The 1,153,433-nt window shown below is 44.2% G+C and overlaps 1 protein-coding gene across 2 annotated transcripts; it reads left to right on the forward strand.

The window, feature by feature from the left end:
- Positions 1-124,079: 124,079 nt before the first annotated feature.
- On the forward strand, positions 124,080-940,137 carry CPNE2 (copine 2). Of its 2 annotated transcripts, none has more exons than XM_085639480.1 (16): positions 124,080-124,382; positions 357,048-357,244; positions 485,200-485,379; positions 550,625-550,699; positions 560,224-560,295; positions 602,952-603,035; positions 615,725-615,814; positions 637,558-637,656; positions 672,289-672,375; positions 701,547-701,606; positions 709,527-709,660; positions 765,340-765,394; positions 773,400-773,451; positions 828,143-828,276; positions 863,602-863,838; positions 939,487-940,137. In XM_085639480.1, the coding sequence occupies exons 2-16, from the start codon at positions 357,077-357,079 to the stop codon at positions 939,592-939,594; spliced, it is 1,635 nt and encodes a 544-aa protein (XP_085495606.1). In that variant the 5' UTR covers positions 124,080-124,382; positions 357,048-357,076; the 3' UTR covers positions 939,595-940,137. The 2 variants fall into 2 exon arrangements, with proteins under 2 accessions (XP_085495606.1, XP_085495605.1); XM_085639479.1 differs by lacking the exon at positions 124,080-124,382 and adding an exon at positions 294,846-294,957.
- The last annotated feature ends 213,296 nt before the right edge of the window (positions 940,138-1,153,433 follow it).

Here is a 1,153,433-nt window from a genome sequence, read left to right on the forward strand (position 1 = left end):
CTTATGTAAGTGGGCACGCTACACTAACCCAGACAACCCTTATGGTGATCTTAGTGGTCTTAGACAACCTTAGAAAGCTCTCAAAGTGGTAGCTGTGGAGAGCAGCTTTCAGGCGTAGTCCAAAGGAGTGTAAAGCAGCTTGTTTTACCAGAGCATAATCTTCTTGATATAGATTAAGTGAAAAATAACCACACAGTGTATTTATAAAAATATGCATTTATTATAAGACACTTCTACCCGGAGATATACACATTGCACATAATACTTTGCATAGAAAACAGGTAAGGAGCACAAATACACAGTGGTCGCCAGGGGAAGACCAAACCAAATACTAAAAGAGTGGTATGCGAACCACAACGCAAGTGAAGACTATACCCAAAAGACGTAGAATTGTTGGGGACCCAAGGAACCACCCAAGGTAAGTACCCAGGAATTCCACGGAGGACGTGTGCAGAGTGGGAGCACGACCGAGTGCTGAATTCCAGTCAATGGATAAGTTGTGGTTGCAATTTTAAAGAAGAAGGACCCTTCCCAGTGGTCCTCGAGGAAACCCTTTGGATGACAGAAGCTTGGAGAGCCACCCCAACTGTGGATACTATCGAAACCAGGATACCTACACCAGAGAAGCCAGGTGCATAGGTGTGAAGTGGTGTCGAAAACTGACGTCTAACTACATAGAGGACTTCAGGAAGATGCCACTGCTCGAGAAGGTGAAAGTGCCGGTGGAACCTAATGGTGGATTCAGGTATAGAAGTACCTGCAAGCAGAGGGGACAGAGTATTCTATGCCACTCAGGAGTGACCAAGAGGCACGGAAGACGAGTGCCAACCGATGTCGGGTGTTGCAGTAGAGCTGGCGCTAACCTTGGAGCTGCAGATGTGTGTATCAGTCAACGCTGTCGAAGACCAGGAGCCATTCACGAGCTGTCCCACGTCGGATGTCGAGAGTTGATGGGTTGGTGTCCAACAAGCTTTGGCAACTGCAACCAACGTGGAAAGCGATTATGGAGCAGAGTCGGGACCAACAAGGTCCAGGTGACTCACCACCAACAGGGAAGTCAGAGTAGGCCCTGAGCAAGCAGGGGAACACACTACAATCAAAGAAGAACCTCAACAGGACCCACAGGCTGGAGGCACTGGAGTCGCAAGAGGACCTTGAGCAGCTCACCAAAGATGCAGGCCCATGATGCAAGTGATGCAGTGAGGACGAAGAGGAGAGGCTTGAGGTGGGGGTTACTTGGAACCCAAAGATCTTGGATGAAGGAAACCAACAAGACTTTGCAACAGCAAGTTGACACAGTGCACTGGGTTCAGTTCCTGCTGCTCCAAAAAAGGATACCCGTTTTAAATTAGGTGAGAGGACAGGGCAAGCCTCGAGGGATATGAAAAACCACCACTTGTGTTGCTGAGCCTTTCAAAATATGTGGGAGCCCAGGTTCAGCAGACATGTCAGCTTTGTTGCGGTGCCTGCAGATGGAGGCAAGTGACTCCTTCACTTCAAGGGAGATTCCTTTAGGTGTCTTGGATGTTCACAGGCCTTGGAAGGTTCCTGTATAGAGCACGGGTACAGACATTGCAGAAGACTTGCAGGAGGATGAGACCAGGAGCAGCAGGAGTCATCCCAGTTGCAGTCTCTAGGTCCAGAGCAAGGTCCAGCGAAGTCCAGAGTGCCCAGATGGTCAAAGATGAAGTGGTGTCTTGATATGAATCTTATCCATGCTGAATCTAGAGACCCACACTCAGGTAAGCCCTTAAGTACTAGGGTTAGGACGATTCAAGGCTCCCTCCCAGAGGAGGGGGCAGACAGTGGGGAGGATACTCTCATGTCCTTTGTCCACTTTGGTGCCAGAGTGAGAGCCAATGGCTCCCTGAACTGGTTTGAACTGAACTATGCAAGGAGGGCACCCTGTCTGGGTGGTGGTCACACCTTCCTGTGACAGGATATCTATTGTTCTGCCTTCTCCTGCTCGAGCTTTGCTCAGCGGCAGGAGGGCAGAATCGTGTCTCTGGTTGGCAGCAGCCATTTTGTGCTGTCCGGGTCTAGAAGACTGGTACCGGGAACACTGAGGGCCTCCCGGAGGAGTTTTACAGTGCATGGAATCATACCTCCCACACCATCTAATTCCAACATGTTTGATACCAAAGATGACAGGGTTTGTTACAGCAAGTTTAGAGTTAGCCATGGTGTAATGATGTATGGCCACGCTATATATCATAACGGCTGATGCTGATACACTTACAACCTGGGAGAATGGACTCTGAAGGTTGTAGGGGGTGTCCTGCTCATGAAGGGGCACCCTCACACTTAGAACTGAGCACCCTGCTTTCAGAATTGAAAGGCAAGCTTTAGGGGTGACTTATAGGTTTTAAGCGCAGTGACCATAGATATAGGGAAACCTATATCTATTGTAAGTGGTGCTAGCACCAGCTTACACAGGCTGCAATGGCAGGCCTGTTGTCACCGTTTGCGTGGTATCCCATGGGTTGCATAATACATGCTTCAGCCCATGGGGGACCCTTAGTGTACCTATACCCTGGGTGCCTCAGTACCATATACTAGGGACTTATAAGGATACACCAGTAGCCAATCTGGGGTGTACCTAAGTACTCACCATAACCAATTTATGGGAGAAAGCACAGAGACTGGGGTCCTGATTAGCAGGATCCCAGTCAGACTAGTCAGAAACAACATAACACCAGGCAAAAAGTGGGGGTTACCATAAAAGCAGATCCTACTTTCCTGCAGCTATTATCGAAAAAACCTCAGCAGTTAACTCTGCCAAACACCCCTCACTCTCCAAGCCCACAATGCCTCGCTACTTAAGCAGCTGTGCTGCTTCAGTTTCACTGCCTATGTAGCCAAAATGCACGATAAGGGGACAAATCTGGTTTCCTTGTTGCATGGTTGATGTGTCAAGACACCCACATTGGGCCAATCCTGGAGATCACCTCATCCCCTGACACCACCATATATGCACAACCCAAAATCCTTGAAGCATTCTGCACTTACAACTGCTCAGTATATTCTGCACCCTCTCACCTACAAGTTGGCAAAGTTGAGCCACTCCTCGCTCTGCCTTCTCTTCCATACATTCCAGCGATCCTCCAACGATTGACTTAGACAAGCAAATTGCCTTCCCTGAGGTCAAACAAGCTATCCAAAATTTGGCGGGCAATAAAACTTCAAGCCTTGATGGTCTCCCCCTGAAGTATTACAGAGACCACACTACACAACTGGCGCCCGGACGTGTTGATATATTCAACAAGGCAATGAAAACGGGGATATTGCCTCTTTCCCTGAGGGAATTCCTCCTAGTACCCATACTGAAACCAGATAGAGACCCAACCTGCCTTGCATCTTACAGGCTGATTGCCGTACTGAGCACAGACTATAAGATCTTGGGAAGATCCTGGCTGAGAGGTACACTCAGATATTACCAAACTTAGTACACCCCGACCAAAACTGTGTTGTCCCATGGAACAGTATATTTCAAAACATATGGCACTTGTTTCACATAATTGGCCAGGCCTCCACATGACACCCCCACGTGACCTGCCTCATACTAGTCTTGGAGAAGGCCTTTGACACTCTGGACTGGGATTATCTCTTTCGGGTGTTGACTGCCATAGGTATAGATGATCATATTCATAGGTATACAAAATTACTCTTTGCAGATCCCACTTCCAAAGTTCTCCTGGGCAGAGTAATCTCTCTGCCGTTCCCAGTGGGGAGAGATCCCAGGCAAGGATGCCCTCTCTCACCTCTGCTCCTTGTTGTGGCCATGTAAACACTCACCACCAGACTTCGCCAGGAAGGAGAGGCCTGGGGGATACCATTAGATGGATTAACACATGCAGTGTCCCTATATGTGGATGACTTACTTCTCTACATCCATGACAGCTGCTCAGATCTCGCCCACTACATGCTATGTTGCAGTAGTTTGTGCAAGCTACTGGTCTTCCAGTCAATTGGGTTCAACTATACCTTTTCCTGCGAGGTGCGTTGACTCGATGCCCTGTTACCGTGGAGGTGCGACATAGTCCGATATCTTGGGAACAGGCTGTATCACTCCCAAGAAGACCTCTTCGGTGGCAATCTAAGGAGGGTCCTCACTGCCCTAAAATCACAGGTGCAATTTTGGAAGACCCTACCCCTACCCACGAGAGGGAAAATAGCCTTATCTAAAATTATAACTCCTACGTCTTCTTTACTATGTTGTCAACTTACCTGTTATCACCCCCAGAGCTTTTTTCGTGAAATAGATATGATGCTGAGAGAACTCATCTGTGGTACCAAGCGCTACCGTATTGCACCACGTAAATTGCAAATCGCAGTGGCCAGGGGGGGAACTTGGCGCCCCCTCATTTGAGGCCTACTTCCTTACGGCTCTACTCCAATGGGTCTTGCGCTTATTGACTGAGTGCTATACGGGAGAAACTAGTAATGGATCTGGTTTCCTGTCCCTATCCACTCTCCAGGGCTTGCTCCTACCTCATACAGTCCCTCTAGCCCCAATCACTTCAGGCGATTATCGCCTGCAAGTGTCTAAAAAGAGCCTACTACCTTACATGCCACATCCCACCCTACGAGCCTGCATTCCCCTTTCGGGGCCTGCCATGCATCTCAGACTCCTACTCCATGGCTGACCTCAAACAGTGGCACAACTGCTCTCTGTCCACAGTGGACAGCCTATATGCAGAAGGACACTGTAGTAAGCTTTCTCTCTATATAGTGGGCCAAAATGAGGTACACTGTTTGGGGAGTCCAGGCAACCCTTATTGGTTTACAGAAGCAAAATTCTAACACTAAATGCTCTCATTTGTGGTGATGTGGGCAAGCAGTTTGGGATTATCAGAGGGTAGTGCTAAGCATTTGTTGTACTCACACAGCCAATAAATGTGAAACACACTCAAAGAATAAATCTGAGAACTAATTTAGAAAAATAACTTGCATTTTTATATACATTTTGATACCAAGATCTTCGTAAGCAAATAAGTACTTTTTAAAATATCGACTTTCATGGATAAGTAAACTGTTCACTTAAATGTGTCTTTATGCGTAATTCTTTCCTATGGGAGAAAAAGGCATATACGGTATACAGGTACTTGCAGTAGGTTTCTGGGGTCCCCTTCAGGACCTAAGGTGGGGGGGGAGGAGTAAGGTCCAAATTACTACCAGCAGTCAGAGGTTCCATGCCCTGGGGCAACTGGATGCTGGTCAGGTTGGTAGTCTTACACGCTACACCAAAAGAGGGGGGGGGGGGCACCTACAAACAGGCTACTGAGGGGTAGTTGGGGACAAGTCTGGGAGCTCCTGATGGACAGCTCAGTTCAAAGAATCTTTGGAGCAGGGCAGACAGTCAGTTCATGATAACCCGCGCTGGGGCACTCGGGTGTAGTAGCCTAAAGGCTACTCACCTTTAGGGTAACTGCACCACCTGTATGACCACATCCTGGGGGAAGTGGGCATAACCGTGTCCCAGTAAACCTAATTCCACCAAAAACCAAGATGTTGGAATTCAAGTTTTTGTGTTCAGATCAGGTAGCCCACCTTAGGGTTGGAAGTGGCCTGATGGTGAACACATCTCCTGACTAGGTAATTTTACCACGTGTCCAGTGCTAAAAGGGCCTCGGGCAGAGAGTGGCATTTCCCTGTTTGGAGGAAGCCTGGCTCACATATCAAAGGTGGCAGAAGCATTTGAAGCCTCCGGCCTTGATATAATGATTATTAGCCATCCTGCTTAGAGGAGGTGACAACACATCTAGCCAGAGCAGTGAAGTACCGGGTTTTTAGAACCCAGCGGTGCAGGGGAACACACCCTAAGACTTCGGATTCTTCCTGTTTCAGACCCACAGAAACACAGAGTCTTCTAGGTGAAATCAAAGAACGTATTTATTGGCTGCAGACCAATCACAGGTATCCGAGAAGTACAACACGATGTATGTTCTCAGAAGACTGCTCCCGAACCAAAAACAAGTCTTTACTTATATACACAAAACTACGCTTGGGGGCAATACCGCCCCTATTTTACAAGTGGTCATTCACATATTTTAGTTTCAAAGAAACAGCAGAGCCATAATGACAATCCCACATTTCAGTTCATTAAGCATACAGTCATTTTACCCAGCAAGGCTCAGAACCCTCATCAGATAACAGCGGACCCCAATAAAACGGGCACCTCCTGCTCGTAAAACAAGTCATAAAGTAGGAAACAGAGTCAGGTGTGAAATAGCTTAGTCAGAGATCGTGTGCGAACAAGGACTTTATGATGGGTCGAGCCCTGATGCTAATCACATTAGGCCGCGAGAAAAGGAACTGGCCGGACAGGATTGACCTCGGGCAGCGGAGTCAGTTTGCACAGGTCAGAGAGAAGTCAAAGAAGGTGTACGTGTCCTTTTAGGCCTAGGCAGGGCCTTAGTGCGCAGCCTATGTGAGGGCAACCACAAAATGGCTACTATTCTAAAATGGAACCCAAAGGGTTCAATATGTGGCATCGTATGCACGGTGAATTCATCAGTGAAACATGACGAGAACACTCATACATACCGCGTTACTCATTTGCGGTTCGTTCATACCAAAATTGGCATGGTGGGACCATGCCACCTACACGGTTCCAAATTTGACAGTACCACAGACCCTCCTTTTGCCCTTACATAGGCAAGAACTATACTAATCTGAGTCCAAGTCTATGTTCTTAAAGTCATGGCGATGTTGCTGTAGCATCATCCTATTGCTTAGCTCGTCCCTTGATACAGGTTTCCTTACACATGATGTAACACAGAGGCTACACATTACAGGGGCACACTGTATGCATAAACAAAACAGGAAAAGAATGGCTAAGATCATCCCAATGACTATTAGAATCTTCCATCCCCAAGCTGATATCAGTCCCCCAACCACCCCATCATTGACCAATCTCCTTTATCCACGTGAATGGATTCGGAAATCTTATGTAGTTTGGAAATGGCCTGGTAGACTGTCGGAGCGTTATCTGGTATGAAAATACAACAGCTCGATTGGATAACCTTGCATACCCCACCACGGTCTGCAAGTATGACATCTAGAACCATACGGTTCTGCAACGTCATGAGGCGATCCGCTTGGAGCTCAGCTGTCAAGTTACCAAGGGCACCGGCCGTTACATTAACAGTGGATTCAACTACACGAGTCAGTTGTCTCCGGTTCCGACTATTGACCATTGGTCCCCAAAACGGCAGGAAACCCAGGAAAAAGTCTCCCGCTTCCTGACCGGCAGTATCTTCCTTACTAACAACGCCTCTCACAACTCTGGTCTTGTGATAATTAGAGGCAGCAGTAAATGTCGGCGGTAGTAAATTTGCAACATAACACGTGCCCGAGAAATCAGGGGGCAACCATGTATATGCTCGATCACTACAGACAAAGTATGTACCCTTGGCAGCTAAAAACGCAGGGGAAAACTGGGATGGAAAGGTGTACGTTTCAGTACAGTTACTCTTCCCTAGTTGAGCTCTTGGATTTTTACCATTGCCTTGTAAACAAAGGCGACCCATGTGTGGTACAACCCAAATTGGAGATGAACTTTTGCGCTGTTTTTCGCCAAACTAATGCTATACCCCGTCGCGTTCCAACCCACATAAGCTCGCAACTCATCCTTGGGAATAGATGTATATGCATCGATATCTCTACTCTTATCTGCAACTCCTCTCATCAAGGCTTTATTGTTCGAGTTAAGTCTAGTGGAACGCGGTGGTCGCTGGGAGTAGGTTTCAAGCGCAAAAAGAAACATGGTCTGGAATGCCCATGGTGAACTATTATAGCTAAACGTCAGTACTAGATATGGGATACCCTTATTAATGGTGTGTGGCATCAAACCACACACCCAGCAGTTTGTTGTATTCATAACCAGTTGGTGCTGGTGTAGGAGTTGAATGAACGAATTGTTTACAAATTCAGCACGTCTAGCTTGTTCGTGTTCTGGCAGAGGATGGAAAGAGTGCCGCAAAACAGTAGGAAGAGGTGTGGGCTGCAGTGGGTGCAAATGACACTTGGAAAGACAACAATACACAACCTACAGAAAACATCATTATGCTAGATAGCACAAACAGACATAATACTACAAAACATTTGCTATTCATTATTTTACATATTCTGCTCTTGAAATTTATTTCCTCGGTGGGCCTCTCCATCCTGAAAAACTCCATCCTCTAATCGTGCTGCTCGCGGCGGATGAGTATCTTCTGCTAAGGAGTACACCTGTCAGTTCAGGGAACGCCCTAGACCAACCAGAACCGTAGACCTAACGTCTTTGGCTTGTACCCCAAAGTCTTGGCACCGCGACCCTGCAGCTGAACCCGGATGGTGGTTCGTAAAACAAAAAGGCAAAAAGTTTTTCAGAGGAGAGAGCTGCACTTTTGAAAATATCAAAGAAAAATAATTTTTATTTGTCCATAGTTCTTGGCCTCAAATTATAGCGACTTCTGCCAGGTACTGTCTGGTCCTGAAACAAAAGTTCAGGCTCTGTGGTGTCCAATCGGATTAATGGCGATGTAGCTTCTTGCAAAATATCGTCACTTTCTTGTTCTGAAGTTGCGCCTCTTACGCGTGCATCACTTAATGGTACAAAACGAGGTACAGTGTCTGTTTCAGAATCAGCGATACCCTCCTGGACCCACTGGTCATATGGTAGGGGCAAAGGGATCCGTTTGCAGTGGGTGCCGTGAATCCAATTCTTTTTCCCTTTCACTCGAACCACTGATCTTGTTGATAGCAGGACTAGGTGGGGGCCGATCCAACGGGGCTCATCATTTTTCGTACGTTGAAAATTCTTAATTAGCACCCATGTTCCAGGATTAATAGGGTGTCCTGGAGCTTCAGAGGCCTGGGGCAGAGTATCGTGAACCTGTTGGTGTAAGACACGCAATTTAGCCGTCAATTCATACAGATAATCAAGCAGTACTGGATGTTCGATTTCACTAAATTTTGTCGGTCTTGGCACTCCCCATACATTGGCCGGACGGCCAAACACAATTTCATACGGACTAAGTCCCACTCGTGAATGCACAGTCATTCTTGTTGACAGGAGTGCTAAGGGCAGAGCGTCAGGCCATTTAAGACTGGAGCTCGCCTGAATTTTGGCAAACTTAAGTTTCAAAGTGCCATTGTAGCACTCTACTAATCCAGCTGATTGGGGGTGATTTGCAGCGTGGAACTTCTGCTTAATGCCTAATCCCTCACACACATCCTTCATCACTCTACCTACAAATTCACTCCCGTTATCACTCCATACCATCCTCGGCATTCCGAACCTAGGGAAAAATTCTTTGACAAGGGCTTTAGCTGTGGATAAGGCCGTATTGTCTTTTAGGGGATATGCTTCTATCCATCTTGAAAAAGCGCAAACAACAACCAGTACATATTTCAAATTGTTGCATCTTTCCATGTGGATGAAGTCTAGTTGCAGAACTTCAAATGGATATGATGGAGGCGCAAAATGACCAGGTGGAGTTGGGGTTCCCCTACCAGGATTGTATTTCAGACATACCATGCAATTTTTGACCACATTCTCCGCACACTTAGGGATTCCAGCATTCTGCCATACTGGAGCCAACAACTTACAAATCCCTTTCACACAGATGTGTGCCATTCCATGCGCCATCGTAACCACTGGAAGCACATATGCATCAGGTAACAACCATCGCCGGTGTTCTGACAAATCAATCCAACAACCGTTTTCATCTAATTTACCCTTACTCTCTTTCCACATACTCAATTCTTTCTCTGTGGCTTCAGCTTGAAGGGACTTCACACTCTCTATCGTGTCTTCACACATTCCAACATCACCAACCCATCTTGCAGGGCCTGCAACATACATTCGAGTTGTCACATCTTTTGCTGTTTCTTTCGCGGTTTCGTCAGCAAATGCATTACCACGCCCAACATCATCGGTAACCACCTTGTGTGCGCTGCATTTCATAATCGCGACTTGTCATGGTAAGGTCAGTGACTCAAGGAGATCATTCACTAACTGACCATTCTGAATCTTAGCTCCATGCGAGGTCAGGAAACCACGTTCTTTCCACAAACGCCCAAAACTATGGGCCACACCAAAAGCATACTGACTGTCAGTATATATGTTCACTTTCATTCCTTTCGACAACACGCATGCTCTTGTAAGTGCAATTAATTCTGCTGCTTGGGCTGAATTATGTGGTACGCGTGCAGTTTCAACAATCGTGTGCAGAGTCGTGACAGCATATGCGGCAGTCGTATCACCATTCGGAAGCTTGAAGCACGAACCATCCACCCATAAAGTACCATCACATTCAACCAGGGGAGTATCTTTAAAATCCACTCTCCCTTTTGTTTCTTCTTCTGTTCTGAACAGACAATCCTGCTGTTCAACCTCATCTGTGTCTGCTGAAATTGGCAATAATGTGGCTGGATTCAGCGTGTTGCACCTTTTTATGTGCACATGGTTTGCTAACAGTGTCAATTCATACCCTGACAATCGAGCATTAGTTAAATGCTGTGTCTTGGTCCTGTTTAACAATGTGTCCACCGCATGGGGAACCATTACAATCAATGTGTTATTCATCACTAGTCCAGCAGACTGTCGAATAGACACAGCTGCTGCCACTGTGGCTCTTAAACAACTTGGCAATGCCCTCGCTACAGGGTCCAAATTCGACGAAAAATACGCGCATGGACGCGGTCTGTCTCCAAAAGGCTGTGTTAGCACTGACAATGCGCAACCGTCCTTTTCATAAACATACAAGGTAAAAGGCTTACTATAGTCGGGGGTACCCAACACAGGAGCTGAACATAATGCCTTGCGTAATTCCCAAAAACTTTTCTGACACTCTTCAGACCATGGGACAAGATTCGGTATATCTTTATATGTTAATGCTAGCAATGGTTTTGCCAGCAAAGAAAAACTCGGGATCCAGTGCCTACAGTATGAAGTAATGCCCAAGAAGGCACGCACTTCTCTCTTTGTCCTTGGCACGCTTAATTGTGCAATGGCTTGGATTCTTTCTGGGGTCAGCTTCCTTCCCTCCTTCGATAAGAGATGACCTAAATAGGTCACTTCTTGTCGACAATATTGCAGTTTAGAGAGAGACACTTTGTGATGAAAGGCAGACAAATGACGCAACAATGATGATGTAGCTCCTTTACAAATCTCCTCAGTATCCGCGGCGATTAGTAAATCGTCAACATACTGGATAAGGGTAGCACCGTTAGGTAAAACAAGGGCATCAAGCTGCGCTTTTAAAGCTTGACTGTATATTGATGGACTTTCACAGTAGCCCTGTGGAGCGTGTTTAAAACGGAAGCTTCGACCTCCTAAACAAAAGCCAAAAATATCCCTGCTTTCCTCTGCAATCGGGATACTAAAGAAAGCATTCTTTAAATCAATCACTGAGAACCAAGCAGCGGAAGCTGGGATCATAGTCAACAAGGCAGTTATATCAGGGACCACTGGAAACTGTGGCACAACTACCTTATTGACCTCTCTAAGATCGATCACAAATCTGTAAACAGGTGGCTGAGAAGGGTCAGTACGTTTTAAAACTGGCAGAACTGGACTATTGCAAACGTTGCCTCTTGTCTCTTCAATTACATCCTTCTCAATTAAATCATAGATAATTGCTAACAACGCTTTTTCACCTTCCTTAGAGATCTTGTACTGGGGAATGCGGGGCAATTTAACATTGGCTCTCAAAGTGACAACATACGGCGGTATTTCCAAAAGGCCCACATCATTAGGGCCAGTGGCCCAAAGGGCATCAGTAAGAGACGACAATTCAGCTGGCAGTTTATTCTTTGACAAATACATGGGAGAAATCACTTCCTTATCCAGCGTAAGTTGTACTCCCGAGGGGGAACAATATAATGTCGCATGTAATCTCTTTAACAGATCCAATCCTAACAGGTTTTCACCACATCCTGTCGTTAGGATAAGGGGTGCTTTCAGCTCACAAGGTCCAACAGAAAGGGCCATAGGACTTGAGATCGGGTTCCTAACCGGGGCGCCAGAAAAACCTACTGAAACATTCATTTCGCCAGACAAAGGCGCGCCAGGGAGTTTTGAGCGCATAATAGAACTCTTTGCAGCACCAGTGTCCAGCAGAAAGGGCTCTGTTACACCCGCTGTAGTCACCTTAACATATGGTCCGCTCTGATCCACTGGCACTGAAACAACTCCCTCTCTCTGTCTATGGCTGTCCTAGTATTCATTACCTTCCGTTTTATCATCTTCTACATAATAGTCATTATTATAGTACTGAGCTGTCTTGCCAGTTGCATTGGCTTGCTGATCAAAACTATTCATCGTATTTTGGGGCGGAAGAGGACGCGCGTTCTGGGGAACATTTCCACGCCCTCTACCTCTTGGGGTTTGCTGGCCACCTCTACCTCTTGAGCCATAAGCATTATTCGTGCGCTGCAACAATCTAAGGCAATTATTTTTAAAATGACCTTCCTCCTTGCAATATGAACACTGATTGGGACCTACAGGGACACGTGGTTGATAATACCCATACATTTGCTCATTATTCTGAAATTGTTGGGGTTGCTGATAGATACCCTGGGTTTGCCTATAATTATTCTGACCTCCACGTGGCGGATAAGCCTGCTGTAAAAGTACCTTTGTTTTCAACTCTTTCGTTTTCTTGTCTGTTCTATCCTTCTCATCTTTATCCCTATTCTCGTAATACTGTGCAGTAGCCAGTATTTGCGCTGAAGAGGAAACGGCCCAAGAACTCTCCGAATCTTTTAATTTTTTACACAACTCCGGAAGCAAATTATGCACAAATTTATCAACAAATAACCGTTGGCCACCTTCTGTACTTATGTCCTGACCACTGTGGTCGATAAATGTTTCTTCAAATCTGGTGAAGAAATCAGACACTGTTTCATCTTTCTTCTGTTTGCATGCGGATAATTTATCCCAATTTACACGTATTGCGGGCATTAAAGTTTTCATATAATTAATTATTCTACCAGGGAGTTCTGCTACCGCGGGCTCAGGCTTGGCACCACCAACCTGTCTATTGTCTGCATTAATGACATTAGCCCATGTGTCACCTAGTTCTGCATTACGAATCAATCCCCACAAAGGCTGTGGAACAACATTTCCGAACAACATATCTATGTCAGCCAGGTTCATGACACACGATTCTGCAGTCTGCGATAACTCCTTATAATATCCTGCAGGGTTCTTACGGGGGTCAGGTAGAGTCTGTTTAAGCGCTAAAACTTCAGATCGTTTCCAGGGAACATGTACCCAAACACGCTGAAAATGTGGCAGAACAGGTGGATTAGCCTGTGGATCACCAGGTCTCCAGACTGGAGGAACCTCACGCATCGGGTATTGTCACGCCTTTACCTGTTTCCCTTCAGGGAATTCCTGTTCAAACAACGGCTGCTGACAATCCCCAGTCCTGAAAGACAGCAGTGTCGCTACTGCTTTCTCAACATCAGAACCCACAATCGTACCTTTTCCAAATTCAAATCGCACTTGACACAACTCTTGCGGACTGGAGTCTAAATCATTATCTTCCAATTCCTCACATAGGATTTCACACATTTTCTCAAAAACGTATCTCTGTTGTGGTGCTTCCCACTGATGAAAAACATTAACAACAGATTCTACATCATATCTAGAAGGATAAACAATCCATCTACGTGCCATGCGGTCCAGTTCTTCTTTCTCTCTTGAACCAGGTATTTGACTACGTAACTGCTTACGTTGTGGACCAGGGGTCGTAGTAGACGACCCAAAGAGGGGTGATATAAGACTAGTGACTGCACTAGCTACAGTGGCGTAGCTAGAGCTTGTGGCGCCCGGGGCTATCCCTCAGATTGCCGCCCCCCCCCCCCGGGGGGGGGGGGGCATGCACTTCAAATAGGTCCGAGAGACACGTAGTATCGCCGCTAATAGTTACCTTGATCATGCAAGTTACATGCACATACATGACACGGTCCAAGGCTACACAGTTGAATACACCGGTGACTGGCAGTACAAAAGAGAACACACAGACTGCATGATCTATTTGGGGACTCAGAAAAACCGCATGTGACATCCATCAGAGAGCTGCGTGAACAATTACCGGGTAATCCCCTCAACACAATGCAAACATGCACATACAGGACACTGTTCATGTAACCTTCATCTACAGCTGACATTAAATGACCATACATCATGGTCCCCCCCATTAAAGCAGTGGGGACCTGCACAAACGTGATGTGCTCTGTGGACCCAAAACCAACTTAACAGTGTCGAAGCCTGTGATACTTTATCTTTCAAAAACAGCAAATTAATTATTCACAGGGAATGACTCACTGTGTGCCCTTAAAACTAAACGCAGCACAAAGGGGTCAGTCAGCTCCACCTTGCCAACACAGACCGGATACAAAGCCCACTCTGGTGGCCCAAAGGCAACAACCAGGGGTCGCTCCCTGTCATTACTTCCAAGCAGCAGCAACCAACTCCCTGGGAATGAAAAGACATGTGCTCTTGGTACCCAAAACCAGCTTGTAATAGTGCATCTCTCCTTCACAGCAGCCTCAGCACACACATGGTGCACAGCCTGCCTGGGGGCCCAAAGCTAAAATACAGGGAGGGGCGACACATTATGATCACAATCCTTAAACACAGTTGTGGGGGCCATGGGAACTTGTTCAACTCTATCCAAGACCCGGGACAAACTGTTCCGGCGCTGCGGCACTCCTTGAATATTCAGAAGAAACAAGAAAAATAGGACCAGTAAAACTCACTCTTTTCCAAATCTCTTTCTAAATATTATCACTTTCCATGTAATGTTCCTTTGATGGGAAGAGGAGGTTTCTGAGGTGGGAGTATCAGGCAAGTGATACTACTCAGGCTCCATCTGTTTGAGCCTTCATGAAGGATCCCTCTTCATTACTACCTCCACCTGACCCCGGACTCTGCAACGCACTCCCTTACAGGCTCCCTCTGTGCGAGCCTTCAGGGAGAATCCCTCTTCATTACTACCTCCACCTGACCCCGGACTCGGCAACGCTCTCCCAACCAGGCTTGATTATCCACTTCTCCTCTTTCCAGTGCACCTTATCTCACAGCTGACCTTGGGCCCCAGCCCCATATCAGGCACCATCGGGCTCCACTTTGCTTTTTCCCGGTAAAAACATTAGTAAAATCACCTTCAAACTTAAAACATTGAATATAGCAGTAAATATAATTAGCATGCACTTTAAAGTATGTTCCACAGTAGCCCTTATGACCCAACTGCTAATTAAATAAACAACAAGCATTTACAATGCAATGGTCTCGGCAATATTATAGGTAGAGCTATTGGTATTGCTCATTATTTTTTTATCATTTTTGTATCCCTAAATAAATGGCATTGTCATTTCTATTGGCATTAGCTTTTTTTGCATATGTGATACCTATTGCATTAGCATATAGAGAGTGAGGTAGTGAGATAGAGAGAGTGAGGTTTTGAAATAGAGAATGAGGTAGTGAGAGAGAGTGAGGTAGATTGAGAGTGAGGTAGTGAGATAGAGAGTGAGGTAGATAGAGAGTGAGGTAGTTAGATAGAGAGAGTGAGGTAGTGAAAGAGTGAGGTAGTGAGGGAGAGGGATGTTGTGAGGTAGTGATATATAAGCATAGAGTGATGTTGTGATGTAGTGAGATAGAGAGAGAGGTAGTGAAAGAGAGAGTGAAAGTGAGTTAGTGAGATAGAAAGAGTGAGGTAGTGAGATAGAGAGTGATTGAGGTAGTGAGTGAGAGAGAGTGAAGTTGTGAGCTAGAGAGTGAGGTAGTGATGTTTTGAGAGGGAGAAGTTGTGAGATAGTGAGGTAGTGAGAGAGTGGAGTAGTGAGGTAGAGAGAGTTATGTAGTGAGAGAGAGTGAGGTAGTGAAACAGTGATGTAGTGAGGGAGAGTGATGTTGTGAGGTAGTGAGATGTAAGCAGAGTGGTACTGTTCCTATTTGGTATGTACGTATAATAACCTTGAAATCTGTGCACGTTAAAAGCGCTGTTAAAATTAAATAAATCTCTGTGAAAAGTGCACGGAAATAAACAACATATTACAAATACAGGCTAGCCTGCCATTACTCAGCATTATGGCAGTGGGTGGAGGGGGGGGGGGTGCTGTGCAATGAATTGGCGCTAACATTAATGGCGGCAGCACAATCAAAATATAAAGTCTACGTAAGGCGCTAAATTTAAAGTCTTCATACTGTTCCTGTTTGGTATGTACGTATAATAACCTAGAAATATGTGCACGTTATAAGCGCTGTTAAAATTAAATAAATCTCTGTGAAAAGTGCACGCAAATAAACAACGACGAAATGCACTTGCACATATTTTATAGAATGTGTTAGTATTTAATGAAGGTGTGCATTCTGGTTTATTTAGAGTGCATTGTAAGGTATATGTAAAACCACGCATTAAACAGTAAACGGTACCGGGGCAACATTCCTTGGGGGGCGAAAGGCATTATAAAAGAACTGCCCCGGTCTTGGCAAGGCTCGCGCCAGACCTAGTGAGGTTTAGTAAACATGGTGTATATATAATATGTGTCGGGTAAGAGTTTACAAAGACAGCCATGTTCTTCTCAAACATAACCCACGCTAATGAAACACATTACAAATAAAACAAGCGCCCAATTGCCCGAAACTCCGAGATATGTTAACACATTTGTAATTTCCAACTTCGAATGAGTACCGTAAAAACACGTGTCATATACAAGTGCTCCGTCTGTCTATCCAAATGCGCCCTGAGCTGCAGAACGCACTAACGTAACACCGTGAAAAGGAAAGTCCATCAGGCATAGTGTTAGATCAGAGCGGAAGAGACAGTCCTGAAGCTTGCAAAAGGCAGCTCCCCTATTCGAGACAATACTGCGCTTTCCTTTTCATCCCAAACTATGCTGGAGAGCAACAGACAACAAATCACAAATTAGGAAACATCACCATTTATTCTATTCAAAGAACACTCAAAACACAGAAAAATGTCGGGGGATTTCACACTTAAGAAGAAACATGTTTGATGCTTATGAACGTCACGTTCTCCCAACACCCCTGACGCAACCGTTTCTGGAATGCCGTGCTCCGGGAGGATGAACACACAGTGACAGCAACCGGTCAGCAGACGGCCCGGCACCCTCTGCCCCCACGCACACTCCCCGCTCGCGCCTCTTTGGGGCCGGGTCAGAGCGTGGCAGAGGTGGGTAGCTATGGCCCGCAACGAGGATGGCACTGAGATGGTCTCACACAGGGGCTGGTTCAACAGACAGCGCGCGCACGTACACGCGCACACTGCTGGGATTCGTGGACACTGCGGTGTGTGCACCCTGCATAAACTACGCACACAGACTCTAGGATATTAAATGACTGCATTTTAATGTGTATTAAAAAATGCGCAACGTAGGACGCAAAAGGGTTACGGAGTCTTTGTCGTTCAAGATTCTGGAAGTTATTTTTTTACATATTTGGGAGTGAGATAGATCAGGAGGGGGGGGGCTTTTCACGTTCACAAAGTATTTACCATCCGCCCCCCTCACTACGGACATGCGAAATGCGTGTGCCCGGCGCAGAGATCGCTCTTTTTAGGCACCCAAGAAAGGTGCCCTGCATTTGAATACGGAGGCACTTTCCCCAGTCAAACTCCACACAAATACCCGTCAATAGAAAACACCCTTAACTACAAAAGAAAACCGAGTTTATTTCAATTGAACACACAATAAGAAGCACACCGCTGCCTTTCTCCGAGGCGAAGCAGAAATGCCTCGGAGAAACGCAGCGGCGGTTTAGGATTCGGGGCGTGTTTCTTTTTCTCTCCTCTTGCCATTGGCAGGAGGAGAGAAAAACACGCCCAAAAAGGGCGTGGCTAAAAAGTGGAAAGAACAGCACGGAACACGCCCCCGAATCTGAAAAAGACGGAGCCTATTTGGAGGGAAGGCTCTCTCCTCCAATGGCTGGCCTCCGTTTAGGAAGCCAGCCAATGGAGGAGAGCTAAAAAGAGAGGCGGCCTAAATAGCCACTCTAAGAAACATTAAATCTCCGGACTTCCGGTTCTGCCTTCGGCAGACCGGATGGTCCCTCGACCTAAAAATAGAAAGGCCATGACAGGGCCGGCTTTAGCGCTGATGCGAAAGTCTTTTTTGGCGCCACACTAATAACCTCTTTCTCCGTAAATACCTTTACTACCACCTTCCAACAGTGCCCCTCATCCCTCCATGGCCCCCCTAGTGACCTCCTCCTCAGATTGCCTCACTGCCTCACGCCACAAGTGCCCCTCATCTCCCCATAGCCCCTCCCCCTCATGACCTCCTCCTTGGACTCCCTCACTGCCACCATCCACCAGTGCCCCTTATCTCTCTGAAATAATGAAGGTTGTAAAATAAAATAGAACACGAAAGAAAAACGGGCCCCAGTAAGGCCTGTTAATCCACAGGAACGGAAAGATAACCCAATACCAAAACAATAAATAAGAGCAAAAAAAAAATTAATTACTGGCGCCAGCGCAGAGAGGAGAGAATCAGGTGAGCAAAAGAACTAAATATGCACAACAAGAGAACCTGCCTACAGGGTCCTACCTGACTTCAAATAAATCAAATTGTGTGCAGCAAGGGAAACGACGGAAACAACAAAAAGGCAGATTGCACAAATATAATTGTCTCACCCGATACCAACGCCATACAAGGGACTCCGGCGCTGTTCAGGAACCTGCGGCCGCACAGGGATCTCCCACTCAATTCAGGAACCTCCGGCCACACAGGAACCCAGACACGATTCAGGAACCTCCAAAAAGCAAGGGCAAGTATGCCGATGCAGATTAGTGTCTTCAGTTTCCTCACAGAACTCCAATGCACAGGACCCTGCTGCCCAGGACTCCGACGCGACCCAGGCAAAACGTCGATCAACCCTCACGAGAGTGCGTAGCGGTGAAGCGCACCGCTACGCTCCCATAGCGAGGGCCCGGCCAAAATGTAGCGTCAACGTCATGGTGCGGATTGCAATGCAGCAACAGGCGCTGACGCACTGGCGCACTCAGCACTACAACCAGGTAGGTGAGGTGCGCGCAGTGCGCAGCGCGCTGCTTGCACAGTACACTCTTCAAAACTGGGCCGCCCGGCCGCGCGCGCCGTTGCGGCCGCGGCGGACTTTATAATTTATTTTGTGACACACTGTGTCCCTAAATAAATTATAAAAGCCGCCGCAGCCACAACGGGCCACCAGTGCCGAGCGGCCGCCCTAAATATAGTGCCGCCTGGGGCGGTCCGCCCCCACCGCCCCCCCCTAGCTACGCGCCTGCCTAGCTATTCGTTGTCGTGCAGAAGGAGAAGTTGAGGCAAGAACCAGGGGAAAACAGAGGGAAGAAAAACGGGTGTAGATACAGATACAGGAGTAGTAACAGGTAGGGCACCAAGGGAGGCAGCTGATGTGCTAGGTAAAGTCGCAGGGAGCGCAGAAGTGGTAGGTAGCAAAATCGGCGTCCCTTGGGAAGGCTGTGCTACCGGGACAGGAGCCAGCTGAGGAGGAGCTGGCGGCTGCGGGAAAGCTTGCGGTGCATTAGCTGGAGGCTGTACATTTACGGGTTGCGGAGGCGCTGTAGCATTTTGCGCATACGGGGGTGGCGAACTTAGCAAATGCGACATTAGGGGGTCTTTCTCTTTTTCTTTTGACTCATCTTGTTGAAGGGGTGGCAAAACTGGGTAACATTTATCAATGACTAGTTTGCGTTGCCTGTGCAACTGCTCATTCATTCGGTCCTCTTCATTATCCTTAAACTGCAAAGCTGCTTGCATTATCGACATACCTCTCTCTCTTTTATTCTTCTTGCTAATTTAATTTCTTTTTGTTTGGCTTCCTTTCGCCATAGGCGGAAAGAATCAAACATCGCCGGCCGGGCTTTCTTCTTGAACAATTTAACTTCTAAATTATCTAGGATCTCTGTGTCGAAACTACCATTTTGGGGCCATTTTAAAACACCATCCTTCCTGGTGTATCGGATCCATACTTCATGATACGTAATGGGGCCCACGCCATGTTTCACATAAAGCTCATAAGTTGGAGTTCCAATTGGAGGAACCGGACACGAATCCTCTAATCGGGAATCCCTTTTACAACCTAAACAAAACAAATTTCCAAATATACTAGAACCAGGCATCTTCGCTCACTAGTCTAGTTTCAAACTTCAAAGGATTATCGAATACGATAGTCTCGTGAATACACGAGTCCTCTGGCTTTGGCACTTGCAAGACCCAAATCAAAGCGATCCCGAAGGATACCAAAATCCCGAAGGATACCAAACAAACTGGGAGACGCTCCACTTATACTTAACTGAGGTATCGATGACTTCACCAGAAGACTCTCTCAATTGTTTCGATCTACCAAATCGTCAAGGGTCCAAAACAGGGCGATTAATCAGGGCAGCAGTCCTTCGTAGCCGTCGGGACGCGGAGAACCTCGCAGAAAAGACTTTCGGACCACGTCGACATGCAGGGGTCGATGAAGTGGCGGCCTTCCTCCAGAATTTCCACACGAAGCTCCTCACGAACCTCTGGCTTGGACCGGTACCACTGAAATCGCCCCGAGTTGGACGCCAACTGAAGTACCGGGTTTTTAGAACCCAGCGGTGCAGGGGAACACACCCTAAGACTTCGGATTCTTCCTGTTTCAGACCCACAGAAACACAGAGTCTTCTAGGTGAAATCAAAGAACGTATTTATTGGCTGCAGACCAATCACAGGTATCCGAGAAGTACAACACGATGTATGTTCTCAGGAGACTGCTCCCGAACCAAAAACAAGTCTTTACTTATATACACAAAACTACGCTTAGGGGCAATACCGCCCCTATTTTACAAGTGGTCATTCACATATTTTAGTTTCAAAGAAACAGCAGAGCCATAATGACAATCCCACATTTCAGTTCATTAAGCATACAGTCATTTTACCCAGCAAGGCTCAGAACCCTCATCAGATAACAGCGGACCCCAATAAAACGGGCACCTCCTGCTCGTAAAACAAGTCATAAAGTAGGAAACAGAGTCAGGTGTGAAATAGCTTAGTCAGAGATCGTGTGCGAACAAGGACTTTATGATGGGTCGAGCCCTGATGCTAATCACATTAGGCCGCGAGAAAAGGAACTGGCCGGACAGGATTGACCTCGGGCAGTGGAGTCAGTTTGCACAGGTCAGAGAGAAGTCAAAGAAGGTGTACGTGTCCTTTTAGGCCTAGGCAGGGCCTTAGTGCGCAGCCTATGTGAGGGTAACCACAAAATGGCTACTATTCTAAAATGGAACCCAAAGGGTTCAATATGTGGCATCGTATGCACGGTGAATTCATCAGTGAAACATGACGAAAACACTCATACATACCGCGTTACTCATTTGCGGTTCGTTCATACCAAAATTGGCATGGTGGGACCATGCCACCTACACGGTTCCGAATTTGACAGTACCACAGCAGGCATTGTTTCTGCCCTCAGAGAGCATGGGCTCTCACCTGCAGGAGGTCAGAAACCTGTCTGTGGTGGCAGGCTGGTCTACACCAGTCCACCAGCACACTTGAGGTTGGTATGTTTTCAGAGGGTACCTTTAACATACACTCTTGGTGCATATATTAATAAATACATCACTGGAATCAGTATGGGTTATTATTACGAGATGTTTGATACCAAACATCTTTGGTTTCAGTGAAGCCATCATGTAGCTGGGAACTCGTAATCACCAAATCACGGTACATATACTCAAGATGGCTTCCCTGTTCACTGGCAATGTCCAAGAGTCGACTTGGACACCACAGGGGCATATCTGCTTATGTGGATATGTCGTCACATGTAATATAATGTACCCTGCCTTAGGGCTGTAGGGCCTGCTGTAGGGGTGGCTTACAGATATTATTTGCAGTGTCTGCAGGCATGGCTCACAGGAGGTGTGCCATGTTGCACCACCACTTTTGTCTGCACCATGTCACGTAGCCTGCGATGGCAGTTAGCAATAGCGTGGCGGGGGTCCCTCAGGGCGGCACAATACCTGCTGCAGCCTTTAGGTGTCCTGTTTAGCATCAATGCCCTAGATACCAAGGGTACCATTTACTAGGGAGTTTTACAGGGGGAGCTAAAGGTATTGTCAATTGGAGGAACAATTGTACAATTTTAGAGAAAGAGATCTGGCTCTGGGGACCTGGATAGCAGGAACCCAATGCACTTCTGTTGAAACTACATTATTTACCAGGCAAAAAGTGGGGGTGACCATGTCAGTCTGTCAAGAAACTTTATACAGTTGATTTGACCATCAAAGTATAATGGGTACAGGATAGTAGATTAACCAACACTTACAATAATTACTGATGTTACTATATACAATATTAGCTGACAATTAATACATCTTCATAAGAAGGTTAAAAATAGATAAAACATTGAGAGTTTAAAAAGAGAAATTTTAACTTGTCGATAAAAAACATACAGTAGCAATGAACAATTATTAAAAACATGTAACTAATGTCTAATAGGCGCAGTTACCTTGGTTCATCTAAGTAACTCCTTTAAGTTGAGTCGACTAAGCTTACAAATATCATAATAAAACAAAGCTTCGTATTGATAAAGTTAAGCGCAAAGATGAGCTCCAAACAGTGTTCTCAGACATAAAACATCAGAGTGGAAGATGGAGAAGAAAAGTGCTAGTGCTTATAACACAGGGATATCACTGTACATACTTGTTATTTAGCTAGTAAAAATGCAGCTTACAGTGTTTTACCCTAATAAAGGGGAAACAAATGCGCAAATAAATAGGGCATATATACATAATAAAAAGTCTGCTTCGTTTCCATAGCATCTCAAACCCGTAGTACAATTTGTGAATATTTACTTTCGAGACCACAGCCAAGATAACAAAACTACAGATACAAGTGCTAATGGTGTAACTTGCTCTAACTATATCTGTAAACTAAAAGGGCAGGGTGAAGTTAGAGAGCTACAGTAAGTAGTTTAGGCATTCTTCAGTCTAAGTCTTCTTATAAACCACATTTTCCCCAGAAATGTGGCCACTGCACAAACTAACAGTGGCCTAGAGTCTGTTTTTAGAATACGCAGCGCCTCTTGATGGCATCAGGTGCCCATCAGCCTACAGACGGGGGCTAACCACTTGAGCCTCGGGGATTTGTACTGTGGGCATGCAAAGAAACGTGGTTAATCGTCTCATGAGCTCCTGAGCAGTGGGGGCAGCAACGTAGTGCTTCGTCAGATCCCCGCTGCCAGTCTGCTGTAAATTAATTCAGTGGGAGAGTACCAAATCTGAACTGTATGTATAGCTTTCTATCATTTGGGATGGTGATTACCTCTATATACTGCTCATACGTGCTAAATAGCTTGAATTCAAGAAATTCTGTTGTAAGGCGGACACCTGCTAGTGATGCATTTCTCTGGTCTACCCAATTCCAATAGCAGGTCTTGATGCAGTCACTACTAGGTAGCAAACTAATATCAGACTCAGCCCACAGATTCCCCAGACCAACCGCAGAGAGGGATTTTTGAATGTTACCAAACCACCCAATTTTTTTGTTGAGTGGTCTAGACTACAAACTTCTTCAAGGGCAGCCACATAGTGGATACGCTTAGGTGCTTTTTCCAGATGTAACCAAAAAAGAATGGGGCATAATCTGGCTTTGTCCACTATTGTGGATCTACCCATGTTGTGTCTAAGAGGGAGCAGTGGAGAACTCTGCAGGAGGGAGCAAAGGGACCTCATGAATTTATTTTCAGTGCGAAGACCCTCAAGGTTATCAAAGCCCCACAATTCAGCTTCGTAAAGAGCAGAGTTTACCACTTTCTGATCATAGATTTGGAGTAATGCAGCTATCGGCCTAGTTTGTGAAGCCCTGTGTTCCTTCAGTAATGCCCCTGTAGTTTTTCTGTGCTGGAGGGACCGTTTCAAGATGTGATGTTTTCAGGACATATTCTCCTCAAGCGTTACGCCCAAGTAATCAAAAGTGTCCACTCTCTCTAGGGGCGTCCCATTCAGCAATAGTTTGGACGTGAATGATTTATGTGGATTTAACTGCATGAGCTTGGTTTTTGAGCAGTTCATCTCGAATCCTCTCGATTTACAGAAGGACATAAAGCGATCAAGCTGCAATTGAAGGCCACTGGGGGTTTTGAGACCAGGAGGGTATCGTCCGCAAACAGTAAGGTTGTAATTTTCACTCCTCCCAATTTGGGGGCCTCCGCGTGAACCTCAGCTAGGTACTTCACCACTCCATTTATGAACAGTGAAAAAAGATTGGGCGCTAGGACGCAACCCTGCCGTGCCCCTCATGTCCAAAAGGGGCACTTTACTACAGATACCTTCTCTCCTTAGATCAAATCATAACTGACAATGGTTTCCCCAGGGGCCAGTACTTGACATACCAACAGCTCCGAACCCTCTGGTCTACACATGATGAAGAACCACAAACTCACTTGGTGTTCTACACCCTATTACATATGGGAACAGGTCACCACTTGATAACTTGCTTTAAAAAGCCTTCAAAGACCACACAGGGTTATCTCTGGTGGACCTATGGGGTAAATGGGAGGATGACTTTGGGCGGGTCCTCCATGATACAGAATGGACCATGGCCCTCAAATTCCCCAGAGGGTGTCCCGCAATGCGTGCTTGAACAGTGTACAATTTCTCCACAGACCTTACATGACACCTGAATAACTCAATTGTTTTTTTCACGCTGCTCTACTTGGCTGCCCCCTTGCCACACAACATCCGTGAACCTCTGCCATTTGATATGGTCCTGTTCAACCCTCTCTACCTGCTGGCATTAGATTCAGGCCACTCTCCATGAGGTCACAGAGGTCTCTGACATTTCCATTTCCACATGGAAGACCATAGCCCTGGGTATATTTATATGCAATAAATGCATGGATATGAGGGCACATTTCACCAGTCGTGCTTTTCCTGGCCAAGCAAACCCTTACTCCCCCAGTTTACGCTGAGACCCCCTCGACATACACAGGCCATAGCTTACTTTCTAGTCAGTCATTGCACAGCCACTGTACCTCTTATAGCTGTCCCAATTCCTCATAAATGCTGTTGTTTTCGAATACTTGAATGCATGTACACTCCTGCTGCCAATGGCCTACTCCATGTTATTGCCTGTCATGTGAGGACCTTGATGCAGATGTTTTTGTTAAAAAGCTCATTAAAAACTGTTTTATAAAAGCATACCGACCTTACTCGACCCCCATCCCACCAAAGCAAAGAAAACATGGGGAAAATGCCTACAATTTCACTAGCACACCACTAAACTGAAACCATGTATGAAGCAGCTCTAGCAATATATATGTTGTTGGTGTTGAAACATTTTAATTATAGTTATGATATTGTTTGCTTGTTTGTGATATCAGGACTAAGTAAAAATAATATTCACCTTAGCACTTGGAGCGTTGGTGGATTTTTTTGGGAATAACTGATTACATTGCTTAATGGAAAAATATTCTGCGCATTTGAAATATAGGAATAATCACAGCTGTTGACCTAGACTTATGCAATGAATATCTCATATACATTAGAAGTGCTCCACTTTTTTTGTTTTACTCAACTAAACAATTTCTGACCAAAACCTCTATCCCTTGTAGCATGTCTATGTTATTATACAAGACATCCAACCACAAGGAAAACAGACTGACCCTATCTCAAGAAGAAGAGTCTTGCAGTAATATGACGGCTATCTATGAAGCAGGTAGCTGAAGTCAGTGCGTGTCGGCGTTCCAGTGCCAGAGTTCGGAGGTAAGGTGTTTCACAATGAGTTACAATGATAGTTAGTTGCATCTGATTGTAAGGCACCCTCACACTCAGCCCTGGCTCCGGGACCCCAAATGGCACCAGCTATATATAACAAGCATTTGCAATGCAATTGGTCTCGCCTTTGGGACCTTATATGTATTTAGCTATGCAGCACATAAGCCTGGGTGCTGAAACATCTACTGTTCTTTAACATGGAGGGAAAGTAAGCACCAAACTGTGTGACATGCCAGGTATGGGAACACATGGAGAGAAATATTGCCTTTCAGCGGGAAATGGTATAGTCCAAAGCTCTGCTTTAATATTAAAGCAGGGCCTTCGGTGGTCATATCACTGAAAATACAAGACTTGAAAAAAATATTATTGTCTATGGGTGCTTGTGGAAGATAATTTCTATGTACTGGAATCTAGAGAATGCTAAAATGAGTCCGGTATTTGACTGACCTCTGCTGGTCGTTTTCTATCAAGACAGTTCAATAGAGGCAGTTGCCAGAAAAATAAAAAGTCCCTCAGCAGAAAGCAATTCTGATATTTTACTGACCTCTGCTGGTTGTTTTCTATCAAGACAGTTAAATAGAGGCAGTTGAACAGAAAAAAGTCCCTGAGCGGAAGCAGACAAGTCCTAGGGCTGATCTCCACAGCCCACAAAGTACATATAAGTATATACTAAAGTGTATATATACTAAAGTATGTACAAGAGGTCTCGAATGCTCAACCTAAAAAGGACTAAAACCTATACAAAAGAAACCATATCTATCTAAAAATATAGTGTAATACAATCAAGAATGCCATAATGATGTCCATGAAATAAAGAAAATCCTTGCCAGAATTGTATTTAACTCTGATCTTTGTGTTATAAACACTATGAGAAATGGCCTTTTTTGTGTGATCAATACCATTTTTTGCTGAATTATATCTCTTACTTTTAGACTCTGCTCATTGCGGCACTCCTGTACAGTGCTCAGTAGATGTGCTCTGACCACTAAAACATGTAGGCATTTGCTAATCCCTGATTGGCATACTTAACCATTATATTGCCATAGTATATGTTGTAGAAACTACACCCATGGTATGGAAAGTCAAATGTCACCTGTGCCGGCAGCAATTATTGTGGCATCCACTAATGTGACAAGGAGAACATGGCTTCAGGCCTACTATTGTAGCCAGACTGCTGCACTTTAAATGTGTAGCCCAATTTTTCCAAATAACCCTTTTGACGGGGGGAAACCTTCCCTTTTAAATATTATTAACTTACCCATATGTAGGCCTTGTAGCCCGCAAGGTAAAGTACATAGAATTAAAAAATGGTGCATGTAGAAATTTAATGTAACAATGTCCCTGCAGTGAGAACCCCCGAAAAGCCATTTTCACTGTGGAAGGCCCTGTCTGCCGTATGGGAAAACTAGAGTACAAATTAAATATTGTGCATTTATTTTATGAATAAAATAAGAATAAAATAGAATCTCTGACACTTGGAAAACATGCCACATTTTTTGTTTCAAATTATTCTCTATAGTTTTGAAACTGTAACAAGTACAAATTGTGTACTTATATTTAGTAATGCTCTTAGATTCTCATTTTACATATATCCCTTAATTGAATTATTCTGGTTATATATTTCAGAGATGAGTTTCGTCCAACTAAGTAGTACATGATCAGCTGTTTCTTGGTCTTTACCACATAATCTACATAGCCGTCCCTCCCCAGATATTTCATTCTAGCCACCCACACAATCAAGCCCGCCCTAAGGACAGAGCAGCCTTACCCCAACCTTTTTATTATAAACAAGAAGAGAGTCTGACACACACTCTTCTTGTTCAGATCAGGCGACCAGGCACTATAAATGTGCTAAATGAGTAGGCACCTGGCTGTCGACATTTGATGAGAGATGATCGGGCGTTCCTTGTGGTGCTCCTGAGACGATGACCCGACGTTCCTGGGAGGCCATTTTGATCCAGTGCCAGCGCCTAGACGATCGGACCTTCCTGCATTGGCGGATCGGATCCTCCTGCATCGGTGGTGCCTCCGGTGGTGATCCCTGCATCAGCGACGCTCGTGGCTTCCTCCCAGCAGCAGAGAAGGCCTGAGGACTGACCCCCATGATCCCTGCCAAGCAGCCAGCCAGCAAGTCGACCTGGTAAGCGCCATTTTCTATCCTTTGTGATAGATGGGCCCTGCTTCCCTGCGTTACTTACCTTTTATGCCAATTGTTGCTTGATTGCTTGCTTAAACGTGCGCTGCTTGATTTTATAATCTGATTACAATATATTATTGATGCGCTCTGACTGATTGATTTTACATTAAGATTGCATATTATCCTTTATGTACTCTGCTTGATTAATTAATTTTTTACTGAGATTCATCATATATGCGCCCGCTTGATTGATTTTACATTCAGATTGCATTTTATCCCTTATGTACTCTGCTTGATTAATTAATTTTGTACTGAGATTCATCATATATGCGCTCTGCTTGATTGATTTTACATTCAGATTGCATTTTATCATTTATGCGCTCTGCTTGATTGATTTACATCCAGATTGCAATTTATCATCTATGCGCTCTGCTTGATTGATTTTTATTCGGAGTGTATTTCATCATTTATGCGCTCTGTTTGACTAATTTTGCACTGAGATTCATCATTTACGCACCCTGCTTGATTGCTTGATTCTTTTGCGCTCCGATTTTCGGGGGGAGACTCGCGCTTCGCTCCGCCCTCTCTCCCACTCCTCTGGGGTGATGGGCCTGCACCTCCCTGGCTTGACCGGGACCAGGCTGCGCACCGCAGTGGAAAGGGACTGAGAGTCCATACCCTGTGCGGCTGAACCCCAAAGCTCGGCCCTCGCCCTCTGGCTCGCCCGGCCTCCCAAGGTGCTCCACTGCACCCCCACCAAGCAGCACCAACCATGGAGTCAGACGCCACGGCTCAATCCATCAACACCGAAGAAGACGACATGGAATGGAAGACCAAGGCAAAGAGAGGACGTGAGTCGTGCCCGAACTCACCAGAAAAGGCAGCAAAGCTTCCCCGCGCACCCCCCGCAAACAACATGATTCCAACCTCAAACCGCTACCTGGTTCTCCAAAGTACCCAGGACAATGACGCCCATTCCCAGGACAACACGGCATCTGAACCCGGGACCTCTTCAGGTCCCACAAAGCGACTACGGATCCCTCCCATCATCCTGTAGAACTTGGCCACCCACAAGGACCTCGTGGAGCTACTAGAGGAACACTGCACCGCCCCCTTCACAATCAAGCCCCGGCAGGACCACGCCAAGATCATGCTCACCACACCGGAGGACTACAGGAGCGTGACCACCATGCTCACAGAACAGAAAATGGAGTACCACACCTTTTCACTGACCGCTGCAATAGCTCAGCGCTTTGTAATACGCGGGCTCCCAGCAAACGCATCCCTTGGGCACATCACTCAGGACTTATCGGAACTTGGACTTCCAGTCAAAAATATAACGCAGATCATCTCTCCAGCGGACAAGAACAAGAAGTTTCCCCTCTTTGTGGTAACCCTGTCGGCAAGCCAGGATGGGAAGCCAGCAGACCTCTCAGCAGTCACACGGCTCTGCAGTTGCACCGTCACCACAGAAGCACCTAGAGGAAAACGAGGACCGGTCATGTGCTACAACTGCCAGCGCTTGGGGCACACCTCTGCTTTCTGCCACCAGAAGCCAAAGTGCATACGCTGTGGAGGCGAGCACACCTCTAACCAATGCACTAGGAACCGTGAAACCGAACCAGCAATATGTGCTAACTGCACAGGACCCCACCCAGCAAGCTATCGCGACTGTCCCTACCTGCAGAAGGCAAAGAAGGATGGACCATGCAAACCACCCCAACCACAAAAGACTTACCCACACTCAACTGCAACTGACCAGGGACAAAGGAAGAATTACAAACCGCATTGGCACACAGGATCCCAACTGGCAATCCAACCAACAGCCAAAGCGACGCGCATGTGGATGGAAGAACATACGCAGAAGTAACAGGACCCAAACAGGACAGCCCACCACCAACACCAACAACACCACCACCACCACCACCAACTGCCCCAGCACCATCCTGTGAAATAGGCTCAGCCATCAACTGGCAGGAACTCATCACGAAGATTGCGAAAACAGTCGCAGACATGAACATCCACCCTTTGGTGACAATGGTGGCGAATCTCATCGCCGGACTTTTCCACGGTGAAGAAAACACCCGCAATGACAGCACAATCTAAAGGAAACTCCCTCTTCTTGATGTGGAATGCTAACAGCATTCAGAAGAAAACTGCAGAACTCCTGCACCTGATGGAAACTATGGATGTGAGTATAGCGCTTATCTCCGAGACCCATCTCCAAGGAAGCCAGAAGCTCAACTTAGCAAACCACAGGGTGTACCTCACAGATCGCACCACCGGAGCCAAGGGCGGAGGAACAGCTGTGATTGTCAGCACAAAAGTGAAGCACCACGAGATCTCACTACCACCAGTGGGGAGTGTTGAAGCAACTGGCATACAGATCCAGACATCTGCAGGCCCCCTACGGCTGATTGCCGCCTACTCACCCCCAGGCAAGCTAAGCCCAAAGGACTTGGATGCTTTATTGGACCCCCGCATCCCAACATTAATTGGCGGAGACCTAAATGCCAAGCACCAGTGCTGGAACTCTCGCGTGGCAAACAGCAAAGGACACGCTCTACTTGCCCACTCAAAGAAGGAGGACTTTGTAGTGGCTGGCCCAACTCAACCAACACACTATTCAGGCTCTGCACTGCATAAACCGGACGTCCTGGACATCGTCGTCATGAAGAATCTCTCCCAGTCTATGGAGCTGGAAACCTTAACTGCACTGACGTCCGACCACAACCCAGTTGGCGACGTGCTTGAAGACCAGCAACAGGGCACCAGATACAACTACAAGAAGGCAGACTGGAGCCTATACAAGAGAAGCCTGGAGGAGACACTGGCCCCTGGCCCCCTTCGCTGCATTGAAGACATTGACCAGGCGGTTCACCACTTCACAGCTGCAGTCCACACTGCCATCGAGTGCAGCGTTCCCGAGCAGAAACTCCAACTCTGCTCTATCTACGACCTCCTGAAGGGCATCAAGCAGTCGATTGCTGACAAGAACAGATCCTGGAGAGAGTGGCAAAGGAATCGCACCCCGACCTGCTGAAGAAATACAACGAGCTGACAAGACAGCTGAAGATGCAAATAAGCCAGCACAGAGGTGAAAAGTGGGAAGCAGCTACGGCTAACTTAAAGGACTCGGACAACTCTCTCTGGAGAATGACCCGACGCTTGACTGGGAAGAAGGAATCAAACCCACCGATACAAGGGAAGACTCACCTGGCATGCAGCAACAGGGACAAGGCTGAGGTCTTTGATGACACGTTGGAGGCATCCTTCAGGCCTAACCAGGCAAGCAAACTGGCAGCAGAAGTTAAGCAAGAGGTCGCTAAGCACCACCGGGAGCACACACCAGAACCCGAAGCTGCAAACATTGAGGAATGCTCCACAGGCAAGTTATCGGCCCTGGTAAAGACACTAAAAAACGGCAAGGCACCAGGAAAGGACAGAATAGTCAACCAAGCCATCAAGATGCTCCCAGATGCTGCAGTGGATCACCTTGCTGAGATATTCAACGCCTGTATGCAGCACCAGTATTTCCCTAATGCCTGGGACACCTGGCTGTCTGAGCTGCACGTTTTTGGGCTAAGGATTTCACAGCCCTGTGGATGTGACCTCTTCAGACTAGAAAAGCACCTTGCGGTCCTCCTCTTCATGATGAGGGGGGGCCTCACTTATAGACTTGGGCCTGGGTGCTTCACTTTTAACCACTGAAGTGCCCAGGGCCGAGTGCCCATCTGTGACGATCGTCACAGAGTGGGGTGTGGTAAGCAACACTCACTGATCCCATCCCGCTCTATAACAAGAGAGACTGCTACCACCTCCTCATTTGCTGACCCAAGGTCAGCCAGTGGGAGAAGGCGGTTATTTCGACCCTCCAAGAAACTCTGAGGCTTTCCTCCAGCCACCCAAGATCACTGATGCCGACCGATATGTTTTTTTTTTTTTTTTTTTAAACCTTTGGTGCATGCATGAATTTGTGTATTTATGAATGTATGTGTACAGATAAACAGCCAGATGTACTCTTTCTATCGGAAACCTGGCTTACTGAAAATTCATTCCTGAGATTCTTAGTTCGATCCCGATAGACTACTTATTAGTCAGACAGGACCGCATCGCCCATAAGGACAGAGGATTGCGATCATTTTTAAACAATCTATCGGCTGTACCATGCAACATGCTGGTATTGTAGATTGTCAAGCAGTCTTTTTCACCTTAACTATCTCCAGTAATATTACCGTGGCAGGATTTTTAATTTATCGTCCACCTGAACCAGCCGCAAATGTTATTTCCTCACTATCAGACATCCTGCCCTCCTACCCGTTGCGCTACTACGACCTTATAGTTATTAAGAGATCTTAATTTACACTTTGGCAACAAAAGCTGTTGTCCTGCCTCCAACTTCATCGAGGGTTTAGAGATCCTCCAGATTTTGCCACGAGCCACTTCTCCCACCCATATCCTAGGCCATACGCTAGATCCTATTTTCTCCAATTCCACTGATAGTTTTAGACTCTATACCTGTCATTAGGTCTCACATTTCCAACTGGCTAGTCCCATCTCAGCTCCCAAGGAGGGGTGAAATGTAAAATCAGGAAATGGGTATAGGTCAACTCCAAGGCCTTCATTGATGCACTTATGAAGGAGGTATCTCAACCTAAAAACTACATTGAGTCAATCAACCAGCATTTTGAAGACTGGATCACAGGGGCCCTTAATAGGATTGCACTGCTGACAGAACACCGCACGACCCACTCCAAACCATCCCCAGAATGGTTCAATGAGGAACTATCACTACGGAAAACATCCTGTAAATGTCTAGAGCGCGTATGGCATAAAAATTTCAGTGCCAATAGCAAAGCCAATTACTCTTTGGCCCTGAGGGAATACCATAAGCTTATCCGCACTACGCAAAGACAATCTTATGCGCATAAGATTGAGTCTTCGTCTAACTCCTCAAAAAAACTTTTCTCAATTGTTAAAGCTGCATCATATTTGGAACGTGCATCCGCTCACATAGTGCCATCCTTAGAGAGCTGTAACCTTATTTCCTGTTTCTTCTCTGACAAAGTCGCTAAAATCTACAACACATTTCCTGAGACAGCAAGGGATTTCCGGTCCCAATGGGCCTGGTTTGATGTTCCAGCCCAGAACCTTCACCTCCCCCTCCTTAGATGAACTTCATGTGCTTCTCATCAAGAAAAATCTGGATCCCTCTCTGATCAGCTCCCACCCAGAATTCTGGTTCAGGGAACAGAGACTATTATGCCTATGCTGAGCAATCGAATCAACATCCCTTTTACAACAGGCATATTACCTCCTTATTGGAAGCACGCCATTGTAAAGCTGCTCCTTAAAAAAAATCACAAGATCTGTCCCCATCAGAAAATGTTAAGCTAATATCGCTCCTTCCCTCTTTTAAAATTGCCGAGAAACATGCCAATGCCCAACTGACAAGCTTCATGGAGTCTAATAATGTACTCCATGAAACACAATCAGGTTTCCAGCCCAGTACAGCACAGAATCAGCCTTATTACTGGCCTCCAAATCTCTTAGATTCTGTGCTGACCAAGGTTCAACAGCCACACTGATAATGCTGGACCTTAGCGCAGCATTCAATACTGTATCCCATGGACTTCGGTTCGACTAGGGAATTATGGTATCAGGTGCCTAGCCCTGATGTGGCTGGCCTCCTTCCTCCAGAATCACATTTTTCAAGTAGTGCAAACCTCTTTCTCCTCGGCAGTAGTGCCTCTCCCACAGGGGGTGCCTCAGGGCTCAATGTTGAGCCCTAATCTGTCCAATCTTTACAGGCACCCCCTCGCTGATCTCATCGAGCGACACAATGTCTCCATGGTTGTCTTATGCCGATCGATGACACGCAGCTGATTGTCACTCTCTCCCAGGAGGAGGGGGTGCTGCACTCCACTTCAGATCCTGCTTGGTGGAACTCTTAGAATGGATGAACAGGAGTTGCCTCAAGTTGAACGCAAATAAAACAGAGGTGCTCATTGTTGGAAAACAACCCTCTGTCTGGTCATCGGCTTGGTGGCCAAAGGAACTCAGTCCTAATTTAGTCCCGGAGCCCAAAGTAAAACATTTGTGTATCCTGTTCTATGCCAATCTTACTTTTGAGAGCCAAATATCCTGTTTGGCTGGGAAGTGTTTTGCCATTTTCAAGACTCTGGCCAAAATCATTGACCTTCTCCCCATATCTGCCAGGAAAACAGTAGTTCAGGTTCTCGTTATGTCCAAACTGGACTATTGTAACATACTTTACATCGGAGCCACACATGGCAGGTTACAAAAGCTGCGGAGAGTGCAAAATATGGCAGCACACCTACTGCTTAAGTTCCCAAGGCATGTGCCCAGCCCTGGAAAATCTACATTGGCTGCCATTGAGCAAAATACCCATGTCCTTCTGCCACAGAATTTTTAAAAGCAAAGGCCCTCGGTATCTCCTCCCGCTGGTTAAACCCTACCAACCCAATAGAAGACTCAGATCGATGAACGCCGTACTGGCAACAGTTCCCGTCATAAAAATATCCCGCTTGGAAGGGTGCTCCTCTGGTTTTTCGGCTTCGAAGCTGTGGAACACCCTGCCCCTTTACCTGAGACAAGAACCTCTTGAAACAATCTTCATTAAGAAACTTAAAACGTGGTTGTTTAGGATAACCTAACTCATCAACCTCCTTTCTGGCTGGTCACTTTCGGCTAAGTTTTTCCTTTTTTAAAGAAGCAGATAAATTCCCTTCGGTAACCCAAAAAAATAATTCTTCAACCAGTCATCTCAAATATACCACTAACCATTCATGTCACTCATACAAAAAACCCATACACATATATTTGCAATGCCACAAGACAACCACTGACTAATAATGGAATGCCACCTATATTTAATTTAAAAAATGTTGGAACTATTAAAAATGTGCTCATTACGCAGAATTCATAAATCTTCATATTGTATAAAACACATATATCATTATACAATTTTATGTATTACATAGACAGCATATCAATTAATCAAGAGGGAGATGCAAACATTCATCAAGTATCGATAACAAATATCATATCACATATATAAATCCTACAAATAGTGCATACAGTATATCCACATATTAAAAACAATTAAAAGTGCATAGTCTAAAAGAAAGATAAAATAAAAATAGAAGAGAGAGAGAGACAGACAGCAATAATGACAGTACACTTATTAGTGGTTCGTGAACTAATCCAGGTAAAACAAACACTCAAATGCCAGACATGTATGCAGTCCAAGTGTTTTTATCACAATGACTGGCCGGTACACTGGATTAAGTTTATCCCAAGCGTCGACGCGTTTCGGAGGTGTTCATGGAGTAATGGCCACCTTTATCAAGACAAATATAATGTGCCTCTCCTTTTAGAATCCTCAAACAAATACCTATGTATAAGTAAACAGTCATTACTAGCTAGACACATAGTACTAAAGTTATCAGTTCCTTTATTTCTCTCAGTATTAGGAACTTCCACAATGAAGACACATAAAGATAACGTGTATTATCACATCACCAAAGCAGTGTGTTGTGGCACTAAGAAATATGAATGGTGCAGACACCAAATCACCAAATTGTGATCGCTCTCATACATATTTGCCTGTTCTTGACACCTCTAATAGCCATTGTGTTCCCCACACTGTTCAATTTTAACCGGCCCAATTCTACCTCAAGCCCAGTTTTTCCATTTGCCAATTTTTTCTCTTCCTTTTTCTGACCTCTGAATCTGGATAGGGCAATCCTAGCATGGGAAGGCTCCGTCGGGAGTAACCATTGCACATTAAGAAACTTTTGACCAAACATATAGTGTGTGTGCTGTGAATGGGTGTGTGCGTGTGTACATGCTTGTGAATGTATGTGTTTGAGTGACTGTGCATGTAGATGGGTGAGTGTGAGCATGTATGTGTGCACATGTGTGGAGTAGTCTCACCACTCCCACCTGTTCAAACTGCCAGCCGCCACAGGAAGAGGAAGTTAGTTAAATGTTAACAACATTAATATCCTTCTGAAATCACACAGATAGAACACGGTAAACCTCTAGGGTACAGAAAACTCAGAAACGGCCTATGTTGCGTTCTGTGATTATATATATTTAGACAAGACAAGTGTCTTGAACTAACAGAAGAGAATATTAGGGTTGAATAAAGTTAAGATCTGTAGAGTAAATCCAGTGGGAGAATTTCAGGCCTCTCAGAAACAGCGGTTCAATTGAAAAGACTGGAAGGTCTGGAGCACCAGTCTGTGGAAGCTGAAGTGGGGGAATGAAAGGAGGGCCTTCCATGGCAGACTCTGAGCCAAGCCCATTGGAGCAGCACCTGCAATGTGTGCTGCATCATTTCAATGGAAGGTCACAGGCATTCTGTGTGGTCCTTTTGTGTTTCTGTGTAGATCCCCACTGCCATTCAGTTTCTGATGATCTTACTTCTGCAAGTTTCCTTGTTGTTCCTAGTCTGGTGACCTGATGCTGCTGAGCTTAAGATGGTCTCCCAGTACATCCTAGTATTGACAACAACTGTGGTCTCTGGAACATCCAGCAAGATTGCTGCAGAAAAAACAGACCTGTGAGGGTAGTTCTGATAGTATTGTAGAGAGACTATATAATACTTTCCTACCATATTTTCTTTATCTATGTATCTACTCTTAACATATCCACTTACTAAAGAACGATAGCGAGGGACTTCTACCTTGATGCATGTATAGGCGTGTATACAGTGTCTTTCTCTCTTTCCCTTCTCTAAAACCCATTTTTCCTCAGAAAGAGCACGGTTCATTAGTCTCCTTGCAGAGGAGGACTGAGGATAATCTCTGGATTATCAGTGGAGATTCTGTCATCACATTTCCCAATGATTCAGGGTCTTGACAATGACCAATAATTAATTTAAGTTTGGAGTATGTGCTTAATGTGAGCCTACGAGATGATGACATTTTTAAGGATGTTGTCAGAAATTAGTATATTACTTTAAAAGAGGGGCCGACCTCCTACCATCTTAACCTCTTCAGTGCCCATGACGAGATAGTCTCGTCATGGAGCACGGTTTGCGCTGTGCCCATGACGAGACTATCTCGTCATGAACCCCACCCACTAGTGCAACGCCCGGCACAGGAGGAGGAAAGGGCGTGGCACTGAAGGGGTTAATAAACAGAATCTGGTTAGGCCAAAACGCAGGTATTAGATCATCCTTTCTCAAGCCCTTGTAGCTATGGCACAAGCAGCTGGCAATCCCTGGAGCATTTAGTGTCAATTTCAAGAAGCACCAACACATTTAGTGTCAAGAAATCAATACAGTGCAATACAATTTCTAACCCAATTTATAATGAGTAAAACTACACTGAAATTATTGAAATTAGAAATACATATTTCTAAAGGTATAAGGCAAAAAGCACCTAGAAAAAGTAAAGTTCCATTGAAAAAAGACAGTTCACACTGAAAAGTTAGCATTGCACGATTTCAGGCTGATCGCCATGCAGCGGAGACTGGATACACCAAGTGGGTCGGCTCAGTCAAAGTTGTAAAAGAAAATCTGCTCACATGTTAAGTCTGAAAGGGTTTATCAACACAAGAAAAATTAATACTATGTGAGTCCCAGATTCTGAGTCCCAGATTCAGTCAGGCAGTGTGTCTCCCAGCAAACTGCTTTGGAGTATGCTTGACAAGTAAAGGCAATACATTTATAGAAGAGTACGCTCACGTTTGCAATGATAGAGTCAAAGGGAACATACAGATATGTATACTGAGACCATGAGAAGGAAGAAGACAACCTTTGGGTTGCGTAAACATTATGTAAACATTTCGGCTAAGCGAGCTAATCAACACTTTCTTGTCTTAGGAGTCAAGATGTTAAAAAAACAGACTTCAAACATCAAAGATGGGAATTTCCTTTAGACGTTTGTTATTTAAGGAAAAAGTATAATCCACAATCACTCCCTCTTGTACTATTTCATTTGCATAATTCTCAGGACATTTTGATAGATACATCATTAGATTGTCAATCCAAATTGTTGTTATTCAATTATTTTGAGGGCTTAGATGGGGATATACCTTTTCCTTTAGCTACTCTAGTCAAAGGCAAATACATACTCAGACAGAGATGTAGATTAATACTAGTGCAACAAAGATGATTCACTCCCCAACCTCCAAAAAGATTTTTCAACCATGACAAAACACTGTAAAATGCAAATCCATCATGATCTATTGTATGTAATCCCTTAACACTTTTAGGTATTTGTTCAAAGCGTACATGTATGCTTAAACACACTGGATGGACGACAGAGACCCCACTGGATCCCCACGGACTTCCTGATCTCGCTCCTAGAGATTGCCATGCAGAAAAATTATTTTGTTTTCAATAAACAATTCTTTTTCCAATGCAAGGGTGTGGTGATGGGAGCTACTTATGCGCCGAGCCTGGCCAATATCTTCATGGATCACTATGAGGAGGAACACTTGTACTGCAATGAGAATCCTTACCTGAATCAGATCACAGTTTGGAAACGCTACATCGATGATGTTATAATGGTGTGGACAGGCGATGTAGATGAGCTGAATGATTTCCATGTCTGGCTCAATGCAAGATCCAAGGACATCCAATTTACAATGACCAGTAACAATTGCTCAATTGATTTTTTGGATCTCACATTTCGGGTGGAAGAAGGTCTACTATACTGTGACCTATACCGAAAACCAATGGAAAGGAATACACTTCTGATGTACAACTCTCACCATCCCCGCAACCTGAGGGACAACCTGCCTTATGGGCAGTTCCTCCGAATTAGAAGGAATTGCACCAGGCGCGTGGATTTCTTCAAAGAAGCGGATACCCTCGTGAGCCGCTTGAGTACGAGAGGTTATCCAAAAGGATTGCTCAAGCGAGCGAAGAAACGAGCTTGGTACTGTCCACGCGACCAACTTCTGGAAGTCAAGACCAAAGACACCAAATCTGATAACATCGTCTGTGTTACAACTTTTCACACCAGGAGCAATGACATCAAAAAGATTGTCAAGAAATATTGGAACCTAGTGGCAAGTGAACTCATGACGAAACAGGAACCTATCTTTGCCTTCAAGAGAGGCAAGAACATCAAGAATACTGTTGTGAGAGCATTTTTAGAACCACCTAAGCAACCAGACCTAAGGAGCTATTTTGGACTACCATCACTAAGTGGACACCATAAATGCGGACAGTGCAAAGCCTGTGATTTTTGTCAAGAAGGAACGACCTTTACGTATAATAATAAAACGTACAAACAACCACACTTCACAAATTGCAATAGTTCCCATGTAATCTATGCCATCCTCTGCCCCTGCGATCTGATATATGTGGGGCAAACCATCCAGAAGGCAAAAGCGAGAATCCTCCAACATATGAGTAGGATAAGGTGTCAAGTACAGGGGGCACCCTTGGTCGACCATTTCTTGACATACAACCATTCCCCAGACAGCATAAGATGGCTGATCATCGAGAAGATCTGTCCCGACCCAAGGGGAGGCGCAATCTCTGGGGTCCTGAACTACAAGGAATGTAGATGGATTCATTCGCTCAACTCAATCCAGAATGGGTTGAACGAAATTGAAGGGACTACTAGACAAATGGGGCAACTCTGACTGCTCTATGCCCCTACCTGGTCTAGTACTCGCATACCTGACATAGAGATAGGTGAGCTATCCCTCTCTTAAAAACTTCTAACACTGAGTCCGTTGAACTATTCTACATATTAGACTGGGACTCATATGAGACCAGAGCCATCCCTGACTTACACACTTGCCTGAGAGTTCCATTGAACTGGGTAGTCCCAGGTTAGTGATTTGCCCCCAGTAATTAACTGCTCAAACTTTACACGTCTTACACTGTGATTACTTACTTTCTGATGCATATGTGTGATCTTTGTCCAAATTGCTCATACTTCCTTATTTTCTAATTGATGTGTCTATGAAGTCTATGCACGTTCGTGTTTGTTGCGCATCTGTGTAAAATGTTCAAGTGATGTGCATTTTTAGTTTAATTAATAATGTGTTTTCCTTGGAGACCAACTGTTGATTTGTTCTTATTTATGATCTTCTTAGCTCTACAACCATAGTTTTCAAAATGACATTCAACATCCCATGATATCACAGTGGACTGCCCATACGGTGACTTTGTGATTTGATTCGGTGATGCATATCCGTTATCTATTGAAATTCCGAATGGATATATCAGTGAACTCGATGCACTTTCTCCAAGTGATGTGCTATATAAATCATGACAATGGGTTTCCTTTATTGAATTCTCCATATTACACGCAATCATGACAACGTTTTCTTTGATTGAGTTCTCCATATTACACTCGTGATCCCATGATATCAAGGGGGATTGCCTACGTGCTGTTTTTTACACAGAGACTCAATGGAGTACGTCATTCGTGGTCTTTCCTATGGCCTTTCCTGTACTATCCTCCAGTTACAACACACCTGACTAATCAGGTCTCTCAGCACCCCGGCATGACATAGCACGTCATGCGTTGCCTAGCAACCTACCTAAAGACGCCACGTTACGCACACGCGCCTTTACACTTTAAAATTGCAATCGGCATACCGGTCTCAGCCACGGACGAGACAGGACGTGTGCTGTTGCCGCCGTTGTTGGTCCCCCGGTTTTTGTAAAAGGTGAGCGTTCACGTATGGAAAATTATATCCCGAGTCGTTGTGTTTTTACGCAAGGAGCTAATTCTCCCTTCACCCTGTTTCTATATAGAAACGCGCATTTGTTGCGCTCCACCGCACAGGAGACTTGAGGTCCTTCGGTCCATCCTCCTGGTTAATTAATGCCTTAGACAACCGTGGTCGATTGATTCCCTTGGGGTAAGTCATCATTAAGCTGAATTTTCGGCTCTTACTCCACGCTATTAGCCTCTCTGGTCCCTAAAATGCTTTATTTCATTAATAGGGTCCCCTGGTTGATTAATCCTAAATTGAATGTTGTAGCTGCACGAATTGTCGAAGACATACACTCCCTTGATCTCTACTGGGCTTTTTAGGTGAGTCTTCCGCCGTCCATACAATAACTAGCCACACAGCAGATTTGAGCCACACACCTGACCGATACCCTTACTACTCCATAGGCTGTCCCGCTTTTCCTTGTCCTGATGAAGACCCGCATTGACTAATACAGTAATGCCCCTTGGGTTGAAACGTCGACACTTTCCCCGGACCAGTTGAAAGACCCTGTGTCAAGACCTATTCATTTAAGCCACAGAGCTATTCAAACATCGTTGTCTTCCTGGCCTTCCAAAAGAAACGACTTCTCTGTGAAATTCACTTTGTACATATTGTGCACCTTCACTACTGCACTGAGCACTATATTCACCTTGTCACAAAATTGTAATGCATTTTATGTTATGTTTTGACAGCCTCATGAATCAATGGTGGTATTCATAAATGCCGTAATTTATAAAACTTCTGAATACCCTCTATGGTGTCCCTAGGTGTGTCATTTATATGTGGTTTTTTGATAAATTACTTGTTCCTATGAGTAAACCAATGACTGGTTTAAAGGCTTTAAAGGAATTAGCTTTACCCGACAGAATCAATTGTTCATATTATAAACAGACTCTTGGGCTAACATTACAACATTCTGTACCTATGATAGCACAAACTCCATCTTTGAAGCTAGGACAAAATTAGGAGCCATTCTATTTTGTTAAACTGTAGTTCAATGGCCCACAAACTGGTCAGAGATCAAAACCAAGACAAATATGGTTGACTTGGCCACCTCCTCTAATACTTTGGCAACTCTGTGTATATTATAAATGGATAGTTCTACTCTGCAACTTGAGGTGAAGATGGTAAGGAATTAGTCAGTCTCTGAAATGTCTCTTGGTTGTCTCTTCAGGGGACCCTTGAATGTTGTGTTATAAAATGTCTAATTGAGAGCCCAACATAAGTGAGATGGCATGATCCATACCAGTCCTTACGCAACCACGCTGATGCTCTGTTACTACAGGTGTAATAAGTTCCAGGTCTTTCAGCAGTCGGCTACATTTCAGCAGAGCTTCAGAAGGACAGATTGTTTGTGTCCAAATAATTTGGGTATACACAGGCAAAACAACCAGTGCAATCTGCTTGCGTAAGGTTAATTTCCATTCAGTGTAGCCCACGAAGACACTGCTGTGTCTAACGTCACAAACCATTCCTCAGGCAGCAGAAGCCAGGTGAAGAGCACAGGGCAGAATCTGTTGCTCAAGCAAGGGCACACTTTGAATAACAAGTGAAAAGCAGGTAATTCAGCTTTTGCGTTCGGGTATGAAGTGTCCTTCAACATGCATATTGTAATATTTCGGGATCATGAGCCATCCTTGATTGCAATCTATGGCTAATGCATAAAGAAAGATTCAAATTGTATTTGTACAATTCCGAAATGTGCAGGAAAGTATTTTTTGTAAAGGAAATGCTAATCCTGAAGGTGGGCAACAGGCTCAGTATGGCTAATTGCTGCATGCAGATCTGAAGGCCGCATTTCATCTAGTCCAAAGACCAAAGTTATGGGAGTGCCCCATGCATATGGGAGTATCTGTGGCATTACTTGCTATAGTAACCAGACTTCACAAAGATACCTACACCCAAGTTTGATGAAGACGGGAGGATGAGCTGACAGAATGCTTTCATATCTATAGAGGTGTCCACCTGGGGTGATTAGCAGCGCTATATCAGTCCTGTGTGATTGATTGATACTCTGTTCTCTTTATTTATTAATGACATGAACATTACTTTACTGTGTTGCCCCCATGGTTTTCCCAAACTGAATGACATCTCAATTTCAAGTCTCCTCTTTGTTGACAAAACCATGTTAAATTCACACACTCTGATGGGCCTCCAGAATTTGCTTAATACATTCCACAACTCCTGTGACTCCTACGACCTAGATATGAATACATTAAAAACAAAGCACATGGTACTAAATCAACAGAAGACTTTTAGGTGTTGGGGGAACTTTCATGGACAACCTGGAGATTAGGGTGGAGAATAGTTTATCATGGAAGCCCTAAATCACCACGGGCAGAGACATATTTATTTATTTATAGAGGCACAGCAATCCCACCAGCGCACAAAGCTTCTTTTTCTAAACATTTGTCCACTATTCTAGAGATATACAGAGCAAAGGCCCAAATAACCACCCTGTACGGTATAGGAATTTGGGGGCACGTAAAGACACACACATTGACTTTAAGAGAGAATTATTTTGTTAGATTATTGGCCAACCTACCTCTAAGCACGCCCCTGTTGCCACTATGTTTGGATCTGGGCATAAAGAAAATCGAACTCATGGCTATTCTCTCACCCTTGTTATTCTAGGCTAGATTGTTGGCAACCCTCCAGCCCTCCAGTTATAGAAGAGGCCTCCAGGAGATTCTAATGTTGGACCCAACTGGTTCCCCACCTTGACTTATCTTTGTGAAGTTTTGATTGGCAACCTGGGTCTGTAAAGTATGTGGTTGGATCCATCCCACATAACTATGGCCTGTAAACTTAAACGGAAGGATCAATTAATTTTGGAACCTCATTGTGGCTTCTAACCAAAGGAATGGCCTCAAGGGAAGCTTATTGGTTCTATTCCTGGAAGATAAATCACTACCGGCTTTTTCATACCATATTTCGAAGAGATTGCTTATCTTAATGAAGTACAGCTGGAGACACTAGATGAAGGGCAATAAGTGATACAGGATGGCCTATTACCATTCCATAAGAACTCATCTTAGTTTATTAGCTGGGAGTGTCTCAACATCCCCAGAAGACTCAGTATAGTATGTGGCTTAAAACCTTAAGCTTCACACAGTCCTTTGGCTACAGAGGAAGTAAAATGAGTTCCTTTGTTACTTCTGATCTGCAAGGGAATTCCAAACATTGGGATAAAATCTCAGAATAGCTGCTTCTTAGCATCACTAATAGCATCACCTTGGGCACAGGGATAGAATGGAAGCATTCCAGAGAACATCCACCGTAGGACTAGAACATAGACATACGTACAGCATTGTGGGGTTTGCATGAACTATTTACACATGCATAAAAGAGTGCCCATGTGGGCAGATGGGCAGAAGAAGTGGTCATGGCACCTTTACTGGAATTGATGGTTTGACCCGTCGCACAAGTGTTACAATGGAAGGGAAGTAGAGGGCAAACTACTGGGTACCCGTGGCATGAATTGTGCCGTGTCTGTCAACATGGTCCAATCTTTAGACTAAATGTGGGAGCTCCCAAAGCAATCACTACCTTGCATATTCCACCACACCCCTTTAGACCAACTTTTGCAGTCATATTTTAGCCATACATTCTTTTCAGTGCCTCGGGCACTCTCAGTAGTTCGGTAATATACCTTAATGTAAGAATAAGGGGCTCAAAAACATGGAACACATGTAAATTATCTTCAGACTCAGGATATAAAGGAACCTTTTTAATAGTTTGATCAGTAAAGGCATTTTGGGCACCTCATCCTAACTGGTTTGATGTGCAGCACATTTAATGTCTGCAACTTTGAAGGTAACTGAAATTCATCTTGCAATATTTACATAAGACCTATTTTTTGACAGGGTGTTCCGCATAGGTAAAGAACCCTTATTGTATCCAGAGGCACCCAAAATAGTAGGCTACCTTGAAAGCATACTTGGAATCAGTAAAAATGGTTACAAGGTTCTGTGCAGCTATCAATCAATCAATAAGCATGATTTATAAAGCATGGCCAATCATCCATGAGGGTATCATAGTGCTGTGGGTCTTACTGCTTCAGGTGGGTTCAGTTGAACAGCCAGGTCTTGAGTGCCTTCCAGAATTATAGGAGAGAGGTGGAGGTTCAGAGGTGCAGGGGGAGGTCGTTCCAGGATTTAGCCACACGGTAGGAGAAGGAAAGTCCTCCACTGTTGCTTCAGCAGATGTGGGGGGTATGCGCGAGGCAGAGCGCTGGTGTCTGGACAGTTGGTGGAAGTTCAGGTGGTGGTTGATGTAGGTTGGCTCTTGGATGTGCACGGCTTTGTAGGTGCGGATCAGCATCTTGAATTGACATCTCTCCTGTTTGGGAAGCCAGTGGAGTTTCTTGAGGTGCACGGTGATGTAGGTCCATTTTGGGAGGTCGAGAACGAGTAGGGCTGTGGAGTTCTGTAAGGTTTGCGGTCTCTTCAGGAGGTTAACATTGATTGCTGCATAGAGTACTTTGCCATAGTCCAGGAAACAATGATGGGTGAGGGCTATCAGTTTGGCTACTTAAGCCGTGAGCACATGACATAAATATTAACTTAACCTCATATATAATGTAGGCATAACCAGCTACCAGAGATCCTTTATGCTTTCTGAGACATGAACCATCAACATAATATACAATTTGGTAGTGGTGCATCAATAAGATCAATGCAAGGTTTCGTCAACTGGGTGGTAATAATAATAGATAATTGCATTTCTCAGACGCACTGTGGGGAAAAGAAAAGCTGGGTTTAACTGAGGATATTGTAAGAACATATGAGAAGCAGATAACCATATTTCGACAATCTACACATGGAAATTTACCGAGTTTCAGTGGTCAATATGGGTGAAGCCACAGCATGAGGTACAATAGTAGTGAGCAGTGATCCCAATACAATGTTTTTAGATGCTTTAACTAGATGGGAACACCAACAAAAACAAGGTGGTGGATGGAATGCTTGAATTAATCTCACCCACTGGCAATCAATCAAGGCAACACGCCAATCCATCATTTTTCACCCACTATGCAAAGTCCATCTTATTTAAATCAGTACTGACCCTGCTCCTGAGTGGACATGCTGCCCCAAACTGCCAGGCGAGGTCCCCCTCCGGAAGGGATCACATGCAACTGCAGACTGGTTTTGCCCTACATGTGGCTCATCGGTAGTGTGTAGCATACATCCTATAGTGCATTGAGCCCAGGACCTGCACTTAGGGCATCAAATACAACAACAGCAAGGTGATGGATTGAATGTTTGAATTAATCTCAGTTATGGCAATCGCTCGGGGTCACACATCAGTCCATTGTTTTCACCCAAAATGCCAGTTTGGATGAAGACCTGCCTTATGCAAATCAGTACCAACCCTTCTCCTCATGTACTGTAATGCGGCTCAAGTGATTGACAGTGGGTGAGATTAATTTGAGTATTCCATCCATCACCTTGTTGTTGTTGGAGGCAACTAGCTGGGAAGAAGCAGGCCAGCATTAAGGTATGGAGGCAACTCCACTGTTATGACATCAAAAGCAGAAGAGTAAAAGTAATTGGTTTATTTTTATCTCCATGAACTTGTACAAATACTCCAAAAACAAATGTGGCCCTATTATGGTAATCAAACATGAAGCGGTTGGCATAACCAAGCAATCCTAAAGCAGGTGTAGAGAACAATGCTTGTTTTAAAGACACAAATGCTTTCTGTGCCCCTTTAGATCAAAGCAAAGATTCAGGGGCTTCTTTCTAAGTGAAATCTTTCAATTGTTTGACAATGTTATTGTACTCCAAAACCAACTGCCTCAATATTCCCCATCCCCAAAAGAGTATGTACCTGAAGAGATGGAAATGGGTCTGAGTAGCTTATGCATGGCTTCAATGTGATCAGCAGACAGATGTCTCTCTCCCGCCAAAATGTGTGTACAAACACAATTGTAGATCTTCTTTACATTCTTTGGGGCATATTTACTAGTGTTTCACGCAATGCAAGGCAGCAAGCAAAGTTGCTGCGCGGTGTTGCGTGAAAGGGATAGAACTTGCTGCAAGGGTGCCTGTGTTTTGGCCAAGATTGATTTTGTGCAGGAAGGGAGTCCTTTGTCACAAAACAATCCTTAGAGGCAATTTCCTCTTTCTATGTGTCCTGCAGAATGCAGCACACGTGGAGTGAGTAAATAACGAGGAGAAATACAAATATTTCTCCTCGTTAAGCCTCTCTGTGGTAGGTGCACCATTTTGCTTCAATCCCAGGTTTACTGCCTTTCATAAATTTGGAATTGCATCACATTCCTTGGGTGGATGCATGGGAATAATCATGCTCCACCCATTGAATGCCTACCACAATGAAATGTAACATAACGTAGCACAAGCTGCTGCATTGCATTTCTCTGCAAAGTCCTGCCAGGTGGCGCAAATAGCCCCTTGCATAGCTTTATAAGTTATAGTAAAGCCTTTGCATTGCAAGTACAACACAAGGGCTTAGTAATCTGGATGTTTATGTCCCTTTTTTGATATTTCAGTCAATGGGTAAGGAGAATCAACCTTGTATTATTTCAATGAGCTATATACAACCAAGAAAGCATTAAGATATTGAATCATTGTGATCCTTCTAGGGTGCTGGGCTGTCCAGATTTTGCTTGTATGCCTGTGACAAGTAGCTAGGTGACTGATGAACCTTGAGGTAATGAAGACCACGTTAGTTGGCCCCAGAAAATGAGAACACTAAAATAAATGTACTATTAGGATGTATTCTAGGCATCAGGTCTCTCTCCATCTAGGGCTTCTGTGAGGTACAGTCCAGAGGGGTCACTTGGACCTTGTAGGAGTCATGTGTCTTTCTGCTTTTTTTGTCCTGGGTTGGCAAACAAGATACCAACCACTTGATCCCTGGAGAGCAGTTTCAGTCCCTAGGTGCTAGTAGGATGCCTTGAGTCGTATAGCTTCTAGCAGGGTCTTCTTCTTCAGGTGTAGTTTGCCCAGGAATGTTATGATGAGGTGGTGATGAGGTGTCAGTCCTATCCTGTGCACTAGTCAATGATTAGAGGTTTCTTCCTTCCCAACCCTGTTTACGGTCTCATCTCATACCCACCTCCTTTTGAAGCATGTCTTCATTTTACGGTTAAATTTCCAGGAGCCCTAAATCTAAGATAACAACACACTACTTCCACCAAAAGGGTATCTGGGTCTCCCACCTGTCAGGGTCCAAGCTGGTTCTTGGTCCTGCTAGGATTGATGCTTGATGTTGGCATATCCAACTCAAAAAAAGGAGTGTCAAGGCTACCCTTTGTTCTGTCAACTGCTACTGACCACTGCTAGTTGGTCGGTAGTTGATAACTCCTCTCCCTTCCTAGGTCTAGAGGCCAAGCCATTGCTCCTTGGACAACAGGGTCATTAACTTTAGCCAAGAATGTGCATTGAGTCTCTGGAGCTGAGATCATTGGTCAACCTGATTCTAAACCAGTTTTGGCTCAGGCAGCATGAAGCACATAATTATAAAATTACTTTTATAATACAGTAATTAAAATCAGATTTTTCTATTAAATTAGATTTTAAAACTAAGTGGAAAATAAATGTGAATCATTTTGCTAGCATTTTCCAGGTACAGATAGGGGTTAGGTGTTTTATTTTCACTTAGGCCTGTTGCTAGAAAAAGAAGCCTAAACCTATAAAATGCAAACAGCTTTTTGGCCTTCAATCACTTTGAGGTAACACTACTTCAAATAGGAGTGGTGCCCAATTGAACACTCCCCATTACTTACCTGCATTGAGAAAGGCATGACTGCTGAAACGTGTCTGTGTGGTAACTTTAACAAAATTGTGGAGAAATGAGATTTCTGGAGCCTTGCTTGGTGGTGCTTGATTCACATGGATGATCCCGAGTTGTGTCGGAGCCCACACCGAATTGGGAACAGGCGTTTGTGGTCATATTGTATCCAAGCTGCTGGCGCTGGAATCCGACATGCCCTCTCATTCAGGTGCACCGCGGCTGCTGTTGTCATGGGAGGATTGTATGAAGGTACACACTGCGGAGCCCCCCCAGCAGTGATGACCTGGTCGGCATGTGTGCCTAGTGTGAGTAAGCTGGGCAATTCAGAGGTCCGATCTGTATTTTGTTGCTGCTATTGGGGAGAGAGGAGAGCAGTATTTTACCGCATAACGGGACACTCACATTTTAGAATCCACATCACCAGACACAGACTCTGCACCAGCTGGAATGACAAGATGCACCCGCTGGCATGAGTCAGGGCTTTATTATGAGTTTAGGGGGAGGTCACTGTACCAACATCTATGGACATAGCATCGCAAATTTCCAGTAAGGGGCCTGCCATGATGAGGGGTATTTGGAGTGGAGAGGGCAACAATTGTTTACGGCCAAACATCAATGGAGGGCTGTGTAAACAGTGACTTTGTGTGCAATCCGTGCTAGAATTAACATCAATCATAGAAATAATTGGAGTATTTCAAACGGCATGCAGGAATATTATATACAAATGTATTGGTATGCAGACAATTGATGTACACAAAGTCTAACGATTTGTAATTTTGCATTCAGAGAGACAACAACAGTCCTCTCTCTAAGGCCCTGAAAATCTTCCAATGAGAACCATGCCCTGGACAATTAAGCTAACTTGTTACTTACCTGCATTCAGAAAGACATAGCTGCCGAAACGCGTCTGCGTGGTAACTTAATAATGGAGAAATTAGACATCTGGAGCCTTGCTTGGTGGTGTTGGATTCACGCAGATGATCTCGAACTTTGTCGGAGCCCGCACCGAATTGGGAGCAGGCGTTTGTGGATATATATATATATATATGTGTGTGCGTGTGCATATATATATATATATATATATATATATATATATATATATATATATATATATCCTAAGTACTGCGCTTATACTGCGCGTATCTTCTTAGTCAGAAAACGGATATGGGCCCAACTTTGGTGCAAAATTAATTTCTTTTCGTGCAAGAGGTCGCCATGACGCGTTTGAGCCCTTCCCACGGGCCTTGATCACATGACACAGTACAGCATTGCACATTGGTTTAAATAGTGAAACGTGGACGTAATCATTGGTGCTAGAGGCATACAAGACCAGTCAATATGGAAGACAGACTTTTCTAAAAACTACGAGTCTTTTTTCCTTTTGTTTCTTCGTCAAAACAGGCTTAACTCGGCTATGTAATATATACATACAAAAACCCCGGATTTTAAGAAAGACAATAAAATCTTTCAAAATAATTCAGTTCGAGGCCATGCAAAATAGATTAAATGCATATACATCTCCACAAATAATCACATGTGCATAAAAGGTTATTAGATTGTGCAAAATTGTGCAAAAATGTGCTAAAGTGAAATAAAGTTTGTTCAAAATATCATCAAACGGCAATGCCAACAAGGAGATTTTTCTGGCATTGTAGCGCCATAGGTGTCTGTATAAATACATAGATCACTGCTGTCATTGTTTGTGAGCGCTAGTAAAGGTGTAGGTTACTGGAGCCCCAGTAAGCCTATGGTTGATCATAATAGGCTCAACATTAAAATTAAGTACAAGTACAGGACATTGCAATGGTCCACATTTCAAGATAGTTGTAGAACGCAAGTCAAAGACTGATAGGATATCGGTTTAAATACCAGAAGTCCTAATGGAAGAGCATGTGAGATAATAATATTGTTGAAGGTCAGTTCCAAATGGTGGAAATAAGATTTTCCCCTTTGCTATCTATGGACAAACCCTGATCCTTACACACATAAATAGCAGAATACATAGGTAATAAATATTAAATGAGCAATGCAATACAATCCATAATAGATCAAATCTGCTTAAATATTCATATATGTAACCAATAAATATGTATATAAAAAACATCACTGAAATATCCATAATCAATAAATATAGTTATAAAATCCACAAATCATAAAATCTCATAAATATTGCTCTAAAGGAAGATCTAAAATTCCTATATGAAAGGTCACAGTATGAATGTGGTCAAATAAACTGGAAATCATTCTACAGGCATGTAAAAAGATCCTCTGTTACATTTAAACCGAAAGGTTGTTTTGTGTTTAGTTCTATGATTTGTCTAGTTTCCAGTTGGCGTAGTTTCTCTTCTCTTTTTCCGCCTCTCCTGCTAGCAGGGATTGAGTCAATTACAAAGTATTTTCGATCTTTACTTTTGGAATCACGTTTGGCTTTAAAATGTCGCGCCACCGGATATGTGTTGTCTTGATTGTTGATTGTCCTCAAATGTTGCTAAATTCTCTTGTGCACTTGGAGCTTAGTGCTCTCTACGTAGCATAGATTGCATGGGCATGACAACAGATATACCGCAAACTCGGTTTTGCATGTAAGCAATTTGCCAATTTTGTGTTTTTTCTGATCAAAGGGAGTAAGGTACGTAGTTTTATTCTCACCCAGTTGGCAGGCTTTCACGATTTGCAGTTAAAAAAAACGGTATGGGTTTGCAGCCAACTAGTAGACTCAATGACTCCAGGACTAGTTTTAACTAAGTCGTCTCTCATGGATCGCCCTCTGCTGTAAGTTATTGACGGCCTTTTGGGTAATCTGGGATCTATTATGGGGTCACTAAGAACTAAAGGCCAATTTTGAGATATTATTGTTTCGATCTTTTTACGTTGTTGACTATATTGGATTACAATTCAGTCAGTTTTATCACTGTTAATTTCCGCTTCAATTCCTGTGGTGTTGGTCCTATATTTTGTCTCATAAAGTAGCTCAACCCTACTTTTACGCATAGATTTATTGATGGCATTATCTATGATCAATTCAGAGTGCCCCCTTTCCTTGAACCTCTGTTTGCTATCGGTCTGGGCTATCAACAAATCCTTTTCCTTACTGTGAATCCGCCTAAGCATTTCACCATAGGGAATACTAGTTACCAAGTGTTTTACATGAGAGCTACTCGCATGGAGCATCGAGTTTCCAGCGGTTTCCTTGCAATGGAGTTTTGTTTCAATTCTATTGTTATCGACATAGACCTTTGTATCAAGGAAACTCACTGTGGATGCGCTGATGCTGGCAGTAAAATGCAAATTCAGATCATTTACATTAATTGCTTGTACAAACTCCTGAACTTTATCTGTACTACCATCCCATATGATGAATAAGTCATGAATAAAGCGCAGCCATAACTTGACATTGGTCGTCATGGCTCCCTGGTGTTCAGTCATGAGGACCAGCTCCTCCCACCAACCCATGTGTAAACATGCGTAGTTGGGGAAGAAGCTGGCCCCCATCGCAACACCTCTGAGTTGTCTATAATGTAGGTTATTGAACATAAAAATATTGTTCTTTAGACAGAAATCAACCATTTCAATAAGTATCTTTTTGTGGTCACTCATTTTGCCCATTATTTTGTCCAAAAAGTAATCAAGTGCTCTTAATCCATCAGCATGTTGGATACTCGTATAGAGTGAGCTGACATCAAGAGCGATGAGTAGAGACTTGGTTTCCATGTGAAATCCTTGATTTTTCGTAGGAAGTCGCTTGGGTCGCTCACATATGACAGAAGGGCATTGACTAGACTCTGTAAGAAAAAATCTACTAATTGGGATGTATGTTCTAGACATCCATTCCTTGCAGATATAATGGGTCTCCCAGGTGGACTTTCAAAGTCCTTATGAAACTTGGGCAGAAAATAAATAGTGGGTATCACTGGGTGATTGTTTTTCAGGAATATGAATTCTTGCCCTGTAATCAAATTATTCGATTTCCATGTTGACAATTTCTTGTAAAAGATTGTATACATTGTTTTAAGTTCAGATCCACTACATCTCGTGTAGCAGGTTCTGTCATTTAACTGTCTATAGGCTTCCTTCGTGTACTTGTCTTTGGCCATCAGTACAATGTTCCCACCTTTGTCACGAATTACAATTTTGTTGTTTTCCCTGAGTTTTGACATCAAGGCAATATAATCTGATTTTTCTTTGTTATATTTGGGTTTACCTCTGTATGTTTTAATGTTTAGATCCTTAAGTTGATCTGTCACCTGGTCATGAAATAAATCAATCGAGTCTCGTAACATGACCGGATTGAAAGTGGACTTTGGTTTGAATTGGGTTAAAGGATGTTTTACTTGTATCTGCAAAATACTATGTTCTGTGGGTGGTTCACCTGCTTGTTCTTGAGGGTGGGCAGACAGTTCGTTGTGATGCTGATTGTATTCCATTTGTGGGTCCCATAGTTCCTGCATCTCATTTAGAAATGATTCCTCTGATTGTATGACTTCTGCGGGATTCGATGCTCTTGTTCCCGCTGCCATGGGTAGATCTTGTTTCTTAGTGTTCCGGTTAAGTAAATGATATTTCTTTAGTTTACGAGTGCTTTCGAATATATCCAGTCTTGTTTTCACATAGTTAAAATTGTTTGTAGGGCAGTAAGTTAAACCCAGACTGAGTATTCATATATCATTGTCACTTAGTTCCATATCTGATAGGTTCACAATCGTTTTGTTGGTAACTGTTGACACATTCATTTGCCCCTCCTCCATCCTCCTCTTTTTTTGCGATTTGTTTCTGTTTCGGTTTGCCTTCCGTCGTTGCTTTCGTTTCCATTTCTTGTTTGCCCATAGTTGGTTTTGTGCGTGCGGGGACGGAGCGTTAGCCGTCTGTCCTCGCATAAAAAAGATAACTCTTCATCTAGTGTACGTTTTGGCCTGCCATGATTAGAAGCTGATTCCTACTCAGAATCGCTATCTGGAACTGAACTCAAGTCGGACTGTGATGTGCTTGAAGATACCCCATCCGTTTTTTTGACATATGGTTTGGCAAGTCCTCATTTTTTGTCTTTGCTTAATCTTAACGCTTCATATTTCTTGGAGAAGGTGAAGATATGTCCCACCTCATAATCTGTTTTGTCACGAAAAAATTTGTAGGTTTTCCGCTCCTTAATCTTTTCTTCTTCTTTTTTGAGCCTCAATAGCATTTCTTGACGTAATTTTTGTTTCTCCTCGGCTTGTTACATTGCGTCAATGTCCTCATTGATCTTAGCTATTTCTTCCAGTAGAGCAGTGCGGTCAATGTCTGCGTATTTAATCACGATTTGCATCAACTGTTTAGACGAACCTAAATTACATTCCGCCCTGTCCCGCATCATGGGTTAGGCATCTCATAACTTGGTGCTAGAAGTATCCTTAGACCGCGTGGCACTCTGTCCACGACCAGGTACATTTGTAGGAAGCGTGATTCCCACCATTTACTTTGCTCCGAACAGCTTTTCTTTTCCAATAGTTTGAATTTGTCTCTCTATATATATATACACACACACATACATATATTATCTACTTGCGGTTGCCAGTAGATAGTTATAGTTAGGACCTATTTTCCATAGGAAAAGTGTTTTTTGTTGTCCCAATAACTTTATTGCCGGTTGACGAATCTTCGCGAACTTTTCAAAACTTGTGGGGCGCTCCGGTCAGCTCCTATCTTGAAAGTTTCGGGGAGATTCGGGACGCAAGGGCCAAGAAAAAAGGGGGGTCCCAAAACGTGTTTTCCCAATGTTATTTCCCATGGGAAACTTGAGACACGACTACATCCCGAACTGCTGAACGGAATTACACCAAATTTGGCAACACGGTAGCCCTTGGTACAGAAAGAGACCTTTTTTTTAAAATGGTGTAAATCCGTTCAGTAAATGCTGAGAAAATCAAAAAATAAAAGTTTCGATATCTAAGGCCGCGGTGGATCCGCGCAGCCTGCCGATCACGAGCTGCATTCTAATTGGCTGTCAACACTTCAAACCAGGAAGTGTTGGCACCCATCTTGTGCCTCGGTAGAACCGAGGCAATAGAAAAGAGAAAAAGAAACGCGCAAAACAAGAAAAGGGGGCAGGGTAGAAACACCCTGATCCCCTAGGCCCACTCAGGGCCCAAAAAAGCCTAAATTTTTTTTAAAATCAAACAAATTCGCGCTGGGTGCGCGAATCCGTACAAAAGGGGGTGGTGATGGGCGGAGCATCAGAACCAATCAAACAATCACACCCAGTCAACACATCTGGGTTTGATCCATCACCGTTCTTTAGCCCACTCTGCCACCCCAGTTCAGACATGGTCATATGCAAATCAGTCTGACCCTGTGCCTCATGGGAACAGTCCAGCCCTAACTGCCAAGCCATGCCTTCCCTGGACCGGAAACAAGCTTCCTAGGACCGGTTTCTGGCATTTCAGCCGTCTTCAGCCAGGCTTGCTTGAATCCAGTGGCAAAGTGAGCAAGGGACTCACGTCTGAGCATACACTGCCAACTTATGTCGAACAAAGCGGTACAAAAGGGGGTGGTGATGGACAGAGCATCAGAACCAATCAAACACTCATTCCCAGTCAACAGATCTGGGTTTGATCCATCACCGTTCTTTAGCGCACTCTGCCACCCCAGTTCAGACATGGCCATATGCAAATCAGTCTGACCCTGTGCCTCATGGGAACAGTCCAGCCCGAACTGCCAAGCCGTGCCTTCCCTGGACCGGAAACAAGCTTCCTAGGACCGGTTTCTGGCATCTTTATCCGGCAGAGAAATTTTTTTAAAAAATGAAGCGCGGCCTCCCGCGCTTCGTTTAATTGAAGCCCCCGGGTGGGCCAGGTCCCGCGGGCAGTTAAAGAATGTGTGGCGGGGCCCCAATCCCCCCAAACTGCCCCAGAAACTGCCACCCCTGGGGCTTTTCAAAAATATTTGCGGGGGTCCCACACCCCCCCCAAGCCCCGGGGACCGTCACCCCCGGGGTTTTTATTTATTCATTCTCGGGGGCACACGGCCCCCCAACACACCCCAGGGACCCCCACCTCCCCGGGGCACTAATATTTAAATGTGGGGGTCAGTAACGGACCCCTGAGCCCTGGGGACCACCACCCCCCGGGGCTTTGTCAATGTTGGGAGGGGGGTCGCGTGGCCCCCCTCTTGGAGCCAGTGATGGCCCTGGGGACTGCCACCCCCCAGGGCTGGCTCCTGCTGTGTCCTGGGGTGCCCACCCCCGGGACACTGCTGTTTGCTATGGCAGGGCGGGACTCCCGCGGCTCCCGCCCTGTCATAGCAAATTGTGGTTTGGATTTTGGAATAGAGAGCAGGAAACCTGCTCTCTCTTCCAAAATCCAAACCACATTGCTTTTCCACATCGGGAGCTGCATGTCAGCAGCTCCCCATGTGGAAAAGCAATGCCGGCTCCCGCAGGACGTGGGGAGCCGTCAGTGACAGTGGGGGAATTGGGGCTCCCCGCATGGTCAGTGCGGAGTGTGGCTCAATGGTTAGAGCGGCAGACCCTGAAGCAGAGTTCTGGCCAGGGACCAGGGTTCGATTCCCGCCTCGGCGGGGCTCAGGCTCAATTTCCTCGGACCTGTCTATTCTCGCCTCTGTGCCTATTCTAATCACGGGCCCCATGCTGCAACTCTGGGCAATAGCTTGCTTAGCCTCCACACCGGCCCCAACAGCGCTAAGGATGCCTGGCTTCACCCTGGGGGTGCCCAGGAGTGGACACTTCACAGGGAAAGCCAGGAGGGGTTCCACAGCGGTATGAGTATCAGCGCCAGGAAACCGCAAAAGGCGACACCGCAAGGTGGCCGTCTGGTGACAGTGTGCTCTATAAGTACCTTGACATTTACATGGTCCCCAACGAGAGGCCAGGCCCCGGGGGATGGGGTCCTCGGGCCATAAATGGCCTGAAGAGGGGGGCCACACAGCCCCCCTCCAAATAATAATTTTAAAAAAACACTGACCATGCCCCGCGGGATGGGGTCCCCGGGGCCCCCTTCCATTTAAAAAAAATAAAATAAAATAGGGGTGAGTCCCTGGGGGATGGGGGGCCCACACAGCCCCCCTTATTAAAAAAGAAAAAAAGAAATTTACACGGGATGGTGCCGGAGACCCCACCCCCTCTAGCAACACTCTGCAAACGTGCCCTGTGGCGCGTTTTAAGTTGGGGAATTAATTCCCCTTCAATACTGGGGGTCCCCGGGGGCCAACTAGCCCACCAGATACCTCCAGTAAGTGCCACAGGGCTGCAGTGCAGAGTGGTGGTCCAGGCCACGCCCCTTTTTACACCTCTCTGCAATGCAGCTCTGTGGCGCTTACTGGAGGTACCTGGTGTGGGCTAGTTGGACCCCAGGGACCCTCAGGATTCAAGGGGACTTTATCCCCCAACTTAAAACGCACCACGGGATGCGTTTGCACAGTGGTGAAGGGAGGGGGCGGGGCCTGAGGTGACATGTGTGCAAACACGCCCTGTGGCACGTTTTAAGTTGGGGGATTAAGTCCCCTTGAATCCTGAGGGTCTCCGAGGTCCAACAAGCCCACCAGGTACCTCCAGTAAGCGCCACAGAGCTGCGTTGCAGAGAGGTGTAAAAAGGGGCGTGACCTCTGAACACCTCTCTGCAAGGCAGCTCCCTGGCGCATACCGGAGGTACCTGGTGGACTAGTTGGACCCCAGGGACCCACAGGATTCAAGTGAAATTAATCCCCCAACTTAAAACGCACCACGGGGCGCATTTGCACAGTGGTAAAGGGAGGGGCGGGGCCTGAGGTGACGTGTACAAACACGCCCTGTGGCGCGTTTTAAGTTGGAGAATAAATTCCTCTTCAATCCTCAGGGTCCCTGGGGGCCAACTAGCCCACTAGGTACCTCCAGTAAGCGCCACTGTGCTGCGTTGCAGAGAGGTGGCCCAGGCCACACCCTGTTTACACCTCTCTGCAATGCAGCTCAGTGGCGCTTACTGGAGGTACCTGGTGGGCTAGTTGGACCCCCGGGACCCTGAAGAGTCAAGTGGACTTAATCCACCAACTTACAACGCGCCAGGGGGCGTGTTTGCAGAGTGGTGGAGAAAGGGGGCATGGCCTTTGTCTACCTCTTACCAATCCCACTGCGTGGGGCTTACTGGAGGTCAAAGGTAGGCTAGTTGGCCCCTAAAGGACCCCCAGCAGTGAATGGAACTTCAATCCACATCCAAGAGCGTGCCAGGGAGTGCGTTTTTGTAGAGTGGTGGGCAAAGTGGGCATGGCCTGGTACGAGTACTTAACAATGCTGCTGTGTGGGACTGACTGGAGGTAATAGTTTGGGAAGGATGTCCTTGGGGGCAAACTACCCCTCTTGTTATCTACAGTAAGTCCCACACAGTGGGTTTGCTAAGACGTCTTCGGAGGCCATGGCCCCCTTTCTCTACCACTCTACAAACGTGTCTCGTGGCAGACTACGGGATGGGGGATGAAGTCCAATTTAGTCCTGAGGGAGTTTGGGGGCCGAAAATCCCTCCTGGTACCTCCTGTAAGTCCTATGTAGCGGAATTCCTGAGTGTTGGTTGGACGCCCAGCACCCTTTCTCCACCACTCTGTAAACGCGACCACTAGTTAAATTAGCCCATTTCTGCTCCTCTGACTTAGAGGTAATTGTAATCCCCCTGCCCTATTATGTACTAGGGGCTTACAGAGGAGGTCATGCTAATCACAGGGGTACCCCAATGCATAGTGTTCCCTAGTGTATGTAGGTGTTTTCACTGTATTCTAAGTGTCTTTTAGCATAGAGCATAGAGTCAGTTACCACCAGTACCCGTCAGAAAAAGTTGTGGGCACAGGATGATTTTGCAACAAGGCCTCTTTCTGCTCCTCTGTTGGTTCTTTCTGCACGTCTTACTTCTTCCTCCACTTTTCTTCGTCTTTGTGGACTTCTGTTGCTTCTTTTTGCATTTCCTTTGCTTCTTTCTGTGCATTCTTTCTTCTTTCTTCACATTTTTTCATCCTTCTTCACATGTCCTACCTCTGTAGGCCTAATTAGAAATTAGCATTTAAAAAACCTTTGAAATTCACTGAAAAAACCATAGGTTTCAGGGGCGTTATAGTTAGTTGGACATTTCACTCGTACAAAACCATTGAAATTCCCCCGTTATAGTTAGTTCAGCTAACTATAACTCCCGCGCCCGCAATGCACTGCTGATGACGTCACATATTACATCACTCATGACATGGTCAGTGACATCACTCATGACATCACTGATGACATCTCAAATGACATCACTCATGACATCACTGATGACATCATCCAGTGAATGTGTGTTTTTCAGAAAATTAAATATGTTTTATATATGTATATCTCAAGGTCGATGGAAGAATAAATGGGTATATAAGTGTCTAAATGGATGATTTGTTTTTGAAAAATTGATTGTGTAACTGACTGATTAAGTGTATCATAGTGAATACATGGCTTAGTGAGTAATGTTTAAATATGTAAATATCTGTATCAGTCTCTCACTTTGTGAATAAGTGGCTGCATGGGTTGGTGAGTAGATACATGGGTGTCTATATAGGTTATTAGTTGTTTTTTTGAGTATCAGTCTGAGTGTCTGCATGGTTCGGTGCGGGGTATTACATAGTGCATAGGTGCATGAATGAGTGACTCACTGTTTGTATGTGTTGAAGACAGCATGTGTGCAGGACTGTATGGGTGGATGAGTGTGTGTATGGGTGTGTTAGTGAGTGAATGACTGTCTCAATAGTGTCTTTATGAGTAACTACATATGTTTTAAACTAGTATATGTGACTATTGGTGTATATAAGTGAGTATATGTGAGAGTGAGAGATTGAAAGAGTTCCTGTATGAATAAGTATGTGTTTCTATAAGTGATTGTTTAAAAGACTAAGTATGTGTAAGTTTCTGTAGAAGTAAGTGTGGTGGTGTGTGTATAACTGTATATGCAAGTAAATGTATGTTTGATTCTTTATTAGCATGCGTGACTAATGTGTGTGAGTAACTCTATGGATGAGTGGCATTGTGTAACAGGATGTATAGGTGTATGAGTACATATGATGAGTGAGTACATGTATGAGTGACTGTATAGGACTGTTGGTGAATGAGTGGATGTGTATGTGGATCTTAGAATTACTGAAGAGGTTGTTGTAACTGGTATTGGTATGTCCATTGTTTTGAAAATTTTAGTCTCTATTTTTGAATGTGTGTATCAAAGGTTATATTAGGGTGAGAGGAGGTCTGCCACTCTATCACAAGGATGATGTCATCAGTGATGTCATCAGTAATGTCATTTGACATGTCATCAGTGATGTCATGAGTGATGTCACTGACCAGATCATGAGTGATGTAATATGTGACGTCATCAGCAGTGCATTGCGGGTGCACGAGTTATAGTTAGCTGAACTAACTATAACGGGGGAATTTCAATGGTTTTGTACAAGTGAAAAGTCCAGCTAACTATAACACCCCTGAAACCTATGGTTTTTTCAGTGAATTTCTGAGGTTTTTTAATGCTAATTCCTAACTATAACGTGCCTGAAACCTATGGTTTTTTCTGTGAATTTCAAAGGTTTTTTAAATGCTAATTTCTAACTATGCCTACAGAGATAGGACATGTGAAGAAAGAAGAATAAATGCACAGAAAGAAAAAAAAGAAGTGCAGAAAGAAGCAACAGAAGTCCTCAAAGACGAAGAAAAGTGCAGAAAGAAGGATAACGTGCAGATAGAACAAAAAAAAGAGCAGAAAGAAGCCGTGTTGCAAAATCATCCTGTACCCTCAACTTTTTCAGACAGATACTGGTGGTAACTGAGTCTGACTAACCAGTCCTAGAGCCAGTGCTATGTTAAAAGACACTTAGAATACAGTGAAAATACCTACATACACTAGGGAACATTATGCGTTGGGGTTCCCCTGTGATTAGCATGACCTCCTCTGTAAGCCCCTAGTATATAATAGGGCAGGGGGATTAAAACTACCTCTTAAAACAGGCCACAGGGCGTTTTTGCACACGTTAACTCAGGCCCCGTCCCCTCCCTTCACCACTGTGTAAACACGCCCTGTGTCCGTTTTTAGTTGGGAGATTAAGTTCATTTGAATCATGAGGGTCCCTAGGGTCGAACTAGCCCACTAGGTACCTCCAGTAAGTGCCACAGAGCTGCGTTGCAGAGAGGTGTAAAAAGTGGCACGGCCTGGACCACCTCTCTGCAATGCAGCTCAGTGGCGCTTACTAGAAGCACTTGGTGGGCTAGTTAGCCCCCAGGGGCCCTCAGTATTGAAGGGAAATGATATCCCCAATTTAAAACGTGCCATAGTGCGTGTTTGCACACGTCACCTCAGGCCCCGTCCCCTCCCTTCACCACTGTGTAAACGTGCCCTGTGGCTGTTCTAAGTTGAAAGATTAAGTCCCCTTGAATCCTAAGGGTCCCTAGGGTCAAACTAGACCACTAGGTACCTCCAGTAAGCGCCACAGAGCTGCGTTGCAGAGAGGTGTAAAAAGGGGCTTGGCCTCAGAACACCTGTCTGCAGCGCAGCTCCCTGGTGCATACTGGAGATGCCTGTTGGGCTAGTTGGCCCTCATGGACCCTCAGTATTGAAGAGGAATTAATTCCCCAACTTACAACTCGCCAGGGGGCGCGTTTGCAGAATGCTGCAAGGAGGGGGCGTGGTCTCCGGCACGATGCCAGTCTTTTATTTATTTTAATTTTTTAAGAAGGGGGGCTGTGTGGTTCCCCTTCTTATTCTAATTTATTGGCCCTGATGACCCCATCCCCCAGGGCCTGTCTCCTAATTATATTTTTTTGACCCCAATCCCCAGGGCCGGCCCCTGTTTTTTATTATTTTTAAAAAATATATATTTATAGACACACCTAGGACATGCTGGACAAACCGTACGTACCTATTACCATGACGATTTGCGTGATATTCATTAAAAGGCGACTATGCATACAATGAATCCACGTGGAATGTATTTACACCACTAGTGAAGCTCTGACATGTCTGATGCCCTACCGTGCCTAATCCCGGTAGACACCCTTGTCGTTTATTTATACAAATATGGGTAGCTATTGACGGGCACATTTAATACACATGCACACCAAGCCATTCAAAGGGGATTCGACAAAAATTCGACCAAAACTATGCAAGGAACCCCCCTCACGGTTAATAAAACACACATCCACTGCCGGATGTGTAATACTTTTTATTTTACTCTGTGAAAAGGGGACGAACATCACTTGAGAGTCACAGCGCGCTCCTGGCAGAGCCCAATGCTGTGTTACACCCACCATTGCCTGCTGAGTGCCACACACCTCTGTGTTGTATTCCACCAGCTAGTGCATATGCTATGACACTCTCTAGCCCATGTGCACTGTAACACCACCCCGTGAATATGTCATGCCACACTTGTCTTCGCACGGGTTATATTGCCCCATCTAACGTGCCTTCCTCGATGCCTATGTTATAACGCACAGTGCTATGCCATACATATTACAATCTGGGATCCATATCTTTGTCACAGTGCATATGCAATGTTACACTCCCCAGCACATATTTTATATTACAACTTTAGAGACTAGTTAGGTTACACAACACTGCCCTGTGCATATTACACTCCAAGGCGCATATCGCATAGCACGCACTAGTGCCTGTGCTATCTCGCGCTCTCCAATGAATCTGTCATTGCGCACAATGTATTGCATATTATATTTCACGCCCGGTTCATCTTATATCACACTTTTTGGTGCATAGTTTATACCATACACTATATCTAGTTTTCATTTTCAATCGTGCTCTCAGGACTATGTTCTATATAACACTGTGTTCACCTACCCTTTTCACGGGCATTACATTTTGCGATAGGGGGTGGAGGGTCAGGGGGGGTTTCTGCCAAGTGAGCCCGGAGTCACAGTCACAAACGTCCTCTTCTTCCTGAATAAAAGTGAGATTATGCTGCATACTTGTTCATATTTTAAGTAGTTCGCACAGACACACGTTTTAAAAACAATAAAGTTCCTAATACCCGCCTTCTCTGAACAGTTAGCTTGCTGCCCCATCCCCCTCCTCCCTATCCTCTGTTGTGTGAATCCATGGACTAGCCTCCTCCCTCCTGCCATGCATGGTCTGATGTGCTGCCACTGCCCTCAATTTAGTATGATGTACCAGTCCACTCCTCCTGCCCTCCATTGCCCAATTCTATGCCCCATCATTGACCTCCTGCTTAAACTCTGTGCTTAGCTTGCTGCCCCTATTCTCCTTCCCCCTGCCCTCCGATGTCTTTGTGTATGCCCCTGCTCCATCCTTTTTGCCCACCATGTTCCATGGACCTGCCACTCCTATCTACTCTGAGTGTTCTGTTGAGCTGCCACTCCCCTCCCACCTGCCTAGCATTGTCAGATGACTGTAACCTGTCCCTGCCACCTCCACCCTGCCTGTCCACATGCCATGCCCCTATCCTCTTCCTCCTGTCCTACATGGTCCATTGTACTGCCACACCCTTCTGCCCTCCCTGGTCTGTTGTGCTGCAACTGCTCCTCCTGCCTGCCCCGTGCGGTCTGTTATGAGGCCCCTTTCCCTGAACTTTCTTGTCTGTGCACAGGTCCTGACCCTCCCTTCTATCCTCCATCGTCCTTTGTGCATGCCCCGCACCCTCCTTCTTGCCCATCATAGCCATTGTGCTGCCACTAACACTCCCACTTGCCATGCATGGTCTTCTGTGCTGCCATGGCCCCTCCCACCTTCCCTGTGTGGTCAGTTAGCTGCCCCTGACCCCCTCCCACCTTCCCTCCATGGTCTGTGTGTATTCCATCACAGTCTCACTGTTGGTCTTCATGGTGTGTCTTGCTTCTAGTGCCCAGCCTGCCTGACCTCCATGGCTATCTTGCTGCTCCTGCCCTGCCCCCTTGCCCCCAGCCCACTGTTTACATGTGCAGACCCCTACTCCCTCCCTATTGGCTTGTCTGTTCCATTGTAATGCCCCTGATCCGTCCCTCCTGCCCTTTATGGTCTGTTATGCTGCAGCTTTCTCTCCTGTCTGTCCATTATGGTCAGCTAGCTACCATTGCCTCTTGCCCCTCTGTTCTCTGTTGTCCATGTGCATGGTCCTGTCCCCTCCCTCTTGCTTTCTATGGATTGTTGTGCTGCACTCCCGTCCCGCATGCCCTGTGTAGTGTATTGTGCTGCTGCAAACCCTGATGCCTGCCCTGCAGGGTCAGTTTGGTGCACCTCTCCATGTCCCGCCTGTCCTCTGTTATCCAAGTCCATGTCCCTACCCCATTTCCTTCCATGATCCAATGTACCATACTTGCGAACATTTTGAACTTGGTAAGAGGGAGATTTTGAAAAAAAACTGGGGTATTGATTTTCCCCTTTGAGTTACATTGAAAAAGAGGAGATTGTAGACAGGAGACAGATCAAATAAAGCCCATTTGAGCTTAAAAACATTGGACGTTTCCTGGCTGAATCGGGTCTGTTGGCATGTATGGTTGTACTACCATTGCCTCTTCCTTCTGCCCACAATGGTCTATTACATTGCCACAGCCTCTCTTGCAAGTCCTGTATTGTTGGTTTGTTGCCCCTGTCCCCCTTTCCACTGCCCTCCATAGTCTGCTGTGCTGCCACGGCCCTTCCTGCCTGCTCAGTGTGGTTAAATTGTTGCCTTTGCACCCTCCTACCTGCCTTCAATTTTCAGAGTCCGTGCCCCTGGCCTCTGCCTCTCAACAGTATCCTAATGAACAACTAGATTGCTAACATTCTATATTTATTACAAAAGTGTGGAACACCTGACGTCATCTTGATGTAATCAAAACTGTAATACCTAGAGCATTTCCTTTAGAAATTACATATATGAGAGCGTCTTATTGGCATCAAAATTATGGTTAGTGCTCTAAAAGACTAAAATAAGGACATATTTTCTGAGTTTTCAAATAGCGACAAAGCACTTTTAAATTATTTGTTATCTTTATGTTTTTTTATCCAGTTGACCACTTGATTAAATGTTGCACGTAGGGGAGAGGATGTGGTGTTACTTCCAGAACTGCAGACTTAGCAACTGGGGAACCAGGTTGGAGTTTCTGCTTCAGCTCGACATTCTGTGATTCTGGTCAAATCACTTAGTCTCCCCATGTCTACAACCAAAATGAATTTGTTCTTGTGTGATGTAACCAATGCTCATGTAAAGCACTCCAATACCTGACAAGTCTGCACTATATAACACTGCAAAAACACAAAATAATAAGTGTTTTGCACACTTCTGTCATTGGGCTATATTTGGGCTACATCTGGGTGATTTTGGGCTACATTTGGGCTCTTTTGTCTCCGGTGGCCATTTTGGGAGATTTATTTGTTATGAAGTTTCCTAATTTCCTCATGTACTGCAGTCTCCTCAGTAGGAAATGCTTTCAGTTTTTTACTTTGATTCCATCATGAAGGTATTCAGATATGTCACACATTTGCCATAAATTCTGAATGTTAGCACTCTAGTTGCTCATTAGATCACTGTAGTAAAACTACTGTTCACCATGGAAGTCTGCTCCTGGTATTAAAAGTGCATGTTTCAGTCTGCATATCAGAATTTTTTAATGAAATAGAAGAGGATTTGAGAAGTCACTCAAAATGTGCCCTCATTTTCTTTCTTCAGCATTAATCATATTTCTATGGCAAAATGAACCCCCTCATTGTGTTCCTTTTTAAATTAAATGTTTTAAGTGTTACCAGTTTAGTCCAATCAAGATGGCTTCAGGTGTGCCATACGTTTGTCATAATGAAGACAGTAAGCGCTCTAGTTGTTTTTAAGAACACTCTGGGACATTCTGTCATTGGGCTATACTTGGGCTACATCTGGGTGATATTTGGGCTACATTTGGGCTCTTTTGTCTCTGGTGGCCATCTTGGGAGACTTATTTGTTATGAAGTTTCCTAATTTCCTCATTTACTGCAGTCTCCTCAGTAGGAAATACTTTCAGTTTTTTACTTTGATTCCATCAAGAAGGCATTCAGATGTGTCACACATTTGCCATAAATTCAGAATGTTAGCACTCTTTTTGCTCATTAGATCACTGTAGTAAAGCTACTGCTCACCAGGGAAAACTGCTGCTGGTATTGAAAGTGCATGTTTCAGTCTGCATGTCAGAATTGTTTAATGAAATAGAAGAGGATTTGAGAAGTCACTCAAAATGTGCCCTAATTTTTCTTTCTGCAGCACTAATCATACTTTTTATGGAAAAATGAACCCCCTCATTTTGTTCCTTTTTAAATTAAATGTTTTAAGAGTTACCACTTTAATCCAAGCAAGATGGCTTCAGGTGTGCCATACGTTTATCATAAGTAGGACTGTTAGCGCTCTAGTTGTTCTTTGGAACACTCTGGGAAGCTGCAGTAGAACACAAAGGAATCAACTGACAGTCTCTGCCCTTGTTGGATGTTCATGTTTTACTGAGAATGTCAGACTTCATTCTCACATGACTGAGAAAGATAATGTGAATTTACAGAAAATAAGCTCTCAGTTTAGCTTATAGATCACCTTCCAAACCTCTGTGGGAAAAGCATGAGAACATATTTTTTTCTCAATCATGATATCCCAGCAGAAGGCTTTTTCACATGGTGAAATCACCTTAGAACATACCACAATTCCTAAAATGAGTATGGTACCATCAACAAATGATTTATAATGTAACTAAAGTCTTAAAACCTTCTATTAACTGTAATGCTTTTTAATGAGGTGCTATCATGTATATTGGTCCCAAGATGGCTGCCAACACTTCTTGGATGAAGTGCTGACAGCCAATCAGATCTCAGGATGAGATGTGTGGTTAGGCTCCGCTCACATATATATATGATTTTACTTTTGATTTTCTCAGGAACTACTGAACAGATTGACACCAGACCTGCAAAAGGCACTTCCCTGACCTGAGGACTACCTCTCTGCCAAATTTCAAGTAATTCTGTTCAGCCGTTCGGGCTGTACCTTCGACTAAAGGGCCTATGGAAAAATGCATGGGCAAAACGCGTTTTGGGACCCCCCTTTTTTCTCGGTCCCCGCTTGACGAATCACCCCGAGACTTTCAGGGTAGGAGCGGAGCGGAGCGCCCCACCTATTTTGAAAATTTTGCGAGGATTCGTCAACCGGCGCCAAAGTTATTCCAAATAGAATGTTGCGGATTTCCTATGGAAACACGGTCCTAACTATAACTATCTACTGGCGACCGCCAGTAGATAATAATAACTTGATATTAGTAGTAGAAGTGTACTCAATGTGTTTCCTCATACATATATAGTCCTTGGGGAATATGCTCCCATATAATTTACCTGATAGTAATATATATATAAAAATCAATATAACACATAATAGCAAGGAAATAACAAAATCAATGGTTTTGTACAAGTGAAAAGTCCAGCTAACTATAACACCCCTGAAACCTATGGTTTTTCCAGTGAATTTCTGAGGTTTTTTAAATGCTAATTCCTAACTATAACGTGCCTGAAACCTATGGTTTTTTCTGTGAATTAAAGATATGTTTGAATTTCTTAATTGGAGGTGGTGCAGTATAAGTTAGCTAGTTCTGCCTTAATATGTAAATCAGAGTCACATATACAGTCCTTTCCATTAGGTTAAGTGTTAATACACTAGAGTAGGTTACTTAAACATCCCTATAAAAGCAATATGTCGTAGTTCTGTTATTGCAATCCTATGTAGGATGAGATATGGATTTTTGGTGTAGGCAGTGACCATGGGTTTTTCTGTTAGTTCTTTGATTATTCATTGTGTCTTATCCTCAACATAAGGTGTCAAATGTGTCAACTATACTTATGCAAATGTCCTTTGCCTTCAGATTTGTATTCATTTTGATAATTTGATGGTATAGATGTCTGTGCTAGTCTTTGCGTGTTTCTTAAATGTCACGTGATTTTTTCAGTGTTTTCTTGTTTTAGTGTCTCCTTTTAATTGTGTATAAGTTTGATATTTATCAGTCTATTGAATATCTATGTTTATATATGTCCTTTGTGTGTTGTCTACAATCCTGAGGAAGTTCGAAAATATTTCTTTTTTCGTGAAGGAAACACTCTGGCTGGACATTCTTGATGTATAAATATATGTTTCAAGAAAGAAAATAAAGGATCACACTGGATTCTAAAATAAGACATTGCCTTAAATCTTATTGGAAAGAAGTATATAAACACTCCTATGGTGCAGCATTCCATCCAAAGTATCAACATATCCAATTTGATTTATCTATAGCAAATCATTGGTGTTACTTATTTATCTGAAACAGCTAACAACCTTTGACAAAGCCAATTGTATTGACAGGTCTTAGGTGTATGCCAGTTGTTGTGGTATATACCTGGATGCAATTACTTCTCAGAGAGAAACCCAAATACCTGTCAGGTGACTCACTATGGGAATCACAAACATTTAGTTTGCCTATTCCCTTTTAGAGAGCACCCACTTCTTTGATCCCACTTAAAGACCTGTCTGCACATAGTTCTATGTGACTGATTGCAGCCAGCAGCTGTGGGTGCCTCCCTAAGCCTGGTCAGAACATTTTCTTTCAAAGTTGCTGCAGTATGCAGTGCAAGACACTGGGCAGGCACATAAATTAAAGGGCATGTTGTTGTGCTGTACAATTTGCACATTACAGTAAATGTTAAACATATTAATGCAGTAACACATTGTCGGAATGGCTTTTTAAGCACGAGTGACAATGTAAGGGCACACCATGTTAAAAGTGCAGACAACCGTTTTTGGTTCATAGGGTTTAAATTAATAATCCCAAGTGTTCCATTTGTGGTAGTGTGATGAAGCAGCGCAGGCTTATCATAATTTTAGACACCAAGATCATTGGAATCAGTTAAGTACTTTTGGAGATATGAATTTGTCCAGTAATAGAAAATATCTGAATAACGGTTTTGAGGTATGAGCCTCGAACGTAAAAATGTTATCCTATGGGAGAAACATAGACTGCATAGATACACTTGTGTGGGTGCCGGACCATTTGCCGCAACCATGGCATTTCCATGAAATTCCCCCGTTATAGTTAGTTCAGCTAACTATAACTCGCGCGCCCGCAATGCACTGCTGATGACGTCACATATTACATCACTCATGACATGGTCAGTGACATCACTCATGACATCACTGATGACATCACTCATGACATCATCCAGTGAATGTGTGTTTTTCAGAAAATTAAATATGTTTTATATATGTATATCTCAAGGTCGATGGAAGAATAAATGGGTATATAAGTGTCTAAATGGATGATTTGTTTTTGAAAAATTGATTGTGTAACTGACTGATTAAGTGTATCATAGTGAATACATGGCTTAGTGAGTAATGTTTAAATATGTAAATATCTGTATCAGTCTCTCACTTTGTGAATAAGTGGCTGCATGGGTTGGTGAGTAGCTACATGGGTGTCTATATAGGTTATTAGTTGTTTTTTTGAGTATCAGTCTGAGTGTCTGCATGGTTCGGTGCGGGGTATTACGTAGTGCATAGGTGCATGAATGAGTGACTCACTGTATGTGTTGAAGACAGCATGTGTGCAGGACTGTATGGGTGGATGAGTGTGTGTATGGATGTGTTAGTGAGTGAATGACTGTCTCAATAGTGTCTTTATGAGTAACTACATATGTTTTAAACTAGTATATGTGACTATTGGTGTATATAAGTGAGTATATGTGAGAGTGAGAGATTGAAAGAGTTCCTGTATGAATAAGTATGTGTTTCTATAAGTGATTGTTTAAAAGACTAAGTATGTGTAAGTTTCTGTAGAAGTAAGTGTGGTGGTGTGTGTATAACTGTATATGCAAGTAAATGTATGTTTGATTCTTTATTAGCATGCGTGACTATGTGTGTGAGTAACTCTATGGATGAGTGGCATTGTGTAACAGGATGTATAGGTGTATGAGTACATATGATGAGTGAGTACATGTATGAGTGACTGTATAGGACTGTTGGTGAATGAGTGGATGTGTATGTGGATCTTAGAATTACTGAAGAGGTTGTTGTAACTGGTATTGGTATGTCCATTGTTGTGAAAATTTTAGTCTCTATTTTTGAATGTGTGTATCAAAGGTTATATTAGGGTGAGAGGAGGTCTGCCACTCTATCACAAGGATGATGTCATCAGTGATGTCATCAGTGATGTCATTTGAGATGTCATCAGTGATGTCATGAGTGATGTCACTGACCAGATCATGAGTGATGTAATATGTGACGTCATCAGCAGTGCATTGCGGGTGCGCGAGTTATAGTTAGCTGAACTAACTATAACGGGGGAATTTCAATGGTTTTGTACAAGTGAAAAGTCCAGCTAACTATAACACCCCTGAAACCTATGGTTTTTTCAGTGAATTTCTGAGGTTTGTTAATGCTAATTCCTAACTATAACGTGCCTGAAACCTATGTTTTTTGCTGTGAATTTCAAAGGTTTTTTAAATGCTAATTTCTAACTATGCCTACAGAGATAGGACATGTGAAGAAAGAAGAATAAATGCACAGAAAGAAAAAAAAGAAGTGCAGAAAGAAGCAACAGAAGTCCTCAAAGACGAAGAAAAAAGCAGGAAGAAGGATAACGTGCAGATAGAACAAAAAGAAGAGCAGAAAGAAGCCGTGTTGCAAAATCATCCTGTACCCTCAACTTTTTCAGACAGATACTGGTGGTAACTGAGTCTGACTAACCAGTCCTAGAGCCAGTGCTATGTTAAAAGACACTTAGAATACAGTGAAAACACCTACATACACTAGGGAACATTATGCGTTGGGGTCCCCCTGTGATTAGCATGACCTCCTCTGTAAGCCCCTAGTATATAATAGGGCAGGGGGATTAAAACTACCTCTTAAAACAGGCCACAGGGCGTTTTTGCACACGTTAACTCAGGCCCCGTCCCCTCCCTTCACCACTGTGTAAACACGCCCTGTGTCCGTTTTTAGTTGGGAGATTAAGTTCATTTGAATCATGAGGGTCCCTAGGGTCCAACTAGCCCACTAGGTACCTCCAGTAAGTGCCACAGAGCTGCGTTGCAGAGAGGTGTAAAAAGTGGCACGGCCTGGACCACCTCTCTGCAATGCAGCTCAGTGGCGCTTACTAGAAGCACTTGGTGGGCTAGTTAACCCCCAGGGGCCCTCAATATTGAAGGGAAATGATATCCCCAATTTAAAACGTGCCATAGTGCGTGTTTGCACACGTCACCTCAGGCCCCGTCCCCTCCCTTCACCACTGTGTAAACGTGCCCTGTGGCTGTTCTAAGTTGAAAGATTAAGTCCCCTTGAATCCTAAGGGTCCCTAGGGTCAAACTAGACCACTAGGTACCTCCAGTAAGCGCCACAGAGCTGCGTTGCAGAGAGGTGTAAAAAGGGGCTTGGCCTCAGAACACCTGTCTGCAGCGCAGCTCCCTGGTGCATACTGGAGATGCCTGTTGGGCTAGTTGGCCCTCATGGACCCTCAGTATTGAAGAGGAATTAATTCCCCAACTTACAACTCGCCAGGGGGTGCGTTTGCAGAGTGCTGCAAGGAGGGGGCGTGGTCTCCGGCACGATGCCAGTCTTTTATTTATTTTAATTTTTTAAGAAGGGGGGCTGTGTCGTTCCCCTTCTTATTCTAATTTATTGGCCCTGATGACCCCATCCCCCAGGGCCTGTCTCCTAATTATATTTTTTTGACCCCAATCCCCAGGGCCGGCCCCTGTTTTTTATTATTTTTAAAAAATATATATTTATAGACACACCTAGGACATGCTGGACAAACCGTACGTACCTATTACCATGACGATTTGCGTGATATTCATTAAAAGGCGACTATGCATACAATGAATCTACGTGGAATGTATTTACACCACTAGTGAAGCTCTGACATGTCTGATGCCCTACCGTGCCTAATCCCGGTAGACACCCTTGTCGTTTATTTATACAAATATGGGTAGCTATTGACGGGCACATTTAATACACATGCACACCAAGCCATTCAAAGGGGATTCGACAAAAATTCGACCAAAACTATGCAAGGAACCCCCCTCACGGTTAATAAAACACACATCCACTGCCGGATGTGTAATACTTTTTATTTTACTCTGTGAAAAGGGGACGAACATCACTTGAGAGTCACAGCGCGCTCCTGGCAGAGCCCAATGCTGTGTTACACCCACCATTGCCTGCTGAGTGCCACACACCTCTGTGTTGTATTCCACCAGCTAGGGCATATGCTATGACACTCTCTAGCCCATGTGCACTGTAACACCACCCCGTGAATATGTCATGCCACACTTGTCTTCGCACGGGTTATATTGCCCCATCTAACGTGCCTTCCTCGATGCCTATGTTATAACGCACAGTGCTATGCCATACATATTACAATCTGGGATCCATATCTTTGTCACAGTGCATATGCAATGTTACACTCCCCAGCACATATTTTATATTACAACTTTAGAGACTAGTTAGGTTATACAACACTGCCCTGTGCATATTACACTCCAAGGCGCATATCGCATAGCACGCGCTAGTGCCTGTGCTATCTCGCGCTCTCCAATGAATCTGTCATTGCGCACAATGTATTGCATATTATATTTCACGCCCGGTTCATCTTATATCACACTTTTTGGTGCATAGTTTATACCATACACTATATCTAGTTTTCATTTTCAATCGTGCTCTCAGGACTATGTTCTATATAACACTGTGTTCACCTACCCTTTTCACGGGCATTACATTTTGCGATAGGGGGTGGAGGGTCAGGGGGGGTTTCTGCCAAGTGAGCCCGGAGTCACAGTCACAAACGTCCTCTTCTTCCTGAATAAAAGTGAGATTATGCTGCATACTTGTTCATATTTTAAGTAGTTCGCACAGACACATGTTTTAAAAACAATAAAGTTCCTAATACCCGCCTTCTCTGAACAGTTAGCTTGCTGCCCCATCCCCCTCCTCCCTATCCTCTGTGGTGTGAATCCATGGACTAGCCTCCTCCCTCCTGCCATGCATGGTCTGATGTGCTGCCACTGCCCTCAATTTAGTGTGATGTACCAGTTCACTCCTCCTGCCCTCCATTGCCCAATTCTATGCCCCATCATTGACCTCCTGCTTAAACTCTGTGCTTAGCTTGCTGCCCCTATTCTCCTTCCCCCTGCCCTCCGATGTCTTTGTGTATGCCCCTGCTCCATCTTTTTTGCCCACCATGTTCCATGGACCTGCCACTCCTATCTACTCTGAGTGTTCTGTTGAGCTGCCACTCCCCTCCCACCTGCCTAGCATTGTCAGATGACTGTAACCTGTCCCTGCCACCTCCACCCTGCCTGTCCACATGCCATGCCCCTATCCTCTTCCTCCTGTCCTACATGGTCCATTGTACTGCCACACCCTTCTGCCCTCCCTGGTCTGTTGTGCTGCAACTGCTCCTCCTGCCTGCCCCGTGCGGTCTGTTGTGAGGTCCCTTTCCCTGAACTTTCTTGCCTGTGCACAGGTCCTGACCCTCCCTTCTATCCTCCATCGTCCTTTGTGCATGCCCGCACCCTCCTTCTTGCCCATCATAGCCATTGTGCTGCCACTAACACTCCCACTTGCCATGCATGGTCTTCTGTGCTGCCATGGCCCCTCCCACCTTCCCTGTGTGGTCAGTTAGCTGCCCCTGACCCCCTCCCACCTTCCCTCCATGGTCTGTGTGTATTCCATCACAGTCTCACTGTTGCTCTTCATGGTGTGTCTTGCTTCTAGTGCCCATCCTGCCTGACCTCCATGGCTATCTTGCTGCTCCTGCCCTGCCCCCTTGCCCCCAGCCCTCTGTTTACATGTGCAGACCCCTACTCCCTCCCTCCTGGCTTGTCTGTTCCATTGTAATGCCCCTGATCCGTCCCTCCTGCCCTTTATGGTCTGTTATGCTGCAGCTTTCTCTCCTGTCTGTCCATTGTGGTCAGCTAGCTACCATTGCCTCTTGCCCCTCTGTTCTCTGTTGTCCATGTGCATGGTCCTGTCCCCTCCCTCTTGCTTTCTATGGATTGTTGTGCTGCACTCCCGTCCCGCATGCCCTGTGTAGTGTATTGTGCTGCTGCAAACCCTGATGCCTGCCCTGCAGGGTCAGTTTGGTGCACCTCTCCATGTCCCTCCTGTCCTCTGTTATCCAAGTCCATGTCCCTACCCCATTTCCTTCCATGATCCAATGTACCATACTTGCGAACATTTTGAACTTGGTAAGAGGGAGATTTTGAAAAAAAACTGGGGTATTGATTTTCCCCTTTGAGTTACATTGAAAAAGAGGAGATTGTAGACAGGAGACAGATCAAATAAAGCCCATTTGAGCTTAAAAACATTGGACGTTTCCTGGCTGAATCGGATCTGTTGGCATGTATGGTTGTACTACCATTGCCTCTTCCTTCTGCTCACAATGGTCTATTACATTGCCACAGCCTCTCTTGCAAGTCCTGTATTGTTGGTTTGTTGCCCCTGCCCCCCTTTCCACTGCCCTCCATAGTCTGTTGTGCTGCCACGGCCCTTCCTGCCTGCTTAGTGTGGTTAAATTGTTGCCTTTGCACCCTCCTACCTGCCTTCAATTGTCAGAGTCCGTGCCCCTGGCCTCTGCCTCTCAACAGTATCCTAATGAACAACTAGATTGCTAACATTCTATATTTATTACAAAAGTGTGGAACACCTGACGTCATCTTGATGTAATCAAAACTGTAATACCTAGAGCATTTCCTTTAGAAATTACATATATGAGAGCGTCTTATTGGCATCAAAATTATGGTTAGTGCTCTAAAAGACTAAAATAAGGACATATTTTCTGAGTTTTCAAATAGCGACAAAGCACTTTTAAATTATTTGTTATCTTTATGTTTTTTTATCCAGTTGACCACTTGATTAAATGTTGCACTTAGGGGAGAGGATGTGGTGTTACTTCCAGAACTCCAGACTTTGCAACTGGGGAACCAGGTTGGAGTTTCTGCTTCAGCTCGACATTCTGTGATTCTGGTCAAATCACTTAGTCTCCCCATGTCTACAACCAAAATGAATTTGTTCTTGTGTGATGTAACCAATGCTCATGTAAAGCACTCCAATACCTGACAAGTCTGCACTATATAACACTGCAAAAACACAAAATAATAAGTGTTTTGCACACTTCTGTCATTGGGCTATATTTGGGCTACATCTGGGTGATTTTGGGCTACATTTGGGCTCTTTTGTCTCCGGTGGCCATCTTGGGAGATTTATTTGTTATGAAGTTTCCTAATTTCCTCATGTACTGCAGTCTCCTCAGTAGGAAATGCTTTCAGTTTTTTACTTTGATTCCATCATGAAGGTATTCAGATTTGTCACACATTTGCCATAAATTCTGAATGTTAGCACTCTAGTTGCTCATTAGATCACTGTAGTAAAACTACTGTTCACCATGGAAGTCTGCTCCTGGTATTAAAAGTGCATGTTTCAGTCTGCATATCAGAATTTTTTAATGAAATAGAAGAGGATTTGAGAAGTCACTCGAAATGTGCCCTAATTTTTCTTTCTGCAGCACTAATCATACTTTTTATGGAAAAATGAACCCCCTCATTTCGTTCCTTTTTAAATTAAATGTTTTAAGAGTTACCACTTTAATCCAAGCAAGATGGCTTCAGGTGTGCCATACGTTTATCATAAGTAGGACTGTTAGCGCTCTAGTTGTTCTTTGGAACACTCTGGGAAGCTGCAGTAGAACACAAAGGAATCAACTGACAGTCTCTGCCCTTGTTGGATGTACATGTTTTACTGAGAATGTCAGACTTCATTCTCACATGACTGAGAAAGATAATGTGAATTTACAGAAAATAAGCTCTCAGTTTAGCTTATAGATCACCTTCCAAACCTCTGTGGGAAAAGCATGAGAAAATATTTTTCTCTCAATCATGATATCCCAGCAGAAGGCTTTTTCACATGGTGAAATCACCTTAGAACATACCACAATTCCTAAAATGAGTATGGTACCATCAACAAATGATTTATAATGTAACTAAAGTCTTAAAACCTTCTATTAACTGCAATGCTTTTTAATGAGGTGCTATCATGTATATTGGTCCCAAGATGGCTGCCAACACTTCTTGGATGAAGTGCTGACAGCCAATCAGATCTCAGGATGAGATGTGTGGTTAGGCTCCGCCCACATATATATATGATTTTACTTTTGATTTTCTCAGGAACCACTGAACAGATTGACACCAGACCTGCAAAAGGCACTTCCCTGACCTGAGGACTACCTCTCTGCCAAATTTCAAGTAATTCTGTTGAGCCGTTCGGGCTGTACCTTCGACTAAAGGTCCTATGGAAAAATGCATGGGGAAAACGCGTTTTGGGACCCCCCTTTTTTCTCGGTCCCCGCTTGACGAATCACCCCGAGACTTTCAGGGTAGGAGCGGAGCGGAGCGCCCCACCTATTTTGAAAATTTTGCGAGGATTCGTCAACCGGCGCCAAAGTTATTCCAAATAGAATGTTGCGGATTTCCTATGGAAACACGGTCCTAACTATAACTATCTACTGGCGACCGCCAGTAGTAATATATATATATATATATATATATATATATATATACACACACTATATTTACCTACTGGTGCTTGCTAGTAGGTAGTTCTAGTTAGGTCCTGGTTACCGCAGGAAAAGCATTTTTTGACTTGCCTATAACTTTGGCGTCATTTGACCAATCTTCATGAACTGTCAAAGTAGGTTCTGTGTGTCATGGAAAGTTTGGAGGTTATCTGTGCAGTGCGGACCTAGAAATAGGGGCGCGAAATAAGGGTGCTTTTGTATGTTAATTACCATAGGAAAGCATTGTCACACCTACAGCCCGAACCGCTGGACGGCATTATACCAAATTTGGCAGAAAGGTAGCTGTTGTCACACAGATTGAGCTTTTTGTTATTTGCTGCAAATCAATTCTGTAATTTTACAAAAAGTTACATTGAAAATTATGGTGATATCTCTGGCCGCAGATATTTCACAACGTTTCCGTAATTAATTGCGAATGCGCATGCCAATGGGAATGCTCGGATTGGCTGGACGCAACGTGAACAAAAAAATGTGGCTGACATTTTATTGAGCGGGAATGGTTCCCAGGCTGCAAATTTGTGTGAAAGCTAACATAAGGGGTCAAGGTGGAGGTACTCTGACCCCATGTTTGAGAAATAGGAGTGTTAGTGACACAAGTTATGTGTCCAAAATTAATTTTTCTTGACTCAGCACGCTATTTGCTACAATGCCATTACCGCCAGTGCAGGCCCTGTGTACCATTGCAGGAACATCGCGACTACCAACATCATCATGAATATTGGTGGAAAAATATATATGTTTGTACACACTCACTGGTCACTGTCACAGACTCATGTACGCTTATACACCTATTCAAATACTGACTTTCACACTTATACATACAGTCACATACCTACTCAGATACCCATTCAAGTACTCATGCACCCACTTGCAGAATCACTCAGAGTGATGCATCCATGTACAGACCTACTGAGAGACTCTTACACCCACTCACAGACCCACCTGGGCACTTATGAACCCTGTCACAGATCCACTCATATACTCATGCTCCCACTTACAGACTCAATTGGAGAGTCACTCACCCATGTACAAACCCACTCAGGGACTTATGCACTCTCTTACAGACCCACTCACACACTCATGTATGTACTCGCAGATCCACTGAGACACTCACACACCCTCAGTCAGACTCACTGAGGCACTCATACATCCACTCAGACATTCATACACTCACTCACACACCCATACAGTTACTCACAGACCCTCTCAGAGATTTATGCAGTGAGTCACTCACTGATATAGTCAGAGACTGATACTCACCCACTCAAAGGCTCATGCATCTACTCACAGACCCACACAGATACTTGTCTTCCCAGTAACAGACCCACTCAGAGACTCATGCATGCACCGTTCACTCACCCACTCAGAGACACTTATGCACTCACTCACAGACCCATTGAGATACTCATACACCCACTCACAGATCCACTCTGACACTCATACACCCAATCACAGACCCACTCAGACACTCATACACCCATACAGTCACTCACACACAAACTCTCAGCCTCACTCAAAGACTTATGCACCCATTCACTTATGTACTCAGACTCACACACCCACTCACAGACTCACACACTTACTTATAGAACCACTCAGACATTCCAGCTGCCAGTCATAGATCCACTGAGACACTCATGAACTCATTCACAGACTCACTCAGACGCTCATGCAGCCACTCACTCAGACACCCACTTAGACACTCATGTATCCACTCACAGATCCAGTCAGACAGTCATATACTTACTTACAAATGCACAAAGGCACTAATGCTCCTACTCACAGATCAAATGAGAGACTTATGCAACCAATCACAGACCCATTGTGACACTGATACACCCACTCATAGATGCACTGAGGCAGTCATGCAGTTAGTTACAGAAGCATTGATAGACTTATGCGCCTTCCCATATATCCACTCAACTACTTATACAGTGAATGAGAGACTTATTGATCCAGTGATGCATGCAGTCATAGATGACACTGAAAGAGTTATATACTGTATTACAGAGTTATACACTGTATTCTAGAAATATTAAGGCAGTTCTACATGGTATTATACAGTCAGTTATGGTTTAAATATTTTTATTTAAATGTATCTAAGAAATAGAAGTACATCGCTTGTGCAGTCTCATTGTTGTACATGTTGCATTTGTCCGTCTAGATACTGAGCGTCGCAGCGCTCCCCACGTGGGTTTCAATAAGTAACAGAAACTAGAAATAAGTCCCCAACCCTCTCCCCCCAGTACTCATAGAAAAGAAGTAGTGCATACCTGTTGTATATGGAAGTGTTTATACCCTGTACTTTTGCCTATGCTTGGCTCTGAGTCTGTTCGGTGAGGTAGAGGGTACGCAGATATTTAGGGCATGTGAGCTCTCTAAATTCGGTGGAAAGGAGGTCAAGAAAGGCACGCCATATCTCTTGGAAAGAGGTCTCGGAAGTGGTGAGGGTAGCAGATATCTTCTCCATCCCCAGAATGTGCCAGAGTCTTTGTAGCCAGCCTAAGTGTGTAGGGGTGGTGGGAGACCCCCACTGAATGCGAATGTTCTGGAGCGCTGCCCCCAGTGCTAGTCCCATCTGTCTTCCTTTACGTGATTTGAGTGGGTAGGTTAGTAGAATGGGCAAGCCCAGGACCCTCTATGTGGGGAACCGGGGTATCTGAGTGTCAAAATGTATGTCTATTTCATGTTGGATTCGGGCCCAATACGTTGTAAGGATCTGACAGTCCCAGAGTAGGTGTAGAAGAATGCCTGCTGACCCACAACCCTGCCAGCAATCTGGACTTTGCTCTGGGTTACCCTTATTAAGGTGCAATGGGGTCAGGTACCAGTAAGTGACGATTTTGGTGGCTGTGTCTATACTAGGTGTGTTCCGGGCTGTGTGTCGTGCCCGTATAAATCTCGCCCCATTATTTTCTAGTCAACTCTCTCACGATTTCTTGTGCTAATCGTCTTTGGCTGGGTGTGAGTTGTGTGGGGGTAGGCTGATTCAATAGTGTATACCATGGGTACTCGCAGACATTTCCCCAGGGGCCACAAAGTACTGTCTGTGGCTTCCCGAGGGCCGCACCAATGCCAGCAGGGGAGGGCCAAGGTGTTGAAGGGTGGGCGTAGGGGGACGCAAAGCAGATGCACAATAAAATAAGTTGTCTAGAAAACATTATTTGCTACTTTACCTTAGTTTAGTTAACCTGCAAGTAAAGTATGCAGGTTTCACAGCTTCCTGAATGTTCCTGATCTGTCAGCCCAGTGCTGCTGTTCACCAGGGGGCCGCAATTAAAGGTCAGGAGGGCTGCATGCTGCCCCGGTCCGTACTTTTAGTATCCTTGATGTATACAGTTCGGAGATCAGTCGTTTGTCTGTGGTTTTAGTAACTAGCCACTTTTCATATTGTGTGTGCTTCCTACCCACCATGTGAGAGTTAAATGAGTGGAACAGCCAGTGTCATACTTAGAGATTGTATTGTATTGTAATTGCATTTATATAGCGCTTACTACCCCTGGCGAGGCGTCAAAGCGCTTTTTCGTTGAGTAGCACGCTACTCCGGGACCCATAGAAGATTTGTTTTGAATTAGTATAGTGAAACATGCAAGTAAATTTTAAGTGGTGGATAGGTTAGTCAGTTATTTGGATTCGGAAGGATAGCAGAAGGATAGAAGAGGAAAAAAAGGTTTGTATTTATATAGCGCTTGTTACCCCTGATGGGGTATTGAAGCACGCTACTACAGAAACCCATAAAGGATTAGTGCTGAATTAGTATGGTGAAATATGAAAGTAATTTGAGTGGTGGATATTAGTCAGTTATTTGGAGTGAGAAGAGTAGCAGAGGGATAAAAGGGAAGAAAGGTTTGCTTTCATGTAGCACCTGTTACCCCTGATGGGTGTTAAAGCGCTTTTATGGCGAGTAGGACGCTACTCCGGAACCCATAAAGGATTAGTGTTGAAAATTATTATAGTGAAGTATGAAGTAATTTGAGTGGTGGATATGTTATTCAGTTATTTGGATAGAGAAGGGTAGGTTGCGGGATAGAAGAGGGAAAGAGGTTTGTATTTATATAGCACTTGCTACCCCTTGATGGGGTTTTGAAGCGCTTTATTGACGAGTAGCACGCTACTTTGGAACCCATAAGGATTACTGTTGAATTAGTGTGGCGAAACATGAAAGTAATTTGAGTGGTGGATATGTTAGTCAGTTATTTGGATTGAGAAGGGTTGGGGAGGGGTAGAAAAGGGAAAAGGTTTGCATTTATATAGTGCTGGTAACCCTAATGGGGTGTTGGAATGCTTCATTGGCGAGTAGCATGCTACTCTGGAACCCATAAAGGATTAGTGGTGAATTAGTATAGTGGAAAATGGAAATTGAGAAGTGAACATGTTAGTCTGTTATTTTGATTGAAAAGGTTAGTGGAGGGACATAACAGTGAGAATTCTTTTTTTGAGGTCATAGCAGTAGGAGGAGGCTTTTGGATGAGTAAAACGGGTTTTTGAGGGGGAGAGTCAGAGGGGAGAGTTTATAAAGCTTTGTTTTGGGGGATCGGTATAGTAAAATGAGGTGTCAGATGATGCAAGGAGGGGTAGAGTAGGAGAGAGTCTAGAAAGGGTTATTTTTGGGATCATAGTAGTGGTATGGGGTTTGGGATAAATGAGAGAGTGGATGTAGAGGATATATAGATAGATGTATAGTGTGAGAGATAGGGTAGTACATTGGAAAGAGTAGTAGAAAGAAGTTTGAGATGAGTCAGAAGGGGTGGCCAGAGGATATATTGAGAGAAGTATAGGTTGAGAAATAGGGTAGTGCATTTGAAATGCTAAATTAGAAGAAAGTGATAAATATATAGATCCATAAGTACATTGAAAGTATATAGAAGGAGCTAAGTATATATAGATTAAAGATATTGCTAGAGGTACAGGATGAGAAATAGGGTAGTGCATTGGATATGCTTTTTCAGGAGAAAGGTAACAAACAAACAAGTAAATGGAAGGTACATAGATGCACAATGGAAGTAAGTACATGTAGACCAAAGATGATTTTTATTTATTTACAACAACATAATTATTCCACATGTTTATACGAAGCAATACACAAAGATCGGTACATATCTATAGTGAAAATAACTGCTTATATACAGAGGAATATGCTGTAAATTTCTGTTTGCGTATGGTGCTTATGTGGGGAAGAGCCAATTCTTGAGTAGTTTTCTGAAGATAAGGTGATTGTCGGTGGATCTTATGTTGGGGGGTAAAGAGTTCCATAGTTTGGCTGCTTGAACAGAGAAGAATGTGCCACCCATGGTTATGTTCTTGTATCTTGGGATTTTGAGGCGAGATGCCCCTTTAGAGCGTAGGTTCCTTTGTTGAATGTGTTTGGTGATTTTATTCCTGATGAAGAGTGGTCCCATTCCATGTATTGCTTTGTGGGTGATACAAAGCAGCTTGAATGTGGATCTTCTGGCAACCGGTAACCAATGCAGGGCTTTCAAGGCAGATGAGATGTGGTCTCGCGGTTTGATATTCAAGAGTAGTCTGGCAACCGAGTTCTGAATCCATTGTAGTCTTTTCATGGTCGTTAAAGGTGATCCGTGGTAGAGGCTATTGGCGTAATTGAGTTTGGGCAGAACAAGGGAGATGGGTGCTTGGACCTTATGTGGAAATCCCAAATGAGAGAAAATTTGTCGCAGCGTTTTTATAGTGACAAAGCTTGATCTTGCTAGTTTGTCCACTTGGGCATTCATCGACAGCTTGGAGTCCATGGTCATTCCGAGGTTTCTTACTTCCTTCGATACTTTAGGTGGTGATCCCAGTTCATCAGGCCAGGCGGCAAGCGGGTCTTAATGTTTCCAATCGCCACACGTGAGTATTTCCGTTTTTGAAGCATTCAATTTGAGATGGCTCCAAGTCATCCACTGATCCGCGGCTCTGAGACAACTGAAAATTGAGGATTTTTCTATGTCTTTGGGGCATTCCAGTTGAAGGAGTATTTGCGTGTTATAGCACGTGAGGTGTAATGACTTCATGTAGATGTTGAAAAGCATGGGGAGATGATAGAACCTTGAGGGGCCCCTGCTTTTGTGGAGCATGGTTTGGACGAGAAAGGTGGAGTTTGGATGACATTAGTTCTGTTTTGAAGGTAGGACGCGATCCAGTCTAGAGCAGTTCCCTCTATGCCGGCTTCATAGAGTCTTTGTTTCAGAGTGTCATGGTCAACTGTGTCAAAGGCAGCCGAGAGGTCCAAGAGGAGTAGTGCAGCAACCCCACTGCGGTCAACTGTATTCTTCAGGTCATCCCAGATGGCAAGGAGGGCAGATTCAGTGCCTCTTCCCGGACGGAATCATGTTTGGAAGTCTGAGAGTATGTCATTCTCTTCTATGAATTGTGACATCTGGGCGAACTCTGCTCTTTCTATCAGTTTGCCCAGGAAAGGTCCATTTATAATGGGTTTGTAGTTGTCAGGGTTCAGCGGGTCCAAGTTTGTTTTCTTCAGTAAAGGGTGTATGTGTGATTTTTTGAGTTCTTCTGGAAATATTCCGGTAGTTAAGGAATCGTTGATGAATCTTCTTACTGGAGTGGCAGCAGAGGTTGTTGAAAGAATTGTCTTGAAAGTTTGTGGTGTACAGGGGTCAGAAGGGCTGCGGGCAGGCCTGCTTGTTTTGACCTGGTCTATAAATTCATTGTGTGAGATGTGTTGGAAGGAACGGAGAGGCTGGATTAGAGTATTCTTGGATTGTTGTTTTGTACAGGGATTAGTGCTGCTGCTTTGTTCCTGTTTTAAGTCTGAGTCCAATGTGTCCGACAGCGTAGCCTCTCATTCTTGGGTAGATTATATTGTTGACATAGTTGTGGGAAGGGGATGATACCGTCTTCGTCAAACATGTGACCCGAAGTGTGGCATGGTGTATGATGCAAGGCCTCTAATGCTCCCCATTGTGTGCCTGGGATGAAATCTACGTTCTCGAACAGAGGTGTCATAGGGGAGGGGAATAAAGTGAGCCCTACCCTGGAAGCCACAAAGTCCCAAACCTCCATGATTGTCCTTCTGATGGGGGACCCCTGGAGGCTCTGCGGTCTGTCAGTACATTTGAGGAAAAGTAACTTCCAAAGTGGGAGTTTAGCAATCGTTCGGTACTGAAAAAGCCAGTGTTTTTCAGATTCATCTCGGTTCCACTCCACTAGGATCCAATCTAATCACATTTGCATCGTTTGGAAGTACTGCTGCAAATTTGGAATCCCAAGTCCCCCTTTCCGGGGGCTCAGGTAACTCAGTTCTCTGCTCAGCCGTGGTCGAGCTCCTTGCCAAACAAATTGGTGAAATTCTTTCTGTAGTGTAGTGAGCATCCCTCTGGGGGAGTTACCAGCAATGTCTGAAAGAGGTAAAGGATCTTTGGTAATAGAGTCATTTTGAGGGCCACAATGCTGCCTAATAATGAGAGTTGGTGTAATTTCCAGATATTTAGGTAGTTTGTAATTTGGCGAAGTACATTGTTGTAGTTTAATGTGGCGGCTAGTGGGATTGAGGGAGCGAGCTGAATCCACAAATAGGGTAGTGACTCTGTAGCCCCACCGGTCTGAGAAACGTTTTTTGTGTACCTATAGGCGGTCTTGAAAATTAGACGATGTGAGGGCCTGGGATTTGCCGACATTAATGCGAAACCTAGAAGCTAGACCAAACATGGACACCTCTTCAATAAAAACCAGTAGGGACACCTCTTAATTTGTCAGTGAGGCCAGGACATCGTCCACGTAACGGCGGACAGTATGGCTCTCCCCGCCAATGGGGACACTGGTAATCTGTGGGTTGTCCGTGATCCGTTGAGCCAGAGGCTCCATGTACAGGGTGAATAGAAGGGGTGATAGAGGGCACCCCTGTCTGGTTCCCTTGCCAATCGGGACGGAGGGAGACGAGACACCGTTCACCCTGACTGTAGCTATGGGGATATTATAACAGCTCGCCACCCACGCTCTTAATTGGTCAACTATACCAAAGTGTGAAATGGTCTGCTCCATGTATCGCCAATGTACTTGATCGAAAGCTTTCACCACATCGACTGTTAAGAGGAGGGCCTCTGTGTCTGAGTGGTGTGCCTTGTCAATCAAATGTAGGATGCATTTCGTATTATCGCTACTCTGTTTTGGATGAACCCTGCTTGGTATGGGTCGATAACGCCCAGCATCAGGGACCCAGTTGCATTGCTCAAATACTTATAAAGAGCTTAATGTCCACATTTAATAGTGAAAATGGGAGATAAGAGCTGTATAGCTGCATGTCCTTCCGTGGTTTCGGGATGACTATGGCCAGCATATTGGAGGGGATCGAGCCTGGGTCTATAAATGAGTTGAACAGTCTGACTAGAATAGGGGCCAGAAGCGGGCAGAATGTTTTGTAGAAGCTTGCTCAGTACCCGTCTGGCCCCGGGGCCTCGAAGGACTTGAGGCGCAAGATTGCAGAAATGACCTCTTCAATCCTGATGGGGGAGTCTAGGGATTCTGCCTGCGTGGTAGTTAAACAAGAGGTATTTGCCCCGTGTAAGTATGCCACGCAGGACTGGTCATCCAATTCTTGTCCCGTGTATAGTTCTGCATAGAAGTCTCGCAATTCCTTTGCTATATGATCGTCATCTACCAATTCCTGACCACCTTGGGTCCTGAGGCCGCGTACTTTCGTCTGCTGCCTGTGAGCTCTAAATTTGTTAGTCAGCAGTCGCCCTGATTTGTTTCCCCCAATATAGAATAAGTGTTTCAGTCCGAGAGCAGTGTATTCTGCCCTATCCATGTCAAAGCCCGCTAATTGTCCCTGTGCTGCTCGTAGTTGGCACCAAACCCTGGGGGCCCCGGTATGGCCCTGTACACGTTCGAGTTCTTTGACCGTGTAGGTCTCTTTTTTTCTTTGGGGGTCTTATTCTCTGCCGCTGATATTGCTATGAGTTCAACTCTTATCCCTGTTTTCAAAGTCTCCGACACTGTGGAAATGGATATATCAGGGGCGTCGTTAAAATCTAGATACGTTTGTATAGCTGTTGTGATCTGGTGTGTAACTGTAGGTCGTTGAAATAGGGTCTCCTTAAGCCTCCAGTTCCTACCGCGTCATCCGTGGGGGGAAGGTTTAGAGTAAGAGTTACTGCATCATGGTCTGACAGTGCCGCCGGTTCTATCTCTGTCTCCCAGGATATTGTGTATGTCCCTAGTCCCCAGCATATTATCAAGTCTTGCATATGATTTATGTGTGTGGGAGTAATAGGTATATTGGGTAGATTGTGGATGGGCCTCCCTCCAAAGGTCAATTAACCCATTTTCGGACAACCACCTCCCCTCCCCCCGACTGGGTAAAGTGGCTGACTGATCTGTCTTTGTTAATATTGGACACGAGGTTCAAATCTCTCCCCAGAAGTGTCAGACGTGACTGTGTGTCCATCGCTTCTGTGACTGCCTCTTGAAGAAATGGTTCCTGCCCCGTGTTAGGAGCGTATAGGGAGCCCACCATAAAGGATTTACCCCCTATATGTACTGTATGTGCCAGAAGACTACCCTTCACCTCTGCTAATTTAGGACCACCCTCACCTCTGAATGTCCTAGCAAAGAGAATTGCTACACCCACTTTCTTGGAGGTAGTGGAGGACAAAAACTGATGGGGAAAAGCTTGTGATCTGAACGGCTGTGCCAATCCCCACTCAGGAGGTGAGTCTCTTGTAAAAAGCATATGTCTGCCTTTGAATTTTTGCTGTAGGAGAGTATTGCTCGCCTCTTAATAGAATTGTTGAGACCCTTCACATTGAGCGACAAAACCTTAACTGTGTGTGCTGCCATGTTCAGCCTATGCGAGGGTATCGTTCTGAGACCATCTATACCATGTATCTCGTGTCTTCCATGGTGTCCCTCTCCCTGACCACCCACTTAGTTGCATTTGCTCTTTTCACCGTCACCCTCTGAGATGAGTACTGGTCTCTCAATTATTAAAGAAAATGACCAAAACCTATAACATAGATCAAACAAGTAAAGTTCAGGTTCAGTAGAACAAGTCCAAAGGTACCTAGGGATAAAAGTAGTTGGGTGCAACTTGTGGCCGAAGCCTTCCCCCGTATGCCCGCCGCCATCCGAGCCCAAGATAGAAGTTCTATATCCACTCAGGGAGCTCACTCTTTGTCTGCCTCTTGCCCTTCACCGGACAGCGACTCCAGAACAGCCAGGCGTTCCAGTGCTATTGTAACGGGATCTGGCTTCATGCCTTTTGCAGGTGAACATCTTCTTCTCTGGCTATGGCGCCTATTCTGCAGGGCCCCAAACTCTCCCCTCTTCACGCTCTTTACTAAGGACTCTTCAATGCCCAGGATGCGGCAGGTTTCTGAGATAGATCTCAGCTGGTGCAGTTTTTCCACCAGTGAAAGATAAGGCAAAAGGGGGGGGGCCCATGAATATGCGATGCCCAGGTTCTATAAATGGGACGTGGCCGGTAACTCCCTCCTTTTCTTCAAGATTTACTACAGAAAGGAAAAACGGGTCTTTCACCGTTTATAAGTGAGAACTGAGATATGGTGCAGCTTTGTTGTAAGAGAAGGTGCCATAATATTAAAAGGTAACTAATAAATAACGTTTTGTGTTTTGCTTTGGACTATTGAAGTAAGTACATGAACTTAAATAGCTAGATTAAAAACTGTAACATAACATAAAAACTGTTTTTGTATTATGTGTAAGTCAGAAGTAAAGTAATTGGTACATTGGCTAGAGTAAAAATGTAAATATACTTATTTGTTTTTACAGAACAATATATACATAACTACAGAGAGGTAGAATGCCTAAAAAATTTCTGAGGGAAAAGCAACAGAAGCAACTACAGTATCTCTGCAGAACTGACACAAAAAAGTGGAAAAGGCAGAAAAAGTGGTGTAAGAAAAAACAGCTACTGGTAAGAGGAAAAAGTTATTTCTTAAAAATATATCTGGACACATGCAAAGATTTGACTATAATGTAAATAAAAAACAAACTATAAGAAACAATAAGAGTGGACAAAATCTATATTACAAAAACAGGAAAGAATGTAAAAAAAGATGGACACACCTTAACCAGAAGACAGAAGCAGTTTAAGGAAATCAGAGCTGAGATGTTTCGAAGTAAAGTGGTTGTAAATGTTTTGAGAAATATGAAGAAATATAGAAGAAGGACAGAGTCACTGAAACAGAAAGAACAAGTTGAGGGACTTGCTAATAAGGCCTTTATTTTGAAGAGGATGCTTTTCAATTTGATTATAAATAGAATGAAGACTCTTGACAAAATAGTGTTGCACATGAGAAGACAAAACCAGAAGAAAGGATTAGTGAATCGAAGTAACTTTTATACCATTTTCAGTGGATAATGGATATATACTTCTACTACAGAGTCTTCCTTTAATGATTACAACTATCTCCAGGAGAACACATTAGTTCATGCTATTGAAGAAAGAGGACGATGTTATGAAATGAAGAATGGCACTCCTATAGCAAAAGAGTTGATGGTATCTACAAAAGTATAACAAGTTACTACAGAAGAGGTACAGGGAAGTCATAATCAGGCCCTGTATACAAATGGTATTGTAGTAGTGTTTGTAGTATTTGACAGCAATCCATTGATACATTAAGGAAATTTCTACATATCTTTCAGAGGTGAAATTTAAAACACAAAATAAGTACTATACAAGATTGAATTCTTGCAAGGTTAGAACGCATACACATTTGGAGGGACACTCAGTACCTTGGTTATCAAATATAGTGTGTCAAAGCACCTTTCATCATTTCAGGATATGACCTGTACACCTCTCAACAATGTGAAGTTTAGTTAGGAGGTTGTACTATCTGAAAAATCCCGCTTTATGTTTAGAAGAATTTAATAGAGCACTTTTTTATGGTATTGTGGCAGAGGTAGAAAAGGGTTGTGATGATGTGCAGTTTCATTTCTTTTGTCCAGGACAGGACTTTACAGGAGGAGTTGCATAACAGGACACAGGTATTATAGTGATAGCTTTGAAGAGATTACAAAATTTAACACAGTGTGCTCTGAAAAACCAGAGTATGTTTGTATATGTTGTCGACACACTCACTACAAGATTGAAACACAGACTGTTGACTGGTTTGTAAAAAGTGAAAAAGTAAATAATGATAACTGGAAAAAGTTTGGTGTGTACTTATTTGTGAAGGAACACTTTGTCTTCCCAACACAGTAAGTTATATGTATGTACTGTTACAATAAATTAGAGGAAAATAAAATGCCAGCTAGAGCTGTGCATAACAAGTCAATACTGCTTCCTATTCCAGAACCACATCAAGGTTTTAAATGTTTATGAGTCAATTCTGATCCAAAGTATTCATCCATTTCAGACCATAGTCTGTATGGCGCCAAAGATAGGCAAGTTCACACCAATATAGCTGCAGAAAGGTCTAAAAGGTAGAGTACTGTACTAGATCAGTAGTGTTTTCTCAAAATGTTCAGCAGGATGCTCAAGACTTTTTAGTGGTAATGCTAGGAATATTAGAGGAAGAGGATGTGAATATCAATTAATTATTTGGTTTAAGTTATAAATGGAACAATAATTGTGAATTCAACTGTAGCACTAAAATAATTTCAGAGCAATTCTTCTATTTGACGTTACAAGATTGTAAAGCTGTGGCACTTGAAAATTTACCCAAAAATGCCCATGTGCATTTGTGTTGAAATGCATATTATTTATGAATTTCTGAGACATTATTTGGCCTATCAGGGGTATTGTCTACAGCATGTCGATAGAAATGAAAGACTGTTTTAACTAAAGGAATTTAATTTAATAAACATTACAGATCTACATTCTGTAACTACAGATAAAAACTAAACAGAGGTACTATAATACCAGCAGCCTTAAGTTGCATCTAAGAATTCTCTTTTCCACTTCACCATTGTATTTTCTTTTGGTTGCCTAATGTTCAAATTGAAATCCTAATTAATTTTTCTTTGTTTATATTTTTTTCACAGTGCTTGAACTGTTGCAATAAATGAAGAATAAAAAATTAATAACTATGGTTTGTCACATAGTGGAAAATTAGATCCACAGACTGCTTCCCAGCTGTTACGATGGTGTCACACTCCATGCAGAAGGTAGCAAGCGGTGGAGGTAGAAAGAGCCAAAAAAGGTAAAAACCAGCACAATTTTCTAAATCAGTTTAGGACAATTCCTACAAGAAACTTAACAGTACCTGGAAAGTTTGTGAAGCGAGAAATGGGTGTATAGTTCCTTTCACAAATCAAACTGTGCAAACAAATGAAATGTCTTTGTTTAGTAGCTATGTTGTATTCACGAGTTCCAATGTTGAAAGTTATTTTTTTTAAACTCTTGCTTTGTTAAAATAAAGATAAACCCATATGTTACTAAACAGCTTGATTCAAACTTTGTGTACAATTTGTCTATATATCTGTTTATACTTTGTTGTGAAGAAGGAAAATTAATTTTTGATGCTGTTTTTTTGACATGAAACAAAGGGGAAAGATATATTAATATCTTACTAAAAAGATAGACTCAAGCTTTATGAAAAATATGCTTATATATATATATGTTTTACACTTTGGGAAAAACACGCGGTATTCGCTGTGTTTCCTCAGCAATCACGACGTTGTCGTAAAAATTTAAAATATCTTGACATAAGATGATAATATACTTTTTAAATGAATAGATGACAAACACACCAACAATAAGTGGTGCACCATGCAGATGTAACGTTCAATATCTAATTATAGGAAAAAAATACAGGGACGCTATAGTTATGAAATAGAATTTAAAAAGTTAGAAATCTACGGAAAAAAACAAAAGGTTAGAGGGACGTCATAGTTAGGAATTAGCATTAAAAAAACTGACAAATTCACTGAAAAAACAAAGGTTATAGGAACGTTATAGGTAGGCTAAAATCTCACTCGTATAAAACCAGAGAAATTCAGTAGTTCTAGTTAGCTGAGCTAACTATAACTCGCTACCTTACACTGCTTATGACCTCACATATTACATCACTCGTGATATGGTCAGTGACATCACTGATGACATCTGAAATGACATCACTGATGGCATCATCCAGTGATTGAGAGTGTTTTCTAAATCTTACTGAGTGTTTAGCATATATACTAATGTAACTCACTGTGAAAGTGATGTATAGAAGAGTGACTGGGTATACAAGAGACTGCATACATGAGATAGTGGATGTGTGAGTTTTTGTATAGGTGAGCGGGTGGGTGTGTCAGTGCGTGTATGAGTGAGTGGCTGTGTATCTATACAGTTGACTAGGTTGGTGTATCAGTGGTAGTAAATGGTGAATGAAATGGTGCATGAGTTGCTGAATAGATATTTGAGCAGATACATAAGTGTCTGTATGGGTGAGTGGCTGGGTACATGAGTGGCTGTCTCATTGCATTAATGGGTGTGTGAGTGGGTGTATGCATGTGTGTATTTGTGAGCGAATGTGTGTTTGAGTGGTTGTACGTGTGAGTAAGTATGAGAGAGGTTGTATGGTAAAGTATGTGATTCTCTCAGTCACTGTATAGGTGAGTAAGTGTGTGTATTAGTATATGTAACTGAGTGGCTGTGTGAGAAATTGTATGGGTGGGTTGCTGGCTGTGTGATTGACTGTTTGGGTGAGTGAGTAAGTGTGTGAGTAGGTATATGATTAACTAATTTACTGTTTCTGGATCCGTAGTGGTGTATGAGTGGATGTATAAGAGTGTCTATGTAATAATATAATGTTTATCTCGGGCATAACCCATAAAACATATCAAAGATAAAACGGCAGAAACACCCATAAGTACATTAATAAGTTGTGCAATATACAGTACATCATAGTTCAATTACCATACTATAAAAACATTCTAAAAAGGGATCTACAGACATTGAAGTACCTGCTTAAAATTTTTGGCAAAGCATAACAATCGGTTTAGGTGCAATTTAGCGATTACTATAAATTGCTATAAGATGCTAAGGTGGAGATCCAGCTGCTATCCATAATAATCGAACCGCTTATTATTAGCTGCAGGCCTTAGATCGAGCAATACCTATCAGTCTCTGTTATAAGAGCATATCCTCTTGTGCAACTAATGATCAGGGGAAAATTCATATAATTACATAAGGTGACTTGTGCAAATAGCAATCTAAAAAGAATCATATAAAGTGTATCCTGCTAAGGCGTGTTCTATCAATTTATCTATCATGTTTTGAGATTAGCTAGGGCCTTCTACCTTTGTATCCAGGCACTATACAAGTACCGGGAGACCGCGTAGGCTAAAAGTTCTCTAGTATCACTCTTAAAAAAGTCTTGCGACCTCCCAGTAGTGCCTTACTCCCATAAGTTTAAATGCAGCTAACAACAATTATTTTCACGCATTCCTATATGAAGGGCAAAAAAAACATGACTGGGTCTCTGATTCCTCTACATCGGGACAATTTGGACAGGAATCGGAGTGAGGGGGTGTGTTAGTGCATTTTTAAGTGTGTGTTCTCAAAGAGAGTAGCTTGCATCTATATTGCACATATAAACATTTAGACTGGAATGGGTGCATTCTATCCATGTATGGTTTGAACCTTGGTGCACACTTGCGGTTCAAAAACTTGCCTGTTATGCTGTTGGTCTGGTGAGCTTCCCATGTTTCCAATAGGACTGCCTCCCAATATAACTGTTTTACTCTTGGTGCGTCTCCTATGACAATTATTTCAGGAGAGGTGCATAGCTCACTCATGCCTATTCTATATGATGTTTCTTTAATATTCTTCAGCCATGGAGTTCTCTGGTCTCTATCGAGAGCTAGCAGATCTTTTACACAGTGCCTGTATGTTGCCAGTTTGTGAGTGGACCATAATCTAACCCAATATAACAGGGGTTTTAGTAAAACAATTAGGTGAATAGGGTTAGGTCTAATCAATCAATCAATCAAAAAGCTTTATTTCGATAAAAAGATTATCATAAAAGCATATACATACGAACATTAAAAAAGTAACAATTCATTGGAATGGAGAAATTTACAACAAATCACAATGATAGCTTGATGATTAGATTGGATGAACTCCATAAAAGAATATTAAAATATTTAAAAAAGTGATTAAAAAGACAGTTAAAAAGGAGAGAAAAATACCTTTTAACTCTTAACAAATGGAGCTGGTGAGTTTACTTCTAATGATCCAAGACCAACCCAAGAATTTAGCCACCGCACAGACTAGCACCAGGGTTGTGTCTGAACGTAAAATACGTAAGGCAATACGATAGTTGGAGACACCCAGGAGACGGCAAACAGGGCCTAGCCATCTTTTTCTAGGGTTGGCGTACGCTGGACATTCAAACATAATATGGGCTATGGTTTCAACTTTCTCTGCACATATCGGGCAAGAGTCAATGGTCTGGTAGGGGGGCTTCCATTTATTAGTAAATTCACGGGTTGGAAGGATCTCAAGTCTGAACTGGAGATACAGAGACCTATCCCTAGGTTTTAGTACAAACTCTAAATAGGACTCAAAGCTAACAGACTGTTTGTGGGAATAGAAAGCTTCGGTTAGCCTGCCTAGATTGGGGCTGGTGAGATCCTGATTGTCAATCCAAGCCCAATAGGCTCTTTTTAGGTCCTCCTTGCGCACAGGGGCTCCATGATCCCAGGCTTCGTTCAATCCAAGCTGGATAAAGGATTTTTTAATGTTGCGGAGCCAACTTATTTTGAGGGAGCCTGGAATATTCATGATTTCTCTTAGGCCTTCAGTGTACTTGGCTAGCTCCGGGGTGCGCCATAGGCGGGCCCAGAATAGCAGGGGGCGTAGCCTTGCAATATCTTTGATCGAGCGCCTACCCAAATCGCTAAAGAGCGGTTTCAGAGGGGTACCCCTCGGCATTGAGAGTAATTCTCTCAGGAATTTATTCTCACACAAAGTAATTTCATCAATGTTGTCAAAACCCCATAGCTCAGCTCCATATAGGGCTGAACCCACAGCTTTGGCCTGATAAATCACTAATGCAGGAGTGATTGGCTTGCTCCTGGAGGAGCGATGTTCTTTTGCAATCACCCCCGTGGCTCGCTTGTGATTCAGCAGCATTTTGTTAATGTGGGGTCTCCAGCTTAGTGTGTCAGTAATTCTGATGCCTAAATAGTCAAATAATTTGACATGTTCAAGGGGGATTCCATCAGACGTGATAAGTACGCTGGGGGATTTGTGTGATTTAAAAGAGAGGAGCTTGGTTTTAGATGTATTAATAGCCAGGCCTCTCAGTGAGCAAAACAGATGAAATCTATCTAAGAGCTTCTGTAACCCTGCTGGCGTCTTAGAGATCAGCAGGGTATCGTCTGCAAAGAGGAGAGTGGGAACTTTATCCCCCGCCAAGGCAGGAGCATCAGCTTGGACGTCTAACAAAAATTTCACCACTCCATTCACGAAAAGTGAAAAGAGGGTGGGCGCCAATACACAGCCCTGGCGGACTCCTCTGTTAACTGGGATCTTTTCAGTTCTCTGGGCCTGGGATCCCCATCGCACCCTGGCGAAATTACCCTCATGGAGCCGGACCAAAAGATCAAGAACAGGAGACGGAATACCCAGCTCTTGGAGGACAGACCATAGACGAACACGAGGGACCAGGTCAAAGGCCGACTTAAGATCTATAAAGGCTAGATGGAGATTGCCCCTGCCAATCAAGACAAACTTCCAGTATAACAATAGCAGCCTAAAGACCTGGTCAATCGTGCTCGTGCATGGTCTGAACCCGGCCTGGAAGTGAGACAAAATACCATTCTCAGTGACCCAAGATAGAATACGCTCCAGTAGGACCCTGCCAACCACCTTCTGGCCAACGTCAATAAGACTTATTGGTCGGTAGTTGGCAGGGTCCTCCCTGGAGCCCTTCTTAAATATTGGTATAACCTCTGCGCTCTTCCAAGACTCAGGGATAGGTAGCCCCTTGAGAAGAGCATTGAGTAAAAGAGTGAAGTACACAGCCCAGGATTTGGGATTAGCTCGGAACAAATCACCGGGCAGGCCATCGGGACCTGCAGCTTTAGCTGGGACCAATCTATTAATAGCAGACATGACTTCAGACTCTGTGAAAGGGTCAAAATTGGCCAGAGTAAGGTCCCCTGGAATAGTAGAGGGGAGAACACTGGGGCCTTGGACAGCGGCGTCTGAGTAGAGATTCGAAAAATGGGTGAACCATTCATGATTTGTAATATGATTGGGAATTACATTAGGATCTGAACCTCTCGAGTATCTGCATAGGTTCCAGAAAGTAGTTCCGTCCCTAGCTAAACTAGCGTTTTTCAAGGCCAACCAGTGAGATTCCTCCCAAACGCACTTTGCATTGGTTACAGCCTTCTTATATACAGACCTAGCGTTTTTAATTGAAGGACAATCCTTAGATTTAATGGCAGTTGCTAGCTCTTTCCTACTAGCTCTGCACTCGGAGTTGAACCAAGAACCTGGTGATTTATATTTTTTTTTGGTGTTGTTAGTGGAAGAAGATAAAAAAAAAAGACCCAATTAGCTCAGTAGTGGCTGCATGTAGAGATGCGACCTTGGTGATTTCGTTTGAATCTACACAAGCTTGCCTAAGTTCTGCAGTTTTTTATTTATGGATGTGAGTTTTTTTTCGTCCATTGCAATTTTAGGCCATTTAAGAAATCTTTTACAATTAGATGGAATGACATCTCTAGTGAGCAGTGTGGGACGATGGTCAAGTGTTGAGTGGTCTGAGGTCCATAAATTCTTTATAGTAAGGCACAGGGGGTTGTGGTCACTGTCGGTGGTAGGAACGATGACCAGGTCCACTGTGTAATGCCAGAGTCTACGATCAATTAAAATATAATCGATTCGGGATGGGCTAGATGTTCTGTTAAAGGTGGATGCTGCACGAAGATCAGAAGGAAGTCGACCATTAGCAGCTCTCAGCCCATATTCTAGCGCCAAGGCATTCAGTTGGATTATCACCGGTGACCATCTCTTTACTGGGGGAGCAGTGAGAGAGGGTATACCCCACCTGGCGTCATCCTCTTCAACCTCCAGAATGTCTTCGGAGGCAAGGGGTTCATATGTACAGTTCAAATCTCCAGCGACCAGTAAAAGTGAGTTGGGAGGACAAGAGGAAAACTCCTCACCCAAGGTGGTGAGGATGGGAGACTTGGTTCCTCCTTGGGTGCCCCTGTTGTAGACGTTGAAGAGCTCGATAGTGGGCCCCCCGTTCAGCCCGCTCAGAGTTATATGTAGCACATCCGGAGAAGGGCTATGTACATGACGGACTCTACAAGAGAGGGCAATGTTTATCCATATTGTGAGGCCTCCAGAAGGGCGTCCACGACCGGAAGACACTGCAGGGACGCAGTGGCAAGTGTAACCGGATTTATGCAGAGGTATGAGACTCCAGGTCTCTTGGAATATACAAAGATCAAAAGTAGCAATAAAATTATTCCAGTCAGGTAGAGGGAGTTTAGCTTTCAAACCAGCAATGTTCCATGAAATAATTTTTAAAATTGTGTTTGGGACTGTGGATAAGGAGGTAGCCAAATCCGGAAAATGTGTGATTGGAGCTATCGATTGTGGCCTAACTTCCCCCCGGGCCCCACAGGAGTTATCGGAAGAATGTATTTGGGGGGACAGTCTACGATTAGGGGTCAAGATAGCATGGGGCACTTTGCTTGGAATTATTGATATGGTTAGCGCCGTTGTTAGTCAGTCAATTTGCCCCAAGGTCGATATGCCTTCGATATGTTGAAGTGGCAGCCTACCCCTCCTCCCTACGGGGACATTGGACGGTGGAAGAAAATGTCTAAATTGGATGGAAGATGAGTCCGGGGAGGAGGTTCTGTATTCAAGAGCATTAAGGTCGTCTGCTAAGCTGTGGTTGGCTAGGATCAGCTCAATTGTGTCCGTGTGAGAGTGAGGAGAACTGAGTCTACGGGCCCTTAATAAGTCGTCTCTTATAAGAGATCGACAGCCTCTGACATGACGGATCCAGTGAATCACCTTGTTTTTTAGAGATTCTTCACTCTCATAACCATCAGTCATGGGGACACCCACCATGTAAACAGTGGGCTGTGAGTTGACTCTGGGTCTTTGCGCTATGGGAGATAGAAGAAGCTGGGCGGGGGCTGAGGATTTTTGAGGGGGAAAAGGCTGATTAGTCGCAGCGCGGGAATGTGAAGTTGACTTAGTCTTCGTATTAAAATTAGAATGATTAGTCCCCACACTAGTGGATAGTGAGGAATTTGGTCTAGTTTGTGGAAAAGAAGATAACGAGTGAGGTGGTATATGTGTACTGGGATCAGTGGTTTTTATAGAAGGAGGTATTGATGAGTGTGGGTGGCAAGCAGTGTTAGGCAGAATAGGTGGTAGATGCGGCAGTTGCGTAGAAGGGCTTTTGGCCAGTAATAGTAGTTCATTAACTAGCGCTTTTAATTCGCTGATTTCATCCTTCAAGGTTTCCATAATTGGGCCTGATAATGGAACAATTTCTTCTAGTAGTTCTTGGCGTGGCCTAATCCCTTCAGATGGAAACCCCGGTCCAGAGGCTTGATCACTACATAATTTGGGTGCTATGGATACATCGGGGGTAGCAACAATACCAGAAGACTCAACCACATCATTATCAATATCACTTAATAACTCAAAACGGTTTGAACAAACAATAACAATGGGGTCAAGAGGGACCAAATTTGTGACGGGGACACAAGGGCTTACTGGTTCGGATAATAGCACAGAGTTAACACTACAACTCTGCATAGCGTCCTGTGATCTTATTAGTGATGGACTTTGAGCGTTTTTTTTATTGCTGAACATTTGTGGGATAGTAAAAGAACATGGGGGATGGTTCGATGGTGGGGCTATGGGCGTAACAGCTAAGTCTGATTCTAGAATAGTAGTACATTCGTCAACTAAAGTGTCGATACGCTCTAACGTAGTAGCTGGCGTATGTTTTTTATTAGACTTTCTGGCCTTATTCCGTTTGGCCGTACTACCAACAAGACTAGCGGGACCCCCACTCATGTCCGACATTTTCCTTTTGCCCATCGTAGCCTTTGTATCGCCACACAATGAATATCTAGAAAATACAGGAGTATCTGGGTGTCAGACACAGGACAAAAAGCCCCTCAGTATTTACACAGTACCTTAAGAGGGGGTCAGCGGAGAAGATGTTTGATACAGCATCCACCACAGGTCCTAGATGTTGGAGATATGGCCCGACCCGGCCTCCTCTGGCCACAGACGGCCCGCCCTTTGCCCGGGCTTAGCCCGGCACAACCCGCGCGCGATCCCGCGACGCGGGGCCTGTCGATGTTTTATGGCGCCTCCGGGCGCGATGACAGCGATATGGGGAGCAGGGCAGGCTGGGAGGTGTAGTTTCCTTCCTCGCTGCGGCCGCTCGATGTCTGGTTGCGGCGGCGGGAAGGAGGGAGGGAGAAGACTGATGGCCTAATCCCAATGGGGTAACAGGTGAACTTGAGGGTAGTTTAAAAAGTGCCTTAATAAACTTATTTTCTATTTTAGTTAAAATCTCTGCTGTAGCATAGACCCAAATCTCTGCTCCATATATTGCTGATGCTACCGCTGAGGCTCTGTATATGTTGATAACCGGGGATACAGCTCATCCCGATGCAGCCTTGTATCTCCTCACTATTGCAGATGCTTTCTGATCAAGAGTATCGAACAGAAGGTTCTGAGAGGCAACGTAAACATATAATCAGAGTATATACAGTGCAAATGCCAAACACAGACACTTTGAACGAGAGGAGGTAGATTTCTGATCCTTTATTTTGAATATTTAGGCAAAAAGCAAATACAGCCAATGCGTTTCACCCATGGCGGGCTTCTTCAGGGATTCCAAAGCAGAGAAATGCTCCTACGAAAATACAAGTCCTATTTTTGTAACAGTTGCACAAGCAGACTGGCAGCTCTCTGTGTATATTTAGGAAAAGTCCTTAGTGTGAGCCAATCCTGATAAGAGCAAACTTTATTGTTTATTTCATCCTTGAGTGTTAAGCGTCGCAAGAGCGCTACAAAAGTGCAAATTTTCAAGTGAAGTCTGTTCTGGCCGACGTACGGCCTAAACAGCATTAGAAAAATGTGGAACCGTCCTCCACATCTCAATGTACACACATTATGTCTAAGGGCATTACGGCACGGCAGGGTCAGTTCGAAGCATGCATCAGGGTGACATATTTCCAGGTTATCACCTTGAAGGGGAGGACCTGGTCAAGTGTGCTGATCTTTGTTCTGAAACCTGCTTGAGAGTCTTTCAGGATGTTGTTCTGTTGTATCCATTCATTCAGTTTGTACAGAACCTGCCTGCAGAAGATTTTTGTGAATTATCTAGCAAGCTTAGGGGTCTATAATTTGAGAGGTTAGTTCTTTCACCTTTTTTATGGATGGGTATGATGACAGCACCAGGCCATGGTGGTGGAATTGGGTTGCCTTTCAAATGCTATTAGATAGAGCATTCAAGTAGTGGCACCAAATGTCTGGTTGGGAAAGAAAAAGGTCACCCGAAATGCGATCCATCCCTGGTGCCTTTCCTTTTTACACTTGTTTTATAGCTTTATATGTTTCGGATAGGGTAAAAGTAAAGTATGCTGCAGATGAAAGTAATTCAGTATTCTCATTTGATATTTGGTGGCCACTAGCTCCATTTGAAGGGGGACTCTCTGAGTTGTTGTGTCACTGTGTACAGTCATATAAACCACTAAAGTGAGCAACACAAGTGTCAGGTTTTATCACTGGGTCTAGGATGTTGAGGTTATAGGGGTTAATTGTTATTAGTTTCCAGAAGCTTTTGTGGTGACCCTTCTCTAAGGTTTCTGCGATTAATAGCCATTGGTCCTCTTCCCATTCTCTTCTAGCTTTGAGTAGAAGGGTTTTGTAATCGCACCTGGACTTTATGATTTCTGGCCTAGAGTGCTTTTTAATGGCTCGCAACATATAGGTTTTTCCTAGTCCGCAATATTTATTGTACCAGGATGGCATTTTTCTTTTAGGAGCTCTTTTCCTCTGTTTCCTCATGAAGCACAGCCTTAGTGCATCCATGAGCTCACAGTGTACAGTGACAAAATTAATATTGTGAACATTGGTTGGATCAATCTGGGACAGTTTGAGCACAAAAAGGTTGTATATGAGTATCATTTTATTTGCATCCATCAGCAGATCTGCTCACTTAACATTTCTAAGATTATTTGTGGTGGCAATTAAGGATGTGGTGACAACCATTTCCAGTTTTACATCACTAAAAGGGATCGTAGAAAAAGATACACTTAGTGCCTGATGATTGCTATCTGATCTAGGGATGACTTGCACATCATATAAGTCTGGCCATCAGTCATTGTCCACTAGTATATAGTGAATTCTTGATGTGCTAAGTCCTCTTTTAAAGGTGGGACGACGCGGACAATCAGATTTGGTGTTACTGTTTGCAATTTTCAGGCCGTGATCAGTAATGAGTTCAACAATTTGAGCGCCCACTTTTGATATTTGTGTTATTTTCTTATATTCTCGTAGGGGGGACAGTTCCGGGTATCTGCACCCAGCGGATAGAGATATGCTAGTGTTAATGTCTCCCGCTACAATTTTTAGGGCTTTCTGATTTGACTGTCCCAAGACGCCATCAATCCTGCTTACTATGGTGGATTGGGCATTTGAAGGTATTAACCTGATATATATTTTTAACTTGCAGGGCAAGTAGGTCTCTAGAATTAGAAGGGATCATTTTAACCACTGGAAACAAATCCAGTCTTAGCCATAGCCTCCTGATGGGCGCCCAGCCGGAGAGGGAACTGCATCGCTAAAAGCGATGAAACCAGGGCAAAGTGTTGGTTTAGTGGCCCATGTTTCTTGGAGAAGTATAATGTGATGGGGGGGCGCTAGGTGGTGCACAAGCAAGATGGCCGCACTGGTGTGAGCCTCCTGCAGCTCGGCGCAATTATCCGCTCATTTATCCTGCCCAGATGGACCCAACCACACAATAACTAATGTTCCGAGGTGACTGTAACCCCATGCACTCACGCTATGAGTTTGGGGCATACTGCAAGCTCCATTCAGCCGTTATCCTCACAACCTGCTGCCACCGCTGAGAGGGCCTGTTCTGCCCGGAGCTGCCACTGGGCAAGGTGCGTCATGGGAGCACCGAGGCGCCCACAAGGTGACTGGGCTCTGCCTGGAGCGGCCCGTATTTTCGGCGCCTGAGATAGTGGGGTGAGGGCGCTGTATCTTGCCTCAGGTGTGGACTGCTAAATACGCCTCTTTGCTTTCTGGACGGGGCCGGGGCTCTCCTCCTGCTCCACGGCGCGAGGCGCGCCACAACTGACTCCGATCCCCGGGTGGCGGGCCTACCACAAGCAACACTGCATAAACTAGGGGTGAGCGGAATTTGCGTAGTCGCGCTACGCAAAGCTCCGCGAATCGGTAAAAAATCTCTGCGAGCGCGCAAATGTTCCGCGAACACGCGGAATTGCTTGTTCTGCCCGTTCGCTATGCTTTTTTCCTGTTCTCGAACGCTGTTCGCGTGCTCGGGGGGGAAATATCTTGCAAACGCGCGAACACGCATTTTGACAGCGCGAACAAGCCAAAAATTCTGCGAGCGGAACGGAATTTACTGCTCAGGCCTAGCATAAATCTGCCTCCTTTGCTCAGCACGCCGCGGCTGTGCTGCTGCCGCAGCGCCTACTCGCGCCTGCGGCTTGTGGTGCGGCAGAAGTTCCTGTTGAACTGGCGGGTATGAGGCCTCGGAGGCCCCACCTACCTGCTGCACGGGATCCACGACGGCCATTGCCCTGCACCTCCTGGATACGAGTGATACTGCCGTGCGGCGCTATGGATGGAAATTCCCCTACAGAATAAGCGACGTCCACGCTGTACTTCAGGGCTTTCATCCTGGGCCATAAATAATCGCTTGCTGCACTACTGTGCGGAGTACCATGACATTGCCCCCGAAGTGAGAGTGCTCCTTACCCACATCAGCCTCTAGCAAAGAACCCAACGTGGACACGACGGCCCTGACTGTAAGGCCTATTCCTTCATCAGGCTAGTTGTCAGGCATTGTCCCTCTACTGCTCCTTGCGGCGCCACCTCCCTGGGCCAGTTCATAGCTGCGTGGCCCGTGTGGCCTCCCACCTGGACGCTGCTGGTGGTCTGTGACTGAAGCCTGCCGTGGCACTCGTGGGTGCGGCCGGTGCATCGCTGGCGCCTTGGGGGTGGCGTATACGTGGGGGACTGGCCCACACGAAGATAACGGCGGTCCTGACATTCTCTATTGCGGACAAAATGGATGCCATGACCACGCAAATGGATGCCATTGTGCACAAACTAGATGGCCATGAAGAGCGCATTAAAGAAACTGAGCGCCGTATCTCTGATGCTGAGGACGCCATGTCCCATATCCAGACAAATGTGGAAGAAATGGACAAACTTCTGAAGATCATTGCGGCGAAAAATAAAGACATTGAAGCTAGAAGCAGACGTAACAACATACGCGCCCTTGGCATCCCGGAAAGTACCAACACTGGGAAGATGGAAGAGTATGTACAAAGACTGTTGCTGGCAACGATTGGTGCTGAATCCCTCTATTCCCAATTCATTGTCAAACGTATGCATTGGTCGCTGGGTCCCCGACCGCCGCCGGAGAGCACGCCAAGACCCATCATTGCTCGGCTCCTGCATTATCGGGACTGAGATGTTACCCTTCGGACGGCCCGAGTAAAACGACAGCTTAACTTTGAGGGCAATGTCTTCACCATTTACCCAGATTTCACGGCGGCTGTGCAGGAGGAGAGACGCAAGTTCCTACCCGCTAAACAGAGGCTACGTCAGGCCCAAATAGACTATGCGCTATTATATCCAGCCCAGCTGAGAATCACTCATCAAGGCAAGCAGATCTTCTTCACGAAACCACTACAAGTGGATGACTTCTTGAAACGCCTCAAACTCCAGAATACAACCTCTGCCTCACCGTACGCCTCATCCAGACCGGCATCGTCGACCACAGAGTAATTTGTCACCTGCGGCATGCAGAGATCATTCCCAGCGATGTCTGAGTCACCGCGATGACACGACGTCGCGGGCACGCTGAACTGTACATCATCCAGAGTGGTACGTTTGTCACTGTACACCAGAGAAGTAATAAACTGGGTCTATGAGACAATTAGCACCGAGCATCCTCAGCTCTCTCAGAGGTTGTCGATACCACCACTCTTTGAGGGCGAGGAGTGAACGTGCATGACCCTAGGAGATCCCCTGCGAGGGTGCTCCCCTTTGAACTTTGCTGCAAAGTTGTGCGCAGCTTGTTTTTGAAGCACTTGAGTGTTTGGGTGGGGAGGTATTTCTGGTATGTTTGGGATGCTTCAGTGGGTGGGGGAAGGGTGTTCTTTTTTGAGTTTCTTGATATATACATGACACAGCATGACAGACAGAAATGTGGAGTGGTGTGATACAGACATTCGCTACCTGGGGATCCACATCTCCGGAGACAGGGAGGTCACGCCTCAACTATGGCACCACTCTGCACCGCATTACAGGGTGCGTCACTCGATGGATCTCCCTGACGCTTTCCCTGGCAGGGTGAACCTCCTTAATTAAAATGGTAGTGCTCCCGCAACTACTGTACCTATTACTCAACATCCCGTACCATCCTGGACGACCTTTTTTAAATTCACTGTGGTCAGAAATGATCAGGCTAGTATGGGGGGGGGGCAGGCAGCCTCGTCTGCAATGGAATATACTCACCAAGCCCTATGCACAGGGAGGATTTTACATTACAAATTTTGAGCTTTATTATACATGCGCACAGGCCCATTATGCTTATTATTGGTTCCACCCCCCAGGTACATGCCTCAGGTCGCGGTAAAGCAGTGGCTGGCAGATCCCATACCTTTAGATGGCGTGCTTTGCGCCACCACTCATCCGAGGGATAAAGCGCCCACCACGATTACATGCACGATAGATGCCTGGAATCGCATTCTGACGATTCTACAGCACCCCATGCTGTACTCACCGATGCTTGCCCTTTCATACCACCCCCACATGCAACTGCTCAAAGAGAAGGGGTTTCTTAATCTCCTCGAGCGGACCAAAATTGCAACATGGGGGGATCTTTACCACAACGGGACGTTTAGGTCATCAGATCAAATATTCCATGAGATCCAACCCTCTCCTCTGGATATATTTGTTTACACACGGCTCTGTCAAGGTGTGAGCTCTATCACCCCGGAGTTCCCTCAGGAACCCCTCATTCTCACCCCCTTACACCTGATGCTGCAGGCCACCTCCCCGGAGCACCTGGTTTCCACACTTTATCATACCCTACACACTTAGCAGGAGGAGTCTCATTGCCCCTCCTGTGCACGCTGGAACTCAGAGTTAGGTTACGAACTGACGGATGAACACTGGACATACTGTTGTCTACAAACAGAGCAAATATCTGCCAGCAGCAGACTGCGTAGAACGCATTTAAAAATGTACAATGCTTGTACTACACTCCAGTCAAAATGTATAAATATAAATTAAAAGACTCAGATCGCTGCGATAGATGCGGCACCTCAGGCGCTGACTTCCTTCATTTGGCCTGGGAATGTCCGAGGGTGAGCGATTACTGGGGACAGGTCTTTGATGCCATGGACCAGATGACACAATCTCCTTAGAGCACACTCCACTGACAGCTTTGTTAGGCTACACCAAGCTCATCCCCAAACCATACTGCCGATACCTCGGTACTGCTCTGCTGCTGGCTAAACGCCGTGTGGGTAGAGGACGAGCGCCCAAGTTTAAAGAATGGCTCAATGACTTAATATATTGTCAAGAGCAATTGACTAACTATGCAGAAACACTCCCCCGGGCATCGTGACCTAGACATTTTGGACCCTCTCCAAAATTACCTTTTAGTGCACCCACAAGATGCCCGGACCGACACTCCAGAAATAGAGGTGACATAGGGATGTTTACGTAAGAGAGTATGTGGGATGTGTGCAGGGCATGTGTCGGACTGCCTACTTCACTTCGCCTCCTTTCATGACATGCCTAGTGATATGCACTGTATAATGCACCAATATTGTGATGTTGATATCAGACACTGTCGTACTGATAGTTTCTTCAACTCATGTGGGGTCAATGCCAAGATCAATGTCAATCTGTGCTGTAAGGACTGCCTTGTTGTAATGTGCGCAGAAAGAGGACAAAGATATCGTCATGGGCTGGACTACTGCCTCCTCGTACTATGCATTGCTTTCGAGAGAAAAATACATTATCTCTATTCCTAAGTACTATGTCTGTCACTACATGCTTATGTGCTTATGCTAGTAATGTATTGTTTCACTGATTAAATCAATAAAATCAGTAAAAAAAAAAAAAAAGTATAATATGATGAGTCATTAAACATTCCCCACCCAGGATCAGGGAGTTTAGACTTGATCCCCGCTACATTCCAAGATGGCAATTTTAAGCAATCACCCTCTGTCTTCCCTAAGATTCTCATGATGGGCTAAATGGATTCTCCCTGTGGTGTCATGTGTTGCCCTATATCATTTCCAATATCAGCTCCCTTATACCTTGCAGTACAACTTGTAGCAGCAGATACGTGGAACTGGATCCCTTCAGCTACTGGAGGTTGAGATATTGAGGTTTTAATGGAGGGTTCAGGCTGCCAGTAGTGAATCAATCGATGTCTGAGGTGTTAGGGGGACTTGGACGTTTCCTAAAGTTGCATTGCCTTGTACATAAGAGCAGGTTTTGATGCCTTTTGACCGGTATGTCCAATGTAAAACAGGAGGGTTTTAATTTTAGACTTATTTGAATATCAATGTCTGGTCTGAAACGCAGTTCAAGTGAAATTAGGCCGTCTGCATCCCAAAACGTCACTCCTATGTGGTCCCACTGTTGGTTTCCAGCTGTGAACCTTTTGACGTTGGTTATATCCTTCCTTATAATGGATCGACATGCCCTTTTGTGGTGTATCCAGTGGGTCACCTTGTTTACTAACCCCTCATATGTTTCCGTGTAGGACCTCTGGATCTTGGGGACATTGACCATGTAAAGGTCAAAATGTTGACTGTTACTATTAGCGGGAATTGCCTTGTTCTTGTCACCTATGTGAGTTTTACTAGTGAACATACTATGAGATTTGGAGCTCAGATCTACCTTTACCGGTTTGTCAGGTTTTACATGCAACATATCGCTCAGGGGGGAACAATCTCGCCTAGGTATATTATCAGCAAACACGGTTTCACCTCTGCTATGGCTTTGAGAGTGAGTGGTCATGGTTTTACATTGCTGAACATGCAAATTATATGTCCCTTTGTTAGTCATATTTTGTGCAGTTCGCGTAATATCACTGCCTCCCCAGTGTTTTATTGGGCCCGGAGCCAGAGTAGGTAGTCTATCCGGTTTTTCAACTAACAGCTTTGTCATCCTTTCCATATTCTCCTTTAGGGATTTGATATCGTCCCTTAAGACATTTCGTTGATCAACCAGACCCGCAGTGATCTGGGGGTGAGTGTGTCGCCAAAGTATCCTCCCCCCTGGTTGGATGAGAGGGGTCAGTTACTGTGTTCTCCTGGTTATCCAATAAAGTGTATTTGTTTGAGCAATCCACATTAATAACAAAACGATCTTCGTTGTTGCTAGCAAGTTCTACTGGTTGCTGGATGGAATGTTGTTCACTGCATGGGCTCTGGCTGTTAGGGATTTTAGCTAAAGTGGGCCCAGGTGGAATCTCAAAGTAGGAGGTTATGCTTTTAAATCTTTTGGAGCGGTTACCCGTTGCACCTTTTTCCTTCCCCTGGCGATTTGACCCATTTGGCCTTGACTTGGGAGCTAGCAGTCCCTCAACCTCCTCTATAAGCTAGTCAATTTCAATCAAAGTGAAATTTTCTGCAGCAAGTCGTGGAATTTTTCTTGAGCTGTCTGGGCCCACACTTTTGTCAAACGCCTTTCTCTTTCCCATAATTTGTGGGATGTAATAGCCGTTTTGTTTAAAGGGGCAGGACACTACCACAGTTATTCCCAAAAGTTCCCAACAGTACGAGTAGTGCAGTACTTACGAATAGATGTTGGGCCCAAAAAACCAATGGGGGTGGCCCTGCCCTGCATCTTCCTGACGCTGACCCATGTCGGACGGGCCTGCCCTTGGCCCGGGCTTCCCCCGTGCGCATCCCGTGCTGTGGGACCCGCGATGGTAATTTATGTGCCTCCAGGCGCGGCAGAATGGCTTTGGTCCTGCGGAGGATTGTGGGCTTTGGAGTCCTTTCCCTTCTCCCCTCTGCAGCGGCAGGCACACAAAGTAGCAAAGTGCCGGTTTCAGGTGTCTATGTCTCTATAACTGGATATGTGACTAGCTGTATTGGTAAGTGAGTAGGTGCATGAGTGGTTGTATATGTGAGTTAGTGGCTCTGTTAGTGGCTGTATGGATCAGTTGATGTATTACTGGCTGTATGGATAAGTGACAAGATGTGTGTGTTTTTGTATGGATACCTTGAATGAGTTTGTTAATGATTGTGTGGCAGTGAGTGTATGATATGTTTTAGGAGGGTGTAAATGGGTGTGTCTTTGTTTCTCTGAATGATGTCATCAGTAATGTCATTTCAGATGTCATCAGTGATGTCATTTCAAATTTCATCAGTGAAGTCACTGACCATCTCATGAGTGATGTAGTATGTGAGGTCATAAGCAGCGCATTAAGGGGACGCGAGTTATAGTTAGCTGGCTCTGCGGTCGCTATTAGGAAGGGAATGCCCCTGCCTAATAGTGAGTCGAAAAACACTATTTTGCAACTCACAAAATAGTGTAAGTACATGGCCCAGAATAAAATTGCATGCGCAAACGGGTCGCAAACCCATTTGCGCATGCAATTTTACGTAGTACATCTGGCGCATATTTACCTGGGCTGACTATAACTTGCACCCCGCAATGCACTGCTTATGACCTCACATATTACATCACTCATGGCATGGTCAGTGACATCATTGATAACATCCCAAATGACATCATCAAGTGAGTGTAAGTGTTTTCTAAGAGTTTACAAGTTTTAAACATATATACTAACCTACTAAACAATTTAGATTAGAATAGTAGGTGTACTAGTAATGAGTGATAAGATTTCTAACATATGTGATTTGAGTAGCTGTGTGACTGCATTTATCAGTGTGTGAGTGGGTGTTTGAATGCCTGTATGGGTATGTGAGTTGGTGTATGAATGGGTTTCAGAGTATCTGTGTATGTGTGTGAGTGGTTGTATGAGTAGGTTTGTAAGTGGTTGTTTGTGTGTGTGGTTGTATGAGTTATTTTGCAAGTGGTTGTGGGGACGTGAGCGGTTGAATGGGTTTGTAAGTAGGTGTGTGAGTGGTGGCATGGGTGTGTGGTAGGTGTGTGAATAGCTCTATGGATGTGAGAGTGGGTGAGTGAGTTGTGGGGGTGAGTGGGAGAGTACGTGTATGGTTGTGTGAATAATTGTCCAAGTGTATGAGTGGTTGTGTGGGTGAGTGCATGCATCTGTGAGTAGTTGTATGGGTTTGTATGTGGCTGTGTGAGTGGTTTTATGGGTGTGTAATTGGGTGTTTAAGTGATTGTGTAGGTGATTAAGTTGGTATCTCAGTGCCTGTATGGATGAGTGAGTGGATAACTCAGTGTCTGTATGGGTGAGTGACTGTGTAAGTGGCTGTATGACTGGGTGTGAGTGTTTGTGTGGACATATGAGTGGGTGTATGAGAGGCTGCTGAGGGGTGTGACGATGTCATCAGTGAGATCACTGATCATGTCATGAGTGATGTAATATGTGAAAGGTTAAGCAGTGCATTGGGGGCATGAGTAATAGTTAGCTCAGGCAACTATTGCTACCGGATTTTTATAGTTTTGTACAAGTGAATTCTGAGCCTAACTATAATGTCCCTGTAGCCTTTGTTTTTACAGTAAATTTCTACGGTTGTTTTTTAATTCGTTTTCCTAACTATAACGTCCATGTAACCTTTGTTTTTTTTCAGTGAATTTCTACGTTTTATTTTAATTCGATTCCCTAATTTTAACTTTTCTGTAACCTTTGGTTTCTCCAGTGCATTTCTAAGTTGTTTTTATCGTATTTCCCAGCTTATCTTTTTCTTTAAAATTCTATTTCCTAACTATAACATCCCTGCAACATTTGTTTTTTTAGTGAATTTCTAGGGTTTTTTAGTGTGGTTATGATGTGTATATACTTATCTTTGTTTTTTTACTTTTTGGGAGTCATGGACCCGTCATGGGGGAGTTGTGACTCCATTGTGATTTTGGCAGAACTGAAACTGATATATAGGCACTTTAAAAGTTTTCTTTAAGGTAAATGGTTTACTAATAAAGTAATGAAACTACTATTATTGTATAGAAAAACATTTTAAATGTCATTTTAATAAAAAAAAAATTGAGTCGTGAAGTTGTGGCAACGTGAGCGCGACGGCATCGCAAATCCCATGTGACACAGAAAGAAATGGATTTGATGGGTTAAACACCTTTCTATCATTAATACAGGAAGGTCCGTCCACTTTTCTTTATCTTTAGGGTGCATGTGTGTTTTTTCACACCTTTGCATTCTTTCAAAGAATTGCATTTTGGGGGCTTTGGCTGATAAAGATGGCCTCTGCTGCTCCTCAGACTCCAAAGGACCATGACAACTCTTCCTAGAAAGATGAGCCTGTGAGACCAAAGAAAGCATTGTGTGTAAGTTTTTCTCCATTCCACCTGGAGAAAAAAAGGTGAATACAGGGAAAGTGATTTGCACGATCTGCAATAAGATTCTCTCTAGAGGGTCTGAAAAGAAGTACTCCTGTGGTCCCAGTAGTATGATGAAGCACCTAAGAACAATCCATTCCACACACCTTGCAAGAGCAGAGACAGAGAGAGAGACCAGCCAGCAAGCAATATTTTCTGTAGACGGTGCACAACCAGGCCCCTCATCTGCTCCTACACTTTCATCAGATCCTTTAGCCAGCATTCCAGAGTTTGCAGGTGTTGGACAGTTTTGTCTAAAGTGTAAGGCAATATTGAGTATGGGGGAGCAGTCTATCCCAACTCTAGGTGGCAGCACAAACACTCAAAATTGTTAGAAAATACAATAACTATTTTTGAGAAATTAAAAAGAATGGATCTTGTTAGGGCCACCAATTCTGGTTTAAGAAAAAATAATTATATGTTTTATGCATGTTTGTAACAGTGTTAATATATCTTGTGATGTGTGTCGGTGGGTGAGTTAGTGTATAGGTGATTGACTGGGTTTGTGAGTAATTGTATGGGTGAATAAGTTTGTGTGTGAGTGGCTGTATGTGTGAGTTGTGCATGGGTGGGTGAGTGTGTATGCAAGTAGCTGTATGGGTGAGTGAGTGGGTGTGTGGGTGCCTGTATGGGTGAGTGAGTAGATGTGTAGGTGGTTGTATGGGAGTGTGGGTGCTTCTGTGAGTGTCTATATGGGTGAGTGAATGCTTTTGTGAGTATGAGTTGGTGTGAGTGTCTGTATAGCTGTTTGACTGGATGTGAGAGTTGCTCCATGGGTGAGTGAGTGAGTGTGTATGTGAGGGGCTGTATGGGTGAGTGAGAGCATGTACTAATAGAATATGATATAGGTGAGTGGGCGTGTCAATGGCTATATGGGTGAGTGAGCAAATGTGTGAATGGTATATGGGTGAGTGGGTGGGTACATAAGTGGTGTGTAGGTGAGTGAGTGGATGTGTGAGTATCTGAGTGAGAGGCTGCATGAGTAGAGTATGAGTAGAGTATGATTGAGTGACAGGGTGTGTCAGTGGCTCTATGGGTGAGTGAGTGTATGAGTGGTGTATGGGCGAGTGAATGAGTGGTGTATGGGTGAATAAGTAGGTGCATACATGCCTCTGTATGGATGATTGAGTGGGTATATGACTGGCTGTATAAATCAATCAATCAGGTGTCTTGTAAAGCACAACTACTCACCTGTAAAAGGCTAAAGGTGCTGGGGGGCACTGATCCATTGAAGGCGCTATGGTTTAGTTGAAGACCGAGGCCTTGAGGTCCTTCCTGAATTGATGCAGTGATGGTGCTTGCCTGATGTGGAGAGTCAGGGTGCTCCACATTTTTGCTGAGAGGTAAGAGAAGGATCTACCTCTGGCCCTGGTCTTGTGGATCCATGGGACAGTGACCAGGGCCAGTTGTGTGGAGCAGAGGTCTCTTATGAGTGCATGGAATGCGAGGCAGTGGTTAAGGTACACAGGTCCCCTACAAAACCTAGGGCTTTGTAGGTGTGTGTGAGGTGCTTGAAGGTGATTCTTTTGCTGACTGGGAGCCAGTGGAGGTCTCTCAGGTGGCCAGTGATGTGGCTGTGACAAGATATGTTGAGGATGAATCTGGTGGAGGTGAAGTGATTAATTGGGTGTGTCAGTGCCTGTATGGGTAAGTGAGTCCCTGTGTATGTGCCTATATGAGTGTGTGAATGAGTGTGTGAGTGGTTGTATGGGCAAGTGAGTGCCTGTATGGGTGAATGAGTGTGTGTGTGAGTAGCTGTATGTGTGAGGGAGTGGGTGTGCCAGTGCCTGTATGGGCGAGTGAGTAAAATATGAGTGCCTAGTGGGTGTGTAGTAAATATATGGCTGAGGGAGTGAGTGTATGAGTAGTCTATGGGTGAGTCAAATAGTGAATGAGTGACTAATGGGTGATTGAGTGTATGCATGAGTGCAGGTACAGTTTATTGAGTGGGGACATGACTAGTTGTATGAGTGAGTGGTTGGGTGTGTGAGTGGCTGTATGGGTGTGTAAATGCCTTTATGGGTGGGTACGTGGGTGTGTCAGTGTCTGGATGGGTGAGTGAGTGACTGGATGTCAGAGTGGCTGAATCGGTGTGTGAGTAGGTGTTCCAGTAGCTGTATAGGTGGGTGTGTGGGTGACTGTATGGGTGAGTGAGGGGTGTCTGATTGGGTGTATAGGTGAGTGAGTGAGTGAGTGTGTGAAAGGGTGTGTAAGTGCTGTGTGAGTGGCAGTATGGGTGAGTGAGGGAGGAGAGGAGTGGTTGAATGGCTGAGGTAGTTGGTGTGTGATTACATATATGGGTGTGCGAGTGACTGTATAGGTGTATTAGTAGGTGTATGAGTGTACCATATGCATACCAGAAGAACTTGCAACACCACTGCAACCTATGTGCTGAGCTAAAATTGGGACAAGCGGGGGGTTTATAAAAAACAGCCCAGTGGAAGTGGTTTAACGCCAGAGTCAAAGGCATGGGGCTGGAGGGGACCTCTCAAGACATTTTGCGCAATTTCAGGGTATCTAACACTGACTACCATGCAATCTCCTGTGAAGGATTTTCGGGACGGCCCTATCCAAGAGACCCTGCGGGCCATCAGTATATTCCTGTGATCTGCAACATTGAAGTATATTTACCTAGTCAGTGAGATACCTTATTAATCAATTGGCCGGTGGTTTCCTGGTTATGAGTGACCCGGCCTGGAACCCCAGCCAAAACTACAGTTTAAGTGCAACAGGCCGGGGGGAGATTGATCACCGGTAACAAGGGACCACTAACAACAGGACAAGAAGGATGAACAACAGCGGTGCAAGTATGTGCCGGAGGGCTCTGGCTCACCGCAGCCAATTCATTAATAGGTCCAAGTGGGTCGTGGCTCCAAAGATGAGCATTCTGAATTATTTAGGCAGAGGGCCTAGAGCTACTATTATGTAATTGTTTGCTCCTTGAATTGTCGGTAAGGACTAGCAGTGCTGTTTTATGCACCTCCAGGCACATAGCAAGTGAGGCAGGCAAGCGGGCTGCATGGAGGAGTGTGGGGGCTGAAGTACTTGCCCCTAAGTTGTCGGGTCCCGTGCAGAGGGACTAGCGGTGCTGTTTTATGCGCCTCCGGGCGCTTAGCAAGTGAGGCAGGCAAGCGGGCTGCATGGAGGAGTCTGGGGGCTGAGGTCATTGTCACTCCTTCGAGCATCGTCAAGGCTTTGTCCACGGGGACAGTCTACCAGCCACCGCTACTCCAGCAGCAAAGGAGAAGGCCCACAGTGTATCAAAAATAACATCGGACAGAAACTGCGCCAAGACCTCCATCTGTGCCAAGATAGGAGTGGGATTCCCCTGATCCTGAAGACAGTCAAACAACTTCTCAAAATCCTTGATACGGTCCTGAGAGGCATAGGCGGAATAAGTGCTAGTCCGAATCTCAAAATGAGATGCAGTGTAGGAACGTTTCAAGGCTGTTCAACCGGATCAGAAACGGAAGCATCCTCAGAAGATAAAGAAGAAGAAGAAGCCATCGAGAACAAAATAGAATTTACTTTAGGAACCTGAGGAAACTGGACATCACACTCAGCCAAGCGATTTCTCTTGCACAGAAAGTGAGAAATCCCCTGCTTGTCGACCTCAAGCCATTCTTTAACCAGAATATCCTTGATGACATCATGCGAGGGCAAGTCATCCACAACCGAGGTACTATACTGGGAATAAACTGCAGCATCCAGTAAAGATTTAGGATCAAATTCCAGGAGCTCACGAATATGGGCCAATATGTCCAAAAAGACTTTACCCTGGATTTGTTTCCCTTTTGGGGAATTATTCAAGTCCTCATCCCCATTGGACGTGGAGGCCCTCTACACGAACATTCCCCAGACAGAGACACTTAGGGTAGTAGAAGAACTCCTCCTAAAAGAAGAATGGATATCTAACACCCCAGTGTCCTTCATTATGGAATGCGCCACCCTAGCTATGTGTGAGAACTTCTTTCAGTTTCAAGATCAATTCTTTCACCAGACCCAAGGAACTTCTATGGGGAGTACATTTGCGCCGAGCCTGGCCTGTCTTTATGTAGCGGAATTCGAACGCCTCCACATGACAGATAACAACACCTACGTCAACAACATCATCTTGTGGAAACGTTACATAGACGATATCCTTATCCTATGGAAAGGTGACAGTAATACATGCAATAATTTCTTCGCATGGGTTAACTCTTTGGATCCATATCTGAAATTCACCCGGTCCACTTCCTCCACTGAAATCCATTTTCTCGACCTCGCCATCACTCTACGGGATGGCTCTCTTTCTACTCATACATATAAAAAACCGACGGACCAAAATAGTTTACTCCTCTATGGGAGTCATCATCCAAAAGCCTTGAGGGACAACTTGCCCTCCGGGCAGTTTCTGCGCCTTCGCAGGAACTGCGAGAAGACCACTGACTATAAGAAGGAAGCAACCGCCCTAAGCAACAATCTTAGAGCACGGAACTACCCACAAACTATCATTAAAAGATCTAATAAAAGAGCACTCAACAATCGAGAGGCTCTTCTAGAACCTAAAGAAAAAAATACGGAAGAATTAATGACGTGTGTGACCACTTACACATCAGAATCAAACAAGGTGCAGAGAATTATCAGTAAAAACTGGAAGATTCTCACCACGGGAAAATTATCTTTACCTAAACCTAGGTTTGCTAACAAACGCACGCGCAACCTACGTGATATTCTGGTGCACACTCGCCCAAAGACTACCAAGATGATCACACTGGGGACCCTGTGGGATACCACACCAGTAAGAGAACACTACCCATGTGGTCAATGTGGCGTGTGTGACCTCACGAAGGCGACTAAAGAACTTACCCTAGATGCAAGCAAAGTCTGGATCCAAAAGAGCCATACGAACTTTAATTCTAGAAATTGTGTTTACCTCATTACGTGTCCATGCAACCTAAGATATATTGGGATGACTGCACGCCCTGTCAAAATGAGAATCATAGAACACCGCAGCAACATACGGTGCGGCAGATCGACTACAAAAATGAGCACACACTATCTCTCGCACCCACATGGGCCTAAGAAACTGCACTGGACAGTGGTCGAGAGTAATACCACCTGGTCCAGCCAAAATCTTTTTGAAACAGAACAAAGATGGATTTTCCGTCTGTCCACACAACAGAGGGGCCTAAACGATGGCATCCCGTGGACAGAACTAACTTAATATTAATATTGCAGAGTCTGGACCATAGACACTAATATAACTCTAGTTCTTGCTTTCATGAACCTTGCACCCTGACTCAGATCCCAGACACACACCTAGAATTACCAATCCACCTGCAGTCCCTGTGTACTGATCAACGGGTACACTAGTGACCGCCCAGCTGTTTCTATCCTCACTGATCCTGTATACATTATACTCCCCATTGAGTCCCATATATACTACACTCATCAATAGATTTTGTTACAATTATCGACAGACACTGTCTGTCCTGTACGTTTGCAATGGGTTTACTAGATTACACCCTTTTGTAGGATCCCTTATATTTAGCACCATATATAATCTGCACAGTCCTTTTTTATCTAATAAATTAATATAGATTTTGTTAGAATTATCGACAGACACAGTCTGCCCAGAGCGTTTGCAATGGGCTTACTATGTTACACCCTTTTGTAGGATCCCACATATTTAGCATCATATATAATCTGGACGCTGCTGTTTTAATCTAATAAATCACGGCACTTAATAATGATCGCCACCCAGACCCCTCGTTGAGTCCTTCGAGGAGTCAGGCAAATCCTATTGAGACAAGATGGCGCCCCCCATGTGAAATATCACGCGGCGTGCGGCGGCACTTCCTGGTTAAAAGTGCTACGGCACCGCCAATGCGTTAATATTCAGGTGAGGAGGAGACACCTTGGAACTTCGGCAAGCCCGCACCCACACTAGGGTAAGTTCTCTTCGCACCATTACAGCACCGGCTCATTACCTTCTCTCTGAGCCGTGCTGATAACCGGGATCGCATCACACTTGGTGGTATTAATGTGCATGGTGGCAGCGACCTCCCGTAACCGGGTGGATCACTCCTTACTCATACGGGACTATCTTAACAGTACTTTGATATAATACACAGCTTTTTACATGGTGCGAACACCGTATTTCTATCTGTGTGTCTAGCGTCGTCTCGTAACCGGGACCATTCACATTTTGTGAATTAGGAGCTGACCCAGCCTTGTGGGTCCCTCATTTCCCCTCTTACTTAGGGCATATTCGATGTCTGCAGTTGCACACAGTTCGGTACTTGACCCAGCGAGCTCTCCTCTATGACCGCTTGGTCACACACTAATCCCGCGCAGGTCTACACTGTTATGGATAACGGCCGCCATTTGTTACATACTTCTTTGTGTACTAACCGAGGTTGTCACCATAGCACTCATTATCAAAGCGATCCTTTAGTCGCACCTCCCCAGACTCCCATTTGACGTTTAATCATTTGGATGTATGACCCTACATGCCGCCTCGAATTTACGTGTGCGTTCACGTCGCTGTCTGGTGAATCACAACACCTAATATAACCATGACTAGCACGAATGACTGTTGATTGTGCTTACACTTGTACCTTTCCTTTAACTCCTTCTTTATTTAGTGGGCCCGTTCCAGAGGTCGGGCCGCTTTTCCTTCACCTATGAAGCCTCCTGTCCTACTCTTCTGACGTAAGACCTTATTGTGATATCCCCCCGAGTGATCATCTTTCCCCCATCGGGCAGGGGTGATACCTCTGGTCTAAGAGGACATTTTACTTTTTACTTATTCCTTCTGCGCTAGTTCATGTACGTTTTTAATTATTCTTACTAATTATCTCCTTAATTCTGTTGAGACTCTAGACTAGGGACCTAGTGTTCCAAGCTCAGGCATCATGCCCGTTTCTTAAATGTTTGGATAGATTACCTCCTCCAGCGGTTGATGGTACGTTCTTGTTTGTTCTCTCTATTTTTGTCTCCATCTATTTAGGCGGAGACTTTCTACAAGATCCTGAATTAGGGACTTGTTTACATTTGGTGTAGATCTTCTCTTTTTTTCCCCCCTACCTAGGTTAATACACATATAGATCTACCCTTGGTCCTGAAGAAGTGTCGCATAATCTTGGAGCAATGAAGACACGAAACATGTTGACCCCAGTCAACTAAAGGCTACCCAGATACCTTGAAACATTGCAGTAGCCCCACTGATTTTACCTAGTCCCAGCCCCGACATCTAAATTAAAGAATTCATAGGGCCAGTGCCTATTTTAATCACTCTTTGAATTATTACACAAATTAGGAGTCACTGACTTTTTACTCACACACATCCTTCACATACAGCGTTCTCAGATCAGAAGATCTCCGCTAAAGATGCCTCCAGGCCCGTTGGACATTGCACCGCCGGTCCGACGAGGAGCGCCCAATGATGAAGCATGACACCCTAACAGGTGTGTGAGGGCATTAAGATCTGAAATACAGATCCCCCCCCCCCCCCCCCCGAGACCAAAAAACAGCAGGCAGATAGTGATTTTTATCACCTCGGCCAAAAGAGAGGAACTGTCTCCTTCTAATCAGGCTCAATCAGCACAGCCTGAACAGCAGAATTAATCAAATCCTGCAAGTCCGAACTGGAAATCTGCAACAGGTCATCCTCCTACAGGTCCTGCTAATTTTCTGTTTGGAAATAGATTTGGCTGCCACCAGGTCCGACTCCTCATCTCCCATGACACTAAACAGGAACCTACAGACAAAGAGGAAGGGTCCGGCAACTCCCAAAAATAACGTCTACAAGCAACCAAGTCTCAAAACCCATGAGACTTGAATTGCCAAAAGACAGCCATGCCGAATCCCCCACAGCCACATACAAACAAGACATGGCCGCAGGAGCCAGTTGCTGCTGGAAGCCCTCAGCACCGGAACGGCCTGCCCACCGACAGCAGAGAAAGCTCCCCGCCCCAGCCAAGCACATTTGCGGGCAGCGTGTCGGGAGCAGAGCAGGGACGCGACTCACCGGGACACTGGTAAGGCCAGCCTGGCATAGCAGTCATAAAAATGCAAAATAAAGCAACAAACACTCTCTGTGTCATAGCTCCACTACGGAGGAACAAAACCTAGCGCTCAGACAGCTCGTCCGTCAGTCAGGGAAAAAAAAGAGGCATGGCAATGGGTGGGAGAGGTTTATGTAGTGAACACGAAAGAAATACTAGTGTTGAGAATAGCCTCTCAGGAGGCAGGATTGCCTCACTTGTGTAAACCTGGGACAAGGAGGACATATGAGGGGTAATGTCTAGCCTGTACCAGGTGTGGTGCTGGATATATTGCTGTTACGCGGCTACAGGGCCTGCGGTGTCGTACAGGCAGGGGAAATGAACACACTGCACGCTTAGCATCGTGCCGGAAGTAAATCCCGAGCGGGCTCTCCCCATTTATTAATCCCGGCAGGCCACGCCTGGCCTGCAGATGACGTGTGTGTGTGAGTGTTTCCGGCGCGGAGCCAGAAACACAAGAGCGCTGACCGCTACATCCCTTCTCAACTCAGTCTTCTTGAACAATGAGCTTAAAACACTTTTTGAGAACAAACGTCCTGACTCTGTATTTCTGAACAATCAACTTACAACAGTTTCTAGAGCAATCGAATATAGTTCGGGATACTTGTGTGTAGTCTTATGGCACCAGCCTCTTTACTGTCAGCACACAAAGTCTCGGAGCCGTTGGCTCGGGCATGGATTGGGTAGCAGACTGTACCTCTGGAAAGGACCTCCTTGGTGTGTATCCTCAGGTAGAGCTTTGGCTGGAGACAGGTGAGGGAGCAGCAGGGTGGTGGTGTCGGGCTCCCCTGGGCTGTCCTCACTCGCTGGTTCTCTATCTGTGGCCTCCTGGGCTGAGGCTGTCGGGATGTCTGTTTGGCCACCAGCTGACTCACTCGAGGTGTCCGTGGGAACTTCTTTGAACCAGGAGATATTTCTAGAGACTTCTTCACTTCCCTTCCTGGCCGTTACCATGGTCTCGTTGTTAGCAACTACTGTCCATGTGCAGGGCTCATAGGTCATCCTGAATTTTCCCCCTGGCCGGCGATCTCTGAGGATAACAGTTGCGCCTGGCCGGAGAGTCCGTGGTACTGTGCAGCGTCGAATACTATCTTGTATGTTTCGTCGTTCTCGCCGGTCTTGTACTTCTTGCACTTCCAGCGGGGAAGGTGTCCACCCTGCGCAGGTGGGGATGAGGTCTCTCCTTGTGTCTTGTAGCATTAGTGACCAGGGGCTTCGCTGCGTGGTGCAGTGTGGGGTACTCCTGTACTCTCTTAGAAACTCGTGGAGCCGCTTCTCCGGGTCGGCCTGCTCTAGTACAGCTATGCAGAACATCTTGTTCAGAATTCGCATAAATCTCTCGACATCACCATTTGCCTGTGGCCATTGGGGTGTGACACGCCGGTGGTGTATTCCTCGCTGTTTCTGAAAAGCAGCGAACTCCGACCCTTGAAATGGTGGTCCATTGTTGCTTCGGATTTCGTGAGGAAAACCGAACATGGCGAATACTTTCTCCAGGACGGGGCTCACGTGTGTGAACATGGTTGACGTCACTGGTTCCACAACTGGGTGCTTCGAGAATGCATCGACGATCACCAAGGTATGCTTCCCTCCGGGGAAGCTCCTTAAGTCAACGCTCACCTTGGACCACGGGGTCGTGCATGCCTCTTTGGTGATTACAGGGGTTGGTCTTTCCGGGGTACTGGTCAGTTGACAGGATGAGCAGCGACGGAATAGATCTTCCCCCATTTGTTCTAGTTCCAGGAACCAAACTTTTTCCCTCATTCGTGCCTTCATTTTCATCACTCCTTGGTGGCCTCCGTGAGCTAATTGGGTGGCACGGTGCTTCAACGTTTGAGGTATGACCAAACATGATCCCCTTAGCAGTATTCCGTCACTGGTGGCGCTGAGCTCATTCCTTATACGCCATTTTTTTGTCAGGCCGTCTCTGTCTTCTGTGCTCCAGGTGTTTACGTGTCGCAGGTAGCCTGCCCATGATCCTTCTTGGACAGCTTGGAGGGTCCTGGTGTACACTGCATGGGCGGTGGCAGCTTCTTTGATATCCTCGAGGGTCATGGCCCGCTGCTGCGGATATCATGTGAACATACTGTTCAACGTCATCTTCATCTTCCTGTCTCTCCTGTGGTACCGGGTGCCGAGACAGGAAATCCGCAGGATTCTTTGCACCAGGCTGGTACACCAGCTCCAGCTCGTAGGACTGTAGCTGCACGGCCCATTGTTCGATTCGGGGGGTGGGTGAGGAGCAGTTCCTTTGAAGAGAGGCACGAGGTGCTGATGGTCGGTGACCACCATGAAGGGTTGTCCGGTTAGGTATAGATAGAAATGGTTGCAGGCCCACTTTATAGCAAGTGCTTCCCGCTCGATTAGGGCGTATCTTGTTTCCGTGGGGGTGAGTGATTTGCTGGCGAATGATAGTGTTGCCCATCTACCTGGTTCTTGTGCCAGTACTGCTCCTAGCCCTACTGGGCTGGCGTCGACAAGCAGCTCGGTTCGCTTAGTTGGGTCAAAGTACGCGAGCGTGGCTTTTTCTAAGAGTGCGTCCTTTATCCCTTGGAAAGCTTCTTCCTCTCTCTCTCCCCGCTGCCACTTGGCGTCTGTTCTGGTTAGGGTTCTGAGCGGTTCAGCACGGGTTGCAAGTCCTGGGATGAATCTCCTGCAGTATATCGTCATCCCCAGGAAGCTTCTTACTTCTGTGGATGCCGTTGGGGCGGGGGCGTTCTTGATGGCATGCGACTTTCTGGGATCGACTTGGATGCCGTCTTGATTAAACACGTACCCAAAGAATTCGAGGGATGGCTGGTAGAACTGGCACTTATCTTTGTTGAGTGATGCTCCATGCTCACTCAGGCGTTTCAGTGTGCTTCTGAGGTGTTTGTGGTGGTCGGTTGCAGTCGCTGAGTGGATTAGTATGTCGTCGCTGACATTTAGCACCACCGGTAGGCCTGACAACAGTTCAACAGTTGTTTTATTGCGCTCTGGAATACCTCTACTGCCTAGGATATTCCAAAGTTCAGACGTTTGTACCTTCTTCGTCCCAGGTGGGTGCTAAATGTCATGACGTAGCGACTTCGGATAACTGTAGTTGATGGTATCCTGCGTTTAAGTCGATTTTAGAGAACCACTTCGACCCGTTGACGTCTGCGATGATGTCGTCCATCGCTGGCGTGATGTGCCGCTCCCTTTTGATGGCTTTGTTTGGCAGTCGCATGTCAATGAAGAGCCGTATTGCCTCAGGCTGCTTTTGTTTCTCTGCGATGACCATCGGTGACACCCAGGGCATTGGACCAGAAACTTTTTCAATTACGCCTTGCTTTTCCAACGTTTCCAATTCCTTCTCCACCCGCAGTCTCAGGTGAAATGGCACTATTCTGTGGTGTAGGGCAACTGGAGTGACTGTCTTGTCAATGTGAAGTCTGATGGGGTCACACTTGATGGAGCCGAGACCTCGGAAGAGTTCTGGAAACTGGTCGAGCAGCTCTTCTACTTGGTGGGTCTAGACACGCCTGGTGAAAGAGACTAGACCCAGATCTTCGGCTGTGTGGCTGCTCAGCAGCATGTCCGCTTCTCTGTCAATTACATGGATGGTCCCAGTGACTTCTTGGTCATCGGCTTTGATGGGGACCGATATCTTTCCCTTTAATGGCAAAGGGGTATCAGCTCCGTATGAGTATATCCTGGTCCGTGATGGGGTGACAGCTGGGCAGGGTCGCAGACGCCTGTATTGTTGGAGGCCCATTACATTTACTGACGCTCCCGTGTCGATGACCGCTTTAACTTCAGTGCCTGCAATCTGGACGGTGCAGGTAGGTTGTGGACATCGACGTTGTTTAAGTTCTTTCGCAAAAGATACGAGGTATACTTCCCCTTTCGTCCTCCTCTGGAGACGAGTCGACTGGACCTTGGTATTTGGGACCGGTTCGTGGTGTCGTGGCTGTGGCTAGGGACAGTTGTCGTACTGCCTGTGATGGTGGTTTTTGGCTTCTAGTGTCGCGGCCTCCGGACCGCCGTCGACACACGGTGGCATAGGGATTCGGGATCCCACTGTTGGTGCAAATCTTTCCTTGCGCCGGAAATCTTTGGCGGCATGTGGTTCATAACTGCAGTAACCTCACCGCGACCTGGGTGCATCAGGTTTTGCCCTTTGGTTGTGTCGGTGCGCGGTCTTGTTCTGAGCGCATCTGCCCGCTCTGTCTTGATCGTGTCACTATGTCCTTGAGGCTTGGAGAGAGCTTGGTCCATTTCATTGGCCCTGCCTGCAGACAGGTCGTGGGAACTCGCTGGTATGAAGATGTCCTCCAGCGCGATTTTCGGTTGGCGGAGAATGAGTCTGTGTAGTGTCTTGTCCCTGCACCCTGGAATGAGCTGCGCCCGGATTTCCTTCGGTTGATCGTCTTCAGTGCACGTGCTTGCGAGCTCGCATAAGCGTGCATAAAAGGTGTCCATTGACTCCCCTTCTCTTTGGCGGGCCTGGCAAAGTTTGAAACGTTGAGTTGGGGGTCGAAATGAGCGTCCAAAGCGCCGACTGCCGCGCCATAGTCTGTTGTTGCCCCAGTGTTCGGTAGGTGCTTGAAAAGTTTAAAAATCTCATCACCTGCGTAATGGAGGAGGAGGAGGGACCGTTTCACTGCCTCATCGGTTTCTCTGGTGGCAATGAAGTAATTGTTAAGCGTTCAATCCATATTTTCCATCCGGGGGACGCAGTGGCAGGGTCCTCCAATTCACTGAACGGTGGCAGCACCCCTGAGGCTGCATGTTGGAACGGGACATAACTGGGGTGGGTGCTGGAGCATCATCCCCCATGGCGTTCCCAGGCAGGTAGGGCACAGTACCCAAAGCTGGAGGCGTAGCTGGCAGGGGTAGAGGGGTGTGGGTGGCCTTAGGCTGTTGCTGGCGGGCACCTGGCATGCAGAAAGCAAGTAGAAATAGGAGGTCTGACGGCAGTGTGGAGCACAGGACTTTGCCCCTCCCCCGTGGTGATGTGGCACGTGTTGGGCCCTCGGAGTAGAGGCAAGTTACAGTTGCAGGTGAGGAGGCAGCTACGTGTGGTCACATCAGGGCCGGTGATGTCAGCGAGATAGCGCAGGAGCAATGTAGACGGCGGGTGGGGTGGCAGTAGCGTGGGTCACACACACCTGTGTGATGATGCGGGGCACAAACGCTGGTCTTTGCACTGTGCGCGAAGTCACCATGCTGCAGCGCGTACTCACTTGCAGTCAGATAGCGAGCGCGGCTCTCAGCGCCGTGTGGAGCCGCGGGACACAGTGTGGCCGTGTTGGGCGAAGCAGTAATGAGGGCGAGGATCGCGGCCCCCACCCTCGTCGCCAGTGTGGTGCTAGATATATTGCCGTTACGCGCAGTGCTTTAAATGGGAAAAATAAGTGCAGGTAATCATTAGAATAGAGGCGTGGCAAGTGGGCGGGTGAAGAGCAATATATGATCGTGCCTAATGACTTCTGTAGCAGTTGCAGCACATGTCAAAACACACGAGAAATGCGTTCATGGCACTAGAACTTAACCCATTACACATAATTACATGCTCCTCCGAAGCAGAGCGGAATCTGCCCTGGAGGAGAAACCTAACCTGCGTGGATCAAGGTACCTGTACTCTCCCTGGCTACAGAGAAGTGCTGGTACTGAGTGCAGAAAAAATCGGAAGTGCCGGTACTCCGTACCGGTGAGTACCGGCCCATTTAAAGCACTGGTTATGCGGCTACAGGGCCTGCGGTGTCGCACAGGCAGGGGAAATAAACACACTGCACGCTTAGCATCGGTGCCGGAAGTAACCCCCGAGTGGACTCTCCCCATTTATTAATCCCCGCAGGCCACGTCTGGCCTGTGGATGACGTGAGTGTGTGTGAGTGAGTGTTTCTGGCGCGGAGCCAGAAACACAAGAGCGCTGACCGCTACACCAGGAATTGGTGTGGCGCAGCAGCCAGGGCAGCTGACTCCGGATCCGGAGGCTCACAGTTCAATCCCTAGCGCTGGTGGCACATCAGCCCAGCACCATGTGACTCTGGGCAATAGCTCGCTTAATCTTCCTGAGGGCCCCCAGCGCCTTGACACCAGACATGTCACGATCAGTCACGCTTACAGAATGACTTTTTGGCTGGATGGGTAACTTGCTATGTTCTAGACAGTCACTCTTAACGAGTAATGCCAAGGCTGCCTGGGGGGCCACGAAGGGGACCCTCCAACAGGACGGCCACCTTAGTGCCACAGGAAGGCACACTAGTCGGCACACTAGTGCCCCAGGTCTAGGGACCAGGGGGTCAGTCGGCCACATCACTTACGGCCGTGGTGGGGGAGGTCAAGGGTACAAATACCTTCCCCCGCCCACAGTGTAGCCTCTTGTCTGCTGCCCGTCTCGCTGTTTCCCGCCCTACCGCTTACCCTGTAGACGGCCAGAGGGTGGTAAAGGGAGGGGAAGAATCTAACTTATTGTTTTGTGTTGCAGGAGGAGTTGCAGGGCGAGCCAGAGTCTGCAAGGTACAGAAGGGTACTACATGCAGCAGCACATTAAGGGTGCTAAGCCAAGGATACCCAGGGATGTCTTAGCGGGTCCCCTGGAAGTACGACGGCGCCCCGTTAGTCCTACAGACGGTTGTGGGCTGGAGCACCCAGGGGCAGCCTGGAACGCTCCGCCCCCCCTTCTGTGGGGCGTGAGTAAGGACGTGGACTGGCGGTCCACTGATGGGAGGGGTGTCCCCTCCCAAAATTGGTACCACCGATTGGCGACGGTCATGGTGTAATTTGGCTCATCAGGCGGGCAGGCGGCATAGGGGCTGGCCTGCCCTCGGATCGCCCGTGAGATAACCCACCATGTTGGCATATTTGTTATGCAAATAAACCTGCAGCAATTTTCTCCACTAACAAGGTGTTGTGTGGTTTATTTATGTACGTTTCTGTATGAGAAATGAGGTTGCCGATATTGGCACTATGAATGTTGGCTGGTTTTGTAGGCCAGGCATGTCACAGTCCTTCCCAATGCGCTTGGCGTGTTGTTCACAGAGCCCCTCTGACAGGTGATCATTACCTGTATGTCACATGTCAGGATCAGCCACGCTCCGAGATATCCGCGTGCTTGTGTCGTCAGTAACACTGCCAGAGGCATGTTCGCTGGCTGCTCCAATGTGCTCGGTATGTCTTGGTCACAGACTTGGAGGATTGCTGGTCCAATGACCTTTGCATGCTAGGGCCATGCCGGCGCCGACGGCTCAAAGACACCGGGCTCCACATCTGCCCCGCCGTGAGGCACCCAAAGGCGAACTCGGCACACCGCTTGCGCCCCTGACGTTTGGCTGAACCGTTTCATACCGAACCGCTCTCCGCCCGTCCCAGCAGCTCCGCGAGACGCGGCCCCCGTTTCCACTCCCATCCGGACGGGGGAGGAGGAGCCGAGCCCCGTCCTGCCCCCGGAGCCTGGCACACTGTGCATCTGAGGAAGCGGAGGCGCAGCACAGCCTGGGAGCCGCGCCCGCTCCCCGCACTGCCTGGGGCATGAGCCGGAGGTGCGAGGACTGAAGACACCCTGCAGGAGGAAGCACCGGCAGGAAGGAGCACAAGGCGCCCTGCGCCGCGCAAAGCCCGCGCATCACTGACAGCTCAGCGGACTCCCGGCAGGCTGAGTACAGCGGACTCCCGCGCAGGCTGTGAGTACGGACAGCTCTCGGGGCAGGAGGAAGGAGCGCAGAGGGCAATACAAGGCACACCCAATCAAGAGGTAGGACTCGGAGAGGAGGCGCGTAGTCACTTTGCTGTTTACAAAGTGCCCCGTGGGTTTGAGGTTCCTGCACCCTCCCAATCAGTTGAAAACACATTGAATGTTAGCTGTCAGCGTTCCAACTTAGCGAAAGCGCATGTTTATTTTTATTGACGAGGATACCGGGGCACGTAGTGTCACTTCCACCCTGACATCCAGGGAGGAGGAGTGACAATCCCGCATCTGACACGGCGCAGTCACTCATGAGGACGTACGGAATCTCTGTACCCGCATGGTGGGTGAAGGAGATGCCATGTGCTTGGCAGTACAGAGTTTGAGAGGAGCAGTGTCGATATTTTCACCAGCTGTCGTCTTCGGCTGTGTTTGAACCCGCAGCAGCCAGCGACACGCACCGGGTCTTGTTTACATGCCATGTGTCCAGGGGGCGTGGGCGGGACGGAACCGGTAGACAGTGGGCTGGGAGTCGCGCAGTGTGTAGCGCTGTCATGGTTGCCGTAGAGAGTTTGTCTTTGGTGTGTAGCTCCTCCGAGACACGACGCAGCTCGTTGTTAATGGCGAACAAGGGCTGAAGTTAGTTGCTTGGTAATAGCAAGAAATGTCTTACTTGGTCTATTTCCTGTACTCGCATATTTGTCCTCTATACAAGAAACAGCCCAGAAAATATAGGATTACTTGTTTTTCACCAATGTGGCACCTTAAAATATTATTTATTTGAAAGTTTATATGCTCTGCCACTGCAACGGGGATGGTGTTCCGTTATTTGCGCTAATTTAAAGCGGCCAACTGCGTGAAGCTGTGAGCAAGTAACTGTTGCCTTGAAATGTATCAGCCAGGTTGGATGGTGGGAGCGGGAGGGGTTACGATGTTTGCAATGAAGTCAACTTCCCCCATGACACAAGTGAAGTTTAGCCAGTCGGATGTTTTTATTAATCCTACGACGTTAAGCATGCTGGGACTTGCAGTTTCATGCCCCAGCAGCTGCTTGATTGCCTATTTAACCCATCGGGCATTTCCCCGGGGGCTGGAGTCATTCGAAACAGTTTTAGGAACTAAGGCTCAAACCTGCTGCTGTGCGTTAATAAAAATCACTCTCCACCTCCTCGGGGTTTATTGCAACAGGCACCGTAGAGACATTGGTGAGGGGCGGTTTGTTGGGGTAGAGAGGGAGAAAAATACAAATAAAAGCAGCCGGGCTTGCTTGAACATTTTTGACAGGGCTGCTTCTGATTCCCAGCCCTGCCCTGGTTCCCAATTATTGGTCCGAGGGCCTACCTTTCCCAGAATACTTAGCGCAGTTGGCTGAAACATCAGGACTGGAAGCCACCCTCGTGACATGGCGCCAGTTGACACATCTGGACGGGGTACGCGTGTGCTGATTCCACGCACATTTGGAACTGTGAAAGGAAAACACACGGACCGCGCCTAATGTATACTCGGCACTGTTGACATGCGAGGGATCAGCTGTCCTCCGAGTCCCCAGTCACGCCCCTCCCTCCGCCCTGCCTCAGGAGGCTGCCACTTTCCTGTTCGTGCGGCAGGGTCGGGTCGCGCCCGCTCTCCGCGCCTCTTATATCCCCTGCAGTCCACGGTGACCCCGCACGTATGTTCCACACCTAAGCCCCCTTGAATAGCCTTGGGGGCGGCGACAGTGAGCAAAAAAAAAACCAAGCAGGCGGGAATTGAGGGATTGAGTTTTGGGTTTGCCACCTGTCATGGCCCCAACATTTTGGAAACCTGGCCCCCATTCGTGTCATGCTATTTCCTCCCACTCACCTCAGTGGCTTGTAAACGTTCTTCGTGAGATGCGCGTCGTTTTCCTCAAAATATCTCTAATTATCGTCCATGGAAAATTGGCTGCGCAACTGGGAAGGGAGTAACTGAGACATTTTATCACAAATGTTTGTGCTCGGAGGCCTGGGTTTTTTTTTTTAATCCTTTAAATCCCGATTTGTGGAGCGCTCTGACACCTTCGGGTAAAGTCCGCGCTATATAAAAACGCATTAAATAAAATAAAAAATAAATAAAAATCCGTGTTCGCGAGATGAATGCTTGTCTTTGATTGTGTGAAATCCTCCTTAGTGTATTTCTGTTCTTTTTGAGGCTGGTCAGTCATATATCTCAAAACCACAATATGAATCTGATTTCCCTACACCTTACGCTTTAATAAGAGTGAATATGTTATTTACACCCCACCACCCAGAATGCAAATTTTTGTTTCTTTATAAGTCATCGAAACCCTGTAACTTAAATCGATAAAAGCGAAGTCTCGTATTACGTGAACACACTTACTAAATAATTCAAACATCGATCACAGGATGGCTTGCAAGCATTTAGTAAAACTTTACAGAGAGCACGTCATTCCTTCACAATAATTTAAGGAATAAAAAAACCTAACCTGTAAGGCAGTGATTTCCAAGCCACATTTGAATAAATAATGCTTTGAATCTTAACTACACTTCTTGCAGCATTCAACAGCCCCTGGTGATGCCAGCCCGAGGCCTGGGCAGGCAGGGCGGGACTGTATATTTATTCATTCTCCCCCAGACAAGTGCGCTCACCTCTCCCACAATCCCGGGTCTTGTGTGGAGGGTGGGAGTGCCGGCCGCTGCTCGAGGCCTTGGCAGTCCCAGCCCCACCTCACCCTCGGCCCAGGTCGTGTACTGAAAGGCTGCATTGTGCCGCAGCTCTAACACGTGCTTCCAGTCAATAGACCGTCAGTCGCGGGTCCATGTGGCATGTTGTGTTCAGGGCTCCTGGTGCATGCTGTCAGTGGCGGGCTCTCTGCAGCCGTCCCCGCTGCTGTGTGTGTTCAGTGGGGATAATATCTTTCTACCAATAGAAAGTCATGTCTCTCCAATTCTCCCTCCCTCTAGCCATGCTAGCTCAGGACCATAGCTATACACAATATATCAGATTGGACAACCGAGTGTAGTAACCAGCTAAGCTGACTATATAATAAGATATATACAGGGCACAAGTCCTAAAAAAAGAAGTGGGGGGACGCTGTCACCGGAAGTGACGAGAAGTGGGGGGACGCTGTCACCGGAAGTGACGCCACAACAGGAATCTCATGGGTATTCATATGCCTTTAGATGAAAGGTGGTCTGCACCCTACCTCGCGGAGGCTGCGTTTAATCCCCCCGCAGTGGGAGTGTCTCTCAGATGTCAGGCCCAATACTTCTTCGTGTAGCTGCTCGTTCGAGCTCTGCAGTATGTCAGGAGATCTTGCCGTTTGTGGAACGGCTTCCTTGGTGACAGTTTGCTTTCGCGACTGGCGAAAACAAATCGTCCGGCATTACATTGTTGGTCATGTTTGTGCTGTTCTTGGCAACGGGCCCGCAATGATGCCAAAGAGTGAAGTCCAGCTTTTGGGCAGGGGGGACGGCATCCACCCGTTAAAACCTGGTAAAATAAGTGGGGGGATGCCGTCCACCCGCGTGGTACCCCGACTCGAGCCCTGGATATATATTGTGTTTGCTTTGTTCGCCCTAAGTTGGCAGGGTATGCCCAGACGCTGGCCCCTTGCTCACTTTGCCACTGGATTCAAGCTAGCCTGGCTGATGAGGGGTGTTACCTTGAAACCGGTCCCAGGATGCTTGTTTCCGGTCCAGGGAAGACCTGGCTTGGCAGTTTGGGCTGGACTGTTCAAATGAGGCACAGGGTCAAGACTGATTTGCATATAGCTGGGTCTGAACTGGGGTGGCGAAGTGAGCTTGAGAACGATGATGGATTTAACCCAGATCTTTGACTGGGGGGTGAGTGTCTGAAAAGTTTCAGTGCTCCGTCCATCATCTCCTTGTGTTTGCTATATAATAAGATATACCATAAAAGGATCTGCAGGGCAGTTCAAAGGTCCCTGTGTACTGAAAACCATAAAATTGCACGTCCGTCTCTCACACTTCATTGTCCAACACACTGCTCCATGCTGTGTCCATAACACAATATCTACACTTCGGTGGTCATCACGCACAACACGGAAACCTAGTCCACATAGGATCAAAACAAAGACAGCATCCGTCCAACCACATATCCTACATGGTGTTTATGTTACACATGCATGCCAGCGCTTTAGTGCCCCACATAGGGGTAGTAAGCGCTAAATGAATGCTGCAGTACAATACCAAAAAAGAATCATTTCCTTTTTTTCTTTTTTTTAATCAGGTTAAATGATGCTTTTGTCCATATATAGTGTCCATATTTTTGTCATGGCCTCTCCTGTTAACATCAGAGTGCCACATTCATGGTGGTGTTATCAGTGCTTGAAATGGAAAAATAAAAGTGCAGGTACTCTGTACCAGAGTACCTGCTTGTTTCTGAGAAGTGCCATTACTCTCCAAGTAAAAGTATTACATTTCTATCGAGACATGCTGGTACTCTCCCTCTCAAAATAAAGTGCCGATACTCTGTACCGGAGAGTACTGGCCCATTTAAAGCACTGTGTATTATAAGAGGTCCATGTATAGCCAAACTTCAGTTGTTACAGATTCACTAAACGAGATCAGAAGCGTGGTCTGTTGTGGGTGTTGTTTTAATGAACAAAGGTATCATCTTGTGTACTAGCCTTAAACCCAACTTTTGGCACAAAAGTAAAGTGTTGTAGGAAATAAGTGCTATGACCAGGATTACACAGTTTGGTCAAGTGAGGAGTCTGTGACCTGAACTAACATTGGCAGGTCTTGAAATCTACAATATCCCCAGCTAATCTGTGTCCTTGTAAACCTGCAGGGGAAGATCCAGGCATTTGGACATCAGAAAATGAGGGGCCTTACGACTACCGAAATACTAAGGCCAGTTGCACTAACGTGTGTGTCTTTGGTAGACAAGCCAAAGTGCCATATTTAGACCTAGATGTGACAGACACTGGCAGCCCCACAACTGTCAATTTCCTTTTAAAGGAAGAGAGTGTTACAGAGTCAGCCTAACCAGATGAAACACCAAGTCCTGGGTTCGCTACAGCAGTTAGTGACATGCGCAGTGCTGGGTTTATGTAGTCTCACCTGGGCTGCTGTGGACCCTGCACTGGAGCGCTGTCGCAGCAGGCAAGTAAAGAAACGGACACAGCGCTTGAGGTTCTAGAGTAGGAAGGAAGGAGTGGATTTAGGTGTTGTTTCAACTTAGAAAGATTGACAATGTTCTTTGACGCCACGGCGACAAACACTTCGAACTAACTTACCATATGCTTACCGACAGACTATTGGAGAACTTCCCATAACATGTTTAATGACTGTTTTTATCAACTTCCTCAAGCTTAACCATCTTATTGAGTAGTACTTTGCCAACCAAGAATACTATACTTTACAATTTCTACATTCCCACTCATTATTTTTTCGCCACATGCCTTACTGGCATACAGTAGAGTTGAAAAAGTTAAACTGATGAAACACGTGTCCACTGTTTTAATACACCCATGGCTTTCTTCGGTACCTCATGGCGGTACTTTGATACTGCTGGTCTTCTATTAACCCCTTCAGCACGGCGCGGATTACCGCACTGTGCTGAACGGTTCGTGCGCGGGCGGGGCCGTGACGGAGCGGTTCCGTCATCCGCACAGCGCGACCGATACGCATGACGGAACCGCTCCGTCACACGCATCGAAGGGGTTAAAAGGAACCAAATATATACGGTTTAGTTGATACTCTTGTGAATAGAATACTATTGTACTACAACCTATGTGAATACCACGTAGGACAAAGCTTTCTACTACTGCAATAAATAGGACCTCTGGGTCTACCATATAATCTTTGACTCCTCAACTGTTTACTCTTCATTTCTATTGATTATTGATACTTCTTTGGTGTGCTTCAGACAGTCTTTCAGTATTCTGGGTTAAGTAATCCGCTTCACTCAGGTTGCACCCTTCTGATAGCCTAGAGCTGTTTGACGAAGCACCTACCTACTTCTCTATCTGTATTACTAAATGGTTCTATTCACTTAATTAGGACCACATTTTTTTAGGGGTGTTCAATTAATCATATCCACTGCTAACATTGTAAAGTTGATATATTGTGTGGAAACCTGTACTCCCTGTAAGAGCTAGACACTGACAGTCCTTACTTAATATATTTGTGTTGTTTAAACGTGCCTCATATACGGGTGTAGGAAAGTGGAGTATTATTCAGTGATGCTGGTTAGGTTCCACTATGTAATACTCTCAAAACAGGCCCTTTGATTTACCACTAATACATCCCTAGCTCAGTCCTGGTTGTGTGACACAGAGTCGTCAGGCTTTACTAGAGTAAGATGTGTTAAGGATTTCATAGTACCAACATGGGCGATACGTAACTGACACAACTCGAAAGAAATCCGACACCAATTTATAAAAATGAAGCAGATTTTTATATAAATTTAGACACCAAAAGAAAGAAAATCAGATCAGTATAATTGGAGATATAGATTTTAGAATGAAAAATAAATCTGTGTAGATCAATACTGCAGAACTTTAGCTTTGCGGACAATGGTAAAAAGAACGAGTGACAATCTGTCACTTGCAGGTCGAGTTGCATGGAACCCACTGGGGGGGAGGGGGGTATAAGGTGATGTGGGTCCCAGGACTAGGCCACAACAGTTGGTTGAATTTTATCTGGCTCGTAGGGCCCAGGTGCAGAGTTGCTCTGGCTGTCCCTGGTGTTAAAGCGGGAACCACGGGGTGCTGGCTTTACTGCTTAGATGGTACTGGTGAGGTAATGGATTCAAAAAGTCGACAACGGGGCACTGAGGTGGTCAGTTGAAGGTGCTGTGAAGTTCCCTCGTGGTGCAGCTCAAATGAAGGATGTAATGTTGCCGGACCGGCCATCAACAAGCCTTGGCAGTGATGAGATCAGCGACACATTGTTTAGATGTCCAGAGGTGGGGGGCGGGGGGGAAGTAGCCACTTGAAACTTGCTACAGGCTAGGACTACATTTCCCACTGGACCACCTACTTTTGGGCAATTCCTCTGAGGGCCCGATGGCCAGCGATTTTAGGTCTCGCCTGAGCCAGCGCATGTGCTGCTCTGGAGAGACATTTAGTAAGCTGCTTCTCGAAGTGCTACCAATGTGGCCACCAGCTTGCGGTCACGCGCACAAGCGCGCGCGGCACGCTCCGCCTCTAACTGCTGCGCGCGCATCCCTCGCGTGCTTTGCACAGAGCACGCGATCACTTTCGCTTTCACTGCGGGCGCGATCACTTTCGCTTTCACGGCCGCGCGGCGTTACTTTTATGGCTGCGCGTCCAATGCTTGTTATGTGAAGAATTCCAGTTAATGTAGCATCGCTTTAACCCCCGTACAACCTCCTACACTCTCAAGTAGCTCGCTCCGCCGCTCCCATTTCATGTATAATTCCTCAAGTGACATCGTTTGAGTCAGCAGCCTGACTCAGGGATGCGGCTCAAGAGCAAGAAATCAATGTATTTATCGGGTTAGCGCAGCTTCATAAGTATTAGCAAATGGAAGAGAAGATGTAAACACTACGCGAAGATACCGCATGACTAAAGTGACTGTTTATCTCTTGCGCGTATACATTTCCCACAAATGTTTCCCCGTGGTGTTGGAGCTCGAACACCATCTTTTTGTTCACTAAATCGCGTTTGAACCAGGTTGCTTGTCTGTTCTTCATTTGTTAACATTTGGCGAGCCAGACATTTCCATATGTTTTGTACCGTGGATTCCTTGTAGCATATTTAGCAATTACATGGCCAATTAAGTGCCTAAGTATCTATGCCTCTTACCACAGACACCAGAACCTTGCCTTTTACTTCAGACAGCAGAGCCACGCTACTTGCAACTGACAGCAGAGCTATCCAATGCCTACCACAGAGACGAGAGCCACGCCTCTTACAACACACAGCAGAGCCACGCATCTTCCCACACACAGCAAAGAAACCCCATTCCGGGGAGCTTTATACCTGGCTCAGTGCTTTCACTGTGACCATTGGGGAGACCTGTAATCTACATGCAGGGCCGGCCTTTAGCATGGGCGAGCTGGGCCCAGGGCGCCACTATTCTGAGGGGCGCACGGAGCTGTAATGCCAACAGCAGCACCACTGAGGTCTTGCTCCAGCCTTGTTGGTGTCCCTGCGTGCTTTCTGTCTGATAATCATGTGCCTGTAAGTAGTTTTAGTCCTTCATTGTCATATGGTGGGGATGTTTTTAACACCCCTCCCCTCCCTTCCTTGCCCTCCCTTCATCCTCTGACCCCTGCTGACACACATCAACGAGGCAGCTAAGCTACGGGTGATTTATGGGCGCTGGGGGAGGTCCGGGAATGTTTGCAGTCAGGGTCCAGTCACTGCTCATCCACGTACTAACCAGTGAACACAAAAGGGACCCCCTGCTGCCTTATTTAATATCTTAGTATCAACAAGGGCGTCAAATGTCTCTCCGCCCAGGGCGCCATCTTAACAAAGGCCGGCTCTGTCTACATGCATTGTTGAGAAATACTTAGCAGTTCATAGGAATTGGGAACCCATATAATTTCGCACAGAAAAGAAAACAGAAAATGTAGGAAAACATCCACCCCGTGCGCGCTGGTTGTCGAGTGTGCGTGGATTATCAGAATTACAATGGCGGGAAGGAGGGGTGGAGGGGGGTTGTTGTTGCCAGTACAAACTGTGCTTTCATTTCCTCATCACTTCTCAGTATAACGAGTGTCTCTGCCACGCTTTCCGTGCTGCCTTCTCCTGTCCGTGTGACTCTGCTGGGATTGGCACCGGGCCGGCTTCTACCTGCATCGCCAGTATCTAATGTCCGAGCAGGAACACAAACTTCAGTGCAGAGAAGCAGTAAATACAAGAAGGGAACATGTTAAAATGTTTTCTAGATATACCTCAACGATCCATGAATGATAATTAAAGTTAACAAAACCAGGAAGAGCATGGGAAAAATGAATGCAGGCGGTTCTATGCAACGCTATATTAAAGTATCATGTCCGGGTCATTATCATTGCAGGATCTTTAAACATGAACACAAGGGCAGTAGTGTATGTTGGCAAAGGTAGCAACCCCAACAACACCAGGGGCGGCTGCTCCACACACCCCTCTCCGGTGTCCCCTCTGGTGTGTCTCCTATTGCCAAGCCCTGCAGTGCTACTTCGATAACAAACATTGGCATAGCCAATAGGTCTCGCCTTTGAGGCATTATAAGTATTTAACCATGCAACAGTTAATGTTGTTGCACCAAGGATATTGTGCTACATAACTAAATACTTATAAGGTCCCAAAAGCGAGACCTATTGGCTATGCCAATGCTTGTTTGGTTCTGGGACTTAGCATTTACCTGCAGACACTGGGGGACTAGTGTCACCAGTCAAGGGAGTCTGAAGGTGCATTTGGCTCTCAAATGGGTGCATCTGTCTGGGGGAACCAGTCTTTGGTCCGTGACTAAATGCAGTCATGCTGGTGGAGGGTGGCTGCCACAGATGCAGAGTATCACACCTTTTTTATCTGCATGTTCTGTAGTCACAGATTCGGGTCTCTTCTTTGTCCTCTGTTGCAATTCTGGTGCCAAGGGTGCCCCTTAAATCTTAGATTTATGGGTGTTAGAGGTGAGAGTGCAAGTAGCCAATGGGCTACTAGCCCCAGAAGCTAATCTGCCCCGAGGGGACCACATCAGGGGGTCTTTGTCACATTTGCTACCCAGAACCCCTCTATTTTGCCACTTTTAAAAATGCCAGAAACCTTTTTTGGCTTTACAGACCAGACGGCCCTCCTTAGGGGTGTGGCTAGCCTTCTGTGGGTGTACACCTCCTGATCATTTTCCCACCTGCCCATGTGCAAATGTACTTAGGGCAGGGGGACTTCTGTGTCCTGCACCAGGAGGCAGGCTGGATGCATATCCGAGGCGGTGAAAGGTTTGAAGCTCACTGCCTTGATGTGCCACTTCACATGCCATCCTGTCAGGGAAATGAGTTGTCACCTCCTTCCCGACCAGGCCTTTGTTTCTGACTCCTGGGAGAGTTCACACCTCCTAGCAGGAGATTAGATTCTTGTCTTAGCAGCAGCAGCTGTTGGCTGGCAGCCACTGTAGGAAAGGGCCTCTTTTGACATGGTTAGCCCCCACATTTTGCCTGATGTAATTTTAAACTGAAGTGCACTGGGTCCCTGCTAACCAGGTTCCCAATGCCAGAACTATTTACCAAAAACTGTACCACGATTGGCACCTCTTAAGTTACCTCTGTATGTCCCTAATAAATGGTACTCCTGGTACCTAGGGCATGGGTACTGAAGAGAGTCCTCTGTGGCTGCAGCACTGGTTGTGCCACCCCAGAGACCCCTCATCAAGGCTGTACAATCTGCCATTGCAGGCTGTGTTTCTTGGTGCAGAGAAATCCAAAGAGTCGGCATGGCACACTGCCCTATGTGCCATGCCTCCCATACACTGCATGGGATATAGGTAAGTCACCCCTACTGCAGGTCTTTTAGCCCTAAGACAGGGTGCACTATATCATACTTGTGGGCATATCAGCATAAGCAGACATGCCCCTGCAATGTCCAGTCCATTCTGAGATGTTGTAAGTCCATATGAAAGCCATAAAGAGTACATGGGCTGGGTACTTGTCAACAAAAGTTTCCTAGCTCCATGATGGCTTCACTGATTTCAAAGGTGTTTGGTATCAAACATCTTGTCTTAATAAATACTCACTGATGCCAGTGTTAGATTGATTAATAAATCCACAGAAGAGCCTTTAGAGGGTCCCCATAAAACTTACCAAGCACTGGTGTGGCGCCTGACTTGGTTTCACCAGTCTGCCTCTACCAGACATGTTCCTGACCTCATGGGGTGAGAGTCAGTGCTCTCAGAGGACATAGACTGTACCTGCTGTGGGCGGAAGTGCTTCACACCTGCTCCAGGACAGGATGGCCTTCCTCAGGGGAAAGCTTTAAAGGCAATTCTGCCTTTGAAATCCAACCCAGGAACCTCCAGATAGTAGGGGAGACCAGGCCCCCTTTCCTAATCCACTTTTGGTGGGAAGAAAGGTGGGAAAATGAGTTATAATAGGAGACGGGTCTCCACTTAGCCTACACCACCCCTAAGGTAGAGCATGCGAGGTGCACCCCTTTCCTAAAATTCCACCATCTTGGAATGGTGGGAAAATCTCCTATCACAGCTAGGTTAGTGCCTCTTCACACAGGAAGTGGCCACTAGAGGGTGTGGACACCCTAAAGATAAGTAGCCCATTGGCTACTACCTGTCTCCCCTTGTAGCACCCCTAAATTCAGTATTTATGTGACACCCCGAGACATGAACATCATATTTGACGGACAAGACAACCGGACAAAGAAGACCCGCTGCTTGAGAACTGAAGCCCTGTTGCAGAAGAAAAAGGTGCCAAACCCTGCCTGCTGCTCCCAGGAATAGGCAATCGCTGCTGCTGTGTTAACCTGAAAGGACTCCAAGAATGCCGGAGCACCTTCAGCCTTCAAGAAATAACTGTGAAGCTCCCTTGGAGTGAAGGTATCACTGCCCTGCACACCACAGGCACCAATCCAGTGAATTCTGGTTTGTCGATGTGCAGCACCAAAGTGGGAAAAGGTACAAGTGCTCCAGAGGGTCAGAGCAGTCTCGCCACCAGGTTTTTGAAACACCAGGACCTACCAGAGCCACGACGTACCAATACCCGGGGTACCGAACTTACAACGAGAAGAGTCCACTCCGGACTACCGAAGCACCAGAAGCAATCACTCTTTGAGGAACGTCGAGGCACCTGAGACCCACTTCCTGAGTGGCCCAGCTGTCCCAAGATTGCCTCTCTAAGTTGACTGCTCCTGACTGCAAGGACCTCAAGACACACAACGCCTGACTGACTTGTTCGCTCTGCACGGGGCCCCAACACCAACCAACCAGCCCTGCTCCCCAGCCCCTTGTGACCTCCTTCCTCTGAGGAGACCCACCGGACTTAACTGTAAGTCTCTCTGTGTAGTGCTTTTGCAAGTGCCCGCCTTCATCTTTGCGCACCAGCTTACAAGACTTCAGCTCCTCTGCTCCTGGCTGATCTGGTACGCTCTCGAACTTCTCCTGCTGAAACTTTGGACCTGGTCCCGGCATCGACCTAAAACGAGAAGGTGAACTTCGTGAAACATTGCCTGAATTTCTATGTATTTTTCTGCTTTTCCTCCATTGTTTCCTGTGGTGTGTAATTGCGCATAAAAGTGATATATTTTTCGAACTTTGTAAAATCGTATCTCCAATTGTACTTACGTAAAACTGTGATTAAGGTCTTAACATTTTTATAAAAATCTATATTTTTTTTACAAATTGGTCTCAGATTTATTTTTGTGTGTGTTTATTTTATTACCTCTGAGTACAACAAATGATTAACACTACCCTCTGATAAGCCTAACTGCTCGCCCACACTACCACAAAAACAGAGTTAGTATTATCTACTTTTACCTCTACCTGCCTTTTGGGGATTTCTCACATTCATAGTGTACTTCATTTTAGTACACTGTACAGAGAGGCGGTTTCTTACAGCCACAGAACAGGAAAGGCTGGGGCAACAAGGTGGGCAACCTCCAAGGTAGCCACCTGGGTGCATGACTCATCGACTCTGACATGAGAATCATGTTAGGAATGATAAGGCAGTTGTTTGATACCAAACACGACTTATTTCAGTGGTACCATTATGGAGCTTTCAACCTCGGGGGTGCCTGGGTGCCTGCCCACATTAACCTATGGCCTGCTGATCACTTATAATAACCCTTCAAGGAAAGAGGCTACCATAGGGGCATATAAGCTTGCACTTATATGTCCACACTTTTAATATATTCCACCCTTTCGTGCTCCTGGGATCAGGAGGATTACCTTAGGGGTGACTGCCATATATTAAATAAAGCAGTGAAATCAATTCCCCCTTTGAAAAATTGTCGTCATAAAAATCGATCAGTCTGTCACTCTACACACACATCCTCATGTAACTCACTCAAAAAGAGATCCTCCAATCAAACTAGTACCAGAACAATATGGAAACCCTTGCAAATTTGATAAGGTTTTTCAGAAAGACAATCCATTATTTTTTGTTTAAAAAGACTGTAAATTCAAGCAATCCCAAAGTGCAGACCAGTATATCAATTAAACATTTGTATACAGTGAAATATTAAAAACGGCGCAAAACCAATCACATAAATATTTTAAAACAGAAGTAGAGAAAGGGTAAAACACATAAGACACTAAACGTTAGTCTATTTTGTTAATACCACCCTCCTAAGCACATTATCCTCGATACATGATATACTCCAATGTTAATATCTATTTTATCAAGAAATTGCAACAAAATTGGTAAGGTTAAAAGCGTTGACACGTTTCAGTGAGTTTCCACTTAAAGCCACTTTCCTCAGGACAATAGCAATAACTCTCCCACAATATACGACACAAAATGTATAAAACCAGGCAATATTGCTTCCCCTTCTTACTCAGGGCCTGTTTTGCATTAATTGCAGGTCCCTAGCTTGCATTTAATCTAAGTAGTTGGGGTGTGTTTGAGACCCACTTCCTCTTGCACACCTTCATGTCATGGAGCAGGCTTCACTAATATGTAGACTATTATTTGAAATGTTGTGTCTTGCAATGGAACAGATCAAACATGGCTGTTCCGCACATCTTTGTTTCTGTCACCATTAGAAGTATTACTTCCTTCGTATTGTATCAACCCATGTATTTATATTTTAGAGGTTTTCTGAAATTTCCAGTTTTAGGCTTCTAGTCTGCTGCGTAACCACCAGGGGTGACAAAATGCACACTGACGGCTATGCGACAAATATACCGAAGAAGACGAGAAGCCTAAAACTGCAGTCAGCTGGACAATTTTTCAAAGGGGGAATTGATTTCACTGTTATATATCGGTGCCCTGCTCCGTGTGTGGGGGCCTTCTCTCTCATTATATGATATATTAAAAATAATACATTGACCTTGCCACAAATGGTGAGGTTAAAGTCGAGTTTGAGCAGTTTGCACTGCTCGAGCAGTCGTGCAATTTCAGGACTGCCGTCATCTGTTTACTTGGGTTACTCAGGGTGGCACAATCAGTGCTTCAGGCCCTAGTGACCCCCTTTTACTCACCTGCCTTGGGAACTCCTCGTGCCATTTAAGAGGGGCATAAAAGGGTGTTAAATTCCCTGCCAATTGCGGTTACTTATCCATATGGATCAGTTTTAGCGAGCGAGCACCTGCACTGGGGCCTGGTTAGCAGGATCCAGTGCACTTTCAGAGTCATAACTGTCCGCCTTAGGCCCAAAAGTGTGGGGGGGGTTACATCCAACACGTGCACTTTCCCACAACAGGCTAGCATAGGGAAGTATGGCAAAATACGGAGTTAACCAGTGCTTATTTGTGTTAAGTTGTTTAATGCAGGCACCTATATAGCACTGTACCACCACTTTGGGCGGTTGTTTAGTATATAGTCACGGATGAGTATGGTTCAGGACCGGAGCGAGCTAGAAGTAGGGACCACCAATCCTTCTTGAATTAGATGATGTAGGAACTACTATCCCACACTGGACTGAAAATGCTTTGGGATAAAAGGGAGAGGTTTGAAATGTGGAAGGAGGAAGAAAAGAAGAGAACATAAATTGATGGCCTCAGTGTAGCCAACTGGCCGCAGGTTGTAAGGGAATATGTATTCACTCATGATATATAGGCTAATCATATGTCTTGTACAGTGACCTATAAGTATATATATGTGTATGTATATATATATATATATACACACATATATAGTAAATTCCCAAGCCTCAGCTTGATTATGGCATTCCTGAGACATGGGACCAGTTGACACCCCTCCGTCTACTAGTGTGAAATAGTTTCTGAATACTACTCAAGTGGCCGGTTCCTAATGGGCAAACCCCTCGTCTGCCCCACCCACCTCATCTTTGACCTTTGCATCTGAGATATTTAGCAATTTCATATATTCATATTTTGTTTTGCAAGGTGCTCGTGTGACTAGAGGAAGCCGCAGAGCGCTGGTGAAGCAGGTATTAGAGATAGGAAGATATGTGACCGAATCAGGGCACAAATTCTTGTTGAAAGAGGGTTTTAATCACGTTTTACAGAATAAAAGAAAGTTGATTTTCTGGCAGAGATGAGATGGGGGAGCTTGCTGGAGGGTGGAGCCTAGATGGTGCATTCGTCTCCCTCCAAACGCGTTCAGTTTTGACGTTGTTGTTGAGAGACCATGTTGTGAGTCCGACCTTAGGCTTCTGTTTGGGAGGTGTAGTTGAGACATTTGGTTGAGGTGGGGCTTTGTGACCAAGCAAAGGGTTTTGATTTAAGTCATTGTTTGACAGACAGCCTGTGGAGGGTGAAAGTTGTTGCTTAAGAAGCGCTAACTCCCTGCTATTGAAACCACAGAAGTTTGTCAAAAGAAAGCTCCTAACCTCTACTTCTCGCGTCTAAGACTATGAAATGCACAGTCTCCTGAAATCAGGTCAAAGCCCTCTCCTACCCAGGGCCGGCTTTAGTGTTGGTGGCGCCCTGTGCGCATTGTTTGTTGGCGCCCCCAATAACCATCTCTGTTATGGATTTCCACTACCACCCTTTAACAATGCCCCTCAAGTCTCCGTAACAACTCTCTCTTAGATACGTTTAATTCGATTTATAGCTCCGTTGCCACTCGTACTAGTGTAGGGTGTCAGAGCACTTTACATCACACGCACTACACAGAGACAATCAATCATAGGTGTGTAGATTAGTGTATAGGAAATGTTACATAAACCAGGACTACAAGGTACAGGTGTCATGCCATCCATCTGGTAGACAGTGTAGTTTAACATTGCTTGGTCTGGAGAAGCACAAACTCTGAATTTAAAACTGAACCCCATGGTTGGGGGTTCTTTTTAATAATCAGAGTTGATTTCTATCCAAATGAACCCGTTTTTCCAACATTAGGATAATGACAGACGGGATAAAATCATAACGCTCTAATCTATGCCTTACAGTTTGTATGCAGCTCTTTGGTGACAGTTAATAGCTCACTGTTTAATGTTAGGATTATAATTTATAAACTAAGCCACAAAAGGATCTCTCCTGGAATAAAAACAGTCACCCTCTGACCTATTTGTATTATATGCGCTTTGTGATCTGCATGGTGCATGTTCTTTGCAGCAGGCATATTAACCCTCTGCGCTACCTTTCCATAAGTTAAAACCTCTAAAAGACAAACCTCCGATCTCTCTCTAAGAAGCACATTAATCACCGCAGTTATCTTGATGTTTATGCTTTTGCCTGTACATTTCTGGAGGACAGGGATGCGGCAGCAGGTGCTTTCAAAACCACACAATACTTCCAAATACCCGACCCCACTCAAAGTCAGCACCCTAGAGCCGGCCCTGCTACTACCTCCTTCAAAAATAGAAGTAAATATGCTTCTCTTGAATAGATTCCTTCTTTGTTAGCCCTGAAGCCACTCAGCTTGACTATGTACTGGTGGGCGCCTCTGGATCCTTAATCAGCCAGACTGAATGTGTTATTGTTTCACTACTGATTCTTGCCTGTTCCTTACTGCTTTTCTCCCTGTGTGTATAACTTGTTTGCTATTTGTACAGCGCCCTGGTAGCCTAAGGGGTCATTGTCGCGCTATTAAAAACTCCGCAATTGAAATAAATAAAATACTCTTTAAGTCAGCAGTGACACGGTAAGAGCCCTTCGGGGTGTAGATGAGGCGAGCCACAACGTGTTTAAACTCTTTTTAATTTGGTCAAGGGTTTGGCTGTCAGGGCGATGTAGTTTCCATTACAATGATGGTGGAGGCGACAACAGCTATAGTGCGGGAGGTTCACTCTTACATTTTTAGTCGCAGTTTGAGGCCTCAGTAAGCTGACTTCCAAACTCCTCGCACCGGGAAGACGTTTTTTTTCTACCCCGGCAGCGAGCCACAGAAGTTCCTGCCAACCTCTTGGCACGCGCGCTCTATTTTAGACTTTAGTCACAGCCTCCTTGTTCGAAGGAAGAAACTAAATATTCTGATATTTTTAAACCCAATAGCCTGAGGCACTCGGGGATGTGAAAGAGCTCGCTGGGCCTGTCCTGACGAAAGCTGTAAACACCAGACTCATCCGAGCGCCAATCTGCGTCACGCCGCTTCCCGCCAGAGTTGACAATCTGACCTCACGCCACGCCTGCTTGGATTTTCTTTCATTTCTAGCAGAATGGGCAGAGTACCGGTACACGGTGGACGTCGAGGAAATGGAACCGGTACCAACCTGCTTTTTATGGTTTAGCCCACACTGGCACGTGATCCACTTACGAAACACGCTCCTGATAACTGTAAAGAGGGGCATCCATAAATCGAGCTAGAATGCACTTCAATTGGAACTCAATCGATTACAGCTATATACGATATCGTTTATGGCGACCACAGGGTGTCTTTGATAAACTTAGGGGAGAGGATGAGGTCCGTCGGCTTAAACTGCCGACTTTGGTGCCGGAAACCCAGAGGCGTAGCTAGAGCTTGTGGCACCCGGGGCTATCCCTCAGATTGCCGCCCCCGGGGGGGGGGGGGGGGGGGGGGTTGCTGGGGAAAAAGGACGGCAATCACTTGAAAGAGGACCGAGAGACACGTAGTATCGCCGCTAATAGTTACCTTGATCATGCAAGTTACATGCACATACATGACACGGTCCAAGGCTAGACAGTTGAATACACCGGTGACTGGCAGTACAAAAGAGAACACACAGACTGCATGATCTATCTGGGGACTCAGAAAAACCGCATGTGACATCGATCAGAGAGCTGCGTGAATAATTACCTGGTAATCCCCTCAGCACAATGCAAACATGCACATACATGACACTGTTCAGGGATCCATAATCTACAGCTGACATTAAATGACCATTCATCATGGTCCCCCCATTAAAGCAGTGCACTTTGTGATCTGCATGGTACATGTTCTTTGCAGCAGGCACATTAACCCTCTGTGCTACCTTTCCAGGAGTCAACCCTTCCACTAGACAAAACTTGGATCTCTCTCTAGGAAGAACATTAATCACCAAAGTTATCATGACATTTTTATTGTTTCTGAAAATTGCTGGAGGCCAGGAAGGTGGCAGCAAGTTTTTTTAAAACCATAATATACTTGCAAACACTACGCACCCACCCGGAATAGGTTCCCAGTGCAGTCACACCGTTTGCACCGCCCTAACATGCTCAAGGTTCATGTGACCTCAGTGACAGAGTCACAGTGACTGGATCACTGTTGCTCTGGGATGTGCTGCTTCGTAGGCCTGCCCGCAAGACTGGAGATGAACTTCAGTGTGGATTGTGTTGGACAGGCCTTCAAGGTTAACTCACAATTGACACCACTAGGGTACACCTGCTTGTGCTAAGACATCAAGCCTTCTAAGGTCTACTGGGGCCTTGTAAGGTCTAGCATGGGAATGTGCTCCCTCAGTAGAGTGGTCTGGTGGACTGGTCATGAAGGCTGAACCCAGTTCCCCAGTTCCAAATGCGACAGCTCTGGCCATAGTGCCACATCCTCCCCCCCACTGAACACCATACTGCCCCACTGAGAGAAACTCTCACTGCCTTCAGCTACAACCTAATTGTGCCCGCTATAAACACTTGGATGTGGCTCAATTCAAATTATGCACTTGATAAGAGTAATATGCTGCCTAAAAAAAAAAAGTAAAAGCAAACACTCATCGGGAATGCAGGATTAAGTAAAGCATGTGAAATGTAAGCAGAAACAACATGGTTACCTTAATGATCTCTCACTCACTATTCAGAAATCAGCGAGTGGTTTTACCTGAAAAGTTAAGGACATGACTACAGGGACCTGAATGGAACCGTTTCAATGTCCATTGCTTATATCCTTAATAAACGTAAGCAGTATGGTTTAAAAAGACCACATCCATAAACAGAGCCATGGTACGCATTTTGTTTTCCAATCCACCCATCAACAAGGTATTGCAGTACCTCCAGGAATGGCGCCCTTCCCCACCTGGGGACAACAATGCTGTTCAAAGAAAGACCAGAAAACAAAAGTAGCGCTTCACTGCAAAGTCTGTAAAGTGAGGCTGATGTGTTTGGGTGTGAATAAAAACCAATCTGGCCACTTTGCAACCACTCTGTCTTGCTTTATTTAGTTATGTATTTATTTTTCATATTTAAAACCTTTTTCTCCATCCCGCTGCACTTTGGAATAGAAAAAAGTCAGAAAAAGGGCATTTCCTGCAAGAGTGTTTTTCTTTTTTGGATCCATTTCACAAGGAAGCAACTAAATGAAAGAAGGAAAGAGGTTGTGAACCGTTTCTTCAAGTCACGGTTTTTAGTAAGTGAGGAGCAAGACAGAAAGAGAGGGAATAATAGGAAGAGAGGGGGGGACAGCTGCCAGCACAAAAAAGAAGAGGATATTGTCCGAGTCCTATTCCTTCTCTGCCCGTCCACGAAAGCAAGCCGAGCCTTATCTGAATGCCTTTGTCCGCCCCCAACATAGTGCCGTCTGGGGCGGACCGCCCCCACCGCCACCCCCTAGCTACGCCACTGCGGAAACCAGAGTTCGAGCCTCGAGGTCGCTTCCACATCCTGTGATTCTGGGCAAATCACTTAATCTCCCCGTGCCTGAATGTGTAATGTAAATACGCTGCTCATGTAAAGCGCTCCAATACCTTCGGGTCGAGTTCGCGCTATATAAAAAAAAAAATTACAAAAAAACGTTGTTATTTTAAGAAAACAAAACAGATGTGCTTTTAGCCTAGGTATGATGAAATAGCTTCCGTGTTTAATAAGGATGAATGCAATGTTGTGAAATAGCATTCGATCCGTTAACGTAGTCATATGATTTCAAAGGTTGAAAGCCTGTAAATTTCCAAAGTTTCCTCTGGTGCTTTTTTTGCTGCGTCAGAGGTGCAATGCAAGCAGTAGTGACCCAAGATGGGGAAAACGACCCGGGATGAGACACCAGTGTGTCTCTCTCTCTCTCCGGGACAGAGGTATCAGGGTTTTACCGTTTGCGAACGGTAAAAAGCCTTTTGGGATGAATCAACCCAAAAGGCATTCGCAAAATCGGTTATCGCGATTACCTATGTTGCAAATTTAGTTAGGGAATCGCAATTTGCGATTCCCTAAATGCAATGCAAGAAGCATTCTCAGAATGTGACTTTGCATTAAGGAATTGCAAATTACCACCAACTTCAAGTTGGTGGCAATTTGCAAATTTTTACAAATATACACAAAATTGAATTTTTCTAAGTGCCATGTGGCGCATACACATGGGCATGTGTGTGCGCCACATGTGCACACTTACCTTTTTTGGGGGTGCATCAGGGGGGCCTTATGTCCCCCTGGCACCCTTGCATTTGCATTCGCAATTTGTGATTATCTATTTGGTAATCAATATTGCGAATACCTTCCCATTAATTTATATGAGCCTCTAGGCTCTAATAGCGAATCGCAATTTCCAATTCGCTAATAACGAATGTTAAGGATTCACAAAAAAAATTGCAAATCCTACATCCATTGCATTTTGCGATTCTAAAATAGTGAATCGGTAAAATTCGTTATTTAAGAACCTCAAAAGCAATTCTTGATACATCTGGCCCTCAATCTCCCCTCCTGCTGCTCGCTGTGTGCCACTGTTCGTCTCACATTGGACAGGAATTCATACATCAGTGAATGCGTCATCATATGCAGCAGTAAGCCTGATGGCCATCATATTAGACTTCCCGTGGACCTCTGCCCTTTCACTCTCCCCGCACACCCAGATGTTCACAGATAAACATTCTGTTCAACAGAAAAAATATAAACTTTCTACATGCTACGGTTTAACTGTTTAACCATGACCACGATGACATCACTGGCACTCCATGCGTGTTTGTCAAGTAAGTGTTTTAACAGCATATCAGCAAACATGTTAAGGCAGTGGTCTTCAAACTGGGGGGCGGCCCCCCTAGGGGGGCCTTAAGTGATCCCGGGGGGGGGGGGGGGGCACCAGGCTCTGACCAAAAGAAGCATTGTGCTTTGTCTTAAGCTGACAAAAAGGAGCGGCATAAAAACGTTTAAAGACCACTGTGTTAATGTTATAGCCCCGAGGTACACTGTAAAATATGAAAAAAGTTACTTAGGGAGCATTCCAGCCAATAAATTTCACAAAAGTTTACCCCGATTACTGTAAACATGTAGAAAAAATCACAACGGTTAGTGGAACATTTAATGGTTATATGTTAAGTGGGTACTTTCATAGGCACGGTAGACACCTGCAGGCTCCCCTTCTGCCATATTGGAACATTGAGGACAGAAAAAAGGGTACGGTAAATCAACAGGTGCCCTCTGTGGGCCATAAAGAGGTTCCTAGCTATGGTAAATGATAACAGAGCGTGACTTCACAGGCATATAGCATTTTCCTCTTTGCAGCAAGTGTAAGAAAACTCACCAAAATTATGGAGATAGCAAACCATCTGAGGACACTGGGCTTTTGAAGTGAGCGAACAAAATCCCTCGTTTTGAGTCCTTTGGAAATTATCTATTTTACAAGTTCTAAATGCAAGTTTGTTTTGAATATATATTTTCCAGTAATTTTAGTGAAGATAAACCAGCATAAAAAGCTGCTGACTTTGGTATATTTTTTAAAGTGGATGGGGCACCTGGTACAGATATTGCAGCCACAACATGATTCTCTTTACAAATGTGGTTATTCCCTCTCTGCAAGATACACAAGTTCCCCAGAAACATACATTTTGCAACAGTTGCACTTATCTGCCCATCAGAGACGTTTGCGTGCACAACAAACATACAGTGTGTCCTATGGAAACACTGAATGGACAAGAGAGATGGTCTTGAGCTGCAAGAGAAACAGTGGACAAATAAACAAGGAGCTACAACAGAAGGAATGCCGCTTTGGAAGTTGATCAAGAAGAAGACACCCTCCTCCAGAAAATTCCGTACCCAATATCTCAAGAGCCGTGTTGTCCATCATCGATGGCGCCAGTATGAAATACTGTGACAAATCACAAATACTGTGACTTTGTCTATATTCAGAATGCACATCAGGAATACTGTGCGTGGGCTAATGAAGCTGCTCAGAAAGTCTGTCAGGAAAGACAGCAAATTCTACTAAGAGTATTAATGGCATCACTGTGAGTGCAATAACGCCCCAGAATAAAGTGCTGTGTCTAAAATGGCCAGACACTATGACAGTGTGTATTACCCCCACATCAGTCTTGAATTTGAGTCAGTAGTTGCAGGTGTGGCACACCGGCACTCATTTTTGGGGACAGGCCCTTATTTTTCCTTATTCAACTTTGACCCAGAGAAAGAGAAAGAAACCACACAATAGGAAAGGAAAGAGAAACATGGAACACTGTGATAAAGGAAGAAAGCTAGGGCCTGCAAGAGCGAGATAAAGGGGCAGGGAGTGACTGGTGGTGGGGTTAGGAAGGCCTGAGGTGGATTCAAGACTACACAGCCTTGATATTTTAAGCAAAACTTTGAGCCGTGGCACATATTATTTTACAAAATAAGCATTGTGCAACTTTATAAGATCAAGAACATTATTCGTTTATAAGGTGCTAGGGAAATGTTCCCCTATTACTGTACATTGGGAATCATGACTTTCTACTATGCAAGAAACCCCGTTCATATATTTGTCTTGAGAATCATGACCGTTGAGAGTGCATAAAATTGATGCCCGTGTATTTATTGTCCTAGATGGACCTTTGGCTTAAATATATTTTTCTTTTAGATTTAGAAAGTGGTTTCCATCACTTTTATGATAATTCTGACCATGGAAAATTACTTTATTCTTCTCGGTGAACATTTGTAAGCCCAGGATATTTTCAGATCTTCCCCACACTGGAGGAGGGCGGCAAAGAGGTTAATTCAGGAGCATTGAAGAACCAGTGGCCATTCCTGTGTGGCAAGAAAATGATAGACATTTAGTAATAACTTGCTTATTTTAAAGAGCATTTAGTCCTGTAACTGTCTAAAAATTCCAAGTCCATCAAGCATAACATTTGGGAGGATGTGGTCCTGAAAAACATTAAATGTGTTACTAGAGAACACAGTGGGGGAGATATCTGCGAGTTGCAAATGAGCAGCCCTTTGAAGCGTCTATAGAAAAAAGTAGTTGGGAGAGATGATTTCCAATCAGGAGGCTGCATCACTTCATACAGATACCGCTCATCTTGCCTACATACTCCATATTAGCCAATCTGGACACCCTTCAACATGCCATATTTAATTTGCCTTGAGACAGGAGGAAGGCCTCAGACAACTTAAATTCTCTATTTTTAAGACACCAGCAATTGTCTCTAGGCTATTTCTGACCTGCACCGCCCACCTTAACACACTCCTTCCAATTTCAGAAACACAGCAAACTGCTATCTTCTGTACCTTCGAGGACCACAGTTTCTCCAAAAATCTGAGGATAGACCTATAGGTCAGGTTCTTCCAGGTCTGCAGCTCACCCTCCAATCTTATTGCTGTTCCCATTGCACTTTTCGGGAGGCCTATCAGTTTTTTCAAACATTTGCTTTCACACCTCTCCCGGCATCCCTCCATACTTGGGGTCAATACCTCGCCTCGTAAAGACATTGAGTGCGGACCATTGTATTGTAAGCTGTTAAAAAAGGAGGGACCAGGATGGACCACCAAAGGAATTCCTAAATGGACTAGGCCCCCTCTAGCTGCAGATGCGCACATCTCAACCAGTTCTGTATGTAGGGCCCAGCTCAGCTTTTTTTGTAAACGTCATACCTAAATATTTGTATGAAGATACCTCCTCCATCGTCCTATTACCCAAGAGCCATTTAAATAGCTAGGAGTTTTTCCCAAAAGGTATTATTTTTTCCAAATTCACCTTTAATTTATTCACCTGACAATAACGGTTAAAACTATTCAGTTTCCTCTGTAGGCCTACTTGAGTCAAGTCTAAAATTGCCAGAACATCAACATAAAGGAGGCATGGCACATGTCTACTCCCTATTTTCGTCAAGAACTGGGAAGCTGCCAACACTCCCGGAAGATCTGCTAAAAACAAGGAAAACAACATGTGGGCCAAGACGAGCCCTGCCTTAGCCCATTTCCGAGAGGCATTCTTTCTGAAAGGGCACCTTCCAATTCGAACTCCATTTGGGCCCAATTCTGACAATAAAGCGCCTGCAAGATTACCAGTAAACTTGGGGGGGGGGGGATATCCTGCTGTAAATTATCCCATAATATGCTACAATCTACCAAATCAAAAGGCAAACTAAAATCAACAAAATCACATAACAAGGTCCCTGCTGTTTCCTTCGCCTTTTGCCTTAGGGCCAGTTGCGGCTCGTTGAGCAGTGGAAAATAAAATGATAATAACAAGAAGTTATCTTTTTTTTTTTTGCCGGACTCCATCCAGGTTGGGCGGGGTGGGGTTGGGCTCTCCGCCGTCAGAGGGAGCAGGAGTGATTTGCACTCCCTCCCTAAGTGAGTATGACTGCTTGGACGGCCCTCTGGGTCCGGCCATACAGTCATGCGCACTTGGCATATTCTCCACTGGGCAGAACATGCCCAGCCTCCCAGGTACTGCCTGAACAGCCAAACAGGCCACTCAGACCAATCATGAAACTGCTATTGCAGCGTTGTGATTGGCTAAGGAAGTCCGGGAGCCTGGGTGCTTCCTGGTGCTGGCGAGGACGGAGGAAAAACCTGCGAAGAAGGAGGTACGTTTTTTTTTTCGTTCATCCCTCCCGCCCCCACACCCCAGTTCTGAGGCAGCCGCTACTGCCCGGGGTCCACTAACTGAAGCAAGGATCAATTCTAGAATGCCCAAGCTTGAAACCCCCTTGTTTAATTGGGACAATTTCATTGCACTCAATCCAGTTATTTAGAGAAGTGAGAATAACCTTGGAGTACAATTTTGCCCCAACATCTAACAAGCTTATTAAGCGATAGTAGCCTGGTGCATCCTACTCCCCTTTTATATGAATCTGCTTAATTATTGCACCCTTACAACTACATGGGAATACCCGTCTTAGTTATATCTATACATACTTTTCTTAGTTATAACTATAAATACTTTTAGAGTAAATCATTGGTTCGAAAATGTGTCCTACTCAGCATTCTAATGGGAAATCCTCATAGCTCCCCTTTAGGAGGGGCCATCCACAGAAGATATATCTGGTGGACCTTTGGGGGCTATTGTTTTTGCTGTGGGCTGCATGACTTGAAAGCAGCATCATATTCCCACCTTGTTAGCTGTAGAAAACCTTCAAATTATACACGACTTGACTGCAAATTATGCATTCAAGACAAGAGAAGCTTGTTAACACTTTCTTGAAGTTCCCTTAAAAGACTTTTTTTGTGATTTGTGCTCTAATACAAAAAAAATACCATGTGATCATATTTAGGTGGTACTTAAAAGCATAAATATTGGACGGTCCAAATATTCTACTAATGAAGATAATAGAATTTGCTCTGCTCTAAAATGTATACTTTTTCATGTATTCACTACATCTGCTGGTGTTGTAATCAGTGTAATTTAATGAAATTTGTTCAGGAAGAATTGTGGAGAGGAGTGGCAGATGAGACATTGAGGGTTGGCCAACTGTGATGTTTTATCAAGGCTGATATTTAAAGGGAAGATGCTGATTTTGTTTTGGGGGAACTTTCTTATACCGATTAAACCACTCAGGCCTACTGGACGTTCGTGAAAGTTTAGAAGTGCGATGAGCATGGAAAGCCCATTGCCAATTTTTGAGTACCCATGCGAACACAACTTTTACCATCATTATCCGTCAGAAAAGGTCGCTGCTAACATGTATTTAGAGTGGTGAGGTGGCAAAATATGGGTGGTGATAAAATAATAAAAACAAAATGGCACTTACCTTTCTGACTTTCCCCACGATATTCTCCTTGCTCTGGTGTTTTTTCACCTTGACTCTCCGGACCCAGGACACTGCACTACCCAATCCTGGCGCTGTTCTTATGCTGTTAACCAGCATGAGAGAAGCCTCAGAATTGGAGGGAGTGGCCTCTCTCAGCGCTCTTAAGAACACTGGAGGACTGCACTTTCTCTAACCCAGTTGTGTAAGACAGCTAGGTTAGAGAAGTTTAAAATGCACGTCTAGCTTGCCGTCGCAAAATGGCCGGCCTAACGGACATGCACATTTTAAACATAAGTGCACAGCTCCCTCCTGCCACTCAGCAGCAATTGCCCCACCCCGTCCTGACACTCAGTTCAGGCTGGATTGCTGAAAAATAAAATGGTAATAAAGAAACGTTACCATTTTATTTTTTTGCTGCTCTGGGGCATTTTTTTAGTGGGGCGACGCTCCTTCCCTCTCATGGAGGAGACACTCCTGGCCTGAAAAAGCATTATCCCCTGATTATCCGCTTTGCCAGTTGTGGGATCACCCCCAGTAAATCACATTTCACATGTGAAAAACGTTTTGAGAAAATAATACCATATACTAAGTAATGCATTTTGAATAAAGAGGTTTATTATGAATGAAAACAGTCGATATTTAGCCAGGTTTTCAGTATAGCTGAATGACCAAAACATGCCTAATTCAAGAAATGTAAGCCAATCAATTTTCTAGATGCACTTAATAGCACGATTTCTATATTTTCTCATTTGCTCCGTTTTCACCCCCTTTGTATGTATTAGGTGAAATAGTTGGCTCTGATGTGTATAAATTAACTTTCCCTCGTAGTATGATTAAATTACAATAAAACAAACTATTGTTTCCCGAGACACATCTACGATGTATAATTTATTAAATGATTTATTTTAGCTAAACTAATGTTCCGGATTGGTTCTTATACTATTAATTAAACATTCTGAGGAGTGTGACCCAAAAAGAAAGCTACCCTGGACAGTCACAAGGGTAGAGCAGCCGGGACACACTGTCCCATAGTCTGCACTTGTACCTGTTATAGCATCTATCTGGAGTAATTAAACAAGCGTTGGCAAAGCCAATGGGTCTCACTTATGCAAGAGCTATTAGTTTTGACAATGTGTTTTCGCCATGTTGTACACCAGTGTGGCTGCTGTTCAGCATAGCTAAGTGAGTGGCATGGAGTGGCGTAGAGTGCAGTGGCAGAGAGAGTCGTGTATTGGAGTGGCATAGTGTGGAGGCGCGTAGAGTGGCTTACACTGGAGTGGCATAGAGTGGACTAGTGTAGAGTGCATTGGCATAGTGTTGCAGAGTGCAGTGGCGTAGAGTGTACAATCAAGTGGCATAGAGCACAGAGGCGTAGAGGGGTGCAGAGTAAAGTGCAGTGGTGTAGAGTTCAGTGGCAGAGAGTGCACTGTTGCAGAGTAGAGTGTCAGACTTCAGTGGTGTAGACAGCAGTGGCATAGAGTTACATTGATGCAGAGTAGAGTGCATTGGCATAGACTGCAGTGGTTAAAGAGTAAAGTGACATACAGTGCAATTGTATAGAGTGGAGTGGCACAGAGTGGAGTGGTGCAGAGTGCAGTGGCGTAGAGTAGATTGTTTCAGAGTCGAGTGAAGTGGTGTAGTGTGGAATGGTGCAGAGTAGAGTGCAGTTGAGTAGAGTGGCATAGAGTATAAAGGTGAAGAGTAAAGTGGTGTACAGTGGATTGGCATAGAGTGCAGGGGCATAGAGTTGAGTGTTACAGAGTAAAGCACATTGGTGCAGAGTGTATTGGTATAGAGTGCAGTAGCGCAGAGTGGCATAGAGTAGAGTGGAATTGTGCAGAGTAGATTGTGTGGCCTAGACTGGAGTGACGAAGAGTGCAGTGGTGTAGAGTGGCGAAGAGTGGAATGGTGCAGAGTGCAGTGGCATGGAGTGGTGCAGAGTAGAGTGCAGTGGTGTGGAGTGATGCAGAGTACAATGGGATGGCATAAAGTGGAGAATTCACGGTGTCGTAGCACACTGCCATTACAGATTTTCAATTGAAATGATCATTACATGTGCACAGACATACAGTTTTACTAATAAAACTACACAGTGCACTGCTGAAAATGTGTGGAAATTGCATCACGTAGTGTAATGATTTGTTTTGATCATATTAAAGAATTTGTTTTCAACAAACTTCACAAATAACAAAAAATGTGCTTCATTTGTGTTCCTAATTTAGATATTTTCTGAAATACTTACACAGTTCATTTAAATGTCCTGTGCTAGAAAACAACTCTTTCCTACAAACCAGTACCTAGCAAGATTGTCACATAAATCCTCTCACTTTGAAGTCAGAAAAAGAAAAGTAAAGAAGCGCCATCAGAAGTCAGAGCCTGACATTTGACCCCGGTCTTTGAATGCACTGCAAATGTGACAAGATCAGAATAAGATTTGCAGCCCTGTTTACAGAAAGGTTTGGGAGAAGGAAGGTACAAATTCGAGCTGGCCAGCCTTAAACAAATAAAGCCAGCAATTGGAAAGCAAGAAAACGTGAGTTACAAACCATACGCCAATGGCAAGCAAGGGGCAGAATGCAGTCCTAGGTCAACTTTCTGCATGTCCCCAAGATGTCTTTAGCAAACCAGACAGCTGCGCTGTCTGATAGGCTGCGACCTACAAACACATGCCTGACCAGTTCCTTCTCTGGGGCATTTAACGCAGACACACCCCTAGGTGGCGCCAAACACAGTGTTTTAAATTAAGCAAGCCTATTTGTTTGCTAAATTATGAGCTGCTACTCCAATGGGAAACCAAAAAAGACCCCGGCAAAACTTTTGGCGCCCTTTTGCATTACCTTCGGACATAGCTGCAGCTGCCAAAAGAGATGCTGAGATGAGTGACCAGCCTTGCAAGCCCTCGAGCTCGTGTGTTATTACTGCTGACTGGATGTTTGAAGTCCCTCTAATTACAAGCAGCACGTGGTTGCCCAGCAACGAAATAATAATCCCAGAGTTCAAAGATCTAGAGTGTCCTGATGCGCAGATTAGGTGCTCACTCTTCCATGCATCTCACACTGAAGGTGCTATGGACCAGGCACGAGACCCGCCACTGCTCTGTTATTGTATGTGACGTAGCATGTTGGTTTTGGTGTCCTTGGCCCGAATTCTCACACGCGCCATCTGCCATTTGCTTTGAATCATTCAGCTGACATCCGTCAAGCTGAACTGAGGTAAATTATGCGGCTTCCCAACTCCACCCAATAAGGGCCAAGTTATTACCTTCCTCTCCAAATATGGGCCCTCTGGCGCAGAGGGCGTAAGGTGCACGATGTCTTACACGCCACCCCCTCCCTGCGTTTATCCGTGCTCCGTTCATGGGTAAAAAGCATGAATCATGCTTGCATAGTATGAATCCGAATGCCTTTTTACATCTCCTATTCAGCCGAATCACACGCTTGCCATGGCAACCCCTGCATCGCATTGTGCATGTTCTGCCGCCGAGATAAAGAGTACGTGCGCGCCGAAGGAAAACAGGCGCACGCACACTTTACGCCTTCCACGCGCTCTTGGGGATAAGCAGCAAAATTACTTTGAATGGCAATTTTTTGATAGCTTTTTGTCTGCAGTCTCTTAAGATGCCTTCCCTTAAAACATGCGCGGACGCGTATTTATTTGAGAAAGGAGGGGGTGAAAAAAACCTTAAACTGTGTTCCATTCACCTGTTTCCAATCTGGAATCATAAAGAAGAAACTCCGAGGAAACGATTTCCGCATTTTTCCAAGAAGTGCATCATCGTTTTGCAGTGAAATTTCTCTCGTGATTTGCATATGACTCGAGCTGTGCTTTTCTTTACTTCGTTCTAACGGTAGATAAAACCCCGGGTGCGCGAGATGCATCTGCCCAATCAAACCCACGTTTGCTTCTCTTCGCTTCCTTTACAGATGGCTTGAGGCGTGCCCAAACCATCTGATGTTCAAAGGCCTCTTTAGTACTCACCCCTTGTTTCCGCTGCCTGCAGTAAAGGGAAAGTGCCCTGACTGTACACAGTGAGGCCAGACTCCCTCCTGGGTTCACGCCTGATGCTCTTGTAAAGGTGCTGGGACGGGGCATGCGGCCTACCACTCTGGAGCTATATAATAAGGGACACGACCACACTTGACTATGCTCCGGACCTGGTCACGTGCGACCTTGGCCCATTTATTTTATACCCTCGGACCGAGCCCGGTCACGAGGGGTGCGTGCATACGCTCGTACGCGTAGAGGCCGGGTGGCCCTCTACATCCCTCCAAATCTTTAGCTGACAAGAGTCCAGCGAAGAACGGAGCAGAGGGGAAGAGAGAGAGAGAAAGAGAGAGAGATTCTGATGTCCAAAGTTCTCATGGTGCCGCCGGCCCGTGCTTCGCGGGCGTCCCCACCGTACCCTCCACTTGACAGGCATAGTCCTTCAGCTTTTGACGGGGGACAGGATTTGGTCTTAGCTGGTACTGTTGACTTCGGGACACTGGCTCCTGGTGGGTTGGTGAGGCGCCGCTGGGAGGCCCGGCCTGGCCAGACTCTTCCTCGGTTACATCGTGGATGGGGCTCCCTGGAGCTCTGCGTTGGCCCCTGGACTCTGGACACTCTCCTCCTGGCTGCCGGGAAGATTGGGCACCTCATCTTCCTCCTCGGGGTCGCTCGGCACCCTCTGCTGCTTGCCTTGTGCCACCCTAAACCACGACACATTCCTCACGACTGTGTGTCGCCCCCCTGGGCTGTGATCATTGTTCCGTTTACCTGGGTGACGACCCATTCTTCCGGCTCATAGGGTGTGCGGAACTTCCAGCCGGGGTGCCTATCTTTCAGAATCACTCTAGACCCCACCTGGATGTTCGGGACTCTGGCCCCTCGGCGTAGGGTGGCCTTGTCGTTGGTGCCTTAGCTGTGTTCGTATTGGGTCGAAGTCCGGCGGCGCCCAGTTGGTCGCTTCAGTGATGAGGTCTCGCGGATGCCGCTTCAGAAGGAGGGTAGCCGGAGCGCACCCGGTCGTTGCATGCGGCGTCTGCCGGTATGCAAACAGGAACTGATGGAGGCAGGTTTCAGGGTCTTGGTGTCGGTCCAACCCTATGCGCATCGCCCTATTGAGGGTTCTCATGAATCGCTCAACTTCCCCGTTGGCCTGGGGCCATTGAGGTGTGATTCTTCGGTGTTTGACCGCCCTCCGCTGTAGGAAGTCCTGAAACACCTGCTCTTGGAATTCGGGCCGTTGTCTGATTTTATCTCCTCCGGTAGCTCAAAATTGCGAATATCTTCTCAAGAGCCAGTTGTACCTGCGTGAACGCAGTGGATGACACTAGTTTGACCACTGGGAATTTTGTGCATGAGTCTATGACGACCATCGTGTGTCGCCCGTCTGGAAAGCTGCCGAAATCGATGATCACCTTGGTCCAGGGCGTGTTACATGGCTCCTCCATAATTATAGGTGCGGGAATCGGGTCCGCTCCAGTTATGGCACACGAGTGGCAGGTTCGCACCTCCTCTTCGACCAACCGGTCCATGCTTGGGAACCATACTTTGGACCTGAGCCTCGCCTTCGTTTTCCTGGCTCCCTGGTGACCCTGATGGGCTATGGACACGAGACGTCTCTGAATGCTCTGTGGGACCACGATGTTCTGTCCCCGAAGCACCAGGCCTGATTCTCCAGTGCTGAGCTTGTGACGCCCTTTCCATAGCTGCCTCCTAGCGTTTTGCTCTTCTTCGATGAGGCTGGCCACTCAGTCCAGAAACCTGTGCCAGCGCCCTGTGGCGAGAGCGTCTTTGACCCGCTGCAGCGTGGCGTCCAGCTCCGTGGCTTCACACAGATCCTCCTTGGTGATTGCCAATGGGCAAGCATCATCTTCGATCATCTGTACGAACGCTTCCGTCCTCAGACTGTCGTCCGAAGGTGTTCCCACCTCCCCTTGCGACGGTTGCCTTGATAGGAAATCCGCTGGGTTGTTGACCCCCGGGCGCAAAACCAGTTGGAATGAGTATGCTTTCAGCTGGACCGCCCACTGCTCGATCCTGGGTGGTGCCAACCTGTTTGACCCGCTGAATAGCGGCAGTAGAGGCTTGTGGTCGGTTACTACTCTGAATGGATGACCAAACAGATACAGGTGAAAGTGCTGACAAGCCCAACGGATAGCCAGGGCCTCGCGCTCAATCTGCGCATATCGTGTGTCTGTTGGTGACAACGCCCGACTGGCGTACGGTACTGGTGCGTAGACTCCCTGCCGTGCTTCTTGCAGAAGTACCCTGCCAAGCCCCACCGGGCTGGCGTCTACAACTAGCTCTGTGTTCCGTCCAGGATGGAAATATGCCATTGTTGTTTGGTCCAACAGCGCCTTCTTGACCCCTTGAAATGCGTCTTCCTCTCGTGGTGTCCATGCCCATGGTGTCCCGGTCTTCGTTAGCTGCCTAAGGGACTCCGACAGCGTGGCGAGATTCGGGAGGAAACGGCCGCAGTATGTTGCCATGCCAAGGAAACTTCTAATCACCGTTGGATTCTGCGGCACTGGAGAATTCCGGATTGCCGCAGCCTTTCGAGGGTCCACTCTGAGCCCATCCCTGAAGAACACGTACCCGAAGAAGTCGATGGAGCTTTGGTAGAATGCACACTTCTTCCGATGTAGAGTTAGGCCACAGTCCACCAATCGGTGTAGGGTCGCTCTTAGCCTGGCGTGGTGTTCTTCGAGGCTTTTGGAGTATATTAGAATATCGTCGCTCAGGTTGATCACTCCGACGAGGCCAGACAGGGTTTCTTGGATCACGTTCTGAAAAACCTCTGCCGCGGACGACACCCCAAAGCTGAGCCTGGTATACCTCCTCAACCCTACGTGCGTTGAGAAGGTGGTGATATACCTGCTCTCTGGAGCTAACTCTAGCTGGTGGTATCCCGAGTTAAGGTCTAGTTTAGAAAACCACTGGGCTCCGTTTAAATCCGCAACGATGTCGTCCATCGTCGGGGTCACGTGCCGCTCCCTTCTGATGGCTTGGTTGGGGAGCCGCATATCCACACACAAACAAATGGTGCCTGGTTGTTTGGGCTTAGGTGCCACCACCAGGGGTGGCACCCACGGCGTGGGACCCGATACTTTCTCTATGACTCCCATGTCTTCCAGGGTCTGCAGCTCTTGCTCCACCAGCGGGTGGATGTGCAGCGGTATCCGTCGGTGTCGGAGTGCTCTCGGCTGGACACTACCATCGATATGTAGTTTCACCTGGAAGTTCTTGAGCTTGCCTCGCCCTGTGAAGAGTTGAGGGAATTCTTTCATGATGTCCTCCGTGTGGTTTTCGTGCACCTGTCTCGCAAAGAACACCAGCTCCAGATCCTCTGCCGTATGGCATCCTATTAGCGTGCCTGTTCCACCTTCCGTGACATGGAATGTCGCTGTCAGCATGTGGGCCTCGCTTGATACTTCTACCTCGATCATACCCCTCAGTGGGAGCGGCTCCGTGCCCCCGTACATGAAGATCCTGGTTCTGCTTGGGACGTGTGTTGGCTTGGGCTGCAGCCGGTCAAACTGGTAGGAGTCCATGACATTCACGGACGCTCCGGTGTCTATCAGGGCCTGTATGGGAGATCCATTGACACAGACTTGGCACATAGGAGGTGGTCGTCTTTTCTTGCCTGCACGTCCAGTGAATGAAATGACGAATGCGTCATCATCGTCCTCATAGTATGCTGCGTCCACGGCCATGTCTGGTGCTAATCCGCACACCCGGACCTCCAGTGTGAGGTGCTTCAGACGTGCTCTTCCTCCTCGCCCACGACACACGCTGGCATAGTGGTTAGCTTTCCCGCACTTTGCACATGCCTGCCCTCTAGCGGGGCATCTTTCCTGGTCCCCGTGGTCGAAACCGCAGTATCCGCACCTGCTGCTGGGCCTTGGTCCTGTACCTCGTCATTGGGCTCCTCCTGGGCGTCTTTGGATGGCTTCCACTACCTCTTCCTTTATCCGCACTGGCTTGGGTGTCGCTGCCCCTGACGTGTTTCGCAGTCTCACCGTCTCCATTTCCTCCGCACGTTTGTCAGAGAGCTCGTGCAATCGGGCTAGGATCAAAATCTCGTCTAGGGAGATGCCTGGCTGACGCAGGATGAGGCACCGAATGGATACCGCCTTGAATCCGGCGATCAACTGCGCCCTGATTTCGTCATTGTGGTCTATGCCCGTGCAGGTGGCCGCCAGCTTTCTGAGCCTTGCATAGTACATGTCCATTGTTTCCGTATCCCCTTGACAAGCCTGTCGCAGTTTGAACCGTTCGTAATCCGGGTTCATTTGGGGATCAAAGTACTTGTTCAATGGGGCAATGGCGGCGTCATAATCGTCATCCGGTCCGGTGTTGGGTGGCTACTCAAACAGCTCGTAGAGCTCATCGCCTCCAAAGTGCATGAGGAGAGATCGCTTCACCTTATCGTCGTGCTCTCGAGTCCCCGTGAAACAGTGGTTGAGGCGGCCCACCCATCGCTTCCATCTTGGCGCCTCAGTGGCCGGGTCGGCCAACTGTCTGAATGGCGGTAGGGACGTCACGGAGGCATGTGAGTGAGGGGCCATTGGGGTTGGAGCCGGGGCCGCTTGGTCATCAGCCATGTCGTCGCGCTGTGTACCGCTGACCGATGAGGTCTGGTGATGTGGATCACTGCCAGACGAACACCAGCGCTCACAGAAGGCCTCCTTAGGATGTTGCGCAAATGCTGACCCTTTATCCTTCCCAGGTGATACCTCTATGGACCAGGTATGTGAGGTGGCGAAATGTCCCCTCTTTTGTTTTCCTTTTTTTTTCGGGCCATGGACGGCCTGCACCCACCAATGGGGATAAGCACCCCTATTGCCAGGGAGCAGGGCACACACTTCAGAGCTGGGCCCGCTTCAGCACCCAAAATCCTTCACTCCAGCAGGAATCCCCCTGCATCCACATTTATTTGTGCTGTGTTCTGCACCACCGCGTGTGCACACACTTTCTGGGGCGAGATGACACCTCCCGTAAGGCCTACGCACTGGGCCATTGCCGCTTGCCGATGCGCGTGCGCGCAACCTCACCGCCTGATTCGCCTTCGGGCAGGGAACCACGCTGCTCCTCTTCCGCGTGCACTCTCTCTGGAGTCGCGCTGCACAGCGGGGGCCGCTGGCACACGCTGGGGGTGGCTCCGCAGTGGAACAGGAATGGCCACGCCACTCGACACGCACTGCCTGCAGGGGGTGCGCGCGCATTCTCCGAACGCCGGCAGTGAAGTGGGACACAGTCGCCAGTGTAAAGGTGCTGGGACGGGGCATGCGGCCTACCACTCTGGAGCTATATAATAAGGGACACGACCGCACTTGACTATGCTCCGGCCACCAGGGGTGCGTGCATACGCTCATACGCGTAGAGGCCGGGTGGCCCTCTACAGCTCTGCCAGAGGTACAATAAGGGAGCCATGGTTTGTAACACAAGCAAAGAAATTGGCGTGGGGATGCGGGCCTGTGTTACCAGTAGGAGCTGAACATTGACAATCCACCTGTTGGAACTATGCAAGTGTTGTGCTGTTACTTGTTATCTGTAGGCAAGGAACTTCTAAACCTGATAACCTTGTAATTTTGTGGAAAGATCTGTGTGTTTCAAAATCAGACTAGAACTTGTCAGAAATAACTGTTCATGATCCTAATCCAGCAAGAAGGGTGTTGTGATGGTGCAAAAAAGGAGAATATCTCCCAGCTACTGACATTGCACGCTCCCGCAAGGAACATTTTATTCACCTTAAAGACCACAACCTACTGGCATCTGAGGCTATGGAACCAACTTCAGAATGCGACTGTGACAAGCACACACTGAAGAGGGCGGTGCTCTCAGAAACCCAATCTGCCAACAGTTATTCCACACCTCTGTGTCCAGTTCGACCTCAGGAATGACTGTCCTTGCTCTACTTGCAAAATGTTCTTTGCCGTTATTCAAAAAAGGCTTCCATTGAGTAGATCGGATGCTAAAGAAATTGCTTTCGACGTAACCCGCGAAAAGCCTCCTCTTGGGTTACTTTTGCTTCAGACTTTCTTCTATAACCCAAGGTATCTTTTTTCACTGAGCTCCATTCCTACTTTTTCAATTGCCTTTTCCTTGTTTTTCGCTCTAAACATTTAGGCAATTCAAGTTATCATAATCTACTCATATCATGCAGACCCTTATTGAGACCTCAAACTTTTCATCTCCCAGGTTGATGATAACATGTTCATTCCTGCTTCCAACCAGCACTAATTGGCAGAGTCGAACCTTAGCTCTGCCTGATCATGCGCCAATTGTACGCCAGTGGGGCTTTGACCTTCGTCTGGCTGCAAAAACAGCTGAACTAGGACTTTTTTCCTTCACAATACATCTTTTTTGGGTGCGTGTAACTCACCACAAAAAACATAATATTTGTATAATCATATTAATGGTATAGTTATATCTGCAAACTGTAGGGTTCTATCTTCAACTCATAAAGTTCTGCCTATGATTATTCTGGTACGGGCAAAAAGCCTAATCCTACTTCGGCCCTCATTTAGAAATACACAGACTTACCATGGGTTTGCAGTTGTGGTAGTCAGTGCCTCAGCCATACTCTACTATTAATCCGTGCAGACATTTTCCCCTGTTGTGTTTTGCTACTTGCAAGGTAGGAGCCGCTTTGAATGAAAATTGACGTGACGGCAGGTCCACCAGACCATGCATGGAAGATCTGTTTTTACTGATGCTATTCCTGAAAATGGAACTCTGAAGTGTTAATGCGGCCTGCATGGAGAACAGGGAAGTGCGCATGACTGTTTTAGGCGGCCCAAGAGGGACAACCAAACCACCGTTGCACACAGGCAGGAGTGTTCTTCCACTCCTCCCCTGCTCTGCCTTCCCATCCCGCCCCCTCATGCACGCTGCCGCAGCAGGAGGACAGAATAAGGTGATAATAACATTACGTTATGAGTTATAGAGTTCTGCCTCTGAGGCTTAAGGATGACCTGGTAGTTGCAGAGTTTCATGGCTGAACCTTGGAGTTCTATCACCCAGTCATGACACTTTCTCGAAGACACAAATAGTTTGTTGAAATGGTGTAGAGTTCTATTATTATTGTTATTTCTAATATAGAGTTCTGCAAAACCTTTTTTAGTGAAGCATGCCTGATGGTAACATTTTGACTGTACTTAGTTTTAAGAAATGTTTGTGTGCCTGTTACTACTACAGAGTCATCAGAACATGATTACTCCACTTAAATTGAGCAAACAGATGTTCACAGTATGTTGTCTACACGAAAATATATTGGTGCTAACTTTGAATCAATCTTGGGTCTAAAGTATGTGTACTTTTTGCGTGGCTTTCTGTATGCAGAGGAGCTTTCCAAAATACCCATACTGATTGATGTTTTATTAACTCTTAATTTACATCCTGGAATAAATCTGTGTTTTACTGAAAGGATACTAAAAGTAATACTCTTTGGTATTAATAAAAATGTGAAGGCCTCATTACGAGGTCTATGGTTTTGGGGATTTTAAGGCCATCCTCACTTCTCCAACCCTCCTCTCGCCAGCAGAGTTAAGAATTCCAGGGGGTACCAGTAACTTTAGGAGGCGGGGACGCACAGTTACCTGCCCTTACTGGTCCCATTGGAATTATATACCCGTTCCTAATCAGAGCCTAATTGTATTATTTATTATTTCCTTGTATCTGTTTCAAGGCATTTCTAAGGCATTCTGTATAATTTTTCCACAGTAGTCATAAACAAACAGAAATTTTGCATGGATCACTCTGTATTTAGTTGCAACACTGTCACGTTCTTGTATTCAATCATTTTTTTTTTACACCCAGTAGAAAAGAGAGGGGAGAGGATTTGGCCTAACGGCTAGGGCGCTCAACCTTTGACCTGGGGATCTGGGTTCGAGTCTCGGTAATGACGCTGAACATCCTGTGATTCTGGGCAAATCACTTAATCTCCCCGTGCCTAACAAAAAATGAATGTGTGTCCTTCTGTAACGTAACTGGTGCTATGTAAAGCGCTCTGATTGGATTCGGGTCAAGTTCGCGCTATATAAAACTCGGCAAAAAAAAAAAAAAGGTCGATTGAGTTAAATGGTCCATATATACAATCAGAAAAAAGCTAATTTAGGTTCAATTTGCCATTGGTTTTTATAATTCTTATGTGGCAAATCTTGGACCACATCAGCCAATGGGGGCGTTAGTAGGCAAATTGGTGGAAATTATTCTAGCTCTATCTCTACATCAGCGTACATTTAGGACTGGAAGCATATTATGCAGACCTGTGCTTGGCACTCCCGTTACCACCGGTTACTCGCTGGTGTGAACAGTGACCCAAAACTGGTCATGAGGGTATAAAAGGTGAAAAAACATTGCTTTATCCTCGATTGTTAAATTCAGGTGAAATAACACTTTAAGCACACAGCGCAAAAATAATGCGCATCTGTCTAATTTTTCACCCACTTGGGCGCTAAATGAGCCAGCAAATTTATGTTTTCTGGCACCGTGCAGGAAACAGCATTTCCAACACAAGTGATTTGAATGGAAGCAAAAGAGCCACACATTTGTTTCTCTCAGCAGTGTGCTAAGGCACCTCTTTGTTATTCTTTTGTGTTGCACAAGTTGCATCTTGCATCCTCGTTTTAAAGGCCAATAACAGGCAGAATGTGGGAACTGTGGTAGAGTAAATGGGGATAAAATTGGAAAAAATATTCTGGTGTGTTTATGGAACGGCTCCAAATGCTTAAACTGAAAAGGAAATTCAAGCACACCATGTTTCTTATATCAAAAAGGGCGTTGATTTAGTTCTGAGACAATTCCTGGCACAGTGGGTTTAAATTCACCCAAGGGCGGGATTTGGTACAATGCTGACCGGGCCTTCTTGTGAAAGAGGAAAAACACAGCAGTTATTAGTAAGAACATTAATTGCACGGAGAAAACCCACAACAGGAAATAAAGTTGAAATGCCACCACGAAACGTATTTTTTCCCTATATTTTTGTTGTAGCGTATTTTTTTACATTTAATTTGCAAACACCATGCTTCTGTTGATAATATTTATTTGAAATTACATTCTTTACAATTTTTTTTTAATGGTATGTGATCTAATGTTTCAATTTTTAGGCTGTGGACTCCAGCTTCATTCTAATTGCATGCTATATTATAAAAGCGGAATGTTGTGGGAGAATACACGGACATCTTAAAGATTTTGGTGGCGCTGGACCAAATGTATTTTGGGGGTCCCTTTTCCCAACAGCTTTGAATTTATGATCCAATTTCAGCTCTTTCATGCTCACTTTGGCCAGGTCATGGACAGTGGGCAGTTATCCAAACTCTAAATATGTTTATGTCTAATATTCAGGGATAGTGACTTGTGTTTTCAATATTGTAACACAGCTGCAGCTCATTAATATTACTGCCAGTAATCTCTGTTACACCCTCCCATTTCTCATATGTGAGGTCCTGTTTTGATCAAAAATAATTTTTTTATGGATGTTGCATGAAACACAACATTTCTTTGCAAAATGTCTATAATAGACATCCCCCACACTAAAAAATAAATATAGGAAATTGGTATTTGAAACAATCTGTTTAAGAATTATTCAAGGTCATCAGGGCGAGACTCTTGCAGAACATAGCTGGATCTATCAGGGCCCCCCCCTCTGAAAGGATGGGACCTGGGCCAGAGCCCACTTTGCCCATGCCTTAAAACATCTTTGGAAGAATCTTACATGCACACCCGCAGCTTGTTCCTTTCCTCATCAAGCTTGAACACAGACTCCGCAGGGAAGCCAGATTACTCCTCGCATTTCAGTTCCATTACTCAGACATCAGGGTATGTCTGTCCAAGGTTCATTTAAATTAATGTAACATTTTAGATTGAGGCATGTCTGCTGGTAGTTCGTTCACCTATTCACGACTGTTAACTGTCAAAATATATTTGAAATGTTATTCCGGAAACTGCCCTCTCTTCACACTTCTATTCGCATAGTGTTACCATGTATTCCAAAAGAATTTTACCACTGACAAAAATGTATAAAAGAAACTGAAGGGGCATGGCTTGGGGGCATGAAGATAGCGGTTGCACTCTAGGAGTGCTCCGGATCCCTCTGTCAATCGCCACCATCAGCCACTGTACCTTGCCGTTTCAGCACAGTACTGATGAACACCAGAGTTTCGGGCAGGTGATATTTGAAGCCCGAGACGAGGTTGGAGAGGCCCGCAGCTCGGGCCGGGCCAGAAAGCAACATAGCGGCGTGGGTCCCTGCTTCATCGCTCGACAGGCTTTGCGGCCCCGGTGGCTCCGCAGGCACTGACATCTTACCTGAGTGCCGCAGGAGGTGTGGTGATAGGACCTGAAGGGTAGTGTGACCCTGAGTGAGGAGCAGAGGTGGGCACTGGCCTGGTAGGGCTGGCAGACGGAGGAGACAGTGCTGCAACCATGGGGCTCGGCCCCTTCCTTTACCTGCTACCTCATGCATGGGGACAGCCCTCGCTGGGACTGTGGCAGACACGTGGTGACTAGAGCTGGATCCTGGGGGCCCTGTGAACTGACCCCTGGGAATCAGCCCCGCGCTATGGCCCTGAGACTTGTCCGGACAACTCTGATTCCCACCCAGACCGCCATGCCAGTGTGTGGCTTCCCCAAGAGGCGTGCCAGGGGGTGGGGGGGCAACCCTGTGAAGCATGTCATCTGATGTGCCCCATTGGAGGGGTGGCGCCGGGGCCTTGAGTGGCTGCTGTGGCCTGGAGGCTCTGAGCAAGTGGCGACCTCGAGTGGTGCATTGATTAAACGAGGACAGGCGGAGCAGCTTGTCTGCTGGCTGGTGCGGGTAGGCCGCGGAGCCTTAGGTCTGCCTGGAGCTTGCTCTCCTTGTGACTGACATGACTTGGGGGTAGCCCTGAGAGACCTGGATCTTGACCTGGACACCTCCCTGGGTGCCGGTTCACCCGGTGGTGGTTGAGCGGGCCTCACCCCGAAGCTGCGCCCTGCTCCTCATTTGGGGGGGGACGATGAGGACATCTGAAGCTGTGCACGCCCTGGGATCGAACCTTTGAGCCCTCCAGGAGGTGGCAGGATTGCTGGCCCACCTGCCTTTTTATCAGGACCGACCGACGCCTCGAAGGCCATGCCTGGCAATCCAGTTTGACACCCCACTTGAACCACTTTGTGTTTGCTGAAGCATTGCTACGTGCCTCCTCCTCATCATGTATTGGCTCGAGCTCTCTCCATCTTCGGCGGTGAGGGGTGGCATCCTTAGACTCTCTAACTCCGCTTCACACATACTTAGAACTTGAAGTGCCTGCTGTGGCACAGTGTGTTAACTTTTCTCATACCTCCTATATCAAGGCGACTAGGGTAAAGTGTTTCTGCAGAGGTGACCTCTGCCCTACCTGCTTTTGCCACCCTCTTCGCTACTTAAGTCCTGTCGACACCCAGGGTGGGCCCCCTGCTTGACTGCTCATGCTGCTGGGGCTCCCGGTATGCGATCCAGGCCCTTCACTACCATTGCTACACCTCCATTAGGAGCGATGGGGAAAGACAAGGCCTCTAAACCATCTACCTCCCTACCACGTATTTGCCATCCTGCTGGAATGGCGAAAGGAGAAGCGCCAGAAAAGACCCACATACCATCCGACAGTCTAGACAAAATATTCCAAGCCATCTAATCCTCCCAAGCTGTGATGGAGACAAAAATAGAGGAGGTGCGAGTAGATGTCGCTCTCCTCCGCCAGGACCTTCGCAACACTACAGGCCGCCTCACTGAGGCTGAGGGGCATATCTTTACAGTGGAAGATGAAGTGGTGGATCTTAAAACTAAAGTGGCCCGTCTCCTTACCTGTACGAATGAGCTTCATAATCGTGCAGAAGATGGCAAGAATCGCTCCAGGCGCAACAACTTGCACTTTGTTGGAATCCCGGAAGACACACAGGGATCTTAACCCGCCACCTTCCTTGAAGAGTGGCTCAAATCCTGGATTCCGCAAGACAAACTTTCACCCTGATTTGCGATAGAACAAGCACACCTTTCACTTGCTCCCAGGCCTCCTCCAGGGGCACAGACATATTGTGTGACAAGAATATTTGAATACTTTGAGTGGTTCAGCATAAAGAAACCCTCTCATCAACGTTCAAATAAGCTAACATAAAATTGTAATGATGTTAAGAAACAATTGTTTGAGACAAAGTGTATGACATGCTTAAGGTTCTGTCTTATGAATTTGCAAAAGTAATCTCTTCTGTATAGATCCAGCATTTTTAGATGAGACATCTTGCTACTATTCCTGTTTTTTTCGCATATCTAAGTTGGTTTACTTTTGGTTTCTAGTCTGTCAGTTGCATGAGTACAGTTGTTGAATGACTGAGAGTTGTTTTTGAGGTGTGAGTGATCTTTAATGAATGGTGAGGGGTGAGAGAGAAAGAAAAACAGAAAAAAGTAGAAATGAAATATATGTGTGATTTTATGTATATTGTTTCACAAATAATTAATAATTTATTTTTGATTTGACACCTAAATGAATATCTAAGAAATTGACACAATGCATACAGAGATGTGAGGTGTATTATTTGAATTCTGAGAGAAGCCAGAGCACACTTTGACATCCTGTATCTAAACTCTAAAGTTCTAATTTTTCCATGCTATACCCAAGAGGTCCAGACCAGGTGGCCCTCAATATGAATCAGTCAAACAGAAAATAAGAGCGCTCCAACTGACCTACATGCTTCTTTTCCCAGCGCGGTTCAAAGTCATCCATGAAGGTAAATCCTATTTTTTCGAGACCCCAGAGTCTGCCTGGGAATGGCTTACAGAGGAAAAGCAACTGCACTGTCCATCTTGCTCTTCGCCCACATCTACTGGACGGACCTCAGTCCGCAATCTGCAGCTGACTCGACACCGTAGGAGAGTCCACACCAAATCTTGAACTAACTGGTGCAATAACATAATTGTATCCCTCTCTCTGAGCCCGGGATCTACAACTCCTCCGACGGTGCTCAGATCCAATTCACCTTCAACTGACAAGGAGGACTCCTGAGCACCAGTCTGAGTGGAGGAGCGGCTGAGTCAGACTCCTTTGCCTATTTGACCACTACATGCTTGGCCCAGACTGTTGGTGCTTAGTTACTCCGCACTTGTTATGACTTTCATGCATGCCTGTGCAGACCCAGGTGTAGTGGTACTCTGATCCTACCTACTAGAGAGGTCCATCCCCCCATGCATAATTGAGTTTGATTTGGGGTATTTGTTAGGGGGTGACAGATGCTTCTAAGGGGAAGTATGGGGTGGGGGTTGTTGGCAGGGGGGTAAGTTTGTGGTTAAGATGCATGCACTATACTTCATTTCTAGCTCTTTTTGTGTTTTTATTTTTCCTTCCTTACACTGTCACATTCGCCCGGCACTTATGCTTGGCAGCAGGCCTTCCCTATCTATATCCCTCTCAGTGGGAGTCCTTATCCAAGGGTCCGCCAGGAGTCCTATGACCTCTTTCTCCTGATTCTACTGGCATCACACACCCCGCCATGACTCCCTATAGTATCATGTCCTGGAATGTTAAAGGTCTCTTAGGCAAAATCAAGTGCTCCACAGTATTGCGCTATGCCCAACGTCTTGCCCCTTCTGTCCTGATGTTGCAGGAAACTCACCTCTTGGGTACGAAATGTCCATTCCTAACTAGGATGGGCTATGACAGGGTACATCATGCTGGGTTCTCCAGGGGCTATCGGGGTGTTGCAATCCTCTTACATCATGACTTACCCCTGGTGGTGGCACAGACATTGACCGACTCTCAAGGTCGATATATTGCTCTCACTGGTTCGATCAAAGGATGCCCTTTGAACCTGCTAAGTATTTATGCACCCCAGTGGCATTGAATGCTTTCCTGACATTGCTTCTTGAGGTAGTGGCACAGCTCCCTCCCGGTCCTACACTCATTGGAGGCGACTTTAAGGCAGTAACCGACCCCTCTATGGATTCTACCGGCCCAGCTTTGGATGTGTGCTGCTCTAGGGCCAGATCCCTACAAAAATGGGTGAGAGCTTTGGGCCTACACGATATCTGGCGGTTCTGGAATCCCAGGCAACACCAATACTTGCCCACATCAGCGTATCACACACATGCTCATATTGACTTGCTCTTCATGCCCACCCCAGATGTGCCCTAAGTATTTAATGTTCAGATTCTCCCATGTGGGATCTCAGACTACGCTCTGATTCTACCTCGTATCAGTGGGACTGGCACTGCTTGCTGCCCTGTGTGGCCCCTTAATGCCTGCCATTTATAAAATGAAACCAACCGAAGGCCTGGCTTGGCAGTTCGGGCTGGACTGTTCCCATGAGACACTGATTTGCATATAGCTTGGTCTGAACTGAGGTGGTGAAGTGAGCTAAAGAATGATGATGGATTCAAACCATATCTGTGACGGGGGGTGAGTATCTGAAAGGTTTCAGTGCTCCGTTCATCATCCTCTTGTGTTCGCTTTGTTCACCCTAATTTGGCAAGGTATGCCCAGACGTGGGTCCCTTGCTCACTTTGCCACTGGATTCAAGGTAGCCTGGCTGATGAAGGGTGTTACCCAGAAACCGGTCCCAGGATGCTTGCTTCCGATTCACGGAAGACCTGGCTTGGCTGGACTGTTCCCATGAGGCACAGGGTCAAGACTGATTTGCATATAGCTGGGTCTGAACTGTGGTGGTGAAGTGAGCTAAAGAATGATGATGGATTCAAACCAGATCTGTGACTGGGGGTGAGTGTCTGAAAAGTTTCAGTGCTCCGTCCATCATCCTCTTGTGTTTGCCATGCTTCCAGAAGAGGCATTGCACAAGGGGGTAACACAGGCCCCCGTAGCCCCCGCGGTGCGGGGGGGGCCAAGCTCGAGGGGGCCTCCTCAGAAGAGTACTCTGGACAGAGAGCTCCTGATTGTGCCCGGAGGGGGCCCCCCACCGTACCTTGCAGGGGGGCCCCCTCAATTTTCGTTACGCCACTGGCATTGCATGAGCACTGAAATCAATCACATGGCTTTACACTAGGAACTAAGCACCACTCATTTCTGGTTTTGAATGCTTTTTAGTTGGCATTTACAAGGCGGTGGTGTGGTGGCTGTGGTGGCTGTGGTACTGAGGTATACATTTGTTCACCGAGAATCAAATTCACTGGTTATAAATCCTTCAGGCTTTACCCTCAGTTCTATCAGATGTAATATTCAGCTCCAGTTGGCAATTCCATTTTTATCCAGAAAGGTGATCATATCCAATCCTAATGCGATACTTTGGCGCACCTACTCGAAATGCATAATACTCAGTCAGAACAACCTTTGGCAAAGCTAATAGGCTTGGTTTTAGTAGGTTGTGTTCACACAACATACAGATCCATTCCGCTACAACCACCTATTTTCCTGAACTTCATCAGACCTGCAGGCATCCAGTCACACAGATCAGCATACATATGTTCTCTTACATTAGAGTGATTTGTATAGTGGGTGCCTGTCATTAGATTGTCATTGCTGCCTTTTTGGAGTTCTAGTACCTTCAAACCACGGTCTTGAGGATTGCGTCGTATTCCGCAGTTTGATTTGTTATTATCTGAGCTGACTCATCAGTAGTGTAAGTATGGGTCGCGTGCTGTTTCAGTGTGCAAGATTCAATCGTATGTTTAATAATGTGTAGTAGTGATTGATACGAGTGGCTGGAGGTCTTTGCAGTTTGGATAAGCGGCGTCTGAGCAGGTCATTCTGCTCTTGCGTGGAGGGGGGTATGTGCATCACGGAGCTAGAAGTATGGTGTCCTCTCGAGGACCCATAGTATTCCTCCACCAGGAAACTGTGGGCGTTGGGTTTGGTGTGTTGTAAAATTGTATGCAGTTTTGTGAAAAGTGAGATGCTGTTCTGAGATTCAAACTTAGTGGATTCTCTGATCCTTGATGAATGCAATTGCAGTTATCTGTTCTGGATCTTCTGTGTGGTGTTGTGTTTGATTCTGAGCGACTTGTGCTGTTGTAGTTATGGTGATATTCAACTTTTTGGCATATCAGTGCTGTGCTGCAAGTACATATGTTGTTCAGTCAAGTGCATTCTATGTGTGTGTGTGTGTGTGTGTGTGTGTGTGTGTTTCTTTATTAATATGGTTTGAACATGTGTGAGCTCTGTGGTACCAGCTATTTGGGATATCAGAGTTGTGTTTTGGATGTATTTAGGGGTTTTCCTTCTAATACAATCTGTTGGGTGTAGTGTGTTTCTAAATGTATGCGGCTGTGAGCAGAGTGATATCCAACTATGTGTCATTTCAGTGTATCGTTGATGTATGTGCAGTTTTCTGTCTAATATTCTTCATGGATGTTGTATGTGTTGATTTTAAGGTTAGTGCTGTTGTGAGCTCGGTGAAACGTAACCATGTGGAGTATCTGAGTTTTGTGGATGTGTGTTTGTGTCTAGAGGTTTGTGTAAATAAACCTTTGATTGTTTTGGTGCCTTGAGACCCTCACGGGTATGTAGTGCGCTTTATAAATGCTAGGATTGATTGGTGCAAAAGCAGTCCACGTTGGTGAGCCTCTCTGAATCCAGGACCGGTTTGAGAGAGTGAGTTAGGGATAATCCAGGTGTAAATAAAAGAGAGCAACGAAAAACCATTTTGCTCCATCCAACAAACATGAACATGTTGAAATGCTGAGATAAGGAACACAGATTATTCATCTCTAGAAACGGCAACTTCCCAGCAGGCCCAAGGGCCACAACCTGACCTGTGTATTTTATGCTACATCAAGTTGAAACTCGAGATTTTAAGAGGCAGAAGAGAACGGCATCAAAAATGTATAGATCCTGGTATCTAGCAAGGCCACCAGATGGTCAGTATCGATGACACGGGGTGCTGTGCACCATGTTTATTGAAGTCGGCCTCTTTCAACCGCATCCTCATTTAATTTGGATGATTTTTTTTATATTTCCTTTTTGAGAAAGACATAAGCTGTCATGTTTAGGTCTCAGCTACAGAGAGTTTAACTGTCCGTTTGCCGGACCTTTGTTTTCAAGCCATTACATACATACATACATACATACAGAACGCCGAGATTCGAGCATACTCACTCATACTGCCTAAGGAAGGAATGGTGCACTACTGGTAATGGAGCGGTGATCTCTGGACTCCGGAGACATTTCTGGAATAAGATATTTGAATAGCTCCACCGCATATGGGATAAAGGACGCCTGATGATATAGAGTGACAAATGACTGAGAGGATTTCACCATTGATTTTTCACACAATGACTACGCTCCACGCTGTTACTTGAAGCATAAAAGGGCATTTTATTAGGACAAGGTTGCAATCATTTAGACTTTATTAACAGTACATCAATGCAAGAAATATACGTTCCCATCCCATACCCACGCATTCTCCATTCTGCCTTCTCAAAACCATCTCACTTGTTTGACTCTTCCCCATTCCCTCAATACCTCCTTCCTCTCCCCATTCTCACCTTCACTTGCCCTCCAAGCATCCTCTGTTGACTTTGCCTTCATTGCTCATTGCCTTCCGCGCCCCACTATCAGTCACCTGTGTACCGTTCTCCCCCCCCCCCCCGAGGGGTGGATCCGTCCGTATTTGACTCCCCACCCCTCCAAAGTACCGTAACGCCTCTGCTCCGCAACCTGCCCTAAACTGGCACTCTCAGACCCAAAAAACCACCCCTAGCCCGTCGCTGAAAACCTGTAGGGTGGGTGGGTGGACAAGCTTTCTAAAATCTCCCGGTGGTGCTCAGGTGTCGGGAAGAGGCTGGATCTTCCTCTCCTGACACCTTATATACCCTCCCAATCCCACCCCTTCCTTTAACCCCTTTAGTCCCAACCCCACCTTGTCCTTCCGCTATTGCGCGAATACCCCGGGGGAAGACTGGTCTGCGACCTTCACTTCCCCCGGGGGCCGCAATCCGGGATGGAACTTTAGCCGACATTAAGAAACTGATACTGTTTGAACTTTACAGCCCTGAGGAAGTCATGGGGCGCGCCCCATAAACAATGAAACACGTGTTGGCTTTGAGGCTAAAAGGAAATAAGTGACCGACAGGCCGAATGTTTAAAGAAAACTTTGAAATATTGAATGTGATTTTGAACATATGTTTGTGGACTATAAACACTTGACATAGCATGTGTTTGAGGCTAGAACGTGATATATACATAGTGGGCTTAGGATCAGCCCCCTGCTCATGATTGAATGGTTTTTTTTTCTATCTCCTGTCGATGGGTTTCCTCTCTGTGCTTGTGTTGTCCCACTCAGGAGCATTTCGGCCCTACAGTGTTTTCATTTGTTGATCTTCACTTTCTTTTTCTGATTCTATATACCTCCTCCTAGTGAACCACCTCCTTTTCCCCACTCTACCCAGTGTCCTCTTGCCCTTCATCACCCTCTTTTGAACCTCAGACCCTCCCTATTTTTTGTAAACTTGCCACAATATCAGCGAGCAGCCATCTTAAAATGGTTTATTGGTCATTTTAAGATGGCCTTTGGTATATGCAGAGATGTACTTTGGGTATCTTTCCATTTTGTTGTCTGTTTTTGCACATCCCATATATAGACCGCTGCTATGGGTGTGCATGCATCCACAGAGCAAACTTTGAACAGGATTAATGAAAATGAAATTAAATCCTTTTAAAGATGGTTGAGCATCCACAGTGACCATCTTTCAAAGGGATTTGTAGAAGTACAAAACATTTTTTTTAAAACTTCCGTAGATGGCCACCATGGATGTACGCACATCTGTGGCGCCAATTTTTAAAAGCACATTATTTCTATAAGACCTTATCAAAGATAGGTGATGTGGTTTTTCACACATTCATGATAGCCACATACCACAAAACAAACGGCATTAGCAAAGTGAAAAAGTTTCATGGTCGAGACCTAGCGGCTTTTGCGGAACATAATGACCCGTTTAGGTCTCGCCTACGCAACGCGCATGCGTTGTGTAGGTGGACCTTTAGCCGTCGTACAGCTCTTTTTCGAAGCACATACTTGTGCTTGTGGCGGCATACAGCTTGTGGGAGTGTGCAGCGGTGCGCCACAAGCACGAGTATGTGCTTTGAAAGAGAGCAGACTGCTCTCTCCAGCGCACGCGCACGACTCGCGGGTGCACCCCTCGCCTCTCTCTCCCGCTGCAGCACGAGGCGCGCGCACTTGTTCTCATTTGCAATGTTTACCTCATTCGCGGTACTTCACAACACATATTTATTGTGAACAACTTTGAAAAGTACCACTGAGTAATAGTCTCTATTTCAGGGAGGAAGGGAAGTGCCACAGTCCCTTCCAATGTTTCATCCAGCTTGTAGTATTTAAAGCTTTGTGAAATATTTATGAGAAAATTATTTAGGGGTTGGGGGTGTCTGGCCAAAGGTGATCCCAATGAATACGTCAGAAGAGCACAGTTTTAAGGGCAAAAACACCTCTTCTATATGTGCATGAAACAGATACCGTGCGGGCCGTTTCTCCCCTTCAAAAATACAATGCAGCACGCATCATATGTACATTTAATTAGTCAACTTACAAAATTTACCGCAAATATTACTACCTCTGATTGGCGTTAACACAAATGTGATGCCTCAATTTAATGTCGGATGATTGTTCGAAAACACACACACCACTTTCTGACATGCTGGATTTAATTACAACTCCACAAGTGAAAGAAACGTCAGTGAAGCATTCAGAAGAACCAAGGGCTCTTACCTTTCAGGCGTGAGCTGTCCAGAGTCCACGCGGAGGGAGATTCTTCAATGCGACCTGGCGCGACATTGGTTATTTAAAGCAGGAAGGAGGGCGACTTCTTTGGTGCATAACCCTAAACCCGTACCGCATACCTCAGACGACCTGCCTCCCTCAGGCTGTGCTGATCAGGGATCCAGAGCGAGCTAACAGGGAAAGCATCCCTCTGTCCTCATTTTAGCAAAGTAAACAAAATTAAAAAACAAAACGTGCAAACGTTTAAAACGACCTTTAGATTCATACATGTCTTGTGACCAGATTTGCTCCTGAGGGTACCAGGCGACACTCTGTACTGGACAGCCAACACCAAGGAAGGACTTGAGCAGCCCCAGAGGCTAACAAGCATTGGCAAAGCCTACATGTCCGGCTTTGAGAAGCTGGTACGGTGGGTATTTTCTTTATTTTAAATTCTGCTTATTGAGAGAACTTGCAACAAAAATAAAAAGGAAGAAAAATGCTGCCGCTTATAACAATTTTATATAAAAAAAAATTATAATGGTATACCCTCATTATTAACAAACCTCAAAATTGACAAACCAGCCTGACGAAACCATGGTAAAACAAGCATTGGCATAGCCAATAGGTCTCGCCAACGGGGCCTTATAAGTATTTAATCATGCAGCACAATATCCATGGTGCAACATCAACTGTTACATGGCTAAACACTTATAATGTCCCAAAGGCGAGACCTATTGGCTATGCCAATGCTTGTTAGGTAGAGCCTGGGCAGTGCATGGACTGCTCTGCAAGGCTGCTGTATTCAGGTAGGGACTTGAAGCTCCACCCACTCTCCGGCCATATTTTTCATTGGCTTGTGTCATTGTCCACTGTAAACTGTGGCTGTTCATTAGTCAATAGGCTAAGTAGTCCCTCCTTAGTACCACCTTGTCTCATTTTGTAACCTCCCAAGGTGACACCCCCTCTACTCAGTAGGCTTTGATTACAGCCTCCCAGCACTATTTTCTCAAATAACTTTGTTCTGCCTGCTTTTGCAGTCAGTACACACTCTCTCCTAACGGTTTTTTTTTTTTTTTTATAGCACATGCGTCAAATGCATTTGCAATGCAATAGGCCTTGCATTTGCGAGAGGTTAAGTTATTGCCATTGTAAAAGACAATGCCTTTTATTTATCTGTTTTAAAAACAACACATACATAAAAGGCATTGTCATTTACAATGCCAATAGCTCAAACTCTCGTAAATGCGAGACCCATTGCATTGCAAATGCTTGTTGAATTCCAGGTCCTGAGTCCAGCAGATAAGAAATGTTTTCAGGGCTTTGAAATGAAAGAGGAGATGGCACTCAATGGAGAAATACTTTGCTAGGTATTTTCCTTGTGGTTTCAATTAGTACAGGGGCGCCTACCATTGGCCTCTTGGAGAGCTGTTTGGAGACTGAAAAACAGCAATTACCAGTTAACCGTTTAAATGGTTGTATGTTATTTTATCGTGTGCCACTGCATAGCACTGTCTTGGATGAAGATCCCCAGTACTCCCTTTATAAGTATGGCTCGATAGCACACCTGTTCACTAGAATTGTTATACTTTCTTCAAAATATATGTTGAGTGGGCTTTGGCTCCACCCTCAAGAAATTGCTCTCTCACATCTTGCTATTGGCTGTTTGGCCTATCACTCCACCTTATAAGAATTGCTCCCATTGGATTGCATAAGGGACTATTTGGCATCTAAAAACTACCATTCACAGACCCACTTTTTGTCGCGTTCAGTTCTTAATCTCGTACATGAATGGTTTACAGAAAGCAATCCTTTCATATTATTTTTTTTCTCAACATTGACATTGCCAATAGGGCTAGTTTAATGTGAGGAACAGCCTACATGCATGCAAAGCATGCTAGCAGCATTTATGAATGACTATGTTTACATGCATTGGCACTTTAAAGGCAGACCATTTGGATTGCCAATGCTTGTTTGCAATGTAATTCCCCTTAGCCCATTTTTAGATCAATAGCTACAGCCCATAGCCATTTTATTCTTGCTTTCCTTTGACAATGTAATGTCGCTCGAGGTAGTGGAAGTGATGTCGTGGTCAGGTGATGTAGCGGGTGTATATCGTTTAAATTCTCCTTCGCAAGAACTCAAATTCCTTTTAGAATTTGCTGCCTTATGAACTATTACTGCACCAAAATACGAGATAATTGAACGAGCAGTGTGCACCATGGCAACCCTTGAATTGCACTGGAGAAACCTGCCCTCTCCTCACCCCCACTTGTGCAAAGCATCAGTAAATGAAGACATTGAGCCACGTCCGCCCTTTGTGTCTTCAGTTTCACGTGACAGTAAAGGGCCCTCTCTTATAATTGCATGGCATGTTTGAGTCAGATCTCATTTTTGATTTGATATTTGTACCATATTGTGATGTGATGAGAAAAGGAGCATGACATATGCTCAGGTATTGTATGTATCGCATCAGTCAGAATTCCATGCAATTAGCCACCGCGCCGCTCTTTCCGACTCAAATTATTCAAAAACGCCAAATCATTTAAAATTCTATTTCATTCTTTGCTTAGAGCACGTGCTGCTTCTAATTTGACTCCGGTGGTTGGTAGGTTTTTCACGTTTCCAGCCTAATGGAAAATAGAGAGCCGACTGTTCATCTCAGCTGTATTTTTTATTGGTGCTATAATTTAAAAAACATGTAATTGAAAGGGGTTTAAGCCACTCCCTCTGGAACAAGGCGAAAGGTTAGCATGAGGTATAGCAGGCTATATCAGGCATTACTACTGGGCTCTGTTCCGTATTACCAAAAAGGCAAAGTAGGCACAGCACTATGGGCCACTCCTTTTAGGGGCGCCGTGACAACGGATCAAAATAATATTGATTTGAATTTTAAAGAAAATTACAATCCAGCTTTCTTATATTATTTCCAATACATGGAAACAAATTAAAGCAGCTCAAAGAAACGAAAACTTTACATTAATGACTCCATAAATGGTTGTTAAAATTAAAAACGTATTAGAAGATAAATTGCGAGGGGGGGGCGAAATTTCGACTGCCTAGGGACCGCCACAGGGTTTTATCGGGCATTGACTGAAAAACCATTATTCTGGGGTGAAATATTTATTAGTTGTGGTAAATAATCACAACTGCATGTGATGTTTGTATGTCCTGCCCTAAATTCTACATTTATGGAAATATGGCAATCATTTTCCCACTGTAAATTTAAATGGGTATGATGTGGAGCAATTTATTTTGGAAATATTTTGTGGGGGAATGCGGTGTTTGCGATCCAACTTATTATACAGATTTGTGTATGTTTACTGGAAAATGAATAAATAAAGATTAAAAAAAAAAAACTTATTATACAGATAAGTGGGCAAAGAGGAGTTTTGTGCATTGATTGGAATTTAGCCCTACATTCAAAATCGGGGTCTAGATGCTTGAGTAGAATTACAGTAATCTTCTAATGATCTACTGGTAAAGCCATTTGAAATATTAAGTGATATGAATTACTAAGAAAGCCGCTCAACTAGATCACTCTGCACTAGGAAATCCTGGTACGACCGGCATAGGTAAATTTTTCACTCCAACCCCCTGTTTTATAATTTCTAAACCGCACCATCCCTAATCCCTTTTCTCATCTCGGACTACCTTTGAGCCTTCTCTGACTGACTAGTCTGAGATGTTTATGGCTTCGGTTATCCTGCCACATGGCCCTGGTTTGGGCCTGCAAGGGACTATTGATGCCTCAATCATTTTGGATGGAGGGGCCCTCACTCCACCTAGGGATTTTCTTTTGTCCATGATATAATGTCCGGCCTTTGCCCTTTCGTCATTCCTCCTGAACAAAGTGGTGCTGGTCCTCATGGGATCCGATGATCCACTTCCATATGCCCATCTCTAACTCTGCATGTGGACATGGAGCTTTGGGCTGAAGGGTGCGAGTTCGGTCTCATCCACGAGCAGTGTTGCTGAGTCGTTGTTTCACATTTGATTTCTCTGAATGGGATACTGGTCATGATGTGCCCATTCCAACCATTTATGCTCTTCCACCTCTTCACGCTAGTCACCTGAGCTGGATGCGCCCATGCACCCTCATCCTTGGTAGGTCCAAGGTCATCGTAGTGTGTTACTATGGCCGGTAAATTCACCATTTCTGGTTGTCTTATCATGTTTCTCTCTTGTATCCGGAGGGAGGGAGAATGATGACAATGGCAGAATGGTCGCACCATCAACAATGGGGCTTATGGACCAACTGAAGATGCCTTTGCTGGTGAGAGGGTAGGACTGCTGCACACCTCACAGTGAGGGATATGGTAGAGGAGGGCACTGGTTAAGTGGAAGCCCTTTTCATGGGGCAAGGTCTTGAGGTCTGTGGATCAATAGTCCAGTTTTTTTAGTTAGAAGGTGACTAGATAAAAGAGAGCCATGGAACGGGTTTATGTTGAGCTCAGGATAATTTGGGACCAGAGGGTGTAGGATCACTTTTAACAATGTCCATGATGGAGTTGTGGAAGAATGTAGCACTGAGATGTGAGGAGATTAACCTCACTCCAGATGCAGAATAGTCATGGTACGCACGTGGGTAGATGTAATGAGGGAGGTATGTGGGAAGGAACTTCATCATGGATATTGTGGTAGAGTGAGACTGCTATTTGCGGTCGGTCGCATGATCAAACCATAATGGTGGGACACAGAGAGGAATGGTGGAAGCGCAAGAGACAGTGGATAGCTATAAAGAGGCCAGTGGATGGGTGGCATGGGCAATACCATGGCAGTTTCAAGATTGAGCACCAAATGGCCTGAGTGGAGGAAATAGACGACAGAAATACATTGATGAATGTTGATGCAAGCAAGGGTAACTGTGAGAGAGAAGCCTCCGTGGCCATCTTCCTGAAAACATAACTCACCTGGAGCATGAACACTAGGAGAAGGAGACTAGAGGCACACCGATAGCCACAGCACCATGTAGCAACAGAAAAGAGAGGAGCCTGGAGCTAACTAGGCTTTGACATGGCTCTGGCCATGCATCCTCCCAAATGCATGCCAACCTGGGTTAGTCGGCTTGTGAGGGACCCTGGGTACATGGCAAGAGGAAAGAGTAAGCAGTAGGCAGGGTCATGGAAGAGTAGAAGCAGCAGGGACAGCTGGGTGTCAGCATTCAAAATATATGGCAGCATAAAGGAAGGGAGAACCAGTGCGCCTCTAGAGCAAAGCGGTAACCCACGGTAAACCTGGACTCTGGTAGCTGGAAGGAGAGAGAGGCATTGGGGCCCAGGCACAGAGGACAAGATTCACTGAGAATCTGCCCCCTTATTGTAAGAGGGAGGACACATTACTGCTTCCTCAAATGCAAGGGTGGGAGGGGGATTGGAACAGCAAGCGGTTGTCAGGTGGGCGAGGGGGACAACAGCTCTCCATAGGGGCATTCAGGACGTTCAAGTACATCACAGTCACAGCAGGGGAATCAAATAGGAAATCCTCAGGAATCCCATATAAGGAAGACCTAGAGTAGGAGTAAGCCGTGCTGAGATCTCAAAGATGACTGGCCCCTACCTGCCAAAACAAAAGATGGCTGTCACAGGGTACCAGTGCTAGATCACATGTGGTTGTGTCCTGATTTCAAACTAAATTATATTATTCAAGTGTGTCTCCATGTCCCTATTTTATACGACATGCATGTGGATATCCCATTTCAATGGTTTATCCATCTCCATATCCACTCTAGTATCAGTTTTCCACTTTAGTGGACCTGGTCCTGGGCTCACTGTTTCTAGGTGTTTGCAGCCACATTATAGCCTTATAGCCCACCGTAGCGGGCTATACCGGCTATTAAAGGCCCGCTGCATCATTAAAGGCCCGAGCCGAAGGCAAGGGACTTTAAAAAAGCAGCGGGACTTTAATAGCTGGTTTAGCCCTGCTACGAAGGGCTATAAGGCTATTAGAACATTCTGCCACAAGAGGGCAGAATGTTCCAACAAATAAAACAAAGCTTCAGGGAGCGCAAGGGGATTGAAATCCCCTCAGGCTCCCTGAAGCCTTTGTTCACAGCCAGAGCTGTGAACAAAGAAGCATTGGAATGTTGGAGCTCCGGGCTTATATCAGCCATTATAAGCCCGGAGCACTCCATTGTTTTCAATGGAGCTTCCAACATTCGAATGTTCTAATATAACATTAATGTGCCCATGTCAGTACTTGCACCTTCAGATCACACTCATTTAGGGGCTACGGCCGTGCCATACAAGCAGCCATTGGTCGTGCACTTGGGCTGTTGTCGCAAGCCTTCTCAAGGCACCCTGATATGTAACACCAGCGGAGACCATCACCTGTTTCCGTGCCATTGAAGCAGTGGAGTTTTACTGGGTGCCTGCAGTGAAGACTCTATCCATCTGCCCTTTCCCCATTTAAAATCACCTGTAGGTTATGAGTTTGCTCAACAGTAATATTTGACATCCTTGAATTAAGCGTAATATATACATGTGCCCTTTCCTCGTGTGTAAGGGTCATTTCTACTGCAGGAGGTACCATGCCAAGTCACTTTCCCATCCTCTTGCTTCAGAGCCTTGAGGTGAGGCTCAGTCACTACACATTAATTCAGCCCCAGGGTGGGGAATCCCACACAAATGCCTCTAAAGGGATTTCTCATCACCCCTGTCCTTTGTAATCCACCCCTACCCAGGTTGCTTAATCTCCATTGGCCATGCATCCCTCTCGAGGATGGCAAGCAGGATCTTCTTTCCCGCCAAACCCCGCAACAACATTTCAATTTTCCCTTAATCGATATCGAATTTTCCTTGTGCCTTACTTTTGACTACTGCCATTGATTTCTTTTTAATTTTTTCCCCTCCATTTGTTTTATAGATTGACTAATCAGCACTTTTCTTTTACTTATTTTACATTAAGATCTTGGTAGATTAATATGACTTTGATAACATTCATTAGGTGTTGCGTATAGTCAGGCAAAGACACGATCATCAGAAATGTTACCGCTTTTCTGTAAAAAGGGTTCACTGTAAGACCTCAATGACACATCTAACCTCAACCAAACACAACACTTTTGAAACTGTCAAAGGATTTTCTGAAACTGAATTTTTCTCCATTGAATCCTTTGCCCCTGCATCCTTAAAGCAATACAAGACCTAGAGGGCCGAGCCTCCTCTCATAGAGCGGCACGCCGAAGGCACAAGGGATAAGCCGGCAGGCCAGCAGGCATTGAGTCTAAGATTATGGGTTGTCAGAGGACACACTGTAAGCTTGACAGGGAAATCACAGGAAGCAGGAGAGGGAACGCAATCAGAGCCGTGTCATATCAAGGAGTAAGAGAGAAGCCATTAGCAAGCAGGCGCTTGACTTGTATTTGTTCTTTAACCTAAGTGGGGGTACGGGTGAATCACTTAGAAAGACCTGTAAGCAGGACAATTTGTGGAGGAGCCAGGGAGTTTCAGATGAATGCTTCTGAAGCTTGCCAATGCAAAAGCTCTGAATGTCCCCGAAGCATTTCACAGATTTGATGCAATTCTTCTGTTAGTTATGCTCCCCCTACAATCTCAGAAGCATATCACTCATTTGACATGATTCTTCTGTGCGTCAATTATGCTCTTCTTTTATTATTATTATTATTATTATTATTATTATTATTATTATTATTGTCAGTGCTTTAAGTGGGATGAAAAAGGTGAGGGGACTCAAAAGGGGTGTGGCCTAATAGAGGGTAAGACAACCCTACACAAGTTCATAAACCGTTTTTTCACAAAACCATAACTGAAAACAGTAAGAAAGAATACATTTAAGTTTAAAAAGAAACATTGTTCTGTGCCATTACAAATAGTAAGCCCGAAAAGGACATTTTTGGGAAAAATACTGGTATTTTTAAACAGCTGTCTCACTTTCTGGACTAGTTACCACAGAACTTCCAATTTCTACTGCATACAAAGGCCTAACAGATATCGTTTGGGTTGCTTGAATTTATCAACGAACTGAGCAGAAATTCTAACTTTGCGTTTGAAAATATTGTCAGAAATATGTCGCCCTATACCTACCGTACTGATTTTGTTTTGTCCAGAAGTTGCGAAATGTGAAAAAACAGTCATACTGGATGAAGTGGTCAAAACTCGACAAGCAGCAATGACAATATGTCTACAGGGTTCAGGGTTCAGCCAGAGGAAGGAGAGCATAGTGAGAAGCTAGGTATGCTTATGTATGTGTGCAGACAAAGTCACTTAACCCCTTCGATGAGCATGACGGAGCGGTTCCATCATGCGCATCGGTTGCGCTGTGCGTATGACGGAAACCGCTCCGTCATGGCCCCGCCCGCGCAATAGAACCTTCAGCACAGCGCGGTAATCCACGCCGCGCTGAAGGAGTTAAGCAGGACGTTAGAGCAAAGTATATGACACAGTCAGGGTGCCATGAACGAGAATTAAAACAAAAATCCAATCAACAGAACTTTCAGTCTGTTGCAGCGAACTTTGCATCCTAGCACTGCAGAGAAGAAACACAGCGGGCCACACTCTTCTGGAACCAGAGTTGGGTGAAGGTCCTTCTCTATTCTAGGTCCATTAACATGGAACAAGCTCCCATTCGAGTTGCAGTCAATTGACGCAATTTCATTGTTCAGGAAAAAATTGAAAACATGGCTCTTTAAACAGGAATAGTTGGCTTTTTTGCACTCTGTATTTGTGGCCTGTGTGCAGCGTGCCAGGACATTCCTTGGAGTAACCGTGAGCTATACAAGTCATTTTTTAAATTCATTTATCCATTCAGGAAGGGTTTTAAAAGAATACCTTATTCTCCGTTTTAAGACCTCTCCTTTACACTCATCATCTGAAAATGTGCTGATGATTGGCGCATCCCAGCTTCCTCTTGCTGGACAGGGCTGCTGTGTATGATGATAATGCTCATTTGCCACTGGATTCAAGCAAGCCTGGCTGAAGACGGCTGAAATGCCAGAAACCGGTCCTAGGAAGCTTGTTTCCGGTCCAGAGAAGGCATTGCTTGGCAGTTCGGGCTGGACTGTTCCCATGAGGCACAGGGTCAGACTGATTTGCATATGGCCATGTCTGAACTGGGGTGGCAGAGTGGGCAAAAGAACGGTGATGGATTAAACCTAGATCAGTTGACTGGGGGTGAGTGCTTGCAATGTTCAACACTCCGTCCATCATTTCCTTTGGTTTTTGCTATGATGATAATGCTCCATTAAGATCTTTAAATGAAACCCTTGGAAAAGAAGTACTTTTGAATTTTTAAGGCTTGGAAAATATGCAGAAGCTGTTAATACTGGGCAGCAGAAGCCCACATGGCAACTCTATCCCCTGAGGTCCGCCCACCTTGCCCCCCTGTGGATTCCGCGGCGCGTCCATTCAGATCACTATCAGGTGATTATAACTTCTAATTAGCTGCTGATTGTGGCAGCAGACATAACAATGCAAACTCTCTGATTTTACATCAGACGCCAGGAATGGGGGATACAGCTACCGAGGCCAGATTTTTTTCACGCTGAGGGTGAAGGCAAAAATAGACAGCCCAATGGGGACTTGTCTCAGGACCTGGTTTTTAAAACTGCCAGTGCTGAGCACCAGCATGACCCGACCCACTTAAAGTCCTGATTATTGGTAAGTTATTAAAAAGTTTGATTGCCTGAAAGGTGTCTTGGCACTGAGACGTAACAGTACGGCTGCCCTCCTTGGCAGGAATTACAGAGAGAACAGCCACGTTTTAAACAACTATTGAAACTTACAGAGATACACAATCTTTCACAAAGAAACGGGCAGGCTGTGCAGGGCCGGAATGGCTGTAGCGGGCACTGGACATTTCCCCGGTGGGCCAGAGGGATGAGGGACGGTTTTGTGGTTGTGGGGGCCACTTTTCTTACAGGGGTGCGGTTTTGCATCCTGTAAGAAAAGCGGGAGCTGTGCTTCGTGCTTATACACCCCACTCCCAGGGCCGGTCGAGCAGCAACCTACCAGGGCCGGTTGGTGATCCCAGTCGGGCCCGGAGGCTGTGCCATAAGTGCATAGCTTGAACTGAGAAGCTCCTTTGAGGAGGTCTGAATTTTCCTTGTATTAAAAGGCTGGCTTCTGCTGAAAGCAGAAGATGGCCAGGACAGTACTTACTAAACTCATTACTCAAGTAGACAGTACCTGTCTTGTGAAAGGCTCTGTACAATACAGAGAGTTTGAAAAGAATCCTTTCAGCCAATGGTAACCTGTGCAGTGTTCTTAACGCAGAGGAGGCTAATGAAATTTGCAGAAGTGATAGGGTCAAACGGGCTGCAGCATTCTGTATATGGGAAATGTATTTGATCAAAGAATATGAAGCGCACAGAAACAAAGAGTAACCTTAGTCTAACCGACGAGGTATGGTAGATTGAACAATCAAAGGTCTATTTTCAGCCGGGATCAGAGGTAGTGGCTTCCAAACGACTTTGAGCAATGATAAACAGGAAGAGGCTGACCTGTTCACGTGAGGGGTAAGAGATAGATCACTATCAAAAAAGAACCCAAGGTTCCTGACCTCTGAGGCACCTGCTTGTGTAAAGTTGGTATGGGAGGCCATACGTTTACCGACAGTGCCTAAGGGATCTTATTAGCTGCTCAGCAGAGAACCTCTGTTTTATCCTCATTGAATTTAATAGGATTTAGAGTCTATGAGTTAGCTATTATGCGCATGCATTGATAGGAACTGTTATACGGTGCGGGCATCTGAAGATCCACAGATATTACAAGTTGGGTATCGTCTGCATAGTTTATAAAGGCTTCCACCTAATGGCAAAGTAACTGGGCCAATGGCCTAAAGTAGAGTTTAAATAAAGTGGGACTCAACGCAGGCTCATGGGGCATCCTCTGTTTCATGCATCGGAATTCGGAGTGTTACAGTGGAAGATGATGCGCTTGGGCTCTATTGTCCAAATAGGACAAACACAATCTCAGAACTTTACCCTGTATGCAGATTTCAGCTAGCCTTGAGGTTAATATCTCATGGGAGGCCGTATCAAATGCAGTTGCCAAATCTAATACCTGGGCCACAAAGTTCCACTTGATGTCTGCCATCCTCCTGACCAATGCTTTCTCCATACCATGCATTGAGCAGAAACCCTACTAGGCTGGATCAAGAAGCTAATTATTCTCCAGATATCCAGCTAAAATAAAGTTCACATTCGTTTCTAAGATTTTAATGTGAAAAACAAGCAGTAAAATAGGCCAACAATTACTGAGAATATTAGAATCAGCTGTCTGCTTTTTCAATAGTGGCATCGCACATGCTTTCTTTTAGCCACATGCAACTAGCCCTGAAAACAAGGTGGCTTTGTAGATGTGGCAAAGAACTTCCAATGGTATACAAACAAAGGCATGCCACATTTTAGGCAGCATCACATAATTGGGAGAACCCTATGTGATAGATAGCGCCAATTCAGACAACCTCAAGTCGGAGATCAGACCAAAGTCTCCCAAAGTAACTGCCCAGCTCCTTCCCCACTGATGACTGAAAGGTAGTCATCCCCCACAGCCAGATCGTACTGGCTAGAATTCTGGGGAAAGGTCTTCCACTCCGGTCACTGAAAATGACAGATCTAACATCATATTAGTGATTGTATTCTCAAAGTAAATCACCAAGAGAGTTTGAGATTGACTTGTTGGAAACGTGACACTAAACGTTGCTAGAGAATGAACAATAGCAAACATTTATTAGTTGGATTTGAAGAGGAGAGATTCTCATTTGAATACTAACTGGCTTTAGGGGCCCCAAAAAGCTTTTCACAGGACCCACAGCTCTGTTAAGTTTCTCCTTGGCCTAAAGAGCATAAGTAGATCTCTAGGGCTTCTCCACGTTTTGGATTCAATCTTAGCTCTTCTTAACTCCTTGTTATATCAAGTTGCAGACAGCCGATTCCATGAACGCATTAACTTCACTGGCAATAACGTGTCCACTGCAGTAGCCATCCATTGAGTGCAACTTACCACTATAGTGTCTATAGACATATCCGCGGTAAAGCGAGAAAGAAACACCTTTAGCATCCATCCGCCCCCATGGGCCTTTTAAGATGGGAGGCTGTTTCACAGTGCCTCTATGCCTTCTGAGGGCACCCACCCTGATGTCAAAATGGATCAGAAAGTGATTGAACCAAGCCTGAGGTAAAATAAAACTTTTTCAACTAAGTCGCCGTGACCACATGTCAAAACCAGAGTGTGGCTAGCACTTTAAGTGGGGCCATTAACATATTGGATTAGTCCGATAGCCTCCAATGATAAATAAAATCCACTGCCGGAGAGTTCTTAGCCAACTATACCCATAAATTAAAATGACCTAAAACCTTAAGGGTAGAGTGGAACAACGCCAGAGGTGGCAGAAACTCTAAAAAGGCATCTGTAAAACGCATGGTCAGAAGTAAAGCAAAGCAGCCTCGTTAAAGAATAAGATCCAGAGAGCTGTGTCTGCCCAAAATGTCAGCCTCCGTGAAGCCTTGGAGATCTAATACCTTAAGGCTGAAACTCACCTTGAAGAGGATTGCTAGTCCCCTTCCACAACCAACCGTCCACGGGAGACGAATGGCCTTACACCCAACCGGACACTCAGCCCGTCGATCAAAATTCAAGTCTGCCATTTCCAACATTCCGTAATGAATAGCAGATCCAGCTTCTCAAATCACAAAATTTCATGAATTTCTGGCACGTGCTTAGGCAGGGACCGGGCATTAATCATATCACACTGCAAATTTGAATATGACCCAACTGAGTGGTTTGAATTATAAAAACCTAATTGGCCCATAGACTGCTGTTCTCTTGTCTCGACCCCCTGTGCAAATGGAGCCACACTAGGCACCGGTTTACTACCCCCACAAACTGCACTGCTCAAAGAGAAGACTCATCTCCCTTCAACCCAACTAGCAAGAAATTGCATCCCACCTCCCTCCTAGAGACTAGCAATTCCTTTGAGGACCTGAGAGGATGCTTGGAGGGTGAGCGCCGGTATGAGTGTTTTCCCAGTGCTTCTTGGGTGCCAAAACTGGCAGCATGGTTGGCACTGTGCACGACCGGTTTGCAGATGGGGGCAGACATGTTTACCTGTGACGTAGCATGCCTTAAAAAGGTGAGGTTTTGCCTGCGCGCGGGTGCTAGCAGGTTCACCAAAATGGCGGAATAGAACCAGTGCCAAATAGAAAAAATGGCAGGACCAGGAAGCAAAATACCAGTATAAACACTCAATAAAAAACAATCTCAAAAACCCCCGGAACAATTGTCACCCTTATTTCTCCCAATGCTGCACAGTTAACAAATATAGACCCAAGAACAACATAAACTTTAATAGTAGAGCACAAACTGTATGTCCAGCCCTGGGACTATTTGCCTCTCTTCCTCGAGCGCAATTAACTGGAAATAGGCCAGGCTCTTACTCAAACACACAGAAGCAATAGACTTGAAAAAAATAAAAATATCATGTTAGAATAATCCACATCTACTTACCCAACACCCAAATCGCATATCTGCAAGCAAGCACAGATCCTACAAATGACCACATATTTAATACTTCTTACCAGATTCAGCAACTCTTAGTCCTGCAGGGACTCCTATCTTGCTAATCATTTTTTGTACTGTATATGACTTCACCCGCCCAAATATAGTTATCTAATTATACTCTCTCTTGACACTACATAGGCCCTTCTAGAATTAAAAAATAACCTACTTCGTTGGCCATATCTCTTCCAGTTAGAGCTGAAATAAAGGAAACTATGGCCTCAGCAAAGGGTGAAACGCCTCAAACTCTTTGCTACGAACAATGAAGTAAAAAAGTCCAACTCCTTCCCCACCGCTGACTACAGGAGTATTGCGTTTAATGGAAACTTTACCAAAAGGCCAGCAGAGGTATATAACACAGTAAACACAAAGTTGCCCCACCACTTTTTAGATCAGGGACATACAGGGTAAGTCCAAAAGGGCTGCACAATTTAAGGATATGCAATTTAAAAATGGACATAAATTTATCTAGATGGAATTCATTATTGTGATTTTAATTGAGCACAGTTCTCTACTAATGTGGGGGTGGCAGCTTCAATCAAATCTAGACTTAGCTACACTCCTCCTACTCCAAAACCTTACCTGTCCCCAAAAGGAATTCTTCCTGAATAAAGTCAGCCCGTCCAATACAATTTGAGAGAGTCTCCTGTGAAGACCCCATATTGGTGAAACCCCGAAACCGGTCATAGGATGCTTGTTTCCAGTCCAGGGAGGACCTGGCTTGGCAGTTCGGGCTGGACTGTTCCCATGAGGCACAGGGTCAAGACTGATTTGCATATGGCTGGGTTCAAACTGGAATGGCATGGTGAGCAAAAAACGATGGATTTAGGCCCGGATCTCTGTACTGGGGTGAATGTATGACATTGTTCTGCATTCTGTCCATCAATTGTTGTTTTTGCTACTGTGAAGACCCCACCAGGCACAGATCTATAACTGGGAAAAGAATACATTTTGAATGCATGAAACAATTTAAGAGAATACACGTTTTTTTTTTAACTTGTTTTTATTTTGGGACATGTATAGCAGCAACATACAGTACGATCAAATGCAAGAAATACATGGTGCATAGTGGGTGATAAATTAAGTTATAGTGCTTGGGGTAAATACCCGTCATGGCATAGAGTGCAACCAAAACCGCTAAAAAGGCTGCACATCCCTCCAATCAGGTATACAAGAACATATATTAATCAAATGGGACTTAACTGTTAAAAACTAGGCAGCAATTGACAGAGCAGTGCGTAACATATATTCCCCACTAACATAGATTGACTTAATAATACATCTATGTCTATCCTGTGCCTCCCCCTGGAAGGAACTATAATGTACTCGGTAACAAGATGACAGGGCCAAGTCCTAAGACGCCCCTCACAGAGTGTGACTAGGCAGCGTCCTAGATGTACAGAGGTTATCACTGCTCCCAGCAAATTGTTTCAATAACCCATGCCTGCCCTGCTGAGGTCAGTTAGGCATCTCAGCCCCTCAAAGCCATTTGCTTGTGCTGGCTGATGGAGTCTGAGTAGTGGGGGTACCTGTAATCACCTCTAGTTTGTGAGTCAGGGAACCCCGTCTGTGGGAGAACATCTGCGTCCCCACCTGTCTGCTCAATAGTCTGCAGCTTCTCCAGCAGTATTTCCTATGTGTCCAGGTGTTGGTCAGTATTCCCGTCTGTGCAAACTATGTGTAGGCATCTCTCTTCTGTTACTCCCCGTTCGTGCATGTCTGCCTTCCATTTGGATAGTCTAGGAGGGCCAGCTTGGGTCCAATGGATTGTAAAGCGGCGCTTAGCCAACGCCATTTCCAAGATTGCAAATTTATATTGCATCTTGGTCTTAGCCTTGGGGACCGGTAGAACCCCAAGGAGACTATGCTTAATCATTGCCTCGATATGAAGTCCTGTGGTGTCCCGAAGTGTCTTTAACACCCTGTAGGATTGGAATAAGGGCTCGACTCCACAGCGGGGGCACCCCGAACGAGCAAAATGTTGACACAACGGTTGGCTTTAAGTGCCCCGTATAAGTGAGAAATCAGTCCCCTAAAGGAGCCTGGGTCAAGGATCACCAACAAGGTGTGAGACTCCACTGGCTCCATTTGGAAGGAGGTCCAGAGTTCACGCGCAGTGTGCAAAAAAATTTGATATTGCAAAAAATGTCCCGCTGAGACGCTGAAGCACTCCTGTGCGTCGACAAAAGAAAGAAATGTTCAGTTGAGGTGTAAGTCTCCCGCCGTGAGGCACCCACCTTCAAACCACTCTGCCGAGTCCATCACGGACTGAATATGGCGAAGCTGGGCAGCCATTGCAATGGCAGCGTTTGTGCATATAGCACCTTCCACAGCACTAGGGTGACCGCACGCTCTCAAGCCCACGCGACCCGGCGAACTATGAAAGGATATCACAGGGGAATCCTGGATCCGATCTTGAGACATCCTGGGAGACTAGTCTTCCCGTCCCCAATCCGCCAGGAGGTCCAACTTAAGAATCTCTAGCTTTACCCTACTATGTTTCCCAGCCCACACCAGAGAGATAAGGAGACTGTTCAGGGTCTCAAAGGCAGACCTAGGAGTTACGCAGAAAGAATTCTGAAGGACATTCAGGCAGCGTGGCAGCAGGACCATCTGGGCCAAGGCTACACAACACATGGTAGATAGGGGAAGGCGATTCCAGAAACCGATAGAGGACTGCAAACCCATAAGGACTGCTCCCATATTCAATGTGTTCTGCGCGTCGGCTGAATGTGCCACTTGAATTCCTAGGTACCAGAAATGATTGCATTCTCATCGAAGCTCCATTGGGGGGAGGTCAGTTACTTCTTTACCAACCAATGCAGTGAGCGAGAACATGACCGATTTCTGATAATTAATCTTCAGTCCTGACACCGCTCCAAATCCCGATAGGACATCCAGAAGAACTGGTAATGGCTTTTCTGGATGAGTTATATAAAGCAAGGCATCATCAGCGTATAGGGATACGACATGAACCCGGACGTTCACCACGACTCCCCAGCGAGCCATGTCCTGTCGCAGTCAAAATGCCAAGGGTTCCATCGCTAGGGCGAACAAGAGGCCCTGCCTCGTGCCCTGCTGGATAGGGATGATTTCAGAATCACACACCATTTCGGACCCTACTATTTGTTAGGTTCTTATGTGTACCATGACATGGCATGAAACCGCATTGGTCTGTGTGGATCAGATGGGTTACTACTCTACCCAGACGCAGTGCCAATACTTTAGCCTGCATCTTAGTGTCGACACCCAGTATTGATAAAGGCCGTTAGGAGCCTGGTATACACGGGTCTTTACCCGGTTTGAGGAGCATCACAATTTGGGCCTCTCTCATCGAAGGTGGTAGACATCCCACTTGCCTGGCCTCTCATAGGGTTTCCAATAGGTGAGGAAGCTGGAGGTCTGGGTAAGTCTGGAAATACTCCACCGGCAGACCATTAGGGCCAGGAGATTTGCAGCGAGCCATGTTAGTCACTGCTTCTTTCAGGTCTTCCAAGCAAATTACTTCGTTGAGACCTTCGCATTGACCCTCCGTGAAGCTGGTAAGTGCCAGGTCATCTAAAAAAACCTCCAATACATCCGGGACCACTCCCAACTCTTCTCTGTAAACCAACGATAGGTGAGCGTGCATGAGAGAAATTAATACCATGCTGTGTAGACACGTGGCTACCATCCGCCTGCTGGAGCATAAGATTGATCGGTGGGCGCTCATGCTGAAGAAGCCGTGCCAATAAATGACCTGGTTTGTCCATCCGGTGGAGCAGTTGGCGATATTTGCGCCGGATCAGGCAGTCCAGTCTATCCCATATTTTCCAATCCTATTGGGCTCTGCTTCCTGCAAATTAGCCAGGATATCCTCCACCATAGATAAGTCCCTCTCAAATTGTCTTCTCAGCCCACCAACCATGGAGCAGCATTCCCCATGTGTCACCACCTTTAGAGCTTCCTATTCAGTCCCTCTGCCTGTAGCGGATTCCGATTTGTCATCAAAGTAGGCCCTAGTCACCTCTCTCAGTTCCCACCTCAATCTTCCAACCTTTAGGGCTTCTGCCCGCAATCGCCAGAGAGGTACCCTATGGGAAAGGAATACACTCATGATTTGGCAGCCAATTGCCTTAAATTAGGGTAGATGCAATATCGAGCCCAGGGCTAACATGGAACAATCTCCCCCAACCTAATTTTGCTAAAACGTACTAGCGAACGTTGAATTTTCACCTGTGCCACCCAGCTCCCAAGGACAGTTTCTGGGAAATCCTGACGAGCACACCACACCAATATTGCCAAATTATCTATGTTACCAGGAATTTCATAAATATTCAGTACCTCATGTTTTGAGTAGTGGTGGGCAGAATGTTTTGTTCTTCCCGCAGAATTGGCGCAGTTCTGGTCTCTCCGCGTTACACTTTAATGCGGATCTGTGGCCAAATTCCGCCAATCACTGTGTGGTGGAATTTTTCTACTGCGAGGCTCCAGAAAATGCTAGTGAGTTTTGGCATCCCCAGCGTGATTTTCTAATGCAGGTGGTCTGGAGTTCCACCCACCCCTAGTTTTGAGGCATAAAACCAATCAGGGAAATCATTTCACTTACTGTCTTTTACTAATGCACAATAACAAGCAACTCTCACACACATACTTTACTATAAAAAATATCTACACTGCAAATCAGTACCTTTGGTGGTAGTTGAATTTTAACTAGAATTTTGCACAGGGCAACTATTCCATCTGACAGAAAAGGGTATACGTAAAATAGAATTGCTTACGCTACGCCTTTTTGTGCCACTAATTTCCGATTACTCCTCCCATGTTATTCATCAGTCAGAACTGACTACTTAAGATAACGGAATGTAAGTTGGGAAGCTTCAAAACGATCGTAAAAAAGGAAGTTTTAAAACTGTGGAAAACTAAAATGGAGGATGTTTTCTTTGGTAGTCTTTGGTAAAAGCGAGTCTTGCGGAGTAATGTATACCCTGCTGTAAACTACGAATGCAAACAGGGCCGGCTTTAGTGTTGGTGGCGCCCTGTGCGCATTGTTTGTTGGCGCCCCCCAATAACCATCTCTGTTACGGATTTCCTCACTACCACCCTTTAACAATGCCCCTCAAGTCTCCATAACCACCCTTTCTCAGATAAGTTTAATTCGATTTATAGCGCCGCTGCCACTCATACTAGTGTAGGGTGTCAGAGCACTTTACATCTCACACACTACACAGAGACAATCAATCATATGTGTGTAGATTAGTGTATAGGAAATGTTACATAAAACAAGGTACAGGGTTCACGCCATCCATTCTGTTAGACAGTATAGTTTAGCATTGCTTGGTCTGGAGAAGCACAAACTCTGAATTTAAAACTGAACACCATGGTTGGAGGTTCTTTTTAATAATCAGAATTGATTTCTATCCAAATGAACCCGTTTTTCCAACATTAGGATAATGAAAGACGGGATAAAATCATAACGCTCTAATCTATGCCTTGCAGTTTTTATGCAGCTCTTTGGTGACAGTTCATAGCCCACTGTTTAATGTTAGGATTATAATTTATAAAGTAAGTTACAAAATGATCTCTCCTGGAATAAAAACAGTAACCCACTGACCTATTTGTATTATATGCGCTTTGTGATCTGCATGGTGCATGTTCTTTGCAGCAGGCACATTAACCCTCCGCGCTACCTTTCCATGGGTCAAAACCTCTAAAAGACAAACCTCCGATCTCTCTCTAGGAAGCACATTAATCACCGCAGTTATCTTGACATTTATGTTTTTGCATGTACATTTCTGGAGGACAGGAATGCGGCAGCAGGTGCTTTCAAAACCACACAATACTTCCAAATACAGCGCTCTGGTAGCCTTAAGGGTCATGGTCGCGCTATTTAAAACTCCGCAATTGAAATAAATAAAATACATTTTAAGTCAGCAGTGACACGGTAAGAGCCCTTCGGGGTGTAGATGAGGCGAGCCACAACGTGTGTAAGCTCTTTTTTAATTTGGTCAAGGGTTTTTCTGTCAGGCCCATGTAGTCTCCATTACAATGATGGTAGAGGCGACAACAGCCATAGTGCGGGAGGTTCACTCTTACATTTTTAGTCGCAGTTTGAGGCCTCAGTAAGCTGACTTCCAAACTCGTCGCACCGGGAATACCTTTTTTTTTCTACCCCGGCAGCGAGCCACAGAAGTCCCTGCCAACCTCTTGGCACGAGTGCTCTATTTTAGGCTTTAGTCACAGCCTCCTTGTTCGAAGGAAGAAACTAAATATTCTGATATTTTTAAACCCCACCCGAAGTCAGCGCCCGGTGCGGTTCTACCATTCGCACCGCCCTGAATGCAAAACCATCCCAGCACGAATATAATTTGCCCCAGGTATCAAGTACGTTTTTGACACCCAAATTATGCGTCTGTTAAAAAACGCAGTTCTGCAATTTTCCATGTCATTTTCAAATTGTTAAAATGTAAAATGTAAATTTGATACTTGTATAGCGCACTACTCACCCGCAAGGGTCTCAAGGCGCTTGCACGAATACCGCTGTGGAACCCATCCTGGCTTTCCCTGTGAGGCGTCCACTCCTGGGCACCCCCAAGGTGGAGGCCAGGCATCCTTAGCGTTATGGGGCTGTTGTGGAGATTAAGCAAGCTATTGCCCAGAGTTGCAGAGTGGGACTCCATGATTGGAATAGGCACCGAGGCGAGAATTATCAGGTCCGTGGAATTTTTGAGCCCAAGACCCGCCGAGGCAGGGAATTGAACCCTGGTCCCGGGCTAGATCTCTGCATTTTGGCATTTTGTGTGGGCAGCGCCAGTGTCAAATGGGAGTCGGCACAATTTGGCTCAGTGTGTAGCTGGCTCTACTGTTGAGGGACTCACAAATGCGGTTTGCACTTGTTTTAGCCTTATCGTCTGTTATTTAAGTTAATACTCATTGACAATGGCCAGTTAGTCTGGCTTTGGCAAACGTCCACCTGTTTTTGCCAACATACACATTATAAAAAAGGGTTGGGAAAAAAAATAGAAAAATCTGTGCCTCTGCAGCCCATGCGCCCCAGCCTTGACACTGAAATGCCCTATGCTTCAGATGTATCAATGTGAAATAGACAAACTGTCTTCACCCACAGTGCAAGGCTGAAGTGGAGGAAATGGACTGACCCTATGCCCCTTGTTGAATGCTCTGTTGAGCAACACGTGAATGGCACTGGAACAGACCAGTGAATGAAGAGGGAAACCGACAGTGCCTGCATCGATTTGTATGAGCTTTTTGGGAAAACGTGGCCGGTGAAACATCTTAAGTGCTCTCTAGGTCAGACCTAAAAATAGAAAGCACTTGAGAATATTGAGGACAATATTATATATATATATATATATATATATATTACCTACTGGCGGTCGCCAGTAGGTAGTTATAGTTAGGACCACGTTTCCATAGGAAAACCTCAACATTCTATTTTGAATAACTTTGGCGCCGGTCGACGAATCCTCGCGAATTTCTCAAAATAGGTGGGGCGCTACGCTCCGCTCCTACCCTGAAAGTCTCGGGGGGGATCCGTCAAGCGGGGGCTGAGATAAAAGGGGGTCCCAAAACGCGTTTTTCCCATGCATTTTTCCATAGGACCTTTAGAACGAGCTACAGCCCGAACGGCTGAACAGAATTACTCAAAATTTGGCAGAGAGGTAGTCCCTAGGTCAAGGAAGTGCCTTTTGTAGGTTTGGTGTAAATCTGTTCAGTAGATTCTGAGAAAATAGCCTTTAAATCAATATATATATCTGAGCCCGCTTACGGTACGCTTACCGTACGCTTACGGTAAGCGTACGGTGGCGTGCGCGAGCGCGATTCTGATTGGCTCTTAGATCTTAGTAAACATTCGAATCGGCCGAAACCAGGAAGCGGCGGCCGCCATTTTGTGTATTTCACTCTGAAAAAAAAGAGTGAAAACAAGGAAAGGGGGCAATGAGGAGAGTTACAGACCCCCTAACATTTGTAAGGGGGTCAAAGAAGGACAGAAAAGTACAAAAAAAACATTTATTGATTTTAAAAAAAATCACGGGGTACGCGTACGGTAAGCTTACGGTAAGCGTACGGTAGAAAAAAAAAAAAAAAAATGAAAATCAGATTTAAGTGTTTAGATATTAGGGGGCTCTAAAAAGAGCCGTTGTGTTTATGAAATGATTTTTTAGTGGTACCTACAAGTAAGTACCGATGCAGAGTCTAAGGTTCAAGAGGAAGACTCTGTTCCCTTCATCATTGAAGTGCACACCATCTCCTCTATAAATGTCTTGCATGTCATAACGCAAGTTGTTGTGGTAAATGGCACCCATACCATAGTCACGGAGGAAAGCAGAAACAGATTTGTTGACGTGCTTTCTTGCTTTGTCATCGCACCGCGTGCCCACCGTGCGTGCACGGCACTAACTGCGTAAAGTGCGCGCACGGAACGAACTGCGTTAAGTGGGCGCGCACGCCACGAATGGCGTAAAGTAACTTAGCATTTAAAAAACCGTACAAATTCACTGAAAAAACCATAGGTTTCACACACGTTATAGTTAGGAATTAGCATTTAAAAAACCTTGCAAATTCACTGAAAAAACCATAGGTTTCACACATGTTATAGTTAGCGGAAATTTTACTGATAAAAAACCAATGAAATTCCCCCGTTATAGTTAGTGCAGGCAACTATAACTCACGCGACCGCAATCTTCTGCTGATGACATATGTGTCTTTATGAAAAAAAAATATTTGTAATATATGTATAGCTAAAAATGTATGGAAGAAGACATGGGCAAATAAGTGTCTAAATACAGTATTAGCATCAGCAGAGGATTGCGGTCGCGTGAGTTATAGTTGCCTGCACTAACTATAACGGGGGAATTTCATTGGTTTTTTATCAGTAAAATTTCCGCTAACTATAACATGTGTGAAACCTATGGTTTTTTCAGTGAATATATATATATATATATATATATTCACTGAAAAAACCATAGGTTTCACACATGTTATAGTTAGCTGGACATTTCACTCGTAAAAAAACAATGAAATTCCCCCGTTATAGTTAGCGCAGGCAACTATAACTCACGCGACCGCAATCCTCTGCTGATGACGTCCGATATTACATCACTGTATTTAGACACTTATTTACCCATGTCTTCTTCCATTAATCTTTAGCTATACATATATTATAAATATTTATTTTTCATAAAGACACATATGTCATCAGTGATGTAATATCTGACGTCATCAGCAGAGGATTGCGGTCGCGTGAGTTATAGTTGCCTGCACTAACTATAACGGGGGAATTTCATTGGTTTTTTACGAGTGAAATGTCCAGCTAACTATAACATGTGTGAAACCTATGGTTTTTTAAGTGAATTTGCAAGGTTTTTTAAATGCTAATTCGTAACTATAACGTGTGTGAAACCTATGGTTTTTTCAGTGAATTTGTACGGTTTTTTAAATGCTAAAAGTTATGTATTTATAATTTTTTTTTTTCTTCAGGTTTTTCACCGTGCGCGCACCGTGCGCACGCTGTGGGCGCTCGGTGCGCTTCGCGCACCCACGGTTCGCAGTGCGTGCCGTGCGCGTGCCGTGCGCGTGCCGTGCATGCACCTTGCGATTTAAAAACAAAAAAAAAATTTGTTTTTTTCTCCTTTGGGGGTCCTTCTGTGACCCCCTGACCAAGGCTAGGGGGTCAGGAACTGTCCACTCTGCCCCCTTTTCACGTACTCCACCTTTGTTTTTCACCCCCTCAGACTGCGAGAGACAAAATGGTGGCCGACACTTCCTGGTTTCGACCGATTCGAATGTTTACCGACATCTAACAACCAATCAGAATTACGCTCGCGCACGGCAGGGTGCGCGCACGGTGCGCGTGTATAGATATTGATATGCTTTTAAATGCTATTTTCACAGGAAATACTGAACAGATTTACACCAGACCTGCAAAAGGCTACCCCTTAACCTTATGGCTACCTCTCTGCCAAATTTCATGTAATTCTGTTCAGCCGTTCGGGCTGTAGCTGCGACTAAAGGTCCTATAGAAAAATGCATGGGGAAAACGCGTTTTGGGACCCCCCCTTTTTCTCGGCCCCCGCTTGACGAATCACCCCGAGACTTTCAGGGTAGGAGCTGAACGGAGCGCCCCATTTGTTTTGAAAAATTCGCGAGGATTCGGCAACCGGCGACAAAGTTATTCTAAATAGAATTTTCAGATTTCCTGTGGAAACTAGGTTGTAACTATAACTATCTACTGGCGACCGCCAGTAGATTAGATATATATATATATATATATATATATATATATATATATATATATATATATATCTTCAAGACAAACTTCGGCATAGTTACCACCAACGTATCCACAGCACAGAGAGCCCACAGCAATTTCTTAAAGGTATTTTATTTATTTTTTCTCCACACCAAGTGCAAAAAAGGACGGTCGACGTGTTTCGGCAGATGCCTTCGATATATATATATATATATATACATCTCCTAGAAAAGGTAAAATATTTCTAAACTCCTAATGAGGAGAAGGAGTGGGGCATAGATTAACGTGTTCCTCTAAAACCTCTCAAATACCAATCTTGCCTTCTTCGTACATTTTATCTCACACCGAATAATACCCTGAAATTATTCGAACATATTTCTAGTGTGCGAGGAGACATTAACACCACTCCCAGACGTGTTACTAGATAACAGCTCCTCACCTGCCGTGAGAAATAAACTGAGTAGACTAGGAGAGCCTGAAAAAAGAGGTGGGCATGAAGTGCAACATGTAAATACTAAACACAAAAATGGCAGCACATAACAGGATGATCATTTTTTGTAGATGAATGCTGAGGCTAGTACATTCTATTATAACGTTTTTAAAAACTACCAATGCAATAAAATAGTTTGACTATGTAATATAATTCTTTGACCTGCCTGCATATGGCCTCATTACAAGCTGGCCCTTGGAATGCTGTGGTAATGCAGAGCCTAGTATTACCATTACTGGATGGTATTACCACCCAATTTACCATTCATTAGAAGTATTCTGCCTGGAATAGTGAATAACATGGTTTCAATATTATTGGCTCATTTACCATATGGTTTTACCTATATTCAGGGCCCTTTTGTACTCACAATTTCCACATGATCTGAGCCAGTGGAATTTGGAACTGGAAAAGTAAGTGGTAATGCTTATGCAGTGACACTTCATGCAGTAGTATCATCTGGTTATACCACCCCTGCCGACACTTAACATTGTGCAGAATGGCATTACCTCTAAACAGGAGCGGCCCTCAACATTTCGAGCAAGTGAAGCACTGAGGCTAAGCTGGCATAGTGCATACACAGTCAAAAACCTTTTTGAAGAGGTTGGCCAGTGTGTGCCTATCTAGAGCATAGTTACTTTGGCTGTGCTGTTTCAGAAAACCCTGGCCAATTATGCGGCAGCTCCTCTTCAATACCTGAGAAACGAAAGAACCGACATGAACAGCAGATCCCCAAGTGACAGCAGCGGAAGGATGCTGATGTGGAATATAACATAAATGGAACATTGCACTTGCGTCCTTATATGAAAGAGGGAAGCTTGCGTTGTTACTTCCAATGAGTGAACCTGTTCTGTGAGGAAGCAAAGCTTGCACTGTTTCTGTCCGATCCTTCCCTGTCATGTAATGGTAAAAGCTTGTGCTGCTCCTGCCCCAGCTATAGCTGTCCTTTGAAGGTGGGAAGCTTGCACTGTTTCTGTCCAAGGTCTACCTGTTCCAAGATAAAGGGGGGCTACTTTACTATTACCCACTGTTATGAAAAAACAAAGGATATATTGAATGTACTTAAATAGCATGTCCTATGAACCATGGACTCTTTCACAATATTTGATACTTACATTCGGAGAAAGGCTCCTGATGCTGTAGGGGCAATTTTCGAGCACCGAAACATGTTGACAGAAAAGGGTGCATCGTTAGGACCTGTTTTTATTCTTATAGTAAGGAGACACCAGCAAAACCATTTTACCTCACCCACACACAATTTTAATCTATGTCTGATAAAGGGAAAACATAAATGTTGACTTAAGAAACCTAAAGTGGTGATCCCTGCACCAGCAGGTTATTAATTAATCTGCTCCACAACCCAAAGCAGGGAACCCATGAATTTGAAACTGTACAACCCGTGAACCGTAGTAGTGCTTTTTTGTGCTAGATGTTGAACGCACTCATGATGCTTACCGCTCTAGTTAAGTGAGGGTTATCATCCTATATGAAAGTATTTTAATTCCATAAGTTGTTTCACTGTTTCTTGGAAGAGTTTTGTATTTTCGCTGTTTACAGAGAGAGTACAACAGTCCTTTAACTTCTCTTTTCTTGCTCTTTAGTTTGTTTGCTACCTGTGTTGTTCATGTCCTGTATGTGTGGGAGAACCATGAGTTGTTACTTCTGCTACTGCCAGATATCCTTTTCCTATCCTTGGTGTTACTGGTGGTTGCACTGCTGCTGTCTTTGCTGTACCTTTACTGTGCTTTGAAGGTTCATATAAAACTTTCCAATACACAAAAGACAAAACGGTCTGCACTGTTAATGCTGGTTTTAATGCATGATATGAAAGAGTGAATACTCACAAAATATTTGAGAAGTGTACTTTTGAGTTTATGTATACAACAAGCAGTTTTGAAATGAAGTAGATGGCTGTAAATGTTAAAAACCTAGCTAACGTGGCAACACTTTCAGCCAATTCTAGGATTTTATCCACCCGCACTTTGCATGCTGGGGTTTGGAACCCATAACAAAACTATTAAAAGCAACACGAGCCCCACAATGCAAAATGCTGCTGACTGAAAAGCCAGGAATGGCTGATGGTATCATATGTGGTAGTGCAATTGGCAGACTTGTGAAATGGAAAATAAAAATTAGGTCTTGACCTTCTGCCTTGTAGGCAGTATCGGGTTAAAAAGCCCATTGGGTGAGAGGGCAGAGACAGTCTTTAAAAATGCAAATGTGAGCATCTCACTTCTAACAGGCTAACATTAACATGCCTTGGTAAACCAGCATGCTAATGACAACTTTATTTTCCATAATAATGTGGGCAACAGAGGTTGGTCACGGCTCAGGAGAAAGGGAAGGAAAACCAACGGTGGCTTCCCTCTTCGAGAGCACGCCCTCGGCCGAGGGGTTGGTGTGTTTTAGGCGGAGTTCTTACAGCCCTGCTGTGATGCATACTGCTTTGAACAAGTGCAGTCTCTGAATACCACAACTGCATTTTCTCATGAGGCCTACTATTGCTCTTCCTGCCAGAAAGCCTGCGCATTATAAGCCCTAACGTAGATAGTGTACCACTTTGACCACTATTGGCTTGGTCTGTGCCTGCAGTGAAGAGACCTGAGGTGATGGAAAAGCTCCAGGTCAGAAAAGGCACTTCTGTAAGCAAAAGCAATAAGTGAGGTCCATGGATCAACATGACATTCTCACCCAGATGATACAGTCATCTCAGGCAAAGTTCTTGAGCTGATCTTTCTCACATTGAAGCTATTTGTACTAAGGATTGTCCAGAGAATCTCCTTTCCCATATACGTTAATTGATTTTTAGTGGCTACTCCAGGATACATCCGTCTTTCTCCAAAGACGCAAACCCAAAATGAGTTTCTTCTGAACCCACTCTTCAGCTTGGCTCTCTAGGAGTTTCAGGGACACCGTCCCCTTCCTTATTGGCCCACAGTCCCCTGCTTCCTCATTGCCCAGCTGTGTTCTGAACACCTATCTTTTTGCCCCTTTTCTTAACTGCCTAGCTTTCCTGTCCTCGGGCTAAAAACGACACTGGGCACGGGAGCTCTTTCATAGAACTTCTTTATTCTCCCTCCTCTACATCCCAACTAACCCCTCCCTTTCCGCTTCCTCCATAGCCCTTACTTTTCCTGCCTGCCCTGTCTGTGGATCAGGGTCAGGCATAACGACATGACACCTCCCCCTTTGTATTTTAAGTGTTCACTGTATTTCAGAGTTCTTCAATGAGTCGAACAGGTCTTCAAATTGTTCTTCGTGGTCGGCTGACTTGTATCTGGTCAGGCGAGCTTCTTTCTCTCGCGTTGCCGATTTCCAGCGCTCATCTATACTCCTGGTCACTGTTTCCTTCTTGAATTGACGAGTCTGTGTTCCAGTCAGGCTCTCGCACTCGGGTATAGGCAGAAGAGTTGCACCTTTTGAAGTGTGATATGTTTCTGGTCGTCCGCTTGCCTCCAGATTCGGCTGTAACCATGGTCCCTTTCCTTCCTGTCACCTGCAGGGGGTGAGCAAGGTAGCGGCTGTCCACTTTGGTTCTCCTGTCCTGTTTCACCAGCACCCAATCTCCCTCACGGATGTCGGATGTCTTTGCGTGTCTGCGGTGATCAGCATACTCTTTCATTTTTGATTTCTTGGTGTGATCAAATTCTACTAGAGTGTCATGGTGTGTGGTTATGTAAAATGTAAATGTAAAATGTAAATGTGGGTGTACTTGTAAAGCGCACTGTGACTCCATGGAGTATCCTGGCGCTGAAGACCGCTGGGGAACCCGTCCTGGTTTTCCCTGTGAGATGGTCCCTTTCTGGGTATCTCCAGGGTGAAACCCGGCATCCCTGGCGTCTGTGGGGGGCCGTTGGAGAGATGAGGCAAGCTTAATGCCCAGAGTTGCCGAGTGTGTTCCTGGTTAGAGTAGGTACCGAGGTGAGAATTATCGAGTCCGTTTTGACCCTGGTCCACGACCCTGCCGCGTCGGGAATTGAACCCTGGTCCCAGGCCGATTCTCTGCTTACGGGTCAGCCGCCTCTAACCAGTGAGCCACACCTCTCCACCTGACTCGGGATTGTGTGACAGCATCCTTAGTCGGGAGCCTGGTGCGTGGGGTTCGCCCGAGCATTAGAGTGGCGGGACATTGGTTTGTAGTGCTGTATGGCGTGGTCCAGTAGGCTTGCAGCACTTCAGTTAGTGCCGGTTGAATGTCACGACGAGCCAGTTCAGCTTGTTGTATGGTCTTTTTGATTATTCCCATAAAGCTTTCCACCATCCCGTTAGCCTGGGGCCACAGGGGGGTGATTTTCCGATGTTTGAAGTTCAGGTGTTTTGCAAACTCTTGTCCGTTGAACGGCGGTCCGTTGTCTGTCTTTACCGCCGTAGGGATTCCCCATGCTGCAAACGCTTCCTCGATGACAGGTATGACAGCAGTCGCTTTGGTGGAGGAAATTTGATGAACGATGGGAAAACGTGAGTACTCGTCCATGATGATAATTATGTAGATCTCCGACTTCAGCGGGCCGAAGAAATCGACAACTACTTGTTGCCATACACTGTCCGGGAGGTCCGACATCTGCAGTGGGGCGGGTGGTTCATCTCATCCCACTAATTGACAGGATGGGCAGTCTTGGAGTGTGGCTTCCACCATCTGGTCAAGGGACGGGAACCTGACGCGTTCTCGCAGTGCTTTCTTCGTGGCCACCACTCCTCTGTGTCCTTCGTGTGCCAGGTTGACGGTTCCTTGTCGTAATTTCTGAGGGATCACAATTCTTCGGTCTGTTAGCAACAGCCCGTCGGCACTGATGGAAAGTTCATCTTGGACGTGTTTGAACGCCACAAGTTCTTGAGTGTTGACAGCGTCACTCATGTTTGTGTTTTCTAAGTGTCTCCAATAGTTGGTGCGGATTCGGTGCATGATGTTTTGGATCGTGGCATCTTGGGCAGACGCTTCACGGATGGCTTCTAGCGGGACCGCTGGTGGGCAGGCTTGGTCAATGACGAAGTGGAGGTATACTTCCACCACCGAGTGTCGCACTTGCGTCCAGGTTTGTGGATGCCGCGACATATAGTCTGCTGTGTTTTCCGCCTTCCCTGGTTTGTGGATAATGGTATAGGTGTAGTCTTCTAGGCGAATTCCCCACCGTTCAATCCGCGGGGGCATCTTGACCCGCGGGTTACCAAAGATGATTGTTAGCGCCTGGTGATCAGTGATGAGCGTTAAGTGTTTTCCGTATATGAAGAGATGAAAGTGCTCACACGCCCACACAACTGCCAGACTCTCTTTTTTCGGTTGTGAGTAGGCCTTTTCCGTGTCGGTAAGGCTGCGACTGGCATATGCAACGATGTGGCGTTGGTCGGCTTCGTCATCATATTGTACCTGAATTGCTCCTAGCCCCACTGGGCTGGCGTCCACAGTGATTTCGGTCTTCCGTTTGGTGTTGAAGTAGGCTAAATTGATGGCAGTGCTCACCGCATCTTTGATCTTGCTGAATGCTTGTTCACATTTTGCTGACCTTTGGAAATGTTGCCCTTGACGTGTCAGTTCTCTTAACGGGTAACTGATGGTGGCATAGTCTTTGATGTAACGGGCGCAGTAGCTGGCCATCCCTAGGACTGAATGGAGTTCACTGACATCACGCGGCTGTGGAGTGCCAAAGAGTGCAGATACTTTCTCAGGGTCAGGTTTCATGCCGTCCTTTGAGAAGATGTGGCCGTAGAATTTGAGTGTTGATTTGTGGAACTCACATTTGTCTTGGTTGAGTGTGAGGTTTGCGTTGAGCAAAGCTTGACATACCCGGTCAAGTGCTTTGTCGCGCTCTTTCCGAGTCTCCCCAAACACCAGGATGTCATTGCTGTAGTTAAATGCGTTCGGGATGTTTTGAATCACATGCCGGAAGGCCTCCTGAAAAATCTCAGCCGCCGATGAAATTCCGAAATTGAGACGTTTGTATCTGAAGAGGTCTTGGTGAGTGGTGAATGTGGTAATGTATCTCAATTTCTCATGCAATTCTAGTTGGTGGTATCCTTTGTTGAGATCCAGTTTTGAGAAGACTGTCACTCCGTTTAGGCGCGTGATTATTTTGCTGATGTGGTGTCCTGAGTGCCGCTCTCTCTCGATAGCCGTGTTCGGGGCTCGCATGTCCACATACAGGCGTACGTTGTTTTCTTGACCTCTCTTGGGCACAACCACGACAGGCGACACCCATGGAGTGGGTCCCGTTGATCGCTCTATGATGTCCGCTCTCAGCAGGTCTTGTAATTCATCATCTACTGCCTGTTGCAAGTGGAATGGCACTTTTCTGTGATGTTGCGCTATTGGTGTTATTTGTTCGTTGATATGTAACTTGACTTTGAAGTGAGTTAGTTTCCCTAGCCCACTGATTAGTTTCGGGAATTTGTTGACAATGTACGACGAGTCATCCACCTTGTATAGGATTTCAACTAGCTTCAGACGTTCTGCCGTTGGCAGGCTGAGGAGGCAATCTGCTGCTTCGGGGCCTTCAATTACATGAATGTGTGCTTGGATGTGTCGGTCCTTGTATGTTAGAGTAGTGCGGAATTGTCCTAGACATGGCAGTGGTTCTTTGGACATCCACGTGTAAACTCGAACTGCCGCTGGTTCCAGTCTCGGTTTGGGATTCATGCTCTGATATTCTATGGCGCAAATGTAGTTGAGCGATGCGCCAGTGTCTAGTACAAATTAGAGTGGCTTCCTATTTGAATGTTTAGTCGCGGGTACTTCTTTAATCTATCTGGGTCCGCCACCATACACACGTATTCATCACTGTCTTGTGATATGGGAGTGAGGGAAGATGACTCTCTGGGTGTCAACCGCTGGGGTCTGTATGAGCTGACTGATTGGGCGCTTGACCTTGATGAGCTGGTGGAGTGGTCTCTCCGTCCCTGTACAGCTCTCGCGTGGTGACGGGATCCTATGTTCTGTTTGGTCTGTTTCATCTCCGAGCGGCGGGTTTGGCAAACAGCTTCAAAGTGATTTTCTCCTTCGCATCGGTGACATTGTTGACCCATTGCCGGGCACAGGGCCGCATGGGGGTAATCTTGGCCGCACCGATAGCACTTCGGTGATTTTCTCCAGGGTTGGCTATTTCGGATCCCGCTGCAAGGAGATTTCGCACAAGGTGTTCTTGTGAGTCTTCCAGATTTGTGGCGGTCAGGGCGATGCCTCGAGTCGGTGTGAGATTGTACTCGAAGAGCTTGTTCTCTTTTCTCAGCTTTGCTGGCCTCCATCTTTTTTGCGTGCTCTTCGGCTTGGTCATTGATGCGGGTGAGTTCTTCTATCTCCTCAAGAGTGTAGTGCTTTTATAGTAGTCGACGATGCAGTGACTCCGATTGGCATCCCTTGATGATGCGCAGACAAAACGCGTCTTCAATGCTGAACTTGTCGAATTCACAGTATCAGGCTAGGCGCCTGATGCGGGCGATGAAGTCACTCATGGATTCATCCTTCTCTTGGGATGCAAGATTGAACGTGTAGCGCTCATAGTCTAGGTTCCGTTTGTGGAGAAACTTCCTATCTAGGGCTTCTTTCCCATCTTCGTAGGATGCGGTATTGGCGGCGGGTAGTTCCTTAATGATTTGTCCAATGTCTTTCCCCACTAGGATTCGTAGGGCTATGAGTTTTTGATTGGGGTCACGAGCTTGCGACCCTGTCATGAAGTCTTCAAAGACTTCATTCCAGCTTTTCCATTTGGGCCCCATGCTGTTCCCAGATGTCAGCGTTAGAGGCTCGGTAGGGCGTAAGAAGGGTACCCCCATGAGCACTGGTCCTAGTTGCGGGGCATTTTGTGTGGACCCAGTCGCTGCTGGCTGCGTGGAATCGGCCTCCAAGGACATGGTGAGTGAAAAGCGTGACTCGGGTAGACTGTGGGGGCTTCAGAACCACAATTTGTGAGCGCTGGGATCTTTTCTCTATGAGTCGCCTGAGTCCAAGATGGCCACCGTGGTGAGGTCTGGGGTTAGGCCAATGCACGGTGCCTGACTTTAAGATGGCCGCCGGAGGGACGTGATGCCTCACCCTCACTAGGGTAATTAAACTTTTACTTCACCAGGGTAGTTATTTAATCTGGCTTACCCTGGTATTCATGTGTTGGGCATCAGTAGGATCGCGGGCCGCTTCAGCGAGTCGGCCCGATGCTCGCGCCCTTCTCTCGCTGCCGGAATGCTCCGCAGCGCGTTCTCAGTCGTGCACTCCTTCTAAGCCTCAGTGGTCGCGGGGAACAGGTGCGGTGGGTCAGCAGATCCCACCCTCGTCGCCAGTTTCCTGTCCTCGGGCTAAAAACTACACTGGGCACGGGAGCTCTTTCATAGAACTTATTTATTCTCCCTCCTCTACATCACAACTAACCCCTCCTTTCCCGCTTCCTCCCTAGCACTTCCTTTTCCCTTTTCCTGCCTGCCCTGTCTGTGGATCAGGGTCAGCCATAACGACATGACACTAGCCGTACTTCCATCGTCCCACCAATACCTTTCCTCCTTCTTTCTATCTCCAAGGACTGGGAAGTGCTCTGAAGTGGCCAAAAGAAAAGATGCTATTGAGGTGATACAAAAACATATATAAAGGTACCAGAGTATACAGTGCAAACCATATGTTACACTGGAATTATATGGCAGTAGAGAGCTGAATAATGTGGCAGAGTTGAGTAACTGGTGCTACAAGAAAAAGCAAATGACTTCACTTTATCCATCACATTTTGTGGAAGTATTATTGGCCATTCTGTTTCTCAGTGATACTAAGGAGATACCAATGATTTGTGCAACATAACGAAAAAAAATAAGGAGTACACATTAATCCGGTCCTAATGAAAATGCTATGTGCCAACAAATAACATTTTATCTTGCATTTTATCATTATAGACCCTTCTTACTCCCACGGTAAAGTTGTTTGTGTAAAACATTCAATGTTGCACTTATCAGAAAAGAAACTTACAAGAGCAGATAAGTAAGTTGCATTTTAGAGTTGCTCTACAGTTTGGTTGTACTCTGTGTCTGGACTATGTGTGTCTAAAAGCAGTCCTTTCCATTACAAAAACAACACTTCCAAACACATAATATGTGAATATAAGTTCATTTGTTTGGGTCAATGTCTCGTGAATACAAGGCCTCACACTTACCAGCGGGAGGTATAATGGCTCGGATTGATCTGTACAATGAATACCCACTGCCTCTAAGTATCTTCTTCCTTGAGAACAATCTTGAGGGAAATTAATTTGCACAAATTATGAAGCAAAACATGTTAAAAGAAAAAATCATTATTCCCACTTTGTCAATTACAATTAAGTAGGTCTGGATTTCTATTATGTGGCTAACAAAAGTCCATCCATAGAGGCATCAATACTGTCTGGGCAAAGAACTAATTTAATTACTCGCAGTTAAGAGCTCAATATATCAAGAAGCAACTGAACTTTCAACCCTTAACTTCAGAATATCTGCCACTCCAGCACCTGTGGAACATCTCTTTACTATCTTTGGACCTGTTTGTGCTAGATGTGCAGTAAATCCATAATCACTAGGCCTGGGTGTGAAATTCTGCTCCGCTCATGGAGTTTGCAGAGCTTTTTCCCGCTCTGCATAGTGTGCAGAGTTCAAAAAAACTCTGCGGAGCTGAGTTTTGTCCTCGCTCGAGCGAGGAAAATCTTACTCCAGACCACCTCCTGGCAGGATATCTCAATGCGAGCTGAAGCGGATGGTCGCTACCACTCATGTAGAGAAACCTTCTGCTCGCGTTAAGGTAGCTGCTGCTTGAGTAGAACATCTACTCAAGTGACAGAAAAAAGCAGCGCCATTTTGGGCTGCATGTGGTGTCATTCGCACCGATTTTACAGCACGGTATGAAAACCCAGCGCTAAAAATTAACGAAAACAGCATGACATATTGCACTCCTCTGCTTGCGGATCTCCGCGTAGCACCGCAGTGTTTTTTGGTCACTTCACAGAGTTCCGTGTAGCGGAACTCCTCGCACCCCACCCAGGCTTATTAATTACACAGAAAGGTCACTGCTGCACAATCACACTTTTTCAAACGCCGTGGTTATAACATACAGAGGTTTATATCTGTATGATTTCTGGAACTCCCAATGAAACTCTATTAGCTTGTGTAGGATCTGGTTTACTAGTAGCTGGCAATCAAGCTTCCTAGCTGGCCTTTACTCAAAAGGTAGGATTTATATATGTGATATAATATTTGTTTTTATACTGGATTGATTTTTGCATCTCCCTCTTGATTAATTTATATGCTCTCTATGTAATACATACAATTGTATAATGATATATGTGTTCTACATAATATGATTTAGGAATTCTGTATAATGAACGTATTTTTAATGGTTTTTAATAAAATATAGGTGGCATTCCATTATTAGTCAGTGGTTGTCTTGTGGCATTGCAAATATAGGTATATGTTTTTTTTTGTATGATTGACATGAATGGTTTGTGGTATATTGGAGATTATTGGTTAATGAATTATTTTATTTGGTTACCGAAGGGAATTTATCTTCTTCTTTGGCCGTACTCAAAAGGTACTTACAGGAAGCTTTGCAGTGTCCAAAGTTCCATAAAATCATCTGCACTGAAACTACAACAAGAGATGAAGTTTGAATATTTCAATGTTTCAAGTCAAATACGTGTTATTTAATTAAAAGAAATGAAATCTTCTGCTGGTTTGAAGTCCAATGTATGACTGATTCCATTATAGTGTGAGGAAGTTGCCTCAGGTCATATTTTACTAGTGCTGATTCAGCCATTAAGTCAAAAAAAGCTATACTTGATGTGTTCACTCATGTCTGATGAATTCATTATCTCAGAAAGGCAAACTGGTTTATTTGTGTATCCTTGCTAGCATAGTAATTTAAATCGTTTTGTACTTTACTATGATACAATTGAAACTGAATATGACATCATTTTAAAAACTCTTCTTTCTTTAGAAATGTCTGTTTTTAGACTCTTTGAACAGTCAGTAAATGTACATTTAGTGGTGTGGATCCTGTAGACCTCCAGGAAGTAAAAAATAACAAAGGTTCTTTCGGAATACTCATTCCTTGGTAATAATCACTCGAGGCCTCATTAACGGTATGCCCGCACAAATTAATTATAAAAAGGAAGAAAGTAAGAATTCACAGAACTGAGCTTGGATAATGTGGTCTATTTATAACCCTGCCCTTGAAATGCTCTGTCTCTTCACCCAGTAATTCATTCTGCCAATGAGTTGTTATAAATTGTCATTTTTCCAGAATCACACCTCCCGTGCACTGCACCTATGTTGTTGTTGATTTATTTTACAAATCACTGCGCGTGTGTACTGTGCTGCCTCACACATGTGTTGGGCACTCTTTGTTTTTTATGTTGGTATTCTCAAATTCTTTGATATTTGGATGTCCTTTTGAGTGTGGGTTCCTTCTTTGTTCTACAATTCATTTGCGGGTTTCTACACTTGACGATGCATACAATTATGAATGCATGTTATGAGTATCCCTTAGGCACCACTGTTATATCTTACTGCATTAACTACCCAGGTTCTAAGGATTGCCCCAGGCAGAGTTGGAGGCAACTGGCATATTTTCTGTTAATAAGGACTTGCATGATCATGGGAATGACCACTCCATGTCTCCGGCCATGCCATCTTAGTGACAGAACAGTGCCAGCTGGTAAGGTGCCATTGTTTACTGTTGTTTACTATAGTTTTATCCTAAATTTGTAAGTAAATGGAGCATCTTTGGCGGTGCCAAGCTTTGGAATATTCTCCCTTCATCTCTAATTCATACGTCCACACCCTCTAATTTCCAATGCAAACTTAAGTGGCATCTGCTGAATCTATCTGCTGTGTTTTAAGAACTGATGGTTCTTCCCAGAAGTGTTATACTGTCTTATTTTTTTCTTGTTTTCATCGTGTTCTCCTTTATCTTATTTTATCCTGTATTGTAGTTTGAGGCCTGGCACCTTGAAGCCTAGGTTTTGTTTGGGTATATTTACAAGATATAAAAATAAATAGCACTGCAATTTGTCCTGGGGGTGAGGTGGGCCTCTGTCATTTAAAGATACTAAATACACCTTGAGATTACGAAATATTGATTACTGGGTTGTGTTTCTAATTGACCAAATACATATGACTGCTTTCATTTACTTGACAGTCTCCATCACACGTACTCACACCTATGCTCTCAATTCCAGCTTGACAGTACAGAGTTTGGCCTTTGTCAGTTTATGGAAAGGCAGCGATGCATTATGGGCATTATGGGCTAGTGGAAGTCTAGGGAAGGTGCAGGAACAAACATGGCGGATTGCTCTAGGACCAATCAGACATTCACTGGCAGTCATCCCTTGGCAATAAGTCATCAAAGTATCTGGCAGAGAGAGAAATGCAGAATACCTGTGGACATATCCGTTGCACTGCTTTGGAAAACGCGGATACCCTTCGTACCATTGGTGCGATTGCTTTTCAATGGGGACAACTAGGTCATTTGTGCTGACGCACTCCATTCTTTCACAATAACATGCTCGTTTTCAGTCCTGCACAGGATGAAGTAACATAACAGATCATTTATCCCAGTGGAGTCACAAGTAAAAATGACAGAAACTTTTGACGTTGACGATAGCGCAAATAAAGGCATCACGTAACTCGAAAAAGAAAACTAGAAGTGCAAACTTCATAGCATCAAATCACTTGTAAATCTAAATCTGATCAGTTTGCTTTATTTACCAGGTAGATGTTTTAAGGGTGCTTCTTCAGTATGCTGCCAATGATATGCCGTTGACTAAGCTTGCATATGCTCCGGGTACTGCCATCATGTAACAGACACTCACATTCAGAACATGCCCAATTATAGGTTCAAATACGAAGCCCAACCACCACATGGATTAGCACAACTTTAAATGTCAGGCAAAGCCTCAAATGCCAAAATATTCACAGACTCAAATGCCCTTGTAGAGCCTTAAATATGTTCAGTTTCAGACCTCTAGACAGAACCATCAAAACAGACCTCCTGTGGCTGAGCCCAGACTTAAGTGCACTGGCACAGTTTCACTTGCCAGGAGCAACTCCATCACTTCTTCCACACCTCAAAATGCTCACTCGTGGCCTTGTCCGTGTAGAGGCATGGCCGCAAATGCTCACTCAACTTGTTGCATCTCTTTTTAAAGCCCATTTTCTTGAATCTCAAAGTGGATTCTTAGATAAATGCAAAATGAATGTGAACTATACACACTATTGTCTTGTAAGGAACTATTTCTAGATTCACAATTTCCTGTAATGGAATTTGGAGTAAACCAGAAACTCGAGACCTGAATGCTGCAGCAAGTAAATGTGGCATGTTACAAGAATTGTGTACATGTACACTTGTTTCTGTCAGTACAGCATTATGTTCTACACAATTTGTTTTATTCAGAGATGTAGCAAGGACAATGTTTATACAATGATCTTCCTGTGCTTTCATGCAGTACAACATTGTTAATTCATTGGTGAATAACATTTTGAGTGGGATCTGCTAAAGGTGCTGTTTTCTTTCGTAGAAATTCTATGGTTTACGTAGAAGAGTAGGATTCCCTTGTATTGTTGGACGGATTCTGCTCTTAGAACAGAACTTTGCTTCGGACCATAGAACATTAGTATGTAGGGACTGAGTCACAATACAACCTCAGTATCTATGAGCCAGAGTTCGACTAGCTATAATGCCTCACTTGCCCTCCTATCCTTACCAGAGAAACGAGTAAATTGGCACCCCAGAACACAACCCTCTTGACCCTCTCTGGGATCGTAGAAACAGGACACACCCTTTCACTCGTACTTGTCCACAATAAAATAAGCAGGAGACACAAAGGAAGTTTAGAGTATTTATTTAAATTATTGTGCTCTGAAATGCAGAATACATGCCACAATTTGAAAATAAATTCATACTAAAAATACGGTTAGCATGGTTAATAATACATAGACCATAAAAGCCCTGTCATTTTATAGGGCAGAGGAACTTAAGCCCCCCCTCTCTTGCTACTGAAGCTAAATGATTATATATCAAAGATCTCTGGGATTACTGGCTGACCCCGTACCTTAGCATTCACAGATGGATGTTCTACATCTCACCTGATACTGTGCTTTGGTCTCAGATCTCTCGTTCCGGTGTGTGTGTTTGGCTCATGTGCTGATTTATATGATAGGACATGTGTGCAAATAAACAACAGCTGCATTCTTGTGTAAAGTCTCGGTGCTAGTGCCTGACCAGAAAGAATAACAAGGGACATTATTGTTTGACCTTGTCTTTGGTGTTCGGAATAAATCCCAGGAAAAGACCAGAGCGCAAAAACATATGTAGGTTCCGTGTGAAAGTACGTGGCACAAAAGCAAACAAGCATGTTTATAGTAACATGTGCAAAGGAAAATGCGGCATACAGCTTGCACGGTTAGGCTAACATAGGGAGAACTACAATGGGAATGCAGGAAACACACAATGGTCGCAGGGTGTTAAAATGTGACAATAGCTACATAATAATGCCATAAATGGTATTCATAATGTATTTTCAAATGCATTATATGTAAAAAAAAATATTGCCTTTTTTGCCACATAATTTCGCCAACTTCACAATTTGGTCCTCCATTTCCACATTATACCAGTGGCCCTGGATAGATCTCAGTGAGCAGCTCTGATCCCTCTGCTCTACGTCACTGTGTACCTTTATATTTTTTTTGAGGTTTGATGGGTGCCTGCTGGTGGACTGGTCTGTGCTGATAGAGGTGTCACTGTCTCTTTTGAATCCATGCATCCCAACTTTATCAATGGTGCTCCATTTTCAGGCCACAAATAAAAAATCAGCAATATGTCAGAGAGAAAAAAGCGAACACGTACACCTACATGAAGTCTGCACACAGTTATTTGGCAAATTAAACACAGTGCATTATTGCTTTGCAAAGCGGCAGCACGCCCTCCCTAGCGGTGAGCATCTAATGCGGACCCCTTTTCTGTGTAAGACTTTGATAAGCTTTCTAGGTACATTGCTTCGAGTTCATGTGACATAAACCTGTAATTTAAAGATTAACAGCTGCTCAACTTTCTCATGCGAAGACAGAAAAAGGACTTAGAAGTACTCATTTTTAGGTCTCGCCTGACCCAGCGCATGTGCTGGTCTGGCGAGACTTATTGAGAGGGCTCCAAAAAGTGCTACCTGGCCAGCCTAGAGCTACGGTGCATGAGCGCAGGCGCGCGCGCCGTGCTTTTCCGCGATTTCTTTCACTTTCGCGGCCGCTTTGATCGCGATCACTTTCGCGGCCACACGCCGCTTGGCATAGCCAATAGGTCTCGCTTTTGGGACCTTATAAGTATTTAGTTATGCAACTGTTGCATGGCTAAACACTTATAAGGTCCCAAAGCCGAGACCTATTGGCTAGGCCAATGCTTGTTGAATCCTGCTTCGAATGCTAAACATGAGAACGAGGCTAAAGAAGTCAGAAGTTAGAAAGCAGAGCAGGCCCATGTGTGTACCCTGGGCACAAGGTGAAAAGAAGTTAATAAATAGCCATAGCGTTGGCTATTATGTGGTTTTAAAGCAATTTTTTGTTTAATGTCAAAAATCCAACACAAACCATACAAGGTGACACTGGCAGCTGAATGACCAAGAAATATCATTTTATTTTATAATTAAGATTGTTTTATTTGATTCTCTTTCTCCCTAATCACTTTCTACAGGCTCTTCCCTCCTCCATCTTTGCTTTACTCATCCCAGACCTCACCTTACTACTAAGATCTCCCGATTAGCACTTCTGGTTGTCTTCCCTCTTCTATCCCTCCATTACTGTATTCAACTAACAAACTCACATGTCCTCCACTCAGATTAACTTGTGCCTCCTTATACAAATAGGAACACTATACTCATATTTCCCTATACTAGTCCACCCCTAATCCTTTTGGGTTGCAGAGTATTGTGCAACTCACTGGAAGGCGCTTCAACGCCTCGTCAGGGGTAGTAAGCGCTATAGAAATACAATAACAATGTACCACAACCACCGCCAAAAGCATCCTTCAGACCACTGTACAGAGCATGCCAAGTCAAATGTTGAAATGCAGATCAAAGTAACTTGAATCACATTGTGTGTTTGGCTATAGTTAATTTAAATACTCAGTAAGATGGCCAACTATGAATTCCCTTCATATATATATGAACTGCTTTGTGTCTGGAGACATGCATTCTGCACACAAGGCAGACTAAAGGCAGGATTGCCTAAGTTTTCTCAAGAGCCTTCCGCCTGCACTGTCAACAAGCATTGGCATAGCCAATAGGTCTCGCCTTTGGGACCTTATAAGTGTTAAGCAATGCAACAGTTGCATAACTAAATACTTGTAAGGTCCCAAAAGCGAGACCTATTGCCTATGCCAAGCGGCCGTGTGGCCGCGATCGCGATCAAACATCAAAGCGGCCCTGCGGCTGCGAAAGTGAAAGTAATCGTGGTCAAGCGCGGCGCGCGCCCGCGCACATGCACTGTAGCTCTAGGCTGGCCTGGTAGCACTTTTTGGAGCCCTCTCAATAAGTCTCGCCAGACCAGCGCATGCGCTGGGCCAGGCGAGACCTAAAAACCAGGGTTGCTTAATATTAAGGCTGCTTAGCCTGGCTGTCACCTCATGCCTCTTTCTTCTACCACCCTTTTTATCTCTCTCTCTTGTGGGTACTTTTTCATCTCTTCTTTTGTTTTCCTCGTCCTCCTTCTCTCTCCCATTTTCACCATACTTCTCTGGAGCCTGATAATGAAAAATAAGCCCTAATCCTCAAAAATGAGTGCCAGTGACCACCACCTACAACCGCACCACAAATAGCAGCGTGACGCCTGATGTACAAGCCAATCATCCCACAATCACAGATGACAGAACAGAGGACATGTTTCTGCCAGCAGCCTTCATGAATCCAACTCTAAAACAAATGCGACCCGAAATTAGTGTGAGAACTGAAAAAGAACATGCTGCTCAGATATTTCTGTACACATGCTCAAAATGGCTTCTACTTCTGAAAAGCAGCAAATGTAACATTTACAGTGTGATTGATTCTGTGGTTTCAAAATGGAAGCTCATGGCCGTGGCAGATACTTATCTGGCTAATGGCAACGTAAGGTCAAGCACGTCACCTTCTCATTTCAGTACTGCCTTCTAGTAATTATTCGTGGTCGATAAACCTCATAACAAGCATTAATTACCCTGGTTCTCGTACAGATTACTTTATGAGTGAAAAGATCATGACTTTAACCACGCCCAGGTACGTGTCAAAGCAAAACATGAAAATTGATCTTTTAAATTTTACCTACATTTTTTTATTTTTTATTTGAACACATCTGCTTGGTATCATTGTGTAGCGGGCTAGAAATTGTATTGAATTGTAAGGTAGCAAACTGTTATTGTAGTTACTGCATAAACCTTTCATTAGTCCTTTCAGCTGGTTTACTTTTAATTATGTACTCGAGAGAGGAGTTAGGTTTATCACCCCCGTTTCAAAGCCTGACATTGGGGCACCTGAATCTAAGGATACCTTAGTGAATTGACTCTTCTACTTGGTGTTATCAAGCAAGTTACTATATACGGATAAGGACTGATACGGTTTCTTCACTTATTTGCAACAGTCTATTCCAGTGGGAAATTATATTTTAAGACTTACCACTATTGATGATTACAGAGATTATTGATGCACTAATCGATTTGAATACATGTGAACTTGGCCTTTTTGCTGTGGAGATTTCTCATTGATTTGACATTTCATCTCCGTCACTATTTACTTATCGCTGGAATTACGACCAGTCAGCGATTGGCCTTGAGGAAGTCATAGTACTTATCAAGTACGGACGAAACGCGTGTTGGCTGTTTTGGAAAATGGATATGGGTTTGGAAACCAATAAAAAGAACATTTGATATTGAAGCTTTGACGACCTTTCATCCTATCCGGTGGAACTGTGAAATATCTCACTTTCTTTTAGGACTTTTGTATATCTTGTACTTACTTAGCAACCAACATTGGTCCTTATTTTAGGACATTGTTTATTGAGCATGGGAGTGCGTCAATAGCTGGCTTTCTGTTTGCAACTATATTGACAAGTTGATTCGTCAACTTGCTATTGGCACTTTTGGGTAGTGAGTGCCTACAGCTGTCTCAGCACCCCGCTATACTCATAGAAATTGTATTTTTGATACGCCATTTGATTGAACCTGTACGACATATGTTCGTTGTTTTTGATGTGCGTTTTTTCCCCAATTTGGGAACACTACTACCTTTATTTGTTATTACACCTTAGTGAATTGGGCCCTTATACTTCAGGTCTAAGCTTTGACTTCAGGTCTGAGTTTACCCTTGTGAATTGGACCCTTATAATTCAGGTCTAAACTTTGACTTCAGGTCTGAGTTTACCCTTGTGAATTGGACCCTCATAATTCAGGTCTAAACTTTGACTTCAGGTCTGAGTTTACCCTTGTGAATTGGGCCCTTATAATTCATGTCTAAACTTTGATTTCAGGTCTGAGTTTACCCTTGTGAATTGGGCCCTTATAATTCATGTCTAAACTTTGACTTCAGGTCTGAGTTTACCCTTGTGAATTGGGCTCTTATAATTCAGGTCTAAACTTTGACTTCAGGTCTGAGTTTACCCTTGTAAAATGGGCCCTTATAATTCAGGTCTAAACTTTGACTTCAGGTCTGAGTTTACCCTTGTGAAATGGGCCCTTATAATTCATGTCTAAATTTTGACTTCAGGTCTGAGTTTACCCTTGTGAATTGGACCCTTCTACTTCAGGTCTAAACTTTGACTTCAGGTCTGAGTTTACCCTTGTGAAATGGGCCCTTATAATTCAGGTCTAAACTTTGATTTCAGGTCTGAGTTTACCCTTGTGAATTGGACCCTTCTACTTCAGGTGTAAACTTTGACTTCAGGTCTGAGTTTACCCTTCTGAAATGGGCCCTTATAATTCACTTCTAAACTTTGACTTCAGGTCTGAGTTTACCCTTGTGAAATGGGCCCTTATAATTCAGGTCTAAACTTTGACTTCAGGTCTGAGTTTACCCTTGTGAAATGGGCCCTTATAATTCAGGTCTAAACTTAGACTTGTGGTCTAAGCTTACCATTGGGAATTGGGTCCTGAATCAGCTACAATGCTCAGGACTTTCTTTGTGCTGGTGGTTACAGATTGTGATCACCGACACACATTGTGTGGGGACTGGGGCTTATTTTGTTTCATCAGATGACTCCGAGCAAGAGAGAGAGGCAGAAAAAGGGGAACGAAGGAGGAAGAGAAGGAGAGGAACACTGTAACAAAGTGAGGAAACACAGATGAAAAAACTTGCAAGGGTGCAATAAACAGAAAGTGTAGGCTGGTGGAAGAAAGAGCATGCGGTGGAATCAAGACCAGGCAGACTTAACATTTGGAAACCCCAGCATTCTGCAGTAATAGATGGAGGCTTCTAGGAAAAACTTTGGTGCCTTGCATTTTCTTTCCACAAACTAAATACTGTTAACCAAGGCTGGACTGGGACAGATTATAGGCCGAGGCAGCAAACGTGGTCACCCATTATGGAATCAGATGGGAAAAAATGTGGCTCAGGGCAGTTTTGCACTTATTCGGACACAATGTATAGGTGTTTTACATGGTATGGGAGACTGCATGCATTTGTGTTTGCTGCGCACGTTTAGGGTAATTTCAGGGAAATCAACAGTAAAAACTATCCCAGCAATCAGCCCAAAAAAATACGCACACGGCTCTGGTAGACCAGCCCATCAGGCACTGTCAATTCGCCCTACAGGCCAGTTTGACCCTGCTGTTCACTCCACCAAATCAGGGTTTCAGAAAGCAGTACATTTGGATTCAAACCAACAAGACTGCAATATGCATGGCTGAACTATCAAACAGGATATAAAGTGGATCACCAGCAAGAAATGTCTAGGTTGTCTTTTGACGTCCCTGGTTGTGTACATTTGCGATGTTTTTAGACAAGCTAGATTGCCTACTGTATACATTTGTATACATAGTGTTTCACACCAGGTTAAACCCTGATCTATGCCCGCCTTATATTTTTGTGTATTCGGTTCCTGGCCATGCCACAGGAAGTTGAGTATTGGCACCATTCGGAAGCAGCTCTTTTTTATTAGTACAATGCTCTCTTTGTCTGTCATTATGTTATGATGAGGATGCTGTGGGCCAAGCTGTGCCGCCTGTCTCAGATCTTGCCCTTGTGCAGCAAATGAAACTGTGTTTTTAAGCTGGTGGTTTGACAGAGCTGAAGGCTCCGGCTGTGCAGACAGCAGTTGTCGTCAGTAATTGGCTGGGAGGGTGCCCTTGATCTATGCAATGCGCCTTTGCTGAGCTGTCGGTTGGTTGGACCTCCAACGAACCTTGCAGACGTGTACCTTAGAAATGCATCTTTCTGGGGTTGTGAAGGTTGCTCCACCTTAATGAGGTCAGATTTGAGAAATGTTTTCCCATGTCGGCGTAGTCTTGAATTTTGTCCTTTGATCCCCTGTTTACTAAATGAAATGGTTGTGATTGTGATTTGGGAAGACCTCAAATAAATTCATTTTGTAACTGGCTCAGTTTAAAATATAAAATCAGTACAGTGAGCAGAAAAAAAACAAGTAAAACCATTTATAAAATGTTATTTTTAAAACATAAGGTTCGCAGTGGTGTCTGGGAAATACTTTGTCCCTTCTCAGATGCTCAAAGCAGCTGATCAAGAGTTGATGAACCAATTACATTAAGTTGATCATTCAGTGTTCCTGAGTTATAATTCCTCAAATGTCCTACATGGATAAGGAGAGACCTCACCCCAGAGACAATCTACTCTCCCACTTACTGTAAAATAATTGTATTTTACTCCTCCATCATTTCCTCAAGTACCATGAATCCTGTCCTGTGAATTAACTATTTCCGTCTAGTTGACAACTTTCATACACATGAGCCTGTGGATAACGAGACAGGGCTGTAGGGAATGTCCCAAGTATTGATCGATGTGAATTAATGGAAAATCGAAAACTGAGAGATGACATTGAAGGAAAACAAATTATGAAAAAGCAATTTTGAGGATAGACAATTTTAAGGATATACAAAAACAAATTGGAAATTAAGAGAATCGTTTTAAAGGAAAGATAATTTTAAGGAAAAATACATAATTACATTCAATTTGGGTGGAGGGTAGGGATAGTGAGTTTTTTTTAGTTCAATAATGTTTAGGGACGAAGAGGGTTTTTTAGGGGTCAGGGATGGGTGGAGTTCATGTGTAGAAAGAGGTTTTCAAACTTCAGGGATGGGTGGAGTTTAGGGGTGGTGAAGGTTTCATAGTGATCAGGAATGGGTGGAGTTTAGGGGGATGAAGGGTTTTTATGGTGCGTTGATGAGTGGAATTTATGGGTGGTGAGTGTTGGGCTTCAGGAATAGGTGGCGTTTTCAGGGTCTGGGATGGATTGTGTTTGGGGTGGATAGAAGTTTTAGGGTTCAGGGATGATGAGTGAAGTTTAGGGGTGATGATTGTTCAAAGGGCTCAGGGATAGGTGAAGTTTAGTCATAGAAAGGGGTTTTAGCGTTAAAGAATTTGTGAAATTTGGGAATAGTGAGAGGTTTATAGCATGTAGAGATGGATGTAAGTTAGTGATAGAGCTTTTAGGGTTTGTGGGTGGGTGAAGTTTAGGGTCGGGATAGGTGTAGTTTAGCCATGATGAGGTGTTTTTAGGGTTCAGGAATGGGTGGAGTTTAGCATAGAAAAGACATTAAGGGCTCAGTCTTGGTTGGAGTTTCAGAGGCAAGGAAAGTTTAGGCGTAGTGTGGTGTTTTAGGGGCCAAAGAACGATGGTGTTTAAACGTTGTGAGGGGAATAGAGATGGATGGTGTTTAGCGGTGGTGAAGGGGTCAGCTAATTTTAAAATTATCTGAAATAATTGTTTGATAGTGTAAAAGATATAAATCTAAAGTAATGTCCCCTGAAATAAAGCAATGAAATATCTCTGGTAAGACTATTTCAGAAAGTAAGATCTTTAACCATTTCATTTAAGTCTTTAAAAAGAAAAAGCATGCAAAAGCCAATTTTGAAAAGAAAAAATGTCTATGAATTGGTTGCTATGAAATTGTAAATGTCATTCATCCTGCAAATTTCCATTAACAGTTTAGGTGTAGTGATTTCTTAGTAATGTTACTTCATTAAATTGCTTTTCTATTAAACCACACGCAACCCAGATTTACAGATAATATTCATTATTCCTCTTTAATTTTTGCTTCTTATAATCTCATAATGATGGCATTACAATTCTCTGCAGTTGTATCATAGATTATTGTCCACTTTACTAATATTTATTGCTCTGATGTTATATCATGTGTTTCCTAGATATACCTTCCCAGGCGCTATTCTCGCTAACCACCTACCCACATTACGCCCGTATTGTGTAAAACTGTCAATACCTGTCTATCAATGTAATCACCTCCTATCATTGTTGCCTCATGCATTGTAGCATGTGAGTAACTGGCTGCTTTTATGAGTGTCTTCTATATGTATTGTTGCCTCTACAGACAGCGCCAGGATACCCGTAGGGTGACAGTTCGCTCTTTATAAGAATGCAATACAATACAATACAATACATTGCATTTCCGTGTTGTTGTATCCCAATCTATTAGTTGTGTGACCAATAGACCACGTATTCTAATCGTCCTGATCTCGTCCTCTGTATTGAAGTGGTAGCCGTATTATTAAAACCAAAACGCTTATAAATAGTGATGTTATTGTTCTGGAATAAATTTAGTTATCTATCCTGGAGCAGGATTATTGTGTTAATCTTTGTATCCTGAAATCCGTTTTTATTAATTATCCTGCATAATAATAGGCCCAATCACACATTTTAAGACCTTTGCATCCCATATTCTTCCTTTCATGATATATCTCTTCCTATGTTTGCATTTAGTTAAAGTACTCTTGAGTTGATCCTTTCAACCTCTGTAATATGAAGGTCGAATAATGGCCTTTAAAACAGTTAACTGAATTCTCAAGTTGATCATTTGTATCGGTGCTAATGAGTACATTGCATGTCGCACCAAGCTCTACATTCACACAGTATCGTATTCACTGTTATTAAACACTAGGTCTTAGATTGTTCTCTTAACCTCCCCAATGCATCAAAGCTACCATGTTTTTTCTGTTTTCATTGTTAGACTGGACATAGAAAACATTTAATTTCTATTTTGCAAATTGTAATTCATCTTGGTGGGTTGTATGGCATTAGGTTTGAGACTCCAAAAGTACTCCCTCTGTGATAGTCTTTGTTCCCAATCTCCCCCTTTGTGTTGAACCTTTTACTGTCTCGAGTATCTGGAAACAAATCTGGTTTAGGTTTGCTGATTCGGGGTCCGGTGTAACAAAACCAGTGCTTCCAGGTTCTCAGTACATATATTCTAAAAATTGAACTATGGCTGTATGAGTGTTTTTGTCCGGCACACTGCTACACTGGCACTTTATAAGTTAAGTGCATTTGATGGAAGTCATATGCTGTCTTAATTTATTGGTTTTTCCAGTAGCAACATTGTCTAAATGTAGTCAATATTAACTCCCTAGAGAAGTTACCATGAACTTGAAGAAGTGTGTTGGATCTATCTCACCTATATATGCATCGAACCTCGATTCATTAGCACTGGAGACTGACGTCAGTGGAGGAAAAGTATGTTTTTACTGGGTTTCTTGTAGATTTCATGTGCCAAAGGTCCCTCAAAGCCAATAGATGGCTTTGGAGAATCTGCAACCATATAGTGTCTCCCTAACTGACTTGTTATCCTAAGACCTATTACGAACCCTAAACGTGATTGAGATGGTATGCTGGCGACAGATGCAAGTGAAGTTTTGCCCTTCATGACAACTCCTAAAAAGCAATAAACAAGTGTCTAGAACTTGTAGTGCTATCACAATTTAAAACAAAAATTACTATTTGAATCTATAAGCTCTGTAAAACACCTTTATTTAGTCAGGGTACATTTTCTTGATTCAATTGAAATGAGAACTTTCACAATGCAAAATATTCTTATGCTCTAACAACCAACTTCCACCTTTCTGAAGCTACATGTCTCAGATCATACCTCGCGACAGAAAATGGTATAAAGCAAATGCAGTAACCACAGCTTTTGTGCTCTGCTGCCCCAGAGTCATGCCTCATACAGATAAAAGATAATTTAGCAGATTATCTCTGAGATAGTACAGACTAAAATCCTCCCCTCAAGAAGTATGGTATTGGATAGATGGAAATTTCCCAGTTCTCCATCGCTTTCAAGCTCCGCCAAATAACCACTGCCACATACCCAATACAGAGACACATAAGCTCTTTTAAGAACATGCACCCATGATTTGGAAGGCTGTCAGCAACTATGAGACACAGCCAAAGACTGACTTGAGTTACAGCTTGCGAAGGATTGAAACACCTACGCTTGAAGACACAAACACTACAATTCTATTGCTTGCCAAGAGAGAAACACAAGGTAAAGCCTAAGTTGCCAGTCAGAGACATACACCAGAGAGTTCACTGCTCCCCTGCAGGCCAGAATAGATGAAATAGAAATATGATAGAAATTGCTTTCCTGGATGTGCGTGCGTCCAGTGTAACATCATTGCACCACTGTGTACATGGAAGCGCAAGTCCTTCCCATTAAAGAACAAGCATTTGCAATGCAATAGGTCTTGCAGTTACGCAAGTTTAAGCTATTGGCATTGTAAATGACAATACTTTTTATTTATGTTTTTAAAACAAAAACAAAAATAAAAGGCATTGTTATTTGCAATGTCAATAGCTCAAACTCGCGTAACTGCGAGACCTATTGCATGGCAAATGCTTGTTTCTCCTGTGGTTAACCCCGGTACTTCTTGCTCCCTTCACATGCTCAGTAGCATCTGAAGACACAGACACCATTTTACTTGGGCCCGCTCCACTTGCAACAATAAATAATTATTTTGCAAGTGCATTACTTTCTTCTGAGGCCTGGGATTTCAAGCATAGTGCTAGGGGCAAGCCAGTGGTCGCATCACATGATCACATGTAAGATGAACTGACACAATCTACCAGCATCTATAGCCCCTAAACAAGTTGTGCGACCATTAACAGCTTCAGAAAAACAAACCCTGAATGTCAGCACAGCCTGCACTAGGAGTACAGAAACTGAAAACACCAGTGCTACTTCTGGCAAGTGTACAGAAAAAAAGAGAGTCAGACTGGAAATGCAAGCATAGTGACAGTGGCAGCACTACCCACACAGGTGCACAGAATGTGTGGTTGCATTAGCCCCACCCGTACAGATGAACTTAAACAGTGTGGGTACTGAAACCTCTCCTAACCTATTTGTACAGACAGTAGAAGAAATGCATGCACAGGGGGTACCAAGGTGAGATAGGAGTAGTGTGGCCTGCGGTAACAATGTTGCGACATGCATCTGCCATACAGAAGCAATGCCACAGCAGCAGCTCTGAGTAGGGAGGTCAATGGTAAAAACAAAACAAAAAAAACAGTTCAACAGCGGCAATACTTTCTACAAACAGCGTGGAAATACGTGACGGTAGTATTCTACACAAGATGTTAGGACAGTGTATGACAAGAATAATCCCTGTAAAATGGTCCCTTAAAGTATTAAAAGTAGCTCCTGCACCTGACACGCATTAACATGGTGGTGGTGTAGCAAGGGTGCCAGAGATTCTAATTCAATTAACCAAATGGGGTTCCCCACCCCCTTGCTTGGTTTTAAAATACAGTCATACTTGGGGTATAATGCCCGTAGGCCCTGGTGGCACTGCACCTGCTGCACTATTGATCCCTATACCTTCCATTGTGATAGCATTACTCCTTCCTGTTCCAGGTGTACAGGAGTATTGTGATCACATCCTCTATTAGACGACGGAGCTGCTTTGCAGTTTATTACAGCTCAGACAGCTCCATTCAGTGCGCGCTCCATAGAAAGTACTTAGGTGGATTAGTCTATGTGAGAGAAATTTAAAGGGTATGATGTATATTTTAAATGGAAAGAATATAAGTCTTCATTTTTCTATGCTATTCCTTTAAGTGCCTTTGATGTATGAGTTAGGCGTTCGCTTCTGATTTGGGTGTGATTTTCAGGTCACTGCCAGGTCCTGGTAGTGTCAACTCGACCTCTCATCCTTCAGAGGTCGAAGGAGCACTTTTTAGGTCTCGGCTAGTGAAGGCTGCGCTTGCGCAGTCTCGCTCGCGAGATTTAATGACTTGGAGTAGTGGGGCTTTAACCCGCCCCTCTTCTCTCCTCTCCTCCATTGGCTGGCCTCTGAAATGCTGGTCAGCCATTGGAGAAGAGGTTTGTCTCTCCAAACAAGCCCCGTCCTTTTTCGGGGGCGTGTTTTTTCGATTCTTTCTCTCCTCTGGAATGTAAACATTCCAGCCAATGGCAAGAGGAGAGAAAGCAAAACACGCCCCCGATTCCGAAAACGCCGCTGCGTTTCTCCGAGGCATTTCTGCTTGGCCTCGGAGAAAGGCGGCGTTGTTCGATGACTGCTTGGAAATATGCTTTTTACAAAACGCTGCAAGTACTGAGGTACCAAAGATTCTCTGTTGCAGCAAGGCACTGAGTGGAGGTAAAAGGAGTTTGATGTAAATATACATGCATCAGCAGCGGAGGTGCAATACGTGTACTTGCTGATGGTGCAGTGTTGTGGATATATGTAATTAGTTGTCGATATTCCCTCTCGCCATGCCAGCCTATAACCCTCTAAATGCCCCCTGGTTCTTACTTGGTAAACTTCTCTGAGCCCGCACCAGGTCCTCAGGAGGTGCCCGCACCCCCCCCCCCCCCCCCCCCCAGCCGGTCGGCGTACCACCTCCGCAGCGTGGACACGGTCAGGTTCCACACGAAGCGGCTGCCGTTGAAGAGCAGGTCCTCCACGCAGCACATGAAGGCTGAAGCCATGGGTCCGGCGGCCCCCTCCTCAGAGCCGCGCCACGCGCCTGTGCCTCCGCCGAGGGCTCATGCCGCACTCCGCGCTCCCATAATTAGAATGAGGGTCAGAAGCTCCATTGACATGAATTGGTTAAAAATAATAGCATGCTGTAGAGATATATATAACCTTAAAACAAATTGTCTTTCCAGGGTACTGCTGCTCTCCTTATTTGCTAACCTTTGTCAACATGCAGCATGCTTCCTCCGCCCTGAACGGACTTTCCCTTCGACCTACCTCCCAGTGGTATTTTTCATTGGAGCCTTCGATTCTTGTAAATAGATAGCGTAAGCGTGTATCTCAAACAGAAACTGAAACTTCTCTATCAAGGGGAAACATCACTGCCAAAGTTCAGAGCTTGTGAAAAAGCGACTGGTGAAATCACTTGCTAGTTAATGTTCGGCACGAACACAACAGCATTCATGGACGAAGTTGTCAGATTGTGTTCTTAAAGGCGTAGAAATGAGCACTGAACAGGAGAAGAGCTATGACCCGGAAGACAGCGCCTTGGAATATGTTCTTGGAGTACCAGACAGTATCACAGGTAAATGCGGGAGAGAACGGGGTTGTTGAGCAGGGCCGGGCTGGCTTGCCCGGGCATCGGGCGTTTCCTGTAGCAAAAGTGCTTCACAGTTAACCTTCCCCACAACCCTCCAGCTGGTCCGACATAATTGCCAGGCCTACTTTGGGGTCCCTGTTGTTGAGTATCCTACCCAGGGCTTTAAGTGGGATAAAAAAAATGTGTGGGGGGTGGGGGGAGGGGGCGGTGTTGCGCGGGGTCTATACGACTTGTATTTTGCTGTCTCTTTTGTCATTGCATCCAGGCATAATGATACAACAAGTAACATGATACCTACAACAAGTTAGGACTATTGGCTTTGTCAATCGTTGTTAGTTGCATAAGATAAATTAGCAGTAACTGTGGCTTGTATATAATATTGAAAAAGCATCCACTTGAAGCTCTAGTGACACCACGACAATGTTACTGCTCCTGAGTTTCAAAAAGAGACAACAATATAATCATGCAGTGACTGAACTCGACAGATCAAGAAAAATCTCCCAAATTATATATAACAGTCGGTAGACGCATGCCTCTACAGTGTTCTCTTATATTTTGAAACCAGAATTGGTCAAGTTCGTATACTTTCAAAGTTCCCTTTTCAAACAATCATTTTCAACGCCAAGTCTGGCCCTGGCACGGTAGTGCGATTTTTGTTTAGTATTAATAACATTTGACACTTCGGGCAGCAGTTTCAGCAGAGAGGACAAAGAAGGAATGGGCAAGGAATCCAAATACTAATCATGCATATTAGTCTGGGCCACTGGCATTTTGCGATGCTGCAGCGTTTTCCTCATAATTATGGATTTGCCAAACTTCCCAAATAATGCTTGCATAATAAATCTCGCTTTTGAGAGTGATTAAGCTATTGACATTGTAAATAACAATGCCGTTTCTTTAAATGTTTAAAAAACAAAAACATAAACAAAAATAATGTCATGAGCAATGCCAATAGCTCTAACTTTAACAATGCCGAGACCGTTGCATTGTAAATGCTTGTTATACAGTGCTAGGAATGGCAAAACCAAGCAGTATATTAATAGAGGTTGGTGTTTGTAAACAGAATAAAGTGACTGAAGGTGAGGATGTGCTTTCTACTGAGTTCCACGATAGCTCATCTGTGGTTTTTGAGTCTTGTTTACCGCTCTCATTTACGGGATATAGTCAATGTCGAACGAAGTAGAAACAAAAAGTGAAAACGCGCGATGTGCGCACTGTGTAACGCCAGCCTCCGGGGACAGGAGATGTGCACGCGTACGGAGTGCACATCTCCTGTCCGTATGCGTGCACATCTCCTGTCCGCGCATGCCATCTCCTGTCTCCCTTTGGCACAGAAAGTGGCAACAATAGATCTCGCAAAGGCGCGCAGCGCTGCGTCGCTAGGCGAGACCTAAAAACTAGAACACATTGTAAAAACAGATTTTACTTCCAAATTCACCCAGAAGTAGATAGACTGTGCTAGAACACTTGACAAAAATGTTGTAAAAGAGGGCCTTGCTTACCGTTCTGAACCTGAAGTAAGGAAATAAGCATCCATTGCATGAAAGTTAGTTATACAGGCTAAATAGTCTGTTGGACATCCTCAAAAGTACATTTGTTTTTTTTACCTGGATTTTTGGAAAGGAAAAGAAAACACTAAAGACAATAACCTGCTCTACATAGAAGTTTTTTTGTCACCATAGGGTTAAATATGTGAGATGGCTGCAATATCACCGTTTACGGGGAAAAAAATACATTGGAAGACATTAAAGTGGCAAAGATATCGATTCATATAGTTTGAAATTAGGCTTATGTAGGACCTAAGCAGTGAAGGGCTCACCTCACAAAGGCATATTTGCCTATTAATTTTCGTGTTATTATTAAAGAATTGTTTTAGAGCATACCCAAAACGGGCTTCCCAGTGCTAGCAGGAATCGTTAGAATGGAAATAGGCTGTTTATGCTATTTGGAAAAAGGCTGTTTGTGCAAAGAGGTGGGTCTTTAAATGCTTCTTGAAACTTAGCAGATTGCCGTTGGTTCTGAGGTAGGTAGGAAGGGAATTCCAGAGCTTAGATACTAGGTATGCAAATGACCGACCTCTACTTCTAGCTCTTTTAATTCTGGGGATAGCCAGGAGGGAGAGATTGTTGGATCTTAGCTCTTTCGCTGTGGTATATGGGATGATAAAATGGCTAAGGATGTGTGGACTGTGGCTATAGCTTACCTTGTGCGCAATGCACAGGGCTTTGAATTCAATTATTTTGCTCACAGGCTGCCAATGTAGTTTATCTAGAGCTGCGCATACAGATTGTTTTTGGTAGGCCCAGCAATGCTCAGGCTGAAGCATTTTGAAAAACTTGCAGCTTCCTGATGATGTAAGCGGGGCTACCTAGGTAAAGAGAGATGCCACAATCTAGGTGAGAAAGTACGAGGCCTTGTACCACTATCTTCCACATTTCCATAGAGAGACTTTTAAGGGTCTTTCTGAGGGCTCTCAGGAGGCCAAAGCAGGTGCCTGCAATTTTGTTCGCCTGGGAGGCCATGGTAAGATCTTTATTCTCTAAGATTCCAAGGCTCTTTATTTCTGGTTTGGAGAGAGGGGCATTCACCCAAACATCGGGGTCAAGCCAAAGGAGGTGATCCCAGAGCAAAGGCTTGTTCCCAATTGCCATGACCTCTGTTTATCCCCATTTAGCTTCAGACAGCTGTCTGCTATCCAATTACTCACCTGTTCCGGACGAATGGACAGTTTCTCAGATGCTAGATTGATATTAGGTGACAGGTAGACAAAGATCTGAGAGCCGTCCGCATATGACACCATGGTGAAACCTGAAGTGCAGATGATGTCTGGTAAAGAGCGGACGTACACATTGAATAGAGTAGGGCTCAAAGATGAGCCCTGCAGTACTCCACATTTGAGCTAATGTATCTCCTTCAAACAGGGCTCTTCCCTGACTTGGAAGCTTCTATTGTCAAGGAACGAGGTCAGCCATTTTAACGCCCTTCCTGTCATGTCTACCTCCTCTAGTCTATGTCAAAGGATTAGTTGGGAAACTGTTTAAAAGCTGCACTCAAATCAAGAAGAATGAGCTTAGCTGACTCACCCTGGTCTAGTATCTTCTTAAGATCTTCTGTGGCCAGTAGGAGAGCCTTCTCTCTACTGCACCCAGTTTGCATCTGGTGCAGGAGATTGTTAGTTTCACAAAGTCGGTCAAGTGACTGTTTACCAGTTTTTCTACAATCTTGCTGACACCTGGGAGCAATGTAATAGGTCTATAATTTTCAGCCTGCTCAGGGTTTAGACAGGGTCTTTTCAGCAGATGACTAATAATCACATGCTTCCAGGGGTCTGGGACTTGTCCACTTTCCAGTGATAGTTTGTAGATAACTGTCAATGCTGAGATATCAGCATCTCCCCCTGTCAACAAAATTTCTATGTGGGCCAGATCCAAAGGAGAGCCAGAATTGACTGTACTCACTGCTGCCATGATATTGGTATTACTCAATTGCGGGAAGGTCGAAAGTTACATTGGAGCCTAATATGTTCATAACTGCCTAGTAGCCGCCACCCAGGAATCCCCCTTGTGAGTTTCCAGAGCATGTGAAGAGCATCCCGCTGCCCCCAGATATAAAACAAGCGAATGCTTCAGAATCCTGTTTTGGTAACAGTAAAGTGGGTCACAAGATCTCAGCTGGAGACCTTTAATCTTGCATCCGCGAAGGTGGCCTAGAGGCACTTAGGTACCACCAGCATAGCTAACAACCCTTAAGCCCTGAGTACAGAGGAACATTTCTAAGGAATAACCTTTGGTTTGTAGGCCTTCCCACTCTACCTCCAACCCACCAGATGAAGACAATGGAGCATCAAAGCATGCAGTACTGGAGGTGGAAGAGGCAGTGGATTTCAATCTGGAAAGAATAGGGTCCCCTGACCTATGGACACAGACATGGAAACCAAGGGTGCTACAGATGAAAGGGATTGACAAGAGCTACACCCACTTTCTTTTGTATCTTTCCTCCATCTGTTCATTTCCATCCTACACATTTGCCAGTCTTTAATGGAAGAGAAATGTCGGTTCTTGCCCAACACTCACTGCTGGTAATCCATATTGTGGAAGAGAGAGACCAGTCAAACAGTGCTTAATTTGTAAAATATTAAGTGCCAGGGCTCTCACCAGGAGACCACTGCAGCTTGCACCACCTAACACCTGTGTCATCACTGCCAAAACAACTACTAACCATCTCTCTCGCATGTAAATGCGACAGTTCAGATTTTTCCAGGTCTCCAAAGCTAAAGGAATGGCTGGGGAGGCAGGTATTAGCAATTTTAATGTATGTTGTATTCCTAAACTACCGTTGTTCTGCTCATCTCTAAATTAGATGAGCAGCGCCACCATGTTGTGGACTGTTCTGAGTATGGTGTTGACAATTAGGTGCCGGTGCCGAGCACCGGAAACCAATTAAGTGTCGGTGCTTAGCACTGGACAGCCCCAGCTCAAATTAAGTACTGCAGTCAAACAAGGGAAGGCCTTGGGCTATCACAGAAACACCAGGCCATCTTCAGGCCTACTTTTCGCCCCTGCATTTTCCAGAACATGAAACTGCTTTTCTAGTTAATACTGACTTAACAAGATAAAATAGTTTAAACTAAGGAAAAAAAAACTCCAACTCTACTAATAATGGACTGTTAACCGGATTCCTCCAGTATTTGATGAGGATTTATGAGACTGCCGTTAAAAGAATGAGGAGTAAAGCAATTATTCCAGATTAAATCAATTGGGTTAAAAAGATGAAACACGGTTCTTAATGGGCATGTAGTTTGGTTCTGGGAGTGAAGGATGGCCTAACTGAAGAAGAAGATTGTGAAGAAGATGGAGGAAGTGGTTATAACCTACATAGATCCTTTCTGTAAATATGTTATCAGTAATAAATTAAGGATGTTTGCTAATCCGATGGTAACAGCTGCTTAACAAGAGAGGAACTACCCAGCTGGATAAGAAGAATCAATAGTGAAAGGGTTTGTGGAGTAAATGTAAAAACTACCTAAAATATAAATACCCACCACGTTTTGTAAAAGAAAGCAGAAACATCATGCAGGATTTCGTGATTTGTTCCATTTCTTAATATGTTAAGAAAAAGGGTTATTAAAAGTAAAATGATTTTAGGTTAATTGTTGTAAATGCTGATATTCTAACCTGTTTTTACTGTGTGGGCTAAAGATTGATTTTCCGAATAACTAATGATTACAATACATTTTAAATTCGTGAGGGGCTGGAAATATTACAAAATTGAGTTTGAATTGGAGATCTTTCACAGAAGTTATTTTTCTTTCAAATGTTGTTCTTATGTAGAGTGGCATCATTTCGCCTAAGTAATAGGGTTAGGTAATGTCATCCTCTGTTCCACAGCATAAAGGAAGTGAAAACAGAAAGCAGGCAAACTTTGACCCCAACAGGATTTTTTTAAAACAACCTTCACTAAAATCTTAACTCTAATTGATAACAAACATAAACAACCAGCTACTAAACTGCAACAAGTAGCATTACTTTGCAAAGATCAGAATTCAGATTTGTTAAATAAAAGTGGCACAAACATAGTTCACTGGGGTTCCAAGCCACAATATAGAGGTTGCAACTGCTAATCTTGTCTTACCTGAAAAGTCTACCCCTAAATGACGTTTACACATATTTTTAAGAAAAAAATTTGATGGTTTTTAGAAATAACTATTTTTATGTAAATTGAGAAGATGAGCCTTTTGAGAGGTTCCAGGCAACTGCAAGATGTCTTATAAACATTATCCTAGTATGTTTTAGTATCTGTCCATTTCTCTATGTATGGTTTAGCCCTGCAGAAAATTGCACACCCACCTGCCTTCCTACACAATCGCTGAAAGCAGGCGTTGGTGGAACCTATGGGAATAATTGTGGTTCCCTTGATTCCACATCTTTGTTCTTACCCTGAGGCGGCAATCCTGCTCCTGTATCTCGGTCAGGCTTGAACAAGACAAGCACCCTTTATCTCGTGACTGTCACCTGGACAGGACTTCTGGGGCACTCCTGTCTGTGTAATGGTTTGAGCCAGACATGGCCACGTTTCTTCTGTCCTTTGCATGTCTTGGTGGATGGGCAGAACCTTGACTTATGCCAGCCCGACTACGGTCCTTACTAGTTCATGTATGGGTGGGTATTTGATAGAAGCTCCCTAGATGGGATTCATCAGAATAGCTTCCTCCCCAGCCCTTTGTACTGGAGTAGAACCCGTTAACGTGGTAAGACGGGTGGATGGTCTACCTTGAAACAGTATTTGGCTAATCCAGCTCTTACACGTGTAAGTGACACCCCCAATGTCTCATTCTTGGTTTCACATCCACATAAAAACTCTGGTTGGTTACTTCTGTGTCCATAGAAAACAGCATTCATGAGTGATGCCAAGGGAATAGTCTATAAATGCACTAGGGGCATCTTGCCATTGAACCCGCAAGAAAAAAACTGGATGAGTAGTGTCCTCCCAGAGCACCCAGCTCAGCTAGCCAAGGACTCTTCAGGGTACGTAAAAGGGTACGTAAAAGGCTATGTCAGTGGAAAGGAGATTCCTCGTGATGTCCCTTGGATGTAGAATGCCTTACAATCTGAGATAAAGCAATAAACATACTTTACTGAGCTTCAGGGAAGAGATGACATCTTTCATCCTTGTGGCCTTTTCAACACCCTGTTTCTTACGGGCTTACTCAGGTCCTTGGCGTAATGAAATTTGAGCGGGCCCCCCTGCAAAGTGCAAAGAGGGGGCCCCTAACCCCCTCTGATCAAGTTAGATGCTCTCGGGCCACGGGGCCCGCCGCTGGTGCACAGTGCCAGAGGGTGCCCCCTGGAGCTCGGGCCAACCTCACCAGGGGCGCTAATGGTACTCCATTTACTCAGGTACTTCGCATGTATGAGAGGGATTTTTGATAACAGATCATGACATGTAGAGAGAATCGAATTTGTAGAGCACATCACCTAAATAAATCCATGAATCCATTATTTATTTAACCAATGCTTGAGATAATGCAGAATATGATTTTGTCTCTATATGCAGAAGACCTCATTGTAACTGACTGATTTTCCCCCTTCCTGAAAAGCTGAAATGTTGCCCAGGTTATCTCAATACACTTGCTTCCTTTGCCTGCACTTCCCTGTGTAAGGTCTCAATTTACCCTTATCTTCTTCTAGATTTAATTTCGATTTTATATACATAACCTATATCCTCTTGTGCATTCATAAATGATTACATCTATAAGCCAACAGACATGTTTTTTTCTTGCTTTCTTAATCAACCCATTACTAACACCTCTGTCAATAGTTGTATATCTTTAATTGATCAGTACTAATAATCTTCAGTGCGGTTGTTATACCTGTAATCAAATAGTATCAGTATTTCTCATCATGGTCGACATACTTTTACTGTGGCGGTTGGCTACATTAATTAATGGTGTGGCACTCACCATAAATACTGCCGGCCGCTGGGCACTCCAAACCGATGATCCTCTCCCTGCTCTGATCCTGAGGGTGATGAGGAGCAGGAAGGAAAGGGAAGGACTTCCCTCCTTGTGCAACATGAATCCAACCAATCCTAGAGCTGCAGAACAGCTCCAGGATTGGTTGGAGCAGGCTCAACCCAGCGCTCATTTTGAGCCTGGGGGCCTGTGCCTGCAATCCCTCGGCTGTTTTACAGCACTAGAATTGCTGACTTTGAAGTGCGCATGTCAGATTGGCCGGCTGTAGGCAGCAGGCCAATCTGACATGCATACTGAGCACCTACAACGCCATCCTGCAAGAATCTGCTCCGCCCTCACCATCCATCTGTTCTGGCAGGTGGCACACAGAATAATAAAATGGTAATAACTATTTTATTATTCTGTGTTTACCGCTGAACTCGCAGCAAGTAGGGCAACGCTCTTCTGCCCATGAAGAGAAACCGCCCCTGTACTTTTATGGAAAAGTGCACTACTTGTGCACATGTCTGCTTTGCTTTTAATGGGATAGCAGAAGTACTTCTCAGCAGGAGTGTTATACTATAGTGGCACTTCCACAGCATAGTTTTGCAGAGATACTTTTTGTTAGACCTGGAGGTCCCTAATTGGCTGAGGTAGGTACCTTAGGCCAAATAGGGACCCTTGCTTCTAAGTCAGGGAAAGGAAGGACACCTCAGATAGCCCCTGCTCACCCCCTCGGTAGCTTGGCACGAGCAACCAGGCTTATCTCCAAGGCAAATGTGTAAAGTATTTGTAACCACGCTCACAGCAACCCAATGATGACACCACAAATGGACTCGACACGAGTTTCATAAAAAAACAAGTATATGTTTATATAAAAAGATATACGATGAGACTACACGATAAAAATCCAACATATGCGTATTTGTAATAATTCACCTTGCTGGTTATGAGGCCAGCAAGCCCTTGTAGGTTCTTGCAGTATTAATGAGCAATTCTAAACGATCCAATGCAGTCCTAATGCAATGCTATGCAGTTCGTAATGCAAGAATCAGGCACTTCGTAATGTAACAGTAATGCAGTTCATTATGGAACAATCAGGCAGTTCGTAATGCCAAAATAATGCAATTCGGAATGCAACAATCAGGCAGTTCGTTATGTAAGCATAATACAATGCGTAATGCAACAATCAGGTAGTCCATTATGCAGAAATAATGTAATGCGTAATGCAACAATCAGGCAGTTCGTAATACCAAAATTATGTAATGCCTAGTGCAACAATCAGGTAGTTCCTTATGCCAAAATAATGCAATGCGTAATGCAACAATCAGATAGTTCGTTATGCAGATATAATGCAATGGGTAATGCAACCATCGGCAGTTCATAATACCAAAATGATGTACTCCGGTACCGATCACGTTACTAGGTCTCTATGCCACTCCTGCTGACTCGCGGTATTCTATTACTAAAGTATGCCCCCAACACGGGTATGGTGTAAAACAAAATGTAGCTCCACATTCCGGCCCCAGTACTGTCACTCCTCGGCAAGTACGGGCCCCAATACGGACTTCAGTGGAGGCCGCTCTGCGAGAATGGGAAAAGCCACAAGCATTTCTCTCCGAGCCCGCCCCAGGCGTCGACACACGCATGCTCGCTGAGCATTACCTGGGGGTGCTACCGCGCTCTCCTCTCCTCACGACTTGGACCTCCGTTGCAGCTTTGTTGATTTTGGGTGGTGGAACTCTGGCTGCCCCCCCCGACACGGGGATGGTTTGAGGTCCCTCCTTGGCAAAGACGGGCTCAGACCGGCGGCACAGCTCCTCCGGGGCAGCCGGTCCGGGCCAATGGCAATGACGAAGATCTCAGGCTGCAACAGGGCACACGCACACAGCATCGCTGGGACTCAGTTGAGCTCTGGGGGTGCACGGTCACAAGGCACTCTTCCCGAAGGTCTCAGGCTGCACAAAGCACACGCACCGAGCGACGCTGAGACTCCCTTGAGTTCCAGGTGCACACGATCACAGGGCAATCCTCACGAAGGTCTCCGGCTGCACAAAGCACACACACACACAGTGTCGCTGAGTCTCACTTGGACTCCTGGTGCCCAAGATCACAGGGCAATTCTTACAAAGGTCTCAGGCTGCAAAAAGCACACGCACACAGCGTTGCTGAGACACACTTGGATTCCGGGTGCACATGATCACAGGGCAATCCTCACGAAGGGTCAAGACATTTCCCCCGGGTCAAGACATTTCCCAGAGCCTATCACATTCAAATCCAGACAGTCAATCCACAACCAGGCAGAGACACACAGAAATGCTAAAACACCAAAACAGCCACTTCTAAAAGAGTGGTTTCTAAACACACAATGCAAAAACCACCTTCACAAAAAGATGCGTTATTACATTGTGAGTTTAGGCACACTAAACTTCACCTCTCCATCTTAAGCCTATGGGAAGATAGGCTGGAAACATATTACACAGCCTCCCCATTCTGTCCTATGGGCATGATCACCTTTCAACAGTGAAAAACGAAATGGAGAGTATTTCACTGTCAGGACATGGTACACACCTTAGTACATGTCCTACCTTTCACATACACTGCACCCTGCCCAGGGGAATACCCTAGACCTACCATAGGGGTGTCTGGTGTGCATAAAAAGGGAAGGGTAAGGCCTGGCAAGTGGGTGCACTTGTCAGGACAACATGGCAGTTTAACAAACCGCGCGCAGGCACTGCAGTGGCAGGCCTAAGTTCTCTCTTTAGGGCTAATTGTGTGGGTGGCACAATTAGTGCTGCAGGCCCACTAGTAGCATTTGCATTACCAGCCCTGCAGTGGCGTAGCTAGTGGGGGGCGGTGGGGGCGGTCCGCCCCAGGCGGCACTATTCTGGGGGCGGACAAAGGCATTCAGATAAGGCTCGGCTTGCTTTCGTGGACGGGCAGTGAAGGAATAGGACTCGGGCAATGTCCTCTTCTTTTTTGCACTGGCAGCTGTCCCCCCACCCCCTCTCTTCCTATTATTCCCTCTCTTTCTGTCTTGCTCCTCACTAACTGAAAACCGTAACTTGAAGAAACGGTTCACAACCTCTTTCCTTCTTTCATTTAGTTGCTTCCCTGTGAAATGGATCCAAAAAAGAAAAACACTCTTGCGGGAAATGCCCTTTTTCTGACATTTTTCTATTCCAAAGTGCAGTGGGATGGAGTGAAATAGAAGGTTTTAAATATTAAAAATAAATACATAACTAAAAACAGCAAGACAGAGTGGTTGCAAAGTGGCCAGATTGTTTTTATTCACACCCAAACACATCAGCCTCACTTTACAGACTTTGCAGTGAAGCGCTACTTTCGTTTTCTCGTCTTTCTTTGAACAGCATTGTTGTCCCCAGGTGGGGAAGTGCACCATTCCTGGATGTATTGCAATACCTTGTTGATGGGTGGATTGGAAAACAAAATGCGTACCATGGCTCTATTTATGGATGTTGTCTTTTTAAACCATACTGCTTACGTTTATTAAGGATATAAGCAATGGACATTGAAACGGTTCCCTTCAGGGCCCTGTAGTCATGTCCTTAACTTTTCAGGTAAAACCACTCGCTGATTTCTGAATAGTGAGTGAGAGATCGTTAAGGTAACCATGTTGTTTCTGCTTACATTTCACATGCTTTACTTAATCTTGCATTCCCTATGAGTGTTTGCTTTTACTTTTTTTTTTTAGGCAGCATATTACTCTTATCAAGTGCATAATTTGAATTGAGCCACATCCAAGTGTTTATAGCGGGCACAATTAGGTTGTAGCTGAAGGCAGTGAGAGTTTCTCTCAGTGGGGCAGTATGGTGTTCAGTGGGGGAGAGGATGTGGCGCTATGGCCAGAGCTGTCGAATTTGGAACTGGGGAACTGGGTTCAGCCTTCAGGACCAGTCCACCAGACCACTCTACTGAGGGAGCATATTCCCATGCTAGACCTTACACGGCCCCACTAGACCTTAGAAGGCTTGATTTCTTAGCACAAGCAAGTGTACCCTAGTGGTGTCAATTGTGAGTTAACCTTGAAGGCCTGTCCACCACAATCTACACTGAAGTTCATCTCCAGTCTTGCGGACAGGCCTACGAAGCAGCACACCCTAGAGCAACAGTGATCCAGTCACTGTGACTCTGTCACTGAGGTCACATGAACCTTGAGCAGGGTAGGGCGGTGCGAACGGTGTGACCGCACTGGGTACCTATTTCGGGTGGGTACGTAGTGTTTGCAAGTATATTATGGTTTAAAAAAAACTTGCTGCCTCCTTCCTGGCCTCCAGCAATTTTTAGAAACATAAAAATGTCATGATAACTTCGGTGATTAATGTTCTTCCTAGAGAGAGATCCGAGTTTTGTCTAGTGGAAGGGTTGACTCCTGGAAAGGTAGCACAGAGGGTTAATGTGCCTGCTGTAAAGAACATGTACCATGCAGATCACAAAGTGCACTGCTTTAATGGGGGAACCATGATGAATGGTCATTTAATGTCAGCTGTAGATGATGGATCCCTGAACAGTGTCATGTATGTGCATATTTGCATTGTGCTGAGGGGATTACCAGGTAATTGTTCACACAGCTCTCTGATGGATGTCACATGCGGTTTTTCTGAGTCCCCAGATAGATCATGCAATCTGTGTGTTCTCTTTTGTACTGCCAGTCACTGGTGTATTCAACTGTGTAGCCTTGTACCGTGTCATGTATGTGCATGTAACTTGCATGATCGAGGTGACTATTAGCGGTGATACTACGTGTCTCTCGGTCCTCTTTCAAGTGCTTGCCGTCCTTTTTGTCCTCATTTCAGAACTGGAGGATTGTCACATTATATTCAACAAAGTCATAGTTGTTGCTTATGCAACTAAAACCCATTGACAAAGCCAATAGTTTTGGCTTGCTGTAGGTGTAATATTACTTATTGTATTATATATCTGGATGCAATGACAGAAGCAGCAAAATACCAGTCGGCGGCACCCTATGCTAACCACAGGTTTTTCGCTTAAGTGTTTTAAGCCAAGCCCTTAATTACATTGACAACGTTTTTCATCCCACTTAAAGCCCTGACTGTAGGGTTAAGCCTAGCTCTGTCCTGATCACATCTGCTTCATCTATTGCTGCTTCTGAGTTAGATCTGTGCTCACACTGATCACTACTCTTTGATAAACCAGCCTCATAGTTAAGTCTATCCCCGCTGTCTGATGCTACATGTTGTTTCTTTTGTGGATACAGAAGTGCAGTATAGTTTCTTCTGTTCTTGACAGCTACCATTGGACTCAACACCTCGTTTGGATATGAAGAGGGGCTGCACAGCTGCATTTGCTTGTACCAGCAACTTTTTCATGGTTTGATGCACCCGCAGTTACAAATGTGAGAAGTATATGATATTAATGCCTTGGTGGATTCTTATTACAGGCTTTACTTTAGGTGTCATGTTTGCTTACCCTTAAAATAAAGAAGCATTGCTATTTGCAAGTTCACTGCCTCCAGAGTAGACTACATTCTCATACAAAACCCACAGCCAGTTCTTTAAATGGGCCGGTACGGAGTATCTGTACTTTTTTATTTTGAGAGCGAGAGTACCTGCACTTCTCAAGAAAAACTGAATACTTTTACTGGGAGAGTACTGGCACTTCTCAGAAACAAGCAGTTACTCTGTTGGAGAGTATCTGCAGTTCTATTGTTCCCTTTCAAGCACTGACCCACCCTCTGTACTGGCTACCAGGATTGGTTGGTAGTGTGGTGTTTACTACCTACCATGCCACTTACAAACACTTCTTTTTTTGTATTCTACTTTACATAAATAACTCTGAAATCTAGACCTGCACTTCTCTTAAGTTACACCTCAGAGAGAGAGTGACAGTACTATAGGGAAAAGATATCGGAAGGAGATGAAAACAAGGAGAATGTAGCTAGAGAGAGAAGAGACTGAGAAGTAGGAAGAAGAAATGAGAGATGGTGCTTTGCAAATAAAGAAAGCAGGCAGTAGAATTGCGAAGACACAGTGGGTAAACAAGAGAAAGCAGAGGGGAATATTTACTGACACATTTAGAGAACACACAGAGAGGCAACACTAAAGAATGCATAGAATACACAGTAAGTGATTCAGTCCAGATTTTTCATTGATATATAGTATATTTTTTTAATGTCGCAAGGTGATCATGCACAGCAGCAGCAATACAGCCAACGCGTTTTGCCCGCACAGGGCTTCCTCAGGGCAATAATAGAAATAGTCCAATCTTGCTCAGATCGCTGACGTACCACGATCACTACTTGATTCACTTCGCAATAGTACGGCAATCCTTCTTCAATCCCCAATGTTACATAAGAAAGATTCTTCAATGTATCCCACACTTGAAGTGAGCGTTTCACAAAAACTTAAAATATATATAATCCTCAAATAGTATTTAAAATCCAGATTTAAATCTCTCTCAGGTTCACTACGATAGGTGAAACTCCAAAGCATTCAAAGTTACTTCATCATTGGCCCCCGTAAGACGCCGAGTCCCTCAACCCGCCGCCGGCCTTCAAATATGTAGCGGAAAGGAATATTTACTGAAAGGGAGTGCTAGACAGACAGGATGAAGAAGGACAAATCAAAGCATGAGGGAAGAGAGTAGGGAAAAAAGGTAGAGAATGAAGAGAGAGTAAATAGAACTGGTGAGAGAGAGAGGAACGGGAATAGAGACAGATGTCTGGGAAAACAGAGAGTGGTAAGTGGATCAAAGTGGGAAAGAGCCAGAGGGGATAGAGAATATGAGATAGGGAGATGAACGAGAAAGAGGGAGCATTAAGGAGCAAAATGAGAGTGGCGTAGAAAGGTGAAAAATTTAGCACTTGTTTTATAATTATGTCTCAATCTAGCACCAAAAATCTCACAGCAAAGTGGATGTTAAAGCCCTGTTATGGATTGACCAACATTACTTGCACCACATTGCTTTCTGACAAATATCTTAATAATGGCACTCCACCCCTTCTTGATATTTGTTACTAAATGCTTTGAGTGCTGTGTATGTTTGAATTATTTTCCACAGGCATACTTCAAATGGCCAAGTCCCTATTCCTGTCAATTTTATTTGAAGAAATACCTTAGTTGTAATTCTTTAATTATTGATTGTTTTTGATCTCCTAGGAAACACCTCCATTATAACTTATTTTGTCGTTTAGACGATTAGTTGTATTTCTAGCCTCAAAATGTTTTCTGAATAATTTGCAGTATGGAGGCGTGGATCGCTGGTGAGGGCCGCTTATCACAGTGCACTTTTGATCACATTGTTTCAGTGTGAAGGGTGTTACATGGCTCTCGGATCCTAAATAGCGGATTTGTGAACACGCTGAACGTGTTGAATTTATGTAGTGTGTGTTTATTAATGAGTTTTTGGGTTGTAAGGAGAAATCATGTTGGCATACTTAATGATTAATTTTAATCATTTGGGAAATTCATTGCGTCAGGCCCATTCAATGATCTTAGCTAGCAATAAGCAAAATGACCATGGTGTGCCCCGCTTATGAAGGTGAGCAGAATCCAATTAATGTATACGTCCTTGGTTGTGAATGAAAAAGTACAAACTAAACTCTGTTACAGTCAGAATATATATTGTAATCTCTGATGGCAGAAGCTGAATTGTAGTAGTGTATGACCAGTGGCGGCCGCCACAATAAAGTGGGGGTGGGTGTGTGGAGGTGGCATGGGATGGAGGGGGTTTTAATATTAAAAATTAAATAAATAAACACTTACCTGGAGCTGCTGCCTGCCTCTCCCATCGCGCCTTGTACTTCATGGTTCCAGCAAGCACTGGAGCCGCGTCATCGACTCCCTGCAATCGCTGCACTGCTCTCATATAATGAGAGCAGCATGGGGATTCGCCTGAGCGAGCTGGAAAAACGCTCCACTCAGACCAGGGAGTTTGTGGGTTTTTTTTAATGCAGCCGGGCTGAAGAAATCTAAGGGCGCATGTGTGTTTTGGTCGGCCTGAGATTGCCGGCCAAACACATATGCACACTTAGGGAGTGCACATAGCACTCCTCAACCCCCACGTCCCGCCCCTCCCTATGCAAGTTGGCTCAGAGCCGGCAAATGAAAAATAAAACAATGACATTGTTTTATTTTTCATTTGCTGGCTCTGAGCCAGGCAGTAGGGCGATGCTCCTGCGCCATTGCGTAGGAGCCACCGCTGTGTATGCCCCAATTAATAATAGTGAATTCAATCACTGTATCCCTGATCAATGCTATGTAGTGCTAATAATTGGAACTAATGACTGTGTGCCCATTTAATAATCTTTAGTGGTCAGCATTGCAGTTAGTTTGCTATATGCCCATCTCATGATTTATAGCATTCAGCACTGGTATTGATTACAGTTTGACAGCCATCCCCTCCTCACTAACCACCTTATAGTGGTGGCCCCAGCCTGTACCCTTCTAATCTTCTTCCTCTCCTCTCTCTCATACCCATTATAGTTGACCGCCAATGTCACTCTCCTTTCGATCCCTTCTTTGATATCACCATACACACCCACCATGTGCACACTGCTATTCTACCCACTCACCATCAAGCCAAAACAGAAGAAAGTGCCCCTGCCCCAACAAGTCTGATCTATCCATCTCATCTCCCAAGCCCATGACTTCCAACATCACAAATATCCTCCCCTTACCTTATTGTGTTGATGAGTGATACATGAAAGGGAGCATTCTTGCCGATCGACCACTCACACGCATCCCCTCACCTACATCACATTGTGTAAAACCTGGGCACCATGTAATTGCAGAGCTACAGCCTCCCGGGGGCAGCCGGTATGCATTGGCGGAAGGAGCATAGGCCCACCAATCATGTGAGGAGATAAGAAGAAGCATCTTGCACGAATTGCTGGCTGCTTGGGAATGAGCCAGGATTCGGTGGGTTTGGGGGTTCATTTGCGCATGCCTGAGTGAGGTTTCCTTCTTACCCAAATGGAAAAGGCCAGTGCACTTATGTAAATGGTAAGGTATGACCAGTCTGCAGTGCCAATAGAAATACACACCCTTGCGGTGCTTAGCACTTAGGCGCAGTACTGCACAGCGCTGTAGCAGTGTGTAAGAGCCAGTGGCAGGTCTAGTTGACAGAGTCCGAGTGCGTTGTGTTGCTATGCTGTGACTGGTGGTAGGCAATGAGGTTTGAAAGGGTGGGGGCGGGGCAACATTATTTCTGGCCTTCCTCAGTGCAGTCCATGTGCAGGCAGCATCTGCTGGCTACCTGATTTAATTCGGATGAGTATCTGGTTGTGTGGCAGGTGACTGCCTGTTCTGTGGTACCACTGCCTGCCAGGTTCTGCTTTTTGACCAGTGAACACAAGGATCCAGTTCCTTGTGCAAGTAGCACACCCAGCCCAGATTGTGTTTTTCTTTTCAAACTGGGCTTGTAGTGCTGATTTTCTAATGGCATAAATGGGACTACAAATGTCCCAATGAAAAGCTAAAACACCTGGACTGCATGAGCTACTCACCCGTGGAGCTGGTAAACTTCAAAGCTGCCTCTTTACCCGGGTCACCGTCAGGAACTCCTGCTTCAATCAGGAGGTGTAGGATTCATCTCCTGCTCCTCTTGCCCGAGTGCTCCATCCCAGAACTGAATATGGCACAAGGCAGGCAGTGAGGGGGTCATGGTGACAGACCTCAGGGTAGCCTTGGTCAGAGTGGCCACCAGGGCAACAAGTTCCCTCTAACTGCACCAGTAATGTGGACGGGACCACCCACAGCCCCGTTATTGGCATGAAGACTCTGTGCAAATGGCAGGAGTGGTAGTGGAGACAGGAGTGGCAAGAGAGGATCTCCAAGTGTGCTTGTGACCTGCCCAACCTGTCTTCCAGCATCTGTTTAGAGTCAGATGATTCACTGGGGCCCATTGCTACACCCGGGCAACTCAGACATGGGCCTGTGCTATACAGATGTCACTTTGGACAGCTGACTTTCAGCACAACCACTAAAAGCATTTCATCCATCACTTTTTGTATGCTTCATGCAATGCCCTACGTTTGACTGGTAGGCCCACACTGTGCCACTGGAACCATGCTATACCCAACTGATGAGCCCTAATAAGGGAGGGTATTGGGTTGCTTGTGTTGCATTTTAGGCAGTACCTGGACTTGCAGTTCGGCTGGACTGTTCTTATTGGAGCAGGGTCTTGACTGATTTTCATATGGCTGGGTCCAACTGAGGTGGCATGGTGAGCAAGATAATGATGGGCTGGGGCGGAACCTGAGAAACTACCAGTGGCTGAGATTAAGTCAAGTATTCCATGCATCACTTTTTTGCATACTTCAGTGTGACGGCCTAAGTGGGACAGGTATGCCTAGACTTGAGTCTTGTGCACACTGTGCCTCTGCAATGAGGCTATACCTGACTGATGAGCCATAATAATGATAAACCCGTCCTTGAGTTTCTTGTGCTGTGGTTCAGAGAGGACATGACCAATTGGGGTAGCCACATTTCCTCCTGCCTGTCTTGTTAGAGAAAAGCTGTCTAGGACAGACATAATAGAAAGCTGGGCAGATATGTTCCTCCGAATCATCCTGGACAGAGATTGGACTAGTCTGAGCAGATTTAACCACCGTGGGCAGAGAGATAGCCAGTGTGATCAGATATAAAAGCGGCATGGGCAGAGGCAGAGCCACCAGAGGTACAACCAGTCTAGACACATTTATTCCCACACATACCATTATGGGCATGCATATGTGTTCAATTCAGGGATATTTAAAACAGAACCCTTTCTGTCACTTGGACAGCATAGTTAGCATTTGACCTTCATCATCACAGAGAACTGTTGATGATAAATAAATGCACTTGAAGGTAAAGTCTGGTTTTAACACTAGAGGGTGACTTGTCACCTAGACACACAGAACATCAGGCTGGTCAGTGAAGAGGACTAGCGGACTTAACCCTACTTCTGTCAGAAGCTGCCACACTGGCAAGAAATGTGATAGAAAACCTCTCTTTCTCAAAAAAATATAGAGATACAGGATAACCAGATCCTATCTGTTCTAAACATATCTTGTCGGTCTGAGTGTGGCACTGTGGCCTCCCCAGTCGAGCATCATAAACGCAACAGGCTCCTGATTAAGACCATGGTTGGAAACGTGCTTCACATAAGTGCAAGCTACTTGTTCTGCCAGTCACTGTTCTCCAACCCAATCTGGCAAATAAAATGAGAGTTCCTACACCACGCTCACCCGCTCCATGGCCTTCTGCTGACAATGCTAATATGTGCCAGGCAAGAAGATTTATTTGGTGTATTAATATTAACAACTTTCATTAAACCAGAAATTCCTGTTATCCTGTGCATGGAACAATTTGCCACCAATAAATTATTCCAGCAGACAACCATCAGAATACACACCAATGCGGAGGAGACATGAATCCCATCATCATGCTAGAATACGTCCCATCACTAAGCACCAACATGTCACATTGGGGTCCTCGTTTATGTTGTCGTGAGGCAGAATGTACACAACAATTGTGCTAGGACATAGTTGATCTGTGTGCTGTGTATCCCATCCTGTCATTACTGAGCTATAAGATGACCACTTGGTGCCCCGTGACAACCAATCACTGCGCTGCATGTTGTATTATTTATTTCAAATCCCATTTCCACCCTACTGGATGCCATTGTGCTCCTCGTGCTAACCTTTGATGTGTTTTGGATAGAAGGCTATTCCGGTCAGAGAGGTGTGTGCCTTCCTTGGTCATTTGTTTATATACCCGATGGCCAGGGGAGGCCTAATCTGGGATTCTTATTGGTGATAAGCCCAAAAAGCATTGTTTAAACCCAGTGTTTTCAAAAACATTACTTGTAGGTTGAGAGCGCATGTTCCGTACTCCTTTATCAGGTCAGACTCACTTGTATTTTCAACGCAGTCTCAGGCCCCCACTTTTAGAGCCCACCAACTACCACTGTCCCTTCTACACCGATCATGTGTCGCCTTTTGAATTTCATAAATATTAGAGTTCCAGAGTTTGCCTGTGAATTTGCAATGGTCATACAATCCCAGGAGTGATCTCGGAATACATTCGGGAAGGTCCTATACCCTATCGCAAATGGATTTCTGCATGCCTAATTATACAAGTTTTAAATCACACATGCCACAATAACTTGAATCCAAGGAGATACACTTTTGTTTTCTTTTTTTCCTCCTCTTAGATATTACTTCACCACATGGAGAAACCTCCACCAATTTGTGGGGTGTTTCCTTCCCATTCCCACGAACTACAAGATTAAATCATCAATCATTTCTTGAGTGGAAATGGACCAAGAATATGTATGTAAATGCCTTCAAATATTTGAGTTTGTGGGTGTGTACACATTTTTCAGGACATCACTTAACTAGAATGCCTATAATCTCTGCTGAAAGGAGGAGATGTAGTCCCACGTGATATTACACCACACTAGGTTAATATAATATGAGAATACATTGATTTTTGAGTGTAAATGCACATTTTATGACTTGCAACCACCGTTTAATTTGTGCGTGAATCACTGGTTGAAACGGACCGGTACTGTCCGGTACTCAGTACTTGCACTCCTTTGAGAGAGAGAGAGAAAGAGAGAGAGAGAGAGAGAGAGAGAGTGTGTACCGGCACTTCTCAGCATGCTGCTATACATATAATAGGAGAGTACATGCACTTCTCAGAAGCAAAGAGGAACTCTAAGAAGTGGGTACCTGCACTTCTGGCATTCCATTTAAAACACTGGTGTGAATAGACTTGTGTATCGGGCCCAGGGCATTTTTCGCTGTGCCCTAAAGACAGTCTCGCCAGCCTCACGTTTTCCAAGAAATCATAATATAAATGTATGCTTACATAAAGGGGCTTTCAGCCAGCTATCTTCATCCCTTGATATGTTCAGGGGGTCATTCACATTTTGCTCCCTCCCATCACGGCATACATGGTGAGGCAATGAATCAGCCCTCTTCATCAATTGGGTGTCATGGACTGTGGCCGACAGCGGTTTAAAATAGCACAAACTCGACCCGAAGGTATTGGAGCGCTTTACATGAGCACCAGTTATGTTACACAAGGACACGTTCATTTTGTGGTAGGGACCAGGAGATTCTGTAATTTGTCCAGAATCACAGGATGTTGAGGTGACGCCAAGGCTCGAACTTGGTTCCCCAATTCCAAAGTCGGCAGCTCTGACCGTTGGGCCACATCCTTTCGCTCCATGGCTTTGTGTACATGAGCTATTGGGTCACACCTATATTTTTGTATTTCTGTCAATCATTCCCTGTTTTACAATGCCTGCAAAAAAACAACCAAAAAAAAAAACTTGCACGTCTGCCAAGGCCAGACATATTTTCTTTGTCATTGTGACATTTGTGAGCCAAAATGTCATTGTGTCTAGGAGAGGCCATGTAATCACACACATTACAACAACAACAATTCGAATAAAACGCAAACACATTTTGCAAAGTAAAATCTAATGTTCAATGATGTTTTTTATGTTTTTCTCGGGAATACTATCTGTGGCGCCTAGAAAACCTGAAAGGAAATGTAATGCCAAGAAGTATCCTTCTTTAATTTGAATTCACATTCTATAATATATGCAATGTTGCGCAACTGCCTTGTTCTTAGAAACACTCCCAGTAACAGACGGGCTCTTGCTGAACGTGTTCGAATGCTTCGAAGTCCTGCATAATCCATGCACCCGCAGAACACGTGTCTTCGCGTCTCGTGAGGCAACACCGGAAATACACGACGGCGCCCATGAATATTTTGTGAAATTTCGCACAATTTATTCGTCTTGAGGAGATAAAAAATCAATCAGCACCGCGCACTCCCTGTTCGTTGCCACGCGCTGGAGGCAGCGAGGGGCAGCGCCTGGAGGCATGTCTGTTTGCAGGCAGCGCAACAAGTGCGTTCCCTGTCACTCCGCGTGCCTCATGAATTAATGCCGCGCGCTTCTGTTCGAGAAGCTTGAAAGAATTGTGTTCATTATTTTTTAAACGCCAACTGGATGCTTCGTATGGAAAGGTGTAAAGTGCTGTGGAGAGTCAGTGGCCTGCTTCCTTCTTGGGGAGATGCAACGTTTCTGTTTTTTTTTCTTCAAATAGCTCCTTAGTCACGTTTAAAAAAACATTAACGGTATCAGCGTTTCCGCTTTCAGACTGTTTTCAACAGTGGCTATTCTGCACGAACTGACGTAGCTAGTCACATTCTAGGACTGCTAGCGACATGCTGCTAGTGTGAAATACTGTGACTGCTAGTGACATACTAAGATTACTCTTAACTTACTGCTAGGCATATGCTATTGATTTGCAGCAACTAGTGACATAGCGCCTGAGTCAGATTGTAACTGCTAGTGAAATACAGTGACTGCTAGTGACATATTGCACCAGCTAATGACATCTTAAGTGTGCGCTTCACGTACTCAGGGCCGGACTGGCCATAGCGCGCACCGGGCGTTTCCCCGGTAGGCCGCTAAGGTGGGGGCCGGTTTTGGGCCCCTGGGGGGCCGGTTTTGGTACAGGGGGTCGGCAGTAGCGGCCCCATGTAACAAAATCGGCCGTAACCGGCCCTCGCAAACTGCTCGGCGGCACTCCCCCTCACCCCAGGGGGGGCCAAGCTGAGCAGTTTGCCAGGGCCGGTTTCTGCTCCCAGTCCGGCCCTGCACGTACTGCTAGACATATGCTATTGACATGCTTCAATAACTAGTGGCATATCGCAAGAGACCGGCTGTAACTGCTAGTGACATGCTGCTGGTGAAATACTGTGACTGCTAATGACATATTGCACCCGATAATGGCATTCTAAGGTTGCTCTTGATGTCCTGCTAGAGACATATGCAATTGTCATGCTTCATTAATTGGTGGTTTACCACAAGAGACTGTCTGTAACTGCTAGTGACATGCTGCTGGTGAAATACTGTGACTGCTACTGGCATGTTCCACCAGCTAATGACATTCTAAGGTTGCGCTTAACGTACTGCTAGAGACATATGCTGTTGACGTGCTGCAACAACTAGTGACATACCGCAAGAGACAGATTGTTACTCTTAGTGACATGCTGCTGGTGTGAAATACTGTGAGTGCTAGTGACACGCTGCACGGCTTAATGACATACCTAGATTACTCTTAACGGACTGTCAGACATATGCTATTGGCTTGCTGCAACAACTAGTGACATACCGCAAGAGACAGATTGTTACTGCTAGTGACATGCTGCTGGTGTGAAATACTGTGAGTGCTAGTGACACGCTGCACGGCTTAATGACATACCTAGATTACTCTTAACGGACTGTCAGACATATGCTATTGGCTTGCCGCAACAACTAGTGACATAGCACCAGAGGCAGACTGTAGCTGCTATTGACATGCTGCTAATGAAATATCGGTGGCGGCTCCTCGGCGGAGGAGCGTCGCCCCACTGCTTTCAGCAGTGTTAGTAAATGAAAAATAAAATAATAATAACTTGTTATTATAATTGTTTTTGTTTCTGCTGCTGTGTCTTTGCGGCGCAGTTCTACTCTGCTTTCAGAGCAGGGGTGAGGAGTGATGGGCACTCTGTACATGTGCAGTGACTGTTTGGCTCTCGGTGCACAGTCATGCGCACTTTGCATGTTCTCCACCTGTTAGACCTGGCACCATTGGCGTGGGTCTCCCTTCCATTTTTTCGCTGTTGCCGCCTGTGTTTTTGCTATGTTTTGCTGGTCCAGATGCTTTGGGCACTTTGCAGCTGCTGTTCAGTGCCAAAGTGCAAGTGCTCCCTGTTGTAAATTGCTGTAATGGATTAGTGGCTCCATGATTGGCTTATTTGATATACTTGTCAGATCCTAGTACAGTGCACCATGAGTGCCCAGGGCCTGTAAATCAATTGCCGCTGGTGGGCTTGCAGCACTGATTGTGCCACCCACAAAAGCAGCTTGTAAAATATGGCTCAGGCCTGCCGTTGCAGAGCCTGTCGACTTGGCAAGTGCTCCCACTTGCCAGTCCCTAAACCCTTCATTTTCTACATGTTAGTCCCTCCTAAGGTAGGCAGGGTGCATTGTATGTGAAAGGTAGGACATGCCCTGGTGTGTGTGGCATGTCCTGATAGTGAATTACAGCCAATTTTGTTTTTTAGGTCTCGCCCAGCATTGCAGCGCATGCGATGCTCGCTCGGCGAGACCTAAAGTGTGAGAGGAGATTTCAGAAGGGGACTTGAAGCCCCGGCCATCATTTTCATTGGGTCATGTCAGCGTTTATGATAAACGCTAGCTTCCCATTGAAAAGGATGCTTTTGGGCCACTGCCCTTTCTCCCTTTTGGACGGCCCATCCGGACTGGGTCGTCTGCTTGACGGCTGTCGTGAACTACTTTCTTATCTTTAGGGGGGGGGGGGGCATCTGTTTCTAATTAGCATGGCCTTAGCGCGGCCATGCTAATTAGGAACAGATGGCTCCCGCTTGTTGTCATTCTGGCTGCGAAGCGCGATCACAGTCCGTTGTCCATGCATTTTCGCACCCCCCTCCCTCCGCCCGCACTCCATTGTACGTGGATTTTTGCACCCCCCTCACCCCCGCCTGCACTCCACTGCCGGAACTCATTCAAAAAGGAGCTTGGCATCGTGGTGTTAACTGACCTGTCTTCTTGCCCAATAGCTTATATTTTAAACAATTAAAAATAATGTTCGCTTTTGGAAAAATAGATCTGCTGCTTCACTATTGAACTACTATCTCAAAACAGTTTTCGTAGTGAAGCCTTTGAATGTCAACCAGCTCCGTGAGGAAAAAAAACACCAGAAACAAAGTTTGAGATTTTAATGTGCAGAACGTTGAACACAAGATGGGATTTATTCAGCTGGGTGGCTCCCTCTAGTGTCATACATAAAAAATAACACAATGGGCATCTCAAACCAAATTATTCCTTTGAGTTGAAACAATAGATGTTACCGTGTGCGTGTCATCGGGAATTGTTTTAACATGCTGAGAAGATATAGGTGGAGTCTGGCTGCAGAGTTTTTAACACGCATAAATCTGCAGCAAGCGCTAAACCTACTCCAATATCTCAGCAGAGGCCAATCCTAAAAATATATTTTTCAAATTTATTGCATGTTCTCTGACACAAACAATTTATTAGGAGCCTGCCTATGCCAGTGGGGTAGGTCATAGCACTGGGGGTGGGGTAGATAGGCCCGCACTCGTATTTTACCGCAAGCTCCTTTTCAAAGGCGGACACTGGACGATAAACTCGGCGCTGTTGCTCATTATTTGTTAACGAGGCCCGAGCCCCCGTAATAAACAAATCACATCTGGCTCTCATCCCAGCGTGACCATTCTTATTTTACATGCATTTTTGCACACCCTTCCCCCGCCCGCACTCCGTTGTACATGGATTTTTGCACTCCCCTGCCTCCCCCCGCCCGCACTCGTCTGCCAGAGCGCATTCAAAAAGGAGCTTGGCATCGTGGTGTTAACTGACCTGTCTTCTTGCCCAACAGCTTTTACTTTTAACAATTAAAAATAATGTTGTTCGCGTTTGGAAAAATAGATTTGCAGCTTCACTATTGAACTACTATCTCAAAACGGTTTTCGTAGTAAGGCCTTTGAATGTCAACCAGCTCCGTGAGGAAAAAACACCAGAAACAAAGTTTGCAATTTTAATGTGCAGAACATTGAACACAAGATGGGATTTATTTGCTGGGTGGCTCCCTCTAGTGTCATACATAAAAAATAACACGATGCGCATCTCAAACCAAATTATGCCTTTGAGTTGAAACAATAGATGTTACCATGTGCGTGTCATCGGGTATCGTTTTAACATGCTGAGAAGATATAGGTGGAATCTGGCTGCAGAGTTTTCAACACGCAAAAATCTGCAGCAAGCGCTAAACCTACTCCGCATCTCAAACCAAATTATGCCTTTGAGTTGAAACAATAGATGTTACCGTGTGCGCGTCATCGGGAATCGTTTTAACATGCTGAGAAGATATAGGTGGAATCTGGCTGCAGAGTTTTCAACACGCAAAAATCTGCAGCAAGCGCTAAACCTACTCCGATATCTCAGCAGAGGCCAATCCTAAAAATATCTTTTTCAATTTTATTGCATGTTCTCTGACAAACAATTTATTGGGAGCCTGCCCATGCCAGTGGGGTGGGGCAGACTGCTGGGGGTGGGGGAAATAGTCCCGCACTCGTATTTTACCGTAAGCGCCTTTTCAAAGGCAGACACTGGACGATAAACGCGGCACTGTTACTCATTATTTCTTAACGAGGCCCGAGCCCCCCGTAAAAAACAAACCACATCTGGCTCTCATCCCAGCGTGTCCATTCTTATTTTATATAAATGTCTTTTTTATGTATTTCTTTCCATGTTCTGTCGACCACATGTCATGGGCTGCGTGCCAGCCAGCGCTCTCTTGGTTTCCCACGCACTTATTATTACATTACAGACACTTTCACTGGTACTAATAAGAGAACAACTGCATTCTGCACCATTCTTTTGGCTTGCAAAATTACTCAAAGCATTTTACAACAGCGCGGCAACAGGCGAAACAAACTGATAAACTTTGCAAAAAATACATCATGTGGATATGCGTTGGTAAATATGTTACGCATTTAATACATTTTTAGCAAAGAAAACTTGGAATGGAGAGAGGGAGGACGACTGGAAAGGGAAAGAAGTGGTGGAGGGAAAGACCGGAAGGGGATAGGAGGTGAAAGGAGGAGCGGTGAGATAACGATGAAAGAGAGATAGGTGAGAGGAGGAGAAGGTCCGGAAATGGAGAGGGGAAGGGGGTCATAGTAAACAAGCATTTGCAATGCAATAGGTCTCGCATTTGCAACAGTTTGAGGTCTTGGCATTGTAAATTACAATGCCTTTAATTTATGTGTTGGATTTTAAAACATAAATAAAAGGAATTATCATTTACAATGCCAATAACTTAAACTCTCGCAAATGCGAAACCTGTTGCATTGCAAATGCTTGTCACTATTGCAAGGCTACCTGTTCCCATAGGCCAGAATGGGCAGTTTGATTATAACATCTTATAATCCTAACTGACCCAGTGAACAAGGTAGAAAAAAGAGTTTAGTATGCCTGAACTCAGAATGTTAAAATACATCTTTTAGTGTGGGTGATTTTTACATTCTGCGTGTGAAAATACCACTTTTAGAAAGAAGGTATTTGCTTGCCTAACCATCCAGTATGCCTCTGCTAGGTTTGTGTGTTACATGTTTGGTTTGTGAGTGACAGGGGGCTGGAGAGGGCTTTGGCTCCAGCAGTCTGATGAGTCAGGGCTGGGCTGAATAGGACCTGGGTTGAATAGAGAATAGGGGGAGGAGATCTCCTTTCACTTGCCTGAGCCTACATTGAATAGAGTAGGGGGATAGATTTATTTTCATCTACATGGGCCAGGTCTGCTTCCAACAATGCTGTCTCCACCTCCTGCCAGGAAGCTACACCAGGGCGGACAGAACTGGTTTGGGCTGGGTGCAGACACTCTCTGCCTTCAGAGAACAAATAAATTGTGTGTATAAAAAGAGGGGCCCAGACCCCAGAAATTTAGATCACTTCTGGGAATCAAGACAAACCTTTGCCAAGGCTAGAAACCAAGGAAGCTGAAGGAGGAGACTGCCCCTGTGCTGGTTACTGTTTAGGGTTGGCCTGTAGTGGTTACTTATTGCCAAGGAAAGGAGAAAAGGAACTTTGTGTGTACTTTATCCTCTTGAGGAAGATCTCCAAAGGCTTGAAGTTGAGCTTGCCACCTGTTCTGAAGTCTCAGGGACACAAAGACTTCACCACCAGCTCCCCTTAATTTCCTTGTTGGGAAATCTACTTGCAGAGAGGTGCCTGCTGTTGTTTTGGGACCTCTAGAGACTGCATGTCGCTGGGAGCTGGAAGCGCGACGCAACGAAGAAAAAGCGTGTCGTCGCCGCAGCTGTTGCCATCGCAGCGCCGGAGAAGTGTGCCGCCGCCGCAGAGGTTGCCGTCGCATCACCGTAGAACCACGTCGAGGGCCTGTCATGGCTCAAGAAACCATTGATTGTGCCGCACGGCCTTCAGGTGTGCACGCCTTATATCCAAGTTGTCGCATCAAAGACACCATCTTGTTGCATCGCCCCGGATTGTCGCATCACATTGAGGCACCATCTTGTTGCATCGTAACCGGGTTACAGTAAGAAACAGACGCATCCCCTCCTCTCCGGTAAGTAACAGACGCATCGCCTCCCCGAGAGCAAGGAACCGACGCATCGCCTTCTCTGTGCCCCTTTTGTTTATATTGCGTTACGCATCCAAGGTGCTTTGACAGTAAAGTGTTGCATTTACCATCTACATTGAACTAAGCTATTTCTCCCATTTGAAAGTCATATTTTTTAATACTGTATTGTGGATTTTGTCATTTGGTCTTGTGTTAAATCTAGATAAAGATTACTTATTTTTCTTAACTGGTGTGGTGTCCATCTGTAGTGGTTTCACTGTATAAGTTATTGTGTTCACAAATGCTTTACACCCTGCCTCTGAGATAAGCCTGCTTGCTCGTGCCAAGCTACCACGGGGTGAGCAGGGGTTATTTTAGGAGTGTAACCCTCTTACCCTGACTAGAAGCAAGGGCCCCTACTTGGTCAAAGGTACCTACCTCTGCCAACTACAGACCCCCATTTCTAACGCCACCCAAGCTGCATAACAGCCTGGGTGGAGAACATGCCCAGGCTCCCATTCCCTGGCTGAGCGCCGAACTACGGTGCTCAGACCAATCAGAACACTGCATTGCAGCATTGTGATTGGTCAGGGTAGTGTGGGTGCTTCCTTTTCCTGCCCAGCGAGGGGCGACGCGGAGAGTTGATGGAGGAGAGACAAGACACAGCAGGGAGGTTTTATTTTTATTTTCTTTACCCCCACCCGCCCCGCCACCCACAATTCATGCCAGCCGCCACTGAAAATACTGTGACTGCAGGTGACATAATTCACCAGCTAATGACATCCTAAGGTTGCGCTTAACATCCTGCTAGGGACTTGTGAAAGAGATGCAGTGCTTAATTTGAGCCACTGGTTTCCGTTGCTCGGCGCCGACACTTAATTGTCAACACCAGCACTTCTGGCAGTCTGCCACATGGTGGCAGCTGTTTGTCTAATTTAGAGATGAGCACAACAACAGTTGTTTAGCTATTCAATATACGTTAAAAATGAGTAATACCTGCTTCCCAAGGCATTCTTCTAGTTTTGGATGGCCTAGAATAGTAGGATTGAAACCCTTGTAGGGGTGTAAGGTTAGTAGTTGTGTTGGTAGTGTCTCTGGCAGTGCTGGCATGAGGGCAAGCTGCAGTGGCCTTCTAACGAGGGCCCTGGCACTTATTTTGTAACAAATTAACCACTGAAGAGATGATCAAGTCATGCTCAGATTGCTGGGCAGTATCCTGATGGACTTTTCTGGGGCAGAAATGCACTCCTGTTTTATGTGATTTGTAAAGTGAATTCATTTAACCCAATGTTTCTCCTAGTCAGGGCTATATTTCCAGATAGTGCAGCTCAGAAACACTGAGAGAGATGTGCCTGTTTCTTCTTCTGAGCTGCTCAGTCTGAAAATAAAACAGTAACGCAGAGAAATATCTGGTTGAAACATATTCACTTTCAGCACCGCTGGCGCATGAAGCATGCGCTGGGCTCTGTGCTGCACCAGCAAATGCCACCATGGCCCAGCCCCTTATTTCCTGATGGGAAAGTGTGTAGAATGGCTCCAAAGTCTGAGAGTTGTGCAGTAGATTACATTTTTTTCCAGTAGGTTCTGCAGGATATCAGGTGGAGGAGAGTCCTGATTCACCAAGGCCCTCTGACATTCACATTCTTAATTCGTTATCCAACACTTTGACTTGTATTTCACACAACGCTTTAATGAATGATTATTTGTGTTTACATATCACAGAAATGGCCAAAATGGCTACTGAGTGTCATTCCTTTGCAATAAGATTGCAGACCTGCAGATTCTGGTGCTGTCTGCACCAGTGGCGTAACGAAAGTTCAAGGGCCCCCCCTGCAATATACACGTAGGGCCCCCCTCCGGATTTATTCCGGAGCGCACAGGCAGAAGTACTGTGCTGAGGGGGCCGGGTCCCCTGCAGCCTGGGGGCCCCCCCGCATCGCGGGGGGCAATGCGGGGGCCTGTGTTACACCCCTGGTCTGCACCAGGGCTTTAAGTGGGCCAGGTCCTGCCGGTGCTCATCACCGGAAGTTCGATGAAGCAGGCGGGTCTCTCTCTATCGGGCTCTCCATTTTTGCCCTCAGGGTGAAAAATAAATCTTAACGCTGTATTATCATCACCCTTCATTGCCTCTGAGGCAACGTCAAAGAGACTCGCAATAGTGCTTTCACAGTCTCATCATTTCAGAACTGAAGCCTTTTCAATATTCTATACAACGAAGCCATAGTTGTTGCTGATTTATCTTACACAATAAATAACCATTGGCAAAGCCAGCAGCCCTGGCTTATTGTAGCTGTAATGTTACTTGTTGCATCAGTATTATATACCTGTGTGCAATGACAGAAGTAGCAAAATACCAGCTGGGCAGCACACCATGCTCAGCACCGATTTTTAGCTTCCGTATTTTTAAGCCACGCCCTTAATTACACCGGCCACGCCCCTTTGTGAGACCCCTTCGTTTGTTCATCCCACTTAAAGCTCTGGTGTGTACACAAATCAAATCAAACAAATTTATAAAGCGCATGGCTGCACTAGCTAGTGCGTCCCAGCGCTGCGACAAGGACAAGAACCCGGAAATAGACAGCGAGGAAAGAAAACAGCACAGGGACAGAGAGGTCAAACAGAGTAGTCAGATGGGAAGAGCCACATTTTGAGCTTTTTCCGAAAAGCAGGTGTCAGAGCTCTGATATAGCCCCATTCATATCTCCAAGCAGACACAATTCTGCATTTTCTGGCACTGTTCGCTCTATATACGTCTGTCTTTGAGGTAGTATTGCGCACCTTCTAAATAAATGCAACTAATACGTTTTTATGCAAGGTTCGTGTGCGCTCATCTATTATGAAAACCTACCGAACAAGCCTCCTAAATGTGCCTTCATAACTGCATTCAGAATAAGACTGAATGCTGACTGACTTCACCCAAGCAACCATTCCTGCATATTTTAAAGAAAAATGCCGCTGTTATCAAACAGAATTAAGGAATTGTGCGTGGCCCTTCTTCATTGTCAAGCTGCACACATATGTGCGACTGACTCACGTTCTTCAAGGCGGTGACGATGCAGAACTCCAGGTGCAAACAAAGGGGGCCTTCAACATTTTTTATCACAAAGATTAGTTTGTGGTGGTTTAGAGGCCGTTTTAATTTACTGACAGATTTACAAAGACATCATTCACCAATTTCTGAATGGCGGGGTCTGTTCGGTAATCCCCCCTGTGTTTTTCCCTTCACTGAGCACACAACTTGAATTGTGTAAGTGTTTATTCAGTGCAACATTGATGTTCCATCCATTCTCCACAGTGCATGTGAATAGGCGCTGTTGAGCACGAGGGCTACTGGCCAAATAACCTCACAGCCCAGTGCACGAGACGCCAGCAACTTGTTTGGAGCCCGCGATAAACACAGGACAGGGGCTCCTATTTGATTGACAATTAATGCACCTTTGTTTCAGGATTGGTGTTAAATTACCACTGCTTTGCAACTCTATCAGCTGTGCTTTTTGCATTTCTTCCGAAATTTCGAAGTGCTGTCACAGAATTTGGCAATTTTACGTTATTTTACATGTTGTAGTGTGCGTCATTCGTGGCCCCTGGAAAATAGGTCGTGAAGCCCCTCGCGCACGTTTAGAGGCATTGAAGCTTTGGAGATAACTAACATGCCTCTGTTTCACCGTTGTTTCACCAGCAGGCAGAATATACGACTGACTTACACACCTGCTGATGGATGACATTTGTGCATGGCTTGTTGGTGATGAGTTTGAGTTATAGGAGGGCCAACTCAGCCCTTCATCCTTCAGAGTTTGATAAATTGGGCACTTTTAATGTGGGCAACGGTACCTCTTGTTATTGCAAATTTAGAAACGTCAATAATGCAGTATTAAGTGCCTTTACGCGGCAGATCAAATACTTTAACATCTACCAAGCCCGTGTGGTATTAATGCGGTGTCCTTTCTCCGTTCTTAGCTGCTCTTGCTAGAAGAGTAGGAAATGTAATCATTTTGAAAATGCATTTTAAGAAATTGTGCTGCCCATTCTTCTTGCATAGTTTACAAGAATGTTACCTTACTGGAAAGGCTTTAACGTGAATGAAGTTTTAAATTCCACATCCATAAGCAATTGCTGACATCTTGCGGCCTGCTGACAATGCACAATTAGCAGCATACATTCCTGAGGTAACAATGCCGAAAACAGCATAAATGCTTTGACATTTGATGTATTGGAGGAGAGAGGGGGCAGTTTTTCCACAGGCAAGGAGAAAGCAGCCATGGCCTAACACGTGGGTACTCGCTAACATTTAACCAGGGACCAAACATTTGGTCTGTGGTGTGTTCAAGGGCTGCTTTGAGGCCAGCATCGTGTCGGTTTGGGGGCGTGTTGGGGAGTAAGGTGGATGTAGGGGAAGCGAAGCATGTACATTTAGTGACTAAAATGCACAATGTGAAACCAAAAAATGTAGGATCAATCCTGGCTTTCCCAGTTGACCAAATTGTGTGATTCTAGGCAATTTTTCAATTTGACTTTACAAATTTTTCATCGTTATCGCATATAAGTGGACCTTTAAATACCTGACTTTAGGATGTGCACAGTGCAAAACCTTCTCCTGCGTTTGATTTAATAAACTATAATGTTGTTCATGTGTAATAGGAACCCAGGGCACCCACAGGGTGACTTACCTCTTAATTCACTATTGCCATTCGTGTCAGGGTGGGGGAAAGCATGAATGTTTCTAAATTCATGTTTGAAAACTATCACTTAAAAAATACATCTCAATGCACTAATATAATTTGATGTTCTAATATGAAACGGTTCTGCATGTAAAGGAATACACTTTTTCAATTTTAAAGAAACTTTATCATATTTTTGCACTTTTGCTGCAAGATGTCTTTAAAAATATAGGTGTTCCTAAAGTTAAACAGTGAGGACACCCTTGGTACTTCTTTTCTAAACTTTAATTATTCTTTAAATAAATGCTTGCATGTTTATTTAACCTCTTTTTAATGTTAGTGCCCACTCCATAAACAGCAGCTTGGTTCTGCTCTTGACCAGGGGCTCCCGGGCCATCCTTTGAGTATCCCTTGTCTGACAACATCGGCAGGCAGATCTCGTTGGTAGATAGACACTAGCAAGTCATTAGGTCGAGCCTGTAACAGCGCGCATGCGCTGTTCTGGCAAAGACTTTATGTAAGGGCTTTCAGAAAGCTCACCTCACGCTCGCACGCGCTCATGCGTGTGCTTTTGCTTTTGTCCCAGGCTATTGGCCTTTGCATGCGTCTTTTTAACAAAGACAGCACGCAATTGGCCAAAGGCTCTTTTTGTCCCACCTTTTATTCCCCATGTTCACGCCCATGGCCAAATGCTTGCAGTTACGCGCCGAAGCAGCAAATGTTTCCAATTATCGTGCCCAGATGCGGGCGCGTTAATTAGAAACATATGCTGCTGCTCGCAACCGCGCGCGCACACCAGCAGCTCCTGCATCTCTTTTCGGCCCTCACTGTATGGCCTGGTGCTTGCTCTCGTTTTTCTATACTGTCACTATCTCTCTATGTTCCTACGTCAACATTCTCCTTTAACTCTGTATTGCCATGCTCCTCTTTCTCCTCTCCCAACCACTCCTCTCTCTACTTTTTTTCTCTCTCCACTTGTCACCCCTCTCTTTCTACTGTCTAGCTGCCTCTTTAACCTGACTGTTCTCCCTCACTTTCGTTTTTTTCTCTCTGCCTTCTTCCCCCTCCCTCCCGCTGTTTCCTTCGCCCCTGTCTCTCTCACCCCTCTCTCTTGCGCGCTCTTTCTTCAGCGCTCTGTCTCCTTCCTCCTATCTCTATCTCTCTCTGTAACTTCTCCCTTCCTCTCCCTCTGTCTTCCCTTGCTTTTCCTCTCCCTTCTCTCTCCCTTCTCTCTCGCTGCTGAACCCCCCTCTCCTTGGTCTCTTGACGAGGCGCCGTCTCCCTGCCTCTCTTTCCCTCCTGCCTGTCTCGTCTGCAGCCCGGCTGTCTTTCGCACAGGTAAGGCACTGAGAGAGCTGGCCGCCCAGATGCACACTGCAACCTGTGCAGTGCAGCCCGTGCAGTGCAACCCGTGCCAGCCCCTGCAGTGCAGCCCGTGCCAGCCCCTGCAGTGCAGCCCATGCCAGCCCCTGCAGTGCAGCCCGTACCAGCCCCTGCAGTGCGCGCACGCTCCGCATCTCCGGGCGTCAGAGGAGGAGCTGCCAGACAGACTCTGCCTCCCCCTGCCAGGGCTCGCGCCTCATGGCCCAGGATATTCTGTGAAGAAAGAGACATCTGTAGGTGAAATTTGAAGTGGTTTAAGCCTGCGCTGTATACGTGAAGGCTGAACCTATATGAGTCTGGCGTGTACCGGGGCCTCTGGAAGGGTAGGGTGCCCTGGCGATGTGTACAGAGCTGCTTGTTCAGCATGGGGCCCTTCTATAGGTGTAGCCTGAGACTGCGGAAAGGATGGACAGACATCTCTATGCCCAACTCTGCCCCCATAGAATTGAAGTCTACACTGGAGCTATGTTTACATTCATATGTACAATTGTAGCCTACCATACTCGCTGTTTACCTGGTAATTATCCTAAAAGCCTTCTGGACCCCACACACCAGTCCTATGTGGAGGCTCCTGGTGTTGTAGCATGGGAGCTGGGACACGGTTTATTGCATAATGTGATGACCTGAGAAGGATCAGGTGACACTAGACCATTTAGTTTTATTGTTTTAAGCTTGCTTGCACGTGAAATCATTTGGTTGACATTGTTATATGTACAGGTTAATTTACAATTCATATTCATTGTGTCATAATTGTATTAATTGTTTTATTAATTAATATTTAATTCTCGTTTATTTTTACTGACATGATTATTTGTTGCACGCATCGTTTAAAACATGATGTAGTTACGCTTTTCTAATATTTATGTTGCAATATGTATAATGTATCCGAAATGTTTTGTTTATTTTAATCACATATGGGGGACAAATCATGTGTTTTTAGATTGGCTACCCAGCACCTTTTAAAAGCACACGTTAAAGAACAGTAAATGTTAAGCACCCAGGATAATGTGCTGCATGGCTAAATACAGGTCCCAAAGGCGAAACCTATTGGCTATGCCAATGCTTGTTTGTTTAGTCAACTAGGGGAGGGTCTAAAACAAACAGCATGGCAGCAGCAGCGTGAAACTTCTATTGGCTGACCAGCCCTGGCATGGTACTGCTTTTTAGGCAAATCTGCACACGCGTAGAAGAAAAATGCCATTTCTATCAGTGAAAATAGCCAATCGCTTAAACAGGCTGACCCACTGCCCCATGCTGCATGCTAAAGGCGGTAGAGAGAAAAAGTTATTGACACTTGAACAGACCAGTGGATGAAGAGGGCTGACCAAACGTCCTTGTATGTATTGCTATTTGTACATTATTTATTAAGAAGTCTTTTTGAAAACCTCGAAGCTAGCCAGAAAGCTGTCTCCAGGCCAGACCTAAAAATGTCTTACGTATTTGTGCAGGTCCTGGGCAAAACATTTACAAACAGATCCTAAAACATTTAGATTCAGTACTTAAATGTTGCTTGGTGTTGTCTGTTTCTAAGAAAGCAATGCATAGCCAAATAAGGACTTTATAGCTGCACTAGTAGTTGCCTCGTGGGCACGATCAGGAAAATATTAGGCACACTGCCGCACTCCTTAGTCATGCGGAAGTAAACCCTGAAGACTTTGGAGACCAGCTCTTTTCCTCTCTGTCCAGGAATTAGCCTGCAGAAGTGATCATTAGAGATGCGCCACTGTCCTCCCTGCCTCATGTAACCATCCAATTCTGAGCTGATGCTGAACATGTGCCTGCCCTGTTACAAGTGGAGTTATTTTTGCTCTGTCTGCAGATATATATTGCGGCTTGTAGGTACCGTTTGTAGGTTTTTATTATTAAGGTTTGATTGGGTGTGAACAAGGTGAGTTCAGTCTTGAGAGCGTTCTACAGATTTGTAGTAAGTTGATGAAAGGCAACATACCAATGATATAGGCAGATGCACATGTTATTTATTCCCTTGCTGCTTCTAGGCTCTGTGATGGTATTTCCTATTTATTCAACTCATAAAAATTTAGAGAATCACTCCCATTTACCTGCTGTTTGGTGTTTGTGTATGAAGGTGGTATTTGTGTAGCGTACATGGTCAAAGCATGTACGCAGTCAACAAGCAATGTGCGAGGCTGCTGGTTTGTGGACTATTACTGCATCATGATCAGGAATTATGCGGCAGGAGAGGGCCAAATTATGTGACGGGGTTGACTAAATTATGAAGCATGAAAAGGCTAATTATGCAGCATAATGCCATAGTGTTGCTTCTTTATTTTATCATTTTTAAACTTGGTAACACTCTCTGGGCATTGGTTGCACCTCATTAGTACCATTTAACATCCAAATATAGCAATAAGCAACAGAAAGGTGTGCAGTTTAGCATTGCAAGGGGCTTTTCACTGGGCGGCAACACATTATTGCATTTTTTGCAACTTTTGAACCGTTTGAGCTAGAAACATTTTTGTTGTTGAAATCTGTAGATTATGTGGCAGGTGATGGATTATGTGGCAAATGCAGCAAATATATAATTATGAAAAAATCGTCACGGCTGCACAGTCGCATCATTCCAGTGGCCCTGATCATGATGTAGTGTTGCTTGAAGAAGTGCATCATCAAGTCTTTCCTAAATTGGAGCAGGTTTGGGGTGGTTCTGATGGATACAGGGATCTTGTTCCAGGTCCCGAGTTCATAAAAGGAAAAGATCCATAGCCTTGTATTTATGTTTTTACACTTCTTTGTCTCCAGTCTGATGGTGTCTTGGCTGTAGGTGTGCTGAGAGCTGCCGGAGATGGTGAGCTTATCAGCCAGATAGGTTGGGGTGCAGGTCATGATGGCTTCGTAAGGGATGCAGCTTTTAAAAAGACAAAATAGGGGGTGGGGCTGCAAGGGATGCCGGTAGAGTTTCATCACAAAGTGGGGTCTCACTGTCTCAGAAACATATCAAAGATAACTTGCCTGACATCTTTGGAAGCTCCATGCATATATGTTAACCCAGAAATGCTGCTCATGTATTATCTTTACATGGCGCCTCCACTGTTCCTAATTCCAATCAATTTTTCTCAGGGTCTATGTGTTCACTACAGTATAGAACGGGCATATACATCAATGTTTAAGATAAGATGCAGAGGGTGCTTTGCCATATATACTAACTTTCCTATTGACTGTAAGATATTATTCTGTTTATTGAGCCTTAACTGGCAACTACATTTACACTGCTCAACTACTCTGCTTCAACAAATATTTTATCTCTCTCTCGCTCTCATTCTGGGAGTGAATTTTTTTTTTTAATGACTTCCCTTCTAATTTATTTACTTCTCATGTTTCATACTTCTTTTAGGCTTGCCTTGTTTTCTAGCACTTCTTGTCCCCATTTTCCTTCACCTAGTTTGTGTTTTTTTATTTTTATTTTCTCCACTTGGGGTTAAAGCCCCCTGCTCTCCTTTTCATTTTCCCCTTCCCTCCTTTCAGCCTTTACTTTTTCAGCCTATTCCCCTGGGTTTTAGATGCTTTTTTTTCTTTTTTCCCCCCTGTTTTTGTTACCAGGTAAAACCTGCATGCTCCTCCAGTTTCCTATTTTTTCTCTGCTATTTTCTGTTTTTCTGGTCCTTTCCTACCTTATTTTTTGCAATTTTTTGACAATCTTGGTGTTGAATTTATGACAATTGCAATTTTATTCAAGGAAGTAAAATATTTAAAGTACAACCTTGGGATGTAAAAATGTGATTATTTGAAGTTTAACCCAAAGTTTAGCTCACATGTGATCCCGTTTATGTAGAAACTTCATTAACACGTTACTGACAACTTGTATTGAGTGTATTGCTGCACGTATAACTTCTTCTGCTATTAGTCACCACCATGGTTTGGCGAGAAATGACTACCTGACTTTAACTGAACATCTTCTGTGCCACTGCAGCCACTACAAGGGAACCGGTAATAATTTCACTACTTAAACCCCGGTCTAACCCACTAGAAAAAGCATCATCTGGGCCATTGTCCATGCTCAGCTATAACCATAAAATTCAGAGTAAGATCCTAGCAAAGTACATATATCCACTGTTGCTGATACTGATCCAAACAGTTCAAAGCAGACCTCCACTAGCGGGTAGGATCTACCTGCACTTTTCTTTTAAGCCTATCACTTGGGGACACAACAGGTGGCCTAACAACTAGAGCGGTGAATCTCAAATCTGGGGAACCCGGTTTGAGTCTCAGCAGGGGCGCTCAATATCCTGTGATTCTGGGCAAATCACTTCATCTCCCCATGCCTAACAAAATGAATGTGTCCCTCTGTAACACAGCTGGTGCTCATGTAAAACGCTCTGATACCTTTGAGACGAGTTCGCACTATATACCTACATTGATCTAACAGCCGGGAATCCCCAAAAAGACCATCATAAGCCCTCAAATAATTCAGTGGGTAGTAGCTTGCACCTATAACTTCTGGATCGGTGCCAGAAGGGGCCCGAGGATGAGGCATGCCAGCTATTAGGTGGGGGAGGGCCTTCGTCCTGAAACTATTAGGTACCTTTACACATTGTATACCATCCTACAAATGATAGGAGGTCAGTTCTGTTGTGATTGAATGGCTCTCAAATCCCCAAGAATGCTTTATAGCTAAACACCAGGTTCTATGGACCCGAGCAGGAATAGTAACAATAGGTAATTGGTCTATCACATGGATATTAAAGACAGCGGAGCAGCTGACAAGAGTTAGCTGTTATACCAAAGTCATATTCCTACTGCATAGAGCACTGGTCAAGGTAATAAAGAGAGTCAAAATGGGTGAGGAAGAATCACAAATACATGAGCTGTTCCAAACAATACTTAAATACAGAGGCAGCAGACATTTAGTTACTTAGCTTTCTTAAACCACTCATTCAGTTATTGAAAGAAGTAAAGTAGTGACACAAAAGAGAATCAGACTTAGGGAAGGAGCTAAGTGATAAAAGGATGGAAAGAATATGAGAATACACCCAAAGTTATCTAGAAATTCTACATTCAAATGCATCCAATTTAACTATCCACACACAACTTAATCCCAAAAGCTAAATCAAATCCACATGGACTCATACGTGTTGTGCCCTGGAGGCGGTCATCAGAACGCTGACTTCCACCGCATGGTATAGAATTATCTCACCATGAACAGCTAAGACTCTTGAACATGCTCTAGAAAGCAACACCTTACTTACCACCAAACAGTTCTTACTCCGCTTGAGCACCCCAAGCACCAAAAAGCCGGGAAGAGATCCCTGAATTTAGCAATATTAATAGCCAAGTAGCAATAGCAAAATCCTGGCACTCACCAACCACTCCCTAACTTAATCACTGTCAAAGGGAAATCAAAAATTGATCAGTCAAGAGAAACAATTCACTAGAAAGCATAGAAAAAAGAAGTCTTACAAAAACACTTAGCACATCTGTGGCATGAAATACAAAAAGTGTTGAAACTACACCCTTACGAACAGTCAGCGATACACCAACTCTGAATATCTAATTGATCTAAATCGAGCATAGAAAAAGAATGGTGCAGGCAATGTATAAACATAAGCAAAAGTACTGTAAATATAACCCCAAGCCTGAACCAATAAATGTATATAGTGAAATTAACAGAACGTGCATGGACAGCAATCCAAACTCCACAGTTCCCTCCAATTGATATAAAATGTTTAGAGCCCAGCCATAGACCATGAACACACACACCATACACACATTTTCAATATATGTATCCCATGCTAATTGCACAGTTATATCATTGCGTTCAATGACTGGAATCTGATATGATTAACTGACAAACGTTTATGCAGTATACAGTAAAGCTAGAGCCTACAATAACAACTCAATTAAGCCATCCTGAAGTAGGAACTGAATTAAGCCCCACTCAACAGTCAATATCCATGTATAAATTCTAATTTAACATGTACATGCTCACTTAGCATAATATTGCTGTAAAGAGATTGGAATCTCTGTGCTACATTGTGCAAAATAAATTAAACCGAGTTTATGAAAAATAATTGTGACTGCAGTAACTCTTTTCTGTGAATGTATCTTACAAGCAGACTCCACTAATCTTCCTTCACTTGTCTTTTCCAAGGGATGTTCTTCTGAAGTTCTTAGAAGCACATGGAAATTATATTGCTCTGTTTCATCAATGCTGCTAAATGGTGTTATCCCAGCACTTTTCCTGATGCCCTACTTGCCTTGGGGTCCACCTCTCATTCAGCAGCATCTCTACTGAGGAGAGATCCCTGAAAAAATATTTCCATCCTCAGGAACCTAAGACATCCCTCATAATATGCCCTAGAGAGGTCTCAAATGATTTTCAAGCAACAATTCACCCCAGGGGCTACGTTCATGAATCCTGTGATGAGGGTTACCTTTATGAAACCTGTGATGAGGGTTACCTTTATGAAACCTGTGATGAGGGTTACCTTCATGAATCCTGTGATGAGAAGGGGTGTAACACAGGCCCCCGCAGCCCCACGGTGCGGGGGGCCCCAAGCTCCAGGGGGCCCCCTCAGCACTGCACTCTGGCCATAGAGCTCCTGATTGAGCCTGGAGGAGCCCCTCTTCGTACTGTGCAGGGAGGCCCCCTCCATTTTCGTTGCGCCAGTGATGATGAGGGTTACCTTCATGAATCCTGTGATGAGGGTTACCTTCATGAATCCTTTTGATGAGGGTTAGCTTCATGAATCCTTTGATGAGGGTTAGCTTCATGAATCCTTTGATGAGGGTTAGCTTGATGAATCCTGTGATGAGGGTTACCTTCATGAATCCTTTTGATGAGTGTTAGCTTCATGAATCCTTTGATGAGGGTTAGCTTGATGAATCCCGTGATGAGGGTTACCTTCATGAATCCTTTTGATGAGGGTTAGCTTCATGAATCCTTTGATGAGGGTTAGCTTGATGAATCCTGTGATGAGGGTTACCTTCATGAATCCTTTTGACGAGGGTTAGCTTCATGAATCCTTTGATGAGGGTTAGCTTGATGAATCCTGTGATGAGGGTTACCTTCATGAATCCTTTTGATGAGGGTTAGCTTCATGAATCCTTTGATGAGGGTTAGCTTGATGAATCCTGTGATGAGGGTTACCTTCATGAATCCTGTTGATGAGGGTTAGCTTCATGAATCCTTTGATGAGGGTTAGCTTGATGAATCCTGTGATGAGGGTTACCTTCATGAATCCTTTTGATGATGGCTTCCTTCATGAATCCTTTTGATGAGGGTTAGCTTCATGAATCCTTTGATGAGGGTTAGCTTCATGAATCCTGTGATGAGGGTTAGCTTCATGAATTCATGAATCCTGTGATGAGGGTTGCCTTCATATAACTGCTGCTCTGAACCTCCACTCCTATAAACAACTCATCACTGTTATCTCTTTAGTCTCTTCCCCTGAACTCTCAAACATTCTCATCACCACAGCACTAGCTCCAGCATTCCAATAATGACCGGTGCTTCATCTCTGGCTAGCACTGAAACATTGTGCAGAACAGCACACACGTAAACCTCTGTATGCTGAGAAATACACACTGGAAAACCCCGAGGAATGCAACTCTTATTCAGTAGAAAAAAACACTCATTTGAAAGCTGCCTTTGTGTTTTGTAACTAAGTGAGTGGAGGGCGACCTGGCTACATATCCCTCTGATGCTCCTTGTTTAAAAGTTGAAAGCTGCCTAAACCAAATAACCCATAAACACTAAGGCTCTCATTATGAGTTTGGGACTTCTGAGTGAAAGGACTCCTGACTCTTGATGGTATCCCTGCACCAACATCCACTGATTGAAGCTTTCCCCACAGAATGAGGAATAACAGCACCAACTCAGATATACATTGTCCCTCACTGTCAGTGTTTGCCTATTCTGGGATAAAAACAATTTACATTTTCCACCTGCTTTAAGGAGGAAGCAAATGTCTGCAGGAGGGTCGGCTGAGGGTGCGAGGGGTGGGAGTTCCAGGAAATATATTGCTTGGCTGGGGGGAGCAATGTCTACTCCTCCCCATGCTTCCGCAGAGGTCGTGTGGGGGCTGGACTGTGCTGTGCCCCAAAGTCTTGCAACATCTAACAGGTCCGGGGTCTCCAGGCCCAAAACGATCAGTCCTGGAGTTTACAGACCCAATAAGTTCGGCCCGACAATGCTGCAATTGCGAGTATCAGAATTTCTCCCAGAATAATTGCTCCTTTTAAATTTTGTCACTCATATTGAGGGACTACTTGCATATCAGCACTATCCCAGCAAGAGCAAGTACCACTTCATGGTCACTAGAATTGTCGACTTCGTGACAGTGGCATAGTAAGAGGGTGATGCGAGGGGCGGTCCGCCCTTGGACGCACAAGTTTTGGGGGTGGCTGTCTCCCCCCAGCTCTTACTTGACCGTCTTGGGGTGGCAATTGCCCCCCCCCCCCTTCATTGCAGCCATCGTGGGGCGCCAACAATCCGAGGAATCCGCCAGCAACCCCCTGCTCTGCAATACGGCCGTAGTGAGGCGACAAACGCAGGGATCACCCTGGGCGGTCTAAGGTCTAGCTACGTCACTGCTTCATGAGCACCACGTATATGCTGAAAAACTTTAGCTTAGCTATAGATGACATGCCAAAAAGATATGCAAGTTATTTGGTGATGAGTTTTTAGGTCAGGACAATTCTAAGCAGCCACTGATCTAAGAGTAGTGAAAACAATCTATAATGTCCACTGGCTTCCTTCTTTTATGACAACAATATCCTGCACTCCCAGCCTTGTTACTTCAAATAGCCTCCACATCATCCAACAGGGTTGAAGATGAACTTTCATAAAATATCAAACTCATCAAAACGTAAACGAGTCGCACCACATTGGCATACCTATCATCTGGAGAACCCTAAATAAACCACAACAAGTCCTGTTAAACTCCAGCCTGTGGTTGAAATAATGGAACATTCTGCACAACAACTCAGACACACCCATACTAAAGGCAGACAGCGATCAAATAAAAGCTGTAACAGCTTATGGTTCCCTGCTGCATCAGACTAAAAATCTCAAATTCACCCCTCCCCATGCTGGGGTGATAGCAAAATGTCTACTTGTGTAGGGTGTGTAGACACCGCCTACATGTCCTTATTCATCATTATGCCCGTATGACATTAATATTTGACATCCAAAGTAGGTGCAAGGCTAAAACCCTCCTCTATGATAAGAAAGGGACATCACAGATTTACTGCAATAACTTATTACAGCTGACTTCCATCATTTTCTAGTGTAAAAACCAGTGCAGTGCTAAAAGTACTTCCTTGCACATACAAATGTCACTGAAAAATTTCAGCTCAGTCTAGTTCAATCAACTTTGTTCGGTTTTAACACAAAACCATAAAGTATTACACAATTAACAACATCAGCATCATTCAAAGACATGGTCCTCAACATCATGGGAACATACCACAACGCCATGAAATAAGTTAAGTGCAAAATATATCGGTTGGAGACCCTGAAAAGGGGCTTTGACACATCACATACCCTATACATATTCTCATTATGATACAAAAATAGACAGACTGATGCAATTAATAAAAAAACTTAAGTTAAAATACATACGAATTCCATGTAAAAAATTTCAAATGAAATCTAAAAATCTTAACTAAAATATAAAACTTCTAAACTAGCAGATTCTAGACGAATTATAAAGGGGAGAAAGCCCCTGATGCACTTGAACACACATGGTTAAATACACTATCGACAGCCTACAGCATAAACAAACCTAGCATAAAAGTGTTTATATCCACTAACACTTACATAAAAACAACAACTAATACTGTGCGCAACCCTCTGTCGCTTTCTACATCTAACTGCCGCTTTGAGGAAAGAGCATACTCTATGACAGACGTCAGAACTGCCAAGTATCTGCAAATTAATGTATGCATCTCTACATCTTCAAAGCTTTGACCTCTTTAAAATTGGCTTAAAGTAGAGTAGTGATAAGGGTCTATAAAATCTACAAAAGAACACAAAGTGCTACAAAACCTAGGCAGACAACTCATCACATAGACAGGCCGCCTCGGAAGTGGCCAAGGACCTACAGGCCTCTGAGAAACACAAGAGTCGCCATACTGTGCCGGCCCTAAAGCGCAGGAGAAGAGGTCTCGCCCATCGTGTAAGCTCGAATGTAAGGTAGCGGCAGTCTTCATATAAGTGCCAAGCATGATACATTCTCTAACAGAGTTCTTCCTAGGTTCGCAGTCTAATCTCTGAGAGTAACTAAGTTCTTGATGGTGAGCTTTAACCACTAGCTTATCCGCCTGTGTAAGGTGGCAGGAGCGGAAAACATATAGTGTAACCTTAGTTTGCTAATGCACTTAGAGACATAACCCAACCACAGAATTGCCAAGCCTTTGTCTAACTTGAGGCAGTCTAAGATAGTGGGGGTATATTTACAAGGAAACGTCGGAGCACGGAGCTGCACCAATATTGGCAGCGCAGCGCTCCGAGATTTCCAAAACGCAGGGATGAGCCGTATTTACAACAATTTAACACACCCCTGTGTTTTCCCCAGCGCCGGCGCTACAATTTGCTGCCTAGCGCCAATGCTAGGTGCCTGCGTTGCAAGGAATGATTGTTTATGTGCAGGAAGGGGCACCTTCCTGCACATAAACAATCATTAATGGTGTTTTGCTCTTTCTACGTGTGCTACAGAATGCAGCGCACTCTCCTTGTTGCTCCATTCTAATGCCTGCTATTGCATGGAGTTAGGTTTTGGTGCTGCCTCAGATTTACACATCCTTGTAAATCTGGAGCAGCGTCAAAATGCAATGGGTGTTGCAGTGAAACACCCACAGCAATACCCATTGCACGCCCCTTTCACGCAAAGTGATACGTGTAAAGGGCCCCTATTTACAAGTAAATATGGAGAAGGTCATAGTGCCACCAGACCATCGCTAAAAATGACGTTCTGGTGGCACTAACCCCTTAAATATAACCCTATATTTCCTGTGAGACTGGCCACTATGCAGGCCCAGACAATCACCCAAAGCATAACTGGGGCCAGCTTTGCTTTGTCCGTAATATATGGCAAGCTGAGCTCAGAATGAGTAACAATGTGGTTGGGAGAGTGAGAAGTTGTTTGCATATACGATTTTCCTCAATCTGTAAAGGGGAAGTATTACAATAACCTCAAACCCCAGCACCATATAAGGCTGCAGGGGCACATTGAGAATGATATATTTTCGTAAAAGGGGAAATAGTCCCAATACCTACAGGCTGCGTGAGAAAAAATATTGCGCTCGCAGTCCTAATAAGCTTCATGCATGAGTGGTTCACCCGAGTCTGCCGAGACTCCACCGAGTCATACACCACTCCAAAATATGTGAAAGTACTCACACTGGTCAGAGAAGGATAACTGACCAACATAGAGGAGATCTTTATCCTTATTGGGACGCAAGATCTAAAGTGGGGCTTCTCAAAATTAGTCATCAAAACTAGGTAACCCCTACAAATCACAGACTTCTCTACCAAAATGCAAAGCGACATCAGGGTCTATGCTATAAGAACAGCGTCATCAGGATACAATAAACTGGATGGAATGCTTCAGCTGCCCTGAGAACATTACTAGTGACACTACTCAAATGGGAGCTTAAGTTGTTGATATAAATGATAAACAATAAGGGTGCCAGGATGCATCCTTGGGAAGAGTGTCCGAGATTTCGCCTGCTGAGGCATATCTCACATTAAATATAATTCGAACTAGGGGGTTTAGACAATAGGAGTGAGTATCAGCCTCCACATCACTACTCCAGAAATTGATATTCACACAAGGTAATATGACGCTGGTTCCATCAAAACCAAACTTATCCTTAACCCCTTCGGCGCGGCGCGGATTACCGCGCCGTGCTGAAGGTTCGTTGCGCGGGCGGGCCTTGACGGAGCGGTTCCGTCATACGCACAGCTCGACCGTGTGGAAATATGGATTTTCCTGATCAGTTATGTCCCCTATCTTGGACCCCAACGGTTCTATGTGCATGTTACAAATACATGTATGTTCCCTCCCGTTCCAGTTCTGAAGACGCAAACACATGTGCGTCCACCGTCAACATGTCCTCTGTCAGATCTGCCATGAATGGGCTGGATATTCGATTCCTAAGTATGAAAGGCCACCGACTTTATATGGCTCAGTTACTCCATTTTTACAGTTCAGGCGAGTAGGCCCGATTCTGTCATCAAGCCTTTCCCTGCTCTCTGCCTCTGACAGCTTCAGCTTGAGCTCGCATCTGTATCCATGAATTTTGTCCTACTCCCTGTGCGGCTAACGGTGCCTGCCTCGGCCAGTTTTGCCTGCCTGCCAAGAAGCTGTATTTCACCTTCGAATTATCTACTTTGCTCCTCAGCCGATGCATTCCTGTCTAGTAGTTTAGGTAAACATTTCCTTTAGCTACCGAGCAGAGGGCCCGGCTTCTCTGTCCTCATGCAAGTAATTCATAGCCCTGTTACCATGGAAGGTTTCTGCCCCTTGCATCTTATATAGACACTTAGACGCTTGTGCACGCACTCACAGTCAGTATAGAATAGATTTTGTCCGAGAGCCCTTCCCTTGTGGATAACATAGTTCTTTAAACATAGGATGTTAGATATGATTTGGGATTAGGTTGACTTGACCCCCCAGACTTTTTGTCTCCACATGTAGAGCTAAATGTCAAGTCCCCTTCACCCTCTAGTTGCGCGTCAATCACACGTCATGCTGCTGCGCGCGCATCTCTGCCAAGTATTTCTGCTGACATTGCGAAATCATCTCCAGGTATCCACCCACACATGACAAATTACCCATTATCATCAAGTGGACGCCCACATGGACGCCCACCTTCACGCCTACTTACACGCCCACATGCTCTTATCTCATTCTCTCTTGCTCTTTTGCTTACGTACAATTGAGAAATGTATATATACTGTACTCTGTGAATAATGTTTTGAGAATATTGAGAATACTTTTCAGCCCCGTCCAGATCCTTTTTGGTGATGGAAATATTCTCCCTTTGACTCGAGTTATTGGAATAAAGCCCTTTATGAATCTGATACCACAGACTCAGCCTCTTGCTTTATGCATGATCTTATTGATATCTGAAAAATTATGACAGCGTGATATTTTATTTACCACATAATGGCGCCCGAATAGGGACATTTGCATATGAGATGTCATTTGGCCAGCTTATGAGCTAACACTATGAGGTTTGTACATTAATTTGAGGGATTTCTCGCCGTTTCACATACGCTGTGTATCTCCTATAATTTTGCTTACGCCCAGTAGCTACACACAGGGATTAATAGTATTGACAAGACACAGGGTGTGATAGTGTTTGACAGCAGTGAAATCTGTTTCAGATTTCCTCCTGTCAAAAAGGGGGGGAAGGAGGAGAATATTGGCTTTCTGCTGGCCCCTGAGGAGGTTCGCTTCCCGCTAGCCCCTTAAGAAATTAAGCCCCTTAGAAATTAGCCCCCTTAGAAATTAAGTCAAGGAAATAGGTATGGTGCTTTCCCCTTTTTCTCATGTTTTATTGTGATCTTTCAGGGGAATTAGTTGTGGGCACCGGAATGTATTCAATTGATTTCTGGTTTTTCACAGCCCAAGACACAAAAAGACTAAAGTCCTCAAGAACACACTGTGGCATTTGAAGAATTAAAGAGAGCTTTATGTCAAGCACCAGTTTTAGCAAACCCTGATTACAACAAATCGTTTATGCTTTTTGTGACAGAGCGGGATGGAACAGCACTATCTGTCCTAACACAAGATCATGCAGGAAAACACGAGCCCTGTGCTTATTTTTCTAGTACATTAGACCCAGTAGCACAGGCTTTGCCTGCGTGCCTAAAATCAGTTGCAGCAACGGCCTTAGCCATAAGACAAAGTGACTCGATAGTGCTGGGCCACCCTCTGACAGTACAAGTACCACACGCAGTAGAGGTTCTCTTGAACCGGACACAAACACAACACCTGACTGTAGCTAGACTGACAGATTATGAGCTGACGTTATTTCAACCACACATAGAGATCAGACGATGCAACATACTGAATCCCGCTACCCCTTTGCCCTCCAGTACAGAAAGCGTTTCACCACATGACTATGTTGAAGTAATACATACCGTGACTAAACCAAGACAAGACTTGACAGATGTTGCACTCCCAGACCCCGACCTAACACTATAAGTTGACGGCTCATGCATGAGGACAGGGGCGGGAGAATTAGTGGCAGCATATGCAGTGACTACTGATACTGTAATAATAGAGACTAAAAGAATAGACATATTGTCAGCACAAGCAGCAGAGCTCATCGCCCTGACACAAGCGTGCATAAGAGCTAAGCACCTGAGAGTAAACATTTACACCGATTCTGTGGAGAGAAAGAGGTTTCTTGACCTCTCATGGGGCCAAGATACAGCATGGCCCCCATATTCAAGCCCTTCTGGAAGCGATACATTCACTAACAGCCATAGCTATTCTAAAATGTAAAGCACATACTAGAGCCACAGATCCCATTTCCCAAGGCAATGATCTGGCAGACCGAACTGCTAAACAGACAGCTCAGACCCCACTAGACATGACAAAGTTACAGATACTATCACTGTCCAAAGCCATGACAGTTAGGGATCCTTCCAGGGATGTACAAGACATACAGACACATGCTACTATGGACGAATTAAAGAAATGGTCGGAACAAGGAGGGGTACTGACTGATCAGGGTTGGATGAATAAGGGCAAATCCACATAGTTTCTTCCTGATTCGATGGTACAAGTGATTATAAATACCGCACATAGTCCTGCACACTTAGGAGAGAAAGCAATGATAGATAGCTTACAGAATATATGGTTCAACAAGCACCTGCGTGCAGCAGCGAAACAAAAGGTCAGAACATGTATGATCTGTTGCCAATTCAATGCAGGTAAAGGCATTCCGATGGAACAAGGTGGATTCCATCCACCTGACCACCCTTTTGAAGTGCTCCAAATGGATTATATCCAAATAAACAGATGTAGAGGTTACAAATATGTCCTGGTACTAATGAAGCAGGTGTCCCTTCTGTTAGGGTATACCTGGAAATTCCATTGTGTGCGACATCCTGAAGCAGCAGGCCTTGTAGAAAGACATAATCGGACATTAAAATTTGCGCAGACAAAGGTATAGATTGGATGGTAGCCCTGCCGGTTGCCCTCTTTTACATGCGAATAGTAGCTCATTCTAGAACAGGCTTATCTCCCTATGAAGTGGTCTTTGGTAGACCACCAAATATGTGGGCACTACAATGCCTAAAAGATTACTTATGTTGACAGTAACATGCTGACAGATTACCTGGCTTCCTTGATGTCTGCACTACTCTCTTGTTGTTCGCAGGTTGCTGCCGCTTTCCCTGACAACACCCAGGTCAAAGAATACTCCATCGCTCCTGGATGGAAGGCGCCAAAGTCAGTGCTCTGGACCACGGGGACGGCCGTTAAAGTCAAAAGGCGGAAAGGATGATTGCACCTTCACCACTCTTTTACAAAGGAAAAAGACTTTAAACTTGGATTTTGGATTTTGAACACCATTTTCTAGAGGAGACTCCCCAGCAGTTTCCACAAAGCTAAACTTAGATCTAAAAAAAGGTCAGAACTCGTTTGATCAATTAAGTCCACTAGGTGGTGAAGCGGTTGAACATGTATTCTGGCTTGCATAAGATCTTGGACAATAATATTGATAAAAAAGAGCAAGATGTGCATCACGATAATATGTATCAGCTTAATACTACATGCTATTTTTCCTCCTATTGCCTCACTTTTACACTCCTCCACTAATGATACCATAAAGCACACATTTAGTGATCTGCCATCCTATGAGCTATCAAATCGACTTGCCTTACGCAACAATACCTTTATTCAGATGCTGCACCATTCATATCAGACTAGCAATGCTACAGACTGCTGGGTCTGTGGCCGACTCCCCCCCCCTATCAGAACTATAAGGGAGTTTTGCCCCTCTTTCTCTATCCGTTCACACACAATGGCTCCTGTGGAGCATGGTTTAGTTTGATTAATTCCCTAGATTCGAATTCCGCAGTTTATCAAGACAACTGGGTATGGGGAAACCTGAACTTAGTTTTGCTTAAAGTCTGCTACCCTAACAAGGAGGGACTTCCCAAAAGAACAGGAACTGATCTAAGAAATGAAGTATATGGATTAGGTAATTTTACACTTAACCTCATGATCCTGAACGTTGAATGTGAAGCTACACCAATCTTGCCCGCCATGTCCGTATTCCCAGTAAAAGGGGAATTATGTATAAGAGAGAATGGCTCCATACACATGGGCCATAGTAAATGCACCACTGTAATAAAATTCAGTGATCAAGGCAAGTCTACATTTAGAGCTTCTCGTCATTCCTACTTTATATGTGGCCAGACCGCATATATACGCTTACCTCTAGATTGGGATGGTACCTGTTACATAGCATTCCTCCTACCACCTGTTTTCCTAGCTCCTCCTGATTATCATAGAAATATTCATTTAGTACACAATAGACAGCAGAGAGATCTCCCAATTGTCGATTACACTGAAGCAGCATGGGAAAAATACACAGATTTCGATAAAGGTTTCTTTCCCTATATAGGTACAGTTACCAATAGTAAGCTGATACGTAGATTAACCAGAACCCTTGAAGCAGTAGTGAACGAAACTATTTCCGCCTTAGGCAATTTAACAGAAGAGCAGTCTGCTATGCGGATTGTTGTGCTTCAAAATAGTCTTGTCCTTGACGTTATCCTGGCCGATAGGGGCGGAGCTTGTAGGGTCATCAAATCAAGCTGTTGCATTTTTCATATCAGAAAATTCGCCATCTGTATATAAAGCCATAACTCGCCTTCATAAGATTGTAAGCCAGATACACCAGAATCCAGGCACCTGGACTTGGTCCGGTTGGTTTTGGAGTGTATTATCTACCTTTGGATGGAGGGTCCTATCCTTCCTAGGTATTGGCCTTCTCATACTATTCAGTTGCTGCTTATGCCTGCAATGTGGACCAGCGATTTGTGGTCTGTGTGCCACATCGTGTATTCCACATCAAGGTTCTCACTCAAGATCCCGGAAGAAGAAAGAAGAAGAAATGATGCTCCATGAACAAATCGATGGATTAATGAAGATTGATGTTTCTTGATGGGCAAGTAGGGGACAAGGAGGGAATGTGGAAATATGGATTTTCCTGATCAGTTATGTCCCCTATCTTGGACCCCAACGGTTCTATGTGCATGTTACAAATACATGTATGTTCCCTCCCGTTCCAGTTCTGAAGACGCAAACACATGTGCGTCCACCGTCAACATGTCCTCTGTCAGATCCGCCATGAATGGGCTGGATATTCGATTCCTAAGTATGAAAGGCCACCGACTTTATATGGCTCAGTTACTCCATTTTTACAGTTCAGGCGAGTAGGCCCGATTCTGTCATCAAGCCTTTCCCTGCTCTCTGCCTCTGACAGCTTCAGCTTGAGCTCGCATCTGTATCCATGAACTTTGTCCTACTCCCTGTGCGGCTAACGGTGCCTGCCTCGGCCAGTTTTGCCTGCCTGCCAAGAAGCTGTATTTCACCTTCGAATTATCTACTTTGCTCCTCAGCCGATGCATTCCTGTCTAGTAGTTTAGGTAAACATTTCCTTTAGCTACCGAGCAGAGGGCCCGGCTTCTCTGTCCTCATGCAAGTAATTCATAGCCCTGTTACCATGGAAGGTTTCTGCCCCTTGCATCTTATATAGACACTTAGACGCTTGTGCACGCACTCACAGTCAGTATAGAATAGATTTTGTCCGAGAGCCCTTCCCTTGTGGATAACATAGTTCTTTAAACATAGGATGTTAGATATGATTTGGGATTAGGTTGACTTGACCCCCCAGACTTTTTGTCTCCACATGTAGAGCTAAATGTCAAGTCCCCTTCACCCTCTAGTTGCGCGTCAATCACACGTCATGCTGCTGCGCGCGCATCTCTGCCAAGTATTTCTGCTGACATTGCGAAATCATCTCCAGGTATCCACCCACACATGACAAATTACCCATTATCATCAAGTGGACGCCCACATGGACGCCCACCTTCACGCCTACTTACACGCCCACATGCTCTTATCTCATTCTCTCTTGCTCTTTTGCTTACGTACAATTGAGAAATGTATATATACTGTACTCTGTGAATAATGTTTTGAGAATATTGAGAATACTTTTCAGCCCCGTCCAGATCCTTTTTGGTGATGGAAATATTCTCCCTTTGACTCGAGTTATTGGAATAAAGCCCTTTATGAATCTGATACCACAGACTCAGCCTCTTGCTTTATGCATGATCTTATTGATATCTGAAAAATTATGACAGCGTGATATTTTATTTACCACAACCGATGCGCATGACGGAACCGCTCCGTCATGCGCATCGAAAGGGTTAAACAAAAGAGAAAGAAGGAACAGAAGGAAAGGTGGGGGAGTCCTTCTTTCTCTTTTGTTTAAGGATAAGTTTGGTTTTGATGGAACCAGCGTCATATTACCTTGTGTGAATATCATGCATATCTCACATTGACAGCTACATTATCATGCAGGATGTACAAGAAGTTCACTAAGTCCGGCTCAACCCCCAAATCCAACAGCATCAACCAAAGCTTGGTCCTGTTAACATGGTCAAATGCTATGGCAAAATCTATAAAGGCCAGGTACAGTGGGCAGTGTTTAGCGATGGTATTTGCCAATCAACAAGTGCAAATTCAAACCCTGTTCCACTGTACCCATCCATATATGAAAACCATATTGGTATGGACACAGGACCTTTTTCTGATTGGTCCATGATGTTAAGCAATTCAAAACCACCTTCCCCACAACCTTAACAGTGCTGTCAATTAATGAGATTGGGGGATAACATTTTGGCGATTTGTGATCTCCTTTTTTGAATATAGAGGCGATTATCGAACAGAACAGGACCAAGGGCATGGTATCTTTGCACGCAGGGAGTTATTCAATGCATTAGTTAACAGTGGACCCCACAGGTCGATATTACATTTAATAAGATCCATTGGAAGACCATCGGTCCCAGGGGCCTTACCAATTGGGCTCCCCCTTGTAGCTTCTACAACTTTCGGTCGATTGATGGTCAGTAAAGGTGCATTACTTAGCTTCTCCCGTAAGTTGTCGCCCAGGCCTTTATATTCTGCTAAAGGATAGATGGAAATAAAGTGCTTAACCCACTCCGAGTCGGAGACATTACAAAGTAGGAGGGAGTTAGCTGAGGCACCCATTTCCCTGAATTTATAGACTGTATCCCAAAACACTTTGCCACTGACACAGAAATTTCAAGGCATTCCCAATCTTTCTTGTTCAGGGCCTCTTTCAAGCCTTCAATATATTACGGTTTGACAACCTGGCCTCACAGACTTCAGTAGGGTTCCTGGGGGTTGCTGATAGGGCATTCCTTAGACAGCGATTGGTGGTTAAGCAATGACTGTCAAACCAGCGAGGTCAAACATGGGGGTCGAATGGGCCACAACAAATGATTTTGAATGCATAAGCACAGATGTCCATAGTAGGCTAAGAGCTCGTGCCTGCGGGCATCCACCAAACACCCTTGGAATCTTTGTTGATGCTCCTTTTAAAGAAGACCTAGGGTGACAGAAGAATCTTCACAGAGCCAGGCAATTCTTAGGTCATCGTTCGAATGATTAGGGGCCGGTATGGATAAGGCAGGCATTTTAGTCTTATGTACAGGCATAATTGTCTTCTGCAATTAAAACTTTATGGTCCCCCCCCACTTTGTCTCCATTATAAAGCCATGAGTAAGCCATTGCAAAAAGCTCATAGTAACAAAAATATAATCAATAACTGAGGCCCACCCCATCCCTCTAAAGGAGGACGCGTGGGAACCATCACCCATAAACAGATGCACGAGATCAATAAGGTCGTGCGCTGCTAAATAATTACCTGATTCACTCCCTCGGCCCGCTGAAAGACCCACATTTCCTTGGCTCTCTATATCACCTGTTAACTGGGCTTTAAAGTCCCCACAGAGAAGTAGATTTGGTTGTTGCGAGCCCATTCCCCACCCCCACCTCAACCCCGCCCGCCCGCACACCTCCCCACTGGCTGATTCAGATTAATTAAAAAAGAAAACAAGTGCACAAAATAAACACATTCAGAATTATCAAAATCATTATCATAAAAGTTCACCACATAAAAGTAAAAGGAGCTCTCATTGTCTTCGATAAACAGAGCTTGAACGTCGAGCTGCCCGTGTCCAGCCCCCTTACAGCAACAATGAGATTGAAATGCACCTATATAGAGAGTCCACCCCTTAGCTCTTCCTCATCAGGAGGGAGTTGAGGGGCAAGAATAACAGGCACAACCACATTTTAAGGAGGTTTTTGACCACGTTTCCTGCAATGCGATAACATTATATGTAGCAATGAGACTGCACCAATCAGGATCAATGATCCTATCCGTGAGGCCTGCAATATTCCAGCTCAACAAGGAAAAATCAGATGGTCCTATCAACCTGTACTTGGTGGCCCCTCCTCAGCCCCATGCAGTGTTCCTCCATATTTCCAGTGAGAGTGCACACGTCGGTGTCCTCGGGAAGTCAGTCAATGTCTGACAAAACATCAAAGCAATTTGCCGTGGGTACATATAACTGATCGGTTACACACGTGTGGGGTTGGGTAACTGAATCAGTGACTTTGCAACTTATGATTCAACAGTCGTGGCCTTGAGTCTACTTCGACTGTGGGCTGAGGAAAAGAGAGGCCGTTCGATCTGTGTCAAGGAAGGGGCGGGACAAGGTTTGTAAAAGTAACCCAGAGGATTTAAGATTATGCCGCCACTAACAGTAGCTCTGCTCAAGGTCCCAACCAACAGACTTTGCACCAGGTGGAGAGACCTGAAAGTTACAATAAAAAAAACACCCTTAAAATCAGCTGGGCCAGAACCAACCCAACCAACCCTACTGGTTAATAAGATGTCATCCGCGAGGAAAAAAGGAAAACACCTATTACAACCGAGCTAGTCTAATACTCAACTAGTTCCTCATGAGACTCCTCCGGTTCTCTGTGTAATGGAGAAACTCCAGCAAGTATCACCATGCAAGAACAAGTGGCAGGAGAGAGATTAATAACAGACTTGCTGACCACGTTTCGAACGCTCATAGCATGTGTGAGATAGCCGGCATCCGTGGAATTAGGTACATCCTCTTTCTGAGTGAATGATTGCGGACCATGAGTAAGAGAAAAAGCCAGTCCAGGCATCAGAAAGGCGGGATTCCCACAGCCAATGCTGCAGGATATCCCCCTAGCTTCTTTAGCTGTAATAGCGCTGGGCGGGTTGGGCTGACCATCCATTGAGTGATGAGTGTTCCAGGCGCCCACATAGGAGGCCGAAGGAATTAAGTTGCTGTGAAAGAGCCACTTTTTGGGACTCAATAGTTTCCAGGCGCTTGGCAAGGGGGTAAAGTTCAGCTTGTAAAAATGTCTCACATTTCATGATGCAATCCTCCATATCCCATCTCAGCTGTCGTAGACATTGTAATACATTCCTGGTTCGCAGCTAGGCTAGTTTGACTGACAACCTCTTTGGTTTTAATCCAGGTGCCCCATCTAGCCCTCTTTAAAGAACAGCCTGCTGAGGGCTGGCAATGTCAGACGTGGCCTCAGTATTCACACCTGTGCCACGGCTATCTGTGGTATTGGCAGGAGAGCCTAAGGGCAAGCGATTGGCTGATGTGGCTGTAACAGACCTGCACTCACAGAGAGCCTTTGCTCAGTCAAGTCAGTTTCTGTGCTTATAACCCCCACAGCCCTTTCTAACATTCAATCAATGGATGTACATTTTACTGGAGGAGTGAAAACTGTTATGGCACCAGTGATCTTCCTTTTGCTGATGATGAACTCAACTGGGGCAACAATGTACAGCCGCTTCCAAGGCAGAAGAAAAAACAAAGCTACCTTTAGGTAGGAAAACGAAGAGGGAAGGCCCAGCTCAGCCTCCTCCAGGCTATGACGGCTGCAGATGGACCTACTCTTGGCCAGGTCTTTGCCCAGGCACGTGCCAGGCACGTCCTGCTCTGCAGGATGTCCACACATTATCAGCGCATGCTGGCCCCTCCTCTCGGACTGCTGTGGGGCGTAGACCCAACCCAGTGGGAAACAAAATTGTCAGGTAAGTCAGTGCGGGCAGGGAATAGAACGTGAGCGACCCACTCTGCGAGATGAACGCGTGCTTAGTGTGTGCTGGCCCCTCCTCACCTCATGGGCTGCTGGGGGACGTAGTCCCATCCCAGTAGGGAAATGAAATGGCAGGTATGTCAGTGCAGGGAGGGAACAGGAACTTGCAGCCACCCACTCTGCTGGATGCCCATGCACTTATCAGTGCATGCTGGCCCCTCATTGCCTCAGGGGCTGCTGGAGACCATAGTTACAGGGCATGCCAGGTAAGTCAATGCGGGCATGGAACAGACATTTTGCAGTGCCCCGCTCTGCAAAGGCCCCATGCTTATCAGTGATTGCTGGCCCACGCCTCACCTTAGGTGGGAAACGAAATGCTAGGTAAGTCAGTGCGGGCAGGGAACAGGAACCTGCATCTTTTTCATGTAAACATTTTTCCTTTGACAATTTACAACCATCAACGTATATGTAACCATGTTTATAAACTGTGTTAAAAAAACACAACTTTAAGTATATGTTTTTTTTCTCGAAATACATTTGTTGAATACTTACTGAACTTTTCAAGGTATCATTCTTGGTATCCCAAGGAAAACATCTATGGGCTGAGATATTCTTTAAGTGCCTTAATCACTCGAAAAATATGTGTTGGGGCAGAAAACCACAAGCACTGAGTATTAGGATGTGTCTTAATAAGATTATGTTATAGTGAGGAAAAATAATATTTAATATTTAACTACAGATAGACCAAAAGGGTTTGTGGCAGTGTGAGATTCTTAATCTACTAGATAACCAACAACTCTGATCTCTCATTCCACATTAGACTACTAGCCCAGCATACCTGCCACTCATCATACTTTTCGGTCTGACTGGTAAATGAGGTGTTTTATGTAAATGCATAAGGTGGGGGAGGGAGTGCTGACTGATAAACTGTAAGTTGAACTTTGTACTTTAGTACTGGCTCATTCCGTGTATGGGAGTCAAGAACACTTTAGGGTTTGTGCCATGGTCGTAGATTGTCTGTATGATAGGATAGCATCTATATGGTACTTCATGCCATTATTGTAGGATGAACTTTGACCGTGATTGTGTAACTGCAAGTCCTTATGTGGTTGGTAGAATGCGGATTTAGAAAGTGCCTTAGAGCTAAGCATTGGTTGTAGAGTATGAGGTTCAGAGACCTGAACAGAGTGACAATTGAAATCTTATGGAACTGGTCACTTAAGTTATTCCACACTTTTTCTAAGCTCAATTTGAGTAACCAGCTCTTAACATACCTCAGCCAAGGACTTACACCATCTTTATCCAGCGTTTTGACCTCTAACTCAGGCTTTTAAATGGGGAATCTGATATCCCCCCCCCCTCCAGATTGTAGCCTAAAAGATGCGAGTATTTAATGCCGCAATATGTGATGTGTTCTTTAATCCTAAATCAAGCCACATGGGGACAAGTGGTGTACTCTGTGGCATTGATAATATAGCTCTCATGCATTTATTTTCTGTTTTTCCCAGTCCTTTTGTTTAGTCTGTCCCCCACAGTTTTGCACCATAAAAGCAGCTCCAAGGCCCCTAGTGTGACATATTTCTAGCGCAGGGGTGATCGGGCGGTGGATCGAGTGAATCATTTTATGATTGCAGTCTCCACATGCTGGAGGGTCATTTGGTACTTTAGAACCAGAGCAGACCATCATACGTTATTTGATGGCTTTACTCCTAGATAATCAAATTCCTTGACCTGTTCTCGGTTCCATGAACCAATCTTAATTTTCCCTCTAAAGGACATATGGGGACGAAAAGTCATACATTTTGTCTAGAGTCCATTTATTTCTAAGCCAAATAGCTTGCACGCCTTTGTGAACTGGTTTAGAATGTTTTGTAGGTCCATAGGGATTTTTGAAATAAGCAGTGTATCATCTGCAAATAAAAGAGCTGTAATTTGCTGACCTGCCAGTTTGGGGGAATCACCATTACAATCAAACAGCATGCTTATAAGCCCATGATGTAAACCATGTAGGGGCTAGTATGCAGTCTTGACGAACCCCACAGTAGACTGCAATACATTCAGTTAGTTTCCCTTCTCCACCCCATCTTACTTGGGCATAGTTCCCATTGAGCAGACGAGTTACTAAGTTTAACAGCTCCATGGGCATTCCCATTCCTTTTAATGCAGTCCACAGTTTTTCCCTGGGTATCAGGTCAAAAGCTGATTTGAGGTCCACAAACACTACATATAGGTTCCCCTTATTGATTAGAACCTATTTCCATAAACCAGTAAAAAATGAAACACCTGGTCAATGGTACTCGTATAAGCCCTAAAGTCTGCTTGTACGTGTGATAAAATCTGTTCCTCCTCCATCCACACCTGTATTTTTGACAGTACCTGTTTGCAAAAAAAATCTGTGCTGTCTATTAAGCTAATGGGTCTCTAATTGGCTGGGTCCCCTTCATCCCCCTTTTTAGGTCTCGCCTACGCCGCGCGCAAGCGCTGCTAGGAGGGACCTCTTGGCATCGTTCAGGACTTTTGTTCAAACTCATGCATGTTTTGCACTGTTCTCTATTGCCACTCATGCACATATGACGTTTCCCTTGCGGGAGCGAGCAGCGGCACCATCTGTTTGCAATTATCGTGCCTTGCTGCTTGCTCCTGCAAGGTAAAGGCTGTCCATGGACTTCTTCCGGCCGTGCTCCACTTAAATTCCTTTCAGGGTGGGACGCTGCTACGTCATCCTTCTGATCGCACTCATCTTTGACACCGCCGGGCTGGTGTTGCTGCTTGTTTCTTGTGTTGCTTCTTCACCCTCCTACCCTTCCCTTCACAGTACTGCTGCCCCCTTACTCCAGTCGTCGTTGCTGCCTGTACCACTACCTCCTCCTCGCATCTGCTTTCCTGTCCCGCACAATTATAGCGCAAACTTGAACCAAGGGCAATATAGCGCTTCACACGGAAATCGGCTCCCCTTACAAAACTGTTTTTAAGCGCAGTGTAGTTGAGCAGTTTGCACGGAATCACAAGATGCTGCACCTGAGCCAAGATTCTAACCTAGTTACCCAGTTCTACACATCCGCAGCCCTAGCCGCAACGGGTGTGAAAAAAGGATATTTGTCATAAGAAGAAGCACTCCTTGAGCTGTGAATACGTAGTGCTTTCACCTGATATTGTTCGATTACATTAGGCCATTTACAGTGTTCTGCTGTTTGCTTTCCCTCTACCCCCTCCTGAGTGTGCAATGCACTCTTCCTAAAGTAAATGCTTCTGAGGTAATTTCCATCCATCCAAGTCCCGTCGCTCTTTGGAAAGCTCTCATCCCATCTTTAGTCGCAGCTGTTGTCCCTTACTGTGGTCCCAGTCAGGGGTGATGAGAGATGGTTCTCACTGGCACAGACCATTCTCAGAACTTCCAGGGAAGGTTTGTAGCAGCCTCCATTGTCAAAGTCTCTGTGTGTTTGTGCCCCTAGCTCACCCTCAATATTCTCACTCCACCTCAGCCTCCCCGGCGTGCTGAATCCAGATGCCAAAAGGCAGCATGAATAAAAATACATAAACATAAATGTAATAAAACCTCGTCCTTCAAGTTCTTTTTTTTTTTTTGAAAATTTTATTGAACAATAAATCGGTTACAAGCATGGGCCTACAACCACCAGGGCCGGCCGCTAGAATCAGAAAGGATCATACATTTGTTAAGGCAGTAGTCGACTCCTGGGGCCCAGCCCCGTACATGGCTCCGGATAGTCCTAGGGAAGCAGGATACATAGGTTTAACATAAATAACAACTAAAAACAAAAGGCGAGGCATAAGGGCAAAAAGTGTGGGTCAGGCTACATCTGGGGAACTCTACTTCAGACGTCCAAATGGCTATCAAGGGGAAGGAGTACTGATAGGTCGGGGGGGGTCACGGGAGAGGAAGGTCTACACTCGGTTATTCCAAAAGTCGCAAGGAACCGTCAAGGGTCAGGGGGACAAGGCAACATCGGTGTCCATTAGGGGGGGAGTACAGATACCCCCACGATACGCGTTCCATTGCCCCCAGATTCTACCCCATGCCCCCGGTTTACCACGAGCCACATACACAGTCTTCTCCCTGAACATGCACCAGTCCATGTTCTCCTTCCATACGGACACGGTGGGAGGCCGCTTGGAACCCCAAAGCTGCGCTATATCTCTCTTGGCAATCATGTTCCCCAGGGCCGCCCACCGAGTCTGAGCCGCGTTATAATCATTGGGCTCCCATACATTCAGGACACAGCGACGCACCTCCGGCAGCAGCGCAACTCCGGTGACTTGTCCCATGACCACATGGACCCGACGCCAGTATTCCGCCACCTCGCGGCACTCCCAAAGGATATGGAGAAAGGTGGCACAGAGCCCACATCCCCGCTTACAGAGCCCATCTTCAGAAAATCCCATTGAGACCAGACGGGGACCCGTCACATACACCCGGTGGAGAATCTTTAGTTGGACCAGGCGGAGACGGGCTGGAATGGCTACTTCCTTGGGGGACGACAGTGCGGACTGCCAGTCCTCGTCGTCTAATTCCACCCCATCCCCCGTCCACGTCTCCCGAAGGCGCACCAAGAGGTCAGCCCGATTATTAATAAGTTTTTTATAAATTAAAGAGATAGTGCTGTCGGGGACATGACCATCGAGTATGCGGTCCTCGAGGGGCGAAGAGGCAGGGATCTTGGTCCCCTCCCCAAAGACAGAGAGCAGGGCATGCCGAACCTGGGCGTATCGGAAGAACTCTCTTTCCGTGAGTTCGTATTCGCTCTGGAGCGCCGCGAAGGTCTTAACCGCGCCCTTCATCCATAAGTCTCCCACTCTACTAATACCAATCGTGTCCCAACGGTCAAACCCTTTCATTGTCCAGAGGCTTCCCAGTCGGTCGGAGGCAAATAAAGGAGTAGCACATGTTAGTCGCTCACTCCAGCCCATGGCTACATTGGCCGCCTTCCAGAGCCGTACCGCAATCTTAGTAGGGCCCGTCAGGGTCCGTCCAGCCGAGCGGGAGTAAAGCGCCCTGTTATAATTCCCGCCGGGAAGCAAGAATTTATCCATCTCATACGCCGGATTCAAGCCAGGCGCATACGTGGCATGGTTAATGGCCGACAGCTGTGAGGCCCAATAATACCTGCGAATGTCGGGAAGCGCGATGCCCCCGTCGTACCAGGGGAGAGTAAGCTTGGCCAGGGCGATACGCGCCCGTCCGTCCCACACCAGTCTCCTCTGCAGGCTCTCCACCTACCGAAAGTAGGCCACTGGAATGACATCGAAGGAGTTCTGAAGTGCATAGAGGAATCTGGGAAGGGACATCATTTTAAACAGTGCTGCCCGACCCAGCGGGGACAAGGGCAGCCTACACCACCGAGCCGTGTCTTCCCTCAAACGCCGAAGTGGAAGCAGGAGATTTTGCTCATAGCGAGCCACCGGGTCCAACGAGACGTATATCCCCAGGTATTTAAAGCCGGACAGAGATAATTGGATCGGAAGCCGAGGCGGCAAGAGAGGAGGGCCACCGGAGATAGGATAGACACAGGATTTAGACCAGTTAATCGTTAGACCCGAATTTCTCCCATAGGAAGTCAGAACATCAAAGAGAACGTTAAGCGACTGCCGCGGCGAGGTAAGATACAGGAGAATATCGTCCGCATATAGCGAGACCCGATCCTCAAAGCCCGGGGCCCACCGGATCCCCCTGATCGAGGGCTCCCAGCGGAGGCAAGCAGCGAGTGGCTCAAGGGCGAGAGCAAAGAGCAGAGGGGACAACGGGCACCCCTGCCTCGTACCCCTACCGAGAGCGAAGGGCCGAGAGACCCGCCCATTAACCACCACCTGAGCCATGGGTCCCGTGTAGAGAAGCTTCACCCAGCCAAGAAATCCCTCCCCAAAGCCGAATTTGGTCAAGACCGCCCAGAGGAATGGCCACTCGATGGTGTCGAAGGCCATCGTGGCGTCTAAAGAAACCAGCACGGCCGGTTCGGAGAGGTACTCCGCCCTGGCGAGGGCGCCGTGAAGACGCCGCAAGTTAAGGGCGGTGTTGCGATGCGGGATGAAGCCGCATTGATCAGGATGAATCAGATCGCAGATGACGCTCAACAAACGATTGGCAAGGACTTTAGCCAGGATTTTAGGCTCTGCGTTTAGCAGTGAGATAGGCCTGTAGGAGGCACAGCGGTCTCGCGGCTTACCTTCCTTGGGGATCACGACTATCGTGGCCAGTCGCTGGTCGGCGGGAAGGGAACCTGCCTCAAGGGACTCCTGAAACATACGACGGAGGAAGGGCGCGAGTTTATCCGGGCGCAACTTATATAATTCGATAGGTAGACCGTTGGGACCCATAGCCTTGCCCGAGCGAAGGGATCGAATCGCGGTTGCTATTTCATCTACCGACAAGGGGGCGTCCAGCTGCTCACGGTCCTCGACGGACAGGCCGGGCAAAGCAATATCCCTCAGTAGAAGGCAAGAGTCTTCCTCGTCCCTATCAGTCACCGGGGAGTACACGGCCCGGAGGTGGTCGGCGAAACATTCCACAATCTCACCAGGCTCAGTCACACACACTCCATCCGAGACACGCAGCTCCGGGACCACACGATTCACCCTCTCCTTCTTGTCCAGCCACGCAATCAACTTTCCCGCCTTGTCCCCGGCATCATACAATCGACCCTGCTGCTCCCTATACATCGTTTTGGCAGCGTCAGTGACAAGAGACCTGTATTCAAACTGTTTCAAACTGAGGGCATGGAGCCCGTCCGGAGTGACACCCGCCTCCAAGGCCGACTCCAGCCCCGAGATGTCAGTCTCCAGCTTCACCACTGCCTCACTCTTGAGCTTCTTAGCCACCACTATCTGGGAGAGGGCGTGTCCGCGGATTACGGTTTTAAAGGCTTCCCACAGGGACATTGCGGACGACACCGACCCCTCGTTTTCAAGGAAGTATTGGTCCATAGCCTTAACCAGGCTGTCGCGAGTCGTAGGGTCTCGCAGGTACCACGGGTTAATGGGAGCGATCCGCCCTGCAGACCGCGACCCGGTGTCAAAGAGCAGCCACAGCGGGGAATGATCGGAGATACCCCTCGCCAGGTGCCTGACCTCTCGAATTCGACCAGTCTGCGCCGCGGGCATAAGGAAATAGTCTAACCTAGAAAGACTCCCATGCGCCCCAGAGTGAAAGGTGTACTGACATTGGGTCGGATGCATTAATCGCCAACTATCCACCAGGCCGAAGGTCTCCAACAGCCCACCTAGCCATGTCTGGGCAGCGGGGAGGGCCCTGGGTGGGTGACGATCCAGGTCACCCGAAACCACCGAATTAAAGTCCCCGCCCATAAGCAAAAGACTGTCCGGAAGTTCAAGCAGCATTCGACCCAAGTCCGCGAAGGTGGAGTTCTGGAGGCCCTGGGGGACGTAAACTGAGACCAGGGCAAGGGGATGCCCCTCCCACCTCCCAGTCAGACACACATAGCGCCCTCTATCATCTGAGACTACCCTGGTGATCTCCAACGGAAGTGAGGATCGCAGGAGAATGCCCACCCCCCTGGAACCAGTTGTGAAACCAGAGTGAGCCACGAGGCGGTATCCCCCCCTGTTCATTGCATGACAGACATTACCAACCAGATGCGTCTCCTGGGGAAACACCACATCAGGAGTCAGACGACGCAAATACTGCAGTACTACACCCCGTTTGATACGGTCCCCCAACCCATTGACGTTCCATGACATCAGCCTCAACCCGTCCCCCCCCATCCCTTCCAATAGATCAAAGGTCCCCCATCAAGTAGCACAGTTCCCGAAGTTGGACAAAAATCAATACCTCGCCCTGCAAACAAAAAACACACAGCAAAACAACCCCTCCTTCCCCCCAACCCCCCCCAAATCCAACTCCCCCCACCCTGCACCCCTGCGGGCCAAAAAACCCCCCCAACTTGCAGTGTGCCTGTCGCCCAACTAACCCCATTCTACGAAAAGACCCCGGAGGAGGAAAGGGACCCGTCCCCGCCCGCTCCCCACACAGGTCCTAGCAAGACAAAATGAACCAAAGAAGTGCAACCCAGCTGAACAGTGTAAAATAGCAAAATCAAGGACCAAAAGTCACTCCAAAGGGGACCCGTCACCTTCGGCGCCTGCAGAGGGCCCGGGACGGCCAACTCTGTCCGGCAGCGAGTCCAGCCAGTCACTCACGGCCACAGGAGAGTCAAAAAAGGCAGTCCGATCCTCATGTTCCACGCGGAGTTTTGCAGGGTAGAGCATAGAGTACTTTAGGCCCAGTTCACGGAGACGACGCTTCACCCCCTGGAATCCCATCCGCTGTTTCTGGACCAGTTGGGTAAAGTCCGGGTAAAAGTTAATGGATGAGTTCTCATAGCGAACCGGGCCATGGACACGTGAGGCCTGCAGAATCGCATCCCGGTCTCTGTAGTAAAACAGTTTGGCCACGATAGGCCTCGGGGGGGCCCCCGGCCGTGGCCGACCGCCCGGAACTCGATGGGCCCGCTCCACGGCAAAGAACTTACTTAGGCCAGCAGGGGTCAACTGTTGGAGGATGAGTTCCTCGACCAGGAGGTCAACCGGGCGGTTGTCGGAGGACTCCGGTACGCCTATGACACGGATGTTGTTGCGTCGGGCCCGTCCCTCGAAGTCCTCCAGCCGCCGGGCCATCTGATCGTTGACCACCTTGATGTCACCAAGCGCGGCCTGCAGGCCCGACACATCCGCACCAAGGGTGGAGGTCCGCGCATCGAGAGCCTGAACCCTCTCGTTTGTTTTGGAGAGATCCGCCCGAATTAGGGTGACATCAATTGCCACCGTGTCGATTTTACGGGCCAGGGCCTCATATTGCGTGGCGATGGTTTCCCTGATGCCATCAATGGCGCCCATGATGTCCTGTAGGGAAAGCTCCGGAGAGACGGACGTGCCACCACCGGCGGCGTCCGGGGGGGGACCGGCCGCTCCAGGGGAACCTCTGCCCTGAGTGTAGCGGTCCATGTTGTTGGTCTGGACCGATCCCCCGCAGAGGGAGGCCTTAGTCTTACGCCCCTCGGGGCCCCCCTTGCCCCCCATGTAGTCACGGACACCGAGGGGGACCGCCGCTCAAGAGTAGCAGAGGCACCGGCACCGGAGACTAGCGCCTCACCAGAGACCACAATATGGCGGTGCGGGGGGACCCAAGGCGATAGGCACTCTAGTGGCAGGTGGAGACAAAGCCTCGTGCAGAGGCCAAGGAAACACCCCGCCACCTCAAGCGCGTCCGCCGGCCAGCCCCCTGAAGTCCGAAAGTGAAACCGAAAGTGGTCGAGCGGCCCCTGGCACCGCGCTGCAGCCGCTGTTGTTCAATTACGACACGGCTCCACGGTTCACCTTCGCCCCGGGCACCTCCGTCGGGTGGGTCCCAAAAGTTCGAACAACGATAACTCAGGATTCCCAGGTCCGATTCAATTTCTGAAAAGAGATACGTGCTCAGCCGGTCTTCATCTCCCAGATTCCATAAACCACGTCAGGATATTCTCAGGATAAATTCCGAGGAGCAGCAAGGGTCCGGGGAGCCCTGTGCTCACGCGACCATCTTGGATGCGCGCTAGGCTCCTGTCCTTCAAGTTCTTGATCATTTTCTTTAGCAGTTGTTAATTTAATCAAACTTAATTTAAACTGCATTGTAACCACAATTAGGTAAAATGTTTTTACTAAAGTTACTCTCCAATAGCATTCATTAGTAAGCAAAAATGCAGCAAAAACATGTAGTGTTCTGAATTTTCCAAGTTCAAAGACCAACTCCTTCTTCCGAAGTCAGTAAAGTGAGTCCTATTAAATTGACTGACGATGATATTGGTTAGTCACGGTGTTTAGGAGAGGCAGAAGTGCTATTTATTTATATACTTATTATTAAAACGTACATTTATGTGGCTGTCACCAGGTAGCCCTGATTGCTAGGTCTCAATTAAGAGAGGGCTGAACAGCAGCTGCGCTGCTTTACAACAGGGCCAAAAGACATTGGCAAAGCCAAGAGCTCTTGCATAAGCGAGACGAATTGGCTTTGCCAATGCTTGTTTTATATTTGGGGATAATTTCCACACGTTTCCATGTGTTTGGAATTTCGCCCCCCCCCCCCCTCGCTATGATATTTGTGATCCTGTTAATATGTAGCCCTAAACAATAGGTTTTGAGCTATGTAAATCTCCTGGGATTTTATCCAATCCTAGTGCCTTCCCCTTTTTAGGTCTTGCCTACGCAGCGCGCATGCGTTGGGAATGAGGGGGACCTCATGTAATCGATTCCGTTTTTGCCCTAAAAACGTGCACACGTTGCATTGCTTCAAATGGCAACGCGTGCACGTTTGCGATTCCCTTGCGGGAGCGAGTAGCACCATATGATAGCAAATATCACGCTCGCTCCCGCAAGGGAAACGCTGCACGTCCCTGCTCTCGGCCAGCACTCCCCCCACTTGTTTTTTTTGTATTGGAGACTCCAGCAGGCCTCCTCGGGTTTCAGGTTCGTCCACTTTAGATGATTAATTTCACATTCTCCTTTCGAACCATTCTTTCACATTCTCCTTTTGAACCATTCAATTGCGAGCTATGAACAATCTTTCAAGCGTTTTTACACGCAAGTATGTCAAGCAATTCCGCTGCAGAGGGTGAGACGCATCAATTTGTTGCATAATTTTGAGAAATGTTTATGGTGTATAAAGTATGTTTACTACAACATATATTTCGATGGGAGACAACGTGTCTGTTATTGTTGAACAACATTGAGAGATGTTTGTCTTTGAGAAAGTCAAGTTCAATGTGACGATTTTTGGAACCTTTACATTTGTTGTTTAGGCTAAAAAAGGTGTGGCGCGAGCAGACTTGGATGTCAGTTAGGTGTAGCAGGTGCTGCCCCCTCCTTGTTCTTTGCTACCAAGTGTCACTGCCTGTGCTACGCCTGGTGTGGGGGGTAGCGAGGACGCCTCAGAAACATTTAGCGGATTTACAATCCCCTTTTCTTTATAAAGTACACGTCTATTGCCCTTTCTCCAGCCATTCTGCTAAATAGAAAGAGACTTTTGAGAGGCTGAAGGTGGGGAAAGAGGACAAACATGTGACGTCATCGACAAAGGGTGCGCGAGGACCGATGTCCCTTCTGCTAGTCATGGCATTATGGAGAGGACAGGGCGCATGTCAGGCTTAAAGTCACAATTTATACAATACCAACACAATCTAGCTCTCTGCCCGGATAGCAGCCCAAATACAGCAACGCTTTATTAGGATGGCTGGGGACACACGTTTAGCACAGTCTCCCACCTCCCACACCAGTCAAAGCCCTCACGAGAGATACATCATACCCGAGTAACATTTCCTCTGTGGCTGATCCGTGAACTGGCACAGTTGGTGGCTCCCCTGACACTATTGCTTCACGCTTGCAGCACACCTTACCTTCCAGGGCGATTTGGCTCACAACACAGACCGGGCAGACCCGCCCCCCAAAATAGAAACGGTTAATTCGATAGACGCCAGGCGCACCTGCAGATAACACAGGTCTGCACCTAGGGGGCATGCTTTCTCTACACCCGCACGCCTGGAGCCTCTGGGGGATCTCTGGGGCCGAATCAAGAGTGACGTTGAGGTAACACCATCCTCTGCAGTGGATCTGATATCTGAATGGTTGCATACATATTCAGGGCACAAGTCCTAAACAAGCATTGGCATGGCCAATAGTTCTCGCCTTTGGGACCTTATAAGTGTTTAGCCATGCAACAGTAAATGTTATTGCAGTAAGGATACTGTGCTGCATAACTAAATACTTATAAGGTCCCAAAGGAGAGACCTATTGGCTGTGCTAATGCTTGTTGATACTTGTGATTGCTGCAAGGGCTCCATGGTGAATGTGACTGGGATCATACTATCCTGTGCCCAAGCTATGTTTGAGTTGTCCCTTCTACTTGCTTGCGAAAAGCTTTTGGTTTGCACTGAATATAAGTTGTTAAAATTTTGCTTCCAACTATATGACTGTATATGGAAATCATCTTCATTTAAGAGAAGAGGTCAAAAGGACCAACTCTTTGTTTTTTTGTGAGGCCGCCCTGGCCAATCCTCGCCAGTATTCCTCCTTCCAACTTCTCTTGGCTTGTATCTGTGTTTTTTGTATAGCTGTCACCCTTCAACTAAGACTATCCCGACCTTTTACTGCAGATACTAAGTATGCGTTGACTAATTTGCAGTCTTTATTAAACCATTCTGCCTCTTTGTGTCTAACAGTTTTTATCTTATATGTTCGGTAAAAGATACTCCTGATTAAAATAATTAGTTATACAGTTGTGCAAGAATATCCCTATTCATTTGGACCGGAAGCCACTTTCGTCTTCTAGCGTCATTTGTTGTTATAATTGGCAGAACCATTGTACACAAAATTCGTTTACTCGGTATGTACAGATTATTTTTCAGGTCAAAGATCAAAGCATTGTGATCGCTGTCATTTCTGTCAATGACCACCATACCATGCAGATCTGGTGACGAGTTTAGATGAATTAGAATGTGATCCATCCTACGTTTAGCATTTGCCCATTTTAAAGCTATATTTTTCCCCTTTATCTGATTTGGTATATACAGTCATGCACATATTGTCGATTGTGCGGAGGGAGCATAATGAAAGAGAGGTGAAACTTTAAAAAAAAATTATGGTGCCCCTCCCTCAAGTAATGGTCAGAAATAGCATATCATAATCGTTACCTTTGCATATATGGATTAGTCCATGGTGTTTATCCATGTGCATTTGTTATAACAAGTGATATGTAACCAACACCAGGATGCAACAGGGTAAATGTATGCAGCACGGTTAAATCATACTTAAGAACTATTATGGCTATTAAGATAGTTGTATCCCTATTTTAAGTAATTTTTATATATCAACGGGCCAGTAAAAAGTGTCTCTATCATGTCACTTTTGATAAATTGCGGTGATAAATTCGAATTTGACCTTTGCACTGTAGTAATAAATCTGTGATTGTGTTAGTGCAGTCGCTCTAAATATCATGTGTTATTGGGCCACATTTATTGTCCCGAACATGGCTCATATATATTTTGCACAGTTGTAGGTAAAACATTTGGATCACATATGTAAATTTATATGATATCCTTAAATATTTAATTTGTGAACTTGAGGTAAATTCTGGACTTGAATCAGGTGGTCTTTCGATGTATTTGCCTCAGTGCTCTAAGTCTGTAAGAATATTTCATTATCAGACGTTGTGCTTCATAAGATGTGCAAATAGTAGACGTATTTAACGCTACAGTAGCTATCAGGCAAATTTTTACCTTTGACATATAATTAGTCTAAGAAAAAAAAAAGTTGTGTTGACACATGCAGTAATTACCCGCTAAGAGTTATGAAGAGTTTCCATTTAGTAGATTTTGGTCTCTTCTAATTACATGTGTGGTCGGGTCTCCTGTCTGTTTTCCATGATGTCAGGCGCAGTATTTAAAGCCACCTTCTGCTCATCACACGCAAAAGGAAGGTGTTGCTCGAAGGTAGAGCAGCCTGCTGCCTGCAGATCTTAGATATTACTTCTTTTTGTCACCGACCTGTAACTTGACGAACAGCAAAGATGTGCTCCATTTTTGGCATGCAGAAGTCCATAGAAATCGAGGGTGAGTACTGAGCGCGCCAAAATTCCAAGTTTCAGCTTTGAAGAATTTTTTGAATTAATTATTAATAACCAAATGGGATGGCTGCATGTATCTGTAGTGAAGGTAGGTGAAGTGTACTCCCTTACTTTCTTAGTTGGTGATCAAATGCATGTTTGAAACATAAAATAAGAGTGAGTTTTTGTCTACTTATAAAATACGGTAAATATTCATCCAGTCGTAAGTAAGTGGTGTTCCAAGTCACAAACATTTTCTTTAATCAAAAAGTTAGCTCTGTTAAAGGTGATTTGTTTTTTGTGGAATTTATTGTGAGACGTCTTTCTTCTTTGTTCTAAGATGCTATGTCTCAGTTTGACGTATTGTGCAATGCAGTGTTACACTTTCCATGTTCTCCAATGCCGACTTGCAGCTTATATGTCCTGCGGCGAAGGTGCTCTTCGTTATTGGAAGGGATGCACTGGAGACCGATGGACAAGCACTCTGTTTACATCACAAGGCACAAAATCCACGTTTAGATGGACTTGCTGATTTGAAGGTGTTTCCTCAGTACCATAAATGGAGGTTCTAGACGCAAAGTGTAGTATTACCAACTATAGCATACAATATATGAGCACTTAGGGCCATACCTAAAGTTTGGCAGATGGGATACTCTGCCAAAACGTGCCGTAGGCTATAATGTACTTGTAATACGAAGAAGGGATATCCACCACTCTTGTGATGGAGTATTCTGTACCCAAACTCTAAATAATGCGCTTTATGGATCACTAACTAAATTGGAAAAAATACTAACTAGCACATTGGATTGGCAATACTTCAGCAATATATATCTTCTGAAATACTTTCATGCCGTTTTCAGTATAACTCTTCTAGAGACGGTATACTTCTTTAATCAACATGTCATAGTTTAGAAACTGATATGTGCATTTTTGTTGTTGTAGTACAACTGATGTAAATTGAAAGAGTCAAACCCAACTAACCACAGGGTGAAGAATCTAATTTGGAGTGTGAACGACATTTTTGACAATAATTTTAGAGTCAGACATTTTTTAAATAAATGTGATGTTAAACATGAAACAGAATATTGCAACACAGAAGTTTGATCCGTGATGTTGGCATCATAGCTCTGATTCACTTAACCGAAGTCTAAAGCTTGGTCTTTGCAGTGCACGGTGATTCATGCTGGGACATGCGGTAATTCGTAACAGCTCTGTGTGCCCAATTGTGGAAGGTTTTCAAGACAGGACAGCAATCCAAACCAATCACTGGATAAGGCAAAAAAGGACACAATTTGTGAATTCTTATAGATTTTTTATTTTCATTTATGTTTTATGAAGCTGTGTGGCTGTTTGCAGACCAGCTGCAAACAGGTTTAGCCACTTTTCTCAGACAACATTGTAATACAAAATCCCTTGCTTCTTCTCCTGTTTGCTCATGATAGAATGGCTTGGGTATCTATTTCACTTTGTTGGTCCTGACTGAATGGCCTTGCTCCCTTTTCTTGTGTTTGTTTTACTTCTAGAGCATTTAGATTTCACTTTTGTTGTGATTGGTGGAGTGTATCCTTCCCCTGCTGACGCCAGGGACCTATTTATTTCTGTTTTCATTCATCATATTTGATTTAACTCTCCATGAGAGTGCATGTTTTGCTCCTTTCTCTCTCGCTATCCCTCTCTCTTTCTCCTCCCCTACCCCATCCTCCACGATGGAGCATTTGCCTGCATTCTTTCTCCCACTCCCTCACCCCTGTCTCTCCCTCCCCATTTTTCCATCCTTCTGATACCAAGCACTGCTGTTACACAGTGTTGTGCTTTCTTCTTGTTCCCTCACCCATCCCCCGCCTTTCTCACCCTTGCCCCACCACCCTCTCACTCTTACTCCGCCTTTCTCCTGCTGCTTGTTCCTACTGACTTTACTAATGCTGGATGCTCTTAAAATTGTACCGGCATTTGCAAAGCCTTTAGTGGTGGCCAGCCATCGTGGGAAGTGCTTTTTCATTGTTTTAAGATCGGTTGACGTGTTGTGTAACACAATGTGATGCAAAATGGTGTGGCACAATGTGGTGGCCGTCTTGGAAGTATACAAATTTACGCCCAAGATTGCAGAATGTTATCTTTTAAAAAGTCTGCCATATTGTATGTACACAACATGAAGACCTTCTTAGAACTACAGAAATTCCACTTCAAAGATGCTTGGCCACCTCTCTTGGCTTTGCCAATATTGGCTCTATTCAACAAGTATTGGCAAAGCCAATAACGGCAAACATCAATAAGCATGACCTATTTTCTTTGCCGGTGCTTGTTTTATTTATTACTCGAATTGTAAGCTCAAGCAATGTCTAATTCGTAGTTGCAGGTGTTGACCACCTGCCTTTATTTTTGAGAACCATCACAAATGTTTCCTTATCAGACATTGACCCAGAGCAAAGGAGAGAAAGGAGGAACATAAAATAGGACCCCAGTGACATGGAGCGAAATAGATCTTGGGAAAAGCTACATGCAAGAATGAATTCATGTGACAGGGAGTGTAGAGTGGCGAAAAAAGAGGACTGAGGTGCAATCATGTCTGGCTAGGCATCTTCAATGTATGGCAAACATGACATTCAGCTGTGTCTGAGTGATGGCTACTCTTGAGTTGATACTAAAGTTTTGAAAAGTGGCACGCATAGTCACTAGATTATTGAGTTCTCACATGTTTGCCATGTAGGGAGAGCACAGAGACGTGTCCATGGCTGTGGCACAGACAGAATAATTGATATGCTTAATATGTGATTTACTAGTTCCAGCGACAATCACAAGGAAGTTCCTCACTCAAGATGGAAACTATGCACATGTGAGATAAACTTGTAGAAGGCTGTAGAACGTCTTCTTGATGTCTTAAAGTGCAGGATTTGCGGTGTAGCGTAAAGCCTATTGCGATAGAACGTCTGACCTTCTGACCGCCCTTCCTTGAAAACTGAACCCCCTCTTTCTCAACTATCACAACCATCTCCTGGTCTGTTGCCTTAGTGAAATTCATGTTATAAATGGTCTGGTAAGGTCTACTGACACTGCAGAATTGAGTGACGCAAAGAAGTTTCACAGGAAACACTGAAAAATGTGCAGGAAATTTTGCATGCAAGGTTGCCGTCTACTACAAGAAAGCTCCATATGGAGTTGTTAATTCAAAACAAATATGTGCACCCTTCCTACCGGCAAAACATCAGATATCATTATTCAGGGTCTGCAAACATTGTACATATTCTGTGACGGACGCGGCCCACAGATGTGCTGGCAAGATGGAGAGCAGAGCTCGAGAAAGTTATTGTATCTGTGGCTTAGAGGCATGGAAAGGAAGCCTTTTATGGGTGGTTTGGCAGTCCACCCATGATCCGCTAATTTCAAGCTTGAGCTACAGATATGTTATTTTCACAAAAAGTTATCTATGGTACAGCCCTTTGGGTTGGAGAGAATTTTCACAAAACCTACAAAATCTCTTTATTAGACGTTGCATGCATTTTAGATTTCTGGAATGGACACATTCATTCACCTTACAAGGATATACTCCACATCAAAATTTTGCCCTTCCTACAGAGGAAAAAGACCTATTTCTCATCTTCAAGCAGAACCACAGAGATGCAAAGCAAGATGACATGTCACATTCTATGAAATCTAATATTCAATTGGTCAAGGGGCTAGTCGTGTAGCCATAAAATATCAGATTCAGACCAGTAAGTGTCACACACACACTCACTGAAATATCAAGTGTGACTAAGAATGCGGTGGTGGTGCAGTAGAGTGTAAAGATTATGTTAGGATGGATAGCCCCCAAAAGTCAGGAAAGTACAAATGTATGGGCTTCCATGATCCTCTCCATTGAAATAAAGAGAATTCAGATATAGGTGCTAAACCCAGAGAGGTACTTTAGTACCAAACCTCCAGAGGAGCTGGTGGTGTTCCACCTTCATAATCACTTTGAATGGTCTAGGCCAGCGTTTCCCAAACTGTGGGCCGCGGACCCCCAGGGGTCCGTGACACATTCCCAGGGGGTCCGCGAACTGGAGTGCCTTCGAGTCAGCTATTTTTAAATATTACGAAGCATTTAAGCATACAAGCACTGTGAATGACAGCGCAGGGGCGGCAGGACCAAAAAAAAATCGGGCCAATCACCATTTCAGCTTAGGCCGGGGAAGCTGAAGGGTGATTGGCTTATTTTTTCATAGACGCGCACGCTCCCACGGCAGTGCGTCTTCCCTCGCGTCTGCAGCCAGCCCAGGAGCATTTTGCCGCCCATGCCCTGTCTCCGCTTCGCCTCGCTAAATACCTGCATTCCGGCACCTCGGACCACTACTAGAGCACGTGAGTGTTTATTTCTTTATTATTAATTTTAAAAATGTTACATTTACACCTGTTGGGCAAGGCCAGGGGAATTAGGTTGTCGTGTGTAGGCCGGGTGTACCAGTCGCGCAACACCCATTGTACTCCCGTTGTGTGTGTCGGCCCTTAGCTCGGAATGAGACTTCACCCGAGCACTTCAGAGGTATTTAAAAGCCCATTTGCACGTTATTGTGGCCTTACTGTTTCACCCCTTCTAAGAGCCCCGCAGCTGCGCAGGGCTCTTAGAAGGGGCGAAACAGTAAGGCATCAATAACGTGCAAATGGGCTTTTAAATACCTCTGAAGTGCTCGGGTGAAGTCTCATTCCGGGCTGAGGGCCGGCACACACAACGGGAGTACAATGGGTGTTGCGCGACATTTATGTGAGGCCTGGTAATTGCCGGCGGAAAGAAACGCTGCAGTAGGTGCTTCTAATCTAAAAAGCATAAAAAACTTTCAAACACGGACCCAGGAAGCCAGCGGCCGGTGGGCTTTAGGGCGGTGCGACCGGTGCCACCGCACCGGCCGCTGGCTTCCTGGGTCCGTGTTTGAAAGTTTATTATGCTTTTTAGATTAGAAGCACCTGCTGCAGCGTTTCTTTCCGCCGGCAATTACCAGGCCTCACATAAATGTCAAGATAACTCCTGTGATTAATTATCTTCCTGGAGAGAGATCAGCATTTTGTGTAGTTGAGGTTTTGACTTCTGTGAAGTTAGTGCAGAGGGTTAATATGCCTGCTGCAAAGAACGTGTGCCAAGTGATTACAGAGTGCGTATGTACAGATCAGCAGGTTACTGCTTTCAAAAGAAACCTCCTTTTATTACTTGCAATTTATAACTTTAAGAAGCATGGAGCGCCAGGGCCGGCTTTAGGGCGGTGCCACCGGTGCCACCTTTCTGGGGGCGCCGTGCTTGAACGTTTATTACGCTTTTGAAGCACCTGCTGCAGCGTTTCTTTCCCCCGGCAATTACCAGGCTCACATAAAATGTCACAATAACTCCTGTGATTAATTATCGTCCGAGACAGATCAGCATTTTGCATAGTTGAGGTTTTGACTTATGTGAAGTTAGTGCAGAGGGTTAATATGCCTTCTGCAAAGAACGTGTACCAAGTGATTACAGAGTGCGTATGTACAGATCAGCAGGTTACTGCTTTCAAAAGAAACCTCCTTTTGTTACTTGCAATTTATAACTTAAATTCCTAATATAGAATAGTGAGCTATTGACTTTCATCCCAGAACTGCATACACACTGCAAAGAATACATTATTAGAAAATTGATTAATGTTGCAAAAAGGATTAATTTGGCAGAAATCGATTCTTATTATTAAAGAGAACTCCCAACTATGCAGTTTCTTTTTCGACTCTGAGTTTGGGCTTCTCCACACCAAGTACTCTTAAACTATACTGCCTACCAGTATGGATGACATGTGACTCCTACACTTTTAGTCTTTTGGCTTATGTAACATTTCCTATACACTGATTTACACACGTATGATTGATTGTCTCTGCGTAATGTGTGTGTGATGCAAAGTGCTCGAACACCCTGCACTGGTATGAGTGGCGCTATATAACTAATTCAATGCATCTGAGAGAGTGTGGTTATGGAGACTTCGTCACTGTTAAAGGGTGCTAGTGAGAGACTCCCTGGTGGAGGTGGTCATTGGGGGGGCGCCAACAAACATTGTCGCACAGGGCGCCACCAGCACTAAAGCCGGCCTGTTTTAATTTTTTGACATTTAAATTGTAAAAATTGCTTGGGGGTCCCCGGACTCCAGTAGTGATTCAGTGGGGGTCCTCAGGAGTCAAGAGTTTGGGAACCACTGGTCTAGGCTAACCTCAGAGTTCACTGCAAGTGAGACATCCATGGAGAATTGGGAATTTGAGCTAGGAGGCACAGTATAGGAACTTCTTGAAGCCAGTGCACTGGTGTATCCTCCAAAAACAAATTCATAGTCTGCATTGGTTAGCAAATAAAACAAGAGTATGTCCAAGTCACAGGTTAGAATGCTGAACTGCAGGTATAGAAACTGTCACCTAGAGGAAAGATTCCTCCTGAAGCAGACTCATCAACACAAACAAAAACTAACAGGTCCCCCCATAGCCCAGCTTCCTTCAGCATAGAATGAGATCATTATTACTCTATTGTTGATCATTTCTGACTTTTCATTTCATCCATTTTTTATTTGATTCTCACAGACCTTTTCTACTCTTGAATCACAGTCGGATGCAGTCACTGCCCCTATTTAGTGAACTAGTGTGGTGAAAATGGACCATTGCTAAAGGCATCTGTGGAAATGTGACACATGCACAGCAGTGATGTGGCTACACAACACAAGTTCAGCAAACATAACGCAAAGCGACATTTGAGTTTGGATCCCCCTGTGCGTATCATGGTCCATGAGCTGAAACCTATGTCCCACTTTATCACACAGATCCACCAAGCGCAGAGAAAGGCTGTTGATAAGGTTCATGCTAGGTGCACCTAGATAGTAAATGCAGCCCATGGACAACCTTCACACTACATATTTAGTAGACCAACGTGACATGCCCTATGGCCATAATCTTCTTCATGGCCATCTATAGTGTGATAGACTCAGTCATCTGCAAATTTTCTCAGTCATTGCTTGTTGTATTAAGCATGACCTGTGGCTTATGGCCATAGTCAATACTTTGTGAACCCATTAAGTAAGCAAAGCCACACCCTGCAGCAGAAATCCATATTTACAATACAGTATCACCACAGTTCACATCTATTATGATTGTCATATATGAAAGAAATGGATGAAGATGTAGAAAGACTTGCTTAGCCAATGGCATGCCTTTAAAGACATTAGAAAATACAAATAATTGTGAAAACTAGAAACCATTTTTTTTAAAAATTGTATTAATGAAGATTGCAAATATGTCACCCATTATTACATACCCAACATTACTCCTGCACTCACTTTCTCTACCGTATATAAAGTAGGGAGGTTGGACGCAAATTATTATTTACACCTATGGTTCAAAATCTAACTAAGAATAATAACTTGAACTGTTGATACACTATACTGATAATGAATTATTCGATCGTGCCATTTGTGCCAAACATGTCATTACATTTTGCTCACAAGTCCATTTTGTCCAGTTTTATCATTGGTCATTATTTTTCAGCGTCATTGATTACTTCTCAGATAAAGTCCATCGAGACTTGTCAAATGTGTTTTATATGCACTTTTTCAGTTCTACGGAATGTTCAGGCCATATGGAAGGCATGTTCCTGGCACAATAGGCTATATGAAATTAGATATTCTTCTGCTTCTTTTCAATGAAAAGTGGAGGGCATTGATGCTGCTGCTAGAGAAATGTATTACTCTCATATTCTCTATAAGTAACACCTGGTTTTTCCATATTACACCTTTGACTCCTCACGCTTGGGTGAAAATCTTACTCATGGTGCAGTAAACCAGACTCACCTATTATATGTTGCATAAACTTACGTTCGGGGGTGGATAAGCTTCCTATCCGATATCATCCATGTCCATCATGATAAGCTTTTTGAACTATTATGACTAGAGCAGAGATGCTTTCAGGATCTAGAAAGATGTTCATTTATCAGGCTTCAGTTGCAGGGCGTACATTCATTTCACACTGTAGAACAAATCACCCTGAGATTCGCAGTGTTGAAAATAGTCACACCCACCTCAGTGAGTTGCATTCAAATCCAGAGGCAGCTTATATTCTCTTATAACTTGTAGAGTAGGCCAAAACTAGGGATCGGCTATATATTCCGCTCCATCAGGGTGGGCGGAGTTTTAGCCACTGCAGGTTACTCTTGTAACGCGGAGTTCCGGCAAATTCCACCAACCGCCATGTGGCGGAGTTTTTTCTAAAAAGCGGCTCGTGAACGGTAAGTTGAAAAGCATGAGTGAGATTTCGCATCCCCTTGTGTGATTTTCAGCTGCTAGGAGGGCACCCAGCGTGATTTCTCCAATGTGGGCGGTCGCGAGAGGTTACGACCGTTTGCATTTAGAAAGCTGCTGCTTGAGTAGAAAATCTACTCAAGCGGCAGCAAAATCAACTCAAGAAGCTGCGCTCTCTGGTGAGCCGAGTGGTGTCATTCGTGCTGATTTTTCAGCACAGAACAAACTGCTGGTGCTAAATCACAGCGCAAGCAGCACAACAAGGATATTTCTGCCTATTCGTGGAATTCCATGGAATCTCAAAGTTTTTTTTGTAACTTTGGAATTTTGTGGGGTTAAACTCTGTGAATTCTGCCCAGACTTAGCCAAAACTTTGCATCCTAATAATCTACTCCTCAACTCTAGTGTCCTTTTGATCCCAGGTTTGGCTCCTGCAGTCCAACAAAGGTCCCTCTGACAAGATATCCACCTCCAACTCTATGTTGCATTATTTTATGCAGATTTGTAGAGTGCACTATCACTCGGGCGGGTATCTTGGAACTGAGCAGGTGTGCATCTAGGAACTCCTAGGGCCTAGTGGGACTACTTGAAAAGCCAGGTCTTCAGCTTCTTGCTGAATTGAAGAAGTGAGAAGGAGACTCTTATGTGTGGCGCAGCGGCCAGGACTCTGGAGCTCAGGGCTCACGGTTTGATCCCCAGGCAGCAGCTCAGCTCAGCACCATGTGACTCTGGGCAATAGCTCACTTAATCTCCCCGACAGTCCTCAGCACCTTGAGACCCTTAGGGGTGAGTAGTTCCCGCTTTACAAATACCGGATATAGATTTAGATTTATATGTGTAGTGGCAGGTTGTTCCACGCCTTAGGAGTGGTGTAGGAGAAGACGTGACCACCAGATCTGTTATTTTTGTATGAATGGGATTTGTGCAAGTATTAGTCCAGATGAGTGGAGGTGTCTGGGCAGTTTGTGAAAGCAGATGCAATTGTTGGTATGCTGGGCCAGTGTTCTATAGTGCCCTGAAAGTGTGGGTGAGGCGTTTGAATTGTAGTCGTTTGTGAATTGGAGATCCTTCAGGTGTGATGTGATGTGAGTGCGGTATGGGACGTTGAGAGTGATCTTGGCCACCGAGATCTGCAGCCTTCTGATGAGTGTTTTGTTGATCCTGGCATAGAGGGTATTCCCGTATTCCAGCTTTCATCTGACCAGGGTGTGCGGGCGGTTTTCCAGGAGCAATTTGAAAATCTTCCTCAGCACTTTCAGGGTATGGAAGCATGAGGCAGTGACGGCATTGATTTGGAAGGTCATGTTGAGTTTTTTTTAGAGTGTTGATCATTCTCAGGCATCTCCTACATAATCAGTCAAGACTTAGCCAACCCAAACATTTGTCAAGTAGGAATGGAAACAGTGTCTGTAAGCTGGGATTCCAATAACTTAATAAGACGTCAGTCTGTTCTGAATGCAAGGCAAATGTTTTCTCTCCTAAGGATCCCAGAATTCGGCTAAATTCATCTAAGTGACATGCATCGAACGTTGGGGTTAGTTGCCTTTTTTAGGTATAGCTTTCAGCATTTAGTAAGGCTCTTTCAATCTACATATGTGTTCCTAATGCTTTCTTGTGGGTGTAGCTTTTAGCAATCAATACGAATAATGTGTCCTAGGGATCTGCACCACCTGCTGGAAAAATGAATCCTCTTAGTCGAGACTCCTAGGAATTAAGCTAGACTAACCAGCAACAACATCTTGGATTGGCACTGGGTGGATTCCATGTTCCCAGGTGGGCCCCAGGATTCAGTAAAATCGAACCAGCCTTGTAATCTAAAACTAATGGTGGGGGAGCACACCTTCTCAAGTGGAATTCCCAAAGTTAGGCGAGACTCGCCCACCCTCAGCTCTGTGCTGAAATCTTAATTGCTCCTTCTTATGTCTGCTCCTAGGATTGAGCAAGATACAGATTAGCGATCTGGGCCAAACACTAGTTGGATCCTCCTTCTAAAGTGGGGTTCACAGGATTCAAGAAAAACTCACTCAGCCTAGTAATCAGGGCTCATGCTGGAGGATGCATCTTCTCATGTGTGGCTCCTAGAGTGACCCAATCAAGGGATGTGCATGAATGATGGGGGTATGCTTCCTCTGACACAGGACTACTGGAACTGGGATCGCCATCAAACGCATGGAGAATTGTCCTTCTAAGATTCTGTTCCAATAATTTATGATGACACCCCCCCCCCCCCCATTCAAGGGATCTATAGCCAAAGATGGAGGAAAGGCTTGCTTGAAAGTGTGCCCACCACAATTTAGAGCTACCTACCACAAGAAATCATACATACACCCAAAAATCCTCACCATTGCCTCATATAATCTGTCTGGCACTTCCCTGCTGTAGCATTGATACCTATCTGCATTTTTTTATTTAAAGGCTTTTTTATATGGATGCATTGTATTGTTTACAGTGGTTTTCTTAAGTGGGGCCATTAAATGGCTGTATGAGTGCACTGATCGTGATATTCGGAGGTTGGGAGTTTGGTAGAACCTGTCTGCTGGTACACCTTGCACTTCACAGCAATATATTTATTCTTGCATGAAAACCTGATTTTTTTTCACAGCACCAGGCACAGTTGTCTCTGAGCACAATGGAGGCATCTGTTAGTGCCCCAAGCAGCTTGGCAGACATATATTATAATCTCTGTTCCAAGTGGCCTGGCAGCCAATCGCCCACTCGGCGCAAATAGAAATGTCACTTTGACTTTCTCACTGAGTCAAAATGCCCAACATCTCTCCAATGTTCATAACTCTATTTGCTTTAAGCATGGTTTTACATTATGTCTTAATTTTATGCAAGTTAGGAATCTGTGTGTTTAAATTATTCGTCGGTGCTTTCCAATCTCAACATGTTTTCTTCGAGTTGATTAACTTGTGCACACACATTGATGCAAATGTAAATTGATAATTTCAGGGTTTTTTTTTTAATCATGCAAAGATGCAACCTGATTGCAATGTGCATGTATAGGAGGGTTTTGATGCATAAATGCGCATTTATTCCCTACTCCCCTAGCAGCTATGTTTACTTTACTGGATGATTCGGAATGAATTATTTCTTTGCTGTTCTTTCTGATTATATCCATAATCTTTTGATCCACCAGCCAATCTGTTATGCACACATAATCATACACAAATCAATAAATATTCCTGCAAATTGGGCCCGGTGGGAACTTGAACTTTTACGCTTTTCATTTACGTATGTATAAATACACCTGAGAAATATTAGAATCAGAAATCACCATGACCACGGTAGCAGGCATGGTGCCTGTCAGGGTTGGTTTTATATGACCTTCGGCTTGTGGTTTGTCGTTATGCTATGGTAGCTTTGTCGACATGGCCCATGATAGACAGGGCCATTGACACTGTCTGTGTTTTTTGATGAAGGTCAAAGGATGTTACTAAAAAAATATATATTTTTATTCCCCTTTGTTTGTCTCATGGAAGAATATGGCGGGACACCATTAAACACTTTCCTATGAGACAGGATAGTAGCACCTCTCTGGTCCCTCTCACACATCACTAAAACCACTCCCCAAATATGTTCCTAGCAATTATAATACTCCTCCCACAAAGCATTCCTGCATGGTGTGACTTGTAACCATTAGATAATATGCTTAGGTGCTTCACAATGGGATATGAAGGACTATGTGGCTGCAAATGCAATACAAATACAATGCAGTCCCTGGAGCTGCCCCCCCGCAATGACGGAGGAGCGTCTCCCTACTGGCTCAGAGCCAGCAGCAAATTTTTAAGCTGCTGGCTCTACCAGCATGTACAGGGAGGGGCAGGCCCGAGGCATGAAGAGGAGTAGGAGGAGTGCTAGGTGACTCCCTAAGTGCCGACCAAAGCTCACATGCGCACTTAGGTTTCTCCAGCCCGGCTGTGTTGAGCAGCCCGGCTGGAGAAACCACACAGACTCCCCGGTCTGAGCAGGGCGTTTTTCTAGCCTGCTCAGGCCAATCCCCACGCGCTGCCCTGCAGCGTGGTGATTGGACAGGGAGTCTGTGACGTAGTCACAGTGTGTCTTGCTGGGAAAAGGAAGTCCCAGCACCTTAGGCACGAGCTTAGGTGGACGGCAGCAGGTAAATATTACTTTTAGGAAAAAAATATTATTTCAAACACTCCCCCGTGCCCCCTCATGCTCTCCCCAAGCTCCCCGTCCCCCACGCCCCCTCCCCTGCCTCGCCTCTCTTTGTATATGGCGGCCGCCACTGTGTAGTCCACGTTTCTGTAGCCACAGTGATGTGTTTCATAGTTTTCTTTCTAATATGGCAAGTGTTGGCATGCAGGTGAAAGGGACAGCCTCATATTGGGGGCTATATTTTTGAGCCACAGGCCTTGGTCCCTGGGCTCCCATAATCCAAAGGGTGTATCTTGCTGCACTTGGTTTCCACTGTACTTGTGATTGTACAGATTACTGTCTTTACTATTTTGCCTCATTTGGTAATAAAAAGTAGCAATCCTTTTGGTGTTTGCATACAAAAATATGGTGTCAGGACAACAATATTTTACATGGGAATAATAAGAAATGCACAAGTTTAATTCTAACAAAAATTCAGGCTCTCGGATATATAAACTTATTTGCTAACATCTTTCCCTCACCTTCATGGCAATTGGATGATATTCAAATGAAAACGATGATTTTATTAACAACAGATTTAAAGTTATTCACAATCAGGGGTGGGTGGAACTTGTGGAGTTTCGTTCAGCGGAATTCCGTGGAGTTGATTAAAAACTCAGCAAGATTCCACGGAGTTCGGCGAAGGAGCAGAAAATATGCATTAAGGGTTCCACTGTCAAGCTCGTTTGTTCGCAGAAAATATGCATGTTATGTTTCTTGCGCTGCAATTTAGCACCGGCAGGGCGAAAAATCAGTGCAAACTGCACCATGTGTTGCACAAGAGTGCTCGGCCATTCGAGTAGATTTTGCTGCCACTTGAGTGAAAAATCTACTTGAGCTTCAGGAAATCTACTCGAGAACAGCCCTCTGACTGCAACCGCCTGCATTAGAAAATCACACCAAATCTCGCTCGCCAACTCACAATTCTGGAGCCTCGTGGAAAAACAATTCCACCACAAAGCGATTGGCCAAGTTTAGCCAGAAGTCACTAAATTCTGTCAATTCCACAGGTGAAATGAAACTTCATGCCCGCCCCTTATCAAAACATCCTCTAAAGTAAATTTCAGAAAGGTTAGGCTCAAGTCAATGCCCTGTGTACCTCCTGCTTTCACATCCTACGTTATATAGAGGAATGTAACCTGGCAAGTGCTGATTGTAATTGGCCGTGGAAGAGAAACAAGTGATAAGGATGTCATGAGAGACTGTGTCAAATGCCCCAGAAAGGGGATTAGGGTGCCAGAGCCTCCCTGATCCAAAATGGTTGTAATGGCACTCCACCTTCATCATGTCTAATCACAGAAGAAATAGCATGTGTCATACATTTCAGATTGCATGCAGTTACTCTTTGAAGCTAATGGAGACAAAGCAATTTGCCAAGAAAGGTAAGAAGGATTAGAACCGAGGTCTCCAGTTTACAAAGTCGGCAGCCACTTTGCTACTCTATCACCTCCAAAGCTCAGAACAGCATTCGTTCATTTTCCATTCTCCCTTTGTTACTAAATTAGGGCTCCACATTTATGGAAATTAGTGCTGAACCAAACTGATACTCATAAAATAACAAGATAAGTCTGACACTCTTCTAACTTGTAAGACCCTTCTCATTAATACGCATCGTGAGTCTCCAGGCACGGCTAGCAAGAGGTCTCTGTCTGAACAAACTTACTCGCACAGAAGAAGATTCTAAGGACAAAATTAAGTGTGAAGGGAGCATTTGAGTGAATCCTTTGGAAAGTACACAGCACACCTAACACAGCTCTGTTATGCCACAATAGAACTCAACTCTAAAATAATCTTCTGCAGAAAGTTTTAGACTGAACTCTGTACAAGCAAACATCACAATGCAGACTTGTCATATCTTTAGATAGTAAAATGATTCACCAAACATCACTTACCACAAAAAAACACGCATGAACTTTCAACACAACATGTTAGACAGAACTATGTACCACAAACAACACAGCACAGAATGCCCCATAGTTGGGTGTTGATGTACTCATAATGCCAGTAGATCATCATCAAAAATACTTTATTCTGGCTATTCGCCCATAAAAGTACATTAAAAAACCAATACATTTAATTTAAACCTCAAAAGACATTAAATAATGTTGCCATGTCTTATCATAAAAGTCCATCAATAGTCTAAAATTGGCATGCAGATAAAAAGTCAGTTACAAAATGAAGACATCATATATTATGCCCCTGGAATCAGAAACCGCAATTAAAATACAAAATAAAACATCATCATTCATACACATAAGGGTTAGGAGGCTAGGGTGAAGAGTGAACAAGGTGGGAGAGCTAACCCTACTATTCATTCTAACACCTTGCTTGTAATACACCAGCTCCAATGAAGATACTTAGATACCGCTCAAACAACAGTCTGAGATTAACCTGCTCGAAGGAGACGTAGGGCAGCCTCGAGTTGGCGGCAACCTAATTGCTTGATCAAAGGGATAACCCATCTTTTCTTGGACTGGATGTAGCCCGGAAAAATAAGAAAAAGTGCACTAGTGAGCCTTCTCACTGTTGACAAATTGGGCATACAGTACTTGTTGGATTTGAATAATTCCATATTGCTAGTATGTGCATTAATGGTAAAGTACCATAAAGAAATTTTAGGATAAGCGCCCTTGCAGATAATGGATTAATAAAATCACAAAAGGATTCATATTGGCTGTTGGGTTTAAAATCTAAAAAGAGGGACATAAGTGACCCCTCAGCCACGTTCTGGAATTTGGTATGGTAAACCTAATCCCAGTATGCATCCTTAAGTGTAGACTAAGCTAAATGAATTGTGGAAGCTGAGGACGGCCAGTGCTCCCCTAAACCTATTTGTGTTAACAACTTTTGGACAAAAAGTAGCCACTTTATTTTTGCATATCTATCCAAATAAACCACCTCCCCCATTAACTTCCCCATTAACTTCCAACGCAGCATAATAACCAAAACACCTTACAAACCTCTGTAATGTTACAGATATGCCTTTTGGATATCAACAGCCTACAACGGTAAACAACGTTTATAACGAAACTTTTTGTACGCAGGGAATCACAACGCGGTCGTTACAACGACCACGTTGTGATTCCGCATACCATTACTCCGGAAGTCGGAAGAGCGACTTGCGGAGGGGGGGGAGTTGTTGGATTTAAAATCCAACACCTTCCCTACTGTCCGCACAGACTGGAGTTGTAATAGTAAATTATACTATTCCAACATCCAGCGCCCCCCCTCCGCAAGTCGTTGTTCCGACTTGCGGAGTAATGGTATGCGGAATCACAACGCGGTCGTTGTTACGACCGCGTTGTGATACCCTGCGGACAAAAAGACAGCGGGATAAGGAGGCATATTCACCTACAACAGTCGTTGTAGATGTTTTAAAGGTCTCAAATATTATCCATGCTAAACCTGCCTTATTGTTCTTGCAAAGAGCCGCTGAAACGCGAACCTTATTCGCTGTTATAAGTTTCCTCAAAATTGCTTTTAAATTGAGAAACACAAGGGAATGATGAAGGGTGGGTTAGGGAGGTACGGGAAATATTATTATAATACGGGGTCTCGTATCACTGTTGCTCACAGGTTTTTATCTTTTACAAAAACCTAACTTTTTTTTTTATTGGGATAAACTTTCTCTTTGTCTACTTCTTAACAATTGTGACGTTGCTCAGAATGTTCTTTTTGTGATTACATATTATGATTATTATGTATTTTCATGATGGTTTTTAACCTTCGAAGCAAATAAATGAACTGAACTGAACACCTACAACAGTCTTCACCCATAACTGACCATAAACATCCATACAACAGAACGCAACTAAACATAACTCTTAACACTCATTCAGCAATTCCAGATGAACCAGCAGATGTATATCATGGCTCCAAAGCATCAACCGATACATGTAGATAATTCACAAGCATATGCAATCCTACCAAACAAGGGGCAATGCAAATAATGCAATTAGCACATATCCACCTCGGATAGACATCCTGCACACTCAAAAAACCCACAAAACATCTAATTATTAACAAACAATTTCAGATTTTGCCTGTCTGCGTACTACTTCCTACAATTCACAGATGATCCAGACTTCTTTCTACGATTACATTCTTTGAAGCAAGATGAGAATTTACCATACATGATATCCTCTCTGAGGCCATAGTGATGGAAGAATGCATACTTCACACATGAATATAGCATAACATAAAATATCATCATGACATGTGCATTACCCACCAATCCTTCTGGAGATCGGGGCCGTTGATCAATCATTCCTTGATCACCCCCTACCATCCAAAAAAAGAACTCTGCTCATCGAAAGCCTTTTTAACTGCCGTTCCACAGATACGAAGAGTCAGAGCAGGTGGTCGCAGTTTTTCCTACAATGCATCTAAGATGTGGAACTCTCTCCCTGAGGAAATATGAATTTTTGTGATCAGTTATGTCCCCTATCTTAGACCCCAACGGCTCCATGTATATGCTATAAGTACATGTATGTTCCCTCCAGTTCCAGTTATGAAGACGCAAACACATGTGCGTCCACCGTCAACATGTCCTCTTTCAGATCCGCCATGAATGGGCCGGATATTCCATTCCTAAGTATGAAAGGCCACCGACTTTATATGGTTCATTTACTCCATTTTGCAGTTCAGGCGAGTAGGCCCTGAATTCTGCCATCAAGTCTTTTCCTGCTCTCTACCTCTGACAGCTCCAGTCTGAGCTCGCATCTGTGTCCATGAACTTTGTCCTATTCCCTGCGCGGCTAACGGTGCCTGACTCGGCCTGTCTGCCTGCCAAAAACTGTATTTCACCTTCAAGATTATCTGCTCCGCTCCTCATCCAATGCATTCCTGTCTAGCAGTTTAGGTAAACATCCTTCCAGCTACCGAGCACAGGGCCCGGCTTCTCTGTCCTCATGCTGTTACCATGGAAGATTCCTGCCCCCTCGCATCTCATGCAGACATTTAGACGCTTGTACACGCACTAACAGTCAGTATAGAATAGATCTCGTCTGAGAGACCTTTCCTTTTGGATAACACAGTTCTTTAAACATGGGATGTTAGATATGATTTGGGATTAGGTTGACTTGACCCCCCAGACTTCTGTCTCCACATGTAGAGCTAAATGTCAAGTCCCCTTCACCCTCTAGTTGCACGTCAATCACACGTCATGCGGCTGCGCGCGCATCTCTGCCAATTATTTCTGCTGACATTGCAGGATTCTCTTATGGATCCACCCATTTGTGACATCATGTATAATGACGTTTTTAGTTACGCCCAAATGTCCGCCTTTTTTATTACGTATGTATATTCTTATCTGTTTCATCAACTGTTACGCCTCCTGCATCTGTCTTAATGTAATTCTTTTCCGTATAAATATGATTACCTGTCAATAATGTATTGCCTTCCCTTCCTGAACCCCCGTGGTGATGGAATATGATGCCTGCAGTTCGAACTGTAATTCCTTTGTAGAGGAATAAAGCCCTTTCAGAACCTCTAATACCACGGATTCTGCCTCTTATTTTACTGAGTTATTCTTACTAGATTTACCGCATCAAAAATAGTATAGGTAATTAAAATATTTACCACATTAATTGGCACCCGAACAGGGACACTTTCTCATCTCACGCGCCGGAGGTGCGTTGCAGGCCCGGTCTCCTGCCACAGCTGGACGGACAACAACGCTTACCCGCAGGATTTCCTGTATCTCCCTCCTGCCAAGCGGGGGTGACTGAGGCTGCGATCAACACCCAGACGAGGCGGTGAGAAGTGCGAAGTATCCCGACCAGAGCCTAGCTGAGAGAGCAAGATCCGAGGTATACAGAGGCCCACCAGGTTCCGAAGTTCCGCGTCGAGTCGAGTCCAGTCCGGTCCAGTCCAGTTCAGTTCCGAGGCCTTCCGTTCCGAGCTACCCGGTGAGTACCATTGCCGGGGAGGCATTTACACGTGCACATAGTCGGTGCCGGTCAAGACGGGTTTGGGTACACAAATCCGGTCTGCACTGTTTCAGCAGTGTATCTGTACTGTTTAGCAGTATATCTAGTACGTCTAGTATATAATTCTGTATCATCTAGTGTTAGTATTATGCTAGTAACTAGTTTCCTATAGCCATTATCATTGTGCATTAAATGTTAAATGTTAAATGTTTTAATACGTTCTACATATTGTGGTGTGAATGACTGTTCATTATTGTGTTTATAGTATTAAGTGTGTTCAAGACTAAGTAACCAGATCTCAAAATGCCGCTCTTTTCGAAATTAAGACAGATCAAAACTAGAAAAGGGGTACTCGAAGAAGCTGTTCCCATTCCTCCTAGGGACACTCCAGGGTACTTCATGTATCATAAACATGGCCTAGACGCCGTACTATTTCTTGATTTATGGGTGGACTACACCAAGGAATTACCAGAAAATCAGAGGTGGCCCGCAGCTGGGACCTGGGATGCAGATTGCATCATGAGAGTAGAAGAAGAATTGTGGAAAAAGAAAGCCAGACAGTCACAGAAAGATGCCATTGAATTATGGCGTAAAGAATCATATAGACGTACAGAAAAAGCACTCAGACAGGAAGAAAAAAGTAAGGAGAATTCAAATAAAGCCCGAGAAAATATATTAATGGAGGAAGGTACCCGAATAAAATCAGAACAAGTAGATAGACAAAGAAATACCCTTATGAACGGTATGTATCCTCTTTTGGCCGAAGGGTTACCTAAGGCTACCCCAGAAATACCTAAAGACTTGCCGCCTCCATTGCTCCCTATAAAAGCACATCCAAAAGGGCATCCCAAAACCGCAAAAGATGTTTTCCTTTCCTCCTATTTAGATGACGTAGCTCCCGAGTATGTTAATACCGCACCACACAGACCGCTTGCCGATGATGTTCAACGCCAAGATCATCCGACTGTAGTCCCGCAACAACAAACTCCTACGCCCATTTCCGCAGGTCCGTCCGTTTCTACCGTTTTTCCCGCATCTACAATTTCTATTTTACATCCAACAAATCCTTTCCTGGCCTGCACCTCAGATGGTGCTACAGGAGGTACGACAGACATGTTTGCCACACCGCCACGAAATAAACAGACCCTTAGAGATTTAGCACTCCAACGTACGCCCCAACTAGCAACACCCGACCTGTTTAAAGAGCATCTTGTGGATTGTAGATATGATCCAGTGCCAGGTAAGCAGGATAGACTGCTACTGTCATCACTACGTATACGACGAGCTACATTGTATTTAATGACGATACCAGGAATGGTTGAACACCTAGACAAAATATATCACTTTGTCCAAACAGGGCGAGGCCCTGAATGTATTAACGAAGCTATGGAATACCAGAAAGTGGATGTACAAAGACAACTACTACGATTTTTTATAAACTGTGTGATCAGGAATCAAGACAGGCCCGGGGCAGATCACGATACCATGGAACAACTGGCCAAATGGGGTCAGAACATATCGGGAGAGAAACATGATAGACATGCGTGTATAGTAGCTATGTGCCGAAAGATCCGCAAGGAAGTAGAGCGAATACATAAAGAAAGACGAGAAACAGACAGAATTGAATCGGAGGGAGAGGAGGAGCGAGAATCAGAAATAGCCGCAGGACAATTAGAAACGATGGCTTATGTAGGTAGAGGAAGACCTCATAATAATAACAGATGCTTTAATGACCCAATACGTCCGACACGCCCAGAATGTAATAGAAATTTCCAAACCCCTATAATAAATATAAGGTCTCCTGAACACCTATTTCAAGCTGCTGATAATTTACTCCGAGAACGAAGGGGGTATCATATGCTCGATTCTATGGACGAACAAGAATTAGCCAGGTCAGCAGTCCTATGGGCTGACAGCCCCGGAAAATACAGTGATGATGCACTAGCACACACGTTTTTGAACCTTACCCCAGACGAACAGCGTTTAGCTGGTATATACATGATTCAACAACTCCTTTTATTATATAAAAGCCAACACTCCGATCCTGGTCCCTTACCTGACATATTGACTGAATTACTCACGAACAGATGGAGAGGTTCAGGTACTGATTTAATTAAAGAAATTCTCGAATTCAGAAACCAGTATATTGTTTTTGTATTCCCAGAACATGTCTCACTTCCCATCAAGGGAAGAACGACGTATTACATGGACAGACAGAATCCCTTACGCGAAGTACACCCTATCAAACTTGATGATGACAATTTCCAACGCGTGTTTGTGTACACGCCTATATCTAAAATTGAATTATTAGAAATGAAGAAAGTAGTACCTAGCCATGACAAAGACCCAGCGGGTTTCCACCGTGAGATCAAAGACATGTTACTCATGGGAGAATATACCTACCCCGACATTATGAAAATATTGAAAGTGTTAATGCCTGCTGGCATTTACGAAAAGCTCAAAGAAAAAGATTGGGAGGTGGGAGACCAAAAGATAGATTGGACAGCATTGGAAACAGAAGAGAAGGCCCGAGCTCCAGGTTCAGGGCTTGGAGACAAGACTAAAGCACTACCAGGATTACTAGTGCAGGTACTGCCACGTTTATTAAGTACGAAAAAGGAAGACTGGGGTGCAATCTCGGCCTGTAAACAAAAGCAAGATGAAGACACTAGTGATTTCTATTCTCGATTTGAAAAATGTTTTGGTATAAAAAGTGGCATAAAAGCAAGTAGCGAGTCATATCCACATCTGTTTGTGACAAAATTAGTTGAAAATTCACTGCCCCAAGTTAAGAATAGAATACTAAAATTCGAGAGTACCTGGCAAGGTAACACCCCGTCACAAATGTTACAAATGTTGCAATATCACCACAATAGAATTAGAGAGGAACAAGAACATGAACAAAGACGTATGAAAGACACGAAAATGAAAATGCTTGTGGCACAGTCAGTTCCAGCTGACGGTCATAAAAAGGGTGATACCACAGGTCCTGCAAAAGGGACATGCAACTATTGTAAACAACCAGGTCATTACATACACGATTGTGCAGTCTTGAAACATAATATCGCCACAGGTAGAACCCAGGAAAGACCACGTCCACCTAGACAGGATCAGAACCAACAACAAATCCCTCAGCATGCACAGTCTATGCCAGCCCCACAATCTATGCCAGCTCCACCACAGATCGTAGTTACAACACAGCAGCAGCCTATTGCTGCCGCACAAGCAACAACGCAACAGATGTATCAGTATGCACAAACAGATTATCCCGATTATCAACGATACACATGAAACAGCCTAGAGAGGGAAGTTGGCTTACCCCTTATCGAGGTTCCTGTAGATCAAGAGGGACCTTATGTACATAGTGAACTATTAGGCCAAGACAGAAAGTTTTTACTTGATACAGGGGCAAGCAGAACAACAATACGACGCAGTGAAGTTCCAGGGGCACCCCTCTCAGGCTCACAGAATATTTCCCTTGGATTCTCAGGAAAGCCTATCATTAATGAAGTATCACAACCCCTTCCACTCACGGTTGGTCCATTGACACGAACTACAGATCTATTGCTTACTAAATCATGTCCAGAAAACCTGTTAGGTATAAAAACTTTGAAGGCTTTAGGAGCTATAATATGTTGTTCTCCGGAAGGAGTAAGATTATTTTTACGTGACTTTAAAGGTCACTACGTGTCCAGAGACATGGATCACCGACTACAGAATTTACCTACACATTTATGGGCACAAGGCCCCACTGATGTTGGTTGCATGAACATTACACCCTATCGAGTCGCATTAAAAGCAGGAGTGGTACTACCACGAATGCGACAATACAAATTACCACCAGATGCTGTAGTGGCTTTACTGCAAATCATTGACGAGCTCATTGCACAAGGAGTGGTTGTGAAAACCGACTCAAATGTATGTAATTCCCCGATAATTCCGATTCTCAAAAGAACGGATCCAAAAGCTCCGCCAGTATATCGATTAGTTATTGATCTGCGCGAATTAAATAAATGCATTGTACCACAATATCCCGTGGTCCCAGATATCTCTTCATTATTGACAGCTATCGATTCAGGAGCAACGTTCTTTACTGTAATTGACCTCAAGAATGCTTTCTTTAGCGTTCCAATTGATCCGGAAAGCCAATATTTATTCGGATTCAGTTTAAATGGACGAAGCTTTAAATTCACACGCGCACCTCAAGGATTTACAGAAAGCCCCAGCATCTATAGCCAAGCACTCAAACGAGAACTTGACAGTATCCACATGCCAGTCAACACTGCCCTGCTTCAATATGTCGATGATCTGCTGATCACCGCTCGAAGCGAGCCTGAATGTGAAAAAGCATCACTGACGGTTTTACAGTTTCTGGCCGAAAAGGGGCACAAGGTGTCCCCTTCTAAGCTGCAATTTTGTGTCCAGCAAGTTGTTTATCTTGGGCACTCGCTGTCCAAGGAGGGAAGACAGCTTACACCCGATCGCATCCAGTTAATAGCTAACATGCCACCACCCAAGACACAAAAGGAGGTGCGGGCTTTTATAGGCCTCACTTCATACTGTAGACAGTGGATCCCTCAATACGCATTTCTAGCAAAACCGCTCATTCAGTTGACAACACAGGAGGCAGCCACACCGACTGTCCTCCCTTGGACTCAAGAACATACACAAGCCTTTGAAAGCTTAAAGAAAGCTTTATGTCAAGCACCTGTTTTAGCAACACCATGTTATAGCAAACGTTTTACACTTTTTGTTACAGAACGCGAAGGTACTGCTTTGTCAGTACTCACTCAGGAACAAGCAGGATCACACAAACCATGTGCTTATTTTTCCAGTACATTAGATCCCGTAGCTCAGGCTCTGCCTGCGTGCCTGAAATCAGTGGCAGCGACAGCTTTAGCAATCAGACAAAGCGATGCCATAGTGTTAGGACATCCATTGACAGTACAAGTACCACATGCAGTAGAGGTTCTTTTGAACCGAACGCAAACACAACACTTGACTATAGCAAGACTTACTGGTTACGAATTGACATTGTTTCAGCCACACATAGAAATCAGACGTTGTAATACATTGAATCCTGCCACACTTTTGCCAGTAAACGGAACAGACCCACTAGCACATGATTGTATTGAAGTCATTACTATAACGACGAAACCCAGACAAGACTTGACAGACGTTCCATTGTTAGAACCAGACCTGACGTTGTATGTAGATGGTTCATGCATGAGAACAAGTACAGGAGAGTTAGTGGCCGCATATGCAGTCACAACAGACACTGAAGTCATTGAAACAAATTGTATTAACACTTTGTCAGCTCAAGCAGCAGAGCTCACCGCTCTGACACAAGCCTGTATTCAAGCCACAAATAAGAAAGTCAACATATACACAGATTCACGTTATGCATTCGGAGTTGTACATGACTTCGGCGTGCTGTGGCGAGAGAGAGGTTATTTAACTTCTCACGGTGCCCACATTCAGCACGGACCCCTCATTCATGCTCTATTAGATGCAATCCATCTACCCACTGCAATATCGATTATGAAATGCAAAGCCCATACGAAAGTTACCGATATCATTTCTCAGGGTAATGACCTAGCTGACAGAACAGCTAAACAAACTGCTCAAACCCACACAACTGACGTGACAAAGACAATAGTTCCAACACCAACACATTGCATGACAGTTAAGGATCCCGCTCTTGATGTAATTGACATACAGACACATGCTACACCAGATGAAATAAAGAAATGGACTGAATTAGGAGGGATCCAAACGGATCAAGGATGGATGACGAAGGAAAAATCTATATGGTTTCTTCCTGACTCTATGGTTCAAGTCATCATTAACACAATACATAGTCCAGCGCACCTAGGAGAAAAAGCTATGCTAGACAGCATTCAACACATTTGGTTCAACAAACATTTGCGAGCAGCAGCTAAACAAAAAGTTCGTACCTGTATGATATGTTGTCAGTTTAACCCAGGTAAAAGCATTCCCGTAGAACAGGGTGGATTTCAGCCACCTGATCACCCTTTTGAAGTCCTCCAGATGGATTATATCCAGATGGAACGATGTCGAGGATTCAAATATGTTCTCGTAGTTGTTTGTGCTCTTTCCCGTTGGACAGAAGCCTACCCGGTCTCAGATTACACTGCCCCGACTACTGCCAAACAGTTAGTTCGAGAATTCTTCCCACGGTATGGTTTACCACGTGTTGTCTACTCAGATAACGGCCAGCCGTTCTCATCCGAACTGATGAAACACGTTTCACTTTTGTTAAGTTACCAATGGAAATTCCACTGTGTCCGACACCCCGAGGCAGCAGGTCTCGTGGAACGTCATAATCAAACTCTGAAAATTAGATTGTCTAAAATATGTAGAGAGAAAGGTGTCGATTGGGTAGTAGCCTTACCAGTTGCACTCTTTTACATGAGAATGGTAGCACATTCTCGAACAGGGCTATCCCCGTATGAGGTGATCTTTGGTAGACCACCAAATATGTGGGGGACGCCTATACCTCGCAAAATAACTGATGTTGACTGTAATATGCTGACAGATTACCTGGCTTCCTTGATGTCTGCACTACAATCTTGTCGTTCACATGTAGCTGCAGCTTTTCCCGATAACACTGAGGTGAAGCCCCATGACGTGGTTCCAGGGGATCTTGTGCGAGTGAGGAATTTCGACCGGAAGACCCAGCTGGAGCCTAGGTGGCAAGCACCTAAACTCGTTCTGCTAACTACAAGGACAGCCGTGAAGATCGAGGGACGTAAAGGGTGGTTACACTCGAGTCATATCAAGAAATTTTATGGACTACCGCCCGATGTAAACACTCAACCTTGCATTCCTTCACAGACTGATTCGAAGCTCCCCTTGGTTGAACCTACTGAAACTGAACTGTATAAACTGAAATTAAGGTCTAGCAAGTCAGACAATTTGATTGTTTAAGTCCTCTCCAAGGTGAATCGGTTGAATCCGTCTCTGACATGTATCCTCTAGACCTGAATAGAGAAAGAAATCGACAGATGCAGCTTAAAAAGCATGCGTATTGTAAATCACTGCGTAGTCATTGCACAGTAACATTATTAATTTTGTTTTTCTTAAGTCTTCTGATTATTGCTGCAAGTGTACTGTTGCACATATATTACCCTATTTCTAAACGTGCTTACAATGTTACTGCTGAACATTCTTTTAGCGAATTACCTCCGCATGAATTGTCCTATAGATTTGCGCTGCGCAATAACACTTTCATTAGTATGTTACATCATTCCCATCAGACCAGCAACGCTACCAATTGTTGGATATGTGGCCGACTCCCTCCCTATCAGAACTATAAGGGAGTTCTGCCTCTCTTTCCGTATCCGTTTACACACAATGGCTCCTGTGGAGCATGGTTTAGTTTGATTAATTCCTTAGATTCAAATTCAGTAATTTATCAAGACAATTGGGTATGGGGAAACCTGAACCTAGTTTTACTTAAAGTCTGCTACCCTAACAAGGAGGGACTTCCCAAAAGAACAGGAACTGATCTAGAAAATGAAGTATATGGATTAGGTAATTTTACGCTTAACCTCATGATCCTGAATGTTGAATCCGAAGCTACACCAGTCTTGCCCGCTATGTCAGTATTTCCAGTTAAAGGTGAATTATGCGTAAGAAAGAATGGTTCGATACATATGGGCCATAGTAAATGCACCACTGTAATAGAATTCAGTGATCAAGGCAAGTCTACATTTAGAGCTTCCCGTCATTCCTACTTCGTATGTGGTCAGACTGCATATATACGTTTGCCTCTCGATTGGGATGGTACCTGTTACATCGCATTCCTTTTGCCACCCGTTTTCTTAGCCCCTCCTGATTATCACAGAAATACCCATTTAGTACACAATAGAGAACGGAGAGATCTCCCAATTGTCGATTACACTGAAACGGCATGGGAAAAATATACAGATTTCAATAAAGGTTTCTTTCCCTATATAGGTACAGTCGCCAATAGTAAGCTGATACGTAGATTAACTAGAACCCTTGAAGCAGTAGTAAATGAAACTACTTCCGCCTTAGGCAACTTAACAGAGGAGCAGTCTGCGATGCGGATTGTTGTTCTTCAAAATCGTCTTGTCCTTGACGTCATCCTGGCCGATAGGGGCGGAGCTTGTAGGGTCATCGGATCAAGTTGCTGCGTATTCATCCCAGAAAACTCGCCATCTGTATATAAAGCCATAACTCGTCTCCACAAGATTGTAAGCCAGATACACCAGAATCCAGGCACCTGGACTTGGTCCGGTTGGTTCTGGAGCGTGTTGTCAGCCTGGGGATGGAGGACCCTATCCTTCCTAGGTATTGGCTTTCTCATACTATTCAGTTGCTGCTTATGTCTACAATGTGGGCCAGCGATTTGTGGTCTGTGTGCCACATCGTGTATTCCACATCCAAGTTTTCGCTCAAGATCCCGGAAGAAGAAAGAAGAACAAATGATGCTATATGAACAGATTGATGGATTGATGAAGATCGATATCTCCTGAGGGTCCGTAGGGGACAAGGAGGGAATGAGGAAATATGAATTTTTGTGATCAGTTATGTCCCCTATCTTAGACCCCAACGGCTCCATGTATATGCTATAAGTACATGTATGTTCCCTCCAGTTCCAGTTATGAAGACGCAAACACATGTGCGTCCACCGTCAACATGTCCTCTTTCAGATCCGCCATGAATGGGCCGGATATTCCATTCCTAAGTATGAAAGGCCACCGACTTTATATGGTTCATTTACTCCATTTTGCAGTTCAGGCGAGTAGGCCCTGAATTCTGCCATCAAGTCTTTTCCTGCTCTCTACCTCTGACAGCTCCAGTCTGAGCTCGCATCTGTGTCCATGAACTTTGTCCTATTCCCTGCGCAGCTAACGGTGCCTGACTCGGCCTGTCTGCCTGCCAAAAACTGTATTTCACCTTCAAGATTATCTGCTCCGCTCCTCATCCAATGCATTCCTGTCTAGCAGTTTAGGTAAACATCCTTCCAGCTACCGAGCACAGGGCCCGGCTTCTCTGTCCTCATGCTGTTACCATGGAAGATTCCTGCCCCCTCGCATCTCATGCAGACATTTAGACGCTTGTACACGCACTAACAGTCAGTATAGAATAGATCTCGTCTGAGAGACCTTTCCTTTTGGATAACACAGTTCTTTAAACATGGGATGTTAGATATGATTTGGGATTAGGTTGACTTGACCCCCCAGACTTCTGTCTCCACATGTAGAGCTAAATGTCAAGTCCCCTTCACCCTCTAGTTGCACGTCAATCACACGTCATGCGGCTGCGCGCGCATCTCTGCCAATTATTTCTGCTGACATTGCAGGATTCTCTTATGGATCCACCCATTTGTGACATCATGTATAATGACGTTTTTAGTTACGCCCAAATGTCCGCCTTTTTTATTACGTATGTATATTCTTATCTGTTTCATCAACTGTTACGCCTCCTGCATCTGTCTTAATGTAATTCTTTTCCGTATAAATATGATTACCTGTCAATAATGTATTGCCTTCCCTTCCTGAACCCCCGTGGTGATGGAATATGATGCCTGCAGTTCGAACTGTAATTCCTTTGTAGAGGAATAAAGCCCTTTCAGAACCTCTAATACCACGGATTCTGCCTCTTATTTTACTGAGTTATTCTTACTAGATTTACCGCATCAAAAATAGTATAGGTAATTAAAATATTTACCACATCCCCCTCCACCTAAGATCTAACCCGAACCTGCTCACCTTTCGTAACCAACAACTGAAAACCTTTCTTTTCAACCAGAAAAATATCTAAATAAAATCATCCACCAGCGATCCACCCCAGCAGAAGTTCCTCTATCCATCAGCGCCTGGATGCCTCAGGGTAACTGTCCGCGCTTTATAAAACTCCTTTCCATTCCATTTCCATTCCATTCCATTCCACATCATTTTTTACGTGTCTTTTCCATTGCAGACGATGACCAACCTCATGCAAGTCACTGCAAACTAAGCGGCAAAATAGTAGCCCAACCAGAAAATTGAGGAAATCAAAAACATTTGAAAACTCAATTTATATAAGGTTTTGAGTTCATGTATGTGCCTCGAAATGCTTTCTTTAGAGATAGATGGACGTGGTCCCTGCACTTACTCGGATCTGAATATTGGGTGCTTTTTCTTGATTTGGAACAAACTGTTCAATGGAAAATGTGAGAAGTCGGCCTGGTATATGCTGTCCACTAGTTCTAGTGGGCACCTTGCACCAGTCCAAACAACCCTTATTGATGATTAGGTTTAAGACAACCTTTATTGAAAGCTATCCTAGTGGTAGCTATGGAGAGCAGCCTTCAGGCTGTCTCGAAGGAATGTAAAGCAGCTTGGTTTATCAGATTATAACCTCCTGAATGACCAAATGAAAGGAGAACCCCACAAGGTATATATGAAATATATGTATTTATTTCTAAGCACTCCATACTAACCTCCTTTTCAGATTAGAGAGCAGGGCACCAATCATACAGTTATTAAACAACAGTATATAGCACAATATACAATGGGCCCCAGGGTGAGACCAAGCCATATATTAAGAAAGTGGTATAACAACCACGACTTGACTAGACAGTGCCTAGAGCACGTAGAATCACTGGGACCCCAAGGAACCACCCAAGGTAGTGACACAGGGGACCCACGGGGGACGTGTGCAGTGTGAGAACACAGCCGCAAGCCCCGTACAATTCAATGGCAAAGTCGCAGTTGGAATTTTAAAGAATAGGGACACTTAGGAGAGGACTTTGAGTAAACCCTTTAAGACTTAGAGGGTTCTAGGGCCAGCACCCATGGGAGCACCGGAGTACTTGTGTTACCTCACCCAGGGAAGCCAGGTGCGTAGGTGTCGGGAATCGTCATAGTTTTCAATGGTGTTGTGCTGCAAAGTGCTGCTGCCGTGGAAAGGAGAAGTGTCTGGTGTGATCCAAGCCTGGATCGAAGTTGTGAAGAACCTGAAAGCAGAGGGGACAGAGTCTGGGTAACTAGACAGTGACCAGGGGCACGATAGATGAATGCCCACTGATGTCAGGTGTTTCAGTTGGGAAGAGGTGAAGCTTGACTCCACTGCCACGGGGACCAGGAGGTGTCGACGATGACCACAGTCCGCAGGCGAGCTGTCCCACGAAGGGTATCTGGGGGGTTGGTGTCCGGATTGGAGACCAACAAGCCTTGGCAATGGCAACCCATGCGGTGAGAGAAAATGGCTACGGTGTAGACCAGCAAGGTAGTATGGACTCCACAAGGGATGGAGAATCAGGGCATGCCTGGAGCAACCAGGAAAGCCTGTTGAAAGTTAAAGTACCCTTCTCAGGGTCCCACAAGTCAACGGACTAGGGATCGTGAAGGGACCTCGAGAGGAATCACTCAATACCAGCCCACGGGTCACTCAAGGAGTGTAGGCCAGTAATCTTCAGTAGAATCACTGCTCGGGGTCTGGACTAGAAGTAGCCCAAAGCACAGCCTTAGGGGTCGCCAAAAAGCATATGCTTCTGCAAATGGTCGCGGTGTCCAGGGGTTCGGGTTGCACGGTCCCCACGAGGGCTTTGGATCTCAGGTTTGCTGAGAGCGCGAATCGGCCTCAGGGAAGCTTGAAAACCCACATCCTGTGTTGCAAAAACTTTGGAGTCCTTCAGGAGATGCATAGTTGCCAACCGGACAGTTGCGTCTTTGGTGTCTGCCTTGCAGGGGACTAACTCCTTTACTCCAAGGGAGAGTCTACGTCATCCAACGTCGTGTAGATAGTAGAAGTTCTGGGATTCTGTAGCAGAGTTTCATCCAGGTAAATCTAAAGTCCTGTAGTCAGGGGCTCCTACTTTATACCCAAGGAAGGGCTGGGACAAACTCTGGGGACCCACCTATGGGAGGGTCAGGACAGAGGGGTGGCTACACCCATATCCTTTGTACAGTTTTGCACCAGAGCAGGGGCTAGTAGCCCCTGCAACCGGTTTGAGCTGGACTATGCACAAGGACACCAAATGTGCCCCCAGTGTAGACTTCAAGGCCCTCTTGGAGTGCACCCACCCAGCCCCAATACACTAAAGCCTGTCTTGGAGGTGGTCACACCTTCCTGTGACAGGAAACCTATTGTCCAGGCCTTCCCTGACGGAGTTTCATCCAGCAGTAGGAGGGCAGACTCGTGTCTGTGGCTGGCAGCATCCATTTTGTGATGCCAGGGATTGCAAAGCTGGTACCGGGTATACCGATGCTGTCATATTTCTCCCTCTAGTAGGGCGGAATCATACCTCTCACATCAGTTACTGGTGTGGAGGTATGATTCCAAGGTGTTTGACACCAAACACAACATGTTTCCGTGCAGCCAATCCAAAGTTAGCGTTTACCGCGAGGTTATAATGCAGTTAAGAGTATATGGTTTGGCTGCATCACAAACAACCCAGGAATAAAGGTTCCTAAGGCTGCATAGGGGCAGTGCTCATGCATGGGCACCCTCTCACATAAAACCCAGCACCCTGCCTTCAGGATTGGTAAGGCCTGCCATAGGGGTGACTGATAGGTTTATATGTGCAGTGATATGGAGAGATATAGTGAACCTATATCTCAGTAAGGGGTGCATACACCACCTTACACAGGCTGCTCTAGCAGTCCTGTTGTGTCATTTTGGAAGGCTTCCCAGGTGTGGCATAATACCTGCTGCAGCCCCTGGTAGGTCTCTGTGGTACCTATGCCCTGGGTACATAGTATATCATATACTAGGGACTTATAAGGGTACCCCAGAATCCAATCTGGAGTGTACCTAAAGTACATGCAATCATTTTAGAGATGAAGCAGCTAGACTGGAGCCCTGGTTACCAGGGGCCTAGCCAGACTGAAGTGGAAAAACAGTGAAACATCAGCAAATAAGAAGCAGATCCTACTCTCCTACAGAACGAGTGACCTTTTATGCAATAACAGACGTCATTGACCACACCTCCCAACTCCCATGCAATAATCAGGCGTTGACTGGGATACAAAATAGGCCCAGGCACCAAAATAGAAGTGGGCCCCATTAGCAAAGCGGATAGCTGAATAGTGGTATTACTAGGGAAACCAACAGTAAGAACCAGCGCACCTAGAAATAAAACCGGCCCCCAACTGCTACAAAACCTGCCCACACCCTGATCCGTGAGACCAGCCCATCAGGCCCTGCCCGATTGCCCGACAGGCCAGTCCAACCCTGGCAGTCACCAATCTTCTGTGTTTCACTTGCATCTATAGGAGGAGGGGTAGTGTGCTTTGAGTTCTTATTGGTCACGGACTGCTGCTGGCAAAATGAAAGTAACACATGGGGTCACTTGACGAGTGTGCAGATGGAAGCAGGAAGTCGATAGTGGGAACACCCTTTACGTTACACTAGGTGCCTCGTCATCGACCGTGGTGCCAAATGGTGTTGTTAATACAACAGAGTTGTAAACACATTGTAAAATACGTTTTGTCATTTAGCCTCTTATATTATTATGTTGGTAGAAAACAATGCCCTAAAATAAGAATTACAAGAAAATCCGCTATAAATCAACACGTTTTTGCAGGATCCGGTTTCTCTGCTGGTTTTCTGTTGCGCAATGCAATTTTCGGCCTCCGATCTCCGTGATTCGGTTGTTCTAATTACATAACAAACTTTCTGAAAATTCATGCAGGTACCTGGAAATGCACTCTTCAAATCATTGTTAATCATCTGAAAATATTCCTCGAGTTCTGAAAAAAATCTCACATATATCAAAATATTATTTATGTATTTCTTTTTACAATTATCAGTTGTGTAATCATTTTTGTAGATGGCGGTCCCTTCAGATAATGCAGTATTGTTATGACAGCAATCCTGTTTATTTTGTATACATTAGTTTCAGTTCAAGGTCGCCTTTTCCTGTACTCCGAGCCAATTACAGTTGTTATTACAACAAATACACCCAGGCTCTCATTACGGGTAACCTCGGTAATTAGTCAGTTACTGCACATGTCACAATTAATCATGCTGCTTGCAGTAAAGGCCTATAAGTCACCTCTTTTTGCAATTCTTTAATATGATATGCAAAAGATACACATTTATAGCCTACAACGTGATTATCGTGAAATGTGTGAAAACGTTGGCACTTTAGCAAGTGTATTGTAAAGTACTCGGAGGTGTAGATTGAACAGTCATGCTATTGGACAGGTGTTTGGTTATGGCCAACAGAAATGTCATTTTTTTTTGTCCCAGATTGCTAAATCGTATGTGTCAATGGGTGCACTTGGATGTATGACGTTACAACGCATACTTTTACAACGCATGCACTTACAACGCAATTTTTACATCGCAACATCCACTACAACGCATTCCATTACATCGCATGACACTACAACGCATTTTAAACAACTACCTTTACAACGCATTCCATTACATCGCATACTACCTTTACAACGCATACCATTACAACGCATACTGTTACATTGCATTTAAGGTAAGTATTGGATAGTGTAGGGGTTAAAAATTACTATTCTAACTCCAATGGTATGCATTGTAATGGTATGCGTTGTAATGCCTGCGTTGTTGTGACATGCGATGTAGTGTCATGCGTTGTAATGGTATGCGTTGTAATGGTATGCGTTGTAGTGTCATGCATTGTAAAGGATGTTCCGTTGTAATGCCTGCGTTGTAAGTGTAGTGTGATGTAATAGTTGCGTTGTAAAGGTTGTTTCCCGGTGCACTTTCTATGCTGGTGTATGCTAAAATGAGATTACTACTTCAGCAGCATGTTTTTTTCTAAACTGTGTTGATATTACTGTCTTCATATGCTATACAAATGCCAGTACACTATTAGAATATTGCCCTTATGTTATAATGACTCCAAAGATCGTTTTTAACTTAATGCTTATTGTAACTTGTAGTGCAGTCTCGTTATAAGGTATTTCTAATTGAAATAGGCTTCTATAATCAGGTTTGTAATAAATGAATGAAGTCACATCCGGTTTAAAAGAGGCATAGTTTCACATATGCATTTGTGCACACTACACGTGCTACATGGTACCATGCGAGTGGGCCAATACAAGGATGTTTGCGTGTTGGGTGGTCCTTCCACAGCTGGTACACTGGTCTCTATGTTGCTTACTCCGCTGCTGTGCCAGCCCACAAATCATACCTCTCCTTATAGGTGCAATATTAGCCCCCGCAGCCTCTGCGATGCGACGGGGCCACCTTTGACACTGGGCATGGGCAGTGAGCAGGGACAGCTTTAGGGGGCCGCACTGGGAACTGACCTGTGGAGAATCCAAGGAGGGGTCATGGGTGTGCGGGCGCCAAAAATGATTGTCGCACTGAGCGCCACCAGCACTAAAGCTCGCCCTGGCGGTGAGCCCCTGGCTTGAGGGCTCCTGAATGGGTCTGGGGGTGACGCCTCCATGTACTTTGCAGGGTGGGGGGCAGGACTCAAGTTTAGTTGAGAGCTTCTGAATGGGTCTGGGGGTGACGCCTCCATGTACTTTGCAGGGGGGGGGGGGCAGGACTCAAGTTTAGTTGAGAGCTCCTGAATGGGTCTGGGCTGACGCCTCCATGTACTTTGCGGGGGGGGGGGCAGGACTCAAGTTTAGTTGAGAGCTCCTGAATGGGTCTGGGCTGACGCCTCCATGTACTTTGCGGGGGGGGGGGGCAGGACTCAAGTTTAGTTACGCCACTGGTGGGCCTGAGAGCAATGGCTGACACTGGCCAGCTGGCGTCAGCTGTATCTTGGATTTCCTTCTGCCTTGGCTATTCATTTTTCTTTTCGAGGTACATCGAAGCTGCAACCTGTGCTTCCCTGCTTTACAGCTCAAAGCAGATTTCAGGTCTGTCTGTGCCTCAGTTTAACTCTGCCACACACATCTTTTCCTACTGCTCTTTGTTTTTTCGTTGGTGCCCATGCTGGGCACCGCTATTAACAGTGAGCCATGAACTTACCCGTTTGCAATTTACTCTCCAGGAAAACTGATTTTATTGACGTCAGACCTTACGCGAGTACAGCGGATGTATGACGTTACAACGCACACTTTTACAACGCATGCACTTACAACGCATTTTTACAACGCATAATCCATTACAACGCATGACATTACAACGCATGACACTACAACGCATTTTTAAAAAATACCTTTACAACGCATTACCATTACAACGCATACTACCTTTACAACGCATACCATTACAACGCATAATATTAAATTACATTTAAGGTAAGTATTAGATAGTATAGGGGTAAAAATTACTATTCTAACTCCAGGGGGTGCAACAGTAGGGTAAGTGTTGGATAGTGTAGGGGTAAAAATTACTATTCTAACTCCAGGGGGTGCAACAGTAGGGTAAGTGTCGGATAGTGTAGGGGTAAAAATTACTATTCTAACTCCAGGGGGTGCAACAGTAGGGTAAGTGTTGGATAGTGTAGGGGTAAAAATTACTATTCTAACTCCAGGGGGTGCAACAGTAGGGTAAGTGTTGGATAGTATAGGGGTAAAAATTACTATTCTAACTCCAGGGGGTGCAACAGTAGGGTAAGTGTTGGATAGTATAGGGGTAAAAATTACTATTCTAACTCCAGGGGGTGCATCAGTAGGGTAAGTGTTGGATAGTATAGGGGTAAAAATTACTATTCTAACTCCAGGGGGTGCAACAGTAGGGTAAGTGTTGGATAGTGTAGGGGTAAAAATTACTATTCTAACTCCAGGGGGTGCAACAGTAGGGTAAGTGTTGGATAGTATAGGGGTAAAAATTACTATTCTAACTCCAGGGGGTGCAACAGTAGGGTAAGTGTTGGATAGTATAGGGGTAAAAATTACTATTCTAACTCCAGGGGGTGCAACAGTAGGGTAAGTGTTGGATAGTATAGGGGTAAAAATTACTATTCTAACTCCAGGGGGTGCAACAGTAGGGTAAGTGTTGGATAGTATAGGGGTAAAAATTACTATTCTAACTCCAGGGGGTGCATCAGTAGGGTAAGTGTTGGATAGTATAGGGGTAAAAATTACTATTCTAACTCCAGGGGGTGCATCAGTAGGGTAAGTGTTGGATAGTATAGGGGTAAAAATTACTATTCTAACTCCAGGGGGTGCATCAGTAGGGTAAGTGTTGGATAGTATAGGGGTAAAAATTACTATTCTAACTCCAGGGGGTGCATCAGTAGGGTAAGTGTTGGATAGTATAGTGTAATATTATGCGTTGTAATGGTATGCGTTGTAATGGTAGTATGCGTTGTAATGGAATGCGTTGTAAAGGTAGTTTTTAAAAATGCGTTGTAGTGTCATGCGTTGTAATATCATGCGTTGTAATGGATTATGCGTTGTAAAAAATGCGTTGTAATGGTAGTGCGTTGTAAAAGTTGCGTTGTAAAGGTTGTTCCCCGAGTACAGCAGATGTGGGCAGATCTATGAGCACTGGGCTGTTTCCTGAACACCAAGAGCCGAGATTTCTGCGGGCCATGAACGAGAGCCCACGGCTTGCCTGCGGTGTGACTGACTCCCTATTGACCTGTGGATCGAAAATACTAGATCTACAATGAAACCCACCCAGCAGGCTGTGCTGTGAGGCAGTAACACACTGTTCCTGCACTGACTGTCGCTGACCCAGACTGGCATATTGTCAACAACAATGCATACAAACTGGCACAGAAAACACACATCTGGCACATATTTGTACAGCTGATTTCGGACTGGCATATTATCAACAACAATGCATACAAACTGGCACAGAAAACACACATCTGGCACATATTTGTACAGCTGATTTCTCAAAAACCACTGAACCGATGCACACCAAACCAAACCAAACCAAGCCACTTTTTAAAGTAAAGTTCTAGGTTCATGTCGGGTTGATTAAGGCTGTTCAGTGTTTTGCATGGTAGAGAGCAAAGATTCCTTTGGGGAGTTAAAATGTGAGACTTTGCCCTTTGACCCCCTCTTTGATTCCCCAACCCCTTACTATATAGCAATGAACATTGGCATCCCAAACAGGATAAACGTTTCTTGGAACATTTATAAGCAAAACAAAAACATTGTTTCAGCTGGAAACTTTTTTTGATTGTGAAATATGAGGCCACTGATACAGCTAAAGCTCTCTAGGCCAGACACAAAGACACCGATAGTACATGTATTAAATAAACTGTTTTAATTGGCAGGGGTTCCTTGTAGATTTTCTTTGTCATTTTTGGTTTTCCCAGACATACTTTGCCTACACGATCCCAGAGCGCAAATCAGCAATGCAAAGAGTTAATTCTTTTCTGGGGCAGTACCCATTCATTATCTGTCTGAGAGGGACTGTGGAGTTATGTGAAAGTCAGAACTACAGCAACAAGGCATGAACATGCAAGTTTAGAGCCGCTCACTGCTGAGCAAACTCCAAGGGAGATATAGCAGCAAAAGTAAACAGCTATGCATTGACTGAGAAAGCTGCATAGATGTGAGCAGACATGTTCAGACACCCATGCACAGAGAGCCTTGCACAACCGTCAAGCTAGCTGGTTTATGAAGGCAAAGATAACCACAGCAATAATGTGCACTAACTGTGGCTGATCTATACACAGAGATGTTTTAAGGCAAAGACAAGGTGGGCAACTGCCCAGGGCACCTCACCTTTCACGGGCCCCCAATAAAGGATGGGGACAGTCAGAAAACTCTCTCTCTCTCTCTCCTCTGCCTCATTATCTATAGCACCCTCTCTCCTTCTATATGTCTATGTCTTGCTTTGACTCTGTCCTTCTCTGCCTCAACACTTTATATTTCTATCTACCTATTTTCTGCTACATCCCCTATCTCTCACTCCGACATCTCTCAACCTACCTTGCCCACCCCTATTTATCTCTCTACCTTCCTCTAACTTATGATTAGCTTCCTCTTTTGATCTTACCTCTCTTTTTGGCTCTTTGTCAATGTCACCATTTTCTACTTAATATCTTTCTCTACCTCTCTATCTTGATCTATGGCATCTCTCTCTACCTCACAAACCACTGTGACTAAACCATCACACTTCTGTCTACCTCACCTCTCTGTCTATCACTAACTACCTTTATATCACCTACCTCTACCTCCCAATACCTATCTTGCTCTGCCTCCCCTATCTTTCTGGTTCCTGCCTCTCTCCCTTCTTCACATCACTTTCTTTTACCTCTCCATTTCCTTACCTCTCTCCTATCTCTCCATCTTTTAAGCCTACCCCTTTGTCTATTCTAATTACCTCAGTTTGGTCTACCTGTCTTTCAATACACCCTGGGCTCTTTCACTTCTTTCACCTGTCTCTCATGACATCACCTCTCTCTCAGCCACTCTCTGTACTCACGTCTGCTTCACAACTCGTTACTTTCACTCTTTTCCACCTCTGACTACATCACCATGCTCTGTGTGTCTCGCTAATCTTTCCATCTCACTATTTTACAATACTTTATCTACTTAACCTCTCTCTCAGGCTCATCTCTCTTTATCTCACCTCTGTCTGTCTCTTGATTTCTCATTACCTCACCACACTTTAGCACTCACAACTGTAGTGTTGTGAGTTAGAGATAGCGGGACCCCTCTGGTAACCGACGGACTCCGTAGAAGAGTGACGTAAGTGATTAGGCGTGGTCAAGAAAATTCATGATGATGTACAGGCATTTAACAGTTACACTCTGAAGAAAAAGAGGTGTAATACTGAGCTTCGTGTGGGGCGTGATCATCTATATGTACCCGGGTAGGGGAAGACGCTGCAACAACCAACTCTTCTTAAATTTTTTCTCTTCTTTTTTGCCTACCTCACATCTTTCTCAGTGCCTTATCACTCTATTCCCCACTTCTCTCCAACTACCTAATCTCTCAATGTGCCTCAGCGTTCATTCACTAACTCGCTCCCCGCTTCTCATTTCTGTTTACTAATTCTTTGTTTAATACCTCACCTGCCTATCTCTACATGTTTCTGCCTCTCTCGAACATACCCCTTGGTATCGGCCTCCTCTGCTTATCACTACATTTCCTTCGCCATGTCACTAGCTCTCACTACCTCACTCTAAAACCATACCAACTTTTCTACCTATCTTTGCCTACGTATATCCAGGGCCGGACTGGCCGTAGCAGACACCGGGCATTTTCCCAGTGGGCTGCCAGGGTGGGGGCTGGTTTTGGATCCCTCAGGGGCCATTTTTGTTACCGGGGCCGGCAATACTGGCCCCCTGTAATAAAATCTCCCGAAACCAGCCCTAACAAACAAATCAGCTCCCCATCCCCCCCCCCCCTCCTCCGGGAGGGCCGGCCGAACAGTTTGCCAGGTCCGGTTTCGTTTCCCAGTCCGGCCCTGCGTATGTCTACCTTTCTTTCCGTTTATATCTGGGTTCTTTCTTTACCTTAAGTCTCTTCCTGCCTTACCTATCCAATACCTCATCTCTATTTGTACCTCTACTTCCCTTCTCCCACTATTGTATCTCACTTATATACCTTTCTCTTTACCTCTCTGTGCTTCTCCAGTCCCCTTTTATTTCTGTTACTAATCGGAGACAGAGGAAGCTAGCCTGCCAAAGAATTGAACACGTAGAAAAAAAGAAGAGGGACAAGGCGTATGAAGCGAATCAAAGTGGATTGTGATATTCCTTCATGCACTGCTTTGATTTTCCCTTTTGCAGTGATAATGTTTGTATTAGAAGGGGGGTTATTTGTGAATAAGGATATCTGCCAATTAGAGCCATAAATTCAATTGCTGTTATACAGCGGTGCAGTAGGCATCCACTGAGTCACCTTTAGCATGTCATTCCTACAATGGAAGGATCATGATGGTTAGACACTGATTTCCACGTAAAATAAAGTTGCAGCAAGACAAAGCAAATCTAGATCTAAGTGCAAACATAAATTACTTTATCAGTGGCTGAGTGGTGGACATGTACAGCTTAATCTTTTGGGTGTTTTTCCATCTTCACATTTCTAAGCATTTAACTTAAAATTCAAAATTATTTGATACACAATGACGGCTTGAAGTAGCTGCAAATGGCTGCTAAACATAGTTGTTCAGAACAGGGGTCCACTGCATACACGTGCATTCAGTGGTACGTCCATAAAAGCAAATGGGGGCAGGCAGCGACAACACTGCAAACAATCACTGACACACAGAGTCAACCCCAGACAACAGATGGTGAGTCTTAAAAAACACACGACAGACATTCACAAACACCTGCAAAGTGCAAGGCCTACCACCCACAGATAGGAAAGTGATGAGTCATACACACATGCGGAAACATTTACACTTAGATTCAGACAATTTTATGCATATTGGCAACCATGCTCAGACAGACACCTGTGACCAGATAGATATATACTTCTCCAGATAGTAACCCAATCAGGTGTATTGTATGGTTGTTGTGTTTTAATGTTACCGGCATTTGAAGAGCTCAGTCCTCCCATGTGCCTTGTCTCGTTATGTCTCAAACACTATTGACACAGTAGATAAAATACACATGCAGCAATTCACTGAATATATCAAATTGCTACAGATAGCTTCAACAGTACAAACAGCCAGTTGACTGCAAAAATATCATATCTTGAAATGAACAGTGAAACACGTGCACCTCCACGTGCAAAGAGCCATGCAGCCAATCACAGATAGTAATGGGAACATGCTGTATATATTATACGATCTGCAACCTGTCCGTGATATGGCCATCTGGCATTTATGTTCTTCAATTGGCAGCTTCAGGATTTAGTAAATAACCAGCAGCAAAGCCAAGGTCTGCTATTGTGTAACACCAGAGCTTCACGATAAAGCTAAAAACCAACTGCACAGCCAAGGTCTGCTACTTTGTACCTCCTCAGCTTCATGATAAAGCTGACAACCAGCTGCACATCCAAGGTCTGCTACTTTGTAACACCAGAGCTTCATGATAAAGCTAACAACCAGCGCACAGCCAAGGCCTGCTACTTTGTAACACCAGAGCTTCATGATAAAGCTGACAACCAGCCACACAGCCAAGGCCTGCTACTTTGTACCACCTTAGCTTCATGATAGAGTTAACAACCAACTGCACAGCCAAGGTCTGCTACTTTGTAACACCAGAGCTTCATGCTAAAGCTACCAACCAGCCGCACAGCCAAGGCCTGCTACTTTGTAACACCAGAGGTTCATGATAAAGCTAACAACCAGCCGCACAGCCAAGGCCTGCTACTTTGTACCACCTCAGCTTCATGATAAAGCTAACAACCAGCCGCACAGCCAAGGCCTGCTACTTTGTAACACCTCAGCTTCATGATAAAGCTAACAACCAGCTGCACAGCCAAGGTCTGCTACTTTGTAACACCAGAGGTTCATGATAAAGCTAACAACCAGCCGTACAGCCAAGGCCTGCTACTTTGTACCACCTCAGCTTCATGATAGAGTTAACAACCAACTGCACAGCCAAGGCCTGCTACTTTGTAACACCAGAGGTTCATGATAAAGCTAACAACCAGCTGCACAGCCAAGGTCTGCTACTTTGTAACACCAGAGGTTCATGATAAAGCTAACAACCAGCCGCACAGCCAAGGCCTGCTACTTTGTACCACCTCAGCTTCATGATAAAGCTAACAACCAGCCGCACAGCCAAGGCCTGCTACTTTGTACCACCTCAGCTTCATGATAAAGCTAACAACCAGCTGCACAGCCAAGGTCTGCTACTTTGTAACACCAGAGGTTCATGATAAAGCTAACAACCAGCTGCACAGCCAAGGTCTGCTACTTTGTAACACCAGAGGTTCATGATAAAGCTAACAACCAGCCGCACAGCCAAGGCCTGCTACTTTGTACCACCTCAGCTTCATGATAAAGCTAACAACCAGCCGCACAGCCAAGGCCTGCTACTTTGTACCACCTCAGCTTCATGATAAAGCTAACAACCAGCCGCACAGCCAAGGCCTGCTACTTTGTTACACCAGAGCTTCATGATAAAGCTGACAACCAGCCACACAGCCAAGGCCTGCTACTTTGTACCACCTTAGCTTCATGATAGAGTTAACAACCAGCCGCACAGCCAAGGCCTGCTACTTTGTAACACCAGAGGTTCATGATAAAGCTAACAACCAGCTGCACAGCCAAGGTCTGCTACTTTGTAACACCAGAGGTTCATGATAAAGCTAACAACCTGCTGCATAGCCAAGGTCTGCTACTTTGTAACACCAGAGGTTCATGATAAAGCTAACAATCAGCCGCACAGCCAAGGCCTGCTACTTTGTACCACCTCAGCTTCATGATAGAGTTAACAACCAACTGCACAGCCAAGGTCTGCTACTTTGTAACACCAGAGCTTCATGATAAAGCTGACAACCAGCCACACAGCCAAGGCCTGCTACTTTTACCACCTTAGCTTCATGATAGAGTTAACAACCAGCCGCACAGCCAAGGCCTGCTACTTTGTAACACCAGAGGTTCATGATAAAGCTAACAACCAGCTGCACAGCCAAGGTCTGCTACTTTGTAACACCAGAGGTTCATGATAAAGCTAACAACCTGCTGCATAGCCAAGGTCTGCTACTTTGTAACACCAGAGGTTCATGATAAAGCTAACAATCAGCCGCACAGCCAAGGCCTGCTACTTTGTACCACCTCAGCTTCATAATAGAGTTAACAATCAACTGCACAACCAAGGTCTGCTACTTTGTAACACCAGAGCTTCATGATAAAGCTAACAACCAGCCGCACAGCCAAGGCCTGCTACTTTGTACCACCTCAGCTTTATGATAGGGTTAACCACCAACTGCACAGCCAAGGTCTGCTACTTTGTTGCCCCAGAGCTTCATGATATAGCTAACAACCAGCCACACAGCCAAGGCCTGCTACTTTGTACCACCTCAGCTTCATGATAGGGTTAACCACCAACTGCACAGCCAAGGTCTGCTACTTTGTTGCCCCAGAGCTTCATGATATAGCTAACAACCAGCCGCACAGCCAAGGCCTGCTACTTTGTACCACCTCAGCTTCATGATAGGGTTAACAACCAACTGCACAGCCAAGGTCTGCTACTTTGTAACATCAGAGCTTCAAGATAAAGCTAACAACCAGCCGCACAGCCAAGGTCTGCTACTTTGTAACACCAGAGGTTCATGATAAAGCTAACAACCAGCCACACAGCCAAGGCCTGCTACTTTGTACCACCTCAGCTTCATGATAGAGTTAACAACCAATTGCACAGCCAAGGTCTGCTACTTTGTAACACCAGAGCTTCATGATAAAGCTAACAACCAGCCGCACAGCCAAGGCCTGCTACTTTGTACCACCTCAGCTTCATGATAGGGTTAACCACCAACTGCACAGCCAAGGTCTGCTACTTTGTTGCCCCAGAGCTTCATGATATAGCTAACAGCCTGCTTCGCAGCCAAGTTTTGCTACTTTGTAGCACCAGAGCTTCAAGATAGTTAACAACCAGTTGGACAGCGACACTTTTTATTACCAGAGTTTCCTAACATAGTAAATAACCAGCTGCTAAAACCAAGGTCTGCTACATTTTGGCACCAGAGATTTATCCTATAGTAAATAACCAGTGCATATTCAAGATCGCCTACACTGTGGCACCAGAACTAAACACTATTGCACATCAACCAGGTTTGGTCAGTATTAGGGTGTCTTTCCCTTCCATTCAGAGTGCCTCAATCCCAGATCTCCACTGTCCCCCTTTTGTCCCTGCGGCACTAGGTCACAATAGGAAAGCAGGTCATTTTATTGCAATTGATGGTTTCTGTCAGGGTAATCAAAAAGTGGTAATGTACCAATTTTAAGTGATTCTCCCATTAGCAATTAAAGAATTCTCTTTAACTGTACCTATTTAATCAAGATTGTGCTGGTAACAGAGTTACTGGCCACATCAGGCTTACAAGTCTCACAGGAATGCGACGGGTTTGGAGTTTCCCACCAAGGTTCACATAAGCAGGTGAAGTGCCTGGGTAATGAACTGAGCAACAACATACAGTATTCCTGCATGTTGTCCCCCACGTATTCACCATGATGAGTATTCTCTCAGTGTTATTGATGTCTGAGGTATGAATGCTTCCGTTTTGTGACCCACATTTAACAAACCCATTTATATCACAGTACCAGTGTCTAATTTCTAAAACAATAAGTGCTAGGACTCAAAGATTTACTCAGATGCCCCTGGCTGGCTATCCTGAATGTCGACATGCCAAATACAAAGATTGCATAAACTTGATTCCACCTAATGCCTTTTTTAATCCATTACCAGACAATCCCTGCCTCATTAATTCTCTCTTGTAGGTTCATTTTCATCCCTGCTTACTTCCATTGTTGGTGTTTCTGTCTTTCCTCTCCTTTCCCCCTTAAGTTTTTTTCTTTCTTTTGCTGTAGTTCAAAGTCTGATGAGGAAATATAAGTGCTGGTCCTCAAAAATAAGTGCCGGTTGGCCCCATTTGCAACCACTGGCTCAAATTAAGCACTGCATCGTGCGCACAAGTGGGGTGTACAGACTGCGGATGCGATTGTGGCTCATGAATAACAAAAGGAGTGCAAGTAAAGGTGCCAGAGGGAAAGATGTGACAGCAGTAACCCTGGGCGTAGTTCACGTAGGAACGCTACGCGTAGCTACGCGAAGTGCACATCGCACTACGCGAGATACGCGTAGCACTACGCGAACTGCGTAGTGCGCTGTTCGCGATGATTGCACAGTGCTGGATACTTGTCTGCGCTGTGCAATCATTGAAAACGGCATCTTGCACAGTGCGAGCTGTCGTTTTCTGCCGCTCGAGTAGATTTTTACTCGGCCGGCAGCTTTCTCAACGCGGACTAGTAGTTTCTCATCGCGAGCGGTGGTGAGCATACGCGACAACTCGCAATGAGAAACCTGACCTCCCCGAGTTGAGAATCTCGCCGGGAGGATTATTTTCCAGGCTCGCGATCGGCAACTTAATGTTGCTGATCACGAACGAGGAAAAAGTCTTGCCGGGATGTCATTTTGCTCGCTTGCGGTCGCTAACTTGACGTTGAGGACCGCGAGCGAGCAAAAAATGCCAACTATGCTATGCGCTTTTGCACTGTGCTACATGCAATTCGCGTAGCGCGAAGTAGCACAAACTACGCAAACTTCGCGAGCGTAGCGTAGTTGTCTGCCCAGGGTTAGACAGCAGAAAAATAGAAAATTGACAGCAGAGGTGTGCAGAGTAAGAAGCTGCAGTAAACTAACTGCAGATATTTGGTTTGATAGATAAGAAGGTGAAGAAAGATTGCTGTAATGGAGGAAAGAGACATTTGAACTTGTTTGTGTAGATAGTGCAAATGTTATATGTGGTGTTGGATAAGAGAAAGCTAAAACTGAGATGAACTACACTCATAAAACGTGTATTAAAACAGGAAGAAGTTGCCTCAAAGTTGAATCTTCCCTGCCAACATGCAGGACACAACTGAGCAGCAAGGGGCAGGGAAAGTGGGAGAGCAACACAAGCCAATATACCATTTGGACTAGAACTTTGGTTTAGAAGGTGGACCTTGGGATCAAAAGGATTACCGTGATGAAGAGGGTAAAATGCTGCAGGGGCGAAACTAAGCATAACTAGCATCACTAATGGTCATGCCCAAAAACGGACTTCTTGGAGCAATTGCAGGTAATATTACCATTTTATTTTCCCATAGTCATTAAAATGGGCAAACATTCCTATCAACACAGTTAAGTCCTGTGTGGAGCATCATCTTGGCTAGTACAACAAACTTGGCATATTCATGTTTGTTTTGTTTTGATAGCATTGCAAAGTTGTCTATCAAGAAACTTCCCAAGATGGCGGCCAGCTTAGAAGTGGAAAACGAGGACAGTATCTGTCAGGGGGTTGACTGAGCCCGCTCTTAGAACCATCCAAGTCTCAGATGAGAGGTCAATCAAATGCTGAATATGAGAAGAGGATTTCATCTGCAAGATTCACAAAGAAGGGATTTGGTCCATATGGGCTACTGAAGGAAATATGCCAGTACATCTTGGATAGGCACAAGTGTGTAAAGCAAAGTATTGGAGTTACTGAAGAAGATAAATAAGATTTAAGATGATAATAAGAGGCAAATGTGGTAGCAGAATAAAAATGGGAGCAGGAGAAAAGAAGACACACTTGACTTACTGTGACTCACTACTTCATGATCAAAACAATCCATCCATATACAATACAATTCATCCGCATTCACTTGCTTTGTCATCTGGGTCGCCGTAGAAAGTTTGGAAAGTAATAAAGCTGTTGTACTATTCTGCTCATTATGCAGTGGTCCATAAAAATGCATTGGAGGTTGGAGGACTAAGGATTGTCTTCAAAAATAAGAAAGGTGATTGGCAGCAGCAATGTCATCTTTGTCATATACACAACTAAGGGCCATATGCATCAAGCATTTTTTGCCTTTGCAAACGTTTCCGAATGCAAAAAAATGCTTTTCTGATGCAGCAAACCCTATTTTGCAATTCTGGGTTTGCGATTCGCTATTAGGAAGGGGCATATTTAGGGCGTCCCTTCCTAATATCGAATTGCATTGGTATGCATGAATGTTTTGCAACCAAAATTCGGTCGCAAAACATTGGCATTTTACCACCTACTTCTAGTAGGCGGTAACCAATTCGCAAATGGGAAGGGGTCCCCAAGGAACCCCTTCCCCTTAGTGAATGTCTGTAAATGGATTTTCTAAGAGTAGGCAGTGCTCCCATGGACCACTGCCTGCTCTTAGAAAATGAAAGGAAAAGTTTTCATTTTCTCTTTTGTAAAGCATCCCGTTTTACTTTACAAAAAAAAAAAGAGATTGCTTTATTTAAAAGCACTCGCGGACATGGTGGTCTGCAGGCCACCATCCGCGTGATTATTGCGATTCCTAAGGGGTCGCCATGGTTGGGGACGGTTTGGGGGCCCTGGGTGGCCATTTTTGTTAGGGGGGCTGGCAATATCAGCCCCCTGTAACAAAATCAGACGAAACTGCCCCTAGCAAATAGTTTGCCCATACCACACCCTTCACCCCCCCCCCCCCCCCCCCCCCACCACCACCACCAGGGGCTACCGAGCGGTTTGCAATGGCCAGTTTTGTGTCCCAGACCAGCCCTGTATTCATCCACATAATTCTTTCTTTACTCCAGATTAGTGTAGAGTGGCATGTAGCTTCACCGTCACTTCAGAGTGATGGGAGTCACACAGGGATGCCATACTAATGACAGATTGTTTGTTTCATAAGTGCTGATTGACAGCAATAGTTTCTATCGTCAAATTGTAATATTTACATGACATTGAAGTCACTTCGGTTGCATGATAACAATTTCTTTGCTAATATTTTGGCATTGGCCACTGCATGCACCTTTGTCCAAATAGGGACCCTTGTTTCTAGTCAGGCTACGCCCTTAGACACCCCTGCTCATTTCCATGGTAGCTTGGCACGATCAGACATATTTATCTCTGAACAGTGTGTAAAGCATTTGTGCACACATACAGTAACAAAGTGAAAACACTATACATGAATACCACACCAGTTTAGGAAAATAGAAAATCTTTATCTAAACCAAGAAAGATCAAAACGACAAAAATCCACCATAAATATGTCAAGATATCAAAAATTGGTAATTCACAAAAATAAAGCTTGTGGCAACAAATAGCTCGACCTCAAGCTATTCCAAAGTCGTGACTGATGAAAATCCCAAAGTACAGTGCTATGCGCAGGCCGGGCACGGAGTTTCACGGGTACGGACAGTACCTTGGCAAACAATAAAAACAAATATGGTGCACTGTATCGGGAGGTGATGTGTCATTGGCACCGTTCAGCTTCCGTTCCTTACGACCACAGGGGAGGGAAGGCGTCGGCTCCTTACTGTTGTCAGGGAGGTGAGGCGTTGGTTCCTTACCATTGCCGGAAAGTTGGCATCGGGATGTCGGCGAGGCGTTGGCTCCTTACGATGGTGCGGGGTCGATGGATTTGGGATGTCACCCACGTCAAGTATCTTCTCCACAATGATGAAGCACCAGCATCAGTGAGGTCAGAGCTGCAGTGCAAGTTGGGGCAGTGCGTTGTTGAGCGTCACGAGCGGTGCTCTCAGCTCTGGTGCTGGCCGCAACCTCGGTGACGGAGTCAGAGTCGATACTGCATGGCATCAGCAGGCATCAAGGCTGTGGTGCAAGTCAGGCAGTGCGTCGTGCACTTCACACACAAACCGTGCCCATAGCTTTGTTGCAGGTCGCGGCGTTGCCTGGCAGCGTAGGTGTTGCTTTTTCTCTCGGTAGCAGCTGAAACTGCAGTTCCAGGTGCAGGAGGACAGAGTAAACAAAGTCTTTGTGTCCCTGAGACTTCAGAACAGGAGGCAAGCTTTACACCAAGCCCTTGGAGATCTTCTTCAAGCAGGATACACAACACAGTTCAGTCTTTGTCCTCTCCTTGGCAGAAGCAGCCACTGCAGGCCAACCCAGCAAAGCATCCAAACTGCAATAGGGCAGTACTCTTCCTTACAGCTTCTCCATCTCTTCTCCTTGGCAGAGGTTCCTCTTAAGTCCAGAAGTATTCTAAAGTTCTGGGGTCTGGACCCCAATATATATACCACATTTTCCATTGTTTTCTTGTGGCAAAAAGTCTCTTAGCTAGGTCCAAACCAGTTCTGTCCTCTTTGGACGGGGCCTATTCAGGTGCAAGGAAATCTCCTTCCACTACTCTAAATGCAACCTAGGTCTAACACTGGCCCTTTAAGATGTGGCCCAAATCGTTAAAAAAAAAAGTGCAAGTGTTTAAGTTTTTCTTAGGTGTCATAGACTGGTAATGCTGAAAGCCATGGTTGCTGAATACCAAGGCCGCCGTGATTCCACCTCATGCATCTTTCTCCCACCACTGTACTTCCTGTCTCTTCATCTCACTCTTGCAGGCTCTTTGTTATCCCCTTTGTTATTATTTTTCCTATTTTCTCCCTTTTGTGCCTTTCTCGCCTTTGCTCTAAATCCCAACAAGAATATGAAAATTACATCTGTGTCCCAAAAAGTGCCAGTTCCAAACACTGGCAACTTCTGCCACAAATTAAGTACCGCCTTAAGATGAAATGAAAATATAATAGCATACTGCAGTGCTGCTTGTAGTATCTTTTGTTGGCATAGCTAGAGACACTCCAATGCTCTAGCTAAAGATATACCTAAGGCAGTTCCCCAAGGGCCTTGTGTTGCAAGAGATCTAATACAACAGATCAATATTTGCTGACTTTTCCAGATGGCCCCTTTCTTCTCTCAGTCTTATATGTGTCCAGTAAAGGGTTGTTTGGTTATCTTTACTGCTAAATATCAGAGAGGATTTACGCTGATTTATTTTGCTGTTTATCAAATCCTACCATTTGAGAATCTTTCCCAATGAATTTAAACCCATCCCCCCATGAGTACATCTGATGTTTACACTGTATATTTGTTTTTCCTTTTTGCCTTTAAAACTTTAGTAAACAACAACCTCTATTCTTCCCCTTAGAAAAGCAAAACTTTGATCACATAGGGGGGTATATGTAGATGTAGAATTTACTATTTATCATAATTGTCCTAAAATTGAATGCACATGTAGTAGAAATAAAGGACGAGTCAGGATTTACTTGTTGCCCACAAGCCAGAGGTGCAGGTTTCTATAGTGCATGGTGTGGTGAGCGACCTCTGCCTGAAAACAATAGAGGCCGCTAAGCCCGCAGCAGTCCGTACCGAAACCTGAAGTTAAATATGCATTGCCTGTGCTGGTAGAGTGTGGCTCCAATTGTTACATGAAAAGAACAACGTAGGAGGAGGCTAGGGCACTAAACTTGGCTGGAAAAGAGTTAAGGGGGTGTTATCAGCACTTCCACAATTTCATTCAGGTAGGTTCATTGGGGGTGTCAAGGGTGATGGAGTCAAGAGGCACAAAAGTAGTCCCTATGTAGTCTAGTGTTCAAATATCACTGACTGGTAGATTCTATATATACCATCCATCAACTGGGTGTGGTGCATTTAGTAACTGACGGCAAGACTGAGTGAGTGACTGAACTGAGATGTCTTATTGGGTTTGTCAGCGCAGCATCACTGAGTCTGGTTTTAAATCCCTGCTGCAGTGCTCACTTTCTGGGAGTGCGGGGTCTATGTGAACAGATTTGCTCTCTTCTTTTGTGGCAGGTAGTATCATTGAATTGTGCCAGTCTCCGTGTCGCAATATTCCTCTGTCACTGTGCTCTCTTACTTTGGAGTTCTGTGTAGGATACATCACCAAAGTGACATGCCATGCATCTCTGTTTATCCAAATTCCAAGCTCGCTCACATGCTGGTCCCAATCCATCTCTGCTTCGAACTGGCCTTCTGTAGCTGGTACATGGTGGCACATGCAGTAAGCCAAGTGGTGCCATATACGCACGCAGCCTGATGACATCCTATCTCAGGTATGGAAATCTCATTTACATTGAATGCTACGACTGATCAACAAACATTGTTGAAGGCATAATCAAGGACCTATTTGACGGGCTCCCTGGTGACGAGGGGTTCTTGCCGGGAGCAGATCTTCCTAAGATTGAAGCCGAGGAGGCTGAAGCCCTTGGTAGGGACATTGAGGAGGGTGAAGTGTGCAGCGCTATAAAGCACATGGCTAGGAACAAAACGCCGGGCACAGATGGGCTACCAGTGGAATTTTACGCGGCCTATGCCAATGTTCTGGTTCCCTGCCTGGTGGCACTGTATAATAGAGGCGTCATGAGGGCGTCCTCCCTGCTACCACGCGCAAAGCCATCATAGTCCCCCTTTTTAAACCAGGAAAACCCACCTGGGATCGCTCCTCGTACAGGCCCCTCGCGATGCTTAACCTGGACTATAAGATCTTAAGTCGGGTACTGGCTAGTCGTCTGATGCCCCATCTGACGGCGCTGGTTCACAGGGATCAAGACGGATTTATACCATCGTGGAATACAGCAATGAATGTTCGCAGACTCATGCGTACCTTGAGATCCGACACCTATGATAAAGAGAAGGCGTGCATTTTTGCGTTCGATATTGAAAAGGCCTTCGATAGCCTGGAGTAGCCATACCTTTTTAACGTTTTGCAGGAATTTCGATTAGGAGAGCGCTTTATACGGTGGACGCGCTGTTGTACAGTGCTTCCACTGCCAGAGTCAGGACAGGGGGCTTGATCTCTGCTGCCTGTGAGGTTGCCTGGGGGGTGAGACAAGGGTGCCCGTTATCCCCCCTACTGTTTGCCCTGGATTGAGGCCTACGAGGCAGGGATTCTGGTGGGTGGTCCAGGAGATCTGGTCGACTCCTTGAGTATTTTAATGGTTAGCGGCATGCTTGGGGGAGTGGATGGGATGGAGGGGCATTGTTCGGGAGTTTTAAGGACTGGGAGAGTGGGATGAGTATTGGGAGTTTCTTATTTGAATCTACATTATTGGACTGTAACATATCTGGAGACGACTCGAGCTGTATGCTGGATTACCTATGGGAAGGTGGCGAGAATTGACGAGGTACTTCTGGAGATCCCTTGAAGAAATTCTTGGCTTGCTGCCAGCTCTGGGACGATCGCAAGAATATTAATGTATATAATAGTAATACATGTCCATTCCCAGCTATTTTCCTATGATGCCCATGGGGGTGTTCGTATGGCTTTTTCGGAAAACCAATAAAAATTTGTTTAAAAAAAATCAAGGATTTATTTGACCCAAATAAAATCCTGTCTGTCATAACTAGTACTACAAGTAGGGAAGCTGACATTCTGGCTGAAACTGGCCCTTGTGTGGTATGTCAGAGGTTCTCTAAGGCATAATCTAGAGTGTGAGTCACACAAATGTGGTATTAGCTGGCACAGCAGGGTCAAACTTTATCTGTGCTAAAAATGACAACATGTTCTACATGACTGAGAACCCAAGTGGTGTAATAGAAAATCTGAGTGGAATAACTGAATCATGGCAGACAAAACTGCAATAATTTGGGGCATAGTGAACACCCTGGCTGAAATTCATGGCATCCTGAGTGGTATTGGTGAGATCAATGGCGGCGTCACTGAACTCTGATACATATTTATATGTAGTGTGATACACAGCTGTATGTCGAAATGCTAACAATTAGTTTTCATTTCAGAAGAATAAAAGGCTACTTCCCATCTTTAAGACCACGCCACCCCAGTTTGAACCCAGCCATATGCAAATCAGTCTTGATCCTGCCCCTCATGGGAACAGTCCAGCCCAACTGCCAAGCAAGGCTCAGAAACAAGCATCCTGGGACCGGTTTCAGGGCATCAACCCTCATTAGTCAGGCTAGCTTGAATCCAGTGGCGCAGTGAGCACGGACCCACGTCTGGGCATACCCTTCCCGCTTAGGGCGACAAAAGGAACAGATGATGGAATGCTAAGCAGTGCAAACATTCACCTCTAGTTACAAGGATCTGGATTTAATCCATCATTCTTTTGCTCCCCACGCCATCCCAGTTTGGACCCAGCCATATGCAAATCAGTCTTGACCCTGCCCCTCATGGGAACAGCCCAGCCCATATGGCTGGTTCTGAACTGGAATGCCATGGGGAGCAAATAACTATGGATTTAGGCCCAGATCTCTGTACTGGGGTGAATGTTTGACATTGTGCAGCATTCTGTCCATCAGTTTTTCTTTTTGCATTTGTCACCCAGAGTGGGACGAGTATGCCCAAATGTGGGTCCCATGCTCTCGATGCCACTGGAGTCAAGCTTGCCTGGCTGATGAGGGTTGATGCTCTGAAACCGATCCCAGGATGCTTTTTTCCAATCCAGGGAGGACCTGGCCTGGCAGTTCGGGTTGGACTGTTCCCATGGTAGAACAGGGTCAAGACTGATTTGCAAAAGGCTGGGTCTGAACTGGAATGGCATGGGGAGCAATAAAAAAATGGATTTAGGCCCAGATTTCTGTACTGGGGTGAATGTTTGACATTGTGCAGCATTCTGTCCATAAATTGTTCTTTTTGGTTTTAGTTGTCCACACATGCTGGAAGGTGGATACAGCCTTTGCCAATTTCTGAGAAGAAGAACTTTCACTGGGAACAGTTGAGTTTCCTCCAACAAGTCATATCTTATAACCCTTCAATTAGAGGCATGTTTAGTTCTTTTTTTTTAAAAGTGATACAATGGTGATTCCCCACAGAATTGGATATTCAATTAAAATGTAAAAAGTGACATACATACGTAATTGCCAATAATCCGGTAGATAAAGCAGTTAATGAAATGAGTGCCTTGCTGAAAACAAGCACGACAAGCTTTAATTAATTAAATAAGCTCATTCCTTTTCATATGAGTAGGACTATGAAATGATATAATAGGGTATCAAATCACCCAATCATTTTAAATATTTTATAACTTTTAGAATAAGAGGATGAGTCTTTGTCTTGTTGTAGAAGACATAATGCTTCTCTTTAAAATATATTGATTATATTGAGATATTACTGGAGTGAATAGACAGGACAGACTGGCGGACAGAATTTTGAAGGGTCATAATATTGTGACCAGAATATCAATGGACAAAATATTGAAGAGTTACGTGCACAGAGTAAGGTATGGATTTCTGGATTTACTATTCTTAACCCCACATCTATGTACCTTAAAGATATATATATCATGAAGGAACGTACATGTGGCGATGAGTGTCGGAAATCTATACAAATTTCCCTTATCATATTTTGTCCCTCTATATTCTGGTCTCGATAGTGTGACCCTGGGATATTCTGTTTTAAACAATCCCGATCCACACTGGCAACGCATGTACGTTTTAGAAATGTATGAGAAAACCATTTAGACTGTGAACTTTTAAGGTCTTGCTCGTTCAGAAGATTTAGAGTCTGGCAATTTGTTATTGATGTAATAAATGCTGTAATTGGCCTCTGTTTTGATTTGTGCAAGTGTTCTTCCATGTTTCAACCCAAACTCTTAGTTTATTCACCGATAGGGCATTTTTCAACCATATGTACAAGAAATCCAGAATCCACTCCTTGAGATAATCTCCATCAGGGCCCTTCAACATTTGTCGTTCGAGGCTCCGTTTCCTGTAATGAATTGGCTAGCTGTTTATCCTTCAAGATGGATTAGTTGTTCCTCTACATTTAGGTCTGTTTCATGAATGCTTATTGCCCATCAGTAATGCAGCACGGGCAGGCAAAATTTGCCGACAAACGTTTGGACATCAACATTTAACTCGTTGAATAATTAATTCAGTGCAGCGGATTGTGTTCAACATTCGGTGGGAGCTTGAGAATTAGGTTCTAGAGAAGAGGTGTCTAAGTAGCAGGCTTTATTCATCACTATCTCTCATCGTCCTAATTTAAGTCGAAGTGTCCACTCGTTTTTTAGTCCTTCTTAGATGTGCTTGGATGGCTTTCCAGTGAGTATTGGTGACTCGGTACCATGGGTGTTATCATTTCATCTGTAGATGCTTAGTTAACCTGGGCTCACACCATCTTGTTTTTGTAATAGGCCATTTGTCTTTGGGCAATGGCTCATTGCATTGTAGGAATAGATACAGATGGCTGTTATTACTATCTCTGAACAGAGGGCACAATGCATCCTGGTTTCATCGAGTAACAGATTATCTGATTCCAACCTCGGTAGTGATTAGCGGGAGAGCATTCAAACTTCCCTACATGTCTGCCCACCTACTTTGGAGGGTTAAAAAGGACAGGAAGTTCTTAATATTGTCTCTGAATGAAAAGGAAGGATTAACCACTTAGAAAAACAAAAATGTGATGGGTGGATGCTTGAATTGATCTTGGCCACTAGTGATTACTCATGCCACATTCCAGTTCATAATTTGTAGCAACAGCCTAATCTGAACTGCAAGGGCAAGTCCTCTCTAGACAGAAATGCAAGCAATCCTCGACCAGTTTTGTTCTCGATGAACCTCCTCAGTGAGGTTCCGTTCAAGTCCTAAGGTATAGTGCAAATTGGACCCAGACTAGGGCATCCCTTTCATCTCCACTGATTTCAGTCCAGCAACAAGTGTTTGAAGACGAGCAGTGGTGGCTCCTCCACAATGGCGGAGGAGCGTCGCCCCACTGGATCTGAGCCAGCAAGTGAAAAATAAAGCAAAATCTTAGTATTGTTTCATTTTTCATTTACTGGCTCTGAACCAGTTTGTGCAGTGTGGGGTGGGGCCGGGGCATTGGAGGGGGGGGGGGGAGAGGAGTGCTGTGTGCATTTTTAAGTGCGCATGTGTGTTTGGCCTGCCGTCTCAAGCCGGCCAAACACACATGCCCACTTAGGTTTCTCCAGCCTGACTGTATTGAAGAGCCGGGCTGAAGAAACCCCACAGACTCCCTGTCCTGAGAGGAACGTCTTTTCAGCCCACTCAGGCCAATCCCCGCACTGCTCTCATACTAGAGCAGTGCGGGGATTGGATGAGAGTCGTGATGCTTTTGCAGGGACTCCTGGGGCAGGAACTGCAGCCGAGGAGCACAAGGCAGCCGGGTGCACCAGGTAATGTTTATTATTATTATTAACCACCCAGCCACGCGCTTCTGCTGCGAGCTTCCTGCTGGCCCCCTCGTCCCCCCCCCGCACACCCTCCACCCGCCTCACCAGTATTTTTTAGTGTCGCCCGCCACTGAAGGCAAGAAATACTGGACTAAAGCACTTGTGTATGTCTTCAGAAACATGGATTCCAGCATGAAATTCCCCAGAAACTTGTAATGGTTAATAATGGTTAATAATTTGCACCCCGAGTTTAATGTTGCCCACATCATCAATTATTCTGAGATTACGGAGTCTTTTTTCAGTCCACTCATAATGGGCCTGAAAATGTTTTAAATTCCACAGTCCATCAAGCCTATGTTAGGTCATTTACTTGAAAACCACCAATAATGGTCGATTATGGATGAAAAAATATATTCTCCACAATGGTCGGATAAAATAGTTTATATTATTTTACGTTTTCATGTTATTAACAAGTTTTCCTGTTCAAAAACGTGTGCAAAGGCCAAGGTAATAGAAGTACAACGCTTTAAAACATCAAGCTACTAAGTAAAACATCACAGTTAACATGCCTTAAATGCTTTTCAAAGCCTAAAGCTTCAGCAAAACATTCATCAAGGTATTGTGTAGACTGTCATACCTATTGTGGAAATGTCAGCAAAAGTATTTTGAAAGGATACTTTTAAGAATTCAATGTATTGTATGCACTCAGCCCAAACAGCAATGGCCACTCCCTCAGGAATTCACCATTCCTGGAAGCCTAGAGATGCTCTCTGTAGGAGTCTTGAAGCATTGTGGGAGCAGGGAATTAAAGGATTGTGGGGCTGGATGCAAACATATTCACACTGTCATCCAGTCTCCTTTCCCAATCTCCCACATCCAAGGCTCCTGTTTTGACTATATTTTTTAATATTCCTTTTCCCAAATACCCATGAGTTAGCTTTGTGTTTCGCTTAGCTTTTACTTTTTCTGATTATTTGTTACTTTCTTTATTTGTATCTAAGTGACTTTTACCAGAAATACCAGGAAGTTGCACCGGTGTAATGCACTAAACTAAAAGTAAAGCGTAACAGCCAGTTCATGTCTAGGGCTCTGGCAAAAGATTGCTGACTTGCTATACCATTTGTAAAGGGGCAAGAATATTATGTTCCTTATTTAGAGTGTGTTGTCAGTGCATTAGTTCATGAACATGCGATGAAAGTAATAATTACTCTAATTAATGTTTATAAAAGTAGTGTCGTAGTGTTTCTCGGTGTATCATTACTTCACCGGAGCAAAAGTCTATTTAGGATCATGCTGAGTCGCTTTGCCGTGAGCAGGCCTCGACACGGGCAACTCTTGGTAGCTGGAGAAGAACCTCAGCTGTCTCCCATTGGCAGTGCTTAATTTGGAGAAAAAAAATACCCTTAGTGCCCAAAGCTTTTCTTAGGAGCCCACCATCGGTGCTGTAGAGAATGTATCTACGTATATATTACCTACCCAAAAGGTAGCGGAGCGCTGTGCATGGTCAAAGGCAAGCTTAAAGTCGGTGAGTTATATGAGAATGCAGGCACAAACAATTCCCCATCCTCAAAATAGAGTGCAGGGCTCACCACTTCAAACCCCAGCATACCTTGAGCCCTGCATTGCTGAGTCCTTGCCCACAAGACTGGGTCGCCCAAAAAGAGCCGGGCTAGCATCATAAACACTGCCCTTTTCCCTTCCTAATGCAGTTTTTTTTAAAACCTTTAAAAACGCAAACCTTGTGACAGATGAGTGCAAACATAGAAATCAAAAAGTGTGCCCGAACTCTGGTGTATCCCACACAACGCTTTATTTTCTAAAATGTGGAACTGCCTTCCCTCAGATGTTGAGTTGCTCCTGAAATCAGTCTCTTTGTTAGGTCAGGGGCGGTGGCTTAACAAAACTTGAGGGGGCCCTCTGCAAAGAACATAGAGGGGCCCCCGTCTGACTCACTCAGGAGCTCTCAGGCCAGGGTACTAAGCTGAGGGTCCCCCCTGGAGCTCGCCCCGCACTGTGGAGGCTGCAGGGGCCATTGTCACGCCACTGGTCAGGGGAAGCTAGTGATATTAACATACAAATAGCACCCTGCCTTTCCTTAACGTTGTTGTTTTTTTGTTTTTGTAGAAAGACAGCTTGTGTCAGATTGCTTTAGCATGTGACTGGTGTATGCACTTACCACAGTGTACTATTTAGAACCGGACTAGGCAGTGCTTAATTTGAGCCGATGGTTTCCAGTGCTCTGCACCAGCACTTAATTGGCAAAACCAGTGCTTGTGACGGTCTGCCACAAGGTGGCACTGTCTGTCTAATTTAAACATGAGCCCAACAACAGTTAATTATTAATTCAATATACTTTAAATAGGACTATTACCTGCCGCCCAAGCCATTCTTATAGATTTGGGTCCCAGTAATAGTCTGAACTGCCACACTTGCTGGCGTGTGATGGTTAGTATTTGTGTAGTTACTATCATTGACAGCAGTGGCAGGGGCAACGCGTGGGGTTGCTGCAGTGGCCTCCTGGCGAGAGCCCTGCCACTTATGTTTTTTACAAACTAAGCACTGGGACTAGGAACACTACACTTTGGTGTTAAGTGTAATAGAGAAGAAGCCATCAATCCAGTGGCTAATTTGCATAAAGTGTAACCAGAAAACCTGGTTTAAAATCTCTGCTTTCAATTTTAACTAGCTAGTGTGATCTTAGGCATATCACTTTACTTCACTGTGGCTCATTTTATTTGATTGTTATATTTCGGGGCACTTTGGAGTATTTCAGTTTAGGATAGGCCCTATGCAGAACTCTCTACTGTACATGGATTAATAGATTACAGTGTTAACACATCCATATCAACAATACTAATCCTATGTAAGGGGCACAACGGCAGACTTGTCTTTTGGCTCACTCTGGGAATAAACCAATTGTGGCCATGGGGAGGGGGGTCCACGAATGTTTCTCAGTTCACGTTCAGAAACTTTCACTTTTAATAAACATCGATCAATGCAGCGATATAATCGAATGTACCAAAGTGAAACACGTCCAAATGTTACAGTAACATATTTTATTGATATTTAAAGCCATTGTCATATTGCACAACATGTTTTGCCTCATTTACATACTAAATATTGACATTAATGCTTTTGGTTGAGGTATCGTTTGCTACAAATTTCCTAAAATGTCTGACATGTATGGAATTGTATTAATCCTCACATTTAAACGAAGTTATGGTGTGTTAAACATTGATGTATACGCCAATCGGGTACAGATGAGCAGCATGATCTGTTGTTATTTTGAAAACTTTAAAAAAAAAAAAGAAAAAATGTAAGCACTACAATTATATAGCTGGAGAATTTGGGGGTGACCCTATTTTGATTGCCAAAACTCTTCAAATGCTGTTACTGAGAGTAATTTATGATTTTGAAGTATAGCCAATGGTTAATTTGTGAAAAAACAAGTGCCCGGGCCCTCATCGTGCCACTGCAGCTTGCATCCCCCATTGCCCCTTCCAGTGCTGCCACTGACAGTACCCACATGACTACTAGCAATCACACTCTACAAATCTGATAATTCTCACTATTCCAGGCCCCCGAAGCTGTTAAAATGGCTTGGGCAGAAGCTATTGGCCATTTATAATGTATATTGAAGGAATAAACAGCTGTTTTAGTGCTCATCTCTAAGTTAATCAAAGAGCACCAGAGGTGTCGACAACTAAGTGCCGGTGCTGAGCACCGGAAACCACCGGCTCAAATTAAGCACCGAGTATAGCTGAGGAATTGCCTATTATTCTGAATATGCAGGGAAAAGCTTAGGTTTTCATGCTGTGTTTTTCATGCTGTGTCTAATCATCCAACAATGGAGGCCACATCATGAGTTTCAAGTCCTTTGTCTAACTACGAAGCATCTTTATTGGTCAGATGTCCATTAACGTGTGCTCTGCTCCTAGTATCCCGATTCTCTCTGGTGGGCCAGATTCACTATAATTTCCTCCTATCACAATGGGTGAAAGAGTTTCTGAAAACTTCTCACCCAGCACCCACTGCTTTAGACTAAATGTATGCTAATGTCCTCTGATGATGATAAAGAACCTCTTTCTGCAGCGCTGCTATATGGCGGCTCCTACCCGTGCTTAATTTGAGCCTGTGGTTCCCAGTGGGGGGCACTGGCAGTTATTTTTGGAGACCAGAACTTCTTTTTCTCAATAGATATTTATTTTCTTAGTGCAAGAGATAGAAACACATACAGATCGGAAAGACAGAACAAGAGAAAGAAGGCACAACAATCACAAAGGGAGAACTCAGGAACCTACAAAAGTAAGATAAAGGACAGGCTGGTAGTGGATGAAAGAGACCTGGGCTGGATTTAAGACCACCAGCCTTGATATTCCGTGCACCAAATGTTAATTGAACTGGCCGCAGACTTCTGATCAGGGCTTCGGGCTCCGGCACTCTTTCTTTTACAATTTAAGCACTAGCTCCTACCTTTTACTTCCTGTAATCTGCCAGCTCTTTCTTGAACAGGAAGTTAAACGTGTGTCCTTATGTGACTGATTAGTTGAGAAATATCTAAAATCAATGGTTCATGAATTTGACCACTGTTCTCAGACTCTAGTTGAGAAATATCTACAACCAATGGTTCATGAATTAGACCACTGTTCTCAGAGTCTAATTGAGAAATATCTAACACCAATGGTTCATGAATTAGACCACTGTTCTCAGAATAGCTGGGGAAAATATTCACTGATTAACATATTGGAAAATATGACCAGCTCAAACAAAAACCTTGAAAGGAACAATAGCCACAAATGTTTCAAAGAAGTTTACTTCGGCATCCATATTCTCAATTCATAAAGTGACTTGGGCACCCAATTTGAATTTAGGTGCACACATGGCTTTACAAGTACAAATTCACCTTTAATATTTATAACACGTGAATTAACACGCCAACATGATTCACTCAAAGTTTGTGTTACATTAGAGTATAATATTTTGCAGAGCAAATTGTAAATCTACTCCAAACGTAGATGTAATCCCATAGAAGGAGATTCCCACATTTGTTTGTGGATGGGCTCCAAGATTCTAGTGACTTAGTAAAATAAGTGCAAATGTGTGTTGCTTGGTAAAGATGATCAAGCAGTAATTTTCAGTCACTTACACAAGGAACAACTAGAACTCCTTTCATCTCGAAACAGATCGAACATTTATTGCCAATCTAATACCCTGTTGATCAGACCGAGTTTTCAGCAGGCCAGAATAATGGCCGGGAATGCTCGCTTGCAAGACAAAGTTGTGCTCACAGAGAGACTTCCACTGCAGTCATTAATGAGATTGTAGATCATGCACATAAGGGACTCACCCAGCGCCTTGAGACCCTCACGGGTATGTAGTGCGCTTTACAAATGCTATGATTGATTGATTGAATGTTGAGCTTAGATGACAAAATACTCTTGTCAGAGAACCAGTGGTGCCATTGGTAATCTAGCCTGACTTGAGGTTCTAAAAATCTTTGACCTGTTTATCAGTTTCTGCAGGAATTTGTGCTTCAAATTCATCAAAACTGTTGAGGGTTCAACTGTCTTAAAACTTCAGAAGAAATGTGGACAGTTTATGGATAATACTTGACAATCCAAACAAGTGATTAACATAGAATAGACAGAAGAACTCCATACCCACATAGCCTTTCTCACTTTCGCCCTTCTCTGCCCATTCCACAACCCCTATCCCATTTCTTTTTATTGTTTCCTATTCCCATTGCCTTGCAGTTAAACATAACGTGTATTTGGAAAGTGCACGTTCACCCAAGGGTATCTTGGCACTCAATAACAGATGTTTATTGCTGCCCAACTCAGTGGTACTCATTTTATCGACCTATGAAGGATGAAACGCTGATTGGACGCTGGAATTTGAACCTGTGACCATGAGGTCAAACACAGGCCCCTACAGTGGACGCATTGGTCCACTAAGCCATCAGACCTGACCAGACCAGTTGTCTTTTTCTCTTTCCTCTTATGCTTCCCTTTGCAGTCAATAAACTCAATTCACTCCTTCCTTTTTTCCTCTTTTCTCATTCTAGTCTTCCTCTTCTTAAGCCTCATGTTAGTTTTTATAGTCGGGTGTTCGCCCATTTTCCTCCCGCCTCCTTTACACCCCATTGCAATTCCGCCCTGCTTCTCCCTATGTTTTACTCACGCTTTTGGGGACGTTTTCAATACCCCTCCCCTTTAATTCCCACCTACTCTTACGTTTCTCCTCACTTTACCTTTTGCTTCCTTATCTTTTCTATTCTGCCTGTCTCCTTCAGACTTCCTGTTCCAGACTTATTTATTAAGGTCAGACTCAAAATGAAAAACATACTTCCATGACGCCAAACTCTCTTAATATTCTGTTTACCTCTTCCTGCATTTTCTTTTTTATTTTTGTAATTTCTATTCACCAATTTGGATTTCCCTCAAACTGACTTTTATGTTTGGATTTGCCAATTTGAGCTGTATGAAAAACATATATGATATACGTGGGTTACAAATCTGTACAATCAATCTTGGATGTTCTTTGAAGCACGTTAAAATAAATGTGAACATCTCAGATGGTGGTGCCTCTGAGCAGATATATATTTACTTAGGAATATCTTTGAGGTGATATAATGCATGGAAATCAAGCACTGGCTTATGAATGCGGGAATCATGTGAGATTTCCAATAGTCCACAGAAGATGCATGCACACATATTTAACCTAAATGGAAATTATTGACATAGGTGGTAATCACATTGAGAATCTGGCATAGCTTCAACCTACCCTTGTGATACAATACTGAGCACCTCTGCTGTCGTCAATACTAAGCTTTAGTGAGAGGAATCAAAATGGATGTTGGTGAAAAGCGACTCAGATTTTATTAAAATGCTCTTTGCGGTTACACAGATTCTCTCAAGCAAGTTGTTGCTAGGGAATTTGAGCACATAAATACTTGGCTTCAATTTATGTCAGAATTTTCTGATTCAAACATAAAGAGAAATAAAACCCATTTCTGGTGTAGGCACCTTCAGACCCATGAAGAACTTACAATTTAATCCAATTTTGCCTAGTTTTTTTGCCTGGTGCAAACATTACATGAGTGACCAGTGGTCCTTCATTAAGTTCACAGTAGGAGAGGATCCGTACTGTGCCGCTTCACAAAACAACGGAACAGGAGGAGGTGATTCATTAGCCCATCTGTGAGCTCTGCAGTTTTTGGCTGTTGACTTAAAATCTACTGGATTAGTCATATTTTAAGATCTCAATTAACGAATTAAAACATATTTTATGTTGCTACATGGTGTCTAGGAGTAAATGAAATTTGTTGCAAGGGCTGTAATATCTTCTTATTTCTAGTACGCTTAATGTATTCTCATTCTCCATCCCACAGAGTGTTTTGAGCTGCTGCTTGCTGATTCGATGGCCTACACGCTAAGTCCAAAGTCGCCGGGGCCAGCCGGGCCCCAGGAATGTGTCTGCAGGGTGGAACTCTCCGTTTCCTGTCAAAACCTTTTGGATCGGGATGTGGCATCCAAATCAGACCCCTTTTGTGTCTTATTTCTGGAAATTAATGAAAAGATGTGCGAGGTAAGTGGGCGAGGATCCTTTGCTCTTGCTTAGCGATGCGCTTGGATGTTTTTTATACTATCATGGGAAAGCGATGTTACATGCATTACAATTCTTCTTCCCTCACAAGTTAATATTTACTGTATGTATAATCATTGTGGGACAGAAAAAAATAGGAAACTGCCTCATGAATCCAAGTTTGAGACAAAGTGTTAAAAGAATTCCGCGTATTGCTATGTGGTATTATTAAAACTCGTAGAAAGTATTGCCATTAGGTTACCTACAAAAAAATGAAATAATTGTTCAGAAAAAATGATCTGTTTTCGATCTTTTCTAGTGGATTGTTTTTAATTCTCCAGATGTGTTATTTGGTGGTTTGCCCTACAACAACATAATGGGTCCCACCGAGATTTCCTAAGAGGAGGCAGAGAGCAGCTATGTTATCCTGTGATAGTGGATTTGTAGAGCACAGCGAATCACCCGTGTGGGTGTGGGTGTGGGTGTGGGTGGCACTATTGATTTATGAATTTGTGAGAAGATTTCTCAAATGAGAAGGGTCCACAATTTTACATCTCATATTATTAGTAGTGCTTAATGTACTACAGTTAACAAAGGAACACTGCTGAGGGTACCTACTTATTTTCAAAGATTGAATACTAATGCCTTCTTTATCAAAAACACATTTAGTACATAAAGCCCACTGACTCAGTTTGTGCCTGAAAAACCAGTGCAAACACACACAACAGCACCTTGGTGAAAGGCAGATTAGTTCTTTGAAGCAAACAGTCAGCCTCAGTTTGAAAGGGAGGCAGGGATACCCCCACAGGCCATTGCAGTGATTGGCTGCACCTACCTGCAGGGAACGTGAGACCCCCATTACGTCCTTGCGGGGCATACAGGTTGTGCACTGCCTCTGTGTTAGGCAGAGTCAGTCTGCCTCCTGAGCCTCTTTGCCATTGTGCCCCCATCTGTGATATGGAGTGCGTGCAAAGGGTTCCCTCATTTGCCTGTGGTCATAGCTTCATGCAAATGAGGTGAATCCCTCACCCCCCCCCCCCCCCCCCATGATTATGCTGTAGTATCATTTGCACTGGCTTGATAGGTTTTACTGAAAGGACTGCACAACCGTTTGTGGCCCGATCTGTAATACCAAAATGCCCCATAAGAGCAATAACAATGGGAGGTCATGCCCCTTGCACCCCAGGCACACTCTGTAACATGACCTCAGGTATGAAATGTTGGTTGTGTGTGAACAGTGCCACATTAGATTCCGCAGTACGACGTTGGCCCCTAATTCAAGAGATTATGAAATAGAGTAGTCTTGATACTTGGACCTGGGCTTATACTACCCTAACTGGGACCATTTTTTGCCATTAGACTTTGACCCTATACCAAGAAGAGAAATGGAGAAAGGAGAACGGAGAAAGATGTAGCAAACTAAGGTAGAAAGCAGGGATGGGAATGATGCTGCAAAGGTAAAGTAAAGAGACATCAAGCATTGGGCGGTAGAAGAATGAGGGATGAGTTGGAATAGGGATCAGGCAGTGATGATGTTCACAACCATGGCGATTGGCAGTGCCTGTGGAAGGCTTTTAAGAAATCTTTGGGCCCCTACACACTTGCTGTTTTTAATTTTTTTAAAAACCAAAGTACCTGCAGTGAGTAACTCACGTTCATTCATAAGTAGAAACCTCTAAACTGAGCTGTCGGCTTCTGGGGTATTTGCTGCTTCTCATCAACTTGTCTACCCACTAGATTTAACTTCTGGTGGTTTTATAGTTCGACACCTCCTTACCACCATTTGCTTTTCTACTTTTATTTATTTTTGAGTTTTATAGAGCACGAACTTGACCCGTTAGGGTATCCGAGCGCTTTACAGGAATCGGCATCAGTATACAAGGACTTGGGGAGGGGGGGCTGGGAACAAAGGGAGAAAAAAAAGGGGACAAAGTAACAGTTACATTTACAGTTCAACAGGGAAAAAAAGGGTTCAAAGTCAATGGTGGGAAGCCCAGAGGAGCCGGGAGGATAGCGCCTGTGCACTCCTGGGGATGCATAGCAAGGAGATGGGGCAAGATCTCATCTCTGGGTGAGATGACAGGCAGAGTTTAGGCGAGGAATTTGCCCATTAGGAAGGCTTTGGCATCTTTTTTTAAGCAAGCCAGTGACGGGATTATTCTGATGGCGGACGGGAGTGAGTTCCATATTCTTGGTGCGGCTCCAGAGAAGGTCCGGCTGTAAGTTTTCTTTTTCCTAAAACGTGCAGGTTGGAGCAGGAGGTCTCTGGAGGACCATGAGTTCCTGGTCCCTCTGGATAGCACGAGTTTCCGGGCAAGATATGCAGGGGAATTTGTGTATAATGCCTTGTGCGTGATGCATGCCATTTTGAGTTTGATTCTGACCTGTAGAGGAAGCCAGTTCAGTGCTTTCAAATGTGGTGAGATATGGTCGAACTTCCTTGAGCCTGTTAGAAGCCTGGCGGCCGCGTTGAGGCAAGCTTTTAAAGGTGCCAGCGAGATCTTGGGTAAACCCGAGAGGGTAGAGCAGCCATATTCCAGTCTTGAGATGACTAATATCTAGTCTGAAGAAGTATTCCCCTTTTTGGCACCTGTGCAAATACTCATACAAACTCATACAACGAATACACTCAATCAATCACCAGAACAAGACACCAAAGTTTGAACCCTAGTAACAAGATATTTTAAAAAAACTCTATTTTATTAAAATTGTTTGACACAAAACATTATTAAACAAATACAAAATTAAAAATAGTGAGACAGTTACATAACAGTACACAGAACTAATGACATTGTGCCTGTCGTGCAATAAGCAAACAAAAGAGATCACAAATAAAAAAGATCACAGTTAACAAACAGTTCAAAGCATGGGGAGAACACAAGAAAGAAAAAATGATTTCTAATCCAGAATACAAAGGAAAACACTAGACCCAAATCAACTGTTCTTTGCAGTATTGATACTGCTAGCTAATTTCATCGAGAACAGATGTCACTCCAGTCTACAGTCTGCCTTTTGGACTTGCGTCGACGCGTTTCGGTGGAGTACTATAATTATAAGACCACCTTCTTCAGGACAAATTATTCAATCTCCCACGATATAGATAATCTTAAAAAAAATTTTTAGAACATCCAAGAGGTCCGTATTGGTAGACTTCTTGCCATCTAACTAAAGGGCGAAAAACGCTGAATTCAGCGGGAACGTAAAGGAACAGGCCTTTTGGTCTGCCTTCCTGCCTTTTAGAATTAGTTACGATCGGGTTGCGAGGGTATATGCGCCGATCATTATGTTCAACAGGAGTGTTGTAACATCTTTAGGATAAAAACTGGTCCTGTATTATTACTGAGGTCCCTTTGCGATGATCCTCGATGCAATTAGATAATCTTGATGGCGCTTTGTTTTTAAAAATTCTAGGATTTCCTGTTCAACGCGCATGGATACCTCTACGTCATCCCGGGAGCAGCGTGTGTCCCGGGATGACGTAGAGGTATCCATGCGCGTTGAACAGGAAATCCTAGAATTTTTAAAAACAAAGCGCCATCAAGATTATCTAATTGCATCGAGGATCATCGCAAAGGGACCTCAGTAATAATACAGGACCAGTTTTTATCCTAAAGATGTTACAACACTCCTGTTGAACATAATGATCGGCGCATATACCCTCGCAACCCGATCGTAACTAATTCTAAAAGGCAGGAAGGCAGACCAAAAGGCCTGTTCCTTTACGTTCCCGCTGAATTCAGCGTTTTTCGCCCTTTAGTTAGATGGCAAGAAGTCTACCAATACGGACCTCTTGGATGTTCTAAAAAATTTTTTTAAGATTATCTATATCGTGGGAGATTGAATAATTTGTCCTGAAGAAGGTGGTCTTATAATTATAGTACTCCACCGAAACGCGTCGACGCAAGTCCAAAAGGCAGACTGTAGACTGGAGTGACATCTGTTCTCGATGAAATTAGCTAGCAGTATCAATACTGCGGAGAACAGTTGATTTGGGTCTAGTGTTTTCCTTTGTATTCTGGATTAGAAATCATTTTTTCTTTCTTGTGTTCTCCCCATGCTTTGAACTGTTTGTTAACTGTGATCTTTTTTATTTGTGATCTCTTTTGTTTGCTTATTGCACGACAGGCACAATGTCATTAGTTCTGTGTACTGTTATGTAACTGTCTCACTATTTTTAATTTTGTATTTGTTTAATAATGTTTTGTGTCAAACAATTTTAATAAAATAGAGTTTTTTTAAAATATCTTGTTACTAGGGTGCAAACTTTGGTGTCTTGTTCTGGTGATTGATTGAGTGTATTCGTTGTATGAGTTTGTATGAGTATTTGCACAGGTGCCAAAAAGGGGAATACTTCTTCAGACTATTGTCTCTTGGCGCTCTACCCCTTTTTGTGGAATAGAGCCCCTCTCTCTTATTTTACACCATGACTAATATCTACACAGCCATTTTCACATCGGGAGTGTCAAGGAAGGGTTTTAGTTTCCTTAGATAGCTCAGGTGGAATCTGGCTGATTTAGCCATCGAGTTGATGTGGTCCCGCATGTTCAAGTTGTCGTCCAGGGTTATTCCGAGGAATTTGGCCGAGTCCACAATGGTTGGAGGGCAGTTTAAGGCTGTGATGGCCTTGATCCACATCTGAAGCTCAGGGTTGGCGTTGGGTGGGGATATTAGAAGAAATTCTGTCTTCTTTGCGTTGAGTTTGAGTTGCTTGGATGAGAGCCATTGGACAGTCAGTTTCAAGGCTTCATTCATGGAGAGAATCTCCTCGATAGAGGAGATCTTGATTTAAATCTGGGTGTCGTCTGCGTACATATGGTAAGAGATGTTTGCGGAGTGTAGTACTTCGGCAAGCGGTTCTAGGTAAAGGTTGAAGAGGGTGGGCGACAGGGTTGAACCTTGGGGGACGACAACCGTGACTGGGGAACGGGCAGACAGATTGCCATTAATCAGGAATCTCTGCGATCGGTTGTGGAGGACGGACCTAAACCCTTCCAGGACAGAGCCACCAATCCCCATCCTGAGTTTGAGGCGTTTGAGAAGTTTCTCATGGCTGACTGTGTCGAAGGCTGAGGATAGATCTAGGAGAATTTAGGAGACAAGTTTTGTCTTGGTCCACGGCTTGGAGGGCATCATCCACAATGTGGAGAATGGTGGTGTCCGTGCTGTGTTCGGGTCTGAATCCGGATTGGAAGTCATCTAGAAGGTGGAAATTGGTGATGTGTTGGCTCAACTGCTGTTGCACACACTTCTCCAGCACTTTATCTAAGAGTGGGATGTTGGAGATGGGTCTAAAGTTGTCAGGGGAGGCAGGATCCAGCGACGGTTTATTTAGGATGGGGAGGACTTGGCCGGCTTTCAGCGAATCGGGTATGGATCCCTGGAGAATGGAGGCGTTTATTATTGAAGTCCAGCTAGGAATGATAGACTGGGTGGCTGCAGCTAGGCAATTAGCGGGGAGTGGGTCATTGAAGTGGTTGTTCGGGTTTAAGGTGGAAAGGATTTCTGAGACGGTGTGTTCGTCATAGCTTTTGAAGTCAGTCCAGTGTGCTTGGTTCTTGGGAGAAGCCTGTGGAGGCAGCGCGGAGGGGTAAAGGCAGATCCGGAAGGGGTTGAGAGCAAATGGGAGATCTGAGTTTGTTTCCTAAGGCTGTGATTTTGTCAGAGAAAAAGGAGGAGAACTTCTCAGAGGATATTAGTGATTTGGGGGTTTCTTTTGATGTTTTGGCCAGCTTGTTCGATTGGTGTTTGACCAGTTCAAATAGCTTACGGGGTCTGTTCTTGGCGTTCCCCAGTTCAGATCTTTTTTTGAATTGAGGATGTTTCTGTTGTAGGTATTTATGGCCTGGCAGAGAAGTTTTAGATGTGCGGCAGAGGGGTGCTGTCTCCAGATTCTTTCTGACTGCCAAAGCGATCTCCTCTCATTGTTAAGGGACCCATTGAACCAGGGGTTTCTGTCTTTGGTTTGGATTCTTTTTAATTTTTAGCGGAGCGAGGTCATCAAGAATGTTAGTTATAGATACAGAGTAATGATCATTAAGGTCACAGACCGATGTGATGTGTGGGGGGGGGGGCAGGTCAGACTTGCATCAAGCTACCAGTTCGCTGGGATCCAAGTTCTTGGTGTCTCTAACCCAGCGTTTGGGAATCACCTGTTGCGGTGCTCTGGACGTCCGGGTGTCGGGTAGTAGGAAGTTGATAGCGTGGTGGTCGGACCAGTCACAGGGGTCAATAGCGATAAGTTTGATTGTTGGTTCCTTAGCAATGATCCAGTCTAAGGTGTAGCCTTTCGAGTGTGTGGGGAGTGAGCAGACTTGGGTTAGGGCCTGTGCGGCTAGGAAATCTTTGATAGCGTTGACATGAGGATCCTTGGGGTCGTTCCAGTGCAGGTTGAAATCACCAGGGAAAATGTCATTGGAGTTAGCGGAGACTTTGGTTGTGATGAGTTCCATTAGGTGTTCTGTAAAGGCGTCATTATTGCCTGGGGGGTGGTAAAGGATGTGCAGATTGAACAGTTGAGCGGAGTTGTTGCATACGGAGAGTGCTAGGTATTCACAGGAATCTATGTAATCGGTCAGGAGTACTGTGACATGGCGGTAGGAGCGATAAATGCAGGCAATGCCTCCTCTTTTTTTGCTAGATTGCCTATTCAGTCTTGCAATTTTGTAATTGGGAGGGACTAGGAGGTCCAGGCATGGAGATGAGGATTCATTAAGCCACGATTCAGTCAGGATTGCTAAATCCAGGTTTTGGCTCAGTGTGAGATATGCGGTATCGGCGGCATGTTTAACTGCAGAGCGGCAGTTGATTAGGAGGCCAGATAATGGAGGGTCGAGGAGAGCGGCGTGTGATGGGGCAGACAGCAGTACAGGCGCAAGGTTGCTATCAATCACACTTCTGTTGCGGCGGGTAGCTGACCTGTTGGGGTTGATTGCGACCGTGCATATGGCATGTTCGACCTCCACGACTGGTGGGTTAGGGGCTGTTGGGGCCGGGTTATATGAGGGAATTTCCTCAACAGTAGGGTCTGGCGGAGGAGGGGTGGCAAGGGTGGAGTTGTAGGAAAGGAGGAGGGCTAGAGTATCCTCCTCGGAGATGTGGCATGGTTGCTTGCGAGGGCGAAGGTGTCTTGAAGTTAGCGCTAGGGGGGTGAGAAAATATTGTACCAAAGTTGCACATTCTCAGCCTGGGCCTGTCAAGGAGAGTATCCCATCAATGTGCCATTTTTGGTGGGTTTCATGCAGTGGTCTGAGAGCACCATGATCCAACAATAGAAAAATAAAGTAAAGAAGAGAAAATGATAAAATTGTATAAAGGTACAACCAATGAATAAAAGCAGTGTGTGCACCATCATGCATAATTAAAAATAGTTTGAGCCTGGGGTTTATCTCAAAGTTGTGACATGGTAATTTTACATTAACCTCACTCAAATCCCTATGGCATGAGTGTCATGGCCACTTGATTAATGGATGAGCTCAACAAGTGGAGACCTAATTGTTCCAGCAAAATCCATTTTGCTCTTTAGCATTGACAAAAAGAGGATATTTCCATATATTTGACTTCAAAGAATGCCACAGCAAGGTACAGAAGTGTGGTATCCTCTTGTGTGGAATTATATGCACATGGTATTCTACCCAGCTCCTTATGTTCTGAGAATTTTGAGAAGGGGATTCTAGAGGAGTTTGCTGGTGGAGCCTGAAGGAGATGGATGGGGTGATGTCTTCCACTTCTATGCAGGATTGTGTAATTAACCAATCCACATCTGAGACCAATTTTTGGTAATTGAACCCCTGAGAGAGATTACTTTTCGTAAGTTTTAAAAGTAAAGTTTATTAAGTAGGAAAAAAGGAAATAACAAACAGCAGCTTCATAATATGATAAAGTACTGAAAACATTTTAACGATAATAAGATAGCACAGGAAAATATATGCAATTATATGTAGAAAGCAGCATAAGGAGGGAGGGAGAAAGAAAATAGGGCAAAAACAAAAGTACTTATCGTGTAATGAAATTAGCATAAGGTTAAACAGTAGTGATATTACAAAAGTCATAGAGTACATATTATCAGGGAAACAAAAAAGCAAAACATATTACTATTAGAATGGAAGCTCTAATAAGAAAAATAATGTATTCAAGGAGGTTTAAATACTTCATCAGTTAAGGGCTGATGTATGAAAGTCTTTAATACTGAGGAATCTAGAAAAATGGTTACTGGAGACCAGAGAGAATTTCCTTTAATAGTTAAAGACATTGGGACAGTATACGCTCTATCTAATCTATTATTATAACAAACACCATGCCACCATGTTTGAAAGTAAACATGTAGAACATTGTTCCAATTTTTAGTAATCTGTTGAAATGCGACAGCAATTAATAAGTCTACAATTTGTATATTAAAAGTACAATGCCAATCATCAGAAAGACTACCTCAAAATAAATTAGTTAAGGAGAATGGTATAGGTGTATGGAAAACAGAGTTAATCTGTTTCCACACTTGTAACCAAAATTGATAAAAAATAATATGTTTAATATCAGAAATTGATTCAGAACAAGACCAGCAAGACGATGGAGTGGCGCGATCAAACTTGTGTAAAGAAGCAGGAGTGATTAGAAGGCGGTTATAAATAAAGAGTGTTTGAGTTGTATTGGCAGCACGTGATGTCTTGCAAATTTTAAGCCATAATTTGTTCCACAAGGGAATAGGAAAGGAGTTGTGAAGATCCGCTACCTATTGTAATTCTGGGGTTGGTTTTTGTTGATCAGCCGGGGAGAGGTAAGGTGGGTATATATATGAGAAGCAGTAGTGGCAGTTAGCAGTAATGTTGGTATAGGCGAAAGAGGAAGAGGGGAAACGGATCAAGTGAAAGGTATCTGTTAGAAATATAAGAGATCAGTGACTGATATGAATGAGGAAAGTGTAAAATGGATTGAGCCTGCGAAAAAGAGGTCGATGAGTGGTTATGTATCAATTGATGAGTCCATAATAGACTTTTATCTCTCCAGACTTTCCTAAAAAAATATATATATATTTTTTTAGACTTTTATATTGTGCAAACTCAACCCGAAGATATCAGAGAGACTAACATGAGCACCAATTGCGTTACTGATGGACACGTTCATTTTGTTAGGCACGGGGAGAATAAGTGATTTGTCCAGAATCACAGAATTATCAGTGTCCCTGATGAGACTCGAACCTGGTTCCCCAGCTTCGAAGTTGGCCGCTCTAGCTGCTGGGCAACATCCTCTCCCCTATATTAATTAATTATTGAATGTATTATACCAGATCAAGGATTGAAGGAATTGATCTAGATGTGAAAGAGAAGAAATATAAAATGGGCACAATATTCTGCAAGCATTTTTGAGAATAGGAATAGACATGCAATAAGGGCTTTGAGAAAAGGATAACACTTCTGCAAATGAGGAGAGAGATTACTTTTAGCCAGATTTCATTTGGGAGGTATTAGGAATCATCTCAGCTTTCCACTGGGACAATTTGAGTCCTCTTCTATCATTATGTGCCCTTGCAATGAATCGTCCCCACAGACATTGTTGCATTTTATCTTTTTTTGTAAATTCTAGAAAACTTTTACTCACCTTTTCCTAATTCCCTGTTCTTAACAAGTGTAGGTTTCATTGATGAAAACCTGCACTTTGTTTTATAGCTATTGCGTAACTCTATAGTTTAGTATTCTATAGGATGTTTTTAAAGACAGCAGTGTGTTACCATACATTAATGCTTTTTTAAGTTGTAAAGGATTTATTAACCCAGTTGAGCCAATTCTTTTTTGCATCTGCCTTCTATCGTCATAGTGGCCTTCTGTGGATATTGCCGATATTTGCACTTTAATCTTTACAGATGTTGTGCAAGTGTATCATATGCAGTCTAGATATTGTACATTTGACTTTTAATACTTTATTTTATATATTTTTCTTCTTTGAACTTTTAAAGGGATAATGATGGTACTATTTGCTGCTATACTTTTATTATTATTTTTAAATGATCAAATAAAGTATAAATTGATTGAAGTCTTTCACTCACTAATGGTGCTACTGCAATTTCACGTGTTTGACATATCACCCTAATGAGCAGGCACGGTGGTTCAATGAATTAAGCACTTGCCGCTTTCATCTTTGTGACATCAAGTAACAAGTTTTAACTCTGCAAGAGTCCACTGAACCTTTAATCTGAGGACAAGACGAGTACCATTCAGTTTAGTAACAAATGAAAAATGGAAAATTTGCAGTAGTGAGAAATGCATACAAAAATTTTCATTTTTGACTTAGTAGGACAAAATCAGGATGTACTACTGAAAATCGACCCCAGAATACTGTTGTTCAAGAATATCGAAGACAGAAAATTGAGAGACAAAATACTGAAAGGGAAGTACATATGCATAGCTTGAAGATATATGTACCACGTAGATACATATATGTTGCGTTAGGTATAGAAAATCAAGACTTACTTATGCGTCAATATTTTGATTTGATATTTTGTCCTCCATATCATGTCGCATCTATACTATTAAGTCAGTACTCAGGGTGCACACCCACAATCGGTACTCAGTCTGACATCAGTTGAGATAATTTCAATGATTTTTTTTATACTTTCAATGATTCCATCTTTATTTTCATGAGCAGCGCATGATGGAATTAAGGTTGCAGAATTACTTGGACTGAGGAGTCCCTGTTGTTTTGCACTGCAGCACAAATTTTGAGTTTTTCAAAGAATTTCTGGGATTTGTGATGATGCTTTGTGACAAATTGTAGTTACAAATGTTCAAGAACACACCCCTATAATCCATGGATGGTGCAGGACAAGGAGTTTCTTCAATTACAATATTTTCTCTCTTGATAAATGATAACTAAAAAATGTGCAGTGTTCATTTTTACCAGCCCACTCCAGTGGAAAGTCTGTAATATACAGATTTCCATTAATATGCCAGGGGATGTTTGTGTATCTTCAAACAATGGAAATCTATGCAAATCCTAGGAAGAAATCTGTGATGCCTAGATTTTTTTACTTTTTTACTAAAGATTTGCCTACTACTGGTTACCTTGCTAGATGAACATGGACTGTCTAGTGGACTTGTTTGGTTAATATGGACTTCGGCCATGCACCTATGAGCCAAGAGATTCTCATTAAGTGGATTTGTAGCCAAAATATGAAATGGGGATGTGACCCATGTTTGCTGTCCATTTGTAAAAATGCAGTGCTATGGGTGCTCAAGTGCTAGAAAAATTTACTTTTGACACCTACGCTTGCGAAAAGGTGTGTTGGGCAAAACTGCATCGGAACGGCATCTTAATTTTCAGGTTTGCTCCAAATTTCCATGTTTAAACTATATGCTCTAGAGTATTTTGTATGAGCATTGTGATCACTTAATCAGGTATTTCTATTACTTTAACGTTAATGTTTCCCTGCACCTGTATATCAGAACGTACACTGATATATGTTATAATCAAATGTGGTTGCTGTTTTTATATTAACCCGCTGAGCCCTTTAACATCAGAATACATGCTAAATTTCATGTTTCTAGTAGGCTTTAAGCCATTTTATTTTAGGTTGTACATTTGCACATTTCCTGCATCTCTTAGTAAAGCATAGCCTTGTTTTCTTAGGGCCAGATTTATTTCTTGGGGGGCAGCCTGTTGTTCCGCCAGCGTGAGGGAGTAAATTACTCGATCAGCCTGGTGGAGGGACAGCCCGCCAGATTTGTGAATGACTGCCAAGCTGACGGTCATTTATAAAGCCTTGCCAGAAACCGCTGTAGCAGCAGTTCCTGTCAATCATTTTGATATTTGGTACAAAGCTCTGTCAGTAATGTAAATACGGTGCTCATGTAAAGCGCTCCAATACCTTCGGGCCGAGTTCGCGCTATATAAATATGCAAAAAAAAACCAGAAAAACAAGAGTTTTCTTTTTTATTTTCATAAAGAAAATCCCAGAATCTGATTTTCTTTTTGAAAATAAAAGACAATGCTCCCCTAGTGGCAGCCTGGTTTAAAAGGCAGGGGTCATCTGACGTTACATAATTATGCCACCTGAGATCAGTCAAAACGTGTCAAAAAGCGAGCGTGTTGCCTTTTTGTACTAAAGAATAAACGTTGGGAGTTTCCTGAAATTGGGCTCAGTGCTTTCTATTGTCTGTGTTAAATTACTTGGCTGCTCGGTCCCCATCTAGGGTCGGAGGCTCCCATTTCTAAGGTTGCTCGTAAACAAGGAGCTTCGCTCTCCGAAACCACATAGAGAACCGTCCTTGCACCATTAAAGTACGCTTGAAATAGGATTTGGGCCGCAGTGTGTTTGTTCTAGAAGAACTATTAACACGAGTTTGTGGATGTTTGGGGGCAGGCTACCCCGCCGCAGAACACCGTCACCAATAGGCTTCGGATCCAGCGATATTAGAGTGGTGAAAAAATATATATATATTTATATGTATGTATATGTATATATATATATATATGTATATATATATATGTATATGTGTATATATATATATATGTGTGTGTATATATATATATATATATATGTATATATATGTGTGTATATATATTATCTACTGGCGGTCGCCAGTAGATAGTTATAGTTAGGACCCTGTTTCCATAGGAAATCCGCAACATTCTATTTGGAATAACTTTGGCGCCGGTCGACGAATCCTCGCGAAATTTTCAAAATAGGTGGGGCGCTACGCTCCGCTCCTACCCTGAAAGTTTCGGGGGGATTCGTCAAGCGGGGGCTGAGAAAAAAGGGGGGTCCCAAAACGCGTTTTTCCCATGCATTTTTCCATAGGACCTTTAGACACAGCTACAGCCCGAACGGCTGAACAGAGTTACTTGAAATTTGGCAGAGAGGTAGTCCTCAGGTCAAGGAAGTGCCTTTTGTAGGTTTGGTGTAAATCTGTTAAGTAGATCCTGAGAAAATAGCATTTAAATCAATATATATATCTGAGCCAGCTTACGGTGCGCTTACCGTGCGCTTACGGTAAGCTTACCGTACGCGTACGGTGCCGTGCGCGAGCGCGATTCTGATTGGCTGTTAGATCTAAGTAAACATTCGAATCGGTCGAAACCAGGAAGCGGCGGCCGCCATTTTCTCTCTCGCACTCTGAGTGGGGCAGCAAAAACAAAGGCAAAAAACATCTAAAGGGGCAGTGTATTCAGTTCCTAACCACCTAGCATTGATGTTGGTGTCCCCAAAGAACCCCCAATGCCAAAAAGTCAATTTTTTTTTTCGAAAATTCGCCGATTACGCTTACCGTACGCGTACGGTAAAAATTAATTAAAAAAAAAAAACTATCCACATTATCCCCACCCCGTGTGCAAACGGTGCCCGTAGGGCACCTTTTGCGCATAGCATATCTTGCATCCGAAATTATGAAAGATTACCTTTCCCAACGAAGCGCATAATATGTCCTCCATGTGCGCACAGTGCGCGAAGCGCATCGTGCGTACATGGCCCATCCCGCGTAACGTGGGCACGCGGTGCGCGCAGCGCACCGCGTGACCACCGTGCGTGCACGGCACTAACTGCGTAAAGTGGGCGCGTGGTGCGCAAAGCGCACCGCGTGCTCACTGTGCGCGCACGGTACGATCTGCGTTAACTGGGCGCGCACGCCACGAATGGCGTAAAGTAACTTAGCATTTAAAAAACCGTACAAATTCACTGAAAAAACCATAGGTTTCACACACGTTATAGTTAGGAATTAGCATTTAAAAAACCTTGCAAATTCACTGAAAAAACCATAGGTTTCACACATGTTATAGTTAGCTGGACATTTTACTGATAAAAAACCAATGAAATTCCCCCGTTATAGTTAGTGCAGGCAACTATAACTCACGCGACCGCAATCCTCTGCTAATGACATATGTGTCTTTATGAAAAAAAAATATTTGTAATATATGTATAGCTAAAATTTAATGGAAGAAGACATGGGCAAATAAGTGTCTAAATACAGTATTAGCATCAGCAGAGGATTGTGGTCGCGTGAGTTATAGTTGCCTGCACTAACTATAACGGGGGAATTTCATTGGTTTTTTATCAGTAAAATGTCCAGCTAACTATAACATGTGTGAAACCTATGGTTTTTTCAGTGAATATATATATATGTGTGTATATATATATATATATGTGTATATGTATATATATATATATATATATATACATACATATACATACACACTTCTGTAGCACTACAAAATTCAGTTTGTGAATTGGGCCCGCTCCCTCTTATCCTCTCATTTGCTGTCTTTCTCTTGTCCGCTTTCTGATTTTTTTTTCCCCATCTCTTATTGCCCTCAATCACTCACACTTTGCTGACCAGTCTATTTTCCCTTTTCCTGCTTCTTCACTTTTCATTTCTCTTATTCAATCCCTTACATTTTGCCTTTCATGTTGTCTCCCTCTCCATTCTTGCCTCTTCCTCATGGGCTCTCTCTATAGCTTCTGTTGCAAATCTTTGGGACCGCCGCATGGCAAAATGAGAACCCTCCAAGGCCCTACTCCCTTTTTCACCACAGCTGCATTAATCCATTTTACTTTCTCACTCCTTTACCGTTTGTCTCTCAAGGTTTCTCTCTTCTCTCACCCTGTACCATTGTCTCCCCATCTGTGACTAAGTCTCCCTTTTTCTTGTTTTTCTGTCCCTCTACCTTCCCTCTCCTGTAACGGTTGCAAATAACTTTATGCGGGTCCCTCAGGTTCAGACGTGCAGTCAGTTCACTTGTTCTAACCTCCTTTAACGAAGTGGCCAGAAAAGTCTCAAGTCCTCTAGAGCTTCTGCAAGCATTACAGTCTTTCTGTTCCCACCACAAGTGGAGGCCCTTATTACCTTCATTTCTGTTCTGAAGTGGTCGGGGGGGTAAGGTTAGGCACAGCCCATTTCGCCAGCATGCCTCGTTGCCTCCCCTCAGAACCAGATTTGTCAGACAAATGCAGTATGGAGAGTCATGTTGTAGCTGTCACAGTGTCTTGAGCAGATGTGGCCCCCCACTGGCTGTATACAGACCGGTCCAATGGCAAAGTAGTTGAGCTCCCACTGGGCCAATCAGGCAGAGAATGCATTCCTGGCAGTTGCAATCTCCCAAAGCTGACCTGCTCTGCCGTGGTGGTAAAGCGGCTACAAGTAAGCTGTGACACGACTGAATATTCAGTAGTGGCCTATGCAGGTAAGAGCTTTGGGTCGGGTTGGGTGGGATTCGACAGACGACCACGAGGGAAAATTAAATGAATAATTGCCTACCTGCACGGGCCGCTACTGTGAATATCTAATGCATGGCACCCAGTATACAACATAAAGGCCAGGGCTGGACTGGGAACCAAAACCGGCCCTGGCAAAGTGCTCGGCCGGCCCCCCTCCCCTGCCCCCCCCCCCCCCAGGGTTTGGGGGTGCCGCCGAGCTCTTTGCCAGGGCCGGTTTTCGTCCGATCCGATTTTATTACCGGGCCGATTTAAGCGGCCCTGTAACTAGAACGGCCCCCAGGGCCCCAACACCGGCCCCCACCCGTGTGGCGCACCGGGGGATTGCCCGGTGCCCGCTATGGCCAGTCCGGCCCTGATAAAGGCCCCACAGTAAACTCACGCTCCACCTTCAATGTACAGCAATATGAGTCCCTTCCTTCTTCACCATCTCAAACTTAAACCGCTTTGTAGCCTGTTTGTTTTAGGGGCATGAAGCGCTACAAAGATGTCACAGTTTATAAAGTTGACCTGACAAAGACTGACTAGACTGTGTTTAGAACACCTTCCTCTTCACATTTCTAGGCGCGAAAGAAAAGGTGTGTGGGAGGCTGAAATTCGGCTCCGAGAAGCCGAGCCTGAACACCACTTTCATACCCACTGGAAGCAAAGAGCTTTCTTTCTCAGCTAGGAAGCCGCACAATACATCCCGCCAGCACGAACGCTTATCGGCGCAGTCGGGCTAATTATCATGTATTTGGACTAAAGTGAATTCATGACTAAGTGCCTGAAATAGCGACCTTTAAATGTATGCAGCTCTAGAGGGGCCCGGCTCTGCGTGCCTTCTTTTTCCTTTCAGAAAGAGGGGCCGTGGTTACGTCAAAATAATATATACCAACCTTTACATTTCTGAAATGAATATTTGTGGGAGCTGGGCCTGTATTTTTCTGGGCGACGCAATTTATATTCTAATGACTTAATGGATCTGTTCTCAAGGTTTCCATGTGAAAGACTGTGCATTGTAAGATTCCATGACGGGGCTCTGAAATGTCATGTGGATCGTTTTATTAGAGCAAATTAATTGACAAAGAAGTCTTTACAAAATTGTCCTTGAGAAGTTTTTGAGTAAACTCTGCTCGGATTCTGACAAGCTCAGGGCATTGTGGGAGCTTTTCAGTTCTGGCTTAAAGACAGATTTAGACGTTTGCCAGACTCTTGTAATTGAAAGAATCATAAATAAAAATGCATGGATGTACTTAGAGGATCTTTGGTTCATCTCTCTCTGTCCACCGCTCTGTCCATCTGCTATTTACAATGTTTTGGCCAACCACAGCTTTGGGCTTTGGCCAATAGGTCAGTCGCTGTGAGAAGTTGGCCTGGCAGATGCTGTCTCCTAGTTATATGGGACACCTTGCACCAGTCCAATTCGACTCTTATTGATGATAGGTTTAAGACAACCTTTATTGAAAGCTATCCTAGTGGTAGCTGTGGAGAGCAGCCTTCAGGCTAAGTCTTGAAGGAGTGTTAAGCTTATTGTTTTACCATAGATAACCTCTTGAATGACCAAATGAAAGAGTAGCCCACACAGGTATATATATATATAAAATATATGTATTTATTCTAAACAGAATCCCACAAGTCTCTTTATGAGGCTGAGGCAAAGTTACAATTCAAACAAGCATTGATAGATACAATAAATAGCACTGGAATCATAGGGCCCCAGGGGGGGGCCAAACCATATATTAAAAAAGTGGTATAAGAACCACGACAGTTCTACAGACAATGCCTAGGGCATTTAGGATCGCTGGCCCCTTAAGAATTCACCCCAGGTTATGAGGAAGGGGACCCACGGGAGGCGCGTGCAGTGGAAATAGCTGCTATCGGGATCTCCATTAAAGCCTATGGAGAATGTCGCGGTTTGATTTAAACAGATTAAAGTCACTTCTAGCAGGAGTACAAAGTTAAAACTTTAGAGTTAAGCTTTTGAGGAGCCCACTACCACGAGAGTACCGAGGTACCACTGTTACCTGCCCCAGGGAAGCCGGGTGCATAGGTCGTTTTCGATGTCGGGACGCGGGCTGATTTTCAATGGGAAAATGTACAAAACTGCTGCTAGCCAAAAGCGTTGATGATGCCGTGAAGATTGAAGTTGTAGATCTTGTAGAGAAGAACCTGAAATCAGAGGGGACAGAGTCTGGGTCACGGCACAGTGACCAGGGAGCTCAAAGCAAAGAGCCCTTCAATGTCGGGTGCTTCAAGTGGAAAGAGGTGTAGCTTGGATCTGCAGCCACGGGCTCCGAGAGGCTTCAAGGAAGGCCAGCTTCGGGAGGGCGACTGTGTCACGTCAGATGAGGGTCGCTGCAGTGTTAGTGTCTGGATTGGATCCACTAAGCCTTGGCAACCGCAACCCATGCAAGATAAACAAATCAGCTACTGGTGCAAACCTACGAGGTCTGTGAGAAGTCTCCTTTGGAGAGACTGTAGAGCAGGCCTGGAGCAACCAGGTGAACTCTTAAATGTGGAGATTGTCCTCCGCTCGGGCCCACAAGTCGAGAGACAAGGGACCGCGGAAGGCAGCAAAATGGAGTGCGTAAAAGGGAGCCCACGGGCCACCGGAGGGGGCTAGGGTGCTAATCTTTGGCACAAATGCTGCTTGGTGGTTGGCTCAAAAAGGGGCCAAAGCACAACTTCCCCACTGGTCAGGGTCGTGTGCTATGCAAGAGGTGGCCGGTGTCCTGGGGTATTGGGAATCTCAGCACCCACGCGGTCCACAGTGCTCAGACTTGCTGTGCACGCTCACTGGCCTCTGGGATGCTCAGGAAACCCACCTCGAGGTTGCTGGAAGTCGTCAAAGTCCATAGGAGCAGCGATGTTCCAACTGGGTCACTTGCAGTGTTTCAGGTGCCTGCCAAGCAGGGGGGTAACTCCTTTACCCCAAGGGAGATTTCTTCAGTCAGCTGGGCAGCAGCTCATCGAAGGTCAAGTCTGTGATGTCCAAGATTAATCTGAGGCTCTGGGGCCACGTTATTCACCTTTATCCCCAAGATTAGGGGAGTCTCCAGAGTAGTGTCCACCAATGAGAGGTGAGGTGGGAAAGGGTGGCTAAACCCTCTCCCCTTTGTGTGTTTCCCGCCTGGGCGATGGGAAGGATGCCCCTGAACCGGTTCCAGGCGGTGTATGCAGAATGTAGGCGCTGTAGCTGCCTACGTGCAACTCTGAAAGGACATTTGGTGCACCCACCCTGTTCCAATCCACACATCCTGTCTGGGGAGATGCTAGCACCTCCCTGCCACAGGAGCCCTATTGTCCAGCTGGCGAGGCTGGGATTTTCCCCAGTAACAGCCAGCCAGAGTCGTGTGGGTGGCGGGTAGTAGCCATTTTGTACTACGTGTGCACTTTTAAATTGGTGTCTGAATTCTGCCGCTTTTCCCATATCGCCCCTCTAGCAAGGGGGAATCGTGCCCCCATGCCCATGGCTGGACTGGGGGTATGATTCCTACATGTTTGACACCAAACATGATATGGTTCTGTGTAGCCATTCTCAAGTTATCACGCTATTGCGATAGACTTATAATGCGGTTAAGAGTATATGGTATGGCTACACTACAAACAACCCAGCAATGATTTTACGAGGGTTGCAGAGAGGCCCTACTCAGGTAGGGGTCCCCCCTCACACATACCTCAGCACCCTGCCTTGTAGGATTAGCAAGGCCTGCTATAGGGGTGACCTATGAGAGTATATGTGTTGTAATGGGGTGGGATACAGGGTACCTATATCCCTGTAAGGGGTGCTAGCACCACCTTACCCAGACTACAGTAGTGGTCTGATGGTGTCAGTTTGTATGGCTGTCCCAGGGTGGCACAATAAGTGCTGCAGGATCCCAGCCAGACTAGTCAAAAAACACTCAAATACCAGGCAAAAAGTTGGGGGCAACCATTAGTAAGATTCCACCTTCCTACAGTCGCCTCCATCCATTGGCCCACTTATAGGACTGCTGTTCAAGACTGATGGGCTAATTACTTTACCAATGTTTTTGTCTTTCCATTTTGTATTATTTTTTGTCATACTTGTGTGTTTAAATTATCTCCTCTGGTTGCAATAATGCCAAACCAATGCTGCCTTATCCTTTTTCTAATGAGAATCACATTTTCCTATGATGTGCATTAAAATAAAAAGGGTTTCATACCTGTACTAAGCACACTCGCCTGTTAGCAAGCACCCATGCTGTTCTATCACACCTATATGCAAAGCCTGATTAATTTTAATCTAAACATTTTATGACATTTACATGGTCGCCACATTTAGGGAGTGGCATGTATTCTTTGTTCCCCTCTTTTTATTTTTGTGGCATATACTTGGAGTAAAAAACAAAAAATGGACCATCGCACCAGTTTCTCAAGCCCAGACAAAAGATATTGACTTTGCGAGCCGTAGTTTTAGGCTAAGCTATTTGATCTACCAATATTTCACATCACAGAAGCGTTTTTAAGCCGTCCTTAAGTAAACTTTTCTTGGATTCTGATAAGCTTACGTCATTGGGAGAGCTCTTTGGTGTGGCCCAAAAACAGCTTTAGATGTTTCGCCAGACTGATATAATAAAAAAAAAATCCTAAATATAAAAATCCATACATATACTTAAAGATGTTAGGGCAGCGGGTCATTCCATTCCAGCCAGCTGCTCGCTTGCACTGTGGAAGAGGTGTGGCACAGCGGCCAGGGTGCCTGACTCCTGACTACAGGGTTCACGGTTCGAGGTGTGGCGCAGCGGCCAGGGTGCCTGACTCAGGACTACGGGGTTCACGGTTCGATCCCGGCACCGGCGGCAGGTTAGCCCAGCACCATGTGACTCTGGGCAATAGCTCGCTTAATCTTCCCCACGCCCCCCAGCGCCGGGACACCACTTCAGAGGTAGCTGTGCGCTTTACAAATACTGGTATTTCATATTTCACTGTGTGTGGCAATATTTTACCTCAGCACATGTGTACATCCAGGTAAAAGGACTGCGTTTTAGTGGTATGGCTGCTGGGCTAATAGTTAACTTTGCAAATGTTTTTTTCTGCCCATTCTTTATCATTTTCAATGTCATCCTGGTGTATTTTAACTCTATCTTCAGGTTACATTCATTCAAAACCAATGCTGCCTTTTCATTGTGCTAATAAGAGTACTATCATCCTGTGATGTGCACTAAAACTAAAAAGGGTTTCCACACGTGTTCTAAGGACACTCACCTGTTAGGAAGCAAGCACACTGTTATATCACTGCACTGGAATTGCATTTATATGGCGATTACTAACCCTGAGAGGCCTAGAAGTTCTTTACAACTATATGCAATGCCTAATTAATTTTAATCTTAACATTTTTTACGGCATGTACATGCTCGTCACATTTAGTGGGCCGCATGTTTTTCTTTTTTCCTTTTTATTTCATATGCTTGACGTAAAAAAAAAAAAAGATAATTAACCATCGCACCAGTTTGCCAAGCTCCGGCCAAACCTATTGGCTTTGCCAACGCTTGTTTTAGGCCAAGCTATTTGATCAAGCAGTTTCCACGTCACATAAGGGGTTTTAAGCCGTTCTTTGGTAAAGCCTGTTTAGATTGTGATAAACTCAGGGCATATTGATAGATTAGAAGGATATTTTTCTGCTCAGGGCTCTGAATCAAAGCGCTGTTCTCCCTTGAATAGTACCAAAAAAGCGGTGTAAAATGCTCAGTCAACGCGCCCCACTGGCTGATTTCTGCCGCGTTAAGCCTGTGGTTTATCAGTTTTTTTTTCTATCAGCAGTTGTTGCTGTGATGCTAGAAACACCGCGCTTGGTGTGTAAACGCATAAGGCCAGGAGTTGTGCATGCTCCATTTTTGCAATGCAGGCAGGGGTTTAGATTGCATTGGTGCAGCAGGTGCAGTGGCACCGGGGACCATGGGCCTGAGGGGCCACTGAACCCTGATTATTGCTGTACTTCACAGTTTAAACAGCAGGGACCCATTACTGTCTTTGCAGTAGGGCCTTTGGCACAATGGCCGCTCCACTTAATGTAGGGAAAGGTAGTGAAGAGGCCCAGTGTGATATAAATGCGCATCATTTTTGGTGCACTAAATTGAATGAGGCAGACTAGACGGTAAGACTGAATTAAAACCGACAAATTGACCTTTTGCAGTTGCTGGAAGGCAAGTCTTGTTAAATGCGATTCCTGGTCCCTTCACTAAGTAAGTTAGCTTTGCTAGTGTTTTATTCTAAATGTATAGAGGAGGGGCATTGAGGTTTTGTTTGTGCCTGAAAATGTTTTTAAAGTTAAAAATGTAGGCCCTGATTACAACTGTAAATTCCCATCTCTCTGAAACCTTTGTTTGCCCGGGGATCGGAATTATAGGTTGTGCAACAAAGACCGAATCCTCACATTTATTCCCCAGGTAAATTTATTAGGTCGTAAATTACCCTTGAGTTCCAATACATTCCAGAATTTGGTGGGGAACCTACTAATACGGCATTAAATCCCAATTTCCATGGTGAAAATTCAGTATTGAAGGTATTTACCATATCCGGTAAATATCTCACCCCAAAATGTTGGTATTTACCATGTTCAATGAATACTTCATCCCCATCAGAGTCACTCGAAATTGGGGCCTAAATAATTAGTGTTATCCTACACCTTATGTGCCTTTTTTATGTCATCATAAAAATCTTGACAATGGCGCCATGCCAGAAATATGCGTTCAGATACCTTGTATTCTTATTCATATTCTTATTCTTGTTCTCCTTCTCGTTCTTATTCTCATTTTCATTCTTGTTTTCCTTCTTGTTCTTGCTCTCCTTCTTATTCTTATTTTCATTCCCGTTCTTGTTTCCCTTCTTGTTCTTGCTCTCCTTCCTATTCTTATTCTGTCTTGTATCGCGTAGAGTCTGGATCAGAATGACCTAGTTGGATGTTTGGGAGCTCCATCCGCACAGTTTCAAAGTTTCCATCACAGACAAGCGTCTTTGAGTCGTCCTTTGGTGACATGTTTCGGTATTGTGTTCTGGTCCTTCTCCGGGTTGGATGACCTAGCCCTAGTCAAACAGTTATGGATGTGTGAGTGTGTGCATTTAATTTTGGGGTCAGAAAGGTGTGGTCAGAGGGTCGATCATAACTGTTTCTTACTTGAGGGACACTTTGCCTTTCTCATCATAAGTAAGATGGTGACACCGTTGGAGCCTCCTACAGTGGGATATGTGTTAGAAAATGAGGCAGTATCTGGGAGGCCTGCTCAAATAACATGTCGCATTTGTCCTTCACTGGAAACCAACCCTAGTGTAGCGCCTGAATCTGAGAGGGTAGCGTTGCAGAGCAGTCTAAGGCTTACTCAAGGGAGGTGGTGTGGGCTAGTAATCGCCATTACAGGTGCGCAGAAATAACACTCAATAATTGATTGTCCAGTCTGTACTTTGCTTTATAAAAGTAAGAGTACATTTATTAAACACACACACTACTTAATACTATGCCCCAATTTACAAATATACATAAACTGTTGGAATTCCTTTGTGACATTGCATGACATCTCCACCCCTCCCGCAGGGTGGGTGGGGTCTAGTACCACCGCTCCCATGTATGCACATCATCTTGCCCCCTAATGCAGTGGCTTGACACAAGCTGGAGCGAGGGCCTTGCCAACTGGCACCATCCCAGTGGCGACCCACCCCATCATCTCAACAAGCATTAAAAATAGGTACACCTGCCCTGGGGACACATAACCCTGACTGAGCATTGGATACTGACCATACAGTATACACCTCGACATCTTAGTAGCTAACAATCTGGGGTGTTCCTCCCCTAACGCAGTAGCAAGTATACATGTTTGGGCATCACTTCAAATGAGGTACTCATCATAGTTGATAACAGTTGTAGTGTATTGCAATCACAGTCTCTAAAAGGCATCACAGGTAAACTCACAGGATTACGCAAATACAACCAAACACCCTAGCAGGAATGTCCAGCAACATAACCCCATTTGGTTTATGACATCACCTTACACAGGTACTTCACATAACACATGGGACTTTCAGTCCCTCTAAAAGAAATAACATTAGTAAATGCATTTCTGGTGCAATTACACCTCTTCACCTCCAGGGGATACCCTTTTCCAGACATCCCCAACTCAGCCCTTCACACCGTGGCGCAGTCCTTAAGGCACCCCCAGCTGGAGAACAAAAGTTCCAGCCACAGGATGCTGATGGCGCATGGCTGAGCCCTTGAGGGGGGTTATTTCTTGCCAGTCCCAAGAGACTTGGGCGGGAGACTTTCATCTTCATGCTGGGGGAGAGTGCGCTGCTCCTGCAGCTCCCCCTGCACCTTTGTAGGCTGTCAGCGGTGACCCCGTCCTCCTGGGGCCACCACAAGTAGAGAAAAGGCTGTTTCCATGCAGGCCTGTTTAGGCTCTGCAGTGCATTATGGGGTGCTTCTCTCCTCCATCGCTGCATATTATAGTAGCGGCTCCCACGCTGCTCCGGGGAGAGTCACGCTGCCCAGCTGGCGGCCTCATGCCGTGTCCTCATACCGTTGTGGGGGGGGGAGCGGTCCCACCCAGACCCCCAGTTCCAGGTGAGCCTTATGCAGCTCGGGGAGCCCATCCCCGGCTACTCCTCTCCTCTTCCATCTGCCTGGGGTCCCAGTCCCACCCAGGTACCCTGCATGGCCTTATCGTTGGAGGTTCTGGTCCCACCTGGACCCTCAGGTGAGTCCTGCAGCTTGAGGAGCCCAACCCCAGCTGGCTCCCGGTCCGGCCCGCACCCTCATGTTCAGCCGCGGGAGCCAGCGCTGCTCTTCTGGTCTATCAGCTCCGGCGGGCAGACCCAAGGCTTTCCACAGCCTGGTAGGTCTTCGGGGGAGTGCGACGGCACTCCCCCCGCCTTCCCGCTGCCGAGGGGGATTGTGGCTGCACTCCCTCCGCCTCCACCATCACTTTGGGGCCTGGAGATGGGGTCCTTGGCCCCTGGACCTTTTATTACAGGGAGCATGACGGTGCTCCCCGACTTCTCTTAGAACGGCGGGGGGACGTGCCACAACACGCCCCCCCGCCACTACACCGGCGCCATCGGGGCCTGGAGTTGGGATCCCGGGACAATCAGATCTTCACAGAGAGTGCGATGGCGCTCCCCGACTTCCTCTTCTGCGGGGGCCTTGGTAGGCTCCTGTTACCCCCTGGGCATCTTCCCAGGAAGTGTGACGGCGCTCCCCGATTTTCTGTTCGTTGGGGGCCAGGGTGGGCTCCTGGCACCCCGCTGGGGCATTTTTCATGGGGAGCGTGACGACGCTCCCCGACTTAACTTCTTGTGGGGGCAGCCCCAGGGACCTGACCCACCCCGGGGGCATATGTGAGACGCGGCAGAGCCCCACGTGCTTCGTCGTCAGTCCAGTTAGAGGTCAAAGGTTGCCTACCTTCTGGGGGGCATATCTCAGCCCCCAGGGGACCGATCTTCGCGATTCTGGCCTCTTCTTGCTCCTGGCAGCACACCCCAGCCACTGGGAGCTCTTTCCTTCGCCCTCCTGGTCTCACGGAGGGTGAATTCAGCAGGGTGCTGTCTTCACTGGCTCCCTGCGCCAGACTTACGCCTGGCTCTCCTCCTGGGCCTTTCTTCTCCCTGCGCAGAGGCCCAGGCTTCTGTGCACTGGTCCTGGTCCTGGACTCTCCTCCTGGCACAATTCAGGATCTTGGGACAGTCAGGGGGTTCTTACTTCCAACCGCCCATGACGCCAGGCTCCAGCACCAGTCTTCCTCAGCAGATCACACACCAGAGAGAGCTCCTCTTCCTGTGCAAACTCTTTTAATGAATTGGGGAGGGGGCTGGCAGGAAGTCTCTGTTTGCCCTATCACACAGCGACACATCACTTCTCTGCCGCTGCTCCCTCCTTCCTGCCCAGGCCTCTGGGTTTGTTCAAAATGGAGTCATCCAGGGGTCTCATGCCACATGGTCTCTGAGAGCCTATTCCCCCCCCACTGCCTTCTCTCTGAGCAGCCTGTTTCCTGGCACCAGGTGACAGCTGCTGATGTATGAACCTGTAGCTCCACCCATCTTCTCTTCTTGGAGTGGAGGTCTTCGCCCTTGGAATGCTTGTTGTGCAGGGTTGGGCCTCTAAGGCTACAGCTTGGAGAGAAAGGTCATTAATTCAGCCTGGCAGGGTCAGCCCCAGCCAGGCCCTGGTTATGAGCTGACTCAGAGAAATATGACATTTCTGGATGACCCAAAAGCGGTACAAATATGACTTTGGACCCTGCAGAATACTTCTTCTCACATAAGTTACAGTGGACTTTAGTGCATTTCTGGAATTTGTAGGCCCTAGGAAAGTAAAACTAGCCCATGTGCTCCCCATCCTCATAGGAGAATAATGGAATAAAAACAGTAAAGCACACTGACTTTCCCTCAAATGTTTCTTCTCATTGTAGAAAGCCTATTCCATGCCACCACCCAGTTCTACATAAGTCATGCCACATCATTCAATTTGTAGCTGCTCCTGGGCTGCACATGCTAGGAATCTCCCCAGCACAGCCCTTACACCTGTGCACATGCATGTACATACATGTCTGCATGTAACCAGCCCAGTGCCCCTTACTCTAGCTGCAGCAGGGGGACACCGGTAAAATCCCCATGCAGTCCCTTTCATCATGAGTTCACTGTGGGTGAGTCCCAACTTATGAGGCTCTCCCACAGTAAAAGCTCAACAAATAGGTGTTCAAAAAGCGAAAAATCTGGGCGGCTCAGATGGTCAGAACCACCTTCTAACAACAGGGTAATGAGAAGGATTGTCACCTGGAAGGCACAACATGCAATATGTTGAATGCAGGACATCTGCCTCCTGGTATAATAACGTGCCAATTAATTAAGCTCCGTTAACTCGCAAACGGAAATTTTGTCTCTCTATGAAGTGAACGGAAGCCTTTTTTTAAAACAGATGGTCATATTTCCATCACTCCGAGTGCCAAGCGTTTATCAAGAAATGCAAGAACTCTTCAGAAATAAAAGCGTGAGTTTTTGGGAGTGATCTGGAAGACAACAGCTTGAGCATGATTGTTGCTGGGTGTTGATGCCGAAGGCTGGACTCGCACAACCCACTGCTTTTTAGGAAGGCATCTTTTCTATCGCCTACCTACCCATGGCCTTACACAGGTCTTACGGGAAGGGTGGCTGCCACAATTCAGACCTTTGTATACAGCAAGGTGGCCAGACTTAGGGCTCAATCATGAAATTTAGGAAGTTACTGTACAGGTGGACAGGATCTATAAGATCCCTCACACATTTAACACATCTCTACTCACCGTACACAACCAAACCTTCATGCACACTCACTGTATCAATGGAAATCCCATAACCATGCAGAAAGGGCACATAGATTAAGAAAGAGCTTCTTTGCTATAATAATTGTTGAAAGAGCTATACCAATACTGACAACATAACATTCTCTATGAATCACAGCCATTTTGCAGTATGTCACCAAGTACCATGAGGTTCAAAGACATTTTCTAAAGGTACCTGGGAAGAGATTAAGAAAAGTGGTTGCCTAGGTCTGTGTGCCTATTTCCCAAATGTTTCTTTTCTGTGGATAAGTGTGTGCTGTACTGGGAATTCAGAAGTAAGTCACATCCCTGCCACTTGTAAGACCCAACTACTCACAGAAAGGCTTTGTGAACCTCGTTTTAGCAGAGCAAGTGGACTCATTGTTCACAACCTAAAGCAGGATTTCACCATCTAAACCAGTGAGAATAACACTGTCTGTCTGTGATTCTGTCTAACTAACAGTTATCAAGGTTTAAGCTCCTGACCAATCAGGCATCAGGTTGTTTTGAAGTTATTCAAAGATGGTGTTGCAGTGTTGAGATGTGCAGTGGGAGTGTAGCTTAGCACAACACTTCCCAATGAGTCTTTGTCTTCAATCCATGGTAATGGAGCAGATAGATTGCTGGAAGGACTCACAGGATCCTGGATGTAGGCAGGTCTATATTTTGGAAGTCAAATTGGAGTCAAAAGTGATGATCTGCATAAAGATATTCGCTATTGTCAGAAACAAGACCTATTGCAGGGTTTCTGATTTACTGGACAAGATACTGGACAGATTATGTCAATTTTGAGCTGGGGTCATGATTCAAAGGATTTTGTCGTGAATTATGTTTGTAGTACTCCAGACTGAACACTGAATTCCTGAAGCAAGTATGTGTGTGTGTGTTGTTTGCATGGAGCAAACCTAGCTAAAAGGCAGCCGAACACTGTACATTGTCAAAGGCCAGGGTGTGTTCTATGAGTGAGTTGAAAGGGAGAAGGATTCTGGGAGTTGAAGTGTACTGTGATTGCATTATGATGTATTGTTCTTTGAAGTATAAGACAGGAGTGAGGCAAGGCTACTATAGACCTAGTCCTGGAATTCAGAAATAAGCCAGGAGTACTACAAGAGTAAGTCACAAAATCTGATTGCAATTTTTAGTCAGTCAGGCCATGTACCCTCCTCTCTGAAGACATTCATTGCAGCCTAGGTATTTGTCAATGCCACTTGGGAGTATCACATCAGGACTCTTACTCTGTATGCCACTTATTAATGTTTATCCAGTTGCATCAAGGCATGGTTTGCAAGTTGTCTTTCTGCAAACCACTCAGTGCCCATGCCCTAGCAAATGACAGGACAGGTATGACACATGCTGTAAACGTGATTGATTTTGAGTTGTATTGTTCTATCTCACATCAACACAATCCCCTTTACTCAAATGGGGTTATCTTATGATTTAAATCTTTATTTTTTAAATATTGGTGTTAAGTTAATACCTCCAGGGCTCAATATTTGCTCATTTAATCGAATAGATCCACTAATATTAAATATTTTTAGACCCGGTTAAGTAGAGATGATTGATAGTGTTCAGCTAGATATCCTTTAAAAGCTGATTAACAAATTTCAGTCCATATTAATCCATTTTTTTTATAGATATTCTGAACATTTGTGGCAGGTCTTCATAGTTCAGCCTTGGGACATTAAATTGCGCAACTCTGTAACAAGAACAAACTCACCAGTGTAGTCTGCACAAATTGCATATGGTGTAACTTAACATTTTCAAAACGTGCTTCACTTGGGGGGGACAAGCTAGTGAATTTGAAATGCTCCCATATTTTCTGTTGCATAACAGTGGCTACCAGCGTTTGCGCAGTATTAGGAATGAGATACAGATTAGGGATATGCCTGGTACAAATGTCCACCTTGGCCAGTTGATGACTAGCTTTTGAATAAGTATTAAGAGAATACCCACACAATACTAGGTTTTTATTTATTTAAAAAGATTTTGTCCTCATTTACCTCAGGGCCAAAACTCCCCTATATTCTGGTGCCACACTCTGTTACGGGCGGATGAGATTGCCCAAGAGGTAATTGACTTTCTTCAAATTACACCGAAACACTTACCAAAGTGTCAAAGACCAAAGCAACAATGGGTGTTATCATCGGACTGTTATCTTTGTGCCATACTAAAGTGTAACAAGAAACCTGTGGGGAGATGGTCTTGCAGATTTCCTGGCAAGCTAGACACTGTCATCTATCTCATCAAAGGGTCTCACGTCCTATGCCTCTTTGCCGTTGCATCTAAAGAGTCTACTTTAGAGGTATATATCATTGAGTCAAGCCATTTCATACAAGTTGGGTGAACCCAAGACAAACTCTTCCTGAAAATGTCTCTCTGTGACAAGAGAACAATATAAAATAGCAACCTACTCTTGAGCTTACTCAACTTCACAGAACCTTCTGTTACCCCAAAAATAATAAGACAGTGTTTTACCTTCACTTTTTTTGCAAAATGCTCGCCATAACCTTACCCACACTTACCCAGAACTGCTGAGCCTTAATGCATTCGGTAAACATATGTATGTCGTCCGCCTTCTCAAGTCTGCATTTCATGCATTTGGATGTGCCCTCTTTTCCCTTCTTCAAAATCCTGTAAGGTGTCTAATATGTTGTGTGAAGGGAAAAGAGATGATTTCTCCTTAAACAAGAAGGTTTTTCAGTGCTGTATAATGTGTGCATCAATACTTGCCATTGATCCTTTAACTGCCTCCTCAGCAAGTTTCCTCCCCAGTGTGCTACTACCTATTCAAAATCACTATCTTCTCTCTCCCCAATGTGCAGTACCACACTGAGACTTACTTTTTCCATGAGGTTTTCGGTGTCAAAAGTTCTTCCAATTTGTTAATTGTCTCAACCTCATTGTTCATACTTTCGAATTAGCATTTGACTTGTGGTAAAAGGGGATAGGAGCACACTGCCATCACGTCTCAGCGTCATTACCTCCAGGCATCTTGGTCGATGTAGTTCAAAGTTTTTCACTCAGTACAAAGTTCAGATAATAATTGGCTTAATGCCATGTTTTTGTTGCGTATCCCTAGACACGTGTTTCTGGATTCCTCCGTCATCAGTAGGGAAAGAGTTCGTAGGTTGCTGGACATGCTGCCGCTTAATTTTCACAGGCATAATTCCACTCAGGGCAAGCAGGCGCTCCCAAGCTCGTCAGCTCAGGCGGCTCGAGGGACGCTGAGACGTGATGGCAGTGTGCTCCTATCCCCTTTTACAAGCATTTGACTTGTATATACTTGAACCTTGAGATGTTCTGGTTCATAGTCAGAGATATACCATCTTGTATCAGTTGACCCAAATTTGTATACCTGACATTTTAATAGGTAGAGCCCACTTATTCCTGGCTCACTCTGGGGTGCACGGGGAGTCCCAAATAGGTGTTGATTTACTGTAATATGGGAATCTTGTATTCTTCCTAATTTGCGCCCACAGCATGGCCATTGACTGGAGCACTTTTAACCTAACTTTCTTGTGGTATGTTACAACTCTAAACTTATACAAATGTGGTTTTCCTGCCTCTAACATCTTTAAGCATACCTTTTAACAGTTGATCAATCTCTGAGCTGTCTGGACTATTGAGAAGCATTCTGAATTTTTTACCTGAAAAGCCTAAGCATAATATTGCATATCCGGTAATGTTAGACCCCCCTTATCATGCCTTCTGTGGAGCTTTTTCCAAGAAATCTATTCTCCCTTTGCAGCCCATATAAACCTGCTGATGTCTCCTTGTAATCTCTCTAGCCAAAGGTATTGTGTTTAAGAGGAACATGAATTTAGGCAAAATTACCATCTTAATTAAGTTAATTCTGCCAAAAACAGTCAGCTGGTGGTGAAACCAGCCCTCTATCAATTTGTTCACTTCAGCCGGCGTTTTTTCAAAATTTACCTCCGGAATCTTTTTCGGATCCTCTGTGATTTTTAGACCAAGGTATTTCATCTCTTTCCAGATTAATTTGTTGCCCCAACAGATTCCAAATAATTATCTTCATTTTTGTGGTATTAACTGAATACCCTGAGACCTTTCCACAGTCGGTTGTCAACTGATCTATGACTGGAAGAGCAGTAGGTAAGTATGGGGTATAGATCATAAGATCGTCCGCATACAGGGAGACTTTTTCCCCCACCCATTGCAGATGTAAGGGGCAATACTAATCTCCTGCCTGAGCTTACATGCCAGAGAAATATAAATTAAGCAGGCGTGGAGAGAGTGGGAACCCTTGCTTCGTGCCCTTTGATATATGAAAGGCAGTGGTCAAGTTTCCATCAACTAATATTCTGGCAGAGAGGGTCTTGGTATATCAGCTGAACTGCTCTACAGAAATTCTCACCCAGATTACACTGTTTTAAAATCATTTGCAAATGTATCCAATTGATCTTATCAAAAGCTTTTGTCACATCCAAAATCAACTCTGCCAGTGGGACCTGAAACGTAGTGGCTAGATCGATCGAGCCAATAACGGCATAAGTTAGTTTAGGCAAAAACTTCCCTTTAAAAAAACCTTTCTGATCCTCACGCAGCAGACTTCCTATTACTTTATTCAGCCACCTCGCTAGGACTTTAGCAAAGATTTTATAATCGCTACTCAAAAGCGATGATTCAGTGTGGTGGATTTTTTCCCTGTTTGGGGATTAAAGTACACGTAGCTTCATTCTAAGAAGGTGAAGTGAACTTCCTTTTTCAAAAATATCTTGAATAAATTCATCATTACCGGCAAAACGACATAATCCGGAGCGTTATAAATTTCCACCGGGAAACCATCTGGGCCTGCCGCTTTTCCTTTTTTACTCTACATGATTGCATTTCTAACTTGGCTTTGAGTGATGTCACTATTCAGGGTCACACTAGCGTCCTCACTGAGTTTACCTCAGTAATTCAAGACCCGCCCATTCTGAGAAGTTCTCCTTGTTTCTTGATCCTCCGTGCACAGATCTTCCTAATAAACTTGTAAAAGCTGCTTAAATATCCTCACTGTTGGCCAGACTTGAGCCTGAAGTGCCATATTTTATTTCTATAATAGTATTTCTGTCTTCCTCTGTTCTGATTTTCCAAGCCAGTAGCTTCCCACAGTTTTCCCTATATTCAAAATAAGCTGTCTTACTTGCTTCCCACCTTTTCCTTACTCTGGTTTCCAGCACTAGAGGGAGTTTTTCTTTCAATTGTGAACACTTAGTCTCCAGTGCTCATTTCTCAATACTTCATGCGGGTTGTGCTAGGAGTTGTTCTTATACCAACTTTATTTCATATGATCTCTTCTTTGTGTTTTCTTTTCATAAAGTGAGCTACACTAGAGATCTTCCCCCTCAAAAAAGCTTTAAATGCATCCCATACAACAATTAAGGGGGCAGCGCCAACATTAAATTCAAAGAACTCCTCTACTTCTACTTGTAGATCTTTCATCATCTCTTCGTCTTAAAGTAAAGTGCAAGCTAAAATCCCTCTCTTCAAATTAGATCTAAAGATGGGTTTAAATGCTAGTATTATTGCGGAGTGATCTGATAAATATGCCACCACATCTCTGATTTCAGGAATCTGGTCCATTGAAAAGAGGTCTGTCCTTGAATGGTGCAAATATTTCTTGTTGCAAAAAGTATAATCTTGTCCTGTTCCGACCATTTTTCTCCACAAACTGCATAGCCCTAACTGGTCGATCATATTTTTTTTTTGTATGCTTGTATTTTGCAGGAGACTATAGATCTGTTTTTAGCTGGTCTATCAAGTTTGTTATTTGTTAAAATATTAAAATAAAAAGCCAATGTAATTGGAAAAGGAAAATCTACCAAGCTTAAAAAAATCCCTTTTAAAGGCACAAATCATCTGCATTAGGGCCGTAATAACCCACTAATGCATAATTGTAATCATATACCTGGAAATTCCTAATTACCCATCTTCCCTGTTTATCCATGATACTGTCCTTAATACATTAGCTTGATTCTTTACCAGGACCACCAACCCTTTAGTGCAAAAACTGTGATCTTTACATACCATCTGTTTAATCCATTTTTGCATCATAAATAATTCCAGACGCTCCTGTTTATTCAAATGGGTTTCTTGCAGAATAATTATTTGTGCCTGTGAGTCTCTTACATATTGCAGTTTCCTTTCTTGCCTTCTTTTTGTGTGCAACCTGCTTACATTGCACGTAAGCATTCATATTGGCACAGTTTTAGATCCATCCCCCAATCCCATACTCAATCTTTCTAAAAGTGTTAACCATGTAATGCGGAGTACTGCCTAAGGTTCTTGAGGATTTTTTATATTTTTCTCCTTTCCCCATCCAGTGTGCTCCCCCATTTCCCTGAAACTCACCCATCCCTTCCTTTAAAGAACCCTCCCAAACATCCTCATCGACTTTACGTCCCATGAATGGGCACCTGGCTGAATGCACCCAATACTAAACTAGAAAAAAGTAACCAATGTCTTGGGCGGTATCCCCTATTTCCAGCACAGCCTTATCACCAAAAGCTGATCCAGGGCGGCCAGACTGCTGCGGAACCCCTGGGGACTGCCTGGAGGCTCTGCGGTCCGAGATGAAGATCGGGAGAGCCTTGTCGGAACCTTGGAGCGTGGCGGTGGAGCTGCACAAATTGGCGGCTGCCATTCTCGGAGTGCTGAGAGCCCGCGACTGATGGGACGCCATCCCGTTGTGGCCTGATGACCGCGGGGGAGCCCACCCCCACCTCTCGACCCCCGCGTGTGTGGTGAACGGGTCGCGGGTTCCCGCAGAATAGAGCGGGGAGCCAGGGAACACCGGGGAGAGCCCCCGCAACGCAGGAGGACATTGCCTGGTCAGCTAGTGAGGCAGGATAACGTGCATGACGGCCAATAGTGCCGGGGAGCGGCGGGAGCCATCTGGCCCCGGACTACCGGGCTGCGAACAGAGTTTGGAAGCGCTCTGGGGATTTGCCTGATGTGCCTGACCCTGTCATGGCGGCCGGCACAGTGCCAATCCAGAGAGCTTACGAGGGGGTCTTCGAGGCACTGCCCCCCGGTGGATCGATCCACCTTGATGCTCCAGAGATGTGCCCAAGTACCCCAGCAACCATCTGAAGAGGCACAGGCTGTGATGTGTGACCTGGGTCTAGCTGTGGGGATCTTTGATGTGATCGTGGGCACCATCCTGATCATCAAGGGGATGAGGAATGCTTTCTGATGCCGCTGACCAACGTTTCTGTCCTTCTGAGAAGGTCCCTACCCTCGGCCCATATCCCGATTTAACGACTAACCACCCTGGGGTGCTCGCTGCGCATTGTTCTACTCACTTGCCCTCACTACCTCTGAGTTACGGTTGCGGCTGGAGGGGGAGTGACACTCTCGCCCCCTTTTAAAACACGCGAACACGGGCTTGTCCTCTTGCCGCACCACTGTATAGCTCACACCCCCTTGGCATTTCAAGTTATTGAGATTATGGGGGACTGACTGATTTATTTCATACATCAAGGACACAATCCCCGTGCCTGACCTCAAGATGGCCGCCTCATTGGTTCGCTCCATAATGCTCTACTACTCCTGGACATTATAACTGGCCTACGACCTTGATCTTCATCACAGTCCTCTCCTGACCTTGATCCTGCTCAGCCTTCTGGACTTTTACTTTGGGATCTTTCACGTGACCGTGGAGACTTAGCTATTTGACCAATGCCCGGTGGAGCTACCTGATAGCTAAAGAGGAGTTGGGCTGCAGACTCCCCCTCAGCCGTCACCTACCCAGCCGGACTTTGGGAAGACTTTCCTTAGTCCCTCCGTCGTACCCCCCTCCCACCCCTACACCCCTCCCCCTCTATGCTCCTTTCTTTTCGTCTTCTTTAATGTTTTTCCGTGGAGACTTAGCTATTTGGCTGATGCCCGGTGGAGCTACCTCATAGCTTATTGAGGCGCTGGGCTATGGACTTCCCCCTTGGCCCTCACCTACCCAGCTGGTCCTTAGACAGACGTTCCCTTCGTTTCTCCGACATATCACCCCTACTCCTTTTCTCTACTCCCTTACCTTTCTTCACTCCATGAACCTCGTCCTCTATGCTACTTAATTGTTTTCATTGGTATATTATGTAATTTGTAACAGATGTAATTTTTGCAACTTTGTGGAACCTTATGTAAAGCGCTCTGATACCTTAAGGTCTAGCCAGTGCTATATAAAACTCTTTAAATAAATAAATAAATAAATAAAAGCTTTTATCAAAGTTACAACAAAAGTTTTAAGATCGTCCCCTTCTGCCCCCTCTGGGATATTGAACATTCTCTTTTTATTTCTTCTAGAGTTATTTTCAAGTATCTCAAGCTTTTCCTGACACTCCCACTCACTACCTCTCAATGAGAGAATCTCCTCCTTGTTTAACTCCACCAAATCCTCCAGTTCCTTCACTGTTTCCCCTAGCACTTGGATCCTGACCGCCAAAGTCTAGTTTCTTCTTAAGATTTTCACATGTCCCTTGCATTTCCCGTTGATTTGTCTCCGAGATGGCAAATCTACTTTTTATTTCTGCTGACAAGGATAATATCATTTATTCAAATGAAATATTGTGGAGTACCCTGGAAGCGTTTTTCCCGAAGCCCTTGCCAGTTCAAAATTTTAAACCAAATCACCATGAAGCACTTCTGCAGCCACAAGGGATGACTGGGGCTGACCTTCACAGGTTACTGCCATTGCTAAGCTCTCTTTCTCCTCATTCATCACCTCCAAAGGAGGTCCTTCTTTTGCCATCTCTTGAAAAATAGAAAAGATATCCTATTTTATCATTTTTTACGGTGTCATGAGACTGAATTCTGGCGAGAGCTCTGACTCTGTGTCGGGCTGTCTGAGGAAGCACCTTAAACAAATTCTTAAAGAAGGAGTCATTTTTAATCTTTGCTGGCTGCCTATTGACTCTTTATTTTTCTGACCCTGGTATTTCTTGTGGGATAGATATTACAGTTATCAGTTTTTAAAGCTGAGCCAGAAGCGCTCTCACCAGCTGGATATATCTTATGTTTTGGACTTGACCCCTTCCTTCAGAGCGCCTCTCAACAAATGCGTATCCACTTATCTGGGGGATTCGTAGCAAGTTTAAGAAAGACTTGAAGTTTGGCAGACTTAGCTTCAGATCCCTTGGGGGGGGGGGGGGGGCTGCTTTCTTACCCCAACCGCGTAGGTCTCGCAATGCCCAGGTATCCGTAGTGGAAGGTTTTTGTCTAGCGGTTATTAGAGCTTTGAACTCCTATTTCTTTGCACTCCTACCTAGTGCTCTTGCTTCAGGACTTGTTCTGCTGCTGCCTCCTTTCCCCCAGAAGAGAATCCTTGCTGCAGCCCCGTGGACACTTCTCAGCTCCAGCGCGGCCCTCGTCCAACACCCAGCGGTGAGTTTGGCGGCTCTCTGGGCCCGCTGTGGTTCATGCTAAAGGGGGGTAACTGAATGCCCAAAAGAAAATTTTTGTTAAGTGCCGCCAATTTGATCACGTAAAAAACTCTTTTTGCTTTTGTAGGTGTCATGGGATGGAAAACAGGTGCTCAAATGACCTCCTGATTAGCTGGTCATCATGTTTTTCCACTACCCTATTCAATTGACAATACTCAGGTATGTGGAAAAATGATTTCACCGCCCTGTGGTGGCCATGCATTACAATATGAGACACAGTTGAAAGAACCACCAAACTAAAAGTATGGTGATGAGTGTGGATCCATGAATCTGTTATTCATAGACTTTCACATGAAGGAGGAATTTACTTGCTTCTGTGTTTAGTTGAAGATTTACTCAAGTGTCACATCTTCCCTGACTAGTCCACTCACAATATGCATGTTTCATGTATAGAAAAAGGGCCTGGACATTTCATGATGGGCATTTCTGCCCCATATATTTAATGAAAGCAGGTGTAAAAGCCAGGGAGCGACTGGTCAAGGACAGTGGGAATTCCGAAACAGTTAACTTTAAGGGCCTCCCGCATTACAAAAGAAATGGTCTTATATTGCCCATCTTCTCATAAGCTGCAACTGTGCTATAGAATATGTGATGATGAGAAAAAGAAAGTGAACCCTCTCAGTAGTCTGAGTTTCTAGATATTAAACCATATCTGACTTCCATCTAGACCTCATTAAGTCCCAATAATAGATTGATATTAATCTCGTGTCATAAATAACTCAAAACATTCCTCTTTGACATTCAAAAAGCAGCCTTAATTCAGTACCTTTGTACCAAATAAAAGTGCACCCCGTGATTCAGTAGAATAGTCAAAGCCCTTTATCAGCGATAACTTGAAGTAATTGTTCCCTGTAAGAGTGTATCGGTCTCTCACAATGCCTGGGAAGAAATCTGGCATGCTCCTCCTTACGAAACTTCTCTAAAGTCAGTTGCTGTTTGAGGGCATTCCTTTACGTTTTGCCACAACATCTCAGTGGTTGAAGTCTGGCTTCTGACTTGCTCATTCCAAACATCTCATTATTTTCTTTCCTTTTCAGACCTTCAATTGCAGATTTGCTTATGTGTTTGGGATCTTGGCCTGTTGAAGGATGATTTTTGACTAAGCTTTAGTTGTTGGACAGATTGTCTCATATTTGCCTCCAAAATGGTTTGTTGTAGAAAGGAGTTCACAGTGGACTCAATGACTATGATGCATCCAGGGCCTGGGCCTGTAAAGCAGGTCCAAATCATCACGCGCCCCCACTACCATGCTTGACTGTTGGTATGGGATTCTTGTGGTAATATGCAGTGTATGGTTTTCACCAAACATATCTTTGTGCATTACTGAGTAACAGCTCAATATTGTCTCGTATGCCTAGAAGACTCTGTTCCAGAGATGCTGTGGTTAATGCAGGAGCGCTTTTGCGGACATTAGCCATGAAGCCATGTTCTTTTTGGGGAGAAGGGGATTTCTCCTGTCTAGTTGTTCAATCTTTTCTTCATTGTAAATTTATGAAATTTTCCTAATAGCTGAATTATGAACTGTAGCATTTTGGGGCGATTTTCTTACATTGCACCTGGTTACCATCGGATGGGATCTGATGGTAATAGCATTTCCTTAATGCCCATTACGCATTTAGGAAATGCTATGTACATGGGGTTGGGAAATTGCAAATAGGAAATCCCTAATTGCGATTTCCTATTTTGGGAATCGCAAAATACAATTTCTACTTGGTAGAAATCACATTCTGTGACAGCATGTCCCCTTTTGTACATATGGAAAGCCAATTTAGCCTGTCTTAATGGGTCAAAAATGCGATTTGGTCCGTTAAGAAATGCTAAATGGCTTCGTACATATGGACCTTACTCTTTTCAACGGGTAGCACTGGGCCTTTAGTTGGTGGCTTAAGAGTTGCTGTGTGATGTCTCTACAGTAGGTGGGGGGCTAGCATTAGTGGTTCCACTTGGACGTTTTTTAGTGCTCATCTCATCCAGTATCCTGGTGAGGGTTTTTTTTATGACTTGGTGTCTGCAGGTCATCCTTAAGGAGCCCTGCAAACCCTCCACATCATGCCCCACCACCGCAATGCTGCAGTGTTCTGGAGCAGCTTCAGTGTCCAAAGGCCTTGACAGGTAAGTTCCTGTACTGTAACTTTCTCCTAGAATAACATTCCCACTGAGAGCTAGATCTTTTCATTTCATATCCCTCTCCACACGGAGGCCCATATTTTCCTCCAGACCCCACTAGCTTCACTTTCTCATGCTTGGGTCTAGGTCCTTCTCTTTTCTTCCCTGACATTTGCTCCCAAAGTCCTCTTAGCCTTAACATAATCCACTCCTTCACATTAAGCTACCATTCTTCCTCCTGTGAAACTTTTCTCCTAATCAGTGTCTTCAGTAGCTCAGTCCATCCTGAATACGTGGAATTCACTTATAGTGATGGAAATAAAAAAAGGGTCTGCTATTGGGTAGACTTTTGTGGCCAGCACCTTCCTCTGTAGAGTGTCTACCGTCCCCCAAGTCATTACAGGCACTGTTCCTTTCCTGAACTTTTGTATAATAGCCTAATGCATTTTGGGTGTTGTAGTCTTGTTTTGTTTCCATTGAAGTAATTAGACAAGCACACCTGAAAACAACGTTTTGTAGGTGAAAAGTTCAGGACTGGAGACAGTGCCCGTAATGACCTTGAGGGATGTGGCCACTCTAGAGAAGAAGGTGCTGGTACTTAAAATAAGGGGGCTTACTTGCATCTTTGGATCCTTCGTCATCAATAAGAGGGGCTCTTCTTCCAAGCAGATTCTCCCAGAGTAGCAAGACTTTTCTCTAGCATCAAATAAATGATTTTATCTGTTTGTAGTTCTAAAGTTTTCAGTTCTAGGGAAGGGTGATATGATGACACATCTGATGCAAGTATCTGGAACTGGAGCCAATTAGCTTCCATGTATGCGTACCATAGAAAGCCCGTGAGCTTTTAAGCTAACTCAGAGATATGACTGGTGCTTGATATGTGACATCCGAGGAAGAAAAGATGCTTGCTTCTAGTAGCGACCAGTGGCGTAACAATAGCATCCGCAGCCCCCGTGGTGCAGGTGGGATCTGAGTTCCAGAGGGCCCACTCTGACACTGTGCACGGGTGACTTTTGAGAGCTCCAGACTGGGTCCGAGGGTGGGGGGCTCCCTCTATGTACTTTGCAGGGGGACACCCTTGAGTTTTGTAACACCACTGCCTGGGACTCTCTTACATGTGAGACCATAGACATACGCCTTGTGTTGCCTTAATGTACCACCAGTGATGTGCTTATATTGGCATGGTGTTCAATCTAGCATGCTCATCATACCCTGTAGGATAATTTGCAGGATTACTAAAGACTTATCGCAAACAATACATCAATATTGAGTTTAGAATCCTAAAATGAATCACACACTGCAGCTTGACTGATCACCTGTGTTTCAGCTTAAAGCAGCAGAAAACGTGTGATGCATTGAAAACATGCACACATATGTAGGACCTAAATGAATGCCACCCCCTTGCCAGTGCTGTTTCATGAACCAAGTGAAAACAACCCAGCAGTCTAGTGTCTGCAGGCACTTCTATTCATTGCTCACCATGCTGATTGTATTCATTGTATCTAGAAGTTCGAAAGGCTGTTGTGATACCACACACTGTTGTTAGTGCAGAGTAAGTGGCTATAGAAGTTGGAAAGGCTGCTGTGGTACCACACACTGTTGTTAGTGCAGAGTAAGTGGCTATAGAAGTTGGAAAGGCTGCTGTGGTACCACACACTGTTGTTAGTGCAGAGTAAGTGGTTATAGAAGTTGGAAATGCTGCTGTGGTACCACACACTGTTGTTAGTGCAGAGTAAGTGGCTATAGAAGTTGGAAAGGCTGCTGTGGTACCACACACTGTTGTTAGTGCAGAGTAAGTGGCTATAGAAGTTGGAAAGGCTGCTGTGGTACCACACACTGTTGTTAGTGCAGAGTAAGTGGCTATAGAAGTTGGAAAGGCTGCTGTGGTACCACACACTGTTGTTAGTGCAGAGTCAGTGGCCCCAGAGCTGCGGGTGGAAGAAGGATGGAAACATTCACTTGGCGGCAGTGCTTTGAATTATATCAATCTAACTGAAGATGCATTTATGCTGGAAGTCACAAGCCAAAGCATAATAATCGGTTGCACAAAGCATTGAGGTTTGACATGTTCCAAGTCACCTATTTTCTCGATAGCCATATAGGTGCATTAGACTGAGGCAGATGCAGTGCTTAATTTGAGCTAGTGGTTTCCGGTGCTCGACATCGGCAGTTAATTGTCAATGCCAGCACCTATGGCAGTCTACCACATGGTGGCAGCTTTTGTCTAATTAAGAGATGAGCACAACAACAGTTGGTTATCTATTCAATTTACATTAAAATTACTAATAGCTGCTTCCCAAGCCATTGTAGTAGTTTTGGGTCGCCTATAATAGTCTGAATTGAAACACTTGTAGGAGTGTAAAGTTAGTAGTTGTGTTGGTAGTGTCACTGGCAGCACTAGCATGGGGAAAAGCTGCAGTGGCCTTCTGATGAGGGCCCTGGCACTTATTTTGTTACAAATTAAGCACTGGACAGATGTGATTGTAGCAACATAAAAACATAGATTTGTTGGCAATTCTCTAATTTTGATTACTATGAACCCACAAAATGCAGGTGCAAGTTGGATATCCATTACTTCGCCACAACATGTGGGGCACAGATTAGACAGTGCACAATTCGCACCGATTACAGTCTGTGTTTCTTGTACTGGGCAATCCTGTGCAATCTGTACAGTTATATGTCGTGAATACCACAGGCGGAATATATATAATCTGCCTTTGATATTCAGTTCTACAAACTTTGTGCATGGGCCCATCAATTACAACATTGTCATAGCTGACAAGCTTTCTGTTTGCTTCTGTGCGACATTTCCATGTTTTCAGTATGACAGTGTGTAACATTTCAGTGCCTTTTTGTGCCTCTTTATAATAGGTTGAACAGAGCAGTGATGCCCTATTACTTACCGGTCATCTTCATTACTCCGGGTCCCGTTGTCCTCGTCCCATTCATTGACAAAGTGGAAATAACCAACTCCAGATAGAAAAAAAGACAAGAGGAATGCTGGGACCCTAAAACTGCCCCTCCCACCGGGAGTACATAAGCACTACTTACCCAGCATGCCGCCTGAACAACCAAGCCCACACAGGAAGGCTGGCCGCCCGGGAGGGAGGGAGAGGCGTATGAATGGGACGAGGACAATGGCACCCGGAGAAATGAAGATTACCGGTGCGTAATAGAGCATTATCCCCAGGTCCCTTATGTCCTCGTCTCATACATTAACAAAGTGGAGAATACCAAAGCAGAAAACCCGGCCTTCCGAACCCCCAAGCGCACCCAGGAAACCACACCAAACGCTGCGACCCAATGGAGCACAGAAAGAGGGAACCGCAGGAAGCTACCGGCCCGCAACCCAACACAGGACAGCAGGGACACAATCAAGGACCGGACCAAGAAAAAGCAGAAGGCCAGAGCCACAACAAGGAGGCCGCCAACCAGAAAAAACGGATACAGAGCAACCAGACCCAAAACCCAAAGGACACGACCAAGGGAACCCACCAGACAGTCCAGAACCACCAGGAAGGCACACGGGACCCGGCAGCCGCACAGACACCGAGCAAACCCCGGGCGCACCGGAGAAGGCCAAGAAAGAAGCCAAGGCCGGACAACAGGGAGCAGGCACAAGCACCCCGCCAACAAAGAAGGAGCCACAGCGAGAGCCCAGGAACAGACCAGGAGCCAGACCCCAACCAAACAGTACAAAACCCCAGAGCAGCAGGGGCATAGGCGGCCAACCCCAAAGACCACAGGCCAGAGAAGCTCCCAAAAAGACCCAGCAGACAGCCGTCCAAACAACAGAGAGGCCAGCAAAGACCGGAAACCAACAACAGGGAACCAAACAGGTACAGCAAGGGTGGGGACAGGGCCAACGGCCACAACCCCAAAACCCCCAACTCCAAAGGGAAGGAAAAAAACAAGGCAGGGTGCAAGCCCAGGGCAACCAGGAATCTCCGACAGACCCCAAACCAGGAACCAACCAGGCACGAACCCGCTGAACCACAGAGGGCAGACAAGAACAGGCGCGAACAGGACGGAGGAGAGGAACCAAAGCCAGAAGCCAAAGGACCACACAGGCCCCAACGACCAGGCCCAGCACGCAGCAAGGACAGGCGCAGCGGAAATGCCCAAGGGCACACAGCACCCTGACCAGAACCCCACCAGGCCTGATCCCAGCCAACGCCAGAGAGGAGACAATAAACAGCCAAAACCAGGGCAACAAACGCAAAAGGAACCAGGAAGCCAGGACCTGAGCCAAGCAACCCGCCGACGCAGGAGGACCCCCAGGCCCAACCAGCCCCCGGAAGGAGCCCACGCAATGCACGGGCCGAAGCAATGTGCAGGGAGGCCGACAGAGACCCCCAGGACACCAACTCCGGACCACACAGAATGCCAGAAAAAACAAACAGAGGCAACAGCCAAAGCAGAAACCGGAGGAAGCAGAGAAGCCAGAGGCCCAAGCAGCACCATACTCCGGACAACCAGCAGCCAGGAGAACACACACCCAGATCGGCAAGACAACCCCACCCAACCCCACCCTGACAGGGGAGGGGGGGCCCGCCCAAAGGGCACCCCACACCAGGTGCAGAATCCGGGGGAGCCCACAGGGAAGACAGGAGTGAGCCAGGACCCCAACACCAGGAAAGGGACCGGGGACGCCAGACCAACACACCCAGAGCCAGCACAGAAGCCCAGGACAGCCAGCCAAAACCCAGGAGGCACAGCTGGAGGCCAAACTGAATCAGCCCCCAGCCGGCAGACCAGGAGGAACCAGAGACAACCCAGGGCACGACAACCCAGAAGGAAAGCGAAGGACACGAACCCAGCACCATCAATGTGCGCCGAACGACGAGGCCGAGGCAACGCACCAAGCAGCACAAGCTCGAACGAGGCCAGACGCAGCCCAGGGGCAAACTGGAGGAGTGCCGGGGCAACAGAAGAAACCGGAGCCTAACACCAGCCCAACAAACCAAACCCGGAACAAAAACAGTGGGCAGGACTAGGCCCAGGAGGGCACACAAGGGCACGGCAGAAAATACCCTGGGAAAAGAAAAGACCAACCCACAGCCAACAGACAGGCCGAGAGGGGACCAGGGTACCAAGGCCCCCAACAGATAACCAGAGGCGGACACCCAGGCGTACCGCCCAACAACCGAAAGGAAGACCATACAGCAGGAACGGGCCCCAAGAAAACGGGGACCGAACACTAGCGCTAGCCGCGAAACAAGAGGGCACAGCCACCAGGCATAAGCACCCAGCAGAAGGGGACGCAGCAGGAGCAGCCACAGACCGGGCAGCACAGCCGGCGGAACCAGCAGACAGGCGAAGCCCGACCCAAGGAGAAGGCAGTGGTCACCGAAGCAAGACCCAGCCAACAAACGCAAGTACGGGAACAGCAGAGGGCCCAGAATGCCAGGACGAACCAGGGCAACCCCCGAGAAGCAAGCGGAGCGCAACAGAAGAGGAACACAAGGGCAAGGTCAAAGAACCCCCAGAAGCCAGGAGCCGCTCAACGCAAAAGACAGCAGCTCCCAGCCCGGAAGAGACAATCAGCCGGACACTGCGCCAGCCAGCAACCGCATGAAACAGCCCAAAGGCGGAGGGGACACACACCAGGCCTCACAAAGCCAACGCCAGGATGGAAGAAAAGAGCCCCGTACACGCAGGGGGGCCCAGGGCACAAACCCCGGCACCCCCAGGCCACACAGGGCCCAAGAACAGGAGCACACAGGCCAGAGCAGCAGGAGGGGACAAAAGAAAGGAACGCCAGGCCCCCCCACCCCCCAAGAGGAGACTAACCAAGCTAAGGCATGCCCAGCGAGCACAGACCCACAACCCGACAGGGACTGACAGCGGAACGAACCCTGGACCAAGGCAACAGGGCCGCCACACCCGACGACCAGGCCTGGCTCCACCAGAGCACAAACAGGAGGGCCGAAGCCGAGGGACCGAGGAGCAGGGCACCAGACCAGAAACACGCGACACACAGCGAAGCATGAGAAACAGCGCCAGAAGAAAATGAGCCCCAGCAAACCCACAGAGAGCATGAACCCTCAGGGTGGCACGGCCACAGGCCAATGGGAGAGCACAGCAGAATAACAGCTGAGAATGGCACCGGAAGTGGGGGAGGGAGAAAGACAGGCCCCACGCCAGCCGCAGGCAACCCACACCCCAGAAGGAACACGTAGCAGCAGCGTAACCCCACCAGCAGCTGGCAGCAGGAAACCAGGACAGCTGAGAGAGCAGAACAGGGCATCCAGCAACCCCCGGCTCAGGAAGCCTACAGCAGCAGGCAGTCCCAGACAGACACCCATCCAGGAACTAACCAGGCCCGACCCGGCGTAGCAACTGAAAACAAACGAGATCAGGAGAATACAGGGAGACACGGTACCAGAAGAGCTGCGGAGGGCATTATGCTTGTAACAGCGCACCGATACTGCATGTTTGTCACAGGAAACAATGCGGTAGCAATGGGGCTCTGTGCCTCAGACCCCCTGGCCAGGGGGAGTCACGTCCACGAGTGACCCACACAACCAGACCAAGGAGGCGGAACAGCCCCGGCCAACGGCCGGGCCAGACCGAGAGGCGTAGCGGACCAGCCGGGTAATAGAGTTTCCAAGTTGTTTGTGTTATACCACTGTAGCACAAAAGATTGAACTCAATACACAGACCTGGGTAAGAATTGAAGCCTGAGTCTGCCTTGCATCGAACACATGACAATCAGATATAGAGCTGCAGAACACCACATATCAGCAGCTAGCGGTCTTCTGGCTTCACCGAACCCGAGAGGACAGCAGCACTAGGGAGGAAGCAGTGCACCGTGCCACCAGACAAACGACAGGACCCGAAGGCGGGCAAGGAAGGGGAAAAAAGACCGCTACGGGGTACTCACCTGGAGCTGGGGCCGAGACACCACCAGGAAAACGGCCCCCCTCCAACAGCCAGCCCAAGTGATCCAACTCGGCGGTCCCATCAAAGCTGGAAACTCCTGGAGACCAGCAAACACGGCATGTCCTCCACCCGCCCTGGCTTCAGGAAGACGCGCACGTGACCCGGAAGCAACCGTGAGGCGAGCCGCAAAGGGCCGGCCGGCAACTGACAAAAGCGTAACCGCACTGACTGAAGAGAGATACGCTCTTCCGTTAAACGAGCAGCTTTCACCAACAGACTCTTCAGACTGTGGATGCCAGGGCACTCTCTGCACCACCCCCAGAACACCCGAGGAGAGGTGCGAAGCGCCACGGGGGGCAGAGCCAGCCACGAACAGTCCTGCAACCCAGCAAGCCCGGCAGACCAGGAAACCCCCTCCCACACAGCCAGGCAGCTGGGCAGGGGGATGAGAGAAGAAACGCCACTCTCACCCAGCAGGAGCAGCACCAGCACATCCACATCCATTCTGTCGACATACAGAAAAAAAGAACAGGCGTGATGCTGGGTAAGTATTGCTTATGTACTCCCGGTGGGAGGGGCAGCATTAGGGTCCCAGCATTCCTCTTATCTTTTTTTCTGTTGGGAGATGGTTTTCTCCACTTTGTCAATGAATGGGACGAGGGCATAAGGACCTGGGGTTAATGAGATGCATTTCAGAAATTACATCCTCATCTGCAATAATGGGGTCTGAAAATGACTGTAAAACTCTGGCACAGTTCCTGGAGTTATTATACTAGGTCAGTTAACAATGTCAAGTTTCAAACATGACAGCCCTCTTACAATCTGGACATTTTGAGCCCGTTCATTATAAAGGCAAGAGTCAGGAGCTAAGTGAGAGTGTATGAGCAGCTTGCTTTTGGCTAAAAAGAAGCAATGGTCAAACGTTTCGCGTAGACCATAGCCCTAGATCAACAGCCCCTAACCCCTCACAAACTGTGCATTATTTATAAACTAGTATTCCAAAGGAAAGATGGACCCAATCCTCCTACCAAAGGAATTTCAAATATGTTTTCTTATTCTATTTAATTAACTGTTTTTGGCAATCCGTTGGATGTGTAAACTGCAGTGTATCATACTCCAGTGAAGGCATGACCTGTATGACTCACTTGTACCATGAAAGGTTGAAACATTCTTTGATGATGGCTGCTACCTGTGCTGGCATGTTGAGTCATGACAAGGCAGGAGACCTGCTGCCTGACATATTTTCCAAAATGAACCCCATCATTTGTGACAAGTCCTGCCACTTATGTTGTTTTTGGCCCAACTTCATGTTGCATTCTGGGACTTGTATTTATTTTTAATTATGTGAATTATTGAATAAATAGCCAGAAGCTGTTGAAGATGTCATATATGACAACCTACTCTATGAGGGAAATGTTTCTTTAAGGACAAGCAGAATTTGGGAGAAGGACAGAAGTAGCCGTGTTACAAATTAAAATTGAACTGCTTTTAAATATCAGAAAAGGCACTGCTAAGTTTTGTAGCGAAAATAGAAGCAGACACAAATGTGAGCCCTCTTCATGCCTCATCCAAAAACCATGAGAAGACTGACTCAAGATCAAGACATCACCATGGCTCTGAGAAGCCCCCTGACTTCACCCAGGACAAGGACCACGTCCCATACCTCACCCCTGACCTGCGCAAATCACTTCTATTTCTGAACTGGACCTCAATAACAACTCTGCAAATGCACCTCAGTCTGGACCTGAAATAAGCCAAATATTCTAGTACTGAGAGTAATAGATTCACAGTAACATAGTACTAGCAAACACAGCAAGATGATGGAAAAGTGCTGAAACTCTTCAAACGCTCACCCCCGGTCAAGAGATCAGGATTAAATCCATTGTTCTTTTCCTCACCATGCCACCCCAGTTTGGACCCAGCCATTTGCAAATCAGTCTTGACCCTGCTTCCCATGGAAATAGTCCAACTCAAACTGCTAAGCCAAGTCTGCCCTGGACCAGAAACAGGCATCCTGGGACTAGTTAAGGGTATCACCCCTCATCAGTCACGCCAGCTTGAATCCAGTGCTGCAGCACACAAGAGACCCAGGTCGGGGCATGCTCTTCCCACTTAGGGCAAAAAATGCTGCAGCAACAAATGATGGACAAAATGCTGCACAAATCAAACATTTACCCACTGTCAAGAGATCTGTGTTAAATCCATCACTCTTTTGCTCACTATGCTGTCCCAGTTTGGACCCAGCCATATGCAAATCAGTATTGACCCTGTGCCTCATGGGAACAGTCCAGTTTTGTACTGGAAACCCTCCAAACTTTGCAAACACAAGGAGATGATGGACAGAGAGGTGAAACTTTGCAGACACTCCGCTCCAGTCACAGATCTGGGTATAATCCATCATCATTCTTTAGCTGGCTTCACCACTCCAGTTCAGATACAGTCATGTGAAAAACAGTCTTGACCCTGTGCCTCATGGGAACGGTCCAGCCTGAACTGTCAAGCCATGTCCTCCCTGGACTGGAAATAAGCATCCTGGGACCGGTTTCAAGGTAACACCCCTCATCAGCCAGGCTAGCTTGAATCCAGTGGCAAAGTGAGCAAGGAACCCACGTCGGGCATACCCTGCCATCTTAGGGCGAACACAGCAAACAGAAGGAGATGATGGACGGACCGCTGAAACTTTTCAGACACTCACCCCCAATCACAGATCTCCTAACTTTGCCAGTGTTGTTCAATCCCTATCCACAACATCCCCCGGTTCATGTACAGAGGCATCCTCTTGTATCTCCAGGACACCATGGCCCCAATCTGCAACCCCCCCTGTTACTTCAGTAGGCCATTGTGTCAGTGCTCCCCAGTTCAGACATCAATTTCCTTTGTATTCCTGTAAATGGACTCACTCACTGCTCCGCATCTCCCTAACTATTCAGCTACTGAGACCTGCTTTCACCTTTGACAGTGCACTGTGCACCTGAATCGTGCCTCTCAGAGCAGAGCCCTATTTACTGTTCTTCCCCTGACGTTGCATTGCGAACTTCGAACCAGAGCTCGCCAGACAGTGCTAGGAGTAGCAGAGGACAAGCCAGGGTCAGCAAATGCTACCCTGGCGACCTCTAATTGCCATCCTTGCATAGCACACTTGTGCTGCCTTTACGCGACCTATGCTGTATATGGAAGGGACAGGTTTCCAGGAAGAGAGCACAGGCCCATTCGTGCCAGAGTTGCACGATATACACAGGACCTCGCCTGTTGACTGTAAGCAGCATAGACTGCTACAAACAGTCTACTTTATTTAATTCCCTCAACTGATCTTGATTGGCCTGGCGGGTGCCTCACGTTTGCGTAGTCATTTTCAGTTCTTAACTTGCGGGAATGCGGAGCTATTACTAAAAGGCGTTAGACTAACGTGGCATGCGTAGGACTGGGCAGAGCTGCATTCAGTGCAATTTGCTCCCATGATCTGTTTTCAGGGTTCCCTGTTGCCAACTGTGAGAACAGCCTCGAAATGTCGGGTCCAACTTGCGGCCCCAGTCGTCATCAGGCCTTATGTGTTCCTTTAGATGCATCAGTCACTCAAGGCCCAAAAAGGTTCTATCGTTTCTTGTGGGTCCTAAGAGGAGTGTATAATTTCCTTTGTTTTCGAATAGGGGTGTACCATTTTATTTTGCCCTGAGAGTTTTACATCATCTCTTTTGGAAACTGAGAGGGTTATTTGATTTCTTTAGGGTTCTGAGAGGGTTGCTTCACTTCTTTTGGACCCCGAGGCGACGGTATCATTTCTTTTGTGTCCTGACAGGACTGTATCATTTTATTTGGGCCCTGAGAAGGTTGCACCCTTTCCTTTGGCTCCTGGGAGATCTGTATCATTTATTTTGGGCCCTGGCTGTGCCTTTGCTAGTAATGATGTTCAGGTCTTGTCAGTTGTTTCACTTGTTGAATCTAAAATGGGTCAACTATGCCTCTGTTAAATTTTACCATATCTTATTTTACTCCATATTCTTATGGGAACTGTGGATGTTTTGGCAATTATAAAAATAATTTGGATTATTTTGTAACTCAGTCACTTATGTTCAAGGATAAGGTATGTGTTTCCTCTGTTCATGAATAGACAAACTCCCTCTACACAGACATAAACCTGCTTCTGTCAGACTGCTGGGCTCTGTTGAAGCACACCCTTCCTCTGAAACCACAACCTTCAATGAAGTGCTTGTGCCTTTCAACGACCTCTGGCCTCATAATGTTCAGCTTGAGAGTGAGGGCACCGGTGGTTTCTGTCTGATCCTTCCCCCCTCTCTTGGAGCACTGCGAGTTTCCGTTTGTGCAAATTAAGAATGAACCAATCCAAGATGGCTGCACTGATAAACAGTTAGTCCACCACACACATCCCTTCGTTTTCACACGCCGGCTGTTCCTGTTAAGAGTTAGTGCTGTTTCTTGAATTGTGATTTATGCAGTGACATGTATTCTTGCAATACCGCGACGGGTTTTTCTCTATTCTTTAAGCTGCATAACATTTGCCCTGGATGACAAGTCGATGCTGAACAAAGATTGCTTCTGAACCCCTAACACAGTTGCACGCCTCATCAAGGGCCTTAGCAAATGTGACAACATCAACCACACCCCCAATGGAACTTCACTGGCTCCCCTTGCAGCCCACACTACCTTGTATATGGGGTGCATCATATACAAAGCCACCATGATCGTCTTAGCTGCCAATCTAGCTAACAAGCTCACCATCTTAGGTGGCTCTTGACACACCTGCGGCCAGAACCTTTTCAAATTGGAGACAAAGAAATGCAAGAAAGAAAAAAAACAAGGCTACAGGTACTTTTCCATCTATGCACACAAGAACTGGAACAATATCCTTTTCTCCATCAGGCCACCAATACCCTTCTTCCATTTTGGAAAGAGTTGATGACACACCTATTTAAATAACACTGTGATATGATATAGTGAATAGCCCACTTACCCTCTCACAGCCCATCCCCCCCCCCCCCCCCTTCTGAGATTCACTCTCGGAAGGGCCAGACCAGAAGCACAAATAAGCCCTGGCAAACACGGCCATAATGCAGGAGGCTGGATCTAAACTCGGCCCAGTGGTGTAACAATAGCCCCCACAGCCCCCGAGGTGTCACTGTGCATGGACATTACGATGCTGGCCTGAGAGCTCCTGACTGGGTCCGGAGTGTGGGGGAACCCACCTTCGTGTACTTTGCAAGGGAGCCCCCCAAGTTTCGTTACGCCATTGAGTGGCCAAGGAGGGCATTGTTGAGTCATAAAAGCCCGACCCACACTGAAAGCATTCACTGAGCCTGCAGCTACCAGGGAATGCCAGGGTGGTACAATGGCCAGTCCGGCCCTCTGATGGCATCTCTACCGTCTGCCCTGCACGGCACTCCGCTGGCCTTCATATAGGTTTGCACGCTACAACTAACACATGCACACATACATACCGAGTTCCTAGAATGCGAAATGGCTTCAGACCTAGTATTAATAGATAAAAATAGCAACGCATTGAAAAGGAACAAAACAGATGTGAGAGAGGCTCGTGCTATTAAAGGATGCAAGAACTATGGCTAAAGATAAGACCTACCGAAGAATCCTCAAGCTGCAATCAGACCAAAATGTAAGGAATGACCTTCATCCTTAACAGGCAGGATGTGTGGCTCAGCTCCTAGAGATGATGAGTTTGGAACGGGGAGCCAGGTTCGTATCTTGGCCTTGGCTCAACATCTTGTGATTCCTTTTTTTTAAATGTTTTTTTTAAATTTTTTTAGATTTTTGTTGTTACATCTTGTGATTCCGAGAAAATCATTTCAACTTCTTGTGCCTGAAAAAGATATAATCTGCGCTATATAAAACTGCAAAAAATAAATACTTATGCACTGTAGGCAGTGATATTTTTTATTTAGCTGTTAAAGTGAGTATGCATTCATTTAAGAACAATGCAAAGCGCTATATCACATGAAGGTTCGCGGTCATACTGGCCCCTACTACAGATTAAACCACTCGAGCAGGGAAGCATTGAGTTAAACCAGTGCTAGGTCTTGTGGCCAAAGTTTATTTTTAAATTCATAAAGTCGGAAAGTTACAGAGGATATTCTTTGTCAGAGACTAGCACCACACAGCTCCCTTCATTATGTTTTCCAAAGGGAAAGAACAGGGGCGTAGCTTGGTCAGTAACATTAGGGGGCTGTGAGCGTCAGGTTTTCCGACAAGCATGCTGGCATAACATTTATAAAAGGTTTATGGGGAAGCAGTGCAGAAGGGCAGTTTAAGAGGCGGTGGAAAAGGGGCAGAGTGCAGATTGTAAGGGGCACTTAACCTCTTGAGTGCCCATGACGAGATGGTCTCGTCATGGGCCGCGGTTGCGCTGTGCCCATGACGAGACTATCTCGTCATGAGCCCCGCCCGCTAATGAAACGCCCGGCACAGGGCGTGGAAAGGGCGGGGCACTCTAGGGGTTAAAACATAAAGGGGCATATTTACAAGCCCCTATTCTCACCACAACGTCACTTTTCACAACATTGTGGTGGCTATACACTGCATGAAAGGGGAGGGCAATCGATGTTGTGGTGGGCGCTCCACCACAACACCCATTGATTTTGACCTGCCCCCTATTTGCAAGGGTGGCGTAAATATGGGGCACCGCCAAAATTACGACCAGGGAAAACCTGGTCTTAACCTGGCAAAACGAAGAGAAATGTTTAATTTCGCCTCGTTTTTGCTGTTTCTTGCGTTGTGCAGCACACATGGAAACAGCAAAACACCATTGATTGTGTATGTGCAAGAAGGTGTCCCTTCTTGCACATGAACAATTATTTTTAAAAGTGACGTTTTGCAACTTCTATGTGTGCTGCATTAAGCAACACACATAGAAGTTACAAAAAAGCCATTTGAAGATTGTTTATGTGCAGGGAGGTACACCTTCCTGCACATAAACAATCTTCCCCTGCAGCGCAGACAGCCTTGCACTATGGTGCAAGGGTGCCTGCGTTGGCACTAGGCAACTACATTTAGCACCAGAGCAGGGGAAAACAGAGGGCTGCGCCATATTGTTGTAATTATGCTGCAGTCCTGCGTTTCAGAAGTGGCGGATCGTGGCATTAAGCAAGGAAGGCAAACACTGCACTCCGTCACTTCTATTGTAAATATGCCCCAATAGTTTGTAAAATAACCAAAAACGTTTGAGATGTTTAAAACATAGACGAGAGACAGTGTGTGTTTGCTTTTTTTGTATATAATCCCAGATAAAATCCGAGAGACTTCTCATCATACCCGCTCAATACACCTGTACCTAACTATTTACTGGCGAAAAGATTTATTGGGGGGAGGGTGTAGCACCCCAAACACTCCCCATGAAGCTACAACCCTAGAAAAGAAACCTTTCAGCTGTCACTTTGTTAGCAAAACAGCACAGATCTCTGCAATAAATACCAACCGAAGCATGCTGAAGCTATCTGAACGCAGCACTTAAAAACTAGTTTGTGTGGTTTGGAACTTATTTCTCTGCAGTTATATTAGAGAGGCACAATAAAAAGGTGGTTCTAATCTTCTCATCAGTGTCATTATTAGTGCAAGCTGTGGAATGGAATTTGCTTCAAGATAGCCAGAGTTGTCTCTAAATGTATTGATACAGTTGTTCCTAACCTATCTTAACAATAGAATTCATATAATTCCCCTATACATAATGTTTCCTTTCTGTACTTCATTTTCATCATTCATCCAAGACAGAACTTCCTTCTTCTATTAAAGGTTAGGAACTCTCCTCCACTGGAAATGTTCTAATGTGCTTGATTACTAGTTGGGATGATTGTAAGCTGGATGGAAATGGCGCTCACTAAATGCAGTAAGTATTTCGTAGCTCAAATTGTTACTGTAGGTGCCCAGGGAGGAGGTAATCATCCAACACCTCACCATTCAGATCAGCAGATCCGTGCAAATTTTAAATCAAGTCCTGGCACACATTTGTAATCATTAAAACATGTCAATAACATACGTTTCCAAGCAAATACATAAAGAAGAATGAGTAATTTAATGATTTTTCTTGTTGAGACTCCAGCCAACACGTATTTCGTCGTTCGGGACAAGACACCCGCAACTTCCTCAGGGCTGGAAAACATACATAAAAGCAGAGTGTAAGCCCAAACATTCGGGCATCAATAATACAGTCAGGATCACGGTTCAAATTCTTTCGAGTGGTATATTTCACCCTCACAATATACTTATAATAATGAAACTAGAATTCATTTGGTATATATGTACAAATAGTCAATCTAATGGAGACGTTTGTCAGTACAGTGATTGGAAAGCTTTTCCACAAAACTTTTAAATCAAATATGCACTTCATGCCTGATGCTAATATTTGCATTTAGGTGCAAACTGCTCCACCTTTCTAAATAGGATTTTATCATATTCTTGCAGATATTTGCTAAAATAACTTTCTTCGTGGAACACATGCAACTTGCCCATCCGTACTTAGGCTGGGACGGAATTATAACCAGTCAGAAGCTATGTTCTTTACATTATGGTTGGTATCTACATGGATGAAATCTTAACAGGACACACACTATATACATTTCTATTTTATTTTTAGGCACACAAGACCTTTTCATTGACCTAAAGGTAGGCATGGATTCTACGAGCAAGCTGACCCCTATAAAATATGCATATGGGATATCACTGGCATGGTGGTTATGAATTGCATGAATACTCCTACCCATCCCCCTACCTATCATGGGTCCACCCCCTCTGTCCCTAGGGTGGACATCAATATTGTTTGGCTTGGTACGTTAGACACCATCTATTGACTAACACAGGAACATGATGTTTGGAAATGTTCTTGACACAGGATGTAATGATTCCACTGTCCTATATTGGATGCAGTTGCACTTTCTTTAGGGATATATGAGGTGATTTGAGGAGCACAGTTGGGTCCACTTACAACTCACATAACTATGACTGTATTATTGATGCCCGAATGTTTGGGCTTTTATGTATGTTTTCCAGCACTGAGGAAGTCGCGGGTGTCTTGTCCCGGACGACGAAACACGTGTTGGCTGGAGTCTCAACAAGAAAAATCATTAAATTACTCATTCATCTTTATGTATTTGCTTGGAAACTTATGTTATTGACATGTTTTAATGATTACAAATGTGTGCCGGGGCTTGATTTAAAATGTTCCAATGTGCCTCCATCAGTCGTGAGAAAGTCCCTGGGGCGTGGCCTGCTGGGGCAGCATGGCGGAAGCGTCTTAACATCACTCCGCCATCTATCCCCTTAATTCGGCACATTTCTCCAGCATCGCCGCAGTTTGTTGTCACAGGGCTGTGCCGGATGACCCTGTGAAGCCCCCGGAGGCTTGCTGAGGTGAAAGTAGTGCCGCACCAGCGAGTTTGCAGCCATTGAGGTGGAGTGATGGCGAGCGGGCGGAGGGTTGCAGGCGAAATCGACCAGGCGGGGCGCTTGCAACTGCGCCCCGGCTGGATGTGGTTCGCAGAACCAGACTCCTGTGAACGCTTTTTTCCAGCGGGACGGTGGAAATCATCTCGGAAGCAGAGGATCTGGTCCCCAGGATGCCGGAGGTGACAAGAGGTGTCGACCGCGTGGCTCCTGGGAATGCCACTGGAGTTGGAGACTATCGGGACGGCCTGGTCCAGCAGCTTGAGAAGCAGTGGTCACGGTGGACGGGGGAAGACAGCGAGTTGTAGGAGCCCCGCTGGCCTATGACAGGCCAGGAGAGATAGAGGAAGGAGCCTGGCCGTGACCCACTGTGGAAGGTGATCAGGGACACTTCGAGGAGCAACGCCCGGCTGTGCAGGTACTGGCCGTTTTGGAACACCCAGCCGGCGGTGGAGAGAGGTGAGGAGTGGTGGCGCTGGCCAGGCGCGAGGACAGGTATCTAGCTGATGTAGGGTGTGGTCACTGTGGAGGATACAGCCGCATACAGGCCTGCCGTGCCGGGGTGCAGGAGTGACGAACGCAGGGCTGGAGAGGTGGTGTAGTGCCTGGTGCCCCTACGATTGCAGGGAAGAGATCGGTCAACACTGGTGGCTGCTGAGGCAGTGTGCGATGGGAAGCAGCACAAGGCCCATGTGCGAGCCCTGGTGAAGAGCGAGCCTTTGGTGGGCCAGGAGGCCCAGAGAGCAGCGCAGAGGCCTCTTGATGCGGGGTGCTATCGGCGCTCGCCCCATGTGCAGCAGAGGGACTACGCTGCATGATTAACGGTATACGGAGGCCTGGGGCTTACATATGCGATGCCGGGGAACACCAGCCTATTACCGAGGTGTTTGGCCCATGCACGCGGCCAGCCAGAAGGACGAGGAATCTATGCCACGGGTAGGTCGCTGGTCACGCCTCTGTAGGCTGCGCCCCCACGCATTGCACGCCCGGGTTGATTCACACACTCGAGGTGGTGCACTGACCTGCTACTCTTGTTGATTTGAGGCCCTGGTCGAAATTTGGGCAAGGCCGGGTGGAAGGAGAAGTATGGTGCGCACCAGAGGTGCTGGGTCGAGGGCCTCCTCGCAAGCTGCAGGCACAAGTGAAGCGGGTCGTCCGCAACAGGTGGAGGAGCTGAAGGCCCCGGATGAGTGCCTAGCGCTATCCTGAACGCGATTGAGTGCTCTCGCGCATCAATGGAAGCTAAGCTGGATAAAGTGGCCCTGGATCTCAACTTGCTGCACGCTGATCACCAGAACTTAAAAGACCGGGTCACTGCTGTGGAACAGGAGGTAGCTGAAGTGAAGCCAGCCACAGAATTTCAAGAAAAGCAACAAAATGCTCACGAGGTCAGGATCAGAAACCTTGAGGAGCAGATGGAGGATGCGGAAGGCCACTCCCGGAGAAACAATGTCCCACTGATTGGGCAGCCGGATGGAGCGGAAGGACAAGGTGCGGTTACCTTCCTGGAGCTATGGCTCAAGACCATCTTGCCAAATACGGAGTTCTCCCTGTTCTTTACCATAGAAAGGGCGCCTTGTGTCCCGGGCAGGAAGCCGGCTCCGTGTGACAGAGCACGACTGCTCATCTTTAAAATGCTACATTTCAGGCATTGTGATGTGAACTTCCATGAGACAAGGAAGCTGGACGAAGTCAAATTTGACAATGCTAAGGTGCTGTTTTTTCCGGACTACACAATGAAAGTCCAGCACCAGCAGGATTCCTTCCTGCCTTTTAAGCGACAGCTCCGACAGCTAAATATCTCTTACTCACTGCTGTTCCCAGCTAGACTCCGTGTAGTCTTTGATGGGAAGTCTTGGTTCTTTGACACACCCAAGAATGCTTGGGATTGGCTTGAGACGTCGGGTCAGTACTCTGGCCCACGGCCTACGAGCACATCAGCTGCATGGCCTTGGGAAGCAGGCGGAAACGCGTCTCGATGACGGCGACCTGGAAGGCAATTCCTTGGCTTATTGGCAGCACCTGGCCCAGACCAGATTCGAAGGGAGCGACAGGCAGTGTTCCGCATCATGGAACAGATGGCAGATGCGGCGGAGCCGGAGGACAAAGCTAACACTTCCTTTCATTCCTCAGGGGATGGGGGCTCCTTAGTGGCGGACTCATCAGACAAGCTCTCACTAAGAATGGCAGACGTTACGCCTCAGACGGTGGATGGTATCGCATGAAAGAGACTAAGCTGGGCACTCATTATAAGTATTGCTACTTGAATTGCTGTGGGTGATATAACTGCATAATGTTAATTGCAAAAGATACGTTTGGATAAGGGATGGTGCCATCCTGCAGGTATGCTGTATACTCCTATCTTAAACGACATAACGTGCATATAGCACTTTTGCAGGAGACACATTTAAATGAGGTAGAGACTGCCAAGTTTCAACGCAGATGGAGGGGTAACATATACACCACGGATTACTCTCTATTTGCTAGAGGGACCTTCATTTGGATACGTCCTTGGACTCCTTTTGCAATGGATGAGGTCCTTACTTACAGGGAGGGCAGAAATGTACTCATAAAAGTCAGATTGGATGGACGACACATACTGTTGGGGAACGTGTATGCCCCGAATGTGGATCAGGGTCAGTTCTTCAGTAAGCTGTCCCCCGTAATGAGGAAATGGTGCGAGGTCCCTTAGTTACTGTGTGGGGACTTTAATAGCGTCCTACACACGGGGTAGATAGATCCTTCCCCCCACTTCGAGGTAAGGCCGCCCCAACTAACTCTACGGTGCTGAATAGTTGGGCAGATGGAGGGGGTCTAGTTGACGTCTGGAGACATCGTAATCCTGGGGCAAGGGTGTACTCCTTCTTTTCAGTACCCCATAACCTGCATGTTCGTCTGGATAGGTTTTTTGGATCCCCCTCCCTACTTCCTTACATTTCAAGCTCGGAGTATTGGGATTATACGTACTCCAGCCACAACCTGCACTGTGTCACGCTGGCCTGGGAGGGTGACATTCCTGGAGGTCCCTACCTGGAGGCTGCAGCTGGCAATGCTTGAGGACTCAGTGTTCCGGGAGGCGGTTGGAGAGGCTATAGGGGAATACGTTGCGCTTAACTCAGAGACTACATCATCTTTGTTAGTGGAATGGTCAGCCATTAAGGTCACTTTGTGAGGGAAGTGTTTGGGACTGGGCTGTGGGCTGCGAAAGCAGATAGCATCAGATCTACTCGGCATAGAAAGACAGCTGCTGATCTTAGAGTCCAGAGCAGTTGAACATGCTGAGGAAATGACCTCCCCGTTAGAAGTGCGCAAGAAGCATGCAGAACTGTTACACCAACAACGCTGTCTCAACTTTGCGGCACATTAAGCGTCCACGCACACTAAGGCAGACCAGTTGAGGCCTCTTCTGGCCTGGTTAATCAAACAAGAGCAGTCGGTTGGGCCCATTACTGCGCTTCGGTTTCAGGGTGGGAGACTCAAACTCACACAGCTATAAATACACTGTGAGTTGTCCACGCATTTTACACAACTATACAGGTCTGCCCGGAAGATCCCTGAGGTGGTGATACAGGAGTTCCTAGATAGACTTCCTTTCCCGGCCCTAAATCTGGAGCAGCGGATGGAGCTGGACATCCTGCACACGCTAGACAAAGTTAGAGGTACGATGAGGGCCCCACCATCTGGAAAAGTTCCAGGACCCGATGGATTTCCCCATGAATTTTACAAGTTATATGCTGACCCCTTAAGCCCGCAATTACTTAAAGTATATACGGGTGCGTCTGGGATCTCTGTTCTCTGACCCATATTGATGGAAAAGTGAACCCGCCAGGGTGCCTCCTCTCCCCATTGATTTTTTCACTGGTTATAGAACCTCTAGCGTTGGCGCTATAGAACTCTGCACCGTAATGGGGGATACAGCTCTGGAATGGCTTACACGCAGTCTCGCTTTATGCGGACGACATTCTACTATATGGCAAAGATCTCCAGATGGTCCCATAAGTTACCCCTGACACGCTGAGATCCTTTGCTTCATTGTCTGGGCTGGGTGTGCACTGGGGTAAATCTTGTTTATTCCCCTTTACCTCTAGAATGGAGGATCCTCGTTGGGAAGTGGATGGGACGGTAGTGCATTGGCAACTGGTGGCGTTCAGATACTGGGGCATACGTATTTATCATAACCACCGTGCTCTCATGGATGGCAACATCACTAAGGCAGTTACAGTGCTCAAAACCTAAATCAAATTCTGGAAGATGCTTAACCTCTTGGTTTTCGGTAGGGTGGAGTTAATAAAAATGGTCATGCTGCCATGTGGTTTTTATTATTTTTCTAATCTCCCGCTTTACCTGCCTGCGTCGTCCTTTCATTCCCTGGAGGTAGTCATAAGAGATTTTATTTGGAATAACACACAGTGCAGGGTAGCACTGACAAAGTTGTATCTACCACGATCGCAGGGAGGGCTGGCTTTTCTCAACTTAGTGCACTATTTCCTGGCATCTCAGATAGAACGGGTGTCAAAATGGGTGGAGCAACTACACTTGTCAGACTCGGCGGAACGTAACCCTCCATACTCCCTGGACAGGACCCTCTTCTTATTCCATCCCTGTAATAGATTGCACGAATCGCTTCCAGTATTGGTTCAGATGGCACTGAAATGTTTCCCCAGGGCACTGTGCCTTACCAGGCATGTCACACCACACCGTATGCGCCCTGTATGCCTTTGCTAGGCATTCCGACAGCGAGAGGACGAGTCCAGGGTACGGACCTTACAGACTGGGCGAGGGCAGGCCTAACTACACTGGGGGACTTGTATGGAGAGGGCGCACTGCAGCCGTTCCTCACCATCACGGAGGAGGACGGAGTTCCCCGGGTCAATTCTTGAATCATGCCTCCTAGACAGCCATAATGCGGCGCTGGTGGGGTAACATTGCGCAGGATCCCCCAACACATCTCCTTATGCAATATGTGCACGTAATGGGCATGGGCATCATCTAGAGAAGTGGTTCACGGAGTCGATCCGAGAACACACCTTGGTGGACTTAACGCCGCTGCGAGCTAAACGGGAGGCGGACCGGGAGAGGCCATACTCAGAGAAGGAGTGGCCCTTCGTCTTGGAGAGCCCCAGGCATAGCCCTAGAAATGCACGTTTTAGACTGATTCAATTTTACATGGTTCACAGGGCATAACTATTCCCAGACAAGATAAGTAGGTATTTTCATAGGCTAGATGCATGCTGTCCTCGCTGCAAATTGTTAGATGCGGATCTGTTACATATGCTCTGGTTCTGCCCTGATTTGCACTCGTACTGGGACGGGGTGATTCGTGCGCTGGTGGCTAGTACTGATAGGGAGGTGCCACGGACAGGGGAGGCATGTATTTTTGGAGTATTCCCAAGAAGCACAAAGCATCCTCTAGGCTTTTGGATCTGCTCCTAGTTGTGAACAAACGGCTTATCGCCCCCCGGTGGATAGCGGAAGAACCCCCTCCGATGAAGGCATGGTTTCATTCAATGTTAAATTGGGTTAAGGCCAAGGCGGTCTCCTTAGTAAGGGACGAGTTGTGCACGCTTCAAGGGATGTTGACGCCGGATGAACCTCCAGACATTCATATCACTGATAAGTATTGTTTAATACATGTGTCGTAATGTGGCCCATACTGTGAGCTGGACAGTAAGGTGCGTTCCATGCACCCCAAACTGCCATTTATTATTTCTGAGTAGTCAAAATATGCAAATGTACGATTGCAGCAATGATACTTTCCTGTAGTGATTGAGGTCCATGTTATTACCTACCTCTATGAGGATCCTGCTTCCTTCCTCTACCCCTCCCTCTGGTTGTGTTATTGCGTTAGATGTTATCAATACGATTGTTTGATTGACTTAACCGATTGATGTGTCATGGCAGAGTGAAGCCATATGAGCTGTATATATGCAATTAATATGTACACGTAAAGGATATTTATACTGTATCGTAACATGAATAGACCGCCACCCCGAAGGATTATTAATTTTAAGTGAAAGATGGGGTATGCCATTTGTTGCTAACCAGGTAGAATTGATGACAGTTACATCTTCATGCTACTGTGAGGCTAATTTACGCACTCTACCGCGCAGATTGCCTACTGGTTCCATATGGTTATATAAATGATTGTCAAATGCTTTATTTCATGAACAAAACGTTTAATAAACAGATCAAACAAAAAAATCAGTCTTGAGAAAATCCATGAAGACTCACTTTTTCCTATTAAAAAAATAATGCTTTAATTGACCCATTGCAATAGATCCTAGGAGTAGTGATCTTGTAATATATATGTAATCAAGATGCCCTTCTATACTGTAGAATGGGATGTTGGAGAGGCATGATATTTCACGGTGAAATATTATTTCCCTCCTGCAGTGAGCTTACTCTATATAAATATCAGGGTTATTGCACTCCTGTTGACAGGCGCCCTGATTATGAGTGGGTCTGCGCAAGGGCAATCCCCTATTTTTTAGCAGTTGCAATTTGGATTTATGCTGTATGTAGATGGACACAGTACTTTAACCTCAACCATCATTAAAATTAACATGGAAATTAGTATAGTGTGTGCCGTAACATGCAAATATTGGTGTACTAAGCACCAAAATCCTCATGTTCTTCCCCCAAACTTGGAATAGGTACTATTTATCATTCCTGATAAATTCAAAACTCCAGGGAGCCGATTTCATCTGGTACAATAATAGCATTTACTCCGCGGACACACTCATAATCAGGGCCATAGTCTGGTACTTAATCAAGCCACATCCGAAATTTTAGGCTTGATCTGGAGATTTGTGGGACCAGTAAATCCTCAACATTTTGGAGGGAAGTCAAAATGCAGAGTAGGGACCATCAACAAATTTCCTCCGAACGCATCCCTATTCAGTCCATATATCGCATTCTGCATTTAGAACGCCCTTCAGAATGTGAAGGATTCTCCTGTAACACTGAACTCTAATTCAGGCCCTTGATCTGTATGATGTTTTGATGTTTTTTATGACTAAATCAAGACTGACAGTACATCTGTACTGCTTGTTCTTAACATAAGATTGATCCTTGGTCCTTCGGCTAATTTGAATGGATCTTTGCACATTTTTTCCTATGAAATTGCGTCTGCAGTGCATTGTCCACGTACACTAATTCTGGGGTTAGTGCATGAGCTCCAGGCTTCAAAGCTCTGTCACAGAGTAATAATTATTACACCATGTTGCAAAGCTGTGCTGTTGAATGCAGTCCATCATAGAGTTAGCACTATAGGCCGGGATTACGAGTACCCCAGATTATTCTTTGTTATGCCTTCACCCCCGGAATCATAATTACCAGGGACTATGGTAATTCTGGGGGGGAGAAAACTAGCAGAGAATGCAAGATTTTGTAGGATAATCAAAGTTGCCATGCCAAGTTTTCCTCCAATCATTCCCATTGGAATGTGGGCTGCTATTTACACCGGATTTAGATCTTGGTGGCACTCCCGTCGTCCCTCCGTGGTGGAGGTTACAAGTACTACGTCAAACTGATGGAGTCACGCCTATGTATTTAGATGTGGGCTGGCTCAACAGCCGCCCGCATTAACAGATTGTTTACTGTCGCGTAAGCGGCGCACCTCCTTCAACGTGGCAGACTCCTCTGCTGGCTAACAGTACTCTGTCGTCATCAGGCCAGCGGGTTTGGGCTCAGCCTATTTAGATTTCCCAGTTGTGCCGGTCTTGTCCTAGTTAAAAAAAAAAAAACACAAATGCCAGTACTGATATTTTTTCTCACAATCATTCACCACTGAGATCAAACACACGTTATAACCATCAGAAATGTATTCATTGTTTTCTTTTTCTTTTACTCTTCGAAACCTTTTTCTTAAGAGTATTTTCTACACTCCATTCACGTAAACAAGTTGTACAAACGTATCACTACACAGAGAAAACATCAATAGTATATACAAGAAAAGAAAAAATCACATATTGACATAAAATTACAAAAGATTAACAAAAACAACCCCAATTTTGCATGCAGCGCGATTCAAAGAGCCTAGGTTCTGTAGTTTCAGGTTATTTACAACAAAGCTCATGGAGCTTCCATCATTTAATAACCCGCCAGAGAAGTGACGGTGGGACCAGTTCCGCCAAGATCTAAATCTGGCCCTAAAACTTGTAATTCCAATAGGCCCAGTTACTATTGTTACTATATGTGCTTTCATTGTAAATTGGCACACAACTAGTTTTTTGCACCTGTGCTTGGAGTTCATGATACGACCTTTGACAGTGATATTTAACTTTTTGGAATTCCGGCACCCTATTCAGAGGATTCTATACCCAAATAAATTGCCTGACATACTCTAAAAAGTCGGATATAAAATGTCAGTTTCATCGGTTTCTCATGAAGAAGAACAATCAGTTTTCACTTAGGTGTGCCCTAGGTCAGACAACCAGGGCCGGACTGGCCATAGGGGGCACCGGGCTTTTCCCCGGTAGGCCGCTAGGGTGGGGGCCGGTTTTGGGCAACTAGGAGGCCATTTTTGTTACCGGCGAAATCGGCCAAAACCGTCCCTCGCAAACTGCTCGGCTGCACTCCCCCTCACCCCAGGGGGGGCAGCTGAGCAGTTTGCCAGGGCCGGTTTCTGTTCCCAGTCCGGCCCTGCAGACAACCTTAAATACGCTTTTTTTATCCTTTACCGTGAGGACCGTACCATCCAGGAGGAGTAAGATCGAAGTAGGTCTTATTCTGTTAAGGAACATCTGCCCCCAATTTCCATAATGTTGACACTTTCTCCCCCCCCCCCCCTTTCTCCCTTGGGTGTAGTTATGTGGGCATATACAGAATTGCTTTCAATGTACAACTGAGGGTACTTCTGACAAATCTACTAGCACGGGCATGGCCCAAAATATTATGTGACAATGGAGGACCAAATTATGTAGCAGGGTGGATTTAATTATGGAATAAGAAATGTTAAGTCATGGGGCATAATGTTGCCCATTATGTAGCAGTTTTGCTTTGCTATTTTGACATTTTAGCACACAATACTGTGAGGGAAGACATGTCAATTCCTTAGTACAATTTTAATTCACAATTGAAAAGTGACCGGTTAACATTTTCAAAGAATCTGCCACATTGTGGAGTGATGTGTGGTGAATTTTAAGTAACTTTTGGATTGTGTGAGCTGAAAACAACTTTTTTTTTTTTAATTTGCAAATGCTGATTTTCCAGTTGTTAATGTAGGAAAGGGCACATTCTATTGAAGACACAGGGGTGAGTTTTATGCTATTTTTCTTGCTGTTTAATTTTATATAGAAGCCAGTTAGTCAAAAGAAGATAATAAAATAAGCACCGTAAACTACACTACCCATAACTCCGTGCAGAGAAACCCACCAATGTAAGTCACTCAGCTGAACAATTGGTAATTAATATATAGACCCACCAAACGTCCAGTACTTACTCCTTCTTGATGCTGGTGTCAGTTAACTGGCTGCACTGTAGACATAAATAGCAGGAAAGGTTGTATAATATGAGTCTCCGGTCGTGTCAAAATTGTAATAAATATTTTGTGTAAGTGAGGTAAAGCCATCATTATTCATAAAACACCATAGACACAGGGTCACATCATTCAGTGGCTTTGAGCATACTGCCCTCCCTGCAGTTAGCGAAGAATAATCGAGGAGCTAGCAAGATCTATTCTTCTCCCAGTAGCTCGTTTGTTAGTAAAATATGATTTCTTACTGAAAGTTGGACTGTTGGCTTTTGTCACACTTTGTAATATGTTACTTTTTGTTCTATCCATCTCACGTACGGATGTGTCACTGAGGTACACAGAAAGTTTGAACATTTCCCATAGATATAAAAGCTTTGCATATCAATGTAGGTTTGAAAAAGGCATTTTCTCCTAATGTGGTGCCTGTGCACTCCAGCCAGAAACATTTTCTGCACAACTCTTAGCTTAATTAAGATAACTTCAGTTCCACATCTAATTTAGCAATATTTCCTGAATCTATATACGGATAGGCACATGTATTGCATTTGAAAAAAATAACGAGTCATATAAGTACCTACCCAGATAAAATGAAATGTGAGAGCAGGTGAATATAAAGACCTGCATTTTCAGTATCACTTGCACACATTGTTCCTAGGTCAGTTGTTTTACTATAAATGTAATTGACTGAGAGTGAGATGTGCATCTTCGCCTGATCAAAAAATGCAAGGTCAATTTAAAGTGAAAATTATTTTTCACAGCAGATCAGTCATACATCACAGTTTTACTAGTGCACAGACAGTGGCGTAGCTAGACACTAAGCTGCCCATGGCGGTCCCTGCGGCGGCCGCCCCATGACGGCTGCAGGTAAGAGCGGGGGGTGCGGCCCCCAAAGCTCATGCCGGCCGGGGTGGACCACCCCACCCACCCCCCCTTGGTACGCCACTGCGCACAGAGGCGCACATAGGTCCACATCTGTAAGACTATGCCACAATATACCTGTATCTGTGGTACTATTTATGTCTCTCTAAGTATCTTTGAGAATAGGACTGTGTGTGGGGTAGGTATGTGTTCGTTTCCGTGTTCAAATGCATTTTCACAATTTCCTGGAACTTTTCGAGTAGGTGATGTGTGGAACTGTATGTGGGTACATGTGCATGACTGTGTATGCATGTGTGTACTTCACACTGTTACTACCTGTAGGTGTTCAGGCTTTCTGTGTTTGTGGGTCTCTCTGTATACAGTAAGTGATCTCTCGTGGATTTCGTTGTACTTTTGTTACATTCCAACCTCCTGCCTTATATACGAATGCGCCACATTTTCCTTATAGGAATTGGATCAACAATAAAATGTAAACCCAAGCGCATGTGTTAAACCACCCTCCAACTTCCTCTTAACCTCATTAACGCAGGTATTTTTGCACTGCTCAACTAAAAGACTGCACAATGCACTTTAAGAACAACACCTAAACACACGCGTTCTTTATTTTTTCATTTTTTTCTTCTCTCTTTGATACATTTTCATGACAGTGCCCCCTGAGATCACTTTGTAGGTTTTGAAAGATGAACTATCAAACATACCTATTGCTTGAAATGTACACAGAGTGAGATTTGGGTCTGACCCATCAATCCATTGGCTTACTTTGACCAGCCTCTTTCAGCCATTGGCTTATTACTTTGTCAATAATGTTTTTCCTCAGCCCAATGGAGCATTTATGTATCAATGGTATTGACTTATTTGGGTGTATCCTTAGCCTCTATTGGTGTTGTATTAATATAACAATTCTTCTGTGCGACTCATTAAAAAGTGGTACTTTCTTATTTGTCTTAAAAGGAACCCAGAGTATCTCAGACTTGTTCATTCCATCTCTCAGGCGCTGTGCCACTATAGGTATTGGAGAGCTCAGTGAGCAAAATCCTGTCCTTTCTTCTTCGGCTGCTGTGCCCAGTGCTGCGGTATTAAGACTCTTTTTGATTACCTTTGTTAAGAAGACAACTGTTTCTTGCATCTAGTACGCTTTGCTTCTAAGGTCTCGATGTACTTGACTACGCCTGGTTAATCTCCGCCTTAGAGCACTTAGCTTGAACTTGACTGTTGCTTTGTACTTTTTAACGCCAGGTTGATCTCTGCTTGACAGCACTTGTAATTGCAACATTATCACTCTGTACTATGTATAGCTCTATGTTACGTAGTAGCGTGGTACCTTTATGTATGGCTTGACAAGTAGAATCTATGTAAATGCAAGTGTTTTTAACGGCTTCATAGTGGCTGCAACTGCCCTTTGACTCTGTGGGAGGGCAGGCCGGATAAACAGATGGGGAGGCTGGATATATTTCTTAATGGTGGTACTTTTATTTGGTCTCTCAAGTTCACAACCCAGTTATACGGGACTCCTCGGTGCAACTCGGTTCTTCCTCTTCTTTCCAGCTGCCTTGTTTCTTCTTCCCACTGTCTCCTGGTTGGGTGTTTTCCCTGGGGGTCGGGATGGATTTCCACACAGACTCCACATGCATTAAACGTTGAATCGGTACTACGACAACACAACACATGGCACGCACAAGCAATTTACTTGGACTTTTGCAAACTCTCTGAGATAGCATCGTCAATCTTCGGGTTACTTATCCCCTTTCTCATCACCATTTGTAGCATCTTCCCATGCAAGGTACCCGCCAATGACTTTGGCACACATGGAGCTTAGTAATACATGTCTTTATTAAACTGCGTGTAACTGCAAATTTAACATTCTAATGCAGCCTTCCCTGCAATACACTCTATTCATTACGTCATAGCTCTATGAAGTTCATCAGAAGCCAAAGGGTTCCGTCATCGTTAACTCACAAGACACTACACCATGAGCATAGTCTCTAAACATATTAAAAAGCACACAAATATGCTAGGGGTCTGAAGGGACTTAGAGCCATTCAGTGGTAATTATGTGTGGAGGTGCCAGTATGAATGGCTCGGTCTTGCCATTTAAAGGGCGAAAACCCCAACCCACCCTGAGATGATATGCCCTGGCTCCCATCAGACCACAAGCATCTTTGTGTGTGTGTTTTATTACACCACAAAACATCTTACCACCTTACTATAAGACATTCATAGCAGGCATCAATTTCTCAGTACAAGCCGTCAAGCTCGGCAACTCACTACCAACCAGGTTTTGAAGCATTCACAAGCATTTATATTTCAGAGAGAAAACATGGCTATTACCAAGATAACATCATCCCATTACACTCGGATACAAAACCAGCATAATCATAGCTCCTTCAAGTATAATGTACAATTTACAGTCCATAGATGTGGAACAGCTCACCAGCACAACACTCTAAGGTAACTTAGGAATGGCTGACCTATGTCCAGTCTGGTTATTATATAGCAAAGTCAATTCATATATACCCATCCCGGCTCTCTGTACTACTTATGCAATAACACTGTAGTTGGGCAGTTGATTGTAGTTCAAATAGGCTGCATACAACGCCATAATACATCTTCATCCTCTTATGCTCACACACGATAGAACCCCTGCAGACTATGTCTATGATCCAGATTGTAACAGTCCACAGCAATAAATCACTCATCACCAACTGAACAGGCATGCAACAACTGAAGAGATCTGCCACATACTACTGGCCAATCGAGGACTCTAAATCAGTCTGCTACTATGGGTCACAACTAGCTTCATACTATAGCTGCTTCATGATATCTCACAATGACAGTCAGAAGTGCAACGATAGTAGCAATGAGCCAGATGTACAAGGCATTTTTCTGGTTGCAATAGACCCAATTTGCAGAATTGGGGCCATTTGTGGCCGAATAAATGCTTTCTTAAATGTACAAAATGCTAAATGTAATTCAGTAACTTATTACCAAATCGCATTTTTCTTTTGTGATTCCGTATTTGAAAGGGGGTGTTTAGAGTGTGCCTTCCAAATACGGAACCAGTACGGTATGTACTACTGTTTTGCGCCCGAATTCCGGTCAAAAACAGTAATACTTTACCACCAGTTTTAAACTGGTGGTAACCCTTTTGCAAAGGAGAAGGGAACCCTTGGGGACCCCTTCCCTTTTGAGAATATTAAATAAATATTTTTTAAGAGTAGGCAGTGATCCCACGGACTACTGCCTGCTCTTAAAAAATGTAACTGCAAGGTTTCATTTTTTCTTTTTAAACGCATCCCATTTTCCTTTAAGGAAAACAAGCTGCATTAAAAGAATTGCTTTATTTAAAAGCAATCACAGACATGGTGGTCTGCTGACCCTAGCAGACCACCATCACTGTGATGGCTGCAATTCCTAATGGGTCGCAAATTGCAACACACCTCATTAATATGCATGAGGTAGGTGTATTTGCGAACCACTGGGAATCACAAATGAAACTCTAAAGATTTCCATACATTAGGAATACTGATTTTCTAATTGCGATTCGGAGAGAATCGCAATTAGGAAACCAGTATTCCTAATGTTTGTACATCTGGCCCATGGTTCATTACAGTAGATCTCCCCAGCAGATCTCCCTCTCACCTGTGCCTGCTAAAGACCATAAACATTAAACTAAAAATCTGTAGCATCCTACATGACATCATATTTTCCCCTTATTAGGATCTGTTTAGACATAAAGATGAACACAGATTTTGCCATTTCAAACGCCTGCTTACTTCCCTGCTGTTTGATGAAGAAGCAAGTTCAATCTAAAAACTTATTTAAATTGTGTCCTTCAACACTGTCATTTCAATATGATTGTAGTCTTGCACAGTGACCATGTCATAATTTATTTTCCTGCTTTGGCTTTGCTGTATCTGAAGCTAACTTTGATGCCCTTTGGTGTGTGATCAGTTTAGATGCAATGTAGCTGGAATGGCATCCATGTGCAACTGTGGATTCATTTCAAGTCTGAAGTCCTGCGAACAAGAAAAAGTACCTGAATTTGACTTTGCTTATATAGAACTGATTGTGGGGTTAATTTAAAATGCTAACAAACATTAAAACTAATATTCATATTGACAATAATACTCATATTGTTCTCTAATACTCCGTAAAACTGCCACTCGGAAGTTTGTTATAATTATAATAAACAATCTTTATTCGGCATTGAACATAGCCATAAAAGATACAATAAATTAAAAATAATAAAAAATCTATTAAACTTATATCATCATAATAAAAATCCCAAATGTCCCAATCGTGTCTATAATTTCTTGGTCTTAGTATTGCTCTAAAAAAATTCATAGCAACAAACAGTATATAGGCATATAAAATATCCTGTGGCATAAGCACGGCCATAAAACATGACCAACACTGCCACACGGAAGTTTGTTATATAGCGTGATCTTCTTAACGGCCAATGCACATTGAGGTTTCTTCAACCATCTGGTGGAAGCTCCATAATTCTAGGCCCTGTACAAACAGCCACCACAGCATTACATGTAATCTTTAAGCTGGTCAGTGGGTATGACCTCCCAAACACTGTGGTTAAGACTTTATAATCTGATCATTACCTAAATTTAGCTTGGACGAGTTTAGTAGAAGAGTTCCACATAGAGGGGCCAATTTGTACTATCTGCGAAGGCTAATTCCTTGGTTTGGGGCCAGTTTGTTTGTTTTTTACTCTTCCTCCAACACTACATTGCTTGTTTCTGTGCATGCTTTGGAGTGTATTCTGTCCATTTGCAACACCTTTGTATGTTCTGATGTTGGCTTCTTGTCCTTGGATAGTGAAAATCCCATTGCAACCCAGGCTCATCGGTAGTTCCTGAGTGGCCGGAAGCAAGATATTGGAATGTTCACAGTTGTAGCAACAACACTTTGTATGCATATATAAGCAGTTAAATTATTATTATTATTATAGAAACATGACCCTCTATCTCCGTCAAGGGTGCTAGCCAACTGTCCCTCAAACACATTAGTAATTTTTCAGATGATAAAGGCAATTAACTACTTAAACCTTAATCCAGCCATTCAAACACATAGCTGCTCCTATTGGAAAAATCATTGAAATCCACAGCCTCACTGTTAAGAGCTTAAGACATTCCTTGATATGTTAAACAAGAGTATGAAATGGCTGTTGGATCATATACTAATTACCTAAAGACCACCATCATTCTAGGGATTTAACTATTCCAGTAAGTAAATGCATGTCCTGTCTGAAGGGCATTCACAAGTCCATGTGCTAAGTAATGACACTGTAGATTAATTAGTAGTAATCCATGAAAAAGACTTATCATAATATTGCTGTTTGCTTGATCACTTGTATGAAAACCACTTAGATCTTTCACATTGCATTCGCCAATGTCATTTGGTTTTTTTTCTACTGCATTTCAGTGGAGTGCTAAGGGAGTGGGGTAAGAGTGTAGGTGAATGGTGATCATTTGACAGCATTGTAGCCCACTGCCAAGGGCACTTCCAGTGGTTAAAGGCCCTCTCACAATTTATAGGTCCATGCTTCATGCAAACACTTGTAACAAGGCATAAGAGCTCTAAAGCTATTAGAACCTTCCACTCACTGATGGTAAAAGTTCTCGATTCAAGCAGGGAGAAATAGAAAGACAGACATTGGAATGTTGGAGCAGGTTCATAGCTGTATTACTGTACCTCTGCCACTCCATTGCTTTCAAATTAGCTCTAAGTATTCAAGATTTCCTATAAGGAATCCAAGGATAAAAGAAGGTCTAAAAGGAGTCCTCTGGCTGGTGCTTGTCAAGGTATTCGTAGTAAATACTGTGGAAGACTTGAAAGGCAAACGTTGCATATTTGCAGATCACATAGAGCTAGAATATGGGAACACATCTCCCCAAGGAATTTAAAAAGTAAGGCGTGATTTCAAAATTTGCTCGACTGGTCTGATCATATCCCACTGAGGTTCTAAGATGCCACGAGAAGAGTCGTACAGTTAGGGGGTACAAACCAATGGATCCATTTCCTGAATAAAGGCGCGGCTTCAAAGGTCACGAAACTGGAGATGAATTATGTGCTAGCCTTTTACCACGGGTGGAAACCATCATGGTATGGATATTCCCAATAAGCCACGTATTACCGCTGATATGTCAAGGCCAGGAGCCTGCACATTCACATACACAGGGGCACCTGCAAATACACACCTCATGGGTCAGGCAGATATTTACTCATATGCAGAAAGAAGCACACAGACACATATATGCATGTACACACACAGACACACACACAAAGTCACACAGACTTTTTAAACTTCTTAAACTTATTTTCTGCTGGTCTGCAGTGGCCTATGGCCAGCCGAAACACCTGTTTGCTCTAGGATAGACAGTGAAAGAGGATGGAGTGCAAACAGCAGGAGGACCACTGGCGCAACAAAACTTGATGGGGCCCCTCTGCAAGGTACGTGAGCATTCCGTCCATCATTTGTTTGTTGTAACGCTTTTCGCCCTAAGTGGGATGGGTATTCCCAGACGTGGGACCCGTGCTCACTACGCCACTGGAGTCAAGCTATCCTGGCTGATGACGGCTGATAGCCAGAAACCGGTCCTAGGATGCTTGATTCCGGTCCAGGGAAGACATGGCTTGGCAGTTCGGGCTGGACTGTTCCCATGAGGCACAGGGTCAAGACTGATTTGTATATGGCCATGTCTAAACTGGGGTGGTGTAGTGGGCAAAAGAACGATGGATTTAACCCAGATCTCTTGACTGGGGGAGAATGTATGCATTGTCAGCATTCCGTCCATCATTTGTTTGTTGTAACGCTTTTCGCCCTAAGTGGGATGGGTATTCCCAGACGTGGGACCCGTGCTCACTACGCCACTGGAGTCAAGCTATCCTGGCTGATGACGGCTGATAGCCAGAAACCGGTCCTAGGATGCTTGATTCCGGTCCAGGGAAGACATGGCTTGGCAGTTCGGGCTGGACTGTTCCCATGAGGCACAGGGTCAAGACTGATTTGTATATGGCCATGTCTAAACTGGGGTGGTGTAGTGGGCAAAAGAACGATGGATTTAACCCAGATCTCTTGACTGGGGGAGAATGTATGCATTGTCAGCATTCCGTCCATCATTTGTATGTTGTAACGCTTTTCGCCCTAAGTGGGATGGGTATTCCCAGACGTGGGACCCGTGCTCACTACGCCACTGGAGTCAAGCTATCCTGGCTGATGACGGCTGATAGCCAGAAACCGGTCCTAGGATGCTTGATTCCGGTCCAGGGAAGACATGGCTTGGCAGTTCGGGCTGGACTGTTCCCATGAGGCACAGGGTCAAGACTGATTTGTATATGGCCATGTCTAAACTGGGGTGGTGTAGTGGGCAAAAGAACGATGGATTTAACCCAGATCTCTTGACTGGGGGAGAATGTATGCATTGTCAGCATTCCGTCCATCATTTGTTTGTTGTAACGCTTTTCGCCCTAAGTGGGATGGGTATTCCCAGACGTGGGACCCGTGCTCACTACGCCACTGGAGTCAAGCTATCCTGGCTGATGACGGCTGATAGCCAGAAACCGGTCCTAGGATGCTTGATTCCGGTCCAGGGAAGACATGGCTTGGCAGTTCGGGCTGGACTGTTCCCATGAGGCACAGGGTCAAGACTGATTTGTATATGGCCATGTCTAAACTGGGGTGGTGTAGTGGGCAAAAGAACGATGGATTTAACCCAGATCTCTTGACTGGGGGAGAATGTATGCATTGTCAGCATTCCGTCCATCATTTGTTTGTTGTAACGCTTTTCGCCCTAAGTGGGATGGGTACTCCCAGACGTGGGACCCGTGCTCACTACGCCACTGGAGTCAAGCTATCCTGGCTGATGACGGCTGATAGCCAGAAACCGGTCCTAGGATGCTTGATTCCGGTCCAGGGAAGACATGGCTTGGCAGTTCGGGCTGGACTGTTCCCATGAGGCACAGGGTCAAGACTGATTTGTATATGGCCATGTCTAAACTGGGGTGGTGTAGTGGGCAAAAGAACGATGGATTTAACCCAGATCTCTTGACTGGGGGAGAATGTATGCATTGTCAGCATTCCGTCCATCATTTGTTTGTTGTAACGCTTTTCGCCCTAAGTGGGATGGGTATTCCCAGACGTGGGACCCGTGCTCACTACGCCACTGGAGTCAAGCTATCCTGGCTGATGACGGCTGATAGCCAGAAACCGGTCCTAGGATGCTTGATTCCGGTCCAGGGAAGACATGGCTTGGCAGTTCGGGCTGGACTGTTCCCATGAGGCACAGGGTCAAGACTGATTTGTATATGGCCATGTCTAAACTGGGGTGGTGTAGTGGGCAAAAGAACGATGGATTTAACCCAGATCTCTTGACTGGGGGAGAATGTATGCATTGTCAGCATTCCGTCCATCATTTGTTTGTTGTAACGCTTTTCGCCCTAAGTGGGATGGGTATTCCCAGACGTGGGACCCGTGCTCACTACGCCACTGGAGTCAAGCTATCCTGGCTGATGACGGCTGATAGCCAGAAACCGGTCCTAGGATGCTTGATTCCGGTCCAGGGAAGACATGGCTTGGCAGTTCGGGCTGGACTGTTCCCATGAGGCACAGGGTCAAGACTGATTTGTATATGGCCATGTCTAAACTGGGGTGGTGTAGTGGGCAAAAGAACGATGGATTTAACCCAGATCTCTTGACTGGGGGAGAATGTATGCATTGTCAGCATTCCGTCCATCATTTGTTTGTTGTAACGCTTTTCGCCCTAAGTGGGATGGGTATTCCCAGACGTGGGACCCGTGCTCACTACGCCACTGGAGTCAAGCTATCCTGGCTGATGACGGCTGATAGCCAGAAACCGGTCCTAGGATGCTTGATTCCGGTCCAGGGAAGACATGGCTTGGCAGTTCGGGCTGGACTGTTCCCATGAGGCACAGGGTCAAGACTGATTTGTATATGGCCATGTCTAAACTGGGGTGGTGTAGTGGGCAAAAGAACGATGGATTTAACCCAGATCTCTTGACTGGGGGAGAATGTATGCATTGTCAGCATTCCGTCCATCATTTGTTTGTTGTAACGCTTTTCGCCCTAAGTGGGATGGGTATTCCCAGACGTGGGACCCGTGCTCACTACGCCACTGGAGTCAAGCTATCCTGGCTGATGACGGCTGATAGCCAGAAACCGGTCCTAGGATGCTTGATTCCGGTCCAGGGAAGACATGGCTTGGCAGTTTGGGCTGGACTGTTCCCATGAGGCACAGGGTCAAGACTGATTTGTATATGGCCATGTCTAAACTGGGGTGGTGTAGTGGGCAAAAGAACGATGGATTTAACCCAGATCTCTTGACTGGGGGAGAATGTATGCATTGTCAGCATTCCGTCCATCATTTGTTTGTTGTAACACTTGTAACAAGGCATAAGAGCTCTAAAGCTATTAGAACCTTCCACTCACTGATGGTAAAAGTTCTCGATTCAAGCAGGGAGAAATAGAAAGACAGACATTGGAATGTTGGAGCAGGTTCATAGCTGTATTACTGTACCTCTGCCACTCCATTGCTTTCAAATTAGCTCTAAGTATTCAAGATTTCCTATAAGGAATCCAAGGATAAAAGAAGGTCTAAAAGGAGTCCTCTGGCTGGTGCTTGTCAAGGTATTCGTAGTAAATACTGTGGAAGACTTGAAAGGCAAACGTTGCATATTTGCAGATCACATAGAGCTAGAATATGGGAACACATCTCCCCAAGGAATTTAAAAAGTAAGGCGTGATTTCAAAATTTGCTCGACTGGTCTGATCATATCCCACTGAGGTTCTAAGATGCCACGAGAAGAGTCGTACAGTTAGGGGGTACAAACCAATGGATCCATTTCCTGAATAAAGGCGCGGCTTCAAAGGTCACGAAACTGGAGATGAATTATGTGCTAGCCTTTTACCACGGGTGGAAACCATCATGGTATGGATATTCCCAATAAGCCACGTATTACCGCTGATATGTCAAGGCCAGGAGCCTGCACATTCACATACACAGGGGCACCTGCAAATACACACCTCATGGGTCAGGCAGATATTTACTCATATGCAGAAAGAAGCACACAGACACATCTATGCATGTACACACACAGACACACACACAAAGTCACACAGACTTTTTAAACTTCTTAAACTTATTTTCTGCTGGTCTGCAGTGGCCTATGGCCAGCCGAAACACCTGTTTGCTCTAGGATAGACAGTGAAAGAGGATGGAGTGCAAACAGCAGGAGGACCACTGGCGCAACAAAACTTGATGGGGCCCCTCTGCAAGGTACGTGAAGGGGCCCCCTCTGGACATGATCAGGAGCTCTACAGCCAGAGTATTGTGCTGAGGGGCACCCTGGAGCTTGCCCCGCCCGCACCACAGGGGCTGTGGAGGCCTGTGTTACACCACTGGGGTGGACGGGTGATAGGTGCTGGGCCTCTGGCACACAGGATAGGGTCCCATATAGGTTGAGTCCGGGAATTCATTGTCTGCAAACTGTGGACTTGGGTAATGATTCTTGGGATGTACCGGGCATCTCAAACTTGCAGTATTGATGCAATATAAATGACCAGTAACCTACCAGCCCTCTGAGCATGGAACAGATTATGTTGCGCTATCAAGGGGATGCACACCAGCAGATGCAGCTCTCCTCCTTGTGGGCATTGCTTAGGAGGCCAGTGAGAGCCACTCATTCAGCCTCTGTGCACCAACTATTGTTACAGTGTTGAACGTAAAGATGCACGTCACTGTAAAAATAATGCAATTTAGCAGTTGCTCTGCGTATTGCAAGCATGGAAGGTCCGGTGTCGTAAAATAAGTCCTAGTGTTCATCAGCAACCACCAACTTAAACTAAGCACTGTGACCCAGAAAGCGATGAAATACCCCAACCCCGGCACTAAGATCTCCCCATCAAGTGAAGGTGAGCATTACCTGGGGCTGGCCTCATGTCCTGGTGTGCGGCTTCCCATGTGGCAATGTTTACTTACCTGATTGTGTCTGTAATCCTTGGCACACCCCATCCTCATTTGGTGTGATGGCGCTCCACCACACCGCCAGCCTCTTTGGCCAAAGAAATGGAGTAAGTTACCCCAAGGCGTACTCCATGTTCCCACTGACCTTGTCTGGCTGTGCAGTGATCCAGCACCTTGGTGGTCCAATTGCTAAGAGGATTCAGAGCTCATCGACTGCACCACACGGCCTTATGTGTGCCGCAGTCCTTTCGGGACCCTCACTGCTTTTACACCAAGGGTCACAGCCACCCTGATCCCCAATAACAGCATGAGGACTTCTGAAAGTGCCCCGAGAGGCTGTCCCAGTTTTATTGACCTTTAGCCGGCGCTTCATTGTAATTGTGGGGATTATTTTAAATTGTATCTAGAGTCAAACTTCACACCACATCTTAAGAGTTAATCCTTGGTATTTTGACCAAGATGCCCGAAAAAGCCAAAGAGGTTTGGAGGCCCAGCTTTCCATCATGGACCCAGTGCCCAGCATCCAACAGGGAATGCATGCCCCTTTGATCCTGCTGGATGGTTCCCCACGACTGCACGGATCAAAGAAAAGGGCCTTTTCAGAATGATAAATAGATATTTTCCAGGATAAAAAGGCAGTATAGAATAGTACCTAGGGGACACATTTAAAAGTATAACAATGTGTGTGCAGGATACCGTAAATATATGGACTTTCCTGAAAGTGGTTAATGGAATGCAAAAGATGGATGGTTTTTGCTCTCTCATTATCTGATGTGTGTGTGGAAAGCAAGGCACAAGAGCAGTACTTTCCAGGGAAACCCGAGAAGCGGTACTCTGTAAATTGGCGGGTATAATAACAGATGGAGAGTAAGAGGTGCAACACTTATCTGTAGAAGACAGGAACCGTTTTGGAGTATTTATATTTTTTTAACCTCTATTGCCTGATCATTCTTTTTATTGTTCATAAGCTATGTATAATTCCTTGCCCAGTTTTAGGATTAGCTGGTCGCACAATCAAGGACACAGCTCAGACTGTCAGGGTTCGCCAATTTTAAAAAAAATAAAATTGTTTTTAAATGTTTAGCACGAAGTTCGCCCTATTGCTGTAGCCCGCCTAAAAGCAAAGAGTTATGGGCTATCCTAATGTTCACATTATTGCACTTTTAAATCATATATCTTAAAATGGTTTGATTGTTGTCTTTTATCTTCTGTGCTTTTATGGCTTATAGCTGAAATAAAGTTATTGATTGATTGATTGATTGATTGATTGATTGATTGATTGATTGCAAAAGGCAACATATTTATCAGGAGACTAAGTCATTTGGTTACTTTTCCCTGCAGTAAAGGAGAATCAGGAGTACGATGTAGAATCGGGGTCGGACTCGCCGTAGTGGCACCGGGCATTTCCCCGGTGGGCCGGAGGGGTGGGGGCCCGTTTTGTGGCCGGAGAAGGCCGCTTTCCTTACAGGGTGTCGGTTTGCATCAGTACTGCAAAATCGGCCCTCTGGAAGAAATGCGGGAGCAGTGCTAACACCCCCCTCCCCTCCCGAGGGCCGGTGGAGGAGCAACCTGCCAGGGCTGGTTGCTGTGCCCAGTTCGGCCCTGTGTAGAATTCTAGTTTAGTGAGAACAAAGTATAGTCTTCAATTGAAACTGGAGCTTATTTTCAGATCACTACCCATGCAGCTTGCTGTAACCTTCCCATATGAGGGAGAGGTGACGTCAGACAAGCAGGACAACTTTGATTGACTTTCATGATTGCAAAAATACGTCAACTGCTAAAAAAAACCTGCGTCATTATCCATAGCGACAGGTATCCCTCTTTATAACCCTGAATTTAATTTTAGATCACGCCAATGTTTCGTCAAAGAGATTTGCCTTCGACTTTTGTAAAAAAAAAAATTTTTAAAAATGCACTCGCCTGGACTTGATTTCCCATTTCCTGCCATTAGCACAATCAAAGAAAAACAATTGCATCATTCATGCAGTTCATTTTAAGGAGCAATTTGTTGAAGCAGACCAAATGCCGTTGTAAACAATATGCAGTTTTCATTATCACCCTTCACCATGGTGTTGCAAGTGATAATTGATGCAGTCATCAAAAAGAGAAATATAACACCTTTGGTGGTAAACAGCAACAATTTGATGAGAACACTTAATTTACTGAAAAACATGTAACGAGAAAATAGGCGCTAAATACCAGATGTAAGAATGTTGTAAAACATTTTTTCTAACAAAAAACCTGATAATAACCCGATACTGAAAATGTAGAGGTTGCCGTGGCCAGTGATGAAGTGATAGAATTCACATGATTTCTACAATTGAGGTCAACAAGGTACCCAACATGTTGTCATAGGTGTATGTGGCCAGGCGCCCTGAGACTACCCTTCGGTGTTAAGGACAATAATATCAAAGTTTTGTGTTGCACATCCACAGTTCAGGTTAGAAATGAACAAAAAGTCTTATCATATATAAGTTTTAATTTTCTTCCTTAACAAAGATGTTTCTTCATTGTAATCTATTCTTCATATCGATATCAATACGTGTTTCGCTCTAAAACTATAAAGGAATCTTGTATGGTAGAATGTGGTTTGAAACTGTTTCAACCAATGTAGCATTCATCAACTGCTTATCTCTCCCTCCACTCTGAAGTCAAAGGATTGATTTGTGTACACTCACTATTGTATTAGAGAGATTTGATGACAAGAGATTTAAATAGAAGTTACATTTTCAGACTTGTGGATGACATCTATGGCGTAAACATTAGTGGTGGTAATACGGTGGAAGCTCATAAGGTGTAATGCTTCCTGTACTTAGGCTAGATGAGATCAACCATAATAGGGGACACCGTAGACTGAAGAGGGTACTTTAGTACTCATCTCTTTCTAACAGCAGAGTGAACAGAAATTCAAAGATACTTGAGCTGCAGCATCCTTGATTTCTGTTCCATCTAGTGTTAGACTAAAGCACCCTCTCCAGTCTTGTTTATTACAATTAAACAAAAAATTGTGTGCTCCAGAAAAAAAGAAGCCATGTCTAGAATCAACCTAGCATGCTGATTAAAGGAGGCAGATGTGTTGCCTAAAAAGATTTCAAATCTTCCAATCTATTCAAATATCTAGCTGAAACATGCAATGATACAGCATTTAATGTAACTAATAAACAATCCTCATTGCTTGGTATACCCTCAGTGCACCTAAACATTATATATTCTTACTGTTGTTCTTGTCATTTTGGCATTTATGTAGTACACAATCAGACATTAGTTTGGGAATAAAGCACTTTCGGTAATCCAGAGATGTGTTGTGGTATTTTGCAGCGGGTACCAGTATACTTTCAGAGTGGTGGAGCGTAAACCAGAGCCCAAACAATCCAACATGAGTGAGCAAAGCGCGTTCCTCTCCGCCTTGAATGGAATTTTAGTTTGGGTCTATCCTAGAGAACCGTTAAAAAAAAAATAGGCAAAAATAGCGCAATTACTTCACAATTTTCAAATCAATTGAGCCGCGTCCTTCACAGAAGATTGATAAGGAAACTGATGAAATGTTTCAATCCTTTAATGTGGTGTCACGCAAATCCAACCTACTCCATTATTGTATGGGCATTCAACTCACCAGATGTTTTTTGAAAAAGAGAGCAAGCCATGCATTTTTCTTCATTCCTGTAAAAATTGTTAAGAAAATGTATTTTATAGGCGTTTGAAATCCTGGCCATGAAAAATTTACATTGCCTCCTATCATTTATCAAAATGTTAAAAACCTCGTTCTTCACTTCTCCGTTGCACTTTTTCATTTTCCCGTCCTGGCCCTAAATACTCTGTTATGTAAAATGATTGAACCGCCTTCCAGCCAAGGATATTTTACCAGTGTCTTCTCCTCAAGGTTTAGCACTTTCTTGAGAAATTGGAGGATTTCCTATTAGCACATTACACTAGATCGGAGCTTAGACAGAGCTACTTCTCTAATCACAGTGGCATTACCGATTATAGATATATATAGCTATAGATATATATTAACAGTAATAAGTTAGACACAGCTGGAGGGCTGATAATGCCTTAAAAATCTGTTGATGGAGATGATGAAGTGCCTTCACGCGAGTCATATAATATCAGCCTTGGCAGCAAAAGCCACAATCCAGCATTAATTATAAATCAATATCGGATTTTAAAAATATTTTGGAACTACACATATTTTTTATGCAAATTCTACTTTTCATATTCTGAATATTTTCTTAATCCACTTAAGTGCAAGTTTTTCGATTGCATTAAACCAACACAGTTTAAGTCAAACGTCAGTTTGCTATTATCTGGAAATAAACAAATTTTGCCTTCAAATTCTATCCTTTCATTGAAATTAACAATAAAAACTTTCCTCAAATTACTAGCTTGTCATTTTATGACAATTGTCTGTTTTAAGCATCAAATGCTATATTTTCATTTTCTAAAAATCCCATATTTTCGTCTCCAAATATCAATTTTTGATCCGTAGGGAACTTGTAAGGTTGCTCCATCAGTACCAGCTTGTGATTTACCGCAGCTACTCACATGTTTTACTGGCTTATATAGGTGGATACTGCCTCATGAGTCCATGAATGCCAGAAACTGCTGGGGATACCCGCCACTGGCCAGAGACGAATGGCAGATGTCAGGAAAACCCGGCTGTCCGGCTGTTTGGTGAAGTCTCTGGATGTTTAATGATAGGGAGTTGGGGGGGGGGGGGGGGGGGGGGGCGAAATGTTCCCTCACAGGAGAATTCAAACAATGATAATCTGAAGAAAAAGTGATCAGATTATTGGCTTTTGAATGTAACAAATGCTGCACAACTCCATAAGGACTTGCTACATAATATGCAAGGGTCAACTAAATGATGCCGAAGGGCCAAAGAATGTGAAAGGGCACCCGAAAACTCCCGCATTTATGATAATTGAGTGTATGATTTTGAAGCAGCAGTTTTAGGCGGTGTTAAGAGTGCAAGGGACGGAATAAAAAATATGAACATAGATTGCAAAGAAAGGGGGGGGAGGACATTTTAGGGGGAATGATGCTACTGTGCATTCTTTTTTAAGAAAAGAATGCAAAAGCCTAGCCTTTTCGAAAGGTGACCAGATGCATGGTGTCTGGGTGACAGGGAAATCAAGGGCGCTCAGCCCCACATTTTACATGTTTCAGAAAAAGCAGCAAGTGGTTTCCTTTTACACCCCTCAGAAATGCTCAATTGAAGGTTCAAGATTAGTTTAAGTGCGAGAGGACCAAGCTTAAGAGGCTGAGCAGTAGAAAATAAAAAGTCAAGGTGGGAAAATGGCACAGATTGTAAGAGATCTTACCTGTTATCTGCTCACAGGTGGGTGCTTTCTGGAGCTTCATTCATGTGCACCCATGGTTTCTCAATGGGCGCCAGTTACTATGGAGGATTCATGAAATCTGGTTGAACGTCTCTGGTACATTGCATTGTTCTGTGCACCAAGAATTCATCATGGGTTGCAGAAAGAGGTGAAAAGTATTTAGCAGTTATGACACCCGTTAATTTAAACACAGACCCGGACAACAGGCATGATCTCCTCCTCCCTCAGCCCTGCCCTACACAGCACCTGGATACCTCCTGGGTGATTAGCCATGCTCCACAAATTCACATATTATAACATAACAGACAACCATAAGAGAACCAAAGTAGCCCTTTATGACATATGGAGATCATACCTCTAGTCCGGATGCAAGTCCTGTACAGCTAGAGCTGCTTTGCGGGTGCAAGTGCTTGCTCTCCTATTTCAGTATTTTTGCTGTTGTGCACGGCTGCTCCTCCACTCCATATGGACCGGCTCAGTATATAGGCGTGAAAGAACAGGATAGACTATGCTGGATGGTCGACCCCTTGCAATCATATAGTAGTACACTGTATGACTGTTTAGTGACCATTGGCTATGTTTCAGCTACAGTCGGAGGTCCCAGAATTATTACCGGGTTCTTGTTTCTGACCCGCTAAGAATTGAAGTAATTAAAAAGCTGTATTTCAGAATTTTTTTGCCACATGGTATTTCAAGTGCTGCTGGTGGGCACAATACAAATATTGAACTGTGGACTGCATTCCTCAAAAAGTGCATGTACACTGACTCACCAATAATAAAGGGTGTCTTTAGCACGTTTCTATGAAAGCATTGCATGTTTAAAAAAGGATAAATGTTTAGGTAGATAAAGGCAATTTAGAATAAACTCCTACTCTATGTTAATTTCTTAAATGTATAGTAGTTTAAAGCCTATACTGCTAAGGACAAACCAGCTTTGTTTCAGTATCATTCCATTTTTCACTGTAATATTTTTATTTATGTAAAAGTGTATACTGTGAAATGTAATCGAGATGTTTCCACAATTAGAGTAACTGAAATCTAAGATTGTATTAAAAACAATAAGGCAAGCATAAAATGAAAATCCCTTTATTAATGTAATCTTCTAGTTTCGATAACAAGAGGAAAAAATAAAACTCACAATAATACCACTGGTGACACCCATAAAAGTCCCCCCTTTTGTTGTGATCATTAGCTAGGAAGAATCGCCCCCAGTAATATCCAGATAAGGAAGATTAGTCCAATTTAAAGCTAAAGATAGAAACAACCAGGACTGATGAAAAGGCCAACAAATATGAGGAACCTAGATTGAACGAAAAGATAAACATAAGGAGGTTGTAGACCATTGCAGAAAATAAGCAAGTAAAACAGACATATGCAATAAGCAATAGCCAAAAGTACATTGTTGCATGACACAAAAAGTCAATTTTCTGGACTTCCCTATGGGAAGGTTGAGAGGGATCGTATAATCGCCTCCTTGTCTTTAATAAAATCTTATATTTGATTTACACAACTGCTAAGAAACTCCCCATTATGAGACAAGGTAAAGAAGTGGTACAATATGATTTTTTTTTTTTAAACTTGTTTTTATTTCGGGGATTACATATAGCAGCATATACAGTACGATCACATACAGAATATATACGGTGCATAGATCAAGTTGCAGGCGTGGGACAAATACTTGCCGTGACATGGAATGCAACTGAGATGCTAAATGAGCTGCATATCTCTATTAAGGTGAACAAGTAACAGTGATACAATGATCAAATAAAAACATAAGCATTAAAAACTTGGCAGCGATTGACATACATTCTCTAACAGCATAGATTGACATAGTCCTACATCTATGTCCATCCCATCTCCCCCTCTGAATGGGTGTATAATGTACTCAGTAACAAGTTGTCATGGCCCTGCCCCCAACGCACCTCCCGTAGAGCGTGGTTAGGCGGTCACCCAAGTTACAAAGGTGATCACTGCACCGTCAAATTACAACTATAAACATTGTCTTCCCTCTGAGACCAGTCACGCGCCCCCGCCACCCAAACCCAACCATCCAGGTCAGCTGGTGGTGTCAGGGCAGCCAGGGCGCCCGGCAGCACCCACAGCCCATGAGTCAGAGGTCTCAGTCCCTGGGAGAGTATCAGTGTCTTCCTCTGCCTTCCATAGAGCCTGCAGCTTCTCTAGCAGCATCCCCCATGTCTCTAAGTCTCAGTCAGCATTCCCATCTGTGCAAAATAAGTGCAGACGTTGTTCATCCGCTACTCCCCATTAACAAATCTGCTGTACATTTGGGCAGTCTAAGAGGCACGGGCTGCGTCCAATGAATCGCAATGTGGCGCTTAGCAGGCATCAGCCATAACTTCGCAAATTTTTATATTGTATTCTGGCCCTGTCCTTGGGGACTAGCAGAACTCTAAGGAGACAGTGCTTGATTGTTGCCTCGACCTGAAGGCTGTAGTCTCTCGAAGTGGCTCCAACACTCCCGACCAGTAGGGTTGGAGTTGAGGGCAGTCCCACGTCATATGGGTGAATGTTGCTGATTCAACTCCGCAATGGGGGCACCCCGAGGAGCACATCGCATTGAACTGTGCTAATCTTTAGGGGGCCTTGTATGTGCAGTGTAGGTAATGAAATTGTATAAGTTTGAAACGAGCATTGCTGGCCACCTCTCAGACCCGCACGAATGCTTGCTTCCATTCACCCTCAGTGAGGGGTATCGACAGGTCCGTAGTCCACCTATCTCAAACGCAGGAAACGTCGACACAACGATCAGCCTTAAGTCTTCTGTATAAGCGAGAAATCAAGCCCCTGAAGGAGGCTGGATCGAGAATCGGCAACAAGGTGTGATACTCCATAGACTTCTTGGGGAAGGAGGTCCAGAACTCATGTGCTGTGCGTGAGATTTTTGCATATTGCAAAAAATGTCCCACCAGGACTCTTAAACATTCCCGTGCATCGACAAAGGAGAGGAAGGTTCCATTAAGATATAGGTCACCTGCCGTAAGGCCCCCCCCCCCCGAACCACCCTGTCAAGTCCATGACGGACCGTATATGACAAAAACTGTGTAACCATTGCAATGGCAGCGCTCATGTATTGGTGCTTTCCGCGACACCAACGTGACCGCACGTTCCCAAGCCCCTGCGACCTGACAAACTACAAAGGGATAATTCAGGGGGATCCGAGATCCCATTATGAGACTCCCTGGTAGACCACCATAGCGCCGCACATTGAGGGAGAGCAACAAGATAATAAAGATGTAGGTCTGGGAGGCCCAACCCCCGATCCATATCTAACTTCAAAATCTCAAATTTTATTCTGCTGCGCTTTCCAGCCCATACCAACGATAGCAGGAGACTGTTAAGAGTCTCAAAGACACATCTTGGAATAACGCAGAAGGAATTACTGCATTACATTCATATAGCGTGGTAGGAGCACCATCCGGGCCAAGGCCACACGACCCATGATAGATTGAGGAAGGTGATTCCAGAAACTAATAGATGACTGCAAACCTGTAAGGACTGCTCTCATATTCAATGTGTATTGCATTTCTGGTGAATGTGTCACTTGAATTCCTAGATAATGGAAATGATCTCATTCCCATCGAAACTCTGTCGGGCAAGGTCAGTCACCTCAGCACTGACTAGTGCAGCGAGTAGGATTAGAACCAACATGATTATTGACCTTCAGTTACCATACTGCACCAAATCACAATAGGATTTCCAGAAGAACAGGCAATGCCTCCTCTGGGCGAGTTATATAAAGCAAGGCATCATACGCGTATAGAGATACGACATGAACCCGGAAGCCCACCATGACGCCCCAACGAGCCATATACCATCACAATCGGAATGTCAAGGGTTCCATCTCAAGAGTGAATAAGAGTGGGGACAACAAGCAGCCCTGCCTCGTGTTCTGAATATGCAAGTTGAAGGTCTTTCCAGGACTTTGTTAGCCATGTGATCTGCTGGTGTGAGGTTGAAAGTCTTGAAGATGACTATACTGCAAATTTGGAACCCCTTTCTAGCTAATAAATGTTCTATTTCTGGTAATATTTCAGATTTTTCTTCTAGTTAAGAACTACAATAAGTGAATTACTTCTGTTTTCATTTCCTTATTAATTCATTACCATCATTATTTATATTCATGCTGTTGATGTTATCATTAGGCCTGTTGATGCTGTAGCCACGAACACTGTTATTTGAATTAGGACTTACTGTTCACCTATTTGAAATTGTTGAGTTAGTGGGAATATCCTGACTTGAAATAATATATTTGTATGATCTTATCGCTACTATCTTCCAACTATCTATAATACATGGTTTACTACATACTGTATACTATCTTTATCATCTTCTCCCTAGACCACCTTTCCTATTTCTTCCTTTCCAGGTTTTATGAGTACCTCAACTATTGTATCTTTTGATATCTGTATTATCCTTTTTATATTTAAAAATCTGAGAAGGTAACATTTCATAGTAATTTATTGTGTGGCCATAATTTGATTTGTTTATACTCCCTTTTTTATGTATTGTTTATAAACTGACATGTACTTCTCCATAAACATATACCAAAAAAAAAAAAAAAAGAAGATGACTATACTGGACCAGTCTACACCTCTGAAGGTATTCTGTAACCACAAGACAGCACAGAAAGCTTTGGGTACCATAGTGCCTCATGCGGAGTGGGCCCCAAAGGAAGTCCTATTGTTCCCAGCAGAGGATATCACTTCCCAAATCCAGCAAAACCATGGATGGACAAGGGACTAGGTTGTGAGGTTTCCGGGAGAAGTTTGTGAGCTGTTCATGTTAATGCATCCTAATAGGAGGAGACTTAGTAAAGTATTCCTTAAGACAAGTGACAATACACAAGGCAGAAAATAGGAGTACAGCATCTAACTTGAGGCCGTCTTAGTCAGTTCTGAGATGTAAAACATTTGCTCCTTAATAACCTTCTTCAAGACATCATGCTGAGTGAAAGAAAAGAATTAGGGAAAGCCCTGGATGGAAAGTCAAGGACCAGGGAAATAGCCAATGTCAAAACGTATAGGGGAAGAGGTGGTATCTTTACATTATTAGAACATATTATAAGAATCCTTCGCAATAGAAAAGGACTTCCATAGTGGTAGGTGTGCAGCGACCATTAAAAGATACATGTTGATTGTTCTGTAAGACACATCTTTAGCAAAAATGTCTGAGAGGCAGTTCATAAGAGACAGAGGATAAGCTATACAATACACCAGCATGGACACACTGACACAGCACACATAAAGGTATGTCTTGTTTCTGGAGTTGAGTACTTGTCAGCTAAGCCTCAAACTAGGCCCCAAAAGAATTGGCTATTGCGAGGATTCCAGGGATCCCCTCAAAGGCTGGATGCTGCCCATCTTGATGCACTGATTGATCCCCTACAGATTGGGTGGCTGAAGACGTATGGCCGCTTTAAGTGGCTATCCCTTTTTCATTCTCAGGAAATACAAACTTTAAAAACCTCTCTGTAGCTGGGTGAGTATCATGGCACATTTCTGAGACCACCAATTCCACAAGAGTATTGTCTACTAGGAAAAGCAATACATTCCAAGAGAATTTGATTGGATTACTGATTTTTTTAGTTTAACAGATGGCCCAATAAAACATAAGCTGTTGGTATTCACTAGAGCACATGTTAAGCCAAATGCTCTTTTTTGTACCAGGTCAACCATAAATGTTTTTATTGCCGTCTTTTTTACTTTAAGAGCTGACCCCTGAAAATTATGACATATGAAATCAAACAACCTGCGTGTCTTATGCAATATTACCAGTTATCCTAATCGAACGGGATCCAGATGAGATGGCGTGCATTAATGCCAAATAGTTTTGGGATTACTTATTTTTCCTGTTAACGTAGATACATTGATTTCCTACTCGAAGTTACATCTAAATATAAAGTAAGTCATGTTGGTTGATTGAGCTCTATGATACACTTGCTGTATACTGAGTCAGCTCAGGATTCAAGGAAATGGCCCCTTAAATCACCAAGAGGCCAAAACCAAAAAGGTGGGGTTTCTTTCAGTTTCTCCTTTTCTGATGGATTTGACCCATAGAACCTCATGTTCTCCACAATAATTTATGCTAAAAATACAAGCCTTTATATAACCAGAAAATGATAGGCTTATTGATTACACACCCAAACTAGACAGGTACCTACAAACGCACATATTTTTCAGACTTTAAAACGAGCTGGAATCCATCCACTCCATGAATTAATTCTTATCCCACATTTCAAAGTTACTGAGATCAACTTAGTGTGTATGATAGGTTCTGATAAAAAACAGTCACAAGAGTCTTGACAGTCTTAGTTCTACTAGTTAGGCCCAATTACTTTTATATAGTCGATCACCATATCCTACTCAAAAGGCTTTACGGTAGGCTCTACAATATTTCTGGAGTCAGGAACTCGGTCTTGAAATGTCTCTATATTTTCTAGCTTATACTAGATTCACACTCCTAGGCTAGTCTAATTTCAAACAAAAAGATCACCTGTGATCTATGCAGGGCACTGTCTGTCTAACTTATTTTGATTGCTAAACAATCAATGGTTGGGTTCAAGAAGAATGATGGGAACTAACACAACTAACAAGTGTCTTGATACAATTATACTTTCTCTGAACCAGTGCACCATTGATCTAAATGTTTGCTAAATTGTCAGGCCCTAAAGCAGAAAATACATGATCAAAATCATATCAAAAGCTGTGTTTTCTGAAACCATAGTCAAGATTTGACCATCTACTCTAGTCAAATGGCTTCTCAGCACGAACCTTCAACTGCTACACAAGAACAGGATTTGTTCTTATCCAGACTAAATCCAGATATCACTTCTCGGTTTTTATATCCATTTCGTCCTTTAATAAATAGATTTTGTAATTGAAAAATATATTTCCAATGGGGAAATGGAAGAGGGTTATGAATCCATGTTCAATTCTGAAGAGAAATGGGATGGAGTGTAAAGACTCTCACATGCATTCTCTTCTTATGAAACATATTTCTACTCACATTATGATTGTTTTTTGTAGATATAATACTGGTGGCAAAGAGCCTGTGCATTGTCTACAGCTATCTCATCAAATGCCCCCTCACTTCCAGCCTGGCTTCAGGTCGGCTGAACTGTAACATATCTGCAATATCAAGCAATATACACTTCAGTCTAAGTCCTGTTAAGAAAAGAGTGGTTGGTAGGGAACGGTAAGAAACATGCATAGGAAGATATCAAAAATGATTCTCAAATGCAAAGATATTGTGGACTGTCCTTCACAGGGGTATGGAGACCAGGGTCTCTTTTGAACTAGCCAGATGCTGCTAAACTCAAAAGTACCATCTTAGTAAGGTTCTTATTATGTAGGTTAGGCAATGTTGTCAGAGAAGAAATGGGGTCCAGGAATCATAACCTGTGATTGATTTAGAACCTTTGAATATCTGTCCACTGCATTTGATCCCAATCTTCAAAAGACCAAGAATGTCAGAGATTTCAGAGAAGTTTTCTTGAGGACCAAAGATGGGAAGAAAATTTTTGGAAGGTTTACTATTGTCTGCAAATTCTTTCTGCAGTTTATAAATAAGCCATGGCCAAGGACTTAATGCAAATGTCAACCAAAGCTTGCTGTTTTTTCTTCTTTCTGTCGGGTGTGGATAGTGCATGATGCATCTTGAAAATAAGGAAAATTTAAAAGTAAGATACATGTTAGTATTTTATGCTTAGAAAAGTTAACTTCCCTCCTCAGCCTATGAGTAGCAGTATGAAGATGTTAAACATGAGAAGAAAGTGTGGGTCTTTGTGAATACCACAAGACTGGGTCAGAGAGGGATTGGGCAATTGTCGGTTGTTATCCCCTGTACCATTTGAAGCAGTGGCCTGAATCGGCCTGTTGCCAGTGCGATGTAATCTAGAAGATTGCTGTGCATAATGCTGGCAAATGTGAATTGTTCAGTGGTCATTCATACAGTTTTAAAGCTCTCACTTTGGCAAAAAATAAATCTGAAATGGCTAGAAGAACTGTTTCTGTCAGATGGCCTAATTGAACTCTGGCTTGGCAGTTCGGGCTGGACTTTTCCCATGAGGCATAGGGTCAAGACTGATTTGCATATGGCCAGGTCTACACTGGGGTGGCTTGGTGAGCAAAAGAATGATGGATTTAACCCAGATCTCTTGACTGGGGGTGAATGTTTTGATTTGTTCTGTATACCGTCCATCAATTGTGTGTCTTTTAATTGAACTCTGCAGCATCGTCAAAGGTGTGATACATTTCCAGGAAATGTTCGAGGTAAAAGAAATGACTTTTCCTAGTATTTTGGATATTTATGTTCGAAGTGCAGATGGTGAGAGGCTGATGAGATGGGCAACTGGGAAGGATAGGATTTCTGCACATTCTCCGGACAATGATTAAGAGACTATGTTCTCTGGAACTTGGTATGGTTACAGCCTTTTCTGTGAGGAATTTGGCCTGTTCATCAAATACTGGGGCAGCTGGAACGGCAACAATATCACGGAGCTGCTGACTTTTGTTTGTAACACAACTTGTCCAAGAAGAAATTATTTAGGCTAACATATAGTTCATGAGATACTTAAGGAGCAGATTTGACACTGTCAAGGCAGAGGAATTTGTCCACAGAAACAAGGAGTTTGCTTGGTTTGTTTATAACATGTCATACTCTAGAAGTCTTTCAACTTGCCATTTCAACTATACTTGACCTTAAGTCAATTCTGTGAACTCAGTTAGGGAAGAAGGTCCCCCAAATATTTGCAGTACATTTACAACTAAAAGTTTTGAAGTGCAGGCAGCTTTATGCTACCTGGTGGTCGATTCACAAATCTTTTTGTGCTCCTATTTGGAACTTAGGTGATTAAAAAGGCCATCCACCCATACAAAGCCCTGGTTACTTATTGAAAGGATCAGAAAGGATCAGGAACAGAAGGTATTTGTTCCCACAGATGGAACTTGCTGTATTTTGTGTGTATTTTACTTTCAAAGGCTCCAGAGAAAGTCATTCTCAGCCCCTTTACTACTCAAGTATAAGTTTGCAAATAGTGAACAAGACACTTGTGATATTTTGGCAATAGACATTATAATGAACTGGGCATAAGTACATCTTGTTATACATAGGGCCTCCAGATAGCAAATTACAAAGGTATGAAGCACCATATAAAGACAAGTTATTATTATTATATTGCCTATAGTGTCTGAGATTTTTCTACTGCACAGAAGATGCTGCATTTGAAACTTGGATATTGTTAGAATATGTGACTTTTTAGAACTATGACAAGATAAATACTTTATTTTTGGAAATTGTTTTATAAATGTCACTGAACAGTGCCTAGGACACTGTGGTAATGTTTTTGTTGAATGCAACTATAAATTGCCAGGAGCTTCATTTTAGGAGGTGGATCTTTTGGAAGGTATTTGTGGTTAGTTGCCTTTTGCAAATGTCAGGCCAACGGGAAGCTGGCTTTTTGTAATAACTCTGCACAAATTTTACATCTTTGTAAGCCACTGAATTTATGCCATTTTCACATTTCTTTATTTTCGGAATTATTTTCTTAAAAAATGCTGAAAATATGTAGAATGAACTGAATATCCTACAGACATATAAAGTCTTGTTTATTAAACAAAGTCAAACGCAAATAGTCAACATGGAGGGCTCCCATGTAAAGTGAATGCTATAAGAAATACAGCAAAACAACAAAGCCATTCATAGTGCCACCAGAAGAGGGGTGTATGTGTGTGTGTGCCCCTAAGTTACAGGTGTCTATCTATGGGACCCCTATAATTTAGATTTCTTCATTTGTAATATGAACAAACCTTATGGGTATCCGATTTAATATAGTTCAATAAAGCCATTTAGAGATGGATGACATTTACAAACCACTCTGCCTTCAGCTTTCTTTCTTTATCGTTTAATCAAACAGTCTGCTCAAATGGTTTTACTGCCTGGTTCAATCTACCTTGCATTGTAAACTCTTTATACTGCAATAAAAATCACAAACAGAAACACACATAAATCAGTAAATGTGAAGCTAACAGTGGTATGCTGCCAGCTAAAGACATTATCCTGGATTGTATTTGTATGTATTGTTTAGAGGCCCATTTAGTTATCTTGCCAGACTTAAGTAAATTCAAAAATTAGATTATAATACCTCATCTTCATAGGAAAGTGGTTTTGGGGTAACCCTATTTTACTAGTTGTGCTTTTGTATATAAAAGTTGGCGCAGCCTACTGATTCCAGACATACAGTTTGGGATTAGGACAGCCCCCATTAGCTATTACCTATCTTGGAAATGCTAAAGGTCCTTAGTGGGAGTCGCCACTGGAGATCAGGCCCAAATCTGTGGCTGGAAGGGAGAAGTGGGTGGCCCAGGCAGTGGCAGCTCCTCCATTAAGGCGGAGGAGCGTCACCCCGCTGCTCTTTCAGCAGTGCACACAGGAAAAATAAAATGATAATAAAACAAGCTTATTATCATTCTATTTTTCTTTGCTGTCACTAAGCCGAGTGTTGGGGGTGGGGCCATCCTGGAAGAGAGTCAGCAACAGGAAGGAGGAATGGTGGGCACGAAGTGCGCATGTGGCTTTGTCCGGCTGACCCAGTCCGGCCAAACTGACATATTCACTTTGCCTTTCTCCATCCCAAACTGCGTTGTACAGATGGGTGGAAAAGAGACACAGGCTTCCTGTCCCTGTCTGAGCTTCAAACCAAGCTGCTCAAACCAATCCTGGTGCTGCTCTCATGCTGGTAACTGCATTACCAGCATGAGAGCAGCATCTGGATTAGCCATGGGGTGTCTGGGAGCCAATGCATTGGCTGCTGGAAGTCGACAGGAGCAGACGACCAGAAGACCACTGAGGCAGCAGCCAGCAGGTAAGTAATATTTTATTTTATCAATTTTCTCCCCGTGCTGCCCCCTGCTCTGCCCTCCCCCCACCAGTTTGCCTTCACAGTAGCTGCCACTGGGCCCAGGGACACAAGATACAACCTATTCCAGATGCAGGACTGGGCAAAGACAGCCGCTCCTCGAGCCTAAAGTAATGAACCTGCTAGAAAAACTGCTTCCACCCCCAAGAACTCAGCTACAAAAAGTAAATGGCCATCCAGTATGCCTGATTGACTGAAGCTGAATGAAACATGGCTACCATAATAGGATGGCCACCTGATGTGCCTGACTGACTGAAAGAAAATGAAGCACGGCTACCAGAAGTGGATGGCCACTTGGTATACTGTTGTGTAGTTCCTATATACCCTACACAGGATCTGCACATTTGGATAACATAAACTGTGGGAATGGTGGCAGGCTGATTCCATTCACCCCCACCGGATACGTTAGCCTGTCTGTATCAGCTAGCTCACAGCGCCACTATAATCCCCTCTTACCAAGGAGAGAATAGATTCTGGCAACCTCAGAACATGACAACCCTGATCCCTCAGGATCGTGGAAACAATGTACTACTTTTCGCTCAGTCACTCGTGCTCACTTAGTTTGTCTCAGAGAGATACACAGAATAAACAGGCTGGGCGTTTTCAATAAGAATTTATTGAACAATGTTTATTCTGGTGTAGAAGAGATGAGCTGCAACAACCGTTAGATAGTATAAGATATAGATGATTAACCTCTTCAGTGCCCCGCCCTTTCCCCGCCCTGTGCCGGGCCTTTCATTAGCGGGCGGGGTTCATGACGAGATAGTCTCGTCATGGGCACAGCGCAACCGCGCTCCATGACGAGACTATCTCGTCATGGGCACTGAAGGGGTTAACAGTACTATGAAAATGAATGGGTAGTATAGTTCAAACATCTTACTAAAATCAGGAATACATTTAAGTATATAAAACACATGATAATGAAATGTGCGTACTCCTACAATGCCTCCCTAACTAGATGTACCTAAATGTACCTAGCATCTGTGTAGGTGCAATGCTAAGAATCCCTCTAGGATCTAGCCAACCCCATTACCTGAGAATGAGAAAATATGGGACCCCATCCTGGTCCCGAGTTGGACACCCCTCGAGGGATGTTAGACCACTGCGAGCTGGAGCCTCTGCATGCAGGAGCCTTAGCGTCTCTGGTCAGTGTGTCAGCCGGGAAGTCTCTGTCTCTTCTGTCCTTCTAAGCAAGATGTGAACGTATATATACCCAAAGGTCTCCCCAGGGGTCCTACCTTGCTGTGTTACTGTGTCGGCCTAAAGGATGACGTCAGGCCTGACCTTTATACAGAGATATTATAGAGGAGATGTTAGTCCTGCTGTGCTTCCAAGAAGCCTCGTGCATAATGTATGAGATTCGAACTAGGGAAAACCCGTGTTCTGACTGCAGTGTCGTATCTTGGTAAAAGGTCAGTCCCTAAGAACTGTTATGTATGTAATGTAGGGAAGAATATAGGTGAAAGGTTGCAATGTTACCTGTGCCTATATTGGGTACCTATATGGAATATAACAATACCTGACTGACCAAATATGATTGAATCACACCTACGGAAGCTGGCCTCCCAGTATGGCTGATTGACTGAAGATGAATGGGTGTGACTTCTAAAAGCCAACAGTATGCCTCATTGTTTGAGAGTAAATGAAGCACATCTACCTGAAGTGTTTGGCCACAGGGTACGACTGCTTATCCGTAATGAGGTAATCCTGTGTTAGTCAATAAAAGAGATAGGCCTTAGAACAGTGAAAAATGGCTTTACGAGTTTTTCTCTCCCAGGAAAGGTAAAACTTAAGTACACATGTCCTACTTTTTAAACACAATGCATCTTGCCCTAGTGCCCTTAAGGGCCTACCTTAAGGGTAACTTATAAGTATTAAGATGGAAATTGTAATTAAATCTGCACTACAGGCTAAAGTGGCAGGTCTGAGACATGTTTTAAAGGGAAACTTTAGTGGGTGGCACATGCAGTGCTGCAGGCCCGCTAGTAGCTTTTAATTTACAGGCCCTGGGTACTTCTAGTACCATTTATTAGGGTTTTACAAGTAAATTTAATCTGCCAATTTTACCATGTTTTAGGGAGAGAGCACAAGCACTTTACCGCTGGTTAGCAGGGGGAAAGTGCATAGAGTTCTAGAGCCAACAAAAACGGGTTTAGCACCAGATGGCAAAAAATCTGGTCGAGAGTCTGCAAAAAGTGCCAGGTCAAACATGAATTCTTTATTATAGACTGTATCAATCAACTAATATAATGTTCCTGATGGACAAAGAAGCAGCTGTATAGAACACAATGAGGCCAATTCATGAAGGTACTTACGTGTAGTAAAGCTACAAGTGTGGAGTCTCCACACTCGGGCGGAATCTCCGCACTGAGAACTGCGGTGCGAAGATTCGCCCCGAGTGCTGTGATTCTGCCCCATGTGCGGTGATTCTGCCCCGTGTGCGGTGATTCTGCCCCGTGTGTGGTGATTCTGCCCCGTGTGTGAAGACTCCACTCTCACATCTTTACTACACATAAGCACCTTTGTGAATCGGGCCCAATGAGAGCAACCCCACCCTTTGCAAAGTATTCTCTTATACTTCTCTGAGCAAAGGTACAGACTGTAGTGAGATGCAAGTAACCAGTCTCTTCCATATAAACGAGACAGGAATTGGCTTTGAGCTTCCTTGTGAGTGGTAGTGAATGCTGTGACTGAGGCCGCATGGGGCAGCAAACCCTCATCCCAGTATTCCCATTTGTCACTTTTTGGCACTGTGGGGTCATAATGCCACAAAGTGAGGTAAATTAAAAACTGGACCCCCAAATACTACACTTTACACTGGTTAGTGCCTTCGCCTGGTAGTCCGTGTCATTCCATGCTTTTAAATCCCAAAGGATTTGTTCATTCCTTTGCTCATTACATTTTAAGTCGCAAGAGGGAAGAAATGTCCTTTTAATTCCCCCTTTCCCTTACGCCTTTCAGGGCTGACAGTGTGTCTCGCGCTTCATAATGGCATTTGCAATTCGCAGTGCTCTTCTTTGTAACCAGGGCCGGACTGGCCATAGCAGGCACCGGGCAATCCCCCGGTGCGCCGCCCGGGTGGGGGCCGGTTTTGGCCCCCTGGGGGCCGTTTTTGCAGCATAGCTGCAAAATCGTCCCTGTAACAAAATTGGCCGAAAACCTGCCCTGGCAAAGAGCTCGGCCGCACCCCCAACCCCTGTGGGGGGGTAGGTGGGGCCGACCGAGCACTTTGCCAGGGCCGGTTTTGGTTCCCAGTCCGGCCCTGTTTGTAACGCGAATTAGGAGAGTGCATTACCAAAGTCAACTCTGTGAGCGCAAAGTTGTTTGGAGCATCGGGCGCAAGATGCATCGGGCGCAAAACCTCCTAATTAGCTCTTAGAAAAAGTGCGCGGTGGCAAAGCCTGAGCCCTTGTTTTAATGAACTTTCTGAATTCATCACCTGATAGTCATGAACAAAACTGTTTGCCACGCGCGTGAGTGAGTAGCCATTCTTAAAATCCGAGATTTTCTTGAGATCTTTAATATTTTAACCTTAAAATAACAAACTAGCGGACATTTAATGCTTGGAATAACGATATATTAGCATTAAAGGCAATAGGGTCAAATGCATAAAATAATATCTCAGGTCTCTGAGGGATTACCAGTACTAGTTCACCTCTTCCCATATTTCCAAATGTTCCTATCCTGCTGTGGTTTTCGCTGTCGTGCTGTCTTCTTAGTGAAGGGCTAGTTTCGGTGTGTTTGTTGATTTGATATTTTAACATTGTGTAGTATGGTTTTTAGTCCTGTTGCAGGTATGCTCTTATGCGTCGATGTCTTCAGCTGTCAGAGGTATTAAAGTTCTTATCTTTCAATGGTGTATTTTTATTGAATAATATATTTGTATATTGTGTATTTGGATTTAATGCAATAAATCTTTAGCTCATTTCACTATCTAAGACTGGAACATATCTTCTGTATTTTTCTGAGTTCATCGTAGCAATTGGTAATTCCTTTAAGGTGTACGCACTTTGGGGCATATTTACAAGGACGGCGATAAATAAACGCAAAGCCCACTTAGCGCTTTTCTATTTATCGCCATCTATCGCTGGATTATATCGCCCTGTTAGCGCGTTATTTACAACCCGTTTTCCCCAGAGCGATATAATTACCAGCGATAGCGGAGAAATGGCCGTTTTGCAGGGAACATCGCTGGAAAACCAGCGATGTTCCCTGCAAAACGGCGATAACCTTGCTGATATGACCCTTTGGTCGTATCAGCACAATCCACCCCCATATTAGGTATGCTTAAATCTGCATTTTAGCGGACGTTAGTTTTCGGTGAAAACAGCGGTTTTTGCACCAAACTAACATCTGCTAAAATACGTTGGCAGCCTGGTAAATATCGCGATGTGAACATCAGCGATATTTACAAGGTTGTACCGCACAGTGACGCCCACTTTGCATCTCATTAGAGATGCACAGGGAGGCGTCAGGTAAAAGGGTGCTAACATGCGCTAATGTATGTTAGCACCCTCTTGTTAATAGGGCGATGGCTTTAAAAGCCAAAAAAGCGGAGATAAAGCCCTTGTAAATATGCCCCTTTATGCTTCTAGACCACTTTAAACTGGACCTGTTAAATTTGCTATATTTTGTGCTATTGCGCCAATTCACTTTTTTTTTCAAATAAATGGATTTGTAAAAGCCTTACACCGTTACTAAGACCTTGACAAGACTATAAATTAAATGCATAGATTCTGTACGGAAGAAAGCTTATGTATTCTTCAGATACCATCAGTTTTCGAGTTGCCAGGTGCTTTAACTAGCAGTTGCATCAAACGGTACCTGACCTGCAGGTATCTCGTGCTTCTGGCCTTTTCACTGGGCTAGTGTGCTGACTGAAGACGAAGAGGAACTTGCATTGGATTTCCGGTCTTGCAAGAAAATTTGCTTCACACAATAATTCTACTTTCTTGCACCCATTGAGCTTAAAAAAGCTCTGCAATCCAATAACATCACTATAGGTCTAGGTTTTTTACTCATCTGTCATGAAAGTGACCAGAATTTATGATTTTTTGCTGCCTGTGAGTGGCACGGATTGTTTATGGTTCACAGAAAAGACAAACGGATTGTGTCATGAATGATGCTGCCTGGGCGGACTAGGAAATAGTTGGTCTTTTAATTTTGGGGACATGTAGATGATGATTTCCATGCTTATGGTCAAAAGGTACACCACACTGTGCCCAGTTTCACATTTTCCCTCTGCACTATAACAAGTCCAGTGGTCGCCAAGCTGTAGATTGGACCAACCTGGACACAGAGCTGTTACTGATCTTAATGGAGCTTTGAGTGACTTATGACCAAGGTCGGATTGGTAACGCGGGCACTCGGGCAATGCCCGAGGGGCCGGTGTCCAGTTCCAGCTGAGGGCTGCTTTTTTGAGCAGTCTGGGGGCCGATTTGGGTGGTTTATGCGTTGTTTGATGCCACCAGGGGCCCAGTGGGTGCCTGAGTGGCCTCTCTGGAGGCAGATGGGCATCCATTACCTCCCTTTTATCAACAGGCAGAGGTGCCACTCCCTTTCTCTCTCTGAGCCGGCCAACTAATGTATGCATTTTGAGCGGGGGCAGGGGGCCTGAGCAGAAGTGGCCTCACTTGTTTTTAGGTGTGTTTCCCCAGTGTAAACTAATCCGTGCATTCTCCCCCCCCCCCCCCTTTTTTTAAAATAAAATTTCACAGAAGCAGTGATGAGTGGAAAGACAATATGCAAATGTGGGCCACTTTTTTTTGCGTGCCCGGGCAGAATTTTAATCCCAATCCAACCCTGTTTATGACCAGTGCCTTGAGACCCTCACGGGTGAGTAGTGCGCTTTAAAAGCCCCTCATTGATTGATTAATGACGTTCATGCTTCCTTATCAGGTGTAAGAAGCCCCCCCCGGCAGGACATTTCCTGTGTTCAGGATTCTCCCATCACCACAAGTCAATGGAATGAAAACTCTGAAAGGGGCCACTGAAGTTGCCCTTTGGGGCCATGAATGTTTCAGAACCCTACACAAACTACTGGCCACACTCCCTTATACTGGCCCTTGCAAGACAATTGTAGACGTGGGATAACTAAACAACTCTTTTTTAAGTAAAACATGCCATACTGCCACAAAAGGTGCAGATGTACATATATCATAAGGTATTTGAGTGTCGAGCACCACCATAGCCTTTAACTGCACAGGTAGAAGCCTTATACCCACTGGAAAGTATTCTGCCCCAAAGCAGAATGGATAGGAAGAGAAGCACCAAGCTTAACTAAAGCTACCTGGGGACAAATTACACAATTAGCGCATTTCCTTTGTTTGCGCCAGGCACACCTTTAAAAAGGTGCATCCGGCAAAAACAATTAAATGGGCCCTATTATGATAAATGTGCTGCCCCAAGGGCAACCATGAACTTGCCTGTCCCCAAGGCAGCGCATTCAGGTGAAAAACAGAGCGGCTGCTTTACAGCCGCTCCATGTTTTCTCAGTGCAGGCGGAAATCTGCCTGCACTTTGAAGGGAGATTAGAGATTCCCTTGCAGGTGGGTGCAGTCAGTAACTGCACCCGTCTGCAAGGGGGTGTCTGGGGGGTCCATGTGACCCCCTTTCCCCCTGCCAGAAGCTGCCCTTAGGGGACTCACTGACAGTGCGCCACATAACAGCTTCTTTGCCTCTACGCCCATGTCTGTAATGTGGCACGAGTGCAGAGGCAAAGGGATTCCCTCATTTGCTTTTGGGCACGCCCCCGTGCAAATGAGGGAACGCTCCCTGCAGATAGCGCTGGCGCTTTATGTGCGCCGGCACTATTGGCATTACAGAAGGGGACGCACACGTGTCTGCAGCCCCTTCTGTAATACCAAATTGCCCCAATGGGAGCACAAAGTGAGCCCAAACACCTGTTGCGCCCTCGGGGCACTTTCTTTAATACGGCCCCTGGTATGTTCTGATGAACATTACTGATTAAATGCTCTCTCTTAAGTGAATCCTGCAACTCTAGTAAAAAAAAAAACCGTGGGGCCTCATACAAATGCATATCCTTACCATGTGCACATGATGACTGAAGTTGGTGCTACAACTTCAGAGTGGTGGAATTTCTCAAAGTACGATGGCAAGTAGAAATAACTGAAACAAGAGACTTCATGTGGCAATAAACATATTGGCAGTACACCAATAAAGCATTCAAGCAGGTGTGTGATTAATAGATTTCTGACATTATGAAGAGATGGACATTGTGTCTGTCACCATTGCATGGCCCGATTTCCCAATAACTTGGAGAAGTGTGGCATCCCTTTGAGATTGCTAGTTTGAGCCGGCAATGGGCATTGTGTGGAAATTATGAGACGAGGGCTAGCTAGGATGATCTTGGCTTATAAAATCCCAGTGATTGCCAGTGAATTAGATTTTTGCAAGCATTACATCTACAGTCTGTTATGTTTCAATGTGATGCCCTCATTACGACTGGTACGCTCAGATTTGTGGTGATTTTGTCATATCCAAGATGCACCTCACCGATGAGTCCAACATGGATGAAACCTGTCTCTGATTTCATGTGTTCTCATTTCAAGAGGTCATGTATTGACTGTTTGGGCTGCACTACTCCATTAGGAACAGGACCAATGATGATTTGCAAATAGTTGATCCCTGCTTGGAGTGTCACAGTGTGCAAAAACTATGGATACGTGGCCCAAGAAATGGCCAGGGGCTTAGACATTTGCATGCAATTCACCCCTTGCCTTTTTTTATTTGTGTGATGTCATAAGTGAGATGAGCATACCCAGAGACGGTCCCATGCTTGCTGTACAAAGGAAAAAGTTCAAAGATCAAAGCTCTACCTCAATGATGAGGCCCATCAAAGCTGAAAACAGTTTGGGCCTGCATGTGTCATTTATTCACTGTTGACGTGGGATGGCAGTTTGGGGTGGACTCTTCCTATTGGAGCAGAACCAACGCTGATTTCCAAATGCTAATCTGTCTGGAGTGGCACAGCGGGCAAAATAATGAAGGACTGGAGTGCAGCCCGAGCAATTGTCAGTTGCTTAAACTTTAGTAAGCATTCTTTCATATTTCGTGGTTCAGTGTGCCCTCCTAACTTAACGAGTATTCCCAGATGTGGGTCCTGTTCTCATTATGCCACAGGATTTCAGCTGCACCCCACAGATGAGGTATGGCAAGATCCAAACCGTTCTCAGGATGCTTGGGTTCACATTCAGAGGAAGCATGGAAAGCAGTTTGGGCTAAACTGTTCCTGTTGGAGCAGAGCCAAGACTGGTTTACTCATGGTTGATCACTGTTTGGTGTAGCAGAGTGGCCAAAAAATGGCAGACTGGAAAGCTGCCCAGAGAAGTTGAAAGTGGCTTGACCTTCACACGCATTGCACTAATCACCTTTCATGTCCCTTATAAAACCCTAGACCTGTCTATGACCCTATTGTTCCATGTGCCCTCCCCAGACCCTTTACAAGGCTCTGAAAGGTGCCCCTTTCTGAAAGAGATTTACAGAAGGAAACTACACAAGTCATACATGGACTCAGTCATACAGAATAAATGCCCGTTCACCCAGTAGGCGCACAAAATGGTGGTTTTGACCCATGGCACAGACTAAGCCCTGCTTATCATTATCATAACGCAGACTCCGCAGAAGCGTTTCTGTCCTGTGACTGGGACACAAGGTTCATTGCAGGATATCAAGTAGGTGGATGGCACCAGAGTAAATGTTCAGCCCTGCCAAGTGCCACGCATCTGCTGTTAGACTAAGGCATAATAATGAAATTAATATACTTCTTTTTATTGAAATAAAGGCATGAACAATGAAGGTATCACAATACATGTTCACTGGCAATACTATTACATTATATATGCAACTGAAGGCATAGCGATCACAAACAATACTTTCCGGCCCCATGGAGAAATAATGAAATTATTGCGTCACCGCAAGATCTCATAGTTGTTGATAGGACCGGATTCTTGTTTACCTGCTTCTCTCCAAGAATCCTCTCAGGTCACCAGGATCTTTTTATCTGCTAAATAGTGTAGAGGGGAGGAAATCTAATTATTAAAACATAATCGCCAAAGTTAGATCTCATTTGGAAAGGACCGCTGACTCCGAATCTACAATTTGTAGGATTTTATTACAACTAAAAATAACTGCACATACAAACACCTTAGCACAAGGTGTAAAAGATAAATGGGCACTAACACAAATGCAAGTCTACGTAAGAGTCTCATACGACTCGGAACAACAAGAATGACAAGCTCAAGAAGCATAAGAAATGCAATGGTCAATCCAATATCTATATTAGGAATCATTAGCATAAAAGAAATTCAGTTAGTCTTTCCCTACTCTATCTCTAAGGTGACATCCCTACTTAGCATTTCCCTTCCCAGGCAAGAGAATAAAAGGTGTCAGAAGTGAAGAGTTCCTAAGAAGTATATTCACATAGTCAGAGCTCGTTCTAAGATACTCTTTCTAGCTTCCCGTCTAAATCTCAACTGCTCAACCCACGAGGCACTATCCCTAATACAAAATCCCAAAAATGTAGAACACGCCCTTCGGCACACCTCTTCAGCCAGGTCTTCTTCCAGTATTTTTCCAACTAAACTTATCTCGCACACAACGACGGTTAGCTTGACCTTTGGTCCCAGGAACCTTCTCCGCTGAAAGTATCACCCTCACATTCCAACGTACTCCCCTGTTGGCTTCTCATAGCATCCCAACTCCTAAAACAAAGAACTAGTCTCACTAACTAGCTAAATGTCCTTGCACCTGCAACAGAAACATGGGAACGAAAACTTTTTTTCCTCTCTAAGATTTTCTTCGTCCTACAATCCAAAGCCTTTACCAAGGGAATTAATTTTCGGCCTACAACATTTAGCTAACATAAGAAAATGAACAGGCCTTTCTCTGTAAACGTATATGCGATCAGGCCCTTACACTGTTAAACACAATACTAAATCGCACTTTAAACATTAGTTCATTATTCTTATATATGTGAATAAGCAACTTGCACGTGTAACTTTAACATGGCACGGGTTTAGCCTAATACATTGCATTACATAAAGTAATCATTATGCCTATACTAAAATACATTCACGATAATCTGCAGTGTCACTCTTCACGAATTCATTATTACATTTCTAATCAGCCCTATGTTAAGCGATTCTAGAAATACATTTCTATGGCACTCTTAACCTATATCGATTAATATGCTGGTGCTGACTAACGTTGAATATGATGCACCCCTACAAATTTCAGAATAACAGGGCCTCTATCATTGTCACACAATTTTCTAAAACTGACAGTGTTAAGAAATTCGACTTTCGACGCGGTCCCTAGGCTCGAACTTTAGTTTCACTCAACCCAGTTCCATGTTGTTGGCAGAACTGAAAAACAAACCAATCGGGAGCTTTGTTAAATCACTGCAATGATCGTCCAATTAGGCCCCGGTCGGCTGAGGCCCCTGGAAGCACGCAGGTGGCTGATTAGTGGGTTACGGAAGAGCAGCGCCTCTCTCATGCTATGGGGCTGACTGGGGTCCGCTGCTAGACACCGCCTGCAGCAGGCATGCCCATGCCTCCTCTTAGCACTCGCGTGCCTGCCTGTTTTCCCCTCAGACACTATGAAGTGTGCAGTCCATTGGAGTCCAACCGTCACGCGGCCTACAGCTGTGCAGACGAGCAGAGAATGCATTTCAGCCGGACGCCTTTCCGCTGCCGTACGTCTGCTCTGATGAGGAGCCTCGCGCTGCAGCCGAGTCAAAACACCTGAAATATGTGGCATTAGCCGCCATCGAGCTCGGCGGTGGCGAGTACAGCAGGGTAGGGTCAATGCGCATGCTGCAGCAGCCTGAAATAGAGAGAGGTCAGGCATTTATATTTTTCTTGACACAATCTGCAGAAATCCTTCTAAACTTTTGTGGGCTTTTTCCGCAATACTGAACATATGTTCTTGTTTGGGTATATGAAATGTGCTTGTTAAGAGGCCATGAAGTGAACTCATAACACACTAGATGTTATAACAAGGGAACACCTTTCAATGCGAATACATTTATAATGCATAAATTAATGTAAATCATTCCATACAGTGACAATCTACATAAATGTGCAGAGGCGATAAAATATTTCATAAAGCGCCAAGTCTCAAACACAGAAGTTAAAATTGAGAGTGAGATACAAAAGTTAAAATACACTTTCAAAGAAGGGTGCAGGAGTTATTCACACACCCCAGGGCATTGCAGAGTCCTCACGTTTTTGATCGGCTCTTATTCAACATGTAGTCAAATTGCAGTTCAGTTAAAAAAACATAATTCGCCATTCTCAGCGACTGCTTTCTGTTGCATTCATAGGTGCTAAGTGGCTAAGCCTTCATGCAGGTTTTTTGTCTTTTTTTACATAGGTGCTAAGTGGCTAAGCCTTCATGCAGGTTTTTTGTCTTTTTTTACTGAGGTACGTTGAATTCTAGGACCTGCGTTTTTACTTTTAAATCTGTAAATGAACACAGATGAAAAGGCAGGGCTTGCTGGATGTGTAACACTGACACGGTGACCGCAGTTACCTGTGTTCTGCCAGAATGGAATTTTAGGTTAGTTGATGCTGCTCAAAAGATTGCTTCCTGGCAGATTTTTTTTGTGTGACATCGCACAATAAATCACCAACCACCACTTACTTGTTAGCAAAAAAGGCCACTTTATTAAGACAGGTGCCAAATCATAATTTTTGCAATGCAATAACTTTCCACAGTTTGTCCACAAATCACCCCAAACCTAACCCCCAATGTAAAAACCCTACCCCTAAACAGAATCCCGACCCCTGTGTGCATTTTCCCTTACTTCTCATTTCCTGATCACGTGACTGCTCCCCCCCCTCCCCCGTTGGAGGATAGGCTAACCCGCTCAAGGCTGCCCACCCCCCCAGCAAAAATCCGCCTACCCAGGACACTATACAGCCGTAAAAACAAAACACAAGAAAACCTGTCTTAGCGTGGCAAAAGGAAAAAGAACGTCGATGTAATGACAACACCAGGAAAAACTGGTGAAGAAAACAATGCTAAATAAACCAGAGGGTGGGTGGGTGGGACAAAAAGAGTAAACCAGCCCCTCCTCCCCGCTCCCGAGGGCCCAGTGATTTTCCCGCCCCTGCCTCCCCCTACTTATTACCTTCGGCGCGCCTCGCGCCCCTAATCAGCACTCTACCCTGGCACCTGGGTGGCCGCTCCATTGTGCGAAGCCACCCAGGGGGAGACCTGGCTCGCGCCCTGCACCCCCTGGGTCCCCCCTCGCACAATAAATCACCAACCACCACTTACTTGTTAGCAAAAAAGGCCACTTTATTAAGACAGGTGCCAAATCATAATTTTTGCAATGCAATAACTTTCCACAGTTTGTCCACAAATCACCCCAAACCTAACCCCCAATGTAAAAACCCTACCCCTAAACAGAATCCCGACCCCTGTGTGCATTTTCCCTTACTTCTCATTTCCTGATCACGTGACTGCTCCCCCCCCTCCCCCGTTGGAGGATAGGCTAACCCGCTCAAGGCTGCCCACCCCCCCAGCAAAAATCCGCCATCCAGGAAAACCCACAGAGTTTTCCTGCCCCACCCCGCAACTTAGTGGTCGTGCACAAAACCTTTTCAAGCGCACCATATTTGTTCCTTCCAAATTTTTGCAATCAAATCCCGCAACTCCAGCAGGTAATATGCTTGCCCCATAGTAGATAAATGTACCCCATCCTCCCGAAACATATACCCTTCCGTGCATTTAATGTTGGGGTGAGCTAGGACCTGCACCCCATGACCCTCACAAAAATGTCTCATAGTACGATTAACCTTTCTTCTCGCTTTTTCCATTGCTGCATGATGCCGTGCACCTCTCCAGTGCAACCTCGTAATGAACTCCGTCCAGATCAACTGAGTGCTCTCCCAGGTAGCCCGGAGGACTGCCAAATCATGTTTCATCAACTTTATTAATGACAGCCCTGACAAATCAACGAGGTCATTTTCCCCCAAAGGAAGAATGAGCAAATGTGGCGGTCCCCTTCCAGAGCACATCGTGGCCAGCATCGGAAACAAACCCCCCCAACGCATTCCCCCTTTTCCTTTCCATACCACCTCGTGGTTGGCACTGCACAGTCCAAGGGAACGCCCACACATCTGCTGTTCGGCATAGATTGCAGCCCATTTAACGAAGGAGTGTCCTACTATCCATGTCGATTTTTTCAAACTTACGGGCCCCGGAGCCAGACCTAGACAGAAAAACAATGATTAACCAAAGAAAACGAGAAGCTATGCAGAGACTTTCCGCACATATTTCTCACAACATTTGGACTTCCACCTCCCAATACGGCGTATGTCTGCCCAGGACCACCCCAACCTGGCCGCCTCTGTAGCCGCCCCGATCCGAAAAGAGTGTGTCCCAAAACAGAACGGGTTTTCCCCTAAAAGAAGAAGTACCTTTCTCATGACCGCTAGCAACTGAGCCACCAAAATAGGCTGCCCTGAGGCGTGGCAAAACACAAGCCCCATGGTCAAACCACTAGAAGTCTTGAAAGTTTCCCATTCCCCTACCGGGCAGCACAACCCATCCTCACTTCTGTGTAAGAAAACCCATTTACCCCTGCCCAGCTGATCCGTCTTTGACATTCTCAACCACAGGCTCAACCTGTGCCCCTCAATAAATACCTCATCATTGCGGATACCTGTCCTATTACGCAGCCCAAGCAGTTCAGAAGCTCTGAAAGCCCCAAAAAACAACCATAAGAAACATAATCTAAACAGCCTGCACTCAGACTCATCGTAACATACCAAAGGTAACTGCCGCAGCATTCCTTGCAGCAAATCATAAGTTATTGCCCTGCGTAACTGTTTTGTCCCCGCCTGCACCCTGCTTAAGCCTTTGAGGACCCTTTTCACCAAAACCCCCTGAACCAAATCCCTCCCCCACCACAATTGCCCGTAAAAAGAAACCCCCGCCAACTTGCCGGAAATGGTAGTATGCGAGAGGCCTTTGTCAATCAAGTGTAACACAAAACCTAGCACCAACTGAGCATCGGTCCAACTCCCCCTATTCTCAGCACACAGTTTACCATAGTGCAAGAACTCTCTCCACGCCTGCTGATAACTCCGTCGTGTAGAAACCGCTATGGAGTTTTCCACAAAAGCGGCAAGTCTCAATCCCCCCACTCCCAGACACACTGTGGGATTGGCGTCTTGTTGTGTTCCGCCCCAGGAGCCAGCCTGCGAAATCTCGCCCACTGTAAACGAGACAGAGAGTCTGCTATACTGTTATGCACACCCGGGATATGACGCGCCTTAAACACAACATTGAGCTGTAAACATTTGAGCATAAAAGCGCGCAGCAAGCGTAAAACTCTCAAATCCCTGGCTTTCTGCTGGTTAATCAACTGAACCACCGTTAAATTGTCAACGTGGAAAAGCACTGAACGATTCTGAAACTCATCGCCCCAGACATATAGAGCAACCAAAAGTGGGAAAAACTCAAGAAAAGCAATACTGCGCCCTTGTGACATCCAATGCCGTGGCCAACTCTCAGCGCACCAGCGGCCCTCCCAAAATACGCCAAATCCATGCGCCCCAGAGGCATCCGAGTAGATCTGCACTTGCCAAATCATGTCTTCATCCGCAAAAAACAAAGACACCCCATTAAACTCTGCTAGAAATGTCAACCATATAGCCAGATCAGCCCTCGTAGCCGCTGAAATACGCACTCTGTGGTGAGGAAGAAAAGCCCCAGACATAGCCATGCCCAACCTCCTGCAAAATGTCCTCCCAGCCCGGACCACCCTGCATGCAAAGTTGAGATAACCCAACAGCTTCTGCACCTTCCTGAGCTCCAACTTGCGCTCGTCAATCACAGATGACAAAAATGCAGAGATTTCTTGAACTTTCTCCGCTGGTAACCTTGCTACCATTGCAATGGTGTCTATTTCAATACCCAGAAAAACCATCGTCGTGTTGGGACCCTCTGTCTTATCCGGGGCCAATGGCACACCCAGCTCCTGCGCCAGCGTCTGAAAAGCCCGCAGAGCTCCCTGGCACTGACCTGTACCCTTAACTCCAATGAAAAGAAAATCATCCAAATAGTGACAAATGAGGGCATGGCCAGTAACCTGAGTGAATCGCCACTGCAGAAATGAGCTGAAAAGCTCAAAGAGGGCACAAGAGATAGAGCAGCCCATAGGAAGCATTCGATCTACATAAAAGGCTCCCTGCATCTGCATCCCCAACAATTCAAAATCAGAAGGATGAATGGGTAACAGCCTAAAAGCAGACTGGATATCACTCTTGGCCAATTGCGCCTCCCTCCCTGCCGATCTAACCAAACGCAAGGCATCATCCACCGAAGCGTATGACACACAGGCATCGTCGGGCGAGATGAAATCATTAATGGAGGAGCCCTCAGGCCATGACAGGTGGTGTATCATACGGAATTCCCCCGCTTTCTTTTTAGGGACCACCCCCAGTGGAGATACAATCAAATTGGGCATTGGACAGTTGGAAAAAGGACCAACAACTCTTCCGGCGTCTACTTCACCCTGCAACTTCCGCTGAACCACCTGTGGCAACTCCTTAGCTGACTTCAGATTATCAGACCACCTACCCAGTCTAGGCCCCTGGTAACCTATCTTGAAACCGTCCTTGAAACCCCAAAAAAGCCTACTAGCGGCCTCAACATCAGGATACTCCTGCAACCATTGCCCCAGAACCTCCACCTTAACCGGAGTAGGACCCCTTTCCTGCAAACTGGACAGCATTGCCCCTTCCCCTCTGTCCCCTCCCCAGGTCACTGAACCTCTGGCCGGCGAAGCATTGCGTGAGGGGATGCCTTCCACCGCACTGGGAACATTCATGTTTATAGCGGCAAAACTGCCTATTGCAGAAACCCCTGTTGAAATTCCAACAGGCTCCAAAAATAGGGGTCTGACCTCTGCCTCCAAACCCCGCCCCAGGCTGGGCGGGACGAGCGGGAAAGGGCCGATAGGATATAGGTAAACCACTAGCCGTGTGTGTAGTAGCAGGCGGCTGAGAAGACGCCATCCATTGAAGCCACAGTTCGGAATCCACATCACCCCAAGGTCTGTCCTGAGACACACTTAGACGGGCTCTAAACTCCTCGTCATAAGACAGCCACGCAAAACCCCCAAAGTAACTCTGAGCCTTCCGAATAATATCCATGTATTTGAAAATCGCTACCGCCCTATCTGGGTATTTTTCACAATATACACTGGCATATATCAGGAAAGCAGACGACCAGTTCTCAATATTCTTAGGCACCCTGGGACGCCTCGCCAGCTCCCACTCCTCCTCCTTGGAGCCCTCCTTTGCCTGAATATCACGGTGCAACAGTTTAAAAACATCCACAAACTCATGTCTCCAAATCCTGTTCTTTGTCTTATCAGATAGATGTGAGCCCAACGGCATGGCAATCCCCATGTACGGCAATTTCTTGTGGATATTTTTATCTTCCTCCACTACCTCCGGGACCCCTTTTCCTTGCTCCGGAAGAGGCTGAGACCCAGGGACGGGGGCAACCCCCCCCTGCCCCACACCCAAGGAGGAACCTTGCTGCGCAGGCACTGTCTTGTCTCCCAAAGTATCTCCCCCAGTACCAATAGACCTGGTCGCTTTTGGTGGTTGACCCCCTTGTTGCCAAACCGACCACCACCCCGTAGTACCTGAAGGCAAAGGAGCTGGTCGAAGAGTGTTGACGGGCCACGCTGCTTGCTTGCGACTGGTATCTTCCAGAGCCTGGTCCGTTGCATTGTCCGCACTAGACGTCTGCAAAAAACTAAGCACATTTGGTTGCCCCACAAAACCCCTCTGCCCCTTCACCGCTTTCCCCACTTTTTTCCCCCCGGCACCATCCCCATCTCTCACTTCCCCATCCTCCAATTCCTCATTGTCCACTTCCATATTTCCCAATGTCTCCAACACACCCGAAGGCGCCCCACTGTTCCCCATCTTGCCCAAAAAGCTCCCACTCCCCGCACCTAAATGCCACTGTGCATCCGTGTGAGCCAAAGGGTGACCCAACTGAGAAAGGAGATCCGCTCCAGATCGCCCTCCTGTAGTAGGCCCCCCAGACAGAGCCGCAGTGTGCTCCATCCGTCTGGAACGCTGGCCGGCCGCAAGCCGTGTGGCTAAAACCGGTATATCTTCCTGGAAGCCGCTCACACCCTGTGGTTCCTGTGCGCCCTCAGCAAACTCCCCATTTCCCAACAACCCACTCCTACCAACTCCCGGGGCACCCCCCCTGCCCACCCAGACCCACTGGCCCACCTGAGAATCCGGTACCCTGGGTGTGGTACCCCCTGACAAAGGAAGAACGCCTGGCTGGAGCCCAGACCCCCCGACAGATCCCCTCTCCGTAGTCTGGCCGCTGAAATCAACCGGCGAAGCCAGGGGGCATGCGCCCAATAATGCGGGCGATCGGACCGGCAACTGCTGACCATCCACCCCTCCATGTGTACTCCTCAGCCTCAGCGCGCCTACTCCATCTTGGCCTGCCCTCGTGCCCACCATACCCGAGGCTCCCTCCACACTTTGCAGGGACCATATCCCTGATGTCCCCCCAGAGGGGCCCTCAGAGTGGAGGTCCATATTCACCAACACAGGCATGGCAGGTGCCGGGCTCAACAGAAAATTCTGCCCATTTAGCTGCACCAATTGCGTGCTGCACTGCCATCCCGCACTCTCAGACCCAGCCAGCGGTGGGGTAACTTGCTCCTGCACAGGCCCGGGGGACTCCAGCCCAATACGACTCTTCGCCCTTCGTCCGCGTGTAGCGCGCCTAGGCAGCCCGCCGGCCCTGCCCCCAGCGCTCCTCCCACGAAGCCCGGTCGATGCCAGGGACCTCCCCCGCCTTCCTCGCACTGTAGCGCGCCTCCCAGCCATAGTAAAACAGGCAGGCGCACGTACCTGGGACAACGCGGACACCTCATCGGAAGGGCCAGCCTGCGCCTCCTCCCCTTCAACACGGGCCGGTTCCAGACCCACCTCCAGACCATGCGGGACCTCCATAGCTGCTGCCTGCCCCGGGGATAAACAGGCCGCCACCGCCTTCGCGACCCCGCTGCTGGCCTTCCGCGGCGCCCGTGTCAGGCCCACCCACGCCTGGCCAGCGACTCCCGGCTTCAGCAGGTCGCTTCTGCCTGCCTCGCAGAGCACCCGGACCGCTTCCCGCACCGCCTCCTGTGACGTCATGCTGCCTAGGTAGGCCTACGGAATGCTACTCTGGACAAAAAGAGTAAACCAGCCCCTCCTCCCCGCTCCCGAGGGCCCAGTGATTTTCCCGCCCCTGCCTCCCCCTACTTATTACCTTCGGCGCGCCTCGCGCCCCTAATCAGCACTCTACCCTGGCACCTGGGTGGCCGCTCCATTGTGCGAAGCCACCCAGGGGGAGACCTGGCTCGCGCCCTGCACCCCCTGGGTCCCCCCTTTGCCCTCTTACTTCCCTAGAAGGGCCAGCATATATGTAGTTGCAGCATCCTTATGCCTTATGTGTAGACAGTCACAGAGCAGCCTTCAGCGCGGAATGTGGTGTGCACATTGAAATAAGCAGTACATACCTCTGGACGCAGCCCTGATCATGTCCTATTATCCTCAAGTGTTCAGTTGTGAGCAATAACACCAAATGCCCAAGGAATTGAGGTTACAGGGACGTTTTCCTTATAGGAACAGAGTTGAGTTAGTTCCTGGGGAAAACGTGAGCCATTACTTTTCTGGGGGATTAGGAACAGGCAGAGATGATTCAGAGGGCGGAGGCGGGTGCTGGAGATGAGGATGTACCCAAGCTGGAAGTGAGGAGTACTGAAGGGTGTCTAAGTGGAGTGGTTAAAAATGACTGTGTGAGTTGGAGCAATGGGTACCCGAGAGGTAGTGAACGGGGTAATGTTTGCATGGGAGGCGTGTAAGCCAGAGTTCCAGAGGGAGTGGTGGACCGCAGTACCTGAGATAATGCAGGCCATGTGATAGACAGTAGTGGAGAATACCGCATGAATATGGACAGTTCCTTACGGAACGGGTGAAGAATAGGAACATAACATTATATCTGTATTTGTAAAGCACACATTCACCCAGAAGGGAACTCCCTCCCCACCCACCTCCGACTGACCCAAGACCTTCTCACCTTCAGGAGACACCTCAAGACCTGGCTGTTCGAGCAGTAGAGAGCACCACACCCTCAGCGCCTTGAAACCCTTGCGGGTGAGTAGTGCGCTCTATAAATGTACTGATTGATTGATTGATTGAAGGGTATCTTGGTGCTCAATAAAATATGTTTATTGTTACCCAACTCAAAGGTTCTCATTGTATCGACCTCAGAAGGATGAAAGACTGAGTGGACCATGACCTCAGACATAGGCCCGTACAGTGGATGCATTAGTCCACTAAGCCACCAGACCCATCTGGTACCATGGGAGATGTAAGATATTTGAGGGTGGTGGTGAATGCATGAAGAGTAAACCTTATTGAGGCAGAAGACCGAGACCCTGCATGAAAAGGATGGTGCCATAGGGGGTTGACAAATAGTGTGGAGGGATGGAGGCGAGCGACTACCTCAGAGATGCAGGAATACCTGGGGAAAATGAAAGCAAAGTTGTGATAGATGGGGCTGTCCGAGATTACCCGGATGGCGAAAAATAGAGAAGTCAGTCAGTCAAAAAGTCTTTATTCGGTTTAGTGCAAACCATAAAAGCATACTGCAATAAATACATATTAAAAACAGAGATTTCATTAATAACATAATACCAACATTAAAAAGGGTACAGTTCATTTCTTCAGAGTACGAATTACCACAGTTAAAAAACTTGCAATATTAAAGGTTTCCCAAACATTATTTAAAAGCTGTAGGTACAAAAAAGCAGGTCTCACTTGGACAAAGCCTTTATCTTTTAAAATTGGGATTAAGAAACGTTTCCTGATGTCAATAAAGTGCTCACAAAAGAAAAAAAGGTGTATAATGTCCTGGGGGGAGAAATTATCACAGGAACAAGGGCCAGGGTCTAGCACCCTTTTCCAATCTGTCTTAGCTCCGATCAAGGAGTATAGTTGATTCAACCTAAATCTGGTTAAAAGAAAACGATGATTTGGGTTTGTTACATATCCCAGATAAGGTTCCATGAGAGGTGTTGTTTTACAGAGCTGGTGGCTCCTAACGGAACCCTTAACCAGCTCCTTCTCTTCCCTTGCCAAAGAGGATATGCAACTATAACTTTCTTTGCACCAGTTGATGTCGCCTTTTACCAAAGTCTCGGGAGAAAGATACAGCTCTGGTCTCCCGAGATTTTTGGCCAGGGTCCGAATGTATTTCAACCAAGGTATATACGAGCCATAATCGAGCGAGAGACAATCTCTCAGAATGGTGTGGTTCAGGTGTAAATCCGGGTTGAGCCAGATACTAATCCATTTCAGGATCGGGGCCAGGGCAATGCTGTCTTCAAGGTAACCAATTCCTAGTTCCTGGTGGACGATATAATTAGCCGTGCAAATTGGTACTGAGAGGAGATTTTTTAAAAATCTATCCTCGACAGTCTGAATGCTTTTAGCATTTTTAATGCCCCAAACCTCAGCTCCGTACAAGGCTATGGAGAGACACTTAGCCTTGTAAACTTCGATAAGAGCCTTCAGTGGTCTGGCTCCCAGTTTTCTTGCAAAGCCCAGGACTCCTACTGTAGCTCTTGAAAACACAATCTTTTTTGCCTGTATCTGGGTTACCCCGGAGTCTCGATCATCAAAGAGGACGCCCAGATAAGGAAAAGAAGAGACTCTCGATAATTGATGGCCCCCGCAAGAAAAAGTTTTGGATTTGGCAGATTTAGGGCCAATGACCATGACATGAGATTTGACAAAATTAACAGATAAGTCCAAATCCTTCATAAAATCAGCGAAAGAATTTAACAGAAGCTGAAGGCCCACTCCCGTTCTGGCGATTAAGGCAGCATCGTCAGCATATAAAAGGGCAGGGACTGAATATTTCCCCGCATGGGGGATATCTTTACATGAGGCGACAAGGGTAGTGTCCAGATCATTTATATATAAGGTAAAAAGGAGAGGTGCCAAAATGCACCCCTGCCTAACCCCATAAGATATGGGTATATCTTTGGTACAGTTTCCCTTTTGGTCATAACGAACTGTGGCTATTAACTCTCTGTGTAGGTCCGCTAAAAAATAAACAATCTCTTTATCAACACCAAGATCTAGGAGCATAGGCCATAGTTTTGATCTATTAACACGGTCAAAGGCCGAGGACAGGTCCATAAAGGCAACCAATAAGGTTCCTTTTTTGGCCACCGTGTATTTACCAATTAAGAGTTGTAAGTTTAAACATTGGTCTATGGTACCCATCCCTTTCCTAAATCCATACTGGACCATAGAGAGTTTTCCAGATTCCTCTAGCCAACCATTTAGTTGGGCAAGAACAACTCTCCCCAGGACTTTCACTGAGGAGTCTATAAGAGAAATTGGTCGATAGCAGCTTGGGTCGCCTCTATCCCCATTTTTAAAAATAGGGACGATCACCGATTTCGCCCATGTTGATGGGAGGCCCTTTTGACATGCATTTATGAAAACATTAAAAAGAATTTTAGACCAGAGTTTAATATCTGATTTAAAAAGGTCAGCCGGGACTCCATCGGGTCCCGGGGCCTTATTACTTGTCATTTGTAAAATGGCATTTGTCACCTCTATTTCTGTGAAGGTCAACGTGTAATTATCAGAATTAAATAAGGGCCCCGCCCTTAAACCATCTCCATCATAAACCTGTTTAAAATGAGCATACCAGGCATCCTCTTGGATGCCGCATTCAAGCTCAGTGTTACTTTTACCATTAAAAAAAGGTTTATTTATAATAGACCAAAATTTCGCACTATTATTAATGACATCAGTGGACAGTAAATCATTCCATGCGTTTTCCCTGATTTCAGTTTTACGTTTCTTCTGAGCCAGTTTGTAGGCCTTCCTACAAATGGCGATTTCCGCTCTGTCCGGTGGAACCGCTTTAAGAGCTGACATAAGCTTCCGTTGGGAGAATGAGCAGCTGTGATCAAACCATTTCTCCCCAACTTTGGGATTATCCTTACATACTTTTTTAAGATCACTGTTCACCTGACAGCAGATTTTTTGATAAGCTGTCAACACTGCATCACTACAGATCCCATCTTGTGAACACAGAAGTAATTCGTCCCCAACCATCTCCCACAGATTTTTGGTGAAGTCTTCTGGGACCAACTGACACCATTTCAGGCGTCGCATTTGGTCTGTCGGCCTTATGTCCAGTAAACTGACAGTCGGTTTATCCGCTATTCCTTTTTTAAGATCATCAATAAGAGTTAACTGGACAGGATTATGGTCGCTAAAAGTAGACCAATTAACCTTATAATGACTTACGTTACCAACTAAATTTGATGTAACAAAAATGTAGTCAATGGTGGAACCTATTCCGCTTCCTTTAAAAGTCGGGGTGTCATTTATATCATTTGCGGGATAAACTAAATGATTCCCAACTAGAAGCTCGTCTAAAAGAATCCCCTGTGGTGTATGTTCAAAATGGGAGTTACCTTGATCTTGTGGACCTAAACTGTCCCATATAAAACAATCTTTAAAACATAGATGAACATTAAAATCGCCAAGCACAATAACCGAATACGGATTTTTACAAAGTTCATTATACATTTGTAAAAAATCAGATAGACTGCGTAAGTGTTCATTAGGCATATTCTGAATAAACGAATTATAAAAATTTACTATAAGCCAGATCCCATTTTGGTTGGAATTAATTTCGACTGCTAAACAGTAAGGTGAACCCGTTTCTTCTTTGCTATATTTGCCATCAATAGTTAATGCAATAAGGGTCAAAAGACCGCGTTTAGCCCTTCCCCTATTTGAGGCAACCGCTGGTGACCAAAAGGCACAAAAACCATCAAGTAGAAAGGTGTTTTCAGTGTCCCAAGTTTCTTGCAGGCCAATGATTTCATGACCTAATAGAGTGTCCCTCCAGATAGGGTCATGCAGTTTGTTATTTAATCCAGCTATGTTCCAACTAAGGACGCTTGTGCCAAGGGGCGTTTGTGGGATACTGACAGTTGCATCCACTCTTTCATCACTGACAGTCCCCAATGCAGGCATGACATTTTGTGTGTCCTCTCCACGTATGGTTGATACAGAACCACCTGGTGCCATGACCTCATCCTCCACAACGGGCAAGTTCTTCATGCTAAGTCTTATAGTGCCCCCATAATGCAGTCAATCATTAGAGTCTAAGTTACTCAGGGCCTGAAAGCGATTTGAAACGACAAGACCCTGAGGAAACTGGCTTTCAGGATGACTTACTCTGGGCTCCCTTAGAACACTGTGGGGTAGTATTTTCTGTTATTTATAGAAATGGCCCAATGAATGAAGGGTGATACCCACACCAGTGTAAGGAAGCAAGGTGGCTTTTGATAGGATGTTGTGCACTATATGGGGATTACTAAAATTTATTATTACACAATCCCCCTTTATAGTCTTGCGTGATCGCCCAACCCAGGAAACTCTTCTCGCGGTTAAAATCAGATGAGATAAATGTACTGGAAAGCCAAAATTCCTATTTAGCCACGATACTGATTTATTTTTAAGAGATTCATGGGTTTCAAAGGAGGAATTCTGGGCAACATCCTTCAAAGGAGGAACATTTTTTAACACAATGACAAAAGGGGCACAGTCAGGGGGGAGATCTGGTTTTACACCTCCCAGGTGTGTACTTAATATTGCATCATTTTTGCTTAGGCAACTGCCAGAGGGAAAGGTAATCTTCTCATTTACTGATGGAACAGTCACCGGTGGGGCTGTGCTATTTAGAGTATCCTTTGAGTGCTTCATGATATCAACAGAGACTGGTAGGCCCTCCGCGGCTTTGGTCGGGTTTTCAGAAGAAATGGTCTTATTTGCCAAGAGATTACGTAGACCTTCAATCTCGACAGATAGTTCGCCAATTTTGGTAACTAGGGGTTCAACAATTTTCAAGATTTTAGACTCTACGAGGCCTAACAGGGATTCAAGTTGATCAGAATCTAACTTAGCCATAGGATGATTAATAGTGGCTGTATCCTTAGTGGCCTGAGTAGTTGGCACAGAGCCCGTCTTCTTATGATTGCTTCGTGTGGGACCCTGTTTAAGATGAGTCCGTTTACGGGATCTTAACATTCTCTGGGATGGCCGTTCCGGAGAGTCTTCTACAGTCTCATTAACGTCAGTTGTTAAATCTCTATTAACATCAAGTAGATCCCGATCACTAGGAATGTGATCATCCAAAGGTGTTAAATCATTTTTTCCATTTTCACAATTTGTGACATGGGGTGAAGTAGAGAGTACAATGTCTATATCATTCAACAAAGGACCAGCAGGCAAAGAATTTGAACCATGACCTAGTGATTTACGTCTATCACTGTTGATTTTGGTGACAACTTTAACTAGGTAGTTATCCAACGTTGAGATAGGCGCTGATTTACCTCCTGCTATCACTTTAGCCATGTTTTATTATGCCCCTGAGAGGGCCTAAAACTCCAATTAAACTTTCACAAATGCGGCGACGCCAACATGTGTCAATATACCTAATGAAACTTATTAACCACTCAATTAAAAACAATCCAAAGTCTTACGGTTTAGTGGAGGGGCCCGTCCCGGCCTCAATCGGTCCTCTGAGGGCCACAGAGGGCCCGCCCTTTGCCCGGGCTTAGCCCGGCGTCCGCCCGCGCGCGTCCCGCGACGCGGAGGGAGCACCAGTGTTTTAAGCGCCTCCGGGCGCGTTCTTCGGCGTCAGGAGCCGCTGGGGCACCTGGGAGCGGTAGTTTTCCCCGCTCTGTGGCCGCGCGGTGAGGCGGCGGCGGCGAGAGGAGCCCAGGCAAACAACGGCGAGACTCCAGGTGAGGTTGAGGGGACACCGACAACACCTCACGGTCCCCTCGTTCGATTTTCCGGCTTCCCCGCTCCACCGAGGGAGCACCAGTGTTTTAAGCGCCTCCGGGCGCGTTCTTCGGCGTCAGGAGCCGCTGGGGCACCTGGGAGCGGTAGTTTTCCCCGCTCTGTGGCCGCGCGGTGAGGCGGCGGCGAGAGGAGCCCAGGCAAACAACGGCGAGACTCCAGGTGAGGTTGAGGGGACACCGACAACACCTCACGGTCCCCTCGTTCGATTTTCCGGCTTCCCCGCTCCACCGAGGGAGCACCAGTGTTTTAAGCGCCTCCGGGCGCGTTCTTCGGCGTCAGGAGCCGCTGGGGCACCTGGGAGCGGTAGTTTTCCCCGCTCTGTGGCCGCGCGGTGAGGCGACGGCGAGAGGAGCCCAGGCAAACAACGGCGAGACTCCAGGTGAGGTTGAGGGGACACCGCCAACACCTCACGGTCCCCTCGTTCGATTTTCCGGCTTCCCCGCTCCACCGAGGGAGCACCAGTGTTTTAAGCGCCTCCGGGCGCGTTCTTCGGCGTCAGGAGCCGCTGGGGCACCTGGGAGCGGTAGTTTTCCCCGCTCTGTGGCCGCGCGGTGAGGCGGCGGCGAGAGGAGCCCAGGCAAACAACGGCGAGACTCCAGGTGAGGTTGAGGGGACACCGACAACACCTCACGGTCCCCTCGTTCGATTTTCCGGCTTCCCATGAGGATGTACCCAAGCTGGAAGTGAGGAGTACTGAAGGGTGTCTAAGTGGAGTGGTTAAAAATGACTGTGTGAGTTGGAGCAATGGGTACCCGAGAGGTAGTGAACGGGGTAATGTTTGCATGGGAGGCGTGTAAGCCAGAGTTCCAGAGGGAGTGGTGGACCGCAGTACCTGAGAGAATGCAGGCCATGTGATAGACAGTAGTGGAGAATACCGCATGAATATGGACAGTTCCTTACGGAACGGGTGAAGAATAGGAACATAACATTATATCTGTATTTGTAAAGCACACATTCACCCAGAAGGGAACTCCCTCCCCACCCACCTCCGACTGACCCAAGACCTTCTCACCTTCAGGAGACACCTCAAGACCTGGCTGTTCGAGCAGTAGAGAGCACCACACCCTCAGCGCCTTGAAACCCTTGCGGGTGAGTAGTGCGCTCTATAAATGTACTGATTGATTGATTGATTGAAGGGTATCTTGGTGCTCAATAAAATATGTTTATTGTTACCCAACTCAAAGGTTCTCATTGTATCGACCTCAGAAGGATGAAAGACTGAGTGGACCATGAGCTCAGACATAGGCCCGTACAGTGGATGCATTAGTCCACTAAGCCACCAGACCCATCTGGTACCATGGGAGATGTAAGATATTTGAGGGTGGTGGTGAATGCATGAAGAGTAAACCTTATTGAGGCAGAAGACCGAGACCCTGCATGAAAAGGATGGTGCCATAGGGGGTTGACAAATAGTGTGGAGGGATGGAGGCGAGCGACTACCTCAGAGATGCAGGAATACCTGGGGAAAATGAAAGCAAAGTTGTGGGAGACGGGGCTGTCCGAGATTACCCGGATGGCGAAAAATAGAGAAGTCATGAGGGATGGGTAAGGAAAAAAGTACCTGAGTTCATGCAGTGGACAGAGAGTGCCTCAGGATGATGGACGAGAGTGCAGCGATGGATACGAGAATGGGGAGATTACTTGGCAATCCAGCACACAGAGATTACATCAGTAGGATTGGAGAAGAGAGCATCTGAGTGGGGATGTAGAGCAGCGTATATAAAGTGATGGGAGGAGAGATTGCTGGAAAATGTGGTGGACAGAGATTACTTGAGCATGGATGTAGAAAGAGTGGAGTGCACAAAGAGCAGGCAAGAGGAAAGTGCAGGAGAGGTGTGATGGACCGAGAGAACCTGACTGATAAAGGAGAGATGTATGTAGTGTGACAGGATTCCATGAAGACGGAAGAATTTGTTGTGAACATAAATATTTGCACTGATAGAGCACTTACGGCCTGGTTTAGATATTGGCAGATGGGTTACTCTGTCACAATGGTGGTGGATATCCCGTCCAGGGCAGGACTGGGAACACAAACCAGCCCTGGCAATTGAACTGGACCAGCCTTTGGGGTTAGCTAGTGAGAAGCACCAGCTCGGGGGTGGAGGGGTGGTAGTGTGAAGCACTGCTGCCGCTTTTTTTACGGGGGGTGATATTGCAGCACTACTGCAAAAGCGTCCTCCACTGCTCCAAAACTGGCTCCCACCCTTCCAGCCCACCGGGAAAACGCCCAGTGCCCACTATTGCCAGTCCGGCCCTAATCCCGTCCGCTGAAATATAAATCCCATAGGATATAATGTGATTTATATTTCGGTGGACGGGATATCTGTCACCCGTCCACCAAGATCAAAATCTGGCCCTTGTTTATGTAAAAACTGTTGAATATCTACAGTCCGCCCTAAACCATAGGCTCTATGTGTTTTTTAACTCAGTTCATGATAGTGTCACTCAAGTTGTCACACATAAGATATGGAAATCTCACTCACAACCACACTAGAAGCATAGGAGTGTCACACATAAGCAGATTGGAAACTTGACAGCCCTTCATGTTGGCTGATCAGCAACTTATGCAGTATTTTAGATGCACTATTTCTAACATCTCTATTGCTGTACTTTTACCTTAGGTTGTTGAAGTGCTTGGAATTTTCAATATTTTCCTTTGTAAAGTTCTTTGACACCCTTTGGTCGTGGTCATAATACAGAGAGCATCTAAATGGAATGGCAGGTTCTTGAACACATAATTTCCTCAATATTTGCATGCCTTTTGTGAACAAGGCTGTGGCTCAGAAACATTGTGAGATAGCTTGTGTTGTGCTTCTACAATTCTCACAATACTTTGGTCAAAAATGCTTATTTATTTAACTGAATTATAATAATGAATGTACTGCAAACGACAATTATTAAAACAATGTGTATTTCCCTGTATGTTGTTGCAGCGTGTATGACCTCAGATTACTTCCCAATGTTCGCCAGTTGTGGTTTCTATTTTTAGACCTAATAATGTTCTCAGCGATCACAGCACCCTTAATAAATTAGCCTTTCTGCAGCGAAGACTGAACCTCAATGAGTCGTGTATACTGCACGAGACGGTTCAGCAAGGGGAGAAATAATATTATCTGTAGCAGAGAAGGAAGGACAAGACTGGTAGATCCGAGGCTCATGCACCAAATTTTAGGACTAATATTAACAACAGTAATTCACCCCAATAAATTAATTTTGAAATGAATAACAAGCACACCAGATCACTGAAAGTTAAATTTTTCTAGTGCTTGTTGTTTTTGCGAGGACCTGTTGCTCATGGGTACTAGGAAGCAAAAAGAACAAATGATGAACGGAATGCTGAACAAATAAAACTTTAACTCCAGGTCCTAGATCTGGGTTTAATCCATCATTTTGTTTTTTTAAAGCCACCCCAGTTTGAATCAAGCCATATGCAAATCAGTCTTGACCCTGCTCCCCATGGATATAGTCCAGCCTGGACTGCTAGGCCAGGCCAGGTCTTCCCTGGACCGGAAAACAAGCATCCTGGGACTTGTTTTGGGGTATCAGCCAGGCTAGCTTGAGTCCAGTGGCAGAGTGAGCATGGAACCCACATCTGGGCATACCCTTCCCCCTTAGGAAGACAAAAGCAAAAAGAACAAATGATGGACGGAATGCTGAGCAAATCAAACATTCACCCCCAGTCACAGATCTGGGTTTAATCCATCGTTTTTGTGCTCACCACACAACCCCAGTTTGGACCCAGCCATTTGCAAATCAGCCTTGACCCTGCTCTCCATGGGAACAGTCCAGCCCGAACTGCCAGGCAGTGGTCATAATGCAGAGAGCATCTATATGCATTACAGGTTCTTGAACACATAATTTCCTCAATATTTCCGTGCCTTTTCAGATAAAGGCTGTGGCTCAGAAACATTATAAGACAGCTTGGTCCAAGCTTCTACAATTTTAACAATAGTTTGCGCAAAAATGCTTATTTATTTATCTGGATTTAAGTAATGAATGTCATGCAAATAACAATTATTATTATTTTTTTTGTATTTCCCTGTATGTTGCTGCAGCGTCTATGACCTCAGATTACTTCCCAATGTTCACCAGTTGTGGTTTCTATTTTTAGACCTTATAATGTTCTCAGCGATCACAGCGCCCTTAATAAATTAGTCTTTCTGCAGCGAAGACTGAACCTCAATGAGTCGTGTATACTGCACGAGACGGTTCAGCAAGGAGAGGAATAATAATATCCGTAGCAGAGAAGGAAGAACAAGACTGGTAGATCCGAGGCTCATGCAAAACGTTTTAGGGCTAATATTAACAGTAATTGACCGCAATATTGTTGGTGAAATGACTAACAAACCCACCAGATTACTGAAAGTTACATTTGTCTAGTGCTTGTTGAACCATGTGAAGATCTGTTGCTCATGGGTACTAGGAATGCATTAGTGCTTCCAAATCAATTAAATAAAAACCCTTAAATGATTTAATGAAATTTAATTAGCACGGCTGAGGCATAGACTGGAAGAGAGCTCGATGTGTGATCTACCAAGGTGGAGAAAAATCTACCAACCCAGCAGAGGAACCTCTACTTTTATCAAATAAGAAGACACTAGGGCTAGAGTAAGTGCACATGGTTTTTGACCAGGCAGCTGTCTCGTCGCCCTACTCTTACCAACTATTTAAAAACAATTCACAAAGTGGGGTTTTGACTCAATTTAGAGGAGCAGTTCCATCTCACCTTGTGCTGTTGGCTGTTGGATGTATCACCACTCCTCTTCAGTGCATGCATTGATTTTCCTTTTTCTTTTAGTAAGGCTGGAATACCTTTCTCTTTTTCTTGTTCTCTTCTTCTTTCTCTCTCTTTCTTCTTATCCTTTTCTTTCCTTTATCTCCTCTTCTTTCTCTCTTCCTTATTTCTTTTTTCTTGTGGGTCTTTTTATTTATCCTTTCAATGATCAATTATTCTTACTTACATGTAATACAAATGAAATGACATTATTAGGTTCTTATCTATCTGTTTTTATTAGGGTTTATCCATTATATATATTATTGCTCATATTTATTCTTTTTAATAATTATTTATTATTCAATATGTTTTTTTTAATGTATTACATGTTGTAATACCTTAATTATTTATACTCTCTCTGTTAAATTAATTTAAAAAAAATTAACCAAAAAAAGTACCCTGAATCATCACACATTAAATTCTTAATGTCATACATTTATCGTGTACAGATAATAATCTTTGTTTTGTTTTTCAACACAAAAAACTTTTTTATTGTTTTAGTCATAGCTCACAATTTGCCTACTGGAACAGCCCTTATAAACCACCATTGAAAAGTAAATGATGGGTCTAGCTATAAGATGCAAATGCTGGGATGCAAAATGCTGTTTGCAGTCTTTCGCACATCAATGCCAGGCCTGTTGTTTGCTTTGCCAATGCATTTTTGACATGTGGCTGTTTATAACTGAGTTCAATTACTTTCTTGTTTTGTATACCCACTTATACAATGGGGGACTCTAAAATTGTATTGTTAAATGCACGTGATGGTCTGAAAACCTTATTCTGTGCATTATTAATGTATTTTGGTGTGATCAGGTAATAGGGTGCAAAAACACTTGAAAATGTTTTTGCACCTAGGTTTATCGATTTATTATGCTCGATCTGGAGATATAACTGGTATATTCAATTCAATATTGTCAAAAAGTACATCTGCTTCAAAAGAATCTAAAATATTAGCAGTCAAAGTAATTAATTTGCAAGTTATACTACTGCATTGAACCTGATAGACTGGCATGATTTACCCATATTAGCAAATAATCAGTCACTTCCGAATTTAACGTTTATTACTGGAATGTATGTTCAATATTGTCTGATGTTCTCAACTGTAGATCGATTTTCCAGCAATCATTTACCTCAGAAGTTTGAACTATTAATAATGTGTATGTGACTGAGGATGCACCATTATTGAATGATCTGCATTCTGAAAAATTAAGTGGGATTTCTACCATATGGGTACAGTCTTTTGAGGCTTTTTTTAAATTAGAGTATCATATTTTTGTAGAAATGGAGCAAACTCATCCATGACTACCACTCTCTAGATAATTAGTTAAGATAGTGAATAATTTCTCAAATGAACTTTCTGTTAACGTTCAAAAGCATACTCCTAACATCATTAACTCAAAGACATTTTTAATCCTTGGTTTGATTTGTTAGGGAGGGATAGGCTGAGGAAATTAAGAGCTTGAATTCACAGGGCTACCCTGTAAGGTTCGAAAATTCAGTTATTTGCTTCCAAAGAAATCAACAGAACAATTCCATATATAAAAAAAAAGTGTGTGCTTTTAAAGTAGCGAATCGTGTTGGATACTAGTCACAACAAATCTTTTGGAGTTTTCATGAGCAGGGGCCATGGCAAGATAAAAGTATCCTCATCTTATAAAATTGTAAATGATATTTGGGTTCATTACAATACTGGCCTTGATAAAATTAAAGTCAGTGGGACTCCATCTGATTAAATTATTTTGCAGCATCAGCTCAATGCTCCATCTATAGTGCTCATTTTAGATATAATTAGAGACACTAAGTACTCATTCTCACAAGCCTAGACAAATTACAATATCTGTAAAGTGGCCAGCTAAAAATCCACACCGTCATATCTTTCCACAAGACACATGAACCTTGAAACAACAAACATGTCCCTTGCTGGGTGCCTAGCCCTAGATAAGGACATGGTAGAATTTGAGAGGTCTGAGGAATCATTATCTGTGGATGCGTTAGAGATCAATGCCATCTTTTCCCAAATATGAACCACAATACTTGGGGTAGAAACCATGTGGGAGATGACTAAATATTTATCCCAAACCACATGGGCAAACTTGGAGATCTGTTGTCACACAAGCTTACAATACTTTTCATTTGTGATATTTGCGGTACAATCAGAGTGTGTCAGTAGCAAAGTCTCACAGTGGAACAGTGTTACTGCTGATTTCTACAAGCGTTTGACCCTCACAGGCTAAACATTCATAAGGATTACAAGGTGAGGGGAGTCAATCAATCAATCAATGTGTGTTTCTCCACAGACATAAGACTACAGGAATAAGACTATTTACTGTACCAAACTCTGATTTATTAGAATAGTTTTTTTTTCAAAGTCCGTAAAACATATGTTTTATTAGACAATATTGTGAGCTATGAGGTGACTTGTCTGAGCCCATCAAAAAGGGACAGCCCTTCAAATTCCTTTACGCAGGTGAGCATTGTCCCCTGGACATGGTGCAAATGGAGCTGGTATTGAAACATTCCATAGGGCTTATCCCAGGCGAGCCCTCATAATCACCTAGACATACAAAGTTGGGTATCAAAGAACCCTTTCAATGCATGATCTTTATCAAAGTGAGTATCCCAGAGACTAGGGGGCAAGCCTTAACTGCTAGTCAAAGCTGAATGTGATTATTCATGACCAGCTTTTAGGAGTTTAGCTTTTGCAATCAATGGACAAAACGGATTCTGCTGATTTACATAAACACCCATATGAAAATTCTTACCAATAGCCAACTTTCTCATTCTGTAGAGTTATTCAGAAGATGAGGCAGGAATGTACACTCTCTCTTCTCCACCCCTCTCAGGGAAATAATGCCAAGCAAGAATCATGCATGCTGCCAACAAGCTAGCCTAATCATATAGCACAACATTTTTACATCAGCATTAATTAGGATACATCAAAAGTGTTCCCTCTGAAAGCATATACCTCTCAGACAAATAATGACCTCCTGGTCCAGATGGCTTCTGGAAATGGTATGCTTTAGTGGAAATTAAAACATTAAAAATGCCCATTCACTTCTTCAGCATTTTAGGTTTTTATTTAACAATTTGTAATGATTTTAATTAGCTATACAATACATTTTGAGTTGATTTGATTTAAACATACACTGCACAACATTTTCAAAATTCCAGTGAAAACCCAACTATGCACTGAATGAAGACGGGCGAGATTGTACTAAAGGTTTGGACGATTGCATACGTTGCACTCCACAGACATAAGCTGCACTATTAGTAGTTTCTCTACTGACATAAGAGTGATAACTTCCTTTAAACCAACATTAATGCTGTCTGTGTGGTCTACTTCTAGATCACCTGAGATGAATTAATGTGATTGTCATAAAGTAAAAATATCCAAAGATTAAATTCCTTTCTAAATTGTAGCTATTGTTTCCTAACATAGTACTCTATATAAATGGAAAAAATAATAAAGCAATCTGATTCTGTTCAGGGGGTATAATGAACCTCCTTATCTCAGTGCAGAAAGTGCAAACCCTCTCTCCTCTTCATATATACTTGTCAAATAAGTGTTTCTAGAAACTTTCTATGTGTACTGCATGTACATTTTTTTTATTTAGACCATAGTTTCTATTTAATAATTTTTAACAACAGTAGAAACTAGTCACTTCCCACTGGAGCCTATATAGTTTCCTTAAAAATGTACCTTGAATATGCACACCAAATGAGTGTTCGGAAATTTCACTACATACAATAGGTTCTCCAAATAAAGTGAATAGTACTGTCCAGTCCAATTGTGAATGTGTCTTACAAATGTAAGCATTTATTGGAATGAAACAGTACTCGTTAGTGATAAAACTTAAATTTCACATTCTTGTTCAGCATTATATAAAAAAACAAAGTCCTCTACGGATGCAATTTTTTGTTAAAGGTGACTTCGATTTAACATACTGGAGGATCCTTATTGTTCATTTAATTTAAAAATATGATGTTGTATTCAAAATCAAAGGAAGTGAACCACAAATAGATCAAAATCAAGCTGTTTTATGAACTTCTGCTGCTCATTATTGTTTTATCAGTGCAGTATTATGTAACATTTCTATTTATTGTAGTAGGTCACATTGTCAAATACTTTAGAAATCTAGCATAGAGTTACTTTGAATTCCATACTGTTCCTTTCCTATCAGCACTATATTTAAATCCACCAATGACTATCTGATTGCCAAATATTTGCTTTAAATTGGCTCTTGAGAATTAAAAAAATACTTTAATTGACACTTGACAAATCATTTACTACTCCATTCAATTCTTTATTCATGATTTAAAACTCAAAAGAGTGCCACAAAATATCAAAACAATACAATGCATACGATACAATAACAATACATCTTAAAAGATAGGAGACTAGATACTGAACTTAAGAGAACATTACTCTGTAAAAGAATCTAAGGAGGTTTTCCACCCGACATAGCAGGAGAAATTCTGTGCAAATTACTCCGTAGTGAGCAGCCAAAGGAGTTCCCTCCCCAGACATCACAGCAATCCTAAATCCATATTAAAATAGTTACATTAAACATTTAACGATTTTGTGACTAAAAATCAGTTCAGCGAAACCTGAAATAGTAAGCGTATATGCAAATTACTCCATAATACACTTCAAAGAAGTTCTCCCCGTGATATAGCAGCAGACATTATGTGCAAATTACTCTATAGTGAGCAAGCAAAGACGTTCCCTCCCCCCAGCATAGCAACACACCTAGATACAAATTAAAATAAATACTTGAATCCTTTAAAAAATTGAAATTGTTTTGTACAAATAGCTTCATTCTTTTGGTGGGAAAGGAATTCTTGTGCCACCTCTACTTAATTGACATTGTTCTGTAAAAAGGCGACGTCACAGAGATAATAGTGCAGGACAAACAAAAGAAACATGGTTAAGATACTGGAACTCCAGGTCACACATGTTGTCTTTCCCTGAGAACAAATTTGTCATTTAACAAAAGCAGATTCATTCAAAATAATGTCATAAAACGACAAGGACCACAGTCCAAATTCCAGGCCAGGTACTTCTGAACTATTTTCGGGCGGCTAGGTAAGGTTATTACCTCCAACCTTTCTTCATCGCACATTACATGAGATCTCTTAGGTAACTGATAATGCTACCGGTACCTTTTAATTGTTTTTTTAATTCTAAGGGAGAGAGAGAGAGGTCACAACATCTTCCTGTACATCAGAATAACTCAGCACCAATGTAAAATCTTGAGAGAAAGAGTATTTGCCCAGGTTTGAGACAAATCTTTCATAATTCATGAAGCCCCTCATGAAATCCTTTTCACTGTTCTTCTGCTGATAGAACCACTGAATCACATTGGCTAATCCTTGCACATGTCAGACCAAATCACAACCTAATTGCTAGGGTGAAGTGCATAGAATGTGCCCTTCCGTTTTCTCTAGAAAGTCCCATTTTATCACATTGATAGATTCTATAGCATATAATGGAGTTGGTGGGACTTTCACCTTGAAAACGGATAGCAACTGTACAAAATGCCTTCGTCCCATTGTGTTATAAAAGGCATGTAACCCATTTGCTTGCGAGGACGCCTTAGCAGAACAATATTCTATATGGACTTAATCCAATGTATTTACCAGTTACAACTTTCCCTAAAAGAGATACGATTTACGATCTCCAGTTTCTCTGGACCTATACTCCAAACATAGTTACTGAGCTTTCCAAACTTTCTGCTTTTTAAAATCAATATCTTGCTGTTTGAAATATTGATCTTCAAATAGTGTACGGCTGTATATTGTTGGAGGGTCACCAACCTATTATTCAAGCCCTTGGGTGTTACATCCAAAATTGCGACCTCATCTGCACATATCAGATAGGGAAAGAGACGGCCACCTATCTTCAGAGCATCACCCTTATTAGCTGCAAACAATTGGAGAGATCTGAGAAATACAAAGAGAAAAGCAATGGGGCCAGCAGACACCCTTCTTTCAGCCCAAATCATATACTAAAACATACATATTTTCGATGTTCATGGTAGTCAGTCAAAATGAATTTGTTATAATTCCATTTGGTCTTCTGTAGAACTATTTGAAACACCTGTAAAGAGCTTTTAAATTGTTCTAGAAAATTAACATTTAAATATAAAAAGTGTCAATTTTTAATATTTAAAAAAATATTACTTTATACTCAAGTTTAGAAATTGTGCCCAGAAAATGTCTACCCACGCAATTACATAATGTATTCATTAAAAGCATTCTATTTTTATCTTACAGGTTGACAGGACAGAAACAACCGTTAATAATCTGAACCCTGTATTTGCCAAGAAATTCATCATCAATTACCACTTTGAAGAAGTACAGAAACTAAAATTTGCAATGTTTGATCAGGATAAGTCAAGTACACAGTTATATGAGCATGATTTTCTTGGGGAGTACTGTTGTACACTTGGATCGGTGAGTTTTTGTCTGAAATTTTAAAATACATAAAGTGCTGTAATTGTGTAAATGTTGCTATTGGCAAAAACTTGAATTTTAATAAAATATGTAGGTATCTAATGCTTACTGAGTGACAATAATATTTTTCTGATGCTATTTTGGAAAATTAGCAAAACTGAATGTCTGCTTGAAATGTATGTCGGATACTGATACCGCTAATGACATTTATTGTGTTTCTAACTAGTCTGTTTAAAATAGATACCTTGTTTCAGGCTCCATTCTCCACTTCCTCTCTTCAAAATGAGTGATCATCAGAAGATAGTACATTTTGATGGCCTTAATGGCCTTCTAATAGTAAAACTATTACTGGAGCTACATATATAACTACTATTGCTATTAATACTACACCTGGCATCACCACTTCATACGCTAATACTAGTACCGCAAAAGCAATTTTATGTACTTCTACTGTTATTACTACTATTGTCCTACTGCTAATGATGCTTCTGCTGTATGCACGTCTACTGCGACAAGTAGTGTTTAAAGTCCTACTAGCATCATTACTAACACAATATTACTGCTGTCTAGTGCTTCAAAAACTACTATTAATACAAATACTACTACAATGGTCACTGCTACTTCTAAAAGTAAAATCTAAGAACACTTTTCAACTGACGAACACCCCCTCTTGCACCCATTCTTCTTCTTTTTGTTTTACTCCTGATCCGGTTGTCTTAGCTCCTAGCAGTAATAGTCTCATTAGTCTCCTTGACGCATATATATTAGTTGTTTTGGGAGATAGGTCCTTGCCCTAAATACCTGAAATCTAAAGTTATTGTAGCAGGTCACTCCTATTATATAACAATATGACTGGAAAACTTTAAGACTGTATCCTCCTTCAAGCATTTGTGATTCCCCTTTAATAGGACGTTCATAAAGATTAATTGAATGAAAATTCACCACACATTCACCCTGTGGGTGTTAAGTCGTAATGTCAAATAGTAAAGTTATAGGCGATGCACTAATTAACTGTAGAAGAAACAAAGTTATTGGTGCCAAATGAGAATTTGGGGAAAATGTGGAGTGTGGTGTCCTACAAGTAAGTGAGAATAATTTTCCAAATAGATATGCCCCTTCCTATTAATATAAAGCATAGCTAATGGAGCTTGGTTTGGTCCCAAACATTGACTTAGCCTCGCTTTTTATTGGATCAATTAGTGGACCAACCCACTGCAGAGAATTGTTGTACAATAGCCTTCAAATTTATAATGACTTGTGCCAAGTGTAAAAGATTACATTACTGGAATACATAAGTAAGAACATACTTGAACTGAGGCAGAATGCCTCTTGGGAGGAACCAACATTGATGAAGAAGAAGCCAACATCTGTAGAAATTAGAAATCATTTCTCCACAAGTAACTGATGGAGTGAATCAGACATCGAGTGAAATGCAAACTCAATTACATATTTAGAGAAAGGAAATTCCTGGGAAAGAAGCCTTGCTGAATATGAATACATAAGTGTCTTCTTTGTGGTCTTTGTGAAGTTTCATTATAATGTGTTGCCCATTAGAGACCAAGGCGGCTGCCTTTGCAATGCAAGATATAGGTAAATAGTGCGTTACTTATAGTTTATTTGTCCTGGTATTAGGCGAGGGAAAGGGTAACATACAATTGTATGGATCAACACTAAACCTGGGGATTGCTTCTGAAAATCCAAGACTTTTTTTGTTCATATCCCTTTATTGACATTTCTAACACAGTTAACACCCCATAAATGAAAGTGATAATTGGGCAGACGGAAGCCTGTACCCGCTACCCTTAATCATATAATAGGCTTGACAGCAATACCAGCATGGAAAAAGAAAACTTCACAAGTAAAATTTCATAGCAGTGGGTGTTTTCACGTCATTTAAAGACAATGTGGTGCATACATTTTTTTATTTTGAATTTCCTCCTGTATGTGCATTTCTCTCATGCCATATGTGATCCTGTTCAAACTAAGGCGGCATGTTGTCAGATGGGTACATCAGTTTAATAAATGCTTGGTCCCTATCCAGGAAAACATGAATCGTCTGTGATTGTTGCACCACACACTCGGTCCTAATACACTTAATGAAGTCTAACTTCAAACATTTCAAAGAGGGCACTGGAGAAAGCCTCCAAGTAATGCAAAGTGCCTTCCTAAAATAATGAGCTTCGTCAACTCTTTTCCCTTTTCTTTTTGTGAATGTCCCAAGTGGCAATCCATGATAGACATTGTTATCTAAAAAAATATAGAATTATAGATGGGTAACAGTGAGTTACAGGGATGTTTTTCACCGAGGGGTTCTGAGTGACATCAAATGAACAATGAAACTGAAGCTTGAGTAGTCTGTGATGTCACTCATAACTCTGAGGTGAAAAACATCCCTTTAATTTACTTTTTACCCATCTATAGGTTTGTTATGTAGGGCCCCCAGAATCGCCTGCCTCTGATTTCAGCTGCCTCACAGGGACAGAGGAATAATTGCAGACTCATGCATAACCTTGGCTCTCCTCCCTGACCCAAATGTAAATAAAAAACCATATACCTGCTCCCGGCTACCCTCCTTGACCACTCGATTCATCGTACCTCCACCACTCCTGAAGCTGTGGTCACAGCAAGTGCTGCTCTGACAGGCTCTCATGGAGCTGAGCCAGAGCAGCCTGGAACTCTTTTATTAAGTAACAACAGTGGTTGACAAGTTCTGCATCCCCTTGTTGATGCATCATAGCAGTGAATGCCTGGATTCTGGATTTAGAATCCAGTCATTCACACGAATGACTCTCTATAGGAGCCATGCATAACATAAATATAAATCACAGTAACTATTCACCTAAATAAAGGGGAGCATGGCATTATGGATTGGAGAGATTTTATTAAACCTCAGTCCCTTATTGGAGAATAGATAATACATTCTTGTTATCAGCCAAATACTCAAAACTGTTCCAAGGCCTTGTACTACAGATGTATTCAAGAGTGCAGCAAGAGAATGGGCATAGACGACACTGTGGAACTGCAGTGCCATTTTTGTTATAAATCAGAACATTAGAGCTGGCAACAAAGTCAGATGTCAATATCAAACAATTTAGTGCATGGGTAAAATAAACAGTGAGGGACTGATTCACAAATACACTGCACTGACTTACTCTGGAAATACACCTGAAGTTCACTTCTAAATCAGGAGTACTACAATAGTAAGTTCACACCTGCCCCCAGCAAAATCTTTGTGAATCAAACCCCAAACCCTTTTCATCAGTAGTATTTCTGCTCTGATTTTGATTAAAAAAAATAGTTCCCAGCGGTTAATATAAGCCAGTGTTTTTGGGTACTCGGCACCAGCACTTATTTTTAAAAGCCACCACTTATTTATGAGTGTATTCTACATGGAGGTGTGCTCAACTTCATTTTTTTGGCAAAATGAAACCCTTGTTTACTTGTAATGGTTAATACGTAATTCTGTCATTGCCATTTGACAGCAGTGGCGTGTGCTGTGGGCGGTGCAGGCTGCAGTGGAATACCTCGGGCCCTGGCACTTAATTTTTATTTAAATAAAGCACTGATCGTTCCCCTTTGTAGATGAAGACTGTAACAGTATGCTACAATTAATTGCAGTTTTGATTTTACAGCATTGCTGTTAAATACTTTTGTTTTGTCCAGAGACGGTTGCTGAGAAATGAAAGTGGTGGGAGGAATATTTTGACTCACTGATCTGCACTGATAGAAACCAGCGGTGCCCTTAGGATCAGTGCCAAGTGTCTCATCATGGCTCATTTTTAGCTGTATTTACAATGGGCCATGATTGAAAGCTTTGGGGTTGAGACTGAAGGCCGTGCGAGTTTCTCAGAGTGCCTGTGATGAAGCCAGATTCTTATCTACCATACCATCAGCAAGAATCCTCTCGGGTCGCCAGGATCTTTTTATCTGCTAAATGGTGTAGACTGTAGAGGGGAGGAAATCAAATTTCGACACATAATCAATCAAATTAAATTTAAACTCTAAAAGGACCACGGACTCTGAATCTCAAATTTTTAGGGGTTTATTACAAAGCCAAGAATAACTGAACATACAAGCACCTCAGCACAAGGTTAAGAAAATAAATGGGCACTAATACAAAAAATATCCTATGCAGGAGTCTCATCCGACTCAGAATAAGAAGAATAGTCAGCTCCAGTAACATCAGGCAAGCAATAATCACTCCAATTCTACACTAGAAGTCATTAACCTAAAAAGAAAATCAGTTAGTCTATTCCTACTCTATCACTAAGGTAACATCCCTACTTAGCATTTTCCCTCCCAGGCAAGAGAGTAAAAGGTGTCAGAAGTGAAGACTTCCTTAGAAGTACACTCACTCAGAGCTCGTTCTAAGATGCTCCTTCTAGCTCCCCATCTAAACCTCAACTACTCAACCCACGGGGCACTGTCCCTAATTCATAATCCCAAAAACGTAGAACACGCCCTCCGGCACACCTCTTCAGCCAGGTCTTCTTCCAGTACTTTTCCAGTGAAACTTGTATCCCATTCAACGACTGTTTACTCGTTTTTGGGTCCCAGGCACCTTCTCCGCCGAAAGTATCATCCCCACATTCCAGTATACTCCCATATTGGCTTCTCGTACCATCCTAACTTCTAGAACAAAGGGTTAGTCTCTCTAACGAGCTAAATGTCCTTGCACCAGCAACAGAAACATGGGAACGAGAAACTTTCCACTTCTCTGAGATTTTCTAACGTCCTGAAGCCCAAAGCCTTACCAAGGGAAATCATTTTCGGCCTACAATATTTAGCTAACATAAGAAATGAACAAGCCTTTCTCTTTAAACGTATATGCAATCAGGCCTTTACACAAATTAAACCCACACTTCTAAAATCACACTATAAGCATTAACTTCATTACTCGTCATGTATAAATAAGCAAACTACATGGTGCACGTTTAAACCTAATGCATCCCATTACACGAAAACCAACCATTAGGCATTGACTACATGAATACATTTGCAGTTAATTACAACATTGCTCTTCATGAAAGGCATGGTTACATTTCTAATCACTCTATTATAAACAGATTTGAGTAATACATTTCTAAGTCACACATTAGTATGAGTCCTTTAACATATGTGGGTGATGGCTAACGACGATTATGGTGCACCCCTACAGTCTTCAGAACAACATGGCGCTCTATCACCTGTCAGTGAGTCAAAATGATCTTTTAAGAAATGTATTTACCCACTGCTTCGGTGTTCTCCGTCACGGCAGTCTGAGTACGTGACTCCAAAGGCAAGCTCCCAGAGTCCACTCCCCTAACCAATCCTTTCATGCTATGTTAAGCAGCATGAGAGAAGCACCATGATTGGTTGGAGTGGGCTGGCTTGGCGCTCCCTCAGGCACTGGGGAGGGGGGGGGGGTCTGTGACTGCTCTCCACCCAGCTGTTTAAGACAGCTCAGGTTGGAGATCTTTAAAGTGTGATATCCGGCTTGTCGTCGCAAGACAGCCGGCCAAAGTGATATGCACTCTCTACACTGAAGGGCACACCGCTTCTCCTCTCTACTGCCTTTCAGCAAGCATTTGTCCCTACCATCAGACTCAACTTGGTTTCCAGCATGAAAAATAAGATGGTAATGAATTCATTTTATTACCATTTTAGTTTTCACTTTTGCTGCACTCGCAGTAGTGGGGCAATCGCTTGTCCGCCCTCATGGAGGAGCAGCCACTGTGTCATTGAAAGCTGCTTTTCAAAGTATTTTTCAGTAGAAAGAATAGTTTTGTAAAACCTAACCCTAGCTCGGTGTCCTCTTCCACTGATCTGTAAAAGATTAACCTGTGATGTTCTTGATCGTGTGAAGACTCAGCTCTCGTTCACTCCCTGCAAAGTAAATATATGAAGTTGAATCATGGCTCCCCCTACTTAGTGGCCACTGTCTTCTCAGCTCCTAGGTGGATGCTATTAAGCCTTATTCCGGCTGTCGGTAAACAGCGCATGCTTGACAGTTCCTCTGGTGCTTTGGGCGGTTCCTAAGAAAATTTACAGTGGCCAATTTCCCCCGCTGCATGCCTATGGGTTGCGTCTGGCGGTAGAGCATCCCCCCACTGCCTCAGCAGCATAAAATCATGTGAAATAAAGTGATAATAAAGCAGATTTATTATCCTATTATTTTCATGACAGGATCTGAGCAGTGTCTTCGGGCGGGGCCAAGGCAAGCAGGGAGGGCAGTGATAGTTGTGGGCACTGCAAGTGCGCATGACGGTGTGTCCGGCTGTATTAGGATGCCCATTCCGTCATCCACACTTAGATGTCTCCAGGCTGGTGCATGCAGAGAAGATGGCACAGCTCCCAGCCCGCACCGCCCAATCCCGACGCTGCTCAATCTGGGTGATTGTATTACCAGCATTAGAGCAGCGTCTGGATTGGTGCAAGGGAGTCTGCGATCAGGTAAAGAGCTACGAGCACTGAGGTGGTGAAGTGACAGGTAAGTTTTTATTTAAATGTATTTAATAATGTCCACCACGTTTCCCTCCTGGCAGCCGCCACTGGCCTATATGCTACAGAATGGACTCTTGAGATTGATAGCCATGGCTTCTGTGTGCAGCATATGCATGAGAATTAGGAGTGGGTGAAATCCAAATGCAGATGGTGAAATTATGGAATTTCTTGGACTTGGTCTGCTGCTCTGTGGGCAGTAAAAAAAAAGACTGTGAGGGTCTGGGCAATGTATTTGCCCTTGTACTAATTTTATTGAGTAAATTCATTGCCCGGCTCCTCAAGGTGCACTTCAAAGCAACTTGCTGAGCAGAGATTTTTGTGTGCAGAACCTCACGACAGTCACCACTTTCCAGATCCCTTGTTGGAGAAGTTCCTTTGAAGAGCACTTTCAGAGGCGGCAATTGTAATTAAATGAATGTGGCTATTGATTGCTTACAATGGCTGGTCCCTGACTGAGCTGGGAGGTTCAAGGACTCCTCGTTTCTTGCATTCTGAAATCCACTGACGGAGGAATTCTTGTTTTGCAGTGCGTTTTTCATGCATTCGTCACTTTGTCCAATCCTCGAGCAGGCAGATGAAGAAATAACGAAACTGCCCACAGTTCCACAACTGCATTTTGTTCATGGGAGGAATATCATTTCCCCCATCTTATTTAGAGCTTTGCCAGGACTGCCTGTAGTCAGTGAATATCGTCTACTGCTCCTCTGTCACGCCACTGCGGACCAACTCAATAGGTGCTAAGACCTAGGACTGCCCCTAACCTTAACCCTAATGACTGGCGTGAGATCCTATGTGATAGCAAACATAACCCAACATACCTTACAATCAGAACTTCTGACAACCCTTCTTGGTTACGTCAGAGGTTCCACACCTCACTGCAATGGTTGTTATATTGGCGAAATATAGAGAAGTTGTGAATTGGGGGTGGGTGAGAGTCCGGACTGTCACTGCTTGGCTGTGCGACATGGCGATCTTTAAAGACCGGGTTGAAACCTACCCTCTGATGCAACCGCATATATCTCGACCGCAAGATATATGGGGACTGTACCAAGCGGATCTCCTTTGCAACACGACCGACGACCCTTTGCACTCGTCACAAGAACGGTCTGATTAGGGCCCCCGCTCCATAATGTCTACTTGTGATTTAGACGTATCTAGCTCATTGCCAGGAGTGCCTGGATACAGTGAATATCGTCTACTGCTCCTCTGTCACACCACTGTGGACCCTCTCAATAGGTGCTAAGACCTAGGACAAGATAAGGGCACAGGCCCGGCTCCAGGAATTTTTATTTGGGTGGGCCACTGCGGGCTCGATTTGTCGCATATATGTCTAGGCAGGCCTGCTTCAGGGCCCTCCTTTATCTCTTCTTAGTCTTACAAGGCCCAGTAAAACTCACTCTTTTCCAGATCTCTTTCTAAATATTATCACTCTCAAAAAGTGTTTTTTCCATGTAATGTTCCTTTGATGGAAAGAGGAGGTTTCTGAGGTGGGAGTATCAGGCAAGTGACACTTCTCGGGCTCCCTCTGTGCGAGCCTTCAGGGAGAATCCCTCTTCATTACTACCTCCACCTGACCCCGTACTCTGCAACGCACTCCCTTACAGGCTTGATTATCCACTACTCTCCAGTGCACCTTCTCACAGCTGACCTTGGGCCCCAGCCCCATATCAGGCACCATCGGGCTCCACTTTAATTTTTCCCAGTAAAAACATTAGTAAAATCCCCTTCAAACTTAAAACATTGAATATAGCAGTAAATATAATTAGCACGCACTTTAAAGTATGCTGCACAGTAGCCGTTATGACCCGACTGCTAATTAAAGGAACAAAAACAGAAAGGCCATGACAAGGCCGGCTTCAGCACTGATGCGAAAGTCTTTTTTGGCGACTCACCAATAACCTCTTTCTCCATAAATACCTTTACTACCACCTTCCAACAGTGCCCCTCATCCCTCCATGGCCCCCCCCTATTGACCTCCTCCTCGGATTCCCTCACTGCCACACGCCACAAGTGCCCCTCATCTCCCATAGACCCTCTCCCTCATGACCTCCTCCTCGGATTCCCTCGCTGCCACCCTCCACCAGTGCCCCTCATCTCTCTGTAGCCCCTCCCCCTCATGACCGCCTCCTCAGACTCCCTAACTACCACTCTCCACCAGTGCCCCTCATCTCTCCCTAGCTCCCCCCTCCACTACATGACCTCTTCCTCATTGCCACCCTCCAACAGTGCCCCTCATCGCTCCATAGCCCCTCCCACTACCTCCTCCTTGGATTCCCTCACTGCCACCCTCCAACAGTGCCCCTCATCTTTACGTAGTCCCTCTCTCATATGCATTTCATTTGTTATATAGCGCTACTCATATCAGTGTAGTGTGTGTCAGTACTTTACACCACGCACACATTATACAGAGACAATGAATCATACAAGTATGTAAATCAGTCTACAGGAAATGTCACATAAGCCAATGAGGATTACAAGGTGTAGGAATGACATGTCATCCATACTGGTGGGCAGTATATTTTAAGGGGGTTTGATCTGGGGAAACACAACCTTAGGATTTAAAGAGTATTCCATGGGGGTCAGCTTTACTGATAAAAATGTATATCTGTCCAAACATACTCATTTTAGCAACATTAGAATAATGAAAGACTGGGGAAGTTCTAACTATATCATTCATGTTTGTATGCAGCTCTTTGACAGTTCATTGGTCACTGTCCTATGTTAGGATTGTAACTTCTGAACTGCAAGTAACACAAGGATCCCTGTGACAAAGGCAGTAACCCACTGAGCTATCCACATACAATACAGTTTATCTGCATTTAAAAACTACTAACAAACAAATGATTGCTCTCCAGCAGGATCATTAATCACCAGCGTTATCGGGGCATTTTGTATTGTCTTATTGTTGTCCTGCATAGCCATGATAATGATAAAAACTGTTTAAATGACGCACACACGAAGTATGTGTCCTGCTGGGCCTGTGCAGATTTTAAAAAGAAAAACAAATAGTAACACATTCTCTTACCTACTCCACTAGTCAAACTTTGTGTCACAGCCTGATGTGATAAGCAGCTGCAGGGGGCAGGAAAGGTGAACAGGAATAAACAAACTTCTTTTCTCCTGCGCTGCATAGAAAAAGAAATATCCACGCAGCAGAACAGTAGGCAAAGGTTACCATTGTCAAAGAAAGGATTTTGCCTTTCGCCATGTGGAGATGAAAGGGTGAAAAAATAAACAAAGCCTCGTTAACATGTGAATGGTCTTATAAAGGCCTGTGAAATACTCGGGTGTGCTGCGATAATCTCTAAAACTGTCTGTGTGTGCGCGCCCGGGAAGCTGTCTCTGGTTGAAGCACTTTGAGCCCAATGGTGTTGCGCGCCTGCCTTCAAGCCCTCACTGCAAGGGCGAAGGCTCCTGTTTGGGTGGGCGAGGCTCATGACCGGGCCTGTAAGGGCACAACATTGTTTATTTACAACACCAAACACATGCTGACCACACTGCAATTAATCAACACTCCTGGAACGCCATGCACTTTTCAAGTTTTGTATTAATGTACCTTTCATGAAGTTTTTTATGGAAACTGTAATGAATTGTTCTTCTAATCTGTGTGTTTAATGCATTTCGTTTTATTTGCATTTGAATGTATTGGATTTTGAATTGTAAAGTGCTTACTGAACCACATTGGCCATGCTTGCTTTAGATCACATTCTATAAATACCTCCTCTGGGCTTCATGTTTATCATATGGACTGTATCACCAGATGCCTTGCCTGCTCTCACTCTCTAGAATCGGTTCCCAGCACGTTGATCATTCCACGTGGTGGAATTGACATAAGGGAAGAACGATGCGCTTATGTTATCTGCAGTCCATGCTATCAATCTACGAGTCATTTTTTCCCTATATCTCAGACATCCTTTTATCCCAGACTGCCAGGGATTAGTGCCTATATATCCACTTCTATGTTTTTAAGATATACACATGTTTAAGCTTGTTTGACTGTGAATAGGGCACAACAGGTTTTTTACGTAGGACTTTCAAACAGTAGAAGTCGCCACTATTGCATCTTTGAGACTGGAAGACTTAGTACATCTCGTTTTCTCAGTGCACGTAGAACTATCAAAACATTCTTGTCAAAAAATGGGTGCATCTTTCTACCGAATGATTGAAAATCCATACCTCAATTACCTTGGCAAGTAATTTTCATGAGGCCGGGCAGTAACGGTTGATAATCATTTAAGGTTGCTTATGCTATTTTGTGCATAATATGCATCACCATTTATGGATCTGAAGTGTCTTATTGCCAGCCGCGGCTCATACAGGTAAGAGCGGTGGGGCCAGGTGGGGGGGGGGGGGGGGGTTTCGACAGATGGCAACGAGGGAAAATTAAATAAATAATTAATTTTCCCTCACCGTCGTCTGTCAAAATGCACCCTTAACCCGGCCCCACCGCTCTTACCTGTACAAGCCGCGGCTGCTTATTGTTTGCAATGCTTCCTACAGCCCCTCTGGATCTAGACTACTATGATAAAAATAGTTGCTAACTTGTCGCATGGCCCACAGTGATGTGTAAAGGTCAAAGCTAGTTTGAGGCGTACTTTGCTTGCAGAATCTTTAAATGCCAGAAACAATTCAAATCAATAGTGCAACTTTGTGCACGGTGCACAGATAAAAACTAAATGCGTATATGAACATTTGTTTTGACGTATTTAATTTCTAATTGCTGTATACAAAGCAGTATTGTTCCAACAGGAAATCTTTGTACCACTGTATCTTACCATGCAAAACACGTTTTCCGTTACAAAGTTATTCCAATCCCGATGTTGGGAGTACTTGTAGGAAACTGAGTTACTGGTTGATGGGGGTGAAACCCTACTCAAGCAACAACCAAAATTTTGTTAGGGATAAGTCTCAAGCAAACCCTATTTTAACCTGTGCTTAACCCTCTGGTAGCTTGGCACAGAGCAGTCAAGCTTAACTTAGAGGCAATTTGTAAAGTAATTTTTGCAACACTTCAAGCAGTAATGAAGTGAAAACTCAAAACAAAAAAATTCCCACATCAATTTAGAAAAATAGAGTAAAATTTAATAAATTATTTGAGACCAAAATAAAAAAATATCAATCATTAGAACCGGAGATATGCAGTTTCAAAGATTTAAGTAAAAATAGTGTGTAGAAGCACAAAGCGCATACTGAGGTTATCTCTTTGCGTCAGACTGGGACAATGTCACAAGTTCAGGCTGACCGTGATAGAGCGAGGCCAGAAATAGGGACCAAGTTAGGCCCGCTGAACAAAGTACCTTAAATCCCTATTGCAGAGCATTATAAGATCCCGCGTGGAGGATGTGTCATGCAGCGGCAGTTCCAATGAGCTGCGGGCTGCAGTGCGAGGTCCTAAGTCGAGTATGTGTCATGCAGCAACAATTTCCGGGGGCTGTGGGGCTGCGATGTTAGTTCCTGCATTGAGAATGCATCGTACAGCTATGGTTCAGAGATGTGGGGCTGCAAATGTGAGGTCCTGCATCAAGGAGCATCACACAGCAGCGGTTCCGAAGAGCTGCGGGGTACTACATTGGGATGTGTAACGCAATAGCGGTTCCGATGCAGAGCTGCGTGCGAGGTTCACTAAACGTTTCTTCACCATGCTTCACGCTCTCCTGATTGAGTTGCTATGGGCAAATGAACCTGCATGGATTGTCTGTTGGTCCTCCCATATGATCGCTGGGCTTTGAGATTCCAGACCTCAAAATTTATTATGTCTTTTCACTTTGCTATGTTTTGGTACTGCTCCGATGCACGTATTCCCTACCTTGTTCTGAAGCTGGCTCAGACCAATGGGATTCCATTGACCTCACTTCTGCCATTAGGCCTACTCAGGTCACAGAAGGAGATTTACACCTTTGCTGCCACTTGCTGGCCTGGAGAGCTCTGTGTTGCAAGATCCATGTGTCCTGTTGATACTCTCCACCCCTCAAACTGCTTTCCAATCCCGTCCTGGAGCTTGGGACACTTATACCTACTGCTTGTTGGAATACTGCTGTACACAAACCGGTACCCTGTCCTTGAGCTACTGGCACAAATTATTACACTACAAATTCCTAAACCGGGCTTACGTCACTCTGTGAAAGTAACATAGAATTGACACCCCCCCCAACAGTTGCTGTTGCTGTAGACTGGATGACACTTTATTCCTTCACTTTGCTTTGGAATGCCCCTAACCTTAATGACTGGTGTGAGATCCTATGTTATAGCACACATAACCCAACATACCTTACAATCAGAACCGCTGACAACCCTTCTTGGTTACGTCAGAGGTTCAGTCGGGGTTCGACGCCTCACTTCAATGGCTATTCTACAGGCGAAATATAGAGAAGTTGTGATTTGGGGGTGGGTGAGAGTCCTGACTGTCACTGCTTGGCTGTGCGGCATGGCGATCTTTAATGACCGGGTTGAAACCTACCCTCTGATGCAACAGGCCGCAATATATATGGGGACTGTACCAAGCCGATCTCCTTTGCAACACAACCGACGACCCTTTGCACCCGTCACAAGAACGGCCTGATTAGGGCCCCCGCTCCATAATGTCTACTTGTGATTTAGACGTATCCAGCTCATTGCTCCCCTTCACACTGCTGCAGTCCCCTTGATCATGGTGTCTGCTGTTTTTGTTTTCTACCTTGCACTGTTTATGTACGCGGCAACCATTCCTGATGCGTATTTATGGCCAGTATTTACTGTGTTGCACTGGCGTGTCTACCGTTTTATAGAAATTGGGATTTCCTCCTACATGACCATGGCTATTGGTGTGTTTGTTATAAAATCATACATGTTAATGAAAAAAAATAGATTTTCAATTCCTACGCATATGGATACAAATAGATATCGTGTCTTAAATCAGTTTTTCTCCTTGAATTTTAGCATTACAGAAGTAGGCATAGACCATTTGTAATTGATGCATCTACTTTCTGATATCATACACGAGTAGTTACCCTATCAACAAACAGTTTTCAAAGAACAGCCATGTCTTATGCAGTTTGTTGAGCGCTCCAGTCACAGGAAGGGCCCCTGCTCCACAATGTAGACTTGTATGTTAAAGACCTGTCCAGCTTATTGATCTCCTTCACAATTCTGAAGTCTCCTTGATCATCTTGCAGGCTGTTTTCCTTTTCTGCCATTTACTTATATACGCGGCTCCATTCCTTATGCATATTTATGACCAGTATTTACTGTGCTTTAATGATATGTCTGCTATTTGGAAGAAATGGAGATTTCCTCCTACATCACCATGTCTATTGTTGTGTTTGTTATAAAGCATAAATGCTAATAAAAAAATATTCTATATTCATAGGCATATGGATACAATCTACCCTATCTTCCATTAGTTGTTCATCTTGAATTTTAGCATTACAGAAGAAGGCTTAGAACTTTTTGTAGTTAATGCCATCTACTTCCTGAGATCATACGAGAGTAGTTACCTTGTCATAAACCAACTGTCAAAGAATACCCTTATCTTATCCAGTTTATTAAGCACGTCAACCCGCTAAGCATACATTTTCTCTTTTTTATATGAGTAGCCCAATTTATCCTTTCATTCATTGATGGAAGGAGGTTCAGCTGATTGCCAATTAATTGTAATAACTTACCTTGCGAAAAGAAAAGCAATAAACCAGGCCCATCTTGCCCACTTTGAGGGTAACCCTATGTGCCTTGTACACCCGATTAAAATCTCCAATGCATCTAGTTAATGTGCAAATGCCTGCTAACTCCTTTTCCCAATAATCTTGTAGGGCTTTACAAATCCATAATATCTGCATCCATATACCCTCTTCCTGCAACTTGGGGAGGTAAGTGGGATATCTGGATTTCTTTTATTTAATAACGCCAGTGTGAAATATTCCTGCTATTGAACAAATAATTGCATACATGTTAAATTGGCTTCTCGCCATGCAGTAAAATTAAAGTGTGTCTAACTTCTTCCCTGTCTTGCAATTGAATCTAGACGGCAGCTTCGCTTTTCCACTTTTTAAATATTTGCTTATATATGGCAATTGTTGGAGTCTTTTTGTTAGTATATATAAACGAGACCTAATAAATAACTTTCTGCAAAAAAGCTTGTTTTCGAAAGATGTGCTCAACCGTAACCCTAGATCTTTCTAGCTCTGGTTTGTCTAGGCTATTTAAAGCACTAAACGTTTGATTAAGTGTGAATTTATACCACCCTCCATGTCTTGGTATTTTCTGCTGCATGAGATCTCAGGACACCAGATTACCATTGACAACCAAATAGCCCAATTTCGCCAGTCCTACTAGCACTGGGGCTCTCCTTTTGTCATTCACTGGAGCATGAAATCAACTGGCGTCTGTGCATGCACACTGGGTACTAACGAAAATTAAAGTAGTATTGTACGGTGCATACTTTGGGCGCTCAAGGTCCGATATCACACCAATTTGGAGTTACAAACTGGTTGCATTTTGGTTGAAGGGATAACTAAATTGACCTAAAATTTGATGGATTAAATAATGACCAAACACGGTCTACCCTTGTTTATACTACCAAGGGATAAGCGTTTAAAAACAAATGAGCATGATAATAATAACGCAGATTTGGCACTTTAAAGCTCTTGTCCTCCCTCCCCCTTTCTCCTAGCCCAAATGAAATGTCTCCCTTGTAATTTGCGGTGAATGTTATTGGAAAAAAAGAAAAGAGCTCATAGGGCCTCTATCTCTTTAACGACAATCCAGGGGCCACCTTTGGAAGTGCAGCAAATTGAAAAGCAACTAATGGAAGTGTATTAATTTTAGTCATTTTGGGTCTGACAATTATCGAGATGAACAAATAGCCCCAACTCCTTAAGAGTATCCGAATTTTGGTAATTAGTGGATACAAATGTAACCTATATAAGTAATTTACCCCTTTCGGAAACCAAATTCCCAGATATTTCTTGGGGGGTTTATTACATGTGGCAGCTAGATTGATAGGGAGAGCCCCTGGAGGAGAACTAAATACTAAAAGCTCAGTTTTTGATTTATTAACTTTATATACTCCTGATTTAAAAAATGTGTTTATTATTTGAAACTACACCTCTATTGAGTGGGTCTTAGAGAATGTATATACCAAAGGTCGTCTGCAAAAAGTTTGTTTCGGCACACCTGGAGGTATTGTCTCAATCTCCGCGGAAGCTCTAATAGCTATTGGCAGTGGCTCAATATAGAGAGCAAAATGTAGGGATTACAAAGAGCACCCTTGTCTAAAACCACAAGAGATTCAAAAAATGTTTGTGCTTTTTACAATAATTATAATTGAAGCATTTGCTTCTGTGTAAAGTTATCTTAGGATGTTTATTCACTTGCTCTGAAGCCCTACTTTTTCTAATATCGCAAACAGGATGGACCATCGAACCACAGCTAAAGCTTTTTCGGCATCTAAGAAAATAAAGGCCACTGGGAATTTCTTAGCCGATACATAGTCAATAGTTTCCTGTATTTGACATGCTCAATGCCATCAGTAGTCATGTTCTGAGAGGCAGAGGTATGCTTCCATGCTTGAAGGCTTCTGGGATAATACCTTGCATGATAGATGACTTTAGTATTTCTGTGATGTTATGAACTAAAGTGGTCATCCAGGGGGGGAGGAGCCAAGATGGCGACCGGAGCAGACGCTTGAGCGCCCGGCTCCGTCGGTCCGTGGCCTCGGACTACTATCCTGCTGCCCATCCTCGCCGATTTTCGAGGTGCAACGTGTGCGAAGACGCGCTGACCGCGCTGCCGCTTTCCCGGAGTCTCAGCCCGCCCGGATGCCCGAGTTCTGGGTGCTTTTGTCCTCTGCACTGAAACCCTGCGCCATTACGGCCTTTGCTGGCCCCCTGGAAGCTCCGCAGTTACCGGACCAGCTAGCGCTAGCCTGAGCCCCGCGGTCCCGATCTCACCTCGCACCACGGATCGTTGCCGGATGAGCCCGGAGAGGGACGGCCGGACACCTTCTGCACCCTGTGCCGGACGGGCTGGAGCTGTGGGGTGGGCCCCGGTGCGGCGGGTCCCCTGCCCCGCTCTGAGGACCGCGCTGTGGGAGGCTGCTGCCCCCTTCACCTATTGCCTAGCCAGCGGCGAAGGGAACCTGCGAGAAGAGAAGCGACTGTCGGCCTTTCCCGTTGCGGCGTAGACCTGAGGGGTATTGACTCCTTGCCACGACCCCCCCCCCCCCCTGGCCATTGCAACGTATAGCGGCAAAACATGGCGTTGAGTGCCTGCTTGCGGCTGGGGGGCGATACTCCGGTCTCGCCCGCTGCCCACTTCGCCCTCCCTCTTCCGGACACCAGCTCCACGGTGCCGTCCCGGATTGCTGCCGATGTGGGGGCCCAGCCTCCGCTGACATGCGGCTCCGTTCTGGCTGCCCTGCGGGACTTCCAACTACAGATGTGCGCTGTCCTGCAGGCGCTGAGTGAGCGGTTTGACCCCATACTGTCGGCCGCGGGTCGTGAGCGCACTGTGTGTCATCTACAGGGCGTGGGTCTCCCGGTGCTTCTGTCCGCTTGCGGGGACGCAACGGCGGTGTGTGACTGTGCTACACTGGTGCCTTCACCTGGCGCTCCCGGCGCCCAGGGTACACCGCTCTACACCTCAACTGCGGATACTTTGTCCCCCTGGTCATGGCTGCCTGCTTCATTGTTGCCTGCCTCACCGCGTCCGCTGGACTATCCTGTTGAGCGATACCTAACGGCTTCGGGGAACCGTCCGCGGTGGCCCACTGCTTACTTTTTGTGGAACTCCTGTACCTTACTTGCCAGGTTTGGATTTTATGTGGTGCAAAGAGGGACCTTAATCGATGGGCGGCGGCCATTTCGTGATCCTACTTCACCATCCTTTCACAAGCGGCCATCTTGTCTTTGTCTGCTCGGGACACGGGGCCTTCATGCAGGGGCTGGTTTAATCCCAAGCCCGCGATCGGGCCAGGGCTAGACTGACTTCTATTGCCATGGTTTATGGACGGGCTGGCCTGGGATTGGAACTGTATGTATGTTTTGCGCGCACTCGTCGCGACTTGTATCCCTTCGCTTACACTGTGGTGCCATGGTATCTTCGCATGCCGTTTTTTGGCGTAGTGGGCTCTCAGTGTGTGGGGGCCATGATTGGCTGATGGTTTGGGGCGCTCTGGTGTCCCGTGGGCTCCTCCCCACCTTCTTTTCTGTTTTCTTACCTTCTTTACTCTATTCCTACTTTCTCTCTTCTCTATATTTCGGGTTCATTGGGCGACAGGCACTATGCTGGGGGTGGGGTAGGCCGTAGCCTCCGCATTGGTGTAGGGTGGGGGGGTAATACTCTGTTCTTAATTAGTTCTATGGGCCTTTTTTCTTTTATGTCTCTGCGCTCTACTTTCTTCGATTCGGGGTCCGGGTGTGGGGTGGATCGAGTGGGGGCGGCTCCGGAGGGGTGCGTACTTGCTCTTGTGACTATCCTGTTATATTTCTGCACCGCCTCACTGTTTGAGTTTTTACTTCAATTGTTGTTCTTGCTGATGTTGCTGCTCTCCCGTGTGGTGAAGCTATTTTGCGGACTCGAATCTCCTTTGTTCCTATCCTTCATTGACTTTTTCCTTTGATAAAATTATCTAAAAAACTTAAAATTAACCTTCACTTCTCCTTCCCCGGGTGTCAAAGATAGCTCCAGTATGTGACCCATAACTCGTTGTTACTCCTGACTGTTGACGCGCGGGGGATGTAATGTGGGTATCAGTGCTTCATTGTATCGTGGCCGGCCTGACGGTTGTAGGCCCGTATTTGTTCTTTTAAGATGCACGAATAAAGGTTTTTTAAAAAAAAAAAAAGAAGTGGTCATCCAGATGTAGCTGTCTGACGAGAACCCATGTCATCAGACAACACACAGTATATAACACACACATTCACATACACATACACATATAGGAATAAACATAGGAGCTTTTAGACAATCCCTTTCAGGGAGTGGCTGCATCTTTTAAGTTGCTTTTGGCATTGGCTGACAAGGTTGACCATCAGCGTTGGCATAAGCACACAGCATTTCATGGATAGACCGGCTTTCACCTGCTAAATATGCAACCTATTGGCTTTTCAAGTGCTTGTTAGAGCATGCTGTTATACAAGGGGCAGATTCAAGAGTGGATATTTTGATTTTCTCTGAGGCTTAGATGACTTGATGTGAGATGATCAATGGAGAGAATCTGGGCTATCTGAAGGATTAATATGGCTATAGGTATTTGTCTCAGGAATCCTGAAAGATAGCTTGAATGTTTTCATTCTTAGCACCTGATTTAGAGTGTGGCCGATTTGTTACTCTGCCAAAATGTGATGGATTTCCTGTCTGCCTTATTTCAAGTGCATTACATCAGGTGGACATGATATTAGTAATGTTTGTGATGGAGTGTCTGTCCACCAAAAGTTAATTCAGGTCCTAAGTCTCAAAGTAGTTGAAGAAGTTTTTGCATTACACTGGCGAACCTGGTAATGCAAAGTTTGGTGGAATAAGGTTTTGGTGATTTTACATAAGATAGTTAAGTGCTTTCTGGTTTGGTTGGACCTGTGAGATGCTCGCTGCTTTATATGCCTTTCTATTTCCGCGTTCTACCCGGTGATATCCATGCATACATTTTTTATTAGAGTTTGTTACTTGGATGGATGGTATTTTTCCATTGGAATCCCAGTGTGCATCCCCATCCGTTTAGGTTGTGCTATTCCAGGTTTAATTTATGGTTTCCTTTGTGAACAGGTTTAAGTTTCTTAACCTTATCAGGCCAGTGCATCTAAGGCGTTGCTGATGCTGGAAACACTGATTTCACCAGATGCTCTGTGCCTGAGTAAGACTGAAGGAGATACTGTTTGCACTAAAACACATGGAGCATACAATGCAAGATTTTCTTAAGTGTGTGTGTGGATAAGAATCATCGATGTAGGGCTTTTGAGTCTATGGTGGTTATTGGAGCACGGTGTGAGGAATGTAATTAAAGAGTGATCCATCCATGATGAAGTTTGAAGTATCAACCCTAAGCCACCCTTGCCATTGTTGAAGACAAGATCAAGTGAATAGCTGATTTTATAAGTTAAAACCTTAAGGTTTTGGTTGAACACTATACTATTCACATTATTATTACCTCTAAAGATTGATGTTTTTTCCTTTGTCTATACTATCGGGTGTTTGAAGGAAGAATAGGATGCCTGAAGGAGAATTTGGCAGTGTTTTTGAAAATTTCACCTACAGAGTCTGTGGTGTGGGCCACGCTCTCTCAGATTTTTGTGCATCCTGTCAAGCTTGCACTAACCTGATAATCCTGATCCAACAGGAGTGGTGTTAATCTCTGTGTGAGAAGTTGGCCTGGTATATGCTGTCCACTAGTTATAGTGAGCCCCTTGCACCAGTCCAAACAACCCCTTATTGATGATAGGTTAAAGACAACCTTTATTGAAAGCTATCCTAGGGGTAGCTATGAAGAGCAGCCTTCAGGCTAAGTCTTGAAGGAATGTAAAGCAGCTTGTTTTACCAGTCTATAATCTCTTGACTGACCAAATGAAAAGAGATCCACACCAGGTGTATATATAAAATATATGTATTTATTCTAAAACACACCCCCCTAGTCTCTTTATAAGGCTAGAAGTCGAAGTACACAAGTTATAAGTCAAATATTCACAGTAAATAGCACAGTTTACGATAGGCCCCAGGGGAGGACCAAACCATATACTAAAATAGTGGTATAAGAACCACGACTTGACTAGACACAAGGCTTAGAGCCTGTAGAATCGCTGGGCCCCTTTGGAACCACCCAAGGTAGTGACACAGGGGACTCACGGGGGATGTGTGCAGTGTGGGAATACAGCCATAAGCGCTGTTAGCTTCTATCGGGAAAGTCGCGGTTGGGAATTTAAAGTTTAAGGACACTTAGGAAAGGACTAGATCCAAACCCTCTTGGACTTAGACAGTTCTAGGGTCAACACCCATGGGAGCACTGGAGTACTCGAGTTACCTCACCAAGGGAAACCAGGTGCATAGGTGTCAAATGGTGTCGGGTTGCGTCGTCGTGTTCAATGGAAGCTGGCGAAGAAGTGCTGCTGCCGGAAAGATGCGAAGTGTCCGAAGAGATCCAAGCCTGGATTGAAGATGAGAAGAACCTGAAAGCAGAGGGGACAGAGTCTGGGTCACTTGCCAGTGACCAGGGGCACAATGGACGAATGCCCACCGATGTTGGGTGTTTCAGGTGAAGCAGGTGAAGCTTGACTCTTAAGCCACGAGGACCAGGAGGCATCGAGGATGACCAGGAGCTGGATTTGCGCTGTCCCACAAAGGATGTCAAGTGCTGCAGTGCCGGTGCCCGGATTAGACACAACAAGCCTTGGCAACAGCAACCCATGCAGAAAGAGAAGAAAGGCTTCGGTGCGGACCAGCAAGGTCCAAGGGACTCCACCAGTGAGGAAGAGTGAGGGCACATCTGGAGAAACCAGGGAAGCCCAAGGAAAGTCAAAGTTACCTTCACAGGGACCCAGCAGTCGACGGACCAGGGATAGCGAAGGGACCTCGAGAGGAATCACAAAATGGCGGCCCACGGATCACTCAGAGTGAGTAGGCTGACAACCTTCAGGGGATTCTCCCCTCAGGGTCTGGGCTACTAGTAACCCAATGCACAGCCTCAAGGGACGTCGAGAAGCTGCTGCACTTGCAAATGTGCACGGTGTCCATGGGTTCCGGTTCCACAGTACCCACGAGGGCTACGTGTCTCAGCTTTGCTGGGGACTCGGTTAGGCCTCTGGGAAGTCTGGAAATCTACCTCTGGTGTTGCAAAGTCTTCGGAGTCCGGCGGGAGCTTCGGAGATGCAGACTGGACAGATGCTTCTTTGGTGCCTGCCAAGCAGGAGAGTAACTCCTTTACCCCAAGGGAGAGTCTTCAGTCATCTGGCATTGAACAGATCGTCGAACGTCCAGGATTCAGTTTCAGAGTTTCGTCCAGGAATATCTAAAGTTCTGGTTACAGAGGTTCCTTCTTTATACCCAAGGAAGGGGCTGGACTAACTCAGGGGACCCATCTATGGGAGGGTTTGGAAAGAGGGGTGGCTACACCCTTTCCTTTGTCCAGTGTCGCGGCAGAGCCCCTGGGACCAGTTTGAACTGGACTATGCACAAGGACACCAAATGTGCCCCCAGTGCAGACTTCAAAGCACTCTTGGAGTGCTCCCACCCAGCCTCAATACACTAAAGCCTGTCTGGGAGGTGGTTACACCTCCCTGTGACAGGAAACCTATTGTCCAGGCCTCCCCTGCCAGAGTTTCGGTCAGCAGCAGGAGGCCAGACTCGTGTCTGAGGCTGCAGCATCCATTTTGTGATGCCAGGGCTCTTTTAAGCTGGTACCGGGTATACCGGTGCTGTCATGTCTCTCCCTCTAGAAGGGTGGGATCATACTCCCACACCAGTTACTGGTGTGGGGGTATGATTCTAAGGTGTTTGACACCAAACACAACATGTTTCCGTGCAGCCATCCCAAAGTTACCATTTACCATTTAGTTATAATGCACTTAAGAGTATGTGGTCAGGCTGCGCTACTGACAACCCTGGAGGATAGATTCCGAAGGCTGCAGAGGCCCTTAGCTCATGCCTGGGCACCCTCTAACATATAACCAAGCACCCTGCCTTCAGGATTGATAAGGTCTGCCATAGGGGTGACTGATAGGATTCTATGTGCAGTGATAGGATGAGATATAGTGAACCTATATCTCAGTAAGGGGTGCATGCACCACCTCACTCAGGCTGCAGTAGCAGTCCTGTGGTGTCATTTTGGAAGGCTTCCCAGGGGTGGCATAATACATGCTTCAGCCCCTGGTAGGCCTCTGGGGTACCTATGCCCTAAGTACATAGTATACCATATACTAGGGACTCACAAGGGTACCCCAACATCCAATCTGGAGTGTACCTAAAGCACTGGGAATCAATTTTAGAGAGGAAGCAGCTAGGCTGGGGACCTGAATAGCAGGTTCCCAGCCAAACTAAGTCAAAAACCATCAAAACACCAGATAAAAATGGGGGCAACCATGTAGTCAGATTCCACCTTCCTACACTCTGCAATTCCCTGACAAACATACAAAGGATAGTACGCTGGTCAGCAGAAGACCCATGCAAAGGGGAGTGGCACAAGAGGGAGAACCAGTGACACTGGATGTCCTCAATCTGCCTATTCTAAAGATAAGCTCAGCCTGCATTGCAGAATCCTCGATATCTAAAGCAAGAGATAACTCCTGTAGTATGTTGTAATTTTTATTTCAATTCCTGTTTCCTAACATAACATGATATACCGTGTGACAATCTCTGTATATCCGACTTTATAGTGGGTTGACTTTCTGCCACTGATATACAAATTGAATCTCTGTGAGAGATGCAAAAAGTGACATGAACTACAATAAACATTTCTAAATATATAACTACCTTCAGTGATTTGTAAATTAAGCCTGTAATCTGATCTGTATGATTCACAATGCACAATGTAACAATTACAACACCTGTAACATAATGAGTGCACTTTAGTATTGTACCTTGCCCCTGACAATAAACAATCACTTCCACATCACTGGCAACACCTAAATACCGTCTGTGGCTCGTAAAGAAATACAAAAAAAAGTATTTGAAGTTTGAGAATTTTTCATGTTTTATTGATGAAAGAAGTAATGCAAATTTAGAAGTCATAATCCATGACAGGATGACTCCAGTAATAGTGTGCAAAAAGCAAAGTCTAATTTCTTGATCTGAAGTAGCTCTCATAATACTTATTTTTATTCAATGGTTATTGATAATTCGACACAATAAAGAGATTCTACCACTTTTCAATATATCCTTCCTTGTGTTGAAAATCTATAATGAAGGTAGAGGGGAGATTGTGTTTGACATAGATACAGGAATTGTATCTATGTTATCAATACGGCCTCTGTATCATCATTGAACACAAATGAAAAACTAATACCATTGCGCATTGATACAGGAAGCGTGGCACACCTTTTTAAATTAATATGCACGATATGGGTGGTCATTTAGTTTTGAGTAACAATCTAGTGTTTAGATTTTAGCGCATCAGGTAGCGTGCAGGAAGTGTGTCTTTTTCCAAGAACAAGAACAGCACACTCACAACGGCCATTTTTGTAGTAAGCAGCGCTCTAGCTATGACTACAGCGCTCCAGTACTACCTCTAAATAATTGCGGTATGTCCATCGAGGTACTTATTAATGACATCAATGCTTTGCACCAATTCTCTGATTTAGCCAATCAGCCCTCTGTCCAGGAGCTATTTTAGTTATAATCAGACAATTAGTGTGCTAATGCGGTTTTACAGGAAGTGAACTATTTACAAGACCGAGAGCAGCACAATACGGGCGGCCATTTTGAGACTCTGACATTCAGCGGTTAATCTCCAGTTTAGCGGGCTTTCAGTTTACAGGCAATACAAATAGAAGCTCTGAACGTTCAGTCAACGTTCCACGGAGCCACGCAAAGCTATTTACATGCGAGTGTGCAGCCTTGATGATTGTTTGACTACAGGCGCCCTCCCCTTCCGTGACAGCTCATGAAGCCCTAAAGCCTCTCAGATAGTGTATGTCTCACCCATAATCGCATGGACAATCACGTAAGAATGAAGAGTAAAATGAGCATAAAATGCCTTTAAAAATATTAGGCATGTTTTGTGTGTGTTTTGTACATATAAATGTGTGTGTGTTTTAATATGTTTTTAAGAGAGTCGCAACAACGTGAAAGGTGACATGAAACTACCATTGCAAACAACAATGATCCTCAAATAGTTAGGATAATGATTAGATAAATATAGTTCAGAATCGATACTATATTCTGGAAGTCCAGCCGGACAACCGATTTAATTTTGCAATAAAAAAATATATGCTCACATATAGGAACAAAGTACTTGTGGGACACAGTCCTGTATCTGATTAGAACAATAACATTACAAAACAAACAAAGGCATTTCAGGCAAGACAAAAGGAGCTTTTTACATTATCCAATGTTGTAAGCTTTTTTAAAAACAGCTAATGCACTTTTTTAACACAATGGATTAACGTGCATGCTATTTGGTCACTCGGTTCACCGTAACCTATGGACCTGGCTGGATCGTGTGCATTGTCACACCGCCTCTACAACTCGAAGCATCGTTTGGACCATTTACTTTTGGATAACCCATCCTTCTATCTAGTGTACCTTGACTTTACCTGGCGAACATTGTTGCCCTCGGCTTCGGCCGGATCGTGCATTCGCCTTCTAGCTCACACTAGTGAACCTTCACTGCACCTGATTACCGTTGTTGCCCTCGTCACTGGACGGCTCGAGTATTCTCTCGACTCCAGGCAATTTCGTTTACAATCAGTCGACCCCTTCTAAAATAGCATGCACGTTAATCCATTGTGTTAAAAAAGTTATTGGTCTAATCGGATACAGGACTGTGTCCCACAAGTACTTTGTTCTTATATGTTCCTATATGTGTGCATATATTTTTTTATTGCAAAATTAAATTGGTTGTCCGGCTGGACTTCCAGAATATAGTATCGATTCTGAACTATATTTATCTAATCATTATCCTAACTATTTGAGGATCATTGTTGTTTGTACTGAACTATCACCCAAGGTCCTCAACTACCTCTTTGGGTTCCCTTGTCCCTTATAAATATGAAACTACCATTGGGCAGCACAGCATCCACTTTAGAAGTATAAGTGTGGTGTGACTTGATCACATTGAGAAAAATATATCACAGTGGTATTTACTGCCAACTACCTCTTTCCATATGATGGTGATATGTTTAAAATAATGCATTACTGTATCATTTTTTTCAAATTTTTACAGGTCATAAAAATACCAAATAGGTATGAATTTTTTGCATGCTTTGTGGCTGAACAAAATTAGGCACATATATTACATATAAATAATATGTGAGTGAAGTAGGGATCACGCACGGTCCTGAAGAGAAAGCCAGGGGGATGGCTTTTGAAACATGTTGACCAAGTAGGAGGCAACTCATAATAGTAGACCCCCTACGATTCCCCAAGTTTTTTAATGTTTCCAGCTAGGGAAGTGAATAAAGTTTATTTTTTCCACTAGCCAGGCAACTTTTAACATTGCACCACGAATTTTTCCTGGCCCTACCACTCCTACTTCTGCACTACACATATCCTTTTTCACTTTATCAAGTGCTCCCACATCTCTGTAGGTTGTAGCACGCACCGCCCCGTTGAGGGACGGGAAGACCCCCATGATGAAGCATGACACTAAGGGATTCTTAATGTGTGAGGGGTATTTAAAAACACAAAGTGTTTCCCATGACAATGTCTTGGGTCAAACACAATCTCCCACCACCTTCATTATAGATTTTCAACACAAGGAAGGATATATTGAAAAGTGGTAGAATCTCTTTGTTTAATTAAAGTTTGTACAGGAGGATGATTTTACTCTTATGCCTCTCCACTCCCCCTCTTTGATTTGTTTTGCTTAATTCCACACAATAGCACTATCCGCTCCAATCGCTCCCAATAAGGGCATAGCTGTAGCAACTAAGTGTCTTGATTGTCTATCAAAGGGCACACTCGGAAGCATGAGGAACTTATACTCCAAGATCGTTTGCCACCATTGCAAGTCCAGTGACACTCTTGGACATGTAGTATATCTTCACTCTGCTTATGTGTTTCATGTAGTGTAAACATTTTCTGCACCCCCCCCCCCCCCCGACGTACTCTGCAATGAAAGACTCAAACATCTAGATGGTTTGGTGGTGCATTTCTCCGTTACTGCACAGTACATACAGGTGAGCACTGGCCTCAGTTCATGACAGTAGCAATTAAAACACTGTGGTGCCACTCTTAGTAAACCAGGTCACTGCAGCACCCTGCATATGCCAAACTTGAGCTTAATTTGTGTCTTTTGTGTGTCTTACTCTTGAATATGCATTTTATCAGACCTATCATGAAGGGTGCCAGGATACGTTTTTTCCAGATGCTTTTGTTATGAGATTCCAATCTTAACCTTCTTTGGGTTGTTCATTTTATTGTTCTGCATGGGTTTGAGAAAGGCGATACTCTGGCTATGGTGGATATTGAATGATACACTATGTTGATGTGTTCTTGAGATTTGCTGGCCTTTTGAGATTACCAATGAGCTAGTCTAAGTAATAAAAGGGACAAGTTGTTAAAATACAGGTATTTCAAACCTTATAAAAACATTTCTTTGGAGGCCACCTAAAACTATTAATTTTGCATTTTCTTTTATGCTGCTTGCATAAAATGATATGGACTGAAGAGCCTAACTAGCCATTCCCTACCACATCAATGTTATTGTGAGAAATTGGGTTGTTGATTGAGGGGGGTGAAGCCCTACTCGAGCAACAGCCACAAACTTCGTCAGGGTGAAACACCAAAAGTCACTAAATTAACCTGTGCTTAACCCTCTGATAGCTTGGCACAAACTACTGCTGCATAAATGTAAAATGTGATAAATTATTTGACACCAAATAGACAAAATCCATCCAGTAGAACTGGAGATATGCAATTTCAAAGATTTAGGTAAGTATTACTCCCAAAAGCTCAAAGCACCACTTTGCGGTTACCTGGTCTTGCTAGACCGGTTGGAAGTCACAAGTTCAGGCCGACCGCGATGGAGTGTGAGTTGGATACAGGGACAAGATTAGTCCAGGTGAAGAAGTTACCTTCTCAAAGTCCAACGTGAAGAGCCCAGTCATGGTGAAGGAGGCCGTGAGGAGCAGGAAGAGATCCGCTGCTGGTCATTGCTGTAGCTCGAAGAGCAGGCCAAGCTTTGGACGGTTGTCACTGTAGCGAGAATATCCTGTCGGGTGTTGCGGACATTCGTTGCTGGAGCTTCGCATTGGCGATCACTGTGGACTGTCAATGCTGTAGCACAAAGTGCAGATCTCACTGGCGGTCACTTTAGTGTGTAAAGTCAGGCTTACCAGAGCTTCACGTTAGCGGGCGGTGAGATCTTGGTGTGAACGGGCACGGTCGTGAAGAGCCGGAAACTTGAGGATTCCTCCCTTTCTTCCAGGAGGAGCTTAACTGGGGAGGCACCTCTTGGAGATGAGGAACTCACTCCAACCGAGGACAGCAGGGCTCAGACAGACTTAGTTACAGGTCCAGGAAGGTCCAGTGCAGCAGGTCAGCTGGGCAGTTGAAGGGGGACCTGTGGAACTTATGTCCCTGTAGCTCAGAACAGGGGGGTTAGTCAGCTGGTGCTTGGAGTCCCTCCGCCTGGTATGCAGGGAGCAGGTCCAGTCTTTCTTCTCATGCAGCAGGGCAGACCTCAAGCAGCAGGGCAGTCCTTCTTATGTAGTATATACAGGAATACACAAAGGCCAACTACACCTACTCATTTGACCCAGGATACAAGCTGCAGCTATCAAATGGTCAGGAGAAGAAAATACCAACTTTCTAAAAGTAAAAAATGCACAATTGATGGACAGAATGCAGAACAAATCAAAACATTCACCCCCAGTTAAGAGATCTGGGTTAATCCATCATACTTTTGCTCACAAATGAGCAAGAGACCCATGTCTGTGCATACCCTGCCAACTTAGGGCATAGAAAGCAAACACAAGGAGATGATGGATGAAGAACTGAAACATTTCAGACACTCACCCCAGTCACAGAACTGGGTTGAATCCATCATCGTTCTTTGGCTCACTTCGCCACCCCAGTTCAGACCCAGCCATATGCAAATCATTCTTGACCGTCTTCCTCATGGGAACAGTCTAGCCTGAACTGCCAAGCCAGGTCTTCTCTGGACCGGAAACAAGCATCCTGGACCGATTTTTGGGTAACCCCTCATTAGCCAGGCTATCTTGAATCCAGTGGCAAAGTGAGCAAGGGACCCAAAAAGTGACTAATTCTGAACATAAAAATCTTCACCTTTCCCACCAATAGTCAACGGCTTCACCAGTACTTCATCCAATGGCTATCCACTGTCATGGAACCCTCCTAAGCTGCTGTTGTGGCCTGGGATTGTTGCTATGCCTCCTCTCCATAGTTCTCAGTTCCCTGCTGGAGGGAGGGAGGGAGGGAGGAAGGGAAGGAGGTAAAGAGAGAGAGAGAGAGATAAGTGCCTGGTTTGTGTGAATGTCAGTTGGAGAGAGTGGGCTGAGGAGCTAGGATGCTGCTCCTGGTGGGGCATTTAACTTTAACCTGTAACTTAAAATATAACTTCTACCATAAATCTACATTTTAATATCTACATGACTGGCTACCTGACTACAGGCGTACAAAGGAGTTATTTGTATTTACAACACTGGTGATCAGAGAACACATCTGCACGAAAAAGGAGTTCAAGAGGAAGTCTACCGCAAAAACAAAAAAAGAGATTTAAGCCTTAAGAAGAAGACGCATGAAGAAGAAAAGTGAAATGCCCTTGAAGCCCCACCAGTTTCTGCAGTCATCAGAAACTTTGGGCGTTTGATGTGCTTGAATGAAAAATGTATGCTGATTCAGTGTGGCTTTGGTGCCAACAATAGTGCATTCGGTGTATACAGTATCTCATCGTTTTGCCATACATGCCAGTGGGGAATGTAACCAACAGCCCTGATGATCAAGGAATGCAGCAAGAGATCCAAGCGAACCAGCAGCGCTGACCATTAAGTAAGGCAAGGGATGCAGCAAGCGAACTGGCAGTGAGTGCAACCAGCAACTTTAGGGCTGATGTGAAGCTTGATTGGTGTATGTTTTGATCAGGTAGCTGGCAGCGAGTACCTTCTGTTTTCATGTGTAAGGACTTCAGGTATTTGCATGCCAAAAAAGTGCGGGTTTTGAAGGAGTTAAATGGTGTGTAACGGTTATGTGGTTGGCATTTTTGTTTAAAAACATATCGTTACTGTAATGTGAGCCACGTAGGAGGCCTTGCGTGCATGCTGTGAATTCCTGGTTTATGATTCCTAAGCTTGAGTTGCAGGTGTGTGCGGCAAGGCGATATGACAATTGAAACCAACATGAGATGCCATACAGCAGGCCTCAAGTTTATCGAATGAGCTGCGCCATAGACATACCACCTGAGCGCCACCTATCCACGACGTATTGTGCGTCGTAAAAAGCCTGTGCACGGTATCCTAGCAACTTCAGGAAGATTGGTTGCAGAATAGTTGTGGCGGGAAGGCTGGAACGTGCACACTTTGCGTTGGTTCTGGCAAGTCTTTTACTATGGTGCAGCACGTCATGTCCACTGAAGGCATTGTGTCAGCACCAGGAGGTGTGTGCATGCCTTTTCACTTGAGTGAGCACTGAGCAGCACCTACCGGAGGCATCGGGAGGGGTTCAGGAGGCATCCAGCCTGTGGCTGGAGCTGCACTGCCTGGCAAAGCAATGTTTAATAGCTTAATGCGTCTAGGGTGTCTATAATGCATGTAAGAGAATATTTTGGCATTTGCCTGATTTCAGTTCCCTCACAAGGTACGTGGGGTAAAGTGCCAATTCCTAGCTGTGTTGCAAGTCAGAATGGATACAGTTTACCACAGCCAGTCATTCAAGTGAAGCAATGACAACATAGTGATATACGCCAGTGGCTTTCATTGAGGGGTCTTCGTTGACTTCAGCTCCACTATTCTATTGACTTGCGCACTCCTATTCATTTGAACTGTGCAGGTTGGTTTTACAAGCGTAGCTCTATGAGGATGTTCAGTTGAGATATCGCTCACCGGGGTGGATGACTGTCATGTCATTCTATTTATATTGGTGCAATTCTGATTAATGTCTGTGGCTGGAATAATGCTGTGTGAGTGTATAGTGCATCTAGTCCTGTTGTGTATTCAGAAGGGGGGTGTTGATGGTGAGCCTGTTTATGAGGGTGTCTGTAAGTATTAGTGTGTGCAGTAGATGGTACGAGCAGCTGCCATGTATTTTGTAGTGGGTGCAGTAGAGGGTATGAGCAGTCCCTTGTCCTGCCATGCATTTTTAAGTGGATGCAGTGGTGGGCATGAGAAGTCTGTGGTCCTGCCATGCGTTTTTAAGTGGATGCAGTAGAGGGCGTGAGAAGTCCGTGGTCCTGCCATGCGTTTTTAAGTGAATGCAGTAGAGGGCGTGAGAAGTCCGTGGTCCTGCCATGCGTTTTTAAGTGAATGCAGTAGAGGGCATGAGAAGTCCGTGGTCCTGCCATGCATTTTTAAGCGGATGCAGTAGAGGGCGTGAGAAGTCCGTGGTCCTGCCATGCGTTTTTAAGTGAATGCAGTAGAGGGCGTGAGAAGTCCGTGGTCCTGCCATGCGTTTTTAAGTGAATGCAGTAGAGGGCGTGAGAAGTCCGTGGTCCTGCCATGCATTTTTAAGCGGATGCAGTAGAGGGCGTGAGAAGTCCGTGGTCCTGCCATGCGTTTTTAAGAGGGCGTGAGAAGTCTCTGGTCCTGCAATGCGTTTTTAAGCGGATGCAGTAGAGGGCGTGAGAAGTCCGTGGTCCTGCCATGCGTTTTTAATTGAATGCAGTAGAGGGCGTGAGAAGTCCGTGGTCCTGCCATGCGTTTTGAAGTGGATGAAGTTGAGGGAATAAGAGGTTCCCCGCTCTGCTGATGTTAGGAAGGTCCTTCCTAAGGGGCTAATGATGTAGCGGTATGTGTGTTACACCATACTGTTGTGTGACCTTCCTAAGGGGTTATGGATGTAGGGGCATGTGTATTATCCCAAATGTAGTGAGTGTCTTTCTTAAGGGATTATGGATGTAGGGGGCATGCGTGTTACACCCCATTGTTATATGTTCTTCCTAAGGGGTTAAGAATGTACTGTGGGTGGTAGGTGTTGCCCTGAGCTGATTATGAACATTGGAACCCTGCAGATAGTTACCTGCTCTCCCTGCTTGTCCTGTGGTTGCTGCTGGCACTCATTTCTCCCGCCGCCGCTTTGCTGACTACGCGGCCGCCGAGAGGAGAAAAACTTCAGCCCCCAGAATCCCCAGCCCCAGGAGCAGGTGACGCTAATCACGCGCCCGGAGGTCCCATAAAAACAAGCACACCTCCGGGGGAGCGGGTGTTGCCCTGAGCTGATTATGAACATTGGAACCCTGCAGATAGTTACCTGCTCTCCCTGCTTGTCCTGTGGTTGCTGCTGGCTCTCATTTCTCCCGCCGCCGCTTTGCTGACTACGCGGCCGCCGAGAGGAGAAAAACTTCAGCCCCCAGAATCCCCAGCCCCAGGAGCAGGTGACGCTAATCACGCGCCCGGAGGTCCCATAAAAACAAGCACACCTCCGGGGGAGCGGGTGTTGCCCTGAGCTGATTATGAACATTGGAACCCTGCAGATAGTTACCTGCTCTCCCTGCTTGTCCTGTGGTTGCTGCTGGCTCTCATTTCTCCCGCCGCCGCTTTGCTGACTACGCGGCCGCCGAGAGGAGAAAAACTTCAGCCCCCAGAATCCCCAGCCCCAGGAGCAGGTGACGCTAATCACGCGCCCGGAGGTCCCATAAAAACAAGCACACCTCCGGGGGAGCGGGTGTTGCCCTGAGCTGATTATGAACATTGGAACCCTGCAGATAGTTACCTGCTCTCCCTGCTTGTCCTGTGGTTGCTGCTGGCTCTCATTTCTCTCGCCGCCGCTTTGCTGACTACGCGGCCGCCGAGAGGAGAAAAACTTCAGCCCCCAGAATCCCCAGCCCCAGGAGCAGGTGACGCTAATCACGCGCCCGGAGGTCCCATAAAAACAAGCACACCTCCGGGGGAGCGGGTGTTGCCCTGAGCTGATTATGAACATTGGAACCCTGCAGATAGTTACCTGCTCTCCCTGCTTGTCCTGTGGTTGCTGCTGGCTCTCATTTCTCCCGCCGCCGCTTTGCTGACTACGCGGCCGCTGAGAGGAGAAAAACTTCAGCCCCCAGAATCCCCAGCCCCAGGAGCAAGTGACGCTAATCACGCGCCCGGAGGTCCCATAAAAACAAGCACACCTCCGGGGGAGCGGGTGTTGCCCTGAGCTGATTATGAACATTGGAACCCTGCAGATAGTTACCTGCTCTCGCTGCTTGTCCTGTGGTTGCTGCTGGCTCTCATTTCTCCCGCCGCCGCTTTGCTGACTACGCGGCCGCCGAGAGGAGAAAAACTTCAGCCCCCAGAATCCCCAGCCCCAGGAGCAGGTGACGCTAATCACGCGCCCGGAGGTCCCATAAAAACAAGCACACCTCCCGCGTCGCGGGACGCGCGCGGGCGGACGCCGGGCTAAGCCCGGGCAAAGGGCGGGCCCTCTGTGGCCCTCAGTGGCCGAGGTTGGCCGGGCAGGGCTCTGTCATTTCCATATTGCTGCTCACAGCATGTACATTCCCTACAGCTATTGAAGGCGATAAAACGGTGAGGGTGATACAACTATACCACTATTGACTGGTCGCAGATATAAACATTGACAGTTGATTCTTAGTATATCATTGGTTTATTTATTGTGTATTAGTTTTTGCTTTTATCCTTTTACTTGATATAAAATGACAGCCAAAAAACTACGCTCTGGAAGAGTCTTAGGGGGGAGATCATGTATTAAAACTAGGTCCAACCCCCTGAGGAATAATTTTGAACATAGTCTACAATTGAAGGGACAGATGCAGTTGTTTAAACTATGGGAAAAACCAGAGAATAAATATATGGAAGTTCCAGTCATTACCGATAATGACTCAATAACTACGACGGAACCGCAGATAGAAGCAGCCTTCGACACTAACTCTAGGTCAGCTACGGAAAAAGTTTCTCCCACCTTACTCTTGACTAAAGATGTAGACATCCTAGCACATCCTCCCAAAGGAGATAATTCAGTCTTACTGAAGGCAGATTTGAAAGGTTTTCAGTATAATACTCCTAAGGTTACAGAAGAGAAGGTGGAGGATATAAAAGAAATCTCTATTCCGTCTAGTATTGATCTAGAATTGTGTGGTCGCTATATGGGTGAGAGGGTTGTGAAACAGCCTGATCCTTGTATTTCCCTAAACGGAGCAACGCCTTCAGGATTACGGCTATATAGTAGCACCCCCTCTATGACATCTAATGATATTTTTTCACTGCAGAGCGATCTGAAATCTCCTCAACTTAACCTATCAGGTATCTGCTCTCTTACTGCACCTGAATATATAAAAAATGAAAAACCAATTTCTGATTCTCTGATAGCACTTGAGCATCTGCTGACCTCCATATTAGGTTTATTGAATAAATTTGTGGGGAGCACTGACTGTATTATGGATTCAGTTACTGAAATATTGAAAGTATTAATTGCCAAAAATGCTGTGAACAGGTCTATTTTTCCTATCGAACCTACTGTTCAGAACGTTATTGATAGTAACACTGCATTAAGAAAAAATGTATCTGCGGGGTTGGTATTAAAAGTAGATATTCATGAGCCCACAACCTCTACTTTACCAATCTCTGCATCTTTGAGGAAGGAATTAGAACCGATTTTGAAGGAAGAACAATCGGCAGAGGTTAACCCAACCGCTGGAAGCGAATTTTTTCCTATTTTTATTCAGGATAAAAAAGAACCTGAAGGTATTGTGGTGACTACTGGGACAGTAAGAGAAAAAAACAGAAAGATTAAAGGGAAAAATAGGAAACCTGTTCGCAAATATAAGAAGAAAAGACAGAGGAAAATTATCTTTCAAGAGCAAGTAAATACAGAAGTAACTGATGTTATAGAAACTCTAGATAGTTTAATACAGGAGACTTCATCTATTGAGGTTGTTGGTGGCCTCACCGATCCTCTAGCTGAAGGCCCCCCCGGTGTCAGCGCCTTGGAAGGAGGACCCCTTTGTTCTGAGGCTGGTGGGATAGAACCTCTTGAACTAAAGGATGAAGTTATAAGTAATAGACCTATTGAAAAAATAGCACTTAATCCATCGGCATCTACTTTTTGGCCTTTAGCGCATGTGACCACTAATTCATCTACTGTAACACTAAAAACTCCCAACCCATGTGTGGATACTTTGTCATTGGATTTTCTCCCCTTATTTGATTTAGACCTTAATATGAACAGATCATGGTTGCTGAATTCCTTCAAGGACATTGAATGTTTAAAACTTATTTTGTCAAGCGACATTGATTTGGTTTCAATAATGGGGTTTGAAAATGGTCCGCGCGTAAGGGTAAAATTCTGTTCAAAAATAATTGCTAATCTTGTCCTCCAACAAGCGGAATCATTTCAACGTAGAGGGATTGATGTGCTGCCCTTTATTAATAATGGAAATCATATGTTCTTTAGAAAAGGAGCTTCTGAGCTGGGACTTGGGCAAGAAGACCCAACTATTCAAAATAAAGATCTAAAGATACGGGTTTCTAGAGGAAAGCGTATGGTCTCTCAGGTACCTTCTCCCCCTGAAAATCTTCTTATTTCCATGACAGAAGATAATCAACACTGGAATTGGCTTCCTGGAGTTTTATCCAGTAACACATCGAACAACTTAAGACCGCTTCTACATCTTTAACAGTCAATTAAAAATCATATCCTGGAATGCTGCAGGATTACATAACTGTCCTCAGAAGTTTGATTATCTGTTCTCTCTGAATGCAGATGTGCTATGTATTCAGGAAACATGGTGCAAAGATTCTCTTTATGGGGGGAAAAATTATTTTGTATTTGAGGCCTCTGCCACACCCTCAAAAAAAGGGCACGCGAAAGGAGGAATAGCCTGTTTTTTATCAAACTCATTACAATGGCAATTTTCCCATTATAAGGACACTAGTAATCTTTTTCAATCAATTACTATTAATAATTTAGTGTCCACAGGTAGACGGTCCTCTCTTGTAATTCTTAATGCATATATCCCACCTGAAGAGATTTTTAATACCGTTCTGAAACGAATGTTTTCTTATGTTAAACAACTACTGGAGCTCGATCACCCCCCATATATATTACTTATGGGTGACCTAAATAGTAAAGTGTCCACTTCGAGTATAGACTTGTTTAGAAATAAATTTAAGGAAGAAGCATACAATATACCCCAAGCAATCTTTCCTAGTAAAATGAAAACTAACAAAAGAGGAAAGATATTACTCGAAGAACTTAGCTATGTAGAGGGGTTAATTGTAAATGGTAGGATGCCCTCTGACACTCCGGCTAAGTTTACACATAATTCCTTTAGGGGTGAATCTATCTTGGACTATGTAATTACGGATTATGATTCATTTTCTTATGTTCAGGACATTGTGATCTCTCAATCTTGTTTGAGCGATCATAATGTGATTAATATAACAGTTTCATTACAAACCCCAGATACTGAATCATGGTCTATAATTAATAAAGGTGTTTCTATTCATTGCAAGTCTGGAAGTTGTTTCTGGGACCCTTCCACTATGAAAGACGTACAAGATATTCTTGCCCAAACCTTACTTGATCTAGATGATTGGCAGGGTAGGGAATTTTCATGTTTTGAAACTCTTAAGGAAACCCTTACCATGAGAGCTAGGAAATTAAGTAAACCGAAAAAGCCATATCTCCCGCCTAGTTTATTATTACCCATAAATAAGGAAATAAATAAACTCGTAAGGCAACAGTTCATTAATAGAACTAAGGAAAATGAGTATAAGATAGCCTTATTAAGAAGAAGGCGAGCTAGACTTAGAATCAAATTAAAAAGAGAAAAAGAAGATTCTCTCTGGATCAGGTTAAGAGAGGCATCGCCTTTAATAAATCTAGAGAATTCTGGACCCTAATAGGGAAAGGATGTGGGGTAAGAACTTCCCCTATCCCTATCTCTATTGCCAAAAATGTCTGGATATCATTTATATCCAGTTTGTATGCTTCTAATAATGTAGAGGGGGATAGTTGGGATTTAGGCCTAAATAGTCAGTCTATTATAGAGCTCCCATCTGAGAAAACGATCGCTTCGGTGATAAAGAGTATGAGTGCGTCCGGAGCTATGGGCCCGGATGAGCTGCCCATGTCTATAATAAAACAAGACGTTACATCCTGGAGTAGGATTCTCCTTCCAGTATTCCGTGCGTGCTTTTTACTGAGATTAGTCCCTAATTCGTGGAGGGGAAGTATATTAATCCCGATATTCAAAAAAGGAGAGCGGGATAGCCCTGGGAACTATCGTTTAATTGCTCTTTTAGATTTGATAGGGAAAACTTTTGCAAAATGTCTATTGATTTTAATCTCCGAATGGATGGAAGCGAATGACATCCTACCTTTGGAACAAACTGGATTTCGTAAAGAGCATGGTACACTTGATAACTTAACAGCATTACAGGTGATTGTTGATAAATATGTACGTGTTCGCGGTGGTGGAATATATGCGGCATTCATTGATTTCTCCACAGCGTTTGATAAGGTCGACCGACCAACCCTGTGGAGAAAACTCGCTATTTTAGGGATGCCGTTATATTTGCTCGAACTTGTAAAAGCCCTCCACTCGAACACGTGGTGTAAGGTATTACAAGGTGGAGAAAGAGGTTTGTCTCAATCTATTCCCTCACCTAATGGGCTAAAACAAGGGTGCATATTGGCCCCTATATTGTTTTCTCTCTATACGGCAGACCTCCCATCTTCCATTTCAGTGTGCGGTGGGATAGCCCCGATAATTGGAGGATCTCCTGTATCAATTCTAATGTATGCAGATGATATCCTCATATTAGATTTAACTCCGAAGCGCTTGTCTAACCGCTTATGTGCATTAAATCAATTTGCAGAAGCAAATTTCATGAAGATTAATGCTTCGAAAAGTAAAATCATGTGTATTTTTGGAAAGAACAAATGTAGGTCTGTAAATTATGGATGGACCATAGGCGGACATAAGTTAGAGGTGGTAAAAACCTACACCTTTTTGGGTAAAATAATATTAGCAAACTTAAGTGAGAAACCCCATACAGATCATAACTCGCGTAAAGCATTAGCCCATGGTATGGGATTATGCTCCTTGTACAAGGCTACAGGGAAGAGACACCTTACACTATTTATGGAGGTATTTAGGGCAAAGATCCCTGCAACTTTATTGTATGGGTTAGAATTAGTAGAGTTAAAACACTGGGGATTTTTACATAGAACGGAAGGAAAGATATTAAGAAGAATTACTTCCATTAATACAGCTTGTTCTGTATCCTCATGTGGATTGGAGTTCGGACTCAGAAGTTGTTGGGTACAGGGGCTGATAGCTCTGGTAAGGTGGGTAGCTTGTATAGCTAGAGGTAAAAAGGATTCCTTACGGGAAGCCATAAAAAATGAGCTTCTGGGCAATTTCAATGAGTTTTCCCTGTTAGTAAAAAACTTTAGAGAAGCAGTAATTCTGTTAGAGCTGGATGTAAGTACTCTGTTCCTACTTACTCCCTCCGAACTAAAATCTAAATTAAAAAGTGCATCTTGGGAGCTCAGTTATAAATTGGATATGATTGCCCAACAAGGAAAATCGGAAAGGCAACTTCTTTTAAACACATACACATTAAAGCTGCCACAACAATACCTCACATGGAATATCCCCCACAGTGTCCGTAGGTTATGGTACCTGTTAAGACAAGATTTGCTTCCACTAAATCCACTTTTAGCTAAATGGTATGGTGCATCTCCTATATGTAATCTTTGTCATAATGCTGTACAGGATCGTAATCACGTTCTGTTTATCTGTCCTGTTTTACGCCCATTGCGTTACAAATGGTTGAAACCTATCTGTTTACAACTAGGAATTTTAAATGTAAACACATTTTTTCATGCACTTTACTGTCCTCCAAATGAAATGTTCTGTTTTAAAGTTTTTAACTTTTTTAAAGGTTTTTTAAATATTTATTGAATGAAATATAGAGAAGTATCTGTCAACTGTCAGACCAGTGTATATGATGTATCTTCTTCTCATCTGATTGTCTGTGATTTTATTGTAAGTATTGTTGTATAACTGTGTTTTTATTTTATGTGGCCCTCTTTGAGAGCCAAAACATAATAAACTTAAATCTTGTAAATCTTGGGTGGTAGGGGTAAATTGGAAGTACCTGTTGAAGATTTATGAGTCTAATTTTCATAGACCAGGTTGTTTTCTTTTGTCCCTCTGATTTGATGTTTAATGAGTTCGAATGTTTATGGGGCTGGTTGATTGTTTATTTATATTTTCAATTGTTGCTCTAAGGGGAGGAGATGTGGTGTGTGTGTGTGTGGTGTGTAATGTGTGGTGTTTGGTGGGCTGAGTGGCAAGGATGCTTCTACTGGTGGGCGATTTACCTATAACCTGTATCTTAAGATATAACTTCTACAATAAATCCACATTTTATAATCTACATGACTGACTACCTGCGTACAAAGGAGATGTGTGTTTTCACAACAGCTGCCGTGCCCCAGTTTCTTACAATATTCATTAGGCAGGGCACAATTTGTGATCCCAAAGTGATCGCAATTACCGGAATGGTGGCCGGAAAGGGACATGATGGCAGTCCAAAATTCAACACCTTTTTTAACAAACGAAAGCATCAATGATCCTTAAGGGAAACGGTGCTGTGTTATCTTAAAAAGTTTTAAGTTTCGGAAAACTTCGTAGGAAGCACACAGTGGTCCCCTAGAGCACTGCCTGCTCCCCGTACCTGAGGCTGTCAACACAATTGCCAATAGGGAAGGGGGTCCCATTGTGATTTTTTTACCTTTGCAAATCATTTGCCACTACCATTCGGGTCAATATCTCATGAATGCAATTTCAAATGTGGTCATAACCCATTGATTCATATGTTTCTGAATCAGAAATAGGAGGGGGATGCCCCTTTCACACCCCTTTCTATTTGTGGTTTGGAAAGGTTCGCAAATGCCCTTTTACAAGTTGGAAATGTTTTTCTGACTAGTAAAAGGTCTTTTGTATGTAAATAAAATGCCCTTTTGCAGTTTGCCATTTATTTTTGTGAATCGCAAAGTTTGTGATCGCAAAATGGCTTTGTACATCAGGTCTACAGTGCTGTACATTTTTACAGCACAGACTGTGCCTATGTTTTTGTATCTTACTATGAAATTGAATACTCATGTTTTGAGAGACATGCCTGGGAAAAATAATAAACGTTGGCCTTGTTGAGAAGGAACGTACTGCTCTTGAAGAAGAAAATAATGGAGAATGAACTATTACAGGCCTATATTATTTTCAGCAAGCTAGTTGAGAAATAGAATTTGATGGGAAGATTAAAACGAGCAAGCATTAGCTCTACACATGCTAGAGATTGAGACTCGAAGTCCCTCATTTGGGTGATCGAACAAGTGCCTAGTGATAGATTTATAAAGCATTCAAAACACTCTGCTAGGTAAAAGCATTAACATAAATGCTATACTTGTCGGATGATTTGCAGAAAGACTTGTATGAGACATTTTACAAAAAAGGCAGCCTCCAGCCTCCTCCCCTTCAGGAGTTTCAGCTTTTAAGGCCTGTAAATTCAAATGGGCCCAGTACATTTCATTTTTCCACCCAAAATGTTTCTGCTGAAAGCACACTAAATCTCAGCGTGAACTCTGCAGGAGCTCAGATCCTTGCATGTTATACCCAGAAATGTGTAATCACCATTATTTCCTCACCCCCGAAATTGCCAAGGCCTCTTGTAATGGTAATTCCTAGGTGGGGGTTAGAGAAATAGAAAGGATTTTAACAGGCCACTTGTAAAGAGAAGGGTTTAGTATAGAAACCCAGGAAGTACTGCCTAGATGGTAAACAGTAAGGCTACTATTGAACCCCTTCGATGCGCATGATGGAGCGGTTCCGTCATGCGCATCGGTTGCGCTGTGCGGATGACGGAACCGCTCCTTCATGGCCCCGCCCGCGCACGAACCCTTCAGCACAGCGCGGTAATCCGCGCCACGCTGAAGGGGTTAACAAATAGAGAGTGAGGGTTAGTGGGATACTCCCAGTCCCCCTGGGATATCAATCTGAACCAAACAAAGGAGTAACCCCGTAGGTAAAGGATACCAACGAGAAGGTACCTATGGGAGAGAAGGAAGAACTTCCTTTTCTAAAAAGACCCCTCACTCACCAACCTAGTTGGTGACGTGCTTCATCATTGGGGTCCCACCCGAGTAGCTGAATGCCACCCGGGTGTGTTTCAACACCTGATTACAGATGAGCAGGATTATTCACAGTGGTGGTGTAAGTGAGTGAGATTAAAAATTGTCGTTATTTAACTCCCTAAAAGTTTAATATAGAGCAATAAGACAATGGTTAAAAACATAAGTGGGACACCAAATTAGGTTAAATTGACCTGCCGTGTCTACATCTAAAATAGTGATCGTGGTGGTCTACATGTTTCAACCTGTGCGTGATATTACCAGGTTTTCATCAGAACCTCATATGATGACCCGAGCGGTATGCACACACTAAGGTGCACCCTACTCTGGGTCATTCGCAATCCGCACCGTGTACTTACAGTGTGGCAACCTTCCAGCCTGCTGTGAAAGGAACATTTAGAAACTATCTTTAGTTGTTCCCCATGGACACCGTAGGGAAGGGCGCTGGCTCTAGTCACACTTACGCCAAACCATGCCGCCCGCAATTAAACTTGGACCTTCGTACTACACGGCCCCTTTAGTGGGAGGGGAGGGGAGAGAAGGGGTCCTTATGGAAAAGGTGGAGAATAACTTGAATTGTAAGATCTTAAGCTGGAATATAGCAGGGCTTAGAACAAAAAGTGTGGAACCCAGATGGATTAATTTCCTTAAAACCCATGATATAGTGGGATTACAAGAGACGTGGGATAGAGAAGAACATTTCTGGTTGGATGCCTATAAATCATATTTTGAGCATGGCCGCAGGGAGAGCAAAGGGGGGACTTTTAATTTTAATATCTTTAAAATTGTTGGGAAAACACTGCACTGTGAATACAGGCTCTACCAATTGTTTAGCTGTAGACATCAACAACGTCAATTCTATGAAACTGTTAATTGTAAATTTCTATAATTCACCTGAGATTAAATCCCCAAATGAGCATTTATGTATTTTAAAAGGTTGTTTAAATGATTATAGACTTGAGCAAACCACCTCTTATTCCATTATTATTTTGGGAGATGTCAATGTTCATTTGTGTATGAAGGATTGCCATGTTGTAGATTATCTAGGCTCAGAAGATTCCCTTAATTGTCACTTTGAGCACAGCCTTCAAGGAGAATGCCTGGAGGACCTCCTGGCTGTAACTGATCTATGCCAGCCCAATACTAATTTTGTGGGGAGGAGGATCCCTACTTTTAAGGCAAGAGGGCAGGAATCTACAATTGATTATATTTTTATCTCTCCGGTATTACTTTCTCAAGTGATCAGTTATGGTGCCCAATGGTCCGTATATACTGATCATAATCCTGTTACTCTTGAGTTAAGCAGGGTAATCGGCCTTAAAGAGAGCCAGGGACAACATCCCACCTGTATATGTGTAAAGACCACAGATCAAGGACGAAGGGTAAAATGGACTTGTGTAATTCCAGAGCTTTTCCTTCAAGATTTAATGCATAAAGCTGGAAAGAGTTTTAACATATGTCTTAGTCCTGCAAATGAGGGAGTAGAGGTTTTATTGGCATTTGAAGAGATTTGTGCGCAGGTGGTGTCTGGTTTAACAACTCCTAGTAGAAGCTATACTAAAGTGGGTAAGAAATGGTTTGATACGGATTGGTCGAAAGCTAACCAAAAGCTTATTTCTGCCATGAAGCAGGTCCCAAGAGATCGAGTTCTTATAACCCAACTTAGGCAGTTCTATAAATGTACGATCAATCACCGGAAACAGGAAATCAAAGATGAGGCCTGGAACGACCTGCTTTCGGTTGAGGTTCATAGGGATAGTGCTAGAATTTGGGCTATAGTTAATAAACCTTTTTTTACAGGACTAAATAATACGCCCTTAGAATGTAATATTACGGAGGATCAGTGGTACTCCCATTTTAATACTATTTATGGAATATCTCAGGTCGGGAGGAGCCCTCCTGATCTCCCGAGTCGAAATTGGGGCAACACTTCATTGAATTTTACAGAAACTGAAGTGGAGAAGGCTATCACTCAAACGACTAGTAATAAGGCCCCTGGTCCTGATTGTGTTCCGGTTGATTTATATAAACAAACACTGCATCTCTGGGCAGAAATTATAACCAAACTGTTAAAGGCAGCCAATACGCAGGGATTTCCATCATCTTGGTCTCTCTCTACCATTATTCCAGTTTTTAAAAATGGGCAGAGATGTGATCCTGGGTGTTATAGACCTATCTCCCTGATTGATTCTGTGGTTAAGGTTTTAGGTAGTCATTTTAAATAAACTTTCTGATTGGTTGGACAATATTGGAATTTTATCTGATTGTCAATATGGTTTTAGAAAAGGTAGAATCACTATAGATCAGTGTCTAAACTTGCACCTTTTGGCTGAGAAATACACAGTGGCAAAACAAGGTACGTTACAGCTGGCCTTCATGGATCTTTCCTCAGCCTTTGATCTGGTAAATAGATCAAAGTTATGGACAATGTTGATATATATGGGGATGGACCATTGCTAAGTCTATTTCACAGCAGATCTTCATAAGGATCTTTATGCTAGGGTTAGAGTTACCCAAGATGGTAAATGCACTAAGCACTTTAAACTTAATAAAGGTGTATGGCAGGGGTGTATTTTAGCCCCTTTGCTTTTTACATTGTATATAAATAATTTAAATACCTCCCTTAGCACTGCCACTTTAGATATTCCACGTATAGGAGACAGGGTTATTCCTGCTCTCCAATACGCTGATGATGCGGTTCTTTTGGCCTACACTGCAGCTGGTTTTCAGAGATTTTTGGATTCATTTGAGTCCTTTATGCAATCTTTGGACCTTATTGTTAATAAAACCAAATCACACACAATGATAAGGGGGCAAAAGCCGAAAAGATTCAAATCCTTTTTTTGTGAAGGGGCTGAGTTGTCAAGGGTTTCCTGTTTCTCTTACTTGGGAGTTTTAGTCAATGAGAGAAAGAGTTTACACCAGTGAGTGTTGTTGATTGTTCTAATCAGGACTGGATCAAGACCTTTCCTGCTGTTTTCAGGAGTGAGTTGGGTTGTCTGAAAAAGTATGTACATCGTATTTTAGTAAAGAAAAATGTTATACCAAAAGTTGCGAAAGTGAGAAATGTCCCTCTCCTAGTGAGAGACAGCATGAAATGTGTGTTGGACAAACTTTTAGAGAAAGGCATTATTCAAGAAGTTGAAGCAAGTGAATGGGTTTCTCCGGTCGTTATGGCTCGAAAGGCTAATGGGGAGGCCCGGCTATGTGTGGACTTGAGGGAGCTTAATAGGGCGGTGATTGTAGATCACTATCCCTTGCCTAACATCACTGAAATGTTGTCCTCTCTTGAAGGAGCAAGATACTTCTCTTCGCTGGATTTAACCTCGGCTTACCACCAGGTTAAACTTCATGCTTCTTCCCAGTACCTCACTACTTTCGTGACTCCCTTTGGGACCTTTAAATATGTCAGGATGCCTTTTGGACTTGTTTCGGCGGCCTCTGTCTTTCAGAGAGTCATGGAAGGTATACTGAGGGGTTTCGAAGGGGTTAAGGTGTATCAGGATGATGTTCTTATTTTTGGGGCAGACCTTAATCAACATGATTTAAGATTGAGGCGTGTGCTTGGTCTTTTACAGGAATCTGGACTTACGCTTCGGGCTGAGAAGTGTAAATTCAAAGTTGAGGAAATAGAATATCTTGGTCATTTGGTTTCAGCGACTGGTATCAGACCAAAAAATGCTTTGGTCAAATCCATTCTTGACTTGCGTTCTCCATCAAACAAAGAAGAATTAGTAAAATTTTTGGGGATGGCAGAATACTATCATAAGTTTATTCGGAACTTTGCTACAAAAACTGAAGCTTCGAGGTGTCTTTTGAAGAAGGGTTGCGCATTTGTCTGGTCGCAAGGTTGTGAAGAAGAATTTGTTGGCATAAAAAGGGATCTTAGTAATGCCCCGTCTCTCAGTAGTTTTGATCCGACAAAAATTTCCTATATTATGACTGATGCAAGTTCAACTGGGCTGGGGGCTGTACTATTACAGAATGTTGATGGGGAAGAAAAGACAATCTTGTTTATCTCCAGACCTTTGAGGGGTGCAGAAAGTCATTATTCTGTTGTGGAGAAAGAGGCTCTTGGTGTATTCTGGGCTATTCGTAAGCTAAGGAAGTTTTTGTGGGGCAAGGAATTCAGGGTTATGTCTGATCACAAGCCTCTGAAAGAAATTTTTACTAGGAAGGGCATTGACTTTGTCTCTCATCTGATTCGTAAATGGGTGGTAGCTCTTCAGGAATTTGAGTTTGATGTTTCCTATTTGCCTGGTGCAAATAATGTTGTTGCTGATTGTCTTTTGAGACTTGGGTCAGTTAGTGATGATGATGTTGATGGTGTAGAGTGGTTTGGTGGTGAGTGTTTTGAGGAAGAGGTTAATGTGTGTTTGATTACTGAAGGAATAATCTCTGAGAGTGAGTGGAGGCAATGTCTTGTGGGTGATGAGGTTTTGCAGAGGGTCATCACCATGGTGAAAAATGGTTGGTGTGAAAAGAAAGATTGTAGCGAGGAACTGAAAGGTTTTTGGAATGTGAAAGAAGAATTGGCTCTGGTAGAGGGACTTTTGTTACGTGGAAGCAAGCTTGTTCCTGCTACCTTACTAAGAAGTAAATTGGTCGATAATGCTCATGCGTCTCATATGGGTATTGCTAAGACCAAAGAAAGAATTAGGGAAGCTTACTGGTGGCCAGCGATGGATGTTTTTGTGGAAAGGATTGTACGAGATTGTGTAAAATGTGCGGATTGTGACAAATTGCTTAAATGCAGAACGCAACCCATGGTTGTCAGAGAGCAAGCTGTCAGTCCTTGGTCAGACATCTCGATAGACATCTTAGGACCAGTAAGGTTTAGTTCTCAAGATAAATATGTCATTGTCTGCATGGATCTCTTTTCTCGGTGGCCAGTGATCAAGGTGGTCAGTTCGGTTGAGGCAGGTGTTGTAATTGAATTCTTAGATGAGATTTTTGAAAGTGAGGGATTTCCACAAACGATGCTGTCTGACAATGGTGTACAATTTACATCAGGAATGATGCAAGAGTTTTTGGCTTCAAGAGGAATTAAGCATAAGAGGTCTGCTTTATATCACCCTCAATGCAATGGCGTGGTAGAGAGATTTATCAAAGTATTGAAGGAATCTATGCAACAAGCAAGGTCAGCTGGTGAAAATTGGGAGATTGCTTTAAGGAAAAAGGTCAGGGAGTATAGGTTCACTCCTCATTCTTCCACTGGGGTGGCTCCTTTTCGTTTGTTTAAGGGTAGGATGGCAAACACCGAAGCTGTCCCATGGTGGGTGTGTGATAAAAGATCCTTGGTGTGTGATAATGTGGGAAGCACAGATGGTTGGAGAGAAAGAGAGAAAAGAAAAATGGATGAACGGAAAGTTCGGTATGATGAGAGAAGAGCTGTGAAGAGTACTGTTGTTGGTCTTGGTGATTGGGTTAAGGTCAAATCTCCTAGGAGAACAGGAGGTATCTCCAAGTTCAGCAAGCCTTTCCAGGTCATCAAGGTGTTTAAGAATGCAATTAAAACAAGTGATCACAAAATTTGGAACCTGAGTAGGATTGCGAAACTTCATCCTGGCACCTCTTTTGATAGTACTATTGTGCCCCCAACACAGTCTGGTTCTAATGAAAGATCAACCAGACCTGTTCGTGTGAAACGTGTTCCTCTGAGATTACAAGATTGTCTTCCTTTGTGATGTTATGGCCTTGCTGTTTTTGTTTTGTTTTTTATCGTAGTTTTCTTTATTTTGTTTTCTCTGCTATGGTTTCGAATCTTTAATTTGTGAAAGGGGGAGGTGATGTGGTGTTCTTAGCAAATCTACTGATGTCCTTGCAGTAGTGGGTTCTGGAATCTTGATTGATTAGAATGTGGGCTACTGAGCTTTGTTTTGAACTTGTGTCAGTTGCCTTGAACTTACTGCTGGATGGGGTCTCTATGTGTACTCTCTCCTGAATAAATCCTCATTTAACACCTACGCCTGTCTATGGCTTCTTCATGAGAGAGGAGTTACTTCCACAAGAGGCTCCTGGAATCCCCAATTAAGGGCGAAAAACACGCAATGTCTAGGTCCATAGCTGCTATACAAGGTTTTGTATCTCGAATAGGTGCGAAGCCCCTTGAAGCTCTGCTCAAAATCTATAGATCAAAAAGTATTGCTATAGCAAGGTATGGGTCTGCAATTTGGGGATATAAATCAGTAGTAGAACTTAAGCAAGTTGAAAATAAATGTATGAGATATCTACTGGCGGTTCCTCAATCTACCCCTACCTATGCTATTCATCAAGAGTTGAGTAGTGGTTTTGTCGAAGACCTAATTGGGTTGGGTCCTGTGGTTTGTTGGCTCAAGACATGGATTAATACAGAACTGACACTGAACAGAGACATTTTCAGGGACTGTGTAGTGCTGGACAATGTAAGTAAAATACAATGGATAAAATATGTCAAGTCAGTGTTAGGTAAATTGGGACAACCTGAACTTTTTTCCTCCCCAGAAAATATAGTGAAGGAGGACCTGGTATGGGTGAAAGTACAATTTTTTAACATAAGATCTGCGGAGAGAGAGGCGCTGGAGATTGTGAAACCTACAGTGAAAGCTCATTTCATGTTAAAAACAGTCCCATGTATAGAATTGTACCGGACAATTGTTACAAAGCATTTCACCAATTTCTTTTAACCAGGTTTCGTTTTAATCTTATTCACTGTCTTGTAGCAGATTTACAAGGGTGCAGTAGGGTAAATGACTTAGGCCCCTGTACATGTGACAATTTTTCAACACAGGACACCATATATTTTATTATGTTTTGCGAGCATTTTAGCTCCATGAGGAGAAAGTTTTTAAGTCCTATTTTAAAGGGGAGGGGTTTTGTGCAAGTTAGACCTGCATTATTATATTTGCAGTTGTTAAATAAGCCCTGGGAGATTTTTAATGTGGTGAATTTCTTGATTGCAGCAGTTAGACATGGGAAGAAAGGGTGCTTGAAACTTTAAAATGTTGTTTGATTTTATATATTGATTTTTTTTTTGTTGAAACATTTTTTATTGTTTTCCAACACAACAAGGCAACAATCAACTCACCATCCCCACCCGTCCAGGAAATACCACACATGTATCAGCATCCCCGACTCTCCTGAAGACGGCTCAACCTTCCCACCCGGTCCCCTACCCCCCCTCCCCCTGTCAGTGTGCTCCCGTCTCCTACCCCGTTCCCTCTTTCGACGTGCCCCCCCCTCCCTGGTCAATAAAATACAGGAGCCCAGCCTCTCCCTAAACCAACAGAACCTTCCAGCTAGCCCAGCCAAAAGTGTAGGTGGTCAGAGCCCACTGTCTCGCCTCTTCTACTCCCTGCTCCCCACTACCTCCTGCCCGTCAGACCCGCTCTCCTCAGCCCCAGCCTCGGACATCAACCCCTGAAGTTCTACCATCAACGCTTCCCATGCCCGGGCCGTCGCCAGCGCCTTTTCGTCATCTCTCCGGAGGGCCAGTTGCACCCGGGGCGTGCCCTCGGCCCCCGCCCAACGCGCCAACACCGATCTCCAGCGCAGGAAGTTAGGTCCCCCCCGGGATTTCCAGTGCAGAGTCAGTTCCCTCTTGGCCATTATCAACCCCAGATCATAAAATTTGCTAGTAACCTTCGTGCGGCGAGTGTGGGGGAACCAAAGCAACAAACAGGTCCCCATATCCGGGGCAATGGAGCGATCAGTTACCTGGTTCAAGCAATCCACCACTGCTTCCCAGTAGTCACCCAACTGCGTACAGGACCAAAACATGTGTCGAAAGTCCGCACCGTCCACCCCGCACCGCGGACACTGAGATTGCGCTCCCCCGAAATATCGCAGTATCTTGGCCGGCGTCAGGTATGCCCTGTGTAACGTAAAAAACTGGACTAACTGGAACCGGGCATTCCTCGTTCCCTTCCAGGCCCTCCGCACCAGCGTGGACCATGTGGACTCAGGGATCTCTTTTCCAAGGTCCGCTTCCCACTTTTCCCTCAGAGCGCCCAGAGGGAGGAGTCTCTCCGTCGACAGCCGACGATAGAGGCAAGTGATGGCCTTAGCCGTCCCCGCCGCCATCACTACATATTGGCAACCCGCGGCAGTCGGCGGTTCCGAAAGTCCCATGTTCCAATGCCTCTGGAGGCTCGCCACCAGGGCCGCATGAAGCAGGAAGTCTCCCCGCGGGAGCCCATAAGAGTCCTGCAAGTCCTGGAAAGGTAGCAGTACTCCCTCTCTAAATAAGTCCCCCACCATCTGTACCCCCAGTTCCTCCCAGACCGCTAACCCCGACCAATCTCCCCCATGCGGGAACGCCGTGCACATCCCCAGGGGGATCTCCGGGGCATAGGGGTGGACTATGGCGGCCCTCCTCTGGCATCTGTTCCAGCATAACCGGAGGGTACGTTCCTCCAAGGTGAGCTGGGCGAGGTCTAATCTCTGGTGGAGGACTATAAAGGCCAGCACATGGCGCGGTATTAGTCTGCCCTGAGGGCCTTCCGGGCCCCTGTACTCCCTGGCCACCGCCTGCGTGAGCCATTGGAGCTGGGCCGCCAAGTAGTACCACTCAAAATCCGGTGCCGCCAAGCCCCCCTCTGCCCTTGGCCACCGCAAGGTGGTCAGCGCCACTCGACGCCTTCCCGAGCCCCAAATGAAGCCCGTGGCTAATACCCGCAGCCTCGCGAAAAACGACGCCGGGATCCATATAGGAAGGGTGCGAAAATAGTAAAGAAGCCGTGGCAGCGCCACCATTTTCAGCAGCGCCACCCTCCCAGCACACGAGAGTGGGAGCGTACTCCAAAACCCCATGCTACCCCGTAGACCTCGAAGTGCCCTACCAACATTCCCCTCCAGCAAATCAGTCTGGGTATGGTAAATGTTAACCCCCAGATAACGGAGACAACTGCTTTCCCATCGGATATGGCCCAACGCCTGCGGGGGCCGTCCTCCCTGCGACAACGGGAACAAACACGTCTTACCCCAGTTGACCTTAAGCCCAGACAGCCAACCAAACTCCTCCAAGAGGGCAACCGCTCCTTCCAGCGCTCTCTCCACATCCGCCAAGAACATCAGCAGATCATCTGCATATAGGGAGATATAGTGCGTATCCTCCCGCAGGGAAACTCCCACATAAGCACCCCCTCGTCAGGCATGAGCCGCCAACGGTTCGATGGCCAGAGCAAACAACAGGGGGGAGAGGGAACACCCCTGCCTTGTCCCCCTCCGTACACGGTAGGAGGCCGATATGGTGGCCCCCGTCTTCACTCGGGCCGTAGCATCGCTATAAAGCAACGTGGTCCAGCGTACGAAGTCCTCCCCCAAGCCGAACTCCCGCAGCACTCGGTATAAATAAGGTCATTCCACACTATCGAAGGCCTTTTCTATGTCGACCGACAGCGTGCAGGCCTCCGGGAAGACTTCCCGGTCCATTTCCATCACTCGCAACAACCGTCGCACAGAAGTGGCCGTGCTGCGTCGAGGAATAAAGCCCGCCTGATCCGGGTGGATTAAGGCGGTCATATGACTCAAAAGGCGCGACGCCAGTATCTTACTCAATATTTTATAGTCCACCGTCAACATGGAGAGCGGCCGATACGCCGTGCGCGCGTCGGCCTCCCCTCCGGGCTTTAATAAGGGTATCACAATCGCCTCTCGAGCAGAGGCGGGCAAGCACCCATGCCGCCAGGCCTCGCTGTATAGGACCTGCAGCTGCGGCGCTAACAGATCCGGAAACGCCGCAAAGAACTCGACAGACAACCCATCCGCCCCCGGGGTTTTCCGACGGGCCATGTGCCTAATCGCCGCACGAATCTCGCCCAGCGATATGGCACCACCGAGATCTTTCCCAATCTCCGGGTCCAGTCGAGGAAGGCGGGCCTCCAGTAAGAAGCCCGCTAGGCCTTCAGGCTCCCCCTCCATAGTGCTATCGTACAGCCCAGCGTAATATCTGGCAAACCGCTGATTTATCCCCTTCTGGGAATAAACCGGGGCACCCCCCGCTTCAACCAGGGAAAGCATCGGTTCCCCCCGGGCCGCCGGGTTCGCCAACCACGCCAGAAGGGATCCCACCTTATCCCGTTCCGCGTGCGCTCGCATTAAATAGCTTTTATGGTCGAAACAGCGGAGCTTCTCCACCTGCACCGCCACACCCTCACGTGCCTCGGCAACAGCAGCCAACTCACCGTTCCCCGCCTGATGCGCCCGTTCAGCCGCCCGCAGCAGGGCCTCCGCCCCATCAACCTCCTTCAATAAAGTCTTCCGTACTCCGGCTGTGGACGATATACAAACCCCCGAACAACCGCCTTAAACGCGTCCCATTCCGTCGCCCGGCTTACCGTCGTACCCGAGTTCCGCTCAAAATATTGTTTTATGCAGTCACTAACCTCAGCCCGGAAGACCGGGTCCTCCAGAAGCAGGGGGTTAAGACGTCACGTGGGAATAACTTGCCGCTGCCTGGACCACTGCAGCACCCCCATACAGGGGTTATGCTCCGAGAGAGTTTTAGCTAGATATTCACTATGCCGCATCAGCGATTGTACGTCCGGGGAACACAGTATACCATCCAATCGGACATACAGCTCATGAGGGGCAGAATAGAAGGAGTAATCCCTGTCCAGCGGGTGATGAGTTCGCCAAGTGTCTACCAGACCCCAAGTAGCCTGCCAGCTACGTCGACTATTGGCCACCCGACGCACCACCGACTGCGCCAGGGGTGGGTGGGACCTATCCAGCTCCACATCAGTCACCGAGTTAAAATCCCCCCCCAACACCACCGGCCCCGTCAGATACGCCGCCAACTGCCCCGACAGCCTGGAGAAGAACGCAGCCTGGTCCATATTAGGGGCATATACACTGCACATGCTCAAGTCCCTCCCGTCCAGCCGCCCCTGCACTGCCACAAACCTGCCCTCTGGGTCCACCAACGTCATCAAGGGTTGAAAAGGGACACCTGCTCTCACCCAGATCAGAGCCCCCCGGGCAAACCTCGAGAAGGTGGTATAGTACAATTGACCCCGCCAGCGCCTCTGCAATGCCTTCCCCTCCTCTCTGTCTAAGTGGGTCTCTTGAAGGGTGATTTTATATATTGATATAACTGTTTTTATTGCCTGATCAATGATTTATAAGACACTTTTTATCGGTATTTTTTATTGTTAGTATTTGGCATATTCTACTGAACCCAAAATGTACTTAAATGATTTTATGTATTCTTTGTATGATAATTGTTGTTTGTGGTGTACTTTTATGGCTTTTGTTAGCCGAATAAAGTGGTTTGACTGACTGACTAGAGCCAGCGCCCTTCCCTACGGTGTCCAAGGGGAACGACTAAAACTAGTTTCTAATTCTTCCTTTCACAGAAGGCTGGAAGGTTGCCACACTGTAAGTACAAGGTGCGGATTGCAAATGTCCCAGAGTAGGGTGCACCTTAGCGTGTGCATACCGCTCGGGTCATCATATGAGGTCCTGATGAAAACCTGGTAATATCACGCACAGGTTGAAACATGTAGACCACCACGATCACTATTTTAGATGTAGACACCGCAGGTCAATTTAACCTAATTTGGTGTCCCACTTATGTTTTTGTCTTATTGCTCCATATTAAACTTTTAGGGAGTTAAATGAAGACAATTTTTAATCTCACTCACTTACACCACCACTGTGAATATTTCTGCTCCACTGTAATCAGCTGTTAAAACACATCCGGGTGGCATTCGGCTACTCGGGTGGGACCTCAATCATGAAGCATGTCACCAACTAGGTTGGTGAGTGAGGGGTCTTTTTAGAAAAGGAAGTTCTTCCTTCTCTCCCATAGGTACCTTCTCGTCTCGTTGATATCCTTTATCTACGGGGTTACTCCTTTGTTTGTTTCAGATAAATAGTAAGGCTATAAATAAAAGCTGATGGAGGAGTGCAGGTGGCATCCAGGTGCTTATTTCAGAAAAGGAAGCGTGTTAAGGACTGTGTTGAGAATGAAGTTCATACATTGTGAGCGATGCAAATAAGGTGGATTGTTAATGCTGCTCCCATTGTGTACACCAAATGTATTTCTGAAGTGTATGGTCTCTGTAAAAATGCCATATTGTACAGTAGAAACAGGTTGAAGTGGGTGTGTATTTGGACAGAAATGTCAGGATGTACATACAAAGTAATGCAGTTGTGTTGGGTCTGTCCAGTGGCGTAGCTAGGGGGGGGTGGTGGGGGCGGTCCGCCCCAGGCGGCACTATTTTGGGGGGGACAAAGGCATTCCGATAAGGCTCGGCTTGCTTTCGTGGACGTTCGGGGACGGGCAGAGAAGGAATAGGACTCGGGCAATGTCCTCTTCTTTTTATGTGCTGGCAGCTGTCCCCCCCTCTCTTCCTATTATTCCCTCTCTTTCTGTCTCGCTCCTCACTTACTAAAAACCGTAACTTGAAGAAACGGTTCACAACTTCACTTTCCTTCTTTCATTTAGTTGCTTCCCTGTGAAATGGATCCAAAAAAGAAAAACACTCTTGCGGGAAATGCCCTTTTTCGGACATTTTTCTATTCCAAAGTGCAGCGGGATGGAGAGAAATAGAAGGTTTTAAATATGAAAAATAAATACATAACTAAATAAAGCAAGACGGAGTGGTTGCAAAGTGGCCTGATTGGCGTTATTCACATCCAAACACATCAGCGTCACTTTACAGACTTTGCAGTGAAGCGCTACTTTTGTTTTCTCGTCTTTCTTTGAAAAGCATTGTTGTCCCCAGGTGGGGAAGTGCACCATTCCTGGAGGTACTGCAATACCTGGTTGATGGATGGATTGGAAAACAAAATGTGTACCATGGCTCTGTTTATGGATGTGGTCTTTTTAAACCATACTGCTTACGTTTATTAAGGATATAAGCAATGGACATTGAAACTGTTCCCTTCAGGGCACTGTAGTCATGTCCTAAACTTTTCAGGTAAAACCACTCGCTGATTTCTGAATAGTGAGTGAGAGATCATTAAGGTAACCATGTTGTTTCTGCTTACATTTCACATGCTTTACTTAATCTTGCATTCCCTATGAGTGTTTGCTTTTACTTTTTTTTTTTTAGGCAGCATATTACTCTTATCAAGTGCATAATTTGAATTGAGCCACATCCAAGTGTTTATAGCGGACACAATTAGGTTGTAGCTGAAGGCAGTGAGAGTTTCTCTCAGTGGGGCAGTATGGTGTTCAGTGGGGGGGAGGATGTGGCACTATGGCCAGAGCTGTCGCATTTGGAACTGGGTTCAGCCTTCATGACCAGTCCACCAGATCACTCTACTGAGGGAGCACATTCCCATGCTAGACCTTACAAGGCCCCACTAGACCTTAGAAGGCTTGATGTCTTAGCACAAGCAGGTGTACCCTAGTGGTGTCAATTGTGGGTTAACCTTAAAGGCCTGTCCACCACAATCCATACTGAAGTTCATCTCCAGTCATGTGGGCAGGCCTACGAAGCAGCACACCCTAGAGCAACAGTGATCCAGTCACTGTGACTCTGTCACTGAGGTCACATGAACCTTGGGCAGGTTAGGGCGGTGCAAACAGTGTGACCGCACTGGGTACCTATTTCGGGTGGGTGCGTAGTGTTTGCAAGTATATTATGGTTTAAAAAAACTTGCTGCCACCTTCCTGGCCTCCAGCAATTTTCAGAAACAATAAAAATGTCATGATAACTTCAGTGATTAATGTTCTTCCTAGAGAGAGATCGGAGTTTTGTCTAGTGGAAGGGTTGACTCCTGGAAAGGTAGCACAGAGGGATAATGTGCCTGCTGCAAAGTAACATGTTACTTGCATGATCGAGGTAACTATTAGCGGCGATACTACGTGTCTCTCGGTCCTCTTTCAAGTGCTTGCTGTCCTTTTTCCCCAGCAACCCCCCCCCCCCCCCCCCCCCCCCCCGGGCGGCAATCTGAGGGATAGCCCCGGGTGCCACAAGCTCTAGCTACGCCTCTGATGTTCTTCCTAGAGAGAGATCGGAGTTTTGTCTAGTGGAAGGGTTGACTCCTGGAAAGGTAGCACAGAGGGTCAATGCGCCTGCTGCTAAGAACATGTACCATGCAGATCACAAAGTGCACTGCTTTAATGGGGGGACCATGATGAATGGTCATTTAATGTCAGCTGTAGATGATGGATCCCTGAACAGTGTCATGTATGTGCATGTTTGCATTGTGCTGAGGGGATTACCAGGTAATTGTTCACGCAGCTCTCTGATGGATGTCGCATGCGGTTTTTCTGAGTCCCCATATAGATCATGCAGTCTGTGTGTTCTCTTTTGTACTGCCAGTCACCGGTGTATTCAACTGTGTAGCCTTGGACCGTGTCATGTATGTGCATGTAACTTGCATGATCGAGGTAACTATTAGCGGCGATACTATGTGTCTCTCGGTCCTCTTTCAAGTGCTTGCCGTCCTTTTTCCCCAGCAACCCCCCCCCCCCCTCCCCCCGGGGCGGCAATCTGAGGGATAGCCCCGGGTGCCACAAGCTCTAGCTACGCCTCTGATGTTCTTCCTAGAGAGAGATCGGAGTTTTGTCTAGTGGAAGGGTTGACTCCTGGAAAGGTAGCACGGAGGGTTAATGTGCCTGCTGCAAAGAACATGTACCATGCATATCACAAAGTGCACTGTTTTAATGGGGGGACCATGATGAATGGTCATTTAATGTCAGCTGTAGATGATGGATCCCTGAACAGTGTCATGTATGTGCATGTTTGCATTGTGCTTAGGGGATTACCAGGTAATTGTTCACGCAGCTCTCTGATGGATGTCACATGCGTTTTTTCTGAGTCCCCATATAGATCATGCAGTCTGTGTGTTCACTTTTGTACTGCCAGTCACCGGTGTATTCAACTGTGTAGCCTCGGACCGTGTCATGTATGTGCATGTAACTTGCATGACGAGGTAACTATTAGCGGCGATACTATGTGTCTCTCGGTCCTCTTTCATGTGCTTGCCGTCCTTTTTCCCCAGCAACCCCCCCACCCAGGGGCGTCAATCTGAGGGATAGCCCCGGGTGCCACAAGCTCTAGCTACGCCTCTGTGTCTGTCAATAGAGGTGTCTGGTGTAGATAAAATGAGATATGGAATAGAATGTTACTGATCTTTTTCACTGGTTCTCCCTCAATGGTATATTCTATTGATTTAAAACCTGCATTGGATTATTCCTCGTTTGCTTTAAATACCCTTCTACCAGTCACTATCATTCAGTGGTGGCTCCTCCGTTAAAGCAGAGGAACGTCGCCCCACTGCTTTTCAGCAGTGTGATAAAAGGAAACATAAAATGATGATAATTTGTTGTTATTCTCATTTTATTTTTTCCTTCTGCGGCAGCTTTGCAGGGCAGGGCTGCTCCGCTGTCAGAGAAGGGGGAGGGATGGTGGGCACTTTGTAAGTACGCATGAATGCTTGACCAGCAGTCTTAGGCCGGTCAAACCGTCAGGCGCACCTTGCATGTTCCCCACCCAGGCTGCATTACAGCTTGGGTGAAGAACATGCCCAGGCTTCCAGTCCCCACGGCACTCAGACCAATCACAATGCTGCATTGCAGTGTTATTATTGGCTTAGGGGAGCTTGGGTGCTTCCTAGGTTCTCTGTTCCAGTGCCTGGAGAGACAACGGTGGAGAGATGCGGCAAGACGTGGTGAGGAGGTAAGTTAATTTTTTTTTCTTTACCCTCTTCCCTCCCCCCCCCCCCCCCCTTTTCCAGGCCTCTGCCCTGCCACCCCAGATCTGTACCAGCCGCCACTGGTATCATTGGCAATTTAAGACCACTTCATATAAAACAAGTGTAGCCCTTCTCTTTCATTATGCCCAAACTTCCTATTTTCCTTAAAATAGCTCACATGCTGGATGATCAGGATTATTTTAGATTCCTTTCGAAAGGCGTGTCAACAAATCAGGCATAGTTCACAATGAGACATGGTGAAAGGACGGGTTGTCTCAAAGTCTACAAAATATATCAATCCAAGGGAACTGGTTTATACCTTTTCTTTATCAGCTCTGGATCTTCCACAGACGCTTCTGCCATACTGAACGAACCTGTAAGAAGCACAGACCGAAGGGTGCAGCATAATGAGACCCGCACTATCCATAATAGCAAATACTCAGTTCAGGCACCAAAGAAGTTATGGACGAGGAGTGTCTGTAGATTGTTTAGAAAGGCCATGAGTTTGGGTGAGTGCAGCGCATTAATTTAGTGTGTCCTAAATTGTTGCTGCATTCCCTAAAAAGGACTATCTTGAAGGATCATCTTGATTTTAATTCAATTTAGGCATTTCCAATTTAGGAGCCTGATTTTGAGGTGGATAGCAACTGAAAATCCTAAGAATTTTGGAAAAGTATGAAATCTAGAGGAGAACCTACCAGTACAGTTTCCCTCGCTATTGTGACAATAAGGTTGAGGAGATTCCACTGATGGGGTTGTCTCTAGATTTAGCACTTGCTTGACATCTCAGAGCATATTCTATTTAAAACTCTATTATGATTAGGATGACTGGTTACTTTCCCCACTAGAGGGACCTGTGTTGTACAGTATATGTCACGCATGGGGTCTTGTGGATATGCACAGCTCTCTATGTGATGCACGATAATTTTAAGTTTACTCTGGTTTACAGGGCAAGTGAATGAAATTCCCTGAGGATTGGGGGTAACATCATCTAATTTCTGATAGAATGATAGGCTGAGAGTCATGTCCCTTTTAGAGCAGCCAAGATGAACTGAGGTAGGACTTAATTTCCATAATCAATGTAACTGTATGTTGAGCTTTTGGGGCTGATTAGGAGAGTAAATGCTTGTTTGTTTTTTTGTTTTTTATCAGGTGTTGTTGCAGCTTGCAATTTCCATAATTTGCGTGAAATGGCTATTCATTTTTAGGTGAGTTTACAGGATGCTTTATAAGGAAGAGAAACGTCCTAGATCCTGAGCTGTGATTTGGATGCATTTCGTGTTAGGAGTAAGTGTTCTGTTTTGTTGGAGTTGAGCAGAAGAATCTGCTGGGACATCTGCAATTGGTTGTTTGGAAGACAGAATGCTTCAGTAGCTGAAGTTAAGAAGAGATTGTATGGATGCATAGTGGTAGGTAGTGATACAAAAGTTCTCCACTAGGATTCTCAGGAGTTCTATGTAAAACTGGAGAGTATAGGATTTAGGACCGATCACAAGACAATGTTGCATGAAATTCTTTTAAGTTATAAATTAGTGTACCCTAGCCTGACAAATTGGTCCAACTAGCATAATCCTTCTTTTTAAAGGCTATGCATGATCTCAGAGTCTATACTAGTCTTTCATAATCAATTGTATTGAAAACCACAGTGAATCCAGGATGGGAAGTTGACATATTCAGGTATTTATTTTGTGAAAGGCTTCACTTTTAGTCTTCATTGTGATTTTTAAAATTGTATCTGGTTGAAAACTTGATTGAAAGAGGGTGGCAATGTTCTCTTTTATATATGTGTGTTGATGGTGACACATTTCTCAATGGCTTCCCCTTTAAAAGTCTTTGAGTTAGAAGTTGGTTAATATGTCAAGTTTTGGCTTTTTGATGATGGTGAATAGGTTCCCTCAGCTCATGTGGAGAAGTCACTAAAGGAGTTCTGTAATGGGAAAGAGTTTACTGTGTTGTGCTAGGCATTTCTCAGAAGTTTGAAGGAGGACTGGGAAATAGTACCTAAAGTTGCTATTGTGTTTGAGGCTTCTTATGATTTTTCTTTAGTCGTTTTTGGAGCTGGGTGAGAATTTTGACTAATCACTCGTAAATTAAGGTGATAGGAATAATGTCTTGGTTTTATGGTGTGTTGATCCTGGATCTTTGGGGAAGAAGTTGATGAATTGGTTGCATTTGCTAGTGATGTAAATGAATTAACCAATTCATTAACTTAGTTTAGGTGTGTAATATTGGTCTTTGAGATTATGAATGTGGGCATTTGTCAACTGTCTTGAGTAAAGCAGACCCATGTGGATTTGTTAAGAGACACCAACAATGTATTAAAATATTTTTAAAAAATAGCAAATATAGAACAATTTATGCTTTTGTAAGCAATGTTTGATATACTGAGTCTAGTTGGTGTCCTTTGAATTTAAGCGGTGTAGAGTGGAGGTTTCACCTTATCTCTGGTTAATTTCCCTCTCTTATTGAACATTTATCTAGATGCCTAACACAGGGCAACACACTGGTAGCAGATCATGGAAGAGGCAAAGGACTTTAGATTGTGCATTATATGGATGCAAGATATCCAAACTGCTCCCTTCTCTTTGACGATGAGAGTATTAGATAATGGTGAATAGTGCTCTCGTCAATGCTTTCTTAAATGTATTCTCTCCCAATTGTGGAAAAAGAAGTACTCGCCTACTTTAATGTATTACTTATATTTGTCTGTGCATGAGATCCTACTGAGCAGTGATCATGTTTTTTTTAAAGAACAGAATTATGAATAGATCATTGCTCTAGAGAGAGAAGCACCCATAGATTAATATTAAAATCCCCATACAGTTAATTGGAAGAGGGTGGTTTGAATCTGCCAAACTAACTTAAATGCGGCTACTTTGCCACATTGAGAAACTATTCACATTAACATTTTTGAGTAAATTGGGTACCTCCCTTAGATTTGAGGAAAAAATGAGTTAAGAATAAATGTAAAGTTATTTATATATATATATATACATATATATATTCCCATTCGATAGTCCTTCTCTCAGACCACAAAAAATATTATATATATGTATATATATATCTCCTACTGGCGGCCGCCAGAAGGTTGTTATAGTTAGAACCTAGTTTCCATAGGTAAAGCGTTTTTTGTTTAGCCAATAACTTTGGTGCCGTTTGATGAATCTTAGCGAAATTTTCAAAAAAAGATGGCCCACACCGTCAGCTCCTGTTTTGAAAGTTTCTGGGTGATTCGTCAAGCGGTGCCGAGAAAAAAGGGGGTCTCAAAATGCGTTTTCCCCATGTTAATTTCCATAGGAACTTTAGACAATGCTACAGGCCGAACTGCTGAACGGAATTATACCAAATTTGGCAAAAAGGTAGGTCTTGGTTCAGAAAGAGCCCTTTTTTTAAATGATGTAAATCCATTCAGTAGTTGCTGAGCAATTTAAAAAATAAAAATATCGATATCTGAGCACCGAGGAGGAGTCGCGACGCCTCCCGGGCACGAGCTTCACTCTGATTGGATGCCAACACTCCAAACCAGGAAGTGTTGGCAGCCATCTTGTGACTCAGTAACCGAGTCACAAGAAAACAGTAAAATAAAAGGTGAAAAACAAGAAAAGGGGGCAGGGTACAAACACCCTGACCCCATAGGCCTCCTCAGGGGGTCCCACAAGGACCCCCAGGGCCCAAGAAAGATATATATATATATTTTTTAAACTGCAGAATTCGCGCTGGGTGTGCGAATCCTGCCGAGAAAATTTTTAAAAAACGAACCGCGGGCTCCTGCACTTCGTTATTGATAAGCCCCTGCGGGGGCCAGGTCCCGGGGGCCATCCCAAAGTATATAGTGGGGGCCTGAGAGGGCCCCCACAGCCCCAAGGACCGCCACCTCCCCGGGGCTTCATTGATGATTTCCCGGGGTACACGCAGCCCCCCCCCCCCCACAGCCCCGGGGACCACCATCTCCCTGGGGCTCTCATTTTTATGAATTAAAATGTGTGTGGGGGTCTTGAGGCCCCCCACATGCTTCGGGGCCACTACCTCCCGGGGCTTTGCCAATTACACATGGGGGGCACTCGGCTCTGTTTTCTTTTATAAACATGTGTTGGGGGGCTCGTGTCCCCCCACACGCCCCAGGGACCATCACCTCCCCGGGGCACTAAATATTCAAATCAGGGGTCCGTTACGGACCCCCAGCCCCAGAGACCACCACCTCCCCGGGGCTTTAGAAATAAAGGGAGGGGGGCCACGCGGCCCCCCTCCTGGAGCCCTTGATAGCCCTGGGGGCCGTCTCCTGAAATGTCCCGGGGCGCCCACCCCCGGGACATTGCTGTTTGCTATTGCAGGACGGGAGCCGTGCGGGTCCCGCCCTGCAATAGCAAACTCTGCTTCAGTTTTTGGATGTGAGAGCAGCATCCCCAATGCAGAGGGCCGGCCCCAGGGGATGGGGTCCCCAGGGACAGAAGTGGCCCAGGAGGGGGGCCACGCAGCCCCCCTCCCCTTTATTATTTTTTTTTTAAATGGCCGGGCCCCAGGGGATGGGGTCCCTGGGGCCAATGGTGGCCTGAGGAGGGGGGCCACGTGGACCCCTCTATAATTAAAAATGAAGGATGGCCAAGCCCCGGGGGATGGGGTCCCTGGGGCCAGAAGTGGCCTAGGGAAGGGGGGGCCACATGGCCCCCCTCCCGTAGTTAAATACAAAAAATGGAAGGCCAGGCCCCGGGAAGGGGTCACCGAGGCCAAAAGTGGCCCAGGGTAGGGGGGCCACACGGCCCCCCTCCCATATAACATAAGGTCCTCTTGTGTCCTGAGGACCTCAGAACACAAGAGGACCTCATCACTCCACCAGCAGTGCGCCAAGAGGCGTGATTGCAAAGTGGTGTAAAAGGGGCGTGACCTCGAACCACCTCTCTACAATCCAGCTCTGTGGCACGTGCTGGGGGTACCTGGTGGGCTAGTTGGCCCCCAGGGACCCTCAGTATTCAAGGGGACTTAATCCCCCAACTTACAACGCGCCAGGGGGTGCGTTTGCAGAGTGGTGGAGAAAGGGGGCGTGGCCTGTGTCCACCTTTCAGCAATCCCACTGTGTGGGGCTTACTGGAGGTAAGAGGTAGGCTAGTTGGTCCCTAAAGGGCCCCCAGCAGCGAAGGGGACTTCAATCCCCATCCAAGAGCACGCCAGGGAGCGCGTTTGCAGAGTGGTGGGCAAAGGGGGTGTGGCCTGTTACGGGAAGTTAGCAATCCTGCTGTGTGGGACTTACTGGAGGTAGTAGGAGAGGTAGTTGGCCCCCAAGCTTGTTGCTGTTGGGGCCAACTACCCCTCTTGTTCCCTGTAGTAAGTCCCACACAGTAGGATTGCTCAGACGTCTAAGGAGGACATGCCCCCCTTTCTCCACCACTCTGCAAGCACGCCCCCTGGCAGACCACGGGATGGGGGATGAAGTCCAATTTACTCCTGAGGAGCTTTGGGTGCCAAGAAGCCCTCTTGGTCCCTCCTCTAAGTCCTATGCAGCGGAATTCCTGCAAACGTGACTACTACTTAAAGAAGCATCTTTCTGCACCTCTGACTCAGAGGTAGTTTTAATCCCCCTGCCATATTATGTACTAGGGCCTTACAGAGGAGGTCATGCCAATCACAGGGGTACCCCAACGCATAGTGTTCCCTAGTGTATGTAGGTGTTTTCACTGTATTCTAAGTGTCTTTTAGCATACCACTGGCTCTAGGCCTGGTTAGTCAGAGTCAGTTACCACCAGTACCCATCAGCAAAAAGTTGGGGGCACAGGATGACTTTGCAACAAGGCCTCTTTCTGCTCCTCTGTTGGTTCTTTGTGCACATCTCTTGCTTCTTTCTGCACCTTTCTTCGTCTTTCTGGACTTTTGTTGCCTCTTTCTGCATTTCTTTTAATTCTTTCTGCGCCTCTCTTCTTCTTTCTGCACATGTCCTACCACTGTAGGCACAGTTAGAAATTAGCATTTAAAAAACCTTAGAAATTCACTGAAAAAATTACTATCCAAGTCACTAACCATGTCATGAATGATGTAATATGTGACGTCATCAGCAGTGCATTGCGGGGGCGCGAGTTATAGTTAGCTGAACTAACTATAACTGCCAAATTTCTCTGGTTTTGTACGAGTGAAATGTCCAACTAACTATAACGTCCCTGAAACCTGTGGTTTTTTAAGTGAATATACATCTATATCTATATATATAGATAATGACAGAGCAATGGCAGCAACTATACAAATAAGGCATATTATCCATATTTACAGTTGGTTAAAAAGTCTGTTTGGGTCAAAATTAGTAAGTGTTTCAAAACCTTTAGGTAAGCAAGGCGAGCTCAGTGGATTAAGGCAGACTTGAAATCAGGTACTGTGGGGGTCCCTTACAAATCAGAGAGGTCCTTCCATGTGGCGTGTTCAGAATGGAATGATGATGTGAAATGAGATGGAAAACATAAAATGTGGTATGGTATCTTTGGAGAGGTAAAGAGGAGATGTGGTGTGGACTGCCTAAAGAATAGAATAAGGAAGTTGTACTGATGCCTATTTTTGACAGACACATGATGGTTATGGCATGTGATTGAGAAAGTTAACATGTGGCAAGCTAATGATATGTTCTGTGGGCCTTGGGGAGTTATGCGGTAAATTCATCAAGAGGCCTATCACAGTTGTGCCATGTTTGTACATTTGTGTTCCAAATTAAAGCCATGCCTTATATAAGAAATACTTTAGAGTGTCCAGTTTTGAATGTGCAGTGCTTGTCGTTCTCTGTAGTGGCTTACATTAGTGGTTCTTAACCTGTGGTCCGAGGGTCTCGGGGGTGTGTGGGGGGGGGGGTGGTGTCCGCAACTGTTTTACAGTATGAAACAATATGAAAATGAATAAATTATATACTAATAAAGAAGCAAAACTAAAGATTTTGAATCATTTTCCATATTGACTGTGAATTTAGCAAAATATTTCAGTATGTGAGTACTTGTTTTGGTGTATACTTTTTTTGTATTAGTATTGCATTTTATTTAGACTTAAAAAAAGTTTTACATCAAATATAGCACAACACATAAAAATGTACAGTCACCAAATAAAAACATCAATAAATATACAAATACACAGATAACACTCGAGAACATACGAGCGATAATAGCTTTTCTCATGGTTCCAATCTAAAGTGCAAAAAGATTTACAGATTCCATTAAAAATCAAATAATGTCTAATTAAAAAGCTAAAGTCTAGCAGCAATATCACGGGTAGTAACACTTGGATCCTATTGACGGTTATTCTAGTGCATCAAATTGACATACTTTGCAATTTTCTAAATGAAAACTCTAATAAGCAAAAATGGTGTAAATTGCACATTCTGTCCATGTAGAATTCAAAATTAGGAGTGAATTTGTGAGTCACAAAGTACCCTGTTAAGCTCCCATCTTTTTGATCGTGCCAGATGCGAACCATGACATTTTCCCAATGTGCTTTTTTTCAGTTTCTTAGTAGCTCCTTTGGCAATTTCAGCTGGGGAATTCCATAAATCCCCCATGTTGAAAGTTTCGCACTGTTTCTTAACATATTGTAACCATGGGGTAGGTGCTGTCTATCACTGAAAATGAGCTCTGCTAAAGATTCCCTGTAAAGAGTCAACCCTGGGGTTGACCAAATCCGCACCCATTACATCAGTGGTTTTAGGGAGACCGACTGAATACTTTCTTTTCCATTTATGTGAATTGGTTTGTGGTTCAAATCATACAAAATTTCTTGGGTCTCGTGTCCCCAATTTGGAACATTGACTCAGTGGGGGGCCCTGGATTCCAGTAATGATTCAGTGGAAGTCCACGGAATTCAAAAGGTTAAGATGACGTGAAGCTCTATATAGAACACAATAAATAAGTCAATAACCCCTGTGCATGGCCTAGTCGTAAGAAGCCATCTAAGGTTGCCTTACCCTAGAACAAGGGTTGGCTTTTTTTCAGATGTTGTATCAAGAATTAAATCTTACATTTTTTTTTAACATTACACTGCGTCATTGTGGTTCCTTACAAAGGGACTATCAGGCACATGCATCAAGAAAAGCTTTTGCGAGTCCTTAATTGCGAATATTAAGGAATCGCAAATAAGGACTCGCAAAAGCCTATGCATGTAGGAATCGCTATTAAAATAGCGATTCCTTAACATTCATTAATTGCGACTCACAAATTGCGAGTCGCAATTAATGAATGGCTTCCCATTCATTCCTATGGGCCTCCAGGCCCATAGGAATGCATTGGAGATTGCAGGAGCAATTTGCGAGTACCAGTAGGTACTCGCAAATTGCTCCCGCAATTTCTAGGGTGCAAGGGTGTCAGAATGACACCCTATTGCACCCATGTATTTGAACTCTGCACACATGTTGCATACACACATGCTCTAAGGGCATGTGTGTGCGCAACATGAAACTTAGAAAAATGCAAATAAGTGCATTTTTCTAAGTTTTAGCAAATTACCATGAAGTCCAGCTTCATGGTAATTTGCTCCCGCTAGTAGCGAAATCGTTATTTTTTAAACTTTAATGCATTGCATTTAAGGAATCTCAATTAGGGATTCCTTAAATGCAATCGCTATTTAAGGAATCGCTATTTTGAGATTCCTTAAATTGCGATTTTTGCATTTGGGATGATGCATCCCAAATGCAAAAATACCGGTCGCAAAGAGGCAGATTCTGAGAATCTGCCCGTTTGCGACCGGTTTTGGGGTTGATGCATGTGCCTGTACGAACCTTAACGGAGTGCTAACACGTTATCAAATGAGGAAATTTGCAGTAGCAAAAGAATCACATGGCCTGTTCACTAATTTGCGATTTCTGCAGTGGCGGACACATTCATACAATTTCAGTAAAGGCACTGCAGCAAGTGGATTTTGCTGCATGGGAGGATTAGTGTGTGTTTTTTGCAGCTATGTTCGTGTAACAGACAGGCACAGGTTGAGATTGAATCTACATGCTCTCTCGTCTGCATTTTGATTGCCACGAAAATGCTTAATTGTTGGCAAGGTTGCAAGCTAATATAAATAGTAACCTGAATGTTCAGTCTCTATCCAGAATTGGTGGTACGTTTTTGTTGTTAAAATTTTTTTTAAAAGAAAGAAAAAATTTGTTAATTTTCAACAGTTATTTTGGCAAGGGATAAGGTGTTTACATTTTTTCACATGCTGTTAAGAAAGAAATCTGCTTTTTGCTATTTTCCAGATTGTTTCAAGCAAGAAGATAATGCGACCCCTTATTTTAGGAAATGGCAAGCCAGCAGGAAAGGGAACAATTCAGGTAAGGTCGTTCTTTTCCTTTTCGATATATATATATATTTTTTTTTTCAAAATATGTCACTTTTCAGCGCTAATTGAACATCAAACTGAGATAAATGGCTGATTAGGCTGCCGATTATCAGCATTTTGTTTGTAGTTAAAGGACAGAGAACTAACATAGCAACAGGTTACTTAGCAACAGTAACCCTGTCTCAACGCAGACCCCTCCTCTACAGAAAACATATTGTCAGAACATTCAGGCACATGAAAAGGCTTTTAGTTAAAGTACAATTTACTGCCATAAAAATGCTGAATGTTGTCATTCATAAGAGCTTCCCAGAAGATGACAGAAGAAACCTGGGGGCTGCTGGGGCGGTGTGGGAGTAGCGTTCTTATGTGCGTCTATATGTGAGTGTGTTAGTGTCTCCCTGTGTGTGTGTGTGTTTTTTATTTTTGTGTATGTGCCCTCACACACTAGTATCTGAAAATGTGTGTGCATTTGTGTATACCAGATATGAGCATTTGTAAAGCACGTATACACCGAAATACATCATTGCGCTAGGACGACCAGACAGTTTCTCCAATTGTCATTCTTTGGTAGAAAAGGTAGGTTTTGAGAAGATTTTTTTAAAGGCGGAGTGATTTTTAGTTAACCGGGTGTAAATGGCAAGGGATTCCTAAGTTAAGGGACAAGGGACAATAATGAACCCTTCCAATGCAAGAACGCCTGGAGGTACGAAGAACCTAGGAGATGATGTATTCATGAAGCGGACAAGCGTGGAGATTGTGGACCAATCAGTCTCTCAGTGAAGAAACTCCCATAGATAGAAACAATGGGGAACCAGGAAGTCCCCTAAATTTGTTACGCTTAGCTGCCGGTAGAATTTAAGCTGCCTACGTCGAACTAAAATTCTCATCTCCAAAGACTGTGGACTAGCCGAACAATGAGATTTTAGATTTTTCAGACTTTGTCCAAAAATGTGCAACTTTAGTCTGGGCAATCAGAGCAAGCAAGTCATCAGATTTGTGTGTTTGTGGTATGTGCATGTTCAGGCATGCAAGTGTGTGTCCATGGCTGGCTAGGCTTCCGTCTGGGCCTAATCTGACCAATAATTTCACAGACTGCAGAAACTACAACTTTTAGGCAAATAAACTGGTTGCTAGTGAATGTAAATATCAGCTTTTAAGATTCTGTGCATGAAGAACAAGGGTCTCCATCCCAATCTACTGCCCAGCTCCTGCTGCATGTATGAGAAGCGATCATATATTACCTACTGTAAATAAACACCAGTTATGGAGTCAAAAAAAATGGCTTTATGGAAATAATGGAGGTGTTTCTTCGCACTCTCCGTGCTTACCACCATGTAACTTGGCCCTCAAACTTTAAAGCCTAAAAAAACAGAAAGGCCCACCTACTCCTTGCTTAGACCCTTGCTTTAACTGAAATTAGAAAGAAGTGAGAAGGAGAGGAAGAGATAAAGAGAAAGCAGACATGACAAAGATGGTAAACCTACCATTCCAAAGGGTTCCAGTTGGTTTATCTTTGAGACATGCAATGTATATTGTTACTAACTGGATTGTGCCTCAAACTATTAGAAAGAAGGCAATGCCTTCCTATAATAAAGCTCCTGGTTTCTCCAGCAATTCGAAACAATCATACAGGGCAGTATGCCAGTGTAATACTAAATTACAAATATCCTGTTGAAAAGTCTAAGTAGGTACATGTCACTGAAGTACCTACGTTTCTTGAAAGTAGTGATGCAGAAAGGTTTATAAGCTTGGAGGCGCTTTGTGAAAAGTTTGACTAAACTAGAACATGTGAGTGAGTGAGAGAGAAATGGAGAAAGTTTCAGAGAGAAGGAGAGAAAGAGATAGAAAAGGTGGACAAAAGACTGGAAAAATACAATGAATTTAGGCACAAGGTAGCTTATGGGTAACTGGCCTGGCTTTGATTAATTGATGAAGGGCTCCACCCCAAGAAGTAGTACTTTAATTACAAGCCATAGCACAATGGTAGCCCTAAATGTTCAGAGGTTCCCTGAACAAAATATTCTGAAGGCTGTCCCCTGGCCCCATATCTTTATGGTAAGAAATTGAGACGCTAAGGCATGGCAGCGTTGGAGGAAAAGGGGCCTCTGGAATAATTTCATGGGTACCTTTTGCTTAGCCCATAAACCAACATTAAATTGGCCCCCTCATCTGGCCCTCACTCCCCTGAATCATCTCTCTGAGATCCAAAGCATCATTGGAGTAGCAAGGGTGGTCCATGCTCTAATGCTATCCAGGGGAAAAGATAGCCCCACTTAATTTTTGAGTAGTAAAGCAGACAAAATTGGTGCACGGTGGACCTCTCCGGACCCTCACCTTCTCTCTGAGGCCCGGACCAGTCTGTCTCCTTTGCCTGTTCCCCTCATCGCTTTGGCCAGTACATGAAGGCCTTAAGGAACATCGATGCACCAATGGTGCCTTGGGCCTAGTGTTAGCCAGAGAAAAATGGCCCATATGTGTCTTTTACGTAGCAGGACAGAAAACACGGGGGTGCTTTGGGCCCCTTCCTATGCCTGGAACACGGTGCCACTGAACATGAAGAACAAACGATAGCCACAGCCCTAGCTGTTTCATCTGCATTTTGTGAAAAAAAAACATTAAAAAAACAACCCAAATCTCCCACTCTTCGCCGGCTCTCTGTGGCTGGCACGTGCCGTCTCCCCTTCCTCTTTCACCCATGTCTCTGATCCTGTGAAAGAATAATGGCCCAATTCTCCCAGACTTAGGGGTGCCAACCTTCTTTTACTGAATGAAAGACAATCGCTTCTCCAGCCTCATCTCCCATCGTGGCAACTGCCCTTAACATATGTAAAGGAAGAAAGTCTAGAAACAGAGCTGTCTTCAGGGCTGTGCAACTGGAGCAGCTGTACCTGGTATCGCTGCATTTTGAAATATTTATGAAGTTAAAGGCACCGGATACAGAGTTCCTTGTGTGCCCAGCAATTTTTAGGCAGTGATTAAACTGTCCAGATGACTCTGGTGGTTAATGAATCTGCTGGTGAGATTTGAGTTTTGTCTAGTGGCAGTTTTGACTCATCATAAAGTGGCTTAGAGAGTTAATGTGCCTGCTGCAAAGCACGCGCAACATGGAGATCGCAGAATTGTGTTCTAGATATTTGCAGTTCCTAAATTACATTCTTCTGATATAGTAAAGTGAGCTATTAACTAGGATTAAAGTGCTGCATGCAACTTGCAAGGCATAGGTTTTGAACCTTATTTTTTTCCTCAGTTTCTTGTCATCCTAAGCTTTATTAAAAAGTTTCACTTCATTAGTGCCACTATAGCACCCAAATACAGCAATACGCAACTAAAATGTGACCAAGTAACCTTTGCGAATAGCTTTCCACTGCATTGCAATATATGTTGCTGTTTTCCGTTTGAGCTAGAAACAAAATATTCTTTGTCAATATCTGCACCTTTTGCAGCACATGATGGATTAGATGACAAATGTGGCAAACCCATATTAATGCAAAAATGTATAATTCAATTGGCCCTGCCTAAAATATAACGCATGATGGGTATAGCACCTTCTGGGTTCAATGTACTATGAATTTCAAAATAGATAATTAAAATGTTTACCTATGGAGCACCCATCTGAATTCAAAGCTATTATTTTTCAATTATTAAGTACCTGCAATGCGATAATGTGAACCCTGGTAGCGCTCTGTTAGGCAACATTTAATATTTTTAATCAAAGATTCTTCAATTTTGTAGGCTTAAACAGTCTAAAGTGAATGTTTTTGCTCACAAGCCCCTATGAGCCTGTTCACTAAGTTGTTTAAACTCAGACTTACAACAAGTAAAAGCAGTAATGAACAGAAATATGTATTATGCATGATTCAGAGAGCCTAAAAGATGTGTACTATAGGCCCACCTGTGAAACTTCCATTTGAATAGGGAGACCACTTTTATGCAAGTTAGACACACACACATACAAGTGTAGATTTCAGTTTTAAAAAGTGAGCGCACTCTTGGATGGGACAGGGAAACAAATGCTTATTTCTTTACTTCCCACAAATTGGAACGACATTTGGTGCTCAAAAAGCATGTAGGAATGCACCTCTTAGCCTAAGCTACTGTTAAGATCTAGTTGCCTGCTATGGATAATCCTTTCCTATTATTGCTCCATCTATATTCAGGTAAGACAATTATGGAGTGAAGTGAACTAGCTAGTTAGTAAGTAACTAACTGCTACTGCAAGTAATCGTGTATCCAGGTTGTTGTAGACAATATAAGTCATGGCAAGATCCTCCCTAATGGACAAGATAATTAGAGAGGTATAACTGCCTATAACTAAGCGGTATCATACACTCCTACAAGCAGATAAACAGGCTGCCTAAAAACTAAAGTCAGCAGCGCAAAGTAAAAGTAAAACACAAAAAACTATTTCAAGCAAAAAATTTCGATGAAATATAATAATTTACCCTTTATTTATTTTTTTACTAACAAACCCATCCTCTCTACCCACAACAGGCCCACCCATCTCCCCAAACAAATTGACTCAACCACCAATGTCCAAAAATGTCCAATGAATACAAAACAGAGTCTCCACTTCCTCTCCCACCCTCTCCATCCACAACTAGTCCCTCCCACCCAAATTGTTTTTTTATTAAAAGGACGAGAAGAGGGCATTGTCCATTTGGGTCCGAAGCTGGTCCAGGTTCTTCTCCATCCGGACGAGCCAGCTCTCCACAGTGTCCAGCCGTTGCAGGACTCCTCGTAATATGACCCAAGGTCTTGAAAATATACCCAACATTATGCAATATTGTTTTCTAGTATTAAGCTGGTGCCCTACCATTAAGGAGGTTTTTAGAAGAAAATTGAATCTTTACTCAAGGAATGGTGCATTTGAAATATGTAAAATCTTATCAGATAATTTAGGATAAACACTGCTTGAAGAAAGTAGGATACTTCCTTTTTAGTTCTCGTGGAATTAGGTGAAAGTAAATCTGTATAAAGTTCTGAAAAACAAATTAGAAATTTCCCGTTGATGGTATACAAATTAATTTGAAACACAACTTTCTATTGTTTCATTTACATTTCATTCAAGTTTCTAAACACGAGTGCAAGCTGCTTTTAATGCTGTTTATACATTTGCACCAGAAAAGCTGTGTAAGGTACATTTGGGTTTCACCTGTTTTGCTGATAAGATGAAAAAGCTCATCTTGGTCCCAATATTGTATTTCTAGAACTTGCTGGTTCTATATCAGACATACATTTTCTTTGCAGTGTTCTGCTGCAATGTGTAGGCCCTGAATCAGAAAGGCAAGAATACATGATTTCAGGGAGTGTTAGCGCAACATTGAGTGCACAGTTCCTACCTTGATAAATGTCTACTTAGGGTTTCAAGTCTGATTTAGCTATCCGTTCTGGAATACATATTTATCTTTATACATCTGATTATGTTTGTGTCTTTGGGGTAAGGTAATTAGTCTAATGAAAGAGTTACAGATGCATAATCTGATGAATTCCTAGCACTGATGAGGCACTCTCCAGTATCTTGAGTCATTTTACCTATTCCTAACTGCATTGCATGCTTCTACCTGGGGAAATAACCTTTACAACGCAGTCATTACATCGCACTACATTTACAACGCAGTCATTACATCCAACATCCTTTACAATGCATGTCACTACAGCGCAGCCATTACATTCCATGTCACTACAACGCAGGACACTACAACGCATGTCACTACAATGCAGGCATTACATCGCATGTCATTACAACGCATACCATTGCAACTCATAGTACCCCTACACTATCCAACACTTACCCTACTGTTGCACCCCCCAGAGTTAGAATAGTAATTGTTACCCCTACACTATCCAACACTTACCCTACTGTTGCACCCCCGGGAGTTAGAATAGTAATTTTTACCCCTACACTATCCAACACTTACCCTACTGTTGCACCCCCGGGAGTTAGAATAGTAATTTTTACCCCTACACTATCCAACACTTACCCTACTGTTACACCCACTGGAGTTAGAATAGTAATTTTTACCCCTACACTATCCAACACTTACCTTAAATGCAATGCAATGGTATGTGTTGTAAAGGTATAAAGCGATGTAATGGAATGCGTTTTAAATGTAGTTTTAAAAAAATTGTTGTAATGGCATGTGATGTAAATGTATGCGTTGTAAAGGATGTTGCGATGTAAAAACGCTGTTGTAAAAGCATGCGTTGTAAATGTATGCGTTGTAACGTCATACATTCTTCTACCTGTGATCTATAGGGTTGCTTGCATTCTCTTCTGGGGGTGGCCTCTCTTGACAGTCCATTGTTCCCATGAACAGCAGTGTCAATATTAATTTGCATAGGTTGGGCTTCTGTCTTCAGTAGCGCAGTGGGCAAAAACGATGGGCTGAAATGACTGACAGTGGTTTAGGCTACTTGCAAGCATTCCTCCCATTCTCTCTAGCCTTGGTTATGCCAATAAGCACAGTTTAACACATCATTTTCCCCTTATAGTCTCCAGTCTTTTTAGAAACTCCTGCTCTGTCTTAGACCCTTGTAACTTCTAACACATGGGACTGATTACATCAGCTCTTTGTCACCCATTCCTGCCCCTCTAGTTGCAAAAGTATAAAAAGTAACTTGAATATCCTTCAATTGCCAGTTTTTCATAACACGGTAGAGACAATGGTATCCCATTGGCCTCTAGTGCTGTATTAATGCAGCTTCAAGCATCCCTGCTAGCTTCTTGCCTCCCCCACTCGAATCATGGATGTCATTTAGGGGTCAACAGGGGTCACAGCTGCAACCCCTGTCCTGCCCCTGTAAATCCCAGGCACTGCATTTGCGACCGCTGGTCTCAGAGGCAGCAAAATCAGGGAACTTTATGGACATTGGTTGGGTCCAATCTCTTTGCCATTTGTCAAATTGTTGTTTTATTACACTAACAGTGAGTAACAATATAATATTCACTATTAGTGTAATATAAATTGGAGTACAATTAGCTGGACTATGACCCTCCTTTGCAGCAAAGGTAAGTAAGAAATGTATTTAAATGTGTTTGTGTGCAGGTGAGAGTGTGTTTATGTGAGAGAGAGTCTGTGTATGTGTAAGCATGTGTGTGAGTGAATGTAGAGGTCAAATGGCATGTGATATCATTTCGGCTACTCCAGGCCTTTTGGTGAATAACATTCATGATCCGAATTTCAAGAAGAACACTTCCCGTCTCACTCCAAGGTGCCAAATGCTACCACTCTGTTCAACTTTGTTGAGCCAAGACATCACTGTGACACTTAGGAGAAGAGGCGGCATGCGTGAAACTCCACCGCTAGTGCCTATGTACATTTATATGCCTGGACAAACCAACTCTTGTAAACAGCTTTACTTCCTTTAGTGCTGTGTTAGTTTGGTCTGAGTTTCCAAGCTGCAAATGTTTTCATATAAAAATTGTGTTTTCTATTAAATACATGTCATATTTCAGCATCATTATATTGATGGAGCGGAGCGGTTACCAGCTAGAGAATACACACAATTCACATACTCTCCTGGGCCCATAAACATTCATACAATTGCTAGTAAGCTCCGCCCGGATCAATTTAGTGTGATGATACCTACAAGGTATATTTACCTTACCAATTCTTACCAACCCTTCGTCCATATATAATTTCTCCTGATCAATGGATCTAGTTGTTAGCAGTATAGGTGTAATACCATTCAACTATATACTTTAAATAACCACTGACTCAAGAGAGTTTTAAATGTTTATATAGTAAATTTCATGTGAACCAAAGAATGCAAAGTACAGTTTGAACACAGTTTTCTTTAAGGAAGGAAAATCAAATTAAGTCAGAGATTTCAAACTAAGTTATAATAATTACAGTATCTGAAAAAGGAGAAAAAACAGAGGGAGCAGTACAATGACATACTACCCAGAATTATATTTACCTAGAATGGTGTGGAAACCAACCCCTTGGCCTAGGAGAAGGACTGGGTCCCCTGGGACAGGTCAGAAAAACCAAAGGATTCAGGACAGGATAGGTGACCACTTCTAGATCCGACGCCTGCGTCGCACCCCTCTCTAAAACTCTCTTCCTCCTCGATCATCTTCTAGCTCTTTACCTACTTCCCTCCTCGGTTTTTCCCCTATGTTTTTCTGATTTAGCTTTGGTTCTAAGTTCTGTAGTTCGGTTCTTCTTAGGATCTGCTCAATTCTCAAACAGCATCTCGGTCTCTCAGCATCTCTGCAGCATGAGCTCCAACTAACTAACTAAACTACTTCAATTATACTCTTCTAATGGTAACCACCACCCCTAAATGTTTCAAGTTCATGAAACGCTTAATTCTGATTGGACGAGCAAGGGGAGATGATCATCACACCATGCTAAGTTTTAATATTTTTCTAAAGCTTATTGTGTAATGTTCCCACCCCTTAATTTACTTTACCAAGCTTTATTTCCCACCCGTATTCACATCTTAATCAATACATTGTATATAATTTGGTTCACAGGACATCATGCTGTTTCCCAGGACATGTTGTGGTTTTCTTTTGGGTGGCATTCAAGGCTTTGCATCGCAGTTCCTGGTTTGTCGTTACTGCGCATGTGAACTAGTCACATGATACACAAGCTTCAGTCCCTCTTGGAGGCCCAAATATGAACTAATAGAGAGGTCTAAGAAAAGAATATTAAAATCAAAAATAAATGGTTTCACTGTACACCACCTATCTCTATTCTACTCCCATTTACTTCTAATAATCTTTCGCATTAGCATTTTAGTAAACTTACATGGTTTAGTTTCAGCAAAGTATGCGCACTATCATGTGGGTTTCAAGCGGCCATTTTAAGAGCAACTGCGCAGCTGCAAAGATTTCCCTCCAAGCGATAGTACGTCATACTACGCAGATGCAGTAGACGCATGCGCAATGCAGAATTCCGCGTTTAGCAGCCATTTTAGAGACACATGGGTTACTTGTTAGTAATACACATAGGCAAGCTTCCCCTAGATTCAAATGTATGAATTCTGGTGAAGATTAGCACTAACAAACACAATTATTACGGAGTTATGAGTTATTTGAGGGAATTGTTCTGAGCAAATCTCCTTTTATACGAGTCCTTGCTCCATCAATATCCCTTGTTTAATTCCCTACACAAATTTGTCAGGGTTGTGCACTGCCTCCAGGTCTGTACAGTCAATTTATAATTACATTAGCACACAGCATATTTTTCAGGGAAGCTACAAGAGGTGATTCAGCATAGATTGTTTCTTTTATTCACTCAGGATTTGTGGTGTGAACTAAGCTACGAAACTTGAAATATCACCTGTGCAATACCTTTAGATATGTTTAGAATGTAGACAAATCAAAACCTTGTCAACGCCCTGTTCGAGGTAGGCACATTTGATGTAAAATATACTACACGCAGGGCTGCTGTAGTGCTATCAAATTGCATTATTTGATTCAGTTTTCTGTCCTAGTCATCTGCTATGAAACTTCATTACGTTGGTGACATTAAATTGTTTGGGTTCTCGTTTTTTCCCCTTCAGATAACCGCGCAGGAGCTGTCTGATAACAGAGTAATAACCCTAAGCATGGCTGGTCGAAAACTGGATAAAAAGGTCAGTTGTCACTTTATTGTCTGCACGCCAGTGAGTGGTTCTGAGAATGAGTGTCTTGTCGCTGTTCCTTTAACAACAGGCAGAACGTTCTGCTTCAGGGACCCCATGGCCCTGATTACGAGGAGGTCGGACTGGGGTGAGGTATTTACCGTCACCCTGAGGTATGTTCTTAGTAAGGTAAATGCCTCCTATTCCAGGTTTTGCATTTGGAAATGAGGTAATAGGTGTTAAATTTGTATTTAAAGCACCATATTCTGCATGTTTTACCTTTTTTCTTTGCCTTTTCCGATATAAAGAATAGGAATAACGTGCTGAAATGTGTCAGGTAACCCAATGTGGAGAGGTGGATAATGATCACATAGAACCCAGGCCTAAACGGACGACATTGCTTTTTGATCGATTATTGAAAAATAAAAATAATGTAAGGTAGTGTTCAACTCCATAAGACTGAAGTTTAGGAAGGGAAAAATGCCCAAATTCCAAAGCAATTGGTCTCCTCCCATCACTTCTATAGACATCACGTTGATTCTATAAAAAAAATCCAATCAGAGAAGTACAGGAAGAGTGGGCTTTGGGAACTTCAGCCATTGACTTCCAAGTGTTTTTCATACTTTCCAATTGTAGGTGGGCTGTCCATCAAGTCCATGGCATTTGGTGGAAGGTTACATTTCCCTATGTGTGACGGTGCCTCAAGTATCAGGGCTTGAGTCAGGGTACACGCAGGTACACGGCGTCCCCCTCACTCTTTTCACAGGGTGGATGCCGTCCCACCGCCAAGAAGCTGGGCCCCCCAGAAATATGCTGAACGTGTCCCGGTGTAATTTTCAGATACCGGGACACGTTCAGCACGTGACGTCATGAGGTCATTTGCATATTGCCAGTCCCCCCACTTCTTTTTATAGGACTTGTGCCCTGCAAGTAGTTCTTTGGCTGGACCGCAGCTGTGACATGACGTAGCCTGCAATTGAGAGTCAAAACAGTCCAGGATTGTATCCTTTGGAGGCTCCTATAATAACAAAAAATGCATCTAGATCTCCTGGTCGACTATAAACTAACAATAAATTCAATGAAGGCTCACCAGAAACGTCTTCATCTGTGTAAGACGTGCATCTGTTAGAAGATCATTTTGTTTCCTATGTACATAAAACAAAAACTAATTAAACTGTGAATACTAGATAAACAGATCAAAACTTACTTCCATATCTGAGTATCGTTATAGCGTTAGAGACAAATTAATTGAATAAGAATTAAATAAACATTACCGTAATGGACATAAAGAAGACCACATTTAAAGGCGCCATATTTGTTTACAAGTGCATGAAATCAATCTGTCCCCCTGAGAGTGCAGAAAAAGGTCAGTCAATATAAGAGTCCATTTTGTTATTTTTAACAAGAGCAAGCAACTATTCCTGTGCGACTTCAGTCTCTGTCAGCCTTTGAATAGACTCCTCAGAAATATGCTTGGACAAGTATACTGTTGTAATTGAAAGCCAGTTTGCGTTCTTCTCAGTATTTTGTTTTGCTGACAAGACAAAATTGATTTATGTTTTTTTTTATTAGGACCTGGATGCTGATGATTCAGCCTCCCTTAAAGACACAGTGCCAGTCACCTTTGTGTATTCATTTGTTATCCTCGTCGCCAGTGTTGTAGTACGATATTCCGAAATAAATATTGCACACAGATGAAGGGGAATACGTTTTTAATTCCTGACACAACCTCAAGTCGTGTCAAATGACCAGCGTAACTGTCAAACAGAACATTCCATATTGGCATATTCCTTAATAACGGAGGGCTGGCCAACAAGGCACAAGCCAACAAAACCATAGCTGGAAAATAAAAACTTAACCAATATAGAGGATACATTTTATGGAGAGGGACAGAAACTAATAAATAGAAGAAATAATATTAATAAGATACAACAACTTGGCTGTCATGATAACGTGTGGCTGGATTTTCAACATTTCTGTTCAGAAAATAAAGAGGTGGGCACACATATGTTTTCTGAAAATGCAATGAAAAAATTGCTCTTTATCAAAAGTATGTGCTTTTCTATATGTTGATCTGTATGACTTTGCAGTTCACCACTTGCAATGCCTTTTCATAACATTGTTTTGAGGGCACAACTTTGATCTTCTTAAGCGGTCTGTTCAGGAGAGGGGGCCATCTTCCACATTGCTGTGACCTAAGATGTTGTTTCACTATTCGATTTTCTTTCTAGTACAGTTGGTGGCAACACACACAAAGTTGCCCAGCTATTACCAAACTAACTGTCTCAAACAAAAGCCCAGACATAATGGCTTTATCAATACTTGCATTATCCTTCTTCAGCAAAATGCTCCACAGAGAGCGTGCATGCTGCTTTCATCTTGGTTGGTTTTCCTGTATGATGTATTTCTTCACTGTGACATGAAAATAATGTGAGCAGCGGGTGCAAGCTTGGTAATTAGTTGTGCAACATGTTTTAAAGGGTGCCTACATAGGAAGACTGCAGTGCATGTAACATGGGAACAGAATATTTTATAATGTAATTCAATAGGAAAGCGAGTTTTGGAGTCAGTTTTAAACTTACAAAAGACGTTTTCAAGTACAGAGATTTGCCATTTTGTGTCCCTTTTTTTGGAATTGTCTTCCCTTGAACAACATAGCCATTTACTGCATTGCTTTATTTATTCAGGGCAATATATATCGTGAAAGATTTGAAAAGTAAGTGCATGGTTATAGTGTGTGTGTGGGTGTGTGTGTACGTGCACTCCCACCCATCTGCCCATCCGCCTGTCCATCTGTCTGACCAAAAGAACCAACCCTTTCCTTGTCCAGTCCTTACATTAATGGAGAGGTGTGTGCCCCTTTGAATCAAGACACCTTGTTAACTCTGTACCAAAATAATTTTAATCCATCCTCATTTTAGGCACTCTCCTTCACCTGGATAGACTTTTATTGTGTGCCCTCCCCACAATTTTGAGACCTTTTCCTGATAGGTCACTGCTCTTTGTTCAGCCAGAGAACTTTTCAAAACAGTCAGTGCTCTATCAAAATTTGGTGAAAGCAAACAATTTACCCCAATACAGATTTCTGTGAAAAACTAGCAAGTTTTTTTCTACAGCAAATTAAAAAAGGTCTACACCGAGTTCTCTAGCTGTCAAGCTGGGGACAGCCCTGACGAGTGGAGGCGTCTTGGTCAAGGCGAGGTTACTATACTATGTTCAATCACTTAACACCCGAACGAGTGGAGAGACTTATTTTGTTAACCAAATCTGGATCTCCACTGAACCCCTTTCCAGCTTTGGTCCTTCATATGGTCCCCAATATTATTGCAGGCCATTTAGCACCACTCCTAAATAATATTCTGGACGCAGGATCCTTTCCAAATATTTGGAAAAAATCTCTAGTACGGCCCATCTTGAAAAAACCCTCGCACAACCCCATGGAGGTCAACAATTATCGGCCAATCTCTGGTCTGCCGTTACCATCCAAAATTCTTGAAAAAGCTCTCAATAAAGACCTGCTTAATTTCTTAGAATCTAATGACAAAATGAACCCTGCACAACATGGATTTCGGCCCTTACACAGTACAGTGTCGGCACTTGTTGCCGCCACTGAGGAGATCCACATCTAATAAGACGGAGGAGGGAAGGCAATAGTGATTTTGCTAAACCTCTCAGCTGCATTCGATACTGTTAATCATCAAATACTCATCCAGTGTCTATCAGTAATAGGGATCACAGGCGAAGCCTCAAATATACTAAGATCTTTCCTAGCAAACAGAGAACAAACCATAGTGATGGGAGAACACAAATCACATCTCTACGCCCTGCCATGCGGGGTGTCCCATTTATCCTCGCTATCCCCAACTTTGTTCAATATCTATGTTACCCCATTGGCCAAACTTATTCGCTCTCATGGTTTTACTGCCATCTGTTATGCAGACGGCACACAAATAGTGGTGTTTCTATCATCAAAGCCAGATGACGTGGCAGTAAAATTTAACAACTGTATGGTTCACATCATCATATGGATGCGGGACAATTGTCTAAATTTGAATACCGATAAAACTGAGGTGGTACTATTCAGTAAGGATACATCTTTCTGAAACACATCTTGGTGGCCAGAAGTAGCCGGGCTCTGTCCATCTCCAGTAAAAAAAAGGTAAACAAGCATTGGCATAGCCAATAGGTCTCGCCTTTGGGACCTTATAAGTGTTTAGTTATCCAGCACTATATCCTTGGTGCAACAACATCAAGTGTTGCATGACTAAACACTTATAAAGTCCCAAAGGCGAGACCTATTGGCTATGCCAATGCTTGTTTTGAGTGAGTGGCTCGTGCAGGTATGCCACTGTGAGGTAGAGATGCTGCGAGTGCTGTTACAGGAGCCCCTGTGACATTGCACCTCTTCAAAATGTATCTTGGGTCTGTTGTAATATTTCTAGCCCCTATTCCTGTCTTCTCGCACCAAATGCATCCTTAAATGTCCCATGTACAGCCGGGGTTGACACTCCTATTACCCCTGCCCTCCAGTGACACTTTATCTGTCATGGGTGGTGGTGGTGGACGTGGTGGTGGTGGACGTGGTGGTGGTGGATGTGGTGGTGGTGGACGTTGTGGTGGTGGACGTTGTGGTGGATGTGGTGGTGGTGGACGTTGTGGTGGATGTGGTGGTGGTGGTGGACGTGGGGGTGGTGGACGTGGTGGTGGACATGGTGGTGGTGGATGTGACGGTGGATGTGGTGGTGGTGGTGGACGTGTTGGTGGTGGTGGATGTGGTGGTGGTGGACGTGGTGGTGGTGGACGTGGTGGTGGTGGACGTGGTGGATGTGGTGGACGTGGCGGTGGACGGGGTGGTGGTGGTGGATGTGGTGGTGGTGCAGGATGTGGTGGTGGTGGATTACGTGGTGGTGGACGTGATGGTGGTGGAGGACGTGGTGTTGGACATGATGGTGGTGGACGGGATGGTGGTGGTGGACATGGTGGTAGTGGTGGACGTGGTGGTGGTGGTCGTGGTGGTGGTGGTCGTGGTGGTCATGGTCGTGGTGGTGTGGCGGTGGTGGCCATGGTGGTGGTGGATGTGGTGGTGATGGTGGATGTGGTGGTGGTGATCGTGGTGGTGGTGGACGTGGTGGAGGTGGTGGTGGTGGATGTGGTGGTGGTGGTGGACGTGGTGGTGGTGGACGTGGTGGTGGACGTGATGGTGGTGGTGGACATGGTGGTGGTGGACGACTATTGGGTAGGAAGGTGCTGGCAGAATGCAGTAGCAGAGGAGGATCTCGAAGGGGGCACATGGGCGAGCAGAAAGAGGCCGAATATTAGAAACAAAAAACGGCGAGTAGATAGAACACGAAACAGATTTAACGGGGTAGTCCCTTCTTAAAGCGCATGTGAATGTTCCTTAGCACCCCGTTTTTAGCAAACCGGGGGACCATGGGGCGATTAATTGATTAATCACGCATGATGATCGTCTGTACAGCCCAGTACTGCATGTAAAATGTAAAGCGCAATGCTCCGTTAATAAAAAAACACGTCGTGCCTGCAGTGAGAGTGTCTCACAAAGAAAAGAAACAAGCAGTCTCTGCATGGTAACAGGGACCAGACACGCACAGCGTTTATTTTTGCTTAAACGCGTGCATGTTTTGCATTGGGTTGTTTTGCCAGTCGTGCACGTTTGGCGTTTACCTTACGGGAGCGAGCAGCGGCTGGGCAATAATTGCTAACAGATGGCGCCACTGCTAGCTCCTGCAAGGCAAAAGGCCAAACGTGCACGAGTTGCAATACAAACCAATGCAAAACGTGCACGGTTTAAGCAAAAGTCCTGAGCGATAGCAAGAGGTCCCCTCCTAAGCAGCGTTTGCGCACTGCGTAGGCGAGACCTAAATATCTAGGTGTTACTCTAGATGACCAGCTGTCCTTATCGGACCAGGTCAATTGCATTACATTGTCCTGCTTTTACACGCTGAAGATCTTAAGAAAAATCTTACTGTTCTTTCCTATGGACCTTACGGAAAACAGTAATTGTTGCTTTGGTGTTATCAAAAGTCGATTATTGTAAACCCCTCTATTTGGGTATAAACAAGATGACCTTAGGCAAGCTTCAATAACTGCAAAGTGTGGCAGCATGATTTATGCTTAAGATCCCCATATTCAGCCTGGTATCCCAAAGTATTCAAGATCTGTACTGGCTTCTGGTCCTAGCAAGGGTCCATGTCAAGTCCTTGTGCATTGTTCACAAGACACTTTACAGGTTCGGAACTGCCAATTTTAGCAATCATACCAGATGGCACATCCCACAACGCAATATTAGGTCATCGACTGCCTCCCTATTGGTCATTCCTAGGGTGAAGACCGTAAAATGGGGTGGCAGAAGTTTTTCACTTGGCCGCTAAACTCTGGAATACTCTGCCTTGCCTTTTACTCTGAAAAGCCAAGCCAACTGACAGTTGTTTAGGAAATCGCAAAAAAATGGTTGTTTGCATCCAAGCCATAGCCTCTGCCTAGTCCCCCTAACTAAGATTTAACGACAGTTTTAGCGCTAAGACACCTCGGCATACATGCGCTTTACAAGTAGGTTTTGCCTTTCAGAGGGGATGGGAGGTTTTGCTGCTTGTTTCCCCTCTGCATTTAGAGAGTCTCAATATAGCCTTATAGCCCGCCGTAGTGGGCTATACCGGCTATTAAAGGCCCGCTGCAGTTAAAGGCCCGAGCCGAAGGCGAGGGACTTTAACAAAAGCAGCGGGACTTTAATAGCGGTATAGCCCTGCTACGAAGGGCTATAAGGCTATTAGAACATTCTGCCACTAGAGGGCAGAATGTTCTAACAAATTAAACAAAGGCTTTTCGAAGCTCGAGGGGATTTAAATCCCCTCGAACTTCGAGAGGCTTTTGTAAAACATTGGAATGTTGCTCTGCGGGCCTTTACCGGCCCGTAGAAGCATGGAGCACTCCATTGTCTACAATGGAGTGCTCCACATTCCAATGTTCTAATCATACTTACATCTCTTGGATGTAGTTAGGGCAGCAAGATTCTGGGTCATTCACTCCAGCTTATTTCTCCACAATGAGAATTTATGTGGCAACTCTGAGATCATCAGGCATGAATTAAAGTCATCAATGGCCACCTGAGGTCTAAATAGGAGCCGAGAACATTACCACTCTGCCTTAAGAGAGGGTGGTCGGTACAGTGCAGGGTAGGTCCACGATGGGCTGTCGGCTACAAGAGCTGAGAGTGTAAATACACCAGTGGCCAACATACATGAGGCTGCGGCTTCGGTCAGTCCTTTCTGATTTTACAGCATAATAAAGTCTGAATGTGGGTGGGGGGTATGAATTTCTATACAATTGAGATCTCAGTGCTGCAGCTTTAAACAGTTGGTCCATCTCCCCAGTGTACATTTTGTTTATGTATCTCTATATGCAGCCAAAGGTCCAGTGTGTTTACATTTCCTATTGTAATGTTTGAGATAAAGACATGCAGTTAGGAGAACAGCTTAATTTATGTAGAGTCTGCGAGGAGGAGAATGTTGATGAGGCAATGCTTGAATTGCTTACCCATAATATTCAGCACACTGAATCTTACTTGTCCCTGTACATTCACCCTGTGATCCCCACATATTGGGGCATCAGCTTTGACCCCTGAAAGTGCTTGCTAAGGTTTGTAGAGGGATTTGGGTGTAGGACCAATAATAGGCCAGCTGAGGAAAAAGAATGCTCTGGAATGGTGATTAGGGAAATCACTTATGTGTTATAGAGAGTGAGCTACCAGTTGCCATGCTTAGGAGGTGGCACACCTAATTTATGTGTGGATTTGGGTGAAAAAGGGGGAATTTTTGTTAATGAAAATAACCAGTAAGTAACCAGAAAAGAGCTCCCAACAGAAAATGGAGCACAGGAGAAGGGCATTTCCCAGAAACAGTCAAAGGAAGGAAGGTGATGAAATTGTGAGAGACTTCTATGAGAGGATCTCAAATGAATTTCTACACAATGTTTTTGAAGCATAATGGAGCCCTACTAGGAGCAGCCTTTCATGTCTTTTCATCACATTCTTTCGGGTAACAGAAGTAGTGTCACATTACCTTTAACCAAGATGACATCACGGAAAGTGGCATCACATGAACCTTGACTCTTCTCAAGTCAATAGCTCCTTACAGTTCATATTTTCCAGATATTCCTTTCGTATAAAGCTGCAGCATGTTCATAAACAGTGAATTACAACACACAGACAGCTACTAATAAAGAAAATACACTGTTTAAATGAAAGGGGCAGCTAAACAGAATAATTATTTTGCAAAATTCTACCACTCAAGGGTTGCCAAATGTAAGTAAACTTAAGTCCACACAAGAGCACAGTCTGAAAGTTTCAAGAACCCTCAGGTTCCATAATCAAGTTGGAATAGGATTATTGCCTGTACACATTTTTCCGGTTCAGAAAATGTTGTAACTTCCACCCTTAAAAGTAAAAAAAAAAAAAGAATTTCCACAATTATTTTCTAAGGAGCTGGTTGGTATTCTTCCTAATGACTGAAGCTGAAAGACACAGTTGGGATTGTCCTGGGTTTCTGGTACATCAGAGTTGAACGTATTTGTTTTCTTTTAAGTTTTTATTGGGTTTTTCGATGGTATAGTAGCATTACAAATTATAGCCATATGCATCAAAGTACAATACATAGGAAATTCCTCAGCAGTCCAAAAGCATAACCGGTTATTCAGGTCTATGCATTAAACATCAGGCAGTGACGAGAAGCGGATCTAGAAGCTTTAGGTTACCCCTGTGATAAGTGATGCATTATTTTATCCCACTCTTAAGCGAAACTAAACTGTTAACTTGGAGCAACACAGGGAGAGGCAGCGGGGGGGGGGTGATTCTAGTACTATGATGGTAGTAGGCAGCGCAGGTCTAGGTGCAGGAATTTGCATTATGGTACCCATGGATGTAAGACAGTACTGAGAATGATGGGGGCCTTGGAGGGCAGTGCTCATGGGGGGGTGGGTGTAAGTCAATTCCGCTGGGAAGAGTGTCCACTTAGATACAATGAATGGGCGCCATGAATGCAGGGGACGCAGAATCTTTGCCAGTTGCTTGTTGAAAGTGTATCAGCAAGATGGTCCACTGTGGGGAGATGGGGCATCGGCGCACCCAAAGTACCTCTTCATATCAAAGTGCTTCCTCCTCTGCAGCCCCCCATTTGTGCACTGTCCCCGACCATGCCTCCATTGGGAGGCCCACTGGTGGTCGCCAGTGCATTGTGATTGCTTGCTTGGCTAAAAGTAGAGCCAGGTCTGAAAAGCACCTAGCTAGCTGGCTTCCCAAGTGTATATGCCCGAGAGTCCTGTGACCTCCTGGAGCATAGCGTGGATGGTGCCCCAGTAATGTTGTAGGGCAGAGCAGGACAAAAGCATGTGTAAAGGTGTTGCATTAGGTGTTTGACATTGGGGGCAAGCAAAGTGTGACTCCGGGAAGCGACGATGGAGCTGCGCTGGTGTTAGATAAGCTTGGTTCAGGATGAAGAACTATATGTTTTTGAAACATGAGTTTCGGGAGACCTTCTTTGGGAATTCCAAGGCTTTTTTCCATTCTTTATCATGAAGCACCCTCCTGAACTCCTCCGCCCATTTTTGGCGAAGTGTTTCGAGTATGGTAGCCAACAATTCCAGTATGGCTTTGTACAGCCATGTGATGAGATGGTGGCCGGGTCCCATGATGAGCATGGCCTGAAGCACTGGGGGTGTCATTGGGTCATCTTCGGACAGGTCCCAGAGACACTGACAGGAGTATATAAGTTGCCTGTGAAGGAGGAACTGCCCTAGAGGGAGCCCGCTCTCCTCAGCTAGTTACGCAAAGGGGAGAAGCTGACCCTCTGAGAATAGGGTTTCCACCTCAAGAAGCGAGTGACTGATCCAAGCATGTAATTTCCCAGCTGTGTAATAGCCCCGGCCTCGAGGCAAGCCGACCAGGGGCAATAGGGGTATATAGCGGAGTATTCCGGGAGAGACGATGCATCCTAGCCATACTAGCCTTCGCTATCACCACTTGTATGGGTTAGGTTGGGACGGGCCCTCTGTAGAAGCACACTCCGAATTGCCGGCAGGGGCCTGGTCTCCAAGCAAGCCTCCCCGAGATAGCGCCCAGCTATCCAGCGGGACAGCCATTGGAGCTGCGCAGCCAGGAAGTATGCCTCAAAGAATGAAACCCCAAGGCCTCCCTGGTCCATCGGTAGCTGCATCTTGGTCAAGGCAACTCGCTAATGTCCAGTCCCCCAAATGAGTGAACAGAGAAGGGCAACTATTTCTTTAGGGAAAGAGTGAGGTGGGATAACTGGGAGATTTGCGAAGTAATATAGGAGATGGGGCTGAATTACCATTTTCACCAGGACTATCATGCCAATGGGGGCTAGGGGAAGTGTCCTCCAGTAGCTGACTTGGGAACATATGCCCATCAGAGCCGTGCAATGGTGGACCTCATAAAGATAGCCAAGATTATGATACAGGAGGACTCCCAGAGAGTGGGGTGCTTGTGCATGCCATACAGGGCATGAGTCCTCAATGCACCCCTTTTGCGATGGGTGGTCGGGGCTGAGAGGGTAAACAGCAGATTTCATCCAGTTCACTCACAGCCCAGAAGCTGCGGCAAAGTCTGCAAGCATGACACGGAGGGGGGTCGAGGTCAGCCATTATGTCCCTTAAGTAAAGGAGCAGGTCACCTGCATATAGGAACACACTATGTGTCCTGCCCGCTAAAGGAATGCCCCATCCCAGCCCCCCCCAATAAGCGTGTGACTAAGGTCTCTATAAACAGCAAAAAATAGTAGGGGGGAGAGTTGGCATCCCTACCGCGTACCTCGACCTATCAGGAAGAGAGTCAAGATGTGATGACCCAAACGGATCCGGGAGGTGGGGTTTAAGTACAGTAGCTTTGTGTACGTTAGGAGTTTGTCTCACCTGCATGCGGGGGAGTACTGCAAATAGGTATGGCCAGGTCAGGGTGTCAAATGGCTTCTCCAAGTCAAGGATGAGACAGGCAACGTGAGGAGATCAACCCCTCTCCTGGACATGCAAGAAGCAGTGGATGTTTTGGGAAGTGCTTCGGCTAGGAACAAAGCTGTTCTAATGTGGGTGCATGAGCTTCGGGAGGACTTGGGCATATTGGTTGGCTAGTATTTTGCTTAGAATTTTGTAATCGGCCCCAAGTATAGCAATTGGCCTATAGAAGGCTAACTGGGTGGGATCCCTGTCTGGTTTTGGAATGAGATCAAAAGAGACTCGCCATCCGGGGTAGGGTGAGGTCAGCTAGGAACTTATCTGTTGATACCGTCTGATGGCCCAGCCATGCCCAGTAGATGGCAGATTAACCCCTTCGCTGCGGCGGGAATTCCGCCGCAGCGCTGGGGGGTGCGGGGGGGGGGCAGCGCGGTGGCGCTGTGCTCATGACGGAGCCACTCCGTCATGAGCCACGGTTGAGCTGTGCTCATGACGGAGCGGTTCCGTCATGACTCCGCCTAGTTGCGTTGTCCCCCCGCACAGGCGGGGAAACTGCGCCGCGTGGGCGGAGCGGCCGCCAACGGTCGTGGCATGACGGAACCGCTCCGTCATGAGCACACGGCAACCGTGGCTCATGACGGAGCGGTTCCGTCATGAGCCGGGAAGGGGTTAATAGTTGTAAGGCTTGCAAGATGTCAGTCTGGGTACGGACCCAGTCACCTCTATGATGGGGTGGGACTCTGAGTCTTGTTGGAAGAGCCAAGCAAGAGTGTGCCAGGACTATCACCCTCTCTGTGAACCCTGGCTCCATGGGCCTTAAAGTTGTAGCGCCCCGGTTCTCAAGAAGGGCCACATAGGTGGTCTTTGCCTCTGCCAAACGGGACGCAAGTGTCGGGTTAGCGTCAGCCGCCTTGCTGAGGGTAGCCAAGTTACACTCAACTGCCTTTAAGTCTCATTTGAGAGTTCTGAGAATCCCCGCTATCTGTTGAATGCAGGTCCCTCTAGCCACGACTTTAAAGGGATCCCATTCCAGCATCCTGGTAGACACTGTGTTTTGATTATCAGAAAAGTAACAGCGGATGCTGGTCTCTTGCTCCTTGTGGCACACCTGATCTTCAAGGAAATCATGTGGCAGCCGCCAGGTGGGTGTACGGGATACAGAGGTCCTCCACTTAAGGGTCATGGTGTGAGTGTCATGGTCGGATATTACCCGACCTAAATAATCTGTGTGGTGGATCAAGGGTAAAATTGGGGATGAGCAGAGAAAGCGATCAAAGAGGAGACAGAGTGGGATGGAATGGAAAGAATATAGTTTGGATGTGCGGTGTCGGGACCTCCAAGCATCCCTAAGTGTCCAGTGGTGGACCCAGGGGCCAAAGCACTCCATCTGCGTGTAAGACAAGGAGTGTGGAAGGATTGGGTGGGACCTGGCCAGGGACATGTCAAGAAAGCAATTGTAATCCCCTTAATATCCATAAGAATGGTGTATAGTCGGCCAGCATGCATAAGAGGGTTTCCCAGAATTTACCCTGTTCGGTGTTTAGTGTATAGATGCTACCTAGACATACCGTCTGCTGCCCAGGTCCCTCTCAAGGAGGGCTTACCGACCGTCTTTGTCGACCAACCTGTGAGTTTCCTGGAATAGGACCCCGGGGCAGTTCCACACCATAGCCCCTCGCCCATAAGTCGAACAGGCAGTGGCACAAAGAATCCCTCTCCACCGCTTACGCAGGTGGTCCACTTCCCCCGCGGTGTGAATCCTGCCGAAAAAACTATTTGCGCCTTCTGGCGCTTGATATAGGAGTAGACAGCATAGCATTTTCGAGCAGTGTGCATGCCTTGGATGTTGAGAGTGAGAAAGCGGGTGTCAGCGGGTGAGGCCATGACGAGGTGCTAGTAGTTTATGGAAGACGCGTAAGGATACCCCTCCCCAGTGCCAGTGCACCCGACCCCGTAGCCTGGTGTCACCCGCCTGCCATGGTGTTGAGGTTGGAGGGATGAGAAGAGTAAGAAAAACCTGGAATAACTGGGGAATGGGATATTCCCAATACAGGGGCATACCTCAACCGGCGATGCGCCCAAACAGAACGTGTGGAGCATAATCTAGTGTATAGTGGGGGGTGAGCTAAACGTGTGCCCTAGACAGAGAAGGAGAATTGGCCATTAATGACCAAGGAGAACAGTTGCCGATGGATTAGGGGATGCACAAATGCAGTGTTGCATCACATGCAATCTTCAGTGCCGGTGGGGCATCACAAGTCAACTTGATGAGGGTATCTGCCGTCTGTGGAGTCACTGCAAGGGGTGTAGGCGAGTCGGCCCATGGCTTTGAAGGCAGGCCCTAAATTCGCTGCAGCCTGTAGGGCTTGCCAGCGGTCCACAATAATTTGCTCCGGATTGGGGGAACTGTTCAAAGACACTCAGGGTGAAGGCTTTGTGCGTGATTGAGTCCACCTCCTGCATTGGCGCCTGTTCCGGAGTGCTCGATCACTGTGGGCATGGTCGGCATCTGACATCCCAGGTTCTTTCAAGTGTTGGTCAGTCCAGTCCTACGACTCAGCAGAGTCAGTGAAAAAGAGAGTGGTGACTTCTGAGATTATCTTAAGGCATGTTGGGAACAGCAATGAATATTGTACTCCCCGTTGGTGAAGGCGGATTTTCACCTCCCAAAAAGATGAACGCTGGCGCTGCACGGCGCAGTATTAGTCCGGAAATAGCATGATATGCTTATCCTCGAACTGCAGGGTCATGCCTGCAGCACGAAGCACCGAACCCCTGTCCTTCAAGTGAAGGAGTTTCAGCAGCATGGGACGAGAGGGGGGATCCCAGAAGCGGGCACCATGCCGGGACCTGGTGTGCCCTTTTAAGGGAATAAAAGGGTGAGGTCTGAGGTTGGGTGAATGTTTTGAATCAAGATTCTAGGTATGCAATGGGGTCTCCAAGTCATCCGCTCTACTCACCAACTGTGTTTCACGGCCTTGAAGGTCACAGGTTGCGGCCTGGTGGTCCTTCATAAGTGGTTGTAGGGCAGAAAGGGTTTTTTCACCATCTGCAACTTTATCACTGAGTTCGCGATGGCTGTCCCGGAGAAAATTAAGGTCGGAGGCTAGGGCTCCAAACCTGTCCCACAGGTGACCCTAGATTGTTCTATTGCTGTCAGCACTTTGGGCAGTTTGTCGAATGTGGTGAGGGTCTGCTCTCCCTCCTCCCCTCCCCGCAGGGTGCCATGAGCTGTGGAATCTTGCTGCATGGGGCGGTGTTTGGGCCTCAGAGGCTGAACGCAATCTGTCCATGGCGTGGGACATCGAAGCAGCCCTGTCTGAGGGTACTGAGGGGGATGCTTGTGTCGATGCAGGTGTTCGTCGCACCCCAGGTATCTGCTGTGTCGGGCAGTGGCTGCCATGGATGAATCTGCGTGCCCTGAGTGTAGTGGTGTGCCACCTGGCGTCGGGATGATTGGGGACGCAGTATGGTGCAGAAGCTGACCAGGCAGCAGGAGAGTCACATCTAGGGAGCACAGAAGATGCAGGGTCAGAGCCAGCAACACTATCCAGGCCCACACGATGTGCGGGTGCCAATTTGTTCCGCTATGAGGGCGGGAAGATACAGCCTCTCAAAGTCCCCCAATGGCTACACAGGATGACAGCACACCAGGACCTGGAAGTCCCTCTGCCGCAACCGGACTGTGGGGGCAGACCATGGTCTCCCCCCTCCTCAGGCCGACCACTCTCGTTGTGAAGGGCCCCCACTCCACATAGTTCAGGTCAGGAAGAGCGCTGGGTGAAGGTGGGTAGTCAAAGGACCCCAGCCCCCCCCCCTGGCAGCACCACCACACTTCGATTATGACACAGACTCGAGGTCCTGGTGTCATGAATGCACACCTCCAGAGCTCCAGCAGGTGCCCCAACTCCACGGGGCCCCGCCGCCCTGGTCCAATCGGGCAGAGTCAGGGAGAGTGCTGGTTGAAGGTAGGGGGCCGGAGGACCCAGTCCCCTGGTGGCGCATGAAGGGCCACCCTCAGCACTCCAGGCGGTGCCCCACTGCACGGAACCCCAGGTCGAGCAGGCAGAATTAGGGGGGAGAGGCAAGGAGATGCAGGGCCTCAACCCCGTGGCTGTAGTCCCCCCGCGCTTTTATTAGGGTGCCAATAAGGGGTCAAGCACCACAGAGGGCTTGGGCCCAACAAGCAAGGCCTGGGAGAGTGCTGGGAGTGGACAGGGAAATGCAGGGCCCCAGCCCTCTGGCGGTGACCCCTCCACCGCACCTCGATTACGGCATCGACTCAGGGGCCATGTGGAGGGCCCAAGCTTCCAACCCTTCGCACCACAGCACTCCTCACCTGTCGCAGTGTAATAATTAATGTCCTGCAACTGTGCCCTCAAAGGCTGGTGGCCCAGTAGTCACCTTTGTTGCAGGCCCTGCTGGCAGCGCTGGAAACAGGATAAGCAAGCACTGGATCCCACAGCATCACGGCGCCCCCAGGGACCACCTCTGAGACAGCTCCTCATGTTGTGTGGTGTCTCCAGAGCCCGCAGGACACCGGCCCAGCAATAAGGGAGGCCCCGGGCAGAAGGGCACAAGGGAGAGGCCAGGAGCTCCGAGGAATCTGCCCCAGCAGCCAAGCACAGCCCAAGCATCGTTGGGGTGCCGAAGCAAGAGCTGGGGGTAGGAACCAAGCCATCAGCCCTATCCAGGAGCCGACAGCGTGACACCACCAAGGCAGCGCCTCTCTGCTCTGGAACTATGGGGCAGGCATTGCGGAGCTGATCACGGCCACCAGGCCAGGTCCCAAGTCACGCCACAGAGTCCTCCCCTCCCTCCAGACATGGCTTCTGGAGGGCCAGCTCTGACAGATGCAGAACCCCCCCCACACAATGTCATACAGGGCCCCCACTGGAGGGTCAGGATAGTTTCTTTCCCCTGGGGAGAAGCGCTCCACGTTCACGCATGTTGCAGGTGATCATGTGGCGCCAGAATGCCTATCTCCCGCAGTGCTCAGAGGCTGGGTTAAGGGTGTCAGCAGGAAAAAGCAGCCGGTTATGTGATGCTCCCTGTAGTGTCGTAGTGCCCCCGTAGTGTACCACCGGCTACGATGGATGCCGATGGTCTGGCTCGATCCGGGAGCTCTAGGGAGCCACATCAGCCATCTTGGCCGACTCAGCCACGCCCCCATCAGAGTTCAACTTATTAAGGAAAATAATGTTACATCATAGCACTAATAATGATAAAGCAAAACATTTAATCAAGAATGATTGCACATGAGCTTACCAATCAAACATTATTGGACTCAGGGATAATCGGTGAGAAACAGCATGATGTGATGTTTCAAAACTAAATTGGAAAGGTGGACTATATACTGCCTAAGATATTCCTGAGGTGAAAGAAGCAAGTCACTTCAGAGCACTGCCTTCATTCCACTCTCTAGTAGGCAATGCAGGAAGATGGAATAAGAAACAGTGTTGAGGGAACAGAAAGGTCAAATAAAAGAACTCTGCTTCCCAAAGCTGCCAATAGTACCACCTCAGCACTTTGGCATAAATGACAGTAAACCCGATTTGCTTCCTTACTCATGTTTTATATGAAGCCATTTGCTAGGGAAAAATTGTAGTAACTAAATCAGGGATGTGGCTACTTTGCAATATTTTGTGTCATGGGGGCAAACGATGGGTACGTACATGAGGGTCCTGATGCAACCACCCATGGGTTTTGATGCAAATTCCTAACTACTAATAGTGATAGACAGTGATTTGTGGCAGCAAATATGTAGTTTCAAGCATAAAGTGAAGAATTGTTTAAATGTCTCCAAACGTTTCAAACTTTGAAAGTGTGTAGCATTTTACAGCCCACCTACAAAATGGCAAAAGTTGTAAAGTATGTCAAAGCATAATACTATGTACCAGAATGACATCACTATCATGCAAGGGTGCCTAAAGCGTGTGAGGGCTAGCAGAGAGAGCAAGTGGCATATCTTAGTAGACATTGCACATTCCTGCTCTCTCCCTTGCACTCTATATTTATTTACTTTAGTTGCTGTGCTGCACTGTGTGGCTTCTTAGTATATTTGCCCTCAGCTTCGCTATGGTTTTTAACCACTTTTTCCATGGTACTAAATTGTCAGTGAACCATAAAGCATGAGGGTGCAATGGTATCATGAGCATATGTTTTCCAAGTTAAACACTGCTTTGTTTACAGTTTCCTCATTTGTGAAATTGGGGTGTTTGAAATTAATAATTCAACAACATTTGGCTTGATTGACTAGTTAGATCAGGATGCATGATGGTCTCTGCAGATTGCATTTGATCACCTATGCACCATCCTCAGGATATGTAGTTTGGTCCAACTCTTTGCTGCTATGTTTTAGTACACATGGTGAGTCCTAGGTTCTCAGTGACAGTGTACTGTATGTTAACAGCACAATGGAAGAAGCCAGCAATAAATACAAAATAAACTAAAAGAGCCCTTTAGTTGATTGCAGTATAATGTATTCAAAGCAATTGATAACTTTCAGGCAATAGTGATGCAGCGGTAATTTCACGGTAATTTCTGAATGCAAAACCTCATTACCTCCAATTAACCGCTGTAAAGGTACTGGACCCTTGCCACTGTATATTACCTTCAGGAGACTTTACATAAACATGAAAAGTCAAAAATGCATTTAATATTTAAGCCAATAAAGAGAGTTGTGAGTATTTTAAAGGGTTTTATTTTCTTAGTTAAAAGTGAAGTTTTTTCTGACCCTTTATTCATTAGTCAAATATCAATCAGGTTACAGAATTTGGAAATAAAAAAAATTGCATTAATACAGAACATATTACAGTCTGCATAAAAGCATCACATGTAGAAAAGAAAATGTGGCGCAAAATGTCAGTCAAAACTCTTAAAGAGTTTCTAAGAAAAAGTGAGTCTTGCACGGCTAATCAATAATTAATAGTTGGCAAAAATCTCCCATAAAGAGAAATAAATGCATAAGACAAATAAATCTTTTTCAAAACGAATTAATTCTATCTGTAACTCTCTGCACTGGTCTGATCAATCTGCCTGTCTGTGCTTAGGAGCAAGACAGCCCGCCCTTCACAAGTCCACAGAGAAATGTGATCTACCTTGCCAAAAATATGACGTGCAAGGACTTCTCCGAAAAAGAAATATGAGCAAGAATCCCCACCTCTCCTCGGACGCAATCACCTCCCAGGCTGCAGCAATCTCCTCCCAGGCTGCACCCGCGACGTTTCTCGTACCTAACCCATGTGATGTCTGATCTCATCTGCCTCTTCTCTTCTCCTCCCTCTCAGACTAAGGCCCAAGGCTTAAAGAGAAGGCAGCATGCCCCCTAAGAGGTCATTATTTATACTCTAATTCTTGGCTGACTACACTAATAATTTTTGCAGTTTTCAGTAAAGCTTGCACTGATTGGCTACCATAGATGACAAGAGGGTCTCACCATCCTGTTCTCATTGCAAATCCGGTTTTAACAAAAGAAGCGTTAATGATAAATATAATCATATATTTCAGCAACATTTACTAGGAAAAATGTTTCAGTCCAGTTTCCTGCATCCTGTGACATCGCACGCAGGATAAGCACATTCCACAAACACTGGTACATTGGCAGAATAGCAAGAATTTACAGTTCACAGTGGCCTTGAACTAGGTCTTCACCCGAGGCAAGATGGTATAATCTGTGCATGCTCTCAAATTCAGCACCATTCTCAGCCTTGCTGGATTCACAGGCAGCCATTTTATCTTAGGCCCAAAAATAAAACAAACACAAAAACAGTATTCATTTTTGAAATAGAAACCATTCTGTTTACCACCCCCATACTAATACCTTGTATTATTTTTCCTAGCAAAAGCTATTAGTTTAAAGCAGCTTTTCCATTATTTGTGCACAACATGCAAAAAAATGTTCAATGTACAACATAGCATAAAACGTGCACTAGTGCAAATTTCAAAGCGCACACAGTTAATACACACTCATAGCAACATGCTCTAATGTTTTAGATGGCTTTTCATGCTAAAAAGCTTTAGCCCCGCGTGTAGTGTTTGGTGCATGGTTAATTAACACACATTATAAGATGTGTTATGAACTGAATATATTTGTCTAAATATGCAACAACGCCAAAGTCTCTTAAGACAGGAATAGGGAGAGTAGATTACAAGGAAAATGAGCTGGGAAGAGAGAACACATTCAATAATTATTTTCACAGCTAAAGAGGCCACTAAAATCACGAGTTTTCTCTACACTGCAAAAACACATGTTAATTCAGCACAAGCATTTCAGGCTGAAAGCCTTGACCAGGTCTCATCTCATGTCTTTCATTTTGAATGCACCAAAGTGCACCTTATAAAAAGCATGTGACTAGGCCTCATTTCATAATCTCATGTGCCATGTGTTTTCCACTTGCACCAAAATCTGCCACTTAAAAAGAATACATTTGACCAGGCCTTATGTCATGTTTTCATTTTGCTTGCGCCAAATCTGCGTCATTTTAAATGCAATCTGTCTGAAGCACAAAAATAAAGCAATGCCTAATCTTGATGAAATCTAGCTCTATTAATCCTCCCTTTTGATGGTATCAAATCATACTTCAAATGATTTATAAATCATCACATTTATTTAATTTCACTAGTGACATTTTTATTGCAAAAGCTGAGCATATAACAATTTTACTTCTATTTCTAAGGCAAACACAAATCTTGTCTGTAATCAGATCATATATAGCCAAGCTCAAGTTTAGTGCAGAGTTCAGTAAGTAGCTTCTTTGAACTGTTAGTCTTTGCTAAAATAAGTAACTAAAATAATAAAAGGAAAATTCAACAGAACAGTTCTCTTTTCTATTTTCTTTTCCTCTTTTTCTTTCATCATTCAAAGATTATTTTTCTGTTCAGCTCTTGACAATTCTCAGTTATTGTTTCAGCCTTTCTTTTTCGCTTTGTCACCAGCTTGCCTTCAGGGTGGTTCAAAGAGTGTGGCATTCTGTACTTTTCCCATGCAATTTGACCACTCAGGTGCTGAGAAACTCTGACAGAGCACCATCAATTCCTTGCATTTTTCCAATCCAAGCCTTTCACTTTTATTTTCACTTTGATCAGATTCAGATGTTTCAGCTATGGGTGCAAATGATTTTTCAAGGGACCACTGCAAACGTTTTGTATTCCCTTTCAGCCAGCTTTTTCCTACCTCCACTCGTAGGCCCACAGCACTAATTTCTTCTTCAGAGGCTGAATGTGACTTTCACCCTTTGGACACCACTTTCATCTGAGTCAGTTTCCACTTTTTGCTTTTCCAGTGTCACCTCAGTTTTCTCTAGTGCTGCTTCAGACTCTGTGTGTTCCCTTACAGCTTGACTGACCCTCTTCTGTCGACTTTTGACCACTGCTGGCATATCTTCTTGAAGAGGAGCTGTTTTATCAGGGGGACACAGGACCATACGTGTGTGAGAGGCATGCACCCAATTTGGAAGGCCACCACATTTCACAACAGTCTTTGCCAGGATCCTTTGGAACAGGCCTTTCCATTTCACAGCATCTCTCAGATCAAAGTTTTGGCACCATTTATTATGTAGATCTTGTGTAGCAGCTGCAGTCTGGTGAGAAGCTGCACGCTCCACATCAGTCAGACCTTCACAGCAATGGCTAGTCTTTTCATCTGTGTTTTTCACAAGTGCATTTGCATGTCCATTTTCAAGCCACTTTGGTGATGCTGAAACACAGTCTTTTGCAAAGTGTAACTCTGTACTGTCTTTGTGTTGCTTTATTATGCTTGAAACTTCAGGCAGATAGCTACAATCCAATCCTTGTTCAATCTGTGGTTCTGCACACATCATCTTTGAGACCTCATTATGATCTGATTTCAGAGAAACTGGCAATCTATACCTGGGCATCAGTTTTTGCAATAACAAATTTGCCACTATGCAGTTGTCATTTTTCTCTAAAACAATTCTGATACAACCCTGATGTTCTGCTTCTAAAACATTTTCTTGAGCCTCTTTTAATTCACCTGTGAAGATTCCATTGAATGTATATGCTAACAGAACACAATTTTGTGCAACTGAATTAGCATTTCTCTCTCCCATGACAACAGTGACTCCCATTTGAGCAGCTATACTGCATGTTATGGTAAGGGCAATCAATTTCGAATTTTGGGCTGAGGTAACTACTGAAAGCCATGAAGCCTTGACAACATAATGTATAGGAAGCACCGCATGTGCTGCCCCTAATGTGTCATTATTATCTTTCAAAGATAGGCCATCTACAAAATGGTTGGGCTGAATCAGACGTTCATCCTTAAGGTCTGATATTGGCTTTATGCATATTTTCATGACATCTAGACACTCGTATTCAGTTTCATTGATGTTGGGGTCAAAGGTCATTGAGAAATACATCACAGACCTTTGAACACATTCATGTTTTTGAACAGGCACTGAGAGAGCGCATCCCTCCCTCTCACTGCAAATTGGTGTATTTTCTTTTAAATAAACTTTCATTCTTAGTGCTGGGGCGCGACACTTTTTCTCTTTCAACTCTAGGAATGCTTTTGTGCAATTGTTGTCCAATGGAAGCTGATCAGACACATCCTTGTGTGTCAGCTTCAGTAAAGGCTTATCTACTAGGGAAAGGTTTGGTAACCACTCACTATAGCAAACGACCATTCCATGCAACTGATGCTGTTCATTAATACATGTCATCTGATTCTAATTTGAATAAGACATGCTCTGCACATTTTATTAATCTGACAACTTTCTCTGTGAACTCCCTTATTTCTGTGTTTATTATTTCTTTCAAATCAGAAGGTAATTTTTCAACTGTCTTTTCTGAAAACAATGCTACAGCTGTCTCTTGTTGGGCCATTTTAAAATGTATATCCTCATCAGGAATCTGAGAATCAACATTATCTGGTGTACAGTAATCTGTGCTGTTTAATTTGCAAAACAATTGTTTTCCTGCCAAGCCTAAGTCACAAAAAACAAATTGGTGACTTTCTTCAAATGGGCCTATTTTAGGTGCAAATTCTTCTACAACTGGGTTTGTAATTTCTTTGTTTAAAACTCCAACTAAGTCTCGACCTTCCACTGCTTTCACAGTGGACTTGGTAAATTCTAAATTTTTAGGGTTAAAACTCTCATTTTCAAATACAGCAACCTGTTGAACTGGGTTCTGATTTTGTTTCTGGAAATAATTCACATTTGCTCTGGACAACTTATTTAAATTAATTTTAGTATTTTCCATATATTGTGGGACCATTTGGGCTTGAAAAACTCCTGCCATTGGTACCTGTTTCTGAACTGACATTTGCATTTGCTTGGCTGACACATCTTACACCTGCATTTCTCTCTGTATTTGCACATTTCCAACTACTGCATCAAGTTTAAATTTAAATTTCTTCTTCCAATGCTCACATCTGTTATAAAGATGGCAAAAGAATACTATTTCCAGCAGTACAACATCCATACCCGAATTTGCACCAAGCAAAACACCTTTACTCCCATCCTGTATTCTTTTAATCTGTACCCAATCAACATCCTTTGCTGGCACTCTGCCCTTCAGGAAAGTAATCACTGCTACGTTTTTCTCCATAACAACAGAAAATGATGGTGCATTCATGCAAACCCTTTTCATTGTCTCCTCACCTGGCCATTGCACAACAACTTTAAATTCAAACCACAATTCAGTCTGCATGGCAATGTCAAAGAACATTTGCAAATTAATGCATAACTCCTTTAAAATTTCAACAAATCCATCAATTTGTGGGTACCACAGCATAAGTTTGTCTCTCAATTGTGGGAATGTGTTCAGAAATGCTTCAAGTTCACCTTTGTTCAATGGCACATGCACTTCTCCCACCTTTTCTCTCAATGAGTAAGCAAAAGCTTCTCCCTCATTCTGCTTATTATTTACCTCAACTAGATCTGGTGGTTTATTTTTCTTATCCAGTTTCCTTGCTAGGTCTGGTGGTTTCTTTTTCTTCTCATGTTTTCTTGCCCACTTGTCTCCTAATTTCTCAAACCCATTGCATTAAAAAATATATTTCATTTCTGCAATGTGCAATTGTATTCCTGAAGAACACATTGTCTCATTTACCTCATCATTCAAATGTACCCTAAAACTTTTCTGAAATTGAAAGCTTCCTGAAACATCAATTTCATATTTTTGAGCCAAATCAGCCAGTATATCATGTGTAGTTACTGCACTTGCAGCTGTTTCATTACTCAAGGAAATTAATTCTCTTTCCCGACACTGGTTCCCATTTTCATGATTTAAACAGCAGGGACTGTTAATTTCTTCATGTTCAAATGTTACATTTAAAACATTCAGCTGTCTCTCTTTTTCAGGGTCTGGGTTAATTTGTTCCCCCATGCTCTCTATCTTTTTAATCTCTGCTGCTTCCTCAAAGCAGGTTTGAAAAATCCCATCTCCAAATATATTCATTTTATCCTGCACTGTGGGTGTTGTAAATACAATTTTCCCCCACCTTCCAGTGCTTGGACTGTCTGCGGTAATTTCTGTTCAATAATCTGTGAATTCTGAGTTTCTGAAATAAATCCTGACATAATAATCACTCCTTCTGCAGCTCTTTGAAGCTTTTGAGCAGGGACCTTATTAATTGGGACAGTCACAATTTTTCTAGGCACAGCCTGTGCATCTGCAGTTTGTGATAGCTGGACTGAATCAGTCACATTTGAAGCAGTAACACCTGGAGGTATCCCTGTCAGTGCTGAATCAACAGGTAGTGGGTCAATCTGAAATGTCTACACAGTTCCCTCAATCTGTGTTTCTCTCAGTTCAACAGAAGCAGTAGCCACTGTAGTACCTACTGGTACACTATTTTCAGTATTTTTAATGGGAACCACATAAAGTGGCGGACACTCAGTTAACAATGCATCCATTATTTCATCCCCTGAATCATTATTTATTTGAAGCTTTTTATCATCATTAATTCCCTTCTCCTGCATCTGGTGCTTTACCTTTTTATTCTCACTTGCTTTGTCTCTTGCTGTCTTTTCTCACATGCTTAAGGCCTCAAATTGTGCAGATCTAGATGGTGTCTTTATTTCACATAACACTTACCTACATTTATCAATAACTTGCAATTCAAAAGTACCATCTTTTGGAAACCTCAAAGGACCCTCTTTTTCGGTAATCTTGCACCATTGGTGAACCCACATATATGAATTTTGTCCCAAACTGGTAGACATAAAATGCACAGGTGTTCCTTCAGGAGCATCACCAATTAAAAACACATTTTTCACTTTCCTCCCAACAGTTTCTTTAAACCTTCAAACATTTTCATTTCTTCAATAGTTCAATACAATTTCTTTTCCTCAATGCTGTCATTTTCAATTTTAGTCAGTTTTACTCCTACCACTGACCCTCCACAAAATCTTATTGAAATATTTTTCTGAGTTTTCTTAATCAAAATTCTGTTAATAACAACATAAAAACATTGGCTACTCTGTCTGTTGCACTAAACAAAGGATAGATTTCTTTTCACTGCGAGTAACACATTCCGCTTACCCTTCACAAAGTAAGGACTTCCGTTTACTCTTCAAACACTAAGAGTAAATCCCTTCCGCTTACCCTTCACTCAAGCTCAGAAGAACCTGCTACTACTTTGGTGTTACCCTTTCTAGGTGATATAACACCAAAGTTTCACCAGCGAACTGTTTGCTATCAATCACTCTCACTTTTACACAGAAAATAGTCCCTAATTCAACACTGCCAGCCCTGCATAGCTTCTCAGTGTTATTCCAACAGACGAGTAACCTCAGAGCAGTGTGGCTTCCAGTTACCACCCACTATTCCTTCCCGGGATTCCACAGGTGTACATACCTGTTTTTCCAGACAACATAGAACAAGACACTAACCTACTTAACATGAAGAGTTAAAACATATAATCAATAACCAATAAATTCTGTCCTATGAAATTACCAATATAATCAAATAAACCATCAATTCAAAATGAGCAACATTTTCATCAACAGTCAACACCCTTACTATTTTCAACACTTCAAAAATACATCCTAGCACTTTAACAACATTTCACAACCCTATTGATACTCACACCACTCAACCAAACGCCTTCTTGCATCACCTTCCAGTACTGCTTTGCCAGTCTTCCGGTTCTGAGCATTGGAATCAGGAATCAGATCTTGGACATTTATCTAACTTGGGCAATTATTTTACTTCCCTCCTAATGATCCATTAGTTGAATAGTTGATGGTTATATCAATAATCCTTAATCACCAAACTAATCAATAATGACCATCCTCTTGCTACCAGAAACTGATGCAGCAGTAATTTCATGGTAATTTCTGAATGCAAAACCTCATTACTTCCAGTTAACCGCTGTAAAGGTACTGGACCCTTGCTACTGTATATTACCTTCAGGAGACTTTACATAAACATGAAAAATCTAAAATGCATGTAATATTTAAGCCAATAAAGAGAGTTGTGAGTATTTTAAAGGGTTTTATTTTCTTAGTTAAAAGTTAAGTTTTTTCTTACCCTTTATTCATTAGTCAAATATCAATCAGGTTACAGAGTTTGGAAATAAAAAAACATAGCATTAATACAGAACATATTAAAGTCTGCATAAAAGCTTCTCATGTAGAAAAGAAAATGTTTATCGCAAAATGTCATTCAAAACTCTTAAAGAGTTTCTAAGAAAGAGTGAGTCTTGCAAGGCTAATCAATAATTAATAGTTAGCAAAAATCTCCCATAAAGAGTAATAAATACATAGGACAAATAAATATTTTTCAAAACTAATTAATTCTATCTGTTGCTCTCTCTGCCCTAGTCTGATCAATCTGCCAGTCTGTGCTTAGGAGCAAGACAGCCCGCCCTTCACAAGTCCAAAGAGGAATGTGATCTACCTTGCCAAAAATATGACGTGCAAGGACTTCTCTGATAAAAGATATGAGCAAGAACCACCACCTCTCCTCGGACGCAATCTCCTCCCAGGCTGCAGCAATCTCCTCCCAGGCTGCACCGTGACGTTTCTCGTACCTAACCCATGTGATGTCTGATCTCATCTGCCTCTTCTCCTCTCTTCCCTCTCAGACTAAGGCCCAAGGCTTAAAGAGAAGGCACCACGCCCCCTAAGAGGTCCTTATTTATACTCTAATTCTTGGCTGACTACACTAATAATTGTTGCAGTTTTCAGTAAAGCTTGCACTGATTGGCTACCATAGATGACATGAGGGTCTCACCATCCTGTTCTCATTGCAAATCCGGTTTTAACAAAAGAAGCGTTAATGATAAATATAATCATATATTTCAGCAACATTTACTAGGAAAAATGTTTTAGTCCAGTTTCCTGCATCCTGTGACATCGCACGCAGGATAAGCACATTCCACAAACACTGGTACATTGGCAGAATAGCAAGAATTTACAGTTCACAGTGGCCTTGAACTAGGTCTTCACCCGAGGCAAGATGGTATAATCTGTGCATGCTCTCAAATTCAGCACCATTCTCAGCCTTGCTGGATTCACAGGCAGCCATTTTATCTTAGGCCCAAAAATAAAACAAACACAAAAACAGTATTAATTTTCGAAATAGAACCCATTCTGTTTACCACCCCCATACTAATACCTTGTATTATTTTTCCTAGCAAAAGCTATTAGTTGAAAGCAGTTTTTCTATTATTTGTGCACAACATGCAAAAAAATGTTCAATGTACAACATAGCATAAAACATGCACTAGTGCAAATTTCAAGGCGCACACAGTTAATACACACTCATAGCAACATGCTCTAATGTTTTAGATGCCTTTTCATGCAAAAAAGCTTTAGCCCCGTGTGTAGTGTTTGGTGCATGGTTAATTAACACACATAATAAGATGTTTTTTTGTTTTTCCTTTTTTTTTTGCTGAGCAGAGCAGAGAACAAAAATAACATAGCATAGGTCATCAGGAGAAAAACACCCGAAAGAAACATCAACCGTCATACATCCGAGTTTGACACAAATACACAATATATACATTAACAGCTGAATCCCTAAAAACACATTATAAGATGTGTTATGAACTGAATATATTTGTCTAAATATGCAACTGTAGCGTTTCCACAGGAAGGCGAGGGACACTAGGGCGGGTTAAAGTGGGTTTTATTTTGTATAACACACATCTCCTCCTTGTAGCCAGTATGTAAGGGTAAACCACCAATGCAGTCGATACACCTCCTCTTGGTTCTCCCGTCGTCTGGGGCTTCCTCCTCTTGTCTTTACCAGGTCATCTCCCTCCGCTCTTCTCCAAGGAGCAGGCTGACAGCGATGTTGGCTCGGGGACCCCAAAAAAGGAAGATAAAAATACGGGGTAAGTGCTACTGCTACGTCGTGCTTGTGAATGGGAAGGGGGTGAAGGAAAAACCCAGACAAAACCAGTGACACACTTCTACTGAAAGGGAGTGATGGTGTCGAGTTTGGGGAATTCTCCACACCGGACAAAAAGAAAAACAACAAGGTGGCTGGTGCCTCTATCCTTAAGGCTTCTCCCGCCTCCCTACCCAGCCTGCAAATCGTGCTCGAACCTGGGTTAGCCACGCTCCTCCGAGAGCGTGGCTAGGCGAAGCGTGTTCCCGTTGGCCTCCTGGCTCTCCAGTCGGCTCTCAGTCGTCCTCTGCTCCTTTTGGGCTCGATGTACTCTCCACGCTCCTCCACTCCTCTCCTCGGTTCGATGTTCCTTCCGCACTCCTCCGCTCTCCGCCTTGCTCTCCACTCTTCGTTTCACCTCGCATACTTCGCTCCTCTCTTCCTCCGGTGATGACACACATGGTCTTCCGGGTCTTGTCCTTTCTTGTTGGTCCGGAGTTTGTGACGTCATTCCAGGGGGCGGAGTCCTCGACTACAGAATCCCAGTTAAAGGGACCAGCGCTCATTTCAGTGGTATCTACTGGGCTTGGATCAACCCAGTCATCCTGTCGTGGGAAAAGAAGAGGTGTGGTAACGTCCTGTACCTCCCACCAGTCATTTGTGTGACCCCTTCATCCCCTGAGGTCACCCGCCCCGTGACAGCAACAAAGCCAAAGTCTCTTAAGGCAGGAATAGGGAGTGTAGATTACAAGAAAAATGAGCTGGGAAGAGAGAACACATTCAATAATTATTTTCACAGCTAAAGAGGCCAGTAAAATCACAAGTTTTCTCTACACTGCAAAAACACATGTTAATTCAGCACAAGCATTTCAGACTGAAAGCACTGACCAGGCCTCATTTCATGTCTTTCATTTTGAATGCGCCAAAGTGCACCTTTTAAAAAGCATTTGACTAGGCTTCATTTCATAATCTCATGTGCCATGTGTTTTCCACTTGGACCAAAATCTACCACTTAAAAAGAATACATTTGACCAGGCCTTATGTCCTGTTTTCATTTTGCTTGCGCCAAATCTGCGTCATTTTAAATGCAGTCTGTCTGAAGCACAAAAATAAAGCAATGCCTAATCTTGATGAAATCTAGCTCTTGCAATAGCAGAAGAAACAGAAACACCCATTAAAGTAGTTTGGTGGACTGCTTACTCTCTAGTGATGCCAGGTTTGGTGGACTAATGCGTCCACTGTAGGGGCTGTGTTTGACGTCATGGTCACAGGTTCAAATCCCGGAGGGTCCACTCGGTCTTTCATCATTCTGAGGTCGATAAAACGAGTACCTTTGAGTTGGGTAATAATAAACATCTGTTATTCAGTGTCAAGATGCCCTTCTGGGTGGACGTGCACTTTACAAAAACACGTTATTGTTAATATGTAGCAAAATTTCTCCTTTTCACAGTGCTGAGGTTACTTCCTCCTTCTCTCCACTGTGGTTTAGGTGCTGTACTAGTGCTAACTCTGCGAAGAAACAGATGCAAACCGATCTCTCCTCATTTCATTCTTGTCTGATTGACTCTGTGGGTGTGTAATAGGAGGTGGTGTCTCACTCTCCACAATGAGCCGGTGCTTAGTTGCCCTGAGTCATTTGGAAACCCTGAGTATTAATAAATTGTGCATCTATATATCAGAAATGGGGTGCATGGAATAGCTGTAATTACAGTTTTATTAACTTAATGCCTCCACTTTGCCAGACTTAAAACCCTGATGCAGGTTATAATAGTTAGTTCACTAAAATCCAGAGGTGCAAACGCATCCCGATTAGAGCATAAAGTACACTGTGCTGGTAGAATACATCATTTTCCAAATCAATTATTTTGAATGAGCATTGTTTTGTTAACTCTAACCAGACAAATGAAACTTCAGGCAGAGAACTCTGCTGGGTTTTGCTTGTTATTACATTCTTCGTTCTCCACTTCTTCTGTAAACCCTTTAGCAGTATCACCACCACAAAATTCAGTTATAGATTACTATTCATTGCTCTTGACTTGCGACTAAGGGCCTGGTTTAGAGTTTGTTGGACAAGTTACAGAGTCACAAACGTAACAGAAATCCTGCTCACCTTATTGCCAGTATATTGTATCCTATGGCACTTGCAACAAGCATTGGAAATGCAATAGGTCTCGCATTTGCTTAAGTTAGAACTATTGGCGTTGTAAATGGCGTTGTAAATGACAATATCTTTTATCCATGTGTTATGGAGTGTATGTGGCATGCAGTGAAGTTCCCGGTTTCAGATTTACTTGTAGAGCTGTGCATTGTTTGAAATAATAGTTCTTTTTGCAGAGTTCTTTATTGGTCCTTCAAACAAAACTGTGTTACTGTCTCACTGCCCCAAACCGGGCTGCTGGTCTGTGGGTCTCAGGCTTCCAGCGATTCTTAGCTAATCTGTTTAATACTTGCTTACACTGCCAAGATGTGGCAGGATTTTTTTTAAGCCCCTAGCAAGTTTATTTTTATATGTAAAAAGGAACAGACTATAAAACATGAAAAAACTGAAGTGGGTACTTTAAATAGGCAGGTATTGGAGCCTGCACGCCTTTAATCTGACATTACCAGTACTCCTCAGCAGGGCTGCAGTACATTTACCTGGCAAGTACCGGCCCGGCACTATGCTTCTAGATGTCCACGTTCAGTAGCGGCATACGCCTTACTCCTTGGACCCTTCTACGACTGGCCTACCGCGTCGGGGCCCTACCTAGCACCCCGAGGTACTCCCTACTCCAGGCACTGCCACAAACCACTTCTGGAAACCGATTCACAAGGAAGGGGTTTAATGGCTAAATTGGCCACGAAACCAGCAGAATTGAGCCTAATGAGGGTGAGTGCACTTAACAAAAAATAATAAAAGTCCTGCCTCTTTACGCAATCAGAATGAGAGAGACGTCTGTAACAGCGCCAAGAGGCATTTACATGGTGAATGGGGCGCAATAATAATCATCATCATAATAAGAATGTGTGATTTTGGGCAGATGACCAGGCCTCATTTCATGTCTTTCATTTTGAATGCACCAAAGTGCACCTTTTAAAAAGCATTTGACTAGGCTTCATTTCATAATCTCATGTGCCATGTGTTTTCCACTTGGACCAAAATCTACCACTTAAAAAGAATACATTTGACCAGGCCTTATGTCCTGTTTTCATTTTGCTTGCGCCAAATCTGCGTCATTTTAAATGCAGTCTGTCTGAAGCACAAAAATAAAGCAATGCCTAATCTTGATGAAATCTAGCTCTTGCAATAGCAGAAGAAACAGAAACACCCATTAAAGTAGTTTGGTGGACTGCTTACTCTCTAGTGATGCCAGGTTTGGTGGACTAATGCGTCCACTGTAGGGGCTGTGTTTGGCGTCATGGTCACAGGTTCAAATCCCGGAGGGTCCACTCGGTCTTTCATCATTCAGAGGTCGATAAAACGAGTACCATTGAGTTGGGTAATAATAAACATCTGTTATTCAGTGTCAAGATGCCCTTCTGGGTGGACGTGCACTTTACAAAAACACGTTATTGTTAATATGTAGCAAAATTTCTCCTTTTCACAGTGCTGAGGTTACTTCCTCCTTCTCTCCATTGTGGTTTAGGTGCTGTACTAGTGCTAACTCTGCGAAGAAACAGATGCAAACCGATCTCTCCTCATTTCATTCTTGTCTGATTGACTCTGTGGGTGTGTAATAGGAGGTGGTGTCTCACTCTCCACAATGAGCCGGTGCTTAGTTGCCCTGAGTCCTTTGGAAACCCTGAGTATTAATAAATTGTGCATCTATATATCAGAAATGGGGTGCATGGAATAGCTGTAATTACAGTTTTTTTAACTTAATGCCTCCACTTTGCTAGACCTAAAACCCTGATGCAGGTTATAATAGTTAGTTCACTAATAGCCAGAGGTGCAAACGCATCCCGATTAGAGCATAAAGTACACTGTGCTGATAGAATACATCATTTTCCAAACCAATTATTTTGAATGAGCATTGTTTTGTTAACCTTAACCAGACAAATGAAACTTCAGGCAGAGAACTCTGCTGGGTTCTGCTTGTTATTACATTCTTCGTTCTCCACTACTTCTGTAAACCCTTTAGCAGTGTCACCACCACAAAATTCAGTTATAGATTACTATTCATTGCTCTTGACTTGCGACTAAGGGCCCAGTTTAGAGTTTGTTGGACAAGTTACACAGTCACAAACGTGACAGAAATCCTGCTCACCTTATTGCCAGTATATTGTATCCTATGGCACTTGCAAAAAGCATTGGAAATGCTATAGATCTCGCATTTGCTTAAGTTAGAACTATTGGCGTTGTAAATGGCGTTGTAAATGACAATATCTTTTATCCATGTGTTATGGAGTGTATGTGGCATGCAGTGAAGTTCCCGGTTTCAGATTTACTTGTAGAGCTGTGCATTGTTTGAAATAATAGTTCTTTTTGCAGAGTTCTTTATTGGTCCTTCCAACAAAACTGTGTTACTGTCTCACTGCCCCAAACCGGGCTGCTGGTCTGCGGGTCTCAGGCTTCCAGCGATTCTTAGCTAATCTGTTTAATACTTGCTTACACTACCAAGATGTGGCAGGATTCTTTTTAAGCCCCTAGCAAGTTTATTCTTATATATAAAAAGGAACAGACTATAAAACATGAAAAAACTGAAGTGGGTACTTTAAATAGGCAGGTATTGGAGCCTGCACGCCTTTAATCTGACATTACCAGTACTCCTCAGCAGGGCTGCAGTACATTTACCTGGCAAGTACCGGCCCGGCACTATGCTTCTAGATGTCCACGTTCAGTAGCGGCATACGCCTTACTCCTTGGACCCTTCTACGACTGGCCTACCGCGTCAGGCCCCTTCCTAGCACCCCGAGGTACTCCCTACTCCAGGCACTGCCACAAACCACTTCTGGAAACCGATTCACAGGGAAGGGGTTTAATGGCTAAATTGGCCACGAAACCAGCAGAATTGAGCCTAATGAGGGTGAGTGCACTTAACAAAAAATAATAAAAGTCCTGCCTCTTTACGCAATCAGAATGAGGGAGACGTCTGTAACAGCGCCAAGAGGCATTTACATGGTGAATGGGGCGCAATAATAATCATCATCATACTAAGAATGTGTGATTTTGGGCAGATGTCTCACCCTAGACATGGGCGCTCTTAGAACCCTCACTGGTATATGGGCACTTTACATAAATTATGCATTCACGCACTTCTCCATCCATGCACTAGCGCCTTATCAATGATTCCTTTTGCTTCACTGCACACCATACCTGCAGCGCAAAGTCACATAAAAAGCACTACTCAAGCCCTCGCACACACATCGATCCAAGCAAGCCCTCGGGATAGTGTGCTAGCCAACCGCAAATGCGCTTACAGCACCTCGTCAGAGTGTGCAGCAATAGTTTAATGACAATACAACACACATTTGTAACAGTAACGAAACAGGCTAGTAATGCATAACAATTAAACTTCTAAATATTAAATCTCTGAAATTCATAGGCCATGTGCACTAGTTGAGGGGTGCAATTAACATGATCTTTAAAAATCAGGTACACGCCCCCCAGTGGCCGGCAGAATTTACATTCGGTCGTTTGAAGCTCAAAGGGGGTCTCCGCTTCAGACACTTTAATTTTTTGGGGTCTTTGCTAAAGTTACAATAATGGCTAATTTCAGCTCCTCGGAGGCTACATTAGCCAGAGAGTGCCCAGGCCTGTTTGGAGGGGTTGGGGACGTGATCACATAAAGCCCCACGAGCAGACCGGCCCTCGAGTCCTGTAAACAAGCCCCTCACTTTAAATAACCCAGCACTTATGGTCTGACGCGTTAACACCACACGCCTGCCAGCTCACACAAAAACAGAGCACCGCTTTGAACTCTCCGAGAGGGGGGTCTGTCACTTTGAGGGTGCTTACTGCCATGTCCACCATCCCTCCTGCATCCCCCCCAAAAAAAACTCCCAGAGAAAAACTCCACCAAATGATCACACATTGTGTATGACCACCTTCCCTCTGGGACACTTCCTTCCTTTCCCTGAAATCTTTCTGGGAAAATAAACAGCATCCTGCCATCTGACCAAGAATGTGCAAACCAGCCCACACCCCCTAGTGTTAGCCTCCACTCCTTTCCCCTGTGAGGCCCTTACGGGAAGCCCCGCTTCCTTAGCCACTCGTATGACGCCCCCAACCCCCTCCATCCTTCTACCTGCAGGAGACCATCACATGACCACACTTCCGTATCCTCTCGTAGGAGCCCCCGAATATTCGTGCAAAGAGCGCCTCGTTAATGAGGCCTGATTTAAGAATCCGACCCCCTCCTTCAAAGAAACTCCTTCAGGAGGGAACTCCTAAGAGTGCTTAGGAAGAACTGTACCTACACGGTTCAAACACAGGACATCCCAACTACCTTTTTTGTAAGCAGCGCAGCGCGACGCTCGTGGCGCGGTGCTTACTAAAAGCACATAATATTGAAAAAATTGACGTTGGCAAGCCGCGCCAGAGAAATGAAAGGCACGGCAGCCATTCTTGAAGATAAAGGTGCTAATACGAGAAAAAACTGCTTAGCGGCTAATAAAGAGACACCGTGTCACGTCGCGAGTAAAAGATCCAGTCGGGTGGGCGGGGCAACAAGGAGACGGGGCGGTAACAAGGAGGGACTAAAAAGCCTCACTCACAATCAAAAACCAGCGTTTACCATAAACAATGACGCAAGCCAATGAAAAGAAGGGGGGGAGCCTTCATGCCACTTCTGAAATGTTATCGATTACAAGAAGCATCGCAGAGCGAGTAACGCATGCGCGCTGCGATGCTAGGTGAGACCTAAAAAAGCAGACGGGATATATCACACTGTGCTGGAGTAACCCATGTGGCCCTGAGTTGGCATTAATATGTACCTCATACCTTTAGATCTTTAGTCACCAGGGTTTTGGTCAGCATCAATTGCTCAACATGATCTGGTTTCTTTTACATTTTTCAGTTAGGACCGGTATGACCACTTTTAAAGAGTATGCTACTTCAGGGATTTTTTAATATTGTCCTTTTTTTCCCAGTGGCAACACGCCCTCTCACCATCTCATAAAAAATACTTGGCGTTGTCACTTTCTTGATAAAGCCGAAAACTACAGGGTAACTCCTTTACCTCAATGAGGCAGACTATTGTCAATCTTAGCCAATCACATGAAATATAATTTGTATCTGGATTCTGTCTTTAATGAGTAAGTGAGGGTGGGTCACTGAAATACACCTGCGGTTTCAGATACTTGAGGCATTTCTCAGCAAGCCTTAGAGAAGCACTGGCTAACTCAAAATTATAAGTTGCCTCAGAACTGTCTATCAGGTTTGCCTGCAATATAGTGATGTGCTCTTGACACCGCCCGCTTGATTCTACATCTGAGCTCTGTTGTCAAACTCCATCTCTCAACAATCAGCAACTTGAACAGCTCAGTGTCTCCTAAAGGCCTCACATCAACATTCTGTTGTTACGTATGGCTTTCACTGAGAGCTGCTAGCATGAGTACCCAATTCTAAATCTAGTTTTCATTGCAATGATGGAGAAACAGTGGGAAATGGATGTTGTTTCCCATTGTTGCTACCCCACAAAGGAATAACTCTGACAGGACTCTCAAATAGTGCAACACTGCCACTCTAGTCAGATGGAAAACAGAGAACACAGCTCTGGGTGGGGAGCGAAGGCACAAAGGATGGTGGAGGTAGGTAGCAGGTGGCTTCCCCTATTATTCTACTGCCCCTGCATAGCAGCTGAATCCAGGGACAGATGGTTTTGAGGGCCATACACCCCATAACATGATAGTTTGGTAAAAAGTGTATAACAGGAATGTTTTTCCCTTCTGGTTCAGTGACATCATAGACAACTTCTGTTTTACTCTCATTGTTGGATTACTGTCACAAGCATCATATGCACAAGTGTGGAGTTCAGAGGGCTGGAAATTGTAGTTTTCTCAGAGTGCAGCACCACTCCACTAGCGACAATTCTTCCTGAGATGCTACCTGGCTTTAGTTGCCAAGTTCTCCCCATAGCAACATTGGGTCTATCCACCACCCAAGGATATCCCCATTGCCATTTTGACTCAGACTGTTTAGGGTACACAGTTATTGAAGCAGCTAATGATACTGCCAGTACCCCTCATGATCCGGGTAATGGTTAGGTACTGGGGACTTATGACAGCAGCATATTGTTAAGTCTAATCCTCAAAAGACAGAAGGCCACATTAAGAGTTCATTGGCAGCAACAATCCTCAGATTTCTGGAGGACATTCTATATACAGAAATTAATCCAACTTCTTATTTTCCTCCTCTGTGAAATCGTACAGTGGAGGAGATTCAGCTGTGGGATTTCACTCCATATTTACAATATTCCTCAGAAATTGGAGAATTTTAGTTACCATCATGCTCAAAATCAGGCTCTCACTTCCATCTGTTATCCATCACAGACTCCTCAGGACTAGTTCAATAATTTTAAAGCGGTTGGTCATTGATGATATTATTGCAACTTTGGTGCACCTGTCAAATCACTGGCTTTTATTTTGGGCTTCCTCTTAAACTTATGACCTCATGCTATGAGTCTTTTGTTATCTTGTAACTTTCAGCTTCATTTGTTATGGAAATATGTTTTCCATCTTGACTGAGTATCTTGTGAACAGGCATGGACACTTGGAACTGTGTGGTAGTTGGGATATACAAGTTCTCTCCTAAATGTGGCATTGCATTTTTTGGTAATGCTACTGGGACCTGCTGGACAAAAGGAATCGCAATGGCCATGTCAAACACTCAATCTTTTGGCTTTTTATTTCAGCCACACCTTAGTTTAAGGAGTGGCTGCAACCCAATATGGCAATTTTCTTCTAGTGATTCTTCAGCTTTTCCATGATTTTCATACTTTTTACCTCCATTTACTTCATGGATTGTGTCTAGTGGCTGATTTACCAACATGGTCTCCTGGGTTTGAATCCTGATTTTGTTCTTCACTGCAATCATGTGATTCTAGGGAAATAAATTAATCTCCCTGTACCCCAAATTGTAAAATTTGTGAAATGTAATACTTTATTGTGTGAACTTTAAATTGTCATTCAAATCTGTTACATTCCCACATATTGTACACAGTATTATTTAGTCGCCTACCCCAAAATATAAACAATATATACATCATTATTCTTTGTACTTCCTTATTTCTTCTTCTTTTGACGTTTATATTTTTGTGAAACATACAGGTGCCATTGTTGTAGTATGTATTGTATGAACATGATCAATAAAAGGACCATTCTTGTCCTACGCTGAATCAAAAGGCCACGACCCAGGTTAATTCTGACTTCAGTGTCTCTAACCAACTGACAATCCCCGATCCAGTGGCTGTCTGTACACTTTCAAAGCCTTCACACCTCCTGCATTAAGAGTTTTCTTTTATACTAAACCTGTCATCCTCACTGGAGTCCCGTGCATACTGAGGAACATGTTCAATTGATGTAGGTAGAGCTGCTTCTATGGGCATAGCTTATTTTAAGTTCCCAATAGAGCTCCCAACCACAGACATCTACAAATCTAATTCTTTCTACCAACTATGTATATTCTTAAATGCCTCACTAAAATAATTCTGAGATTTATTTATGCACTATTAAAGTTCTGTTAACCTTCTGATCTTGTGACAAAAGAGTTTGAAGCAGCCGCCCTGCTTCTAAGGAAGACAACACTTTTTCCCCCTCTTGACTTCGAAGGATTACTGTCAATAATCTACTGTCAGTACCATTCTTACATTTAATAAGGTAAGGAAATGTCTAGGGAGGATCATAATACATGATAATGGGGCACATGGATAAAGCATAAAAGCCATGGCCTGTGGAGGATGGTGCAGTATTGTGATCATGTATTGTACATCTCATGATACCTAGTAGGGACATTTTATTTCTCACTGAGTCATGGATCACCGACTCCTCTTCCCCAGATATCTACCTTGCCACCCCGCCAGGGTATGACATAAAGTGCATCAATCGGGCTGGGGGCAAATCGGGAGGCGGCTTAGCCGTCATCCTTAAATCCCATCTTCATTTAACCACTACCAAACTAACTAACATCGGGATAATTGAAGCTATGTACTTCTCTGTCTCTGACTCCGCGGCAGCAATACTGGCTGGTACTCTGGTTTACAACCCCCCAGCTGCCGCCTCCCTGTCACTTACTGCACTTACTCACCTGCTGGCTGATCTCTCCCTCAAACACCAACACTTTCTAGTGCTAGGTGATTTTAATCTCCACGTAGACAATCCTCTCTGCGTGAAAGCCAACAATCTGTTGGAAATCATGAAAAGTTTGAATCTTATACAATTAGTCACTGGCCCCACTCATGTGGCTGGTCACACTCTGGATCTTATCTTTGCCAACTTCTCGACTATCACAGTCCTCCCCCCCATCCCCCTCACCTGGTCTGACCACTATCTTATCCCCTTTATCCTTGCTTTGGGCTTGAAACCTGCCCCTACGGTCCCCAGGAAAGAGCTGGGAAGAAAGTGGCACAGGGTCTCCTGTGCCACTTTGGACCCAGTATTCCACTTCCAGGCGGAACATCTCTCCACTGACATTGATGGAAATGTTTCTAGGCTTAACACCGCCCTACTCCAAGCTATTGACGCCATTGCCCCCCAAAAAATCATTTCCTCCGCTCGATCCTGCCCATCCGCCCCTTGGTTCTCCACTTCCCTCCGTGAGGAAAAAAGCAGATGCAAGGCACTGGAACGTAAGTGGAGACAGAACTACGACCCTGAAGCCAAACTTACCTATAAATCTGCTCTGAAAAAATTCCTCAAACTAAAAAAAACTACTATGAGAGATCATTTCTCTCTTCAAATTGCAAATGCCAAAAACTCGTCTAAAATCCTTTTCACCATTGTCAAAGACTTCATTAACCCCCCGCTAGGGCCACACAGAACTCTGCTAGTCAGGCCCTATGCGATGGACTCTCTGACTATTTCCTCGATAAAATAAACAACCTTTGTATCTCTTTCCCTAATGGGCTATTTTCCCTGCCTCCCCTCACTAGGTCCACAGTTTCCTCGTCCCTACTATCCTTCAATAAACTTACCATGGACACTGCTATTAGGCTACTCACCCACTGCAAATCTGGTGCCCCCTCCGACCCGGTCCCTGCTAAACTTATGGGCGAGCTAGCTCCTTCACTAGCCACCTCCTTCCTATCCATCTGGAATGCCTCCCTCCACTATGGCTTTTTCCCAACCACTTGGAAGGAGGCTTTGGTGATTCCCATCCTTAAAAAGTCAGATGCCGACCCTACTATTTTTGCCAACTACCGCCCCATTTCCCTTCTCCCCAAACCCGCTAAAGTCCTGGAAAAAGCTGTGCAGCTGCAACTTACGGAGTACTTGGAGAACAACTCTTTGCTACACGACTCACAATCCGGATTTCGAGCGGGATTCAGCACAGAGACGGCTCTGTTGGAGGTGTCGGAGACGGTCCGGGAGTGCGTGGACAGGGGCGAGGAGGCCATGCTTGTCCTCCTCGACCTGTCCGCTGCTTTTGATACGGTCTCCCACCCCATCCTCCTTGACCGACTCAAACAGATAGGCATTGGCGGCACTGCCATCAGCTGGATCGAGTCTTTCCTTACAGGTAGAAGTCAGAGGGTCTTGCTGAGGCCGTTCAAATCTGAGGATAAACCCTTGTCATGTGGTGTGCCACAGGGCTCTGCCCTCAGCCCTCTTTTTTTCAACGTCTATCTTTCCCCACTGGCCGATGTTGTGGAGTCCTGTGGAGTCAGGGTGGTCTCTTATGCTGATGATACTCAGCTGATGTTTTCTTTCAGAGACCACTCGGACTCCACGTTCGCCAACTTCCGCCAGTGTCTCGACAGCATCAGTGTCTGGATGACTAACAACCATCTAAGGCTTAATGCAGACAAGACAGAGGTGCTGTTTTTTAACCAGAAAAATCCCATCCCTTCCTCACGGTGGTGGCCCACGGCACTTGATCCCGCTCCCTCCCCCGTTCACTCTGCCCGCAACCTGGGATTTCAGTTCGACGACTCTCTCTCATGCAAAACTCAGGTTAATAAAGTTACATCTGCCTGCTTCCTGAAGCTGCGCATGATTAAAAAGATACTTCCCTATCTCCCCCTGGACTCCCGCCGAACAGTAACCCATGCTCTCATTACGTCTCACCTAGACTTCGCCAATAGCCTTTATGCTGGTGCCCCTCAATATCTGATCGACCGGCTTCAGATTGTCCAGAACGCGGCTGCCAGACTGATTGGAAATATCCCCTACCGTCAGTCAGTCACCGTCTATCGTACAAAGCTTCACTGGCTTCCCGTTGCCAGCCGCATCCAGTTCAAGATCCTTACCCTTGCTTACCGAGCTGTCAATGACCTCGGACCCAATTACTTGAAAAAACGAGTGTCAATATCTCACTCCATCAGATCCTTGAGATCCAACGACCTCCGCCTTCTGATCTCTCCCCGTTTTAGACTCACCAGAATGGGCGGCAGAGGGTTCAGTGTTATCTCTGCCAAATTGTGGAACGCTCTTCCTATCGATCTTAGATTCTGCCCTTCTGAATCCATCTTTCGGGCTAGACTCAAAACCTGGCTATTTTCTGGACTCTGATACTCACATTGCTGACTTCCTCCCTCTTTTTCTCCCCCTGAGGCTCAGGTTCTAGCGCCGGGACACCCCTTCGGGGGTAGCTGCGCGCTCTACAAACTACATAAATAAATAAATAAATAAATAAATAGTAGGTGCCATGATGAACAGGAGAGACAGAGCATAGTAAATAGTAAAACAAAATCTGGCAAAACGCAAGTCCATTCTTTCAGTGGCTGCAGAGGGAAACGTTGATGGCTTTTTTCTCCAATCTGAGTGTGTGGCAAATCTTTAAGAAAACATTCTTATATAGTATTTGAGTGGTTGACAATATTCTCCAAAAAAGGTACTATTTATCTAGGCCATAGGTACTATTTGTCTAGGCCATATAAAGTGGTTTCTCTTACTTTCTTGGCTCATCGTAGCAGGTGGTAATTTTGTGAGATGGTCTACTGGTACCAAAGTGCTTGTTGAAAGGAACACAGTCAAAGACGTCCTTGAGAGGGGTAATTGGGCCCATGCCTCCAACTTCCGTAGATTCTACCCTAGGTCTGTAGCTCCAACGACTGTTACTGTGAGTTGTGATTAAGTTGTGACTTTAAAACCAGGTTTTTGCAGATGTCTTCAAAAAGAAATTGTTTAGAGAGGCAATGAAATGAAAACCATAATTTTACTAATGACACCAAGACACAGCCAACCCAATTTATATTATAGGATTGTCTTTTTTACTGCTATTCGTTTCTGATATCTTGTGTCTGTGTTTTCTGTTTTAGTGTTAGTAATCTGTCATAACAAAGATGTGGCCATCAAGAGTTGAGGCTTGATGGACTGGCTTTGCTTTCGCAGAAGCAGACTTAAAATGTGTAGATAACAGGAAGCTCAAGTTAGCCAATCTGCGAGCAGTAACATGTCAGGATCCTGCCATCCTGCCATTGGGTGGTGATACTTGAGGACCTTCTCCAAGCCTGCTTTCATCATGGATACTAGTATGAAACCTGTGCTGAACTTCAGTGTTCAAATCCTCTTGTAAATCAGATCCACTCCAGATTCCATCTCCTAATGCATTTTTGTTCTGCTTACTGGTTGCCTTCTGGAACTTCTGTGCACTCATTCAGACAGTGACCAGGAGGAGGCACTTCGAATGCTTTCACCTGCACTTGGCTGCAACTTGCTTACCCCTGTTCTGAATTCCAGCCACCCTGTGTGACTGAGGTGAGAGGAGGGGTTTATGCCTGGCTTCTGCATTCAGAACCTGTGCTTTAACTGCTGTTGTTGGTAGCTCCTGATTTCTTGTCCAGTTGCCTGCACTGCTGAATTCTTGAACCGTTGAGAGGAATTCATGATTCCTGCTTTTTGCTATGTCCTGCTTTCCTGTAGCTGCCTTGAACTGCATTGTGCTTATGTGTTTCCCTTGTTTCTCAGTCTCACCTTCCTTTCTAGCCTGATATCATGATATCTGTTGTTTTCCTTGTTGGGCTTCTGACCACTTATTCGTTGAGTTGGCAGTGGTTCCCTATATTTTTCTTGTTCTGAATTTATGTTCTGTCCTTCTTCTGAATTCCTGTGTTTGTACTAAGTGCCACCAGGGCATACCTTGTTCCAGGGCATTTTGGGCACATCTTCAAGTTCCTTGCTCTGAATCCTAGTTCCAGTTTCCGCGTACTAACAGGGCATTACTTGAACCAGTTGGGTACAGCCTGCCCTTGATGTCTGTCTTACTGTTCTTGATTTCTGAAGTGCTGTTCATAATTTCTTGTCTTGTTTTTCCTCTTGTCTGATTGCTGTCTTGTCTGCCCTGTATTCTGGTTATTCTTTCCACTCTGGTTTTGTGTTCCACTCTGAATTCAGTCCACTGTCTGTTGCAGTCCATATCCACGTATAGTGTGACCTCTGGCTTGGTCTCCGTTCTGATAAGGTAAGGGAAAGACATCTCTTGTTGTGCCCTGTTCCTTTGGAGTCTTACACGTCTTAGTGTTGTTGTTAGTCTCAATTCACCTTGCACTGAGTATAACAGTCTCTATACAGCAGGCCCGACTATGACTTTGCTGTATGATTGTTGTTAAGAGCAATCTGCTGGTGTCAGTCCTAAGACTTCCCTAAGCTGCCAAGGGGACTATTGTTCATACAGCAGTACGTCCCTTATTTTGCTCATACTTGTTCTTCTCTATCTCTTATCCTGTGTTGTTTAGTGGCCTCGGTTCTACTTTGAGTAGCTTGGTATTACCTTGCCTTGTCTCTTTGCAAAGTGTTACCTCTGGAATCACTCCTCCCTGCTTTTGCTCTCTGACAGAACGATGATGATACTTACGTTGGTGACTTTCAGATCTGTGGGATATGCATTTGAAAGTCAATGCACATTATTCTGCATGTAGGTATCATTAACACAATTAACTGGCAAATGCAAGACCTTTGTTAGAAGGAGATGCTTTTCTTCCTTCATCTATCTCAGAGTTGTGTTGCGAACTTTTGTAACTCCCTCATGAATAGCTTTACAAGTAATTGAAAACAAATTTGTACATGAAACAGTTTCTTCATAATGTTGCTATTGTAAATGTGCTTGGAAATCAGTCCATAATGAAAAATATATATTTAATGATAGGTTCTTCAAAAATGGGTGAAGCACCATCAAATGAATGCCTTCTGACTGTGCCTGTTCCGTAAACCTGCCTATAACGAGTGAAAGATTGGTGACTTCAAGACCTGCATGACAACGTGATATTTATAGTAATTCTTACCATTCTATTTTGTGTATGTATTTACAGGATCTGTTTGGAAAGTCAGATCCATTTTTGGAGTTCTACAAACAGGGGGATGATGGCAAATGGATGCTAGTACACAGAACAGAGGTATGGATTTTACATATAGCTCTTGTGATCTTCAAAAAATGAATTTATGACCATTATTGAAAGAAACATTATTTGCTAGAACTGTACAAGTCAAATAAAGCAAATAGCCTTGAACAAGATACGTACCTTTCTATATAGTGTACGTATGTTAAAACAACATTATAGACCAGAGGTCCAAACCACAATTCTGGATACATCGGTAAGGAACAATCTACTCCTCAAAGATGAGAGTGCAGATTTCCAGGACACTAATGGGAATTTGCCTAGCCTATGTGCCGGTAAATTCTGATTCTATTCAGGACTCGGAGGCGAGGATTATGCCTTCTTTCTCCGCTTTATTTCTTACAGCAGCCATATAAACAACAACAAAACCACATTTCCCATGAACACTTGGGAAAGGTAAAGAAAGTCTATCAACATGAGTCCTTCTTCTCTGACGGCACTCCAGCCAGCCCTGATAGTCCTTCCACAGTGTTTCCTCATCCTCTTTCTTTGCGCAATGCACTTTGTGTCGGATTTTCACGCATCTTGCTTGGAACCATAATTTCCTGCAAAAGAGGCAGTGTCAGAGGCTGAACTGGAAAACAGTGCCACATAGCACTAGGCCACAACAACTGTAACCAGCATCTAACAATTCAGCAATACATATAATCCCCATGAATAGACTACTTACAGCAATTCATTGGGAGGGATAATCCTCGCCTCCGAGTCCTTAATAGAATCTGAACTTACCGGCACCTAGGCTAGGCAAATTCCCATTCTATGGCAGGACCGGAGGCTTAGGATTATGCCAGTTCAAAGCTCGTCGACAACTAGTCTCGCCACCTCCACTACCGGCTTGAAATAGAACCTCTTAAAGGTAGAATCTGAGGACCAGTCGGCCGCACGCATCAGATCTTCCAACCGTGCCCCTAGGGCAAAAGCTTTAGACGCCATTGCACCCCTTGCTGAATGAGCACCAAACTGCTTCGTATGTATACCAGCCTCCTGCATCACCCAACGCACTCATCTGGCGATAGTCGGGGAAGAAACCGCCTTGTACGGCTTGCATAGCGCAATGAGCAGCTGTCTTTCGCCCGGAGGGCGAGACTCATCAGTCATTTCTTCGTAAGCACGGAGGCACTGAACCACACACAGCTTCAGGGAGTCAGGAAAAGCTGGGTATGAAATCACCCTTGTGTTAGACTTCGTCCTTCTGCTCACTGTGAAGGATACACCTTCAGGCAGGAAAAACTCTGGCAGAAATGTCCAAGGCCCTGACGTCTGAGACCCGTCTGCAAGACACTAAACACAACAACATCGCCAACTTGGCTGTTACCTACTTACAGGAGAGGAACCTATTCGGCTGCCAAGAGAGGAACAGGTTTAAGACTCTGTTCACGTCCCAGAGGACAGAATATCGCGGTTCTGGGGGAAGCGAGAGACGTATTCCCCTAAGGAGATGGCACACCAAGGGGTGTTCACCGATAGGGGAGCCCTGCACTATCACATGTCCTGCCGAGATCGTGGATCGGAAGGTGTTAATGGACCAATAGGCCAGCCCGTCCTCTGCCAAACTCGCCAAAAAGTAAAGACATGGACTTCATCTGCCCCCACGGGATCGACACACCGTCGCAAACACCAACGACGCCATTGGTCCAGGCTGATTTGTACCTCCTTGCTGTGCTATCCGCCCATGCCTTGGAGAGCAAGTCCTCAGCCTTTCCCGAAAGACCTGGGAGCGTCCAACGACGCCTGGGATCCTCCAGGCCATTAGTCTCAACGTTCCGTCTTGGACTAGACGATGAGGAACGAGATCTGGATTGAGAAGAATGTGAGGCAAGTGGGGGAGTTGGATTGGAAAATCCCAGGAAAGTTCCAGTAGAACCGGAAACCACACTTGAGATCTCCAAAGCGGGGTGATCAACACCACCTCCGCTTGTTGGCGACGCAGGAGCACCGAGACCCTTGTGATCATAGAGACTGGGGGAAAGGCATAGCCCTGTTCCCCCTGCCAGTTCTGGAGGAATGCATCCGGTGCCTCCGCTAGAGGATCCGGCCGCCAACTGAAAAATCTCGGTAGCTGATGATCTAGCCTCGACGCAATCAGTTCCACCGAGAACGGGCCCCATATCCCTGACAGGCGGGGAAAGATCTGGGGGTCCAGCTTCCACACACTGGCATCCAGAAGATGGCGGGAGTGCCAATCGGCCACCTCGTTCTCCCACCCCGGCGAGTACTCTGCCGTAACCGGAATCTGGTTGTCGAGGCAAAAATGGCAGAAATCCCTGGCTAGGTTGGCCAACATCCTGGACCTGGTCATACCAAGGTGATTGATGTAACGGACCACTGAAACGTCCATCCTGAGTAGGACACACAGCTGCACTCTGTCCTTTGTCCTGCACTGCACCACGAAGGAGCTCGCCAGTAACTCCAAGCAGTTGATGTGTAACGACTGTTCTTGAGTGGACCAGGCGCCACCTGTGGAAAACTCCCCGCAGCGGGCCCCCCACCCCAAGCGGCTGGCGTCGGACTCCATAACAATATCTGGGGCGGACCCGAAAATCGCACTGCCGTTCCAGGCTTCCATGTGCGTGAGCCACCACCTCATTTTGTCCCGTACTTCATCCGATTGGGGAATCAATTGAGAATATGTCAGCTCCTGTTTGAGATGATAGGCCTTCAGGCGCCGCATGGCCCAGTAATGCAAGGGACTGGGAAAAATCACCTGAATGGAAAAAGCGAGCAATCCCACCAGGCGCACCAGCTGGCGCAAAGAGATTTGACTCCTCGCCAAAGTCTGACGTAACTTGTGTCTGATCTTTACCATCTTCCTGGCGGGACGACTCAGAGTGGACGCTACCGAGTTGATGTTGAAACCCAAAAATGTTGCACACTGGACGGGAACCAGCAGGGACTTCTTTTCGTTGATAACGAAACCCCGACCCTGAAGGAGGTTGACTGCGGTCTGTAACTGGGCTGACAACCTCCGGGGACACTGGTCCAAAAACATGTTGTCCAAGTAGACGATAATTCGCACTCCCCTCGCCCTGAGGAACTCCACCACCGGCCGAAGGACTTTCGTGAAGCACCGTGGCGCGGAGGATAGTCCGAAAGGGAGCGTGGCGAATTCGTAAACCTAACCTTCCCACCTGAACTGCAAAAAACGGCGATGAGGGGGAAATATGGGCACCGTCAGGTATGCGTCCTTCAGGTCCAGCCTGACCAACCAATTGTTCGGTCTCAAGACGTCCCGGAGGAGGTGAATGCCCTCCATCTTGAAGTGGCTGTACACCAGCCACTCGTTGAACTCCTTCAAGTTGATAACCGGGTGCCTGTCACCGTCGACCTTGTCGACCAAGAAAAGATTGCTGACAAAACCTCCTGGATGCTCGTCTGAATAACAAATTGCTCTTTTTTGGAGGAGGGTGCAAACCTCCTCGCGCACCAACTTTGTGTCGCGCTGCAAAAAGGAAATCGGGCGGGGGCGATGATGCTGACAAGGACAAGGACGGCCATGGAACTCCAGCTGGAAACCCTGGACCGTCTGCAGCACTTACGCATCGCTGGTGAGGGAAACTCAAGCTGGGAAGAACTGCGCCAAGCACCCCCCACCTGCAAGCTCGCCGAAGGCAGCACACTCACCTCTACCAGCACCTTGTTGCTGCCCTCTCTGGTGGCCACGGCCATGGAACTTCTGGGCTCTCGTTGGGTAGAAGTAATTAAACCGGGCGTTGTCCTGGACTTGACCACGGCCAGAGCCTCACCCCCGGTCGGAACTGTTGAAGCGACCGAACGAGTGGCTCCTGCCTCGTCCGGCCCTGTTGAAACCAGAGGGGCGAACACCTTTCGGATGTTGGCTTGCGCCCTGTCAAGGGAGGTGAAAGTAGCGACAAACTTCCCCAACTCCTTAACGAAGGGATCACCGAACAACCCCCCCTGGGCCACTGCTCCAGCCTTGGAAGAGGCGAGGTCCCCCAGCTTGGGGACCACCTTTATCAGGAGTGACCTTCTTCTCTCTGTGGAAAGTGCGCAGTACGCATTTCCAATGAAGACTATTGCGCGCTGCGCCCAATTGGACAGAACCTCTGGGGATATCACGTCCCCCGACACCTTGGCCTCCTCAGCTATGTCTAAGATCTTCGTGACTGGTCCTACTGCATCGAGCAGCTTGTCCTGACAGGCGTGCCAGGAACGGTCTGTGCCCTTTTTCGGGTCTCTAACGAATTTGGCCAGAAATTTTGACATTTTCTGGTCTATCTAGAGCGACCTTTCCATCCAGAGTAGGGCGGGGACACTCCGCCCGAAGGCGGCTGCGGGCATCCTTATCCATGGGCTTACGTAGGCGTGCCGCCACATATTGTGCCACCTTATCCCCGGGAACCCACTCTGAGAACCTCAGGTGGACAATATCATCCGGGTCCAGCATGTCCGAAGTCCCTGATGGGGCGGGGGCTGGGGCCCAGGACCTAGAGGAGCATGCTTCCTCGTTCGTATCTGGGGAATCTCCGCCATCAAGGGTGACCGGAGTTATTGGCCTGGGAGACGGAGGGGGCCCCCTGTAGGGGCTGGCGGGTTGGGATGAGAAGGAGTCTGAGCCACAAACGCGTTCTTAAAACGCGCAAAGGCCTCCGCATCAACCCCCTCAATGCAAGGCTTTTTGCTAGGGGGAGGAGAGGAAGTAGGAACCGGGGGGCGCGGCTGGGGTAGACGGAATGAGGGCTGCTAACTTTGCGTATGCCTCCTCCATTCGCGCTGTCAAACGTTGCTCCACGGGCCCCATGGCCTGATCTACAGCCCTGTAGATAGAATCGTCCACCGCCTGGTAAAAATCATCCTCCCAGGGGAGGTAGCCCAGTGGTTCCTCCTCCTGGTAGTGGTCTTGCTTCCCCTAAATGCTGAGTTACAGTAGGCTGCGCAGGGTCCAGAAGCGCCACGCAGCCTGTGTGCAGCAGCACAAGGTATAAATATATGGCCCTGACTAGGCACAGGTTTGGGGCTGAGAGGGAGCCCAGACAAATGTGGGTGGCCAAAGGTGCACAATGAACGGGCAGAGCCCTAGGGACACACCAGCCCTGCCTTATCCTAGGGCAAGCCACCCAGGACAGTGTCCCTGCGCTCCACAACACACAGTGCCAATTACGACCCCACAGTGTGTTAAGGGATTAAACACTACTGACCCCAGATGGCGTTCAGGGTGAAATAAAGGTATAATTACGGACCCCGAAGGGCGTAAAACCGTGTGGCAGGGGAGAGGCAACCTCGAGCGAGCAGCGCCAGCCAGAAAACTCCGATTTTTCGTGCTTCTAACTCGCGCTGCCCACAGAGAGGAAAGTCCGCCCCCTGGCGGCTGGAGGACCACACTGCACCAACTACTGGGCACAAAATCGTGTCAGGTACGCCCGCAGCGTCCCGCGATATACAGGGAATCTGTAAACCATAAAAATCACCTGCAACAATCAAGCGTTAATTAGGCATCACAGAAAATACACTCCCCAAACCCAAGGAGATAAAGAAAAAGCGACTTAACTTGCTGCTGAGCAGCCAAGAAAGAGGATGAGGAAACACAGTGGAAGGACTATCAGGGCTGGCTGGAGTGCCGTCAGAGAAGAAGGACTCATGTTGATAGACTTTCTTTTCCTTTCCCAAGTGTTCATGGGAAATGTGGTTTTGTTGTTGTTTATAACACTGCTGTAAGAAATAAAGCGGAGAAAGAAAGCATAGAAAAAAGGCCTAATCCGAAGCCTCCAGTCCTGCCATAGAATCCCAACCATGAGAGTCATGGTGGCAGTGTCTTTACTAGCCAGACAGTTTTAGCGTACCTCTCATGAGCACTAAATCCGGGCCTCCGCATGCACTTTAATAGTCATTTGCGACGTGTGGGTGGTGGGACAAATGCCTTTTTGCAGATTGGGTCAATAGGCTTTCTACCCACTTGGGCCAGGGAGGGTTTACTTCTACACCTAAGGCATACAGCAAGTGAAATATTTAGGGAATATTTAAATCCGTATGCTAATTTTAAGATATATATCAAATTCTCTACAGGAACCTTTATGGCCCACATCAGCATTCATGTACCATGTTTCACGATATAAGAATGTGATCTATGCATTTCTTTAATTTTGCCGCCTGCATAATTTCAGTATTGGGTCAAGAGGCACACAGGGGACGAGAACTAGGGAAGAGTGCAGAGCCCGTTGCAACCCTATGTGAATAAAGCATAAGCCTGCTTCTACACTAGCCACAACGTTAGGTTCACTACCATTATGAACATCAGTTAGTGGCCACCATAAATAATAACTGAAACCCCTCTCTCGCCATGTGGTCCCCCCTGACACTACCCTTGCTATCACTAGTATCAGGACCACTAATTCAGAAACCGAAAGTAAACAGGGTTCTGATAGGCCTGTTTAATGTCTGTAGTTTCCACTCTTGCCCTTTTCTTGCCCCTGAGGCGCAAATAGAAGGGAGTTGAGAAGTAAGACTGGGAATGGTGATTAGCCATGTGATGTCACCAGTAGTCAAAAGGAGTATTATATCATGTCTGCTACTTTGAATTTTTCGGTGAACCCACCTGCACAATTAGCATGTACGCATTTTGTGATTGACCAACTGATGAGCACAAAAATCTATTTGCACAAACTCAGCACACATTTTATTGTGTTCATTTAACCTTTTTGAATGTGTCCACGAACACAGTGCAATTATGTTTTTTAATCTACACCCCCCATATTGTTATTAACAATGGTAGCATACAGCAGCCGAATGTAGAGGCATTGACTATGAGACTCTAAATGTTATTGGCAGAGGCAAAAACAGAGATAGAAGCTAACTGCAAATTACCCTAGTCCTATATTCCTCTATGTTCCACTACTTTGAGTTTACGATAAGCCAACCATCCAGCTCCTCCAACACACTAGCCATACTGTACTGTTGATATTTAACCCCTGTAGACTATTTGTGACATGGAAATTTAAATGGCAAAAATACAGAGTTTAATATTCCTGACCATCTGTTTTGAGCCTCATTCCGGAAGTTATTTAGATTTGGAAGTTATTTAGATTTGGATTTAGGGATAAACATTATAACATGTTCATGATTTTCTACCTACTCATATGTTTTGCAACACTTCTATGACATGTGCTCAAATACCAGCTCAATAATACTCATGTACCTAATCTTACCTGATCCTCTAGCCATTCGTGATTGTTGTTTAGAAAATTAAGACTTTTGACAAAATAGTTTAGACATATGATTGTAATGTTGTTCCTCTTTCCTGAATCTCTTCCCTTTTAAATTCTGCTTGGGAATGAAAGATGCTAAAGTAATTGTAAACAGCATATTGTTCATATCTAATGACTCTGCCCATTTTAAAGCAAAAGTCACTTGTTAAAAGTTTCATATCCATTTAGTTTTGCCACATCCAAGCCATGCTGATAGACAAGATTTTTTAAAATGCATAATCCCTGAGAGTCTAAGCCAGTTAAAACAGAGTAGTGACTAAACACATTTAAAAATACTTCTACCACAGCATCAATGTTAAGAGAGAGAATTTTCATAAACTTTGTGTGAATGGTCATGTAGGAAAAACGTTTTTACAGGCATTTACTATGGTTTCTGTTGGGTGAGCTAGATATTAGTATAATTTGTGTGGAAGCCCATAACCCCAATGTAATGTTTTGAAGCTGTGCTTTTGAGAACTACACATAGCATGGAAACTGTGGACCTTGCAAGCTCTAGAAAATAAAATTTTACATTTAAATAATACTCGGACATTGTTTAAAGTCGTTTTAAATACCAAGCACAAAAAACTAATACAATGATTATTTCAATAGTTTCTGCAATAAAACATCAGTATATTATTGGCCTTCTACTAAATTTTCAAAATTAAGCAATACAGGATCTTCATTTACTAACAAATACAATTATATGCACAACAAACAACATATAATATACAGATAACTGAATGATTCTAAACTCTATATGCCATAACAACAGCATACAATATTTTTTCTCTCAAAGAGACAGAATACTCTTCAAAGGCCTCCCTTCAAAATAACTGACAAAATACTACAACCGTTCAGTAGTATACTTCCATAAGAAGATGCTGTGATTGATTAAACCATTCTATGTGTCTCCATTGAACAGTTAAATGTGTTATGCTCTAATCTTCGATTGAATATATGAACACTCTTAGCAATTAATGTTTTCCTTGCACATTCAGGATGGTCAACATTTGCACGTGGAGACAATGAATGACAATGCAAAATATGGGAATGTAATCCTGCAGTTTTACCTAATTGGGCAATGTTTGTTATGCAAATTCTAGTTATGAAAACTCCCCCTTCACATTATTTCTGGCCATAGTACAGTGTATTCTTATTACTTGTATCTCTTGATTTCAGTTTATGATGGGATACATTGTTAATAGTTCCTATAAACTCCAATTGGGTTTTGATTCATACAGAATTTCATGAGTCTAGCTTCTAAATATTTGTGGGAGTTATATTGCCACCCAATTCCACTCTTGCTCCAAAATATTTGGGATCCAATCCAAATGTGTAGACAAGAAAGAATGTAAATCTTAAATGGCATTAGAAAAAGAGAACGAGGTCCTATTTTCTGGTTTTGAGTTTTGTTCTTGTTTTATGATCAATTTAACAACTTCCCCTGACAATAATTAAGTTTCTAATGTTAGATGACACAAATATGGCTCCATCTTATTTAATGCATCGAAATAAGAGCTTCACTTCTTTGGCATGACAGCAGTTGTATCTAAGAAACTTCTCTTGTCATTAGTCTTTTTTTACAATAATATGCCATTGGCCAAACAGTTAAAAAATGCCTGGGCTGAATATTTGCAGAGTCTCTGACTTTGACGCCTAAAAGTAATCTGATAATAAAAAAATGGTCTTTGTTCATCTCCCATGACCAAAGCATGTAATTGAAATGCTCTCTAATTGTCTCCAAATCTTAGTAGTAGATACATTTGTTAATTGATAACTCAATTATGCCAATAGTTTATATTTTGGGACACAAAAAGAAAACATGGGTACACTCTAAGGAGTCTAGGACACTAGTGTTAGATTGGTTAATTGGCTTTGAAAAAGAGATAGTAGGTTAAAGGCTACATTGGTTCTGATTAGATGTGATAGTATTGTTTGAGTTCATTTTCAAAAAGAATGCAGTGCATTACAGTAAGACATGTTCAAGATGAGATCAAGACCAACAGAACCTCTAGATCAGCAGTTCTTAACCTGTAGTCCAGAGACCCCTGGTGGTCCACAACCCAGCGGTCTGTGCCTGCTTAGCAAGTTAGATAATTTTAATAGAATAATAGTGTATGTAATAAAGAAACAAAATTGAAAATGTTAAAACCTTCTGTAAATGTGAAGGAATCTTAAATTGGAGGCTGAAATTTAAGTTGACATCCTCATTTTGATTTATGGTAGCAGTTCAAGTGCATCGAACAGAATATAGGGCCTGATTACTAATTTGGCGGATGGGATACTCCGTCACAAACGTGACGGATATCAAATCCGCGTATTACAAGTTCCATAGGATACAATACGGTGGACAAGATATTCATCACATTTGCGACAGAGTAACCCTGCCCACCAAACTCATAATCAGGCCCTTAGTATGGACAATGTTTGGCCTCAACTGAATTTATTTTTGTGTATTGTTGTGGAGTTCAAATCAACACTATAGCTTTTGCCAGGGTCCCCAGTGAGGATCCCTGTATTCTGGTAAAGTAGGGGTCCAAAGAAGCCAAAAGGTTAGCAACCACTGATCTAGATGTCTTCTGTCTCAGAACAGCACCTCAATAAGCAAAAGCAATTCAAGTTATCCATGTGAGTAGTCATTGCCTTTTAGATATAGATACCAGTCTCTGGAATAAACTGTATGTGGCCAGTTCCCCTACCCAAAGTCAGATCACTTATAAATGTTCACATGTTCAAAAGTGCCCACACTGTAGGGCTGATTTACAAAAGTGGAATAACGTATGTCAATTGTAGATTACATCATCATTAGTCCCTATCCTAAGCCTCACACTACAGTTAATCTAAACAGGCAATACTGTGAGCCATAACATAAGAATGTATTCAGTTTGAAATGTAGGTTAATGCTATTAACAAAAGAGACTAAGAAACACACATGTCAGTGGCATAAGATGAAAAGAGGTGTACCATATGCCAAGAGTAACTTTCACCAATGGCAAAATTAATGAATTGAACTTGAAAATGATAAACACAACTAAGGGCCTGATTACGATGTAGATCGGAAAGGCTCAGAATGGCAGTCAGAATTTCCTAACCCGTATCGAAACCCATGTTTCCGACTGACTAGGAAACATTTCCGACCGACCGATTATGATAGAAGGTAACCGTTCGGTCTTTCTGACTTGGTTCTGACCGGCATTTGGAAACTCTGAGTCGGTTGGAGCTGAATCGTACAGGTCTATGAGCCGCCTTTCCGACCGACGTATTACAATGCCGGATTCGGGCAGCCTTTCCGAATCGGTCTGTCCGACGCAAAACAACTGTTGGAAACTGACTTTGGGGACCCGTAGCAGGCCCGCCTTTCACGTGGAGTCCTCTGGTTGGGGCTCGTGGGGGTACCCATTGGGTACCTGCGACAGGGTGCAAGGTTTTCCGGAACCACCCCTTTTTAGTTTGAGCCTGGGCAGCGCATGCGCTGCTGCGAGGCATGCAGTATTGGAGTATGGCTTTGAAGCCCTGCCCACTCTCCGCCCATATTTTTTATTGCCATGTGTCATTGTCCTTCATAAAAGCTGGCATCAAAGTGGTTATTAGTCCCTTCTTGGTACCACCTTGTCTGCATTTGTTACCACCCATAATGACTGGACCTTTTACTGGTGTTACATGGTCTGCTTTAAAGGTTGGTGAGCACTATTTTATTTAATGTTTTTCCCCTATTTCACCCACTACCTCGCAGCAGCCCTGCACTTTTATTTTAATTTTTACTAATGGCGGTCCGCTTTAACTTAAGCGGGCACGTTTTTAAATATATCTATTTTAGCAGCTCAGTCCGCATTTAGCAGCTGTGCTTATTTATTTATTTTGTTAACTAGTGCCCATGTGGTGCTTTCACATTTATGGAGGCCGCGCCCCTTTCTTTACACAATCCGCGTCTAAAGAAAGGTACGCAGCTGACATTAAAGTGAAAGCGCAGCATAGACGCTTTTACCCAAAAAAACATCTGTTGTCAAGTTGACAAAAAAGATGCTTTTTTGGGGGGGTCAAAACCCCCATGCCGTGGTTTTACTTTAATGTAGCGTACGCCCATTTCTTTAGCCAAGGGTTGTGTAAAGAAAGGGGCGCGGCCTCTATAAATGTGAAAGCGCTGCATTAGCGCTTGTAAAAACAAATATTTGCAATGCAATAAGTCTACCATTTGCAAGAGTTTTCGGTATTGCATTGCCAATAGCTTAACCTCTCGTTAATGCAAGACCTATTGCATTGCAAATGGTTGTTTCAATGGGAGCCTGTGTTGTCAGTCGGAACACAGCCTTCCATTAAAGTCAATGGAACCCCGACCGAACGTTGTTCGGAAACATTGTAATCGGTCGGACTTGCCGAACCCGAGTCGGTTGGAACCGATTCCGACAAGGAGACAGTCGGAATGCATTCCAACCGACATCGTAATGAGCCCCTAAATATTTTTCTCTGACCCTGAAATATTGTACACAACACACCTTCTTCCACCCACCCTGAGAAAATAGGGTTGATTGCAGTTCCATTAAATGTAGTCAGACACACATACTCCACCAATTTGCACTTTTAACTAAGCAGTGGCTATTAAGTTAATAGCTTGGTGGTGTGTTTTCATATGCAAACAATACCAACCATCTGTTGCCATTACATAGCAACAACTGCACCCAACACCGCTCTTAAACAGTGGGGATGGACATTTGAAGAATTTCACTGTGACAGACCACTACATTGTTGCACCTCATTTGTCCCTAAGAAAGCAGTTTCACTAAAATTGAGCTTCATATCTTATGCATGCACATAGTGCATAGTGTGTGCACTCATGAGTATTTTATGTATGCTTGTGTAAGATGTGTGCTCGTGACAGATATTTCTGACTGTTACATTTGCACGCCTGTGTATGTTGCATAAGGAATTACTTTATTGATATTAGAATCCCAGAATGTAATTGCTTGATATTGTTTTTGAGCTATATGTTCATGTATCACTGCTGTTTTAAGTGGCGGTGCATATGTATTGCTAGATTTGAATAGTAAGCATGATTGAAAGTTTGATGGAGAATGTTTTTTGGACTTGAATGTAGTCCCTGATTGTGGAACTGACTGTAACATTTCTGTTGCATGACTCACAAGTCATGTGTTGTATGTATTGATATTTTCATTTCTTTGACCTGAGTATTTTATAGGGAATTATTTTGTTTTATATGGAATTAGGATCATTTTCGAGACATTTCAAACAATCATGCAATATTTTATGAATTGCAAAAAATAGAGGAACAGGAGTAGGTTAGGTTCATTACAGACATAAGACTCATAAGTCTGGAGTTCTTCTAAGTAATTCAGTCCCTGTGAGTCTTGTAGGCAACCACAATAACCGTGCTAAGTGGCAGCCCAGCCCTATGGCGTTCTATATATTTTGTTCCTTACTTTAGAACCGAGGCTAAATGTATTTATTGTGTGATCTTTCTTTCCTCAGGTAATCAAATATACACTAGATCCAGTCTGGAAACCGTTCACTGTGCCATTAGTGTCCCTGTGTGATGGAGACATAGACAAAGTTATAAAGGTAATGTTACATGGTTGGGCTCTTCAACAAGAATCAGTGATGTTGTACTGGTTATGATATCTACTATATAATTTATTGCAAAAATGTAATGTTGGACCTTTACACCAAAGTACATTTAATCATGGCACTGACTTTCTTGCATTAGAGTTATAAAAATAAAATACATCCACTTCTTTATATCAGTGCATACATTTTGTCCCTATTTTGTGTTATACAACCAACCCCCTCTTTAGGGAACATGACAGGTATGGAAACTAGAACATGGATAAAGAGTAATCACAGGTCACATGTATGTTTTCCTTGATCATTTGCCAAAATGCTGTACCACGGCGGTTCACACATTGAGTATTCATGTTTTCAAACTAGAAAACAGAATTAAAAATGTGTCCTTTTTCCAGGATCTTTTAGAATGGATAGTTGCCACTGGTAAAATTATGCAAATGGCGATCAGGCCTCTACTTACTGCCATTCAGAAAAGGGACTCCAAAATACTGAATAGGGTGCGAGTGCAGAAGAGTAGGAAATCACATAACTGTAAAGAACGATACTACACAGTTGACAACTGTGCAACATGAGACATGCAGGGGAAGTTCATGAGTGACAGACGGAGGTTCTACTTCATAGAATGATGGTTAATTCATGGGCCTGGCTTCCAGCATGACCAAGGAGGGTGATCAGTAACAGGTTTTCCAAAAGCTCTTGATAGACAAAGGAAAAATGTGTGAGAGTGGGACAAAATACTTGTGGTATTTGCCACTGCTGTCACTGTCTCTGTGTAAGGGTCTAGAATATTGGAATCTTGGCACCGCCGGGTTCTAGAAAGGACTGCTTCCAGAATGTTGAACTCTGAGGTGACAGTTGGATCATGCTGTGGCCTAGATGTACAGAATAAAGCTTCTTCTCTCATACTTACCAGAGTTCATCCTTTGTGTGGAACCTACCTGCCTTTGGACACTGGTGATGAGGATGGGAGATGTAGAATACACCTCAACACTCTCTGAAGGAAGAAGATTTTGTGGTGGTCATCAAGAAGACATCCGATGGAGGAGGAGCCTAGCGCTTGACCAAGATGGCCGCGTGAGCTCTGAGCTCCCGAGACCCTCGCGCCCTCCGTCGACTATCCTGTCTCTAATCCTGTCTGCATGCATGGCATCGTGTAGATGACTTGTCAGGGAGGCGATTGATGCTACCCGAGGTCGGATCGCCCACCGGGAACCGGAGTTATGCATGGCGGAAGATTGCGGCCTATCTCCGAGGGATGCCAGGGGCTGGAGTTGGCAGGATGCCCGACCTCTAGTTGAACAACAGCGGCCAGGCGAGGTGTGAACTGTCGGATGGAGGTCCCCGTCCTTTCACTTTCACTTTCTCTCCCTTTGTCTGCCCTGCCCCTGGAGAGCCCTTGGTGGCTTTATTTTCCTTTGGACGCTCTACATGCTACTCTGGCGGCCCACTGCAGACCTGATCACTCCTGATTCCTCTTGCTGAGAGAGGGCCGTCTTATCGGAACCGAACTGCTTGGTGCCAACCATGTCGGGCAAAGCAGAGGTGGATCGGCTGAAGCCTAAGTCAACCAGGCGGGGAGCCTATTCTCAAGCTAATAATATGGACCGCTATGCTCTGCAGAAGGGGTCACCGAGTGGGTCGAGCCAGTCGCCGGATACCCAGAAGGAGGTCTCGCCCCTGGCCCCGGAGCTCTCGCTGCAGGATGTCATGGGGGCGATCGAGGGGATGCAGACCTCGATTGGGAGACAATTTGATGCCCTGGCGCATAAAGTGGATACCATCTTGGTGGACGTTAACCTGATCCGTGCAGATTTGGGCAAAACCAACGAACGGGTTAAAACCCTGGACCTCAAGACCACGGGCCTCGCTGATGAGGTTTCGGAACTGCAGACCGAGGTTCGTAAGCTGAGGACCGAGAGTGATCTCGCCGCTCGTCGGCTGGAGGACTTTGAGAGCCGGGCCAGGCGCAACAACGTGCGCGTTATCGGGGTCCCGGAGTCCTCGGATGAGGCTTCGGTTGACCTGCTCGTGGAGGATTTGTTGCTTAACCACCTGCAGCCTAAGGGTCTTGGGAAGTTCTTCGCGGTTGAAAGGGCCCACAGAGTGCCGGGTGGGAAGCCCAGGGTGGGAGCCCCGCCGAGGCCGATCGTCGCCCGGCTCTTTCATTTTCGAGATCGGGACGCTATCCTGCAAGCATCGAGGGTAACGGGCCCGGTCCCCTTCCAGAACGCGTCGGTGAATTTCTATCCTGATTTCACCCAGCAGGTGCAGAGGCAGAGACAGGGCTTTCTGGGGGTGAAGAGGCGCCTTCGGGAGAGGGATCTGAAGTATGCCATGCTCTTCCCTGCCAGATTACGTGTGGTGTACGAAGACCGGACATTCTTTTTTGAGTCTCCCGCCATGGCCGATGAATGGCTGGACGCTTTGCCCCGACGACGGACGGGAGAGGACACTGCCGCGGATGGGGACAGTGGCCGGGATGGGCAAGGGTGATGTTTTCAGAGCTGGTCTGACTCGATTTGACTTTATCTAATGACTTGAATAGAGTGCAGTAAATGCGGAGGGTTGCGGGAGGACGAGGGGAGCTCTTTCCTCCCTTAGGGTACTTTTTGTAGATTTGGGTTTGGTAGGGCGACAGGCACACTGCAAGTTGGGGGGGCTTTGTAAGCTGCAGCAGGGGTGCAGGGTGGGGGGGATGGTTGGGACTTTGGGTTTGTTGTTGGGGGGTTTGTTTCTGCAAGGCGTAATGATCATTCTCGGGATTGTTCCATGGTGGCTCTTCGGGTGGGGGGTGGGCCTCTTTGTGTTTGGGGATGGGGGGTAGAGGTTTCAGTGTTATTAGCTGGAATGTTAATGGTCTGGGAGATCGCATTAAGCGCGGGATAGTTTTGCAACACTTGAAACGGTCAATGCCAGATGTTGCCCTACTGCAGGAGACACACCTCATAGGTAATACGTGTTATGCTCTTAATAGGAAGGGTTATAAATTCATAGCTCATTCGGGATTTTCCTCCGGGTCCAGGGGTGTGGGCATCCTAGTCAGGGCCTCGCTACCATTTGAGGTAGACTCCACAATTGTTGACGATAGGGGGAGGTTTGTGGCGGTGGCGGGGAGGTGGGAAGGTAGAACTTTGGTTTTGGTTTCGGTTTATGTCCCTCCGGCCCTGCAGGCCTCCACGTTTACAGATCTGGGTAGGGCCTTGCTGGATCTCCCGGGAGGTATGCTAGTGGTGGGGGGGGATTTCAATGCTGTCGGCTCTGGGCTGCTGGATAGGTACCCGCCCAGAGACACTGGGGGGGCTCAGAAGTGGCTCCCAGACTTACTAGACACACTCGGCCTGATAGATTGCTGGAGGCTCCGGCACCCTACACAGCGTCAATACACCTTCCACACCGGGGCGCATGGTAGCCTCTCTAGGATTGACTACCTGCTCACTTTGGCTGCGCACGCCCCACTGGTGTCTGAGGTCAGGCACATGGCGGGTGGCATATCGGACCATTCGCCAGTGTGGGTCAGGCTGGACATAAGCCGCGAGGGAGGGGGAAGGGTGGCTCCTATTAACCCCTGGTACTTTCGAGATTCTAAGATGCGCAGCGCACTGGTGAAGACAGTGGATAATTTCTTCAAGGACAATCATGGGTCCGTGGACTCGGCTGTGTCGTTGTGGGAAGCATTTAAGACCGTGCTGCGAGGGGAGGCCCTCTCACTTGTAGTGGCGGCCAAGCGGCGGAGAGATGGCGAGGTTATGCAAGTGGAGGAGGAGATCGGGGCTTTGGAGGGAGCGTTAGAGGAGGAGGTAACAGCGGCCTCACTGCATGAGCTGAGCTTGAAGCAAGCCGAGTATAAGGACCTTGTGACAAATGCCGCTAAGACCCTCAGTAGGGAACAGCAGGGCCGCCTGTATGATGTTGGTGACAAGGCCGGGAAGCTCCTAGCTTGGCTGGATAAAAAAGAAAGGGTTAATAGAGTAGTGCCGGAGTTGACGGGAGAGGGGGGAGAGGTGATTGTGGAACCTGAGGGGATTGTACAGTCTTTCTCGGACTATTTCTGTAAGGTTTATGCCTCAGTGTCGGATAGGCCGCCCGAGGACTCGCGTGACCTCTTGAGGGATATCGCTCTGCCCTGTCTCTCTGATGTAGATAGAGATGATCTTGATGGAGACATAACGGTCGTTGAGGTGGCGGGAGCTATTCGCGCGCTGAACCCGGGCAAGGCCTCGGGCCCGAATGGCTTGCCGATTGACCTGTATAAGCTGTTCCCGGATAGGGTAGCCCCTCACCTGCGCGCCATGTTCGTGGAGGCGCGGGGGAGTGGGACCCTCCCGTTGGACCAGAGGCTGGCGACAATTGTTGTGATACACAAAGATGGTAAACCCCGAGATAAGTGTGCCTCATATAGGCCCATCTCACTCCTCAACGCCGAGCCGAAGATTCTGGCTAAAATCCTGGCGGGCCGATTGGTCAGGGTACTTGGAGACTTGATTCACCCGGATCAATCCGGTTTTATTCCGCATCGCAACACCGCGTTAAACCTTCGGCGCCTTCATGGTGTGATCGCCAGGGCTGGCACGCTGCGAGAACCGGCTATTGTGGCGTCTCTTGATGCCACGATGGCCTTTGATACGGTGGAATGGGAGTATTTGTGGGCTGTGCTAGCCAAGTTCGGCTTTGGCCCTGGTTTTGTGAGTTGGGTGAGGTTGCTGTATGAGAGACCCCTTGCGAGTGTGGTGGTAAATGGCCGAGCATCGACTCCGTTCCGGCTTGGGAGGGGGACTCGGCAGGGCTGCCCCCTGTCGCCTCTGCTGTTCGCCCTTGCCCTTGAACCGCTGGCGGCGTGGATACGATGGCATCCGGACATACGTGGCCTTCGCTGGTCGCCCGAACACGAGGATCGCATTTCGCTATATGCTGACGACATCCTGTTGTATCTTGCCTCGCCCAAGAATTCATTCATAGTGGTTTGTGACGTTCTTACATCTTTCGGTAGGAACTCGGGTCTCGTCATCAACTGGAGTAAATCGTATTTATACGTCCTTAGTGGTGAGGTTCCACCGGTCCCGCGAACTTGTTCGATCCAGATTGCTCAGCAGGGCTTCATGTATCTAGGGATCTTTATCTCCATGGACCCCGCTTTGCGGTATGAGAGAAACCTGCTCCCCCCCCCTGGCGCGCCTGCGGCGGGAGGTTGAGGGCTGGCGGAGGTTGCCGCTCTCCCTCGTCGGGCGCGCTGCCTTGTTCAAAATGATGTCCCTTCCCCGGTTCCTCTACGCATTGCAGAATACTCTGGATTGGGTGCCGGCCAGGTACTTTCGGGAGGTCGAAAGCCTCCAACGAACGTTGTTGTGGGATGGGCGGCCGCGGATAGCGATTGCTAAATTGACGCTTCCATGGTATGACGGGGGTATCGCTCTTCCAGACATCCGACGCTATTACTGGGCCACCCAGTTGTCCGCGATTAACCATGGTCTTTATGGCCCGGCTATCAGCCCTGGTTATGCCATGGACAGATGGTTGCTGCGTGGTGGGAACTATCTTAGGGCATTGTATTCGCGGTCCCTCGACTCGTCCCTCACGGGGCCCACTGGGGTGGCGGTGCGTGTATGGAAGATGGCGACTGACTCTCTGGGCTGGAAGGATAGGCTCACCCTAGCTACCCCGTTGTTTGAATCTGAAAGGTTGGGTAGGCTCTGGCGTACGAAAGGGTTTGATAAATGGGACTTGATCGGCATCTCCAGGGTTGGAGATGTGCTGATTAAGGGGAGGGTGAAGTCCTTTGAAGAGTTGCAGAAAGAGTATGAGTTGGGGGCATCCGAGTTTTTCCGATATGCTCAGGTGCGTCATGCCCTGCGGTCAGTCCTTGTGGAGGGTGAGAGGGTGCCTGAGTCCTCTCCTTTGGAGGACCGGATCCTTGATGGCCATATGCCAGAGAGCACGATCTCGCTCATCTACAAGAAACTGATAAATGTTCGGGCTGATATGCTTCTGGGGCTGCGGGACCAGTGGACCAGGGACGGACTCGAGTTGGATGATGAGGACTGGCAGTCTGCTGTTTCCTCTCCTAAGGAGGTTGCGATCCCGTCGCGTCTGAGGCTGGTGCAGCTCAAGATGCATCGAGTGTATGTGACGGGGCCGCGACTGGTTCATATGGGATTCTCTGAGGAAGGCCTATGCAGGAGGGGATGAGGTATGGTGGGTACTTTCCTCCATATCATTTGGGAATGTGGTGTCATCACGGAATTTTGGAGGCGAGTCCATGCGGTGATGGGGGAGGTGACGGGCATTGCTATGCAGCCGGAAGCGCGGTGTTGTCTCCTGAATGTCTGGGGGCCCACTGATCATGATGAGGCGCAAACCCAGTGGGTGACTCTGGGTAACATGGTTGCTAAGAGGGACATCGCGCGCTTGTGGGGTTCCACGGGCCCCCCACGTTAACCGCGTGGAAAGAAAATATGGACTGGAGCATGCTCAGGGAGAAGACAGTCTATTGCGCTAGAGGCCGCCCTCGGAAGTGGCATGCCATCTGGGGGAGGTGGAATCAATACAGGGGGGGGAATATGTCTTGCCCCTGATCTGGATCCCCCCGAGGAACAGCTTTCTTCTTGATCTTCTTTCCAGCTTAGTATGCAGATGTGATGGTTAATTGACTTCTTGGGCCTCTGCGTTCCCCCCGTTTTCCTCTTTTCACAGTACTGTAACTGTTAGACGATTGGGGTCCGGCTCCCCCCTGAGGGGCTAACACCGTGGGTATTCAGTGTTGTTGCCTTGCTGGGGTTTGTTGTGTGTTTGTAATTATTTAAAAATGGAACCTTTTCACTGCTCCTTCAATGCACTGTGGACGCTTCTTTGTCCTCTCCTACTGAAGCTGCCGAACCTCCGGGTTGTCGGCTGAATAGCTGTGTCCAGATTCTTGAAGAAATAAAGGTTTTATAAAAAAAAAAAAAGAAAAAAAAAAAAAAAAGAAGACATCCGATCATCCCAGAGAGGGTAGCTTTTCCTGGAGGGATCTTTGGCGTGACTAAAGTTGTGGGTACTGCTCGCTATGCGAGGTGGAAAAACTGCAGCATCTCAGTTGTCTGAGGTAGCCCTTGCCAGGCTCCCCATCAAGCACTCCAGCTCGTGGTGGGATGAAGTGTTACCTGCTCCCTGGTCTGAAGATTGGAACATAGTGGCGCAATCTGTGCACTTTGTTGCTACTCCCCGTTCTGAAGATTGGCATATTGTGGCAAGATCTGGGCACTGAACGGGCAGAGCGAACCTCAATAATCTTCAGCATGTGAAGTAGTACCGACCACCTTGTTATGACGTGAGCCAGTGCATGAATACTCGAGGCGTGATAGCACTGTGAGGAGCGGTGTGTCAGATTCGCTTTAGGTGTTGCAGGGAGAATTTTCAAAAGACCCGGGGCATTGGTGAGTTGCTTCTGGGAGCACTGGTTGCTGACATCTCCCCCAAGCGAGATCCGATGTGTCGGTGAGTCACTGCAGGGAGTGCCTTTTGCCGACATTTATCTATGAGTGGATGCTTAAACAATCGAAGCATCACAGCAATGTGTATTGCAAAATATGGAACTGCTCACATGACTTGCGGTGAATGGCAGCTGACCAGGCGAGTATCAACGGGAGAGTGTGCTGCAGCTGAGAGCATAGAACAAACTACAAATAACCGCAACACGATATACTGTGAATGATTTCAGGCAATTAAGTCATGCGAGAGTGCTGCAGCTGAGAGCGGTGAGCCCGCACCAAACTTTCCACCACACGCTGTACTGTTTTAGTCTACGCTGAACTTTGGGTATAGGGAAAAGAAAATAACTACATTTCTTATCATTAGCCTGGGGTCAGAACCTGGTATTGCTCTGACTCGAGCTGGCAGGAAGTTCTGGTTTTTCTCCCTCACTGCATCATCGCCGGAATACACAACTCCTCGTTTTATTTGCAAGTGAAGTTAAACAGCACCATTTAAGGTTCTCTTTGAACATCATAGTTGATAAATGCAGCCTCAGTAAGAACAGAAGGAATACTTATGTATTGTGACTGACTTGCATTTCACTTGTCTGCATAGTGCATGGTGTCAACGATACATGTAGGACTTACCAATACTGCACAGAATTGTTTATATCACATGGTGTAACTATAGAGATCCATCGATTCAAAGTATCTCAAGGTTATTGTGTAATTTGTGTTTTTAAGTGTAATCTCAGTGCCATATTGTAAAAAGAACAAAATGCAGTGTCACTCCCCCACCATTCTTTTTAGAATCCCCCGGTGAACCACCAGTAAGATGGTGAAAAGGGTAAAAAGTATTTCAGAACTATTCCATAGTACGTGGGCCAAATTTAGATCTGGAGACGAATATAGCATTACTTCTACACTGCCTAGGAGTGAAGGTACAAGGAATTTTAGAACATCTACCTGATCTAAGTGTTTATGAAGCCAGGGGATTAAATTAATATGAAATATGCATACAAAAGTTGGATAATAACTTGCTACCTAGGATCAGTACATTTATGGAGCATTACCACTTTGAAAAAGTATCACAAAAAGAGGGTGAAACAACAGAGGAGTAGGTGTTTCAGTCATGTAAGTTGGCATCCACCTGTAAATTTGGAGCAATGCGTGACAAACGCATCAGAGATCAATTTTAATTGAATTGTAACATTGAGAGAGTACTCAAAGAGCTCTGGCTGAAAGATGACCCTCCTTTGAATGATATTTTGATTTTGGCAAAACAAGTGGAACACATGATGAAGTGTGTACGAGAGAATAAACAATCCACAGACTGTAAGGAGAGTATGAGACTAGTGAGGGATGAGAAAAGTGATGTGCAGGTAGCAAAAGGTACATCTGCAACAAAAGAGAAAAATATTGTAAGCATGTTCAAAGGCTAATGTTACAGGTGTGGGAAGATAGGATATATAAGGGACAGCAAAGACTGTCCTGCTTTGAGAGCAGTATTCAATAATTATGGAAGGAAAGGACATTTCATGGTATGTTGAAGAGGTGGGAACACTACTAAAAACTTAACAAAAGAAATGAATATGAAATATGCATAAAGGGTTGGATAATCACTTGCTACCTAGGATCAGTATATTTATGGAGCATTACCACTTTGGAAAATGATCACAAAAAGAGAGTGAAACAGCAGAGGAGTATGTGTTTGAGTCATGCCTGAGGTGTGTGAGGAGATAATGTTGCAGATGACTGATGAGGGTTCAAGTAACCCCAAAGACCTGATAAGAATTGAAGGTCAGGAAGTGGAGGTCATGTTTGATTTATGTTCAAGGTTAACGATAATTTTTGAAGAGGTCTTCCATAAAGTGTTCCACGAAAGTAAGAAGTTAAGCAAAATGGATATATGCCCGGGAGGGTATGGTGGGCAACCCATAAAAATGAAGGGAATTTTCTTTGAAAGTGTTGAAAATAAAGACCGAGATACTGTCTGCAAGGTATATGTTTCTTATAAAGGGAACAAACTTTTGGGTGGCCCGCACAAAAAGGCTAGCGGTTTAATTTAATCCCAATGCTGATCCATGAATATTAGTACAAAAGGTTACAAAGAATGGGAATTAAATGTCCACCTTTGAAAAAGAATATCCTGAGGTGTTCACAGATAAACTAGGCTACCTCAAACAATATGTTCACAAAATAAAACTAAAAAAGAAAGCTATTCCAGTGTCTGCTAGTGTAGGCGATCTTCTTTTGAGCATGCATGAGGCAGTGAGGGAGGAATTGGAAACATTGAGCAGTTTGGGCGTGATAGAGCCTGTTGAAGCAACGGAATGGTTGGCACCAATTGTGGTCACTAGAAAGGCTAGCGGGAAGATTCATATTTTTGTGGACCTTAGAACTCTCAACAAAGAGGTGGTGGTTGACAAGTTCCCATTACCTAATATATCGTAGATGGTTACAAAGGAGGCAGGAGCCCACATTTTCTCAACATTGGACTTAACATGCTTGGACTAAGTATATCACCAAATCCACTTAAACCCTGATTCCTAAGAACTCACTTCGTTTATCACACCGATGGGGGTGTATAAATTTAAATGTATGCCGTTCTGCCTTGAATTGGCTATATCGGTTATTCAGAGGGCGATGTCCTCCATACTTTCGGGAATCCCTTGGGGATTCTGTTATCAAGGAGATGTGTTGATAGTTAGGGACACACAATTGCAACATGATGAGAGGATTAGGCAGGTGTTACATATATTCAAGGATGGAAGCTGATGCAGTCTTAAATAGAGTACGAGAGCTATTGGTTCGAGGTTCAGATAACGAAGGAAAAGATGAGGAGCGGTAAGATATTTTTGGGTGGTCAAAGAACAATTATCGAAGTAGGATGGATTCTTGTTTAGGGTACCAAGTTAATTCCTCCAGAAACTCTTAGGAGAAAGCTGATTGACATTGCTCATTAAGGCCGTCTCAGTATCACTAAAACCAAACAAAGATTAAGACTAGATTTCTGGAGCCCAGGGCGTGCTAGTAGATAGAGCAGTAAGGAACCGTGGGCCATGTTCTACCAGCAACAAAGTACAAACATTACACACTCCACCCATGGATTGTCGCCCCCTTCCAGAAGGTCCTTGGTAGGATGTAGCAATAGATATTATTGGGACGTCCATGGAGAGGCATTCCCCTTACAAGGAGTTGGCCTGATGGCAAGGGCAGTCAACCTCAAATCTGGTGAACCGGGTTCAAGTCTGGGCAAGGACGTGCAACATCCTGTGATTCTGGGCAAATCACTTAATCTCCCCGTGCCTATCAAAAATGAATGTGTCCTCATGTAACGCAACTGATGCTCGTGTAAATCACTCTGATACCCAATACCTTCAGGTCAAGTTTGCGCTATATAAAATTCCATGAAAGAAAAGAAAATATAGTATTAGTTTACTTCTACTTGAGATGGCCTCAAATTAAATTTTTCTCAGACTTCAGTACCATGTCTGTCATAAAGTTTTTTATACTTTAGGGACTGCCAAACATCATTTAGTCAGACAATGGGGTCCGGTTTTGCTCCAATTAAATGAAGAATTATTTTAATGTAATAGAATTGCACACAAACTGTGTGTCCTGTATCATCCAGAAACCAATGGAGTAGGGGAAAGGTTTAATAAAACACTTAAAGAAGGTATCCAGCTGGCAAGATCAAATGGGTTGTGCTGGAAGGAAGCGGTATTAAAATGGTTAGAAGAGGATTGTCTATCCCCCCATCAGTCCACTAATATCACTCCTTTTGAGCTGTTGAAGGGAAGAAAATCAAATTCAAGACTAGTACCTGGATGGATGAAGTGGCAAAAAGGTTGGGTGAAGGTTGATGCTAGTCAACAGTGGAGGGTGAAAATGTTAGAATTACAAGCAGCCCGCAAGGAAAGATTTGATAAATTGCAGAGGACAAATTTGATAGCTCTCAAAGTAGGTGATTGGGTAAGAGTTAAATCCCCACTGGCAACACAAAATGGTCAAAATTTACTGAACCAATGAAAATCACTTAGGTCTTTCGAAGTGCTGTCAAGACACTGGATGGAAGGATGTGGAACTCGAGGAGAGTAGAGAGACATGTCTGATCTAGTCAAAATAATGGAAAACGAGAGAAGAGCGAAAGAGCAATAACGAAAAGTGAACATATAGGTTGAAAGCCCGAGCTATACAATGGTAAGAATACCAATGTCAGCATCAGATCCAGTGGACGTATGATGTTTCTTATTAGTTTCTTAAAAGATTACTTAGTCAGTGCTACTAGCCCTTGACGTTGCAAAGCTTCTTACAAAAATCTAATTTTGTGTTGTGGATTGTGGCTATTAAATTATCTCAGTCTGTTCTATATAATATTGTATATATCGTGTGAAATTATGTATATGATATACTGTGTGTACCATCATTATACCGTCTTCAGTGTTCATGTCTGTTTAGGCCTCAACATATAAAGGTATTCCAGGATAATTCTGTTTTTCATCTTTTGGGATTTGCATATGCGAATATTCTCATTTAAAAAAAATCAAAAATGGGGAGGTGTGGGATATTTGCCACTGCTGTCAGGGTCTCTGTGAAGGGGACTAAAACATTGGAATCTTGACACAGCCAGTTTCTAGAATCCCCTGAAGGGCAGTTTTCATCAGGCTGCCCACTCGCCATCTCATTTCCTTTTCCAACCACGGTAGATAGCTGGACGCAACCTCTCTGAGCGGATTGCTTATGCATAATACAATGTTTTATTCCACCAGAATCTGATTTTAACACCTACGTACGTAGCACGTGCAGCAATCACAAGTCAGCTAAACCAAAGGGGTTTCCCGCGCTCCTAAACTTGGGGAGCTGAACCCCCAGACATATTGAGCCTGGGCAGCCCTTAAACCTCTGTCTTAAGTAATTAAAATGCGCGTGTAAAAACATGTTAAACACACATTCTTTGTTGCCATGGTAATGTGCTTTGTTATTTGATTCCCCCACCTGTTCCTCATGCCTTCGTTTCCTCATTCGTCATTTTTTGGCTTCCACAGTATGCTTTTTGCTATTCTTTGTTCTCGAATTCTGAATTGTTTTTGCTACAATTGCTGTTATTTCCCGCTGTGAAAGCGTTTTTGGTAAAACCAAGGTAGACAGAAGCTGGTGTTGTAAAAATATATCAGCTGCAATGAAATCGCAGATTCGCTCCTTCCTATTAGACTGCACAGCCGCACTCATTGTAATGTGTTTCCCTTAATTAAAATCTAATCCTCCATAAAGATCAGAACATATAAAGGGTAGCATTATCAGTAAAATCTCACTAGTGTTAGATATTGTTTCTTTTATAAAGCAGTTTTATAAAAAACCAACCTAACGTGAATTTAGGGTGAAACATTAACGGCACTTATTGATAGCATTGAACAATTTACATGATATATTGTTTTCTTGTTTCTAGTAAATTTAAGAGTCATTAAAATGCTGAAAAACAGTTTACACGATTGTTTCCTTTGATGGTGACTGGCATTGTGGAATCTGAAATATAAGTAAAGTTATTGCAACATAATAGAAAGGACCAGACATATTGCAAAATGTGCTATGCTGAAATGTCTGTGTCTACGTGAGCGTCTTCCCTGTCACGTATTATTCTTGATCATACCTTGTGTTACAAAATCTGTGTCTCTGAAGCGAATGGAAAAGTACAATCATTTTGTGCACTGCTTTTCATGTCAACTTAGCAGGGCCTAAAAGCTTACAGCATTTGGTATCATACAAGAAAGATGGCTTCTACAGCATGATTCCTCTAGTGACCTTCAGCATAGAAACATCGATTTGACTGGTAGCACTTGAACTTTGCATACCCAGATCTATGTGCAATTGTTGATTGAGCACATCCCTTATTAACAAAGATCAAGTTGGATGTCAACCCACGCAGGACCAGTCCTACATTTCGAGCAGATGTTCGACTGTAATGGGATTCACAAAGGATCCAAGGAGTACTGTTCTCCTGCCGCTCACTCGTTTCCAGGAATACTCACGTGTGATGAATTGGGTTATTTCAACCGATCTCAAGGTGGATGTATCTTTCTCCCTCTACAGGGAAATTATTTTTCCCATGGGGAAACCACTTCCTGAACACCTTAATGAAATATGGAGTGCTCCCTAGAAACATGCTTGCTCTTGGCCTTGGCAGGAGAACATTTACATTTTCTTTATTCCAGGTTTGTGGTTATTCGCCGGCTCTTGTAGTTCTATCCGCTTACGAATGTACATATCCCTGTCCATATCCTTAAGTACACAAATGCAGAAATTCCATGAGACTGGCAGAATTTCTTCATTCACAAATGGTATTTGCTTAGGTAAATTTACATCAACCTTAGCTTTTCTTTACACAGAATATATGAGATCAAGGCTCTACTTCCAAGCCCACAAAATAATTAAAATAACTAGAATGACTGCAAAATCACTTTTATTATAAAGAGATCTTCAAATATTCGTAAATCAACTAAATACAATTCAATCAAATCATTCTGTATACAAAAAGCCTCCCACCAACACAATCCTAACCAAGAACCAGTTTAATTCATACATTAAAAACAAGGCCCCTGTTGATGATGGTGACAATCTTGTGGTGTTGATTTAAACTGTTCTATTTAATCATTTAAGCATTTCTGATTAGAGTGGATGTGTATTTAAGAAATCCCAAAACATATATATCAAATAATACTAGTCTTTTACCCTTTGCTTTTTTCTGGAAATTATGAGAATTGTAACTTGTAATCTGAAATCTTCCAATGACATGTTTGCTAATTCATTACCTTGTTGTGCTACCTTTAGAGCCAGAGAACCCATTTCACAAAGTTTTTTGCCCTCCTAAGTGACACTCTGGCAAGCACATAACATAATTTATGAGTGCAACTTTACTTTATTGAGTCGAGAAGCCTCAATTTGTAACCGTAAACTCTTTACTCAGTAATGTTAAGTGTTGCTGGTTCCATGCACGTACACCTGCAAAGGTAACATCCGCAAACTCCCAATTTTGTCCTTATCTTACAAACCTTTTACAGATGACTTCAACCCGGAGGCCATTTGACCATTTACTCCTATGAAGGGCTGAAGTAAGTCTGTTTTGAGGCAAGAGGAGTGTACACCTCAATAATTGACATGAAGTACATGTACGAGTTACTCCATGGGGGGGGGGGAATTCCTGTGGAGAAACAAAAAAAATCACTGCAAATGCCTTTTGCCAAGCTTACTCGTTCACCCACTGTACAAGCAGGGTGCAAACACACCCATTGACCCACACCTTTGATCTGAGCAAACTTTGTACATTTAATTATTACGTGTCCATGTTCTTTTATTGAAGTTTAATATTCTGCGTACCTCAATAACTAAACGGCAATGTTTTAATAACATTGAACATGCTGAGAAGTCATTAAATCGCGCCAAAATGTGAAATCCAAAATCTAACAAACAACGAGCCTGCCAACCTTGTTTAAAAGTCCCACAGTGTCATCTTGTGGGTCTTCCTTGTCTCTAAATCTGTATTCTCCATTGTACAGTTTATTGTCTCTTACCCTTTTGCTCACAGTGCCTTCTCTTGACACATCTGCAACCTCTCTTTTGCAAAGTTGGCCGTTTATTTGAAAACGCTAACAAAGTCATGGCTTTGTGTGCCAGATTACTACAGTGACATTCTGGGCCGGACTGGGATCCCAAAGCAGCCCTGGCAATTTCGTCGGACCAGCCCCCGCATTTACACCCATTGGGCTGGCGACCGTTTAATTGCAGCCGCACCGGAGTACTTCACAGGTCTTCAAAAGACCATTTACTTGTGAATGCGGCTTTTGTTGTCTTTTCACCCCCTCTTAGAGCCACTCTGCCTATGGCTGAAAGAATTAACCCCCTCCCCCCCCCCCGAAATCTTTTTGCATCCCCCCCCCCGTAATTTGGCTCTAGTTGCCCGCATGCTGGGGGCCGATATTGCAGCACTGCTGCAATACCGGCCCCCAGTAACAAAACAGGCCCCCAACCTTCCAGCCTCCCAGGGAAATGCCCAATGCCCCGCTACGGCCAGTCTGGCCCAGGTGACATTCTCCATTTATTGGAAACGTCACGTGGTCCAGGTTATCTAGGTGAGACCATGGTCACGCACAAGCCTGTTGTCAGGGATCTTTTTCATTCTTACCGGCCTGCCTGCCATCCTGGATGAATGCATGTTAATACACATGCCCAAGGAATTTAAACTCGGAAAGGTACTCCTTGAACCTCAAAGTCAAAGTGTCCGTGCATTACTTAGGAGCGAAGTAAAATGTTCATAGCTGTTCAATAGGTTTATTATCTGTGGTGTCAGAGTGCATGCAATTCCAAATGTCCCGGTGCAACAGGTACTACAGGTGAAGGCTAAACACAAAAAGTGAACAATCATGCAATAAAATTCAGAAATTTCATAGCAAACTTAAAAAGTACCAAACAGCCTTGATGTTGCTCAAGCACAACGTAGCAGCAGTTAGAATCACAGTTGTATTTCTGTCCTTAAACAAGATGGCTGACAAAGGATTAATGCGTGTTATTAAGGGCAAATATTGGCAAAAAGCCATGCTTTGTCATGGGGTTTGCAAAACGTCATTAATGCGGAAGCCTCCTGGCCCTCCTCAATCTAAAAAAGAATTGGCTAACAGCAGAAGTATTTTTTGGTCTCTAAAAACAAACATTGCCATAGTAGTCCCTGGCACTTTGTGTGCAGATGTACTTACTCCTTGTAAAAGAAAATAAATGCTATAACTCACAGAGAAAGTTAGCCAATGCCTGAAATGGGTTGATAAATTGCCCCAAGCTGTATGCTGTAAAGGACAGAAGAAAAAATTGAATAACACAAAAAAGACCAATGGATGAAGAGAGGTTGAAATAGGTTTTCATAATGTGCATTATAGTGAACTGAGAAGCAAAAAACAGGTCTACAGACTGCTGATGTGGGTCTTCAGAACCTTTTCAAGCTTGAGAGAGAAAAAAAAGCTTTCACTGGTTAAATGTTTATATAGCTTTGCAACTGAAAATAGTACTTTTTTTTAAGTCCATCCATTTATGCACTGAAATCATTTTGTGCAAAGCAGTAGACCTAGAAACGACTTCACTTTGTGTTGGTAAAACACCATAGTCGGCACTCATGATGAGGAGAGTGCTTGACTGTCATGGAGCCTTGCAACGGAAGAAGAACATGGTTGTTAACATTGTGGCATCTGCAAACGAGAAACTTTGCAAGAAAGAGAAAAAAAAATAACATTCTGGGAATTGTTCAAACATCCCCATGGGAGAAAATAATTGTGGCAATGTGAATGAAGTTATTCTGCCGCCTTTTATCCCACAGGGAATCACAACGCGGTCGTTACAACGGCCGCGTTGTAAATCTGCATACCATTACTCTGCAAGTCAGAACGACGACTTGCGGAGGGGTGGGCGCTGGATGTTGGAATAGTATAATTTACTATTCCAACTCCAGTCTGTGCGGACACTAGGGAAGGTGTTGGATTTTAAATCCAACATCCCCCCCCCCTCGCCCCCCTCCGCAAGTCGTTGTTCCGACTTGCGGAGTAATGGTATGCGGAGTCACAACGCGGTTGTTGTAACTCCCTGTGTTTTAAAAGTTTCGGGGTAAACATTGTTTACCATTGAGCAGGGAACGCACTGGTCTTTACTTTCACTTTTTTACACTTCAACTAAGAAAATGCATATCGCAGCAAACTGATAACAAGCATTACTGATAGTTTGAGGTATTGACGTTGCAAATAATAATGCAATGCCAGTGCTCATATTTTCAGTAATGCAAGACCCTAGTGCATTGCAAATGCTTGTGTAGTGAGCCTGGAACCAGTATGGTATGTCTCAGTGCAGTACCACAAGCTGCTCCTAGAGGTCCCTAGTGAGCAAGTCACGAGCACTGCATGTCTGGGTGCAGTACCGCAAGCTGCTCCTAGAAGTCCCTAGTGAGCAAGGCACCAGCACTGCATGTCTACAAAGAATTTAATAACACATCTTTTAGTAAAGATGATTTATAAATTGTGTTTGAAAATGCCACTTTCAGGCCTTTTCTTGATTAACTATTCTGTGTGCCTGTGCCTGTGCCTGTTTGTGGATTGACTGTGTGGGATTGGAGTAACAGGGGATGGGGATATGTATGCACTATAGACAGCCACGGGGGGGGGGCGAGTTGAGGTGTGCCTGGCCCTTCCCGGATGACTCAGGGCTGAGCATAATAGACCTTGGTTGCAGTAAGAGTAGTGGCAGGAGTTTTCCTTTCACCTGAATAGGGCTTGTCTCCCTTGAATAATGCTGTCTACACCCTCTGTGGTCATACTGCACCAATGAGGTCAGAACTGGTTTGGACTGGGCTCAAAGACCCTGGCACAAAGAAGAACAGACAAAACGGGGTATATGTAGTGGACCTTAAAACTCAGAATGTTAGATCACTTCTGGGCTCAAGAGGGACCTTTGCCAAGGAGAAGAGCTGGAGAACTGTGAAGAAGAGTACTGCCCCTTTGCTGTGTGCTGTGTGGGGTTGGCCTGCAGTTGCAGCGTCTGCCAAGGAAAGGGCAAAGACTGCAACTTTGCTGAGAAACCTGCTTGAAGAAGAATCTCCAAAGGCTTGTGTGTGCTGGCCTCCTGTTCTGAAGTCTGAGGGGCACAAAGACTTCACCACCAGCTCCCCTGAACTATACTGCTGAGAGTTCTGACCTGCCTGGAGGTGCCTGTTCCAGTTTTGGGCCTCTGGAAGTTGTTCCTGCTGTTGTGAGCTGGAAGAAACCTAATAGGAGCAAGAAAACCCATCCCAGACGCCATCAACGACGCCGCCGCCGCGACATGCACTGAGGCCAGGGGCACTGCTAGTGAAGTGCACAGGGCACCGCCCAGCCAGCACCACAGCTCCGACACCGTTTGACACCTGCCAATGCCTGCAGTTATCAGCCATCCTGATGCCAGCACTCGCAACAACTCTGTGACCACGAGTGTCTGCATCCAATTATCGCAGTGCTGATAACCACCAAGGGTGACTCCACGACTCGCCGCCTTCGCATTGTCTCACCGGAACCGACGCCTCACCACCAACCAACTGACATCTCCTGTCCTGGATTCGACACGTCACCTCCTCGGAGACACGATGCCTCGCCTCCACCTTGGCAGCCAGGAAGCCAGCCTTGACCTCTGCATCGATGCCTCACCTCCATGACGCCGTGCATCGTCATACACTTCATTTTCCAAGGTACTGTTTGTTTGGGTGTCTGTGTGACTCCGTGTCTGATGCCGCGCACCTCGTGGTCGGTGCCGTACATTGGATTTATTGGTGTCACAACGTCCTAATAGCCCCAGGTGGAGCTATTTTTTTTCTACAAGCTTTCTTTTGGAAATACCTGTTTTTAACCCCTTGAGTGCCCCGCCCTTTCCCCGCCCTGTGCCGGCCCTTTCATTAGCGGGCGGGGTTCATGACGAGATAGTCTCGTCATGGGCACAGCGCAACCGCGGCCCATGACGAGACCATCTCGTCATGGGCACTCAAGAGGTTAAGTACTATTTTACTACACGTACGTTGGATTTTTGTTGTTTTGGTATTGTTGAGTTTAGATAAAGATACCATAGTTTTCTAAACTGGTGTGGTGTCCGTTTGTGGTGTTTTCACTATATTACTGTGTGTTTTGAGTACAAATACTTTGAACATTGCCTTTGGGATAAGCCTCTCTGCTTGTGCCAAGCTACCAAGGAGGCGAGCAGGGGTTATCTAAAGTGTGTATCCCCTTACCCTGACTAGAAGCAAGGGTCCCTACTTGGAGTAAGGCTCCTACCTCTGCCAATTAGAGACCCCCATTTCTAACATTTTCAAACACCACCTAAGTTATTAAACATCCAAAAAATGCCATTCCTATGGTGTTCGAAATGAAGTCAAAACTACAGTTGTGACTATGACTCTGGATATATGTATGCTTTTATATACCTATCTGGGTAATATACATGCATAATTGTTATGTTACACTACAGATTCAGCAACAGCCACTCTGCAGTATTGAAAAAAATGACTGAAATTTGGCAGTCGCTTGGGGATTCAGAACAATATAAGCATTGTGGAAATGTTATCAAATCTTTTGTTCATCCATTACAATGAGAGTGAAAAAAAAATGTTCCTCCTCCAATCTCTAATTAAAAAATCTGCCTGCAACTGTAGAAAAAAAACGCTGAGCGTGATTATAAACTTGGCATGAAACTAGAACTTTACGCTTTTTTATTTTGTTTAAACCCATTCAGCATTTTTTTAGAGATATTTGTCAGGAATTGCTCCACGGGTTCATCAGCTAGGGAATGCTTGTATATCTTGTGCATTAATTCAGACATGTATTAGAGTTGATAGTCCTGGGGTTTTCTATGGTCAGAGGCTTTACAAACATAACATTTAGAAAAAGAAGTCCCATTTAATGAGGGAATATTTTCTCCTGTCTCCGGACCCTGGGACTGTCAGCAACTGAAACTTTAGGTGGCGATTACAAGTTGCCAGAAATCAAAGCCTGCATCTTGGAATTAAGTGTCGGGACTATGGGGGCAGACAGTATGTGGGAGTACCCAGAGGAGACATACTGTCCCCCAAAATGAAAAAGCACTATTTATGATGAGGGGTTATACATGGTTCAAGGTTCACAAATTATTTTAAATTCTCATTTTATATTAGAAATGCTGAAATAAATAATAAAAAAAAGACTATTCACAGTACAACTGTGCAAGTTCAACCACCGTGAGCAGTATGAAGAGAGAGAAAGTTAGCCTAGGTGGCACAAAAGCATTAGTATAATCCCAGGGGCATCTTAAGGATTTATGGGGCCCTGGGCCAAACGTATTTTGGGGGCCCCTGTTCGGAACAGCTTTGAATTTATGATCCAGTTTCAGCTCCTCTATACCCTCTTTGGCCAGGACACGGACAGTGCACACTCGTCCAAATTCTGAATGTATTTGCATCTAATATTCAGGGATAGTGATGTGTGTTTTCAATATTGTAACACACAAGCAGCTCACTAAGGTTACTGCAAGTAATCTCTGTGACACCCTCACATTTCTCATATGTGAGGTCCTGTTTTGATCTAAAATAACTTTTTTTATGGATGTTGCATGAAACATAAACACAATGTTTCTCTGCAAAATGTTTGTAATAGGCTCTCACACATAACCCACCTTAGAAATAAATTTAAGGAAAACGGTATTTATAAAAATATGATTAAGAAATTATTCATTGCCATCAGGGCGAGACTCTGTGCAGAACAGAGGTGGCTCTATCAGGGGATACCCTGAAAGGCTGGGGCCCTGACCTAGAGCCCACGTTGCCCATGCCTTAAAACGTCTATGTTTAATGCATGCTGCAGTTTGGGGAAGCAGCCAGCTACCTTTTCTGCTCCACACACACAGAAGTAAAGTGGACAGTGCAGCAAATAATTAATGGTTGATGAAATGTTCACCTTTTTAATGCAAACTATTCAGACATCAATGCTTGATGGGCAAAAGAAATTGCATTTGTTGTTTTATTGGCTGTAGCATAGCCAAGTAAGTGCCTCAAGACCTATACCACCAATTGAAGCACCTGTAAAGTGGCGGTGTCAGTAACTTTCTGCTGACCCTGTTATTTTATCATAAGGTGGAGCGTTATAGCAGCGGTGTCAAAGACTAGGGGTATGTGATTGTCTTCAATATGCGCTGCATGCGGGTGGGCAGATTTTGGGACATGTTGTTAAAGTTGGCGGTCCTAATGACTAGCACTACACTATTAGGAAAAATATGGGATCCACCCTTTTTTACCAGAATCCACCTAGTCTGACAATGTATTTCATAGGTGCTCTTGTGAGACAGAGTCTTGTGAGCAGCCGCTGTTGCAAAAAAGATGCATCCTTGAAACTTAATATGGAGAGTGGGTTTAAGGTGCCCATTAGTACGGAAACTTAAAAGCAAGCATGAATCATGAAAGTACTTGGAAAAAACACGGAGATTGCAAGGTGTGTGTTAACTTAAACAATTCTGATTGTTTACTCATAGTATTTATCTACTACCTTCCTATGTTGACATGTGGCTTTGAGACTGTAGGTCCCCTGGTTTGCCTTTGTTTTTGCTCTTTGTGGATTTAACTAAATGAACAATAGCTTTATTTCTTTGAAGATGGATGTACAGAAGTTCTCTAAATTTTTAGATAACCAATGTTTCTCAATAAAAAAATCCCTAGTGTTCTCACACAGGGAGTCTAATTTTGTTTTGTTGAATAAACCTCATGTTCTTTCCTTTCAGGTTCAATGTTATGATTATGATAATGACGGAGGACATGACTTCATCGGGGAGTTCCAGACATGTGTACTTAAGCTGTGTGAAGCACAAGATAGTAGATCAGTAAGTCTCTTCATAAAGTTAACAACACAGAGTAATTATAACACAATTGAAATATAAGCTTATGTCCATTTTTTGTTACTCAGCAACAGATGTGCATGCCTTCAACGCCAGCTGTAGTGTCATGTACATTTGAATATATTTATGATTTGCGTAACATGATAATGAATAACCTTGGAAAGCCTAATAATAATTCATAGGGATAGTGGTTGCAATATTGAAGGAATAAGCTTTGTTAATAACAAGCCAATAATCAGAATGAAATCCCAGTTGCTTGACATGTCGGAGGGTTGGTATAATGATAGGCTGATCAATTGAGATAAGGTATTCCTCCATATGAATAAATTCCTGATGAAAGATAAGGTATTCCTTCTTATGAATACACCGACCTTCGATAGAACTGGCCAGGCAACGATAATTGATTATATTTTAATAAATGTTGAAATTTGGAATAAGGTTGCGAAGTTTTCTGTCCTCCCCCGTGATGAAAGTGACCACAATCCATTGGTCGTAACCCTAGATAGCCATGTAGTGGAAGTAGGGCAAGACCTGGAATATCCGCTACTAGACAATTTGATAGTGGTTGAAAGAGGGAGAAGAATACGCTGGGGCTCAATAATCCAAGCTCCAGAAGTAATGGTGGATATGTATACTAGCATTATTCCCTTGTTAGAAAAAGCAAGTCTTGTCTCTGGAAGCAGTGCTAGTTTAGAATCCAATGAAGATCTAGGCAAAATCCACCTTGATATGGTTGCATGCCTGGCGGATTTTTTTTATAGCAGTAAGCCCAATAAGAGTAACCATCGCAGAGATAAAAAACCCTGGTACAATAGGTCATGCAGGGATGCGAAGAGAGCCCTGTTGTCAAGCCTGAGGGGTGGGGGGGGGGGGGGGTATGCAAATAAGGGAAGCAAGGGTGTTTTAAAAAAAAAATCCCTTTAGCTGCAAATCTGAATGGGAAATGGAAGGATGGCAGGCTACTAAGAATGCCATGGACGTTAAAGACACAAGAGCTTTCTGGAATTTAGTCCATAGCGGGAAAATAGAGGGTAGGTCTACCCTCGAGCCTAATATTGCTGAGAAAGCCTGGCGTCTTTATTTTAAAGATTTATATTCAAGCACCTATAATGGACCTAGTGAGAGTGGGATATCGGCTTGTTGTCGTACCTTTGATTCCCTTGGGGATATACCTACCTCATGTACCTTGGCTGAGGTATTATCTGCCTTAGCCAAAATACTGCCAAACAAAGCTCCTGGGCTGGATAGAATCCCCGAGGACCTGTATAGAAATGAACAGACTGTTTGGGCCCCATACCTCCAGACATTATTTAATGCCATTCTTTATGGCATGTCACCCCCCCTACGTGGGCTGTGGCAGAGATCATTCCTATTTATAAAAAAGGGTCTCCCATAAAACCGGCAAATTACGGGCCAATCAGCCTTATCGATGTAACCCAAAAGATTTTTGCCAGAGTCTTACTGGGAAGACTCCAGGAATGGATGGAAGACCATAATATTTTAACTCCTTTACAGGCAGGCTTCAGGTGTAAAACATCTACTATAGATCAGTTGTTTAGGCTTCAATTGATCTATTGGAAGCATATCATTTTGGAGGGTGGTAGTCTGTACCTTACGTTCGTGGATCTCAAATCGGCGTTTGACATGGTGGATCGTGATCAGCTGTGGGGAATCTTGCTGGATATGGGAGTACCACCATATCTCTGCCACCAGTTTAAACGCCTCCACGAGGGAACATTCGCTAGGGTGAGGTTCGGCAGGAATGGGAAATTAACGGCTCCTTTCCCTGTAGGAAAGGGGGTGAGGCAGGGTTGTGTGCTTGCACCAACCCTTTTCTCACTCTTTCTCAACGGGCTAATAGGAGACCTTCTTGCCGTTAAGGACATTGACTCCCCAAAACTAGCCAACCGCAAATTTCCTGCCCTAATGTTTGCGGACGACACCCTGCTCCTCTCGAAATCACCAATGCGGATGCAGCGTGTATTAGAGGAATTTAGTCGGTTTTGTAAAAGGAGGAATTTGGTAGTAAATATTAAGAAAACAAAATATATGGTCTTTCACGCTGACTCCACAAACTGTCCGCACCCAGGAATGGATGATGGACCTTTGGAAAGGGTTCCTATCTTCGATTATTTGGGCCTCACACTAAATGACAAAATGGGGTGGGGACCCCAAATTAAGAAAGCTAATTTAAAGCTAACTCAGGCAGTCCGGGGGATTTTAAAGGTTTACAAGAGATGCGCCCTAAAGATTAAAAGCCCGCCTGTAGAAATCTACAAGGTTCAAGCTAGGGGGGCAACTATGTATGGGGCCGAACTTTGGGGACATAACTTAGTTAATGCCCTCACTATAACAGAAAATAATTTTATGAGACAAATTCTGTGTTTGCCCAAAAGTACTCCTTTAACGCCACTAAGGATGGATTTGGGCATCCTTCCTATTGCAGACCTAAGTGCTTCACGCCCACTGCTTTATTGGCGACGGCTGTGGAGTACGCCAGAGTTAGGACATTATAGAGAGGAATTAAAGGCTGTAATGTCCACTGTGGGGGCGGGTAGTATCCCGTGGTTCTCCTTTATCAGAGACTCATTCCGTGCGATAGGAAGGGAGGACCTATGGCCGGCACCAGAGGAGTCATGCCCAGCTATATCAAAAAAATCCTTGGTTTGTGTACTGAAGAAGTATAAACTGTCACACATTTTACAGACCGCTAACTGTTCTAGTTTAACCTATGGGTTCCTGGACGTAAAACAGCAATATAAATTGGAGCAGGTGTTGTATTTTTTTCAACCGCCAACAGCAAAAAACAGTTTTTGCAATTTAGATATGGGACGCTGCCGCTCCATGCACTTCCCAACAAATGGGCAGGCGCTACCACCACCCACCTTTGCCCAGGGTGCCTAGTAGAGGAGGAAACTGTAATTCATGTGTTGTTCTTCTGCTTGGCATATAAGTGGGCAAGGTTAAAGTGGGTTACTCAACTGTGTAGGAACCTAGGTATTAGAAATTATAAGGAATCCTACAGGGTTTTAAAATCTGATACCAACCCGGTTTTTGTTTTTGCAATTTCTAAGTTCCTCTTTGCAATGTGGTGTAAGCGAAGGTATCTATTGAAAAACCGCTTTGAGAATTAGTAATACCCGCTCCCCCTTGTCAACTATTGTGACCTTAGTTTTGGCAAAAACCTAGCCTGTAAGCGTAGGTATTTTATCAAACAACTGATACGAGATCTATTAAGACGTGTTTTTAATTGGCTGCTACTGTGATTTAGGTTTTATATAAAAACATAGGCTGTGAATTTCCTTTTAACTTATTTAGTTTAATTTATATTTTTAATGATTGGTTTGCACTGACTATATTTCCCATAGTGATGATCATTATTTTATTCCCCTGTTTCCCAATGAGTGATTATTACTGCTATCTATGCTTGTACTATTTTATAATAAGTGGTTCTTATGACATTGTATTCTTTCTTGATATTAATTTTAAGTGGTTGTGTATATGTATGTACTTTTATGGCCGCAATAGCCGAAATAAAGTTTCATGAATGAATGAATGAATGAATACATTCCTGATGAAATTGATCATCATCAAGCTTGATTTGTAGATATTTGTAAAGTTGTAAGATAGCCAAGACAAGTTACAGACAAATGACCCTATGAGTACTAAATGAAAACATGATATTTAAAAGAAAGTTGAGAATGAATTATGAAGAATGTATACATTTATTGTTAGAAAATAAATTACTATTGGGCTTTCGGCAATGTCAACCCACAGGAACATATGCCTTGATCTTCTATGGTGGGATAACTAAGCAGGTTATTTTGCTGCTGGATTCTTATAACCACAGACTCCTCACCTTTAGAATATTCCCCAGGTACTCAGTGTGGGCTTCGTTGCTCCCTCTGAGGTAACAGAGCGGGAATAAGCGGCGCCCCTCTGTGCCACCTTAGGTTATTTTATTTTTTTGCGCCTTTGAATGTGGATCAAGAGCGCCACTCCCACTTTTGTTGATCTTTCAACGACTCCCTAAACAAAATCTAGTGTGCAAGGAAACCATGCCTCCTCTTAAAACTACAGGCTTTAAACCATGTTGTGACTGCAGAAAATAGACGTTGGTTCCAGACCTGCAGGAGGTGTTTCTTTGGTGTTTGGACTCGGGGCACTACTCTAACTCGTGCAATGAGTGTGCCCTCATGGACCCAAAGCCGACCCAGGACCTTGAAGTGACACTGTACATCGCTAAACATAGGAAGAAGTCCGGGGCTTCATGTAAGTCCTGTTCTTGCTCCAAGTCGAGGGCAGAGACTGACTCTTGTGGCCTTTCCTGTGAGAAGTGTTCTTTGCAGTCTAATACCTTCCATAAGTTGAAGTCCAAGCAGAAAAATAAGAAAGCGAGGCGGGACTCAACCTCATGCTGCCACTCTCTATCAAAAGAGAAGTCATGAGGGTGTAAGGTGCCAATCGATCTTGTCCCCAATCTTGAGTAGAGGAATTGATCCTGCAGTTGATCCTGATGTGGTCAAGGTCGTAAGGAGGCCTCACTCCAACCCTTTGACACTCTTTCAGTACCCTCTGGCATGCATTTAGGCCACAAGGATTCACATGATCCATCAATTGAATTGCTGCAGGCGAATCCATCCTTGGTGCCATCTAAAACACTTGGATCCATCACAGGTTCAGCACCGACTCCAGAGCAGATTTCCACCCTGGCTCTGAGATCCACATTGATCCTTCTTTCATCGATGCTGGTCCTAATGCCAGAGAAGAATAAACTACCAACTCTGATGTCCAATCAAGAACTGCTGTTGACTCGACCCTGACCTAGGTCACGCACTCAATTCAGTCCAGACCACCTGCCTGCCTTACAACCCTAGTCTGAACGTTTGCTTCCACTATCGCAGAGATGCCCTCAGATACACCATTGCCGTTTTGGTTCCAACTCTGGCCAGAGCTGGCTACTATTCATCAGTGATGATGAAGGGCTGGGATTGATTTACTCCACCATTATGAAGATGGCAGTCTTTAAAGGATGCTACAGGTAGCAAGTGGGCTTGATACTTTCCCTGATACAGTATTGGATTCACTTGTCTGGCCCCTAATGGAAGAGAGTGTATTTTATGCTGTGGTATATTGACGAGCGTCTAAGGTCCTGGACTGTTAGACCTGTCATCCTTGGTGTCTTCTTCCCCCAAACATTTTGCCTTTTCCTTCCTGTTTTCTGCATTTAAATGTTTGCTGGCATTAGGACTCTGTGCATGTTACCACTGCTAACAAGTGCTAAAATGCTTTCTCCCTAAACATGGTACAATTGGCTTACACCTGACTGCCATATTTAATTTACTCATAAGTCCCTAGTATATTATACTGCATATACCCAGGGACTGTAAATTAAATGCTTCTAGTGGGCCTGCAGCACTCATTTTGCCACCGACAGAAAGTGCACTTTAAAACATGTCTCAGGCCTGCCAATGCAGCCTGCGTACAGTTTTAAGCTACCAATTCGACCTGGCAAAATAAACCTTTTGCCAGGTCTAATCCTTCTTTTTTAATACATGTAGGTCTCATCTAAGGTAGGATCTAAACAGCCCATAAGGTAGGGTGTATTGTATTAAAAAAGTAGGACATGTGTTTTTAAGTTTTACATGTCCTGGTAGTGAAAAACTTCTAAATTCATTTTTCAATACTGTAACACTTATCTCTCTCTTTGGATAACGTTGAGTTATCATATTGCATCTAATAAGTGTTAACGTTTGATTAAGAACAGTTAGTAGTGTCAAATTTGGACTCATTTGAATTTTAATATAAATTACTCATTAATGATAAAGTTGGATTTTAAGTCACAATTCTGAAAATACCACTTTTAGAAAGCTGGTATTTTCTTTTCTCAACCATCTTGTGCCTGCTGCCTGTTTCTTGGGTCACATGACTTTGAATAGCCAGGCAGTTGGCCTTTGTGTATTCCTTGCAGACAGTTAGACAAAGGGATACTAGGTGTTGGCAGAATTGGCCATCATGCCAGAATGGTGGAGGTGGAGCTGTGCCCTGCCCCACTGACATTTCAAAGGACTGCCTGCAGCACACTCACAGATGATCCTGACACTAGTCCTTGTCACCTCAAACTTCTTAAAGCCTTGGCAGGGGATAGGAAAAACTTTCCAGAACCAGATGTGGGAGTAGCCAGGATATCACCCCCACTTCAAAGACTGCAGCCAGGTGTAAATATGCTATGTCCTCATCTACCTCGTAAGTCCAATCCTGGACCGGTGGAAGACTTCAGAAGCACTGCCCTACTACTACCAGAGGACTGCCCTGTGGCCGGAGGCCTGCCTTGTTCTTTAGAGGACTGTTCTACTACTTGAAGCCTGCCTTGCTACTTGAAGGTAGGAGAATCATCTCATTGAGCCGAGGACTATCAGAGTGACTCCAATGGCTAGTTGGCTTCCTACAGGGACATCACAGCTCTAAGAGACCTCAACCCCTGCACCTGGACTCTGCCTGGAGTGAGATTTAACCCTCTGCGGTGCCCCCCAGGTCCTAGACCCTTTGAAGTGGTGTTAGAAGTGCTGCACCTGCCTAACCCTAAAAGTTGGGATTTTGATGAAATTCTGGGAAAAAGTGCCAGACAACTGTCAGAAGACTAGGACCTTCTTTTCAGACGATCTGCCCAAAGTGCATCACCGGTCTGCCTGCCTTTGCAGTAGCTCCCGGTACGTTCTTCTGCACAGCAGCAAACCCTCTTCAGCGGGACCTCCGAGTGACGGTATCCGACCTCCTGGAGTCCTCTTCAGCTATGGCTTGCAGCTTCATCCCAATGGAGGTTTTTGATTTCCCCAAAAAGTTGTCCAAAGGTAACAATCTAGAGTAGGCTCGAGGGCGACAGGCTTCCTATTGGTGACGACCCACTTCTCAGCCTGGAAATCCATCTTCTCCTACTCTGAGCCTTTTCCCACCATTATTAATCGCTTCACCAAGACTTGCCTCCTCAGACACGGCCTGCTGCCTTGCCCTGCTGAACTCTACCTTCTCCTGGACTATTGCCTCGAACGTTTTAAGTCCGAAGGTAAACCGAGGCCAGGCGTAATCCACCTAATGTATCCGACCAATGTTTCATTGCAGTTGCCCCTAATTTGAGACTTTGCCCCCAGTGTTGCGGAACCAGATACCCTTGGTTGGTGCTTTGATCTTTTAGGTGCTAGATTTAACCAACAACTTTAAAAATGTACAATTCTGGTACTACTGAAAGGACTTAATTTGTTTTGGTGTTATTTCATTTATTAAAATGTTCTCTATTCTTCTACATTGGTTTGGTATTTTTCTAGTGTTGTGGTTTCACTTTATTACTGTTTGTGTACTACATAAATACTCAACACAGTACTTCTAAGTTAAGTCTGACTGCTTTTATACCAAGCTACCAGAGGGTTAAGCAGAGGTTAATTCAGTGATGTTTGTTATTCAACCTCACAAGGATTGTAGTTGTTTCTTAAGAAGGGTTTTCATCCCCCTCAAACAAAAACCAAATGTATTATATGGACCTACAACTGCCTTCACTTAAAGTCCAGACAAATGTCTTTACAGATGGTTTGCAAACAGGGCCAGCCTAATCTGAGCCCTTGGTTTGGTTCAATGAATCCCTTTCTGACACCTTAATGGGCCTTTGGGCCGAGCCCTGTTCTCGTCCACTTGCCCTCTCTACACCTTCCTGCCTCTCCTACACTGAGTTCTGAAGATCAGGAACAATCGTTCCCAAACCATCCTAGTAGCTCAAACATGCACAATCTACACCTCCGTGCATAGAGATTGAGAAGCAGAAGTTGATTGCGTTTGATTTACCACCTGAGGTTGTAGATGTTGTTTTTGCTGCCAGGCTTCTGCCTACAAAGTCCATTTATGCCGGGCACAAAGACAAATTTGTTGACAAGTGTGAAGTTCACAAGACAGATCCTTCATAAGCCAAATGTTGGATGTTTTTTGCTCATTTTGTGTTTGCCCCAGCAAGGCCTTTCAGTGGTCACTATTAAAGGTTATTTGTCAGCCCTACCTTTTTTCATTTGCCGGACCAACTGTCATTATTTAAATTACTTGTGATGCAGTTTAATAAAAGTTTAACACACGTGTTCTCTCCCAAACCTTTTGTGATGCCACAGTGGAACCTTAAATTGGTCTTGACATTTCTCATGTGTACTCCTATTGAGCTGATGTGTAGTTGCTTGTTGCATCTTCTGATCTTGAGGACTGTCTTCCTCATTGCGATCACTTCAACATGTCATGGGACCTCCAGGCTGTACCCATACAACTGCCCTACACCACTCTTTCTTCAGATAAACTGGTGTGAGAACTCAAGTGACGTCTTGCCGAAAGTCATGACTCCTTTCCACATTGAAGTGTACAAAAATGATGGATGGAATGCTTGAATTAATTTAATGGCTCATCAGTCGGGAATAGCTTGGTTCCAGTGGCACAGTGTGCACTGGATCAACATCTGGGCATATCATATCAGTCCCACTTATGGCATCACACTGAAGTATAAAAAATGTGATGGATAGAATGTTCGGCGTAATCTCAGCCACTGGTAATTACTGGGGCTGCATGCCAATCCTTTTTTATTTTGCACATCATGCCACTTCACTTTAGGCCATGTCATATGCAAATCAGCCATTCCACATTAGGCAATCTTTAAAAAACACTCTCTAGGCTTTTACATCAGTCACACCAAAGCCCACCGGATGAATGATGGTCTTATTGCAGGGTCCTCTGGGGGGAGGAAAGGAAATGCTGTGAAGAAAAGGACTCTGTTGAGTTTGATTGTCCTCTTCATTATGATCTGCTACACTCTGGACAAAAAGCAGCTTCTGGAAGGTCTGAGAGAGTTTCTTTCACCAGGGCTAAGGATGCCACTAGTGTGTTGGCACACGGAGTGCTTGCCTCAACATCTCTCAGGCCGGTACATGGGCGCTGGTGCACATGTTCACAAAGCACTGCTGCTTTGACAACCAGTGGTGATGGGATGCACATTTCGCCCATTCAGTCCTGCTAAACATTTTTGTCTGACCTCACTCCACAGATTCTCCACCTTCAGGTGGTACTGGTTTGATATCTATTCTGTGAATCTGTGCGCAGGAGGCTCCATCAGAAAAACAAATTTCCTCATTCTTATGCCACCTGTGGAATGATCTTTTTTTACAATCTGAAAAAAGGTCCCAAATTAGCGATCTGCACACTGGTGCCAACAATTGTTTTGTGCTCCGCATCTGAGGGTGCGTAAAATGTCTTGCTAGAAATTACGCTGGCATACAGGGGTGCGGCTTGTATAGGTTTTTGCTCCGCCGTTCCTGGGGTTGAGCAAAGCACACGTGGAGCCACAGGATGCCTGCAGGAGCACGGCAGTTAAAAGTTTCCACATTTAGTCTAGCACATTGGGAATGTTCTAAAGGTGCGGAATCTGCGGTTAGAGTATCCACCAGAAAGAGTCTCATTAGAGGTAAGTAATTTGATCTTTTTGCACACTAACTACTTTGCAACCCCACCTGCAATTTTTCACTACAACTAATGAGCTAATCTGTTTTATACAAAGGCATGTATACAAGAAATTGCTGAAACTCCTGCATCATTCATGTTTGAGGCAGCATAACTCCATCACTGAATTAGCACTCATTTAATGCTGTCATTTTATTTTGAGAGCAGCCTGCTCCTTAAATTGATTGCTTTCCCATATAAAAGTTCAGTGAATGGCTCTAGGGACAGTAAGCAGTGGTTTCAAGGACCACTCTCTGCTCCCCATACCAGCAATAACCATCACAAGAGAGAGGGAGAATATCCCTTGAGAATAGCTTCCACTTTGCAAATTTCTGACCCACCTTCAGTAGCTGGTAATAGATCAGTGGTTTGTGAACACAATTGCGGTCTCGCAGTACTGATACATTGCATAGCGGAACACAAAATGGACGGAGACCCCCATTACACTCCAGCTTTGCTTTTCAGTGTGGGTTTGCCAAATGCACTTCTTTAGTCAGAAAAACATTTCTGATTCACAATGTGCCCTTCGTACATTACAACCGTGTTGTGGTTGTAAAGCGTGTTATTGCGCACAGCGCAAGCTTTCAGAGAGCAAAATTGAGTCAAAAGAGTTTATTGAAAACTGAATTGTAATTAGGGGGTAGAAGCTTTTAATAATACACCCCAATTTCTTCTTGAAAGAAAACCTCCTTGTGTAGTAGTTAAAAACAGATATTTAAATGAATTGTGAAAGAAATGTTTTATGGATTATTTCCTTTACTGCCTGGTGTGAAATGACTGGATCATGAAATACAAAAGTGAGATTACGCTGAGCAATAAAAAATGGAAAGTGAGAATAATAGGTAAGAATTGTTTGGTCTACGGGGGGGGGGGTTGATTTCTGCTATGCCTTCGTCTTCAAATAACTAGCCATGAGATCACCCACAATTTAAATTTGATGAACATTATTTTAATATTTATTGAATAGGTACCACGTGAGCCATCATTCTTAGGATTATTTGAATTAAATCAGCCAAGCATCAAACAACCATGAGCACTTTTGCTGGAAAAACATAGATTTGATTGAAATGTCGCCATGTTTTCTAACTCTTATTGCTGAATAGAATAGATATTTTTTTAATTCAATTATATCCTGGTGTCAATTTTTTTCTGGATAGCAGAATCCTATCCACTCGCGCGATGGCGGCCTTGCAGAAGATGTACTGGATATGACTGTGTCTCGTGACATGCCACATGACCCATAACTTAGTTGATATTGTGTATAGCTGATGTAATCAATATGACGGTGTGCGTGACATCCTCCCATGTTACCCTTAGATTAGTTCTGGGGTCTCCAACCCTTTTTAGAGTTACTTATGATCTATGAAAAATAACCACAACTACTAATCCTAGTAATGTTGTAAAACAACATCAGACAAGTTGACATTAGTGGCAACCACTTGCAAGATTACTAGCAGTAATCACCTCAGTTCATCGGGCATGGTTGCAAGCAGTAATCTATAGAAGACTTTGTTAATGTGGAATGCCGCTTGGTGAGTAATACATAACAGCCATAGCAGAATGTCCCCAAAACAAAAGTAATATTCTTAGTAATGTCTCCGAAGCGCCTCATGATTTAATACTAAAAAAAACAACTTTAAATAGATTTTTTAAATTCTGTCATTTTTTCTTCAAACAGCAGCTAATGAGTTTAGAAAAATACACATATTCTCGTGTTTCATTTGGGTCTACATATATTAAATCAGCAAACCAATACCTTCTAATTTAGTAGGCTGGGCTGCGCACAAGAGGGCTCCTTACAGGTGGTTTGAGAGCTGCCAGCAGCTCACAAGATACTCTTTTGAGAAGACCGGCTTAGTTACTATAGTGCATATCTCATTTGCATCTGGCATTTCTTGTTACCCTTTTTTTTATATACAGTTTAACTTTTCAGGTGTAGAGTTTGTGCTAGCCAGTGACCATGTGCCATGGCAGTAACAACTTTGCTTCGATTAGTCTACAACTCATGTCTCTTGTGGCTTGTAGCCAGGGCCGGCTTTAGCACTGGTGGCGCCCGCTGGGACAATCATTTTTGACACCCTCACGCCCGCCTTCTCAGATTCTCTCCCTACCACCGGGCAAAAGTGCCCCATATCTTTCAAATCATAATTTATCGCTAACCCCTACACAGGTTGGCGCCCAGTGCGGCTGCACCAGTCGCACTGCCCTAAAGCCGGACCTGCTTGTGGCCAATATCAGCTTGCATCAGACTTGTTTAGAAATCTCTCTCTCTCTCTCTCTCTCTCTCTCTCTCTCTCTCTCTCTCTCTCTCTCTCTCTCTCTTACCAATAAACAGCTGAACCTGCTTTTCATGCCACCAGCCCTCTCTGTTTTTCCCCGTACAATATTTGTTTTTCCCTTGAAAAAGATCAACCGCATTGGATAGCTCAGAATAGCATTTAAATAAAGCCCTACGTGTCTTAAAAATGAGCTAGAACTCCAAAGTCATTTAGTACGGCCTCCCAGACCCATCAGATCACCGCATCCCAGGACCGAGCGGCCTCTTGAAATGTCAGGAACACATACATTTCCCGGGGAATCTCAACAGGAAACAGAAAATGGAAGGGAGAAAATAAAAACGACTTAAAACCGATTGGCTTTTCGTAACGAGTTGTTTCGTTGAGAAAGACAGCTGTAACTGAGTATGTCAAATGACGAAAAACATGTTTCAAAATATTTAAGTACAATTTTATTTCTGTAGACGTTTGGTCTAGAGCTACAATGTCTCCTCATGGACGCATCTTGGCACATCTAGACCTTTTGATAACAACGTGATGAGGCTTGGGTAATCAGGCATATAGGAACCATGGCGCCCCGCCCCCTCCCCCGGAGTTATAAATGTGTCTATTTACATTACTGACCATCTCAGCCATAATCCATCTAATGACACAGTTAGAAAAGTTGTAAACGGAAGCATGCGTTCTCTTATGTCCCTTAACAGTGACAGTGAAATGTCATTTTAGGAAAATCAAACCCATATACACATCTATCACACAACAAATGAAAACATGATGCAAACAGTAAAACAAGCCACCTGATTGGTTCTGACAAAACGAGTGATACAATCTGTATTAATTTAAAGAAATAAAGAAAAAAACATCGAAAGAGAGACATAAGTTTATGCTTTGAGGCTACAGGAAATGGATGCAAGGAATAAGGAACAGGAGAAAACAGATATGAAGAAAGGGGATGCGAAAGGGATGTGGCGAGTGCGGAAAAATGCAACGAGCTAAGTAGAGAGTAAACTAGGTAGACAGGTGATAGACAACCGAGAGGCAGAACAAGCAGGTGGAAAAGAAAACCCGCAAGATAGTGATGGAGAAGGCGAAATAGAAACAAGGACAGATAATGAGAAAATGCCAGAGATATACAAATACAGAGTGTGACAGTATTGACTGCGAGGCACATAGGCTAGCAGATCAAACCGACTGACATGAAATAGAAGGATCATTTTTAATAGCAAGGGCACATTTATAATCACTGCCCAGCGCCTCGCTGTAGCCCGTTAGCGGCTGCGATTTTGCTCTTTTTAGATGTAGACCCTCAATAATGGGAAGTAGCTGGGGTTCAGGGCCCCTTTCTTTGGCAGCAAGAAGATGCCAGGCACATCTCAGATGATTACTGGGAGATGTGTGCAACCCCTTCATCTCCCTGTAATTGCATGACCTATTTGTGGCGGTATTGACCAGCAGAATGGGCGGCAAGCCAATTACTGCATTTTTGACGTTGCGCGCAGTTATCGCTCAGATAGTAACAAGGCCTTATTTGGAGCTTAAAACAGCACAAAATTCTGTTAAATGAAAAAAACTTCGTAATTGGGGTGTGCCAAGTATGCTGTATTATTATTTAACAGAATTTTAGTTTAATGCATGGTAGATTTAGTTTTCATTTGAGATAAAAACATTTTTTTAGTGTTGTGTTGGTTGCGTGTATGCTTATGCGACGCCTCAAATGACTTCAGAGGTCTTTGTCTAGCGTGAATGTGACCAAACCTCCCACAACCGCTCATTTGTACACTATCGGTGGCTAAAGTAAAACATAATCCCACAGGAATCATCTGCTAGGGAATAAGAGCAAAAGAGAAGAAAGGCGAAATCAATGAAAGGTCGGCCATCTTTGGTGAGGGAAAATGTCTCCATCTACTAATGATTAAAAGACCAGCGAACCGTTTGTTCACAAGGAACTTATGACCATTCCATCCTGGGTTATCTGCGTTATGTTGCTAGGTTATTTTCTATTATGCAATAATGAAACTGTCCCTAAGAGGGATTTCATGTTATACTGTTCTTATGCAATCTCCTCTAATGCAGTTACGAAACTGTTCCTATGTGAAACTTCAGGTTAAACTGTTCTTCTGTAAGCTGCATTATATAAAGCAGACACATATTTGTTCACGATCTATAAAACTGCAGATAGAAAAATTGAAAGACTGAGCGAGACCAATGACCTTAAATTGCATACTCTTAGACTAATACACTATTGTATTAAAGGATGCATAAACATTCTGTGAAACAACATTTCTGTAGAGTATCTTGTGTTTTGTGTCATCTGATGCAAAAACACCCTTATTGGTTGAGCTTTTGCACCTGTCTAATTCATGGGAGTGAAATAATGGAGGCTAACGTGCAAATGGCGTTTGGATCCATTTTTCAGGATATTGCCCTTGTATACTAGTTCTGTGAGCAATTACCTTCAGCTAGGATCTGATGTTATGCAGAAATACAGGAATGAGTGCAATTTGGGCTTATGCCCTAGTGTGTGCAGTTGTTCTAACAGGCACAAATACCCTTTGTGCTCCTGTTTGGTACTCTTACTATGGCCTATACATGTTACAAGAAAATACCAATAGCAGAAGCCATATTTAGACACACAATCATTTTGGGAGAAACTTGAATTCAGTTTTATATGTATATTTTCCAATTTTTCTTTCAGAAATGTACTTTGTACGACTGTATATATTTGAAGTGACTAGTCAGCATAGTCAGCCCTTTTCTTGAAAGATGATATATGCTACAATAAAATGCTACAATAATACATGGGCAAAGCTTTCCATTTATTTTGAAGACTGAGTTGCATAATACCGAATGAATGTGGAATATATATTCTAATATGTGGGGAGACATGTTGCACAGCAGTGTAGGCACTCTTTGGCTTAGGCAAAACACCTGAAGCATTATTTGAATTTCCTGACACATTCACCACTCCTGTGATACTAATGCCTGATTTACCACCATGGCTATAATTTAAGAGCAAAGCAATGCCAGGATGTATTGCAAAGAACAATACAACTCAACATGACCTAAAGTGGCCAACGCTGCAGTCCCAAAGAAAGAGACACAAAGAGCACTGAGTATTAAACTGCTGGGTATGTTGGATTTTTTGTTTTAGAAACAGATTGTCTGGCTACTCTGCTGGTTGAGAGGCTAGGAGTGCCTATATATTACAAGAAACAGGGCAGCATTAGAAATTTAATTAAGTATGGTGCCTAAAAAATATGCTCCTATTATCACTCCTCTTTCTTCCCCCACAATTAACTTCCTGTCTCTTTATCTCACTCTTACAGGTTATTTTTCATCCCTGCTTCGTACTTTTGTTACTGTTTCCTAGCTTTTTGTTCTTCCTTCCAGCTCCTTTTCTGACTTTTTTGAAAGTGTATCAGGCTAGCAGAAGGATCAAAAGGTGTAATGAATTATCAGGAGTTAAGGAAGAAAGCACTTAACAGAAGCCTTTGGGCCCCCAGATAGGCATGTGGACTCTGAATTCCTTGTGGAACTATCACTTTTCAGGATGGAATCCTAGCGGAAAGGTAGAGTTTCTCTCCCTGTCTATGCGAACAAGCGGAGAGGAACGATGTCCGGCCAAGTGAATGAGTTCATTGAGCCAGGCGCAAGAGGATGTCAACATAAGACACGCCATCAATTTAAAGTCCTTAAAGAGCACTCGAACCATTGCATAGAACAGGACAGATTGTTACCGAACTCTACCCACACGTGCCCAGGTGTCTTAGAGGTCGCAGATCTGAAGCAACAGTAATGCAGTTTAATCACTACACAAAGCACCCTTGTATGAAGCATACATTTTCTTTAGTGGCAGCTTCTAATGAAGGAATCAGTTGATGGACATAGTACTCCACTCAAATTTACAAATCAACTCTCAACTTCACCTTCCCATACTGTTGAGTTCACATGACAGGAGCAGATTCAAGCTTAGGAATACCCGAGTGTGCCATGTTTCTCCTGCCACTCCCCCGTCTCAATGCACTTTGACTGCAGTGAACCCCTGACATTTGTTGTTCAACTTTCTCCACTGCATATGGCTGCCCTACTTTGCATGGCACACACTTGGTGTGGTCCATGCTTTAGGGAAACTGACATATAAGTGGATCATTCAATATTCACTAGGAAAGGAGGTGGGAGATGACTAGGATCTTGGCCAAAAGAAATAGATACAATGAATGTAATGAAAAGGTTGACCTTACAACAGCTTCGATGGTATTTGTTTTCAAAAAGGCTAACCACAAAGGTTCCACTGTGGAAGTGCATTGCAGGTGCACACCTTAGAGGTGGAAGCAGAAGCTGCAACCAATAGAAGAGCACTCTTCCTCATGACATTTGCTTGTGAAAACAGGTATGCAAATTTTGAACAATGATTGGATTTTTATGGGAAGCCCAATTTGCAAACATGATATAAATCACACCCTGAATGTAAATCTGACCTGTTAAATCGGAAAGCTAACAACTTAAAACAAATTCACGTTGGTGATGTCAAATTTGGACAAATTTTTTCATTTGTGGGTTTCAAACTATTTCATGGTGTAAAAGTTTCTCTTACTGATTTATATGCACCCGAATTATGCCAAATGTTACTTCCCCGTAGTCTGTTAGCAAATAGTTGAAAATCATTACTGACAATATAAGGAGTGAAGTTGTTCCCTACTGCCAGAGCTCCTCGCATTGTAGATATCTAGATGAGCCATTAAAGCAAGGATGTAAAATCTAGAAGTGTGTCTTACAAGTAACCTTTTCAGTGGGCGAATGCTGCTTAAGAATATTTTGCGGTAGTTCTGACTGACATGATGAAACAGACAAATACATCTCCAAAGGGCAGAACCTCACCCTTGAGTTTAAATGGGTAGTGAAATTGTTTTCAAGCCATAATTGGCTTGAAAAATATAGGTGCCTGTGTGTGGAGCAACAAAGATGTTTTGCATGTCCAGATCGGTGTGTGTCACATCATCACCGACAAGCAACGGTTAGTGGTGCTTTGGAAATGGTGTTAAATGTGGCATATGGCAGTGGTACCTGAATCATCGGTGGCTCATTCTTTTGGCACTATTTTCTATTTTGTAAATCCAGAGAGGGCCTATGAGGACATTGTGCAGAACAAAGCAATACATCTCCTTGTGTAACGCTTGGAGTCTGCCAGCCCTAGAGATGTGACTGCAGTCGATACAAGCATTGGCAATACCAATAGGTCTTGCCTATAAATGAAAGTGCCTCCTCAGTCATTGATGGGTTTAGGTGCTCAGTTAACCATCACACATATACCCTGTGACTCATCCTTGCACCCCATGCATCCATTTATCCACCCACTAACTCACCCTTGCATTCACCCACTTACACAAGCACAATAAAATACACATGCAAACTTCAAAAACATATGAAAGATATATTAAACGGGTAGAAGTAGAAAAAAGTATCCACAATGCCGCCTAAACTTATATTTGCAATAATAATTACAGTTAAACCAAGAAGTGGAAGTCGTCTTGTAAAGATATTGTACATAGTATATCATTGTTTTAGTTCCAACTTGGTCATCACGCTTAGAACCAACTTGTTAGCCATCTTGGTATGGTAAAACGATGATACACTACAGTTCCCAGGTTTAGATACAGTGGCTATGCAGGGTGCATTGCACTGCAGATGACATGAGAAGCAAGCTGTTAGCACTGTCTGGGGAGCAGAACAATGTACTAAACATTTGAAATAAAAAGAGTGGGGGGAAAGCAATCAAAGATGACCTATAAAAGGAAAAAAATGAAAAGCTAAGACTGGCCCACCAGCATTGACACTAAGGCATAATCATTTTTATGCAGATGGGCACGTCTGATCAGACAAATGCTGTCTCCTAAAAGTTCAAAAACCCAATGGCTGAAGTAATTTCACACATTGTCCAAACGTGTAAATGACACTCCTACTGACCATGGCAGAAGTGGGCTGACCCAAAGCCTCCCTATATATGTACATGTATATACATTTATTACCTACTGGCGGTCGCCAGTAGGTAGTTATAGTTAGGACCACGTTTCCATAGGAAATCCGCAACATTCTATTTTGAATAACTTTTGCGCCGGTCGACGAATCCTCGCGAATTTTTCAAAATAGGTGGGGCGCTACGCTCCGCTCCTACCCTGAAAGTCTCGGGGGGATTCGTCAAGTGGGGGCTGAGATAAAAGGGGGGTCCCAAAACGCATTTTTCCCATGCATTTTTCCATAGGACCTTTAGACACAGCTACAGCCCGAACGGCTGAACAGAATTACTTGAAATTTGGCAGAGAGGTAGTCCTCAGGTCAAGGAAGTGCCTTTTGTAGGTTTGGTGTAAATCTGTTCAGTAGATTCTGAGAAAATAGCCTTTAAATCAATATATATATCTGAGCCAGCTTACGGTGCGCTTACGGTGCGCTTACCGTACGCGTACTGTGACGTGCGCGAGCGCGATTCTGATTGGCTCTTAGATCTTAGTAAACATTCGAATCGGCCGAAACCAGGAAGCGGCGGCCGCCATTTTCTCTCTCGCACTGAGAGTGTGGATTAAAATACAAAGCACAAAAACCTGTAAAGGGGCTGTTTGGACAGCTCCAAAGCACCTAGCCATGTTGAGGGAGTCCCCAAAGATCCCCCGAAGCCAAAAACTAAATTTATTTTTTTTCGCTAATTTCGCCGATTACGCTTACCGTACGCGTACGGTAAAAAAAGATTCCCAAAAAAAAATTATCCACACTCTCCCCAACCCGTGTGCAAATGGTGCCCGAAGGGCACCATTTGTGCATGACTTTATAACAGGTGTGAAAAATTAAAATATTACCTTTCAAAACGAAGTGCATCATATGTCCTCCATGTGCGCACGGTGCGCGAAGCGCATCGTGCGTACATGGCCCATCTAGCGTAACGTGGGCACGCGTAGCGCACCGCGTGCCCACCGTGCGTGTACGGCACTAACTGCGTAAAGTGGGTGCGCGGTGTGCGAAGCGCACCGCGTGCTCATTGTGCGCGCACGGTGCGCGAAGCGCACCGTGCGCGCACGGAACGAACTGCGTTAAGTGGGCGCGCACGCCATGAATGGCGTAAAGTAACTTAGCATTTAAAAAAACGTACAAATTCACTGAAAAAACCATAGGTTTCACACACGTTATAGTTAGGAATTAGCATTTAAAAAACCTTGCAAATTCACTGAAAAAACCATAGGTTTCACACATGTTATAGTTAGCGGAAATTTTACTGATAAAAAACCAATGAAATTCCCCCGTTATAGTTAGTGCAGGCAACTATAACTCACGCGACCGCAATCTTCTGCTGATGACATATGTGTCTTTATGAAAAAAAAATATTTGTAATATATGTATAGCTAAAAATTTATGGAAGAAGACATGGGCAAATAAGTGTCTAAATACAGTATTAGCATCAGCAGAGGATTGCGGTCGCGTGAGTTATAGTTGCCTGCACTAACTATAACGGGGGAATTTCATTGGTTTTTTATCAGTAAAATTTCCGCTAACTATAACATGTGTGAAACCTATGGTTTTTTCAGTGAATATATATATGTATGTATGTATTTTTCATAAATTATTTTACTTACATGATACTGGCAACTAAGACTGTTAGGCCTACCTAAGAAACTCTAGCAGTAATTATTGCAGTGAACATCTTCCCACAAGGCAACCATCGGTATTCCATATGAAAATAACAAATATGTACTAAATTAGGGTTGATGAACCAATGTAAAATCCCTGCTAAGAAATCCTGACAAAGAGGGATATAGTACACTAATCTGTAAATTTCAATGTAAGTAAGTCATACCTACTGACTGTCATAACTTTTAATAATAAACAGATCAAACCTTTTGAATCCGACATAACTTTTCCCAATGAATTAATAAGACCAATAGCTTTTACCATTGGCTTGATACAAAAACCAATACAGGCCTACTGAAGTGCACATAAGCGGGCAACCATTGTGCACACAGTTAAAGGAATTGCAAATATGTACAAAACTGCAGTTGGCAAAACAATATACAACTTCTCTCAAAAGGGCCTAGCAAGGATTTTCACAGTGTAGATCTTCTATCCCGCCGGTTTGTCACCAATATCAAAACTGTTACCTAGTATGATAATCTGTGATAGTCTGTGTAAGAAAATACCTTTCCTCAGTCGGTAATAGAAAGTAACACCAGTCCACCCTTGAATGCATATTGACTTTAACATATGCTTTTCACAATAAATCTGTCAGGCCTAGAGGCTTCATCCTAATTTTTCACAACTAACAAATCAGACAAAGTCTTGATCATTGGCTTGGCACCTTAACCAACTCAGTTCTGCTGTACTCAGCATAAACCTTACCACTAGGCAAAAAAGTACATTACTGTAACTCTTTTTCATACAATGTCTACCCAGGCAAATGCTGTACCCAAGTGAACCAGCATGTGGTCAGAGCCACAGAGCCATTTTCAGTAGTATTGCTGAAAGCTCTTTTCTGTTGATCACACAAGGTCTGTGGGCAGCTGCGTGTCAAACTACACATACAAATGTGGAAATATGCCCCTCTCCCCCTCACTTTACCACAGAGAAAAGAAACCAAACCATATTATTATTATTAGGAAAGTTTATAAAGCGCCTGGTTACGCAAAAGCGTGTCCCCGCGCTACACTTGCAAGAACTCAGAACAGAGGAGAGGAGGGGTTCAGTTACATTGAAAAGAGGTGAGTTTTTAGGTTCTTGCGGAAACTGGATTCCGAGGGGTCAAGGCGGAGATTAAGAGGCAGAGCATTCCAGCATTTAGCTGCCAGGTGGCGGAAAGAGCGTCCACCCATACGGGCCTTTCTGATTCTAGGGACCACCAATAGACCTCTGTGAGAGGAACGCAAAGCACGCGAGGGTACGTGCTTGGTGGCTAGGTTCTGCAGCGGTACCGGCGCTTTCCGCGCAAGAATGCGATGACATGTACAGAGGGCCTTGAATTCCACTCTGCGTCTTACAGGTAGCCAGTGAAGGCTATGAAGAGCCGCTTTGGAGTCTGATCTTTTGGGCAGTTTTAAAATGAGGCGGGCTGCCGCATTCTGTAATACTTGGAGGCGTTTTACTGCCTTACAGGTGGCACCTAGATAAAGTAGGTTGCCATAGTCCAGGCGTGATGTCACAAGGGCATGTACCAGCGTTTTCCGGGCGGACATGGGGAGGAGGGCAAGGACCCTGTGTAAGATTTTTTAAGACGCTGAAGCAGACACCCGCTACCCAAATCTTACATTTGAGCGTGAAGGTCCCAAGCAATGCTTTACCTTCACAATAGGTGTTCTGCCCTAGGTCAGAGCCAATTGCACCAAACTTCAATTCAGGTAGAAAACACTCAGGGGCCTCCAGTTTCAGTCTATACCGGTGTGATACATTGTACCATTGTTCAGCTCTTTAGACAACTGTCATCAAATGTTTTTTTTATACTTGCAACTACTTATGGGAGTATGACAATGTCTGTCACTTGCCAACAGTATTGATCTTATCATGAATGTGGAGATTTGTGTATAGATGCAATGCTATCAGGCCTCCTGAACAGAAAGGCCAGAACATTCTGCTTAAAGTCACCCTTATCATCATTGGTCTTTAGTAGTCTCTGATTGCCACTCCCGAACAGGGTGAATTCTCACTTAAAGACCCTCTGCCTAAACTGCAGAGTTCTACTTCATAAGGTGCTAGATTGTTTGACTAGGTTGTTGTACCAATACCTGCTGCCTATTGTCATTATCCTCAACATGCTACCTTCTAACTGGCTTAGCAAAAAATAGTTTGTCTGAGAATGTCTTATATTCACTTGTCAACCATTTGGAACTCAGTCCCTACTCATCTTAGATTTGAAGTAAACTTTCTGAATCTACAAATGTCTGCTGGAATATCTGTTAGAGAATGTCTATGGCACACCTTAAACATTCTGATACACCATTATGATCACACCATTATGATCAGAACCTCCCTCAATTGAAGTTGAAACACCCATAAGGGTCATGATTAGTGTTACAGAATAACCAGCAATAAATAAATACAAAATCCCCTACTACTGCTGAGATATTGCCTGGTGACAATCCTTTGTGCCTCCTAAGGAAATTTTGCTGTTAATTGATATATGTCGATATGGGGTGAAATGAGTAATTTCAATAAAATAATATGTCTTAATTTTATATGCAGCAGGCACCATGTGACATGGATCTCAATGCTGGAAAATCTTCAGAATAGTACTGGCTTCTTTAATGACCTCATGCTCAGATGTCGCGTAGCTTGCGAAGTTTGCGTTACTTCGCACTACGCAAATTGCACGTAGCACAGTGCAAACGCGTAGCGTAGTGCAGTGGTCATTTTTTGCTTGCTCGCGGTCCTCAACGTCAAGTCGGTGACCGCGAGCAAGCAAAATGACATAACGGCGAGACTTTTTCCTCGTTCGCGATCAGCAACATCAAGTTGCCGATCGCAAGCCTGGAAAATAAACCTCCCGGGGATATTCTCAATGCGGGGAGGTCAGGTTTCTCATTGCGAGTGGTCACGTATCCTCACGACCGCTCACGATGAGAAACTACCAGTCCGCGTTGAGAAAGCTGCCGCTCGAGTAAAAATCTACTTGAGCGGCAGAAAACTACAGCTCGCACTGTGCAAGATGCCGTTTTCAATGATTGCACAGTGCCGGATGCTTGTCCGCACTGTGCAATCATTGAAAACGGCATCTTGCACAGTGCGCAGGGTACTACGCAGTTCGCGACGTGCTACGCACAGCTCACGTAGTGCGAAGTGCACTTTGCGTAGCTACGCGTAGCGCTACTTCGCGAACTATGCCTAGGGTTACTGAACAAAAGTTATTGATGCTTGTACAATAAAAACATTAATACAGAGGCCCCTTAGTGTTTACAAACATGTATGTGTCCTTCTGACGTGTGTGAGATAGTGTTCCTACTTGCCTCTGCATAAGAGCATGATTTTATAATGAGTTTAATGCTTTATAAACACACCCCATGACATAGATTATAGTATGTTAAATGCTCCTTTCTATAACAGAATAAAAAAATTGATTGTGTCAATGACACACCAATGCTTTGTTTGGTGCCTTTTTGATTTGGTGCCATAATAATCTTTTGGCTGCACGAGTCGCCTTCACACTGGAACTGTAAATTTGTGTGCTGATAAAAATGGGAATAGGTTTAATAACAAGAAAAACTCATCAATAATTCCAAATTCTTATGACCATCTATGAATATTAACAATTGAGAAATGTAGAGAAATTGTAATGTTATGCTATGCGGATATTTTTAAAGGGCGTAGCTACCCGAAGGCTTCCTAGCACTAAAAGTCACAGTGTGCAGTTGTTCCTGTCTTAGAGACATATCACAGGTAATGTCATTGGGGGTAGAGACATGTTATGAGCTGTTTTCTTAAACAAGTCTCATTGTGCTGGCTTCTTAGTTCGACGGGCATAATTGTATGCATTTAGTCTAATAGTGGGATGGAGAGCATAGAAAAATATGACTGTAGTTACGACTGTGTTCATATTAGTCTGAAGTCTTATAGTATGTACTTTCTTTTTAAATAAAAATAACTCCAAATGAATCCAGTGTGGGCACGTATTCTTTCAAACCCAATACTTACATAATTTTGTAAATTTAATATTGAATGTGTGGTAGGGTCTAAAAATCTGTACTCTTACTTTGTACATCTCTCTCACGGATGTATGTGATTACTTTGCATACCAATACCACACGTGCCATTACAACGCGGGTATTACTACGCGATGTCAATGACAACGACATGCCATTACATTGCAAAATTTTACCACGTCTATGCTTTTACCACGCATGCCATTACAACGCAAAGGCATGCGTGGTAAAGCTATACTCGTGGTTAAAGTTTGCAAGGTAAGTGACTCTACCCTACCCCTGCACAACCCTCCCCCGACCCACAGTCCTCTGCCTACAATAACACTACACTACCCTGCACGACCCCCCAACACTACCCTAAAACACTACACTACACAAACACTACAACACTGGCCTAAAACCTAAAACACTACAACACTATCCTAAACCCAAAAACACTACACATACACTACAACACTACCCTAAACAGTACACTACACAAAAACTACAACACTACCCTACACCCTAAATCACTACACTACACAAACACTACAACACTACCCTAAACCCTAAATCACTACACTACACAAACACTACAACACTACCATAAAACACTACACAAACACTACAACACTTAACCTAAACCCTAAAACACTACACTACTCAATTCAATTCAATTCAGCGTTATTCGGTACAAATTAATGTCTGTTGGACAGGCCTCACAGACGGCTCGCGCCCTCCCCGCTCGACAAGGCCAGGACTCCGGGCCACCTGGCATAACCCCGCGACCAGCACCTGTACCCTGTCCCCCGACGGACCCTCTGCCCTCGGACCCCTACTCATCACGGGGTCCAGCCCCACCGGCTTTCCCGGCCGGGTCAAGCCGCCATCTTGGACCCTGTACCACGCGGCCGCCTGGCCTCCCCTCGACCCTAACCCCGGGCCTGGCCGGCCCCGACATCCCGGCACCACTATCCACCCAGGAGGTGAGCGGACCACTTGGCAGGTCAATGGGAGACCGAAGTGTCAAGGGCTCTCCCCCGCCAGGTGCCGATCGCTCCCAGCTCCCCCGGGCACTGGCTCCACCCCCTGCTGGGTGTCTGGACACCTTCATCCCGGACCCTCCGACCTCCAAGTGCGAGGGTCCGGACATCAAAGGGCACCAGCCCTATAACTGAGGCAGCTCCGGAGCAGGAAGGCAGTTGTATCCTGGAGTCGAGAGACACCGAGTGAACTCAACCCTGACGGTCTACTGGCGCTGCCGTAGCCCGCTCTTGTGAACCATCGTCCTGCCTGCTGGCGCTGCCGCGGCCTTCTGCAACCTTCATCTTCCTGGGACCTGCTGGCGCTGCCGCGGCCCGTTGTACCGACCATCCTCACCGGGACCTGCTGGCGCTGCCGCGGCCCTCTGCAACCTTCATCTTCCTGGGACCTGCTGGCGCTGCCGCGGCCCGTTGTAACGACCATCCTCACCGGGACCTGCTGGCGCTGCCGCGGACCGTTCATCTTCCAGGGACCTGCTGGCGCTGCCGCGGCCCGTTGTATCGACCATCCGCACCGGGACCTGCTGGCGCTGCCGCGGCCCATACCACCTAACCACCAAGCTCGAGGATTGTGAGCTCATCACCATCTCATCCGAATTACCTGATTGGTAAATAGACTGTCCCGCTACCCCCTTCCCTACCTTACGAGACTCTAATCGAGGGGACCCCTGAGTCCAGACCTCCTTGTACCATTTTACCGTACCTTAAATAAGTGCCTATAAAGATCACTGAACCTTATCCGTGTGTGATATCTGTCTGTGGGGGGGAAGTTACTTGTCTGTACGATCGCTGGAGACGGCTCTCCCCGGAGACCTCTCCTCCTGACCCCGGCCGACCCTCCCGGTCCATCTACCTTTTCTAACAATGTCCATAAAAGCATACACAATCACAATCACAAATACAAAATATGAACAACTTATAGCAGACTTAATCACACATCACTAAACACTATGATTAGTTAAAACAATAATTTACACCTTTAAAATTACATGACGACGTCTAAAAACACATACCTTTCCTCAAATTGATGCATTTGTTTAAAAAAGTAGCAGTATAAAAACAAATGTCAGCAGATTGTAAATTAAAAATCAATTTCATTGCGTGCTCAACCGTACGTGTACCGTATTTAACAAACATGGGTTTAAGCAAGACAATACGGAAATTAGAGTACAGCTTGCAGAATAATATAAAGTGCATTGTGCTCTGCTTGGAAATCCCGTCACATCTACAAGGACCTACGGGGTATTTTCTCATTACTGGATGGGCCACCAGATGATGCACTGTTCCAAATCTCAATCTGGTCAGCACAAATTTATGTGTCGGCCTGGTGACAAGGGTTAAATAGACAGGAAATCCATCCATGGACAAATATCTGTTATAAAACATAACAGTGGACAAAGTACCAGCAATAACTGTTCTTTTCCTCCCAACAAAAGCTAGAAAGACCCTTTTTAACTCGACCTTGGGGATCAATAAAACAGCGTTCGGATCAGTTACAATATTCAGGTTAAAAATATCCGAAAAACACATAATAATGTATTTAATCCAGGGTATTGCTATAGCTTTATCTAAACGCATACAATCCTGGATAATAGACCTAGTAAAGGACTTTTCCTCATTCAGCCAAATAGACCGCCAAACCATCAGAGGTCTAAGTGACAAAAGGTCGGATAGATAGTTCACAGTTAATTCTTGGTGACATAACGCATTAGAGGCCGAAGTGGGTAAACACAAAACTTTTTTAAGTAAAGAATTCTGTTCCAGTTGCAATTCATGTACGCAACTGTAACCCCAGATTCCTGCCCCATATAATGCAATTGAAACACATCTAGCCTGATAAATTTTTGTCATATCTCTGGTCCTGCGATCCCCAATTTTCTGGGCAAATCTAAAAATTCCATGTGCATTTCTAGCCATTTTATTGCGTATATTATTAAATTCATGTGTCCACTTTTTATCATCAGAAAAAGTTATACCCAAATAACAGAATTTGTCCACCTGCTGTACTTTTAACTTGTCAATAAAAAACCCTTTCGCTACATGTTTAAATTTCTTTGGGCCACAGATCATAGTATACGTTTTGCTTTTGTTAATAACTAGTTTTTTGTCGTCGATAAAGGAAGCAAAACTATCCATTAATCGTTGTAACCCTATCGGAGTTCTTGACAACAATACAGCATCGTCGGCGTATAGTAACACCGGTACTGGGACACCGTTAATCATGGGAGCATCTGCGGGTACTTCTTTTAAAATTGCATCAATACTATTTATAAATAAAATAAATAAAAGAGGAGCTAAAACACAACCCTGCCTTATACCTCGTTTTACACTAAAGTTCCGGGTACATTCTCCCTTCCTACCAAAACGTACACATGTTTTTAATCTCTCATACATCCTGGCAAGAAAATAAATTATGCCCTTTGGCGCCCCTATTTTCAACAGGGTCGACCACAAAATAGAGTGGTCGACCATGTCGAAAGCGCTGCTTAAATCAGCAAAGCACATATATATATGGCCAGATTTGGCTTCACTATATTTCCCGATCAATAATTCTAAATTAATGCATTGATCGAGCGTACCCCTACCTTTCCTAAAACCATATTGGCTATCTGCCAAAATACAATCTTGTTCTACCCATTCCTCCAATCTAACCAGCATAATCCTACTCATAACTTTTACCGAAGCATCCAATAATGAAACTGGTCGGTAATTTTTTGCATCGGACCTGGATCCTTTCTTATATATTGGTACAATTATAGACTCCTCCCACGTTGACGGAGGGTCTGTACAAACCGCGGCGTTAAAAACAACAGCCAACAAAGGACCCCATACTTCTGGCGCATCCTTATATACATCACTTGGAACCCCATCCGGTCCTTGGGCCTTTCCTCCCTTGCTTGCCCTAATCCCCATTTCCACTTCTTCCACAGTAATATCGAGTGGTATAATAGGCCAGCTGTCTGACCCGACATTACTAGTTTTATCTGAATCGAAAATACTTGAGAAATGGGTAATCCAGCCTTCGCAGGAGACATTTGCTGTTAACTCAGGTATATTTGTCTCCTTAAGGAATGGGGAGTTGACTGTTGCCCAAAATAATACAGAATTAGAGAGTTCTGCCGCTTGGTTAAGAGAGTCCCATGCCTGAAGCTGTAGAACCGTCTTCCTTGCTTTAATTGCATTTTTGAATTCTAGCCTCAGAGTAGTTACTAATTTTTTATCCCTAGGTCTTGTTGCTAGGCCCTGTTTAAGATCGGTCAGGGCAGCAGAACAGGTTTTGTCAAACCAGACAAAGCCAGGTTTTTTACCACCACTGCTACCACTTGTGAACTTTGCGTTAATGGCATTGTTGATTCCTATAAAACTAGATAAGACCCGCTCATGATCTAATCTATTTTCTAAAATAAAAACAATGTCTGCTAAATTCTTCATAATAATAGATTCAGTCAGTTCTAATGCTTTTGCACCTATCCACCTCAGCCTTACCCCATTAGCCCGGTGCGCTTCGATATTTCCAACCGTGGTCCCTATCTCTCTATCATTCTCCTCCCACAAAGTCATGGGCACAATAATACAATTGTGATCACTAGTGTCCATTATTTCCATTTCCAGTGGGGCAAAACAATCGGCAATACTAGAGGATACCAACACATGATCAATTACAGACTTGGAGCGCCAATTCCTAAATGTGGGGATAGGTGAACCATTACTATCCCTGCAGCAATCCAAAATTTCCAGGTCAAGGCACCCCATTAATGTATTCACATTTTCCCCATACATATCATGACCAAAGTGTGGGACCTCCCATCCGGCATTATTTGTAACCCCACAGGCCTTTGTGGATAATAATTCACATAATGAGGCATTGAAATCCCCACACCAGATAATATCAAATACTACATTGGAGTCCAAACTTAGGTTATCAATAGCATTAGCCAATTCGGTTATGATGCTTGTACAATAAAAACATTAATACAGAGGCCCCTTAGTGTTTACAAACATGTATGTGTCCTTCTGACGTGTGTGAGATAGTGTTCCTACTTGCCTCTGCATAAGAGCATGATTTTATAATGAGTTTAATGCTTTATAAACACACCCCATGACATAGATTATAGTATGTTAAATGCTCCTTTCTATAACAGAATAAAAAAATTGATTGTGTCGATGACACACCAATGCTTTGTTTGGTGCCTTTTTGATTTGGTGCCATAATAATCTTTTGGCTGCACGAGTCGCCTTCACACTGGAACTGTAAATTTGTGTGCTGATAAAAATGGGAATAGGTTTAATAACAAGAAAAACTCATCAATAATTCCAAATTCTTATGACCATCTATGAATATTAACAATTGAGAAATGTAGAGAAATTGTAATGTTATGCTATGCGGATATTTTTAAAGGGCGTAGCTACCCGAAGGCTTCCTAGCACTAAAAGTCACAGTGTGCAGTTGTTCCTGTCTTAGAGACATATCACAGGTAATGTAATTGGGGGTAGAGACATGTTATGAGCTGTTTTCTGAAACAAGTCTCATTGTGCTGGCTTCTTAGTTCGACGGGCATAATTGTATGCATTTAGTCTAATAGTGGGATGGAGAGCATAGAAAAATATGACTGTAGTTACGACTGTGTTCATATTAGTCTGAAGTCTTATAGTATGTACTTTCTTTTTAAATAAAAATAACTCCAAATGAATCCAGTGTGGGCACGTATTCTTTCAAACCCAATACTTACATAATTTTGTAAATTTAATATTGAATGTGTGGTAGGGTCTAAAAATCTGTACTCTTACTTTGTACATCTCTCTCACGGATGTATGTGATTACTTTGCATACCAATACCACACGTGCCATTACAACGCGGGTATTACTACGCGATGTCAATGACAACGACATGCCATTACATTGCAAAATTTTACCACGTCTATGCTTTTACCACGCATGCCATTACAACGCAAAGGCATGCGTGGTAAAGCTATACTCGTGGTTAAAGTTTGCAAGGTAAGTGACTCTACCCTACCCCTGCACAACCCTCCCCCGACCCACAGTCCTCTGCCTACAATAACACTACACTACCCTGCACGACCCCCCAACACTACCCTAAAACACTACACTACACAAACACTACAACACTGGCCTAAAACCTAAAACACTACAACACTATCCTAAACCCAAAAACACTACACATACACTACAACACTACCCTAAACAGTACACTACACAAAAACTACAACACTACCCTACACCCTAAATCACTACACTACACAAACACTACAACACTACCCTAAACCCTAAATCACTACACTACACAAACACTACAACACTACCATAAAACACTACACAAACACTACAACACTAACCTAAACCCTAAAACACTACACTACTCAAACACTACAACACTACCCTAAGCCCTAAACACTACACAAACACTACAACACTACCCTAAACCCAAAAACACTACACATACACTACCCTAAACACTAAAACAGTACACTACACAAAAACTACAACACTACCCTAAACCCCTACACTACACTACACAAACACTACAACACTACCCTAAAACACTACTCTACACAAACACTACAGCACTACCCTAAACCCGAAAACACTACACAAACACTACAACAGTACCCTAAACCCTAAAACACTACACTACACAAACACTACAACACTAACCTAAACCCTAAAACACTACACTACACAAACACTACAACAGTACCCTAAACCCTAAAACACTACACTACACAAACACTACACTAAAACCAAAAACACTACACTACACAAACACTACGACACTACCCTAAACCCTAAAACACTACACAAACAAACACTACCCTAAACCACTACACAAACACTACAACACTACCCTAAACCACTACACAAACTCTACAGCACTACCCTAAACCACTACCCAAAACCCTAAAACACTACGACAGTACAACACTACCCTAAACCACTACCCACACTACTCCCACCCCTACACTACCCCTAACCCTTAAACACTACCCCTAACACGACCCCCTTCACTACCCAAACACCACTACACTACCCTATGCCCTAAAACACTACGACACTACAACACTACCCTAAACCACTACTCCCACCCCTACACTACACCTAACCCTAAAACACTACCCCTAGCACGACCCCCTACACTACCCAAACACCACTACACGACCCTAAACCCTAAAACACTACGACACTACAACACTACCCTAAACCACTACCGACACTACTCCCACCCCAAGCACAATCACCCTTACCTCTCTTTCCTCGTGGTATCTCTCCAGCGTCGACGTCTCTGCTCCCGGTTCCTGCTTCCTCCTTCATGTTGAGGGGCAGTGCACTACACTACACAAACACTACAGCACTACCCTAAACCACTACCCACACTACTCCCACTCCAACACTACCCTAAACCCTAAAACACTACGACACTACAACACTACTCTAAACCACTGCCCACACTACTCCCACCCCTACACTACCCCTAACCCTAAAACACTACCCCTAACACGACCCCCTACACTACCCAAACACCACTACACTACCCTATACCCTAAAACACTACGACACTACCCTAAACCACTACCCACACTACTCCCACCCCTTCACTACACCTAACCCTAAAACACTACCCCTAGCACGACCCCCTACACTACCCAAACACCACTACACTACCCCAAACCCTATAACACTATGACACTACTACACTACCCTAAACCACTACCCACACTACTCCCACCCCAAGCACAATCACCCTTACCTCTCTTTCCCCGTGGTTCCTCTCCAGCGTCGACGTCTCTGCTCCCGGTTCCTGCTTCCTGCTTCACGTCGAGAGGCAGTGCACGTCGTTGTGAGGAAACGGAAGATCCTCTGTTTCCTCACAACGAGGTGGATCGGCATTACATCGCATGCGTTGTAACAGCGCATGCGATGTAAAAACACGCGTAGTAATGGCTACGTGTTGTTACATCGAATGCGTTGTTACGCTTGCGATGTAATGGCATTGCGGGGAAACAGCCGCGTTGTAATGGCTGTTTCCCCTCTCTCACTATAGCTTCTATGCTTCCTCTATTCTTTGGTAAGCCTAACTTTTGGAGAGTTATAAAAAAGTAAAAAAGTATGCATTAATTATACACAAATACTATTGAATGGCATATATGGGCATAGTATTACTTTTCTTTACAAAATTATCTCAAATATTTCATAAGAAAAAAGCTTACCCTATACAACACTAGTGTTCCTTATAAATACTATAAGAAGAAAGGGAATAGATTTAAGGAGGAAGGAATTGTGAGGGAATGCACATTAAAGAAAGACTTACTTGTGAGTACTTGCCAGGGTGTTTTTCCATCGCACTTCACAATTACAAAACAATTTGCCTAATTTTTGCTTTTTTAACAGTTGACGTGTTCTGAAATATGTGTACAGTTAATTTACAGGAATTTAAAACTTGTTGTTTGTTACAAAAATTACATCCTACAGCCTTTCCTTTCATACTCCCTGTACCCCAGGCAAGATTGTCACATAATTCGCTTTAAAAACTCCGTTCACTTTGTAGTCGGAGAAAGAAAGGTAAACACCAATCCCCATGATAAAAGAATAAGCCGAAATTTGTCAGAAGACATAATCTGACATTTGGCCTCTGTCTTTGAAGCACAGCAAATGTGACAAGATAATTACAAAACAAAATGTAAAGACATCTTTATGTAATGCTCTTTCTCAACCCATCAGAAATAGGCTAGCGACCCACCAGTGAGTCGCAACCCAGAGTTTAGGAGACACTGATATAAAGTCATTTAAGTGATCCTCAAGGAGCTACTTCATAATATTAAAGGATACTTAGTGCATGTTTTGCAAAGATTTAGACTATGTAAAGAATATGAATCTTTACATAAGAGGAAATTGCAGTTACACAGAATACAATAGTTGGAATAGGGGGTGGACTTCATATAAATAATTGTATGTCCAATGCCTGAAAAAATTTGTACTGAGTTATGATGGCGATTAGAGTTAAAATTCAGGAGCTTATACATCAAATTCCAAACAGTAACTGCCACCTACCTCCGGCATAAAATCCTTCCGTCCTCCCCAAATTATGAAGCTATGTCTTCTGACACAGCTTATTAGCCACAGCAGCTTCCAGAATCAGGAGCCCGGTGTTCAACCACCTTCGATCGCTGACTTCAAGTTGACTTTCCTTCCCATCCTCCATGAGGAAAATTTTGTGCAATATTCAGACAATTGTTGCAAACCGCACTCTTACTGGCTTGGTCTACTGTATTATATTTGCATTTTAGAAATGGTTTCAATAAAGTCTACTATACGTTAGTTATTACTAACTGAACTGAAACCAATAGATTCAATTGAATGAAAATGTTTTAGGAGGCATCAAAAAATGAACAATGTTCAAGATACAATTACTTTTGAGTCAGCATACATAGATTTATTAAGTCATAGTTTACATGTAGGTCATATTCTCCACATATTGTAGAAATGCAAAGAATCAATAACAATTCAATAAACATGATCTTCTCTTCCAATGTTGGTACGACGACTCATGTTGTATTTCTTCAATATAATTACAATTCTTCAAAACAGGTACATCCACCATGTGGTTTGCGGCCAGTGCGACTTTCTCCAGCCTGCAGCGATAAAAAATAAACAAACAAAGTGATCGTGTGGCTAATTAAATGACATGATAAAATCGCAAACACACAATATACGTACAACACAAGTTCCGATAGTTCTGAAACTGTACTACTCATTCAGAAGCAAAACAAGAGAAACTTGATTAGTCAAATGCCAAAAAAAATGTTTGCAATACTGTCCATTAAGTAGAACACATTGAACAACTAGTGTCAATCAACAACAAATCATCCACATCACAAGACAATAGTCAGTCAACAATATTCCAACAGTAGTTTATACAAGACAATTGTTCTTGCATTGTGATACAGCTTAAATAAGTAGAATAAGAGAAAAGAGAAAACATGATTTAAAAAGAAAATTTCAATGTGGAAACTACCCAGTTTTAATGGGTCATTTGATTAGCAAAGTAATTTATGGTAATAACCTCAGATTTTGCACTGTTGCTTCTTTTGGACAGAAGATGTGATAGTAATTATTACATACTATGATACATACTATAATACTATTTACTTTACCTTATGCGCTTATGATTCATATGGGAATATCTTAAAGATGCATCAAGGTTTAACATTTAGCCCCGTTTGTAGTTACGAGCTGCATTTATTGTATGAAAGAATGGTGTAGGTACCCATATGTTGCAGTCTGGCTTCCATACATCATTATAAGTAATGACATGGATACATTTTTTAACTGACTGTCTCACTGAAAGAGAGAAAACAATTTTTAGGAGGCACTTGGAGGTGACTAGTAGTCTTCACACAATTCACTGAGAATTGATTAGCAAGTGTGTGTTTATTTGAGAACATTCAGGCACCTCTAGGTCGAATGTGCCCTAAAAGTATGCCACAACCTTTCATCCTGATTAGAGAGTTTACTCTGAATTGAACATTTTAAAACCTGAAAGAGAGGGCAGGTCCTTAAAAGAGATTGCAATGATCTATTGTTTTAAAAGCTGTAGGGGAAGAATATGTCCCACATTTCATAGAGCTATTTATTTTAAACACTATTGGAAAGGCCAGGGTCTCATGAGGCACTGCAGCATTTGGAAAAGAAACCTATCATTCAATTCTATATTCCTAGTAGAAAAACTACTCATCTTATTATGTATACTCCAGAGCAGCTGTGTTGTGCAGAGTGACACAGCTCCTTTCCCCTTATTTAAGAACACCTCTTAAATGATTTAGCAGTACACAAATAGAACTCTCCAGCACCAGTTCCTTGCTTCTCTATGGGTATATAGTAACATTAGTCTTTCTGTTATTTCTATATTCAAGCCTCTCTTATGTGTTTATATTTATTCCTGCTGGGTAGTGCATTTTAAGATGTGTGGAGTGTAATCCCTGTAGGGGTAGAAAGCCTCTCATGGGGCTGGGTGTCCTTTGTGGAGTATATAAAACAAGTCAAGCCATCTGATATAAATATAACAGAAAGGCTTCGTTTTCAAGTAGGATGACTGACTTATATTGTAAATGTTCTTTTCACAGGTAGAGGTGGAATGCATAAATCCCAAAAAACAGAAGAAGAAAAGGAATTATAAAAATTCGGGGATTATCATAGTGAAATCGTGTAGGGTAAGTTACAGTTCTCCATGCTGTTGCAATACTATCCGTAGAAGACTAGAAATGCATTTTAAACTATATCCTAAACTTTTAACTAGTCTGTGCTAAAGATTTTGTGATGTAGGGGGTGGTCCTACTTGTTCCAAGGACAAAATAAATATGAAAACTTGTTTTTCACTTGACCCCAAACAATATGTCCTGTGCATCGGGCTACAGGAATTCCACACCCCTGTAAGTAATGTAATCTGTGTGTCTAGTAATTGTTGCTAACCTTGCTGCTGTATTGAGGGCTGCCTAGATCAGAGCCAGGTAAGATTTTTGTGTACCAATGAGCATAGCAATACCATAGTCTAGTCTGGATAGTACCAAGGTTTGCGCTACAATTTTTTTAAATCTGGTTGAGGGATATACCCTCGCGACTAAATTGGATGAGAGCACTACATGTGGTTGCGTTGATATGGGTTTTCATGTTCAGGTTTCTCTCAAGGGTGATTCCTAAGGATTTAGTGGACGAATGACTACTGGTTTGCAGTTGAGGGCATCCAGGTGGTTTAGCCATTCTTGTATTTTCTGGGATCTGTGTGTGTGGGAGAGATGAAGAGGAATTCCATCTTAGAAAGTTCATAAAAAAATTTGAAGGGCTAGCCAGGTTTGTACCTTAGCCAGAACATTATTTAGATGCCTGATGTCATCTAAGGGGGATATTTGTAAGTATAGCTGCATGTCTTTTGCGTACTTGTGGTATGCCATATTAGAGTGATGGGGAGTGTTAGTGGTCCAATGTACGAGTTGAAGAGTAAGGGGAGAGGGTGGAGCCTTGGGAACCTCTAGCCCACTAATGCTGGGTTTGATGTACTTAGCTTATAGACTAATAAGGGCTCTGATCATTTTCTTGATCTGATGCTTGGATTTGGATAAACTAGGTTACTGTAAGATGACCAACTTGTGTTCAGAGTTCTCTCATATATTTTTCTTATCTTTGTTGCTCATGACTTTTAACTACAATATTCTCTTTGCGACACAAGAACATTCCCTTAGGTAATCTTCATCAATTTACTTCTTCCTCTGTGGGTACCACAGATTAAGTTGTGATCTTGAAATGGTAGAGGGAAAAAATAAATCACGTCTTCATTCAAACTTTAAACTCTAAAGAGTATAGAAATATTGCTTAATAGAAGAATTCATCTGGGGCTGAATTAGAACACATTTTTGACCGACGCTAATTCATGTCCTTGCTGGAAAGTTTTTTTTTATTTATTTTTTTAATAATTTTTTTTTATTGTGGTTTTGGTTATTCAGGATCTCAAAAACAGTGCACTTACAACAGAATCACAGTACAGTAGTATCTTCCGAAGTGACAGTACGGCAATCCGTTCATTGACAAATAATTTCAGGAAAAGAAGAAAGAATCATCGTTAGGACCAAGACAGTCCTGTCAAGGATGAATACAATAACATTGAAATCTGCGTTATTACACCCAGTACTGCAATCAACTTCGAGCAAATAGTGCACTAAAAAACTGAAAAAGGAAAAAAAAAACAAGACTAAACATTAAATTCCTATCCTAACTCCCCTGGGTCACGAACATAAGGTCTGTCCCATTTCCTCCATGTGTCAGTAATCATCCTTGCTGGAAAGTTAAGGCAGTACTTGAACCAAACACCATTCACCACTTTATTATTTAAATAGGTCTTTGGATGAGGTAATGTGTGACAGGAAAGTTTGTGCACTCTTGTTGTGTTGTATTATGTTTTGTAGTGTGTAGTGTTATGTTGTTTTTTGTGCAGTTGCGTTTTTGTACTCTATTATTGCAATTTGATATTGTTTGGTTGTACTGTGGTTGTGTTGTATTCTGTTTTCACTGTTTTGTTGTGAAGTGCTCTTTTATGTTTTAATTGTGTTATTATGGTGCATTGCTATGATGTTATGTTATGTTCCTTACTTTAGATATGTCAAGAAATGCAGCTATATTTTCAGCCAAAAGCAGCCCATGCCTGGAAAGTTCCCGTGAAAGGGAACCGTTTACCACTGTCTACGCTGATAAATTAGCGATGCTCTTGCACTTCAGCTGCATAAGACCCCAGTAAACCCAAACCTGTGTCAGAGATTGGGTCTTAATTTAGCTCTCCCTGTGCTCACTTTCTATGATCCGGCACCTGATCTCCATATCAGTCTAATGCTCAAACTATTTAAATTTGTGTAGTTCTGTTCTTTAGCCGTAATCTGCCTGTATCTTCTAACATCAGACACTGAACTAGCCAAAGAACTAAGACAGAAACTAAAATAGTGTCACAATGCATCAAAAGTGATACAAAGAAGCAGAGAAGCAAACAAAAACAGGCATGCTCTGCTTGAACCTGTTATAGACCTTTAAAAAACTACAATTACGTTTATCACTACTTTTTCAACCTTTCAAAAATAGCATGTCTGGCTCCTGCAGCAACCTCTTACAACTCTGTCTACCTCACTTACTGGAGGATGTTCTGCTTAACCGTCTGCATACACTCCAGCACTAGTTTTCTACTAGTAAACTTCCTCAAACATTCTGATCCCTATATTCCACAGTTTTGTTTTGATCACTTTCGAAGGGGGAGACACAGTGATTATTCAATCTCTCTGAATTTTCAATTTTTGTAGTCTAAATACTGCTCAGAAATTACTGAACACATTCCCTCAGGTCACTTCATACTGATAAGAATTCTTCAGAAAAAGAGTGTCCATACCTTTCCATGCTACTCCGCTAGTAAATTGTATTGCAAATAACCATCCAGGAAGCAAGATGTTGACGATGAGCTCCGACAACTCTTTATTATAAACACAACATGTGTTATGGTAGCACACTCCTTCAACTGCATGCTTCTCTGTGGTTTCACACATGCACGCAGTACTGATTTTCGAGCCTGGCAAAGAAATCCTATTTCCTTAAAAGTATCACTTGAGGCGAGTTTTTTTTCAATGTTGCTGGCATTTTTTTAAAGCATTCGGCTTTATTTCCTTCGTGAGGAGACCTCCCGTACCCCCCCCCCCCCCCCCCTGGTTTACTCTTTCCCTGTCCAGGCTTCCATGTGGTTTCATGTGTTCCTCTACTGTCCCATTTCTTTGACTGTTCCAAGGACTCATGTCTAGCCTTGCTGGAATCCATCTATTGCCATTTTAAAATCACCATTCTTCCTGTCCCTCGAACCTTCGTGCTGTCCTGTCTCTTCCTAGCCTGTCTCCTGCATCTCGCTGTACTGCCAAAAATGTTTCTTAGAATTTCTTCTTATAATACTTTTTTTTTCTCCAACGGTGTCTCCATGTTGGTTTTAATTTCCACCAAGAAGAGCTTTGCTTGCACTTATTACTTTTTTATTTACAAACAGTTCATTTTTGTTTGGCACATGACGTCACATAAGCGTATGCAAACTTATCTCATTAGTTAGTTAATTATACTTTTTACAGTGAGGTGAGTGAGGAAGCTGCCCCTGCACTTGCCTAACTGCTCATCTACCTGTAAGATGGTGCCAGTGCCTCTCTACCCCACCACCCCCCATTCCTGCAGATGCTGCCTCTGTCTTCTTTTTCGATACTTAGAACAGGAAGAATACTTAAAAAAATGAATGTCAAAACATTTACTGTAGAAATAATAGAATTAAAGGAATTAATATTCTAATTCCTCCTTATAAGAAGCAGGCGGTGTTATTTATCGGACCGATAAAAACTGATAGCTACACTAGGTGATCAGTATTTATCCGGCCTGATGAATAACAGCTATCAATAGTTTTCCCCTTAAAACATAAACATGTCCATTTATTGATATTTATATTTATCAGGCCTTTTTCCCCCAGTAGATTTCAGCAGGTTAGACCTGCCAAAATTCACATGCAGAGAATTGCGTAGAATGTGGTGATTTCCGCTAAAGGTTGTGATTCTGATCCTGGTGCAAAACTCTGTGTGCACGCAGAACTGAAAAAAAGTGACTCTGTGTAGTAAGGAGGTCCACACAGGTACGATGTAATTAAAGATGATTTATTCAAGCAGGTAACATGTAGAATAGTTCCAGTATAACAGGTAGTTGAGTTGTGAAGAAGAGCCCCCACCAGGAGCAGCCTTCCTGCTGCTCAGCCCATGCCCAACTGTGACTTCACCTCTCTGTGTCCCAACATTCTGAGGCACATAATGACTCCAACATTCTATTGAACACACAGCACAAACACTGGCTGAGCAGGAGGTGTAAATGACATAACAATAACAAATGCAGGATACTACATATCCCCTTTCCTTACTACAGAAGCACAAGTCCTATATATGAACAAAATGTAACAAGAGTAAGCAAAGCACAGAATGCATAGGAGGAACAACGGTGTGACAGAATAAATGCCAAGGAAAAGAGCAAGCAAGGCAGAGCGAAGAGATAGATGGGAGAAGACAAGGAGGAGGCAAAGTATAAGTATACAAATGGTGTAAGTATACAAATAGAAATAACCCATCCTCTACAACAATGAAATAGAAAGAAGGAGACAGTGAAACGCAGAAGAAACCAGAAGAAGAGAGAGACATAGACACACCAAAGACTACCCCTACGCACACCCACTGGCCAGGCAGGCAAGCAAGGAAGGAAGGACAAGGCACGACCTGAACAAGGAAGAACGAGAAGAACACTGCAGAAAGGGAAAGACTGAAGACCAAAGAATAATAACAGCGAAATGTGTATGGTCCAGATTCGAAAGATGAAAAGGAAGTGACATCAAGAGGAAATCTGAACATGTGAGAAAACAGAGAAGAAGAAGCAAAGTAAATACAAACAGTATCACTAATCCTCCCCCATTTTCAAATAGACAAATCAAATAAGATGTAATACATAGCGCAGCGTGTTCAAAACGACAATGTAACATAAAAAAATAAAATAGCGAGAAAATAACAGCCAATGGGACTGAAACCCATGACCGTTCTCTGCCCCTAGGCAAAAGGGTGAGGAGCACTGTGAATGGGACTGAGACCCATGACATAGTTGCCCGTGTAGGGACAACCCCATGTAGAGGTAAAATGCAGTGCAAAGTGGAAATGGGACTAGAATCCATAAGACGCACCCTGTGTGAGGGTGGCGATGTAAATGGGACTGTAACCCATGCAACGGTGCCCTGTGTAAGGGTGAAAACCGTATGTAGCGCATGGAGGCAAGTGTATGTGAGGAAATAAGACTAGTACCCATTCCCATGAAACGTAGCCCATAAGTGAAAATGGGAAAGAGACCCATAGGGCGATACCCTGTGTGAGGGAGGAAACTGTAATAAGCCCAACCCTTTGGCTAGTATGTAAAAGGAACTGTACCCAACTGGGTCTGACACCCAAGAACGTGTAAAAAGGACTAAAACCCAAAGCCCTGGGGGGGCATGGCTTGCTGCCAACGGGAATGGCCGCGCAGTAGCGAAGCTCTGCAGCGCCACTCCCGAATTATCCTGACTATCCGAGCCCCGAGGTCCCGACCCTTGCTTTGAGCTGTCCCTGGTGGTTCCGGAGCTCCCGCTGACCGGGTAGCGAAGTTTGGGACCGATCGGAGGTGGGGCCGCGACCCGGCTCCATTCCCCGGTGGCTGGTCGGCTGCCGGACGGACGAAAGGTGCTGCCCTGTCGGGCACAACGGCTACGGGAGGCTGCGGCCATCCAGAGAGGAGCGGGCTGAGGCGAGGCGCCTCTAGCGACACGGAGGCTGGTTCTGCAGGACCCTCTGGTCTTCCCGGCCCATCAGATGCCCCAGCGGTGACAAGGGCTGCAAGGCAACATAATTACGGGAGGAGGCAGCGGAGCTCTGGGCCTGGTGGTGTGGCCGGTGCACAATCCGTGATTACGCGCCCCGACGGAGGGGGAGACGGAGGTGATACTGTAGTGCTGGTTCGCCTGCTCCGAGAGGTGGAGGCAGGAGGCTTGGTGACCCCAATTCCCGAGAGCTGACGCTCACCAGACGGGGAGAAGCGCAGCCCGGACGGACACAGGATCACGCGGGGCCGTGGTGGCGGCCTAGTTTACCCGGGGAGAGGCGACTTGAGGCGCGGCGCCTCCAGCGGGATGCAAGCTGGTTCTCCGAGATCCTGAGGCCTCCCCTGCACCTCAGGGAATTTGAAAGTGACACGGCGTGATTTGCGGCGCACCCGCAGCGCAGAAGCTACGGAGCTCCGGTCTGGGTGGCCTGGCCGCCTCGCTGTCGGTAGGGGTTGCGCCCAAGCGTTGGAGTGAGAGGAGAGTGGCGGTGGGAGTGATCGGCCGCTTGCAGAGGTGGAAGAGAGGGGCTCGGTGCCTGCATTGCTGCCGAGGTGTGCGCTGGGGCATGCGGACGGGCGCTCCGCCGGCCCGGACCTGAAACTTTAGTGGGGAAAGCTGGGCCACGGTGTTGTGGAGATTCGCCCGGGGGGTTGGGTGTCCCCCTAAGGCGCTGAAGACGACGGTGTTGGCGCGTTCTCCGTGCTTCCCACTGAGTGGGGGGACGATCCTCCTACTCCCCGGCCCCGGTAGCCTGCTCGGGGTGAAAGGATAACACCCGACAGGGGTGAGAGCAATTGATGGAGGCCCGCCGCCTACACAGACCTACCTGAAAGTGGTGTGAGGGACCGGACAGGGGACCCGCGATTTCCCGCTTCTGCGGGGAAGTGGGCCTCGGCCGCTGGTAGTGCCCGGACGACAACTGGCCGACGGAGCTGAAGTGCAGCCTTGCTGGGTAGCTGGACCCGGAGGCCGCTTGACGAACTACGAAGCCAGATCTCCCAGAGTGGGGGCTCCCGGCTGGAGGGCGACAATCCTGCTGAGGTGACGCAAGGGCGGGGACGAAAGAGGCCGGCCTTAGCAGCGTTCCAGTGCAGGATCTCGGAGCCGAGTGGGGTGCCCCGGCGACTGGGGTACAGCCTGCGGAAACCGACAGGCCGGGTGGAGTTCTCCACCGCAGGCGGCGGGGATTAGCAGCTGCGCCTTATTGCTGGGGAGTGCCCACCGAAAGGTGATCATGCCATCCGGGAGGCACAACAAAACTGCGACGCAGACCAAACTAGAGAAATTCGCATGGCACCAACAACCGGGCGGCGATCGGGCTGGGACGCCGGCCCCGGACGGTAAGATTGACCCGACAAACAAAGACCTCCTCGACGCCATTACCACCGTCAAGGCGTCCCTTGAACATCGGATCGACACTGTCGCCACCGATGTGGGTCTGATTCGTGAGGATGTGAGAAAGATCGCCGACCAGGTGGGGGCAGTGGAAAATGTCACCAAAGAACTGTCAAATGACACCGGCCTCCTCAAACGAGAGGTCGCGGACCTGCGCGCCTCTCATGAGGTACTTGCCCGGCAGCTGGACGACTATGAAGGCAGGATGCGCCAGAATAACGTTTGAATTATTGGTGTTCCGGAGCGGGTGGAGGGCCAAGCAGTGGACCTCTTTGTCGAAGACTTGGTCCTCACTCACCTACAGCCTAGGGGACTCTCCAAGTGTTTTTCCATTGAAAGAGCCCATCGGGTGCCGGGGAGTCGCCCTAGGCCAGGGGCCCCTCCTAGACCAATTCTTGCCCGTGTGTTTAATTTCCGTGACCGAGACATTATTCTTCAAACGGCGAGGGCGGCTCCACCCATCACTATGGAGAACAGCAAAATTACGTTCTTTCCGGACTTTACCCTAAAAGTCCAGAAACAAAGACGAAGCTTCCAGGAGGTAAAAAAAGCCCTTTGTGACCAAGACGTCAAGTACGCAATGATGTTCCCTGCCAAGCTGCGTGTGGAGGCCAATGGCAAATCGTGGTTCTTCATGCGCCCGGAGGATGCCTGGGACTGGCTGGAAGGTTGGCGCACTGTAGACAAACGGAAGAAAAAGGGACCTTCGGCGGCGGATGTGGCCGATGACTGGCGCCAGCAGAGTCGCTCTCCTTCACGTTCAGACTCTGGGGCCCCTGGCCCTGCAGGGGAACACTAACTCTGGACGCTGGTAAGAAGGTATATGATCTATCATGGCTGCACTGAAATTCCCCTGTAGATGTCAGGAGGCGGACTATTTCCTGATGGTGATACTATGTCATGTATAGATGGGACTTATGAGGGGAGTGAGTTGAACCCTTTGTTACGGTGTCAACAGGGCCCTTCATTGTAGGCATCTGGGGCGCGAGAGCCGAGCCTCCACAAACATAGATGGACTCCCCTCAACAGTGCGCTTATTGGTAGAATTGTTTTCTAGATCGCTCCGGGGGGGTCTAATTCAAGCAAGTAGGGACTGGGTTGGTGGGGTTCTGGCAATCCAGGCAGTGCTTCAACGGAATTTTCTGGCCTGGCCTGGCGGACTAGGGTTGGGGGGGAAGGGGACGGTTCTTGTAAGAGGTCAGCTGCCATGATGGGAGTGGGGCGGTGCACGTTTCCTCGAAGTGTTTATGGGGGGGCAACAGGCACTCTGCATGTTGGGGGAGGCGGGCGGTTTTCGTCCCGTTTTGCAGGGAGGCAGGGAGGGAGGGGTACTTTATTGGATTGGGTTTGTTGGGGGGATTGATATTTATGTTTTTTTTGCAGCAGTCCTACACGGTAACTTTTGTCAATACAGGGCACGGACTATTCACCTACAGGGTCCTGGTCTCCTCTCCGTCGTCTTCAGGAAGGGCATGGTGCGGCTGGTGCTGTTGTTGAGGGTGATGGCTATGGGACCTCTATACAATGGTCACCCCGACCATTCATACATGTTGCTATTAAGATCTCATAGGCAACTCCTGTCAGGCCCTAGACCGGAAGGGGTATCGTATGGTAGCCCACTCGGGCTTTACCTCGGGATCCAGAGAGGTGGGGATCCTCCTAAGGACGGGCTGGCCCTATATGATTCACACCACTCAAACTGAGCCTCAGGGTAGGTACGTCGTTTGCTCAGGTAGCTGGGAGGGGAAGGCCCTCAACTTGCTCTCGGTATATGCGCCGCCGGGCCTTCAGCGCCAGACCCTGGCAGATGTGGGGACAATCCTAATGACCTTGCCAGAGGGTGCCATGGTTATGGGCAGCGACTTTAACCTGACAATGGACGGGACTACGAACCGCACTCCGCTCCGTAGGGACGATCTGCGGGACTCACAACTGAGCAATTTTGCGGACGCGTTCGGCCTTGTGGACATCTGGAGATGGTCACAGCCCCGAGACACGCTTTATACTTTTCAATCTGGAGTGCATGGCAGTCACTCACGGCTTGATTACCTGTTCACACAGGCGCAATATATTCAACACTTCACCGATTCCTCGAGCTTAGCAAGGGGGATTTCCGATCACTCCCTGGTAAGATCTTTCTTTGGAGCCAGTATAATGCGACAACCTGGTCCCATCCGGATTCAGCCTTGGTTGCTGAAAATCCCGCACATTAGAGCCTCCTTGCGGCAAGACACTGATTACTATTTTGATGAAAACGCGGGGTCGGTGGCTTCGGCGGTAACATTGTGGGGCGCTTACGGAGCGGTTATCAAGGGGCGAGCGTTGTCCCTGATGGTGGGACACAAAACTGAACGTAGGCGGCGGGTTGGAGAGTTGGAAGCGGAGATACTACATCTCGAGCAGGGGACTTCGCACACCCCGGCCCATGCGGCCCGACACCTACTCGAAGTTAAGAGAAGGGACTATAAACAACTGCTCTGTGAGGAAGCCAGTCGACGCACCCTTGCCACCCGACACAGAATTTATGAGCTGGGGGAGCGCACTGGTAAATTGCTGGCATGGCTAGAGCGTAAAGAATTGGCTGCGGTCAAAGGGCCGGATGGTGTGTTGATCACGAACCCTCAAAACATTGCCGAAGCGTTTGCAAAGTATTATGAGCAAATATATACTCCGCCACCGAGCTCGCAGGCGCGTTGGGCGGCAGACCTCCTGGCCACCATAGAAATGCGATGTCTCTCCCAGCAAGAGCAGGAGGCTCTGGAGTCAGATATCTCACTCGAGGAAATTCAGACAGCCATCCGGGATACCCGCTCCGGAAAGGCCATGGGCCCCAACGGAATCCCAATAGAATTCATGAAATCTATGGCTCTGAAACTGGCGCCGCACCTGCTAAACTTGTACAAGGAGTGCTATGAGACTGGCACACTCCCGGCCGATATCCGCACCGCCACCATAGTGGTTATCCACAAACCGGGCAAACCTGCGGATGAGTGTGCATCGTACCGGCCCATCTCCCTGATCACAGTGGAGGCCAAAATTCTGGCTAAGCTGCTGGCCAATCGATTGCTTCCCTATCTCGCGGCCTTGATCCACCCGGACCAGTCGGGTTTCATGCCGGGCCGTAATACCGCACGTAATCTGCGTCATGTCCACGGGGCCCTGGGGCGGGCTGCCACACTGTAGGAGGAAGCGCTATTGCTTGCGCTCGATGCTAAAATGGCGTTCGATACAGTGGCGTGGGAGTATCTCTTCGCTGTCCTGGCCCGTGTGGGGTTGGGTCCCCGGTTGATGGGGTGGATTCAACTACTATATACCTTGCCCACGGCTTATGTATCAGTCAACAACCACCGTTCGAACTCTTTCTCCCTCTGCCGTGGCACGAGACAGGGCTGTCCAGTGTCGTCGCTCCTTTTTGCCTTGGCGCTTGAACCACTTGCGGTCTGGATCCAGAATGACCCAGAAATCAGGGGCATTAAATGGACAGTAGATCATGAAGACTGCATCTCTCTATATGCGGACGATATTTTGCTATACCTGGCCTCCCCTGCGCGTTCGATCCGTTGGGTACTACATATTTTTCATATATTTGGGGCCCACTCTGGGTACCAGATCAACTGGTCCAAATCCCAGATGTATCCCCTCTGGGGTGACCCGCCACTTAGTCCTAGGGGATATAACATATCGGTGGCGCTACAGGGTTTCCAGTATCTGGGCATTTTCATAACATTGGACTCAGCTATATTCTATGAGCAAAACCTAGGGGGCCCTTTGCAGTGGTTCAAATCCGACGTGATCCATTGGAAAACATTGCCCCTTACACTCCTGGGCCGGGCAGCCCTTTTTAAGATGCTAGCCCTCCCCCGTTTTCTCTATGCCCTTCAGAATACGCCCATCCCGATCCCAGAAGCCTATTTTTTAAAGATTGATGCAACACTGCGTTGACTGTTGTGGGATACCGGGCCGCCGCGTATAGCAATGCAAAAACTGACAATGGGCTGGTACGACGGCGGGATTGGACTGCCGGACTTACGCCTTTATTACCAGGTGGCACAACTGATTGCAGTCAACCAGTGGGTGTTCGGGTCTCATGATGACCCTAGCTTCCGAACGGACCGTTGGCTCTTAGGGAAGGGAGGATATAACAGGGAGTTGTACTCAAACCTGAAGAAACTGGGCTTGACTGGCCCCCCGGCCAGAACGGTGGAAATTTGGCACCTGCTCCAGAGGCGAATGGGGTGGTATGGGCGGTTGACCAAGGCCACCCCACTCTGGGAACCGGATTGTCTGGGACGGCTGAGCACCTGCGCAGGATTTGATAAATGGAATCTTATTGGTATCTCTACGGTGGGGGATGTATGGGTTAAAGACGGGAGGGCGTCCTTCGCAGAGCCTCAACTTAAGTACCAGCTCGCACCCTCTGAACACTATTGCTATCTACAGATAAGCCATGCTATCGACTGCGCCCTGCCCGCGGGGACTCCCCTTCTGGACTACTCTCCTTTGGAAGACAGACTGTTGCTGGATCCAATGGACCGCAGGGCTATCTCCTTAACGTATAAAAAGTTAATTAATAATCGCGCTGACACAATGCAAAAAATACGAGCCAGGTGGGAAACGGATGTGGGCGAAATGTCTGACGAGGACTGGGGGGACACGCTAGCCTCCCCTCGAGAGGTGGCAATACCAATGCGGCTCCGCCTAGTTCAGCTCAAGGTTCTGCACCGTGTGTATTTTGATGCCACCCTGTTGTGTATATTAGGTAGACGTCCAGATGAGCTCTGCCTCCGAAACTGTTATCATGTAGGTACATTTACACATATTTTGTGGACTTGCCCCCCTATACAGCACTATTGGACAGAAGTCACCCATCAGATGGCAAGGGCCATCGGTAAGTCGGTCGCCCCCTCCCCTCAGCTATGCCTCCTAAATGTGTGGGATGCTACGGACCTTACCCCAGCGGAGCAGGAGTGGGCGGCGTTGGGCCATAGCTAAAAGGAATATTGCCCAGAAGTGGGGGGTGGCCGCCTTGCCATCATTGCGCGCATGGGCCAATGATATGGATCTATCGATGGTGGCGGAGAAAACGGTCTATAAGAGTTGAGGTTGCCCTAAGGAGTGGGACCACAAATGGGGACGATGGAATAAATATCTGGGGGACATCTGTATTTCTCCTACAGTAGAACTTCGACGAGAGAGACAGGCTATCCTGGATAACATGGGAGTAGGTGTGCTGACCTGAAGTCTTGGAGAAACCTAGCCTAAACTGTGGGTGATGGGGCCCCCCTGGTCCTAAAATGTTCCGGGAATCACCTCTATGATGTTTCAATGCCCGTTTTGTTTCTGTGCTAAGTGCCCTTGATGTACTACTTGTCGTCTCCAATGCCCAAACATGTACTCCGCCTATGTAGGTGCTAATTGAGTGTCAAGACTGCTGAAATGTTGTGGATTTTGATTTCAATAAAAAAAATGTTATTTAAAAAAAAAAAAAGTAAATGTAGACGAATGATAGAGGAAAACAAAATTATTGATTGGGACAGCTTGTTCTATTCCAAAGACCTCTATTATGTATAATAACTTCTAAGCACAGGTCACGCATTACATCAGTGGCGTAGCTAGGGCTTTTGATGTCCGGGGCGATCCCTTAGTTTGCCACCCAGTGCCGTTCAGAGTGGGGGAGGGTATGGGAGTGGGGTGCTGGTTAAAGACCATGACGAGTGGGGGGGTGACAGATGACAATGAGCGGGGGGGGGGTTAGCGACGCTGGCTAGGGAGAATAAAGAAAAATCAAAACTTACCTTGCACTCGTGGCTCGCCACCGCTCCCAAAAAAGTGACGCCCAAGGCGGACCGCCCTGCACACACCCCCCCCCCCCCCCCCCCCCCCGCTTCGCCACTGCATTACATCTCCCCTGGTTTTTCAGATGCTTTGCCACACATGTAAATAAACCATGTGACACTTCTGAGACTGAGGGACAATCTTGATCTTAGAAACGTTATGGAATCTGTTTACATGCTCAACATTTCAATGAGATATGGTCAAACACTTTGATATGAAAGGCAATTAATCATTTTAGAGGAAATGGCTTACAGGGTCCGTTTCACATCAGTGTTAGCCTCCACAACTGTTAGTGGGGGTATTTTATTCAGGAAGTACAATTTTTAAAGTCTACCAAAAAATGACTGTACTTGTAAAACACATTAGCGAACCTTCTTTCTAGCACAGGTTTTCTTCAACTGTGGGTCCTGACCAATATTTGGTGGGTCCCAAGGTCCAAGCAATAAAAAAGCATGTCTTTAAAAAAAAAAAGAAAAAATCCAAAGCCCTCCCCAGAAATAAGGGAGAAAGCAAGAGTATAAAGTTATGCATACAAAAAAGGCTTAAATTACGGTCACAATAACATTTCATTAGGTGACTGTTAGTTTAGGGTGTGCGTGTCACCGAAGCCTTGAGAGAGACACAGACATTTGTATACAGACAACTTGGCTCTCATCGATTTTGTTGTGAAAGTTAGTAAAATCAAGACTGAATATTAAAATCCTATCCTAACTCCCCTGGGTCACGAACATAAGGTCTGTCCCGTTTCCTCCATGTGTCAGTAATCGTCCTTGCTGGAAAGTTAAGGCAGTACTTGCACCAAACACCATTCACCCCTTTATTATTTAAATAGGTCTCTGGATGAGGTAATGTGTGACAGGAGAGTTTGTGCACTCTTGTTGTGTTGTATTATGTTTTGTAGTGTGCAGTGTTCTTTTGTTTTTTGTGCAGCTGCGTTTTTGTACTCTATTATTGCAAGTTGATTTTTTTGGGTTGTACTGCAGTTGTGTTGTATTCTGTTTTCACTGTTTTGTTGTGAAGTGCTCTTTTATGTTTTAATTGTGTTATTATGGTGCATTGCTATGATGTTATGTTATGTTCCTTACTTTAGATATGTCAAGAAATGCAGCTACATTTTCAGCCAAAAGCAGCACATGCCTGGAAAGTTCCCGTGAAAGGGAACCGTTTACCACTGTCTACGCTGATAAATTAGGGATGCTCTTGCACTTTCGCTGCATAAGACCCCAGTAAACCCAAACCTGTGTCAGAGATTAGGTCTTAACTTAGCTCACCCTGTGCTCACTTTCTATGATCCGGAACCTGATCTCCATATCAGTCTTATGCTCAAACTATTTAAATTTGTGTAGTTCTGTTCTTTAGGCGTAATCTGCCTTTATCTTCTAACATCAGACACTGAACTAGCCAAAGAACTAAGACAGAAACTAAAATAGTGTCACAATGCATCAAAAGTGATACAAAGAAGCAGAGAAGCAAACAAAAACAGGCATGCTCTGCTTGAACCTATTCTAGACCTTTACAAAATACAATTACGTATATCACTACTTTTTCATCCTTTCAAAAATAGCATGTCTGGCTCCTGCAGCAACCTCTTACAACTCTGTCTACCCCACTTACTGGAGGATGTTCTGCTTAACCGTCTGCATACACTCCAGCACTTGTTTTCTACTAGTAAACTTTCTCTAACATTCTGATCCCTATAGTCTATTATTCCACAGTTTTGTTTTGCTCGCTTTCGAAGGGGGACACACAGTGATTATTCAATCTCTCTGAATTTTCTATTTTTGTAGTTTAAATACTGCTCAGAAATTACTGAACACATTCCCTCAGGGCATTTCATACTGATAAGAATTCTTCAGAAAAAGAGTGTCCATACCTTTCCATGCTACTCCGTTAGTAAATTGTATTGCAAATAACCATCCGGGAAGCAAGATGTTGACCATGAGCTCCGACAACTCTTTATTATAAACACAACATGTTGTGTTATGGTAGCACACTCCTTCAACTGCATGCTTGTCTGTGGTTTCACACATGCACACATTACTGACTTTCGAGCCTGACAAAGGAATCCTATTTCCTTAAAAGTATCACTTGAGGCGAGTTTTTTCAATGTTGCTGTAAGCAAAGATGGCATTTTCTCAAAGCATTCGGGTTTATTTCCTTCGTGAGGAAACCTCCCGTACCCCCGCCTCCCCCCACCCGTTTACTCTTTCCCTGTACAGGCTTCTATGTGGTTTCATGTGTTCATCCACTGTCCCATTTCTTTGACTGTCCCAAGGACTCATGTCTAGCCTTGCTGGAATCAATCTATTGCCATTTTAAAATCACCATTCTTCATGTCCTCGAACCTTCGAGCTGTCCTGTCTCTTCCTAGCCTGTCTCCTGCTCCTTGCTGCACTGCCAAAAATGTTTCTTAGAATTTCTTCTTATAATACTTTGTTTTTCTCCCAAGGTGTCTCCATGTTGGTTTTAATTTCCACCAAGAAGAGCTTTGCTTGCACTTATTACTTTTTTATTTACAAACAGTTTATTCTTGTTTGGCACATGACGTCACATAAGCGTATGCAAACTTATCTCATTAGTTAGTTAATTATACTTTTTACAGTGAGGTGAGTGAGGAAGCTGCCCCTGCACTTGCCTAACTGCTCATCTACCTGTAAGATGGTGCCAGTGCCTCTCTACCCCACCACCCCCCATTCCTGCAGATGCTGCCTCTGTCTTCTTTTTCGATACTTAGAACAGGAAGAATACTTAAAAAAATGAATGTCAAAACATTTACTGTAGAAATAATAGAATTAAAGGAATTAATATTCTAATTCCTCCTTATAAGAAGCAGGCGGTGTTATTTATCGGACCGATAAAAACTGATAGCTACACTAGGTGATCAGTATTTATCCGGCCTGATGAATAACAGCTATCAATAGTTTTCCCCTTAAAACATAAACATGTCCATTTATTGATATTTATATTTATCAGGCCTTTTTCCCCCAGTAGATTTCAGCAGGTTAGACCTGCCAAAATTCACATGCAGAGAATTGCGTAGAATGTGGTGATTTCCGCTAAAGGTTGTGATTCTGATCCTGGTGCAAAACTCTGTGTGCACGCAGAACTGAAAAAAAGTGACTCAGTGTAGTAAGGAGGTCCACACAGGTACGATGTAATTAAAGATGATTTATTCAAGCAGGCAACATGTAGAATAGTTCCAGTATAACAGGTAGTTGAGTTGTGAAGAAGAGCCCCCACCAGGAGCAGCCTTCCTGCTGCTCAGCCCATGCTCAACTGTCACTTTACCTCTCTGTGTCCCAACATTCTGAGGCACATAATGACTCCAACATTCTATTGAACACACAGCACAAACACTGGCTGAGCAGGAGGTGTAAATGACATAACAATAACAAATGCAGGATACTACATATCCCCTTTCCTTACTACAGAAGCACAAGTCCTATATATGAACAAAATGTAACGAGAGTAAGCAAAGCACAGAATGCATAGGAGGAACAACGGTGTGACAGAATAAATGCCAAGGAAAAGAGCAAGCAAGACAGAGCGAAGAGATAGATGGGAGAAGGCAAGGAGGAGCAAAGTGTAAGTATACAAATGGTGTAAATATACAAATAGAAATAACCCATCCTCTACAACAATGAAATAGAAAGAAGGAAACAGTGAAACGCAGAAGAAACCAGAAGAAGAGAGAGACATAGACACACCAAAGACTACCCCTACGCACACCCACTGGCCAGGCAGGCAAGCAAGGAAGGAAGGACAAGGCACGACGTGAACAGAACAGAAGACATACCCAAGTACAAGGAGAAGAGAAGGAAGGAACTCCTCCTGAACAAGGAAGAACGAGAAGAACACTGCAGAAAGGGAAAGACTGAAGACCAAAGAATAATAACAGCGAAATGTGTATGGTCTAGATTCCAAAGATGAAAAGGAAGTGACATCAAGAGGAAATCTGAACATGTGAGAAAACAGAGAAGAAGAAGCAAAGTAAATACAAACAGTATCACTAATCCTCCCCCATTTTCAAATAGACAAATCAAATAAGATATAATACATAGCGTAGCGTGTTCAAACGACAATGTAACATACAAAATGTAAATAGCGAGAAAATAACAGCCAATGGGACTGAAACCCATGACCGTTCTCTACCCCTAGGCAAAAGGGTGAGGAGTACTGTGAATGGGACTGAGACCCATGACATAGTTGCCCGTGTAGGGACAACCCCATGTAGAGGTAAAATGCAGTGCAAAGTGGAAATGGGACTAGAACCCATAAGACGCACCCTGTGTGAGGGTGGCGATGTAAATGGGACTGTAACCCATGCAACGGTGCCCTGTGTAAGGGTGAAAACTGTATGTAGCCCATGTAGGCAAGTGAATGTGAGGAAATGGGGCTAGTACCCATTTCCATGAAACGTAGCCCATTAGTGAAAATGGGAAAGAGACCCATAGGGCGATACCCTGTGTGAGGGAGGAAACTGTAATAAGCCCAACCCTTTGGCTACTAAGTAAAAGGAACTGTACCCAACTGGGTCTGACACCCAAGAACGTGTAGAAAGGACTAAAAATCCAAAGCCCTCCCCAGAAATAAGGGAGAAAGCAAGAGTATAAAGTTATGCATACAAAAAAGGCTTAAATTACGGTCACAATAACATTTCATTAGGTGACTGTTAGTTTAGGGTGTGCGTGTCACCGAAGCCTTGAGAGAGACACAGACATTTGTATACAGACAACTTGGCTCTCATCGATTGTGTTGTGAAAGTTAGTAAAATCAAGACTGAATATTAAAATCCTATCCTAACTCCCCTGGGTCACGAACATAAGGTCTGTCCCGTTTCCTCCATGTGTCAGTAATCGTCCTTGCTGGAAAGTTAAGGCAGTACTTGCACCAAACACCATTCACCCCTTTATTATTTAAATAGGTCTCTGGATGAGGTAATGTGTGACAGGAGAGTTTGTGCACTCTTGTTGTGTTGTATTATGTTTTGTAGTGTGCAGTGTTCTTTTGTTTTTTGTGCAGCTGCGTTTTTGTTCTCTATTATTGCAAGTTGATTTTTTTGGGTTGTACTGCAGTTGTGTTGTATTCTGTTTTCACTGTTTTGTTGTGAAGTGCTCTTTTATGTTTTAATTGTGTTATTATGGTGCATTGCTATGATGTTATGTTATGTTCCTTACTTTAGATATGTCAAGAAATGCAGCTACATTTTCAGCCAAAAGCAGCACATGCCTGGAAAGTTCCCGTGAGAGGGAACCGTTTACCACTGTCTACGCTGATAAATTAGCGATGCTCTTGCACTTTCGCTGCATAAGACCCCAGTAAACCCAAACCTGTGTCAGAGATTAGGTCTTAACTTAGCTCACCCTGTGCTCACTTTCTATGATCCGGAACCTGATCTCCATATCAGTCTAATGCTCAAACTATTTAAATTTGTGTAGTTCTGTTCTTTAGGCGTAATCTGCCTTTATCTTCTAACATCAGACACTGAACTAGCCAAAGAACTAAGACAGAAACTAAAATAGTGTCACAATGCATCAAAAGTGATACAAAGAAGCAGAGAAGCAAACAAAAACAGGCATGCTCTGCTTGAACCTATTCTAGACCTTTACAAAATACAATTACGTATATCACTACTTTTTCATCCTTTCAAAAATAGCATGTCTGGCTCCTGCAGCAACCTCTTACAACTCTGTCTACCCCACTTACTGGAGGATGTTCTGCTTAACCGTCTGCATACACTCCAGCACTTGTTTTCTACTAGTAAACTTTCTCTAACATTCTGATCCCTATAGTCTATTATTCCACAGTTTTGTTTTGCTCGCTTTCGAAGGGGGACACACAGTGATTATTCAATCTCTCTGAATTTTCTATTTTTGTAGTCTAAATACTGCTCAGAAATTACTGAACACATTCCCTCAGGGCATTTCATACTGATAAGAATTCTTCAGAAAAAGAGTAGTCCATACCTTTCCATGCTACTCCTTGCAAATAACCATCCAGGAAGCAAGATGTTGACGATGAGCTCCGACAACTCTTTATTATAAACACAACATGTGTTATGGTAGCACACTCCTTCAACTGCATGCTTCTCTGTGGTTTCACACATGCACACAGTACTGATTTTCGAGCCTGACAAAGGAATCCTATTTCCTTAAAAGTATCACTTGAGGCGAGTTTTTTTCAATGTTGCTGTAAGCAAAGATGGCATTTTTTTAAAGCATTCGGGTTTATTTCCTTCGTGAGGAGACCTCCCGTACCCCCCCCCCCCTGGTTTACTCTTTCCCTGTCCAGGCTTCCATGTGGTTTCATGTGTTCCTCTACTGTCCCATTTCTTTGACTGTTCCAAGGACTCATGTCTAGCCTTGCTGGAATCCATCTATTGCCATTTTAAAATCACCATTCTTCCTGTCCCTCGAACCTTCGAGCTGTCCTGTCTCTTCCTAGCCAGTCTCCTACACCTTGCTGCACTGCCAAAAATGTTTCTTAGAATTTCTTCTTATAATACTTTTTTTTTCTCCCACGGTGTCTCCATGTTGGTTTTAATTTCCACCAAGAAGAGCTTTGCTTGCACTTATTACTTTTTTTATTTACAAACAGTTCATTCTTGTTTTGCACATGACATCACATACGCATATGCAAACTAATCTAATTAGTTAGTTAATTATACTTTTTCCAGTGAGGTGAGCGAGGAAGCTGCACCTGCACTTGCCTAACTGCTCATCTACCTGTAAGATGGTGCCAGTGCCTCTCTACCTCTACCTCTCCATCCCCCTTTCCTGCAGATGCTGCCTCTGTCTCCTTTTTCGATACTTAGAGCAGGAAGAATACTTAAACAAAATGAATGTCAAAACATTTACTGTAGAAATAATATAATTAAAGGAATTAATATTCTAATTCCTCCCTATAAGGCAGGCGGTTTTATTTATCGGACCGATATAAACTGATAGATACGCTAGGGGATCAGTATTTATCTGCCTGATGAATAACTGCTATTAATAGTTTTCCCCTTAAAACATAAAAATTTCCATTTATTGCTATTTATATTTATTAGGCCTTTTTCCCCCAGTAGATTTCAGCAGGTTAGACCTGTCAAAATTCACATGCAGAGAATTGCGTAGAATGTGGTGATTTCCGCTAAAGGTTGTGATTCTGATCCTGGTGCAAAACTCTGTGTGCATGGAGAACTGAAAAAAAGTGACTCTGTGTAGTAAGGAGGTCGACACGTACGATGTAATTAAAGATGATTGATTCTAGCAGGTAACATGTAGAATAGTTCCATTATAACAGGTAGTTGAGTTGTGAAGAAGAGCCCCCACCAGGAGCAGCCTTCCTGCTGCTCAGCCCATGCTCAACTGTCACTTTACCTCTCTGTGTCCCAACATTCTGAGGCACATAATGACTCCAACATTCTATTGAACACACAGCACAAACACTGGCTGAGCGGGAGGTGTAAATTACATAACAATAACAAATGCAGAATACTACATATCCCCTTTCCTTACTACAGAAGCACAAGTCCTATATATGAACAAAATTTAACGAGAGTAAGCAAAGAACAGAATGCATAGGAGAACAACGGTGTGACAGAATAAACGCCAAGGAAAAGAGCAAGCAAGGCAGAGCGAAGAGATAGATGGGAGAAGACAAGGAGGAGGCAAAGTGTAAGTATACAAATAGTGTAAGTATACAAATAGAAAAAACCCATCCTCTACAACAATTAAATAGAAAGGAGACAGTGAAACGCAGAAGAAGAAACCAGAAGAAGAGAGAGACATAGACGCACCAAAGACTACCCCTACGCACACCCACTGGCCAGGCAGGCTAGCAAGGAAGGAAGGACAAGGCACGACGTGAACAGAAGACATACCCAAGCACAAGGAGAAGAGAAGGAAGGAACTCCTCCTGAACAAGGAAGAACGAGAAGAACACTGCAGAAAGGGTTAAGACTGAAGACCAAAGAAGAATAACAGCGAAATGTGTATGGTCCAGATTCCAAAGATGAAAAGGAAGTGACGTCAAGAGGAAATCTGAACATGTGAGAAAACAAAGAAGCAAAGTAAATACAAACAGTATCACTAATCCTCCCCCATTTTCAAATAGACAAATCAAATAAGATATAATACATAGCGTAGCGTGATCAAAATGACAATGTAACATAAAATAATTAAATAGCGAGAAAATAACAGCCAATGGGACTGAAACCCATGACCGTCCTCTACCCCTAGGCAAAAGGGTGAGGAGCACTGTGAATGGGACTGAGACCCATGACATAGTTGCCCTTGTAGGGACAACCCCATGTAGAGGTAAAATGCAGTGCAAAGTGGAAATGAGACTAGAACCCATAAGACGCACCCTGTGTGAGGGTGGCGATGTAAATGAGACTGTAACCCATGCAACGGTGCCCTGTGTAAGGGTGAAAACCGAATGTAGCCCATGTAGGCAAGTGTATGTGAGGAAATGGGGCTAGTACCCATTTCCATGAAACGTAGCCCATTAGTGAAAATGGGAAAGAGACCCATTGGGCAATACCCTGTGTGAGGGAGGAAACTGTAATGAGCCCTACCCTTTGGCTACTAAGTAAAAGGAACTGTACCCAACTGGGTCTGACACCCAAGAACGTGTAGAAAGGACTAAAAATCCAAAGCCCTCCCCAGAAATAAGGGAGAAAGCAAGAATATACAGTTTTGCATACAAAAAAGGCTTAAATTACGGTCACAATAACATTTCATTAGGTGACTGTTAGTTTATGGTGTGCGTGTCACCGAAGCCTTGAGACACACACAGACATTTGTATACAGACAACTTGGCTCTCATCGATTGTGTTGTGAAAATTGGTAGAAAATATTGGCAGCTTCCACTGTCCTCTGAGCATATTAGAATAACTAAACAGTATGTGACTACGACAGTGGGTTAATTATAACACAGGATCGGCACTTTGTAAAATGGAACTCTTCAATAGAATGTCTAGGAAATCCAAATATGACAGCACCACACTGTGCATTTATTTTCCGATTATTCTATAACAGGCACATGAAGGAAAGAGACGAAAGAGGTAACTAATGTGTGTGTTTGGTTGAGAGCGGCCCACAGAGTTTTCGTGTGTGCGCCTGATTGGATAGTGTTCGGCTCCTCTCACCTCATAAAATTGATGACGGAGGACTAAAGCAGGATACTGTCCCTTCTTGAGGGGCATACCGAGTAGTAGACATCCTCGGATATGGAAAGCACAAACCACCTTCAGTGTCGGCATTCTGCCGAAAGCGATGCCTGCTTCCCACTAAATCGGCAGTGATACTTGGACACCTTTAAGAAGATGGTGGCACGTATGGCACGCCGGTTGTCGCAACTGTAGTCTCTGTAGATTGCGCCATCTCCAGGTCCTCTTTATCATCAACTCGTCGCCAAATAAATGTAGTAAGGAGGTCCACGCAGGTACGATGTAATTAAAGATGATTTATTCAAGCAGGTAACATGTAGAATAGTTTCAGTATAACAGGTAGTTGAGTTGTGAAGAAGAGCCCCACCAGGAGCAACCTTCCTGCTGCTCAGCCCATGCTCAACTGTCACTAAACCTCTCTGTGTCCCAACATTCCGAGGCACATAATGACTCCAACATTTTATTGAGCACACAGCACGAACACTTGCTGAGCAGGAGGTGTAAATTACATAACAATAACAAATGCAGGATACTACACTCTGATAATGAGAGTGCTTAAATAACAATGACTTAGTTGCTTATCTGTAATATTCATTTCTCCGAGTCATTGTCTTCCTCGCCATAGTCCTTACAAATTGAGCTATTGTGTGGATCGTGCACAGCATTTCACCCATGTTAAAAAAGAAAAGCTAAGCCCCACCCTATGAGGTGTACAGGAAGTAGTTTAACACATGATCAAATATGTGGTGCTAACCTCAGTGACTTCCTGAAACTACCACAGAAGGTAAGGTAACGAGGGAATGTAGGACTGTGGTGAGGAAGAATATGACTCGAGTCATGAAGATTACCGGTAAGTAACTGAGTCATTACCTACCTCATCCGTCTTCCTTGCCACAGTCCTTATAAACTGAGCGTGTACCAAATCTAAAATTAAAAGGATATTGATGACTGAGACAAACCTTTGCAACACCACATTATTTATTGAATCAAAACAAAACAATACGTTTCCAGATATGATTCCACTGCCGACAGCACAGTAGACCCAAAGGGAGTTAAAAACAATTCCACCATCTTAACTTATAATTCGAAAATAAAGGTGTGGGGACTAGTCCATGTTGCAGCCTCACATATGTCTTTCAAAGAAACCTCCTTAAAAGAGGCCTAGGAAAAATAAACTTCCTTAGTAGAACTCCCTTAAATGAAAGCAGGAAGACTGATCCACCCACTCGCGTTCTGGTAGGCTAAAGACATTACAGATAGATAGATTTCTTTATTGTGCTATTAATTAGAATCATTACCATAGTGCGAGAAATCTCTAAGCATCAATATAAAACCAATCAATCTATCAGACAATAAGGTTAAAAAGTTTCCAAATTCGACACAAAACCTAAAATATATTAAAAAATATTTATAGAGTTTATCAACTTCAACGATCAATTAATCTATAATTAAAGTGCAGTGCCTGGATCTTTCCGTGTATTTTGGGATCCCATTTATGGGAGACCAAAAAGTGCTGTGTGCATCCAGATTGGCTTACTTAGAGGGATCAATTTATAGTGTAATTAAGGTGCAATATTTAGCTTCTGTGTATATATATTAGAAAGTACATCTTTGTAAGTCAGATAAAGTGTCAAGTGCTTCACAACAAAAAAAGGAAATACAACGCCCATTTCTGCACTTTAATTAAGTCCTGCCTAATGCAGTCTTATTGTCTGTCATCCAGCGATTTTCTGGAATAATATATCTCTGATATTATTTTATAAAGAGGCATATGAAGTAAAAGTTATTGAAATAGACAGGAAAGACGGTGGACTTGTGTGACTAAATTGTATTTTTGCCTTAGCCACTCCTGCCTTTTTTAAAAAACTTATGTAACTTCAAGTATATATTATTAATGACTAAGGGTAGGTCTTCCAACTAATTCTGGTGTCTACTAGGTTGAATACATTAGTAAATAGGTGGATGTTTGAGAATTTGTCCCAGAGCCTAATTTAACATGCATTGGTAAAGCCATTACTTCTGGTGTTAGGTGCCAGCCATTTGGCTTTGTCAGAGCTTCTTCTGTTTTGTTGTGGTTTTTGTAAAACATCATTGTTGGTGTGGCTGCTTTGCCCATGTGAGTGTAAAAAATAACATTAGCTAAGTGCAAAACAATTTTTTGTCTCAAAAACACTGATTGCATAATAATCTTTGATACTGAAGGGAACTACTTTGTGTGTGAATGTCCTCATTGTGAAAGAGCAGAATGCCGTCACTCACAGTAAGTTGGCCAGTGCGTGAAGCATGCTTACCCATTGCCCCATGTTCTTTGCTCTAGAGAGCGGAAGGACAATTTGAATGATACACAAGAGCCCAAGGGCTGAAGAGGGTTGGCTGAAAACCCCTTTAAGTCAGTATATTATATACATAATGTTAGAAAAATAAAGAAGTATTGGCCTTCACCTGTCCTAAAAATGAGTCCATTTGCCAGAACCAAACTCCATTCCCATGCTCAAGTATAACTAAAATAGTTTCTATGAGACAACAAAGATATTTTACTAGTTTGGAGTGAAATTAGTAAATCTATGTACTGCTATGTTTTTTCACAGCGTGAAACCGCTTATTGTCATCTATATCTTTCCGACAGTGCCTATTAATGCTTTACCAAAATTTGGGACTGAGAACAAAACATTGCACCAGTTCACTGGAGAAAATTGAGGCCTCAGCAATATATGCATTCTTCAAATTCCCAAAATAAAGCCACAAGAAGTAAATTATTATGAAAGTGCATGGAAAAGAAAGGAGTGGGCCCACTAAAAAAAGATTAAAAATATTTATCTCTTCATTTCTGAATTCAAGTTTGAAAATAAATGGTGAAGATAGATTTTATATGTGCAGTGATTCTTTGAGCATTTCACTTTGAAGTAGCATCAGTGTAAAATGCATTCATTCCTATTTTTTTTAAGGATGCATTCTTTACTCACAAATGTCATTTTAATTACCATTCCTCAAAATAGGGAGACCACTCTAGATCCCCTTTCCAGCTTTCTTCTCCTCGATACCTTGGGTTTGCATTAGTAGGTTTCCCATCTCTTAGCCAGGCTCTGTCCCCCTTTCAATGTTACACATTTTTTTGTGATGCTATGCATTTGCTGAATCTCACCCCAAGTACGTTCTTCACTCTTTTGTCTGCGTGGTGCGCTCGCCTTCATCCTCCATTTATCCCTGAGTTTCATGGCTTGTCACTCATTTCCTTGTGGAGGTTGTCCTCACATGGCGTACATGTTACTGTTTACCTCCAGAAGCCTCTGTTTACCCAGAAATTATGCTTTTTTTACCCCCAGGTCTTTTTTTATTTTATTTTTTAGGTCTGACTACAGTCCACTACTGTTGTGTGCAGCAAGAGCTCATGTTATCAATTCTTTAAAAACATGTAAAAATAATCATGTAGAGTGGAATTTAGGTCAGCTTCCTTCAGCCATTGACTTTCTTGTACTTTTTGTAGCTTGAGAGTGCATTGATGGGCTGTCTGCCAAGTTCACAAGATTTTGCAACTATTTACATTGCCCTATTGAATTTGCCTAAATGACTTATTGATGGGAATAAAGTAGTAAGTAGTTCTTACAGCTGATATCTCCCTGTTTCTCGCCTGTCAGAAACCCCACACTCCTTGATGTTACTGCCACTGGGTACCCAGCTTCAGTGAAATAATGTGTTGTTTAGAACTGCCTAACAGTTATTCCTCTAATGGTAGCACTTAGTTTCCATTACAGGAACAGCATGGTTACTTATTTCCCTGATGCTGCTGTGGGCTGCTATTGAAATAGAAATTTAGCGCACCCAGCTGCTTCTGTGATACTGTCGCCAATTGTATAATGCCATTAAGAGTCCATAGAAACTCTGGCAAAGTCAAGTGGTCTGGCTTGTAACTGAAAATGCTATGCAGGTCCATTGGCTTTACCAGTACTTGTTATTTTTAATTGCCTTTATGGTGTCCATCAAGATTTCCCAATATCATTCAACACTTCTAATCCAAAGTCTTTTTACAGAGGTTAGAAGTCAGACAAACTTTCTTTTTCCAAGTAAAACTTCCAGACAGTTCCAATTTGAAATGTTATTGGTCACATTACTAACGTTCTCCCCATGGTCTTTAAGACCTGCACTTAATATGGAGCTGGTGCCCTCCTAAGAAGAACAGGCCCCCAGCAATGCACCATGTGTCATATGGCAGGCTACGTTTTATGCATGAGCAGGCTGCTTTATTATCTTTAGAGAATAGGCCACAAAATGATGTCTCCATGACACTAAAATGGTCTATTTTTAGTTAATGATGAACATAGACACTTTGGGGCCGATTCCGATCCTGCAAAAACCGGGTACAAACTGTCGGTCGGAGCGTTTTCTCCGTCCGACTCGAACCCGGGAAAAAAACCCTACAAACTTGCAAGTACGATTCGTACGGAAACACCATTTTCGTACGAATCGGAAAAAAGACCGACCGACAGAAAAATACATACAAATGTGATCCGGGACACCGCGGACGTGACGTCCGGACGGAGTTTGGCAGCTTTTTACGTACCAGCAAGTACGATTCGTACCGACAGCACTCCGGACGGCAATATTTTTACGGCACCCAAAAAGTGCCGGAAAAGTGAAGTACGCCGCGAAGCGTGAGGAAAAGGGGGCCCGGTACGTGCCGAACACCCCCCTAGCCCCCCCGTAAGTACGCGCCGGACCCCCAGCCCCCCCGCGGATGGACGTGCCGTACCCCCACCCCCGTATGTACGGAGCGTACCCCCACCCCCGTATGTACGGACGTACCCCCACCCCCGTATGTACGGAGCATACCCCCAGCCCCCCGTATGTACGGAGCGTACCCCCACCCCCATATGTTCGGAGCGTACCCCCACCCCTGTATGTACGGAGCGTACCCCCAGCCCCCCGTATGTATGGAGCGTACCCCCACCCCCGTATGTATGGAGCGGACCCCCAGCCCCCCGTATGTACGGTGCGTACCCCCACCCCCATATGTACGGAGCGTACCCCCACCCCTGTATGTACGGAGCGTACCCCCAGCCCCCCGTATGTACGGAGCGTACCCCCACCCCCGTATGTACGGAGCGTACCCCCACCCCGTATGTACGGAGCGCACCCCCAGCCCCCCGTATGTACGGAGCATACCCCCACCCCCGTATGTACAGAGCGCACCCCCAGCCCCCCGTATGTACGGAGCATACCCCCAGCCCCCTGTAGCGCTGGGGGTCCGCACCGTACATACAGGGGTGGGGGTACGCTCCGTACATACGGGGGGCTGGGGGTACGCTCCGTACATACGGGGGTGGGGGTACGCTCCGTACATACGGGGGGCTGGGGGTACGGCGCGTACACACGGGGGGGCTGGGGGGGTGTTCAGCGCGTACCTGGCACCTGTTTGGACATCTCCATGGTTGCTATGGGAGTTCGCTCCGGACGGTCTTTTTTCCATACAGTTGTACAATCGGACGGATGGGACGGATCGTACTTGCGCATTCGGACTTCAGTTTTCCCATTTGTACGTAAAAATGTCCGGGGACGTGTCTGAGACTTTTCCTGACCCGAGGACGTGTGGGGGAATTTTCCCAATGCGATTCGTACGGACTTTTTCCCATACGAATCGTACTTGCCAGTTTGTACGGGACTTGTACGATTCGGTCGGAAAAAACTCCAGATAGGATTTGTACGGGGAATATTTTTCCAGGATCGGAATCGGCCCCTTTGTGGGATATGTGAACATATCCACATACATATTTCCACTCTATGCTAAATAATACCTGAGCTGTATCGCTAGTTTTCAGTAAAAGGAGTTTATTTTTTCCAAATATGATTTTCTGGAAATAGATCACTTCTTTATGTGTAATTGGTATAGCGCCTATTCCCTGCTTCAAGAACTATACTCAAATATGCACCAATGCTTGTTCCTTTTCCCTGTCTCTCTTCTATTTTTCTACCAGTATAAGCTAAATGATTGGGCAGGGAAAATAAATAGGCAAATTCTTTGGATGTATTCTAGTAGGAAGGAACACATATATATGTATTTCAAATCAAATCAAATCAATGAAAACTTTATTCGGATCATTACAATCCATAAAAGTACAGAAGAAAAACAAAACATTTATAAAATCATACAATTAAACAATAAAAATGCTGTTTTGCACATGAGGAGTAAACCATATTACTTTAGGACATTGTTAACCGTGCACGAACCACAGTTTTTAGAAAAGAGCTCACGCGAAAGACAAGTTCATCGTCATCCAGAGACAAAATCATTGAAAATGCAAGTTCCAGGCTAAGAGGTTTTAGTTTTTTAAAATACGGGGATAAAAACCATTTAATGTACTTCATGTAAAATTTACAAAAAAATAAGAAATGTAAAATTGTTTGCCTACTCTGAGAGTCACAAGGGCATGGCTCAACACATTGGTCGTTAAAATTCCATAAAGAAAAACTAAGTGCATATTTAATAGTGCCTGCCCTAAGGCGAAATATAAGGCCACGCTCCCAATGGCTCAACAGGAGGGTTAAATAACTGGGTGTCGGATAGATTGTGAGATTACGGGCTAGGTATCCACGGACACTAGGTTTCAAAGACTCCCTTACTACCCTTTCAGCGTCAAATGACATATAGAGTACTTTTTTAAGTTCACGTTTAGTGGGGAGCACAGTGGTAGTTGGTTTTAGGAAGGTATTTTCAAGGTTCACGCTGCGGAATACGCTAGACACCCCTGATAACCAGGGAATGGCCGAGCCCCTGTCGCAGCGTAGACAATCCTCGATGATATCCCTAGTCAGAATGGCGGCAGGGTTTTTCCAAATCGCCAGCCAAAAAAGGGCTGGACGTGCACGAATAAAATCCCCTATAAAATGCAACCCCAATTCCCTATGACATATAAAATGTGGGGAAGTGATGGGAACACAGAGAAGTTTCCTACAAAATCTATGTTCCTCGGCAGTTAAGTCAGAACAACGTATTTATATGTATTTAAGTTGTTCTGTAGTGAGAGAATGCAGTTCCTGAAAATGTTTTTGTTGTGTTTCCTTAGATCGCAAGAGACTACTCCTTCTTGGACTATATCCTCGGAGGATGCCAGTTAATGTTTACTGTAAGTACATTTTCTATTTTGGTTTGTCAGGGAAAGTTTGATTAATGAGTTATTGTACTAAGGTATCTAGTCAAAGTAAATGTACAAATGTGGATTGATACAAAACGCTTACTATGCCACTGTTATTTGAGGTTTCTATTTGCTATTATGTTATGTTAAGTATAACAGTCTGCAGCTGATCCCCATACTTTATTTACTGTTACTACCAATGTATTGTGATCTTCATGGTGTACACGGGTGTATGCATAGAGGCACTTTCAAATTTGTTTGTGGGTTCATATCTGGGTTGTTGTATCATTCTTATGCACAAATGTATTTATACCTATAACTCTAGGTGTTAATATCTTCCCATTTCATTACCCAATATCTTTATTTTTAAGTGTGGCCTTTGAGACAGCATTAGCCTTTTCACCATACTATTGTTTGCTTTTGGTCAGTTGGAGTCATCTATTGGTCAGTTAAATTGGCATTCACATTTTGCATCCACCCTCCACAGCATATATCATGGGGCAGTTGGATGGCCCCTTTTCCCATTGACCTTCTTTACTTTGACTGCACAAAGAGATGTATGATGTTACAACGCAAACTATTACAACACATGCTTTTATAACGCGGTTTTTACAAGGCAAGCTCCATTACAATGCATGCTATTACAACGCAAGCCATTACAACGCATGCACCATTACAACTTAATGTATGATTCTAACACCACCGGGTGCTTACCTCAGGGAAGGTGCTGGTCAGCGTTGTAATGGCATGCGTTGTAATAGCATGCATTGTAATTAAACTTGCATTGTATTAGCTGCGTTATAAAGGCATTGCATTGTAATGCCTGCATTGTAATGGATGTTTCCTGCACAAAGCCTGTGCATATTGTTCACATTCACCTAAATAGGTCCTTTCTCTTGAGTGACAAAGGTGGTTCAAAATAAGCTTTTTTCGTGTACTCATATTATATATAAATTTAAATGCCAGTTATTAATTCTGCCTGCAGTTCGAGTGCCAAGTTAAATGGTGATTTACTGTCTGCCTCCATGTTGTTATAAGGTATTTAAGAGAGATTGTAACATTGTAGCTGCCTGTCATTAAAGTGCTTATCAAGGTGGTGATTTAGTCTTGTTTCCTTTACAAACAATAATAATAATAAAAACATGTATACCACAAATAAAAGACTTGTTATTTATAAACCATCACTAATAAAACAGCCATATATGTACATTTTTGGGGAAGCATGTGGTGACTTTTTTTTGGCTGTAGCTTGTCTTCTTTTCTTCCTTTTTTTGTGGCACATGCTTGCGATAAAAAAAAAAAAAAGAAAAATTTGACCATCGCACTGGCTTGCCAAGGCCAGACCTATTGTCTTTTCCAGAATTTGTTTATGTAAATGTTTAGTCAGGCTTAAAATCATATAGCTTATGTTGAATACTGTTTTGTACTACATGATGTGGTTGTAACATTAAAAAAAAATACATCAAATTGTACAACACCGTGTTTAAGCCTTATGAAAATAGGTTTTCGATGCACCGAAGTACCCATTTTATATATATATATATATATATATATATATATATATATATAATAGGTGAAAATGACCTTTAAAACTCACCTTTGTAAACTAACAAACTACTGAAATTCACCAGTTATAGTTATCTCAACTATAACGTGTGTCATAAAGTAACTATAGCTTGTGTCTCCACCATGCACAGTATAATCAATGATGTAATTTGTGATGTTGCAGTGATGTTATCAATGATGTCATAGAACATGTCATGAGTGATGTAATATGGGAGGTAGTTAGCAGTGCATGGCAAGGGCTCTAGGTATAGTAATTGTAAGGTACAAGTTATAGTTACTTGAGATAATTAGTGAATTTCAGTTTTAAACGATAGGTTTTACCAGACATTGTCACCTATCTATAATGACCCTTTAACCTTAGGCGGTGTTCATTGAATTTCTAAGTTTTTTTTAATGCAAAGTAAGTTAGTATTCTAATTCCTAACTACAACATCCCTTTAACCTATGAATTTTTCAGTGAATTCCTATGTTTTTTTTAAATGTAATGTGGCATGTCCATCACTGTTCATGACATGGGGTCAGGCACCCAACCCCCTGCTGGCACCCAACCTCCCACAGGTGCACAACACAGTCACTATGCACAACTGAATATGTCATGCAACAATATAAAGGGTGTCATTTTAAGTAAGGCAGACCTACTAGCTTTGTCAAAGGTCAGAACCCCAAAATATAAAAAGTGACAGGCCTTTTGGCTTTATCAAGGGGTCATCACATCAACATATCAGCCTATTGGCTTTGTGAAAAAGTCACCAATAACTATAATCAATTTTTTTTTTTAATTCACACGTTGCAATGTTTAGTAATAGTGATTGTCACACATTTTTTCAATAAAATATTTTTTGAAATGCCATGTCTTTGAATCTTTCTTTAGCATGTTTTAGGCCACAAGGCGCAGCCATAAAACCAGCTGAAGAGCATGAAGCTCCAACTCAGAGTGCTTTAAAAAGTGTGGTACAGTCAGGGTTCAATGGCCCAGGAAACATACTCTGTTTTCTTAATGTTGCTAAAGGGCAGCTTCGCTCCCTTCAGTCCTCCACAACTTAAATAAAATGATTGATAGAGGGGCAAGGGCACCAACAGGATTCAAAAATATAACTAATAAGCCCTCACAGGGCATTGCTAGGACCAGTGAATAGTAAATGAGCTGCTCCTGACACACATTTTTATTGCTTTTTCAAAGTTTTATTTTTAAACATTTTTGTGTGTCCTGGTCCCACTCGGGGCATCTACAGTTTATATCACCTTTGGAGCCACGTGGAACACCAAGACCCCACGGGTCCTGCCTACTCTCCAGGCAGCTCTGTTACTTTGCTCCCGCCCGGGCAGGAGAATCTTTTTTCTCTGCTCCTGTCAGGCAGGAGCACTGTGATCCCTGCCCAGGACAGTGCAGGCAGAGAATTACATTTGTATTCCCTGCCCTCAATCTCCCAAAGAATGGGGTCCCGTAACACTGCTCTATTCGGTCCCTGGGGCAGTTGTATGGCTTGGGTGGGGGATAGGGGCGTTCACGTTCACATACATCAAGATACTATCTTCCTACAATTATGTGAGCACCTACCCAGTTTTAGTAACAATATCACTAGGAAATGAGGCAACGCCTAACTCTACACATATCTGATATGCATTGCATGCTTTAGCACATTGCAGGTCAACAAATGGTGCATATCTCATTTTATTTTGAATATTAACCCTGTGTATGCATAAATGAAGATATGCATTTATTAGTCTTTAGTTTCAAATAAATGTATGTCAAACAACTCAGGTGTGTGCATAGTGAGGAATGAGGTGGCCTGATTCTTTAAAGGTAAACCCTAACCATTTCAGCCCAATTTCAAGGTCCAGAGACCTTGTTTTTACTCCCCAATACACATAGAAGTGAATCCAAACAACATCAAGTTGAAGGTACTTGCCATTCATGGAAGGTACTAACTCCTATATAATTTTTTATTTTTTTTTTATTTTATTTTTAAAGTTTTTATTGTTTTTACAACAAAGACAACCAACAGATTTAGAATCAGACCGTATATATAGTACATTAGAAAAATCACCATGCATAGCCAAGATTATTTCAGATAGTCCCGAGTTAGATACCTGACAATCACCAGTACCGCCCACCCTCCCCTCCACCCCCTTAGCCTCCCTAGCCATCCGAATCAGAGGATTCCTCATCTGAAAGAGGTGGTGGATCACATATGTTACCCCTATACTTGTTCCATGCTCCCCACACTCTGACCCACTTACGAGGACAACCCCGCCTGACAAAAACGGAGCGCTCAGCAAACATAGCCCTATCCATCTCGCTCTTCCATGTTGATAGCAACGGCGTCTCCACCGCTCCCCATTTTTGGGCTATGTTCCTTTTGGCCGTCATGTTCCCAAGCGTCACCCAGCCCTGCGCCTGACGATTGAGATCTGTGGGCTCCCACACATTCAAGAGACAACGCCTGGGCTCCGGCAGCACCGACACCCTGCACACCTGTGACATCGTGCGCAGCACTCGCCTCCAGAATAGCTGGAGAACGGGACAGTCCCAGATCAGGTGATAAAAGGTGCCCTCCTCCCCACAACCCCGCAGGCAGAAGGGGTGCGGCGCTCTACCCAGTTTATGTAGCAAGCACCTGGTGAAATATGAGCGGTGCAAAATACGAAGTTGCACCAGCCGCAGCCTCGAAGGTATGCCCGCCTCACGTGGCGAGGCCAGCGCCTCCCGCCAGTCTGGGTCATCAAATTCGCCGACCTCGCCAGCCCACCTCTACCTCAATAGTCCCATAGAGTCCGGTAAATTGTTGACTAATTTACGGTACGTAAAGGACGTGGCCCTCTTAGGCATGTATTCGGTCAACAACCTGTCCTCCAGTGGGGAGGCCTCCGGGACCTGCACACCTGGGGTTAATTGCGTCGTCAGGGCATGTTTCATCTGTAGATAGCGGAACCATTCTGAGGGAGCCAGCTCGTATTGTTGTTGTAAGCGAGCGAATTGGACCACCTCCCCTTTATGCACCACGTCGCCTACCACCGAGATCCCGATGGCGTCCCAAGCATCGAAGCCCTTGCTGTCCCTCAGCCGCCCCAGTCGTTTTGTATCCCAGAGAGGTGTTAGCCTCGTCAGAACCCCCCGCCAACCCAGCCTGGCCTGCGCCGCATGCCAGAGAGACACAGTCTGTCGCAGAGGGCCGATCAGTTTCGGGGCCAACCGGGCATCATATAGTGGAGCTAGCAGACCCCTTTCACCCAGTATATCCCTATCTGCTTTAAACGCGGGGTCTGACTGGGGCGCATGGAGCCAGTGGTTGATCACCTTAAGCTGCGCCGCCCAATAATAGAGCTGGATATCTGGGAGCGCAATGCCCCCATCGTACCATCCACAGACTAGTTTTGCTTGTGCAATGCGTGCCGGTTTGTTGCCCCAGAGAAGGTTGGAGACCTGCGCCGCCACCGCACGGAAGTAGGACGGGGGCACCGGGTATGGAGTGTTTTCCAGCACATAAAGAAACCGCGGCAGGGCCATCATTTTAAAGAGCGCCGCTCTCCCTACCAGGGTCAAGGGCAACGTTCCCCATTGCTGCACATCTCGCCTGAGGCGGTCCAATTGGGGGCCCAAGTTAAGCCTGTAAAATTCCTGATGCTCCCGTGTAATGTGCACCCCTAGGTATTTAAACGACCCTTCCGCCACCTGTATCCGGCAGCCCTCCGGCAGTCGAGGGGGGGGGCCCCGCAGCACCAGGAGGACCGACTTCGACCAGTTTATCGTATAGCCGGATGCCCGGCCAAACACCTCGCAGATGTTAAGCAACGTTAGGATCGAGCGCCTAGGGGAAGCTAAGTAGAGCAGTATGTCATCCGCATAGAGGGAGACGCGGTCTTCCCAGCTCGGCGACCAGCGGAGGCCCCGTATCATAGGCTCCCACCGTATCCAAGTCGCGAGAGGCTCGAGCACGAGGGCGAAGAGCAGCGGCGAGAGCGGGCAGCCCTGACGCGTACCCCGCCCCAGAGGGAAATTCTCCGACATATGCCCATTGGCCGCGACATGAGCAAGCGGCTTAGTGTAGAGGAGTCGGATCCAGGCACAAAATTTCGGCCCAAACCCCAGATGTGATAACACCGCGAAGAGAAAGGGCCACTCGACCATATCAACTCCTATATAATTTAACAGTACATTTAAGGATATAGCAAAGGATGCAAAAACAAGTAAAGCCTACAGTGATACTGATATCATGCTATAAGCTTTCAGTACAACTTTAAATTAGACCTTTAACAATATAGTTCCCTAAAAACCAAACAAATAAAAGTTAAACAACTCACCATGGTTCTTGAAAGCGTTTGCAGAAGAAGACACATATCGAAAACGGAGGAATGCCTACAACCCTTAGGATAAACGGATCTCTCAGAGACAGAAGTGCACACATAATCACTTGACGAGTAAAGCCAAGAAAATCTATTATTTTAGCAAATTCTCTCAGATCAAAAATAATTCTTTGGAACTATTCAAAATAGCTCACTCACTCTTGAACCCCTTAATCATAAGCAGCGATGTGTCTCCAATGCAGGAACTATTGGAATTATTATTCACTATTTCCAGGATGAAATAGGAAAGATAAGGGACAACCTTAACAAAAATCCATTACGTAAAACCAATGAGCTGTTTGACTTCAGGCAAAGACAGTGCATTCCTCAGTGTTTCACCCATCTCAATGGAGGAGTGCCACTAACTCATTATAACCAGCAAACATTTATGTTTACCTCATGACATCTGCTCAGCCCAACTCCTTTTAACATTCTGCACCTCTATCACCCTAATGATTTGGCAATTACTAAACATCTCATGGAAAGAAAGCAAGGCCTCATCACCCTTAAAAAGTCCATTATAAAACCTATTCTAAAAAAATCCAATCTAAGCACAGAAGACTCCACACGTTACAGGCCAATACCACTTCTTCCATTCTTAGTTAATCTCTGTCACTAAACAATGTTATTCCATGTTGAATACATCCTTTTGGCTGCCACTCAAGCTGGATTCAAGCCTGGCCTCAGAATTGAATCTGTTATAACTTCTGCCATTGGTAATCTAAGGATGATCCCAAATAATGGAAGTTCAGGAATAGTGAGGCTCCTGGACCTATCTACTGCTTTTGATACTGTTGAACATCAGGTCATATCAGATTGTCACCTATCCATAATAAAATGAACCTTTAGGCCACATCCCTAAGGACTCCCCAAATCGGAGACTCTCCCAGTCCAATCTCCTTAATCCGAAATGTCATGCTTGATTCTGACCTGAAGCTAAAGAAACACATTTCGAGTGTCTCGAAATTTGTTTTCACTAGATCCATATCCTACTTGGTATCATGACGTCCCTTTCTTTTCATCAAAAGATGCCTGAACAATGGCATTTCTTCCTACTCAAAGGCCTTCCCCAAAAATCTATTTGCTTCCTTCAGACAATCTGAAATGCAATAGTCAGATGAATTTTTAATTCAGTCTCCAGCTTCATCTGCCACACTGATAAACTTTAGGAAAGTTTTTAAAAAAACATTTTTTTTCTTTGAATAACTTCTGCATCAGACCCTTTTCCCTATGCTAGGCAGTGGCAAGACACTCCCTACGGAGTGGTAGTTCAAATGTTGTAAATAACTTAAATAAATAAAAGGCAAAACGTAAAAAAGTGAATACACGTGTAAGTACAACGAGTGCTTCTAATACAGCACACACCTAATTGTATACCTTTGTGCATCCTCCCCAGGGTTTTTGTTTGCCCCCCCATACTATCACAGTCTATAAACAGATACATTAGTTGAAACTAAGAAAAAGGAGTTTTCCAAAAAAGTGTTGCTTTCTAATAGTTTACTTTCTAGATGGGATGAACAAGCCACGCTAATGTCCAAGTGCTGGAACAAGTTCCAAGTCGTCAACTGCATGGGGATTTGATGCAGAAATTTGTATTAGACATTGCATGAACTCAACACACAGTAGGAGTTTGTGATCTAAGTATAGTGCACATGGTCACTCACCCTGTCTAATTGGACTCTTACATCCCTTTACTGTCATCAAGTTGTATTTTTCTTCCTGTCAAGCTCTCTGAAGTATCTGAAAGGTAGCACTTTATATCTATAATAAGTAAATAGGTAGTGACTCATGAGATGTAAAGAAACATTTTCAATTGTCTTGATGAAAGTGATTGCACTCTTTAATGGTAGCTGACGTGTGTTTGAAGTAGATCAGACTGTGAGGGTTTGACTCACAAACCTTTTATGTGGTTCTCTTAAGGTGTGTAAGTACTACTCTGTTCTGCAATCATAAGATATGTTGCATTGATAAACCACATCTGTGATTTTTGTTTCAATGCAGGTTGGAATTGACTTTACCGCATCAAATGGGAACCCACGGGATCCATCTTCTTTGCACTATATCAATCCCTTGGGGATGAATGAATATTTGTCAGCCATTTGGGCAGTTGGACAAATAATACAGGATTATGACACGTAAGTAATTCTGCATAGCTTGCATGGCTGGTATTATTCTTAATGATCTAGCAAAGCAATGATAATATCCTAGCTGTTAGATTAAAGTAAACCCATTAAAGTATTTCAATGTTCCCAGGTGTTGATGCGTGAAGAGACATACCACTGGCCTCACTCGAGTGTACATTTCTCCAAAAATGTGTTTTATCTCACCTATCTGTGAAGACGAATGTCCTAAAGCACAGCTTTCTGTCACTTATTTTGGCTCTAATTACCAAAGGCATAGTTGCAAGTATGAGAAAATTGCTGCCTTGAAAGTAGGCTCATACAGCCTAGTAGTTGCTGATTTGCAAAGGGTATTTTCATGTTTTGGAGGGGTCAACCGTGAGCACAAGTGCTGCTGGTACCCATCCAACATTTGGGTTCTGACCGTGATTGTGCTGAAATTGAGTGGGGTATTAATCACACCCGATAATTACTAATTCCTTGGATTTAAGTATTAACTGGTAAAGACATCCTATTCTGAGTTTTGAACTCTGAAATGAGACATATCATGCAGACTCATGTTTACAGAAACAAGTTCCACATATTTTCCTTTCTTCCGCATAATTTTCCCAATAAATGTGGGCATGTTTGATCTGCCCAAAGCTTTAAGGTGAAATGTACGAGGGTTGGTCATTACTGTATAACTAGGAATTACAAATTCCGTGCAAACTCGGGCTTACTCATTGATTGGATTTTAACAACCATCTTATAATCAGTAAGTAAGTTGTAGGAAAGCAAAAATGTATGGCTTGGCAAAATAGGCAATCAGCTATGACTCTTGTCTGCCTTCCACTTTCCCTAGTACCTAACCTGCACGTGCTCTTGCAAGGCATATGGTGAAAGTAAGCAAAGGGCAATATATTTATGTTAAGGGATGCTACACTTGTGGAGTGCAATCTATGCACACACACACGTGCCCGTAATAAATTAAGTTAGTGGAAGCAGTTTTTTTCAAATGCAACAAAAAAGGTCTAAGTAATAGTTCCATGGTGTATGTCATGCTACAATGATCATCTCCCTATTATCTGTCCAGAGGGTTGTAACTGGGTGGGAACAGCACAAACAGCCATAGGTTTTTATTAAAAGCCAGACCTACTAAAATGGTTGGACCTGGCTTTTGTGTTGGGACCATAACTTCAAGTCATTACAGGAGTGTGCGGTGGAACAACCGAAGTGCAAAGATGAGCTGTCTCCAAACACCACAGGAAAACATTTAACACCCTACACTCAAAACTGAGGATGCCGACCTGCTACCACTCTCTAGGTCACTCCCACGACAGGTTGTTAACAAGGCCAAAGGGCTTAGAAAAGGCCAGTTCCAAAAAGAAGCATAAGAAGTCCAAGCGGGCCTCATCCCTGCCTCCCCACTCTCCTGAGAACTTGAGAGGACAGCAAGATGTCTTTTAGTCTTGCTCCCAGGCTCCCAAGATGGAGCCAATGCTGCATCTGATTCTGATGCACACAATGCCACAATAGGATGAGGTGTTTAAGGAGGCCATGTTCCATATCTTTGGCACCCTGCCAGCTCCCACTGGTGCTCCTTTGGGCCCCATTGTCCCTCGGAGGCCTTCAATCAGGTTACCACCATCGGGTCTGCCCTCATGCTGCATGTGCCTCACTAAGGTGCTAGGGTTCAACTGCTGACTTCAGAGCTGACTCCACGCCCAGTACCAAGCTCCGTTACGGTCAACCAGCTTTTGGTGATAATGGGAAAGAAGATCTCCTACAATATGATTAGGATAATTGTTCTTTGGATCTGCTAAAGGCCTGTTGAATGGACACATCCCCTGACACTGGGCTGGGTTCTCCCCCAGGCCCTTCACAGGAAGATTCAGCCTCAATTGCTGTAGTCATCAGGTGGGTGGTTGAAGTTGTGGACTAGCAATCGTCTGTTGTGAAAACCAATGTTCTCACTGAAGTTCTACAACCCACACAGACCTCATTAGAACTGACACCCTCCTGGGTACTTGGGCTACCTACTCTTACCGACCTTTGAACAGACAGGTGACACGATGCCACAGGCCCGCTCTCGATGACCCTGCTTTCCTTATACAACACACGTCTCCTGAGAGCCTGGTAGTTCAAGCATCTACTAGCAGGGTTTATCCCAATTCTTTTCCTATGGCCCCCTAGACAGAGAGTCAAAAAGAATTGACTATGGCGAAGACCTTCCTACTATTTTAAAATCTGCAACCTGCGGAAGGACAAATTCAGAGTGCTCAGTCTGTCCCAGGTTCTTTCTGCCCTGGATCCAGGAGACTGGATGGTAGCACCAGCCTGCACAATGCCTATTTTTATGTTCCTATCCTGCAGGCCCAGTTGTTCTACCTGCCATTCAAGGTGATCAATGAGCAATTTTCAGTTTGCTGTGTTCTCATTCAGCGTCACAAATGCCCTTCGGATGTTCGGTGGTCACGGCATACCTTTGGAGGTCGGGGTGCCAGTGTTCCCTGTACTAGTCGACTGGTTGTGGAAGGTGGGCTCACCACAACCAGTCACAGACCACCTTCAGATAAAAAAATGAACCCCCTTACTTCATTGGGGGATCATGTTCAATGTGCAGAAGTCACACATGACTTCTTTGCAGAGCGGTGGTGGCCGGTAAGGTACGGAGGTGGCAGGGCAGGCTGGGTTTGAATTAAAAAAGAAACCAATCACTTACCTGATCTTGCTGCGACTCTCCTCTGTCTCTTATTTATTTTTATTTATTTAAATGTATGTATCCGCGCAACAGCTACCCAAAAAGGGTTTCCCGGCGCTATCTGGGAAAAGCAGAGGAAAAAGAGAAACCTATTTGCTGAAAAGCCAGGTTTTGAGTGACTTTCGGAACAATAGGAGATGGGGTTGAATACGAAGAGACAGAGGGAGAGCATTCCACAGTACAGGACCTAAATACGAAAAGGAACGACCACCCGTGTAGGAGAGTCTGACCTGAGGGACCTGGAATTTGACTTGTGTAGAGGACCAAAGAGTGCGAGAAGGTACGTAAGGACAGGCTAAGTGTTGCATGTAGCGAGGGGCTCTGTCATGCTTAATACGAAACATGTAAATCAGGGCCTTGAACATAACCCGTTTCTCGACCGAGAGCCAGTGTAGGTTCCTCAGCAAACTGGAGATCGAAGCGGTTCTGGAGGCCCGACACAGTAATCTGGCGGCAGAGTTATGCACTCGCTGCAGCTTGCGCGTTACATCTTTATTAGCCCCCAGATAGAGGATGTTCCCATAATCCAGCCTAAATGTAACAAGGGCCTGGACTACGGTTCTCTGGGTGGGGCCAGGTAGCATCCACACAATCTTCCTCAACCATTTCAGAATGGTGAAGCATGTTGCCGCAACCTTGGTAGCTTGTTGACGCATGTATAATGAATCGTCGATGATAAATCCAAGGTTGCGAACCTGGGTGGAAGGTTGCGGGAATGTACCCATTTCTGTGGGCCAATGTTGGGGGCCCCAGAGGGCTCTATCTTTGCCAAGAACCAGAACCTCAGTTTTATCGCCATTCAGTTTTAAAAAGTTGGCGTGCATCCAGGATGCCACTTTGCTGAGCCCCGTCCTAAGAACAGAAGGCTCGGTGGTCTTACCAGCTGAGAGAGAAAAGATGATCTGGGTGTCATCAGCATAAGAGAATAGCGACAGCCCAGATTCCTCTACAATAGCTTCCAGGGCTCTAACATAAATGTTAAATAACAGGGGGCTGAGAATAGATCCCTGTGGAACCCCATATGGTGAGGAATAGAATTTAGAGTTGGCTGAGGATGAGAAAACCTAAAAAGGTGTGGTTTCTGAGAAAGGAAATAAGCCAGCTCAGAGCAGCGCCTGTTACACCAGTGGATTGAAGGGACTTTGAGTACGGCATGGGAAACCGTATCAAAGGCAGCGCTTAAATCCAGTAACACCAGAGCCATCGTGTCACCTGCATCCAGATTCTGTCGCAGCATTTCAGTGACACCTAAAAGTGTGGTCTCGGTAGAATAACTGGTCATGAAGCCGGACTGGGACGGATGAAGAAACCTGTTTGTTTCGATGAACTTAGATAGTTGGCTATTAATGTGTCTCTCCAAAACCTTTGAGAGAGCAGGAAGGAGAGAGATTGGCCGATAGTTTGAGGGGAGCGCCGGGTCAGAGTTGGCTTTTTTAAATAGTGGAACGACAATTGCATGCTTCCAGTCCGAAGGCACGAAAGACTCCATTAGGGATGCATTGAGAAGTTCCAAAATGTATCGGAGTGATGGTTGTTGAAGCTGCTGTAGAAGGGGGGTGAAACCCTGAAACCGGTCCTAGGATGCTTGTTTCCAGTCCAGGGAGGACCTGGCTTGGCAGTTTGGGCTGGACTGTTCCCATGAGGCACAGGGTCAAGACTCATTTGCATATGGCCAGGTCTAAACTGGGATGGCATGGTGAGCAAAAGAATGATGGATTTAACCCAGATCTCTTGACTGGGGGTGAATGTTTTGATTTGTTCTGCATTCCGTCCATCAACTGTGTGTCTTTTGCTTTCTCGCCCTAAGTGCGCCAGGTATGCTCAGACGTGAGTCCTGGGCTCACTGTGCCACTGGATTCAAGCTATCCTGGCTGAAGAGGGGTGAAACCCTGAAACCGGTCCTAGGATGCTTGTTTCCGGTCCAGGGAGGACCTGGCTTGGCAGTTTGGACTGGACTGTTCCCATGAGGCACAGGGTCAAGACTCATTTGCATATGGCCAGGTCTAAACTGGGGTGGCATGGTGAGCAAAAGAATAATGGATTTAACCCAGATCTCTTGACTGGGGGTGAATGTTTTGATTTGTTCTGCATTCCGTCCATCAACTGTGTGTCTTTTGTAGTACCATAATGGGCAGAATGTCACACGGGGATCCCAATTTAGTCTTGCTTAGGTATTGTTTGAGTGTCGTCATATCCAAGAGTGGCCAAGTATCAAGGATATTCCTAGGGTCCGTGGCGAGTACAACTCGGCATTCAGATGGGGGGCCGGGTTGGGCAAAGGTCAAAGTAGGCGAAGGAATAGAGGGGGAGGTGTTGCCAGCCAATGAGGAGTATATTGTTTCCACTTTATTTAGGAAAAATTGCGCAAGATCCTCACATTGCATTGCGTTCAGACTGGGGGAGGCTGGGCGGTTGCAGAACCAGAGAGTTCTTTGACCATCTTAAAGAGGGTTTTGGGACAATTTTTAACGGTAGAGGAAACAAAGTTTGCACATGCTGACCTCTAGGAGTGATACGCCCTTTTAGTCGTAAGGTATGCGATTTTGGCTTCAGGCGCATGTGTCCTTCGCCACCGTCTTTCCATGTTTTTTCATTTAGTTTTCTCCTTTTTTAGCTCTACGGAGAACCACGGGGCAGGAGGACGGTGATTGTTTAGCTTCCTGACCGAAACGGGAAGGCAGGTGTCTAGTGCTGACTGGATCCAGTCTTGAAACGCCACGAGGTCCAGGACAAAAATGTTTTTAAAGATGGGAGCATTAGTAAGAAGAAAGTGATTGAAATTGGCAATGTCCAAGTTTTTCCAGTTCCTGGTTGGATTTGTGACACTGTCACTCACCACATAGGAGTGACGTGGAACCGCAAACCTGAAACCCACTAAAAAATTATAAGTCCAACAGAGAGGGGAGGCTGCAGGACATTGAAGATAGGGTAAATTAGAAAAAATCTGGTCAAGCAGATGGCCCGCTTTGTGAGTAGGCCCCGTGTTGTGAAGTGAGATGTTCATGGCAGCCAGGTCAGAGATAAAAGTGTTACTTGTAGTGCAAGCGGAGATCTCCAGGTGGAGATTGAGATCTCCCAGAATTGTGAAATTGGCCGAACTAAAAAGAAAAGGAATGACAAGGTCAGGGAAATTTGCAACCCACGAGCCAGATGGCCCGGGGGGGCGGTACACCAGTATCCCTAAAAACGTGAAGTGAGGGGTTAAGATCAATTTGAACACTGCTGCTTCACAGCCTGGGATAAGTAACTCATCGAACTTACAACTGAGAGTATTTTTAAAAATAATGGCGATCCCTCCTCCTAATCTATCTTCTCTGTCTTTCTTGACTATTAAGTAGTTAGACAGCAAGGCTCTGGCTACATCAGGACCCGAGCTGGTGTTCAGCCATGTCTCGGTCAGGAAGATAGCATCAGGTTTTAGATCAACTAGGAGATCAAAAACATCCGACTGATGTTTTGGGAGGGAGCGACAATTGATGTTATAAAAAGAAAAGTTGTTGATGGGCGTTTGCTTAAGTTTCATGTGAGGTTCATGTGAGGTGCTGGATAGTGAAGCATTACCTGATCCATATAGATTGGTATTCACTGTGAAATTACATCCCGGATAGGCGACAATAGTTCCCCCAGTGTTTAAACAGGTGTAGTTAAGCTGCGGGTTTGTACGAAGGTTCAGCAGCTGAGTGGGGGAATACTTTAAGATGTCGCTGTTGAAAGGAGCAGGGGTTAGGGCCCCGGGTCCCGGCCCGCTGCACCCGTCCGCTGTGCGCTAGTGCCATGGGCTGCTTTTGTAGTGCCCGCCTTGGGAAGGGAGCGCAACAACTAGAGCGTCCCTTTCCCCAAGATGGCAGCGGCGTGTGGCCCAACCCGGAAGTGGGTTGGAGAAGAGGAATTGCCCTGTGACCTCCCTCCACACAAACAGTCCGCTCTTGACTGCGGTGGACCGGGGGGTCACAGGTAAAGAATCGTGTACTTAAGGACTACAGGTTGTGTGCAAAGTGCAAGAAACAGTATTTTAAAATGCTACCAATTACGTCAGTGCAATTTAAAGTACAGCCTTACAGAATATATAGATTTAACACAAGACCATAAACGACAAAAATCCACAATACTGTTACTTTAAAAATGGTAGAATTGAGCTTAGTTCTCTTTAGATCTTAAATGCGACACTTTGAGTCAATGTACCTTAAGATACGACACGCAGGGCAACAAAAGTGTTGCAACGATGGTGATGCGATGAAAGTTTGGTGCAAAGAAATAAAGATGTGGTCTTCTTCTTGATGCGGCACGCTTCTCCGAGGTTGCGAGAAGTCTCGAATCGATGCATCGGCTGCAGCAGCGACACCCTTGTTCCGTGATGCGACGACAGCGGCTTTGGCGGCGACACTCTTCTCCGACGATGCAAGGAGCTTCCGCTCGATGCGACAGCTGCAGCGGCGTCACCCTTGTTCAGTGATGCGACGACAGCGGCTCCGACAGTGGCATGCTTTTCCGTGGATGCGAGGCGCTTCTGCAGTGCAATGCGACAGCTATAGCGGCGACACCCTTGTTCCGAGATGCGACGGCAGCGGCTGCGACACGCTTCTTCTTCGTTGCGAGACTCTTCTCGTGATGCTGTGCAATGCGACAGCTACAGCGGCGATATCCGTGATGCGACGGCAGCGGCTGCGACAGCGTCACGCTTCTTCGGTGTTGCGGAACGCTTCTCGTGATGCGGTGCAATGCGACAGCTACAGTGGCGACATCCGTCATGTGACGGCTGCGACGGCGACACGCTTCTTCTTCTTGAGTCACGCTAACAGCTCCTTGCAACACACAGTCCCTTAAGAAGGCCCAAATCCAGCTACAGGCACTTCCAGAGAACTCTTTGGGAGCTGGTGGTTGAAGTCTGTTGTCCCTGAGACTTCAGCAGGAGGCAAGCTCTTTTCCAAGCCCTTGGAGATCCTTCACAAGTTGAATGAAAATGCACACAAAGTCCTTTCTCCTTTCTTTGGCAGTCAGGCAACCACTGCAGGCCAATCCCCCAAGCAGCACTTCAGCTTAGGGATAGTCTCTCCTCAGTTTCTTCTTGTTCCACTCCTCAGCAAAGGTTTCTTCTTGTTCCCAAAGTGATCTCCCGTGTCGAGTGAGTCTCTACCGGGAAGCACCCAGGCTCCCCATAGGCAATCACAACGCTGCAATGCATATGAAAAATCAAATGATAACTTTTGTTATTATTTTATTTTTTCGTTTACACAGCTCCATGAGCAGTGGGGCGACGCTCCTCTGCCTTAGCGGAGGAGCCACCACTGTCGCAGAGGCTCCTTTTCAACATAGTTTTATCAAAGCTGGACGAACCCGAAGGTGTTGGTACAATCACTGAGAAGCAGTGATAGGGAACCCACTAGGTTAGTTAAAAGGCCCCTCACACACCAAGCTGGTTGGTGTCATGCTTCATCATAGGGGCCCCAACCGGGTGGCCGAGTGCCTCCCGGTTGTGCTGCGACGCCTGGCTACAGCGGAGCTGGTGTGGTGCAGAAGTGTGATGTCGTGAAGGCTTAAAAATATCTCTGAGAGTCCTTGCCGAGGTAAATTTATTATTGGCGGCTCAGAATATATTAAAATTAAACTATGTGGTGCAACTACGAAAGAGATTAGTTTCTAATAGTTGTATGTGTGGTAGGTCTACATGTTTCAGCCCACTTAGGAGTATTAGGGGCTTTCGTCAGGACCAGTGTGTGAAGTGAGTGGCAAAGTGAGGAATGCCACGTGATTAGTGAAAAAAATAAAAAGTTTTAGTTACCTACACACTCGCTAAGGTGTGTGGAAACGGTGTCTGCACACTGGCGGACACCGCAGCGAAAAAACCTGTGGGAGAAAAGAACATAGCACAAAGACATATAAAGCAGTGGCATTTTGTGCTGAGTATCGCCGCAACTATAAAATGCAATCTTACGTGCTGTGATGTATCCAACACTTGCAGACGGTTGTGCCTGTGGCCACACATATACTATACTTGTGTGGCATGCTGCTATAGTCTCACACTGATCAATAATAACTAATGAGAGGACGCTGTGTGTCCTGTGAAATCTATCGTTAAAATGGTGAACAGCAAGACCGGCAACAAGACAGGCAGGCAGGGTAGTGAACTATTTTCATGGGGTGCCTGGTGGAGGCAGTGGGCACCTCGAAGGGTGGTGATGTGTGGCCACCGAGTGGTCAGACTAATTAGTAAATACCCAGTACGCACTGATTTGGATAGGCTATCCAAGTGACAGTGTGCGATACATGTGAGGTCCTGGGTACAGGAAGGGGAAGTACCCCTGTGTGACACGCTATGGTAACGGGAGGAGGGGATGACAAACAGAAGGAATTAAGAAGGAATTACACTATGGCTGAGTAATGATCGCTGCTCAGGAAAGGGGAGGAGTGCGCTCCTTAAATCACAAATTCTGTGGGGAGGAAGGAACAAATCAGGCATGAAGGTCGGGACATCAACGGCAGATGTAGACCGACAGGGAAACAGCGCGCGTCACCTTACTTGGTCAAGTAGCAGCACCCGTATTCCACCTGCTGAGGGCTCCCGGATCCCGGATGGTGGTGTGTCCAAGGCGGAGGGGGAATAAATAGTGGTAGGGGCCATGGTTTACGTGCTGGGTGGCCCGTAGGCGCTGGTGTAGCAAGAAGGTCTGCGATGTGTCAGGCAGGCCTGCAAGTTGTGCGCGCATGCGTGGGGCGCGAGCAAACGTAGAGGTCGCTACTCCAGTGTGCATGCGTAGAGGAGCAGACAAGCAGCAAAGGGGAGAGCGCGGCTGAACTGGGGCGGGCATATGGGCACTGGATGCCAAGGAAAAGGACTCGGTGCCTGAGGTAAGCCTTACGTGAGATAGGCGTAAGGTGGACCAGAACAAGTAAGAGTACAGATGTCGTGCTGGCATCTGGCTATGAACAGGTGGACAATAGGGGTAGACTCACGAAGGAATGAGAGGTGGGGGCTACTGGGTCTGCCAGGGGAGTGGGAGAACGCAGAGCTGGCATAGGTGGCTACAGGAGGACAATTCAAGGGGTGGAATTAGGTTCTCCTGAGGCTATTCCATGGGATATTGTCGTTAAGTCCAGTGGTATGACTGGACAGACGATATATCCATCTTTGCTCCTGTTCCAAAAGGCGACTCTGGATATTAGGAAGGTTGTGGTCCAGGGCCTCTACAACAACCCATCTCATGTCATTGGTCGTGTGGCCTTTTTCTTAGAAATGGGTAGTCATTTTAGTGGTGTTTTTCTTGCATCGTATTGTACTGCGATGTTCACAGATCCTGGTTTTTATTTTGCGAGTGGTCATGCCTATGTAGGTGAGGTTGCAAGGGCAAGTGATCCGGTACACAACATTTTCTGAGTTGCAGTTCGTATGTTTGCGGAGTTCCCAAGTTTTTCCGGGTTCAAAATTCAGTTGTTTAGTCGTCTCAGGAATGTGGCAGACACTGCAATTGCCGCATGGGAAATGCCCTTTGACGTTGGGGAGACCCCATGCGTTGAGGACCGTGTTGACGGGTTTGGGAAAGCATATCGGTCTTGTGGATACGATGGTGTCCTTGATGGTGCGGGCTCTTTTGTTGGCTAGGAGGGGAGGTTCCCAGTTGAGTTTTCCTGTATTCAAGATTCTCCAGTTTTTTTTAATGATTTGGGCAACTTTGTTGGTCACTGTGTTGAAGGTGGTCACACATGTGAGTGGCGGACTGGTAGGTGCCTTAATGTAGTTCTCCAGTAGGCCCTCGCGATTTTGGTTTCTGGCCCTCTTGTTAACTGTCTTGGTTATCTTGCGAGGATAACCACGTTGGTGCAGCTTGTGGCAAAGGTCAGTTGCCTGTGCCTTGTAATCCTTGGTGTCACTGCAATTCCTTCGGAGGCGAAGAAATTGGCCATATGGAAGGTTCTCACGGAGGGCTCGGGGATGGAAACTGGAAAAGTGTAGTAGGGAATTGCGAGCTGTAGGTTTGAAGTGAGTCTTGCTCACAAGACCTGATTCTGCTTTTATGTCCAGGTCTAGGAAGGTGGTCCGATGTCTGTCTGCGCTGTGTGTGAACCTCAGGTTAGGGTCGCACATGTTGATCCATTCACAAAAAGAGGCCAAGGATTCTCCTGATCCCTCCCAGATCAGGAGGATATCATCAATGTATCGCTTGTAGAATCTGATTTGAGGAATGCGTGGTGAGTTGTTGTTGAGGAGGTGTTTGGTCTCAAAGTGGAAGACATATAGGCCCGCTACGCTTGGGGTGAAAACGCTGCCCATTGAAGTGCCGTACTTCTGGAGATATAGCTTGCCTTCATATTCAAAGTAGTTCTCTTTGAGCGCTAGTGTTGCGCATTTGAGTACAAAGGAAGGAGGGGTACGGTATTGCCAGTTGGTGTTGTTGAGAGCCTGTTCTAATACTTTGAGGGTGTCGTCTTGAGGGAGGCTAGTGTACAAGCTCTCTACATCAAGTGACGCCAAGAAGGAAGTGTTGGGGTCGTAGCGTATGTCCGCTAGAAGACCTAAAAGGTCTTTGGTGTCTTTGAGGTATGTGCTGGTAGATTGAACCAATGGTTGCAAGAAGTGATCACAAAAACGTGAAAGGGGTTCTAATAGAGACCCGATGCCGGAGACAATGGGGCGTCCCGGGGGAGGGGTTTTGTTCTTATGGATCTTAGGAACAGTGTAAAAATATGTTTTTTTGCCTTGTGTGGTTGTGAGAAATTTGGCCTCGTTCTTGGATATCTGGCCAGAGTCTTCCGCATCATCCACTAAGGATTGTATGCGAGTCCTCAGGGAGGGGGTGGGGTCTTGTTTGAGCAGCTCATAATTTTTGGTGTCATTAAGTAGGCGCTCACACTCGCGGTGGTAGTCCTCATTATTGAGTATTACCGTGCCTCCCCCTTTGTCCGCTGGTTTGATAATGATCTCTGGATTATGCTTCAATGATTGTAGGGCCATACGTTCCGCCTTGCTGGTGTTTTGGAACATGTGGGGTTCTTTGAGGGCTTCAATTTCTTTGAACACTGTCTGCTCGTATACCAAGATCTCGGGTGGTATGGAGCATGGTGGAGGTATGAAAGTTGATTTGGCTCTAAGGGTCGTGTCCCCTTGGTCTCCAGGGTCAGTGAGTGCAGGTGCATTCTCAAATAAAGCCTTGAGTTTAAGTTTGCGAAAGAATTCCGCTAGTTCGCAGTGCAGCTTGAATTTGTCAAGTTTGGTTGTAGGGGCATAGCCGAGTCCTTTTTCTAGGATGGCCACTTCAGTGGGTGTTAAGACATGTTTGGAAAGGTTAGAGACAAGGCTCAGCGTGTGCTCGGGCCTGGTTGTAGGTCTCTGGTTTGGCTCCTTGTCTGAGCACCCTGCTGTGGATTGTCTTGCCAGTGTACCGTATTCCCTCTGCGTCTCCTTCCGCGACCTCGTCGGCCTCTCCCTAAAAAAGGCTGTGGTTGGTTCTGATTCATATATGGTGGAGGCGGGCCGAACGGTGGGTTCCAACCGTACCCAAATTGTGGATGTACGGGGGGGTAAAGAGGTGGGTATAGCATATTTGGTCCCTGGGGTCCATGAGACCAGGGTGGTTGCCAACCCGTTTGTCCACCTCTGCCTTGTTGGCGTCTGCGGTAGCTGTTGTTGCTAGAGCCACTGCTTACTGATGAGTCTTCATCCGATGAAGTACCTGACGTGTCAGCGCGGTGAGGTGGCTGATAGTCAGCTTCGGCGTAAGGGTAAGTCTTTGCGTAGGAGAATCTTTTCAGATCTTTCTGGAATTTGGTAATCTTACTTTGGGTAAGGCCCTCTTTGTATTCATTGATTTCTCTGTTTGTTTCTTCCAGTTTTTTCTTGAATGAGGAGAGTGTGGCTTTAAAATGGGTTTCTGTGGCTTGTATTTCGATTAGGAAGGCATCGGAGAGGCGTTTGGATGTCTGGATGATGAGAATCATCCAGTCGCGGGTACATCTCCATGCTATCTGTGCCCAGTCTTTTCGAAAGGTGGGATCTTCGAGAAAGATGCGTGGGGCATTGGTGACGATTAAGCCCCTGGGTGCGGTATTGTTCCTTAGGTATTCGGTCAGAATTACTCCATGGAGTATGGTTCTTATTCGGTTGCGTTTTTTTTCGTTGAGATTATCCCAGTCAGCTGTTTGTGCAATAGAGGATGCCAGATTGAAATCTGCCAAAAGGGGAGGATTGTCAAGTATGCTATTGACATCATCCAGTGTAAACCCTAGGCCCGGGTTCTCAGCCATAGTGAAGAAACCAGAACAAAAAGGGGGGGGGGGGGGGAAAGCGTCGTAACTAGAGGATGCTCTCACAGCTGTGCGCTGCGAATTAATGTAGAGATCAATAAGAGAGCTAGGGAAACGTGGGGTACGTCCGTATCCCCTGTGGTATAAGTCAGTTTTATCAAAGCTGGACGAACCCGAAGGTGTTGGTACAATCACTGAGAAGCAGTGATAGGGAACCCACTAGGTTAGTTAAAAGGCCCCTCACACACCAACCTGGTTGGTGTCATGCTTCATCATAGGGGCCCCAACCGGGTGGCCGAGTGCCTCCCGGTTGTGCTGCGACGCCTGGCTACAGCGGAGCTGGTGTGGTGCAGAAGTGTGATGTCGTGATGGCTTAAAAATATCTCTGAGAGTCCTTGCCGAGGTAAATTTATTATTGGCGGCTCAGGATATATTAAAATTAAACTATGTGGTGCAACTACGAAAGAGATTAGTTTCTAATAGTTGTATGTGTGGTAGGTCTACATGTTTCAGCCCACTTAGGAGTATTAGGGGCTTTCGTCAGGACCAGTGTGTGAAGTGAGTGGCAAAGTGAGGAATGCCACGTGTTTAGTGAAAAAAATAAAAAGTTTTAGTTACCTACACACTCGCTAAGGTGTGTGGAAACGGTGTCTGCACACTGGCGGACACCGCAGCGAAAAAACCTGTGGGAGAAAAGAACATAGCACAAAGACATATAAAGCAGTGGCATTTTGTGCTGAGTATCGCCGCAACTATAAAATGCAATCTTACGTGCTGTGATGTATCCAACACTTGCAGACGGTTGTGCCTGTGGCCACACACATACTATACTTGTGTGGCATGCTGCTATAGTCTCACACTGATCAATAATAACTAATGAGACGACGCTGTGTGTCCTGTGAACTCTATCGTTAAAATGGTGAACAGCAAGACCGGCAACAAGACAGGCAGGCAGGGTAGTGAACTATTTTCATGGGGTGCCTGGTGGAGGCAGTGGGCACCTCGAAGGGTGGTGATGTGTGGCCACCGAGTGGTCAGACTAATTAGTAAATACCCAGTACGCACTGATTTGGATAGGCTATCCAAGTGACAGTGTGCGATACATGTGAGGTCCTGGGTACAGGAAGGGGAAGTACCCCTGTGTGACACGCTATGGTAACGGGAGGAGGGGATGACAAACAGAAGGAATTAAGAAGGAATTACACTATGGCTGAGTAATGATCGCTGCTCAGGAAAGGGGAGGAGTGCGCTCCTTAAATCACAAATTCTGTGGGGAGGAAGGAACAAATCAGGCATGAAGGTCGGGACATCAACGGCAGATGTAGACCGACAGGGAAACAGCGCGCGTCACCTTACTTGGTCAAGTAGCAGCACCCGTATTCCACCTGCTGAGGGCTCCCGGATCCCGGATGGTGGTGTGTCCAAGGCGGAGGGGGAATAAATAGTGGTAGGGGCCATGGTTTACGTGCTGGGTGGCCCGTAGGCGCTGGTGTAGCAAGAAGGTCTGCGCATGTGTCAGGCAGGGCTGCGAGTTGTGCGCGCATGCGTGGGGCGCGAGCAAACGTAGAGGTCGCTACTCCAGTGCGCATGCGTAGAGGAGCAGACAAGCAGCAAAGGGGAGAGCGCGGCTGAACAGGGGCGGGCATATAGGCACTGGATGCCAAGGAAAAGGACTCGGTGCCTGAGGTAAGCCTTACGTGAGATAGGCGTAAGGTGGACCAGAACAAGTAAGAGTACAGATGTCGTGCTGGCATCTGGCTATGAACAGGTGGACAATAGGGGTAGACTCACGAAGGAATGAGAGGTGGGGGCTACTGGGTCTGCCAGGGGGAGATAGCCATACTGGATACAGTGCGTTTTAGGGCCTTACCTCTGGATCAACATGTCCAGGACATTCAGACTATGATCCCGAGGTATCAGCCTTGTTCTGGGTCTTAATGAGAATGGCTCAAAGGCTTCTTGGAAATTTGGTCTCCTGCATTCTGCTTGTTTACCTTGCCAGATGGCTCTGCGATGGAATCTGATGTCTGAGGGCACCCAGCACCAAAGGAGAACCTTAGATTTGGTCCAGGTTTCGGAGGAGTGCAAAAGATCTGCTGTAGCAGTAGCTTGACCACCGTAGTACCAGCATCAGACCGCTCTCCCTACCTCACCCAGAGCTGGGGGCAGTGACAGATGAATCGCAGCTGGGTTGGGGAGGTCATCTTGGAGAGGTGAAGATGAGAGGAATCTGGTCTCCGACAGGGACTCGTTCCACCTTCTACCACTTGGAGACATTTGCTTGGCATTGAAAGCTTCCTGCCATCCATCAAGCTTATAATTTGATTGTACCAAATAACATCAGGTGGACAGTTAGCTCTTTGTGGAGTTCTCTGGGGCAAAGAAGGGCAAGGCAGTGCAGATGCAGAAAAGGAATTTGTCAAGGTGGAGAGTCCTCTGCATTAAGACCTGTTACATGTTAGCCAAGAAGCCTCCAGAATGCGCGATTGCCCATTACACCAGGGCTAAAACCTCTACTACTGCATTGGCACACAGATTGCCTATCCTGGATATTTGTTGGGGCCCTATGTGGGCACTTGTGCATATGTGCTAGTATGGGGCGCATTCCTGCTCTCTATCTCTGTACTGGTACACTTGTGGCTGCCAAACGCCAACACAGGCACCCTTGCCCCATGGTGCAAGGGGGGGGGTCTGTGTTACACCCAGGATTGATTTTGTGCAGGAAGGGACATCTTTCTAGATGAGAACAATCCTTAGATGCTTAGAGGAAACTCCAGATTTACTATGCCACACAGAGTCACACAAGGGTGCTCTGCTTCGTATAGTAAATCTCACTTAGGGCTTGCATTACCCTTGTGTCACCTTGCATGGTCCTGAGTGTATACAATGGAAGGGTAATTGCAGAAGCATTGCAGCAAAAACCAGAAGTGACATTTGGTGTGCTTTTTGCCTGCAGAATGATAAAACAGAATAAAACAGAATGACAAAAACAATAAGTCCATCACAGTTGTTTTTATGGGCTCTGTCGGGCTGAGCAATGTATTTACAATAAAGGTAATTACATTAAGGGACTGACAGTGTCATACGCTAAATATTACCCTTAAAAGCAAAGAGGATGTTGCTTAACGGCTAGAGCTGCCGACTTTAAAGCTGGGGAACCAGGTTCGAGTCTGGGGAGAGGCTCAAGCATCCTGTAATTCTGGGCAAATCACTTCATCTCCCCATGCCTTAAATTAAAAATAATGAATGTGTCCATCTGTAATGCAACAGGTGGGTGCTCATGTAAAGTACACTGATACCTCCGGGTCGAGTTTGCGCTATATAAAACTGCAACAAAAAAAAACATACTCAGCAGGGGAGCCTGCATGCAGTGCATGCCTGCTGGAATGTCGGGGTCCTCACGGCATTCCTGCAGACAGGCACCACCACACACACTTCCCTGCAGGGAAAGTGGTCTTCCAGGGCACTGTCAATGGGAGCTGCATTTCCTCATGGCATTTACCATAAAGATAACTGTATTCCCCGGCCACTGACCGTGCTGGTCCACACTTGAGTTCCTCAGTTCTCACTGACAAAACCAATAACCACATTTGCTGTATAGCATTTTACCTGACTTAAATTTTTTTTTATCTGTGGAAGGAGGATGTGAAACCCATTAAAAATGGATGAAGTTGCCTTACACTTTGCATCTGTTGATTGAAGATAAACAAAAATCACTCAGTCCTAATGCATGCCGAACATTTGGATATCCTAGTACCACTAACTTAATTAACATAGAAACACATATTTAAGATATTTGTGTAGTTTGTTGGGTGTCATTGGAAGGAACATCTTGTTCTCAGTACAAACAGAGCTGAGAATCCATTCAATTGATCACACCTCAAGTCTATTGATTTACTGAATTTACCACTGGAACTTTGAGAAGAAATCTGTAAGGACGTTGATTCCTTGCGCAAAGATGTAAAATAGCAAATGATTATAGTTTAGATTGGGTGTCCTTCCTATGGGCAGACATATAAGCTCATGACAAGATACCTTAGTAAGTGGGAAGCACAATTGTAATAATCACACCATTGAAACTCTGAAGCACTTCTACTATGTTCGCCCTTCTTATGCAGAAATTAGATATAATTGGCTCAATTCCATCAGCTTGGATTTTGTGCACTCAAATTTCACTTTCTTGCAAGCTTTGGCTGCCCAATTCCATTGGGAAAAAATCAAAATGAATAGAGAAATGGATTATCTAAGAAATACCTTGGTAGTGTGATGATTTATGTACTATCTGCAGCTAATGATGTCCCATAAGCGTTTGTCTGAATCATAGAAAATAATTATGTTATCTGCAAAACCTTTTATCTCTTCTGCTCCAAAACGTGCACTGTGTATAATGTACATGGATTAATTCAATCAACCATGAAATATTTAACTGTCACTGAATTGTGCATGAACATTTGTGGTATTGGTACTGGGCACATTAAAAGTGAAGTGTGATATGACATTTTCTAATCATATTAATTATATCTTCTGATGACCTAATTTATTTTAGGTAGGTTCTAGTTTAAAAAAAAAAAAATGTAGGGGCATATACAGAGGTGTTTCTAGCACTAAGGCCTAAAGCGGCTTCAACGTTGCAAACCTTTTGGCTGAAGGATGGAACCTGTGATCCAACAGCTTGTGTTACATTGGAAGAACCATCCTATTCAGGGCTTTAGACACCCTGGCTGCCTTGTCTTTCCGTAAAATGTTCTCTGTGCACCCCATGAAAAAATAATTGCAGTCCCTTGGTTGCCCAAACACCATTGACCATGGGCATTGTATTCTTTACCGGTGCTTTGGGCCTCTCTAGGGACCCGGGATAGGGTTACTATCTCTTGTGGACTGATAATCACCGTGCTATCGGCCCTCACACCAGTGATTGGCAATTCCGCCTTTCCTCCAGCTGCAACAGGCGAGGTGTTTCTCGCATGGCAGTACCCAACTGTAAACGAATTGGTGATTATTTTCGACCCGGAGGGCTTGATGCCCTTTGGCCAACTCCTACTGGAGTATGGGCTATCAGAAACGGAGTGTTGACATTACATTCATAATCACCACTGGGTCGCCTATCCCTCCATTAAACCTCAGGCTGCCAGGCCACGTACCTGTTTTCAAAAATTGCTTATTACTAAGCCAGATGAAAAACAGCTGCTATCTGAACTTTATAAAATATTACTCTGGACACCCTCCCCAGTCAGGATGGCGGTGCAGCGCCAATGGGAATCAGAGCTGGGATGTACCCTGACCAATAAAGAATGGGTGGACATCTATTCTAGAGCGTGTATTTGAGCAACTTGTGCAACGACCAAAGAAGCAATGCTTAAAATGATACACCACTGGTATTATACTCTGGAGCACCTAGCCTGGTGGAAACCTGGGGCGTTCCTGTGCGTTGCCGTAATTGCAGGGCTATAGGCACACTGACACACCTGTTATAGCACTGCCCCAAACTCAAACTCTAGTGGCAGGCGGTATTGGCTGACATCAACAACATCTTTGATACAGGCTTGCCTCGGCTCCCTAGCTATTACTCCTTGCCCTTCCCAATACTCTCACATACCCTCTTCGCTCCCCTAGAGGCAAGGCAGTAACCCTAGCGCTACATCCTGCCTGTCAGAACTGGGTTTTCTTGTTAGCTATGGTATGCACATAAGCCATGCAGAACCACCACTCTAGTCAAGGCAGGTGTACACCAAAGAAAACATGTGCTCACCCCCTGGTAGCTTGGTTCAGAGCCGTCAGGCTTATCATCAGAGGCAATGTCTAAAGCGTTTGCGCAGCACACTCACACCAGTAACACAATGATTACTCCACAAAATAGGCTGCACACAAAATTATATAAAATATACAGAGTATATCGTAAATATAACATAGATCAACACTACATGACTCATGAAAACTGCACATTATGCAAAACCTGACAAAGCAGTAATGAAACTGACATACACTGGAAAATCAGGGCATGAAATGCACTAGTTCGGTTAGAGCAAAACAAATGAATTACCGGAGTTACACCATATTAGTATAAGTATAGTAACCTTGTTTGGAGGCAAAACACATAAATAACCACATGCCACCAGAAACATATGAAGCATGATAACTGGGCACACTATACATGTCTTGTGACCTTACTGTTTCCTGGTACAATCAGAGTCAAAAATGTTATACATCCCAAAACATTAGTGCCTGACATGTTCCAGTAAAGCATATTATTCCATAGGAAAAAAAAACAGACATAGGCCCACCTGTACTCCTATTAGTAGAGATACGGTAATTAAGAAATAAGCGCAGGGCTCAGAGGCACCTGCGTGCCTATTACACGTAATATGGTACTTGAAGGGATTTCTTCCATGCATGAAATGGGGGCCTCCATCGAGGTCTCACCCTGTATGGCGAAAATCAAATGAATACCCCCAAGGTATGTGCAGACTCACTCACACCTTTCAACCACAGTGCGCTGGACAAGTAGAACACCAAGAGCTCACCATGTGCTGGAACGTGTAGGTGCAGGCAGAGGGGGACCAACCACCCAGTCCCTGGAGAGCACTGCGTCACAAGAGCAGGACAGGAGGCCAGCATATAAGGCAGTCACCCCTAACTCTGGTACCTCCAAGCAGTCCAGCAATCCTCTTAGCAAAACAGAGTCATGGAGCAGCTGGCAGAGGGGCAACAGCAGAAAAGCAAGGCAGTGAGTCTTTAAGACCACCCAGCCAGTAGCAGGCAGCAAGGCAACAGCAGAAGAGCAGTCCATTTGAGTCCTTTAAAAAGCACAGCAGTCATTCTGACAGAGGTTCCGTCCAAGTACCAAAAGTGCTCTGAAAACATGGGGTCAGAGCCCCTGTACTTATTCTCAAAATGACTTTAAACCAAGGGGGCACTTTCAAAAGAACCTGTAGAAATGCACAACACTCCCTTTCACACCAGCCCAGGCTCCAGACATCAGTAGAGGGTAAATCAACCCTACGATTGCAAAGTGTGACCCGCCTCCTTCTCTCCCAGCCCAGGAAGGCTATTATTATGCAGATGCCTCTCTTGTCACACCCAGTCCTTCCTGTGATGTGGCTGTCTAGAAAGTATGCATAAAGTGTAACTGTCACTCTGCCCTAAAAGGGGATTGGAATCAGGCTACAAAACTCTAGAGTTATAAACACAGAGAAATACCCACTTTCCAAAAGTGGCATTTCTAAAACGTTATGTTAAATCCAACTACACCAGTAATGAGGACTTCTCACTACCATTCCAAACATACCAAACATGGCAACGCTACTCCTTTTAGTTCAGAAATTACTACTTAAACACATATAAGGGAATTCCCAATGCTAGCCTATGAGAGGAGTAAGTCTCAAGGTTGTGAGGAACAAAATAGGGTGTTTGTCACTACCAGTATATGCCACACAATAAAGGCACATGTCCTACCTTTTACTTACACAGCACCCTGCCCATAGGCAGTGCTTTAAATGGGGAAAAATAAGTGTAGGTACTCATTAAATTGAGCTAGGGGTGTGGCTAGTGGGCGGGGTTAGAGGCGGGGCGAGACATGATGATACGAGGACATTTCTATAGAGTATTCATTTTGCCCGTGCATTTCCTTTGATAGCAGCTTCAAACTTCCCATATATGCAGATTAACAGCTGCATATGATAATCAAGAGTGGTGTGAATACCTGCTGGGAGCAGGCCCTAAATCATAATAGAAGGAGCTTTTAAATCAATACATTCAAGCCATCAACAGCACTATTCAGCTCGGTTTTTCTCTCACACTGAAACATACAGGAAAGCAGGCGCGCACACCAGGTGCGCAACGCCCATTGGGATCAAAGGGCTTCAATCCCCCTCCCGAACCCCCCCCCACCCCCACCCCTCCATTGTGTGTGTCAGCCCGGGCTAATACAGCTTCCCGGCCACACACAGAGCCGCACCCGAGTACTTCACAGGTCTTTAAAAGACCATTTGCATGTTCATGAGGCTTGGTTGTTTTTTCACCCCTTTTAAGAGCCCCTGCAGCTCCACTCGGCCTATTGGTGGAAGAATTACCCCCCAGAAATGTGGCTCTAGTTGCGCCTCTGGTGCACACGCACGCACACACTCCTCTCTACACTTGGGATCGTTACGGCACAGCAAGCACAGTGTGAATGTGATTGGCAGAGAAGGGCCTTAATGGGCCCTTCTCTATGAAACACAGCAGGGCGTGAAAATTCCAAAACAGGGACATCCTTTGCATAAAGCACGAGTCGCTGCTGAATGGTTCAGCAGTTACTCACCTACGAGCTGGAGAGGCGCTTTGGCTGTCAGAGGGCCGTACAGATCTGCTCCCCTCTGACTGCCTTGAGCTTCGCAGCACTAAAACAATTAATTTACCTCCAATGAGTACCGGTACTCTCCTTAGCAGTGAAGAAGTGCCGGTACTCTGATCGGTAAAAATAAGAAGTGCCGGTACTCAGTACCGGTGAGTACTGGCCCATTTAAAGCACTGCCCATAGGGCTACCTTGGGCCTTCCTTAGGGGTGGCCTGTGTGTTATGAAAGGGGAGTTTAAGGCTTGGCAATTAGTTTTAGATGCCAAGTCAATGTGTCAGTAAACTGTGCACACAGGGTCTGCAGTGGCAGCCATGAGACAGTTTTGAAAGGCTACTTCTGTGAGTGGCGCAAGCAGCGATGCAGACCCACTAGTAGCATTTAATTTAAAGGTCCTGGGTATATGGTATACCAGTTTACAAGAGACACCCCAGGGCAGGAGTTCGCGCTTTATAAGTTACATTACATTACACTTGCATGGACATCAAATTTGCCAAACAGGTGTAAATCAATCATACCATGTTTAAAGCAGTGGCAGCCGGCATAACTCGCAGGTGGCGGGGCAGGGGCTCGCGTGAGGGGAGTGAAGGGTTGCACAATGCAAACACAAAATATTTATATACACCTACCTTGCCGCCAGGTGCCGCGACTCTTCTCCTGCCCTCCTCGCGGGACTCGAGGAACAGGAAGCCAGGAAGAACAGCCAGGCTCCCCTGACCAATCAAAACGCTGCAAAGCAGCGTTGTGCTTGGTAAGCACCCAGGTTCCCCTGACTAATCACAACGCTACAATGCAGCATTGTGATTGGTTTTGAGCATCTTGGTTCGATGCTCAACCAGGGAATGGGAGCATGGACATGTTCTCAACGCAGCCTGTAATGCAGCCTGCATGGAGAACAGGGAAAGTGCGAATGACTGTTTTGAGCGGCCCAAGAGGGTCGACCAAACAGTCACTGCGCACTTAGGAGTGGGCAAACCAGAGAGCAGAGAAGCCCCAACCACCCACAAAGGAAACATAAAATGATAATAACTCAAAGTTATCATCATTTTATATTTCCTTTACTTTGCACTGCTCAAAAGCAGTGGGGTGATGCTGGTTTAAAGGAGATCGTACATGTACTTGACCCCTATAAGCAGTGGTTAAGAGCCCAGAGTCCTAACGCCAACAAAAAGAGGATCCGAAAATTAGGAGGAAGAAGGCAGAAAGTTTGAGGGTAACCCTGTAAAATGGAACAGGTCCAACACTGCCAGACAAGTACTCATGGCCCACTGGGGCACAGACTATGTTCCGGAACACATTCACTGGCTTCATAAGCTGTGGGACAAGCTAAGTATGGAAAAGATTTTTGCCACCATCAACCACCAACTTCAATAGTTTAGAAGCAATGGACCCCTGCGTGAACTTTGTTGGCAATGAATTTCAAGAAAACTCTTGCCCAAAATACCTACAAGTACTGCACCTCATGAATCTGGATTAGCGTGCAGTGGTGTTCCAGAACCTGTGCTTTGGGGACTATCCCTGATCTACTTCTCATCTGCTTATTTTTCACTCTGGTGAACGAACAGGATTTGTGTTTTCTTGTTCTTTTCCCTCAGTCTCCCTTCCCCATTCTGTCTTACCCCCCCCCTTCTCCCAGTCCCCCTCCCTTCCACAGCCATTTTTGACAGCCCCATTGGCCAGCTGATGTAGGTGGTAGTAGGTGTTACCTTTGTTTATATACTCAATAAAACAGATTTGAACTATGAAATAATCAAAGTCCCCCATGTCCTGGGAGACAACTTCTAGAAAATCAAACATGTTGATGAGTCATACTCCCCTTCCTGACCCTCCAAAAAGTGCTTTCCTGGGTATGTCTTTAAAAACATTAAAGGAATAATGGCCTGTTCATAATATTGCCTTGTAAAGGCATGGTGGACTGCCAACATTGATCAGTTTTACTCCTGTTGTGCAAGCAAAAGCATTTTCTGAACAAAAAGAAGTTTTCCACTTTCCCATCAGAGAAAAGAGAATATAGTGGGTAGGTCATACATTGCCAGTGCTGTGTGGCGAACAATGCGCCTTACTCTAAACAAGGCCATAAGTAGTTTATATTACATATTTTAATAGCTCTTCGATGCTCTGAATTAAATCGAAGAGTGTTTATGAAGAGACAACCTATGGGTTTGCACATTTGTAGCTAATCTTTTTCAACCAGTCTTTAAATTACAAGTAGTAAACAAGGCTTTTCAAATTGTTGTTGGCATCAAGACTCTAATTTGTTAGGCCCAAATATCCAAGTTGGCACAGGAGCTTTAGCAGCATTTTATAATGCACTGTATATTATAAGAGTGTTTTGCAGAGTGACTTAGATGCGTTTTCAGAGCTCCACTAACATGATGTCAAAAAAATCATAAAGGTTATTGACACGTCATTGCATTGCTTTTTATCTGGAAGACATCATAGAAGGTACATAGATACACACAACCTACTTTTACTGTAAAGTTATTAAAATAAATGTAAAACCTCACAATGAGATTAAACCCATACAAACCATTTGTGACAAAACAATCAGTTTCTTGGACATCTCCATCATAGATGACAGAAAGTAGATCATGCACATATGCACAAAACCTGACAACAGAGATAATCTACAGCATAATACTTAGAACCACCTAAACAATATTGTCCCTTCTGGCAACTCTTAAGGAAGAAAAAATTAATTGAAAGAATGGCAAGTTTGAAAAAGAACAGATAAATATGCTAAACAAATTCAGAAAAGGGGATGGTCTGAAAATCCATTAGTGTGAGCCTCCTATTGGGTGAGAAACTTCATTAGATATTATTTGCTATGACAAACTAGAAGTAAAGGGAACAGTAATTGCTATTTCATTCTAAATGTTCAAGTAAGAGTCAAAGAATCAAAAATATTATCAGCACACCAGGAAGTAGATTCTGATGAACAATAAGCCTAGACTGGCCTTTATCCAAAGACAATTATTTGCATACTGCGGTAATTTGGCAGGCATGATGATCATGATGGGAGGCAGAAATTTCATAAAAGGCATAGAAAGATTAGAATACATCTTTATTCGGCTGCCAACAGCCATAAAAGCATGCAACAAATATGAGTAAAGTTGGCAGTTTTAAATACAGGTCGCACCATAAAACTTAAAAACACATAAAATCATCAATTTGTTAAAAGGATGAAAATGAACATCGATCACAATCAAAATAATGCAAGAAGCCACATGCTAAATTGTCAGACTACTAAAAACAACAAATACATTTGTCTAAAAGCATCGACCTTCTAGGGCGGACTGCTGTTGAAGAAATAAGATTACACAGCTGCGTGTTTCATAGTCCGAGAATGCATGTAAAGAAATGATAGGCCTGTAGCCACAAATTTCTAAGCCTATAAAGGGTATAATGGCTCTTTTGGTGTACATTTTATAATATTTGCAGAAAAAGAGGATATGTATCATAGTTTGATTGTACAAATTACTACATGGGAAAACCCTGTACTCAAGCTTATCCTGATGTCCAAGTGGAAAACAAAGGGAATATTTCACTGTACCAGCCCGAAAGCTGAATAGTGAAAATCTGTCCCAGCTCTTACTAGTATTCCACTGGTAATTTATGGCAATGTGCCTTGGGTTGAGGCGCATATAATTCATAACACTTTGTTTTTGACCTTCCACCAGCAGCCTCTCTTCTTTAGCATGTTCTATCAAAAGAGCGTGTACCTGCCCGCAGCACTCTGTCTGTAAAGATATCAGCTAAACCAATTGATTGCAGAGATTTTTTAACATACACTATCCAGGGAATGAAAAGACTCCAAGCAGTCAGAAATTATATCCCTTTATAATTTAGCTTCTTCTGAGCTCCAGATGAAAGGGCCGGCAACTACAAACATAGTCTCTCAAGAAATCTAGGCACAGCTCATTGTGACAGATGAAATTAGAGGTTGATGCAGGGCCTACCAATAATCTCCTGCAAAAGTGATTTTCTTCCCTTTGTAGGTTTGTCGATTGCCTGAGCCCCATATTCCCGCCCCATAGGTCGCTATAGGTGCACACTGGGTGGAATATATCTGTGGCAGTGGTGTAAGGGCCCTCCCTCCCTTAAATGACGGTAGACTAAGAAGAAAGTCAACAGCCCTAGATAACTTAATCCTATTTTGTGCAATGGGAGGGGACCAAGATCTGGAGGAACTAAAGGTGACCCCAAATAAGAAAAAGTGCTTGTGCTTAATAAAATATTGGGGCCCACAGCGATGTCGCGAGTGCTTTGGTCCTTAGGTAGTTATAAAAGACTTGTTAAAATTGGTCGAAAAATCCAGGATAGCTGTAAAATTAACAAAAGAATGTACTGAAAGACGCAAGGCTTTGGGAGTGCGGGCAATTAACACCGCGTAATCTGCGTAGAGTAACGTCGGAAGCGGGCTGCCGTTCACCATAGGCATGTCTGGGGTGCACTTAATAAACTCTATACTAAGCTCGTTTATGTATTACATAAAAAGAAGTGGAGCTAAAAGGCACCCCTGACAGAACCCCCAACCAATGCTGAATTCATTTGAGACTTCCCCTTTATTTCCAAACCTGATTCGAGCCTTGGTAGCTGTATGTAAGGAGACTAGCAGATGAACAATTTTAAAGTTGATGCTTTGCCTGATTAACACAATCAAAGGCCATAGTCAAGTCCATGAAGGCTAAATGCAATGTAGACTGTTTGGCCACCATGTAGAGAGATTATTGTAAAAAAAGATGAAAGGGGATTTTCTATGTCGGAATTGTGTTCATTGCACAACTAATTTAAAAGGTCAGTTTCTGCATAAACTTTTCAAGTAGTCTTGGATAAATTGATAAAAAACAGCTTATAGTAAACATACATTGCAAGCGTTAAAGATTAATGTTCCACTCAGTACCCAAAACATAAATGTTGCTGTTTTTTTTTTTTTTTTACAGAGTTTTATATAGCGCGAACTTGACTCGATTCAGGTATCAGAGCAAACACATTCATTTTTGTTAGGCACGGGGAGATTAAGTGATTTGCCCAGAATCACAGGATGTTCAGCGTCATTACCGAGACTTGAACCCAGTTCCCCAGATTCGAGGTCGACCGCCGTAGCCGTTAGGCCAACTCCTCTTCCCAATAGTACTTAATTACAACTTACCTCAAATAATGTTTACAATTCTGACTACAAACTGAGACTGTGATAACTGTTTGGCACAAAGAGAAACCTTCAGATTGAGAGATTCTATTACATAAAATCTCATGGATTAAATGGTCATAAAGATTACATTTCTTATCCTTCATACGCTTGACGACAATCAAACTAGAGGAAATGCTTTGATACTGAAAAATCACAAGACCTTGGAAACATATGGTCATAGGCTTAAGATACAGGACATATAGGGTCATACACCATGAAAGTCTACCAGATGCGATGATGAACATGCTATGAACAGCAAGACTCTTGAACAGATTATCAAGTTTGATTACTTGTATGGGAAAAAGACTTGTGTACATAATAAAATGTGCATAATATGAGTGAATGCAAACTGTGTTTAAAAATATTTTTTCCATTAACTTGCAAGTAAATAGTTACACTGAGGTTTAATGAACATTTTCTTGATGGATGGCTATTAATGCCCCAAATATATTAAGTTCTATGTTGGGGTTTTCATTGCAAAGTAAGAGAAGTACAGCAAACCATATAGCCAATGAATTACGCAAAATTGCTATATAATTTCTTTGAATAGGTAATGAATAAATTGAATGAATAACTTAAATTGATTTGTAGAATGGAGTCAATTGTGCTTAAATAGTTAGGATGGATATTGTGTATTTGTGCACCTCGTCACGGTGGTATTATTAATATTCATTAAAAAATGATATACTTCCTGTTCTGCTAGAGTATGTAGGAGTATTTTTTTCTCGTGATTATTTATTAGTTTTATTTCAGTTTACAAAACCTCAGAATTGTCTTCACCCAGTATAAAATCAAAACAGTCTACTTTCAATTTAGAAGCATTATGCATTATTTTTAACATAACATTTGATACCCGTCGTTTAATAATCAATTTAATCAATACACTTTCTCAGCAGAATGTCATTATTGCTATCCAGGGGCATAAATGTTTAAGGGTCTGTTGTTAAATTTGTTTCTCAATAGAAATAGTTCATACACAAATAATAGATGTTTGTGACAATGGACAAATAGTGATAATATGTGGAAGTTTGTCCAAGTGAAAAATATTTCCATTTGTTTGTGCTACAACTCAAATGCCATTAAATATGTACTTAAAATTCCTGTGTCCAATAATTAAGCAGCATTCTATTTGAATGCATCATATGAAAGGGTGCTGCTATTGCAGTGATTTCCCTTTTGGACCCACTTTGGTTCTCCAGTAGTTTTGCATTTTAGGCTGCCTCTGGTCATTCTGCTTATCCACCTATAACACATTTGTTTTTGTGACAATATTTTTGAGAACACACTGTACATGTTTTTTGTTATTCAGGTACTCTTCTTGGGAGTTAGTGTACACCTTATGTACAAGGTTAATGGGATACATGGCAACATAGTGTACTGCTTTTTCTGCTTGTTCAGCAACAGTTCCTAATGTCTAGACATAGCACAGTCCACAGCTGAATCTCCAGTACAACACAACAGTTTTATCATATGATCTGTGTCTCGTCTCCTTGGGGACCAGAGAGGAGAATTCCGGCAGAGACGACTATTCTGGAAAGACAGCAGTGCCTGACACGCAGCCCTGTGTAAACTAATTTTACACTCAGAATGCAGACCACCTAACTGTTACACCAGATATTAGGTCCTAGGCCAATACCAGAGATCACAAACATATCCCTGTGTGCAAATTGTAAGGATAGACCTATACAGATATACAATATGCCATGGTTGGGATGTTTGTCCTATACAGTCTGTTAGTAATGGCAATTACTTTGTTTAGTTGCATCTGCCTAATGACTGCAACACTTTTGCTTTAATTTAGACTACTATAGTTTCAATAAATGTTTTGGAAATGTTCTTTGTATCTTTCTTTTGTTTACTACATGCATGCATGAATGAATAAGCGAAGTACGAAAGGGAAGAATCTGTTGCCACGGTTCCCTTCGGGACTAGAGGTCATGTTCGAGGTTGCTTATAATCACCTGTTACTCTGGGATGGTTAGGAGTTCAGGTGCGGCACTGTGAGCTAGCCAGGATTGGGCCGACAGGCACCGACATAGTAGAAGGACTCAGTCCCTACATTCTGGCGTCCTGTTGTCCTAACACACAGTTCTGTTACCAGTGGAATCCGTGCAACACTATAATATACCAGCATACTGCTGCTATATTACTTGTGCACATCTATAATATGAATATGCCAGGATGCTATGCAATAATCCAGTGTGGTGCTCAATAAGTGAGGTGTGAACAGTATGCCATGGCTGTTGTTCCTTGATACAAGTATAATGACCTGTATCTAAGAGTGCTGAAATTGGCTTTGGGTTTGCTGGTCTGCATAGCCATAGCACCCATATTTTTTGTTAGAGCTCCATCTCACATGTTCTCAGAGGCCTACTGGCACCAACAGTTGTGGGGAGGGGGCAGGGAACTTTGTGGAATGCTGCAAGGCAACTTTAACAATCAAGAGAGACACTTGTCATTCTCCTCTTCGGTGTACTTCACCCCTGCTACTGCCACCGTCACTTTCTGTTGTGTTGCAGTGGCTATGGGGTTGCAGTTCTCACCATTTAATATATGCTTGGCACCATTGTAGTCAGTGGGTGATATCTTAGGTAATTGGACATAGTACAATGTGCAGACTATTTATGTTTGCTTGATTGACTGATTGACTTTATGCACCTGTACACCGTACAAAACAACTGTCTTGGCATAGCATGCCATGCTGCCCGGGCTTCTTCTGACAGCAGGCATAACTCTGATGTATGTATGCAACTTTAAACAGACCAGCCCTAGGTACTGAGTCTGGCTCAATTGGAGGTTTACAATGCATAGTGCAGAAGAGGGTGATATGAGAGAGGTAAAGTGGGAATACAGTATCAAAGGTTTGTTCACAGTTGAACGTGAAACGGTATAGAGTCGAGGCTTACAGTGAGTGTCCGGAAGTGAAAGAGATGGCAGTAGAAGTGGGGGTTAGGGTAAAGGAGGGTGTCATTTTGAGCCTGGGACTCCTTATGGGATGGTTCGCCTTTCAGCGGGTTGACCTGTAAGACGGTGGATTTGAAGGGATAGATTTCTGTCTATTTACAGAAATGGAAAAGCAAGTAAGCAAGGTTGATCTGGACTGGAGTGGCATTCCAGATCCTTTAAGTTCAGCTGGAGATCTTCTGGTATCTAGTCTTCATGAATTCTGCTCCTCAGTCAAGTTATATGGTTCTCGAGATGGTTAGCAAGGAGAGACTGTCTCTGTTGAAATGGGAAATTGCCAGAGTCTGCCCAACAGTTCTGAAGATTTCACCTAATAGGGTTTCACTGTGTGGTGAGGGGCAAATTGATGCTAATCCCTTGTTATCTATGCCAAGGAGATTACCATTGTAAAGCCCCTGGGATCTGACACTTTTGATGATGAGGTGTGAAACCATAAAAATTCACCCTAGAGTGCTATTTTTGTACTTATCATTGTTTGTAGCCATTGGCAATGAACACCATTCTGTGTTAGTGAGGTTCAGTTTTGTGGTAGGTCTCAGGCATCCAAACTTGTATCAGAGGATGGCAATCTATCAGTCTTTTAATGTAGCTGTTAGACCTGTCAGCCCTTTGGGTGGTCCCTCCTCATCATTATTTATTTTGTCCCACTTTTGCCTCAAACCCTGTTTGAATTTTTCCTTTTTGGGAACCACCAGACTTTTTAGTGTTGCTGCAGATTCAGGGAGCCATTTTAGCTACCCCTGAAACTTCTGTCTGAAGGCCTGGAGCACAAAATGGTGGCCACCTGTGACATCACCAGCATCCACTGGAACCTGCTAGCACCTTCCAGAACATTCCAGAACCCTGTGACAGTTGGAGGCGGTTTAGAATGTTGGGAAGCTAAGACAGAGAGTTGGCAGTTGGAGCTGGCAGTTGGCACCTGACTGGTGAAGAGTGAGCAGCAGAAACCTGAAGGAGGAAGGAGTGAAGCAGCAGGGGTGGAAACTTGTGCCTGGAGTGGGGTCCATAAACCCACCCTTGATACTAGTCCCTACTGACTGAGCCCAGCCTGGAGCCCTGTGTGGGAAGAAGCCAGAAAAACCATCCTAAGGACCTGGACAGCAGGAACAGGCCTTAGAAACAGAGAACAGCAAGATCCTGACCTGGAAACTGGTTTCCCTGGAGTCCGACGTCGAGTAGCCTGAGACCTGGAGCCCGAGGTGGAGAAGCGGCGCTGACTGGAAAAGCAGACGTCATACCCGGAGCCGCCAGAGGTCGAGAGAGGGCGCCGTCAGAGGTCGTGAGGAGTACCAGAGGTCGAGGAGGAAGTCACCCGAGGTCGAGTGAGCGGCGTCATCGGAGGAGTGAAGTCCGCCCTCCGGAGTCGTCGGAGACCGAGGTGAGGTGTACCGGAGGTCGGGAGTGGAGGTCGCACTCCGGAGTCGCCGGAAACCTAAGGAGAGGAGCACCGGAGGTCGGGATTGAGGATCGCACTCCGGAGCCGCCGGAAGTCGACATCGAGTCAAGGCCGGCCGACGTCATCGAAGTTGAGGTCGCCATCGGACCGGAGCCGCCCGAAGTCGACATCGAGTAAAGACTGCCCGACGCCATCGTATCGGAGGTCGAGATCGAACCGAGGCCGCCGACATCGAAACCGGAACCGCCTACCGGCGTCGTCAAGAACTGACATTGTGCCGAGGCCGCCGACATCGAACCGGAACCGCCTCACGGCGTCGACACGACTCCAGCGGCGTCGGAGCATCAGAAAAAGGGCAGTAAGTGGAGTAGAGGGCGCCTAAGGCCCTGTGGAGACCTGAGAGACTGCTCTAAGGGGCTAGGGAGGTGCTGGAACCAACCTGACTGTGCCAGGGGTGAGCTGGGACTAATCTAGAGAAGTTGTGTGGAGGGAGAGAGCCAGGTTTCTGGTATTCCCCCCTTGATCTACCTCAGTTTAGGCCTCAGCCCTGTCCAAACCAGGGAGTAGACACCCCCAAGCCTTCCACATCCCCACAAGCTGTGCCTGGGCCAAATCAGCCCTTAGGAATTCAAAAGTGATCTGATTCTATGAGTGTCACTGTCAGCTTTTAAGTATTTATTAGGGGCACTGTATTTATTGTATTTCACCTATTTATTGCTTCACTGTATTTATTGGTCCACAGTATTTATTGATGCACAATATTTATTGGTTTACAGTATTTATTGCCTCAAAATATTTAATTGCCTGTATGTATTGCACCTTTATTTATGCCTTCAGTATTTATGATCACCCCTATTTATTGAATCATTAAGCCAGTATTTATTTGACCTGCACTATCTAAAAAGTTTGTATCTTGTGATTGTTATTTATTTTATCCAATCAGCAACTAAGAGAAAAAGAAGATAAAGAAAGATATTTTCATAATTTTTACGGTGTAGAGTCGTTTTTGGAACGGATGCACGCATGGTTATTGTTTGGGTATGTCGTATGCTTAGCACGGAGCCTGATTCCTGACCACTCGAGCCAAGCTACCACAGTGTGTCCGGAAGACCACCACCACCCTTTCAGAGTGGGAGTGTGGTTTTCCAACATAAATTGGTGTTCAGTGGTGGGATAGAGCTGTGCCTACGTATACTCAACAATAACTGTGGGTAGTCCATAGGCCTACACCGGGAGTTTTCTCAAAGCGGCCTTCCTAATTGTGGGTTTTTGTTTTTTCCAAATTTACTCTGGTGGTGGGAGGAGGTATTATATAAGGTACCCCCCTGCATTGTTACTGCACAAAACCTGTCCTCTAACCTGAGTGGGCGAGATGGAGTTTGTACTAGAAAATCTAGAAACGTACACTGTGGCCCAACTCAGGGAGTTTTGCCAGCGGGAGGGGGTGTACTGTCCCCCAGGAGCAAAGAAGGGTGCACTCCAAACCAGCTTAAGGGCTTGGGGGGAGGCACGCCGGGAAAGCAAGGCTGAGGAGGAGGACAGGGATAGAGAGCCTGACACCGAGGGGGCTGAGATGTACCAACCTGAGGTGGGGAACCTGTCAGCGGGGCCCAGAACCATTTCCAGGAAGGGCAGCAGTGCCTCTAGCGGTGGCTTGTCTGAAGTGGAGTTAACAGACCGGAGGGAGAAAAGACAGCTCACATGGGACTTAGCAAGGCTGGAGAAGGAGAAGGAGGAGCAGAGGATGGCCCATGAATTACGACTGAAAGAAATAGATCTTCAGATCCTGACAATCGGGGCACAACCTGTTCCTAATGGTGGCAGCCAAACCCAAGAGATCACCAGGGAACCTAAACCCTACCTGCCAAAGGACATAGTAGCTAGCTATGGGGCGGGTGACGACATCGCCAAGTGGCTAGCGGCCTATGAGGTCTCGTTGAGGGCCCATGGGGTTCCAGAGAAGTACTGGGGAGGGGGATTGTACAAGTACATGCCTCCAGCTGGTAGGGATGCTTTATTGGCCCTCGAAGAGGATGAGCAGACCCACTACCCCACCATGAAACTGGCGCTCATAAGGAAGTTTGGACTAACACCCGAAAAGTACAGACAGAAGTTCAGGGGTAGTCACAAACTGGGCACACAGAATTGGGTGGACTTCCTGGACTATGCAAAGAAGGCACTGGAAGGTTGGGTTCAGGGCAGTGAAGTGAGGAACTACGAGGGGTTGTTTGACCTAGTACTGAAGGAACACCTGCTCGAGAAATGTTTCCCTGAACTGCGGCAACACCTGGTGGATAGCAAGCTGACCAGTCCCCGGAAGCTTGCTGAGGAGGCGGACATTTGGGCTAGTACCCGGGTGTCCACAAGGGGGACTGGAGGGGATACTCAAAAGGCCGGACAGGGCGCCCCCCAGAAGAAAGAGGGAGGGGAAAAGAAAAAGGAGTTCTCCAAAGGCCCCCAAAATAACTTCCAAGGGAAGGGAACAGGATTCACCCCTAGGGCTAACCCACCCAGAAACCCTAATCCTGGCCAGAGTCAGCAGCCAAGGGTTGTCCATTGCTATGAGTGCGGTGGCGTTGGACACTATAAAGGAGATCCGAAGTGCTTGAAACGACCACCCCCTCCCACTGGAGGAAAGACCCCCGGAGTAGCTAGTGTAGGGCTCGGGGAGGAGATGCCCTTAACTAAGGGAAGGGAGTGGGCGGGTGTCACTTTAGTGTCCCTGGGAGAACGGGAGATGGTTCCTAAGATCCAGGTGCCCGCAAATACCGCAAAGTATGGGCAGTGGGTCACCATCAACGGCCAAAGAGGGGAGGCTCTGAGAGACACAGGAGCCAGTATGACTATGGTGCGTAGCCAACTGGTGTCTCCAGAGCAGGTAATTCCCGATGTACTCCACCCAGCCGCGATGGCTGACGGCAGAACAGGCCACTATCCAGTGGCCGAGGTTCCCTTTGAATGGGGGGGGGGTTGCAGGTTCACTTCGAGTTGCCGTAAGCCCTGCCGTGCCAGTCGATTGTCTGCTGGGGAATGACATGGAGCACAACGCTTGGAAGGAGGTGGAATACCGGACTCACACCGAGATGCTGGGTACACCTGATTGGGCCTGTGTTAGCACAAGGTCCGCGACTACCCGAAGAGGGAGTTCATTTCGGCTGGAGCCTGGAACAAAGGCCCAGCCAGCTGCCAGTCAAGGGAAGAACCGAGGACAGGAGGAGCCTGCCTCGGTGTCCCCACCCCGTAGGACGGATAGGCCACCGGAGGTGGTGGACCAGGAGTCTGCGGTGGGGGACGTTACCAACCTGGAGGACCTACCCATCCCGGCCGGGTGGCACGTGGAGGGAGGCCCGTCCAGGGAGGAATTCTGCCAGGGCCAGAGGGAGTGCCCTACCCTTGAGGGGCTAAGGCGTCAGGCCGAAGCCCAGGCAGCAGGGAACGTTGAAGGGAACTACAGTGTTTACTGGGAGGATGGCCTCCTCTACAGTGAACCCAAGGCACCCCTATATGGATCGTCACGAGCCTTGGTAGTTCCTCAACGTTATCGAGCCTTCCTTCTGGAGTTGGCTCACGAGATACCATTGGCAGGACACCTGGGGCAAGACAAGACCTTCGCCCGTCTTGTCCCACACTTTTATTGGCCTCAGATGAAAGTGTCGTCCGATACCTACTGCCGGACATGTGTGTCTTGCCAAGCCAGTGGGAAAACAGGGGTGAAGCTGAAAGCTCCCCTGGAACCACTTCCTGTCGTTAGCACCCCCTTTGAAAGGGTGGGCATCGACATTGTGGGTCCGTTAGATCCACCAACTACAGCTGGTCACAGGTTTATCCTGGTCCTGGTGGATCATGCCACACGGTACCCAGAGGCAATACCTCTGAGGACCATAACAGCACCTGTTGTGGCTAGGGCCCTGATGGGAATCTTTACCCGAGTGGGTTTTCCCAAGGAAGTTGTGTCCGACAGGGGGACCAACTTCATGTCAGCGTACATGCGGGCGATGTGGAAGGAGTGTGGAGTGACCTACCGGTTCACAACTCCTTACCACCCCCAGACAAATGGTCTGGTGGAGAGGTTTAACAAAACCTTGAAAGGCATGATCAGAAGTCTGCCTGAAAGCCTGCGGAGGAAATGGGACGTCCTCCTACCCTGTTTACTCTTTTCCTACAGGGAAGTGCCACAGAAGGGAGTGGGCTTCAGCCCCTTCGAGCTCCTGTATGGGCACCCTGTACGTGGACCTCTCAACCTGGTGAGAGACGGATGGGAAAGAACTCCCAGAAAGCTTCCCCAGGATGTGGTGAGCTACATGCTGGCCTTCCGGAGCCAAATGGCTAAGTTGTGGAAGCAAGCTTCTGACAACTTGGAAGCCAGCCAAGCAGTGATGAAGGCGTGGTATGACCACAATGCTCACCCGGTGGAGTTGGAGCCTGGCCAGAAGGTGTGGGTGATCGAACCGGGAGAGCTTAGTGCCCTCCAGGATCGCTGGTCAGGACCCTTTGAGGTGTTGGAGAAGAAGGGTAAGGCTACCTACTTGGTGGACCTGAAGACCCCTCGTCAGCCCCTGCGGGTGCTGCATGCCAACCGCCTCAAACCCCACCACGAGAGGCCCGAAGTCATCTTGATGATGGTGACTGACGGAGGAGAGGACGTGGAAAGCGAGCCTCTCCCTGATCTGTTTGCGTCTCAAGAGAAGGATGGGTCGGTGGAGGGAGTGATTCTCTCCCAATCTCTAACTCCTGAACAGCAGGAGGACTGTCGCCAGGTCCTGGGGCAGTACTCCTCGTTGTTCTCCCTTGTCCCGGGTAGGACTCACCTGTGCGTCCATGACGTGGACACAGGAGACAGCCCACCTGTGAAGTCCAAGATCTACCGGATGTCAGACAAGGTGAAGGCCAGCATTCATAGTGAAGTCACTAAGATGCTGGAGCTAGGAGTGATCGAACCTTCTAGCAGCCCCTGGTCCAGTCCGGTGGTGTTAGTACCAAAAGCTGCACCACCGGGTGCCCAACCAGAACTGAGGTTCTGTGTGGATTATCGGGGACTGAATTCAGTGACCAAAACTGATGCTCATTCGATCCCTAGGGCGGATGAATTGATTGACCGGCTGGGAGCTGCCCAATATCTAAGTACCTTTGACCTTACTTCTGGGTACTGGCAGATCTCTTTGACTGATGGAGCAAGGGAAAGGTCAGCCTTCTCCACGCCCAATGGCCACTACCAGTTCTGTGTGATGCCCTTTGGGCTCAAGAACGCACCTGCCACGTTTCAGCGCCTGGTAAACCAGATCCTCACCGGAATGGAGAGTTTCTCTGCTGCTTATCTGGACGACATAGCCGTCTTCAGTAACAGCTGGGAGGATCACTTGCGTCACCTGCAAGCTGTTCTCCAGGCCCTGAGACAAGCTGGATTGACGATCAAGGCCAGCAAGTGCCAGATCTGGCAGGGGTCGGTAGTGTACCTTGGACACTTGGTGGGTAGGGGAGCGGTGCAACCCCTCCAGGCGAAGATCGAGGCCATCATGGCCTGGGAACCCCCCAAGACACAGACTGAGGTCCGAGCTTTTTTGGGCCTCACGGGATACTACCGCCGCTTCGTGAAGGGATACGGTACCATCGTAGCCCCCCTCACGGAGCTCACGTCCAAGAAACAACCTCGACGGGTAGTCTGGACGGAGGCTTGTCAGCAAGCCTTTGAGAGATTGAAGAAAGCCATGTGCGAGGCCCCGGTCTTAAGGGCCCCAGACTTTTCCAAGGAGTTCATTGTCCAGACAGATGCATCAGAACATGGCATTGGGGCAGTGTTATCGCAACTCAACGAAGAGGGTCTGGATCAACCCGTGGTCTTCCTATCCCGGAGACTATTTCCCAGGGAACAGAAGTGGAGTGCAATAGAGCGTGAAGCCTTTGCAGTGGTATGGGCTCTGAAGAAGTTGCGGCCATACCTGTTTGGCTCGCACTTCCTGGTTCAGACCGACCACAGACCCCTTCGTTGGCTGATGCAAATGAAGGGGGAGAATCCCAAGTTGTTGAGGTGGTCTATTTCCCTACAGGGAATGGACTTTCAGGTGGAACATCGGCCTGGAGTGGACCACGCCAATGCAGACGGTCTCTCAAGGTATTTCCGCCTTAGTGATGAGAACTCCCAAGGGGTTGGGTAGCTCTCCCCACTTTCAGCTGGGGGGGACGCGTGTTAGACCTGTCAGCCCTTTGGGTGGTCCCTCCTCATCATTATTTATTTTGTCCCACTTTTGCCTCAAACCCTGTTTGAATTTTTCCTTTTTGGGAACCACCAGACTTTTTAGTGTTGCTGCAGATTCAGGGAGCCATTTTAGCTACCCCTGAAACTTCTGTCTGAAGGCCTGGAGCACAAAATGGTGGCCACCTGTGACATCACCAGCATCCACTGGAACCTGCTAGCACCTTCCAGAACATTCCAGAACCCTGTGACAGTTGGAGGCGGTTTAGAATGTTGGGAAGCTAAGACAGAGAGTTGGCAGTTGGAGCTGGCAGTTGGCACCTGACTGGTGAAGAGTGAGCAGCAGAAACCTGAAGGAGGAAGGAGTGAAGCAGCAGGGGTGGAAACTTGTGCCTGGAGTGGGGTCCATAAACCCACCCTTGATACTAGTCCCTACTGACTGAGCCCAGCCTGGAGCCCTGTGTGGGAAGAAGCCAGAAAAACCATCCTAAGGACCTGGACAGCAGGAACAGGCCTTAGAAACAGAGAACAGCAAGATCCTGACCTGGAAACTGGTTTCCCTGGAGTCCGACGTCGAGTAGCCTGAGACCTGGAGCCCGAGGTGGAGAAGCGGCGCTGACTGGAAAAGCAGACGTCGTACCCGGAGCCGCCAGAGGTCGAGAGAGGGCGCCGTCAGAGGTCGTGAGGAGTACCAGAGGTCGAGGAGGAAGTCACCCGAGGTCGAGTGAGCGGCGTCATCGGAGGAGTGAAGTCCTACCGGCGTCGTCAAGAACTGACATTGTGCCGAGGCCGCCGACATCGAACCGGAACCGCCTCACGGCGTCGACACGACTCAGCGGCGTCGGAGCATCAGAAAAAGGGCAGTAAGTGGAGTAGAGGGCGCCTAAGGCCCTGTGGAGACCTGAGAGACTGCTCTAAGGGGCTAGGGAGGTGCTGGAACCAACCTGACTGTGCCAGGGGTGAGCTGGGACTAATCTAGAGAAGTTGTGTGGAGGGAGAGAGCCAGGTTTCTGGTATTCCCCCCTTGATCTACCTCAGTTTAGGCCTCAGCCTTGTCCAAACCAGGGAGTAGACACCCCCAAGCCTTCCACATCCCCACAAGCTGTGCCTGGGCCAAATCAGCCCTTAGGAATTCAAAAGTGATCTGATTCTATGAGTGTCACTGTCAGCTTTTAAGTATTTATTAGGGGCACTGTATTTATTGTATTTAACCTATTTATTGCTTCACTGTATTTATTGGTCCACAGTATTTATTGATGCACAATATTTATTGGTTTACAGTATTTATTGCCTCAAAATATTTAATTGCCTGTATGTATTGCACCTTTATTTATGCCTTCAGTATTTATGATCACCCCTATTTATTGAATCATTAAGCCAGTATTTATTTGACCTGCACTATCTAAAAAGTTTGTATCTTGTGATTGTTATTTATTTTATACAATCAGCAACTAAGAGAAAAAGAAGATAAAGAAAGATATTTTCATAATTTTTACGGTGTAGAGTTGTTTTTGGAACGGATGCACGCATGGTTATTGTTTGGGTATGTCGTATGCTTAGCACGGAGCCTGATTCCTGACCACTCGAGCCAAGCTACCACAGTGTGTCCGGAAGACCACCACCACCCTTTCAGAGTGGGAGTGTGGTTTTCCAACAGTAGCCAAATGAGATTCGCACATGGAGTTATTTGCAAAATTGTTGATTCTGTTTTTCCTTATTGGTCAAGTGCCTCATATAGAGGTATAAGTTCATTTGGGAAAGGACATACCGGGAGAATGCCCACAGAGTTAGACACAGGCTTGCATCTTAAGGAACCTATCTGAATGTGTTTTCCAGATAGCTATTGAACCATTGCAGGCTAAAAATCATTACAGGTGATATTGCTCAATGGTATTGAAGGCTGCAGAAAGGTGAAGCAGGATGAGGGAGCAGGTGTCTTTATTATCATGGATCTGTAGGGCATCATCAATGCCAGGTTGTGTTACTTCAGGAGATCTAGGATCTGTCCTGTTTTAAGGGCATCTGTGAAGTAACCCTTGGTGAGGGATGCTTTGTCAATGTTAAGAAGAGACATCAGTGATTCACATTACATTAGTTTGAGTGTAGATGATGGGATGGCATTGTCTTCATAGGCACAAGCATCCAGAGTTCAGATCATTTGCAATTCTCTAAGAATATATCACCATCATCATCGTGAATCTGTATTTCAGTGTAGCTGTTCAATTAAACTATTACAATACAGTGTATAAAAGAAACTGTACAGATTCAAAAACTGCACAAGGTATATCTGGGGCTGAGATAAAAACTGTTATCTACTGCATTTAGGTCACAAAGATACAATTGCCTTCATCTTTTGACATCAGCCTTCCTCTTTGCATCCTGACATATTGGTTTGTTCTGTTGAAAGTATGTTACAGGCCTTTTCGTTACTCTCAAACCTAGTGAGTGTCTTCAGTTTTAAAAACAGGAACGAACCACTTGTATCCAAATACCTTCTAAAAGTTACAAAACAGCACAAAATGAGCTAGGCCTTTTAGGGATGCATAGCAGGGAAGTTTCAAAGAAATTCTAAATAGTGTTTTTAGACCTAGTGGGGCCATCATCTAAGCTTGAGATAAAGCCTTCAAAACAACTCCAGGTGCATACTAACCAGTAATGGCTCAATGGACTGTTGAAATGTAGACTGCAAATAATAAGACTCCATAGTAACGGAAATCAATCTGGAAACCATGTGCAGTCTGTGGCGCAGATAAAATGTCTCTTTCAAAATGTAGTAAAATTAAGGGTAAGGTCTATTTCAGTCGTGATAACTATATGATCTAATTCCCAACCCATATAGTTCTATCCTAAACTATGAGAACCGCAAGATCTTTTGGGCAGAGTAGATTCCTACAAGATACTCCTGATGATTTCCTGGGTGAGAGTTGGACAATTGTCAAGAATTCCTGTCATACGAGGGGAGGAAAACGGTAACCGGCGAAAACGGACTACATCTCCCAGGATGCTTAGCGGTTGAGAGGTTATGTAAACAGGAGAGCTGTTACATAACTCAAGGGAAACACGCCCTTATGTAAACAGGAGAGCTGTTACATAACTCAAGGAAAACACGCCCTTATGTAAACAGGAGAGCTGTTACATAACTCAAGGGAAACACGCCCTTATGTAAACAGGAGAGCTGTTACATAACTCAAGGAAACACGCCCTTATGTAAACAGGAGAGCTGTTACATAACTCAAGGAAAACACTCCCTATAAAGGGAGGAACCGGGAGGTACAACGCTGTCGGATATTGTGTTCACACCGACGTACCTGCTTCGTGAAGAGCAGTGTTCCGGAGTGGTGCTCCAGTAAGGCAAGAACGGAGGTAGGTCGAGTCGTTACTCCCTGGGCCGTGTCTTGCCCCATCGTCACCTGTGAAGGACCCGGAAGCTCTACCGGTCAACCATTGAGCTTCGCTTTTTGACTCGGCTGAGTCCAAGCGCAGTGGCGCTTTTGCTGGTTGGAGTCGTAACTCCCAGTCCGACCAGAGACACAGGGACTGCCAGCTGTAACGCACACCAGGAGGTGTTTGCCGCGTTACAGACTCGGAAGTCCACAGGATCGATCGAGCGGCTGCTCTCGGTTCAGTCTTCTTGCTTGTGATTGGGGTATCGGTGACGCATCACCAGGAGGTGACTCCGCGTCCCGGTGCAGTCTGAGGAAGAGGTTGAGCGGCTGCTCCCTTCTTGTAGAGACCCCGGCTGGGTGTTTCCCTGACTCCTCGATTCTCCCCAACACTCTTCGTGCCCCTCACAGCCTACCGATTGGCATTGTCGGCCATTTCATTTCTGCCCTCTGTTGGCATACGCCGGGACCGGCGTATATGCAGAGGACGGTTAGGACCATCCGTGCTGTGGGCTGGTAACGTACTTAGCCTGGAGGATTCCAGTGACTATAACTTTTGTTTATTCTTTGTATTATATTTGCCTTCATTAAAACAACTAACCCTTCACTAGTGGTTGCGTCCTCATTGTCGTGTCTGTTAAACGATCCTGAGACGTTCAGGGCGTTACAAAATATCCGACCGTAATAACACTAACTGTCTCCCGGTCGATAACAGACATGGCAACACTTGATGATGTGCTGGCTGCTTTAGCGGCCATGCAAGTTGAAGTGGCTGCCTCTAGGCAAGAAACAGCCGATGTAAAAGCCAGACTGGATGCTATCCAATTGGACCCGCTCACGCCCATCACCTCCCTCACGAATCAGACCCCTGCGGTAGTAGTGGAAATGCCGGTAGCCATCCCCTTGGCGACACCAGAGAGGTACGGTGGGGATCCTAACACAGTGCAGGTGTTCCTCACACAAGTGGCGCTACATTTATCGTGCAAACCAAAGGCGTTCCCCACGAGTCAGGCTCGTGTGGCTTTCCTTATATCCTATTTGGCGGGAAACGCGGCACAATGGGCCGTACCTCTGGTGAGCAGGGACGACCCCCTCTTATGTGATTGGGGTGCTTTTCGCGAGGAATTCCTGAAGGTATTCGACAGAAGGGCTGACTCGTACACGGCGGACCGTGAAATGCTTGAGTTGAGACAGGGATCCAACGACCTGGTGCAGTATCTCAACGCGTTCCGAAGGCTGGTTGCGGAAACCAAGTGGCCTGTTGCTAAACAGACGGCGCTCTTCCATCAAGGGCTGTGCGATGAGCTCAAGGACGCCGTGGCTCATATTGACCCTCAACCCAAGACATGTGAGGGCCTTATCAACCTGGTATTACGGCTGGAACATAGGCTAAGTGAAAGAAAGGGGGATCATGGGAGAAAAGGAAAATCCCTTCCATCCTATGTGACGGTGGGAAGTCCTGAAACTTCCACCGCATCCAAGGGAGAACCCATGGACATCGGCGCAATACGAGCGAGCCTCACAGCCACGGAGAAAGAGTCACGCCGTAAACAAGGATTGTGCCTATATTGTGGCAAAAAAGGCCACTACGTACGTGAATGCCCTGCCAAACCGAAGACGTCACGTTATCGGGCCAACCGGTCGGTAACAGCCGTGGTGGACATACCGGCGGAAAACTAGAGGACTCCAAGACCAGAGAAGGGGCATCTCGGAGTCACTCATCCATCCCTTCACTTTCCAACTCGGTCACTAAGGGACAACGACACCTGTTTATCACGGTGCACGTGGGAGTGCATGACCAGTGGATACCCGTTGTGGCCATGGTGGATTCAGGGGCCACTGGCATGTTTATGGACCACAACGAGGCATGCAGGCTAGGGCTAGTGCTTCTTCCCAAAGCTGTACCCGAAGACGTCTATGCTGTAGACGGAAGGCGATTGGTGACGGGGCCCATCGGGCAGCACACGGGGGTCCTTCCGATGAGATATGGGTGGAACCATTTGGAACAAATCGATTTTAACATCATCCGAGCGCCCCAATATGGCGTCATATTGGGATTGCCGTGGCTACAGAAACACAACCCCTTTGTGGATTGGGCAACACATCGCATCGAAATGACGTCACCGTATTGCATCCTGCATTGTGGAATAAGAACGGAATCCCTTGACGCAGATGAGAGCGGGAGTCAGACGGTGGCTACAGCGGCAGAAAAAGATGTGGCTCTCCCCCAGGCTTATCACAGTTTTGAGGATGTATTTGATGAGGTGAAGGCGGAAGTGCTACCACCACATAGACAGTTTGACTGCCAGATCGACCTGGTGCCAGGGGCCAGCGTTCCCAGCGGCAGGCTGTATGCCCTGACGGAGCCTGAAAACGTGCATCTCCGGGGGTACCTGGATAAACTCCTCAAGCTAGGATTCATCCGCCCGTCCAAGTCTCCGGCCGCCTCGCCACTCTTCTTCATCCCGAAGGCTAATGGGGAGCTGAGAGCCTGTGTGGACTTTAGGGCATTGAATGCGATAACCATAAAAAATCGGTACCCCTTGCCTCTCATCAGTGTACTTCTGGAACAGGTCAAGAAAGCTCGTATCTACACCAAGTTGGATTTGAAAGGGGCATACCATCTGGTGCGCATGAGGGACGGAGACGAGTGGAAGACCGCCTTTAAGACCAGGTTCGGCCTTTTTGAGTACCTCGTCATGCCGTTCGGTCTGTGCAACGCCCCGGCAGCCTTTCAGTACTTTTTGAATGAGGTATTCAGAGAGGAGTTGGATATCTACGTGGTCGTATATATCGACGACATCCTCATCTATTCGTCCAGTGTGGAGGAGCACGTACACCACGTCAAAGCTGTGCTCCAAAAGCTGAGGGAAAACATGCTGTTTTGTAAACTCAGCAAGTGTGACTTCCACGTCACATCCGTGGAATTCCTCGGAGTGATGCTGAGTCCAGAGGGACAGGAGATGGCAGAACAAAAGATCAAGGCGGTGAAAGAATGGCCGGTGCCCCAAAGCGTGAAGGACGTCCAAAGTTTCATTGGCTTCGCCAACTTTTACAGGCGGTTCATAGATGGATTTTCAGGAGTGGTGGCCCCAATCACACAGCTACTGAGGAAGTCCAAGGAGTTTGTCTGGTCCCCTGAAGCGAACAAAGCCTTTGAGGCCCTGAAAAGCGCCTTTGGTAAGGCGCCGGTGTTGGCTCACCCCGATCCGGATCTCCCCTACGTGGTGGAAGCGGACGCATCGGATGTGGCGCTGGGGGCTATCTTGTCCCAACGCAACCACGACACAGGGGTGCTTCATCCCGTTGCGTACATGTCCCGCAAACTCAACGACGCCGAACGCAACTACCATATTGCGGAGAAGGAGCTTCTCGCAATCAAGGACGCCTTCACCGAATGGAGGCATTGGTTGATGGGGGCAAGACATGTGGTATCGGTGTACACGGACCATCGGAACCTACAGTTCATGACGGCCACTAGACACCTTTCTCCCAGGCAGCTGCGGTGGATGATCTTCTTTGCGGGGTTCAACTTCCGCATCACATATCGGCCGGGGACGGAAAACCGAAAGGCGGACGCCCTGTCCCGTCAATCTGCAGTTAAGGAACCATTGCCTGCGACCGAGCGTTCCATCATTTCCCCGAGGATGGTATTGGGGGTTATCCAACCGGATACTTTCCTGAGGGGAATAAAGAGAGGGATCAGGTCATTCGCATGGCGGAGGTGGCTCCTCAGTCACAGAGAATGGCAGCTGAAGGACGGGATACCCCTGAAGGGCAGGTGCCTATTGATACCCACGCCTAGGCTAAGGAAACAAGCATTCATCTGGTGCCATGACTCTCCATGCGCAGGTCATTTGGGCTTTGAAAAAACGGTGGCTAGCATGGGACGGCATTTCTGGTGGCCAACCATGAGAGTGGATGTCAGGAGGTGGGGACAGGAGTGTCCTACGTGTGCTACCATGAAGGCCGACCATGGCCGAACCCAAGGGCTCTTACATCCACTTCCAACCCCGGATAGACCATGGGATAGCATATCACTGGACTTCGTGGTGGGCCTACCGGTAGACCAGGGGATGACAGCAATACTGGTGGTGGTGGATTACTTGACGAAAATGGGGCACTTCATCCCCTGCAAGAGAGTCCCTACGGCCGGGGAATTGGCGTCACTACTCCTAAAAAATGTGGTACGACTGCATGGATTACCTGGGGTGATCGTGTCGGACCGGGGGTCGCAGTTTACTGCGCAATTCTGGAAGACTTGGTGCACTGCGCTGCATGTTAAGACCGCCCTGTCCACCAGCTACCACCCTCAAACGGACGGCCAAACCGAGCGCCTGAACCAAACGCTCAAACAGTATCTGCAATGTTTTGTGGACCAGGGCAGGGAAGAATGGGTCGACTTGCTATGGGTTGCAGAGATAGCCTATAACAACGCCACTCACAGCTCCACACAGTCATCTCCGTTCTATAGCAACTATGGCCAACATCCCAGGTTCTTGCCATTTCTACATCCGTTCAGAGAGGACAGGATTCCCGCCACAGCGGGCAGGGTGGCACACATAAAAGACACATTGATGCGCTCAAGGGCTGTCCTAATAGAGGCCAAGAGAAGATACAAGGCTGCGGCAGATAGGAAGAGAAGGCCCGGGCCACTGTACCGCACTGGAGACTACGTCTGGATATCCACAAGAAACATGAGGTTTCGAAAGAACAGTGTGTTCCATCCCAAGTATATGGGCCCCTATCGAATTACCAAGTGTATGGGTCCCGTGAACGTGAAGGTGTGCTTGCCCCAGTCATTGCGGATACACCCTGTCTTTCATGTATCATTGCTCAAACCAGCACCCTCCAAGCCGTCTGGGACACCTCGGCCGGTATGCGTGGAGTCGGAGGTGGAGTATGAAGTGTCGGGCATACGGGCGTCCAAATGGCGCAGGGGGAAGCTGTGGTACCTGGTTGCGTGGAAAGGCTATGGCCCGGAGGAGCATTCATGGGAACCGGCTGAAGGGGTTCATGCTCCGCGCTTGGTCTCCTTGTTCCATCGGCGTTTTCCTGCCAGCGCTGGACCCGTGGGGAGCCGCTGAGAGGGAGGATGTACTGTCAAGAATTCCTGTCATACGAGGGGAGGAAAACGGTAACCGGCGAAAACGGACTACATCTCCCAGGATGCTTAGCGGTTGAGAGGTTATGTAAACAGGAGAGCTGTTACATAACTCAAGGGAAACACGCCCTTATGTAAACAGGAGAGCTGTTACATAACTCAAGGAAAACACGCCCTTATGTAAACAGGAGAGCTGTTACATAACTCAAGGGAAACACGCCCTTATGTAAACAGGAGAGCTGTTACATAACTCAAGGAAACACGCCCTTATGTAAACAGGAGAGCTGTTACATAACTCAAGGAAAACACTCCCTATAAAGGGAGGAACCGGGAGGTACAACGCTGTCGGATATTGTGTTCACACCGACGTACCTGCTTCGTGAAGAGCAGTGTTCCGGAGTGGTGCTCCAGTAAGGCAAGAACGGAGGTAGGTCGAGTCGTTACTCCCTGGGCCGTGTCTTGCCCCATCGTCACCTGTGAAGGACCCGGAAGCTCTACCGGTCAACCATTGAGCTTCGCTTTTTGACTCGGCTGAGTCCAAGCGCAATGGCGCTTTTGCTGGTTGGAGTCGTAACTCCCAGCCCGACCAGAGACACAGGGACTGCCAGCTGTAACGCACACCAGGAGGTGTTTGCCGCGTTACAGACTCGGAAGTCCACAGGATCGATCGAGCGGCTGCTCTCGGTTCAGTCTTCTTGCTTGTGATTGGGGTATCGGTGACGCATCACCAGGAGGTGACTCCGCGTCCCGGTGCAGTCTGAGGAAGAGGTTGAGCGGCTGCTCCCTTCAGGTAGAGACCCCGGCTGGGTGTTTCCCTGGCTCCTCGATTCTCCCCAACACTCTTCGTGCCCCTCACAGCCTACCGATTGGCATTGTCGGCCATTTCATTTCTGCCCTCTGTTGGCATACGCCGGGACCGGCGTATATGCAGAGGACGGTTAGGACCATCCGTGCTGTGGGCTGGTAACGTACTTAGCCTGGAGGATTCCAGTGACTATAACTTTTGTTTATTCTTTGTATTATATTTGCCTTCATTAAAACAACTAACCCTTCACTAGTGGTTGCGTCCTCATTGTCGTGTCTGTTAAACGATCCTGAGACGTTCAGGGCGTTACAACAATAACTATATACAAAAGAAGAAATGTTTCATGGCTGCAATCACCTCTATTTGGTGGTGATATAAGTACATCCTCAAAGCAATCATTGGAGGACTGGGACCCTTGCACAGTATTAGTTGAAGATTATAGAAATATGAGACCCACAGAAAGACATCTGTGCACTATTGAAAAGGTAGGCGTAATCTTGCCAGATGATCAGAAGGAGGAGATTTGATGGAGAGCCTCCACTTGGTATTCCTGTCAGGTGGGATCACTAAAGTGATATAGGATGTGTGCATCTTCTTCATATTGGACCCTGTGCATCCTATTTTGCAATAAGTGATTGATGTTTAGTTCTGGAGCATTAGAGTGAGTAATGTGACATGGGCTTTACACAGTGCTTGATTGTCTTGACGAGCTCCCTACTTCCTTTAAAGGACTAAGAAATAGTAGTGTTGTGAAGCTCTGGCCTCTGTAATGAACTGTAAAATGGTGGCACTGTGGCTTTTAAGGTTATCAGGTTATCTTGCAACAGTGTTCTCTGCCAATTTGTCTCTTGACATTGGACATTTGATCTTGACTATTTTGTGGTTGTTGTATAATGTGAAGAGCTTAACCTTCACATAACGCATGTTAGTGGGTTTTAGGTGGCTTCGGTTGTCTGGAAGCATGGTTGAATGGGTGGTGGCCGACCTCCGTAGATGAGAGATGAATGTACCAGATCAAAGACGGTAGCACTATGGTCCGTCCTATCTCTATGTTGAGGTGGATTGCAGGTGACATTCATCATGGAGATGCACACACAGTTTACAATGTTCTCTTTGGTAAGGTCCTTCGTGGTCTTAGTAGAGGCATTTCCTAGGAAACTGAACTAGTCAAGCAAGAAGTTCATGCCCCTGACTGAAGCTGTAGAAATAAAGTCAGATATCTCAGAATTGGAGACTGGTTTGGCAATTTGTGGATGGCAGGTGAGATATCATTTATTGGTCTGTATGGCTGATGGTGGAAATTGGCAGAAGAGAACAAATTATTTAAAGGTTGGTTGCTGCTGAAGTGTGCATAGCCATGAGTATTGATTAAAAACCATGTTTCCCACACCAGTTCAGTTTGATCAGTTGATTTCCTGTAGTCCAGTGGGATCATAATATCTGAAAGTGAAACTCTTTGGTGATTTAGATGAAGGTCTCTTCAGGAAACAGTTCATCCCACCATATCTCATACTGGCATAGTTGCAGAGTGAGGATTAATCAGAAACACGTGAAAAGCATGTTTAGAATGATTGTTGCAAAATGGCAAGTGGGATTTTGATGAGCTATTGTAGGCTAGTTAAACGCTGGTGGTGTGCAGAATTGCAAAATTTTTATCTGCTTGATGAACATGGTGTAATGGAAATGAGCTTTGATGCATGCTTTGTAGTATGTGGTGTATGGATTCTGGACATTAAGCTTTTCCCAGGTCCTTCCTGTTCCAAATGCTTCACATCCGTTTTTTCATCTACCCGTTGCTTTATTCCCTAAGTGAGCTCAAGTTTAAACTTTAGGTTTAAGGTGGAAAGATATTGCTTGATTGAGATTGAAAATGTTCCTTGGCTCCCAGTTTAGAAGGGACGATGTCCCATGACCTGCATCACTTGGAATTGCAGATCGATTGGTTCTTTATGAGATGGAGATGCTTCGAGGCAGATGGTTTCAAAGTTTATGCTTGAAGGTTATACCCAAGGCCCCTGTTGACAAGTAAATAATCTTTCTCACTACGTAAGACAAAATAGCTGTCCCAGCTCCTTGCTGGTTCTTGCAGCAGTAAGGCTTTTTTTTAAAGTTCCACAACACCTGCCCCATAGAGACTTGGGGGGTGGCTCTTCTGGAATCTCAGAGACATACAAGAATTTCTAGGGAGAGTAAACCTTGGTAATCCCCATATATGGACGTTTAGATTCCTATGAGTGGTATTCTTGGAAATGCACCCTTCAAGGGCCAACAACCTAATGTATTGGGAGTGGTGGACTCTCAGATCCCATCAGTTGAACCAAATGGAGTACAAGGTAAAAATAATTGGGGGTTGCAGATTGAGGAGGGTTGAAGTACCACTCCGGCAACAACTGCAATTCTTGTCAGGGTGAACCACAAAAGTCACTATATTATCCTGTGCTTAATCCTCTGGTAGCTTGGCACAGAAGCAGTCAGGGTTAACTTAAAGGCACTGTGTAAAGTATTTTTGCAGCACAGAAGCAGTAGAAAATTATAGTAAATAGTAGAACCAGAGTTATTATTTTTTTTAAAAAACAAATTGTGCAAAATAGAAGCACCAACCGTAAGTATCTGGTTGCATGAGACTGGGTCGAAGTCAAAAGTTAAGGCTGACCTCAATGCAGTGCTGGTCAGATACAAGGGGTGGATTGGGCACATCTCAGCTTACCTTTGGACTTGGGAGAAATTTCTCAGAACAGTTCCTGAGAGGGTAAAGTACAGCAGAGCCAGGCAGTAGGCAGAGTTTGAGAAGGAGTCATGTTGTCGGGGCGCCGCTGGACAATTTCGTGGTGAAGATTCTTTTACGTTCAGACTTTGATGAAGCTGCAGGCTGTAACCAATGAGGGCTCCACAAGGTTGAATACCTTCACTGAGAAATCCCTCTGAGCAGGATTTGCTGATGAGAAAAAAAATAGCGAAAGCTACTGCAAACTCAGGCCGAACGGCGATGTACCTCGGGCTGATCAGCTGGCAGACTGGTCCCGGTCTTCTGTCAGGTCTCGGGGCATTTGTGGTGAAAAAGTTTCTAACTCCCAGGTTCTAGGAAAATTACCATCAACACCACTGCCAAGGGTCCATGATCTGGGGAATGTCATTTGTGGGTTTCAGCAGAGGCCAGGTGCAGGGTTCAAGGCCCCAGAAGCTTGTTATCTCCCTGTAGCTCACACAGGAGGCCAACCAACTAGCCCTTAGAGCATGGGTACTCACAAACTTTCTCTCTGGGGCCAAATTTACAGTGTGGTTTGCGGCCAAGGCCCGCACTGGTGGGGGCAGGGTCATAGGGGGAGGGGCGGGGCTAAAGCAAAAAAGAATTGTGACCATGAGGTTGAACACAGGTCCCTGCAGCAGACGCCTTCGTCCACTGAGCCACCAGACCCGGCATACACACATCTCTCTCTCTCCCCCTCTGTCTCTCTCCCTCTGTCTCTCTCCCTCTGTCTCTCTCCCTCTGTCTCTCTCCCGCTGTTTCCCTCTCCCTCCCTCTGTCTCCCTCCCTCCCTCTGTCACCCTCCGACTCCCTCCCTGTCGCCCTCCCTCTCCCTCTCCCTCTCTCTCTCCCTCCCTCTCCCTCCATCTCCCTTCATCTCCCTCCGTCTCCCTCCCTCCATCTCTCTCTCTGTCTCCCTCCCTCTATCTCTCCCTGTCTTTCTCCCTGTCTCTCTTCCTCCCTCCCTCTGTCTCCCTCCCTCCCTCTGTCACCCTCCGTCTCCCTCCCTCTCCCTCTATCTCTCTCCCTCTGTCTCTCTCCCTCCGTCTCCCTCTCTCTCCGTCTCCTTCCGTCTCCCTCCCTCCCTCTGTCTCCCTCCCTCTCCCTCCCTCCGTCTCCCTCCATCTCCCTCCCTCTGTCTCCTTACATCTCCCTCCCTCTGTCTCCTTACATCTCCCTCCCACCGTCTCCCTCCCTCCATCTCTCTCTCTGTCTCCCTCCCTCTCTCTCTCCCTGTCTCTCTCTCTGTCTCCCTCTCCCTCTGTCTCCCTCTCCCTCCGTCTCCCTCTCCCCCGTCTCCCTCCCTCTGTCACCCTCCGTCTCCCTCCCTCCATCTCCCTCCCTCTCTGCCTCCCTCTCTCTGTCTCTCTTCCTCTCCCTCCCTCTCCCTCTGTCTCCCTCCCTTTGTCTCTCCCAGACTGCGCCTCTCTGTCTCCCTCTCTCTGTCACCCTCTGTCAACCTCCCTCTCCCTCCCTCCGTCACCCTCTGTCATCTCACCCCGTGTGTGTGTCAGCCCTCAGCCCACGCTGAGACAGCTTCCCAGCGCGCACACACAGCCCCACCCGAGTACTTCACAGGTCTTTAAAAGACCATTTAAATGTTAATAAAGCTTTGTTGTATTTCACCTCTTAGGCCCCTGCATCTCCACTTTGACAATCACTGGAATCCCCCGGCCCCCACAGAGCAGAGTCTGAGTCCGGGCTGCTGCACCCGGCAGTGTTTGCTAACACTATTTTTTTATTTTTATTTTAAAACACAGGTAGGATGTCTGCAAGGAGTCCGGGCTGCTGCACCCGGCAGTGTTTGCTAACACTATTTTTTATTTTTTATTTTAAAACACAGGTAGGATGTCTGCAAGGTCGGCGGGCTGCCAAGGAAGGCTTGCCGGGCCGCTGGCGGCCCGCGGGCCGTACTATGAGTAACCGTGCCTTAGAGTCACTTCTGGTGGTCCTGGTGTCAAGGATATGGTCACGTTCTCCTTCTAGCAGCAGGGCAGTCCTCTGGGACTCTGAAGTCTTCCACATGTCCAGGGGTTTACTGGAGAGGTGTTTTGAGGGTCCAATATTTATACCTGGTTCTAGCCTTTGAAGTTGCAGGATATCTTGGGCTACCACCCCACATCTGGTTCTAGAAAGTTCTTCCCGTCCCCTGCCAAATCTCCAAGAAGTCCGGGGTGACAAAAGGCTGGTGTCAGTTTCCTTTGAGTGGGCTGGAGGCAAGCCCTTTGATGTGTATGGGGGGAAGGAATTCAGCTCCGTCCCCTGTCATCCTGGCAGGATGGTCCATACTGCATACACCTATATCTCACTGTCTGGCAGGAATACACCAACCCCAGCAAAACAGCGTTTCACATTTATGTGACCCAGGACACTGGCAAAAGGCACAAATGGTTAGCACCAAAAAATGCCAGATTTCTAAAATAAACATTTTGAGAATTGTGACTTAAAATCCAACTTTTCCATTAAACACTATTTTAAACAACAATCCATTTGAGGTAAATGGGATATTTCTACTGGCTCCCGATGAAAAGTTAGCACTTATTAAATGCAATAAGGTAACTCAATGTTATCCAATGAGAGATATAAGTCTTAGAGTCATGAAAAACAAATTCAGGACTTTTTAACTATCAGGACATCTAAAAACTTAAACCCACATGTCCTACTCTCAAATGCAATGCACCCTGCCCTACGGCCTTTAGAACGTACCTCAGAGGTGAAATATGTATTAAAGTTTAGGCCTGACAAAATGTTTATTTTGCCAGGTCGAATTAGCAGTTTAAAACTGCACTTCAGGTTGCAATGGCTGGACTGAGGCATGTTTTAAAGGGCTACTTCAGCTGGTGGCACAATGAGTGCTGCAGGCCCTCTAGTAGCATTTAATTTACAGGCCCTGGGTAAATGTAGTACCATTTTACTAGAGAAATACCAGTAAATTAAATGTGCCAATCAGGGGTAGGCAAGTTTTGCCATCTTCAAGGGAGAGAGCATACGCATTTTAGCACTGGGTAGTAGTTCATAGAAACAGGGTTGTAATTTCTCTATTAAGAGCTGAATAAAAGCAGGCAGTTAAAGTAAGAAAGCAGGCCATTTGAAAGGATACTCGGAACAAATTAATCAATGTCTTTGCTGGGAGGATATTGTGGTTTTTGGAAGAGTGTGAATTCTGATGATCTCTCACTGCACAGCATGGCAATCTAGGTACTAATATCCCAGCTGACAAGTGTGTATTGCATTTTAAATGAATCTATGGTCTATATTCCCAAGCTTCTACCTATCGGGAGGTTATTGCTTATAGTACACCTCTCATTCTCTCGTTCAAACTAGAGGACATTATTTGACCATCGTTCAAAGTCCTAGCAATAAAGCCCCAGGCCTGGATTGGGTCCAGATGAACCTATGTAAGTCTAGGCCTGAGTTGTGGGTGCCCGCTATTACTAATGTCCTAAATTATGCTGCTCGCTCTAAGCTATCGAGCTCATGGCACACAGCTATCACTGTCCCTGTTTTTAATAAGGGCGGTAGACCAGATCCAGGGTGTTACCATCCAATTTCTACATTGGACTCCTCTGTCAAAATTCTGAAACATGTAGTCCTACAGAGAATCATGTCTTGGAAGGAGGCCTATGGCCTTATAGCACCTGTTCAGTACTGCTCTAGAGGTGGCCTGGGTATGCAAGAGCAGGACCTTAACCCAGACTCATTCATTCATAAATACATTGTGGCAAAGGCGGGGGATACTTTGCTTATCATTAATGACCCTAAGTTCAGCTTTTGCTCTGGTTATTCGATCAATGTTTTGGGCTATACGAGAGAATATAGGCATGGACCAAAAACCTATTTACTTTCTCCACACCCTTCATCAAGATGTCAATGCCTCTGTACGTTATGGCCCTAGAGGTAATGCACTAACACTTTTGAATTGGAACATGGAGTGAGGCAGGGTTGCATGCTTGCCCCATCCTATTTCTAACATATGTTAACAGGTTCCACGTATATTTAACGTCCCATGGTAGAAATCTCTCAAAAGTGAAAACTCGATACACAGCAGCCTTAATTAATGCGGATGATGCAGTCTTGATTTTCCTTGACCCCTTTGTGTCTTAAAAATCAGATTGATACATTTGTAACATTTATGGATGGTCTCAATTCAGAGATGCACTTTACCAAAATATTTATTATAGAGTTGGGAACGGTCCATCAAAAATCAGACCTATATTTGTCAAGGGTAGGCGCTCAGAAAGGGTCTATAGTTTCCCATATCGGAGTATTTCCTTTGATTCCCGGTGTAATTGTGGCCCCATTTGAGCACTGGCGCCTGCAGATTTTCACAGGCAATGGGGACACTTTAATGTTGCTAATATATTTGAATCCAAGCCCATTCCAGCTGTGTTAGTGATACACAAGAAGAAGTGTATCCCTACTTTGACTTATGGGGCTCCTGTTTGGGGTTATTGTCCATCTGATTCTCTCCTGATAGAGGATATAGATTATGTAGGAGACTTTTAGGGATACTTCCCAGTACTCTCCATTTTATCTTCCACGAATAACTGGGACTAAAATCTGTTACTATTGTCATCAAGCTGGCACCGTTAATGTTATGGTTATCTGTGCAGGCAAATGAAAAAGGCCAGTTTTTATAGAGATGCCATAGAGGAATGCTTGAACTGTGCATTCGGTCATAAGATACCCTGGCTGAACTACGCTTGACACCCTGACCTGACCACTGAGCTAGGAAGACTAGACCTGTTCTTCATACCTGAAAAAATTACCACCAGAGATTTAAAAAAATGTGTAAAGAAATGCTACTGGGAAAAGAGGGTGATGGAAGAGAAAGTGTAGAATTGCTGAAATCGTCAGTTGAAGAGTATGTAATTATTCATTCTTTCCCCTCCTACGAGCCCTATTTAAACTGGGAGAGCAATGTTTGGTAGAGAAATCTCCTAATGATATTTCGGCTGGGCAGCATAAGGACATTTTTATCATTCCCCTTGGTACAATATCAATCTGACATGCCTACAGTTTTAACTTTCACTTGTTATGAAACTTCAACCTTGTTGTATTTTGTATTTTTCGTGGGCTTTATAAACAGTTTACACATGTTAATTAATTCCAGCCTTGAAATCATATGGTTTCTTTCGATGTAGACCTTGCCTTTTAGTTCTTACAGTCCCCCACCAATGTATTTGTTTGGAATGTCACTGGTTGTCTTTTAAAGTCTGTTGTTTGTCATCGAAAATTGTGGCTATTCAGATCCTATGTTTGATTTGTGATGACTATTTAATATAGAATTTTGCTGTATTTGTAGGATTTCTTTTAACATAGACCTGCCTTTTACTTTTTCCTGTTTCCCCACAATGGATTAGCTTCGAAGTGGTTTTTAAAGTCTGTTGTTTGTTACTGAAAACCTATTATATCTAAAGATATTTTATTTGTAATGCCAATGTATTTATTGTTTTCTTGTTGGTAAACTTGGATTTGTAATTTATGTATTTATTAATTGTGCTTTTATGGCCAATTACGATTAACCAAATAAACTTTGTCTTGACTAGTCTAGAATTCAAAATATTTGCAACAGGATGGATTTTCAAATATATTCACCATTTTCTTGCTTTCTCCTCTATTGATGAAGGCATTTTGGGCACTTAAATTTCCTCTTTACGTGGTTTCAATACAAAACATAAAAAAAAGAATGATTAAATAAACAACTATATTCTTTACTTTTATTTTATAAACCAGACTTATAAATTGAACCACCATCTTTTTATGGTTATCGCCCACGCTGTTAATATGCTCCTACTATTATGCATATATTTCTTGTTGAGGTATTGTTGCTGCTCACAATAAATAAATAAACAAAATAGTTTCTAACTTACTGTTTTATTAGTTAACATGAGAGGAGCAAACTGTACAGTGCTAGAAGTTGTAAATGTAATGATGAAAGATAGTATTTGGAAATGTTATTCACTGTCACATGAATTGCAAAGATGGCAAATCCTGACAACGAAGACTCCGCCTTCCATCTGTCTGAGGTCATTACATTGTATTATTGGGTAATAGCAATATCTGCTATTTAGAACACATCAAAATGACAGACCTGAAGAGTCAAATCTGATAAATCTCAGTTTACAGAGCACAAATCGCATGAAAATTTTATCTTGTCCTTTGCTGATTCAAAGTATACATTTCAGATGCAATCTGATTACAATATCCTGTGGGCCACATGAATTTGAGAAATTCGCCATATATTTACTAGACGCACAGGTGACCCTAAATGAATAGCCTCAAAATTGAGTATAGAGTCTTAAAATTAAGTCTAGACACCAAGGGCACAATTGAAATTATCATGGATTGGGATGCTTGATCAGACGGTATCACTGGAAGTCCTTGAAAGGTATTAGATAGGCTTCAGGAAGCCTAGACAATAAACCAATGTTTGAGTTTGTTGCCAAACAGACCAGAGCCTGAACTACCACCTCCAATTCTGTAGTGCAGAAGGGATCACGTTTAGTTATACAACTAAGGGAACAGGACCCAACTGTAGACCAGCTTAACATTCAAAATATTCTTTCACACAATGTGATCATATGTGTATTTTCCTGTTTCTTTTCAGAGACAAAATGTTTCCTGCTTTGGGATTTGGTGCACAGTTACCACCCGACTGGAAGGTAAACAACTGACTATTATTTATTACGTTTATTAATTATGCTACCCCAAGTCCGGCTACCTATGTTTCTATAATATGAATGTAGGTGTTGCAATAAACAATTATAGATTGAATTCATTCTCTTGCGGATGACTACAACAGATGGATCACTGTTGTATGTCAGACATAAAGGTAGCACCTGCCAGGGATGCCATGTAGCTCAGTAAATGTTTTGTGCAAATTTGCTCAAGAATCTCAAATGTGAGTCTTTAATTGAAACATGTACAGCTGTTGTTTCAGAGATTTGATTTGATGTTATTCTTACAGTTGTGAAACAAAACACAACAATATCCCCAAGCAAACATTACATTAATCAGTGAGTTTGCAAATGAGATGAAAACTAAACCACAGTTTTACTAGTAACTGAATAGGAATCTCTTGGTATATATAGTATGTATGTACTAGATTATCAAGATTACTGGAGTTGGTATTGTAATCAGTGCTTCCTTTTACTTGTATTAAGCCATCACTTCACAAACTCTTTAATTTGGCTACTATATTTTCAGAAAATCTATTTTCCTCAATCTCTGTGACTTTTAATGTTTTACAAAATCAGTGTGTCTGGATGTGTTCTTAAAGATTATAATGGCAAATGCTCAACGTCAAAAATCCCCAAAACTGCAGATGTTGATATTGTTTATTGGGCTAACAAATGGTTTACTATTACAGAATTCTATTCGCTTTCTAAGTCATTTAGACATCTTCTTCATTTGCTGTTAAACACAATGTTCAGATGGCAAATAAGTTGAATTGTACAACAAAAATGTTTACAGTCAGATAATCTGTAACTAGTTCAAAAGTGTGAAGACAGATACATGGATAGCCACAGGGTGCTGCTTCTTTCTGCCACTTGAGTAGTTTTTCTACTCAAGCGGCAGCTTTCGCAACGCGAGCGGCAACTTTCTCAATGCGAACGGTAGCAAACCTGCCACGACCGCCCACATTGATAAATCTCGCCGGGAGGTGGTCTATCACTCGTTTTTTCTCGCTCACCAACATTGGTGAGCCGCATGTGAGAAAAACTCCACCATGTTGCAGTTGGCGGAGCTTTTGCCGTACTCTGCACTTCAAGGGGAGCACGGATTGGGTAAAAACTCAAATCAATACAGCAGGCGGAGTAGAGTTTATCACCCATCCCTACTCAATGCCAATAACTATTGGAATTAAATTAGTTGGTTCAATCATGTGTGAAGAAATATTGCATTTCGTACACAAAGGGAATGGAAGATTGTAGAAGTCATGTTCAGCATAAATACAGGTAGAGGGTTTTCATAATGCATACACCCACAAAATATCTGAAAGTGTTTGCCAATCACAAGTCATAAATAAGACCTCTCTGTTAGTTTTAGACTATTATACCAAGACATTATGGGTACTCGGAATCAAAAGCCTTCTTCAAAGCATGGCGGCAAACCATTATTGGCAAAAAACAAATATTACAATTTTGTTATTAAACAAATTTAGTAGTAATTCCTATGCTACTCCATGTCAGTACAGTGTTGCATTTTATTCCAAAACAACATTTTTGTCTGAATATTGTTGTGGCCTATAATAGAAAACAATTTGTGGGTTTAAAATGTCTACAGGTATAGCTTCATAAAGAGTATGCGTATATGTAATTTGTATCTCTATTTATGTACATCTAAACATATTTCCAGTGATTTCTGGGTAAGGTGAAGAATAAGCTTCATTTGCCTATCACATGATCAATATTTAGCAGTGCTCTTGCTGCCCCTGTAATACTCTAATCAGACCGGTTGCACATTTTCACAAATCCGCTCCAGATGTCCCTGCCATCCTCACGTAGCAATATACTCCTTTGAGGCTAGTAATACAAGCCTCCACTTGTATAGGGTGTTATCCTCAATTCTGTTCTCACTACTCCCCTGACAGCAAATGCAAAAGAATTTGGTAACAAGATGTTTCCTTCCACTAGCCTTGCCGTTAGCTCAGTCAACATCAGCTGTTTGCTGGGGAAGAACTCCCAAGCATTATGGAATTGGGTTACTTAGCTGTTACCAGTAGTCCTGAAAGAATGCTGTGCCAATCTTGAAACTCCCATTCAAGATGGCCAGGATGTGGTCATGTACGTCTGCCATTCAGACCTGGACAAAATAGACTGCTTAGAAAGAGCAGTTGGCACTAGTGTGCTGCTCCGGCACCACACATGGATGGGATCCACAGGCTTCTTGGTAATGTTCCGGCATCACTCATACACTTACCTTTTGACACTTCTCACCTCTTAGGCAAGAATGCCAACTCCACCCTCGAGTGCTTTAAGGGGAGTCAAGCTATTGCACCCTCCCACAGTCCTTCTACACCCACTCTGCAGTATCCTCAACAATTTACCCCTTCCAAGGCGTCATTGAGGATTTCACCTATAGACAGCGTTAAGGCCTTCTGTTCTAAAAACAGGTACCCCAGTCCTTTCACAGTAGGGAATCCGGCAGGCAACATCAATGCCAGCTGGACCACCTCCAGACAATGGTGAACTTCTTTACATTGTTAGGGTTCACAATCAACATGCAGAAGTCACACGTAACTCCTTCGCAGAGGCTCCCTTCCATCTGAGCCCTCCTGGATGCAGTGCATGTTAGGGCCTTCCCTCCAAAACAGAGTCCAGGACATTCGGGCTATCATCCCATTGTTTGAGCCTCAGCCTTTAGTCTCAGTTAAGATGGCCCTGAGGATTCTCAGACTTCTGATCTCCTGAACCCGGCTTGTCAACCATGCCAGATGGCATAAGTGAGCTCTGCAGTAGGAGCTGAAGTCTCAGTGGGCCAAGCACCAAGGGAACCTGTCAGATTCCATTCAGGTTTCAGGGGAGACTGCAAAAGTTCTGTAAAGTTCTGCAGTGGTGGCTGTTCATCTGCAGTTGGACCAGCGGCAGACCCCTTTCCCCTTTCCCCACCCAGAGCTGACAGACAAGTTACTGTTGTGTTGTGGTTGCCATATAGGAGCGGTGGTGATCAGAGGAGTCTATTTTCTGGCTCAGACCCATCTCCACATCGACCTGCCGCTGTTGCAGGTCATTCGCTTGCCGTTGAATGCCTTTCTTCCATCCATCAAGGGGAGGCTGTTTCAGGTCCTAGGAACAACACCACCACCATGTGGTATTGCAATAAGCAGTGGTGGGGTGGGTTCCTTGGTTCTGTGCCAAGAGGCCCTGTGCCTCCAGAACTGCCTCAATCATCAGGGCATCTCCCTGATCATACAGCACCTGATGGGATCTTTAAACGCCAATATGGACAAACTCGGCCAGTGACACCGAGCAGATCATGAATGGCAGATACACCCGAAGGTGGCAAGGGGCGTCTTCCAGATATAGGGAAAGCCCTGGCTTGATCTCATCTCCACATCCAAGAAAGTGTAAGCACTGTATCAACACTTTTGTACATTGGCGTATCCAAGAAGGCTGTATCTCGGAGCTGTATTCTGCCTAAAGTGATGCATGGGACTTCTGTATGCCTTTCTGTCGCTAGCTCTTTTGCCCCAAGTTCTGAAGAAGATCAAGAATGACCTGGCCCATATCATCCTGGTGGCTCTGAATGGAGACAGGAGACTGTGGTACCAAGAGCTTTTGGCCATGAGCATCTGTCCACCGATTAGTCTAATGCTTCTGGTGGATCTTCTGACACAGAGCAGCAGGACAAGGTCTTGCACCCAGGCCTGTGCAATCTACACCTCTACACATGGAGACTGAGTGGAAGTAGTTGGCTGAATTCAATCTACCTTCCAAATTAGAGGATGTCATCCTAACGGCCATACCTCCATCTACAAAATCTGTTTACGATGGACACTGGGGCAAGTTTGTGGCTTGGTTTATCAACCATAACACGGACCCATTAAAAGCTAAACATTTGAATGTGTTAGTGTTTGTTCTGTCTTTAGCCCATTAAGGACTTGCTGTGTGCTCTGTTAAAGGTTATTTGTCGACCCCTTTGGCCTTTTTGCGATAACCGGACCAACAGTCCTTGTTCAAATCACCTGTTGTGATGTGGTTTCTCAAATGTTTGGGTTACATCTTTCCTCCTAAACGTTTTGTGATGCTACAGTAGGCACTTAATTTGGTCCTTACTTTCCTTATGTGTACTCATTTCGAGCAGCTGCACAGCTGTTCCGTATGTCTCCTGACTGAAGACCGTTAATTACCTCAGCATGTCGCATAAGCGAGCTTCAAGCTCTGTCTGTCCAACTGCCCTACTGCACCTTCTTTCCACTCTAACTGGTGCTGAGGAGTAGGGCGGCCTTTCTCCTGTTATTTGTGACTTCCTTTCACGTTGGGGAGTCCATCACTCTTCCAATATTCTTTGCCCCACTTCACAACTCAGAGAAGGAGAGACTCCATTGTTTGGACCCCAAAAGAGCACTCTGCTTTCATATTGATCGCACCAAAGACTATCCGGTGGATGATAAGGTCTTTGTGGGGTTCTCTGGGGCGAAGATAAACAAAGCAATGCAGAAATTAACTTTGTTCCGATGGATTGTCCTCTGTTTGAAGATCTGCTATGTGATGGCCATAAAGCAGCCTCAAGAAAGGTTGAGAGCCCATTCAACTAGGGCAAAAACCGCTACCACTGCATTAGCCTGTGGAGTGCCTGTACTGGGTACTTGTCATGCTGCCACGTGTGCATCCGTGTGTGGAAATTTAGCTTGCAAACTGAACATTATCTGCGCCATCTTGCCTCTCCCCAGCGCCACGCACAGCGAATGCACGGCCGCCATTTTAGGCACCCCACTCTCTCCCCGCTCATTCTCGATCGCCAGCGCTTTCCCCTGGCGCTGCGAGCATCCCCCGCGCGCCGGCCGCCCCCGCTCTCTCATACACGGGCCATAAACCCTCTCCTCCTGCGCGACCCTGCTACGGAACCACATCCGACCGACATCCCATACATGGTCATGCCTCTCCTTTGATAACCCCCTTCCTCTGCGCCCCATTGTCCGAACTGGTCCCAGGCCATCACCTAGCCCTGCGGATGCAGTTTATTGCCCCTACTGTAAGGGAAACACCCCACATCAAAGGGATTACAGTAGATCAAAGCCCCTACCCCCTGAGACCCGACCGGTCACACACACCCCCGGGAATTGGCGGAATACCCTGCTGCGCGATAGCCATCTCCTACTGCGGGTAAGGTGGGAACTTCTACTGTAGCTATGTGTGGGATCGGATCTGAGCCGGGGCTTCAGGGGATGTTCTCTCATGCATCAAGGGAATCTCAAGAATGTACTATGTGTAATAAAGCAATAAACCTGTGTATAAGAGACCAGGTCTCAGAGATGCAGTTAGAGCACCTCGTGACGATACCTTGCTGTCTGATCTGATGTGTTCTGCTCCGACGGAATAAAACTTTGTTTCCTGCCTTCCAGTCTCCGGCGCCTGCCTCTTTCATTGGTAAATTATCGAGTGGTATGAGAGGCGATTACCGCCGGGCAATACTTGAAAGGTTATCGACTGAAACTGCCGCTACCATTTAACACGTGCACACATTCCCTAAGCATTACTGCCTTGACAGTCGGGTCCAACGGGAAGGGCATTTTGGCCGTATTTAGCAGGGCAGAGTGAAGGGAAATGGCACTAGAAATATAGTGTAAGGGAACATGTAGTGGTCGAGGTCGGAAGTTGTACGAGTCCACCTTTTTGGTTCATTGTCACTGGTTCGTACAATAAGTGAATAAACACGAACAGTTGACAAATACCTAAAGCAAAAGGATGCCTTGTGAAATCAGCATGCCCACAAGTCCGACTGAACTGATCTGCAAATACTCAAGGGCTGCTCAAGTCTAATGCTTAACTTTATCTCTGAGTGTGTGCTCGCAATTAGTGCTTCCCATTTCAGCATTTGGTAACAAGTCTCTGCTGCTACAAATGCGCTCATGCTGCAGATTGCTGCTTGTTTGGCTGGTCAGCAGTCCCTAATTTGCATTTTTAAGCACGGGCTGATGATTAGTATGTCCACTTTGAGCATGTGCTAGTGAACTGTTTTTATTGTATATGCCGTTTTAGTGTGTTAATGTCGGTCGTTGGCACACTAAAGGGAAGTAGCTTAAGACATATGTTGTCAGTGAACATGCATTGCTTAGTGTCTCTACTATGAAGATTGAATTTGGTTCACGATAGGAAGGCAACAGAGAGCATGGGGAGGTTAGTGCTGTTGCACTGGAGTGGTTTGTTTAAATTCATGCCAAGCATACACGTGTGAGTGTGCACAGAGAAGTGTCAAACTGGAAAGGTTGCTTTTAGTACTAAGTAAGCATGCTTTAGTAGGCAGTCTATTTTCTTTAAGATTTTTGCTCCTTTCTTTTCGCTTCTTCATGGGTCCTTTGTAGGTCACATGCAGACAAAGCTTTTTCCCTAAACAAAAACATGCATTGGCAAAGCCTGATTAGTAATTGAAGGCAGGTGAATAACTGATTTGAGTTGGTACCCTACACAGTAGTGCTCCTTTTATTGACCTCAGAAGGATGAAAAGCAGCATACATCCAACAGGTTTCAACTCTGTGACAGTAGTCAAACATAGAGTCCAGGAGTCAGTGAATTAGTCCACTGAGATACCGGACCCAGCTTAACTGAATGTGGGGGTTATGTGAGTGAGTGATTTTTGAATGGGTAAGTGACTGAATGTCTATATGGATGAATATGTGAGTGCATGCATGATTGAGCTGCAATGGCATGAGTGGAGAACAGCCTCCTGCCCCAATATAATTGTAGTCATCCATGCACTCACCCATCGAATTACCCATTCATCCATACACTCACCCATCCTCTCGTTTGTGAGCCATCTATCCATGTATTTAGTCACCCATTCAACCATGCACTCACTCGTGTATTCACTCAGTCATCCACCCATCCATGCACCCAATTGCTCATCCATCCATTCATGTACAATTTCACTAATTTCCGCTTTCACCCACATGAACATGCAAGCAGAAGCGCCACTCAATAAATCAGCACTTTAACGGAAAAAAAAGCCAGACCTGTTGTCTTTGCCAATGATTGTATACTACATCCGTAAAATAACATAATTTGTTCCACTAATCTATTCCCTCAAGAGTTCAGTTCCTAACTGGAGAAGAGGAAGATCATTATTGGGAATGCATCTACCTTTTTTCTCTTCATCATTTTATGAACCAAAGATGACTTTTATGTTATAACTTTATGGTCGCTGCTTTTCGGTTTTGAAACTCCATCACCGTCTGGACACATTCATATGCTTTTATAATTCAACATGTTGAAAACAAATAACACTAAAAACTCCATAAATGGCCCATTAAGGCAAATGGATTTTAGTTGACAACTGCCTCATTTCTGCGTTTAGCTTTCAAGGAAGGAACCTAATGTGAATTTTCAGACACAAACTGCAGTGACATCTTTTTCTCAGCACAAACTTGTATTTATTTAGTGAGAAATTTCCTAAAGCATTGCACATCTTCTGCTCACTTCAGAGTGCTGTGGGTGTGCAAGCGTCCAAGGGTCTGTACATTATGAGGAGAGGAGTCTGCTGGAGCGAGTGTGCGGCTCTTGTCCTATAAGCTTCTGCCTCAATTTCATTTTCAATTCTTCTGGCCAGTTATAGGCACCCTAGAACAGTTCTGTTTTCAGGATCATCCTGAAGTACATAGAGCTTGGTTCTGCACTTACTCTTGGGCTTAAGACTTTCCACAGTATGAGGCTCTGGAAAGTCAGAATTCTGCAGTTTCCATTACCCGTTTCAGGATTCGGTGGGTGATCAGATGACTGGAGACCAGAGTGACTTGTCAAGTGTCATGCAAATAATGTATAGGTCGTGCTTTTGACAAGATCCATCTTTGTTATTTTAAGATAAAATATGCTGATAACAGCTGGATCAGTAAAGGACAATCCAGTGCATTCAATGTTTGAATTTCTTTAATATTGTTCGCCTTTGTCTTTTGCAAAGATGATATTTGACCAAAATTTGTTTTGACTCTTTGATCCTTCCTTTTTCTAGGTATCACACGAATTTGCCATCAATTTTAATCCTACCAACCCTTTTTGTTCAGGTAGGTTGCCTTGCATGTATTTATACCACGTATTGCTCTCATTGCTAGAAGTCTGTTGTTAGGGGAGCTATATTGTAGGCTTGAAATTCTCCATTCATGTAGGGTATATTGAAACAATGTACAGTAAAACTAATGCAGTGAAATATTTCAGTACAAAATAACTGGATAAACAAGTAAAGGTTAGTGGTTGCGCATCCAATTGATAAAATGTATTTGGTGGTCCAATAAAATGGTGCAAATGATAAACAAAGAATATGTAATGCATACTGCACAATTTGTCCTCCACTAAGAAAGGTATACTATACTGCTTTTCGGGAGTCTCACCGATCTAACGGTAAGTGCAATAAGAGCATCCATAGCATTTATCATTAATAAAAACATAGTTGTGACTGTTGAAGAACTCATTTAAAGTGCCTGGATAGCTAGATAATCTTTAATTTACACACAGCTATTTTTATTCAATAAACTAATATGTTGAATAGCATCACGTCCTCTTTCACAGTATTCGCCTAACCCGATGGGGCCAGTAGCAGCAGTTACTGATCCCATCAGAGTTATGAGATCTGTAGGAACACCATAGATCACAAATATTTTATCAGTCTAAGATTCCAGGCAAAATACTTGGCTAAAATATGTAGGAACATGTACGTAAATACACATTCCTGTATTTTAAAGCATATAATCCCATAATCTGAAGTTTTTCTGCCCCTAACTCTAGAGATACCAGCAACTTCAGGACAAGGTGGAATACAGGGCAGAAAACCACCTAACTTGTGATGGGCCCCCCACTTGAGAACTACCTTGAGTCATAGGGACTATCTGTACTCATGTCGCATCCTGTCTTTTCTCCTTTGATACTACCATAAACCAGTCATATGATGTGAAATTAAGTTACTACAATTCGTTAGAATGTTCAAGTGTTATTGTAAACATGGGTGTTTTCTGCGTGTGTTATGTCATTGTTGTAATCATGGCTGGATGCCATTGACAGCCACCTAAATCTTTTAAAAATATCTACACACAGCATACAGGGACATACATGAATACTCGTACACACCACCCACACCCACGGACTTCCTCATCCTGCCATCCAATGTTGGCAGGAAAGCACTATTTAAAATTTACATATTTTATAATGTAAACCATGTTCACCAACACAGTAGTTTTTTTTTCTTTTAAAGGAGATTTGTGTAGAAAGTTAAGTAATTGTTCACAGGCAAACAACCATTCTGTAAATTATATGAATTTCCAGTTTTGAAATATTCGCCATCAATAATATTGCTCATAAGAGTGAAGGCAATTTATAGATCATCATCCGCACAGAAGATATGGAATGAGGATAATATATACTCTTTTGATATGTTCTTTGCTTGCCTCCTAAAGCACTTTGGGTTGCTAAACTATAGTCTCCTGTCCTGATGAAGACACCTTGAAATCACCTATTTCGTGTTGAAACCTCACTCTTTTTCAGTTTGGGACTGCATTCATGATACCCCTCGATAGAGGTAGTTAGCAGGAAAGTGGGCACTAGATACCCACCTGTGATCCCCCACAAAAATAGAGTAGCCACAGAATTATATCTCCTTTTTGCCTTCCCTCTCTCACCGTTTTGCACATGTGTCTCACCTCAGCACTGTGCCGTCACCTATTCACTTCGGGCACTATTTCCAGATATTAATATTGAGAAATGAAATTTCAAATTGATGACCTGTTGTTTGTGTGGTAAATGCCTTTGTGTGTGATTACTTTAGACAACAATTTATGTGTTTTTAACAGCTGATGGTCTTTAAAACGTTCCCTTAAGAAACTAATGACTCCTTTGTCATACTCTTAGTCCGCTGCATCAACTCAGACGTATTTAATTTATACTCATCCTGATTGCTGGCCGCACTTCATCATTGCCTCAAGCGGTGGGTGCAGATTAACCTCTGGACTTTTAACGTATAGCAGTATATCATTAGTGTATTCAAACAGGTATTGCACTCTTAGAACCTGATGTCCTTATGAAGATGCTCTTTCATCAGTATGCTTGGTGGAGGTTCCATTACAACCACAAACAGAAGCGGGGGCAGGGGATAGGCTTGTCTAGTTCCACAGTGTAGCTCAAACATCTCCAATGTTACTATGTTGGACCCTAGCCATGATATCATTTAAGATTACAAAACCTAAAACAAATATGGGTACTCAACCAAATCAACTACCCTCTCTGCATCAGACTTCGCAACCACGGAGATATATCTGTATTCACCAGACGAAGAAGTGCAAAACCCTTCTAAGAATATCCAAAGTGACAGCCCTAGCAAAAAAACACTCTGGTCTGGCAAAATCAAGAGTGGCATTAATGGGAGAAGCCTATGGCCAGGACTTTAGCCAAGATCTTGCTATCAAAGATTATCAAACATTTGGGTCTACAGGAACTACAAGAGCCTTCCCGCTTACCCGTTTAAGTAAGAATCTCAAAGTTTTCCTGGTCGTGGCCATCACATTACTCCTATCAGTCATTCCATTCAAACTTGGTCTTCAATTGTGGAATGAGAAAAAAAAATCTTCGCAAATTTTCTGTTCAATTTATCAGAACTTGAGGTCTTACCCCTTCGGCAGTGAGAAAGTGTCCAGTTACCTTTGCTACTGAAAAAGTTGCTCATGCATTTCCCTTCCTGTCCAAGGCCGGGCCACCATGCCTAGAAGTTGTTTAATCCGGTGTATTAGTCAACTCATTTCAACAATGTATAGTGCTCACTAGTAATCCACACATACTTCAATATACCACCATAACTCACTATTAGCACAATACTCAAGATGTTAACTTTAGTAGTGTATCATCTGTGTATCTAATGTTTCAGCAGTCAGGCCAATGAGTCCCTAGATCTCTCCATTTCCCTGTGCCAGCTTCCTGATCAAGCATGCAAAACTGTGTTTAACTCCCTCCCAAAATGTCTCCAGTCCAGACCTCGGCTCCCACAGCAGTATATTATTGCCTGTCTGTTCATATACCAGTTCCAACCATTGTAGGGCCCTTTCTAGGGCGTCTAATCTGGGCACAGTGCTGTGGGAAACCTAGGCTTTCAGGCTGTACAAATGTCCCTATTATAGTCCTCGAAGGACTTAGAAAATGCGTTTGCAAATAGCATGGGGTATGGAATTTACACGTGCGCAAATAACACATATACAATCGGTGCATGGGCCAATACAACCCGACATGGAATACCCTTTCTGGTAAAACTTGCACTTGAAATGCAATTAGGCTCTAACCACCTGATTCCGAGTTGGCAGACAGGTTACTCCATCACAAATGTGACTAGTTTCCCTTCTGTCTGAATACAAGTGCATTGTATTCTATGGAATTTGTAATAAGGCGCCCTTGATATCTGTTTGTGTCAGAGTATCCTTCCGCCAGACTCTAAATGAGGCCCTTAACTGTAATTAGGGCCAGGCGCAGCCGGTACAAGTAAGAGTGGCGGGGCAGGGCAGGGCAGGGCGGGAGTCGACAGACAGGATAGGGAAAATAAAAAAAAATTTAAACACTTACCTCACACTCGCCACATCGCTGACTCTGCGATGCGGCGAGCGCAAGGTAAGTGGTTTTATTTATTTATTTATCTTAATTTCCCTATCCTGTCGACGCCCCACCGCTCTTACCTGTAGCGGCCGCGCCTTATTGGGGCTTTCAGTGTAGAGCTGTGGTTCTGAACCTTTTGACTTCTGTAGACCCCCACTGGATCACTATTGAAAGATGGGGACCCTGGCCCAAGCACTAGCTACAATTTGAACCTCAAAAAATACACATAATTATAGAAATAAGTGTACATCAAACAAATAAACAAATTGTTCAATATTATTTTTAATTCACAAACAAAAAACTATACAAAATTCGAAATTGTAATTTTAACAGGAGATTTGAAGCATTTTAAAATCTGACTTCATTTCTAAAAGACAAAGCAAAAGGCTAGAGCTTAGGATATCACATTGTCTTTTTATTTTTGCTCCTGATGTAGCCCCTCATTTAGACAGCGCACATTAGTGCTTCAATTGAGGCCTCCAGTTGTTCATACCACTGTGTGCTGTCCTTGCACTGCTCCCACGAATCAAGCTAAGGATACTAATCTCATTTTTATCTTCCAATTTCAAATTCTTTCATATTTACAGAGTGTTTCGACATTTTCAGTTTACATTCTGCTTTTTTATGTGTATATATTGTAATAATCTGGTAATATTATTTACTTTTCAATCAGTCACGGACCCCCGGGTTAAAGAACCTCTGGCTTAGAGAAAATGTTTTTGTGTGCAAAAAGTCATAGGCATGTCTGCCTCAGCCGTTGTGAGTCCTTTCTCTGTAGTGTCAGCTTTAGAGCTGTGCAACCGGTGCTGCAGCACTGGGCACCAAGCTTGGGGAAGGTTGCCATGTAGTCATTATTGCCAGATTAGGCCATTTCCTACACAATTGGGTGATATGTTTCCCATTTGTGGATAACAGAAATTCATCTGGCTGTTAACTTAATTTTAGGCTAAATTGGGCCTTGTGTCTCTGGCTGCGCTAAAGGCACACAAGGCATCACGCCCTTCCCTTAGAGAACATCATGAGTTTGCAGTCTGTCCCTGGGCTGGCTGCTCTACTCTCTCTCTTTCCCTCTCTGCCTGCCTCAGGCAGGGCCGGACCGGGAACCCAAAGCAGCCCTGACCAGCTCTCAGGGGGGAGGAGGCTGCCAGTTTAAAGCACTGCTGCTCTTTTCAGTGGAGGCCAATATTGCAGCACAGCTGCAAAACCGGCCCCTACAGCTGTAAAATCCTGCCCCCACCCTTCCTGTCTCCTGGGAAAATGCCAGGTGCCTGCTACGGCCAGTCCGGCCCTGGCCTCAGGGCCAGATCCTACGCAGCTTGCCCCCCTCCCCCTCTAGGCCAGCCACACATCCATGCCCCTCCCCCAGGCCTGAGGCAGTAGCAATCTGTCACTAGATCACAAACAATAATGTTACAAGTTACATCAATTTAAGAAAACGTTATATAGAGACCTTCAGTCAGTATAGGATAATACCCAAAGATATATGTATCTCTGACTGTGTTATCGGTAACACTCGTGAATTAGTAAAATTTAGGGCGAAAACTTCTTTAAGTCTTCCACTCAGCTCAGTGCCAGAGCGGCATGGTAGCCCGTGCTCTTCTTACAGCGGTCTCGAGCGATTACTAATCGCTTGAGACCGCTCTTTGGGTATTATCCTATACTGACTGAAGGTCTCTATATAACGTTTTCTTAAATTGATGTAACTTCATTCAATAGATCTCGTGTTTGCCCTGAAGAAGTCTCCTTGCAGGAGACGAAACGCGTCGGCTATGGCTTTCTTGTGCTATCAAGGCTGTGATATTTCATGCCTGTGAAAAGATCAAAATAAAGAAAAGAATTGCTTTGAAAATCAATGTGACTTCTTGGAAATTCCTTCAAACATTATGGACTCTTTCTAAATAGTGCTGAACCCTTTTGTATGTATGTTCTGAAAGGACTTTGTCCTGATTGAGGAGCTCAGAGGGTAGTGTTCCTCGGTTCGTTGCACTATTCAAGTTTATGTTAAACAACACTATTCATTTGTCAGGTGCGGTAATATAGCCTTCACCCTCTTCGTATTTGTCTAAACAATAATGTTACAAGTAGTTACATTAAGATTCCTGTGCAATCGCGTGTTCCTTAATGTAACTACCTGTATCATTATTGACATCAATGCCTAGGGGTCTTTGGTTGGAGGCCCGTCAGTCTAGTTCAGACTACTCTCCCCTTACGTGTGGTGTTTGCAGACTTGTCTCTCACTGCACTGACCGCAAGCTGATTCCAGAGCCAGCAAGCTTTGAGTGAGTGTCAGTAGAGGAAGCCCAGACCAGGCAGAGAGGTAGGCCAGTGGGAGTCTGGACCCAGATCCATGGAGGAGTCTCAAGGCTTCTAGGCTCAGGTCCACCTCCACCACCACTGACTTCTGTGAGTGGCACTGCCATGATCACTTTGGCTCTGAGTGAGAGTGTCAGTCAGCGAGCCTCTGTGAGGCAGGCCATATGAGGAGCCCCAGCAGCCACTGGTGGGTGGTGAGTGGGACAAGTGTGTGCATTTAAAGGAAAACACTTCAATATAGCCAATCGTTTTTCAGCAGGGCTGCACTCCGCTGCACACAGTGGCACATTTCACAAGTAAATGCATCCACCCATTGCCAAACGATAAAGCTGATGGCTCTTCCCTACAAGGTACCTGCAACGCCTGTTCCACCCCTTCATGCAGCAGTGTGTTGTGAACAGACTCCAGCAGCCCAATCAGCTGCGCCACTACTTGGCCACCTCCGTCCCATCCAACAACATATATTTTATACAGTGTTTCATGCTGCACTTTTGCCATTTTAAGCACTTAAAATAACAGCGGCAATGTAGAGTGCTTACAGCAGCACAAATCAGGCCTGAAGCGCTATTTAAAATAATCAGCCACATCCTGTCTGCCCCAACATGCCAATAGTACACCTTGTCCTCCCCACCCTCCTTATAAACATCTGAAGCATGGACGCTTTCGCTAGACTGAAACCTCTGACTGAACACCTAACAAAGAGAGACTTATACCCCCTTCACACACTGGAACCATTGTATGGACAAACTCACTCACCACTACCCAAATCGCAGTGGTTAGAGCATGGCTATCCAAGGCCCCACACACCCTTCCTCAACCAATTAGAGGAACTGTGTCATAGATCCCAAGATCACTGTAGCCCAGCAGCATTGGCTCATAAGTACAAACAATAGTTTATCCCCGCCCCTCTGCCAACTTACATCCTGCTAGGTAACCATGGACCTCTTCTCCAGCACCCTGAATAAACAGTGGAAACCCTTGGTCACCTCCCCTCCAACACCTCACAGGGCCTTTCATGATGCATTTCTGCCCCCCAAGACACTCTCAATAACAGCTGTTTTCAGTGGTGGAGCATAGGCGGGGCCACAGGGGCAGTTGCCCTGGGCGCAACATTTTTAGGGGAGCAAAATGTTTAAAGAAAAGTAGAAGGATACTTGCCTTTCCCCAGGCGTTGGCAATCCACACTATGCCTCTGGCTGTTTTGCACAGCTTACAACAGCAGAAGTGAGACAACAATCGCTGGAATATACCCCTGTACCTAGTGTAGGATGGAAAGGGATCCTGCCGGATCTGGTAGCTATTAGTAAGCCAGATCGAGGCAGGTGCCAGTAAAATATGCTGAATTTGCCTCCGTGTAGTATGTCAACACTGGGACCCATTCAGCAGCGCCCGCCGCACATTGTCTGTTTTCCGGTGGGAGCAGCAACATGCAGGCCGTGAAGAGGCTACCATATTTTCAATTTTCCCTGTGCCCAAACCAGAGGTCTGATTAAAAGGGCCCTCAGCCCTCCTTTTGTTGGAGTCTCATCCTGGCTGAGTACTATTTGAAGTTTAACTTTAACTCAGATGCCAATGCAATGCAGGGAAACAAAGGCACTCAGCATTCAGCTTGCTATCACTTTATAAGTGCTTAAGAGAAAGTATGATCTTAGCAGGTTTTTGACTTTTCTACTAATCCCCATTGTAAGAGATATGCATTCCATGTAAGAATGTCATTTTATTAGTCTTATTTGTTTTTTAAATTAAATTTATTTTATAGCACTATTAGTCCCCGTGCAGGTTGCGTGGGCACCTTACACCACACACATTTTATACAGAGGCAATAAATCATACAAGTGTGTAAATTAATGTGCAGGAAATGTTACACAAGACAGAGAGGGCTACAAGGAGTAGAAGTCATTACTGGTAATCATTGTATGTTTAAAATGCTTGGTCTGGAGAAACACAAAGTTAGGATTTAAAGTTTAGCACACCCTCTGAGCTATCTACAAATATAAAAATCTGTGATCTGTATGCTACACATTATGGTCGGCGTCGGGCACATTAACCCTTTAAGCTACTTTTGAGTCAAAACTGTTACTACGTAGGCAAAACACGTATCTCTTCAGCAAGTGCATTAGCCGCCATAGTTATCTTGCTATTAATATTATCAATGTATTATTAGAGAGAGAGAGTGTGTGTGTGCGTGTGCGTGCGTGTGTGTGTGGCATAAGCTTGGTGTCATGCCTGACGACTGGTGGATAGCAGAGTGGTTGGTAAGTAACATGTGTGAGGCAAGTGATAGTGACAGGTGAAACAAGGGGAACAGGTCTTGAGTGAGGTGGAGAATAGAGCGAGGAGGGGATGTAGGAGGAGCCTAGGCAGGATGGGTAGGGCCAGAGAACAGGTGTAGGAGGAGAGCAAGAGTGGGTGGGGTCCGAGGGGCTTAGAAGGAGAGATACCTGAGGCAAGTCAAGGGAAAAGAGAAGTGATGAGAGCAGAGTGGGGCCAAACGTGGGCACTCATTCTGTAGTTCCCTAGCCCAAAGATGAGGTGATTATATAGGATGGGAGTTATGGTGGGGAATCCCAAAATCTTTTTTACTGCACCTCCTCAAATTTGGCAGTCAAGTTTGAGGAAGTAGTATTAAAAGGGGTTTGGGGTGCGATATAAAGGGTGATGGGGCACAGAATGACATGGATTCTGGGCAATGTTTGGGGGGCTACTCAAAGTTTTTATTGCGCCCCTCCTCCTTTATGGGTTGCGCCAAAAAAAGGATAAGGGCAAAAGGGATGCTAGGGGGTGAACAGGTTTGGGACAGCTCCTATTACCAACCACGAGGGGCACCATAGAATCCTACTGCGGATATGGTATTTAAAGGTACAAGGAGCATGGGGTGGTATTTTTTCAGGCGGGGCTCCCCAAGATTTTACTGCCTCCCCTCCATGTTATAGGGAACCTTGGGAAAATGTTATTGAAAACAGACGGTATAGAGATTCCCGCTATGAAATCTGAGAGCACTAAGATTTGCTAGATAAAGGGGGGCAGTGGAGCAGACGAATGAGGCAGGGAAAGGGTGCCTGTGGCCATTGGTTGGATGGGTCATAGATAATAATGATGGCATGCAAATAGGCAGCAGTGCATGGATTGACAGTGTCTGTTGAGAGTTTAACGGAATCTTCAATTTATTTGTCCTCTTTACGTTGGGTATGATCCACAGAGGATAGGCCAGGCCTTACTGTAAAGCAGATCATGTACTTATGATTTAAAGAAGTGTAGCCTGGGTGTGCTGAGAGGTGCTGTACAGAGTGGTAAGTGTCTGTATACCCAAACAATGTGTATCGAACTGGTCACTGGAGACTGTACAGTGACAGAAGCAGCTGGGTTACTCACAGAATGTAAATGTAGGGCATGTAGGACAGGTGTTTGTGGTCACTCAAAGGATTGAAACATGGTTGGTGCAATACCAAAGCTGGGGAACATGGAGAGAGAATTTGAGGGGTAATGAGGTGTTAAGTAGTTCCTATAGGACCTATATAGGATCTGCGCATTTAGACAACATACACTGTGGGACTGGTGTCCAGACTGATTCCAGACACCCCCACCAGGTATTTTGGCCAGTGTACCAGTTAGCTCGCAATGCCACTATAACTCCTCTTACCAAGGAGAGAAAAGTTCTTCGCAACTATCGAACATGACAACCCTGATCCCGCAAGACTGTGGAAACAGTAACTTACTTTTCGCTCAGTCACTCGTGCTCACTAGTTCTCTGAGAGATATACAGTATAAACGGGTGGGACGTTTTCAATAAGTATTTATTGAACAGTTGTTATTCTAGCGTAAAATAAGTGCACTGAAATCACTAGTAGACAGAAGCATATATAAATGAGTAGCAGCACTAAGAAATAAACAGATGATGGGTTCCTCCCATTTTGCTAAAATCATAAATATAGGCGAGTATATAAAATACGTGGCAATAAAATGCATACCCCTACGATGCACCCTAACTAGATGTATCTAAGTGTACCTAGCATGTGAGTAGGTGTAAAGCCAAGAATCCCTATTGGATGAAGCCAACCCCATTACCTGATGTTAGCCTACGGAACCCTGTTCTGGTCTCGAGCTGAACACCCCGCGAGGGATGTCAGACCACTGCGAGCTGGAGTATCATTATACAGAAACCTCAGCATCTCGCGTCAGTGTGTCGGCATGGAAGTCGTAATCTCCTCTCCTTATGTGATTTTGGTTTTTATATACCCTAAGGTATCCACAGGGGTTCTACCTTGCTGTGCCAGCGTCGGACTTAGTATGATGTCAGGAATGGAATTTATACACAGTTACTATGTAGGAGATTATGATCCTGCTGGGGGGACAGTGACAGGTGAAACAAGGGGAACAGCTCTTCAGTGAGGTGGGGATGTAGGATGAGCCTAGGCAGGATGGGTAGGGCCAGCGAACAGCGACATGGAGAACAGGTGTAGGAGGAGAGAAAGGGTGGGTGGGGTCCATGGGCTAAGAAGTGGTCATAGGTGGAGGTGAAGCCTGGGACAATTCAGAGGAGAGCGGAGGGATGAGAGCAGAGTGGGGCCAAATGTGGACACTCATGATGTAGTTCCCTAGCCCAAAGATGCGGTGATTATATAGGATGGGAGTTATGGTGGGGAACCCCAAAATCTTTTTTACTGCTTCCCCTTCCTTCTCGGATTTTGGGGGGGGCAGTAAAATTTGGGGAAGCAGTAGTAAAAGGGGTTTGGGGTGCATTATAAAGGGTGATGGGGGCACAGAATAACATGGATTGTGGCCAATTTTTGGGGGGCAACCCATAGTTTTTATTGCTCCCCTCCTCCTTTATAGGTGGCGCGCCAAAATGATAGGGGAAAAACAGAGGCTAGCGGGTGAACAGGTTTGTGACAGCTTCTATCACCCACCACGAGGGGCACCAAACAATCCTACTGCAGGTATGGTATTGAAAGGTACAAGGAGCATGTGTTGGTATTTTTGCATGCAGGGCTTCCCAAGATTTTACTGCCTCCCCTCCGTGCGGCATGTTATTGGGACCCGTGGGAACTTTTCATTGAAAGCAGACGGTATAGAGAATCCCGCTATGAAATCTAAAAGCACTAAGATTTGCTTGATAAAGGGGGCAGTGGAGCAGACGAATGAGGCAGGGAAAGGGTGCCTGTGGCGATTGGTTGGATGGGTCAGAGATAATAATCATGGCATGCAAATAGGCAGCAGTACATGGATTGTCAGTGTTTGATGAGATTTTCGTGTGCTCTTCAATTTATTTGTCCTCCTTACATTGGGTGTGATCCACAGAGGGAAGGCCAGGCCTTACTGTAAGGCAGAACATGTACTTATGATTTAAAGAAGTGTAGTCTGGGTGTGCTGAGAGGTGCTGTACAGAGCAAAAAGTGCCTGTTTACATCTAACTGGTCACTTGAGACTGAACAGTGGCAGAAGCTGCAGGGTTACTGACAGAATGTAAATGGAGGGCACGTAGGAAAGGTGTTTGTGGTCACTCAAAGGACAATAACCTGGTTGGTGCACCACCAAAGCTGGCGTACCAGGAGAGAGAATTTGAGGGGTAATGAGGTGGTGGTATCCATAGGTCGAAAAAGGTGTCAGAGGCACAGAGATGTGGGCATCCTGGTCCCACAGTGAGGGGTGGTCAAAAGTCCCTGCTAAAGATTTCTGTCCAGCTGTTACCAAATGTTGTGCATTCTGGCTCCCTCTGTAACTTCCCCCCAGTATTTTTCTATCCTGCAGATGACTGGAGCAAGCTTCCCTAAGTTTCTCTTGGCCTCATACCCCCAAAGGAATGCCAGACATTTCTGGCCTAAGGATACTCCTAAAGGGTGTGCTACTCACATTCTGGAAAAACCTCACTATCCATGCATATTTATGCAGCAAATATGGCACATTTTTACACCTACATGGGTGAAATGTAGGTGGACTCAATGACCTCAACTAATAACTTAGTAACCTGTGAGTGCACTGTGGTTTCCAAACTGGATCTGAACTTTGACTGCCAGCCATTTATGTCCCTAGATTCTACTTCCACAAGTTTTGAATAGTGCTTAATAAGTTATGTTTCTTTAAAGATTGTGAGTAAACAATGGGAAGATGTAAATCTAAACAACTCATTTCTAGAGCAGTTAAGGGAATCTATTGGATTAAGTGGTGCAGGTTCCTAGATGCAAGTGTAGTAAAGTCCACTTAGATTTTGCTAAGAACCAGTTAGATCAGGGGTTTCCAACCTTTTCTGTAATTAGAGCTACTGATGTTCACTGAAAATCACCTGAGCTACTAATATGATTAGTATTGTAAGAGTTACCACATCAGACATGATTAGATCACTGGCCACCCTATGCAAGATTACCAACAGTTAACTCCTCGGTGTATAAGGTAAGGTTGCCACCAGTAATTTAAATAAGACTTTGTCAATGCGGAATGCCTCTCCATGGCTATTCTATATCAGCCATAGCTGCAATTACCCTGGCACTGCAGTAATAATATTAGCAATACTTCTCCACACCATCTTGTGATTTAGCATTCAAATATCAGCTTTAAATATATTTTAGAAATTCAGCCATTTTTCTTATCAGCTTAGGAGTTCTGAAAATACACAAATACATAGATTTCAATTTTGGTATATATACACTAATTAAGCCAAGCAAAAGCTTCTCAGTTAGTAGGCTGGGCTGCACACAGGAGAGCTACTTACAGATTGCTGGAGAGCTACCAGAAGCTCATGAGCTACTCGTTGGAGAAGCTGGACTTAGATAAAGAAATTTGGAAAATCCTGGAGAGACTCCGGGAAGGGTACCATGGAAGTGACCCTGGGCGCGAGTGCTGTGGTTTCTGGCCCTCACAGTCACTTACCAGAGGCTTAGGTCACTTTTGAAAATTTCCTCCCCCCAATCACAAGGAGTCACCAGTCCCAGAGATTGCTCCTTAGGTGGGGTGAGTCTAACGGAGAGACTGACTCTGCAGTTGGCTCTCCAGAAAGCTACGTCTTTAGAAGGAGTGACGGAAAGGGATTCTGAGAAGGAGAAGCTAAGATTAGTTCACCAGCAACAGGAGGAGGGAAGAGTGGAGCAACAGGAAATGTGGACCTGGGATAAGATATACAAATGAAAAGAGAAGAGATAGAGTGGAAAAAGGAAAGGCAGGATACAGAAAGAAAAAGACAGGATCAGGAAAGAAAAAATAAGGAAAAAGAACAGGGATAGCATCTGGAAAGAGAATGCATAGCATTAGAAAAGAAATAGCTCAGGATTGCAGCAGAAAATGGATACTCTGGAAAGGTGATTCCCCCTTCAATAATGAGGAATTCCCTTCCAGAGTTTCAAAGGAATATGTGTACATGTATGTGCCAGGTTCTGACATTTTGATCTGGTTTGTCATTTATGACTTAGCTTTTAAAGCTCATGGATTGAATGAGAAGCCCAAACCAGCTGCTTTACTGAGCCTACTTCCCACTGAGGGGAATAAAGTGATTGGGAGAATACATGAGGTGGATAATATGATGGATGAGCGAATGAAGGTGGCTCTGATCAGACAGTTTGGACTGACACCTACTTAGTACCTTCAGAGGTCCATGAGAACAAGAAAGTGGATATCGTTTCATTTGAAAATTGGATTTCCATGATGGTGTGAAACTGCAGTAAGTGGGTGAAAGAGAGAGGTAAGGATTTTCAATCTCTTACCCAGTTTATCGTGGCTGAGTGACTCGGGGCGAGTACTCCAACCCACTTGAACAATGCTTGTATGAGTTGACAGAGACAAATCCAGAGCAACATGCATGTAAGAATTGGTTAATTAACAAGGTAAGCAAGGGTCTAGAGCAGTATGATTCCAAATTAAATGGGGGAGAAGAACTCACAACAGAATAGACCAACAACCAAACAAGCATCAGAATAGTTCCAGGAATCTAGGCAGAGGCAGAATTCCTAAGGGATCCGGGTTTCTAGTGAGAAACAGAAAAAGAAAAGAGGAACGCTCAATGTGGTGAATTTCTTAACATGTCTTGGAGACAGACATTAAATATCACCTGATGTACCTTTAAGGATATTGGAAGTTACCAATGAGTTCCATGAGCATATACAGGAACATGGCCAAGTTCCTTTGTCAGGTTATGGAATTCTGAGTGCATGTGAATGTTCCTCTGGTGCATAAGAATTCGCTGCTGACACTTGCCCATGAGGATTCAATTGCAGGACAATATTGTCATCAAAAACACATAAGATCAGTTATTTGTCAGTTACTTTTAGGTTTTATGTAGTGTGTGATTGCCCAACGTTTTCCAGGCGCATAAACTTAGTAAAAACCATTAGAATTCTGTTGGGTAAATAGCCACGTTTTGAAGAGTTCCCTTAATTTTAGCAGGTTTGTTTCCTTTCTCAAGGCTAGCTGGAGTGCGTGCCACTTTATTACAACCAGCCAACTTGAGAATGCTTTTCCTTTTTGGGTATTTGTAGGCGGTAAGCAGCTGGCTATCATAAAGTTCTTTTAAGAGAGTACCAACAATATAGCCGTCTGAGCATGTTCAAGCACCGCTATAATCACACAACATAGAAGGGGGGACTAAAAAATTCCTATAATCATGCACAATCTCTGTTTGTGTAGGGACTTAGACATTGTCATTACACACTGTTTCAGTGGAACTTGATCAGATTATCTTCTTACACTATCTCTGTGGGGACTTGAACATCTCAATAAGCACACACTATCTCTGTGCGGACATGAACGTTGCTATAAACACACAATATATTTGTGTGGAAATGGACATGATTGCCTTCACACATCATCTCTGCAATGACTTTAATATAATTATCTTCACACTCTACTTGTATGGGTACTTTCATTGCAGCTGCAGACACCATCTCTGTATAGAATGTGGTACTACTGTGATCACACACCACCACTATGTGCATCATCACTCACCTTCCCTATGAAGTGATCACAAATCACACCTGTGAGCAACATCAAACATCATCCGTATGCAGACAATAACATTACATGCTATGCCTATGGAGATGGGATCTAATAGCTATGTTGAGAAAAATGTAAGTAACTAATCCAACCCTGGAATCTGCTTGACCACAGTGCTTGATTCCATCTGGTCTATTTTCTGTGTGTCAGTTCCCTTATCTCCTAAGATTTTGAGCACTAAGCAATTGGTTAGTTACAGTTATAAGTGCCTTTCTGTATCATGATATATATTTTATGATACATTATTAGCATAATCCATCTTTTGTGTACATCTATGATATGAGCATAAATTCATATATGAATAAATTATGAGGCTATTTGTGTACATTGCTGATAAAATAAATATTTATCCATGTGCCATTGACTGTATTCAATCACATTATAACCCTGGGCGTAGTTCGCGTAGTAGCGCTACGCGTAGATACGCGAAGTGCACTACGCAAGCGATGCGAACTGTGTAGTGCACTGTGCAAAATGCTGTTCGCACTGATTGCACAGTGCTGGTTGCTTGTCTGCACTGTGCAATCATTGCAAACGGCATCTTGCACAGTGCAAGCGGTCGTTTTCTGCCGCTCGAGTAGATTTGTACTCGAGCGACAGCTTTCTCAACGCGGACTGGTAGTTTCTCGTCGCGAGCATACGCGTCCATTCGCAATGAGAAACCTGACCTCCCCGCGTTGAGAATCTCGGCGGGAAGTTTATTTTCCATGCTCGTGATCGGCAACTTGATGTTGCTAATCGCGGACGAGGAAAAAGTCTCGCCGGGATGTTATTTTGCTCGCTCGCGGTCGCCAACTTGACGTTGAGGGCCGCGAGCAAGCAAAAAATGCCCGCAACGCGTTTTTGCACTGTGCTACGTGCAATTTGCGTATCACGTAGTTGCGCAAACTACGCGAGCATAGCGTAGTCCTACACCCAGGGTTTACACAAATGGCAAATGGCAGTTGTGGAGTAAGTCCTCACAAGGATGGTAGCACGTATTCAAGTCCCCAGAAGGATGGTTCTGTGCGCACGATTAAATAACAATATATTTGCAGATTTAAAGCAGGATCCTGTATATTGAAGTTTTTCTTAACATTTTTCTGTTATTAGTACATTTTTAAAACATTGGGAAAGGTTATTCCCCACAAGGATGGCGTTCACACATAGTCCCCACAAGGATGGTAACGTGTGTGTGTGTGTGCGCGCGCGTGCGTGTGTGTGTGTGTAGACTGTCGTTCCCGCCGTCACTAACGAAGCCGGCCCAGTTTCTCTGCCTCCTCTCCATTGACCATGGCTGTTTTGTCTTCTCGTCTTACAAGAATTAATGTATGCTTGTTTCAAATGTGTGCAATGCCCTGAGGAGTATTGCCAGCATTCAGGGACACAGCAGGTATATCTTTCCAGTGCTAATGAAAGTTAACCTGTTCAGCTTTTCCTGAGCTGTCCAGATATGCTCAGATGGGGCCGCGCCTTAGCTGGTCTTATGGAGCGAGAGAGAAGCATTTCTCAACCTTCTGTGGAAATACCTGGTCACCAGACCGCTCCGTACTAACCACACTTCGCATGATTTATGAGGAGGTGCGTCACGCGAGCCCGGGCACGTGGCACTTCTCCCAGGACTTCAGGATTAATCAGCAGGAGGCTGATAACAATCCAAGAGCTGAACGTGGCGCAATCTCTGACGTACAAAGTATTCTCATTAGTACCCAAATGAAGTCTCGAGAGACGTGCCAGAAGATGGAACCCTTTTGCTGTTCAGGACCTGTTGATTCGTTATTTTCACGCGGGTACCCAGACTGTCACAGACAGGATCAGCGGTGGTTGCACGCGTTTCATGTTCGTTTTCATCGACATCCAGTAACGGTCGCGTGAGTGAAAGAAATATGCAGCTTTGTTTTTGTGTGACTGGACTTCACAACTGCCGAACAAGGCTGCGTGTATGAGCAGCCATGCAGCAGACAGTTTCCTGCAGTGCACGCAATGTGCATTCGTTTTCACACTTGCCATATTGTTTGCTATCTCCCTGCCTCTTCCGCAAGTTAACCTCGCAATAAACACCATTAATTTCAGAGCGAGACTGGAATATTTCTAAAGAAGAGATGATCGTTTTTTTCACATACTAAAGAAGTTGAATTAATTTCCCTTCACACATAGGTAAGGAAATTAGACCAATGTCATAACCTTGCTGGCCCAAGTGTCTGGTCCCAAGTGTTCACTTAATTGGCACAGTACAAAGGAAAGGAGATGAAGACGAATTGTAATGAGAAGGGAATGTCTGGCCTTACATATTTTTGCAACAAAAATTATTTATTCTATGCATTTCTATTAATTTAGAAGAAATTCGTGTTACCTGTAGTCTTTTTCAGTGGAATTAATTTGGGAAGATTTGGGGTCACAATCATTTTAAGGGCGGTTATGAATCAATCATGCAGGCTGCCCTAATATTTTGTGGGGGCGCTTATGAGGGGTACAGAGCACTGTTGTGTTTGAGGCATGGTGATATGACACTGTGCTGGGGAAGAAATGAACTGGAGGGCATTGGAGTGTTTATGTTCCAATCCAACCCACATAATTACACCCACACCACATATATCCACTCCCCACAAAAAACAAATGGGTAAACGACATTGTCATTTACAACACCAATAGCTCTAAGTCTCACAAATGCAAGACCTATTGCATTACAAATGCTTGTTTCTAGTGATGTGTATTAAAACTTAAAAGGGTTTATTTAACTGTTGTAAGTGCAACCTAACTGCTAGAAAGCTTCTGTGTACTTTAGATGAAATTATAGACTGCTGCAGTCCATGCCGTGCAGGTACTGGTGTGCATGCAAACAGGGGCGGATATTTTGTGCCCCCATGTGTGCATCCATATGGTGTGAGGCACCAGGGGGCCTGTAGGTGGTGACGAAACTCTTAAAGACCACCGCACCATGATCCCTGGCGGTTGAGGTGGTCCCAGGGCAGCCCCACTGCCCTGGTCCAAATAGTATCAACAATGCTGTGTATGGGTGCTTTAATTGAATTGTACCATTTAGCAGTAGAACCACATTTGTAATTATAGTGGTCTTAGAGATTTATTTGACACTCATTTTTTGTTTCTTTTTTAGAAGCAATTATAAACATGTATAGCATGTCTTTCTCATAAGGACGACCCTTTTTGGTTATTTACATATATACATTTCACAATACTGATAAGACAAACAAAAATATTAACATTCAAATGCAAAAAACACAATTGTGAAATAGACCAGTCCTTCACTCTCTAATTAGAACACATGGCGGAGTTTTTTTTACTAAGTATCAATCAAATTCTACATCCTGCCAGTGAAAGCTAGTTGGGATTGTGTAGTAGAACAACAGGGCAATTGCCTTGTTTTCTGACTACTAATAGTCTGTTCGAATAGTGTCTTTTCCAACCAGATTGGTCAACGCCTTTCGAACCCTTTGTGGTACAGGCAATGTTGCTGCAATGGGGTCGTGAGTGCCAAAAGTTTAGCGAATAGTAGCTCCATGCTGTAATAGATTGGTTACACTGCTGGAAATAAACATATAATCAATTACTGATATGCACCCTCTACTCCTATAAGTAGGCAGCCCTTGTTCACTGATACCACCCCCCTCCATAATACTGTTCAAGTGATGGGTTGAATTATAAGACTCTAATTCCTTGCCTCTATGATCAACGCCCTCTGTAATATGCTTATCATTGTGTGACTTAAGATGCTGGGTCAGTCTGGCATTAAAATCACCTGCTAAACATAGATGTGCCTGACACCCCCTAGCCATGGCCTTAATTCTAAGTGAATCGATAAATTCAAACAAAACAGGGATCTTCCTATTCGGTATAATAGCAAAATCGTTATTATAAGAATTAGCCAAGGATAGGCTTAAGTTGTCCATGATGAGTAAAGCCTGAAAGTCAGTTCCATGGATTTCCAAAGCCTGGGCATGAGCACCTATCGACACATTAATCCAAATAAGGGGCATGGCCAACTGCCGAGGGAAATGGCTTGCCGGTAGCTTAGGTCCGTTGCGCCACTCCCGATCAATCCGTATTGAAGCATCTTGCCCCGGCCAAAATCGTATGGGGCTGTGCCCACCTGGCCCTGATATCGTGCCCATTAGCCATGCGGAGGATCACCTCGATCGTAGGCTTCCGGAGGAATGAAAGTCGGCCTGAGTGGTGCAGCGGCTCCGGTGGATCTGGGTGTGCCCCGTCGCTCCCCGGCCGCGCATGCTAATCTGTACCGCGGTCGCGGCGTGGTGTTTGGGCCGCCACCTGGACTGAGGAGGCCGAGCGGCGATTTCAGCATCGGCTACATCGGTCGTGAGAGGACCACTCCTGCAACTGGATCTGCAACGAGCAAACTCCCTTCCTGGGTGCCCGAGTGCTGGAGTGCCCCACGGGACGTCGGCGGCCCACACGTCCAATCTTTGCAGGTGGTGGGCTGATCGGGCCATCTCTACAGACATTCCGTGCAGCGTCCTGCCCTGAGTGTTCCCGAGAGCCACGGGAGGAATATTAACCCTGCATTAGCACATCGCGCCTGTCCCATTCCCTGCCCTGGGCCTCGATAACGTGGCACGGTGCACCGTGGTAGCGAAGCACCCGGCGGCGGCGCCGTGTATGAAGTAACGCATCACAGTAGTGATTTGGGCCTAGGGTGTGGGCTGTGAGGCCAATTGTGGACGGCTGGAGCAACTGAGGGATGCGCTGCAGGAGTGTAGTGTGGCCCTGCGCCCACGCTAACTCGACGGCCCCGACGTGGGAGGACAGCCTGGGGGGCCCTGCTGGTTCAACATTCAAGGCGGCGTGGTGGGCAGCTTCGCCCGAACAAGGCCGATCACCATTTCACCTGCCAAGACCATAGTGGCCCTATAATCTCTCTGCAAAGGGGGGAGTTGGAATACAGCTCACACCTCAACCAGGGTCGTCTGGTGATTCGCAGTCGAGGCTCCCACTGTGCTGCACGCTGGCGAACTGCTATAAACCCCTCCTGGTTCCCGGGGGGTTTTTCCTCCCCCCCTCTCTTCCACTGGTGTGGAACTCCTTTGTGACAGTGCTATTTTACTTCCTGGGACCTGCTGGCAGAAACTGACAGGCCGTAGTGGGCTGCTACTCACGGCAGGCGGCGGTGAGTAGCTGGCACAGTTCGGCCCCTTCTCTGCTATATTGCACCCACCAGCAACATCATGGCGAGTGGCCGCAGCGGCCGAAGCGCGATGCATAAAATATTGGACAAATACGCTTGGCCGAAGGGCCAGAATGAGGCACAGGCTAACCCCAAATCGAGTGGGGATCCACCAAACCCCACGTTGCAGGACATTTTAACTGCCATAATGACGGTGCGTACCTCACTGGAAGCCCGCATTGATACAGTCGCCAAGGAGGTCTCCTTGATTAGAGTGGACATGAGGGAAATGTCTGACCGCATCAGTGCCGTCAAAAGCACCGCCACAGAATTGTCGAATGATACGGACCTGCTCAAGCGACAGGTGGCTGACCTTCAAACTACGCAGAAGGCAATGGCCCTTCAACTCGACGACTACGAAGGCCGCATGTGGCGTAACAACGTACATATCTTGGGGGTGTCGGAACGGGCCGAGGGACAGGCGGCTGACCTCTTTGTTACGGAATTTATACTCCAAAAACTCCAGCCAAGAGGTCTCTCCAAATGTTTTTCCATTGAACGAGCACACTGAGTCCCCGGGGCTAGGCCCAAACCTGGTGCGCCTCCCCGGCCACTCCTGGCTAGAGTGTTTAACTTTCGTGATAGGGACGTCATACTCCAGACCGCGGCCCCACCGCTGGCTATAGACAACAGCAAGGTCACCTTCTTCCCAGACTTCACCCTGTGAGTTCAGAAACAGCGTTGCCGCTTCCTGGACGTGAAGCGTGCGATGAGGGACCAAGAAATCAAATACGCTATGCTGTTCCCTGCTAAGCTATGAGTTGAGTCGGGAGGGAAATTATAGTTCTTCACTAGACCCAAGGACGCATGGGATTGGCTTGAAGGCCGGTGGACTGTTGGTAAACGTCCCCATAAACCTATGGGAGATAATGGTAAGGCTGGCAGACAACACCAGCGGCAGGGGTCCCTGCCACACGGTGGCTCGATGACGCAAAGTCTGAATGGATAGAGGTCAGTGGTTGGCAAGTGCGAGAGACTGCCCTTTGGTTTAAATTACTTCTTGAGTGCAAATTTGATAGATGCATGTTGTTTTAGTATTCACTGCCTCTTGCACGACCCCTAGCATGCTAGAGCTCATATAAGTCCGGTTCTATGCGGTTATTGGTCTCGTGTAGCGACGGCACAGCACTCTTTTGACCATTGATGAATATTGCTTAACGAGTCTGACTTGCAAAATATGGGGTTGAATGCCGGGAATACAAATGTCTTCACGAAATGATGCCTTAGGGAGTGGGGTTGGATCACGTTCTCGATACTGTTGAGGGCGGGCGACAGGCACTCTGCAAGTTGGTGGTGGCGGGTGGTTTTGAACCTGTTATGCAGGGAGGCAGGGTGGGAGTTGGGCGTTGGGACAAGGGGGGTTTGTTCCCATTCTTTTGTTTTTTGTATTTATGCAATAGTAATGTTTACTGTCTTTTTCATTGATGGGTCAAATCGTACTGTGCAGCACTTCACCTCCTCTGTGACACGGTTTATCCACACTGGGGTTCCATTGCACCACCATGGGAAGCGCAAGCAATAATTCTGGAGGAGTCCATGGGCCCATTGGTAGATTCTATGACCACACGGTCTGATTTTCTGACGCACTGCATGCCCGCATGCATCCCCTACCCCCGCTGTCCAGACATGAGCATGCCCCTTGTCTCCTGTCTCAACATTCCTCACCTACCTATTCACACATGGGACCTCACCTAGCTCTCAAATTCCTTACATGGAACGTTAATGGCCTGGGAGACAAAATTAAGCGGGGCATAGTTCTCCAGTACCTGAAGCGCCAGGCTCCAGATATTGCCCTACTCCAGGAGACGCATTTGGTTGGCAACTCGTGTGGGGCATTGAATAGATGGGGATATCATTTGGTCGCTCACTCAGGGTTTACTTCGGGTTCACATGGAGCCAGTGTGCTCCTGCATAGGGGTTGTCCATTTATGATACACAGGACTTGGTCAGATGAACAGGGCAGATATGTGGCGCTCTCTGGCACCTGGGAGGGGCAGACTCTCAATGTAACATCCGTATATGTCCCCCCTGGGCTGCAGCATCCCACACTGCGATATCTTGGAGCGCTCCTGCTTGTTTTGCCCTTAGGGCTATTGGGGATGGGGTACTTTAATCTGACTGTAGACGGCTCCAGGGATCGCCTCCCACCTCGCAGGGACCCACCGGGCGGGTATCAATTGACTGAGTTCCTGGCCGCTGTGGGCTTAGTAGATATCTGGAGATGGCTTAACACTACCACCGCACAATTTACATTTCACTCTGGGGCTCACAATAGTCAATTGCGCATTGATCACGTGTTCACACACGCCCAGGATATATATGTTTATACTGACTCTGGATGCCTTGCGCGTGGAGTCTCTGATCATTCCCCTGTCCTCACGACGCTCACACTCGGACTACCCAAGCATCGCACTACCCTCACAATAAATCCCTGGGCACTTAAGGTACCACACATTAGGGAAACACTGCTCGCAGAAGCTATTATTTTAAAGAAAATGTGGGGTCCTGTCACCTCAGCCCGTATGTTTTGGGGGTCGTTCGGTGCCGTTATGAAAGGCAGAGCCCTGGCGCTGATGATCGGGCATAAAAGGGAACTTACTAAGCGCATAACGGAACTTGAGGAGGAGATCCTGACCAAGGAAAAAGCCCTGACTTGTACCCCTGATCCTAATGCGCAACACTCGTTAGCGATGGTGCGCCTTGACTATCACCAAATTTTGACGGAAGCGGCCAAAGCGAGATATAACACCACTCGCCATAAGATACATGAGCATGGTGAATGGATGGGTAAACTTCTGTCCTGGTTGGAGAAAAAAGAACAGATATCTAGGTGGGTTCCCTAAATACGTGGGACCGATGGAGACATGATCACTGATCCCCAGCAGATCACCAAAACGTTCGCGTCTCACTTCTCATTGGTATATACGTCCTCCGAGACGACCCAGTCCCCCATGGCGGCGGACCTCCTGTCGATCTTTAAAGTAGCCTGTCTGTCTACACAAGACAGAGATTCCCTGGAGAGTGACATTACAGAGGCCGAAATCCAGAAATCAATTCAGGATGTGAGTTCTGGTAAAGCCATGGGACCCAACGGGCTCCCAATAATACTCTTTAAGCCAATGGCTTCCAAACTCTCTCCCCACTTATTGCAAATGTATGCCAAAAGCTTTGCCGTCGGGGACCTAGCAGCTGACGTTAGGATGGCCTCCATTGTGGTCATTCACAAACTGGGCAAACCATCAAAGGATTGTGGAGCCTATCGTCCCATATCACTCCTCACGGTTGAGGCGAAAATGTAGATTTTCCTAATAGATTGTCAAAGTCTTAATTTTAATAAAGACACGGAGGCAAGTATTATGCTTATTTTTCTTGGCTTTATTCAAATAGTAGCCAAGAAAAGTACCAAAACTACAGTTCCCAGGAGGCCAAGCAAACAGGCCAATGGGAACACACTAAATCAGAACACAATAACCAATCAGGCAGTAGAAGCAGGTATAACATCATTACTGACTGCGAACAGTCCTCTTTTTGCTGACGAGCAGGTCAGATAGAGTCAATAAATAATGGAACAATAGATAACACAATGCAAAGGACTAAAGTCCAGGAACAAAACTCTTGACCAAAATCCAACCAGGGCAGTCGAAACGCAGGAGTCACGGTGGAGGAAGCCAAACCAGAAGAAGAGGCGTCATGAAGAGGTGCAGAACACTCTTGCAGATTATTAATTCCATCACGAAGATGCAGGAGGCAACACTGGAGGCACTATAGGGAGGGAGAAAAAACACAAATTAGAGGTGTTGAGGTGGGATAATACTCGCCTCTGTGTCTTTAATAAAATTAAGACTTTCTGTCATAATCTATTAGGAAAATATACATTTTATGGCAAGACTGGAGGCTCCTATTATGCTTGTTCAAAGCATATCAACAACCAAAGAAACAACAGAGACAACTGGTTTGCAATTAAACATACGGAATACATTGTCATAAGACCAATTTGTGGATCTCGGAATGTCTTCCAAACGAGAGCCTGCCCAAAAAGCTTTGGAGGCCATGGCTCCCCTGGTGGAATGGGCCCCAAAGATTGCGACGTCAATGCCCGCAAGGGACATGACCCAACAAACCCAACGGGCCAAGGAAGCAGAAGAGACAGGAAGTTGGGGCTTGCGAAAGGAAATGAGAAGTTGGGAATGAGAGGACGTTCTGAGATCAACGGTTCTTAGTTTGTATACCTTGAGACATTGACCAACACATAGTTTAGGACGGGAAGGGAAATAAGGATAAAAAACAGAAGTTACATTCGTCTTGGTACGTTTATTAACTTGAAACAATTCTCCGGTAGGAGAGAACTGGCGAGAGGAAACATCCAAAGCCTTAACATCTGAAACACGTTTATTTGAAACAAGACAAAGTAACATGGTAAGCTTAGCAGAGAGCATTTTCAGAGAAAGAGCGGAGTTGTCTGGCCAATCAGAAAATAACTTGAGAACCAAAATAACATCCCATAAATTAGAATACTTAGCCAACGGAGGTTTGGAAAATCGTACTCCTCGTAGGAGGCGGCAAATGAGAGGATGAACCCCGACAGGTTTACCATCGATAGGACAGTGATTAAGGGAAATGGCTGATCTATACAAGTTGACCATTCTATAGGACTTACCTGCACTGGCTTCAGAGGCCAGGAAATTGACCACAAAATAGTTTGGGAAGGTGGCGCGTAGAACTCTATAAGATAACCTTGGACTGAGTATAGAACCTAGGGATCTGCGGTGAGAGTGCGCCATTTTTAGATGAAGAGTTTTAGACGACCCCCCACTGGGGGAGGACCTACAATGTTGGTTGCTGTTGTTGTGCCGGAAAAATGTTTGTCCACAACCTCTGTATCCACGACCTCGTTGTGGGTAGAACTGAGGTTTGTACTCCTGGTAGCCTGTGTTGAAGGAGCCTCTGGAGCCTTGATTTGGATAGGAGCGTCCGGAAGAGTGACTCCTGCCTCTGCAGACCCGCCTAAAAACCTTGAGGGGAAAAAACTTTTTTAATAGATTGTTGAGCCTTATCCAAAGAGGTGAAGGTAGTGACAAATTTACTGAGGTCCTTAACTAAGGAATCTCCAAACAAAAGACCATCAGCCTTGATGCCGGGATCTAGAGAAGCCAGGTTAGCCAGCTTTGGATCAAGCTTGATAAGAAGCCCTTCACGGCGCTCATGAGTGATAGCTGTGTTGGCATTGCCCAAAAGACAGAAGGCTTGTTGGAACCACAAAGAAATATCTTCCGCATTCAAATCATGTCCATCCAAGCGAGCAGCTTCTGCCAAGTCAAAAATGCGAGCCATAGGGCCCACAATATCCAAAAGCTTGTCCTGGCAGTTGGACCAAGCCTTATCCACCCCTTTGCAGGGGTCTTTGCCAAATTTTGAGAAAAAAGTAAGAGGTTGGTCAATGGAAGGAGCAATGGTAATGTTGGAAGGTAAAGAAGGTTTAGACATTCTTTTGTTGTTGAATTGCTTTATTCAATAATTAATACCATAAAAGCTTCTGCATCCATAAGATCAATATTATACAATTAAAAAAGAAACTTTTTTTTTGGTACTTAAAAGAAATTTTAAAAGATTAAAAGACAGACTGTAGCGCAAATAATTAAAACAGTAATTCATGAAAGGGAAGATTCCCAATAGTAAACAGATTACTCGTTTCAATAGGTGGTCTAGTATGCACAATTCATCCCCTCTACCCTCTTGCAAGAGTAAAAGTTACAAGATCGTTATATAGCAGCATCATATATTTAGACAGCTTTGGTAATAGCTTTTGCACGAATGATCCAGGCACAGCCCAGAAATTTAGCAACTCCACACACAAAAGCAGGCCTGGATGCGTCAGATCTCAAAATGCGAAGTGCAACTTGGTACTTCTTCGTTCCCAGCTGAACACAGATCGGTTTTAGCCATTTGTTCCTAGGCTGACAATAGGCCGGGCATACAAATAGGCAATGGGCTATGGTTTCTTGCTTATCATTACAACACGGGCAGCTTGGTGAAAGGTGTTTGGCTGGATCCCTTTGAGCAACTGTAGCATTTAGATATAGGGACCCAAACTGAAAAAGCATATCCAACTTCCTGTCCATGGGAACTCGAATAAAATCAAAATAAGGTTCCAATTGGCCAACTTGTTTGTGAAAAAGAAAATCCTCAGTTAGTTTCCCATGCCTCGGGTGAAGTAGGAGCCGTTGATGTACCCATTTCCAGTAGATCTTTTTTAGTTCCGCCTTTGGCAGATGTACTTGGTTCTCCCACGCATCAGCTAGGCCCAGAGACAATAAGAGTTCCTTAAGCTCTCCTAACCATTTTACCCTTTTGCCAGTGATCAGTTCGCTAAGACCTGCCGCATAATGGGATAACTCGGGGGTAGATCTTAGTCTAGCCCAGTACAATAGGGGGCGTAATCTAACTATCTCGCTCAGCCTGTGTCTCCCCATGTCGAGATACAAAGGTGTTAATGGAGTGCATGGGGGGGCGGCGACCAAGTCTCTTAGGAACTTGTTCTCCGACCTTTGGATCTCTGTTGTTTGTTCAAACCCCCAGAGTTCCGCACCGTAGGATGCCAAACTCACGGCTTTGCTCTCATATACGACCAGGACAGGGGAGACCAATCTAGAGGAAGACAAACGCTGCTCTCTCAGAATTGCCCCCGCTGCCCTTTTGTGGTTTAGTAGCATCTTGCTCAGATGGGGCCCCCATGACATCTTATCCGACAGCCTTATCCCCAGGTAATCAAAGGAGTGGACTTACTCAAGATATAAACCATTAAGAGCAAGTTTAGGTCTAAACTGTTTCCCAGGATTAAAAGCCATAAATTTTGTTTTTGAGATGTTAATAGTGAGGCCCCTTGATGTACAAAAAGCCTGGAAACGAGTGAGTAATGTTTGAAGACCCATGGGGGATTTGGAAATTAGGAGAGTATCGTCCGCAAAGAGAAGCGTAGCTATTTTGTTCCCCGCCAGGGTTGGGGCATCTGCTGGAATTTGGCTCAGAAAATCCACCACACCGTTCACAAAAAGAGAAAATAGTGTGGGGGCCAAGACACAGCCCTGGCGGACGCCTCTCCTTACTGGAATACTCTCTGTAATCTGTCCTTGATCACCCCATCTTATCCTAGCAGAGGTATCGTCATGGAGGTGAACTAAAAGGGCTAAGATGTAAGGAGGGATTCCCATTTCCTGTAAAACAGACCACAGCTTCGCTCGTGGAACAAGATCGAATGCCGTCTTAAGGTCAATAAATGCAAGGTATAGGCTCCCCTTAGCAATGACTACCACTTTCCAATAAAGTAAGAGTAGTCGGAAAACTTGGTCTATGGTGCTAGTGGCTTTCCTAAAACCTGCTTGGCATTCAGATAGGATTCCCCCCTTCTCCATCCAGTAATAAATCCTATTAGGAAGGGTTCTCCCTGCCACTTTTTGCATGCAATCTACAAGGCTGATGGGCCTATAGTTAGCAGGGTCTTGACGATCTCCTTTTTTAAAGATAGGAATAACTTCAGCTTGTTTCCAAGAGGGGGGAACTTCGCCACCCTCTAGCAAATTATTAATCAAGAGCTGGATATATTTAGCCCATTTTTTGGGATCCAAAAGGAACAGGTCGCCCGGAATGCCATCGGGTCCCGCCGCTTTAGCGGGCACCACACTATTGATGGCACTTACGACCTCATCAATGCTAAAGGGAGTTATAGGATCTGTAATAGGTGGGTGCAGGCTATCCCAACCAAATATTGGTTCCCCCTCTAATGCTTCGGCATAGAGTTTTGAGAAATGATCCCTCCAAATCTGACTCCCTATATAGTTTGGGATGGAAACAGTACCTGCCCTATTTTTAGTATTAATTAGGGACCAAAAGGAAGTGGAGTTTCTCTCTGTTGCCGCTGCTTTCAGATTATCCCAATGGGCCTATTCCCAGGCTCGTTTGGCTAGTGCCAAGGATAAGTTATAATCCTTCCTCGCTAGTTTGACCCTACTGGTGTTTTTCTCTTTGACAGCTGCTATTAGGGCTTTTCTTTTTTCTTTGCAAGACTCTGTGTACCAGGGATTAGGATTGCTTTTTAGGGGTTTCTTTTTTCCTATACTGCAACTTCCTACAAACTGCGCTCCAATCAAGCGAATGGTTTCCTGGTGGATTATAGGGATCTTATCCCTCTCCTGGGTTGAGGCCAAAGCTGCCTCAAGGTCTCCCTTTTTTTCTTCTACTATTGAGGAGACAAGGTTGATCTTTTGTTCGTCTCCCGCCACCCTAGGCCACCTCAATCATCTACCACAATTGGAGAGTATTACCTCTTTAGTGGAAAATGAATCCACTCTGCATGCGGATTGGTTTGGGAGAAGAACTGTCCAGCGATTCCGCAATGTTTGGGATAGGGGGTTATGGTCACTATCTACGGTGGGGCTTACAACCATATCGACTACATCTTACCAGAGGCGTAGATCCACCAGGATGTAGTCGATACGAGATGGGCATGTCAATTTATTAAAAGTATTGGCCCCCTTTTGGTCTGACGGGGTTCTACCGTTCATGGCTCTTAGGCCATGTTCCAAAGCAAGGGCATTTGTTTGCGTGACAATCTCTGTCCATTTTTTGATTGGGGCCAAAGATAGGGGTGGTACTCCCCATTTATTGTCTTATACAGATAGGTCCAAGAGATCCTCATTGCTCAGGGGCTCAAAAGTACAATTGAAGTCTCTGGCTATGATGGTTTTTGAGGTAGGCGAACAGTTAGATACAAGATGATCCAATTCGCTCAAGATTGTCGACGACCTACCGCTCACTGTACCCCTAATATAAACATTAAAAAGATCAAGTGATTCCCCTTTTTTTGGGGCCTTCAGGGATAACCACATGATATCGTGACTATTGCTTTCTTGGACAGAAACAGACCACCCTAGGTCTAAGTTAATCCATACTAGGAGACCTCCAGAGGGTCTTCCCTTCCTGCTAGATATTGCGGGAATAAAGTAGGTGGCGAAATCTGAGATAAAGAGAGCTTCCATACTCCATGTCTCCTGGAAAACACAGACATCGTGCGTACCCACGAACTCAACCCATGATGGTGTGGTCATGTTTTTCTTAAAGCCTGCTATATTCCAGGACAATATTTTCAATTGGTTCATCAAACAAGGAGTTGGAATAGCGAGGTTAGTTATATTAAACTGAACTTGTGGTGTTAAAAGAGGTGGAAACTTTGGATTACATAGGAGATATGTACCTTGGCCAATGATACTAGGACAACTTGTATTCTGAGCTAAGAGGGGTACAAAGAGTCAATCATTAGTATCTAAAGAAGATATGGTTCCTCCCTTTAATAAAGTATTGTGTGATGTCATAGAACATCGCCTAAACTGAATTCGAGAGGGATCTGGAGAGGAAGTTCTATATTCCAATGTAACCAAATTGTCAACCAATGTGGCATCCATCAGAGTTAATTCAATCATGTCCATGTTGAAATTAGGGATAGGGCATCTCTTGGCTTTCACAATGTCTTCCCTAATAACGGAACAACATCCTCGGACATGACGTATCCAGTAAATCGATTTATTAATTAACGAGTCACTGGATTCGTGATGGGCCTGGATGGTAATTTTTGGGACATTTGTCATGAGAACAATGTTTGAGGGTCTCTGATCGGGCCCAATTTGGTCACAATCTAGAGAGGATCTGGGAGTCTTCTGAGTCCCTGTATTCAGTAGTCTAGGCTTAAAACTTGGGTAGAAACTATCCCCCCAAGTAGGGGTGGCAATACGGTCTTTGTATAATATCTTATGGGGTCCTCCGTCCCCCCTTGGATATTGTATCAAAGTCCCTTCCCCAGTTACAGTGTTTTTTCTAAAACCCCCACTAGTGGGAGCCGGATCATTATCGCTAGTGGGTTTTGGTCCACCTATGGTGTGGTGCAATTTCTCAGGGCGTTTAGGCGGAGTAGAGTCTAAGAGGTCCATCAATAGTCCCTTTATGCTCATAACCTCTCCTCTGAGTTCCTTAATCACCCTTTCTAGTTCCCCTATAGTATGGTTACAGGGGCAGCAATGACCTGGCCTAATAGGTACCTGAACAGGAAGCAGGGAGGTGGTATCATGGTAGTAGCTATTTGTAGCTAGGGGGGCAAATCTATTGGAGCAAATAACATTGGGGTTAGGTTCGCTGGATATCTCATCCTCTAGCTGGTCAACACTCTCCTTATTTTCATGGAGTTCCACAGACACATAGGGTTCCTTAACAACCCGCTTTGTCCCACTCTGTTTAGATTTATAGAATAGATGGGGTATCACTATATTTTTCTGAGAGGGTGCTGTGGAATTTCTAATGGGTTCTACCACATTAGGATTAGGGGCATTGTCTAATGTGCTTTCACACTCTTGAATGACCGTGTCAATTCTGTCCATCACGCAATTAGCTGCAGCACTTTTGGCCGATTTCTTTTGCCTCTTTTTCTTGCTTTGGATAGGGGTAGGACCATTTGGGCCAACCATTCTCTCCAATAGTTTCCTCTTCCCCATCGGAACTAAACAGTACCCCCCAGCGGCCCCACCGAACAAATGCTATACACTTTCAGCTAAATAAAGGAATCAAAGGCTAGTCCCTACAGCCCCCGCAGAATACAAGACGCAGCTTCTAAAACGATCGCACGATTTTTCACTGTACTTCTAGGTCGAATAAAACGAGAGGACAATACCAGATGGAATGAAAGAGTCCAGGCCCAGCCCATCCTCAGCCTGCCTCCGACGGCCTGAGACGGCCCGCCCTTTGCCCAGGCTTAGCCCTGCGCCGCCCGCACGCGTCCCGCATGGCGGGAAATGGGGGCTGCTAATGGCAACCCCGGTACTCAAGGGGTGGGACCGTCAAAGCAGGCACTGCCCCTCAGGCTCCTGGGGCTTGTGGTCCGGTCTGCTGTGGCCGCTGTTGACCCTGGCGTTATGGCGCTGCGTCTCCCGCGAAGCGGGAGTCGCGAGGTTGGTTTCAGAGACCCCGGTACTCAAGGGGCGGGACCGTCAAAGCAGGCACTGCCCCTCAGGCTCCTGGGGCTTGTGGTCCGGTCTGCTGTGGCCGCTGTTGACCCTGGCGTTGTGGCGCTGCGTCTCCCGTGAAGCGGGAGTCGCGAGGTTGGTTTTAGAGACCCCGGTACTCAAGGGGCGGGACCGTCAAAGCAGGCACTGCCCCTCAGGCTCCTGGGGCTTGTGGTCCGGTCTGCTGTGGCCACTGTTGACCCTGGCGTTGTGGCGCTGCGTCTCCCGCGAAGCGGGAGTCGCGAGGTTGGTTTTAGAGACCCCGGTACTCAAGGGGCGGGACCGTCAAAGCAGGCACTGCCCCTCAGGCTCCTGGGGCTTGTGGTCCGGTCTGCTGTGGCCACTGTTGACCCTGGCGTTGTGGCGCTGCGTCTCCCCTTTAGACATTTAGATTTTAACTTAGATCGGGCTGACCTGTCGAGGAGAAGCCGAAGTCTGGCTGAAATATAATCACCAACATGCAAGCCGGGAACCACTCCGTGGAGTTAGAGTGACGGATAGTGGAAGGATCGAACATGGGGGCACCTTCAGTGTCTAACACTGGAGCAAAAGCAAAGGAGTCAGATTTGAGCTTCTTAGCAGGGGGGAAAGGAGGGTCTGAAACATCAAATGCATCAAAAAAATCATCGTCTGCGTCACCCATATCATCGTCTGTGTCCATAATGGTGGATATAACCAACTTTTTAGGTACATCAGCATGTTTGGATTTTAGTTTTCTTTTACCGTCAGAAGACGACAACCCCTCCTTAGATGGAGGCCCGGAAGGAACGGAGTCCTCAGTCTGATGCGAAGAAGATTCGCCAATCAAGCATGACCCATTTTTGGTGACTTTAGTAGACACAGAGGGTACCAACTTTCTTTTTCTGCTATCCCCCGCAGAATGGGCCAAGGCTTTGGATAACAGACTAAGCATAGAATTTTCCATGCCCTTAGAGAAACGTTTCATGGATACTTCTACAGCATTCTCCACAGAGCTGTTAATAAAAGCACTCAAATCACTTTTGAAGGCTTCGCCTTCCTCATTATGCAGGTCTGAAACAGGGGAGCTATCAAGTTCCATTGTGAGAAAATTAGTGCTCCACACAAGAGTAAAGGGTTAAATCAGAGGAATGGGAGATGCAGAACATTGAAACAGGGCGGAAACCAACTGGAAGACACTCCCCCAGAGGCGGCGCTGAAAGGGAGCGAAGGACTCGGCTCCGAGAGGCACCAGAAGACGGAAGCGTCGGTGAAGCACAGACGCGCTCTGAGAGTCGGAAGCACTGCAAGGGGAAAAGAAAGGCTAAACAGCCGTTGCGCACTAAAGCAGCCGCCACGCAACGCGTTAGACACAGCCGTCAACGCGCGCGAGCAAGCGGGGAAAACAGCTAAAAAAGCGATAAGTCTGCACAATTCAGTAAGCGCTAAGTTCCCAACAGTAATAATAATACCATACGATGTATAGCGTAAGTCACATTAAATCATACACATATTAAAGTATGTAAGCACGGAGCAAGAAAGAGAAGGCACTTATCTGACTGCGAGCAGCAAGAAAAGAGGACTGTTTGCAGTCAATTATGACGTTATACCTGCTTCTACTGCCTGATTGGGTATTGTGTTCTGATTTAGTGTGTTCCCATTGGCCTGTTGTTTGCTTGGCCTCCTGGGAACTGTAGTTTTGGTACTTTTCTTGGCTGCTATTGGAATAAAGGCAAGAAAAGTAAGCATAATAGGAGCCTCCGGTCTTGCCATAAAATCTTAGCTAAACTATTGGCCAACAGGCTTATTCCCTACATTACCAAGCTAGTACACTGAGATCAATCCGGGTGTATGCCAGGGAGGAACACAGCCTTGAATTTAAGGCGATTGCACGGGGTCCTAGGCAGGCATGACGCGATCTAGGAGCACGCGGCTCTGCTGTCATTTAACGCATCTATGGCGTTCGATACCATCGAGTGGGACTTACTTTTTGCAGTACTGACAAGGATGGGATTTGGACCTAACTTTATCACGTGGATTCAACTGCTCTATGCCCAACTGACCACATCTCTAGGCAATTCACATTGCAGAGGGGCACCAGACAAGGGTATCCTCTGTCGCCCCTGCTCTTTGCCCTGGTGCTAGAGCCACTGGCTGTTTGGGTCAGGGGAGACCCTGAGATCAGGGGGCTGAGATGGACGGAGGATCACGGAGACCGTATTTCATTATATGCGGACGACATTCTCCTATATTTGGCCTCGTCCTCACGGTCCCTCCGCAGGGTCCTCCATATATTTTATATTTTTGGCGCCCACTCGGGGTACGCAATTAATTGGACTAAGTCCCAACTCTATGTTTTTTGGGGTGCACCGCCATACAACCCTAGGGGCTATGATATACAAGTGGCATCACTGGACTTCAAGTACCTTGGTAGGTATATTACACCAAATCCGACCTTATTCTATGAATCAAACTTGCTAGTACCCCTGGCTCGACTTCGATCCAACGCTAAGCATTGGCGATACCTCCCCCCTTACTCTCCTAGGACGGGCGGCACTGTTCAAGATGTTGGCGCTGCCGTGTTTCCTCTATGCATTGCAGAACTCTCCCAATGCGATTCCTGACGCTTAGTTTGCCAGTATCGACAACGTTGTAGGGGGGCTGCTGTGGGATGGTCCGGCCCCATGCATAGCCATAAGAAAATTGACTATGGGATGGTATGATGGGGGTATTGCACTACCCGACATGTGGCTTAATTATCAAGGATCCCAGTTGGTTGCCATCAATAAATGGGAACATGGGGAATACAACAACCCCAATTTTCGTACTGACCGTTTGCTTTTGCAACGGGGGGGATACAATAGGGCACTTTACACAAACCCTCTTAAGCTTAAGCTCACAGGACCCACTGCTCGCACAGTGGAGATCTGGCATGGAGTAAATAGGAAATGGGACTGACATAATAAGCTTACAAAAGCCACACCGCTCTGGGAACCGGACATACTGGGTCAGCTCAGCAAATGCCACGGGGAGGATACAGTGGGACATGATAGGCATCTCGACAGTGGGGGACATGTGGCTGAAGGGAAAACTGGCCACTTTTGCAGACCTACAGACCAAATATCAATTAGCACAAACCGACATATTCAGGTATTTACAAATTAGCCACGCAGTCATAGCTGCCTTACCCAAGGATGTCCCTCTGCCTGAGTCCTCCCCGCTGGAGGACAGGTTGATACTAGACCCTATGCCTAAAAAAAACATATCCCTCACATACAACAAGCTGTTAAATAATCGCCCGGACCCCATGCTGCGCCTGAGGCAAAACTGGGAGGCAGACCTGGGGGAATTAGACGAGGAGGATTGGTGTGATGCTTTGGCTTTTCCTCGAGAAGTGGCTATCCCCATGGGGCTGCGCCTGGTCCAACTGAAGATCCTCCACCATGTATATTTAGATGCAAAGATTTTGGCCAAATTGGTTAGAAGAGCTGGCCCCCTGTAACTCCGGCAGTGCCGACAACCGGGAACTTTCTTCCATATCCTATGGGACTGCTCAATAGTGCGACACTACTGGAACAGGTTTAAGGAGCAGATGGAGAGAGCGGGTGGCAAGACTCTGAAGGCCTCCCCCCAGTTGTGTCTCCTAAATGTATGGGATACCACGGATTTAACACAAACAGAGAAAACGTGGGCCTCACTGGGGTGGGCCATTGCCAAACGTAATATTGCGCAAAAGAGGGGGTTGGGGGCGGCCCGATCATGCGGGATTGGGCGGTCGACATGGACAGGGCAATGATTGCTGAGAAGGATGCATTCAAGCATAGGGGGTGCCCTAGGAAATTGGACCACAAATGGGAGAAGTGGAATAGATATAGAGGCAATATCTGTTTATCTCCTACAGTTGAATTACAGCGTGAACGACATGCATTACTGGATCTCCCTGATCTCGATCATGTGCCCACACCCAGGACTGAATAAGGTGATTGCTCGATCACTAAGTGTCAACTGGCGTGCATATCAGGTTTTCACATTTGATCACCAATGTAATGGACACATGGTAGATGTACTGGACATTCTTGCTATGATTAACCGGAAGAGAGTGTATTGGACTTCTCAGGAGCCATTTGCATTGCACTGTGTAAAAGTATACTGTTGACCCAACTATTGTTTTGTCATTGCCTTAAGTTTTTCTTTTCATTCCTTAATAAAAATTGTTTAAACAAATGGATAACCCCCTTGATCCACGTCTGTACCAGTAGGGTACAGCGGGCACGCTGAAACACTGAAACCTAGCAGACACCAAAGGCTGAGGGTCCCAGGTTTCCTGAAACAGCAGGATTACATAATTTCTTACAAATAGCTGCCAGTCCGGGAGGTATACCTTTATGCGAAGACCAGCTACATTCCAACTTAAAAATTTAAGCGGGGTGCTTTTAAGTTTAAATTTACAGTTAATTAAGTGAAAACAGGATACCGGGGTGAAGCCAAAGTCCGATGGGGCACTGCCTCATCTGTATCATTATTCTATAATGCAACTCAATGAAATGTCCTCTAGTGTTTTGTGCTCTTTTTCACTGATGTGGAATTGGCAAACAAGGTGGCGACGGACTCCTCCTCGTTAAGGCCAACAGTCGGTCTTAATATTTAAAAAATCAGTGATATAGCTTTTTCCCTCAGTGGTTCTGCCGACACACTAATTTCTAGTTAGTATATGCCCTGTGTCTCCTTAAGTTGCCCTTTATATTTTCCCAGTGTGTGTGTCGCAGCTGTCTATAGTTTTCCTTTAGTAGTTCAAATGATCTCATCACATTTGTCCCTCACATGTCCCCCATCTTTGAGGTTTCTATTTGACCCCATTTCCTTAGAGTCCACCTACCATCTTTACATCGTAACTGTCCATACATGCCAACATTTTAGAAGAGGAATGTGGGAGATGTTAAAAGGACAATCGGGAGAATGCATTTCGCTCATTGAATTCAGATGAAGCAGAGACAGTTTCAGGTGGGAGACACCCAAAATAAAGTAATTTTTGGCTACCAAAATCGAGATTCCCCCACCTGAATGGGATCTTCTGGCATGTATCACTCTCCCACAGTAGAGACTTCCTAGTGAGGAACCCTTTCCTCACAATCGTCTGTATAGCTGCTAATTCCACCATTCATGTTGGTTGTCGCCATTATTCTAGTGGGTCTTTACTATGAATCGGTGCAGGGAATCCACTGCTTCCCTTTACTTTCTGATTTAGTAGGAACTCTGGCTCATCTGTGGGTGCAAACATCTGGTAGTTTAGTGTTACCAAATGGGCAGTCCAGTAATATTTTTTAATCTCCATCATAAACATTATTTTGTAGTTTTGCCAGTGATATACTTGGTGTGTTCCAGCTCCTTAATAGTGGTCTCACCAAACGCTCCATCTGGAGAAAGACTCCAAATGACACACAGAAGAGAATATTCAGGAATAAAAACAGAAATATTGGTAAGGTCCTCATGTTATGCACTGCTGCTTTCCCAAGCAGGGACAATGGAAGACATCTCCAGTGCATCAAGTCTGTCTTGATTCAGTCTAGCCCACTTTGTATATTCTTTTTATGTCTTTCAAAGGTGTCTCTAGTAATGAAGACCCTCCACTATCTGAAGCCTTTTCTATTGAGCTGTGTGGAACAGTACCATGTTAGTTCGGATGTCTATGGTGCTAGGGGATATAATGTTGATTTGGATCAGTTCATCCTGTTTCCAGAATAATCCCCATAAATAGGGAGTATGTGTTGTATTCTATTATCCATGTCCCTTGGGTCTGCAGTATTCAATATTAGAACATTGGAATGTGGAGCACTCCATTGAAGACACTGGAGTGCTCCAAGCTTCTACAGGCCGGTAAAAGTCTGCAAAGCAACATTCCAATGTTGTTTTACAAAGACCTCTGGGAGCTCGAGGGGATTTAAACCACTCTGGCTCTGAGAGGCCTTTGTTTTAGTTGTCAGAACATTCTGCCCTCTAGTGGCAGAATGTTCTAATAGCCTTATAGCCCTTTGTAGCTCGGCTATACCGGCTATTAAAGTCCCGCTCCCTTGTAAAAGGCCCTCTCCGTCGGCTCGGGTCTTTAACGCTGGAGCGGACCTTTAATAGCTGGTATAGCCCCTTACTGCGGGCTATAAGGCTATAGTATATCACCCACATGAAGTGAAATTCTAGAGTTCCCATTTCAGACCTCTGACCTGGGCATCCACTCTTAGCTAACAAGTTAGTGATTCGATAGTCAAAGCGAAAAAAAAGGATACAGTGGACATCTCTGTCAGGTGCCATGATGAAGTGTGATTAACCCAGACATTGTCTTGTCAACCTTTATACTTGTGTGTTGTATAGAGCAGAGTAATACAGGTTCCTGGTCCATCTTTTACAGAATTGCTAGCATGACGTCCCACTCAATAAAGTCAAATGTTTTCTCTGTAACCCATGCTTGGAGCACTGCTGGGTTAATCCCTCTGATAGTGCATTCTAGGATCATGTACACTTGGCAGGTGTTATATCTTGCTGCCCTCCAAGGCATATATCCTAATTGGACAAGATGTACTAATATGTATAATCTCTTTGCCTATATCATGGTTTCTACATCTGTCAATGATATTAGACTCTATGGTCTGTGTTTGTAAGGTGGTTTACTGGCTTTTCTGATTAGGTGGTGTTGTGGGCATGCTCAAGGCTGGGGGTAAATGCTCTGTCTTGTTGATTTCTTTATACAATACCAACAGATGGTTAGCGATATTGGCAGCTATTTATTTGAACAGTTCTGCTGGTAGTCTGTTGGGGCGCGTTCTTTCTCTGTCTGCATTTGGGTTATAGCCAAGGCTATTTCTTCAGACCCCATCTTCTTCTCTAGTAGCACTGGGTGTTCTGTCCTGAGTCTTGTCATATGTAGGTCTCTCACAAGTACCTCTAGTTCTCCTTTCCCATAATGTTATCGAGATTGGTACATCTCTTTGTTATAACTCACAAAACTGGAAGCAATTTCATTATCAATCTTTATTCCATTTCCGTTTGTATCTGTTATTTTGTGGATCCATCTCTGACTCTTATCTTTCAAATACAACCAGATCATTAGATTGTTTGCTTTATCCTCCTCCTTGAATATATGGTGCTGTTAACATAGTTATATTTTCTTGCCTTTGTTTTCTGCTTGTGCTTTATATGTTGTACATTTTACTATCCACTGTCTGGATAGTTGATGAAATTTCTCATTTATATAATTACATTATTTATACTTTTTTTAATGTAATATTAAACGTAATTAAAAACATTTAATTCAACTTTTACATTTTTTTTTAAGTTTAAAGGCTTTTGAATTATTTAAAAATATAACTTATAACTAGGTTTACTAAAAATGAAATCCAAATGTGAGGGTGTAATTTTTAGGTCTCGCCTAGGCAGCGCGTAGGAGATGACCTTTAGAAATTGGTCAGCTCTTTTCAGGGTGGCATCCACCTTGCAGGAGCGAGCAACGCGCGCGCTTCTTTACATTTCCCTGCTCGCGTCACTTTCATCACCTTCACTTTCTAGTCGGCTTGGGCGTTTGGAAGCATTTTTTTTTCTTTCTAATGAGCTTTCATGCGCGCGCTGGTTTACATTCAATACTGAAACACTGAAATACACACCTCAAACACACACTTCCGGATTAAACACAATGACGTAGCTGTGTATTTGGAATGTTTCTGCTGCTCTTACGTTTACTTTTTTTGCACTGCAAAAAAAGTGGGGTCACACTTCTCCCATCGCATAGGATACCAGCCTTCTATTGGTGGCCTATCGTAGACGTGCAAAGAGGCCTCTCTACGGACACTTAAGCGCTATATCCAGTCGTAAGAAACCTGGCACACAATCCTGAGCAGCAGACACTACTGGCCTTCTAGGCACTGTCTCTAAGGTCGTCCAGCCTGTGGACCTGGAGGAATGCGGTGCGTATTACTTTACGTTATATTGTGGCGTCTATTGATATGGACATAACGCCTGTGGGATCTGTATCTTGAAAGCGGATTCTCTGACTCCTCGGTAGAGGTGATGTAGCACCCCCACACTAGCACCCTCTGCTCATCCCTTCAAGAACTCAGGGTGCCCCTGGTATGCAAATTCCTTCCCCAAGTAACTCGACATCTTTTTTAGTTGCGCTTCTGCTAAAGTTAGCACTGCTTGTCGTTATAGGCAGTCACCCCGCTCAGAGGGGCTCCTAAAACAGATGAGCGATGAGCTCATGCGAGTTACATAGCACAAGCTCGTGGGACCTCTCTGGGCATGCAAAGACGGGTCCTGTTTGGACTGGTCACTTCTAACACAAGCGCGTCACTTTTGTGTGCTGTGCTCACGGGATCTATTGACCTCTGCAACCTCTAAGGTTCCCTTTGCAGGACCCTGTTTTCTGCAACAATCAAATGAATTTCCCTCTTTAGGTCAAATTGTAAGTGCGTTTGTTGCTAGTATGAACACGGGAGGGGAGGTTAATTTTATTCTCCCATTTTTAGGTCTCGCCTGACCCAGCGCAGGTCTGGCGAGACTTATTGAGAGGGCTCCAAAAAGTGCTACCAGGCCAGCCTAGAGCTACAGTGCATGTGCGCGGGCACGCCCGCCGCTCTTTACCGCGATTGCTTTCACTTTCGCAGCCGCTTTGATGTTTGATCGTGATCGCGATCACTTTCACGGCCGCATGGCCGCTTTGCATAGCCAATAGGTCTCGCTTTTGGGACCTTATAAGTATTTAGTTATGCAACTGTTGCATGGCTAAACACTTATAAGGTCCCAAGGGCGAGACCTATTGGCTATGCCAATGCTTGTTTGCACTTCTTTCAGAGAGAAAGCATGACCATTTTCGTAATGCATCAAGGGCCTAGTTGTCATGAACGCAGCAGGAGCAGTAGGTCCATGTAGGAGAGTAGGGTCTGCTTTCTATGTTCACCCCCACTTTTTGCTTTTGCTTTACTGGTTTTCGACTTAGATGTGGCTGTGGGCCTGCTAACCAGACCCACAGCCCTGCTGTTCTCTCTCTAAATTGATACTGTGTACTTTAGGTGCATAACCCATTTGGATAGGATCACCTTATTGGCCCCTGTACAGTGTACCCTAGGTACCCAGGGCATAGGTGTACCCTAGGCCTACCAGGGGCTGCAGCATGTATTATGCCACCCCTGGCCTGGCCTTCCATTTTGACACAACTGGCTGATCACTCAGCTGGGGCAAGGTCGTGTAATCACCCCTTGCTTAGGTGTAGTATTCCTATACCTAACTTACATATAGACACATGTGTACCTATCAGCCACTCCTATGGCAGGCCTTAACAATCCTGGAGGCAGAGTGCTTGGTAACATGTGAGATGGTGATCTAGCATGAGCTGAGCCTGTCTGCAGCTTTCGGAACCATGTCCTTATAACTGTTCTATGATATAGCCTACCATATACTCTTAAAGTGCCTTATAATCTTAAACGGTTATGGTAACTATGGTTTGGCTTTATCGAAACATGTCGTGTAAGGTGTCTAACACTGTGGAATAATACCCCCATACCATTTCTGGACATGAGGATATTATTCCCCCCTTCTAGAGGGAAAGACATGTTAAAATCATACTTTACTGTTAGCCTCTGACCAAAAGCCTCAGCATCACAAAATGGATGCTGCTGCCACGACACAAGTCTGACCTCCTGCTGCTGGGAGTGATCCCAGCCAGGGAGGCCTGGACAATAGGTTTCCTGCTTGGGGAAGTGCTAGCACCTCCCCAGACAGCCTTTAGTGTATTGGGGCAGGGTGGGCTGAAAGGAATGAGACATGCCTGGGGCACACAAGGTGTTCCTTGCATAGTCCAGTTCAAACCGGCGCTGGGGCACTCCAGCCCCAGCTCTGGCGCGAAACTGGACAAAGGGAAGTGGGTGTAACCACCCCCTCCCAGGTCCCACCCATAAGGCGTGACCTAGCAGGTATCCCAGCCCCCCAGATTAGTATAAGAGTGGGAGTTGGGCCTCAGGAGATTAGATTATCCTGAACCTGCAACTTGAACAGAAACTCTGGACCTTTGACATTCGACGAAAGAAGAAGACTAAAGAATCTCCCTTGTGGCCAAGGAGTGGCTACCCTGTGCAGGCACCATCAAGAGACTACCCTTTGCTTTGCTAAAGTTCTACGAGGGACCGACTGCAGAACCCGACCAGAGCCTTGACTTCCAGACTTCTCCGACCCTGATCCACATCCACAGCAGAGCTGAGATCCGTGGAGGCGACGAGAGACGTGGGACCGGCTACCTGGGAAAAGTGGCTAGTATCTTCAAGCGCAGCTTCTGAGGCACCCTCGAAGTTGTGCACCGGGGATTGAGAAGCCCCAACCCCAAGCACCATCTGCACCGAAGACCAGCCCCCCACACTCCACGAGTCCTGCGTGGGGCCCTTCTGCATTTTCCTGCTTGCCGCGTCTGTCCGGTTGCTTGCCCGCCGGCTAGTGGCCTTTGTGACGACGCATCCTGTAATCTTCAGTGCTGGTTTGGCTCCTCCAGACTGGCTCTTGCTCCTTTGAAAAAGAGAAGCACCCCAGACCTCCCTGGTCTGCAACAGAAGCAAGTCCTCCGTTTTTCGTGGGTTCCGCTTGCCAAGGCTTGGTGAGTCCTAGTCCAACTTCGACGCCGCCGACAGCAAGAGCCTTCGTGGGACAGTTCGCCCCCTGGTCCTGGTCGTCCTCGACGTTCCCTGGTCCTCGTGGCTGCAGCGACAAGCTTCACCTTCACCTGCAATCTTCACGACATCGCCTGGTTCCTTCCTGGTTCCACGTGGTCACTGGCTAGTGACCTTGACTCTGTCCCTTCTGCTTGCAGGTCTCCTCTCTTCTTGATCCCAGCCTTGGGATCCACCGGACACTCTTCACTGACTGCCTGTCAGCATCTTTCCTTCAGGCATCCATAGAAGTCCACGACGAAACCCGACGCAAGTTCACACCTATGCACCCGCAGCCTGTGGGCTAGGTAACTTGGGTACTTCGGTGCTCACAAGGGTAGTGACTATCCTAGGGTTTAGTTTCCGAGTCTCGACTCTCTAGCTGCTGTAGAAGTGTCCCTAAACTGTTAATTGCTAACAACTACTATTTCTATCGACTTTTACGCATTACGCGTGAGTGTTTCCACTCTGCACACGAATCCCGTGGGCCTCCCACTTCCTAACCTTTGGTAGTATAGTGTAGCCCCAGCGATTCCCTAGGCCTAGGCCTATCCTAATTCCGTGACAGTGGTCCTTATACCACTTACTTAGTATATGGTTTGCGTGGCCCCTAGGGCCTAACTGTATTACTTACCTGTGTGACTTAATGTATGCTTAAATAAGACTGTGTTGTACTTACCTCTAATCTCATAAAGAGTGCTGAGGGTTTGACTAGAATAAATACACTTTATTTTATATATATATCTGTTGTGGTGTCCTTTCATTTGGTATTCAAGGGATTATATATGGTATCACAGCTGGCTTCCCATGCCATTCAGAGTTTAGCCTAAGACTGCTCTTGTCCATGCTACCACTAGGATAGCTGGTCTATAAGGTTGACTTTACAACCAATCACCATAAGGGTATTTGGACTGATATAAGGTGTACACTAGAACTAGTGACATCATACATCAGGCCAACTTCTCACATTGGTGAGCAGCGTTTGGGATCTGAGCTTGCTGTTGTAATACCATTGTAATCTTGAGATACTAAATTGAAAGATCACACAGATATTGTCTAGGTACATATAACATAGATTATAATACTTAAGTCCTACTGGACTTAGTGGTTGTAGGTTGAAGGGAGTAACACACCCTGACTACAACTACCAGAGAGGTTTAGTAGAAACAACGAGTGTAGGTAGGTGCACACACCACACCCTCACTAGATCATGTCTCTGGGAAGAGATCAAGAAGATGCTCTCTCAGGAGGGGCAGATCTGCAGAAGACCTCCTCTAGATATGATACCCTAACTTTTCAGGAGATGAGACAATTGTGTACCTCCAGAAAAATAAAACAGGGTGCAAACCCTACCCTCCTTCAGTTAAGACAACTCCTAGAGGAGTATAATGCTCTTAAAGCCTCACAGGCAGGTACCCTAGGTACAAAGGAGGGTCTACCCACCACAGATGAGTCAGATGGGACTTCAGATGAAGAGGTAGACAGCCAGGGCCAAGTAGGAAGACTTAGCCAGGCTAACCTAAGCTTACATGGGAGTTTGCATGGGGTTCCCCCATACAGACCCTCAAGTGGGCTTACACAGAGAAGCAGGAGGGACAGATCCCCTTAAAGGGAATCCATCCACTCCCATGTCTCTAGCATCTCTAATGCTTCCTCTCATAGGGGAATGACTTCCCCTGAGAGAAAGGAGCATGAAGCCAGAATGAGGGAAGCTAATCTGAGGATTCAGAGGGAAGAACTTGCCCTTGCCAAGGAGAAGCTTGATCTGGCTAGAGAGCAAAAATTAAGTGGGTCAGAACCCACTGGTGGCAGCAATATCCCTAAGGATAGAGACAGGCACTATGATAATAGAAACCTGAGCAAGATTGTCCCTCCCTACAAGTGTGGGGATGACATCCACAAATGGATAACTGCTTTGGAGAGAGCTTGCAAAGTACAGCAGGTACCCCAAAGTCAGTGGGCAGCTATCTTGTGGCTCTCCTTCTCTGAGAAAGGTAGAGACAAGCTCCTCACAGTTAGTGATGAGGATGCAGATAATTACACTGTCCTGAAGAGTGCTCTAATTGATGGGTTTGGCCTAACCACTGAACAATACAGGTTGTTGTTCAGGGATACCCAGAAGACACAGACTCAGGACTGGACTGACTTTGTAGATTGTGCCACTAAGGCTCTGGAAGGCTGGCTAGTGGGAAGTAAGGTTAAGGACTATACAGGATTGTATAATTTGATCATGAGAGAGCAAATCCTTAACAACTGTCAAAACCAGCTACTGCATCAACACCTGATTGATTCTGATCTGACTTCTCCCCAAGAATTGGGAAAGAAGCCAGATAGATGGGTCAGGACTAGAGTTAAGCAGAAAAACCAGAACCAGGGCGGTGATCAGAAAAAGGCAGACCAGAAGGGTAATGATCAGAAACAAAAAGACCAGAAGTCTTCACCAGGCCCCCAAAAGGCTCAGGGGGAGGGTGGTCCCAAAAAGGATAAAAAGAAAGATGGCCAAAAGAAACCATGGTGCAACTATTGTAAGTCCAACTCACATTGGTTTAGTGAGTGCACCAAAAAGGATAAGCCCCCAGCCACCATTGCCCCTAAGGCAACTGTACCCCCTAGTCCAGCTGTGAGTGGTGGTTCCCAGCAAAAGGGTGTAGTAGGGTTAACCCTGGGAACTGAGGAGGATTCTGGCCTAGTCAGAATACCTACTCAGGCTGTTCTGATCTGTGACGGGGACTTAGCTTTGTCCTCTACTGTAGGCCCCAGTAACCTGGGCAAGTACAGACAGACTCCTTTTATCAACCAAAGAATGGCTCAGGCCTACAGGGACACTGGGGCTAGTGTCACAATGGTGACACCTGCCTTTGTGGACCCTGGACAGATCATACTAGGTGAGAATTACCTAGTGACCAACGCTAGCAATGCCACTACCTCCCATAGTGTGGCTATTGTTAACTTCTCCTGGGGAGGTGTAACTGGCCTCAAGAAAGTTGTTGTTAGTTCAGACCTTCCTGTAGAGTGTTTACTGGGCAATGATCTTGAAACTTCAGTTTGGTCTGAAGTGGAGTATAGGACCCATGCAGAAATGCTGGGGATAGATGCACATGTCCTTGCTGTGACCAGGTCACAGGCCAAAAAGTGCACCACTGAACAAGTGCTGGATCCTGAAACTATGGACCAGTCACAACCCAAGAGAAAGTGCAGTAGGGTTAAGGCTGTGCCTTCCCCCCTGCCTCAGGTGGTGGATCAGCCCTCCCAGGAGGATGATTCTGAGAGCCCTGTAGGAACTGTCCTAGAAGAACTTGAACCTGATCAGGTTGAGTTTCTTGGGACAGGGGGACCTTCCAGGGCAGATCTGAGGCAGGCTCAATTAGACTGCCCCTCTCTTGAACCCCTCAGACAGCTGGCTGCTGCTGAGGCTGCAGGGAATGCTCAAGGTACCCATAGAGTGTATTGGGATGAAGGGCTACTGTACTCAGAGGCTAGAGACCCCAAGCCTGGTGCATACAGGAGGTTGGTCATACCACTGAAGTTCAGAGGCTTCCTTCTTACCTTGACCCATGATATTCCCCTTGCAGGACATTTAGGCCAGAACAAGACTTGGGACAGGCTTGTCCCTCACTTTCACTGGCCCCATATGTCAGAAGATACTAAGGAGTTTTGTCGCTCCTGTGTCACCTGCCAAGCCAGTGGCAAATCAGGTGGCACCACAAAGGCCCCCCTCATACCACTACCTGTGGTGGGGGTCCCTTTTGAAAGAGTGGGCATAGATATTGTAGGACCAATGGACCCACAAACAGCATCTGGGCACAGATTCATACTGGTGATAGTGGACCATGCCACCAGGTATCCAGAAGCTATTCCCCTGAGGACCACAACAGCTCCTGTTGTGGCAAGGGCCCTGCTTGGAGTATTCTCCAGAGTGGGCTTTCCAAAGGAGGTCATTTCTGACAGAGGTGCCAACTTCATGTCAGGATACTTGACTGCAATGTGGAAGGAGTGTGGTGTGAACTACAAGTTCACCACACCCTATCACCCACAGTGCAATGGGCTTGTTGAGAGATTCAACAAGACCCTAAAGGGAATGATAAAAGGTTTACCAGACAAGCTTAGGCGAAGATGGGACAACCTTTTACCCTGCCTTCTGTTTGCTTACAGAGAGGTCCCACAAAAGGGGTTGGCTACAGCCCTTTTGAGCTTTTGTTTGGGCATCCTGTAAGAGGACCCCTGTGTTTGGTAAGGGAAGGATGGGAGAGACCTCTCAGACAACCCAAACTTGACATAGTGGATTATGTACTTGGTCAGCCAGGACAGAAAGTGTGGGTGTTTGAGCCAGTGGCCCCAGCAGCACTCCAAGACAAATGGTCTGGACCCCACACTATTGTTGAGAAAAAGGGAGAAGTCACCTACTTGGTGGACCTTGGGACTCCCAGAAGCCCCCACAGGGTGCTTCATGTCAACAGATTGAAGGCATATGTTGACAGGGCAGACATGGGGCTACTCATGGCTACAGATGAGGGGCAGGAGGAAGAGAGTGACCCTCTCCCAGACCTGTTGACTCAGAACCCTGATGATGGCTCAGTTGATGGTGTGGTCTTTTCTGACAGCCTCACTGTCCATCAGCAACAGGACTGCAGGCAAGTTCTGCAGTCCTACAGACATATGTTCTCTCTGACCCCAAGTCAGACAAACTGGTGCACCCATGAGGTGGACACTGGTGACAGTCTGCCTGTGAAGAGTAAAATCTACAGGCAACCTGACCATGTCAGGGACTGCATAAAAGTTGAGGTACAAAAGATGTTGGAGCTGGGAGTCATTGAACCTTCAGAGAGCCCTTGGGCTAGTCCTGTAGTTCTTGTGCCAAAACCTCACACCCAAGATCGTAAGAGAGAGATGAGGTTTTGCGTGGATTACAGAGGTCTCAATGCTGTCACTAGGACAGATGCCCACCCAATACCTAGGGCAGATGAGCTCATTGACAGACTGGCAGCTGCTAAGTTTTTGAGCACATTTGACCTGACAGCAGGCTACTGGCAAATCAGACTAGCTGAGAATGCAAAGGCCAAAACTGCTTTCTCGACCCCAGGAGGACATTATCAATTTGTGGTAATGCCCTTTGGTTTGAAGAATGCACCTGCCACTTTCCAAAGGTTGGTGAATCAAGTCCTTACTGGGTTGGATGATTATTGTGCAGCTTATCTTGATGATATTGCTGTCTTTAGCTCCACCTGGGAGAATCACCTGGTCCACCTGAGGAATGTTTTAGAGGCCCTGCAAAAGGCAGGCCTCACTATCAAGGCCACTAAGTGCCAGATAGGGCAGAGCAAGGTTGTATACCTGGGCCACCTAGTTGGTGGGGGTCAGGTTCAACCACTGGAGAGCAAGATCCAGACCATAAAGGACTGGACTCCTCCAACTACCCACACTCAGGTCAGAGCTTTCTTGGGCCTGACTGGGTACTACAGAAAGTTTGTTAAGAACTATGGGTCCATTGCGACACCACTTAATGACTTGACCTCCAAGAAGATGCCAAAGAAAGTTCAGTGGACAGTAAGCTGTCAAAAAGCATTTGATGACCTGAAGCAGGCCATGTGCAGTGCACCTATTCTGAAAAGTCCAGACTACTCCAAAGAGTTCATTGTCCAGACAGATGCTTCTGAGTTAGGTGTGGGAGCTGTTCTTTCACAACTGAATGTAGATGGTCAAGACCAGCCCATTGCTTTTATAAGTAGAAGGCTGACCCCTAGAGAGAAACGTTAGTCAGCTATTGAGAGGGAGGCCTTTGCTGTGGTTTGGGCCCTGAAGAAGCTGAGGCCATACTTGTTTGGCATTCACTTCAAGATTCAGACAGACCATAAGCCCCTCTTGTGGCTAAATCAGATGAAGGGTGAAAATCCCAAACTTCTTAGGTGGTCCATTTCCCTACAGGGGATGGACTTCACAGTGGAACATAGACCTGGGACTGACCATGCCAATGCAAATGGACTCTCCAGATATTTCCACTTAGAACATGAAGACTCAACTGGTCAAGGTTAGTTTAATGTCCCTAAGTTTGGGGGGGGGGGGTGTGTAGGAGAGTAGGGTCTGCTTTCTATGTTCACCCCCACTTTTTGCTTTTGCTTTACTGGTTTTCGACTTAGATGTGGCTGTGGGCCTGCTAACCAGATCCACAGCCCTGCTGTTCTCTCTCTAAATTGATACTGTGTACTTTAGGTGCATAACCCATTTGGATAGGATCACCTTATTGGCCCCTGTACAGTGTACCCTAGGTACCCAGGGCATAGGTGTACCCTAGGCCTATCAGGGGCTGCAGCATGTATTATGCCACCCCTGGCCTGGCCTTCCATTTTGACACAACTGGCTGATCACTCAGCTGGGGCAAGGTCGTGTAATCACCCCTTGCTTAGGTGTAGTATTCCTATACCTAACTTACATATAGACACATGTGTACCTATCAGCCACTCCTATGGCAGGCCTTAACAATCCTGGAGGCAGAGTGCTTGGTAACATGTGAGATGGTGCTCTAGCATGAGCTGAGCCTGTCTGCAGCTTTCGGAACCATGTCCTTATAGCTGTTCTATGATATAGCCTACCATATACTCTTAAAGTGCCTTATAATCTTAAACGGTTATGGTAACTATGGTTTGGCTTTATCGAAACATGTCGTGTAAGGTGTCTAACACTGTGGAATAATACCCCCATACCATTTCTGGACATGAGTATATTATTCCCCCCTTCTAGAGGGAAAGACATGTTAAAATCATACTTTACTGTTAGCCTCTGACCAAAAGCCTCAGCATCACAAAATGGATGCTGATGACACGACACAAGTCTGACCTCCTGCTGCTGGGAGTGATCCCAGCCAGGGAGGCCTGGACAATAGGTTTCCTGCTTGGGGAGGTGCTAGCACCTCCCCAGACAGCCTTTAGTGTATTGGGGCAGGGTGGGCTGAAAGGAATGAGACATGCCTGGGGCACACAAGGTGTTCCTTGCATAGTCCAGTTCAAACCGGCGCTGGGGCACTCCAGCCCCAGCTCTGGCGCGAAACTGGACAAAGGGAAGTGGGTGTAACCACCCCCTCCCAGGTCCCACCCATAAGGCGTGACCTAGCAGGTATCCCAGCCCCCCAGATTAGTATAAGAGTGGTAGTTGGGCCTCAGGAGATTAGATTATCCTGAACCTGCAACTTGAACAGAAACTCTGGACCTTCGACATTCGACGAAAGAAGAAGACTGAAGAATCTCCCTTGTGGCCAAGGAGTGGCTACCCTGTGCAAACAGGCACCATCAAGAGACTACCCTTTGCTTTGCTAAAGTTCTACGAGGGACCGACTGCAGAGCCCGACCAGAGCCTTGACTTCCAGACTTCTCCGACCCTGATCCACATCCACAGCAGAGCTGAAACCGTGGAGGCGACGAGAGACGTGGGACCGGCTACCTGGGAAAAGTGGCTAGTATCTTCAAGCGCAGCTTCTGAGGCACCCTCGAAGTTGTGCACCGGGGATTGAGAAGCCCCAACCCCAAGCACCATCTGCACCGAAGACCAGCCCCCCACACTCCACGAGTCCTGCGTGGGGCCCTTCTGCATTTTCCTGCTTGCCGCGTCTGTCCGGTTGCTTGCCCGCTGGCTAGTGGCCTTTGTGACGACGCATCCTGTAATCTTCAGTGCTGGTTTGGCTCCTCCAGACTGGCTCCTGCTCCTTTGAAAAAGAGAAGCACCCCAGACCTTCCTGGTCTGCAACAGAAGCAATTCCTCTGTTCTTCGTGGGTTCCGCTTGCCAAGGCTTGGTGAGTCCTAGTCCAACTTCGACGCCGCCGACAGCAAGAGCCTTCGTGGGACAGCTCGCCCCCTGGTCCTGGTCGTCCTCAACATTCCCTGGTCCTCGTGGCTGCAGCGACAAGCTTCACCTTCACCTGCAATCTTCACGACATCGCCTGGTTCCTTCCTGGTTCCACGTGGTCACTGGCTAGTGACCTTGACTCTGTCCCTTCTGCTTGCAGGTCTCCTCTCTTCTTGATCCCAGCCTTGGGATCCACCGGACACTCTTCACTGACTGCCTGTCAGCATCTTTCCTTCAGGCATCCATAGAAGTCCACGACGAAACCCGACGCAAGTTCACACCTATGCACCCGCAGCCTGTGGGCTAGGTAACTTGGGTACTTCGGTGCTCACAAAGGTAGTGACTATCCTAGGGTTTAGTTTCCGAGTCTCGACTCTCTAGCTGCTGTAGAAGTGTCCCTAAACTGTTAATTGCTAACAACTTCTATTTCTATCGACTTTTACGCATTACGCGTGAGTGTTTCCACTCTGCACACGAATCCCGTGGGCCTCCCACTTCCTAACCTTTGGTAGTATAGTGTAGCCCCAGCGATTCCCTAGGCCTAGGCCTATCCTAATTCCGTGACAGTGGTCCTTATACCACTTACTTAGTATATGGTTTGCGTGGCCCCTAGGGCCTAACTGTATTACTTACCTGTGTGACTTAATGTATGCTTAAATAAGACTGTGTTGTACTTACCTCTAATCTCATAAAGAGTGCTGAGGGTTTGACTAGAATAAATACACTTTATTTTATATATATATATCTGTTGTGGTGTCCTTTCATTTGGTATTCAAGGGATTATATATGGTATCACAGCTGGCTTCACATGCCATTCAGAGTTTAGCCTAAGACTGCTCTTGTCCATGCTACCACTAGGATAGCTGGTCTATAAGGTTGACTTTACAACCAATCACCATAAGGGTATTTGGACTGATATAAGGTGTACACTAGAACTAGTGACATCATACATCAGGCCAACTTCTCACAGTCCAGTCCTATGTTGTTTTACACTACCTCCCCCAGATGCTGGGACCCATTCTCCTTGATTACATAAGGCCTGTGGCAGGCATAGCATATACAAGCACTACTACCTACTTGTTAACAGTAGTCCACTTATAAGGTCCCAAAGGTGAGACCTATTGGCTATGCCTGTGTTTTAATTATTGTTAAACAATCTATTAAGGAGGTGGCAGAGCCTATATAAAGAGTTCAAATTCAAATTCAAATAATCTTTATTCGGTTATTAAAAATAGCCATAAAAGATACATATTATACAATCGGGCCTTATAAAACACAGTTTTCCATACACTAATAAATAATTCATGTTAAAACAAGCAACTTTAAAAGCAGACATTCCATGTCTTCCTTAAGCGGGAGAGCTATACACTTATACTCTACTTCTTTCTTAATTTTGGTTCCTTTGTTGCTGCGCCTTTTTAGTGCCGTTGGCCCCATTACTCATCTCCCCTAGTTTTCCTCAGCTTGACTGCCAGGCGCAGAAAATGTACCATGCTAAACAGTGTGAAGGGATCAGCAGCGAGCTTAAGAAATAGGAGGGCCACTTTGGCCTGTTCAATATTTACACGTTTAAGTAATGTTTTTAAAAACAATGAACGTGGATAAGAATAGTAGGGGCACAATAAAACAAAATGCAGGGTATCTTGCGGAGATCTAAGATCGCAGCCGCAACACCCTTTTATGCTTATGTCATGTACAAAACCTGCTGGGACGGCAAAATGTGGTGTAGCAAGTCTAATCTAAATCTAGACATTAAGTATCTATCATGTCTATTATACATGTTTGCTAAATAAAATTCCATGCCCGGCTGAGTTTTGATGAGCTGGTGTGATCTCACTGTACTTTTAGACCCCTCTTTTACTTCTCTAGTCCTAGCCAAGTACTGCCTACAGGCTTTCTTTATGCTGCCCTTATCTTTATTGGCCAGCGTGCTTGGCTCGTTGAAAAAATTTTCATAACCCAGCCTGGTCAGAACATCCCTTACATATCTTAGCCATGGTATTTTAGTCCACTTATCCCCTTTCATGCAAACCTGTATAATTGATCTGCCCAGGGTGGCCTCTGGATTAGTCCATATTTTGACCCAACAAGAAATTGGGTTAGAGGCAACATGATCCATAAGGTAGTCCATACCCAGTTCTTCATGGGCAACATACGAGGAGACGCTTATAGGGACCTACAGAAGCCTTTTTAGAAATGTATCTTCTTCTTTTTGAATGTTCCCCATATCACGAAAGCCCCAGACCTCGCTTCCATAGAGGATCTTTGAGCAGCAAACAGAACTATATAACTGGGTAATTTCGTGCGGGGACCAGCGACCCAATCTTGTTGCAAAATTCATAATGGATCCCACAGCACTCGGGAATTGACTGCATTTCAGGCTTACTAGGGGTTTGAAGCTAAGTTCTTGGTCAAAGACAATCCCCAAGTAATTAAAAGTTTTTACTTTTTCCAATGTATGGTTATCTATTGAGAAGCTAAAGTTCTTAACCGGTTTTTTGCCTACTTCCATAAAGAGTTACACATTGCAGTGACATGATACCTAAAAAAAATATGACCATGTCAACCTTGTACTGATGGAAAGCTGCTGCTTCCCCTTGCTGTCCTACACATCTTCATAGCGCGCTGCATCATTTATCAATCAACACCCCTATATCTGGCTGACAAGTACACCATCTCCAGTAGCTCCAGGCACACCTGCATCCAGGACACAATCAGACTTAATTGTGAAAAGGAAAAAAAAGCCCCCTCAATATATGCACCCATGATCTGGAGCAAAAGTGCCCTTCAGGACCCCCTGCCAACCCTGCCACAATTGAACAAAGAACAGAAGGCGCACATATTTGAAGAACACTGCTTCACAATTAGGTAACATTCTACTCCTGCTCCCAACACACAGCTACCTCTCCAATACCTCATTGCCTTTGCCACTGTACTGCATGCTACTCCCTTTTGGCTTGGTTCATTCTACACAAAAACCATATACAGACAACTTTCTCTTACTGGGTTGCAGTATGAACATCAGTCCTCTCCTAGAACATTGGTGTCTTACATTTGTCAGCTGTTGCTGTGGGTGGTGGAGCACTGGACTATTGCAGTAATGTTGAGCTTGGCTGCTGGCTCTAGGTTCTAGAGGCCTTGCATGGGAAGAAATAAGGAGAGGTCTGAGACCCCACTGCATCATACCAAGGGAGAGGGTTCCCATCACCATGCCATGAGATAGAATGTGAAACCTGTTGTGGACAGTCCTTCATTTCTAGTCAAATCCTGGTCCAAGATGTCGATCATTTCTTTTCAGATGTGGTACCAAGATATATGTTACTGGTGGGACAGTTCAAAGTTCTTGGATCTAGATGCAAGTCCAGATCAGTGAGGGGTACAGCAATGTAGTGCCACAAGGCTGATAACACAATATGAGAGAGATGGTATAGTGTGCTAACTTGCATCTACCACACTATTTGAATCTATCATGCCTAGTGCAACTTTGTGGCCTGGTGTGTGTCCATTGCAAGTTAGGGGAGATAAATAAAACTAGCCAGGGGATACCCTTCTTTTTCTGAAGGTCCGTGATTTCAAACAACAGCTGACACTGGCTAGTTGTGTACACTGCTAAGGGAGAGGATTTCATTGTTGAGACATTCCCTCTTGAGTGGAACCATCATGCACAAACAAAGAGGGACTCCGAGGCCAAGCAGCCATAATCTGCACTCCTGAGTGCCACGCAACCACTGACTATGAAGGGGAAGGCCTATGTATTTTCCTGTGGCCAGAGCTGTGCACCTACATGTTCCTGCAGAGACTCTGCTCCATGGTACTCTGAGTTCAAGCAACCACTATCCATACTCCTAGCTGCCTCACCTAATGACCAGCAGCATGCAGTGCCCTAAGGGGCCCATTCCCATTTGCGAGTGGGGTACCACCAACTTTGGGATGTTGGTAACATATCAGTGATTTGCGACCGCAAGTGGTGTTGCAAACTATTAGCACACAGCATTAGCAATCGCAGATTGGAAGGGATGCCCTAAACACGTGCCTTTCAATTTGCAATACGGTATGTATTAACAAATCTATTTTGCTATTCAATTACACATTACCTATTCACAATTTTGGTTTTGAACAATACCCAAGGGCTATTGTGAAGTTGCAAAGGCTTAATTTTTGAGAATTGGAATAATTGTTATCCCAAAATAGCTTTTAACACAAGGTCCTTAATCCCTTCCTCTACTTAATATCCAACCTAAGCCCACCAAGCCATTTTTTTTAAGTAGCTACAAAAAAAACAGCTGATTGGAATTACACCACATTTGGCAGACAGTTAAAATTATAATCAGAAAGCATGATTTAAATTATTTGGTGGAACCCTGTTCAGCTGCTTGAGAATGTTGGTGTGCAGAACATGCCCTTGAAGACTGACTGCCATACTTAGATATCTCCACTAGGTAAGAGAATATCTCTGTGCTTTCAGGGGAGCTTTCGCCACAGTGGCTACTGTGAAGGCACCATGGCTTTGCTGAGTTGCCACCATGTATAATGCCGCCACTCAGGAAACTTTGTTTTACTTTTCATAAACAAACTCACAAAGTATAGTTTGTTTTCTGAAACACAAAAAATAAAATACCTTCACACAATGGGAATTTTCTTTCAGGGTGTGGGGGTCATTTTATTGCTTTCCTGTTTAGGCCCACCAGTATACTCCTGTGGTCCCAAACAGAAAAAAAGTACTTCAGAACGTCCATCTAAATGGGGTCAACAGTCTGAGGTATTTAGACTGACGGCTCATTGTCTGCGAGGCCATTGGTCTGTGGTTTCCACCGGCGGAGTCAGAGGAGGCCCTGCCAGCAGAAACATGACGATTCACCTGATGTACGACTTGAACCAGGAATTTGGCGGACAAGGTCATCCGCTCCTTTTAGGGGGCAGGACCCTGTCCACCAAACTCTATATAAAACTGTTTGTCTTTCTGACTGCATTAGCCATTTTGTGTCAGTCAAATGCTTCACATTTTATGAGTCCCTCTCTCTCTAAAGATTGTGTTGCAACACATTGAAGGCAAACCACTCTGAAAACAATGTAAGATAATGTAGTAGTTGTACATCTTTATTTCAGTTCTTTAGACCATAAAAACATATAATGTAAACTTTTTTTTATCTTTAGGTGTCGAAGGTATTGTGCAAGCGTACTCAGCATGCTTGCCACATGTCCGCTTTTATGGACCAACAAACTTCTCTCCAATCATTAACCACGTAGCTCGATTTGCTGCCCAGGCAATTCAGCAGGAGGCTGCTGCAGTAAGTTAAAAAAATGCTATCCACTGCTTTTTATATATTGAAATCATGTTTAACCTACACTTCTCTAGTATGTTATACTCATTAATCAACTTTTAAAGTATGCAGTAATGAAGTCAATAAAGGCTAATAATGTTTGGTACTGCAATGTGGTATGCGGTCTACGTAGAGTCCAGTTTTGCACATGTACCTATATCGAGGCAATACTGATCACCAGTGCATTCGTTACCATAGGAGGTGTGGCGCTGTGGCCAGGGCGACTGATGCTGGAATCTGGGGCTCACGGTTCGATCCCCAGCACCGGCGGCAGGTACGCCCAGCACCATGTGACTCTGGGCAATAGCATGCTTAATCTTCCTGACGACCCCCAGCGCCAGGATGCCTTTGGGTAGCTGTTCGCGCTTTACAAATACTGGATTTATAGGACACTTGACTGTTTCTTCAGCAGTGGGTCTGAGGCTGTAGAAGAAGGTATTTTTGCTTAGACTTGCTCCAAAGACCTCTATAACATTCTTTACACATGCCACGAGGACACACCTGTTTGCCATTATATTATCTTCTTTTTCTCTCAACATCTACTTCTCATTTTGGTTCTCTTCAAGCAAAGCGTCAGAGTGGAGGTGCAGATAGAAATAGAGATCCAGAATGCTAAGCCAAAATATTGACTTGTTCTTGGGGCACTAATTGCCAATAATAAAATAATATATTTGTACTCTGGTGTTCAACACCTTAAGGATTGAAAAGCAACAAGTGATCTTGCCTTTTTGATCATGGGAAAGAGCAAATGCTGCAAATTAATGTGTTTCATTGTATTATGTGTAGTGTTTCCTCTGGCGCTAAAATCGTCTGCCTAAAGCATATTGCACTCCACAGTATTAATTTGAACTTGATGCAAAGTTATGTTGTGGACCCAGTTTTTTTAAATGTAGTTGCCACAGTTAATTTTACTTAGGGTTGGTTTGTCTCACTTGGATCTAGTTTTTCTGTCTTGGTCCTAATCATCCCTATCAAACTGCAGTGCTGTTTAGTTCTTGACCTTTCTATGCCTCTACTTGGAAGACACCGTTCTCATGGATCTTATGATGGCGGTTTTCTGTACCTTTAAAGCTTCTTTCTCCCCTCTATAATCTTCCTCAGGAGACACCTGCTGATTTCATGCATGTCTGTAATACTGTCAAGTGCTTGGCTACAGGCAGGGGTAGATCAGGCAGGCCAGAAGTGAAACACAGGAGGGACTGCTGCTTCTAGCCCTTGACGAAGCCTCATTGCACATGCCCATGAAGAAGAACCAAGTCTACGTCCAAAAGTAGCCGCCATGTGAAGCACAGTGTCACTCTTTACACCCCCTCTATTAATAACTTTTCCTTTGTGCTATATGACTTTACAAAAATCATTGGAATTTTAGGCTCCAATCTGCTATTTGTTAGAATATCACTAATGTTGCTGTAGTGTTACCTAATGTATGAGGTACTCACTGGCAATTAAATTCCTCCTTTCCCATAAAGATTTGATATTGCATTTGTTGAGTCAATCACTTGCTAGATATCTCTTGTTTTGTTGGTATCATATGTAACTAGCAGTTGCCATCAACTCAGGCCTAAAAAGCTACCTACCGTTTTGCTTGCCTCAAATACAGAACCAGATTTGGAGTAAAATGCGCCTTCCTTATGCCCTGAATTAGCTGTTAACTGTTGCAACACAGCCTTCCTCACTATCTGAAAAAACAAACTACACACCTTAGAAGGTGAGAGAAACGCAAGATGCAAATCCAGTAATGTCCTACCAAGCTCCAAGTACATGGAGCTAACTCTCTGAGTATTTAAAACTCAACCCAAATCTTGTAGCACTTTCCAATAATTTAAAAGCACACCTTTTGGGCAGGCGTGACCAGCAGGGGATGAAGTATGTGTGTGGTTGGGCACTCTGCTCCTTCCCCTATATCTCAGTCTCGTAGAGTTGCCAGCCGCTTGCCCTGGGGAGACCTTGATGATGGGAGTACTCTGGGGTACTGCATAGAACAGTGAAACCCGTGGCATGCAGAGAAAAATCCCCAGAATTGAGGAGGCCGGAGCAGCCGATAGAACGGCTGCCTTCTTGAAACCCAACAGAGAAGAGGGCCATCTGGCTAGACCGGTGAAACAGGGCTAACTCATGAGGTGGGTTACGCAGAGTGACCTGCCAGAAGCCCCTGGACACACATGGCAGCAGCTTTTCTAGGTGTGGGTCCCCTCGGGCCTTGAGGGATGAGGAGCTGCAGCATGGAAGAGGCCCGGTGGGACACAGATTGACAGAGCCAAAGATACCATAGTGGCAGAAGCAGTGACTGGCTTGTGCCCCCTGAAGCAGGATCCCATGAAAATTCAGCAGGAGCAGTAGGCCATGGCGCAGGCCTGGTGGAGATTTTCCAAAGGCCCAAGAAGCAGAATCAGCATGCAGAAGACGTCCAGTTGGCCCAGAGGGGCAGGCTAGTTTGCAGGAAGCCTGGCAGACTGACAATCTTGGCACCTATGCTTCGTAAGCCGGGCCACAAGACAACTCAACAACAAAGACAACTCAACACACCGTAGGCTGATAGTGACTGAACCAGACAGCAAAATGGGCCCAGGAGTGAACTCGGTTAGACCCGGCAGCCCCATCGTTTGTGCGCAGAGAAGTAGGCATAACGTAGGAATAGGAGAACAACCATGGATTCACCACAATGACTGGCATCCTAGACACAGACAGTCTATAGTAGGAGAGATCACTCAAACAGGCTGCAACAGATGTCCTAACTGTAGAGAGGGAGGACACCAAATTATTTGTCAATTCAGTGCCTGTAGGTGGAGAAAACCCCACAGGTCTATACTGGACTGCTGTCAGGACCTGGCATGATCAACACATAGTAGGGGATAACATGTGACCACCATGACAGAGCGCTAGCTGAAAAGATAAGTGGGATCGAACACCTTATACGTAGCTCTGACCTCCCCTGACAAAATGGCAGAAAATAGAAGTCACAGAGACTCCTCTATCAAAGAAAAGTTTGTGAACAGGAACCCTAAACAAGAAATGTCGAACAGGCTGCCGGGTCTACCCCAAAAGGGCAGGCAGGCATAACCCCGGAGTCGCCATCCCCCAGGAGTTCCTGTAACAGTTCTTTAAGGAGATAAAAGAGAAAGTGAGCACTATCCAGAGTGACCTTAAAGGATACTTCAGGGACAGTCAGCAGGATATAACAGATTTGCGTACCAGAGTCTACGATCTTGGACGTAACTTGGATGGAAAATCGAAAGAGGTCCACCATGCCAGCACCAGAATATGAGTCCTAGATGACATATATATGGTGACTCACCCCCTGTAACGAGGACCTTGAGAATAGATCCAGGCAGAAAAACACGGGAATTCAAAGTTCGGAGTCACTCAAAAGATCTGCCCATACGTTCACAGAATGAAACCAGATGGTCAGCACAGAAAAGCTCTAACAGTTCCCGGGTGGGACAACCCTCAGGAGTTGTACGTCTCTACTGGGCGGTGTTCTGAAGGGGGCCCCTTCCCCCCTCTTCTCTGGTATACTGGACTGCACGTGCCACCCATCAGACTGTGTGTGCATGCTTGGAGGTCTGACGTGGGTGCCTGGCTCTTCTGCAGTCGCTCCAGTGCGGTGGATTTCACTTACAGGTGCCCGTTCGACCTGGGGTGGAGTGGAGCTATGAGACGCAGGTGTAGAGCAGGTCCCCAACAGTGGTGTGCACAGCCTGGTGAGGTGATAGGGGGCTCTGAACAAGACCTGCCGCAGAGAAAGCCATCCGCAGAGACCCAGACGGATCTCAAACTGTGCAAGATACTCACCGATATCACAGATTCGATACAGGAGCTGCGCACCAGAGTTGATGCAGGGCAACTGAAATGGGGATCAGCGGAAATGGGCGGACCATGTTACACAGAAAAAATGCTCAATAACTTAATAGATATAGTGCATTTTTTCTCTATCACTTTGAGGCAGCCCAGCAACTTTGGCGTGGCGTGGCCTTGTATCAAAACATAGTAAATCTGAGCCTCCATCTCACACAGTCTCATTCCCTACCTGTCACTGACGTTAACTCACACACACATACACACACTCTGTCTCGCACATAAACACGCTATGAACCGCAAGCACGCGCACAACATACATTTAAAACTTTTTTTACGTATCACATCTGCCACCTAAGGTCCAGTTTCAGCTAAGTGTGCTCCACAATTATTCCACTAATAGTGAATAATACATTATTAACTATTAGTATAATGAAAAACGGCCAGAAAAATTAGGAATGCGGAGCCACGTCTGTGTTTTTGTTACCTCTGAGACCAGGGGACGCATAGGCAGTTCCAGGTGTCACAAGGTGGCAAGTCGACCCCTGATGACGTCTGTGATCCAGAGTAATAGGGGAGAGGATGTGGTCCGTCGGCTTAAACTGCCGACTTTGGTGCAGGAAACCAGGGTTCGAGCCTCGAGGTCGCGTCCACATCCTGTGATTCTGGGCAAATCACTTTATCTCCTCCTGCCTGAATGTGTAATGTAAATACGGTGCTCATATAAAGCGCTCCAATACCTTCGGGTCGAGTTCGCGCTACATAGATATGAAAAAAAAGTAATAACGAGTGCAAGTGATATGGAAGTACATTTTCGTGTATTGGACCAGCAAATGAAGTTGTCGGCATATTGATCATTTGGGCAGTCCACAAAAACCTGAAGTATTCATTCAAACGGTGTATTGGTGCCGAATTACCCTTTAAAATAATGTTTGTGAGTGATATTGGGTAGCTAGCACTCACTCCTCATCATGCTAGATTTAGCTCCACCACTTATGCTTCTCAGTACTCGGGTATGTTATGTTTTTTCGATTTGGTTTTTGCTAATACCGCTTCTCTCCTGTTGCTTTCTCCACATTTCGAAGCCAGCAAACAACTTTTATTCAGCCACAAATCTGTTGGAGGCTGTGTGCATTTAAAATTGCCATATCCTGTCCTTTTGCCTTGAAGATATTTTCCCAGCGCTTGGCCTTCCAAATGTTAAACTTTTGTTCTAAACACTCAGTCCTCTTGGGGGCATTGTGTACATGGCTCCTTAGATGAGGTTTACTAAACAGTTGGGAACCGGAAATTGCTTTTGCAAAGTAGGTATTTGAGCAAAGCTAAAATGTTCCTTTAATATTTAATGGCGTGGAATGCACTAGAGATAGTTTAAACATGAACGTATGAGCTCAGTTGGGCAGATAATATATTAAGATACCAATTATAGCCTTAAGCACGACCCACTGTCTTCCCTGACCTATTTTTCGTTGGCATGATTGGGGCTCATGTTTAGCAGATCTAATCAAAAGAAATGAACAGAATACTAATCATGAATTAGTACTCAATTATAAAAGAATAACAAAAGACATGCATCTCTGGAAATATTAAGAACATTATCACCAGTGGGCCACATGTATTTAAATTGTCCTAGCGCCAATCCCCTATATATACTCATAGTAGACGCGTCTCTGGTGTACTCACCCAGTATGTGGTAAGGGCGCAAAATCTGCTGACTGATTATGGATATACGGAATGATTGTATCTCTAATAGCGGGGTTAAAGACACGGCTAGGGATTTGACTGTTAGCCCCAGGAGGAAAAACTCAGATAAAGCAGTTGGTTTTTGGGTAGAGACGGTTAGCAATACAAGTTCATCTTGTAATCCGTTGATTGTCCCCATAATGGTGCACAAGGAAGGGAGAGGAGAGGTAGAACAAATAGCAAAGGCACCTTTAGACATAGAAAGTACTTATATGGCAGTAAACCAGATTGGGAGAGACAACACCAGACAGTCAAAATTGGCACCTCCTCATGCAGTAATTAATTCCGTAGGAATAACTCAGGGTGAGAGTGATGAGAACCAGCCGATAGTAGCAATATTCTTGGGGAAAGAAGATATTCTGGCCGAGGGATGCCCTTTCCGCTTGATCTCATGGAATATAGCTGGGTTTTCTCGGAGGCTGGAGGACCCGGTGTGGTTAAAATTAATCGAATCCTTTGATATAATTTGCCTCCAAGAAACCTGGAGTAGAGTGGACCATAGTTTGGACGGATATCAAATGTTTAATGTTCACGCTGTGCCATTACATGCTGGAAGAGCTAAGGGTGGCCTCTAGACAGCTATTTCTGTGAAGTATAATATGATAAAAACGGTTTCATTGGTGGAATCGCCCTGGTACCAAATGCTTATGATTAAGGATTTATTTCCAGTACCCTTGCTCCTAATAAATTGGTACTATAATATATTTGATGCCAATGCTACATCGGTTATTGAAAAATTACAGGATGAGATTGTTAAAGTGACTAATAGCGTATTTCCCCTTTTTATTATGTGGATAGGTGATTTTAATTGTGCTTTGTGCAAGTTTAGCGGGACTAGAGTCTGTGGTTTGGTAGACCTAAGTGATCAGCCTTTGGCACATTTTAAGCACTCAAAACAAGGGGATGCTTTGAATAATATCATCACGATTAATGAACTTTGTATCCTGGATATGCCTAGTTTTTCTAGACCATTGGGTATACCCACCTTTCAAGGTACAGAGGGCCAAATGAGTGTAATTGATTTCGCCGTGGTCTCTAGCAGGTATATCCACCTTGTTAATGATTTTCAGATTGAAGTGAATCCTGCTAGCGACCATAACCCCTTAATCTTAAGTCTGAACTCTGTCTTTGAGAGAGTTCAGACCCTGGAACAGCCAATAAAATACAACCAGAATCAAGGGGTCTCCTTAAACTGAGATAAGGTAGACGTAAGGCAATTGGAGGTGGAGATTTTTAAGACAAATAAGGTAGGGATAGATGCTTGCTTAACCTCCACCACTGAGCCAGATTTAATAATTAAGAACATTGAGGCTCTTCTAGGCAATGTGGCATCCCACCTCTTAAAAACTGTGGGGGGGGGGGGGAGAAATTGGATACAAATGGTTTGATGCTGAATGTTCCGCAGCACAATCAAGATTAACGAAGGCATTACATCAAGTACCACGGGATAGGGAGCTTGTTAGAAATTCTAGGAAAATGTACAGAGATGTTATCAATAGGCGAAAATCAGATTTAAGGACAAAGGCATGGGAAGACTTAAGTAAAGCGTCAGAACTGAGGGATAGCAGGCTATTTTGGTAGGTAATAAACCGCCCATTTTTACAGAGTGAAGAAAAGGGCAATATGCTAGTCCATATACCGGGGGATATCTGGGAAGCACATTATGGAAGAATTTTTAATCCGAATGAGGTGACGTTGTCTACTCCTATTGAGAGGGTCGGCGATTTCCATCTGGAGTCAGCCCAAACGCTTAGCCTATCACTTACTCTCTCAGAGGTAGAGGCTGCTTTAAGGAAGGGCACCATAATAAAGGCCCCAGGGCCCGACGCAGTCCCTTTAGATCTTTTTAAACATAACGTTGAGGTGTGGGCACCACTTTTATTAAATGTATTTAGAGCAATTGTGGTAGGGCGTATTCCAACTTCCTGGCAAGAGGCGGTAGTGGTACCGATCTTTAAAAAGGGTGGTAAGGATGATCCGTGCTGCTACAGACCGATATCATTATTAGATGCGTCTGAAGAATTGAAACTCACAAAGGAAATTTTACAAGACTGCCTTAAGCTTGATTATTCTATGGAGATCCCATTGCTGTTGTATGTAAGGGAAACCCTTTATAAGATTGGGATAGGACACATATTTGAAAATCCAGAAATGGTTGGCAAGGAATCTAAGCTAATGATTAAAAACGCTTACTGTACCAGGTTAGGCATGTTAAGAAATAGTGAGCATGCACTATATAATAGGGGTAAGCTGCAGCAGCAGTTTTACCTCTCGAATATCATGCATACCCAATGGCGTTTTTATTTGACAAGGTTCCGTCTCAGCTCTTTGCACTTTCTTTTTGCTTTCCCAAAACAAGGGGGGTGGTGTGAGAGACTACCCCCTTGCCCTTGTAATGATAAGGCCTCACAAAGCACAGTGCACCTCATCCTCTTTTGTGCTTTGTACAAAGATCCAAGAAACCGGTTTATTAAGCCTGTTTTGTTAACCCTTGCATCCCGTTACTATAAAGAGGGTTATGAGTATTTACTGTCCTTGTCATCTCCAGCTATATGTAGTGCTGTGCTTAGTTTTATTAGATTGGCACTCAATATTAGAAATCGATATTGAACAGTATTATTATTGGAAACCTATTGTAATAGATTACTTTATGGATTTGTATTTTAATGGAATGCACAAGCACTTTACAATATGTTTATATATGTGACCCCTTTAGCCTAAATGTATTGCAAATTTAATATGGATATATAACATGTTTTCTTTTTTTAAATTTTTTATGTAATCTTTTTAAATCTGTGTATACTTTTATGAAATAAAGTTTATTGAATCGTGAATCGATTATGGATATAAATAGATAAATTAAAGATGAAAATATGGGAATGGGCCATTCTGTGTTGAACCATGAGGGATTTGGGGGAGATGGGGCAGAGTTATTTGGGGTGGGCGGGCTGTATAGAACCCGGTGAAGGACCAGTAGGACACGGGTTACACGTACAAGTGATATGGCTTATCCGCCCCTCCCCCAAATGGTATATGGTTGTTGGGTTAATAGGGATGATTTTATGGTTATGTGTTGTATTTTAATAATGGGCCCTATACATGGTCAAACATCAATGTTTGGTCTTGCAACCTATATGTTATACCTTCATGCGCGGCCGGGCAAAACAATTCAGGGGGTCCATCCTTCTGGTGACTTCACATTTGGTGTGATCCAGTGCCCCAGGATGCAAATGTTTGCTAACTCTAATACGGTTGCCATTCACCATCTCCAGTGCGAGGAGATGCCACCTAAATCATAGGTATCATGTAGCATTGCAAGCTTGGCAGATGGTGTGAAAGTAAATTCGCTAATTGTACGTAAGAACTGACACCATCCACTAGAATAATATATTAAAAGTGGACAGGACAAAAGAATGGGAATGAGATAGCTTGCGAAGGTCCTACATCTTCAGCATGTTTGGTCTCTGTTTAACTTTGCATTATGGTGTTTAGGTGTCTGGTACCAGTAATATATGACTTTAAAGTGCAAGAACTTCAGGAGGGAGTTCCTGAGTTCTTAATTGGATATGGGCAAGAAGCATGGTCTTTCATTGGCTGTGTAATGTATACCAAGTAATGACTTCTAATGTGTCCTTGTGACTAAAAGCACTGTTTTAGAGTGTATGGGTGCTGTGAGTGGCCTTTGTATGTGCTCCATTTCAAGATGTAGCCCCTTAAAGTAGAATCAGATAATGTGGAAAATATTTCCAGGGTGTTAGTTAAGCAGTGTTTGATTTGATATTTCCGTCGCTGGTTTTATGGTAGATTGTGTTCCTGTTGTAAGGTTTCAAAAGATTTCATGGCACCCTCTCTCCTATGTACATGCCACATTGCATCCAAGCTGGCCACTGAATTGTCCTCCACCCAACAAGAACACCATTCTATTCCACAGAGGACTTTGTGTGTTTTAAGGTACTTATGTGTCGCTGTCCAAGAGTCTATCATGCCCGTTATCATGGGGATATGTTTGAACTTGGTTTCATAGAGCCCTTGAAGGCTAGATGGACGATTCAAGTACATTCTTTCTATAGCCGTCCACAGTGGGGGCTCTCTACAATCAGGCAAAAAGTAAGATATTTTAGACAACTGGTAAGATAGATAGATAGATATTGAGCTTTATTCGATATGTAAATACAATATCAAAAAAGTACACATGAATAAAAATCCTTAAAACAGCTAAAATTACATGCAGTCAATAACGTAAGTAAAATCACAAAAGTTAAAAAGATAGGTACAGCTAAGCAACAAACTTTAAAACAAGTTAGGGTTGCATTGATGACCTCAGCCTCATCGTCATTTTCAGGTAAGATGACATAGCTGCCAGGACTAAAGGGGTTTCCAAAGATTTTAATTTGCAGTATGCCAGTTTGCATGTGCGTATACCCCAAGATCTCAGCAGTGGTTTTAAAAAAGTAGTCCTTGGCAGGTGATAAAATCTGCAGAAAAGGATGCAATGGATGTTGGATTGAGGCGAGAGGCCATCACAGGGGCATTTTTGTAGGTCAGTGTCCCAGCAATTTGGATTAGGGAAAGTAAGAAGTCTGAAGAACGTGTTAGTGCGAAGACGGGTCAGGAGCATACGAATGAATGGAGATGGTTCTAGTAATAAGTATTGCTGTATGCCAGTCACAGTGATCGAATTTTGGTAATCAACAGTGGTGGACTTCTGTGATTCTAAGAGCCAGCGTTTACGGTGCAGATGATTTAAAACAAGTCGCTTAAGCTCGGCTTTGGATATGTGAGATAAGGTTGATGGATCAGCAAAAAATTCCGGATGCCCGATGTCAGTGGATAACCCTTTTACATAGTTCAGCCATTTAATGTTCCTGACCTCTGTCAGTTTTAGACAGTCTACTATGATTTCCCTATTAAATGGTGTATCTTCGTTGATCCAAATTTTATGCCATAGGATGAGGGGAGAGGAGTTAATTGTGTCTGCAATGTATGTGAGGCCCAGTTCTGTGTGCACCATATGGGTAGAGGTGCCGGGGGGAACAGCCAAGAGATAACGTAGAAAAGCATTCTCGAGGCGCTGAAGATGTTCGACAGATTCAATCCCCCAGATCCCTGACCCATAGGTGCCGGTTGAGGTGCACTTCGCCCGATAGATCTGGAGTAAGGGGCGTAATGGGCGACCCCCTAATTTTTTTGAAAAGTTTGTCAGTGCACCTATTGCTTTAGTCATTGCTGAGCCTCTGGCTTGGGCCGCAGCTCTCCAGGTGCCCCTCTTATTAAAAGTAATGCCCAGGTAAGGGAAGCTATCGACATTGGATAATTTGTTGCCATTCAAAAAGATAGTACATGGCTTTTTCCCAATCCCTGGGCCACAGGACATACTATGGGTTTTGGAGGTGTTAACTTTTAGGCCTCTCTTTGACATAAAGTCAGAAAATTCAGAAACAGCCCTCTGAAGCCCCATGGGAGTCTGGGACATTATTGCCGCGTCGTCGGCATAAAGCAAGATGGGGATCGATTTACCATTAATTGTTGGGTAATCGTGGTAAGTTCTAGACAGGTGGTGACTGACAGAGTTGATATAAAGGGTGAAAAGTAAAGGGGCTAATATACAACCCTGTCTTACACCTCGACTAATAGCGAATCTGTCGGAGCATTCCCCGTTGATGCCATATCTCACGCGGGCCGATGCATCCCTGTACAGCTCTTTAATGAATAATATAATGGTAGGGTCTAAGCCAATTTCTGTGAGGGAGTCCCATAACTGCCCATGATCAACACAGTCAAATGCTGAGCTGAGGTCAACAAAGGTTATGTCGAGGTTACCTTTTTTTGCCTGAGTATATTTGGCTATAATAAGGGACAGATTAAGACCCTGTTCAATGGTGCCTTTGCCTTGCCTAAAACCATATTGCATTTCGGAGATAATATCTTGAGTGCTTAGCCAATCGTGTGATCTATTTAAAATAATTCGCCCGGCTACCTTCATGAGGGAGTCTAAAAGTGAGATAGGGCGGTAATTGGCGGGATTATCCCTCGCGCCTTTTTTAAAAATCGGGACGACAACAGCCGATGGCCAGGTGGAAATGAAACCAGTGGAATTCAGAGAGTTCAAAGCGTTAGTGAGCAGTGGGGCCCATAAGTCAGGGTGTGACTTAAAAACGTCTATAGGGACGCAGTCAGGGCCTGGGGCTTTCCCGGAGGGGCTATCATTTAAAGCCATTAGTACTTCATCATGGTCAAAAACAATACTTAGAGGAAAAGAAGAGGGGGTAGTTGAATCAGGAGGGGAAATGGATACAGAATCAGTTTCAGAAGGTAGAGTGACCAAGTTAGTAGGATTGTATAGAGAGCTGAAATGAGTGACCCAGGTTTCGGGGGTGATGGCTGAGTCCAAGGTCGAAGGCTTGGAAAATCGGAAAAAGGGGGCATTGACTGCCCTCCAGAAGGCGGTGTTATCTTTCTTTTCGGAGGCTTCCACCAGGGCTGCCCAGGCCGACAATTTCAGCTGTTTTTTCCTTGCCTGGCGTTTGGTACGGTAGTTATGTCTAGCGATCTGGATCTCATGACGGTTTCTAGGGTTGGATTTCAGAGCTGCTTTCAACACGCGCAAGGCTTTAGAGCAGTCCCTGTCAAACCAACCGTGGGGGGAAGGGGCAGATTTCTTTGGCGCGCGCGCAAGAAGGTTTTTGATTTCTGTCATGATTACGGAGAACGAGCTGGATATTGTCTGTGGGGTTTCCGTAGATGACAGGCAAATTTGAAAGTGATCATAATTATTGGTAACCAGGTTTATTAGGAAAATGGAGGGGACTACTTTGTCCCATTTGAGGAAAAGGCCCATGGTGGTGCCCAGCTGCAGGGGAGGGGAATAAGTGGTGTTCTGCCTGGCCGGGCCTTTAATATTCGGGGTTAGCTTTAAGGTAACCTCGATGGGGTAGTGGTCACTGATAGGAATTTCAAGGGTCTCCCAATTGGTTATCAAGCCTGAGTACCTTGTGGATATGAGTGAGTAGTCGATCGTGGTATGACAACCTCTCCCATTATAGGTGGGTTTAAAGGACTTAGGGGGAGAACATAAATCATTAACAAAGGATAAATTGAAATAAAATAATAATCCGTTTAACAAGTCTCCCAATTTAGAGTGACAGAAATGGTTAGGGGAATCATCCATTTCAGTCATCCGACCACAAGTGCCTCTGATATTCTGAGAACAAAGCGGGCAGTTGAAATCGCCTGCCAGGATAATTAAAGTATCAGAGTTGTTTTGGGACTCTTTGTTTATTAGGTCGGATTTTAATCCGTTAAACACCGGGTCCAAGTATGCATTTGGGATGTTATTATAGAGATTGACCAGAACGACATTATGAATGGAGCCGCCGGACAAACTGATTAATTGGTAGTAAGAAGACTGTGTAATATAGGTTGGTTTTAATCGGAGTTCTACAGAGATGTAGGTCGTGAGTCCTCCCTTGTGTCTGCCATAAGGACTGGGGGAGGCTGGGGTGTGAAAGGTCTGATAACCTGGAAGATGAAGCTCTGTAGGGGTCCAGGTTTCCTGGAGGCAGATTATACTGTATCGGGAGACGATTTGAGTCCATGCAGGGTTAGACAGCTTGTCAAGGAGACCTGCCACGTTCCAAGACAAGAGACTGTCTCCCTGCAAGGGCTCAAACGTACAAAGAGTACCAGGCGGCGAGTCTGTTACAGCCTTGGCAGTTTCTATAAAAGGCGGGGAATTTGTCAAGAGATGAAGGTCCCTGAGGATCAAATGGGGGGAATGGAGGGTGGTAGTCAGGACAACCGGCGGAAACGGTAGCACTGGAAGTGAAGGATGGGAAACAGTGGCAAGAGGTGATTTCCACCCCATGGTGGTACTAGGCAACGTATTAATCGTGATGTTAGGGTTGTCTGGTACTAAGGAGGGTGACTGAATACTCATTTGAGATGAATTGTCAGCCATCGGTCCAGGGTGAGAGAGTCAGTCCTGTTCGTTCAAACCCGAGAGGGTAGCGTAGCTGTTAGAAGTGGGAATAGTGAAGTGACATATCTCGGGAGTGGCCCTCGATAAGAGGTATGAAGGTGTGGGATGTGTCAAAAGGGAGCGGGGGTAAAAATAACTTATATCGGCCGTTGAAATTCCGGAGCCCCTACGCGGGGAGTACCAGTCCACAATATGAGGGAGCACTCTATGATCTCGAAAATTAATGATGATGACGTCTCCCTGTTTGTCCTTGGGTCTAGGGCCCAGCCAATTTAATCTCCTGACGTGTAGAATCTCACCATTGATTTCAGGGGGGAGCGGTCTATTCTGAGTCAGCCAGTGTACTACTTTATTTTTGAGTTCCTGGAAGCTCTCCGTTTTACCCTGGGCAAGAACTGGGACGCCAATGAGGGTGACTACATAAGGTGCTGCTTCAGGGGGCAAGTCAATGTGTGAGCTTCTATCTAATTTGTCAGCTGAGGAGGGCTGCCTATAGAAGTTAATACCCCGGGGGTCTGTGGAAATGGGAGTTGGATCTTGTCTAATTGCTCCTTTGACGGAAGATTGTATCTGTAGGGTAGACAGGGAAGCTTGTGTGTTCTGTATTTGGTTGGATGGGTTGGTCTGGGTAGTCGTTAGAGTGTGAGGTAGAGAATGGGTGACCGAGGGGTTTTTACGTAAATGGGAATTCAATTCTGTGTTTGAGGCAAGAAGAGACGCATGCGAGACTTCCAAAGATGCTAGCTGTGATGCGATGTTCTTAACTCTCTCTAAAAGAGGTGAGAGTAAAGATCTTACCAAGTGCTCTATGTCGGTAAGTAAATTAGAGTAAGGGGTAATAGGAGGCTGCGTGGAAGATACTGGGGGCCTAGTTCGTGTGGGGGACCGTGTTGGTTGGGGCGTATTTTGAGGCGCATCCAAGTGGCCATCCTTTCTCCTTTTTTTTGGTGGAGCAGACCGGGTGGATTTTGCTATTGCCTTCGAGCGGCTGGGTCTGTTATTTCCCGGTTTTCGCTTAGGGGTCTTAACAATGTGGGTAGGTGATAAATCCACGGGAGGGGTGCCGACAGTGAGTTGAGAATTGAGGGAACAAATTTCAGGCTCGGTGGAAATAGAGGCTATGTCTATTGGATCACGATGAGGCGCAGATGGGCCAGGATCAGGGATTGAATCAAGACAACTGGTATAATATAGTGACATGTTTGGTGGTCTTAACTGCCTGAGATTGTCAGCCTGCTTTTTTCAAAGCATAAGTCACAGTCTCTTATCAGTGGAGACAAACTATTTAATGCTGTGGTTGACCTCATTCATAGTACTTCATGGGATTGGGATTGGCAGCATTCCTAGCACATAGTTGTATCAAGGGGCCACTACCATTTTTATGACCCAGACTCTCCTCCAGAGTGATAGTAGCATATAGAATCTCGCTCTGTTTGTAGTATGAGCAATCGGAGGTTGTCGGCTGCCATATTGTCTAACCCCCTGTTGAGGAAAACACCCAGGTATTCATGTTGGTGACTAACCATTTGAAGCCATGGTCTCTTTTATAGTTTTGCAATCCTTGAGATGTCTATAATGTAATTATCCACTTGAATATAATGAGGATACATGAAATAAAGAAGATATGGTTTACCCACATCTTTGTCGCATGCCCCTTGATATGGAGTTTCTTTTTGCACTCTTCGCTAGCTGTCTCCTGTGTCCAGGGGAGACCGATGAGGCGGTGTGGAGATTCTTCATCACCGTGCTCTCTTTAGGAAGTGTCGCTACCCAGTATCTGCAGCATAACATGGAAATTTTGGTTTTGGGAGGGTAGGCAGAAGACCCTACGCTCCGGGAATTTTCGGGTGGATGGGTGGTAGGGTCCAAGGGCAAGGGGTGCAGTGATTGGCGGGGTTTTATAGGTTTGTTTAGTGTGGGATGTTGTTACTGAGTGCCTTTTTAGCTGGGTACACAGCCAAGTCAGCCATTGTCAGGGGTGACACAGGACACATGTCACCAGGCAGTGTGCATCCCAGATTTCAGCCCTTACCTTTCATCAATGTGCCTAGACGGGAGCCAGTGAGTGCAGCAGTGGTGGTCCCGGAACCTGAAGGTGAGGCTTCCCCATTCAGAGCCTACCGGTGTGTGCGGCAATAGGGTGCGGCGATGCCTGTGGGCCGCATGAGGGCAGGAAGCAGTGATGTCTCAGGGGTCTGCTGCTGGGCTTGTCAAGTCCACGCAGACAAGTCCTGCTTAAACACCAAGAAATGGATGCAGGGACCGGAGGTGGAGCGAGGCAGCCATTTGATACAGCACCCACCCCTCCAATAATGTGTGGGTGGCAGATGGGGATATGATAAGGGCTTGAGACAAAGCCCATGCTGGGACGGAGGGCAGTACTGGGAAGGACAGAGGGTTGGTCTTGGGGCTGGGAAAACATGAGGCTTTTTTTCAGCAGAAGGTGCGGGGCCTGGGAGCACAGGAGGGTTTATGCCATCACTGGCTGTAAGGGGGGATCTGGGGCAGTTGGTGCCTGGGGGCAGAGACAATATGGGGGTACTGGTGATGGTTTCCTGTCTTCTGCCCAAGTCATGTTCCATGGTATGGATGGGGGTCCAGGCAGATGGGTGTGGTGTCACAGGAGTGCACACTGGTATTCTGGGAAAGCATGTTAGGCACAGTTTAGCACCAGCCAGGGGCCTGAGGCAGGTTCAGTGACAGTGTTGCCTTCTGGACAGCCGGAAGGGTTTGGTGCGGCCTGGCCACCCCGGTCTGAAGACAGAGCACGTGTCTTTGTAGCCAGCTCTGGGACGGCAATGGATGAGACGTTGGAGAGGCAAGGACAGGACTATGTGTCTGCCTTGCAGGATTATGACCATTCTCAGGATTTGTTTGAGGAGCAATTTGATGATGGTAGAGTTGGAGATGGGGAGGTTCCGGGCACAAGCGCATATTTTGGTGGTGTGATTAGAGAGGATGAGTGGGAGTTGGATTATGATGAGGAATTAAAGGGAGGAGTGATTGCGGACGTGGGGATCATGAGAGCAACTGGTGGGCGACACCTCCAGAAGGTCAACGGGGTGTGACTAATCAGAAGGGCAGTCTTGGTGTTTTACAGGAGGTTACAACTAAGACGTCATCTAGTCAAACGTGAAATAGTGCGGCATTAGGATGGACAGCTTTGGCACGGGCCCCAATTTTGAAGCCTGGTAAGGAGTGTCACATGTGCAGGGTTGCCAGGTTTGTGGAAGGGGAGGTGCAGGCAGCCGGGACAGAACCGCAAGCGCAGGGTGTGTGTGGTCTCAGGTTTTTGAAGGCTAAGTATGTGCAGGATCAAGAGACGGGCATGGATGCAGCAGGGAAGTGGGAGGCAGGGACGGAGGAGTTGCTTAAGAAATCACAGGCCACGGAGACGCCTCCAGGTGGGGAGGTGGGGGACGGGCAGAAAAAGGAGAGCAAAGAGGTGAAGGGGAAGAAGATGCCGTACACGGGTATTACAAAGTCCTTGGGTGCGCATTTAATGGCGGCCGCTAAGGAGCATATTTGGAAGAGAAAGTTTGTGGAACTCTTCAAGTTACTTCACTGTGACATAAGGGCAAAGGAGGGTTCCAAGGAGGAAGAATATGAGCTGTCCCGTAGACCCGGGATGCCGATCAACATAGAGAATTGGACAGTGGCAATTCTTATATACGCAAGCGTACACTGAGATGTGCGTTGTGTTGTTTAAATATCTGGATGAGATGATCAACGCATAGATGACTTTCGGGGGCTGGATGTGGAATTAAGGGCTTGCCTTGCGGAGGAAGAGGATGGGGTGTAGTGACAGGTGGATTACAAATTGTTTCTGCAAACTGCCAGCCCCATCGACTTATACAGCGAGTGGCTGGCCAGTCATTTAGAAGCTCTATTGGGGATGTCCCACCCAGACACGGGTGGGTACGGCAGGATGTGGACAGATGGGGAGAGCAGGTGCATGTTGTTCCCTTAACTGGGATCAGTGTTTGAGGGATTATTACAAGTACCATCATGAGTGCTTGAAATGTGGCAGAAAGCACATGTTTGCACAGTGTGGTATCCGGGGAGGGGTGTTCCTGTGCAACAGGGAAGCATCAGGGGCCAGTAGACTGGTTACAGGGAACAGGGCAGAGGAGGTCAGAATCCCATGATGAAAGCACATATGCCAGTTTGGTTAGAACGTTTGAAACACTGAATTGATTTAGTGGGGTCAGACAGGGAGAAATATTTATTGTTACCAGGTTTCCAGTTTGGGCTCCAGGGTCAGGTAGTGGGCAGAACATTTACAATCTGTGAAGGGGCAGGAAGAGCTGCTTTGGAGAAGGTTGTTGAAGGAGGTGAAAGAAGCAAGGGTGGAAGGGCCCTTTTCAGAATGGCCGCTGGAGAATTTGAGGATGTCACCAATTGGTGTGGTCTCAAAGATGGAGCCAGGTGAGTTTCGTCTCATTCATCACATCTCGTGGCCAGAAGGGCTGTCCATCAATTACTTTAGGGTGCAGTATGCTTCTGTTAATACAGCGGTTCAACTGGTCAATAAAGTGGGTAAGGGTGCCATGATGGCGATTAGCCTTTCGTTTGCTTCCCATTCACCCTGCGGACCATGAATTGTTGTGCATTTCAGTTTTGGGGGACAATTGTTTGTGAACACGGCCTTGCCCATAGGTTGTTAGGTCTTTTGTTCCTTGTTTGAAGCTTTCAGTCCCCTTTTGCAAAACATGTTTGTGCATGTGGCTGGGAAAGAAGTTATGACCTATTACTTATTATGATTTTTTCATTATGGGGGCTTCATGTTAAGAGGAATGTCTAGGAGAGCTTGACGTTTCAGGATTCAATGCAGGACTTGGGTCTCCCTTTGGTGCCAGAAAAGACAGTAATGCCTGTCCAGGTGCTCACATTTTTGCGCATCGAGTTAGATTCGCACAGGATGGAGATTCATTTGCCTGAGGAGAATAGGCAGTGCTGTATGGAGCTTTTGGATGCAAGGTGCAGGTGAAGGACATCCAGATTTTCTTGGGTCACCTGAATTTTGCATGTAGGGCTGTTAGGGCTGAGAGGACTTTTTGTAGGCGGTTGGAATGGGCATTGACAGGGACCTCCCTCCCACTCTACAGGGTGCGATTCAAGGTGGGAGTGAGGGAGGACTTGAGGCTGTAGTGTCAGTTTTGCAATGGGATTCCCATGGCAGGAGGTGGGGACCAGATGGAATGGTCAATTGAGTTGTTTTCTGATGCATTGGGTGATCACAGCTTCAATCTGTTTTAGCAGGAGCGGTGGTGTGCTGAGGAATTTCCAAAGGCTTGGAAGTGGGGATCGCATCATAGATTTCCTTGGATTTTTCTTTGGTGGTGGCAGTCTGTTTGTGGGGGTGACACTTTGCGAACAAAACAGTTCTGCTCAATTTTGACAACATGTCAGTGGTGTACATGGTTAACCGCCAGTCAGCAAGTCCAAGGTGTGGCAGTTGTTGAGAGTTTTTGTTTTGAAGTGTTTGCGTGCAAATGTTATGTACAGGGCGCTCTACAGTCTGGGAGTACACAACGAGATTGCTAATGCTCTTTCTTGCTTTCAGTAATCGTGGTTCCGTGGGTTGGCCCCAGGGGAAGACGGAGGTAAAACTGCAATGCCAGATGACTTGTGGGTGGTGGGCGAGAGCCTGTGATCCAGTTTAGGCATATGGATATTGCCATTCTGTGCACCTGTTTCATTAAAGTGGCCTTTTAACACTATCATGTAGTCAGTTGTTCTTGGATTTAAGGGGCACCCCTGGCACCAGAACCTCAATTCTCATTCGAATTGCAACAGAGGACAAAGAAGAGACTCTAGTCTGTGACTAAAGGACCTGCAGAAAACAAAGGAACGATACTCTGCACCTGTGGCAACCACACTGCACCAGCATGACTGTGACTCATCTCGGGTCGAAGACCGGTTCCCCCAAACAGAGCGACCTCTTTGAAAGCCAAAGGCTGCTCCAGTTTCCCTTAGACTGGTGGCTCTAGTCCCCTGCAGTTCACAAGTAAAACAAAGTCCCAAAACCAAAGAATCACTGACCATCGGGCTCTCCGAGGGATCACCAAGTAGATTGTCCAGTGTATTGTAGGAAATGTAGTCATATCCTCCAGCAAGTTTCATGTGGCTACCGTTTTCCCCACACCTCCGGAACTTCTCGCTGACCTTACCGCTGCCAAGGCTTGTTGGTGGTCAGTCCAGCAACCACTACCTTTATTTGACGCTGTAACACAAGGGAACTCAGCAGCAACTTCAACCAACCACCTCAATGGCCCTGTTCTCGACTTTTTGCATCAGTTTCCTCACAAGCACAGTCTAAGTGGTAAAACCAGCTCACTGTGGCTCCTGTTTCAGCACCAGGGATAGCCATTGCAACTCTGCGTCCAGGCCCTATGAGCCAGCTAAAATTCAACTGACCGTCGTGACCTGGTCCTGGGACCCACATCACCTTACCCCCCAGTGGGACCCACGCAACTTGACCTGCAAGTGACTAATTGTCACTAGTGCTTTTTATCATTTACTGCAATATTAAAGTTCTGCAATATTGAATTGCACTGATTTAGTTTTCCTTCTAAAATCCATAACTGCGGTTATACTTATCCAATTGTTATTTTTGTGTCTACATTTATATAAAAATCTGCTTTATTTTTTCAAATGAGGATTGGATTTCTTTCAAGTCCTGTCAATTACTTATCGTTCATGTTGGTATTTAGAAATGCTTAACACGTTCCTCTAGTAAAGCCTGACTGCTCTGTGCATTACTACCAGGACTAAGCTAGGGATTTATTGGTGTGAATCCAAAGGACCTATTTTGAGGCCTTGTGTGAGTATTACATAGTGAAGCTTCACCAGCCTTACTGCATAATACTCCACTTTCCTACATACGTCTACGAAGTAGAGAGGGAAAGAAGTTATTTGGTCAGTATAGCTGATAGGCAACTGATGTACTATGTTTCCCACTGGGTGTAACATTGCTAAGGACAGTTGACCTGCCGGATGACAAGTATGTGGTAATTAGATAGGTACACTTTCTTAGACTTTCTACCCTATGTAATATCAGTGAATATAAAAGGATGAGGCCGATAGTCCTTCAAGGTGACCTACTGATTATTGTTAGACCTGGTATCTTTTGGCGTGGTTTCCCTTGTTTTTTTGCTTCTAACATTCTTTTTTTGACTGTGTGCTGAACTTCGTTTTTGCTTGTTTTGGGACTCTGGGCACTTTACCACTGCTGAACACTGCTAAAGTCCATGTGCTCCATATCTAAAATGTAATAGCATTTGGGTTCTCCATGATTGGCATATTTGGTTTACTAATTAGTCTCTAGTACAGTGCACTGTGTATGTCTAGGGCCTGTAAATCAAATGCTACTAGCCTGCAGCACTGAATATGCCACCCACCTGAGCAGTCTTTCAAACATGTCTCAGCTCTGCCAATGCAGAGCCTGTGTGTGCAGTTTTAAACTGCCATGTTGACCTGGCAAGTTCCCCAACTTCACAGAAAATGTGGTCGTGATGCACTCAAAGACACAATTTTGCTCATAATATAATGATCAAAATTCAACACATTTAAACAGACTTTGCGTGCAATGCTGGGAGAGGGCTCCAACCAGTCCCTGAAACAAATGAACGTGAAAAAAACTAGACCAGATGTCCTAGAGACAGCATGCACAGTGACACACTAAGGCTTTCAAGTACTCAAAATAATCAAACATAAACCAGAGTCCAAACTGCAGTAAATCATTTGTGTTCCTAATAAGCAGTTTCACAAGACCCAATGCATTTCTGGTATAGTGCCCTTCATTATGTTGCAAGTGGGTTGCACCATAAGATTGCAAAATATTGATTCTTTTGAAATATAAAACAAGTTGTTCTCTTTATTTGTAATTACCCCTGATGAAGGGTTCTGTACCCAAAATGCATTTAGTCTTGTGAAAGGCTACTGTAGACACACAGTTATGGGAAAATACATCTTCTTGATAAGATTTCAAGTGAGCTGTCACCATTTGTGAATGATATTGACTTATACAATCAACTGAAATAAAAATGTTGCTTGTTTAGAACACAAGTGATTTACTGCAGTTTGGACTCTGATTTATGTTTTATTATTTTGAGTACTTGAAAGCCTTATGGTGTTGCTATGCATGCTGCCACTAGGACATCTGTTCGAGTTTTTTCACATTAAATTCCCCTACTTGCTAGGTCCAAATCTTCCCTTTTATTACATGTAAGGCACCCCTAAGGTATGCCCTAGGCAGCCCCATGGGCAGGGTGCAGTGTATTTGAAAGGTAGGACAAGTGCTGGTAGTGAAAAACTGCTAAATTATTTTTTACTACAGCAAGGCCCATCTCTGTCATAGGCTAGCATTGGAGCTGCCTTGTAACACTTTACCAGTGTAACTTCTAATTAGGAACAGATAGAAAATTGGAGTAGTGTCTCTGGACTTACAATCCCATCTTTTAGTGGTTCATTATTAAATTGCTGGTCTTACTTTAACCATTCTGTGCCTCTGCCTGTCCCTAGAATACATGTCCGGGTGGGAAGACAGCAAGGGAGTGGCCAGAAAAATAAAATACCCCCCACTTTGGCCCATACATAGCAATAAATGTGCGAGTAAAGTGAGCGATCTCAAACCTTCCTATGAAGTATCATGGAATTGTACCCATGGGAATGATTTGCAGAAAATGGTGATTATTATATCATGTTTTTAAAGGGACTTGGCCACAAATTACACATTTGCCAGTATCGACCTATTTCTTTCATTCATCCTTTCCATTGTCTGTCTTTCTTTTTATGCTTCTTTTGTTCCTTCTTTTCATCATATTTCTTTCCTTCTCTCTATTCTTTCCTCATTCCATCAGTTCTTTTTTCTAGCTTCCTATCAATCTTTATATCAGTTTATTCTCATTGCTCCTCACATTCTTTCACACCTTCTTTGTATCTTTTCTTTTTATATTCCTTATATTTATTAATTCTTTCTCTCTTCTTTCCTTCAATCATTCTCTCTTCTTTCCTTCAATCACCCATCCTTTCATCTCATATTTCTTCTTTATTTCATTGTATTTGTCTGCTTTTCTTTTTTCTATCCTTTCATTTTTTGTATGTCTTTGATCTTTCCTTTTCTTCTTTCCACCCTTTAATCTTTATTTTCTTTCTTCCTTTTCTTACACCTTTTTTCTTATTTCCTGTGTTCATTTGTACATGCTTCCTTTTTCCTTCCCTCCTTATTTGTATTTCACTTTGTAGTAGAGTGGCATCGACTGCATAGTTGCCCCCAACTTTTTGCTGATGTTTTGACTGTTTTATGACTAGCCAGGCTGTGGCCCTGCTATCCAGGACCCCACCCTATCTGCTTCCTCTCTAAACTGATGTGAGTAGCCTAGGTACATCCCAATTGGATACTAAGGACACCTTGTCAGCCCCTTGTAGATGGTACCCTAGGTACCCAGGGCATGGGTCCCTCAGAGGCCCACCAGGGGCTGCAGCACTTATTGTGCCACCCCTGGGACAGCCATACAAACTGACACCACCAGACCACTACTGTAGTCTGGGAAATGTGGTGCTTGCACCCCTTACAGGGATATAGGTATCCTGTATCCCACTTAATTCAACACATATATCCTCATAGGTCACCCCTAAGGCAGGCCTTGCTAATCCTACAAGGCAGGGTGCTGAGATATGTGTGAGGGGGGACCCCTACCTGAGTAGGGCCCCTCTGCAACCTTCGTAAAACTATTGCTGGGTTGTTTGTAGTGCAGCCATACCATATACTCTTAACCGCATTATAAGTAATCGCGATAGCGTGATAACTTGAGAGTGGCTGCACAGAACCATGTAGTGTTTGGTGTCAAACATGTAGGAATCATACCCCCAATCCAACCATGGGAGTGAGGGCATGATTCCCCCCCCCTGCTAGAGGGGCGATATGGTAAAAGCGGCAGATTTTAAACACCAATTTAAAAGTGCACACGTACTACAAAATGGATGCTACCCGCCACCCACACGACTCTGGCTGCCTGTTGCTGGGCAGAACTCCAGCCACAGCAGCTGGACAATAGGGATCTTGTTGCAGAGAGGTGCTCCCACCTCCCCAGACAGACTATGTGGATTGGAACTGGTTGGGTGCACCATAGAATATCTTTCAGACCTGCACATAAGCTTCTCCAGTGCCTACTTCGCCATACGCCGCCTCAAACCGGTTCAGGGGCATCCTGTCCCCTGCCCAGGCGGGAAAACACACAAAGGGGAGAGGGTGTAGCCACCCTTTCCCGCCTGAACTCTCATTGGTGGGCTCTAATCTGGACACTCCCCTAATCTTTGGATAAAGGTGAATACAGGGTCCCCAGAGCCTCAGATTATTCTTGGACTTTACAGACTTGAACTTCGACTTGATGCCGCACAGCTGAATGAAGAAATCTCCCTTGGGGTAAAGGAGTTAGCCCCCTGCTTGGCAGGCACCGGAAACACTGCAAGTGACCCGGTTGGAACTTCGCTGCTCCTACGGACATCGACGACTCTTTCCTACCTTGAGGTGGGTTTCTGTGAGATCCTTCTTTACACGATGTAAGACCATTAGAAGAAGGACAATCATAAGGTGAAAGCAGGTTTATTACCAAATACAATTGGACCCATTCAATCCTACATCCAGCTCTGACACAATCCCAGTTTCTTTCTCCCAACCGCCACAGTTGTTAGAACCTTCTTCAAACATGGCATTCTCTAACCTAGGCAACAAACTGAGCATTCCTACTCACCATGAGCACAGATAAGCAGGTGTCAAAGAGACATAACAATGACATCAGGATACCACACACCTCCCCCTGTTAATCACAAAAAAAACACATGAGTTGAACAAGGACCAAAGTACGAACAGAAAAGAAAATAAGAAAAAAAAAATTACAAAAGATAATCTTTTAAATAATCTGGCCTCCTATGTACCCTAATGGTTTTGCGTGGAAGCTCAGACAAAACAGATTCATCTCTTGACATATTTTTTCGATCCACATTAACATCAGAACATACAAAAATCCTTCCCAAATTCCAGATCTTGTGATCATGAGTCCTAACTGCATTATTAAACACTTTAACAACTTGCATAGGCTCAGAAAATTTCACCTTTGAACCAGGAAGTTTTACAACCACTTTATCTCCAACCTTAACTTTCGTCTACTTAGCAGATTTCCTCGCATCAAAATTTTACTCCCTTTCTAAACACTTTTTCTCTTCTTTTTTTCTCCACTCTTCAGCAGTACTCTCAAATGAACTAGAAAGATTATCACCCAGACGTCGAACCCATGAGGGTTCTACCTGAATACAGGGAGCTCTCCCTCTAAAAAGAACAAAGGGAGACTGACCCGTTGAGCTGTGTGGAGTCATTCTGTAGTCCTCAACTTTTCTCAAAACTTGATCTTTCCAATTTTTCCCAGAGCTTTTTGCCAAAGAAATCGTCTCCTTAATCACCCTGTTGAACCTTTCAACCATTCCATTGGTTTCTGGGTGATACAGGGAACATTTTTTATGTTTTATGCCCCTTTCCTTTAGAAATGTTTCCATTTCTTTCGAGACTAACTGCACACCATTATCCATCAGAATTGACTCTGGAAAGCCTTCCCTACCCATGAGATTTTCAAGAAACCTAATATCATGAACAGTTTCTATTCCAGATGTAAACTGTATCTCAGGCCACCTTGAAAATAAATCCAAAAGCACCAAAATAAAATTCTGTTGGCCATTGTAATGAATTGGGCCCACAATATCCAGTGCTACTTCCTTCCAAGGTCCCCTTGGAAGTTCCCTGATGACCATGGGTTGAACTCTAACAAGTTTTGACTTCTCACTAGCCGCACAGACAATACAATCTCTAACTGCCCTTTCAACATGTAGGTCCATACCAGGCCACCAATAAGTAGCACGAATTCGCTCTTTCGTCTTAGACATACCTGAGTGTGAATCATGCGCCATATCCACCAGGGCCTTTCTCACCTCATAAGGTGGTTTTAAACGTGTACCAAGACCCCATTGCACACACCCAACTCATCCTTCACACCCCAAAACTTTGTTGTTTCAAGCGACCCAGCATTTTTCTTGTTCCAACCATTCCTCATTAAAGACATCACTTCCGACAAAACAGGATCCTTAGACAACTTTAACCGCCACTGTTCCTCATCAATGATACCTCCAGTAACCAAACACACATGCGAATCACTCTCAACCCAATCATCCATGTCTTCTTCATCACTGGACCCCTCAACCAGCCTAGAAAGAGTATCAGCTACAGTATTCTCAATGCCTGGGATGTATTTCATCTCAAAATCATACTCTTGAAGAGCTATGACCCACTTACTTATTCTCCCAGAAACCTGATCAATACCCTTCCTCAAAAATATCTCACATAAAGGTTTGTGATCAGATTTAACCAAGAATTTTGTACTCCACAAAAATTTCTTTAATTTCCGGATCGCCCAAAACACAGCAAGAGCCTCACGCTCAATCACCGAGTAGCGTGTTTCTGTATCTTTTAAACCCCTGGAAATGAAAGTAATAGTTTCCAAACCTTCCTCACCCTCCTGTTGTAACACTGCGCCCAACCCTTTAACACTTGCATCCGTGGTTACAAAAGATAATCTTTTAAATAATCTGGCCTCCCGCGCGGCTACAACCGGAGCAAGCCACTCTGTGCTAGAAACCTCTTCAATTATTCCACCATCTTTGAGCTTATCTAGTTCTTTCTTCATCTCCTCCCTAACTGCTAAGGGTACACTCCTTACTTTACAAGTAGAAGGTTGAGCATTGGGAAGCAGCGGTATATTCAATTTGAAGTCCTTTAAACACCCTAACTCCTCTCTAAACACCTTAGAAAATTTCCTTTTTATGTCACTCACAATATTTCTATCAGCATCCAAATGAATCGTTTGAATGTTCTCTTTAAGAATAACTGGAGAGGGACTTCCTGGATCTAACATGACTCCCAAATCTGCTTGATGAAACCAGCTGATGATGCTATCACCTTTCTGTGAAACGTATACTTTCCCAGCAACATAGCGTCCACAATATTCAATTAAACCTACAAAATAACCACACAGGGGTATGGGTTCACCCCCATATGCTAAGGGACGTATGTCTGGTTTCATTAACTTGACTTTGCCAGCAAGTTTTGTTTGAAAGAACACTTTAGACACAATGGTAATCTTTGCCCCTGAATCAAAAAGTACTTTAGTAGATTCACCCTCAACTTGTATGACATCTAAAGGACAAGATCTTTGCTCTTTATTCATACTTTGCTGTACATCAGATTTGATCTGGACCACAATTTGACCACATACAAAATCCTCTTCACGAGACTCTGTCTCCACAGTTTTTACATTGCTAGCCACAAATTTTGTTTTACAAACAACAGATAAATGACCCTTGCGCTTACACTTTGCACAAATTGCCCTTAGAGCCAGACATTTTTTGTCATTAGCATAATGTCCCAGCTTGTCGCATCTAAAACATTTCGGCACAAAGGCTTTAGATTTACTTTTAAGAATATCATCCCCTCTCGACACATCTTTACCTATATCACCCTCCTTAACTGCTTGAACAGAAACTTTCACATCCTTCTTCAAGGTGTCAACACACTTTACAGAATGTTCAATTCTTTTAGCCACCTGCAACACCTCATCTAAGGAGGGTTCATCTCTTAACCAGAGTTCTTCACAAACTTTTTCTAAGTTGCACCCCAACATAAACTGATCCCTTAATCTTTCCTCTAATAATTGATCAAATTTACAAGAAGATGCAAGCTTCCTTAATTGTGTAACATACACTTCTACCGACTCACCATCATTCTGTAACCTTTTAGTAAATTGATACCTTTCAAGTATCGTACTAACCTTTGGTAAATAATGATTATCTAGCTTCTTAATACACACCTCATATTCATTCAAACCCCTGGCTTCCGCTGCAGTTAGATCAGCTAAATGATCAAAAACGTCTTGCCCCTCTGACCCAAGACAATGTAACAGAAGAGCGGTTTTCCGCTCTGCACCAAGATTCGCCCCACAGACTTTAGCATATCTTTCAAAAACCTTCTTCCACTTCTTCCATCTGATAGTTGGCTCACCAGGTTCAGATAAAAAAAATGGAGGAGCAGTCACATTCTGCATGCTTATACAAGAAAATATGCAACTCTAATAAGTGTAAATTCCTTAAATTAACACCCAATATTGACGAAAGAGACTGTTAAAATACCCTGAAAAATTAACTTAAAACTAAGTGAGTATCACATCATACACTGAGTCCATAAATTTGACCAGGAGATGGCAGCGTTGCATCAACATAAACGAAATGTAAATACAAAAAAAACAAAATTAGAGCAGCCAACCCTCATAAATGAAAAGGAATCAAATTAGAACATCAATACAGCTTCAGAATAATGAAGAAACTAAAATGTCACCATTAATTTCATGAGATGCAAAAGATCAGTCACAGCGGGAGATTAAACTTCCTTTGGTGAAACTGACGATCATCCCCGAAACTTAAAAGCCAACGTTGATTTCACAAGATGAAGCTGACGAACGTTCCTGCGTACGCATAAAACCAGTCACGGCGGGAGATTAGACTTCCTTTGGTGAAACTGACAATCACTTCCGCGTATGCGCACAAACGAGACACCAACCTCCTGCACATGCGCTGGAAGTTCACCGAAGAGCAGATGCCTCACAGCGAATAGAAGAGTTTTGAACTCTGCGCATGCGTAGCTTGACCAGAATCCATTTGAGACGCACACAAAGAATGACGCCGTTCGTCACTGAATCCCCCTGCAGGATTCCATTGCATCACCAGTTGCACCAGAAGCTTGAAAGGCGAAGAGCTCCTCCGAGGCAACGACGAAGTCGATCGACCAACGAACAGCAAGATGCACAGGCAGATTCCACTCGATCCCCAGAGCTCCAGAGCAGCACACCACCTCAACAAGACAACGCTGCAATCAGGTACACACCTTTGCGTTATTCCAGTGAAGCAGTCTTCTTAGAAACACGTTTAATCCAATAGAATGTTATCCACTAGAGACGAGCCCGTGACGATTTGCATAAAAGCACTAATACTAGCATTCATGGCGAAAGCTCCCAGCCTCTAAAGCTTTGAACACAGTACCTTCATACATTCAAATCAGAGTGTTGTGGGAGTTGGGTCCCTCTTCAATTCAGCTGCCGACTACGCCAATGTGAGATCCTTCTTTACACGAAGTAAGACCATTAGGAGCAGGACAATCATAAGGTGAAAGCAGGTTTATTACCAAATACAATTGGACCCATCCAATCCAACATCCAGCTCTGACACAATCCCAGTTTCTTTCTCCCAACCGCCACAGTTGTTAGAACCTTCTTCAAACATGGCATTCTCTAACCTAGGCAACAAACTGAGCATTCCTACTCACCATGAGCACAGATAACCAGGTGTCAGAGAGACATAACAATGACATCAGGATACCACAGTTTCCAAGCATCCCAGAGGCCAGTGAGTGTGCACAGCAAAGCTCAGCACCGTGGACCCCGTGGGTGCCGAGATCCCCAATACCCCAGGACACCAGCCACATCTTGCACAGCACACGACCCCGACGAGTGGGAAAGTTGTGCTTTGGCCCATTATTGAGCCAACCTCTCAGCATCATCTGTGCCAAAGATCGACGCCCTAGCCCGGTCCGGCGACCCGTTTGCGCATCTTTACGCACGCCAAATTGCTGCCTCCCGCAGTTCCTTGTCTCTCGACTGGTGGGCCCTGGCGGAGGTCAATCTTCACTTCCAAGAGTTCCCCTGGTTGCTCCAGGCCTGCTCTTCAGTCTCCTCGCTGGAGATCTTGCTCAGACCTTGTGGGTCTGCACCAGTAGCGGTTTTGTGATTCTTGCGTGGGTTGCGGTTGCCAAGGCTTAGTGGATCCAATCCGGACACTAACACTGCAGCGACCCTCATCCTTCGTGGGACAGTCGCCCTCCAGAAGCTGGCCTTCCTTGAAGCTTCCTGGACCCCGTGGCTGACGATCCAAGCTACCCATCTCCCACCTGGAAGACATTGAAGGGCTCTTTCTCCGAGCCCCCTGGTCACTGTGCCGTGACCCAGACTCTGTCCCCTCTGCTTTCAGGTCCTTCTCTTCAAGATCTACATCTTCACGACATCGACGACGCTTCTTGCTAGCAGCAGTTCTTCACGTTTTGCCATTGAAAATCAGCCCGCGACCCGACATCGAAAACAACCTATGCACCCGGCTTCCCTGGGGCAGGTAACAGTGGTACCTCGGTACTCTTGTGGGTTTGGGCCCTTCAAAATTTAACCCTAAACTCTTGAACTTGAACTCCTGCTAGAAGTGTTTTTAATCTTGTAAAATTCAACCGCGACATTCTCCATAGGCTTTAATAGAGATCCCAACAGTAACTTATACCACTGCACGCGTCTCCCGTGGGTCCCCTTCCTCACTACTTTGGGTGGTTTCACAAGTGGCCAGCGACCCTAAATGCCCTAGGCATTGTCTGTAGAATTGTCATGGTTCTTGTACCACTTTTTTGATATATGGTTTGGTCCCCCCCTGGGGCCCTATGATTCCAGTGCTATTTATTGTAACTATCAATGCTTGTTTGAATTGTATCTTTACCTCCAGCCTCATAAAGAGACTAGTGGGATTATTCTTAGAATGAATACATATATTTTATATATATACATGTGTGGACTACTCTTTCATTTGGTTATTCAAGAGGTTATCTATGGTAAAACAATAAGCTTAACACTCCTTCAAGACTTAGCCTGAAGGCTGCTCTCCACAGCTACCACTAGGATAGCTTTCTTTAAAGGTTGTCTTTTAACCTATCACCATAGGAGTCTTGTGCAAGGTGTCCCCTATAACTAGTGGACAGCATATGCCAGGCCAACTTCTCACACACTTGCATTCTTTTGCGTGTATCATTCTATTGGCCCCTTTTTTTCTTTGTCATTTGAATAGTTTGTCCTTCTCTCTGTCACCGTTTTAAACTATGTTTAGGTTTTCTTATGGTCCCCACCCCACAGCTGTGTTATTATAGTTTAGTCTTGCAGAATTTATTAGTTTTAAATTCTGATTTGCTGTTGACCTGCCTGCCAAAGTTAAATGTTAAGAAGGGCCATAAAACTATTTAATCTGCCTCAGTAGCACCCCAGCTTAAGCTGGTATAGCGTGTGGTTCACTACGCCCTTGGATAACAGCTGGGCTTTGTGAATTCACTCTAGGCAGTCACACATAAAGGGCGCTGAGGTGTGCCCTGCATATCCTGATGGCCCATCACCAGGCTGATGAGCCTTCCTGAGCTAGAGTGGTGGGAGGATCTGACACTTGCACCTGAATAGGGCTGTGCCTGTCCTCACACAAAGAGTTGCATACCCCCTGTAGTGTGTCTGGAGCCAGTGCCAGGAAGGGCAGTGTGTTGTGCACTACAAAGAACTTTCTTTACAAGTCTCCCTATTTCAAAGGCTAAAATAGTTATAAGTACTAGACCTCTGGCACCATATACTCAGAACACTTCTGGACTGAGGGCATTCTTCAGGAAGAAGAGATGTTGTGCATCAGGTAGGACTGTCACTTTGCTACTTGCTTGGGAGTTAGAGGACTGGACTTTTCCCTCTGCCAGTGCTTAATTTGTAAAAGTAAGTGCCAGGCCCTCATCAGGGGGTCACTGATGCTTGGACCACCCATTGCACCTGCCAGCACTGCCAATCACAGTACCAACACAACTATTAACCATCACACCCTACAAGTGTGGCAATCCAGACTATTACCGACCCCCCCCCCTAGCTATAAGAATTACTTAGGTGGCAGATATTAGTCATTTTAATGTACACTGAATTAATAAACAACAGTTGTTGTGTTCATATCCAAATTAGACAAACAGTGCCACCATGTGGCAGACTGTCATAAGTGCCGGTGCTAACAATTAAGTGCCAGAGTGGAGCACCGGAAACCGCCGGCTCAATTTAAGCACTGCTCTCTACATCCAGCTTTCGAAGGTTCTCCAATGGATTGACTGAGCTTTCCTCCTGTTGCTTAAGTCTCGGGGACATCAAATGCTTCATCTTGCTACCAGCACCTGGGCTCCTCTGCTGGGAGTCCTGCCCTGCCAAGTAGTGCCATATTCACTCCTGGGCTTTTGGAGGTGAATTTTGTGCTTTAACCAAGAACCCAACGCATCAATTCCAAAGCATCAGTTCAGAACCGGCACATAACTGCAAAACTGATGTATAAGCGTTGCCTGCATTGAAGCCATGGAAACCACTCGCCAAGTGCGTAACGCAATGACCTTGACTTTCAAAACAGCCCCAACTGTGCTGCAGCGCCTCTGAAGAACCGCCACTGGGTGAGTCTTGAGCACCACCGAAGTCTGTGATGCACCTCTCCGACTCTGACGCATCGCCTTCAGCCCAGCAGTTCAACTTAGACGTTCTAGAATTGACGCATTGTGCTATAGACATCGACGCATCATCAACACCACGTCTCCTTTAGGAACCAAGGGCTCTCACCAGCAACCAATGCATTACCTTCTCTGCGCAATGCATCGTCCCGAGCATTTTAAGCTTTAACGACCTTGCACCACAGAAAAAAACAAAAAAAACTTTACACATTGCCTCTTTAGTTTAGCCTGACTGCCTTGTTTTAAGGTACCAGAGGGTGAGCACAGGTAAACCTTTAATGTGTACTACACTTGCCCTGACTAAAGTGTGGGTCCCTGCTTGGACAGGGTGAATAACTCTGCCAACTAATGACCCCATTTATAACAATTATCTAAAGTAAACTAAACTTTGGCCTGGTGGAAGCACTCGTCTGGCTCTGATGCCCTGCTCATCCTATCCAGTAAGGTACAAAAAGCGGAACACATTGAAACATTGCAGGGTTATTTTTCTAGAGTATTTTGATCAGTCAAGACAGCACTATATCATAAGGCCGTGATTAGGTTTACTGTGACCTGGATGGGCTCATTGGGCAGAATGTGAAGGGGGAAGAGCAAAGAGAACAAGTGACAAACATCCAGTGGTCTTCTCTAGAGACCCTTTTGTTTCACAGTCCAGGGTAAGGCCTGATACAAATGGGCATTCGTCCTCTTAAGTTGTGGTGTGGAAGCTGGATCAGTAGGTGAGATATGTGATAATTGATTATACTCTGCGTGGCCTTGCACCTCAAGCTTTCATTGGGGTCCTAGATTTGTCTCTATCCCTGGATAAAGCGCCTTCATCCTTTCTGTGTCTGGCAACCCATTTGCTAGTCACCACTGCCAGCCACTCTTCATCCTCATGAAATGTACTGTGCAAATATTTATTATTCTGACTCAGTTCCATCAGTGGGCTGTGGTGTTTCTTGTGCTGAGTTTCTGTGCTGTTGCACTGTGATTGATGGTAATAGTGTGTGCAAGAATTGACAACGGGTCTCTGCTTTATTAAACTCCTTATGGTTGCCTTTAATTGTTAAGAGCATCTTGGCTGTTTCCAATAGGCTAACTCTTATGTTCAGTTTATAAAAGGCGGTCCTTAGTGCCAGAAATGAATTTCTTTTCAAATCTGTCTCTTGGAGAAGTCTGCTGACACAGATGCCATGCGTTCCATACATTTGTGGTCCATTCTGTTTCTGGGCGACATCTTTGATCTGGCGAGCATTTGGCATGGCACAAAGCTTGCAATGATTCGTCTGGGAGGATTGAAGGATTGATTAGATAATCTTGCGCATATTCTTTGTTATTCGAAATTCCAGTGGCATGTCAAACGTTCGTTTAGTCAGTTCTTACAGGAATGTAGAGATAAAAGCCTATAACTTGTCCCTTTTTCAGCCATTCTGCAATGCCTGAGAATTGGACTTTATTTCTGCAGCTTCAATCTTCCATGTCATTGGTCCTTTGACATAGTATCCACAATTCCTGACCCAATTTTAGGTTGCTATTCAATAGGTTTAGCTGAGATTCAAGTGCCTCAATTTTCCTTTCAGTCGTATCAAGACAAACGGCGGCCAGGTATTATCACAATGATTTAACATATGTTTTCCAGTGCTGGGCCCTCTCAGCACAGGACCTGCGGATGCTGGTCCAATATTCCCCCTGAGGCCTCTCAAGCACAGTCCCTTGGTGGGAGTGAGGAGTGGTGGTGCACCTGCCTGGGGTTGAGGTGCAGCAGTCCTTGCTCTGGCCTCCACCAGGTTCCACTTCTCTCTGCCTCACGTCTCTGCTCGCGGACTCTGGCGGACTGCTGACCAGCTTGGTTCCTCTGTACTGCAGCTCTGTCCCAGACAATGGGAGCTCCAAAGCTTTCTCTGGAGGTCGGCGGCATCGTCTGTAGACTCTCTCTACTACAACAATAGTATAAGGGAGGAGGGCACTCCCAGGTAGTTATTGACAAGGGCAAAGCCAGGGGGCCCTAGAAGAAACCTAATTTTTGCTATTGTAAATCATACCTTTAACGTGGGGTGAAATTCACAAAATTATTTGTCAGATGATGTGTTTTTTATGGTACATTTCAAGTGATAAAGCGCTGTCCTGTTGATATGCATTGTGCGAATGCTTGCTTTAGGGGTAACAATAAGGAACATATAGAATGTGTGATAAAAGATCTGTTCCCCAGACTATCCAGCCGCTCTGTCGCTTAATACTATCCTACATTTAAAAGAGTAACATTTTAGAAGACAACGTTTTTTTAAAAATCGAATCCTTTAATGACTATGGGTGGATTTTAAAAGAGCAACATGAAGCTATTTGCAGATACAGCTCATATTTAAAATTAATGGATTTGTGCCCTATATGAGTTGTTGATTGGACATTTCATTTTTCTTTTTACGTTTTCCACTTCCTTTCCTCAGTAGTTGCATCGGCCTGCATTAATGGTCACACACTTCAAAATCAAATTTATTGTGAGATTATATACCATTTTTGTTTTAAAAAATCTAGTTTATGTCCCTTATAAATTACAACATTAATAGGTAATTAAAACATTGTAAAATGAGTACCACGAATCAGACAGAATTGATACAACTGTTTAAAAACTCAGTGAACACTGTAATTGACTATGCAGTTTTCACAGACTGGGAATTCCTTTCAATACAAACATGGGAAGCCATGGTTTTGGGGACTCGTTTCCCTGATGAATTTGTAGCAGCAAAAATGAGAACCATTTCCATGTACATCTTCAGCCTTCTGCACAGGAAAGTGAATGATTCTGAAGCTGTCATTTCCAGCAGCATGTCTCCCAGTGCAGGCACAGTCTGTTATCTGGGTGAAACCTCTGGCTGTTTCATGTGATCTTCACAGGCAGCTATCAGAGGATAAAGGCATAGGGCTATATGGGTTGAAGCTGTAATGAAGCTTGACTCTGGTGCTTGGTAGATATCGACCAGTTAAGACCCAAACAAAATGCAACAATGTGGTAGTGTACAGCTGTCTGATTTAAAGTACATGACAAGTTATCCAAACTTAATCTCTTCTGGCAGTAGGGCATCCAATGTTTATGGAATATTCTTTGCTTGAAAACAAATATAAATATATATTTTAAAACACTCAGAAGCATAGAAATATGCCTTACACAAACTTAATCCATAGTCTGCCTACAAGGTGCGGCCCATGCAGGTAAGAGCGGTGGGGCTGGGTTGGGTGGTGGGGGATTTAATAGAACTCTCACGGTCCATAATGTCCTCTTGCCAAAAAAGTGGTATGGTTGCTAAACTATGCACTTTGCAAAACTGCTCTGGAACTTCTTTAATATAAATGTTCACATTACTCTTTGCCTTATTTTTCGCAGCAATATTTCATCCTCTTAATCATCACCGATGGTGTAATCAGCGACATGGATGAGACAAGACACGCTGTTGTTCAAGCCTCAAAACTGCCAATGTCGATTATTATAATTGGAGTGGGCAATGCAGACTTTGCAGCCATGGAGTTTCTTGATGGAGACAATCGAATACTCAGGTCCTACACAGGAGAAGAAGCAGCACGAGACATTGTGCAATTTGTACCATTTCGCGAATTCAGGAATGTAAGTGGATTTATTCTGTAATTCATTTGTAATTGTATTCAACATTTTTGACTAAAACTTTTCACAGTATTGAAAGATGACCTAGGGATTGACTGAGCACCTACATTACTGCATTGTATTTTTGGTAAACAATTGATGGGATTTTTCCCTAATAATAATGTGCCCAGCCACTTTCTCCCGTACAAAACGTTCACCATTTAGATGTCACAAACAATCCAATTTGTGACAAATGAAATATGAAATCCTATCTACATTTGTTTAGATTTTCTGGATGCATGATGGACTTATTTTCAGCCTCTGGTCCAGTGGCCGTGAGGCAAAGTTCACTGGGCAAGAACCATGGGGTTAGAGCTCATGTCCCACTTGTGTCCATCCTACTATGGCTCTGTAAACTGGGCCCAGTACACCTTTCTGTACCGGAGTCTGAGGGTACCTGGGTGATCACTCAAAGGATGCTTAGGAGGGTCAGAACGCAACAGGCAACCAACCCAATGCTCATCTTTCAGTTAAAAGAAAGTACTTTAATCTCACCAAAAAACGAATTACTACACAGATCAAGTAGGTTCTCAGTTCCAGAGTGTGTTCTTATTTGCCATCTTCGGTACGGTACCGCCCTATTTTTGTTACTCTTTCTATCATATTGTAGTTTCTTAATGTGTGCAGCCCTTGGTGTGTAGCATTGGTATAGACGCTGCTTAGGCACAGGAATAGTTCAGTCATAGTACCCTACTCTCTAGAAGTGCAAATAGATTTCACCAATTTGGGTTCACCTGGCAAGTCTAGGTTTCTACGCTCTCAGTCCACTTATGTCTCACTTTTAATTGCTCACTGTCAGTGCAGTTCTGGTGGGTGCTTTCAGTACTCCTACTCCTGTGGCCACAGTCCTTATAACTGTAGAGGCCCCAGAAGCATCCTCACTCGGAACTGAGTTGCTGCATGGGATTAACAAGGCAGGCTCACACAGCTGCAATCATTTTTGTCATAGCAGCCTCCTCATGCTAGATGAGCAGGAGTTCTTGGATACAGCAGGTGCATGCTCCTGGCCACTCATCAAAAAGAACAATTGATGGACAGAATGCAGAACAATGTCATACATTCACCCCAGTACAGAGATCTGGGCCTAAATCCATTGTTTCTTTGCTCACCATGCCATTCCAGTTTGAACCCAGCAATATGCAAATCAGTCTTGACCATGTGCCTCATGGGAACAGTCCAGCCCGAACTGCCAAGGCAGGTCCTCCCTGCACTGGAAACAAGCATCCTAGGACCGGTTTCGGGCTTTCAGCCCTCATCAGCCATTATAGCTGATTTAGGCCCAGATCTCTGTACTGGGGTGAATGTGTGACATTGTTCTGCATTCGGTCCATCAATTGTTCTTTTTGCATTTGTCACCCCGAGTGGGACGGGTATGGCCAGACGTGGGTCCCCTGCTCTCCATGTCACTGGAGTCAAGCTATCCTGGCTGATGAGGGCTGAAAGCCCAAAACTGGTTCTAGAATGCTTGTTTCCAGTCCAGGGAGGACCTGGCCTGGCAGTTCGGACTGGACTGTTCTCCTTGGGCGCAGGGTCAAGACTGATTTGCCTATGGCTGGGACCAAACTGGAATGGCATGGTGAGCAAAAAAACGATGGATTTAGGCCAAGATCTCTGTACTGAGGTGAATGTATGACATTGTTCTGCATTCCGTCCATCAATTGTTCTTTTTGCACCTGGCCAATCATCAGCATGTTGGTGTCTTATGTAGTTGCGTCCTCGGGGTGATCAGGGCTACCGCACCAGCGGTGACAAGGGTTACCTGACTCCAAAGTCTGAAAAGTGCAGTACCAACTTTGCAGGCACACAGCAGGATGCCAAATAACACATTGACGTTTGGCACTTGAAAGTCTTGCCACTATTCACATCAAGAGATGCTCTGGCAGGCAGGCCGTCCCCTTCACAACATTGGTCGCACCTTCCTTTGTTTGCTTTTAGCAGTCTGCTTTCTATGGGCATTCCTCATGCCAAGAAGAAGCTGAGCATTGCCTCTGGCACCTCCGTGAGACTAGCTGTCATGCATACACTGGCAGTCCTTTACACACTCTGCAGAGTACTCCCTTCTTTGGTCAAGAAGAACTTTGAACAGGAATGAAGTGTGGATCTCACTTTCAAACTCATCTTACAGACAGGGGAGGTGGATTCACTGTCTAAAGCTTGATAACCGGCTTGGTTGGTTCTCTTTCAAATAGCATTTTGAGGCAGCTCTCCAGAACGAGCCTTAATGCAATGTGAGGGTTCTCACAAAAGACAGCAATGGTCTAGGAATCTAAGAATGCTTCCTATTCCTTCTGATGTGGCTAACCTATAGTACTGTGCCCCTAGAAAGAAACTTTCTCAGCCACAATCCTGTCACGAAATTCAGTGGTCGGCTGAAAATATCCTTTCATTTTAATTGTCTGATTTCCTTGCCGTATATCAATCTTCTGTAACTTCCCACTCTCCTTTCAATGTCTCACAAACACATTGTCTAATATGATAGTTAGACATGAGTTAAATGGAGCATCATCACACTAATAAACAGTGGCGTAGCTAGCATTCAGGCTGCCTGTGGTGGTCCCAGCGGTTGCCGCCCCGCGGCTGCAGTGCAGCAGAGCTGGGGGGTGCTGGCGACTTTTCTCCATTTGCAGCCCTGCAGCAAACGCATTGAGGAGCGGGGGGGGGGGGGGGGGATTGCTTGTTATTGCTGCCCCGAAACAGCAGGTAAGATCAGGGGGAGGCCACCGCCCCAAAGCTCATGCTGCCTGGGGTGGAACGCCCCCTCCATCTCCCTATAGCTACGCCACTGCTAATAAACTATAAAATAACCTAGCACGTTAGTTAGATGATTTTATCAGTGATGCTATAAATAATGTCATATAACATGTCATGTGAGGTCATAAACAGTGCATGGTGGGGGAACAAGTTATAGTTAGCGTTGCTAACTATAACTGGAGAATTTCAGTTTTTTTTAAAATTCAAAACGTTAATGTTGTTATTGACAAATTTACCTAATTATAACGTTACTTTAACCTTTGTTTTTTTCACGGCATTTGTAAGGTTTTTTTTATTTTTAAATGAAAAACAATCTTTTTACCACACCAAATTGTAGTGAATTTCTAGTTTTTTTTAAACATAAAGCAATAGTTAATCGCCATACGTAAATGCAACCCTTGGCTGCAAGGCCTTGCCTGTGGCAAACCCCACATGCAGCCAACCCCACGCTGCACACGGACTACAGCTATGCGCAGTAGGGGGTTGGCCACAGCGCCTGGACTTGGGGACCCCATCCTTCAGGGTCTTTTCTTTTTTTTAAATGGGAGGGATCCAAGCAGCCCCTCTCCCTCAGCCTTTTTAGGCCCTGGGGATGCCATCCCCCTGGGTTGTGTATTCTTTCAAGTGGAGGAGCCACGCGGCTCCCTCCCTGAGCCGTTTCTGGCCCTGGGGACCCCATCCCCCGGGGCTATTTATTTAAATAAAGGGGTAGGGGCCACATGAGCCTTGTTAGGCCTGGGGAACCCATTCCCCCAGGGCCAGTCTTCGATTTCAACCCCATCTCCCGGGCCCAGTATTTTGAGGGGGTTGGGGGCACGTGTGGCTTCTCCCCAGGCTGATATCAGCCCCAGGGACTCATGCCATAGGGCCCGGCAACATCTTTAAGGGTACGGGGCACGTGGCCCCCTCCACCTGGGTTAGTTTGGCCCATGGGCCCTGTCACCAGGGGCCCAGCAGCATTTTCCAGGGTGAGGCAATGGCCTCTCATTTCAAACCCCTCTCCCAGATGTGCTTAGTAGGGTGTGATTAGGGACTGGCCTCTTCTTTCAGACCTCTTTCTTTCAGATGATGGGTGTGCATAATAGGTTGTGGGGAGAGACTGACCTCTCCTTTCAGACACTTCTTTCACATGATGGGTGTGCATAGGAGGTTGTACGGTGAGATTGAACTCTTCTTTCAGACCACTCTCGCAGATGATGGGTGTGCATAGTAGAATGTGGGGAGGGACTGGGCTCTCCTTTCCAACCCCTCTCTCAGATAATGGGTGTGCATAGTAAGCTGTGGGGAGGGGTAGCTACTACTTTCACATCCCTCTCTTAGACGACGGGTGTGCATTGCATAGTAGTGAGTGGGAAAGGACTGGCTTCCCCTTTCAGGCCCCTCTCTGACGGGTGTGGAAGGGACTGGCCTGTCCTTTCAAACCCCTCTCCCCTGTGACGGGTGTGCGTAGTAGGGTGTGGGGAGGGAATTACCTCTCCTTTCACTCCTCTCTCAGATGACAGGTGTGCATAGTAGCTTGTGGGGAGGGACTGGCCTCTCTTTTCAGACCCCTATCTCAGATGACGGGTGTGCGTAGTAGGTTGTAGAGAGAGACTTGGCTCTCCTTTCAGACCCTTCCTGCAGATGATGTGTGTGTGTAGTAGAATGTGGAGAAGTGTGGCTCACTGGTTAGAGTAGGCAGACCTGGAAGCAGAGGTCAGCCCGGGACCAGGGTTCAATTCCCGGCTCGGCTGGGTCTTGAGTCCATAAATTGTCCATGGACTCGATAATTCTCGCTCCAGTGCATACTCGATTCATGGGTTCACACTCTGCGACTCTGGGCAATAGCTTGCTTAATCTCCACAATGGCCCCTCGCGGTGGGATGCCTGCCTTTCACCTTGTGGATTCCCTGCTGGGTTATCTCACAGGGGAATACCAGGACGGGTTCCCTAAGCAAGCGCTTAGAGACTGGTTGGTGATTTGCGCTATATAAATATCTGTACATTTACATTTACATTTACATTTACATAGAATGTGGGAAGGGACTGGGCTCTCCTTTCAGACCCCTCTCTCAGATGACAGGTGTACATAGAAGGGGGGGGGGAGCTTGGATCTTCTTTCAGAACTCTCAGATGACGAGTATGCATAGTAGGTTGTCGGGAGGGACTGGCCTAACCTTTATAACAATTCTCTCAGATGATGTGCGAGTGTAGTAGGGTGTGTGGGGAGACTGAGCTCACTTCTGAGACCTCTTTGTGTAATTGTGGGTGTGCATAGTACATTGTGGAGAAGGACTGCCCTCTCCTTTCAGACCTCTCTCTCAGATGACGGGTGTGCGAGGGAACTAGGCTCTCCTTTCAGACCCTTCTCTCAGATGACAGGTGTGCATAGTAGGGTGTGTCAATGGACTGGACTCTCTGCTGAGACCTATCTTTAATGACAGGTGTGCATAGTAGTGTGTGAAAAGGGACTGGGCTCTCCTTTCAGACCTCTCTCTCAGAGGACGGTTGTGAGTAGTAGGGTGTGGGGATGGACTGGCCACTCCTTTCTGACCTCTCTCAGATGATGGGTGTGCGTAGTAAGGAGTGTGGGGAGGACTGACCTCTCCACTGTGACCTCTTTCTGTAATGGTGGGTGTGTATAGTAGGTTGTGAAGAGGGACTGGGCTCTCCTTTTAGACCTCTCTCTCAGATGACGGGTGTGTGTAGTTGGGTGTGGGGAGGGACTGGGCTCTCCTTTCAGATCCCTCTCTCAGATTACGGGTGTGCTTAGTAGGATGTGGGGAGGGACTGGCCTCCCTTTTCAGACTCCTCTCTCAGATGATGGGTGTGCATAGTAGGGTGTGGAGAGGGACTGACCTGTCCATTGAGATCCCTTTCCTGGATGATACATGTGCATAGTAGGGTGTGGGAATAACCTTAACTGTACTCACAACTCTTCCCAAGCCAATGGGCATAAATAGTAGACTCAGATAAACACCATGTCCCCTAAGACTCCTTCCCACAATAATAAGTGTGCATACCAGAGTGTATTCAAAGATCACGTACTCCTTCCTATTTTTCACAATCGAGAGAGTCTCGCGAGATCATAACATTTAAAAAAAAAAAATTCTCTGTCTCTTACCACATTGCATATGTCTTACACACTTCTTCCCAATAACAAGCAACACAATATGCATTTCTACTAGTAGAGTGCATGCAGAACTCACCTACCCATTTTTACTATTTAAGATCCCGCGGAAGTCCTGCGAGATCGTTCTTTTTAAAAAATCAATATACTTTTATTCTCATCACAGCATTTATACCTTAGAGACCTCCTCTCCAAATCTAAGGGGACAGCTTGCCTTTCTGCGACCCCCTTATATAGCTTGTTCACTTCATTTTTTGCAATTAACAGTAATGGCTGCCCTTTTTATTCCCAAAACTCCAACAGCCAGCTAATCAGAGCGCTCCCTCTCGCAGGACTCCTGCCAGGCTCTCGCTCCCACAAGAGCATAAAGCCTTAAAGGAAAAATTAGCCTCTTGACTAATCAAAGGGCACAATTTTTTAATTTGCGCTGTCGCTGGACACTTGCGACATGATCGCGAGCCCAACTGCCAAAATATACAACTAGTTTTCCCCCTAAATATCTCAAAAACTACAGACCAGATTTACACCAAATTACAAAAAGCACAATCTGCCGATCAAGATCTAGCTTTGTGCTAAATTTGTTGTAAATCTGTTCAGCAGTTTTTGCTGTAGCCTTGTCTTTAGAAGTCTATGGAAAATACATGGAGACTTTGCGCTTTGGGACCCGACCCCCCCCCCCGTTTATTTTCTTGCCTCCTGCTTGAGAGATCACCCCAAAACTCCAGAAAGGAGCTGAGATGGATGAACCTTTTTTTTACTACAAAATGGTCATAATCCCCTAGCCCCTATCGCTACTGTAAAGGGGCCAAATATTATTAGGAGGAGGAGTAGGCAGCCATTGGTTACTAAACATGGGGGCCGCAGACTAACTTGGCACTCTGTCGATAGGAACAAAGTGATGTCTTAGCTGATCAGTGAGTGCATTGTACTAATGACAGGCTGCATATCTGAGGTTCTGGGACCAAGCACTGTCCAGACTAGTTTTATTAATCTTACTACACATATCAGGGAAATTTTGTCCAAGCCCATACATACCAACCCCAGAAATACAAAGTCATGGTTTGACAAGGCATATAGAGCAGCAAAGGATAGGTTACATTCTGCACTGATGCAAAGCACGAGGGATCAGGGGGTCATTAGTGCCTACAGAAAATATTACAAATTTGCTCTTAAAATTAGAAAAGCTGAATTAAGGGTCAAGAAGTGGGACAATTTAGTGGTTGCTTGCTAAGCTAGGGACTCGTAGGCTTTCTGGAAATCAGTTGGAACAGCTTTTGCCTCGGGGGTTCGACCAATCGATTGACTACCCCTATAGGCCCTAAAAGCTGGACAGAACACTTTAGTAAAATGTATTTATTTAGCACCCCCTGTTAGGAGGACCGGTTGGATGTACCATTACAACTGGGCTTTATTTTCCCAGACAAAGAAGTCTTCGAGGCGATTCAAAATAGCCCTGTTAAAAAGGCTTCTGGGTCAGACAAGGTGCCCATGGAATTATTCAATATTAATCTGGGGTTTTGGTCACCATTACTTGCCAACTTCTTTAATTCTGTGTGCAAGGCAGGCATACCCTCATTCTAGTGCAAATCCATTATCGTCCCAGTCTTTAAGAAGGGCAACATACATGACTCCTCATATTACCCGCCTATCTCCCTCCTCGATTCAGTCACAAAAATAATTGGGCGCATAATATTGGATCGCATGTTGGAGTGGACATCAGAGAAAAATATAATTTCCCCAGTCCACTACTGCTACACGAAAGGTCTTGGCACCACTGAGCAGTGCCTAAATATCCATCTGCTAGTAGCCATGTACAAGGTGGCTAAGGGTAGTTCTCTCCAGCTGGCGTTCATGGACCTATCAAGCAGCTTCGATTGTGTTAACTGGTCCAAACTATGGGGCATATTAACATCTTTGAGCCTGAAGGTAGGCCTTGTTGCTTTCTTGAGTCATCTCCATTGGGTCTTGAAAGCGTTAATTAGGTATGGCAGTAACAGTGAGAGCACGCCCACTTTTTTTGTCAACCGAGGGGTATGGCAGGGGCATTGTCTTGCCCAAATCCTATTTATGCTCTATATAAACAAGCTTGAAATAGTCCTTGTGAATGTGGGGGTCGATGTGCCTGTAGTTAATAATAAATTCATGCCTGCTCTCCTGTATGCGGGTAATGCCATATTGTTAGCTAGGACTGCAAATGGCTTGAGGTTGTTGATCTCAAACTTAGTTAGCTTCATGGAGAAATTAGACTTGAAGACCAGCTTCTCCAAGCATAATATAATGGTATCTGGCCCTAAAAACACAAAAAGTGCACCATATGCCTAGGTGGGAAACCAATTACAAGAGTGAGGCAGTTCCCTAATTTGAGGGTGATGTTTGTTGAGGCATGCTCCTGGTCCCCGTGTGTTGGAAGTAGGATAAGCCAGTACTCTCGAGCAGTTAGGTCTATCTTTTCCCTGGCTACCACCTTGGGGGGCAAACCAAATATTCCTATTTTGTAAATCTATAGGAGGAAGTGTCTTCCTTCCCTGAACTATGGCTATGCAGGGGCACCAGTACAGTGCAAGCAGAAGAGAACAGAGTCTGTCGACAGATTTTGGGTGTCCCTCCCTTAGCCCCCCATTTCATTGCCCACCAGGAGCTTAGCATGGAACAGGTGGAGGACCAAGTAAATCTCGCCCCTCCATTATTATAGTGCTCCATTTGGTTAAATGATGAGGTGGGTGTATCCCTTGGTTCAGATATATTAGGGAGACTACCCTTGCTTTAGGTTGTCCACATGTCTTTGATAACCCAGAAAGCATACTGAAAAGGACAAACGGTGGATCAAGGACTGCTTCCTTTCCTATGGAAAGGCTCAGAAAGAGGGTGAGAAATTAATGAAGTCAACAGTCAGTGATTACTGCCTCCTGCAAACTACCGAAGCAATTTGGAGGAGTTTTGTAAAGATTCATCAAATGGGGCCAAAGTTATTAGCAAACAAAAATACCCTCTTTCTTTGGAAAAGCAGACCTAACTATAATTACCTAGTGGCAACCGACTCAAAGACATCAGTGCAATCCTGTCCTCAATCTTCTTCAGACATTCGAGAAGAGAACTTCCAACTAAGTATTAACTATATCATGGTATTGACCTTGAAAAGTTACACAGGACCTATGAAAAATGAGTGTAGTAAGAAGTCGAAACCTGCAGTGGAAATGCTTATGGTTAAAGAAGTGCCTTCACCTTCTGAAAAGAGCCTCGGTGCTTAGGAGACTAAACCTTTGTGTGAGCTTGCTATGTTTCCGCCTCTTGGAGCCCAGAGAGAGAGTTCTAATGTCCATACAGAGTGCACAGCCTCTAAAAGCTTTTAAGTGAAGTCTGCATCCCATGGTGATCATTCTAGATTGTTCAATGTGTGGGAAATCGGAATTCTGCCTCACCTTTCAAGTTATTGGGAAGTCAGTGGAGAGAACAACACTACTACACTCTGCTTTTAATAGTATGAACACTTCCTGAGACGGGTTGGACAGTATCAGACTCCTGAGCCTTATGATCCCCTCATGTAATAGATTTGCTATGATATTCTGATCCCCTCAGGTAACACACTTGCTATTGTATTGGTAGATCATGCCACTAGGTATCCTAAGGAAGTGTATCAGATTCTATTTGGGAAGCCAAAAGGCAGAGAGGGGCTGCTAGGCCCCACTCTTGGGGGTTGGGTCACTTGTCATTGATTTCCTGGAGTCTGTCCTGCTATGGCTCTGCAAACTGGGTCAAGTAAATCCGTTCCGCGCTTCACTCTCAGGGTATCAAGGCCAAGCAGTTGCAGGAATCTCTGAGAGGTAGTGTGAGGTGTACTCAACAATCAACCTAAAGGCATGGGTAATTCACAAAGATAAATGTATACGTATACATTTAATCCATCAGTATAGACTTGCATGTCCCAGCCAAATGTCCCAGCCAAATGTATGAGTGTAAAGTTAGTACTAGTAGCTATTCAGATGTAGGTGATAGTCTCCACCACCATGGTATATCTCCCTATAATAAAGTACAGGGACGAGTAAAAAAAGTTTATTAAACAAAAAAAATAGTAACGATACTTTAATGTTAACTTTGAATGTAAAATGATGTTAAATATTGATTTAAACCTGGAATAAAAGAGCTACAGCTCTATTATCCTTAAAGTATTGTTTTAAATCCATTTAAAATAATTTATTTAATGTATAATTATTTATTTACAGACTTATTTAAAATCTATTTTACAGGGAATTTTTTTTTATTTAGTATGTCTTAAAAATTATTAAAGGTATGTATAGACTTGATTTTAATAAATGTATTCTTTTACTAAATTAAAAGTTACATTTAGTCATTTACACAGGGGGCAGGTCCGGAATAAAGCACAGACCCCGTGTTGGAGGATAATTGACCATCTTCATATAATCCAGTTTTTGTTCATTTTAACCTTATCATGAGCAACTAGAATAAACAATTCTTCAAATCTGATCTATAGGTAATTTTATTTGTATGGAGCCTTCTATCTATTCCTGACAATCATGAAAAGTTTCCAACAAGAGTTCCAAATGGCAGAGCTCATCCTGGCTTTCACTAAGAAAATCCGGATGACAAGCAACCTGATGATGAAGCATGCCGCATAAGTGGATGACGATTTTCGTCCTTTGAACAAATACACCAGGAGAATAGATAATCAACTAATAACCACTTCAGTCAACCATACAAGAATGAGTTTGAGGTTACTTTTGTCTGATATATTCTGTGTTTTCAATAGATAGTGTAGGGAGGGAATACCTCCAAAATCTAGAGTGGTCTTTCCATTTACAGAATACCAATCCCTGGGCACAAAATAGATGCGTAGTTCCAAATGACATAGGATGCACTTGAATTTGATGCACTATGCCACAGCACCACATGGGATGCGGTAATGTTATCGGTTGTGCCCACTCCAGACACGTTTCTGCTCTGCAGCGGTTACTGATTTAGAAGAGATGGGCGCATGGGGTACATATGTTGGAAGGTGCATTATCCACTAAGTTGGCCACCAGGGAACTCCTTTTAACAAGGACATTTTTAACTTTAATGGTGGATATTCAACCCTGCTCTTCCCACTGTTGCCCACTTTGAATTTAATGTCACATATTGTTTCAGTGTTTGACTGTTGAGGGTTTCCATGGTTCTCTATTCGTGGGGCTCTCTCTCCCCCCAAATAGGGTAAGTGCATTAGTACTATAACATATCAAAAGATGACATTTTTTAATGTTTGCTGTGTTTGACACTTTGTGAATGTACTGAACCTCTTCTTATGATGCTGCTGAGTGGCCCATATTTATTCATTTTCTGTGTATCAGCTAATTAGGCTTTGTTCTTTCAATAGCAACTAACTCCACTTGGTTGAAAAACCATAAGCAAGTATAGCATTACATTTGTGATTGTACTGTGCACTTTTACCTCACTGTTTCCTAATGTAATAGTAATAGATTTGTATCGGGGTAAGGTAAACATTTTAAAACAGGAGTCCAGGTCATGAAGAATGCCATCAACCTCATTTAGGACATGAAACTAGTGACTGAAACATATCAGCTAAGGGATGGGAGGATCATTTACCATCCTCATGTAGTCCTGTTTTTTGGGTTTTAACCGTACTACGGGAAACTAGAATAAATGACTCTGCAAAGTTGACCTATCGGTAATTTTATTTTTATGGATCCCTCTGTATATTCCAGACAATCATAAAAAATATCGCCAACAGGAACTCCAATTGACTGAGCCCATCCAGACCACTACCAAGTGAATCCGAGTAGCAGCCAGATAATGAAGCATGCCACTTTGGGTGGGTAAGGGTTGACGTCCAATTTAGACAGATGCACCCAAGAGAAAAATAGATGGTCCAATAGTGTTCACTAATAGCAATCAACTTGGTCAATAATAATGAGTTTGAGGGTCTTTTGTCTGAGGAGTTTTATGCTTTCAAGATCCTCAGCTCCACCAGAAAGTGAAGAGTTCAAGTGATGTCCCTTCACTGCTGGAGACTGACAGTCCGGCAGACAGCATATTTGGTTGCCCAGCAGTCTTTCAGGTACTTTGTAGAGTACTCCCTTGCCTGGTAATAAAGGACTTGGAAATGTGACAAGGTTGGGTGGTATGAGTCCCATGTTTATTTGTCTAAGGGATTGTCTCAGCTTTTACTAATTGTATTAGTCTCCCAGTGTGTTGGGGTCCAGAGAGCTGAACTACAAGTGCCCTCAGCAGGATTAATTATTGTTCCTCTTGGGGATTTTAACATTATTGTGTCCCAGTCACTGGTGTATTTTTGTTGTTGCTGTTTAGTAATTGCTTTCACCCAGTTTTGGAGTTCTCTGTTCCATTGTGCCCAAGTTGGCTGTTTTCTGATTTCCATTTTGGTGCCAACAGAATTTTGGCTATAATTCATGTGAGTTCTGTAAACCTGAATTTGAACAGACCCTTCTTGGAATGAGATAATAGACCTTAAGGAGCCGGGTTCCATGTTATAGACTTACTTCAGAACCCCTTGCTCTTTGTTGTCTGCTTGTAGGTGTGGAGGGAAGAGAAAATAATTAGCCAATTACACATTACCATTACAATCACCCATGTTGCTAAAGAAACACAGACTCCAGATCCAAAGTTTGATAGGTTTATTAAAAAGCCAACTAAAGTTGGACATACAAACACCTCAAAATGGGGGTGTAAAAGTATATGGGCACTAATACAAAGCCAAATCTACATTTGAAATTTAGGCGGTCCAACATGCACAGGATGACCAATTCCAGAATCAGAAAATAACTGTCCCAACATCAATATCTCCTTTCATTTGCAAGTGAAAAGCATTAGTCTATCCCTATTCTACCACTAACGTGACATCCCTACATAGCATTTCCCAGGCAAGTTCCAGAAAAGCTGTCAGCATGTGAAAGCTTCCTAAGAAGTACACTCACATTGAATGGGCCAAGTAGCATAAAGCTACAGAGCTTGTTCTAAGATGTTCTCTCCTCTCAAGGCATAGCAGAAGTCCCCGGACTCTGTCTCTAACCCAAACACAAAAGTCATAGGTCACACTCCTCAACACGTCACGAGATCACCCCATCCCTCTAGACACCTCCTCATAGGTAACTTTCCATGCAGCATCGGTACTCACGGGCTCTTGCTCAATGACGTTGATTCCCAGGTCTCCTCCGGTGAGAAAGAACACCGGCCCACATTATTAGCATCGCTGTTCAAATGTATCATCTCCTCCCTAAGCCTAACTCCTAAAACAAAGGCTTTATTCTAACTAACAAGGATGAATTTCTCCACCTGCAACAGAAACGTGAAAAAGACAAATTCCACATGCACATGAATTCTAATAGAAAACGTTAACATAAGAGCGAACAGGAAGAAATACACGTTAGGCCGACCGAATGCGTTCAACATAAGAACAGTACATATGCTTTAGAAAGCACATGCATGTATAAATCATTAAATTTGACATGTTACATAAACACATTAATATTGAAAACGTTCTTTAGTTAGAAATGCACTTTTACACGTTGAAATTTCATCTAAACACGAATAGCTACAACGTTAATTCTTTGTTTCCATGAAAGAATGGTTAACACTTCACTTCGCAATTTATTACAGTAAAGCATCTAATGACCAAATGACAACAAAGGATTATATGTGGGTGCGAACTACTCATGATTATAATGCACCCCTACACATGAGAGAGAAAAATTGCGCTCTGTCAGACTTGTTAAGAAAGAAGACAGAGAGCTTTCCAGACATATAGTGGTAGTCTTTATTTTTGATTGCAAGATTTGAATCCAGAAAGACCCTTTCGGCACATGACCAAAACATTTAGAAGGGCAACGCTTGTCAGATTTACACCTTGGACATTGGTCCGGTAGTAGTAGTAGTAGCGATACTTTATTTGGTTATAAATAACCATCAAAGTGTACACAAACCAAATTATGAGAGTACAACCACATCATACGTAATCCAATCAAACACACTTTTAAAATATATGTAAAAAGTAATGGTAATCATCTTAACTTTCTACAATAAAACATTTCTAGTTCATCATCATTTCTTTAAAACAAGTGGAGAACATCATAATCACCTCATACAATTACGTAAGCAATATACCTCCAAGAGCGGTATCCAGCAGAGCGAAAGGTCCATAAAGTGACAGTGCCTAATACAACCAGATCTAATATACAAAAACTAAATTGTTAAAATACATATTCATAAAGGACAATGAGAGACGTATCCAATAACAATATGCCATTTCAAAATTATTTCCATGGCCTGAGTAGCGTTCAAAAAATTTGCCATCTGCAATCCTCTACAGTCATATCATAAAGCGACACACTCATTAAGAACACTAAAACAGTATGATAAAACCATAAAGTGACTGTGCATAGTGCAAAAAAACTGATGTGCAAAGAGCAATCTAATTAAAAAGGCATAAGCATATTCAGTTAACACAGTATTAGCACATCTTTATACAATTAATTTAAAAAAGAATTCTCCTGAACCAAACAGCTTGTAGAAATTTGCTAACTGCAAATACCATTTTATCGATGTATCACTTTTTAGTATTCTAAAAGCTGCCAGATGGCTATTTGTTCCATGTTGCTGCAAATGGGCAAAATCCATTTACGACGTGGGTTACAATACTCAGGGCAAAATAACATTATGTGTATCTCATTTTCGTCGTTTAAACAGATTATGAGATCTTGATTTAAAAGCCATTTGCATGGGAAACATCGTAAAGGGAGAGAACCGTGTGTAATACGAATGTACAGGTTCCTAGTTAAAGGCGGGGATATTAAATCGAAATTAAATCTAAAAATTTCTTGAATACTGGGGAAAACTTAAAATCTAAAAACAGGATAACAGAGACCCACTTGGGCTAATAGTTATGTATCTCTCATTTATGTAGGCCCAGTATCGAGCTTTTATTGCTTTGAGGTCATTTTTACAAATAACAGTTGGACCATCCCAATGCCTCTGCATGCCGAGTTTACCCAACCAACCTGAAACAAATTTAACCCATGGGATATTCCTAGCTGCTGGCAGTTTTAATAAAGCAATCAGTGAGTATCTGTAAGCTCTGAGTTCTGGTGTGGTCCAAAGTTGAACCCAATAAACTATGGTTTTTAGAAAGGCCAGACCGGCAACTCTTTTCAGACCCACATCGAAATACATGGGGGTAAGAGGTGAGCTAGATGGGAGGGCATGCCATTTCCTAATGAAGTTATTCACCGCTATTGTCAATGAATGCAAGTCGGCATAACCCCAGATCTCAGCTCCATACAGCACCGTGCCCTGGGCTATAGCTCGATCGACTTCCAGGGCGAGTGAGATTATATGTGACGTTGTTTGGTTATAAAACCTTATGAAGGCATTAGACCTGTGTTCTATCATTAGTGTGCTTTTATTCATTTGACGTGTCCACCTATAGTTATCCATGAGTCTAGCAACCAGATAGTCAAAATTGTGAACTCTTTCAAGAACCTCTCTACCTGCGGAGACATAGTTCTAGACCTCTAGAATTACAAAAGCTTAGGAATTTATCAATTACATTTTGGAGTCCCATGGGTAGTTTTGAAATCGGGAGGGAATCATCGGCAAAGAGGAGAATGACAATTCTCCAATTATTATGCAGAGAGAATCTTGATTTCATTAAAGACAAATGGGGGCTAACATTATGCATATCCTTATATTTGCTTACCAAACATGCAGCCTTTTAAAGAACATTAATACATCATAAACATAGAATGTTCGTGAATAAGTATAACTATCCAATGCACAGGGCTGCCTTCCTCTTTAAACTGCAAGCAAACAAGGGTAAAAAGAATCCATCTCTGGTGCCAAGGAAATGAAGAAGTTTTGAAAAACCATGTTGTAGCATATCCAAATTTTAGGTGGAATTGTCTGAAATAACAGAAAAGATTATATAGTAGGACGAAAGGCAGTGTGTGATAAGCATGATATAAACTTACACATTTATCAAGCTTTACAAACTCAAAGAAAACTGTAGTATCCCTTCTATCCTCATATTTTTTGGGTGAGGAGGGTGGTATAATGTTAGCCTCCATTTGTCTTTAATGAAATCAAGATACTCTCTGCATAATAATTGGAGAATCGTCATTTCATTACAAGATCGGAGGCTACCATTATGCATGTTCAAATCTACTGAGAGCTACATTGCTAACATATTCAAATGGTCTTAAGTAAAATTTGTCAAAGGTGTTGGCGTTAGACCAGTCAGCAGTCACCTGACCAGAAAACCTTACTAGACATTGCCCCTCTGGATTAGTGGGCCCCAAATCTTGATAGATCTATGCCAGCTGCACTCATTATGATAATTATCCATCTAGCTAAATGAAGTGACCTGGTTCCATGAGTTGATGTGACATAGCAGACGTAGCCAGGATAGATCTTTAGTATATTTATTAAGTTGGTAAAGTCCATAGAATAGCCCCACCAGGAGCAGCCTGCTAGCTGCTCAGCCCATCCTCTCAACTGTCTTACACCACACCAACCTCCAACATTCCAGTCACGTCAACATTCCACATGGAACTCTCACACTGGCTGAGCAGCTAGTTACAAGATACAGGAGAACAGTAATAACCTTACATGAAGATACTACAATATCTCCCTTCTTTACAATTGAAAATGAAACAAACAATACTCAAAGTTCAAAACAACTATACACAAAATATAAACAAGAGATAAATAGTCCAAAACCCAAGGGTAAGATGAATAAACTATACCACGAAAGGGACCCAGAATATAAACGGCAGAAAAAGAATAAGAAAAAGGATGAAAAGATAAGAATAAACGATCACCATCCTCCTCTTATAATAAGACAGAAAAGAAAACATTAAACTCACTCACTATCACCAACCTCCTCTTTTAATAAAACACGAAAATAACATCAAACTACCAAACAGAAATTGAAAAGACACCACATAAGATACATAAGGGAAAAAAAACCTAAAACAAACTATAAAAGGTATAGGAACCCAATACGACTTACATAGGTGGACCCAACTCCCCCTATACACTGAGTAGTAAATAGGATCAAAACCCAACACTAAAACGTAGGTGGGACTAATACCCCCTAAACACTGAATATATGGGACTAACACCCATTAACAGTAACCTAGTTGGGACTAACACCCCCTAAACACTAAGTATATGGGTCTAACACCCATAAACAATGACCTAGGTGGGACTAACACCCCCTAAACACTAAGTATATGGGACTAACACCCATTACTAATAACATAGGTAGGACTCTCACCCCCTAAAACCAAGTAAACGGGACAGACACCCATTACCAAGACCTAGGTGGGACTAACACCCCCTAAACACAAAGAATATGGGAGTAACACCCATTAAGAATGACCTAGGTGGGACTGACACCCCCTAAACACGAAGTATATGGGACTAACACCCATTAACCATAAGCTAGGTGGGACTAACACCCCCTAAACACTAAATACATGGGACTAACACCCATTAACCAATTTAATAGGTGGGACTCTCACCCTCTATAACTGAGTAAACAGGACTGACACCCATTACTAATAACAAACATGTGAATCGCGACATGACTACCACACACACAAGAAAACCACGTGCCGCAGAGAATGACTGGTACAGACACTACGACCAGCACAAGACCAATCGCGCTGAACAAAACTCAACTCTGTAAATGGAAGTACACCAGGTTATAACCCTTAGAAGCACTACAACAATGATGTGACTCGTTGCAAACAAATCCAGAATCTCGTCGTGAAGTTTAAACAGATGGTAACTCATAAATTTTAAGTGGAAGTGGAGGCATATTGATTTTCATGAGATTGCTGGACATTGTGAAGGTTTGACACTCGGATCCCCAACAAAACTGAAGAGAAAGCACAGTCTGTTTGAAAGTAACATAATACTGAAAAGTCACCTTGTTCCAAACGATGACCACTGCAGGAACCATCGCCCTGTATTTTCCTTGGAGCCACATTAGTGTCATGCCCTTCATCACGGTCACTTCTCTGCAGGTCGGGCAAACTTCACCAAGACACCACGGGGTGAGCCTTTCTTTTCCTTGAACATGAGCAGTGGCGCCAAATAACCACTAGATGGCTTTGTTGTATTAATTTTTCTACTCCGAAACAAACTAACACACAACGTTCCAAAATCCCTGGAAAAGCTGACCATCCGAAAAGCGCAGCTGGTGCAGAGGGTCCCCTACGCATCTCAAATGCTGGCATCACCAAGTGGCACATAGAACAACGAAGATCCCGCTGATGCTGCATGACGACGTGCCCATAAACTTTATTGAACCGGACAAATGAACAATGGTTGGCAGGTTCCTATAGGACACCATAAGCAGACACTAATATGCAGAATAAAATGCCTGGATCCGCCAACTCAAAAATGGCGGCACGCTCAGGAGACGCACGCCGAGTGGCTCACGGTGCGCTCCTGCTGCAAAACGTCATGGGCAGCTTTGAAGAAATCAGCACGTCATGAAGGTTTCTCGAGCGGCTCGACGCGACACCAACGACCAGGTAAGGTGTGCGAGCCGTGTTTGAATTTAAAGGCAAAGAACAACAGTCATCCTTAACAGCCCTTGCAGTAGAGACCACAGCATACATTTCAAGAGTTAATGTCATGACTTTAGTGATAGTGTACACAACGATTCCGCAACCCAATCCAGCCCCATCACAACGAAAACTCCAAAACGAAAAGTGCGCCCCATGAAACAATGTCACACATCCAAATGCAAGGGCAGTAGAGCACTAACATGGACGATGAACTTGCATACCAAAGTCCAAAGCAATACAGAAGCACTGCACACAAGGGCACAAGCAAAATCAGTCACTGAACCCCCGGTTCTGGATGCCCCGCAGATGCCTGCAATGGCACATAAGAGCTGGTAGGGACAAATCTTCCTCTGCTGATGGTCCCACTCAATGCCATGCATTCACAGCGCTCACAAAATGGCACGATAAGATAAAGTTGTGTGCAGACACCACAGCGCACACAGCAAAGAGACACGCTGAAAAGTTGACCAACAGTACCACACAGGGATCTGGGGTTAGTAGCACTCCTCACCAGAGACATCTCTTTCGGTGACAGCTCCCCAAAACTCACTTCACGATCATCAAGTGGCGCTCCACAGTCCAACACAAAGAGACTGCAGGTACTTCTCCTACACGACTGTCACAGGGGCCAACAGCCTTCAAAAGACACCAAAGTAGGTCGCGGAGACATCCACAAAAAGGCTCTGGGACACAACACCTTGAAGTAGACACAGGACTGAGGCAAACTTCTGTGCTGCACTAGGGAACAACTTGCAGCTCCACTCCTCACTCCACCTGGCACACAGAGGTTTGGGCGACCGGTGTTGTGGTCGCTGGTGGGGCTCACGTTGCCAGGTAGAATCGCCAAATGAGGGGTTTCTTTTCTTTTAGTCAAATTTCTTCAAGTCACATCAGTTTAGTTACACACCAGACTTTTAGGTTACACGCACGGTTTCTTTAGTCCAACTCGTCGCCAATTGAAGTGACCTGGTTCCATGAGTTGATGTGACACAGCAGACGTAGCCAGGATAGATCTTTAGTATATTTATTAAGTTGGTAAAGTCCATAGAATAGCCCCACCAGGAGCAGCCTGCTAGCTGCTCGGCCCATCCTCTCAACTGTCTTACACCACACCAACCTCCAACATTCCAGTCACGTCAACATTTCACATGGAACTCTCACACTGGCTGAGCAGCTAGTTTCAAGATACAGGAGAACAGTAATAACCTTACATGAAGATACTACACTAAAGTTGCTGAAGAGACTGGTTTATGGGGTTTAACATAAGATAAAAGCAGTTGATCAACTCAATTTTCCCTAACTTGTGCAATTTTGTCATCATAAACTTTCATGCATCTTACCACACACAATTTTTCACACTCGTTGAAAAAGGGGTAGAAAACAGAGTCAGACATAGTCTTGGTTCTCTTCTAAATGTCGAAATGTAGGCCCTCAGAATAAATTCTGTTGGATAACTCAAGAACCTTTATATCTGAAACTCGTTTGAAAGAAACTAGGCAAAGTAAAGTTGCCAATTTTATCGAAATCTGTTTAAGAGATAAGAAAGAATTATCTTGCCAAGAAACAAAAACTTTGAAAATTAGACTAATATCGCACAAGGAATCATAACGTGCTTTAGATGGTCTTTTGAGTCTAACCCCTTTCATTACTCGTTTAATAAGAGATTTACTTCCTACTGCTAAACTGTTCACTAAAGCATCCCCAGATGAAATTATGGATCTGTAGCAATTAATGGTCCTATAAGAGAGACCAGAGTTGAAAAGGGTTGCTAAATAGTTTGCTATCTGTTGAACAGGGACCTCCACAGGATCCAAACTCCTCTCCAAACACCAACTGCTCCATTTTTTCCACACACCCTTATATCTTTTCTTGGTTTCTTGACCTCAGGATTCAACCAATAAGTTCTTAGCTTCTGATGAAAGGTCTGAATATCTATTAGGTCCCCTGAATTCCTCCAGACAAGAAGGTTCATTTTCCCCTCTAAAACCAAAGGATGTTCTTTTCCCTCTGGGTTTTGAAGCAGACCCAGGGATGCTGGAACTAGACGAGGGATGTCTACAGCCAGTTCCATCACTCCAGGAACCATACCTGGGATTTCAAGAAGGGGGTCACCAAAATGATAGGGCTTGACTCTACTTTCAACTTATAGAGGACTCTCTGGAATAAGGAGAAAGGGGGGAATGCATAGGCTATGTTCTTCCCCCAAGGTTGAAGAAAAGCATCTATTGCTATAGCCCGGGGGTCTGGTTTTCAGCTGAAATAGGTTGGAACCTGAAAGTTTAATCTGCTCGCAAAGAGATCTATCTAGATTGGGCCCCATAGGTCCTGATTCAGAGCGAAGACTTCTGTATGTAACTGTCAAGAATTCCTGTCATGCGAGGGGAGGAAAACGGTAACCAGCGTAAACGGACTACATCTCCCAGGATGCTTAGCGGTTGAGAGGTTATGTAAACTGGAGAGCTGTTACATAACTCAAGGAAAACACGCCCTTATGTAAACAGGAGAGCTGTTACATAACTCAAGGGAAAACACGCCCTTATGTAAACAGGAGAGCTGTTACATAACTCAAGGGAAAACACGCCCTTATGTAAACAGGAGAGCTGTTACATAACTCAAGGAAAACACGCCCTATAAAGGGAGGAACCGGGAGGTACAAGGCTGTCGGATATTGTGTTTACACCGACGTACCTGCTTCGTGAAGAGCAGTGTTCCGGAGTGGTGCTCCAGTAAGGCAAGAACGGAGGTAGGTCGAGTCGTTACTCCCTGGGCCGTGTCTTGCCCCATCGTCACCTGTGAAGGACCCGGAAGCTCTACCGGTCAACCATTGAGCTTCGCTTTTTGACTCGGCTGAGTCAAAGCGCAGTGGCGCTTTTGCTGGTTGGAGTCGTAACTCCCAGCCCGACCAGAGATACAGGGACTGCCAGCTGTAACGCACACCAGGAGGTGTTTGCCGCGTTACAGACTCGGAAGTCCACAGGATCGATCGAGCGGCTGCTCTCGGTTCAGTCTTCTTGCTTTTGATTGGGGTATCGGTGACGCATCACCAGGAGGTGACTCCGCGTCCCGGTGCAGTCGGAGGAAGAGGTTGAGCGGCTGCTCCCTTCAGGTAGAGACCCCGGCTGGGTGTTTCCCTGACTCCTCGATTCTCCCCAACACTCGTCGTGCCCCTCACAGCCTACCGATTGGCATTGTCGGCCATTTCATTTCTGCCCTCTGTTGGCATACGCCGGGATCGGCGTATATGCAGAGGACGGTTAGGACCATCCGTGCTGTGGGCTGGTAACGTACTTAGCCTGGAGGATTCCAGTGACTATAACTTTTGTTTATTCGTTGTATTGTTTTTGCCTTCATTAAAATAACTAACCCTTCACAAGTGGTTGCGTCCTCATTATCGTGTCTGTTAAACGATCCTGAGACGTTCAGGGCGTTACAGTAACTTCCAATCACTGTAGTCCTTCAGAAACCTCGAGTTCCAGTCTGCTCTTACATTTTGAGTCCCTGGAATAAACTCAGCTCTTAGGATAATCTTGTGTTCCCAACAAAAATACCAAATTTGTCGTGCTAAGTCTGAGAGTACCTTGGATCTCACACCTCCTAGTCTGTTTATATAGGATACTGCTGTGAAGTTGTCTAATTAGATTAGAGTGTTTGAGTTCTTTAGAGGGTCTTTGAAGCTCATAACAGAGTTTAGGGCTGCCAGCATTTCTAAACAATTTATATGAAGAGACTGTTCCTCCATGGGCCATCTTCCCCCTGTCTCTAATTCTCCTAGAAGGGCTCCCAAGCCTGTGTTGCTTGCATCTTACTCTATTATAAAGTCTTGTACATTCCCGAAAATAGCCCTGCCGTTCCATGCACAGAAGTTGTTTAGCCACCATATTAGATCCTCTTGTGCATCTGGTGAAAGGGGAATCGAGTCTTCGTACCATAGACCTTTCCTTAGACCTAAGGTCTTCAGTCTCTGTAAACCTGTGTAGTGTAAGGGACCGGGAGATGTGGCCTGGATGCAGGATGAAAGGAATCCCAAAACCCTTGAAAGGTCTCTGATCAGTATCGTGTCCTTGGATAAGACTGACCTCACGTCTTTTTTTATTTTTACCACTTTCTTGTGAGGTAAAATCAGGTGGGATGGGACCGAGTCTACCTTAAAACCTAGGAATGCTATCGTTTGATTGGGAGTCAGAACTGACTTCTCCGTGTTTGTGAGGAAACCCAGGCTTTGTGGGAGGCTTATAGTCATAAGTAAATGATTCTGTACCTCCAGCCTATCCTGTGACATGATGAGTATGTCATCTAGGTAAATAATCAACCTCACTTCCCTCTCTCTGAGATGAGTGACCACTGGACGAAGTACTTTCGTGAAACACCACGGGGCCCAGGACAGCCCGAAAGGGAGGCAAAGGAATTGTTAAAGTATGTCCCTCCATTTGAAACAGAGATATTTTTGGCTGTCCTTGTCCATGGGAATCGTGAAGAAGGAGTTATTGAGGTCTAGTTTTACTAGCCAATCTCCTGACTGTAGGATGTCCCTCAGCAGGTGAATACCTTCCATCTTGAAATGCCTGTAAGTTAAAAATCTGTTCAGGTATCTCAGAATTATAAGTGGACACCAACCCTTGTCCTTTTTCTTTACCAGAAATATTGTACTTAGGAAACCTTTTGTAGTGTCCCATTTGTCTACTATTGCTAGAGAACCCTTGCTTAACATTTGAGTTACCTCGATGTCTATAAGAGACATCTTCTCTTCCTCTAAATGTGATTCCATTGGTTCCCTGACTTGATGGGGTGTTTTCCAAAAATCTATTTTGAAGCCTGGAACTGTTTCTAAAACCCAGGGGTCGTGAGTTATCAATTTCTAATTCTGGGTAAAGAGTTTTAGTCTGCCCCCCACTTTTAGTGTCGGTGAAGAAGTGCCCCTTTGAGGGTAGAAATTGAAATTTTGTCTGAAGCCTCTCCCATAGGGCTGGGGGTTTCTATATTCTTGCTGATAGAATTGGGACCTGAAGGATCCACGGCTGACAAGTGGCCCCCTTCAGCCCTTCCAAAAAGTGGACGTGAGGCAAAGACTCTAAGCATGTTATATTGTGCTTTGCTGAAGGCAGTAAAGGTTGAAACATATCTGCCCAAAGTTTTAATAAAGTTCTCACCAAAAAGTAGACCATTGGTATGATTAGTGCCTTCCTTGGAAGCAACTTTGGATTAATTCTTATCAGGACGGCCTTCCGTCTCTCCATTATGAGATTTACATTTGCGTTGCCTAACATGCATAAGGCCCTTTGCGCCCAACCTCTTAGTAAGTCAATGTTCACAGGGATATTTTTACCCCTCGCATCTTCGGTCATGTCCAGGATGCGTGTTAGGGACCCTAAAATATCTAGGAGCTTATCCTGAGACTGTTTCAGGCACCTCTCTATGCCTTTCCTCTGGTCTTTACTATACTTTAAAAGGACACTTATGATCTCTGGATCCAAATTAGGGGTAATACACACCTTGTCCTCTGTAGAGGGTCTTGGACACTCACTCCTAAGGAGGTTACATGTGTCCTTGTCAAGGTTTTTTTTGACCCATAGACTTAACAAGTGGGAGACATGTTCCAGCGGCCACCAGCCAGCACTGCCTGGGTGCTTAATAGTTGTGGGATTAAACATCTCTTCCCCAAAGGGGTCCTTAATTCCCTGGGAAGTAGAGGTTTGGTCAATATTGTAGGAAGGTGGATTCTGACGGCATGGTTACCCCCACTTTTTTCCTGGTGTTTTGCAGGTTTTTGACTAGTCTGTCTGGGATCCTGCTAATCAGGACCCCAGTTTATCTGCTTTCTCCGTAAATTGGTTGCGCATGTACTTTAGGTACACTCCAGATTGGATACTGGGGAACCCTTATCAGTCCCTAGTATATGGTACACCATGTACCCAGGGCATAGGTACCCCAGAGGCCTCCCAGGGGCTGAAGCATGTATTGTGCCACCCCTGAGAGGCCATTCAAAAGGACACCACAGGTCTGCTACTGTAGCCTGTGTAAAGTGGTGCATGCACCCCTTACTTAGAAATAGGTTACCTATATCTATTCTAAATCACTAGACATATAAACCTATCAGTCACCCCTATGGCAGGCCTTAACAATCCTGAAGGCAGGGTGCTGGGTTTTATGTGAGCGGGTGCCCCTGCATGAGCAGAGCCCCTCTGCAGCCTTCGGAACCCATTTTCCGGGGTTGTCTGTGATGCAGCCAACCATATATATTTAAGTGCATTATAACCTCGCGGTAAATACTAACTTTAAAACGGCTGCTTAGAAACATGTCGTGTTTGGTGTCAAACACCTTGGAATCATACCTCCCCGCCAGTAACTAGCGGGGGAGGTATGATTCCACCCTTCCATAGGGACTTATGTGAAACACCAGTACACCCGGTACCAGCTTTCTCGAAACTGGACAAAGGGCATGGGTGTAGCCACCCCTCTGTCCTGACATCCCATAGATGGGTCCCCAGAGTTTGTCCAACCCTTTCCTTGGATATAAAGTAGGAGCCCTAACTACAGGGCTTTAGATTTTACCTGGACTAAACTCTGCAAGCAGAAACCACATACTTCGACGGTCTACGCTTCGTTGGACGACAGAAAAATCTCCCTTGGAGTAAAGGAGTTACTCCCCTGCAGCAGCAGGCACCTTAACGTATCTGACCGGTTTGCATCTCCCGAGCTCCTGAGGACTTCGAAGATTTCTGCAACACATGAGATGGGTTCCAGAGCATCTCTGAGGTCGATCGGCTCTCTCAGCAATTCTGAGACCAGTATGCCTTGTGGGGACCGTGCAACCCGAGCCCCTGTGCACCGTGTACCTTTGCAGCCGCATATGCTTTTGGCGATCCCTGAGGCTGTGCTTTGGGCTACGTGTATTCCTGACCCCAAGCAGTATTTCCACTGAAGATTTCCGGCCAACACTCCTCGAGTGTTCCGTGGGCAGGTATCTCGTGATTCAGCTCGAGGTCCCTTCGCGATCGCTGGTCCGTTGGCCTGTGGGTCCCTGTGAAGGTAACTTTGACTTTCCTTGGGCTTCCCTGGTTGCTCCAGACGTGCCCTGACTCTCCATTGCTTGGAGAGTCCTCAGGACCTTGCTGGTCCTCACTGTAACTTGTTTCCTCTGCCCACATGGGTTGCTTTTGCCAAGGCTTGTTGGTGTTCAATCCGGACACTGACCCCCCTGCACTCGACATCCTTCATGGGACAGCTCACCTCTGGACTTTGGTCATCATCGACGTCTCCTGGTCCACGTGGCTGCAGAGTCAAGCATCCTACCGTCTCACGTGAAGCACCAGACATCGGTGGGCATTCGTCTACCAAGCCCCTGGTCACCCTGAAGTGACCCAGACTCTGTCCCCTCTGCTTTCAGGTTCCTCTCACCTCACATCCAGGCTTGGATTCCACTAGACACTTTTCATCTTCCCGGCAGCAGCACTTCTTCGCATCACGCCATTGAAAACGACAAGGGTTTCCGACACCACTTGACCCCTATGCTCCCGGCTCCTCTGGGATAGGTAACACAGGTACCTCGGTACTTACAAGGGTGCTGGCCTTAGAACCTTCTTTGTTTGAAAGGGTTTGCTTGAAGTCCTCTCCGAAATGTCCTTAAACTGTAATTTTCCAACCGCGACTTTCCCATAGAGTTGTACGGAGCTCGCGTCTGTGTTCCCTCACTGCACCCGTTGTCCGCGGGCTCCTTGTGTCACTCCTTTGGGTGGTTCCTTGGGGTCCCAGCGATTCTACGTGCTCTAGGTACTGTGTCTAGTGAAGTCGTTGTTGTTATACCATTTTTAAGTATATGGTTCGGTCTCCCCCTGGAGCCCCCTGTGTATTGTGCTACTTACTGTCGTTCTATTGATTCAGTATTGTGTGTCTTGTGCTCTAATCTCATAAAGAGGTTAGTAGAGAGTGTTTAGTAATAAATCCATATATTTTATATAACACTTGTGTGGTTCTCCTTTCGTTTGGTCATTCAGGAGGATCTGATCTGGTAAAACAAGCTGCTTTACATTCCTGCTCTCCACAGCTTCCACTAGGATAGCTTTCTATAAAGGTTGTCTTTAACCTGATCATCAATAAGGGCTGTTTGGACTGGTACAAGGTGCCCACTTTAATTAGTGGACCGCATATACCAGGCCAACTTCTCACAAATATCGTCATCAAGGTCATCTAGGAGATCGAATTTATCTGAGGGTCAAAGATAAACTTGTCTTCATCGTTAGCTGATGACGTAGTATTTTCAACATATATTGTGCCATTAAGGTCACTCCTTCTTATTGTGCCGCCATGGGCTACCTTTCTCTGTGCCCTGTTAAGGTGGCCATTCTCTCTTGTGCTGCAGCGAGCACCTGAATCTATTGTAGCGCGAGGGCTACCAGTAATATAAGCTGGTTCAAGAGCTTTAGATAGGCGTTTGCTTTTTTGAGCAGCTTTTCCCCTTTTTTTAGGTTGTGAGATAGAGGGTAAATCCTCATAAGATAGAGAAAAAAAATTATCCTCGGAGGGAGATCCTCTCTTTCTTTTAGACAAAGTGGCATCTACTGCCTCTTTGAGGGAGGCTTTAAGTTCTTCCTGTAAATACTTTCTAATATTGTCCCCCAAAATGCCTGTTTCTCCCTGGTTCTGGGAGTTATTTATCTCCATCAGGCTAAAAAATAATTTAATAAAATTGCAATTAGGGTCAATAGGCTGGTAGATCACTTTAAATATATGTTAAGGGTAGATAAACCTTTGGAAAAAAGAAGCTTTATCTACAAAGCTGTTTATTTCTTTGTAAAATCAGGCGCGTAGCTGGGGGGGGCGGTGGGGGCGGACCGCCCCAGGCGGCACTATATTTAGGGCGGCGGCGGCCTTTTAATTTATTTAGGGACACAGTGTCACTAAATAAATTATAAAGTCCGCCGCGGCCGGGCGGCCCAGGTATAGGCTGTGCAAGCAGCGCGCACTAAACTTTAGTGCTGAGTGCGCCACCATGATGACAGTTAATCTCTCTGCCCGCGGCGCCGCCCATCCCAGCCTGCTCCAGGGCCGTCAATTTTGGAGAGCGCGTGCCAGCGCTACCAATGACGGCCCTGGGCTACATTTTTGCCCGGCCCTCGCGATGAGAACGTAGCGGTGACGCGTCACGCGCTTCACCACTACGCACTCTCATGAGGACCTTGTGGCCTGGGGCAGTCTGCTGAGCCTGCTGCGTGGATAATTCGTTTTAATGCAGACTGCAGTAGTAGGTAAGAGAATGTGTTTCTTTTCTTTTTTTAAATATGCGCAGGTCCAGCAGGACACGTACTTCGTGTGCGCTTCATGTAAACAGTTTTTAGGTCTCTCCTGGCGAACGCAGCGCGAAGCGCTGTCGCCAGCGAGATCTATTGTTGCTGACTTGCCTCGGAAGGGGGACAGGAGATGGGCACGCGCAGGCTCTCGGCGGATTTGAGTTGGTGTACGCGCTTACAGCCACGCGGCGTGCACATCTCCTGTCCCCCTTCCCTCGCAAGCCAGCAAGCAGTTTCACTTTCGTCCTCACCAGCCTCATGTAATTTTTTAGGTCTCGCTCTCGCTGTGAACGCGCTTGCGCGTTGAGTGCCTGCTGAGTTAATTATAGGTCCGCAGCGTGGGGCGCCTGTCGGCATGCTGTGATAATGACCTTTGGTTTTTTAAAGCACGAAGGCTGTGTTTGCACTTTTTTTTTTTTTTTAAATAGGCGGACACGTGCAGAGAGACCACGACTGATAGAAGAACTTCCGGCAGCAAGGGGGACCAATAGTTAATTTCCCGTGATTTCGAAGATACCAAGTTTTGCCAAAGCGCAATAACTATGCGTCAAAATAAACTATTTTATGCACATCGCGTTACAGTTTTCAACCCGATAACTAAACAGTTGACAGGCTTATCTACCACCGCTTATCGCTGCTTAAAATCATCCCCCAGGGGCACAAAGAAAACAATATCCTGCGGAATACAGGGGGGGAGGCAGGGCTGACCCTGCTCCCTAAGGGCACAGTCCACAATGCCGCAGATCACAGGCAGTTATGGGGGAGGGACAAATGGTTGTAAGAAGGCTGAGGGACAATATGGCACGAAAAACGTTTGAGTTCCTACCCATACCAGGCGCACCCAACCCTCCCTCCCCAAGATGCCGCGGTACTCACAGGGATGTCTGCCATGGCCAGCATCATCTCTTCCATCAACTCTTCTTCCTTCATAGCTGCTCCCACGGGTGCAGGCGCTCACACGCCCCGGCAGCAGGGATTCCGTGGGCGGGGCTTGAGGCGGGGAGGAGCGGCCACGCGCCGGGACTCACGCGATTCTTGTGATGTGGCGGTTGGGGTCCAAGAGGCTGGAACGGTAGACAACGCGCACCCTCCCTACAATCCGCCACTTGCTGGGATGGGGGCGGAACCGCTGTACACTCACCCCCGGCCCGAGCAGTTGAAATCCCTGCCCGCAGTGCCGGATCCGCGGGAAAGCAGAGGGGGTCTACTGCGTCACAGCCAAACCAACTGCACAGTTTGCTGACACAGGGAGGAGGTAGCCCAACTAATGCCCGCGTAGAGCAACAGCATCGACGGGCTGGTAGACGGTTGGTGACCGGGGCTAGCTTATTGGTGGCGCAAAGCTTCTAATGAGAGAAAGATCGTGTGCTACAGGTGCCCAGCCATAGGCGCTTTACTTATCCCGGCTCTAGAGGACGCGTGCAGGTGTGGTTCTTCACTTGTTGTTAATTGCTTTTGTGTCCGTGTTCTGTGGAAGCGGGGTTGGAGTCCGCCCTGTCGGCATATTTTGCTCTGGCTTTTCATGAGGCATTCTCGGCGTTTGATGGTGTTCAGTTTGCTGTAAAGCATTCTCGGCGCACAAGCTTTTCAGGGAGCATTGTTGCAGGGAGCATTCTTGGCGTTCACTTTCGCTTTTGCTTTTACAGCCTACGGCGCTCTGTTCCTTTCCATATCATATCGTCTCCGCTGTAGTAAACATATGGCTTATGCCACTTTCTTTAGACTGGTGGGGAACTTGCTGTATCTAACCTATTGTACCATTTACTGTTCGTAGTAAATTCTTCAAAAGCAAACTGTTATACTTTGTAACACGTATGTTTCGATCTGTTTAACGTTCTTGCTAGCGTAGATATTGCTTTCCTCACAAAAATTGGTGCTTTATATACACTGCATGCTCTTCCATTGGGCAATACACATCCTGCTCTGTTTACACACCTACATTTATTGAGAAAGGAGCCCCCTTTCAGTGCACCTAACTAACTGTGCGCACAATTCCACACTGCGTGAATCAGTCCGTATAGTCCGGTCCCAGCCTCTTATAAACAGTCGGAGCCGAAATCGTAGGTGAAAGGTCACAGTCTGTGATGATTTCATGCACATTTGCGTGTCTTTGCATGCAAACGATATGCTAAATTGCAGATACACGTGTGCATTGTTTTGCCGGTGTTCTTTTAAATACAGCAAAATGGACCCAGGTCTGTATGTGTTTCATTGATTATGCATGCTAACTGTACCTCCCTTTCGTATACCCCACTGCAATGCAAGTGCCTGATTCATTAACGTTCAAGAAGTTGATGGCTGTTATTGTGGTTAATGTCCATTTTCACTGATGACAAATAGCGTGGCCTTCACCTGGTGCTCGGCTCCCTGTGCTGTGACCTGCAATGCCAGATATGAAGCCGGCTGCAGCGCGTGGCCAGCCCCGAGCCCGCGGCGCGCACACTCTTGCTATTCAATATGGCCGGGCCGCCCGGAGTATACACTAGAGAGGGTCTGCCAGAATGTGTGGCGTGGCTTTTAACACTGTATCTAGAACACTGCAAAGAATTCCCAAGGGGCACACTGAGGTATGTCATTGTTGATTTTAACCCCATTGCCCGACAGCTTCTAGCACACGCATATTAACATGTTGTCATCATGCATTTTGCCTCTGCCATCCGTGGCACTCTGCCTGGTTGCTTGACTGGGAGAAAACATTTAATTTGATCTACACTGCATGAGTTGGAAGTAGGTGCACAAATAATATTTACATATGGTGGGGCTTTAAGTGTGATGAGAAAACCGGGGGGGGGGGGGTGTCTCTCTAAAGGGGCTGGCTAATGTAATTAGGGCGTGGCTCAAAAACACATAAGCTAAAAATCTGTGCTTAGCATAGTGTGCCGCCCGACTGGTATTTTGCTACTTCTGTCATTGCCTCCACATATAAAATACGACCAGTAACATTACACCTACAACAAGCCAGGGCTATTGGCTTTGTGAATGGTTGTTTAGTTGCATAAGATAAATAGGCAACAACTATGGCTTCGATGTATAAAACATTGAAAATGCTACAGTTCTGTAATTATGACACTGTGAAACAAGCATTTGCAATGCAATAGGTCTCGCATTTACGCACATTTATGCTATTGGCATTGTAAATGACACTGCCTTTTATTTATGTTTTAAAAACCAAAACCAAAAAGGCATTGTCATTTACAATGCCAATAGCTCAAACATGCGTAAATGCGAGACCTATTGCATTGCAAATGCTTGTTATCATTATCATGGCCGATGCAGGACAACAATAAGACAATAAAAGATGCCCCAATAACGCTGGTGATTGATTCGCTTGAGAGCAATTATTTGTCTGTCAGTAGTTTTTAAATGCAGATGAACTGTATTTTGTGTGGAAGCTCAGTGGGTTGCTGCCTTTGCCACAGAGATCCTTGTGTTACTTGCAGTTCAGAAGGTTTCCTTAAGGATTGTGAAGGATTCCGTGTATAAAGTGAAATTGACCATAACTGAAATCTCGCTCGAGCCTACTCTTGGGTAGTATGCGTTGTTCCCTATAGTCCTTCTTTCAAGCAGTGATTACCTGGCTCAGCATGCCCTGGTATTAAAATACTTTTGTGTGTTACAGAGTAAACAAGGCAAGGGTTCAAACTTTACCGTGGCAATGACGTGGTGACTGGGTCTATGCGCTCTGAACCTCGAACCCTGTCAATGAGGTTGCAGATGTACGTCATGTCTGTATTTTTCCTGCGGGGTTCCTGCCAGTTCTAGGTTTAGTGTAAAGCTCTGTGTCCAGCCACATTACTATTTCCAGGATGCCAGTGTGCAGTGTCACAAAGACCTGCTGTCATTGACCTGGTACTGGAAAAGCGGCCAGGATGCATGCATGATCGGCTGAAGGCCATGAGAAAAGGAGGCGTCAGGTAATTATATGTTTTTGTAGGACGACCCTGCAAACACCTGCCTCAGATGGGATGGCTGCCTCTAGGCGCTTTCAGCATCTTGATGAGCAGCTTGTGTCTCGCATCACATTTCACATGAAAGAGACAGTTGACCACTTTATCCTTATATGCCTGTTTGGCTAGGAATTTCCATTCTCTATCAGGGGGGGGGGGGGGGGGGTACTGTTTATTTTATACTCCTTGTGAACAAAGAATGGATACCATCTCATGGAGCGAAAAGAGGGGGGCAACAAGTCATATAGTTGATACTGAAGTTCCATAAAGTGACTGATCACCAGCCCCGCCCCACCAAATTCATGCACGTTGCAAATAATCAGAAATTGATTAAAAAAAGGCACCATGAGCACGTTACAGTTGTGTATTAAAACACTGTATACAGGAATAACGTCTGACGTAGAGGGTGCTCTGAATATGAAGGTATCATCCGTTTGGGGTTGTGTTATCTAATATTAACTCCTATTGGCCATATTTTTTGTAGCTCATATTTAAAGCGTGGTGTATGTCAGATGCTATATGTCCGATGATTTTGTAGATCATATGACGAGAGTGGTAAATGTTTGATGACATTCAGGTACCAACCAGTTGGGGGTGGGGGGGGGGGTCAAGACCACAGGGGCTTCTGGTATTCCACAAAATTCAGGCTGTGCAGTATTTCTTGGATTCAGCGAATTTAGTCCCAGGTCTACCCTCAACCCCATCACAGGTGTACTTGAAGGACCGATGGAATCCGCCATATTACAGTAGACAACACAAAACATCCTTGTTACTCAGACGGCACTGGCTGGCGCGTGCCATGCTGCACTCAAATCAGCTGTTGGCCGCTTTGATTTAGAGTGAGTTCTATGCAAATCCTCCCCCAGTGGCAATGAGGACCATTTTCCCAAGAGTAAGAAGATGCAGACAGTGCAGCAGGTCACCAATATTTCTCAAAGGGCCTGGCGCTGGAGTGAGAATCAGATCAGCTGTTGGTCACTTTTATTTAGAGTAGGTTCAGTCCAAATCCTCCCGCCAGCATCAACGATGCCTATCTTTGCAAGAGTTAGAAGCTGCAGATAGTGCAGCAAGACTGCCAAGGCTGGCCGGGGGCCACGTAGGGGACCCTCCAACAGGGCAGCCGCCTTAGTGCCACGGGAAGGCACAGGAGTCAGCAGACTAGGCTCCCTGGTCTAGGGACCAGGGGGTCAGCTGGCTGCGTCACTTCCGGCCGTGGGGGGGGGGGGGCGGACAAGGGTGCAAATGCCTTCCCCCACCCACTGTGCAGCATCTCGCTGTTTCCCGCCCTATCGCTTACCCTGCGGACGGAAACTGTTTGACACTTTCATCGAATTAGGAGCATCTATATTGTATCACTTACACATCCATGTTTACATGTAACCACGGTGCTGGCTGGTAGCAAAGAGAGTAGATTCTGGCATGGAGAGAGAGTCTCTCATTCGGTTCTCACGGTTTTATGAAAGAGGTCAGGCGCGTAGCTAGGGGGGGGCGGTGGGGGCAGACCGCCCCAGGCGGCACTATATTTAGGGCGGCTGCGGCGGCCTTTTAATTTATTTAGGGACACAGTGTCACTAAATAAATTATAAAGTCCGCCGCAACGGCGCGCGCGGCCGGGCGGCCCAGGTATAGTGCAAGCAGCGCGCACTAACCTGTAGTGCTGAGTGCGCCACCATGATGACCGTTAATCTCTCTGCCCGCGGCGCCGCCCATCCCAGCCTGCTCCAGGGCCGTCAATCTTGGAGAGCGCGCGCCAGCGCTACCAATGACGGCTCTGGGCTACATTTTTGCCCGGCCCTCGCGATGAGAACGTAGCGGTGACGTGTCACGCGCTTCACCACTACGCACTCTCGTGAGGACCTTGTGGCCTGGGGCAGTCTGCTGAGCCTGCTGCGTGGATAATTCGTTTTAGTGCAGACTGCAGTAGTAGGTAAGAGAATGTGTTTCTTTTCTTTTTTAATATATGCGCAGGTTCAGCAGGACACGTACTTCATGTGCGCTTCATTTAAACAGTTTTTATCATTATCATGGCCGATGCAGGACAACAATAAGACAATAAAAGATGCCCCAATAACGCTGGTGATTAATGATTCGCTTGAGAGCAATTATTTGTCTGTTAGTAGTTTTTAAATGCAGATGAACTGTATTTTGTGTGGAAGCTCAGTGGGTTGCTGCCTTTGCCACAGAGATCCTTGTGTTGTCACGAGGGGTGACATTCTAGACTGGCACCATGTACATCTTTTTTAGCACTGATTATTAATTCAACCATTAAGTGGCTCAGAAAACATCCTGCAGAGTAAAGAAGTTGACTATATTTTCCATTTCCTCTTTTTTAATCCTTGACAGGCAACAAGATCAATTGCCCTAGGAGTAGTTGAGAAACATCTGTGGCCAATAAAGCACGTTTCTTCTTCCTTTTTAAAGAATAATGACCATGTTTTGGTCAGAATAATCATGTTACGAGTAGGCCTATGCATTACCATTTAACACCTGCTGGTCATGGCAGAAGTGTAAGTGATTAAATGAAATTTAACTAATTTCACCTCTGATGTGGCTATGTGATCTTCAGCTGCTTTCATTTCCCTTTGTGTATTATAATTTTTTTAAAATTTAAAACGTATCAAGCTGTGCACGCTGTGCAACGTTTCGACAGTACATTGTATGGCAGCTGTTTGATGCAAGTTCCCTCAGTATAAAGCAAAAATAAAAATGAATTATGCAGGGTAATGGATTCAATGAAATACGTTTGTAGCTGGTCAGATACAGTTCACATTAAATCGAACAAATTAATAATTAAATGTGGCTTCAAAATATATTATTGAAAAAGAAAAAAGGTATTAGGTTTTTGCAGCAAGCAAGAGTGTGTGCAGTTGAAATAGCATACACATAAAGCAACACTTGGAGTGTTTTGCTGCAAATAATCTTTTATTGGGGAGGTTTTTAGAGACATTTCATAACAAATCACACTTTTGCTTCCCTCCTCGGCATGTTTAATTCCATTTTACTAACATTACAACAAAATCATTGTATCTGTAGCAATGAAACAAGATGAAAGAGGGTGTGGATGAATTCAAATGTGAGCGCTTTGCAGAGACAAGAAAAGACAAACAGGGGCATATTTATCAAGGTTTTGCGTCGTCGCAATGGCACAAAACGGCGTCACAAAACCTAAATGAGATTTATCTAGTCCCGCAAGGCCACCTTGGTTTGAGGAATCTAGAGTAACACAAGGCAGCGCAATCGCTGCCTTGCGTTAATCTGCAGCAGGGAGGCATGCCTCAGGTGGAGTGTAGGTGTTCCAGCACATTTAACAATGGATTCTGACACATTCCCAGATTCACCAACATTAGTAGACCTGGGAATGTATCAGAATTGTACGCCTCCCCACCAGAGGCACAACGGGGAGAAATATCTTTATTTATGGTTGTTGTGTCCTCTTTCTAAGTATGCAGCAGATTCCTACACCTTGTAATCCTCATTGGCTTATGTGACATTCCCTGTAGACTGATTTACATACTTGTATGATTCATTGTCTCTGTATAATGTGTTCGTGGTGTAAAGTGCAGACACACTACACTGATATGAGTAGCGCTAAACAACAAATGCATATGAGAAAGGGGCTACGGAGCGATGAGGGGCACTGGTGGAGGGTGACTGCAGGGCTCGAGTCGGGGTACCAGGCGGGTGGATGGCGTCCCCTCACTTATTTTCACGGGAGCTCGATTACTGGAGCCACACATTTACTCTTTGGCCTCTCTGGGGCGAGATCGGAGCTCATTCAGTACCCTGCTCACGCGCTGGCTTCTCTGATGCAATGGCATCTAAGGGGTGAGCGAGGGGAGGCAATGAGTCTGATGGTGCAAGCCACCTTTCGTGACTTCACTTGCTGTTGTGACGTCAGCGTCCCCCCCACTTCTTTTTTTAGGACTTGTGCCCTGGGTGACAGTGAGGGAGTCCGAGGAAGAGGTCATGGTGTGGAGGGGGAGCTAGGGTGAGATGAGGAGCACTGGTGGAGGGTGGTAGTGAGGGAGTCTGAGGAGGAGGTCATGGGGGGAGAGGCTACAGAGAGATAAGGGGCACTGGTGGATGGTGGTAGTGAGGGAGTCCAAGGAGGAGGTCATGAGGGGGAGGGGCTATGTGGAGAAGATGGGCACTTGTGGCGTGAGGCAGTGAGGGAATCTGAGGAGAAGATCACTAGGGGGGCCATGGTGGGATGAGGGGCACTGTTGGAAGGTGGTAGTAAAGGTATTTATGGAGAAAGAGGTTATTAGTGTGGCGCCAAAAAAGACTTTCGCATCAGCGCTAAAGCCGGCCCTGTTATGGCCTTTCTGTTTTTGTTTATTTAATTAGCAGTCGGGTCATAAGGGCTACTGTGGAACATACTTTAAAGTGCATGCTAATTATATTTACCGCTATATTCAATGTTTTAAGTTTGAAGGTGATTTTACTAATGTTTTTACCGGGAAAAAGCAAAGTGGAGCCCGATGGGGCCTGATATGGGGCTGGGGGCCCAAGGTCAGCTGTGAGATAAGGTGCACTGGAGAGAGGAGTAGTGGATAATCAAGCCTGTAAGGGAGAGCGTTGCCGAGTCCGGGGTCAGGTGGAGGTAGTAATGAAGAGGGATTCTCCCTGAAGGCTCGCACAGAGGGAGCCTGTTAGGGAGTGCGTTGCAGAGTCCGTGGTCAGGTGGAGGTAGTAATGAAGAGGGATCCTCCATGAAGGCTCGAACAGATGGAGCCTGAGTAGTATCACTTGCCTGATACTCCCACCTCAGAAACCTCCTCTTCCCATCAAAGGAATATTACATGGAAAGTGATAATATTTAGAAAGAGATTTGGAAAAGAGTGAGTTTTACTGGTCCTATTTTTCTGGTTTCTTCTGAATATTCAAGGAGTGCCGCAGCGCCGGAACAGTTTGTCCCGGGTCTTAGATAGAGTTGAACAAGTTCCCATGGCCCCCACAACTGTGTTTAAGGATTGTGATCATAATGTGTCGCCCCTCCTTGTATTTTAGCTTTGGGCCCCCAGGCAGGCTGTACACCATGTGTGTGCTGAGCCTGCTGTGAAGGAGAGATGCACTATTACAAGCTGGTTTTGGGTACCAAGAGCACATGTCTTTTCATTCCCAGGGAGTTGGTTGCTGCTGCTTGGAAGTAATGACAGGGAGCGACCCCTGGTTGTTGCCTTTGGGCCACCAGAGTGGGCTTTGTATCCGGTCTGTGTTGGCAAGGTGGAGCTGACTGACCCCTTTGTGCTGCGTTTCGTTTTAAGGGCACACAGTGAGTCATTCCCTGTGAATAATAAATTTGCTGTTTTTGAAAGATAAAGAATCACAGGCTTCGACACTGTTAAGTTGGTTTTGGGTCCACAGAGCACATCACGTTTGTGCAGGTCCCCACTGCTTTAATGGGGGGGGGACCATGATGAATGGTCATTTAATGTCAGCTGTAGATGAAGGTTACATGAACAGTGTCATGAATGTGCATGTTTGCATTGTGTTGAGGGGATTACCAGGTAATTGTTCACGCAGCTCTCTGATGGATGTCACATGCAGTTTTTCTGAGTCCCCAGATAGATCATGCAGTCTGTGTGTTCTCTTTTGTACTGCCAGTCACTGGTGTTTTCAACTGTGTAGCCTTGGACCGTGTCATGTATGTGCATGTAACTTGCATGATCAATGTAACTATTAGCGGCGATACTACGTGTCTCTCAGACCTCTTTGAAGTGCATGCCCTCCCCCCACCCCCCCGGGGGGGGGGGGCGGCAATCTGAGGGATAGCCCCGGGCGCCACAAGCTCTAGCTACGCCACTGTGTAAAATATATATATCTTTTAAACGTACCGGAAAACGGGCACTAGGTGGTACAAAGAGTCGAAAAAGCTTAAATACTGTGTAAAAATGTGTCCGATTGTCTCCTTAGCAGTCCTTCACATGCACAGCCTTTACAGTTTGTTTGAAGCTGTAACCATGGCTCCGCTGGAGGAGAAGGATACAGGAAGAGAGGAAGGACTTCCTCGAGTGAGGTCACAGCACAGCACTCTGCCTGCGAGTCCGGTCAGCTTGCTTAATCAGCGAGTTGTAATGGGGATCGCACGTGAAATCTGTAAGTTGTTTTTGATTAAAATGGGAAGCGAGGTGAGACGTCTAAATGTCGAGCCTCACCTCGGGAGTATAAATTATGAATTTATGTTTAACGCCAATTGCTATATTAAACATTATGAAGGCAAGGATTGTTTGTGAAAGCACATAAAGGCAAAACAAGGGTAAATAAGCCAAACATAAATTGGAAGGCTGAGAAAGGGATATAAGGAAAACAAACCTGTTAATCCAAGCAGTCATATTAGGACACCATAGCGTGAAGGCATTGTAAAATTCTCTAAAAGAGCGATTTACATAAGAATAGAAGAATTATTGTAAAACATAAGTACAGTCACATATTATACTTAGGAGCTGTATATCACTAAATAATAAAAATAACAGTTGTAATAAAAAAAACAGTATGGAAGTAACAGAGTGGTATACTTATCTTGTTGTGAGCAGCTAACAAAAGAGGAAGGCAGCCCTGTGCATTGGATAGTTATACTTGTTCACGAACATTCTACATGTTTATGATGTATTAATGTTCTTTAAGGGGCTGCATGTTTGAGCAGCAAGTAAAAGTATATGCATAATGGTAGCCTCCGGTCTTGTAATGAAATCGGTATCTTGCTAGCATTCAGGACTGGTGAGTCATTTTTTACATTGCTCTAAAATTTCTACAACATTATTAATGTATAAGGAGAACAAAGTAGGTGCTAGAAAGCATCCCTGATGAACTCCTCTCCATAGGGATAGGAACCGCTAGTTCTCCATTAGGACCCCAGCGGAATTGAGCATAATTATTTGTGTGTAATTTTTTAATTAAATATATTAAATTACCTGGAACCACCATTTTCAACAAAATGCCATCGTTTTTGGCGTGAGATAAGATCGAACGCTGCTCTAAGGTCAATAAAAGCCACATAAAGTTTTGGGTTTTGTAAAACACATATTTCCAAAATAAAATAGCAAACCTAAAGATCTGGTCTGATGTACTGATCTTCCCTCTGAAACCAGCCTGAAAGGGGGACAAGATTTCATTTATATTCACCCAATCAAGGAGTCTCTCCAAAATCAGTTTGGCAAACATTTTTGGGGAATTGTCAATAAGGCTTATAGGCCTGCAATTTGATGGTTCACTTGCATCACCGTTTTTATAGATTGTTACAATATCAGCCCCAAGCAATGAATAAGGGTACAGTGCCCCCGACTGCTATTGCATTAGACAATACATTTAGGTATGCGGACCAGATCAGGGGTTTAGATTTGTATAAGTCTCTGGGGATTTTATCTGGGCCAGGAGCTTTAGCAGGCTTTAGAGATTCAATCACTCTGATTGTGTCGTCAAGACTAAAGACAACTGGGCTAGTGGGATCCAAGGCTATAAGGACATCAGAATTATCGATACTACTACATAGATCGCACAAATCCCCTGTGGCATAAAGGGTAGAAAAATGTGTCATTACCAGCTAAGATGTTATAGTGATATGGCTTGGACTTATCTGGCTTCGTTTGGGCCACAAGGTGCCAGAATGATCTGATGTCATTAATGTTACTGACGTCCAGAGTTTCCTGCCATAGTTTGTCATCCCAACTCCTCTTTGTCTTTATCAGAGCTAATTTAAAGGTGGATCTTGCTTGACTTATCCTAGCACGATTGCCTCAGTCACGTTTTTTTAGCACTGCCTTTGCTATCTTGCATGCTTGGTCGAACCATTTTTCTTCCTTAGCAGGGTTTATTTTCACAATAGGAGCATCTTTGTTAAAAATAAAAACGTTCTCAGCTCATCAAAGAAGCCAATGTGTATATTTAAGGATAGGAAGTTCCTTCTCTGAGCTCCACATATTCCTCCAAATAGATTACAACAAGTTGATAGATCTGTACATGTACATTTTGATTTAGCATTACATTTGGCCATGGGACAGAGCAACGGTTGTTTGTTATAACGGGGGCTGGTACTATAGTTGTGCGAATTTTATTTTCTTGTCTCAGAGAATCACCCATCAGAGTCACTTCTAGGGAGTTGTGGTCACTATCTAATCGTGTTACCACTGTCATATCAGCCAAGAGTGGCCATAATCTCAAATCAACAAGGGAGTAATCAATAACACTAGTGCAATCCCCTCTTTTAAATACTGCTCTATTAGGGTAAGAAGCAGTTCGCCCATTACATGCTCTGAGGCCCCTACCAATTATTAAGGATGCTTAATGTAGTGCAAGATTAGGTACATTTTCTTAGGGTGTCCTAGTAGGGGAGAGATACCCCATGTTTCGTCTTCCATTCTTGTGATCTCATTTAAATAGACAGAGGGTTCAAAAGAAGTATTAAAATCCCCTTCAACTATGATTTATTTCTTTGCTTGGACAGTGCCCATAACTTCTTCGAAGAGGGACAGTGTAGGAGATTTGTTGGAGCCCCTAAAGGTTCTGACATAGATATTAAAAATAGCTAAGCTAAGTCCTGATGAGAAGATCACAAGGATCCCCATTAGATCAGGGCTGGCAATGGTAATTTGAGTAAATGTGCTAATACAACCATTCCTAATTAAAATCATAAGACCACCTATTTCTCTCCCGAATTGCTAGGCTGGTTTTGCATCTACGCTAAGTGAAGTGTACCCATCTATAAATACCTTCTCTTTTACTCAGGTTTCTTGGAGTAAACAGATGTCATGGTCTGATATGTATGTCAACCACTCTGAATCAATCAACTGAGACCCCAAACCGGCTACATTCCATGATAGTAGTGTAATGTTGGGTAAGGAGGCATTTAGCCCTCTGTCTACTTACCAATGAAATCTTTGGTATCGCATCTAAGCCTATCATCTCACACGAGTTTATGACACAGCTTTCTGTTGGATTAAGTGTATTAGCTCTAGCTGCTTAGCACTATCCCTGAACCCGGTGGTATTGTCGCAGCTCCCTATTGGGGTAAGTGTGTTAACTCCAGCTATCTTAACACTATCCCTGGACTCATAGGTGTCATCTATAACTTGATTAGCAGATACATTATGTAACACAATCGGGCAAAACTCTTCATTACCCCCAGTACATGGGCAATTACAAACGCTTTAGAATTAACAACAGATATATCACCAGATGCACAATTGTTAACTTTGTGAGAGTTCATTATAGAGTTGCTCATTAGTCAGTCAATTTCTTCCAAACTCATTCAACCAGCGACAGGCTCTCTTCGGGTCTTAGGGCAGGTATAGTATCTAAGTTTTTGTGTAGTCTTTGTGGCATCTGACATCAGTTACATGTGCTGAACTATATTATATTGAATTAACTTGAGTCTCACATTCCTGGAAAGTACACTGGGTAAGCCAGGACTCTTTTCCAGTTCTGTCTCCTGTACTTATGTTTGTTGTTTCTAGTGCTAAAATCCATCCGTCATTGGGGTACCTCGGAATTTACAGACAGTGTGGACTATGGGTGCCTAAACTGTTCACACCAGATGTCAGGCTGAACGGCTGATTCACAGGTTAAAGGCTGCTAATTTACTAAGTATCTTAGAGTTAATTTCAGGTCACTGTCATATCATCCTAATGAAGGGTGCCAAAGGGTAGTCAGCATTTTCAACTGCAGAGGATCGCTGTTGCTTAAGGTGGCACCCTCTCAATTGAAGAATTCCCATGCCACTTTCAAGAGGCATCAGGGTCACCTATTTTGATGAAATTGTTGTCTACTTCTCTAGTTGGGAAGACCATCTGATGCATCACCAGAAAGTGGTTTGTGGTCTGAAAGCAGCAGGCACGACTATCAAGACCAGTAATTGTTTTATAGAGGAAGGATCTGTTGTTTACTATAACCAGTGAAAAGGTATATTCTTCTTAATTCAAGATCCATTCTGTAATGGATAGGAAGTACCCTCCAAACCTGGTGAGGGCTTTCCTGGGGCTCCGGGTCATTCCGGAAGATTTGTGAAATGGCATGTGAGCATTGTGGCACCCATGACTGCTATCAAAGAAGCAACTAAAGCTTGTAATTTGGCCACCAATATATCCAAAGCCTTTGACACCTTGAAGGAGGTCCTACGCTAAGAGCTAGTACTTAAGACAAAGGCATATAAGCAATTGAGTCTTAGCATAATGGGGGTGGGCACAACTAAGAATTCATTAGCTGACATTTAGTAGGAGGTGAACAACGCTGGTCCACAATTAAAATGAATGAGTTCACAGTTGTGTATTCTTTGATTGAGTTGAGTGTATACCTGTTTGAAACTCACTTTATGGTTCAAACAGACTGCTAACATTTGGGTTCTGGCTCATTTAAATGTGAGGAGAGAATTACTTACTGTTGAGATTTCACGAATTAGAAAATGTAGACATCTCACAGAATACTGTATGGAACATTTAGTTCTGCAATGTAAACTTCATACTCATTTATTGTAATTGCACTGAGGCTAAACAGCAAAAATGATCCTATTCCATTTTTGCAATCATGTTCTTTTTATTTGTGACAGACTGTTAACCTCAAGGTTAAGAATTTAAATATAATTATGACACAGATCAGGCATAGTCAATTCCAATGCATATGGACTGTGCAGTTTAGATCTCTTAGACGGGGAAAGACCAAGGGCCTCCTTTATGAGGAATTGGCGTAGAGCAGCGCCGTCAGTCTTCTTGCTGCACTGCCTTACACCAATGTGAAAGGGCAGGAATGCACCGTATTTATGAAATACAGTGCATTCCTGTGCTTTTCCCCTGTTCTGACGCATAATGTGCTGTCTAGCACCAACACAGTCACCATGGTGTAAGGGTGCCTCTGTTGCAGGCAGGATTGTTTTCTGCACAAAATAAACCCCGAAATTTGTTTTCCTCTTTTGACATGCAAAGTGTTGCGCCTGCTCTGGAGAGGCTAAGGTTTTGGCACTGCCCCAGGTTTACGTGCTTAAATAAATCTGGGGCTGGATTAAAATTTATGGGTGTTGCATGGGAATACCCACCGCAAGGCCCATGCAGCGCCTCCTTGACACAGAGTAAGGAAACGCAGAGACCTGCCCTGCTTTGTCATACTCCATACTTATGAGGCCATGCAAAGCAATGCAGGGTGGCTTTGCATTGCCTCATAGATATGACTGAGAGGCTTGCACCGTCAGAGTATCAAAACAAGTGACCATCCGGTGGCGCAGCCTCTCATAAAGAAGCCCCCTAGTAAGGTCATGTTAGAAATGGGGGTCTCTAGTTGGCAAGGGCTTGCACCTTTGCCGAAATAGGGACCCTTCTTCCTAGTCAGGACAAGGGAGTTACACTCATAAAATAACCCCTGCTCACCCCCTTGGTAGCTCGGCACGAGCAGTCAGGCTTATCTTAGAGGCAGTGTGTAAAGCATTTGCACATAACCAACAGTAATACAGTGTAAGCACTACAAAAGGACACCACACCAGTTTGGAAAAATATCCAATATTTTTATATACTTAAGACTAGACCAAAAACTATAAAAATCCACAATACAGTACTTATAAATCTTCAGTTATCAAAATATGCTTGAAAAACAGTTCCTTGATGTCGATAGCTCCGTCCAGGGCTATCACGGCATCGTGAATAAACAAATCCAAACAATTCTGGCTGACAGCGGCATCACGGGCCGGCTATGGTGTTGGTAAGACCCGCAAACAGCACCTTTTAGAAATGCAGGGTGTCTGCAACCTCTCGTTGAGCTTCCGAAACCACGGCGTCTGCAGGCGTTGGTTCCGGAGGTCCGTGCAAGAGTCGTCGGGCCCTCGAAGTCACACGTGTTGGAGATTGAACTCCTCTCTGTTGAAGTCAGGAGCACTGGCATCGGCAGGCGTCGGGGGCTGCAGTGCGAATTGTAGCGGTGCGGCATGTGGTGCCCTCAGGTCACAGTGCGAGCAGCGGCTCATTGGTGGCGTCAGATGGTGTCGTCGGTGAGATCAGGGTCGCGGTGCAAAGTGAATGCGGTGCTCGTCGCGGTGCTGGCAGGTCACGGTGCAAGCAGCAGCGTCATCGTTCCTGAAGCACTGTCGTCGGCTGACGAACTGCTGGTATCGATGGTGCCGGCGTCAGTAGGCCAAGGCTGCGGTGCGGGATGAGGGTGGTGCGTTGTGTAACTTTATGAGCGGGGCCCTCGAACCACACAGTGCAAGCAGCAGCGTAGATTTAGGAGTAGAGCAGCGTCGGGGATATCAAGGCATCGCCGCGAGGCGGTGCGGAGTGCGGTGCCCACAGATTGCTATACGAGCAGCGACTCGGTGGCGGCATCAGCAGGCGTAGTTGGTGAGATCAGGGTCGCGGTGTAGTGTTGTGGCAGGGCCCTCTGCTGTGCCTTCAGGACACGGAGTCAGCAGTGGCAGCGGCGCCCTCATCGTCGTTTTGCCTTTTCTTCTGTTGCAGCACGAAACACACAGTTCCCAGTGCTGAGGGCAGAAGAGCTTGAAGTCTTTGCTGTTCCTGAGACTTCTTGAACAGGGGGCAAGCTCTACCTCAAGCCCTTGGAGAAACTCACAAAAGTAGATTGCAGAACGTTCAGTCCGGTCCTTTCACTGCCCAAGACAGAAGCAGCCTCTGCAGGCCAACACAGCAAAGCACACAGCAAAGTGGGAGTTCCTCCTCACAGCTTCTCCAGCTCTGCTTCTTGCAAGTCTTCTTGGTCCAAAAGAGTTCTAAAGTTCAGGGGTCTGGGCCCCAATCTTTATATCTCAAAATCCTTTGATCTCTTAAGCAGAGAGTGTCTGTGCCCAGCCAGAACCAGTTCTGCCTTCTCTGTAGTGGCTTCCTGGCAGGAGGTGGAGACGGCATTGTCACAGGCAGACCAGGCCTATTCAGGTGCAAGGAAATCTCCTCCCCCTACTCTAAATGCAGCCCAGGTCTATTCATCCCTTTCCTGACCTACCTAGACTATCCGGAGCCTCTCCTGCTCCCCAGCCTTCTGTCATCCAAATCCCAGACAGTCAATCCACATTCGAGCCGAGGTACACTGGATGACTGAGCAAGAAAATACCTACTTTATAAAAGTGGTATTCTAGAAACACAGAATGTAAAAATTACCTTCAGTAAAAAATGCATCTTTAAATTCTGAGTTCAGGCATGCTAAACTTTATTTACCTACCTAATTACCCGGGCTAGTTATGTTTATAAGATGGTATAAACAAACTCCCCATTCTGTCCTATGGGGAACAGGTAGCCTTGCAATAGTAAAAAACTAAATTGGCAGTAATTCAGGACATGCCACACACACACCAGGGCATGTCTTACCTTTCACATACACTGCACCCTGCCCACAGGGTTACCTTGGGCCTACCTTAGGGGTGGTTGACATGTAAGAAAAGGGAAGGTTAGGGCCTGGCAAGTGGGTGCCCTTGCCAAGTAAGTCGAAATGGCTGTACCAGACTGCGCACAGGCTCTGCAATGGCAGGCCAGAGTCACATTTACGGGCTGTTTGTGGCACAATCCAGTGCTGCAGCCCAGCAACAGCATTGAATTACAGGCCCTGGCACAGGCAGTGCACTTTTCTAGGGACTGACCATAAATCAAATAGGCCAATCATGGAAACACCAATACATAACACATTTTACCACAGGAGCACTTGCACTTTACCACTGATCAGCAGTGTGAAAAGTGTGCAGAAACACTAAGCCAGCACAAACAGAGTCAAAACCGGGAGGTTGGAAAGCAAAAACTCAGGGGAAACACGCCAAAAGATGCCAAGTCTAACACATGTCCCCTCCAGCTGAAAGTAGGGAGAACTACCCAGCCTCCTGGGAGTTCTCTTAACTAAGGCAGAAAAACCTGGACAGACCATCTGCACTGGCGTGTTCTGTGCCAGGGCGGTGTTCCATCATAAAGTTCATTCCCTGTAGGGAGATGGACCACCTCAGCAATTTTGGATTCTCACCCCTCATTTGCATCAACCATCTGAGGGGCCTGTGGTCTGTCTGAACCCAGAAGTGAGTCATAAACAGGAAGGGCCTCAGCTTCTTCAGTGCCCAGACCACAGCGAAAGCTTCCCTTTCCATGGCTCTCCACCTCTGTTCCCAGGGAGTAGTCTCCTGCTAAGGAAGACTACCGGCAGGTCTAGGCCCTCTTCGTTTAGTTGTGAGAGCACCGCTCCCACACCATGCTCCGAAGCGTCCGTCTGCACAACAAATTCCTTGGAGAAGTCGGGTGCCTTGAGGGCATCAAAAGACTTCTGGCAGGACTCAGTCTAGATCACCTTCTTGGGCTGCTTCCTGGAAGTCCGCTCTGTCAAGGGGACAACAATGGTGCCATAACCCTTAACAAATCTCCAATAATACCGGGTGAGACCTAAGAAGGCTCTCACCTCTGTCTGGGTCTTGGGGGGGCTCCCAAGCCAGAATGCTGTCAATCGTGGGCTGTAGGGGCGCCACCTGGCCGCTTCCTACCTGGAGTCCCAAATACACCATAGAACCCTGCCTGATCTGGCACTAACTGGCCTTGATCGTGAGGCCTGCCCTCTGCAGCTCCTTCAACACTTCCCTGAGGTGCTGCAAGTGTTCTTCCCAGCTGGAACTGAACACTGAGATGTCATCCAGGTATGCAGCACTGAAATCCTAAAGGCCAGCCAACACCTGGTTGACCAACCTCTGAAAGGTGGCAGGGGCATTCTTCAACCCAAAGGGCATCATCCAGAACTGGTAATGTCCTTCTGGGGTTGAGACTGCTGACCTCTCCTTGGCCCCATCAGTTAAGGCAATCTGCCAGTACCCAGACATTAAATCAAACGTGCTAAGGAACTTGGCAGCTCCCAACCGATCAATGAGCTCATCAGCTCTGGGGATGGGGTGCGTCAGTCCTGGTGACGGCATTGAGCCCACGGTTGTCCACACAAAACCGCAGTCCTCAAGTGGCACTGGGTGCAGCAGCCTTTGTGACCAAGACCACCGGGCTGGTCCAAGGACTATTGGAAGGCTCGATCACCCCTAACGCCAACATCTTAGAGACCTCTTCTTTAATGCTGGCCTTGACCCGCTCAGTCAACCTGTAAATCTTGTGCTTCACAGGAGGGCTGTCACTAGTCTCCATGTCATGGGTACACCAGTGAGTAACACCTGGGGTCAGGGAGAACAGTGGGGCAAACTGTCCCAACAACTGGTGACTGTCGCTCTGCTGCTCTGGGGTCAGTTTAGGGGAGAGGATCACACCTTCTACTGACCCATCGTGCTCCTTGGTAGACAGGAGGTCAGAGAAAGGTTCACTCTTCTCTTCCACCCCATCACTGTCACCAAGGGCATGCTCACTTCAGACCTCTGAAAGTGGGGCTTGAGGCGGTTCACGTGGAGGACCATCAAAGTCTTCCTTGGAGTCCTCAAATCCACCAGGTAGGTGACATCACTTTTGCACTCCACCACCTCAAACGGCCCAGTCCACTTGTCCTGCAAGGCACAAGGTTCCACTGGAGCCATGACCCACACTTTCTGCCCAGGTTGAAATTCGACCAGAGTGGCATTCTGGTCATACCACTTCTTCATTTCTTCCTGGCTTGCTTCTAGGTTCGCCTGAGTGAGTTTCCTGAAGCAGGCAGTTTGGTTTCTGAAGGCCAGCATGTAACTAAACACATCCTGGGGAGTTTTCCTAGGAGCTGCCCCCCAGCCTTCCTTTACCAAACTCAGAGGTCCTCTCACAGGGTGATCATACTTAAGCTCAAAGGGACTGAACCCAAGAGACTTCTGTGGCACCTCCCTGTACGCAAAGAGAAGGCATGGCAAGACGATGTCCCACTTACGCCTCATGGGTTCTGTTAGACCCTTAATCATGCCCTTGAAGGTCTAGTTGAATCTCTCCACCAGACCGTTACCTTGTGGGTGGTAAGGGGTGGTGAACTTGTAGGTTACACCACAGTCCTTCCACAGGGATGTCATATACTTGGATACGAAATAGGTTTCCCTGTCAGAAACCACCTCTCTGGGGAACCCCATGCAGGAAAGATCTCCATTAACGCCCGGCCCACCACTGGCGCTGTCATTGTCCTGATAGGGATTGCCTCCGGGTACCGGGTGGCATGGTCCACCAAGACCAGGATGTACCTGTTGCCCATGGCTGTTGTAGGAGAGTAGGATCTGCTTCACATGGGTACCCCCACTTTTTGCTGGACTTAATCTGGCTGTCGCCCTGCTAATCAGGACTCCAACCTAGCTGCTTCCTCTCTAAAATGGTTTGCATCTACATTAGGTGCATTTCGAATTGGATTCTGGAGTGCCTTATAAGCCCCTAGTATATGGTATACTATGTACCTAGGGCATAGGTACCTCAGAGGTCTACCAGGGGCTGAATCATGTATTATGCCACCCCTGGGAAGCACTCCAAAATGACACCAGAGGTCTGCTACTGCAGCCTGGGTAAGGCGGTGCTTGCACCCCTTACAGTGGTATAGGCTTCCTATATCACTACCATTGCACACATATTTAAAACCTATGAGTCACTCCTATGGCAGGCCTTAACAATCCTGAAGGCAGAGTGCTTGGTTTTTACGTGAGAGGGTGCCCCTGCATGGGCAGAGCCCCTCTGCAGCGTTCGGAGTACCTCCTCTGATGCTGTTTGTGGTGCAGCCTGACCATATACTCTTAAGTGCATTATAACCTCGCGGTAAATGCTAACTTTAGACTGTCTGCACGGAAACATGTCGTGTTTGGTGTCAAACGCTTTGGAATACTACCCCCTCACCATTTCTGGCGGGGGTAGCATTCCACCCTTCTAGAGGGAGAGACATGTTCACACTGGTCTAACCTGTTAGGACTTTCTACAGCCCTGGCATCACAAAATGGATGCCACTGCCACAGACACGGGTCTGGCCTCCTGCTGCTGACCGAAACTCGGCAGGGGAGGCCTGGACAATCGGTTTCCTGTCCCAGGGAGGTGTAACCACCTCCCCAGACAGGCAGACGTGTATTGGGGCTGGGCGGGAGCACTCTCGGGTGCTTTGAAGTCCTGCAGTGGGGGCACACTTGGTGTCCCTGTGCATAGTCCAGTTCAAACCGGTTGCAGGGGCTACCTGCCCCTGCTCTAGTGCAAAACTGGACAAAAGAAATGGGTGTAACCACCCCTCTTTCCAAACCCTCCCATAGGTGGGTCTCTAGAGTATGTACAACTCCCAAACTTTGTATAAGTCTAGGAACCGAGTCCTTGCGACTTTAGATTACACTGGACGAAACTCTGCAATATATATCCTGGACCTTTGACGTTCTACTTTGTTTAGAAGACTGAAAAAATCTCCCTTGGGGTCAAGGAGTGACTCCCCTGCTTAGCAGGCACTAAAGGAGCAACTGACCGGTCTGCATCGCTGAAGCTCCCGCCGGATGCCGAAGTCTTTGCATCACCAGAGGTGAATTTCCAGACTTCCCCGAGGCTACCCTGAGTCCACAGCATAGCTGAGGCCCGTGGCTATCGTGGGTGATGTGGAACCGTGACCCCTGGACACCGTGAACTTTTGCAGCTCCATCATCTTTCGGGTCTTCCTCGAAGTTGTGCTTGGGGCTTCGAGAGAGCCCCAGCCTTGAGCATCTCCTGCACCGAAGATTTCTGGCCTCCACTCCACAAGTGACCCGTAGGCCAGTTTCCAGTGCGACCGCTCGAGGCTCCTTCGCAATCGCTAGCCTGTTGGCTAGTAGGTCCCCACGAAGGCAACTCCTCTTCTGATTGGGCTTTCCTGGTTGCTCCACATGTGCCCCGACTTACCCTTGTGGGGTGAGTCCCATAGACCTTGCCGGTCTGCACCGCTGTCCTTTCTCTGATTCCAAGTGACTTGCCCTTGCCAAGGCTTGTTGGGTCCAATCTGTTTGCCGACACTGCAGCACTCGACAGACTTCATGGGACAGCTAGAATGCAGGTCCTGGTCATCATCGGCGCCTCCTGGACCTCGTGGCTGAAGAGTCAAGACACCCATCAACTCACCTGAAGCACCCGACATCTGTGGGCATTGGTCTATCGTGCCCTTGGTCACTGGTAAGTGACCCAGACTCTGTCCCCTCTGATTTCAGGTTCCTTCCATCCTAGATCCAGGCTTGGATCACTTTGTACACTTCTCCTCTTCACGGCAGCAGCACTTCTTCGCCAGCTTCCATTGAAATCGACGACGCGACCGGACACCAAAAGACACCTGTGCACCCGGCTTCCCTGGGTGAGGTAACACAAGTACTCTGGTGCTCCCGTGGGTGCTAGCCCTAGATCTTTCTAAGTCCAAAAGAGCTTGGTCCTGACTCATTTCTAAGTGTCCCTAATCTTTAAATTTCCAACCGCGACATTGCCCAAAGAAGCTAACAGGAACCCGCGGCTGTGTTCACGCACTGCACACGGCCCCCGTGGGTCCCCTGTGTCACTATCTTGGGTGGTTCATGAGGGTCCCAGCGATTCTACAGGCTCTAGGCCTTGTGTCTAGTTCAGTCGTGGTTCTTATACCACATTATTGGTATATGGTTTGGAACGCCCCTAGGGCCCAAACGTGTATTTGTGCTATTACTGTTGATTGCTAACTTGTAACTTAAGTTCTTTCGAACTCCAGTATCATAAAGAGACTAGAGGGGTGTATTTTATCTTAAATACATATATTTTAAATATATACCTGGTGTGGTTGTCCTTTCATTTGGTCATTTAAGAGATTATAGACTGGTAAAACAAGCTGCTTTACATTCCTTCAAGACTTAGCCTGTAGGCTGCTCTCCATAGCTACCACTAGGATAGCTTTCAATAAAGGTTGTCTTTAACCTATCACCATAAGGGGTTGTTTGGACTGATACAGGATGCCCACTATAACTAGTGGACAGCATATATCAGGGCAACTTCTCACAGCTGTATTGGGATCCAGTGGCCCCACAATGTTCATCCCTACCCTTTCAAAGGATGTTCCAACAACTGGAAAAGGTTGGAGAGGAGCTTTGACCTTCCTCCCACTCTTACCACTTTCCTGGCAAGTTTGGCAAAACCTGCAATGTCCATCTGACTGCCTTCGCATTTGGGGTCAATAGAAGTGGGTGACAAGCCAGTCAAAGGTCTTGTCCTGCCCAAATGTCCTGCCAAAGGCACATCATGTGCCAGACCCAGTAGGAAGGTCCTTGGGCTTCCCTGGTTGCTCCAGATGTGCCCTCACTCCCCATAGCTTGGAGAGTCTCCTGGACTTTGCTGGGTCCACACCGTAACCTGTTCCCTCTGCCCGCATGGGTTGCCTTTGCCAAGGCTTGTTGGTGTTCAATCCAGACACTGACCCCTCAGCATTCAACATCCTTCGTGGGACAGCCCACCTCTGGACTTTGGTCATCATCGATGTCTCCTGGTCCCCGTGGCTGCAGAGTCAAGCATCCAATCTTCACACCTGAAGCACCTGACATCGGTGGGCATTCGTCTATCGAGCCCCTGGTCACCCTGAAGTGACCCAGACTCTGTCCTCTTTGCTTTCAGGTTCTTCTCACCTCAGATCCAGGCTTGGATTCCACCGGACACTTTTCATCTTCCCGGCAGCAGCACTTCTTTGCATCACGCCATTGAAAATGACAAGGGTTTCTGACACCACTTGACCTCTATACACCCGGCTCCTCTAGGATAGGTAACACGGGTACCTCGGTACTCACAAGGGTGTTTCTATGTTCCAAAGGGTTTGCTTGAAGTCCTCTCCGAAGTTTCCTTAAACTGTAATTTTCCAACCGTGACTTTCCCATAGAGTTGTACGGAGCACGCGTCTGTGTTCCCACACTGCACCCGTCCTCCCTGGGCTCCCTGTGTCACTCCTTTGGGTGGTTCCTTGGGGTCCCAGAGATTCTACAGCTCTAGGCCCTGTGTCTATTGAAGTTGTTGTTCTTATTCCATTTTTTTTGTATATGGTTTGGTCTCCCCCTGGAGCCCGCTGTGTATTGTGCTATTTACTGTTGTTCTATTGATTAAGTATTTTGTGCTTTGTGCTCTATACTGGTATAGAGATCAGTAGAGAGTGTTTAGTAATAAATACATTTTATCTAACACTTGTGTGGATCTCCTTTCATTTAGTCACTCAGGAGGTTCTGCTCTGGTAAAACAAGCTGCTTTACAGTCCTTTTTTTTTTTTTTTTTTTTGATGTTTCCAAAACCTTTATTCAGCATGAATACGAAATACACAGCCCCACGCCTACAACCATCCTGTGGCCGGCGGCTTGATACAAGAAGGAAAATGAATGTTAAACACAGCTGCCTGCCTACAACCCTCCAGGGGCCGGCTACGGCATAAGAAGCAGGATAATTAGCATGCCAGTATGAATGACCACCACCCATCAACCACTGAATACTTTGCATTGAAACGGTCTACCCACAGTAACATGCATCAGTGGTATAGAGGTGCCTCGCAATCGCGCACAATCACCGTCTCACCTCTCATCCCCGTGTGCTGCCTGGCCGAGGGACAGAAGGTGGGTCACTACCGTAGGAGTGGTGTCTAGGAAGGTTAAGGGGTAAGCGGGTAGGAAGGTTCGCTATGTCTGTGGGTGTGACAACAGATATGCCTGTAAGGGACCCCAGATGTCAGTTGGCCTAGAAGCGGAAGGCAGAAGTTCAGCATATCGAAGTAAAGTATCCTGACAGTGTACCATATCACCGATCCAATCCTTAAATTTGGGAGCTCTGCCCCGTCCCCATCTGCAGGCTAACAGACTTTTCGCCATAAGAAGGGCGATAGTGGCAAATCTGCGGACCGTTTTTTTAATAGTTTTTGTATAGCCCAGGAGTGCCTGCGTCGGAGAGGGTGCCAGTGGGACATCTATCATTTCCGAAACGCCGGAATACGCTTGTTGCCAATAGTCGGCAATCTCCCGGCATCCCCACGTCATGTGAAGGAAGTCCGCCCCCGGAGCGCGGCAGCGCCAGCATAGATCGTCCTCTCGAAGGCCCACCCTATGCATGTGTGCTGGAGTACAATAGAGCCTATGTAAGAACCTATAATGAATCACCCTGAACCTGCTACTGGAGGAGATCTGTTCGGTTTGTAAGCAGCAATAGCTCCAGAGTTCGTCATCTATGGGCAGTCCTAGGTCTTCCTCCCATTTGGTACGTGCCCTGCAAGACAAGGAGTCTGGAGTAGTGCGTAGCGAGTGGTATAGGGTAGAGACTGCGTGTGCCGGAGTGGTAGCCTTAAGTAACCGATGCAAGGGTTCCAGCGTGGGTGGCTCACTAGGAAACTCCCCTGTCAATGCTCGAATACCACTATGAAGCCTGATATATAGGAAGGTGTCCATGAAAGTGGGTGCAAAGTGAGCGAACATGTGAGATTGGGAACGGAATTGTCCATCATGATAGAGGTCCCCCCATGTTGTAATGTGGAATTTGGCCATAAAGTTTTTAAACAGTTGTTCCTGTAAAAGGGGCAACCGGGGATGGTATGCCAGGGGAAGCAGTGGAGAATAAAGCAGCGGTGTGCGGGCTACCTTCGCAATATATCGCCACGCCAGAATGGAACTCGAAATCGTGGAGCGGTACGCCGTATGTGTCTCTGGTGTACTGAGTATCGCTCCCTCCAGTGGGATAGGCGCAACCAGCCAATGTTCCACAGCCGTCTGCGGCAGGAAGGGAGTGGGGCGAATCCAGTGATGAATGTAGTGGGCCTGCGCGCTATGATAATACATCTCAAAGTCCGGGAGGTCGAGCCCTCCCTGCGCGAATGGACGAGTCAACACCTCCCAACGAAGACGCGGCCTCCTCCCTCCCCAGACCAGGCGAATGAGCTCAGACCTCAAAAGACGAAAGAAGGACTTGCCAGGGTAATATGGGATATTCATGAAAAGGTACAGGAGTTTCGGAAGAACCACCATCTTAATTAGGGAAGCGCGGCCCGCAAAGGAGAGGGGCAGCGTGATCCATCTAGACACGCATGCCTGGACATAGTCAAACGTACGGCCATAGTTCATCCGCATTAGCTCTTCTCGGTCATGGGAGAGAAGTATGCCCAGGTAGCGAACCTCAACCATGTGCCACCGTAGAGGGTAGTCCAGAGGGAACGGCTGAGCGGCCGCAGTCAGGGGAAATATAGTGGATTTTCCCCAATTGATATGGATACCAGACATACCCGCGAAGCGAATAAACTCACGGAGGATAGGGTTGAGGTTGGCAGCGGGATCACGTATGTAGAGCGTGATGTCATCCGCGTATAGGGAGATGAGGACCTCTCGCTGAAGACAGCGCAGAGCCTTGTCTCGGTGATGTTGACGGAGCCGGGCCACCAGAGGTTCCATCGCCACCGCAAACAGCAGCGGAGATAGGGGGCAACCCTGCCGGGTACCCCGCGACACCACAAAGGCGTCCGATATTCGCCCATTCAACCCCACCCTAGCGACCGGCCGGTCATACAGGAGATCAATCCAGCGCGTGAAGCCCAGCGGCATGCCCATATTGCGCAAAATACAGTGGAGATAGTCCCATTCCAGAGAGTCGAAGGCCTTGGTGGCGTCCAAAAAAACCGCCACCAATGGCAAATCCGGGTCTACATTATGCATGATGGAGAATAGCGTCCGGAGATTATTGGAAGTGGCCCTGCCAGGGACGAATCCCGCTTGATCAGATAACACCAGACCTCCCAGTAACAACTGCAACCGGTTAGCTAGTATTTTAGTCAGGATTTTGGCGTCACAATTAATTAACGAGAGAGGGCGGTAAGAGTCGCAACACTGAGGCGGCTTCCCAGGCTTCAACAAGGAGGTAATCAGTGCCTCCTGCATTGACGGAGGAAGCGTGCCTGATTCATGCGCCTCCATGAAGACCTCCCGGAGCAAGGATATCCATATACGCCTTGTAGAAATCCATGGGCAACCCGTCCAGGCCAGGGGCCTTTCCCGGAGCCATCTGTTTGATCGCATCTCTAACTTCCTCCAGGCCGATCGGCTCTGCCAGGAACTCCCGTTGACGGTCAGAGAGCCACCCCAGTGTGAGCTCCCGAAGGTAGTCGTCCATGTCCAGTGCACCGACCCTAGTAGTAGAGTATAGCGTGGAATAGTGTGTAGTGAAGGCCGCCAGAAGCGAGTGCGTGTCACGTATAGGAGTCCCATCCTCCCCCTCCAGCACAAAATTAGAGCCTCGCGGTGGGCAGACCGCTCCTGCCAAAGATTTACCTGGTCGTTCCCCCTTCCCCGTACGTACGAGCTTTGAAGTACTTGCCCCGGAAATTTACCTCTCTTTCAGCGGTGGACATGTAGTCCGATAGCGTCTCGCGGTACTTTGCCTGTGCATCTGTATTGTTGGCGTAGTCTGGGCTATGTTCCAGGGTGTGGAGTGTAGTTTCCAGTTTACGTAATGTATCTCGCAAGGTCCTTAGTACCCCGGAGCTCTTAGAGATGCAGAAGCCCCGTATTGTGACCTTTAGCGCCTCCCAGAGAGTGGCCGCCCGGTCTACCGATCCCCTGTTACAGGATAGGAAATCTTCTAGCTCTTGACACAATTCGGTTCGAAACAGTTCATCAAGTAAGATGGTGGGCTGGAGTCTCCAAGTCTGAGGTCTACCCATTATATCGAGTAGACGGAACTTGGCCAGTACCGGAGCGTGATCGGAGTACGTACGGCCCACATGTCGCACCTCCACCAAGGAGGGAGCTAGGGCCCTATTCACCATAATGTAATCTAGTCTGGCCCAAGTTGCATTTGCATTATTCCAGTGCGTGCCTTCCAGAGAAGTCGGGTGTAAGTGTCGCCAGGTATCCACGACATCATGGGTGTCGCAGATGTCCCTTAGGTATCTGTGTGTATTAGTGTAGTGGTGCATAGATGGGTTCGACCTATCCAAAGCGGGGTCTAAAACAGCGTTGAAATCTCCCCCCCAAATGAGGTGTGTGGATCCCACTTCTCTAATCTTGTTCCAGAGAGCAATGAAACTGCTTGGGTTATCGCAGTTGGGGCCATAAGAGCAGGCAAGGGTTATAGTCTCGATACCTATCCTACCCCACGCTATACAATAACGACCCTCGCGATCCGTGGTGGTGCCTATGGGAACACAGGGAACTCCCCTTTTAAGTAGGATAGCAGTGCCTCTCGCATAAGACGAATAAGGCGCATGAAGTGAGTGGGCAGCCCATCTGGCAGCGAAGGTGGCATTGCGGAGGGGGTCCATGTGAGTCTCCTGAAGAAATACAACCTGAGCATGCAACCTGTCTAAGGCACCCAAGATTCGCCTTCGTTTCCTTGGATCCCCCAGGCCCCGGACATTCCAGGTAATAGCAGTGAGCAGTCCTCCCCCCCCCCCCCAGCTCAGTGCGTGTGGTGCGGGTCATTTGTGCCGATAAATGAATTATGGGTTAAGAGGCGCAACTGGAAACAAGGCCATAGATGTATTGGTCGAGAAAGGGTGGCATACTGTGCTATTTCAACAAGTATGTTCGCAGTACTCATGCTGAAGACCAACAACAACCCCAAAACAGTCCCTGGAAATCCCACCCCCCCACCCACTCCGACATCCCAATCATGTCGGGCATCCCCAACCCCCATCCCACCCCCTCCCACCACAGCAGCCCAATCCTGCCGGAATTCAGACCCCCTCCCACCTTTTACAACAAACATATACGCAAAAGTGGGGTATACCCTCTAGGGGACTCGCCGGTGTGCCGGACCCGCCCTTCCCAATCCCCTTTTTTTCACCCACCACACCATCACCCCATTGGGGGAGGAGTCCAAGTGGGACAGGGGGGGAGTGCCTGGGCGAATCCCGTCGTCAATGTCCAGACCAGTACCTCGTTAACAGTAGGCGACAGCACATACGGGTCCCCAAACAGTAATGTCTGTTCACCCCTTACATCATAGAGAGAGGGCGAAAAGCCAAGGCAGTCCTACACTGGGCAAACGGAAACGGTCCCTCCCAAAAGCATGATTCCCCCAGCTCCACAGCCAAAGTACAGGTCACTCAAAGAGAAGAATCAAGAGTGAGGGGGAGCAGTCAGTGCCGAGGAAGAAGGAAAGACACATGAAGGGGGAGAGATACAGAACATGAACCAGAACAGTGGTACTCATCAGTCCGGTGCAGACGTCGGAGAGCTGGAGCCCGATCCCGTCACAGGACCGCGTCGCCGAGGGGCCGCAGAAGGCTGTTCTTTCAGAAAGTCCTCCACCTGCTGCGGATTGCCAAAGAAAAGGGGCTTGCCATCATGAGTGACCTTGAGCTTGGCTGGATATTGCATGGAGTAAGGAATGTCTCGCTGCTGTAGTTTCTTCTTTACTCCTGTAAACTTCCGACGGGCATCCTGCACTGCCTGGGTAAAATCCGGGTAGAATGAAATGGTGACGTTTTCATGCAGGATCGGTTGTTTCTCCCTGGCCAGGCGCAGTACGGCGTCCCGATCCCTGTAATTCAGAAATTTGATGATGACAGGGCGCGGCGGGGCCCCAGGGACCGGACGATGCCCCAAGGAGCGGTGGGCCCGCTCCACTACCAGCTGCGGCGAGAAAGAGTCCCTTCCAAATTTATCGATCAGCAGCCGCTCAATGAAATCCTCCATACGGCCCCCACCGCTGGACTCCGCAAGGCCAATCAGGCGAACGTTGTTCCGTCGGGAGCGTGCCTCTAAATCTTCATTTTTGTCGGCAATGACCTTGAGCAGCCGGTCCATCTGCGTCAACTTAGTTGTACCAGCCACTGCGCCATCCTCCAGCTCCGATATTCGCCCCTCCGCCTCTTTCAGGCGCTCTCTGTGTTGGTCCAGCCGGTGTACCACCGCCTCCAGGCGCGTGTTCATGTTGTCTATTTTGGTGTCAATGGATGTTAAGCTCTTCTGCATGCCGAGAAGGATAGCCTTCCAGTCCACCTCCTCCTCCTCGCCGGGACCCAACTCTCCACTCTCCGCAGGCAGCGCGCGCGTTTTCTTTTTGGGGGGGTTGAACTGTAGCGTCACTTGTTTTGTGTCCGATTTGCCCATGGCGGCTTCAGACGAGAGCCTAGATCTCCAAGAGTTAGTCCGCCAAGTGAGTTCAATGTTGTATGCGACTACGTGAGCACCAATTCGAGGGGCCAGCCACAGTCCGCAACGCCAACACCAGCTCACCAGACGACCAGTCCCCTCTAGCCGCCAGGATTCTGCAGCTCAGCTTGGCTTCAAGGCGCTCCGTGTAGCCACAGCACCTCCTCAGCCCCCGCAAGGACAGGGCCGCGCCACTCCGCTCCGTAGGCCACGAGGTTCAGACCCGGGGGATGCACCAAGCCAGGCCCAGAAGAGACGTCCGTCAGGTAAGGGCCGCTGCCACCTCTCAGCGCCAGTGGAGGGGCTCTGCCACCAGCCCCCACCTCGATGCAGCTCCCGGTGCCCCCGGCCACAGCACCCCCGCGACCCCCGGGCTCAGAAGTGCGCTCCTCCGCCTCAGTGCGGTCCGGCCGGGCGGGCAGGGTACTTACACGCACCACGTCCGCAGCCCCGATGCAGCAAGGTCCCCTCCGCGTTCCCGGCACGACCGGCACATCAGGTAGGCACCGGCAGTCGCGATGCAGGGAGGGGGACGTCCAGGCCCACCGCGGCTGTCCAGCAGAGCGTCCGCCGCGCCAGCCACAGTCCACGACTCCCCCGCGGCTCGCAGGGCCTGATGAATCCCCGGTCTCGCGTTGCTGGGAGCCTCCGCTCCGAAGGTCCGCTCCTCACGCTGCCCCGTCCGCAACGGGTAATATCTTCACCGCCAAGACGCCCACGGACTTGGAACTCGCACCGAGTGGACCCGCGACCTTTAGCCGTCCATCGGTATCGGTTGAATGTCGGTAACTGGCCTGTAGGATGTTGTTGCAGGGTTTATTGTCGCCCGGCTGGCGAGAGCCTCACTGAAGCGCGGCCATGACGGTCCAGCGCCACCTAGCGCCCTCAGCTGCTTTACAGTCCTTAAAGACTTAGCCTGAAGGCTGCTCTCCATAGCCACCACTAAGATAGCTTTCTATAAAGGTTGTCTTTAACCTAATCATCAATAAGGTTTGTTTGGACTGGTACAAGGTGCCCACTTTAATTAGTGGTCAGCATATACCAGGCCAACTTCTCACAATGGTGTGCAGCGGTTGGGATTCAAGCTTGCTATTGTTTTACCAGATAAAGCTAATTGTGTGATTAACTGAAAACAACTAAATGTATTAGGTACATATAATACATCAAGATTCAAGATTAGAATAAGTAAGTTCTACTGAACTTGGAGTTGGGTAGTTAAGGGTCTAGCGAACCCTTTCTCCAACTCAAGAGAGTTTAGTTCCTACTAGGTTAGGTAGGTGCCTACACCACACAACACAAGTATGTGTTCTAGAGGAGAAGCCAGTGGCTCTCTGCCAACTAGGTATGATCATTTCTCATTTCAAGAATTGAGAAATATGTGTACATCAAGGAAGCTGAGGACAGGGAGAATTGCATGCACCCGTCTCATAGAGATGTTGCTCTTAGATGACCTCAGAAAGACCCCAGGGTCTGATGAAGTAGAAAGAGAGGGTGGGACAGGAGGTGAGGACAGGCCAGGAAGTGAACACTTCTTTGATCTGGACTCTAACCCTGACCAGAAGGATCAAAATGATTCCAACCTGGAAAATCCAACTCTTCCTTTAGGTGGAGGAGAAGGCTCCAGTGGCCCTCTCTTCACTCCACCAGGAAGAGTACAAAGTTTACCTAGAAGATCAAGCTCTCCCTCGGTGGAGTCTACTCATTCAGGTACTTGTGTAGGGACCTCTGTTTCTCATAGAAGAGAAGTCTCTTATGATAAGAAGTGCCAATTACTAGAGATTGAGAGAATCAAGCTCAGGCTCAAGAAAGTGCAATTGGCCATAGACAGGGAATCCCTAGTGCTCCAGAGAGCTTCCAGAAGATTAGGGCTAGAGTCCCATGGTGGCAGCAACAGTGTCCCTAGAACTAGAGAGTATTCTCATGATCATATGAACCTGAACAAGATAGTCCCTCCCTATCAAAGTGGGGATGACATCCACAAATGGATAACTGCACTAGAGAGGGCCTGTAAAGTACAGAGCGTCCCTCAAGAGCAGTGGGCAGCTATCTTGTGGCTCTCCTTTGCTCACAAAGGAAGAGATTAGCTCCTCACTGTAAGAGAAGAGGATGCTGATAATTACACAGTCTTGAAGAGTGCTCTCAATGATGGGTTTGGCTTAACCACTGAGCAATACAGGATTTAGTTCAAAGACACAGACTCAGGACTGGGTTGACTTTGTAGATTGTGCTACTAAGTATCTGGAAGGCTGGTTACTTGGAAGTAAAGTGTGTGATTTGAAAGCATTGTACAATTTAATTATGAGGGAGTAGATCCTTCATAATTGTCAAAATCAGTTGTTGCATCAATAAATGGTGGACTCTGATCTGACCTCTTCCCAAGAATTGGGAAAGAAGGCAGACAAATGGGTCAGAACCAGAGTGAAGCAGAAAACTCAGAACCAAGGTGGTGACTCTAAGAAGCAAGATTATAAAACCTCAGGTAAGGGTGGGAAGAAAGGTAAAGACCAGAAGACTTCACAAGGGCCCCAAAAGTCTTCATCTGGGGGGGGGGGGGGGGGGTCACAATCCAACAAGGGTAAAGGCAAAAATAAACCTTGATGCTTTGGACAAAGGAAGCTGATAGTCCAAAGGCCAAGAGATCTACTCCAGTCACCATGCCCATAAGGCAACTGTTCCCCCTAGTTCAGCTCCAAGTGGTGGTACACAGAATAAGGGTGAAGTAGGGTTAACCCTGGGATCTGAGATGGATTCTGGCCTAGCCAGAATTCCAACTCAGGCTGTGCTAGTCTGTGACGGAGGCATGGATATTGCCTCCTTATTTATCAGTGCCAGTAATCTGGGCAAATGCAGACAGCAGCCTTTGATCAATGGTAAGGAGGCCATGGCATTCAGGAACACATGTGCAAGTGTCACAATGGTGACAAAAGATCTTGTGGCCCCTGAACAAATCATACTTGGTGAGATGTACCAAGTGACCAATGCAAGCAATGTCAGGACATACCATTCCTTGTCAGTTGCGAATTTCACCTAGGAAGGGGTAACTGGCCCTAAGAAGGTTATGGTAAGTGCAGACCTCCATGTTGAATGCTTATTGGACAATGATTTGAAAACTTCAGCTTGGGATGAAGTGGAACTCGGGATACATGCAGAAATGCTGGGTATCCGTGCAGATGTTTTTGCCATGACTAGGTAACAGGCAAAAATGTCTTCCACAGAACAGGCCCTGGATCCTGGAATAATGGACGAAGGGCCTTCCAAGAGAAGGAGCAGTCCGGGTAAGGCAGTGTCTTCCACCCTGACTCAGAGCAGATCAGTCTCTTGAGAGAGATGATCATAGTCCTGAAGAAGGAACTGTCTCAGAGGAACTGGAACCTGATCAGGTTGAGTACTTGGGGACATGGGGCCCTTCCAGGGCAGATATGAGCCAGTAGCAGCTGAGCTGCTCCTCTCTTGAACCCCTCAGACAGCAAGCTGCTGCTGGGAGTGCCAGTGGGTCCCACAGGATCTACTGGGATGATGAACTCTTAAACTCAGAGGGTAGCGACCCGAAACCTGCTGCAACCAAGGGGTTGGTTATACCTCTGAAGTTTAGGGGCTTTCTATTGACACTGGCACATGATATCCCATTAGCAGGACACTTACGCCAAAACAACACCTGGGACAGACTTGTTCCTCGCTTTCATTGGCCTCACTTGTCAAGCCAGTGGTAAGGCAGGTGGTACTACAAAGTTCCCCCTGATACCACTTCCTGTGGTGGGGGTTCCCTTTGAGAGGGTTGGGATTTACATTGTTGGTCTCATGGATCCTCAACTGCATCTGGGCACAGATTCATACTAGTGGTGGTGGACCATGCCACTAGGTATCCAGAAACAATTCCACTTTGGTCTCCCACAGCCCCTGCTGTGGCTAAAGGCCTCCTGGGTATCTTTTCCAGAGTGGGTTTCCTAAGGAGGTAGTATCAGACATAGATGCAAACTTTGTCTGCTATGTGGAAGGAGTGTGGAGTAAATTACTAATTTACCACCCTTTATCCCCCACAATGCAATGGGTTAGTTGAGAGACTCAACAAAACCCTCAAGGGCATGATTAAAGGTCTCCCTGAAAATCTCAGGTGTAGATGGGACATCCTTTTGCCCTGCCTTCTCTTTGCCTACAGAGAGGTTCCTCAGAAGGGGGTTGGTTACAGCCCTTTTGAACTTCTGTTTGGACATCCAGTTAGGGGTCCTTTATGTCTAGTGAAGGAGGGAAGGGAGTTACCTATCAAACCCCCTAAACAGGATATTGTGGACTATGTACTTGGTCTCCGCTCCAGGGTGACTGAGTACATGAAGAAGGCATCCAAAAACCTTGAGGCTAGCTAGAAATTACAAAAGGCCTGGCATGACCAAAAGGCTGTTGTGACTGTTAATCAGCCAGGACAGAAAGTATGGGTGTTGGAGCCTGTGGCCCCAGCAGCCCTCCAAGACAATTGGAGTGGACCCCATTCAATCCTTGACTAAAAGGGAGAGGGTACGTACCTGGTGGACCTTGGAACTCCCAGGAACCTCCTTAGGGTGCTCCGTGTGAACAGGCGCAAGCCATATGTGGACAGGGCAGACATGGGTTTGCTAATGGCTACTGATGAGGGACAGGAGGAAGAGACTGATCCACTCCCTGACCTGCTCACAAAGAACCCTGATGATGCTTCAGTTGATGGTGTATCCTTAGCAGGCAGCCTCACTGACCAACAGCAAACTGATTGTAGGCAAGTCCTGAATCAGTTCAGACATATGTTTTCTCTGACTCCAAGTCAGGCTATCTGGTGCACTCATGAAGTGGACACAGGTGACAGTCTGCCTGTTAAAAATAAGATTTACAGGCAACCTGACCATGTCCGGGACTGCATCAGGAATGAAGTCCAGAAAATGTTGGAACTGGGAGTGATTGAGCCCTCAGATAGCCCTTGGGCAATCCAGTAGTCTTGGTACCAAAACCTCACACCCAGGAAGGTAAGAGAGAGATGAGGTTCTGTGTTGACTACAGGGGTCTCAATGCAGTCATTAGGACTGATGCCCATCCAATACACAGGACAGATGTACCTATAGATATTTTGGCCTCAGCCAAGTTTCTGAGAACATTTGACCTGACAGCTGGCTACTGGCAAATCAGATTAGCTGGGGAAGCAAAGCCAAAAACAGCATTCTCCACCCAAAATGGGCACCACCAATTTGTGGTGATGCCCTTTGGCTTGAAGAATGCACCTGCCACTTTTCAAAGGTTGGTGAACAAAGTCCTTACAGGTCTGGAAGCCTATATTGCAGCTTATCTAGATGATATTGCTGTCTTTAGGTCCACCTGGGAGGATCACCCGGTCCACGTGAGAAATGTTTTGTAGGCCCTGCAAAAAGCAGGCCTCACTATCAAGGCCACAAAGTGCCAGATAGGGCAGAGTAAGGTTGTATACCTAGGCCACCTTGTGGGTGGGTCAGGTCCAACCATTGCAGAGCAAAATCCAGAATATCATGGACTGGGTTGCTCCAACTACCCAGACTCAGGTCAGAGCTTTCTTGGGCCTGACTGAGTACTACAGGAGGTTTATCAAAGGATATGGATCCATAGTGACCCCTTTGAATGACTTAACTTCCAAAAGAATGCCTAAGAAAGTTCAGTGGACAGTTAGCTGCCAAAAGGCATTTGATGACCTGAAGCAGGCCATGTGCACTGCTCCCATTCTGCAATGTCCTGACTATTCCAAACAATTCATTGTTCAAACTGATGCCTCTGAGTTGGGGGTAGGGGCTGTGTTATCACAACTGACTGAAGAGGGTCAGGATCAGCCAGTAGCTTTTATTAGCAGAAGGCTGACCCCCAGAGAGAAACGTTGGTCAGCTATTGAGAGGGTAGCCTTTGCTGTGGTTTGGGCCTTGAAGAAGTTGAGGCCATACTTGTTTGGCACTCACTTCATTGTTCAGTCAGACCATAAACCCCTCTTATGTCTAAAACAGATGAAGGGTGAAAACCCCAAACTTTTGAGGTGTTCCATTTCTCTACAGGGGATGGACTATACAGTGGAACATAGACCTGGGAGTAACCATGCAAATGCAGATGGACTCTACAGATATTTCCACTTAGAACATGAAGACTGAACTGGTCACGGTTAGTTTAATGTCCTTACGTTTGGGGGGTTGTGTAGGAGAGTACGATCTGCTTCTTATAGTTACCCCCACTTTTTCGCTGATGTATGACTTAGACTGGGGTCCTGAGTAGCAGGATCCCAGTCAGTCTATCTGCTTTCTCCTCTAAATTGATTGCATGTACTTTAGGTACACTCCAGAGTGGATACTGGGGTGCCCTTATCAGTCCCTAGAATATGGTACACCATGTACACAGGGCATAGGTACCCCAGAGACCTCCCAGGGGCTGAAGCATGTATTGTGCCACCCCTGAGAGGCCATTCAAAATGGCACCACAGGTCTGCTACTGCAGCCTGTGTATGGTGGTGCATGCCCCCCTTACTTAGATATAAGTTACCTATATCTATTCTAAATCACTGCACATATAAACCTATCAGTCACCCCTATGGCAGGCCTTATCAATCTTCAAGGAAGGGTGCTGGGTTTTATGTGAGAGGGTGCCCCTGCATGAGCAGAGCCCATCTGCAGCCTTTGGAACCTATTTTCCGGGGTTGTCTGTGATGCAGCCAACCATATATATTTAAGTGCATTATAACCTTGCGGTAAATGCTAACTTTAAAACGGCTGCTTAGAAACATGTTGTGGTTGGTGTCAAGCACCTTGGAATCATACCTCCCACCCAGTAACTGGCAGGGGAAGTATGATTCCACCCTTTTAGAGGGACATATGAGAAACACCGGTACACCCGGAATCAGCTTTCTCAACCTGGGCATCACAAAATGGATGCTGCCAGCCACAGACACGAGTCTGCCCTCCTGCTGCTGTGCCAAACTCAAGCAGAGGAAGGCCTTACAATAGGTTTCCTGTCACAGGGACGTGTGACCACCTCCCAGACAGGCTTTAGTGTATTGGAGCTGGGTGGGTGCACTCTTGAGAGTGCCAGAAAGTCTGCACTGGGGGCACATTTGGTGTCCCTGTGCATAGTCCAGCTCAAACCGATTGCAGGAGTCATTTGCTCCTGCTCTGGCGCGAAACTGGATAAAGGACATGGGTGTAGCCATCCCTCTGTCCTGACCCTCCCATAGGTGGGTCCCAGAGTTTTTCCAACCCCTTCCTTGGGTATAAAGTAGGAACTCTGACTACAGGACTTTAGATTTTACCTGGACAAAACTCTGCAAGCAGAAACCAAGTACTTTGATGGTCTACACTTTGCTGGATGACAGAAGAATCTCCCTTGGAATAAAGGAGTTACTCCCCTGCAGCAGCAGGCACCTTAACGCATCTGACCGGTTTGCATCTCCTGAGCTCCTGAGGACTCAGAACATTTCTGCAACACAGGAGGTGGGTTCCCGAGCGTCTCTGAGGTTGATCTGCTCTCTCAGAAATCCTGAGACCATTATCCCTTGTGGGGATTGTACAACCCGAACCCCTGTGCACTGTGTACTTTTGCATCAGCAAATGCTTTTTGATGATCCCTGAGGCTGTGCTTTGGGCTATGTGTAGTCCTGACCCCAAGCAGTATTTCCACTGAAGATTTCCGGCCTACACTCCGGACTTTGGTCATCGTCGACGTCTCCTGTTTCCTGTGGCTGCAAAGTCAAGCATCCTATCTTCACACCTGAAGCACCCGACATCGTTGGGCATTCATCTACCGAGCCCCTGGTCACCCTGAAGTGACCCAGACTCTGTCCCCTCTGCTTTCAGGTTCTTCTCACCTCGGATCCAGGCTTGGATTCCACCGGACACGTTTCATCTTCCCGGCAGCAGCACTTTGTTGCATCACGCCATTGAAAACGACAGGGGTTTCCGACACCTCTTGACACCTATGCACCCGGCTCCTCTGGTATAGGTGACACGGGTACCTCGGTACTCACAAGGGTGCTGGCCTTAGAACCTTCTATGTTCCTACGGGTTTGCTTGAAGTCCTCTCCGAAGTGTCCTTAAACTGTAATTTTCCAATCGCGACTTTCCCATAGAGTTGTACGGAGCTCGCGTCTGTGTTCTCACACTGCACCGGTCCTCCGTGGGTTCCCTATGTCACTCCTTTTGGTGGTTCCTTGGGGTCCCAAGTGATTCTACGTGCCCTAGGTACTGTCTCAAGTGAAGTCGTCGTTGTTATACCATTTTTTTAGTATATGTTTCGGTCTCCCCCTGGAGTCCACTGTGTATTGTGCTATTTACTGTTGTTCTATTGATTCAGTATTGTGTGCCTTGTGCTCTAATCTCATAAAGAGATTAGTAGAGAGTGTTTAGTAATAAATACATGTATTTTATATAATACGTGTGTGGTTTTCCTTCCATTTGGTCATTCTGTAGGTTCTGATCTGGTAAAACAAGCTGCTTTACATTCCTTCGAGACAGCCTGAAGGCTGCTCTCCACAGCTACCACTAGATTAGCTTTCTATAAAGGTTGTCTTTAACATAATCATCAATAAGGGTTGTTTGGACTGGTACAAGGTGCCCACTTTAATTAGTGGTCAGCATATACCAGGCCAACTTGGTAGCTTGGCACGAACAGTCAGGCTTATCTTAGAGGCAGTGTGTAAAGCATTTGCACATAACCAACAGTAATACAGTGTAAGCACTACAAAAGGACACTACACCAGTTTAGAAAAATATCCAATATTTTTATATACTTGAGACAAGACCAAAAAAGATAAAAATCTACAATACAGTACTTAAAAATCTTCAGTTATCAAAATATGCTTGAAAAACAGTTCCTTGATGTCGATAGCTCCGTCCGGGGCTATCACGGCGTCGTGAACAAACAAATCCAAACAGTTCTGGCTGACCGCGGCGTCGCGGGCCGGCTACGGTTTCGGGAAGACCCGCAAACAGTACCTTTTAGAAATGCAGGGTATCGGCGTACTCTCGTTGAGCACGGCGTCGGCAGGCGTCTGTTCCAGGGGTCAGTGCAGGTGTCGTCGGGGCTCTCAAAGTCACACGCGTAGCAGATCGAACTCCTCTCTGTTGAAGTTAGGAGCGCTGGCGTCGGCAGGCGTCGGGTGCTGCGGTGCGAAGTGCGGCGTGTGGTGCCCTCAGGTCGCGGTGCGAGCAGCAGCTCGGTGGCGGCTTCAGATGGCGTCGTTGGTGAGATCAGGGTCAAGGTATGAAGTGAATGCAGTGCTAGTCGCGGTGCTGGCAGGTCACGGTGCAAGCAGCGGAGTCGTCGTTGCTGAAGCGCTGTTGTCGGCTGATGAACTTGAGTCGATGGTGCTGGCGTCGGTAGGCCAAGGCTGCGGTGCGTCGTGTAACTTTACAAGCGGTGCCCTCGAACCACAGTGCAAGCAGCGGCGTAGATTTCGGCGTGGAGCGTCGTCGTGGGGGATACCAAGGTGTTGTTGTGAAGCGAGGCGGTGCGGAGTGCGGTGCCCACCGATTGCGGTGCAAGCAGCTACTCGGTGGCGGCGTCAGCAGCCATCGTCTGTGAGACCAGTTCTGCCTTCTCTGGTGTGGCTTCCTGGCAGGAGATGGAGACAGCATTGTCAGAGGCAGACAGGCCCATTCAGGTGCAAGGAAATCTCCTCCCCCTACTCTAAATGCAGCCCAGGTCTATTGAGCCCTTTCCTGACCCACCTAGACTAACCGTAGCCACTCCTTCTCCCCAGCCCTCTGTCATCCAAAACCCAGACAGTCAATCCACATTCGAGCAGAGGCACACTGGATGACTGAGCAAGAAAAGACCTACTTTCTAAAAGTGGTATTTTAAAAACACAGAATGTAAAAATCTCCTTCACTGAAAAATGCATCTTTAGATTCTGAGTTCAAGCATACTAAACTTTATTTACCTACCTAATTCCCTGGCCATGTTTATAAGATGTTATAAACAAACTCCCCATTCACTCCTATGGGGAACAGATAGCCTTACAATAGTGAAAATCGAAATTGGCAGTAACTCCCTATCAGGACATGCCACACACAACAGGCAATGTCCTACCTTTCACATACACTGCACCCTACCCACAGTGGTACCTTGGGCCTACCTTAGGGGTGGCTGACATGTAAGAAAAGGGAAGGTTAGAGCCTGGCAAGTGGGTGCACTTGCCAAGTCGACATGGCAGTATCAGAATACACACAGGCTCTGCAATGGTAGGCCAGAGTAGGGTGACTAACTGGCATAGGTGCAAATTCAGGACAGTGAGTGTAAAAATTCAGGACAAAGGGTCAAAATTCCGGACAAAAATTCAGGGCAGACATTTGGGACAAAAGGTACGTTTTCAGACACATCAGAGGAGGTCGTACAATAGTGTATAAGTAAGTAAATAGACACACAACATAAGTACATGTCAAAATAAGTTTATATTATGTTGAGACAATCGTGCACCTCACCGTTTTGGTATGTGCACAGCTTTGAGCAACTGTTCAGGTCTTTTTGTGGTATTTCATATGATATTTTGTTAACAGTTTGGGTTCCTTTGAAGTTTTGTCCCACCCACACTGCAGGGGATGCAGAGGCCTTCAGCCTTCATGACACTGTAGGAGAGTAGGGTCTGCAATCCTATGATCACCCAGATTTTTTGCTTTTGCTTCATTGGTTTACGACTTTCCCCGGCTGTGGGCCTGCCAATCAGACCCACAGCCTAGCTGTTCTCTCTCGAAATTAACACACATGTACATTAGGTGCATCCACCAATTGGAACTGGGCCGCCTTATCAGTCCCTGTATCAGCATACCACGAGTATCCAGGGCATCGGTGTACCCAGGGCCTACCAGGGGCTGCAGCATGTATTATGCCACCCCTGGATGGCCACCCAAATCTGACACAACTGGCTGCACGACAGCTGGGGCAAGGTGGTGTAATCACCCGTTGCTGTAGGTGTAGTATTCCTATACCTAACCCTAAAATGGACACATGGATTCCTATCAGTCACTCCTATGGCAGGCCTTATCAATCCTGAAGGCAGAGTGCGGGGAATCATGTGGGATGGTGCTCTGGCGCGAGCTGAGCCCGTCGACGGCTTGCGGAACCAAGTCCTAATAGCCGTTCCATGGTGACGCGGGCCAACTACCTTAAAATGCATTATAATCCTCGCGGTTATTTGCTAACTTTGGCATCGCATCACCCACACATGTCGAGTAAGGTGTCATACGAATTGGAATACGAACCCCTCGCCAATTCTGGCGACGGGGTTAGCATTCCACCCTTCTAGAGGGACACGACATGGAAGTAACCTTGAACCCCGGTTAAAGTTGACTCAAGCCTCAGCATCACAAAATGGATGCTGCCACCAGACACAAGTCTGACCTCCTGCTGCTGGGAGACCTTCCAGCGAGGGGAGCTTGGACAAAGGGTTTCCTGTCGAGGGCGGTGTTAGCACCATCCCAGACAGGGTTTGTGTATCCCAGGTAGGCAGGGCTGAAAGGAAGGTGATTGCAAGTGGCACCCCGGTGCTCACTGTGCATAGCCCGGCTCAAACCAGTTTCAGGGGCCCCCCAGCCCCTGAGCTGGGGCGAAGCCGGACAAAGGATAGGGGTGTAACCACCCCCCTTCTGGCCCCACCCATAGGTAGGACCTAGTCACGGGCCAGCCCCTTTTCCTAGAATAAAGGTGGGAGCGGGTCCCCTTCCCAAATTGGATAATCGGATAATCAGATAATCGGATAATTCTGAATCTTGAACTACTTTCCACGAAAGGAACTCTTGACTTTCTCTGAAGACTCTCCCTTGTGGCTAAGGAGTAGCCACCCTGCACCAGCAGGCACCACCTAAGCGCTTGCGGTTTGCTGTACGTCTCTCCTACGGAACAAGACTGCCCAGCTCGACGAGACCCGGGTTCCCTGCCATCTCTGACCTCTACCTACATCGTCAGCCCAGCTGAGATTCGTAGGTGTGACGAGACCTGCGGGACCGGCCATCTTCAGAACCTGCACGACGCTTATCTAGCGCGCCCACCGAGGGACCCTCGAGTGAGTGCACCTAGGGTTTGAGAAGCCCTAACCCTGAGCGGCTCCAGCACCGAAGTCTGCCTCCCCAGCATCCACGAGATCTACGTGGGGGGCCCTTCTGCTCCTTGCTGCTCACCGCGTTGTCCGACCACTCGCCGACCGGCTTGTGGCCCCTTCCCGACGCACCACGACAGTTTTCATCACTGGTCTGGTTGCTCCAGACTGGCTCTTGCTCCCCTTCAACAGAGGAGTACCTTGGACCCTCCTGGTCCACTCCAGACGCCATCTTGACTCCACCGCGTGGGCTTGCCACTGCCAAGATCCGCTGCCCCATACCTGGACCCAGCATCATCGACAGCAGACACCTTCGTGGGACAGCTCGCCCTCCATCCTGGTCGCCGCCGTGCCTCCTGGTCCGAGGAACAGCAGAGTCCGACGTCATCCACTCACCTGGTCGAGGTGACTTCAGCCGGTACCTTCCTGGTACCACCCCCGATCGCTGGCTAGCGGTTGAGAACTGAGTCCCCTCTGCTTTCAGGTTCCCTTCATCAGCGATCCAGGCTTGGATCTCGCTAAACATCGACACTGGTCGCCTGCCAGCAACTTCTTCTTTCAGGCTCCCGAGACTACAACAAGGACTCCCGACATCTTGCTGAACCCCGCGCAGCCGCAGCCTCTGGCTAGGTAACTCGAGCATCTCGGTGCTCCATCGTAGGTTCACTCTACAAGTGTCCAGCTCCTTTCCCGTTTAGTCCAACTGATCGGATTCCTCCGGAATCAGTAACTTTAAACTCTTTAGCCTCTCCCATTCCACTTGCAGTGTAAATGGTTTCGTGCCTTCGGGCATTTGTGTACAATTGTGCGACTAGAAGTATTCTCCTAAGAGTTTTGTATTGTGCTTAGCTCCCTGACTCAGAAAGAGCCAGGGTAGTCTTGTTATAAATAAATATCCTTTATTTTTATAACAACTTGTGTGGTGTCCTTTCACTTGGCGTTCAAGGGGTATATGTGATGGTAAACAGCTGGCTTAACACGCCCTCTAGAGTTTAGCCTGAAGACTGCTCTTGTCCACGCTACTAGGATAGCTGGTCTATAAGGTTGACTTACAACCAATCATCAATAAGGGTCGTTTGGAATGATACACAGTGATCACTAGAATAGTGAGCACTACATATCAGGCCAACTTCTCACAGACACCCCTTCACCAAAGACCTCCTTCTGCACAAATACCCTCACTATCAACCTCCCATGGTGCCCCTCATCTCTATATAGGCCCTCGCTCATGTGTATGTCATTTATTTTACAGTGCTGCTCAGCCCAATGTAGGGTGTTGAGCGCTTTAGCTCACACACTTATAGTTCAGACACAATGACTCATATAAGTATGTAAATCAATGTATAGGAAATGTTACTTAAGGCAAGGAGGGCTACAAGGTGTAGGAGTCACAAGGGAATATGTGAAGTTACAACGCATGCTAATACATCGCATGCCGTTGCAACGCAAACTTTTACTCCGACTTTCTGTCGGGGGGCGCTGGAAGTTGGAATAGATTAATTTTTCATTCCAACTCCAATGTGTGCAACAGTAGGGAAGGTGTTGGAGTTAAATCCAACAACTTCTACCCACTGCTGCACACCTTTTGCGTTGCAACGACATGCGATGTAAAGGTTTCCTTGTAAAGGCTGTCTCCCGTCACAAGGCATCCATACTGTTAGGTACTATATGCAGGGCCACTGGAACTATGCAGCAGGGAGGGCCAAATTATGGTGCAGGATTGATAAAAACATTTTTCAAGAAAAGGGAATTTATGCAGTGTAATGCTGCAAATTTTGTCATAGTATTACCATATTATTTTCTAATTTATGCACATTTTAACACTTTACCAAGGGCCTTTGCAACACATCACTGTCTTTTTAGTTATTTTTTAACCATTTGAGGTAGAAACTGTTTTTAAATTAGAATCTTCAAATATATTCCGCTAATGATGGATTATGTGACATATGCAGCAAATTCATATTCATGCGAAAACTGTCAAAGCTGCACAATCACATAATTCCAGTGACCACGAAATACAAACTGAGGCCATAACACATAACATAGTGGTTGGGGTTGTCTTTACAATTATTATACAAATGAATTCTTTGCTCTGCATGTTACACTTTGTGCTTTACAAGAAGCGCATTATGACTATGTGGTTCTTTATGATGAGTCAAAACCGGGAGTAGTGAAGCCTCAGATCTCTCCAAGAGATTCATTAATCACCAGAGTTAAATAGCCATTTTTGTTACGGCCCGAAAATTGCATGCGCGCAAAACACTCAGAAGTCTTTGCCTTTCATCCTGTCGGATATTTCAAAATATAGCTTAGTCCTCCAGCACGGCTCCTCCACAAAAGCAGCATAACTACACAAGGGTCCATTGCAAGGGAGTAGTCAGAAAAATAAAATACCCCCCGCTTTATATGGCACTAAATAAAGGAGCAAAGTGAACTATCCTGGTCTTTCCTTTTGAAGTCTGTGAAAATTGTTCCCCTGATGAAAATTTGCAAAATTAATGCAAAATTATGCTTTTTACAGCAGGAAAGAAACGTGGTCAAAAACTGCATTTACCTATATTCATGTTTGTCTTTTATTCTTTCCGTCTTTTCATTTTCTTTCTTTCCTTATGTCCTTCTTTCTATTCACCTCTGTTCTCTACTTTCTTCTTTACATTCTCCATTTATTTTTCTTTCTGTCTGTGCATCCTTTCATTTCGTCTCTCATTCTCTCTCTATTCTTTAAATTCATATTTAATTTTCTTTTCATATTTCCATATTCCACATTAACATTAATTTTGTGTTCCTTTTTTTCCATTTGATCATCCTCTTGTCCTTCCTTCCAATGTTAAATCTAAATCTGTCTCTATCTTTCCAGCTTACTTTCATTATTTGCATTCTATTCTTCCTTCACTTTCTCATTCCATTTGCCTTGTGCTTCTTTTTGATTCGCCATTATCATAATTTCTCTTTCTGTCCTGCGTTGCGCTACTTCTGCACCCCCGACTTCCCTCCTCCCCCACACTCACACACACAGCTGCATGACAGTGATTATTCTTGCTTTATTTAACTTTATTTCATTTGGTTGTTATTCTGTCCTGTGCTGATCTACGAGTAACAGATCAAAGTTAGGAAGGGCCATAAAACACTTATCTGACCCTGGGTGCTTTCCGACACCTTTAGCCCATTGTCATTCTTTAGGTGATAATCAGCCACATCTGAATGACAATGGGCCTGGTCAAAGACTGAGCGAGGTCGGGGAGGGGCTGCGGCAGCCTCAGAGAAGTGCGAGCTGGCTCCGATGGTCACAGGTGAACAGCACATATTCGTGCCATCCCCAAAATTACGGACAAAAGGCGTCCGTAAAAGAAATGCTCACGGACAATGGACAAGGGGCCCAAATAACGGGCAGTGTGTGAAATTTACGGATGGTTGGTCACCTAGGCAAGAGTCCCATTTACCGGCTGTTTGTGTGGGTGGCACAATCCAGTGCTGCAGCCCACCAACAGCATTTGATTTACAGGCCCTGGCACACGCAGTGCACTTTACTAGAGACTGACTCATAAATAAAATAGGCCAATCATGGAAACACCAATCCATAACACATTTTAACACAGGAGCACTTGCACTTTACCACTAATCAGCAGTGAGAAAAGTGCACAGAAACACTAAGCCAGCACCAACAGAGTCAAAACCGGGAGGTCAGAAAGCAAAAACTATGGGGAATCATTTAAAGTCCAACAGGTCAGTTATGCTTTAACCCACACATGTGTGTTATCTCATTTTTTTAACATTGTGGACTCCTAGAAGTTTCACTACATCTGCGGACTGAAGACTGCAGCCCAAATCTGAGCTACATATATCTGCTAAAAGGGTATGCCTTTTTTCTTCCAGAGCAATCTCTACTAGTGCTGAATGAACCTTGCTGCCCGAGTCTTACATTGAGGAATAATAAAATATTACCAACTATTCTATTGTTAGGCAACAGTAAAGGTACAGCATCCTCCATTCCACTTGCATCTGTTTCCGTTATGGAATTGGAGAAGAAGAACATTTTCCACGTAACTTGAAGTGTAGGACAAGCAGATTGGGAACATTAGTATTCATGTTTCATATGGATTAATATTACACAATTCGTACTTTGAATCTCATGAATGACCATGGCAAATGTGATCAGAATCAAATTTATAGTGTAATTTTGGTCTGAAATGCCAAAATCACCAATCCAATTCTGGTTACCTAATTTAGTTTTAATATTTAATAGCATGGGCCTCAGTCAAATTTAGTAAACTATGAGATCTTCCTACTTATGAATGGATCGATACCACCTTTTCACACTTCTTAATGCCTGCATAACCCAATTGGCAAACTAGACTTTCAAAGGGAGCACAAACAGTAGGAGGAGATGCGATGACAGGTGACTTGGTGGCATGGCTTTGCTTCCTGGACATTTTGTCGCCCTTCTTTCACATAGCTCCCTTGAGGAAAGGGTTCACTGCAGACTCCACTATCTTGTGCGATACCTGAGATACTACCAGCAAAAGGTTTGGAAGTTCCTTTCAAGTGGAATGGGCTTGACATGGTGCAATTTAACCATCTACACCAAACCTATCCAACTCACCATAAAATGAGTAAGATTGTCCACTCAAATTCAAGAACATGCCTCATATTTGACACCGTAGATGCTCACAGTTTTTAAAATGAGGAACTGCCCACCCCACAGAAAACCATTGGGGCAATTACATGCTCCCATGAGGTCACTCCAGAGAGGAGAGCATTTGATCTGTATGGTCCTGCAGTGTGGAAAAGTAAATTTTCTGATTTAGCACCGTTGCTGTAGACTGGAAGTGACCAAATGGGCAGCTGCAGAACTGTCTTTTATAGTATTCAAGTAATTAAAAACAGGAAATAACCTGCCGACGCGTGGGAAGTTAGTGAGGATAAGGATCTACATCATGAAGTGAAATGTAATGCATTAAATATTGAACATAACAGGCCACTGAATGGGCCTGAGATTGTTAGCTGGAAGATTTAGGAGGCAGCTCATCCCAAGGCTGAACTTGTTCATAAAACTGTTGCCAATGTATTGACAGTAGTTTATATGCACCTTATCATTGGAGTGAGTATTGTTGTGAACTGATATGTTTACATCATCGGTTTGTATCCAAACCAATGTATTAGATGAATTGATACTCTGAGTAAAACGAATAACAAGTTTTTCCTGGTCTTATAGACAATTCCTTTCTTGTTTATGGTAATCTTAAATAATAAAAATATGTTTTCAAGAAAGGGGGAGGGCTTGACCATTTATGATTCAATCCTTTTTCTTGTATTTCAAAAACAGTACCAATGTCAGCCATGCCGGCCTCTCGAAAGTTCGGGAGACAGTTAAGCGAAACATACATGTTTATGCAAGCAGTAGGTTGGCAAACAATTCCACTTGCTCACAGTTTCTCTTAGGACTCAAATTACGGGGCATATTTAAGAGCCCCTAACGCTACAGGAGCGTCACTTTTTCTGACGCTCCGGTGGCGTTGCTCTCTACTCCATATTTACAAGGTGTCCATTCCTGCACATAAACCATCGTCCCTGCAGCGCAGGCACCCTTGCAACATGGCAGTTTTTTTAAAACAAGTGCTAGGGGAAACGCAGGGGTGGGCCGTATTTTTGTAAATACATTGCATCCCTGTATTTAAAAAAATGTTGGAGCGTGGCGTTACCAATTTTGGAGTAACACCATGCTCCACTATTTTATTGTAAATATCCCCTTAAGTCTCTTGTTAAAATGTTATTATGGTCTCTAATGATTAAATTGTTTACCTCTGAGCAGATTTTCTCTCTTCACGCCTCTAACCAATACATTCTTCTCTGTTTACTGCAATTTCCATCGCAGCTTTTGATGACAAAGAAAGTGACTGAAATTGATCCATCTTTTCTCTTTCACAGGCACCGAAAGAAACCTTGTCCAAAGCCGTGCTGGCAGAACTACCCCAACAAGTTGTCCAGTATTTCAAGCACCAGAATCTTCCTCCCATCAACGCGGAGTCTGCGTAGTCCCCATGTCCTCTCAGCCTGCATGTTCAAAAACTTCATTAAGTTGTTTACGAAAAGTGCATGTTTCACATGCGGTTTTATTTTTTATTTTTTTAAACAGAACATAGTCCATTTTGGAGGCATACTACTGGCTTTCTTTTTCCACAACAGCGAAAGCAGAACAGGCCCCTGTCCAAAGTCACTTTTCAGTATTGAATGTAATTTATATAATTTAATGTAACTAAAAACATTTTTACTATTGAAACCTTCTGTATTAAAGCATTTTAAATGATTGATATATATGTTCTGTAAAATGACCCATGGTGCACATGTGTGTTGTATGTACAGGAGTGACCGGCGTTATCGGCTGTGCTAGGAACGCGGACACCAGCACAGACAGTGGAACCATGGACTAGTAAAACTGGCTTTGTGGTGGCAACAACCAGACCGGCCGATAATGCTCAATTGTAAACCCTCTCATTCCCAATGTTCATTTTTATACAGTGTACATGTTATTATATTTGTTATACTCAGGTTAATAAATAAATGCCAACATTTGAGAAAGCAAGTGTTTTATCCATCAACGAAGCCACCGAAAGATAAATTATTCAACTGTAGTAGGTATCACTGGGTCATAGCTGCCCCTCTATTACCAATTACATGACAATTACATCGCATTAATGAGGACCCAGAAACTGCAATGTGGATACAATAAATTGTCGTGCCAGGATTGCACAAAGTTGAATTGCTCAGGTTTTGGGGGGGTGTGCAGGTCTCCACATTGTTAATGTAATTTATAGAGCGCAACAAATACCCGGAGGTGTCCTGGCGCTTCTTGATTCTCTAAGACTGGCAAGGTAAAAAGGAGGCGGCCTACTCTTTAGAAAAGAGCCAAGTCTTTAGTTCTTTACGAAAAGGTAGGAGCTCTGTGATAGTTCTCAGATAACGAGGCAATTCATTCCAAGCCTTCGCTGTGCCATTGCTGCAGGAATGGGAACATTTGCATTCATCTTAGTGTGTGTCTCATCTGTGTTTTTCCAAGGGGGGACAGAAGGTGAATAGACTACGTTCCCAGGGTGCATGCTTGTGCGTTCACAAGGGCATGTGTACCATGCACAGTGCTTAGTCCTCACCCCTACGGATTGATGCAACAGTGTGAAACTGACCTGAAAACGTTGGCAGTTAGAGTATATTTGTATAAACTATATTCGAAAATCTTTAATAGGAGAACAAAAAAGTGTGTGTGTCTCATACTCGTGAAACTAAATGAGGCCCAAGAATAATGTTATTTAACACAACTAACTGATGAATGCACATTCAGTCGTTTTTTGCACCAAATTTGGCATGTCACAAACACGGTTCACTCCCTCATACATTGCATTTACAGTGACTTACCACAAGAAAATGACTCTAGACTCTACTAATAGCCACAGAGTATCTTCAAATCGACTTTATCTCGCCGCCAAAATGTAATCCCTTACATCCTGATGAGATTCCTTTATAAACAACTGCACAAGAAAAACACCATGGCATAAACCAGATGCGCATAACGTAATATGCGACTTAGAACAGTTGTTGAGAGAGGGAGTAACCTGCAAAAACTGCTAAACGGAATTACACAACATTTATCATGAAATTCGAAATTTACTCAGATCCGTGCCTTTTCTTGTTTTGGTGTAAATCTAATCAGTAGTTTCTGAAATATTTGTTTTACAAAACTATTTCAGATGGGCTTTCGAGAGTAATAACGGGTTCTCAATTTGTGGATGCCTTATGGATCGTAAATTAGAACAAGCATTGGCATAGCCAATCGGTCTCGCCTATGGGACCTTATAAGTGTTTAGCCATGCAACAGTTGATGTTGTTGCACCAAGGATATTGTACTGCATGACTAAATACTTATAAGGTTCCAAAAGCGAGACCTATTGGCTATGCCAATGCTTGTTACATATACTGCAAGGCTACCTGTTCCCCATAGGCCAGAATGGGCAGTTTTGATTATTACATTCTATGATCCTAACTGACCCAAGGAACATGGTAGACAAGCATTGGCATAGCCAATTGGTCTCGCCTTTGGGACCTTATAAGTGTTTAGCCATACAACAGTTGATGTTGTTGCACCAAGGATATTGTACTGCATAACTAAATACTTATAAGGTCCCAAAGGCGAGACCTGTTCGCTATGACAATGCTTGTTTTTATATACTCCCTGATTAGGAACAGCCCGGGTTCGCATATAAACTGCATATTTATCAAATCAGTTATATCAGCTGGGAAAAAGAGTTTTACACCGACAGCAAATTCACTTTCAGGGGAAATAACCTCAATACCCACTTCAGTATTAACATAAATTGCAGTATTTTAGGCAATGCATTCAGTGTTGTATTTATCGTTGAAGATGCCCTAGAGGCCTCAATGGCAAATCCATCCCGTATACTATATATTAATTATGTTTTACCAATAAAAGGCATATTCACCTCAACATAGGAGAATACCCAAGACAGACAAATGATGAAAGGACTTTGAACAACTTATTTTGGTTTTTTTAGAACACCCTGACCCTTTCCTTGCATACGTGGGCTGATAGCCACTGTCATGTATGTTTTTATATAGTAATACAAGGTAATTCTTGGCTGAATATTCTGTACAAATTATATTTATGTATTGAATTCTGCACCCTGTGCCCTCGGTCAAGCCACTACCACATCCATTGCCTGCGCAGCCCTTGTCAGGCACATCCCATGTCGGACCTAGGGAAACCTAGGGCCACGTCTTGAGCGCTGGAAATCAAGGCCCTATTGCGTATGACTGGAGAGTGTCAAGCTCTGAGTCTTAACAGATCAAAGTCTATGTCTCGAACTCTGGTGTCTCTCTCCGATAAGGACAGTAAGCAGAAGGCATTTCTAGTTTACGACCACCTATTCTGGTGCAACATGTACAGTTGAGCAAGCTCACCAGTTTACCGTGTTCCAAGCGGAAATAAAATGCTTATTTTTATACTTGATTAGATGATGTACTCAACTACAAAAAAATAACATTTAATTAAAGTCAGTAGCAATAACAAAAGATAAAACTTGCTGCGATACTTCCAACATAAATTGGGAAATGTTGACTTGTATCTGGGTTTTTATTCTGTTTCCTGTACATGGTATTAGCGTACACTATTTCGCACCCTCCCCCCATCTCCAGCAACCGAGCTTCCAAGACCCACTTTGTATCAGAAGAATGCAATACAACAACACGGAAAACCAGGTTAACCCTTGAGCATCCACACCCTACCGGTGCAATCAAAGAACAGCTGTCCAGCTTCCACCAATGCAAATATACATCTCTTATCCTTCAGCAAGAATTATTGTCACTGCCAGCCGCGCATAGGAATCTGGTTTTATTAAAGTACAAACTTGTCACAAACTATGCGTTTTAGACGCCTGATACATTCTCGCGTTCCTAAAAATGTATGAAACTGGTACTGTGGTAAAGTGCTCGGATACCTCCAAATCGAGTGCTCACTATATGAAACATTAAAAAATATATGGGCTGCTGGACTGCCCATTGGTAATGCAGGGATGACAGGAGTGACCCCCCCCCCCCCATTATTTGAATTCCACTGAATGTTTTCCTTCATCGCAAGTCTGCTGCAGCTCAGGGTGGTCGCTGTGCTGCTGGTGACCTTTGAGTTGTTGATAAAGACCCCGTCCCCTGCTGCTGTAATGTACACCAACACTGTTGTGCTCAGAAAAAAATTTAAAAGAATGGCGCAAGAGAGAAGCGGGGGCGAGTGAGCACCGCAGCGCGGCGAACGCGCTGATTAAAAACAGGTGGTGACATGGCCCCGAACAGATGGCGCCCCTGCTCGTAACTGCAAGCCATAGGCCATGGGCGGATACATTTCCTGGGAAGGGTGGGACATGCACCCGCCCTTGCCCAATTGCGTGCTGTCTTTTTAGAAAGACACACGCAAAGCCCAATAGAAAAAATGCTAAAAAACAAATACATGCACAAGCGTGTGAAAAGTCCAGAGTTATTCCAAGAGGTCTTTTTCCTAGAGCTGCCCATGCGCGCTGCGCTAGGCTCGACCTAAAAATTAACAAATCCGATAGGAAGAGGGAGCATTTTTCCATTTGTCCAATGCAGAATATAGGCAATCTCATTTTTAGGTCGAGCCTACATCGCTTGCACTGTAAGCCGATCTATTAGGTCGAGCCTACAGCGCTCGTGCTGTAAACCAATCTGTTGTCTGTACTGTGTGGGGTCTGACTCCTCCCGCACTTTGGATAAGCTTGTGTGTCTTCAATTTATCAATGGTAGCCTGCAAATGGCTACTGGTGGGTTCACTCTCATGGAATATTGCCACAGGAGCGAGCAACGGCACGCAGACGCAGTTCCTACCTGCAGTCTGGTGCATTATTTTGCCTTTTCATTACCTGTGCAAGTTAGAACATGCCTATAAATCTTGCTTTATTTATTTAGAATAAGCAGCGGCGCAGTGGCTGAGGTTGTCCCCTTGTCTGCTTCACTTTCTGTGGCACGAACGTGAACTCACACTTACCAAAAATATGCATGTTTCGTTGCCCTCAAGCACTGTTTCCTGGTCCGTGTCTGTAGTGCTAGAGGCACTCCTATGTTTTGATCAACGTGATGACCTTTGACTACCATGATTTTAATTGACTTTTGGTGGTTTATTTTACACTAGCCTGCATGTACGATATTATTTTTCCCTGCATGTGCCTTTCTTGCCTTGAAGATTTCTCTCGTATCTCTTGTAGTTTTAAAGTGTGAGCTGTCACAGAGCAGAACGGCTTGCCAAGTACAGAATTTGTGGGATGTGCATTTGAAAACATGAGAGAGAGGTGTGGAATGTACTTTTTGGTCTTGAAGTGCAGTGTTCTGAGCAGTGGTGCTCAAATGTGCATTGTGTTGTACATTGGTAAGTATTATGAAGTTCTTACTATTGGCTTTGACATGCCCTCATGTCATCTTGAATTCTGACTCTATCTTCTTTGAGCTTTTTGCGTACACAGGCAGGCCCCTGTGAGAAGTTGGCCTGGTAAATGCTGTCCACTAATTAAAGTAGGCACCTTGCACCAGTTCAAACGACTCTTATAGTGATTAGGTTAAAGATAACCTTTATTAAAGCTATCCTAGTGGTAGCTATGGAGAGCAGCCTTCAGGCAAAGTCTAGAAGGAATGTAAAGCAGCTTGTTTTACCTGATCAGAACCTCCTGAATAATCAAATGAAAGGAGAACCACACAAGTGTTTATATAAAATATATGTATTTATTACTAAACGCTCTCTACTAACCTCTTTATGAGATTAGAGCACAAGACACACAATAGTGAATCAATAGAATGACAGTAAGTAGCACAATACACAACGGGCTCCAGGGGGAGACCGAACCATATATTAAAAAAAATGGTATAACAATGACTTCACTAGACACAGTGCCTAGAGCACGTAGAATCGCAGGGACACCAAGGAACCACCCAAAGGAGTGACACAGGGAGCCCACGGAGGACGGCTGCAGTGTGAGAACACAGGCGCGAGTTCCGTACAACTCTATGGGAAAGTTGCGGTTGGAAAATTACACTTTAAGGACACTTCGGAGAGGACTTCAAGCAAACCCTTTGAAACATAGACGGTTCTAAGGCCAGCACCCTTGTGAGTACCGAGGTACATGTGTTATCTATCCCAGAGGAGCCAGGTGCATAGGGGTCAAGTGGCGTCGGAAACCCTCGTCATTTTCAATGGCGTGATGCAAAGAAGTGCTGCTGCCGGGAAGATGAAAAGTGTCCGATGGAATCCAACCCTGGATCCGAGGTCAGAAGAACCTGAAAGCAGAGGGGACAGAGTCTGGGTCACTTCAGGGTGGCCAGGGGCTCGGTAGACGAATGCACACCGATGTCGGGTGCTTCAGGTGTGAAGATAGGATGCTTGACTCTGCAGCCACGGGAACCAGGAGACGTTAACAACAACCAAAGTCCAGAGGTGAGCTATCTCACAAAGGATGTTGAGTGTTGAGGGGGTCAGTGTCCGGATTGAACACCAACAAGCCTTGGCAAAATGCAACCCACACGGGCAGAGGAAACAAGTTACGGTGAGGACCAGCAAGGTCTAGGAGACTCTCTAAGCTATGGGGAGTCAGGGCACATCTGGAGCAACCAGGGAAGCCCACGGAAAATCAAAGTTACCTTCACAGGGTCCCACAGGCTAACGGACCAGGGATCGCGTCGTGATCTCGAGGTGAATCACGAAGTACCAGCCCACGGAGCACTCGTGGAGTGGAGGCCGGAAATCTTCGGTGGAAATACTGCTCAGGTCAGGACTACACGTAGCAAAAAGCACAGCCTCAGGGGTCGCCAAAAAGCATATGCTGCTGCAAAAGTACACGTTGCACAGGGGTTCAGGTTGCACGGTCCCCTCGAGGGATACTGGTCTCAGGATTGCTGAGAGAGTAGATCGACCTCAGAGACGCTCGGGAACCCACCTCCTGTGTTGCAAAAATCTTCAGAGTCCTCAGGACCTCGGGAGATGCAAACCGGTCAGATGCATTAAGGTGCCTGCTGCTGCAGGGGAGTAACTCCTTTACTCCAAGGGAGATTCTTCTATCGTCCAGCGAAGGCCTTATCAATCCTGAAGGCAGGGTGCTTGGTTTTATGTGAGAGGGTGCCCAAGCATGAGCAGTGCGCCCTCTGCAGCCTTCGGAATCTATTCTCCGGAGTTGTCTGTGATGCGGCCTGACCATATACTCTTAAGTGCATTATAACCTCACAGTAAATGCTAACTTTGGGATGGCTGCACGGAAACATGTCGTGTTTGGTGTCAAACACCTTGGAATCATACCCCCACACCAGTAACTGGTGTGGGAGTATGATCCCACCCTTCTAGAGGGAGAGACATGACAGCACCGGTACACCCGGTACCAGCTAACAGAGCCCTGGCATAACAAAATGGATGCTGTCAGCCACAAACACGAGTCTGGCCTCCTGCTTCTGAACGAAACTCCGGCAGGGGAGGCCTGGAATATAGGTTTCCTGTCACAGGGAGGTGTTAACACCTCCCAGACAGGCCTTAGTGGATTAGGGCTGAGTGGGTGCACTCCAGGAGTGCTTTGAAGTTCAGCACTGGGGGCACATTTGGTGTCCCTGTGCATAGTCCAGTTCAAACCTGTTGCAGGGGCTACCAGCCCCTGCTCTGGCACGAAACTGGAAAAAGGAAATGGGTGTAGCCACCCCTCTTTCCTGACCCTCCCAGAGGTGGGTCCCCAGAGTATGTCCAACCCCTTGCTTGGTTATAAGAAAGGATCCCCTGGCTACAGGACTTTAGATTACACCTGGACGAAACTCTGACACAGAAATCCTGGAACTTCGATGATCTACATGACTAGATGACTGAAGAATCTCCCTTGGAGTAAAGGAGTTACTCCCCTGCTTGGCAGGCACCTAAGACGCATCTGTCCGGTCTGCCTCTCCGAAGCTCCCACTGGACGCCGAAGAATTTGCAACACAGGATGTGGGTTTCCAGACTTCCCAGAGGCTGACCCGAGTCCCCAGCAAAGCTGAGACCCGTAGCCCTCGTGGGTACCGTGGAACCGAAACCCCTGTACACCATGTACATTTGCAAGTGCATCAGCTTCTCGACGTCCTTTGAGGCTGTGCATTGGGTTACTTGTAGCCCAGACCCCAAGCACCTTTTGAACCGAAGATTGCTGGCCTACACTCCACGAGTGTTCCGTGAGCCCGCCCTTTGTGTTTTCGCTCGAGGTACCTTCCCGATCCCTGGTCCGTTGACTGGTGGGTCCCTGTGAAGGAAACTTTAACTTTAATTGGGCTTCCCTGGTTGCTCCAGACGTGCCCTAACTCTGCATTGCTTGGGGAGTCCCTGGGACCTTGCTGGTCCGCACTGAAGCATTTCTCCTCTTCCTGCATGGGGTGCTGTTGCCAAGGCTTGTTTGTGTCCAATCCAGGCACCGATGCTGCAGCATTCGACATCCTTTGTGGGGCAGTTTGAATCCAGCTCCTGGTTGTCCTCGACGCCTCCTGGTCCTCGTGGCTGAAGAGTCAAGCTTTCCCTCTGCGCACCTGAAGCACCCAACATCGGTGGGCATTCATCTATCGTGCCCCTGGTCACTGGCAAGTGACCCAGACTCTGTCAACTCTGCTTTCAGGTTCTTCACATCTTTGATCCAGGTTTGGATCACTTCGGACTCTTCTCCTCTTCCCTGCAGCAGCACTTTTCAGTCTCCTGCCATTGTAAACGGCGACGCGACCCGACACCATTTGACACCTATGCACCCGGCTTCCCTGGGTGAGGTAATACAAGTATTCCGGTGCTCCCATGGGTGTTGGCCCTAGAACCATCTAAGTCCAAAAGGGTTTGTTCCTAGTCCACTCCTAAGTGTCCTTAAACTTTACAAATCTAACCGCGACTTTCCCCATAGAAGCTAACGGGAGCTCGCGGCTGTGTTCTCACACTGCACACGTCCCCCTTGGGCCCCCTGTGTCAACGCCTTGGGTGGTTCCTTGGGGTCCCACCGATTCTACAGGCTCTAGGCCTTGTGCCTAGTCAAAGCGATACCAATATAGGCCCAGATCTCTGTACTGGGGTGAATGTATGACATTGTTCTACATTCTGTCCTTCAACAGTTCTTTTTGCATTGTGTCTAGTCAAGTTATGGTTCTTGTACCACTTTCTTAATATATGGTTTGTTTTGCCCCTAGGGCCTATCGTATATTGAGCTAATTTACTGTGATATTTGAAGTGTAACATATGTGCTTTGACCTCTAGCCTCATAAAGAAACTAGTATGGTGTGTTTAGAAATAAATACATATATTTTATATATATACCTGGTGTGGTCTCCTTTCATTTAGCCACTCAAGAGATTATAAACTGGTAAAATCTACTCCAGCCACCATTGCCCCTAAGGCAACTGTTCCCCCTAGTGCAGCTACAATTGGTGGTACTCAGAATAAGGGTGTAGTAGGGTTAACCCCGGGTTCTGAGATGGACTCTGGCCTAGTCAGAGTTCCAACTCAGGTTGTCCCGATCTGTGATGGAGGCATGGATATGTCCTCCTTTGCGAGTACCAGTAATTTGGGCAAATACAGACAGCAGCCTTTAATAAGTGGAAAAGAGGCTTTGGCATTCAGGGACACAGGAGCAAGTGTCACAATGGAGACAAAAGATCTTGTGGCCCCTGAGCAGATTATACTTGGTGAAATGTACCAAGTGACCAAAGCTAGCAATGTCAGGACAGACCATTCCTTGGCAGTTGCTAATTTCTCCTGGGGATGGGTAACTGGCCTCACGAAAGTTGTGGTAAGTGCAGACCTCACTGTTGAATTCTTGCTTGGCAACGATCTAGAAACTTCAGCTTGTGCAGAAGTGGAGCTCAGGACACATGCAGAAATGCTAGGAATCCCTGCACATGTATTTGCTGTGACCAGGTCACAGGCCAAAATGTCTAGCACTAAACAGACCCTGGATTCTAGAAGAATAGACCAGGTGCCTCCCAAGAGGAGGAGCAGTAGGGTTACGGCAGTGCCTTCCCCCCTGACTCAGAATACAGATCAGCCTCCTGAGGGAGATGATCTTAGTCCTGAAGAAGCAACGGTCCCAGAGGAGCTTGAGTTCTTGTGGACAGGGGATCCTTCCAGGGCAGATCTGAGCTTGAAGCAGCAGAGCTGCCCCTCTCTTGAACCCCTCAGAAAGCAAGCGGCTGCTGGGAATGCTAGTGGCACCCATAAAGTATATTGGGATGATGGACTCCTATATTCAGAGATTAGAGACCCCAAGCCTGGTGCTTCCAGGAGGTTGGTAATACCTTTGAAGTTTAGGGGCTTCCTAGTGACACTAGCCCATGATATTCCTCTAGAATTGTCCCTCACTTTCATTGGCCCGCATGTCTGAAGACACCAAGGAGTTTTGTCGCTCCTGTGTCACCTGTCAAGCCAGTGGGAAGGCAGGTGGAACCACAAAGGCCCCCCTGATACCACTACATATGGTGGGGGTTCCCTTTGAGAGGGTGGGGATTGACATAGTTGGTCCCATGGATCCTCAGACAGCTTCTGGGCACAGAGTGGTGGTGGTGGCAAGGGCCCTCTTGGGAGTATTCTCAAGGGTGGGTTTTCCTAAGGAGGTAGTATCAGACAAGGGTGCAAACTTCATGCCTAGTTACTTGACTGCAATGTGGAAGGAGTGTGGAGTGAATTACAAATTCACCACACCCTATCACCCACAATGCAATGGTTTAGTTGAACGATTCAACAAAACCTTAAAGGGCATGATCAAAGATCTCCCAGAAAAGCTTAAGCGCAGATGTGACATCCTTTTGCCCTGCCTTTTATTTGCCTACAGGGAGGTGCCTCAAAAGGGGGTTGGTTACAGCCCTTTTGAACTTTTGTTTGGCCATCTTGTTAGGGGCCCATTGTGTCTGGTGAAGGAGGGATGGAAGTTACCTCTCACACCCCCTAAACAGGACATAGTGGACTATGTACTTGGTCTCCGCTCCAGGATGGCAGAGTATATGAAAAAGGCAACTAAAAACCTTGAGGCTAGCCAGGAACCACAAAAGGCCTGGCATAACCAAAAGGCTGTGCTGACTGTTTACCAGCCAGAGCAGAGGGTGTGGGTGTTGGAGCCTGTAGCCCCAGCAGCCCTCCAAGATAGGTGGAGTGGCCCCCATACAATTATTGAACAGAAGGGAGAGGTAACCTACTTGGTAGACCTTGGAACTCCCAGGAGCCCCCATAGGGTACTCCATGTCAACAGACTGAAACCATATGTTGACAGGGTTAACATGGGACAGGAGGAACAGAGTGACCCACTCCCTGACATGCTCTCTCAGAACCCTGATGATGGGTCAGTAGATGGTGTAGCCTTGGCAGGCAGCCTCACTGTCCATCAACAAACTGACTGCAGAAAGGTTCTCAGCCAGTTCAGACATATGTTCTCTTTGACTCCAAGTCAGACTACCTGGTGCACTCATGAAGTGGACACTTGGGACAGTCTGCCTATTAAAAATAAGATGTACAGGCAATCTGATCATGTCACGGACTGTATCAGGACAGAAGTCCAAAAGATGTTGGATTTGGGAGTCCTGAAACCCTCAGATAGCCCTTGGGCTAGTCCAGTAGTCCTGGTGCCTAAACCTCACACCAAAGATGGTAAGAGAGAGAGAGGAGGTTTTGTGTGGACTACAGGGGTCTCAATGCAGTCACTAGGACTGATGCCCAGCCCATCCCATCCCAAGGGCAGATGAGCTTATAGATACTTTGGTCTCAGCCAAGTTTCTGAGCACATTTGACTTGACAGCTGGGGACTGGCAGATCAGATTAGCTGATGATGCAAAGCCAAAGACAGCATTTTCTACCCCTAGTGGGCACTACCACTTTGTGGTGATGCCCTTTGGTTTGAAGAATGCACCAGCTACTTTCCAAAGGTTGGTGAATAAAATCCTTATAGGCCTGGAAGCCTATAGTGCAGCATATCTAGATGATATTGCTGTCTTTAGCTCCACCTGGGAGGATCACCTGGTCCACCTAAGGAATGTTTTGGAGGCCTTGCAAAAAGCAGGCCTGACTAATAAGGCTACTAAGTGCCAGATAGGGCAGAGTCAGGTTGTGTACCTGGGCCACCTTGCAGGTGGAGGCCAGGTTCAACCATTGCAGAGCAAAATCCAGACCATCATGGACTGGGTTGCTCCAACCACCCAGACTCAGGTCAGAGCTTTCTTGGGCCTGACTAGGTACTACAGAAGATTTTTAAAAGGTTATGGATCTATAGTGACTCAATTAAATTAGCTTACTTATAACAAAACGCCCAAGAAAGTTCAGTGGACAGTTCGCTGTCAAAAGGCATTTGATGACCTAAACCAGGCCATGTGCACTGCTCCCATTCTGCAAAGTCCTGATTACTCCAAAAAGTTCATTGTGCAAACAGATGCATCTGATTTGTGGGGTAGGGGCTGTACTGTCACAGTTGAATTATGAAGTTCAGGATCTGCCAGTAGCTTTCATTAGCAGAAGGCTGACCCCCAGAGAGAAACATTGGTCAGCCATTGAGAGGGAGGCCTTTGCTGTGGTTTGGGCTCTGAAGAAGCTGAGGCCATACTTGTTTGGTACTTACTTCATTGTTCAGACAGACCATAAGCCCCTCTTATGGCTAAAACTGATGAAGGGTGAAAACCCCAAACTTTTAAGGTGGTCCATTTCCCTACAGGGGATGGACTATACAGTGTAACATAGACCTGGGAGTAACCATGCCAATGCAGATGGACTCTCCAGATATTTCTACTTAGAACATGAAGACTCAACTGGTCAAGGTGAGTTTAATGTCCCTGCCTTTGGGGGGGTTGTGTAGGAGAGTAGGATCTGCTTCCTATGGTTACCCCCACTTTTTGCTGATGTTTCACTGTATCTGAAAGAGACAGGTTAGTGATAGAGTCCTTACCTTAGAATATCCCCAGGCGTCAGACTGGATCCGGAAAGTTTTCGTCGGCAGTACCCCTGCACGTCGGTAGGCATAGTCATACGGCTCCACGTACGTCGCTGCCGTCGTAGCCGCCGAGATGACGTCGTCAGAGCTATTTAGATGCACCCAAGCGTGCTGACGTCAGTTCTTTCTTTTTCCACGCAGCAGCGCAGATCTGAGAGAGAGCCCCTAGTTAAAAGTTTAACTTGGTTTCTGACAAATTCTTTTGTCGTGTGCTTGACTCCTGGTGCAATAGAGATGCCCGGGTTTAAGTCCTGTAGGGCCTGCCGTCACAACATGTCGGTGTCGGACCCTCATGACATGTGTCTCTTCTGCTTGGGGCATGCCCATGACCCCGAGGCGTGCGCCTATTGCCGGGCCATGGCGCCGAAAGCTTTGCAGGAGCACTCCCCTAAATTGTTGGAGGTCCGGCAATCGGTTCTGCGCCAATCAAGGTCCCGATCCCGTGGGAGGTCAAGGGACCGGTTGTGGAGCCATCAGCACCGCTCGTTGGAATCGGGGACAGGTAAGTCTCTGCGCCATAAAAAGTTGAAGAAACGTCGTCGCTCTTCTTGGAGGGGGTGAGCGATAAGTCCCCGACGGCTCCATTCGAGCCCCCGTCGTTGCCTGCAGCCTACCCTCCCTTTCTGGGGCCGCACGCGACTTCGGACAAGGTGCAGGCCTTTATGTCGGCCTTGCGCCATATATTTGCCCTGCCGGGTCCCTCCGGAGCACCTTCGGGCCCCGCAGATCCGTTGGAAGGGTTTGCCCCCGTGCCGCCGCCTCTGGCCTCTGCTACGCCGGCACCATACCCTGCGGCGTCACCAGCTCTGGCCTCGGCCCGGGCGCTGGCTCTGGCTTCGGCGCCGTACGTGGCGCCATCGCTGACGCCGGACGGCGCCGACCCGGGACTGGTATCTTACCCTCCCATTCCATTTCTTGGAGAGGAGTTTATCCCTTTTCCCAGGGCACCTCGTCCTTACCGGCCCCTTCTGCAATCGGTAGACGAAGGTGAATACTGGGAGGGGTCTGAGGACCCTCTTGCAAATGTGAGGATGAGTGGATCTGGATCTCTCTCCACACCCTGGCACTCTGTCCCCTTCTTCCGTGGCCACGGAGGAGGTTGGGAGTTTTTCGGTGGTTTTACGTCGGGCATCTGAGGCTCTTAATCTCGAGCTCCCTTCTGTACCTCTCAGGACCAATGTCCTGACGGAGGTCCTGCAGCCGCAGTCCTCCTCTGCGGAGCCGTTACTGCCCTTCAATGAAACGCTTACTGATATCCTGTTAGGCACCTGGATTAAACCTAACACAGGAGTCCCTGTAGACAAGGGTGTGGCGCGCCGCCATCGCCCAGCACCGGGCGACCCCAGCTTTCTCACACAACACCCGACGCCTAAGAGTCTGGTTGTCCAGGCTTCTGCCTCGCCCAGAGTGTTCCCTTCTGCTCCTCCGGACAAGGAATCTAGGAAACTGGAGCAATTTGGGAAAAAGATTTTCACATCTGCCAGCTCTGGGTTGCGGGCGGTGAATACTGCATGCCTACTGGGCCGCTATTCTCATTCTGTGTGGGACACTGTGGCACAGGTGCTACTTCAGTGCCCTGTGGAAGAACGGGCGGTTCTCTCCCAAGCCATTACCGAAGGGAGAGATGCTGCGAAATTCACTATTCGTTGTGGGCTTGACACTGACGATTCTCTCGGTAGGGTACTTTCCACAACTGTGGCACTCCGCCGTTATGCTTGGCTCCGCACTACTGGCTTCTCTGGAGATGTCCAGAACACACAGTTGGACATGCCCTTTGATGGTACACGCCTCTTTGGTGATAAGGCGGATAGCCCCCTGGAACGCTTTAAGGACTCTTGCGCTATGGCCCAGTCCTTGGGTCTCGCCACTACGCATACTCCCTCGGGGTCAGCTTTTCGGTCCTTTTGTGGTCAAGGTCGGGGCACCCTGGTGCGTTCTTTTCAGACCCGCAAGTCTGAGCATCTACAGTCTCAGCGCAGCCACGGACGTTGGACCCGCCGTGGTGGATCCCGGGGACAGCGGACGGGTCAGTCCACCACCTCCCCTGCTGCCGCCGCCTCTAAACCTTCCTAGTCCGGTGTTTCAGACCCACCTGACGCCAGTGGGTGGCAGGATTCGCCATCAACTTCCCCACTGGCGCTCCATAACCTCAGACACGTGGGTTCTGCAAATAGTCCGCAGGGGCTACTCCCTCCCCTTCGAATCTACCCCTCCAGCCATGCCACCTCAGTACCATCGCATGTCGGGGGAACACTTGGCACTTCTCCAGCAGGAAGTTACGGCCCTCTTGGCCAAGGGGGCCATCGAGCGCGTTCCGACGCAAGAAGTAGGTCGTGGTTGTTACTCCCACTACTTCTTGGTTCCAAAGAAGAACAAAGGTCTGTGCTCTATGTTAGATCTCCGGAACGTCAATCACTTCCTCCGGAAGGAAAAGTTCAAGATGCTCACGCTAGCTCAGGTCTTGTCTGCTCTAGACCCGCAAGACTGGCTGGTAGCGTTGGACTTGCAGGATGCTTATTTTCATATTCTCATCCTGCCAGCCCACCGGCGTTACCTACAGTTCATGGTGGACCACGAGCACTTTCAGTTCACCGTGCTCCCTTTCGGCCTTACCAGCGCCCCTCGGGTAGTCACGAAAGTGATGGCGGTGGTCGCAGCTCATCTGCGCAGATCAGGGGTTTCAGTCTTCCCCTATCTCTACGACTGGCTGTTGAAAGCGGGCTCACCCCAGGCAGTCGTCTCCCACCTCCAGACTACGGCCAACCTCCTGCATTTGCTGGGGTTGCCATCAACTTGCCGAAGTCGCAGCTGATTCCCTCTCAGAAGCTCCTCTTCATCGGAGCAGTTCTGGATATGGCGCAGTTTCGGGTTTATCCTCCCGAACAGCGAGTCTGGGACATTCGGGCTATGATTCGATCTTTTGGCCCTGGTCCTGGGTTTCGGTCAGGAAGACACTGAGGCTGCTGGGCCTCATGGCCTCCTGCATCCTGCTGATCGATCATGCCAGATGGCATATGCGGACTCTACAGTGGGACCTGAAGTTCCAGTGGACGCAGCATCGGGGGAACCTGTCCGACTACGTCCAGATCTCAGAGGGCACTGCACAGAACTTGCAGTGGTGGCTCCCAAACCAACGTTGGGTCAGCGGCAGATCCATCTCCCTTCCCCAACCAGGGCACAGAGTAGTGACGGACGCGTCCCTCCTGGGATGGGGCGGCCACATGGGAGAGGCGGAGATCAGAGGCCTCTGGTCTCCGGCGGAGTCCAAGCTCCATATCAACCTTTTGGAGCTCAGGGCGATCCTACTTGCACTGAAAGCAATCCTTCCCTCTGTCAAGGGGAGAGTAGTGCAGGTGTTCACAGACAACACCACCGCCATGTGGTACTGCAACAAACAGGGCGGGGTGGGGTCATAGACCCTATGTCAGGAGGCTCTATGTCTCTGGATGTGGCTGGACCGTCAAGGCATTTCCTTGGTGGTTCAACACCTGGCAGGTTCACTGAGCGTCAGGGCGGACGAACTCAGCCAACGGTACATGTTGGATCACGAATGGGGTCTTCACTCGGAGGTGGTGCAAGGTCTCTTCCAGCAGTGGGGAGAACCTTAGTTAGATCTATTCACCACCAAAGAGAACATGCAATGTCAGCAGTTCTGCGCGTTGGAGTTTACAAGGCGGCACTCGCTAGGCGAAGGTTTTCGTCTACAGTGGAGTTGCGGTCTGTTGTACGCCTTTCCGCCTATACCACTTCTGCCCAGAGTGCTGATGAAGATCAGGCGCGACTGGGCCCAAGTCATTCTTGTGGCACCGGACTGGGCTCGAAGAGTTTGGTATCCCGAGCTACTCAGTATGAGCGTGGATGCCCCGATCCGACTGCCTCTTTGGGAGGATCTTCTGTCGCAGTAACAGGGGACAGTCCTCCACCCGAACCTGTCCAGCCTCCACCTCCTTGCGTGGAGATTGAGCGGCGACAGCTGATTCCATTTGACTTGCCTCCCGAAGTCTGTAACGTGATTCTGGCAGCCAGGCGTCCCTCCACTAAAATGGTATTCGCCTGTCGGTGGAAAAAATTTGTGGCATGGTGCACAGCAAAATCTGTTGATCCTCTTGCTGCCCCTCTTTCTGATGTCCTATTGTTCCCCCTTTCTTTGGCCCAGCAGGGCTCTGATTTGGGCACTATAAAGGGCTACCTCTCTGCTCTTTCAGCCTTTCTTGGGTTGCCTGATCAGCCCTCTCTTTTCAAGTCCCCGGTTGTCAATAGATTTCTCAAAGGCATTACTCACCTTTTTCCCTCCTATTCCTTTTGTGATGCCTCAATGGGACTTGAACCTGGTTCTCACATATCTCATGTGCGCTCCATTTAAGCCTCTTCATAACTATCCTTTGCGGTTATTGAATTTGAAAACTGTCTTCCTGGTGGCCATCACCTCCGCTCGGCGGGTGAGTGAGCTCCAGGCCCTTTTTTGCAAACCTCCTTTCCTGGTGATTCATCCGGACAAGGTTGTGCTTCGACCGCGCCCCTCCTTTCTACCAAAAGTAGTCCCTGCCTTTCATCTCAGGCAAACTGTAACTGCCTACTTTCTTTCTGCCTCCGCACCCTTCAAGAGAAGAGGAGAGGCTCCACCGTCTGGACCCAAAACGTGCACTCTCGTTCTATCTCAGCCGCACACAACAGTTCCGGGTGGATGACCAGCTCTTTGTTGGCTACGTGGGCACCAAGAAAGGCCGGGCTGTGCACAAGCGAACTATCTCCCGATGGGTTTTCTTGTGCATTAAAGCCTGTTACTCTCTGGCTAAAAAGGAACCTTCGGTTGGGCTGCGCGCCCATTCTACCAGGGCGACAGCAGCTACCACAGCATTGGGACGTGGTGTCCCCCTGCAAGACACCTGTCAGGTGGATACTTGGGATTCCTTGCATACTTTCACTAAGCACTATTGTCTTGACAGTCAGGTCCGGAGAGACAGCTTCTTTGGCCGTTCAGTTCTCCGTGACTTTCTGGTGTAATCTCACTTCGTAGACCCACCACCGGGGTTGGTATTGCTTGGGTATGTATTCTAAGGTAAGGAATCTATCACTAACGTGTCTCTTTCAGATGCACAAGTTACTTACTTGTGTAACGATATATCTGTAAGAGACATTAGTTAGTGATAGATTCCCTACCGCCCGCCCATCCTCCCCGTTCTGCGAACTGTTCTCTAGGGTTCAGGTCATCCTTTTCAGGGCCCTAGTTCTATTGCACCAGTAGTCGGTCTCTGACATGGCTCTGCGCTTCTGCCGTGGAAAAGTTGTGTACAGAACTGACGTAAGCGCGCGTGGGCGCGTCTAAGTAGCTCTGACGATGTCATCTCGGCGGCTACGATGCCAGCGACGTATGTGGAGCCGTACGACGACGCCTACCGACACGCAGAGGTACTGCTGACAAAAACTTTCCGGATTCAGTCTGACGCCTGGGGATATTTTAAGGTAAGGAATCTATCACTAACTAATGTCTCTTTCAGATATATCATTACACAAGTAAGTTACTTGTGCTTTTCGACTTTAGTCTGACTGTGGCTCTGCTATTCAGGACCCCAGCCTAGCTGCTTCCTCTCGAAATTGATTCCATGTACCTTAGGTACACCACAGATTGCATTCTGGGGTGCCCTTGTATGTCTCTAGTACATGGTATACTATGTACACAGGGCATAGGTACCCCAGAGGCCGACCAGGGGCTGCAGCATGTGTTATGCCACCCCTGGGAAATCCTCCAAAATGACACCACAGGTCTGCTACTGCAGCCTGGGTAAGGTGGTGCATGCACCCCTTACTGAGATATAGGTTCACTATATCTCACCCTATCACTGCACATATAAACCTATCAGTCACCCCTATGGCAGGCCTTATCAATCCTGAAGGCAGGGTGCTTGGTTTTATGTGAATGTGAGAAGTTGGCCTGATATGTAGTGCTCACTATTCTAGTGATCACTGTGTATCATTCCAAACGACCCTCATTGATGATTGGTTGCAAGTCAACCTTATAGACCAGCTATCCTAGTAGCGTGGATACGAGCAGTCTTAGGCTAAACTCTAGAGGGCGTGTTAAGCCAGCTGTTTACCATCACATATACCCCTTGAACACCAAGTGAAAGGACACCACACAAGTTGTTATGAAAATAAAGGATATTTATTTATAACAAGACTACCCTGGCTCTTTATGAGTCAGGGAGCTAAGCACAATACAAAACTCTTAGGAAAATACTTCTGGTTGCACAATTTACACAAATGCCCGAGGGCACGAAACCATTACACTGCAAGTGGAAGGGGAGAGGTTAGAAAGTCTAAAGTTACTGATTCCGGAGTGATCCGATCAGTGGGACTAAACGAAAAAGGAACTGGACACTTGTAAAGCGAACCTGCGATGGAGCACCGAAATGCTCGTGTTACCTAGCCCAGAGGCTGCGGCTGTGGAAGGTTCGGCAAGATGTCGGAAGTCCTCGTGGTAGTCTCAGGAGCCTGAAAGAAGAGTTGCTGGCAGGCGACCAGTGTCGATATTCAGCGAGATCCAAGCCTGGATCGGTGATGAAGGAAACCTGAAAGCAGAGGGGACTCAGTTCTCAACCGCTAGCCAGCGATCGTGTGGGTACCAGGAGGGTGCCGGCTGAAGTCACCTCGACCAGGTGAGTGGATGACGTCGGACTCGGCTGTTCCTCGGTCTAGGAGGCGCGGCGGCGACCAGGATGGAGGGCGAGCTGTCCCACAAAGGTGTCTGCTGTCGATGATGCTGGGCCCAGGAATGGGGCAGCGGATCTTGGCAGTGGCAAGCCCACGTGGTGGAGTCAAGATGGCGTCTGGAGTGGACCAGGAGGGTCCGTGGTACTCCTCTGTTGAAGGGGAGCAAGAGCCAGTCTGGAGCAACCAGACTAGTGATGAAACAATCGTGGTGCGTCGTGAAGAGGGCCACAAGCCGGTCGGCAAGTGGTCGAACAACGCGGTGAACAGCAAGGAGCGGAAGGGCCCCCACGCAGATCTCGGGGATGCTGGGGAGGCAGACTTCGATGCTGGAGCTGCTCAGGGTTAGGGCTTCTCAAACCCTAGGTGCACTCACTCGAGGGTCCCTCGGTGGGCGTGCTAGATAAGCGTCGTGCAGGTTCTGAAGATGGCCGGTCCCACAGGTCTCGTCACACCTACGACTCTCAGCTGGGCTGATGAGGTAGGTAAAAGGTCAGAGATGGCAGGGACTCGGGTCTCGTCGAGCTGGGCAGTCTTGATCCGTAGGAAAGACTTACAGCAAACCGCAAGCGCTTAGGTGGTGCCTGCTGGTGCAGGGTGGCTACTCCTTAGCCACAAGGGAGAGTCTTCAGAAATAGTCAAGAGTTCCTTTCGCGGAAAGTAGTTCAAGATTCAGAGTTATCCGATAATCTGATTATCCAATTTGGGAAGGGGACTCGCTCCTACCTTTATTCTAAGAAAAGGGGTTGGCCCGTGACTAGGTTCTACCTATGGGTGGAGCCAGGAGGGGGGTGGTTACACCCCTATCCTTTGTCCGGCTTCGCGCCAGCTCAGGGGCTGGTGTGCCCACGAAACTGGTTTGAGCCGGGCTATGCACAGTGAGCACCGGGGTGCCACTTGCAATCACCTTCCTTTCAGCCCTGCCTACCTGGGATACACAAACCCTGTCTGGGATGGTGCTAACACCGCCCTCGACAGGAAACCCTTTGTACAAACTCCCTTCGCTGGAAGGTCTCCCAGCAGCAGGAGGTCAGACTTGTGTCTGGTGGCAGCATCCATTTTGTGATGCTGAGGCTTGAGTCAACTTTAACCGGGGTTCAAGGTTACTTCCATGTCGTGCCCCTCTAGAAGGGGGGAATGCTAACCCCGTCGCCAGAACTGGCGAGGGGTTCGTATTCCAATTCGTATGACACCTTACTCGACATGTGTAGGTGATGCGATGCCAAAGTTAGCAAATAACCGCAAGGATTATAATGCATTTAAAAGTAGTTGGCCCGCGTCACCATGGAACGGCTATTAGGACTTGGTTCCGCAAGCCGTCGACGGGCTCAGCTCGCGCCAGAGCACCGTCCCACATGATTCCCTGCACTCTGCCTTCAGGATTGATAAGGCCTGCCATAGGAGTGACTGATAGGAATCCATGTGTCCATTGTAGGGTTAGGTGTAGGAATACTACACCTACAGCAACGGGTGATTACACCACGTGGCCCCAGCTGTCGTGCAGCCAGTTGTGTCAGATTTGGGCGGCCATTCCAGGGGTGGCATAATACATGCTGCAGCCCCTGGTAGGCCCTGGGTACACCGATGCCCTGGATACCTGTGGTATGCTGAGACAGGGACTGACAAGGCGGCCCAGTTCCAATTAGTGGATGCACCTAATGTACATGTGTGTTAATTTCGAGAGAGAACAGCTAGGCTGGGGGTCTGATTGGCAGGCCCACAGCCGGGGAAAGTCGTAAACCAATGAAGCAAAAGCAAAAAATCTGGGTGATCATAGGATTGCAGACCCTACTCTCCTACATGACCCCCCCCCCCCAAACTTTGGGACAATAAGCTAACCTTGACCAGGTGAGTCTTCTTGCTCTAAGTGGAAATACCTGGAGAGCCCATCTGCATTGCCATGATCAGTGCCAGGTCTATGCTCCACTGTGAAGTCCATCCCCTGTAGGGAAATGGACCACCTAAGTAGTTTGGGGTTTTCACCCTTCATTTGATTTAGCCACAAGAGGGGCTTATGGTCGGTCTGAATCTTGAAGTGAGTGCCAAACAAGTATGGCCTCAACTTCTTCAGGGCCCAAACCACAGCAAAGGCCTCCCTCTCAATAGCTGACCAATTCTTCTCTCTGGGGGTCAGCCTCCTGCTAATAAAAGCTATGGGCTGGTCATGACCATCAAAATTCAGTTGAGATAGAACAGCTCCCACACCCAGCTCCGAAGCGTCTGTTTGGACAATGAATGGTCTGGAGTAGTCTGGACTCTTTAGGATGGGTGCTGTGCACATGGCCTGCTTTAGGTCATCGAATGCCTTCTGACAGCTTGCTGTCCACTGAACTTTTTTTGGCATTTTGTTACTCGTCAGGTCGTTTAGCGGGGTCACAATGGATCCATAATTTCTGACAAATTTCCGGTAATAACCAGTCAGGCCCAAGAAAGCTCGAACCTGAGTCTGGGTGGTTGGAGGAGCCCAGTCCTGGATGGCCTGTATTTGGCTCTTCAACGGTTGAACCTGACCCCCTCCTACAAGGTGGCCCAGGTATACAACCTGTGTCTGCCCTATCTGGCACTTAGTGGCCTTGATAGTGAGGCCTGCCTTTTTCAGGGCCTCTAACACTTTCCTCAGGTGGACCAGGTGATCCTCCCAGGTGGAGCTAAAGACAGCGATAACGTCCAGATACGCCGCGCAGAAGTCGTCCAACCCAGTGAGAACTCGATTCACCAGCCTTTGGAAGGTGGCAGGTGCATTTTTCAAACCAAAGGGCATTACCACGAACTGATAATGCCCACCCGGGGTAGAAAATGCTGTTTTGGGCTTGGCCTCCTCAGCTAACCTGATTTGCCAATACCCAGCTGTCAGGTCAAACGTACTTAAGTAGCTGGCCGAAGCCAACCGGTCGATAAGTTCGTCTGCCCTTGGTATTGGGTGGGCGTCAGTCTTAGTGACTGCATTGAGACCTCTGTAGTCCACGCAAAACCTCATCTCCTTCTTACCGCCCTGGGTGTGAGGTTTCGGCACGAGAACTACGGGACTAGCCCAGGGGCTGTCCGAGGGTTCAATGACTCCCAGCTCCAACATTTTCTGCACCTCCGTCTTGATGCAGTCTCTGACGTGATCAGGTTGCCGATAGATTTTACTCTTTACGGGTAGACTGTCCCCAGTGTCGACCTCATGGGTACACCAATTGGTCTGACTGGGCGTCAGAGAGAACATATGTCGAAAGGATTGAAGAACCTGTTTACAATCCTTTTGTTGATGTCCAGAGAGGCTGCCACAAAAGACAACACCATCTACTGACCCATCGTCAGGGTTCTGAGAGAGCAGGTCCGGGAGAGGGTCACTCTCCTCCTCCTGTCCCTCATCTGTGGCCATGAGCAAGCCCATGCCCTCCCTGTCGACATATGCCTTGAGCCTGTTTACATGGAGCACCCTGTGGGGGCTCCGGGGAGTTCCCAGGTCTACCAGGTAGGTGACCTCTCCCTTTTGCTCAATGATTGTGTGGGGCCCAGACCATTTGTCTTTGAGTGCTGCCGGGGCCACTGGCTCCAGCACCCACACCTTCTGTCCAGGCTGGTACACAGTCAGGACAGCCTTTTGGTCGTGCCAAGCTTTCTGTAATTCTTGGCTCGCCTCAAGGTTTTTAGACGCCTTTTCCATGTACTCCGCCATCCGCGAGCGGAGACCGAGTACATAGTCCACAATGTTCGATGCCGGCTTTCTGAGAGGTCTCTCCCATCCTTCCTTTACCAAACAAAGGGGTCCCCTTACAGGATGTCCGAACAGAAGCTCAAAAGGGCTGTAGCCAACCCCCTTCTGCGGGACCTCTCTGTAGGCGAACAAGAGGCAGGGTATCAGGACATCCCATCTCCGCCGAAGCTTTTCAGGTAGTCCGTGAATCATCCCTTTTAGGGTCCTGTTGAATCTCTCAACAAGCCCATTGCATTGTGGGTGATAGGGTGTGGTGAACTTGTAGTTGACACCACACTCCTTCCACATTGCAGTCAGATATCCCGACATGAAGTTTGCACCTCTGTCTGAGACGACCTCCTTAGGGAAGCCCACTCTGGAGAACACTCCAAGTAGGGCCCGTGCCACCACAGGTGCTGTAGTGGTCCTAAGTGGAATAGCTTCAGGATACCTAGTGGCGTGGTCCACCACCACCAGTATAAACTTGTGCCCTGATGCTGTCTGGGGTTCCACTGGTCCGACAATGTCGATCCCCACTCGTTCAAAGGGTACCCTCACCACCGGTAGTGGTATGAGGGGGGCCTTTGTCGTGCCACCTGACTTACCACTGGCTTGGCAAGTGACACAGGAGCGGCAAAACTCCTTCGTATCCTCGGACATGTGGGGCCAGTGAAAGTGTGGAACAATTCTGTCCCAAGTCTTATTCTGGCCTAAGTGACCTGCAATTGGAATCTCGTGGGCCAAGGTGAGAAGGAAACCTCTCAGAGACAAGGGGATGACCAGCCTCCTGGTCGCACCAGGTTTGGGGTCTCTTGCCTCGGAGTACAGGAGTCCATCGTCCCAGTACACTTTGTGGGTACCTGTGGCGTTCCCTGCAGCCTCAGCAGCAGCCTGCTGTCTGAGGGGTTCAAGGGAGGGGCAGTCTAACTGTGCCTTCCCCAGGTCTTCCCTGGAGGGTCCCCCTGAGCCCAGAAACTCAACCTGACCAGGTTCAAGCTCTTTCGGCTCAGTTTCCCTCAGTTCTTTAAGGTCAGCCTCCTCAGAGACTTGATCCACGACCTGGGGCAAGGGGGAAGGCGAAGCCTTACCCTTACTGCTCCTCGTCTTGGAAGGTGTCTGGTCCGTTCTTCCAGGATCCAGCACCTGTTCAGTGGGGCATCTTTTGGCCTGTGACCTGGTCACAGCAAGGACATGTGCTGGCAAGCCTAACATTTCCATGTGAGTCCTCTGCTCCACTTCTGACCATTGTGACGTTTCCAAATCATTGCCCAACAGACATTCTACGGGGAGGTCTGAACTAACCACAACCTTTTTCGGGCCACTTACCCCTCCCCAGGAGAAATCAACAACTGCCATACTGTGATTGGTAGTGACGTTGCTGGCATTGGTCACTGGGTAACTGGTACCTAGCATGATCTGTCCAGGGTCCACAAAGTTAGGCGTCACCATGGTGACACTGGCACAAGTGTCCCTGTAGGCCTGAGCCACTTTTCCATTGATCAAAGGTGTCTGTCTGTATTTGCCCAAAGTATTGGGACTGGCATCAGGGGACATATCCATATCCCCTGTACAGACAATGACGGCCTGAGTGAGCGTGCTGACTAAGTCGTCACTCCCCTCGGTTCCCAAGGTTAACCCAACTAATGCCTTGGGAGGCGCACTATCACTGCTGACTGTACTAGGGGGTGCAGGTGCCTTAGGGGCTGCAGTGGTAGGAGGTTGCCCTCCTTTCTTGGTGCACTCACTAAACCAGTGAGTCTTACTTTTACAGTATTGGCACCACCTTTTTGACTGGCCTTCTTGAGTCTTCTTCTTCTGTGAAGCCTGACCCCCACCCTCTTTGGTTTGTTGGGGACCTGTCGAAGACTTCTGGTCATTTTGTTTGTTCTTGTTACTACCCTTTTGGTCTGCTTTCTTCTGACCACCCTGGTTCTGGTTCTGGTGCTGCTTGACCCTTGTTCTGACCCATCTGTCTGCCTTCTTTCCCAATTCTTGGGGAGAGGTCAGATCCGAGTCGACAAGGTGCTGATGCAACAATTGGTTCTGACAGTTGTTTAAAATCTGTTCTCGCATGATAAGATTGTACAATCCTGTGTAATCAGTAACCTTGCTACCCAGCAACCAGCCTTCCAAAGCCTTAGTGGCACAATCGACAAAGTCAGTCCAATCCTGAGACTGAATCTTCTGGGTGTCCCGGAACAGCACCCGGTACTGTTCCGTGGTTAAGCCGAACCCATCGATCAGTGTGTTCTTTAGGACTTGGTAGTTGTTAGCATCCTCAGCTCTAGTAGTGAGGAGCTTGTCCCTTCCTTTACCTTCAAAGGAAAGCCACAGTATAGCTGCCCACTGACTTGGGGGGACGCACTGGACAGTGCAGGCCCTCTCCAAGGCAGTTATCCACTTGTGGATGTCGTCCCCTTGTTTAAAGGGGGGCACTATTTTACTCAGGTGTCTAGTGTCTATACCCCTGTCTTTCTCTCTATTGAGAATGCTGCCACCAGTGGGATCTAACCCACTTAATTTCTGCTCTCGGGCCAGGGCAAGTCTTTCTTTGGCGAGGGCAAGTTCTTCCCGCTCGATCCTCAGATTGACTTCCCTCATCTTCGCTTCATGCTCCCTTCTCTGAGGGGACGTCATTCCTCTCTGAGAAGATGCCTGAGAGACATGTGTATGAACCGATCTGCCAGAGCCTCTGGAGAGAGACCTAGCTCGTCCGTTCCCAAGGTTAGGCCTGCTTGAGCGTGGGCCCGGGGCTCCCCCAGTTCCATTCTCATGCCTGCTTAAGTTGGTCCTCGTAAGCCTGCCGACTACCACTGGACCTTTGTCTGCCTCATCTCCTGATAACTCCTCCTCGTCCTCCTCCTCTGTGTGGAGGTCGAGGTCGGGGTCACCGAGGGTTCCCTCTAAGGGAGGCATGTTCCCATCTGCACTGGGGGGACCTGTGTTAGAGGACCTCCTAGCATCGTACGCCTCTAAGAGACCTATCAGAATTGCGATGGTAGGGTTAGAACCCTGGTTTAGCTTCCTGGAGGCACACAGTTGTCTCATCTCCTTGAAGCTAAGAGTTGCATATCGTGACACCACCTGTGGAGGGTCACTGACCACTAAGGGAGTCTGCGAGGACTCTCCGTGGACCGACATGCTTGTCTAGTGAGGTGTAAGTGATGCACCTACCTACACTATGTGTTTACCTACTGATCCCTTGCTAAGAGTTGTAGTCAGGGTGTGCTAAGCCCTGTTACACTACAACAGCCGGTTCAGTAGAACTCGGAGTATTCTAAGTTAAGTTATATGTACCTGGGTACTTATGTGATCTTTCACTGCGATATTCTTAGGATACGTGTGTGGTAAAACAACAGCAAGCTCAAATCCCAACCGCTGCTCACCAATGTGAGAAGTTGGCCTGATATGTAGTGCTCACTATTCTAGTGATCACTGTGTATCATTCCAAACGACCCTCATTGATGATTGGTTGCAAGTCAACCTTATAGACCAGCTATCCTAGTAGCGTGGATACGAGCAGTCTTAGGCTAAACTCTAGAGGGCGTGTTAAGCCAGCTGTTTACCATCACATATACCCCTTGAACACCAAGTGAAAGGACACCACACAAGTTGTTATGAAAATAAAGGATATTTATTTATAACAAAACTACCCTGGCTCTTTATGAGTCAGGGAGCTAAGCACAATACAAAACTCTTAGGAAAATACTTCTGGTTGCACAATTTACACAAATGCCCGAGGGCACGAAACCATTACACTGCAAGTGGAAGGGGAGAGGTTAGAAAGTCTAAAGTTACTGATTCCGGAGTGATCCGATCAGTGGGACTAAACGAAAAAGGAACTGGACACTTGTAAAGTGAACCTGCGATGGAGCACCGAAATGCTCGTGTTACCTAGCCCAGAGGCTGCGGCTGTGGAAGGTTCGGCAAGATGTCGGAAGTCCTCGTGGTAGTCTCAGGAGCCTGAAAGAAGAGTTGCTGGCAGGCGACCAGTGTCGATATTCAGCGAGATCCAAGCCTGGATCGGTGATGAAGGAAACCTGAAAGCAGAGGGGACTCAGTTCTCAACCGCTAGCCAGCGATCGTGTGGGTACCAGGAGGGTACCGGCTGAAGTCACCTCGACCAGGTGAGTGGATGACGTCGGACTCGGCTGTTCCTCGGTCTAGGAGGCGCGGCGGCGACCAGGATGGAGGGCGAGCTGTCCCACGAAGGTGTCTGCTGTCGATGATGCTGGGCCCAGGAATGGGGCAGCGGATCTTGGCAGTGGCAAGCCCACGTGGTGGAGTCAAGATGGCGTCTGGAGTGGACCAGGAGGGTCCGTGGTACTCCTCTGTTGAAGGGGAGCAAGAGCCAGTCTGGAGCAACCAGACTAGTGATGAAACAATCGTGGTGCGTCGTGAAGAGGGCCACAAGCCGGTCGGCAAGTGGTCGAACAACGCGGTGAACAGCAAGGAGCGGAAGGGCCCCCACGCAGATCTCGGGGATGCTGGGGAGGCAGACTTCGATGCTGGAGCTGCTCAGGGTTAGGGCTTCTCAAACCCTAGGTGCACTCACTCGAGGGTCCCTCGGTGGGCGTGCTAGATAAGCGTCGTGCAGGTTCTGAAGTTGGCCGGTCCCACAGGTCTCGTCACACCTACGACTCTCAGCTGGGCTGATGAGGTAGGTAAAAGGTCAGAGATGGCAGGGACTCGGGTCTCGTCGAGCTGGGCAGTCTTGATCCGTAGGAGAGACTTACAGCAAACTGCAAGCGCTTAGGTGGTGCCTGCTGGTGCAGGGTGGCTACTCCTTAGCCACAAGGGAGAGTCTTCAGAAATAGTCAAGAGTTCCTTTCGCGGAAAGTAGTTCAAGATTCAGAGTTATCCGATTATCTGATTATCCAATTTGGCAAGGGGACTCGCTCCTACCTTTATTCTAAGAAAAGGGGTTGGCCCGTGACTAGGTTCTACCTATGGGTGGAGCCAGGAGGGGGGTGGTTACACCCCTATCCTTTGTCCGGCTTCGCGCCAGCTCAGGGGCTGGTGTGCCCCCGAAACTGGTTTGAGCCGGGTTATGCACAGTGAGCACCGGGGTGCCACTTGCAATCACCTTCCTTTCAGCCCTGCCTACCTGGGATACACAAACCCTGTCTGGGATGGTGCTAACACCGCCCTCGACAGGAAACCCTTTGTCCAAACTCCCTTCGCTGGAAGGTCTCCCAGCAGCAGGAGGTCAGACTTGTGTCTGGTGGCAGCATCCATTTTGTGATGCTGAGGCTTGAGTCAACTTTAACCGGGGTTCAAGGTTACTTCCATGTCGTGCCCCTCTAGAAGGGGGGAATGCTAACCCCGTCGCCAGAACTGGCGAGGGGTTCGTATTTCAATTCGTATGACACCTTACTCGACATGTGTAGGTGATGCGATGCCAAAGTTAGCAAATAACCGCAAGGATTATAATGCATTTAAAAGTAGTTGGCCCGCGTCAACATGGAACGGCTATTAGGACTTGGTTCCGCAAGCCGTCGACGGGCTCAGCTCGCGCCAGAGCACCGTCCCACATGATTCCCTGCACTCTGCCTTCAGGATTGATAAGGCCTGCCATAGGAGTGACTGATAGGAATCCATGTGTCCATTTTAGGGTTAGGTGTAGGAATACTACACCTACAGCAACGGGTGATTACACCACGTGGCCCCAGCTGTCGTGCAGCCAGTTGTGTCAGATTTGGGCGGCCATTCCAGGGGTGGCATAATACATGCTGCAGCCCCTGGTAGGCCCTGGGTACACCGATGCCCTGGATACCTGTGGTATGCTGAGACAGGGACTGACAAGGCGGCCCAGTTCCAATTAGTGGATGCACCTAATGTACATGTGTGTTAATTTCGAGAGAGAACAGCTAGGCTGGGGGTCTGATTGGCAGGCCCACAGCCGGGGAAAGTCGTAAACCAATGAAGCAAAAGCAAAAAATCTGGGTGATCATAGGATTGCAGACCCTACTCTCCTACAGTGAGGGGGTGCCCATGCATGAGCAGAGCCCCTCTGCAGCCTTCGGAATCTATTCTCCGGGGTTGTCTGTGATGCAGCCTGACCATATACTCTTAAGTGCATTATAACCTCACAGTAAATGCTAACTTTGAGATGGCTGCACGGAAACATGTCGTGTTTCGTTTCAAACGCCTTGGAATCATACCCTTACACCAGTAACTGGTGTGGGAGTATGGTCCCACCCTTCTAGAGGGAGAGACATTACAGCACCGGTATACCTGGTACCAGCTAACAGAGGCCTGGCATCACAAAATGGATGCTGCCAGCCACAGACACGAGTCTGGCCTCCTGCTGCTGACCGAAACTCCGGCAGGGGAGGCCTGGGCAATATGTTTCCTGTCACAGGGAGTTGTTACCACCTCCCAGATAGGCCTTAGTGGATTAGGGCTGGGTGGGTGCACTCCAGGAGTGCTTTGAAGTTCAGCACTGGGGGCACATTTGGTGTCCCTGTGCATAGTCCAGTTCAAACCGGTTGCAGGGGTTACCAGCCCCTGCTCTGGCGCAAAACTGGACAAAGGAAATGGGTGTAGCCACCCCTCTTTCCTGACCCTCCCATAGGTGGGTCCCCAGAGTATGTCCAACCCCTTGCTTGGGTATAAGAAATGAACCCCTGGCTACAGGACTTTAGATTACATCTGGACAAAACTCTGATACAGAAATCCCGGAACTTCGACGATCTACACGACTAGATGACTGAAGAATCTCCCTTGGAGTAAAGGAATTACTCCCCTGCTTGGCAGGCACCAAAGATGCATCTGTCCGGTCTGCATCTCCGGAGCTTCCGCCGGACGCTGAAGAATTTGCAACACAGGAGGTGGGTTTCCAGACTTCCCAGAGGCTGACCCAAGTCCCCAGCAAAGCTGAGACCCGTAGCCCTCGTGGGTACCTTGGAACCGGAACCCCTGGACACCGTGCACATTTGCAAGTGCATCAGCTTCTCGATGTCCTTTGAGGCTGTGCATTGGGTTGCTTGTAGCCCAGAGCCCGAGCACCTTTTGCACCGAAGATTGCAGGCCTACTCTCCACAAGTGTTCCGTGAGCCCGCCCTTTGTGTTTTCATTTGAGGTACCTTTGCGATCCCTGGTCCGTTGACTGGTGGGTCCCTGTGAAGGAAACTTTAACTTTAATTGGGCTTCCCTGGTTGCTCCAGATGTGCCCTGACTCTCTATTGCTTGGGGAGTCCTCAGGACCTTGCTGGTCCGCATCAAAGCATTTCTCTTCTTCCTGCGTGGGTTGCTGTTGCCAAGGCTTGTTGTGTCCAATCTGGGCACCCAATGCTGCAGCACTTGACATCCTTCGTGGGACAGCTCGAATCCAGCTCCTGGTCATCCTCGACACCTCCTGGTCCTCGTGGCTGAAGAGTCAAGCTTCCCCTCTTCGCACCTGAAGCACCCGACATGGGTGGGCATTTGTCTATCATTCCCCTGGTCACTGGCAAGTGACCCAGACTCTGTCCCCTCTGCTTTCTGGTTCTTCACATCTTTGATACAGGCTTGGATCTCATTGGACACTTCTCCTCTTCCCGGCAGCAGCACTTATCAGTATCCTGCCATTGAAAACAATGACGCAACCCGACACCATTTGACACCTATGCACTCGGCTTCCCTGGGTGAGGTAACATGAGTACTCCAGTGCTCCCGTGGGTGTTGGCCCTAGAACCATCTAAGTCCAAAAGGGTTTATTCCTTGTCCACTCCTAAGTGTCCTTAAACTTTAAAAATCTAACCGCGACTTTCCCCATAGAAGCTAACGGGAGCTCGCGGCTGTGTTCTCACACTGCACACGTCCCCCGTGGGTCCCCTGTGTCACTGCCTTGGGTGGTTCCTTGGGGTACAGGCTCTAGGCCTTGTGTCTAGTCAAAGCGATACCAATTTAGGCCCAGATCTCCGTACTGGGGTGAATGTATGACATTATTCTACATTCTGTCCATCAACAGTTCTTTTTGCATTGTGTCTAGTCAAGTCGTGGTTCTTGTACCACTTTCTTAATATATGGTTTGGTTCGCTCCTAGGGCCTATCGTATATTGAGCTAATTTACTGTGATATTTGAAGTGTAACATGTGTGCTTTGACCTCTAGCCTCATAAAGAGACTAGTAAGGTGTGTTTAGAAATAAATACATATATTTTATATATATACCTTGTGTGGTTCTCTTTCATTTAGCCATTCAAGAGATTATAGACTGGTAAAACAAGCTGCTTTACATTCCTTCAAGACTTAGCCTGAAGGCTGCTCTCCATAGCTAACACTAAGATAGCTTTCAAATAAGGTTATCTTTAACCTATCATCAATAAGGGGTTGTTTGGACTGGTGCAAGGTGCCCACTATAACTAGTGGACAGCATATACCAGGCTATCTTCTCACAATCTATATCTAAGTAAGGGGTGCATGCACCACCTTACACAGGCTGCAGTAGCAGACCTGTGGTGCCATTTTGAATGGTCTTTCAGGGGAGGCACAATATGTGCTTCAGCCCCTGGGAGACCTCTGGGGTAACTATGCCCTGGGTACATGGTATACCATATACTAGGACTGATAAGGGCACCCCAGTATCCAATCTGGAGTGTACCTAAAGTGCATGCATTGCAATTTAAGGGAGAAAGCAGATAGACTGGGGTCCTAGATAGCAGGATCCACGTCAGTCAAAAACCAGCAAAACATCTGGCAAAAAGTGGGGGTAACCATGCAGTCAGATTCTTCCTTCCTACAGCCTCCAGATTATTTAAGGTGTTTAGGTTATTCATGTTCAAGGTTGCTTTGTTTTTGGAGATTATTGTTAAATGTACTACCGGAGACTTTTGTAAGGTTCGTTAAGATACAGGCTGGAACACATGTGAATGCAGAAGGAACGTGAGAACTCCTTTGCCTTAGGAATGCTTGCATGGAAAGTGGCCTGTGAGAAGTTGGCCTGGTATATGTTGTCCACTAATGAAAGTGGGCACCATGCACCAGTCCAAACGACCCTTATGCTGATTAGGTCAAAGATAACCTTTATAGAAAGCTATCCTAGTGGTAACTATGGAGAGCAGCCTGAAAGTCTTGAAGGAATGTAAAGCAGCCTGTTTACCAGAGCAGAAGCTCCTGAGTGATCAAATGAAAGGAGAACCACACAAGTGTTATATGAAAAATATGTATTTATTACTAAACACTCTCTACTAATCTTTATACGAGATTAGAACCTAAGGCACACAATACTTAATCAATAGAACGACAGTAAATAGCACAATACACAGCGGGCTCCAGGGGGAGACTGAACCATATAGTATGTTCTAAGGCCAGCACCCTTGTGAGTACCGAGGTACCCGTGTTACCTATCCCAGAGGAGCCGGATGCATAGGGGTCAAGTGGTGTCGGAAACCCTAGTCGTTTTTCAATGGCGTGATACGAAGAAGTGCTGCTGCCGGGAAGATGAAAAGTGTCCGGTGGAATCCTAGCCTGGATCCGAGGTGAGAAAAACCTGAAAGCAGAGGGGACAGAGTCTGGGTCACTTCAGGGTGACCAGGGGCTTGATGGACGAATGGCCACCGGTGTCGTGTGCTTCAGGTGTGAAGATAGGATGTTTGACACTGCAGCCACGGGGACCAGGAGACGTTGACGATGACCAAAGTCCGGAGGCGAGCTGTCCCACAACGGATGTCGAATGCTGAGGGGTCAGTGTCCAGGTTGAACACCAACAAGCCTTGGCCAAGGCAACCCATGCGGACAGAGGAAACAGGTAACGGTGTGGACCAGCAAGGTTCAGGAAACTCTCCAAGCTATGGGGAGTCAAGGCACGTCTGGAGCAACCAGGGAAGCCTAAGGAAAATCAAAGTGACCCTCGCCAGGACCCACAGGTCAACGGAGCAGGGATCGCGAAGGGACCTTGAGCGGAATCACAAAGCACCAGCCCACAGAGCACTCGTGGATTGGAGGCCGGAGATCTTTGGTGGAAATGCTCCTCGGGGTAAGGATTACAAGTAGCCCAAAGCACAGTCTCAGGGATCGCCAAAAAGCATATGCTGCTGCAAAAGTACACAGTGCACAGGGGTTCGGGTTGCACAGTCCCCACGAGGGATACTGTACTCTGGATTGCTGAGAGAGTAGATCGATCTCAGGGACACTCGGGAACCCACTTTGTGTGTTGCAGAAATCTTCAGAATCCTCAGGAGCTCAGGAGATGCAAACCGGTCAGATGCATTTAGGTGCCTGCTGCTGCACAGGAGTAACTCCTTTACTCCAAGGTTGTCCATATACATATGTATATATAATCAAATAAGTATATTCCTCGACTTGCTCCTTCCTGCCCCTTCAACCCGTAGATAGGTGGTGCAAATTGCCAGCAAAGCCAACTGGACATATTAATTCAATTTCTTCCACACCAAGTAAACGCACTCTCAGGATTGTTGCAATACTGTAGATTTACTGCTAATTATGCGTTTCGACTGTCAAGGCAGTCTTGAGCACACAACTAAAATTGAATATATCTATCTACATATATATGATATATATATATATATATATATATATATATATATATATATATATATATATATTCACTTAAAAACCATAGGTTTCACACATGTTATAGTTAGCTGGACATTTCACTCGTAAAAAACCATTGAAATTCCACCGTTATAGTTAGTTCAGCTAAATATAACTCGCGCGACCGCAATCCACTACTGATGACGTCACATATTACATCACTGATGACATCATCCAGTGAATATGTGTCTTTCTGAAAAATAAATATTTTTTATATATGTATATCTAAAGGTTAATGGAAGAATAAATGGGTAAATAAGTGTCTAAATGGATGTTTTTTTTTGTAAAATTAATTGTATAACTGACTTACTAACAGTATCTTAATGAATACAGTGATGTAATATGTGACATCATCAGCAGTGGATTGCGGTCGCGCGAGTTATATTTAGCTGAACTAACTATAACGGGGGAATTTCAATGGTTTTTTACGAGTGAAATGTCCAGCTAACTATAACATGTGTGAAACCTATGTTTTTTTTAAGTGAATTTGCAAGGTTTTTAAAATGCTAATTCCTAACTATAACGTGTGTGAAACCTATGGTTTTTTAAGTGAATTTGCAAGGTTTTTTAAATGCTAATTTCTAACTATAACGTGTGTGAAACCTATGGTTTTTTTAGTGAATTTGTAAGGTTTTTTAAATGCTAATTTATGTATGTATTATATTTTTTATATATTTATTTTACAATAAACTACCTATGTATACAGTTATAGATTGACTGTATCCTGTAATATGGAATGGCTTGTTTAAATTTTTTTTTTTTTAACGGTTTTTCACCGTGCGCGCACCCCGCGATTTTTTGAAAGAAAAAATTAAATGTTTTTTTCACCCTTCGGGGTCCTTCAGGGACCCCCTGACAAAGGCTAGCGGGTCAGGAACTCTCTACCCTGCCTCCTTTTCACGTTCTCCACCTTTGTTATTCACTGCCACACACAAAATGGCGTCCGACACTTCCTGATTTCGACCGATTTGAATGTTGACTGACATCTAACCACCAATCAGAATTACGCTCGCGCACGGCACCGTGCGCGCATGGTGCGCTCATATAGATATTTATGTACTTTTAACTGCAATTTTCTCAGGAACTACTGAACAGATTGACACCACATATGCAAAAGGCACATCCCTGACCTGAGGACTACCTCTTTGCCAAATTTCAAGTCATTCTGTTCAGCCGTTCGTGCTGTACCTTCGACTAAAGGTCCTATGGGAAAATGCATGGGGAAAACGCGTTTTGGGACCCCCCTTTTTTCTCAGACTCCGCTTGACGAATCACCCCGAGACTTTCAGGGTAGGAGCTGAGCGGAGCACCCCATTAGTTTTGAACATATCGCGAGGATTCGTCAACCGGCGCCAAAGTTATTCAAAATAGAATTTTCAGATTTCCTATGGGAACTCGGTCCTAACTATAACTATCTACTGGCGACCGCCAGTAGATAATATATATATATATATATATATATATATATATATATATATATATATATATATATATTTTTGAATGTTGTTAATTTGATATCTAGGAAAGCCTTTCTGTTAGAGGCATTGCATAAATAAAACCCCAAGCCTTATTCTGAGAACAGTCTTTGATGCACTTCCTTTTATAAAGTAAAATCCCTTTCCAGGTGGTGTGTTGTGTTTATTGCTTTGTCTTGTTTGAGCCTCCGTGTGGAAGAGTGGTATCCTCTATTATCTGGGAGCACGAAGCAATACAGTGACTCACACTGCAGAGCCCGGAGTTGCTGTCCCGCGCTGATCCTGAGGCATCATTACCACCTTGTCAAGGGGTTGGGAGCCCCCGAGGATTTCTCCCTGCACATGAATGCATGAGGCAAACTCTTTACAGAGACACAGCTAGGTGGAGGACACACACTAGGATGCGGGCTGAGATCGCTAATGGTATTTTAATGAATTGGCTAACCCTTTGTGTCCAGGGCAAGTTACAAATGGTCTTCATTTTTGTTGCTTCATACTGAGCTGGCTGTATGAAGTGAAACTATTTCAAATATTTAGGAAGATTATCCACGTGGTTAGAGGGTGAAATTCTTCAAATTTGGTGTAATTGCAATAAGTGAAAGTGTTGGGAAGAGTTGTGTGTTTTGTCTCCATTTGCTTGTGTTGTCCTAACTGCATTTGAGTACTTTAATAGGGATCAGTATTAAACTTACTTGCACACTCATCCATCATAGCATCAGTCAGCGCCACCTCAGCATCACTCAGCAAGACCACAGCATCACCTTAGTGTCACACAGCGCCACAACAGCATCAGACAGCGCCACCTCAGCGTCGGTCAGCACCACCTCCGCATCAGACAGCGCCACCAAAGTACCACCTCACCATCACTCAGCCCCATCACAGCGTCACCACAGCATCACTCAGCGTCACAACAGCATGACTTAACTCCAACACAGTATCACTCAGCGCCACCTCAGCATCACTCAGCGCCACCTCAGCCTCACTCAGCACCATCACAGCATCACTCAGCACCACCACTGATTCACTTCATCACTCAGTGCAACCTCAGCATCACTCAGCGTAACCACAGCATCGCTCAGCGTCACCACAGCATCGCTTAGCGTCACCACAGCATCACTAAGCATCACAACAGCAGCACTCCATCACTCAGCGCCACTGTGCGCTACCTCAGCATCACTCAGCACCCCAAATGATCACTCAGCGCCATGAAAGCATCAATCAGCGTCACCACAGCATCACTCAGCAACACCTCAGCATCACTAAGTGCCACTACAGCGCCTTCTCAATGTTACTCAGCACCACCACAGCATCACTCAACTCCACCTCAGCATCACTCAGCGTGACCATAGCATCGCTCAGCGCTACAACAGCAGCACTCAGCGCCACAACAGCAGCACTCAGCGCCAACTCAGCAGCACTCAGCGCCAACTCAGCAGCACCCAGCGCCACCTCAGCAGCACTTAGTGCCACCACAGCAGCACTCCATCACTCTGCGCCGCGCTCAGCATCACTGTGTGCTACCTCAGCATCACTCAGTGCCACCTCAGCCTCACTCAGTGCCACCTCAGCCTCACTCAGCACCACCACAGCCTCACTTAGCGCCCCCACAGGATGACTCACTGCCACCTCAGCATTGCTCAGCATTACTCAGCGCCACCACAGCATCACTCAGTGCTACCTCAGTATCACTCAGTGACACCTCAGCATCACTCAGTGCCACTACAACATCACTCAGTACCACCACAGCATCACTCAGAGCCACCACAGCATCAATCAGCACCATAACAGCATTACTTAGCACCACCACAAAATCACTCAGCGCCACCTCAGCATCACTCAGCACCACCTCAGCACCAGCTCTGCACCGCTGAGCACCAGTGCAGCACCACCACCTCCGCATGACTCTGCACCACAACATCAGTCAGCAACACCTCAGCAACCCCTCAGTAACCCCTCAGCATCACTCAGCGCCACCACAGCCTCACTCAGCGCTACCCCAGATTCACTTAGCGCCACCACAGGTATCTCTCAGCAACACCGAGCACCACCACAGCGTCACTCAGCACTACCTCAGCATCACTCAATGCCACTTCAGCATCACTCAGTGCAACACAGTATTACAGCGCAACCTCAGAATCACTCAGCGCAACCTCTGCATCACTCAGCGCCACGTCTGCACCACTCATAGCCAACTCAGTATCACTCAGTGCCAGCACAGCATCCCTCAGCATCACCACATCATCACTCCATCACTCAGCATCACTCCATCACTCAGCACCACTGCAGCATCACTCTGCTCCACCTCAGCACCACCTCAGCATCACTCAGCACCACCACATGATCTCTCAGCGCACCCACAGCATCACTCAGCAACACCTGAGCATCACTCAGCGTGACCACAGTGTAGGAGAGTAGGGTCTGCAATCCTATGATCACCCCAGATTTTTGCTTTTTGCCTCATTGGTTTACGACTTTTCCTGGCAGTGGGCCTGATAATCAGACCCACAGCCTAGCTGTTCTCTCTCTAAAAGTGACACATGTACCTTAGGTGCATTTACTAATTGGAACTGGGCCACCTTATCAGTCCCTGTATCAGCATACCTTAGGTATCCAGGGCCTAGGTGTACCCAGGGCCTACCAGGGGCTGCAGCATGTATTATGCCACCCCTGGCTGGCCACCCAAATCTGACACAACTGGCTGCACGACGGCTGGGGCAAGGTGGTGTAATCACCCTTTGCTTTAGATATAGTATTCCTATATCTAACCCTAAAATGGACATATGTATTCCTATCAGTCACTCCTATGGCAGGCCTTATCAATCCTGAAGGCAGAGTGCTTGGAATTATGTGAGATGGTGGTCTGGCATGAGCTGAGCCGTCTGCAGCTTGCGGAACCAAGTCCTAATAGCTGTTCCAGGATAATGCGTACCATATACTCTTAAAGTGCAGTATAATCCTCGCGGTTATTTGCTGACTTTGGTATCGCATTATCAAAGCATGTCGAGTAAGGTGTCATACGAATTGGGATACTAACCCCTCGCCGATTTTGGCGACGGGGTTAGCATTCCACTCTTCTAGAGGGACACGATATGCATGTAACGGTGAACCCCGGTTAAAGTTGACTCGAGCCTCAGCATCACAAAATGGATGCTGCCACCACAGACACAAGTCTGACCTCCTGCTGCTGGGAGTCCTTACAGCGGGGAGAGCTTGGACAAAGGGTTTCCTGTCGGGGGCGGTGCCCGCGCCATCCCAGACAGGGTTTTGTGTATCCCAGGTAGGCAAGGCTGAGAGGAAGGTGACTGCAAGTGGCACCCCGGTGCTCACTGTGCATAGGCCGGCTCGAACCAGTTCCAGGGGCACCCCAGCCTCTGAGCTGGGGAGAGACCGGACAAAGGAGAGGGGTGTAACCCCCCCCCCCCCCTGGTCCCACCCATAGGCAGGACCTAGACACGGGCCAGCCCCTTTTCTTAGGATAAAGGTAGGAGCGGCCCCCTTCCCAAATTGGATAATTCTGAATCTTGAACTACTTTCCACGAAAGGAACTCTTGACTTTTTCTGAAGACTCTCCCTTGTGGCTAAGGAGTAGCCACCCTGCACCAGCAAGCACCACCTAAGCGCTTGCGGTTTGCTGCACGTCCATCCTCCGGATCCAGACTGAACAGCTCGACGAGACCCGGATTCCCTGCCATCTCTGACCTCTACCTGCATCATCAGCCCAGCTGAGATACGTGGGTGTGACGAGACCTGCGGGACCGGCCATCATCAAAACCTGCACGACGCTTGCCTAGCACAACCACCGAGGGACCCTCGAGTGAGTGCTCCTGGGGTTTGAGAAGCCCCAACCCTGAGCAGCTCCAGCACCGAAGACCAGCCTCCCAGCATCCCCGAGATCTGCGTGGGGGCCCTTCTGCTCTTTGCCGCTCACCGCGTTGTTCGGTCACTGGCCCGTTGGCTAGTGGCCCTCCTAACGACGCACCACGACATTTCCGCCGCTGGTCTGGTTGCTCCAGACTGGCCCTGGCTCCCCTCCAACAGAGGAGCACCCCGGACCCCCCTGGTCCACTCCAGACGCCATCTTGACTCCACCGCGTGGGCTTGCCTTTGCCAAGGGTTGTTGCCCCCGTCCGGGGTCCAGCATCGCCGACAGCAGACACCCTCGTGGGACAGTCCGCCCCTTCTGCCTGGTCGCCGACAACGCCTCCTGCACCGAGGGACAGCAGAGTCCAGCGTCACCCACTCACCTGATCGCGGTGACTACCTCCGGTGCCATCCTGGTGCCAACTCAATCACTGGCTAGTGATTAAGAACTGAGCCCCCTCTGCTTTCAGGTCATCTCCATCACCGATCCAGGCTTGGATCCCTCCGAATATCGACACTGGTCGCCTGCCAGCAACTTCTTCTTTCAGGCTCCTGAGACTACAACGAGGACTCCCGACATCTTGCTGAACCCACGCAGCCGCAGCCTCTGGGCTAGGTAACTCGAGCATTTCGGTGCTCCATCGCAGGTTCGCTCTACAAGTGTCCAGCTCCTTTTTCATTTAGTCCCACTGATCGGATTTCTCCGGAATCAGTAACTTTAGACTCTCTAACCATTCGCATTCCACTTTTAGTGTATATGGTTTTTCGTGCCCCTCAGGCATTTGTGTAAATTGTGCAACTTGAAGTATTTTCATTAGAGTTTTGTAGTGTGCTTAGCTCCCTGACTCATAAAGAGCCAGGGTAGTCTTGTTATAAATAAATATCCTTTATTTTCATAACAACTTGTGTGGTGTCCTTTCACGTGGTGTTCAAGGGGTAAATGTGGTGGTAAAACAGCTGGCTTAACACGCCCTCTAGAGTTTAGCCTAAAGACTGCTCTTGTCCATGCTACTAGGATAGCTGGTCTATAAGGTTGACTTACAACCAATCATCAATAAGGGTCGTTTGGAATGATACACAGTGATCACTAGAATAGTGAGCACTACATATCAGGCCAACTTCTCACATTGGTAGCAGCGGTGAGATTTGAGCTTGCTGTGTTTTGCCACCCACGTATCCTAAGAACATCGGTTGAAAGATCACATAAGTACCCAGGTACATATAACAACTTAGAATACTCTGAGTTCTACTGAACCAGCTGTTGTAGTGTAACAGGGATTAGCACACCCTGACTACAGCTCTTAGCAAGGGATCAGTAGGTAAACACATAGTGTAGGTAGGTGCATCACTTACACCTCACTAGAAAGCATGTCTAACCACGGAGAGTCTTCAGAGACTCCCCTAGTGGTCGTTGACCCTCCACAGGTCACGTCAAGATATGCAGCTCTTAGCTTCACGGAGATGAGACAACTGTGTGCCTCCAGGAAGCTAAACCAGGGTTCTAACCCTACCATCACATTTCTGATAGGTCTCTTAGAGACTTATGATGCGAGGAGGGCCTCTAACACAGGCCCCCCTAATCCTGATGGGAACATGCCCCCCTTAGAGGGAACCCTTGGTGACCCAGACCTCGGCCTCCATACAGAGGAGGAAGAAGAGGAGGAATTATCAGGAGACGAGGCAGACAAAGGTCCAGTAGTAGTCGGCAGGCTCACGAGGACCAACTTAAGCAGGCATGAGAATGGAACTGGGGGAGCCCCGGGCCCACGCTCAAGCAGGCTTAACCTTGGGAACGGACGAGCTAGGTCTCTCTCCAGAGGCTCTAACAGATCTGTTCGAACATATGTCTCTCAGGCATCTTCTCAGAGAGGAATGACGTCCCCTCAGAGAAGGGAGCATGAAGCGAAGATGAGGGAAGTCAATCTGAGGATCGAGCGGGAAGAACTTGCCCTCGCCAAAGAAAGACTTGCCTTTGCCCGAGAGCAGAAATTGAGTGGGTCAGACCCCACTGGTGGCAGCATTATCATTAGAGAGAAAGACAGGGGTATAGACACTAGACACCTGAGTAAAATAGTGCCCCCCTTTAAACAAGGGGACGACATCCACAAGTGGATAACTGCTTTGGAGAGGGCCTGCACTGTCCAGTGCGTCCCCCCAAGTCAGTGGGCAGCTATACTGTGGCTCTCCTTTGAAGGTAAAGGGCGAGACAAGCTCCTCACTACTAGAGCTGAGGATGCTAACAACTACCAAGTCCTGAAGAATACACTGATTGATGGGTTTGGCTTAACAACTGAGCAGTACAGGTTGCTGTTCAGGGACACCCAGAAGATTCAGTCTCAGGATTGGGCTGACTTTGTCGATTGTGCCACTAAGGCTTTGGAAGGCTGGTTGCTGGGTAGCAAGGTTACTGATTACACAGGATTGTACAATCTTATCATGAGAGAACAGATTTTAAACAACTGTCAGAACCAATTGTTGCATCAGCACCTTGTTGACTCGGATCTGACCTCTCCCCAAGAATTGGGAAAGAAGGCAGACAGATGGGTCAGAACAAGGGTCAAGCAGAACCAGACTCAGAACCAGGGTGGTCAGAAGAAAGCAGACCAAAAGGGTAGTAACAAGAACGAACAAAATGACCAGAAGTCTTCGACAGGTCCCCAACAAACCAAAGAGGGTGGGGGTCAGGCTTCACAGAAGAAGAAGGCTCAAGAAGGCCAGTCAAAAAGGTGGTGCCAATACTGTAAAAGTAAGACTCACTGGTTTAGTGAGTGCACCAAGAAAGGAGGGCAAACTCCTGCCACTGCAGCCCCTAAGGCACCTGCACCCCCTAGTACAGTCAGCAGTGGTAGTGCGCCTCCCAAGGCATTAGTTGGGTTAACCTTGGGAACCGAGGGGGGTGACGACTTAGTCGGCACGCTCACTCAGGCCGTCCTTGTCTGTTCAGGGGATATGGATATGTCCCCTGATGCCAGTCCCAATACTTTGGGCAAATACAGGCAGACGCCTTTAATTAATGGAAAAGTGGCTCAGGCCTACAGGGACACTTGTGCCAGTGTCACAATGGTGACACCTAACTTTGTGGACCCTGGACAGATCATGCTAGGTACCGATTACCTAGTGACCAATGCCAGCAATGTCACTACCAATCACAGTATGGCAGTTGTTGATTTCTCCTGGGGAGGGGTAAGTGTCCCAAAGAAAGTTGTGGTTAGTTCCGACCTCCCCGTAGAATGTCTGTTGGGCAATGATTTGGAAACGTCACAATGGTCAGAAGTGGAGCAGAGGACTCACATGGAAATGTTAGGCTTGCCAGCACATGTCCTTGCTGTGACCAGGTCACAGGCCAAAAGATGCCCCACTGAACAGGTGCTGGATCCTGGAAGAACGGACCAGACACCTTCCAAGAAAAGGAGCAGTAAGGGTAATGCCTCGCCTTCCCCCTTGCCCCAGGTCGTGGATCAAGTCTCTGAGGAGGCTGACCTTAAAGAACTGAGGGAAACTGAGCCAAAAGAGCTTGAACCTGGTCAGGTTGAGTTTCTGGGCTCAGGGGGACCCTCCAGGGAAGACCTGGGGAAGGCACAGTTAGACTGCCCCTCACTTGAACCCCTCAGACAGCAGGCGGCTGCTGAGGCTGCAGGGAACGCCACAGGTACCCCCAAAGTGTACTGGGACGATGGACTCCTGTACTCCGAGGCAAGAGACCCCAAACCTGGCGCGACCCGGAGGCTGGTCGTCCCCTTGTCTCTGAGAGGTTTCCTTCTTACCTTGGCCCACGAGATTCCCCTTGCAGGTCACTTAGGCCAGAATAAGACTTGGGACAGACTTGTTCCACACTTTCACTGGCCCCACATGTCCGAAGATACGAAGGAGTTTTGCCGCTCCTGTGTCACTTGCCAAGCCAGTGGTAAGTCAGGTGGCACGACAAAGGCCCCCCTCATACCACTGCCGGTGGTGGGGGTACCCTTTGAACGAGTGGGGATCGACATTGTCGGACCAATGGAACCCCAGACAGCATCAGGGCACAAGTTTATACTGGTGGTGGTGGACCACGCCACCAGGTATCCTGAAGCTATTCCCCTTAGGACCACTACAGCACCTGTGGTGGCACGAGCCCTAGTTGGAGTGTTCTCCAGAGTGGGCTTCCCTAAGGAGGTTGTGTCTGACAGAGGTGCAAACTTTATGTCGGGATATCTGACTGCAATGTGGAAGGAGTGTGGTGTCAACTACAAGGTCACCACACCCTATCACCCACAATGCAATGGGCTTGTTGAGAGATTCAACAGGACCCTAAAAGGGATGATTCATGGACTACCTGAAAAGCTTCGGCGGAGATGGGATGTCCTGATACCCTGCCTCTTGTTCGCCTACAGAGAGGTCCCGCAGAAGGGGGTTGGCTACAGCCCTTTTGAGCTTCTGTTCGGGCATCCTGTAAGGGGACCCCTTTGTTTGGTAAAGGAAGGATGGGAGAGACCTCTCAGAAAGCCGGCATCAAACATTGTGGACTATGTGCTCGGTCTCCGCTCGCGGATGGCTGAGTACATGGAAAAGGCATCTAAAAACCTTGAGGCGAGCCAAGAATTACAAAAAGCTTGGCACGACCAAAAGGCTGTCCTGACTGTGTATCAGCCTGGAGAGAAGGGGTGGGTGCTGGAGCCAGTGGCCCCAGCAGCACTCAAAGACAAATGGTCTGGGCCCCACACGATCATTGAGCAAAAGGGAGAGGTCACCTACTTGGTAGACCTGGGAACTTCCCGGAGCCCCCACAGGGTGCTCCATGTAAACAGGCTCAAGGCATATGTCGACAGGGAGGGCATGGGCTTGCTCATGGCCACAGATGAGGGACAGGAGGAGGAGAGTGACCCTCTCCCGGACCTGCTCTCTCAGAACCCTGACGATGGGTCAGTAGATGGTGTTGTCTTTTGTGGCAGCCTCTCTGGACACCAACAAAAGGATTGTAAACAGGTTCTTCAATCCTTCCGACATATGTTCTCTCTGACACCCAGTCAGACCAATTGGTGTACCCATGAGGTCGACACTGGGGACAGTCTGCCCGTAAAGAGTAAAATCTATCGACAGCCTGATCATGTCAGAGACTGCATCAAGACAGAGGTGCAGAAAATGTTGGAACTGGGAGTCATTGAGCCCTCGGACAGCCCCTGGGCTAGTCCCGTAGTTCTCGTGCCAAAACCTCACACCCAGGGCGGTAAGAAAGAGATGAGGTTTTGCGTGGACTACAGAGGCCTCAATGCAGTCACTAAGACTGATGCCCACCCAATACCAAGAGCAGATGAACTTATAGACAGGTTGGCTTCTGCCAATTACTTAAGTACATTTGACCTGACAGCTGGGTATTGGCAAATCAGGTTAGCTGAGGATGCCAAGCCCAAAACAGCATTTTCTACCCCTGGTGGGCATTATCAGTTTGTGGTAATGCCCTTTGGTTTGAAGAATGCACCTGCCACCTTCCAAAGGCTGGTGAATCAAGATCTCACTGGGTTGGACGACTTCTGTGCAGCATACCTTGACGAAATAGCTGTCTTTAGCTCCACCTGGGAGGATCACCTGGTCCACCTGAGGAAAGTGTTAGAGGCACTGCAGAAGGCAGGTCTCACTATCAAGGCCACTAAGTGCCAGATAGGGCAGACACAGGTTGTATACCTGGGCCACCTTGTAGGTGGAGGCCAGGTTCAGCCATTGGAGAGCAAGATACAGGCCATCCAGGACTGGGCTCCTCCAACCACCCAGACTCAGGTTCGAGCTTTCTTGGGCCTGACTGGATATTACAGGAAATTTGTCAGAAATTATGGATCCATTGTGACCCCTCTTAATTACCTGACAAGTAAAAAAATGCCAAAGAAAGTTCAGTGGACAGCAAGCTGTCAAAAGGCATTCGATGACCTAAAGCAGGCCATGTGCACAGCACCTATCCTAAAGAGTCCAGACTACTCCAAAACATTCATTGTCCAAACAGATGCTTCTGAGTTGGGTGTGGGAGCGGTTCTATCTCAGCTGAATTTTGATGGTCATGACCAGCCCATTGCTTTTATTAGCAGAAGGCTGACCCCCAGAGAAAAGAATTGGTCAGCCATTGAGAGGGAGGCCTTTGCTGTGGTTTGGGCCCTGAAGAAGTTGAGGCCATACTTGTTTGGCACTCACTTCAAGATTCAGACCGACCATAAGCCCCTCTTGTGGCTAAATCAGATGAAGGGTGAAAACCCCAAACTACTTAGGTGGTCCATTTCCCTACAGGGGATGGATTTTGCAGTGGAGCATAGACCTGGCACTGATCATGGCAATGCAGATGGGCTCTCCAGGTACTTCCACTTAGAGCAAAAAGACTCACCTGGTCAAGGTTAGCTTATTGTCCCAAAGTTTGGGGGGGGGGGTCATGTAGGAGAGTAGGATCTGCAATCCTATGATCACCCCAGATTTTTGCTTTTTGCTTCATTGGTTTATGACTTTTCCTGGCTGTGGGCCTGCTAATCAGACCCACAGCCTTGCTGTTCTCTCTCTAAAAGTGACACATGTACCTTAGGTGCATTTACTAATTGGAACTGGGCCACCTTATCAGTCCCTGTATCAGTATACCTTAGGTATCCAGGGCCTAGGTGTACCCAGGGCCTACCAGGGGCAGCAGCATGTATTATGCCACCCCTGGCTGGCCACCCAAATCTGACACAACTGGCTGCACGACGGCTGGGGCAAGGTGGTGTAATCACCCTTTGCTTTAGATATAGTATTCCTATATCTAACCCTAAAATGGACACATGTATTCCTATCAGTCACTCCTATGGCAGGCCTTATCAATCCTGAAGGCAGAGTGCTTGGAATTATGTGAGATGGTGCTCTGGCATGAGCTGAGCCGTCTGCAGCTTGCGGAACCAAGTCCTAATAGCTGTTCCAGGATAATGCGTACCATATACTCTTAAAGTGCAGTATAATCCTCGCGGTTATTTGCTGACTTTGGTATCGCATTATCAAAGCATGTCGAGTAAGGTGTCATACGAACTGGGATACTAACCCCTCGCCGATTCTGGCGACGGGGTTAGCATTCCACCCTTCTAGAGGGACACGACATGCAAGTAACTGTGAACCCCGGTTAAAGTTGACTCGAGCCTCAGCATCACAAAATGGATGCTGCCACCACAGACACAAGTCTGACCTCCTGCTGCTGGGAGTCCTTCCAGCGGGGAGAGCTTGGACAAAGGGTTTCCTGTCGGGGGCGGTGCCCGCGCCATCCCAGACAGGGTTTTGTGTATCCCAGGTAGGCAAGGCTGAGAGGAAGGTGACTGCAAGTGGCACCCCGGTGCTCACTGTGCATAGGCCGGCTCGAACCAGTTCCAGGGGCACCCCAGCCTCTGAGCTGGGGAGAGACCGGACAAAGGAGAGGGGTGTAACCACCCCCCCCCCCCCACCCCTGGTCCCACCCATAGGCAGGACCTAGTCACGGGCCAGCCCCTTTTCTTAGGATAAAGGTAGGAGCGGGCCCCCTTCCCAAATTGGATAATTCTGAATCTTGAACTACTTTCCACGAAAGGAACTCTTGACTTTTTCTGAAGACTCTCCCTTGTGGCTAAGGAGTAGCCACCCTGCACCAGCAGGCACCACCTAAGCGCTTGCGGTTTGCTGCACGTCCATCCTCCGGAACCAGACTGAACAGCTCGACGAGACCCGGATTCCCTGCCATCTCTGACCTCTACCTGCATCATCAGCCCAGCTGAGATACGTGGGTGTGACGAGACCTGCGGGACCGGCCATCATCAAAACCTGCACGACGCTTGCCTAGCACAACCACCGAGGGACCCTCGAGTGAGTGCTCCTGGGGTTTGAGAAGCCCCAACCCTGAGCAGCTCCAGCACCGAAGACCAGCCTCCCAGCATCCCCGAGATCTGCGTGGGGGCCCTTCTGCTCTTTGCCGCTCACCGCGTTGTTCGGTCACTGGCCCGTTGGCTAGTGGCCCTCCTAACGACGCACCACGACATTTCCGCCACTGGTCTGGTTGCTCCAGACTGGCCCTGGCTCCCCTCCAACAGAGGAGCACCCCGGACCCCCCTGGTCCACTCCAGACGCCATCTTGACTCCACCGCGTGGGCTTGCCTTTGCCAAGGGTTGTTACCCCCGTCCGGGGTCCAGCATCGCCGACAGCAGACACCCTCGTGGGACAGTCCGCCCCTTCTGCCTGGTCGCCGACAACGCCTCCTGCACCGAGGGACAGCAGAGTCCAGCGTCACCCACTCACCTGATCGCGGTGACTACCTCCGGTGCCATCCTGGTGCCAACTCAATCACTGGCTAGTGATTAAGAACGGAGCCCCCTCTGCTTTCAGGTCATCTCCATCACCGATCCAGGCTTGGATCCCTCCGAATATCGACACTGGTCGCCTGCCAGCAACTTCTTCTTTCAGGCTCCTGAGACTACAACGAGGACTCCCGACATCTTGCTGAACCCACGCAGCCGCAGCCTCTGGGCTAGGTAACTCGAGCATTTCGGTGCTCCATCGCAGGTTCGCTCTACAAGTGTCCAGCTCCTTTTTCGTTTAGTCCCACTGATCGGATTTCTCCGGAATCAGTAACTTTAGACTCTAACCATTCGCATTCCACTTTTAGTGTATATGGTTTTTCGTGCCCCTCGGGCATTTGTGTAAATTGTGCAACTTGAAGTATTTTCATAAGAGTTTTGTAGTGTGCTTAGCTCCCTGACTCATAAAGAGCCAGGGTAGTCTTGTTATAAATAAATATCCTTTATTTTCATAACAACTTATGTGGTGTCCTTTCACGTGGTGTTCAAGGGGTAAATGTGGTGGTAAAACAGCTGGCTTAACACGCCCTCTAGAGATTAGCCTAAAGACTGCTCTTGTCCATGCTACTAGGATAGCTGGTCTATAAGGTTGACTTACAACCAATCATCAATAAGGGTCGTTTGGAATGATACACAGTGATCACTAGAATAGTGAGCACTACATATCAGGCTAACTTCTCACACACAGCATCACTCAGCGCCACCTCAGCCTCACTCAGCGCCACCTCAGCCTCACTCAGCTCCACTACAGCATCACTCAGAGTGACCACAGCATCACTCAGCGCCACCACAGCATCACTCAGCACCACCTCAGCATCACTTAGCGCCACCTCAGCATCATTCAGTGCCTCATCAGCATCACTCAGCGCTACCTTACCATCACTCAGCAGCATCACTCAGCGCCACCTCAGCATCACTCAGCACCACATCAGCATCACTCCGCGCCACGTCAGTGTGAGAAGTTGGCCTGGTATATGCTGTCCACTAGTTATAGTGGGCACCTTGCACCAGTCCAAACAACCCTTTTTGATGATAGGTTTAAAGACAACCTTTATTGAAAGCTGTCCTATTGGTAGCTATGGAGAGCAGCCTTCAGGTTAAGTCTTGAAGGAGTGTAAAGCGGCTTGGTTTACCAGATTATAACCCCTTGAATCACTAAATGAAAGGAGAACCACACAAGGTAAATATTAAATATATGTGTTTATTTCTAAACACTCACTACTAATCTCTTTATGAGATTAGAGTCCAAGATACACAATAATACAGTTCTAAAATGACAGTAAATAGCATAATATACAATGGGCCTCAGGGGCGGGCCAAACCATATATTAAGAAAGTGGTATAAGAATCACGACTTGACTAGACACAGTGCCTAGAGCACGTAGAATCACTGGGACCCCAAGCAACCACCCAAGGTAGCGACACAGGAGATCCACGGGGGATGGGTGCAGTGTGAGAACACAGGCGCGAGCCCCGTACTATTTTATAGGAAAGTCACGGTTGGAATTTAAAAAGTTAAGAACACTTAGGAGAGGACTTTGAGCAAACCCCTTTAGACTTAGGGGGCTCTAGGGCCAGCACCCATGGGAGCACCGAAGTACTTGAGTTACCTCCCCCAGGGAAGCCGGGTGCATACGTGTCAAATGCTGTCTGGAATCGTCGTTGATTCCAATGGCGATCTGCTGCAAAGTGCTGCTGCCGGGAAGAAGAAAAGTGACCTGTGTGATCCAAGCCTGGATCGAAGATCAGAAGAGCCTGAAAGCAGAGGGGCAGAGTCTTGGTCAGTTGCCAGTGACCAGAGGCACGATAGACGAATGCCCACCGATATCAGTGTTTCAGGAGCGAAGAGGAGAAGCTTGAGTCTGTAGCCATGAGGACTAGGAGGCGTGGACGATGACCAGGAGCTGGATTCGATCTGTCTCACAAAGGATGTCGAGTGCTGTGGTGTCAGTGCTTGGATTAAACCCAACAAGCCTTGGCAACAGCAACCCACGCAGGAAGAGAAAAGATGCTTCGGTGCGGACCACCAAGGTCCTGGGGACTCCCCAAGAAATGGAGAGTCAGGGCACATCTGGAGCAACCAGGTAAGCCCAATCAAAGTTAGAGTTGCCTTCACAGGGACCCACCAGTCACCAGACCAGGGATTGCAAAGGGACCTCAAAAGGAATCACACAATACCAGCCCACGGGACAGTAGGTTAGTGTAGGCCAGTAATCTTCAGTGGAGACAGTGCTAGGGGTGTGGACTATAAGTAGCCCAAAGCACAGCCTCAAGGATTGACAAGAAGCATATACACTTGCAAATGGGCATGGTGTCCAGGTGTTTTGGTTCCACGGTCCCCACGAGGGCTACGGGTCTCAGCTTTGGTGGGAGCTTGGATTGGCTTCTGCAAAATCTGGGAACCCACCTATGGGAGAGAAGCAAACTGGTCAGATGCGTCTTAGGTGCCTGCCTTGCAGGGGAGTAACTCCTTTACTCCAAGGGAGATTCTTCAGTCATCTAGCGCCTTGTAGATTGTCGAAGTTCCAGGATTATGTATCAGAGTTTCGTCCAGGTGTAATCTAAAGTCCTGTAGCCAGGGATTCCTGTCTTATACCCAAGGAAGGGGTGGGACAAACTCTAGGGACCTACCTATGGGAGGGTCAGGAAAGAGGGGTGGCTACACCCATGTCCTTTGTCCAGTTTTGTGACAGAGCAGGGGCTGGTAGCCCCTGCAACCGGTTTGAGCTGGACTATGCACAAGGACACCAAATGTGCCCCCAGTGCAGACTTCAAAGTACTTTTGGAGTGCACCCACCCAGCCCCAATACACTAAAGCCTGTATGGGAGGTGGTGACACCTCCCTGTGACAGGAAACCTATTATCCAGGCCTCCCCTGCCGGAGTTTCGTCCACCTGCAGGAGGGCAGACTCGTGTCTGTGGCTGGCAGCATCCATTTTGTGATGCCAGGGTCCGTTAAGCTGGTACTGGGGATACCGTTGCTGTCATGTTTTTCCCTCTAGAAGGGTGGGATCATACCCCCACACCACTTACTGGTGTGGGGGTATGATTCCAAGGTGTTTGATACCAAACAAGATATGTTTCAATGCAGCCATCCCAAAGTTAGCATTTACCGTGAGGTTATAATGCACTTAAGAGTATATGGTTTGCTGCATCAAAAACAACCCCGGAATAAAGGTTCCAAAAGCTGCAGAGGGGCTATGTTCATGCAAGGGCACCTTCTCACATGAAACCCAGCACCCTGCCTTCAGGATTGTTAAGGTCTGCCATAGAGGTGATGGTTAGGTTTACATGTGCAGTGATATGGAGAGATATTGGTAACCTATATCTCAGTAAGGAGTGCATACAACACCTTACCCAGGCTACAGTAGCAGACTTGTGGTGCCATTTTGGAAGGCTTCCCAGGGGTGGCACAATACATGCTGCAGCCCCTGGTAGATCTCTGGGGTACCTATGCCCTGGGTAAATAGTATACAAAGTTACAAATGAACAAGATGATTTCAATTCAGGACTAATCATCTCCAAAATCAGGACTCATCTGCTGATTTCAATGTTAGCGAAATAAAGTTACAAATTAATAAAGATGATTTGAATTCAGGACTCATCATCTCCAAAATCAGGACTCATCTGCTGATTTCAGTGTTAGCAAAATAAAATTACAATGTGACCAAGATGATTTGAATTCAGGACTCATCATCTCCAAAATCAGAACTCATCTCCTGATTTCAATGTTAGCAAAATAAAGCTAAAAATGAAGAAGATGATTTAAATTCAGGACTCATCTCCAAAATCAGGACTCATCTGCTGATTTCAAAGTTAGGAATATAAAGATATAAATTAACAAGATGATTTGAATTCAGGACTCATCATCTCCAAAATCAAGACTCATCTGCTGATTTCAATGTTAGCAAAATAAAGTTATAAATGAACAAGATGATTTGAATTCAGGACTCATCATCTCCAAAATCAGAACTCATCTGCTGATTTCAAAGTTAGGAATATAAAGCTACAAATTAACACGATGATTTGAATTCAGGACTCATCATCTCCAAAATCAGGACTCATCTGCTGATTTCAAAGTTAGGAATATAAAGCTACAAATTAACAAGATGATTTGAATTCAGGACTCATCATCTCCAAAATAAGGACTCATCTGCTGATTTCAAAATTAGCAAAATAAAGCTATATATGAACAAGATGATTTGAATTCACGACTCATCATCTCCAAATTCAGGACTCATCTGCTGATTTCAATGTTAGGATAATAATGCTATAAATTGACAAGATGATTTGAATTTAGGACTCATTATCCTCAAAATCAGGACTCATCTGCTGATTTCAAGGTTAGGATTATAAAGCTACAAATTAACAAGATGATTTGAATTCAGGACTCATCATTCCAAACTCGGGACTCATCTGCTGATTTCAATGTTAGCAAAATAAAGCTATAAATTAAGAAGATGATTTGAATTCAGGACTCATAATCTCCGAAATCAGGACTCATCTGCTGATTTCAAAGTTAGGATTATAAAGCTACAAAATAACATGATGATTTGAATTCAGGACTCATCATCTCCAAAATCAGGACTCATCTGCTGATTTGAAAGCTAAGAAAATAAAGCTATAAATTAAGAAGATGATTTGAATGCAGGACTCATCATCTGCTGATATCAATGTTAGCAAAGTAAAGTCACAATTGAACAAGATGATTTGAATTCAGGACTCATCATCTCCAAAATCAGGACTCATCTGCTGATTTCAGTGTTAGCAAAATAAAGCTACAAATTAAGAAGATGATTTGAATTCAGGACTCATCATCTCCAAAATCAGGACTCATCTGCTGATTTCAATGTTAGCAAAATTAATTCACAATTGAACAAGATGATTTGAATTTAGGACTCATTATTTCCAAAATCAGGACTCATCTGCTGATCTCAAAGTTAGGAAAATAAAGCTATGAATTAAGAACATGATTTGAATTCAGGACTCATCATCTCCAAAATCAGGACTCATCTGCTGATTTCAATGTTAGCAAAATAAAGTTACAAATGAACAAGATGATTTGAATTCAGGACTCATCATCTCCAAAATCAGGACTCATCTGCTGATTTCAAAATTAGCAAAATAAAGCTATACATGAACAAGCTGATTTGAATTCAGGACTCATCATCTCCAAATTCCGGACTCATCTACTGATTTCAATGTTAGGATAATAAAGCTATAAATTGGCAAAGATGATTTGAATTCAGGACTCATCATCCTAAAAATCAGGACTCATCTGCTGATTTCAAGGTTAGGATTATAAAGCTATAAATTAACTTGATGATTTGAATTCAGGACTCATCATTCCAAAATCGGGACTCATCTGCTGATTTCAATGTTAGCAAAATAAAGCTATAAATTAAGAAGATGATTTGAATTCAGGACTCATCATCTCCGAAATCAGGACTCATCTGCTGATTTCAAAGTTAGGATTATAAAGCTACAAAATAACATGATGATTTGAATTCAGGACTCATCATCTCCAAAATCAGGACTCATCTGCTGATTTGAAAGTTAAGAAAATAAAGCTATAAATTAAGAAGATGATTTGAATTCAGGACTCATCATCTGCTGATATCAATGTTAGCAAAGTAAAGTCACAATTGAACAAGATGATTTGAATTCAGGACTCATCATCTCCAAAATCAGGACTCATCTGCTGATTTCAGTGTTAGCAAAATAAAGCTACAAATTAAGAAGATGATTTGAATTCAGGACTCATCATCTCCAAAATCAGGACTCATCTGCTGATTTGAAAGTTAAGAAAATAAAGCTATAAATTAAGAAGATGATTTGAATTCAGGACTCATCATCTGCTGATATCAATGTTAGCAAAGTAAAGTCACAATTGAACAAGATGATTTGAATTCAGGACTCATCATCTCCAAAATCAGGACTCATCTTCTGATTTCAGTGTTAGCAAAATAAAGCTACAAATTAAGAAGATGATTTGAATTCAGGACTCATCATCTCCAAAATCAGGACTCATCTGCTGATTTCAATGTTAGCAAAATAAAGTTACAAATGAACAAGATGATTTGAATTCAGGACTCATCATCTCCAAAATCAGGACCCATCTGCTGATTTCAACGTTAGCAAAATAAATTCACAATTGAACAAGATGATTTGAATTCAGGACTCATCATCTCCAAAATCAGGACTCATCTGCTGATTTCAATGTTAGCAAAATAAATTCACAATTGAACAAGATGATTTGAATTCAGGACTCATCATCTCCAAAATCAGGACTCATCTGCAGATTTTAATGTTAGCAAAATAAATTCACAATTGAACAAGATGATGTGAATTCAGGACTCATCATCTCCAAAATCAGGACTCATCTGCTAATTTCAAAGTTAGGAATATAAAGCTGCAATTTAACAAGATGCTTTGAATTCAGGACTCATCATCTTCAAAATCAGGACTCATCTGCTGATTTCAAAGTTATGGATATAAAGCTACAAATTAAGAGGATGATTTGAATTCAGGACTCATCATCTCCAAAATCAGGACTCATCTGTTGATTTCAATGTTAGCAAAATAAAGTTACAAATGAACAGGATGATTTGAATTCAGGACTCATCATCTCCAAAATCAGGACTCATCTGCTGATTTTGAAGTTAGGAAAATAAAGCTATAAATTATCAAAATGATTTGAATTCAGGACTCATCATCTCCAAAACCAAGACTCATCTGATCATTTCAAAGTTAGGAAAATAAAGCTATAAATTAAGAAGATGATTTGAATTCAGGACTTATCGTCTCCAAAATCAGGACTGATCTACTGATTTAAATGTTAGGAAAATAAAGCTAAACATGAACAAGATGATTTGAAATCAGGACTCATCTCCTGATCTCAAAGTTAGCATAATAAAGTAACAAACTAACATGAATATTTGAATTCAGGACTCATCATCTCCAAAATCAGGACTCATCTGCTGATTTCAATGTTAGGATAATAAAGCTATAAACTAACAAGATGATTTGAATTGAGGACTCATCATCTCCAAAATCAGGACTCATCTGCTGAGTTCAATGTTAGCAAAATGAAGCTACAAATTAACAAGATGATTTGAATTGAGGACTCATCATCTCCAAAATCAGGGTGCTGCTTTCAATGTTAGGAAAATGAAGCGCCAAATTAACAAGATGATTTGAATTCAGGATAGGATAGCCACTTGTAAAGCGCGAACGAATGCCGAAGCGTCTTGGCGCTGGTGGGTAGAGAGAAAACAGCTCCGTCCTAACACCTGCTCAAATCAAAAAGCAGTGTTTTAAACATTTTTCTGAAGACTTTATGACTGTCTGTTAGTTTCAGAGAACCAGGGAGTTTGTTCCAGAGACTGGCAGCATGAAAAGAAAAGGCTCTGCCGCCCGATCTGGCTTACCTGACACGGTTTAGCTTAAGGAGGGATTGAGAGGAGGACCTAAGAGCCCGACCTGGGGAGTAGGGAATAAAAAGCTTCTGAACCTCCTTAGCTCCCCCCCCCCCCCCAGACACAGCCTTGTGTACTAGGCATAGAGCCTTAAAATCTATACGCTGCTGGACTGGGAGCCAATGAAGTGCCCTGATTCCCTCAGCGATAGACTGGCCTCTGGGAACGTCTAGCAAGAGTCTGGCTGCCGCATTCTGCAGGACCTGCAGTCTCCTCATCAAGGTCTTGTTTATTCCTAATAGCAATGCATTACAGTAATCCATTCTGGACAGCACTAAAGCTACCACCACATTCCTGCGAAGATCAACTTTAATAAAAGGGAAAATCTTCTGCAATGTCCTTATAAGATAAGACGAGGCCAGATTACTGACATGCGCAGAAAAACTGAGCTGATTATCGAACACCACTCCCAAGTTTCTGACCTTAAGCGCGGGACAGGGGCATTCTCCAGCCTCTGCTGGCCACCAGGAACCACTCCACATGGAATTTCCCCGGCCAAACTCTATTATCTCCGTTTTCTCCATATTAATTTTGAGAAAATTCTCTCGCATCCAGCTCATGATTTCTGACAAGCACTTATGAAACTTAATAGCCGTGTCATTGGCTTGTTCACCCGCGGACACAATGATCTGGGAATCATCAGCATAGGAGATAATCGTGAAGCCATGTGTCCTACTGAGCTTGGCCAAGGGGGCTACATAGATGTTAAAGAGCGTGGGAGATAAGGCAGAGCCCCGTGGCACTCCGCACGGTAGGTGATAGGGGTCGGACTGCAGACCATCCCACGACAAGCTCTGCTCCCTGCCCTCCAGAAAAGAGGCTAGTAGGGCCAATGCAGAACCCTGGACACCAAACTCCTGAAGCCTCCGAATCAGCACCGTATGATTTACGGTATCGAAGGCCGCCGAGAGGTCCAACATAACCAGGACTGCCCGACCTCCCCCGTCAACTATAGTACGCACATTTTCTGCTGCCATCAGAACTGCTGACTCTGTCGAGTGCTGGGCGCGGAAACCATGCTGAGAAGAGTCAAGCAGATCGTGGGCCACCAGATATTGCGTCAGGGAGCGATTAAGCTCCCTCTCCAGAATCTTAGCCGCCATAGGTAATGCGGCAATTGGACGATAGTTTTTTAAGACTTGGGGGTCTAGTGTAGGTTTTTTTAGCAGAGGCTTGATTATTGCTCTCTTCCAGCTCGAGAGGTAGCGACCGGATTGCATTGCTATCTTCATTAACTGGGATAGCTCCTCCGCAATCACCTCGGCAGCAAGATGAAAGACTGATGGCGGTCATGGATCCAGGGGTGATCCTGAATTGATTGAAATGATCAGCCTACGAGTTTCCTCCACCGTGATGGGGACAAACTCCCTGAGACCCGTATTCGCCCAAGGGCCGGGTTCCTGCCTCAGATCGCTCCACTCTGAGCTGGAAGACATACTACTAAACTCATTGTAGATGGCCTGTACCTTCTCCTGGAAATATACCGCCAACTTTTGGCAGGTTTCTGGGTCAGGTCAGTAGGTGTTAGCTCTTGCCAAACCTCCGCAGGATGTTATGGTCTTAAAAAGCTCCTTGGCTGAATTGCCAGCCTCGCTAATTTTAGACTCAAAATAGGCACTTTTGGCTGCCACTATTGCTTGCCTGTAAGCTGTAAGAGAGCAATTATAATGTGCTTTGCCCTCGACACTATAGTCCCTTCTCCACAACTGCTCAGCCCTCCTACATGTACCCTTCAAGATCTTGAGTTCGCTGTTATACCAAGGCGCGGATAGTTTGTTCTTCTGGAGCCCAAAGGCTTCTGAGGAGCTACAATCTCCATCGCAGCCGCCAGCCAATCCTTAAAGAGTAATGCCGCCTCCAAAATATCATTAGTGTAGGATGAGCGTGAACCATCCAGGATAGGGAGCAGCTTCACAGCGGTCACCTGAGACCATGGTCTGATCATGTGTTTCTCTGCCCTATTTCCTGAGGAAATGAACGATATTCCGGTCCTAATAATAAAGTTCACTGCCTTATGATCAGACCAGGGAAGTGGTGTAATATTAGCCACCTTCAGGTCCATGTTGTTGATAAAGATGCCGTCTAAAGTATGTCCCAGACTATGAGTGGGGCTTGTGACTACTTGATTAAAATCGAGTGCAGCTAGATTGTCAATTAGCACCGCCACCTCTGACTGCTCAGCGCGTTCTAGATGATAATTAAAATCACCCAGGATCATAAAAGGATGGTGATCCATCCGGGATTCTAAAAAATGCATAAGCATTACAGGGAACGTGGACTTAGGGCCAGGCGGACGATAGACTAGAATTCCTTGGAATTTGTGCATATTGGCTACATAAATGGTAAAAGACATTACTTCAGCGGGGAGATCCAGGTGAGTTTCCAAACGAATTTTTAGCTGTGTCGAATGAACGACAGCTATTCCCCTTCCTTTCTTGTCCAATCTATCCTGGAAAGAGACAGCATAACCGCTAGGTAAGGCGATGTTCCAGTCTGGACCGGAAGTGTTATCCGGCCAGGTTTCGGTTAAAAAAATTAAGTCATACGCCCCAGTCTCAATAAGATCATGAATTTGGTAGCAGTGTTTATGAAGCGACCGACCGTTCAACAAAACACAACTTAACATTTGGGGCGGTAGAGTCTTCCTCAAAAGAGGGGTCATTTCTCCACTCTTATTCGCTACCTCTCCTCCATGCTGCCTATCAAGCAGGGTCCTCACACTCGCCTCCTTACGATACTCCCGAGACTGAACAGCACAGTTGGTACAGGCTCTTATCCCCGAAACCTCCCGACAAGGATTCCAGTCATGGGGCCTGCACAGGGAGTTGTTCAAAGCTAACAACTCACCTCTGCTGTATGAGTATGGGTGCCGAGGGGCAGGGGTCCTGGCGCTGGGAGTGGATCGGGCGCGGACAGGCACAGACGGGCTTGCCTTTGGCGTGCCTCCGGCACGCTGCCGGCGCGCCCGCTGCGCGCGCCCACTGTGCGGCCGTCCCAGCGTCGTTTTACTTTTAAAAATAGCCATGTCCCCCAGCTGACGCGTCGAACCCAGGTGCAATGCGGGCCCGCCTACAGCCGGGTCCGCTTGGGTCGACCGTCAGAGACCGTCAGAGACGGACTCACCATCTTCAAAATCAGGACTCATCTGCTGATTTCAAAGTTAGGATAATAAAGCTATAAACTAACAAGATGATTTGAATTCAGGACTCATCATCTCCAAAATCAGGACTCATCTGCTGATTTCAAAATTAGCAAAATAAAGCTATACATGAACAAGATGATTTGAATTCAGGACTCATCATCTCCAAATTCAGGACTCATCTGCTGATTTCTATGTTAGGATAATAAAGCTATAAATTAACAAGATGATTTGAATTCAGGACTCATCATCCTCAAAATCAGGACTCATCTGCTGATTTCAAGGTTAGGATTATAAAACTACAAATTAACAAGATGATTTGAATTCAGGACTCATCATTCCAAAATCGGGACTCATCTGCTGATTTCAATGTTAGCAAAATAAAGCTACAAATTAAGAAGATGATTTGAATTCAGGACTCATCATCTCCAAAATCAGGACTCATCTGCTGATTTCAATGTTATCAAAATAAAGTTACAAACGAACAAGATGATTTGAATTCAGGACTCATCGTCTCTAAAATCAGGACTCATCTGCTGATTTCAATGTTAGGAAAATAAAGCCATAAATTAACAAGATGATTTGAATTCAGGACTCATCATCTCCAAAATCAGGACTCATGTGCTGATTTCAATGTTAGGAAAATGAAGCTAAAACTTAAGAAGATGATTTCAATTCAGGACTCATCATCGCAAAAATTAGGACTCATCTGCTGATTTCAATCTTAGGAATATAAAGCCAGAAATTAACAAGATGATTTGAATTCAGGACTCATCATCTTCAAAATCAGGACTCATCTGCTGATTTCAAAGTTAGAAATATAAAGCTATAAATTAACAAGTTAATTTGAATTCAGGACTCATCATCTCCGAAATCAGGACTCACCTGCTGATTTCAAAGTTAGGAAAATAAAGCTACAAATTAACAAGATGATTTGAATTCAGGACTCACCATCTCTGAAATCAGGACTCACCTGCTGATTTCAAAGTTAGGAGAATAGAGTTACAAACGAACAAGATGATTTGAATTCAGGACTCATCGTCTCCAAAATCACGACTCACCTGCTGATTTCAAAGTTAGGAGAATAAAGCTACAAATGAACACGATGATTTGAATTCAGGACTCACCAGCTCCGAAATCAGGACTCACCTGCTGATTTCAAAGTTAGGAGAGTAAAGCTACAAATGAACACGATGATTGGAATTCAGGACTCACCAGCTCCGAAATCAGGACTCACCTGCTGATTTCAAAGTTAGGAGAGTAAAGCTACAAATGAACACGATGATTTGAATTCAGGACTCACCAGCTTTATTCTCCTAACTTTGAAATCAGCAGGTGAGTCCTGATTTCGGAGCGGGGGAGTCCTGAATTCAAATCATCCTGTTCATTTGTCGCTTTATTCTCCTAACTTTGAAATCAGCAGGTGAGTCCTGATTTCGGAGCGGTTGAGTCCTGAATTCAAATCATCCTGTTCATTTGCGGCTTTATTCTCCTAACTTTGAAATCAGCAGGTGAGTCCTGATTTCGGAGCGGGGAAGTCCTGAATTCAAATCATCCTGTTAATTTGCGGCTTTATTCTCCTAACTTTGAAATCAGCAGGTGAGTCCTGATTTCGGAGCGGGTGAGTCCTGAATTCAAATCATCCTGTTAATTTGTCGCTTCATTCTCCTAACTTTGAAAGCAGCAGCTGAGTCCTGATTTCAGAGCGGGTGAGTCCTGAATTCAAATCATCCTGTTAATTTGCAGCTTCGTTCTCCTAACTTTGAAATCAGCAGGTGAGTCCTGATTCCGGAGCGGGTGAGTCCTGAATTCAAATCATCCTGTTAATTTGCTGCTTTATTCTCCTAACTTTGAAATCAGGAGGTGAGTCCTAATTCCGGAGCGGGTGAGTCCTGAATTCAAATCATCCTGCTAATTTGTCGCTTCATTCTCCTAACTTTGAAATCAGCAGGTGAGTCCTGATTTCAGAGCGGGTGAGTCCGGAATTCAAATCATCCTGTTAATTTGTCGCTTCATTCTCCTAACTTTGAAATCAGCAGCTGAGTCCTGATTTCGGAGCGGGTGAGTCCTGAATTCAAATCATCCTGTTAATTTGCCACTTCATTCTCCTAACTTTGAAATCAGCAAGTGAGTCCTGATTTCGGAGCGGGTGAGTCCTGAATTCGAATCATCCTCTTAATTTGTGGCTTCATTCTCCTAACTTTGAAATCAGCAGGTGAGTCCTGATTTCGGAGCGGGTGAGTCCTGCTGAATTCAAATCATCCTCTCGGAGGGGGTGAGTCCTGCGGAATTCAAATCATCCCCTTCGTTTGTCGCTTTTATTCTCCTAACTTTGAAATCAGCAGGTGAGTCCTGATTTCGGAGGGGGTGAGTCCTGCTGAATTCAAATCATCCCCTTCGTTTGTCGCTTTTATTCGCCTAACTTTGAAATCAGCAGGTGAGTCCTGATTTCGGAGGGGGTGAGTCCTGCGGAATTCAAATCATCCCCTTCGTTTGTCGCTTTTATTCGCCCAACTTTGAAATCAGCAGGTGAGTCCTGATTTTGGAGGGGGTGAGTCCTGCTGAATTCAAATCATCCCCTTCGTTTGTCGCTTTGATTCGCCTAACTTTGAAATCAGCAGGTGAGTCCTGATTTCGCAGGGGGTGAGTCCTGCTGAATTCAAATCATCCCCTTCGTTTGTCGCTTTCATTCGCCTAACTTTGAAATCAGCAGGTGAGTCCTGATTTCGCAGGGGGTGAGTCCTGCTGAATTCAAATCATCCCCTTCGTTTGTCGCTTTCATTCGCCTAACTTTGAAATCAGCAGGTGAGTCCTGATTTCGCAGGGGGTGAGTCCTGCTGAATTCAAATCATCCCCTTCGTTTGTCGCTTTCATTCGCCTAACTTTGAAATCAGCAGGTGAGTCCTGATTTCGTAGGGGGTGAGTCCTGCTGAATTCAAATCATCCCCTTCGTTTGTCGCTTTTATTCGCCTAACTTTGAAATCAGCAGGTGAGTCCTGATTTCGCAGGGGGTGAGTCCTGCTGAATTCAAATCATCCCCTTCGTTTGTCGCTTTTATGCGCCTAACTTTGAAATCAGCAGGTGAGTCCTGATTTCGCAGGGGGTGAGTCCTGCTGAATTCAAATCATCCCCTTCGTTTGTCGCTTTTATGCGCCTAACTTTGAAATCAGCAGGTGAGTCCTGATTTCGCAGGGGGTGAGTCCTGCTGAATTCAAATCATCCCCTTCGTTTGTCGCTTTTATTCGCCTAACTTTGAAATCAGCAGGTGAGTCCTGATTTCGCAGGGGGTGAGTCCTGCTGAATTCAAATCATCCCCTTCGTTTGTCGCTTTTATTCGCCTAACTTTGAAATCAGCAGGTGAGTCCTGATTTCGCAGGGGGTGAGTCCTGCTGAATTCAAATCATATCCTCCGTTTGTCGCATTTATTCGCCTAACTTTGAAATCAGCAGGTGAGTCCTGATTTCGCAGGGGGTGAGTCCTGCTGAATTCAAATCATATCCTTCGTTTGTCGCTTTTATTCGCCTAACTTTGAAATCAGCAGGTGAGTCCTGATTTCGCAGGGGGTGAGTCCTGCTGAATTCAAATCATCCCCTTCGTTTCTCGCTTTTATTCGCCTAACTTTGAAATCAGCAGGTGAGTCCTGATTTCGCAGGGGGTGAGTCCTGCTGAATTCAAATCATCCCCTTCGTTTCTCGCTTTTATTCGCCTAACTTTGAAATCAGCAGGTGAGTCCTGATTTCGCAGGGGGTGAGTCCTGCTGAATTCAAATCATCCCCTTCGTTTGTCGCTTTTATTCGCCTAACTTTGAAATCAGCAGGTGAGTCCTGATTTCGCAGGGTGTGAGTCCTGCTGAATTCAAATCATCCCCTTCGTTTGTCGCTTTTATTCGCCTAACTTTGAAATCAGCAGGTGAGTCCTGATTTCGCAGGGGGTGAGTCCTGCTGAATTCAAATCATCCCCTTCGTTTGTCGCTTTTATTCGCCTAACTTTGAAATCAGCAGGTGAGTCCTGATTTCGCAGGGGGTGAGTCCTGCTGAATTCAAACCATCCCCTTCGTTTGTCGCTTTTATTCGCCTAACTTTGAAATCAGCAGGTGAGTCCTGATTTCGCAGGGGGTGAGTCCTGCTGAATTCAAATCATCCCCTTCGTTTGTCGCTTTTATTCGCCTAACTTTGACATCAGCAGGTGAGTCCTGATTTCGCAGGGGGTGAGTCCTGCTGAATTCAAATCATCCCCTTCGTTTGTCGCTTTTATTCGCCTAACTTTGAAATCAGCAGGTGAGTCCTGATTTCGCAGGGGGTGAGTCCTGCTGAATTCAAATCATCCCCTTCGTTTGTCGCTTTTATTCGCCTAACTTTGAAATCAGCAGGTGAGTCCTGATTTCGCAGGGGGTGAGTCCTGCTGAATTCAAATCATCCCCTTCGTTTGTCGCTTTTATTCGCCTAACTTTGAAATCAGCAGGTGAGTCCTGATTTCGCAGGGGGTGAGTCCTGCTGAATTCAAATCATCCCCTTCGTTTGTCGCTTTTATTCGCCTAACTTTGAAATCAGCAGGTGAGTCCTGATTTCGCAGGGGGTGAGTCCTGCTGAATTCAAATCATCCCCTTCGTTTGTCGCTTTTATTCGCCTAACTTTGAAATCAGCAGGTGAGTCCTGATTTCGCAGGGGGTGAGTCCTGCTGAATTCAAATCATCCCCTTCGTTTGTCGCTTTGATTCGCCTAACTTTGAAATCAGCAGGTGAGTCCTGATTTCGCAGGGGGGTAGTCCTGCTGAATTCAAATCATCCCCTTCGTTTGTCGCTTTGATTCGCCTAACTTTGAAATCAGCAGGTGAGTCCTGATTTCGCAGGGGGTGAGTCCTGCTGAATTCAAATCATCCCCTTCGTTTGTCGCTTTGATTCGCCTAACTTTGAAATCAGCAGGTGAGTCCTGATTTCGCAGGGGGTGAGTCCTGCTGAATTCAAATCATCCCCTTCGTTTGTCGCTTTTATTCGCCTAACTTTGAAATCAGCAGGTGAGTCCTGATTTCGCAGGGGGTGAGTCCTGCTGAATTCAAATCATCCCCTTCGTTTGTCGCTTTCATTCGCCTAACTTTGAAATCAGCAGGTGAGTCCTGATTTCGCAGGGGGTGAGTCCTGCTGAATTCAAATCATCCCCTTCGTTTGTCGCTTTCATTCGCCTAACTTTGAAATCAGCAGGTGAGTCCTGATTTCGCAGGGGGTGAGTCCTGCTGAATTCAAATCATCCCCTTCGTTTGTCGCTTTTATTCGCCTAACTTTGAAATCAGCAGGTGAGTCCTGATTTCGCAGGGGGTGAGTCCTGCTGAATTCAAATCATCCCCTTCGTTTGTCGCTTTTATGCGCCTAACTTTGAAATCAGCAGGTGAGTCCTGATTTCGCAGGGGGTGAGTCCTGCTGAATTCAAATCATCCCCTTCGTTTGTCGCTTTTATGCGCCTAACTTTGAAATCAGCAGGTGAGTCCTGATTTCGCAGGGGGTGAGTCCTGCTGAATTCAAATCATCCCCTTCATTTGTCGCTTTTATTCGCCTAACTTTGAAATCAGCAGGTGAGTCCTGATTTCGCAGGGGGTGAGTCCTGCTGAATTCAAATCATCCCCTTCGTTTGTCGCTTTTATTCGCCTAACTTTGAAATCAGCAGGTGAGTCCTGATTTCGCAGGGGGTGAGTCCTGCTGAATTCAAATCATATCCTCCGTTTGTCGCATTTATTCGCCTAACTTTGAAATCAGCAGGTGAGTCCTGATTTCGCAGGGGGTGAGTCCTGCTGAATTCAAATCATATCCTTCGTTTGTCGCTTTTATTCGCCTAACTTTGAAATCAGCAGGTGAGTCCTGATTTCGCAGGGGGTGAGTCCTGCTGAATTCAAATCATCCCCTTCGTTTGTCGCTTTTATTCGCCTAACTTTGAAATCAGCAGGTGAGTCCTGATTTCGCAGGGGGTGAGTCCTGCTGAATTCAAATCATACCCTTCGTTTCTCGCTTTTATTCGCCTAACTTTGAAATAAGCAGGTGAGTCCTGATTTCGCAGGGGGTGAGTCCTGCTGAATTCAAATCATCCCCTTTGTTTGTCGCTTTTATTCGCCTAACTTTGAAATCAGCAGGTGAGTCCTGATTTCGCAGGGGGTGAGTCCTGCTGAATTCAAATCATCCCCTTCGTTTGTCGCTTTTATTCGCCTAACTTTGAAATCAGCAGGTGAGTCCTGATTTCGCAGGGGGTGAGTCCTGCTGAATTCAAATCATCCCCTTCGTTTGTCGCTTTTATTCACCTAACTTTGAAATCAGCAGGTGAGTCCTGATTTCGCAGGGGGTGAGTCCTGCTGAATTCAAACCATCCCCTTCGTTTGTCGCTTTTATTCGCCTAACTTTGAAATCAGCAGGTGAGTCCTGATTTCGCAGGGGGTGAGTCCTGCTGAATTCAAATCATATCCTTCGTTTGTCGCTTTTATTCGCCTAACTTTGAAATCAGCAGGTGAGTCCTGATTTCGCAGGGGGTGAGTCCTGCTGAATTCAAATCATCCCCTTCGTTTGTCCCTTTTATTCGCCTAACTTTGACATCAGCAGGTGAGTCCTGATTTCGCAGGGGGTGAGTCCTGCTGAATTCAAATCATCCCCTTCGTTTGTCGCTTTTATTCGCCTAACTTTGAAATCAGCAGGTGAGTCCTGATTTCGCAGGGGGTGAGTCCTGCTGAATTCAAATCATCCCCTTCGTTTGTCGCTTTTATTCGCCTAACTTTGAAATCAGCAGGTGAGTCCTGATTTCGCAGGGGGTGAGTCCTGCTGAATTCAAATCATCCCCTTCGTTTGTCGCTTTTATTCGCCTAACTTTGAAATCAGCAGGTGAGTCCGGATTTCGGAGGGGGTGAGTCCTGCTGAATTCAAATCATCCCCTTCGTTTGTCGCTTTTATTCGCCTAACTTTGAAATCAGCAGGTGAGTCCTGATTTCGGAGGGGGTGAGTCCTGCTGAATTCAAATCATCCCCTTCGTTTGTCGCTTTTATTCGCCTAACTTTGAAATCAGCAGGTGAGTCCTGATTTCGCAGGGGGTGAGTCCTGCTGAATTCAAATCATCCCCTTCGTTTGTCGCTTTTATTCGCCTAACTTTGAAATCAGCAGGTGAGTCCTGATTTCGCAGGGGGTGAGTCCTGCTGAATTCAAATCATCCCCTTCGTTTGTCGCTTTTATTCGCCTAACTTTGAAATCAGCAGGTGAGTCCTGATTTCGCAGGGGGTGAGTCCTGCTGAATTCAAATCATCCCCTTCGTTTGTCGCTTTTATTCGCCTAACTTTGAAATCAGCAGGTGAGTCCTGATTTCGCAGGGGGTGAGTCCTGCTGAATTCAAATCATCCCCTTCGTTTGTCGCTTTTATTCGCCTAACTTTGACATCAGCAGGTGAGTCCTGATTTCGCAGGGGGTGAGTCCTGCTGAATTCAAATCATCCCCTTCGTTTGTCGCTTTTATTCGCCTAACTTTGAAATCAGCAGGTGAGTCCTGATTTCGCAGGGGGTGAGTCCTGCTGAATTCAAATCATCCCCTTCGTTTGTCGCTTTTATTCGCCTAACTTTGAAATCAGCAGGTGAGTCCTGATTTCGCAGGGGGTGAGTCCTGCTGAATTCAAATCATCCCCTTCGTTTGTCGCTTTTATTCGCCTAACTTTGAAATCAGCAGGTGAGTCCTGATTTCGCAGGGGGTGAGTCCTGCTGAATTCAAATCATCCCCTTCGTTTGTCGCTTTTATTCGCCTAACTTTGAAATCAGCAGGTGAGTCCTGATTTCGCAGGGGGTGAGTCCTGCTGAATTCAAATCATCCCCTTCGTTTGTCGCTTTGATTCGCCTAACTTTGAAATCAGCAGGTGAGTCCTGATTTCGCAGGGGGTGAGTCCTGCTGAATTCAAATCATCCCCTTCGTTTGTCGCTTTGATTCGCCTAACTTTGAAATCAGCAGGTGAGTCCTGATTTCGCAGGGGGGTAGTCCTGCTGAATTCAAATCATCCCCTTCGTTTGTCGCTTTGATTCGCCTAACTTTGAAATCAGCAGGTGAGTCCTGATTTCGCAGGGGGTGAGTCCTGCTGAATTCAAATCATCCCCTTCGTTTGTCGCTTTGATTCGCCTAACTTTGAAATCAGCAGGTGAGTCCTGATTTCGCAGGGGGTGAGTCCTGCTGAATTCAAATCATCCCCTTCGTTTGTCGCTTTTATTCGCCTAACTTTGAAATCAGCAGGTGAGTCCTGATTTCGCAGGGGGTGAGTCCTGCTGAATTCAAATCATCCCCTTCGTTTGTCGCTTTCATTCGCCTAACTTTGAAATCAGCAGGTGAGTCCTGATTTCGCAGGGGGTGAGTCCTGCTGAATTCAAATCATCCCCTTCGTTTGTCGCTTTCATTCGCCTAACTTTGAAATTAGCAGGTGAGTCCTGATTTCGCAGGGGGTGAGTCCTGCTGAATTCAAATCATCCCCTTCGTTTGTCGCTTTTATTCGCCTAACTTTGAAATCAGCAGGTGAGTCCTGATTTCGCAGGGGGTGAGTCCTGCTGAATTCAAATCATCCCCTTCGTTTGTCGCTTTTATGCGCCTAACTTTGAAATCAGCAGGTGAGTCCTGATTTCGCAGGGGGTGAGTCCTGCTGAATTCAAATCATCCCCTTCGTTTGTCGCTTTTATTCGCCTAACTTTGAAATCAGCAGGTGAGTCCTGATTTCGCAGGGGGTGAGTCCTGCTGAATTCAAATCATCCCCTTCGTTTGTCGCTTTTATTCGCCTAACTTTGAAATCAGCAGGTGAGTCCTGATTTCGCAGGGGGTGAGTCCTGCTGAATTCAAATCATATCCTCCGTTTGTCGCATTTATTCGCCTAACTTTGAAATCAGCAGGTGAGTCCTGATTTCGCAGGGGGTGAGTCCTGCTGAATTCAAATCATATCCTTCGTTTGTCGCTTTTATTCGCCTAACTTTGAAATCAGCAGGTGAGTCCTGATTTCGCAGGGGGTGAGTCCTGCTGAATTCAAATCATCCCCTTCGTTTGTCGCTTTTATTCGCCTAACTTTGAAATCAGCAGGTGAGTCCTGATTTCGCAGGGGGTGAGTCCTGCTGAATTCAAATCATCCCCTTCGTTTGTCGCTTTTATTCGCCTAACTTTGAAATCAGCAGGTGAGTCCTGATTTCGCAGGGGGTGAGTCCTGCTGAATTCAAATCATCCCCTTCGTTTGTCGCTTTTATTCGCCTAACTTTGAAATCAGCAGGTGAGTCCTGATTTCGCAGGGGGTGAGTCCTGCTGAATTCAAATCATCCCCTTCGTTTGTCGCTTTTATTCACCTAACTTTGAAATCAGCAGGTGAGTCCTGATTTCGCAGGGGGTGAGTCCTGCTGAATTCAAATCATCCCCTTCGTTTGTCGCTTTTATTCGCCTAACTTTGAAATCAGCAGGTGAGTCCTGATTTCGCAGGGGGTGAGTCCTGCTGAATTCAAACCATCCCCTTCGTTTGTCGCTTTTATTCGCCTAACTTTGAAATCAGCAGGTGAGTCCTGATTTCGCAGGGGGTGAGTCCTGCTGAATTCAAATCATATCCTTCGTTTGTCGCTTTTATTCGCCTAACTTTGAAATCAGCAGGTGAGTCCTGATTTCGCAGGGGGTGAGTCCTGCTGAATTCAAATCATCCCCTTCGTTTGTCGCTTTTATTCGCCTAACTTTGACATCAGCAGGTGAGTCCTGATTTCGCAGGGGGTGAGTCCTGCTGAATTCAAATCATCCCCTTCGTTTGTCGCTTTTATTCGCCTAACTTTGAAATAAGCAGGTGAGTCCTGATTTCGCAGGGGGTGAGTCCTGCTGAATTCAAATCATCCCCTTCGTTTGTCGCTTTTATTCGCCTAACTTTGAAATCAGCAGGTGAGTCCGGATTTCGGAGGGGGTGAGTCCTGCTGAATTCAAATCATCCCCTTCGTTTGTCGCTTTTATTCGCCTAACTTTGAAATCAGCAGGTGAGTCCTGATTTCGGAGGGGGTGAGTCCTGCTGAATTCAAATCATCCCCTTCGTTTGTCGCTTTTATTCGCCTAACTTTGAAATCAGCAGGTGAGTCCTGATTTCGGAGGGGGTGAGTCCTGCTGAATTCAAATCATCCCCTTCGTTTGTCGCTTTTATTCGCCTAACTTTGAAATCAGCAGGTGAGTCCTGATTTCGCAGGGGGTGAGTCCTGCTGAATTCAAATCATCCCCTTCGTTTGTCGCTTTTATTCGCCTAACTTTGAAATCAGCAGGTGAGTCCTGATTTCGCAGGGGGTGAGTCCTGCTGAATTCAAATCATCCCCTTCGTTTGTCGCTTTTATTCGCCTAACTTTGAAATCAGCAGGTGAGTCCTGATTTCGCAGGGGGTGAGTCCTGCTGAATTCAAATCATCCCCTTCGTTTGTCGCTTTTATTCGCCTAACTTTGAAATCAGCAGGTGAGTCCTGATTTCGCAGGGGGTGAGTCCTGCTGAATTCAAACCATCCCCTTCGTTTGTCGCTTTTATTCGCCTAACTTTGAAATCAGCAGGTGAGTCCTGATTTCGCAGGGGGTGAGTCCTGCTGAATTCAAACCATATCCTTCGTTTGTCGCTTTTATTCGCCTAACTTTGAAATCAGCAGGTGAGTCCTGATTTCGCAGGGGGTGAGTCCTGCTGAATTCAAATCATATCCTTCGTTTGTCGCTTTTATTCGCCTAACTTTGAAATCAGCAGGTGAGTCCTGATTTCGCAGGGGGTGAGTCCTGCTGAATTCAAATCATCCCCTTCGTTTGTCGCTTTTATTCGCCTAACTTTGACATCAGCAGGTGAGTCCTGATTTCGCAGGGGGTGAGTCCTGCTGAATTCAAATCATCCCCTTCGTTTGTCGCTTTTATTCGCCTAACTTTGAAATCAGCAGGTGAGTCCTGATTTCGCAGGGGGTGAGTCCTGCTGAATTCAAATCATCCCCTTCGTTTGTCGCTTTTATTCGCCTAACTTTGAAATCAGCAGGTGAGTCCGGATTTCGCAGGGGGTGAGTCCTGCTGAATTCAAATCATCCCCTTCGTTTGTCGCTTTTATTCGCCTAACTTTGAAATCAGCAGGTGAGTCCGGATTTCGGAGGGGGTGAGTCCTGCTGAATTCAAATCATCCCCTTCGTTTGTCGCTTTTATTCGCCTAACTTTGAAATCAGCAGGTGAGTCCGGATTTCGGAGGGGGTGAGTCCTGCTGAATTCAAATCATCCCCTTCGTTTGTCGCTTTTATTCGTCTAACTTTGAAATCAGCAGGTGAGTCCTGATTTCGGAGGGGGTGAGTCCTGCTGAATTCAAATCATCCCCTTCGTTTGTCGCTTTTATTCGCCTAACTTTGAAATCAGCAGGTGAGTCCTGATTTCGGAGGGGGTGAGTCCTGCTGAATTCAAATCATCCTCTTCGTTTGTCGCTTTTATTCGCCTAACTTTGAAATCAGCAGGTGAGTCCTGATTTCGGAGGGGGTGAGTCCTGCTGAATTCAAATCATCCCCTTCGTTTGTCGCTTTTATTCGCCTAACTTTGAAATCAGCAGGTGAGTCCTGATTTCGCAGGGGGTGAGTCCTGCTGAATTCAAATCATCCCCTTCGTTTGTCGCTTTTATTCGCCTAACTTTGAAATCAGCAGGTGAGTCCTGATTTCGGAGGGGGTGAGTCCTGCTGAATTCAAATCATCCCCTTCGTTTGTCGCTTTTATTCGCCTAACTTTGAAATCAGCAGGTGAGTCCTGATTTCGGAGGGGGTGAGTCCTGCTGAATTCAAATCATCCCCTTCGTTTGTCGCTTATATTCGCCTAACTTTGAAATCAGCAGGTGAGTCCTGATTTCGGAGGGGGTGAGTCCTGCTGAATTCAAATCATCCCCTTCGTTTGTCGCTTTTATTCGCCTAACTTTGAAATCAGCAGGTGAGTCCTGATTTCGGAGGGGGTGAGTCCTGCTGAATTCAAATCATCCCCTTCGTTTGTCGCTTTTATTCGCCTAACTTTGAAATCAGCAGGTGAGTCCTGATTTCGCAGGGGGTGAGTCCTGCTGAATTCAAATCATCCCCTTCGTTTGTCGCTTTTATTCGCCTAACTTTGAAATCAGCAGGTGAGTCCTGATTTCGCAGGGGGTGAGTCCTGCTGAATTCAAATCATCCCCTTCGTTTGTCGCTTTTATTCGCCTAACTTTGAAATCAGCAGGTGAGTCCTGATTTCGGAGGGGGTGAGTCCTGCTGAATTCAAATCATCCCCTTCGTTTGTCGCTTTTATTCGCCTAACTTTGAAATCAGCAGGTGAGTCCTGATTTCGCAGGGGGTGAGTCCTGCTGAATTCAAACCATCCCCTTCGTTTGTCGCTTTTATTCGCCTAACTTTGAAATCAGCAGGTGAGTCCTGATTTCGCAGGGGGTGAGTCCTGCTGAATTCAAATCATCCCCTTCGTTTGTCGCTTTTTTTCCCCTAACTTTGAAATCAGCAGGTGAGTCCTGATTTCGGGAGGGGGTGAGTCCTGCTGAATTCAAATCATCCGCTTCGTTTGTCGCTTTTATTCGCCTAACTTTGAAATCAGCAGGTGAGTCCTGATTTCGGAGGGGGTGAGTCCTGCTGAATTCAGATCATCCCCTTCGTTTGTCGCTTTTATTCGCCTAACTTTGAAATCAGCAGGTGAGTCCTGATTTCGCAGGGGGTGAGTCCTGCTGAATTCAGATCATCCCCTTCGTTTGTCGCTTTTATTCGCCTAACTTTGAAATCAGCAGGTGAGTCCTGATTTCGCAGGGGGTGAGTCCTGCTGAATTCAGATCATCCCCTTCGTTTGTCGCTTTTATTCGCCTAACTTTGAAATCAGCAGGTGAGTCCTGATTTCGCAGGGGGTGAGTCCTGCTGAATTCAAATCATCCCCTTCGTTTGTCGCTTTTATGCGCCTAACTTTGAAATCAGCAGGTGAGTCCTGATTTCGCAGGGGGTGAGTCCTGCTGAATTCAAATCATCCCCTTCGTTTGTCGCTTTTATGCGCCTAACTTTGAAATCAGCAGGTGAGTCCTGATTTCGCAGGGGGTGAGTCCTGCTGAATTCAAATCATCCCCTTCGTTTGTCGCTTTTATGCGCCTAACTTTGAAATCAGCAGGTGAGTCCTGATTTCGCAGGGGGTGAGTCCTGCTGAATTCAAATCATCCCCTTCGTTTGTCGCTTTTATGCGCCTAACTTTGAAATCAGCAGGTGAGTCCTGATTTCGCAGGGGGTGAGTCCTGCTGAATTCAAATCATCCCCTTCGTTTGTCGCTTTTATGCGCCTAACTTTGAAATCAGCAGGTGAGTCCTGATTTCGCAGGGGGTGAGTCCTGCTGAATGCAAATCATCCCCTTCGTTTGTCGCTTTTATTCGCCTAACTTTGAAATCAGCAGGTGAGTCCTGATTTCGCAGTGGGTGAGTCCTGCTGAATGCAAATCATCCCCTTCGTTTGTCGCTTTTATTCGCCTAACTTTGAAATCAGCAGGTGAGTCCTGATTTCGCAGGGGGTGAGTCCTGCTGAATGCAAATCATCCCCTTCGTTTGTCGCTTTTATTCGCCTAACTTTGAAATCAGCAGGTGAGTCCTGATTTCGCAGGGGGTGAGTCCTGCTGAATGCAAATCATCCCCTTCGTTTGTCGCTTTTATTCGCCTAACTTTGAAATCAGCAGGTGAGTCCTGATTTCGCAGGGGGTGAGTCCTGCTGAATGCAAATCATCCCCTTCGTTTGTCGCTTTTATTCGCCTAACTTTGAAATCGGCAGGTGAGTCCTGATTTCGCAGGGGGTGAGTCCTGCTGAATGCAAATCATCCCCTTCGTTTGTCGCTTTTATTCGCCTAACTTTGAAATCGGCAGGTGAGTCCTGATTTCGCAGGGGGTGAGTCCTGCTGAATTCAAATCATCCCCTTCGTTTGTCGCTTTTATTCGCCTAACTTTGAAATCAGCAGGTGAGTCCTGATTTCGGAGGGGGTGAGTCCTGCTGAATTCAAATCATCCCCTTCGTTTGTCGCTTTTATTCCCCTAACTTTGAAATCAGCAGGTGAGTCCTGATTTCGGAGGGGGTGAGTCCTGCTGAATTCAAATCATCCCCTTCGTTTGTCGCTTTTTTTCCCCTAACTTTGAAATCAGCAGGTGAGTCCTGATTTCGGGAGGGGGTGAGTCCTGCTGAATTCAAATCATCCGCTTCGTTTGTCGCTTTTATTCGCCTAACTTTGAAATCAGCAGGTGAGTCCTGATTTCGGAGGGGGTGAGTCCTGCTGAATTCAGATCATCCCCTTCGTTTGTCGCTTTTATTCGCCTAACTTTGAAATCAGCAGGTGAGTCCTGATTTCGCAGGGGGTGAGTCCTGCTGAATTCAGATCATCCCCTTCGTTTGTCGCTTTTATTCGCCTAACTTTGAAATCAGCAGGTGAGTCCTGATTTCGCAGGGGGTGAGTCCTGCTGAATTCAGATCATCCCCTTCGTTTGTCGCTTTTATTCGCCTAACTTTGAAATCAGCAGGTGAGTCCTGATTTCGCAGGGGGTGAGTCCTGCTGAATTCAAATCATCCCCTTCGTTTGTCGCTTTTATGCGCCTAACTTTGAAATCAGCAGGTGAGTCCTGATTTCGCAGGGGGTGAGTCCTGCTGAATTCAAATCATCCCCTTCGTTTGTCGCTTTTATGCGCCTAACTTTGAAATCAGCAGGTGAGTCCTGATTTCGCAGGGGGTGAGTCCTGCTGAATTCAAATCATCCCCTTCGTTTGTCGCTTTTATGCGCCTAACTTTGAAATCAGCAGGTGAGTCCTGATTTCGCAGGGGGTGAGTCCTGCTGAATTCAGATCATCCCCTTCGTTTGTCGCTTTTATGCGCCTAACTTTGAAATCAGCAGGTGAGTCCTGATTTCGCAGGGGGTGAGTCCTGCTGAATTCAGATCATCCCCTTCGTTTGTCGCTTTTATTCGCCTAACTTTGAAATCAGCAGGTGAGTCCTGATTTCGCAGGGGGTGAGTCCTGCTGAATTCAGATCATCCCCTTCGTTTGTCGCTTTTATTCGCCTAACTTTGAAATCAGCAGGTGAGTCCTGATTTCGCAGGGGGTGAGTCCTGCTGAATTCAAATCATCCCCTTCGTTTGTCGCTTTTATGCGCCTAACTTTGAAATCAGCAGGTGAGTCCTGATTTCGCAGGGGGTGAGTCCTGCTGAATTCAAATCATCCCCTTCGTTTGTCGCTTTTATGCGCCTAACTTTGAAATCAGCAGGTGAGTCCTGATTTCGCAGGGGGTGAGTCCTGCTGAATTCAAATCATCCCCTTCGTTTGTCGCTTTTATGCGCCTAACTTTGAAATCAGCAGGTGAGTCCTGATTTCGCAGGGGGTGAGTCCTGCTGAATTCAAATCATCCCCTTCGTTTGTCGCTTTCATGCGCCTAACTTTGAAATCAGCAGGTGAGTCCTGATTTCGCAGGGGGTGAGTCCTGCTGAATTCAAATCATCCCCTTCGTTTGTCGCTTTTTTTCCCCTAACTTTGAAATCAGCAGGTGAGTCCTGATTTCGCAGGGGGTGAGTCCTGCTGAATTCAAATCATCCCCTTCGTTTGTCGCTTTTATGCGCCTAACTTTGAAATCAGCAGGTGAGTCCTGATTTCGCAGGGGGTGAGTCCTGCTGAATGCAAATCATCCCCTTCGTTTGTCGCTTTTATGCGCCTAACTTTGAAATCAGCAGGTGAGTCCTGATTTCGCAGGGGGTGAGTCCTGCTGAATGCAAATCATCCCCTTCGTTTGTCGCTTTTATTCGCCTAACTTTGAAATCAGCAGGTGAGTCCTGATTTCGCAGGGGGTGAGTCCTGCTGAATGCAAATCATCCCCTTCGTTTGTCGCTTTTATTCGCCTAACTTTGAAATCAGCAGGTGAGTCCTGATTTCGCAGGGGGTGAGTCCTGCTGAATGCAAATCATCCCCTTCGTTTGTCGCTTTTATTCGCCTAACTTTGAAATCAGCAGGTGAGTCCTGATTTCGCAGGGGGTGAGTCCTGCTGAATGCAAATCATCCCCTTCGTTTGTCGCTTTTATTCGCCTAACTTTGAAATCAGCAGGTGAGTCCTGATTTCGGAGGGGGTGAGTCCTGCTGAATTCAAATCATCCCCTTCGTTTGTCGCTTTTATTCGCCTAACTTTGAAATCAGCAGGTGAGTCCTGATTTCGGAGGGGGTGAGTCCTGCTGAATTCAAATCATCCCCTTCGTTTGTCGCTTTTATTCGCCTAACTTTGAAATCAGCAGGTGAGTCCTGATTTCGGAGGGGGTGAGTCCTGCTGAATTCAAATCATCCCCTTCGTTTGTCGCTTTTATTCGCCTAACTTTGAAATCAGCAGGTGAGTCCTGATTTCGGAGGGGGTGAGTCCTGCTGAATTCAAATCATCCCCTTCGTTTGTCGCTTTTATTCGCCTAACTTTGAAATCAGCAGGTGAGTCCTGATTTCGCAGGGGGTGAGTCCTGCTGAATTCAAATCATCCCCTTCGTTTGTCGCTTTTATTCGCCTAACTTTGAAATCAGCAGGTGAGTCCTGATTTCGGAGGGGGTGAGTCCTGCTGAATTCAAATCATCCCCTTCGTTTGTCGCTTTTATTCGCCTAACTTCGAAATCAGCAGGTGAGTCCTGATTTCGGAGGGGGTGAGTCCTGCTGAATTCAAATCATCCCCTTCGTTTGTCGCTTTTATTCGCCTAACTTTGAAATCAGCAGGTGAGTCCTGATTTCGGAGGGGGTGAGTCCTGCTGAATTCAAATCATCCCCTTCGTTTGTCGCTTTTATTCGCCTAACTTTGAAATCAGCAGGTGAGTCCTGATTTCGCAGGGGGTGAGTCCTGCTGAATGCAAATCATCCCCTTCGTTTGTCGCTTTTATTCGCCTAACTTTGAAATCAGCAGGTGAGTCCTGATTTCGCAGGGGGTGAGTCCTGCTGAATGCAAATCATCCCCTTCGTTTGTCGCTTTTATGCGCCTAACTTTGAAATCAGCAGGTGAGTCCTGATTTCGGAGGGGGTGAGTCCTGCTGAATTCAAATCATCCCCTTCGTTTGTCGCTTTTATTCGCCTAACTTTGAAATCAGCAGGTGAGTCCTGATTTCGCAGGGGGTGAGTGTAAGGATCAATGGTTTTGTTCCGCAGGAGCGCCAGGAATCCTGAAGAGAAGTCCACTGTCGTCCCCCACGCCCCTTCCGCTCTATCAGACACTAGAGTCAGGAGGGACGCTAGGGAAAACAGGGAAACAAAACAAGGGTAGGCGGGGGAAAAAGGTAGATCTTGCAGCACACCACTTTCTAGATAGCAGGCAGGACTTCACAGCTGTAAGACAAGACACTTTGTTAATGTGCATAAATCTCTCCTCTTTCTATTTAACCTTATGTGAATGAAGATACACATACCATGCTGTTCTTGACCTTTGGGGATTCTCCGTATGTATTCTAATGTAGATGTCAAGACCCCTGTGTGAATATGCAAAGATTATAACCACGTTCACCACCTTCTTGGACCAAACAATTTATAAATGTGATGGTGGCTCTTACCCCTATCTTCTAATGAGTGTGCATCGGCGGGATGCTAGTCTCCTTGGGTGTTCACTGATAAGTGGAGATGAATGTGACAACGAAGAGCTGCAGGGGAGTATGAGCGGAAACAAAGGTAAGAGATATGCACGAACTACTTTCTCCCAAATATACTCATGCAATGACCAATGGTTACCGTGTTCGATGATGAATACCACTGTAACCTATGATACACCCCAAGGGTCCACGCCAGCTTCTCCCGCCTAATGGGAGGGTAATGAGATACTTAATGAGAAAATAATATGCTCTGGCCAGAAGAGACAGAGAGAATCCTTAAACGCAGGATTCGGGTAATGCCAACACAAGAAGTTCACAACAGAGAAGGGAACCGCCCCGTGAGTAGCACCGCGCTACTAACACCGAGGCCTTACTTGACAGAGGCTTCGGGACCGTGGGCGACCTCAGCAGGGAAAAGTGAATCAGCGTGCGACTATCGAGGATGTCATCCGACAACTCCGGGAAATGCAATCACTGCCGCACAAGGAACAGCGCGGAGCTTGAACAGTCCGCGGCAACAACGAACTCTGAACCGGAAACAGGAAACGCTACCAAACAGGAAGTCAGGCAACACAACAACGGGACGGAAACGGGCTAACAGCTAGAACGCTAAGCAGCGTTAGAAGCCCTCGATGCTCCTTAAATACCTTCTGCCTCTCCAGACGTGACCGCGGGGCATGACAGCGAGTCCTGCTGAATTCAAATCATCCCCTTCGTTTGTCGCTTTTATTCGCCTAACTTTGAAATCAGCAGGTGAGTCCTGATTTCGCAGGGGGTGAGTCCTGCTGAATTCAAATCATCCCCTTCGTTTGTCGCTTTTATTCGCCTAACTTTGAAATCAGCAGGTGGGCTGCTGACCTCTCACACTGACACAGTTCTTTATATGCATGGATTCACCTCCAAGTCTCTTCCCCCAGTGCAAGCTCAATATATATATATCCAAGAAGTGCCTGAATGCATGAGAAGGCACTCAACAACGCTCTAGTGAAGATGCAGTCTTTTTTCCTGCTCCCCTTCAATTGTATTTCACCCAACGCATTTCAAGGATATAATCCCCTTCTTCTTGGGCAGCTCAACCCCCACATAGACAGCTCACATCTCGCTAGTTTTGGCATCTTTTATTTCCATTGTTGCCCCCCGTGAGTGTATGCTTAATGCTTTCCATTTTCAGTGCATGATGGGACATTGAGTCCTCAATGTCAGCATAGTTGTTTACTTTGGTAAGTTTCATGTGTGGTTGTAATTTGTAGCATATTAAAATCCTGTAGTAGGTGGGGGTAGCCTAAACCAGGCTCAATTAGCATATCGGAGCGTTGTGCTGAAACAGTGTTGCATAGTTCAACACCACAGCCTCATGCAATACGATGGGGCTCTTTCCCCACAGTCGGTGCCGCTGTGTATTTTTGTTACCCAAGAAGTGCCCGAGAGAATGAGAAAGGCTCTCGAAAATGCTCTAGTGAGAATGCAGTCCGTTTTCCTGCTCCCCTTCAATTGTATTTCAGCCAACGCGTTTCATATATATATATATATATATATATATATATATATATATATATATATATATATATATATATATATATATATATATATATATATTTATCTACTGGCGGTCGCCAGTAGATCGTTATAGTTAGGACCGTGTTTCCATAGGAAATCCGCAACATTCTATTTGGAATAACTTTGGCGCCGGTTGACGAATCCTCGTGAAATTTTCAAAATAGGTGGGGCGCTCCGCTCCGCTCCTACCCTGAAAGTCTCGGGGCGATTCGTCAAGCGGGGGCTGAGAAAAAAGGGGGGTCCCAAAACACGTTTTCCCCATGCAATTTTCCATAGGGACCTTTAGTCCAAGGTACAGCCCGAACGGCTGAACAGAATTACTTGAAATTTGGCACAGAGGTAGTCCTCAGCTCAGGGAAGTGCCTTTTGCAGGTCTGGTGTCAATCTGTTTAGTAGTTCCTGAGAAAATCAAAAGTAAAATCATATATATATGTGGGCGGAGCCTAACCACACATCTCATCCTGAGATCTGATTGGCTGTCAGCACTTCATCCAAGAAGTGTTGGCAGCCATCTTGGGACCAATATACATGATAGCACCTCATTAAAAAGCATTGCAGTTAATAGAAGGTTTTAAGACTTTAGTTACATTATAAATCATTTGTTGATGGTACCATACTCATTTTAGGAATTGTGGTATGTTCTAAGGTGATTTCACCATGTGAAAAAGCCTTCTGCTGGGATATCATGATTGAGAGAAAAAAAAATTCTCATGATTTTCCCACAGAGGTTTGGAAGGTGATCTATAAGCTAAACTGTGAGCTTATTTTCTGTAAATTCACATTATCTTTCTCAGACATGTGAGAATGAAGTCTGACAGTCTCAGTAAAACATGTACATCCAACAAGGGCAGAGACTGTCAGTTGATTCCTTTGTGTTCTACTGCAGCTTCCCAGAGTGTTCCAAAGAACAACTAGAGCGCTAACAGTCCTACTTATGATAAACGTATGGCACACCTGAAGCCATCTTGCTTGGATTAAAGTGGTAACTCTTAAAACATTTAATTTAAAAAGGAACAAAATGAGGGGGTTCATATTTCCATAACAAGTATGATTAGTGCTGCAGAAAGAAAAACTAGGGCACATTTTGACTTCTGAAATCCTCTTTTATTTCATTAAAAAATTCTGACATGCAGACTGAAACATGCACTTTCAATACCAGCAGCAGTTTTCCCTGGTGAGCAGTAGCTTTACTACAGTGATCTAATGAGCAAAAAGAGTGCTAACATTCTGAATTGATGGCAAATGTGTGACACATCTGAATGCCTTCTTGATGGAATCAAAGTAAAAAGCTGAAAGTATTTCATACTGAGGAGACTGCAGTAAATGAGGAAATTAGGAAACTTCATAACAAATAAGTCTCCCAAGATGGCCACCAGAGACAAAAGAGCCCAAATGTAGCCCAAATATCACCCAGATGTAGCCCAAGTATAGCCCAATGACAGAATGTCCCAGAGTGTTCTTAAAAACAACTAGAGCGCTTACTGTCTTCATTATGACAAAAGTATGGCACACCTAAAGCCATCTTGATTGGAATAAACTGGTAACACTTAAAACATTTAATTTAAAAAGGAACACAATGAGGGGGTTCATTTTGCCATAGAAATTATGATTAATGCTGAAGAAAGAAAATATGGGCACATTTTGAGTGACTTCTCAAATCCTCTTCTATTTCATTAAAAGATTCTGACATGCAGACTGAAACATGCACTTTTAATACCAGGAGCAGACTTCCATGGTGAATAGTAGTTTTACTACAGTGATCTAATGAGCAACTAGAGTGCTAACTTTCAGAATTTATGGCAAATGTGTGACATGTCTGAATACCTTCATGATGGAATCAAAGTAAAAAACTGAAAGCATTTCCTACTGAGGAGACTGCAGTACATGAGGAAATTAGGAAACTTCATAACAAATAAATCTCCCAAGATGGCCACCGGAGACAAAAGAGCCCAAATGTAGCCCAAAATCACCCAGATGTAGCCCTAATATAGCCCAATGTCAGAAGTGTGCAAAACACTTATTATTTTGTGTTTTTGCAGTGTTATATAGTGCAGACTTGTCAGGTATTGGAGTGCTTTACATGAGCATTGGTTACATCACACAAGAACAAATTCATTTTGGTTGTAGACATGGGGAGACTAAGTGATTTGACCAGAATCACAGAATGTCGAGCTGAAGCAGAAACTCCAACCTGGTTCCCCAGTTGCAAAGTCTGCAGTTCTGGAAGTAACACCATATCCTCTCCCCTAAGTGCAACATTTAATCAAGTGGTCAACTGGATAAAAAAACATAAAGATAACAAATAATTTAAAAGTGCTTTGTCGCTATTTGAAAACTCAGAAAATATGTCCTTATTTTAGTCTTTTAGAGCACTAACCATAATTTTGATGCCAATAAGACCCTCTCATATATGTAATTTCTAAAGGAAATGCTCTAGGTATTACAGTTTTGATTACATCAAGATGACGTCAGGCGTTCCACACTTTTGTAATAAATATAGAATGTTAGCAATCTAGTTGTTCATTAGGATACTGTTGAGAGGCAGAGGCCAGGGGCACGGACTCTGAAAATTGAAGGCAGGTAGGAGGGTGCAAAGGCAACAATTTAACCACACTGAGCAGGCAGGAAGGGCCGTGGCAGCACAGCAGACTATGGAGGGCAGTGGAAATGGGGGCAGGGGCAACAAACCAACAAAACAGGACTTGCAAGAGAGGCTGTGGCAATGTAATAGACCATTGTGGGCAGAAGGAAGAGGCAATGGTAGTACAACCATACATGCCAACAGACCCGATTCAGCCAGGAAACATCCGATGTTTTTAAGCTCAAATGGGCTTTATTTGATCTGTCTCCTGTCTACAATCACCTCTTTTTCAATGTAACTCAAAGGGGAAAATCAATACCCAAGTTTTTTTTCAAAATCTCCCTCTTACCAAGTTCAAAATGTTCGCAAGTATGGTACATTGGCTCATGGAAGGAAATGGGGTAGGGACATGGACTTGGATAACAGAGGACAGGAGGGACATGGGGAGGTGCACCAAACTGACCCTGCAGGGCAGGCATCAGGGTTTGCAGCAGCACAATACACCACACAGGGCATGCGGGACGGGAGTGCAGCACAACAATCCATAGAAAGCAAGAGGGAGGGGACAGGACCATGCACATGGACAACAGAGAACAGAGGGGCAAGAGGCAATGGTAGCTAGCTGACCATAATGGACAGACAGGAGAGAAAGCTGCAGCATAACAGACCATAAAGGGCAGGAGGGACGGATCAGGGGCATTACAATGGAACAGACAAGCCAGGAGGGAGAGAGTAGGGGTCTGCACATGTAAATAGAGAGCTGGGGGCAAGGGGGCAGAGCAGGAGCAGCAAGATAGCCATGGAGGTCAGGCAGGATGGGCACTAGAAGCAAGACACACCATGAAGAGCAACAGTGAGACTGTGATGGCATACACACAGACCATGGAGGGAAGGTGGGAGGGGGTCAGGGGCAGCTAACTGACAACACAGGGAAGGTGGGATGGGCCATGGCAGCAAAGAAGACCATGCATGGCAAGTGGGAGGGTTAGTGGCAGCACAATGGCTATGATGGGCAAGAAGGAGGGTGCAGGGGCATGCACAAAGGACGATGGAGGATAGAAGGGAGGGTCAGGACCTGTGTACAGACAAGAAAGTTCAGGGGAAGGGGCCTCACAACAGACCGCACGGGGCAGGCAGGAGGAGCAGTTGCAGCACAACAGACCAGGGAGTGCAGAAGGGTGTGGCAGTACAATGGACCATGTAGGACAGGAGGAAGAGGATAGGGGCATGGCATGTGGACAGATAGGGTGGAGGTGGCAGGGACAGGTTACAGTCATCTGACAATGCTAGGCAGGTGGGAGGGGAGTGGCAGCTCAGCAGAACACTCAGAGTAGATCGGAATCGGAGTGGCAGGTCCATGGAACATAGTGGGCAAAAAGGATGGAGCAGGGGCATGCACAAAGACATCGGAGGGCAGGGGGAAGGAGAATAGGGGCAGCAAGCTAAGCACAGAGTTTAAGCAGGAGGTCAATGATGGGGCATAGAATTGGGCAATGGAGGGCAGGAGGAGGGGACTGGTACATCATACTAAATTGAGGGCAGTGGCAGCACATCAGACCATGCATGGAAGGAGGCTAGTCCATGGATTCACACAACAGAGGATAGGGAGGATGGGGCAGCAAGCTAAGTGTTCAGAGAAGGCGGGTATTAGGAACTTTATTGTTTTTAAAACGTGTGTCTGTGCGAACTACTTAAAATATGAACAAGTAAATGATGATTCTCCCCCGGTTCCTTTATGTATTATAAAATACTCCTGTGTCCTTCCCAAGGCCTTGGTTTCGTGAGCTGGATGGGTTGGCGACCAGATTTCTCTGGGGTGGTGGGAGACCGCGGCTGGCCCTGTCGGCGTATTTGGCCACCCGCCTCCTGGTCATCCATGATTGGTTTGGGGGGGATGGTCCGATCCGGCCTACAGGGTGGAATTGGAGGACCTGGGTTTCTCCTGCATTCAAGACCGCCTGTATGGCACCCCCATCCCCGCCTCCTGCCCAGACATCACCAGAGCGGTCGTCCTGGCTTGGCGAGCGGCGCTTCGCCATACCCGGTGGACCGGGAGACTGACTCGTGCCACTCCCCTCTGGCATGGGACATGGATGCGGGACGTTGCAGACCTGGAGGGTTTCAAAACATGGGACCTGCTTGGCATCTCCCAGCTGGGGGATGTCTGGCGGGGGGGACGCATGTGCTCATACTCGGAACTGCAGGCGCGCTTCTCCCTCCACTCATCTCAATTATATAGGTACCTCCAACTGCGGCACGCCATACGCATCTACACCCCTCTGGACATTAGGCTGCCGGACCACAGCCCCCCGGAGGCTCAGGTCCTGCTGGGTAACCTAGGGCGGGGGGGCATCTCCCGAATACATCGTTCTCTTATTAATAATACCCCCATGGCCCGGGAAGGCCTGAAAGAACGGTGGGAGGAGTGGGTGGGTCCCCTGGACGAGGTCGACTGGCGGGATGCCCTTATGGCCTTCAGGCTGGTGACGGCCTCCGCCAAACTGAGGCTTATTCAAATTTATTATCTTCATACTGCCTACCTCACGCCGGCTCGTCTGCACTGTGCGGGCCTCTCCGCTATGGCAGCTTGCCCCCGATGCGGTTTTGCCCCGGCTGACTTCATCCACATGGTGTGGTCTTGTTCGGACTTGGGGGGTTACTGGAGGGGCATAGAAGCCGATCTCACGGAGGTCTTGGGATGGGTGGTGCCACATAACCCTAGACACACCCTTCTGGGCATCACTGACGGCCTGGATGGCACGCGCGCAGAGAAGCTATTCCTTATGACAGCATAAATGGTGGCGAAAAGAGATATAGCAGCGGCTTGGAAGCATCCGCAGCCGCCTAGCTTGGCCAAATGGAGCACTGGAGTGGACTGGTGTGCGGCACAGGAGCGGACTCTCTATCAGGCGAGGGGCTGCCTTAAAAAATACCGTAGGGTCTGGGGGAAATGGTTGGGCAATGTGTTATGATTATGCAGTTGGGGGGGTGGGGCGGAGGGGGGGGCGGAGGGTGGGGGCGGGGGGATGGCGTGGTCTCGTGATGTGTGCTTGTAACTTGGTGGCTCGTCAGGCTCAATGTTTTTTCTGTTGTATCACTCAAAACAATAAAAATTTGTTTATCAAAAAAAAATATGAACAAGTATGCAGCATAATCTCACTTTTATTCAGGAAGAAGAGGACGTTTGTGACTGTGACTCCGGGCTCACTTGGCAGAAACACCCCCTGACCCTCCACCCTCTATCGCAAAATGTAATGCCCGTGAAAAGGGTAGGTGAACACAGTGTTATATAGAACATAGTCCTGAGAGCACGATTGAAAATGAAAACTAGATATAGTGTATGGTATAAACTATGCACCAAAAAGTGTGATATAAGATGAACCGGGCGTGAAATATAATATGCAATACATTGTGCGCAATGACAGATTCATTGGAGAGCGCGAGATAGCACAGGCACTAGCGCGTGCTATGCGATGTGCGCCTTGGAGTGTAATATGCACAGGGCAGTGTTGTGTAACCTAACTAGTCTCTAAAGTTGTAATATAAAATATGTGCTGGGGAGTGTAACGTTGCATATGCACTGTGACAAAGATATGGATCCCAGATTGTAATATGTATGGCATAGCACTGTGCGTTATAACATAGGCATCGAGGAAGGCACGTTAGATGGGGCAATATAACCCGTGCGAAGACAAGTGTGGCATGACATATTCACGGGGTGGTGTTACAGTGCACATGGGCTAGAGAGTGTCATAGCATATGCACTAGCTGGTGGAATACAACACAGAGGTGTGAGGCACTCGGCAGGCAATGGTGGGTGTGACACAGCATTGGGCTCTGCCAGGAGCGCGCTGTGACTCTCAAGTGATGTTCGGCCCCTTTCCAGAGAGTAAAATAAAAAGTATTACACATCCGGCAGTGGATGTGTGTTTTATTAACCGTGAGGTAGGGTTTCTTACATAGTTTTGGTCGAATTTTTGTCAAATCCCCTTTGAATGGCTTGGTGTGCATGTGTATTAAATGTGCCCGTCAATAGCTAGCCATGTTTGTATAAATAAACGACAAGGGTGTCTACCGGGATTAGGCACGGTAGGGCATCAGACATGTCAGAGCTTCACTAGTGGTGTAAATACATTCCACGTGGATTCATTGTATGCATAGTCGCCTTTTAATGAATATCACTCAAATCGTCATGGTGATAGGTAAGTACGGTTTGTCCAGCATGTCCTAGGTATGTCTATAAATATATATTTTTTTAAAATAATAAAAAACAGTGGCCGGCCCTGGGGATTGGGGTAAAAAAATATAATTAGGAGACAGGCCCTGGGGGATGGGGTCATCAGGGCCAATAAATTAGAATAAGAAGGGGAACCACACAGCCCCCCTTCTTAAAAAATTAAAATAAATAAAAGACTGGCATCGTGCCGGAGGCCACGCCCCCTCCTTGCAGCACTCTGCAAACGCGCCCCCTGGCGAGTTGTAAGTTGGGGAATTAATTCCTCTTCAATACTGAGGGTCCCTGAGGGCCAACAGGCATCTCCAGTATGCGCCAGGGAGCTGCGCTGCAGACAGGTGTTCTGAGGCCAAGCCCCTTTTTACACCTCTCTGCAATGCAGCTCTGTGGCGCTTACTGGAGGTACCTAGTGGTCTAGTTTGACCCTAGGGACCCTTAGGATTCAAGGGGACTTAATCTCTCAACTTAGAACAGCCACAGGGCGCATTTACACAGTGGTGAAGGGAGGGGACGGGGCCTGAGGTGACGTGTGCAAACGCGCACTATGGCACGTTTTAAATTGGGGATATCATTTCCCTTCAATACTGAGGGCCCCTGGGGGCTAACTAGCCCACCAAGTGCTTCCAGTAATCGCCACTGAGCTGCATTGCAGAGAGGTTGTCCAGGCTGTGCCACTTTTTACACCTCTCTGCAACGCAGCTCTGTGGCACTTACTGGAGGTACCTAGTGGGCTAGTTGGACCCTAGGGACCCTCAGGATTCAAATGAACTTAATCTCCCAACTAAAAACGGACACAGGGCGTGTTTACACAGTGGTGAAGGGAGGGGACGGGGCCTGAGTTAACGTGTGCAAAAACGCCCTGTGGCCTGTTTTAAGAGGTAGTTTTAATCCCCCTGCCCTATTATATACTAGGGGCTTACAGAGGAGGTCATGCTAATCACAGGGGGACCCCAACGCATAATGTTCCCTAGTGTATGTAGGTGTTTTCACTGTATTCTAAGTGTCTTTTAACATAGCACTGGCTCTAGGACTGGTTAGTCAGACTCAGTTACCACCAGTATCCGTCTGAAAAAGTTGAGGGTACAGGATGATTTTGCAACAAGGATTCTTTCTGCTCTTCTTTTTGTTCTTTCTGCACGTTATCCTTCTTCCTGCACTTTTCTTCGTCTTTGAGGACTTCTGTTGCTTCTTTCTGCACTTCTTTTTTTTCTTTCTGTGCATTTTTTCTTCTTTCTTCACATGTCCTATCTCTGTAGGCATAGTTAGAAATTAGCATTTAAAAAACCTTTGAAATTCCCAGAAAAAAACATAGGTTTCAGGCACGTTATAGTTATGAATTAGCATTTAAAAAACCTCAGAAATTCACTGAAAAAAACCATAGGTTTCAGGGGTGTTATAGTTAGCTGGACTTTTCACTTGTACAAAACCATTGAAATTCCCTCGTTATAGTTAGTTCAGCTAACTATAACTCACGCGCCCGCAATGCACTGCTGATGACATCACATATTACATCACTCATGACATGGTCAGTGACATCACTCATGACATCACTGATGACATCTCAAATGACATCAAGACATCATCCTTGTGATAGAGTGGCAGACCTCCTCTCACCCTAATATAACCTTTGATACACACATTCAAAAATAGAGACTAAAATTTTCAAAACAATGGACATACCAATACCAGTTACAACAACCTCTTCAGTAATTCTAAGATCCACATACACATCCACTCATTCACCAACAGTCCTATACAGTCACTCATACATGTACTCACTCATCATATGTACTCATACACCTATACATCCTGTTACACAATGCCACTCATCCATAGAGTTACTCACACACATAGTCACTCATGCTAATAAAGAATCAAACATACATTTACTTGCATATACAGTTATACACACACCACCACACTTACTTCTACGGAAACTTACACATACTTAGTCTTTTAAACAATCACTTATAGAAACACATACTTATTCATACAGGAACTCTTTCAATCTCTCACTCTCACATATACTCACTTATATACACCAATAGTCACATATACTAGTTTAAAACATATGTAGTTACTCATAAAGACACTATTGAGACAGTCATTCACTCACTAACACACCCATACACACACTCATCCACCCATACAGTCCTGCACACATGCTGTCTTCAACACATACAAACAGTGAGTCACTCATTCATGCACCTATGCACTACGTAATACCCCCCACCAAACCATGCAGACACTCAGACTGATACTCAAAAAAACAGCTAATAACCTATATAGACACCCATGTAGCTACTCACCAACCCATGCAGCCACTTATACACAAAGTGAGAGACTGATACAGATATTTACATATTTAAACATTACTCACTAAGCCATGTATTCACTATGATAACTTAATCAGTCAGTTACACAATCAATTTTTCAAAAACAAATCATCCATTTAGACACTTATACACCCATTTATTCTTCCATCGACCTTGAGATATACATATATAAAACATATTTAATTTTCAGAAAAACAGACATTCACTGGATGATGTCATCAGTGATGTCATCAGTGATGTCATCAGTGATGTCATTTGAGATGTCATCAGTGATGTCATGAGTGATGTCACTGACCATGTCATGAGTGTTTTAATATGTGATGTCATCAGCAGTGCATTGCGGGCGCGCGAGTTATAGTTAGCTGAACTAACTATAACGGGGGAATTTCAATGCTTTTGTACAAGTGAAAAGTCCAGCTAACTATAACACCCCTGAAACCTATGGTTTTTTCAGTGAATTTCTGAGGTTTTTTAAATGCTAATTCCTAACTATAATGTGCCTGAAGCCTATGGTTTTTTCTGTGAATATATATATATATATATATATATATATATATATTTTTTTTTTTTTTTTCGGGGGAATTACGGGGGGGGGAACTTGCTGAATAAAGCATCCATGCTTTAAGAAACATTATCCCTGGATTTTGCTTCGAGTGCTCTTCGCTTTACACGTTTTACGTGTTGGTTGTTTCATATATATATATATATATATATATATATATATATATATATATATATACATACACACAGTGAGTAGTACACTTCGGGCAGATTTACTAAAATCTCACACGCAGCACGCAAAAAAGCTCTGCTATGTTGCATGAGAAGAGAGCAGGAGAGAGCTACATGTACAGAAATATGCCACTCTCCTCCCCTCTCCCTAGCGCTGGCACTGAAATTAGCTACCAAGCACATGCACACATCTTTGCACCATAGTGCAAGGGTGACTGCGTGCATCTAGAATAGGTTTTATACTGGAAGGTTAGCCTTCCAGCACAGAATACTAACCTCAGACTAACTTTAAACATTTTCCCACTTTGTATGTGTGCTGTACAGTGCAGCACACATACAAAGTTACCACTCATGGTACACCCCATTGGAGCCAAGTTATTGCAAAGGAGCACCATGTGCTGTTTTGCGCTACTTCTGTGTGTTTTTCAGCGCCCTGGAAAGTAAATTAGTAAAAAAAGATTTTGCATCAATTTGCTCCATGTTTGTGATGCAAACACAGCGTTAAATCTTAGTAAATAAACCCCAACATGTCTATAGTTTCACTAACAGCATTAAAAGTATGACAACCTCGACACAAAATCTTAGTGTATCTAGGCCAAGAATCTTCTTCTCATGCACTCCCTTGGAATACAAAAAGGGAATAACACTTTCTGTTCCTAATTTAAGAGGCATAGTTATTGGCTTCTGAACATGAATCTTCACCTTTGAATTTTATTGACCTGCCTTGGTTTCAAACAAAGGCCCATATTAACGCAAAGGCTTCAGTAAGATGTACAAAGCCAAACAAGAGACTCTTCTCTTATTTGTAAAGAAAATTACATTTCAAGCTGGGAGACATTCCATGAGTGGAGCATGGGCATTCACGTTTGTTTTTGCAAAAATTGAAATCCTGAATTCACATTATGTTGCTGGTTTATAAGCATATTTTTTCAAAAATTTAAATCAGCAGATGAATCCTGCTTTTCGAGCGAATGAGTCCTAAATTCAAATCATTGTGATAAACAGTGACTTTATTTTGCTAACATTTAAATCAGCAGATGAGGCTTGAATTGGGAGATGAAGAGTCCTGAATTAAAATCATCTTGTTAAATTGTAACTTTATTTTGCTAACATTAAAACCAGCAGATAAGACCTGTTTTTGCAGATGATGAATCCTGAATTCAAATCATCTTGTTAGTTTATGGCTTTATTTTTTTAACATTGAAATCAGCACGTGAGTCCTGATTTTGGAGCTGATGAGTCCTGAATTCAAATCATCCTGTTAATTTGTAGCTTTATTCTCCTAACTTTGATATCAGCAGATGAGTCCTGATTTTGGAGATGATGAGTCCTGAATTCAAATCATCTTGTTCATTTGTAAGTTTATTTTGCTAACATTGAAATCAGCAGATGAGGCCTGATTTTGAAGATGATGAGTCCTGAATTCAAATCATCTTGTTAATTTGTAGCTTTATATTCCTAACTTTGAAATCAGCAGGTGAGTCCTGATTTCGGAGCTGAGGAGTCCTGAATTCAAATCATCCTGTTAATTTGTAGCTTTATTCGCCTAACTTTGAAATCAGCAGGTGAGTCCTGATTTCGGAGCTGATGAGTCCTGAATTCAAATCATCCTGTTAATTTGTAGCTAAATTCGCCTAACTTTGAAATCAGCAGGTGAGTCCTGATTTCGGAGCTGATGAGTCCTGAATTCAAATCATCTTGTTCATTTGTAGCTTTATTCGCCTAACTTTGAAATCAGCAGGTGAGTCCTGATTTCGGAGCTGATGAGTCCTGAATTCAGATCATCATGTTAATTTGTAGCTTTATTCTCCTAACTTTGAAATCAGCACATGAGTCCTGATTTTGGAGATGATGAGTCCTGAATTTAAATCATCTTGTTAGTTTATGGCTTTATTTTCCTAACATTGAAATCAGCAGATGAGTCCTGATTTTCGAGACGATGAGTCCTGAATTCAAATCATCTTGTTCATTTGTAATTTTATTTTGATAACATTGAAATCAGTAGATGAGGCCTGATTTTGGAGAAGGTGAGTCCTGAATTTAAACCATCTTGTTAATTTGTAGCTTTATATTCCTAACTTTGAAATCAGCAGGTGAGTCCTGCTTTCGGAGCTGATGAGTCCTGAATTCAAATCATCCTGTTAATTTGTAGCTTTATTCTCCTAACTTTGAAATCAGCAGGTGAGTCCTGATTTCGGGAGATGATGAGTCCTGAATTCAAATCATCCTGTTAATTTGTAGCTTTATTCTCCTAACTTTGAAATCAGCAGGTGAGTCCTGATTTCGGAGCTGATGAGTCCTGAATTCAAATCATCCTGTTAATTTGTAGCTTTATTCTCCTAACTTTGAAATCAGCAGGTGAATCCTGATTTCGGAGCTGTTGAGTCCTGAATTTAAATCATCCTTGTGATGTCATGTCTTTTAATGGAATGTCATGTCTTTTAATGGAATGTCAGGAATGTCATGTCTTTTGATGGAATGTCAGGAATGTCATGTCTTAATGGAATGTCAGGAATGTCATGGAATGTCAGGAATGTCATGTCTTTTAATGGAATGTCATGGAATGTCAGGAATGTCATGTCTTTTAATGGAATGTCAGGAATGTCATGTCTTTTAATGGAATGTCAGGAATGTCATGGAATGTAAGGAATGTCATGTCTTTTAATGGAATGTCAGGAATGTCAAGTCTTTTAATGGAATGTCAGGAATGTCATGTCTTTTAATGGAATGTCAGGAATGTCAAGAATGTCAGTCATGTCATGAGATATCAGGAATGTCATGTCTTTTAATAGAATTTCAGGAATGTCATGTCTTTTAATGGAATGTCAGGAATGTCAGGAATGTCATGTCTTTTAATGGAATGTCAGAAATGTCATGACTTTTAATGGAATGTCAGGAATGTCATGTCTTTTAATGGAATGTCAGGAATGTCATGTCTTTTAATGGAATGTCAGGAATCTCATGGAATGTCAGGAATGTCATGTCTTTTAATAGAATGTCAGGAATGTCATGTCTTTTAATGGAATGTCAGGAATGTCATGTCTTTTAATAGAATGTCAGGAATGTCATGTCTTTTAATGGAATGTCAGGAATGTCAGTCATGTTATGAAATATCAGGAATGTCATGCCTTTTAATGGAATGTCAGGAATGGCATGCCTTTTAATAGAATGTCAGGAATGTCATGTCTTTTAATGGAATGTCAGGAATGTCATGTCTTTTAATGGAATGTCAGGAATGTCAGGAATGTCATGTCTTTTATTGGAATGTCAGGAATGTCATGTCTTTTAATGGAATGTCAGGAATGTCATGGAATGTCAGGAATGTCATGTCTTTTAATGGAATGTCAGGAATGTCATGTCTTTTAATGGAATGTCAGGAATGTCATGTCTTTTAATAGAATGTCAGGAATGTCATGTCTTTTAATGGAATGTCAGGAATGTCATGTCTTTTAATGGAATGTCAGGAATGTCAGTCATGTCATGAAATATCAGGAATGTCATGTCTTTTAATGGAATGTCAGGAATGCCATGTCTTTTAATGGAATGTCAGGAATGCCATGTCTTTTAATGGAATGTCAGGAATGTCATGTCTTTTAATGGAATGTCAGGAATGCCATGTCTTTTAATGGAATGTCAGGAATGTCATGGAATGTCAGGAATGTCATGTCTTTTAATGGAATGTCAGGAATGTCATGTCTTTTAATAGAATGTCAGGAATGTCATGTCTTTTAGTGGAATGTCAGGAATGTCATGTCTTTTAATGGAATGTCAGGAATGTCAGTCATGTCATGAAATATCAGGAATGTCATGTATTTTAATGGAATGTCAGGAATGTCATGTCTTTTAATGGAATGTCAGGAATGTCATGTCTTTTAATGGAATGTCAGGAATGTCATGTCTTTTAATGGAATGTCAGTCATGTAGTGGAATGTCAGGAATGTCATGTCTTTTAATGGAATGTCAGGAATGTCATGTCTTTTAATGGAATGTCAGGAATGCCATGTCTTTTAATGGAATGTCAGGAATGTCATGTCTTTTAATGGAATGTCAGAAATGTCAGTCATGTCATGGAATGTCAGGAATGTCATGTCTTTTAATGGAATGTCAGGAATGTCATGTCTTTTAATAGAATGTCATGTCTTTTAATGGAATGTCAGGAATATCATGTCTTTTAATGGAATGTCAGGAATGTCATGTCTTTTAATGGAATGTCAGGAATGTCATGTCTTTTAATGGAATGTCAGGAATGTCATGTCTTTTAATAGAATGTCAAGAATGCCATGTCTTTTAATGGAATGTCATGTCTTTTAATGGAATGTCAGGAATGTCAGGAATGTCATGTCTTTTATTGGAATGTCAGGAATGGCATGTCTTTTAATGGAATGTCAGGAATATCATGTCTTTTATTGGAATGTCAGGAATGTCATGTCGTTTAATGGAATGTCAGGAATGTCATGTCTTTTAATGGAAAGTCAGGAATGTCAGGAATGTCATGTCTTTTAATGGAATGTCAGGAATGTCATGTCTTTTAATGGAATGTCAGGAATGTCATGTCTATTAATGGAATGTCAGGAATGTCATGTCAGGAATGTCATGTCTTTTAATGGAATGTCAGGAATGTCATATCTTTTAATGGAATGTCAGGAATGTCATGTCTTTTATTGGAATGTCATGTCTTTTATTGGAATGTCAGGAATGTCATGTCTTTTAATGGAATGTCAGGAATGTCAGGAATGTCATGTCTTTTAATGGAATGTCAGGAATGTCAGGTCTTTTAATGGAATGTCAGTAATATCATGTCTTTTAATGGAATGTCAGGAATGTCATGTCTTTTAATGGAATGTCAGGAATGTCAGGAATTTCATGTCTTTTAATGGAATGTCAGGAATGTCATGTGTTTTAATGGAATGCCAGGAATGTCATGTCTTTTAATGGAATGTCAGGAATGTCATGTCTTTTAATGGAATGTCAGGAATGTCATGTCTTTTAATAGAATGTCAGGAATGTCATGTCTTTTAATGGAATGTCAGGAATGTCAGGAATGTCATGTCTTTTAATGGAATGTCAGGAATGTCATGTCTTTTAATGGAATGTCATGTCTTTTAGTGGAATGTCAGGAATGTCATGTCTTAGTGGAATGTCAGTAATGTCATGTCTTTTAATGGAATGTCAGTCATGTCATGAAATATCAGGAATGTCATGTCTTTTAATGAAATGTCAGGAATGTCATGTCTTTTAATGGAATGTCAGGAATGTCATGTCTTTTAATAGAATGTCAGGAATGTCATGTCTTTTAATGGAATGTCAGGAATGTCAGGAATGTCATGTCTTTTAATGGAATGTCAGGAATGTCATGTCTTTTAATGGAATGTCATGTCTTTTAGTGGAATGTCAGGAATGTCATGTCTTAGTGGAATGTCAGTAATGTCATGTCTTTTAATGGAATGTCAGGAATGTCATGTCTTTTAATGGAATGTCAGGAATGTCAGTCATGTCATGAAATATCAGGAATGTCATGTCTTTTAATGGAATGTCAGGAATGTCATGTCTTTTAATGGAATGTCAGGAATGTCATGTCTTTTAATGGAATGTCAGGAATGTCATGGAATGTCAGGAATGTCATGTCTTTTAATGGAATGTCAGGAATGTCAGGAATCTCATGTCTTTTAATAGAATGTCAGGAATGTCATGTCTTTTAATGGAATGTCAGGAATGTCATGTCTTTTAATGGAATGTCATGTCTTTTAGTGGAATGTCAGGAATGTCATGTCTTTTAATGGAATGTCAGGAATGTCAGTCATGTCATGAAATATCAGGAATGTCATGTCTTTTAATGGAATGTCAGGAATGTCATGTCTTTTAATGGAATGTCAGGAATGTCATGTCTTTTAATGGAATGTCAGGAATGTCATGTCTTTTAATGGAATGTCAGTCATGTAATGGAATGTCAGGAATGTCATGTCTTTTAATGGAATGTCAGGAATGCCATGTCTTTTAATGGAATGTCAGGAATGTCATGTCTTTTAATGGAATGTCAGGAATGTCATGTCTTTTAATGGAATGTCAGTCATGTCATGGAATGTCAGGAATGTCATGTCTTTTAATGGAATGTCAGGAATGCCATGTCTTTTAATGGAATGTCAGGAATGCCATGTCTTTTAATGGAATGTCAGGAATGTCATGTCTTTTAATGGAATGTCAGGAATGTCATGTCTTTTAATGGAATGTCAGGAATGTCATGTCTTTTAATAGAATGTCAAGAATGTCATGTCTTTTAATGGAATGTCATGTCTTTTAATGGAATGTCAGGAATGTCAGGAATGTCATGTCTTTTATTGGAATGTCAGGAATGGCATGTCTTTTAATGGAATGTCAGGAATATAATGTCTTTTATTGGAATGTCAGGAATGTCATGTCGTTTAATGGAATGTCAGGAATGTCATGTCTTTTAATGGAATGTCAGGAATGTCAGGAATGTCATGTCTTTTAATGGAATGTCAGGAATGTCATGTCTTTTAATGGAATGTCAGGAATGTCATGTCTATTAATGGAATGTCAGGAATGTCATGTCAGGAATGTCATGTCTTTTAATGGAATGTCAGGAATGTCATGTCTTTTATTGGAATGTCATGTCTTTTAATGGAATGTCAGGAATGTCATGTCTTTTAATAGAATGTCAAGAATGTCATGTCTTTTAATGGGATGTCAGGAATGTCATGTCTATTAATGGAATGTCAGGAATGTCATGTCAGGAATGTCATGTCTTTTAATGGAATGTCAGGAATGTCATGTCTTTTAATGAAATGTCAGGAATGTCATGTCTTTTATTGGAATGTCATGTCTTTTAATGGAATGTCAGGAATGTCATGTCTTTTAATGGAATGTCAGGAATGTCATGTCTTTTAATGGAATGTCAGGAATGTCAGGAATGTCATGTCTTTTAATGGAATGTCAGGAATGTCAGGTCTTTTAATGGAATGTCAGTAATATCATGTCTTTTAATGGAATGTCAGGAATGTCATGTCTTTTAATGGAATGTCAGGAATGTCATGTCTTTTAATGGAATGTCAGGAATGTCATGTGTTTTAATGGAATGCCAGGAATGTCATGTCTTTTAATGGAATGTCAGGAATGTCATGTCTTTTAATGGAATGTCAGGAATGTCATGTCTTTTAATAGAATGTCAGGAATGTCATGTCTTTTAATGGAATGTCAGGAATGTCAGGAATGTCATGTCTTTTAATGGAATGTCAGGAATGTCATGTCTTTTAATGGAATGTCATGTCTTTTAGTGGAATGTCAGGAATGTCATGTCTTAGTGGAATGTCAGTAATGTCATGTCTTTTAATGGAATGTCAGTCATGTCATGAAATATCAGGAATGTCATGTCTTTTAATGAAATGTCAGGAATGTCATGTCTTTTAATGGAATGTCAGGAATGTCATGTCTTGTAATGGAATGTCAGGAATGTCATGGAATGTCAGGAATGTCATGTCTTTTAATGGAATGTCAGGAATGTCATGTCTTTTAATGGAATGTCAGGAATGTCAGTCATGTCATGAAATGTCAGGAATGTCATGTCTTTTAATGGAATGTCAGGAATGTCATGTCTTTTAATGGAATGTCAGGAATGTCATGTCTTTTAATGGAATGTCAGGAATGTCATGGAATGTCAGGAATGTCATGTCTTTTAATGGAATGTCAGGAATGTCAGGAATGTCATGTCTTTTAATAGAATGTCAGGAATGTCATGTCTTTTAATGCAATGTCAGGAATGTCATGTCTTTTAATGGAATGTCATGTCTTTTAATGGAATGTCAGGAATGTCATGTCTTTTAGTGGAATGTCAGGAATGTCATGTCTTTTAATGGAATGTCAGGAATGTCATGTCTTTTAATGGAATGTCAGGAATGTCATGTCTTTTAATGGAATGTCAGTCATGTAATGGAATGTCAGGAATGTCATGTCTTTTAATGGAATGTCAGGAATGCCATGTCTTTTAATGGAATGTCAGGAATGCCATGTCTTTTAATGGAATGTCAGGAATGTCATGTCTTTTAATGGAATGTCAGGAATGTCATGTCTTTTAATGGAATGTCAGGAATGTCATGTCTTTTAATGGAATGTCATGTCTTTTAATGGAATGTCAGGAATGTCAGGAATGTCATGTCTTTTATTGGAATGTCAGGAATGGCATGTCTTTTAATGGAATGTCAGGAATATCATGTCTTTTATTGGAATGTCAGGAATGTCATGTCGTTTAATGGAATGTCAGGAATGTCATGTCTTTTAATGGAATGTCAGGAATGTCAGGAATGTCATGTCTTTTAATGGAATGTCAGGAATGTCATGTCTTTTAATGGAATGTCAGGAATGTCATGTCTTTTAATGGAATGTCAGTCATGTAATGGAATGTCAGGAATGTCATGTCTTTTAATGGAATGTCAGGAATGTCATGTCTTTTAATGGAATGTCAGGAATGCCATGTCTTTTAATGGAATGTCAGGAATGTCATGTCTTTTAATGGAATGTCAGGAATGTCATGTCTTTTAATGGAATGTCAGGAATGTCATGTCTTTTAATAGAATGTCAAGAATGTCATGTCTTTTAATGGAATGTCATGTCTTTTAATGGAATGTCAGGAATGTCAGGAATATCATGTCTTTTATTGGAATGTCAGGAATGTCATGTCTTTTAATGGAATGTCAGGAATATCATGTCTTTTATTGGAATGTCAGGAATGTCATGTCTTTTAATGGAATGTCAGGAATGTCATGTATTTTAATGGAATGTCAGGAATGTCAGGAATGTCATGTCATTTAATGGAATGTCAGGAATGTCATGTCTTTTAATGGAATGCCAGGAATGTCATGTCTTTTAATGGAATGTCAGGAATGTCATGTCTTTTAATAGAATGTCAGGAATGTCATGTCTTTTAATGGAATGTCAGGAATGTCAGGAATGTCATGTCTTTTAATGGAATGTCAGGAATGTCATGTCTTTTAATGGAATGTCAGGAATGTCATGTCTTTTAATAGAATATCAGGAATGTCATGTCTTTTAATGGAATGTCAGGAATATCAAGAATGTCATGTCTTTTAATGGAATGTCAGGAATGTCATGTCTTTTAATGGAATGTCATGTCTTTTAATAGAATATCAGGAATGTCATGTCTTTTAATGGAATGTCAGGAATGTCATGTCTTTTAATGGAATGTCAGGAATGTCATGTCTTTTATTGGAATGTCAGGAATGTCATGTCTTTTAATAGAATGTCAGGAATGTCATGTCTTTTAATGGAATGTCAGGAATGTCATGTCTTTTAATGGAATGTCAGGAATGTCAGGAATGTCATGTCTTTTAATGGAATGTCAGGAATGTCATGTCTTTTAATGGAATGTCAGGAATGTCAGGAATGTCATGTCTTTTAATGGAATGTCAGGAATGTCATGTCTTTTAATGGAATGTCAGGAATGTCAGTCATGTCATGGAATGTCAGGAATGTCATGTCTTTTAATGGAATTTCAGGAATGTCAGGAATGTCATGTCTTTTAATGGAATGTCAGGAATGTCATGTCTTTTAATGGAATGTCAGGAATGTCATGTCTTTTAATGGAATGTCAGGAATGTCAGGAATGTCATGTCTTTTAATGGAATGTCAGGAATGTCATGTCTTTTAATAGAATGTCAGGAATGTCATGTCTTTTAATGGAATGTCAGGAATGTCAGGAATGTCAGTCATGTCATGGAATGTCAGGAATGTCATGTCTTTTAATGGAATGTCAGGAATGTCAGGAATGTCATGTCTTTTAATGGAATGTCAGGAATGTCATGTCTTTTAATAGAATGTCAGGAATGTCATGTCTTTTAATGGAATGGCAGGAATGTCAGGAATGTCATGTCTTTGAATGGAATGGCAGGAATGTCATGTCTTTTAATGGAATGTCAGGAATATCATGTCTTTTAATAGAATGTCAGGAATGTCATGTCTTTTAATGGAATGTCAGGAATGTCAGGAATGTCATGTTTTTTAATGGAATGTCAGGAATGTCATGTCTTTTAATGGAATGTCAGGAATGCCATGTCTTTTAATGGAATGTCAGGAATGCCATGTCTTTTAATGGAATGTCAGGAATGTCATGGAATGTCAGGAATGTCATGTCTTTTAATAGAATGTCAGGAATGTCAGGAATGTCATGTCTTTTAATGGAATGTCAGGAATATCATGTCTTTTAATGGAATGTCAGGAATGTCAGTCATGTCATGGAATGTCAGGAATGTCATGTCTTTTAATGGAATGTCAGGAATGTCATGGAATGTCAGGAATGTCATGTCTTTTAATGGAATGTCAGGAATGGCATGTCTTTTAATAGAATGTCAAGAATGTCATGTCTTTTAATGGAATGTCATGTCTTTTAATGGAATGTCAGGAATGTCAGGAATGTCATGTCTTTTATTGGAATGTCAGGAATGTCATGTCTTTTAATGGAATGTCAGGAATGTCATGTCTTTTAATGGAATGTCAGGAATGTCATATCTTTTAATGGAATGTCAGGAATGTCAGGAATGTCATGTCATTTAATGGAATGTCAGGAATGTCATGTCTTTTAGTGGAATGTCAGGAATGTCATGTCTTTTAATGGAATGTCAGGAATGTCATGTCTTTTAATGGAATGTCAGGAATGTCATGTCTTTTAATGGAATGTCAGTCATGTAATGGAATGTCAGGAATGTCATGTCTTTTAATGGAATGTCAGGAATGTCATGTCTTTTAATGGAATGTCAGGAATGCCATGTCTTTTAATGGAATGTCAGGAATGCCATGTCTTTTAATGGAATGTCAGGAATGTCATGTCTTTTAATGGAATGTCAGGAATGTCATGTCTTTTAATGGAATGTCAGGAATGTCATGTCTTTTAATAGAATGTCAAGAATGTCATGTCTTTTAATGGAATGTCATGTCTTTTAATGGAATGTCAGGAATGTCAGGAATGTCATGTCTTTTATTGGAATGTCAGGAATGGCATGTCTTTTAATGGAATGTCAGGAATATCATGTCTTTTATTGGAATGTCAGGAATGTCATGTCGTTTAATGGAATGTCAGGAATGTCATGTCTTTTAATGGAATGTCAGGAATGTCAGGAATGTCATGTCTTTTAATGGAATGTCAGGAATGTCATGTCTTTTAATGGAATGTCAGGAATGTCATGTCTTTTAATGGAATGTCAGTCATGTAATGGAATGTCAGGAATGTCATGTCTTTTAATGGAATGTCAGGAATGTCATGTCTTTTAATGGAATGTCAGGAATGCCATGTCTTTTAATGGAATGTCAGGAATGTCATGTCTTTTAATGGAATGTCAGGAATGTCATGTCTTTTAATGGAATGTCAGGAATGTCATGTCTTTTAATAGAATGTCAAGAATGTCATGTCTTTTAATGGAATGTCATGTCTTTTAATGGAATGTCAGGAATGTCAGGAATATCATGTCTTTTATTGGAATGTCAGGAATGTCATGTCTTTTAATGGAATGTCAGGAATATCATGTCTTTTATTGGAATGTCAGGAATGTCATGTCTTTTAATGGAATGTCAGGAATGTCATGTCTTTTAATGGAATGTCAGGAATGTCAGGAATGTCATGTCATTTAATGGAATGTCAGGAATGTCATGTCTTTTAATGGAATGCCAGGAATGTCATGTCTTTTAATGGAATGTCAGGAATGTCATGTCTTTTAATAGAATGTCAGGAATGTCATGTCTTTTAATGGAATGTCAGGAATGTCAGGAATGTCATGTCTTTTAATGGAATGTCAGGAATGTCATGTCTTTTAATGGAATGTCAGGAATGTCATGTCTTTTAATAGAATATCAGGAATGTCATGTCTTTTAATGGAATGTCAGGAATATCAAGAATGTCATGTCTTTTAATGGAATGTCAGGAATGTCATGTCTTTTAATGGAATGTCATGTCTTTTAATAGAATATCAGGAATGTCATGTCTTTTAATGGAATGTCAGGAATGTCATGTCTTTTAATGGAATGTCAGGAATGTCATGTCTTTTATTGGAATGTCAGGAATGTCATGTCTTTTAATAGAATGTCAGGAATGTCATGTCTTTTAATGGAATGTCAGGAATGTCATGTCTTTTAATGGAATGTCAGGAATGTCAGGAATGTCATGTCTTTTAATGGAATGTCAGGAATGTCATGTCTTTTAATGGAATGTCAGGAATGTCATGTCTTTTAATGGAATGTCAGGAATGTCAGGAATGTCATGTCTTTTAATGGAATGTCAGGAATGTCATGTCTTTTAATGGAATGTCAGGAATGTCATGTCTTTTAATGGAATGTCAGGAATGTCAGGAATGTCAGTCATGTCATGGAATGTCAGGAATGTCATGTCTTTTAATGGAATGTCAGGAATGTCAGGAATGTCATGTCTTTTAATGGAATGTCAGGAATGTCATGTCTTTTAATAGAATGTCAGGAATGTCATGTCTTTTAATGGAATGGCAGGAATGTCAGGAATGTCATGTCTTTGAATGGAATGGCAGGAATGTCATGTCTTTTAATGGAATGTCAGGAATGTCATGTCTTTTAATAGAATGTCAGGAATGTCATGTCTTTTAATGGAATGTCAGGAATGTCAGGAATGTCATGTTTTTTAATGGAATGTCAGGAATGTCATGTCTTTTAATGGAATGTCAGGAATGCCATGTCTTTTAATGGAATGTCAGGAATGCCATGTCTTTTAATGGAATGTCAGGAATGTCATGGAATGTCAGGAATGTCATGTCTTTTAATAGAATGTCAGGAATGTCAGGAATGTCATGTCTTTTAATGGAATGTCAGGAATATCATGTCTTTTAATGGAATGTCAGGAATGTCAGTCATGTCATGGAATGTCAGGAATGTCATGTCTTTTAATGGAATGTCAGGAATGTCATGGAATGTCAGGAATGTCATGTCTTTTAATGGAATGTCAGGAATGTCATGTCTTTTAATAGAATGTCAAGAATGTCATGTCTTTTAATGGAATGTCATGTCTTTTAATGGAATGTCAGGAATGTCAGGAATGTCATGTCTTTTATTGGAATGTCAGGAATGTCATGTCTTTTAATGGAATGTCAGGAATGTCATGTCTTTTAATGGAATGTCAGGAATGTCATATCTTTTAATGGAATGTCAGGAATGTCAGGAATGTCATGTCATTTAATGGAATGTCAGGAATGTCATGTCTTTTAATGGAATGCCAGGAATGTCATGTCTTTTAATGGAATGTCAGGAATGTCATGTCTTTTAATAGAATGTCAGGAATGTCATGTCTTTTAATGGAATGTCAGGAATGTCAAGAATGTCATGTCTTTTAATGGAATGTCAGGAATGTCATGTTTTTTAATGGAATGTCAGGAATGTCGTGTCTTTTAATGGAATGTCAGGAATGTCATGTCTTTTAATAGAATGTCAGGAATGTCATGTCTTTTAATGGAATGTCAGGAATGTCATGTCTTTTAGTGGAATGTCAGGAATGTCATGTCTTTTAATGGAATGTCAGGAATGTCATGTCTTTTAATGGAATGTCAGGAATGTCATGTCTTAATAGAATGTCAGGAATGTCATGTCTTTTAATGGAATGTCAGGAATGTCATGTCTTTTAATGGAATGTCAGGAATGTCATGTCTTTTAATGGAATGCCAGTCATGTCATGGAATGTCAGGAATGTCATGTCTTTTAATGGAATGTCAGGAATGCCATGTCTTTTAATGGAATGTCAGGAATGCCATGTCTTTTAATGGAATGTCAGGAATGTCATGTCTTTTAATGGAATGTCAGGAATGTCAGGAATGTCATGTCTCTTAATAGAATGTCAGGAATGTCATGTCTTTTAATGGAATGTCAGGAATGTCATGTCTTTTAATAGAATGTCAGGAATGTCATGTCTTTTAATGGAATGTCAGGAATGTCAGGAATGTCATGTCTTTTAATGCAATGCCAGGAATGGCATGTCTTTTAATGGAATGTCAGGAATGTCATGTCTTTTAATGGAATGTCAGGATGGTCATGTCTTTTAATGGAATGTCAGGAATGTCAGGAATGTCATGTCTTTTAATGGATTGTCAGGAATGTCATGTCTTTTAATAGAATGTCAAGAATGTCATGTCTTTTAATGGGATGTCAGGAATGTCATGTCTATTAATGGAATGTCAGGAATGTCATGTCAGGAATGTCATGTCTTTTAATGGAATGTCAGGAATGTCATGTCTTTTAATGAAATGTCAGGAATGTCATGTCTTTTATTGGAATGTCATGTCTTTTAATGGAATGTCAGGAATGTCATGTCTTTTAATGGAATGTCAGGAATGTCATGTCTTTTAATGGAATGTCAGGAATGTCAGGAATGTCATGTCTTTTAATGGAATGTCAGGAATGTCAGGTCTTTTAATGGAATGTCAGTAATATCATGTCTTTTAATGGAATGTCAGGAATGTCATGTCTTTTAATGGAATGTCAGGAATGTCATGTCTTTTAATGGAATGCCAGGAATGTCACGTCTTTTAATGGAATGTCAGGAATGTCATGTCTTTTAATGGAATGTCAGGAATGTCATGTCTTTTAATAGAATGTCAGGAATGTCATGTCTTTTAATGGAATGTCAGGAATGTCAGGAATGTCATGTCTTTTAATGGAATGTCAGGAATGTCATGTCTTTTAATGGAATGTCATGTCTTTTAGTGGAATGTCAGGAATGTCATGTCTTAGTGGAATGTCAGTAATGTCATGTCTTTTAATGGAATGTCAGGAATGTCATGTCTTTTAATGGAATGTCAGGAATGTCAGTCATGTCATGAAATATCAGGAATGTCATGTCTTTTAATGGAATGTTAGGAATGTCATGTCTTTTAATGGAATGTCAGGAATGTCATGTCTTTTAATGGAATGTCAGGAATGTCATGGAATGTCAGGAATGTCATGTCTTTTAATGGAATGTCAGGAATGTCAGGAATGGCATGTCTTAATAGAATGTCAGGAATGTCATGTCTTTTAATGGAATGTCAGGAATGTCATGTCTTTTAATGGAATGTCAGGAATGTCATGTCTTTTAATGGAATGTCAGGAATGTCATGTCTTTTAATGGAATGTCAGGAATGTCATGTCTTTTAATGGAATGTCAGGAATGTCATGGAATGTCAGGAATGCCATATCTTTTAATGGAATGTCATGTCTTTTAATGGAATGTCAGGAATGTCAGTCATGTCATGAAATATCAGGAATGTCATGTCTTTTAATGGAATGTCAGGAATGTCATGTCTTTTAATGGAATGTCAGGAATGTCATGGAATGTCAGGAATGTCATGTCTTTTAATGGAATGTCAGGAATGTCAGGAATGTCATGTCTTTTAATAGAATGTCAGGAATGTCATGTCTTTTAATGGAATGTCAGGAATGTCATGTCTTTTAATGGAATGTCATGTCTTTTAATGGAATGTCAGGAATGTCATGTCTTTTAGTGGAATATCAGGAATGTCATGTCTTGTAAGGGAATGTCAGGAATGTCATGTCTTTTAATGGAATGTCAGGAATGTCATGTCTTTTAATGGAATGTCAGTCATGTAATGGAATGTCAGGAATGTCATGTCTTTTAATGGAATGTCAGGAATGTCATGTCTTTTAATGGAATGTCAGGAATGCCATGTCTTTTAATGGAATGTCAGGAATGCCATGTCTTTTAATGGAATGTCAGGAATGTCATGTCTTTTAATGGAATGTCAGGAATGTCATGTCTTTTAATGGAATGTCAGGAATGTCATGTCTTTTAATAGAATGTCAAGAATGTCATGTCTTTTAATGGAATGTCATGTCTTTTAATGGAATGTCAGGAATGTCAGGAATGTCATGTCTTTTATTGGAATGTCAGGAATGGCATGTCTTTTAATGGAATGTCAGGAATATCATGTCTTTTATTGGAATGTCAGGAATGTCATGTCGTTTAATGGAATGTCAGGAATGTCATGTCTTTTAATGGAAAGTCAGGAATGTCAGGAATGTCATGTCTTTTAATGGAATGTCAGGAATGTCATGTCTTTTAATGGAATGTCAGGAATGTCATGTCTATTAATGGAATGTCAGGAATGTCATGTCAGGAATGTCATGTCTTTTAATGGAATGTCAGGAATGTCATATCTTTTAATGGAATGTCAGGAATGTCATGTCTTTTATTGGAATGTCATGTCTTTTATTGGAATGTCAGGAATGTCATGTCTTTTAATGGAATGTCAGGAATGTCATGTCTTTTAATGGAATGTCAGGAATGTCAGGTCTTTTAATGGAATGTCAGTAATATCATGTCTTTTAATGGAATGTCAGGAATGTCATGTCTTTTAATGGAATGTCAGGAATGTCAGGAATGTCATGTCTTTTAATGGAATGTCAGGAATGTCATGTGTTTTAATGGAATGCCAGGAATGTCATGTCTTTTAATGGAATGTCAGGAATGTCATGTCTTTTAATGGAATGTCAGGAATGTCATGTCTTTTAATAGAATGTCAGGAATGTCATGTCTTTTAATGGAATGTCAGGAATGTCAGGAATGTCATGTCTTTTAATGGAATGTCAGGAATGTCATGTCTTTTAATGGAATGTCATGTCTTTTAGTGGAATGTCAGGAATGTCATGTCTTAGTGGAATGTCAGTAATGTCATGTCTTTTAATGGAATGTCAGTCATGTCATGAAATATCAGGAATGTCATGTCTTTTAATGAAATGTCAGGAATGTCATGTCTTTTAATGGAATGTCAGGAATGTCATGTCTTTTAATAGAATGTCAGGAATGTCATGTCTTTTAATGGAATGTCAGGAATGTCAGGAATGTCATGTCTTTTAATGGAATGTCAGGAATGTCATGTCTTTTAATGGAATGTCATGTCTTTTAGTGGAATGTCAGGAATGTCATGTCTTAGTGGAATGTCAGTAATGTCATGTCTTTTAATGGAATGTCAGGAATGTCATGTCTTTTAATGGAATGTCAGGAATGTCAGTCATGTCATGAAATATCAGGAATGTCATGTCTTTTAATGGAATGTCAGGAATGTCATGTCTTTTAATGGAATGTCAGGAATGTCATGTCTTTTAATGGAATGTCAGGAATGTCATGGAATGTCAGGAATGTCATGTCTTTTAATGGAATGTCAGGAATGTCAGGAATGTCATGTCTTTTAATAGAATGTCAGGAATATCATGTCTTTTAATGGAATGTCAGGAATGTCATGTCTTTTAATGGAATGTCATGTCTTTTAGTGGAATGTCAGGAATGTCATGTCTTTTAATGGAATGTCAGGAATGTCAGTCATGTCATGAAATATCAGGAATGTCATGTCTTTTAATGGAATGTCAGGAATGTCATGTCTTTTAATGGAATGTCAGGAATGTCATGTCTTTTAATGGAATGTCAGGAATGTCATGTCTTTTAATGGAATGTCAGTCATGTAATGGAATGTCAGGAATGTCATGTCTTTTAATGGAATGTCAGGAATGCCATGTCTTTTAATGGAATGTCAGGAATGCCATGTCTTTTAATGGAATGTCAGGAATGTCATGTCTTTTAATGGAATGTCAGGAATGTCATGTCTTTTAATGGAATGTCAGTCATGTCATGGAATGTCAGGAATGTCATGTCTTTTAATGGAATGTCAGGAATGCCATGTCTTTTAATGGAATGTCAGGAATGCCATGTCTTTTAATGGAATGTCAGGAATGTCATGTCTTTTAATGGAATGTCAGGAATGTCATGTCTTTTAATGGAATGTCAGGAATGTCATGTCTTTTAATAGAATGTCAAGAATGTCATGTCTTTTAATGGAATGTCATGTCTTTTAATGGAATGTCAGGAATGTCAGGAATGTCATGTCTTTTATTGGAATGTCAGGAATGGCATGTCTTTTAATGGAATGTCAGGAATATAATGTCTTTTATTGGAATGTCAGGAATGTCATGTCGTTTAATGGAATGTCAGGAATGTCATGTCTTTTAATGGAATGTCAGGAATGTCAGGAATGTCATGTCTTTTAATGGAATGTCAGGAATGTCATGTCTTTTAATGGAATGTCAGGAATGTCATGTCTATTAATGGAATGTCAGGAATGTCATGTCAGGAATGTCATGTCTTTTAATGGAATGTCAGGAATGTCATGTCTTTTATTGGAATGTCATGTCTTTTAATGGAATGTCAGGAATGTCATGTCTTTTAATAGAATGTCAAGAATGTCATGTCTTTTAATGGGATGTCAGGAATGTCATGTCTATTAATGGAATGTCAGGAATGTCATGTCAGGAATGTCATGTCTTTTAATGGAATGTCAGGAATGTCATGTCTTTTAATGAAATGTCAGGAATGTCATGTCTTTTATTGGAATGTCATGTCTTTTAATGGAATGTCAGGAATGTCATGTCTTTTAATGGAATGTCAGGAATGTCATGTCTTTTAATGGAATGTCAGGAATGTCAGGAATGTCATGTCTTTTAATGGAATGTCAGGAATGTCAGGTCTTTTAATGGAATGTCAGTAATATCATGTCTTTTAATGGAATGTCAGGAATGTCATGTCTTTTAATGGAATGTCAGGAATGTCATGTCTTTTAATGGAATGTCAGGAATGTCATGTGTTTTAATGGAATGCCAGGAATGTCATGTCTTTTAATGGAATGTCAGGAATGTCATGTCTTTTAATGGAATGTCAGGAATGTCATGTCTTTTAATAGAATGTCAGGAATGTCATGTCTTTTAATGGAATGTCAGGAATGTCAGGAATGTCATGTCTTTTAATGGAATGTCAGGAATGTCATGTCTTTTAATGGAATGTCATGTCTTTTAGTGGAATGTCAGGAATGTCATGTCTTAGTGGAATGTCAGTAATGTCATGTCTTTTAATGGAATGTCAGTCATGTCATGAAATATCAGGAATGTCATGTCTTTTAATGAAATGTCAGGAATGTCATGTCTTTTAATGGAATGTCAGGAATGTCATGTCTTGTAATGGAATGTCAGGAATGTCATGGAATGTCAGGAATGTCATGTCTTTTAATGGAATGTCAGGAATATCATGTCTTTTAATGGAATGTCAGGAATGTCAGTCATGTCATGAAATGTCAGGAATGTCATGTCTTTTAATGGAATGTCAGGAATGTCATGTCTTTTAATGGAATGTCAGGAATGTCATGTCTTTTAATGGAATGTCAGGAATGTCATGGAATGTCAGGAATGTCATGTCTTTTAATGGAATGTCAGGAATGTCAGGAATGTCATGTCTTTTAATAGAATGTCAGGAATGTCATGTCTTTTAATGGAATGTCAGGAATGTCGTCTTTTAATGGAATGTCATGTCTTTTAATGGAATGTCAGGAATGTCATGTCTTTTAGTGGAATGTCAGGAATGTCATGTCTTTTAATGGAATGTCAGGAATGTCATGTCTTTTAATGGAATGTCAGGAATGTCATGTCTTTTAATGGAATGTCAGTCATGTAATGGAATGTCAGGAATGTCATGTCTTTTAATGGAATGTCAGGAATGTCATGTCTTTTAATGGAATGTCAGGAATGCCATGTCTTTTAATGGAATGTCAGGAATGCCATGTCTTTTAATGGAATGTCAGGAATGTCATGTCTTTTAATGGAATGTCAGGAATGTCATGTCTTTTAATGGAATGTCAGGAATGTCATGTCTTTTAATAGAATGTCAAGAATGTCATGTCTTTTAATGGAATGTCATGTCTTTTAATGGAATGTCAGGAATGTCAGGAATGTCATGTCTTTTATTGGAATGTCAGGAATGGCATGTCTTTTAATGGAATGTCAGGAATATCATGTCTTTTATTGGAATGTCAGGAATGTCATGTGGTTTAATGGAATGTCAGGAATGTCATGTCTTTTAATGGAATGTCAGGAATGTCAGGAATATCATGTCTTTTAATGGAATGTCAGGAATGTCATGTCTTTTAATGGAATGTCAGGAATGTCATGTCTATTAATGGAATGTCAGGAATGTCATGTCAGGAATGTCATGTCTTTTAATGGAATGTCAGGAATGTCATATCTTTTAATGGAATGTCAGGAATGTCATGTCTTTTATTGGAATGTCATGTCTTTTAATGGAATGTTAGGAATGTCATGTCTTTTAATGGAATGTCAGGAATGTCAGGAATGTCATGTCTTTTAATGGAATGTCAGGAATGTCAGGTCTTTTAATGGAATGTCAGTAATATCATGTCTTTTAATGGAATGTCAGGAATGTCATGTCTTTTAATGGAATGTCAGGAATGTCAGGAATGTCATGTCTTTTAATGGAATGTCAGGAATGTCATGTGTTTTAATGGAATGCCAGGAATGTCATGTCTTTTAATGGAATGTCAGGAATGTCATGTCTTTTAATGGAATGTCAGGAATGTCATGTCTTTTAATAGAATGTCAGGAACGTCATGTCTTTTAATGGAATGTCAGGAATGTCAGGAATGTCATGTCTTTTAATGGAATGTCAGGAATGTCATGTCTTTTAATGGAATGTCATGTCTTTTAGTGGAATGTCAGGAATGTCATGTCTTAGTGGAATGTCAGTAATGTCATGTCTTTTAATGGAATGTCAGTCATGTCATGAAATATCAGGAATGTCATGTCTTTTAATGAAATGTCAGGAATGTCATGTCTTTTAATGGAATGTCAGGAATGTCATGTCTTTTAATGGAATATCAGGAATGTCATGGAATGTCAGGAATGTCATGTCTTTTAATGGAATGTCAGGAATGTCATGTCTTTTAATGGAATGTCAGGAATGTCAGTCATGTCATGAAATGTCAGGAATGTCATGTCTTTTAATGGAATGTCAGGAATGTCATGTCTTTTAATGGAATGTCAGGAATGTCATGTCTTTTAATGGAATGTCAGGAATGTCATGGAATGTCAGGAATGTCATGTCTTTTAATGGAATGTCAGGAATGTCAGGAATGTCATGTCTTTTAATAGAATGTCAGGAATGTCATGTCTTTTAATGGAATGTCAGGAATGTCATGTCTTTTAATGGAATGTCATGTCTTTTAATGGAATGTCAGGAATGTCATGTCTTTTAGTGGAATGTCAGGAATGTCATGTCTTTTAATGGAATGTCTGGAATGTCAGTCATGTCATGAAATATCAGGAATGTCATGTCTTTTAATGGAATGTCAGGAATGTCATGTCTTTTAATGGAATGTCAGGAATGTCATGTCTTTTAATGGAATGTCAGGAATGTCATGTCTTTTAATGGAATGTCAGTCATGTAATGGAATGTCAGGAATGTCATGTCTTTTAATGGAATGTCAGGAATGTCATGTCTTTTAATGGAATGTCAGGAATGCCATGTCTTTTAATGGAATGTCAGGAATGTCATGTCTTTTAATGGAATGTCAGGAATGTCATGTCTTTTAATAGAATGTCAAGAATGTCATGTCTTTTAATGGAATGTCATGTCTTTTAATGGAATGTCAGGAATGTCATGTCTTTTATTGGAATGTCAGGAATGTCATGTCTTTTAATGGAATGTCAGGAATATCATGTCTTTTATTGGAATGTCAGGAATGTCATGTCTTTTAATGGAATGTCAGGAATGTCAGGAATGTCATGTCATTTAATGGAATGTCAGGAATGTCATGTCTTTTAATGGAATGCCAGGAATGTCATGTCTTTTAATGGAATGTCAGGAATGTCATGTCTTTTAATAGAATGTCAGGAATGTCATGTCTTTTAATGGAATGTCAGGAATGTCAGGAATGTCATGTCTTTTAATGGAATGTCAGGAATGTCATGTCTTTTAATGGAATGTCAGGAATGTCATGTCTTTTAATAGAATATCAGGAATGTCATGTATTTTAATGGAATGTCAGGAATATCAAGAATGTCATATCTTTTAATGGAATGTCAGGAATGTCATGTCTTTTAATGGAATGTCAGGAATGTCATGTCTTTTAATAGAATATCAGGAATGTCATGTCTTTTAATGGAATGTCAGGAATGTCAGGAATGTCATGTCTTTTAATGGAATGTCAGGAATGTCATGTCTTTTATTGGAATGTCAGGAATGTCATGTCTTTTAATGGAATGTCAGGAATGTCATGTCTTTTAATGGAATGTCAGGAATGTCAGGAATGTCATGTCTTTTAATGGAATGTCAGGAATGTCATGTCTTTTAATGGAATGTCAGGAATGTCAGGAATGTCATGTCTTTTAATGGAATGTCAGGAATGTCATGTCTTTTAATGGAATGTCAGGAATGTCAGTCATGTCATGGAATGTCAGGAATGTCATGTTTTTTAATGGAATGTCAGGAATGTCAGGAATGTCATGTCTTTTAATGGAATGTCAGGAATGTCATGTCTTTTAATGGAATGTCAGGAATGTCATGTCTTTTAATAGAATGTCAGGAATGTCATGTCTTTTAATGGAATGTCAGGAATGTCAGGAATGTCATGTCTTTGAATGGAATGGCAGGAATGTCATGTCTTTTAATGGAATGTCAGGAATGTCATGTCTTTTAATAGAATGTCAGGAATGTCATGTCTTTTAATGGAATGTCAGGAATGTCAGGAATGTCATGTTTTTTAATGGAATGTCAGGAATGTCATGTCTTTTAATGGAATGTCAGGAATGTCATGTCTTTTAATGGAATGTCAGGAATGTCATGTCTTTTAATAGAATGTCAGGAATGTCATGTCTTTTAATGGAATGTCAGGAATGTCAGGAATGTCATGTCTTTTAATGGAATGTCAGGAATGTCATGTCTTTTAATGGAATGTCATGTCTTTTAGTGGAATGTCAGGAATATCATGTCTTAGTGGAATGTCAGTAATGTCATGTCTTTTAATGGAATGTCAGTCATGTCATGAAATATCAGGAATGTCATGTCTTTTAATGAAATGTCAGGAATGTCATGTCTTTTAATGGAATGTCAGGAATGTCATGTCTTTTAATAGAATGTCAGGAATGTCATGTCTTTTAATGGAATGTCAGGAATGTCAGGAATGTCATGTCTTTTAATGGAATGTCAGGAATGTCATGTCTTTTAATGGAATGTCATGTCTTTTAGTGGAATGTCAGGAATGTCATGTCTTAGTGGAATGTCAGTAATGTCATGTCTTTTAATGGAATGTCAGGAATGTCATGTCTTTTAATGGAATGTCAGGAATGTCAGTCATGTCATGAAATATCAGGAATGTCATGTCTTTTAATGGAATGTCAGGAATGTCATGTCTTTTAATGGAATGTCAGGAATGTCATGTCTTTTAATGGAATGTCAGGAATGTCATGGAATGTCAGGAATGTCATGTCTTTTAATGGAATGTCAGGAATGTCAGGAATGTCATGTCTTTTAATAGAATGTCAGGAATGTCATGTCTTTTAATGGAATGTCAGGAATGTCATGTCTTTTAATGGAATGTCATGTCTTTTAGTGGAATGTCAGGAATGTCATGTCTTTTAATGGAATGTCAGGAATGTCAGTCATGTCATGAAATATCAGGAATGTCATGTCTTTTAATGGAATGTCAGGAATGTCATGTCTTTTAATGGAATGTCAGGAATGTCATGTCTTTTAATGGAATGTCAGGAATGTCATGTCTTTTAATGGAATGTCAGTCATGTAATGGAATGTCAGGAATGTCATGTCTTTTAATGGAATGTCAGGAATGCCATGTCTTTTAATGGAATGTCAGGAATGTCATGTCTTTTAATGGAATGTCAGGAATGTCATGTCTTTTAATGGAATGTCAGTCATGTCATGGAATGTCAGGAATGTCATGTCTTTTAATGGAATGTCAGGAATGCCATGTCTTTTAATGGAATGTCAGGAATGCCATGTCTTTTAATGGAATGTCAGGAATGCCATGTCTTTTAATGGAATGTCAGGAATGTCATGTCTTTTAATGGAATGTCAGGAATGTCATGTCTTTTAATGGAATGTCAGGAATGTCATGTCTTTTAATAGAATGTCAAGAATGTCATGTCTTTTAATGGAATGTCATGTCTTTTAATGGAATGTCAGGAATGTCAGGAATGTCATGTCTTTTATTGGAATGTCAGGAATGGCATGTCTTTTAATGGAATGTCAGGAATATAATGTCTTTTATTGGAATGTCAGGAATGTCATGTCGTTTAATGGAATGTCAGGAATGTCATGTCTTTTAATGGAATGTCAGGAATGTCAGGAATGTCATGTCTTTTAATGGAATGTCAGGAATGTCATGTCTTTTAATGGAATGTCAGGAATGTCATGTCTATTAATGGAATGTCAGGAATGTCATGTCAGGAATGTCATGTATTTTAATGGAATGTCAGGAATGTCATGTCTTTTATTGGAATGTCATGTCTTTTAATGGAATGTCAGGAATGTCATGTCTTTTAATAGAATGTCAAGAATGTCATGTCTTTTAATGGGATGTCAGGAATGTCATGTCTATTAATGGAATGTCAGGAATGTTATGTCAGGAATGTCATGTCTTTTAATGGAATGTCAGGAATGTCATGTCTTTTAATGAAATGTCAGGAATGTCATGTCTTTTATTGGAATGTCATGTCTTTTAATGGAATGTCAGGAATGTCATGTCTTTTAATGGAATGTCAGGAATGTCATGTCTTTTAATGGAATGTCAGGAATGTCAGGAATGTCATGTCTTTTAATGGAATGTCAGGAATGTCAGGTCTTTTAATGGAATGTCAGTAATATCATGTCTTTTAATGGAATGTCAGGAATGTCATGTCTTTTAATGGAATGTCAGGAATGTCATGTCTTTTAATGGAATGTCAGGAATGTCATGTGTTTTAATGGAATGCCAGGAATGTCATGTCTTTTAATGGAATGTCAGGAATGTCATGTCTTTTAATGGAATGTCAGGAATGTCATGTCTTTTAATAGAATGTCAGGAATGTCATGTCTTTTAATGGAATGTCAGGAATGTCAGGAATGTCATGTCTTTTAATGGAATGTCAGGAATGTCATGTCTTTTAATGGAATGTCATGTCTTTTAGTGGAATGTCAGGAATGTCATGTCTTAGTGGAATGTCAGTAATGTCATGTCTTTTAATGGAATGTCAGTCATGTCATGAAATATCAGGAATGTCATGTCTTTTAATGAAATGTCAGGAATGTCATGTCTTTTAATGGAATGTCAGGAATGTCATGTCTTGTAATGGAATGTCAGGAATGTCATGGAATGTCAGGAATGTCATGTCTTTTAATGGAATGTCAGGAATGTCATGTCTTTTAATGGAATGTCAGGAATGTCAGTCATGTCATGAAATGTCAGGAATGTCATGTCTTTTAATGGAATGTCAGGAATGTCATGTCTTTTAATGGAATGTCAGGAATGTCATGTCTTTTAATGGAATGTCAGGAATGTCATGGAATGTCAGGAATGTCATGTCTTTTAATGGAATGTCAGGAATGTCAGGAATGTCATGTCTTTTAATAGAATGTCAGGAATGTCATGTCTTTTAATGGAATGTCAGGAATGTCGTCTTTTAATGGAATGTCATGTCTTTTAATGGAATGTCAGGAATGTCATGTCTTTTAGTGGAATGTCAGGAATGTCATGTCTTTTAATGGAATGTCAGGAATGTCATGTCTTTTAATGGAATGTCAGGAATGTCATGTCTTTTAATGGAATGTCAGTCATGTAATGGAATGTCAGGAATGTCATGTCTTTTAATGGAATGTCAGGAATGTCATGTCTTTTAATGGAATGTCAGGAATGCCATGTCTTTTAATGGAATGTCAGGAATGCCATGTCTTTTAATGGAATGTCAGGAATGTCATGTCTTTTAATGGAATGTCAGGAATGTCATGTCTTTTAATGGAATGTCAGGAATGTCATGTCTTTTAATAGAATGTCAAGAATGTCATGTCTTTTAATGGAATGTCATGTCTTTTAATGGAATGTCAGGAATGTCAGGAATGTCATGTCTTTTATTGGAATGTCAGGAATGGCATGTCTTTTAATGGAATGTCAGGAATATCATGTCTTTTATTGGAATGTCAGGAATGTCATGTGGTTTAATGGAATGTCAGGAATGTCATGTCTTTTAATGGAATGTCAGGAATGTCAGGAATATCATGTCTTTTAATGGAATGTCAGGAATGTCATGTCTTTTAATGGAATGTCAGGAATGTCATGTCTATTAATGGAATGTCAGGAATGTCATGTCAGGAATGTCATGTCTTTTAATGGAATGTCAGGAATGTCATATCTTTTAATGGAATGTCAGGAATGTCATGTCTTTTATTGGAATGTCATGTCTTTTAATGGAATGTTAGGAATGTCATGTCTTTTAATGGAATGTCAGGAATGTCAGGAATGTCATGTCTTTTAATGGAATGTCAGGAATGTCAGGTCTTTTAATGGAATGTCAGTAATATCATGTCTTTTAATGGAATGTCAGGAATGTCATGTCTTTTAATGGAATGTCAGGAATGTCAGGAATGTCATGTCTTTTAATGGAATGTCAGGAATGTCATGTGTTTTAATGGAATGCCAGGAATGTCATGTCTTTTAATGGAATGTCAGGAATGTCATGTCTTTTAATGGAATGTCAGGAATGTCATGTCTTTTAATAGAATGTCAGGAATGTCATGTCTTTTAATGGAATGTCAGGAATGTCATGTCTTTTAATGGAATGTCAGGAATGTCATGTCTTTTAATGGAATGTCATGTCTTTTAGTGGAATGTCAGGAATGTCATGTCTTAGTGGAATGTCAGTAATGTCATGTCTTTTAATGGAATGTCAGTCATGTCATGAAATATCAGGAATGTCATGTCTTTTAATGAAATGTCAGGAATGTCATGTCTTTTAATGGAATGTCAGGAATGTCATGTCTTTTAATGGAATATCAGGAATGTCATGGAATGTCAGGAATGTCATGTCTTTTAATGGAATGTCAGGAATGTCATGTCTTTTAATGGAATGTCAGGAATGTCAGTCATGTCATGAAATGTCAGGAATGTCATGTCTTTTAATGGAATGTCAGGAATGTCATGTCTTTTAATGGAATGTCAGGAATGTCATGTCTTTTAATGGAATGTCAGGAATGTCATGGAATGTCAGGAATGTCATGTCTTTTAATGGAATGTCAGGAATGTCAGGAATGTCATGTCTTTTAATAGAATGTCAGGAATGTCATGTCTTTTAATGGAATGTCAGGAATGTCATGTCTTTTAATGGAATGTCATGTCTTTTAATGGAATGTCAGGAATGTCATGTCTTTTAGTGGAATGTCAGGAATGTCATGTCTTTTAATGGAATGTCTGGAATGTCAGTCATGTCATGAAATATCAGGAATGTCATGTCTTTTAATGGAATGTCAGGAATGTCATGTCTTTTAATGGAATGTCAGGAATGTCATGTCTTTTAATGGAATGTCAGGAATGTCATGTCTTTTAATGGAATGTCAGTCATGTAATGGAATGTCAGGAATGTCATGTCTTTTAATGGAATGTCAGGAATGTCATGTCTTTTAATGGAATGTCAGGAATGCCATGTCTTTTAAGGGAATGTCAGGAATGTCATGTCTTTTAATGGAATGTCAGGAATGTCATGTCTTTTAATAGAATGTCAAGAATGTCATGTCTTTTAATGGAATGTCATGTCTTTTAATGGAATGTCAGGAATGTCATGTCTTTTATTGGAATGTCAGGAATGTCATGTCTTTTAATGGAATGTCAGGAATATCATGTCTTTTATTGGAATGTCAGGAATGTCATGTCTTTTAATGGAATGTCAGGAATGTCAGGAATGTCATGTCATTTAATGGAATGTCAGGAATGTCATGTCTTTTAATGGAATGCCAGGAATGTCATGTCTTTTAATGGAATGTCAGGAATGTCATGTCTTTTAATAGAATGTCAGGAATGTCATGTCTTTTAATGGAATGTCAGGAATGTCAGGAATGTCATGTCTTTTAATGGAATGTCAGGAATGTCATGTCTTTTAATGGAATGTCAGGAATGTCATGTCTTTTAATAGAATATCAGGAATGTCATGTATTTTAATGGAATGTCAGGAATATCAAGAATGTCATATCTTTTAATGGAATGTCAGGAATGTCATGTCTTTTAATGGAATGTCAGGAATGTCATGTCTTTTAATAGAATATCAGGAATGTCATGTCTTTTAATGGAATGTCAGGAATGTCAGGAATGTCATGTCTTTTAATGGAATGTCAGGAATGTCATGTCTTTTATTGGAATGTCAGGAATGTCATGTCTTTTAATGGAATGTCAGGAATGTCATGTCTTTTAATGGAATGTCAGGAATGTCAGGAATGTCATGTCTTTTAATGGAATGTCAGGAATGTCATGTCTTTTAATGGAATGTCAGGAATGTCAGGAATGTCATGTCTTTTAATGGAATGTCAGGAATGTCATGTCTTTTAATGGAATGTCAGGAATGTCAGTCATGTCATGGAATGTCAGGAATGTCATGTTTTTTAATGGAATGTCAGGAATGTCAGGAATGTCATGTCTTTTAATGGAATGTCAGGAATGTCATGTCTTTTAATGGAATGTCAGGAATGTCATGTCTTTTAATAGAATGTCAGGAATGTCATGTCTTTTAATGGAATGTCAGGAATGTCAGGAATGTCATGTCTTTGAATGGAATGGCAGGAATGTCATGTCTTTTAATGGAATGTCAGGAATGTCATGTCTTTTAATAGAATGTCAGGAATGTCATGTCTTTTAATGGAATGTCAGGAATGTCAGGAATGTCATGTTTTTTAATGGAATGTCAGGAATGTCATGTCTTTTAATGGAATGTCAGGAATGCCATGTCTTTTAATGGAATGTCAGGAATGTCATGGAATGTCAGGAATGTCATGTCTTTTAATAGAATGTCAGGAATGTCAGGAATGTCATGTCTTTTAATGGAATGTCAGGAATATCATGTCTTTTAATGGAATGTCAGGAATGTCAGTCATGTCATGGAATGTCAGGAATGTCATGTCTTTTAATGGAATGTCAGGAATGTCATGTCTTTTAATGGAATGTCAGGAATGTCATGTCTTTTAATGGAATGTCAGGAATGTAAGGAATGTTATGTCATTTAATGGAATGTCAGGAATGTCATGTCTTTTAATGGAATGCCAGGAATGTCATGTCTTTTAATGGAATGTCAGGAATGTCATGTCTTTTAATAGAATGTCAGGAATGTCATGTCTTTTAATGGAATGTCAGGAATGTCAGGAATGTCATGTCTTTTAATGGAATGTCAGGAATGCCATGTTTTTTAATGGAATGTCAGGAATGTCATGTCTTTTAATGGAATGTCAGGAATGTCATGTCTTTTAATAGAATGTCAGGAATGTCATGTCTTTTAATGGAATGTCAAGAATGTCATGTCTTTTAATGGAATGTCAGGAATGTCATGTCTTTTAGTGGAATGTCAGGAATGTCATGTCTTTTAATGGAATGTCAGGAATGTCATGTCTTTTAATGGAATGTCAGTCATGTAATGGAATGTCAGGAATGTCATGTGTTTTAATGGAATGCCAGGAATGTCATGTCTTTTAATGGAATGTCAGGAATGTCATGTCTTTTAATGGAATGTCAGGAATGCCATGTCTTTTAATGGAATGTCTTTTAATGGAATGTCAGGAATGTCATGTCTTTTAATGGAATGTCAGGAATGTCATGTCTTTTAATGGAATGTCAGGAATGTCAGGAATGTCATGTCTTTTAATGGAATGTCAGGAATGTCATGTCTTTTAATGGAATGTCAGGAATGTCATGTCTTTTAATGGAATGTCAGGAATGTCATGTCTTTTAATGGAATGTCAGGAATGTCAGTCATGTCATGGAATGTCTGGAATGTCATGTCTTTTAATGGAATGTCAGGAATGTCAGGAATGTCATGTCTTTTAATGGAATGTCAGGAATGTCATGTCTTTTAATGGAATGTCAGGAATGTCATGTCTTTTAATAGAATGTTAGGAATGTCATGTCTTTTAATGGAATGTCAGGAATGTCAGGAATGTCATGTCTTTTAATGGAATGTCAGGAATGTCATGTCTTTTAATAGAATGTCAGGAATGTCATGTCTTTTAATGGAATGTCAGGAATGTCATGTTTTTTAATGGAATGTCAGGAATGTCATGTCTTTTAATGGAATGTCAGGAATGCCATGTCTTTTAATGGAATGTCAGGAATGCCATGTCTTTTAATGGAATGTCAGGAATGTCATGGAATGTCAGGAATGTCATGTCTTTTAATGGAATGTCAGGAATGTCATGTCTTTTAATAGAATGTCAGGAATATCAGGAATGTCATGTCTTTTAATGGAATGTCAGGAATATCACGTCTTTTAATGGAATGTCAGGAATGTCAGTCATGTCATGGAATGTCAGGAATGTCATGTCTTTTAATGGAATGTCAGGAATGTCATGGAATGACAGGAATGTCATGTCTTTTAATGGAATGTCAGGAATGTCATGTCTTTTAATGGAATGTCAGGAATGTCATGTCTTTTAATAGAATGTCAAGAATGTCATGTCTTTTAATGGAATGTCATGTCTTTCCATTAAAAGACATGTCTTTTATTGGAATGTCAGGAATGTCATGTCTTTTAATGGAATGTCAGGAATGTCATGTCTTTTAATGGAATGTCAGGAATGTCAGGAATGTCATGTAATTTAATGGAATGTCAGGAATGTCATGTCTTTTAATGGAATGCCAGGAATGTCATGTCTTTTAATGGAATGTCAGGAATGTCATGTCTTTTAATAGAATGTCATGTCTTTTAATGGAATGTCAGGAATGTCATGTCTTTTAGTGGAATGTCAGGAATGTCATGTCTTTTAATGGAATGTCAGGAATGTCATGTCTTTTAATGGAATGTCAGGAATGTCATGTCTTTTAATGGAATGTCAGTCATGTAATGGAATGTCAGGAATGTCATGTCTTTTAATGGAATGTCAGGAATGTCATGTCTTTTAATGGAATGTCAGGAATGCCATGTCTTTTAATGGAATGTCAGGAATGCCATGTCTTTTAATGGAATGTCAGGAATGTCATGTCTTTTAATGGAATGTCAGGAATGTCATGTCTTTTAATGGAATGTCAGGAATGTCATGTCTTTTAATAGAATGTCAAGAATGTCATGTCTTTTAATGGAATGTCATGTCTTTTAATGGAATGTCAGGAATGTCAGGAATGTCATGTCTTTTATTGGAATGTCAGGAATGGCATGTCTTTTAATGGAATGTCAGGAATATCATGTCTTTTATTGGAATGTCAGGAATGTCATGTCGTTTAATGGAATGTCAGGAATGTCATGTCTTTTAATGGAATGTCAGGAATGTCAGGAATGTCATGTCTTTTAATGGAATGTCAGGAATGTCATGTCTTTTAATGGAATGTCAGGAATGTCATGTCTATTAATGGAATGTTAGGAATGTCATGTCAGGAATGTCATGTCTTTTAATGGAATGTCAGGAATGTCATATCTTTTAATGGAATGTCAGGAATGTCATGTCTTTTATTGGAATGTCATGTCTTTTAATGGAATGTCAGGAATGTCATGTCTTTTAATGGAATGTCAGGAATGTCAGGAATGTCATGTCTTTTAATGGAATGTCAGGAATGTCAGGTCTTTTAATGGAATGTCAGTAATATCATGTGTTTTAATGGAATGTCAGGAATGTCATGTCTTTTAATGGAATGTCAGGAATGTCAGGAATGTCATGTCTTTTAATGGAATGTCAGGAATGTCATGTGTTTTAATGGAATGCCAAGAATGTCATGTCTTTTAATGGAATGTCAGGAATGTCATGTCTTTTAATGGAATGTCAGGAATGTCATGTCTTTTAATAGAATGTCAGGAATGTCATGTCTTTTAATGGAATGTCAGGAATGTCAGGAATGTCATGTCTTTTAATGGAATGTCAGGAATGTCATGTCTTTTAATGGAATGTCATGTCTTTTAGTGGAATGTCAGGAATGTCATGTCTTAGTGGAATGTCAGTAATGTCATGTCTTTTAATGGAATGTCAGTCATGTCATGAAATATCAGGAATGTCATGTCTTTTAATGAAATGTCAGGAATGTCATGTCTTTTAATGGAATGTCAGGAATGTCATGTCTTTTAATGGAATATCAGGAATGTCATGGAATGTCAGGAATGTCATGTCTTTTAATGGAATGTCAGGAATGTCATGTCTTTTAATGGAATGTCAGGAATGTCAGTCATGTCATGAAATGTCAGGAATGTCATGTCTTTTAATGGAATGTCAGTCATGTCATGTCTTTTAATGGAATGTCAGGAATGTCATGTCTTTTAATGGAATGTCAGGAATGTCATGGAATGTCAGGAATGTCATGTCTTTTAATGGAATGTCAGGAATGTCAGGAATGTCATGTCTTTTAATAGAATGTCAGGAATGTCATGTCTTTTAATGGAATGTCAGGAATGTCATGTCTTTTAATGGAATGTCATGTCTTTTAATGGAATGTCAGGAATGTCATGTCTTTTAGTGGAATGTCAGGAATGTCATGTCTTTTAATGGAATGTCTGGAATGTCAGTCATGTCATGAAATATCAGGAATGTCATGTCTTTTAATGGAATGTCAGGAATGTCATGTCTTTTAATGGAATGTCAGGAATGTCATGTCTTTTAATGGAATGTCTGGAATGTCATGTCTTTTAATGGAATGTCAGTCATGTAATGGAATGTCAGGAATGTCATGTCTTTTAATGGAATGTCAGGAATGTCATGTCTTTTAATGGAATTTCAGGAATGCCATGTCTTTTAATGGAATGTCAGGAATGTCATGTCTTTTAATGGAATGTCAGGAATGTCATGTCTTTTAATGGAATGTCAGGAATGTCATGTCTTTTAATAGAATGTCAAGAATGTCATGTCTTTTAATGGAATGTCATGTCTTTTAATGGAATGTCAGGAATGTCATGTCTTTTATTGGAATGTCAGGAATATCTTGTCTTTTATTGGAATGTCAGGAATGTCATGTCTTTTAATGGAATGTCAGGAATGTCAGGAATGTCATGTCATTTAATGGAATGTCAGGAATGTCATGTCTTTTAATGGAATGCCAGGAATGTCATGTCTTTTAATGGAATGTCAGGAATGTCATGTCTTTTAATAGAATGTCAGGAATGTCATGTCTTTTAATGGAATGTCAGGAATGTCAGGAATGTCATGTCTTTTAATGGAATGTCAGGAATGTCATGTCTTTTAATGGAATGTCAGGAATGTCATGTCTTTTAATAGAATATCAGGAATGTCATGTCTTTTAATGGAATGTCAGGAATATCAAGAATGTCATATCTTTTAATGGAATGTCAGGAATGTCATGTCTTTTAATGGAATGTCAGGAATGTCATGTCTTTTAATAGAATATCAGGAATGTCATGTCTTTTAATGGAATGTCAGGAATGTCGGGAATGTCATGTCTTTTAATGGAACGTCAGGAATGTCATGTCTTTTATTGGAATGTCAGGAATGTCATGTCTTTTAATAGAATGTCAGGAATGTCATGTCTTTTAATGGAATGTCAGGAATGTCATGTCTTTTAATGGAATGTCAGGAATGTCAGGAATGTCATGTCTTTTAATGGAATGTCAGGAATGTCATGTCTTTTAATGGAATGTCAGGAATGTCAGGAATGTCATGTCTTTTAATGGAATGTCAGGAATGTCATGTCTTTTAATGGAATGTCAGGAATGTCATGTCTTTTAATGGAATGTCAGGAATGTCAGTCATGTCATGGAATGTCAGGAATGTCATGTCTTTTAATGGAATGTCAGGAATGTCAGGAATGTCATGTCTTTTAATGGAATGTCAGGAATGTCATGTCTTTTAATGGAATGTCAGGAATGTCATGTCTTTTAATAGAATGTCAGGAATGTCATGTCTTTTAATGGAATGTCAGGAATGTCAGGAATGTCATGTCTTTGAATGGAATGGCAGGAATGTCATGTCTTTTAATGGAATGTCAGGAATGTCATGTCTTTTAATAGAATGTCAGGAATGTCATGTCTTTTAATGGAATGTCAGGAATGTCAGGAATGTCATGTTTTTTAATGGAATGTCAGGAATATCATGTCTTTTAATGGAATGTCAGGAATGCCATGTCTTTTAATGGAATGTCAGGAATGTCATGGAATGTCAGGAATGTCATGTCTTTTAATAGAATGTCAGGAATGTCAGGAATGTCATGTCTTTTAATGGAATGTCAGGAATATCATGTCTTTTAATGGAATGTCAGGAATGTCAGTCATGTCATGGAATGTCAGGAATGTCATGTCTTTTAATGGAATGTCAGGAATGTCATGTCTTTTAATGGAATGTCAGGAATGTCATGTCTTTTAATGGAATGTCAGGAATGTCAGGAATGTTATGTCATTTAATGGAATGTCAGGAATGTCATGTCTTTTAATGGAATGCCAGGAATGTCATGTCTTTTAATGGAATGTCAGGAATGTCATGTCTTTTAATAGAATGTCAGGAATGTCATGTCTTTTAATGGAATGTCAGGAATGTCAGGAATGTCATGTCTTTTAATGGAATGTCAGGAATGCCATGTTTTTTAATGGAATGTCAGGAATGTCATGTCTTTTAATGGAATGTCAGGAATGTCATGTCTTTTAATAGAATGTCAGGAATGTCATGTCTTTTAATGGAATGTCAGGAATGTCAAGAATGTCATGTCTTTTAATGGAATGTCAGGAATGTCATGTCTTTTAGTGGAATGTCAGGAATGTCATGTCTTTTAATGGAATGTCAGGAATGTCATGTCTTTTAATGGAATGTCAGGAAAGTCATGTCTTAATAGAATGTCAGGAATGTCATGTCTTTTAATGGAATGTCAGGAATGTCATGTCTTTTAATGGAATGTCAGTCATGTCATGGAATGTCAGGAATGTCATGTCTTTTAATGGAATGTCAGGAATGCCATGTCTTTTAATGGAATGTCAGGAATGCCATGTCTTTTAATGGAATGTCAGGAATGCCATGTCTTTTAATGGAATGTCAGGAATGTCAGGAATGTCATGTCTCTTAATAGAATGTCAGGAATGTCATGTCTTTTAATGGAATGTCAGGAATGTCATGTCTTTTAATGGAATGTCTGGACGGTCATGTCTTTTAATGGAATGTCAGGAATGTCAGGAATGTCATGTCTTTTAATGGAATGTCAGGAATGTCATGTCTTTTAATAGAATGTCAAGAATGTCATGTCTTTTAATGGGATGTCAGGAATGTCATGTCTATTAATGGAATGTCAGGAATGTCATGTCAGGAATGTCATGTCTTTTAATGGAATGTCAGGAATGTCATGTCTTTTAATGGAATGTCAGGAATGCCATGTCTTTCATTGGAATGTCATGTCTTTTAATGGAATGTCAGGAATGTCATGTCTTTTAATGGAATGTCATGTCTTTTAATGGAATGTCAGGAATGTCAGGAATGTCATGTCTTTTAATGGAATGTCAGGAATGTCATGTCTTTTAATGGAATGCCAGGAATGTCATGTCTTTTAATGGAATGTCAGGAATGTCATGTCTTTTAATGGAATGTCAGGAATGTCATGTCTTTTAATAGAATGTCAGGAATGTCATGTCTTTTAATGGAATGTCAGGAATGTCAGGAATGTCATGTCTTTTAATGGAATGTCAGGAATGTCATGTCTTTTAATGGAATGTCATGTCTTTTAGTGGAATGTCAGGAATGTCATGTCTGAGTGGAATGTCAGTAATGTCATGTCTTTTAATGGAATGTCAGGAATGTCAGTCATGTCATGAAATATCAGGAATGTCATGTCTTTTAATGGAATGTCAGGAATGTCATGTCTTTTAATGGAATGTCAGGAATGTCATGTCTTTTAATGGAATGTCAGGAATGTCATGGAATGTCATGTCTTTTAATGGAATGTCAGGAATGTCATGTCTTTTAATGGAATGTCAGGATTGTCAGTCATGTCATGAAATATCAGGAATGTCATGTCTTTTAATGGAATGTCAGGAATGTCATGTCTTTTAATGGAATGTCAGGAATGTCATGTCTTTTAATGGAATGTCATGTCTTTTAATGGAATGTCAGGAATGTCATGTCTTTTAGTGGAATGTCAGGAATGTCAGTCATGTCATGAAATATCAGGAATGTCATGTCTTTTAATGGAATGTCAGGAATGTCATGTCTTTTAATGGAATGTCAGGAATGTCATGTCTTTTAATGGAATGTCAGGAATGTCATGGAATGTCAGGAATGTCATGTCTTTTAATGGAATGTCAGGAATGTCAGGAATGTCATGTCTTTTATTGGAATGTCATGTCTTTTAATAGAATGTCAGGAATGTCATGTCTTTTAATGGAATGTCAGGAATGTCATGTCTTTTAATGGAATGTCATGTCTTTTAATGGAATGTCAGGAATGTCATGTCTTTTAGTGGAATGTCAGGAATGTCATGTCTTTTAATGGAATGTCAGGAATGCCAGTCATGTCATGAAATATCAGGAATGTCATGTCTTTTAATGGAATGTCAGGAATGTCATGTCTTTTAATGGAATGTCAGGAATGTCATGTCTTTTAATGGAATGTCAGGAATGTCATGTCTTTTAATGGAATGTCAGTCATGTAATGGAATGTCAGGAATGTCATGTCTTTTAATGGAATGTCAGGAATGTCATGTCTTTTAATGGAATGTCAGGAATGCCATGTCTTTTAATGGAATGTCAGGAATGCCATGTCTTTTAATGGAATGTCAGGAATGTCATGTCTTTTAATGGAATGTCAGGAATGTCATGTCTTTTAATGGAATGTCAGGAATGTCATGTCTTTTAATAGAATGTCAAGAATGTCATGTCTTTTAATGGAATGTCATGTCTTTTAATGGAATGTCAGGAATGTCAGGAATGTCATGTCTTTTATTGGAATGTCAGGAATGGCATGTCTTTTAATGGAATGTCAGGAATATCATGTCTTTTATTGGAATGTCAGGAATGTCATGTCGTTTAATGGAATGTCAGGAATGTCATGTCTTTTAATGGAATGTCAGGAATGTCAGGAATGTCATGTCTTTTAATGGAATGTCAGGAATGTCATGTCTTTTAATGGAATGTCAGGAATGTCATGTCTATTAATGGAATGTCAGGAATGTCATGTCTTTTAATGGAATGTCAGGAATGTCAGTCATGTCATGGAATGTCAGGAATGTCATGTCTTTTAATGGAATGTCAGGAATGTCATGTCTTTTAATGGAATGTCAGGAATGTCAGTCATGTCATGGAATGTCAGGAATGTCATGTCTTTTAATGGAATGTCAGGAATGTCAGGAATGTCATGTCTTTTAATGGAATGTCAGGAATGTCATGTCTTTTAATGGAATGTCAGGAATGTCATGTCTTTTAATGGAATGTCAGGAATGTCAGGAATGTCATGTCTTTTAATGGAATGTCAGGAATGTCATGTCTTTTAATGGAATGTCAGGAATGTCATGTCTTTTAATGGAATGTCAGGAATGTCAGTCATGTCATGGAATGTCAGGAATGTCATGTCTTTTAATGGAATGTCAGGAATGTCAGGAATGTCATGTCTTTTAATGGAATGTCAGGAATGTCATGTCTTTTAATAGAATGTCAGGAATGTCATGTCTTTTAATGGAATGTCAGGAATGTCAGGAATGTCATGTCTTTGAATGGAATGGCAGGAATGTCATGTCTTTTAATGGAATGTCAAGAATGTCATGTCTTTTAATAGAATGTCAGGAATGTCATGTCTTTTAATGGAATGTCAGGAATGTCAGGAATGTCATGTTTTTTAATGGAATGTCAGGAATGTCATGTCTTTTAATGGAATGTCAGGAATGCCATGTCTTTTAATGGAATGTCAGGAATGCCATGTCTTTTAATGGAATGTCAGGAATGTCATGGAATGTCAGGAATGTCATGTCTTTTAATAGAATGTCAGGAATGTCAGGAATGTCATGTCTTTTAATGGAATGTCAGGAATATCATGTCTTTTAATGGAATGTCAGGAATGTCAGTCATGTCATGGAATGTCAGGAATGTCATGTCTTTTAATGGAATGTCAGGAATGTCATGGAATGTCAGGAATGTCATGTCTTTTAATGGAATGTCAGGAATGTCATGTCTTTTAATAGAATGTCAAGAATGTCATGTCTTTTAATGGAATGTCATGTCTTTTAATGGAATGTCAGGAATGTCATGTCTTTTATTGGAATGTCAGGAATGTCATGTCTTTTAATGGAATGTCAGGAATGTCATGACTTTTAATGGAATGTCAGGAATGTCATATCTTTTAATGGAATGTCAGGAATGTCAGGAATGTCATGTCATTTAATGGAATGTCAGGAATGTCATGTCTTTTAATTGAATGCCAGGAATGTCATGTCTTTTAATGGAATGTCAGGAATGTCATGTCTTTTAATAGAATGTCAGGAATGTCATGTCTTTTAATGGAATGTCAGGAATGTCAAGAATATCATGTCTTTTAATGGAATGTCAGGAATGTCATGTTTTTTAATGGAATGTCAGGAATGTCGTGTCTTTTAATGGAATGTCAGGAATGTCATGTCTTTTAATAGAATGTCAGGAATGTCATGTCTTTTAATGGAATGTCAGGAATGTCATGTCTTTTAGTGGAATGTCAGGAATGTCATGTCTTTTAATGGAATGTCAGGAATGTCATGTCTTTTAATGGAATGTCAGGAATGTCATGTCTTAATAGAATGTCAGGAATGTCATGTCTTTTAATGGAATGTCAGGAATGTCATGTCTTTTAATGGAATGTCAGGAATGTCATGTCTTTTAATGGAATGCCAGTCATGTCATGGAATGTCAGGAATGTCATGTCTTTTAATGGAATGTCAGGAATGCCATGTCTTTTAATGGAATGTCAGGAATGCCATGTCTTTTAATGGAATGTCAGGAATGTCATGTCTTTTAATGGAATGTCAGGAATGTCAGGAATGTCATGTCTCTTAATAGAATGTCAGGAATGTCATGTCTTTTAATGGAATGTCAGGAATGTCATGTCTTTTAATAGAATGTCAGGAATGTCATGTCTTTTAATGGAATGTCAGGAATGTCAGGAATGTCATGTCTTTTAATGCAATGTCAGGAATGGCATGTCTTTTAATGGAATGTCAGGAATGTCATGTCTTTTAATGGAATGTCAGGATGGTCATGTCTTTTAATGGAATGTCAGGAATGTCATGTCTTTTAATGGATTGTCAGGAATGTCATGTCTTTTAATAGAATGTCAAGAATGTCATGTCTTTTAATGGGATGTCAGGAATGTCATGTCTATTAATGGAATGTCAGGAATGTCATGTCAGGAATGTCATGTCTTTTAATGGAATGTCAGGAATGTCATGTCTTTTAATGAAATGTCAGGAATGTCATGTCTTTTATTGGAATGTCATGTCTTTTAATGGAATGTCAGGAATGTCATGTCTTTTAATGGAATGTCAGGAATGTCATGTCTTTTAATGGAATGTCAGGAATGTCAGGAATGTCATGTCTTTTAATGGAATGTCAGGAATGTCAGGTCTTTTAATGGAATGTCAGTAATATCATGTCTTTTAATGGAATGTCAGGAATGTCAGGAATGTCATGTCTTTTAATGGAATGTCAGGAATGTCATGTCTTTTAATGGAATGTCAGGAATGCCATGTCTTTTAATGGAATGTCAGGAATGTCATGTCTTTTAATGGAATGTCAGGAATGTCAGGTCTTTTAATGGAATGTCAGTAATATCATGTCTTTTAATGGAATGTCAGGAATGTCATGTCTTTTAATGGAATGTCAGGAATGTCATGTCTATTAATGGAATGTCAGGAATGTCATGTCAGGAATGTCATGTCTTTTAATGGAATGTCAGGAATGTCATGTCTTTTAATGGAATGTCAGGAATGTCATGTCTTTTATTGGAATGTCATGTCTTTTAATGGAATGTCAGGAATGTCATGTCTTTTAATGGAATGTCAGGAATGTCATGTCTTTTAATGGAATGTCAGGAATGTCAGGAATATCATGTCTTTTAATGGAATGTCAGGAATGTCAGGTCTTTTAATGGAATGTCAGTAATATCATGTCTTTTAATGGAATGTCAGGAATGTCATGTCTTTTAATGGAATGTCAGGAATGTCATGTCTTTTAATGGAATGTCAGGAATGTCATGTCTTTTAATGGAATGTCAGGAATGTCATGTCTTTTAATGGAATGTCAGGAATGTCAGGAATGTCATGTCTTTTAATGGAATGTCAGGAATGTCAGGTCTTTTAATGGAATGTCAGTAATATCATGTCTTTTAATGGAATGTCAGGAATGTCATGTCTTTTAATGGAATGTCAGGAATGTCATGTCTTTTAATGGAATGTCAGGAATGTCATGTCTTTTAATGGAATGTCAGGAATATCATGTCTTTTAATGGAATGTCAGGAATGTCATGTCTTTTAATGGAATGTCAGGAATGTCATGTCTTTTAATGGAATGTCAGGAATGTCATGTCTTTTAATGGAATGCCAGGAATGTCACGTCTTTTAATGGAATGTCAGGAATGTCATGTCTTTTAATGGAATGTCAGGAATGTCATGTCTTTTAATAGAATGTCAGGAATGTCATGTCTTTTAATGGAATGTCAGGAATGTCAGGAATGTCATGTCTTTTAATGGAATGTCAGGAATGTCATGTCTTTTAATGGAATGTCATGTCTTTTAGTGGAATGTCAGGAATGTCATGTCTTAGTGGAATGTCAGTAATGTCATGTCTTTTAATGGAATGTCAGGAATGTCATGTCTTTTAATGGAATGTCAGGAATGTCAGTCATGTCATGAAATATCAGGAATGTCATGTCTTTTAATGGAATGTCAGGAATGTCATGTATTTTAATGGAATGTCAGGAATGTCATGTCTTTTAATGGAATGTCAGGAATGTCATGGAATGTCAGGAATGTCATGTATTTTAATGGAATGTCAGGAATGTCAGGAATGTCATGTCTTTTAATAGAATGTCAGGAATGTCATGTCTTTTAATGGAATGTCAGGAATGTCATGTCTTTTAATGGAATGTCATGTCTTTTAGTGGAATGTCAGGAATGTCATGTCTTTTAATGGAATGTCAGGAATGTCATGTCTTTTAATGGAATGTCAGGAATGTCATGTCTTTTAATGGAATGTCAGTCATGTAATGGAATGTCAGGAATGTCATGTCTTTTAATGGAATGTCAGGAATGCCATGTCTTTTAATGGAATGTCAGGAATGCCATGTCTTTTAATGGAATGTCAGGAATGTCATGTCTTTTAATGGAATGTCAGGAATGTCATGTCTTTTAATGGAATGTCAGTCATGTCATGGAATGTCAGGAATGTCATGTCTTTTAATGGAATGTCAGGAATGCCATGTCTTTTAATGGAATGTCAGGAATGCCATGTCTTTTAATGGAATGTCAGGAATGCCATGTCTTTTAATGGAATGTCAGGAATGTCATGTCGTTTAATGGAATGTCAGGAATGTCATGTCTTTTAATGGAATGTCAGGAATGTCAGGAATGTCATGTCTTTTAATGGAATGTCAGGAATGTCATGTCTTTTAATGGAATGTCAGGAATGTCATGTCTATTAATGGAATGTCAGGAATGTCATGTCTTTTAATGGAATGTCAGGAATGTCAGTCATGTCATGGAATGTCAGGAATGTCATGTCTTTTAATGGAATGTCAGGAATGTCATGTCTTTTAATGGAATGTCAGGAATGTCAGTCATGTCATGGAATGTCAGGAATGTCATGTCTTTTAATGGAATGTCAGGAATGTCAGGAATGTCATGTCTTTTAATGGAATGTCAGGAATGTCATGTCTTTTAATGGAATGTCAGGAATGTCAGGAATGTCATGTCTTTTAATGGAATGTCAGGAATGTCATGTCTTTTAATGGAATGTCAGGAATGTCATGTCTTTTAATGGAATGTCAGGAATGTCAGGAATGTCAGTCATGCCATGGAATGTCAGGAATGTCATGTCTTTTAATGGAATGTCAGGAATGTCAGGAATGTCATGTCTTTTAATGGAATGTCAGGAATGTCATGTCTTTTAATAGAATGTCAGGAATGTCATGTCTTTTAATGGAATGTCAGGAATGTCAGGAATGTCATGTCTTTGAATGGAATGGCAGGAATGTCATGTCTTTTAATGGAATGTCAGGAATGTCATGTCTTTTAATAGAATGTCAGGAATGTCATGTCTTTTAATGGAATGTCAGGAATGTCAGGAATGTCATGTTTTTTAATGGAATGTCAGGAATGTCATGTCTTTTAATGGAATGTCAGGAATGTCAGGAATGTCATGTCTTTTATTGGAATGTCAGGAATGTCATGTCTTTTAATGGAATGTCAGGAATGTCAGGAATGTCATGTCTTTTATTGGAATGTCAGGAATGTCATGTCTTTTAATGGAATGTCAGGAATGTCATATCTTTTAATGGAATGTCAGGAATGTCATGTCTTTTAATAGAATGTCAGGAATGTCATGTCTTTTAATGGAATGTCAGGAATGTCAGGAATGTCATGTCTTTGAATGGAATGGCAGGAATGTCATGTCTTTTAATGGAATGTCAGGAATGTCATGTCTTTTAATAGAATGTCAGGAATGTCATGTCTTTTAATGGAATGTCAGGAATGTCAGGAATGTCATGTTTTTTAATGGAATGTCAGGAATGTCATGTCTTTTAATGGAATGTCAGGAATGCCATGTCTTTTAATGGAATGTCAGGAATGCCATGTCTTTTAATGGAATGTCAGGAATGTCATGGAATGTCAGGAATGTCATGTCTTTTAATAGAATGTCAGGAATGTCAGGAATGTCATGTCTTTTAATGGAATGTCAGGAATATCATGTCTTTTAATGGAATGTCAGGAATGTCAGTCATGTCATGGAATGTCAGGAATGTCATGTCTTTTAATGGAATGTCAGGAATGTCATGGAATGTCAGGAATGTCATGTCTTTTAATGGAATGTCAGGAATGTCATGTCTTTTAATAGAATGTCAAGAATGTCATGTCTTTTAATGGAATGTCATGTCTTTTAATGGAATGTCAGGAATGTCAGGAATGTCATGTCTTTTATTGGAATGTCAGGAATGTCATGTCTTTTAATGGAATGTCAGGAATGTCATATCTTTTAATGGAATGTCAGGAATGTCAGGAATGTCATGTCATTTAATGGAATGTCAGGAATGTCATGTCTTTTAATGGAATGCCAGGAATGTCATGTCTTTTAATGGAATGTCAGGAATGTCATGTCTTTTAATAGAATGTCAGGAATGTCATGTCTTTTAATGGAATGTCAGGAATGTCAAGAATGTCATGTCTTTTAATGGAATGTCAGGAATGTCATGTTTTTTAATGGAATGTCAGGAATGTCGTGTCTTTTAATGGAATGTCAGGAATGTCATGTCTTTTAATAGAATGTCAGGAATGTCATGTCTTTTAATGGAATGTCAGGAATGTCATGTCTTTTAGTGGAATGTCAGGAATGTCATGTCTTTTAATGGAATGTCAGGAATGTCATGTCTTTTAATGGAATGTCAGGAATGTCATGTCTTAATAGAATGTCAGGAATGTCATGTCTTTTAATGGAATGTCAGGAATGTCATGTCTTTTAATGGAATGTCAGGAATGTCATGTCTTTTAATGGAATGCCAGTCATGTCATGGAATGTCAGGAATGTCATGTCTTTTAATGGAATGTCAGGAATGCCATGTCTTTTAATGGAATGTCAGGAATGCCATGTCTTTTCATGGAATGTCAGGAATGTCATGTCTTTTAATGGAATGTCAGGAATGTCAGGAATGTCATGTCTCTTAATAGAATGTCAGGAATGTCATGTCTTTTAATGGAATGTCAGGAATGTCATGTCTTTTAATAGAATGTCAGGAATGTCATGTCTTTTAATGGAATGTCAGGAATGTCAGGAATGTCATGTCTTTTAATGCAATGTCAGGAATGGCATGTCTTTTAATGGAATGTCAGGAATGTCATGTCTTTTAATGGAATGTCAGGATGGTCATGTCTTTTAATGGAATGTCAGGAATGTCAGGAATGTCATGTCTTTTAATGGATTGTCAGGAATGTCATGTCTTTTAATAGAATGTCAAGAATGTCATGTCTTTTATTGGGATGTCAGGAATGTCATGTCTATTAATGGAATGTCAGGAATGTCATGTCAGGAATGTCATGTCTTTTAATGGAATGTCAGGAATGTCATGTCTTTTAATGAAATGTCAGGAATGTCATGTCTTTTATTGGAATGTCATGTCTTTTAATGGAATGTCAGGAATGTCATGTCTTTTAATGGAATGTCAGGAATGTCATGTCTTTTAATGGAATGTCAGGAATGTCAGGAATGTCATGTCTTTTAATGGAATGTCAGGAATGTCAGGTCTTTTAATGGAATGTCAGTAATATCATGTCTTTTAATGGAATGTCAGGAATGTCATGTCTTTTAATGGAATGTCAGGAATGTCATGTCTTTTAATGGAATGCCAGGAATGTCACGTCTTTTAATGGAATGTCAGGAATGTCATGTCTTTTAATGGAATGTCAGGAATGTCATGTCTTTTAATAGAATGTCAGGAATGTCATGTCTTTTAATGGAATGTCAGGAATGTCAGGAATGTCATGTCTTTTAATGGAATGTCAGGAATGTCATGTCTTTTAATGGAATGTCATGTCTTTTAGTGGAATGTCAGGAATGTCATGTCTTAGTGGAATGTCAGTAATGTCATGTCTTTTAATGGAATGTCAGGAATGTCATGTCTTTTAATGGAATGTCAGGAATGTCAGTCATGTCATGAAATATCAGGAATGTCATGTCTTTTAATGGAATGTCATGTCTTTTAATGGAATGTCAGGAATGTCATGTCTTTTAATGGAATGTCAGGAATGTCATGGAATGTCAGGAATGTCATGTCTTTTAATGGAATGTCAGGAATGTCAGGAATGTCATGTCTTTTAATAGAATGTCAGGAATGTCATGTCTTTTAATGGAATGTCAGGAATGTCATGTCTTTTAATGGAATGTCATGTCTTTTAGTGGAATGTCAGGAATGTCATGTCTTTTAATGGAATGTCAGGAATGTCAGTCATGTCATGAAATATCAGGAATGTCATGTCTTTTAATGGAATGTCAGGAATGTCATGTCTTTTAATGGAATGTCAGGAATGTCATGTCTTTTAATGGAATGTCAGGAATGTCATGTCTTTTAATGGAATGTCAGTCATGTAATGGAATGTCAGGAATGTCATGTCTTTTAATGGAATGTCAGGAATGCCATGTCTTTTAATGGAATGTCAGGAATGCCATGTCTTTTAATGGAATGTCAGGAATGTCATGTCTTTTAATGGAATGTCAGGAATGTCATGTCTTTTAATGGAATGTCAGTCATGTCATGGAATGTCAGGAATGTCATGTCTTTTAATGGAATGTCAGGAATGCCATGTCTTTTAATGGAATGTCAGGAATGCCATGTCTTTTAATGGAATGTCAGGAATGCCATGTCTTTTAATGGAATGTCAGGAATGTCATGTCTTTTAATGGAATGTCAGGAATGTCATGTCTTTTAATAGAATGTCAAGAATGTCATGTCTTTTAATGGAATGTCATGTCTTTTAATGGAATGTCAGGAATGTCAGGAATGTCATGTCTTTTATTGGAATGTCAGGAATGGCATGTCTTTTAATGGAATGTCAGGAATATCATGTCTTTTATTGGAATGTCAGGAATGTCATGTCGTTTAATGGAATGTCAGGAATGTCATGTCTTTTAATGGAATGTCAGGAATGTCAGGAATGTCATGTCTTTTAATGGAATGTCAGGAATGTCATGTCTTTTAATGGAATGTCAGGAATGTCATGTCTATTAATGGAATGTCAGGAATGTCATGTCAGGAATGTCATGTCTTTTAATGGAATGTCAGGAATGTCATGTCTTTTATTGGAATGTCATGTCTTTTAATGGAATGTCAGGAATGTCATGTCTTTTAATAGAATGTCAAGAATGTCATGTCTTTTAATGGGATGTCAGGAATGTCATGTCTATTAATGGAATGTCAGGAATGTCATGTCAGGAATGTCATGTCTTTTAATGGAATGTCAGGAATGTCATGTCTTTTAATGAAATGTCAGGAATGTCATGTCTTTTATTGGAATGTCATGTCTTTTAATGGAATGTCAGGAATGTCATGTCTTTTAATGGAATGTCAGGAATGTCATGTCTTTTAATGGAATGTCAGGAATGTCAGGAATGTCATGTCTTTTAATGGAATGTCAGGAATGTCAGGTCTTTTAATGGAATGTCAGTAATATCATGTCTTTTAATGGAATGTCAGGAATGTCATGTCTTTTAATGGAATGTCAGGAATGTCATGTCTTTTAATGGAATGTCAGGAATGTCATGTGTTTTAATGGAATGCCAGGAATGTCATGTCTTTTAATGGAATGTCAGGAATGTCATGTCTTTTAATGGAATGTCAGGAATGTCATGTCTTTTAATAGAATGTCAGGAATGTCATGTCTTTTAATGGAATGTCAGGAATGTCAGGAATGTCATGTCTTTTAATGGAATGTCAGGAATATCATGTCTTTTAATGGAATGTCATGTCTTTTAGTGGAATGTCAGGAATGTCATGTCTTAGTGGAATGTCAGTAATGTCATGTCTTTTAATGGAATGTCAGTCATGTCATGAAATATCAGGAATGTCATGTCTTTTAATGAAATGTCAGGAATGTCATGTCTTTTAATGGAATGTCAGGAATGTCATGTCTTGTAATGGAATGTCAGGAATGTCATGGAATGTCAGGAATGTCATGTCTTTTAATGGAATGTCAGGAATGTCATGTCTTTTAATGGAATGTCAGGAATGTCAGTCATGTCATGAAATGTCAGGAATGTCATGTCTTTTAATGGAATGTCAGGAATGTCATGTCTTTTAATGGAATGTCAGGAATGTCATGGAATGTCAGGAATGTCATGTCTTTTAATGGAATGTCAGGAATGTCATGTCTTTTAATAGAATGTCAGGAATGTCATGTCTTTTAATGGAATGTCAGGAATGTCATGTCTTTTAATGGAATGTCATGTCTTTTAATGGAATGTCAGGAATGTCATATCTTTTAGTGGAATGTCAGGAATGTCATGTCTTTTAATGGAATGTCAGGAATGTCATGTCTTTTAATGGAATGTCAGGAATGTCATGTCTTTTAATGGAATGTCAGTCATGTAATGGAATGTCAGGAATGTCATGTCTTTTAATGGAATGTCAGGAATGTCATGTCTTTTAATGGAATGTCAGGAATGCCATGTCTTTTAATGGAATGTCAGGAATGCCATGTCTTTTAATGGAATGTCAGGAATGTCATGTCTTTTAATGGAATGTCAGGAATGTCATGTCTTTTAATGGAATGTCAGGAATGTCATGTCTTTTATTGGAATGTCAGGAATGGCATGTCTTTTAATGGAATGTCAGGAATATCATGTCTTATTGGAATGTCAGGAATGTCATGTCGTTTAATGGAATGTCAGGAATGTCATGTCTTTTAATGGAATGTCAGGAATGTCAGGAATGTCATGTCTTTTAATGGAATGTCAGGAATGTCATGTCTTTTAATGGAATGTCAGGAATGTCATGTCTATTAATGGAATGTCAGGAATGTCATGTCAGGAATGTCATGTCTTTTAATGGAATGTCAGGAATGTCATATCTTTTAATGGAATGTCAGGAATGTCATGTCTTTTATTGGAATGTCATGTCTTTTAATGGAATGTCAGGAATGTCATGTCTTTTAATGGAATGTCAGGAATGTCAGGAATGTCATGTCTTTTAATGGAATGTCAGGAATGTCAGGTCTTTTAATGGAATGTCAGTAATATCATGTCTTTTAATGGAATGTCAGGAATGTCATGTCTTTTAATGGAATGTCAGGAATGTCAGGAATGTCATGTCTTTTAATGGAATGTCAGGAATGTCATGTGTTTTAATGGAATGCCAGGAATGTCAGGAATGTCATGTCTTTTAATGCAATGTCAGGAATGGCATGTCTTTTAATGGAATGTCAGGAATGTCATGTCTTTTAATGGAATGTCAGGATGGTCATGTCTTTTAATGGAATGTCAGGAATGTCATGTCTTTTAATGGATTGTCAGGAATGTCATGTCTTTTAATAGAATGTCAAGAATGTCATGTCTTTTAATGGGATGTCAGGAATGTCATGTCTATTAATGGAATGTCAGGAATGTCATGTCAGGAATGTCATGTCTTTTAATGGAATGTCAGGAATGTCATGTCTTTTAATGAAATGTCAGGAATGTCATGTCTTTTATTGGAATGTCATGTCTTTTAATGGAATGTCAGGAATGTCATGTCTTTTAATGGAATGTCAGGAATGTCATGTCTTTTAATGGAATGTCAGGAATGTCAGGAATGTCATGTCTTTTAATGGAATGTCAGGAATGTCAGGTCTTTTAATGGAATGTCAGTAATATCATGTCTTTTAATGGAATGTCAGGAATGTCAGGAATGTCATGTCTTTTAATGGAATGTCAGGAATGTCATGTCTTTTAATGGAATGTCAGGAATGCCATGTCTTTTAATGGAATGTCAGGAATGTCATGTCTTTTAATGGAATGTCAGGAATGTCAGGTCTTTTAATGGAATGTCAGTAATATCATGTCTTTTAATGGAATGTCAGGAATGTCATGTCTTTTAATGGAATGTCAGGAATGTCATGTCTATTAATGGAATGTCAGGAATGTCATGTCAGGAATGTCATGTCTTTTAATGGAATGTCAGGAATGTCATGTCTTTTAATGGAATGTCAGGAATGTCATGTCTTTTATTGGAATGTCATGTCTTTTAATGGAATGTCAGGAATGTCATGTCTTTTAATGGAATGTCAGGAATGTCATGTCTTTTAATGGAATGTCAGGAATGTCAGGAATGTCATGTCTTTTAATGGAATGTCAGGAATGTCAGGTCTTTTAATGGAATGTCAGTAATATCATGTCTTTTAATGGAATGTCAGGAATGTCATGTCTTTTAATGGAATGTCAGGAATGTCATGTCTTTTAATGGAATGTCAGGAATGTCATGTCTTTTAATGGAATGTCAGGAATGTCATGGAATGTCATGTCTTTTAATGGAATGTCAGGAATGTCATGTCTTTTAATGGAATGTCAGGATTGTCAGTCATGTCATGAAATATCAGGAATGTCATGTCTTTTAATGGAATGTCAGGAATGTCATGTCTTTTAATGGAATGTCAGGAATGTCATGTCTTTTAATGGAATGTCATGTCTTTTAATGGAATGTCAGGAATGTCATGTCTTTTAATAGAATGTCAGGAATGTCATGTCTTTTAATGGAATGTCAGGAATGTCATGTCTTTTAGTGGAATGTCAGGAATGTCATGTCTTTTAATGGAATGTCAGGAATGTCATGTCTTTTAATGGAATGTCAGGAATGTCATGTCTTAATAGAATGTCAGGAATTTCATGTCTTTTAATGGAATGTCAGGAATGTCATGTCTTTTAATGGAATGTCAGGAATGTCATGTCTTTTAATGGAATGCCAGTCATGTCATGGAATGTCAGGAATGTCATGTCTTTTAATGGAATGTCAGGAATGCCATGTCTTTTAATGGAATGTCAGGAATGCCATGTCTTTTAATGGAATGTCAGGAATGTCATGTCTTTTAATGGAATGTCAGGAATGTCAGGAATGTCATGTCTCTTAATAGAATGTCAGGAATGTCATGTCTTTTAATGGAATGTCAGGAATGTCATGTCTTTTAATAGAATGTCAGGAATGTCATGTCTTTTAATGGAATGTCAGGAATGTCAGGAATGTCATGTCTTTTAATGCAATGTCAGGAATGGCATGTCTTTTAATGGAATGTCAGGAATGTCATGTCTTTTAATGGAATGTCAGGATGGTCATGTCTTTTAATGGAATGTCAGGAATGTCATGTCTTTTAATGGATTGTCAGGAATGTCATGTCTTTTAATAGAATGTCAAGAATGTCATGTCTTTTAATGGGATGTCAGGAATGTCATGTCTATTAATGGAATGTCAGGAATGTCATGTCAGGAATGTCATGTCTTTTAATGGAATGTCAGGAATGTCATGTCTTTTAATGAAATGTCAGGAATGTCATGTCTTTTATTGGAATGTCATGTCTTTTAATGGAATGTCAGGAATGTCATGTCTTTTAATGGAATGTCAGGAATGTCATGTCTTTTAATGGAATGTCAGGAATGTCAGGAATGTCATGTCTTTTAATGGAATGTCAGGAATGTCAGGTCTTTTAATGGAATGTCAGTAATATCATGTCTTTTAATGGAATGTCAGGAATGTCAGGAATGTCATGTCTTTTAATGGAATGTCAGGAATGTCATGTCTTTTAATGGAATGTCAGGAATGCCATGTCTTTTAATGGAATGTCAGGAATGTCATGTCTTTTAATGGAATGTCAGGAATGTCAGGTCTTTTAATGGAATGTCAGTAATATCATGTCTTTTAATGGAATGTCAGGAATGTCATGTCTTTTAATGGAATGTCAGGAATGTCATGTCTATTAATGGAATGTCAGGAATGTCATGTCAGGAATGTCATGTCTTTTAATGGAATGTCAGGAATGTCATGTCTTTTAATGGAATGTCAGGAATGTCATGTCTTTTATTGGAATGTCATGTCTTTTAATGGAATGTCAGGAATGTCATGTCTTTTAATGGAATGTCAGGAATGTCATGTCTTTTAATGGAATGTCAGGAATGTCAGGAATGTCATGTCTTTTAATGGAATGTCAGGAATGTCAGGTCTTTTAATGGAATGTCAGTAATATCATGTCTTTTAATGGAATGTCAGGAATGTCATGTCTTTTAATGGAATGTCAGGAATGTCATGTCTTTTAATGGAATGTCAGGAATGTCATGTCTTTTAATGGAATGTCAGGAATGTCATGTCTTTTAATGGAATGTCAGGAATGTCAGGTCTTTTAATGGAATGTCAGTAATGTCATGTCTTTTAATGGAATGTCAGGAATGTCATGTCTTTTAATGGAATGTCAGGAATGTCATGTCTTTTAATGGAATGTCAGGAATGTCATGTCTTTTAATAGAATGTCAGGAATGTCATGTCTTTTAATGGAATGTCAGGAATATCATGTCTTTTAATGGAATGTCAGGAATGTCATGTCTTTTAATGGAATGTCAGGAATGTCATGTCTTTTAATGGAATGTCAGGAATGTCATGTCTTTTAATGGAATGCCAGGAATGTCACGTCTTTTAATGGAATGTCAGGAATGTCATGTCTTTTAATGGAATGTCAGGAATGTCATGTCTTTTAATAGAATGTCAGGAATGTCATGTCTTTTAATGGAATGTCAGGAATGTCAGGAATGTCATGTCTTTTAATGGAATGTCAGGAATGTCATGTCTTTTAATGGAATGTCATGTCTTTTAGTGGAATGTCAGGAATGTCATGTCTTAGTGGAATGTCAGTAATGTCATGTCTTTTAATGGAATGTCAGGAATGTCATGTCTTTTAATGGAATGTCAGGAATGTCAGTCATGTCATGAAATATCAGGAATGTCATGTCTTTTAATGGAATGTCAGGAATGTCATGTATTTTAATGGAATGTCAGGAATGTCATGTCTTTTAATGGAATGTCAGGAATGTCATGGAATGTCAGGAATGTCATGTATTTTAATGGAATGTCAGGAATGTCAGGAATGTCATGTCTTTTAATAGAATGTCAGGAATGTCATGTCTTTTAATGGAATGTCAGGAATGTCATGTCTTTTAATGGAATGTCATGTCTTTTAGTGGAATGTCAGGAATGTCATGTCTTTTAATGGAATGTCAGGAATGTCAGTCATGTCATGAAATATCAGGAATGTCATGTCTTTTAATGGAATGTCAGGAATGTCAGGAATGTCATGTCTTTTAATGCAATGTCAGGAATGGCATGTCTTTTAATGGAATGTCAGGAATGTCATGTCTTTTAATGGAATGTCAGGATGGTCATGTCTTTTAATGGAATGTCAGGAATGTCATGTCTTTTAATGGATTGTCAGGAATGTCATGTCTTTTAATAGAATGTCAAGAATGTCATGTCTTTTAATGGGATGTCAGGAATGTCATGTCTATTAATGGAATGTCAGGAATGTCATGTCAGGAATGTCATGTCTTTTAATGGAATGTCAGGAATGTCATGTCTTTTAATGAAATGTCAGGAATGTCATGTCTTTTATTGGAATGTCATGTCTTTTAATGGAATGTCAGGAATGTCATGTCTTTTAATGGAATGTCAGGAATGTCATGTCTTTTAATGGAATGTCAGGAATGTCAGGAATGTCATGTCTTTTAATGGAATGTCAGGAATGTCAGGTCTTTTAATGGAATGTCAGTAATATCATGTCTTTTAATGGAATGTCAGGAATGTCAGGAATGTCATGTCTTTTAATGGAATGTCAGGAATGTCATGTCTTTTAATGGAATGTCAGGAATGCCATGTCTTTTAATGGAATGTCAGGAATGTCATGTCTTTTAATGGAATGTCAGGAATGTCAGGTCTTTTAATGGAATGTCAGTAATATCATGTCTTTTAATGGAATGTCAGGAATGTCATGTCTTTTAATGGAATGTCAGGAATGTCATGTCTATTAATGGAATGTCAGGAATGTCATGTCAGGAATGTCATGTCTTTTAATGGAATGTCAGGAATGTCATGTCTTTTAATGGAATGTCAGGAATGTCATGTCTTTTATTGGAATGTCATGTCTTTTAATGGAATGTCAGGAATGTCATGTCTTTTAATGGAATGTCAGGAATGTCATGTCTTTTAATGGAATGTCAGGAATGTCAGGAATGTCATGTCTTTTAATGGAATGTCAGGAATGTCAGGTCTTTTAATGGAATGTCAGGAATGTCAGTCATGTCATGGAATGTCAGGAATGTCATGTCTTTTAATGGAATGTCAGGAATGTCAGGAATGTCATGTCTTTTAATGGAATGTCAGGAATGTCATGTCTTTTAATGGAATGTCAGGAATGTCATGTCTTTTAATAGAATGTCAGGAATGTCATGTCTTTTAATGGAATGTCAGGAATATCATGTCTTTTAATGGAATGTCAGGAATGTCATGTCTTTTAATGGAATGTCAGGAATGTCATGTCTTTTAATGGAATGTCAGGAATGTCATGTCTTTTAATGGAATGCCAGGAATGTCACGTCTTTTAATGGAATGTCAGGAATGTCATGTCTTTTAATGGAATGTCAGGAATGTCATGTCTTTTAATAGAATGTCAGGAATGTCATGTCTTTTAATGGAATGTCAGGAATGTCAGGAATGTCATGTCTTTTAATGGAATGTCAGGAATGTCATGTCTTTTAATGGAATGTCATGTCTTTTAGTGGAATGTCAGGAATGTCATGTCTTAGTGGAATGTCAGTAATGTCATGTCTTTTAATGGAATGTCAGGAATGTCATGTCTTTTAATGGAATGTCAGGAATGTCAGTCATGTCATGAAATATCAGGAATGTCATGTCTTTTAATGGAATGTCAGGAATGTCATGTATTTTAATGGAATGTCAGGAATGTCATGTCTTTTAATGGAATGTCAGGAATGTCATGGAATGTCAGGAATGTCATGTATTTTAATGGAATGTCAGGAATGTCAGGAATGTCATGTCTTTTAATAGAATGTCAGGAATGTCATGTCTTTTAATGGAATGTCAGGAATGTCATGTCTTTTAATGGAATGTCATGTCTTTTAGTGGAATGTCAGGAATGTCATGTCTTTTAATGGAATGTCAGGAATGTCAGTCATGTCATGAAATATCAGGAATGTCATGTCTTTTAATGGAATGTCAGGAATGTCATGTCTTTTAATGGAATGTCAGGAATGTCATGTCTTTTAATGGAATGTCAGGAATGTCATGTCTTTTAATGGAATGTCAGTCATGTAATGGAATGTCAGGAATGTCATGTCTTTTAATGGAATGTCAGGAATGCCATGTCTTTTAATGGAATGTCAGGAATGCCATGTCTTTTAATGGAATGTCAGGAATGTCATGTCTTTTAATGGAATGTCAGGAATGTCATGTCTTTTAATGGAATGTCAGTCATGTCATGGAATGTCAGGAATGTCATGTCTTTTAATGGAATGTCAGGAATGCCATGTCTTTTAATGGAATGTCAGGAATGCCATGTCTTTTAATGGAATGTCAGGAATGCCATGTCTTTTAATGGAATGTCAGGAATGTCATGTCGTTTAATGGAATGTCAGGAATGTCATGTCTTTTAATGGAATGTCAGGAATGTCAGGAATGTCATGTCTTTTAATGGAATGTCAGGAATGTCATGTCTTTTAATGGAATGTCAGGAATGTCATGTCTATTAATGGAATGTCAGGAATGTCATGTCTTTTAATGGAATGTCAGGAATGTCAGTCATGTCATGGAATGTCAGGAATGTCATGTCTTTTAATGGAATGTCAGGAATGTCATGTCTTTTAATGGAATGTCAGGAATGTCAGTCATGTCATGGAATGTCAGGAATGTCATGTCTTTTAATGGAATGTCAGGAATGTCAGGAATGTCATGTCTTTTAATGGAATGTCAGGAATGTCATGTCTTTTAATGGAATGTCAGGAATGTCAGGAATGTCATGTCTTTTAATGGAATGTCAGGAATGTCATGTCTTTTAATGGAATGTCAGGAATGTCATGTCTTTTAATGGAATGTCAGGAATGTCAGGAATGTCAGTCATGCCATGGAATGTCAGGAATGTCATGTCTTTTAATGGAATGTCAGGAATGTCAGGAATGTCATGTCTTTTAATGGAATGTCAGGAATGTCATGTCTTTTAATAGAATGTCAGGAATGTCATGTCTTTTAATGGAATGTCAGGAATGTCAGGAATGTCATGTCTTTGAATGGAATGGCAGGAATGTCATGTCTTTTAATGGAATGTCAGGAATGTCATGTCTTTTAATAGAATGTCAGGAATGTCATGTCTTTTAATGGAATGTCAGGAATGTCAGGAATGTCATGTTTTTTAATGGAATGTCAGGAATGTCATGTCTTTTAATGGAATGTCAGGAATGTCAGGAATGTCATGTCTTTTATTGGAATGTCAGGAATGTCATGTCTTTTAATGGAATGTCAGGAATGTCAGGAATGTCATGTCTTTTATTGGAATGTCAGGAATGTCATGTCTTTTAATGGAATGTCAGGAATGTCATATCTTTTAATGGAATGTCAGGAATGTCATGTCTTTTAATAGAATGTCAGGAATGTCATGTCTTTTAATGGAATGTCAGGAATGTCAGGAATGTCATGTCTTTGAATGGAATGGCAGGAATGTCATGTCTTTTAATGGAATGTCAGGAATGTCATGTCTTTTAATAGAATGTCAGGAATGTCATGTCTTTTAATGGAATGTCAGGAATGTCAGGAATGTCATGTTTTTTAATGGAATGTCAGGAATGTCATGTCTTTTAATGGAATGTCAGGAATGCCATGTCTTTTAATGGAATGTCAGGAATGCCATGTCTTTTAATGGAATGTCAGGAATGTCATGGAATGTCAGGAATGTCATGTCTTTTAATAGAATGTCAGGAATGTCAGGAATGTCATGTCTTTTAATGGAATGTCAGGAATATCATGTCTTTTAATGGAATGTCAGGAATGTCAGTCATGTCATGGAATGTCAGGAATGTCATGTCTTTTAATGGAATGTCAGGAATGTCATGGAATGTCAGGAATGTCATGTCTTTTAATGGAATGTCAGGAATGTCATGTCTTTTAATAGAATGTCAAGAATGTCATGTCTTTTAATGGAATGTCATGTCTTTTAATGGAATGTCAGGAATGTCAGGAATGTCATGTCTTTTATTGGAATGTCAGGAATGTCATGTCTTTTAATGGAATGTCAGGAATGTCATATCTTTTAATGGAATGTCAGGAATGTCAGGAATGTCATGTCATTTAATGGAATGTCAGGAATGTCATGTCTTTTAATGGAATGCCAGGAATGTCATGTCTTTTAATGGAATGTCAGGAATGTCATGTCTTTTAATAGAATGTCAGGAATGTCATGTCTTTTAATGGAATGTCAGGAATGTCAAGAATGTCATGTCTTTTAATGGAATGTCAGGAATGTCATGTTTTTTAATGGAATGTCAGGAATGTCGTGTCTTTTAATGGAATGTCAGGAATGTCATGTCTTTTAATAGAATGTCAGGAATGTCATGTCTTTTAATGGAATGTCAGGAACGTCATGTCTTTTAGTGGAATGTCAGGAATGTCATGTCTTTTAATGGAATGTCAGGAATGTCATGTCTTTTAATGGAATGTCAGGAATGTCATGTCTTAATAGAATGTCAGGAATGTCATGTCTTTTAATGGAATGTCAGGAATGTCATGTCTTTTAATGGAATGTCAGGAATGTCATGTCTTTTAATGGAATGCCAGTCATGTCATGGAATGTCAGGAATGTCATGTCTTTTAATGGAATGTCAGGAATGCCATGTCTTTTAATGGAATGTCAGGAATGCCATGTCTTTTCATGGAATGTCAGGAATGTCATGTCTTTTAATGGAATGTCAGGAATGTCAGGAATGTCATGTCTCTTAATAGAATGTCAGGAATGTCATGTCTTTTAATGGAATGTCAGGAATGTCATGTCTTTTAATAGAATGTCAGGAATGTCATGTCTTTTAATGGAATGTCAGGAATGTCAGGAATGTCATGTCTTTTAATGCAATGTCAGGAATGGCATGTCTTTTAATGGAATGTCAGGAATGTCATGTCTTTTAATGGAATGTCAGGATGGTCATGTCTTTTAATGGAATGTCAGGAATGTCAGGAATGTCATGTCTTTTAATGGATTGTCAGGAATGTCATGTCTTTTAATAGAATGTCAAGAATGTCATGTCTTTTATTGGGATGTCAGGAATGTCATGTCTATTAATGGAATGTCAGGAATGTCATGTCAGGAATGTCATGTCTTTTAATGGAATGTCAGGAATGTCATGTCTTTTAATGAAATGTCAGGAATGTCATGTCTTTTATTGGAATGTCATGTCTTTTAATGGAATGTCAGGAATGTCATGTCTTTTAATGGAATGTCAGGAATGTCATGTCTTTTAATGGAATGTCAGGAATGTCAGGAATGTCATGTCTTTTAATGGAATGTCAGGAATGTCAGGTCTTTTAATGGAATGTCAGTAATATCATGTCTTTTAATGGAATGTCAGGAATGTCATGTCTTTTAATGGAATGTCAGGAATGTCATGTCTTTTAATGGAATGCCAGGAATGTCACGTCTTTTAATGGAATGTCAGGAATGTCATGTCTTTTAATGGAATGTCAGGAATGTCATGTCTTTTAATAGAATGTCAGGAATGTCATGTCTTTTAATGGAATGTCAGGAATGTCAGGAATGTCATGTCTTTTAATGGAATGTCAGGAATGTCATGTCTTTTAATGGAATGTCATGTCTTTTAGTGGAATGTCAGGAATGTCATGTCTTAGTGGAATGTCAGTAATGTCATGTCTTTTAATGGAATGTCAGGAATGTCATGTCTTTTAATGGAATGTCAGGAATGTCAGTCATGTCATGAAATATCAGGAATGTCATGTCTTTTAATGGAATGTCATGTCTTTTAATGGAATGTCAGGAATGTCATGTCTTTTAATGGAATGTCAGGAATGTCATGGAATGTCAGGAATGTCATGTCTTTTAATGGAATGTCAGGAATGTCAGGAATGTCATGTCTTTTAATAGAATGTCAGGAATGTCATGTCTTTTAATGGAATGTCAGGAATGTCATGTCTTTTAATGGAATGTCATGTCTTTTAGTGGAATGTCAGGAATGTCATGTCTTTTAATGGAATGTCAGGAATGTCAGTCATGTCATGAAATATCAGGAATGTCATGTCTTTTAATGGAATGTCAGGAATGTCATGTCTTTTAATGGAATGTCAGGAATGTCATGTCTTTTAATGGAATGTCAGGAATGTCATGTCTTTTAATGGAATGTCAGTCATGTAATGGAATGTCAGGAATGTCATGTCTTTTAATGGAATGTCAGGAATGCCATGTCTTTTAATGGAATGTCAGGAATGCCATGTCTTTTAATGGAATGTCAGGAATGTCATGTCTTTTAATGGAATGTCAGGAATGTCATGTCTTTTAATGGAATGTCAGTCATGTCATGGAATGTCAGGAATGTCATGTCTTTTAATGGAATGTCAGGAATGCCATGTCTTTTAATGGAATGTCAGGAATGCCATGTCTTTTAATGGAATGTCAGGAATGCCATGTCTTTTAATGGAATGTCAGGAATGTCATGTCTTTTAATGGAATGTCAGGAATGTCATGTCTTTTAATAGAATGTCAAGAATGTCATGTCTTTTAATGGAATGTCATGTCTTTTAATGGAATGTCAGGAATGTCAGGAATGTCATGTCTTTTATTGGAATGTCAGGAATGGCATGTCTTTTAATGGAATGTCAGGAATATCATGTCTTTTATTGGAATGTCAGGAATGTCATGTCGTTTAATGGAATGTCAGGAATGTCATGTCTTTTAATGGAATGTCAGGAATGTCAGGAATGTCATGTCTTTTAATGGAATGTCAGGAATGTCATGTCTTTTAATGGAATGTCAGGAATGTCATGTCTATTAATGGAATGTCAGGAATGTCATGTCAGGAATGTCATGTCTTTTAATGGAATGTCAGGAATGTCATGTCTTTTATTGGAATGTCATGTCTTTTAATGGAATGTCAGGAATGTCATGTCTTTTAATAGAATGTCAAGAATGTCATGTCTTTTAATGGGATGTCAGGAATGTCATGTCTATTAATGGAATGTCAGGAATGTCATGTCAGGAATGTCATGTCTTTTAATGGAATGTCAGGAATGTCATGTCTTTTAATGAAATGTCAGGAATGTCATGTCTTTTATTGGAATGTCATGTCTTTTAATGGAATGTCAGGAATGTCATGTCTTTTAATGGAATGTCAGGAATGTCATGTCTTTTAATGGAATGTCAGGAATGTCAGGAATGTCATGTCTTTTAATGGAATGTCAGGAATGTCAGGTCTTTTAATGGAATGTCAGTAATATCATGTCTTTTAATGGAATGTCAGGAATGTCATGTCTTTTAATGGAATGTCAGGAATGTCATGTCTTTTAATGGAATGTCAGGAATGTCATGTGTTTTAATGGAATGCCAGGAATGTCATGTCTTTTAATGGAATGTCAGGAATGTCATGTCTTTTAATGGAATGTCAGGAATGTCATGTCTTTTAATAGAATGTCAGGAATGTCAGGAATGTCATGTCTTTTAATGGAATGTCAGGAATATCATGTCTTTTAATGGAATGTCATGTCTTTTAGTGGAATGTCAGGAATGTCATGTCTTAGTGGAATGTCAGTAATGTCATGTCTTTTAATGGAATGTCAGTCATGTCATGAAATATCAGGAATGTCATGTCTTTTAATGAAATGTCAGGAATGTCATGTCTTTTAATGGAATGTCAGGAATGTCATGTCTTGTAATGGAATGTCAGGAATGTCATGGAATGTCAGGAATGTCATGTCTTTTAATGGAATGTCAGGAATGTCATGTCTTTTAATGGAATGTCAGGAATGTCAGTCATGTCATGAAATGTCAGGAATGTCATGTCTTTTAATGGAATGTCAGGAATGTCATGTCTTTTAATGGAATGTCAGGAATGTCATGGAATGTCAGGAATGTCATGTCTTTTAATGGAATGTCAGGAATGTCATGTCTTTTAATAGAATGTCAGGAATGTCATGTCTTTTAATGGAATGTCAGGAATGTCATGTCTTTTAATGGAATGTCATGTCTTTTAATGGAATGTCAGGAATGTCATATCTTTTAGTGGAATGTCAGGAATGTCATGTCTTTTAATGGAATGTCAGGAATGTCATGTCTTTTAATGGAATGTCAGGAATGTCATGTCTTTTAATGGAATGTCAGTCATGTAATGGAATGTCAGGAATGTCATGTCTTTTAATGGAATGTCAGGAATGTCATGTCTTTTAATGGAATGTCAGGAATGCCATGTCTTTTAATGGAATGTCAGGAATGTCATGTCTTTTAATGGAATGTCAGGAATGTCATGTCTTTTAATGGAATGTCAGGAATGTCATGTCTTTTATTGGAATGTCAGGAATGGCATGTCTTTTAATGGAATGTCAGGAATATCATGTCTTATTGGAATGTCAGGAATGTCATGTCGTTTAATGGAATGTCAGGAATGTCATGTCTTTTAATGGAATGTCAGGAATGTCAGGAATGTCATGTCTTTTAATGGAATGTCAGGAATGTCATGTCTTTTAATGGAATGTCAGGAATGTCATGTCTATTAATGGAATGTCAGGAATGTCATGTCAGGAATGTCATGTCTTTTAATGGAATGTCAGGAATGTCATATCTTTTAATGGAATGTCAGGAATGTCATGTCTTTTATTGGAATGTCATGTCTTTTAATGGAATGTCAGGAATGTCATGTCTTTTAATGGAATGTCAGGAATGTCAGGAATGTCATGTCTTTTAATGGAATGTCAGGAATGTCAGGTCTTTTAATGGAATGTCAGTAATATCATGTCTTTTAATGGAATGTCAGGAATGTCATGTCTTTTAATGGAATGTCAGGAATGTCAGGAATGTCATGTCTTTTAATGGAATGTCAGGAATGTCATGTGTTTTAATGGAATGCCAGGAATGTCAGGAATGTCATGTCTTTTAATGCAATGTCAGGAATGGCATGTCTTTTAATGGAATGTCAGGAATGTCATGTCTTTTAATGGAATGTCAGGATGGTCATGTCTTTTAATGGAATGTCAGGAATGTCATGTCTTTTAATGGATTGTCAGGAATGTCATGTCTTTTAATAGAATGTCAAGAATGTCATGTCTTTTAATGGGATGTCAGGAATGTCATGTCTATTAATGGAATGTCAGGAATGTCATGTCAGGAATGTCATGTCTTTTAATGGAATGTCAGGAATGTCATGTCTTTTAATGAAATGTCAGGAATGTCATGTCTTTTATTGGAATGTCATGTCTTTTAATGGAATGTCAGGAATGTCATGTCTTTTAATGGAATGTCAGGAATGTCATGTCTTTTAATGGAATGTCAGGAATGTCAGGAATGTCATGTCTTTTAATGGAATGTCAGGAATGTCAGGTCTTTTAATGGAATGTCAGTAATATCATGTCTTTTAATGGAATGTCAGGAATGTCAGGAATGTCATGTCTTTTAATGGAATGTCAGGAATGTCATGTCTTTTAATGGAATGTCAGGAATGCCATGTCTTTTAATGGAATGTCAGGAATGTCATGTCTTTTAATGGAATGTCAGGAATGTCAGGTCTTTTAATGGAATGTCAGTAATATCATGTCTTTTAATGGAATGTCAGGAATGTCATGTCTTTTAATGGAATGTCAGGAATGTCATGTCTATTAATGGAATGTCAGGAATGTCATGTCAGGAATGTCATGTCTTTTAATGGAATGTCAGGAATGTCATGTCTTTTAATGGAATGTCAGGAATGTCATGTCTTTTATTGGAATGTCATGTCTTTTAATGGAATGTCAGGAATGTCATGTCTTTTAATGGAATGTCAGGAATGTCATGTCTTTTAATGGAATGTCAGGAATGTCAGGAATGTCATGTCTTTTAATGGAATGTCAGGAATGTCAGGTCTTTTAATGGAATGTCAGTAATATCATGTCTTTTAATGGAATGTCAGGAATGTCATGTCTTTTAATGGAATGTCAGGAATGTCATGTCTTTTAATGGAATGTCAGGAATGTCATGTCTTTTAATGGAATGTCAGGAATGTCATGGAATGTCATGTCTTTTAATGGAATGTCAGGAATGTCATGTCTTTTAATGGAATGTCAGGATTGTCAGTCATGTCATGAAATATCAGGAATGTCATGTCTTTTAATGGAATGTCAGGAATGTCATGTCTTTTAATGGAATGTCAGGAATGTCATGTCTTTTAATGGAATGTCATGTCTTTTAATGGAATGTCAGGAATGTCATGTCTTTTAGTGGAATGTCAGGAATGTCAGTCATGTCATGAAATATCAGGAATGTCATGTCTTTTAATGGAATGTCAGGAATGTCATGTCTTTTAATGGAATGTCAGGAATGTCATGTCTTTTAATGGAATGTCAGGAATGTCATGGAATGTCAGGAATGTCATGTCTTTTAATGGAATGTCAGGAATGTCAGGAATGTCATGTCTTTTATTGGAATGTCATGTCTTTTAATAGAATGTCAGGAATGTCATGTCTTTTAATGGAATGTCAGGAATGTCATGTCTTTTAATGGAATGTCATGTCTTTTAATGGAATGTCAGGAATGTCATGTCTTTTAGTGGAATGTCAGGAATGTCATGTCTTTTAATGGAATGTCAGGAATGCCAGTCATGTCATGAAATATCAGGAATGTCATGTCTTTTAATGGAATGTCAGGAATGTCATGTCTTTTAATGGAATGTCAGGAATGTCATGTCTTTTAATGGAATGTCAGGAATGTCATGTCTTTTAATGGAATGTCAGTCATGTAATGGAATGTCAGGAATGTCATGTCTTTTAATGGAATGTCAGGAATGTCATGTCTTTTAATGGAATGTCAGGAATGCCATGTCTTTTAATGGAATGTCAGGAATGCCATGTCTTTTAATGGAATGTCAGGAATGTCATGTCTTTTAATGGAATGTCAGGAATGTCATGTCTTTTAATGGAATGTCAGGAATGTCATGTCTTTTAATAGAATGTCAAGAATGTCATGTCTTTTAATGGAATGTCATGTCTTTTAATGGAATGTCAGGAATGTCAGGAATGTCATGTCTTTTATTGGAATGTCAGGAATGGCATGTCTTTTAATGGAATGTCAGGAATATCATGTCTTTTATTGGAATGTCAGGAATGTCATGTCGTTTAATGGAATGTCAGGAATGTCATGTCTTTTAATGGAATGTCAGGAATGTCAGGAATGTCATGTCTTTTAATGGAATGTCAGGAATGTCATGTCTTTTAATGGAATGTCAGGAATGTCATGTCTATTAATGGAATGTCAGGAATGTCATGTCTTTTAATGGAATGTCAGGAATGTCAGTCATGTCATGGAATGTCAGGAATGTCATGTCTTTTAATGGAATGTCAGGAATGTCATGTCTTTTAATGGAATGTCAGGAATGTCAGTCATGTCATGGAATGTCAGGAATGTCATGTCTTTTAATGGAATGTCAGGAATGTCAGGAATGTCATGTCTTTTAATGGAATGTCAGGAATGTCATGTCTTTTAATGGAATGTCAGGAATGTCATGTCTTTTAATGGAATGTCAGGAATGTCAGGAATGTCATGTCTTTTAATGGAATGTCAGGAATGTCATGTCTTTTAATGGAATGTCAGGAATGTCATGTCTTTTAATGGAATGTCAGGAATGTCAGTCATGTCATGGAATGTCAGGAATGTCATGTCTTTTAATGGAATGTCAGGAATGTCAGGAATGTCATGTCTTTTAATGGAATGTCAGGAATGTCATGTCTTTTAATAGAATGTCAGGAATGTCATGTCTTTTAATGGAATGTCAGGAATGTCAGGAATGTCATGTCTTTGAATGGAATGGCAGGAATGTCATGTCTTTTAATGGAATGTCAAGAATGTCATGTCTTTTAATAGAATGTCAGGAATGTCATGTCTTTTAATGGAATGTCAGGAATGTCAGGAATGTCATGTTTTTTAATGGAATGTCAGGAATGTCATGTCTTTTAATGGAATGTCAGGAATGCCATGCCTTTTAATGGAATGTCAGGAATGCCATGTCTTTTAATGGAATGTCAGGAATGTCATGGAATGTCAGGAATGTCATGTCTTTTAATAGAATGTCAGGAATGTCAGGAATGTCATGTCTTTTAATGGAATGTCAGGAATATCATGTCTTTTAATGGAATGTCAGGAATGTCAGTCATGTCATGGAATGTCAGGAATGTCATGTCTTTTAATGGAATGTCAGGAATGTCATGGAATGTCAGGAATGTCATGTCTTTTAATGGAATGTCAGGAATGTCATGTCTTTTAATAGAATGTCAAGAATGTCATGTCTTTTAATGGAATGTCATGTCTTTTAATGGAATGTCAGGAATGTCATGTCTTTTATTGGAATGTCAGGAATGTCATGTCTTTTAATGGAATGTCAGGAATGTCATGACTTTTAATGGAATGTCAGGAATGTCATATCTTTTAATGGAATGTCAGGAATGTCAGGAATGTCATGTCATTTAATGGAATGTCAGGAATGTCATGTCTTTTAATTGAATGCCAGGAATGTCATGTCTTTTAATGGAATGTCAGGAATGTCATGTCTTTTAATAGAATGTCAGGAATGTCATGTCTTTTAATGGAATGTCAGGAATGTCAAGAATATCATGTCTTTTAATGGAATGTCAGGAAAGTCATGTTTTTTAATGGAATGTCAGGAATGTCGTGTCTTTTAATGGAATGTCAGGAATGTCATGTCTTTTAATAGAATGTCAGGAATGTCATGTCTTTTAATGGAATGTCAGGAATGTCATGTCTTTTAGTGGAATGTCAGGAATGTCATGTCTTTTAATGGAATGTCAGGAATGTCATGTCTTTTAATGGAATGTCAGGAATGTCATGTCTTAATAGAATGTCAGGAATGTCATGTCTTTTAATGGAATGTCAGGAATGTCATGTCTTTTAATGGAATGTCAGGAATGTCATGTCTTTTAATGGAATGCCAGTCATGTCATGGAATGTCAGGAATGTCATGTCTTTTAATGGAATGTCAGGAATGCCATGTCTTTTAATGGAATGTCAGGAATGCCATGTCTTTTAATGGAATGTCAGGAATGTCATGTCTTTTAATGGAATGTCAGGAATGTCAGGAATGTCATGTCTCTTAATAGAATGTCAGGAATGTCATGTCTTTTAATGGAATGTCAGGAATGTCATGTCTTTTAATAGAATGTCAGGAATGTCATGTCTTTTAATGGAATGTCAGGAATGTCAGGAATGTCATGTCTTTTAATGCAATGTCAGGAATGGCATGTCTTTTAATGGAATGTCAGGAATGTCATGTCTTTTAATGGAATGTCAGGATGGTCATGTCTTTTAATGGAATGTCAGGAATGTCATGTCTTTTAATGGATTGTCAGGAATGTCATGTCTTTTAATAGAATGTCAAGAATGTCATGTCTTTTAATGGGATGTCAGGAATGTCATGTCTATTAATGGAATGTCAGGAATGTCATGTCAGGAATGTCATGTCTTTTAATGGAATGTCAGGAATGTCATGTCTTTTAATGAAATGTCAGGAATGTCATGTCTTTTATTGGAATGTCATGTCTTTTAATGGAATGTCAGGAATGTCATGTCTTTTAATGGAATGTCAGGAATGTCATGTCTTTTAATGGAATGTCAGGAATGTCAGGAATGTCATGTCTTTTAATGGAATGTCAGGAATGTCAGGTCTTTTAATGGAATGTCAGTAATATCATGTCTTTTAATGGAATGTCAGGAATGTCAGGAATGTCATGTCTTTTAATGGAATGTCAGGAATGTCATGTCTTTTAATGGAATGTCAGGAATGCCATGTCTTTTAATGGAATGTCAGGAATGTCAGGTCTTTTAATGGAATGTCAGTAATATCATGTCTTTTAATGGAATGTCAGGAATGTCATGTCTTTTAATGGAATGTCAGGAATGTCATGTCTATTAATGGAATGTCAGGAATGTCATGTCAGGAATGTCATGTCTTTTAATGGAATGTCAGGAATGTCATGTCTTTTAATGGAATGTCAGGAATGTCATGTCTTTTATTGGAATGTCATGTCTTTTAATGGAATGTCAGGAATGTCATGTCTTTTAATGGAATGTCAGGAATGTCATGTCTTTTAATGGAATGTCAGGAATGTCAGGAATGTCATGTCTTTTAATGGAATGTCAGGAATGTCAGGTCTTTTAATGGAATGTCAGTAATATCATGTCTTTTAATGGAATGTCAGGAATGTCATGTCTTTTAATGGAATGTCAGGAATGTCATGTCTTTTAATGGAATGTCAGGAATGTCATGTCTTTTAATGGAATGTCAGGAATGTCATGTCTTTTAATGGAATGTCAGGAATGTCAGGAATGTCATGTCTTTTAATGGAATGTCAGGAATGTCAGGTCTTTTAATGGAATGTCAGTAATATCATGTCTTTTAATGGAATGTCAGGAATGTCATGTCTTTTAATGGAATGTCAGGAATGTCATGTCTTTTAATGGAATGTCAGGAATGTCATGTCTTTTAATAGAATGTCAGGAATGTCATGTCTTTTAATGGAATGTCAGGAATATCATGTCTTTTAATGGAATGTCAGGAATGTCATGTCTTTTAATGGAATGTCAGGAATGTCATGTCTTTTAATGGAATGTCAGGAATGTCATGTCTTTTAATGGAATGCCAGGAATGTCACGTCTTTTAATGGAATGTCAGGAATGTCATGTCTTTTAATAGAATGTCAGGAATGTCATGTCTTTTAATGGAATGTCAGGAATGTCAGGAATGTCATGTCTTTTAATGGAATGTCAGGAATGTCATGTCTTTTAATGGAATGTCATGTCTTTTAGTGGAATGTCAGGAATGTCATGTCTTAGTGGAATGTCAGTAATGTCATGTCTTTTAATGGAATGTCAGGAATGTCATGTCTTTTAATGGAATGTCAGGAATGTCAGTCATGTCATGAAATATCAGGAATGTCATGTCTTTTAATGGAATGTCAGGAATGTCATGTATTTTAATGGAATGTCAGGAATGTCATGTCTTTTAATGGAATGTCAGGAATGTCATGGAATGTCAGGAATGTCATGTATTTTAATGGAATGTCAGGAATGTCAGGAATGTCATGTCTTTTAATAGAATGTCAGGAATGTCATGTCTTTTAATGGAATGTCAGGAATGTCATGTCTTTTAATGGAATGTCATGTCTTTTAGTGGAATGTCAGGAATGTCATGTCTTTTAATGGAATGTCAGGAATGTCAGTCATGTCATGAAATATCAGGAATGTCATGTCTTTTAATGGAATGTCAGGAATGTCATGTCTTTTAATGGAATGTCAGGAATGTCATGTCTTTTAATGGAATGTCAGGAATGTCATGTCTTTTAATGGAATGTCAGTCATGTAATGGAATGTCAGGAATGTCATGTCTTTTAATGGAATGTCAGGAATGCCATGTCTTTTAATGGAATGTCAGGAATGCCATGTCTTTTAATGGAATGTCAGGAATGTCATGTCTTTTAATGGAATGTCAGGAATGTCATGTCTTTTAATGGAATGTCAGTCATGTCATGGAATGTCAGGAATGTCATGTCTTTTAATGGAATGTCAGGAATGCCATGTCTTTTAATGGAATGTCAGGAATGCCATGTCTTTTAATGGAATGTCAGGAATGCCATGTCTTTTAATGGAATGTCAGGAATGTCATGTCGTTTAATGGAATGTCAGGAATGTCATGTCTTTTAATGGAATGTCAGGAATGTCAGGAATGTCATGTCTTTTAATGGAATGTCAGGAATGTCATGTCTTTTAATGGAATGTCAGGAATGTCATGTCTATTAATGGAATGTCAGGAATGTCATGTCTTTTAATGGAATGTCAGGAATGTCAGTCATGTCATGGAATGTCAGGAATGTCATGTCTTTTAATGGAATGTCAGGAATGTCATGTCTTTTAATGGAATGTCAGGAATGTCAGTCATGTCATGGAATGTCAGGAATGTCATGTCTTTTAATGGAATGTCAGGAATGTCAGGAATGTCATGTCTTTTAATGGAATGTCAGGAATGTCATGTCTTTTAATGGAATGTCAGGAATGTCAGGAATGTCATGTCTTTTAATGGAATGTCAGGAATGTCATGTCTTTTAATGGAATGTCAGGAATGTCATGTCTTTTAATGGAATGTCAGGAATGTCAGGAATGTCAGTCATGCCATGGAATGTCAGGAATGTCATGTCTTTTAATGGAATGTCAGGAATGTCAGGAATGTCATGTCTTTTAATGGAATGTCAGGAATGTCATGTCTTTTAATAGAATGTCAGGAATGTCATGTCTTTTAATGGAATGTCAGGAATGTCAGGAATGTCATGTCTTTGAATGGAATGGCAGGAATGTCATGTCTTTTAATGGAATGTCAGGAATGTCATGTCTTTTAATAGAATGTCAGGAATGTCATGTCTTTTAATGGAATGTCAGGAATGTCAGGAATGTCATGTTTTTTAATGGAATGTCAGGAATGTCATGTCTTTTAATGGAATGTCAGGAATGTCAGGAATGTCATGTCTTTTATTGGAATGTCAGGAATGTCATGTCTTTTAATGGAATGTCAGGAATGTCAGGAATGTCATGTCTTTTATTGGAATGTCAGGAATGTCATGTCTTTTAATGGAATGTCAGGAATGTCATATCTTTTAATGGAATGTCAGGAATGTCATGTCTTTTAATAGAATGTCAGGAATGTCATGTCTTTTAATGGAATGTCAGGAATGTCAGGAATGTCATGTCTTTGAATGGAATGGCAGGAATGTCATGTCTTTTAATGGAATGTCAGGAATGTCATGTCTTTTAATAGAATGTCAGGAATGTCATGTCTTTTAATGGAATGTCAGGAATGTCAGGAATGTCATGTTTTTTAATGGAATGTCAGGAATGTCATGTCTTTTAATGGAATGTCAGGAATGCCATGTCTTTTAATGGAATGTCAGGAATGCCATGTCTTTTAATGGAATGTCAGGAATGTCATGGAATGTCAGGAATGTCATGTCTTTTAATAGAATGTCAGGAATGTCAGGAATGTCATGTCTTTTAATGGAATGTCAGGAATATCATGTCTTTTAATGGAATGTCAGGAATGTCAGTCATGTCATGGAATGTCAGGAATGTCATGTCTTTTAATGGAATGTCAGGAATGTCATGGAATGTCAGGAATGTCATGTCTTTTAATGGAATGTCAGGAATGTCATGTCTTTTAATAGAATGTCAAGAATGTCATGTCTTTTAATGGAATGTCATGTCTTTTAATGGAATGTCAGGAATGTCAGGAATGTCATGTCTTTTATTGGAATGTCAGGAATGTCATGTCTTTTAATGGAATGTCAGGAATGTCATATCTTTTAATGGAATGTCAGGAATGTCAGGAATGTCATGTCATTTAATGGAATGTCAGGAATGTCATGTCTTTTAATGGAATGCCAGGAATGTCATGTCTTTTAATGGAATGTCAGGAATGTCATGTCTTTTAATAGAATGTCAGGAATGTCATGTCTTTTAATGGAATGTCAGGAATGTCAAGAATGTCATGTCTTTTAATGGAATGTCAGGAATGTCATGTTTTTTAATGGAATGTCAGGAATGTCGTGTCTTTTAATGGAATGTCAGGAATGTCATGTCTTTTAATAGAATGTCAGGAATGTCATGTCTTTTAATGGAATGTCAGGAATGTCATGTCTTTTAGTGGAATGTCAGGAATGTCATGTCTTTTAATGGAATGTCAGGAATGTCATGTCTTTTAATGGAATGTCAGGAATGTCATGTCTTAATAGAATGTCAGGAATGTCATGTCTTTTAATGGAATGTCAGGAATGTCATGTCTTTTAATGGAATGTCAGGAATGTCATGTCTTTTAATGGAATGCCAGTCATGTCATGGAATGTCAGGAATGTCATGTCTTTTAATGGAATGTCAGGAATGCCATGTCTTTTAATGGAATGTCAGGAATGCCATGTCTTTTCATGGAATGTCAGGAATGTCATGTCTTTTAATGGAATGTCAGGAATGTCAGGAATGTCATGTCTCTTAATAGAATGTCAGGAATGTCATGTCTTTTAATGGAATGTCAGGAATGTCATGTCTTTTAATAGAATGTCAGGAATGTCATGTCTTTTAATGGAATGTCAGGAATGTCAGGAATGTCATGTCTTTTAATGCAATGTCAGGAATGGCATGTCTTTTAATGGAATGTCAGGAATGTCATGTCTTTTAATGGAATGTCAGGATGGTCATGTCTTTTAATGGAATGTCAGGAATGTCAGGAATGTCATGTCTTTTAATGGATTGTCAGGAATGTCATGTCTTTTAATAGAATGTCAAGAATGTCATGTCTTTTATTGGGATGTCAGGAATGTCATGTCTATTAATGGAATGTCAGGAATGTCATGTCAGGAATGTCATGTCTTTTAATGGAATGTCAGGAATGTCATGTCTTTTAATGAAATGTCAGGAATGTCATGTCTTTTATTGGAATGTCATGTCTTTTAATGGAATGTCAGGAATGTCATGTCTTTTAATGGAATGTCAGGAATGTCATGTCTTTTAATGGAATGTCAGGAATGTCAGGAATGTCATGTCTTTTAATGGAATGTCAGGAATGTCAGGTCTTTTAATGGAATGTCAGTAATATCATGTCTTTTAATGGAATGTCAGGAATGTCATGTCTTTTAATGGAATGTCAGGAATGTCATGTCTTTTAATGGAATGCCAGGAATGTCACGTCTTTTAATGGAATGTCAGGAATGTCATGTCTTTTAATGGAATGTCAGGAATGTCATGTCTTTTAATAGAATGTCAGGAATGTCATGTCTTTTAATGGAATGTCAGGAATGTCAGGAATGTCATGTCTTTTAATGGAATGTCAGGAATGTCATGTCTTTTAATGGAATGTCATGTCTTTTAGTGGAATGTCAGGAATGTCATGTCTTAGTGGAATGTCAGTAATGTCATGTCTTTTAATGGAATGTCAGGAATGTCATGTCTTTTAATGGAATGTCAGGAATGTCAGTCATGTCATGAAATATCAGGAATGTCATGTCTTTTAATGGAATGTCATGTCTTTTAATGGAATGTCAGGAATGTCATGTCTTTTAATGGAATGTCAGGAATGTCATGGAATGTCAGGAATGTCATGTCTTTTAATGGAATGTCAGGAATGTCAGGAATGTCATGTCTTTTAATAGAATGTCAGGAATGTCATGTCTTTTAATGGAATGTCAGGAATGTCATGTCTTTTAATGGAATGTCATGTCTTTTAGTGGAATGTCAGGAATGTCATGTCTTTTAATGGAATGTCAGGAATGTCAGTCATGTCATGAAATATCAGGAATGTCATGTCTTTTAATGGAATGTCAGGAATGTCATGTCTTTTAATGGAATGTCAGGAATGTCATGTCTTTTAATGGAATGTCAGGAATGTCATGTCTTTTAATGGAATGTCAGTCATGTAATGGAATGTCAGGAATGTCATGTCTTTTAATGGAATGTCAGGAATGCCATGTCTTTTAATGGAATGTCAGGAATGCCATGTCTTTTAATGGAATGTCAGGAATGTCATGTCTTTTAATGGAATGTCAGGAATGTCATGTCTTTTAATGGAATGTCAGTCATGTCATGGAATGTCAGGAATGTCATGTCTTTTAATGGAATGTCAGGAATGCCATGTCTTTTAATGGAATGTCAGGAATGCCATGTCTTTTAATGGAATGTCAGGAATGCCATGTCTTTTAATGGAATGTCAGGAATGTCATGTCTTTTAATGGAATGTCAGGAATGTCATGTCTTTTAATAGAATGTCAAGAATGTCATGTCTTTTAATGGAATGTCATGTCTTTTAATGGAATGTCAGGAATGTCAGGAATGTCATGTCTTTTATTGGAATGTCAGGAATGGCATGTCTTTTAATGGAATGTCAGGAATATCATGTCTTTTATTGGAATGTCAGGAATGTCATGTCGTTTAATGGAATGTCAGGAATGTCATGTCTTTTAATGGAATGTCAGGAATGTCAGGAATGTCATGTCTTTTAATGGAATGTCAGGAATGTCATGTCTTTTAATGGAATGTCAGGAATGTCATGTCTATTAATGGAATGTCAGGAATGTCATGTCAGGAATGTCATGTCTTTTAATGGAATGTCAGGAATGTCATGTCTTTTATTGGAATGTCATGTCTTTTAATGGAATGTCAGGAATGTCATGTCTTTTAATAGAATGTCAAGAATGTCATGTCTTTTAATGGGATGTCAGGAATGTCATGTCTATTAATGGAATGTCAGGAATGTCATGTCAGGAATGTCATGTCTTTTAATGGAATGTCAGGAATGTCATGTCTTTTAATGAAATGTCAGGAATGTCATGTCTTTTATTGGAATGTCATGTCTTTTAATGGAATGTCAGGAATGTCATGTCTTTTAATGGAATGTCAGGAATGTCATGTCTTTTAATGGAATGTCAGGAATGTCAGGAATGTCATGTCTTTTAATGGAATGTCAGGAATGTCAGGTCTTTTAATGGAATGTCAGTAATATCATGTCTTTTAATGGAATGTCAGGAATGTCATGTCTTTTAATGGAATGTCAGGAATGTCATGTCTTTTAATGGAATGTCAGGAATGTCATGTGTTTTAATGGAATGCCAGGAATGTCATGTCTTTTAATGGAATGTCAGGAATGTCATGTCTTTTAATGGAATGTCAGGAATGTCATGTCTTTTAATAGAATGTCAGGAATGTCATGTCTTTTAATGGAATGTCAGGAATGTCAGGAATGTCATGTCTTTTAATGGAATGTCAGGAATATCATGTCTTTTAATGGAATGTCATGTCTTTTAGTGGAATGTCAGGAATGTCATGTCTTAGTGGAATGTCAGTAATGTCATGTCTTTTAATGGAATGTCAGTCATGTCATGAAATATCAGGAATGTCATGTCTTTTAATGAAATGTCAGGAATGTCATGTCTTTTAATGGAATGTCAGGAATGTCATGTCTTGTAATGGAATGTCAGGAATGTCATGGAATGTCAGGAATGTCATGTCTTTTAGTGGAATGTCAGGAATGTCATGTCTTTTAATGGAATGTCAGGAATGTCAGTCATGTCATGAAATATCAGGAATGTCATGTCTTTTAATGGAATGTCAGGAATGTCATGTCTTTTAATGGAATGTCAGGAATGTCAGTCATGTCATGGAATGTCAGGAATGTCATGTCTTTTAATGGAATGTCAGGAATGTCAGGAATGTCATGTCTTTTAATGGAATGTCAGGAATGTCATGTCTTTTAATGGAATGTCAGGAATGTCAGGAATGTCATGTCTTTTAATGGAATGTCAGGAATGTCATGTCTTTTAATGGAATGTCAGGAATGTCATGTCTTTTAATGGAATGTCAGGAATGTCAGGAATGTCAGTCATGCCATGGAATGTCAGGAATGTCATGTCTTTTAATGGAATGTCAGGAATGTCAGGAATGTCATGTCTTTTAATGGAATGTCAGGAATGTCATGTCTTTTAATAGAATGTCAGGAATGTCATGTCTTTTAATGGAATGTCAGGAATGTCAGGAATGTCATGTCTTTGAATGGAATGGCAGGAATGTCATGTCTTTTAATGGAATGTCAGGAATGTCATGTCTTTTAATAGAATGTCAGGAATGTCATGTCTTTTAATGGAATGTCAGGAATGTCAGGAATGTCATGTTTTTTAATGGAATGTCAGGAATGTCATGTCTTTTAATGGAATGTCAGGAATGTCAGGAATGTCATGTCTTTTATTGGAATGTCAGGAATGTCATGTCTTTTAATGGAATGTCAGGAATGTCAGGAATGTCATGTCTTTTATTGGAATGTCAGGAATGTCATGTCTTTTAATGGAATGTCAGGAATGTCATATCTTTTAATGGAATGTCAGGAATGTCATGTCTTTTAATAGAATGTCAGGAATGTCATGTCTTTTAATGGAATGTCAGGAATGTCAGGAATGTCATGTCTTTGAATGGAATGGCAGGAATGTCATGTCTTTTAATGGAATGTCAGGAATGTCATGTCTTTTAATAGAATGTCAGGAATGTCATGTCTTTTAATGGAATGTCAGGAATGTCAGGAATGTCATGTTTTTTAATGGAATGTCAGGAATGTCATGTCTTTTAATGGAATGTCAGGAATGCCATGTCTTTTAATGGAATGTCAGGAATGCCATGTCTTTTAATGGAATGTCAGGAATGTCATGGAATGTCAGGAATGTCATGTCTTTTAATAGAATGTCAGGAATGTCAGGAATGTCATGTCTTTTAATGGAATGTCAGGAATATCATGTCTTTTAATGGAATGTCAGGAATGTCAGTCATGTCATGGAATGTCAGGAATGTCATGTCTTTTAATGGAATGTCAGGAATGTCATGGAATGTCAGGAATGTCATGTCTTTTAATGGAATGTCAGGAATGTCATGTCTTTTAATAGAATGTCAAGAATGTCATGTCTTTTAATGGAATGTCATGTCTTTTAATGGAATGTCAGGAATGTCAGGAATGTCATGTCTTTTATTGGAATGTCAGGAATGTCATGTCTTTTAATGGAATGTCAGGAATGTCATATCTTTTAATGGAATGTCAGGAATGTCAGGAATGTCATGTCATTTAATGGAATGTCAGGAATGTCATGTCTTTTAATGGAATGCCAGGAATGTCATGTCTTTTAATGGAATGTCAGGAATGTCATGTCTTTTAATAGAATGTCAGGAATGTCATGTCTTTTAATGGAATGTCAGGAATGTCAAGAATGTCATGTCTTTTAATGGAATGTCAGGAATGTCATGTTTTTTAATGGAATGTCAGGAATGTCGTGTCTTTTAATGGAATGTCAGGAATGTCATGTCTTTTAATAGAATGTCAGGAATGTCATGTCTTTTAATGGAATGTCAGGAACGTCATGTCTTTTAGTGGAATGTCAGGAATGTCATGTCTTTTAATGGAATGTCAGGAATGTCATGTCTTTTAATGGAATGTCAGGAATGTCATGTCTTAATAGAATGTCAGGAATGTCATGTCTTTTAATGGAATGTCAGGAATGTCATGTCTTTTAATGGAATGTCAGGAATGTCATGTCTTTTAATGGAATGCCAGTCATGTCATGGAATGTCAGGAATGTCATGTCTTTTAATGGAATGTCAGGAATGCCATGTCTTTTAATGGAATGTCAGGAATGCCATGTCTTTTCATGGAATGTCAGGAATGTCATGTCTTTTAATGGAATGTCAGGAATGTCAGGAATGTCATGTCTCTTAATAGAATGTCAGGAATGTCATGTCTTTTAATGGAATGTCAGGAATGTCATGTCTTTTAATAGAATGTCAGGAATGTCATGTCTTTTAATGGAATGTCAGGAATGTCAGGAATGTCATGTCTTTTAATGCAATGTCAGGAATGGCATGTCTTTTAATGGAATGTCAGGAATGTCATGTCTTTTAATGGAATGTCAGGATGGTCATGTCTTTTAATGGAATGTCAGGAATGTCAGGAATGTCATGTCTTTTAATGGATTGTCAGGAATGTCATGTCTTTTAATAGAATGTCAAGAATGTCATGTCTTTTATTGGGATGTCAGGAATGTCATGTCTATTAATGGAATGTCAGGAATGTCATGTCAGGAATGTCATGTCTTTTAATGGAATGTCAGGAATGTCATGTCTTTTAATGAAATGTCAGGAATGTCATGTCTTTTATTGGAATGTCATGTCTTTTAATGGAATGTCAGGAATGTCATGTCTTTTAATGGAATGTCAGGAATGTCATGTCTTTTAATGGAATGTCAGGAATGTCAGGAATGTCATGTCTTTTAATGGAATGTCAGGAATGTCAGGTCTTTTAATGGAATGTCAGTAATATCATGTCTTTTAATGGAATGTCAGGAATGTCATGTCTTTTAATGGAATGTCAGGAATGTCATGTCTTTTAATGGAATGCCAGGAATGTCACGTCTTTTAATGGAATGTCAGGAATGTCATGTCTTTTAATGGAATGTCAGGAATGTCATGTCTTTTAATAGAATGTCAGGAATGTCATGTCTTTTAATGGAATGTCAGGAATGTCAAGAATGTCATGTCTTTTAATGGAATGTCAGGAATGTCATGTCTTTTAATGGAATGTCATGTCTTTTAGTGGAATGTCAGGAATGTCATGTCTTAGTGGAATGTCAGTAATGTCATGTCTTTTAATGGAATGTCAGGAATGTCATGTCTTTTAATGGAATGTCAGGAATGTCAGTCATGTCATGAAATATCAGGAATGTCATGTCTTTTAATGGAATGTCATGTCTTTTAATGGAATGTCAGGAATGTCATGTCTTTTAATGGAATGTCAGGAATGTCATGGAATGTCAGGAATGTCATGTCTTTTAATGGAATGTCAGGAATGTCAGGAATGTCATGTCTTTTAATAGAATGTCAGGAATGTCATGTCTTTTAATGGAATGTCAGGAATGTCATGTCTTTTAATGGAATGTCATGTCTTTTAGTGGAATGTCAGGAATGTCATGTCTTTTAATGGAATGTCAGGAATGTCAGTCATGTCATGAAATATCAGGAATGTCATGTCTTTTAATGGAATGTCAGGAATGTCATGTCTTTTAATGGAATGTCAGGAATGTCATGTCTTTTAATGGAATGTCAGGAATGTCATGTCTTTTAATGGAATGTCAGTCATGTAATGGAATGTCAGGAATGTCATGTCTTTTAATGGAATGTCAGGAATGCCATGTCTTTTAATGGAATGTCAGGAATGCCATGTCTTTTAATGGAATGTCAGGAATGTCATGTCTTTTAATGGAATGTCAGGAATGTCATGTCTTTTAATGGAATGTCAGTCATGTCATGGAATGTCAGGAATGTCATGTCTTTTAATGGAATGTCAGGAATGCCATGTCTTTTAATGGAATGTCAGGAATGCCATGTCTTTTAATGGAATGTCAGGAATGCCATGTCTTTTAATGGAATGTCAGGAATGTCATGTCTTTTAATGGAATGTCAGGAATGTCATGTCTTTTAATAGAATGTCAAGAATGTCATGTCTTTTAATGGAATGTCATGTCTTTTAATGGAATGTCAGGAATGTCAGGAATGTCATGTCTTTTATTGGAATGTCAGGAATGGCATGTCTTTTAATGGAATGTCAGGAATATCATGTCTTTTATTGGAATGTCAGGAATGTCATGTCGTTTAATGGAATGTCAGGAATGTCATGTCTTTTAATGGAATGTCAGGAATGTCAGGAATGTCATGTCTTTTAATGGAATGTCAGGAATGTCATGTCTTTTAATGGAATGTCAGGAATGTCATGTCTATTAATGGAATGTCAGGAATGTCATGTCAGGAATGTCATGTCTTTTAATGGAATGTCAGGAATGTCATGTCTTTTATTGGAATGTCATGTCTTTTAATGGAATGTCAGGAATGTCATGTCTTTTAATAGAATGTCAAGAATGTCATGTCTTTTAATGGGATGTCAGGAATGTCATGTCTATTAATGGAATGTCAGGAATGTCATGTCAGGAATGTCATGTCTTTTAATGGAATGTCAGGAATGTCATGTCTTTTAATGAAATGTCAGGAATGTCATGTCTTTTATTGGAATGTCATGTCTTTTAATGGAATGTCAGGAATGTCATGTCTTTTAATGGAATGTCAGGAATGTCATGTCTTTTAATGGAATGTCAGGAATGTCAGGAATGTCATGTCTTTTAATGGAATGTCAGGAATGTCAGGTCTTTTAATGGAATGTCAGTAATATCATGTCTTTTAATGGAATGTCAGGAATGTCATGTCTTTTAATGGAATGTCAGGAATGTCATGTCTTTTAATGGAATGTCAGGAATGTCATGTGTTTTAATGGAATGCCAGGAATGTCATGTCTTTTAATGGAATGTCAGGAATGTCATGTCTTTTAATGGAATGTCAGGAATGTCATGTCTTTTAATAGAATGTCAGGAATGTCAGGAATGTCATGTCTTTTAATGGAATGTCAGGAATATCATGTCTTTTAATGGAATGTCATGTCTTTTAGTGGAATGTCAGGAATGTCATGTCTTAGTGGAATGTCAGTAATGTCATGTCTTTTAATGGAATGTCAGTCATGTCATGAAATATCAGGAATGTCATGTCTTTTAATGAAATGTCAGGAATGTCATGTCTTTTAATGGAATGTCAGGAATGTCATGTCTTGTAATGGAATGTCAGGAATGTCATGGAATGTCAGGAATGTCATGTCTTTTAATGGAATGTCAGGAATGTCATGTCTTTTAATGGAATGTCAGGAATGTCAGTCATGTCATGAAATGTCAGGAATGTCATGTCTTTTAATGGAATGTCAGGAATGTCATGTCTTTTAATGGAATGTCAGGAATGTCATGGAATGTCAGGAATGTCATGTCTTTTAATGGAATGTCAGGAATGTCATGTCTTTTAATAGAATGTCAGGAATGTCATGTCTTTTAATGGAATGTCAGGAATGTCATGTCTTTTAATGGAATGTCATGTCTTTTAATGGAATGTCAGGAATGTCATATCTTTTAGTGGAATGTCAGGAATGTCATGTCTTTTAATGGAATGTCAGGAATGTCATGTCTTTTAATGGAATGTCAGGAATGTCATGTCTTTTAATGGAATGTCAGTCATGTAATGGAATGTCAGGAATGTCATGTCTTTTAATGGAATGTCAGGAATGTCATGTCTTTTAATGGAATGTCAGGAATGCCATGTCTTTTAATGGAATGTCAGGAATGTCATGTCTTTTAATGGAATGTCAGGAATGTCATGTCTTTTAATGGAATGTCAGGAATGTCATGTCTTTTATTGGAATGTCAGGAATGGCATGTCTTTTAATGGAATGTCAGGAATATCATGTCTTATTGGAATGTCAGGAATGTCATGTCGTTTAATGGAATGTCAGGAATGTCATGTCTTTTAATGGAATGTCAGGAATGTCAGGAATGTCATGTCTTTTAATGGAATGTCAGGAATGTCATGTCTTTTAATGGAATGTCAGGAATGTCATGTCTATTAATGGAATGTCAGGAATGTCATGTCAGGAATGTCATGTCTTTTAATGGAATGTCAGGAATGTCATATCTTTTAATGGAATGTCAGGAATGTCATGTCTTTTATTGGAATGTCATGTCTTTTAATGGAATGTCAGGAATGTCATGTCTTTTAATGGAATGTCAGGAATGTCAGGAATGTCATGTCTTTTAATGGAATGTCAGGAATGTCAGGTCTTTTAAAGGAATGTCAGTAATATCATGTCTTTTAATGGAATGTCAGGAATGTCATGTCTTTTAATGGAATGTCAGGAATGTCAGGAATGTCATGTCTTTTAATGGAATGTCAGGAATGTCATGTGTTTTAATGGAATGCCAGGAATGTCAGGAATGTCATGTCTTTTAATGCAATGTCAGGAATGGCATGTCTTTTAATGGAATGTCAGGAATGTCATGTCTTTTAATGGAATGTCAGGATGGTCATGTCTTTTAATGGAATGTCAGGAATGTCATGTCTTTTAATGGATTGTCAGGAATGTCATGTCTTTTAATAGAATGTCAAGAATGTCATGTCTTTTAATGGGATGTCAGGAATGTCATGTCTATTAATGGAATGTCAGGAATGTCATGTCAGGAATGTCATGTCTTTTAATGGAATGTCAGGAATGTCATGTCTTTTAATGAAATGTCAGGAATGTCATGTCTTTTATTGGAATGTCATGTCTTTTAATGGAATGTCAGGAATGTCATGTCTTTTAATGGAATGTCAGGAATGTCATGTCTTTTAATGGAATGTCAGGAATGTCAGGAATGTCATGTCTTTTAATGGAATGTCAGGAATGTCAGGTCTTTTAATGGAATGTCAGTAATATCATGTCTTTTAATGGAATGTCAGGAATGTCAGGAATGTCATGTCTTTTAATGGAATGTCAGGAATGTCATGTCTTTTAATGGAATGTCAGGAATGCCATGTCTTTTAATGGAATGTCAGGAATGTCATGTCTTTTAATGGAATGTCAGGAATGTCAGGTCTTTTAATGGAATGTCAGTAATATCATGTCTTTTAATGGAATGTCAGGAATGTCATGTCTTTTAATGGAATGTCAGGAATGTCATGTCTATTAATGGAATGTCAGGAATGTCATGTCAGGAATGTCATGTCTTTTAATGGAATGTCAGGAATGTCATGTCTTTTAATGGAATGTCAGGAATGTCATGTCTTTTATTGGAATGTCATGTCTTTTAATGGAATGTCAGGAATGTCATGTCTTTTAATGGAATGTCAGGAATGTCATGTCTTTTAATGGAATGTCAGGAATGTCAGGAATGTCATGTCTTTTAATGGAATGTCAGGAATGTCAGGTCTTTTAATGGAATGTCAGTAATATCATGTCTTTTAATGGAATGTCAGGAATGTCATGTCTTTTAATGGAATGTCAGGAATGTCATGTCTTTTAATGGAATGTCAGGAATGTCATGTCTTTTAATGGAATGTCAGGAATGTCATGGAATGTCATGTCTTTTAATGGAATGTCAGGAATGTCATGTCTTTTAATGGAATGTCAGGATTGTCAGTCATGTCATGAAATATCAGGAATGTCATGTCTTTTAATGGAATGTCAGGAATGTCATGTCTTTTAATGGAATGTCAGGAATGTCATGTCTTTTAATGGAATGTCATGTCTTTTAATGGAATGTCAGGAATGTCATGTCTTTTAGTGGAATGTCAGGAATGTCAGTCATGTCATGAAATATCAGGAATGTCATGTCTTTTAATGGAATGTCAGGAATGTCATGTCTTTTAATGGAATGTCAGGAATGTCATGTCTTTTAATGGAATGTCAGGAATGTCATGGAATGTCAGGAATGTCATGTCTTTTAATGGAATGTCAGGAATGTCAGGAATGTCATGTCTTTTATTGGAATGTCATGTCTTTTAATAGAATGTCAGGAATGTCATGTCTTTTAATGGAATGTCAGGAATGTCATGTCTTTTAATGGAATGTCATGTCTTTTAATGGAATGTCAGGAATGTCATGTCTTTTAGTGGAATGTCAGGAATGTCATGTCTTTTAATGGAATGTCAGGAATGCCAGTCATGTCATGAAATATCAGGAATGTCATGTCTTTTAATGGAATGTCAGGAATGTCATGTCTTTTAATGGAATGTCAGGAATGTCATGTCTTTTAATGGAATGTCAGGAATGTCATGTCTTTTAATGGAATGTCAGTCATGTAATGGAATGTCAGGAATGTCATGTCTTTTAATGGAATGTCAGGAATGTCATGTCTTTTAATGGAATGTCAGGAATGCCATGTCTTTTAATGGAATGTCAGGAATGCCATGTCTTTTAATGGAATGTCAGGAATGTCATGTCTTTTAATGGAATGTCAGGAATGTCATGTCTTTTAATGGAATGTCAGGAATGTCATGTCTTTTAATAGAATGTCAAGAATGTCATGTCTTTTAATGGAATGTCATGTCTTTTAATGGAATGTCAGGAATGTCAGGAATGTCATGTCTTTTATTGGAATGTCAGGAATGGCATGTCTTTTAATGGAATGTCAGGAATATCATGTCTTTTATTGGAATGTCAGGAATGTCATGTCGTTTAATGGAATGTCAGGAATGTCATGTCTTTTAATGGAATGTCAGGAATGTCAGGAATGTCATGTCTTTTAATGGAATGTCAGGAATGTCATGTCTTTTAATGGAATGTCAGGAATGTCATGTCTATTAATGGAATGTCAGGAATGTCATGTCTTTTAATGGAATGTCAGGAATGTCAGTCATGTCATGGAATGTCAGGAATGTCATGTCTTTTAATGGAATGTCAGGAATGTCATGTCTTTTAATGGAATGTCAGGAATGTCAGTCATGTCATGGAATGTCAGGAATGTCATGTCTTTTAATGGAATGTCAGGAATGTCAGGAATGTCATGTCTTTTAATGGAATGTCAGGAATGTCATGTCTTTTAATGGAATGTCAGGAATGTCATGTCTTTTAATGGAATGTCAGGAATGTCAGGAATGTCATGTCTTTTAATGGAATGTCAGGAATGTCATGTCTTTTAATGGAATGTCAGGAATGTCATGTCTTTTAATGGAATGTCAGGAATGTCAGTCATGTCATGGAATGTCAGGAATGTCATGTCTTTTAATGGAATGTCAGGAATGTCAGGAATGTCATGTCTTTTAATGGAATGTCAGGAATGTCATGTCTTTTAATAGAATGTCAGGAATGTCATGTCTTTTAATGGAATGTCAGGAATGTCAGGAATGTCATGTCTTTGAATGGAATGGCAGGAATGTCATGTCTTTTAATGGAATGTCAAGAATGTCATGTCTTTTAATAGAATGTCAGGAATGTCATGTCTTTTAATGGAATGTCAGGAATGTCAGGAATGTCATGTTTTTTAATGGAATGTCAGGAATGTCATGTCTTTTAATGGAATGTCAGGAATGCCATGCCTTTTAATGGAATGTCAGGAATGCCATGTCTTTTAATGGAATGTCAGGAATGTCATGGAATGTCAGGAATGTCATGTCTTTTAATAGAATGTCAGGAATGTCAGGAATGTCATGTCTTTTAATGGAATGTCAGGAATATCATGTCTTTTAATGGAATGTCAGGAATGTCAGTCATGTCATGGAATGTCAGGAATGTCATGTCTTTTAATGGAATGTCAGGAATGTCATGGAATGTCAGGAATGTCATGTCTTTTAATGGAATGTCAGGAATGTCATGTCTTTTAATAGAATGTCAAGAATGTCATGTCTTTTAATGGAATGTCATGTCTTTTAATGGAATGTCAGGAATGTCATGTCTTTTATTGGAATGTCAGGAATGTCATGTCTTTTAATGGAATGTCAGGAATGTCATGACTTTTAATGGAATGTCAGGAATGTCATATCTTTTAATGGAATGTCAGGAATGTCAGGAATGTCATGTCATTTAATGGAATGTCAGGAATGTCATGTCTTTTAATTGAATGCCAGGAATGTCATGTCTTTTAATGGAATGTCAGGAATGTCATGTCTTTTAATAGAATGTCAGGAATGTCATGTCTTTTAATGGAATGTCAGGAATGTCAAGAATATCATGTCTTTTAATGGAATGTCAGGAAAGTCATGTTTTTTAATGGAATGTCAGGAATGTCGTGTCTTTTAATGGAATGTCAGGAATGTCATGTCTTTTAATAGAATGTCAGGAATGTCATGTCTTTTAATGGAATGTCAGGAATGTCATGTCTTTTAGTGGAATGTCAGGAATGTCATGTCTTTTAATGGAATGTCAGGAATGTCATGTCTTTTAATGGAATGTCAGGAATGTCATGTCTTAATAGAATGTCAGGAATGTCATGTCTTTTAATGGAATGTCAGGAATGTCATGTCTTTTAATGGAATGTCAGGAATGTCATGTCTTTTAATGGAATGCCAGTCATGTCATGGAATGTCAGGAATGTCATGTCTTTTAATGGAATGTCAGGAATGCCATGTCTTTTAATGGAATGTCAGGAATGCCATGTCTTTTAATGGAATGTCAGGAATGTCATGTCTTTTAATGGAATGTCAGGAATGTCAGGAATGTCATGTCTCTTAATAGAATGTCAGGAATGTCATGTCTTTTAATGGAATGTCAGGAATGTCATGTCTTTTAATAGAATGTCAGGAATGTCATGTCTTTTAATGGAATGTCAGGAATGTCAGGAATGTCATGTCTTTTAATGCAATGTCAGGAATGGCATGTCTTTTAATGGAATGTCAGGAATGTCATGTCTTTTAATGGAATGTCAGGATGGTCATGTCTTTTAATGGAATGTCAGGAATGTCATGTCTTTTAATGGATTGTCAGGAATGTCATGTCTTTTAATAGAATGTCAAGAATGTCATGTCTTTTAATGGGATGTCAGGAATGTCATGTCTATTAATGGAATGTCAGGAATGTCATGTCAGGAATGTCATGTCTTTTAATGGAATGTCAGGAATGTCATGTCTTTTAATGAAATGTCAGGAATGTCATGTCTTTTATTGGAATGTCATGTCTTTTAATGGAATGTCAGGAATGTCATGTCTTTTAATGGAATGTCAGGAATGTCATGTCTTTTAATGGAATGTCAGGAATGTCAGGAATGTCATGTCTTTTAATGGAATGTCAGGAATGTCAGGTCTTTTAATGGAATGTCAGTAATATCATGTCTTTTAATGGAATGTCAGGAATGTCAGGAATGTCATGTCTTTTAATGGAATGTCAGGAATGTCATGTCTTTTAATGGAATGTCAGGAATGCCATGTCTTTTAATGGAATGTCAGGAATGTCAGGTCTTTTAATGGAATGTCAGTAATATCATGTCTTTTAATGGAATGTCAGGAATGTCATGTCTTTTAATGGAATGTCAGGAATGTCATGTCTATTAATGGAATGTCAGGAATGTCATGTCAGGAATGTCATGTCTTTTAATGGAATGTCAGGAATGTCATGTCTTTTAATGGAATGTCAGGAATGTCATGTCTTTTATTGGAATGTCATGTCTTTTAATGGAATGTCAGGAATGTCATGTCTTTTAATGGAATGTCAGGAATGTCATGTCTTTTAATGGAATGTCAGGAATGTCAGGAATGTCATGTCTTTTAATGGAATGTCAGGAATGTCAGGTCTTTTAATGGAATGTCAGTAATATCATGTCTTTTAATGGAATGTCAGGAATGTCATGTCTTTTAATGGAATGTCAGGAATGTCATGTCTTTTAATGGAATGTCAGGAATGTCATGTCTTTTAATGGAATGTCAGGAATGTCATGTCTTTTAATGGAATGTCAGGAATGTCAGGAATGTCATGTCTTTTAATGGAATGTCAGGAATGTCAGGTCTTTTAATGGAATGTCAGTAATATCATGTCTTTTAATGGAATGTCAGGAATGTCATGTCTTTTAATGGAATGTCAGGAATGTCATGTCTTTTAATGGAATGTCAGGAATGTCATGTCTTTTAATAGAATGTCAGGAATGTCATGTCTTTTAATGGAATGTCAGGAATATCATGTCTTTTAATGGAATGTCAGGAATGTCATGTCTTTTAATGGAATGTCAGGAATGTCATGTCTTTTAATGGAATGTCAGGAATGTCATGTCTTTTAATGGAATGCCAGGAATGTCACGTCTTTTAATGGAATGTCAGGAATGTCATGTCTTTTAATAGAATGTCAGGAATGTCATGTCTTTTAATGGAATGTCAGGAATGTCAGGAATGTCATGTCTTTTAATGGAATGTCAGGAATGTCATGTCTTTTAATGGAATGTCATGTCTTTTAGTGGAATGTCAGGAATGTCATGTCTTAGTGGAATGTCAGTAATGTCATGTCTTTTAATGGAATGTCAGGAATGTCATGTCTTTTAATGGAATGTCAGGAATGTCAGTCATGTCATGAAATATCAGGAATGTCATGTCTTTTAATGGAATGTCAGGAATGTCATGTATTTTAATGGAATGTCAGGAATGTCATGTCTTTTAATGGAATGTCAGGAATGTCATGGAATGTCAGGAATGTCATGTATTTTAATGGAATGTCAGGAATGTCAGGAATGTCATGTCTTTTAATAGAATGTCAGGAATGTCATGTCTTTTAATGGAATGTCAGGAATGTCATGTCTTTTAATGGAATGTCATGTCTTTTAGTGGAATGTCAGGAATGTCATGTCTTTTAATGGAATGTCAGGAATGTCAGTCATGTCATGAAATATCAGGAATGTCATGTCTTTTAATGGAATGTCAGGAATGTCATGTCTTTTAATGGAATGTCAGGAATGTCATGTCTTTTAATGGAATGTCAGGAATGTCATGTCTTTTAATGGAATGTCAGTCATGTAATGGAATGTCAGGAATGTCATGTCTTTTAATGGAATGTCAGGAATGCCATGTCTTTTAATGGAATGTCAGGAATGCCATGTCTTTTAATGGAATGTCAGGAATGTCATGTCTTTTAATGGAATGTCAGGAATGTCATGTCTTTTAATGGAATGTCAGTCATGTCATGGAATGTCAGGAATGTCATGTCTTTTAATGGAATGTCAGGAATGCCATGTCTTTTAATGGAATGTCAGGAATGCCATGTCTTTTAATGGAATGTCAGGAATGCCATGTCTTTTAATGGAATGTCAGGAATGTCATGTCGTTTAATGGAATGTCAGGAATGTCATGTCTTTTAATGGAATGTCAGGAATGTCAGGAATGTCATGTCTTTTAATGGAATGTCAGGAATGTCATGTCTTTTAATGGAATGTCAGGAATGTCATGTCTATTAATGGAATGTCAGGAATGTCATGTCTTTTAATGGAATGTCAGGAATGTCAGTCATGTCATGGAATGTCAGGAATGTCATGTCTTTTAATGGAATGTCAGGAATGTCATGTCTTTTAATGGAATGTCAGGAATGTCAGTCATGTCATGGAATGTCAGGAATGTCATGTCTTTTAATGGAATGTCAGGAATGTCAGGAATGTCATGTCTTTTAATGGAATGTCAGGAATGTCATGTCTTTTAATGGAATGTCAGGAATGTCAGGAATGTCATGTCTTTTAATGGAATGTCAGGAATGTCATGTCTTTTAATGGAATGTCAGGAATGTCATGTCTTTTAATGGAATGTCAGGAATGTCAGGAATGTCAGTCATGCCATGGAATGTCAGGAATGTCATGTCTTTTAATGGAATGTCAGGAATGTCAGGAATGTCATGTCTTTTAATGGAATGTCAGGAATGTCATGTCTTTTAATAGAATGTCAGGAATGTCATGTCTTTTAATGGAATGTCAGGAATGTCAGGAATGTCATGTCTTTGAATGGAATGGCAGGAATGTCATGTCTTTTAATGGAATGTCAGGAATGTCATGTCTTTTAATAGAATGTCAGGAATGTCATGTCTTTTAATGGAATGTCAGGAATGTCAGGAATGTCATGTTTTTTAATGGAATGTCAGGAATGTCATGTCTTTTAATGGAATGTCAGGAATGTCAGGAATGTCATGTCTTTTATTGGAATGTCAGGAATGTCATGTCTTTTAATGGAATGTCAGGAATGTCAGGAATGTCATGTCTTTTATTGGAATGTCAGGAATGTCATGTCTTTTAATGGAATGTCAGGAATGTCATATCTTTTAATGGAATGTCAGGAATGTCATGTCTTTTAATAGAATGTCAGGAATGTCATGTCTTTTAATGGAATGTCAGGAATGTCAGGAATGTCATGTCTTTGAATGGAATGGCAGGAATGTCATGTCTTTTAATGGAATGTCAGGAATGTCATGTCTTTTAATAGAATGTCAGGAATGTCATGTCTTTTAATGGAATGTCAGGAATGTCAGGAATGTCATGTTTTTTAATGGAATGTCAGGAATGTCATGTCTTTTAATGGAATGTCAGGAATGCCATGTCTTTTAATGGAATGTCAGGAATGCCATGTCTTTTAATGGAATGTCAGGAATGTCATGGAATGTCAGGAATGTCATGTCTTTTAATAGAATGTCAGGAATGTCAGGAATGTCATGTCTTTTAATGGAATGTCAGGAATATCATGTCTTTTAATGGAATGTCAGGAATGTCAGTCATGTCATGGAATGTCAGGAATGTCATGTCTTTTAATGGAATGTCAGGAATGTCATGGAATGTCAGGAATGTCATGTCTTTTAATGGAATGTCAGGAATGTCATGTCTTTTAATAGAATGTCAAGAATGTCATGTCTTTTAATGGAATGTCATGTCTTTTAATGGAATGTCAGGAATGTCAGGAATGTCATGTCTTTTATTGGAATGTCAGGAATGTCATGTCTTTTAATGGAATGTCAGGAATGTCATATCTTTTAATGGAATGTCAGGAATGTCAGGAATGTCATGTCATTTAATGGAATGTCAGGAATGTCATGTCTTTTAATGGAATGCCAGGAATGTCATGTCTTTTAATGGAATGTCAGGAATGTCATGTCTTTTAATAGAATGTCAGGAATGTCATGTCTTTTAATGGAATGTCAGGAATGTCAAGAATGTCATGTCTTTTAATGGAATGTCAGGAATGTCATGTTTTTTAATGGAATGTCAGGAATGTCGTGTCTTTTAATGGAATGTCAGGAATGTCATGTCTTTTAATAGAATGTCAGGAATGTCATGTCTTTTAATGGAATGTCAGGAATGTCATGTCTTTTAGTGGAATGTCAGGAATGTCATGTCTTTTAATGGAATGTCAGGAATGTCATGTCTTTTAATGGAATGTCAGGAATGTCATGTCTTAATAGAATGTCAGGAATGTCATGTCTTTTAATGGAATGTCAGGAATGTCATGTCTTTTAATGGAATGTCAGGAATGTCATGTCTTTTAATGGAATGCCAGTCATGTCATGGAATGTCAGGAATGTCATGTCTTTTAATGGAATGTCAGGAATGCCATGTCTTTTAATGGAATGTCAGGAATGCCATGTCTTTTCATGGAATGTCAGGAATGTCATGTCTTTTAATGGAATGTCAGGAATGTCAGGAATGTCATGTCTCTTAATAGAATGTCAGGAATGTCATGTCTTTTAATGGAATGTCAGGAATGTCATGTCTTTTAATAGAATGTCAGGAATGTCATGTCTTTTAATGGAATGTCAGGAATGTCAGGAATGTCATGTCTTTTAATGCAATGTCAGGAATGGCATGTCTTTTAATGGAATGTCAGGAATGTCATGTCTTTTAATGGAATGTCAGGATGGTCATGTCTTTTAATGGAATGTCAGGAATGTCAGGAATGTCATGTCTTTTAATGGATTGTCAGGAATGTCATGTCTTTTAATAGAATGTCAAGAATGTCATGTCTTTTATTGGGATGTCAGGAATGTCATGTCTATTAATGGAATGTCAGGAATGTCATGTCAGGAATGTCATGTCTTTTAATGGAATGTCAGGAATGTCATGTCTTTTAATGAAATGTCAGGAATGTCATGTCTTTTATTGGAATGTCATGTCTTTTAATGGAATGTCAGGAATGTCATGTCTTTTAATGGAATGTCAGGAATGTCATGTCTTTTAATGGAATGTCAGGAATGTCAGGAATGTCATGTCTTTTAATGGAATGTCAGGAATGTCAGGTCTTTTAATGGAATGTCAGTAATATCATGTCTTTTAATGGAATGTCAGGAATGTCATGTCTTTTAATGGAATGTCAGGAATGTCATGTCTTTTAATGGAATGCCAGGAATGTCACGTCTTTTAATGGAATGTCAGGAATGTCATGTCTTTTAATGGAATGTCAGGAATGTCATGTCTTTTAATAGAATGTCAGGAATGTCATGTCTTTTAATGGAATGTCAGGAATGTCAGGAATGTCATGTCTTTTAATGGAATGTCAGGAATGTCATGTCTTTTAATGGAATGTCATGTCTTTTAGTGGAATGTCAGGAATGTCATGTCTTAGTGGAATGTCAGTAATGTCATGTCTTTTAATGGAATGTCAGGAATGTCATGTCTTTTAATGGAATGTCAGGAATGTCAGTCATGTCATGAAATATCAGGAATGTCATGTCTTTTAATGGAATGTCATGTCTTTTAATGGAATGTCAGGAATGTCATGTCTTTTAATGGAATGTCAGGAATGTCATGGAATGTCAGGAATGTCATGTCTTTTAATGGAATGTCAGGAATGTCAGGAATGTCATGTCTTTTAATAGAATGTCAGGAATGTCATGTCTTTTAATGGAATGTCAGGAATGTCATGTCTTTTAATGGAATGTCATGTCTTTTAGTGGAATGTCAGGAATGTCATGTCTTTTAATGGAATGTCAGGAATGTCAGTCATGTCATGAAATATCAGGAATGTCATGTCTTTTAATGGAATGTCAGGAATGTCATGTCTTTTAATGGAATGTCAGGAATGTCATGTCTTTTAATGGAATGTCAGGAATGTCATGTCTTTTAATGGAATGTCAGTCATGTAATGGAATGTCAGGAATGTCATGTCTTTTAATGGAATGTCAGGAATGCCATGTCTTTTAATGGAATGTCAGGAATGCCATGTCTTTTAATGGAATGTCAGGAATGTCATGTCTTTTAATGGAATGTCAGGAATGTCATGTCTTTTAATGGAATGTCAGTCATGTCATGGAATGTCAGGAATGTCATGTCTTTTAATGGAATGTCAGGAATGCCATGTCTTTTAATGGAATGTCAGGAATGCCATGTCTTTTAATGGAATGTCAGGAATGCCATGTCTTTTAATGGAATGTCAGGAATGTCATGTCTTTTAATGGAATGTCAGGAATGTCATGTCTTTTAATAGAATGTCAAGAATGTCATGTCTTTTAATGGAATGTCATGTCTTTTAATGGAATGTCAGGAATGTCAGGAATGTCATGTCTTTTATTGGAATGTCAGGAATGGCATGTCTTTTAATGGAATGTCAGGAATATCATGTCTTTTATTGGAATGTCAGGAATGTCATGTCGTTTAATGGAATGTCAGGAATGTCATGTCTTTTAATGGAATGTCAGGAATGTCAGGAATGTCATGTCTTTTAATGGAATGTCAGGAATGTCATGTCTTTTAATGGAATGTCAGGAATGTCATGTCTATTAATGGAATGTCAGGAATGTCATGTCAGGAATGTCATGTCTTTTAATGGAATGTCAGGAATGTCATGTCTTTTATTGGAATGTCATGTCTTTTAATGGAATGTCAGGAATGTCATGTCTTTTAATAGAATGTCAAGAATGTCATGTCTTTTAATGGGATGTCAGGAATGTCATGTCTATTAATGGAATGTCAGGAATGTCATGTCAGGAATGTCATGTCTTTTAATGGAATGTCAGGAATGTCATGTCTTTTAATGAAATGTCAGGAATGTCATGTCTTTTATTGGAATGTCATGTCTTTTAATGGAATGTCAGGAATGTCATGTCTTTTAATGGAATGTCAGGAATGTCATGTCTTTTAATGGAATGTCAGGAATGTCAGGAATGTCATGTCTTTTAATGGAATGTCAGGAATGTCAGGTCTTTTAATGGAATGTCAGTAATATCATGTCTTTTAATGGAATGTCAGGAATGTCATGTCTTTTAATGGAATGTCAGGAATGTCATGTCTTTTAATGGAATGTCAGGAATGTCATGTGTTTTAATGGAATGCCAGGAATGTCATGTCTTTTAATGGAATGTCAGGAATGTCATGTCTTTTAATGGAATGTCAGGAATGTCATGTCTTTTAATAGAATGTCAGGAATGTCATGTCTTTTAATGGAATGTCAGGAATGTCAGGAATGTCATGTCTTTTAATGGAATGTCAGGAATATCATGTCTTTTAATGGAATGTCATGTCTTTTAGTGGAATGTCAGGAATGTCATGTCTTAGTGGAATGTCAGTAATGTCATGTCTTTTAATGGAATGTCAGTCATGTCATGAAATATCAGGAATGTCATGTCTTTTAATGAAATGTCAGGAATGTCATGTCTTTTAATGGAATGTCAGGAATGTCATGTCTTGTAATGGAATGTCAGGAATGTCATGGAATGTCAGGAATGTCATGTCTTTTAATGGAATGTCAGGAATGTCATGTCTTTTAATGGAATGTCAGGAATGTCAGTCATGTCATGAAATGTCAGGAATGTCATGTCTTTTAATGGAATGTCAGGAATGTCATGTCTTTTAATGGAATGTCAGGAATGTCATGGAATGTCAGGAATGTCATGTCTTTTAATGGAATGTCAGGAATGTCATGTCTTTTAATAGAATGTCAGGAATGTCATGTCTTTTAATGGAATGTCAGGAATGTCATGTCTTTTAATGGAATGTCATGTCTTTTAATGGAATGTCAGGAATGTCATATCTTTTAGTGGAATGTCAGGAATGTCATGTCTTTTAATGGAATGTCAGGAATGTCATGTCTTTTAATGGAATGTCAGGAATGTCATGTCTTTTAATGGAATGTCAGTCATGTAATGGAATGTCAGGAATGTCATGTCTTTTAATGGAATGTCAGGAATGTCATGTCTTTTAATGGAATGTCAGGAATGCCATGTCTTTTAATGGAATGTCAGGAATGCCATGTCTTTTAATGGAATGTCAGGAATGTCATGTCTTTTAATGGAATGTCAGGAATGTCATGTCTTTTAATGGAATGTCAGGAATGTCATGTCTTTTATTGGAATGTCAGGAATGGCATGTCTTTTAATGGAATGTCAGGAATATCATGTCTTATTGGAATGTCAGGAATGTCATGTCGTTTAATGGAATGTCAGGAATGTCATGTCTTTTAATGGAATGTCAGGAATGTCAGGAATGTCATGTCTTTTAATGGAATGTCAGGAATGTCATGTCTTTTAATGGAATGTCAGGAATGTCATGTCTATTAATGGAATGTCAGGAATGTCATGTCAGGAATGTCATGTCTTTTAATGGAATGTCAGGAATGTCATATCTTTTAATGGAATGTCAGGAATGTCATGTCTTTTATTGGAATGTCATGTCTTTTAATGGAATGTCAGGAATGTCATGTCTTTTAATGGAATGTCAGGAATGTCAGGAATGTCATGTCTTTTAATGGAATGTCAGGAATGTCAGGTCTTTTAATGGAATGTCAGTAATATCATGTCTTTTAATGGAATGTCAGGAATGTCATGTCTTTTAATGGAATGTCAGGAATGTCAGGAATGCCATGTCTTTTAATGGAATGTCAGGAATGTCATGTGTTTTAATGGAATGCCAGGAATGTCATGTCTTTTAATGGAATGTCAGGAATGTCATGTCTTTTAATGGAATGTCAGGAATGTCATGTCTTTTAATAGAATGTCAGGAATGTCATGTCTTTTAATGGAATGTCAGGAATGTCAGGAATGTCATGTCTTTTAATGGAATGTCATGTCTTTTAGTGGAATGTCAGGAATGTCATGTCTTAGTGGAATGTCAGTAATGTCATGTCTTTTAATGGAATGTCAGTCATGTCATGAAATATCAGGAATGTCATGTCTTTTAATGAAATGTCAGGAATGTCATGTCTTTTAATGGAATGTCAGGAATGTCATGTCTTTTAATGGAATATCAGGAATGTCATGGAATGTCAGGAATGTCATGTCTTTTAATGGAATGTCAGGAATGTCATGTCTTTTAATAGAATGTCAGGAATGTCATGTCTTTTAATGGAATGTCAGGAATGTCAGGAATGTCATGTCTTTTAATGGAATGTCAGGAATGTCATGTCTTTTAATGGAATGTCATGTCTTTTAGTGGAATGTCAGGAATGTCATGTCTTCGTGGAATGTCAGTAATGTCATGTCTTTTAATGGAATGTCAGGAATGTCATGTCTTTTAATGGAATGTCAGGAATGTCAGTCATGTCATGAAATATCAGGAATGTCATGTCTTTTAATGGAATGTCAGGAATGTCATGTATTTTAATGGAATGTCAGGAATGTCATGTCTTTTAATGGAATGTCAGGAATGTCATGGAATGTCAGGAATGTCATGTATTTTAATGGAATGTCAGGAATGTCAGGAATGTCATGTCTTTTAATAGAATGTCAGGAATGTCATGTCTTTTAATGGAATGTCAGGAATGTCATGTCTTTTAATGGAATGTCATGTCTTTTAGTGGAATGTCAGGAATGTCATGTCTTTTAATGGAATGTCAGGAATGTCAGTCATGTCATGAAATATCAGGAATGTCATGTCTTTTAATGGAATGTCAGGAATGTCATGTCTTTTAATGGAATGTCAGGAATGTCATGTCTTTTAATGGAATGTCAGGAATGTCATGTCTTTTAATGGAATGTCAGTCATGTAATGGAATGTCAGGAATGTCATGTCTTTTAATGGAATGTCAGGAATGCCATGTCTTTTAATGGAATGTCAGGAATGCCATGTCTTTTAATGGAATGTCAGGAATGTCATGTCTTTTAATGGAATGTCAGGAATGTCATGTCTTTTAATGGAATGTCAGGAATGTCAGGTCTTTTAATGGAATGTCAGTAATATCATGTCTTTTAATGGAATGTCAGGAATGTCATGTCTTTTAATGGAATGTCAGGAATGTCAGGAATGTCATGTCTTTTAATGGAATGTCAGGAATGTCATGTGTTTTAATGGAATGCCAGGAATGTCAGGAATGTCATGTCTTTTAATGCAATGTCAGGAATGGCATGTCTTTTAATGGAATGTCAGGAATGTCATGTCTTTTAATGGAATGTCAGGATGGTCATGTCTTTTAATGGAATGTCAGGAATGTCATGTCTTTTAATGGATTGTCAGGAATGTCATGTCTTTTAATAGAATGTCAAGAATGTCATGTCTTTTAATGGGATGTCAGGAATGTCATGTCTATTAATGGAATGTCAGGAATGTCATGTCAGGAATGTCATGTCTTTTAATGGAATGTCAGGAATGTCATGTCTTTTAATGAAATGTCAGGAATGTCATGTCTTTTATTGGAATGTCATGTCTTTTAATGGAATGTCAGGAATGTCATGTCTTTTAATGGAATGTCAGGAATGTCATGTCTTTTAATGGAATGTCAGGAATGTCAGGAATGTCATGTCTTTTAATGGAATGTCAGGAATGTCAGGTCTTTTAATGGAATGTCAGTAATATCATGTCTTTTAATGGAATGTCAGGAATGTCAGGAATGTCATGTCTTTTAATGGAATGTCAGGAATGTCATGTCTTTTAATGGAATGTCAGGAATGCCATGTCTTTTAATGGAATGTCAGGAATGTCATGTCTTTTAATGGAATGTCAGGAATGTCAGGTCTTTTAATGGAATGTCAGTAATATCATGTCTTTTAATGGAATGTCAGGAATGTCATGTCTTTTAATGGAATGTCAGGAATGTCATGTCTATTAATGGAATGTCAGGAATGTCATGTCAGGAATGTCATGTCTTTTAATGGAATGTCAGGAATGTCATGTCTTTTAATGGAATGTCAGGAATGTCATGTCTTTTATTGGAATGTCATGTCTTTTAATGGAATGTCAGGAATGTCATGTCTTTTAATGGAATGTCAGGAATGTCATGTCTTTTAATGGAATGTCAGGAATGTCAGGAATGTCATGTCTTTTAATGGAATGTCAGGAATGTCAGGTCTTTTAATGGAATGTCAGTAATATCATGTCTTTTAATGGAATGTCAGGAATGTCATGTCTTTTAATGGAATGTCAGGAATGTCATGTCTTTTAATGGAATGTCAGGAATGTCATGTCTTTTAATGGAATGTCAGGAATGTCATGGAATGTCATGTCTTTTAATGGAATGTCAGGAATGTCATGTCTTTTAATGGAATGTCAGGATTGTCAGTCATGTCATGAAATATCAGGAATGTCATGTCTTTTAATGGAATGTCAGGAATGTCATGTCTTTTAATGGAATGTCAGGAATGTCATGTCTTTTAATGGAATGTCATGTCTTTTAATGGAATGTCAGGAATGTCATGTCTTTTAATAGAATGTCAGGAATGTCATGTCTTTTAATGGAATGTCAGGAATGTCATGTCTTTTAGTGGAATGTCAGGAATGTCATGTCTTTTAATGGAATGTCAGGAATGTCATGTCTTTTAATGGAATGTCAGGAATGTCATGTCTTAATAGAATGTCAGGAATGTCATGTCTTTTAATGGAATGTCAGGAATGTCATGTCTTTTAATGGAATGTCAGGAATGTCATGTCTTTTAATGGAATGCCAGTCATGTCATGGAATGTCAGGAATGTCATGTCTTTTAATGGAATGTCAGGAATGCCATGTCTTTTAATGGAATGTCAGGAATGCCATGTCTTTTAATGGAATGTCAGGAATGTCATGTCTTTTAATGGAATGTCAGGAATGTCAGGAATGTCATGTCTCTTAATAGAATGTCAGGAATGTCATGTCTTTTAATGGAATGTCAGGAATGTCATGTCTTTTAATAGAATGTCAGGAATGTCATGTCTTTTAATGGAATGTCAGGAATGTCAGGAATGTCATGTCTTTTAATGCAATGTCAGGAATGGCATGTCTTTTAATGGAATGTCAGGAATGTCATGTCTTTTAATGGAATGTCAGGATGGTCATGTCTTTTAATGGAATGTCAGGAATGTCATGTCTTTTAATGGATTGTCAGGAATGTCATGTCTTTTAATAGAATGTCAAGAATGTCATGTCTTTTAATGGGATGTCAGGAATGTCATGTCTATTAATGGAATGTCAGGAATGTCATGTCAGGAATGTCATGTCTTTTAATGGAATGTCAGGAATGTCATGTCTTTTAATGAAATGTCAGGAATGTCATGTCTTTTATTGGAATGTCATGTCTTTTAATGGAATGTCAGGAATGTCATGTCTTTTAATGGAATGTCAGGAATGTCATGTCTTTTAATGGAATGTCAGGAATGTCAGGAATGTCATGTCTTTTAATGGAATGTCAGGAATGTCAGGTCTTTTAATGGAATGTCAGTAATATCATGTCTTTTAATGGAATGTCAGGAATGTCAGGAATGTCATGTCTTTTAATGGAATGTCAGGAATGTCATGTCTTTTAATGGAATGTCAGGAATGCCATGTCTTTTAATGGAATGTCAGGAATGTCATGTCTTTTAATGGAATGTCAGGAATGTCAGGTCTTTTAATGGAATGTCAGTAATATCATGTCTTTTAATGGAATGTCAGGAATGTCATGTCTTTTAATGGAATGTCAGGAATGTCATGTCTATTAATGGAATGTCAGGAATGTCATGTCAGGAATGTCATGTCTTTTAATGGAATGTCAGGAATGTCATGTCTTTTAATGGAATGTCAGGAATGTCATGTCTTTTATTGGAATGTCATGTCTTTTAATGGAATGTCAGGAATGTCATGTCTTTTAATGGAATGTCAGGAATGTCATGTCTTTTAATGGAATGTCAGGAATGTCAGGAATGTCATGTCTTTTAATGGAATGTCAGGAATGTCAGGTCTTTTAATGGAATGTCAGTAATATCATGTCTTTTAATGGAATGTCAGGAATGTCATGTCTTTTAATGGAATGTCAGGAATGTCATGTCTTTTAATGGAATGTCAGGAATGTCATGTCTTTTAATGGAATGTCAGGAATGTCATGTCTTTTAATGGAATGTCAGGAATGTCAGGAATGTCATGTCTTTTAATGGAATGTCAGGAATGTCAGGTCTTTTAATGGAATGTCAGTAATATCATGTCTTTTAATGGAATGTCAGGAATGTCATGTCTTTTAATGGAATGTCAGGAATGTCATGTCTTTTAATGGAATGTCAGGAATGTCATGTCTTTTAATAGAATGTCAGGAATGTCATGTCTTTTAATGGAATGTCAGGAATATCATGTCTTTTAATGGAATGTCAGGAATGTCATGTCTTTTAATGGAATGTCAGGAATGTCATGTCTTTTAATGGAATGTCAGGAATGTCATGTCTTTTAATGGAATGCCAGGAATGTCACGTCTTTTAATGGAATGTCAGGAATGTCATGTCTTTTAATGGAATGTCAGGAATGTCATGTCTTTTAATAGAATGTCAGGAATGTCATGTCTTTTAATGGAATGTCAGGAATGTCAGGAATGTCATGTCTTTTAATGGAATGTCAGGAATGTCATGTCTTTTAATGGAATGTCATGTCTTTTAGTGGAATGTCAGGAATGTCATGTCTTAGTGGAATGTCAGTAATGTCATGTCTTTTAATGGAATGTCAGGAATGTCATGTCTTTTAATGGAATGTCAGGAATGTCAGTCATGTCATGAAATATCAGGAATGTCATGTCTTTTAATGGAATGTCAGGAATGTCATGTATTTTAATGGAATGTCAGGAATGTCATGTCTTTTAATGGAATGTCAGGAATGTCATGGAATGTCAGGAATGTCATGTATTTTAATGGAATGTCAGGAATGTCAGGAATGTCATGTCTTTTAATAGAATGTCAGGAATGTCATGTCTTTTAATGGAATGTCAGGAATGTCATGTCTTTTAATGGAATGTCATGTCTTTTAGTGGAATGTCAGGAATGTCATGACTTTTAATGGAATGTCAGGAATGTCAGTCATGTCATGAAATATCAGGAATGTCATGTCTTTTAATGGAATGTCAGGAATGTCATGTCTTTTAATGGAATGTCAGGAATGTCATGTCTTTTAATGGAATGTCAGGAATGTCATGTCTTTTAATGGAATGTCAGTCATGTAATGGAATGTCAGGAATGCCATGTCTTTTAATGGAATGTCAGGAATGCCATGTCTTTTAATGGAATGTCAGGAATGTCATGTCTTTTAATGGAATGTCAGGAATGTCATGTCTTTTAATGGAATGTCAGTCATGTCATGGAATGTCAGGAATGTCATGTCTTTTAATGGAATGTCAGGAATGCCATGTCTTTTAATGGAATGTCAGGAATGCCATGTCTTTTAATGGAATGTCAGGAATGCCATGTCTTTTAATGGAATGTCAGGAATGTCATGTCGTTTAATGGAATGTCAGGAATGTCATGTCTTTTAATGGAATGTCAGGAATGTCAGGAATGTCATGTCTTTTAATGGAATGTCAGGAATGTCATGTCTTTTAATGGAATGTCAGGAATGTCATGTCTATTAATGGAATGTCAGGAATGTCATGTCTTTTAATGGAATGTCAGGAATGTCAGTCATGTCATGGAATGTCAGGAATGTCATGTCTTTTAATGGAATGTCAGGAATGTCATGTCTTTTAATGGAATGTCAGGAATGTCAGTCATGTCATGGAATGTCAGGAATGTCATGTCTTTTAATGGAATGTCAGGAATGTCAGGAATGTCATGTCTTTTAATGGAATGTCAGGAATGTCATGTCTTTTAATGGAATGTCAGGAATGTCAGGAATGTCATGTCTTTTAATGGAATGTCAGGAATGTCATGTCTTTTAATGGAATGTCAGGAATGTCATGTCTTTTAATGGAATGTCAGGAATGTCAGGAATGTCAGTCATGCCATGGAATGTCAGGAATGTCATGTCTTTTAATGGAATGTCAGGAATGTCAGGAATGTCATGTCTTTTAATGGAATGTCAGGAATGTCATGTCTTTTAATAGAATGTCAGGAATGTCATGTCTTTTAATGGAATGTCAGGAATTTCAGGAATGTCATGTCTTTGAATGGAATGGCAGGAATGTCATGTCTTTTAATGGAATGTCAGGAATGTCATGTCTTTTAATAGAATGTCAGGAATGTCATGTCTTTTAATGGAATGTCAGGAATGTCAGGAATGTCATGTTTTTTAATGGAATGTCAGGAATGTCATGTCTTTTAATGGAATGTCAGGAATGTCAGGAATGTCATGTCTTTTATTGGAATGTCAGGAATGTCATGTCTTTTAATGGAATGTCAGGAATGTCAGGAATGTCATGTCTTTTATTGGAATGTCAGGAATGTCATGTCTTTTAATGGAATGTCAGGAATGTCATATCTTTTAATGGAATGTCAGGAATGTCATGTCTTTTAATAGAATGTCAGGAATGTCATGTCTTTTAATGGAATGTCAGGAATGTCAGGAATGTCATGTCTTTGAATGGAATGGCAGGAATGTCATGTCTTTTAATGGAATGTCAGGAATGTCATGTCTTTTAATAGAATGTCAGGAATGTCATGTCTTTTAATGGAATGTCAGGAATGTCAGGAATGTCATGTTTTTTAATGGAATGTCAGGAATGTCATGTCTTTTAATGGAATGTCAGGAATGCCATGTCTTTTAATGGAATGTCAGGAATGCCATGTCTTTTAATGGAATGTCAGGAATGTCATGGAATGTCAGGAATGTCATGTCTTTTAATAGAATGTCAGGAATGTCAGGAATGTCATGTCTTTTAATGGAATGTCAGGAATATCATGTCTTTTAATGGAATGTCAGGAATGTCAGTCATGTCATGGAATGTCAGGAATGTCATGTCTTTTAATGGAATGTCAGGAATGTCATGGAATGTCAGGAATGTCATGTCTTTTAATGGAATGTCAGGAATGTCATGTCTTTTAATAGAATGTCAAGAATGTCATGTCTTTTAATGGAATGTCATGTCTTTTAATGGAATGTCAGGAATGTCAGGAATGTCATGTCTTTTATTGGAATGTCAGGAATGTCATGTCTTTTAATGGAATGTCAGGAATGTCATATCTTTTAATGGAATGTCAGGAATGTCAGGAATGTCATGTCATTTAATGGAATGTCAGGAATGTCATGTCTTTTAATGGAATGCCAGGAATGTCATGTCTTTTAATGGAATGTCAGGAATGTCATGTCTTTTAATAGAATGTCAGGAATGTCATGTCTTTTAATGGAATGTCAGGAATGTCAAGAATGTCATGTCTTTTAATGGAATGTCAGGAATGTCATGTTTTTTAATGGAATGTCAGGAATGTCGTGTCTTTTAATGGAATGTCAGGAATGTCATGTCTTTTAATAGAATGTCAGGAATGTCATGTCTTTTAATGGAATGTCAGGAATGTCATGTCTTTTAGTGGAATGTCAGGAATGTCATGTCTTTTAATGGAATGTCAGGAATGTCATGTCTTTTAATGGAATGTCAGGAATGTCATGTCTTAATAGAATGTCAGGAATGTCATGTCTTTTAATGGAATGTCAGGAATGTCATGTCTTTTAATGGAATGTCAGGAATGTCATGTCTTTTAATGGAATGCCAGTCATGTCATGGAATGTCAGGAATGTCATGTCTTTTAATGGAATGTCAGGAATGCCATGTCTTTTAATGGAATGTCAGGAATGCCATGTCTTTTCATGGAATGTCAGGAATGTCATGTCTTTTAATGGAATGTCAGGAATGTCAGGAATGTCATGTCTCTTAATAGAATGTCAGGAATGTCATGTCTTTTAATGGAATGTCAGGAATGTCATGTCTTTTAATAGAATGTCAGGAATGTCATGTCTTTTAATGGAATGTCAGGAATGTCAGGAATGTCATGTCTTTTAATGCAATGTCAGGAATGGCATGTCTTTTAATGGAATGTCAGGAATGTCATGTCTTTTAATGGAATGTCAGGATGGTCATGTCTTTTAATGGAATGTCAGGAATGTCAGGAATGTCATGTCTTTTAATGGATTGTCAGGAATGTCATGTCTTTTAATAGAATGTCAAGAATGTCATGTCTTTTATTGGGATGTCAGGAATGTCATGTCTATTAATGGAATGTCAGGAATGTCATGTCAGGAATGTCATGTCTTTTAATGGAATGTCAGGAATGTCATGTCTTTTAATGAAATGTCAGGAATGTCATGTCTTTTATTGGAATGTCATGTCTTTTAATGGAATGTCAGGAATGTCATGTCTTTTAATGGAATGTCAGGAATGTCATGTCTTTTAATGGAATGTCAGGAATGTCAGGAATGTCATGTCTTTTAATGGAATGTCAGGAATGTCAGGTCTTTTAATGGAATGTCAGTAATATCATGTCTTTTAATGGAATGTCAGGAATGTCATGTCTTTTAATGGAATGTCAGGAATGTCATGTCTTTTAATGGAATGCCAGGAATGTCACGTCTTTTAATGGAATGTCAGGAATGTCATGTCTTTTAATGGAATGTCAGGAATGTCATGTCTTTTAATAGAATGTCAGGAATGTCATGTCTTTTAATGGAATGTCAGGAATGTCAGGAATGTCATGTCTTTTAATGGAATGTCAGGAATGTCATGTCTTTTAATGGAATGTCATGTCTTTTAGTGGAATGTCAGGAATGTCATGTCTTAGTGGAATGTCAGTAATGTCATGTCTTTTAATGGAATGTCAGGAATGTCATGTCTTTTAATGGAATGTCAGGAATGTCAGTCATGTCATGAAATATCAGGAATGTCATGTCTTTTAATGGAATGTCATGTCTTTTAATGGAATGTCAGGAATGTCATGTCTTTTAATGGAATGTCAGGAATGTCATGGAATGTCAGGAATGTCATGTCTTTTAATGGAATGTCAGGAATGTCAGGAATGTCATGTCTTTTAATAGAATGTCAGGAATGTCATGTCTTTTAATGGAATGTCAGGAATGTCATGTCTTTTAATGGAATGTCATGTCTTTTAGTGGAATGTCAGGAATGTCATGTCTTTTAATGGAATGTCAGGAATGTCAGTCATGTCATGAAATATCAGGAATGTCATGTCTTTTAATGGAATGTCAGGAATGTCATGTCTTTTAATGGAATGTCAGGAATGTCATGTCTTTTAATGGAATGTCAGGAATGTCATGTCTTTTAATGGAATGTCAGTCATGTAATGGAATGTCAGGAATGTCATGTCTTTTAATGGAATGTCAGGAATGCCATGTCTTTTAATGGAATGTCAGGAATGCCATGTCTTTTAATGGAATGTCAGGAATGTCATGTCTTTTAATGGAATGTCAGGAATGTCATGTCTTTTAATGGAATGTCAGTCATGTCATGGAATGTCAGGAATGTCATGTCTTTTAATGGAATGTCAGGAATGCCATGTCTTTTAATGGAATGTCAGGAATGCCATGTCTTTTAATGGAATGTCAGGAATGCCATGTCTTTTAATGGAATGTCAGGAATGTCATGTCTTTTAATAGAATGTCAAGAATGTCATGTCTTTTAATGGAATGTCATGTCTTTTAATGGAATGTCAGGAATGTCAGGAATGTCATGTCTTTTATTGGAATGTCAGGAATGGCATGTCTTTTAATGGAATGTCAGGAATATCATGTCTTTTATTGGAATGTCAGGAATGTCATGTCGTTTAATGGAATGTCAGGAATGTCATGTCTTTTAATGGAATGTCAGGAATGTCAGGAATGTCATGTCTTTTAATGGAATGTCAGGAATGTCATGTCTTTTAATGGAATGTCAGGAATGTCATGTCTATTAATGGAATGTCAGGAATGTCATGTCAGGAATGTCATGTCTTTTAATGGAATGTCAGGAATGTCATGTCTTTTATTGGAATGTCATGTCTTTTAATGGAATGTCAGGAATGTCATGTCTTTTAATAGAATGTCAAGAATGTCATGTCTTTTAATGGGATGTCAGGAATGTCATGTCTATTAATGGAATGTCAGGAATGTCATGTCAGGAATGTCATGTCTTTTAATGGAATGTCAGGAATGTCATGTCTTTTAATGAAATGTCAGGAATGTCATGTCTTTTATTGGAATGTCATGTCTTTTAATGGAATGTCAGGAATGTCATGTCTTTTAATGGAATGTCAGGAATGTCATGTCTTTTAATGGAATGTCAGGAATGTCAGGAATGTCATGTCTTTTAATGGAATGTCAGGAATGTCAGGTCTTTTAATGGAATGTCAGTAATATCATGTCTTTTAATGGAATGTCAGGAATATCATGTCTTTTAATGGAATGTCAGGAATGTCATGTCTTTTAATGGAATGTCAGGAATGTCATGTGTTTTAATGGAATGCCAGGAATGTCATGTCTTTTAATGGAATGTCAGGAATGTCATGTCTTTTAATGGAATGTCAGGAATGTCATGTCTTTTAATAGAATGTCAGGAATGTCATGTCTTTTAATGGAATGTCAGGAATGTCAGGAATGTCATGTCTTTTAATGGAATGTCAGGAATATCATGTCTTTTAATGGAATGTCATGTCTTTTAGTGGAATGTCAGGAATGTCATGTCTTAGTGGAATGTCAGTAATGTCATGTCTTTTAATGGAATGTCAGTCATGTCATGAAATATCAGGAATGTCATGTCTTTTAATGAAATGTCAGGAATGTCATGTCTTTTAATGGAATGTCAGGAATGTCATGTCTTGTAATGGAATGTCAGGAATGTCATGGAATGTCAGGAATGTCATGTCTTTTAATGGAATGTCAGGAATGTCATGTCTTTTAATGGAATGTCAGGAATGTCAGTCATGTCATGAAATGTCAGGAATGTCATGTCTTTTAATGGAATGTCAGGAATGTCATGTCTTTTAATGGAATGTCAGGAATGTCATGGAATGTCAGGAATGTCATGTCTTTTAATGGAATGTCAGGAATGTCATGTCTTTTAATAGAATGTCAGGAATGTCATGTCTTTTAATGGAATGTCAGGAATGTCATGTCTTTTAATGGAATGTCATGTCTTTTAATGGAATGTCAGGAATGTCATATCTTTTAGTGGAATGTCAGGAATGTCATGTCTTTTAATGGAATGTCAGGAATGTCATGTCTTTTAATGGAATGTCAGGAATGTCATGTCTTTTAATGGAATGTCAGTCATGTAATGGAATGTCAGGAATGTCATGTCTTTTAATGGAATGTCAGGAATGTCATGTCTTTTAATGGAATGTCAGGAATGCCATGTCTTTTAATGGAATGTCAGGAATGCCATGTCTTTTAATGGAATGTCAGGAATGTCATGTCTTTTAATGGAATGTCAGGAATGTCATGTCTTTTAATGGAATGTCAGGAATGTCATGTCTTTTATTGGAATGTCAGGAATGGCATGTCTTTTAATGGAATGTCAGGAATATCATGTCTTATTGGAATGTCAGGAATGTCATGTCGTTTAATGGAATGTCAGGAATGTCATGTCTTTTAATGGAATGTCAGGAATGTCAGGAATGTCATGTCTTTTAATGGAATGTCAGGAATGTCATGTCTTTTAATGGAATGTCAGGAATGTCATGTCTATTAATGGAATGTCAGGAATGTCATGTCAGGAATGTCATGTCTTTTAATGGAATGTCAGGAATGTCATATCTTTTAATGGAATGTCAGGAATGTCATGTCTTTTATTGGAATGTCATGTCTTTTAATGGAATGTCAGGAATGTCATGTCTTTTAATGGAATGTCAGGAATGTCAGGAATGTCATGTCTTTTAATGGAATGTCAGGAATGTCAGGTCTTTTAATGGAATGTCAGTAATATCATGTCTTTTAATGGAATGTCAGGAATGTCATGTCTTTTAATGGAATGTCAGGAATGTCAGGAATGTCATGTCTTTTAATGGAATGTCAGGAATGTCATGTGTTTTAATGGAATGCCAGGAATGTCAGGAATGTCATGTCTTTTAATGCAATGTCAGGAATGGCATGTCTTTTAATGGAATGTCAGGAATGTCATGTCTTTTAATGGAATGTCAGGATGGTCATGTCTTTTAATGGAATGTCAGGAATGTCATGTCTTTTAATGGATTGTCAGGAATGTCATGTCTTTTAATAGAATGTCAAGAATGTCATGTCTTTTAATGGGATGTCAGGAATGTCATGTCTATTAATGGAATGTCAGGAATGTCATGTCAGGAATGTCATGTCTTTTAATGGAATGTCAGGAATGTCATGTCTTTTAATGAAATGTCAGGAATGTCATGTCTTTTATTGGAATGTCATGTCTTTTAATGGAATGTCAGGAATGTCATGTCTTTTAATGGAATGTCAGGAATGTCATGTCTTTTAATGGAATGTCAGGAATGTCAGGAATGTCATGTCTTTTAATGGAATGTCAGGAATGTCAGGTCTTTTAATGGAATGTCAGTAATATCATGTCTTTTAATGGAATGTCAGGAATGTCAGGAATGTCATGTCTTTTAATGGAATGTCAGGAATGTCATGTCTTTTAATGGAATGTCAGGAATGCCATGTCTTTTAATGGAATGTCAGGAATGTCATGTCTTTTAATGGAATGTCAGGAATGTCAGGTCTTTTAATGGAATGTCAGTAATATCATGTCTTTTAATGGAATGTCAGGAATGTCATGTCTTTTAATGGAATGTCAGGAATGTCATGTCTATTAATGGAATGTCAGGAATGTCATGTCAGGAATGTCATGTCTTTTAATGGAATGTCAGGAATGTCATGTCTTTTAATGGAATGTCAGGAATGTCATGTCTTTTATTGGAATGTCATGTCTTTTAATGGAATGTCAGGAATGTCATGTCTTTTAATGGAATGTCAGGAATGTCATGTCTTTTAATGGAATGTCAGGAATGTCAGGAATGTCATGTCTTTTAATGGAATGTCAGGAATGTCAGGTCTTTTAATGGAATGTCAGTAATATCATGTCTTTTAATGGAATGTCAGGAATGTCATGTCTTTTAATGGAATGTCAGGAATGTCATGTCTTTTAATGGAATGTCAGGAATGTCATGTCTTTTAATGGAATGTCAGGAATGTCATGGAATGTCATGTCTTTTAATGGAATGTCAGGAATGTCATGTCTTTTAATGGAATGTCAGGATTGTCAGTCATGTCATGAAATATCAGGAATGTCATGTCTTTTAATGGAATGTCAGGAATGTCATGTCTTTTAATGGAATGTCAGGAATGTCATGTCTTTTAATGGAATGTCATGTCTTTTAATGGAATGTCAGGAATGTCATGTCTTTTAGTGGAATGTCAGGAATGTCAGTCATGTCATGAAATATCAGGAATGTCATGTCTTTTAATGGAATGTCAGGAATGTCATGTCTTTTAATGGAATGTCAGGAATGTCATGTCTTTTAATGGAATGTCAGGAATGTCATGGAATGTCAGGAATGTCATGTCTTTTAATGGAATGTCAGGAATGTCAGGAATGTCATGTCTTTTATTGGAATGTCATGTCTTTTAATAGAATGTCAGGAATGTCATGTCTTTTAATGGAATGTCAGGAATGTCATGTCTTTTAATGGAATGTCATGTCTTTTAATGGAATGTCAGGAATGTCATGTCTTTTAGTGGAATGTCAGGAATGTCATGTCTTTTAATGGAATGTCAGGAATGCCAGTCATGTCATGAAATATCAGGAATGTCATGTCTTTTAATGGAATGTCAGGAATGTCATGTCTTTTAATGGAATGTCAGGAATGTCATGTCTTTTAATGGAATGTCAGGAATGTCATGTCTTTTAATGGAATGTCAGTCATGTAATGGAATGTCAGGAATGTCATGTCTTTTAATGGAATGTCAGGAATGTCAGGAATGTCATGTCTTTTAATGGAATGTCAGGAATGTCAGGTCTTTTAATGGAATGTCAGTAATATCATGTCTTTTAATGGAATGTCAGGAATGTCATGTCTTTTAATGGAATGTCAGGAATGTCAGGAATGTCATGTCTTTTAATGGAATGTCAGGAATGTCATGTGTTTTAATGGAATGCCAGGAATGTCATGTCTTTTAATGGAATGTCAGGAATGTCATGTCTTTTAATGGAATGTCAGGAATGTCATGTCTTTTAATAGAATGTCAGGAATGTCATGTCTTTTAATGGAATGTCAGGAATGTCAGGAATGTCATGTCTTTTAATGGAATGTCATGTCTTTTAGTGGAATGTCAGGAATGTCATGTCTTAGTGGAATGTCAGTAATGTCATGTCTTTTAATGGAATGTCAGTCATGTCATGAAATATCAGGAATGTCATGTCTTTTAATGAAATGTCAGGAATGTCATGTCTTTTAATGGAATGTCAGGAATGTCATGTCTTTTAATGGAATATCAGGAATGTCATGGAATGTCAGGAATGTCATGTCTTTTAATGGAATGTCAGGAATGTCATGTCTTTTAATAGAATGTCAGGAATGTCATGTCTTTTAATGGAATGTCAGGAATGTCAGGAATGTCATGTCTTTTAATGGAATGTCAGGAATGTCATGTCTTTTAATGGAATGTCATGTCTTTTAGTGGAATGTCAGGAATGTCATGTCTTCGTGGAATGTCAGTAATGTCATGTCTTTTAATGGAATGTCAGGAATGTCATGTCTTTTAATGGAATGTCAGGAATGTCAGTCATGTCATGAAATATCAGGAATGTCATGTCTTTTAATGGAATGTCAGGAATGTCATGTATTTTAATGGAATGTCAGGAATGTCATGTCTTTTAATGGAATGTCAGGAATGTCATGGAATGTCAGGAATGTCATGTATTTTAATGGAATGTCAGGAATGTCAGGAATGTCATGTCTTTTAATAGAATGTCAGGAATGTCATGTCTTTTAATGGAATGTCAGGAATGTCATGTCTTTTAATGGAATGTCATGTCTTTTAGTGGAATGTCAGGAATGTCATGTCTTTTAATGGAATGTCAGGAATGTCAGTCATGTCATGAAATATCAGGAATGTCATGTCTTTTAATGGAATGTCAGGAATGTCATGTCTTTTAATGGAATGTCAGGAATGTCATGTCTTTTAATGGAATGTCAGGAATGTCATGTCTTTTAATGGAATGTCAGTCATGTAATGGAATGTCAGGAATGTCATGTCTTTTAATGGAATGTCAGGAATGCCATGTCTTTTAATGGAATGTCAGGAATGCCATGTCTTTTAATGGAATGTCAGGAATGTCATGTCTTTTAATGGAATGTCAGGAATGTCATGTCTTTTAATGGAATGTCAGGAATGTCAGGTCTTTTAATGGAATGTCAGTAATATCATGTCTTTTAATGGAATGTCAGGAATGTCATGTCTTTTAATGGAATGTCAGGAATGTCAGGAATGTCATGTCTTTTATTGGAATGTCAGGAATGTCATGTCTTTTAATGGAATGTCAGGAATGTCAGGAATGTCATGTCTTTTATTGGAATGTCAGGAATGTCATGTCTTTTAATGGAATGTCAGGAATGTCATATCTTTTAATGGAATGTCAGGAATGTCATGTCTTTTAATAGAATGTCAGGAATGTCATGTCTTTTAATGGAATGTCAGGAATGTCAGGAATGTCATGTCTTTGAATGGAATGGCAGGAATGTCATGTCTTTTAATGGAATGTCAGGAATGTCATGTCTTTTAATAGAATGTCAGGAATGTCATGTCTTTTAATGGAATGTCAGGAATGTCAGGAATGTCATGTTTTTTAATGGAATGTCAGGAATGTCATGTCTTTTAATGGAATGTCAGGAATGCCATGTCTTTTAATGGAATGTCAGGAATGCCATGTCTTTTAATGGAATGTCAGGAATGTCATGGAATGTCAGGAATGTCATGTCTTTTAATAGAATGTCAGGAATGTCAGGAATGTCATGTCTTTTAATGGAATGTCAGGAATATCATGTCTTTTAATGGAATGTCAGGAATGTCAGTCATGTCATGGAATGTCAGGAATGTCATGTCTTTTAATGGAATGTCAGGAATGTCATGGAATGTCAGGAATGTCATGTCTTTTAATGGAATGTCAGGAATGTCATGTCTTTTAATAGAATGTCAAGAATGTCATGTCTTTTAATGGAATGTCATGTCTTTTAATGGAATGTCAGGAATGTCAGGAATGTCATGTCTTTTATTGGAATGTCAGGAATGTCATGTCTTTTAATGGAATGTCAGGAATGTCATATCTTTTAATGGAATGTCAGGAATGTCAGGAATGTCATGTCATTTAATGGAATGTCAGGAATGTCATGTCTTTTAATGGAATGCCAGGAATGTCATGTCTTTTAATGGAATGTCAGGAATGTCATGTCTTTTAATAGAATGTCAGGAATGTCATGTCTTTTAATGGAATGTCAGGAATGTCAAGAATGTCATGTCTTTTAATGGAATGTCAGGAATGTCATGTTTTTTAATGGAATGTCAGGAATGTCGTGTCTTTTAATGGAATGTCAGGAATGTCATGTCTTTTAATAGAATGTCAGGAATGTCATGTCTTTTAATGGAATGTCAGGAATGTCATGTCTTTTAGTGGAATGTCAGGAATGTCATGTCTTTTAATGGAATGTCAGGAATGTCATGTCTTTTAATGGAATGTCAGGAATGTCATGTCTTAATAGAATGTCAGGAATGTCATGTCTTTTAATGGAATGTCAGGAATGTCATGTCTTTTAATGGAATGTCAGGAATGTCATGTCTTTTAATGGAATGCCAGTCATGTCATGGAATGTCAGGAATGTCATGTCTTTTAATGGAATGTCAGGAATGCCATGTCTTTTAATGGAATGTCAGGAATGCCATGTCTTTTCATGGAATGTCAGGAATGTCATGTCTTTTAATGGAATGTCAGGAATGTCAGGAATGTCATGTCTCTTAATAGAATGTCAGGAATGTCATGTCTTTTAATGGAATGTCAGGAATGTCATGTCTTTTAATAGAATGTCAGGAATGTCATGTCTTTTAATGGAATGTCAGGAATGTCAGGAATGTCATGTCTTTTAATGCAATGTCAGGAATGGCATGTCTTTTAATGGAATGTCAGGAATGTCATGTCTTTTAATGGAATGTCAGGATGGTCATGTCTTTTAATGGAATGTCAGGAATGTCAGGAATGTCATGTCTTTTAATGGATTGTCAGGAATGTCATGTCTTTTAATAGAATGTCAAGAATGTCATGTCTTTTATTGGGATGTCAGGAATGTCATGTCTATTAATGGAATGTCAGGAATGTCATGTCAGGAATGTCATGTCTTTTAATGGAATGTCAGGAATGTCATGTCTTTTAATGAAATGTCAGGAATGTCATGTCTTTTATTGGAATGTCATGTCTTTTAATGGAATGTCAGGAATGTCATGTCTTTTAATGGAATGTCAGGAATGTCATGTCTTTTAATGGAATGTCAGGAATGTCAGGAATGTCATGTCTTTTAATGGAATGTCAGGAATGTCAGGTCTTTTAATGGAATGTCAGTAATATCATGTCTTTTAATGGAATGTCAGGAATGTCATGTCTTTTAATGGAATGTCAGGAATGTCATGTCTTTTAATGGAATGCCAGGAATGTCACGTCTTTTAATGGAATGTCAGGAATGTCATGTCTTTTAATGGAATGTCAGGAATGTCATGTCTTTTAATAGAATGTCAGGAATGTCATGTCTTTTAATGGAATGTCAGGAATGTCAGGAATGTCATGTCTTTTAATGGAATGTCAGGAATGTCATGTCTTTTAATGGAATGTCATGTCTTTTAGTGGAATGTCAGGAATGTCATGTCTTAGTGGAATGTCAGTAATGTCATGTCTTTTAATGGAATGTCAGGAATGTCATGTCTTTTAATGGAATGTCAGGAATGTCAGTCATGTCATGAAATATCAGGAATGTCATGTCTTTTAATGGAATGTCATGTCTTTTAATGGAATGTCAGGAATGTCATGTCTTTTAATGGAATGTCAGGAATGTCATGGAATGTCAGGAATGTCATGTCTTTTAATGGAATGTCAGGAATGTCAGGAATGTCATGTCTTTTAATAGAATGTCAGGAATGTCATGTCTTTTAATGGAATGTCAGGAATGTCATGTCTTTTAATGGAATGTCATGTCTTTTAGTGGAATGTCAGGAATGTCATGTCTTTTAATGGAATGTCAGGAATGTCAGTCATGTCATGAAATATCAGGAATGTCATGTCTTTTAATGGAATGTCAGGAATGTCATGTCTTTTAATGGAATGTCAGGAATGTCATGTCTTTTAATGGAATGTCAGGAATGTCATGTCTTTTAATGGAATGTCAGTCATGTAATGGAATGTCAGGAATGTCATGTCTTTTAATGGAATGTCAGGAATGCCATGTCTTTTAATGGAATGTCAGGAATGCCATGTCTTTTAATGGAATGTCAGGAATGTCATGTCTTTTAATGGAATGTCAGGAATGTCATGTCTTTTAATGGAATGTCAGTCATGTCATGGAATGTCAGGAATGTCATGTCTTTTAATGGAATGTCAGGAATGCCATGTCTTTTAATGGAATGTCAGGAATGCCATGTCTTTTAATGGAATGTCAGGAATGCCATGTCTTTTAATGGAATGTCAGGAATGTCATGTCTTTTAATGGAATGTCAGGAATGTCATGTCTTTTAATAGAATGTCAAGAATGTCATGTCTTTTAATGGAATGTCATGTCTTTTAATGGAATGTCAGGAATGTCAGGAATGTCATGTCTTTTATTGGAATGTCAGGAATGGCATGTCTTTTAATGGAATGTCAGGAATATCATGTCTTTTATTGGAATGTCAGGAATGTCATGTCGTTTAATGGAATGTCAGGAATGTCATGTCTTTTAATGGAATGTCAGGAATGTCAGGAATGTCATGTCTTTTAATGGAATGTCAGGAATGTCATGTCTTTTAATGGAATGTCAGGAATGTCATGTCTATTAATGGAATGTCAGGAATGTCATGTCAGGAATGTCATGTCTTTTAATGGAATGTCAGGAATGTCATGTCTTTTATTGGAATGTCATGTCTTTTAATGGAATGTCAGGAATGTCATGTCTTTTAATAGAATGTCAAGAATGTCATGTCTTTTAATGGGATGTCAGGAATGTCATGTCTATTAATGGAATGTCAGGAATGTCATGTCAGGAATGTCATGTCTTTTAATGGAATGTCAGGAATGTCATGTCTTTTAATGAAATGTCAGGAATGTCATGTCTTTTATTGGAATGTCATGTCTTTTAATGGAATGTCAGGAATGTCATGTCTTTTAATGGAATGTCAGGAATGTCATGTCTTTTAATGGAATGTCAGGAATGTCAGGAATGTCATGTCTTTTAATGGAATGTCAGGAATGTCAGGTCTTTTAATGGAATGTCAGTAATATCATGTCTTTTAATGGAATGTCAGGAATGTCATGTCTTTTAATGGAATGTCAGGAATGTCATGTCTTTTAATGGAATGTCAGGAATGTCATGTGTTTTAATGGAATGCCAGGAATGTCATGTCTTTTAATGGAATGTCAGGAATGTCATGTCTTTTAATGGAATGTCAGGAATGTCATGTCTTTTAATAGAATGTCAGGAATGTCATGTCTTTTAATGGAATGTCAGGAATGTCAGGAATGTCATGTCTTTTAATGGAATGTCAGGAATATCATGTCTTTTAATGGAATGTCATGTCTTTTAGTGGAATGTCAGGAATGTCATGTCTTAGTGGAATGTCAGTAATGTCATGTCTTTTAATGGAATGTCAGTCATGTCATGAAATATCAGGAATGTCATGTCTTTTAATGAAATGTCAGGAATGTCATGTCTTTTAATGGAATGTCAGGAATGTCATGTCTTGTAATGGAATGTCAGGAATGTCATGGAATGTCAGGAATGTCATGTCTTTTAATGGAATGTCAGGAATGTCATGTCTTTTAATGGAATGTCAGGAATGTCAGTCATGTCATGAAATGTCAGGAATGTCATGTCTTTTAATGGAATGTCAGGAATGTCATGTCTTTTAATGGAATGTCAGGAATGTCATGGAATGTCAGGAATGTCATGTCTTTTAATGGAATGTCAGGAATGTCATGTCTTTTAATAGAATGTCAGGAATGTCATGTCTTTTAATGGAATGTCAGGAATGTCATGTCTTTTAATGGAATGTCATGTCTTTTAATGGAATGTCAGGAATGTCATATCTTTTAGTGGAATGTCAGGAATGTCATGTCTTTTAATGGAATGTCAGGAATGTCATGTCTTTTAATGGAATGTCAGGAATGTCATGTCTTTTAATGGAATGTCAGTCATGTAATGGAATGTCAGGAATGTCATGTCTTTTAATGGAATGTCAGGAATGTCATGTCTTTTAATGGAATGTCAGGAATGCCATGTCTTTTAATGGAATGTCAGGAATGCCATGTCTTTTAATGGAATGTCAGGAATGTCATGTCTTTTAATGGAATGTCAGGAATGTCATGTCTTTTAATGGAATGTCAGGAATGTCATGTCTTTTATTGGAATGTCAGGAATGGCATGTCTTTTAATGGAATGTCAGGAATATCATGTCTTATTGGAATGTCAGGAATGTCATGTCGTTTAATGGAATGTCAGGAATGTCATGTCTTTTAATGGAATGTCAGGAATGTCAGGAATGTCATGTCTTTTAATGGAATGTCAGGAATGTCATGTCTTTTAATGGAATGTCAGGAATGTCATGTCTATTAATGGAATGTCAGGAATGTCATGTCAGGAATGTCATGTCTTTTAATGGAATGTCAGGAATGTCATATCTTTTAATGGAATGTCAGGAATGTCATGTCTTTTATTGGAATGTCATGTCTTTTAATGGAATGTCAGGAATGTCATGTCTTTTAATGGAATGTCAGGAATGTCAGGAATGTCATGTCTTTTAATGGAATGTCAGGAATGTCAGGTCTTTTAATGGAATGTCAGTAATATCATGTCTTTTAATGGAATGTCAGGAATGTCATGTCTTTTAATGGAATGTCAGGAATGTCAGGAATGTCATGTCTTTTAATGGAATGTCAGGAATGTCATGTGTTTTAATGGAATGCCAGGAATGTCATGTCTTTTAATGGAATGTCAGGAATGTCATGTCTTTTAATGGAATGTCAGGAATGTCATGTCTTTTAATAGAATGTCAGGAATGTCATGTCTTTTAATGGAATGTCAGGAATGTCAGGAATGTCATGTCTTTTAATGGAATGTCATGTCTTTTAGTGGAATGTCAGGAATGTCATGTCTTAGTGGAATGTCAGTAATGTCATGTCTTTTAATGGAATGTCAGTCATGTCATGAAATATCAGGAATGTCATGTCTTTTAATGAAATGTCAGGAATGTCATGTCTTTTAATGGAATGTCAGGAATGTCATGTCTTTTAATGGAATATCAGGAATGTCATGGAATGTCAGGAATGTCATGTCTTTTAATGGAATGTCAGGAATGTCATGTCTTTTAATAGAATGTCAGGAATGTCATGTCTTTTAATGGAATGTCAGGAATGTCAGGAATGTCATGTCTTTTAATGGAATGTCAGGAATGTCATGTCTTTTAATGGAATGTCATGTCTTTTAGTGGAATGTCAGGAATGTCATGTCTTCGTGGAATGTCAGTAATGTCATGTCTTTTAATGGAATGTCAGGAATGTCATGTCTTTTAATGGAATGTCAGGAATGTCAGTCATGTCATGAAATATCAGGAATGTCATGTCTTTTAATGGAATGTCAGGAATGTCATGTATTTTAATGGAATGTCAGGAATGTCATGTCTTTTAATGGAATGTCAGGAATGTCATGGAATGTCAGGAATGTCATGTATTTTAATGGAATGTCAGGAATGTCAGGAATGTCATGTCTTTTAATAGAATGTCAGGAATGTCATGTCTTTTAATGGAATGTCAGGAATGTCATGTCTTTTAATGGAATGTCATGTCTTTTAGTGGAATGTCAGGAATGTCATGTCTTTTAATGGAATGTCAGGAATGTCAGTCATGTCATGAAATATCAGGAATGTCATGTCTTTTAATGGAATGTCAGGAATGTCATGTCTTTTAATGGAATGTCAGGAATGTCATGTCTTTTAATGGAATGTCAGGAATGTCATGTCTTTTAATGGAATGTCAGTCATGTAATGGAATGTCAGGAATGTCATGTCTTTTAATGGAATGTCAGGAATGCCATGTCTTTTAATGGAATGTCAGGAATGCCATGTCTTTTAATGGAATGTCAGGAATGTCATGTCTTTTAATGGAATGTCAGGAATGTCATGTCTTTTAATGGAATGTCAGTCATGTCATGGAATGTCAGGAATGTCATGTCTTTTAATGGAATGTCAGGAATGCCATGTCTTTTAATGGAATGTCAGGAATGCCATGTCTTTTAATGGAATGTCAGGAATGCCATGTCTTTTAATGGAATGTCAGGAATGTCATGTCGTTTAATGGAATGTCAGGAATGTCATGTCTTTTAATGGAATGTCAGGAATGTCAGGAATGTCATGTCTTTTAATGGAATGTCAGGAATGTCATGTCTTTTAATGGAATGTCAGGAATGTCATGTCTATTAATGGAATGTCAGGAATGTCATGTCTTTTAATGGAATGTCAGGAATGTCAGTCATGTCATGGAATGTCAGGAATGTCATGTCTTTTAATGGAATGTCAGGAATGTCATGTCTTTTAATGGAATGTCAGGAATGTCAGTCATGTCATGGAATGTCAGGAATGTCATGTCTTTTAATGGAATGTCAGGAATGTCAGGAATGTCATGTCTTTTAATGGAATGTCAGGAATGTCATGTCTTTTAATGGAATGTCAGGAATGTCAGGAATGTCATGTCTTTTAATGGAATGTCAGGAATGTCATGTCTTTTAATGGAATGTCAGGAATGTCATGTCTTTTAATGGAATGTCAGGAATGTCAGGAATGTCAGTCATGCCATGGAATGTCAGGAATGTCATGTCTTTTAATGGAATGTCAGGAATGTCAGGAATGTCATGTCTTTTAATGGAATGTCAGGAATGTCATGTCTTTTAATAGAATGTCAGGAATGTCATGTCTTTTAATGGAATGTCAGGAATGTCAGGAATGTCATGTCTTTGAATGGAATGGCAGGAATGTCATGTCTTTTAATGGAATGTCAGGAATGTCATGTCTTTTAATAGAATGTCAGGAATGTCATGTCTTTTAATGGAATGTCAGGAATGTCAGGAATGTCATGTTTTTTAATGGAATGTCAGGAATGTCATGTCTTTTAATGGAATGTCAGGAATGTCAGGAATGTCATGTCTTTTATTGGAATGTCAGGAATGTCATGTCTTTTAATGGAATGTCAGGAATGTCAGGAATGTCATGTCTTTTATTGGAATGTCAGGAATGTCATGTCTTTTAATGGAATGTCAGGAATGTCATATCTTTTAATGGAATGTCAGGAATGTCATGTCTTTTAATAGAATGTCAGGAATGTCATGTCTTTTAATGGAATGTCAGGAATGTCAGGAATGTCATGTCTTTGAATGGAATGGCAGGAATGTCATGTCTTTTAATGGAATGTCAGGAATGTCATGTCTTTTAATAGAATGTCAGGAATGTCATGTCTTTTAATGGAATGTCAGGAATGTCAGGAATGTCATGTTTTTTAATGGAATGTCAGGAATGTCATGTCTTTTAATGGAATGTCAGGAATGCCATGTCTTTTAATGGAATGTCAGGAATGCCATGTCTTTTAATGGAATGTCAGGAATGTCATGGAATGTCAGGAATGTCATGTCTTTTAATAGAATGTCAGGAATGTCAGGAATGTCATGTCTTTTAATGGAATGTCAGGAATATCATGTCTTTTAATGGAATGTCAGGAATGTCAGTCATGTCATGGAATGTCAGGAATGTCATGTCTTTTAATGGAATGTCAGGAATGTCATGGAATGTCAGGAATGTCATGTCTTTTAATGGAATGTCAGGAATGTCATGTCTTTTAATAGAATGTCAAGAATGTCATGTCTTTTAATGGAATGTCATGTCTTTTAATGGAATGTCAGGAATGTCAGGAATGTCATGTCTTTTATTGGAATGTCAGGAATGTCATGTCTTTTAATGGAATGTCAGGAATGTCATATCTTTTAATGGAATGTCAGGAATGTCAGGAATGTCATGTCATTTAATGGAATGTCAGGAATGTCATGTCTTTTAATGGAATGCCAGGAATGTCATGTCTTTTAATGGAATGTCAGGAATGTCATGTCTTTTAATAGAATGTCAGGAATGTCATGTCTTTTAATGGAATGTCAGGAATGTCAAGAATGTCATGTCTTTTAATGGAATGTCAGGAATGTCATGTTTTTTAATGGAATGTCAGGAATGTCATGTCTTTTAGTGGAATGTCAGGAATGTCATGTCTTTTAATGGAATGTCAGGAATGTCATGTCTTTTAATAGAATGTCAGGAATGTCATGTCTTTTAATGGAATGTCAGGAATGTCATGTCTTTTAGTGGAATGTCAGGAATGTCATGTCTTTTAATGGAATGTCAGGAATGTCATGTCTTTTAATGGAATGTCAGGAATGTCATGTCTTAATAGAATGTCAGGAATGTCATGTCTTTTAATGGAATGTCAGGAATGTCATGTCTTTTAATGGAATGTCAGGAATGTCATGTCTTTTAATGGAATGCCAGTCATGTCATGGAATGTCAGGAATGTCATGTCTTTTAATGGAATGTCAGGAATGCCATGTCTTTTAATGGAATGTCAGGAATGCCATGTCTTTTCATGGAATGTCAGGAATGTCATGTCTTTTAATGGAATGTCAGGAATGTCAGGAATGTCATGTCTCTTAATAGAATGTCAGGAATGTCATGTCTTTTAATGGAATGTCAGGAATGTCATGTCTTTTAATAGAATGTCAGGAATGTCATGTCTTTTAATGGAATGTCAGGAATGTCAGGAATGTCATGTCTTTTAATGCAATGTCAGGAATGGCATGTCTTTTAATGGAATGTCAGGAATGTCATGTCTTTTAATGGAATGTCAGGATGGTCATGTCTTTTAATGGAATGTCAGGAATGTCAGGAATGTCATGTCTTTTAATGGATTGTCAGGAATGTCATGTCTTTTAATAGAATGTCAAGAATGTCATGTCTTTTATTGGGATGTCAGGAATGTCATGTCTATTAATGGAATGTCAGGAATGTCATGTCAGGAATGTCATGTCTTTTAATGGAATGTCAGGAATGTCATGTCTTTTAATGAAATGTCAGGAATGTCATGTCTTTTATTGGAATGTCATGTCTTTTAATGGAATGTCAGGAATGTCATGTCTTTTAATGGAATGTCAGGAATGTCATGTCTTTTAATGGAATGTCAGGAATGTCAGGAATGTCATGTCTTTTAATGGAATGTCAGGAATGTCAGGTCTTTTAATGGAATGTCAGTAATATCATGTCTTTTAATGGAATGTCAGGAATGTCATGTCTTTTAATGGAATGTCAGGAATGTCATGTCTTTTAATGGAATGCCAGGAATGTCACGTCTTTTAATGGAATGTCAGGAATGTCATGTCTTTTAATGGAATGTCAGGAATGTCATGTCTTTTAATAGAATGTCAGGAATGTCATGTCTTTTAATGGAATGTCAGGAATGTCAGGAATGTCATGTCTTTTAATGGAATGTCAGGAATGTCATGTCTTTTAATGGAATGTCATGTCTTTTAGTGGAATGTCAGGAATGTCATGTCTTAGTGGAATGTCAGTAATGTCATGTCTTTTAATGGAATGTCAGGAATGTCATGTCTTTTAATGGAATGTCAGGAATGTCAGTCATGTCATGAAATATCAGGAATGTCATGTCTTTTAATGGAATGTCATGTCTTTTAATGGAATGTCAGGAATGTCATGTCTTTTAATGGAATGTCAGGAATGTCATGGAATGTCAGGAATGTCATGTCTTTTAATGGAATGTCAGGAATGTCAGGAATGTCATGTCTTTTAATAGAATGTCAGGAATGTCATGTCTTTTAATGGAATGTCAGGAATGTCATGTCTTTTAATGGAATGTCATGTCTTTTAGTGGAATGTCAGGAATGTCATGTCTTTTAATGGAATGTCAGGAATGTCAGTCATGTCATGAAATATCAGGAATGTCATGTCTTTTAATGGAATGTCAGGAATGTCATGTCTTTTAATGGAATGTCAGGAATGTCATGTCTTTTAATGGAATGTCAGGAATGTCATGTCTTTTAATGGAATGTCAGTCATGTAATGGAATGTCAGGAATGTCATGTCTTTTAATGGAATGTCAGGAATGCCATGTCTTTTAATGGAATGTCAGGAATGCCATGTCTTTTAATGGAATGTCAGGAATGTCATGTCTTTTAATGGAATGTCAGGAATGTCATGTCTTTTAATGGAATGTCAGTCATGTCATGGAATGTCAGGAATGTCATGTCTTTTAATGGAATGTCAGGAATGCCATGTCTTTTAATGGAATGTCAGGAATGCCATGTCTTTTAATGGAATGTCAGGAATGCCATGTCTTTTAATGGAATGTCAGGAATGTCATGTCTTTTAATGGAATGTCAGGAATGTCATGTCTTTTAATAGAATGTCAAGAATGTCATGTCTTTTAATGGAATGTCATGTCTTTTAATGGAATGTCAGGAATGTCAGGAATGTCATGTCTTTTATTGGAATGTCAGGAATGGCATGTCTTTTAATGGAATGTCAGGAATATCATGTCTTTTATTGGAATGTCAGGAATGTCATGTCGTTTAATGGAATGTCAGGAATGTCATGTCTTTTAATGGAATGTCAGGAATGTCAGGAATGTCATGTCTTTTAATGGAATGTCAGGAATGTCATGTCTTTTAATGGAATGTCAGGAATGTCATGTCTATTAATGGAATGTCAGGAATGTCATGTCAGGAATGTCATGTCTTTTAATGGAATGTCAGGAATGTCATGTCTTTTATTGGAATGTCATGTCTTTTAATGGAATGTCAGGAATGTCATGTCTTTTAATAGAATGTCAAGAATGTCATGTCTTTTAATGGGATGTCAGGAATGTCATGTCTATTAATGGAATGTCAGGAATGTCATGTCAGGAATGTCATGTCTTTTAATGGAATGTCAGGAATGTCATGTCTTTTAATGAAATGTCAGGAATGTCATGTCTTTTATTGGAATGTCATGTCTTTTAATGGAATGTCAGGAATGTCATGTCTTTTAATGGAATGTCAGGAATGTCATGTCTTTTAATGGAATGTCAGGAATGTCAGGAATGTCATGTCTTTTAATGGAATGTCAGGAATGTCAGGTCTTTTAATGGAATGTCAGTAATATCATGTCTTTTAATGGAATGTCAGGAATGTCATGTCTTTTAATGGAATGTCAGGAATGTCATGTCTTTTAATGGAATGTCAGGAATGTCATGTGTTTTAATGGAATGCCAGGAATGTCATGTCTTTTAATGGAATGTCAGGAATGTAATGTCTTTTAATGGAATGTCAGGAATGTCATGTCTTTTAATAGAATGTCAGGAATGTCATGTCTTTTAATGGAATGTCAGGAATGTCAGGAATGTCATGTCTTTTAATGGAATGTCAGGAATATCATGTCTTTTAATGGAATGTCATGTCTTTTAGTGGAATGTCAGGAATGTCATGTCTTAGTGGAATGTCAGTAATGTCATGTCTTTTAATGGAATGTCAGTCATGTCATGAAATATCAGGAATGTCATGTCTTTTAATGAAATGTCAGGAATGTCATGTCTTTTAATGGAATGTCAGGAATGTCATGTCTTGTAATGGAATGTCAGGAATGTCATGGAATGTCAGGAATGTCATGTCTTTTAATGGAATGTCAGGAATGTCATGTCTTTTAATGGAATGTCAGGAATGTCAGTCATGTCATGAAATGTCAGGAATGTCATGTCTTTTAATGGAATGTCAGGAATGTCATGTCTTTTAATGGAATGTCAGGAATGTCATGGAATGTCAGGAATGTCATGTCTTTTAATGGAATGTCAGGAATGTCAGGAATGTCATGTCTTTTAATAGAATGTCAGGAATGTCATGTCTTTTAATGGAATGTCAGGAATGTCATGTCTTTTAATGGAATGTCATGTCTTTTAATGGAATGTCAGGAATGTCATATCTTTTAGTGGAATGTCAGGAATGTCATGTCTTTTAATGGAATGTCAGGAATGTCATGTCTTTTAATGGAATGTCAGGAATGTCATGTCTTTTAATGGAATGTCAGTCATGTAATGGAATGTCAGGAATGTCATGTCTTTTAATGGAATGTCAGGAATGTCATGTCTTTTAATGGAATGTCAGGAATGCCATGTCTTTTAATGGAATGTCAGGAATGCCATGTCTTTTAATGGAATGTCAGGAATGTCATGTCTTTTAATGGAATGTCAGGAATGTCATGTCTTTTAATGGAATGTCAGGAATGTCATGTCTTTTATTGGAATGTCAGGAATGGCATGTCTTTTAATGGAATGTCAGGAATATCATGTCTTATTGGAATGTCAGGAATGTCATGTCGTTTAATGGAATGTCAGGAATGTCATGTCTTTTAATGGAATGTCAGGAATGTCAGGAATGTCATGTCTTTTAATGGAATGTCAGGAATGTCATGTCTTTTAATGGAATGTCAGGAATGTCATGTCTATTAATGGAATGTCAGGAATGTCATGTCAGGAATGTCATGTCTTTTAATGGAATGTCAGGAATGTCATATCTTTTAATGGAATGTCAGGAATGTCATGTCTTTTATTGGAATGGCATGTCTTTTAATGGAATGTCAGGAATGTCATGTCTTTTAATGGAATGTCAGGAATGTCAGGAATGTCATGTCTTTTAATGGAATGTCAGGAATGTCAGGTCTTTTAATGGAATGTCAGTAATATCATGTCTTTTAATGGAATGTCAGGAATGTCATGTCTTTTAATGGAATGTCAGGAATGTCAGGAATGTCATGTCTTTTAATGGAATGTCAGGAATGTCATGTGTTTTAATGGAATGCCAGGAATGTCATGTCTTTTAATGGAATGTCAGGAATGTCATGTCTTTTAATGGAATGTCAGGAATGTCATGTCTTTTAATAGAATGTCAGGAATGTCATGTCTTTTAATGGAATGTCAGGAATGTCAGGAATGTCATGTCTTTTAATGGAATGTCGTCTTTTAGTGGAATGTCAGGAATGTCATGTCTTAGTGGAATGTCAGTAATGTCATGTCTTTTAATGGAATGTCAGTCATGTCATGAAATATCAGGAATGTCATGTCTTTTAATGAAATGTCAGGAATGTCATGTCTTTTAATGGAATGTCAGGAATGTCATGTCTTTTAATGGAATATCAGGAATGTCATGGAATGTCAGGAATGTCATGTCTTTTAATGGAATGTCAGGAATGTCATGTCTTTTAATGGAATGTCAGGAATGTCAGTCATGTCATGAAATGTCAGGAATGTCATGTCTTTTAATGGAATGTCAGGAATGTCATGTCTTTTAATGGAATGTCAGGAATGTCATGTCTTTTAATGGAATGTCAGGAATGTCATGGAATGTCAGGAATGTCATGTCTTTTAATGGAATGTCAGGAATGTCAGGAATGTCATGTCTTTTAATAGAATGTCAGGAATGTCATGTCTTTTAATGGAATGTCAGGAATGTCATGTCTTTTAATGGAATATCAGGAATTCAAATCATCCCCCTCGTTTGTCGCTTTATTCGCCTAACTTTGAAATCAGCAGGTGAGTCCTGATTTCGGAGCGGGTGAGTCCTGCTGAATTCAAATCATCCCCTTCGTTTGTCGCTTTATTCGACCTAACTTTGAAATCAGCAGGTGAGTCCTGATTTCGGAGCGGGTGAGTCCTGCTGAATTCAAATCATCCCCTTGGTTTGTTGCTTTATTCGACCTAACTTTGAAATCAGCAGGTGAGTCCTGATTTCGGAGCGGGTGAGTCCTGCTGAATTCAAATCATCCCCTTCGTTTGTCGCTTTATTCGACCTAACTTTGAAATCAGCAGGTGAGTCCTGATTTCGGAGCGGGTGAGTCCTGCTGAATTCGAATCATCCCCTTTGTTTGTCGCTTTTATTCGCCTAACTTTGAAATCAGCAGGTGAGTCCTGATTTCGGAGGGGGTGAGTCCTGCTGAATTCAAATCATCCCCTTCGTTTGTCGCTTTTTTTCGCCTAACTTTGAAATCAGCAGGTGAGTCCTGATTTCGGAGGGGGTGAGTCCTGCTGAATTCAAATCATCCCCTTCGTTTGTCGCTTTTATTCGCCTAACTTTGAAATCAGCAGGTGAGTCCTGATTTCGGAGGGGGTGAGTCCTGCTGAATTCAAATCATCCCCTTCGTTTGTCGCTTTTATTCGCCTAACTTTGAAATCAGCAGGTGAGTCCTGATTTCTGAGGGGGTGAGTCCTGCTGAATTCAAATCATCCCCTTCGTTTGTCGCTTTTATTCGCCTAACTTTGAAATCAGCAGGTGAGTCCTGATTTCGGAGGGGGTGAGTCCTGCTGAATTCAAATCATCCCCTTCGTTTGTCGCTTTTATTCGCCTAACTTTGAAATCAGCAGGTGAGTCCTGATTTTGCAGGGGGTGAGTCCTGCTGAATTCAAATCACCCCCTTCGTTTGTCGCTTTTATTCGCCTAACTTTGAAATCAGCAGGTAAGTCCTGATTTCGGAGGGGGTGAGTCCTGCTGAATTCAAATCACCCCCTTCGTTTACCGCTTTTATTCGCCTAACTTTGAAATCAGCAGGTGAGTCCCGATTTCGGAGGGGGTGAGTCCTGCTGAATTCAAATCATCCCCTTCGCTTGTCGCTTTTATGCGCCTAACTTTGAAATCAGCAGGTGAGTCCTGATTTCGGAGGGGGTGAGTCCTGCTGAATTCAAATCATCCCCTTCGTTTGTCGCTTTTTTCCGCCTAACTTTGAAATCAGCAGGTGAGTCCTGATTTCGGAGGGGGTGAGTCCTGCTGAATTCAAATCATCCCCTTCGTTTGTCGCTTTTATTCGCCTAACTTTGAAATCAGCAGGTGAGTCCTGATTTCGCAGGGGGTGAGTCCTGCTGAATTCAAATCATCCCCTTCGTGTGTCGCTTTTATTCGCCTAACTTTGAAATCAGCAGGTGAGTCCTGATTTCGCAGGGGGTGAGTCCTGCTGAATTCAAATCATCCCCTTCGTTTGTCGCTTTTATTCGCCTAACTTTGAAATCAGCAGGTGAGTCCTGATTTCGGAGGGGGTGAGTCCTGCTGAATTCAAATCATCCCCTTCGTTTGTCGCTTTTATTCGCCTAACTTTGAAATCAGCAGGTGAGTCCTGATTTCGCAGGGGGTGAGTCCTGCTGAATTCAAATCATCCCCTTCGTTTGTCGCTTTTATTCGCCTAACTTTGAAATCAGCAGGTGAGTCCTGATTTCGCAGGGGGTGAGTCCTGCTGAATTCAAATCATCCCCTTCGTTTGTCGCTTTTATTCGCCTAACTTTGAAATCAGCAGGTGAGTCCTGATTTCGGAGGGGGTGAGTCCTGCTGAATTCAAATCATCCCCTTCGTTTGTCGCTTTTATTCGCCTAACTTTGAAATCAGCAGGTGAGTCCTGATTTCGGAGGGGGTGAGTCCTGCTGAATTCAAATCATCCCCTTCGTTTGTCGCTTTTATTCGCCTAACTTTGAAATCAGCAGGTGAGTCCTGATTTCGGAGGGGGTGAGTCCTGCTGAATTCAAATCATCCCCTTCGTTTGTCGCTTTTATTCGCCTAACTTTGAAATCAGCAGGTGAGTCCTGATTTCGGAGGGGGTGAGTCCTGCTGAATTCAAATCATCCCCTTCGTTTGTCGCTTTTATGCGCCTAACTTTGAAATCAGCAGGTGAGTCCTGATTTCGCAGGGGGTGAGTCCTGCTGAATTCAAATCATCCCCTTCGTGTGTCGCTTTTATTCGCCTAACTTTGAAATCAGCAGGTGAGTCCTGATTTCGGAGGGGGTGAGTCCTGCTGAATTCAAATCATCCCCTTCGTTTGTCGCTTTTATTCGCCTAACTTTGAAATCAGCAGGTGAGTCCTGATTTCGGAGGGGGTGAGTCCTGCTGAATTCAAATCATCCCCTTCGTTTGTCGCTTTTATTCGCCTAACTTTGAAATCAGCAGGTGAGTCCTGATTTCGGAGGGGGTGAGTCCTGCTGAATTCAAATCATCCCCTTCGTTTGTCGCTTTTATTCGCCTAACTTTGAAATCAGCAGGTGAGTCCTGATTTCGGAGGGGGTGAGTCCTGCTGAATTCAAATCATCCCCTTCGTTTGTCGCTTTTATTCGCCTAACTTTGAAATCAGCAGGTGAGTCCTGATTTCGGAGGGGGTGAGTCCTGCTGAATTCAAATCATCCCCTTCGTTTGTCGCTTTTATTCGCCTAACTTTGAAATCAGCAGGTGAGTCCTGATTTCGCAGGGGGTGAGTCCTGCTGAATTCAAATCATCCCCTTCGTTTGTCGCTTTTATTCGCCTAACTTTGAAATCAGCAGGTGAGTCCTGATTTCGCAGGGGGTGAGTCCTGCTGAATTCAAATCATCCCCTTCGTTTGTCGCTTTTATGCGCCTAACTTTGAAATCAGCAGGTGAGTCCTGATTTCGCAGGGGGTGAGTCCTGCTGAATTCAAATCATCCCCTTCGTTTGTCGCTTTTATTCGCCTAACTTTGAAATCAGCAGGTGAGTCCTGATTTCGGAGGGGGTGAGTCCTGCTGAATTCAAATCATCCCCTTCGTTTGTCGCTTTTATTCGCCTAACTTTGAAATCAGCAGGTGAGTCCTGATTTCGGAGGGGGTGAGTCCTGCTGAATTCAAATCATCCCCTTCGTTTGTCGCTTTTATTCGCCTAACTTTGAAATCAGCAGGTGAGTCCTGATTTCGGAGGGGGTGAGTCCTGCTGAATTCAGATCATCCCCTTCGTTTGTCGCTTTTATTCGCCTAACTTTGAAATCAGCAGGTGAGTCCTGATTTCGCAGGGGATGAGTCCTGCTGAATTCAAATCATCCCCTTCGTTTGTCGCTTTTATTCGCCTAACTTTGAAATCAGCATGTGAGTCCTGATTTCGCAGGGGATGAGTCCTGCTGAATTCAGATCATCCCCTTCGTTTGTCGCTTTTATTCGCCTAACTTTGAAATCAGCAGGTGAGTCCTGATTTCGGAGGGGGTGAGTCCTGCTGAATTCAAATCATCCCCTTCGTTTGTCGCTTTTATTCGCCTAACTTTGAAATCAGCAGGTGAGTCCTGATTTCGCAGGGGATGAGTCCTGCTGAATTCAGATCATCCCCTTCGTTTGTCGCTTTTATTCGCCTAACTTTGAAATCAGCAGGTGAGTCCTGATTTCGGAGGGGGTGAGTCCTGCTGAATTCAAATCATCCCCTTCGTTTGTCGCTTTTATTCGCCTAACTTTGAAATCAGCATGTGAGTCCTGATTTCGCAGGGGATGAGTCCTGCTGAATTCAGATCATCCCCTTCGTTTGTCGCTTTTATTCGCCTAACTTTGAAATCAGCAGGTGAGTCCTGATTTCGGAGGGGGTGAGTCCTGCTGAATTCAAATCATCCCCTTCGTTTGTCGCTTTTATTCGCCTAAATTTGAAATCAGCATGTGAGTCCTGATTTCGCAGGGGATGAGTCCTGCTGAATTCAGATCATCCCCTTCGTTTGTCGCTTTTATTCGCCTAACTTTGAAATCAGCAGGTGAGTCCTGATTTCGGAGGGGGTGAGTCCTGCTGAATTCAAATCATCCCCTTCGTTTGTCGCTTTTATTCGCCTAACTTTGAAATCAGCATGTGAGTCCTGATTTCGCAGGGGATGAGTCCTGCTGAATTCAGATCATCCCCTTCGTTTGTCGCTTTTATTCGCCTAACTTTGAAATCAGCAGGTGAGTCCTGATTTCGGAGGGGGTGAGTCCTGCTGAATTCAAATCATCCCCTTCGTTTGTCGCTTTTATTCGCCTAACTTTGAAATCAGCAGGTGAGTCCTGATTTCGGAGGGGGTGAGTCCTGCTGAATTCAAATCATCCCCTTCGCTTGTCGCTTTTTTTCCCCTAACTTTGAAATCAGCATGTGAGTCCTGATTTCGCAGGGGATGAGTCCTGCTGAATTCAGATCATCCCCTTCGTTTGTCGCTTTTATTCGCCTAA

Source organism: Triturus cristatus, chromosome 12 (assembly GCF_964204655.1).
Source record: "Triturus cristatus chromosome 12, aTriCri1.1, whole genome shotgun sequence".
Lineage (NCBI taxonomy): Eukaryota > Metazoa > Chordata > Amphibia > Caudata > Salamandridae > Triturus > Triturus cristatus.

What these genes read in the sequence shown, in the direction of transcription:
- CPNE2 (XM_085639479.1), top strand. Translation starts at nt 294,915, where the DNA reads ATGTGCTCCATTTTTGGCATGCAGAAGTCCATAGAAATCGAGG. An exon ending in ACATAGACAAAGTTATAAAG is followed by an intron (nt 615,815 to 637,557) that starts GTAATGTTACAT and finishes CTTTCCTTTCAG; the next exon opens with GTTCAATGTTATGATTATGA. An exon ending in TTCAGCAGGAGGCTGCTGCA is followed by an intron (nt 828,277 to 863,601) that starts GTAAGTTAAAAA and finishes TATTTTTCGCAG; the next exon opens with CAATATTTCATCCTCTTAAT.